Source organism: Chlorocebus sabaeus, chromosome 11 (assembly GCF_047675955.1).
Source record: "Chlorocebus sabaeus isolate Y175 chromosome 11, mChlSab1.0.hap1, whole genome shotgun sequence".
Lineage (NCBI taxonomy): Eukaryota > Metazoa > Chordata > Mammalia > Primates > Cercopithecidae > Chlorocebus > Chlorocebus sabaeus.
The window spans coordinates 870,824-1,961,991 of record NC_132914.1 but is presented as its reverse complement, the minus strand read 5'-3'; the positions used below and the strand labels follow the sequence as shown (position 1 = coordinate 1,961,991).

The 1,091,168-nt window shown below is 42.4% G+C and overlaps 8 protein-coding genes, 1 non-coding gene and 2 pseudogenes across 46 annotated transcripts; 5 read left to right on the top strand and 6 right to left on the bottom strand.

Moving 5' to 3' along the window:
- Nucleotides 1-38,785: 38,785 nt before the first annotated feature.
- WNT5B (Wnt family member 5B) lies at nucleotides 38,786-163,249 on the bottom strand. Of its 2 annotated transcripts, none has more exons than XM_007967156.3 (5): nucleotides 163,148-163,249; nucleotides 59,136-59,272; nucleotides 57,665-57,912; nucleotides 50,994-51,286; nucleotides 38,786-45,535 (listed from the first exon to the last, which is right to left on the bottom strand). In XM_007967156.3, exons 1-5 carry the CDS (start codon nucleotides 163,151-163,153, stop codon nucleotides 45,077-45,079), a joined length of 1,143 nt encoding a protein of 380 aa, XP_007965347.1. In that variant the 5' UTR covers nucleotides 163,154-163,249; the 3' UTR covers nucleotides 38,786-45,076. The 2 variants fall into 2 exon arrangements, with proteins under 2 accessions (XP_007965347.1, XP_007965345.2); XM_007967154.3 differs by lacking the exon at nucleotides 163,148-163,249 and adding an exon at nucleotides 60,359-60,628.
- Nucleotides 98,451-136,280, top strand: FBXL14 (F-box and leucine rich repeat protein 14). 4 transcript variants are annotated; one of them, XR_012094424.1, is made up of 3 exons: nucleotides 98,451-100,421; nucleotides 127,522-128,555; nucleotides 134,496-136,280. XR_012094424.1 is itself a non-coding variant. In XM_037988415.2 (2 exons), the coding sequence occupies exons 1-2, from the start codon at nucleotides 99,228-99,230 to the stop codon at nucleotides 127,582-127,584; spliced, it is 1,215 nt and encodes a 404-aa protein (XP_037844343.2). In that variant the 5' UTR covers nucleotides 98,451-99,227; the 3' UTR covers nucleotides 127,585-136,280. The 4 variants fall into 4 exon arrangements, 3 of the variants coding, with proteins under 3 accessions (XP_037844343.2, XP_037844342.2, XP_007965349.2); XM_037988415.2 differs by having other exon boundaries at nucleotides 98,451-100,379; nucleotides 127,522-136,280; XM_037988414.2 differs by having other exon boundaries at nucleotides 127,522-136,280.
- A 28,396-nt stretch (nucleotides 163,250-191,645) lies between the features above and the next one.
- Nucleotides 191,646-192,897, bottom strand: LOC103218368 (PRELI domain-containing protein 1, mitochondrial). Its single transcript, XM_007967153.3, has one exon. It carries the CDS (start codon nucleotides 192,722-192,724, stop codon nucleotides 192,065-192,067), a length of 660 nt encoding a protein of 219 aa, XP_007965344.3. The 5' UTR covers nucleotides 192,725-192,897; the 3' UTR covers nucleotides 191,646-192,064.
- Nucleotides 192,898-211,501: 18,604 nt separating this feature from the next.
- ERC1 (ELKS/RAB6-interacting/CAST family member 1) lies at nucleotides 211,502-758,910 on the bottom strand. 14 transcript variants are annotated; one of them, XM_073020332.1, is made up of 20 exons: nucleotides 745,314-745,568; nucleotides 744,102-744,251; nucleotides 717,508-718,317; nucleotides 666,505-666,921; nucleotides 648,912-648,986; nucleotides 642,823-642,978; nucleotides 640,872-640,964; nucleotides 637,134-637,301; nucleotides 610,011-610,178; nucleotides 565,790-565,927; nucleotides 564,376-564,516; nucleotides 563,008-563,148; nucleotides 556,396-556,589; nucleotides 504,587-504,722; nucleotides 479,506-479,637; nucleotides 440,224-440,384; nucleotides 346,401-346,545; nucleotides 309,622-309,720; nucleotides 268,450-268,638; nucleotides 211,502-217,296 (listed from the first exon to the last, which is right to left on the bottom strand). In XM_073020332.1, the coding sequence occupies exons 3-20, from the start codon at nucleotides 718,174-718,176 to the stop codon at nucleotides 217,159-217,161; spliced, it is 3,360 nt and encodes a 1,119-aa protein (XP_072876433.1). In that variant the 5' UTR covers nucleotides 718,177-718,317; nucleotides 744,102-744,251; nucleotides 745,314-745,568; the 3' UTR covers nucleotides 211,502-217,158. The 14 variants fall into 14 exon arrangements, with proteins under 14 accessions (XP_072876433.1, XP_072876437.1, XP_072876435.1 ...); XM_073020336.1 differs by having other exon boundaries at nucleotides 640,881-640,964; nucleotides 744,082-744,251; nucleotides 745,314-745,566; XM_073020334.1 differs by lacking the exons at nucleotides 744,102-744,251; nucleotides 745,314-745,568 and adding an exon at nucleotides 758,889-758,910.
- LOC140712830 (probable E3 ubiquitin-protein ligase DTX2) lies at nucleotides 336,312-338,573 on the top strand (annotated as a pseudogene).
- Nucleotides 648,275-648,842, top strand: LOC119620725 (large ribosomal subunit protein eL21-like). Its single transcript, XM_037988644.2, has one exon. The coding sequence runs from the start codon at nucleotides 648,329-648,331 to the stop codon at nucleotides 648,809-648,811; it is 483 nt and encodes a 160-aa protein (XP_037844572.1). The 5' UTR covers nucleotides 648,275-648,328; the 3' UTR covers nucleotides 648,812-648,842.
- On the top strand, nucleotides 727,165-804,426 carry LOC140712712 (uncharacterized). The gene is made up of 4 exons (XM_073020305.1): nucleotides 727,165-727,228; nucleotides 758,121-758,464; nucleotides 759,484-759,695; nucleotides 803,972-804,426. The coding sequence occupies exons 1-4, from the start codon at nucleotides 727,165-727,167 to the stop codon at nucleotides 804,102-804,104; spliced, it is 753 nt and encodes a 250-aa protein (XP_072876406.1). The 3' UTR covers nucleotides 804,105-804,426.
- On the bottom strand, nucleotides 802,770-803,978 carry LOC103218853 (glyceraldehyde-3-phosphate dehydrogenase pseudogene; annotated as a pseudogene).
- Nucleotides 804,427-814,094: 9,668 nt separating the features above from the next.
- RAD52 (RAD52 homolog, DNA repair protein) lies at nucleotides 814,095-848,778 on the top strand. Of its 7 annotated transcripts, none has more exons than XR_005237283.2 (13): nucleotides 820,925-821,382; nucleotides 827,344-827,445; nucleotides 828,906-829,007; nucleotides 830,078-830,171; nucleotides 830,330-830,397; nucleotides 832,956-833,074; nucleotides 834,691-834,766; nucleotides 842,833-843,011; nucleotides 843,168-843,307; nucleotides 845,414-845,538; nucleotides 845,827-846,033; nucleotides 846,449-846,666; nucleotides 846,921-848,778. XR_005237283.2 is itself a non-coding variant. In XM_007967150.3 (12 exons), exons 2-12 carry the CDS (start codon nucleotides 827,362-827,364, stop codon nucleotides 846,508-846,510), a joined length of 1,236 nt encoding a protein of 411 aa, XP_007965341.1. In that variant the 5' UTR covers nucleotides 814,095-814,687; nucleotides 827,344-827,361; the 3' UTR covers nucleotides 846,511-848,778. The 7 variants fall into 7 exon arrangements, 4 of the variants coding, with proteins under 4 accessions (XP_007965341.1, XP_037844585.1, XP_007965339.2 ...); XR_005237282.2 differs by having other exon boundaries at nucleotides 820,956-821,382; nucleotides 845,414-845,518; XM_007967150.3 differs by lacking the exon at nucleotides 820,925-821,382 and adding an exon at nucleotides 814,095-814,687 and having other exon boundaries at nucleotides 845,414-845,518; nucleotides 846,449-848,778.
- WNK1 (WNK lysine deficient protein kinase 1) lies at nucleotides 848,403-1,005,015 on the bottom strand. Of its 15 annotated transcripts, none has more exons than XM_037988649.2 (30): nucleotides 1,003,304-1,005,014; nucleotides 943,408-943,580; nucleotides 930,718-930,938; nucleotides 927,839-927,996; nucleotides 901,613-901,701; nucleotides 899,442-899,661; nucleotides 897,591-897,921; nucleotides 896,658-896,845; nucleotides 887,491-887,574; nucleotides 879,943-880,092; nucleotides 878,293-878,751; nucleotides 877,311-877,589; nucleotides 876,522-876,619; nucleotides 876,237-876,399; nucleotides 875,268-875,384; nucleotides 874,755-874,928; nucleotides 874,494-874,551; nucleotides 874,080-874,202; nucleotides 872,240-873,675; nucleotides 871,032-871,115; nucleotides 869,147-869,230; nucleotides 867,860-867,920; nucleotides 864,396-864,472; nucleotides 862,342-863,003; nucleotides 861,392-861,594; nucleotides 859,093-859,287; nucleotides 855,285-855,326; nucleotides 853,438-853,464; nucleotides 851,755-851,942; nucleotides 848,403-851,361 (listed from the first exon to the last, which is right to left on the bottom strand). In XM_037988649.2, exons 1-30 carry the CDS (start codon nucleotides 1,004,060-1,004,062, stop codon nucleotides 851,044-851,046), a joined length of 7,221 nt encoding a protein of 2,406 aa, XP_037844577.2. In that variant the 5' UTR covers nucleotides 1,004,063-1,005,014; the 3' UTR covers nucleotides 848,403-851,043. The 15 variants fall into 15 exon arrangements, with proteins under 15 accessions (XP_037844577.2, XP_072876425.1, XP_037844578.2 ...); XM_073020324.1 differs by having other exon boundaries at nucleotides 879,943-880,089; XM_037988650.2 differs by lacking the exon at nucleotides 853,438-853,464.
- Nucleotides 977,015-977,140, bottom strand: LOC119620781 (U4atac minor spliceosomal RNA). Its single transcript, XR_005237330.2, has one exon. It is a non-coding gene; the product is annotated as a U4atac minor spliceosomal RNA (small nuclear RNA).
- Nucleotides 1,005,016-1,091,168: the final 86,153 nt, after the last annotated feature.

The following is a 1,091,168-nucleotide window of genomic DNA, read 5'->3' as shown; positions in this document are numbered from 1 at the left end:
CTTCTAGAATTTCCCATTAATGGAATCATGCGATACGTACTCTTGTTCTGTTGACTTTCTCTCAGCATGGGGTTTTCGAGTTTCATTCATGTTATTGCATTCATCATAGTTCATCACTTTCTGTTGCTAGGTAGTATTCCATTTGTTTATCCATTCACTTATTGATGAATGTTTGGGTAATTTCTTTCTTTTTTTTTTTTTTGAGACGGAGTCTCGCTCTGTCGCCCAGGCTGGAGTGCAGTGGCGTGATCTCGGCTCACTGCAAGCTCTGCCTCCCGGGTACAAGGAATTCTCCTTCCTCAGCCTCCAGAGTAGCTGGGACTACAGGCACCCGCCACCATGCCCAGCTAATTTTTTGTATTTTTAGTAGAGACGGGGTTTCACCGTGTTAGCCAGGATGGTCTCGATCTCCTGACCTCATGATCCGCCCGCCTCGGCCTCTCAAAGTGCTGGGATTACAGGTGTGAGCCACCGCGCCCAGCCTGTTTGGGTAATTTCTTGTTTTTGTTGTTATTGTTGTTAGCGCAGTGATGCAATCGTAGCTCACTGCAGCCTTGATCTCCTGGGCACAAACAATCCTCCTATATCAGCCTCCCAAGTAGCAGGGACTATAGGCATGTGCCACCATGCCTCGCTAATTTTATTATTTTTTATAAAGACAGGATCTTGCTCAATTGCCCATGCTGGCCTCAAACTCCTGGCCTCAAGGGATCCTCCCATGTTGGCCTCCCAAAGTGCTGGGATTACAAATGTGAGCCACTGTGTCCAATGTCTAGTCCCTGATTATTATAAATAAAGCTATTGTGAACATTTATGTACAAATCTTTAAGAGGACATGTGTTTTCCTCTACTTTCGATAAGTAGGGGTGAATTAGCAAAATCATATAAATTTATGTTTAACTTTATGAAACTGCCAAATTGTTTTTTTTTTTTTTGCCAAAATTTTTTTTTTTTTTTTTGAGACAGAGTTTCACTTTTTCACCCAAGCTGGCGTGCAGTGGTGCAATCTCTACTCACTGTGACCTCCGCTTCCTGAGTTCAAGCAATTCTCATACCTCAGCCTCCCAAGTAGCTGGAATCACAGGTGTGTGCCACCACACCCTGCTAACTTTTGTATTTTTAGTAGAGACAGGGTTTCACCATTTTGACCATGCTGGTCTCGAACTTCTGACCTAAGTGATCTGCCTGTCTCGGCCTCCCAAAGTGCTTGGATTACAAATGTGAGCCACCATGCCTGGCCATCAGTGTTCTTTACATATCTTTAGATACAAGTGTTTTGCCAAAGTAAAAGGCAAGCAAAAAATTCTTTTAAGAATGCCAGGATTACATAATATTTCAAAGTTATAAAAGGTTGTTTCCATTTAATCTCTCCTTCGCTGTGAGAATGAAAATAGAAACACAAAGTTTTCATTACCTTAAAAATATAGAGTAATAAAAATGCGTGTTAGAAGCTACAACTACGGAAAAGCAGGAAATACAGGTGAAATCAATAAAGAAAAATGTCATTTCTTAAGTAATTTAGAAGCACCTAGTAATTAAAAATGTCATCTTTTTATTAAGAAAAAAATTCAAGACAGCATCTGTTCCAGTCAGTGACTGCTTAAGCGCTCACCCACACATACAGAACTGTAAGCCAAAAAAAGAGCATTTTATTTGTTGTGCTAGAATTTTAAATCCGTAATATAAAGAGGTTTATTAACCTTGCAATGTCTCAATGATGTATAGCTAAACTCAGAACTCAGGACCAGGTTTAGTCAGGATGGTTTGATATAAATCCTTTCATCAAGTTACACGGGATGAATTCCTGAGCCCTTGAGGTCGCAATCTGGTGAACTGACAATTTGCAGAAATAAGTCACAAGGACTGGCAGGCATTTACTGTGGAGGAAGAAGAACTGATCTGGAATTGAATTCCAATGATTGTGACTAAATAATCACTGAGGTAGCTTTGTTTCTCAAATTTTTTTTTTTTTTTTTTTTTTTTACTTTTCTGTTGGTTTAGATTAGAAGCAAAAGCAAACTGGGTAGAAAGAGCAGGCTGTAGCAAAAATAAAATTCTTAACGAAAAATCCAACTATCGAAAGTCTTACTCCTTCCCCTCAAACTTTCTCTAATAATTTCATATGCCTTGGATGTCGTCAGCCAAGTCTAGCCACACCTGAGGTATTGCGGGCAGGCCCAAGACAAGCGTAAAACAAAAGAGGATGGGGAGAAAGAGGAAAACAGAAAAAGTGTGAGAGAGCTCAAAGAAATACTGCTAGAGATGCAACGTAAGTGCTGTCAGTTGCGCATCTAGGAAAGCAAGCCAAACACTTTTAAAAGAGAATTGGGGCCAGGCACGGTGGCTCACTTCGGGAGGCAGAGGTGGACAGATCACTTAAGGTTAGGAGTTTGAGACCAGCCAACATGTCAAAACCTTGTCTCTAATAAAAATGCAAAATTTAGCCAAGCATGGTGGCGCGCACCTATAATCCCAGCTACTCCATGGCTGAGGCACAAGAATTGCTTGAAACCAGGAGGCGGAGGCTGCAGTGAGTCGAGTTCCCACCACTGTACTCCAGCCTGGGCAACAGAACCAGACTCTGTCTCAGAAAAAAAGAAAAGAAAAGAAAAGATAATTGGCCAGGCATGGTCAATTCCAGCACTTTGGAAGGCCAAGGCAGGAGGATCACTTGAGCCCAGGAGTTCAAGACCAGCCTGGGCAGCATAGTGAGACTCCATCTCTACAAAAACTAAAATGAAAAGCCAGGCATGGTGGCTGGCACACACCTGTAGTCCCAGCTACTCAGGAGGCTGAGATGGGAGGATCACTTGAGCCCAGGAGATCGAGAGTGCACTGAGCTATGATCACGCCACTGCACTCCAGCCTAGGTGACAGAGGGTGACCCTGTCTCTTAAGAAAAAAAAATGAGCCAGCCAGGTGCAGTGGCTCACGCCCGTAATCCCAGCACTTTGGGGGCCGAGGCGGGTGGATCACGAGGTCAGGAGATCGAGACCATCCTGGCTAACACGGTGAAACCCCGTCTCTACTAAACATACAAAAAAAAAAAAATTAGCCGGGCGTGGTGGCGGGCGACTGTTGTCCCAGCTACTCGGGAGGCTGAGGCAGGAGCATGGCGTGAACCCGGGAGGCAGAGCTTGCAGTGAACCAAGATCGCCACTGCACTCCAGCCTGGGCGACAGAGTGAGACTCCATCTCCAAAAAAAAACGAGCCAGGCACAGTGGTTCATGCATGAAATCCCAACACTTTGGGAAGCCAAGGTGGACAGATCACAAGATCAGGAGATCAAGACCATCCTGGCCAACATGGTGAAACCCTGTCTCTACTAAACAATACAAAAAACTAGCCAGACGTGGTGGTGCACATGTAGTCCCAGCTACTCTGGAGGCTGAGGCAGGCAATCACTTGAACCCGGGAGGCGGGGGTTGCAGTCAGCCAAGATCACACCATTGCTCTCCAGCCTGGGCAACAGAGCAAGACTCCATCTCAAAAACAAAAACAAAAAACATTGCTCTATCTTCTTCCCAAGCAAATGAAGAAAATAGGTGTGAGATTCTCAAAAGTCAACATCTAGAGAGTTTATTAAGAATGTTAATTCTGGCTGGGCATGGTGGCTGACACCTGTCATCCCAGCACTTTGGGAGGCCGAGGCGGGAGGATCACTTGAGTCCAGGAGTTCAAGACCAGCCTGAGCAACATAGTGAGACCCTTTTAAAAATAACCAGTGTGAGCACACCTGTAGTCCCAGCTACGTGGAAGGCTGAGGTTGGAGGTTTGCTTGAGTCCAGGAGGTTGAGGCTGCAGTGAGCCATGATCAAGCCACTGCGCTCCAGTCTGGGCAACAGAGCAAGATCCTGTATTCCAAAAAAAAAAAAAAAAAAAAGTCAATTCCCGGATATTATCTGAGAGATTCTGGTAGGCCCCAGAAATCAGATGTTTTTTCCAGTCAGATTCCAAAGATTCTGATTCGTGGGCTCCATGCAGGCCCAGCTTCCTGGGTGGTGACCTACGCAGTTAGTTGCTCAGGGTCCTGTACTCAAAAGGGCCCTATGCTTCGGCTTTGGTTTTGGTTTTTTGGGTTTTTTTGAGACCGCATTTTGCTCTTCTTGCCCAAGCTGTCATGCAATGGCACGATCTCACCTCACTGCAACCTCGGCCTCTTGAGGTTCAAGCAATTCTCCTGCCTCAGCCTCCCAAGTAGCTGGGATTACAAATATGCACCACCACACCCAGCTAATTTTGTATTTTTAGTAGAGATGGGGTTTCACCATGTTGGCCAGGCTGGTCTCGAACTCCTGACCTCAGGTGATCCGCCCGCCTCAGCCTCCCAAAGTGCTGGGATAACAGGCATGAGCCACCGCGCCTGGCCCCTGTTCTTGGTTTGATGCTCTGTTGTTACTGTCTTGAAATTGTTAATAACTTTTGAGTAAGAGACCCCTCATCTTCTCTTTGCACTAGGCCCTGCAATTTTGTAGTCCATGGGGACTACAAAACTGCAATGGGAGTTAGACCTTAGTCTTCAATCTTTTACTGTGGAAAACATTCAGACAATTACCTATATACCTATTGGATTTTAAGCCTGATATACAGCATCTGAATTAAATCACTTTATACAATTTCTACTTGGCACTTTGGAATCAGGGGATACTTGAATGAGCTTTCTCCAGAGGGAGAGCCCAGAGAAGTAACTATTGTTACAGGAAGCAAATTCTTGGGGGCAGTGGCTTCAGGAACTGCCAGTTATTTGTGCAAGGAAGGGATAAAGAAAAAAAGTAGAGACCCCAAAAATAATACGTGAAAAAATATCATTCTCAGGCATTTGAGGAGAGGCAAAATTGACCCAACAAAGGTGATCAGATAGCCCTGAAACGCAATTATCTAAAAACTTTGGTCATTAAAAGCTAGAAAAAGCTAAAGGCCTTTGGAATGAATTCTAATCTGATTTACTTGGCCTAACCCTTTCAGCTGGGGAGGTCAGTAGGTGGAGATGGAGATAAAGGAAATGTCTCTCAAACTGTCAGTGTTTTGTGGCAGAACTAGGAGAGATAAGCTTTAGGTCAGTTAATAAAAGTTCCCATTTCCTCACTCGCCCTTTATCATGGTACAGCATCAACAATACACATTCCATGGGGGAAAAACAAACCATGGCAAAGAGCCAGTTCCATCCAAGGCTAAAACATAGAATCGGAATAGATGTCAACTAAATCTAAAAAACAAATGGCTTTTGCCACTGTGCTTCAACTGGAATACATTCCTCTCAGCAGTTGAGTCAGACTACCAAGCCTTCAGAGCCTTCGCTGGCCATAAACTAGAACAGGAAGGGAAGGGCAGCGTCAGCTTTACCTAGAATGACCAGCTGGGTAACATTTATTGTGGCTGTCCATTGTCATGCTGTTTTGTTTTGTTTTTTTAATTTTTTATTCCTAAGTAACTTTGGCTGTTGTTACTCACTCTTAAGTGGCTTCAGGAAGGTAGAAGTCATCATGGTTTTCACCATCATTACCATCAGTGCCACACCCATGTGATTATTATAATCACAATAGCTGATGTATGTATAGAACATTTACTATGTGCTGAGCATTTTCTGAGTTATTTATATACATTAACTCATGTAATCCTCACCACAACCCCATGACATAATACTGTTGTTATTCCCATGTTACACATAAGGAAACTGAGGCACAGAGGGGTTAAATGACTTCTTTAAGGTCACACAGCTATTACATAGCAGAGCCAGGATTCAAATACAGAGAGTGTGACTCTAATGCCCAAGCACAAAATCACTAGTCTATGTAACAAAGGCCACTATTCTGGGAGCTGAATGAAGCAAGACAAACAGTTGCTCCGAATCTTTTTTGGGTTATAGACGCCTTTGGGCATCTATACCCTCAGAAAAATAACTGTATACACCAAATATTGACAGATTCACAGAGGACTGCCCCCGCTCCTCCAAGACCATACATTTACATTTATGCCTTTATTCCCGGTTAAGAATGCCTACTACGGCCACTAGTTGCTTAAAATTGTAAAACAACTACCAAAGACAAAAAGATTTTTAAGTCCAATGATGAGGCCGGGCAAGGTGGCTCACACCTGTAATCCCAGCACTTTGGGAAGACGAGGTGGGAAGATTGCCTGAGCCTAGGAGTTCAGTACCGGCCTGGGCAAATAGTAAGGCCCTTGTCTCTACAAAAAAAAAAAAAAAAAAAAATTAACTAGCCAGGCATAGTGGTGCATACCTGTAGTTCCGACTGCTCAGGAGGCTGAGGTGGGAGGATTGCTTGAGCCCAGGAGTTCCAGGCTTCAGTCAGCTATGGTTGCACCGCTGTACTCCATTCTGTCTGGGAAACAGAGAAAGACCCTGTCTCTAAAATAAAATTTGAAAATTTAAATCTAATAACTCTGTGAAGTGTGGACTCAGGGCACTAATAACCCTACAAGCCTTACATAGCACCATGTCATCAAAATCCAAGAACTGACTTTTTTTTTTTTTTTTTTTTTGAGACGGAGTCTCACTCTGTCGCCCAGGCTGGAATGCAGTGGCACAATTCCAACTCACTGCAACCTCCACCTCCCCCATTCAAGCGATTTTCCTGCCTCAGCCTCCCGAGTAGCTGGGATTACAGGTGTGCACCACCATGCCCAGCTAATTTTGCATTTTTAGTAGAGACAGGGCTTCACCATGTTAGCCAGGCTAATTTTGAACTCCCAACCTCAGGTGATTCACACACCTCGGCCTCCCAAAGTGTTGGGATTACAGGCGTGAGCCACCACGCCTGGCCAGAACTGACTATTTTTAAAAAACAAACTTTAAAGATGTTTATAAACTGCCAAATTATTTCAAAATTGAAGAATAAATCACTATAACTTCCAGCACATAACACAGTGCCTGGCCCACACTGAGTGCGCAATAATTGTTAATAGAAGGAAGGAAAGGGGAAAAAGGGAGCCAAGTGTATCTGAATGCTTTTTAGTAGTATGCTCTATGTAATTTCAAAATATCATGCAAGTTTTAAATATATATGTTAATTATATATAACATATATAATAACTCCATTTCTTCACAACCATGTTTTGATCCCCCATCCTCAGAATCAAATAATTCAAGTTCTTCTCCAAATAACTTCTTAGCTTCATAGTCCTATTGCTTTTCATTCAGCAATTAAATGCTAAAAGTGGCATCTCTAGAAAGCCGATGTTCATTTACATTTAGCTAATTGACAAGTTATGATACAATCCACAACAATTTGGGAAAGGGGATTCACACACAGGATGTACGTGAAAGCGACCTTAGAACATACTAGAGCAATGGGAAAACAAATGTAAACCAAGTCATCTGGGTTGTCACCATGCTAACTGGATATATAACCCAGGCCGGGTGCGGTAGCTCATGCCTGTAATCCCAGCACTTTGGGAGGCCGAGGCAGGCAGATCACAAGGTGAGGAGTTTGAGACCAGCCTGACCAACATGGTGAAACCCGATCTCTACTAAAAATACAGAAATTAGCTGGACATGGTGGTGCACAACTGTAACCCCAGCTACTCAGGAGGCTGAGGCAGGAGAATTATTTCAATTCGGGAGGCAGAGGTTGCGGTGAGCCAAGATGGCGCCACTGCACTGCAGACTGGGCAACAGAGCCAGACTGTCCAAAAAGGCTATGTAACCCAATAGAAATAGGTGATTAAATTGTCCTGCTAAGAAATTTGAAGATTGAAAGACCAGAGCAATGATTTTTAGATCTTATTAACAGTAGAAGCAAATAACAGGAGGTCACTTAAAACTCTTTGGGCTGATGCTAAAAACAGTTGTTTATACTCTGTAGAGCTACAGATCTATCTGTTTTACTCGACTTTCTCTAGTTTAATGCTGTTTTTCAAATTGCATCGACGCATGCTTTCAAGTCTGGGTTCAGATCAAGGGAGGACTCTGGCTGGCTCAATAGGCCAATTAGCTGACATTTTATAAACAGCATGTGACTTCGTTAGAGGACACCACCAAGTCTCTAAGAGTTCATAATGCTATTCTTCTGGGAAGTGACTTACTCTAAGGAATGCTGTCATATGTCTGTATTGGCATCTCCTCTTGGCCCCAGTCTGGTTAATAACTACAATTATGCTTTGGTCATTTCAACAGGTCTGAGCTTTGTCAGACTTTATCCCTATTATGTGCCTTCATGCCTCCCTGGACTACTGCAATAGGTTCCTAATTGGTCTCCCTGTCGTCAATCTCAACACTCTCTAATCCACTCCATCTACTGCTGCCAAGACCAACTTTCAAAATGAGTTAAGTTAAAAAAACTTTCAAAAGCTCTCAAAGTCCGAATTCCTTTCAACTGAAATCCAAGACTCTCCACAATCTGGCCCTAACTTCCTATTTCAGAAATTCATTCACATTATTACATGTACCAGGTACCAACGTCCTGCCAAACCAACTATTTACCATTCCCAGAATAGATCCTTCACTTTCCGCCTCACTATCATTCCTTGGAAATCCTTTGCTTCCTACCAGCCTATTAAGAAGTCCTTCCTCACACAGCAACTAAAATGGGCTCTTTCTTTCTTTTTTCTTTTTTTTTTTTCTTGAGACAGTCTCGCTCTGTTGCCCAGGCTGGAGTGCAGTGGCACAACTGAAATGGGCTCTCTCTCTGCAACTTTACCCATCCTATTAAATGTTAATTAATAATTTTTATGGTATGTGTATTTTACCATAATACAAAATGGCTTAATGAAAACATAGAGTTAATTAATAGATTTCAAGTTTAACAAGTTGGCAGACAGATAACCTGAAAATTATCCTGCTACAAACACCTACAACTGCTGAGTAAACTCAATAAGCCTTCTTTTAAATACAAAGCCAGGGCCAGGCATGGTGGCATCACACGTGTAGTGGTAATCCCAGCACTTTGGGAGGCTGAGGCGGGCAGATCATGAGGTCAAGAGTTTAAAACTAGCCTGGCCAACGTGGTGAAACCCCGTCTCTACTAAAAATACAAAAATTAGCCGAGTGTGATGGTGGGCACCTGTAATCCCAGCTACTCAGGAGGCTGAGGCAGGAGAAACGCTTGAACCCGGGAGGTGGAGGTTGCAGTGAGCCAAGATCATGCCACTGCACTCTAGCCTGGGTGACAGAGCAAGACTCCGTTTAGGGGGAAAAAAAAAATAGAGATTTGGAAACAAGGAGGATAATAGGTCTACTGTAACACTCATAGGTGATCCAGAAGGAGAAAAGGGAGAGAATGGAGGACCGTAAATATTCGAGAGATCATCACTGATAATTTCCCAGAATTAAAAAAAAATTCCCAGAGTTGATGAAAGATATGAATCCTCAGACTCAGAAATCATGACATGTGCTAAACCAATAAACAAGAAGAAATTTACACCAAGACATACTATGGTGAAATTTCAGGCACCACAGACAAAAATATTAGAAGCTACCGGAGACAGAAGACAAAAGAACTACAATTAAATGCAACAGTAAAGGCCCAAAGATAATGGAATAGTATTTTCAAAGCATTGAGAAAAAAACAAAAACATTGTCAATCTAGAATTCTGTATTCATATAAGTTCTCATTCAAGAGTGCAAACAAAATAAAGATGTTTTCAATAAAATAAAGACATTTTCAATAAAACAAAGACCAGAAGAGTTTAACATTCAGTTCCTCTCTGAAAACAAAAAACAAAACAAAACTAAACTAAACTAAAGTGTATACTTACGGAAGAAGAAAACTGAACCCAGAAGGAAAGAACAATGGTAAGAATTCTCACCTACTTTGGGTGGAAATGTAAATTTGTATACCTACTTTGGAGCACGGTTTGGATTACCAAGTATGGTTGAATATGTGACTATCCTATCCCAGAATTCCACCGCTAGGCATAGAACCTCCTGTATGAGGGACATAAAGAAATATGTAACAACATCATGATTTATTATAGCAAAAGCCTGGAAATAACCCAAATAAATAAATAAGGTGCTATTTATTTTATTTTATTTTTATTTTTATTTTTTGAGACAGAGTCTCGCTGTGTCGCTCAGGCTGGTGGAGTGTGGTGGTGCGACATCAGCTCACTGCAACCTCCACCTCCCAGGTTCAAGTGATTCTCCTGCCTCAGCCTCCCAAGTAGCTGGGACTACAGGTGCGAGCCACCACACCCAGCTAGTTTTTTGTATTTTAAGTAGAGACAGGGTTTCACGTGTTAGCCAGGATGGTCTCAATCTCCTGACCCCGTGATCCGTCCGCCTCGGCCTCCCAAAGTGCCGGGATTACAGGTGCGCCACCGCAGTGGCCTATTTGTTTATTTTTTGACACGGAGTCTTCCTTTGTCACTCAGGCTGGAGTGCGGTGGTGTGATCTCGGCTCACTGCAGCCTCCGCCCCCCGGGTTCAAGTTATTCTCTTGCCTCAGCCTCCCGAGTAGCTGGGACTACAGGTGCTTGCCACCACGCCCAGCTAATTTTTGTATTTTTAGTAGAGACACGGTTTTGACAAGTTGACCAGGCTGATCTTGAACTCCTGACCTCAGGTGATCCACCCACCTCAGCCTTCCAAAGTGCTGCGTGAGCCACTGAGACCAGCCTACTTATTTATTTATTTATTTATTTATTTTTGAGACAGTCTAGCTCTGTCGCCCAAGCTGGAGGGCAGTGGCGCGATCTCGGCTCATTGCAACCTCCGCCTCCCGGGTTCAAGAGATTCTTCTGCCGCAGCCTCCCAAGTAGCTGGAATTACAGATGCATGCCACCACACCTGGTTGATTTTTGTATTTTTATTTTATTATTGTTACTATTATTATTATTTTTGAGATGGAGTCATGCTCTGTTGCTCTGTCGCCAGGCTGGAGTGCCGTGGCACGGTGGTGCGATCTCCACTCACTGCAACCCCTGACTCCCTGGTTCAAGCGATTCTCCTGCCTCAGCTTCCCAAATAGCTGGGATTACAGGCACACGCCACCATGCCCAGCTAATTTTTGCATTTTTAGTAGAGACAGATTTTCACCACGTTGGCCAGGCTGGTCTTGAACTCCTGACCTCAGGTGATCCACCCGCCTTGGCCTCCCAAATTGCTGGGATTACAGGCATGAGGCACTGTGCCAGGCAGATGCTATATATTGTATAATAGAATACTAAGCAGTGAAAATTAATGTCTAAACAACAGCTACATATATTCACATGAATGACTCTCAAAACACTATTTTTTTTGAAATAAGCAAGTCACAGAAGAATACATACAATATGGTTTCACTTACACAAAAATTTTAAAAGTCGGCACAACTAACCAATGTATCATTTAGGGATACATACACAGTCAGGTTTTGTTTTCTTTCTTTGTGTTTTTTCTTCTTTTTTGAGACAGAGTTTCTTTCTTGTTGCCCAGCCTGGATCTCCTCCACTGTGTGATCTCAGCTCACAGCAGCCTCTGCCTCCGGGTTCAAGTGATTCTCCTGCCTCAGCCTCCCAAGTAGCTGGGATTACATGCATGCACCACCACGCCTGGCTAATTTTGTATTTTTAGTAGAGGCAGGGTTTTAGCATGTTGGTCAGGCTAGTCTTGAACTCCTGACCTCAGGTGATCCACCTGCCTCCACTTGGCCACAGTTGTTTTTTTTTTTTTTAAGCAAAGAAATGATGGAGGGAGGCCAGGCGCCGTGGCTCACGCCTGTAATCCCAGCACTTTGGGAGGCCAATGCAGGTGGATTGTACTAAACCCCCGATTGTACTAAAAATACAAAAATTAGCCAGGTGTGCCGGTGTGAGCCTGTAGTCCCAACTACTCAGGAGGCTGAGGTGGGAGAAGTGCTTGAACCTGGGAAGCAGAGGTTGCAGTGAGCCAAGATCACACCACTGCACTCCAGCCTGAGTGATACAGAGACAGACTCTGTCTCAAAAAAAAAGAAATGATGGAGGAGTTCATCATGAAGTGGCATGCAGGTGGCTTCTGAGGTATGGTAATGTTCCATTGGGTACATTTTATTGCTGTTCTCTAAACTGTGCTTTTTTTTCCCATTCATTCATTAGATATTAAGAGCTTACTGTAGGTCAGGCCTGTGCTAGGTGTTGTAGATATAACGACGACCAAGTTAGACAACGCGCCACTTCTCATAGAGGACATTGTAGTGAGGAGTTTGGTGTGAATTAAAGATGCATGGGGCCGGGCGCGGTGGCTCAAGCCTGTAATCCCAGCACTTTGGGAGGCTGAGACGGGTGGATCACGAGGTCAGGAGATCGAGACCATCCTGCCTAACACGGTGAAACCCCGTCTCCACTAAAAAATACAAAAAATTAGCCGGGCGAAGTGGTGGGCGCCTGTGGTCCCAGCTACTCGGGAGGCTGAGGCAGGAGAATGGCGTGAACCCGGGAGGCGGAGCTTGCAGTGAGCTGAGATCTGGCCACTGCACTCCAGCCTGGGCGACAGAGCGAGACTCTGTCTCGGAAAAAAATAAAATAAAATAAAGATGCATGAATTCCAACTATATATATATATTTTTAAATTATATATATATTTTATTTTATATATATATATATATATATAGGCAGATATAGACCAAATGATCCTAAAACTCACATGGAAAAGCAAGACCCAGAATAGCCAAAACAGTCCTGAAAAAGAAGATCAGAGTCAGAGGGCTCACACGTCCCAATGTCAAAACTGACTTGAAAGCTACACCAGTGAAGACAGTGTGGCAGTGACATAAAAATAAACACGTATTTCAGTGCAATCGAATGGAGAGTCCAGATATAAGCGAATACATCCATGCTCAATCTCTGACAAGAGTGCCAAGACCATTCAGTGGGGAAAAGTCAATCTTTTCAATAAATGGTGCTTGGACAACAGATACCCATATGCAAAATAGTGAATTTAGACCCCCTAAATTCACACCTTCACACCATATACAAAAATAAACTCAAATGATCAAAGACCTAAATGTAAGAGCAAAAACTATAAAAATTCTTAGAAGAAATTATAGGGGTGAATCTTTGTGATATTGGAATAGGCAATCATTTCTTAGGTATGACACCTAAAACACAAGCAACCAAGGATAATTAGACAAATTAGGTTTCACCAAAACTAAAGGCTTTTATGTATCAAGAAAGTGAAAAAACTCACAAAATGAGAGAAAGTATTTACAAATCATATATTTGATAAGGGTTTCATATCCAGAATACATAAAGAGCTCCTATACCTCAACAATAAAAAGATAAATAACTCGGCCTGGCACGGTGGCTCACGCCTGTGATCCCAACACTTTGGGAGGCTGAGGAGGGCAGATCACAATGTCAGGAGTTCAAGACCAGCCTGGCTAACATGGTGAAACCCCGTCTCTACAAAAATACAAAAATTAGCCCGGCATAGTGTCAGGCACCTGTAGTGTCAGCTACTTGGAAGACTGAGGCAGGAGAATCACTTGAACCCAGGAAGCAGAGGTTGCAGTGAGCTGAGATCATACCACGCAGTCCAGCCTGGGTGACAGACGGAGACTCTGTCTCCAAAAAAAAAAAAAAAAAAAAAGATAAATAACTCAATTTAAAAACAGGCAAAAGATTTGAATAGACTTTTCTTCAAAGAAAATCTACAAGGGCCGGGCGCGGTGGCTCAAGCCTGTAATCCCAGCACTTTGGGAGGCCGAGACGGGCGGATCACAAGGTCAGGAGATCGAGACCATCCTGGCTAACTTGGTGAAACCCCGTCTCTACCAAAAAATACAAAAAACTAGCCGGGCGAGGTGGCGGGCGCCTGTAGTCCCAGCTACTCGGGAGGCTGAGGCAGGAGAATGGCGTAAACCCGGGAGGCGGAGCTTGCAGTGAGCTGAGATCCGGCCACTGCACTCCACCCTGGGCGACAAAGTAAGACTCCGTCTCAAAAAAAAAAAAAAAAAAAAAAAGAAGATCTACAAGAGGGCATGAAAAATGTCCAATATCATTAGTCATTAGGGAAATGAAAGTCAAAATCTCAATAAGATACCACTTCACAATCAGGCACGGGTGGCTCACGCCTGTAATCCCAGCACTTTGGGAGGCCAAGGCAGGCGAATCACTTGAGGTCAGGAGTTCAAGACCAACCTGGCCAACATGGTGAAACCCTGTCTCTACTTAAAATACAAAAAATAGCCAGGCGTTGGGGCAGGCGACTGTAATCCCAGCTACTCGGGAGGCTGAGGCAGGAGAAACACTTGAACCTGGGAGGTAGAGTCTGCTGTGAGCTGAGATTGTGCCACTGCACTCCAGCCTGGGTGACAGAGTGAGATTCCATCTCAAAAAAAAAAAAAAAAAAAAAAGGCAAATTATATGGGATGTAAATTTTATCTTAGTAAAACACAGAATAACAGAAACAACAAAAAAGATTAATGATATCTCACCTGGTCAAAGCAGTAAGGGATCTTAAATGATTGTCTAGTCCAACTGCATTATTTTAGAGAGAAAGAAACCAAAGTGCAGAGGAAGGAAGTGGCTTGTAAAAAGTGACACTTGGGCCTAGCACGGTGGCTCACGCCTATAATCCCAGCACTTTGGGAGGCCGAAGTGGGCAGATCATTTGCGGTCAAGAGATGGAGACTATCTGGCCAACATGGTGAAACCCCTTCTCTACTAAAAACACAAAAATTAGCTGGGTGTGGTGATGCGCACCTGTAGTCCCAGCTACTCCAGAGGCTCAGGCAGGAGAATCACTTGAACCTAGGAGGCAGAGGTTGCAGTGAGCCAAGATCCCACCACTGCACTCCAGCCTGGTGACAGAGTGAGACTTCATCTCAAAAAAAAAAAAAAGTGACATAACTCATCAGCTGCAGGGTGAGCATTGGGCCCCATGACCTTTTCCTATTTTCTATATCCTTTAACATGCATGAAAAATTTCAAACACATACAAAAATAGAACTAGCTCCCTGTATCTATACTCCAGCTTTAATAGTTATTAGTACACAGCTTTAATAATTATTAAATATTAGTACACAAATTCAATTTTTTTCTTTTTAGAATGGGTCTTGCTCTGTCACCCAGGCTGGAGTGCAGTGCACAATCTTGGCTCACTGCAACCTCCGCTCCCAGGGCTGAAGCAATCCTCCCACCTCAGCCTCCCAAGTAGCTGGGATTATAGCCCACACCACCACATCCGGCTAATTTTTGTTGTTTTAGTAGAGACGGGGTTTTGCCATGTTGCTGAGGCTGGTCTCCAACTCCTGGGCTCAAGCAGTCCACCTGCCTCAGCCTCCCAAAGTACTGGGATTACTGGTGTGAACCACTGTACCCGACCACAACTTTAATAATTATTAATTATTAGTACACCATCCTGGCTAACACGGTGAAACCCCCTCTCTACTAAAAAATACAAAAAAAAAACTAGCCAGGCGAGGTGGTGGGTGCCTGTAGTCCCAGCTACTCGGGAGGCTGAGGCAGGAGAATGGCGTAAACCCGGGAGGCGGAGCTTGCAGTGAGCTGAGATCCGGCCACTGCACTCCAGCCTGGGCGACAGAGCGAGACTCGGTCTCAAAAAAAAAAAAAAAAAAAAATTTTTAGTACACAACAAATTTTATTTTATCTCCACCCTCACTCACTTTCTCGCTTCCCAGATTATTCTGAAATGTATCTCAGACGTCATAGTATTCATCCACAAATACTGCAATATGTGCATATTTTTCGTATATTTTTACATGTATGATCTATTTCTCATACACATACATATGCACACAATAGAAAAAAAAAGAATGACCCCTCCAAAAAAAGAAAGACGGAAAGAAACGGTGAGGAAAGAACCTGGTAAAGCTTTAAATAAATCTAAACATGCATTCACTGTATAACTGTATATTACGTTGATGATGGATATGTAAACATATGAAGTATCCCTGCAAAATAGCATGTTAGATAGGGTGGTGATGTATAGAGTCAGAGTACTAAGTTCCTTGTGCCATTCAGGAGGAGGCAAGAGGTGCTTATTAACATGATGGGCTCTTGTACAGTGTAACAGAAAACATGCACAACAATGTTCGTGGAACACTCTTTGTAATAGTAAGGAAAATGGAAACAACCCAAATGTCCATCAGTATAGGAAGAGATATACAACCGATAGAACGCATGAATGCCTGTACATTGTAATGCCATGTGCCATTAAAAAGAATAAACTAGTTCTATGTAGACCTGCGAGTATAGACCTCAAAAACATATGAGCTAAAAGCAAGTTGCAAAACAACGTGAACAATAAAATGACATTTACTTGAATTAAAAAGAAAAATGTATCTGCTCTGAGGGTGGAAAGGGAGAGGAAATAACATTCAACGTGGTGGTAAAAGAGTTTGTTTAGCTATATTACAATGTTTTCTTTCTTTATGGGGAAAAAAGATGTATATTGGACAAAAGTATAACAGTTACAAATTCTGGATTGTGAGAATAGGAATGTTTGTCATATTATTTATGTTTTCTATGTTATTATTTGTGCCTAAATTTTTAAATATAAATTTCTTAAAATTATAAAAATATATTTATGTGCATATATTTGCAATATTTTATATTTAATATGTATTCTACGAGTCTGTATTTCTATATTAACATATATATTTATTAAAGGACAATTCAGGAGTCTGCAAAGCAATCTAAAATTTTGGCCTGGCTGGGTGTGGTGGCTCACGCCTGTAATCCTAGCACTTTGGGAGACCGAGGCAGGAGGATCACCTGAGGTCAGGAGTTCCAGACAAGCCTGGCAAACGTGGGGAAACCCCATCTCTACTAAAAATACAAAATTAGCTGGGCGTGGTGGCAGGCACCTCTAATCCCAGCTACTTGGGAGGCTGAGGCAGGAGAATATCTTGAACCAGGGAAGCAGAAGCGGAGGTTGCAGTGATCCAAAATCGCGCCATTGCACTCCAGCCTGGGTGACAAGAGCAAAACTCCGTCTCAAAAATAAATAAATAAATAAAACAAAATAGGTAAAATAAAAAAATATTTTGGCCTAAAGTCACCTATGTTATATAAATGATCTGGGTAAGATGTGTACTTTGTTGGAGCTATGGACCCGCCCTATGAATGGGCACCTGCCACTTTTCCTCTCCATTCTCCCATTTCTAGATTCTAACAATAAATTGATCCACATTTTCAGATGGCATGTCTCCAGGAGTTTAACTCCAGAAGAGAAGTCAGGGTAAGTCAGACAGGAACATTCTAAAGCCAAAGACAATGTGGTGGATGACAGAGACATTTTTTCTCATATTTATTTACTTGACATTTACTCGTACTAACAGTAATGTACATTACTAACAGTACAGTAAATGTCAAGTAAATACAAACATTGTCATAGTAGGAATGGATTCTGTTTGAGATCTGTGGGCCTGTGGACAGGGCTGTAGCCAAATACTAAGTAGACCAAAGGAGCTGGAGAAACAGATCAGCATCCAGGAGTTACGGCAGATGTCAGGCCCGAGGACAAGGGTCAGGTAGTCTGTTCGGCAGTTGAGATACAGCGGTTGGGTTAAGAGTGTGGGTTTCAGGTAAGATTAAAAGTCAGGGTGTGGGGGCTGGGTGTGGTGGGTCACACTTGTAATCCCAGCACTTTGGGAGGCCCAGGCAGGCGGATCACTTGAGGTCGGGAGTTAGAGACCAGCCTGGCCAACATGGTGAAACCCCAACTCTACTAAAATACAAAAATTAGCTGGGCATGGTGGCGCACACCTGTGGTCCCAACTGCTTGGGAGGCTGAGGCAAGAGAATCGCTTGAAACGGGGAAGCAGAGGTTGCAGTGATCTGAGATCACACCACTGCACCCCAGCCTGGGCAACAGAGCAAGACTCCATCTCAAAACAAAAAAGTCAGGGTGTGGCAACAGTGTAATTGCTGGTGACCTGACCATTTATGGCAGGATCTCAGCAGGTATGAAGAGCTACTATTCTGTGAGGAGGAAATTGATGACAGCTAGTCAAGGTATGACAACTATATTCTAGGAGCTTAGAAAAGGTTCCTGCTTTAGTCAAGACTTGTTTGGTTCCAACAATAGAAATAATTGGGTGACTTTGGCTTCTGATGCAATGAGATTGAAGGTTTGTTTTTGTTTTGTTTTGTTTTGTTTTGTTTTGGAGTTCCTGTTTCCCAGGCTGGAGTCCAGTGGCACAATCTCAGCACACTGCAATCTCCGCCTCCCAATTCAAGTAAATTCTCGTGCCTCAGCCTCCCAAGTAGCTGGCATCACAGATGCCCGGCTGATTTTTGTATTTTCAGTAAAAGACGGGGTTTTACCATGGTGCCCAAGCTGATTTTGAAATCCTGACCTCCAGGAGTTCGAGAACAGCCTGACCAACATGGTGAAACTCCGTCTCTATCAAAAATACAAAAATTAGCCGGGCGTGGTGGTGTGTGCCTATAATCCCAGCTACTCAGGAGGCCGAGGCAGGAGAATCACTTGAACCTGGGAGGCGGAGGTTGCAGTGAGCCGAGAGCGCACCACTGCACTCCAGCCTGGGTGACAGAGCGAGACTCCGTCTCACGAAGAAAAAAAAAAAGAAAAGAAAGAAAAAAAAATCCTGACCTCAAGTGATCTGCTCTCCTCGGCCTCCCAAAGTGCTGGGATTATAGGTGTGAGCCACTGGCCATGGCCAAGATTCAGGGGTTTAAATGATGTAATCAGAACTTTTTCACTTGCCGTCTCTGACAGTCAGGTGTGCTATAATCACGCTATGTGATGGCAAGTAGCCTCAGCCTCTCAATGCTGTGTAACAAGTAACCCCAAAATCTCGATGGCCTACAATAACAAGCACTTCTTTCATGCCCACAGGTCCACAGGTTGGCTGTGATTAAATTGATAAGCTGTATTAGCTGGACTTGGCTCAGTTCAGCTGGACTCTAGACTTCAGGTTGGCTACAGACCTGCTCCACGTCTCCATCCTGTGACCAAGGCAGAAGGATGAACTGGGACATGTTCTTTTCATGGCAGGGAGGACAAGGTCCAAAACGGTTGGTGGCAGGTCTTAAAGCCTCAGCTTGGATCTGGTACACTGGTCATTTCCATCCACAATCTGTTGGTCACAGCAAGGCATGCAGCCAAGACTAAAGTCAGTGGGCAGGAATTTGAATTCCACTTACTTTTGTGGGAGGCACTGCAAAGTTAGTGGCAAAAGGTGTGGAAATCAAACAAACAAATAAATTTTCAGGGAGGGAGTGCTGAGCTGAGAGTAATGCAATCCACGGTACTGTGTCTGAACTTTGCTTGTCAGTGCTTTGTTCCGACTGCGTGCAGGCTCTGTTGGCAAGGGTCAGAGGGCTAGTAGTCGTCCCTTTTTACTTTCTCCAAGCTTAGCAGCCCTCCTGGACAAAGACTATCTTTCCAAGTAATTTTAGTTTAAGAAAAAAAAAAAAAAAAAATCTAAGAAGGACTCCGATTGAACTGACAAGGATATATACTTTCACCCCACCAATCACCACAGCCGATGAGGATAAAGTCCTCTGATTGGCCAGTGAGCCACATTTCCACGCGTGGTCATCTCAGGGCTGGGTGGGAGATGGCGTTAGCTTTGCTAGCCTCGCCAGGATCACATTAAATTGTAGAGGGATACCTAAAGGAACCAAAGCTGGGTGGACATAGGCACTACCGGCTATAAGCCTCGTGAGAAACCAGAGGCCAAGGAAGCTATTTAAAAACTCAACCCAGTGAGGTCAATGTGAGTGAAGCTGGCAGCGAATGCCAGGCCCCAGGCATCTGAGGCACAGCAGTGGGGCTTTGGCTGAAGTTTCTGATCCCTGTTGTGGACCTGGGCAAGGGCCTGGTGGTGATGGGGAGCTTGCTTGGTGATCATCCGGCCTTAAAAGCTGGAAAAAGCAATGGCGGGAGCAGTGATGTCTGTGAAGTTGTATCCATAAAGTTTTTTTTGTTGTTGTTGTTGCTGTTTTTTGGTATGGAGTCTTGCTCTGTCGCCCAGGCTGGAGCGCAGTGGTGTGATCTCTGCTCACTGCAAGCTCTGCCTCCCGGGTTCACGCCATTCTCCTGCCTCAGCCTCCGAGTAGCTGGGACTACAGGCGCCCGCCACCTCGCCCGGCTAGTTTTTTGTATTTTTAGTAGAGACGGGGTTTCACCATGTTGGCCAGGCTGGTCTTGAACTGCTGACCTTGAGATCCGCCCACCTCGGTTTCCCAAAGTTCGGGATTACAGGCCTGAGCCACTGTGCCTGGCCTACTCTCTGTTTTTGTGAATTTGACTATTTTAGATTCCTCATATTAGTGGAATCATGAATATTTGTCTTTTTTTTTTTTTTTTTTTTGAGACGGAGTCTCGCTCTGTCACCCAGGCTGGAGTGCATTGGCCTGATCTCCGCTCACTGCAAGCTCTGCCTCCCGGGTTTACACCATTCTCCTGACTCAGCCTCCCGAGTAGCTGGGACCACAGGCATCCGCCACCTCGCCCGGCTAGTTTTTTGTATTTTTAGTAGAGATGGGGTTTCACCGGGTTAGCCAGGATGGTCTCGATCTCCTGACCTCTCGATCCACCCGTCTCGTCCTCCCAAAGTGCTGGGGTAAAGCCTTTTCAAATGAACTGTGAGTGAGTGAGGGGGAGAGGGCACCCGAGGAGCCGTGTAGAGCTGCCCGCAGTGGAAGCCAGGCTGGCACTCTGCTAATGAGCGCCCAGGGAGGAGGAGGGGAGGACGCAGGCCGAGAACCTTTGGCCCCTAAGCCAGGCCTCCAAGGAAAACCAAAGGGCCGGCTCCCCTTTCCTCCTGGTTTATTCTCCTTCCCTCAGGAGCCTGCCCCGCTCCACCCTCAAATTCTCAGTCTGAGAAAGTAATATGATATTGGCACTCACCTCTCCACATTCTTCCAGAAAGAGAGTCAAATTAGAGTGTGACAGGAGCACGTGCGCTTCTGGTCTGAGCTTTTGGAGGCCATGTGACTCTAGAATGAGTCCGCCTGGGTTTTGTGACTGAGCCTAACTAAAATGAGTCTTCTTGTTTTTTCACCAGAAAAAAACAAGATGTGTCAAGGGGCTCCTTGGGCTGTGAAAGGGCTGTATCCCAGCAACAGCTCAAGACGTTTCTGACAACTTATTAGCATCTATTTGAGGGTGATTAAAAACATAATGTGGGGCCAATTGTGGTGGCTCACGCCTGTAATCCCAGCACTGTGGGAGGCAGACACGGGTGGATCACGAGGTCAGAAGTTTGAGACCAGCCTGGCCAATATGGTGAAACTCCGTCTCTACTAAAAATACAAAACAATTAGCTGGGGCGTGGTGGCAGGTGCCTGTAGTCCCAGCTGATCAGGAGGCTGAGGCAGGAGAATCGCTTGAGCCTAGGAGGTAGAGGTTGCAGTGAGCCGAGATCGCATCATTACACTCCAGCCTGGGTGACAAAGAGAGACTGTCTAAAAACAAAAAAACAAAACAAAAAAAAACCATAATGTGTAAAAGATTCAATTGTACTCAATTATTATAATAGCCCAATTCTCACCATTTCCATTCCTCCTCCCTAAACCAGAGCTCCTGTTTGCCAGCCAAATAAGCTACAACTAAAATAAAAGGTCTTTTTAGACAAGGATCAAGCCAGATTAGGAATAACTAGGCTTTCCAATCAATATCAGGAGTTTCCATTTCTCTCTCTCTCTCTGAGTCTGAAACCAATTACACTTCCAGGTCGTGGGGCCCCAGGTGCTGATCTCGTGGCACCACTCGTGGGGCTCTGGGTCCAGAGGTCAGTCTCTGCTAGCTGAGGCTGGAGGTGCCATCTCATTGGTAGAAGTGGCATAGCATGACTTGGCCACTGGACATCTTGGCTCTCACCCAGACTTATTTCACAGGCGAGACTAAAATAAAGAGGGCTGATCAGAGTTGGGGCAAGCAGACATTGGACCATGCTACAGAGTTACAAAAGCAGCTCTGGCTGCTGTAGGGCAGCAGCGTCATCTCCTCAAGATAGGACTCCCTCTGCCCTAGTTCTGTTCACAGACCAAAGACGAGGGCGCTCCCTGAAGCCCAGCACTCGAGATATGCTCGCTCTCACGTGTTATGACGCTGGCTTTGGAAAGAAATTCAGCAAGGGTACTGGTTAAAAGGTCAAAAAGTGGTAAAATGCCATCTGCCCAAACCGTAGCAAGGGGTAGCTTGGATTGGGTAAGGGTTTCCTTTGTGGTTTTGAAGTCGTTGGGCTGTTTTTCGTTTGTTTTTGTTTTGTTAGAAAGTCTTGTGTCTGTCTGGAGGTTGAAGGGTTGGGCCGGTGTCTGCAGTGCGGCTTCTCTCCCTTGGCCAGCGTGGAAACAGCAGTGGATTTACTGGACATTTCCGCTTTATGTGAAGGAAATCTGAGATTCACGGCTTCCAGCACAGAGGAGCTGTCTGTTGCTTTTAGTTTAGTTCTGTTGTTGTCATTAGTTGTTTTTAAAACCTATGTAAGTGTGTGTCAAAGTTGTATTTCACACTCTTGGCAGAAAATTTACAGCAAAAAGACAGAGGAGGGTGCAATTGAAGATCAGGAGGAGGTAGTAAGTGTCAGGCCTCTGAGCCCAAGCCAAGCCATCACATCCCCTGTGACTTGCACGTACTGGCCCAGATGGTCTGAAGTAACTGAAGAATCACAAAAGAAGTGAAAATGCCCTGCCCCGCCTTAACCGATGACATTCCACCACAAAAGAAGTGAAAATGGCCTTAAGCGATGATATTATCTTGTGAAATTCCTTTCCCTGGCTCATCCTGGCTCAAAAAGCTCCCCCCCCACCTAGCACCTTGTGACCCCCACTCCTGCCCGCCAGAGAACAACCCCCCTTTGACTGTAATTTTCCTTTACCTACCCAAATCCTATAAAACGGCCCCACCCTTATCTCCCTTCGCTGACTCTCTTTTCGGACTCAGCCCGCCTGCACCCAGGTGATTAAAAAGCTTTATTGCTCACACAAAGCCTGTTTGGTGGTCTCTTCACATGGACGGGCACGACAGTAAGACTGGTTAAATGTCTGGTGAAAGGTTTTAGGCATGCCAGGGTTGTCAGTCAACTGGATGGGTAACTCTGTTATTTTTTAAATTGTGGTAAAATATATACAAAATAACATATACTATTTTAACAATTTTTTTTCTCTTTTTCTTTTTCTTTTTTTTTTTTGAGATGGAGTTTGGAGTTTCGCTCTTGTTGCCCAGGCTGGAATGCAATGGTGGGATCTCGGCTCACTGCAACCTCCGCCTCCCGGGTTCAAGCCATTCTCTTGCCTCAGCCTCCGGAGTAGATGGGATTACAGGCGTGCACCACCACACCCAGCTAATTTTGTATTTTTAGTAGAGACGGGGTTTCTCCATGTTGGTCAGGCTGGTCTCGAACTCCAGACCTCAGGTGATCTGCCTTGGCCTCCCAAAGTGCTGGGATTACAGGCGTGAGCCACTGTGCCCGGTGGTATTTTAACAATTTTTAAGTAGGCCCCGGGCACAGTAGCTAACACTTGTAATCCCAATGCTTTGGGAGGCTGAGGTGGGAGGATCATTTGAGGCCTGGAGTTTGAAACCAGCTTGGTCAACATAGCAACTTCATCTCTTAAAAAAAAAAAATAAAGTTTTTTTTAATTAGCTGGGCGTGGTGGCACACACCCACAGTCCCAGCTCCTTGGGAGGCAGAGGCAGGAAGATCATTTGAGCCTAGGAGTTCAAGGCTATAGTGAGCTCTGATCACACCACTACCCTCCAGCCTGGGTGACAGAGCAAAAGCCTGTCTCTAAAATAACAATTTAAAAATGCTCAAGTGAACAGTTCTGTGACATTAAGTGCACTCACATTTTGGGCCACCATCACCACCATTCATCTCCAGAAATCTTATTTCTTTCCCGACTGAAACTGTCCCCATTAAACACTAACTCCCCATCCTGCCCTGCCAGCCACTGGTGGCCACCGTTCTACTGTCTCTGAATTTGACTATTTGTAGTACCTCAGGTACGTGGAATCATAGAGTAGTCATCCTTTTGTGACTAGCTCATTTCACTTAGCACAACACCTTCAAAGTTTATTCACGTGGGTAGTTAGTCATTTATGGCTTGTTTTTCATTGTTCGGACCCTTCGTTTTTGTTTCTTGTTGAGGACTTCCTGGTCTCAGACATCGAGGATAGGATTGCAGGCTGCAAGTCTGGCCAGGAGGCTTCCTGCTCCTTCTCATCACCCTAAAGTGTCCTGGCCACACTGGATATATATATTTTTCTTTTTGAGATGGAATCTCCCTCTGTTGCCCAGCCTCAACCTCCCAGGCCCAAGTGACCTTCCTGCCTCACCCCCCCAAGTCGCTGGGACTGCAGGCAGGCACCACCACATCTGGCTGATGTTTTTTACTATTTGGGAGAGATGGGGGTCTCACTATGTTGTCCAGCCTGGTCATGAGCTCCTGGCCTCAAGCGATCCTCCCTCCTCAGCCTCCCAAAGTGCTGAGAGTATAGGCATGAGCCACCACGCCTGGCCCACACTGGACATTTCTTAGTTTTTTTTTCCTGCCTGGGCCACTACCTACTTGGTGTGTTAATAGCTCTTAAGGCTCTTAGCTCGGCCCACATTGCTCGCTTTTCTGGGCGAACCATGAGTATTTCCAAAGCTGACTAGCCTCTCCGGGGACTCTCTGTCTCTGTCTGTCTCTGTCTGCCTCTCTCTGTCTCTGTCTCTCTGTCTCTCTTTCCCTGTTTCCATCGCTGTGTGTCTCTGTCTCTGTGTGTCTGTGTGTGTGTGTCTCCATCTCTGTCTCTGTCTCTCTGTCTCTCTCTCCCTGTTTCCATCGCTGTGTGTCTCTGTCTCTGTGTGTGTGTGTATCTCCATCTCTGTCTCTGTCTCTGTCTCTCTCTCTTCCCCCGCTCTCAGCATCAGTATTTACCCACTGGCCTCAGGCAAAGGCTTCAGAGAAGGGAAAGGCGGCTTTTCTTACCCGTTCCCTTCCTCTCAGGCACAGGAGGCATGCCTTTTGTTTGCTTGTTTTTATAATCATTCTTTGTGAGTAGCACATTCAAATGGCAAAACATATAAGCAGTAAGAATGTGCAATGAAAAACCAGTCTCCCCACCCACTTCCTTGTTGCCCTTTGCCACACCAGCCACTGTGACCTTCACTATCTTTCTAGGGACATTTACACATAAAGAAGCTCAGGGCGCCTCTTTTTACACAAAAGATACCATCTTATATCCACCCACCTGTATCGTGCTTTTTGGAAAAAATACAGAAAAATAAGAGTATAATAAATGAAGTCTCCACCAACCAGAGTTGATAAAAAAAAAAAATTAGTATAGCTGGTTTTTTTTTCTTTTTTTACATAAAAAATAAGTAAAATGCGACAGATGAAGTCTGAAATATTCTGTGGCCTTTGTGGCCAGTCCTGTGTCCTTCCTCCCATCTTTAGAGGGGAGCACTATCAGAAATTATTTACACCCTTTCTGTAATTTTTTATGTATCATATACATACATATATACATCTGTGAACAATATATAGCATGATTTTGCACAATAATCGTGTTTAATATCCCTTCCCCCACTGACAGGCATTTAGGTTCTTTCAGACTTTGCTCCTCAAATAATGCTGCAGGTAACTTCTTGTGCAGACATCTTTGCGCACAGGTGCGAGTGTATCTGTAGGATAATTTTGTAGAGGCGGGCTTACTGGATCAAAAGATATGTGCGTTTGATAGATTGTTTCAAAGAAAGGGTACCAATTTTTGCTCCCGCCAATAATGCACGGAACACCTGTTTCTCCGCATCTTCTTTCACATAGAAGTTTATCAAAATTTTTAATTTTTACTCATCTAATATATAAAAAAAAGCCTCTTACACTTTGAATTTATGTATTGGAAACCATGTATTGGTAACTATTAGAAATATAATAGAATTATTTATTTTATTATAAGTGAGAGTGAGCACCTTTTCATGTGTTTGAAAGCCAGGCAGGCTGGGCATGGTGGCTCACGCCTGTAATTGCAGCACTTTGGGAGGCCGAGGTGGGCAGATCATCTGAGGTCAAGAGTTCAAGACTAGTGTGACCAACATGGAGAAACCCCGTCTCTACTAAAATATACAAAATTAGCCGGGCGTGGTGGCACATGCCTGTAATCCCAGCTACTTGGGAGACTGAGGCAGGAGAATCACTTGAACCTGGGAGGTGGAGGTTGCAGTGAGCTGAGTTCGTGCCATTTCACTACAGCCTGGGCAACAAGAGCAAAAACTCTGTCTCAAAAAAAAAAAAAAAAAGCCAGGCATATTTCTTCTTCTATGGTTTTTTAAGGTCTTTTGCCCATTTTTCTTTGGGGCTGATTATCTTACTCACTCTGAAGTGTACTTTGCATGTGAAGAAAATTAACTGTCATATGTGTTGCAAACATTTTCCCAGTTAATTGCTTATATTTTGGTTCATCTTAGCTATTTTCGTCACATGGAAATTTTTAATTTTTATGCAGTCAATTTTATCAATACTAATGTTTTTAAGTGGTGATACATTTACTGTTTTCTTTTAATTTTCTTCATTTCTCCCTTACTTCCCATTTCCAACTCAAATCATACCTGAGATTCCTGGGTCTAGGGTGATATCAACAGTTGGAAGCCAGCCGCGTTAATCCAGGTGAACCCTGGAGGTTCAACATAACCCCGCAGGCTCCAGGGGCCCTTGACTCAACTTTGCCCTGCTGTATATTTATAGGGTATCCTAAATCTGTCCTAAGCTCTGACACTTCCCAGAGTTCTTTCAATCTGAAGAAATTTCTGGTTCCAAGTTGGTCTCCTTAGAGACCTCTGCCCCAGGTGGGTCTTCACCCTTGGAGGCACCACAGCAGGGCTGGCACAGGGAGGCTGGGACCTTAGTGACCTACTGCTGCTTTTTCATTTGTTTCACTCCCCATGGAACCCGGGTTTCCTACTGGCAGAGAAGGGAAAGGGAGGAAACAAGAATGGACTCATGCTGCCGGCCTGGACTTGGAGATTATCAGTGTGAACTCGTGCTTTCCAATACATAAAGATGGAGAGAGAGATACATGTGTAAAAGTGTGTGTTATATTTTGAATCTACCTTTGTGTGTTCTTCATTTTTATTATTTTATTTTATTCATTTATTTTTGAAACAGGGTCTTGCTCTGTTACCCACACTGGAGTACGGTGGTGAGATCATAGCTTACAGCAGCCTTGACCTCCCAGACTCAAGTGGTCCTCCCACCTCTGCCTCCTGAGTAGCTGAGACCACAGGTGTGTACCAACCATGCCCAGCTAATTTTTCTATGTTTTGTAGAGACAGGTTTACACCATGTTGCCCAGGTTGGTCTCAAATTCCTGAGCTCAAGTGATCCTCCTGTCCCAGCCTCCCAAAGTGCTGGGATTACAGGCAAGAGCCACTGCACCCGGCCTTGTGTGTCTTTTTTTTTTTTTTTTTTTTTTTTTTTTTTTTTGAGACGGAGTCTTGCTCTGTCGCCCGGGCTGGAGTGCAGTGGCAGGATCTCAGCTCACTGCAAGCTCCACCTCCCGGGTTCAGGCCATTCTCCTGCCTCAGCCTCCCGAGTAGCCGGACTACAGGCACCCGCCACCTCGCCCGGCTAGTTTTTTGTATTTTTTAGTGGAGACGGGGTTTCACCATGTTAGCCAGGATGGTCTCGATCTCCTGACCTCGTGATCCACCTACCTCTGCCTCCCAAAGTGCTGGGATTACAGGCGTGAACCACCGCACCCTGCCTTTAAATGTCTTACAGGCACATCCCTGTCATCGTTTTCATTTAATTACTCTCCTCTAGTTTGTAAGGGCAGGGCCATAGTGGGCCAGTCCCAAGGCTATGGTGGGCCACAGTATTCTTTCCCCTTCTCTCTACCGGAACACAAAGGTCTGCATAGAACATCATCATTCAGGCATTGGGGATTAAAAATTAAGACCGAGGAAAAAGCAAAATAAAACCAGATCATGCCGGCGCGGTGGCTCACGCCTGTAATTCCAGCACTTTGGAAGGCCGAGGCGGGCGTATCACGAGGTGAGGAAATCGAGACCATCCTGACTAACGCAGTGAAACCCTGCCTCTACTAAAAAATACAAAAAATTAGCCGGGTGTGGTGGCGGGCGCCTGTAGTCCCAGCTACTGGAGAGACTGAGGCAGGAGAATGGCGTGAACCCGGGAGGCGGAGCTTGCAGTGAGCTGAGATCCGGCCACTGCACTCCAGCCTGGGCGACAGAGCGAGACTCTGTCTCAAAAACAAAAAAACAAAAAAACAAAAAAACACCAAGATCATTATTTGTCGTTGAGGACTGGGTGGGCATTTCCTCATTCTTCTTGCTTTCCATGGTCCATCTCAGCAGCTTGACATTCTGCATCTTCTATTAGCTCGTGGCCTGGCTGCATCCTCCCTACAGACATTTTACCCCTAAGCAGCTTCCTTCCTTCCTCCCTTCCTTTCCTCCTGTTTTCCTCCTTCCTTCCCTCCTTCCTTTCTTTCCTTCTCCCTCCCTTTCTTCATCCCTTCCCTCCTTTCCCTTCTTTCCTCCATCTTTCCTTTCCTCCTTCCTTCCCTCCCTCCTTTCTTCCTTTTTTTAATCTTTCTCCTTTCTTTCTTCTTCCTTTAATTCCTTCCTTCCTTCCTTCATCAAATGTTTACTGCACTGCTAACAGAGTCCATGCTGTGCTTGGTGCTGACAATTCTGTGGTGAACAGTGCAACAGATAACTGGTGCCGCCTTCAGCAAGCGTACAATCTAGCAGGCATCCTACAGCGAACTGGCCACTACATAACTCTGCACCCTCTTCTAGAGGCCCCAACTGTAGCCGCTCTCAAGCCTCCAGCATCAAACTATGTCCTTAACAAAATCATTGTTTTCTCCCCACCGGAGGAGAGAGCCGCTAAGTGCTCTGAGCCCCTTGCTTCCAGCACGTCAATATGACTTGGGATTTTGTGGCTTCACACGCATTGGCTCACGATCCTCCCAGGGGGTCGGGAAGACGCCACGACCTGCATTTCACAGACAGGAGGCGCAGGAACTTGCTGGAGGCCACAGAGCAGGTTCGTGCCGAGGTGGTGGGAAGCGACTCTCAGGCCGCCCTGTCCAGCCAGTTGTTTTCCCCGGGGCTGCTGCTTCCGGACTGCCTTCCTAGACGACACGGCAGGCTGGGGCGCGCTGAGTGCCCAGTGCACCCCTTCACTCCGCACTCTGCCCCAGCGGACCCCCGGGTGTGTCATGTTCACGGGCAGGTGCGCTGGCTGAGTCACGGAAGAGCGGGCAGCTCCTCCAGGTAGAGGCCCTCCTCCGGGCCGGGCCCCGGGCGACGAGCGATAAGGCAGGCAGGGTCCCCCTCCTTGCCGTTGGTGGGTGGGGGGCTAACCGAGCTGCAGGAAGCTCTGCCTGTGCCCTGAGGGAATCTCACGGAGGGTGGGGGAGCCCGCACCGAGTCCTCTCTCCCGACGGCGGACCGCTCAGGAGGGAGGCGGGAAGTGAGGAGCGGGAGGCGGAGGGCGGCGGAACCTCCGGAGGCGCAGCTCAGGCCGAGCAGGCCGCGGCCACACAGGCTGGAGGAAGTCCGGGACGGGAGAGGAAAACAGCGGCGGGGCCGCGAGGCCAGGAAGCGGGAATCTGGACGGGGCAAATTCGCCCAAGTCTGCAAACGTTGTTGAGCCAACTCTGCAGTGGGAGAAAACAGGAAGAGAGGGCTGGAGAGCGGGCGCTGCAGCGGGGGAAGGCTGAGAGGTTGCACGTGTGACTCGCTCTGCGCCCGCGGGGGTGCCCGTCCGCGCTACGAGCAGCTGGCTCGGCCCCGCGGGGTGCGGAGTCGCTGCGGACAGCGCCTGAAAACAGTTCCCGGCGAGGGAGGCGGAGCCACTTCCCGAGGGCGGAGCTGAGGCCCCGCCTCCCGCCCCGCCCCCCGCCTCCCGCGTGCGCCGCGCCGAGTCCGCCGCGAGGTGGTCGAGGGGACAGGGAACTCGAGGCTGCTGCTGGGGCGGGGCTGGGGTGACTGGCAGTGGGACAGCCCGGCAGGGGAGGGGAGAAGATGAAGTCGGGGAGGGCACACGGCTCCGGGAGGGCGGCGCTGAGGCGGAGGAGACAGCAAGGGTGGGGGTCGCAGGGGGCCGCGGGGGGCGCTGAGCACGGAGGCTTCAGGTCCGGAAGGAGCGACGGCGCGGTGACGGGCCCGGGCGCGGCTCCGCTCGCTGGGGGATGAGGGGCTGGGAGGAAGACGCCCGCGCGCCCCTGACCCTCGGTGCTTTGCAGAGGGGCCCCAAGGTGGGTGGAGGACAGGGACCAACAGGCAGAGAGGCTGGTCCGGCTGGAGAGACGGCTGAGCGAAGGGCTGCCGCAGCGGGGTGTGAGGACCCTGACAGCAGCACCTCCCGTCGGCATGGGGGTGCCGGGAGGCGAAGAGCCTTCACCCAGAGGGTTTTCAACTGAATGACATTGTCAGAAAAAAGCCAGGATCCATTGAGGCAGGAAGTATTAAAAGTATTTTAGGGAAAGTCATTTAAAGCTCTATAAGATTGTATTTTCATGGAATCTTCTAGATTCTTCCCCTAGAATCAGAGTTGGATTTTCCATTAAGTGAATGAAGCTCAAGTTTCGGGGCCTCTCCCTCGCCTTTTAAGTCCCTGTTCATAATCTGGTATTTGTAATTATTTAAACCGCCCCACCCTGATTATATAACTTTTAGATCTCGCAGAAGCTTAGCCAGTCTCTGCCTTAGAGCTCCACGAGTTGGGAGGATGAAAGAACTTCCGTGTTTTGATTTCCAAACAATTTCCCTGCCCTTGCATTGTTAAAAGATACGCCAGAATAAGTGTCCTAGCTGGGAGTGAATTTTTTTCTTAACATTTTTTGGCCTGGATACTATCTGAAGGTGTTACTGTGACCTTGGTGAGGACACAGTTACCCAATACTGCCCAGCTCAGGGTAAAGGTTAGGTGGCACGTTGGCGGGACATGTGACTCACATGCACAGGTGTGTTCCTTGGAAAGAAGGCTTGGACCAGGCACCTGTGTGTGCCCAAGTGTTTCTAGCAAACACGGGGACCCGAGTGTCTAAGCACAGGCCCACTTTATAGGGGTGAAACCCTACCCACCTCCCTCTCCTGAGAACTGTGCCTTCCCAGCCAGAAGTCACTCATACAGAATGTTCCCAACTGATGAATGGGCATTGTTCTCAGAAAGAGAATTTGTAAGTCAGTTGTTTAGAAAGGGAAGCCATCTCCCCAGATAAACAAGTGTATGTGTGATCTTTGTTATTCAGGACAGCCCAAAAGAACATCTTGTGTCCCAGAAATCAAGGACTGTACAATGGTAACAGAAAACTCCAGCTGGTGGAATCATGTGGCCCTCAGAAAATGCCTTCCAACTTCTAGCCTGAGATCCTGGGAATCTTCTCCCCTGTCACAGACCTGTGAGGAGGGGGGACGCTTCCCAGCTCCAGGCCCCTGTTGTGGCTGCCATGGCCTGGGGCAGAGGCCAGTGAGGAGAAGCAGCTGGGTATAGGCAGCCAGGGTCCAGGGGTTGGGGGGACAGAGTCCATTCCCAGAGCTCCTTTCAGAGTCTGCCCCCTGCCCATGTCCTCTGAGGGCCCAGGGGTGGGCCTCCTTCCCTTTGCCTTCTTGAAATTTCCTTGGCTAGGAGCAGTGGCTTGCTCCTGTCATCCCAGCACTTTGGGAGGCCGAGGTGAGCGGATCACTTGAGGTCAGGAGATAGAGACCAGCCTGGCCAGCATGGTGAAACCTCGTCTCTACTAAAAAAAAATACAAAAGTTAGCCAGGCATGGTGGCACACACCTGTAATTCCAGCTACTCAGGAGGCTGAGGCAGGAGAATCGCTTGAGCCTGGGAGGCAGAGGTTGCGGTGAGCTGAGATCATGCCACTGCACTCCAACCTGGGTGATAGAGTGAGACCCTGTCTCAAAAAAAAGAAGTTTCCTAAGTCTTCTATTCTTGGGACAAAGTGGTAAACAGACTGGGGAGGATTTAAAAAAAAACAAGAGACTCCCATGTGAGTGGGGGTGGAAGGTGGAATGCTCATTTTTCAGGTACTGGGCTTCTCAGGAAGACCAACATAGAGAAGGATGGTGGATTTCTGGGTATACAAAAGACCAAGCAAATCCAGATCATCAACGTTAGACCCCTTGCATTTGTGGTTGGCTTCACTTGAGATGATTCCTAAGAGCTTACATAATAAACTTTACTTTTTTAAAAAAGCATATTTTCATTGATCTTGCCATGATATAAGCAAGCTATATCTTATACACTTATCTATATCTATATAAGATATACCGTTACCGTTTTCTTTTTTAATACAGCGTCTTGGTCTGTCACCCAGGCTGGAGTGAAGTGGCTTGATCCTAGCTCACTGCAACCTCAAAACTTCTGGGCTCAAGTAATCCTCCTACCTCAGCCTCCCAAAGTGCTGGGATTACAGGCACGAGCCACCATGCCCGGCCTTAATATTTTAAAAGTTTATATTTTGCAAGAGGCTTTCACATCCATATTATTTAATTTGAGGTAGAGAGAGTATTATTTCTGTTTTATTGCTGAGGAAACTGCCTGGAATCACTTAACTAGTTGGTTGGGAAGCCAGGTCCTCTCTACTGAATCCTGTGCCCTTGCTGTGTTTAGAGGCTGATTAACTCCTGAAAGGGAGACGGGACACACGGAACCCTCTAGTTGAAGTGGATCTCCAGAGAATGTCTGGTTTTCTCCCTGGCTCTAGACTCTACTAAATTCTAAAAACATCTAAATGCTCTTATTTTCTTAAACTTTTCTGGGGAATGAAATCTATCCTCTCAGTTACCTTTCCCAGCAACAAATAGCCACTCTGTTTAGAAATCCATGCTGTGAGGCCAGGCGCGGTGGCTCAGCCAGCACTTTGGGAGGTCGAGGTGGGTGGATCGCCTAAGGTCAGGAGTTTGAGATCAGCCTGGCCGACATGGCAAAACCCCATCTCTACTAAAAGTACAAAAATTAGCCAGGCGTGGTGGCATGCGCCTGTAGTCCCAGCTACTAGGGAGGCTGAGGCAGGAGAATCGCTTGAGCCCGGGGGGCGGAGGTTGCAGTGAGCCGAGATCTTGCCACTGCACTCCAGCCTGGGCAACGAGCAAGGCTGTCTTTAAAAAAAAAAAAAAAAGCCATGCTGTATTTCTACCTTTGGTTTGGTCTTTTTGTTACAAAAAAGAAAAAAAGTTTGGTTAGCAGAGAAAGTAGTTTTGAGTACTTTGTTGGAAAAAAGCAGTAAGGGGCTTGGAAAACAAAGAACTAGCCTGTGGTGACTGGGTCAGTTCACAACAGTCCACAGCAGAACTGAAATAATAACGAATGCAAGAATGGGATCATATACATTTTCCAGAGCACTTTCTCACTTCCTGTGGCAGCTAAACTTTGCAGAAACCCCGAGCTGGCACCGGGAATTGAGGAGCAAATAAAGCCTGGAAGCCTGATCCTTCTTCCTCAGAGACTCTTGAACAAATTGACGACAGAGCCAGGGCTACAATTCTGGTTTCTTGACCCTGGGATTACAAAACCAAATCTCTGACCTGCCCCCTGGCATGGTGGTTTAGGGCTGTACTCCCAGGACTTTGGGTGGCCAAGGCAGGAAGATTGCTTGAGCCCAGGAGTTTGAGGCCAGCCTAGGCAACACAGTGAGACCCCAGTCTCTACAAAAAATTGCTTAAAAAAAATAGCTGGTCATGGTAGCGCACACTGGTGGTCTGAGCTACTTGAGAGGCTGAGGCAGGAGGAATACTTGAGTCCAGGAATTCGAGACCAGCCTGGGCAATATCATGAGACCCTGTCTCTACAAAAAATGAACAAAATTATCTGGGCGTGCTGGCTTGCACCTGTAGTCCTGGCTACTGAGGAGGCTGAGATGGGAGGATCTCTTGAGCCCGAGAGATCAAGTCTCCAGTGAGCTGTGATTGAGCTACTGTACTCCAGCCTGGGTGACAGAGTGAGACTCTGGCTGAAAATAAATAAATAAATAAATAAATAAATAAATAAAGCCAAATTTCTCTGCCCATCGAAAAGTCAAGTTGACTTCACAGATTGACACAGTTTTCACTTGGGTGGGTTCTTACTTCAGCGTGCAGCCCAGGTGCTCAAGTTCAGCACTGCTGAAGACAGCCCCTGGGGACTTGCTCAAGCGAGAACAAGAAGCCGCAGCTGGATTCTGGGCCAGTCCTAGGGCAGAGCCAGCAGCATGTGTGCAACTGTGTGGTTGCCGGCTTTTCCCTGCTCAGGCCTGCCTGGGAACCAGCGACATTCGGAGGCTTTGCTTGAGATACGATCCGTCAGGTCTGTCCAGATTTGTGAGCTGCGTGATCTTGTACGGTCTGATTGCGAGGCTGTTTGGACGCACATAGCCTCCTGTGCGTCTCTCCGAAGCTGTAGAACCAGGTCACAGATGATGCAGGCCAAGCGTACGTAGGGCTTGGGTTTGCCTCACAAACATTCCCTTCCTCATCTCATCACCTAATGCTGGTCCAACTGACCACACTGAAGACTAGAAACAGATCCAGGAAATAAAGTCCACACATTTTATCTTTTGGGAGGATTTGGGGATGAACTCTGATTTTAGTCTTTTGCGAGATGCTAATCCAGGTCAGTTGACCATTCCTCCATTCCTTCCTTCTCCCAGGTCCAATCTTTTTTTTTTTTTTTTTTTTTTTTAATTTAAGAAATAGTGTCTCGGGCCAGGTGCAGTGGCTCGTGCCTGTGATCCCAGCACTTTGGGAGGCCGAGGTGGGCTGATCACGAGGTCAGGAATTTGAGACCAGCCTGGCCAATATGGTGAAACCCCATCTTTACTAAAAATACAAAAAAATTAGCTGGGCGTTGTGGCGCATGCCTGTAATCCCCGTTACTCGGGAGTCTGAGGCAGGAGAATTGCTTGAACCCAGAAGGCAGAGGTTACAGTGAGCCGAGACTGCGCCACTGCCAATGGAGAGAGACTCCGTCTCAAAAAAAAAAAAAACAGAAATGGAATCTCACTATGTTGTCCAGGCTGGAGTGCAGAATGCAGTAGCTATTCACAGGCTTGATCGTATCACACCACAACCCCAAACTGCTGGACTCAAGCAATCCTCTTTCTCACCTCAGCCTCCAGAGTAGCTGGGACTACAAGTGTGTGCCACCACGCTCACTCCAGGACCAATGTTGAGTGGGTAGATACTGATGCTTTACTCTGAACTCCCATCCTTAGACCTCTAACAGCCTGAGGCCCTGGCTACGTTTCCTCTAAACCCAACTCTCTCTGCAAATGGCCATGTTACTGCATGGAAGGCTTGGTGTAGTCAAATGCAATCACATATTATAGCTGCTATCATCGTGCCACTGCACTCCAGCCTGGGTTGCAGTGAGACCCTGTCTCAAAAATCCCCTATTATAGCTGCAAAGTAGAATCACCCAAGGCATCTTTTTAAAACACAGAGTCAATCCCAGACCACACCCCAAATTCGCTTAATCAGAATCTCAAGGCCTGGGCCCTAGGAATCTGATTTTTTTTTTTTTTTTTTCAGTAGAGACAAGGTCTTACTATGTTGTCCAGGCTGGCCTCAAACCCCTGAGCTCAAGTGACTCTCCTGCCTCAGCCTCCCAAAGTGCTAGAATTCCAGGCGTGAGTCACGGTGGCTGGCAGACTCTGAATTGTTAAATCTCCCCAGATGATTTTAATTTAGCCAGATGAAGGGATGGAACCAGTGCCTAGGATGCATGAACTCCCTCCTTACCAGCACCACAAAAAGGGGGAAAAACCCACCTCTGTCCCCATCGCCACACATTAGGTAGCACTTGAGACTCCTCAGACCAAGGTAGGCAGATGCAGCCCAAGCTCTGCTGCACACCCAGTCACCCTCCCTCTCCCATATGAACACCTCCTCCCTCTCATCTGGGCTCGTTTTTCTCTGAGCAGGTAGAGACTGTGGGGCCATGAGGAGTCCCAAGAGCTGCTCATTCCACCTCTCTCGTCTAAGACCCTCATCCCTCCACTCCCCTGCTCTGAACCCAGAAGCCCCAGGCGGGAGCTGAGTCACATAAAGACAGGAGCCACTGTTCCTTCTCTTGCCCGCTCAGTGGGTACACCAGGAAGCGAGCACTGCGTTCTCCCTTGGAATCCCAATACCTGCTTCTACTTCCTACCTCCTGTCCCAGCAGAGCCTTAGTGTCCCCTGTTCCAGCATGACATGCAGTTTCAGTGCTGTGATGGGTAGCACTCCATCGCCAGCATGTCACAGTGCCAGGGCCACACTGAATTTAGGGATGAGGCCTTTGAGCAGCTGAAAACATGTCACTTAATTTGAAAATATTTAAGGTTGTCTCCTTGTGATAGGAACTCTGCATTCATGATGGAGTTGAGCCCTGGCACAGAGATCAAGAGGCTGGAAGAGCAGATTGGAAAAGGGAGTTTGGAAGCTCGGTCCATGGCCCTGTCTGCTCCAGATCAGACATGTTGGGAGCTCTTCTGAATTTTAATCTTCACTTTTATTCAAAACCATGGACCCCTAACGCCTGGAAAAGCCAGTGGAGAGAAAGCTTCCCTTTGAGTAAATTCGAGGGAAGCACGTGTTGGAGAATGCCCATGGCTATCTTGTAAAATGAAGCCCTAGGCACCAGCTCTGTATTTCCTACTGAATGCGACTTACCCATCTAGTTCCATTGTCCAAGGCACCAGTTTTCTCTTTGCTTCAATATGTACAGCAATGTACTATCTTCATCTTTTGCATAATTTTCTGTGCCATTTAGCCCTGTATGCTTTATCTGTTCCCTTTTTTTTTTTTTTTTTTTTTGAGACAGGGTCTCACTGCAACCCAGGCTGGAGTGCAGTGGCATGATGATGGCTCACTGTAGCCTTGAACTCCTGGGTTCAAGCAATCCTCCCACCTCACCCTCCCCAGTAGCTGGGACTACAGGTATGTGCCACCGTGCCTGGATTTTTTTTTTTTTTTTTTTGGATGCAGGGTCTCATTGTTACCCAGGCTGGAGGAATGCAGTGGCATGATCATGGCTCACTGCAGCCTCGACCTCTTGTGCTCAGGTGATCCTCCCACTTTAGTAGCTGGGACTACAGGCAGGCACCACCATGCCCAGCTAATTTTTTGTGGGTTTTTTTTGTAGAGACAGGGTCTCACTATGTTGCCCAGGCTGGTCTCGAACTCCTGGACTCATCCGTCTACTTTGGCCTCCCAGAGGGCTGGGAGTACAGGCATAAGCCACTGCATTCAGCCTTTTTTTTTTTTTTTTTTTTTTTTTTTTTTTTGTAGAAACAGGGTCTCACTGTATTGCTCAGGCTGGTTCAAACTCCTGGTCTCAAGTGATCCCCCTGCCTCAGCCACCCCCCAAAATGTTGGGATTGCAGGCGTGAGCCACTGCACCTGGCCTGTTCACTTTAGATTCGGGATTCCCAAGTTCCCCCTGCCATATGCCCCTACCAAATGAAATCTCCCTAGTCACTCTTCTCATTCAAAATTCGTGGTGGCAAGATGAGGAAGATTATTGTACACTCCCTGAGACATAGAAGGAAATGGGCACCTGTTATTTCTGCTGACTAGATTCCTTACCCCAAAATCTGCTGAAATTCCTTACCCAGAAATCCACCTGAAAGAGGTCTGGAGTCGGCATGAATTACTAGCTGCGTGAGGCCAAGGATACTGCTTTACCACTCGAGTGTTAGCTTTCCCATCTGAAACACGTGGATAATATTGGCTACACTGCAGAGGCACTGAGAGGATTACATGTAATGTATGTAAAGCAGCTGGTACACAGTCGTACTCGATAAATGGTAGCTATAATTATTACTCACCTCCTTCATCATAACCTTCAAGCACGAAAAGCACTGTGGATGTCTTGAGGGTCCAGCTGAGCAGGACAAGGCATTCTTTTCATGTTTTCTTTCCTAACTGCATTGCCCTCCTCACTCAATCTTTTAAAAATAAGTAAAATAAGACTGACCTAATTCTTCCCACATTTATCCAAACGAAAAATCTAGAACTCAGCTTTTCTGCTGTCCAGATTCTGTTTTCTGCCATCAATCCACAAGGACTCACCACCCAACTTTTTTTTTTAATTTACAATTATACTTTTTTTTTTTTTTTTTTTTTTTTTTGAGATGGAGTCTTGCTCTGTCACCCAGGCTGGAGTGCTGCAGTACAGTGACATGATCTCAACTCACCACAACCTCTGCCTCCCAGTTCAAGCGATTTTCCTGCCTCAGCCTACTCGGTAGCTGGGATTACCAGGGTGCAGGCTACCACACCCAACTAATTTTTTTGTATTTTTAGTAGAGATGGGGTTTCACCATGTTGGCCAGGCTGGTCTCAAACTCCTGACCTCAAGTGATCCCCCGCCTTGGCCTCCCAAAGTGCTGGGATTACAGGTGTGAGCCACTGTGCCCAGCCAAAAAAAAAAAAAAAAAAAAAAAATTTGTTTTGAACTAAGGTGCGAGCTGGAGCTATTTGGCTAGAACTGAGAAGGTAGCGACACCCTGTGGCCAGACGCAGAACTGCAGACCAGTCTGGAGCGGGTTCCAGGCCGATATCTGCTGTGACCTAAGGCTGTGTTCTCTGTCAGATGAGACGCTAGGTGCATTAAAAAGTTTACTTTCATGTTAGAAAATAAAATGAGGAAGGAAACATAGCACCTAAAAAGCGTGAGTGTAATTATTTCCTATTTTACAAATGTGTCCTGCCTGTCATAGCATTCAAGGGCTATACGGCTTTTGCTGTCAAAACAAAAAGGACAAAAGGCGGCCAGCCACAGGGCGTAAGCCAGTTTTTTGTTTTTTTGGGTTTTTTTCTTCTTTTTGAGACAGAGTTTCACCCTATTTGCCCAGGCTGGAGTGCAGTGGCGCCATCTCAGCTCACTGCAACCTCCGCCTTCCAGGTTCAAGCGATTCTCCTGCCTCAGCCTCCCGAGTAGCTGGGATTACAGGCACCCACCACCACGCCCGGCTAATTTTTGTATTTTTAGTAGAGACGGGGTTTCACCATGTTGTCCAGGCTGGTCTCAAACTCCTGGCCTCAGGTGATCTACCTGCCTTGACCTCCCAAAGTGTTGGGGTTACAGGCGTGAGCCACCACGCCCGGCTGTCAGTCAGTTTTCAAGTGCCTGCTGGGTGCCCCCAAGAGCTGTGGAAGATTTGCAGAAACATCCTGGCAACCCTTATCCCTCTCACTCTCAGGTCTTCCTTTTTGGCATACTCTTCAAGGCCTTTTTGGCCTTGAAGAATGAGGAAGATGTATGAAGGAAGCAATTGATACTGTAGAGTGGTTCTGTCAGAGGGAAAATACCTTTAAATCATCCACAGGAATGACCGGCCTTCAAATACAGCTCAGTATTGAGGAATGAATGCACCTGTAGGGCGGAATCTAGTCTATTCTCTGCTTCTTAGCAACCTGGTTCCCTCAGCCCTGCAAGGTAGATGAATGGGTGTGTGTCCCGTCCTGGGTTATTCAGAGAACAGAAGCCTTCCTCTTCACACCAGTGGGCTCAAGTTTTTACTTGTAATTTTAGACAATCCTCAGGACTTGTTCCATAATTATGCATTTTCACAGATAAAAGACTCCTCAGTAAAGATATCATGAGAATTTCCAGAGTAAATACTTAGGGGTGTCATTCACACCAGCCGGATTATGTGTTCTCCGGATCTAACCATCCGCAGAGAAATTCGTGAGAATGTGAGCGGCTCCTCTCACCTCGATGAGTTCTTCAGCCCCGCCGCTCATTGACTTGAACCGCTGCAAAGTCATGCAATGGTGGACAGAGCCCTGATCAGAAGCCCATCCTGGGAATTTGGGACAAGGACCGGGAGAGATTCAGAGTCCCTTCCTGTGGCTGGAACCGTGAGAGAGAGAGAGAGACCTCAGAGGAGAGAGGAGGAAGGGAGAGAGATCCAGAGGTGTCCAGGTCAGTTCCTGAAGACCCTGGCGTCTTTGAGACTCCTGGGACCCCTCCTGTCATACTCCTTCGTATCTGGCTCAAATTGGTTTCTATTACTTGCAATTTTGATAGAACAAATGACATGATGGACCAGGCAGTTAATCACATTATGCCTCAGTTTCCTCATCTGTTCACGAAGAAACATCATTCATTCACTCAGCAGATATTTATTGAGTGCTTTCTTTGTGCTAGGCATTGTTGTGGGTGATGGCAGACATAGCAGGGAACAAAAGAGATATTAAAAATTCCTTTACGAAATGTAACTGCTGCTAAAAAGGTCTCTGGAAATAAATATATGAAAGACATAACTTTCAAACCAGGTACCAGCCAAAGAGCTGGCTGACCCAACAGGCCGAGCACCCGTATGGGATGGGGCCAGGGCCACTGAATACAGTACTCACTCCTTTTGGCTTTACAGTAAGATGGGGTCAAAAGGGTTCACCTTTTCTATAGTGTCTTTTCTTTCACGTCTTTCCTCGGGCCCCTGCTGAAGTCCCCTCCTGATATTCTGCTGTAGGCCTCCCCACCACCCAGTTTCCACACCAGCAAACCCTCTCTTGCCCCGAGTGATTTGAGTCTGTTCTCTCTCTCTCTCTCTCTCTCTGAATACTGCAGTTTCCTTCTGGTTTTGTTTGGGAGCAGCTTTCAGTCTATTTTCAGTTCTCCTGTGGAGCAGCAGATAATACACATACATCTGTAATTCTTAAAATCTCATTTGAACCATCCCTCCTCCCACCCAGTTGTTTATCAAAACGACTCAGGAGGCCTAAATTTACTGATTCGGCTGTGTCTTCTGTTGCTGCTTCTGATAGGGTTGCAAATGAGCATCGTGAAGACCAAAAGACCTGCAGCAAGAGGGAGGAAGCAAGGACTGGAAAATCTACACGAGGAATGCCCAAACTCTCCAACAAGCTAGAAAATTCATTGTGAATGGGGTTCAGTCTTCCACACTGCCTGTTGTTCCATCCTCAGTGCTGGGCCCAAGGCTTCTTACTTCAGAGAAAAATGGGCAAACTCCCATACTTATGTAAAAGCAGAATGAAAGCCCCCGCCCTTTACTTACTGTTTTAGTATCAACACAATGCAGAGATTCTTACATAATAAAGAACTAACAGTAACACTTAGCAACCATGGCTCACAGCCCTTCTCAGCTCCCCAACATTCCTTCTAGAGATATGAAGCCTGTCATCACCAGCTAGGCAGAGGACAAACATTCCCAATGAAGATAGACAACCCAGGCTCTGCAACGTCTCAGCCAGAAGCGTTGAGTTGTTTTTAATTTTTTACATACTCCATGCCTCTGGTGCCTCTCCACCTCCACCCCCAAATTAGTGAAAAATATTCATTCCTGTGTGCCTAAGTGCACGAGCGCGCACACACACACACACACGCGCGCGCACACACACACGCGCACGCGCGCACACATACACACACACACGTTCTCCCAAAATCCATGTGCCCAGTGTCAGTGGTGTCTGGCATGGAGCAGAGCCTGTTTGAAGATGGAAACACTATTTTCCCCACGCTCTCAGGGTGCTGTGGCTCTCCGCCCAAGGAATAGGCTTGTCTGATAAACTACTGCATCTGTAAGATCTCTGTCTCATGGAGGACATCTTGCTAGTTCCTAAAACTCCAGGGGATGATGGAGCTTAAATAAGATACTAATGATTAAAGAGAGGAAGCAGGACAGAATTTCCAAGGCAACAACCAATTTGAGGTTTTAATACAAAGAGTAAGTTTTGTTTCTCACCTCAAAGGATGGAGAGTGGAAGAGAACAAAATGGGCTCTCCAAGTAAGGACTTAGAATCCACATTCTGGAGACTGTCCACGATGCCTGGATGAATGGAAGCCTGCCCTACCCTTAACCATACCTGTGACTGCCTTCGTACCCTCCCATCCTCTAGCTGTCCATACTGTCTTTTTATTAAATGGAGGCAGTCAGGCATACCTTTATCTTAATTTTTGAAGATAAGGCAAAGACAAATAGCTAAGAGCATATCGCCTTATGATAGACATTCAGGAATTAGATCAGTAGGTCTCCGCCCATCCTAGACAGAGGAGGGAGGTGGAACATCCCAAGGCAAATCAGTTCTGCTCTGTGCCAGAAAGCTCTTTCCAACCCATCAGAACGGTTCTCTGGGCTGGCTGGGACTGCTTGGTCAAGTAATGCAACGATCTGGTTAGACTACATGTTGATTATAACACATTTCAGGTATAGGGAACCCTGTCTGGGCTGCAAAGAGCACTGGGCTGGGAATCAGGACCAGTCTTCCTGCCTCCTGGCAGGTCTTAGCTCTCTGTATCTGCAAGTCCAGTGTAGTCTTTGAGCTAACAGCATCGGCTCCCTTCAGGTCCCACACTCTGCCCCAGACCAGCTGAATATGAATTCCTGGTGTTGGGGGCCCAGGACTCTGCATTTTTACAAGCACACTGAGGTGTGGGACCTGCTCAGGATCTGGAGGTTCTTGTCTGGAGCCTCAGGAGCTTAAGTTGTGATTGCCCTGTTCCCTTCCTGTTCCAGCATCCTATGATTCTGAGCAGAAGCTCACTTGCTTTTCTCGGGCTGGTTTCCACATTCTCCAGCCGCGTTCCCGCAGCGTTACTGGTCACTTCACAGATTCACAGACAGCTGTCAATCCAGCAGGCTTCAACAAGCAAGTGACAAGTAACTATAACCGTATTCCAACCTACTTAGAAAACTAGGTCAGTGGATGCAACAACCACACTGGTATTTGAACACGACTTACCCCCACATCAGAAAGAAAACGGATTTACTCCACCACTTGCCATGACTGCAGGAAAACCTTACTCTGATAAGGATTATCCATCTCCCTCCATGAACATGGAAGTGACTTCTGGGGATTGTGGACAACCATTCTCAGCTAATTTCTGGGGGCTTCTAAAAACAGGTTAGTTTGAGCACCAGATACACAGTCATTCCCCAAACCTCTAGAACTGATGTGGGGAAGAACAGTAATGTTGGCCAGTGTTTCAAAACCCTATCATCATGGTTGATCCGTGCAACTGGAGAGTTATGGTTAAAGGTGGTTAAGATGGTTAAATGTCAACGAATGAAGACAAGGACATGGTTTTCATCTTTTGTAGACCAATTAACTTCAATCTTTTTTTTTTTTTTTTTTGAGACAGAGTCTCATTCTGTTGCACAGGCTGGAGTGCAGTGGCACGATCTTGGCTCACTGCAACTTCTTTCTCTCAGGTTCAAACAATTCTCCTGCCCTAGCCTCCCGAGTAGCTGGGATTACAGGTATGTGCCACCACGCCCAGCTAATTTTTGTATTTTTAGTACAGATGGGGTTTTGCCATGTAGGCAAGGCTGGTCTCGAACTCCTGACCTCCAGCGATCCACCCACCTCAGCCTCCCAAAGTGCTGGTATTACAGGCGTGAGCCACCCCACCCGACTATAACTTCAGTCATCTTCTTTCATGAAAATGAAATGTCACCTTAAAAGTATCAACCAAAGGAATCTGGGTGACAGCGTGAGTTAGCTACAGGTAAAATAACTCTAGGTCTGAGGTTCTTGTTTGGGTCAGAACATTCTCCTTCAGGTACTAAAGAGACAAGTAGTATGGGATGGCATAAATGCCCTCAGGCAGAATCTCTTTTAAGCAGTTTTGCAAAATAATTTGCTCATTATAACCCAAATTAACTGAGCAATTATTTCTCCAGAAATAATGTTTTCTAGAATAAAACTGATGTCTTTCTGTAGTTACTGGCTCACCTGCAGGCTGGTCACTGTACAGCAGCCTGGCTCCGTGTCTCTCTCAACCACTCCTTCCTCCCTTTTTAGGATAATAACATCTCCCTTCCTGGATCCCCAAGCTCAGCCTTACCCTCCTGGCCCCAGATACTGGAGTCCAAAACTGCAGACAGCAACACAGAGCAGACAGCAAAGGGCATCTCCATCACCCGTGCTTTACCAGGGACCCAGGGAACAAGCCAGGGTTCGCTTGATATGCTATCAAATGGGGGAAGGGAAAGGGGAAGGTAAATGTGAGGTTTCAGCTTAAATCTCTGAATTCCCTTGTTCATAGTAGTAATATTAATGGCTACCGCTTCCTGAGTGTTTAACTGTGTGCTGGTCCTTGGGGTGATGCCTAAATGCATCACCTTATTTAATTCTCAAAACATTCTTCTGTCCCTCTCCCTAATCACCAGACTATATAGTCTAAGGAGTCTCAGTTTCCTTACCCTCTTCCACACTGCGGAGGAGAGTTCTAAAGATCAAATAAAAAATAAAAGGAGACTCATGAAAGGTCAGTGTGGGTCCAAATAAGGAAAGGGAGCGAAACCTCCACGAAGGGCATTTAATGTCAGCGAGAAACTGTACACCTGGGACAGAGATGATGAGCACGCCGGGCCCGCCAGCCTGACCTGTCGCCGTGTCCTGTGGTTTGTGAGGCCTCCCTCGGTGGAGGAGTGACAGCAGCAGCTCAAGCTTCCCCTCCTGTGGGGGGAAGACAACATGATGTCCACGCAGCCCGGTCACGCACCCAGGCTTCTGCAGCCCAGGCACAAACATTTGGTTCAGGGCTTTCCTGACATGTCAGGTCAAACGGCCCCCATTCCTCTTCAGGCAGGAGCTAGTGAACGGTGGAGGATGAAGAATTCTCACTGGAAAGGCAGGCCCAAAGTCCGGGAGGTGCAGAGCTCTTTGTGGTCACTGGGCCTGAGATGACCTTGGACTTCTCCTCATTTTAGGGAAGGAGCCGTTCCTGTAAACTGTAGATGCTGCACATATGCACGGGAATGAAAGAGTAAGAGAGCACCAGGCCTCTTAGGGAACCGATCTACATTCTGGGCAAGACCCTGAAGACATCGAGGTTGAAGCTGAGTTCCCGCCACCTTCATAGGGCCTCTTGGCCTAGTGGCCAGGGTCACAGGCAGTCATCTAACCAACAAAGACTCCAGACTTCCAGACAAGCTCGTCTCCTCCATCCAACCACAACCTCCCTCCTCCAGGCCATGGTGGATAGACAGAAAATATTTCCAAGTCCCTACATCCTGAGAGTCCTCGCCAGAGGGAGAGAAAAAGCCCCGTTTCCCACCCACCAGGAGGAGAGAGCCAGCAAAGTCCACTCCTCAAAGATCTCCAGCGTCTCTTAAATAAGCTTTTCCTTTCCATTTTCATCTTTTCATTATTTAGCATCCATCCATTTATTTATACAAATATAAAATAGATTTATATAGATTTATATAATATAGACTTTTGTGAGGCAGAGTGCAGAGGGGCCAGGAGCAGGCCCCCCGGGCTATTTACAGATGTACTGGTCCACGATCTCGGTGCACTTCTTGCACTTGACGAAGCAGCACCAGTGGAACTTGCAGTGGCAGCGCTCCACCTGCACGCTTTTGAACTGGTTGTAGCCACGCCCGCAGCACATGAGCTCACAGCCATCCATGCCCTCCGAGGTCTTGTTGCAGAGGCGACCCTGCGTGCCCAGGGAGCCTGTGCTCTCGTTGCGCAGGCAGTAGTCAGGGCTGGGGTCCACGTAGACCAGGTCCTCCGGGGTGGGCTGGGTGAAGCGGCTGTTGACCAGCTCCAGCCGGCCCTTGCGGGTGACGCGCATGGCGGCCGCACTGTCGTACTTCTCCTTCAGCCGGTCCCCCACCTTGCGGAACTCGGCCAGCTGTAGCCAGCAGGTCTTGAGGCTGCAGGACCCCGAGACGCCGTGGCATTTGCAGGCTACATCTGCCATCTTATACACAGCCTAGGGGAAGAGAAAGAAGGGAGTAAGAAGGAGGATCCCGGCAGAAGAGGCCCAGAGGGTGGCTGGGGTAGTCACAGGCCTCGGACACAGGAGGGGCGGGTAGGGTAGGGGATAGATAGCTTTTCAAATGCATGCAAAGATCCTTCCAGGATGCTCGGGTGCTCGGAGGGAAAACATACAAGGAGCGCCACAGAAAATAACACTGGGGAGGCAAGTCAACCTGTTCCTATCAGCCAAGAGGCTGGCACCGAGGCACTTTCACTCTCTATCAGTTTCTCATTCCTCAAAACCTGTTACAATCAATGCATCCTTTTCACAATCGGAAAACAAAGATATCTCCATCTTGATCAAAGCCTCAAACAGATAAATAACAACCAACAAAATACAGCCAGGCACTGTGGCTAGTGCCTGTAGTCCCAGCTACTGGGGAGGCCAAGGAAGGAGGATCACTTGAGCCCAGGAATTTGAGGATGCAGCAAGCTAGGATTGTGCCACTGCACTCCAGCCTGGGCAACAGGGCAAGACTCCATCTCTAGAAACAAAGCAAAACACAACAAAACAACAAAATGTGTCGAACTTTTGCATGATAGGAGCACAAGTCAGAAAAAAGAATCCAATTGTATCACAAGCCTATCACAGAAATCCCTGGCATAGCCCTGGTTAGCCCGAAACTCTCCCTGACCTTGTCAAATACCCTGAGAATTAAATGGCCCCTTTCCCCATGTTGCCACGTAGTCACTAGCTCCATAGAGTCATCAGGAGTCTCGCCATACGCCATCCATTTGTAAGCAAGACCACTTTCTTCCTCCCTAGCAGCCCCCAGACCCCCCTGGGAGAGGCGGAGTGACACAGTGAGGCAACGTGCAAGGGAACTGCAAGTGGCTGGGCCTGCCTGCGGGAGCACTTCGTCGGAAAACAAGTCTAACCCAGAAGTCACAGAACCACCGCAACGTGGAGTAGATGCGAACTTGAGTTATCCCAAATCAAAACGTAAAAGCAAGAGCAGACCAGAAAGCTGCTTACAAAGTGCTTTTCAACGGCAGCACACTGACGCACCATGGCAACCAAGCCTGGCAGCAGGCCCGGACATGCAGATGGCGGGATGAAAACGCAAGCCGGCTGCAGACCATTTTCTTATGCACAGCCATTGTCACCAACTGAGTCAGGACTCATTTTTCAAGGGTTTCTCTTAGATTTCTTTTCAAGAGCCCCCAGATTGTGTCTTTATTCAGAGCTAAGCAGAGACCACTGCAGGTGCAAGAGACAGCACAGCCATCATCAGTGCATATGACTGTTGTCAAAAGTCTTCCCGAGTTTTTTCCGGGACGGAATTATTCCCACTATTTTATGGTGGAAAAACTGAAGCTCTAGAGAGGCTCACTAACCTCCAAGGCCACCCAGAAAGGAGTCAGAACAGCAAGCACTTATCCACTCCTATCTTGCGGCTTAAAGTTGGCTTAGAGCAGAGGAGGAAGGAAAGGAAGGCTCTTCCCAAGGTGAAAGGCACCAGCACTTAGCCGGGCAGCTCCAGGTCCAAGACATAAAGGAACTGACACCCCATTCCCACAGACACTTCAAAGACGGGGCCTGCAATTACCCTGCCGGCCCAAATGCCCTGGGTCTGAGCTGCAGCCTGACATTCCTCTGGAAATGGTCCTTGGTTTAGAGAGGGATGACAGGCGTCTGGCACTGCTGAGAGAAGGAAACATTAAGGGTTGGAAACTGCGCACCTTGTTGCTTAGCAGCTCGGGGCACGGATAAGCATCTCTTGCAGGGCAAACACTCAGAGTTGGGGAAGGAGAGTCGGAGCAAGACTCTGCAGGGCAAGGACCAGAATTTTAGGAAAACAAATCCAAGAGGAAGCGCACCAGTTTAAACACCCCCCCATCCTTTCCCTAATTCAAAGACGTTGTAGAGACAGGAATATCTGCAATTTTTTTCATATTTTACTATTGATATATATATAGATCTACACACACACACACACACACGCTCCTTTTGTAGGCGATAGGGGGAAATGCCAATTTTCAGCCCAGACTGCTAACTCAAAAAGCCAAAAAAAAAAAAAAAAGCTTTAAAAAATATTTTAGTTCTACAATTTGTCCCTGGAAAAGCCCTCTGAGCTCCTCTTCCACTTCTGTCTAATGGTGTGTTGAGCCTGGTGACAGACAGGAATGTCACAGGATTAGGCACCAGGCTTTTATCTGGAAAATGCTTACAAACCCTTCAGTGGCAGAACAACATCAGCCGCAGGTGCTGTCGCCACTGTCTAAGAAGGAACTATCAGATGCTCTTGCAGGCCAAGAGAAACTTCTGGCAAAGGAGCTTAAGATTGACTCTGTGTCAAGACGTCAGATCCTGGATAATCTTTTCTTCTTTTTAATCTAGTTCTAAAATACTTGTCTATTTTCCATCCCAGCCATCACTCAGTCCTTGCTGGAGAACTTTGTGTGTAGGTGTGAGGAGGCAGGCAGTGAATACCTCCGGCCTCAGATGATGACTGATGGCCGAGGCCTGTTCCTTGGAGAGGATAAAAAATAGAGAGGGCCAGGAATTCCCACCCTGAAGCAGGCAGAGGCAAAGGGAGAGATAAGGAGTTAAGGAAGAGGAGAGGTGTGGCGCCTGAAGGAAGGGGCTAAGCGGGGAGACAGACAGGGAAGGTGTGCAAGCCAGGAACAAGCTTGATGGGAGAGAAGGCTGCCAGATAAGAGCCCAGACAAGTCAACAAACAATTAAGGGCAATAAAGTGAGACGGATCCAGCAGCAGAGGAAAGGGGAAGAGTGGCTGTCACCTGCCCGGTCACAGGCACGTGCGGACACCATAGCACAGCTCAGCAGAGCCGAAAGCCGCCTCTGTGAATCTGACCTCTCCCGAGGAGGCAACACGGAACTCCTCTGTGCGTATCCATTTGCCCCACCCACATACAGCACACGGACGGTTGAAGCAAAGGGGTAGAGAGGGCAATCCCTGCCCACAGGAACCTACCGCCAACCTCCAAAGGCAGAGGTGGAGTAAGGAATACTTGAGAAGAGCAAGAACACCCGACTGAAGATCAGGCGGGAGAAAAACTACTAACAATGGGGACTGGGGAGGGCAGTGTTTCAACTAGGATCTCAAAAACTGGATCGACCCTGGGCATTCAAGAGATAAAGTACAGATCTTAACCCCTTCACTGACGTCTCTACTCCTCAGGCTCAGACACCCGAAGACGTGGGCAAATGGACTGGGAGACACAGGATGCCTGAGAGACCGGGAGGCTCCACACACGCCCTGAGCAGAAGTCACCTGAGATGCCTCCAGTCTCTCTGCCCTGGGTTAGCCTATAGTAATCACAGATTAGCAACTACCAGAACTCCTAACATCACCACAGACTGACACCGCCTTACACACGTCCTTTTCTGGGAAACAAAAGTAGCCTTTGGAGAGGGGAGGTGTAAGGAAGATCCTGGGCAAATAATCCACTCTGGTCTCTACCTGATATCCCATGGCGGGTGATGCTATGCACACAGGTGCACCACATTCCACCCAGCCAATACCACAAAATCCCCATTCAGACAAAAGACACTTCCTATTCCATTTCTTTGATATGTGCTCCAATATATGAGTTCACACTTTTTTCTCTCTCTTTTTTTTTTTTTGAGACAGAGTCTTGCTCTGTTGCCTGGGCTGGCGTGCTGCGGCGCGATCTCGGCTCACTGCAACCTCCGGCCCAAGCAATTCCCCTGCCTCGGCCTCCCAAGTAGCTGGGATTACAGGTGTGTGCCACCACGTATGGCTAATTTTTCGTATTTTTACTACAGATGGGGTTTCACCATGTTGGCCAGCCTGGTCTTGAACTCCTGACCTCAGGTGATCCACCCGCCTCGGCTTCCCAAAGTGTTGGAATTACAGGCGTGAGCCACCGTGCCCAGCCTCTCATGAGTTCACATGTTTAGATTTTGCTATGTAAAGAAATTTTGAGGCATGTATTCATACCCTGTTACTGAATCACCAGGGTGCCACCATTAAACTTCTAAGAAATCGCCATTTTCATTTTTTTTTTTTTTTTTTGAGATGGAGTCTTGCTCTGTTGCCCAGGCTGGAGTGCAGTGGTGTGATCTCAGCTCACTGCAGCCTCTGCCTCCCAGGTTCACGCAATTCTCCTGCCTCAGCCTCCCAAGTAGCTGGAATTACAGGTGCGCACCACCATGCCCAGCTAATTTTTTGTATTTTTAGTAGAGACAGAATTTCACCATGTTGGTCAGGCTGGTCTCGAACTCCTGGCCTCACGTGATCCACCTGCCTTGGCCTCCCAAAGTGCTGGGATTACAGGTGTGAGCCACTGCGCCCGGCCACCATTCTCATTTTTGAGTGAGTTCATCTTTGTTACAATACGTCACCTGGGAACCAGAGCCAGCTGACTTGACATAGACCCGAGTGGAGACAACACTCCAAGAAAGAAGTCTGTGTTGTTTCCTGAGAGCTCTTTTTGCAGGAGAAAGAGCCTCTCGCCACCCAGTGCTCAGACCTCAGATCTTTCTCAGGGGAAACCCGGGTGCACACTCATGTCGCCCTCGGTCCCTGTCAACATTGACTATGCAGAAGCAGCAAAAGGCAGAGCTTCCTGTGGGGCAGGCCCTCCAGTTTCATGTGGCAGAGGCAGCCATGATGGGGGACAGCAAAGAAAAGTGGAGGCCGGATGCGTGCTCAGAGGAGGGGTTTTCAGGAACAAGGTGCAGGCGGAGAGGGTTCCCGCTTTCCAGCACGCCACCTGGGGCCCTGAAGCTGCTGCCCAGGTGTGCTCTGCACGTGCAATGAACCAAGCTCCCCTCAAACCTGCATTGGTGTTTCTACTGAAGCTGAGGCTTAAAAGGCGGTCACATCTTACATGAGACTGGGGAGGCTGTTTCCTTGAACCTTAAACAGATGGCTGTCTTCTCGCACTTCCACTTAGGTTTAAAAACTCCTAGCACAGAATTGTGTTTGTCATTAGTACTTGAATCTGTTTTTTGACTGGGTTTCTGGATACGTATGATAGCAGTTCTTCAAAGTCGACTCTGGTTTTACCCGAGCCTTTAACAGAGCATAAACCCTAGATGAGGTCTAATGGCCTGAACACCCAATCGCATTATCTGTTCAAGTTGCAAAGCAGGGGTGGCCAAGACAAGAGCTCTGCTCTAATCCTTATGTCTGGAATTCTGATCCAAACATTGCACCTAAGTCCTCTAGGAACTATGAAATAATAAAGTAAGTGAAACAAAACAAAACACACAAAAAAACACATGTGCCCATTGGGAAGTGAGGCATTTTGAAAATGATTTGTTCAATAGTGTGGACATCTAAATTTGCAATTGTAGGTAAGAATCTTCACGGTCAGACGAACCCGTTTCCTTGATGGCCAGGCCACAGCTGGTGGCACAGCCCGGGAACAGCCCCGGAGGTCTGCAGTGCTGGGGAGGCCGGGGAGGCCCAGCTTACCCTGCGACCCGCCTCGTTGTTCTGGAGGTTCATGAGCACCCGGCCCTGCTCCTCCGATCCTTTGGCAAAGTTCTTCTCTCGCTCCCGGGCATCCACAAACTCCTTGGCGAAGCGGTAGCCGTACTCCACATTGTCCCCACAGCCACCCCACAGCCAGTCCCGGGGCAGGTCCTTGGGCCGCGCGGTCCGGCTGCAGCCGCAGGTGGAGAGTTCGCCCTCGCGGCAGGCCCGGCTGATGGCGTTGACCACACCTGCGGCGCTCACTGCGTAGGTGAAGGCGGTCTCACGGCTACCTGCAAAACGAGGCAGGGGCAGTAAGGGGGTGCACTGTCCTCTCCCAGCGACTGTCCTCCTCCCCATCTCCCCCGACTGACCCGCACACCACAGCCTCTGCTGACACTGCTGGGGCAGGGGGCTCAGGAGGAGCGCCTTTCGCTTCCTGTAGCTCTAATGCTAGAAAACGTCTCTTGATAATGGGCTGAAATCAGCTCAGTTTTATTTCCACCTCTGGGCCCTAGCTCAGCCCTAGGAAACCACCCAGAATAAAACAAGTCCCTGGCCGGGCGCGGTGGCTCATGCCTGTAATCCCAACACTTTGGGAGGCCGAGGCGGGTGGATCACGAGGTCAGGAGTTCAAGACCATCCTGGCCACGATGGTGAAACCCCATCTCTACTAAAAATACAAAAAATTAGCCGGGCGTGGTGGCGGGTGCCTGTAATCCCAGCTACTTGGGAGGCTGAGGCAGAGAATTGCTTGAACCCAGGAGGCGGAGGTTGCAGTGAGCCAAGACGGGGCCACTGCACTCCAGCCTGGGCGACAGAGTGAGACTGTCTCAAAAACACAAACAAAAAACAACAAAAACAAAACAAAACAAAAGTCCCTCCAGCCCTGGCCTGCACTAATACCCACTGCAGAAGAGCCTGTGTGACCGGTAGATTCCTGGGAGGGAGACCTCAGCGGAGGGGAGAATAGGCATTCAGAAACACGTAGAACACGGGAGCCGAACGGAATGAGGCTAAGGAAGAAATCCTGGGATCAAGAGTAGGACACTGTGGCCTAACAGAAATGTCTCCCTCACAGATGCCATTTCTCACCACTCTGTGAGCTGCACATCTGTCTGTACTGCTGCCATTATCTAGCTAGACAGTGGCAGAGGCTAGGAGTCAAAAATGAACTAGGATTACAGTGTCTAGAAAGATCTACGCTGTCTTCCTCTCTCTTCCACAGGATCCACACTGCCTGCTAACTCAAGAGCACTGGGAACCATATTTATAGCACCTACAATTCCAGACACTCATCACGGTCCCTCTCAATACCCAGATCATTTTCCAGCAGAAAATCCCAACTATGTTCCCCTTTACTGCTGTGGGTCACCTAACAATTCATATAATATATGTTGTATTTCAGTAAAATGTCTGTTTCAGAATACTCAAGCTATCAGGGACATGCAAGCCCAAATCACATCCACTAGAATGGCTATCATCAAAAAGACGGCCAATAACAAGTTGGTGAGAATATGGAAAAAACAGAAACCCCCCTTACTGTGGGTGGGAATGGTAAGCGGTGCAGCTGCTTTGGAAAATAATCTGGCAGTCTAAGGCTAACAGTCACGAGGTTAAACATAGAGTTCCCACAGGACACAGCAATTCCACTCCTAAGAACACAGGCAAAGCTCCTTGTTTTACTGTGCTCAGCTTTCCTCTGTTGTGCAGGTGTTGCGTTTTTTGTTTGTTTGTTTTTGTTTTTTTTTTTGAGACGGAGTCTCACTCTGTCACCCAGGCTGGAGTGCAGTGGCACAATCTTGGCTCACTGCAAGCTCCGCCTCCTGGGTTCACGCCATTCTCCTGGCTCAGCCACCGGAGTATCTGGGACTACAGGCGCACGCCGGCGCGCCCGGCTAATTTTTTGTATTTTTAGTAGAGACGGGGTTTCACTGTGTTAGCCAGGATGGTCTTGATCTCCTGACTTCGTGAGCTGCCCGCCTGGGCCTCCCAAAGTGCTGGGATTACAGGCATGAGCCACCACGCCCGGCTGGTGTTGCGTTTTTTACAAATTGCAGGTTTGTGGCAATCCTGCTACAAATCTATCAGTGCTACTTTTCCAATAGCATGTACTTACTTTGTGTTTCTGTCAGCATTTTTTAGCAATAAAATATTTTTAATTAAGGGAATGTACCTTTTTTTAAGATATAATGTTAGTACACACTTAATAGACTATAGAATAGTGTAAACATAACTTGTATATGCACTGGAAAACCAAATAATTCATGCAACTCACTTTATTGCAGTACAGTGGAACCAAACCTGCAAACCTGCAATATCTTGGGAGTGCCTTTATACCCAAGAGAAATGAAAACACACATCCACACAGAAACTGGCATAGGAATGCTTCTTGCGGCATCATTCGTAACAGGCAAAAAATGAAAACAACCAAACTATCAGTGGGTAAATGGGTAATCAAAATGTGGTATTATCCATGCAATGGAATATTACTCAACCATAAAAAGTGACTGGGTGTGGTGACTCACACCTGTAATCCCAGCAATTTGGGAGGCCGAGACAGGAGGCTCACTTGAAGCCAGGAGTTTCAGAACAGCTTGGCAACATAGCAGTACCTCATCTCTACAAAAACATTAAAAAAGAAAAAATTAAGCTGGGCATGGTGGCTCATGCCTGTAATCCTAGCACTTTGGGAGGTCAAGGAGCATGGATCACCTGAGGTCAGGAGTTCGAGACCAGCCTGGCCAACATGGTAAAACCCTGTCTCTACTAAAAATACAAAAACTAGCCAGGCGTGGTGGCAGGTACCTATAATCCCAGCTAATCGGAGACTGAGACAGAAGAATCATTTGACCCCAGGAGGCAGAGGTTGCAGTGAGCCGAGATCATACCATTGCATTCCAGCCTGGGCAACAAGAGTGAAACTCCATCTCAAAAAAAAAAAATTAGCTGGGCATGATAGCATGTGCCTGTAGTCCCAGCTTCTCAGGAGGCTGAGGTGGAAGAATTGCTTAAGCCCAGGAGCTGGAGGCTGCAATAAGCTATGATTACACCACTGCACTCTAGCCTGGGCAACACAAAAAAACTGTCTCAAAAAAAAAAAAAAAAAAAAAGATATATATGTAGACTACAACACAGATGAACCTTTAAATCATGGTGCTAAGTAAAAGGAGCCAGTCACGAAAGGCCATATATTATATAATCCCGTTTATAAGAAATGCCCAGGATAGGCAAATCCGTGAAGAATAGTGGTTACTATTGTAATAGTGGTTGGGGGTTGGAATACGGAGAGTGACAGCTAACGAGTATGCAGTGTCTCTATGGAGTGGTGAAAATGTTATGGAATTAGATAGTGGTGATGGTTGCACAACCTTTTGAATATGCTAAAAGCCACTGAATTGTACACTTTAAAATGGTGAATTTCATGGTATGTGAGTTATATATCTCAATAAAGTGGTTATAAGAAATAACAAATGATACTTATAGGGACTAAGATATGGAGAGAAGGGAGTGATTCTTAGCAGGAAACAGATTCAATCCTGATCTCAGAGATTAAACCAGGGAGAATCCCACAGTCTTGTCTTAGAAGGTAGAAAGGGAAGCAGTCTGAAATCAATCAATAGGTCTAGAGAAATCTCCCCCTTGGCCTTACTTCTTGATTATCTGGGCATGACACAGTGAAGTTTACAAACAGACCATGCTGAGTGAGTCTGTTTTTCTCTATGAACCAGTGACTGGCTTCTGGTCAGTTGTGAAATAAGAATAGTCCAAGAAAAACCGAAATGATGGCAGGAAGTTACACTCATGATTTGGCCAATAGGACCTGGTCTACGGGGCTCAGAATGAGATAAGGAGCACTGGGGATGGTAAGATGGCCAAAGAGGCTCTTAGGGAGGAGGGTCTGGGCCCCTCTTTGAGGAATTCATCTCCTTAAAATGCAGCCTCAACCACCTGACATGGCATCCTGGAACGGAGGGAGCCTCCCAGGCTTCAGCCCCAAGCTATCCTCCATATCCACCGGGAGCTTGCCCTCTACAGAGTTCCTCAGAGAAGTGGGCTGGGTTTAAGGCAATCCACTCCATCTTTTTTTAAATGACTCTAATCACCAGCATGCTCCTTCTTGTATTAAGCGAAATACGCCTCCTTAGGATTTCTGCCTGCCGCGGTTGCACCGTGTATAATCCCTTTCCCATCTGACAGCTCTTCCGTGTTTGAAAACAACGATTAAGCCTTTTACATTTTCACTTTTCCAAGCTACATATGTCTGATTTATTTCTATCATTCTTTAGCAAACACACTTTTCAGAATTGAATCAGCCCTCTCAGAACTGCCTTCCAAAATTACGTACCTGCAGCTGAACTAACACACCAGACATTTTGTACTCAGACGATTCTACCCTATCATGACTGTTCGGGGTCCAGATTTGCCCTCCGGAGCGCTGCCTGCCTCTTTCAGTTGGGGCTTCATCAGAAGCTGAGTGTGGGTAGCTCTGCCTTCATGGGGCAGCCTTTGGGCCCTTGGGTAAGCCTACTGAGTGCCATCTACTGTTGCTACCTTCAGCAAGAAAGAGATAATTCGGGGTTTCAGAATGGACATGCAACGTTGGGGTTTATCTATATATGCAACAGTTCAGAGCTGAATCTCTAACCATCTCAAGAATAAACGGCTAAAAAAAAAAAAAAAAAAAAAAAAAACAGCCATGCGGGACGCGTGTCTTTCCCCTACAGGAGAGAGCAGAACAATTTCATGCCCTCTCCGTTCCATAGCAGCCCAAGGTGCCTCCAAGCTCCCTAGGCAGAGGCTGGGCAACGGGCAGAGGCTCCTCCAAGCTGCTCTGCCGCCCTCTGGTGACCAACTTTCGCAGCAGCTTCTCAAGATAGGGTGAGGGAGGACTCACCAGGAGCTACTCAGGGCTCAAAGGGGAGGAAGGGAGGACAGCCTCCTAGGTAGCATGAGCCTTCAGTGATGTTATAAAAAGGAAGGGGAAAATCAGGCAAACAGAAGGGTTCCATTTTGTAACAGAATAGAGCACACAGAGATGGGCTCTCTTTGACAGGGTTTGCTTTCGCCAGGCACCTACTGCACATCTGAACCCAGCGGAATGTCTTTTCTTGCCAACCCCTTTCTTTCCTAAGGTACAGCCTCACTTTGGGGCCTTTAGGCACATGAAATACACATGAAAAGGATCTAGCCAACATCAGGCCTACATTAGGTCCCCAAGAGACATTAACTCCACTGAAGAGATCAGAGGAGACTGTCTCTGCACCTGGGCCGTCCTAGTCTCCTTGCCCACAACACAGGGCAGGAGTGCTGCCAAGATTTTCACCAGAAAGAAGAGACAAATGCCAAGTGGGTTTGAGAAGAATCAATAAACTGTGAGTAAATCCCACTAAACCCCCAAGTCCACTCTGTTGGGAAAGCCGCCCCCTAAGACTGTCCCAGGAACACTAGGACCTTCCTTTCATGCACCCTGAGTTGATACCGAAGGAAGCAAGAGAGGAGCAAGTTTCAACGTGTACTTTCCCCATCTTTAATTCCCTCTCTCTCTTAAAAATTTTTTTTAAAATAGAGACAGAGGTCTCACTATGTTGCCCAGGCTGGTCTTGAACTCCTGGCCTCAAGCAATCCTCCTGCCTCAGCCTCCCAAGGTGCTGGATTACAGGCGTGAGCCACTGCATTGGGCCTTACTTCTCAATATGGGACAGAGAGGGTAGGGAAAGAGGTCTGGAATAAGTGGGAGGGGGAAGGAACCTTCCGAGTATCCTCCCTAAGAGAGAAGCACGAAGAAATCTCTACTTCCCCAACTCCCCTGCCAGGCTGAAATCCCTCTCTGAGGAAACTCCAGCCTCAGGTAACCTTCTGAAGGGAGGTGTTCTGGGAGAATGTCAGGCAGAAGGAACACAGCATTCTAACACTTCGCTTTTATGGCCCTGGGGATAAGACCCAGTAGAATAGGGCCGGATTTCTCAATTTCTTGCCAGAGAGGGGAGGATTGCATTTCAAAAGGACTGAAAACAATTAGACCTCAGATCACACCTCCATCTAAGCCATAGGGTAGCCCAAGAATCCTTGGCCAGCAGTGGGAGAGGGGAAGGGACAAGAATCCAGGAAGACTTGGCCCTCTCCCTCTCATCTTTTCTTTCGTCTGACCCCTTCCCCCAGGTTCACACATGAAAAAGCTGGGACGGGATGGGGTTGGGTTAGTGACAGCTATCACCAGTTTGGCCCAACATTTCTATCTCTGTTTCAAAGGTTCAAGTGGAAAAGACAAAAATCCAACAGACGTTCAGGGCTGCAATTTCTGGTTCTCTACCCAAGGCTCTTTTTTGTGCTGAGAGACAAAGGCAGTGGCGATGGGCGGCTCTCCTAATCCACTCTAAGTCAGCTCAGACGTTCTGCCCCCTCTCAATGAGTCCCAAGCAGCCTGCCCCAGGTGAGGCTGGAAGGCAGAGAGCTAGAGGACCATGAAGCGTGTGGTTTCTGCAGCCTCCCAGAGCCCACTTCCTCATGTGCCTCTCTTGTGGTGCTTGGTGCACACCGCTGCCAAGCCTAGAGAGAGCCCAGTTAGGCTCCATTTGGGCTCTCCCTGTGCCAGTCCTGAGAGCGCTTCATTGTTTCCAAACAAGATGAGTGCAGTTCCTTAGCCGAGCCCTCTTGTAATGGCCTCTTACCTATCTGCATGACTCTCCCAAAGACAGACACGTTGTCCACCGTGCTGCAGTTCCACCGCCGCTGCCGGAACTGGTGCTGGCATTCCTTGATGCCTGTCTTGGCTCCCTCCCCTATGTAGGCCATGTGCTCCTGGTACAGTTGGCACAGCTTCCTCTGGCCAGGGGAGAGCCCAGGAAGCTGACTGCACACAGGCTGGGCACCGATGATAAACATCTCGGGTCTTTGCACCGGGTTCAGAGCTAATGACCTATGATAGCAATCCAGAAAGGGGAAAGTAAGGCCCAGGCGTGAGCATGCGCCTGTGTGCAGCATGAAGTCATTCATTCAGTACATTTAGGGAATGCTTGCCTGTATACAAGGCTCTGGAAAGAAAAATTAGTAAATCAAAGTTCTGGCCTTCAAAGGACAAACTGAAGGAAGCTGAGGCATGAACACAAAGGACACGCGAGAGGCCAAATGCCCCAGACAGACTCCAGTGTCTGGATCTGCTGTGATCAGAGAGGAAAATAGCTCTTAAGGCTGAAGAGAAGCCTTTATAGGGAAATCGCCAGAATTTGAACTGGATCTTAAGAATGGGGGGGGGGCAGGCAGATAAGAAGACAAAGGGTGGGGGGCAGCTCTTCATTTTAGGTAGAGGGCAAAAGGAGCCAAACCCCAACGGGAGAGCACAGGCCTCATTCAAGGAGTAGGAGTGACTAGTTCAGTGCAGCCTAAGTGCATGGTAAGCCATGAAAGCAATCAATTCCTTTGCATGGGACTCCCCTTGTGCCTTTAACATCCAGTCACTTTACATACATCACGATCTATTCTGCATGTTTTCACTGCCATGTCTCACTTTGAGCCTCCTGTCATCCACTCTTCACCAGTTCAGAGGCTCTCGCTTTTGCTCATCATCTACCCCCCATATAGAGTGTTAGATGAGAAGGCTGCAGATTTGCCATCTGAGTAAAAATGCTAGTGGCAGAGACCATGCAAAATAGGTGGTGATTGCCTGCTATTTCCATGTCAACTTGGCAATGACAATAGCCTTTAAAACACAAGAAGAAAGCCAGCCACCCATGGTGCTGTGAACCCCTCATCTGGCCTTCAGACTTAGAAAAGAGGAATTCCATCTCCTACCAGCAAAACACACAAAACAAAGGAACAAAAAACTACAAAGTATTGATATTCTTGTTAACCCAAGAGCAATTTCTAACGATTCATGGGCACGAGGGAAGGTCCAAGGAAAAGGGAATGTGGACAGGATTAGAGAAAAAAAATCAAATGAACGGATCCTTTATCCTCAGGGAACCCTTACAAAGGTAAGGGCTGAGAGAGGCACAGAGCGTTCTTAGTTGTCCTGGGATAAAAGAGGCCCTTAGTTTTCCTAGGAATCAAGGTACCATGGACACACAGTGCCCTTCCTCCTCATCTCAGCCGCTGAAGGCGGCCTCCGGCTGTGCAGGCAGGACCTCAGCCCCTCTCACTCACCACCAGGAGTTGGCGTCTGTCAGAAGCTGAACCCAGCTGGACAGCAGAGCAGCCGTGAACAGCAGCAGCAGGCTGGGCATGGTCGGCCTCAGCCCTCCCCAGTGCCCTGGGACTGACAGCTTCCAGAGTAGGGCTCCCTGGAGAAAACAGAAATGGAGAGTCAGTGTGGAAACTCAGCGGATAAGGGCACACCAGGAGCCGGGGTGAGGTGGAGAAAAGTGCTCGGATGCTTACATGCTGCTTGCTCCCCACAAAGCTGCTCAGCCTCTTTCCAGTCTCCACCTCCCCCCGCTCATCTTCCCACCCTAGGACTTCTGTCTCTTACCCCAAACTGTGGGAGCCCTGCGCAGGGCTTACTTTCCAAAGAAATAATGATCTGAGAAACCAGAGGCAGAAATGAAAACAAGTAATTTCAAGAGTGGAGCTTGCTGCGTTCCTCCGTTCGGCATCCGGGAGGCCACTTAGGCTGTTGCAAAGCACACCTGTCTTTGCTGCAGAACGTCCAAAGAAATGAAGACCATCCTGTCCACTCCCCTACGTCCCTACCTCTCATTTCAGCCCAGAGACTTCTTTCTCTCTGACCCTCAGGCTGTCCTTCGTGGGATGAAAAAATTTTGGTGAATTGGATTTGCCTGCACCCAAGGAGGAGTTTCCCCTCTCCATCTGTGCCCTTCTCACCCGCAGCAGATTTTCTGAGTCCCAACCCTTGTGTACAGATCAAGCACTTTTCACTTTCTCAAGGCAACTTTTCTGAGAAATGTAAAAGCCACACCGCGAACCGCCCGCCCGGAAAGCTTTGGTGGCTGAGGTGGCGCCTCCCTAGGCGGCCCCTGCCCCTCCTGGCACCGTGGCCCTCGAGGGCGGCACTGAGCACCTTGCCCAGCACCTGCACCGAGGGTACTGCCAACGCCAGGCGGCAGCTCTGGCATCAAATGCCTGAGCTGAGGACGCATCTTCCAGATGCCACAGCCCTTCCCCGGTAGCTCCCGAGCCTCCCACCTCTCGGCCTCCTGCCTGCTGTAACTCACGCCTGTTCCTCTATCCATCCCCGAGAACCCCTGTCCCCAGCCCGTCAGGCCCGCGGCAGATCCGTGCTCCGGACCCTGGAGCGAGCCCGAGCCTAAGACACACGCCCCCTGCGGCTCCCCCGCGGTCCTCTGGGGCCTCCGTCAGGGCGTGACCCGCGCCTCCAGCGGCCTCCCCGGGCCCCCGAGGCCCCGGACCTGGCGAGCGCAGCCCCGGCTCACTGCGCCGCTCCTGCGCGTCGACGTCCCCAGGCTCTCCGGGAGGGGGCGGCAGGTGCTTCGGGCCATCGGCCCAGGAAGTATTTTTGTCCTGGGGCCACCAGGAGACGAAGGTGCCCCGAGCAGGATCCAGGAGAGCTGGGACACAGCCTTTCCCCCACCCCCTTTTGATTTTCCTTCTAGAAGTCTCAGCTGGAGCGGGGGAACCAACAGGCAGGTGTGTGGGGCCGGCAAGGGGCAGATCAAAGAAGAAACTTGCTCCTTCCCCTTTGTCATGCAGAGCCAGCTCGGAAATGAGCCGGCCTCCAGCCCGGGACTAACAGCCCCCACACCCGACTCTCCTCAGACCTCCCCTCCTCTGAAGGATGCCCCTCCCCCTCCCCTCTCCCCCCATAAATCCTCCTCGTCCCCCAGGGCAGCAGGTCTGTGAATGCACCGACTGGAACCAAGAGAGATGGAGCAGAGATAGGGCTGGCACCAGAAGTTAATGGTTTTATGGAGGGGAGGGGACCAGGTCCCGAGTAGGGAGGACAAGAGAAAAGCTTCAAAGCGTTTCCTAGTCCAAATATCCTTAACTCCACCTACCAGTCCTTCCCGGGATTGCAGAGCTAGGGCTGCCCATGCCCTCCTGCTTCTCCGGGTCCTCTCCGTGGCCCCGAAGCCTCCTGCCCAGTCCATGCCCAGCTCACCACCCTGCCGCCTGCAACACCTACTCTCCCTGCGGACTTTGATCCCCACACATTTCCACCACTAGATAGCGGAGTTCTTCCTCCCCACCTGTGACACTTGTCCCTCACACCAGTGCCTCTCACCTGTCACCCTTCCATCAGGCTCCAGTGAAATCTCTCCGGTCCTGCAGTTCCTAGGTTCAACCCAGGCTACACTGGGGGCCACCGTTTCTGAGCCAAAGACAGGCCTGGGTGCCTGCTAATGGTCACTGCGGCTTTGACTGCCCCCAGGACAGGCTGACACAGCGACTAGGGCCAGACTTCCCAGGAGCTGCTAATCCCGCCCTCAGTGCCTTATAAACATATATGGAGACAAGAATCACTCCCGCAGCTGTTTCCACTCCACCCCCCGCCCCCCGCCCCGCCCCAGACTTTCCACCAGACTCTCGGCCTATTAAAAATGCTTTTTTTAAAAAAAAAATTGCCCCCCCCCAATGGCTCTAATGTGTGCAGTGGCTTCTTTCTCCGACTTCCAGATGTGTGGTACCTGAAACTGAACTCCCCCATACACACATGTGCACGCACGCACACACACACACCCCAACCCCCTCAGGACGCTCTCTGTCCTGGCAGACAGATGCGAGCCAATTCTTGAGTGGCCACAGAACTGAGGCCAGGCAGCTGTTACATTCTCTTACATTCTCTTACATTCTGGTGCTGGGGTAGGCTGGGGTGGGAGGAGAAAGGACCCCTTAGAAAGGTAAATGCTGGCGACTGGTTTCATCAGCACGGGCAGAACGGAAACTTTGTGCCTCCACCTGACTGGGGCGGCAGGAAGCTGTGTGGGGACTGATGGTTTTGTGTTAATGAGCAGGTCACATCAGGACCCCTGTTTGTGGGTCACTAGTGAGATTTATAGCAGGATTCAACCAGGAGAGGCTCTCTTCTGTGTAGGAAGAAAGATCTGGTAAATGCCCAACAGGCAGGGAAAGGCCTTTGCAGTAACTACGGATTTCCTCAGGGTCTAAAAAGTTTCCCCTTCCTAAGAGGCAAGTGTCAATTCAAACACACCACAGTAGTTAAGAATGTGGGGTTCTTAGGGAGGCCAAGGCAGGCAGATCACCTGAGGTCAGGAGTTCAAGACCAGCCCGGCCAACATGGTGAAATCTCATCTGTAATAAAAAATATATAACAATTAGCCAGATGTGGTGGCACATGTCTGCAGTCCCAGCTCCTTGGGACTTGAAGCTGGGAGGTGGAAGCTGCAGTGAGCTGAGATCACGCTACTGTACTCCAACCTGGGTGACAGAGCAAGACTCCACCTCAAAAAAAAAAAAAAAAAAAAAAATGTAGGAATCAGGGTCTCTATTCTTTAGTAGTGACTAGGAGGCAGTGGGGAGCGAAAGACGCAAAATTCCCAATCCGGATCCTTCCAGAAGCCAGAATGAGCTGGTCAGACATCTGCTCTGTTCCTCCTCTTCATTCATCCATTCAGTCATTCAACACATTCATTAATCAAATGAGTTATGCACTGGGTGCCTAATATGTGCCAGTTACTCCAAGTGCCAGACACATGGCAGTGAACAAACAAACACATAATATGTTAGGTCCAGTGAATACAATGAGGAAAATAAAGAGGGGACCAGAATCAAGAATGGGAAGGGGTGGTAGTACACTTGATGTAGGGTTCTCAGGAAGACTACTCTCTGAAATATCTGTGCCACCAAAACCACAGTGCAGGCAGGATGGCGGGAGGGGGTGCAACGCCGCTACACCTCCAAGACCCCCTCTAGGGCACAACCAAGGTCCCTGCTGAGATGGCACTGTCCCACTTCACCATCACAACCAAAGAGGTGCGTGTTGGAAGACAGGAACTCCAAGATCTCCTCCTTTTTCTGCTAGGACTCAGTAACCCATTTTCATTCCCTTAAGGGGCCACGCCCATCCAGCCTAGAGTTAAAAGAACAAAAACAGAGACCGGGACAGGTAGACTTGAGACCCCAAGCAACTCTGTGCTTTCCACCATACTTCAGAGCAGTACTTGAAACAAAATCCCTGCCCCACAGGACGAGGGGTTGATTTCAGGTCACTAGCCATTTACACAAACCCACCGATGTCTAGAACTGACTTCCCAGCACCCAGGGCCTCAAGCATCGCAGGACTCCTGCAGGAAATGGAGCCACCTCCCACATCTACCCCTCTCCCCAGACAGGCGCCCTCACACCTAGAAACCTATCCAGAAATAGCCACGAGCCTAGGTGGGGGCCTCTTCGAGGGTGCTGAGCAGACTCCTTTGCCATTGAGTTCACACCTTCCAAGGGGCCTTCCCTGACCATCCCTCCTAGAGAAGGCCCCCACCACCATTATTCTACTTCTAGCTTCTGGCATGTTTTAGCTGCAGCATTTAATGTGACAAGGAAGAGTGCGGCATGCTCATCTGTTGTGCTTTTGCTTCTTCCCTCGTATGCTCTGGAAATGGTCTTGTTTACCGTTTTCTCCCCAGTGGATAGGATCGTACACAAGGGTATGTGGGAGGTGCTAGAAAAATATTTGTTGACTGAAAGAAAAGAAAAGCACTCTTACTTGGTCACCCAGTGGGGAGCTACAGAATGTGTAATTTAAAAATACACTTGGCAGCCAGGCGCAGTGGCTCACGCCTGTAATCCCAACACTTTGGGAGGCCGAGGCGGGTGGATCATGAGGTCAGGAGATCGAGACCATCCTGGCTAACACGGTGAAACCCTGTCTCTACTAAAAATACAAAATAATTAGTCAGGTGTGGTGGTGGGCACCTGTAGTCCCAGCTACTCGGGAGGCTGAGGCAGGAGAATGGCATGAACCGGGGAGGCGGAGCTTGCAGTGAGCCGAGATCGCACCACTGCACTCCAGCCTGGGCGATAGAGCAAGACTCCGTCTGGAAAAAAAAAAAACAACAAAAAACACTTGGCCTGTAGTGGTGGCTCAGGAGTTCGAGACCAGCCTGATCGACATGGAGAAACGCTGTCTCTACTAAAAATACAAAATCAGCCAGGCATGGTGGCACATACCTGTAATCCCAGCTACTCGGGAGGATGAGGCAGGAGAATTGCTTGAACTCGGGAGATGGAGGTTGCAGTGAGCCGAGATCGCACCATTACACTCTAGCCTGGGCAACAAGAGTGAAACTCTGTCTCAAAATAAAAATAAAAATAAAAATACACTTGTGGCCAGGTGCAGTAGCTCACACCTACAATCCCAGCACTTTGGGAGGCTGAGGTGGGAGGCTTGCTTGAGCCCAGGAGTTCAAGACCAGCCTAGGCAACACAGTGAGACCCTGTCTCTACAAAGAATATAAAGTTAGCCAAGCATGGTGGTGCCGGGGAGGCTGAGGCTAGAGGATTGCTCAAGCCCGGGAGTTCAAGGCTGCAGTGAGTCGTGATTGTGCTATTGCACTTCAGCGTGGGTGACAGATTGAGACCTTGTCTTGAAAAAAAAAGAGAGACAGAAAAAACAGGCCGGGTGTGGTGCTCACGCCTGTAATCCTAGCACTTTGGGAGGCCGAGGCAGGAGGATCACTTGAGGTCAGGAGTTCGAGACCAGCCTGGCTGACATGGCGACACCCGTCACTACTAAAACTACAAAAAGTAGCTGGGTGTGGTGGTGCGCACCTGTAATTCCAGCTACTTGGGAGGCTGAGGCAGGAGAATCACTTGAACCTCAGAGGTGGAGGTTGCAGTGAGCTGAGATCACACCACTGCACTCCAGCCTGTGTGACAAAGTGAGCCTCCATCTTAAAAAAAAAGAGAAAAAACCAAAAGAATAAAAATACATTTGCAATTTTGTTCACATTCCTGGCATAACAGGGTAAACCATCTCAGCAGTCTTTGGAAAGGAAATGCTTCCCTTTGTGAACTCCTGGCTGCATTGCTGTTGAAGGGGGGGCCTCAGCCTGGGTGATTTCCATGGGGCAGGGGAGGGGCAGGTGGAGGAGGACAAGGCGTCGCTAGCTGGAGTCCTGTGCCTTCTCTCCCTTTCTCTCTTGTTGTAGAGAAAGGCTGTTTACGGACCTCAGAACAATAGACAAACACCTCCGAAAATATACATCAGGGTCACTCATTTCCTCCCCAATTTCCAAGCGAGTACTCACCCTCCTGACCTCTGAACACCAGAGTAGTTCTCCATGGTCTCACTCACAAGTGCACATAGATACAACACCAGTTTTCTTTCAAATACTCATTTGACATCATAATATTCCCCTATTTGAAAACTTATAGTGGTTCCCAATTATTTATTTCCAATTTGGTCTCATCTTACCTCTCATTGTTTTCCTGAATTTCCCAACATGAAGTCTCCTTTTCCAATCTCCTTCTACTCTAGAACAAACCCCACTTTTCCCCCAAGACCTCATTCTGATCCTCTTCCCAAGGAAGCCTTCTCCTCTGCTCTGCAGCAGTCCCGAGCTGAAGCTACTTCCACATCCATGCTCAAGATTCACCCCCTCCATAAAACCATGCTTGATAAATCCCGCCCCATGAGAATCTCATCCCCTGACACCTCTTTGGCCTTTATGAATCCATGTATCTCATGGTCTGCACCTCCCTACCCCACTTATGCTGCCTTGGGCTGTTTTTTAGGTGAAGTATAAACTTCTTACTTCTCTAGTAGATCAAATGCTTCCTAAATGTTCAAACTTACCTTTTCGACTTTCTCTGAGAGCCTCTTTGTGCCTAGTATCATTTTACTCAGCAATAACAAATGTCTTTTGATTGATAACCAATGACAATAGCTAGTATTAATCAACGTTTATTAAGCACCTCCTACTGCACTGAACTAAGTGTTTCACATCTATTTTTCTCATTTAATCTTTACTAAAATTTGTGACATATGCCATTATTATTCTCACTTTGAAAATAGGGAAGCTAAGGCCGGGCGCGGTGGCTCACGCCTGTAATCCCAGCGCTTTGGGAGGCCGAGGCGGGCGGATCACGAGGTCAGGAGATCGAGGCCATCCTGGCTAATACGGTGAAACCCCATCACTACTAAAAATACAAAAAATTAGCCAGGCGCCTGTAGTCCCAGCTACTTGAGAGGCTGAGGCAGAAGAACGGCGTTAACCCAGGAGGCGGAGGTTGCAGTGAGCTGAGATCGCGCCACTGTACTCCAGCCTGGGTGAAAGAGCGAGACTCCATTGAAAGAAAGAAAGAAAGAAAGAAGAAAGAAGAAAGAGAGAGAGAGAGAGAGAGAAAGAGAGAAAGAGAGAAAGAGAGAAAGAGAAAGGAAGGAAGGAAGGAAGGAAGGAAGGAAGGAAGGAAGGAAGAAAGGAAGAAAGGAAAAAATAGGGAAACTAAAATTAAGTAATTGTTCATACAGCAATTGAATGGTTGACCCTGGCTTGGAATCCATACTCTTCCCCAAATACAGGTCCTCCCTGTCACTAGAGCATAACACCTTCTCTGCTTGCTTTCTTTCTTTTTTTTTTTTTTTTTTGAGACAGAGTCTCACTTTGTTGCCCAGGCTGGAGTGCAGTGGCAATGATCTCAGCTCACTGCAACCTCTGCCTCCCAGGTTCAAACAATTCTTATGACTCAGCCTCCCGAGTAGCTGGGATTACAGGCACGCACCACCACGACAGGCTAATTTTTGCATTTTTAGTAGAGATGGGTTTCAACATGTTGGCCAGGCTGGTCTTAAACTCCTGACCTCAGGTGATCCACCTGCCTTGGCCTTCCAAAGTGCTAGGATTACAGGCGTAAGCCACCACACCGGGCCTGCTTTCTTTCCTTCATTGCACTATGGCCCTGTTACTAAAGCTGCAAATAGTGTGAAAATCAGAAAACAACATTCTGATATACAGGAGGTAACACAAAAAGCACGGTTTATAAAACATGCAAAGTTACTAGTATTAATACACATACTTAGATACACACACAGCCTTGTGGGCAGAAAGAGCCAGACCTCTCTAGCCAAAATGATATGTAGGTTGAGAACAGGCCAGGCTGCTTAAAGCTGAAGGAATTAAAATATAATAGTTTTAAAAAGTTGTACTTAGTTTTACTTGGGGATGGAAAAGACAAAGCAGGTCAAGAGCTAAGGGTCTGGAAGGGGGGACCCTGGTTTAGTGTGAGGGGCTCATGGGAGACACTGGCAGAGGTGAGGTACAGAGTGAATGTGAAGAAACATAAGGTTTGGAGAGAACGTGGAAGGACGTTTTAGATTAGCCTTAACAGTGAAGCTGACCAAGAAACTATATCCTCAGCAAGAGAAGACTACTTTGAAAGCACAAAATTGTCTTGCCTTTCAATGGATACGGCGATCAAGGAGCTCTGTTCAAAGCTTAGATTTGACCATGTGACTTCTCTGCTTAAAACCCTTCAAAGGTTTCCTATCTTCCAAAGGATGGAGTCACAACTCCTCATCCAATTACACGACGCCTTCCGGAATCTGACCCCGCCAACCTTTCCATCCTCTTTAGGATTTCATGTTGTGCTCTAGAACCCCAAACTCCTTATACCTCCTCACCCAACCCCATCCTGTTTCTCCCCGCTGTGCCTTGCTGACTTCTGGGAATGGTTTCTCCTCTCTGTGTGCAGAGCAGGCTCCTCGGTCATTGAGGCCACACCTTCCAAGAGGTCCTCTCTGACCATCCCTCCCAGAGAAGGCCCCAGCAGCATCATTCTATTTCTAGCTTCTCGCATGTTTTCGCCGCAGCGTTAGTGTGACATGGAAGAGTGTGGCATGCTCCTCTGTTGTGCTTTTGTTTCTTCCCTCATAGGCTCTGGAAAAGGTCTTGTTTACATTTTCTCCTCAGTGGATAGGACGTTGCGCAAGGGCATTTGCTAGAAAAATATTTGTTGACTGAAAGAAAAGAAAAGCCCTCCTCTGGCTCTCAGGGAGAGAGGAAGCAGGCCGCGAAGACCAGCCTCTCGTGAAGACAAGGAGAGTCCCTTTGGCTTCCACACAACTCGGTCCGTTCACTGTGACGAAGCTGCTTCCACCGTGGCTCCGCTTATCTGAGAATCCACTGCTAATTGAGGTTTTGGAGATTCCTGGTCCCAGACATATCTCTCTGTCTTCTCCTCAAAGACATGAGTCACATTCAGCTTCTAAGAGTAAAGTCTGGCATTGCTTAATAAGATAATGTAAAAATGTGTAAGACCTTGGGGAGTGCCCCAAGGTGCATTGGTCTAGCTGGTGAAAAGAGAAAACCTGTCCAGAAAAGTGTACTATAAGAAGTGTCAGAAGAGCCTAAGGGAGCAGCTGTAGTCAGGATGTGGGATTTGAGTAGGGCCTTGAAGAACATGAGGGCTTTTAGCAGGAGGAAAAGAGCAGGAACGGTTTCACGTGATGACGTGGTTTGGTCAAAGAGACAATTTCAAGGTCCTTTTGGAAGAAGAGGAGAGAGAGTGCAATAAAGGAGGACTTCAACAATTTCCAATGTTTTCAGAATCGCTTGTTTGTGAAATGTATGTAGTCCCTCCACAATCTAATATGGGGCCAGGCATGGTGGCTCACACCTGTAATCTCAGCACTTTGGGAGGCCGGGGTGGGACAATCACTTGAGGCCAGGAGTTTAAGACCAGCCTGGCCGACATAGCGAGGCCTCATCTCTACTAAAAAAAAAAAAAAAAAAAAAAAAAATTAGCTGGACATGGTGGCACATGTCTGCAATCCTAGCTACTCAGGAGGCTGAAGCGGGAGGATCACAGGACGTCAAGGCTGCAGTGAACTCTGATTGTACCACCGCACTCCAGCCTGGATGACAGAGGTCTCTAAAATAGTAAAAGTTAAATTAACATTTTAAAAATCTGATTTGGTATTCCCATCGATAATTCACTATCGGTTATCCAGGAAAACTCCCATGATGACATGCTTCCAGTTTCTGGGGGCAACATTGCAGGAATGGGGTCAAAGACACAGGGGACCAGGCACCCTGGGTACTGTCCTTTTGATCATAAAATGTGGGTTGAGTGAAACGTCCTAGAGAGACAAATATAGAAGTTAAAATGCTGATTGATTACACACTTTCATTTCAATCATGCATGTTCTCTGTCTTTCAATTCTCTTCCTGGATCCAGGCCTGAAATCTTGGTGTCCTTTGTGACTCCTCCCTCTCCTTTGCCTTCCAAGTCAAATCAATTGCCAAGGTCTCTTGACTGTATCTCTATAGTGTTTTTTTTTTTTTTTTTGGAGACGGAGTCTCGCTCTGTCGCCCAGGCTGGAGTGCAGTGGCCAAATCTCGGCTCACTGCAAGCTCTGCCTCCCGGGTTTACACCATTCTCCTGTCTCAGCCTCCCGAGGAGCTGGGACTACAGGCGCCTGCCACCTCGCCCGGCTAGTTTTTTGTATTTTTTAGTAGAGACGGGTTTTCACCATGTTAGCCAGGATGGTCTCGATCTGCTGACCTCGTGATCCGCCCATCTTGGCCTCCCAAAATGCTGGGATTACAGGCTTGAGCCACCGCGCCTGGCCTTATAGTGTTTTTTGAATATATTCCCTACTCACCATTCCTACTGTCTCACTCTGAGCTACTACAAGAGCCTACTAATTGACCTCTTTTTTCTCTAACAAATTCCAAGTGTCTTATGTCCATTCTTATCTCTTGAGAGAATAAATGAATTTCCCCACGCCAGTTCTCTAACTTTCAAAGTAACAGCCAGCAACCAGGTTTCTCAAAGTGTGGTCCACTCTATCTGCATCATTTGGAAACTTGTTAGAAACACAAAATCTTTTTTTTTTTTTTTTTTAGATGGAATCTCGCTCTGTCGCCCAGGCTGGAATGCAGTGGTCCACTGGAGTGCAGTGGCCTGATCTTGGCTCACTGCAACCTCTGCCTCCCGGGTTCAAGCAATTCTCCTGCCTCAGCCTCCCAAGTAGCTGGGACTACAGGTGCAGGCCACCACATCCAGCTAAGTTTTGTATTTTAGTAAAGATGGGGTTTCACCATGTTGCCCAGGCTGGTCTCCAACTCCTGAGCTCAGACAATCTGCTGCCTTCGGCCTCCCAAAGTGCTAGGATTACAGGCGTGAGCCACTGTGCCCGGCAGAAATACAAATTCTTTTTTTTTTCCGAGACGGAGTCTCGCTCTGTTGCCCAGGCTGGAGTGCAGTGGCGCGATATCAGCTCACTGCAAGCTCCACCTCCCGGATTCATGCCATTCTCCTGCCTCAGCCTCCCAAGTAGCTGGGACTACAGGTGCCCACCACCACGCCCGGCTAATTTTTTTGTATTTTTAGTAGAGGTGGGGTTTCACTGTGTTAGCCAGGATGGTCTTGATCCCCTGACCTTGTGATCTGCCTGCCTCGGCCTCCCAAAATTCTGGGATTACAGGCATGAGCCACCCTGCCCCGCCGCAAGAAATACCCCACCAAGACCGACTAAATCTGAAGCTCTGTGGGTGGAGCCTAGCAATCTGTCTTAACAAGCCCTGCAAGTGATTCTGATGCTCATGAAAATATGCGAACCACTGTAATTTAAGCCATCCATGGAAATAAGTAATGAATTAATACACTAAGGCCTTCAAGTAACACTATGTATTTTATTTTATTATTTATGTATTTATATATTTTTGAGACAGAGTTTTGCTCTTGTCACCCAGGCTGGAGTACAGTGGTGTGATCTTGGCTCACTGAAACCTCTGCCTCCCAGGTTCAAGTGATTCTCCTGCCTCAGTCTCCCAGATAGCTGGGATTACAGGCGCACGCCACCACACCCGGCTAATTTTGTATTTTTAGTAGATACAGGGTTTCACCATGTTGGCCAGGTTGGTCTCAAACTCCTGATCTCATGTGATCCGCCCACCTCGGCCTCCCAAAGTACTGGGATTACAGGTGTGAGCACCACCGCACGTGGCCTGAACTGTACACTTTAAATGGGTGAACTGTATGGTATGTAAATTATACCTCAGGAAAGCTGTTACATTTTTTACAAGTGTTCCTGATAATGCAGTTAATCCCACCCCACCAGAGATGTCTGTACATCAGGAAATTTGTCAAGAATAGCAACGCTCTTGACCAGCCAGGCGCTGTGGTTCACACCTGTAATCCCAGCACTCTGGGAGGCAGAGGCAGGCAGATCATGAGGTCAAGAAATCAAGACTATCCTGGCCAACATGGTGAAACCTGACTCTACTAATAATAGAAAAATTAGCCAGGCGTGGTGGCAGGCGCCTGTAGTGCCAGCTACTTGGGAGGCTGAGGCAGGAGAATCCTTGAACCCAGGAGGCGGAGGTTGCGGTAAGCAGAGATGGTGCCACTGCACTCCAGCCTGTGTGACAAACTGAGACGCCATCTCAAAAAAAAAAGAATAGCAACACTCTTAATAGCTTCAAACCAGAAACAACAATATCGATCAACAACAGAATGGACAGAACAATTAACTGTGAGATACTACGACCATGAATTATTATGCAGGAAGGAAAACAAACTACAGTTACATGCAACCACATGCATGGATCTTCTGAACACGATATTGAGAAGCAGCAAGTCACAAGAAAGTATATGAACTATGGTTTCATTCACAGCAAAACTACCTTGTTTGGGGACCCACACATTGGTGGTTAAGCCATAAAGAAAAGCAAGCAAGGAAATGATGACAACAGGGAGCGGTTTCCGAGGGAGGGGGCTGTGATGAGGAAGGAGCTCAAGGAAGTTCCCTGGATGCCAGCAATGTTCTATTTTCCAACCTGGTGATGAATATGTGGTAGTTCACACTACAGCAGTTTATTAAATTGTGCATATATTATGCTGTATGCAATTTTCTGCATTACATTATACAACAAAAATATTTAAAAATGAAAAAGTCTTATTAATACCTAATGGCTTGAAGGTCTTTATATATTATATTTTCTTGGTGGAAAGTACAACTATAGTCTTATGGGGCATGTGATTTTTTTTATTTTTATTTTTTGACTTAAAAAAGAGGATCCTCATACTCAAAAAGAAACAAATGTTGGGAAATTTAGGTACAGGGACAACCATGTGGGATAACTATTTGAGGGCAGGTGGGGCTGGTGGGAGGGAGTTCAGTACAAACCACATGGGTATCGCACATGCAGTGCCAGGCCTGGATCAACCGCACATGAATGGCAGCCCCTATGCCAGGAGCCGACTCAGCATCTCTCTTCCTCTCTTGCTCAGTCCAGGAAATGAGGATCTGGCAAAATCACCCTCTGTCTCGCTTTTTTTTTGGCCAGTTATTACCATTTAGTCCTGTAGCTGTTTCTCTTGCATGAATTTTTTTCTAGATACCATTCTTCCCCAAAAATCATTTTTAAAAGGTAGTAACCAAAGACGAATCCAATAATGTACCAATGACTTTATCTGCAAATTCCACTGCCTCTTACAAGAATCCCCGGATGCTCATCTTTCTTCTCAGCTCAATTAACACAGCCTTTCCCTGCCAGCCTTAATTATTTCTCCCGAGGGTCTCTGTCTCTAGGTCTCTCTCTAGTTCTTCCTTCCAAGCTTTGCTCCATGAATCCTCCTAGCCCTGAGGCATAGTATTCCTTTGGGTGATCTGCTTGTGTGTGTGTATAATCTACAGTTGGTAGAGATGAAAATAAAAAATTGGGCAGGGAGAGGCTTGTACCAGCTTCACCATGACCCCAGCAGTCCTTTGGGAAGCCTCATCGCCCAAATATTCTGTGTCTTTTCTCATTGTTTCTCTGGCTTGCAGAAGAAATGTCTTAGGGGTGGGGAGGGGCTGGGGGCTCGGTAGGAGTGACGAGATTTAAATTCTGGCCCTTAAGAAAAATGCTAAATTACTCTTCCCCAGAAATGTGTGTATCATTCCCAATGATAATGTACATAATTTGGGAAGCATATGGCAAAACAGACCCAATCACAGTGCAGGGTGGCAGGGGCGCAGAAATAAATCCTGAGGCCTTCACACTAAAATCTAGTGCTTGAAGATCCAGAGAATAGAGCTTCCCGGCTTCTAGCCCCTGGTGCCTGGAGCAGTGTGAAAGTGACCAACTCATGCACTGTGAGAATAAATTCCACAAAGTAGGCAGAGCAAATCCCCAAGACTCTAGGTCCCTGTTCAGTTCCCAGAAATGGCAGATCCCAGATGACTCATCTGACTTGGAAAAGCACAATTTTCTCCCCAGTTATCAAGCAAAAGTCCACTGGACGTCTTATTCTGTGCAGATGATAAGGAAGAGGAATTTCCCTTCTCCTGAATACTGATGAATTAAAATAGTTTTAAAAGATGCTTTAGAAAAAAGGCAGAAGTGTATGGGTAACAGGTCAGTGTGGTTTAGGAACTGTTTCAAGAGAACAGGGCTATGCACTTCCTTTTCAAGGGCTGGAAAACTGAGGGGTGTTTAGATGCTCTTGTCTTGCAAGTAATCTATTTTCACCAGCTCTAGAATTTTGGGATATTGTACTATAGGGGAAAAACACTGATTTGTGCAATTGCTACTGTTTTCTGCAAATTCCTGTCTGCTTAGATAGAGTGAATGAAGTAAATAAATGGATTTCTGGATCGCCACCTGGGCAGGTGGATAACGTCTCTCTACGCCATGCGCTAATTAGAATAAAAATGTGTCTTATGCTACCAAGTAGATGTACTATTGTGTTTGAAAAATGGAGCATATTTTTAAAGGACCTGGGGAAATCATGCAACTTTTAAAACCAGGATCACCAATTGGCAGACAGCTGTCTTTTCTTTTCTTTTTTGGAGACATCGTCTCATTGTCACCCAGGCTGGAGTACAGCAGCACGATCACAGTTCACTGCAGCCTCGAACTCCTGGGCTCAAGCGATCCTCCCACCTCAACCTCCTGAGTAGCTGGGACTAACAGGTGTGAGTCACAGTGTCTGGTTAAGTTTTTTTTTTTTTTTTTTTTTTGAGATGGAGTCTCGCTCTGTCGCCCAGGCTAGAGTGCAGTGGTGTGATCTCAGCTCACTGCAAGCTCCACCCCCCGGGTTCATGCCATTCTCCTGCCTCAGCCTCCCAGTAGCTGGGACTACAGGCGCCCACCACCACAGCTGGCTAACTTTTTGTATTTTTAGTAGAAACAGGGTTTCACAGTGTTAGCCAGGATGGTCTCCATCTCCGGACCTCGTGATCCACCCGCCTCAGCCTCCCAAAGTGCTGGGAATACAGGTGTGAGCCACCACGCCCGGCCTAAGTTTTTTTTTTTTTTTTTTTTTTTTTAATTTTTTTTTTATTTTTTATTTTTTTTTTTTTTGAGACGGAGTCTCGCTTTGTCGCCCAGGCTGGAGTGCAGTGGCGCAATCTCGGCTCACTGCAAGCTCCGCCTCCCGGGTTCACGCCATTCTCCTGCCTCAGCCTCCCGAGTAGCTGGGACTACAGGCGCCCGCCACCTCGCCCGGCTAATTTTTTTTTTCTATTTTTAGTAGAGACGGGGTTTCACCATGGTCTCGATCTCCTGACCTTGTGATCCGCCCGCCTCGGCCTCCCAAAGTGCTGGGATTACAGGCGTGAGCCACCGCGCCCGGCCCCGGCCTAAGTTTTTAAATTATTTTGTAGAGATGGGGGTCTCCCTATATTGTCCAGGCTGGTCTTGAACTCCTGGCCTCAAGCCATCCTCCCACCTAGGCTTCCCAAAGTGCTGGGATTACAGGCATGAGCCACGGTGCCCAGCCCAAGTGTCCTTGACTAACACAATGTTTAAAAATCTTTGGAATATGAATGCCTTGGTGGGAGGCACACAGGCTCTCTAACTTTCCCAAATCCCCACTGCTTTCTGTCGTATTTCTCCTGGCTACTTCACTCATTCATTTTGGAATGTTTGGAGCATTCACAAGTCATGTTCCAAAAGACTTTCAAATTTGTCATGTGGTTTTTTCTTTTTCTCTCTCTCTCTTTTTTTTTTTTTTAAACCGAGTCTCGCTCTGTTGCCCAGGCTGGAGTGCAGTGGCACAATCTCGGCTCACTGCAAGCTCCGCCTCCCGGGTTCACGCCATTCTCCTGCCTCAGCCTCCTGAGTAGCTGGGACTGCAGGCGCCCGCCACCTCACCCGGCTAATTTTTGTATTTTTAGTAGAGACAGGGTTTCACCGTGTTCGCCAGGATGGTCTCGATCTCCTGACCTTGTGATCCGCCTGCCTCGGCTTCCCAAAGTGCTGGGATTACAGGCGTGAGCCACCGTGCCTGGCCTCTTTTTTTTTTTTTTTTGAGACAGGGTCTCACTCTGTCGCCAGGCTGGACTGCAGTGGTGTGATCATGGCTCACTGCAGCTCTGACCTCTCTGGGGTCAGGTGATCCTCCTACCTCAGCATCCTGAGAAGGTGAGACTACAGGCACGTGCCACAATGCCCAGCTAATTTTTGTATTTTTTTGTAGAGTTTCACCATGTTGCCCAGACTGGGCTTGAACTCCTGGGCTCAAGAAATCCACCTGCCTCAGCTTCCCAAACTGCTAGGATTATAGGCATGAGCCAGCCTATCTTCTGTTCTTTAAAGGGACCTCAATATACATTTTTAAAATATATATTACATATATGATAATCATTGTACTAAATGCATAATCACTATTTATAAATCTGGATTTCCACAGGTGGTATTTTCTGAAAGTAGTTATATTGACTCTTTTTCTAAACAATTCTGTAATTCCACCCCAGAAACTAAGTTTAGATAAGAAGTTATGGCCTCACCTGATTCCAGTCTTCTCGCTCTCTTGAAATCTTACTGAAGCTGTCAACCTTCTGCTTCAAAAATTAGTAATTTCCGTTTGGAAGAATAGGATAATTATTTCATTTTTTGTAAACAGGCAGGAGATGAATGTTGCAGTGAACAGAACGGCGGAAGTACAGCACCCCTGGGTCCACAGCCCCTTCAGTGACGAACCCCAGAGCCTGTCTTCATCAGTCAGGTACCCAGGGACAAACGACAACACAGGGGGCCGCGGCTAGAGGGACTCTGAAGGCAGAGCGCAGCAGAGAGGCTGCAAGCAAATTCTCCTCGTCACTCACTGCTCATGCAGAAATGTCACCTGGGTTTTTATTTGGGGGGAAACCAGTAGCTCCAAGTAATGTGGGTCCCTCTAATGCTGTCCCCAGCTGACGCCCCTGTGTCTCAAACTGTTCCTTCGATGGTGCGGGGAAGACCTTCCAAATCCTCTGAGAGAAGAGGAGCCAAGCAGCTTTCTAAAGAAAACCACAGGCAAAACAAGTTCACGCCCACTCAGGCACAGCACCAGTTCCTTCCTCACTGATGAGAACATTCAAAGCCAAAGTGGTCACCTCTTCCATCTCCCTCTCCAACACGAAGCAGCCCACATTCCCTTTGCCAAAACTAGAGTCCCTGCTGGCAAACCCCAGACCAGGTTTGTGGGTCTCACAGGCCCTGGTTTTGAGAATTAAATAACTTCTGTGGCTGCCTCAGGCAAAAGCATGATCACCAAATTCAGGCCTGGGCAGGTTACAGAGGCTTTTGGTTCACCACCAATATTCTTTAGTTTCTTTTATGGCTCTGTCAGGCTTCGTTTCACGGAACTCCTGACCCTCTTGCTAAATTGCTCCCTCGGCTGCCTGTTTTCTTGGTGAAGGCTGCAATGACCGGGGTCAAGCCTTGCTGTCTATGCTGCCCCAACACGGGGCTCTGCAGAAAATGAAGGTAACACAAGGACAGCCTCTGGGAAGCACCTGGCATTCAGCAGGCACTCAATAAATGTTAACCGTTCATCATTTAACAAACGCTTATTGTAGGTTTACTGAATACACAGTACTGTATAGGATATTCCAATAAATTAATAAAATGCTGCTCTCCTAGGAACTCAATATCACTGCCCAAGACGGTAGCCACTGGCCACATGTGGCTATTTAAATTAAAAATGAATTTAAATTAAATGTTCAGTTCCTCCATTGCAGAAGCCACATTTCAAGGGCTCAGTAGCCACAGGTGGCTAGCGGCTATTGTTTTGGACAGCACAGATTATAGAACGTTTCCACGATCACAGAGAGTTCATGGACTCTTTCATAGTGCTGGTCTAGAGTGGAAGCCAGGCAAGAAAACAAAACATCACTTGTACAAAACCAAAAATTCTGTTTGAAATCTATTGTTTAAATGTGGTACCGTAGGAGCTTTAACAGAGTTACTTGCAAAGTACCCTGGCACTCAAGGTAAGGGTGGCAAACTGTAACCTACCGCCCAGGAGAAAGACCCCACCTACCAGCCGTGGAGGCAACCACTTTCTATTCCAGTGACAACCTATACTTCTCGTCATTACAGACAATCTTTAGGAAAAGCAGCCGTCCTGTAAGGACCCAGAGAGCAATTTTCCATTATCAGAACTAAACTGTTTGCTGTTTTAAATCTGCTACTCAGAGTAAACAAAAAAGTTCAGACCCAGTGAAAATGCCAAAAAGTAATTTAAATGGAATTCTTTTCGTGGCTCTTAATTCAAATCAACCAATATTATTGGGCATCTATGAGGTCTCACTCAAAGTTGGGCAACAGGAACTCTGAGTTGAGTAACAGGAATCCTGTAGAGGTGAGGCAAACGTATGTGATTATAATATTTAGCAGGGCAATATGTTATAATGGAGGTTATCAATTACTATCCAAACACCTGAGACTATGTCGTTCCAATGGTGGGGATGCTTCCTGGGGGTGACGGTATTTGAACCTGTCCCTAAGAGGACAGGCAGGATTCTCACAGCTGGAGACAGAAGAATGAGACCCGCCCACTGAGCAAAGGCACAGAGGCCTGAAAAACGCAGTTTCAAGTCCAAAATTCAACTTCAGAAAACAGAAAAGGGAAGGGGCAGAGAAAGAGGCAGAGAGAGAGAGAACCAAAGTCAAAATCTAAAGACAAACAAAAGGGATTAATTCTTGGTGAAGCAGAACCTTCCTACTGGGGCCCACTTATAAGGAGTTTGGGTGTCTCCTGCCATCTGCAGGAGGCATCTGAGGCATCTGAACAGGGGACAGGCATCATCAGATGTGGATTTAAAAAAGCTCTGATAATCGTTTGCTCCAACAATGATGGATGGAGTGTGGAGGGTAAGCGTCTGGAGGGTGGGAGCCCAGCTGGGAGGTCTGATTCAGTAGAAACACTACGAGGGGCAGAAGGAGAGCACTGTCAGCCTGAGTGGAAAGGAGATGAGGAAGTGTGGTCTGTGCCTTACGCAGCCATGGGATGACAAATGTCAGCAGCTGGAACCAACCACCAGCACAGGCCTCGGGCCGCTGGCCTCTGGTCACTGCTGAATGGAGATGAAGAATCCTGATTACAGTCTATCTGTGTGTGGTTTGGGGAGGGCCCACTGTTTCTGTGGTCACCTCCCCAGCTGCATGAGACCGTTGGAGCAGGTGTGATCTCCCTGGGATCCGGGCTATCTTGTCAGCACAGGCCATGGATCAGAAAGAGTCACCACTCCTGAAAATCAAACAACTTGAGATACATATCCCACCACCTAGGAGGAGTCTGCAGAACTCTCTAATTAAAATTAAGACAAAATGACCATTAATAGTAGAAATAATTATTATTTATGCCTTCCTAGCCATGTGTGGATTTCTCCAAGAAGTTACTTCACTCTCATATGACATCCTCCTCCTTTGGACCCTCAAAGCCCATTGTAGCAGAGATCACCTGATGGTCACTAAAATTGCATGTTGCTGGACCAAATTACCCAGCATCCATTGCACCAAGAGGTGGTCATACGGCTGGGTGCTATCTAAAGGTAACCTAGAAGAAGTGATGTCTGCAGCTCCCAGGCCTGGCCTCTAAAAATCTCCAACCAGGAGATCTCCAAGCCCACTTTTCTTCTTTCAGCTTGATGCACACAAGCATGGTGGCCTTCAAAACCAGGCCAAAGATAGAGTGATAAATCAGAAGAAGTCCAGACCCTAAAATTACCCAGGAGAGACCCGCCTGTTAATAATGAACATCTATTTTGGCTTTTACAGGGGCTAGAAATAAATTTCTATGATTTTAGAGCCAATTTACATTTGGGAGATTTGTTTGTTACAGGAACAGCAAGACCTTACCGAGTACAACCTCTTACAACATTTATTCTGTTTTGTATTAGACTTACCTATATACTTTTTTTTTTTTTTTTTTTTTTTTTTTGATACGGAGTCTCACTCTGTGGCCCAGGCTGGAGTGCAGTGGCGCGATCTCGGCTCACTGCAACCTCCGCCTCCTGGGTTTGAGCAATTCTCCTGCCTCAGCCTCCTGAGTAGCTGGGATTACAGGCGCCTGCCACCACGCCCAGCTAATTTTTGTATTTTTAGTAGAGACGGGTTTTCACCATGTTGGTTAGGTTGGTCTCGAACCCCTGACCTTGTGATCCACCCACCTCGGCCTCCCAAAGTGCTGGGATTACAGGGTGAGTCACCGTGCCCTGCGAGACTTACCTATATACTTTTTATCCCCCTTTTAGACTGTACACCCCTTATTTTTATTTGTAGTTGCTCAACGGGTTTCTAAGATTATCAAACGGGCATCAATTGTGCAAGGATTATTATCCCCATTAAACAGATCTAGGCTGGATGTGGTGGCTCATGGCTGCAATCCCAGCAGTTTGGGAGGATGAAGTGGGAGGATCACTTGAGCACAGAGGTTCCAGACCAGCCTGGGGAACATAGTGAGACCCCTATCTCTACAAAAATAAAAACATTAGGCAGGCATGGTGGTGCACACCTGCAGTCCCAGCTACTCAGGAGGCTGAGGTGGGAGGATCGCTTGGCCCAGGAATTGGAGGTTGCAGTGAGCCATGATCATGCTGCTGCACTCCAGCCTCGGTGGCAGAGTAAGACTGTATCTCAAAAAAATTTTTTTCTAAAGATGTAGAGGTATGCAGCCACTCGCTCATCTAAGGAGAAAGAGTGAATGAGGGAACAGTGCCTGATTTGAGGTCTCAGACATCTTGTCTGCCTGGAAAGACAGGGAAGCACAACATCCTTGAGGTATTGAAAACAAAAAGTTTAATCCTATGTGAAGCCATTTGCTGAGAACAAGATCTAAATAAGAACTTGTGTTTTACTAATGCAATTCCAGCCTCCGTACAACCATGTGACCCCAGACAAGTCACACAACGTCTCTAGGTTCCAGCCTTCTCAGTTAGAAAATGATGGGGCAAAGCCACATAAGCCCTAATGTCTTTTCCAGTCCTGACTTCTCTAGCATCTATTGACCAGTCAATCAATCGCTTAAATTGGACCATTAAGTTTATTGGGCCATTCATTACTCTTTCAGAATAAGTTATTTTTAGAATTCCCAACCTTTCATGAAAGTAAAGCCTAATAAAACACTAAACTGGGTTTTAGTATTAAATGACAAAAGCTAATTAAGATGTTTGGATATTATCATTAAAAAAATTCTTTCTCACAATAGGGAAAAAATGCTATCAAATTTTAAACTGCCTTTCTTTGATTACTCGTGAGGGCATACATTGTTTAGGTGTTTACTAACCAATCGTATTCCCTTTTCCATAGTTTTTTTAGTTTTAAAAGCAGAACACTTGCAGTAGGATAACAGGAGGAGATACTACTGCCTGTATGTTTTAGCCAGTGGCCAACGAAAGAGGACTAAAGTATCTTGCCCAGAACTGTCACCAGCTCAACCTACTTGGAATTGCAGGACTCCCAGCATTGGTTCAGCTCTGTGCCTCTCAGAGTATGCCTGCCTTTCATTATGTGTGAAATTCAATGGAATAAAAGTGGCTGCAAGCATAGCATTGTGGGGTTCCATATTTATTCTCTTTCTGTGACAGCCGCATCCAATTTTCTCAGTTGAGAAGTCAAAGGGGTTACAAATTCCACCCAGGACCTGGAAATCCAGCTGGGCTGTTTGAGTTTTCTTCTACTTCTCCGTGAATAAAGATTCTACAGAAGGGCTCTAAACAAACAATGCTGCTAATGATGTGTGAGGCAGATGGGTCCTCAAACTCTCCTGGCCAGGGGGATGCTGGCTTTGCCTGGCTAACTCTGGTGCAAAAAATTGCTTTTGCCAAAGAAACCTTGTAACTAGATATGCGCTTAAATCACATAGAACGGAAGTGTCGAATCAGAAGGCACTTTTTTCCCTCCCTGCTGCTTTTCCGAACTTAACCATGCTTTGTGACCACAGCACTGTCCTGAAATCACCCTCTGTTTCTAGGTGATACGGTGCTTGTGCAATGATTCAAATGATGAAAGAAAAAAAAAAAAAAACCCCAAAACCCCCCTCCCATCTGGGTTCTATCAGCACAATCAAACAACACTGTTGGTTTCAAAAGCATTTAGAAATGTAGCTTAAAAAATAAGGTTAAAAAACGGACAGAAAGAGAAATTCTAATGAGGACCCTCTGCAAAAAATGCCCAGTGGCCAGTGTCCTAAAGTTCAAGTCCAGGAAACATGAGTAATGGTCTCCGGCAGATCTCAACTACTGGAGCAGGAATAAGGGAGGTGTGTTCTCCGTCTCCTGCAAAAGGGCCTCATCCTTGTGGACGTTCCTGTCTGGGACGGCTGGATCTGAGGCTCTGATATACCATAAATAAACGCGTGCTACTGGCACCACATCACCGCGGTTTCCTTGTCTCCCAGGCTGCATGGGAAAAGCCTCGCTTCTTCTACTCATACGTAAGCACATTCACTGTTCCATAGAAAGCCTATGCTCTGGGTGGCACCCACAGATGAAAGTGAGAACAGGAATGTAAAAGTGCATCCCAGTGACCATCTCCAACTCAAAATGACTGAACCCGTAGGAAAATCTCAGTGGCACAACGTATTCATGTTTGTGTGAAAAGAAACCACATATCCAAGACTAAAAGCCAATATCAATAACCAAAAAGTCAATGGAAAACAGCGCAGTGTAACAGAGCAAGTATAATATGACCTGATTTGGTTCAGTGGGGAACAGCATGGGAAAGTATGTGGCAAGTGATAAAACTATTGCATTTTTCCAACATTAAGAAAACATCGTCAAAGACAGAGGCAAAATCAGCATGCCTTGTGTTCTTCACCCCAGCTCCTACGCAGCCCCAGACTTCTCCCCATCTGTATATTAGAAACAAGCTCCCTTTCCCCCTTCTTTCCCATACTCACTGCCCAGCCCAACACATATATATATATATATTTTTTTTTTTGAGACGGAGTCTCGCTCTGTGGCCCAGGCTGGAGTGCAGTGGCGGGATCTCAGCTCACTGCAAGCTTCGCCTCCCGGGTTTACGCCATTCTCCTGCCTCAGCCTCCCGAGTAGCTGGGACTACAGGCGCCGCCACCTCGCCCGGCTAGTTTTTTTTTGTATTTTTAGTAGAGACGGGGTTTCACCGTGTTAGCCAGGATGGTCTCGATCTCCTGACCTCGTGATCCGCCCGTCTCAGCCTCCCAAAGTGCTGGGATTACAGGCTTGAGCCACCGCGCCCGGCCCTATTTTTTAAAAATTATTTTGAAAAAAAAAAATAAATAAAGACTAGGTCTCACTGTATTGCCCAGGCTGGTTTTGAACTCCTGGGCTCAAGTGATCTTCGCACCTGGGCTCCCAAAGTTTTGAGATTACAGGCATGAGCCACCGCACCCAGCCCCCAACACCTATTAACCAGAGACAATCAATCAAAATTAGAGTCAATATTTCTTGAGTGCTAACTGTATACATGGTACTAGGGGCTGAGGGATGGGATGAACAGAGGCCTGGCAAGGTGAAGGGTAATGAAGATAAACAAAATCATTGCCCCAGTTCAGCAGCGAAAGCGGCCAGGCCAGAAAAGGCCAGGGAAGGAGTGGCAATCACAGGCAAGAGAAGGGTGGAGGGTTCAGGGGTACGGTCATGTTCCCATCTGTGTAAAACTCTAGGCAGCAGCCACTGTAGAATCTGTCCCTATTTGGTTACCCTGTTTGAAGAAACACACCTGGAGATAATTTATATGCACAGAAGTAAACTTTTCTTGACCCATTAAACCCCTTCTGACTTAAAAAATAAATAAAAACTTTTAAAAATTGAAACAAAACACACAGACTAAAACACACAAGTCTTAAATATACAGCTTGATGAGTTTTCACATATGTGTAGACCCATAAAACTAAGACCCAGACCAAGAACCACCTAACCATGGGCAAACCAAATTGATATGCTGTAGATAAATGCAAGAGTAGAATCTAGTTGGATCTCTAATATACCTTTTAAAAGTTGTTTCAGCTGGGCACTGTGGCCCATGCCGGAAATCCCAGCATTTTGGGAGGCTGAGGCAGGCGGATCACTTGAGACCAGGAGTTAGAGACCAGCCTGGGCAATATAGGGAGACCTTGTCTGTACAAAAAATTTAAAAATTCGCTGGGTGTGGTGGTGCATGCCTGTAGTCCCAGCTGCTTGGTAGGCTGAGGCAGGAGAATAGCTTGAGACCAGGAGTTCAAGGCTGCAGTGAACCATGATTACACCACTGCACTCCAGCCTGAGCAACAGAGTGAGACACTGTCTCAAAAAAAAAAAAAAAGGAGAAAAAAAGAAAATATAAAAGTTGTTTCATTGTTGTTGTTTATTCTGATATTCAGAGACAGTTTACTTCTTCTGGGGGTTTGTGGGTGGGAAGTCAACCAACAAGGATCTAGGAAATACTAGGAAATATTCTAGCAGGCACACACTCATTCAGGATAGAATTTTCTACTTCTTGGCTGGGCGCGGTGGCTCAAGCCTGTAATCCCAGCACTTTGGGAGGCCGAGGCGGGTGGATCACGAGGTCAGGAGATCGAGACCATCCTGGCTAACACGGTGAAACCCCGTCTCTACTAAAAATACAAAAAACTAGCCGGGCGTGGTGGCAGGCGCCTGTAGTCCCAGCTACTCGGGAGGCTGAGGCAGGAGAATGGCGTAAACCCGGGAGGCGGAGCTTGTAGTGAGCCGAGATCCGGCCACTGCACTCCAGCCTGGGCGACAGAGCGAGACTCCGTCTCAAAAAAAAAAAAAAAAGAAAAAAAAAAGAAATATTTAGGGAAACAGGCTCTGACTTACTCCCACCACGTATTTTGCATTCCTAATATTTAGGAACAGGGCGTGAAACAGTTGACTTTTATATGTAATCTGGGCGCTTCCTCTTACATAACACCACAAACTTCTCGTTCTCTCCAACTTTTTTTTTCCGTTTGCAAGACATTTCTTTCCCACGGTAGGACAGTGACAGTTGACAAATTTTTTTTTTTTTCCCCATATCTTCCATTCTTCTTTTTCTAGCTGTTTTTTTTTTTTTTTTTTTTTTTTTTTCCGGCCCAGGAGTGTGGTGGTGTGAACTCAGTTCACTGCAAGCTCCGCCTCCCGGGTTCACGCCATTCTCCTGCCTCAGCCTCCCGAATAGCTGGGACTACAGGCGCCCGCCACGGCGTCCGGCTAATTTGTGTGTGTGTATGTGTGTGTGTGTGTGTGTGTATTTTTAGTAGAGACGGGGGTTTCACCGTGTTAGCCAGGATGGTCTCGATCTCCTGACCTCGTGATCCACCCGCCTCGGCCTCCCAAAGTGCTGGGATTACAGGAGTGGGCCACCGTGCCCGGCCTTCTAGCTTTGTCTTAGAATTAAAATGAACAGTTTCAAAAATAAACTTGATTTTCTTTAAAAGAAAAAAACAAACAAAAACCCTTAGTCTGGAACACAACCCATAGTTGGAAGTGAACCACCTGCTCTCTCCCTGAGCCATGGATAACTCATGGGATTATGCTGGCCGAGAATTTCAAAATGCTCATATTTAAGCACTTACTATCTTATACTATATAACACTGAAAAATACTAGTTAGCATATTAATTTATGTAGTAGCCCCAACTTTCTATTAGTTTGTGACATTTTACAGGGTGTTTTTAATAAGCAGTATGTTTACAATGAAAGTTGTGATGGTCAGGATGTTGACATAGTATTAAGGAAGCAAATGTGTATTAAACTTTATTAGCAGCTCCTGGGCATTTCCTGTAGTGAAGCTTACAGACTAAGACACGTTTCTGATTAAATCACAAGGCAAGCTGACTCAATTTTAGCTCTGCCAGTGGTGACAATTTCTTAGTATACTATTATTTAAAGTATGCCCTACTTTTTAAAGTTTATAGATATAAAAGCAGGAAAGTGGCTGAAAGAGGGATCCCAAAGATTGTGTTTTCCATTTTCCCATAGCACTTTAGCAGCTACTGACATGCCTGCGGACATACACAATCACTCCATTTGAAATTTCTCCTTTTCCTCTCTTATTGCAGGAATATAAATGAGCAATCCTAATCATAGCAGTCTAAGTGATCGCTGGGGGCGGTGGCTCACGCCTATAATCCCAGCACTTTGGGAGGCCGAGGTAGGCAGACCATGAGGTCAGGAGATCGAGACCATCCTGGCTAATACGGTGAAACCCCTTTTCTACTAAAAATATAAAGAACTAGCTGGGCATGGTGGTGGGCACCTGTAGTCCCAGCTACTCGGGAGGCTGAGGCAGGAGAATGGCATGAACCCAGGAGGCGGAGCTTGCAGTGAGCCGAGATCGTGCCACTGCATTCCAGCCTGGCGACAGAGTGAGACTCCATCTCAAAATAAATAAATAAATAAATAAATAAATAAATAAATAAATAAGTGATCAAACCTTTATGTACTGTAGCGAATTTCTTACCATTCCAACTGTTCACAAATTTATTGAAATATCAAGTAAAAAGGCAACAATAGGCCAGGTGCAGTGGCTCATACCTGTAATCTCAGCACTTTGGGAGGCCAAGACTGGTGGATCACCTGAAGTCAGGAGTTCAAGACCAGCCTGGCCAACATGGTGAAACCCCATCTCTACTAAAAATACAAAAAAATTTAGCTGAGCGTGGTGGCATGCCTGTAGTCCCAGCTATTCAGGAGGCTGAGGCAGGAGAATCCCTTGAACCCGAGAGGTGGAGGTTGCAGTGAGCCGAGATCGCGTCACTACACGCCAGCCTGGGTGACAAGAGCAAGACTCTGTCTCAAAATAAATAAATAAAGGCAACAATAACAGTCGACTGCAATCCTGAGTGTGCACCTGGGTGGGGAGACTCCAAGATGCTCGGCAGGTGGAGGAGAGATGAACTCAACCTCAATTGTTCCCGCGACCTGAGAAAGTGGCTTCTCATTCTATGCCTTATTTTCATTTGTAAACAAACAAACAAAAAGCAACTATTGTCATTAAATGTCTACACAGTGCTTTTGTTAAATATCTACACCCTGCTTTGAGTGTCATCTGGTTACTAAGATTTACTAGTATGTGACAACTCTCATTTTGGTTCCCTGAACCAGTTAAATTAAGGAATCCTTTTTTTTTTTTCTGAGACAGAGTCTCGCTCTGTCACCCAGGCTGGAGTGCAGTTGTGTGATCTCAGCTCACTGCAACCTCCACCTCCCCAGTTCAAGCAATTCTGCCTCAGCCTCCTGAGTAGCTAGGATTACAGGTGTGCTCCACCACACCCAGCTAATTTTTGTAGTAGAGACGGGGTTTCACCATGTTGGCCAGGCTGATCCCGAACTCCTGACCTCGTGATCCACCCGCCTCAGCCTCCCAAAGTGTTGGGATTACAGGCATGAGCCACTGCGCCTGGCCCATTAAGGAATTCTTGATGGTTACAACGGTAGCCACTGATTTCTTATGTTACTTACTTGAACTCTTTGGTCTTCAATAGTAAAGTTAGTTAGTTAGTTAGTTAGTTGGTTAATTTAATTTGAGACGGAGTCTTGCTCTGTTGCCCAGGCTGGAGTGCAGTGGCTCGATCTGAGCTGACTGCAAACTTCGCCTCCCAGGTTCATGCGATTCTCCTGCTTCAGCCTCCTGAGCAGCTGGGATTACAGGCGTGCACCACCACACTGGCTACTTTTTGTATTTTTAGTAGAGATGGGGTTTCACCATGTTGGCCAGACTGGTCTCAAACTCCTGACCTCAAGTGATCTGCCTGCCTCGGCCTCCCAAAGTGCTGGGATTACAGGCATGAGCCACCAGGCTTGGCCAAATAGTATGTTTAAAAATAAAAAATAAACAAAGAATCTCACTGAAGCTTGAGATTGAAGCTCAGTCTGAAGCCCCAGGCAAGCTGTTCCAACTTTAGAGAAAATGTGGACAGGGTTTTCATGCCTCTTTAATTTCCTGCACACAAGGGGGAAGGCCAGTGCTTGGCGTTACTGACCTCTTCAGGAATGACTGGATTCAGGAAGGCAGTGGCATCACGTGACATAAAGGTGTGGTTTTATCTCCGAACGCTCTTTTCTGGGGTGTGAAGAGTTAATGCTGGCACGGCTGAGCCTTTGCTTTTCTGCCCCTTGAGATTCTGTTTTTTTTTTTAACCTTTAACCCTATCCTCTTGGCGGAAAAGGGGACCTGGCTGTGAGCTCTGCCGCAGGGCCGATCCCTAAAGCTCCTCTGGGTCTGACATTATGTAAGAAATGCAAATGTTCTGGCTCATCCAAATAGGACTTTCCAGCAAAGCCTGGCCTGGCGCCAGCACCTTTTCCAACAGGGAGTACCCTTCGCACTCTGGCTCAGTCAGGCCTTAGACGGCAGGGTCCCGCCTAACTCGGAGTTCCAAATCCGCTCTGAGCAACACTGATCTTGATTCCTTCTTGTCTTTTGAAATATTTATCAACATGCGAAAGCCTATGTGAATCCTGATAAAAATGACTTTTACTGGCAGAGAGAACACAGCCCCAGGCTAGGCAGAAGCAGCCAAGTCTGCAGTCCACTCCACGGTGGTGACAGTTTGGAATTTAGTCAGCTGTAGGCGGTCTCTAAGCCTGTGCCTACTTCCCTTGGAAAACAGAATTGAAACTGCTTTAAAATATTGCTTCTCCATGCCCACTTCGGCCCTCAGAACTGACATTCTGGAAAGAACTCTAGCTGCGGTAATCATCCCACCCCACAAACATAAAATGGCACTTGACAAAACTTGACATGCAAGAGCCTCCCTTGAGAGCGCCTTCTCTTCTCCCGCTCCAGATGCTCTGCCTCGCCTGCTTCCCCTTCTGCTCTGCAGGGATACACTAATCATTAGTCCTAGTTGTCCTCTTCCCTCTTCCCAGGTCCTGTCACTCTCTTCATGCCCGGCCACACCCCGCTTTTCCTGCCACTGCCCCCCCATGCCAAAATCTCCCTGAAGTGCTACTCCCGGGCTGTCACTGGGAAGAGAGGTCACCGACACCAGAGTGGGCTTTTCAAGGATAAGGGGCTAGTAAGGAAGTCACCGCTAGAGGGTGACATAATTACACACAAACACATTCCTGGTCATGCAGGGCCACAGTCAGCGGTGGGCCTGAAGGCATAAAACAGATAGCAGCATATCTACCCTGCAGAACACACACTCACACAGGCACAAACACACACACACTCTCTCTCTCTCTCTCACACCCACACACACCCACTCTCTCTCTCTCTTTCACACCCCTCCCCTACCCCCCCCCCCAACACACTATGACCTACTTTGGCTAGCACACCCACCAGAGCCTTCGAGTGTTTTGCACGATCACCACACCTCACCGTGACCAGGTCCTGCCCACAGTGTGGTCAATATCACACTCACTGTTAACTCTATTTTTGTCCCAAGCCAAAGGTACTTTGTTTTATGAGGAGCTGTTCAAATACCTAATGGGAGAGCAGTACTCCTAACAAGCAAAACATACCATACATTTACATGGCACTTTAAAGATCTCAAAACATATTTGCACATCTTTTTCCCTTTTGTTTTCAGTTGACATGTGTAAAAATTGTACACATTTATACAGCACAGAGTGCTATTTCTATCCATGTAGGCTATGTATAATGGATCCAGTCAGGGTGATCAGCATATCCATCACCTCAAAAACCATTTCTTTGTGTTGGGAACACTGAAAATCCTCTCTTCTAGCTTTTTGAACAAATACGTTGTTAACTATATTCGCCCTACAGTGCTTTAGAACACTAGAACTTATTCCTCCTGTCTAGCTGTAATTTTACATCCATTAACCGACCTATTCCTGTCCTCCCCTCCCTGCTGCACTTCCCAGCCTCTTTCTTTCTTTCAGACAGGGTCTCCCTCTGTCACCCAGGCTGGAGTGCAGTGGTGTGATCATAGCTCACTGCAGCCTCAACCTCCTGGGCTTCAGCAATCTTCCCATCTTAGCCTCCAGAGTAGCTGGGATCCCTGCCTGGTGCACACAATGCCAGGCTAATTTCTGTATTTTTGTAGAGATGGGGGGTCTCTGCATGTTGCCCAGGCTGGTCTCGAACTCCTGGCCTCAAGTGATCCACCCACCTCGGCCTCCCAAAGTGCTGGGATTACAGGCGTGAGCCACAATGCCTCACCCCTACTTCTATTTCTATGAGCTCAGTTGTTTTTAGCTCCCACGCCCGAGTGAGAACATGTAGTGGCATTTATCTTTCTGTGTCATGGACCTCTCTTTATGTGGCATCACAGAGTAACTGCATCCTAGCAAGGTGGAATGCTAAACTTAGATTGTTAAAACAGCAAAGCCTGGTGGCTTGGATATGGGCTCTAGATCCAGATCATAGAATTCAAATTCCAGTTCAGCCAGCTGTTTGGTCTTGAGCAAGTCACTTCTCTGGGCCGTACTTTCCTCATCTGTAAAATGGAGATAATAATGAACCCTCTTCATAGGTTGTGAAAATGGGCTGTTGTGACAATTAGGTAAGTTCATATATGTAAAGACATTAAAAGAAGGCCTACTACTCATAAATGCTCAATAAACATCAGGCTGTTTTCATTATGGTCTGTCACTGTACTAGGAGGTTACACACATTATCCCAGTCAACCCTCACAAAACTCCCAAGATTTGGAAATCACAAGTCCATTTTATAGATGAGACAATTGAGGCTCTTAGTGGTTAAATAACTTGTCCAAAGTCATAGAGCTAATAAGTGACTGAGTCAAGATTTTATCCTAGAATTCATCTGACTGTAAAACCCAAGTTCTTTTCACCCTACCACTGGAGAAAATTTCAACCTTTGTATCAGAGGCATTTATGATCTAAAAGACAGAAGATGGAGGCGGGGCGGGGGACTATAGTTTTTTCCTATATTCTTTTTATTTTGCCAAAAAGAGATAGCTTTTAAGAAGTATAATTTAACAAAAGTTTTAAAGAAGAAAAAAAAAAAAGATGGGTACTAGGAGGTTCTGTCAGTGATTCTCAGTTCTGTGATCCCCAGTTCCCAAGTGATGCTGACAGCAATGTGAGAAATGCACATTCTCAGGCCTCTCCCCAGATATCCTGCATCAGGAAGCCCTCAAGTTTATTCTGATGCCTAGTCAAGCTTCAGAACCACCGCTCTAAGCAAAAGAAAGAGTAAGAGTTGGGCCAGGCGTAATGACTCATGCCTATAATCCCAGCACTTTGGGAGGCTGAGCCAGGTGGGGCACCTGAGGTCAGGAGTTCAAGACCAGCCTGGCCAACATGGTGAAACCCCATCTCTACTAATAATATAAAAATCAGTCAGGTGTGGTGGCAGGTGCCTGTAATCCCAGCTACTTGGGAGGCTGAAGCAGGAGAATCGCTTGAACCCGGGAGGTGGAGGTTGCAGTGAGCTGAGATTGAGCCACTGCACTCCAGCCTGGGCGACAAAGTGAGACTCTGTCTCAAAAAAGGAAAGAAAGAAAGAGTAAGAGTTGGTAGTGAAACCATAGGTCCAAGGCCACAGGATGGATGGATGGATGTCTGGCAGAAGAGGAGTTCTGGACTATTTCTTTGTGGGTGAATGGAACATGCTGCCCTTCCTGACTTACGGAGGAGAAGATAAGATGCAAGCAGATGGCTGGCTCTACCTGAAAGATCATTCTCTTATGCTCCTACACTTTTGTTATGTTTCTAGTCCTTGAACCTGTACATGTCTTTTTCTTTTTCTTTTTTTTTTTTGAGACGGAGTCTCACTCTGTTGCCCACACTGGAGTGCAGTGGAGCGATCTCAGCTCACTGCAATCTCCGCACCCCAGGTTCAAGCTACTCTCCTGCCCCAGCCTCCCAAGTAGCTCTGAGTAGTAGCTGAGATTACAGGTGCCCCCCACTACACCCAGCTAATTTTCTGTATTTTCAGTAGAGACGAGGTTTCACCATGTTGGCCAGGCTGGTCTCAAATTCCTGACCTTGTGATTCACCTGCCTCTCGGCCTCCCAAAGGGCTGGGATTACAGGCGTGAGCGACTGCGCCCAGCTTCGAACCTGTACATTTCTTTGAAACAGGAAATAAAGTTTAAAAAAAGTTTAACTGTCAGCAAATGTACATCTGTATCATTTTGAGGCACATATGTGAGAGTTTTTTTTTTTTTTCTTTTTCAAAGTGCATCTTTATAAAAGAAAAGAACAAAAGCAGCATTTACCAGGTCCCTACTATGTGCCAGGTATGCCAGGCCTTTCCTTGCTGGTGGATGTTTTCTTAACGGATTCTCACCACAGCTCTGTGAACGGCAATCACTTTCGTTTTATAGATGAGGAAATTGAAGCTCAAAGAATTGAGTGACTTTGCCATAGGTCATGCAACAGACTACAGCGGGAGGGCAAGGACTCAAACACACAGCTTCAGACTCCAAGTGTGGTGTGAACACAGCTCACGGGAAATGGGAACAGAAGGCACGGGCATGTAGGGGAGAGTCACACGTGGACGCCGCAGGCAGAACACTTGAACTTCTCTCTTTTTCCATCTTTGTCTGGTTCTACTGTTAGAGAGACGAATGGGGCACATGAGGAGAGAGTTGACTAAAACAAAAAAAAAATTTTTTTTTTTTTTGAGGCAATCTTGGTTGTAAAAACAGTTGCAAAGTCCAGACCATGAATTAAAATTTTCTGACTTTAGATAAGATACTGAATTTCAATTCCAAATACATAAGAGTTAAAATAAAGGTTTCTCTTTTTTCTTTCTCTCCTCCCTCTCTCTGTTACCCAGGCTGGAGTGCACTGGTGTGATCACGGCTCACTGCAGCCTTGACCTCCTGGGCTCAAACTATCCTCCTACCTCAGCCTTGTGAAGAGCTGGGACTATAGGTGTGCACCACTGTGTCTGGCTAATTTTTAAAATTTAATTTTGTAGGGATAAGGTCTCCCTGTGTTGCCCAGGCTGATCTTGAACTCTTGGGCTCAAGTAGTCCTCTCACCTCAGCCACCCCAAATGCTGGGATTACGGGAATGATCCACCGTGCCCAGCCAGATCTCTTATTCTTGGGAAAAATAAAAGCTAAGAATTCTTTGGGAAAGTGATTTTTTTAGATTAACACAACTGATGCCTCGATATGGAATATCCATAACAATGTATGACAATATATGGTTGCTATTCTAATGTTCTTATTTTTTTCTAAACGACGTAAAACTTCAGCCTATTCTCTAATAAAATTTCCACTGTAATGTAATGACATTCTTCCCAGCAACACCTATTCAAATTCTTGGTTTCACTATGGATCCTCCAAACTGAGAACTTTATTTCTATCACTCTGCTGGCACTAATAACACTAACAAATACTGCCACTGTCACAGGTATTTTCTAGCTCACCTGCTGGATCCCAAGTTCTTAAAGGCAAAAACATAATCTTCTACATCTTCGTTTATTTCATAGCACAGAACAATATATATAATTTGTATTAATATTTTCCTGAATTTTTTTTTCTTGAGAGATGGTCTCGCTCTGTTACCCAAGCTGGAGTGTAGGGGTGCGAGCACAGTTCACTGCAGCCTTGACCTCCTGGCCCAGTGGTCTTCCCGCTTGCCTCAGCCTCCTGACTAGCTGGGACTACAGGTGCGTGCCATCACGCCTGGTTAATTATTTTTATTTTTATTTCTTGTAGAGATGGGACCTTGCTATGTTGCCTAGGCTGGTCTCAAACTCTTGGGATCAAGTGATCCTCCCACCCTGGCCTCCCAAAGTGCTGGGATTACAGCTACCCTGCCCAGCCCGAATGAGTGAATAAATTGAAAACCCATCTTTCTAAGTGTTCAGTGACCTGGAAATGGCTACATTTACAACACACTGTATTTTTCCAGAGTTGTTCTATCTACCTGTTTTGTAACAAGTACCTAAGGTGTTTGTCAACACTGAACAAACAATACCTGATACCCGAGATTATTGTATTACTGTATTTCTAATTATTTGGTTGGGTGCCTGAAACTACAAAAACACCTATTACAGTTAACACTCAAACATTGCAAATAACAAATCACAAATGGCAACCCCATTTCAAGAGTAAAAGGGCATGACCATCCATCGGGGGTGAATAGTAATAGCTTAGTACTCTCTTTCACCTCCATGAGTTTTCCAGTGTGGACAACACAGTACACATTCACCCTCACAGGAAGGCTCTCGCTACCCAGATCACAAGCCCTTACTTTTACGGTATTGGATAAAGATGATCCTAAGCCTACATTTACAAGATACAGCAAGCTAACAATTTGGAAGAACATCTCAAATATCTCAGGGGGTTCCTGGCAATCTGTTGATGTGAGAATACTTTTCACCTATTTTTCTCTTTTTCTTTTCTATCTTTATTTCAAAATCTTTGTCCTGCTAAAATCTTTTTAAAATTTTTAATTGCAAAGTACACATAACATAAAATTTGTCATCTTAACCTTTTTTTTGTTTGCTTGTTTTTGTTTTTTTTAGACAAAGTTTTGCTCTTATTGCCCAGGCTGAATGCAATGGCACAATCTTGGCTCACTGCAACCTCCACCTCCCGGATTTAAGTGATTCTCCTGCCTCAGCCTCCCGAGTAGCTGGGATTACAGGCATGCACCACCATGCCCGGCTAGTTTTGTATTTTTAGTAGAGACGAGGTTTCTCCATGTTGGTCAGGCTGGTCTCGAACTCCTGACCTCAGGTGATCCGCCCGCCTTAGCCTCCCAAAGTGCTGGGATTATAGGCATGAGCCACCTCGCCTGGCCCATTTTTAAGTGTACAGCTCAGTAGTGTTAGGTATATTCACATTCTCGTGCAACCAATTTTCAGAACTTTTCCATCTCGTAAAACTGAAACTCTATACCCATTAAACAACTCCTCATTCCGCATCAACCCTCTCCCCAGCCCCTAGCAATGATTATTTTTTTCTGTTTCTATAATTTTGACTACTCTAGATACCTCGTATAAGTGGAATTGTATAGTATTTGTCATTTTGTGATTGGCTTATTAACTTAGCACAATGTCCTTAGGGCTCATCCATGTTGTACTATGTGTCAGAATCTCCTTCCTTTTCAAGGCTGAATAATATTCCCTTGTGAGGATTTATTTATTTATTTATTTATTTATTTATTTATTTATTTATTTATTTTTTGAGACGGAGTCTCACTCTGTCACCCGGCTGGAGTGCAGTGGCCGGATCTCAGTTCACTGCAAGCTCCGCCTCCCGGGTTTACGCCATTCTCCTGCCTCAGCCTCCCGAGTAGCTGGGATTACAGGCGCCTGCCAACTCACCCGGCTAGTTTTTTGTATTTTTAGTAGAGACGGGGTTTCACCGTGTTAGCCAGGATGGTCTCGATCTCCTGACTTCGTGATCCACCTGTCTCGGCCTCCCAAAGTGCTGGGATTACAGGCTTGAGCCACCGCGCCCAGCCCCCTTGTGAGTATATACCACAATTTGTTTATCCATTCACTTGTCAATGGACACTAGGTTGCTTCTAACTTTTGGTATTATGAATAACGTTACGAGGAACATGGATATACAAATAGCTCTTCGAGCCCCTGCTTTCAATTCTTTTAGGTACATACCTAGAAACAGAATCATATGGTATTTTTAATTTTTTGAGAAATGGCCATACCATTTTCCATAGCAGCTGCACAATTTTTTGTAATAGAGATGGGGTCTTGCTATGTTGCCCAGGTTGATCTTGAACTCCTAGGCTCAAGCAATCCTCCTGCTTCAGCCTCCTAAAGTGCTGGAATTATAGGTGTGAGTCACTGTGCCTGGCCCACAACTTTCCATTCTCACCCACAGTGCACCAGGATTCTACTTTCTCCATATCCTTACCTACACTTGTTATTTTCTGTTTTATTAATAGTAGCCATCCTTATGGATATGAGGTGGTATCTTATTGTGGCTTTCATTTGCATTTCCCTATGACTAATGATGTTGGGCATCTTTTCACGCGCTGTGGGTCATTTGGGTATCTTCTTTGGAGAAATGTCTACTTAAATCTTTTGCCCATTTTTAAATAGGGTTTTTTTTTTGTTTGTTTATTGTTTCTGCTTAAATCTTTTAGTTGCAATCAGTGAATCAAATCCTCACCCTCTCTTATCTTTAATATTCTGTCACCAAGAAGTGTCGAGAGTGATGCTCTCCTACTTAGAAACACGTAGCAATAGAATGAATGTTATTCTCAAGAAACCTTTAAGTTGGAAAGGCAGCATTTTATTATAAACCTCAGATTACTAATGGCTGCCCAGCTCTCCAAGAAGTTCGATATGTATGAAGTCTTACATAAAGAGATTATTTATATTATCCATCTCATTCATGTCAGTTCAACAACACTGACAAAATGTCTACCACATAGCAGGCATTGCGCCAAAGATACATTAGAGTTCAAGGAAAATAGACACAAAATATTTTAACTTTTTTTTTTTGACAAGGTCTCTTGCTCTGTTGCCCAGGCTGGAGTGCAGTGGGACAGTACCAGCTGACTGCAACCTCTGCCTCCTGGGTTCACGTGACTCTCATGCCACAGCCTCCTGAGTAGCTGGGATTACATGCATGTGTCACCATGCCCGGCTAATAGTTTTGTATTTTTTTAGTAGAGTTGGGGTTCACCATGTTGGCCAGGCTGGTCTCGAACTCCCGACCTCCAGTGATCAGCCCACCTCAGCCTCCCAACGTGCTGGGATTACAGGCATCAGCCACTTTGCCCGGCCTATTTTAACTCCTTCGACCCAACCCATAAACTAGACTCTGGGCCACTAGTTTTGGAAATACATATATATTCTTGAATGAGGAGTTAAAAACTCCAGAGCTCTTCTGATGTTTCCTGCCAGGTGTGCCCCTTCTGAAGGAGAAAGTATGAATCCTTAGGTAAGCCTGATCTTGGGGTTGGGCCTCTCACCCTACCCAGGTGAAAAGCACACTCCATCTGAAAAATCTAGAATTAAAAAAAAAAAATTCTTGGTAAAGCTTTGGAGAGACTTCCCTACACAAGGCTATCAATTCTGCTTTTAAATAGGCTATAGTTTATTCAGAAAAAAACTTCTGGTTGCAACTTGTTAAATCATATACAAAAATCTCAACAAGTTTTAAAAATATGAAGAGCAAGCCACGGAATTTTCTTCATTGGTATATATCTTTGCCAGACAATCAGTCTCCTATCTATACATACTCTCCATATATTTTTGGGTCCTAAGTCTGAGCATAAACCAAAACTCCCAAGAAGTTACTGCATTTGAAATTATTCTTAATATCTGGAGCCTGCATTAGGAACAAGGTATACTTCCATACGCTAAGGAGACGGTATGCTAGGCTCTTGGCCTGACGGTGTTCCTACTGGAAAGGTCCCTGAAGATTACCTAGTCAAATCACCCTGGTGTAACACAAGGAAACCGAGACCCAGAAAGGGGATTGTTTCGCCCGTGGCATAGGCACCAGGTGTTCAGATTCTGCATACGGCTCATTCTATGCCCTAGTTCCTTTTCCCCAGAAAGCTTTTTCTGTGATGCTTCTTGATGCTATATTTTCCTATTTATTGCTGAAAATCCTTGTAATATATATCCTTGAGTGCCTTAAATAAAAGGCTCTGTGTTAGTAAGATTCTAGAATTCAAGTCAAGAAAAACTGTTGCTAGAACAAGGACCAGACAGCCAACTTCTAGAGAAAGTGCTTCCAGATGCCTCTGAATGACTCTTCAGATTTGAGAACGAAGGCCTTTCTAGAGAAGGAAAACCTTTAAACTCCTTCTTAGTCTGAGCCTGGTCAGGCCCCCTGTCTAAAATTCCCCCCAAATGTGTGGGGTACTTTGTTTTGTATTAAACAGGATTAAGTTACACGAAGGTGCTTTGGATTAAGGCCTTGACATCAATCCAAACACATCCAGGTGCACAGAACAACCAAAAAGTGACTTTCACGCAGAATTTAAGGTCAAAGTTTAGGCAGAAGTGACTGATAAGAATAAAAGCCTAGATAACCCCCAGGAGAAGAGTGAAGCCCAGGCATACCCCGGAATCGTGACACTTACTGCCACCGTACATCTGGAGGTACTGGATGACTAACAGTACAGTCTATTTTTTTCAGGAAGGTTATAAAAATCTATGGGCTTCACACTGCGTGTAATGTGGGTGAGGTAACAAGCTGGCGAGAATTTTTGCTCCTGCATTTCCTGATTTAGGAAAGAGGAGTGGTAGGGGTGTAAAAGGTGTAGTATGCCTATTACTGAATTTGTACGTATTTGGTCCAATATTGGTTGCTTTAGCGAAAGTTACTCTCCTACGCTGAACATCGAACCCCTTCCAAATCTTGTTCAGGTCCTCAAAGAATCAATGAAACCATTTTCCCTTTCTGATAAATCCGGTTGTGTTGTATCTAGTTGTGTGGATCCATAAATTAAAATACAGAGGGTCATTTTCTCTGATCCAAAAATTCTTGGTTTGGGGGTAGTTAAAATGAAACTTCTGAAATTCTATCCTTAGTACGGACATTGAGGACCCAGGGGCTACATCCTAGAATGTAATTGTGCCCTGTTTCCATAAAACAGTTGATAAACCAACAGACACGACTGGACTGTCTTAAACCAAGTTCAACTGTCATTCCATTTTCATCAAAAAGTAAACTAGATTCAGCATATACGAATATATTGACTATCAGTACAACTGAGCCATGCAACTGATAGTCTAAGGCTGATGACAAGGCGAAAGCTCCTAAAACAAGGTTTAGGGAAGGCTGTTCCCCTCTAAGCAAACTGGGCTGAGGGTATTGGTAGTGCAGCAGCCTGCAGAGGTAGAGGGAAGTTTTGATATATCCAGTACCGAGGGGAACACACACAGCATGTCTGGAAACCATCAGAAGATGCTAGAAGGAAGTACAGACAATTCTAGAAATTTCTAGAACACCGACTGGAGGGGGTCATTGTTTAAGATGAGTAAAGCCCAGTTTCTCTACAATTTAAGACACAAGAGTGGAGAGAAAGGAGTCGTAGGAAACAGCTCCAACCGGGGAAGCAGGGGGTGTGATAATGAGAGGTGTTAAGGGGCATTAGGGACAGCAAGAATAGGAGAGTTGGGGTGATGATTATTGAGCACCGCTATAGGAGGAGGCTGTCGCAGGGATAATCAAGGGAGAGGGGTGTGAAGTAAGGGTCAGGGACTGTAGGGGTAAACTGTGGGAAGGGGTTGCGCAGACTTCAACAGCAAAGAAAAAGAAGGAACGGGGCTGGGGCGTGGCCCAGAGAGGGAACGGCTCAATAACGGGCTGCGGGGTGAAAAGCAGCCGGGTGGGGCGGCGCTCGGCTGACAGCTGCTGCTCCCGCACGGCGCCCACAGGGTTAAAAACCAGGGGCCACGGGACCAGGCCGAACTCGGTTTCCAGGGCAACGGCTCCACAGTTCCGGCAGCGCAGGCCCGTACCATTGCGCGGGCGCGGGGGAGCGGGAGCGGCGGAGGGGACGCGCTGCAGGGCGGCGGAGCCGGAGCCGGCCCGGGCGCTACCAAACGCGCGGCCCGCCTGCTCGCCCGGGGTCTGCGCGGAGCCGCGCTCCGGCCGGACGGCCGCGGCGTCCTCGGTGCGGGGGCCGGCAGCTCCCAAGTGGCCGCGGACGGCGGGGGAGAAGGAACGCGCGCCGCCAGCCGGGATTGGCCTCCTGGTCCCCCCGCCTGGGCGGCGGAGTGCGGGCGGCCCGGGGCTGGGAGGTTTGAAAAGCGGGCGAGAGACAAAGGCAGCAGGAAGCCTCCTCCGCGCCCGGAGCCCGTGCGCCCGGCCCCCGGGGCCCCCTCGCCGCCCGCCGGCCCGCGGAGCAGCGGCGGCGGCAGGAGGCGGAGGATGCGGCAGGGGGCGTGGGCGCGGCGGCGCGGGCGGAGCGGCGCGGCCCGGGCGCGGCGTGGGTAGAGCCGAGGCGGCGGCGGCCGGCCTCCGGGAGCGAGAGCGAGGCGCCTTCCCCGCCCGGGATGTGAGCGCCGCGCGGAGCCCGGGGCGGGGGAGGGCCGGGCCGGAGGCGCAGCCGGCAGGAAGGAAGGACGGACGGACCAGGAGGAGGAGCGGCGGCGGCGGCCGGAGCCGGAAGGCGGGGAGGGGCCGGCCGTTGGGCCCGAGGCGGCGGCAGCGGCGGCGGCTGGGGAGAAGCGCTCTCGTCGTCTGCCCGAGTCCGGAGCGGCGGGGCCCGCGCCTCCTCCCCCCAGCGCCGCGGAGGGGGGAGGAGGAAGATGGAGACCCACATCTCCTGCCTGTTCCCGGAGCTGCTGGCCATGATCTTCGGCTACCTGGACGTCCGGGACAAGGGGCGCGCGGCGCAGGTGTGCACGGCCTGGCGGGACGCCGCCTACCACAAGTCGGTGTGGCGGGGGGTGGAGGCCAAGCTGCACCTGCGCCGGGCCAACCCGTCGCTGTTCCCCAGCCTGCAGGCCCGGGGCATCCGCCGCGTGCAGATCCTGAGCCTCCGCCGCAGCCTCAGCTACGTGATCCAGGGCATGGCCAACATCGAGAGCCTCAACCTCAGCGGCTGCTACAACCTCACCGACAACGGGCTGGGCCACGCGTTTGTGCAGGAGATCGGCTCCCTGCGCGCTCTCAACCTGAGCCTCTGCAAGCAGATCACTGACAGCAGCCTGGGCCGCATAGCCCAGTATCTTAAGGGCCTGGAGGTGCTGGAGCTGGGGGGTTGCAGCAACATCACCAACACTGGCCTTTTGCTCATCGCCTGGGGTCTGCAGCGCCTCAAGAGCCTTAACCTCCGCAGCTGCCGCCACCTCTCGGATGTCGGCATCGGGCACCTGGCCGGCATGACGCGCAGCGCTGCGGAGGGCTGCCTGGGCCTGGAGCAGCTCACGCTACAGGACTGCCAGAAGCTCACAGATCTTTCTCTAAAGCACATCTCCCGAGGGCTGACGGGCCTGAGGCTCCTCAACCTCAGCTTCTGTGGGGGCATCTCGGACGCTGGCCTCCTGCACCTGTCGCACATGGGCAGCCTGCGCAGCCTCAACCTGCGCTCCTGTGACAACATCAGTGACACGGGCATCATGCATCTGGCCATGGGCAGCCTGCGCCTCTCGGGGCTGGATGTGTCGTTCTGTGACAAGGTGGGAGACCAGAGTCTGGCTTACATAGCCCAGGGGCTGGATGGCCTCAAGTCTCTCTCCCTCTGCTCCTGCCACATCAGTGATGATGGCATCAACCGCATGGTGCGGCAGATGCACGGGCTGCGCACGCTCAACATTGGACAGTGTGTGCGCATCACGGACAAGGGCCTGGAGCTGATCGCTGAGCACCTGAGCCAGCTCACCGGCATAGACCTGTACGGCTGCACCCGAATCACCAAGCGCGGCCTGGAGCGCATCACGCAGCTGCCCTGCCTCAAGGTACTCAACCTGGGACTCTGGCAGATGACGGACAGTGAGAAGGTCAGGTGAGGGCGGCAGCACCAGCTCCCCTTGTCCCGCCCTGTTCATCCTCCCATCACCACCGCCCCCGCACACTCACACGCACACTTATGCACAGATCATTGCAGCGGATGAGATGGGGCTGTGACAGAAGCCTCAGGCTTGATTTCTCCTCCCTCCTCCAGCCCCCTCCCGGCTTCCAGCCCATTCTCTTTGCAGCTGGGGTTCCTACCCTACCCTACTCCCAGCTCCTTTTCCCCGCGGATGGAGAATGGACTCGGCTGCTTACCCACCCACTCCCCTGCAGGGGGTGGAGGACCGATTCAGCTACTGTATCCCCACTGCTGTGACTGGAAATGGGGGTGGGGAGTGACTGTCTTTTCAACCCTGGGGAGTTGAGGAAAATGTCTGCCTTCACTTCAGCTTTCATTTGAATACTGTGATCTGGTTTTTATTTTCAAATGTATAAAAAGCAAACCCAGCTACAAAGGCCTTTTCACCCTTCTTCCACTTTGTAACTAATCCCAGTCTCTTCTCATCACTCCTCCTCTTACAGTACTCTGCTACTCACGCTCATTTCATTTTCTTAATCTTCTTTCCTTTTAAAAAAAATTTTTTTTGGGAAAAATTTGAAATCATGGTCCTTTTTTTCTGCTGAATATATTCTATATATTATATATATATAAATTATATATATATACATATATATGTCTGGCTACCTCGTTTTAGTTTACTTTTTTTCTGAAGCCCTGGAATTCTACAGGAGAGATATTTTGAGACTGAAACATGTTTGTGCCTAGACTGGAAAGATGCCCTTGGGTTTGTCCGTCTTTTTGTGTTGGCTTCTTCCCAGCCTCCATCCGTCCAGTGTGCCCCACTTCCACATTCTGGCTATAATTTCCTTTTTCTCCTTGTTCATTGGGATTTGAGGACCTGTTTCTAAATCTTGACTTAATTTATAGCACAAATATGTGGGAGCAATGAGAGTTGAACCGTTGTTTTTGTTTGAGATGCAGATTGTGTCTTGAAAATGATGATTATATATGCAAATTCTGCCCTACCCTCACCCTCTTCCAAGTTTCCCCCCAAAAAGGTCACACAGTGCGGCTTCCTGTGGGAAACAGGAGCAAAGCTGGCCTGCAAAGCCCCCGGGGCTGTGATGAAGCTCATGTCTTATCTCTGTTCTGTTAACAAAATGGGAGTTTGTGGGTTTTAAAAAAATTCTGTTTCTAAATGGAGGAATAGATGACTTACTTTATTTTGGTGGGGGTTGGGACTTGTGGCTTTAAAGAAATCACTTTTGAGTAGGATGTATATTTTTGTTGGATTTTTGTTGTTTATTTTTTTAGAATCCTCCACAGCAACATGCGAGACCATGGAGTTAAAGAAACCCAGAGACCTTTATCAATTAATTGTACTGTTTGTGAATTTGTATAAATAATAACAAAGATCCTCTTAAAACGTTTATATTCTTACAGTAAAAGGTTAAACTGATATTTATATAATAAAAGAGGAAATATGAAGTATGTTTTTGAAAAAAAAAAAAAACCAACAGCCTTGTATCTGCGAATTATTTTTAAGGCATTGTGTGCTTGGGTACATGCCAAGGTAGGAGGTGTTGTTTGTATACTCTCAGAGGACGCAAGGTGGAGTTTGGTGCATCCTATGTGGGGGTGAGTCAGCTCGTGGGTGAAATTTTATTCTGTATAAGGTTTACTACTGACATGTTTTGTTTCTAGAAATGTGATTAGACTGGAGATTTACATAATTTTTGGCTTTAAACTGTCAACAACCTGGAAATTTAAAGAAATTGAACAAAATGAAACTTTTTAAAAAACCAGATTTGTATGTAAGTCACAGTTTCCCCGAGTGGCCAGTTTTTCTCTGGGTGAAAATGAGATCTAGGGGTGACGTTGAAAAGTGGATCACAATGTGGCCAAGAAGATGGATTTCTTGACCCTGCGAGTGGGTGTGGGGAGGATGTGAAGGTGGAAGGACTGCAGCCATTGTTCAGAAAAGTTAAGAGCGCTGTCCTTGCGTGCTTGCCGGCTCAGTCATGCATGCTCAATCTCCCAGTGTGAGCGAGGGTCCCGGTGGAAAGGAGGAGGGCAGCTCAAGCCTTCTTTTTAACATTCCCCTCCAGGCCTGGCTGTAAGGAAGCACTTTCCTGGGGGATGGGGAGCTTGGCCAGGATTCTTGCACATTTGCATTTTAGCACTTCCAGCAGCCGAGGCTGGCCACTGGATCCACTCCGTCAAGGGTTTTTAGACTGAAATCGGGGCAGATTAATGAAATACCAACAATTCCAGCAAAGAGTTCCCTTTGGTAGACAATAACAAAATAATCTGGCACCCTGTGGTTTGACTGTGGAGACCTATGGGTATGAATGCGCCGACAGGGGAGTGGCTCATATTCCTGGTTTCACATTGGTCTTGGTTGTTTCTGAGATTGTTAAAAAAGTACTGATCTCAGCAAGAGCTGATAAGAGTAGTATAAAACTTTCCTGGATCAACCCCTCTTTCCAGGAAGAGGGCTGGAACCCAGGTTTCTCCGGGGATAAGACTGTTTTGTAAAATGTCCAAGCTTTCTGCCTGAGCATATCACAAAAGCCGCATTGTTCCTTTTTGGAGAGTCATCACAATTGGGTCTAATTGAGCCTGACACTAGATCCATCTTCTGTTTCTTTGGGGAAGGTGTGGATCTCTTTCTTCCCACTTAGGTTACAGTGCTTAATGCCTGGAAAAAAAAAAATATGTGTGAAGCCTATTAAGAAGTAGGAACTCTGAATTAGGGTCAGCTTTCTAATTTAGCATTTGACACAACTCCTGAAGGTTACATGGCTGTGGGTTCTTAGTCTGTTTTTCTTCCAAGAGACTGCATGGCTATACAGATTCAACTGATAAACATTTGAGCACCCAAGTCTTAGGCTCTGTATTCACATTCTTCATTTTAATACGCAGAATATTCCTGCCACCTGTAACGTGAAGCATGTTCTTCTGTTTTGTCTCCTTTTTATGTTAAATGTCAAATATATGCTTGACTAAAGGTGGGCAAATTAATGTTTGAAAGTTAAGACCATGGGTCTATCTATATCCTTATCCTGAATGAGGCATATTTAGTATAGCTGGAGCTTCTCTGGAAAAGATGATAAGCCACCTAGAGTGGTTAGTGAAGGTCAACTGCTAATCCCTCAGCCTTTTTGGATGGAAAGCAGTTAATGTGTTGAGAACCTATGTGTGCTTTACAAGGTACTTGTAAGTTTTAATCTTCAAAGCAACCTGCTGAAACAGGTATTATCCCTGTTTTCCAGATAAGTCATAATTCCTGCTGTAAGTTACCCAACCAGTAAGTGAGGGAGCCAGGATTCAAATCTAGGCTCCATTTCTCCATTTCCCTTCCTTACTTTTTTTTTTTTTTTTTTTTGAGACAAGGTCTTGATCTCTTGCCCAGGCAGGAGTGCAGTGGTGCAAACACAACCCACTGCAGCCTTGACCTCCCAGGTTCAAGTGATCCTCCCACCTCAGCCTCCTGAGTAGCTGAGACTACAGGCATACACCACCATGGCTGGTTATCTTTTTTTTTTTTTTCTTTGTATTTTTTTTGTAGAAACAGGGTTTCACCATGTTGCCCAGGCTGGTCTCAAACTCCTGGGCTCAAGCAATCTGCCCACCTCGGCCTCCCAAAGTCCTGGGATTACAGGCATGAGCCACTCTGCCTGGCCCGGGCTCCATTTCTAAAGTCCAGCTCCCTTTTGCTTGGTGAGAAGATTTAGTTACTCGTCATATCTTGGTTTCCCGTAAGGTGACCCTCAGAAGTGAACGGTAGCTGTTTGAACACTGTATGAACAAGCTTATGCCATAGGGCACTATGTCAAAGGGAATAAGGGTGATTCTTGGTGGAATAAAAAGTTGATCCCCACCATACCTACGGGAATGGGAGAAATGCATTGAAGAATAGAAGAGCTAAAGGACATGAGTTGATAGGACACTGCGTGGTGGTACAAAAGTTAAAAGGCACTCCAGGGCAGTTCTTAGAATAACAGAAGAAAACTTGGTTCAGGTATTTGCTGAAACTTGAGAACTGAAAAAACATAATGTAAACTTCGTGTAAACCTTATCATCTAGAAGTAATAAACCTCAACAGAAACTGGGTAGTAGTCAAGGACCAACTTCATTTCCCTTCTTTTTCTAAGTGTCATCATGCATAGCCCTTCAATGTTCTTGCCGAAAAGATTATAAACCACCTGTGGGGCTCAGCCAATTTCTGCAGCTCCCAACCTAGGCCTTTAACTTGTCCAGCTTCACATTTACTAAAACTAAAAGCCAGTGCCAGTATATCCTAAAAATAAACTCAAACCGATCACGTTCTTTCGTGAGTCAGATGAACAACAAAGAGCTAAACAAGTAAACGTTCCTTTTGAAAGCTATGAACTTTCTCTTACATAAGGACATATGATATGTAAATTAAAGCATGGCCTAGCGCCCAAATCCTGCTGCTTTTCCTGAAGTGGTTACTAGATAGGTGCTGGTCTTAGAATATAAACAAAACCTTTCGCTTTTGACTTAGAGAATTCGCATTCACGGTTTCAAAGGGAAGGGGTAGCGGCCCCCAGGGACCACTGTGTTTCTAAAGAATAAGAACCTCTTGATGAAAAGATCAGATTTGTAAAACAAAACCGAGACCTCATGCAGCTTCTGACAAGGTCTCTTCCCGGTTCTGTGAAAGGGAAGGCCCCGGCCTCTGATCTCTGCTGTGTTCTGCAGTAGAAAGGGAGGGACGATAGTAAGTCATCTAGTGGTCCCTTCTCTCTGTTCTCTTTCGCTTCCCTGCATCAGACATCACCCCTTTTAAAAGTTAATTCCATCCCTTTAGTAGAGGGCAAGACCTAAATTTTGTGCCATTATGAACCCCTGAGGAGTCAGAGGGGATGAGGCTTTTTGATGAAATAATGTGGATCATGAGTAAAGCACAGGATTAGAAATTAGAAAGCTGGGCCCGGCGCGGTGGCTCAAGCCTGTAATCCCAGCACTTTGGGAGGCCGAGACGGGCGGATCACGAGGTCAGGAGATCGAGACCATCCTAACATGGGCTAACATGGTGAAACCCCGTCTCCACTAAAAAATACAAAAAACTAGCCGGGCGAGGTGGCGGGCGCCTGTAGTCCCAGCTACTCAGGAGGCTGAGGCGGGAGAATGGCGTGAACCCGGGAGGCGGAGCTTGCAGTGAGCTGAGATTGCGCCACTGCACTCCAGCCTAGGCGACAGAGCGAGACTCCGTCTCAAAAAAAAAAAAAAAAAAATTAGAAAGCTGCATTCAAACCTAAGCTCAGGCTTGGGCCACATATTTACCTAATTTCTGTCAATGTACCTGGTCAACTGTTAGGCAGCAAGTTACATTTTTTAAAAAGTGTTGTAAAATAGATGGGACATGCATGTGTAGATGAGTGCCAAATATTTATTTACTTAACGAAATATCAAAGGTAAGTGCACAGTTGGAATAAGAGCATATATTCTCAGCTCTTGTATGGAATTTCTAGACAATTGGTAAATTTAAATATCCACAGATGATCAGTTTCAGTTTTTTCCTCTTTTCCAGGGATTGCTCTGATTTTGCCTCGTGGAGTTGCCTTTACCAACCCAGAATATTTGGTCGTATGTAAAGCCAAGTCAGTTGAGGTGCAAAAGAAAGTAAGCTTGAGATCTTAGCAGTACTTGAGTAGGGTATATTAACACCCCCCCCAATAAAACAATAGAAGTGGAATTCCTCTGCCTGCTATTTGTTAACCCAGAAAAGTGCACATATTTTCTTCAAAAAGAAGACTGAAGTTTCTATTATTTCATTACTCTTCTACTTTAATTTTTTTTGAGATGGAGACGGAGTTTCACTCTTGTTGCCCAGGCTGCAGTGCAATAGCGCGATCTTGGCTCCCTGCAACCTCCGCCTCCCGGGTTCAAGCAATTCTCCTGCCTCAGCCTCTCGTGTAGCTGGGATTACAGGCATGCGCCACCACACCCGGCTAATTTTGTATTTTTGGTAGAGACGGGGTTTCTCCAGGTTGGTCAGGCTGGTCTCAAACTGCCGACCTCAAGTGATCCGCCCATCTCGGCCTCCCAAAGCGCTGGGATTACAGGCGTGAGACACCGCGCCTGGCCACTTAAATTGTTTAAGGAACAAATGCTATATATCCTTAAAACAAACTTACGAGGATACCTGCATTTGTGATAGTGGAAACGAATGAGTCTCAGTTACAAAGAAGAGAAATGGGTCTGCAGCCGTGGCACAGCAGAGAAACCCAAGTGAGACAAGGTTAGAAATGTGAATGTGATCTGCTGAAGAACTCGGTCACACAGTGTTTGGTTTCTCTGTCTCAAAATTTTTGTTTTCCCAAATCTGGCAGATGTGGTACGTTTAATTTTTTTTTTTTTTTTTTTTTTTTTTTTTGAGACGGAGTCTTGCTCTGTCACCCAGGCTGGAGTGCAGTGGTCAGATCTCGGCTCACTGCAAGCTCCGCCTCCCGGGTTCACGCCATTCTCCTGCCTCAGCCTCCCGAGTAGCTGGGACCACAGGCGCCCGCCACCTCGCCCGGCTAATTCTTTGTATTTTTAGTAGAGACAGGGTTTCACCGTGTTAGCCAGGATGGTCTCGATCTCCTGACCTCATGATCCGCCCGCCTCGGCCTCCCAAAGTGCTGGGATTACAGGCCTGAGCCACCGCCACCGCGCCTGGCCACATTTAATTTTATAAAGGGGAAAAGATGCTTAATGAAGTGGAAAAGATTTTGCCTAGGTAATTAGTGGAGAACCTAGTCTCAGAACCTGGGCTGCTCTAGACTTAATGACCAATGCATAAGGTGGCAACACGGAGGCGGTTCACACAGGCACTGCAGAGCACCACCCTGGCTCTCTTCGGAGACGCACTGCACCAACCTGGGCACGGCACACATCTGTAGTCCCAGCTACTCGCTAGGCTGAGGTGGGAGGATCACTTGAACACGGGAGTTCAAGACCAGCCTGGGTGACACAGCAAAACCCCATCTCTTAAAAAAATTTTGTTTTTGTCTTTTTTTTTTTTTTTTTTTTTTTTTGAGACAGTCTCACTCTGTTGCCCAGGCTGGAGTGCAGTGGCATGATCAGAGCTCACTACAGTCTTGGACTCCTGGACTCAAGGGATCTTTCCACCTCAGCCTTAAAAAAAATAGTTTTTTTAAAGGTGCTACACCAAAGCATATTATTTTCACTGGGAGTAAAAAAAAAAAAAAACCAAAAATGCTAAAAGTTATTACTATTTAATATGTACTACATTATGCAAACCTAGACATGTCTGCAAGTATTATATAGGGTTATTCAGGAAACCAAAAAACTAATACATGTTGTTAAATGGTCTATAAGGTACTGAAGTAGCTGTCAAATCTGTTGCCTGTGGCTCTCAGAGGATTTCAGCCAGTTTCCAAAACACTGCTTTGTCGCACATAGTGATGTGGAATACTAATGCTGGGAGGACGTGCTTATGAGAGCTTCAAAGCTAGGAACTTACACATATTTCACATGCTATAAATATCTGCCACACAATCCTTTTATAAAGTAGAATCAAGTTGCAAAAACTCTATTTTCTCTTCATTCAAGGGTAAAAAGCTTTGACTTCACAGATGTTTTAGTTACAAATCCCACTTGTCCAGAAAGAGTAAAAGGGTCTAATTTGTTAAGACCAGGCACCTTCTTATATTTATTACTCCCCCATTTACGTAATCCACACTCCAGAAGGATCAGACCTACCACACACTGGTGTGTCAACAACTACTCCTTACATCATGGATCTTGAGACACTGGAACTGGACTGTGGGAAAACAGTTCTTTGAGACCAGATTAATTTTTCATAAATATTAATGTGGAATTACTTAATATGGCCTGGAAAATATTGTTTTCCTCATCTAAAAAGGGTATGAGGAAATATTTACTACCAAGTCTCCTTAGGAAATCTTGATCTCAAACTAGCATTATTTATGTACACATCTGCTACCTTTTTCTAGCCCAAGACAAGGCTTTTTAAGAAGTGATCACTACACAGGGAGGAGCCAAAAATATTAGTCCTATTTCTCAGAATCTCTAGAAAAATCACTGAGGCAAAACTGGACACATGAGTAAAGTAAGGGAGAAACTAACAGTTAAGTCCTTCAAATGCCCCTCAGACAAATACTTAATGTTCTTAGATGGAAGACAACCATTTCTGCTTTCAATTATTTAAACCTTCATTGCCCAAAAATCCACTGCTGTGAACAACAACAAAAATAAAAAGATGGCCAGTAGGTGTGCCTTAAGCAAACAACATGAAAATGACAAGATGAAAGTGACAGTTTCTACCTAATTTATTTCAAATGCATAGAATTTAGCCAGTTTTCAGGAATCTGTAACAGCAGGATGGTTAAGTTCTGTGGCCCCCTGAACTTTATCCAGCTGACAGCTGACGACTGTAGGAAGCAGAGAAGGTCTTCAAGCTTCCAGAGCCTGGAGTAGATAGAGGATTGGCCCTTCCAGCCCTAGCTGACGCCTGTGCACTTGAGATAGATGCCCTGCCATTGTGCTCAGGGTCAGATGTCAACAATCAGAACAGTATGACCCACAGGAAGGCAGCTGGCCGCTCTCTTCCCTACACAGAAGGGTCTAATTTTCAATGGAATCACAAGAGGAACTGCAGAAACTCATTAATGTATGACACAGGATTTAGCAGCAAACAGCTTCATCACTGCTTTATTTATTTTTAGAGTTGGGGTCTCGCTCTGTCACCCATGCTGAAGTACTGTGGTGTGATCATAGTTCACTGCAGCCTCGACTTCCTGAGCTCAAGCAATCCTCCCACCTCAGCCTCCCGAGAAGCTGGGACCACAGGCATGTGCCACCACGCCCATTATTACTATTATTATTACTATTTTGTAGAAACAGGGTCTCGCTATGCTGCCTAGGCTGGTCTCCAACTCCTGGGCTCAAGTGATCCTCCCATCTCGGCCTCCCAAAGTGCTAAGATTACAAGTGCCTATAACTTTAGAAATAAAAATGCACATATGTGGGTTAAAAGGTAAAAGTCAAGCACTACATGTTATTGAAAGGTAGGGCTGGAAAACTGTTAGTGTCTCCTTCTGGACTGTTCCTTCAGCCTCCCCAGCCCTTTGAAAACAACAACAAAAAACCCTCTCACACACAATTTACTTTCCCCATTGTGAAGCAGCTATGAATCATATCCAAACCAGTCCTGGAGGTATTAAAGCTAGGAGTCCGACCTTGTGTTTTTCTGTACCCCAAGTTTATGAAAATGATTTTAGGGTCCCATATAAGGTAGTACAATAAAGTATGGTTAATGCAAAACTAAGTATTTGTTCTCCACTGTGGAAGAAAGTGTAGAAATCCACCAAGTCTGCAAGTCCCATGTCTTGTCAGTAGGTGGCAGCATTGTCTGTGAGTTGGAAGCTATTTCCTGTGGGGGCACCACCACTTCCTCCCACCTCACAAATCCCCTCTGGTCCTTTCCCTTTCACCCGCACCCCCGAAGTATTTCCTCAGGGCCTAAGAGTTGACAAATGAGGAATTTTACTTCCTGGAAAAGATGAAATTGAGTTTTAAAATATCAGCGAGGTTACTCCCCAGAGCCATGTGTTATTTTGCAGCTCTCTGCTTTTGGAGATAAGAGAATCAAACATCAACTTCTAATGCTTTTTTTTTTTTTCTCTTTAAATTTCTAATTCTTCTTAAAGGGCATTTCCTCCCAAACTCCCCAGATATGGCAATCTAGATTGCCATGATTGCCATATCTGGGGAGTTTGGGAGGAAAAAAATGGGGAAAATTTTAGTCATACATGGAGGTATCAATTTCAACAGCAAGAAAAAAAGAGCTAGTTTTTTTATTCCGAAAGAAAAATCAAAAGTGTATCGTCTGCGATGAAAAATTCTAGAGAGCCTTTGAGGAAAAACGATTTTAAAATTTTAGGAGTATCTTTTTAAATTTTAAAAAATTTTTATTAAAAGGAGTATCTTTCTTGCCCAGATGAAGTCATCTTCATAAAATATAAGAGAGTCTATGAGGATGAAAATAGTAAGAGCCCTGATGAAGAAGTGAAGTTGCTTGTGTGACCTAAATTCCTCCTACAGAAAACTGACATTAGAACAAGGTAGCAGAACTTACAAAAAGAATTTCTTAGATTCCATAGAAGGGCACAAGAAGAGAGAGGCTGAGGGCAGGAGAGGGCTTCGGGTCTTGCCCTCCTGGTACTCAACAGCCTGGCCTCAGGGAATCAAAGTGTGAGTGGGAAGGGCAAGTGTAGAAGTGGGAAAGAAGGTGGAGGTGGTTATCCCCTGCGGGTGCTTCCACCAACCTGTATTGGCGAGAGGAGCCACAGCTTACAAGCTCTGTAATATAGAGGTCATTTCTGGTTAGAGAATGAATAAAAAAGGAAAAGTTTCAGGGACTTAGGGCCTATGCATGAGGCAAATTACATTCCTGGCACCATCTATGAAGGTCTTATGAAAGCAGAACATCTCCCTGGGCAACTTTTGGAAAGTAATAGCTGAAATATGCCATTCTTAGTGACTACACTGAAAGAATACAGATTCAGGGAAGACACCCCAAACAAAGAATACAGGTTATAAAGGAAATAAAAGAAAACATGTATCAACCCGCACAAAGCCAAGAAGGAGAAAACGGGGCTGGCTGAGGAGCCAGAATGAGAACTGAGTGAGGGGAATGTGTGAACACTGAGGACCAGCAGTTCCTAAAGCTGCTCCTTGGAAGAACTGGGAGACTGGGAGGGCTGCTCCTTGATTCACAGCCTCCAAGAACAGCTTTCCTAGACTTCATTTTCTTTCTTCCTTTTTTTTTTTTTTTTTTTTTTTTTTAAAAGACAGAGTCACTCTGTTGCTCAGGCTGGAGTACAGTGGCACAATCTCAGCTCACTGCAACTTCTGCTCCCCGGGTTCAAGCAATGCTCTTGCTTCAGCCTCCCGAGTAGCTGGGACTACAGGCACCTGCCACCATGCCCAGCTAATTTTTGTATTTGTAGTAGAGACGGGGTTTCACCATGTTGACCAGGCAGGTCTTGAACTCCTGACTTCAGGTGATCTGCCCGCCTCAGCCTCCCAAAGTGCTGGGATTACACGAGTGAATCCCCACACCAGGTAGGCCCTCTTTCTGTGGTTGTTTGAATTTGACTTTAGACAAATCTCTTGCGAATGTGGCCACCAGGCTGGCGTGAGGGTGTTCCTGTGACTGAGACCTCTGAGGTGACAGTACTGCAAGCCCGAAAATGTCCTACGCAGAGACATGTGGTTCTCACTGTAGCTCTGTGCTCACAGCAGTCAGGACCAACGTTGTTGTAATCCATACCTGTTTTTGCCAGGAAGACAAGCTAGAGCAACAGTGTAGAGAGGACAAATAGGAAAAAGTGCTTCCAGGGCAGGCCAGCTCCGACATTCCTCACAGGGACCCTTCAGGCAGCAGTTACTCCACTGGTTTCAACATTCTCCATCCAGCCCCCCGACTCTGGTTTCTGTGCTCCATTTTGCAGAGGAAGGTATGGCTGAGGGCTCCAGTAATCCCAAGACGTCGCTCGTTTCTGTTTTAGGTGACCTTCCCCAAACCCTCTTCCCAGGAGGCTCCCGTGGCTCAGTCTGCAAATCCACACAGCCCGGACCCTGATTCGCAGGCTGACAGCCACTGCTGCGGCTTTCCTGACCTTCCTCTGTACTCTGTTAGCCCCTACCAGCACCCGCACCCCCCACCCTAAAGGTTCCATTTTCCTGTTAAAGGACTCCAGCATGGCCACTTCCCAGTTTCGGAATTTCCTATCGCCGTCTGTGGAGACTGTCAGGACGGGTGGAGTGTTGCGGGCAGGGGATTCCAGGTGGCATGGCCGTACATAACAGCAAGGAGGCCAGTCCCACGGCCGTCTACACACCGAAGCAGGTATCAACACCACCGTGCAGTCCTTCCTGATTTGGGCTGCTTTCCATGTGATGCCTCAGAGATAAGGCCTCCCTGTGCCATTTTCGAGCCTGTTAGTTCCCACTCCTGCATTCATTCCTACCTCGGTACCTGCCAGGAACTTGCAGAGAAACTAGGGACTTGTGTGCAAGTGGCTGCAAACACCTTCCCCCTCTTCCACTGGTGCCAAAAACAAGCCCCCTAATGCTAATCTGCCCCAGTCTTGCACTCAACAGCTTTTCTCCTCTAAGCCCCTGATAATGGTTTTACTAAAATCCCCTTTTGATGGGAAAAATTCCCAGCTGGACATTTCAGGCCCGGCACAATATACAAGTCTGCAGGTCCCTTTCCCCACCTCACAAAGGCCTCTAATCAAGTGGAAAATGTGCTGGAGGCCAGAGGTTGGGGTCCGCAATTATTTTTTAAGGGATTACTGGAGAAGAATAGGGGGCAGCAAGGACCTGCCCCCCACTTTGTTTTCCATTTGGTCCTGTTTTGAGACACACTGAGCCGGGAGTAGCCGTCCAGTTCTCCAAGCACAAGAGCTTCATCTCTCTCTTCCCAGGTGGAAGGATGTCATCTTTGAAAAATGCTATTGCTTCAAAAAGATGGAGAGAGTTTGGAAGCAATATGCAGGTCCTTTTCTGACCCCATTTAAGCCCTTATGTATAAAACCACTATTGAACGGGGTCCCGAGTGTGGAGAGAGCACCCATTCATTAACCTCTAACCTCCGGTCTGTATTCAGAGGGGAGCATTCGCTCTGTGTCCATACACTGCAAGATTGGAGGCATTAACTTGGGCATCCCAGGCTTTGGAGGGCAAGAGGTCACGTTCCCAACCCGGCCAGAGAGCCTTCCTCCTAGTTACACACACTGACCCTTCCCTCGCCACTGAGCAAATGTCCACGTTACTCCAAATGTTTCATCTTGGGGCAAAACATGGCTAAAAATACAAAGTGTTAACTATGTGTATCGGTCTATTGGAACCTCAAATGTGAACTATGTGTATCCATCTATTGGAACCTTCCTTTAAGAATGTACACGACGGAAGGCGGTTTGTCTTCCTGCACATTGCAAAGGACCTTCTTTGATGTCATCCATGCATGAGGGTTCATTAAGGATTAATCGATGAGGATGAACGTTTTAAGCTGACCCTGAGTTCTCATCATTCTGTTTCAGCATGGAGAGACTGCTCATTCTAATCCCAGCTGGTTAGTGATGTATGCAAATACCTAGTGAAAAGGAAATGACTACAAATTCCTAAACTCACTCTGGAATGATCAAGGATTAGACTGTTGAGCTCTGAGAGTTAAAAGTCAGCATACATTTCAAACTAAATACCAGCCTGAGTAATAATTTTCAGGTCCTTTCTTCAAAGTTCCTGAAATACTTTTGGTCAAAAACAAAAAATTGATAACTACTTTTTTTTTTTTTTGAAATGGAGTCTCACCCTGTCACCGAGGCTGGAGTGCAATGGTGCGATCTCTGCCCAATGCAACCTTCCCCTCCCCTCAAGCGATTCTCCCGCCTCAGCCTCCCGAGTAGCTGGGATTACAGGTGCACAACATCATGCCTGGCTAGTTTTTTGTGTTTTAGTAGAGACGGGGTTTCACCATGTTGATCAGGCTGGTCTTGAACTCCTGACCTCAGGTGACCTGCTCACCTCAGCCTCCCAAAGTGCTGGGATTACAGGTGTGAGCCACCGTACCCGGCCCAGATTATTTTTTAAAACCTCTGGTTTTGTTTTCATCAGTATGATGCCTTATTGATATATTTCGCTTTACTGACATTTTTGGTTTGCCCTCAGAAGATCCCTAAACAATTGAGAACTGGATAGAGAGAAGCACAAATACTACCTTGAAGATATTATATTTAATACTCAATGCAAATATCATATTCGCATTTTATGTTGGCTTTCATACTTCTTTTGGGGAGTGTTACAGGAGGAGGGGACCATGTCGTTTCCCTAAAGAAAGGAAGTAGAAGTGTGTTATCTGGAGCCCCCTTCCCAGATAACGACAGGCTTGCTGAGGCACACCTGCTGCTTGTCCCAAAAATGTTGTCACAGCTTTCTCCAGGAGTGAAAAAGCTTCACCCTACTTTAGATGAAGATGAACACCTCTAGAAAGGTGAGCAACAAAGCACACAGTGGAATATCTCTAAAGCAAAGCCCACAGTGGTCTGACTCCTTAAATGAGGAGGGAACCGTGAGATAAGTCTGCGTTACAGGAGAGCTGCTCCGAAGCCGCCTCTCATGGACACCCCCCGAATCACTGCACAGATGCCTGTTCAGTTCTTTGCGTATCATCGTTATTTTAGTCTTCATCATCATTCTTCAGCTTCTCTGCCCTTTTAACATACCATGTTGGACAAACTATCCATTGTTTTATTTTATTTTAGAGATGGTGTCTCGCTCTGTTACCCAGGCTGGAGTACAGTGGCGCAACCTTGGGTTACTGCAACTTCTGCCTTCCGGTTCAAGTGATTCTCCTGCCTCAGCCTCCCAAGTAGCTGGAATTACAGGCGCCTGCCATCATGCCCGGCCAATTTTTGTATTTTTAGTAGATATGGGGTTTCACTATGTTGACCAGACTGGCCTCGAACTCCTGACCTCAGGTGATCCACCCACCTCGGCCCCCCAAAGTGCTGGGATTACAGGTGTCAGTCACCATGCCCGGCCAATATCCATTATTTCAAAGCCACTCTTCCTACTAGAAGAGTAAAACAGCATTTTAGAAACAATAATTTGATAAAATAGTAGCAGCAATGCATCTCAGGTCTTTCAGGGTCATTGAAAATGTTAGTACGGTGGAATGTAATCATCTTTCAGACTGTCTATTAGAGGTAGTTAAATAATTCAAAAAACAAGATGAACATAATTAGAATTAAGTATAAAATATGTGCTTCCCCGTTAAAGAAAATTTTATTCAGGGTCTAAAAACAGAAGGAAATTATATCTCAATGATGAAATGTTATCAGTCTAAAGTTCATCATGTCAAACTGGCATACCTGAAATAGGTGGGGAATGCCCCTGAATCCACGGAGAAAAGAAGTATCAGCTTCTCCCAGTCACACTAGGTGGGGTAACTACAGGGGGCAATGGAGCCATCTTCTCTGCAGTGTTTTCGGTAGCTCCTCTGTTTTATGTTCGTGATATCCAAGAGCATATCTACACTGAAATCCTGCTCAAATATCTTTAGCCTTTGTTGTACTGCTTCCGATTTCTAAGTGATCCCGGTTCACTCTTTTCCCGTCATTTTTGGGGCATACTTATCTGTTTCACCTGCCATCTCCATGCCTGCTCTCCTGAAGTCAGCATCTGCAGACCCTGCTTGGGGTGATCTCTGCACTCCTACGGTGAGCTCCCTGCTCACCCTGCCCTGCCCTCAAAGCCCTCTCGGGATCTCCCAGCAGCCATGAATGCTCCAAAACCATTCTAACTCTGCCCTCTGTTTCCTCCAGGCTGGGGGCAGGGGCAGGGGCGTGATAATGGCCATCACTGTATTTGACTGGCAGTCTCCACACCGCAGGGTTAAAAAATCATTTTTATTAAAATATGCCTGCCTATTTAAGGCTGCTCTTTAAAATAATACATAAGTCCTTTTTTTTTTTTAATCCTTATTTAAAATCCCCCCAGAATAGGACAACTAGATGACAAGGCAAAGAGGAGCTCTTGAATCTTCACCTAACCCCACTGCCCTCCCCCGAGGAGGGGCTGCATCCTTTGGCCCGAACTCCAGAGTTCCAACAGCAGGGAGGTGGCAAGAGCCCCACACTCAGCGCTGCTAGGAGACGCTTGCTCTTGATTTGTATACGATCTTGAAATGAAGCATTTGTCCACACAGGGCAGAGGCCCCCAGAGGGCCTGTGGTAAGCAGGCAGCATCAGGGTTCTCTCTTCCCTGGCCTCCTGCTTAAGCATTGCTAGAAGTTTCTCCCTGGGAAGGATGAGGAGTTTATCCAGGCAGTGCTGACAGCCAACGGCAGGGCTGATAAAGCCTGTGGCTGGCTTTATCAGTGACACAGCTAAGACGACTTTAAGAGCCCATAAAAATGCTAACAAATATTCCTGCTGGCCAACACATTGCAAGAGTTTCACAATCACAAAATCCTGCCGGTTTATTGGGATTAATTACTAACTAATAGTTAAAATGCTAAAGTTTATGAATGACTTTTAAAAAACACAAATTAGTGTGGATTCAGGGCTATCTTTCACTTTGTAAATATTTATTTGGCAGCTTTTATAGGCCGAGTCCCACGCCAAGGGCTGGGACGACAGAGCGCCATCTCCCGCATACTCGTATGGAGGTCTTCTTTCTTGAGTGGGAGAGAAAGAAGTGGGGTTTTACTGGGAACTGCGCCCAACCCACAGCCTGATTTATCTGTACCGCAGCCTGCAATCTAGATATGCCCCATGGGAGCGCGTCTCGTGTATTTTAGGGGGAAAATAGTTGGGAATTGCGGCTTTACAGAGCTGGGCTTCAGATTCTTGGCGCAGAAGGGAGCCAGCCAGTCCAGATAAGGAGCGGGAACTGAGGTTAACATGTATTCAAGACAGAATTGCTTCTCAGTCCCCGAGCAGTAGCTCCAGAGGGTGACAGCCTCTGCGCTGCTGGCCTCGTGGTCTCTCCCCGCCTTCTTGAAGCTGCCCTTGATGTCAGTTTCAACCTGATTTTACTGGTACAGAAATATGGAGGAGTGGAGGGGCCAGCCCAGCACTCAGTGACCAACACTGCCCACCCCCACGCTGCACCCCACCACGGGCACTGCCACCCTGCCTTCTGCCCTGGTCGGTTTATCCTGTACAGACGCTATCAGCGTAGCTAAAACTAAATCAGCATAGCTAAAACGCTGTATCAAGCTAAAAACTCTCCCAGGGAGGCCAAACCAAACCAGGTCCTTGATTTCAATGACAATTTGAATCACTCCCTGCTTCATCTGCAGTAATTCTGTTTTATTAGATAAAGGGTTTGTGAGAAGAAAAGGAAATATTTAAGGCTTCCTCCCACTGTCCAAGGCTAGTTAAGTGTAAACAGAAAAAACCTGTTGGGCTGTGCTGAGGCATTGCATGCGATTTGTCATGTGCATCTCCATGAGGACAAAAACACACATGCAGGCAGGCTTCATCAGCAAGAGAAGTGCCTCTGAGCATTTCCTCAGGACAGGACCTTTCTACTGAAGATCCTGCAGAGGGAGGAAGGTCAGAGTTCATGCCAAACCGGACCCCAGGATCCAGACAAAGACAGTTCCCTAAGGACACTACCACAGAGACAGTGACCCTCTCACGATGCTTCCTCAAACACGATCGCACGCACTCCACACTGTTTTCCTACCGAGAAGCCTCCAGGTGCCTTCCTAAGCTCCCACGCCTGTCGGCTGCAGTTCGCGACCCACAGCATGGGCAGAAGCCCACAGCAGCCTCCTGCGGCAAGGATCCCAGTGTGCGGCCGATTCGGAGGATCCCAGAGGCCTACGGGGGCTTCAGACGGGAGATTCCAAGGGGGAGCAGAGTGTGAGCACAGGATTAGCACTGACCAGTGAGGAAGCGGGTGTTTTCCCCATGGGATCCCGAACGGCAGTGTCAGTGTCTGCTCAAAGAACCATTAACCCCAGGGATGCAAAAGATCGACTACTGATGGCTGCAATATGGACTATTCAAAACCAGATAGAGAGGTCGATAGATGAGACAGATAGATAAGCTTAGATAGATAAGATAGATTACACAGATAGAGATAGAAAGATTAGACAGACATAAATACTTTCTTTTTGTTCCACTCTTAATCATCCAAACTACTTTTATCTCAAAGTGAAATAAAGCAAACCCAGCGAGCAGAGGAGGATGGAGCTGTAGGGGATCTTTATTTTTATTTAAATAGAAGTTTTTTCTCCCTTGGGGTTTTGTTTATCTGTCCATACACATCCCTAGAAAAATATTATTCTTAGAGTCCTGAGGCCGTTCACATTTGTTTGCACAGACTTTAAAGGGCAAATAAAAGACAAGCAGAGATATTTTTCAGACATACTGTTGTACTGAGATGATGTGTTTAGATCCCTCCATTTAGTTCAGGAGCAATCTGTTCATTCATTACTGGCTAAAAAGTGCTTTCAAAATATTCTACTAAATTTATCAAAGATAATTAAAAAAAAAAAACAAAACTCCTAACTTTTCAAATAAACTCGTACCAAATCCTTTCCAAGAGCCACACTAATACTCACATGACACTGAGATGACCCTCGGGACACCAGGGGCTGTGACCCGAGTAAGTCTCCAGAGTACGGCTGGATTCTGCTGGCATGGCCCGCTCCCACCGCCTCCTGCCCACATCCAGTTCAAGCAGGCACGAGGCAGGACTGCAAGCTTCCTGAGGGTTTTGAACACTGATGCTCTGGGCCATTTGAGAACTTGAATTTCAGATCCCTCAAAAGAAGGTTCTGCAAACTTTCTGGCTACTTAGCAGGATGGCCTTTACCAGCTCTCAGTTACTATCCTTGTCCCTGCCTCCTGAGGTGTCTCCACTGCCACCAGCCTCCCCCACCCCAGCCTCCATTCACACGGCTGCCACCAGCCTCCCCTCACCCCAGCCTCCACCAGCCTCCTCTCACCCTAGCCTCCACCCACATCGCTGTCACCAGCCTCCTGTCACCCCAGCCTCTATTCACATGGCTGTTCCTCCAGGTATGCTCTCTAGATGACCTACAGGAGAATCACTTGGATGCTGGCCAAAACTGCATTTTTCAGGGGGCAGTTTTCATCATCTCTATATTCTATCCCCAGAGATTTCACCCTAAAAATGTCATAGGATCGTATGACTATCTTGTTTCAAAGTCCACTAACTTCCTGTTTCATAAAGAACAAAGTCCCAACCCCATTACAGTGGTCCCAATTACACCCCAAGCTACATCTCCTGCCAGTTCTCATTCTCCTGAATCGCAGCCTCTTATTCTGGTCACACACAACAATTTCACTCCTTTTTTTTTTTTTTTTTTTTTAAGATGGAGTTTTGCTCTTGTTGCCCAGGCTGGAGTGCAATGTTGCGATCTCAGCTCACCACAACCTCCGCCTCCCAGGTTCAAGTGATTCTCCTGCCTCAGCATCCTGAGTAGCTGAGATTACAGGCATGCGCCACCACACCCAGCTAATTTTGTATTTGTAGTAGAGATGAGGTTTCTCCATCTTGGTCAGGCTGGTCTCAAACTCTTGACCTCAAGTGATCCACCCGCCTTGGCCTCCCAAAATGTTGGGATTACAGGCATGAGCCACTGTGGCTGGCCTCATTTCACTCTTTTGTGCATTTATGTATGTTGTACCCATGGACCTAGAATGGTCTTCCCTCCCTGTTTGACTGGAGAGCACTTCCTCATCCTTTAAGTCCTGGCTTGAACACTGTGCAGCCTTCCGTCGCCACCTCTGTGCCCCTCAGCTGCCTGAGGCTCTGGTATTGGCCCTTCTGGCCCCGCAATGTTACATCCTAATTACATCACTGCTCTCCCTAGAAGGACCCCCTAGTCGTGCGTGGCTGGGGTGGCATTCAGCTGGCAAGGTTGAACGCATGTGCTATGCTTCTACGAGGCACCCTGTCCTGTGATAGGGGCTGAGGACACAGTGAAGAACAGACCTTGGTTCCAGCCTAACAAAGCTTATGGTCTTGTGGAGAAGACAGACAAGAAATGTAACACCAGGGCACTGTGGCTCACACCTGTAATCGCAGTACTTTGGGAGGCTGAGGTGGGCAGATCACGGACGGGGTCAGGAGATCGAGACCATCCTGGCGAACATGGTGAAACCCCATCTCTACCAAAAATACAAAAAAATTAGCTGGGTGTGGTGGCGGGTGCCTATAGTCCCAGCTACTCGGGAGGCTGAGGCAGGAGAATGGCGTGAACCTGGGAGGCAGAGCTTGCAGTGAGCCGAGATCGCGCCACTGCACTCCAGCCTGGGTGACAGAGTGAGACTCTATCTCAAAAAAGAAAAAAAAAAAAGAAATGTAACACCAGATACTAATGTAACCCAAATCAGGAGGCCCTGACCTGGTCTAGGGGTTAGAGAACGCCTCCCAGACAGTGCCGGCATTTACCTTTGCATTTCTAGCACTGTGCCTTGCACTCTGGAAGGCTCTGAGTCAGTTTTCTTAGGTGAAGTGTCACTCAAATGCTAAAGACCCTCAAATCTTCAGCCCAGACCTCTGGACCCACAGACCCAACTATTAGACATCTCTACGAGTGTATCCCACAGACATAGGAGCCCAAAATTAAACCTATTTCCTCCTAAATCACTTTACTTGCCCAGATTTACAGCCTCCATAAAAGGCACTGCCTGGATGACCACACAATCAGCCTGGAAGTTATGAATAACTCTTCTCTCTCTTATTACACCCTGTGCCCAAAGGATTGTCCCGGCTCTGTCGATTCTGCCTTCTGGATTCTGACTGCATTATCTCCTCTTCATCCCTCCCTCCGCCAACACTGCCCTAAGTCAGTCCTCATCATTTCTCATTTTGACCCAGGTCCCAAGAGTGATTTTTCTAATGTACAAATCTGATTCTATCACTTCCTGGTCACAATCTCCAGTTGCCAATAGGTTAAAATCTAAATTCTGCTGCATGCTGTCCGGGACCCTCGATAACCTGGCCCTGTCTTCCTCTCCATTGCCACCCCCCGCTCCATCCCCTACCTACATGTGCGTCAGCACTGAGGCCCTGCAGTCACCGTTCCTCCAATGATAGACCACGGCCTCTCTGGGAATGGGGCGGGCCCCCGGCCCTGGTGGTCTAGTAGTATATGGACTCAGACCTAAGGACTAGGGTGCCTGGTGCACCTTAGTTGGTAACAAAAAAAACCAAATCAAAATGCTCTTGTGTTGAAAGGGGCACATTATTGGCACTAATACATAGCCTGCATCCGGTTGCAAATGTACAGTAGGAAACTCTTGGGAGCCAAGAAATGTTCTGTATTGTGACTGTGGTGCTGATTTCATGGGGGTATGCATCTGTCAAAACTCACCATACTGTGCACTTAATTATTTATTTATTTATTTACTTATTTATTTATTTATGAGATGGAGTTTCGCTCTTGTTGTCCAGGCTGGAGTGCAGTGGCGCCATCTCAGCTCACCGCAACCTCCGCCTCCCTGGTTCAAGCGATTCTCCTGCCTCAGCCTCCAGAGTAGCTGGGATTACAGGCGCCCGCCACCAGGCCCAGCTAATTTTTGTATTTTTAGTAGAGACAGGGTCTGGCCATGTTGGCCAGGCTGGTCTTGAACTCCTGACCTCGGGTGATCCACCCGCCTCGGCCTCCCAAAGTGCTGGGATTATAGGTGTGAGCCACCACGCCTGGCCATATTCTGCACTTGAAATGGGTGCAGTTTGTTGTACATAAATTATGCCTCATACAGGCATTTAGAAAGTTCCCTTGATCGGCCGGGCGCGGTGGCTCAAGCCTGAAATCCCAGCACTTTGGGAGCCTGAGACAGGCGGATCACAAGGTCAGGAGATCGAGACCATCCTGGCTAACATGGTGAAACCCCGTCTCTACTAAAAATACAAAAAACTAGCTGGGCGAGGTGGCGGGCGCCTGTAGTCCCAGCTACTTAGGAGGCTGAGGCAGGAGAATGGTGTGAACCCGGGAGGCGGAGCTTGCAGTGAGCTGAGATCCAGCCACTGTACTCCAGCCTGGGCGACAGAGCGAGACTCCGTCTCAAAAAAAAAAAAAAAAAAAAAAAAGAAAGTTCCCTCGATCAACACTAGCTTGCAGGAATTGTCATACTCTCACCTAAAATGCTCTATCCTCGTCTATCTGCATGTAAATCCTACTTTTTTCTTCACTGTCCCCCAAAGCCTTTCCTGACTCCCCCACATAGATGCGACTGCCACTTCTCTTGTTGCTCATCGTTTCAGTCACCCCTCCCCATCCTTGGTGGTGAAGCCTCCTAATTCCCTCGGTGGGAATTTGTAGCTAAGGAACTTAACACTTCATAGAAATAACAGGCTTGGGGGGCTGGGGTCTCCAGGAACTAGAGCACAGCACTGTCTTCATTCGGGTACTCCCTGCACCTAGGGAAGTGCTGGGTATATAGTAGGTGTTCAGTCAATATTTGAGGAACAAGGAGATGGGAAGATCTGGAGTTGACACACTCAGTACATTAGGCTCAGCTGATTCTTACTTGGGGAAGACAGATGGAGCTATTAGTAGTGACTTCAAATGGGATAGGGACAATCTTGCAGTAACCTTGCTGGTGAGAAATCGATGACAACCCCAGCCTCTGTTAAAAAGTCACTCTTTGATAATTGCTGTGTCTCCGTCCCAAGGTAATCATTTTAAAGTCAAATAAACAACATGTATGATTAGGATATTTCTAGTCTCTTTTTCAAAAGCACTATCTCTGTTTATGAAACTGATGAGCTGTGTTGCTTAAGCTTTGCTAACTAAGCAAACAGTGTTTTGCACCAGCTGGGCACGGTGGCTTGCGCCTGTAATCCCAGCACTTTGGGAGGCCAAGGTGGGCGGATCACCTGAGGTCAGGAGTTCAAGACCAGCCTGACCAACATGGAGAAACCCCGTCTCTACTAAAAATACAAAATTAGCCGGGCGTGGTGGCGCATGCCTGTAATCCCAGATACTCTGGAGGCTGAGGCAGGAGAATCACTTGAACCTGGGAGGCGGAGGTTGCTGTGAGCCAAGATCGCACCACTGCACTCCAGCCTGGGCAACAAGAGCAAAAACTCCGTCTCAAACAAACAAACAAACAAACAAAACCACCAGGAAAAAAAAAGTATTTTACACCTATTGCCATGCAATAGCATGCTTTTGATACACGAGTATATGTATAAATTATAAGACACAAGATTCTAAAATAGTGGCTGAAGGACCATGCAATCAGGCAGTCATAACAATGACCGATTATTAGTGATAAACACATGCCACACAGAGAAAGGACTATGGACAATCATGGCCTATTTAACCTGCCACTGTGCTGCAGGAACCGCTCACCTGGAGGAGCAGCAGACGAGGATAGATGGAGCTGTGTTATATGGCGACACTGGGCAACTTGGTCCACACCATCATTGCTCCTCCCATCATTACCACACCACCTGGGAGGACCACCAAAGGGGAGAAGATCAAGAGAGACCGAGGAGAATTACTACCGCTTGGTCTCGACGATCATGTCATCAAAGACTCATTCATTGACTATTCAGCGTAGGCTCTGACTAAAATGGGTAAAAGTGATCGAGACACTTGCGTTCCGTTCTGCTTTGCTCACTTAGTCCTTAACTTGACTGCCCTTCCCCTGCCTCACTTTTTTCACTGCAAAACCAGACAAAATGCTAGACATTCTACTCACCATCAGACCCAGGACAGCCTACAGGGAATCATCACACGGCGTGAAATCAGCTCCAGCTCAGTAGGCAGAGCACACAGCCGTGCCCACCCACGCTTCCCACCTTCACCCTTCAGGCACAAGACCCCACCTTCTGACCACCAGCTCCTGCATGTTTTTGCGGAGCCCTCTTGCCCACCCAGGTAGGAAGGAGATACCAGGAACGAGTGCTCCCTGTGACAGCCCTCAACCAGGGACAGGCAGGAGCTGTTGTATAAGGACACATGTTCTACCCTCGCTGACTTCCCCAGCAGTTTGGCTCCAATGGCCACAGCCATAACTGGAGTGATAACCCGCTCTTGACTGGCTGTCTTCCCTTCCTTGTCTCACTTGCCCACTCTCTCATCAGTAGCTCCTTCACGTCACAAGTAATCTACTGGCCCTCGAGTCACTGTTTCAGGGTGGGCTTCCACAGGAACACAAACTAGGACAACAGGTCTTCTCTGGATGGGACCCCACACTAGACAAAGCTGGGCGGGGCTTAGACCAGAGGGGAAAAAGTGCAACTTCTCACATGCAACAACAGCCAAACTGGTTCTCTTAGAAAGAGTCTGAACCTCACAAAAGCATCCTTCTTGTCTGGAAGGCTTCCTTGCGAAGGAGCTCAGTGAGTCTGAGGGAAGCAGTGCAGCTCGCGAGGGGCATGCTGGCTCTGCAGTGGGCATGTGGTGTGCCCTGCCCTCCCTTGGCTCTGTGTGAGCCTCCTTTCCTTTGCACAGGGGACTGTGGGTGAATGGCACAGCCTTCAACAAAAGTGGCTCTGCTCTTTGGCAGTGATCTCTTCTGCGGAACAGCATAAAATGAGCATTAAAAAAACTTCTAGAACAAGCTATGCTCAACAGCTATAAAGAGCCAAGCGGTTTCTTATTTAGCACATGAGAGCGTGGGGTTGAAGAGGGAAGAAGGAAGAGGAGAAACTTGGAGAAAAGAGAGGGAATGGGAGGGAGAGGGAAGGAGAGAGAGAGAGAGTTAGAAAACATCAGAAATTACGTGGATAAAAGTAAACGATCACTTCACAAACAACCACTACCTTTCCTCAACTTGGAAAGGAGAATGAAAAGGAGAAAAAAGAGAAGCAAAACAAGCATTGATTATATAAATTCGCACGTACAGAGATAAAGATGCACCAGCTTTTCCTTTTTGTTCTGTAAAAACGTCAATGTGTTCTTTATAGCTCAATCCTATGAAAATACTTGTGAGATTATAATTATGCTTTATATTATTAAAGATAATTATTCTGGGTTATTCTCCATGTCTCAGGACTTCGCTTTGGCTGGTCAGCCTAAAGTGACCTCACAGAAGCACAGTTTGTATCGGAAGTGGGTTTCTTGTAGACAGCTAGGTCTTATTTTTTGACCCATTATGACAATCTGTCTTTTTTTTTTTTTTTTTTGAGACGGAGTCTCACTGTCGCCCAGGCTGGAGGGCAGTGGCGTGATCTCGGCTCACTGCAACCTCCACCTCCTAGGTTCAAGCGATTCTATTGTCTCAGCCTCACAAGTAGCTGAGATTACAGGCGCGCACCGCCACGCCGGGCTAATTTTTGCATATTTAGTAGAGAGGGGGTTTCATAGGTAGTATGAGTTTCTTATCATAACAACACAATCCTAATTCCTCTCCCCATCCCTTGTAATATTGTTGTCACTCATTTCCCTTATACATAAGTATATATGTGAGGGTACATAATTGAATACATTGTTGCTATTATTTTGAACAGTTATCTGTTAGAGTAAGAATAAGAAAAATAAGTTATTATTTTGCTTTCACTTATTCCTTCTCTGCTCTCTTTTTTTTTTTTTTTTTTTTTTTTTTTTGAGACGGAGTCTCGCTCTGTCGCCCAGGCTGGAGTGCAGTGGCCGGATCTCAGCTCACTGCAAGCTCCGCCTCCCGGGTTCACACCATTCTCCTGCCTCAGCCTCCCAAGTAGCTGGGACTACAGGCGCTGTCACCTCGCCCGGCTAGTTTTTTGTATTTTTTTTTAGTAGAGACGGGGTTTCACCGTGTTAGCCAGGATGATCTCGATCTCCTGACCTTGTGATCTGCCCGTCTCGGCCTCCCAAAGTGCTGGGATTACAGGCGTGAGCCACCGCGCCCGGCCTCTGCTCTCTTTCTTTACGTAGATCTAAGTTTCTGACCTATAGCATTTCTTTCTCTCTAAAGAATTTCTTGTAACATTCCTTGCAAGGCAGGTCTACTGGCAACAAATTCCCTGAAGTTTTGTTTGTCTGAAAAAGTCTTTACTCTCCTGTACATTCAAAGGATAATTGTGCACGGCACAGAGTTCTAGGTTGGTGGGTTTTTTCTCTCAGCCCTGACGTCTCGCTCCACTCTCTCCTTGCTTGCCTGGTTTCTGAGATAAGTCAGATCCATTTCTTCTCTTTCCTCCTCTACAGGTAATAGCTTTTTTCACTCTGGCCCCTTCCAGGATTTTTTCTTTATCTTCGATTTTCTGCAGTGAAAATGATATGCCCAGGTGTAGTTTTTCTGGCATTTGTCCTGATTCTCTGAGATTCCTGGATCTGTGGTTTAGTGTCTGACATTAATTTGGAGAAATCTGTCATTACCATTTCAAGTATTTCTTCTTTCTTCTCCTTCTGGTATTCCCATTACACATTACACCTTTTGTAGATGTCCCACAGTTCTTGGATATTCTGTTCTGTGTGTGCACATGTGTGTGTGTGTGCACATGTGTGTGTGTGCGTGTGTGTGTGTGGGGTTTCTCTTCGCTTTTCAGATGTGGAGGTTTCTATTGAGATAAGCTTATGCTCAGAGATCCTTTCCTCTGCTGTGTCCAGTCCACAAATCCGTCAAAGCCCATCAGCGGCATTCTTCGTTTACGTCACTGTGCTTCGCTCTCTGCCACTTCGTTTGTTTTTTTTTCTTAGAATTCCCACCTCCCTGCTTTCATCGCCCACCTGTTCCTGCATGCTGCCTACTTTATCCATTATAGCCCCTCACATTAATCAGAGTTGGTTTCGATTTTCCGCCTGATAATTCCAGCATTCCTGTTGTCTCTGAGTCTGGTTGTGAAGCTTGCTCTGTCTCTTCAACATGTGTTATTTGCCTCTTATTTTATATTATTATTATTATTATTATTATTATCATAATCATTATTTTTGAGACGGAGTCCCGCTCTGTCGCCAGGCTGCAGTGCAGTGGTACGATCTCAGCTCACCACAACCTCCACCTCCCGGGTTCACGCCATTCTCCTGCCTCAGCCTCCAGAGTAGCTGGGATTACCGGCGCCCGCCACCTCACCTGGCTAATTTTTGTTGTTGTTGCTTTTGTATTTTTAGTAGAGATGGGGTTTCGCCATGTTAGCCAGGCTAGTCTCGATCTCCTGACCTCGGGTGATCTGCCCGTCTCAGCCTCCCAAAGGGCTGGGATTACAGGCTTGAGCCACCGCGCCAGGCCCTATTTGCCTTTCAGTATGTCTTATATCTTTTTCTTGATAGCGGCTCTGACTGGGTGAAGGCAAGTGCTGTAAAGAGGCTGTGAGTGTGTGGTGGGAAGGTCTGTTGTGTAGTCTACGATCAGGCCTCAGAGTTTCAGTGAGCCTGTGCCCCTCAGCTGGACACTCACAAATGCGTCTCAGTCCTCCCTCCCACGCCCACCTTAAGTGAGCCGGAAGATGGCTAGAGTGGGCTGGCGTGGGGGTTTCCCTTCCCCAGGTCAGTTAGGCGCTGATAAAGCCACAGCGGGGTTAGGGGAGGCGACCTTGTTAGGAAGAGCAGAGTGCTGTGGCCTCTTTCAAAATGGTCCTTTTTCTTCTTCCCACTGCAGGAGGCACGAGGGGATTTTTCTCCATTATTCACTGTGAGAGCTCGGGGAAGCTCCAGAAGGTGAGGGAGAGGGGACAACGACTTGGTTCCTGTGGATCTTTAACTTGCCCGCTCTGAGCCTCCGGCAGTCTGGTGATGATGGCTCAGGCTTCCCCGCCTCGACCGCTCCTGCAGAGGCTGCTGCCCAGGGCTTCTGCTCTGGTACCTTGCGAAGCTGCATTCTCCTGCCTGTTTCTCCAGTTTGGGGGACTGTGGTTTACTCTGAGACCTTATGGATCCAAGGAGACTTACTTTTTCAGTTTGTTCAGCTTTTTACTTGTTAGGATGGAATAGCAATTTGCAAGCTTCTTCGACAGGAAGCTAGAAGTTCCACACTTAAATTTTATACATATAAATATATACATGTGTACATATATATATGTGTAGGGGTATTGTACATATACACACAAAATGATGACATGTATAATGATATGTATTACTGAGAACGTAAAATATAATTACATAGTGATAGCTGGACACACAAGGAATTCACGACTCCCCAAAGAAAATACATCTGGATGACCTGCCTAGCAATTTCCCCGTGAGACAGACGAATGTCTCCGTATTTCATTCCCTGTTCCTGCCCTGAAACAATTTCAATCACTTGACAAATCATTATCATTCATTAATAATGTTTACTGAGTGCCCATATGTGAAAGAAATCCACTATACATTCCACAGATGCATTTCCTCTCCCCACGGGGTTTCCATTTTAATGGGAACAATGTAGAATATATCTGTCTTCTCTTTATAGATTCTGTTTGGGTTTTTTGTTGTTGTTTCTTGTTTTCTCTCTCTCTCTCTCTCTCTCTGGTCCAGAGGAATAATTTCCTGGTTTTGTAAACTAAGCTGGATCATTTCACTTCCATGAATCAGGGAATACTTTATGAAGGAATAAGGATTTACAGAGGACTGGGGATAAGAGATGGAGGGAAGCTGAACAGAAGGCAAACGAAACTGGCTGAGCCTCTTCAGAACACAGGACAATCCCTGATGGTGAGTCAGTCTGGATGGGGGAATGGGACACCTTACATGGGGATCAAGAAAGAATCACTGGGGTCAGAAAGAGCACATGTCAAGAAGAGGTCCGACTGATGACAAGCAAATATTGCCCCAGTATTACAATTACAATTCCTGTGGCCCCATCTCAAAATTACCCTGTCAGTTTGATGGGATAAAATTCTCAGACCTCATTTCATACCACAGACACTGAATCCCTATTCCACAGCTTCGGAAGTTCGAGGAAGTAGACTGTATGTGTGTCTTCCAAAGCGTCTACCAGAGATGATCAAGGTGTTGGAGAACTTTGTCTCTCTTACTTGTTCTGGTAACTGCTGTGTACAACTAGGCTAAACACTTACTGATAAGAATTCTTGGCCGGGCGCGGTGGCTCAAGCCTGTAATCCCAGCACTTTGGGAGGCCGAGACGGCGGATCACGAGGTCAGGAGACCATCCTCGCGAACACGGTGAAACCCCGTCTCTACTAAAAAAACACAAAAAACTAGCAGGGTGTGGTGGCAGGCGCCTGTAGTCCCAGCTACTCGGGAGGCTGAGGCAGGAGAATGGCGTGAACCCGGGAGGCGGAGCTTGCAGTGAGCTGAGATCCGGCCACTGCACTCCAGCCTGGGCGACAGAGCAAGACTCCGTCTCAAAAAAAAAAAAAAAAAAAAGAATTCTCTCCCTGCTGCCCCAGTACAACTTCTGGGTACAAGAGTCCTAACTCAGGAACTTGCCTACACGCAGAAACGGGCTGACCTGGGCTTTGGGTGTAGCAACCCTTCCTAAAAACATGAGTATCATCCAGCAGTCTAAACAATTTGATGGGTAGACCTTATATTGAATCACAAAGGTTTAGGAGTAGGACTTAGCTAGTCCAGTGGTTTTTTAAAAAAAAAATTTTTAAAGAAGTAGAACATAAATAACATTTATGTACTTGAAAATTAGGGAGGAAAAGGGATCTCCACTGGCCCCTAAGTAAGAACTGTCTCAAAGTTCTGTCTCAAAAACCACTTATGTAGCCCAATTCCTCAATTTTAATGATTTTTTTGTCTGCTTTTATTTGTATTATTTATTTATTTATTTTTGAGATGGAATTTCACTCTTGTCACCCAGGCTGGAGTGCAGTGGCATGATCCCTGCTCACTGCAACCTCCAACTTCTGGGTTCAGGTGATTATCGTGCCTCAGCCTCCTGAGTAGCTGGGATTATAGGTGCACGCCACCCCATCCGGCTAATTTTTGTATTTTTAGTAGAGACAGGGTTTTGCCCTGTTGGCCAAGCTGGTCTTGAACTCCTGACCTCAGGTGATCCACCCACCTTGGCCTCCCAAAGTGCTGGGGTTACAGGCCTGAGCCACCGCGCCTGGCCTATTTTTATTTTTCTAAACACGGTGTTGCCCTGTCACCCAGGCTGGAATGCAGGGGCAGTATGAGAACTCACTGAAGCCTTGAACTTCTGGCCTCAAGCAATCTTCCCACCTTGGTCTCCCAGTAGTGCTGGGGTTACGGGCACGAGCCACTGCACCCTGTGCAATCCCTCCATTCCTATAGGTGAGGAAATGGGTACACAAAGAAGTCAGGTAAATTACCCAAGGTTACGGGACTAGGGGTAAATCTGGTTCCTGATGCTTAATCCTGTGCTCTTTCTACTACAACACCCTGTCTCTGAGAATCAGTTCTGAACCCATGAACTACACGTGGCGATCTTAAGCCACAAAAATTACTGACACAGTGTTTTCTTTAAGGACTCCCCCTGCCCTGTCCATTTCCTGAGAATGAGAGGTTTCTAGTTCTTTGTACCACACTGACTCCAATTGGTAATTTTGAATTCCTTCTTGGCAGAAGTCATATAGATCAGATTCCATTAAACATATTGCTACAGTGAAAATTTATTTTTTTAAAAAATTCAAACCCAGCTTATGGTCTACAGACTTCAGTAAGATTTAATCAGCACCAGTTTAGTAGTATACTGCAAAAGAATGTGGATGGTGTTTGGGATTTTACTATAAATAGGTTTTGCATATATTGCGTATATTGGCCTCATGTTGGTACCTTCAATAATTCCGACAGCAGTTGGTTTCCAAGTCCCTCACCATAAAAGTGGCTGCATATTATGAAATCCAACACTAGGATATCACTATCCCAGGATCCCAAGGAGTTTATCCCTATATCTCATTTAGTTATCTTCTAAGTAATCTGCTGTGATACGCAATTTGCTCCCCTGGCACAGAGAGGAGGAAAAGTATCATCAGCCACCCTAAGCCTGGAGTTCTGAGGCTCCCCCAAGGTTCCCTAGGCTCCCCCAAGGCCTCAATGTGGCCTTTCTAGGAGGTGGCTCTGTGATTCCAGCTTCATCACCAAGGAATCTTGGGTTATTTATGAGATCAGAGCCCTTATTAATGTAATTCTGTTCAAGACAGTTTAAACGAATGAAACAGGCATCATGGCGCACGCCTGTGGTCCCAGCTACTTGGGATGCTGCGGAGGGAGGATCGCTGGAGCCCGGGAGTTTAAGGCTACAGTGGGCCACCATGGTGCCCCTGCACTCCAGCCTGGCAACACAGCAAGACCCCGCCTCTAAATTTTTTTTTTAATTTAAAAAAAGAAGGGAAGATAAGTGAGAATTTGAAAGAAACGAGAGACATATTTGAAAGCAGCAGGGGCAGGGTGGAAGCAGCCATGGAGGACACGGCGGGGCGTCCGCTCGTGGGACTGGAAGTTCCATGCGAGCACCTACAGCGACGTCTCTCATACTCATTCCCACACCACTGAGATTGGCGTTTCAGGAAGGACCAATTGAGGAAGCAACAGCAGTGAAAAGGAGGCCACAAAGAATGAGGAAACAGTCTACATGGAGAATAAACTCAAGGCCAGCATCCAAGTAAAACATCAAATTGGAAAGAAAAAAACAGAAACATTTCAGATGGCGAAGCTGAAACTCGGTCTTTGGGATGTGGCGACTTCGGTCTCCCTCTCAGGCCTGACAGTGGAGACAGAGCCCTGTCATTTTTAGAGGCTGGGTCCCTGGCACGCAACGCCTCTGGTATAAAAGAACCCAGTCACTGCGCAAGTGGTCTGGGCAGGGGACTAGGTGTGTGGGGCCAACTCACATCCCTGACTCCTGTTTCTCAGCCATTAGCTCATATCTGAAACCTGGTATTAGAACAGTTCATGCCGGGACACTCTTTGAACTCTGTTTGCCCTAGTCCTGGCACGGCTGCCCTACAAAGGGAGGAGAATTTTAACAGCATTAAAAAAAAAAAAAAAAAAAAAAAACAAGGGAAAGAGGATGAAATACTTGTAAAGCTTTTGATAGTATTGAGTCACACACATATAAGCGTGCAAGTGGTAAGAGTACTGAATGTTCCAGAACATACACAATACAAGTTGCAGTAGAGCTACCTTTTATATTACCTCACGGAGCAGCAAGGCTACGTTGGAGCTGAGAACAAAACTGAGGCTTCTAAACATTTGGGGCTTTTGAATCCCTCTCCCCATACATCGTTTTGAAGTGACCCCCAGCTTTCTGAAGAGCACGGAGGGTAGAGCATGGGCAGCCTGCAGCACTTTAGAAAGAGCAGTGGGCTTTAGAGCTCAGTTATACTGATTGTTTTCTGCATGACACAGAGCAGACGACTAGCCTCTGGTCCTGTTTCCTCTTATTTATTTATTTATTTATTTATTTATTTATTTGAGACGGAGTCTCACTCTGTCACTTAGGCTGGAGTGCAGTGGTGTAATCTCGGCTCACTGCAACCTGCACCTACCAGCTTCAAGCAATTCTCCTGCCTCAGCCTTCAGACTAGCTGGAATTATAGGTGCATGCTACCACACCTGGCTAATTTTTCCATTTTTAGTAGAGACGGGCTTTCACCATGTTGGCCAGGCTAGTCTTGAACTCCTGCACTTCAGGTGATCCATCTGCCTCGGCCTCCCAAAGTGCTGGGATTACAGGTGTGACCGTGCCCGGCCCTGTTTCCTCGTCTTTACAATGAGAATATGAAAGCCTACTTCACAGGGCTGTAGTTGGAATAAACGAAATGAGATGATGTCCATCAAGCTTCTACTGTAGGGCCTGGCATCTAGCAGACGCTTTGTTCATTTGATCAATATTAATTAAGTACCTTACTACATGCCAGGCACTGTGCAAGGTGCTGGAAATGAAAGTTAGTATGAACAGACCTGGCATCTGTCTTCTGGGAGTGTGCAGTGTAGCCACCATTGTGTCACTAATAGTGGCACTTACTGCGAATGGCCTGGCTTGACTGAGGTGCACAGGTGGTACTTACATAGGTCACAAAGATGAGCAAAATACAGGCACTGCTTCTGAGCTGCTTACATCTGACTGAAAAGCTTGGACATAACCACATAACTGGATGGCTCTGCCACTAATTAAGTGATCTTGGGAACATTATTTAACAATTTTGGACCTCAGTTTCCCCATAAGTAAAACGAGGAGGTTGGACTGGATTAATGGTTCCCAAACCTGGCTGAGTATCACAATTGCCTGGGGAAGCTTTTTTTTTTTTTTTTTTTTGAGACGGAGTCTCACTCTGTGGCCCAGGCTGGAGTGCAGTGGCCGAATCTCAGCTCACTGCAAGCTCCGCCTCCCGGGTTTACGCCATTCTCCTGCCTCAGCTTCCCAAGTAGCTGGGACTACAGGCGCCCGCTACCTCACCCAGCTAGTTTTTTTTTTGTATTTTTTTAGTAGAGACGGGGTTTCACTGTGTTAGCCAGGATAGTCTCGATCTCCTGACCTTGTGATCCACCCGTCTCGGCCTCCCAAAGTGCTGGGATTACAGGCTTGAGCCACCGTGCCCGGCCGGAAGCTTTTAAAAGTACATATTCCAGGGACCCACCCCAGACCTGCTCATCAGAATCTCTAAGTGTAGGGCTCAGTGATCTGTAGTAATTTTTTAAATGTTCCCAAGTGATCCAACACAGATATTTTGGTCATAGTCCATATGTAAGATCCCTTTTAACAAAAGGGTTCTGGGATAAATTACTATCATCCAAAGCCGAAGCAAAGAGTGCCACAGAAAAGGCACCAGTACAATGTTAGGAGAGTTTGGAAAAGGCAAACATCTCGGGGGAGGCAGCCGCACCGAAGCGGAACTTGAGCTGGGCCTTGGATGAGGGCTGGAACCGGAACTTGAGGGGACAGAGAAAGGGAAGAGTATGGAGAACTGAAGCCAAACATTTGGTGGAGGACAGACTGCTTGAATGGGAATTATGGGATCTAAGGTTGGCAAGGTAAATCAAGACAAACTCCCTTAGTTATTCCATCCATCCATCCATTCGTCTATCCGTCTGCCCATCCATTCATTCATGTAAATGATCGTCCATCCAGGCATTCAGGAATGCCTGGCAGTGTGAAATATGTACTATTCTAGGCCCTGAGGGTAGAAAGATAAAGACGTAGTCCCGGCTGACCTAGCAGGGCTGCAGACACTCAGGCAGTGACAGAAGCTAATGGTGCTAAAAGAAGTACAGGGCAGGCCGTGCACGGTGGCTCATGCCTTTAATCCCAGCACTTTGGGAGGCCGAGGTGGGTGGATCACAAGGTCAGGAGCTCAAGCCCAGCCTGGCCAACATGGTGAAACCCTGTTTCTACTAAAAATACAAAAATCCGCTGTCTGTGGTGGTGCCCGCCTATAATCCCAGCTACTCTGGAGGCTGAGGCAGAATTGCTTAAACCCGGGAGGTGGAGGTTGCAGTGAGCCAAGATCACGCCACTGCACTCCAGCCTGGGTGACAGAGCAAGACTCTGTCTCAGAGCAAAAAAAAAAAAAAAAAAAAAAAGTGCTGGGCAAAGGCAGCCCAGAGGACTAACTGTGCCCAGAAGAGACAGACATCTGAAAGCAAAGGAGAGATAACTGGGTGTTACAGGTTCCACTGTGTCGCCCCAAAATGATATATTGATGTCCTAACTTCCAGTTCCTCTGAAAATGGCCTTAGGGGATATCTGAACACAGAGACAGACGTGCGCTGTCATTTTGAAGACAGTGCAAAGACACGGAGAGGCCGCATGAAGGCTGGGGACTGAGTGATGTCCTGCAGTCTAGGAATGCCAAAGACGGCCAGCAAATCACCAGATGTGGGGAGAGAGGCCTGGAGCAGCTTCTCCTCACAGCCTCAGAAGGAACCAATCCTGCCAACACCTTCACCTTGGACTTGGGGCCTCCAGAACCATGAGAAAGTACATTTCTGTTGTTTGAAGCCTCCCAGCTTGGTGGTACTTTGTTTCCGCAGCTCTAGGAAACCATACGTAGGGTAGACGCAAAAGGAGAGCTGTGGGAGACTGCATATTGTAGGCTAGGCAGGTGACTTTTGAATTGTTGGGTTAGCCAGCTAATTAAGCAGCTTGAGTGGTGCCTAGCACACAGCAAGAGCTCAATAAACGCTTGGTGAGTGATGAATGGGAGGCTGGGGAGAAGGAGTAAAGATGGGTTCCCAGGGAGAATGCTGGGATGTGGAGGAAATGCAGTCCCAGTCTCAGGCACGTTGAACCTCTCCAGAGAGAGAGAGATCTAGAGGCAGCTGGAGCACAGCCATGAAGCTTGGGAGCCAGAGATTAAGTTTTGGGAATCATCCATAGAGAGATAATAGATTAGATGCAGTTAAACATTATATAGAAAAAAGAAAAGAGCGCTACAGCAGACACATTGTAATTTAGGGTCTCAGAAAAGGACGGAGAAAAAGTAGAGGAAAGAGACAAGTCCAGCATCACAGAAGACAGGAGAGGAGATTTCAGGGAGGAGGACCAGCTACAAGAAAACAGAAAAGGAAGACCTGTTTCAAGTGATCTGTTTTCCATGTCACAACTGCTGTGTTTTGTTTTGTTTTGTTTTGTTTTAACCTAAACCCATGACAATTCCTGAATGGTTTCCAACACAGCAGCTTTTGAATTTCTTAAATTCAAGAAAGATTTTGGAGGAAAAGATGAAGACATTAGTATTTTAATCCTGAGTGTTTCAATAGTAATCTCAGCCTAAGGAGCTCAAAGACTGTGGGATCAGGCAAACAATCTAGGAGTGAATATTACGTCCCTAATAAAAAGGCTTGGCCAGGTGCAGTGGCTCATGCCTGTAATCCCAGCACTTTGGGAGGCCAAGGCGGGCGGATTACGAGGTCAGGAGATCAAGACCATCCTGGCTAACATAGTGAAACCTCGTCTCTACTAAAAATACAAAAAAATTAGCCAGGCATGGTGATGGGCGCCTGCAGTCCCAGCTACTCGGGAGGCTGAGGCGGGAGAATGGCGTGAACCCGGGAGGCAGAGCTTGCAGTGAGCCAAGATCGCCCCACTGCACTCCAGCCTAGCTGACAAAGCGAGATTCCGTCTCAAAAAAAAAAAAAAAAAAAAAAAAAAAAAAGGCTTAGAGAAGTAAAAATTCGTGACTTGATTTTAGGTAGAAGATCAGGTTCTAGTGAAGAGTTCTGATTCTTGGGCAAATATTCAAATCAGAGTACCAGCCATTTATTCATTTAACACATTATTGACCACTTGGCACTGAGCTAGAAGCACAAAGATGAATAAACCCGCCAAAGAGCTTACAGTTTAATGGGGAAGACAGAAACATTATTGGGTACTTAAAAAATATGTTGAAGACCTTAGCTAAAGAAACTTTAGAAATCAATAATATGGAGGTTCCCCCAAAACTAAACATACTCTGCTCCTCTGTGTTCACAAGATCAGCACCAAGTAAAGATTAATCTCGAGTCGTGTTGTTTTCCTTGTTGGGTTTTGGATTTACTTGCAACCCCTTTCTTCTTATTTCTCCCTTTTGGAATGGGAACATCCATCCTATACACGTCCCACCATTGTATTTTGGAAGCATATTCACTTGTTTGATTTCACGGGTTCACAGCTGGAGGGCAGTTTGCCTCGGGATGAAACAAACCTTTGAGTCTCATCTGTGTCTGATTTAGATGAGATTCTGGTTTTTGGACTTTTGAGTTGGTGCTGGAAGAAGTTGAGACTTTTGGCTGGGCACGGTGGCTCAGGCCGGGCGCAGTGGCTCACGCCTATAATCCCAACACTTTGGGAGGCCGAGGCAGGCGGATCACCTGAGGTCGGGAGTTCGAGACCAGCCTGACTAACCCGGAGAAACCGTCTCTACTAAATATACAAAATTAGCCAGGCGTGGTGGCGCATGCCTGTAATCCCAGCTACTTGGGAGGCTGAGCCAGGAGAATTGCTTGAACCCAGGAGGCAGAGGCTGCAGTGAGCTGAGATCGCATGTTTGCACTCCAGCCTGGGCACCAAGAGTGAAACGCCGTCTTAAAAAAAAAAAAATGCCAGGCGCAGTGGCTCACGCCTATAATCCCAGCACTTTGGGAGGCCAAGGTGGGCAGATCACCTGAGGTCGGGAGTTCAAGACCAGCCTGACCAACATGGAGAAACCCCGTCTCTACTAAAAATACAAAATTAGCCGGGCATGGTGGCACATGCCTGTAATCCCAGCTACTCAGGAGGCTGAGGAGGGAGAATTGATTGAACCTGGGAGGTGGAGGTTGAGGTGAGCTCAGATTGCACCACTGCACTCTAGCCTGAGCAACAAGAGTGAAACTTCGTCTAAAAAAAAAGAAAAAAAAAAAAAGAACTCTTAAGGCTACTGAGATAGAACAAAGAACGAATGTATTTTGTATGTAAGAAGGGCATAGGTTTAAGGGGGCCAAGGCTGGAACGCTATGGTCTGAATATGTGTGTCTAAAGCCCCCAAATTAATATGTTGAACTTAACCCCCAAGGTGATAGTACTAAGAGGTAGGGCCTTTTGGGACGTGATTAAGCCCCTTATAAAAACGTCTGAGAGAAGTGCTCTGGCTCCTTCCCTCTTCCATCCCTTCTGCCATGTGAGGACACAGCACGAAGGCACCATCTTGGAAGTGGAGAACAAGCTCTCACCAGAAGCCAAACCTGCTGGTGCCTATCTTTGAACTTCCCAGTGTCCAGAACTGAGAAAATAATTTCTGTTGTTCATACATTTTTTAAAGCCTAAAAATGGAATTACCATATGAATCTTCTGGATATAGATACAAAAGCACTGAAATCAGTATGTTGAATAGATATCTGCACTCCCATGTTCATTTCAGCATTATTCATAATAACCAAGACATGGAATCAACCTACGTGTCCGTCAATGGATGAACGGATGAAGAAAATGTGGCACATCTACAATGGATTACTAACAGCCTCTAAAAAGGAGGAAATCCTGTCATTTTTGACAACATGAATGAACCTGGAGGAAACTATGCTGAGTGAAATAAGCCAGGCAAGAGAGATAAGTACCATATCATATCACTTATGTGTGGAATCTTAAAAAGTCAAACGTATAGAATTAGAGTGCAGAATGGTGGTTACCAGATACTGGGGGTGAGGGGTGGGGAGTGCAGAGAAATTAACCAAAGGGTAGAAAGTTCCAGTTAGACAGGAGGAATAATTCTTTAAGATCTATTACCCAGCATGGCAACCACAGTTAATAATAATGTATTATATATCTCAAAACTGCTAAAAGAATAGATTTTAAATCTTTTCTCACTACAAAAAAGGATAGGTATGTGAGCTGATAGACGTGTTAGTTAGCTCGATATAATCATTCCACAAGGTACACATGTATCGAAACATCACATTGTCCCCTGCAAATCTACAATTGTTATTTGTCAGCTACAAATAAAAACTGAAGTTAAAAAATAAAAAAGTTATATTCTACTGGGGGATAAATAAACAAAATGCTGTATACACATACAATGGAATATGATTCAGTCTTAAAAAAGGAAGGAAATTCTGATGCATGCGACGACATGGATGAAATATTGCTAAGTTTCATCCATGGATGAAACATGGATGCTAAGCGAAATAAACCAGACACAAAAGGACATATTTTATAATTCCACTTATAAGAGGTATTTAGGATAGACAAATTCATAGATAGAAAGTAGGTAATCCAGCACTTTGGGAGGCTGAGGTGGGAGGATCGCTTGAGCCCAGGAGTTGGAGACTAGCCTGGTCAACATAGTGAGACCCTGTCTCTACAAAAAATAAAAACTAAAAATTCAGCAAAGTGTGGTGGCACACACCTGTAGTCCCAGTTACTTAGGAGGCTGAGGTGGGAGGACTGCTTAAGCCCAGAAGTTTGAGCCTGCAGTGAGCTGTGGTTGTAGCACTGCACTCCAACTTGGGCAACAGAGCGAGATCCTGTCTCAAAAATAAATAAATACATACATACCTAGGAAAGTAGAAGTAGACAGAAAGAAGTGGTTGTCAGGGGCTGGAAGGCAGGAGGGATGGGCAGTCACTGTTTAATGTTAATTAAACAATAGTGTTAATTCTGAACAGAATTTCAGTTGGGGAAGATGGAAAAGTTTCGTAGATGGACGTGGTGATGATTACACAACCATGTGGATGTGGCCAATACCACAGAACTGTACACTTAAAAATGGTTAAAGTGGAAAATTTTGTTAAGTACATTTTACCATAATCTTTTAAAAAACAATAATGTTTGTGAACCTATCTGATAATTAAAGAAACTGAAAGCCTTTTTCCATGAGTCCCTATTGGAACATAAAGCTTCTTCAGCTCAATGAATGACTGAGCAGATACAAGGCAACATTGAAAGGAACGCATCCCACCTTCGACTGTCCAATTTGATAGCTGGCAGCACCCCATGGGTCAAAAGACATACGAGGCCGGGTGTGGTGGCTCATGCCAGTAATCCCAGCACTTTGGGAGGCCAAGGTGGGTGGATTACCTGAGGTCAGGAGTTCAAGACCAGCCTGGCCAGCATGGTGAAACTCCATATCTACTAAAAATACAAAAATTAGCCAGGCACGATGGTGGGTGCCTGTAATCCCAGCTACTCGGGAGGCTGAAGCAGGAGAATCACCTGAACCAGGGAGGCGGAGGTTGCAGTGAGATGAGATCACGCCACTGCACTCCAGCCTGTGTGACGAGAGAGACTCTGTCTCCAAAAAAAAAAAAAAAAAAAAAAATCCTGGCTAACACGGTGAAACCCTGTCTCTACTAAAAAATAAAAAAAAACTAGCCGGGCGAGGTGGCGGGTGCCTGTAGTCCCAGCTACTTGGGAGGCTGAGGCAGGAGAATGGCGTAAACCCGGGAGGCGGAGGCTGCAGTGAGCTGAGATTGCGCCGCTGCACTTCAGCTGGGGCGACAGAGTGAGACACCGTCTCAAAAAAAAAAAAAAAAAAAAAGACACGAGTCCTTTTTGGACTGTGACCTTGTGGAACAGGTTTTACCCTGAACCATTAGGGACCAATGAAGCTGATAAATTGTTCCAGTGGGTTAAGAACCAATGCCCATCATCAAGGAGAAATAAGGATTCTCCCAACTGGCCCCCTGCCTCCCACTGCCACCCAAGGGAAACTTCTACCATTGCCCCCTCAGAAAGAGACCAAACTAGGATTGCACTAGGTTTCATATCAGAATTTTTGTGTCGAGGTCTTTGGGAGCTCTCAGGAGAAAGCAGCGTGCTTGGAGAGGTTGAGAGGCGTGAATCTTTAGTAAATGTGGTCGTCCCCCAGGCTTGGAGCTGCAAAAGGGCGCTGCCCACAGCAGCAAGACATCAGCATCATGAGGACCACAAGTGTGGCTCTTTGGGCGTCATGCTCGGGAAGACGGCAGGCGGCTCATCCAGGAGAGATGTGGGAAATGGAATGGAATCAGAAGGGCCTGGAACTCCGTGCTCAGGAGTGAGAGTCCAGCCTCCTCCTGGGGCCACACTGTGCTGCTCAGTGCTCCCTAGTAAAAGGAGTGTCACTGGCTGTGGTCTCACCGGATGGCATGTCTAATTCTTATTTCTCATCTGGGAAAGTTCAGAGCAGTTTTCCCTTGGCGTCAGTTCACAGCAGAGCCGAAACTGTTGCTAAAGGCATGGTGAAAGATTCACAAACATCACAGCAAGTGGCACTGTCACAATGGCTCCTGTTGGAGCCACAGAACAGTCCCCAGACCCTGTCTAAGATGAGCAACCTCAGTGACTGACGTCAGACGCTCAGGGTGTGCAAATGTGCTCATGCACTAAACATGGCAGAGGATAGATCGACGGTACGCTCTGACGAAGGGTTCCACAGTCAAATAAGCATGGGACACAATCCCTCCTGCTCCTGAGGGAGTCGCACGGCATATGAACACATTAAAGCTCTGTGGTTTTAACAAATGTGTTTAATTTGATGGAAACCAGCATTTCTCAGACTTACTTGATCATACAACCTTTTTTTCCTCCAAGTGCCTATTAACCTCTCAGGAAAAACAGATGTTGGGAAGCGCTGGATTAGATGATTTCCAGCCGGCCTTTCAGCCATTAAAATCTACTGCTTTATGGCTTGAGTATAAGTCACTGGGCTGGAACTTGAGTAACCAAAACATAATTGGGTTTTAGATATACTAACATTTATTCCAAGAAGGCTTCAAAACTGGAAACGGGCATGACTTTACGAAGGGGATGTGATAATGACGAACGGTCCAAGGGAGGCCGGAGGGCCACGGGTGGGAGAAGAACACAGAAAGCAGGAGAAAGAAAAGGCCTGAGAGGAAGGCAGACTGGTTGAAAGATTCTGATTGGAAGAAGAAAAGGATCTAGTTAAGTTATGAAAGTTTGGAAAGCATGAGACAGCTTCACAGAAATTCTCTGGGCACCGAGAAAGGCTGAGATAGGGATCAGGAGGCCATAAGGAGAATGGCCTCTACTTCACGGCAGAGGAAACCTATTCCCTTGGGGGCCACTGGAATGGCGAGAAGAACCATGGCAGAGCACGATGCGCAAGTCAGGACGGCCCAGCAGGAAAGCACACTCAGGGAGACAGGGACCAGACAACTGGGGGGTGAAAAGGATGGAGAGAGGAAGGGCTGATAAGCACCTCAGCCCACATGAAGAGCAAGGGGCTGGCTACCTGTCTTCTACCCACACAGCACGAGTAATTCCAGGCTAACTCCGTCACCTGACGCTCAATCCTTTCCCCTCTTGCAGCTGCTGGAGCCTTGCCCCACGGATCACCCTCCTATCTCACACATCTTAGGCCTCTGCCAACCTGCCTCCATGTTTCCTTTGACACTGCTCCTCCCTCCAATTACTGCCCAATTTCTATTCTTTGTCAAACTTCTTGAAAGAAGTTCCAGTGCCACATTTATAACTGCTAGGATAGGCTAGCCACCTCAAAGTCAGCAGCTTCAAAAGTGGCTCTGTCCACCCTCCCCTCCATCCAGCCCCTAACTTAGTTACACAACTGCTACACCTATGTGCTGCCAGTCAGCCAGACTCAAAGTCACAGCCACCTCCCACGTCTACTTCAGTGACAAGTCTGACATCTTCCTCTGAAATAATCTTTTACCTCCGTGACTCTCTGCCGTCTCACTGCACCGCCCTGACCCCAATTACAGTGGCCTTCTGAACGTTCTCTAAGGCTGGGAGGGCAAATCCTCATCTTCATACGCATGCCTCACCTCTTCCTCACCTGGAGACCAACTGGAGGACGTGAGTGATGGGGCAATGGAGTTCTTTCCCGTGGACGGTCTCACAATCCTCTCGAACGAACTGTACGTTCCTGGGAGGCCACCACCAGTCAGCTAAAGTGGGCATTCAAGATGTACACATTTCATCCCAGCTAATGACTCCAAAGTCCAAATAGGAATCTCAATGCTGGCAGCCAAGCCATAGTCATGACACAGTTGTTACTGTCTCCAAATGGCAGAACTTGGTCCTAGTTGTCCTGTTCTTGTCCCTCCAACTGAGTAATGTGCTTCGGTGGTATATACACACTGAGTTTAATTGTCATGTCACCAAAAAGATGGCAGCACGATTCAGCATTGAAACACAGTTTCAACTGTACACAGAAAGGCACGAATTTACATTTTCTATTGGTGAATCAAATGTTTTCATTGAAGAAGTGACCAAAATTCCAAACTCCTGACCTCAAGAGATCCACCCGCCTCAGCCTACCAAAGTGCTGGGATTACAGGCATGAACCACCATGCCTGGCCTGCTTCCCTTTTAAATATAAGTTCCAGTTTCTGATAATGTCTTTGCTCATGAATAAGAGGATATGCTTAGAAATTTCTTCTGCCAAATACCCTAAATCATCTCTCTCAAGTTCAAAGTTCCACAGATCCCTAGAGAAGGGGCACAATGCTGCCAGTCTCTTTGCTAAAGCACAGCAAGAGTGACCTTTACTCCAGTACCCAATGAATTCCTCATCTCCATCTGAGAACACTTCAGCCTGGACTTCACTGTTCATATCACTATCAGCATTTTGGTCACAATCATTCAACAAGTCTCTAGGAAGTTCCAAAGTTTCCCTCATCTTCCTGTCTTCTTCTGAGCCCTCCAAACTATTCCCACTTCTACCCGTTACCCAGTTCCAAAGTTGCTTCCACATTTTCAGGTATCTTTATAGCAATACCCCATTCCTGGTACCAATTTTCCGTATTTGTCTGTTCTCACACTGGCATAAAGACATACCTGAGACTGGGTAATTTATAAAGAGGTTTAATTGGCTCACAGTTCTGCAGGCTGTACAGGCTTATGCTTCTTGGAAGTCCTCAGGAAACTTACAATCATGGCAGAAGGCAAAGGGGAAGCAAGCACATCTTCATGTGGCCAAGAGGAGAGAGGGTGGGGAGGTGCCACACATTTTCAGACAATCAGATCTTGTGAGAACTCTATCATGAGACAGCACTAGGGGGTTGGTGCTAAACCATTAGAAACCACCCCTATTGATCTAATCACCTCCCACCAGGTCCTACCTCCAACACTGGGAATTACAATTCAGTTTGAGATATGGGCGGGGATGCAGAGCCAAACTATATCACAGGCCAAACAATATGTCTGGAGGGAAGAGAAATGGACAAGTCCCCCAGAACAGATGAAAGAAAGTGCAGAGCAGGAGAGGCTGGCATGACTAACTCACGTGTTTGAAAGTACTCGTTTAAAGGCATTATTTTATAGGGAATTGGCACTGTTTTTCTTTCTTTGTGATACAGAAAGTAAAGGTAAAGTATAGACTAAAGGCATCTTAGAGTCAATGAACTTAGTCCATGTTGTCTTTAGCATCGTAGTAACTTTTACATGGAGTCTCTAGGCCAAAAGAAATGCCCAGTAGTGTCATTTATTAGGCAGTGAAATACAAACAACTTCATAAGTACTTATGTCCCAATAACATAAGTCCTGCCATCTGAAAAGACGATACACATCAATTGAAAGAAAAACATTCTTATTCCACTCTCAAGCAACTTCATAATAACCCTTTGAGGTGAATTTTCATAGCCCCTTTAAGGATGAGAAAGTTGAAACTCAGAGAAGTTCAGCAACCTTCCCAGGGTCTTAGAGCTCCAAAATGGTTCTGCCTTGTAATATAGTACTGTGTGTCATTTAAAATTTCCTCTTAGAATACAAACTCTCGAAAGGCAAAGACTGTGCCTCAGTCATGTTATAGAATCTTGCCACAAAAAAAAGAGTAAGAAAATCTTTCTTGGATTAAATCCTGTCTACCAAAAGCACCCTTCTTCTTATGGCACCTTTTGCACTTTTAGTAGCTAACTTGGTGCCTGCCACATTGAAGAGGATAGTGAGAAAAAGGTAAAAGGAAGTGGAAAGAAGAATGACTGTAGTACCCTGGATAGAGGTGGCTAACAGTCGCCCCAGGGGTGACCCCTCCTTGCTAGCAGCAAGCACACCCGGGGAGGCCTTAAACTCACGAGCCGCTCCTGGGCTGCTTGGCCTCCTCACATCCCCACCCGCGGGGCCCCAGCCAGCTCTGCAGCACCAACATGAACAGAAGGACATGAGTCCTCGGCCCCCCACGCACGAACACCCACCCTCACGGTAAAACCACATCAGCGTGACTGCCAAGGAGTTAACCACAGGGACGCTAAAGCAAGGTGCACCAGAGGACCGAGGGCGGACGGCAGAGGCTCAGAGCCAATGTCGGACCCCGAGTCTCCTCTCTGCAGCAGTGTTCAGGGTCTCTGTGAAGGAGACTGGAGACATTACTGGTTTGTGGAAACAAAAGTTTCCATCACAACTAGAACCACGAAAGCACCGTTGCCGTAGGACCTGACAAGGCGACGCATGGCTGAGGGGCACCAGCTGCCTTTCAGGAGACCGATTTGACTTCTGCTGTAATAACCAAACACAGCACAAGCTCAAGCTTACACACTAAGCTGTGGCATGGGTGTGAGCCACACTGCTCAGTTATCTGTCCTAAAAAGGGCTTTTATTTCTCCTCTGAAGAAAGATCGCCTCTGGAGAAAGTGCAGAGTGCGGTGGAGGGCAAACAGCTCTCCACAGGAATTCATGTAATTCCCTTCACCTCACGTACCCTCCTACATCCTGAACCTGAGGTCTGGATGTGTGTGTCATACGGGGTGGCTGACGGAAAATGTGTCCCCAGGGACACAGCCGAGGAGAAACTCCACAAGGATTAACTGGATCTACCATGCCGAAACACTGACAAGCCCCTGCAGTTCTGAAATGACAGCAAGTTAAGAACACAGGATTCACAGACCTCCTGAGACCACAGAAGCCATCCAGTGGAAGTTACATGCGAGACAGAATGCTCAGTAAACAGGACGGGACAGAAACAACCTGGGGGCCGCACAGCCCGTCAGTTTGGAGACCTTGCAAAAGCCCCGAAGCGGGATGCTCCCTTGTCCTTCTCCCAGGCCTCCTGCTTCCCCGGCTGCCCGTCGCAATAGGGGCAGTCAGGGCGGGCGACCCGGTGGAAAATAAACCTAGCAGCAGCTCCACGTTGCTTCAGGTTTGTGGGAACGGGTGCAGCGTCCAAGGCACTCTCATGTGTATCCCTTCATTTGATCCTCACAGCACCTCAGTGAAACGGCAGAGCACACACGAGTCCCCCAAAAGAAACTGCTACTCACAAAAGCCACGTGTGAGCCTCAGGTCAGACCACTGGATCTCAAATCCAGATCTCCTCAAGTCAGGACCTGTCTACCTCATCTTTAATCCCAGCTCAAAGCATTTTTACCACGACGCCAGTGGGCAAATGGCAGGAGAAAGCGATGTGCTCGAGCCGTGCACACACACAAAGCATTATCATCTTATTACCCGCTCTTGCAAACTGCTTCCCATAGCCTCCAAGGTTGCTGGCTGATTGAAAGGGCTGCCAGGGCTGGGCGTGGCTCACTCCTGTAATCCCAGCACTTTGGGAGGCCGAGGCGGGCGGATCACGAGGTCAGGAGATCGAGACCATCCTGGCTAACACGGTGAAACCCCGTCTCTACTAAAAATACAAAAAATTAGCTGGGCGTGGTGCCAGTGCCTGTGGTCCCAGCTACTTGGGAGGCTGAGGCAGGAGAATTCCTTGAACCTGGGAGGCTCGCGCCACTGTGCTCCAGCCTAGGTGACACAGAGAGACTCCGTCTCAAAAAACAAAAAAAAAAAAGGGCAGCCGTACATGGAGACGGAGCCCTCACTCACCACCGACAGGTGTGCCGTTGAAATGTGACTCCTAGAAATGCATTTCAGGGTGTTGAACAAGATAGTAATGTTCAATAGAGGTTTGTATTACCCCTGATTAGCTCCAATTATTTTATGAGGTATCATGAAATACAAAACTAAATTAATTTCCATTCTTCTTTATTTATTTATAAGATGGCCTTGCTCTGTCACCGAGGCTGGAGTACAGTGACACAATCATAGCTCCCTGCAGCCTCGACCTCCTGGCTTCAAGCAATCCTCTTGCCTCAGCCTCTGAAAGTGCTGGAATTACATGTGTGAGCCACTGCACCTGGTTAATTTTTTTTTTTTTTAACTTTCTTGTGGAGATGAGGTCTTGCTAATCACATTTCCTTAAAAGACACACACCGTGTAGTATTTTGGGAGCAGGGACAGCAGAGCTGTCACAGCCTAGAATGATAAATACTTCATTCCAAAAAGTTTGTTTTTATTTCTGGAGGACTTTCACGTCCCCCGAAACTTCTAAAATTGTGAAAAAACACTATGGGCATAAACTCAAATTACCACAGAATTTGAATATCCCTAAAATCCCTGAAGTCTAATCAGTAGGTGTCTCACTTACTCAGTGCTCAGATTCAACAAGCCGATTGTCAGATGGGGCTTCGCTACCCAAGTCATATGTGCCAAAGGAAAGTCCTTAGGTGTGTGAGCTCCTGAAACCCCAGTGTATCAGTTAGTGGTGATTTATAGTATTTTCTACTTGTTTTTTATTTATTTATTTATTTTTTCGAGACAGAGTCTCGCTCTGTCGCCCAGGCTGGAGTGCAGTGGCACGATCTCGGCTCACTGCAAGCTCCGCCTCCCAGGTTCAGGCCATTCTCCTGCCTCAGCCTCCGGAGTAGCTGGGACTACAGGCGCTCGCCATCTCGCCCGGCTAATTTTTTGTATTTTTAGTAGAGACGGGGTTTCACCGTGTTATCCAGGATGGTCTCGATCTCCTGACCTCGTGATCCACCCGCCGTGGCCTCCCAAAGTGCTGAGATTACAGGAGTACACCACCGTGCCCAGCCTGTATTTTCTACTTATTATATAAGGAAACAGTATTTAAAATGCCAAATATATGAAGATTTACATTTTGTCAATTTGTCACGGCTTGACGAGATTGTCCAAAGATATTCAGGTGGGCCGGGCGCGGTGGCTCACGCCTGTAATCCCTGCACTTTGGGAGGCCGAGATGGGCGGATCACGAGGTCAGGAGATCGAGACCATCCTGGCTAACACGGTGAAACCCCGTCTCTACTAAAAATACAAAAATTTAGCTGGGCATGGTGGTGGGCCCCTGTAGTCCCAGCTACTAGGGGGGCTGAGGCAGGAGAATGGCATGAACCCGGGGGGTGGAGCTTGCAGTGAGCCAAGATTACACCACTGCACTCCAGCCGGGCGACAGAGCGAGACTCCATCTCAAAAAAAAATAAAAATAAAAATAATAAAAAATAAATAAAAATTAGCCAGGCATGGTGGTGTACACCTATAGTACCGGCTGCTCAGAAGGCTGAGAGGGGAGGATCACTTGACGTCAGGAGTTTTGAGGCTGCAGTGAGCCATGACTGCACCAATGTCCTATGGCCTGGGTGATGTGAGCAAGATTCTGCCTCAAAAAAAAAAAAAAAAAAAAGGAATGAATGAACCAGTGATACCTGCAACAACCCAGATAAATCCCACAGATATTATGCTGAGCAAAAGAAGCCAAACACCAAAAAGATGGGGGAAAAAAAAATAATTCTGGTATAAATCTATTCATGTAAAATTCTAGAACAGACGAAAGTAATCTCGAATGACACAAATCAGGTCAGTGGGTGCCTGAGTCGGGGTGGTGGTGGGCTGTGGCTATAGGGAAGGGAGACAAGGAGATTTCTGGGGAAGCAGAAATATCTTGATTGAAGTGGTGTTGCATGGGTGTGTATATTCATCCAAATTGATTGACTTGTACATATACAATGTGTGAATTTTATTGTATGTAAGTTATACTTCAATAAAGTTGATTAAGAAGAAGAGTCAATAGTACCTCCACCATTCAGCTGTGGCAACACAGGGCGGGCAGTGGAGAAAGAAATACAGACAGGACAGAGTGTGTGAAGCTAATGAATTTCACACTGTAAGACTTTCCCTAGCCCTCAACTGTGAAAGTAGGTTCATGGTAACTTCTCAGAAGTCTATGCCATACTGAACGAGAGAGATCCGTAGGACACCACCTCCCCACAGCACATTTTTTGAGGGCAGGTCTTCTAGGCTTTTTTTTTTTTTTTTTTCCTTTTTTGAGACATACTCCTGCTCTGTTGCCCAGGCTGGAGTGCAATGGCGTGATCTCAGCTCACTGCAACCTCCACCTCCTGGGTTCAAATAATTCTCCTGCCTCAGCCTCCCGAGTAGCTGGGATTACAGGCGCCTACCACTATGCCTGGCTAATTTTTGTATTTTTAGTAGAGACAGGGTTTCCACCACACCAGGCTGGTCTCAAACTCCTGACCTCAGGTGATCCACCCATCTCGGCCTCTCAAAAGTGCTGGGATTACAAGCATGAGCCACCATGCCTGGCCAGGTCTCCTAGGCTTTTAAGCATAAAAGTGGGATGCTGCTTAAGACTTCACCACATGGAGTGGGTAACAGGGAACTTCAAGAATCTCATTTGAAAGGAAATATTTTAAAGCTGTCTGGTAAGGTTTCGACCAGGATTCTTGATTTGGTTACTGTATAACATGCTGTATGTGTTGAAAATCCAGTATTATTTAGGTCAGACTACTGTTGAATTGACATGTTTGTGTAGCTTATTAATGCCATGGTTTAGCATGAAAATAACACCACTCCATTCCTTCTTCCAAGACATAACCAAGCTTTTGATTCTGTCAGCAGAACCAGTCACTGGCAATTGCACAATAGCGTGTTTTGTGGTTGTTCAGAAGCATAATTAGAGCCAACATTCTCTGGTGCTTTCTAAGTGCAAGGCCCTGCATGCATTTATAATGTAAGTGCCTTCTGTTCATTTCATTTCATCCTCACAACAGCCTTTTAAGATTTTAGCAGATGAGGAAACTGGGGTCAAGAAAGTTTGGCTAACTTGCTTCAAGGTCACCTCTGTGTGGGGGTCACCTCTGTGTGGGGGTCACCTCTGTGTGGTGGTCACAATGCCATGAGGTTTTGGAGCGAGGGTTGGGCCAGCACCTGTTGCACTGCAGAACTTAATTTTTTTTATTTTTATTTTTTGAGACAGAGTCTTGCTCTGTCGCCAGGCTGGAGTGCAGTGGCGCGATCTTGGCTCACTGCAAGCTCTGCCTCCCAGGTTCACACCATTCTCCTGCCTCAGCCTCCCGAGTAGCTGGGACTACAGGCGCGCACTACCATGCCCGGCTAATTTTGTATTTTTGGTAGAGGTGGGGTTTCACCATGCTAGCCAGTATGGTCTCGATCTCTTGACCTCCTGATCCGCCTGCCTTGGCCTCCCAAAGTACTGGGATTACAGGCGTGAAACACCGCCCCTGGCCAGAGCTTGATTTTTTTTAAAACACTGTACATAAGAGATTAGACTTACTCTTCATGATAAATATATTTGTGTTAATGTTAACAATATTTTACCCCATATTTTCCAATGCCAAGGGAGTGAAACAGGAAAGTATAAAATGAAAAAAAGAAGAAAAAAAAAAAAGCTTGCATTCTATTTATAGGATGTAACTTCTTTTTGATCCTTTGGGATACTATTTCATCTCACCAGACAAGCTTCTATAGTTTCAAAGTCTCTCTCCTAGCAATAGACAAATAAGAAGGTCAGTGCCAGGTATGAATCAACGCTGAGTCACCTGGGGCTGTGTTTTGTCAGTGAATTTCAGCAAGTCTTTGGGTCACAGTTCCCTTCTGCGTAACAGGTAGGAACAGCGCCTTGTAGTTCTTACGTTGGTTATAAAGCACTTTCCTACACACCATGTCGCTTGACCCCAACAATTCTATGAGATAGGAAGGGGTTACATTGTGATTCCATTTACCAATGAGAAGAGGGAGACTGGTAGTGACAAGCACATTTGCTCAAGATGCTCAGTAATGCAAGGGCAGAAATCCTGGACTGCTGATCGCCAGGTGGCCACAAGCAGCCCAGCAGGCTCAAGCATCAGGGTCCAGAGTCCACGTGACATTCAGTTTTGCCTAGAATTTCCTCTCTCAATTTATTTTTATTTATTTATTTTTTTTGAGATGGAGTCTTGCTCTGTCGCCCAGGTTGGAGTGCGGTGGCGCGATCTCAGCTCACTGCAAGCTCCGTCTCCCGGGTTCCTGCCATTCTCCTGCCTCAGGAGTAGCTGGGACTACAGGCGCTGCCACCTCGCCTGGCTAGTTTTTTTTTGTATTTTTTAGTAGAGACGGGGTTTCACCGTGTTGGCTGGGATGGTCTCGATCTCCTGACCTCGTGATCCGCCTGTCTCGGCCTCCCAAAGTGCTGGGATTACAGGCTTGAGCCACCGCGCCAGGCCTTCCTCTCTCAATTTTAACATGGTTAATAGATGTTCAACTTGAGGGTGACAGGAAACAAATATTCCGTTTGGCAAAATACAAAAGTGCATTTCCAAGTGAACACTAAGGTAGGTGCCAGAAAATGACAACAGGCCACCTTAGTCAACGGTGATCGATTACCTGATTTCACCAAACCTAAGATGCTACTGATTCTAGAATGCACCATTATTTTGTACCACTAAGAAAGAAAAGTATGTGTCATCGAACTGTCATACAATATTGATTCTGAGATGCATTCTGACCTCACATGTTGAAACGCATCTTAATATCGATGAAATGCGGTAATGCAAGGCTGGACTTCCTGAACTGGGGATGATAACCTGCTTAGAAGTCACTAGCTCATTAACTTGTCAGTATGACTGAGTAGCAGCAACGCTGAGGGGTGGCGTTATCAGTGAGGAGAGAGGAGCCCAGACAAGGAGGACATCACTCCTGCCATCCAGGAGCCCACATCTTGGTTGGAAGGACTGTCTAGGAAAAGTTCAAGAGTCTGCAGCTGCAGAGCTCTCGACAGCTCTTTGGTAAAAGCAGCTGTCGTGTAAATGACTTCTCAGGTCTCCTTCGTCTCCTCAATTGTCAAAATAAACCAAATTATAAAACACTCAGTTCTTCTGCAAAAATTCTGACGAGGTATTTGAGAATCTAGGGGTCAATTTCTTGACACTTTTTTTCAATGAAATGTTAAAGAGGGAGCTAACATTGACTAAGTACATGATCTATGTCAGGCATTGCCCTAATTCACAAAATTATCACATTTCATTCTCAAAAATGACCTTAGGAGTTGGGCAGTATTATCCCTGTTTAAACAGTGAAGAAACTGGAGTTCAGAAAACCTAAATGGGCAAGGGAAGCCAATCAGGCTTGAACAGCTGAGTTGGTTTAAACCCAAGTTCACCTGAGCCTCAAGGCCACGTACTTTCCACTGGACAGGACGGAAAGCATGGGCTTGCAAAGACTTGTAAACGCTTGAAGATCACTGCCAGACTAAACCAAGGAAGGCTGATACCCCAATTACACAGTAAATACCAAAACCTCTTCTGCTACAGGACACCTCGTTCAACTCGCGGACCTGTTTAATCAGCAGGGTGGCCGTTTATGGGTGAAGAGGGTAGCGGCATGGCACACTGCGAGCAGCGGGGGAGATGGCCTTGCCGGGGGGGGGCCCGGGGACCAACCGCTAGTGAGAAAGCTGCTGCCGTAATTCACCTCGGCTCCCCAACGGCCTGCCCTCGGCAGTAGCATGGAAATAGGATGTAAAACGGATAATAAATCCACAGGATTTAGGGGAGACAAAAACAAAGGAAGATTGTCAGGAAAAAACCAGAGGCGTTTTAGAACAGCAGTGACCTCCCAGGGTGACTCTGCTCCCTCCCGCTCTCCCCAGGGGACATTTGGCAATGTCCAGAGGCATTTTTCATTGTCATCCTTCGGAGTGGGGTGCTACTGGCATCTCGTGGGTAGGGGCCAGGTATGTTCCCTCTTCAACAAAGAATTATCGGGTCCAAAATATCCATAGTGCCGGGGCTGAGAAACCTGACTCTGGAACGAACTTAGGGAAACAAAAGTGGTGAAGACATTGCCCTTACCAAGCAGCTCATGAACCAAAAAGGCAAAGAAATCACAGGGACTGGCTCTGCATGGACTCCAAGTGCTCACCAGGAAACTGACCACGCACCTGTCCAGTCACCCCTGTGACTGACCACTGTGTGCACCTGATTCACGCCGGGCTCGAGAGGAGCTGGAGAGGAGGAGAACAGGCATGGCGCTGGCCCTCAAGGTGTCAACGTCTGTCCAGAGGAGACAGATGTGCGGAAACACACACCTGGGTCCGTAAATATATGTGTGTGCTTGTACACACAGGCAGAAAACCCCAAAAAGGAATGCACCAAAATCCTACCAATGATAACTCAAAATCATCATTTTCTTCGTATTTTCAATGAAAATATGAACGAATTAAAAAATGAAAAAAAAGCCAATGTTTTTCAGTGAACACGTTATACTTTCATCAGTTCTGATAAAACAGGCATATCCCAGGGTCACACATTCTCGCCAGTTGCCCCACTCTGGTACGGCAAAGGAGGCCAAGATGGGGAGGGAGCAACGGAGCAGAGGAAGGATCAATGATTTTGTTCGTTCGTTTTCAGACAAGGTCTCCCTCTGTCCCCCAGGCTGGAGTGCAGCAGTGTAATCATAGCTCACTGCAGCCTCAACCTCCCAGGTCAAGTGATGCTCCCACCTCAGCCTCCCAAACAGCTGGGACTCCAGGTGTGCGCCACCACACCCAGATACTTTTAAAAATTTTTTGTAGAGACGGGTGTCTTGTTATGTTGTTCAGGCTGGTCTCGAACTCCTGGCCTCAAGCCATCCCTCCCAAAGCACGGGGATTACAGGAATGCACCACCACGCCCAGCCTGTTCCCACTGTTAACACTCTTCGCTGCCAACAGGTGAAACTGCTGTCTTTCATCCACTGAAGCCCTTCAGCAAATGTTTTTTTTTGAGACGGAGTCTTACTCTGTCGCCCAGGCTGGAGTGCAGTGGCGCAATCTCGGCTCACTGCAAGCTCCGCCTCCCGGGTTCACACCATTCTCCTGCCTCAGCCTCCCGAGTAGCTGGGACTACAGGCGCCCGCCACTGCGCCCGGCTAATTTTTTATATTTTTAGTAGAGACGGGGTTTCACCATGGTCTCGATCTCCTGACCTTGTGATCCGCCCACCTCGGCCTCCCAAAGTGCTGGGATTACAGGCGTGAGCCACCGCGCCCGGCCAGCAAATGTTTACTCAACACCCACTGCGTGTCAGGCACTGTCCCATGGACTCAAGATACAACAGTGGACAAGACATACAACAATCCCTGCCCTTGTGGTGTTTCTGTTTTAGCAAGGGGAAGCAGACAGAGGACCAGTAAGTGAAATATAAAATACCTGTATGTTCCATGGGTATAACAGAGAGAAATAAAGCAGAGAAGAGGGCTAGAGAATGGTGAGAGGGTTATGATCTATATAGGAAAGTCACAGAAGCCCTTGCTGGGGTGGGGTTGCAGAGGTAAGTGGAGGCTGGCTACCAAGGGCTTGTAAGCTAGTGTGAGAGCTTGGCTTTGTCCTGCATGAGATGGAAGGCCACCGGAAAGTTTTGAAGAGAAAAGTGACAAGATCTGACATGTCACAACAGGATTGCTGCCCTAACTAACTCAGAAAGACCAATGAGGAGGCGCCGCCTAATAAGCCAGGATGAGCCAGGATAAGACGGGTAGAGGAGGTGAGAAGTCATCAGAGGGGCTGGGAATGTTCTGAATTTGGATTTGGTAAGAATCACTGATGGATTCGATGTCAGAAGGGAGAGAAGGGAAAAGTCAAGACTGACTCCAGGGTTTACAGCATGAGCAACAAGGAGGATGAGATGGAGAGGGCTGTGGGAAGGCAGGGACGACTTCAGAGGCGTGTAATTCTGTAGACAAGGTACTGCTTCAGCAACACCGGTCTGGAGTTCAAGAGAGAGGAGCAGGCAAGACACAAAAACGTGAGGTTCCTAAGGGTAGAGACAGTACTTACAGCCATCAGTACAGTACAGTCACGCGTCGCCTAACGACAGGGATCCCTCCTGAGAAGCACGTCATTAGGCCACGTCATCACTGTGTGAAGTCAGAGTGAACCTACACAAACCTAGATGGTAGAGTCTATTATACACCCAAGTGAGATGCTCTAGCTGATTGCTCCTGGGCTGCAAACCTGCACTGCATGTGACTGTACCAAATACTCTAGGCAGCTGGAACACGGTGGTAAGTATTCATGTATCTAAACAAATATAAACACAGAAAAGGCACAGTGAAATATCTTATGCGACCACTGTGGTCTATGCAGTCCATCAATAACCGAAACATCTTTATGCAGTGTATAACTGTACACAGAGAAGATAAGAGGTCCAAAGAGATAGAGAAAATCAGGTAAGCTGCTGCCAATGAGCACAAAGGGAAACTGGAAGAGTGAGATGTCCTGGAAGCCAAGTGCAGATTGTGCAGCAAAGGGGAGCAATAGGCCAGGAGGGGTGGCTCACACCTGCAATCCCAGAGCTCCCACGTTCCCAGAGGCCACGGTGGGAGGGTCACTTGAAGTGGAGTTCAAGACCAGCCTGGACAACATAAGGAGACCCTATCTCTACAAAAAATTTAAAAATCAGTTGGACATGGTTGTGCGTGCCTGTAGTCCCAGCTGCTCAGGAGGCTGAGGCAGGAGGATCACCTGAGCTTAGGAGTTGGAAGCTGCAGTGAGCTATGATTGAGCCACCGCACTCCAGCCTGGGTGACAAGAGCAATGCCTCTAAGATCAATGCACCTGCCCATGAAACTGGAGACCTTTTTCCTAATAGTTATTTTCTAACTATATTTAATAAGACCTTAGTGAATACTGGTGCTGGACAACCTGGAACCAAAGAGATGAGTTAGAGATGGAGACAACAGCTTGGAATGAGGGCCTAGAATTGTTTCATTCAGCAATGACTGAGAGCCTGTGACGTGGGGCATTGGGTGTGGAGCACTCACGGAACCCCAATCCAGTTCCTTTCACCACTTCTCAATCTGATCCCACAGATGGGTGAAATAGATTCCACTAGTAATGGCAGCACCTGACGACCTAGCCTGAGCAAGAGGTCGGCTCTGTGCTTCCTCCAGGTTCTCCTGCTTGGCCTGGGCAGCTTCCTCTGATTTCCTGTTCCCTCTGCATTTCTACTGTATACTGGAAACCACCTTCCACGTGTAGCATCCCAAGTTGATCTTAGGCACAGGATACGGGAGATGGAAGACTTGGAAGGTTCTGGAATACTGCACACTTGCTACTCACACATAGTAGAAGTTATGAGAACAATAGCTCCTAAAGTTCAGGAGCTATATATTTTTTCTTTTTTTCTTTTTTTCTTTTTAGAGACAAGGGTCTCACACTGTTGCTCAGGTTGGAGCACAGCGGCACTATCGTAGCTCACTGCAGCCTCACACTCCAAGGCTCGAGTGATCCTCCCACTAGAAGAAACAGACAGGAACAGAGAGCAGCTGGGGCCGGCAGCTACTCCCAACACAGGGCCTTTTTGAGACACCGAAAGCTGAAGGGCGGGGAAGAGCCATGCCAGACAGAGGGGACCAGGAGCAGTCAGCAGAGGGAGCACAGACGCGAGGGCCCTGAAAGAGCATGGGTGTTCATACAACTTCAAGGGGGCCCCTATCAGGAACTGGGTGGGAGAGGGCACTGTTCAAGACGAGGCTGCAGTGGCAGGGGAGGCAGGCTGCGGAGGGCTTGGGAGACCACGCTGCCAAGCCTGGGTTGTGTTTTAAGCTGCAGTGATGGTAAGGAGGGTATTCCAGGGAAGTGTGAAATCTCCCTGTTGATATCAGGAATGATACACAAAACTGGCAGGAAAGAGGACTACATGTGCGCTGGCTCAGTACCTGACACCTCCATAAGAGATGCCATTCACTTAGAGAAGCTGGGAGATTCAGCAGGTGAGAGCAGGGCTGGGGGGGACAGTTGTCCCTGGGCCCTCACAAGTTAAAGGACCTGATTCAACCCCCTAGGTCAGGCACTCACCCCCACGCTGGGGAAGGGCCTTGATCGGGAAAGCAAGTGGGTCCTACTAGTCAGCCGGAGGCCCCTGCCTGGCAAGGTGCACGCTCACTAACAAGGGGTCCCTGACAGCACCCAGCCTGTGGCTGGGTGTTTGGATGTTCAGTAGGGCTGACTCTGAGCGTTCATAGATGAACCAGATGCCTTTAGGTGGAAACGCATTCGCAAGTTGGCCACAGGGGGTGCCCCTCCATTCCCTCTTGTATTCTAAGCCCTCTCCTCTTCCCTCACTCAGTTCAGCCACCCACCTGGCTCCTGGGGCCCCCAGGTGGGAGGTCCTCAAACCTTTCCCTTCACAGCAAACTGCTCTGTCTCACAGGGTAGGTGGCCCTGGCCTAGGAGAAAAGGAGAAGTCTCAAGTAGCATCTCCCCCACCTTGTATTTGAAGCTTTTTTTTTTTTTGAGATGGAGTCTTGCTCTGTTGTCCAGGCTGTAGTGCGGTGGCAAATTCTTGGCTCACTGCAACCTCCACCTCCCGGGTTCACGCCATTCTCCTGCCTCAGCCTCCCGAGTAGCTGGGCCTACAGGTGCCCGCCACCACGCACAGCTAATTTTTTGTATTTTTAGTATTTTTAGTAGAGACAGGGTTTCATTTTTATTTTTTATTTTTATTTTTTTGAGACGGAGTCTCGCTCTGTCGCCCAGGCTGGAGTGCAGTGGCGCAATCTCGGCTCACTGCAAGCTCCGCCTCCCGGGTTCACGCCATTCTCCTGCCTCAGCCTCCCGAGTAGCTGGGACTACAGGCCCCCGCCACTGCGCCCGGCTAATTTTTTTCTGTTTTTTAGTAGAGACGGGGTTTCACCATGATCTCGATCTCCTGACCTTGTGATCCACCCGCCTCGGCCTCCCAAAGTGCTGGGATTACAGGCGTGAGCCACCGCGCCCGGCCGAGACAGGGTTTCACCATGTTGGTCAGGTTGGTCTTGAACTCCTGACCTCAAATGATCCTCGGCCTCCCAAAGTGCTGGGATTACAGGTGTGAGCCGCCGTGCCCAGCATAAAGTTGATTTTAGATATTACTTCACAGAGGTTACCTTTTTAAGAATAACAAAATGTAACAAGTTACGATTTTGGATGATTTCCAAATCCAGGGAACATATCAGCATTTGCTTCGTTTAAACGACAGATACCTCTGAGATGGGGTCAGCAGGACCCCTTCCTTTTCAGCCAGGGACTAGCTGGATTCTCAGTCAGCGGAGTTCTCCTTTCCCATCGACCTGCCTGCCTCTTCCTTCCCTTCGTGGCAGCTCACCCTGAGCATCTGTGCTCTCCCAGTCATTCCACAAACCTCTCTTCCTGTCGTGTAATGATCAGAATGACTCCTATGCCTGATGGGACACAGTCACTGTCCATGAGACGCATTTTCCTGGAGAAGGGCTGACATAAACAGTGGCTGATGCTAGCGTCCCACATAAAGCCGCCTCCATCTTTCAAAGCAGAGCAAGTCCAGGGCAGGTGCCAAGGGGTTCTAGCGGCCGTGCCAGCCAGCCCGCATCAATATCGCCATGAAAGCTGTTGCGTCTAGAGCCCCACAAGGCTCCAGGCATGGTCCAGATGCTTTATGTACGCTAGTCCTAGCCACCACATACCACACAGCAACCGTGTGAGATAGGTATAAAGTTACTGTTTCCAGTATACAAGTAAGAAAACCGAGACACAGAGAAGTCAGGTAACCTGCCCTGCCTCAGGTGACACAGCTGTGCTGGGGTTCACACCCAGGAAGTCTGCCTCAAAAGCCTTCCTCGTCCCAGAGTATACCCTGCCAGCCTCATCCCAGAGTGTACGCTGCCAGCCTCGTCCCAGAGGAGTGTACCCTGCCAGCCTCGTCCCCGAGTGTACCCTGCCAGCCTTGTGCCCGAGTGTACCCTGCCAGCCTCATCCCCGAGTGTACCCTGCCAGCCTCGTCCCAGAGGAGTGTACCCTGCCAGCCTCGTCCCCGAGTGTACCCTGCCAGCCTCGTGCCCGAGTGTACCCTCCCAGCACAACTGAGGGTGCCCCCTCTTCCCTCACTCACCAGCCCCCGCTCCCAAGGGGGAGCTCCAAATTCTAGTTCTCAATTTATATACACAATCTCTTTAAAAGTTCAGTTGCTTTGATTGCAGGTCTCATACCCCCAAACAAGATTTCTAAGCAAATTCAGTAATTCTTTACTCAAAATTTCTCAGGAGAAACTTCTCAACAAATACGGGTGAAATCTGTAACCTTAGGGAGAAGTCTACGACAGGCACTCAACTTTGCCCCGACTGCCCAGAGCAAGACAAGCCTGCTGCCACCTGCGGGATATTCACCGGTAAGAGCAATGGGTGCGGGGCCACTGGCCTCTTGCCCATGTCCATCCACTGGTTAAGTTCAGAAAGTGTCACCAGCGCAGGCACGACACCAGCAAGAGCCCAGGAGCTCAGGGCCGCTCTGCGGCTGCACACCTTCGGTTCTGGGCCTGACCTCTCCAAGAGAAGCCAGACTGACAGCAGCAAACAGGATGGCCACCAGCTGGCCTCGGAAAAGCTTTGTTACTTTACATTTTTCATAACATTATATTTTTTATGTTATAGTTTTTGCTTCCCAACAGGACTCAGAGCAAATCCAACAATTAATCATTTGCAGATAACTCTAAAGTGACCTTTGGGGGCTAAAGTGTGTAAACCAGGAACTTTTGAGTTCATTGCCTTTTCTAAGCCAAGGCCAGCTATCATTTCCCAGGCCTCAGTAAATCCACTGTATAAATTAGACAGGAGTAACCTTTTACGAGTTAGCATTTCTGGGGCTCTAGGAGGCTACAGAGGAGAGGAGACTGGACATCCCTTTAAGAAAGGTTGGGGTACCTCCCCCGAGGAACGCAGGCACCAGCCCCAAAGTCACCCAAAGCTGGAGACAGAGGCTTGTCATAATCTCCCAGATGCCAGCGAACCACAGAGGCCCCTGGCAGGCCCAAGCCCAAAGCCAGGAGCACAACCTGAGCCTCCAGCTTGACCACAAACCCTGCCTCTGAGACCACGACTGGTGAAACAGTAACTCTGTGAAAGCAGCAGGCCCAGAGCACCCACCCGCCCTCTGGTGGGGACACCCCAGGCCTGTCCACAGCTGAGGGATTCCCAAACCTGAAAGAGCTGGAGCTGTTCAGAGTGACAGGACGTTAGAGCTGGAAGGGGCCTCTGGGACCAACTAACCCAATGCTCTCACTTTATAGAAAAGACAAGCAAGGCCGGGCAAGGTGGCTCGTGTCTATAATCCCAGAACTTTGGGAGGCTGAGGCAGGAGGATCACTTAAGCCCAGGAATTCAAGACCAGCCTGGGCAACATAGTGAAACCCGATTTATACAAAAAATTAAAAAAAAAAAATTAGCCAGCTGTGATGGTGCATGCCTCCTACAGTCCCAGTTACCGGGGAGACTGAGGTGAGAGCATCACTCGAGCCCAGGAGGTTGAGGCTGCAGTGAGCCATTATCACACCACTGCACTCTAGTCTGAGCAACAGAGAAAGACTCTGTAAAAAAAAAAAAAGGAAAGAAAAGAAAATATTACTGAGACCCACAGAGAAGCTACCGTGTGCACCCCCACCCACTCAAACACACTCCCCAGCAAAACCTCAAGAAAAGACAGTGATGCAAAGAACAGGACATCCAGGTGAGTTGGCTTCTTAGGGGAGTTGGAGGTTTGGGGAGACAAAGACCTTCTCAGAGAACGTCCCTGTCCCTTTAAGGGCTGCACTGCTGCCAGCACCCTATGTGCTTACCCAAAGGGGATCCAAGAGCCTGGCAGCCAGGCTGGGCAATGATTACAGTCAGCACAGCCCCCTGAGGACCTTAAGTGACAGCTAGAGTCTGGAAGGGTTAGGGGAGAGCATCTTCCCCCAGTACCGAACCAGGTTCCAAATCAACCAGGAGGAAAGAGTTGGGAAGAAAGCCACATGGGTGGAGAAGCAGTGGGGAGAGAGACCAACTTTAGAAAGTCTGGAAGAGGATTCATGCAGCACAAAAAGACCAAACTGCAACCACAGGGGCGAAGAAGTCAGGAAATGCTGCCGCAGCAGCCAGCCCAGTGGCGAGACCGCAAGCCAGTGGGTCAAACTGGGATGGAGGGGGCGGAGGTTTAAATTTAGCCAGGTAAACAGAGCCGGGCCAGGGGTGGAGAGGGCCTGGCAGGGGCTGTGCAGTCACCTGCTCTACAGAGTTGGGGCAGTTCTCGCTGAAGGGAACAGTCCAGTCAGAACTGTACCAAACAGTTTCCATTTTCCGGGTTCCTCCAGCATGCTGCTTCAGGGAGTGCACAGGCTGCACCCCAGCGATGGACAGAAGGTTAGTTTTACTTTAAAGGGTGGCTCAGATTTAAAATGAGCATGTTTCTTCATCTATATGGCAATATCGATGCACAGTCCCTCTGCTGGATGTTTCTGGACTCCTAGATACGGTGAAGACGCTCAATGGAAACCAGCCAAGGCTGCCCTTAACTGGAGCTCCGACATGCTCTCATTGCCCCCGGGGTTTTACATCTATTGCTGCTGTGTGTCTTCAGAGACCTGACGGAGTTACCGAACAACCAGGAACTACCACCAGGACCAAACACTCTGAGGACTGCGTTCGGGAGTGGCGCCGGAGCAAAGGTGGGCTCTGAAGACCTGCTTAGAAGATTAAGGAGATAAATGGCAGGCGGTTTGAAAAGGAGCCAGAGAGAAGCAGCAGCTCTCGCAGACGTGAGAGCTTTTGTGAACTGACTGGTTTCTATTTCAAAGACGACGACGACTATCACTTCATGTGAAAACTTTCCTCCATGCTAGAGAAGTCAAGCTGTAACAATCCAGAAACCAGCAGAACCGTCCTAGAATTAAAAATTAGAACAGACCAGCCTAGTCCTCTGCCTTTCTTGATTTTGAAGAAGAGCAAACAAAACATCTTTCAGCTGCCACTAGAGTCAGAGAGTGAAATACACAAGGGAAGAAGAATCCCAGATTTTTTCCTTTTGCAGCATTTGGCTCCCAGCAATTTTGGCAATATCCCTTTAACTTAGGCTTTTTGGACAGAAAAAAATTTAGAAAAGGGTGGTTTCAAGTCAGTAACAAACCCCTGGTGATATTACAATCACCAAATGAACTAAAGAGGGGACTGGTTTCAGACACCCTGGAGAAACACACAGACACACACCCTCACTCACCTATTCATATTCAAATAGATATGATATCAGAGCCTGGGAAAGTACGAAATCCATCGGTGGAAAAAGACCAGCAAGCTCCTCCGAGCCTGGCTCCTGTTCCCCTGGCAGGCAGATCCCACAGAGCGCCGTCCGCCCTTGGCCTGACTGTCTTTAAGAAGAGAGAGAAAGGGAAGGGGAGATGTCTCTCCCCGCTGCTCTTGGGTACTGACCCATCCATTGTCGCTTTAGGTTCCTTTACTTCCTTCACCTCCTGCCCTGTTGTCCGCGCCACCTGCACCTGTTAGTAAAAAGCCCTGGTTTTAACTGTGACCCTTCCCTTGGACTGCTGGACCTGTCATCACCATGAAGACTCCAGCTCCATCACTCCTCTCACAAGGGTGCCTAAGAGGTCTCTTTCAGCACTGCCGCCCTTCCAAGGAGACACACCTCCTCCTTCTCGCTATTTATAACCACAAATCTTGTGTGTCAAAGACAGAACAGACACTATTTTGAGATGGAGGAAAACCAGCCCTCAGTCTTTCACCTCTAATAGGCCGGTGTGTTTGCCAGGACCTGTGTGTGTGAGCCTAGGCAGGGGTGTGGGTGCAAGCTCCAGGTCTGGCATCCACTCCTCTGTGTCTGAGATGGGGAGTCCTGCCTTTGATAAGTGAATTCTGCCGGTTAATCGGACAGCAGGAGAGGCTGGGTGCAAGAAAGGGTCCTTAGGCTCTCTGAGGACGTGCCCGCTGCTGCCTGGGCTCTCTGTTGCCTTAGGGGCCAGCCACAGGAGGGGCTCCCTAAGCATCCCCCCGTGCGCTTGGATGAGTGCTGGTGGCTGGCTAGCAGCTGACCCTGCCCTGCCGAGCCAGGGTTTGCGGCTACACACTGACGACATGGGCACAGACGTCCCATCGCAGCTCTGGTGAATGGGCACATTCCAGGGCCCCTGGAGCAGTGTGGGGGATTGATTCTGTGATCCCAACCTTTCTCCTCCAGGTACCAGGCTGAACCTCTGCCCAGGGCAGTAGCAACTGGAAGCTGTTGCCAACGTGGCCAGGTGGCAAAAGCAGTGAAGCAGGGCCCGGGTAAAGTGGAGAGGAACACCCGACACACACACCCCTTCCGCTGAGTAACCAACCCAGGGCCGGAGCCGCCTCAGTTTCCCTGCCTGTAAAACAGAGCCAGCCAGGCTCCCAGCAAACCGAACTGCCTCTCCCAACGACTTGCAGCACGCAAACCTCCCGGAGTCTGGCTCCGACCGGAGCGCTGGCCACACGTCCACCGAGGCCCCAGGAAGGTGGAGGAGGAGGTCACGTCCCGCCTGTCCCACGGCGGGGACGTGGAGCGCCGGAGCAACCGGAGAAACACAAAGCTGAGCGGCACTCGGGCTCGACCTGCCCGGTCCAGGCAGAAATGCAGGCACCAGCTCGCTTCTGGCGGGTAAAGGAATCCAGATGTGGTCCTGGAGCTGGGCTGCCCGATGCCGGCGCAGACCTCGGCGGCGGGTCCAGGCTGGGCCCGAGCAAACCCGGGAGAGTGAGCGCGAAGCTCAGGGGCCCACCCGCCCCCCTCTCGGACAGCCGCGGGCAGTGCCCGCCCCGCCTGCGCTGCCGCCCCCGGAGCCCACCTGCCCGCGCCGAGCGCCCGGCGGTCCCCAGCTTTGTTCGCCGCCCCCGCCCGGGGCGCCTCCCTTCCCCCCACCTGACCCCGCCGTCGCCGCCGCGGCCCACCCCGGCCCTCCCCGGCCCTCCCCGACCGACGCCCGCGGCGCGCAGACCCACCCGGCGGAGACCCAGCGGGGCCGGGAAGGTGGAGGAGCCGCGCGAGGTTCCGCGGCGGGGCCGTCCCGGGGGCGAGGCCGGCGCTTACCTGCATGTCCCGCCGCTTGTCAGGCCCGCGGGCTCCGGGCGCCGCTCGGCCCGGCCCGGCTCTTCCTGCGCTCGGCTGCGCGGGGTCGGCGGGCGAGGCGCGGCCCGGGGGGCGCAGGGGGCGGCTGGCGGGGCCCGGGGCAGACCCTGCCCGCTCCTCTCAGCGCTCTGGCCGCTCGGGCCGCCGCATCCGACTCCTCATCCGCGGCCGGGGCGGGGGCTGGGGGCGCGGGCGGGCGTGCTCGGCTCCCGGGGTCCCGCCGCGGCGTCTCGAGCCCCCCAGATGCCGGGGCAGCCTCCGAGGGGCCAGCGGAGCCCGGCCAGGCAGCCCCGGAGCTCGGAGTCCGCGCGCCCTTCACCGCCGGGAGGGCTCCCTGCTCCGCGCCGGGGACCCCGAACTCGGCCGGGGGGACGGTCGGGGCTGCGGAGCCTGCGGCCGAGGCGGAGAGAGGCCCTGGGGGCCGCCGTCGGTCTCCCTGGGCTGCGCGCCCGGCTCCGGAGCGCGGGACCCGGGGAAGTTTCGGCCGCAGTTGGCTGCGGGGCGGGTGGCGGCCGCGGCCGGGAGTGCAGGGGCCGGCGCTGGGCGAGTGGATCCCGGGGGCGCCGCCGCCTCCGCCCCGCCTCCCGCGCCTCCTCCCCGCCCCCCGGCAGCCGCGCCGGCCCCGGCTCGCTCCTGCCCACCCGCGGGGCCGCGACGCCCTCCCGAGGGCTCCTCCAGGCGCTGGGACCGTGACCTCCGCACCTGCCTCCCGCCCGGCTCCCTCGGGCCCTGAGCAGAGCGGCCCGGGGGTCCGTCCCCGCCGCCCGGCCCCCTTCCCCGGCCCCGCACGCCCGCCGCCGCCTTCTCCTGGAACGTGACCCGGTCCTCCGAAAAGACCGCGGGTCTTACCCCGGCCAGCAGCCCCCCGGGGCGCCCGAGGAGCCCGTGCCCGCGCCCCGCGATCCTGGCACGAGCTCCACCCCGGGTCTGCGGGGCCAGAGGCTCTGAGAGGGGAAGAGAGTTATGTCCTCCGCTTTCTTGCTACGCCCCCTCCTTTGAATCCCCCAAATGAGTAGAGTGATCCGGGGACTACTTCGCCGCTTTGCAAACCCAGGTCACCCCCACCCCCCGCTCGCAGTCCGGGGCCCTTCCCTACAGCGCCCAGCTCAGAAAGACCCCTGGGTGTGGGGAAAATGAGGCAGGAGGGTTTCAAGGGGCAAATGTGTTCTCTCAATACTTTTGTCATGGATATAGGGCTAAATAATTCTCCTGACGGTTTATGGAGAAACTGAGGCACAGAAAAGTGCGGCGACCAGCCCATAGTCACTAAAGAGGCTAATAGCTGGAGAAGGTCACTAGAGTCCAGGGCTCGACCTTAGTTCAGATCCAAGTTTAAATACTTTTCTGGAAGTCCCATGTCCTTTTGTAGGTAACCTCATAGCACCCCTGGGTGAACTGCCCAAGAGGGTGTCCAAGGAGGCGAAGCGGGTGAGCTAAGGTCCCCGTGAAGGCAGGAGCTGCTGGTCCCTGCTCCAGACACAGGTAACAAGGACCAACCAAGAGCAGCCAGCAGGATCCCAGGCCTGCCCTCCAGCCCCTTTGCTTTTACATTCTGAAAAACCCAGTGTCTTCCCTGAGTAGGATGTCACCCTGCTAAAGAAATTGCCTTCGAATGCAGTACAGTGAGGGAAGGGAAAATCCAATAGTAGTAATCAAAGACTTTGCCTTTTAAAAATTGGTAACCACACAAGGTGACAGCCTCCCCCTTTCAGTGGGGGAAGGGGCAGCAGGGGGGTCAGGGAATGGATGGAACCAGGAACCCACCACACTGGCCAGGCAATAAGGAGCTATTGTCCTCTGGATTTTACAATAGGAGGGTAAGAGCTGTTGTAGCAAATACCCCACTAATTAGAGGGCAAGGCTTCTTTGGAACGGTGCTGGCTTGGGCCGGAGGTGCACTGTGACTTTTCTCACCTCGGAGTGAATGAATGGGGTTTATGAGACCAGGTTCAGCAACCATAAATGAATGGCCTATAATTGTTGTGGGGAGCCTGCCTGTGCTGGAAGGAAGCTAGTTCAAGGCTTTATCTTGGGGACAGATGGGACAAGGAGAGTTGGCCTAAAGCAAGTAAACAAGCTTTGAATCCACTTTGCCAAATCACAAACAGGCTCAGTTTCTCTCTTCCTCAGAATAAAACATCAGTTCTGGTGTTACGGTCTTTTTTTTCTTTTTCTTTTTCTTTTGAGACGGAGTTTTGCTCTTGTTGACCAGGCTAGAGTTCAGTGGCACAATCTCGGCTCACTGCAACCTCCTTCTCCTGGGTTCAAGCGATTCTCATGCCTCAACCTCCCGAGTAGCTGAGATTACAGGTGTGCTCCACCATGCCCAGCTAATTTTGTATTTTTAGTAGAGACAGGGTTTCACCGTGTTGGTCAGGCTGGTCTCGAACTCATGACCTCAAGCGATTCACCTGCCTCGGCCTCCCAAAGTGCTGGGATTACAGATGTGGGCCACCGTGCCCAGCTGTGGTGTTCGGGTCTTTGCGGGAGGTCAAGGGAAAGTCTTATCCCCAGACCGTGATTACTCCAGAATGCAACATGGGGGAAACTGAAGATTCACTTCATTTGTTGAGCCCTAAACACCCAGAGATGAATGAGACCAGTTCCACCCTCAGGAAGTTTACAGTCTGAAGAATGAGGTGTGGAGAGGCCTACGTTTGATTTGAAGCCTAGAGCAAGCAACAAGGGATGACTTTGCTTGGCCCCAAGCTGACAGTCTAGGATGAGAGCAACTGACAGACGACAGCAACCCCAGCTGAATGCTCTGCAAGTCCCCCACCTCCCACCATCTCTGTCCAAGATGAGTCAAAACTTGTGGCACAGGGAGGGAAGCTGCAGTGCCCCCAGGAAAGGAGCTTGTGGCTGAGTAGCTGGGAAAACATTTGAATGAGGAGACAGCAGAGACGTGGGCCAGATTCCCCAAGGGAAGTGGTGAGCACCCCATAGCTTGAGTCACTGGACTGCTGCGGCATCTGCCTCCAGCTCTGAAGGCAGGCCCTGATGGGAACGCAGACGAATCTCACCCATGTGTTGTCTGTGACTGTTGGGTGGGGTCTCTTGCCTTCTCTCCCAAATAAAGCACATCCCAATTTGGCATTTGTGATTAAAAAGAAAGGATGCAAGAAAGTAAGGAAGAAAGAGAAGAAAAAAAGAGAAGAGAAAGAAAGAATATTTGGCCCTATGCAAATGTGTAATGATCACTGCTCTTTTTATTGAGGACGCTGCTCCCCGCTCCTGGTCCTGCCCTCCCAGGCCCCAATCCACACTCAGAGGTCCCTTCCCAGCAGGAACGTCTAACGAAAACCCTATCAGAACTAGTCAGAGAGGAGGCTGAGACTCCTCCGTGTGCTTAGATCTCAGTGGCTTTCCTGCCAGGCACATCTAGGACTGAGCACTGGTCCTCAGGCATGATCTTTGGTTGACTGCTCCATTTTACCACCCCCAGTGCCAGGGGGAGGAACTTCAGGAACACTGCTGCTCAGCCGCTTCTGGGTTCAGGAGGAAAGCACCCTGTTGCAGGGCATCCCTCTACTCCATCCCAGTCTGCTTCTCTGGCACCTTTCAAAGGTATTCTTTAAGATGCACAGAAAATTTCTTGGGGGAACTGATGAGCCTTCAAAGCCCAGAAAAAAACCGAGAGGCAAAGCTAATAATAACCTTTTATCCCGACGGCTATTTCACAGGCATTTGACCCCATTGCCTGTGGTATTGTGTTATTCAGTGTTCAGTTTCTGCTCGTTGTCTGGACGTAACATAGAAGTCACGGTTTTGCTAAGAAAGAGGGCTTTTTAAAAACTGGTGGCATCTGACCCAAATATCCAGACACTAACCATAGATTACCACCACAGACTCACAGTAGCCAAGACAATTTGGGACAGCTGGATTGGGGGAATTCCTTTTGTTTTTGTTTTTGTTTTTGTTTTTTTTTGAGATGGAGTCTCCCTCTGTCGCCCAGGCTGAAATGCAGTAGCCAGATCTTGGCTCACTGCAAGCTCCGCCTCCCGGGTTCATGCCATTCTCCTGCCTCAGCCTCCTGAGTAGCTGGGACTACAGGCGGCTGCCACTGCGCCCGGCTAATTTTTTGTAGTTTTAGTAGAGATGGGGTTTCACCGTGTTAGCCAGGATGGTCTCAATCTCTTGACTTCGTGATCTGCCCGCCTCGGCCTCCCAAAGTGCTGGGATTTTAGGCGTGAGCCACCGTGCCCAGCCAATTGGGGAAATTCTAAGTGCTGAAGGCAGCAAGGCTGATAAGAAGGAAACTGCTATCATGAGTTCTAATCTGGCTCTGCAGTGGATCCCTAGAGGGAAACGATCATACCAGGATGTCAGCAGCATAAAGGAATTTTTTTTTTTTTTTGAGACGGAGTCTCGCTCTGTCGCCCAGGCTGGAGTGCAGTGGTGCAATCTCTGCTCACTGCAAGCTCCGCCTCCCGGGTTCACGCCATTCTCCTGCCTCAGCCTCCCGAGTAGCTGGGACTACAGGCGCCCGCCACTGTGCCCAGCTAATTTTTTTTCTATTTTTAGTAGAGACGGGGTTTCACCATGGTCTCGATCTCCTGACCTTGTGATCCGCCCGCCTCGGCCTCCCAAAGTGCTGGGATTACAGGCGTGAGCCACCGCGCCCAGCCAAAGGAATTTTTATAAAAGCAGAAGACAGTTCTTAACACCTCATATGTGCATAGAGCTTACCAGTTTATAAACTGCTTTTCTTTTCTTTTCTTTTTTTTTATTTTTTTGAGACAGGGTTTTAATCTGTTGCCCAGGCTGGAGTGCAGTGGCCTGATCATGGCTCACTGCAGCCTCAACCTCCCGTGCTCAAGCTATCCTCCCACCTCAGCCTCCTGAGTAGCTGGGACTACAGGTGTATGCCACCACACCCAACTAATTTTTATATTTTTTGTAGAGATGGGGTTTTGCCATGTTGCCCAGGCTGGTCTTGAACTCCTGGGCTCAAGCAATCCTCTGGCCTTAGCCTCCCAAAGTGCTGGGATTACCGGTGTGCACCACTGTGCCTGGCTGGTATGGTTTGGCCGTGCCCCAACCAAACCTCATCTTGAATTCCCACATGTTGTGGGAGGGACCAGGTGGGAGGTAATTAAATCATGGGGGCAGGTCTTTCCCGTGCTGGTCTCATGATAGTCTCATGAGATCTGATGGTTATTATAAGGGGAAGTTTTCCCGCACAAGCTCTGTTTTTGCCTGCTGCCAACCACAAAATACGTGACTTTGCTCCTCCGTGCCTTCTGCCATGATTGCGAGGCCTCCCAAGCCATGTGGAATCGTAAGTCCAATTAAACCCCTTTCTTTTGTAAATTGCCCAGTCTCAGGTGTGTCTTTATCAGCAGCGTGAAAACGGACTAATACAGTGGCCCTCTCGTTGTGTCTTAATGGAGATTCATCGGAATGGTGACAGCCTTACTCACCTCACTCGAACGGCTCTCCTCTAACTGCCTCTCCCGAAAAGAGAAGTTAGTGCCCCTCCAGGGAGAAGACAGCATGGCTGCTGAGCAGGGCGCCAGGTCAGTCCTCACAGGTGAAATTCAGACTCACCACCTGCGTGATCTTGAGCAAGACACTGATCTCTCTAAGCCTCAGGTTTTCTCATCTAAAAGACAGCGGTGGTAAGATCACCTACTTACGGCGATGGGGGAAGTCAGAGAATACACATAAAGAATCCAAGTACTGCTCACGCCTGTAATCCCAGCACTCTGGGAGGCTGAGGCGGGCAGATCGCTTGAACTCAGGAGTTCCAGAACAGCCTGGGCAACATGGCAAAACCCTGACTCTACAAAAAATACAAAAATTAGCTGGGTGTTTTGGCGTGCACCTGTAGTCCCAGCTGCTCAGGAGGCTGAGGCAAGCGGATCACCTGAGCTTGGGAGGTCGAGGCTGCAGTGAGCTGTGATTATACACCACTGCACTCCAGCAGCCTGGGTGACAGAGTGAGACCCTGTCTAAAACAAACAGAAAAAAGGAATCCAGTACTATTTCTTACACATAGTATATCTTCAATGAGTATTAATTATTGTATTATTATGATTAAGTAGACATGACCTCATTTTCTGTTGTCCACTCTAATGGAATGCTCTATCCTTGAACTCCTGGATTTTAATCCCTATTTTTTTCTCCCAAGACAGGGTCCTAAATTGTCTCTTTAATGAATTTCTGCTTTACTAATACCTAGAATGAAGCAGTTGAAGGTGTCACTGAAAACTGGCAAAATCTGGAGGTTCTAGTCAACTGCAATGGGAAGAGTTTCATCATTTCATCAGTACCACTCGTCAAGTTCCCATAAAAAGAAAATGGGGGCCAGGTGCGGTGGCTCACGTCTGTAATTCCAGCACTTTGAGAAACTGAGGTGGGAGGATTGCTTGAGGCCAGGGGTTTGAGACCAGCCTGGGCAACAAAGTGAGACCCGCCCCCGCCCCCCCATCTCTTAAAAACAAGCAAACAAGCAAAAGAATGGCGAGCAAATGGGAAAAACTAATGAATGTGATCCCGTTAATGAACTACTCAAATGCTTGACAAAAAACAAGGCACTCTTTGGAATTATGTTTGAGAAGAAATACCATTTTCCCTTTGGAGACTCTAACATCCCCATGTGCCTCTTCTTTTTCCCTCATCTCAACTTCTACTGAAGCCCTTTAATGCTTTCTATACTGAGGGACATTTCAGAGGAAATGGAGACAGGGTCCCTGCCCTCAAGGAGCTTTGCTCTTATGGTGGGGCCAGGACATAAGCAAATGGAAACAAAATGAACATCAGATGCCCAGGCCACATGCCTCTGGTGCCAGAGCCCCTGGCGGCTCAAGGCCATCAGGACTAAGGGTGGGGGCCGAGCTTCTCCTTCCTTCTCTCTTACTAAGGAGCTGGTTTCCCCCCGGGAAGGTCACTCACCTTCTTGGATCTTCACCTGTAAAGAGCATGGGTTGAAATACTCCCCAAGAGTAAGCAAATCTATGATGGAGCCAAAGGGGAGATGGAGAAAGATGGAGGTTTGAGAGGAAGACGGTGAATCTGACGCCAAGACACTTACTTTTAAGGGTCAAGGGGGTATTCAAGTGTTGACAGCAAGAAACGGGGACGTAAGGAGCATTAGAGGTCAGGGTGGCTGGAGGTGCAGTTTCAAGAAGTGAACTGATAAATACGAAGGCCAGAGGGCAAGGCGAGAGAGATGGCAGAGTGGGCAACCTGTGTAGACAGGACCTACAAGTTTAGGAAGAGGAGAGGGCAGACTGGAGGGTGCAGGAGGGGTCGTCGGGTCGAGTGATGTGTGTGCCACAATAAGAGAGCCACAATAAGACACGCACAAAGGCAGAGAGAGGCAAAGCCAGGAGCATTGGCCGTTCCCGTTGGTCGAGGGGGCTGGGAGCAAGGAAGAGAGGGAGCCAGGAACTCAGCAGGGGGCTGGCATTCCAGAGCGGGGGCAGCCCCTTCTTCCTTCCTCTCCAGAGACTGTTAGGACGACAGAAAATGGAGATGCCAAAGGAGAGGCCAGCAAGGCAAGGGAGAAAGGGTGGCCACAGCGCTCCCACAAGGACACTAAAGTGGCCTCTCCAGCTGTCAGGGGAGGCTGACCACTCCAAAGTGGCTGCCCTGTGTGGGAGGCACACCTGTGCCAGGTGACCAGAGGGTGTCTCAAAGTTGTTCACTCACAAACAGCTCCTTGAGGGGCTTCCTAGGGCACTGAGGGCTGAGTCCCTGGTTTATCAGAATCTCCTGGAAAAGAACGTTTAAAATCCAGTTTCCAAGGCTGTGCCTCTGGTCTGTGACTTCTAAGGCTCCACAGGTCATTGTGATCCTCAACTCAGCCAGGGATCCCAAAGGCCCAGCATCCAGTGAGGTTTGCGGGTGGGAGAGGCTTGCGGGATGGGGGAGGTTTGCGGGATGGGAGAGTTTTGCCAGTGGGAGAGGTTTGCGGGTGGGAGAGGTTTGCGGGATGGGGGAGGTTTGCGGGTGGGAGAGGCTTGCGGGATGGGGGAGGTTTGCGGGATGGGAGAGTTTTGCCGGTGGGAGAGGTTTGCGGGATGGGGGAGGTTTGCGGGTGGGAGAGGCTTGCGGGATGGGGGAGGTTTGCCGGTGGGAGAGGTTTGTGGAATGGGGGAGGCTTGCGGGGGATGGGGAGGCTTGCGGGGGATGGGGGAGGCTTGCGGGGGATGGGGGAGGTTTGCGGGTGGGGGAGGCGGGATGGGGGAGGCTTGCTAACAGGTACAGGGTAGCCCGGAAGAGCCGTGGCACCCCCGCCCCAGGTCCAGGAAACACATCACTTGGGTTCCCTGGGGCCACGCTGCAGCAGACAGGGGCAGGGAGGCGGCAAGAACTGGAGTCTGCGAGGTCTTCCACCATCCTGGCTTCTTCCTACTTGGTCTTGCTAGAGACCAGGTGTGCTCAGCCTGAGCTGAGACTGGGTCCTGGGTTCCGCCATCGTGTTCGCTTTTGCTAAATGGTACTAACAGGGATGACCAAGGAAACCCACAGGTAATCCAGACGTCTCAAGGAAGTAATGGTTTGTCTCCTGACCTATGATTATTATCAAAAACATTTATAGGCCGGGCGCTGTGGCTCAGGCCTATAATCCCAGCACTTTGGGAGGCCAAGGCCGGCGGATCACCTGAGGTCAGGAGTTTGAGACCAGCCTGGCCAACATGGAGAAACCCCGTCTCTACTAAAAATACAAAATTAGCCGGGGTGGTGGCACATGCCTGTAATTCCAGCTACTTGAGAGGCTGAGGCAGGAGAATCACTTGAACCCGGGAGGCAGAGGTTGTAGTGAGCTGAGATCACACCATTGCACTCCAGCCTGGACAACAAGAGTAAAACTCTGTCTCGGAAAAAAAAAAAAAGAAAAAAAAAAAAGAAAGCATTTATAAACGATTGAATTCCACCCTATGAGCTGTGATGCTTTGCTAGAATGTCTTACCTGAAGCACTTGTTTGGCTTCAGAAAAAAATGATTGTATCACCAGAGACAAACAGTAATAAGTGAAAATGCATCATTGTAATGGACAGTTGTTTAACAATTGAAGTTTTTAAATATTCAAATGTTAAGCTGAAAGCATTTAGCCTGGCACTCTTCCTCTCTCGCTGATGCTTTTCCCTCTATGTATTTATACAGTCGGCCCTCCCTATTCGTGGTCCCATGTTCGCAGAGTCAACCAACTTCAGATTGACAGTATTTTTATTTTTTTAATTTATTTTTTTGAGACACAGTCTCGCTGTGTTGCCCAGGCTGGAGTGCAGTGGCATGATCTTTGTTTACTGCAGCCTCCACCTCCTGGGTTCAAGTGATTATCTTGCCTCAGCCTCACAAGTAGCTGGGACTATAGGCACACACCGCAACGCCCAGCTAATTTTTTGTATTTTTAGCAGAGATGGGGTTTCACCGTGTTGCCCAGGCTGGTCTCTAACTCCTGAGCTGAGGCAATCTGCCCGCCTCGGCCTCCCAAAGTGCTGGGATTACAGGCATGAGCCACCATGCCCAGCCTAATTTTTGTATTTTTTCAGTAGAGACGGGATTTCACCATGTTGACCCGGCTGGTGGTGAACTCCTGAGCTCAAGTGATCCACCTGCCTCGGCCTCCCAAAGTGCTGGGATTATAGGCGTGAGCCACCGCGCCCAGCCTGAAAATGTTTTTTAAAAATAAAAAATAATACTGCAACAATAAAAAATAATATAAACAAAAAGCAATACAGTATAACAACTACTTCTATCACATTTACATTGTATTGGGTATTATAAGTAATGGAGAGATGATTTAAAGTATTTGGGAGGATGTGCGTAGGTTATATGCAAATACTATCCCATTTTATATCAGGAACTTGAGCATTCGTAGATTTTGATAGATTCTGATATCATCAGGGTCCTGGAACCAATCCCCCAGTGGGTATCCCGAGACAACTGTACAGGCATCTGGGTCCTAACATGTAACTAACATTGGCATCCTTTGTCAATTGTTGAGGTTCCTAAGTGTGCTGGTCAATGAAATGACTCATAGAAAATAGCAGTCACTACCAGGCTTGGTGGCTCATGCCTGTAATCCCAGCACTTTGGGAGGCTGAGGTGGGTGGATCATGAGGTCAAGAGGTTGAGACCATCCTGACCAACAATGGTGAAACCTCATCTCTACTAAAAATACAAAAAAAAAAAAAAAAAAAAAAAAATTAGCCAGGCATGGTGGTGCACGCCTGTAGTCCTAGCTACTCCAGAGGCTGAGGCAGGAGAATCACTCAAACCCAGGAGGCGGAGCTTGCAGTGAGCCGAGATCATGCCACTGCACTCCAGGCTAGTGACAGAGCGAGACTCCGTCTCAAAAAAAAAAAAAAAAAAAGACAGTCAGCTTTAATGCTAATTAGACCCTAACATTCCTCCATTCCTAGAAGTCCTCTCCGAGACTTCATGCATTGGCCACAATAAAGAAGGTGAGGGCCAGGCATGGTGGCTCACGCTTATAGTCCCAGCTACTTAGGAGGCTGAGGCAGGAGGATCACTTAAGCCTAGGAGATGAAGGCTGCAGTGAGCTATGATCGTGCCACTGCACTGTAGCCAGGTGACAAAGCGAGACTCTATCTCTAAAAAGAATTAATAAATAAATAAAGAGGATGATTTAGACAAAGGTGATTACCGAAGAGAGATGGAAATTATATCCAGTGATTTTTAAAATTTCATGTTTCAAATTATAAGCCTTGAACACCTTTGTGTTCTCACAGAAGAATGAACAGATAAATATCATAGGTTTTTGTAGGCTTAGAAAGGTATTGAAGGTGCTGATTTTTCGTGCCCCAAACCTGAGGCCATAGGAGAGAAACAGATAAGGAGAGAACAGGGCAAGAGAGAACTAGCCTGGGGGAGAGAAGCACCAAGTAGTCACTTTGTCCTCATGCAAAATGCTGACGATCTCTTGTAGACCCATACTCCTATGTCCCCCTCCCCTCAGCTTTTTTTTTTCTTAGACTAAAAAAAAAAAAGTTACCCAGGCTGGAGTGCAGTGGCATGATCTCGGCTCACTTCAACCTCTGTCTCCTGGGTTCACGTGATTCTCGTGCCTCAGCCTCTCCAGTCGCTGGGATTACAAATGTGCACCACCACACCTGGCTAATTTTCTGTTTTTAGTAGAGACCGAGTTTCACCATGATTTGCCATGTTGGCTAGGCTTGTCTCGAACTCTTGGCCTCAACTGATCTGCCTGCCTGCCTCAGACTCCCGAAGTGTTGGGATTACAGGTGTGAGCCACTGCGCCCAGGCCCTCTTCCCTCACTTTTAATTTTCCTTTTGCCTTTCTTGTAGCTTGATAACATGACCTGTATCCCCACCTGCCTGTTTTATTCTTGGGCTGACATCTGTGGTGCGTTTTAAGCTGGAATTTCTGGAAGCAGAAAGCTACAAGATCCACAGCAAAAGTTACAAAATGCAGTGGTGGAATTTCAGGCACCAGGGCATCTGCATGGAGGAGACATTCCAGGGCCCCAGAGTGGGTGGGGAAGCTGCTGAGAGCCTTCCAGTACCTTCAGACCCTACCACCCAGGCAGCAGCCTGCCCAGAGTCCACTCCCTTGGGCGACTCCGCTTAGGGCTCCCCCGTCATCTAGCTGGTGGCAGGCAGCCAGGAGCTACTGGCCTTCTTTCATTTAAATGTACATCTGGGTTTGCAGTAAGTTACAGGGACAAGGGTCTCCAGGATCGACCAGGGAAGGCCCTGCCCAGGTAACCAAGCCCATGTCAAGCAATCCACAGTCCTCAGGATTCTTCCTCCACGGGTGGGGTTTTGATCGTGTGTTTTAAAGATGCCTTCATTGTAACAAAGGATCGGGATAAATCTGGCCACAATCAGTACTTTAAAACCTTCTTGCCTTGCACTTGGAGAACGCTTGGCATGGCCCTGCTTGCCACGGTGACTGACAACAGCGACCCAGACAGACAGAGGACACTCACTCGCTACACATGCTGAACACATAAATATTTACTTAGGTACAAGCAATGGCCTGAGTGCCTTTTATGCGGTGGGGAGAGAGGAATGAATCATGCAGGTTGGCAGCTGGAACAAGACGGGGAGAGGAAAGGGAGTCTCTTCTCTGGGGAGCAGCTGTCTAGGAGCTGCCAGAAATAGGAGAGGGAGGACTGGAGCTGGGGGAACTTGAACATGGAGAGCCCTGAGAGGATAAGAGAGAGGACAACCGGTGGGCAGCCCTGGGAGGACCCAACCTCTGCCTGGGAGGAGCCTCGGGCTGCTGCCTGCCAGCCAGTGCGGAATCTCACCACTGTTTGAACAAAGAGTAGTAGAATCTCAGCCCTGCTCCCAGAGGGTGGAGGACAGGAGGCAGGGAAGAGTACACCTGGTGAGGGAGGGAGGGTTCACCACGGGCCCATGGAACTGCCAGGGGCCTGCAGTTCCACCCTACCCAGTCCTGGGCTCCAGAAAGCACCTGCCAAGAAGGTGGGCCAGGTGTGCACTGTGCTGCAGAAGGTGTGTCTTCTCCCACACCAGTAGCACCGTCACCCCTATTCACACCCTGCCCCCAGCCTAGACCTGGTTTTTCCCACAGAACCCCACCGAGACTTTTATCTCTTCATCTTCCATCTCACTGCGGTCAAGGAGTGGCTGACTACCCAGTAGCAACAAAGGACGTTTTGAGCCGCGGAATCCACAGGTTTCAACTGGGATCCTGGGGCTGGGAACAGAAGTCCCAACACCAGGTAGGGGGCAGCCCGTGGACATGCAGGAGGCGGTCCCAGCACCAGGGAGGGGGTGGCCCCAGGACAAGGTGGGGGCAGCCCAGTGTGCATCCCTTCCTGTCTAAATCCTCATCACTCAGCTGGTCCACCAACAAGAACTGCTTAACCTAGACTGCTTCTGGGACTCCCCATTTGACCCCTTCTCTGCCCCAGAGGGCAGCTGAGAGAGAAGGAAGGAAGGAAGGAGATTCTCTTTGGTCCTTGTTCCTGGCTTGGGTAAGAGAATGGGGGTGTTTGCTCCTCCTGAGCCAGGCCCTGGCCACCCCCTTTCTGCTGTCCCTCAGTAGACACCTGTGCTGTGATCCTATGCGTGGTGACTGTGGTGGAGGTGGAGGTGACGGGGTCATGGGAGGGAACATCTCCTCCGGCACAATGCAGCTTTGAAACCATTGCCTCGGCAGCACGGACTCTGGAGTCCAGCTCCCGGGAAAAGCTTCAGATTAGGATATTTCTATTGTTACTACGTGTAGGCACTTCATCAGTTGCACCGTAGCTTTTCTATACTGTACTTGCATGGGGTGTGAGGAAGTACGTGCAGGGATAGCAGCTCCCACCCAGGACTAACTTCTGCAGGATAATTATGATAGCATCGGGAAAACAACAGTAATAACTCATTCTAATTGAGAGTTTATTTGTACTAAGGAATTTAATCCTTACAGCAACACGATGAGGTTGGCTCTATTATCCCATTTCACAGATGAGAAAACTGAGGCTTAGAGAGGCCAAATTACCTCCCACAATCATACAAGTAGCAGGAGTCCAGGTCAGGCTTTACACCCAGTTGTAGAAAAGCCTGTCTGTAGAGAAATCTGGAGACCCTTGCTGCGTTTAGGCCAAATTCTGCCCCCAGCCACCACCAACTGGGAAGTGGTTCTTCATTCCTACTTTTCAGAGCCTACCTTCCTACAATCACTCAGGACAGGAAGTCTACCACGCTGGCCCTAATCCTATAAATAGTGGGAGAGGATGCGTTGGCTGGAAAACTTGAGAGAAATGTGTAAGATGAAGTGCTTTTTATATAATCTGTTCAAGTTCACAGTGAGGCAGGAAACCAATTTTCCCCAAACTGAGAACTGAGGAAAGGGCCGTCCTTTGATTCTCACCTCCCTTTCTCACCCCTGTGGCCAGAGAGGTGTTGCTTTTAATAAAGCAGTTTCCAGGTGGTGCTTGGAACTCCACGGAACAAAAACCCACGAGAAATGGCTTGGGGATGGGGTGGGGGCTGCCACTTCCTTCATTCTTCTCTGTTTTCTTTTACTTCCACCAAGCTGGAGATCACAAAACAAGCCAGAGATCCCACCAAATCCCAGGGTGGGGAGCTCCCCCTAGTGGCCCAGGGGGCCCCCTTATAGATCCCCCCCTGGGGTCTGGACAAAAGGGAAAGGAGATGTTTGAACAAGTCTAGAGTCTTGTATAAGAGAAAATGGTCCACTCCACACCCAAAGAATAGTGCAGGGACTCAAAGAGATATTTGTACAGCCGTCCATAGCAACGTTATTCACAGTGGCCAAACAATCCAAGGGTCCATCAGTGGATGAGTGTGTAAACAAAAATGAGGTATAACCACACAATGAAATATTATTCAGTCTTAAAAAGGAATGAAATTCTGCCACAGGCCACAACATGGATGATCCTGAAAGACGTTATGCTAAGTGAAGTAGTCAGACACCAAAGGACAAAAACTGCATAATTCTGCTTCTATGAGGTACTCAGAGTAGTCAAACTCAGAGATACAGAAAGTAGAATGGTGGTGGCCGAAGACCTGGGAGAGAAGGGAATGGAGAGTTATGGTTTAATAGGTACAGAATTCCAGTTGGGGATGATTAAAACTTTTGGAGCTGGTGGTTGCACAACAATGTGTGTATACTTAATGCCACTGAATTAGACACTTAAAAATTGCTAACATGGTAATTTTATGTTATGTATCTTTTATCAAACACACAAAAAATAAAAATAAAACGAGAGAAAATAATTCCACCCAGTTTTGTGAAAATAGCACATCTTTTTCCAGGTTTCTAGAAATTTTGCCAAATCACTCAATTTAGGTTGAAATTCTCTGTACTTAGTCTCAGCCTACAATGAAATGTAGCGTAAATATTGTATTGAAATTTATTTCATTAGGAGAATAAAATGTGGTCTTAAGCTGGGTGTGGTGGCTCACACCTGTAATTCCAGCGATTTGGGAGGCAAAGGTGGGTGGATCACTCGAGATCAGGAGTTCGAGACCAGCCTGGCCAACATGGTGAAACCCTGTCTCTACAAAAAAAAAAAAAAAAAAAATTAGCCAGGTATGGTGGCATGCACCTGTAGTCCCAGCTACTTGGGAGGGTGAGACAGGAGAATTGCTTGAAACTGGGAGTCAGAGGCTGCAGTGAGCCAAGATTACACCACTGCACTCTAGCCTGGGTAAGACAGCAAGACTCTGTCTCAAAAAAAAAAAAAAAAAAAAAAAAAAAGTGTCTTAAGGAAGGATAGACAGGTCAATGGAACAGTATAGAGAACCCAGAAACAGGCCTACGCAAATAATGTCCAACTGATTTTTGCCAAAGGTGCAAAAGAAAATCAATGGAGGAAAAATCGTCTTTTCAACAAATGATGCTGAAGCAATTATACATCCATAGATTACAAATATGAATCTCAGCCTAAACCTCACATTTTACACAAAAAATAATTTAAAATGCATCATAGATTTAAATGTAAAATATGACCAGGGAAAAATCTTTAGGACCCAGGGCTAAATAAAGAGTTCTTAGACTGAATACCAAAAGTATGATCCATAAAAGGAAAACAATCAAGAAAGAAAAAAGCCCTGTTAGGACAAAAAGACAGGTTATAGACTAGGAGAAAATGTTTTCAAACTATATCTGACAAAATTTTATATCTAGAAAATAAGAACTCTCAAGACTCAACAGTTAAAAAAAAATCCAATTAGAAAACAGGCAAAAAATATGAACAGGTATTTTACTAAAGAGGATATATGGATTGCACATAGGCACACAAAACAAAAGGACATTCATGGTTAACCATTGGGGAAATGGAAATTTGAAATCACAGCGAGGTATCATTACACATTTATCAGAACAACTCAAATAAAAATAGTGACACCACCAAATGCTGGCGAGGATGTAAGGAAACCATGTCTTTCATATATTGCTAGTGGAAATGTAAAATGGTTCAGCCACTCTGGAAAACAATTTGGCAGTTTCTTAAAAAACAATTTCTAAACATAGACTTACTATATGATCCATTAATTGCACACCTGGGCATTTACCCCAGAGAAATGACAACTTATGCTTACACAGAAATCTGTACTTAAAAGTTCATAGCAGTTCTATCTGTGATAAGTGAAAATTGGAAAAAGCCCAGATGTCCTTCAGTGGGTGAAAGGTTAAACAAACTCTGGTACATCCATATCATGGAATACTACTGAGCACAAAAAAGAAAGAAAAAAATTGTCGATACATGCAACAATTTGGATGGATCTCAAGGGCGTTATGCTGAGAAAACCCAGTCTCCAAAGGTTACTAGATGAAAGATACCTGTATGATTTTTGTAACTTCCTGTGTATCTATAAGCATTTCAGAAACAATGAAGACTGGGATAAAACCCACTGCAACTCTGCAAGACAAGGAAGAGAAGGGAAGTAAGCTTGTGAAGCAATTGCCCTGTGCCAGGACGTCCAGGACGCGGGCCAGGCAGTCTGCATGGGTCATCTTGTTTGACTCCTTCAGGGCCTGTGAAGTTACGCAGCATCCCCTATTACAGACAGGGAGATCAAGGCCTCAAGTGGTATAATTGCGTTTCAAACCAAGTCTGTCTGACCCTACAACTTCCTCTCTTTTAAGGAGCCGAAGTGTATATGAACTTTTGAAGCTGAGTAGTCACGTCAAAGAAAAATAAGTTTTGTGTTGTCTGCCAAAGTTACCGCCATCTCAGAAGTGAGCCTGTGCACTTTATTTCGATCAGGCATCATTGATTGAATGGTTCATCTCCAGTTTATTCTGTTTGATATCATCCACAGAAGCTAATCAGAACAAAGCCCTGCCTTCTGATAGTTTATATCCTTCCTTAAATGTGACTTTTGTTATGTCACTCTCTAGCCCAAAAATCTAGGTAACTATTTTTTCTTTTATTGATACATAGTATTTTATATGTTTATGGAGTACACATGAGTGTTTGTTACGTGCACAGAATGTGTAACGATCACATCAGGGTGTTTGGGGTATTTATCCCTTGAGTATTTATCATTTCTATGTGTTGGTGTCATTTCAAGTCCTTTCTTCTACTTTGAAATATATATAATATTGTTGCTAGATATAGTCACCCTAGTCTGCTATCAAACATGACAACTTATTTCTTCCTCTCTTCTTCTTCTTCTTCTTCTTCTTCTTCTTTTTTTCTTTTGAGACAGAGTCTTGCTCTGTCACCCAGGCTGGAGTGCAGTGGCGCGATCTTGGCTCACTGCAACCTCCCCCTCTCGAGTTCATGCCATTCTCCTGCCTCAGCCTCCCAAATAGCTGGGACTACAGGCGCCCACCACCACACCCAGCTAATTTTTTGTATTTTTTTTAGTTGAGATGGGGTTTCACCGTGTTAGCCAGGATGGTTTCGATCTCCTGACCTCGTGATCCACCCGCCTCGGCCTCTCAAAGTGCTGGGATTACAGGCATTAGCCACTGCGCCCGGCCTTATTTCTTCTATCTAACTATATGTTATTACCTATTAAACAAGCTCTCTTCATCTCCCCTTCCACCGACCACCCTGCCAGGTCTCTGGTACCTATCAATTCTACTCTCTATGTCCATGAGATCAAGTTTGTTAACCCCCGCAAATGAGTGAAAACATGCATTATTTATCTTTCTGTACCTGGCTTATTTCACTTAACGTAATGACTTCCAGTTCCATCCATATGGCTGCAAATGACACGATTTCATTCTCTTTTTATGTCCAAATAGTATTCCATCGTCTGTATATACGACATTTTAAAATTCATTCATCTGTTAATGGACATATAGCTTGTTTCCTTACCTTTGTTACCTAGTGCTGCAATAAACATGTGAGTGAAGGTATCCCTTTGATATACTGATTTCTTTTCCTTTGGATAAATACCCAATAGTGGCATTGCTGAATCGAAAGCTAAATCTATTTTTAGTTTTTTGAGAAATCTCCATACTACTTTCCATAGTGGTTGTACTAATTTACATTCCCTCTAGCAATGTTTAAGAGTCCCCTTTTTTTCCATATCCTCCCTAGCATCTGTTATTTTTTTTTAACTTTTTGATAATAGCTATTCTAACTAGGGTGAGATATCTCTTTGTAGTTTTGGTTTACATTTCCCTGATGGTTGGTGATATTGAGCATTTTTTCATATATCTGTTGGCCATTTGTATGTCTTTTGAGAAATGTCTATTCATATCGTTTGCCCATTTTTAATTTTTTATTATTTTATTTTATTATTATTATTTTTTAAGGAGTCTCGCTCTTGTTGCCCAGGCTGGAGTGCAGTGGCGCAATCTCGGCTCACTGCAACCTCCACCTCCCAGGTTCAAACAATTTTCCTGTCTCAGCCTCCTGAGTAGCTGGGATTACAGGCACGCACCACCACACCCAGCTAATTTTGTATTTTTAGTAGAGATGGGGTTTCACCATGTTGGCCAGGCTGATCTCAAACTCCTGACCTCAAGTTATCTGCCTGCCTCAGCCTCCCAAAGTGCTGGAATTACAGGTGTGAGCCACCGCGCCTGGACTCTTTGCCCATTTTTAATGAGATTATTCATTTTTTATTATTGAGTGTTGAGTTCCTTGTATATTCTAGATATTAGCCCCTTATTGGATGAGTAGTTTGCAAATATTTTCTCCCATTCAAGAAGTTGTCTTTTTACCCTGTTGACTGTTTCTTTTGCTGTACCGAGGCTTTTTAGTTTAATAGAGTCCCATTTATCTATTTTTGTTTAGGTTGCCTGTGCTTTTGAGGTCTTAGCCATAAAATATTTGTCTAGTCCAATATTCTGAAGAGTTTTCCCTTAATAGTTTTATAGTTTCAGTCTTGTGTTTAAGTCTTTTTTTTTTTTAAAGACTGGTCTCACGCTGTCGCCCAGTCTGGAGTACAGTTGCACGATCATGGCTCACTGTAGCCTCCACCTCCTGGGCTCAAGTGATTCTCCCACCTCAGCCTCCTGAGTAGCCAGGAGTACAGGTGCACATCACCACACCTGCCTAATTATTTATTTATTTTATTATTATTTTTTTGAGATTGAGTTTTGCTCTTGTTGCCCAGGCTAGAGTGCAATGGCACAGTCTCGGCTCACAGCAACCTCTACCTCCCAAGTTCAAGTGATTCTCCTGTCTCAGCCTCCCTAGTAGCTGGGGTTACAGGCATGTGCCACCATGCCCGACTAATTTTGTATTTTTAGTGGAGACAGGGTTTCTCCATGTTGGTTTGGCTGGTCTCAAACTCTTGACCTCAGGTGTTCCACCTGCCTTGGCCTCCCAAAGTGCTGGGAATATAGGCGTGGGCCACTATGCCTGGCCTAATTTTTAAATTTTTTTGTAAAGATGGGGTCTCATTATGTTGCCCTAGATGCTGTGTTTAAGTCTGTAGTCCATCTTGAGTTGACTTTTGTACATGGTGAGAGTTAGGGGTCCAGTTTCATTCTTCTGCATATAAATATCTAGTTCTTCCAGCACCATTTATTGAAGGGTGTCCTTTACCTAATGTATGATGTTGGCAGCTTTGTTGAAGATCAGTTGGCTGTAAATATGTGGGTGTATTTCTGGGTTCTCCCTTCTGTTACCTTGATCTATGTGTTTGTTTTTATGTCAATACTATGCTGTTTTTGTTACTATATCCTTACAGTATGTTTTGAAGTCAGATAGTGTGATGGATTCAGCTTTGTTCTTTTTGCTCAAGATTGCTTTGTCTATTCTGATTCTTTTTTGGTTTGGTATGAAATTTAAGACTGTGTTTTCTATTTCTGTGAAAAATGATGTTGATATTTTGATAGGGATTGCATTGAATCTGTAGCTTGCTTTGGGCAACATGGTCATGTTAACAATATTAATTCTTCCAATCCATGAGTATGAGATGTTTTTCCATTTGTTTGTGTCCTCTTCAATTTCTATCATCAGTGTTTTGGAGTCTACCTTTTAGAGATCTTTCCCCTTATTGGTTAAATTTATTCCTACGTATTTTAATTTTTGTTGGCTATCATAAATGGGATTGGCTTCTTGATTTTTTTCTCAGCTAGTTCATTATAGGTGTATAGAAACACTACTGATTTTTGTGTGTTGATTTTGTATCCTGCAACTTTATGGAATTTATGAGATCTAAGAGTTTTGGTGCAGTCTTTAGTTTTTTCTAGATATAAGATCATGTAATCTGCAAAGAGGGAAAATTCAATTTCTGGTTTTTCAATCTGGATTCATTTTATGTCATTCTCTTGCTTGATTGCTCTGGCTAGGACTTCCAGTTCTAGGTTGAATAGAAGCGGTGAAAGTCAGCATCCTTGTCTTGTTCCAGTTCTTAGAGGAAAGGCTTTCAACTTTTCCCCATTCAGTATGATATTAGCTGTGGGTTTGCCATATATGGCTTTTATTATGTTAAGGCATGTTCTGTGTATGCCTAGTTTGTTGGAAGTTTTTTTTTAAATTATAAAGAGGTGCTGAGGTTTATCAGATGCATTTTCTGCATCTATTGAGATGATCAGATGGGTTTTGTCCTTCATTCTGTTGATGTGATGTATCACATTTATTGATTTGCATATGTTGAACCATCCTTGCATTCCTGGTATAAATCCTACTTAATTGTGGTACATCATTTTTTTGATGTGCTGTTGGATTTGGCTTGCTAATATTTTGTTGAGAATTTTTGCATCTATGTTAATAAAGGATATTGGCCTGTAGTTTTCCTTTTTTGTTGTGTCCTTGTCTGGTTTGGGTATCAGGGTAATGCTGGCTTTGTAGAATGAGTTAGGGAAAATTCCCTCCTCTTCAATTTTTTGAGATATTTTTAGATAAAGAGGATTGGTATTCATTTTTGTAGGTTTGGTAGAATTTAGCAGTGAATCCACTCAGTCCTGGGATTTTCTTTGTTAGAAAACTTTGTATTATTGATTCAGTCTTGCTACTCATCATTGGTCTGTTCAGGTTTTCCATTTCCTCCTGATTCAATCTGCTAGGTTGCATGTTTCCAGGAAATTTATCCATTTCCTCTAGGTTTTCCAATTTGTTAGCATATGGTTGTTCGTAACAGTCTCTGAAAGGCCGGGTGCAGTGGCTCATGCCTGTAATTACAGTATTTTGGGAGGCCGAGGCAGGTAGATTGCCTGAGGTCAGGAATTTGAGGCCAGTCTGGCCAACATGGTGAAATCCTGTTTCTACTTAAAAAAAAAAAAAAAGATATGACTGAGGCGCCCATGGGGGTGGCGGGGCGGCTCTAGGAGCAGGGGCCTACCAAGCGCCCAGCGGAGCGACCCCTGCCTGGCCGTAGGGAGCATGGCCCCTATGCTGTTCCAGAAGCTCTTCAGCAAGAGGACCGGGCTGGGCGCGCCCGGCCGTGACGCCCGGGACCCATATTGCGGGTTCAGAACATATGGGAGGGTGTGAGGGGCGGAGCAAGATGGCCGAATAGGAACAGCTCCAGTCTCCAACTCCCAGCGCGAGCGACACAGAAGACCGGTGATTTCTGCATTTTCAACTGAGGTACTGGGTTCATCTCACTGGGGAGTGCCAGACGATCGGTGCTGGTCAACTGCTGCAGCCCCACCAGCGAGAGCTGAAGCAGGGCGAGGCATTGCCTCACCTGGAAAGCGCAAGGGGGAAGGGAATCCCTTTTCCTAGCCAGGGGAACTGAGACACACAACACCTGGAAAATCGGGTAACTCCCACCCCAAAACTGCGCTTTAAGCAAACAGGCACACCAGGAGATCATATCCCACACCTGGTCGGGAGGGTCCCACACCCACGGAGCCTCCCTCATTGCTAGCACAGCAGTCTGTGATCTACCGGCAAGGCAGCAGCGAGGCTGGGGGAGGGGCGCCCGCCATTGCTGAGGCTTAAGTAGGTAAACAAAGCTGCTGGGAAGCTTGAACTGGGTGGAGCTCACAGCAGCTCAAGGAAACCTGCCTGTCTCTGTAGACTCCACCTCTGGGGACAGGGCACAGTAAACAATAACAAACGCAGCAGCTCTGCAGACGCAAACGACTCTGTCTGACAGCTTTGAAGAGAGCAGTGGATCTCCCAACACGGAGGTTGAGATCTGAGAAGGGACAGACTCCCTGCTCAAGTGGGTCCCTGACCCCTGAGTAGCCTAACTGGGAGACATCCCCCACTAGGGGCAGTCTGACACCCCACACCTCACAGGGTGGAGTACACCCCTGAGAGGAAGCTTCCAAAGCAAGAATCAGACAGGTACACTCGCTGTTCAGAAATATTCTATCTTCTGCAGCCTCTGCTGCTGATACCCAGGCAAACAGGGTCTGGAGTGGACCTCAAGCAATCTCCTACAGCTACAACCTACAGCTGAGGATCCTGACTGTTAGAAGGAAAGCTATCAAACAGGAAGGACACCTACACCAAAACCCCATCAGTACATCACCATCATCAAAGACCAGAGGCAGATAAAACCACAAAGATGGGGAAAAAGCAGGGCAGAAAAGCTGGAAATTCAAAAAATAAGAGCGCATCTCCCCTGGCAAAGGAGCGCAGCTCATCGCCAGCAACGGATCAAAGCTGGACGGAGAATGACTTTGACGACATGAGAGAAGAAGGCTTCAGTCCATCAAATTTCTCAGAGCTAAAGGAGGAATTACATACCCAGCGCAAAGAAACTAAAAATCTTGAAAAAAAAGTGGAATAATTGATGGCTAGAGTAATTAATGCAGAGAAGCTCACAAACGAAATGAAAGAGGCGAAAACCATGGCACGAGAAATACGTGACAAATGCACAAGCTTCAGTAACCGACTCGATCAACTGGAAGAAAGAATGTCAGCGACTGAGGATCAAATGAATGAAATGAAGCGAGAAGAGAAACCAAAAGAAAAAAGAAGAAAAAGAAATGAACAAAGCCTGCAAGAAGTATGGGATTATGTAAAAAGACCAAATCTACGTCTGATTGGGGTGCCTGAAAGTGAGGGGGAAAATGGAACCAAGTTGGAAAACACTCTTCAGGATATCATCCAGGAGAACTTCCCCGACCTAGTAGGGCAGGCCAACATTCAAATCCAGGAAATACAGAGAACGCCACAAAGATACTCCTCGAGAAGAGCAACTCCAAGACACATAATTGCCAGATTCACCAAAGTTGAAATGAAGGAAAAAGTCTTAAGGGCAGCCAGAGAGAAAGGTCGGGTTACCCACAAAGGGAAGTGCATCAGACTAACAGCAGATCTCTCGGCAGAAACTCTTCAAGCCAGAAGAGAGTGGGGGCCAATATTCAACATTCTTAAAGAAAAGAATTTTAAACCCAGAATTTTATATCCAGCCAAACTAAGTTTCATAAGTGAAGGAGAAATAAAATCCTTTACAGATAAGCAAATGCTTAGAGATTTTGTCACCACTAGGCCTGCCTTACAAGAGACCCTGAAGGAAGCACTAAACATGGAAAGGAACAACTGGTACCAGCCATTGCAAAAACATGCCAAAATGTAAAGACCATCAAGGCTAGGAAGAAACTGCATCAACTAACGAGCAAAATAACCAGTTAATATCATAATGGCAGGATCAAGTTCACACATAACAATCTTAACCTTAAATGTAAATGGACTAAATGCTCCAATTAAAAGACACAGACTGGCAAACTGGATAAAGAGTCAAGACCCATCAGTCTGCTGTATTCAGGAGACCCATCTCACACGCAGAGACATACATAGGCTCAAAATAAAGGGATGGAGGAAGATTTACCAAGCAAATGGAGAACAAAAAAAAAGCGGGGGTTGCAATACTAGTCTCTGATAAAACAGACTTTAAACCATCAAAGATCAAAAGAGACAAAGAAGGCCATTACATAATGGTAAAGGGATCAATTCAACAGGAAGAGCTAACTATCCTAAATATATATGCACCCAATACAGGAGCACCCAGATTCATAAAGCAAGTCCTTAGAGACTTACAAAGAGACTTAGACTCCCATACAATAATAATGGGAGACTTCAACACTCCACTGTCAACATTAGACAGATCAACGAGACAGAAAGTTAACAAGGATATCCAGGAATTGAACTCATCTCTGCAGCAAGCAGACCTAATAGACATCTATAGAACTCTCCACCCCAAATCAACAGAATATACATTCTTCTCAGCACCACATCGTACTTACTCCAAAATTGACCACGTAATTGGAAGTAAAGCACTCCTCAGCAAATGTACAAGAACAGAAATTATAACAAACTGTCTCTCAGACCACAGTGCAATCAAACTAGAACTCAGGACTAAGAAACTCAATCAAAACCGCTCAACTACATGGAAACTGAACAACCTGCTCCTGAATGACTACTGGGTACATAACGAAATGAAGGCAGAAATAAAGATGTTCTTTGAAACCAATGAGAACAAAGATACAACATACCAGAATCTCTGGGACACATTTAAAGCAGTGTCTAGAGGGAAATTTATAGCACTAAATGCCCACAAGAGAAAGCAGGAAAGATGTAAAATTGACACTCTAACATCGCAATTAAAAGAACTAGAGAAGCAAGAGCAAACACATTCAAAAGCTAGCAGAAGGCAAGAAATAACTAAGATCAGAGCAGAACTGAAGGAGATAGAGACACAAAAAACCCTCCAAAAAATCAATGAATCCAGGAGTTGGTTTTTTGAAAAGATCAACAAAATTGACAGACCACTAGCAAGACTAATAAAGAAGAAAAGAGAGAAGAATCAAATCGACGCAATTAAAAATGATAAAGGGGATATCACCACCGACCCCACAGAAATACAAACTACCATCAGAGAATACTATAAACACCTCTACGCAAATAAACTGGAAAATCTAGAAGAAATGGATAATTTCCTGGACACTTACACTCTTCCAAGACTAAACCAGGAAGAAGTTGAATCCCTGAATAGACCATAGTAGGCTCTGAAATTGAGGCAATAATTAATAGCTTACCAACCAAAAAAAGTCCAGGACCAGATGGATTCACAGCTGAATTCTACCAGAGGTACAAGGAGGAGCTGGTACCATTCCTTCTGAAACTATTCCAATCAATAGAAAAAGAGGGAATCCTCCCTAACTCATTTTATGAGGCCAACATCATCCTGATACCAAAGCCTGGCAGAGACACAACAAAAAAAGAGAATTTTAGACCAATATCCCTGATGAACATCGATGCAAAAATCCTCAATAAAATACTGGCAAACCGGATTCAGCAGCACATCAAAAAGCTTATCCACCATGATCAAGTGGGCTTCATCCCTGGGATGCAAGGCTGGTTCAACATTCGCAAATCAATAAACATAATCCAGCATATAAACAGAACCAAAGACAAGAACCACATCATTATCTCAATAGATGCAGAAAAGGCTTTTGACAAAATTCAACAGCCCTTCATGCTAAAAACGCTCAATAAATTCGGTATTGATGGAACGTACCTCAAAATCATAAGAGCTATTTATGACAAACCCACAGCCAATATCATACTGAATGGGCAAAAACTGGAAAAATTCCCTTTGAAAACTGGCACAAGACAGGGATGCCCTCTCTCACCACTCCTATTCAACATAGTGTTGGAAGTTCTGGCTAGGGCAATCAGGCAAGAGAAAGAAATCAAGGGGATTCAGTTAGGAAAAGAAGAAGTCAAATTGTCCCTGTTTGCAGACGACATGATTGTATATTTAGAAAACCCCATTGTCTCAGCCCAAAATCTCCTTAAGCTGATAAGCAACTTCAGCAAAGTCTCAGGATACAAAATTAATGTGCAAAAATCACAAGCATTCTTATACACCAGTGACAGTCAAACAGAGAGCCAAATCAGGAATGAACTTCCATTCACAATTGCTTCAAAGAGAATAAAATACCTAGGAATCCAACTTACAAGGGATGTAAAGGACCTCTTCAAGGAGAACTACAAACCACTGCTCAGTGAAATAAAAGAGGACACAAACAAATAGAAGAACATACCATGCTCATGGATAGGAAGAATCAATATCGTGAAAATGGCCATACTGCCCAAGGTAATTTATAGATTCAATGCCATCCCCATCAAGCTACCAATGAGCTTCTTCACAGAATTGGAAAAAACTGCTTTAAAGTTCATATGGAACCAAAAGAGAGCCCGCATCTCCAAGACAATCCTAAGTCAAAAGAACAAAGCTGGAGGCATCACGCTACCTGACTTCAAACTATACTACAAGGCTACAGTAACCAAAACAGCATGGTACTGGTACCAAAACAGAGATATAGACCAATGGAACAGAACAGAGTCCTCAGAAATAATACCACACATCTACAGCCATCTGATCTTTGACAAACCTGAGAGAAACAAGAAATGGGGAAAGGATTCCCTATTTAATAAATGGTGCTGGGAAAACTGGCTAGCCATAAGTAGAAAGCTGAAACTGGATCCTTTCCTTACTCCTTATATGAAAATTAATTCAAGATGGATTAGAGACTTAAATGTTAGACCTAATACCATAAAAATCCTAGAGGAAAACCTAGGTAGTACCATTCAGGACATAGGCATGGGCAAAGACTTCATGTCTAAAACACCAAAAGCAACGGCAGCAAAAGCCAAAATTGACAAATGGGATCTCATTAAACTAAAGAGCTTCTGCACAGCAAAAGAAACTACCATCGGAGTGAACAGGCAACCTACAGAATGGGAGAAAATTTTTGATCTGACAAAGGGCTAATATCCAGAACCTACAAAGAACTCAAACAAATTTACAAGAAAAAAACAAACAACCCCATCAAAAAGTGGGCAAAGGATATGAACAGACATTTCTCAAAACAAGACATTCATACAGCCAACAGACACATGAAAAAATGCTCATCATCACTGGCCATCAGAGAAATGCAAATCAAAACCACAATGAGATACCATCTCACACCAGTTAGAATGGCGATCATTAAAAAGTCAGGAAACAACAGGTGCTGGAGAGGATGTGGAGAAATAGGAACACTTTTACACTGTTGGTGGGATTGTAAACTAGTTCAACCATTATGGAAAACAGTATGGTGATTCCTCAAGGATCTAGAACTAGATGTACCATATGACCCAGCCATCCCATTACTAGGTATATACCCAAAGGATTATAAATTATGCTGCTATAAAGACACATGCACACGTATGTTTATTGCAGCACTATTCACAATAGCAAAGACTTGGAATCAACCCAAATGTCCATCAGTGACAGATTGGATTAAGAAAATGTGGCACATATACACCATGGAATACTATGCAGCCATAAAAAAGGATGAGTTTGTGTCCTTTGTAGGGACATGGATGCAGCTGGAAACCATCATTCTCAGCAAACTATCACAAGAACAGAAAACCAAACACCGCATGTTCTCACTCATAGGTGGGAACTGAACAATGAGATCACTTGGACTCGGGAAGGGGAACATCACACACCGGGGCCTATCATGGAGAGGGGGGAGGGGGGAGGGATTGCATTGGGAGTTATACCTGATGTAAATGATGAGTTGATGGGTGCAGCACACCAACATGGCACAAGTATACATATGTAGCAAACCTGCACGTTGTGCACATGTACCCTACAACTTGAAGTTTAATAATAATAAATAAATTAAAAAAAAAAAAAACATATGGGAGGGTGTGAAATGAAAAAAAAAAAAAAAAAAATTAGCCAGGCATGGTGGCATGCCCCTGTAATCCTAGTTACTTGGGAGGCTGAGGCAGGGGAATAGCTTGAACCAGGGAGGTGGAGGTTGCAGTGAACTGAGACCATGTCACTGCACTCCAACCTGGGTGACAGAATGAGACTCCGTCTCAAAAAAAAAAATCTCTGATCATCTTTTATATTCCTGTGGTATCAGTTGTAATGTCTTCTTTTTCATTTCTGATTTTGTTCATTTGGATCTTATCTCTTCTTTTCTTGGTTAGTCTAGCTAGTGGTTTATCAATTTTGTTTGCCTTTTCAAAGAGCCAACTATTCATTTCATTAATCCTTTGTAATTTTTTTAGTCTCTATTTTATTCTTCTCTGATATATATATATATATATATTTCTTTCTTTCTTTTTTTTTTTTAAAGATGGAGTTTCACTCCTGTTGCCCAGGCTAGAATGCAATGGCACAGTCCTGGCTCACTGCAACCTCCACCTCATGGGTTCCAGTGATTCTCCTGCCTCAGCCTCCAGAGTAGCTGGAATTACAGGCATGCACTGCCATGCCAGCTAATTTTGTATTTTTAATAGAGACGGAGTTTCTCTATGTTGGTCAGGCTGGTCTTGAACTCCCGACCTCAGGTGATCTGCCCACCTCGGCCTCCCAAAGTGCTGGGATTACAGGTGTGAGCCACCGTGCCCAGCCCTCCGATCTTTATTATTTAATTCTTCTGCTAATTTTGGGAATTAATTTTGGTTTGTTCTTGCTTTTCCAGTTTCTGAAGTACATTGTTAGATTGTTTATTTGAAATCTTTCTGTGTTTTTGACTTAGGCATTTATTGCTATAAACGTTTCTCTTAGGACTGCTTTTGCTGTATCCCACAGGTTTGGTATGCTGTGTTTCCACTATCATTTGTTTCAATACATTTTTAAATATTCATCTTAATTTCTTTTTTTTTTTTTTTTTTTTTTTTGGGGGGCTGACTGAATTCAATAAGTATTTATTGAGTGTCTATTATGTGCTAGATATTGAGACACTTCAGAGAACAAAACCAAAAGCCCTGCCCTCGTGGGGCTTACAGTCTAGCACTTACCGCCAGTTAACCTGCAGGCTACCTGGAGCTCCGGGCAAGTCACCGCACCTCTGTGCCTCGGTCCTCAGCTGCCCCATGGGAGAATAAGCAGACCTGGCACAGATGTGAATCACGTGCCTTGCTGTCCTGCAGATGCCAAACTGCCTCCCCACAACCCACCACCCAGACAGCAGATAGGGCTGGAAGCTGATTTTGAATGATAAAGCACAATGGAGGGAGGGCAGAGGGGCTAAGCCTAGCTGTCTGGGGTACTGTGGTGCTGGTGGGCTGGCTACACAAACTGCTGCTGCTGCTGCTGTTTCTTGGTGGCTGCCTTGCTGGCAAGGTCCTTGGCCTTCTCTGTAGCTGCCAGTGCCGTCTCCTTTGCCTTCTCCTTGGCTTCCTTGGCTGTCTCAACAAGTGTTTTGGAAGGCGCCTCGCCTTGTAGCTTCGCCAAGATATATTCAAAATCCTTCATAGTCTTGGTCACATTACTTTTGAATCGGGCAAGACCAAATTCCTGGACAGCTCTGGAGACGCCAAATAAACTAGAGGAGACCCAGGCTTCCCGGCGGATTTCGGTCCAGCCACTGTTGTCAGAGTTCACACAGTAAACACATCGTTCCTCCACCACCATCAGCCGGGCGTGGTTGATGTTCCAGGTGAAGGTGGTCATGGTCTGATTCTGTGGGTCCACAATAGAGTCCTCCAGGATGTACACCGAGTGAGCAACATTGGCAGGAAACAGTCGCTCGGCCCAGCGGGGCATCCTGTTGGTCTTGGTCAGGAGTCGCCGGGACAGCAATTTCTGGTCAGGGGTCACCTCCCGGTGTACTATGTCTTCCGTCAAGACATGTTTGCTATAGGGATTCGGGTACCGCTGCCAGAAGGCGGCGAATACTTGGTCCCAGGAACTCCGGAGCACGCTCTGGCCCAGGAAATACTTCACCATCGTCCCGGCCGGAGCGGGCTCAGCACCCGCGCAGCATCAGGGGTGCGGAGCCTGGGAGGCACGCGGGGGCCGGGGCGGGCCGGGGCTCGGCGCACACCCGCCGCCAGGCTCGTAGCTCAATCACCACCGCACCGCGCCCAAGCAGCTGCTGCCGCCGCCGCCATAAGTTGTCCCGCCGCGCGCTACTTCCGGCGCAGTCACTCATCTTAATTTCTTCATTGACCTAAGTATCATTCAGGAGCATGTTGTTTAATTTCCATGTATTTTTATAGTTTCCCAAGTTCCTCTTGGTATTGCTGTCTAGTTTTATTCTATTGTGGTCTAAGAAGATACTTGATATGACTTAGATTTTTAAAAATTTGTTGAGATTTGTTTTGTGGCCTACCATATGGTCTATCCTGGAAAATGTTCCCTGTACTGATGAGAAGAATGTGTATTCTGCAGTTATAGCATAGAATGTTCTATAAATATCTTTAGGTCTATTTAGCCAAAAGTCCAGCTTAGATCTAATGTTTCTTTTACAATTTTCTCTCTAGATGATCTGTTGAATGCTGAGAGTGGAGTATCAAAGTCCTCCACTATGATTGCATTGGAGTCTCTCTCTCTCATTAGATCTAGTAATATTTGCTTTATGACTCTGGGTGCTGTAGTGTTAGGTGCATATAGTTAGAATTGTTATATCCTCTTGCTGGATTGATCCCTTTATCATTATATAATGACTTTTTTTGCCTTTTAATTTTTTTTACTGTTTTTGACTTAACATCTGTCTTATCTGATATAAGTATAGCTACTTCAGCTTGCTTTTGGTTTCCATTTGCATAGAATATCTCTTTCCATCCCTTTACTTGCAGTCTTTATGTGTCTTTACAGGTAAAGTGTGTTTTTTGTAGGCAGCATATAGTTGGATCATTTAAAAAATCCATTCAGCCAATCTATACCTTTAAGCGGAGAATTTAATGCATTTACATTCAAGATTATTATTGCTATGTGAGGTTTTGTTCCTGTCATATTGCTAGTTGTTTTCTGGTTGTTTTATATGTTCTTTGCTCCTTTTTCTTTTATTGTTTGTCCTTATGGTTTGGTGGTTTTCTGTAGTGACACCACTTGAGTCTTTTCTCTTTCTCATTTATGTGTTTAGTTTACCAGTGAGTTTTATACTTTTTTTTTTTTTTTTTTTTTTTTGACATGGAGTCTCGCTCTGTCACCCAGGCTGCAGTGCAGTGGTGTGATCTCGGCTTACTGCAAGCTCCATCTCCTGGGTTCATGCCATTCTCCTGTCTCAGCCTCCTGATAGCTGGGAATACAGGTGCCTGCCACCACGCCCAGCTAATTTTTTCATATGTTTTTAGTAGAGATGGGGTTTCACCGTGTTAGCCAAGATGTCTGGATCTCCTGACCTCATGATCTGCCTGCCTTGGCCTCCCAAAGTGCTGAGATTACAGGTGTGAGCCACTGTGCCCAGCCGAGTTTTATACTTTTATGTGTTTTCATGATGGCAACTGTTGTCCTTTGCTTCCAAGTATAGTACTCCTTTGAGTATTTCTTGTAAGGTTGATCTAGTGGTGATGAATTCCCTCAGCTGTTGTTTGTCTGAAAAAGATTTATTTATCCTTCATTTATGAAGGGTAATTTTGCTAGATATAGTATCCTCTGGTGGCATTCTTTTTCTTTTTTCTTTTTTTTTTTTTTTTATTTGGGACAGAATCTCACTGTGTCGCCCATGCTGGAGTGCAGTGGTGTGATCTCAGCTCACTGAAACCTTCACCTCCTGGGTTCAAACCATTCTCCTGCCTCAGCCTCCTGAGTAGCTTGGATTACAGGTATGCACCGCCACGCCCTGCTAATTTTTTTACGTTTTTAGTGGTGACAGGATTTCACCATATTGGCCAGGCTGGTTTTGAACTCCTGACCTCAAGTGATCTGCCTACCTCGGCCTCCCAAAGTGCTAGAATTACAGGCATGAGCCACTGCGCTCGGCCATATTTTTAAATGCTCAACACCTCTAATCATCGGGGAAATGCAAATTAAAAACAAAATGAGACATCACCTCACACATGTTAGAATGCCTATTATCAAAAAGACAAATGATAATTAGTGGTGAGGCTGTGGAGAAAAGGGAACCCTTGTACACTGTCGATGGGAATGTAGGTTAGTACAGCCATTTTGGAAAACAGTATGAAGGTTCCTCAAAAACATAAAAATACAATTACCATATGATCTAGCAATCCCGTTTCTGGGTATATATCCAGAGGAATTGAAATTGATATGTTGCAGAGATATCTGCACTCCCACATTCATTTCAGCATTGTTCACAATTGCCAAAATATAGAAGTAATCTAAATGTCCATCAATAGATGACTGGATAAAGAAAATGTGGCATATATACACAATGGAATACTATTCAGCCTTTAAAAAGAAGGACATTCTGTCATTTGTGACAACGTGGATGGAACCAGAGGGCATTATGCTAAGTGAAATAAACCAGGGGCAGAAAGACAAGACTGTATAATCTCATTTACATATGGAATCTAAAGAAGTTGATCTCATAGAAGCAAAGAGTGGCAGGGCTGGGAATACGAGGGGGAGGGATTGGGAAATGGAAGAGGTTGATTAAAGGATAGAAAGTTTCAGTTAGACTGGAGGAATAAGTATTGGTGACTGTTCTGCACAGTGACCTCAATAGTAGTGTATATTTCAAATTGCTAAAAATAGATATTTAATGTTCTAGCCACACACAAAAAAATGATGTTAGTGAAGTGAGGGAATGTTATTCAGATTGATTGAATCTTTCTATAACATACAGATAGATCAAAATATCTCATATATCCCATAAATATGTACAATTATTATTTGTCAATTAAAAATAAGTAAAAACAAATTTAAAAAGGAACTTAAGTCTAGCACACAGTCGGCACTCAATACAGGCTTGTCGAATAAGTTCATTATGAACCTATCACATATGGCCTTTTATTTGCATTAAATGTATATTTATGAATTCGTTTTACCTTTCTAACCAGATGCTAAGTTCCTTGGCTCACACTGTTTTATATTCTCAACAGCCCTTAGCCCAGATTGTTAAATGATTTTAAAACAGCCACTAATAATGAGAGCTCATTCTTACTTTGCAACTGAGTAGCCACTCTCACTGCAGTCATCTATGTGGATGACCTTGCTTTAGACACAGTCACTGCTGGAGTGCTGGTGAGCTTGGGGTCCAGCTGCCACTGACTTTCTCCTTGTTCCTTCTCTGCTTTTGTGGAGAAGTTTGAGTTGCCAAGGTCCCAAGACACACAATCTCTTAGCCATAGCCCGTCCATCCACCTCCCTCCTTATTATTTCCTTCAGCAATTATAACCTTCCTTAGGGGGCTGACTTGGCTCCTTCAGTTTCAAGCCCGCATCTGGAATGAACTCAGACACCAGCGCTCACAACCCTGGTCATCCATCTCTGGGGATGAGCAAATCAGGAGGGAGCCATGGAAAGCGTAACTGAAGAAGAACAGGTTAGAGGCTGGGGAAGGGGCCGGGGCTGTTGCCGTGAGTGGGCCTGACCTCACGGCCTTTCATAAATCACATGCACTGGACTGAGGCTTGAGAGAGACACGCCAGAGGGAGGAAGGTGTTTGGGAAACTCACGTGACTGTGGAGAATGAGCTTGCGTCAGAGGCAGTGAGTGGGAAAAGCTGCTTCTCCTTTCCGTTACCCAGGTTCTCTGAGCCAGCGCTGTGGGACTCTGGTGACCCTCCTGAGCCGGTTAGACCTGGAAGGCATCTGCTCAAGGGGGCTTTTCAGAGAGGCTTTCTGAGTATTCTTGAGCCTTGGAGCACAGGAGTCAGGCTGGGTTTCTAGCATCCAACCTCATTCCCCAGGAAAGCACCGTGGAGTCCATGCAGAGAGGCTCTGGGGAAGGACTCGGCCATGTGTGTTTTGCTGCTGAGTCTGCTCAGGCAGAGGAGGAGAACCAGGATCATAACCTTGGAGACCAGAGTGACTCTGTATAGTGAGAGAGGAATGGGAAGGGAGTAAATGGCTGGACTTTCGTCTCTACTGCGATCATGTGGGTCAGGTCCAGGCTGTCAAAGGAATAGGTGCTGCTGCAGGTACATTTCCCACCTCTCACAACAGTGTAGACACATGCAACTCTTGGTTACTGCTAACACCTCATTCCTGTGCCCCAGTGGGGCAGCATGTTAGCACAAACCGTGCAGAGCAGGCTTGGTAGGTCTCCAGGAGTCTGGGCCACCACGCAGAATTGCAACAAGAGGAAAATTATGGTAGTCCCAAATATTTCTTTAAAGGCAGGGGTTGGCAAGCTATGCCTCCCCATCAAATCCAGCTCAGTACCTATTTTTGTACAGGCTGCAAGCTAAAATGTCTTATATTTTGAAGTGGTTGGAAAAAAATTTTTTAAGAATAATATTTCATGACGTGAGAATTACATGAAATTCAAATTTCAGTGTGCACAGATAGTTTTATTGCAACAGGTGCCATCTTTTATATGTTGCTTTAGCACTCTGATAATGGCATCGGAGACTGTATGGGTTTCATATGCTAAAATCAAGACTGGCCAATAATTTGAGATACAATATGCAAATGTAGGGCCCCTTGTTTAAATAAAATATTAAGAATTCCACGATGGCAACAGTTGAGCATTAAACCAAGTGTGGGCCCCTAAACCCAGAGTCCTGTGTGACTGTCTGTGAATCTGGCCCTGGCTAAAATATTTGCTCTCTCTCTGGCCCTTTACAGAAAAAAATAGCCAACCTTTGCTGTAGGGGCTAAAATACCAACAAATGTTTTCTCTTTTATTTTATTTTTTTCTTGAGACAGAGTCTTGCTCTGTCGCCCAGGCTGGAGTGCAGTGGCGCGATCTCGGCTCACTGCAAGCTCCGCCTCCCGGGTTCACGCCATTCTCCCGCCTCAGCCTCCCAAGTAGCTGGGACTACAGGCACCCGCCACCACGCCCGGCTAGTTTTTTGTATTTTTAGTAGAGATGGGGTTTCACCATGTTAGCCAGGATGGTCTCGATCTCCTGACCTCGTGATCCACCCGCCTCGGCCTCCCAAAGTGCTGGGATTACAGGCTTGAGCCACCGTGCCCGGCCCAGGGGAAATTATTAAGGTATTTCTAGATACTTTGAAAAGGAAGTATTAAATACTAGGACCAAATATGGGTTGACTAAAAATAAATAATTCCAAATTGGAGTCATTTTCTTTTTTGCCAAAATGACCTATTGGAATGGGAGGGTGTGTAAGGCTGAGCAGGTGAGTGCCATATACCCGTGCAGCAGTCCTTCCACTCAGGCAGTCACCCACATCGATACCAAAACTATCAGGAAAACTGTGTGATTCTTCATGCGTGAAGTTAAATTCTATGTGCAAATATTTTTTCTTATTTTTCAGTCACGTAATAGCTCCTTCAAAAGTACTTCAGGCCGGGAGCAGTGGCTCATGCCTATATTCCCAGCACTCTGGGAGGCCGAGGTGGGCAGATCACTTGAAGTCAGGAGTTTGAGACTAGCCTGGCCAACATGGTGAAACCTCGTCTCTACTCTACTATACAAAAATTAGCCGGGCATGGTGGTGCATGCTTGTAATCCCAGCTACTGGGGAGGCTGAGGTAGGAGAATCTCTTGAACCCAGGACGGGGAGGTTGCAGCGAGCTGAGATCACACCACTGCACTCCAGCCTAGGCGACAAGAGTGAAACACCGCCAAAAAAAAAAAAAAAAAAACAACAAAGTATTTCAGATGCGTTATAGTTGGATTGATAAGTTACTTTTGAAAGTTATTTCCTCGGGAGGCTGAGGCAGGAGAATTGCTTGAACCTGGAAGGCAGACGTTGCAGTGAGCGGAGATTGTACCATTGCACTCCAGCCTGGGCGACAAGAGCGGAATTCCACCTCAAAAAAAAAAAAAAAAAAAGAAAGAAAGAAAGTTATTTCCAAGTCTTGGGCTTTTTCTCAAGCCATTTTCAGAGGTTGTGAATGAAGTTGAACGCACATGAGCATTTTTGTCAGATGCATTCATTGGATTTGGTACTTACGAGGCAGCAGATACAGTTTATGACTCCAAAATGGGGAATGAGTGAATCCTGATCTTCATCCCCAAAGGCTCATGTCTACACTTTGTAGTTGCTGAATTTTAGAATCTGAGTGATGTTATCAGTTGGAAGCATCGCACAGTCTTTTGCTGTTTCCACCAGACGACATCAGCTTATTAAATAAAATGTGAGATGCAGCTTCTGTAGGAGGTCCCAATGGGGAATTCAGTTCTAGCTGGAGCAAATGGTATTGACCTTTGCTATTATTTCTGATAGAAAAGATTCATGCGTGTTGAGGTAGAAACGGGCTGTGGGATGGGATTCAGGGTCTGCCTATGGCCAGTGGTACTTGCCCAGCTCTTGGGTCAGTCTCAGGAAGACACGCTCTTCACTTCCTGTGGACAAGGAGTTTCCCAGAGTGGGGGAGCACATTGTCAGGGCTAAGGCAGGAGGAAGAACTGGCTGTAGGGGGAACAAACTAGCAAGTGTCCAGGTCACCTGGGGCCAGGGTGCCCCAGCTCCGAGATCTTTTGCGTGCTACTGGAGGGAGCTTGGAGCCGAGGAGCAGGGTCCGGGTGCTGCCACGCATAGCCATGTGACCTTGAACACATGGTCACATATTTTGAGGCCTCCTTGTGTTTAGAATGAAGAGACTGGACAGGATTATTTCTAAGATCCTTTACTGCTCTAATCATCCATGAGTCTTTAAGGAAGACTTTTTTAACAAAAAAATCTGTTCAAAAATAGAACTGGGCTGGGCATGGTGGCTCACACTTATAATCCTAGTACTTTGGGAGGTCGAAGTAGGAGGTCACTTGAGGCCAGGAGTTTGAGACCAGCCTGGGCAACATGGTGAAACCCCGTCTCTACAAAAAGCATAAAACAAATTATCCAGGTATGGTGGCACGTGCTTGTCATCTCAGCTACTAGGGAGGCTGAGGCATGAGGATTGCTTGAGTCCAGGAGGTCAAGGTATGATCGTGCCACTGCACTCCAGTCTGGGTGACAGAAAGACTCTGTCTCGGAAAAAAAAAAAACTGACTGCCTTCACGAGGTAGAGAGGATGTAAGCGTGGAGGGGACTCTTTTCATCCGAGGGAAGTTGGGGTGATCCCCATTGCCCTCCTGCGGTGCCCTTAATTGAAAGCAACCTTTCCTTTTTCTTATATAAAATGAGTTTCTCAGGAGGTTTGTGCTTTCAAACAAACAGATTGAATAAAAAGTCATTTACTCAACCTCCTTGTGCCCTATTCCCCATTCAGAAAACAGAACACATGTTCAGAGATGCTTATTGACTGGGCGGGAGGGAGCCCACACAGTGGCTAGACAGCCTGGGTCCGCAGGGCTGGGGAGGTGCTGCCTCCGGACTGCATGAAGGGCTGGGCCGGGCATGGGCCAGGAGCCTCTCCACAGCCCAGGGACACCACCCTCAACCCAGCCCAGAGTGGGCACCAGCGCCGGTAGGCCTGGGGTGCTGGGCCAGGGGTCTGTTGGGGGAGAGGTCTTGGTGCCAGGCTGGCAAATTGGCTTTTATAATTAATTAATATATATTTTTTGAGACTCTGTAACCCAGGCTGGAGTGCAGTGGTGCCATCTCGGCTCACTGCAACCTCCGCCTCCTGGGATTCTCCTGCCTCAGCCTCCCGAGTAGCCGGGATTACAGGCATGTGCCACCACACTCGGCTGTATTTTTAGTAGGGATGAGGTTTCGCCATGTTGGCCAGACTAGTCTTGAACTCCTGACCTCAAGTGATCTGCCTGCCTCCGCCTCCCAAAGTGCTGGGATTACAGGGGTGATCCACCATGCCTGGCCAGAATCCATTAATTTTTTATTGTGGTAAAATGTACATAATATTTATCATCTTAGCCATTCAGAAGTACACAAGTACACACCGTGAATACATTCAATGCTGTGGCACTACATTCATTCACGATGTTGTGGAACCATGACCACAATCTGTACCCAAAACTTTGCCCATCACCCCTAACAACTCTACCCATCAAACAATAACTCGCCCTTCCTCCCTGCCCCTCACTTGCTGTCTCTGGCTACCTTACGTCCACATGGGTGCCAGTGGCGGGAGGTGGCAAGGTGGGCGCTGGCTGGCCCAGGCTTGTTTGGTAACTCGAGTCCCTGACAGTGCAGTGCCTGGCGCAAACCTGAGACAAACACACACCAGCAAACCTCAAAGGGCATCTCAACAAAAGCGAGTGAGGGGCACGGAACGTCAATCACGGGCTTGGGTCAGGAAACTCCTCCACCAGCCCAGCCCAGCTGCAGACAGCTGCGATTTTGTGTCCTGGAGACCCAGAGAAATTCCTTCCAATCTTGAAACCCGTCCAGATCAGCACCCGAATACGGAGAACTCTGGGCCACAGGCCCCCACAATTTCCACCCTGCAGTTTCCTGATCCCAGTCGCTACAAGTGGAGGAAGAGAAGAAAACATTTTTGTGGTGGGATCTTTTTAAGCACAGGAAAAAATAGAAGAGAAAGAAAACAAGGGCAGCTCTGGGCGAGGGCCTGACAGGTTTGGGGTTGGAGATGCACCCCCCAGAGCCCAACTGGCAATTAGCGGGCAAGGGTGGGTGCGGGTGAGGTAGGCACGGGTGAGGTCATGCAGGTGAGGCGGGTGCCAGTGAGGCGGGGCGGGTGAGGCGAGGCGGGTGTGGGTGAGGCGGGTGCGGTTGAGGCGAGGTGGGGCGGGTGAGGTGGGGCGGGTGAGGCGAGGCAGGGCGGTGAGGTGAGGCGAGGCGGGGCGGGTGAGGTGAGGCGGGGTGGGTGAGGTGAGGCGAGGCGGGGCGGGTGAGGTGAGGCGAGGCGGGGCGGGTGAGGTGAGGCGAGGCGGGGCGGGTGAGGCGAGGCGGGGCGGGTGAGGCGAGGCGGGGTGGGTGAGGCCGGGCGGGTGAGGCGAGGCGGGGTGGGTGAGGCCGGGCGGGTGAGGCGAGGCGGGGTGGGTGAGGCGGGGCGGGTGAGGCGAGGCGGGGTGGGGCGGGTGAGGCGAGGCGGGTGAGGCGAGGCGGGGTGGGTGAGGTGAGGCGGGGCGGGCGAGGCGAGGCGGGGCGGGCGAGGTGAGGCGAGGCGGGGCGGGCGAGGTGAGGCGGGGCGGGCGAGGTGAGGCGGGGCGGGCGAGGTGGGGCGGGGCGGGGCGGGTGAGGTGAGGCGGGGTGAGGCGAGGCGGGGCGGGTGAGGCGAGGCGGGGCGGGGCGGGGCGAGGCGAGGCGGGGGTGAGGCGAGGCGGGGGTGAGGCGAGGCGGGGGGGGCGTGAGGTGAGGCGGGGGGGCGTGAGGCGAGGCGGGGGGGGGTGAGGCGAGGCGGGGCGGGTGAGGCGAGGCGGGGCGGGTGAGGCGAGGCGGGGCGGGTGAGGCGAGGCCGGGCGGGGCGGGTGAGGCGAGGCGGGTGAGGCGAGGCGGGTGAGGCGAGGCGGGGTGGGTGAGGCGAGGTGGGGCGGGTGAGGCGAGGCGAGGCGAGGCGAGGCGGGGCGGGTGGGGCGAGGCGGGGTGGGTGAGGCGAGGCGAGGCCGGGCGGGTGAGGCGAGGCGAGGCCGGGCGGGTGGGGCAGGTGAGGCGAGGCGGGTGTCGGTGAGGCGAGGCGGGGCGGGTGAGGCGAGGCGGGTGAGGCGAGGCGAGGCGAGGCGGGTGAGGCGAGGCGGGTGTCGGTGAGGCGAGGCGGGTGTCGGTGAGGCGAGGCGGGTGAGGTGAGGCGAGGCGGGTGAGGCGAGGCGGGGCGGGGCGGGTGAGGCGAGGCGAGGCCAGGCGGGTGAGGCGAGGCGGGTGAGGCGAGGCGGGGCGGGTGAGGCGAGGCGAGGCCGGGCGGGTGGGGTGGGTGAGGCGAGGCGGGTGTCGGTGAGACGAGGCGAGGCGGGTGAGGCGAGGCGGGGCGGGTGAGGCGAGGCGGGTGAGGCGAGGCGAGGCGGGGCGGGTGAGGCGAGGCGGGTGAGGCGGGGCGGGGCGGGTGAGGCGAGGCGGGGCGGGTGAGGCGGGGCGGGTGAGGGGAGGCGGTCGCGGGTGAGGCGAGGCGGGGCGGGGTGGGGCGAGGCGGGGCGGGGCGGGGCGGGGCGGGGTGAGGCGGGGCGGGGCGGGGTGAGGCGAGGCGGGGCGGGGCGAGGCGGGGCGGGGCGGGGCGGGGTGAGGTGAGGCGGTCGCGGGTGAGGGGCCAGGGCGCCCGCCGAGGGAGGGCAGGGCGAGCATTTCTTTCCCTGCTGCCGCCTCTAGAAGCGGCGTATTCTGCCAGCTGCCGAATGCAAGAGCGAGCAGCCCCCCCAGCCTGTGTGAGCTGCCTGGCGTGTCTTGCTGTTAAGGGAGAGGAATGAAGAGGAACTCAGGGAGAGGTGGTTCGCTGAACAGACGCCTTGTTTTGCAGACCCTGATATCCAGTCAAGACTATTTAATCACTGTCCACAGAGACAGCTACATACACACGCGGGTGGGGAAGGAACCTAAAGTCTTTAGGGGAAGTCTCTCAGGGCCCACTGCATGCCACAGACCTTCCTAGGTTGCAAAGATTCTGGGCAAAGCATCCATGCTCTCATGAGGTTATCCTGGGGAGATTCAGAAGAATTCTGTGGCCAGTCCCAAGCGGTGCTGATAATTTTTAACACCTAATGCTAGTACCAATACTTTTGTTACAACGGGAAAGACCAGTGGGTCTCCTGAAGCCATTTGGCCACTGAAGTCTAAGTGGCCAGAGAACGACCAGCACAGAGCTGTGCCCACCACCAAGGCACCCTCCCTCCTTCCTTCATCTTCACTGCCTCCCTCAGGCCAAGGAAATCAGAGATGCCAGCTCCACGGAGGGAGGGCTTTGTCACATGTAGGATGGGGTGGTCCCTGTCCCAGGTGCCACAAGGTCCTGTCCTTGCAAGCTTATGTCGGATGGTGGGGATGAGATGCAAGTTCAGTGAAGCAGAATCTCAAGAGCCCCTCACGATGCAGAAATGTCATCAATTCAAGCCTTCCGGAATTGAACCGCCAGGGGAGGGGTGACGCTGAGTGGGTGTGGGGGGAGGTGCCTGAGGTGGCAGGGCACTTGTGGGGAGTCGAGGAGCTCAATCCGGGTGGAGGTGGAGCCGGCTCTTTGCACTGTGAAAGCTTCTCTGGCTGGTCTGCCACGCCGGGTCCTGTCTGGAGGCCCGTGTTCACTGCGGAGTCGTGTCTTCATTCTGATTCCTGCCCTGGGTGTGGCGCCCTTACAAGCAGGACTATCCCGTGTGTGTTTGTGGGAGGCTGACACCGTCCCTGCCCCTGCTGAAGCAGCATCTTATGTTTCGAGGAGAAAGGGTGCCTCTGGGTTGGGGGGTAAGGAACGGGTGCTCTTTGTCGGGGAGGACCCACTGGGACTTCGCTCTCTGCTAGTCTAACAAATGGGCAATTCTGGCCAGTTCTCAGTCTTGCAGGAGTTGGCCCTCCCTCCCCTGCCCTGCTCTGGGCTCTTTAGGCATGAAGGAGGCTCCATTTGTTAAGGCTCCATTTGCTAAGGAAACAGTATGAGGAGAGTAGAAGCAAGAACAGTCTAAACTGTTCTTGCCAGGCTCCTGCGCCACCCTGCTCTGGCCACCGGGTGAGTGGCTGTGTCGGGGCTCTGCCTCACTCTGCCTGTCCTGGCTGGACGGTGGGCTCACCCCCACCCTGCCGTCTTCCTCCACTCGATTCCTTCTGGATTAGCTCAGTGTAGCATTACCCCGAAGACTCTGTCCAAGCTGGCAAGAATCGCACTTTGGGCTGTTTGGCTTTTAATAAAGTTTATGATTTAAATCTTGTGCTCTTAACACCTTCTTTGCAAGCCTCAGAGGGAAACAAAAATGCTGAAGTTGTTGACTCATTTCCTTTGTAACATGGAGACCCTCACATTTGGCCAGGGCCTGTGTGTGCGTTAACACAGAGTCGGGTTGTGTGGCTGTACACACACACGCGCGCGCGCACACACACACATGCACTCAGAGGAGAGGAGGAATCTTTGGGAAGACTGGCTGTATTTCAGTACCTGGCAAGTTTCCAGAACATCAAATGAGCCCTTAAGCAGAAAGACTCCTCTGCAGAACTAACACCTGCAGGAGATTCGGAGCGTTTGCCTCCTCACCGAAGTCGGTACTGTTTCCCTGGAAGTAAAGAAGGAGACTTATTAGGCCTCTTGTGTGCCCCTGGGAGGAAATACAAGTTCGAAGAGCACCAGAGGACCTGTGTGGAGATTTCAGTGTAGGGGAGTGAGGAGAGGAGAGGAGGCTGCGGTCGGATCCTCACACAGGTTCCTGAGGCTCTGGGGTCAAGCCCCAGCTGCTTCCCTCCCGGCTGCTTGCACTGGAGATGCAGTCAGGCCCAGCACCAAGGCAGCTAAGGCTGCAGCAGACCCTGCTGTCCTGGACCCTGGCCTGGAAACAAGGAATTTCACAGAGGCAGCCAATGGGATTCCCCTTGACATCAGGTAGCCACAGCGTAGGCTTGCTCTGACCTATCCCGCCCACAGGGGAAGCTGGAGTCATAACGGATGTCCACGCTAATATTTCAAGGCCCGACACATTTCCGATGACATGGGCTGGAACTGTGCCAGCTGCGGAAAAGAAGGTCCTGGAATACGAAGCCCTGGGAGCCCTGCAAGTTCTCAAATCAGTGCTGATCACTTGGCAAGGTCAGCATGTGTACAGGCACACTCGACTGGGTGTGCAGGGGACCCAAAAGCAAGAACAGACACATGCCCTGCCCTCAAGGGGCTTGCAGTCAATGAGGGGACAGGAGAAGGAAAGCAGCCTGCCTGTTTTGGGTGGGAGGCAATGGAGATCAAATGCTATCTCGCTGTGGAGGCTGCCTGGGGACTCTTCCAGGGCCTTTCGTGACGTTTAGTCCGTGTAGGAAAGTTCAGGGATATTGGAGCCAGCGATGGCTTGCACGCTGCAGCCTGAACCCCATAACGTGACATCCTGACAAAGAATCCAATGTTGGGCTCCAGTCTCCCTGGGTCCCCTTTGTCACAGTGACTAACAGGCAGGGAGAAAAAGTTCTCATTCAAGAGACCATCCTGGCTGGGCGTGGTTGCTCAGGCCTGTAATCGCAGCGCTCTGGGAGGCCGAGGCATGTGGATCACCTGAGGTCAGGAGCTCGACATCAGCCTGACCAATATGGTGAAACCCCGTCTCTACTAAGAATACAAAAAATTAGCCAGGCGTGGTGGCGGCACCTATAATCCCATCTACTCGGGAGGCTGAGGCAGGAGAATTGCTTGAACACGGAAGGCGGAGGTTGCAGTGAGCTGAGATTGTGTCACTGCACTCTAGCCTGGGTGACAAAATGAGACTCCGTCTCAAAAAAATAATAAAAAAAAAAATAAAATAAAGAAAAAGAAAAAAGAGACCATCCCTGCAGGAGGATGATGCAGCCCCAGATGGTGAGGCTGGTGGATTGGCATCTGGGCATTTTTTCCCTCCTCAAGCAGAAACAATCTGATGGTTGGCATCTGACTTCTTGGGGTGGGGTGGGGTGGGCACCACAGCCCTGCCCGGAGTGGCCTTTTGGGAAGGCAGGCCCAGAGGCCTCTGTGAGGGCTGGAGGGGGTCTTGGCAGCGTGAAGAGGCCAGCAACGCCCTCACGTCTCCAGGACAGCTCCCATTGCAGGCCTCAGTGCTCCTGTCTCTAGCTGGTTTCTACACCCATGGAGGATTTTAGACGCAGGAAATGGCCCTTGGAATAGGGTCTGGTCAGAGTGGCATGACCTCTATAAGGGTGATGGTCCTGTTCTCAAGAGTCTAGGCTTTAGGACAAATGATAGGAGGGTTTCCTCACAGCCCCTGAGGATGATGCCACCGACTTCCCACAGACACCGCCCAGCAAGTTCCCAAGCAGGAGCCAGCTGGCCAAGGCCGACGGAATGAAACCATGGGTGCTGGGCCCTGCTGTGTGCACGTCGCACCTCACGAGGTCCCCTAGTCCCCTTGCCTACCTGCCTTCATGTTCAAGGCCACGGTTCCCACAATCCGGGCCCCGCTTTGCCCTGAAATGGAGAGCCGGTTCTTTGCCATTCCGCAGGACAAGCGTCCTGTCCCCCACTGCCCTGTAGGCCCCATAAAGGCTGTGCTCAGGGAGGAGCGGTGAAGCCAGAGGCAGCCTCCCCTGAGAAAGGTCAGTCCCCCTGGAACCAGCCTCCCCCATCCCCTGCAGCTGGCCCCATGGGAGTGCCCAGGCATGACCGCAGGATGAGAAAGGCCAGCTGGCTTCTTGCTTAAAGGGCCCGATGGCTCCTCAAAGCTGCCGGGTCATCCTGACATCAGTACTTAGGAGAAAAACCAAGAAGAACTTCAGGATGGAGAAATGTGGCACGCCTCCCATCGCCTGGACCTGCCCTGCTTGTCTAGGGTCACTGCCTGTGTCCTGGGGTTTACCGCTAACCTCAAGGCCCAGCCCTGGCTTCTGCGGGAGGCGCGGTGGTGGCTGGGGCACCGTCGCACGGAAGTCCTCATTCCTGGGTTGTGTTCCCGGCACGGGAGCGCTGCACAAATGCAGAGGCAGGAGTCCAGGCACATCAGCCCTTTACATCCTGCACACAGGGCAGGTCCAAGTCAAGATGCAGATTCCCACAACCCTGAAGAATAAAATCATAGTAATAAAAAAGTGTAAGCCTGAGATGAACTAAGCAGGAACCATCTTTCGAGTGTGAATTCTTGCAGATGCCAGAGATGGCTTTTTGTTATGGAAGTTTTTCAGACATTTCATGCTCTTTTTTTTTGCCTACATCTGACTCTCCTTCTTCAAAGGAGCGTGGCTCAAGTTCTTCACTCGTACGAGCAAGGCTGAGGCGACCAAGTGCTGTGGAGACTGAGACCGAGGAGATGGGAAGGTGCCAAAGTGGACAAGACAGAACTGAGCATTAACTTGGGAAGGGAAAGATGAATGTCGCACGCTGGAAGCAGCAGGGAGAGTTGGGAAGAAGAGTGCTTCACGGCTGGACCCAGCCCAAGGCTGCGGATGTCCCAGGCCACCCTGTGAGCCATTGCCTATGGCAGAGGATCTTCTTCCCCGGACGACATGGGAAAGGAATGGTCCCTGTGGACAAGGTGGGCTGGCACGGCATTACCGAGCCTGCACACCTCATTCCTGTCCCATCAAGGGCCTGAAGGGCAGAACGTTCAGAGGGCTTTGTAGCCTCATTTCCAGGAAATAACCAGTGCCCAGAGCCAAACGGAGCCTGAAATCCTGATGTGACTCACATCCACCCCAACGGTGACCAAGCCACGCATGTTATTTTCCTCTTTCCTCTGAAACCCCCAGCCACCGTGTGGCCCTGATGCCTCAACCCCTCTGAGGCTGTCAGGGAGTCTGGGTCCAGAGAAAGGTTTGGAAGGGATGGACCCACTTTAAACCCCGGTCCAGTGAAGTCCCTGTGTAACTCAGGGCAACCTGATCTTTGATTTCTAGTTTCTCTGCCGGAGAAGCGGGTGAAGGGAGGCAAAATCCATTACCTCATGTTGAGTAACTGAAGATTAAGTGATGCCCTTTCAAAAGGGCCCACCTGCCTGGATGCAGTAATAAACAATGTCACATGTCAGCTGGCATTTTGTTCACACCTATATCCTAGCACTTAGGGGGGCTGGGGCGGGAGGATCGCCTGAGCTCAGGATTCAAGACCAGTCTGGGCGACATAGTGAGACCTCATCTGTACAAGAGTTAAAAAATTAGCCGGGCGTGGTGGCACACACCTGTTATCCCAGCTACTCAGGAGGCTGAGGCAGGAGGATCACTTGAGCCCAGGAGGTCGAGGCTGCAGTGAGCTATGACTGCACCACTGTACTCCAGCCGGGGTGACAGAGCCCGATGTGTCTCTCCATGAATCAGTAAGAACATTCTCCTCCCCTTAGGGAAGCAGACTCCCCTCATGTAGCTTCTCTGCACGTGGCCTGGGGAGCCTCCCTCAGGTCCCAGGCTGGCAACTCCAGAATGGGTGTGCCCACATGTGTTTTCTTTCCTTCACTTTTTTATATCAGCCCCTGGGGAGGCTTTACCTCGTCGGTAGCTGGGGAAGGGTCAGGACCAACGGGGCTGTGAGATCATGTCTCCCAAGCTGGCCTTCCTAGGGCACGGGGGACCTGCTTTCATGCTGCACCTGTGGCCATGGCCACGCCTCGTCGCTCTGAAGCCAGGCAGTAACGCACGTCCTCTGTCCACCTGCTGTCCCAAGTGCCCTCCTCGTACTTCCCTACCTCCCTGATCTTGCTCATCTGTCTTTTGGGCCTCCCTTCATCCCCTTTTCTGGCAGAATCCACCTGTTGAAGTTGTGTGACGAGCACTGCCTGCCTCGTGCCCCACTGCACTTCACCAGGCTTAGCTGTCCCCAGCAGACTCTCCGCCCCTGGGAGGTGGCCACAGCAGTGGGCTGAAGAACACACACTCTGGGGACAGGGTCGGGTGTGAATTCCAGTCTCACCACGAACACGCTGTGCGATGCTGGGAAGGTCCTGCGTCCACTTTGTGCCTCTCCTGTACACAAAGGGGGAACAGTACCCGCCTTGTAGGACTGCTATGAAGGTGAACTGACACCAAACCTGTGCAGTGCTCAGAACTGAAGCTGGCAGGCGGTCCACAGGTCACTAGCTCTTATTATTTGTAGCCTGGAGTGTAGAACACAGGGAAACACCAATTCTGAACGGAGCGCTACGGTGGCCCTGTGTGAATGCGGATTGCTTGGATCTTGTGGGGGAAGACGCCTGTATGTGTTGTTTGGGCAAGTACAATTGCAGGATGTGAATATTTACCTGATTCAGGAAAAATTCAAACACAAGAATAAGGAGAATGGACTTACAAACCCCATGCACCCAGTTCCCCAGCTTCCTGATTACTTACCTCTGGCCCATCTTTTTGTCTCCACATCCTGCTCCTCACCCTCACTCCTCCCCGACAGACACGCTGGATTATGTCTGAGCAAATCGCAGATGTGAAGAAAGCAATTTATGCTCTGTAGTCTTAAAGGAAATTTCAAAAAGGAAAAAGTTTATCCTACGGCACCTTCATTATGACCTAGGCTGGGGACAGGGATGAAGGAGGCGTTCTTTCAGAGGGGAAGGAGAGGCTGGGAGGTCAAGGGGCAGTCCAGGGCTGCAGTCTGCGAGTCTGGGCCCTTTCCAGGACACCTGGGAAAGCTTATGAACCTCACACCAGCTTCCCCCAGCCCCACAGCCTAACTAGTTATTTTTGTTTTGAGAGGGTTTCCCTGCACCTCTAGGCTGGAGTGCAGTGGTGTCATCACTGACGCTCCTGCACCCTCCATCTCCTGGGCTCAAGTCACCCTCTTGCCTCAGCCTCCAGAGCAGCTGGGACTATAGGCACATGCCACCATGCCCTGCTAAATTTTTCATTTTTTGTAACGAGAGGTCTCACTATGTTGTCCAGGCTGGTCTTGAACTCCTTGCCTCCAGTGATCTTCCCGCCTTGGCCTCTCAGAGTGTTGGGATTAAAGGTTTCAGCCAGAGCCCCCAGTCCCTAACTAGTTCCTAATCATTTTTGAGCCAGCTTGAGATATTCTGCCTCAAAAATAAAGTACTAGTGATCTTTTCTCAATTTGGAAAAAAAATTAATGGATGGAATTCTTAAGTTTCCACAGATTTTCGTCTGTGTTCACTTGCCTGCAACTGGGTGCTGATAGAATGCAGGGTGGATAAATAGTAAAAAATGAGATGAATGGGAAACCTTGGAAACAGCTGATCAGGGTAATCTGACAGCTTTCTGTGGACACATCTGCTTGTGGCTGTGATTTTATATTGTGCAGAATAATACATGCTCTGCTAGTAAAACGGTTCCTGCTTCATATGATGAAAGTACAAGCAACCTCAGCCCTGCGGCCCTGTCCACAGCGCCCCGTCTCCCACGCACTCCTCCCTTGGCAGAGCTTCCTAACAGCTGCTCTGGCTGCAGAGAGGGAGGCCAGGGGGGCACCTGGGCACTGGGAGGGCTGACCAGGAAGAACGAGTTTGGACTCTCTTGCTACAATTCCCAAGAGCCAACACCCAGTGTGTGACAGAATTTACATGGGCGAGGGAAGCAATGCAGGAAGCTGACTTGATTCCTTTCTCGGGTAGACACGGAAGTGTGGCTAAGCAGAAAAGTAATTCTCATAAAAGAAATCCCCCAGAATAATTTCTTACTGAGCATAAGGCCCAAGACAAATACCAAAGCTGGAAATGACAGCCGCGTCCAAGCGCAGGGCTTCTCGGCTCCTTTCACTCTTGGCACTCACACTTGTGGTTGACACAGCCTGCCCGCCTCAGAGTCAGTGCATCAGAGCACGCCCCACGGAAGCCTGAGTCCCAGTTCTGGGCAAAGCCCTCCCTCGATGGCCTGCCCTTACGGCTCTTCTATCTTGGCACGAGAGCAACACCATCCCTCAGTGCCGGGCACCTACTCCAAGCTCTGCAACGCTGAGATCTGACACGGATAACCTGGCCCAGGGCTGAGGGTGGAAAGAAGGAAAAAGGCAACTGGGAATTGACTTTGAGAGCTGCAAACCTGGAGATCAGGCGGGAAGGGAAAGGAGGCTCACTCTTCCGAGGTAACAGCAGGCTGGGGGATGCGGGCACCATGCCCGTCAGGGCTGTGTGGGGACGCCCACACCCACGGTCAATCCTGGGACCCTGGCCCTCGGGCTGCCTGCCACTGGAGTTGGCCTCTGGGGGACTGCGGGCCTTGTCCATCTTTTCTAGCATGTGAGGACACATCTTGCTTAAGCGAGCAGCTGGGTGAGACTCAAAGGAGGACACAGCACACGGTTTTTAAATAACTTTATAATTTCCTGGTGGATTTAGTTTGTGAATAAAAAAGAAAAAATGAACAAAGTGTTTACAATAATTATCAAGGCAAAGTTGAATATAACACAATTTCTTTGTAATGTCATTATCCTGTCAGTAACACAACTCCAGCAGGAACACACACACAGTTGAAGGCAGCGGGTGCGTTTGCATCATAGACACCACCATGGAGAAAAGGAACTCAAGCTACAAGGGGGCAGGTGCTCCTCGGCTCCTCCAGTAAAGTGCAACACCTCCTTCCGATGCCACAGGGAGCAAGTCACAGGCCCCACTGGACATCCTGCAGTGCCCGGAAGGTGCCCGGGCTAGTCCTGCCATGGGCCAGCAGGCCAGAGTGGGTGGTGCTGCCCTCAGGATGTGTAGCTGCGGTAGATGGATGCAATACTGGCATGGTGTGGAAAGAGGGGCTGGACCCAGAGGGCTTGCTGTGGCCGGGGTGGATTCTCTGGCTTTAGCAGGGTTCACTTCCTTTCTTGACAGTGGCTTCTCTGGGGCCAAGAGAGACGGCCTGGGCCTAGGAGATCTGGGGTCTAAAAAAGCTCAAAGGGAAAGAATTGAGGGCCCGAAGCCAGAAGGAACTGACATGGAATACGGTCTGTTCCACCTGGACTGCAAGCTCCAGGCTGGCCAGTGCTCACCCGTGCTGGGCGGTCACTGGATGAGATAGCACCATGGGGCAGGAGAGGTCCTGTGGCCTGCCGGGCAGGGCTGTGGGGTCAAGCCCAGGTCACCATGCAGTATTAGGCACACTGAGCTAGGACCCACGTGGGGTGAGGGTGGCTATGGGGTCACAAACTGTGAAACCTTTACCCAGAGGTCCTGAGCATGTATAGGAAAATCCCGGCACAACTGCGCGGCTGAGCCCTAGATTCTCGTTCCTTTTGCTCGGCAGGTGTCTCTCGCCCAGGCGGGCACTACCCTAAGTGTGCTCCACGCTTCCTAAGCTGCCAGCCCGGGGCCACCTATGCCAGCGTGGGAGGGGGGAGCGTGGCTGCCCTGTAGCTTGAATTCCTTTATTAACAAGATATTGGTTTGCATGTTTAAAACACAGCTCTTTTTCATTCTACAACTACGTTTTAATCTTTTAATAATCTCAACAGACACAATGTAACTGCCCCAATTCTCTGAATCACACAGACGATATCGACAAGCAGAGAAAGAAGAGGGGAGGTGGGATGGGACAAAAACCCGCTCCCCCGAATCAATCCCTAAAACCACTTCCCCCCCAGAGTCAGGAGAAGCACCTACAACAGGGTCACAGCACTTGCCAAACACATTGGGAAAAATCAGGAGACAGGTGGTTACAGTTTTGACACTAAAAAGTCTGGAGATAGTTTTTGCTTAAAAAGAGTAGGTAAAGACAGCCATTTTGTTCAGAAGGATTTCCCTGTAATGTATGTCTTTTCTTGCCTAATTATTCCCTAATTTGCATGGGGGAAACTCCAGATTCTCTTTAAGACATTCCTTTGAGTGGTTCACGTCCCCTCCTGAGAAGCCCAGGGCTGGCAGTGATGGATGGGCGGCCTTGCTCTGCGGAGGGCGTCTGCGGCACTGCGGTCTCTTCTCATCCTTCCTCCTCAGTTCCGAACCCAGGCAGGTGAAGATGAGGCCAGGTACAGATGTGAAATTACTGGTATTTGCTGACACGGGGTCCGCTGGGCTTGAGAAATGCCATGTGGTGTCATACTCCACGCAGTGAGGTCTTCCTTGCTTGGCTCTTTCCTCAAAGACTCTGAGGGTAGCCACCAGGCCGACACTCAAGTAACATGGTCAACAGGAGGGCGGTACGGTCCTAGGAGGAACAGGACTCTGGCGGCAAATCCAAATGCCAGTGGATGGGCAGCTCAGAAACATTTATATTTTGGGTGATACATGACGGTTTCCTCACAACCCTGACCCTCAATAGGAGAGGGATTAGTTCAGCAGGTGGCTAAGACCGTGTCTGTGATGATGTCGCCTTCCTCCTCTCACTCTGGGGGTGGGTGAGTCCGCAAGTTCCTCATAGAGAACCAGGGGTGGGTGAGTCTGCAAGTTCCTCATGGACAACCAGACTTCAATTGACACAAAGTGGCAAGTCACATGCCCCTCTCAACACTGAAGGCGGCCTTGGGTCCAGTCTGCTTTACAAGTTATTTCTAAAACCCAAGTATGAGGAAGTCCGAGAGCCACAGGTAGATCTTCTTTAGATTATAAAGTGCAAGGACAAAGGTTAAAAGGTTAGAGCTGAGATGAATTTGGCGATTCCCATCCATATATTTTAAATGGAGTCTCTTGTCACCCAGACTGGAGTGCAGGGACGCGATCTCGGCTCACCGCAGCCTCTGCCTCGCAGGCTCAAGCGATTCTCCTGCCTCCTGAGTAGCTGGGATTACAGGCGTGCGCCACCACGCCTGGCTAATTTTGTATTTTTAGTAGAGTCGGGGTTTTTGCCATCCTGGCCAGGCTGGTCTCGAACTCCTGATCTGAGGTGATCCACCTGCCTCGGCCTCCCAAAGTGCTGGGATTACAGGTATGAGCCACTGTGGCCGGCCCCATCCATATTTCTTAAATATGTTAAAGCCTGTTCAAAATCTTTTCCATTTCAAATGGTATCAAAGTCCTTGCAAATCTCAACTGAGATACCTCATCAACGATTCAATGAGTACCGGGGGTTAGAGGTATATGAAGACATGAGACACTCATACTGTACTTCTTCAGTACAAAACCCCGTTGGGATCACACCCGCTCTTCCTCTTGCCCTCTTTATGGTGACACTGATGTGAGGTGCAGATCTTTAGGTGCTAAAGGGCAACTAGACTTGCCGATGGAGGGGCTTGGGGAAAATTAAGGGCAACCTGCATTGAGTTTTCAAGGCTATATAACTTCAGTAGCAGTTGCATGGCCATATGAAACCATGACTACTAGGAGAGGGGCATGGAATGACAAGTCCTAGTGTGATGGGAGTGGGACATTTGGTTAAGTGTTGGTTCAATGATTTGGACTCAATGAGATACTCTGAATGCTACAAGCTGCATCCACTCTGCCCTACAGCACAAAGGCAGGCCATGTTTATTACTGAACTCTTAGCCGGTCTCCACATCATCTGAGAAGCCAGAACAGTGCCCAAGAAGGGTCAAGGTTCCTTGCTGTTCATAGAGACCAGACAGATGATATCTGTCCCAGAAATTTTTCTTCTCAGAAGCACTGTCACCGAGGGCCTCCTTCCATCAGTTGTTCCGGAGGGGAAGTGATGGAGAACACTGAGATGAAGAGGAGCGTCACACACCCAGTGGCTGAGAGTGGCAGGTGCTGCACCTGATGAGAAAGGCCACGTGGGTGGATCTGGGGCACCTGCTTGATGCCTTCCGGATAGACCAGTGAGAGCAGCTGGCCAGTGCCAGTGCCAGGCCACTTGTGTAGGCATGGCCTCGCCTGCTTTCTTGGTTCCACTGTGGCCCTGTGAAGGCTGTGATCATACCCCAGTTCTTTACATTATGGCGGATAAAGTGAGATTCTAATACTCCTGGCTTTCAGTACTGGGAGCTTTCTACGTGGTTTATGGGCACTGCAATAAACAGAACTGAGGTAACTGACCACAAAGGACCACCACTTACTATCTAACCCCTGCAGCTCTCTCTGGCCAGCCTGGCGATCAGGAAGCATCTCAGTAAGAGGTTTATGAGCACAGTCCATTTAGACCTTCGATAAGAAACACTCCACAGTTTCCTCTCACGGGGAGAGGGACTGTTTTACAGCAGGGAATAAGGGGAGCTGGAGATCTCACCACGTAAGTTAATGGGACAGTCAAGGGCGGTGGTGGGAAGTTCCTGGACTGATGGGGCTGTGCTGACTCTACAGACTTTAAATTCTCGGAGTAAGTGGGGAAGGAGAGGAGAAAATGCAAAACAAAAACAATGAGTCCAGCAACTCTTATCAGGAGATGTGAGTGTCTGCTGGGCTCTGGTGGTAGAGATGGTCAAAGAACTAGATTTGGGTTAAGTGGTTTACTTCTTCATGCCCAATTATTTACGACTCTGTTGTCTACGCTTGGGAAAATGTCCTTAACAATGCCAATACCGTCAACTGGATTTGCAGTCTTGGGGTCAGCTCTCTGATTTGCAACATGAAGCTGGCTGAATTCCACAAGGTACATGCAGATGTCAGCAAATGGCCACCCACAAGTAGATACGCAGAGCCCTCTAAGGGCAACAACAAACAGCAAAAATCCAGAATCACCAAATGGAATCCCATAGGCAAGTGGGTGACTGAGCCCCCCAAACTCACGAATTCCATTAGGGAACTTTTCTAGAAAACATACCTTAAGATCGGGGAGGGGAAGGACATGCTATTTACTGCTTCAACTTCAGCTGGTATGTCTCACAGAATCCACTGCACCTCTCCCTTACTGAGAAGTGGCCTTTTCAAGGATGGATGACTTGCACACAGTAGGCATTTCATAAATATTCTCTGAATGAAATAATCGAGGAAGGAATGTGTGTAGGACAAGAAACCTTCATTTATGCCAGAAGAAGGTTCCAGGCAATGCATGAGGCTGAGGTTCTGAGAGGATGAGTCTAGGGCAAAGCTAGCAGGGTGAGTGAGGGATCAAAACTTCAGCAGCCACTGGGCTGCAGGAGCTTGGGACACGGGTGCTTGAAGGCAGGCAGCCTCCTGGAGGTGTTCAGGGGAAAGCAGCCCAACCCCGAGGCACGGGCATCTGCTACTGGGGCAAAGCTGCAGGTGGGGACAACAGGGCCTCGTATGTCAACTTTGTATGTTCTCTTTTTAATTTTTTGTAGAGACAGGGTCTCGCCGTGTTGCCCTGGATGGTGCTCTTTCAACCTCGTATGTTCTCCTTCAGTTAGAGACATTTGATCTAATTGTATGATAAGGTCAACAGTCTCAAATAGGAGAGACTGGTGGAGAACACCTCACACCATCTTCTTGTTAACTGGCTGAGGAACAGAGTAAGGAAGGCTGGGACAGACAGACAGGGCTGGGTAAAGACTCAGACCTTGGGGGACAAGTGCTCCCAAGGCATCGTGAGGCCCGCTCACAGCTCCCCGGTATAAAGCATCTCATGTGGAAAGTAAGCAGAAGAGACAGTGAAAAGAAGAGTCGATTTTCTCTTCCCTTCCCCCTTTTCTTTTTCTCATCTTTTTGAGATTGTTTTTTACCCTTTTAGGAGAAAGCACCTATTGTGACATTAGAACACTCAGCTCTCTGGTCCGCTGGAGGCATCCTCTTAGCCCACTGAACTCCAAGTACATTCCTGGTTTCATTCTCATGTCAGAGGACAGGAGATGAGAGGCTCCTCTGCTCCACGGCCCTCCGTCAGGGCCGAGCCACCAGCTTCCACAGTCACTGTTGACGACCAGGTCGCAGTTCTTCAGAGAGATTCGACCTTTTATCTACCCCGGACATCAAGAAGGTTAGTGTAGAGACCACATCCAAAGCAGGAAGGCAGAGAAAGACGGCAGATGTAGAAACGGTGCTGGAATCACGCTTCTTCAAGTGAGCAAGATGGGAGGAAGTTTGTCGTGTTGGGTGCCAAGAAGGTTCCGGGCGCCTGTTCCTTGTAGTTCTCCTTTCTTGGCTCCTGGGTTGACTACCTCAGGCTTCCCCACAAAGCAGGGTCAAGAGGACTCTTCCAGGGCGTTGACCACTTGCTCTAGGATGTCGGGACAGTGGTCTGCTATCTGCTGAAGAATGGCATTGGCAAACTCCTGCAGTTCTGCATTGTCCCGTTCACCTTTCTCTAACTCATCCTGAAGCTGAAAGGGAAAGGAGAGATGGATTTCAGATACAACAATCTCACTTGCACTGAGCTAAGAATTATTTTTCATCAATACATGACAAAAAAGGCACTTTCTATGTGAAGTCTCTGCCTCAAAATTAACCATCAGAAAAGCGTAAAAGTAAGTATCAAATGTGTCTTCATGAAAGTGAGGCCCAAAAAGTCACTGGTTCTTGGCCCAAAGCTGATTATTTTTGCAGAGCTGTGGCTTCAGCCCTGGCCTCTCACTCTAAACAGAATGTTCTCTCCACCAAGCCACAGGCTCACAAACCTGCGTGAGAGTGGGAGAGAGGGGCATGGTGATCTCAGATAGGATCTCAACCTTGTGGAGTGACCTTTGCCCTAAGGGAACTTATAATTTAAAGGACTTCTCCATTTGCCATGTGTCACTTTCATTTGGTACATTAGTCTGCCCAACCTGAGGCCTGCTGATTTAGCTGAAGAGATTACTCTGAGAAACACAAGATAATCCCTTTGCTTAGAAGTAAGTATATTTCTAACTTCCTGTTGTTTTTAACAACCTCTTTCCCATTCCTTCAAGCGTTTTAACCAACATTTATTGAGCGCTACTCTGTGCTCGGTGCTGAAAGCTGAAGGGATTTGGTCCTTGTCCTAAAGACCCATTTAGGTACAAGCATGTAAACAGATAAACGACCACCCAGCACAGTGAGGCCACAGCTGAGGCCTGAGCATGTGCTGTGGCAGCCCGAAGAGTGACTGTCTCACCCCGGAGGAATCTGAGGAAACGCTACGAAAGAGGCATGGGGTCTGGATCTTGAGAGCTGACTAGAGTCTGTCTGGGAGATCAAAGACAGAGGAGGCTTAGAGCAAAAGAACAAAGGCTGATGCGTGGAGCTAGGACAGGCCTGGCCCAGATCTTGTGAAAAGGGAAGCCTCAGGATGGCAGGAATGTAAGGCACAGGGGGTGGGTGGAGAATGACAGGAAACGAGCTGAAAACACAGGCGAGGCCGGACGGAGCATGTGGAGTGAGGGAGTTCCAGTGTGATCTGCTTAAAAACCAGACCAAAACCAAAACCACAAAAAAGGAAGTCCATGAACTTTTAAACGGTACAGTGACATGAGCATCTTCACTTTCTTAGATTGAGCAGAAGGAAGAGCCCACCAAGGGCAGCTCCTGCGCCCAGTCCAGGTTGGGGTTAGGCGGGGCTGACGCAAGGGAGGGTCGGGGACGCGGAGAGGAACACACAGGTCTGAGTATCTTCAAAGGCAGGACTAAAAGGAGGAGGTGTTAAGTGAGGGAGAACTGGAGAATCATTTCTGACAGTTCTAGCTGGGGATATTGGACAAACAAGACTGAAAATGTAGGAGGCAGAGCAGGTTTTAGGAAAGAAAGGAGGAAAATTAAAAATGGCGTATAAAGTGTAGTTAAGAACACAGGCTCTGGAGTTAGGCTGCCTGGGTTTCAAGGCCAGTTCTGCCAATGAGTTATCTGATCTTGACTTCTCTGAGTCTCAGTTTCCTCATCTGTAAAATGAGGCAATAATAACCATGTCAGGCCAATGTCTTCAGGTTTAATTTTTTGGAGAGATGGGAGTCTATGTTGCCTACGCTTGTCTTGAATGCCTGGCCTCAAGTAATCCTCCTGCCTCTGCCTCAGCCTCCCAAAGTGCTGAGATTACAGAAGTGAGCTCCGGTGCCCTACCTTACACGGCTGTTTTAAGGATTTAATGATAGTCATATAAAGTGCAGTGTAATGCCTAACAAATAGAAAATGCCTGACAAATATTAGGTGTTATTAAATGGATAAGATCACTCAGCAAGAGCATATAGATTAAAAAGCAAAAAGGGAGCTAGATACAGCGGTGCATGCCTGTAATCCCAACTACTTTGGAGGCTGAAGGTGTGGGAATCGTTTGAGCCCAGGAGTTTGAGTCCAGCCTGGGCAACATAGTGAGACCCTATCTATCTTTCTTTTCTGAGACAGAGTCTCGCTCTGTCACCTAGGCTGGAGTGCAGTGGCGCAATCTCAGCTCACTGCAACCTCCACCTCCTGAGTTCACACCATTCTCCTGCCTCAGCCTCCTGAGTAGCTGGGACTACAGGCACCTGCCACCACGCCCGGCTAATTTTTTGTATTTTTAGTAGAGACGGGGCTTCACTGTGTTAGCCAGGATGGTCTCCATCTCTTGACCTCGTGATCCACCCGCCTTGGCCTCCCAAAGTGCTGGGATTATAGGCGTGAGCCTCTTTCTCTCTTTCCTTTCCTTTCTTTTCTTTTTTTTTCCTTCTTTCCTTCCTTCCTCTCTTCCTCCCTCCTTCCTTCTCTCCCTTCTTCTCTCTCTCTATTAATTTGAGACAGGGTCTCCCTCGGTTGTCCAGGCTGGAGTGCAATGGTTTGATCAGGCTCGCTGTGGCCTCGACCTCCTGAGCTCCTGTGGTCCTCCTGCTGCAGCCTCTTAAGTAGCTGGCATTACAGATATGTACCACCATGCCTGGCTAATTTTTGTATTTCTTTTTTCTTTTCTTTTTTTTTTTTTAGAGGTGGGGTCTAACTATGTTGCCCAGGCTGGCCTTGAACCCCTGGCCTCAAGTGACCCTCCTGCCTTGGCCTCCCAAAATGTTGAGATTACAGGTGTAAGCCACCACACCCAGCTGAGATTCCATCTTAAAACAAGCAAAAAAAAAAAAAAAAAAAAAAAAAAAAAAAAAAAAAATCTAGATGCTTGGCACCATAAGACAGGGCAAGAAAAAAAGAAAAGAAAAGAAAAAAAGAATCCAGATGCTCTGAGTCAAGAATTAGCACAGTGCTTCTTAAATATATCAGAGTTAAGAATAGACCTAGCAATCTTCTTTCTGCTAAACGGTGACTAACAGACCAGGACACCGAGGGGCCAGATTTAGACGACACTGCCTTGATGTATCTCAAGCTCTGGCTGTGCCACATGAGTAGGAATAACAGGGAAAGCTAGGAGGCTGGGTACCTTGTAAATACAGCTGTAGAGAAAACACCCCAGAAATGCTGCGAAGTGAAAAGGCTACAAACTTTAAAGTCTCAGCAGAACTGACATCAACCAAGCTACAGAAGAGGTTGTGGGGTGGTGTTGCTTCAGTAGCTCGATTCCAGCTTGATCCTTCCCAGGAATATTCCAGACAATTCTAGTTTATATTCTGAGCCAGGTATCTCTTCTTCACTCTCTACAAGTCACTTATTTATTTCCCATGAAATAGTCTTTATTCCAGCCGGGTGCGGTGGCTCACGCCTGTAATCCCAGCACTTTGGGAGGCAGAGGCGGGCGGATCACTTGAGGTCAGGAGTTCGAGACCAGCCTGGCCAACATGGTGAAACCCCGTCTCTACTAAAAATACAAAAATTAGCCAGGCGTGGTGGCGGGCACCTGTAGTCCCAGCTACTCGGGAGGCTGAGGCAGGAGAATCGCTTGAACCCAGGAAGCAGAGGTTGCAGCGAGCTGAGATCGTGCCACTGTATTCCAGTCTGGGTGACAGAGCGAGACTCTATCTCAAAAATAAAATAAAATAAAATAAAAAAACAAAATAAAATAAAGTAAAATAAAGTAAAAAGTGCTTCATAGATACTGTAAAAACTTTGGAAAATAAAGAAAAAAAAAACAAGAAAAAAATCACCCAGAATATTACCATCATCTAGAGATAACCACTGCTATATATTTTAAAAATGCCTTATTTGAGGCTTTATTTATGTCTGTATTTGTGTGTATGATACATTTCCAAACAAATCCTAAAGGTTCTTTTTGGAATTTGATAATGGATTCTAACATTTATCCTGAAGTATAAATATAGAGAAGAGTTAAGAAAATATTTTAAAGAAAGAAGAGTGCTTTTAAGACTTGCTTTACCAAATAAAACATGCTATAAAAGTGTAATAATTAGAAGAGTATTGGGTTGATACCATCAAATGAGTGGGATTTAGGATATGACCAGGAAGCATATGAAGTCAATGAACTGTACTGGGTCAACTGGGCCCACTTACGGTTGTATTCTTGCTCGTACCATACAGCAACATAAATTCCAAACTGGTTAAAGATGTATATTTAAAACCTATGCTGTGAAAATACTGAAAGTAAACTTAAGAGCATATTTTTATAATCTTGGGATGGGAGACAGAAAAGTATTTTTAGCTTTATTTTGGGGAGGAAGGTAAGTGCTTTTAAATTCAGAAGTCATAAAGGAATAAAAGGGCAAGTTGGTCTATTTAGAAATTTAAAATGTCTATGGAGATAGAAGAGCTATAAATTTAATTAAAGTACAAATGATGGCTTCAAAAACATAATAAATACAAAACAAAAAGACAAAGGATTGATATCAATGTATTACGAAGTGCTACCATAAGCCTAAAAACCTATAACCTAATAGAAACACAGGCAGAGGATATGAACAAAAAACTCACAGAAGAAATACAAATGGCTAACAAGCACAAAAATAATACCCAACTTCATTAATAATTAAATGGCCAGACGCAGTGGCTCACGCCTGTAATCCCAGCACTTTAGGAGGCCAAGGTGGGCAGATCACGAGGTCAGGAGTTCAAGACCAGCCTGGCCAATATGGTGAAACTCTGTCTCTACTAAAAATACAAAAATTAGCTGGGCGTGGTGGCGGGTGCCTATAATCCCAGCTACTTGGGTGGCAGAGGCAGAAGAATTGCTTGAATCCAGGAGGTGGAGGTTGCAGTGGGCCAAGATCACGCCACTGCACTCTAGCCTGGGTGACGAAGTGAGACTCTGTCTCGGAAAAAAAAAAAAAAAGAAATATTGACCAGGTGTGGGGACTTACAACTGTAATCCCAGCACTTTGGGAGGCTGAGGCAGGCAGATCACTTGAGCCCAGGAGATCAAGACCAGCCTGGGCAATATAGAGAGATCCCATCTCTACAAAAAATTAAGATGAAAAAATTGGTCAGGCGTGGTTGTGCGTGCCTGTAGTTCTCGCCACTCTGGAGGCTGAGATGGGAGGAACTCTTGAGCCCGGGAGGTTGAGGCTGCAATGAGCTATATGATGGTATTGCTGCACTCTAGTCTGGGCAACACAGCGAGACCCTGTCTCAAAAAAAGAACAAGAAGACCCAGCGTGGTGGCTCATGCCTGTAATCCCAGCACTTTGGGAGGCTGAGGCGGGCGGATCACGAGGTCAGGAGTTCAAGACCAGCTTGATCAGCATGGGGAAACCCCATCTCTACTAAAAAAATACAAAAAATTAGCTGGGCATGGTGGTGGGCACCTGTAATCCCAGCTACTCAGGAGGCTGAGGCAGGAGAATTGCTTGAACCCGGGAGGCGGAGCTTGCAGTGAGCCAAGACTGTACCACTGCACTCCAGCCTGGGCAACAGAGCGAGACTCTGTCTCAAAAAAAAGAAAAGGAAAACTCAAAACAAACAAACAAGAAATATAAAATACACAAGATAGGTTTATGTTTTTCCCTGATCACACTGGCAGACATTTCGAGGTCACTGACAATCAGAGTTGATTAGGGCATGGGAAGTGGGAACACTGAAGCAATGACCTGTGGGACAATTGTAGGTAGGGGAGAAATTTGGTCTCATCAGCCAAATTTAATTATATATTTCCTTTGACCAAATAATTCTAGTTTTAGAGTATATTCAATAGAAACACCAGTAAGAAATTTAAGAATCTATGTACCAGTATGTTTACTAAGGCAATTTGTGGGAACAAAGAATTTTATTTTTCTTCTTTTTTTTTTTTGAGACAGAGTCTTGCTCTGTCACCCAGGCTGGAGTGCAGTGGTGCGATCTCGGCTCATGGCAAGCTCCACATCCCAGGTTCACACCATCCTCCTGCCTCTGCCTCACAAGTAGCTGGGACTACAGGTGCCCACCACCACCATGTCCGGCTAATTTTTTATATTTTTAGTAGAGACGGGGTTTCACTGTGTTAGCCAGGATGGTCTTCATCTCCTGATCTTGTGATCCGCCTGCCTCAGCCTCCAAAAGTGCTGAGATTACAGGCGTGAGCCACCGCGCCCAGTTGGAACAAAGAGTTTTTAAAGACCTCAGTGAGGCCGGGCGTGGTAGCTCATGCCTGTAATCCTAGCACTTTGGGAGGCGTAAAGTACACAAAAACATGACGCTAAATGAAAGAAGCCAGTCTCAAAAGACCACATATTGTATGATTCTATTCTTTTTTTAGTTTTGAGACAGGGTCTCATTCTGTTGCTCAGGCTGGAGTGCAGTGGCAGAATCTCAGCTCATTGCAACCTCCACCTCCCAGACTCAAGTGATCCTCCCGCGTTAGACTCCCAAGTAGCTGGCACTATATGTGCATGCCACTACACCTGGCTAAATTTTGTATTTTTTTGTAGAGATGGGGTTTTGCCACGTTGCCCAGGCTGGACTCGAACTCCTGGGCTCAAGCGATCTGCCCACCTTGGTCTCCCAAAGTGCTGGGATTACAGGCGTGAGCCACCATGCCCAGCCTGATTCCATTCTTAATGAAATTCCAGAGTAGCCGAATCCAGAGTTGGGAAGTAAGAGTAGCAGCTGCATGAGGCTGGGGTAGGATGGGGTGATTGGCAGTGACTGCTAATGGGTGGGGGTTTCCTTTTGGGGTGACAAAAATGCTCGAAAATTGACTGTGGTGATGGCTGCACAACTCTGAGAACACACTAAATATACTGAATTATGTACTTGCAATGGGTGAGTTGTATGTATGTAAATTATATCTCAATAAAACTATAAAAAAATTGGCTGGGCACAGTGGCTCACGCCTGTAATCCCAGCACTATGGGAGGCCGAGGTGGGCAGATTACTTGAGATCAGGAGTTTGAGACCAGCCTGCCCAACACGGTGAAACCCCGTCTACCAAAAATACAAAAAATTAGCCGGGCGTGGTGGCGGGTGCCTGTAATCCCAGCTACTCAGGAGGCTGAGGCAGGAGAATCACTTGAACCCGGGAGGCGGAGCTTGCAGTGAGCCGAGATCGTGCCATTGCACTCCAGCCTGGGTGACAAGAGTGAGACCCCGTCTCAAAAAAAAAAAAACAAAAACAACAAAAAAAACTTCTAAAAAATTGACTGAGTGCTCTATGCGAAACACTGTGTAGTAACTGCCACAAAGAGGTAGAGATAAAATGCTACTGCCTTCAGTCTGGACAGAAAGGAAGGCAGGGGTGGGGGGTGGGTATTTTCTTGGCAGCAGGGGACAGAAAAGGGTCATTTCAAATGGAAACACAGTATGAGGTGAGGCACAGAGGAGGAAAGGCACTGGGCTGCTCACTGCAGTTCTGGAATCACTAGCTCTTGACAGAAGCAATTCCAGCTCTTCAAGAGAGACAAAAGGCCCCTGGGCTGGCCAGACACGGGCATCACTCCTGAGCAGACCCCCATTCCATGACACAGTTTCGGCGAGGCCACACCTAAGGGCACTGTGTTCCGTTTCAGACACCTCATTACTAGAAAAATGGAGACAAACTGGAGTAAGTTCAAAGAAAAATGGCAGCATGACTAAGAAGCTGAAAGAATCATTTTATGAGGCAGGATTAGAAAAACTAAACATGTAGACCTGAACTACGTAAAAACGAAAGGCAGGGAAATGTGATTATTACCTACAAATGCCAGGAGGGTGTAAACAAGAAGGGGGACGAGTGATTTAGCACTGGAGGAGGAAGTATAACAAGAAGCGGTGGAATAAGATTAAGGGGGAAAAAAATAGAGGCAGACTATAAAGCTACGCTTTTCCCAGGGTCTAATGTATGCTATGCCTGGGAAAAGGTGTTTAAAAATAGAGGGAATCACAGAATCGAAAAGTTTAGAGAAGGAAGTGTTCCTTCACTAGCTGGAGTTGCTTTCCATCTGGTAGCCTTTCTCCGTTCTCCAGGGACTAGGCATGGTTCACGTTTGATCTGAAAGCAGTATTACACGTGGGCACAGCCGAGCAGGGAGAGATGTCACTGGTACTTGATCCATTCTGTTTTTTCTTGGCTTGAAAGAATCTCAACGATCAACTTCTCTTGTGTAACTGTGATTACTTTTAAAATGTGATTTTTATTTTGTTGACTTTGATTGTAAAGCTTCAGTCATTCTGAAGTCAAAGGAGTACTGGCATGTGTTGTTAAAGCTTTTAGACTGCTTAGGAAAGATAGGCAATGTGAAGAAATCAAGCTAAAAACTTAGATGAATGTGTTATACGGCACAGATGTGAAAACACAGGTGTGAAAACAAAACCCGAAATGGACTAGCACCTCATTATACTAAAATACAGCAGCGCCCCCTTGTCCGTGGTTTCCCTTTCCACGGTTTCAATTACCCTCAGTCAAATGTGATCTGGAAATATTAAATGGAAAATTCCAGAAATAAACAATTCATAAGTTTTACAGTGCATGCTGTTCTGAGTATTGTTATAACTGTCCTAGTTTATTATTAATCTCTGACTGTACCTAATTTATAAACTAAACTTTATCTCGGGTATGTATGTACAGGAGAAAATAGTATCTACAGGCTTCAGCACCATCTACAGTTTCAGCATCCACTGGGGGCCCTGCAACATATCCCCACAGTAAAGGGGGCATCTGCATTTCTTTGCCATGCGCATCACATGAAAAGAGGCAGGTTTTGCATGGCCTTGGGATGCAATGGATTCTGTGGATAAGTTGGGAAAGACGTATTTTAGTGTCTGAAACTTCCCCTAACAGATATTGCTCGAGATATTCTTGCTCTCTTCGACTCCCTGCCCGCTACCCACGTCCCCTCCCACACCTGCTTGTCTTCCTCACCTCCTTCTTCAAGGCAGGCCCCTTAAGGCTTAAAACCAGAAAAGAATTTCCCAAAGAGTACAAATTAAATTGTGATTTAATGAAAGTGCTCATTACATTCTAGTTACAATGAATTAATTCCTTCTTTCCCCTTCCTTTTATTGACTTGTTAAGGCTACAAATCCAAACGTAGTAGATCTAAAGAGTAATCCAATGAGATTTTCCATTTACCCATTCTCCATTTTCTAATACTGGCAAGTAATCCCACCACTGCAAGTATTACGGTGAAACACATTGTCTTCTCATTGACTTTACTGAAAACACCACAATCATGGGCAGCACGTAAGCTCACCCTATCAGTCCCCTAGATACGCAGATGTCATGTTCTGTGCATGTGCTGAAAGCTTTGTATCTAAACACAAACAATAACAAAACATCTAAACACACTTCCACAGTAAACCAATTATCGCTCAACTGCAAACCAAGTTTGTTCCCATGAATTCTGCCAGCCCTTTCTACAACTTAAGCATGAAGTCTCATATCTCAGCACCTTAGTCTCCTCCATCATAACATTCCTACTACGAAATGTTCCTCAAGCCTCCCGGGCACTGCAGATTCTGTGAAAAAGCCCCTTTCCACCAAACCTGACTTTAAGATACACTGGAGGAAAGGACCGTTGGAATGACACATGTACAAACACGCACCTCCGGTAGAGAAAATGTGGAACACGCTCTGTTAACAGAGCACGTGCTGTATTCCAGGGGCTCGGAGGTGTGAGGACAGCCGTGAGCGCAGCTGGGCTTACTGCTGCTCTCAGTGCAGAGGGCATGGCTCACGACGGCTCTGTGCTGCCGACTGTGTGAGCACCCAGGGAGTCCCAGGTAACGTGTGCTGGACCCGTCCTGCCTCAAAATGACCCCACCTGGCTTCTCCAGGGCGGCAGTGTTCCCTGCTCACACTGGAGCTAACTCTCCATGTCTCTGTCCCTTCAATGAACTCTGTGTTTCCAACCCCTCCCCGCCCCTGGTCTTTCACTACGGCTTCTGAGGGCACTGAACCCTGCCCGTCCTGAAAAGACTTTCGGAATCTCCATCTCTCAAGCTTAGTAGAAACTTTTCTCTTCCTGTAACCAAATTTCTCAAAAGAATCGTCTACAAGTGTTACCTGCATTTCTGAGTTCTCTCCTTAGTAACTAAAAATTTAGTTTCTGCTATTTCACTGAAATTGCTCTCCTGACAGATGACAAAAGCCTCTGTAATGAAACTATAAAACATGTGGAGAAATTAAAAATGTCTTAAATGGAGGAATAAACACGATTAAGGATTGGAAGCCTCAACTCTGCAAAGGTGTGAATTCTGCCTCAACTAATCTCTACAGTCGATGCAAGCCAAATCAACACTGGCAGGTGTGTATGTGAACAGACGGGCTGATTCCAAAGAGTAAGTGGAAATGCAGAGAGCCAAGAACAGCTAAGACAGCCACCAAGAATGAAGCTACACGAATGTTCCTCTCTGGAAGAAGACTGTCACTGCAAGGCGCAGCAATGAACATGCATAACACTGGCACAGGAGCAGACACACAGACCAACGGGACAAGGCAGCAGCAATGAACATGCATAACACTGGCACAGGAGCAGACACACAGACCAACGGGACAAAGCGGCAGCAATGAACATGCATAACACTGGCACAGGAGCAGACACACAGACCAACGGGACAAAAAGAGAACATGGAAAAACCCTTCACATATATGGCCACTTGGCTGTGCAATGGGGAAAGGATGGTCTTTCTGATAAATGGTGGGACTATATGCAAAACAAATTTGGATATCTACCTCACACCATTCACAAAAATCAATTCATGATGAATACATATATAAATGTGAAGGGTGAAACAATAAAGCATTCACAAGAAAATGTAAGAGACCATCTTTAGGGAATGTAAAGATTTCTTAAACAGAACACAAAAAGTAATAATCACAAGAAGAAAAAATTGATAAACTGGATCTACATTAAAATTAAGGATTTCTGTCTCTTTTTTTTTTTTTTTGAGATGGAGTCTCGCTCCGTCACCCAGGCTGGAGTGCAGTGGTGCGATCTCAGCTCACTGCCAAGCTCCGCCTCCCGGGTTTACGCCATTCTCCTGCCTTAGCCTCCCCAGCAGCTGGAACTACAGGTGCCCGCCACCACACCCAGCTAATTTTTTGTATTTTTAGTAGAGATGGGGTTTCACCACGTTAGCCAGGACGGTCTTGATCTGACTTCGTGATCCGGCCACCTCAGCCTCCCAAAGTGCTGGGATTACAGGCCCTGAGCCACCGTGCGTGGCCAGATTTCTGTCTCTTAAAAGACACCATTATGAGAGTGAAAAGGGCTGTCCACAGATAGAAGATACATATCTGATGTATGCATATCCATAATATATAACTCCTATAAAGCAGTAACAACAGTTAATAATGAAAAACAGGCAAGACATTTGAATGACCACTTCACAGGAGTATACTGAAATGGTTAACAGACATATAAAAAGGTGGGTAACTCATTAGCCATCAGGAAAATACAAGTTAAAATCACAAGGAGATACCACTAAATGCCCACCAGAATGGCTGAAATTTAAAAAGACACACAATACCAAGTGCTGACAAAGACGTAGAACCACTTGACCTCTCCCACACTGCTGGTAGGAGTGTAAATGGGCACGTCCTCTTTAGAAAAACAGCTGGCAGGATCTACTAAAGCTGAATGCCAAGGCTGAACAAGTGGACTCGTAGGTATATGTAAATTCACCTGAAGACGCTGAGAAGAGTATTAAAAGCTGGGAACAACCCGGATGTCCATATGGAATGAGAAATAGATGATAAATAATTTGTGGCACATTCACACAACGGAGTATCATAGAGCAATGAGAATGAACGAAGTGTATGTCTAACAAAACAGACGCAGTTCACAAGCACGACGTTGAATGACAGAAGTGAGACGCAATAGAGTCTATATGGTATGATTCCAGGCATAGAAATTTTAAAAACAGGCAGAACTAATCTGTGGTGTCTGAGGTCAGGTTACCCTTGGAGGAGGAGGAGTGACTGGAAGGAGGATGACAAGGGGCTTCTAGGCCCTGATAACATTCTGCTGCTTGTTCCAAGAATTTGCTATATGAGTAATTCAGCTATATACATATGATTTGTGCACTTTTCTGTATGCAAGTTATATTTCAAAACTTAGGAAAAAAAAAAAACCCACCAAGGACCCCAAAGGATTATCTAACTGTATGATCCAATCTGACCCGAAAACACCCGCTAGGCTGTCTGCCCTAGAGGCCCTCAACACCCACGTTTCCGGTTCTCCTCTGCCTGCCCCAACATTTCTTCCCTGTCCTGGTGCTGTTCCTCTTCTTTCTGCTCAGTCCCACACATGCAGAGGCTCCCTGAGGTCTAAGGAGACTGTCCACTGTTCTTCCTCTTAGATCCTCTGCTTACGGAACCTTGTTTACCTTTAGCTTTAAAAGTGGGGATGATAATAACAGCAACTAACTTACTGGGCATTTATTATGGGCCAAGTATTATTCTAAGTGCTTTAGGGCATTAACACATTTAATCCACTTTCTTTCAAATTTATTTATTTTGAGGTAGGTGTTTTTTAAAAATTTTTTTAAATCACAGAAAATATCACACGTATACAAAACAAACTAGCATAATAACTCTTCTATGTCCTTATCTAAATATACCCACCATGCAGGTGGATCCACACAGTCATAACCATAGCTTCTTTCTCTACTGAGTTTCAGACGCACATCTTTCCAGTGCCTGATAAACATCTCTTGGTGAATGTTGCCTTTACACATCAAATCATGCTGTTCATACTATTTACTGAATTGTTCTTTTCACCTAATAATTAAACAGCTTTTCATGTGATAAAATATTCTTCTAAAATAATTTATAATGGGCTGCTTTGTAATCCATTTTATTAATATATTGTAATTTATTTAACTCCAATAGACATTTAGTTTGTTCTCAAGTTTTCATGACTATAAATATTGATGTATTATATTTTCCCATATGTAAATCTTTGCATGTCTATGATTTCTTACTTAAAATTCCTGAGTCCCAAAGGGTGTAGACCTGTGTACAGTTTTTGACAAGTAACCAGACCGTTCTAGAATAGCTGTACTAATATTCAGCCCATAAGTAAGAAATAAAGGTGCCCATTTTCCCACTCTCTCAACATACTAGGGACTCCAACCAACCAACCAATCCCAACCTTCCCAATATGACAGCACTGTTTTCCTCTGTAGTTCCTTCCCTCTGTAGTAAAGCCAAAAATTGGGGTAAAACATTAAAAAATATATTTATTGGCCACTTCTTCTGTGAGTTTCCTATTAATGCTCTTTCCAGATCATGTTTCTTCTAATTTAATTTTTTATTTTTTTCTTTTGAAGAGAAAGAGTCTGGCTCTGTGGCCCAGGCTGGAGTGCAGTGGAGTGATCACAGCTCACTGTAGCCTCCAACTCCTGGCCTCAAGTGATCCTCCCGCATTAGCTTCCCCAGTAGCTAGGACTACAGGAGAGCGCCACCACGCCTGGTTAAGTTTTTTTTTTTTCTCTTTGTCTTTGAGATGGAGTCTCGCTCTGTCGGCCAGGCTGGAGTGCTGCGGCGCGATCTTGGCTTGCTGCAAGCTCTACATCCCAGGTTCACACCATCCTCCTGCCTCAGCCTCCCGAGTAGCTGGGACCACAGGCACCCGCCACCATGCCCGGCTAATTTTTTTTGTATTATTAGTAGAGAGGGGGTTTCACTGTGTTAGCCAGGATGGTCTCAATCTCCTGACCTTGTGATCCGCCTGCCTCGGCCTCCCAAAGTGCTAGGATTACAGGTGTAAGCCACCGCGTCTGGCCTTTTTTTTTTTTTTAAGAGATGAAGTTTCACTGTGTTGCCCAGGCTGCTCTTTAACTCCTGGCCTTAAGCAATCCTCCCACTTCAGCCTCCCATAATGTTGAAATTACAGGTGTGAGCCATCACATCTAGCCTAGTTTTTTTCATTTCTGAGATCCTTGTTACAATCCTAATTCAAGCTCTCATGTCCTACCATCTTGCAATAGCTTCATAACCACTTCAACCCTGGTGTAAGAGAATCTTTCTAAAATAGGCTGGAACAGTTCCCTCCTCCTCTTCCAGTATCTTAAACGATTTCCTTCCTACAAAATAAAAGACAAAGGTTTTTGGCTTGGGAGCTACTGCTCCAACTTCATCTCCTGGTACACACCGGCCATTCCCTGTCTTTGCTTTTCCTTTTCTCTCATTCTAGAATGTGGACAATCTTATTTCCTACACATCTTTCTTCTCTATCTTTCTTAACTTTCACGGTTGAACCCCTTTTCTCTGTAATGTCATCCCTAGTTAGAAGTGTAAAGTGCTACAGTATTCATTTTGTCCCCTTCCAATAGCTGGTTATACGTTTAATTCCTCAACTGTTCTTCAAGCTCCTTGGTGAATTCTTTTTTGTATACCAATGGTGCCTTGTAACAAAAGGCCTGCACATAGCAGACAATCTGAAAATGACTGGTGAATGAAATAAAGGAATAGATACTAATTCTGGGGAAAGGCCTTGATAATGTTCTAAAGAGCCATTTAAGTTCAAATTTGAAGCACGTCCAAACCAAAACAGTCTGAGGTTACAGGCCCTTCGGTAGACAGCAGGGCACATCGACTATACAGTGTAGCACCCCACTCTGTTTAAAGTTCTTAAGAGATGGAATACGGGACAAGTATAAGACACAGAGGTGGCCTCTGGCAGAAATTCTCTGGCTTTTGTGTGCTGAATGTTATTAAAATGCATTCTGTTCTTAGTAGCTGTTCCAGCCCTCCTTGAACTCAGAGTAGTAATATGATTTCTAGAGGGACTAGAGCCAAGAATCACAAATGCAACAGCAACTCAATCTGAGTGCTCAAAGCAGCACAGGCTGGAAGCCTATCAGCAGAGGGAAGGGGAGGACGCCTCGGCCCCTGCCACCGCGCAGGAAGACACCGACAGAGGAAGCTCAGGCGAACCGAACATTTCAGAGACGAGGCTCTCCACGCACACGGCAGACAAAAGCATGGTTACGGCTGGCTACAGGGGAAATCGCTCAGCCCCCTTCCCTCTTTCAGTGTTAGGATAACCGCCAGAGAACAAGCTGACAGTCTAAAGAATCAGGAATGTGAGGTGGCTGAATGGAGGAAGAGAAGCCGAGTTGAGGGGTGGGCTGCTTGATTCAGGGAGACTGCCCCAAACATTTACCGCTCGGCACAAGTCATGATTTTAGAACAGAAATGACATTTTCTCTCTAGTAAAGATGTTAGAGAGAGCTACCAGAACTCCGTGAAATAAATTTGTAAAAGAGAAAAAAACGGTTAAAAGTTCTGTAGACTTGGCCTGATTTCAAGGAAAACAACTCTATTCACAGTCACAAAGCATGAGGTGAAACGGAGGATGTATTGATGGGTATAAAGAAGGGACGGTTACAAGAGGGGTCAGCGAACAAGTTCCGCTGTGGCTGGCAGTGACTCAGATTAATTCCTTTCTGCAGATGGTTTGGTGGAGGGCAGGAAATTATTCAGAAATGCCTAGTTTGGTTTAAGCAGACAAGAATCTAAACTTGAGGTTCTAACAGCTAAGTCCCAGGATGTGTCGGCCGTGAGGTCTGAGCTGTAATCTGGCGTGACGGTCGGAGCCTTTTGGAGCTGACAGATCAAGTGGAAACGGTGCTCGTCCTGGCCAGGTCTGGCCCACAAGCCCCCAGCTTGAATCTGCAGGCTTCTTAGGAGATATGAAGACATAAAATAACTTCCTACTTTGGAATTTCACACAACTGGAATAAATGGAAATGTATTTTGCCGTAAGAGCATCTATTGAATAAGACATAAAACTTACATGGTTAGAGGGATCTGCAATCCCTCTAAACCTCAGTATTTTCTGCCCAGGCATCTATTTTTCTACAGGCATCTGGTCACTTTTTTACTCTACAGAATCCCTTTAACACTTAGTACCAGGGAAAACTAAAATTGCTCTTGAAGAATTTATCCTATGGTTAACTCCAAACTCCTCGTTCCTTTCAAGTCTGCGCTTGCAGCAGACCGTGTGCACAAGTGGGCTGGAAGTGGTAATGACTGTGAGGTTGCTATGGGGCCTTCTTTTCCCTCCCCGTACTTTTATTTTTTGAGATATGGTCTCACTCTGTCCCCCAGGCTGGAGTGCAGTGGTGAGATCACAGCCACAGCAGCCTGGAACTCCTGGGCTCAAGCGATCTTCCTGCCTTAGACCCCTGAGTAGCTGGTACTACGGGTGTGCACCACCACACCCGGCTCCCCCTCCTACTTTGTGATGAACTCCTTTGCCAAGCAATGTATGAATTTGTTTTTACAGGCAAGAAAGGCTGTTGCTTAGACCAAAAGTAAATAAGATGCTACTGCTCTCCCATAACTAACCTTGAACAAAATGGCATAATAAAAACAAGAGTTTGGGCCGGGCGCAGTGGCTCACACCTGTAATCCCAGCACTTTGGGAGGCCGAGGCGGGTAGGTCATGAGGCCAGGAGTTCAAGACCAGCCTGATCAACATGGTGAAACCCCGTCTCTACTAAAAAAAGTACAGAAATCAGCCGGGCATTGTGGTGCATGCCTGTAATCCTAGCTACTCAGGAAGCTGAGGCAGAACTGCTTGAACCTGGGAGGTGGAGGTTGCAGTGAGCTGAGATCGCACCACTGCACTCCATCCTGGGCGACAGAGTGAGACTCCGTCTCAGAAAAACAAACAAACAAAAAACAAAGAGTTTGGTTCCATTCGGGTCTGTCTATCCAAAGCCAAAATTCTACTGCTTAACAATTTGATAGTCCACAGTCATCTCCTCCAGATTCAAGCAGTGATATAAAGGGACTTCCCCCTTTCTTCCCCTCAGGATAGACGATGGGATTCCCTGGATGGGAGGGAATCTCAAGTATGTCATTACTTTCTAGTATTATCAACAACACTTTATGCCTGGCACATAATAAGTGTTCATTAAATATTTATTGAGTGAATGCTAGCCATATGCTAGTGGTAGCTAGATTTATCTTCCTTCCTCCCTCCTTCCCTTCCTTCCTTTTTTCTTTTCCTTTCTCCCTCCCTTCCTTTTCTCTTTTTTTTTCTTTTGAGACAGGGTTGCACTCCGTTGCCTAGGCTGGAGTGCAGTGGTATGATCATGGCTCACTGCAATCTCTGCCTCCTGGGCTCAAGTGATTCTCCCACCTCAGCTTCCCGAGTAGCTGGGAATGCCACCTCATCCCGCTAAGTCTAAAAGTTTTTTGTAGAGACGAGGTCTCACTATGTTGCCCAGACTGGTCTTGAACTCCTGGCCTCAAGCAATCCTCCCACCTTGGCTTCCCAAAGTGCTGGGATTATAGTGGGGAGCCACTGTGCTTGGCCTAGATTTTTAAATGTTAAGTCATCATGTATTTCTACCATTCATTTTCAAAGGTTAAAAACAAAACAAAAACAAATAAAGAGCTTCTCTGCTTCCCAGCTACGGCGCTGAACACACTGCAACTGACACTGGCCGCCCCCGCCCGAGAAGAAAGACCATTAAGATTTCTAGCGAACCTATATAAAAACATAAATTATCATTTAGTTTTCTGCCCTGTCCCCTGTCCCCGACCTGCAGCTCAGGCAAATACCCAACGATGGAACAACTAGACCTACAAATGCTACACCCAAAACAGGCCAATTCTGAAATTTAGACTCATCAGCTCAGAAGGGAGCTACCAGAACTACCAGTTCCATTCTCTACCCTTACGAGTAAGACAGCTGAGGTCTCAAGAGGTACAGGGCCAGGTACATAGGTTAGACTGATAGATGTACCTGCTGTAGGAAAACTTAACATGCCTCTCTCAAGCCTGGCCAGTGGTTAGAGGATCAGGCTCTACTGCATCCAGGTGCACGAGCTCTCCATGGAGGAAAAGAGAAAGTCTCCCCTGCCTGAGAGGAAAGCTCGACAAGGAATCTGGTCTTGTTAGTTATCAGACCTCTCCGAGCTGTCGCATCACTCACAGTTGCTTCTTATTCTTTGGAAGGTTAGAGTCAACCATTATTTTGTGAAAGTCAACAACTGAGAGATCAAGTAACCCAAGCAAAGGTGGATAAATGAATTGGGGTCGGTGGCGGTCTATAGGACCAGGAAACACATGTTGCTAACACCCGTCATTCCAAATTCACCTCCTCACGTACAGCAGGAGCTGGAACCACGTAGTACAATAGATATAATGATTCAGTTTTAAACCGTTATCTGGACAAAACCCAGCACAAACGTTTGCTTTCTGATGATTATATTTTGTATTTGCAGACGTCACCAACATACTCACGTCTTAATTCCTAACTTACTTATGTCTAGACACTTCTAAAATTCTGGCTGTCTTCCTGCCTAAAGCATTCTTCCCTGGCTGAGATAATTTCAGTTTTTTCTATGCGATAGTCTGTGCCTACAGCCACTTTCCAGATTATCCTCTTTCCTGAAAAGTTAGATCTTTCTAATTTTTTAGAGAAAGGGTCTCACTATGTTGCTCAGGTGGGTCTTCAATTCTTGGCCTTAAGCGATTCTCCTGCCTCAGCCTCCTGAGCAGCTGGGCCTACGGGTGTGTGCCACCATGCTCAGCAGGTTTTATCTTGATGTGGGTGTTACACCTTCTCTCAACAAGCTGGGAAGGGAGGTGAACAGAACAGGAGTTTGGCAAGAAAACAGAAAACATGACTGTAAAAGACAAAAATGGGAATTAAAAAAAAACTCAACAGGAGATTTGCATTGGTCTGATGAGCCTCTATCCACTAAGAAAACAGGGGACCATCTCTTGTGTAGAAATGTCCACGGAACACCAAAGGAACTGTGACATGATATCCCACTCAAGTAACAGGCCAGTTACCCTTCTGCGTGGAAAGGTTGGATGAAGTACAGTCCTGAAGCAAGAGATGGACAGATGGACTCTGGAAGCCTTTATCAGGCCAAAGATTTGCTGATGCGGGCTTGAGAAAGTGTGGGGTGTCCTCAACAAAGAAGCAGATTTCCCAGCGAGGCAGAATTTTAATCCGGTTGTCTAAGTTGATTTGGTAATATCTCACATTATTTCTTACAAATCTATTAACTGAAGTGAACAGAGACCTTCAAATTAAGGGCCCATCATTATAAAAATGGAGAAAAACTTCCCTCCTTGCCAAAGGGACCCATCAGAGCAGCAGCAGGGCTCTGGGAATCGCAGACACGCCAGGTTCGCTAGTCCGCCTAGTGTGTTTGGTTTGGCTCTAAGAAATGAAAAGTGTCAAAAGGGAGAAGATGAAGAAAAAAAACAAACAAACCCCCAAACCCAAACAACTAATAAGAAACCTAATGCTGAAACTGTCAGGGCGGTAAGAACAAGGCTTTGTTGCAGTTCAGATTGAAGTGCTAAACCAGCACAAAGCCCGACCCATGTCCAGCCAATCTCTCTGGCCAGGCGGGAAGGGAGAAGGAAGTCTCCCCCACAGCCAGTGGCACGTGCTCAACGCACCCTCTATGTCCAGGGCTGCGCTCTGCCTTTGCCAGCGCATGCTGTCTGATTCCAGGGCCACTGTGACAGGCAGAGGCTGGAATGGTTCCCAGAGAGCTATGGATCTTGCTGGATTTTCTTTTAGCATAAATCGGATACATTCTTTGGGTGGTATCTCCTGACTCCCTGGTGAGATGACGAAAGGACCCTTTAATGTGATACAAACTCCTGGCCCAGTGACTCACGACGGCCATGGAAGGGGTTCCACGGCTGCCACAGCTCTAGGGTCCGGCGGGCTGCTCTGAGTGACCCCGGGCGTATCTGCCCAGTTCATGGCACAGCACAATGAAATGGTAAGTTGTGTCTGATTTGGCTGACATTGAGGAGGATGGGGTGGGGTGGGGTTGGGCCTGGAGCTGCATGTTACTAAGTTTGGATTGCTAAAGGGAAAAAAGTATGTGATGTGATTTGAAAGCTCTTGGGGAAGGTTGGGGTTGAAAGGAAGATATTCCCACAGCCCCCTAAAGCTCAGAGAATTTTGCTGTGTGTTTACTTAGGTGAAGAAGGGTGACAATGAGGGACTCCCGGGACATTTCCAGGCCAGTCTGGCTCAATGAATGCTTCAGGCTCACCACACTTGTGAGCGCAGTTCCCCCAGAAAGTGTGGGTGCAGCCATGGCGCTCCAGGCCCCACATGGCTTCACAGAGTTTATTCCCACAGGGTGGGAAGGCGAAGCCGCACCACAGCGAGCCCTCTGGAAGGATCGCCAGGTCCTTCTTTGCCTCTCTTCCTAAGGAAACAGCTGGAGAGGGCGGTGGGCCCCCCTCCGAAGGAGCTGAGAGAGTGAGCTCCACACAGGCCAGGGGCCTGGAATCACCCACTGCACACAGCCCGTGGAGGGTGCTCCCAATCAACAGCTGCCCCAGCTACTCCCATGTCGCAGCACTTTCCAACGATCCCAACGCCTGTATGACAGCTGCTGGCAGGCTGCACGGCGCTACACCAGACAGTGCTCAAGGCTTCCACCAGCAGAACAGGGAGCAAGAGAGCTGCATGGAGTCACAGCCCTGCAGGAGACTCTTAATAAGATACTCTTAGTTATCTCTCTTCCTTTTCCTCCCCCCAAGAAATCCATAGTGCTGGGTTAGTGCACGACACCTAGCACAGACATGTATCTATCTGCTGTTATGCGGTACGGAAATACTCTGCTCGAGCTAGAAGGCAAACGTCCCTGCGGCGTCCTGCAGAGGAGCCAACATTCGTGAAGAACAGTCACAGCCAGAGATGCTTCTGACCGGCTGAGAGGACTTTCTTCCCGAGGTTGCACAGGGAAGCAGTGGGAAAAGGTCTGAAATGGAAGAAATGTGTCTAGTTCTAACTCTGTCACTTAGCGTTACCATCTTGAGCCCTTCTGTCCTCAGCTTCATTATGTGAATAAAGGGGAGATTAGATGATTTCTAAATTCTTTCCAGATTTAATAATCTGTGGCTAAATACAGCCCATCCCTGGTTTGCCTTATGAAATAACAGTACAACAGCGATCCCTAACTGAGCCTGCAGGCTCTTTCTTTCCTTTCTTTTCCTTTCCTCTCTTTTCTCCTTTCTCTCCTTTCTTTCTTCCTCCTTTCCTTTCCTTCTCTCTCTCTTTCTTTTTTGACGGGGTCTTGCTCTGTTGCCCAGGATGGAGTGCAGTGGCACGATCTCAGCTCACTGCAACCTTCACCTCCCAGGTTCTAGCGATTCTCCTGCCTCAGCCTCCCGAGTAGCTGGGGCTACAGGTGTGCACCACAATGCCCGGCTAATTTTTGTATTTTCAGTAGAGACGGGTTTCACCTCATTGGCCAGGCTGACCTTGAACTCTTGACCTCAAGTGATCCACCTGCCTCGGCCTCCCAAAGTGCTGGGATTACAGGCGTGAGCTGCTGCACCTGGCCCCTGCAGGCTATTTCTAGTTGGAGTTTTTTGCTTTCATGAAGGCTTCCCCCTGCGGCTTTTCTGTGTCGTATCACACAGTGCTAAGAAAACTCATTACTCCATCTTTTCCATGAGTCCTTACCATCTTGCTAGTTGTATTCTGACATCTATCTGTGGCTTACTTACTTTTAGAAATAAGTATTTTTTGATTCAAATTTAGGCTCAACCCTTGTGAAAGGTTGATGTGATTTCTCATATACTCTAGATTGGGAGTCCCCAACTCCCAGTACTGGTGTACAACTCCGTGTACTGGTCCAGGCCCTGTTAGGAACTGGGCCACACAGCAGGAGGTGAGGACCTAGCCGGGAAGCAAAGCTTCATCTGCATTTACAGCCGCTCTCCATTGCATGCGTTACTGCCTGAGCTCTGCCTCCTGTCAGATCAGCTGCGGCATTAGATTCTCATAGGAGGGAAAACCCTACTGTGAACTGCACATGAGAGGATCTGGGTTGGGGGCTTGTTATGAGAATCTAATGACTGATGATCTATCACTGTCTCCCATCACCCCCAAATGGAACAGTCTAGTTGCAGGAAAACAAGCTCAGGGCTCCCACTGATTCTACATTATGGTGAACTGTATAATTATTTCATTATATATTACAACGCAATAATAACAGAAATAAAGTGCACAATAAATGTAATGTGCTTCAATCATCCCAAAACCATCCCTTCCCTGCCGCTCCCCGTCTGTGGAAAAACTGTCTTCCATGAAACCAGTCCCCGGTGCCGAAAATGTTAGGGACCGCCGCTCTAGATATATCAGGTAGCCTAAAGTCGGAGAATCCTAAGAATAAAGATGCTTAATCATCAGGCCTGGGATACAGTGAAGAGGTTAAGATGGCTTGTAATCTGGCCATCGGGTCCCTTTTTTGAACCCTCCTTTTCCCAGTCTCTCGCTGTTGGTATCATCCCAGATACACTGGGCACGATAAGGAGAAACTGACAACATGCTGCCCTTCCTGGGAAACTTGCACTTACAAAGCCAGTGCCTCAGAAAGATGCCTGATTCAAAGGAACAAATCGAACCACTGAAATTTCAGGCATGCAGGTAGGAGAGATGAAGTCAGGTCGGAGCCTTAGCCAATATTCCATCACACTTTTCTGTTAAGTTGGCAATAAGATGTTAGTGTCTGAAGTTTGGTTTACAGTTTACATTAGAAAAGAGTAAGATTTTTCCAGTCTGATAACATTAAAAACTACTATTTATCTTTAACAAGAACACCATGAAAAATCCCATCAATCACAACCTGATCTTTAGAGCTATTAAGCATCATCGCACTTTACAGCAAGCTCTGTTATCTTTAGTGTTAAAAGTAAAGGCTCTCTCTCACCCGTTCAGCATATGCTAGGTAGGGGCACTTCCTTTTGTGCCTAGGTGGTCTTTTGTATAAAAAAAGGTAAACAAAGCAGTAAGATAGCATTTATACAGTGTAGAAGAATACCGTAATCTTATCTCCGGAAAATTCCTGATTTCATTCACTTGCTAAACAAGCATCTACTTCGTATTTTATGGCTTTATGTCTCTTACACAACTCTTTTAGAAAGGGCCAGAGACTCAGTGCTTTTCACACAGCATTCTTTATTGAAGTAGCCAGCAGCCCCTGAATGGCCTCTAAGGGAGTATTCGGTAATTAGTGGACGTAACAGATTCGCCAGGACCCCCTGCCTTTTAACAGGCAGAGCCCCGCAGTTTATTTGGAATGCAGTTTCCAGAGCCGGTTTGGCAGTCAGTTATTTTGAAACCCTTAACCGTTACCCAAGTAGTAGTTGGGTTCGGAAGTTGTTGCCATGAGCCTATTTTGCCCATAATGTTTGTGATGGGCTGAGCTGTGTCCCCACCACATTCACAGGTGGAAGTCGAAATCACCAGAACCTCAGAATGACGTGGCTGCGTGTGGAGACAGGACCTCTCAAGAGGCGATTCGGTTAAAATGAGGCAGGTCGGGTGCTTCCTAATGCGATATGACCGGTATCTCCATAAAAGGGGGAAATCTGGACATAGAGAAAGACACCGCGGTGCGCAGGAAGAGAGGACAGACCACGTGAGGACGCAGCGAGCACGCAGCCACGTGTACACCAAGCAGAGGGGGCCTCAGGAGAAACCAGCCCTGCCAACCCCTTCATCTCGGACTTCCAGCCTCCAGAACTGTGAGAAATTCAATTTCTGTCGCTTACGCCACGCAGTCCGTGGTATTTTGTTATGGTGGCCCGAGCAAGCGAATGTAGTATTGTCAGTGTGCAGTGCCACAGGAAATAACCACCATTTCCTAACAGTTTATACACTGGAAGGCACCTTCTGAGTTCTAACTCCAGACATCAGGAATGTTGCCTGGTCCCATCTTTCCTACTTGGCACCAGAAGGGGGTCTGGGAGAAAACCCCACTACTGTGGCAGTGGCCCCAGCATCAGGATGTTCTCACAAGGCATGCAGGAGATTCTCCAGAAGGCTCGGGGAGTAACAGCAACAACAGCAAGGAGGCCTCACTAGTGCTACTGTGGACGGCTGCGGCTTTTCGGACCAGGTGGCACTGCAGGAAGAGAGGCTATGGCAGCACTGCCCCCAGCTCTCTTGGGAAGCGGGGCTTTCAGGCATGGGCACAGGGGAGTCAAGTGGAGAATGGCAGCAATGTCTGTCTGTAAACTGGAGAGGGTTCATATTTCAGGGTTCCCGTCTGATTTTACACCCGGGCAGTTATGCCCCACTGGGAGAGGGTGCGGCCCCACACCTTTTTGTTTAAATTTACATTGGTTGTCTAGAGATCACTGTTGTACATAGCTACTGTTCCTACAGGAACTTCACATCCCTCAGGTGGGCTGAGTGCCTCTGGCATGCCCCATTGTAGACACTCTTTAAGTTACTTGTATTTCTAGGCTGTCTCAGTAAGATTAGTACCACCCAACCTTTTGTAAAGAATTTAAAAGTCTGGAAGAAAACTGTGGGCAATTTATTTCAGATGCTCTGAACAGACTGGAAAACCCATTTCCTCGGTTTCTAGGCCCACTGGCTTTGGGTTTGCAGTGCCTCTGCAGGTCACGTTCACGTTTCTCTGGCATGTGAAAGGACTCATTTTCTTCTCTGCTTAGTTGGGGGAGCATTGTCTCTGGAAGATGACACTGGTGACAACAGACCCGTGTTCAATGTCCTGGATTATAGTAATTGTCAAGACTCATTAAAATCCCCGGATGGTAAATAATTGTTCCCGCAGGGGCTCAGGGACCCAGGGGGTGAACTTTCTTCTCCCATGGGAATACATTCGACACAAAGGAAAAAAGCAATTAGGGCAGCTAAAAAACGTGAAGATCTCCATAAATGCAGGGCTTTGTATTTTATAAAATATTCCATATTCGTATTTTAGGACTCTCTTAGAGTCCAGTGTGAGGCCAAGCTAATAAAAACTAGATTAAAAAAGGCTTTTGTGGCCATGCGCGGTAGCTCACGCCTGTAATCCCAGCACTTTGGGAGGCTGAGGTGGGCAGATCATGAGGTCAAGAGATCGAGACCACTCTGGCCAACACGGTGAAACCCTGTTTCTTACCAAAAATACAAAAATGGGCGGGGCGTCGTGGTGCACACCCGTAGTCCCAGCTACTCGGGAGGCTGAGGCAGGAGAATCGCTGAATCGCTTGAACTCGGGAGGTGGAGCTTGCAGTGAGCTGAGATCTGACCACTGCACTCCAGCCTGGGCGACAGAGCGAGACTCTGTCTCAAAAAAAAAAAAAAGAAAAGTTTTCTGCATTCTTTGCTGCCAAGCTGAAGGTATGGAGAACTGAATTCCCAATAGGATGTTTTTATGTTCAGTTTTATTTAGACCTGGTGAGTCTGGGGTAGGTACCAGTAACCAGGATCAAGAGCTGCCCTAGTTTAGAGGTGGAGGGAAGACCTGGTAGGCGAGCCGCGAACACCGAACTCCCCTTCTCTGAGATAAGCTATGGAAGGAAATGGCTGGAACAATCTTTTGTATCATAACGCTTTGGTCTACAGAGGTCTCCTAATATTTTTCTCTTTCTGCACAAACAAGATTATTCAACATTTAGCACAAGGTCCCACATATACACCAAAACTCCATGAGGAGTTCTCACATCCATCGGGAGTGAACTGCAAATAATATTTAATATCTGTGTAATTCCAACTATGTAAAAGAGTTCCTTATCTCCCTCATACTCACATCCCCATTTCCTCTTTTCTTTCCCAACTTCGTCTGAGGGGATATTATCAGAGGGAAGGCAGCCATTTGGCATCCTAAGGCCCAGCTTAGTACCCTGTCTTCCCCTGGACCTTTGGTGTGTCTGCCCAGCCTTCCCCACAGTACCCGCCTCCTTTTTCTTTTTTTAAAGCAAGCTTTTCCTTGCCAGAGATTTTAACATCCAATTGGCAAGATACCCTTGACTTCGCATTAAAAGGTTAATGGCAGCTGTCACAGGAAGGAGAAAGTGCCAGACTGTGTGAGAGCGGAGAGGAGAAAATTACTCTAAAGTGTTTCTCATCAGTTTGTCAAGACACACACACACACACACACACACGCACACACACGCACGCTCAGTCTCAGCCCCCCAACCCCTCTCTTCCCGTTCTCCAGCCCAGTCCTGATATGGACACACATTTATCTTCACGGTTCTACAATTCTTGTTGCTGGGTTGCTGGGCTTGCCTCCCACAGGCTTTCACACTCTGCACCCCGAGCTTTTCTGGACAAGAGTTCAGCATCTGAACTGAGGAAACAAGTTCAAACATCACAAAAAGCAGCCAACCAGCTCAGAAACACTCAGGCTAGGAAGCAGAAGACAGTTTGCTGCCCTACAAAGAACCGTTCTTTTTCCTTTCTTTCTTCTTTTCTCTCCCTGCTGCCCCTCAGGCCCTGCCCCCCAACAGCTACATCCATTTGGCTACTTGCGCGATGCACCCATCTGTGCAGGCGCGTTCAGGAGGGAAGAATGAACTGTCGTGTCTGCGACTGATGACCGATGCGGTCCCTGAGTGAGGGGGATGACTTCGAGGTTCTGTGACTAACACTGCCCCAGCATTCACACCCCCTAATCCACCGCTTTGAAAAAAGAGGGGTGCACGTCAAAGAGTGGGTGAGCAACACTGAGAAAACAAACGGAGAAAGGCATCCACGGAGAGGACAGGTCTGAGCCAAGTTTTGGAACAATACTTCTTGGGAATTAAAAATGGGACTGAGTGCTGGGAAAGGGACCTGGAATCCGGAGCTCAATGACCCACCGAGGGGGCTGGCTGACGAGAGCTCATTCCGCTGCGGCTCAGCCTCTGATGGAGGCTGGCATTCATGCTGGAAAAACAAAGAAATCTGGACTCTACGGAAAATTTCTATTTTTAGCTTTGTAGCAGAATCTGCCTATCGGTCGTACTACTTCAAACAGTTCCAAAGGAGACTCGAGGTGGAGTATTGTTTTTAAAACACTGCCATATAACAAAATGCACAGATCTTTAAGTGTACAATTTAATGAATTTTGATGAATTTATCTACCCACATGGCCATCTCCTCAGTCAAAATATAGGACATTTTCATTACCCCGAAGGTTCTATTTTATCCTCTTTCAGTCAATTCCTGTAAGTAATCACTGTTCTAATTTTTACCACCATAATTTATTCTGTTCCTGAATGTCAAATAAATGGAATAACACATTTAGTACATTTTTTTTAATGTGTATCTGGCTTCTTTTGCTTCACATAGTGTTTCTGAAGATTCAGTTGTTTGTATTAGTTCATTCTTTTTTATTGCTGAGTAGTATTCCATTACATGGTATATGATCATTTTAAAATGCCTGTTCTCCTGTTAATGGACATTTGGGTTGTTTCACTTTTGGACTTTTTCCAATAAAGCTGCTACGAACACTCTTGTACAAGTCTTTCTGTGGACGTACGCTTTCATTTCGTTCGAGTAGGAAGAGGATTCCTGGGTTACAGGATAGATGTACATCTATAAGAAACTGCTTACCAGTTTTCTAAAATACTATGCCATGTTACCCTCTCACCAAAATGTATCAGAGTTCCAGCTGCTCCATATCTGCACCAACATGTGGTGCTGTCAGTTTTGTTAATTGTAGCTGTTTTAGTGATGCTCTAGTACTATCTCTTCGTGGCTTTCATTTACATAAACATTTATTCATATGCTCACTTTGTGTATCTGGAGCGTCCGTTCAAGTCTTCTGCCCATTTAAAAACTTACGTTGTTTTACATATCTAATAGGTATTCAATATCTATTAAATATCTTTTGTTATTGACTTTTAAAATATCTTCTCAATACAAGTACTTCGTTGTGTATGTGTTGGTGTGCGTGTATGTATGTATTAAGTGAGTATTTTTTCCCAGTGTTGACGAACAGAAGTTTAAAGTTTCATAAAGTCCAATTTACCATTTTGTTCTCTTAAGTTTAGTGTTTTATGTCTTTATGCCTGCTGAATTGGGGGTAGTTTCAGCAAAATATGTTACGTGACTTTTGGTTAATATCTGGAATTAAAACACATTTCTTTTCTTTTTTTTTTTTTTGAGACGGAGTCTCGCTCTGTCGCCCAGGCTGGAGTGCAGTGGCCGGATCTCAGCTCACTGCAAGCTCCGCCTCCCGGGTTTACGCCATTCTCCTGCCTCAGCCTCCAGAGCAGCTGGGACTACAGGCGCCCGCCACCTCGCCCGGCTAATTTTTTGTATTTTTTAGCAGAGACGGGGTTTCACCGTGTTAGCCAGGATGGTCTCGATCTCCTGACCTCGTGATCCACCCGTCTCGATCTCCCAAAAAACACATTTCTTTATTAAGGCTTAAAACAACCACCCATTGCTACAAAGGCTCAATTTTATTTTATTATTATTATTATTTTTTGAGATGGAGTTTCGCTCTTGTCGCCCAGGCTGGAGTGCAGTGGCGCGATCTCAGCTCACTGCAACCTCTGCCTCCCGGGTTCAAGCAATTCTCCTGCCTCAGCCTCCCAAGTAGCTGGGATTTTAGGTGCCCGCCATCGTACCCGGTTAATTTTTGTATTTTTAGTAGAGATGGGATTTTCCCAGGTTGGCCAGACTGGTCTCGAACTCCTGACCTAAGGTGATCTGCCCGCCTCAGCCTCCCAAAGTGCTGGGATTACAGGCGTGAGCCACTGTGCCCGGCTCAAAGTCTCAATTTTAGAACCCAAAACATCGGCTTTATCTAAAATTCCTGGGCGACAAAGGTTTTAAAAAGGAAAGCTGCACTTTTGAAAGTATTCGATCATTTAACATACGGGTCATACATGTCTCATATTCATATATATTCCATATGGCTAATTATGAGATGATCTGTGCCAAATAGGTATAATATTGACAAGTAGGTGAGGCTGGGGAGAGGTGCTAAGTGAGGGGGATTCAAGCTTAGTTTTTAAAACTCTCCAAAAGGAAATTCTACAACATTCTTTTGATTTTTTTCCATGTTTCATAGTTTTCTAGTCAGACAGTTGTTCCCTACATTTAATTAAAATATTTCTTTTTGTAATTTAGTATATTCTCTTAGTCTATCCTAAGTGGAACTAGAAAAAAGAAGAAAAAAGGGCCTCCTCATCGTTTAGGAAAGTCTTTATCATATGAAAACTGCCTTTTCTAAACAATGGTTCATTTTTCAGTCCTCGTATCTTCCCCCTTTTCAAGTCTTTTTACCTAATTTATTTTTTATGGAGTTTGAGTTAGGATGTCACATTCAAATACTGTCCTAAAATTGGGAGGAGGGGGCTATTTTACATCCATTTTATACTAGATAATAGACAATCAGGGTTAAGGAAAAAAAAAAAAAAAGAAAGAAAAAAAGGAAAAACCTTAGAAACCGGCTGACTCAAATCATCTTGCAATCCTGAATTCTTTTTATAACCCAACCCAGCAGCTTCTCTCCAATCAAAGGAACTTATTTCATATTTGGCTGCCCACTCCTTTTGTGGAGAGATCTAGGAAGTTTCACTTTCTGTTAAACTCAAACCTGCCTTCTTGTAATGTTCACCATTAAACACCGTAACGGTAATGAAATGGATGTCGCATTCAAACGTATTTACCTCTTGTAATGGTGTCGTGACAGGTGGAGCTTGGTGTAACTGGCAACACTCGTCACGGGGTAACACCGACTCAGTCTGTACTCAAAGCTCCACCGGCCACTACACCATTGTGCTGCTGCCTGTGGGTATTACCTTGGGGATGTCTATTTAGGCTAACACTTGTATTCTCAATACTCCTGTGCCTCTCAATTTTCACAAGAGGATTAAAATCTTAATCCTAGTTTACTAACTTTAGTTTTAAAAAACTTTTTATTTTAAAGTAATTTCAAAAGAACATCTTACACTAGAAAGTAAGGAAGTTTTCCAAGAGTGGTGGGCATATATTAGAAGGATGTGGGAAAAATCCTGGAGAATTTGACCACTGAAATAAATGATTATAACATATTATAACTCACTGAATAAAGCAGAAATCTGTAAGTCTATTCTGGTATAGACTTCACCTGGATTCCTTAACTGCTAACATTTTACATTTGTCATTTCATTCATTCATTAATTCTCTATCTTGATAAATATATGTGTGTATACACATCTGTCTGTATCTGTATCCTTATCTGTGTCTCTATGTGTATCACTCTATGTCTGTTTCCTAGTGTTAAATTCAGGTGATAATTGTTTGGCAACAGCACCACCTGTGTTCTCAGTGCGTGAGACGGAGAAGCACGTATTGATGTGTCCTATTATTGGAGATGCCAGCCCTAATCACTTGGTTTAGATGGTATGTGTCAGATTTTTCCAATGTCAATTCACTACAAATACTTTGTGCTAATTAACTGAAACACATTTTTGTGTGCCTGAAGATATACTTTCAGTCTATGCAAATAGTCTGTTCTTAGTAAACCTTCACCCAGTGTTTTCACATTCATTGATGATACTTGCCCAAATCAGTTACTACTATAATGGTGCCAAATGGAGACTCTCTAATTCCATAATTCTGTCGACGTTACGCTGGCATCAGCTACAGGGTAGAGTTTTCCTTTCTCCCCCATTTACTGGTGCATTCATTCATTCATTTCTTTATACCATCATAGACTCACAGATTTCTATTTTATTCAATAGAATATTGGTTATTTCTAGTCCTGAGGTCCGAAAGAAATTTCTCCCCCTGGGTCCTCTAATTGTAAGCAACATCCTCAGTATCCTTCCAGACATACAGCCACGAGGTTCAGAGATTTCTTTTAAAAAAACATCTCGGCAATATCATCATGTCAAAGTTCATTTCATAGAAACCATTTCCTAGGAGGCCCTAAATATTGCTGCCCAAGTACTCAGAAATCTCATGTATGATTTAATATAGGAAATACATTTTCAAGTCTTTGCAAAGATTTAGGCACCACTCTCTGTACCTCAGCTGTTATAATCTGTTACCATCATTACTTATTTTGGTGCTCGAATTACTCAAAACTGTCCCCATGTTGTTTCGACATATTCCCAGCACTCTGGGAACGTGTCCTACTTTCTGGTATAAAACTGCTCTGCGATTCTCATGTGCTTTCCCACACACAGCCCTGGACTCAGTCCTTTCCCCAAAGGGCTCTGGTTCCTTCGAGTGGGAAAGGCGTCTGGAAACCGACATTTGAGCTCTCAGGGAGCTCTCTGTTCCTGGTATCACTGCTTCTAGGTCCCTTCGGCAGATAAGGTTAGAAAATACATACATGCTTTGGGAGGCCGAGGCGGGCGGATCACCTGAGGTCAGGAGTTCAAGACCAGCCTGACCAACATGGAGGAACCCCATCTCTACTAAAAATACACAATTAGCCGGGCGTAGTGGTGCATGCCTGTAATCCGATTCAGTTACTCGGGAGGCTGAGGCAGGAGAATCCCTTGAACCTGGGAGGTGGAGGTTGCAGTGAGCCAAGATTGTACCATTGCACTTTAGCCTGGGCAACAAGAGTGAAACTCCATCTCAAAAAATAAATAAATAAATAAATAAGAGCCAAGCGTGGTGGCTCATGCCTGTAATCCCAGCACTTTGGGAGGCCAAGGCGGGTGGATCACAAGGTCAAGAGACTGAGACTATCCTGGCCAACATGGTGAAACTCTGTCTCTACTAAAAATACAAAAACTAGGCGGGCGTGGTGGTGCATGCCTGTAGTCCCAGCTACCTGGGAGGCTGAGGCAGGAGAATTGCTTGAACCTGGGAGGCGGAGGTTGCAGTAAGCCAAGATTGCGCCACTGCACTCCAACCTGGTGACAGAGCCAGATTCCGTCTCAAAAAAAAAAAGAAAATAAATACATGTGTATATATGTATATATACACATACAAAGACACACATATACACAGAGAAATCTAAATCTATATATCTGTTAAAAACCATGAATTCATATCAATACCTCTAAACACAATCCAATACGACAGGGTTTGTCTTTACTCTTTCTGTATCTGGTACTCTTATCTTCTATAATGACAAACACATTATCCTCAATATATTAGCCCCAACATATTTTCTAATTTGCTTGATCTCCTGGTATGTAACCAATCTCCCAACCACGTGGGCCACCTTCTTGGCCCTGGCCTGCTTTTGCACTCCTGCTAGCCGGATCCTCAGCCCTTGCCGGCCAAAAATGTTGGCCACACGGGCTGGCTTCTTGGTCCCAGATGACAAACACACCAGCTATGCCAGCAGAATCCATGGTCCTGCCAAATGCCCAGGGCATGATCCAGAGGACCAGCTCCACTACCAAACACGCCAACCACGCTGGTCAAACCCGGTGCCTCTGTCCCGCCAGCATTTGGCTACATCAGCTGAACACTTGGCGCCAGCCTCGCTGACCATGGCAGCTGATTCCTCAGCCACAATTAAGGGGAAGGGGCAGATTGACTGTTTTTTGTTGTTGTTGTTGAGACAGGGTCTTGCTTTGTGGCTCAGGCTGGAGGGCAGTGGTACTATCTTGGCTCACTGCAGCCTCAACCTGCTGGACTCAAGTGACCCTCCCACTTCAGCCACCCAAGTAGCTGGGACCACAGGCATGCACCATACTTGGCTAATTTTTTTTTTTCCCTTTTTCGATTAACTTTTTTTTTTTTTTTTTTTTTTTTTTTTGGAGACGAGTCTCGCTCTGTCGCCCAGGCTGGAGTGCAGTGGCCGGATCTCAGCTCACTGCAAGCTCCGCCTCCCGGGTTCCCGCCATTCTCCTGCCTCAGCCTCCCGAGTAGCTGGGACTACAGGCGCCCGCCACCTCGCCCGGCTAGTTTTTTGTATTTTTTTTTAGTAGAGACGGGGTTTCACCGTGTTAGCCAGGATGGTCTCGATCTCCTGACCTCGTGATCCGCCCGTCTCGGCCTCCCAAAGTGCTGGGATTACAGGCTTGAGCCACCGCGCCCGGCCTTTCGATTAACTTTTAAAGTGTATGACTCTACACTTGAAAAGAACACTGAATAGCTACATTCTGGTATCTGTCAAAGACTAGATCCTAAACATACTGCTGCTTAATGTACAAAAACATTTGGTCAAGACAACTATTTAGAGAGTATTGTCTAAATCTTTCCAAAGACTTGACAATTTATTTCCAATGTTAAATAATATATTAGATATCTGAGTACTTGGGTAGCAATATTTACGGTCTCCTAGAAAATGTTTTTTATGAGATGAACTTTGGCCTTATTATATTGCTGAGATGTTTCTTAGAAAAAGAAGTCTTTTGAACCTCATGGCTGTACATATGGAAGGACGCTGAAGATGCTGCTTTACAGTCAGACTCTTTATGAGGACCCATGCGGGAGAAATTTCTTTTTCTGTTTTTGTTTTAATATTGTGGGGTACTATAAACTGCATACTACAGACATGTCACTTAATGGTGGGGATACATTCTGAGAAATGCATCGTCAGGTGATCTTGTTGTGGGAACATCATAGAGTGACTTACACAGATCTCGGTGGTATGGCTGCTACGCACCGAGGGGGTACGGTACAGCCTATTGCTCCTACGCTACAAACCTGTACAGCATGTGACTCTACTGAAGACTATAGGCAACTGGAACACAGTGGTATTTCTGCATCCAAACATATCTAAACATAGACAAGGTACGGTAAAAATATGGTCTTCTCGTCTTATGGGAGCACTATGGAATATGGGGTCCATCAACGACTGAAATATTGTTACGTAGCGCATGACAATAATTAAATCTCTGACAGTGCCTGTGAGCTCACTCCTGGCTTCACCTTATTTTTTCTCTCTTCATTTTCTCTAGATTATTAGAATTATGGCGATGGGAATGCAGAAGGGAACGAAGTTCTTCTGTGATCCTGATGGCCCCACCTCCCTGAGAGCGGCCACCCTCTCTGAGAAGTACAGCTCCAGAGCCACTCACTGCATCTGCAGTACTGTGAGGCTCAGACCCGAGCTTCTGCTTGCTTATTCCATCTTCTGATGTGTGCTCCCCCTTGGTCTTACATTACAACAATATTATAAATATAACTTCCAATTTTATGTAATTCAAAAGAAGTAAAAAACATAACATGAACAAGATAAGAAAATTACCTTGAAGCGATAAAATAATGGCTGTTCTTTCATGTATACAAGATGTTTAGAAACAGTATCTACTTGGTCATAAGGTATCTCAAATCTGACCTGACCCAAGTTTACTTAGCTGCTGGGACTTGACAAGATTGCAGCTCGGGGTAAAGTGGCCCTGAGTTCATTATTTCAACAACATACGCTTGGGTTGAATCTACAGACAGGAAACCCAAAGAAATAGAAACCAAACACTTAAGCCTTCAAAAAATACCTGCAAACCAAACTATTTAAAGTGTGTAGCATTAACTACATACAGGTAGCCAAAACCAAATCTATTTAATCAGACTATCTGACTCTGGCCATTTGGTGTAAAATCACGATACATAAAATGTCTTCAAATTAGGATACTCTGACTGAAGAACAGTATTACGTCCCAAACTGGTCACCGCATTCACTTTTTAACTACGTGAGCCATTGCACTGGTGACAAATTGAAAAGCTGAAGTTCGTTGTTGCAGGGAAATTGTGTTACACAGCACCGCGGTGAACGAATAGGAGAGCCATGGGAGGCCCATAAATGTTTCCTCACCTCACTGGAAAGCTGAACAGTCACTTGCAGCTACGAGAAAGATCACTATGTGAGCGTGGTCTTTCCAGCATCTGCACCTGTGGAAATCCAAACTTTCCCACTCGGTTGCATCTTTCGAAACTCAGGACTTAACTTGTAGCACATGTTCAGTACTGCCTTTTAAAATCCCACACAATGTTCATGTAAAACCCACTGTTACCCCTCTCAAAGGACGCAGGACTCAAATCCTTGAGTTCTATGAAAAAGTTGGAAATTTTGAAAATGAAAAACGGTTTGCATTTATATACAAGGGAGAGGTGATTTGTCAAAAACGTTTCCATGGAAGTTTTCTCACAATTTTCATGGAGTTCAACTTAAGAGCCACTAACGCAACTCCCTGAGTAGATGTTAGTTCTATGTTAGCTGATGTCAGTGCTGGATCCATGGAGGCACTAAAAGGCTTCCTGTCCAACAGATGGCAATAGGGCTTGGCGGTGCAACCAGGGCATCTTACATATGAGAAGTTCTAAGTGCAGTGCAGAACCCCTGGACCTGGAATTTCCGTGATCTGTGATTCTGAAAGCTAACGGACAGTGGTCACATATGGGAGCATCCTAAAGTCAACAGAGAAGATGCTTAAATCTAAACCTGAACTTGAGAGGCCGGGAAGGGGGCTGGGGCATGTGGAAGAGAGGCTGATGAGTGGGTAAAAATATAGTTAGATAGAAGTAAGACCCAGCGTTCTACAGATCAATAGGGTGACCACAGTTAATGTTCATCTGTTGTACATTTTACGAAGATGAGAAGAGAATTTCAAGGTTCCTAGCATTAAGAAAGGAACGTATTTAAGGTGACAGATACCCCAATTATTCTGATTTATCTTTACACAGTATATGAATGTATCAAATTATCCATACTCCAAAAATATGTATTTCTATTGTGTATCAATTTTAAAAACTCCTGAATTTCATAAAACCTTTTTCTTAGTGCTAGGTCAAGGCACTTTGTACCACAACAGTGTTCCCGCTTGACATTACCTCAATCTATTTTCTTTAAAGAAGGCTTCTTTAGGGCTCCAGAACCATAAAGAAAAAGTTCTAAGAATCATCCTCTCTGAAAAACTTCAAGAATATGTTTTCTTCTATTATCAAATGACTAGAGGGCCTGAGTTCAGTAAGTAATAATGAACTGACAGCCTAACTAGTATGAGACCATATATTTCAAATTTATATCACACTCAACAATATTGTACATTGTTTATGGAAACATATATGTATTAAAAAGCTAAAAATATGGGCTGTAAAAAAGCACACCAATTTAGGACAGTGGCCGCCACTGTAGTTGAAAAAAGAAAAATACAGCTGAGAAGAGATACAAAGAAGACTTTAATTATTATTAGAGGCAGGAAAAAACAGAAAAAACGAAGTGTTCTTCCTAATCTCACAGAGTCAGCACAACTCTTCCGACCCAGATTCTCCAGTAGACACCAACTGGGTGTCTTATAATTTAATTCAATTCTGACACAAGTTACCTGGAGACAGCGTCAGACCCCCCAGATTAGGGCTCAGTCCCACAATATCCACCCTCCAGCTTCAGATGCCAATCACAGGTTGTGAGCTGTGCTTCTGACTGACCAGTTATAAACCGGAGTTCCCAAGATCCCTTCCTCGGATTAGGTTCATTTGATAGAATGGCTTACAGGACTTGGGGAAACACTTTACTTCTGTTTACCCATTTATTACAAAGGATATTTCAAAGGATAATACAAATGAACAGGCAGATGAAGAGATGCACAGGGCAAGGCATGTGGAGAGGGGTGTGGAGCTTCCATGATCTCTCTGGGCACTACCCTCCCGCACCTCCGTGTGTTCTGCTGGCAATCTGGAACCCATCTGGACACTATCCTTTAGAGTGTTTACGGAGGATTCATTAAGTAGGCATGATTGATTACATCGTTGGCCATGGGCAATCAACTCAACCTGCAGCTCCCCTCCTCTCCCTAGAGGCTGGGGTGTGGGCTGGAGAGTCCCAACCATCTACCACAAGGTTGGTCCCCTTGGCAACCAATCTCCAACCAGAGCTCCCAGCCACCAGTCATCTATTAGCATTAAAAACACAAACAAGCATCACTCCGGAGATTCCAAGAGTTTCAGGAGCTGTGTATAAGGAACTAGGGGCAGAGGCCAAATATATATTTCTTATTATATCACAATATCATACTCTATTTAGCATTTAAAAAGATCTGAAGCAGATAGGACAAAGTAGTATTTGTTAATTCTGGGTAAAAAGGTAATGTTACATTAATCGCTATACTTTTCCAAATGCTTGAAATATTTCATTAAAATTAATTTGATACAATCACACACAATAAAGAAAAAGCCTGGGGACAAAAATAGAAATAATATATATATTACGTAAAAAATGGTAAGGGAAGGTTTTCACAGAGGAAACCTTCTTCTGGAATCCTCTGCAAATAATTTTTTGTGACTCCTAAAATACGCACGTTTAAGACCGTTTTCTTGGACGACAACATGGACACAGAGTGACAGGGACCTTGACATGAAGAAAGCCCAGAAGTGAGAAGATGTAAGGTCAGATTTTCCACGCTCAACATTCTAGAACAAGGGAAAATTCCAAGATTGATGCGGGCCTATCAGGCTGCTTCTTGGGAAAATACTAGCTGAAAATGATGATGATAACAGCAATAACCGCTACCACCTCTAAGCATTGTAATTCTCACAACAGCATTATGTCCACTGCAAGATGAAGGAACAGATATACAGATGTGAAAAAAATAATTCAGATCGAATAGGAAGTGGAGGGGAAACAAAGCAAATTCAAGTGTGTCTGACTCTAAAATGTGTGCCTTACCTTCCATCATGCACTGAAGCGGACCCACAGCAAGTGGTCCTCGTGTACGTCTGCCTGCCTATCATCCACGTACCCATCTACTAATTCAGTTCAATCCAAATGAACATATCATGCCCAAAGAAAACTCCAGAGAGTAAAAGTTTGGGGGCAGACTTACTAAATGCAAAAACGAAAAGTCACTGCTATGAACACATTCAAGGGACAGCCTAGAAAGAAGTTCCTCATGCTCTGCCAGCTAGCAATCCTGTTTAACCGTCATTAACTTACCACAGGAAGTCTGATAAAAAAAACCTGATAGTTTTTTTTTTTTTTTTTTTTTTTTTTGAGATGGAGTCTAGCTCTGTCGCCCAGGCTGGAGTGCAGTGGCCGGATCTCAGCTCACTGCAAGCTCCGCCTCCCGGGTTTACGCCATTCTCCTGCCTCAGCCTCCCGAGTAGCTGGGACTACAGGCGCCCGCCACCTCGTCCGGCTAGTTTTTTTTGTATTTTTTAGTAGATACGGGGTTTCACCGTGTTCGCCAGGATGGTCTCGATCTCCTGACCTCGTGATCCACCCGTCTCGGCCTCCCAAAGTGCTGGGATTACAGGCTTGAGCCACCACGCCCGGCCAAAAACCTGATAGTTCTATGGGTTAAATAATCTAACTTTCAAAAATGGAACGTTCCACTTGGAGTAAATCAGTGCCAGTTCAGTCGATGGTATAGCACCAGGAATAAAATGACAGTATTCCTCGTATTTCCTAAACGGACCGTTGCGGAATTCTGACACAATGGTTAAGTCTTTACTTCCTAATTCCTTCTCAGGCTCTGCCTTGAATCTATTCATAGCAGTGAGTTTTAATTTTTCAGTTTATAACTCTGACAAAAAAATTTAAATTCTCATCTCTGGATTTATTTTTTTATAAGAGACAGTGTCTTGCTCTGTTGCCTAGGCGAGAGTGCAGTGATGCAGTCATAGCTAACTACAGTCTTGAACTCATGGGCTCAAGTGGATCCTCCCATCTCAGCCTCCTGAGTAGCTGGGACTACAGGTGTGTGCCACCACGCCTGGCTAATTTATTTTATTTTTATTTTTTGTACAGACAGGGTCTCACTACGCTGCCTGGGCTGGCCTTGAACTCTTGGCCTCAAGCAATCCTCCCACTTCCCAAAGCACTGGGATTATAGGCGTGAGCCACCAGGCCTGGCCTCTCCTCCCACTTCCCAAAGCACTGGGATTATAGGTGTGAGCCACCAGGCCTGGCCTCTTTGTAACTATTTAGGTAATAATATCTCATTAAGCCTAAAGCAATCCTGGGGGCCAAGTGTTATCCCTATTTTAGAGTTGAAAAGACTAGGTAGGGTTCAGAAGGATTAAGAGTTGTTGCATGTCCCAAAGCCAGAAAGTGATGGAGCTGGACTTTGAACCCAGATCTGTTTTACCCAGTGTCATTATTTTTTCTACTATGCCACTCTGTGCACACCTGTGTGTGTGTGTGTGTGTGTGTGTGTGTGTGAGAGAGAGAGAGAGAGAGAGAATAAGTATGTGTAAGATGTGGGGACCATTCTCTTGAGTATGTTCCTTGGGTTTTATTTTTACTTGGTCAAAAGAGATTTTTCAAACTGGTTGAGCAGAAGAAACACCCCAGCCGGTGTTACGGCAGGAGTGGGGGGAATGGAGTTTCCCTCTGTCCCCCAGGGCTGAGTGTAGTGGCGCGATCTTGGCTCACTGCAACCTCTGCCTCCTGAGTTCCCAGCGATTCTCCCGCCTCAGCATCTCAAGTTGCTGGGATTACTGGAGTGTGCTACCACGCCCGCCTGGCTAATTTTTGTAATTTTGTAAAGAGGGGTTTTGCCATGTTGGTCAGCCTGGTCTCGAACTCCTGGCCTCAGGTGATCTGCCTGGCTTGGCCTCAAATGTGCTAGGATTACAGGCGTGAGTCACTGCGCCCGGCCTCAGACTATCATTCTTTAAGGACATGAGACGTTACCGTGTTCTCTCTCTGGCTCTTCAAATAGTCCACCTCTCCTATCCAAGTAAGGACAAGTTTAAAGTACCAGTTATCTATCAGCACTCAAAAAGCTTAAGAATGCATACGCAATGGGCTGTTTTCACCATCTTTTATATGTATTCTATACAGAAATGTACTTAAAAATTGGCACATAAGCTTAATAGACTGCAACTGTCCAAGTAGGCAGAACTTGAGGGTGCTGAATAAAGAGAACTTTGTGTAAACATGTGCAAAGGACCAGGAGATGCTGAAAGCCTTAAAATAATGCCCTTTGTGTATTTTCTTCTTTTACCTTGCAAACTGACAATAATTCAAGCTTATAAGGAGTCCCACTTCTGTACAGAATGTAGAAATCCCTAAAAGAACATTGTTTTCACACTAATAAGAATAGGCTGGACAATCTACAAAATAAAAAAAAAAATTTTTTTTAGCTCATCGGAGCGGCAGTCCCAAGGTAACCAGGTGAACTGAATTCACAGGTAACGAGCCCACTGGAGGAGAGAAGGGACACACCTCTGGGTAGAACAGAGGAGGAAGAGGTGGCAGCCATAAAATGGGCAGGAAGAAAACAGCTTGACAGATTCGAATCCCTCAGAGCCCCAGACACAAAGGAGTACACACCCACCATCCAGCTCTTCCACGGCCTCCCACTGGCTTTGTTGGAAAGACCGGGCACAGAGCAGGAAACTGAGGGGGCACTCCCTCTACGGTGCAGGGGTGTGGGCCTGCCAACACTGAGGGCAGAGCAGGAGCACGAGAAATCCAGCCGTGTTCTGGCATGTATGAGCACAGGCGTGACTGGCTCCAGTGAGGACAACTCCATGAGTTCCACCTGCACCCTGGACTTTCCTTTGACATGAAGAAAAAAAAAAAAGTGCCAGGGAAGAGATTTTCCAAACTGGGTGAGCAGAAAGAACATCTTGTTTCCCTTCTGATTCTCAGGCTATCATTCTTTAAGAACGTGAGACCCAGAAAAGGGCCAGAAAGACTTCAGGGCCTGGAGCCTGCCCCACTGTAACAGGAAAAGCTGTGTGTTGCTGGGGTAGGGCAGGAACCTTCACGGCCTCTGTTCCTAGGCTAGAAAAGGGGTACAAAATCTACCCTACCTCTTGTGCTGACATTAGGCAAAAGCAAACTTGCCAGGAAGGAGACAGGGAGTCCAGCAGGCCCCCGAGTTATGAACGGATTCAAACTAGAAGTCTGCTGCTACTGGGGAAGGGATAGGACATCAGCCGACAGTCTAGACCTGTGCTGAGTAGGGGGAGATGTTGTCTGTCACTGGGGGTGGGACAGAAGTACCAAGACCAAGACTGGAGCAGGAAAATGAAGAAGCTACTCCTGCCCAACCCTGAGTCTTCACTGAGTAACAAGAAGAGCCCACCGCTTAGAGAAGGACAAGAGCGTGGAGACCGCCCTCCGTGGTGCAGGCATGAAGGACATGCTGAAAGCTGAGACAGAAGCATGAAACAGAAACACTGGCACCAGAGCTCACGTTAAGCGCATGAAGTGGCAATCCGCCACTGAAAATCTCAAGGTCTGTGACACAATGAAGGTAACTACAGTGGAGAGAAGCCCAAACCCAGCTCATTTAGTGGATAATCTGATTCAGTCCCCAATGCTAATGGCCTGACAGAAGAAGAGGAAAGTATATTTCCAGACATAAGTTTTATTTACCTTGGTTTCCACTGTTCTTTTTACTTAGACTATTTAACATTTAATAAAAAATTATGACACACACACAAAAAGTGAACTCAAGCATAGATCAATATAAATTATCCAAACTGATCACAGAAACCTTCAAGTATAATAAGAAAATATAGAAAACAAAACCAAACAGAAATCCAAGAGATATGGGACAGTATCAAATGATCTAACAAATACATAACAGTAGTTACAAAAGAAGAGACAAGTGGCAGAAGATACATCTGAAGAGATAATGGCCAAGAATTTTCCAAAATTAACGAAAGACAACAAAACACAGATCCAGAGAAGGGGCTCAGAGAATTCCAAACAGGATAAATATACAGAAAAACACAACTAGGTACATTATCATCAAATGGTTGAAAACTAAAGATAAAGAGAATATCTTGAAAGCCTCTGGAGAAAAAAGAACATGGTATATCAACCAACCAACCAACCAACAAAGCTACATGAATACAGCAGACCTCAGCAGAAACGATACAAGCCAAAAGAAAATCCTTGTCAACCAAGAAATCTCTGCCCAGAGAACATCTCAAACACAAGGTGTACCGTTTGCTAGCGCTGCCATAACAAAAGACCAGTCTGGGTGGCTTAAACAACAGAGAAAGTTAACTTTCTCACAGCTCTGGAAGCCAGAAGTCGAACACCAAAGTATTAGCAGGTTTTATTTCTTCTGAGGCCTCTCTCTCCTTGGCTTACCGATGGCCACCTTCTAGCTTTGCCCTTACGTGGTATTTTCCTGTGTGTGTACCATGGTGTGTCTCTTAAAAGGACATCAGTTACAATGCATCAGGGCTCACCGTAATGGCCTCATTTTAACTTAATTATCTCTTTAAAGGTCTTATCTCTAAACATAGTCACACTCTGAGGTACTGAGGGTTAAGACTTCAACATAGGAATTTTAGGAGTGGGGACACAATTCCGGTCATAACAGAAGGTGATAAAAATACATTTCTTCAGACAAATAAACACAGAATTCATTACCAGCAGACGTGTACTACAAGACATTTAAAAGGAAGGTCTCTTTTACAATTTATTTTTCATTTTCTGAGACAGGGTCTCATTCTGTGGCTCAGGCTGGAGTGCAGTGGTGTGATCATAGCTCACTGCAATCTTGAACTCCTGAGCTAAAGTGATCCTCCCACCTGGGCCTCCCGAGTAGGTGGGACTGAGGCACACACCATGATAACCTGCTGATTTTTTTAATTTAAATTTACATTTTTGTAGAGATAAGGGTTTCACCATTGTCCAGGCTAGTCTTGAACTCCCGGCCTCAAGCAATCCTCCTGCTTTGGCCTCCCAAAGTGCTGCAATTAGACACAGGAGCTACTGCACTCAGCCTCAGTAAGTTCTTTAGAGAGAAGGACTATGATGACAGATGGAAATTCAGACATACACAGATAAAAACCAAAGATTTTTGAAAATGATAAACATATTTTATAATCTTCATCTCTATAAAATATAAATGATTAAAATAGACAAATGGGACTTTATGAAAATAAAACAAATTGTGCATCAAAAGACACTATTAACACAGTAACAGTAAGAAGGTAACGACAGAATGGGAGAAAATATTTGTGAATCATATATCTGATTAGGGATAACTATCTAAATATGTAGAGAACTTCTACAACTTAGTAACAACAAGAAAACCCTGATTTAAAAATAAGCTGAGAACTTGAATAGATATTTCTCCAAAGAAAAAATACAAATGAGGCCGGGCGCGGTGGCTCAAGCCTGTAATCCCAGCACTTTGGGAGGCCGAGACGGGTGGATCACGAGGTCAGGAGATCGAGACCATCCTGGCTAACATGGTGAAACCCCGTCTCTACTAAAAAATACAAAAAACTAGCCGGCCGAGGTGGCGGCGCCTGTAGTCCCAGCTACTCGGGAGGCTGAGGCAGGAGAATGGCGTGAACCCGGGAGGCGGAGCTTGCAGTGAGCTGAGATCCGGCCACTGCACTCCAGCGCAAGACTCCGTCTCAAAAAAAAAAAAAAAAAAAAAAAAAAATACAAATGGCCAATAAGCACATGGAGAGATGCTCAACATCACGAATCACTAGGGAAATGCAAATCAAAACTATGCGATGCCACCTTACACCCACGAGGACGGCTATTATTTAAAAAACATACCAAAGACTACAAAATACCCAGTGCTGGCCAGGATACGGAGAAACTGGAACCCTGTGTGCCGCTGGCGGGAGTGTAAATCGGTACAGCTGCTGTGGAAAACAGTATGGTGGTTCCTCAAAAAATTGAAAATAAGATTTACCACATGGTCCAGCAATTTCTCTTCTTTTGATATCAAAAGAACGGAAAGCAAGGTCTCGAAAAGATACTTATACACCCATGTTCATGGCAGCATTATTCATGATAGCTAAAATGTGGAAGCAGCCCAAGTGTCCATAGATGGAGGAATGAGTAAGGAAAATGTGGTATATAAAACAAGAGCCTTAAAAAGGAAGGAAATTCTGACACAAGAATTTCCCCAGACAAGGTACAACACAGATGAACCTTGCTCAATGAAATAAGTCAGTCACAAAGAGACAAATCTGCATGATTCCATCTATATGAAATCCTTAGAGTAGTAAAATCAGACAGCAGATGGAATAGTGGGGCAAGGGAGAATGGGGAGTTACTGTTTAACAGGTATAGAGTTTCAGTTCTGCAAGATAAAAGAGCTACAGAGATAGATGGCGGTGATAGTTTACATTATGAATACAACACTGAACTGTACATGTAAAAAATGTTAAGATGGTAAAATTTATGTTGTGTATGTTTTACCACGATAAAACAATCGAAAAAAATAACTGATTAAAGCAAAGACAGTAACAATGCACTACGGAGTTTATAATATATGGAGGAAAAAAATGTATACCAACAAGAGCATCAAGTTTGAGACAAAGGAAATAGAAGTATACTATTGGCAGATTCCTACACTATACCTGAAGTGGTATGTTATATTTTCACAATTTGACTATGATAAGCTAAAACTGTACACCATAAACCACGGAGAAATCACTTAAAGGGGGTGGGGAGTTGAGCTTTAATCTACTAGTGGAAATAAAATAAATAAATAAAAAATGACTTTAAAAGAAAACAGAAACAGAGGAAAAAAATAGATGAAACAAATAAATATAAAGATGACAGGCTATCAGGTGCAAATATTCTAAACACTTCAATCAGAAGACAATGACTGATTTGATATATGTTCTTGACAAGAAACCCACCTTAAATATAAAGATATAGTGTATCAGCCTGTTCTCATGCTGCTATGAAGAAATACCTGAGACTGGGTAATTTATAAAGGAGAGAGGTTTAATTGACTCACACTTCTGCATGGCTGTGGAGGCCTCAGGAAATTTGCAATCATGGTGGCAGGAGACAGAAGTGCCAGGCAAAGGGGGAAAAGCCCCTTATAAAGCCATCAGATCTCATGAGAAGTCACGAGATTCACCATGAGAACAGCATGGGGGGTAACAACCTCCATGGTTCAATTACCTCCCACTGGGTCCCTCCCATGACATGGGGATTATGGGAACTACAATTTAAGATAAGATTTGGGTAGGGATACAGCCAATCCATATTATTCTGTCCCTGGCCCCTCCCAAATCTCATGTCCTCACATTTCAAAACACAATCATGCCTTTCCAACAGTCCCCCAAAGTCTTAGCTTATTCCAGCATTAATCCAAAAGTCCAAGTCCAAAGTCTCATCTGAGGCGAGGCAAGTCCCTTCCGCCTATGAGCCTGTAAAATCTAAATCAAGTTAGTTACTTCCTAGATACAATGGGGGTATAAGCATTGGGTAAATACACCTATTCCAAATGGGAGAAATTGGCCAAAACGAAGAGGCTGCAGGTGCCAGGCAAGTCTGAAATCCAATAGGGCAGTCATTAAACCTTAAAGTTCCAAAACATCTCCTTTAACTCCATGTCTCACATTCAGGTCATGCCAATGCAAGAGGTGGGCTCTCAGGGCCGTGGGCAGCTCTGCCCCTGTGGCTCCGCAGGGCACAGCCCCCTCCCAGCTGCTTTCATGGGCTGACACTGAGTGCCTACGGCTTTTCCCGGTGCACGCTGCAAACCAGCGGTGGATCTACTGTTCTGCAGTCTGGAGGACGGTGGCCTTCTTCTCAGAGCTCCACTAGGCAGTGCCCCAGTGGGGACCGTGTAGAGGCTCTGATCCTACATTTACTTCCCTTCTGCACCGCCCTAGCACTGAAAAAGATAGACAAAGTTCTTGCCCCGTCCTCATGGGGGTGGTGTTGGTGGGAGCATGGAGGCAGTGAAACGCGCTGGAGATACGAGGCGAAAACTGCAAATATCAGGAGCAGAAGGCTCTGCATCACAAAAACAAAACTACGAAACTATAAACAAAACACACACACAAAATAAAGCAATATGCGTATCTGGCAGCGACTCACATCTTCTGTTTCTTGGCCTTCACAGCTGAAGTCAAACTCTGATCACAATACTTTCCCAGGCAAGTCATTTTATATTGTTAGACAGGCTACATCACTTCCTTAAATCCTTGCTTGGGGCGAGGAAGCAGGAAATGGGCTGGTTTCTCCACCAATCTTTAGAAGCTATGAAGCAGCTTATAGTAGGGGTTGTTAGTTATTGTATCCTCTGTAGATGACCCAGGTCTCCCGTTTCCCAGGGACTACCGGGGAGAATACAATTTCACACACCTCAAACAATAACTTCAGTAACCGAAGTACACTCTCAATTAAAGGGAAACATGACAATATTAACAGAATCCATGTGTATGAGCACAATTGTTTTGATGAGTGCATAGCTTGACTATAACACAATCTGCAATGGGAAGTCTATTAATCAGGTTTCGTTCACTCAAAACTTGTTGAAAAATCCTTAGTTTGAAATTTTCTATCTTGGTATCACCCTGAAGATTTTTTTTTTTTCCCTTGGTAAGATTGAGTTAAGTCCATCCAGGCATATTGAAAATACAGGACTGAGCAAAAATATCTTTTCCATTTCAAAGATAAGCTGGCCAGGCACGGTCACTCATTCCTGTAATCCTAGCACTTTGGGAGGTTGAGGCAGGCGGTCTGCCTGGGCTCAGGAGTTCGAGACCAGTCTGGGCAACCTGGTGAAACTCCATCTCTACTAAAAAACAAAAAATTAGCTGGGCACGGTGGTGCGGGCCTGTAGTTCCAGCTATTCAGGAGGCTGAGGCACACGAATTGCTTGAACCTGAGAGGTGGAGGTTGCAGTGAGCCAAGATCGCGCTACTGCACTCCAGCCCAGGCAAGACACAGCGAGACTCTGTCTCCAAAACAAAAACAAAAACAAAACAAACTGTTTTACAAAGGAATAATTTAATGCCAGTTAAACTTTAATACATTAATAAGCACTGGGTTTTTTTTGTTGCTGTTTTTGAGATGGGGCCTTGCTCTGCCACTCAGGCTGGAGTACGGTGGCACGATCTCAGCTCATTGCAGCCACGACTGCCTGGGCTCAGGCCATCCTCCCACCTTAACTACCTGAGCAGCTGGGACTACAGGCGTGTGACACTATGTCACTGCTCAGGCTGGTTTTGAACTCCTGGGCTCAAGGGATTCTCCTGCCTCAGCCTCCCAAAAGCCGGGATTACAGATGTGAGCCACTGTGCCCAGCAGCACTGCTTTTAAGAAGCACCGATTTTTTGTAAAATTCTGAAGCAAAAGTCTCTAAAATGAATAGCCATGTGCCCTGTTTCCAATGGGCTTTTGGTTGCACTGTAATTATGCATATATTTATTTATTTCCATTACATTTTTATTATATGGCTATCAATATCAAAAAGAGCTATTAGGAATTTAATTTAACATTTACACATCAAATAAATGACGGATAACTAGTTATGCAGCAGGACGAGTGGCAGACAAAACTCGTCAGACACCGAGTTAAAGAAGGAAGGGGTTATTCAGCCAGGGGCATCAGCAAGACTCCTGTCTCAAGAGCCGAGCTCCCTGAGTGAGCAATTCCTGTACCTTTTAAGGGCTCACAACTCTAAGGGGGTGCGTGTGAGAGGGTCGTGATCGATTGAGCCAGCAGGGGGTATGTAACTGGGGGCTGCATGCACCGGTAATTAGATCGGAACAAAACAAGATAGGGATTTTCACAGTGCTTTTCTATACAATGTCTGTAATCTATAGATAACAGAACCAATTAGGTCAGGGGTTGATCTTTAACTACCAGGCCCAGGATGCGGTGCCGGGCTGTCTGCCTGTGGATTTCATTTCTGCCTTTTAGTTTTTACTTTTTCTTTCTTTGGAGGCAGAAATTGGGCATAAGACAATATGAGGGGTGGTCTCCTCCCTTATTCCCCCCTTTTGAGACGCTCACTCATTTTATTAGTGGGAGTTCTCACTTTCATTTTCACTACCCATGTCTTCTTGCAAGACAGATCGATAGTGATTTATACAGTACGTTTGTGCTGAGGCATTTTGGTGAACTAAGGTAGCAAAGAAGCTTTTTATCATTTGAAGAAGTACAGGTATCAAACAAGGGAGCAGTAGGCAGGCTCCTATTATTATTATAACTCCTATTATAAGAGTTTTAAATCCTCCTAGCACTGAGAACCATTCTCCAAACATGGCCCCAGGATCAAATCCATGCCACACTTGCACAGGTGCATGTGCCAGTTTTGTCATATCTCTAACTATCTACTTGCCCTTGATTATCTATGTGTAGGCAGCAATTAGTAAGCTTAAATTTCCCACAGATCTCTCCTTCAGCTGCTAGCAAGTAGTCGACAGCCAATCTGTTTTGATAGATAGCGTTTCTCATCAGAGTTTCTTGCCGGGCCGACATGAGTTTTTCTTTTAACTCATGAAAAGCTCGTTGCTGTTGGTTGTAATAGATGTAGTTTATCTAATCTACATTTTTATTAACCGTCACCTACTAAAATATTGACTCAAATTCTGTAGCTATTTGATTTCAAGCTTTAAATTGATCTGGTATTCCTCGTGGGACTCCAATTGTGTCTAAATAGACATGAGAGTTGAAAGACCCATAAGGGGCTTCTCTCGCTTTATGATGTCTTATTGTTTTTTTTCCTTCTGGTTGATGAAATGCCAGGGTGAAAGGGATAGCCAATTGGACTAAAGTACAAGTGCCACGCCAGTTATTCAGCAGAGTGTCCAGTAAAGGTCCACCACAATACCACCACACATCCGCTCAGGGATGAACGAGGGCTAATTGATAAGCTCTTGAAAATTCTTAAGCTCACTGCATCCCTTCAGGTCTCCAAGGAATGCTAAGTTTCCTCCCTGTTGTGAGAAACATGAAGTGAACTTAGCGTTGGGAGACAGAGGCTGGATGGCTCTTGGGGGCTGACCCGCAGGGATTTTGGGATAGAGCAGAGAGAGCCTGGCATGACTTATTACTCCAGGCTGTAGAATCCTGGAAAAGAGCTATCAAGCAGCTCACACCTGGTCGACTGGAGGACCACCTTAGTGGAAGGGGGACAATCTGGGCCTCTGGCCTGCCACGTGCACAAGCATAGCAATTGCTTTTGTTTAATGTGTAGATAGAATATTTGATCCATTTTAACCAGGCATTTGCATCTTGGTATCCTGTCTTCATTGCTAAAGTTTGTTTTAAGTCTTTAACTTCTATGATCCTCTAGTAAAATGAATGTATGATTTTAGGAAATTACAAAAACCAGCTGGGGCCGTCCATCCTTGCTCTTTAGTGGTCCACAGAATGTTGGACCAACTATGGCATGAAAGCTCTACATTGGGGGGCAACACTCCTGGTTGGCACTGGGGTCTTTATCGAAATCTCCTCGGATTCAATGGTCCTAGTTTACCAATGTCTAGTCTGAGGAGAGTCAGGAGGGACAGAAGTACTTTTCCGAAGTAGAGAGCTGCCTTTGACTTGGCAAGTCCTCACAGGGTGTAACAAGGCAAGCATTAAATGCAATAGTTTGAGGTGAAATCGACTTGGTTATATTAATAACTAGATGGTCAGCAATAGAATGAGGAAAGAAGAAAGAGTAATAGAATAGATGAAAAGAGTTACATTTTTCCTAGCTTTAGTTTGGTAGGGTTTTCCCCCAGGACGATGGCCCACGACTCTGGAGGGGGTGGCGCTTTCTCGACTCGGGTGTGATGAGTCCATCCCTTTTTTTGCTGTACGAACAGCAGTCTTGGTGGTTAACAGCACAAGGTAGGCTCCTTCCCAGCCTGGCTCGAGTTTTTCTTCTTTCCACCTTTCGATGAGAACGTGATCTTCAGGCTGGTGCTGGTTTACTGGAAATTCTAGGGGTGGTACATGTGCTAAAAGACTTTCAGTTTGTTTGTTTGTTTTGTGAGAAAGGAAAGTGGAAGATAAACCAAGTATATAATTTTTAAGAAACTGACTTTTTGTTTTAAATGTGGGGACCTTGGCAGTGGACTTTATAGTCCTCACTGCCCTTTTACTGAGAAATTTCCCTTAGCACCTATTTTTATTAGTTTTTAAGCCAAAGAAAGCCAAATACCATTTTACATTTAACAATGCTTCTTGTATATACCAGATAAGCTAAATGTTATCTTTATATTAGTGTGTTATTAATGTTAAACCTAATTTTAATGAAACCTTGTAGACTTATTTATTTAATTTTTAATGTTTGACCATAAGGGAAGATTTTATAGACTCTTTTTAATCTTTTATAATTTTTGCTAAAGAGCAGGTTGGTGCTTTAAGAAAAATCTATTATGCTTTCACTTTAATGTCCAGTTCACAGAAAAACTGGATGATACTTCTTTAACTTTAGCTAGCATGTTTACACACAGAATGTCCTTTACAATTAACATTTTAAAACTTGCTTAAACCTTCAAAACAATAATTTTTAACTTTTTAATGTAGGTAAAAATGTACATTCTTATGCCTCCTTATAATCCTTTTACCAAAGGTATATTTTGCTTTTCTTATACACCTTGCACATAAACTGTTTATTTTTTTTTCCAATAGTTTTACATTCAGGAGGCCTAGTTACTTTTAAATTATACAACATTTTTTGCATAAAATTCTTTTTTTAACACACATTTTTTATAACCTTTTTTTTTTCCCACGACTTTTACAGGCAATTTTTTGACATGCCTTAACTTCCTGAATTATTACAAACATTTCTTTCTTTAAACAACCAGTTAATTTATTTCAGGACAAGAATTTACCATGTAACACTCTTTTTATATAAATTCTGCCCCCTTTTTTTCTTTTTTTCTGAAGATGATAACCATTCTTTTCCAAAGCGAATCTTTTTTTTTTTTAATGTCTGTGGACTAGACTGTCTAAGGTCACAAGATTAGAAGTTACTATAATACATGTCACACTGTTAACTTTTAGCAAACTTTATTTTTGTTGAAAACCTTATAAGTTTGGGATTTTAATTATTCTTTGCTATTAATAAGGCCTTGTTTTGTCCAAATTAAAATTGGTATGATGGCTTTTGAAGGAACAGGGTACACTTTTTTTTTTTTCTTAACTACTTGTATATCTCTCTCTTTTTTTCTTTCTCTCTTTGACTTCGTCTCTCTCTCTTTGACTTTCCTTTTGCCTCTGTCTCTTTCTCTCTCTCTGCCTCTTTTTCTCTCTCTTTCCTTTCTCTCTCTCTGCTGGTCTTTCCCTGCCTCTGCCAGCCGCTTAAGCTGCTGTTCTCTCAACCACCGTGTGTTGGGGGTGGGGGATCTAAAACAAGCTGGTCTGTGTTCCCTGGTTTACATGTTACCTTGTGCCATACCTTTGAAACAAGGGACCTGTCCATGTTTCCTTCTAATGGCCAACCTACTGCTAATGCTGGCCAGTCTATCTTACACAAAGTTTTAAGTTTTCCTGGTGTCATAGTACTCTATAGTCTTCCCTAAATCCTCTTTTTGAAAATTTTCAACATAGTTCCTAGAGCGGTGGGCTTACTTTGTGCCTCACCCATGTTTCCTCTAGACAAAACACCACGCTAACACCACACGCACACCACAAAAGGAGGAACGGGTAAAAAGGGCACACACACACTTTTGTAGTTTACATCAAACCAAAATCAAAACCAAAATCAGAGTATCCAGAAATCCAAGATCGGTCAAAACCAAAACCAAAGTATCAAGCAATCCAAGTCAAGTCTCATGTTGTACATGAGGAATATACATTTTTAATTTGTGAATTTAAAAAAATAAAACAGTAAAAAATCAATTAAAAATCAGTTAAAAAATGATATCTGGAAACCCCTCCCCACCCCAAAATCTTGAATTTAAACATGGAATTCCCCAAGGTAGCTCCCACTGCATCAACCTACACGGCAACTGGATTTTCACAGGCTCTTTTCAATGTGTGAGTGAGAAGCTCACCTGTCCCCGGGTCATCTTCTGCAGCTCATTCTCCCAAGCCGCCTGGTCATCGTCCAAGTTATAGGAAGCTGGTGGAGTGAGTCCACGGAGGATCAGGGGGTCTCGGTCATGGCAGAGGGCTGTCAGGTGTCCAATGTACAACTTTAATTTACTTCTATTTTGGTCAAGTTCTAAGAGGGGCTGGATGATCTGAGGCAAAAAAAAAAAGAGGAAAGTCAGGGTCAGTCTGAAATGAGAGGTTCAAATATTCTTTATGCCTCCCAAGTCAAAGAAAATTGATCAAAGACTAAAGCTCTTCTAATCACGACTGAAATCTTCAGGATTACAGAAACATTTTCACATACGGTCACACATTGACGCTGTCACACCCAGCCGTCCTTCTGGGAGACAGGAAGAGAATGCTGGCTTAATACATCCACACCAGACGGATAGCTCTGTATTGAGGCAGGGATTAAGCACAGGACTAACTCGTTTTTACAGAGAGCCTATTCCTGATACAGAAAGACTCCAGTTACCTCACACTTTCTCTCTTCACTTATTTCTGAGTAGATTACAAAAAACTGCTAGTGAAAGCTGCTCATCTGAAAGCCTGGACTACATATACATCAAGTGTTCCTCCACCTCCTGGAATGGAAGAAAAATTCTGTCTCTGGAGAAAGTGCATGTTTTTCTTGGCCAAGAGATGTGATGAGGGAACTCATTACGAATTCTGCCTCACCCTGGCTTATGCTCCCCTCAATTCATTTCACAGAGGTTACCCGATATTCTTCTGAAACAGTGATTGATAAATCCTTATGTAACACCAAGCACCTGACTCACAGCCAAGGACTCTACAATTCTTGGTTGTTAACATTGGTTCTGTGTTGTTTTTAAGTAACAGACTCGCTCTACGTTTTTTCTTTTCTCATTTCTCTCCCCTGCTTGAACAGCGACTCCTTTGATTCCTTCTGGAAGCACACTAAATGACGATGACTCCTGCCCCAGGATTTCATTTGACGGCTCTCGTGACAATAGTCTGGCCAGGTATTTGGTAGTTGGTCCAAGCCTGGAGTGTCCAGGAAGAGAGTGGGGCCAGATCTCACATCACAGGACACTGAAGCATTAGAGCAGCACCTGCCTGACACACAGCCGCTGTGAGCACTGTGAAGCCGAAATGCTGGCGGTTCTCAGTGTGCTCCCAGGGCTCACACAGCAGAGGTCTGCACCTGCTGCATGTCACCAGCCGGGCAATTTTCACGAACAGGACACCTCTGGCCTAATTAATGAATTGGGAACTCAATGATCAAGTCAACAGAAGCAGGGCCTGGTATTACTTTCCACAGTAACACTGATCCCTCCTCGGACCCCCTCAGAGGACTGCTCCTGCCACCTCCCTTCCTTTCTTTTTAAACAAGAGTTTTTTTAAGCAAATAAAGTTTAATGTTTTTATTATAAAAACAATATACACTTTACTCCAAAAAACGTGGGGAAAAAAAGAAAAACATAAAGGAAATAAGACAATTGCATACACTTCCACCAAGAAGTAATCATGTGGCCGGGCACAGTGGCTCATGCCTGTAATCCCAGCACTTTGGGAGGCTGAGAAGGGCGGATCACAAGGTCAAGAGATCGAGACCACACTGGTTAACACGGTGAAACCCCGTCTCTACTAAAAACATAAAAAATTAGCCGGGCGCGGTGGTGGGCGCCTGTAGTCCCAGCTACTTGGGAGGCTGAGGCAGGAGAATGGCGTGAACCCGGGAGGCGGAGCTTGCAGTGAGCCCAGATCGCGCCACTGCACTCCAGCCTGGGCGACAGAGCACGACTTCGTCTCAAAAAAAAAAAAAAACAAAAAAAAAAACAGAAGTAATCATTTGTAATATTTTGGTAATTTTCCTGCCAAGTCTTTTAATACATTTATATAAATCAGCTTCTAACAGTATCATACCTCACATTTTCCTTGATACATTATTTATCTATTTAACATTATATTGTGAGTACTGTTCACTACATTATATATGTATATATAAAAACCTACATATGTGTATATATATATATAAACCTATTTTTAGTGAAAACAGGTTTTTAATGGCTGCATAATAAATATAGCACATTTCCTTTGTTTCTAATACTATTTCCAGGAAATAATTAAAAGAGAATAAAGAGCAAGGATTTAGTGGCTGAAACAATCTTTACCTTACTAAAAAGATCAGAGTTCAGTTTAGGCCTATACAGTGTATAACACAGAAGCTGGAGCCTGGCTAGACAAACCAGAGAAAATTAATCAATTTAGCGTTACTTTTGTTTTTAAAGTTCTCTCTCTCACTCTAAGGATACACGAGAAACACCCAAGTGTTGCTGTGGAAGGCTCCCGGGCTCCATGAGACTCCTAATCAGCAGGTTTATGGTGCCAGTTCTGTGCTGGAATTTCCTACCTAGAAGGCCTGACAACACAGCCAGTCACAGAAGGAAGACGGTGTTTCAATCAAGTAGAGAATTTAGAGTGGGGGAGCTGGACAGTTATTTGCAAACAATACCAACCTTTCAAAAATATTGTATTTTATTTCTGGGCATACACGTATACTTGTGGTTGGGCGTGGTGCAGCATGCCTGGAAACCCAGCACTTTGGGAGGCCAAGGCGGGCAGATGACTTGAGGTCAAGATTTCGAGAGCAGCCTGGCCAACATGGTGAAACCTTGTCTCTACTAAAAATACAAAAATTAGCTGGGCGTGCTGGCGTGCGCCTGTAATCCCAGCTATTTAGGAGGCTGAGGCTGGAGAACAGCTTGAACCTGGGAGGCAGAGGCTGCAGTGAGCAGAGATCGCACCAATGCACTCCAGCCTGGGCGACAGAGTGAGACTCTGTCTCCAAAAAAAAAAAAAAAAAAAAAAGGTACTCACTGTGGAAAGTTTAAAAAGAATTCCAAGTGCAATCTTTAAAGGTAAAATTACTTTAAATGCAAGAACACTTTGTGCACCAATGATGAAACTGTCTGATCATGGTTCTATTACTACATCCCCCATGATGCCAAGTAACGTGTCCCTATTTAATTCTCCATTTTTTAAAAGCTTGGTTTTCTCTATCTTCTTTCACAGATACATTGATTTAAAAAAATCACCTTTGGAATTTTCATTGGGTTTGTGCAATTTATTCCCATTCTCTTAGTGCACACGCGCATGTTTGTGTGCACACAGCTACCATCACAAATGCCACATCTGGGCTGCAAAGGCTGAAAGAGCTGATTATCTTAGGTAATTACTTTTGATTGACAAACTGGCAGAAAAAAGTATGACCATGAAGAAAGGGGACAATGTGATAAATGGTCATATGGAGAAGGTCAAATTCCTTATAGTAAAACAGAATTTAAAAAGATATTATTAGCTCACTCCTACTGCTACTATGACTGTGGATGCTGACTTTTTAGGTCCTTATTCTTAATAAAAAATAAATTTCAGCTGGGCACGGTAGCTCGCGCCTGTAATCCCAGCACTCTGGGAGGCCAAAGCAGGTAGATCACTTGATGTCAACAGTTCGAGACCAGCCTGGCCAATATGGTGAAACCCCATCTCTACTAAAAAAATACAAAAATCAGCCAGGCATGGTGGTGCATGCCTGTAATTCCAGCTACTCGGGAGGCTGGGGCAGGAGAATTGCTTGAACCTGAAAAGGGGAGGTTGCAGTGAGCCGAGATCACGCCATTGTACTCCAGGCTGGGCATTGTAGCGAGACTCTGTCTCAAAAGAAAAAAAAAAAAATTTCAAATTGACATAAATGCATTTTATACTGAAGGCTAATTGATTAAATAAACATGATGGCATTTGGTATTCTGAAAAATTTCAGAGTCCAATCGAAAACTTAAAAAATAAGGTTGAGGCCAGGTGTGGTGGCTCATGCCTGTAATCCCAGCACTTTGGGAGGCCAAGGTGGGTGGATCACTTGAGGTCAGGAGTTCGACAGCAGTCTGGCCAACATGGTGAAACCTTGTCTCTGCTAAAAACATGAAAAGTAGCTGGGTGTGGTGGCACACACCTGTAGTCTCAGCTACTCAGTACGCTGAGGTATAAGAATTGCTTGAACCTGGGAGGCAGAGGTTGCAGTCAGCTGAGGTCACACCATTGCACTCCAGCCTGGGCAACAGAGTGAGACTCCATCACAAACAAAACAAAACAAAACAAAATCAGTCTGAGGCAGGGGGATTGCTTAAGGCCAGGAGTTTGAGACCAGCCTGGGCAACATAGCAAGGCTCTGTCTCTATTGAAAAAAAAAAAAAGGCTGTGCGTGGTGGCTCACACCTGTAATCCCAGCACTTTGGGAGGCTGAGGAGGGCAGATCACAAAGTCAGGAGATCAAGACCATCCTGGCTAACAAGAGGAACCCCGTCTCTACTAAAAATACAAAAAAAAAAATTAACCGGGCTTGGTGGTGGACGCCTGTAGTCCCAGCTACTCCGGAGGCTGAGGCAGGAGAATGGCGTGAACCCGGGAGGCGGAGCTTGCAGTGAACTGAGACTGTGCCACTGCACTCCAGCCTGGCCGACAGAGCGAGACTCCATCTCAAAAAAAAAAAAAAAAAAAAAAGAAAAAGAAAAAAAGTTTTAAAAAGAATGAAATTCTAAATTGTTTATCCAGGATAAAAACTCATTTTACAAAGAAAAAATAAAGGCTGAGGTGTGATTACTCTGATTTGATCATTTACATTGTATAGAGGTATCAAAATACCACATATACTTCCAAAATATGTACAAATATATCAATAAAAATACAAACCTTTACTCCAAAACAAAACAAACCAACCCCACTCTATGCAATGACTAGAGTATCTATTCTTTCTTCCCCTGTCAAAGGGAAATGTCTTAAAAACACAACCATAGAGCTTACTTTGTGAAAGCATATGAAACTGCCCAGCTAGCAGAGTCCCCAAATCTATCCAGAAAAAAACGACTTAAGCCTCTTGGAACACATGGACCATGTCAATCACATGGGAAAAGCCCTTATCTCTTCCTTTTTCTCCCTATCTAATTTGAGCAGTCCGCTTAGAAAAGAAACCGTGTTTCCCACAAGGTAGAACTGCCACTGCCTAATCTCAAGAGGGAAGAGGGACATTTCCCATAAGCTGTAACTTTTTTCCACAGACGACCTCAACACATTGGCAAGGAGTCCTACTACAAACCATCAGATATGTGGTCGGGCCAAACTGGTTGTCCAGGTATGCTGAATTACAGTTAAATATACTTTTCTGCACTAGGAAAAAAAGAAGTTCAAAAGTGAACTTGTCACAATTAATTGCTTGTACCAAATATGAGGCCAAAACGTCGTTATGGCCCCAATGCTACATTTACATAATTGTTGAGGAAATTTAAATTATAAAAAGGGATGAGACATTTTTGGTTAGGTACTAAGAGCTTTGCTTCATCTTATAATAATTTATTGTTTACGTAGCAGAGTCTCAAACAGGTTTCAGAGGCCAGCATTTGATGGCACAGTGACAAGACCAGTGATCTTCCAAAGGTGTTTATTTTAACCCAGTTTCCACTTAAGTGAGGTTAGATAACTAATGGTCTTTAGGAAGACAGTGAAGCTGTTCCTGTATCATTCAATACAAATAGCAACAGAAGATTCTACGGCATTCCGTTTCTGCAACTCATTTATCTACAAGATCTAAACACACTTTCTTGAGCCACGTGACTTCACTACCTGGATGAAATGTGCAGAGTGAAACTTCTGTCCAGTAGGTTTTTCTCTTCCCACTCGACTGTTTCTGTGCCAGAGAGTTACTCTAAGAACTCACCTTGAGAGGTGTAATACAGCCTCCTCATAAAGACCAGACGAATAGCTACTCAATGCTATTTGGGGCTTAAGGTATTTTCTCGTGGGGTACTAATATTTTGTCCTTTGAAAGGTGTCATTTTTTATAATAATTTTTTAAAAATTGAGACAAGGTCTTGCCTTGTCACCCAAACTGGAGTGCAGTGGTGCAATCACAGCTCACTGACGCCTCAGCCACCTGCGCTCAGCGATTCTCCCATCTTAGCCTTCAAAGTAGCTGCGACTAGACACATGCACCACCATACCTGGCTAATTTTAAAATTTATTGTAGAGAAAGGGTCTCACAATATTGCTTCGGCTGATCTTTAACTCCTGGGCTCATGTGACCCTCCTGCCTCAGATTCCCACGCAAAATGCTGGGATTACAGGCATGAGTCACTGCATCCAGCCCGAAAGACGCCATTTTTTTAAAGTTAACATTATTGATCACTTACTGTCTTCCTGGCAAATTATTTTTATATCTACTATGATTCTTCCGTGGTTAGCTCAGAGCCCTGAAGTGGCTACAAAATCTTTCTGTTCTTTTTACCTGCTGAAGCCTTCAGAGGCAGGTTCAACTGTCCATATATTAACTGCATAAATGTTAGTGGTAGTTTTGATTTCTTGTTGGACTATCACTGCACTGCTGTCTCTCAACACAGACTACATTAAGAAAATCCCAGAATAACAGATTAACTTTCCACAAAAATTATCATCTTACAATGGCATTCTTATCCAGAGGCCCCAGCTGAGAGCTAAACTCTGAAAAGTAAAAGATGCAAGAAAATCAAATTCATTAATTCTGCCTCAAAGTCTTTACCCTCAATAACTAAGACATCTTCTTAGTCAATAACGTACTTCAGGGTCAGAAAAACGAAGGATAGTATGTCAAGCCTCGTCACAAAGGTTTGGAGCAATGTGTTATGTTCTTATTTAAACACAGCTATTTTGTGAAAGAATAGAGTTCGCAAAATCATATAATGCAGTTACTACTGAGTTCAGGTCCAGGGACCACTAGGTCACTGAGATGAATGAATGTTAATCAGAAATCTCACTACTAATAGAAATATCTGGTTCTAAAAGTAGAAACTCTATCCAAAGGTTTCAGATTTTTTTTTTTTTTTTTTTTTTTTTTTTGAGACGGAGTCTCGCTCTGTCGCCCAGGCTGGAGTGCAGTGGCCGGATCTCAGCTCACTGCAAGCTCCGCCTCCCGGGTTCACTCCATTCTCCTGCCTCAGCCTCCTGAGTAACTGGGACTACAGGCGCCCGCCACCTCGCCCGGCCAGTTTTTTCTATTTTTTTAGTAGAGACGGTTTCACCGTGTTAGCCAGGATGGTCTCGATCTCCTGACCTCGTGATCCGCCCGTCTCGGCCTCCCAGAGTGCTGGGATTACAGGCTTGAGCCGCCGCGCCCGGCGAGGTTTCAGATGTAAAGGGTTATGGTCTGTCGAAGTGTAAGTGTGCCCATGAAAACCACAAGAGACTACAGAAACGTGAGAATCACTTTTGGAAAAAACAAATGATCATTTCTTCTTAGTCTTACAACTCACAAATCTGTTGCCAATTTTTCTTTAAGGATGCATTACCACTCTAGCAAACAAAACACAACAAGACATCCTTTATTTCTGGACTCAGGTATGAAGAGAAAACATGATGTCCTCAAAGCTGTAAGGAGACGTGGAACAGTGCTCAGAATAAAATAAATCTTGAAATCTCAACTATAGAGCTGCTGACCGCATTCTGCCTGTTCAATCTTCATTCAGTTAACAACTCTTTTGCCTCACGCATTAAAAAAATTCCACTCAAAAGAAATCTAAGGGATGTGCATAGGGAACAGACTGTTAGGGGCTTGCCTACTAGTGAGGAAGGACATCTCTGGCTGAGTATATCTACGAATCTCTTCATGTGCTACAACGGATGTCAAGACTGAAGGCTTCTCTGTACTTGCTTTAGTACTTGGAAACTTGTAAGACACATTAAAACCAGGTCATTCATCACCAGGTGGGCTAACATGTATATACAGATGAGGACAGCACATAGAAATGGGGTGAAAAGTGAAAAGAATGCTACTGGGAGGCACAGAAGCTATTATTACAAGCCAACCAATCAAGGGTACATACAGGATGCGCCCTGAAAGGACGGCTGCTAAAACTCAACGAGATAACCAGAATCAAGTCAAGAACGCCACTCAGAAAGCCACTTACTGCTGCACTCAGAAATTCCAGGAGCAGAAACGTGTTCCGAAATTCTTTCTCGCTGTTAAGAGTTAACAAAGATGAGAAAACATTTTCAATTCAGTTCTCGGCTTGAGGTCTGGCTCCCCACAACAAATCACTCATTGTGTTTTAGTGAAAAATGGAAGAGTTAAATATAAGTGCATATATATATATATACACACACACACACATCTCTGAATGGCTTCCCTACTGTACATTACAGTTCCAGGGCTACAGATTTATGAATGAGACATTAGGGACAAAAACCTAGCAATGTGGAAGAAACATGAGGCAAAAGAGGGAGAAGAGAGTCATAGTTTTTGAGCAGGCCAGTCCAACAAGGACTGACGCTGGATTTCAAAGGAAAAGCTAGTTAGGCGGTTGGTTACAGGGAAAAACGGTGGCTTTTAACTCCCTGCATGCCTGCGTGAACATGTAAACATTGAAACTGGTAACTCACACTCTATCCTGCCTTCTGAGGCCTGGTGCCTCCCGTGCCCTGCTGTAACTGCTACAGTCAAGCACAACAGCACGTTCCGGCATTATTACACGTCTGCTAGACAGACGGATCTGAAAAACAGCAATACGTTGGTTGCCTATGGGGCAAAACAGTGTAACAACCTCATAATCACGTTTTATTTTCTCCTTTCTCTCCTATGGCATTGGGAGTGGAGGGGAAAAGCAAGTGGAGTTACCCAGGGCAAACGAGAGGGACTCCTGACCTCGACAGCTCTCAATCAACAAGGAACAACATAACAAAGACGTGAACTGAAATGATGAGGAACACATTACGGGCTCCTCCTCAGTCCACAAGACTACACAAAAGAGCCGAGGATGACGGTTGAGTCACTATGAGATTTCATGGCTTATCTGTACAAAGGCTCTTCTGTGAGAGGTAGTTATCTCAAGGTCAGGTTAAGAGGGCATGTGTGTGTCCATCTGCCTGTGCATGGAAGGGTTGGGGGAGTAGGCAGAGACAGTTTGCCATTAGTCACATTATTATTTGAACTCCAGTGTCAAACCAAACACAACCGACTATGCAGATATAAGTCTCCTGGCTATAGCCACTGAGGGTCTCATTACGTGTCTGGAGCCTGTGGTAGACGTGGCTTCTTACTAGAGTGCCTAATAAGAACACGGTCTAAGAGGGCACAGGTGGCAGGGAAGAAGAGTTAGCTATCACCCGAAATCCAAGGGAAACTATAAGTGTATCTGTAGCTGTGTGTAAATACCAGAAATGGGCACCTCTCCACTGGAGAAAGGCAAGTCCCATACAGATATCTGATCTGGGCCGGGCGCGGTGGCTCACGCCTGTAATCCCAGCACTTTGGGAGGCCGAGGCGGGTGGATCACGAGGTCAGGAGATCGAGACCATCCTGGCTAACACGGTGAAACCCTCTCTCTACTAAAAATACAAAAAATTAGCCGGCGTGGTGGCGGGCGCCTGTAGTCCCAGCTACTCGGGAGGCTGAGGCAGGAGAATGGCGTGAACCCGTGAGGCGGAGCTTGCAGTGAGCTGAGATCCGGCTACTGCACTCTAGCCTGGGAGACAGCGAGACTCCGTCTCAAAAAAAAAAAGAAAGAAATCTGATCTGTTAATGAAATGTGATCTGTTAACGAAATCCGATCTGTTAACGAAATCCGATCTGTTAACGAAATCCGATCTGTTAACGAAATGTGATCTGTTAATGAAATCCGATCTGTTAATGAAATGTGATCTGTTAATGAAATCTGATCTGTTAATGAAATCTGATCTGTTGATGAAATCTGATCTGTTGATGAAATCTGATCTGTTAATGAAATGTGATCTGTTAATGAAATGTGATCTGTTAATGAAATGTGATCTGTTGATGAAATCTGATCTGTTGATGAAATCTGATCTGTTAATGAAATGTGATCTGTTAATGAAATGTGATCTGTTAATGAACACTGGAAACATCTGATCTGTTAATGAAATGTGATCTGTTAATGAAATCTGATCTGTTAATGAAATGTGATCTGTTAATGAAATGTGATCTGTTAATGAAATCTGATCTGTTGATGAAATCTGATCTGTTAATGAAATGTGATCTGTTAATGAAATGTGATGTTAATGAAATCTGATCTGTTAATGAAATGTGATCTGTTGATGAAATCTGATCTGTTGATGAAATCTGATCTGTTAATGAAATGTGATCTGTTAATGAAATGTGATCTGTTAATGAACACTGGAAACATCTGATCTGTTAATGAAATGTGATCTGTTAATGAAATGTGATCTGTTAATGAAATGTGATCTGTTAATGAAATCTGATGTTAATGAAATGTGATCTGTTAATGAAATCTGATCTGTTGATGAAATCTGATCTGTTGATGAAATGTGATCTGTTGATGAAATGTGATCTGTTGATGAAATCTGATCTGTTGATGAAATGTGATCTGTTGATGAAATCTGATCTGTTAATGAAATGTGATCTGTTAATGAAATGTGATCTGTTAATGAAATCTGATCTGTTGATGAAATGTGATCTGTTGATGAAATGTGATCTGTTGATGAAATGTGATCTGTTAATGAAATCTGATCTGTTGATGAAATGTGATCTGTTGATGAAATGTGATCTGTTGATGAAATGTGATCTGTTAATGAAATGTGATCTGTTGATGAAATGTGATCTGTTAATGAAATGTGATCTGTTAATGAAATCTGATCTGTTAATGAAATGTGATCTGTTAATGAAATCTGATCTGTTAATGAACACTGGAAACATCTGATCTGTTAATGAAATGTGATCTGTTAATGAAATCTGATCTGTTAATGAAATGTGATCTGTTAATGAAATGTGATCTGTTAATGAAATCTGATCTGTTGATGAAATCTGATCTGTTAATGAAATGTGATCTGTTAATGAAATCTGATCTGTTGATGAAATCTGATCTGTTGATGAAATGTGATCTGTTGATGAAATGTGATCTGTTGATGAAATCTGATCTGTTGATGAAATGTGATCTGTTGATGAAATCTGATCTGTTAATGAAATGTGATCTGTTAATGAAATGTGATCTGTTAATGAAATCTGATCTGTTGATGAAATGTGATCTGTTGATGAAATGTGATCTGTTGATGAAATGTGATCTGTTAATGAAATCTGATCTGTTGATGAAATGTGATCTGTTGATGAAATGTGATCTGTTGATGAAATGTGATCTGTTAATGAAATGTGATCTGTTGATGAAATGTGATCTGTTAATGAAATGTGATCTGTTAATGAAATCTGATCTGTTAATGAAATGTGATCTGTTAATGAAATCTGATCTGTTAATGAACACTGGAAACATCTGATCTGTTAATGAAATGTGATCTGTTAATGAAATGTGATCTGTTAATGAAATGTGATCTGTTAATGAAATCTGATCTGTTGATGAAATGTGATCTGTTAATGAAATGTGATCTGTTGATGAAATGTGATCTGTTAATGAAATCTGATCTGTTAATGAAATGTGATCTGTTAATGAAATCTGATCTGTTAACGAACACTGGAAACATCTGATCTGTTAATGAAATGTGATCTGTTAATGAAATGTGATCTGTTAATGAAATGTGATCTGTTAATGAAATCTGATCTGTTAATGAAATGTGATCTGTTAATGAAATCTGATCTGTTAATGAACACTGGAAACATCTGATCTGTTAATGAAATGTGATCTGTTAATGAAATGTGATCTGTTAATGAAATCTGATCTGTTGATGAAATGTGATCTGTTAATGAAATGTGATCTGTTGATGAAATGTGATCTGTTAATGAAATGTGATCTGTTAATGAAATCTGATCTGTTAATGAAATCTGATCTGTTAATGAAATCTGATCTGTTAATGAACACTGGAAACAGCCAGAAACCTGTTCCTCACTTTAACAGGTGAGAAATGGTTGTGATCTGGTGTTTAAGAATGCATGGGGGGCACAAAGTCCAGATGGGAGGACAGATCTGAGCAAAATGGCCCTCAGCCAATATTTTCAGCTTAGTTTTCTCTGAAAATAGTGGCCCAAGAACTCTATATCACCAAGAGGATGAGGAAATGTTTCTTAATATTAAAAAAGAGCACTTCAAGAATGAAAACAGTTCCAGGACAGAAGGCACTAAGGGTGTCTCCCTAGCTTCTTCCTCTCAGAACTATAAACTAAAACAAAGCTGGTTTTTCAGGGGGACAGCTGCTAATTCCAGGAAAGCCACGGGTACATACCTGCCTCCCCCAACTCCAGCAGCTTTGGTTTGTTTCTGTATACTACTATTCTCTTCCTTTCTTCTCCTACCTCCCCTCTCTCCTTCTGACCTGCCCACGGGAAGAATCCTTACTTCCACTCCACACATGCACTAAAAAATCTCATACATCTGAGAAGCTAATAAGGACCTTGGCTGCTCTGACAGAGTTGTACTTCCTGGATTTATATCTGCTATAGTCAATCAGGAAATCATCTTTAAAAGGCAAATTCTTTCTGAAAATTTTATATACCATGAACAGATCCTATGGATTAACGATTTCCGGACATCACCCCTTTCACCTGGAGAGGAATCCAGGCTTTGGGTGGAAAAAAAGATTTGGGAAAAACAAACATGAGAAGGACGGCTTTCTCTCAAAACGTTAACCTGCGTAGCACAACACAAACCCTGATGGTCATCACCACTTCAGTATTAACAGCTGTGGATGCTTAAGCAAAGCTTTATTACTTGAAGATACACGACTGACTATGACAAAAGAGGCCCCGCATGGCAAATACCAGAGACACTACAAACGGTGGCTGATGTTTTAAGTGAACAGCCAGGAGAGTTCAAGATTAAACAACCTGGACCAGAACGAGCCTAAGGATCTCCAGTCAGATGACCCTTTGGGCGTATATATCACCCGTCTCTGGAAGAAGGACCCATGTGCTCTGTTGCCTTCTACTCCAAACACAGGTTTATTAAGCAGGGACTGGAGATCAATTCTGAAGGGCAGTGGCAAAGTGGGGCAGCCCCACTGGAAAGTGGGAAGTGAAATGGGCAGAAGGAACAAACCCCAGCATTTGACAGAACTGACTGATACTCATGGGGGAACAGCAGAGTACCAGGAAGTGAAAAAATGGGGTGCAGGCAGGCCACAGAAGGAGGTTCCAAGGGGTACATGGTATACACATCTAGACCGAAGCACAGGTAACGAAGTGAGTCAAAAGAGAGTAAGCAGGCTCCTGGTTTAGCTGTAAAGTGACTTGACAGTAAAAAAGAAAAAGGAAAAAGTTAAGCTTGTATAGAATCTTCATATATCTATTTTTTAATCTCCCAGACTCTCATACCAGTGCCACCTTTTAGTACTCATTAGAAAAGCTACTGCACAAAGGAAGCCACAACCAACTTTAGTGAGGAAATCCAGAGGATGGAGACCACGTTTTTGATATAATCAGATAATCTAATATATTATGGGTGTTTAGAAAATAGGAAACAGAATAAAGAGTGAAATGATAAAATCTAACTCTAGAAATCAAGCAAAGAAAAGGGATAAGAGCAAGCAGAACATGCCTTTTCTGCACCATGTTAATCTGCTCTTGTTTGTAGCTGCTTTTCCCTGGTTCTCCTACCAGGCAGTATCCATATATATATATATATATATATATATATATATATATATATATGTAGTGTGATCACAGTGGTGTGATCACAGCTCACTGCAGCCTCAGCCTTGGGGAGTAGACTTTTGATAGCACAGACACAGCAATTCCTACTTTAACGGCAGGAATAGCGCTCTCCATGCTTTAAGCAGTCTGCCCAAATATACACAACATACAATTTTGAGAAATTCTCAAAATTGTCTTGTGGGCTTCAGCAACTGTAGTCTTCTTGCATGAGATGCTACTGCTGACAGGAAACAGAACGCCTTTGTTGGAGCATTCAGAGGGAGTAAAGTCTCTGCCATCTTGTTCATTTAAGCAGTAAGATCTCATGCTATTGGTCAGATACATTTCTAATTAATAAACCATCCTCTAGCTAGCAAACCATCCACACATCATTTCCCAGATGCAGCATTTCGAGGAATACTGCAAAGTCATTCTAAGGCGGGTGTGTGTGCCTCCGACTACCTGTGAGTTCAGTGCTGTACATTCTACGTACGTGAAGGTTTTCAGCTCCCCCAATTTCATTAACACATTCTGTCTCAATGATCATGTATTTCTGTACACCAGAATAAAGCATCAGGTTAACATGCTATTTAAAACATACACGTGCATATAGCTACGAAATGTCTGATTGGCTGGAGCCAGGCTCCTCTGAACTAGGACTCCTACCCCTGCCATCTCTGGGAGCAATTACAACTTGTACCTTCCAGGAAACCACAGCTGTTTGCCTGGATGCTTGCCCTTATCTGCTCTCATGTCAGTTACTTCCCGCATGAAATTTTTTAATTAGCCTGGAATTAAATTAATTTAGGTGATCCTCTGTATCTTATAATCTTAACTAACAATTGCATCTACCTAAACATTTCTTTGGCAACAGACGCTGTGGCATCACAGCACCTCACAGTACTACACTGGATGCAGACACGGTAGTCCCTCCTTTAGTACCAGGGAAGGCAATGTGGCTCCTGTGGCTACGGCCATTCAAACACTGCACAGCCAGGAGGATGCAGGCGGTTGGCTGGTAACATCATGTTAATGACTGGGTATTCAGTTTCAGAGACTGGGGTGGAAGAGGTTTTTTTGTTTTTTGTTTTTTAGCCCAGACGCTACCCTCACTAGAGACAGATGTGTATCACTTACGTGCTACGACATCTTTGCACTGTATTGATAGTTCTGTACAACAGAGCAGAATGACACACAGAGTGACACACAGAGTGACACACAGAATCACACACAGAGTGACACACAGAATCACACACAGAGTGACACACAGAGTGACACACAGAATCACACACAGAATCACACACAGAGTGACACACAGAATCACACACAGAGTGACACACAGAGTGACACACAGAATCACACACAGAGTGACTCAGAGTGACACACAGAATCACACACAGAGTGACACAGAGTGACACACAGAATCACACAGTGTCACAGAGTGACACACAGAATCACACACAGAGTGACACAGAGTGACACACAGAGTGACACACAGAATCACACACAGAATCACAGAGTGACACACAGAATCACAGAGTGACACAGAGTGACACACAGAGTGACACACAGAATCACACACAGAATCACAGAGTGACACACAGAATCACACACAGAGTGACACAGAGTGACACACAGAGTGACACACAGAATCACACACAGAGTGACACAGAGTGACACACAGAATCACACAGTGTCACAGAGTGACACACAGAATCACACAGTGTCACAGAGTGACACACAGAATCACACAGTGTCACAGAGTGACACACAGAATCACACACAGAGTGACACACAGAATCACACACAGAGTGACACAGAGTGACACACAGAATCACACACAGAGTGACACACAGAATAACTACCTGCCATCCTCACCCTGAGGACATTTTAATGCCACCACATGTGCGTGGCCTCACCGAGGACTGTGGATGGCTAGGGAAGGCATGTAAAATGATAAGAGACACAACAAGAACTAGACAAGCATCACAGCACTACAGTCCATGAACCAAATTCAGCACTGCCTGTGTTTGTACAGCCCATCAACTAAGAATGGTTTTTATATGAACATGAGATTTCAGTGTCTAAAACTGATTAGTTCACAGCCACAGTCATTCATTTACATGCTGCCTGTGGGTGCTTTCACACTACAACAGCAGAGTTGAACTGTTTTGGCAGGAAGTACACAGTCTGCAAAGCATAAGTAAATGCTATCCCAGCACTTTGGGAGGTCGAGGTGGCAGGACTGCTTGAGCTCGGGAGTTCGAGACCAGCCTGGGCAAAACAGAGAGACTCATCTCTACAAAAAGTTTAAAAAATTAGCAGGGTAAGGTGGTGCATGTCAATAGTCCCAGTTACTCAGGAGGCTGAGGTAAGAGGACTGCTTGAGACTGGGCAGGAGGTTGAGGCTGCAGTGAACTGTGATTGCACCACTGCACTTCCTGTCTCAAAAACAAACAAAAACCAAAAGTGTAACTATGTACTATTTACTATCTGGACCATTAAAAAATGTTTGCCAATTTCCATAATAGACCAATCTTAGACAACAGGGTAAATATAATACTAAAGAGGAAATTCTTGTAATTTTCTAACATTATTTTAAAAACGAATAATAATTACTACCTTAAAAAATCCATTCACAATGAAAATTACTTTTATCATGAATAATATTAACACAAAATAAAACATTGGCTAAAAGGAAAACTGGATTTGGCGACAGGCATAAAATGAAAACTGACAGTTATAGGAAGTTACAATTAGTAAAATCTATATAAAAACTCCGATAAATAAAATCATTATACAATTTAAATGTGAAAAAGAAATGACACTAATTAAAATGATGCCATAGGATAAGAAAATTTAAAAAGCTGAACATTTTCAACTACATGTATAAATTGATCAAGATACTAAGTTAACTTAGTTTCTTTTTTTTTTGAGACGGAGTCTCGCTCTGTCGCCCAGGCTGGAGTGCAGTGGCCGGATCTCAGCTCACTGCAAGCTCCGCCTCCCGGGTTCACGCCATTCTCCTGCCTCAGCCTTCCGAGTAGCTGGGACTACAGGCACTCGCCACCTCGCCCGGCTAGTTTTTTGTATTTTTTAGTGGAGATGGGGTTTCACCGGGTTAGCCAGGATGGTCTCGATCTCCTGACCTTGTGATCCGCCCGTCTCGGCCTCCCAAAGTGCTGGGATTACAGGCGTGAGCCACCGTGCCCGGTCGTTAACTTAGTTTCAGCTGCAGAAAACACTCAGTTAAAAATTCCTTGACACTGACACAACCTGAATTAAATATCTGTGAATAGGTTAAATGTTTCTATTGGGTCAAATGTTCTCAAGGTTAGACAAGTCTAAAACACTAATTGGATCCAAACAGCATCCTGTACTCATTTTGGGTACAGAATACAAAAGATGTAAGGAATTTTAGAGACATCTGCCCCCGTCCCCCTGCCTAACTTTCTAAATGAAAATTCAAAATCCTGAGAGATGACTTGATCTGTAAAGATGACCAGGAGCTAAGTTCTCAGTCAGCAGCAGTTCCTCACAGCTCGTGGTTCTCCCCTGGAGCGGTTAGAGAACTTTCAGGCTTTATTTCACTGCTTTTACCTGAGTAGTTCCTGTGGGCGAGTTACCTTTCTGAATTATAACTGGGCATTCAAATGGTGTTCTCTATTTTCTAAACCAAGAGGGACTGGAAACCATTTGGGACATTTCCTAGAAGAACCAGAGCCTCTTGATAATAAACATATTCTCACTTCTAAACTCTTCTATCACTGCACCCACTCAGCCCCTCAGTATCGCTCTCCAGGACAAAGCAGCAAGCTCTGAACTGGCTGTCCTGTTTCCAGTACTCTGCCCCGTGTACCTCCCTCTCCGCCTGTCCATCGTCTACAGATTGCAATGGCATGCTAAGGGCTTCGCAATCCACCTGCTGCTGACTGCAGCCACCTAATGGCTTGTCTCTCCCTCTCTGACATCCTGTAGTAACTGAAAAAACAAACCTGAGGCCGGGCGTGGTGACTCATGCCTGTAATCCCAGCACTTTGGGAGGCCAAGGCAGGTGAATCTCTTGAGGTCAGGAGTTTGAGACTAGCCTGGCCAACATGGTGAAATCCCGTCTCTACTAAAAATACAAAAAAATTAGCTGGGCGTGGTGGCGGTTGCCTGTAATCCCAGATACTCGGGAGGCTGAAGCAGGAGAATTGCTTGAACCCGGGAGGTGGAGGTTGCAGGCAGCCGAGATCAAGCCACTGCACTCCAGCCTGGGCGACAGAGCGAGACTCTGTTGCCAAAAAAAAAAAGAAAAAAAAAAAGAAAAAAAAAAAGCCTGAAAATTATTTAGCATTCATCTTTTCAAAAAGTGATGCCTAAGCCCTAATAACCTGCTCAGTGTGGGATGGTCTTAGTGACTCACTTCTAAGGAACAGAATGTGGCCGAAGTGATGTTGTATAATTTATGATTCCAGGTCATAAAAGGCATTGTGGTTTCCTTCTGGCTCTCATCTCTTGGATCACCCATTTTGGGTGAAGCTGGACTCCATGTCACCACATCCAGCAGCCCTATGGAGAGGTTCCATATGGCAAGGAACTGAAGGTTCCTTCCAACAGGTAGCACAAACTGTGGGTGAGCAATCCTGGAACTGGCTGTTCTATCCCCAGGGAAGGTTTTAGATAACTGCGGTCCCATGAGAGACCCCAAGTAAGAACTACTCAGCTAAGACGCTGCTGAATTCCTGACACACAGAAACCATTGAGATAAAAATCATTTATTGTTGTTTTATGTGCCAGACTTTGGGGTAATGTGTAATGTTGCAACAGATAACTGATATATACCCTAACTACGATCTATAATGAGCTACCAAGAATATACTAAATTTGTTACGCTGTTTATGCTTCTATATCTTTGCAAATGTCTTTATCTAAAATTATATCTGCCTGGCAAATGCCTACTGCTCCTTCAAGAGTTAGCTCAAGTGTCACCTTCTCTGTGAACCCCTAAATCTCTTTGGAGACCTGGGTTTTTCTATTACATCTTACATAATTGTTCCCTGTTGGAGAACATCCATCATTCAGCATTTGTTTCAATGTCTTGAAACATGTATTTTTTACCACGTACCTAATGCAGTGTTAGGCACATGGTAGATGTCGCCAAAATATTTTTAAATTAATCTTCTTTCTCGTTTCAGTTTTAAACCAAAATAATAAAAGTTTCATATCACATGGAATTATTCCACATGAACTTGAGGACTCAGATGTAAATGATACAGGAGTGTGGAGAATGTACTTTTCAGTGAAAACATGAAATCAGAGATAAACCTCCTGGTTCAGTTCTCAGAAGACATAACAATATGAATACTGGATTTTAAAACAGTGACCCAACAACAAAATGATTACGTGACCAAATGTAAGATGCTTTCATTTGATTCTAGAATACCAACAGCAAAATTTTAATAACTTACTTCATATTCACATGAAAACCCAGATGATCTAATTCCTAATTTCTAGGTTTGCCAAATCCCCGCTCCTACAAAAAGTTTGTGATTCTAGTCTTGAAATTCAGGAAGAAACAGTGATATGTGTTCAGTAGTAGTAGATATGACTATCTTTCAATGAAAAGAAATGAAGTTTTGCTAATAAGTGTTTTGCCTTAAAACCTGAATTTTCACCAAAAAGAAGCAGCCATCTGTTTTGAATATTTTATAGACCAAGCCTCTGTTTGTGCTCTGCTTTGATCTCCCAGCATAATAGGAAGCCAGTGATATAGTCCAGCTACACCTCAATCAAGCGTGCTCATTTAATTCATCCCAGAAATGCCCAGCCAGATCCAGCTGGAAACTTTAGCCTTGTCGTCCTAGGATCAGGAAAAAGAAGGAAGACACATCAGGGAGAAAAGCTCTTTTGTTTTGGTTGATAATGCAGTTTTGTGTCTAAGAAAATATTCCTTTAACCCAAAACAGATAGTAATCCCGAAGACAGAGACTGTGTATAGAAAGTAACAAATTAGCAGGGAGCTGAGGACAAGTTAATGAAAGCAGTACTGTAGAGTCCTATTGTAATGAGTCTGCTGTTTAATATTTCAGATAAAATGTGAGTTGAATCATATCCTCCACAACATAACTCTATAAAATCAAAATGTGATATAATACGCAAGTGTTAGGTCTGTCTTCCAAAACTGGTATTGAAAAAGGTCAAATCATAGGCTGAGGGCGGTGAGTACTGAACTTAATGACATAACATTCTAGAAAGCACACTAGGTACTGACTGGAGCTAAGATCAGCCTGGGACACTAATACACATGAATGGAATCAAATTACAGGATAACCTATTAGGGTGCAGGGAGAAACCGAAAGATTAAAAATAGCTACTACACTGCATAAAACTGTAAATAACATACATGCAACTTTTCTTTAGGGCAAAACTCATCAATGTTTTCATTTAATAAATATTTATTGAGCCCTGTCGGGTCCCCACATTTATAGATGACTGTGTGGGAAAAAGTAATACATGAAGAGTTTTATTTTGTACAAAGTACAAAGATATTTTGTTGTCCAGGAAGAATGTCTAAATCACAAATAATACCACAAATAGGGCAAGACAGCTCTTCCTCATTAGTAAAATGCCCATAATCATTAAGATATGAACCCACAGATCTGAGTGCATATGTTCCAGAGATGCTTCAAATGCTATATAATTTTCAGTCTAAGAAATAAATCAAGTGAGTCACAGGACAATGCCACCTTAAATCACTCAACAGAAACCACAGAAATGCAGGATCTACCTATGAAACACTATAAATGATGTCTTAAAATACATTAAGTAAAAGGTTCTATCCCAAATTACTTACAATGCACTCATGCAGCCTGAGGTCTCTGCCTCAATGTCACCCTCGCTGTCATTTAGTGAGCACGTCCTATATGTCAGGCAAAGGGCTGAGTGCACTGACTACATTATTATATTTAACTCTCACTGTAACCTTTGGTATAGGTTTTACGATTGCCATTTAACAAATGAGGAATCTGATGCGTAGAGAAGAAGTTAAGTGACTTGTGGGCAGTTACACAGCCACCACACTGGATTCAGATTGGGTCTTAGGGCAAAGCATACTCTTTATCACCAAGTTAAAAGGCCTTCAAAATAATACAACTGCCCTGTAGGGGAAGCAAAAGAAAATATATTTTGCCAGTTTTATAGGTAGGATGCAATATATTAAAAAAAAGAAGATATGAAATTTATAGTTGCACTATTGTCATGTATCACAATTATGATAACACCACATAAGAGAAATAGTAATGCTGATCTGTGATCCACCAAAATATAAACTGAGATTGCATTGGGGTGATAGGATTATGCGATCCTTTTTCTTTTCTATTTTCCAAGTAGTTACTGTTGACCACAAATCTCTCTTCCAATCCAACTTCCTTATGTAAAAGTTCTGATATGTATCGAGGCACCCAGGATTCACACACAGGAGGCCCCCAGTAGTGATTTACACAGTATGTGTAGTGTCTGCCAGGTAGAGAGCACACGTTATAAATCTAGGAGATATGGTGAGACCTACTCCTTTCTTGTCTGCTTCTGGAATGGGAAAATGGAATTGAGTATGCGTTTGTCTTGATGGTCATCTAGTTCTGGAAGGGTCTGTCTGGGATTTAAGAACACAAAGAGTAGGTGAAAGCAGGTCTGAGACACTTCCAGGCTGGTGTCCAGTTATCAGAGAAAACCTAGTTAAGAATAAAGTGGCTGGGCACGATGGCTCACACCTGTAATCCCAGCACTTTGGGAGGCCGAAGAGGGTGGATCATGAGGTCAGGAGTTCAAGACTAGCCTGGCCAAGATGGTGAAACCCTGTCTCCACTAAAAATGAAAAAAAAAAAAAACAAAACAAAAAAAAACAAAACAAAAAAAAACAAAGCTGGGCGTGGTGGTGGCCGCCTGTAATCCCAGCTACTGAGGAGGCTGAGGGAGGAGAATCGCTTAAACCCCAGAGGTGGAGGTTGCAGTGAGTCGAGAGAGTGCCGCTGCACTCTAGCCTGGGCGACATAGCAAGACTCCGTTTCAAAAAAAAAAAAAGTATATAAACCTGCCTATAGGGTCCCAGGCATTGCAGCTCTCCAGACATACATGTTCTAGTGGGCCACTAGAAGGAGGGCAGACACAGCTGTTCTGAAGGAATCCCAATGGTTCTGAAACTTATATGGAGAAAAAATGGTTTTACGAAAAAAGTGGAAGATGGAATGTGGCCCAGTCACAAACCATGCTAAATTATGAAGAAAAAAGAGTGATACATTGAATTTAGAGGTACAAAGACAGAACATGGTAAGAAAAACTGGGGTAGAATTAGGAAATAAAAGCAGCATTCCATTGATATGATAATGTTGGCAGAGCTTTCAAATCTGAAATAGTATGCATTACTATACCACATTAGATGAACTACTGTAGTCCACAAAACATATAATATAGTTGTGGACTAAATTTGGCAAAAGCTGTATAGTCTAGAGCAAAGATCCTAGAATTCTGGGAATTTCTGCAAGTTATCCAAAAGTAATTGAGTTCTAGAGAATATTAATGTTTAAGAAGAGAGACTAACCCTAAAAATCCAGAAATCCGGTATCTTCCAACATTAGTAAACGACTACAGCCTGCTCTTATTGACATTCCTCTAACTTACTTGTAAAGAATGTCTAAAGGCTGGGCGCAGTGGCTCACACCTGTAATCCCAGCACTTTCGGAGGTTGAGGCGGGTGGATCACCTGAGGTCAGGAGTTCGAGACCAGCCTGGCCAACACGGTGAAACCCTGTCTCTACTAAAAATACAAAACTAGACGGGTGTGGTGGTGTGTGCCCTTGGGAGGCTGAGGCAGGAGAATCACTTCAACCCGGGAGGTGGAGGCTGCAGTGAGCAGAGATCACACCACTGCACTCCAGCCTGGGCAATAAGAGTGAAACTCCGTCTCAAAAAAAAAAAAAAAAAAGAATGTTCTAAAAACTCCCTGTGTTAAACTTCAGATACTATGCAAAAGCTATACAGAAGTACATGTTGGCTACCAGCAGGTTAGTAAACAACAGCTATTAATTGTATGACAAATCATGGACTTACAAACTACTTTCACATTCATTACATCGGTGCCTCAAGAAAAGTAGGATAGTTATCATCACACCCACTTCAGAGATGAATAAACTGAGGTACCAAGAGGTTAATGGATTACTTTGAAGTCTCTGACCCTGATTCAATGCTTTTTCTATTAAGTAGGTGTCTACATTTTTCTTGGATAATTCATGTTACGCAGAAAAACAGAGATATCTGACCCATGAGGAATTTAAGAGCTCTGTGCATTAGGGCCAGAAAAATGATAAGTTGATCCTAATACTAAGTCTGTCAGGAAAAAAGTAACTTTGGCCATTAAAAGGCTGTGCTAACAGCTCTAAGTCACGTAAACAGATAACGTTGTCTCACAGTCATTCTGTAAGCCAAAAACACACCGAGGAGAAACGATTGCGTGAGACAAACGATTGCGTGAGACCTTTGCTCCCAGGGGAATGATGATTATTGTAACCAATTCCTTTTCTGTCCCAGTCCTTGCTATGAGGAAAGGCTGATAGGTACAGACGACTGGCATGTCTTAGTAGAGTCAGAGATTTAGGAATCTGGGCTGGTGACAATGCTGTACAGAATGTTTGTTTCTCTGCTCTGTTTGTCAAGAGTCTACAAGTCTGTGGGGAAAGGGAAGAAAGCAGAATGCAGAAGAGCTCACCATTCACTGTAACAGGAAAATATTCCTATCCCCACAAGAGATGTGGCTACGCCATCACACTAAAAGTGCTCGCACTGCCAATTACCAAGCACAATCCAGTGTAAGTGCCTACTAAAATTATGTCTGTGCTTTACATTCCAGGAAGTAGATAGCTTTCTTTACACAACAGAAACACAAATTTAAAGAAATCATACTCTTGGCAGCAAAGAATTCTAACCCTGTTCTCTAAGCAGTAGCATACTAGTCCAACTCCTACTCCCCACAAAAAATTAGCAGGCAACTGAACAATAAGAAAGAAAGAAAAAAAAAAAGGTTCTTAGGTTTTAAGGATTTAAGAAAAAGCTTCTTGAGGTCTCAAGCCACTCTGACATCTCCCTGGCTATGCGTTAGTGAGTTATTATTGACCTGTGGAGTAGAGACAGATTATCTATCTATCTATCTATTATCTCTCTCTCTCTCTCTCTCTATCTAATCTATCTATCTATCTGTCTAATCTATCTAATCTATCTTATCTATCTATCTATCTAATCTATCTATCTTATCTAATCTCTCAATCTCTCTCTCTCTCTCTCTCAAGCTCTTCTCAAGACACACTTTTAGCAGATGGCTGGGTAAAGAGAATCACAGGGGATTAGTCCAATGTTTATATCCTTTTCAAATGTCAAAACCAGTTTTAGTTTGTTTACTTCTAGGGATAAAGAAACAAGAGGAAAAAGAGAAGATTACAGTGAGCTTCCTTAAGGCTGCATGGGTCTCTCCTATTTTCCTGCTTAAGACACCACTGCCTTGAGGATCTTTAGAATTAAGAAAAACTACTCTTCTTTCCCAATGATTCTTTCAGAGACATGAGCAACTACTCTTTTTAAATCATCATATGAAGAAACCACTTTGTTTTGAACAGCTAAAGAACAGAATAGAATTGTACTTGTGTTGGTATACAGAGAATGAGCTTTGGTTCAAGTAAATATCAGGAAAACAGTAAAAACGTAGTCAAAGGTCCTAAGATCATGTATTTATGAAGCTGTCCTTCCTGACCTGCTATTCCTCTCTATCGAAAACACCTGACATTGTACGTGCAATCATTAGTTTTTCTCTAAAGATTTAAGCTAGATTGCCTACTCATTCATTGTGTCATTATGAGCTGCTTCTTCCTTCAATGTCAGGTATTAGAAGGCTAGGACCAACGCTCAACCTTGGAAGTAACTAACTTCCCGAAGTGCATACTATTTTATCCATAGCCTCCCATCCACTCTGAGACTTAGAAAACAGATGATTAAAAAAGAAACACACACACACACACGAAACCATATTATCTGGCAATCTGCCACACAGAAAATTCAATATTCAACAAGTATTCACTGAATGCCTATTACTTGTTAAACATTATTTACATTTGCCTTTTCTGTCACTTTGTACTGCCCCTTGCTGATTTAAGACAGGTAAAGTAGATTTCAAGACAAACAATATTTTTGAAAATAAAAAGGCTTATCAGGAGTATACAATAATCATAAATGAGTTTGCAAACACAGCCAGAGCTTCAAAATACAAAGTAAAACCTGAAATAATTCAAAGCAGAAAAATCTCTAATTTTTGTTGGAGATTTGAATGCTTCTTTCTCTGCAATTAACAGACCTCTTCCTCTACAAAAATTCAGTGAAGACGTGGAGGATCTGACAAACTCTATCAACCAGCCTGACCTAATTGATATTTACAGAACACTATATGTGACAATTAAAGAATACCATTCCTTTAAGAGCACAAGCTATGTTCATTAAGATGCACATGTTTTGGGCCATAAAACAAAAGTCTCAAAAATGTAAAATAATTAAAACAATACAATGTATGGTTTGTGATCACAGTGAGATTAAACAGGTGCTAAAAGATAAACGCACATTAAATTTTTAAAGAGTTTATTTGAGCAGACCGCAATTCATTAATCAGGCAGTCTTAGGCCATACGTGGTTGGGGGTTCTTCTGATGAAGAGATTGGGAGAAGACTTTTGTAAGGTGAAAGCAGAAGCAAGGTAAAGAAAATCCCTTATTGGTTAAAGTGGGGCAGTGATGTTTTCTGGATCATTCCACTGGAAAGTCCCTGGTTAGAGGTTAGCCAGGCAGTTTCTGATTGGTTAAACTTAAGTATTGGGAAGCCTCGAGGTAGTGGGTTAGTTGGTGGTTTCTGATTGGCCTAGAATATGGCTGTTTAGAAAGAGTTGGGTTTCAGTTTGTTTATGTAGGAACTCAGGGCATTGGAGCTGCCTTAGCCTAATGGCCTCCCAACCAAAATTGCACTGCATTTGAACCAGGTATATGAAAAACTGCTGAGCATCGTGAATCATCATGCAAATGCAAACCATGATGAGATACCATCACACACCAATTAAAATGGCTATTATTTAAAAACCCCCCAAAACAAAAAATAACAAATGCTGGAGAGGATGTGGAGAAAGGGGAACTCTTATACAGTGTTGGTGGCAATGTAAATTAGAACAGCCGTTATAGAAAACAGTATGGAGGGTTTTCAAAACACTAGGATAGAACTACCATACGATCTAGCTATTATACCACCGGGTATATATCCAAAGGAAAGGAAATCAGTACATCAAAGAGATAACTGTACTCCCATGTTTAGTGCAGCACTATTTACAACTGCCAAGATATGGAACTAACCTAAGTATCCATCAACAGATGAATGGATAAATGTGGCAAATATATATAAAATGGAATGCTATTTAGTGATTAAAAAAAAAAAGAATGAAACTCTGTCATTTCAGCAACATGGATGAGCTGGGAGGACAATATGTTAGGTGAAAAAGTCAGGCACAGAGAGAGAAATACCATATGTTCTCATTCATGTACAGAAGCTTAAAAAGTTGATCTCATAGACACAGAGAGTAGAAGAGTGATTCCTAGAGGCCAGGAAGGGTAGGGGGAAGAGGAAAGCCAGAGGTGGGTTAATGAACATAAAATTGCTTTTGCAAGAATGATAAAAGTGAGAGAAATCTAACCTGACTGACTCCATCTTGCTTCTAACCTCACAAGCTCACTCCTCTTGCTCATTCCTGGGCATAGGCCAAGCTAACTATGGGAGGAATTTAGTTTATAGTTTAACTTTGAAGCAAAAATGATAATAGTCCCTCTGCAAGCTGACCCCCTCTGGGGATTGAAACCATCTCTGTAAGACGAATGAAAGGCCACAAGGTTAGGATTATGAGAAAAGACTGAATTCCTCTAAGAGGTCGGTGTAGTTAAATGATAACCAGCCATTGTTCCCCAGCTTACTGTTTTTTTTTTTTTTTTTTTGAGATGGACTCTCGCTGTGTCACCAGGCTGGAGTGCAGTGGCACGATCTCGGCTCACTACACCTCTGCCTCCCTGGTTCGAGCAATTCTCCTGCCTCAGCCTCCCAAGTAGCTGGGACTACAGGCATGCGCCAGCATACCCAGCTAAATTTTTTTGTATTTTTAGTAGAGATGGGGTTTCATCATGTTAACCAGGATGGTCTCAATCTCCTGACCTCATGATCCACCCACCTCAGCCTCCCAAAGTGTTGGGATTACAGGCGTGAGCCACCGTGCCCGGCCTATTCCCCAGCTTACTTTTCTAAAATTGCTTACTCATCAAGAGTCATGCAGCTGGAGGTTACGAAATCTGCAACCTCCCCAACTGCCCCTACAGATAACACCACTGTTGTAACACCTAAGATTGGTCTTCAAGATATTTTTCAGACTTTTGCATTCTGGCAACCAACTGACTCCACTCGGACCTGTCATTCATACCAAGGAACTGACTCAACCGGTCTTGTGACCCCCATCTAGAAACTGACTTAGTGTATGAAGATAGTTTCTGACACCTCTGTGATCTCAACCCCAACCAATCAGCAGTACCCATTCCCTAGCCCTCAGCCTGCTAAATTATCCTGGAAAACCCTAGCCTCTGAATTCTTGGGGAGGCAGATTTGAGAAATAGCTCTCGTCCTCTGATCAGCGGCCTTGAGAGAATTAAACTCTTTCTCTACTGTAATGCTGCTGTCTCGGTGTATTGGCTTTTCTGTGCAGTGGGTGAGAAGAATCCACCGGGTGAGTAAAAGTATAGGTAGATGGGAGGAACAAGTTCTAGTGTCCTGTAGCACGATAAGGTGACTATAATTAACAACAATTTGTTGTGTGTTTTTCAATAGCTAGAAGAATTTTAAATGTTCCCAACACAAAGAAATGATACATGTCTGAGGTGATAGATATGCTGATTACCCTGATTTGAGCATTATACATTATACACATTTACCAAAATGTCACTGTACCCCATAAACATGTAAAATGATTAGATGTCAATTTTAAAATAATAATAATAAAGGAAAAGATTTAAATATAACAATAGAATGCTTTATAATTAAAAAAAAAAAAAACCCAAAATACCAAAAACAAACAAACAAAAACACTGGGCTTGGGGAAGTAAACCAATAAATGCATACCCGCGCACTCCACACGCTGTTCTTCTCACAAAGACATACACTTGCTCATTTTGTAAAGAGTTACAGATAACTTTCCCGTAGGGTTTTGCTTAAAAGTTTAACCTCGGCCAGGCGCGGTGGATCACACCTGTAACCCCAGCACTTTGCGGGGCCGAGGCAGGTGGATCACAAGGTCAGGAGATTGAGACCATCCTGGCTAACACGGTGAAACCCTGTCTCTACTAAAAATACAAAATATTAGCCAGGCATGGTGGCGGGTGCCTGTAGTCCCAGCTGCTTGGGCGGCTGAGGCAGGAGAACGGTGTGAACTCGGGAGGCGGAGTTTGCAGTGAGCCGAGATCGAGCTACTGCACTCCAGCCTGGGTGACAGAGCGAGACTGTGTCCCAAAAAAAAAAAAAAAAAAAAAAAAAAAAAAAAGTTTAACCTCATTAAGCAAAACAAAAAAATGTTATTAAAAAAAAAAAAAAAAGGAAAAATCTCATTTAATTGATGTTGGGAAAGTATTTAAAAGTCAGTCCCTGGTTCAGAGTATTTTTCTGGATCCAATTTCTAAAATTTGTCTATTGAATGAAAAGTGCTTCAATTCATTAAAAAGCTCAGTTTGTAGCTGTTAAGTTGCCTAAATATTCAGTATTTGTAAAAGGTATAGGTGTGTATCTTTGTTAAAGGAAATGCTGAATGTGAACATATTTAAAAATAATAAATTATGCAAATGATTAAAGACTTCTAAGCCATTCAAATCAAGGAAGAACAGTGTAATGCTTTACTAAGCTAATAAAGCAACCAGTTAAATAAACAAATAGCCCAGTTCCCAAGCAGAGAACAAAAGGCTAAATCAAAGCCTCAAGGGTAGTTCTTTTCCATTTCAAAACCTTGAAATGTTTACCTGGGAAAGAGGAAGTTGCCTCTTTCTCTTCACTAAGAAAACTTTTCCAAATAATATTCAGTGCATGTTTTGAACACTTTTTTTTTTTTTTTTTTTTTTTTGCCAGAAAATCAGCATTACTTCTTTTTTAATTAGGAAAGTTTTAAAATTATAGTAAAATACACATAACATAAAATTCACCATCTTAACCATTTGAAGTGCACAGTTCAGGAGTGCTAAATACATTCACATTGTTGTGCCACCATTCTCCAGAACTTTTTCATCTTGTAAAACTCAAACTCTACATCCATTAAACAACAATTCCTCATTTCCTCCATTACTTTGGTTTTTCACAAGGTTTTACGTCTTTTTTTTTTTTTTTTTTTTTGAGACGGAGTCTCGCTGTGTCGCCCAGGCTGGGGTGCAGTGGCCGGATCTCAGCTCACTGCAAGCTCCTCCTCCCGGGTTTACGCCATTCTCCTGCCTCAGCCTCCCGAGTAGCTGGGACTACAGGCGCCCACCACTGCGCCCGGCTAGTTTTTTGTATTTTTTAGTAGAGACGGGGTTTCACCGTGTTAGCCAGGATGGTCTCGATCTCCTGACCTCGTGATCCGCCTGCCTCGGCCTCCCAAAGTGCTGGGATTACAGGCTTGAGCCACCGCGCCCGGCCAAGGTTTTACGTCTTGAATGAAATGATGAAAAACATGGCTTCCATTTTGATATGAAACATTAAGGGAAAATAAATTTAAATGTAGAAATTTATTTTATTGTCAGCTTTTTTTCTTCTCAAGAATGAGACCTGAGAGATGGGTTACTAGATAGAATAAAGGATGTGAGTTCCAGCTTTAAAAAGACCACACCCTTGGAGGCTTCTTACACTACATGTTATTGATATTTGAAGCAAGAAAGGTATGTCATATCTACATAAATGAATGTATCCAGGATTTATAATTTCAGAGAAAAAGTACATTTGTAGTATACTAATCCTAAAATGCATTATCAGAAAGATTAAGGTAAACACTTAGGAGAATAGTTACAAATTAGTCCAACATACACACATTGCTACCATGGGGTCCCTTTCTACTCAGATTTTAAAAGGAGTTTATTGTTAGTCTTCATTATTTGTAACTGGATATTCTTATGGGAATATTCTTAGGGGAGAAGAGATTTTCTTTTTTCATCCGCTGCTAGGTTAACGGGGGAGAACCCTGTAACAGAGACTGGTAAGAGAAAAACATACACATTTATTTACTGTAATTTTTTTTTTTTTTTGAGATGGAGTCTCGCTCTGTAGCTCAGGCTGGAGTACAGTGGCCGGATCTCAGCTCACTGCAAGCTCCGCCTCCCGGGTTTATGCCATGCTCCTGCCTCAGCCGCACCAGTAGCTGGGACTACAGGCGCCCGCCACCACGCCCGGCTAATTTTTTGTATTTTTAGTAGAGACAGGGTTTCACTGTGTTAGCCAGGATGGTCTCGATCTCCTGACCTCATGATCCACCCGTCTCGGCCTCCCAAAGTGCTGGGATTACAGGCTTGAGCCACGCGCCCGGCTACTGTAAGTTTTATGTAACATGGGAGCCTTCAGAAACGAAGACCTCAGCCGGGCTCTGTGGCTCAGGCCTGTAATCACAGAACTTTGGGAGGCGGAGATGGGAGGACTGCTTGAACCCAGGAGTTCGAGACCAGCCTGGGCAACATAGTGAGATCCTGCTTCTACTAAAAAATACGAAATTTAGCAGGGCATGGTGGTACACGCCTGTAGTCCCTGCTACTCAGGAGTCTGAGGCAAGAGGATCCCTTGAGCCCATGAGTCCGAGGCTACAGTAAGCTATGATCACGCCACTACACTCCAGTCTGAGTGACAGAGAGAGACACTGTCTCTAAAAAAAAAAAAAAAGAAAGAAATGAAGACTTCAAAAAAGGAAATCTGTGTATTTTTATACTAAGATGAAGAGTAGACAGTCATGGAGAAATGGATTTGAGGACAGAGAGTATAATCTAATCATAGTAATAAACTGGGCAAGGCCTGTTTGCTGTTCTTTGTGTTCCTCTGTCTTCAGAGATAAGGGCATTCTTTTCCTCCAGCTATGGGGTGGGTGCCTCTGCAATGAAGGTTTTATGACTGACTTTAGGGGCAGGTCAGAAAATTCTTTTATCACTTGCTTCAGGCAAGAAGGGTGAGGAGAAGGTCAAAGAGAACTTCCTGCTTCTGTTGTTTCATCCAATGCCAAGGCACCCTATTTTGGGGTAGCATGTCCTGAATCCATCATTCACTCTCCTTTCTCTTGTAATCAGTATGGACACAAACGCATAATAACCTCTTTTAAAAATCTTCTAGCTTTGGTTCCTTATCAGAGGTGGGTCAAGTTTTGATATAATTAGACATATCTGGCTTCAAATCTGGCTTCTACTGTGTACTGGGTATGTGAACTTAGATAAGTAAGCTAACTTCTCCACAGTTGTTTCCTCAGCAGTAAAATAATGAAAATGGTACCTGTCTCTTAGAATTGTTACATTGGTTTCAACGAAAACATACTTACAATGTGCTTATAAACTTACAACTCAGTGGCACTTACTAGGTGTTCTTTAATGGGAACTACTAGCATCACCCATCATTTAGTCTTTATTTCCCAATGCCTTTGTCAAAAATAACTCTTTTCCAAAATCTTTTTTTTTGAGATGGAGTCTTGCTCTGTCACCCGGGCTGGAGTGCAGTGGTGTGATCTCAGCTCACTGCAACCTCCGCCTCCTGGGTTCAAGTGATTCTCCTGCCTCAGCCTTCCGAGTAGCTGGGATTACAGGCGCCCGCCACCACACCCAGCTAATTTTTACATTTTTAGTAGAGAGAGGGTTTTGCCATGTTGGCCAGGCTGCTCTCGAACTCCTGACCTTAGGGTGATCTGCCCGCCTCGGCCTCCTTAAGTGCTGGGATTACAGGTGTGAGCCACCGTGCCCAGTCTACAGAATCTTTTTTGATTTGACATAGGTTCAAGCTGCTTGGGACCAGGAAAAAAAAAAAAAAAAGAAAAAAAGAAAAAAAAAAAAAAAAAGCAGCAGCAGCAAAACTGTTCTTGCGTTTCAGTGTGTGAGTATAGGCTCATGAGAAGAGATGGAGGCTCAGTGAAGACGGAGGCCCACAGAAGGGACCTGCTGAGTATGGTATGCAAAAAGGGCTGGTGGAAAGCTTGGATTGTAATAGCAGTGGGCAGAGTTCTGAGACAGTTGGTGAGAATCCAGGGCAGAAGGATGAGGTGGAAAGGGAGTGAACCCTCTGGAAAATAGTGAAAAGCAGAAATGAGGATTTTAAATTTCTTTGTGGAGAGGAGGGAAGAAGAGAAACCCGAAAAGCAGAAAACAGGTAGTGTGCCGAGGTCAAACAATAAACTAGTTAAAGACATTTCTGAGCATATAAATGGAACACTATTAAACTGGAGTTCAGGTGGTGCAAGAATAGTTTGAATCCAGAGTTGAAAAGTAAGGAACTCTTATTCAATCCTCCCATTAAGTAACAGCTGAGAGGAAGACAGAGAAAGTGAGGAGGGAGGGGAAAGAGAAAAGCCGGAAGGGTATTAATGCTGTAAGTGGTCAGCTTGGGCCTTTAGGTTAAAGCCAGTTAATAGCTAACATTAACTGACCAACTACTGACATGTAAAAGCATCGTTCTATTTTAAGGGATATATATTACTTCATTTAATCATCAAATAGCCCTCTGGGGCAGGTATATTATTATCCTGATTTTACAAATGAAGAAAGTGAGGTACACAAAAATTTGAAACCAAGTAATCTGGTTCCAAAGCCCACCTTCTGACCAGGACCTGAAAGCAACAGAACTAGATAAAGGGACAATCAACTTAGAAGACAGTCACTCAGACAATGTCCAAAGAAAGCTGATTACTACTTTAATCCTCTGTAAAGCTCAATACGTAACTGTTCTTGTGAACGCCTCACATTTGTAGTTAATCTCTTTGAATTATGGTGCCCAATATTAAAACAGAAGTGTGGGTGGGGGATAACCATGGAACGAACAAAAGGACAGACACCCTCTGTTTCAGTTGGGCTGGTTTCCTCACCAGCCCCTACACGTCATACTCTCGTTCTTAGATTGGAACTCCTGGAAGTTAGTTCCTATCTGAAATACTTTTCTTTTCCTGTTTCATCTTCCCAAACTTTATTCAACCTCCAAGACCCACTTTTTCTCCCTTCTATAGTTCCAAATTCCTCACTAGATTCCTGGTTAGTCACATTTCTCAGTGAAGTCAGAAACTGCTTAGCTTCCTTTCAGTGAGGGACTGTCTTGGGTAACCTACAGATATTTCTTACCAGCAAAGACCATTTTGTTATTTCTCCAGTTAGGAATGCAATTCAATTCAACACGCTTCTATGGAGTGTCTACTATGTCCAACGAACTAGACTGGAAAATGGAAGACTTCTCTTTCGGTATGGTGTAATGGAAAGAGCAGGGGGTCTGGAGTCTGTCCTGGGTTTAAATATCTGCCATTTGTTAGCTGTGTAATCTTGGAAAATTATTTAACGTCTATGAGCTCTATATGTGATAAGATATATGAAAGTGCTGGGCCCATAGTAAATGCTTAATAAATGTTCATTTTCTCCCTCCTATTTCAGCGCAGCTAGATCCTTGTGCTTCTTGAATTCCACTGGCTTTGTGCTAAGCCTTCCAGGACAGAAGTTTCTTGCTAAAATCTCTGATCCACTTCTGAAAATAGATCAAATTCTTCCTTGTTTGTAATATCAAAAGTCAGTCTTGATATTGGCCCAAACTGGTTTTTGGACCATTTTCTCTATACCAGGACAATAGTGCAATTCACTGCACCATTTAATTCTGCGAGATAATTTAACACCTCCCTTCTACGGCTGTATTCTCTAGAGATTTAAAGCTTCCATTGCTGCACTATTGCAGTGAGAATAATTTTAGGATGTTTCAAACTGATAAGGACATTGACAACTCCGCTAAGATGGACAAAAACGAAATGCCAAAAGAGAAGGAGACACTTGCTCTACAACACTTGTCTTAAAAGTTAGTGTTAATATTTACATCGTCTCTAATGAAAAATGAAAAGTCTAGCATACTGCTCCAAATCCTGTTCTGAGATGCTACAGGGCTGATCCAACAGGCAGGCCATCTCCAGATTTTAGTAAGTGGCAGGTTCTTAGACCAAGACCAACTTCTAAGGCCCTTGGTAGGTGCATCCTTTACTGGAGGGACCGAGCACCAGTTCACACAAACTGCTCCACAGGGTGAAGTCCAGAAAGAGCACAGGCTGCTCTTCTTGATGGCTAAGAACCACAGGTTACCGGAAGGAATGAAAAAGATTTCAGAGTTACATTCAACTCCGTTATATTCAGTGTCAAATTTTAGGAGGCAGACTCTAGGACTTCATTATGATTTTCCTTTAAATTCTCAACATTTCTCTAAAAGTCTTTTGTTCCTACTCATCTTTCTTATCTTCCCTTTCTAGTAATAGCAGTGCTGATAATAAAGCTGACAACCAATTTCTATGCTCCTGGTTTCAATGCAAACTTTACTTCTACTTTTCTGGATTTTTGTGAATTCAGTAGTTAACGAAATAAATACACACACACACACACACACATGCATATATTTACTGAGAACCTACTATATCCTGGGCATTTATTTAGATGATGGGAATACATAAGTAAGTATATTGAAGTCCCTGTCCTCATGGGGCCTACATTCTACTCTAAGGAGGGAGGAGGAGGAGGGAGGGTAAAGGGAGGTGGGGGGGAGGAGAAGAAAGGATAAAGAAAAAAGAAGAAAACTTATAGTAAATGGACAGAGAGTGGCATGGATAAACTAACTTACATAGGAAATCTTTGCTCTGGAACTCCCTATTGGGCTGAGACTAAGATTTGCACCACTGAGTTCTATGAGTCAGCAACGTTATCGCTATGAACTGAATGTTTGTGTCCCCTCAAAATTCGTATGTTGAAACCCTAATCTCCAATATGATGGTATCCGGATGGCTTCGGGGAGGTTATCAGGTCATGAGGGGTGGAGTCCTCGTGATAGAACAGGTGCCGTTATAAAAAGAACCATGAGACAGCTCGCTTCCTGTCGCTCTCAGCCCTGTGAAGACAGTGGGAAGCCAGCATCTGCAACGTAGGAAGAGGGTCCTCAGCAAACCCCTGGCCACGCTGGGGGTCCTGACCTCAGACTTTCAGCCTCTAGAACTGTAAAAAGTGAACGTTTGTTGGGGCCATGACCCAGTACCTGTCCGCGGCCTGTACTGTTAGGACCTGTGCTGCACAGTGGAGAGGAGAGCAGGCAAGTGGGCATCACAGCCCGAGCCCCGCCTCCCGTCAGATCAGCGGCGGCGTGGAATTCTCAGAGGAGCACGAACCCTGTTGTGAAATGTGCATGGGACGGATCCAGGTTGCGCGCTCCTGATGAGAATCTGATGCCTGATGATGTGAGGTAGAAGAGTTTCATAAAGCTATCTCCCCCAACTCCCCATTGTGGAAAAACTGTCTTCTATGAAACCTGTTCCTGGTGCCCAAAAGGTTGGGGACTGCTGGTTTAAGCCATCCAGTCTACGATATTTTCAATAGCAGCCTGGGCTGACTGAGACAGTCATACAAGACTTCATGGCTATTGCACCCAATGCAATTTAAACACATTACAATAGACATTGATTCAAGTGATTTACTGGATAGTTATATAACTATTATCAAATCATGCTCAAATTCTACCTAGTTATTGAACTTAAAACACCTAACATGAATGAGCACCAGACATGTGTGAGAGAGAACCAGTTTCTTTTTTTCTTTTTTTTTTTTTTGAGACAGTCTTGCTCTTTCACCCAGGCTGGAGTGCAGTGGCGCGATCTCGGCTCATTGTAACCTCTGCCCCCAAGGTTCAAGTGATTCTTGTGCCTCCTGTGGAGCTGGGACTACAGGTGTGCGCCACCACACCCAGCTAGATTTTGTATTTTCAGTAGAGATGGGGTTTTGTCATGCTGGCCAGGCTGGTCTCAAACTCCTGGCTTCAATTGATTCACCTGCCTCGGCCTCCCAGAGTGCTGGGATTACACGCGTGAGCCACTGAGTCTGGCCCTCGGATTTTCTACAGGCCAAGAGGAGAGTGAAGGAACTGTTATTTTTTCTGAGTGGAGGCAGTCCTGGCTTCAGTCTGTGTGTCTTAGGAGGGCTGCTTGAGAGCTAATGCTTTCAAAGATTTCACTGACTAAATGTCATCTCATAGGGAATTTCTTTATAAAATTCAAGGTGTTTTCCCAAAGGAAAAAATTCCTCAACATACAGGAGATAAAACTTGTGGTGATGAAAGAGAGATATCACCATCAATATGTCTTTGCTATCTCTTCTACTGTCAGACACTAGTTCTTCCTTCCAGACCACAGAAAAGCCTGGGGACCTTAAGTCACAACTTTGAAATCTTTGTTTTGCATCCTGACCTATAAAATGAGGGCACGGGATTAGATGATGATGTTAATAACAACAGTAACTAACACTTCTTGAAAGCTTACTATTTCCTGGAGATGGATCTAAGTTAATGATGACAACAGCAACAATCGAAATAATAACAGCATGGAATAAGAGCATGTACAGTACTGTTCAAAGCATTCTACAGATATCAACCTATTAATCTATCCATTAATCCTATAAAGTAGGCATTATTAACAAACCCATCTTTTAGATAAAGGAACTGGAGGTCAGGGAGTTTAAGTTACTTTTCCAAGGTTACAGGGCAGGTGGAGAGGTCTAGATTCAAAGCTGTGCAGTCTGGCTCCGGAGTCCATGTGCCTCACAATTTATCTACTCCCCACAACAACCTCCATCCTAAAGATGAAGAAACTGAAGTGCAGCGCGATTACCTACCTCGTCCAAATCAGAAGCTGGTACATGGTGGTGTTAGAATCTGAACACAGGCATCCTGCTCCAAAGCCTACACTCTTAACCATTACGCTTTACCACCTCTGCTGAAATGGCCTAACTCCAGAATCCTTTTCAGTTCAGTACCTCTGTGGTTCTCTTCCCATCTATAGATTATATCAAGTAAGGCTCATACTTGATCAGTAATATTGGTGTCCTAGAAAATGTTTTAGATGCAAAATATATGTTCTTAAGTTTGGTAAGGTAAATCATCAATTTCAAAGGTTTGAATTTTTAAAGAAAATCTATTTTCTGTAAAATTAGTAAGGAAACAGGAGAAGGAAAGTGGATAGCCAGTCAAAACTTCTGCAGTGTTTTAAGGGTCACTCATGCACTTCTTCAGGTAAAATCCTTATCATATAATGAGGTTTACAGCACATTTTATAAAATTGGAAACTCCATATCATAAAAACTCCAGTTATGGCCAGCTACAATTGCATGGTGTTAAACCAGTGAAAGTTAATATATTAGTGCAATATGCTCAACAGTGCGATAATTGGAAAAAGCTAAGAGTTATTCCATTTTGGTAGAGAAAGGAAAATGAAGATTTCAGGAACAAGTTTATGTGCTGGTTTGTTTACTTTTTAGTCTCCTGGTGAAGTTACCTATGGGCCTGTTTCCTAGAATACCAACAGGCTTCCTCTGATTGGCCGGAAAAAGGATTTGCAACAAAAATGTAATCATGTCCACGTGTGTGGTGCTTCCAGCTCAGGGAAGCTAAGAAGTTCCTGTGTTCTGACAAAATAGACAAGGTAGAGGCATGCTCATTTCTAAGAGACCAGTAAACTACATCCAGCTACTGCATGGCCTCACATGCTTGATGATGACAAATACCTACCCTCGTAGAGTACAGATAAATTAGCACACTGATTGCTCTCAGCGTTAACTTTCTCTGACATGCAGCATTCTAACCTGAAGAGCTTTCTGGTTGATCCAGTGCATTTCTTTTTTTTTTTTTTTTGAGACGGAGTCTTGCTCTGTTGCTCGGGCTGGAGTGCAGTGGTGTGATCTCGGCTCACTGCAAGCTCCGCCCCCTGGGTTCCCGCCATTCTCCTGCCTCAGCCTCCAGAGTAGCTGGGACTACAGGTGCCCGCCACCACGCCCAGCTAATGTTTTTATATTTTTAGTAGAGACGGGGTTTCACTGTGTTAGCCAGGATGGTCTCGATCTCCTGACCTCGTGATCCACCCGCCTCGGCCTCCCAAAGTGCTGGGATTACAGGTGTGAGCCACCGCACCTGGCCGATCCAGTGCATTTCAACCTCATTCATGCCCTCAGGATAAAGCCATCTGGACAGCTTCCCACCTCACAATGCATTGCCCCTTTCCACAACTTACCTCTCCATCCTTCTTGGTTGTATTCAACAGTTAAGAGGTCTACACATGTCCTCATCATTTTAAGCAGTTTAACACCAAGACAAAGACATTTCAGGGAGAACTGACTCCAACGGAGTGAGATCACTGATAAGCATGGGCAGTGAATCCAGGGTGCAAGGCCACCAATATGTGTGAATGTATTAATCATAATTGTTAGTTTTTCTAAGAAAAGGATTTCCTTAGTCAAACCTCAAGGGCATCAGATCAAAGGGAGATACTGCCACAGCTGGACTATACTTTCCAGCCAATTGGCCTGAAAAGGAGAATCGAGACAGTGTCCTGGCAACTGTTGAACACAGCAGCAATCCATGAAAACGGAGGGAAAAGAATTTTTAAAATGACTTCTAAAAAAAAGTCTTCCTTTACTCTGCTCCTCCCTATTTTTAGGGATAGTTTGAGGGTAACATCAAAGCCCCAGGGGATGCATCCTAGGTGCTGACTGTGAGAGCTCATTCTTCTACAGATAGAAACAAAAGGAGGTTTTAGTTCACAGTACAGTTTTTTTTAAACACCATTAATTAATCATCATAAAAAGTATATGTCAAACTTAGGCCAATGGGCAAAGTACTTGTTCAATTTTCTACTGCCAGTTTCATATAAAGTTACTATAAACCTTGCCAGGACACTGTAAAATCACCCTAGAAAGGGTAATAAATAAAATCACAACTGGAGAAATTTAGTTACATGTCCTAGAAGTTCTCCCAAAAATGTTTGAAAAGCAATTATAGAAGTGACTATTAACACACAACGAGAAAAAAAAAAAAAAGCCACAAAATCCAAACCCCACTATGTCAGCACAGCAATACACACAAAAATCACGTGAAAATGAAAAAACAGAAAGCACACCAGGATTTCATGAATTACAGAGAAATGAGATGTGAGAGTTACTGTGTAAAAAGAAAAATGAAAACAAACAAAAACCATTTCTGAAGTCAAGGAAAGCTGTTTCTCACCGTTCTGAACAAAATGGCTGAACTAAGAGCCTCTGATTGGCTATGCCCATATACCCTCCTCCTCATCCTACAGGGAGAGAGATGACAAGGGGCAATGCCCCAGAGCAGCATGGAATGAAAAAGAGGTGGTTAGTATTTAAAACAAAGACGTAAGCATAATGTCGCAGAAGATAATTTCTTGTCTCTCTTAAACAGATTCTAATTCCCTAAACTATCAAAATTAGTAGTTACTGTCGGTCCTCTGTATCTGTGGGTTCCACATCTGTGGATTCAACCAACCGTGGATGAAATATATACATATATGTACATATATATAAAAATCAATAAAAATAACAATGCATTAATACATAAATTTTTAAAAATACAGTATAACAACTATTTACACAGTATTTACATTGTATTAGGTTACAAGTAATCTAGAGATGATTTAAAGTATATAGGAGGGTCTGGGCGCAGTGGCTCATACCTGTAATCCCAGCACTTTGGGAGGCCAAGGTGGGCAGATCACCTGAGGTCAGGAGTTCGAGACCAGCCTGGCCAACATGGTGAAACCCTATCTCTACTAAAATACAGAAATTAGCCAGGCGTGGTGGCAGGTGCCTGTAATCCCAGCTACTCAGAAGGCTGAGGCAGGAGAATCACTTGAACCCAGGAGGCAGAGGTTGCAGTGAGCTGAGATCATGCCACTGCACTCCAGCCTGGGCAACAGAGCGAGACTCCATCTCAAAACAAACAAAACTAAACAAAACAAAAGTATACGGGAGGATGTGTATAGCTTATATGCAAATACCATGCCATTTTATATAAGGGACTTGAGCAACCATGGATTTGGTATTTGTGAGTGGGTTTGTCCTGAAACCAACCCCCGAGGATACTGAGGAACAACTGTAGTTTGTTATTATACTTCTATTCTTCCTACTTTCCAAGATGCCATCTCTATCTCGGGGCTGGATCTGGGCAAAATTATCAAGTTGGAGGTTTTTCCTTATGTTTTGCTTTTCCCTCAACCTTTCTCTGTTTCCCTCTTCCTACTCCAGACATCCAGTTCTCTATATTATCAAAAACCTGTTTTCATGAGGAATCAAACATGCATCTTATATCCCCTGGCACAGATTCAGTTCCAGGTATCAGGGAGCAGGCAGAAAAGGTAAAATGATCTCTTGGCAGGGAAAGACTGCTGACACCAGGCAGACAGCTCTCCATTTTGCCCACATTACATATTTATACTGTTTTCCTTCTAAAATACAAGGCTTGCCTCAACTGACTTAGTAAATGTCATCATAATAGGATGGACTATACCTTCTGAATCTTAGAAGCAACAGCAATTTGAATACCATTGCTGCTTTCATCTGCACTATTTCTGCTGCTTCTGCTAAGACAATGTCATAGCTATTATTTAGTAGAGATGTTTAGCAGGAAAGTTTTCCTTGATGCTTTAGTCATATGTATGTAATTACTTGACTATTTTTTTTTCCCCCTTAGCTATATATTTTAAGGCTGGGTGTGACAGAGATGTTAAAATTTGATTTTTGGCAATGGGATATGAGGTAATCTGTTCAGCACTCTCTCCCATTCATCATTTTCAACATTTGGGGAGAGTTCCCTTTTTCCCAGAAACTAGAATTGAACATGGTTCCCTTCAGATTCATCAATGTCTCTTTTGCATTGATGAGAAGTTGAAGGCCACAATTTTCCTTAAGGACAGGGAGTGAAGAACTAAGTTTCAATCTTCACTTTTAATACGTAATGAGCAGAGAGTTCATAATGTGCAATTAAACAGAAATAACCTAAAAACTGTGCCTCACTAGGCTTGCAAGGAAAGAGTCTTATTTTTCTAATAAGGAACTATTTCTTTAAAAGGAAAATCAAGACAGTTAAAAATTAGTAAAGACAGTTAAAAATTACATATTATTAGTACGTATCTCTGAGAAAGTTAATTTTTTTCTCAACCCAATTCAAGGATTCTTTATTGTTCAAATCTTTCAAGTATCTGCTCTTAAAATATTGAGAATCACCAACTTCCTATAAAGAAACTGAATCTGTGATTTTTTTTGAAAAGAATAGAGTTTTCTTTTTATTTATTATTATTTATTATTCTATTTATTTTTCTTCTTCTAACTTGTATCTCAGAATTTGCAACATGCTAGTACAAAACATTTCAAAGTTTAAGTGTGTGGGTTTTTAAATACAACATTGCAGAGCCATCTTACCTGGTCTGGGGAGGGCTTGTGATTTGTCTGATTGGAATGGGAGGATTTGAAGTGGTCATCCTCGTAGTTGTCGGCCATTAGCTTCATTCGATTTTGTGTCTAGGAAGAAATTATTCATAAGGTTAAATTTAAGTAAAGTTTCTATGACACACTGTAAAGTAATGAGTATTTTAAGAGTTTCACAAGAAAGGATAAAACGAATCCTGTCTGCAATAAAATAAACTAAATAGAGGATTTCTGAGGATACTGGAAAGAGCTTAGGCACTACTATGGGCTGAAATGTGCCCCCGCGAAATTCACATGTAGAACTCCTAAACCCCAATGTCTCCATACCCAGAGACGGGGTCTTCAGGAAGTAATTAAGGTTAAATGAGGGCATAAGGGTGGGGCCTTAATCTGATAGGCTGGGCTTTGTAAGAAGAGGAAGAGAAAAAGGGAGGGATTTCTCTTTATTTCTCTGCCATATGAGGATCCAGTAACCAGGCAGCCTCCGCGAGCCAGGAGGAGCCTTCACTAGGAACTGCACCAAATGCTACCTTGATTTCGGACTTCCCAGTCACCAAACTGTGAGAAGATAAATTTCTGTTTGATGAAGCTACCCAGTTCATGGCATTTTATTATAGCAGTTTGAGCTAAGATTGGCAGTTACATTGATACAGAAATTTTGGGGGAAGAGGAGGCAATATCCCCAAAACAAGCATTTCATGAATTCTCTTTTTTTTTTTTTTTTTTTTTTTTAAAAAAAAGGGTTTCACTATATTGCCCAGGCTTGTCTCAAGCTCCTGGCCTCAAGCTGGCCTCAGCTTCCCGAGCAGCTCAGGTACATGCCACCATGCTTGACTAATTTTAAAATTTTCTTTGGCAGAGACACATTCTCACTAAAAAAATCAATTGAACAACTATTACAATTTACTACAGAGTTCAGTGAGGTATTTAGACAGCAGTGTGCTCTCTCTCATATATACACACACACACACACACATATAGATAGCTTTTCTTTATATCATCAATAAACAATTCAGGTCTTAAAAATAGGTAAAAAGAAAAAAAAAAATAGGTAAAAAGTTCTGAAATCCTTCTCCTCAACCCTAAGCCAGAAGACGACTATGACCCCATTGTCTTTTCTCCGTCTCTACCAAAAACGAAGACTGGATTAGTGATTCTGTGTGGGTGGTTAATTTAGGCCTTGAATAAATGAATAATATATTGAACATTTAGAAAATTAACTCTGCAGAGTAAGCAGCTTAGAAAATGCCAGGGTACACGATGCATAAAATCAAGCAGCAATATGTTATACTAGTAAAATATTGTTAAAACTTGAAGTTTTAAAGCATTACAAATAAACTTGGTAATATTGTATGATTTAAAAATGCTCACTATAGATAATTTGGGTTTTCTTTGTTATATTTTAGAAAGAGTCTCATTCTGTCACCCAGGCTGTATAGTACAGTGGCATAATCACTGCTCACTACAACCTCAGACTCCTGGGCTCAAGTGATCCTCCCAACTCAGCTTCCTGAGTAGCTGGGACTACAGGTATGCACCACCACACCCAGCTAAGTAGAGGTAGGGTCTCACTATGTTGTCTAGGCTGGTCTTGAACTCCTGGCATTATATAAAATTAAAAAAATAAAGTACAAACAAAAAAGAGAAATGAAAGAAAAATCATCTATAATTCCTCTATCAGTGATTATCACTCTTAATATTTAAGTGTATCCATTTAGTCTCCTCCCTGTGAACATAAAAAGTGGCATGCTCTTCTGATTTATTCTATTTCTTCTCTATTTTTTTTTTTTTGAGGTGGAGTCTTGCTCTGTCGCCCAGTGGCACTATCTCAGCTCACTGCAAGCTCCGCCTCCTGGGTTCACACCATTCTCCTGCCTCAGCCTCCCAAGTAGGTGGGACTACAGGCGCCTGCCACCACGCCCAGCTAATTTTTTCGTATTTTTAGTAGAGACGGGGTTTCACCGTGTTAGCCAGGATGGTCTCGATCTCCTGACCTCGTGATCCACCGGCCTCAGCCTCCCGAAGTGCTGGGATTACAGGCGTGAGCCACCACACCCGGCCTTTCTTCTCTATTTCAGCTACACTGTGATATTTTAAAAATTACTATATCTTATAGCATATTTTCCTACTTGGTAGAATATGTTCACCAATTCTATTGTGTCAAAATTTGATTGGTTATTTTTAACACATTTTCTTTTCTAGATGAATTTAAAATAGTTTGTCTAGTTTCATAAAAAAATTTACAGAGATATGTAATGATGTCTAAGCAAGGGCTTTAAAAGAGCCAAACTGCCTGAGTTTAAATTCTAGCTCTGTCTCTCACCAGTTGACTGTAGGCAAACTACGTAAATGCTGTGAGCCTCAGTTTCCTCACCTTTAAAATGGGGATAACAATAGTTTCTCCTACATAAGACTGCTGCGAGTATTAACCTGTTGAATTAACACAAGGAAAGCACTTAAAAAGGTGCCTGGCATAAAACTGACACTCAGTACATTTTAGCTATCATCATTGTCAGGACCATTTTTTAATGTCATTAAATAGTATTTTAAAATACCACTTTAAAAAATTACATATATATGTGTATATGTATGTGTGTATATATACATATGTATATATATTTATTTTTTGGTTTTAGAAAATTTATGTATTTTTTTAAGAAACTGTAGAAATGGGGTCTCACTATGTTGCCCAGGCTGGTCTTAAACTCCTGGCCTTAAGTGATCCTCCTGTCTTGGCCTCTCCAAGAGTTGGGATTATAGGCATGAGCCACTGTGACCAGCCTAAAATCTACTTTTAACTGGTTGCACAGCATTCAGCTGAATGGATATCCATTTATTTAATTTTTTTTTTTTGAGATGGAGGCTTGCTCTGTCACCTCGACTGGAGTGCAATGGTGCGATCTCAGCTCACTGTAACCTTCACCTCCTGAGTTCAAGTGATTCTCCTGCCTCAGCCTCCCGAGTATAGCTGGGATTACGGGCGGCTGCCACCACGCCTGGCTGATTTTTGTATTTTTAATAGAGATGGGTTTCACCATGTTGGCCTGGCTGGTCTCGAGCTCCTGACCTCATATGATCTACCTGCCTCTGCCTCCCAAAGTGCTGGGATTACAGGCGTGAGCAACTGCGCCCAGTCCCCTGAATGGATTTTTAGTGAGTCCCATGTTGTTGAAGATTTAGGTTCTTTACATTTTCACCTAATAATGTAAGCACATTTTAAAGTCAGTTCCTCCCTCTAGTATATAACGACAGAAAAAAAAAAACCTATTAATAAATTACCTGTGAATCAAATTTCTCTTTTCTGGGAGGACCCCCAGTGACCTTTGCTATGGACTGAATGTTTGTGTTCCCCCTCCCCAATTTATTTTATTTTAATTAATTTATTATTTTTTTGAGCCGGAGTCTCGTTCTCTTGCCCAGGCAAGATCTCGGCTCACTGTAACTTCTGCCTCCTGGGCTCAAGCAATTCTCTTGCCTCAGTCTCCCAAGCAGCTAGGATTAGAGGAACACACCACCACGGTGGCTAATTGTTTTTGTATTTTTAGTAGAGTCGGGGTTTTGCTATGTTGGCCTGGCTGGTCTTAAACTCCTGACGTCAAGTGATCAGCCCACCTCAGCCTCCGAAAGTGCTGGGTTTACAGGCATGAGCCACTGCGCCCGGCTCCCCCCACATTTCGATGTTGAAACTTAACCTTCAATTTGGTGGTATTATGAAATGGGGCCTTTTGGAGACGATTAGGTCAGAGGGTGGAACCCTCATGAATGAGATTAGTACCCTTATAAAAAAGGCCTGAGGGTATCATGCAATATACCCAGGTAACAAACCTGTATATGTATCCCCAGAATCCAAAATAAAACTTGAAAATAAAAAGAAAATAATGAGCAACAAGGTTCTACTGCCAAAATTTGTACTTTGATTTGGGAGATGTAAATACCTAGTTGTATCACTGGTAGGAAACCGAACTCCTAATGAGGATGGTGTGTCACTCAAAAGAGAAAATATGAAAATAATTATTTTCTTCTGTTTTTGCTCTCCCAGCACACTTTGCTTGTGAGACCAACTATAGATGTTTTCATATAGAACTGTTAACTCCTTTATCAAACTGGTGGCAAATAACATACTTTTTTTTTTTTTTTTTTGCAAACAGTAGTTGCTCAAAGGGTAATTGCAAATGAATGAATAAATAAATGGATAAGTAAATAAACGTATCCATTATACTTGGGAAAAAAAAAAAAGGTCCAAGGGAGCCTGTTGGCCTTTCCGCAGTGTGAAGATGCGAAGCAGCACTATCTGTGAAGCCGAGAGCAAGCCCTCATCAGACACCGAATCTGCTGCTGCCTTGATCTGGCACTTCTGGTCTCCAAAATGGTGAGCAATAAACTTCTGTTGTTTATAAATTACTCAGTCTATGTTATTTTGTTACAGCAGTCTGAATGGACTAAGACAATTCTGAAAAGATGTCGGCTAACTTTTCTTATGGCATGTGGTATCTCTTGACAAAGTCTTCTGCAAAGCAGCTCTCAGGAAAAAAGGAAAATAGAAGAAAGCAAAGAGGCACATAGAGAAAGTGAGCAAAACATCTGTATCATGTCATTCAATTGGTTAAGAAACCTTTCCATGTTGACTTTAATAGGAATGTGGGTGACAGTATACTTGGCTAGTTATTTTCTTAGAACATGAGACAATCTTTAATATCTGATATCTAGCGTAAGTTTAAAAACTTAAAAAGAAATCCTAATAAAGCACACACAAATCCATTTTCAAGGCAGAATGCATTTAAAGTACTTCTTAGGAATGAGTATGTATGCCTGCCTGAAGAAACTGATCCAAGTGGACAGATAAGACCAAAGATTACTTATTTGATCCACGTCAGAGAATGAAAAAAACAGTTGTAAGAACTTACTTCTCCATTTCCAAAAGACACGAAGATGATCAAAGTTTAGTGTTCCTAGGTCTAGTATGAAGAAACTTGGTGTGAAGTCTGTTCCCTGCATAGTTATGATATTGAGCACTAAATATCTGACAGCTCACAGAACATCAGATGTTACACAGATCATAGAAACGACTCTGCGCTCTTAAGGGGCTCTCACAGTATGTTCTTCTCAAGATAAGACCAAAAAGCAAAAGGAGTGATTCCTTCATGTTTTACTGACGTGAAAGATATTTTATATCCAAATGTTTTTCCTCTTGAACCATGCCAGGTGCATGTGTAGGCAGAAGAAACCCTTGGTCCCAACGACATAAAGAATCAGATTTCCTGAAGGAAGGAAGGAAAAAAAAAAAAGGAAGAAGGGAAGAAGGAAGAAACTTGCTGAAATAGACTTCTTTAGCTATCAATGTGTATCTGTGCATCCAGGTATACACAGCCTCCCAGAGGAAAAAGGAATCAGTTGTCTATTCTGTTTATCTTTTCTTCTAAGACAACAATGTCCATGTCCAAACACTAACCATATTTCACAGAAGAATACATAAGCTAAGAAACAGGATAGGTTATCCAAACCCAGCTATTAAAAGAAAAAGTTTAAATACTAATCAGATTTACGTTTTACTACTGATAAAAAAAAAATCTGAGAGTTCAATTGCAGGTTCTGTTAACCAGAATAAAAGCAGACTAATTAATTCTCTAATAATAGAAGTCTGAAGGGACATCAGATTAAGTCACTGTTAAAATTATTATAATATCTGGTCTTTTCTTCATGAACAATCTGTCCCACTACATATTTCACATCTAATTAAGTCATTAAATCCTATCTATCTTGTGTGTTTTCTCCAAGAACCAGCTTTTAGTTTCACTGATCTTCTCTATAGCTTGTTTTCTATTTCATTTAATTTCTGTTTTTATTTTCTTTCTTCTTTTTTCTTGTGTGTGTGCTGGGGGTTACACAGATGTTCTTTCTCTATTTCTTGATTTGGATACTTTTAGCTCATTAATTTTCTTTCTTTTTTCCTTTCTTTCCTTCTTTCTTTTCTTTGAGATAGTCTCTCTCTCTGCTGCCCAGGCTGGAGTGCAGTGGTGCGATCTCGGCTCACTACAACCTCTGGGTTCCAGCGATTCTCCTGCCTCAGCCTCCCGAGTAGCTGAGATGACAAGTGCCTGCCACCATGCCCAGCCAACTTTTGTATTTTTAGTAGAGACGGGGTTTCACTATGTTGGCTAGGCTGGTCTTGAACTCCTGACCTCAAGTGATCCACCCACCTTGGCCTCCCAAAGTGCTGGGATTACAGCGTAAGCCACCGTGCCCCGCCTTTTAATTTTCAATTTTATATATGTGTTAAGACTATAAATTTTCCTCCAAGAACTGCTTTAGCAGTATATCACAAATTTTGATATATAGTGTTTTCCCTGTTCTAAATATTTTGCAATTTCTGTTTTTTACAATATTTGCAATTTCCTTATTTTCTAATTTGCAAAATTTGTAATTTCCAAATTTTTAAATGTATACTTTCCTATTTTGCAATATTGGCCCTTCTGAATTTTCTGTATGATCTTTCTCAAAATTCCTATCAGGTGAATGTACCTTCTCAGTCTGTTTTCCATGTCTCCTAGTCTCTCTTTGATATTTTCAATTTTGTTTTTTCCTTCTGCACTGTATTTTGGATATTTTTTGCAGTGCTATCTTCAAGTTTATTAATTCTCCTTTCATATATGTTAACTTGCCACTAAGTTTTTAATTGAATGACTATATTTATTGATTATCTGGTAAATCTACATGTACTTTTAAAAATGGTCTTTTTTTTCTTTTTTTAACCACCCTCCTTTCAAAAACAGTCACTTTCCAAGCCAACATTTATTGAATACTTACTATGTGCCAAGCATTATTCTAAGAGCTTTAGGTAATTTAATCTTCATAACAATATGAAGTTGGTACAATTTTCATGTCAATTTTATAGATGAAAAACTGAGCTACAGAGAGCCTAAATAACTTTGTGACATTCATATGATGAATTAGTCACAGGCTGGAGCTCTAATACAAACAGTCTAGCTTTAGAGCCTTTCTCCTTTTAAAACTAAAAGAATTATATTTTATATTGAGAATTTCCAAACATACACAAGAAGATAGAAAAAAAAAAACAACCCATATATCCATGTCCTCCTTCAGAAACTATTCTATTGCTCTACTTGTTTCCTTTATCCTCCCTTCCCTTTATTTGCTACAGCATTTCCTCTTCTACCACTATGACTACTACTACTACTAGTGCTACTTCTATTACTACTTCTTCAATTTTTATTTTGAGAGAATTGTAAATTCACATGGGGTTTTATAAAATAACACAAAAATAGCCAAAACAATATTGATTGAGAAGAATAAAGTTAGGAAGACTCATACTTCCTGATTTCAGAGTCTACGGTAAAGTAGGTTTTTACCTACAGTGTGTTATTGGAATAAAGATGGACAAAGAAATCAAAGAAACAAAATTGAGAGTCCAGAAACAAACTGTAATTGTTTGTGGTCAACTGATTTCCAACAAGAGTACCAAGACAATCTAATGGGAGAGAATGCTCTTTTCATGCAATGGTATGGGGCAAATAGAAATGGACATGCAAAGAAAATGATGTCAAACTCATTGTGTCTCAGAACATATAAAAGAATAAACTCAAAATTGGCCAAACACCTAAATGTAAGAGCTAAAACTATAAAACTCTTAGAACAAAACATAAGAGTAAATCTTCCTGGGTTAGGCAGTGATTTCTTAGATAAGATACCCAAAGAGCAAAAGTGCCAAAAGAAAAAAAAAAAAATTGGAACACATTAAACTTTATAAAATTTTATGCTGTAAACGATATCAACAAGAAAGTGAAAAGAGAACGACAGGATGGGAGAACATATTTATAAATCATATATATGATAAAGGACTTGTGTCTGTAACTCTTACAACTCAATAAAAATACAAATACCCCAATTACAAATGAGCAAAGGATTTGAATCTTTTCAATCAACAAGAGGATTTACAAATAGGCAGTAAGCAGAAGAAAAGATGTGCAACAATAGGGAAATGCGTCTCAAAGCCACAATGATCTACGGGAACAACGGAGAAGCAATAAAATATAAAGAAAAACTAACAAAACCCCACAATGAGATACCACGTCACGTCCACCAGGGTGGCTATTAAAAGTCAGTAACAAGTGTTGGCGAGAATGTGTAGGGAGGGTCATATATTGCTGGTGGGATTGTAGAGCGGTACAGTCTCTTTGCAAAACATTTTGGTAGTTCCTTAAAACGGCAAACAGACAATTACCATATGACTTAGCAGTTCCAATCCTAGGTATATACTCAAGATAACTGGAAACACGTTTCCATGCAAAAAAGTACCCACAGATGTTCACAGCATCATTATTTATTATAGTCAAAAAAGAGAAACAACCTAAATATCCAACAACTTATGAATGGATACATAAAATCTGGTATATCCATATAATGAGCTATTAGTCATAAAAAGGAATGAAGTACTGACATGCTACAGATATGAATGAACCTTGAAAACGTTATGCTAAGTTAAAGAAGTCATGCAAAAGGCAACACAGTATATTATTTCACTTATATGAAATCTCCAGAACAGGCAAATCTGTAGCGATAGAAAGCAGACCAGCGGTTGCCAGGCCTGGGGCAAAGGGACAATGGATAAACTGAACAATGTGAGCAGCAAAATCAGTAATGCTTTCAATTTGTCAAAATGTATTTAATACATAAAAAGCGATGACACTGAAATAACACTAGAAAAAGATACTTTAAAAAATAGGACATTGTAGTGATGGTTACACATTTCTGTAATTTACTAAGCAATATGGAATGGCATATTTTAAATGGGTAAATTGCATGGGGTGAGAATCGTATCTCAATAAAGGTATATAAAATAAGCCAATGTGCAGCCATGTGAGTAAATAATGCTTTTGCTCTTAAAAAGCCGTAAGAGAGGCCAGGCGTGGTGGCTCACACCTATAATCCCAACACTTTGGAGGCTGAGGTGGGAGGACTACTTGAACCTACAAGTTTGAGACCAGCCTGGGCAACATAACCAGACCCTGTTTCCACAAAAAATAAAAAAATAAAAAAAATTGCTGGGCATGATGTCACATGCTTGTGTGTAGTCCCAGCTACTTTGGAGGCTGAGGTGGGAGGACTGCTTGAGCCCAGAAGGTCAAGGCTGCCTTGGGTCATGATCGCACCATTGTTCTCCAGCCTGGTTGACAGAGTGAGACCTTGTCTCAAAAAAAAAAAAAAAAAAAAAGACAAAGACAAAGTAGGAGCAAAGTAAACTGATACGTCAGCACTGAAGTTTACTAGGGAACTCATTAAATAAACAAATGAGTAAAGGAATAGATGTGTGCGAGGACACAGTGTCCCTGTCCTCTGGAGGATACGGCAACAAGGTACCGTCTTAAAAGTCAAAAGCAGCCCTTGCCAACAATCAAACCTGCTGGTGCCTTGCTCTTAGACTTCCCAGTTTCAGAACTGTGATAAAAATAAATTTATGTTCTTTACAAATTACTGACGTACCGATTTTGTTATAGCAGCATACCATACACAGACTAAGTGGGAAACCACAGTCCGGGTGCTGGGGTGTTTATTATTTATCATTTCTTCTAGTCTGGTTCAGTCAGAGATTGGAAATAAATATTTTTTTTAAAGGGAGAACATTATTAGTTAATAGTTATGTTTTAAATTCAGATTTAAGATTACAGATCTCAATCTTGAAGACTGAGTTTACTAAAGTACTTTGATTTTACACTTTATATTTTTTCTCTTATGCTGAAAAATTTTGGTTCCCAACAATAACATAATTACTTGGTATTTGTTTTATCTAACAATATAGTGCTTTTAAAATACCAAAACCAATACAATTACTACCAATATGCCTTCAGGATGAACTCTACAATTTATCTGGGCTAGGTGCGGTGGCTCATGTCTACAATCCCAGCACTTTGGGAGGCTGAGGAGGGAGGATCACTTGAGCCCAGGAGTTTGAGACCAGCCTGGGCAACATGGTGAAACCCCATCTCTACAAAAAATACAAAAACTAGCCAGACACGGTGGCACGCGCCTGCAGTCCCAGCAACTTGGGAGGCTGAGGTGGGAGGATCAATTGGGCCCGGAAGGTTGAGGCTGCAGCAAGTGGTGACTGTGCCACTGCACTCCAGCCTGGGAGGCAGAGCGAGACCATTAAAAAAAAAAAACTTTGCATTTTTGTTCTTTTACTTGGAGTTTACCCTACTAAGATGTACAGAGAAAAATCCGTATTATAAAGTTAGCTGAAATCATTATCTGCTCAAAGTGAATGTCAACAATTTAATATATAATTAGATTCATTTGTTTGTTTGTTTTTAAATTTCAAGGACTGCTTTTTTTCCTTTTTTCTGATCTAATTTTATTTTTGATTATGTAATATATTCATTTGATTCTAGAGTCAAAACTATATAACTAGGTATAATCACAGAAGGCTTGCTTCCACCCCATCTCCTCTATCCTGTTCCCTCCTTTTTATAGGTAACCTTTTTGGGTACATTTTTGATTTATCCTTCAATTGTTTCTTCTTGCAATTATTAGCAATCATATACTCATATAATTGCACGTTACCCCTTTTCTTACGTAAAAAGTAATATGTTAAATACATTATTCTGCATCTTGCTTTTTCACTTAACAGTATGTTCTGGGAATCACTCCGTATCAATAGAGATCTTTCTCATTCCTTTCTACAGCTGCACGGTATTCAACTCTGTTGGACGTACTATAATTGACAACAAGTATCCCACTGTGGCACAACTGGGTTATTTTGAATCTGTTGCTATTACAAATACCATAGCAATGAATTATCTTGTGTACATGTTATTTTGCTTTTTTAAAGATGTGTCTGTGGGACCAATTCCTAGGAGTAAAGCGCTTCTGGGTGAAAAAGTCAATGCACAGATAAGCATTTTACTACCCACTGCCAGACTGCCTCTGTAAGAGGTCTACATTTTGCGCTCCCACCAGTAGAGTCTCAGAGTTCCCAATCAGCACAGCCCGCTTAACTGAGTGTGCTGTTAAATTCTCGATTTTGGCTAAATAGCACCTCAGTTTGCCATTATCTTACTATGAATGAGCTGAGCATCTTTTCATGTGTTTAAGGACCACGTACATGTCTTTCTTTGTGATCTTCAGGCAGGAACTTCCCAGACAAGTGGTGACATAAATTTTTAGTCTAAACCCGGGGAAGGTACAGGCTTTATAACTTGGATTTCTTAGAGCCGACTGCGGGCTCCTTCCCAGAGTCAGGGCACAGAAAAGCTCCTTTGTCATCTATCACGGGTAGAAGTTTGACTGAATGAGTCTTGCTTTTCTGTACAGCAAGCCTCTAACTGACCCATCTTCAGCAGAGGTTCAGTTCCAGCTCCCCACCTCTTGTGAGCCCAATGTATAGGCATTTTGTAAACTTCATTCTCTGTATAGGCATTTTGTAAACCCAAGTTCTAGTCGTAACTAGGTCTGCCAGCCCCTGGGCAGCTGCTGCACAGGCTCACATACCTCCTCTTTATCTTTCAGCCCCCTCTTCGATTCTGACATCATTCTCTCACATGAGCTCAATCACACATCACAAATTTTTAGAGGTGGTATAAGCTTATCCAGCTTCTTGAGGTTTGGAACAAAAGGCTTTTGGTGCTATCTGAAACAGATTATAATCATCTGTTTACATAACTTTTCTTCCAATAGATTTGAGTTTATGAGGGCTGTGACAGAGTCTCATTCATCTTTCTATCAACTCATTACCTAGTAAAATTGCCAGCATAGATAAAATCCTTAATATATATGTTTGTTGAATTCAAGAATCAATTTTCCATGATTGGTACAAAACAATGATAGGTTTGTAGCTCCCACCTTTCCTACCATTAAGGACTATATATGTATTTTTGGCAATGAGTTTAACATTTTGAATGCTTTTTCTATAAAACTTCCTTTATTAAATAATTCATTTTCCTCTTTGTATTAATCAAAAATAGATATATAGTTACCAATCAGTATTTAAAACCCAGTGTTACCACAATGAGTTATCTCAGTCAAAAGCAAAGAAAATAGACATTTTAACTAGCAGTTTTTTCTCAGATAAAAAGACAATTTCTGTTCCTTATACTAGTTTCAAAAAAGAACTCTAGAATCCAGGGACTCCAGTTTACAAGTATTTATAAAGTTTTCTCCTTCATTTCTTTCCATACAAATAGATTTAATATGAAAAGGAAATTTTTTGATTATGGATATTCACTTATTTACTTTAGGACTCAGTGATTTTATTTTATTTTTTAAAAGATTCCATGAAGTTTTTCTTCTTATCTCAGGGTATTCTTGGGCACATCACCATTTATGGAATTAAGCTCCCAAGACATCTGTTCTTGCAACATATTCTGTATTTCCCATGAAAACTACTTTTTTTTTTCCCCTCTCTTGGTAGAAAGCAAAGGAAAAACTTTTTTTTTTTTTTTTGGTCTATCTGCTCATTCTTAAGAAACTGCTCTCTTCCATCTCATCATGACCATTTTCGTAATCCTTAGAAATGCCTGTATGGGATTCCTGGCTTCTATAACGCAGACACATAACCTACCTGGGCAGACGTATAAACATAGCTTACAGTTTTCCCTGAGCTGAAGATATTCCTTCTTAGCTGCCAGAATGAGTATGTTCATCTTAATGGTTAATTCCAATTACCATGTATATTTAGCACTTTCCCATATGCTGTGCAGATTTTAACTTTGAACTCTGGAGAAGAGCAGCCTATATTTTCTCTCTTCAAACATGTATTAACACAAGGATAAAAACATATTCAACATTCTAAAACTGAAAAAAAAATTACAAAATTTCTATTCCACTCCCAATTTTTGAAAGATTTCCTGTTTTCTGGCAAGGCCATGGTATATAATTATGGCACATTCTGGGGAAAAAGTAACAGTCAGATCTAAAAAGCCACTCCTAAAAGTAGGTCATGAACTTAAGTTCCAGGAGTGAAATATCTTGTGGGCCAATTTGCCTATAATGGCCCACTGCAGGATCTAACATGAAACTGTTCAAAAACAGAGTGGTTGAGCCTTTGCTCCTGATCACTGCCACACTTCATGCTACAGCTCTCACATCCTGGGAATAAACCTAACGCAATCCAATTCTAGTTTTAATGTCGTAGGATCATTTCTCCCAGCTGTATCTGTTCTCAAAGAACAGAATGTTTAAAGGGAATTATTAACTGGATCCAGTGAGACTCAACACCATATCTAAAGAAAAGAAGAAAATGTAGGCAAGTATTTTCTGTTATTCTAAAAATCAGTCAACAATGGCCAGGATCCAAGAACATTTACCACAATTTGTCTGTAATTTAGGTTATCTGAGTGGCTGAGTGTATCAGTCCACTCTCACACTGCTATAAAGAACTACCTGAGACTGGGTAATTTAGGAAGAAAATAGGTTCAACTGACTCAGTCCCTCAGGCTCCACAGGAAACATGACTGGAAGGCCTCAGGAAACTTACAATCATGGCGGAAGGCGAAGGGGAAGCAAGCACCTCTTCTACATGGTGGCAGGAGAGAGTGAGAGCACAGGCGACGGGGAGTGTCGCACACTTTCAAACCATCAGATCTCATGAGAACTCACTCACTATCATGGGAACAACATGGAGGAATGCCGCCCCCATGGTCCAATCACCTCTCACCAGGCCCCTTCTTCAGCACTGCGAATAACAATCAACATGAGATTTGGCTGGGGACACAAAGCCAAACCGTATCACTGAGTATACGGTTATATTTTACAGATACAGAGGCCATGAAAACAAGAAGTAATACTAAATTTCTTCATAGCTAACAGATCGTTTTTGTGTGTGATTTTACATGGTGTTAAAATGCAAGCTAAAAAAATATTTTCTCAAGGATGGTGGCACAAGCTGCACCCCAACCCAACTATTTTATTACTGCAAAGTAGATAAGTTTAGTATTTCCTCTTCAAATAAAAGTACAGGGCAGGAATGGTGGCTTACACCTTACCACTAGCGCTTTGGGAGGTTGAGGTGGGAGGATCTCTTGAGGCCAAGAGTGCAAGACCAGCCTGGGCAATGTAGCAAGACTCTGCCTCTATAAAAAAAAATTTTTTTTTTAATTAGCTGGGCATGGTGGCGGGCACCTGTTGTCCCAGCTACTTCGGAGGCTGACGTGAGAGGACAGCTTGAGGCCAGGTGTTTGAGGCTATCATAAGCTATGATTATGCCACTGCACACCAGCCTATGTGACAGTGGGAGACCCTATTTCTAAAAAAAAAAAAAAAAGTTTTTTTTAAGTATGATCATTTCCTTACTAAATATACAGAAATTAAATTGCTTAATGCTTTTTATAATCACACAAATACAGCATATTTTATCCTGCTTGAAGAACAGCTAAGCAGAGAAAGTGATCTTCAAGAATCCAAGCACTTTACACACACACACACACACACACACACACACATACACGTGCTCTCTCTAAAGGCAAAAAAAAAAAAAAAACACTTGAGATCACAAGAATAAAAGTTCTTTTTATATTTAAATTGAGACAGGGTCTCCTCTGTCGCCCAGGCTGAAGTGCAGCAGCACAGTCACAGCTCACTGCAACGTTGACCTCTTGGGCTCAAGTGATCCTCCCATCTCAGCTTCCTAAGGGCTGGGACTATAGATATGCACCACCATGCCCAGCTAATTTTAAAATTTTTTGTTGTGTAGAGATGAGGTTTCCCCATGTTGCTCAGGCTGGTCACGAACTCCTGGGCTCAAGTGATCCTCTTGCCTTTTGGTTTCCCAAAGTGCTGGGGTTACAGACGTAAGCCACCATGCCCAAAGTTCTTAAAGCTAGAAGTTCTGAAGGAATTTTATCTCTTCCTTTTACAAAATCATGGTCCATATGTGGTAAGAAAAGAATATAATTGACTCAAAATGTAAACCAACTATACACCTGTGTGTACATACAGTGAAGTATCTTTCTTTAAATAAACCCAGAGGATATAAAAGCATTTTTAGATTCTTACTGAACCATTCAGATTGAAAGCAAATGAAATGAAAGCAAATGATAAAAGGCCATACTCTCCAATACCACTTTTTCCTCCTATTCTCTGACTAAAGGATTTATCTGTATATATGTATTTGTAAAAACATATATGTGGTTACATTGTTAAAATTTTCCCACAACTACTATTGCATTCTTTATTTTTTTCTCTATTCTCCAAAGTTTCTTTTTTGTACAACTGAGATAAATGGCCTTCAGTCTTTTGTGTAGAAGAAAAAAACCAGAAAATTACCATTTATTAAAATCAGGCTTTTCTAAAAAAAAGTTGTTACAGAAAAGTATCTTAAATGATCTATCTCTTCATAGTTGTTGAAATATTTCCACTTTAGAAAAGTATTTTAAATGATCTATCTCTTCATAGTTACTGAAATATTTCCACTTATAATTTCATAAATGCAAGTATTTGAAAAACTTTGATTTCTAGAAATACACAAGTATCAGGTATAGATTGATTCTGATAAGAAATGAATATCCATTAAGGACCACTTAAAATGAATTAGAAGCTGAATAAAGCAATGATACTGGACATCAAAACTCAACTGCTGCCAGACGTATGGTTTTCCAAAACATGTAAATATGTGACTGGGGCTAAGGGATGAGGTAGTAATGAAAATTGTAACTTAAAAAAATTGGTTATCTGAATGTAAGCATTAAAATTCAACCTACTGATTACTTATATACCTAAGCCCAGAACATACATTTTGTTTTCCTAAAGAGAAAAGGTAGTTTGCTTAAGTCTTCCTTCAAAAATAAATCCCCAGGCTTGACATCTGATCACTCATGAGATCTGATCAAATTCCTCATCTCCCGCTATCAATATGTCATCTCTCTGGCTTGTCTTCAGCAACTCCTCCTGAGTATGTCTGGCAAGAATCTCCCGGCCATGATGTGTCTTCTTAGTAATTTTCCATCACTGACCCCCACCCTGCTCCTTGGCTACATATCTCCATTGGTTCTCATGTATTCTCAGTTGAGCCCGATCTCTGTCCTCTAACACAAATCCTCATCTCAGTGGTCCCCTGAATGGCGTCTGCCTTACTGTCTTTATGAAGTATCAGGAATATTTTTTTTTTTCTCCAGCACACTAAGTATAAAAGTACAACAAAAACTATACACACAGAGAGAAACATTAAAAAGGCAGAGAGAAGGCAGACCAGTCAGGAGTGCTGTGACCTGCAGCTCCCTGGACCTTCTTTTTGCCTTATATATCCAGGTGTGGAGCTGAAGAAGCTGATAACCTGGAAATACCAACAGGCATAGACAAAAAAAGCCTCAACAGAAGCCCACTCTCTCTAGCCAAAGAAGCCTCTAAAGGAAACGGACAGCCTAGCAAGATAGAAACCTGTGGGACAATAATCACTCTACTCCAAAGACCACAAAAAACACTGTGGTCCACTGTGACTCATGTTAGTAAAGACCAAACAGCAAGCCCCTTGCTAACTAGGTTGTGAGGAGGTGCTTCAGCCTCTCCCTGCTCCACTGGAAGGTGTCAGGGAAAGCCGAGGGAGGCAGGGCTTTATTTTCTATCTGTCAGCAATGAAGTCTCCCCTCCACGGTGTCACTGGGGACTAGGTGAGGATTCTAGAATTCCATCCCCATGGAGCAGCAACAGCCGTGTCTCCTAGTGGAGAGTCAGGACCTTCACTACTGCACAGCAGTAACTAGGCCCCACTTCCTTCACCCACACGGTGTTACAGGAGGCCTTCCTACCCCAACCAGGCAGGGATACATCAGTGAAGCCTAGTGGGGACATGAGTGCCCATCTTCAGCTAGGAGTAACAAGGAGCCTCTACCCCTTGACTGTCAGCAGGGCCCAAGTGGGGAACCCGGACTTCTACCTCCACTGGGCAACACTGAGGCAGCACCCCACTCTTCCCCTGCTGGAGTGGTGTCAAAGAAAACCAGCTAAAACAGAAGTCTAAGTAAGACCCAGAGTCATATAGCATAACATCCAAAATGTCCAGGTTTCAACTGAGAATCACTCAACATCCCAAGAACCGGGAAGACCTCAAACTGAATGAATAAAAGACAATTATGATTAAAGGCACAGCAGGGAACTAAAACATTCATCTTGCCAACAGGGTTAGCTAACTGGGCAGCAGCTGATTAGCTACGATAGTTGGACTACTGCTGGGCACCAGAAGTCAGAAACAGCTCCTTAGAAGACCTGCCAGCATAGTTGCTCCCTCCCTCATCAAACTTGTCACTAAGGCTTCATTAATTTCCTCTCCATTCCTAGAGTGGGATGGTTGAATCAGAGTGGGACTGTGTGTGTCTGGAAGTGACCTCAACTCAATCAACTAGGAAACTTCTAGGGCAGGGCAACCTATTCCAGTCCCAATTCTTGTAGTAATTTGACCATAGTGAATCCACAACGGGGTTCATTTAATACTCCAAAACTCATGGTTTGACCACAGTTTTATTTTGGTGGTGACGAAACTACCCCCACCTCCAGGAGATAAACTGACAATACCTCTAGGGCATCCTAAGCATGTTCTGGTAAGTACTTTTGACTTTCCTTCCAGTTTTTAGGTTCAGAAAAATTCATTCTTTGTCCCATGTTTCACCTTCTCATTTAGATTAATAATAAATGTTAATTTCATTAACTCAGTAATATATCAATTTAGCAATTTTTACTTTTATCAATTTGAAAAATTAAACTTATTTTAAAAATGTATTGATTTATTAATCAATATTAATGGACAGTTGGTATTTACTGCATCCTTGATTTTTTAAGAAATTTAATTTATGTCACTGTGGGTTACACTGTCCTAGAAACAGAGACATAGTGGCTAGTGATCAGTTCTAATTATATCAAAAGACAGGTTTATCACTAAACAGGCTGATTTATCCCTGTTTAGATGTTTGTTATAAGCTAATCACTAATCATAACATACCAGTGTTTACTACTATAATTAGAAGGAAATCATCTACCAAAGAAAACAAAATTTTAAATAAAATGTCTACTGGTATTTTGAAGTATAATTTACCACCCAACTATACAAAGGTCATTTCCAGACACACACAGCCCTGCTCTGATTCAACAACCCCAACCCAGGAGTGGAGAGGAAATTAATGAAGCCTTAATGACAAGTTTAATTAGTTCATGAAATAAATGTGTCACTTAAAATGGACAGATAAACCGACTCAAGAGTTTGTTGTTGTTTCTTTAAAGGCACTACATATTTTTGCTTAGAGACTGAATGCAAAACAGATTTTTTAATGTAAGGTGCTTTAAAGGAAAATAGACAAAATACCCTGGAATCAATAGCATTGGGACAGAATTCTTTTCTTAAGGGAGTGCTTTTCAAGACTACTTTTATGTTAACTCTTTGGAGTATTCATGTAGCATTATCCTCATTTCCAGGAACAGAGTTTTATTAATTTATATATCAAAACAGCAAAATGGCTATGTGGTACCTAAGATCACAATCACTGGTGATATATTGTGCCATAAATGCTTAAAGCATTTTCAACACATGTAAGATGTGAAAAAAAAAGGTCTTAAAAACCCTAGAACTGCATAAAAACTTCTAGCAATGCATATCCAGTAGAGCCAGTTCTGAAATCCATTACCAACAGGCTTACAGAGGGCATAAGCTAATTGAGCTATAATCTATAAGGATGACAATAATGGCCTGTATTAATATTTCAGTATGTGTGAGAAAACAGTAAAAAGTATGACTTGCCTATATTCTCTCTTAAGTAAGCTATTCCATTTTCATGGGTTTAACTAGTATTTCTGTTCTGATGACTCCAAAATTAACATCTCTAGCCAATGGCCTTCTTGACATATCTATTTGGGTATAAATCACCTCAAATTCAACTCTACTAAAAAGGGGCATGTTATATTCTCTTCCATAAATGGTCTTTCTTCTTTACTACTCATTTTAATTAGGGAGACAACATCCACTTACTTGGCCAAACCAGACATCTGACTGGTCCGTGGTCTGGGAGTAGTGACCTTGGGGCCCCAGCATAGAAGAAACAGCACGGGAACTACCAATTAGTGGTTCCTTTGCCACGGTCACCAAGAAGGCCTCATACTGAAAGAGCTAAACTAGAAAATTTTAAGTAGAGTTGGATTACTGAATTGCTGTATGGAGGGCAACTTCCTCACAGAGTCAGCAAGATCTGTAGTGGACTTTGCATAACCAAGAAATAAGCGTCTACTGTGTTAAGGCACTAAAATTAGGTGGTGTTTGATACACAGAATGGCCTAGTGAAAACATTACTCCATCTCAACTACCTTGTCTTCTTGTCCTCATCATTTCCTATCTGCATAACTGGAATAGATTCTTAAACAGTCTCCCTTAAACAGTCTCCCTGTTTTTAATCTTACCATCTTCTTACTCCAGGCTCCCCTTAACTTCCTCCATTAGCTGCCAGAGTGATTGATTTATCTATAAAAGAAAACTCTGAAAACATCAGTGAGACTAAAAGCCTCTCCATGGCTTGGCATCACCTATAGGAGCAAGTCCAAACTACTCTCAGCATTGTCAATACAGGGATCTCCATGATCTGTCCCCTCCCAGCTCTGGAGTCTCACGTCACTGCCCAGTAGTGCAGACTTGGTAAGAAGAAGCCTTCTATGGCTCCCTGATCTCAGGATGCTTCATGCTTCAGCACCCCCAGCCACAATGATCCCTCTGCCTAAGAGGCTCCTTTTCTAGCTCATTCATGAGTCTAACTCTTATTAGCCTTTTAGTATTCTCCTTTCTCCAAAAATATTGTTTGACCTCTTCTGCCCCAGGCTGTCTTAAGAATGTCTTCTTTGCATATATCAACAAATGCTAGTCATTAAGCAGAGATAATGTATTTATCTTTCTCCTTCAAATAAAGCGGAACCCTAATACGCTCAGGGGCAACAAGCTTGTCATACTCATACATGAAGGACTTGAGAAGGTGTGTTACCTACTCCATGCGTTAGTTTCGTGGAGCTGCCATAAGAAATGATCACAAACAACATGAACACAACATAAATTTACTCTCTCACCGTTCGAGCAGCCACAAGTCCAAAAGAAATGATCACAAACAACATAAACACAATATAAATTTACTCTCTCACCGTTCTAGCGGCCCCAAGTCCAAAAGTATGGTGTTGGCAGGGCCACATTCCTTGTGGAGACGCTAAGGGAGAATCCTTCCTTGCCTCTTTTGGCTTTGGTGACGGTGGACATTTCTTGGTTCATAGCCACCCAGTCTAATCTCTCCCTTTGCCTTTACATCACCTTATCTTCTGTATCTGTCTTCTGTCTCTCACAAGGACTTGTCATTAGGGTTAGGGCCCCACCTGGATAATTAAGAATGATCTCTTCTTGAAATCCTTAATTTAATCCCGTCTGCAAAGACCCTTGACCCAAATACGGTTACATTTACAGGTTACAGGAATTTGGATGTGGACATATGTTTTTTGGGGGCAATATGTTTGGGGAGGGCAAATGTTTTGGGGGGCATTCAATCTACTACAGCCTGCCTTCTAGTCCCACCAAATTAATATCTGTCCCATACACAAAATATGTTCACCCCATTCCAGTATCCCCAAAAATCTTAACCCAGTACCGCATCAACTCTAAATCCAAAAGTCCATCTAAATAGCATCACTCAAAAGTCCCGTATCTCCTCATCTAATTAATCTGAATTGGGTATGAGGGAGACAAAGTATGATCCATCTTCTCCATCTGTCAACATGCGAAACAGAAAACAAGTTATCAGGTTCCAAAATACAATGGTGGGACCAGTATATAATAGACATTCTCATTCCAAAAGGGAAAAACTGGAAGAAAAAAAGGGGTCATCAGCCCCAAGCAAGTCTGAAATCCAGCAGAGAAAATTCCATTCGGTTCCAAGGTCTGAGAACAATCCTCTGGCTCAAGGCTACGCCCTCTGCCTGTGGTGGCTCCGTTGGCTTCTGCCTCTGGGTCCCTGGTTGCTCTATTGACATAAAATCTTTAAGTTTTGACTTTTTAAGACACAACTAATCAATACTGTCAGAATTCAGTAGAGTAGTTACTCTTGGAGGAATAGGCAGGGGATGGTACCTGAAAAGGGAGTGTAAGAACGAGTTCCTGGGGTGTTGGCAATAATCTGCTTCCTGGATTTGGATGCTGGTTACATAAGTGTGTAAAATTTCACTGACATGTATACTTAGACATGTGTACTTTTAAATGTATGTAATTATTATTATTATTTTTTGAGACAAAGTCATGCTCTGTTGCCCAGGCTGGAGTGCAGTGGTGTGATCTTGGCTCACTGCAATCTCTGCCTCCTGGGTCCATGCGATCCTCCTGCCTACTCTGATCCTCCTGGAGTAGCTGGGATTACAGGTGTGCACCACCACGGCCGGCTACTTTTTGTATTTTTAGTAGAGACAGGGTTTCACCATGTTTGCCAGGCTGGTCTCGAGCTCTTGACCTCAAGTGATCCACCCGCCTCAGCCTCCCAAAGTGCTGGGATTACAGGTATAAGCCACCGTGCCTGGCTGTATGCATTTCATTAAAATTTTTTTTGTGACTGGGCATGGTGGCTCAGGCCTGTAATCCCAACATTTTGGGAGGCCGAGGTGGGCGGATCACAAGGTCAGGAGTTCGAGATCAGCCTGGCCAATATGGTGAAACCTTGTCTCTACTAAAAATACAAAAATTAGCCAAGCATGGTGGCAGGCACCTGTAGTCCCAGCTACTCGGGAGGCTGAGGCAGGAGAATCGCTTGAACCTGGGAGGTGGAGGTTGCAGTGAGCCAAGCTCATGCCACTGCACTCCAGCCTGGGCAAAAGAGCAAGACTCTGTCTCAAAAAAAAAAAAAAAAAAAGGCTGTATTGCAAGAAGCTTTAAGCAATGGGGAAATGATCTTGATATCTGACAAGCAGAGTAATTTCCGTCAATCACAGCTCATGCTTTTTCTTTGCTATAGTTATATCATTATGGTAATAAAAAGAAGGATATTTAAGTTATGGCTCATCTTACCAGACAACATAAAAGTGAGAGACCCACTTAGTCTCATCTCAGATTGTTAAAATATATATTAAGAGAAACAGTCATTTTGGTGCACAGCCGTAAGAACAGCCGCAAGTCAGCTGCTGGTAATTTCATCTACTGTTCAGGAGGACAATGCGGGCTCAGGGAACACTGCTGTGACTGCTGTCTTGATGTCTAAATACAAAGAGAGCTCTAGAGAGCGATGAGCTGAACCAGAACCAGCCTTAGAAACAGGGTTCCTTCAGTTCTTCTGGCTATTGTTTCTCAGTAATAAGACAGATAGGAAGGTAACTGTGAGGAAACCTGTCAGGGAAGAAAACCTGATTTATAAGGATCTTCCATGTAACAGAAGTTGAAATGAAGAACTGGTAAACACTGTGGACTAGGGTGGACTAGGGGAACGTGGTGCACCTGTGTCCCTTCACTGGCTTCGGGCCATGACTGGGAACCAACCAGGCTTCTCTAAGTGTTTTAGCATCTGGATCTCGGGAGACAGTTTGGTAATTGTTTCAGGTGTGCAATTTGGGTGTGCTCGTAAAGTGCCTATGTAGATGTAAACATAGTAATACCCACTCAATCTCTTTGCATATTTCTACTGAATCAGCTAGTTAAAAGGTAGGTCGGCCCAGACTGTACATGTTCCAAATTATTTTCTGAGAACCTATAATTTTAAATTTCACCATTAGTAGGTTGCAATTTTATGCAAGACCAGGAAAAACATCATATCCAATTCAAAATGCTCCATTCAGGAGCAAGGCTGGCAGTACCATCAACTTTCAGCATTCTCTACCCTGAAAACCAACTACTACAAATACTGTTTTAGTATTAAAGCTCAACAATCTGTTTCTTTAAATTCTTATATTTCATAAAACTTTTGAAATATAGGGGGAAAAATATTGAACTTCAGGTATGATAATGTTCCTCTTTCAACAGTCACTATTTTCTATGAACTTTTCAACAGCTTTCCAATCACCCATCTCTATGAGCTCTTAAGAACGCAAATTAATTGATTCTTAAAATTTAAAAAAAAGCTGGTGGCTAAAAGGTATCTTAATAAATGCCGTGCAATACTTTGGAAGCAGATTTGCATACATCTTGTCTATGTATATATGACAGTCAGTAGTATTTTAATAACAAAATTATTTCCACTGGTAATTTAGAGTTATTAGCACATGGATTTTCGAACTTAGCTACTTAAAAATTAGCTTGTCATTTTACCCTGTCCTCGGCTGTACAGCTGTTCATTAATCCAGTCAACTATTTACAAGGTAATTGTTAAAATTAGAAGACATCTTTTTAATACAAGATTTGGAAAACAGTTTGACCTGTCAGGATTCTGAATTAATTTTTTTAAATTGGGGGCAGTCCTTTACAGTAATGTATATATTTTCACTGTAATTTATAATAAGGGTAGATTAAAGTACTATTTATTACAACTGAGTACGATGGGGTTATTAATAATACGGCCGAAGGCTATTGAAAGCTCTTACCTAAAGCACGTACTGTAATGATGGTAACACATTTTGGTACAATGATTAGGAATGTCAGCTCTGGAGTGATACGATTTGTTCTGAATCCTGGTTCAGTCACTTACGAGCTATGTGACTTAGGGCAAGTTACTTAACCTCTTTCCCTCTCTGTAAAATGAGGATAACTCTACTTCTTAGGGCTGTAGTGATGACTAAATGAATTAATTCACAGAAAGAACTCAAAATAGGGCTCAGCTGCCTAGATGTTAAATATTATCTTCTGGAGATGCCTAATGGCATGAATACTGTTTTCTAGAAAGTCATGTGATAGTACCTTTGGTCATGTAAATTACAGCTTCTGAAACTGGCACTCAGTGACAGCTAATATTCTAGTTTAACACCACTCCTATTATCCTTCAATGCAAATATCATTTAATTCCACATTCGCTTTTTGTTGTGTGTGTGACAGAGTCTTGTTCTGTCTCCCAGGCTGGAATGCAGTGGTGCGATCTTGCCTCACTGCAGCCTCTGCTTCCCAGGTTCAAGTGATTCTCCTGCCTCAGCCTCCCAAGTAGCTGGGATTACAGGCGCCCACCACACCTGTCTAATTTACATCTGCTTTTAATGAGTATCTACATCAGTTCAAAAGAGACTAAAAGAGGCAGCAGGAACAGATTTTTGGCATATATTGGTCTGACTGATTCCCACCAAGAGAAGTTTAATGGAGGAGGGAGTGACCCTCACACTAATCTTTCTAGTTTTACATATGCTTAATGAGATCCTCAGACCAGCGTCAACAAGGACAGGAAAGGCAGCTATAAATCATACCGCCTGACGGACACAGAAGAAACGGAGAGGAGGGCACCAGCATCAACGAGCACAGGAAAGGCAGCTATAAATCATACCGCCTGATGGACACAGAAGAAACGGAGAGGAGGGCACCAGCATACGGGCAGGAAACCTGGGTTGATTTATCTGCATTGAGACCATTCAAGAGGGGTCAGGAAACTCAGAAGATTTATAAATTAATTCCCTGTGGCATCATAAAAGGGAGCAGTTTGACGATAGGCAAGTTAGATTTGATGCTGGAAATGAAGGGAAGAGTCTTATCAAATTGTTGTGAGGGATTTTTCCTACATCTGGAATTTATGACAAAAAAATGTAACAGATGATGAAAGGAGACTGGGCTGAATCCAGGTTTCCCCACATTCCCAGCCTCGGGACTTTTTACTTATCAATAGCTCCAATCAAGCAGAATTTATCAAAATATGATCTATTTCTTTGAAGGATTCAAAAAAACCCAGGATTTTTTCATCTTCAAAATGCAATACTTTTTAATAAAATAATACTTTCATAAAAAAGCAAATTTCTATAGACAGAGTTAAACAATCTTTACATATGTTTTCTTATGCTTTTTGATTGCTTCTTTTTAAACTCAATGTCAGCACTTAGCAGATGATACAGCTACAGGTAAATAAGTTGATTTATCAAAATACAGAAAATAATGAATTTTAGACTTTAAAATCATTTGATCTATCCACCCAATATTATAGATAAGGAAGATAAAGCCCAAAGAGGCAAGTTAGGCAGCTTGTGGCCTTATTTGTGTTAAAACAAATAAAATTAAATCAGCCTTGTGGCCTCATTTATATAAAAATAAAAAATACTTTAGCTGCCGACACTTAGACATAAAGAGATTTATATAAACATCTGAATTCTCCAGGGAAAAATGGATGCCTGAATAACACGGGACTCACATCTAACATGGCCACAAGAGCTGGAATTAAACGGGCCTGCCTCTGTAGATAACACCATGTGGCCCCTGGTTTATCACAGTTCCCTTTCTCCTGTGGCCTGAAACCACTTCACTCACTCCTTTTATTTATGACATCTGCCCATACAGCCCTAGGGTTAGGCGCTATTAAGTATCCCAATAGTACCTTGTAAAGTGTGAAGTGTTTGATATTCTTTGACGGTGTTACTACGTTCATGATTAAATACTTAGTTATCAATAGAGTCGGATCTTGAGCTCAGGTCTCCTGACTCTCGGTGTAGTTTTACTATTGTAAAATGTTGTACCACACTATTGTACCACACTATATCCATTGTACCACACTATACATACAAACAGGAAAAACAGACAGGAATGGCTACAGAACAGGAATTCTTAGATTCGAACAAATAATCACACCAACAAGAATAACCTGGCTTAACATAAAGAATAAATACAATCAACAACTCTGGTCCAAGTGAAAAGTTTCTTTCTCTTTCTCTCTGCTCCCTCCCTTTCTCCTTTCTTCTCATTTGTTCAACTTAAGCCCAAGGGAAAATGAATATGTGAACAATGGCGTTGCTAATGATAAGGAAAAATACTGACTTCAGGCTAGGAAATTCCAGCCTATGATGATGATTTGAAGAGAAGTTTAAAGTAGAGATTAAGCTGAGGAAGTGCAAGGCAATTCCAGAAGTGAGGACAGTGGATGAAAAATGGTTTGCATCTAGCTCCTTTCAAAACAATCTGGATACCATCAGTAGAAACAATCTAGTTGATCTTAGTGTTTGTAATGGTTCAGAGGAAGAAGTATATACATTTGAGTACTTAATATACACAAACTTAGGGTTGAAAGGAGATAAAATAGTTTTTAAGAGATTAACATTTTTATCTTAACTAGTCAGTAGGGGCCACTGAGGCCAGTTGTGGTGGCTCATGTGTGTAATCTCAGCACTTTGGGAGGTCAAGGTGGGAGGATGGCTTGAGGCCAGGAGCTATGATTACACACTGCACTCCAGCCTGGGCAAGAGTGAGTCTCTGTCTCTATTAAAAATAAATAAGTACATAAAAAATAAGGGCCATTGAATTATTAAATATAGACTGAACTGTAATCTTCTGTACTTTCTGAATTGTATTCTTCTGTCAAATTCTGAATATTCAAACCAAAGTTTTCATTTTCTAGAATAAAACAACAGTCACCCTCAAGGAGATAATACCATACAGGACAGCTGGGAGGCTGATACTCATGTACACAGCAGATACAATATGACGTAGGCACCATCAAGGACAAGCAAGGTGAAGGGGCCCTGGCAGTGCCTAACACAGATGTGTTTTGAGGAATGTCTTCTGAGTCATAAAACAGGCACCTGGCATTATAAATAACAGATTTATATATAAAACAAAGGAGTACATAAATGCTCTCAGAGGCTGGCCTCATTATCAAGAATTTAAACCAAGTGAGATGAACAGATGTTTACAACATTTTACTCCCACAATTTCTGCAGCACTTAAGCTGCTAGAACACTTGCTATTTGATTTTCCCTTTATTCACTGACAACTCAGGAGCTCTCTGTGGTTTTATTCTACCACTGTTAGCTTCTTTTAGAATGTAAAACAGTTTTAATAGTATGATGAGTGGGCTTTTCCAGTTGTTACAGAATTGGTGACCAAGGCCCAAAGCCGGTGACAAAAAAGAGCTAAGCAACCAATGTGTATGAAGGCAGCTTAGTGGCCAGTGGCCGAAAAGGCACTATTGTCAGCAGTCCAGTGTCTCAGCAGGTGCCCCTACATCCATCTAAGACTGGTGTGAGCTAGTGTTCAGGCTGGAAGAAGGACTTGTCACATGGAGAGTTATGTGTTCATTCACAAGAAAACCCCCTTTGCCTTAGCTGAGAGACAGAGGGCTCAAAGAGAACCACTCCTAAAGACTGGGTGTGAGTACAAGTCAAGGAGACTGACATCTCATTCCTTCGTTTGTATCTACTCAGGCATCAGACTTGTTATCTGCCTGGTGCTTATCTGAGGAGGAGACAGACGGCAGATGGAAACAGAAGTATCGAGGCAGCCTATTTCTCACCATTTGGCAGGGCAAGGATGCACGCGCTTTCTGTGGGTCAAGTGATGTTACAGAGAGCTGTTAGGTTTGTGTCTTTTGGCTGCTGCTCCACCCCAAAGGAAACAATGCTGGCCAGAGAAGCAGCATCAGAAGATGAAGAAGGCAGAGGAGTGAAAGAGAATAGAACTTGTCCCTTTCCCCCTGCAGGCCTCTCAAGTGAGCTGACGAGCGGAAGAAAAGATGAAATAAGTTCTGCTTTGTTTTCTGATCTGCTTTCTTACACTACAGAGTACAGTGGAATCACACAGTGTGTACTTTTCTGTGTCTCCATTTTTGCTCGGTGTGTCTTTGCGATTCGTCCATCCTGTTGTGTGTCTGTAGTTCATTTCTACCCACTGCTGAGCAGCATTTCACTGCATGAACACACCACGTTTGTTTATCACACACTTGCTGCGGTAGTCAGCCCTCAGGATGGCTGCAAGGATCTCTGTCTCCAGGTGTTCGCATCGCTGTGCTGCCCCCTCCCAGAGGATATAAGGGCTGGTCTGTGCGATCAACAGAGTAAGGCGGAGGGGATGGTATGTCACAACAGAGTAAGGCGGAGGGGATGGTATGTCACAACAGAGTAAGGTGGAGGGGAGGGTATGTCACAACAGAGTAAGGCGGAGGGGAGGGTATGTCACAACAGAGTAAGGCGGAGGGGAGGGTATGTCACTTCTGAGGTTAGGTTATGGAAGACACCGCAAATTCCATTTTGGTTGTTCTCTTCCTCTCTTGGGTCACTTGTTCCGGAGACGCTGGCCCTCGTGTCCTAAGTAACCCTACAGAGGAGTCCGTATGGTGGAGAGCCAAACCGTCTCTGGAGAGAAAACAGGGACCCCGCTCCGGGGGAAGATGGAGGTGTTAAGGTTCCAGGTGTCACTCCCTGGCCATGAGGACTGCGGGACCATCCTCACAGTTTACAACATTCCGCATGGCATCCAGGGCCCCGAGCACCCCGACCCTGGAAAGCCGTTTACTGCCAGAGGGTTCCCTGCCAGTGCTACCATCCAGGCAACACCCAGGGCCACAAGGTCCTGGAGCTCCTGAAGGTGGCCTGGAAAAGGTGGCTCATCTTGACAGTGGGCACGTCCAGCACCACGGGTGATATCGATACTGTGGCGTGGAATGAGATCTACCACAAGACAGAGACGGACTGCAACACGACAGGCCATGGCTACCCGACCCCAACTACCTGCAGAATGTGCTGGTCGAGTTGGCCTCCCAGAGGGTGACCGAGGACTGCCTGAAGCAGCAGTGACCTCTTGCCCTGGCACGCTGCCTCTGGTGGCCACCCTGCTGTCCCGCGGCTGGCTGGGTGGGCAGGCGGGAAAGCACCCAGCCTAAGAGGCTGGAATGTTTGTTGGGGCGTGGGGTATGCCCCACCTGAACCTACGGCTCCACCTGCCTGCCCCTCCCTCCTCCTCCCCTCCAGACAGGGATCTGTGTGGGAACTGGGCAACCCTAGGGAGTTGCAGGGGCTTAAGATGCAGCTACCTCAGTGTGCGGGGCACGTCTGTCTTCTGGGGGCCCGAGGTGCTCAGGGACTGGTGTGGGGCAAGTAGAGATGGCCACAGCCTGGGCGGGTGTGGGTTCTGGGTCAGCTTCTATTACCTCAGTTTTGTTTGTAATAAATGCTCTATAGCCAAAAAAAAAAAAAAAAAAAAAAAAAAAGAATTAAAAAAAAAATAAAAATAAAAATAAATTCGCGAATGAATTTGGAAGTGGGTCCTCCATCCCTCGCCAACCCTTCAGATGACTGAATACCGAGAGCCTGAGTGTAAACTCATAAGGGACCCGAGTCAGAACCACCTGCTAAGCTGCGTGGAGATTCCTGGCCTCAGTCACTGTGTGAGACGGTAACGATTACTTTAAGCCACTGAGTTAAGGGTAATGTTTATGCAGTAATAGATAACTAACAGATTCTGGCATAACTGGGAATGGGGGTAACACTGTAACAAAAACTTCAAACGCCAGCGTGGCTTTGGAGCTGGGCAGTGGGCGGAAGCTGGAAGACTTGGAAAGATTCTGAGGAGAGTACTAGTGCAAACCTAAAGTGCCCTGAACTGGCTGTTTGCTGAAATGGGGGCTTTCAGGAGGCTGCCACTGGATCTTAAAGGGAAGCGAAGAACTTGTTACTGGGATCGTTGATATGCGGTACCAGAACGTTAGCAACATCACCTGCAGCTGTGTGGAAAGTGGAGAATGTGCTGAATGAACTGAGAGATCCAGCTAAGTAGATTTCCAGTTAAAGTGCTGAAGGTGTGGGCCTGGTTTCTTCTTGCTGCTTATGGCAAAATGTGAGAGGAAAATACACTAGTGTGGCCACCCCAAAGACAGCTTAGCATGGCCCTTTTATGTATTTATGGGAATTTACAAACACGGCATAAATCTAAAATACATATATTTTAAAAATTCCGTATGTGTATTACAGCAACAAACTGAAAGTGAAACATCAGACCGAAATATCACACAATATACTCCCTAGCTTAGTCAATATTTGACCTGCAAGTAGTGTTCCTTGTGATGTGCTTCCCTTTGATAGTGTATTTGTCAAAATCGTGAAGCCCCTAATGAGAATTATAGGTGTATAAAATACCCTAACTATGCGATTTATTTCAGGATGTCATCTGAAGGCTCAGATGCAATAATGTAACAGTCAACAAGGTACACTCTACCCTCATATTCTTTAAATCTCAAGTCTTAACTTTCTGCCTCTGTAAGAAAATTTAGTCCTCTGTTGGTTCAGAAAATAGGACAGAGGAAAGGAAGGGAAAGTAGTTAATAAAACTGACTAGCCACGTCTCTCTGGCTCACCATGACAATACGGAATAACGGCAACTTGAGATTTTACGTCATGTTGTGGCTTTAAAGGTTTTCTCCATTATTCTTATTGGCAAGAAGCTTCCATCATGGATTTCATTTCTAAGGAAAAGGCTTTAAATCACTAAGTAGACTACAGACAGGTCTATTTGCTTGGCTAGTTGGGAGAACTTTTCATATAATTTTTTTTTCATAGAACAGAATAAGTCCCAAAAGGTGATTTTCATCTCACTGGGTTCATATTAGATTATTAGTATGTCTTCACAGGATTTTAGCTTCATTCAAAAACAATTCATGTATACTACAGAGAGCCAACAATCAGTTTGACATGTAAGAATCCAATTATTTACTGTCTTCCAGCTTGGTGGTCCTAAATATTGCTCCAGTGGGGAGTGGCCAGGACCCTGGGCTAAGAATTTGAAAATCAGATTTGAGTATTTTTTTTAAAAAAGTATGTGACCCCTACATCCTTCAGATCAATGTTAAGCCAGTTCTTCCCAAACGTTAGTAAATAAGAACAAATCACATTTTTCCTATACAAAACAACTTATATTCTTCACTCAAAACTCTGAGATAGGTAAACAAGACACATTTCAAACCAGCAAAATGATTTGAGTTCGGCTAGAGAAGAATAAATAACGAAACTGCATTTTCTCTCATGAAAGCTGTGAGCAAAGCTCATGTCCACCAAAACTGAAAGCTGAAACGATACTATTTTACTGTTGTCATAACCCTAAGTTCCAAACAAAGGGAGCTGACTGAACCTTCCAAAAGGTATTCACCTTTGTACCAATAAATAATAAGCCTAGGAAATTTTCGTCCAAATAATGATTTATTCGGAAAGTTCCAAGTGCCTAGAGTGGTGATGATAAAAGTGTGTTTTCAACCGCAACTTCATAATTAGTACACCATGCTACTACAGTGGACAGCAGCCTTTAATGCCACGAGGAGGAAAAGATAGATGATATACAGTCATTTAAAGGTCAATGGCCAGTCCTACATCATGTGAGAAAAGTTAAAGTCAAAATAAGAAAGGCATTAACCTATATACATTTTCTATTCACTAACAATGAAGGAGTAAAATAATCCCAAATAAATGAATCAAAAGATAGTGAGTCCATCTTAGGGGACACATTGTTTCTGAGTGGGGTATGTGGACAGAGCACTGAATCCTGTTATTACGGTAACCAGCATTCTCACAGGGGAGGGGAAGTGTGAAAGCAAGTACAAATGTGGGTTCACAGATGCGTAAATGTGTGCCAGAACGTCTGCTAGACTGCAGAAACAGCCAATTCAGAGCATAGGCTGGGTTTCCCGACCTGCTCAGCGAATGTCAAAGTACTCAACTTTACCTGATGAAACAACAAGAGTCAAGGTATCATACAAGGTATCATATGCAGTGCCACGAGAGACTAAAAATTGTTAACTAGAGAGTGGACAGAAGTTAATAAAAGACAGGCACTCAAAATATTATTCACTTGATTCAGGTATTTTTTCATACCATACCTACTGAAAGTACTTAGGGCAATAGTGAAATACTCTTTCCATCAAGAACTTAGTGATTAGGGAAATAAAGCGGTCTTCGGAGGATTAAGCAAGTAAAATACACATAACACAGTAGAAAACTACTCTATGAAAATGCTCGACTGAAGAATATAGGATCATTCCCAAGACCAACTGGATCACCTGATGTAATCTCAAGGAAGTAGTGCTGGGACGACGGGAGAAAGACCTCGTGTACAGAAAGGTGATGCTCAGCCTGGAACAGGGAAAAGGGAAACCCAAGGGAAACAAATCACACCATTTCCTTTTTGTTTCTGGTTCTTTATCGACAGAGAGGGGAAGGGCTGGAGTATAAATAGATACCCTTTTCTGTCTCTCAGGGAAACAAATGAGTATCATAAAAACATAAAATAGCATTGTTCGTATTATTCTAATTCTAATACAATCTAATTACCAACCATCTGGAATCTTCACATAAGATGGTAAGGGAGAGAAGAGATCACTTCTAATTCTGGGTCCACCACTTAGTCTTCGTGGAAATTTAGCCACAATTTTAACGTTTTTGGGTCTGAAGTGCTTCCTCTACATAACGAAGATACTATCCAGAGCTGTGGGGAAGATCCTGTGATAGGAAGCCCTTGTGCCCCACACACTACAGTCAAGTGGTACGTGGTGGCCATTGTTGTCACTGCTGTGTTTTCACAGGATTATGAAAAGTTATACTACTCGGGGATATTTAGAACAGGCAGGTAACGTGGAAAATCACAGAACTAGAAGGCGAGTGAGATGGGATGTATGCTTGGGAGTTATCATTTTCCTAATGTTGAGGACTTCAGGCAGATGGGCATTTAAATGTTCTTCAGTGATGAAAATTTAAAATTTAAGAAAGACATATTAGAATTTAGAATTATTTTTTAAAAATTCTACATTAGAGTCATATCATTAAAAAGAACAGGTGGAAAAAAGGAAGGATAAAAAGTACCTCTACCTCTTTTCCCTAACTGCCCTGAGAAATATGTTCTTCCTCAGAGGAGTGGAACACCATGTGCTAGTTGTGTAATTCTGATCACTATGTGAGTCTGCACATTTAAATAAAGTGGTTAGAAATAACCAAGAATTAGAGCCAGGCTGGGGGCGGTGGCTCACGCCTGTGATCCCAGTACTTTGGGAGGCAGAGGCGGGTGGATCACGAGGTCAGGAGTTCAGGATCAGCCTGGTCAAGATGGTGAAACCCTGTCTCTACTAAAATTACAAAAAATTAGCCAGGCATGGTGGCAGGCACTTATAATCCCAGCTACTCAGGAGGCTGAGGCAGAGAATTGTTTGAACCCAGGAGGCGGAGGTTGCAGTGAGCCGAGATCGTGCCACTGCACTCCAGCCTGGGCAAAAGAGCGAAACTCTGTCTCAAAAAAAAAAAAAAAAAAAAAAAAAAAAGGAATAAGAGCCATGCTTCCTATGGCACAGTTCTCACCATGAACAGGGCTATCAGTGATAGAGAATGGAAGTGGGGATTCTAAGCACTTTAGGTTTGCTATCTTATTTAATTTCACGCCAACTCTGTGAGGTAAATCTGAAGTGAATGGGTAAATAAGTTACATAATGTTTGGAGGAGCTGCTAAAGCTGTCAGCAGAAAAAGCTGGCAAGGCCAGGACCACCTTCCACAGAATGTGATACGATTTGGCTCTGTGTCCCCACCCAAACCTCACCTCGAACTGTAATCCCCAAGTGTCAGGGGAGGGGCCTGGTGGGAGGCGACTGGATCATGCGGGCAGATTTCCCCTTTGCTGTTGTCAAGATAGTGAGTTCTCACGAGATCTGATGGTTTAAAAGGGTGTGGCAGTTCCTCGCTTGATCGCTCCCTCTCTCCTGCCACCATGTAAGATGTGCCTTGCTACCCCTTCACCTGCCACCATGATTGTACGTTTCCTGAGGGCTCCCCAGCCATGTGGATCTGTGAGTCAATTAAACCTCTCGTCTTTAAATTACCCAGTCGCAGGTAGTACTTTAAAGCAGTGTGAAAGCGGACCAATACAGAATGTCTGCCAAACGTCTAGAACAACCAGTGTTCGATGCATTAGCCTGTGAGTTCCTTTAAGACGAGTACTGTGCCTTTGTATCCCCCATGCCTACAAAATACTGGAATCAAAGAATATATTATATGACAATTAATTCTAATGTAGAGGATTACAAAATTATAGTTGTAAATGAGATTATCTAGATTCAAACCAAATCAGTTTAAGTTTGTAGCCTTTACTTTTATACTGTTATAGTCGACTCTTAAAAACAGGAAGAAAAAAAAAAAAATTCCCAGCCTGTCCTGAAAAGCCCAGCCTGCCTATGACACATCTGTGTAGAGCACACAGCGGCAAAACCGGATTTCACACTAGCAACCAGTACAATATGGAGGCTGTAAAATTCTGGAGGTGAAAAGAAGAAAATAATGCTGAGAGAAAGGCCATCTGGTGACAGCTGCTGTGACTAAACAGATTGTATTAGTGCTTTCCAGGGTTCTATCTGAGTTTACACGAAATCTCGTGCGGGGACCTGACAATCGCAGCAGGGCTTCTTCATGACTTAAGGTCTGAACACACGGGCTGGCACCCACCACAGAACATCTGGAGCTTGTTAGACAGCCTTTCGTTTTTAGTTTTTTCACTGGCCCTGGCCCCTTCCTCTGATGCAGCCTCTCCAAGTGCTGCTTTGCCATGAATGGGTCAAGGAGACAAGTTACCCTGGGGGGTGGGGGGGTGGTTAGAGAGGATAAGTAAATTGGGACCATATTAGAAAGTGAACCCCAAATCTATACATCCCTCCTTGCTTCCCCTCTTTCTGACGACAGGAATCACATGTGAATGCCAAGAGCCTATCAGGCAGCGGCAGCTCCATTTGCCGGAAAGCCTGGCCAGTGCTGACGGCTTCCCTGTTAGGAAATAGCCTTTAGATTGAGGCACATTCCAGCAATTCAAGGACTAGAAGCTTTAAATTAAAACAGCATTGATGCCATATCCTCTTTCCAAAAGGCCTCTCCCTTGTCCAAAAGTTAGTACACACTCTTGGAGGAATTAAACAATCAAATGCCTCTGGCAAGACTCCTTCCTTCTTGCTCACAGCATCCAGATACATTTTGAAAGGGCAGGAATGTAAAAGGGAGGCAGGAGATGGCTGTAGGAAGGACTCCTGAGAACTGTTGTTATTTTTCTCTGTATACAGGACACATCACTACAGAAAATTCAAGGCATATGGTTTGATATAAAGACACTGAGAATTTCTTAGCTACTTCCTTCTAAGGTTATAAGCTTATAGATTAGTTAATTTCCGTAATTTTCTTCTTTTTTTTTGAGACGGTGTCTCCTTCTGTCACCAGGCTAGTGCTGTGGCGTGATCTCGGCTCACTGCAACCCCCACCTCCTGGACTCGAGTGATTCTCCTGCCTCAGCCTCCCAAGTAGCTGGGACTACAGACGCCCGCCACCACATCCAGCTAATTTTTGTATTTTTAGTGGAGATGGGCTTTTACCATGTTGGCCAGATGGCCTCGATCTCCTGACCTCGTGATCCACCGTGCTCGGCCAATTTCCTTAATTTTCACATAATGAAAACATATGGTCTTCAGAGGCCAGTAATCAAAAACCACTGTGAATGAGGTACGGTATTCTGGTCTGCTAGGTACTCAATTCTATTTGGTGTCTTAAGTGAAGGGATCATGAACCGCTTAAATCATAGGCCTATGTATTCAAGCCTAAGTACTTAAGATAACTGATATTGCTAAATATATAAACTCACGGAGCAGTGAACTCCTTTCTTCAATAATATCCTCCAATTTGCTATTATCAGCCTTGATGAGCCAAATTTCAGTTTTCAACTACTGGATGGATGTCTTTAATAATAAGCACATTCTTCCTATTTTACGTAACAGGTAGTCAAAATATTAGATGACGTCCTCTTCTTGCTAAAAAGTATTTTAGGTCCCTGGAAAAGTTTTCTTTCACTTGTGAATGAGCAATGGGTTACTTTTTGCAGGTCAACTATCCATCCTGCCGAAAAAAGACATCTTTTGGTATTTTCTCAGCAAAGTGTGCAACATAAATACATATAAACTCTATTTCTAAGCAGTTTTAATTTGATCCACAGAGAAAATAACTTCGTTGTTTAAATATTGATTGTTGTTAATATAAACATTATACCAAAATACCATCAGTTGATGACTGACCTCCAAAAATAGAAAAAAAGAACTTTCTTTACTTGAAAAGCTCTTTCTTGGTCTCATGACTTGAGGGAGAAGAACACACCTGGTCAGCCAAAATGTACAGACAACGTGACTGGGAATGCAGGAGACAGTCACGGAGGCGGGGACGCGGGTGCTGCGCACAGCCAGGAGCACTCAGTCAGGAGTGCTGAAGCTCAAGCACGGCCGATGTAAACATCCAGCACTCTCCTTATCTTCAAAGGGAAATGTTTTTCCCCATTTTTTTTATTGTGGTAACATATGTCTAATATAAAACGTTATCATTTTAATGATTTTTAAGTTGATGGTTTTGTGTATTAGGTACATTCACACTCCTTGCAACCATCATCAAAGGGGAAAATTTTAGCTTTTATTTTCACAAACAAAAGGCGTTACATGAATACAAAAGCATTAAATTTTGAGAGCATTTAGGCTGGAAAAGAAAAGGGCCAACCTTTGTTCTTATCTTCAGAGCTTACCCAATCCTGAATAACTGAAAATCTTCTCATGAAAATACCCTTAGTGGCTGCTGTCATAGAAATCTTGCTGGATGTTTAAAAAAAAAAAAGCCGTTTCATGTCAAATGGGCTAATTTCACTAATTTCTACAATCCGTTGTACAAAGTTAAAAAACATTCTCACAGAAGACCTGTGACATTGTCCAAAACAGCACTCTCACCAAGAATGCTCTGCATTTCCTAGACACAGATTTGTGGAGGTACAAAGTCTCTAATGATGGAAACTAACTAGCTCCAGTGATCAGATGTCTAACAGGAAACAAGAGACCTGAAAGTACAAGCTGGCAGAGACCCGTGTAGAGACGGTGTGAGGGCTGGCCCCACTGACTCTCCTCCTGGCATTTAATAATACCTGCTGCTTAAGCTGCTGGACCAGACGATCCTTCTCCCGCTTCAGTGCAGCCACTTCCTCCTGGGTCTTTTTCTTAGAGGACGAAAGCTCCAGGAGGGCTATGTTGGCATCCTTTTCACTAATGGCAGCCAGAAGAGCTTCTTGCCTGCAAAAGAAAGAAAATGCCAACAGCGTGATTTACCCCTTCTAACACTTCTTCAAAGTTACTATTATCATTATCCCCATTTTAAGGGTAATAAAACCAAGACTTTCAGAGTTTACACAGCTTGCCCAAGTTCACACTTGGAGACAATGGTACAGCCAGGAATCTCATTCAGGCTAATCTGACTCTAAATGTCTGTATCATGTTGTTATATTGCTATCTTAATAAGTTCCCCTATATTAGGCTAAGTGAAATAAGCCAGTCACAGAAAGACAAATACTGCATGATTCCATTTACATGAGGTATCTAAAATAGTCAAACTCATGCAAACGGAGAGTAGAACGGTGGTTGCAAGAGAGAGAGGGGGGAAACGGGGAGTTGCTAATCAGTGGGCATAAGGCCTAAGTTACGTAAGATGAGTAAGTTTTAGAGATCTGCTGTGTGGCGTTCTCCCTGTAATTAACAATATACTACATTGTACACTTAAGTGATTAAGAGGGTAGATCCCATGTTAAGTCTTCTTACTAAGATAAAATAAAGTTTAAAAAATATTTAGGCCAGGCGTGGTGGCTTGTGCCTGTAATCCCAGCACTTTGGGAGGCCGAGGCGGGTGGATCACTTGAGGCCAGGAGTTTGAGACCAGCCTAGGCGACATGGCAAAACCCCACAAAAATTAGCTGGGTGCAGTGGCACACGCCTATGGTCCCAGCTACTCACTACTCGGGAGACTAAGGCAGGAGGATCTCTTGAGCCTGGGAGGTGGGGTTGCAGTGAGCTGAGATGGCACCATTGTACTCCAGCATGGGTGGACAAACTGAGACCCTATCTCAAAAAAATAAATAAATAAAAATTGTTTACCTTTAAAAAAAAAAACTATATTAGTAAGAACGTAGTATTTCATTTTATATTTTAAAAAGAGTTCCTATAGTTGCAGTTGAACTTGAAAAGTAAACAAAGTTACTTTCTATAAGAATAATCCTATCACTTACTTTATCCATTTAATTTATTCCTTTGATAATTATTCTGTAGCTTCCAGACCACTTGAGGCATTACTGACACTGAAAAAATTCTCATGCATACAGTGTACAACGAACCGCAAACTTTAATAAAGTGGATATGGAGACACAGCTGTCTATTCCTGGGGCATTATGAACATCGATCATTCATTTTATCTCATCAATGCAAATAAGTTTGCAGTTGTGGCTTTATTGGCAATGATCTGCACACTTTGAAACAGTAATTTAAACTTTACAGATTCCTTGTGGTTTAGCTAATAATTACTTTATGGTTTGCGTCCAAAGAAAAAAAAGGTGGATTTAGTGGGGAGGTTGATGTAAGACATTTACAAAATAATCATAACGAAGTTGGTGAACAATTAGTTTCATAATCCAAAATGCATTTGTCAGCGGCTCATCTTTTATGAAAGAAGACATGTTTGATTTATAGGAACCATATAAGTGGCCTGAGCTTTTGACCTGAGGAAATGCTGAATCTGAGAATGCATTGCCCAAGTTTAACCTTGCTTCTGTCTTTTGTTAAGATAATTGAGCTTCAATAGCAGTCATATGGAAGAGTTTTAGTTTAGCCACAAACTGGAAGACTGTCTACTGAATATTCTAATGGCTATTCTTTATTCTGGATGCGTAGGTATACTCAACTCTGAAAGCAAAACTAACAAGTGGAAGATGTATGCTCGGTTTACATCATGGAAATAAAGGTCCGTTTCACTGGTTTTGCTGCTGGAAGAGGAGAGAAGGTCCTCGTCGCACTGTCCCCACACTACGTAATTCTAAGAAACGGCAGGCAACTTACACCACGAGGATCCAGTCAACACTAAAGGGATAATGACAGTCTAAATATATCCACGGACCACTTGAAAAAAATATGTTAAGTGGCGAAATAAGCTTAAAGGTGAAAGGGTTCAAGATGGTCTAACGACACAGTTTCCTGTTGATTGCGGTCATCTGTTCCCTTTTGGGAAGCTCGAAGACTGACCAAGCTGGAAGCCGCAGCGTGCTTTCCCAGTAAGGGCGCTACATTTCTGTGCACCAAGAGTCAGAATCACACATTTAGTAGCAGGCAAGCAGCAGAAGATGAATGACAGATAAATGATCTAATTAGATTGAAATAGCAGCAGCAGATGAATGACAGATAAATTACTCTATCTAATTAGATTGAAATACCAGCACCTTTGCTGAATGCAAAAGACAAAGGTGATCGGACTTGAGGCCTATTTTATGCTTAAGGAAAATATTGTAATATGACATAGTAAAAATGATTCCATATTGTTGAAGCTTTGTCACTGAATTCCAAACTCTTTCATAAATGGTATGTTTGGACAGCCAGTGTGGTACAGTTAATCTCTGGGGTAAAATGCCAAATTTGCAAATCACAATATGAAATAACAGATGACAATTTAGATTTCTAATTTCAAAGTTTTAAGGAACGTGGCATTGGAGTCTGAGCCACTGGAATAATGTCTTTGTAATAAGACACACAATTTGAAGGGTTTTTTATGCAATTCAAATAGAGATTTTATTTCACTGATGCTATTTCTTTCCTGAGCAGTGATAACATGCTACGGACTATACAGAATCAAACTTTCTCCCTATGACCACAGCTCTCATCCTCCAAAACTTCCCTAACAGACTATCATGGCTTTGTCCTTTCCATTTAAAACGTATACTCCCGACATTGATTGTTACATGTATAGGTGCCTAAGAAGGGCAATTCATAGTCAACAGAATAAAATGTTTTGATTATATATTGTACACATAATCATGTGAATTCTGAGTAATGTCTATATTTGATAGGTATACCAGCTTTTAGGTTTTTCTTTTATTTTCCAAAAGGGACAAAGACAGTATTGTTCACTCGGTTACAATTCTGGTAAATTTGAAGTGGATACTATGAGGGAGAACAACCTCTTGGAAAAAATGTGGAGGATAGGCAAGAATGTGAAAGCCAGTAAACAGTAACAGCAAAGACTTTTAGGAAATAAGAAAAATTGTTGTTCCTCAAATATATCTGTTAGAAAGGACGATATGGTATAGTTGAACTCACCTGATTAAGTTTTACAAGGCACACTTGAGAGTGTCTAAACTCAAAAATGTTAAAAATACTCTGATTTTCAGAGGGAATGGAATTCACAACGAAAAACAAAACCAAGCAAATTGAAAAAGAATCTTATTTTAATAGTTGTCTATTCAATATAATTGCTTCTTTGACAAAAAGTATTTTCTGATAAAAGCAGTACACAGTCACTGAAGAAAAACTGAAAGATACAGAAAACTATAAAGAAAATAAAAATTACCAGAAATAATTCCTTTTTATAATTTCTTTTAATCTGAGTCAGTGGTTTGAGATCACCTATTCTAATACTGATATAAATATTTTAAGGAAATGGAACCTCAGAGGAATTAATCACTGACTTTAAGAGCTTCACTAACTGAAGACTATCCACAGAGAAGGCAGACTTGCTACTGTAGCACATTCTGACTTCATTCCCACGAGTCCCTAGGGAGTAATCCAAGCACATAAAATGCGAACGGTAATATATGTATGCCACAAGCCCAGGGCAAAATAAGAACTGCAATGCTCTTCTCGTCAAATTACTCTCCTTGCTCTGTTCCCTTCTTTTCCACAGTTAAAACAAAAAAAAGAAAAAGAAAAAGAAAATGTGGACACGAAATCTTTCAAAGCGATTAGTAATCCCCCCACCCGCTGCATGACCAACACGCACATTACGAGCGTACTGAGTAGGTAGCAGCAGAAATCCAACTTTAAGTCATTACAGTAGTCTATTCACTCTATCCCTGGTGCTTGAAACTACCAGGCCAGTTGAGTCTGCCCTTTGACCTGCAGATTCTAATAGAATCAAGACGTCTGGAAAAGGACTGTGCTGTGGCATCTGGGCTTCAGGAAATAGTAGGACCAGCTCCTCTACCCCTTCCCCCATCTGGGCAAAGGTCAGAAACTGGAGGCAAACATCAAAGGCAAATGGAGCTCAAAATGCTTTTGAATAATATTCCTGAATACTTGAGACCACCACCACATTAGCCTTCCATTGCCAGTAAATAAGAGACCATAATTAGCATTGGAATATGGTGGTTAAAAATCTGAATGAGTCCTAAGTATGTGTGTGTGTTTAACAGAAATGCAAGACAAAAAGAGGAGTATGAATGAAGGGATGTTACCAAGGTTTATTATTCGGTCCTCCTCCAACCAAGTATGCCAAATTGAATGATTGCGTAATCATGTTCTATACATTCTATAATACTGAAAATATCTGGAAAAATACCAGATGAAAACAAGAACAAGATAAGTAGCTCTGGATATTTTAATGTCATGGACACGTAGGAATAGTTTAATTTACTCTAATTTCAAGATAAATCTGAAATCTAGATTCTCCTGCTGATGGACTAAATAAACCTTTGATTCTGCTGCCTTCCTTGTTATTTAACCAATTAACTATCAAGAGTGAGTAGTAAACTAACTGAAGATATCCTCTAAGGACTAGATTCTTCAGCTTCCCTTGCAGAGGTTTCAGAGACTACGGTAGACACACTACTTAAATACACTCTGAAAACCATAGTCCATGGGAGAGCCTCTGTGGGTGGACCTCACTGAAATGCCTGCTCTCGCCATCTTTGGTCCCTGTACATCTTATGTCCTCTGTAGGTCATCTTGATTTAGGTGCCCAGAAATATCTCTTTAATGTAAAATGTCAACACGAAATTAACTTTTCCTTCCACCATAACAAATTACCCTTTTAATGTTAATAGAGCCATCATATTCCTGGATCCACAGGCTGACCACATTTAAATCATTTGATTTCTTCTCTGCTCTCACTGGCTAATATCCAAGTTTTGCTGGCTCTTCTTGTCTAATAGTTTTTAATGTACCCACTGTTTTGTATGCGCAGGTCACTCCCACCCTTTTATCTTGGGCCTGCGTTATTCTTAAAGCCTCTTCTCTGATTTCTCCATCATTCTATACTGTCCTACTTTTCCAAGGTCACCGTCATTAGGTCTCTTGCCATAGCAAATATTGTGGCCTAATATTCAGGATCACCTACAATTTTTTAACCCATTTCTTCCCTATTGTCTTCCAAGGACTCTGTCATGGAGCTGCTATGTGTTTTCACTTAGGTTTATGTTACGTCCTCTGCCTGAAATGCCTGTAGCTTTCTCTCCTTCAAAATCTGGCCTCTCACTTAACTGCTAATTTCTTTCCATTCAGCATCTTCTTTCAGCACTTATACAGTTTGGATGATATTAACAGGCATTTGCTCTGTAAATGTTTTTTGATTCTTCTACATGGGTAGGGTCTGTTTCTCTGATTATAGTATGTTTATGATTTACCTCTTCAAAACTGTTTAACGTTTCTGGTTTATTGGTCTTTCGGTTTATTAGCTCATTAATTTTTATCTTTTAGATTTTTTTTAGTTGTGGTAAAACACACATAAAATTTACCATAACCATTTATACATGAGCCGTTCAGTAAAGTACATTTAGATTGTTGTGCAACCAATCTCCAGAGCTCTTTTCATCTTACAAAGGTGAAACCACACCCATAAACAGTAACTCCTCTTTTCCACCTCCCCCAGCCTCTGGCAGTCACCATTTACTTTCTATCTCTGTGAATTTGACTTCTCTAGGCACCTCCTGTAAGTGGAATCAAACAGTATTTGTCTTTTTGTGACTGGCTCATTTGACTTAACATGATGATTTCAAGGCTCATCCATGTAGCGTGTGGCAGACTCTCCTTTTTCAAGGCTGAACAATATTCCACGGCGTGCACACACCGCATTTCTTTATCCACTCATCCATCATGGACACTTCGGTTGTGTCTATCTTTTAGGTATTATCACAATGCTGCTATTTTTACTTTTTTTTTTTGGAGATGACGTCTTGCTCTGTCACCCAGGCTGGAGTGCAGTGATGCCATCTCAGCTCACTGCAAGCCCCGCCTCCCAGGTTCACGCCATTCTCCTGCCTCAGCCTCCCAAGAAGCCAGGACTACAGGCGCCCGCCACCACGCCCGGCTAATTTTTTGTATTTTTAGTAGAGACGGAGTTTCACCATGTTAGCCAGGATGGTCTCGATCTCCTGACCTCATGATCCGCCTGCCTCGGCCTCCCGAAGTGCTGGGATTACAGGCGTGAGCCACTGCGCCTGGCCTTAACTAAGTAATTTAATCCTTACATCAACCTTATGAAAACTAAAAGCTTTCAAATATTGTTAATGTTCTACATTGCATTAGCCGAAACTGCTTCAGCTTTCTTGTTTTATTTTATTGAGGGCTGCAGTTACTTGATACACTGATCATATCTGCTAGTCTTCATTGTTTGCCCAAAGCCTGTGCTTAGGAATGATTGGAATACAAACTGTACAAAGACAGGATCTTCGTCTGTTTTATTCTCTAATGTACCCCAAATGCTAAGAATAGTTCCCAGCACAGAGTGGGCTCATAATACATGTATCTTGAACCAATAGCTGCTCTGATTCTGACTTCATTTCTACCTGTTGTGGTGGTTGCCCAGCTGTTCAGTGTTTTCACCTATTCTGAAGCTGTATTTCACCATACTTTTAAGGCATTTTTTTTTTTTTCCAGGCCAGTAGCATCCAGGCAAGTTAGCAGAGCGCAGAAGGAAGATAAACATAAAAGAAACTACAACTAGAAACAAACCATGAGCTTTGGGTAATCTACATTTCATTTAAAGAAAGAAAGACTTGTGTTTTCTCCAACTGAACAGCTGACATCTGGTTCACTAGGTTCAATTCTATATGCCATAATTTAAGAGGGTACAAAAGTAGAAGGGATCAAAGGAAGATGATATAATGGGATTATATAAGGGTATGTTAATTAATCTAAAAAGATTTACTAACATAGCACAATCACTGCTACCAAAATTTTTAAGGTAGGTTTTGCAAAAACAGAACATTGAATCTGTGTGTGTCCAGAGGGCACAACTGTTACCAAAGTGGGAGAAGTCATAAAAGAGAGAGACTTTGGTTTATAAAAGGAACGGCTAGTGTATTAATATTTGTTAATAAGTAGAATTGGAAAGCCAAAAAATTATAGATCTTTCCATGACTACGTGTTTAAATAGATTATCAGAGATACTGTGCAAGTAATTTTGTTTTCAGTGGTGAGACTGTCATTTTCAACTCTAAGATTTTAAAATAACTTAATGAGAAGAAACAATAAATGGTAAGTGCCAAACATATTGCCTGGGCAGTAAGTGCTGAAGTAGTGCAGCAGAGAGGAGTCACCTCAGGCTAAGGACGTGGGAACTGAGACGGGCCCTATTTTGACAGAGCAATAAGAAAGACAGAGTGGCAAGTGTGAAAGCACCAGTCACATGTGAGGACACATCATAGAACTGGATTAGGGAGTGTCTACAGGGACAGGAAATGGCAGAGAAGCTGAAGAGGTAGCTCTAAATCAGAGGAGGGATGGTCTGGAATGGTGGCCTAAGGAGTAAACACAGAATGTGAAATCCTTGAGGGTTCTGACCAGAACCGACAGGCAGAGGGTACACAAAAATGCTGAATGAGAAATGATTTGATTTTGTGCATAATACAGAAATACCAAAAGTTTTAGAGAAGTAAAGAAAGGTCTTAGAAAGACTGAGCTGAAGGTAATGAGGAGAGATTACAAGGTTCTGCAAGGAGAAAGGCCAGGATGCTGCTACTAGAGATGTGTTAGAAGTAAAAATCTTATATTACAAAAACAATTTCTAAAGAATGAAGAATAAAATGCTGCTGTCTGACTCCTGGATTCAAGAATTGCAGTTAGGACTCTAAGTGAAAGACTGCTATGCTAGTCAATGAATATGCAACACAAAATAACTAAAATAACTATCACATTTATGCTTAAATGCTACAAAGAAACTTTCAAGGGTCACCAAATATAGGCTACTTTAGGGCATTGTTCCAACAGTGCGCGCTGGGGTCCTGCCTAGCACCGCCTTCCTGCAGCATGACGGCAAGTCCTGTGCAAAGCACCATGTCCAAGTTTCTCATTTGCTGCTCATCTCATGTTTCTCCATCTCCTAAAACAAGGGAAAGGAACTGACCTACACAGTGAGAAACACACCTGTAATGGCAACAATTTGGGAGGCTGAGGCAGGTGGATCATTTGAGCCCAGGAGTTCGAGACCAACCTGTCCAACATAGTGGAACCTCATCTCTGCAAAAAAATTTAAAAAAACTAGCTGGGCCTGGTGGTACATGCCTACAGTCCCAGCTACCCGGGGGGCTGAGGTGGAAGCATCCTTTGAGCCCAGCAGGTTGAGGCTGCAGTGAACCACGGTCGTACCACACTACATTCCAGTCTAGGTGACAGAGCAAGACCCTGTCTCCAGAAAAAAGAAAAAAAAAAAAAAAAAAGGAAAGAAATATGCTCACAAGGGAATGGGTAGAGAAGTTATCCCAATATGGACTGACTTCCATTTTTCACAAGTTCTTGAAAAGGATCAAAATTAACATCCTAAAGGCAGAAACTGCTGGTGATTATAGCTTAGTAAATGACACTGAACAAAATTGTGGGTGGAAAACTTGCCTTCAGTTTTTTCCTTCACCTTTTCTGAAAAATGAGCATATTCATACAAGAGTATGGCAAGTTTAGAAGACTCAGTTGTACTGTGCTCTTGAGGCTTCTGCTACAAAGCCTCTATCTGCTTCTCAGATGGGCAAAAACTCGACATTTCTATCTCCCCTTGTTAAAAAACAAGTTTATATATTCCAAATTTGTTTAAAAAATATAAAAATGAATTGTATTCTAATCTACAGTAGGAGGCAGATCAGTCGTTGCCAGGGGCTGCAGTGGGAAATGGAGAGTGAGTAGAAAGGGACAGAGAGAAGCTCCTGGAAACGACTGCAGCTTGACAAACCCCTAAAACGTACGTCTCAAATGTCTGCATTTTATTGTATTTACACTATTTCTCAAACACGTTAGTTTAAAAACCATAAAATCTTCTGAATGAGGAATGTTCTCATATAGCAAACATGGTAAGTATAAGCACTTTTTTTTTAACCTATGGTCAAATATAGATAACATAAAATTTACCATTTTAAACCATTTTAAAGCATGTATTTCGTGGCATTAAGTACACTGACATTGTTGGGTAACTATCACCACCATCCATATCCAAAGATTTTTCATTTTCCCAAAAAGAAGCTCTCTACGTGTGAAATGCTAACACTCCTCCTTTGCCCACTCCAGCTCTTGGCAGCCACCATTCTACTTCCTGTGTGTTTGAACCTGACTACTCCAGGTACCTCATACAAGCAGGATCACACAGCATTCGGCCTTTTGTCTCTGGCTCATTTCACCTAGTATGATTCAAGCACAAAGTACGTTTATGTTTCCAAATTTAAATAATGTGGAAGATACAAATTACCCTATGAATATTTTTTCGAGTCTTCTTTTCCAACTCTTTACTGTATTCTCCAGACAGACAGAGAGAGAGAGAGAGAGAGAGGGAGGGAGAGACTTCTAAAGATCACTAGTTCTTATCTAGCCACTGCTGGACTAAGAAGGCAGAGCTGGCAAGTGCCAAGATCAGATGGACAAAGCAGATGAGAAAAGGTCTAGGGCAGAAGAACTCATAAGACCTGGGGAATGCTGCCAACTTTGCTGGGGTCCTGATGTCCTTTTTCCTTAAGTCTAGTTAAAAATATACAACCACAGCTTCGGTGCTGTCCGACTGAATATGATGCAGAATCTCTGTGAATGACTTGTTTTTGGCCATTTAATGTTACACATCATTTACAGTGATACTGAAAATGTGTTCAAGAAATGATGTATTTATAGGAATTCCAATATTTGGTTCAAATTCACATGCACCCAATAGTGTGTCTTATCTTCTACAGGGCTGTAAGATCATGACACCTGAAGAAATACTAGCAACAAAATAAAACAACTTGAAGATAAAAGGTCTAAAAGCAAGTAAGGAACTGCAATGGAAACACAGAATGACTTTAAGCAGCACTGGAATCCAGGTGCTCTTCCGTGAATATTTTAAATAAAATTCAGCCCCATGGCTCTAAAGAAGGTCCCAGGGAACTCTGGACATTCTTTCCACTCTTTCCCCATACTGCATACAGAGTCAAGCTGCTAGTTTCATCCCATACTAAGCAAAGGCTTTCCAAAAACTACAACTCCGTTTTTAATGAATAATCATGGTCTTACAAATGTGGTACTCTGTGGCCCAGCGTTCTGGAGCTTTGCTTTCCTGGAGGCACTTTCGTGAAAACCAACTCATGACGGATTTTCATTCCATGTTCATGACGGGAGAATGGGATTCTGGCTAAGGTTTTAGATAAAGGTCTTAGTGTTAGTGTCAAGATTACGGAGGCAGCAGGCCTCCTGGTAGAAGCAGTTCTAGCTTCCCTTACCAAGGTGGCCTCCAAAACTCATTTAATCTAATCATGCATTTCTACAAATTGTTTACTAGTTTAATAAAAACAGGCCATTTTTTTTTTTTAGGCCAGAGACTGAAATAGCATCTTGTCAATTTAGTGGGTCTATCTTTGAGTATCTTCCATTCATCTTCTATGCCCACCTTTTTTCTTTTTTTGAGACAGAGTCTCACTCCCATCACCCAGGCTGGAGTGCAGTGGTAAGATCGCGGACAACTGCAGCCTAGACTTCCCAGACTCTGGAGATTCTCCCACCTCAGCATTCCAAGTAGCTGGGACTATATACCAAGTAGCTGGCACCACCATACCCAGCTAATTCTTTCTTTCTTTCTATCTATCTATCTATCTATCTATCTATCTATCTATCTATCTAGTCTATTCTTTCTATCTATCTAATCTATTCTATCTATCTTTCTATCTATCTAGTCTATTCTTTCTATCTATCTATTCTATCTATCTATCTATCTATCTAGTCTATTCTTTCTATCTATCTATCTAATCTATTCTATCTATCTATTCTATCTATCTATCTATCTAATCTATTCTATCTATCTATCTATCTATCTATCTATCTAGTCTATTCTTTCTATCTATCTATCTAATCTATTCTATCTATCTATCTAGTCTATTCTTTCTATCTATCTATCTATCTATCTATCTATCTATCTATCTATCTATCTATCTATCTATATTAGACAGTGGGTTTTGCCATGTGGCCCAGGCTGCTGTCCGTGGCTCAAGTGACCCTCTCACTTCGGCCTCCCAAAGTGCTGGAATTACAGGTGTGAGCCACTGTACCCAGCCCTGTATTTCCTTAAATGTTACTTTAGCAAAATTATCTAGCTGCTTCCTTTATAAAATATACTTGTACTTATATCTGAAATGAAAGATATGTTCTTCAGGTAATTAATTTTGGGAAGTTACACAAAAATTTCTTCTAGTGATGCTGCCAAATTTCTCTTTAAGCTGGCTTCGAAGTTTTATGGCGTTATTTAAATATTTGGAATTATGACAAATATCCTATTTATTAAACTGAATTTTAATTTTGACACCAAGTCTTGTGGACAATGAATCAGAGTGATATGTTTTGGATCACAATGAGGTGTAAGCACATATTTATGTTCAGGGGCATCCTGCAAACTGGCTCTGAAAGCAATTTCCAAGAAAAGGATCACAGATATATTTGAGCCATGACAGCCCCAATGAAGTAAGTGTAAAATCACCTATACGACTCTTGTGAGACTCTATTGGATCCTAAGTTCATTCCAACATTCTTATTTTTTGATAGAAGTATTCTTCTACTTCATAGCCAAGCTTCATTTTCTTCATGACTACAGAGTCCCTTCTGCTGAATGCGACATCCAGATCCTTGTTTATATTCTAAGCTTCTTTACTTTTGAATTATACTTAATAGTGTCTGTCAACAGTAAAACAGACAATATAACTGAAATAAAAAAATTATAAGAGAAATTAAGAAATTACAACATGCCCCAGAACGCCTTCTTTTTTTTTTTTTTTTGAGACGGAATCTTGCTCTGTTGCCCAGGTTGAAGTTCGGTGGCCGGATCTCGGGTTTACGCCATTGTCCTGCCTCAGCCTCCTGAGTAGCTGGGACTACAGGCGCCGCCACCTCGCCCGGCTGGTTTTTTGTATTTTTTAGTAGAGATGTGGTTTCACCGGGTTAGCCAGGATGGTCCTGATCTCCTGACCTCGTGATCCGCCCGCCTCGGCCTCCCAAAGTGCTGGGGTTACAGGCTCGAGCCACCGCGCCCGGCCCTAGAATGCCTTCTTAAACAAAAAAAGAAGATGCCAGAGGAGAAAGGAATACCTTTGTCAGGACAATGTCTGCTCATTTGGTATTTACTGTTTAGAATAAGAACCACTAACATTTTTTAAGATTTACATTAATTTGCAAAATAATGGCACATAGTATCTTTCTTTAAAAAAAGCCTACATCTATAGCATTAGTCAACTATCACATTGTATATAAAATGTATCTATATATTCTCCATGTTAGAAGACTCTAAAGATGATATAACTCTTTTGTGATACACAAATATATAGAGACCAATAGTTCTTTCAATATAATATGTAGGGAACTACAATTTATGGTGAAACATTGTAACAGAAAGGAAAACAACATCGATTCAGTGAGAGTGGGCCAAGGTTTGACTATTCCCTCCCAAACTCATGTTGAAATCTAACTGCCTTTGTAACAGTATTAATGGGTAGCACCCTTAGGGTATGTTAGGCCCTGACTGCTGTGCCTTCATGAATGGATTAATGCCGTTATCGTGGGGGTCGGTCTGTTAACAAGGAAGCGGGGTCTCTGTAAAAGGAGACCTCCTTTCGCCTGCCTTCTGCCTTTCTCTTACTCTCTCTCTGCCCTTTCGCCACGGGATGACACAGCAAGAAGACCCTTGTCAGGTGTCAGCTCCTTGCTTTTGGACTTTCCAGCTTCCAGAACCGTAAGGCAAAATTTCTGTTCATTATAAATTACTCAGTCTGTGGTATTCTATTATTGCAGCACAAAATGAATTAAGACCATCTTAGACGTTCCCGACAGTCATCATCCTAGTGAGTTGTCTCTATTTCTGTTGAGTGTAGAAGTGATTCCTGGATTCTACCTAATGTCTACCTATTCTGACGGAACTCGTAAAGAAAATGTGTTTTATTTGACCTAAAATGACTGCTTATCCAACCCCTCACCATGCTACAATGACTGATGCTCAGGGAGAAAGCCGCGGCTGAACCTACTTCTCCCTGAAGCTGTTATGCTTTCTCTTTCCCCACTTTGGTCAAAGTTTTGAGGATTCCAATACAGTACTAATGACAATTTTGGATTCCTGACTTCAAGGGAGCAGAGCAAAGACCTATCAGTGACATTTTCCTCCAGAAAATTACTCCCACACACCAGAATGAAAAAACGAGGCAAACGCTATCTTTGTTGATGTAAGAAGATTTACATCATGCCAAACTATAACGGTTAAAGTGAAAATGGATATAGAAATTCTAAACGATTTAGCCTATGAAAATCAATCCAGAGTGCCTATACAGGGAAGTATCTACGAGCAGGAAGCAGCTTTCCCCTGCAGAACCCAAGAAAGGCTCACAGATAGGTCGACGGCTGTGGAGAGTTGTACAGCTTATTACATGGTGTCAGATTTGCTTTACAATAGTGGTTCTCAAACATGAAATTATTCAGAATGGCAGTCCGTGCTCTACTCCAGACCTATTGAGTTTCCGGAATGGACATCTGTACTTGAGATCCACTGTTTTAGAGGAAGATGAGCTAATTTAAAAGACCAACATTAAGGTATTAGATACCTCTGATTCCCTACACCCTTGCCAAGACTGGATTTTTAGCATTTGTATGTACTTTCCTAATTCGGTAAGTATATAAAAAAGAATCTTTCAATTCCATAGTGAAAATGATCAAAGAAACTTTCAACTCTTAAACTCTGATGATATTGCAGGCACTCATAATGTTGATCATTATTGGACTTACAAATATTAGGCAGAGATGACTTCTATGGGTTGGTTCTATCTAACATAGTATTTGGGAAAAAAAAATTTTTTTTTTTTTTGAACAGACAAGGCCTTGCTGTTGTCCAGGTTGGGGTACAATATTTTTTCACAGGCATGATCACAGCTCACTGTAGCCTCAAACTGCTGGGCTCAAGCCATCCTCCCAAGAAGCTGGGACTACAGGCATGTACCATAAGAAGATCCTATAATACATTCTTGTGCAAATCTCCTCCTATTTTCCTGGCAAGGGCTATCACAAGATAGATAGGTGAATTTAGGATCTCCTGCTTTCTACATATCTGCCTTTAAAAATAGCTGGCAAGCCAAGGGAGTTTCTGTTAAGGATTTACTCAAATCCTGTCAAAATCTCTACTGAATTATGTCTTAAATCCACTGATCTGTGCTGGAGATCTGGGGATGAAGTTGGCGGAGGGGAAGCTGAGCTTGAGCCTCAAGAGATGAAGCTAAGTAAGTTCACAGTAACATCTGGAGATGGTCTGATAAAAAGATTTATATTGGCCTTTTCTCTCATTTTGTCTTTATTATTTTACAATAGTACGTCCTTTATATTTCATGTTTGATAGTGTATGTGACATGAACAGAAAATTTCAGAATGCAATCTTCCCACATGAAGATGTAGCCCTTCAAACTAAGGCACACCTGTTGTTATATACGTCTACTTTTGGATTACACCATCTATCCTGTCTTCTTTCCTTAGGAAGTCTCTGTCTCCAAAAGAAAATAAAGTCTTCTTACATTGTCTCTCAGAACTCAAACTCCAGAATGCTTCTACTTATAATAAAGTCTTCTTACATTGTCTCTCAGAACTCAAACTCTAGAATGCTTCTACTTACTTAGACGTCTGTTTTAAGAATTATTGAATGCTGTCAGCAATTACTCGCTGCACTTTGTCGCTGTCCCACTGTTTATTTAACCTTTCCCAGTTTTAGATGGATAACATGTCCATACCAGCTGTCCACACTGTGCCACTGAGGGGGCTTGCTCGCCTTTCTTTAGCCTGTGCTGCATATTCCAAGTTTGTTTGCTATGACATTTGCTAGAAGAATGTCAGCAGTGTCAGGGCACTCAGTTCTCCACCTCCAGCAAAATCAAGATCCAACTGTGTCTTGATCTCATAAAATAGCCAATGTTATATAGAATATCTAATTTTGGGATTTGTGGTACACTTAAAAAAAAAGTAGGAACTGCTCCAATGAGTAAGCATCCAAGATATACTCCTCTAGCTGTATAGGAAGCCTACGAAAGCTGTCAGGGATATGTATGAGTGCATACTGGGATGCTGGGAGAGAACTGAAGACACTGGGGCTACTGAGATCTTGGAGGTCACCAAAAACATTTGTTGGCCAAATGGATGAAAACGAACCTGGTAATTTATTACCTTCTTGCATTAATGATTCAACAGTTTTATTATTCATCAGCTATCAATTTGTTAGCAAAAACTATAAGAGTACCTTTTCTCCTACACAGGTTTGGAAAGAGACACCTGGTACGCAAATTCTGTGGGAATGGGCAAATGACGACGCTGGTATCAGGCAGATAAGTTACCATCAGCTGGGATGATCCCGTCTTTTCTGCATCCTCCTATAGGTTCTAGCTGCTTGCCATATGCCAGACACAATCTAAAAACAACGCTCACTACACCAATTTTTCCTTTTAATAAGGGGCATACAGTTAAAGTAGGCATAAAAAGATGGGAAGTGCAGACTTTTAAAATGAAAGTGATCTTGTTTTTAATTTGAAGGTTCTCTCCTTAGCTATGGCATTATTTTTATTAGGGAAAAATATGCTCAAAATAGTAAAGCAATAACCTTTACTGCCTACTGAGTCACACATCCTACTTCTCAAAGATCCACAAAAAAAAAAAAAAAAAAAAAAAAAACACCACCCAGCAACTGAAAAGATTACTTCAAAGCAAGTTTTAGAATTTTATTATATATAAACTCAATTTTTTAAAGTTTTTCTTTCACTTTTGCATATTTTAAAACAATAGCAGTAAAGATTTCAAAACTATAGAAATCGATACCTATTACTGTTTGTATTTTGCATATGACCTCTGGATCTCTTCTTCCTCTCAACAGAATATAAATATAAATATATATTATATACACGCACACACCTTTTTTTTTTTTTAGACAGAGTCTCACTTTGTCACCCAGCCAGGAGTGCAGTGGTGTGACCTCAGCTCACTGCAGCCTTTACCTCCTTGGCTCAAGCGATTCTCCCACCTTAGCCCTGCAAGTAGCTGGGACCACAGGCACGTGCCACCAGGCCTGGCTAATGTTTTTTGTATGTTTTGTAGAGACAGGGTTTCATCATGTTGCCCAGGCTGGTCTTGAACTTCTGAGCTCAATCAATCCACCCACCTCAGCCTCCCAAAGTGCTAGGATTACAGGCGTAAGCCACCGTACCCAGCCTGGACCGAATATTTTATCTCACAGCACTTCTATTCTACCTTACATTAAAGCCATTTTTCCCATTTCTGAAGCTGGTTGATGGAATTAACTTCATCATGTCCACCCTCAATTCAGCCAATCTTTGACTTGGTTTTAGTGGTTCACTGGTGCCTACCTCATAGAGTGAATTCAATTTCCCAAAATACCATTCTGTCTGTGACCAGTCAGCGCTGACGATCAGAGCATGAGGAATAAAGACAAGATGCTTTTGCTTGTTTTTTATAGTCTGCTCCACAGGCCAACCTTTACCTCTGGCACACATAGCTATTCTCTAGGTCAGTATTTCTCAAAAGTACCTTCCACGGAAGTACAGCAAGAGACAGTAACAAACAAGCACGACAAAAGATTTCCATGGTCAAATACGTTTGAGGAACACTGGTCATAATAGCACTGCTGCAGAACTTAGAAAAGCTTTTTATGGTGTCGGTTGCCTACCTTTAATAGGGGGCTATATTTTAAAGCGGGAATCAGCAAGCTACTGCCCACCCATGGCCAAAGCTGGCCCATGGCCCATGCACAAAGAATGGCTTTTCCATTTTTAAATGGTTGAGAAAAAGAAAATAATAATACTTTTGTAACCCCAAATAATATAACATATAACATATAATAATTACATTTTGTGAAAAGTATAGGAAATTCAAATTTTAGTGGCCACAAATAAAATTTTAGTGGAACAAAACCTTGCTCATTTTCTTACATATTTTCTATGGCTGCTTTGGTGCTACAAGAGATTTGAGTAGTGTGACAGAGACCAAATGGCCCACAAAGCCCAGTAAGTTTGCAGTCTGGCTCGTGAAAAAGTTCCAACCCTACCTATAAAGTATTTTCCAAACTTAATTGATCATGGAACCCCACCTTCTCTTTTTTCTGGGTAGAACATCACTTAACACCTTGAGGGATACTAGTATACAAGAAAACAGTTTGGGAAGTGGTGATTTAAAGATAAATCAGTGGGTGCACTGCTGTAATCCCAGGATTTTGGGAGGCCGAGGTGGGTGATCACCTGAGGTCAGTAGTTCAAGACCAGCATGGCCAACTTGGTGACACCCCGTCTCTACAAAAACACAGAAACTAGCCAGGCGCACTCTTGTAGTCTCAGCTACTCAGGAGGCTGAGGCAGGAGAATCAATTGAACCTACGACATGGAGGTTGTAGTGAGCCGATACTGCGCTTCTGCACTCCAGCCTGGATGACCGAGCAAGGTTCCGCTGTCCCCTGACCCCAAAAAAAGGATAAATAAATGATTCTTCAAGAGTATGAATGAACTGGGTGGGTAAAAGCTCACTATAATTAGCATTGCCAGCATGATTACTATAGAGCCAGATATTCTACCAGGCACCTTTAACTAAGTAATTTTTTTTTTTTTTTTTGAGATGGAGTTTTACTCTTGTTGCCCAGGCTGGAGTGCAATGGCACAATCTCGGCTCACTGCAACCTCTGCCTCCCGGGTTCAAATGATTCCTGCCTCAGTCTCCTGAGTAGCTGGGGTTACAGGCGCCTGCCACCATGCCCAGTTAGTTTTTCCAATTTTAGTAGACACGGGGTTTCACCATGTTGGAAGACTTGTCTCGAACTCCTGACCTCAAGTGATTGGCCCACCTCGGCCTCCCAAGGTGCTGGGATTCTAGGCGTGAGCCACCACACCTGGCCTTAACTGAGTAATTTAATCTTTACAACAACCTTATGAATTTGGGGAGATATCTGGTAGACAGCTGTACCGACAGTCCTGCAATCAGGACCCGATTAAAGACTACGTGGGAATGATCCGCACTGAAAGTAACGGAAATCACAGGAGTACATGAGACCACCAAGATAAGAGGCGGGGCACACAGCACTGGTGGAAGAAGTCTATGAAGAACTGAGGGGGAGTGGTCTTAGAGGAAAAAGAAAACAAAAAGAAGGTGGTCCCTTGGAAGCCAAAGATAAAGAAAGTTTCCAGAAATAAGAAGAGATTAAACATGTTAAAGTGTTCACAGGCAGGTCAATATAAAGAATACAAAATTTCCATTGGATTTAGTTTTTCAAAAGTTACTACTTTGGGCCAGGCACGGTGGCTCACGCCTGTAACCCCAGCACTTTGGGAGACTGAGGCGGGCAGATCACGAGGTCAGGAGATCGAGACCATCCTGGCGAACACGGTGAAACCCCATCTCTACTAAAAATACAAAAAATTAGCCGGGCGTGGTAGCGGCGCCTGTAGTCCCAGTTACTCAGGAGGCTGAGGCAGGAGAATGGCGTGAACCCAGGAGGCGGAGCTTGCAGTGAGCTGAGATCACACCACCGCACTCCAGCCTGGGCGACAGAGTGAGACTCCGCCTCAAAAAAAAAAAAAAAAAAGATAAAACTGGAGAGTAGTTTCAGGGCTGGAGTCAGAAGCTATGTTACAGTGGGCTGGGCAGTGAACAGCAGTGAGGAAGTAGAAAGAGATCATAAATCAGTCTTTCAAGATCACACCCAACAAAACCAGAATCACAAACTCTTAGAATAACAAGAGACCTTATAGATCAAATCCATTCATGAAAATCATGGCTTGCTTTTGTTCCACACCACATGACTGCCGAGTGGCCCTCCAGTCTATGTTTAAACACATTGAATGAGCTGGAGCCTATACCAGCTTTGACAACCTCTTAGGAAATTACTTATAGAACTGATCCTGAAAGCTGTCTCTGTTTCTAAGTTTTATTTATATTTTTTATTATCTTGCATAATTATTAAGACTGAAAGAGTTGTCTCTTTGTAACCTCAGTTCTATTCCTTTAAGCTCTATAAAAGAAATTCAATCACTCTATCTAATAACTGTCCTTAAAATATTTGAAGATGTTCTCCTGTCTCTTTAGTGTTAAAGAATTATTTGTAGGCCAGGCGCTGTGGCTCACGCCTGTATTCCCAGCACTTTGGGAGGCCAAGGCGGGTGGATCACGAGGTCAGGAGATGGAGACCATCCTGGCTAACATGGTGAAACCCTGTCTCTACTAAAAACACACAAAAAACAATTAGCCGGGCGTGGTGGCGGCGCCTGTAGTCCTAGCTACTCGGGAGGCTGAGGCAGGAGAATGGCGTGAACCCGGGAGGCGCAGCTTGCAGTGAGCCGAGATCGCACCACCGCACTCCAGCCTGGGCGAGAGTGCGAGACTCTGTCAAAAAAAAAAAAAAAAAAAGTAAAACGCAAAACTATACTTTTTTTTTAAGTTTTAACTTTTATTAAAAACACAGGGGAAAGTCTAGAGCTAGGTAGAGTTCTGAGACTTAAAATCAAAAGCACAATCTCTAGCAGGAAAAACTGATAAACTGGGTTTCATCAAAATGAACTTTTCTGTGAAAGATCCTGTTAAAGGCCAGGCACGGTGGCTCACACCTGGAATCCCAGCACTTTGGGAGGCCGAGGTGGGTGGATCATGAGGTGAAGAGATCGAGACCATCCTGGCCAACACAGTGAAACCCCATCTCTCCTAAAAATACAAAAAATTAGCCGGGTGTGGTGGTGGGCACCTGTAGTCCCAGCTACTGGGGAGGCTGAGGAAGGAGAATGGCGTGAACTTGGGAGGCAGAGGTTGCAGTGAGCTGCAATGCCTGGGAGACAGAGTGAGACTCCGTCTCAAAAAACAAACAAACAAACAAACAAACAAAAACTATTTGTCAAAAATTTGACCAAGTTCCTGTGACTTAATTTAGCTCTTCTCTAAGCTCAAGTACACTGAGTCAAAGTCTTAACGAGTCGGGTGACCTGTACGAACTGGCAGTTGATGGGCTGATTTGCTGAGGTTATTTCTAGGATATGCAAGTATGTCTGGAATATTTTATTTAAGGCAATTATAAGCTGTGTCATGTGTAAAATAATGTTTTTTTTGAGACGGTGTCTTGCTCTGTCGCCCAGGCTGGAGTTCAACGGCACAATCTCAGCTCACTGCAACCTCTGCCACCCGGGTTCAAGCAATTTTCCTGCCTCAGCCTGCCGAGTAGCTGGGATTCCAGGCGCCCACCACCACGCCAGGCTAATTTTTGTATTTTTAGTAGAGATGGGGTTTAAGCATCTTGGCCAGGCTGGTCTTGAACTCCTGACCTTGTGATCCACCCATCTCAGCCTCCCAAAGTGCTGGGATTACAGGCGTGAGCCACTGCGCCCAGTAAAATCATTTCTTAAAACCTCAGTTAGACCAGGCATGGTGGCTCACGCTTGTAATCCCAGCACTTTGGGAGGCTGAGGCAGGTGGATCACTTGTGGTCGGGAGTTGGAGACAAGCCTGGCCAATGCGACATAACCCCATCTCCACTGAAAATACAAAAATTAGCTGAGCGTGGTGGCGCACACCTGTAATCCACCTACTTGGGAGACTGAGGCACAAGAATCGCTTGAATCCGGGAGGCGGAAGTTGTAGCGAGCGGAGATCGCGCCACTGCACTCCAGCTTGGGTGACAGAGCGAGACTCCATCTCAAAAACAAAAACAAAAACAAAAAACACCTCAGTTAAACAAAGAGTCGATACATGTTGGAGGCTCCTGTCCTGATAATTTTATAGAACAAAGTCAGTCTTACGAAATTAGTACAAAGAGTACAAACAACAAATGTGGATCCTTCATGGCTTGTACATGATTAGACTGATTTTAGGAAATTTTAAAGAGATTAAATCATAACCTCTCTTAATTTATAAAGTTCATTATTTTTCTCGTTCAAACATATTTCTAGAAAAGAAGACTTGATTGCTTCTCACGCCCGATAATTTTATCAAGGTGAGAGCTAAAAGATCTGACTGAATATACATGCTTAAATCACACTCCTCTGTAAGAAAAAAGGCATTTCAAACTTAAAGTATTCCTACTCTAAATACACATTCCCTTACATAGGATATAATCAATATGTATTTGTTTGTACTTTGAAAGAAACAAAGAGAAAAAGCAATAGAAAGAATAGAGTAAAAACAAGTGCTACAGTCTCCAATAACAATCCCTCATTAAAAATATTATTTCCATTCTCTCAGATGTCTGCGGTCACGGTGAGCATGTGCAAGTGTACCAGAGAAAACAGCAGTAAGAGCTCAGACTGAAGGCCAATGAGGACAAGAAATTACTGCGGGGGGCTACTGACAGATCGCAATGTGATGTTTTCTGAACTAAGAAGATAAATTCTAAGAACATTCTAACTATTATAATATAAAAATTCACCCTTCTACGAGAAAGGTAAGTATATATAAATACACAAACTATACATGATGACATTCAAACCATTTGCAGTTTGGCTCCAACGTAAATTTTCCAGGCTGAGGGTCCAGTGATTTAGAAATTTCTCATATTCCCCCAAATACATGCTGCCTTTCCCAGTGTCTTTTTAATCCTTTTCAATTAAGATGGCAGTCTTTTAAATCTCTTTTGTGCTTGCTGGTTCAGTTCAGTTCAGCACACATTTATTAAATGCCTTCTATGTGACAAAGGTCACGAGGAGCACTGAGAAAACTAGGATGGGTACTTAATCTTGAAATGCTATCCTGAGAAAGCTCCTAAGCAACAGGAACAGGGTGGTATGACGAAGGCTTGTGGTAGATGGAGCCTGGTGAGCTCTAAGAGTTCTTGAGGCAATGAGGTGGTTAAGGCCTGGGGACTCCTGAAACTCTGGGGAGAACTGGGTATTTCAGAATGCTGTGCTGTGTTAGAGCTGGAGGCCTAATGGATCTCTGGGCCCTTCGAGGCAGTGTATGCTCAGTAGTGATTTACTTACCAACTGTTTAACCATTATTATAAATAATGTACTATTAATTTATAAATGTGTTTAAATATTCAAATATTAAGAGAATGAGAAGATAAACCACAGAATGGGAGAAAATACTTGCAAAAGATACATTTGATCAAGGACTGTTATCCAAAATATACAGACACTTAAAATTCAACACTAAGAAAATAAATGATCTGATTAAAAAATGGGCCTTACGATACATTGCATGTATTAAAACATCACTATGTACCCCATATATATGTACAATTATGTTGTATCAACTAAAAATTTAAAATATTATAAAAAACAAAAATAAAACAAGATAAAAGGAAGAAAATGCACCAGAGACCTCAACAGACACCTCACCAAAGACTATATACAGACGGCACATCAGCATCCAAAAAGGTGCTCCACACCATACGGAATCAGGAAATGCACATGAGAACAATGAGATACCACTACACACTTACTACAATGAACAAAATCCAGAGCACTCACACTACCACATGATGGCAAGAATGCCGAGCAACAGGAATTCTCATTCTCCGCGGTGGGAATGCAAAATGGTGCAGCACTCTGGAAGACAGTTTGGCAGTTTTGTACACGCCTAAACATACTCTTTAGATCTGGCCATCGCACGCTTTAGTATTTACTCAAAACACAGAAATTATTTGAAAAACATGGGCGACACTTTATAGAAATAAATCCAAGAGAAAGTATCAGTGACAACAGTGCTAGACTACATTTCAGAGCTATTCTTTAGATTTGTAAGCAGTAAATCAAAGACTGGATAAACCAACACAGCACACAAACAAGGATATTGCTATGGTGTGGCTACTGTTCGTCTGTCCCCACCAAAACTCCTGTTGCAATTTGATTCCCAGTATGATGGTGTTGGGAGGTGGGGCCCAATGGGAGGTGTTCAGGTCATGGGGGGCGAATCCTTCAGGAATGGCTTGGTGCTGTTCTTGTGGTAGTGACTGAGTTCCCACTCTGACAAGACGGCGTTAGGTATTGCAGGGAACGGATTAGTTCCCAGGAGAGTGGGCTGTGATAAAGCCAGGACGGACCCTCAGGTTTTCCTGTTTGCGTGTGTTCCCTTCCCCGTTGACCTTCTCTGCTATCTTGTGAAGCAGCATGAAAGCGCTTGCCAGAAGCCAGGGCCATGCCCTTGAACTTCTTAGCCTGCAGAACCATGAGCTAAATAAACCTTGTTACATTATAAATTACCCAGGCACAGGTATTCTAACAACACAAAACAGATTACGACAGATATACATTCCAAGAAGGATGAAGAACTTAATAAGCTCTAGAACTGTAAGTCCCTATAAAACAGGAAGAAATCGTGTACACGACATGAGCTCCTGCTGGCTCTGTCCTATCTGACTTCGTGGATTTATGGCAGTTTCCCAGTTACAGGCCCATCCCATAGACCATGTGTGGCTTACATATTTGCCATTCCTACTGTGGTATGGCATAAATAAATCATGAGGCTTGGGTCAGTACCGCCAGCCTGTAAAGTGATTCATGGAGCTAGAAGTACCGTCCCCTAGGACTGTGGACTTTATTACAGTAAACCTCAGAACAAGATACAATTTCCTGACTGAAGAAGCAGCCCTTAAATCAGGACACCTGGACAGCCTTGAAACCACTTAAAAAATACAATAGGTCTCAACGCGCCACCGTTTCTCAGCGATGGCCTACGCTTGTCCCAGGCCTGTTCTTTTCACACTAAATACTACATTCAGAATGGGTCCCTTCTGAGTGAATTACTGTGGTGAAAGAGCTATAGAATAAATTTAATGCATCCCATCCTCTTATCTCCATTGTTATCTGTTTTTCCCTGACTTTACTTACCCACTAAGGAAAATAACATTCCCCAGGACGAATTTTTCCCTCATCCTTTAAAACTCATCAACCAGGAGGAGCCCCTTTTGGTGCCAAAAGAAGAAAGCACAACACTGTGAACCTGGTCTCCCTCCTCAGTCAGCAGCAGAGTGGACCTGGAGACAAAGTTGTCAGCGCATTCTCCGCCTGGAGACCTATGCTGCAGTCAGTGCTCTTTTATGTAAATTACATATACTTTAAACCAACACTGGCCATACTCTTGTCTAGGAAAGCTGGAAGTCTAACCAGCAGTAAAGGTTATGTGTTTGATGAACTCCTACAAGTTTCTTAAGGTCTAAGTATAATCAAGCTATCTTTTATGTTCTCAACTCTTTGAATAAAATACTGGAAGCAGCTAAAACAGCCAACACCTTCCAAGGTATCAAAAATAATTCTTTTTTTTTTTTTTTTTTTGAGACAGTCTCACTCTGTTGCCCAGGCTGGAGTGCAGTGGTGTAATCTCAGCTCACTGCAACCTCTGCCTCCTGGGTTCAAGCGACTCTTCTACCTCAGCCTCCCGAGTAGCTGGGACTACAGGCGCGTGGCACCACACCCAGCTAATTTTTGTATTTTTTTAGTAGAGATGGGGTTTCACCATATTGGACAGGCTGGTCTTGAACTTCTGACGTCGTGATCTGCCCACCTTGGCCTCCCAAAGTGCTGGGATTACAGGCGAGAGCCACTGGGCCCAGTCAAAAAGAACTCTTTTTAAGCCAAGATCTCGAAAACTTTTTAGCCAGAAAAAAAGCTATTAATCCTAATCAATCTCACTTTACGGATTTACTGAAGCCTCAAAGCCAAAGGTCAGTTACATACTAACACTGTTTTATGCTTCTTCTTGTAGAAACCCTGGAGAAAAAGAAGTGTTGGGACTCTATTATAAACATGGAACTGACTCCAATGTCGTCGTTTTCTTGGGTGTAACTGAGGAAAATTTCCTTTTCTCAATAGACATCTACTTGTTGAATATGTTTTGAGGACATGCAGCCAACAACGGACACAAAAAAGACAGTGCATGACTACATTCCTTTACAAGAAGAACACAGCACAGGAGAAAATCTGAAGTCTAGCTCAGCCTCTTCACATCTCCCCAAGTCATCGAAATGACTGGACTGTATAAGCACATAAGGTGTGCAGCAATCCGAGCATGGCCATGGGAAGAAAAAGCATACTGCAAAAATGAAATCAGAAAGATTTCAAGGCTTGAAGCTTCCCAGTGAATCATAAAACCGAGGAAGGAAATGAGTATGGGAATGCCGGGCAGTTACCAAAAAACCTACATTCTGGTGCCCCATGTATTTTAAGAGACACAGGTCTTTGTAAGTCCTGAGTAGGAAATCTTTTTTTTATTTTTATTTTTTTGAGACAGAGTCTCGTTCTGTCGCCCAGGCTTGAGTGCAGTGGCGCGATCTCGGCTCACTGCAAGCTCTGCCTCCCGGGTTCACACCATTCTCCTGCCTCAGCACCCCCCGAGTAGCTGGGACTACAGGCACCCGCCACCTCGCCCGGCTAGTTTTTTGTATTTTTAGTAGAGACAGGGTTTCACTGTGTTAGCCAGGATGGTCTCGATCTCCTGACCTCGTGATCCACCCGCCTTGGCCTCCCAAAGTGCTGGGATTACAGGCGTGAGCCACCGCGCCGGGCCCTGAGTAGGAAATCTTGTTGCCTTATATTGTGAGGCATTATACTTTTTTTTTTTTTTTGAGATGGAGTCTTCGCTCTGTTGCCTAGGCTAGAGTGCAGTGGTATGATCTCGGCTCACTGCAACCTCTGCCTCCCAGGTTCAAGCAATTCTCCTGCCTCAGCCTCCTGAGTAACTGAGACTACAGGTGCCTGCCACCACGCCTGGCTAATTTTTATATTTTTGGTAGAGATGGGGTTTCACCATGTTGGCCAGGCTGGTCTCAAACTCCTGACCTCAAGTGATCTGCCCGCCTCGGCCTCCCAAAGGGCTGGGATAATGGGCGTGAGCCACTGTGCCTGGCTGGACATTATACATTTTTTCCCCTTAAGCTGATTCTTCATCATTAGCCATACAGGCAATGTATGGGTCACTAAGTTTCCTAAAAAGAATTCAGTAACAAAAATCCTTTAATGAATAAATATAAACACTTTTGGAAAGAAGAGTGGCAGACATGCTCCTTCTTAAAGATGTCTGGCTCACTTCTTATATCCGTATTTTGCTAGGAAAGAAATCCAAACCAGGAGGAGGCAGTGATAGATCATTCACATCGGTCACTAGAGTGGTTCCTTATTAGCAAATGCTACCAACCTTTGTAGCATGCCAGACAATGTAAATAAATACTGTAGACAACACATTGTAAAATGTATCACACTCTAGAGAATCAACTGAGTGGACAGACATACGAGAAGCCTGTGTTCATTTTTAATTTTAATTTTTTTTTTCTTGAGACCGAATCTTACTCTGTTGACCAGGTTGGAGCATAGTGGTACCATCTCAGCTCACTGCCTCCTGGGTTCAAGCAATTCTCATGCCTCAGCCTCTTGAGTAGCTAGGACTATAGGCATGTGCCACCACGCCTGGCTAATATTTGTATTTTTAGTAGAGACGGGGTTTCACCATGTTGGCCAGGCTGGTCTTGAACTCCTGACCTCAGGTGATCTTCCCGTCTCGGCCTCCCAAGTGCTGGGATTACAGGCGTGAGCCACCATGCCTGGCCCTGTGTTCATTTTTGTAAGCCTTGAATTCTTAACCTGGGAGCAAAAAGGAAAATTTACGTGGCTAGCGTGAAAACTGGTATGAATTACAAAATTTATACTATATTTTCTTGGAAATACATCTTAAGAACCTTCAAAATAGATAAGCCTGAGTTCTACAGATTTTCTCTATATAGAAATTACATCTTGAAAATTGCTGAGTATAGATTCTAAGTGTTCTCACCATGAAAAATGATAAGCATGTGAAGTAATGAATATGTTAATTAGCTTGATTTAACAATTCCACAAAATGTACGTATTTCAAAACATTATGTTGTACATGATGGATATACATAATTTTTATTTGTCAATTTAGGAAAACTAATTGTTTTAAAAATAAATTGTTATACCATATTATCTCTACTTCCCTTTTCAGTTGATCTTAGACAAATGGCCGAGAAGCCATCAACTTCCCTTTTCAAAGCAGTTAATTTTGATTTGGGTGCATTTTACACTGACTAATAAGCACACTGTGAAAAAGTAAAAAGGTACCTAAAATGTACGCTGGTATTTCACTGATGCATTTCAACGAAGGTATATTTGAAAATTGCCAGGAGTGAGTCTCGACAAAGATAAATAATTGTGTTTGTCTCAATTTTATTACCTTGTCACAATTCTAAATACCTTCTCTGGACTACAACATACGATCCTCAAAGGATCAAAACAAACAAAACCCAAAAAACCTGAAAGCCATCATCTCTTAAATAAACAAATGTCACAACATGCTCTGTTTCCTATACACCATAATAACTGACTGACAGAACCTATTTATTCTATTAGGGTCAATCAGTTGTTCTCCCAGAAATGAAAGAAGGCTTGTCAGTGTTTTTGAGTCAGGCTGCAGGTAAGAAAATCAAACAAAAATTTTGGTGAAAAATAGTGTTGCTCTTTACCCTATTCTAAGCCCAGAAACAACTGAGAAGTGAGGTGATAAAACTGTGAGAATTCCCAGTAATATCCCCAAATTTGGAGAAAAACAGATTGAAAGGGTAAATTGGTGGTTTAAGAGATGAGTCAGGACAAAACATTTAACTATGGCAACCTCATAAAGGCAAGAAAAATTACCAGGATATGCTGTTTTCTTGTAGTCTCTAAAGAATTTCACAGATGATCTGAACCTACTCACGCTTACCAGGATGAATACATGACATTTATCAAAATTTCAGGAAAAAAAAACCAAAAAAACCCAACCTGAGTCCAGGGCTTCCACAAAGACTGTGCAGATCCCTAGCTAAGCATGGTCCTAGCTCCTCACATTTCCCAGGCTACAGAAAAGCAGACTGAAGTCAATTCCTAGCCCTTCTGTTCTGACTCAGAGGGTGACATCAGATAGACACTGATGGTAGGAAGAGAGATCAGGGAACATTCATCCACTGCATTGGAAGAACACACCTAAGAATTTCATAACCAGCTAAGTAATACTTCAAGCAGAATGGCAAATAAACACTATCAAGCATGCAAACAGAAAACAAGAAAAGCAGAATTCAGCATCAGTCTTTCCTGAAATAGTTAAGTGAAGATAAAATCAAATAAGTAGAACGATAAAGCAAAAAATTCAGAGATAGGGAAAATGTGGCAAAAGGTGTTAAGTGCTGAATTTAAATGTAGAACCTAGACTAAGTAGCCTGGGAGTTATAAAATAAGATGTAAATGTTATAAACCTTGGTAAAGCTGATATAAAAATATGTCGCTAAAAATTGATGAGAAGAATTGCTAATTTCTTCATCTTTTAGAGCATGGCATGAATTAATACTGATTAAAATAAAAATAAAAGATGTTGTTATAAAACATAACCCCAATCTCTTATCTCTTTTCTTAAACTTGCAAGGATGGCTGAGGAATTCTCCTTTATAATAAAGAAATACTCTACCGAAATTCTCTTTGTTTATTCTGCTAATGTCAAGTAAAATTAAATTCAATTTTTATTTAAAATGGCCCATTATTATGATATGTTAATTTTTTTCTATATGTGCGTAGGAATATGACAGGAAGCCTGCTTACCTACTACACATAACGATTATTTTCTAGGTAATTGACTTTGGGGCTGTTTTTTTCTGTATTCTTTCTACTTTTTACTACTGCTTAAATTTATAAAAGAATAACAAGTAAACCACATAAGTGACTGAAAGAGCACTAAAATACAGAAGAAAAGGCATGTGCTTTGGAGTTGGATCGTGCTGCTTACTAGTTGTACGACCCTAGACAGGCAGCCTCCTGAACTTCATTGTTTGTAGCTATCAAATGGAAACATAAATGTGTAAACTTACTAGTTAAGTTGTTGTTAAGATTGAGACAGTATAAAACAATAATTATACCTCTCTTACAGACATTGATCTGGCACCTGGCAGGCCCTTAACAACTGTTACTTTTCCTAGAGAGCTCAGGTTCCAACAACAGAAAGAGAAAGAAAAAGTGGAATTACCACTCTGGGTTTTAGATTTCTTTTTAATTGTATCTTTTAATCTTTAGTCAAGAGTTAAATGAATACTTGTTTTACTTCCCAACAATTGTGTGGCTGAGGACTGTCAGCTTTGTTAAAACACATGATGAAAATGTACCATCAGGGTTTCACAGCACAAACCTTCATGTGGTTCCAGTCTCTCCTTTCCTCCTTGAGAGATCAACAGCTTCTTCACTCAACGCAAAGAGAACACTGTATTACAACAGTATTGAAACCCCTCTTTCCCCACTGAGATGCTGACTGAATCTACTGCATACTCCAAGCAAAGTTCATGATTAGTGAAGAAAAGTCGCCGCCACAGAACTAGGCCAGACATCTTTAAAAAATAAGTAAGTAAATAAATGACAGACCCCGCCCCAACCCTGACTCCCCTCTTTTATGAGTCCCATAAAAGTATTTTAGTATAATCAGATGTTTTATTTATAAACAAAGATGAAAATGTTTTTACAGGCTGGACGCGGTGGCTCAATCCTGTAATCCCAGCACTTTGGGAGGCCATGGCGGGAAGATCACGAGGTCAGGAGATCGAGACCATCCTGGCTAACACGGTGAACCCTCATCTCTACTAAAAATACAAATAATTAGCCGGGCGTGGTGGTGGGCGCCTGTAGTCCCAGCTACTCGGGAGGCTGAGGCAGGAGAATGGTGTGAACCCGGGAGGTGGAGTTTGCAGTGAGCCGAGATCAAGCCACTGCACTCCAGCCTGGGCGGCAGAGCGAGACTCCATCTCAAAAAAAGAAAAAAAAAAGTTTTTACATATGAAATCTACACTTTAAATGATAAGCCTCGGGATATACTTTATTTCAGCATACTGGCATGTAGTTTAGAAGCTTTAAAGGAAAGCCCTGCAGTCACTGGCATTATATGATGCGTTTAATCTTTCCTGGTAATATAAAGAATGAAAAAGCATCTAAGACTCGGGTGAGAAATGAGACCGCGTAAGTGGCACAGATGTTCAGAAAGGGTAGTTAAGTGAATGAGTGATGAAAACACTGAGCCACTCACTAACCGCCACAAAACTCTCTAAAAATAACTCAATATCAATACTAAGATAACTAAATTCTTAAGTTATAAGAGAATCTGTTCCAGGGAAGAACAGACATACAGTTTTTATACTAGATACGATATTCCTGGTGCAGCTCATAGGAACCTTTTGAATTAAAAGCAGCATGATGACTGCATGGGATATTTTCAAGCCAAAATAATCAGCAGAGCACTGCAACTGAAATAGAAAGACTAATACCAAAGCTGCTATAATTTGAATGACCCATGAACTAATTTAGCATTAGTGATACAGATAGATGGGGGGGAAATACTAGTTGAGATGAATGGCACTCTCTTTTGAAGGACGAAGTCTACAATGGAAAATAAAAATGGTCCTTTGCTCATGATGCCTGTTTGCACCGGGCTCTGCTGGCCTCATGTCGCCTACATGAGAGATCCCCGGAATGTCGCCTACAGGAGATCCCCGGAATGTCGCCTACAGGAGAGATCCTGGGATTCGTTGGAAAACCTGCTTTAAGTCCGGGTGCTCTAACCCCTGTCTGTCAAAATAGGACTGTTTTCTTAATAAACATTTCAAAGCTGTCTAATGCCCGGACTGATTAGTTTAGGGGCTGGAGGGAGTTGTGAGGACCGCATGAGTGACAGGCCAAAAAGGCACATAACGTAGATACTGGTAATTATTTCATTAACTGTGTTTAATCAGTTTTGAGAGTGTTACTGTCTGCATTCATGTAACGGACTCCAGGGTCAGCACTATCTTCCTGAAACACGGACTGGATCACTCACTTCCTTGCTACAGAATAAGAATTTAAATGACTGGCATGGCATACAAAGCCCTTCTAGCCTTTTCCCTCAAAATTATCCTCAAACATTTTTCGCTCCAGTAATACTAAATTTCTTATAGTTCCTCAAATACATGTTAGTATTAATATTTCATACCTCTGTGACTTTTCATCTGCCATTTTATCAATTAAGAATACTCACAAGGCTCTCTTCTCTGATTTATCCTTTAGGAGGGTCTGTACGATACCAGGGAGACCTGGGATAATGTACTCTCAGATTGAGTCTAGGTTCTAGATTTAAATTCAGCACTTATCACCTTTTGCCATGGTTTCTCCATCCCTGAATTATTTGCTTTATTTTTTTTTTTGTTTTTGTTTTTGAGACGGAGTTTTGCTCCTGTCGCCCAGGCTGGAGTGCAATGGCACCATCTCAGCTCACTGCAACCTCGGCCTCCTAGGTTCAAACGATTCTCCTGCCTCAGCCTCCCGAGTAGCTGGGATTAAAGGTATGCACCACCACGACCAGCTAATTTTTGTACTTTTTCAGTAGAGAGGGGTTTCACCATGTTGGCCAGGCTGGTCCCAAACTCCTGACCTCAGGTGATCCACTGGCCTCGGCCTTGGCCTCCCAAAGTGCTGGGATTACAGGCGTGAGCCACCGCGCCTGGCCTGCTTTATCTTTTTGCTTACTGAGTTTTATCTTTACTTGACTTTTTCAGGAAAAACGCTCTCTACAAGCTCCCACTGAAACCTGTTCATACTTCCTTTATGTCTATTATTAGAGTATATTATTAATATAATCTCCTGTTTTGTGTCTCTCTCCATAGATCTGGAAAGGTAAAAACCATGGCCTTTCATCTATGAATTCCCAGAAGAGAGTAGAAACTGTTTACCATTCAGTGAAATATAAAAAGAAATTCTTATTTTTCTTAAGTTCAAACGAAGTTTTGAATATCCATTCAAAGTGATTCAGCAAGAAACTGTCAACAGAATTTACCCAAAGTATTCCAGGCTGATATCAAAGCTTCAAATTTCTTTTTTTAAAAAAATTATACTTTAATTTCTAGGGTACGTGTACACAACGTGCAGTTTTCATACACAGGTACACACGTGCCATGTTGGTTTGCTGCACCCATCAACTCGTCATGTATATTAGGTATTTCTCCTAACGCTATCCCTCCCTCACCCACCCCCCGCAAAAAGGCCCCAGTGTGTGATGTTCCCCTCACTATGTCCAAGTGATCTCATTCTTCAATTCCCACCTATGAGTGAGAACAAGTGGTGTTTGGTTTTCCGTCCTTGTGATAGTTTGCTGAGAATGATGGTTCCAGCTTCATCCATGTTCCTGCAAAGGACATAAACTCATCCTTTTTTATGGCTGCATAGTACTTCATGGTGTATATGTGCCACATTTTCTTAATCCAGTCTATTGTTGATGGACATTTGGGTTGGTTCCAAGTCTTTGCTATTGTGAACAGTGCCGCAATAAACATACGTGTGCATGTGTCTTTACAGTAGCATGATTTATAATACTCAGGATATAATACACCTTGGTATATATAATACACCTTGGTATATATAACACTCAGGTATAATACACCTTGGTCAACATGGTGAAACCCCGTCTCTACTAAAAATACAAAACAAATTAGCTGGGCATGGTGGCGGCGCCTGTTGTCTCAAAAACTCAAGAGGCTGAGGCAGGAGAATCGCTTCAACCCAGGAGTCAGAGGCTGCTGTGAGCTGAGATCGTGCCACTGCACTCCAGCCTGGGCGACAGAGTGAGACTCTGCCTCAAAAAAAAAAAAAAAAAAAAAAAAAGGACATTCAAGGAAAAATAGAAATGTTAATATTCTGCGTTTTAAACCGATCTATATTTACTCCTCTGGAAGAAGGCAGAATATACTGGCAATGTACCCCTTAGGATGAAACTAACAAGAACTGGAAAACACATCGTTAAAGAGACTACTAGGCTGGACACGGTGGCTCAGGCCTGTAACTCCAGCACTTTGGGAGGCCAAGGTAGGAGGACTGCTTGTGCCCTGGAATTCGAGACAAGCCTGGGCAATATGGAAAGACTCTGTCTCTATATTAAAAAAGAGGGGAAGGTCAATAAAGCCTACTAAATGTAGCCAGGTGGAACAGCTGCCAGCGAGAAACCGAGATGACTGGCACACTCCTAACAGACCTTCAGAGGGAAGGCAGCGAGGGTGGATGGAGGGAGCACACAGAAGTCAGGCTGAAAGGGGAGGATGCTGGGAACCCCGCACCGGGCTACTGCACACAGGGACTCATTCCTGCCCCCAACGACCCCAAGGGAACGAGTGAGTCGTGCTCATAAAGAATAATCTGCTCCTGCTACGCCTCGAATTCCAGCAGAAGACGACCCCTCAACTACCAGACACCGATTTGGCAGGGAGAGCTGCTTAGAGAAGTAAGGGCAGCACATTAGCTGAGGTGGAATCCAGGGGGGTGGTGTGGTAGTGTCTGCAGTGCAGGATGGCTAGGGAAGCCCATCTGCCTAGGCTTGACTTGCTTCCATAGAAGACTTTAGCACTAGGGGAACAGCTGGACCTAACCTCTGCAGGACCTGAACTCTGGAGGTCTTGCCCATCAGATGGGGCCAGTCCAACCTGAGCACCCCTTGGTCTGCAGGACTCTCTAGGGACCACAGCCTGGCTGTGCCTGCTTGCAGGACAGCCGTGGGTACCCTGGAGGCTGTCGTTATAGCTCCTGTGCTGGTGAACTAAGCCTGTCTGGCAAAAAACTCCAGCAGGCTGGTCCCCACGGTCACACACTGGCCACGCACCAGGCCTGCCCGCTTTCTCCGCACACTGCAGCTTCCCCCAGGCCTACGGCAAGCTTCCCCATCTCTTTGCCAGCACGTGTGTACGTGGGCAGATTTTGCTTTCCTTGCCCTGCCAGTGTGCACGTGTGTGTACACCCTGCTCTGCCAATGTTGTGCACCCTGCCCCCTGCCACCCCTCTGCTAGACCGTCACTGCAGTTGGAGCCTTGGTGGGCACAGAGCCAGCCACCCCTACCCTTGCGCCAACATGCCACGGGAGTGAAAGTAGGCACAGAGGAGAGCAGACCCTCCCCAACCCTGAGCAACCACCGCTGCCTGGGGCACACAGAGATCTGTCCTCACCAGTAACCCACACCCATGTTAACACAACCACCAGCAACACCACATGCACAGTCACCAGCAAGGGCTCCCTAGCCTCCCAAGCTGAGCTGCCTCTGCCACTGTGGTGAACACCTGCATGGGGGCAGGCACCCTGGGACCTGCTAGCACCCTGTCACAGTTGTCCACTCTGCTGCACTGCTGCTATTGCTGGCACGTGCAAATGAGGATGGATCCTGCTGCCGCCACACTATGAAGCACTTTGGCAGACACCACGCATCAGAGCGTAGTGACCAGCCATCGTGGAGCACCTTGGCCCCACCAGTGCAGTGGACTCCTAACATGGAGGAGCCACAGAACAAAGTCATTGCCCAATACCAGTCCCCCAAAGTTAGAGCACACAGTCTAGAAGATCAGAGCTGAGTGCTGGCCCCCTAAAATCTTCCAGAAACAAAGTCAATTGGCTGAATCCACCTTATACCACAATCAAACATTGAAGGTCATCAAATAGTATAAAAGAAGAAGGAAAAAAAAACCAAACTGTCCAAAGGTCAGCAAGTTCAAAGACTGAACAAACATTAGCCCAGAAAGATAAGGAAGAACCAATCCAAGAATTCTGAAAACTCAAAAAGCCAGAGTGCCTTCTTTCCTCAAAATGATTACACCCCACTCCAGCAAGGGTTCTGAACCGGGCTAAGATGGCAGAAATGACAGAAACGGAATGCAGAATATGGATAGGAATGCAGATCGTTGAGATGCAGGAGTATGCTGAAACAAAATCAAGGAAGCTAAGAATCACAATAAAACAATACGGGAGCAGACAGACAAAATAGCCAGCAAAGAAAAACACGTAATCAACCTGACAGAGCTGAAAACCACACTATAAGGATTTCACAATGCAATCCCAAGTATTAACAGCAGAATAGACCACGGTGAGGATAGAATCTAAGAGCTTGAAGACTGGTGTTTTGAAATAAGGAAGTTAGACAATAATACAGAAAAGAGAATATAAAGGAATACACAAAACCTCCAAGAAATGTGGTATTATATAAAGAGACCAAATCTATGAATCGCTGGTATCCCTGAAAGAGATGGGGAGAACATAGCAACGGAAAACATATTTCAGGATATCATCCATGAGAGCTTCCCATCCCTAGCTAGAGAGACTGATATTCAAATTCAAGAAATGCAGAGAACCCCAGTGAGATCCTTCACGAGAAGAACATCCTCAAGACATAATCGTAAGATTCCTGCAGGTTAAGATGAAAGAAAAAAATGTTAAAGGCAGCTAGAGGGTAAGGTAAGGTCACCTACAAAGGGAAGTCCATCAGACTAACAGTGGACCTCTCAGCAGAAACCCTAAAAGCCAGAAGAGACTGGGCACCAATAACCAACATTCTTACAGAAATTCCAAGCCAGAATTTCACATCTGGCCAAACTAACAAGTGAGGGAAAAACAAGATCCTTTTCACACCAGCAAATGCTGAGGAAATTCATTACTATCAAACCTGCCTTACAAGAGCTCCTTAAGGAAGCACTAAATATGGAAAGGAAAGACCATTACCAGCCACTTGAAAAACGCATTTAAGTAAACACACCAGTGACATGATAAAGCAACCACACAAACAAGTCTGCAAAATAACCAGCTGACATCATGAGGACAGGTCCAGATCCACACATATCCATACAAACCTTGAATGTAAACGGGGTAAATACCCCTATTAAAAGGCACCAAGTGGGAAGCTAGATAAAGAACCAAGACCCACCAGGGTGCTATCTTCAAGAGACCCATTTCATACGCAACGACATGCACAGACTCAAAATAAATGGAGAAAAATCTACGAAGCAAACAGAAAAAAGCAGGATTACATCCTAATTTCAGACAAAATAGACTTTAAACCAACAAAGATTAAAAAAAAGAAAAAGAGCATTATTAAATAGTAAGGGGTTCAATGCAACAAGACGACCTAACTCTCCTAAATAAATATGCACCTAACACAGGAGCACCCGGATTCATAAAGCAAGTTCTTAGAGTCCTTCAGAGAGACTTAGACTCCCACACAATAATAGTGGGAGACTTCAACACCCCACTGACAGTATTAGATCAAAGATTAAGGCCAGGAGCGGTGGCTCATGCCTGTAATCCCAGCACTTTGGAAGGCTGAGGTGGACAGATCACTTGAGGTTAGGAGTTTGAGACCAGCCTGGCCAACATGGTGAAACCGTCTCCACTAAAAATACAAAAAAAAAAAAAAAAAAAAAAAAAAAAAAAGCGGGCATGCTACTGCATGCCTGTAGTCCCAGTTACTGAAGAGGCTGAGGCAGGAGAACTGCTTGAACCCAGGAGGCGGAGGTTGCAGTGAGCCAAGATTGCACCACTGCACGCCAGCCTGGGCAATGGAGTGAGACGGTCTCAAACAAACAAACAAACAAACAAACAAAGAAAACACAAAGATTTAGGACCTGAACTCAGCATAGGATCAAAGGGACTTGACAGGAATCTACAGAACTCTCCACTCTGAAGCAACAGAATGTACATTCTCACCTTCACATGGCACACACTCTAAAACTGACCACACAATTGGACAGAAAAAACTCCTCAGTAAATGCAAAAGAACTTAAATCATAAACACTCTCTCAGACCACAGCACGACCAAATTAGAAATCAAGGCTAAGAATTTTGCTCGAAACCATACAATTATATGGAAATTGAATAACCTGCTCCTGAATGACTTTTGCATAAATAGTGAAATTAAGGCAGAAATCAAGAAGTTCTTTGAAACTAATGAGAACAAAGATACAACATACCAGAATCTCTGGGACACAGCTACGACAATGTTAACAGGGACGTTTGTATCATTAAATGTCCACATCAGAGTTAGAAAGATCTCAATATAACAACTTTATATCACAACTAAAAGAACTAGAGAAGCGAGAGCAAACCAACCTCAAAGCCAGTAGAAGACAAGAAATAACAAAAATTAGAACTGAACTGAGGGAGATGGAGACACGAAAAGCCATTCAAAGGATCAATGAGTCCAGGAGTTTAGTTTTTGAAAAATAAGTAATAAAATAAACTGCTAAGTAGGCTAGTAAGAGAGAAAATCCAAATAAACACGATTAGAAATAACAAAAAGCACATTATCACCGAACCCACAGGAATACAAACAACAACCAGAGAATATATGAACAACTTTATGCATGTAAACTAGGAAATCTAGAAGAAAGGGATAAATTCCTGGACACATACACCCTCCCAAGACTGAACCAGGAAGAAACTGAATCCCTGAACAGACCAATAATGAGCCCTGAAATTGAGGAAGTAACAAATAGCCTACCAACCAACCAAATAAATAAATAAATAAATAAGCCCAGTACGAGATAAATTCAAAGCTAAATTCTACCAGATGTACAAAGAAGAGCTGGTACCATTAATACTGAAACTATTTCAAAAAAATTGAGGAGGAGGGACTCCTCCCCACCTCATCCTATGAGATTGGCATCATCCTGGTATCAAAACCTGGCAGAGACAAAACAAAAAAAGAAAACTTCAGACCAATATCCTTGATGAACGTCAGTGCAAATTCCTCAACAAAATCCTGACAAACTGAATCCAGAAGCACATCAAAAAGCTTATCCACCAAGATCAAGTAGGCTTCGTTTCTATGATGCAAGGTTGGTTCGACATGCAAAAATCAATTTGATTCATCACATAAACAGAACTAAGACAAAAACTACACGATTATCACAACAGATGCAGAAACGGCTTTCGATAAATTCAACATTCCTTCATGTTAAAAACTCTCAATAAACTACATATTGAAGGAACATACCTCAAAATAATAAGAATCATCTATGATAAATCCACATCCAATATCATACTGAATAAACAAAAGCTGGAAGCATTTCCCTTGAAAACTGGCATGAGACAAGGATGCCCTCTCTCACCACTCCTATTCAATGTAGTACTGAAAGTCCTGGACAGGGCAATCGGGCAAGAGAAAGAAATAAAGGCATCCAAATGGGAAGAGAGGAAATCAAACTACCCCTATTTGCAGATGACACAACTCTAGTATCTAGAAAACCCCATCATCTTGGTCCAAAATCTTCTTCAGGTGACAAAAAACTTCAGCAAACTCTCAGGATATAAAATCAATATACAGATATCACTAGCATTCCTATACACCAACAGTCAAGCCAAGAGACAAATCAGGAATGTAATTCCATTTACACGTGCCTGAAAAAGTATAAACTATAAATATAGCTAACCAAGGAGAACTACAAAACACTGCTCAAAGAAATCAGAAATGACACAAACAAATGGAAAAACATTCCATGCTCATGGATAGGAAGAATCAATAACATTTAATAGCCACACTGAACAAAGCAATTTATAGATTTGATGCTATTCCTATCAAACCACCAATGACATTCTTCACAGAACTAGAAAACTATTTTAAAATTCATATGAAAACCAAAAAAAGATTCTCAATAGCCAAGGCAATCCTACCCAAAAAGAACAAAGCTAGAGGCATCACACTACCTGACTTCAAACTATACTACAGGGCTACAGTAACCAAAACAGCATGGTAACTGGTACAAAGACACAAAGACCAATGGAACAGAAGAGAGAGCCCCAAAATAAAGTTGCACATCTAGAACTATCTGATCTTCAACAAACCTGACAAAAGCAAGCAATGAAGGAAAGAACTCCCTATTCAGTAAATGATGCTGTGGTAACTGGCTAGCCATATGCAGAAGATTGAAACTGGACCCCTTCCTTACACCCTATACAAAAATTAATTCCAGATGGATTAAAGACTTAAATGTAAAACCCAAAACATAAAAAACCTGGAAGACCACCTAATCCATACCATTCAGGACACAGGAATGGGCAAAGATTTTACAACGAGGATGCCAAAGCAACTGCAACAAAAGCAAAAATTGATGAACAGGATCTATGTAAACTAGAGAGTTTCTGTACAGCAAAATAAACTTTCAACAGTATATAGCCTACAGAATGGGAGAACATTTTTGCAAGGTATGCATGTGACAAAGGTCTAATATCCAGGATCTATAAGGAGCTTAAACAAGAAAAAAATCCCATTAAAAAGTGGGCAAAATACATAAACAGACGCTTTTCAAGAGAAGACATACATGTAGCCAAGAAGCACATGAAAAAAGCTCAACATCAGGGATCATCAGAGAAATGTAAATTGAAACCACAATATTATCTCACACTAGTCAGAATGGCTATTATTAAAAAGTCAAAAAATAACAGATGCTGGCGAGGTTGTGGAAAAAGGAAACTGAACACTTATACATTGTTGGTAGAAGTGTAAATTAGTTCAACCATTGTGGCAGATAGTATGACGATTCCTCAAAGAACTAAAGACAGACACACCATCTGACCCAGCAATCTCATTACTGTCTGCATACTAAAAGGAATATAAATTGTTCTATTATAAAGACACATGCACGTGTATGTTCACTGCAGTACTATTAACAATAGCAAAGACACAGAATCAACCTAAATGCACATCAATGATAGACTAAAGAATACGTGGGGCCAGGTGCGGTGGCTCACGCCTGCAATCCCAGCACTTGGGGAGGCTGAGGTGGGCGGACCATGAGGTCAGGAGATCGAGACCATCCTGTCTGTACTAAAAATACAAAAAGTAGCCAGGCGTGCTGGCACATGCCTGTAATCTGAGCTACTCAGGATGCTGAAGCAGGAGAATCACTTGAACCTGGGAAGAGGAGACTGCAGTGAGCTGAGATCACACCACTGCACTCAGGCCTGGTGACAGAGCAAGACTCCATCTCAAAAAAAAAAAGAAAAGAAAAAAAGAAAACGGAAAACGCAGTACATATACACCACAGAATACTATACAGCCATAAAAAAAGAATTAGCACATGTCCTTTTGCAGGCACATGGATGCAGCTGGAGACCATTATCCTTAAAAAACAACACAGGAACAGAAAACCAAATACCACATGTTCTCACTTATAAGTGGTAGCTAAATGATGAGAACACATGGACACATAGAGGGAACAACAGCCACTGGGGCCTAATGGAGGATGGAGGGGGGAGGAGGAAGAGGATCAGGGCAAATTATAAAATAACTAAAGAGTACTAAGCTTAATACCTGGGCGAGGAAATAATCTGTACAACAAACCTCCATGACATAAGTTTACCTATGTAACAAACCTGCACATGTACCCCTGTGCTTAAAATAAAAGATTTAAAACAAGTCTATTTTGAATAGCTGTAATAGTTGCCCCTCCTCACTTCCCTATACTCTTATATAGGACATGTAGTTTATTATTTTCCACACCTATAACAAGTAAGCAAACAAACCTGAAAGAATCTTCTCTTTGATACTAAATACACTACTGAAATGATCTAGGGCTGCTTATATCACAGTTGGTGCCCCAGAGTAAATCCTTTTCATTCTCAAATTTGGGGGGTGCCTCCAACCTAACAGTGGATCCACACCATCCATCCTAAAGAGACGTCTACCAATGGACAGGTTCTGCCAGTTCTACAAAGTTGCCAGTCAGCTGTATCGCCCAGAGCAGAGGCCTAGCAGGGAAGTAAAACCTACAAACACCACCCAAGGAATTTCAATTTGGCCATGTACCACGATCAATCCAGTACTCCTTAAACATGAAGGAACAATGAAGAATTGACTAATACGTGAAAAACCTCTGAAATCAAAGAGAAGATACATGAATCTAACAACTAAGGCTGTAGGAAACACAAATAATTCAGGAAATAGAAGAACATTTTTAAAAGGTCTAATCAATTTCTTAAGAGAAATCCAAGAAGACGCTAAAGCTACAAAACAGACACAGCAGGCTATGAAAAAGAACATTCCAATTATAAGAAAGTTAAAATGCTCTTTAGCAAAATAAAAAAATTCAAAAGTACTATAAGATAAAGTCAAGGATATTTCATCCCCCCAACCAAGAACTAAAGGAAGAAAAGGAGATAAAAAAATACAGAGTAAAAATTTTAAGAGAAATCTAAATCCAACAACTAAAAGTTTTAGAAGATGAGAATAGTGAAAATGAAGGAAAGGAAATGACCAAAGAAGTAATACAAGAAGTTTTCTGAGCTAAAACAAAGAAAGAAAAAAAGAAGTCATAAATATATCTCTAAATCCAGGAGTCTTCAGATTCAAAGAAATGCTTCTGGTTAAGATGGTTTAGTAAAGTCATGCTCTGAGATATAAAATACGTAGTGATGACTATAACGAGAGATCTAGAAAGCTATAGCTGGGCTCAAATACAACTTAAACATACGTGTGGTGCATAAATGGAACAGAGCTGCAAAATACCCCATGGCCTGCCAGGAATATGGATCCGAAAGCAGCCTGGGGGAGCTGGAAATCTCACTCCTACTGGATGATGGAGACTAGTAACACTTTATTGAAGATACAGGCTCATCAGTTAACACCAGGAACTATAATTGTGTACTCACTTCCTGTCCCAATTACTAATTACTTGTTAGGATCAGGGTATAACGAATCAAGCAGTTGGATTCAAGAACAGAAACAGAACCAAGATATCTACCAGCTCTGTGACTGGATCTCCGTGGCAGCCTCACTATCTCCTTGGGTCAAGAACCACTACTAGACTGGAAATGTTCACAGTACCACTAGCTGTAAGAGCCCCAAACTAAATGATCTCTGTCTCCATCAACAGTGAATAAATAAGTAGATGGATAATTGCTAGACAAATAAATATTGTATAGTCACCCATTGTAATACCATATGGGATGAGATTGAAAGAACTATTGACTACATGTAAAAACATGAATAAAACTCACAATGCAGAGTGAAAGAACCCAGACACAAAAGAGTACTGACTTGATAACTCCATTTATATATAACACAAAAACAGGTAAAATTAAAATATGCATTCAGAAGTCAGAATAGTGATTACTCAAGGGAGGTGTTACTCAGTGGAGGGAAGCATAAAGAGGGCTTCCGGAGTATTGGGAATATTCTGTTTCTTGATTTGGGTGTCAGGTTACATAAATTTTTCAGATTGTAAAAATACAGTGAACTAAACTGATAGTACACATGTTCTTTCAGAGGTATAGTATACACTTCAATAAAAAATTTAACAAATATGTTAGTAAAATTACAGACAAAAACTGAATAAGCAGTGGACAGTACATTGAACGTAGCTGAAGACAGAATCAGTGAATTGAAAGACAGTACTAGGAATTTACTCAGAACATGGAACAGAGACATAAAGAGATAAAAAAGAGAGCAGATAAATTAACAGACGTGTAAAAAAGACAAAGAGACTCTAAGTCTACTAGGAGTTGCAGAACAAAACATTAGAGAAAAAAATATTTGGGAGAATTGTTCATAATTTTCCAAAATAGAAGGGCAAGATGAGTCTTCAAGTTTAAGATATTGCTACATGTCCTGTGTAAATGAATAAAAATAGAAGGGGAAGAGAGAAGAAGGGAGGGAAAGAAAAGTGGAAGAGGAGTAGAGGTACTGATAACCTTATTTTACATGTCACTAGTAGAGAGCCTGTGGGAAGATGATAATGAGAAATTAGAGTTTTAAGTGTATGATTTAAAGTTACAAAGGTAACGAACAGGAGTAATAAAATAATAATAATAATACTACAAAAACTGGAAGGAGGAGTGAGGGAAAGCAGGCAGCAATTTAAGTAAGCTAAATATTGACTGTAGCAAGGAGTCAATAAAAAATAACATTACGAGTCTGAAGTTTTGAGTGATGATTGCTTCTCAGCCTTAGCTAAGAGCAAGTGCAAAGTTTTGAGTGAAGAGAGTTCAAAGGATCATTCGCTCTAGGATGTGGAAAGGGGGACAGAAAAGGTAGAGGTGTTGTTGCTTTTCCTTACAGGCCTTTCTGTACTATCTGACTTTTCACCGTTATCATGTATTATGTTGTTTATGCATTTCACAGAAGAATATAAAATGTTGGTCCTGTGAAGAGTGAACTTGCTCTTCCTGGTTACATAACAGATGGTATTGGTTCTTAGTCATAAAACAAAGGATACTGCTTAAAAATTCAGGGTTGAATCCACTGCTGCTGGCTCTAGGGTTTAAATATCCCCATCTCAGCTTTTATAATTTACTTCCATTGGGAACTGTTAAACTGTTCTCCAGAATCTTTTTAAAGGAGAAACCAAGCACGCTAGAAAAGTGGGGTCAAAAGTCCTGGGAGCTTTTAGCTTAAATCATCTTTAACTCCTCCCTTTCCTTCAAATTCCACATATCCCTATGTCATTAAATCTTCTGTTCATTCTACCTCCTCAATATTTCTTCATCCTCCACCTCTGACATAACCCTAATTCATAATTTCTTGCCTGAATTACTTTAACATTCACTTATTTTGGTATTTTATTCACATTTTCCCCTTCCCCAGCTAGGTAAGATCTAGAAGAGCAACATTAGATAGCAAAAGGAAACCAAAGTTACAGATCTGTTCCTTTCCATTTATTAGTATAACTGGGAAAATTACTCACTTTATTACAGTCTCAGTTTCCTCAACTATAAAACAAACATAATGAAAGTAGCTTTCTCACAGGCTGCTTGTGAGGCTTTCATAATACATACGTGGAAAACGTAAAACAATATATTATTATTGTTCTATTTATTGCATCACTTTGCATCTCAAATAGGAATAGAAGGCCATTAATATGTGTGTAGTTGATTTTATTTAGGCTATTATAAAACTATTTTGAGATTATTAGATGAATCTATATTGAAAAATTTAGAAAAAAATATAACCTTTTCTAAGACTTTTCTTTGAGACAGTCTTGCTCTGTTGCTCAAGCTGGAGTACAGTGGCGCGATCTTGGCTCACTCCAACTTCCGCCTCTGGGGTTCAAGTGATTCTCCTGCCTCAGCCTCCCAAGTAGCTGGGATTATAGGTGTGTGCCACCACGCCTGGCTAATTTTGTATTTTTTAGTAGAGATGGGGTTTTGCTATGTTGGCCAGGTTGGTCTCAAAATCCTGACCTCAAGTCATCGCTGCCTGCCTCCGTCTCCCAAAGTGCTGGGATTACAGGCGTGAGCCACCGTGCCTGGCCTCTAAGGCTTTTTATTTAAAGTAACTTTTAAATAGACATTTATTTGTCAAATCAGCTCTAAAAAGTTCCAAGAATGAAAAAGACAAGGACCCTCCCTCCTCAAGAACACAGGCTGTCTTATTCCAGGTGATACTGCTAACAGGTAGAACCATGTCTAACACTGAACTAGATGCTCCTAATTCAACAGAAAACATGTACACAGACATGTTAACCCATGATAAGAAAAAAGAAGCAGCAATAGGAGAGGCTCAAAGCAAACTCAGAGAAAGAAATGACTTCCTGCTGTGGCATCGTTTGTCATGGAAGAAGTAGCATCTTAATGGAGGGAGAAAAGGGGAGGCGGGGGAGAAAGGGAAAAGGGCAAGAGAAGGAAGAAGCGAGAGAGAGAGGAAGGAGAAAAGTGAGGTAAAAGCGAGAGCGAGAGGAAGGAGAAAAGTGAGGTAAAAGCGAGAGAGAGAGAGAGGAGAAAAGTGAGGTAAAAGCGAGAGAGAGAGAGAGGAAGGAGAAAAGTGAGGTAAAAGCGAGAGAGAGAGAGAGGAGAAAAGTGAGGTAAAAGCGAGAGAGAGAGAGAGGAAGGAGAAAAGTGAGGTAAAAGCGAGAGAGAGAGAGAGGAGAAAAGTGAGGTAAAAGCGAGAGCGAGAGAGAGGAAGGAGAAAAGTGAGGTAAAAGCGAGAGCGAGAGGAAGGAGAAAACTGAGGTAACACGGGCCTGATGCACAACAGGAGGGGCTGGATTATGGGGAGCCTTCAATGCCAGGCTTAAGAGTCTGAATTTTATCCTGAAAGGATAAGTAGCCTTTGGAAAATTTTAAGGGGAAATAACACAACCATATACATGTTTTCAAAAGTATGAAGGCCAGGTGCAGTGGCTCATGTCTGTAATCCCAGCACTTTGGCAGGCCACGGTAGGAGAACTGCTTGAGCTCAGACGTTTAAGACCAGCCTGGGCAATGAAGTGAGGCTTCATTTCTAGCAACAACAGAAACATTAAGCTGGGCATCATGGCATGCAGTTACTTGGAAGGTCCCAGCGACTCGGGAGGCTGAGGCAGGAGGATCGCTTGAACCTGGGAGGTTGAGGTTACGGTGACCAGTGATTATACCAATGCTCTCCAGCCTGGGTGACAGAATGAGACAACATCTCCAAAGGAGGAAAAAAAAAAAAACAAAAACAAGTATTAACATGGAAGAAGCAGAAGAAAAGGTCTGGCAAAGGGTAAACTTACTTAGAAATTAGCTAAGATGCTGTTGCAAAAACAAAGTGATAAAATAGAATAATTCCTGTGAAGAGAGAAACAAAATCATGCGGAGATATGTCTCAAAAGCTATGAGAAGCAAGGGATAAAAAGTTGTTAAGAACAATTTAATGAGTTTCTGGCTTGCACAACTGAGTAAACTACATTTATTGATGATGAAAATACTGAGGAGCGTCTTTGTAAAAAAAAATGATGAGATGATTGTAGGTATGTTGAGATTGTTTATGGAATGTTCGAGCAGTCAGGTGCAGTTGGCAGGTGATAGGGGCCCAACGCTGGGAAGAGAGCTATGGGCTAGAGTAAACCACTTGTGTATTTATTTGTACTCGGACGTCATGAGCATGTATCAACAGCGGTTGATGCCACTGAACAGATGACATTCCTTTGGAAAAAAATATAGAGGAAGAAAGTATAGAAGGAAAAGAGAAGAGAGCTAAAAGTGGACTCATGGGGACCATTAGTTGTAAGGGAGAGAAAAGGGAGACTTTTAGGGCATGGCTAAAGACATGGGAGGAAAACCAAGGTAAGTATTGAACGAACCAAGTATCAACTGTCATGTGTAGGCAATGTGAAGAAGTTCCTACAGAAAAATTTATCTGGGGGCTACATATCGCTTAATGTTATATAATCATGGGAATAAAAGACCCCCAAATGCTACTGTAGGTATATTTTGTTATGTATATGTATATATGTATATTTTGCTAAAAGTAGGTTACAAAAACTTCATTGTTAGAACATAAAGATATAAGAAATGACTCTGGGGGATGGATCCACAAGATACATAAAAATCACTCATGAATTTAATAGAAATGTCTAGCATTTTTCTTTTCCAGAGTGGGCCTCAAATCATAAAGAGGTTATACATTTGAATTAATGTGGTAATTAGTAACTTAGGACACCAGATTTAGAATCAAAACAAGGCCAGTAATGTGGTAGATTAAATAATGTTAAATTGTGTTAATTTTTAATATTAGGTATAAAAAGAGTTAAATTAAAAAACCCCAGCATTTATGAACCAATGACTATTAACGAGGTAACATGTTAAGACATGCATTCGTCACAAACTGAAGTACCTTAGTTCTGGTAGGATGTACATCACCTTATTACACATTATCCACAGATTTTTGACATTATTTAAAAAAATACCACAAAGTGTCTATAATTGAGCCTGGAGTAATGTGACTACGTCACACACTATTTCAGAGAAAAACACGCAGAGACAGGAAGTTCTACTTTCTCTTGGCAATCTATAACCGTTCCAAGAGGGAGATATAATGAGTTTAAAATGACTGACAACATTACCCTGTGAACTATTCATAAACAGGGAAACTAAAAATACCAACTTTTCAACCTAAAACATTTGCCCTTATAAGCAATTTCTTTCAAAAACTCAAGGGAGACTTTTTGTCTCTATGTCTAAAACATCACCCTTCAAACACAAAGAATTACAGTACCTAGTCTGTTCTAAATTCTTCTTGCTTATAGTCTTTCTGGCTTTGATAAACAATGCTGGACAAGGTATAACTGGAAAATGGCACTATCAGACAGGATCAAAACTTAGTTTGCATCCTTTTCTGACACAGATGAATTGCTTTTCTGATTCAAAGGGTGAGCTTTGTCATGAATGCCTTCGGCACTGTAGATTCATGATTATCCCAGGCTGACTAGAAGTTATCACTTGATAAACAGGCAAAATAGGGAAAATAATGGGACTTAATGCAGTTCATAATTCAATCTAATTTGAGAGTTCAAGGACTTGGGCCAGACTCTGACTTCTCATTTTAAATTAGTGGTCTTTGAGTAAAATGTCTTGATTCTAACACCTTTGTTCACTTTACCAGAGTCTGCAAATCATAAAACAGTGAGGATTTTTCTACCTTAGTTTCGGAAAATAAGGATTCAAAGATAAACTGGTGGATTCAAAGATAAAAAGTTTCTGGCATTCTTTCATGAACAGAAATGAAAACAGATTTCCAGGATGACTACTAACCTAGGCTCATTTTCTCCAAAGGAACAAGAAGTTTTTGAATCATGAATATCAAAGTAGAAGATTGGCAGTTTCATACCACAAGCACATCCCCGAAACCACTGAGGTTCATCCGACTTCAGCAAAAATCAAACTAAAGAGACTGTATACAACGGTAACAACTAATGATCAAATAAAGAAATGAGTCACAAACAAAGATGTAAACAGGTTTGGAGAAGCAAAACGGAATGAATAGACAAACTGGTGTGTATCTTGTATTACAAAAGAGAAAAGAGAAACTATACTCGTGAAAGAACGGAGTCAAAACTACAATCCTCAGATTACTCTTTAGAATGTCTAAACACTTTTGTTTATTCTATTTGTTTTTCAAGAAAGAGGAGTAAACGGTATGGCAAATTCTAAGAATTACAATCTGAAATATCTAATTTGAAAAGTGAATGGAATCAAAGAAAGTTAAAATATATATAAAATTATCTTTACTGAACTGTCTTCTCAAGCTTCTTTCTAATATTAAATTTATAGAGTTTTATGAAACATGCCTCATTCATATGTTTACCAATAAAATCAGTCGTTGTGGCTCCTAAGGACTGTTTTCTTACAGCAGAGAAAACGCCAGTTAAACAGGATAAAGAATAAATCCAAACTCAATGGATACTTGGCACGATTAACAATGTTATCCAAACCTCTGGACGCAAACCCTTATCATTTTTTCAGCCTCGAAACTGGTTAAACATAGTACACTCTGGGTTCCCTGAAATTTATCATCGAGGGAAACTAAACAAGAAAGGCCTGACAATTGAGCAATACAGACTCCCAGGACACTGATCCATTTCACTACAGCTTAAAGACAGGGGGAATAACAGAATGTTTTAAACGTCTCAAAGTCCATGTTCTGCCTAAAACTGAAAAAGGGAAGCTGAAGAGCTTCTTTAACACTACCCAAAAGACAAGTCTTTACATAAGGATCGTTGAGTCACAACAACAATAATTCATTTTTTTCTACAATTATTTTTAAAGTTTAGAGACTTTAAAAACTCACCAATATTCTATGTTTAACACACTTACAGTAATTAACTTAAAACATTTTATACATTCACATTAAGTTGCTTCCTGTGTGGGCTACAAAATATACATGTATGAGGGGTGACTACCAACGTGAAGTGGGGATGAACGGACTTGAAAATGCTTCATTCACTTCTACGATACCTGAAGAAACATGGGCAGTGGAAGCATAAACTAAATTTGGAAAACAAAGATTCACCAATATTCATAAATAGAAACAAAATTGGAAGATTTACCTTAGGTATACTCACTGTCTCCAATTAAGTTTGAGACTGCTAGGCAACATTCTAGAAACCAAATAAACAGGAGTAGCAAATAATTCTGGAAGGTCTAATCTGTCATACCATATGTACTGGATAATTATTTTAGTGGAAAGAAGGAAAGAGTTATTTTTAAAAATGAACTTTGTATTCAAGCCCTGTTTCGGATGCCTCCTCTCCGACAGGATTCCCCCAGTGACCGTCTGAGACTGAGGCCTCTGGCTTGTTATGTTGAGAGAAATGAAACGTGTATTTGTCTTTGGTATCCACGAATGATAAGGTACACTTCTGACATGCATCCAGCAAAGCCTACCTGCTAAACTCCTTGAAACGAATTCTATGAAAAAGCAAGTATCTTGGCAGGCTCCACAGCGAGGCCTGCCTGCTGCCTGGGTTCTTCTCCCACCCAGCTGCTCCTCGGGTGGACTTCTGAGTTCATCATCACCTCATCAGTAGGTCTGTCAGCTGCCAATGATGAGAGAAGACTAAGCCACTCACTAATTCCTGGCCTTTTTGCCTTCTCCAGAGCAAAAGCAAATCCAGAATAGATGGATAAGTTTTAAACCCACTATCTTCACTTGCTCATTGTAATTTATCAGATCAACTCACTTAACTCAGAATAGGAAATGACTGACATCAGATATTCCTCCAAAGGGGCACTGTTTAAATACGGTTCAAGAACATCAAGATATACAGTAGCAGGAAGACAAGACCACTGACCAATCTTTGATGTACTGCTAATAACAGGGAGGCCGAAGGGCAGGCGTAGTTCAAATAGGATGACAAGGGTTCACAGCTTAGAAGGTAAAACAGCAGAGGTGAAATTCGGGTAAAAAGGGTGAGATGCTGGGAAGCCGCAACAATCAGCCATACAGCTTTCAAGGTAAGGAGTAGTTTCATGTTGCACATTTAAAAGAAAAAAATTGAAAAGTCAGAAACAAAGAATAATCATTCCTTCTAAGCAAAATATTTTCCTAATTTTGGAATGTGGCTTCAAGTTTTTAATTTTTCCCTGAGTAAAATGTGGTCATAGTTAATTTTCTGCAACAAATTTGCTATACTTTACCTACCCACACTCAGAGAAAAAAACTTCAAAGAACAATGAGAAAATGAACTCTAGGTATAATATGTAAGTGAATGTATTCTAGATATGATTTGTGATTTCCTTGTACAAATATAGCATTTGAGTCTCAATATTCACAAAACTCGCAGAGTAATAAATCTCTGTGGCCGTTTTCAAACGTTGTGGCAGTGTAAGAATTACAGACAGTGACCATTTCTTTACTCTGAAATGTAATTTATATAGATACCACATGTGTACAAAAGTGCTTTGAAAAACTGCAATATGTAAATGTAAGAAGTTGTTGTTTTCCATGTTAACTAATATCTTACATTGGCTGATGGGAAAGCTAATATTTAAAGTGAAGGCACAACAAATCACATGTAATTTTATATAACACAATACCTTTGGTTGCAGGCTCTTCTCTTCTATTACCAGCAAGCACCACTTCAACTCATCAAGTGTGTTGACATTAAAATTAGAATTATTCGTGTTTTAGACATTGCACACTTACGTCCAAAATTATTTGTCAAATGTTGAATGGTCGCATAATTAATTCCCCACAAAATATACAGTCTATACCAGCTTGAGCCCTCTTTATAAGACATAAGATTACAAACATAATTTTTCCTACCATGGTGAGGAAACAGCTTGGCAGTAAGAGAGACGGAACAGAAAGTAGGTTTCCCAATTCCTAGAACATAGTTTTCTTTGTATCATCCACTGTTAGGGCATACAAACTCTTATTAATCTTTGATCAAGGAAACTAAGGAAAATCAGGTGTGAAAAAGGAAGTCAGAGATAATTTGAGATTTAACTGAATTAATCCAGCAAAATCAAGAATATTTCGGTTGTTCTAAAATGGACAAATTAAGGTTGCCAAGCTGGAAAACCAAGTTAAAAGTTTAGAAAATATAAGCATGTTCAAAATGGAAAAATGATTACTGAGACAAGTTACATCAGATTTCCATCAGGATAAAGAGCTTAGAATTGGAAAATGTTATCAAGTGAGAAGAGGTCAATCTAAAAGAAACAGCTGAGAATTATGGAATTATCATTATTAAAGATGTTTATACTAGAAACAACATCCACCTCTCTGGCATGGGTTTATGTAATAAATGCTTACTTCTTAGCAATTTCTGTAAGTGAAAGATTCTATCAGGATTGAAGAAAGACGAACTGATAGTTTCTGCTCATTTTTTCTCAAAGAAAATTGTACACATGAAAACAAATGATTATGGACGCTGCTTGGCATAATGGAAAGAATCCAGCTGTAATCAAAGTAATGGATCCAGTCTTAGTTCTGTCACTAAATTGGCCTTTTAACTATGCACAGATCACTTAGTCATCCTGAATATCAGTTTCTAAGAGAATGGAAAGGAAGAAGGAAAACTAGCATGTAGTGAGAGCCTACTATCTATTGTACATTCTTAGCTAATAATACTCATTTTATGTTTACAGCATTCTTATGAATTATTATGCTCATTTTAAGTGATAAAACTTGGTTCAAAAAGACAAATTTGCCCAAGATCGCATATTTCTTTTTTTTTAACTGGTGAAGTTTTTATTAAATCCACAGAAGTAACAACCATATCGTGAGGAGCTGGGGGATGGGACCACCAAGGAGTGGGAGTCAGGCCACCAGGGGAGTGGGGATGGGGTGACTGAGGACAGACAATGGAGCCAGGCTGGGTTGGCCACCAAGCTCACACTTTTACGACAGACAGCTGAGCAGACTTCGTGTCTTATCTCTATTTTTCTCCGAATTCCATAATAAAGTATTAACTGCCTCTTAGCCCCCAAAGGTACCAGTAGCCTTAATTCTCTGTGGTTTTGCTAGTTAGAGATTTGCCATCCCTATTGCCATCAAGATTTTTCTACTGGCATTCTCTGTGCCAGCTCCCTGAGAGGGACTCCTGCCCCCAGTCACTAACCTCCCTCATTTAGTTCTTATATTGTTGCCACAGTGATACTCCTATGAAATACAAACTTTATATTTTCACATCCTTGAACAAAGGCTCCAAAGATAGGAAAAAAATGCCAAAATCTTTGGAAGCACATATGAATGTCTTCATAGTCCAGTTTCCACTCCCCCTTCTAATTTCATTGTGATGGTTAATATTAGGTGTCAATTTGATTGGACTGAAGGATGCCCAGATAGCTGGTAAAGTACTGTTCCTGGGTGTGTCTATGAGGGTGGTGCCAGAGGAGATGAACATTTGGACTGGGAGAGGAAGACCCACCCTCAGTGTGGGTGGGCACCATCCAATCGGCTGCCAGCATGGCCAGAATAAGGGAGGCAGAAGAAGGGGGGATACAGTGGCTCAGGGAGTCTTCCGGTTTTCATCTTTCTCCCGTGCTGGATGCTCCTGCCCTCGGGCATCAGACTCCAGGTTCTTCTGCCTCTGGACTCTTAGACTCACACCAGTGGTTTGCCGGGGGTACCGGGGCATTCAGCCACAGACTGAAGGCTGCACTGTTGGCTTCCCTACTTTTGAGGCCTTTGGACTTGGACTGAGCCACTCCTGGCCTCCCCTGCTCCTCAGCTTGCAGACGCCTATTGTGGGACTTCACCTTGTAATCATGTGAGTCAATTCTCCTCTACAAACTTTTCATACCTACATATATCCTATTAGTTCTGTCTCTCGAGAACCCTAATACATTCATCCTCACTCCAGTCAAAATGACCTACGTGCTACTGCCAGAAAACGTCGATGCCTTTAGGAAGGCTGAAGATGTGCCTGGCATGCTGTTCCTCATACATCCACACAGAAAAAATGTCATTGACTTTTAAGCGTAGTCTGTTTTCACCAAGTACTGTAACTTCCTCCATGTAATTACCATGCTGACCAATCCAGACTGTATTTCTTCCTCTTCTCTACTGGCAAAATCTTAATCTTCAAAATGCTACTCAACTGCCACCTCCTCTGTGACTTTCCCCTCCAAACTCCCACTGAGCTGATTTTTCCTTTGACCTTCCATACAGCATGTCACACACACCTTTATAAGACATTATCAGCCGGGTGTGGTGGGTCATGCCTGTAATTGCAGCACTTTGGAAGGCCGAGGTGGGTGGATCACGAGGTCAGGAGTTCAAGACCAGCCTGGCCAACATGGTGAAACCCTATCTCTATTAAAAATACAAAAATTAGCTGGGTGTGGTGGCGTAATCCTAGCTACTGGGGAGACTGAGGCAGGAGAATTGCTTGAACCCAGGAGGCAGAGGTTGTAGTGAGCCAAGATCATGCCATTGCACTCCAGCCTGGGTGACAGAGCAAGACTCTGTCTCAAAAAAAAAAAAAAAAAAAAAAAAAAAGATACTATCTTACATTAGTTTTCGGGCCTGTCTTCTCTATTCTCAGGCTTTTACTTATCTTTGCATTATTGTGCTTCTCTCGTCGCCCAGCAGTGTCTAATAAATAATAAATATTAAACTTAAGTTTGTTAAATGAATTAACAAATCTGGAAAGGATAATGCTTTCATTATCAGTAAATATCATTACTTCCTCATTGATACTGCAGTGGCCCCATTTCCAGCAAGACGTATCAAACCACAAGAGGTCAAAAATCATCTCGTTTAGGATGTAAGTGTTTATGGTGCAAGAGTAAGGGGAGGGAGAGAAGGAAAGAAAAGGAAAAGGAGGAGGAGCTAGAAAGATGGGCTAGGAACAATTGTGCAGGGCCTAGTGAGGCCATAGAAGGGATGAACTGCAGGGGCATGGTGGGGTGGTCAGGAGTAGGAGTCGAAGTTTTCAAGTTTAGGGAACTGGGTGGAGTTAGTGCCTCTTCTTTTCTTGCGATGGAGCCTGATAACAGTAGAGGACAGTTTCAAGACATCTAGTGAGAATCCAGACCAGACGGAGGAGGAGTACAGGGAGTGAGCGTCCCGGAAAATCATGAAAAGCGAAGTGAGGACTTTAAATCTCTTTTCGGGGAAGTGGGAGAAGGAGAAACAAAGGCAGAAAGCCCCAGACAAAGAATAAACCAGTGAATGACACTTCTGACAGTACACGGGAGACATTATTACTATTACTATTTTTTTCAGAGACATGGTCTCGCTGTGTCATCCAGGCTGGAGTGCAGTGGCACAACCAGAGCTCACTTCAGCCTTGAGCTCCTGGACTCAAACAATCCTCCTGCTTTAGCGTCCTGAATAGTTGAAATCACACGTGTGTGCCACTGTGCCTGGTAAATTTTTATTTTTGAGACAGGGTCTTGCTCTGTCACCCCAGGTTGCAGTGTGATGGCATGATCATTGCTCACTGCAGACCTCCCAGGTTTCAAGAGATCCTCCTACCTCAGCCTCCTGAGTAGCTGGGACCACAGGCATGCACTACCATGTTTGGCTAATTTATTTTTATTTTTTTAGTAGAGACAGAGACCGGGTCTCAGTATGTTGCCCAGGCTGGTGTGGAACTCCTGGGCTCAAGATATTCTCTCGCCTTGGCCTCCCAAAGTGCTGGGATTACAGGTGTGAGGCATGACGCTGGGCCTAGTTTTTTATTTTTTATAGAGACAGGGACTTGCTATGTTGCTCAGGCTGGTCTTGAACTCCTGGCCTCAAGTGATCCTCCTGCCTGGGCCTCCAAAGAACTGGGATTACAGGCATGAGAGCCACTGTGCGTGGCCAATACCATTATCTAAGGTAGGAAATATAGAAGGCAGGATACACGCACAGGCAGAAATAATAAGTTTTAGTTCAAAATTCCTGTAGGGCACTTATCTGAAAACGCCCAATGGCCATATGAAAATGTAAGTCCAGAGAGCTTCAAAATAACAGGTTTGGAAGTTATAGATACATACATGGCAGCTGAAGGTGAAGAAGAAAAAAACAAGAACTATTATCTGACATTGATTAAGGGCTTTCTAAATGCCAGACATGATTCTAAGAACAAACGGGGATCAATGCATTACATTCTTAGACTACAGGAAGGAGATTTTTATCTTCACTTTAAAAATAAGGAAATAGAGATGAAAATATTTCTAGTATTATCTTGAGAAGCTTACATGGTTAGAAACTGGTAGAGCTGGTATCTGAACCCAGGCAGTCTAGTTTCAGAGACCCCCTCTCTAACATAACTTCTGAGTAGTTAGTATAAGAGAGAAAAAAATGTACAAGGTGAACCAGTATATGGGAGATGAGCAACCGCAGGCTGGAAGGGGAACACCAGCATTTAACGAATGGCTATAGCTTACTTCCATAAACATTTACAAAGCATCTACTACATCACAATCAATATGTTCTAGATATTGGGAGGTAAAAAGATAAGAAACAATGGGCTGGGTGCAGTGGCTCAGGCTTGTAATCCCAGCACTTTGGGAGGCCGAGGAGGGCGGATCACCTGAGGTTGGGAGTTTGAGACAAGCCTGACCAACATGGAGAAATGCCATCTCTACTAAAAATACAAAATTAGCCAGGCGTAGTGGCACATGCCTGTAATCCCAGCTACTCAGGAGTCTGAGGCAGGATAATTGCTTGAACCCGGGAGACGGAGGTTGTGATGAGCCGAGATCGTGCCACTGCACTGCAGCCTGGGCACCAAGAGCGAAACTCCATCTCAAAAACAACAACAACAACAACAACAAAAAAGAAACAATGCACAGTTAAAGAGGAGAAACAGACTTTTAAACAATGAACTAAAATATATAATGATGATTCATTTTAAAATGGGCCATTTTCAAAGGATTAAAAGGAATAGTTGAAGAAAAGTATGAGAGTGAGGTAACACATAATCCAAGGGAGGAAACAGTTTCAAGAAAACATTTTAAAAAGAGTATTTAGTAGGGTGGCAAATGCTACCAAGTAGCCACAGAGAACGAGAACCAAATACATGATATTGGGCTGCTGCTTAACTTTTGAAAGGAAACACATTCTGAAATTTCATTCTGAAAAAAGTAGCATCTCTGGTTAAGTATTTTCTCTCAGGTATAGATTAGAAATTCCCAGCTGGGTGCGGTGGCTCATGTCTGTAATCCCAGCACTTTGGGAGGCTGAGGTGAGCAGATCACGAGGTCAGGAGATCAAGACCATCCTGGCTATGGTGAAACCCCGTTTCTACTAAAAATACAAAAAAATTAGCCAGGTGTGGTGGCGGGCGCCTGTAATCCCAGCTACTTTGGAGGCTGAGGCAGGAGAATGGCGTGAACCCGGGAGGCGGAGCTTGCAGTGAGCTGAGATTGCGCCACTGCACTCCAGCCTGGGCGTCAGAGCGAGACTCCGTCTCAAAAAAAAAAAAAAAAAAGAAAGAAAGAAAGAAAGAAATTCCCGTTATTCTAAACCCTATGTATAATACAAGCATCAAAGACTTTAACAGTATGGGATCTAAGTTCTACTGGCTTCCTCACTTGCATCAGTGAGATATATTATCATTTAAGTATATAATCCTGCGTGAGCACAAGGACACTTAATCTACCATCACAAACTGAAAAGCAGATGACTACTTTTCAAAGCATCAAAACACAGAGGACGCCTCGATTAGTGGGTATAAAACACATCACCACTGCTGAACGTGGTGTGGAAAGATGGGAAGCTTTTCATCTCTATTTCCTTATTTTTAAAATGAAGGTAGTGACTCCTTCCTGTATTCTAAAGATGTAATGCATTGATTCCTGTTTGTTCTTAGAATCATCCCTTTCAAGGAATATGCTATGAACTTGGGAGTAACTTTTTGCTTAATTTTATTAGCATAAGGGGACATAAATGCTTCTCACTGTGTAGATGTGTACAGTGAATTCAATAAACTTATAGAAGAGATGGAGGAAACGGTTACGAAAGCCAAACATTCATATATTGAACACTCAAGTATTATTTATACAGCCTTCTAAAGCAACGGCATGCTTTCCCAGTATATCACCTAAAGCCATGAGTAAGATACTCTATTTGAAGAGCCCAAAGAGAACATTCGTCAGGAGGAGAACAAGCTTTAGAGGTCTCAAGTTTCTAGGAGTGAAGCCATTCTGCCTTTAAATTATACTCAGAAGTAAAACGTAATTCAAAACAGAAGCTGCACTTTCCATGCCGACAACTCTATGTATAATTGATTAAATAAAAGCATCACTGACAAGCAGGCTCCACATTGTAGGAACACAACAGGCAACTGCTACCTTTACAAGAAATACCTGTGACACATCTGGCACGATACAGAGCAGAAAAAAAAGAATATAGAGAAAAAAATTCAGCTGGAGAAAATCTGACACTGAGAAAATAAGAACAAACCTGGCTTACAGTACCAGAAGTAAGAGGCAATCAAATGCCATCGATGCTCCCTATCCTCGACAGCGATGTGACATAAAACAGCCGTGAACACTGCGTTAGCGAACACTGCACCACTGGTCCCAGGGGAAACACGGGATTAGGTTCCTGGAAGCCACTTGCCACAACATTGCTGTCATTCAATCAATGCATGACCTTGTTTTGTGTTTCTGTTTAAAAGCATCTTATTTAATATATGTGTGTGTATGTGTATATAAAATACATATATTTGATACATTTGAAATCACAGCCAGCAGCACTATAACTCATGCCTGAAAGAAGCATATTTAATACCAGTATTTTCCCTGTAAGGCACATATCACAGCCTTCTTGTGCTTAGGAAAAGATTAGCCCTTCAGCACGATGCTTGGGGGCCATTTTTTAAACAGGGAAATCACCATCAAAACACGCAAATATGAAGTATGTGAAAATGTGCTGCTAAACAGACCATAAAAAGGACACTGGATTACCGCAGGGGAGCTGAAATAAGATGGCAGAGCATCACCTTGGTTTTGTTTGTTTGTTTGTTTGAGACGAAGGCTCACCGTGTCGCCCAGGCTGGAGTGCAGTGGTGTGACTGCTGCTCAATGCAACCTCCACCATACAGGTTTAAGCATTTCTCCTGCCTCAGCCTCCTGAGTAGCTGAGACTACAGGCATGCACCACCACACCTGACGGGTTTTTGAATTTTTAGTAGAGACGGAGTTTCACCATGATGGCCAGTCTGGTCTCGAACTCCTGATCTTAAGTGATCCATCTGCCTTGACCTTGCAAAGTGCTGGGATTACAGGCTTGAGCCACCGCACCTGGCCCATCGCCTTGTTTGACTGCAGCTGGGAACGTGAATGTTGAGGGACTCAAAAGTGTTTGCTGCTCTGCCCCTGTCTGTGAATGACTGAAAATACCACGAACATTACAAATACATGTTAGCAACAAGGTGAATTCACAAATATGAAATCCATAAATAATGAGGATTAACTGTACTTGTTTCTAAAATGTATCCCATAAAAACAAACTTTGATTTTCCACCCCATTAATCAATACTGCTTCCTATTAGAGTGACCATGATCTGACAGGGGCCACTTCCTCATTTTGCTTCTAGTTTAGAAAAGCAGCAGCAATGAGGCAGGTGTCGTGTTTCACGCCTGTAATCACAGCACACTGGGAGGCCGAGGCGGGCGGATCATGAGGTCAGGAGATCGAGACCATCTGGCTAACATGGTGAAACTCCGTCTCTACTAACAATACAAAAAAATGAGCCGGGCATGGTGGTGGGCACCTGTAGTCCCAGCTACTTGGGAGGCTGAGGCAAGAGAATGGCATGAACCCAGGAGGCGGAGCTTGCAGTGAGCCGAGATCGCGCCACTGCACTCCAGCCTGGGCAAGAGAGTGAGCCTCTGTCTCAAAAAAAAAAAAAAAAAAAAAAAAAAGCAGCAATGAAGCTGCATATCAAGAAACTTGTCCTAGGTCTGGGACAAAATATCTGAAGCATCTACCAGTCTTCCATCAAAACATCACAAAGTCATGAAAAAGGACATGTAAAAAAATTGTGGGTAAATAAAGACCAAATTTATAAACGGATCCAAACAAGAAATTAGAATTCACAATTCTTTACTCCCTCAGGTTACACTTCACATGATAAGGATTCTCTTCTGCCAATTTTAAGATAAATTTCATTCCTAGTGGATTCTTGAGATAGAAGGTTCGGAAAGGTAAAGGTCTGATCACAGCTGTTACTATTCTTCCAGCAACTGTAAGAGGTTAATTTTATATGTGAATACTCTACCACTGATTTCATGTAGCCAACTTTGCTTCTACGTTAGAAATAAAAATGTGTTCAATGGTCATAAGTAATGTGAGAATTTGGTTAAAATATGGAAAAGTTGCTGTTTAAACAAATCCCTACTGTTTACTAGAGAGTTAACTTTTCCATTACAAAGGCCTATAAGTGAACATAAACTCATAAACTACAGTAAAGAGTCTGAGAAACAGGGCAATTTTTTTTTATTACCGTTCTGAGAATGGCAGTGGGTACTGTCTAATTTGTTACAACACTAGAGGAACCTCCCTTCTCTTTCCCTCTATTCTTTCAAAAAAACCTCTATGCCATTTAATGCACTAGAAATCAAAGTTACAAAGATAAAAAAACCTGCCTTCAATAAGCTCAGAATCTGTTGGAAAATACTGTAAGAGGCAAATAAAACATAATGTGGTCTATCTGTATTATGTCCAAACCGTAGCAACTCACATTTCTGTTTGTGGTTGAATGGATAAACTGTAGTATAGTCAGAGAGTGGAATACTACACAGCAATGAGAATAAGTGAACTGCTATTACACACAGGGGTAGCAGAAAGCAGGGACGCAGCATGAGGGGTGTATATGAATATCAAGAAAACACACTTATTTCTTTATTATTTATTTGTTTTTTGGGTGAGAATGATGACGGGAGTGATGGGAACACAGAAGAAGTTTACATGGCAGATTCAGCACACCTGAATTTTATGCCAGTAATTTTGGCAGGCAATGTGAAGAATTTATCACAATGGGACAAGAAGACCAATTAGGAGGCCATTAAGAGAATAAAAGCTAGAACAATCATGAAGATACAAATTCAGTGGTGACAGCAAGGACCTGTTTAATACTGGAATCTGTTTTGTAAAAGTATTTTTGAATTATACACATTGAAAATGTTCATATACATTGAACAGTTCTTCTATACCACGTAGGTAGAATGGGAAACAGGAAATTGCACACCTGCTCCATAATTGTGTATGTTGTAGTCCACATGCAAAAACTATAATATTTACAGAAAACCAACCTATATGCAGGCTGACCTTATAGGGAAAATACTTGAAAACCACTGAAGTTACATCTTCAAAGAGTTATTAACAATAGAAATACTGGTCAGCAGAAATTGTGATAAAGTAAAGAACATGGTAGTATCCATTAATTCAGTGCAGTTATAACTATATTAAAACAAATGAAACAATACCTGAACGTTCTGCATGTAGACCGGAAAGGTATTTCATAAAACATTTTTTCAGAAATACAGAAATGTAGTGTGTGTGTATACATTATACAGATACTTTACTGAATTTGAATAAAGGTCATCCAAAAATTTATAAGTAGATACTATATTAACTTTAGAATAAGTTATAGTGTTTACATATGTTTCTGAATACGAACTGTAACATTTCAGAGGAAGGTCTACAGAACAATCAGATTAATAGTTTATCAAGTCAATCTAATTTTGGCACCTACAATCACCTTCACTCTGTTCTTTTCAGCAGTAAATATAAAAAGAGGGGCTTTCAGACCAGGCACAGTGGCTCACGCCTGTAAACCCAGCACTTTGGGAGGCCGAGGCGGGCAGATCGTGAGGTCAGGAGATCGAGACCATCTGGGCCAACATGGTGAAACCCTGTCCCTACTAAAAATGCAAAAAAATTAGCTAGGCGTGGTGGTGCTCACCCGTAATCCCAGCTACTCGGGAGGCCGAGGCAGGAGAATTGCTTGACTTGGGAGGTGGAGGTTGCAGTGAGCCACGATCACGCTACTGTGCTCCAGCCTGGCAACAGAGCGAGACTTAAATAAAATAAAATTAAAAAAAAAAAGGGGGGGGGGGCTTTCAGAACTACACATATATTTGTGTCAGTAAATAACTTATCTGTTACAAATGCTGACTATCTGAAGTGGGAAAAAGTTATCAGCTAAGAGTGGACTGGGTAATCTGAAGCACATCCAAGCAAACTGATAAAGAGAAAAAAGGAGAAAAATTAGTATAAAATATGCAAAATGTTAGCAAGAGCAAAAAGGAAAAAAGAAAGAAAAGAATTGCACTGGAAAAAAATTGCACTCAGGGTTTCTTCAGTTCTTTTGGGTTAGTAACTATGCTTAAGGGCAGCTTGGATGTCAACAGAAATTGCTAGGAACAAACTTTTTAGCAGTCTTTTCTAATTTGACATCTCTGACAAGATAACTTTTATGAAGTCTTTGTGATTCAAATGATTTGGAAGGGAAAGGTGAAGGAGTAAATCTGGAAGGAACACTAGACATTTAAAAACACTGTTAGTGATAACATGTACTTGTTATTTAAGAGAGTTGATATTATTGCACTGTGTATGTGTGTTTCAGTAATTCAAAATTTATTTCTGTAGGAATTCCCCAGAAGCTAAACTGGCTAAACTGCACTGGCTTATAAGCAGATCTAGTTCTCCTACCTACACACACACACCCCCCCATTCAAGAGTATGCACGCACACATGCCTGGTAACATATGAACCTGGCTTAAGGACTGCTTGCAGAAGCCATAGCTTCTTAGTAGGTGTTTTCCTCACTGAAGTACTATACCACCTCTATTCTACACTCTTTTTTTTATTCTTCTGGAGATGGAGTCGCCCAGGCTGGAGTGCACTGGCACGATCTGGGCTCACTGCAAGCTCCGCCTCTTGGGTTCAGGCCATTCTCCTGCCTCGGCCTCCCAAGTAGCTGGGACCACAGGCGTTCACCACTATGCCCGGCTAATTTTTTTTGTATTATTAGTAGAGACGAGGTATCCCTGTGTTAGCCAGGATGGTCTCAATCTCCTGACCTCGTGATCCACCCGCCTCGGCCTCTCAAAGTGCTGGGATTACAGGCGTGAGCCACCGTGCCTGGATTTTCTTTTTTTTTTTTTTTTTTTTTTTTTTTTTTGAGATGGAGTCTCACTCTGTCACCCAGGCTAGAATGCAGTGGCGTGATCTCAGCTTACTGCAGCCTCTGCCTCCTGGCTTCACGCGATTCTCTCGCCTCAGCCTCCTAAGTAGCTGGGACTACAGGTGCCTGCCACCATGCCCGGCTAACTTTTGTATTTTTAGTAGAGACGGGGTTTTACCAGATTGGCCAGGCCGGCCTCAAACTCTTGACTTTGTGATCTGCCCGCCTCGGCCTCCCAAAGCGCTGGGATTACATGTGTGAGCCACTGTGCCTGGCCTCTATACTCATTTTTAGACATACCAGTTTCCCACTCATGTTCATTTTCCACTGTCTGGTAACATTTTTATGAATTCTTTTAAAGTCACTGTCTTGCTGCTTTAGGTTTTTTTTTTTTTTTTTTTTTTTTTTTAAAGCATCAAAATCAAGCCAGGGTTAATGACCTTCTTCCCAGTAAAACATATGGGTCACTTGGGCCTCCATATTCACATTTAAAAAGAGAAGACTAGATAACAGACGTTCCATGACTAAGTTTTCTCTCTCTAAATAGAACCTCTCAGGGATTTCAGATTACAGAAATAACTTTGGCAGAATGAAAGAAATCTAAAAGAACTTATTTACTACATGCATCATATACCGGCCACGATGTCACATAATTTCACATACAATTTTGCATTTAATTCTCATAATGCTATCAAACAGGCATTTACTAGCTTCATTTACATACATGTGGAAACTGAGGCTCAGAGTAAATTAAATGTTTATGTCCTGTTGTGACCTAAGTCACAGTGTTAGTTCTAACTTGAAAGCTCATTTTCCTCTGCACTCACCATGTTAACATGTGTGCCTGCACATGGATATTCTTATACCCTTCCCCTTGTAAACAAATGGTAGCATACTGTTTTCCATCTTCCTTTTTCATTTAACACTATCAACTAGAGGCCAGGCGTGGCGGCTCACGCCTGTAACCCCAGCACTTTGGGAGGCCGAGGCAGGCGGATTACGAGGTCAGGAGATCGAGACCATCCTGGCTAAAATGGTGAAACTCTGTCTCTACTAAAAATACAAAAAGACTTAGCCGGGTGTGGTGGCGGGCACCTGTAGTCCCAGCTACTCGGGAGGCTGAGGCAGGATAACGGCGTGAACCCGGGAGGTGCAGCTTGTAGTGAGCAGAGATCCGGCCACTGCATTCCAGCCTGAGCGACAGAGCGAGACTCCGTCTCAAAAACAAAACAAAACAAAAAACAAACAAAAAAACAAAAAAAACTCACTATCAACTAGAATTACGAATACATACTCCCTCTGTCCATTTTAGAATTCATCCTGCAGACATACTTGCATACATGTAAAATGACTTTTGTAATAAGGTTAGTCTTATACTTATGAAAATTTTGCATTACACATTTGTTAAGATTTTGTAGCATCATATGTAATGGCAAACTGTTATAAGTAACTGAATGGATGACTAATTAAATACAATACTATGGAATACTCCTCTGCTGGAGAGAAGAGAGTAAGTAACGGTGTAGAAAGATTTCTCAGATATAAAAATAAGTCAGCGAAAATTTAAAAGGTGGAAAGTATCCACTACACCTAACCATGTAAGGAAATGCAACTCTCATATACACTTGGGTGAGAGCACACGTGGGGCAGAGCCTTTTATAAAAGTGCTTGAGCAACAGTTTTCAACATAAAATATGCCATATTATGTTTTGAACCAGCAATTCCATTATCTATCCTAGAAAAATATGCTTACATATGTGAAAAGATGCAAGTATAATGATATTCTTTACAGTATTGTCTGCAACATTACACAACTGGAAATAACCTAAATAACCTTCAACCAAGAAAGGATTAAATCAATAATGCAATATCTATACACTGGAACACAAAGCAGCTGTTAAACAGAATACAGCAGACCTTTATGCTGACATTAAAACATGATCATGAATATTCTTCCACTGAAATACTAATTGCAGAATATATCTAACATTCTATATATAAAATCAGAAAAACAAAAGGTAAAAATAAGACCCCTCCAGCATACAAACACACACACAAGTATTCTATGTGCTATTCCATTTCTATCATAGCTTTAGACACTTTGAAAAGGTATTACAGGTAAGGGAAAAAATACAGAATTTAAACATGCCAAGCACATTTTTGTGATGGTCCAAAACAACTACCAAAATTCTAAGGCCTTCATTTTCTAATGATGAACTCAGTTCATGAATTTGTTTCAATAATGATACCAAACTGTAACATATATGAGCCTAAATGGAAAGACAAAATCTGAAATAATACATCATTACAAGAAAGTCTTGCTAATAAAATAATCCAAGTGATATTTTAGTAATGTAAACGTATGGGACTGACCAGCTATGCATGGATATTGGTTGTTTATTTACTTGAAAGAAAATAATAAATATCTCACATAGTACCTAACAGTATCCTGCATATACAGAGAGCTTAGTACATAAATAGGAAAAAGCAATGTAAGAAACAGAAATTGTGTAAAATAGAAACTCAAACTGAATCATGGGATAACAGGCACATGCTTTGGGGCTTTCAAATCAGTTACCAAATTAGAGATGGGGGTGAGTGAATGAGGATTTTTCAATTTGGTTTATGAAGGAAAGCAGAAAGCTAACAAATAGAGGTAAATACTATCCTTAAAGCAAACATAAAAAATATACTCACATATGACATGGGATGAATTAAAATCAAAATTTTAATTCATAAAGTTTCACTCTCAACAGAACTGGATAGTATCACTGTTGACTTTTAAAAACTGGCAATAAAACTGACACTGACTTGAGACGAAGGGATGAAAAATGAAGAAAATATCACTACAGAACATAAAATAGCAGAAATAATAAGACAGCTATCATAAAGCCAGCATCAGTTCAGAAGTCAGGAACATGGAACAAACAGGCCAAAGTTCTGTGCTTTGTGAACCTTCCCCCTTTATTGGGGAATGGCATTTTCTGACACATAATTACTCCCACAGAGGAAATGCTTTTCCAGAACCTCTTCTTCGAAATTACAAAGAGCTGAGAATTACACAGTAAATTTTTGGCAGTTAACTTGGAGAGACTGTTGCTTGGAGCTGCTGCACCCAAACACTGAGTTTCTCAGCAAACAGGGCCTGCTGCAGCCCATACACTCATCTCTGCGGAGGCCCCACTGAGAGACCCACATGTTCTGCAGCTCAGCGCCAACACCCCTTCAGTACTCCAAAGGTTCACTTGCAACTCTGCATAGATTGCCAGTTTCTCTTGGCTCCAGACACAGCTTCACCTGCAGGGTTTCATTTTTCTGTTTGACACCTTAATGTTGATTTTCCTACGCACTACAAAAGAGCTCTCTCCACTGCTGCTCACACAATTACACAATCACTCTATTGTAACTCAGAAGAGGATTAATGACTGAGTTTTATTTGATTATAGTCTTGATTAATCCTGACTTTGTTTAATTTGTGACCTTTGCTGGAATCCCAGGGGCTGGGAATTAGAAAACGCACACTGCACCACTGTGCTCTGAAGAGTTGGAGCTTGCCAATTTATTTCATGCCTCATTAGCCACAAAAGCTATAAAATTTTAGTCCAAAAACAGTTCCACATTTTTTCAGAGTACGGGTACAAAATTTTGTATGAGCTTTTCATTTTGATTTAAATACAGTAAGCCAATAATTAAGTCTGCCCTAGTTATGCCCATAGGGTTCTAATTCCAACTGGCAGGTATCTCAGTAAAATACCAAACCCCAGGCAAGTCATATCATGATGCAGCTGCCCTGATTTCCCAAGGCTCAGAATTAGTTTTTGTGAAGGGCAGAAAAAATAAAATCTGCTTTTAAAAAATCCTCCCAAATTACAATATTCCTTGATAAATAAATCTTAAAAGATACCACATCATGGAAATTTTAGTTCTAACTTGAAAGCTCATATATACTTATTTACTATTTGAGAATAGTTTTTGCAAATTTTTTAGTTATTTACTATTTCAGAATTAGGTCTTTTGAAACATTTTTATAAATAATTTACAATATACACATGCTATATAAAATATTTACCTTTTAGAGTTCCCAGAATCAGCAAATTATTTATGAGAAACTATAGAAGAAGCCCTTTTATGTGACACTCAAAAGTCTGCTAGCTGATTAACAAAAACATTTCTTAAAGAACAAAAAAAGTATATGGAGAAGTGTCTTGCTGCTTTGAAGCTGCTTTGCTGGTTTTTCATGTAGACCAGATCCAAAGATCACCATATAATCTGATGACTTAGGCTCACTATTGTCTTTTTCACATCCTTTTCAGTTCTGGTTTTGTGAAAGTGAGGCTAGCCAGTACGTAGACATTTGAAATCCAGTGCCAATTTCAAACTTCAAGGTTTCAAAAAGTCTCCCGATATTCAGTAACTATCTGTCATCTAATTTAACAGCAGTAATATTTTTGGATTTAATTTTTTAAAAATTATACTTTAAGTTCTGGGATACACGTGCAGAACGTGCAGGTTTGTTACACAGACACGTGCCATGGTGGTCTGCTGCACCCATCAACCCATCATCTACCTTAGGTATTTCTCCTAATGCTATTCCTCCCCTAGCCCCTGATCCCCTGACAGGCCCCGGTGTGTGATGTTCCCCTCCTTGTGTCCACGTGTTCTCATTGTTCAACTCCCACTTATGAGTGAGAACATGTGGTGTTTGGTTTTCTGTTCCTGTGTTAGTTTGCTGAGAATGATGGTTTCCAGCTTCATCCATGTCCTTGCAAAAGACATGAACTCATCCTTTTTTATGACTGCACAGTATTCCATAGTGTGTATGTGCCACGTTTTCTTTTCTTTTTTTTTTTTTTCATTTTTGAGACAGAGTTTCTCTCTTGTTGCCCAGGCTGGAGTACAATGGCATGATCTCAGCTCACTGCAACCTCTGCCTCCTGGATTCAAGCGATTCTCCTGTCTCAGCCTCCTGAGTAGCTGGGATTACAGGTGCCCACCAGTATGCCCGGATAATTTTTGGTATTTTTAGTAGAGATGGGGTTTCACCATGTTGGCCAAGCTGGTCTCGAACTCCTGACCTGAGGTGATCCACCCACCTTGGCCTCCCAAAGTGCTGGAATTACAGGCATGAGCCACCATGCCTGGCCATGTGTCACATTTTCTTTATCCAGTCTACCACTGATGGGCATTTGGGTTGGTTCCAAGTCTTTGCTATTGTGAACAGTGCTACAATAAACATATGTGTGCATGTGTCTTTATAGTAGAATGATTTATAATCCTTTGGGTATATACCCAGTAATGGGATTGCTGGGTCAAATGGTATTTCTGGTTCTAGATCTTTAAGGAATCGCCACACTGTCTTCCACAATGGTTGAACTAATTTACACTCCCAACAACAGTATAAAAGCGTTCCTATTTTTCCAAATCCTCTCCTGCATCAACAACAGCAATTTTTAAATGACTTACCTGCATCCTTTTTCCAAAACATTTTGCTTTATTTCACAGAGATATTTTTTCATATAAGTATGCCATTGGTTTCTTATAATAAAAAAAAAATAATTAAAATGTCAAGAATAGCTGGAATAAACAACTTTTCAGCAATAACACAACTCAACAGGTTAACGAGCCATGCCTGGTATATTTGACAGTAATCTAGAAGCTTTTCCAGCATGCTCTGGGCAAAAATTGGCATGGTTAACAGAGAAAAAAAAGTCTCAACCTGGCAAGTAGTTATGAGTTAAGTGGAAGGTGGTTTAAAAAGCTTTTCATATATTTAATAGTGTTCACTGCTCAGTTAGCCTAAAAGTGCCCATTAGCTATAAAAAGATGTTTACTGGCCAGGCATGGAGGCTCAAGCGTGTAAACCCAGCACTTTGGGAGGCCAAGGTGGGCAGATCATGAGGTCAGGAGATTGAGACCATCCTGGCTAATACAGTGAAACCCCATTTCTATTAAAAATACAAAAAATTAGCTGGGTGTGGTGGGCGCCTGTAGTCCCAGCTGCTGGGGAGGCTGAGGCAGGGGAATGGTGTGAACCCGGGAGGCGGAGCTTGCAGTGAGCTGAGATCGCGCCACTGCACTCCAGCCTGGGCGACAGAGCAAGGCTCCGTCTCAAAAAAAAAAAAAAAAAAAGTTTACCATTTCGAACTGCAAATTTATGTTTCTAGAAATGATATATTGTCATCAGTTTTGTGAAGTGATGAAACACCCATGATTCACTTCACTGTCTTTCTATGAACTCAATTATACCAACTGTCCCACCTTGTCTCTTCTTTCCTCTCTCTCTCTCTCTGGCTTTCTCTCTCTCTAATGTGCCATTCAGAAATAAAACTAGTAAAAAATAAGTCTGAGAATAAATTTGGGAAGAGGCATAACTTCATGTTTTAAAATACTGTAGATCCGCCCATCTTGGCCTCCCAAAGTGTGGATCACCTGAGGTCAAGAGTTCGAGATCAGCCTGGCCAACACGGTGAAACCCCGTCTCTACTAAAAATACAAAAATTAGCTGGGCGTGGTGGCGGGTGCCTGTAATCCCACCTACTTGGGAGGCTGAGGCAGGAGAATAGCTTGAACCCGGGAGGTGGAGGTTGCAGTGAGCCAAGATCATGCCATCGCACTCCAGCCTGGGCAACAGAGCAAGGTTTCATCTCAACAAAACAAAACAAAACAAAACAACTGTAGAAAACTTCTGAATATGGGCTGGGCGCAGTGGCTCACTTCTATAATCCCAGCACTTTGGAAGGCTGAGGTGGTTGGATCACCTGAGGTCAGGAGTTCAAGATCAGCCTGGACAACATGGTGAAACCCCACCTGTACTAAAAATACAATTAGCCAAATGTGGTGGTGTATACCTGTAGTCCCAGCTACTTGGCAGGCTGAGGAAGGAGAATTGCTTGAATCTGGGAGGCGGAGGTTGCAGTGAGCAGAGAGAGTGAGACTCTGTCTCAATAAATAAATAAACAAACAAATAAATAAAAAAGAAAGAAAATTTACTGACTAAAATCCAATGAAGACAGAAGACAGAAGCAGAAGTCTTTATGGCATTAGACCATTAGGCAAGTTTCATTTAGAAATAGTTCATTGACATAGTTAGAAAACTACTTCTCAAAGTTGGGAGAGGAGTTAGGAAGACTGGTTGTAGTAAAGATACAGTCCAGAGGTAAAACAGACAAGACCAAAATGGACAGACAGATTGAAACAAAAATAAAGATATGAACAAAAAAATTATTTTCATTTTTAAAAGACTGCCATTATCTTCCTAATACAAATAAAAGGAAAACATATTAAATGTTCATGGCTCAGATTTTCTAAAAGAAAAAAGTTTTGTCAATTACATATTTACTTCTTAGAAAGCTTCACACAAATTATTACAGGAAAGAAAAAAACTGGCTGGAGTTAAAAATACCTCATGTCAATTTACCAGGGTCAATCATTGTGTGCTTGTCAAAAATTCAGGTAGGAAAGTTCCTCAAAGTAGAATTGCAGGGCCAAAAGTTTTTGCGCATTGTTTAAAACCTTTGATAAATACACCTAGTTGCCCTGGTTTACTATTTCAGACTATCTTTACACTAAAGTACTTGTTTCTTTATATTCTTATTGTCACTGGGTATTACATCTCTGCTACTATGTTACATTTTTAGAAAGGGACTTTTAATTTAAATTTAATCTTCTTTTGTCATAAGTGAGGCTTAATATTTTCTTATAGTTTTATTGGTCATCTGCATGTACAGTTTTGTGAATTGCTTGATTATATTCTTTGCCTACTCTTCTATTATGATCAATGTTCTCATTTAATGGATGGAGAAACAGAGGCCCAGATAGGATAAGTATTTTTCTTAAGGCTCTACCGTAAATGAATCACCTCTATGGAGTTAAAATTTAAGCAAAACCTTCTCATCTTTCTAATACAACAGGAAATCCTGATGAAGTAGACAGGATGTGGGTTAGCATGTCAGCAACATACCCTCCAGCCCATTACCACTGCCACACACAAAAAAGAAAAAAACTATTTTATTTATTACTATTATTTTTTTGTACAGAGTCTTACTCTGTTGCCCAGGCTGGAGTGCAGTGGCGTGATACAGGCTCACTGCAAACTCCGCCTTCCAGGTTCAAGCAATTCTCCTGCCTCAGCCTCCCAAGTAGCTGGGATTACAGGTGCCTACCACCATGCCCGGCTAATTTTTGTATTATACTAGAGACAGGGTTTCACCATGTTGGCCAGGCTGGTCTCGAACTCCTGACCTCAGGGGATCCGCCCTGCTTGGCCTCCCAAAGTGTTGGGATTACAGGCATGAGCCACTGTACCCGGGCAAAAAAAACAATTTTAGAATATTTAATACTTCCAGAAAAACACTGAAATGTCATGGGATAAATCAAAATGTTTTTGGTCTTTACATGTATATTTTTCAACTTTTGGAACAATTTGATTTACATATGGGAGGTGATTAGCCTCTTTTCAGTGGTTGGTTAGTGCCGCTAAAGGTCTGGTTCTAGTCTTGTGAGTCTGTCTAGGATAGACAGAATTAAAGCAATATATGGAGTTATAACGTGTTTCTAAACAGGAAAGCTGAGGTAGTCACTGCTCCTTCTCTGTTTAATATCCGTCTACTCTTCACCATCCTTTGCTCGCGGGATCTGGGGTTTGCACTGGATATACTCACTGCCCAGCTAAAGCTGATATTCCAGGCTCCTGTGCAGCTTGTGTGCACAGTGGGTGAGCATGCTACAAAGCTCTGGCCAGCAAGAAGAGGAAGTCGAGGCGGCGGGTCTTTGATATGGTTATTGTTGTTTAACCAGTTGGCACGTCCCTTTTCCCCTGTCTTTCTTCATATTCTGGAATATGTGTGAAAGGCTTCTGTATGCCACCATTTTGCAAGCATGAGGAAGAAGGCCATATACTAAGGATAGTGGAAAAGAAAGATAGAGCCCAGGACCATTTGGTATCGTGGAGTCACTGCAGCAGCCCCAAATTGCCTATTAACAGAATAAACCTTTATTCTATTACTATTTTCCTATGCTTTTATTGCAATAGGAGCATCTTTTGGATTTTCATTAAAAATGAGCTAAGACGGTCCTAAGTGATACTGCTGTCACCTGTCAGAAGTCGTAACTGAGTGTTAAGAAGAGTGGCTGCCAGGAATAACATGATAAATCTTACAGTGAAAGTGGCTGCAGTAGAAACAGAAGGGGACTTTAAAAGTAAAACTTTTAAAAACAAGCTCAAATCATGAAAGAACTGACCAACTCATAAATATAGTGGATGACTCAAGCCTAAAAATGAATGTAATTTAACAGAAGCAATTATCTTGGAAGTGAGGTAAGAATCAACCAAAGTCAATATAGTAAATGCTTATATATTAAAAAAAACTGCTTTGGCCGGGCGTGGTGGCTCACGCCTGTAATCCCAGCACTTTGGGAGGGCAAGGTGGGCAGATCACTTGAGGTCAGGAGTTCGAGACCAGCCTGACCAACATGGTGAAACCACGTCCCTACTAAAAATACACAAATTAGCCAGGCGTGGTGGCGGCGCCTGTAATCCCAGCTACTCGGGAGGCTGAGGCATGAGAATCGCTCGAACCCGGGAGGTGGTTGCAGTGAGCCAAGATCTTGCCACTGCACTCCAGCCTGGACGACAGAGTAAGACTGTCTCTAAAAAAAAAAAAAAAAAAAAAAAAAAAATTGCTTTACTTCTCTGAGAAACAACACAATGTCAAGGATCAGTGGGTTAGGAGGACACAAGCAAACAGACTGACTCTGGCAACTGATTTTCTTTGAGGCCTTTGCTGCTGAAAGCTAGAGGTCAAGCTCAAGGTACTGAAGGGGCAGGTCAGCAGCACTAACTTCAAAACAAAAAGTCCATACGGGGTATGTGATGATACCACTGATTACAGAGAGATGGCAGGAACTCCACGTCTCCCTGTAGCGGTTGATGAAAAAACAGAAATAGTAGCTACAAGCAGCAGAAAATGGGTTTCTAAGAGAAGAAATTACGCTCTCCAACCCCTGCACTGAGATGCAAAAGACAAAATGATGTTCTTGAGGAAAAATGGGGATACAGTTTTCAAATAATAAACTATATACTGGGTAGCATAAGAAATAACTAGCTTAATTTTACATAGTGGAAATTCAATCATATAAAGCCAATAGGAAAGTTTTTATATTACTCAAATTTTATCAAATTTCATATTATCCAGCTGGTGAAAAGACTTACTTTTGGCCATGTATCTCCATAGAAAAAAAAGACAAAGCATGGCTACTTCAAGTGAAATAGCCAGAAAAATAACTGATAATTCTATGAGTAAAGCAATTGCATCTTTTTGAGGAAACAATAGAATAGCGCTTGCAAATTTTATGCCAACTGGATAGGTACCATTTCCAAGAATTTCTGGTCTAAAATAAGTTGTTAGTTGCCTGATACATGAGAAAAACTATTACCACTTCCCATACATAGAAAAAAAAGACTGTTTCAGATGCTCACAGGAAAAAAAGGTTCCCATTAATAGGACAACTATGTATTTAGAAGTGACAATAAAAATTAGGTTAATAAATTAATTTTCCATAAATAACAAAGATCAAAGGCATATCTCTCTTGCTATCTTAGGTAAATAAAATCTTTCTTACTAATTAACTAAGGCTGGATCTCATACCTCTAACACTACTGAAGTTTGACAAAAACAAACATTAATAAATTTAATGTTGTATCAATAGAACAGGGGAGAGAAGTCAGTGGTCAATTTTTCGTGCAAAGTAGTTTTATCTGTTTTAAGGCTCTTAGAAATTCTAGGATGCCTGAGCCAGTGCAATTAAGTGACGCAGGCAGAATTCAAACCCTGGTATATCTGTTTTTAAAGTTCATGCCAGAAAGGATAGCTCACTGCTAAAAGTTATGAAACACGAACTTGATTATGGGCCTCCTGTATCCCTAGAAAACGTTCCCTTTGTTAAGGTGACATTCTCATTCTTCACATTTCTGTGCCTGTGTTTCCCGTCTCCCTCCCTTGTGAGTGACATGACTGGCAGATTTTGAAGAAAGAGGTGAACACACTCAGTTCGGCCCCGTCTGCTCTCCTCTCCTCAGACCTGGCTGCCTACGCGGAAGGTCCATCCCGTTCTACTCTCTGCCACGCAGTAAGAAGCCGGCAGTTACTCAGCTGTGCTGGTGGGCAGATCTGTCTACTTCAGGAGAGATATACTAGTGAAGATACTTGGGCACAAATATAAAGTCATTATTTCTAATCAGCTTTGTCAGTAATAATGATAGTATTTTCATCTCCCTCATTTGGACTCCCCTGTTGACTACTCAACTGGATCAAGGTTCAAGAGGATAAATACGGAAAAGTTTTGGCAAGGGATCCACAATCTATCTGCCCACGAGTAGAAATTCAGAAAAGTGTTTTGACTGCATGTGGCACCCTGTAGAGCACAGAACTATTGCATCTCTCTAATTTCCCAAATGTTTTCGCCTCTGATTATTCACTGAGATTCTAGTAAGAAAGCAGTAACTACTGATCAAGAACTGTTTAAATGGCCAGGCGCGGTGGCTCCTGCCTGTAATCTCAGCACCTTGGGAGGCCAAGGCAGGCAGATCACCTGAGGTCAGGAGTTCGAGACTAGCCCGGCCAACATGGTAAAACCCCATCTCTACTAAAAATACAAAAAAATTAGCTGGGCCTGGTGGCGCGCACCTGTATTCCCAGCTACTTGGAAGGCTGACGAAGAGGCAGAGGTTGCAGTGAGCCGAGATCGTCCCACTGCACTCCAGTCTGGGAGATAAGAGCAAAACTCTTTCTCAAAAAAAAAAAAAAAAAAAAAAAAGTTTAAAGTGTTTTGTATGTATTAACTTCCTTAAAATCCCCTCAGCACTAACACGGTGAAACCCTGTCTCTACTAAAAACACAAAAAATTAGCCGGGCGTGGGGGCGGACGCCTGTAGTCCCAGCTACTCGGGAGGCTGAGGCAGGAGAATGGCGTGAACCCGGGTGTCAGAGCTTGCAGTGAGCTGAGATCGCGCCACTCACTCCAGCCTGGGTGACAGAGCGAGACTCTGCCTCAAAAAAAACAAAAACAAAAACAAAAAATCTCCTCAGCACTAGGTACTATTACAAATTCCCATTCTATAGATGAGGAAACTGAGTGACTGAGAGGTTAAATATCTTGCTTAGAGTCACATAGATAGGAAATGGCGAAGGCCATTTTAAAGTCAAGTCAGGCCCTCGAGTCTGTGACCTTAACTAGTTTTCGTCAGTTCAGTAGGTCTTAAGGGGACATTAAAAAAAAGAAAGAAAGAAAGAAAGAAAAAGAAAACGTCAGAGTGCACATAATAAGAATATTGTTTTGTTAAATACTTATTTCATTATGTGTGTGTCTGTTAGAGTGAGAGTGAGAGATAAAAAGGGAGAGAGAAGGGGGAAGGTCCAGAATACTTTTCTTATTAGGGTCAGAGTAAAAAAATAGGCCATTCTGTCTCTCTACAGGTGGGTGAAGAAATTCATAATCGTTCTGATAACAACCTAGTATATGATTTACTCACTTCCCCTATAGTGTGACATACGAATAATTATCCCTAAACTAAGATGCCATCAATACCTATTATTAGATAATCTTACTATCTACAGTACTACCACGGTTCCCAAACTGTGCACTGCAGCACCCCAGGGAACTCACAGGGGCACTGCAGAGTCTTTTGAATTCTAAGAAACACAGTGCTGTCAGACAGTGCGCAAATCACTAGCTTGTGGTATTTCACAGTTCAATACGACATCATGCAAAATTATTGTTCATGACATTCCATCTCTTCGAAATTGAGTTTTGGATGGTTGCTGTGTATCTTAGTCTCTTCAAGTTGCTGTAACAAAATATCATAAACGAGGTAGCTTATAAACAACAAAAAATTACTTCTTACAGTTCCAGATGCTGGAAAGTCTAAAATCAAAGTGCTGTAAGATTCGGTATCTGGTGACAGTCCACTTTCTGGTTCACAGATGGCATCTGCTCACAGCTTTTCTCACACAGTGGAAGGGGCAAATGAGTTCTCTGGGGTCTCTCTTACAAAGACACTAATCCCATTCATAAGAACCCCGGCTTCAAGACCTAATCACTCCCAAAGGCTCCACATCTCCTCATATGATCACCTTGGGGGTTAGAATTTCCACATACGAATTCTGGGGGGACATAACCATTCAGACCACAGCACTGTGACTAAAAGCACAACACAGTTCTGCACAGAAATTAGTATGGAACAAGAAATGAAGTTGGCAGTGGCCAATCTGATTCCAAGGTTTAAAAAACTGTGCCATGCCCAACAAGTACACATTTGATTAGTAATAAGAAATTAAAACATTTTCTTTCAATTCATTATTACTAATATGTCTATTATTTCTTGACATGATTACAAACTGTTGGAACATAACAAACTGTTAGGTACTGTTAAGTATTTATTTTGGCCTAAAAGTCACGAAAAATTTAGTGATTGTGCTAGAACCAAGTAATGTTGGGAACCTCTGTCCTAATGCAAAGACACTGACTTCCTTTCAGAAAGCTGTAAGATGTCTACCATTCAAGTTTGAAGAATTTTCAAGTATTCTTTCAATTTATGCATGCAGAACAACATAAACTGCTTTAGTTTTTTGACATGTCCTCATTTTAATATAACTGAATAAAAGCATTTTTTTTCTTTATCTCAGGTCTTTATTTGCTGCTAATCTGTTGCAATACTCTGGGATTCAAGGGAAATTTGCCTGTGGAGTAATTGCTACCATTCATGCAAATAATAATAACAACAATAATAACAGCTGAAGAAGAAACAGAACCTCAACTACAAAAACATTACTATTTGGCAGCTACTGATTCTCATCTTACCTCTATCCCTGTCAGAGGTTAGGACACTGCCCTATCTTAAGAGCAACACTGCTATTTTTAAAATAATAAAATAATGTCTTTATATGCACAATGACCATTCACACAAATGTGACCTTTGAGGTTTATCTCCTGATAGTCTGAACTACGTTGTCAGTATTCAGATGGGATTTACAATGAATCAAAGCTACTACTGTTCACACTACATTACATCTACAATAGAGTGCAATTAGATACCATAATATTTTCATTTGGTACTTTTTATTAGCCTGCACTTCAGTTCAGTTCACTTCTAGTCAATGAAATACACAGTACTTTTTAGGTTGAAAGCCTCTATTTATAATACTGCTTTAAGAAACTTAGATGGAGGAGGAATACCACAGAGGACATCGATCCTCTGACCTAAAAAGCAAGTTAAAAATGCTCAATTTTAAATAAAATATGTTGAGTAGCGAGCATAAAGGAATCATCGACACCTAAACAGTGATTGGTGACTAACTAAAGGGGCGCTCTGGTATTAGTTTAAAATAAAAACCAAACACAGCTCTGGAACCGTCTCATGCTTTGAGAGTGAAAACAAGAAGACAATTTTTAGCAGGATGCAGAAAGGATGCACCCACAGCTCAAAGTAGGAGGCGAGAAGCAGCCGCAACAAAGAAACTCCTTCAAACCAATGACATCCAAGTTAACTGTGCAGAAAACTCACTTCACTCAAATTCAATGTGCAACTTCTATTTAATCCCAACTACTAATAAACAACGAACACCTCACCTAACATGTTTACGGGGCCTGTGGACTCATCACTCAGACAACACCGCAAACTGGGCGGCAGGGAGTCGAAAAGAAGGAAAATTCATGCCAGCTCAACCCAGGGTCAAACCACAAAGAACTTATTTGATGCAATATTTACTAAACTCAATTATTCTTTTACTGATTGGTCCACAATTAAATGAGCTGATTAGCTATATTCAGGAAAAAACCAAAGTTGATTTATCTTTCCCTTTAAGACAATCAATCCACAGAAACTGACAGCAGCTGAGTTTTAGTAAAACAGCTATCTTCCTAGTAATCGAAGAGACGAGACACAAATGAACACCGGCATGTCATCATCAGTCTCCAGGGCCTCACTTGCCCCGGAGCCCGTCAGCACTTCCCAGAATGCCAGCAGGGAAGAAGAGGGCACGTGCCCACAGTATCTCCATATGAAACCCCCCAACTACAACCATGCCAAAGTTCACCTGTTGTTTGCCTGTGATGTATCCATAAAAGTTTATATACATAAACTTTGCAATTATTTGGGTACTTTCTAACAGATGAAATTACAATAAAATTGAGTAATTAACCCACTGAAATATGTATATGTGTCTGGTCAGAAAACTTTCTGGGCTGGGCGCTGTCTCAAAAAAAAAAAAAAACCCACAACTTTCTGATTAGGCCCTCTTCTACAACTGGAAATTACTGACAGCTTCACACTGTATTATTTCATACAATAGGATTTCATCCCTAGCAAGCAGAGCTGCAGCATCTACGTAATAATATAACAATTTCACTCATCTCCTGATATCTTAAATTGAAGCACGAAGGGGTTTAGCTACATGAAGTCTGCCAATAAAATAAAACAACAACAAAAATTCAGACCTAGAAATAAAAAGAAACGTTTTCCAATACAGTTTTACATGGAGAGATGGAAATACACAAGCACAGTGTGACTGTCTTATCTCCGCAGGAAATCAGCAACTGAAAGAGCTTTATTCCTCCAATTTCTACTTCAATATTAACGGGTTGAGCAATTGCCTCATGGAACAAGCCCCTTTAATACCACCTGGTCTACTTCCCAGCAGTAAGTTCCACCCCCAAGCCTGTCATGGCTCATTTAAACAGTACAGTGTGCTCCCTCTGTAAGTCTGCTCCTCGAGCTTAGAGAATTTAAGACATAATGAGATACGAAGGTGTTTACCGTGAGGTAGAAAGGAACTCTGAGCCAAAGCAACAGGAGCGGGATGTCATGAGCAGGCTGAGAACAGAAGGTTTTTTTTTTCCTTTAAAGTATACTGGAAAAATAAACGATTCCAGAAGACACCATAAAGTTTGGGTAAAGGCAGAAGTTTTAAGCAGAAGTAACTCTTACAGAAACTCAAGAGAACAAAATAAGATTTCAGACATAGAAATGAAGAGCAGGAAGTACATCTTTCATCATTGCCTTCTGCTGCCTTTCCACAGAAAACTGTTGTTTAAGAGAGTTGTAATTCATCCCATCTCATAAGCAATGGCAAAAACTTTGCAACAGATACTCTATCTAAAAAGCAACAATCAAATCCATCTGATGGATTTTGAAGACTTTAGGAAGAAAAGAATGATTATAAAAATAACAGCTGACAAAAATTAGGAGAGAAGGAGGAAAAAAATAACCTAACAGACTGAAAATAGTTTAAATTAGAACCTATACTTGTGATAAATATTTAGAGGAAACCCAACATATTTCTCCCCTCTTGCTCCAAACACATAAAAATAGTTCTTAAAAAGAAAATAATAATTAGGTATTGAGCTTTAGCCAAACCAGGAGAAGTGCTAATAACAAAGAAAGAATTCAGTTATAGCTGACGAGTTTAAGTGGAAATGGCTTATGGGAGTGGGGCGAGGGAGCAGGAGGTAAAAAACTGGGTTCTAAGCCTTAGGGAGGAGATCCCAGGATCGGGGCTCAAGAGGAGCCGGAACTAACCTTTCTGCATAAAGTTAAAGAAAGTCACAAAGGTTGACTACCCCTGTGAAAATAGAGACCTTTAGAAAAACTTTACTTACTAGCCCAATGAAGCAACAAAGACTCTTAGACTATGGGTAGGAAACGAATTACTCACGAGAACTCACTGATGCATGAGAGACACACAGAATCCCAAGCACAGAAATTCACATAAAAACGGGTCCAGAAAGAGTGAACTTACTAAGTCCCCAGAGAGAGAAACTGGAAGCTGCTCTGAAGGAACAGGACTCCCGAGGAAAGTAGCTCCACGGCAGCAGAGCTACCAAAGCAGAGCTATCAAAGATTACCAACCAGATGAGAAAACAAGTCCTCACCTAAGAAGACTTCACATTGTAAAAACTAGAAATACTAGAACTGTGTTAAAGGGCCTTTAAATAAGTGTAACAGAGGTTCTCCTAACAGAATGCCAATCATCAGACTCTCCAGATCAACCAACATTCCTTCTCCCTTCCAGTAAATTGGCTGATACCCAGGCATACTGAAAGAGAGCAACTCAGAGACAACTGAAGACTCTTGGCTGCTTAACCAACGTTCTGTGCTTCCAGCTGTTTTTCACGTATCTTTTCTTCGCAGAGTGCCTCAAAGACTATCTCTAAAGCTCAGAGGTAGATGCCGATTAGACTAAGCCAAGAAAAGTAATCCCACTTTCCTTCTTCAGGGACTTGGCATGGGACTCAGTCTGGCCTAACAGATGTTGAGTAAAAGTCTACTGTTGGGGGATGCTGGATATCAGGACTTCCGAGAAACATTTTCAAATATCTAAGAAACAGACCTAGGAACACGCAAAAGGATGGCATCACTTGACACCAGCCTGAGGACAAAAATCAACAGATAGTTCAATGCCAGTACATCGGGTCAGTGGATAGTTTTTAAAATCTTGACTGTAGTTGTATTTACGCCTCCTGTGCTTTCCTTTTATAGACTATGTTTTCTCAACACAATACAATAATACTATGAACTCAACAAGAAATACCTCACTCCCAACTCCCAATTTTATGAAATGAAACCACCACACCCTAGACAGGTTAAAAAGAAACACTCGGAAATCCAGAGGCTTCCTCATACATGGGAAAACAAATATATAGATATATATCAAACCTTGGATATACCTAATGAATTTTCTTTTTTTTTTTCTCCCTGAGATGGAATTTTGTTCTTGTTGCCCCGGCTGGAGTGCAATGGTGTGATCTTGGTTTACCACAACCTCTGCCCTCCGGGTTCAAGCGATTCTCCTGCCTCAGCCTCCTGAGTAGCTGGGATTACAGGCATACGACACCACACCTGGCTAATTTTGTATTTTTAGTAGAGATAGGGTTTCTCCATGTTGGTCAGGCTGGTCTCAAACTCCCGACCTCAGGTGATCCACCCGCCTTGGCCTCCCAAAGTGCTGGGATTACAGACATGAGCCACTGCGCCTTGCCAATAGAATTCTTTTTTTTTTTTTTTTTTTTGAGACGGAGTCTTCCTCTGTCACCCAGGCTGGAGTGCAGTGGCGTGATCTCAGCTCACTGCAAACTCTGCCTTCCGGGTTCACGCCATTCTCCTGCTTCAGCCTCCCCTGCAGGTGGGACTACAGGCGCCCGCCGCCCCACCCAGCTAATTTTTCTGTATTTTCGGTAGAGACAGGGTTTCACCGTGTTAGCCAGGATGGTCTCAATCTCCTGACCTCGTGATCTGTCTGCCTCGGCCTCCCAAAGTGCTGAGATTACAGGCATGAGCCACCGCGCCCGGCCGGTAAAGCGGCATCAAGATTGAGAGGATTGACTCCAATTTTGAAAGAAGTTCTACTGTGGGAAGTTCTACTGTGGGTAAAATGCTATCAAACAGCATCACATGCTTCAGAAAAATCTTTTGTGAAAGGAAGAGCCCATTGATGTGGCAACTTTATTATTGTTTTATTTTAAGAAATTGCCACAGCTGCCCGAACCTTCAGCAACCACCACTCTGATCGGCCAGCAGCCATCAACCGTCAAGATAGGGGCAAGACCTTCCCGCAGCACAAAGATCACGACTCCCGGAAGGCTCAAGATGATCGCGAGAGTTTTTTTTTAAATAAAGCATTTTTAAAGTATGCACATTTTTTTAGACACAATGCTATTGCACACTTAACAGACTATAGCATAGTGTACATATAACTTTTTATTTTCGAGACAAGGTCTCACTTTATCACCCAGGCTGGAGTGCAGTGACGTGATTACAGCTCACTGCAGCCCTGACTTTCTGGGCTCAAGCAACCCTCCCACCTCCGCCTCCCGAGTAGCTGGGACCACCGGGGTTGCCACCATGCCCAGCTATTTATTTTCTTTCTTTGTAGAGACAGGGTCTGTGTTGCCCAGGCTGGTCCTGAACTCCTGGGCTCAAGCAATCCACCTTCCATGGCCCAAAAGTGCTGAGATTACAGGCATGACCCATTCCACCCTGATTACATATAACTTTTATAAGCACTGGGAAACTAATACATTTGTATGACTCGCCTTATTACAATATGCACTTTATTTCAGTAGTCTGGAACAAAACTTGCAGTATCCCCAAACTATGCCTAAAATGCCCTAAACAACCATATTTATGAAGGCATACGTTTTAGAATTTTCTTTTGAATTTTATTCTTTTTCTTTCCTTCCTTTCTTGCATTACTAGGATCTCCAATATAGTATTGAATGGGGGGGTATAGACATCCTTATCTCTTTTGCAATCTCAGGGTTCAGGTTACATCATTAGGTATGATGTTAGCTGTAAATTTTTCATGATGCTCTTTATTGAGCTGAATTACCTTCTATCTCTAGTCAGCTAAGACATTTTATCATAAATAAGTGTTGCCTTTTATTAAAAGCCTTTTCTGAATGTTCTCAGGTGACTAAATGATTTTTTTCTGTATTTTGTTTAGGTAGTAAGTTTAATTCATTCATTTTTAAATACTGACCAAACCTTGCATTCTAGAAATAAGGCCAACCTGGCTGTGATATATCAGCTTTCTTGTTTATCTTGATTTCAAATTGCTACGGTTTTGTTAGGGACTTTTATGTCAACGTTCATGAGTGACACTGATGTGTAATTTATTCTTTTGTAATGTCTTTGTCAAGTTTAGGCACAAGGGTCACAATTCTAAGCTGACTTGGTAAGTACTTCTATAATACCCTCTTTATTTTGTGAATGCGTTTCTCTAAGACTGCTTACACATTTGGTAGAATTCAACAGTAAAGCCATCTGGGCCTGGAGTTTTCTTTGTAGGAATGTTTTTGATTATAAATTCAATTTATTTTTCTTTTCTTAATTTTTTTTTTTTTTTTTTTTTTTTGAGAAGGAGTCTTGCTCTGTCGCCCAGGCTGGAGTGTAGTCGCGCAATCTTGGCTTACTGCAAGCTCTGCTTCCTGGGTTCCCGCCATTCTCCTGCCTCAGCCTCCTGAGTAGCTATGACTACAGGCACCCGCCACCACGCCTGGCTAATTTTTTGTATTTTTAGTAGAGACAAGGTTTCACCGTGTTCGCCACGATGGTCTCGATCTCCTGACCTCGTGATCCGCCCGCCTCAGCATCCCAAAGTGCTGGGATTACAGGCCTGAGCCACCACGCCCGGACTTTTTTCTTAATTTTTTAGTTCAGGGTCATAGGTGAAGGTTTGTTAAACAGGTAAACTTGTGTCACGAAGGCTTGTTGTACAGATTATTTCACCGCCCAGGTGTTACGTCTAGTACTCATTAGCCATTTTTCCTGATCCTCTCCCTTCTCCCACCCTCCACCCTCCAACAGACCCCAGAGTCTGCTGTTCTCCTATATGTGTCCATGTGTTGCCACCATTTAGCTCCCACTTGGGAGAACATGTGGTATTTGGTTTTGTTCCTGCGTTAGTTTGCTAAGGATAATGACCTCTAGCTCCGTCCATGTTCCTATAAAAGACATGATCTTGTTGGGTTTTATGGCTGCACAATATTCCGTGGTGTACAGACACTCCATTTTCTTTATCCAGTCTACCACTGATGGGCATTGAGGCTGATTCCATGTCTTTGTTATTGAGAACAGTGCTGCAATGAACACAGGTGTACATGTGCCTTGTTTTATTTCAAATAGCTTTTGGGGTGTGTTTTTTTGTTACAAGAATTAGTTACATAGTGGTGAATTCTAAGATTTTAGGGCACCCATCGACTGAGTAGTATATATACATGGTACCTAATATATAGTTTTTTATCCATATCCTCCCTCATCTACCCCCTCGGAGTCTCTAAAGTTGATTATGTCACTCTGTATGCCTTTACATACTCATAGCTTAGCTCCCACTTATAAGTGAGAACATAAGGCTTTTGGTTTTTAACTCCTATGTTACTTCACTTAGAATAATGGCCTCCAGCTCCATCCAAGTTGCTGCAAAAAACATTATTTTGTTACGGTTTTTTTTTTTTTTTTTTTTTTTTTTTTTTCGCTCTGTCGCCCAGGCTGGAGTGCAGTGGCTGGATCTCAGCTCACTGCAAGCTCCGCCTCCCGGGTTTACGCCATTCTCCTGCCTCAGCCTCCCGAGTAGCTGGGACTACAGGCACCCGCCACCTCGCCCGGCTAGTTTTTTGTATTTTTTTTTTTAGTAGAGACGGGGTTTCGCCGTGTTAGCCAGGATGGTCTCGATCTCCTGACCTCATGATCCGCCAGTCTCGGCCTCCCAAAGTGCTGGGATTACAGGCTTGAGCCACCGCGTGAACGGCTGAGTAGTATTTAATGATGTATATATGACAGAACAATTGACATTCCTTTGGGTATATACCTAGGGATGGCATTGCTGGATCAAATTGCATTTGTTTTCAGGTCTCTGAGGAATCGACACATTGTCTTCCACAACGGTTGAACCAATTTATACTCCCACCGATAGTGTTTAAGAGTTCCTTTTTCTCTGCAACCTCACCAGCATCTGTTATTTGACTTTGTAATAACAGCCATTCTGACTAGCGTGAGATGGTATCTCATTGTGGTTTTGATTTGCATTTTATCTAATCATCAGTGACTTTGAGCTTTTATTCCTATGCTCATTAGCCACATGTATGTCTTCTTTTGAGAAGTGTCTGTTCATGTCCTTTGCCCATTTTTTAATGGGGTTGGTTTTTCTTGTTAATTTGTTTAAATTCCCTATAGATGCTGGATATTAAACCTTTGTCACATAATTTGGAAAAATTATCTCCCATTCTGTAGGGTGTCTGTTTACTCTGTTGGTGTTTTCTTTTGCTGTCCAGAATATCTTTAGTTTAATTAGATCCCATTTGTCAATGTTTGTTTTTGTTGCAACAGCTTTTGGCGTCTTTGTCATGAGATCCTTGCCTGTGCCCATGGTATTGCCTAGGTTGTCTTTCAGGGTTTTTATAGTTTTGGGTTTTACATTTAAGTCTTTAATCCATTTTGAGTTGAGTTTTGTATATGGTGTAAGAGTCCAGTTTTACTCTTCTGCATATGGCTAGGCAGTTATCCCAGGACCATTTACTGAATAAGGAATCCTTTCCCCCATCGCTTGTTTTTGTCAGGTTGGTGGAAGAGCAGATAGTTGTAGGTGTACAGCCTCATTTCTGGGTTCTCTATTCTGTTCCTTTGTTCTGTGTGTCTGTTTTATTACCACTACCATGCTGTTTTGGTTACTGTAGTCCTGTAGTATAGTCTGAAGTTGGGTAGCATGATGCCTCCAGTTTTGCTCTTTTTGCTTGGGGCTGCCTTGGCGATTTGGGCTCTTTTTGGTTCCATATGACAAATTTAATTTCTTTTAAAGATAAAGGCCTGTTCCATTTTCTATTCCTTCTTGAGCCAGTTTTAATAAATCGTATTTTTCAAAGAATTTGTCTAATGTATTTATTAAATTTATTGGTATAAGGTTGCTCAAAATATTCTCTTTTTAAGTGTCTTTAGAAACTGGGGTGATAACCCCTCTCTCATTCCAGGTATTGGCAATTCATGTGCCTTCCTTTTTCCCTTGATCCGTTTGCTAGGGACCTATCAATTTTTTAATTCTTTAAAGAACCATGGTTATGAATTTTGTGAATTTTCTCTGTTGATTCTCTGTCTTCTAAGTGTTTGATTTATGTTATCTTTACTATTTCAGTTATCCTACTTACTGTGGTTTGCTCTGCTTGTTTTTCTGGTACCTTAGTGTAGAAACTAAGATCAATGAATTTCAACTTTTCTTCTTTTCTAATATAGGTATATAAACATTTCATTCTAACCACTTCTTCAACTGTGAAACACAAAATTTCACATTTCAATTTTCATTCAGTTCAAAATGATTCCTAATATTCCTTCTTCTCTAAGCCATGGTATTTAGAATTATGTTATCTAATTTCCAAACATTTTCTAAGCATCTTATTAACTTCTAACTGAACTCTACTATTGTTAAAAAATAACTCCAACATATCTCAGTCTTCTGAAATTTACTGAGACTTACTTTTAAGGCCCAGCATATGTTCTGTATCTGTGAAACTTCCATATGCACTTAAAAAAACATGTATTTTCTTCAGTTGTTAGATATAGTATTCTATAAATGCTAAATAAGTCAAGTTAATAGTCTTTAGATCTTCTGTATTTCTGATTGCTTTTGTTTATTGACTAATTCTATCAGTTTCTAAGGAACAGAGGTCAAAATTCCCAGTGATGACTGGTGACCACAGATCTGTTTGACCTTTAGTTCTGTCAGTCTGTCCTTCATGAATTTTAAAGCTCTATTAGATATATATTTATAAGGATTATTATGTCATTCAGATGTGTTGTCTGCTTTATCTTTATGATATGCTCTTTTTTTTTTATCATTGGGAATACTCCTTGTCTGGAAGTCTCCTTTGTCTGATATTAATATAGCTATGCCAGGTTTCTTATGATTACTATTTCCAAGAACTACCTTTTTCCATTCTTTAATTCCAGCCAGTGTTTATGATAGTATAGGTCTTATGTACAGCACACAAGTGAGCCTTGCTTTTTTTTTTTTTTTTTTTTTCCTAATACACCCATTCTAATATCTCTGTCCTTTACTTGGTGTGTTTAGCATATTTCATTTCACCATAAACATTGATATGGTTGAATTTAAGTCATTCATTTGTTGTTCCTGTTCTTTGTTCATTTGTTGTTCCTTTTCTGCCTTTATTGGTTGGATAAATCAAATAATTTTTAGCATTGAATTTTATTTCCTCTATTAGCTCTTCAGGTGTTTTTTCTTTTTCTTTTTTTTTTTTTTTGTGACAGAGTCTCGTTCTGTCGTCCAGGCTGGAGTGTAGTGGCACCATCTTGGCTCACTGCAACCTCTACCTCCCGGGTTCAAGCGATTCTCCTGCCTCAGAATCCTGAGTAGCTGGGATAACAGGCACCCGCCACCAAACCCGGCCAGTTTTTTTATTTTTAGTAGAGATGGGGGTTTCACTGTGTTGCCCAAGCTGGTCTCAAACTCCTGACCTCAAGTGATCTGCCCGCCTTGGCCTCCCAAAGTGCTGGGATTACAGGCGTGAGACATGGCGCCTGGTCGCTCTTCGGGGCTTGTAAAATTTTTCTTGTTATTATTCTGGTAGTTGCTCTACAGCTAACAATATGCACCTTATCAAAGTCTATTTAGATTAGAAATTGTACTACTTCACATCTAACACTTCATAATTTTTTTCTTTCTTTCTCTTTCCTTTCTTTTCTTTTTTCTTTTTTTGTTAGAGACAGGATTTTACTCTGTCAATCATGCTAGTGTGCAGTGGCACAAACAGAGCTCAGTAAACTCAAATTCCTGGGCTCAAATGATCCTCCAGTCTCAGCTTCCCAAAGCACTGGGATCACAGAATGAGCCACCATGCCCAGCCAACACCTCATATTTTCTACTTCACGAACGTAACAACCTTACAATTCTACCTCCTAATATTTTGGGATACTGTTGTCCTATCTCTCACTTTTACACATATTATAAATGCCAGCTCATCATGTTACTTTTACTTTAAAGCTTTAGTTGTCTTTTAAGGGAATTCTGAAAAGAAAAAATACATTTTCTATATGTATCAACAGATTTACCATGTCCGTGTTTTCTTTTTTTTTTGGCGGGGGGACAGAGTCTCACTGTCACCGAGGCTGGAGTGCAGTGGTGTGATCTTGGCTCACTACAGCCTCCATGTCCTGGGCCCAGGAATCCTGAGTCTCAGCATCCCAAGTAATTGGGAAAAAGGTGTGAGCCACTATCCTCAAAACAAAGAAAAATTTCTTTCTTTCTTTTTTTTTTGTAGAAACAGGGTTTTGTCATGTTGTCTAGGTTGGTCTCGAACTCCTGGACTCAAGCGATCCTCCTACCTTGGCCTCTCAAAGTGTTGAGATTATAGGCATGAGCCACAGTGCCAGGCCCATGTCTGGTGTTCTTCATTCCTTCCTGTAGATTCATGTTCCCATCTGGATTCATTTCCCTTCAGCTTGAAGAACACCCATTAGCGTTTCTTGTAGCATGCTTTCTAGAGATGAATTCTTTTCATATTTGTTTATATGAAATTGTCTTTATTTAATCCTAGTTTTTAAAGGATCTTTTTCTCTGGTTACAGAATTTTAGGCTAATTTTTTTTTTTTTTTTTTAGTACCCTAAAAGAAGTTCCATTGTCTTCAGGTCCTCACTGTTTCTGAGAAGGACTCAGCTATCATAGTTTACCTTTATGCGCTGTGCCTTTTTTCTTAGGCTGCTTTTATTTTTCTCTGCGTATTTTGTTTCCAGCGACTAGATGATGATATTTCTAGTTGTGATTTTTTATTTTTTGTATTTATCCTGCCTGGTTTCACTTAGTTTGGTTTTTCACTTAGTTATGGTTTCAAATTAAATTAGAAAAATATGTTGGTCATTTTTAAAAACTATCTTTCATGTGCTTCATTCTCACTCTTTTATCCTTCTAGTGTTCCAGTTACATGCATATCAAACCATTTGAAACTGTCCTACATGTCACTGAGGCTCTGTTCATTTGGTAAAAATCCTTTTGCTCACTGTTCTATAAACTGAACAATTTCAATTAATCTAATTTGAAGTTCACTGACTCTTTCTTTTGACAGTTCTAATTTGCCATTAAGACTATCCACCACGCCGGGCGCGGTGGCTCACGCCTGTAATCCCAGCACTTTGGGAGGCCAACCTGAGGTCAGGAGTTTGAGACCAGTCTGACCAACATGGAAAAGCCTCGTCTCTACTAAAAATACAAAATTAGCTGGGTGTGGTGGTGCATGCCCGTAATCCCAGCTACTCGGGAGGCTGAGGCAGGGGAACTGCTTGAACCAGGGAGGCGGAGGTTGTGGTGAGCCGAGATGGCGCCACTGCACTCCAGCCTGGGCAACAAGAGCGAGACTCCATCTCAAAAAAAAAAAAAAAGACTATCCAATAAATTTTTAATTTCTATTTCAATTATCAAATTTCCATTTTCATTTTACGATTATTACTTTTTTGAGATAGGGTCTCATTTTGTTGCCCGGGCTGGAGTACAGTGGCACAATCAAAGCTTACTGCAGCCTCAATCTCCCGGGCTCAAGCAATCTTCTCACCTCACCCTCCAAGTAGTTGGGACTATAGGTGGGCACCACCACACCTGGCTGATATTTTAAAAAATGTTTGTAGAGACAAGTTCTCACTATGTCAAATTTCCATTTTAAAATAGTTTTCCTTTCTCTGTTGAGATTTCCTATCTATTCCATCACCAACATAACTTTTTTCTCTCATTCTTTGATGTATATTTATACGGGTGAATTTAGTTTTTTGTTTTTTTTTTCTGTTAAACCGAATAGGACTCCTGAGAGGTGATTTCTACCGCACACTCCTTTTCTGCTCTACAGATCACAGTTCCTGACTCTTTGCATGTCTGGTAATTTTTAAAAGTTCAACATGGGATATATTGCGAATATGGTTCTGTTAATTTCTTCTGAGGAGCAGTGATTTTTATTCTGGTACATGCAAGTCAGTTAATAGTTGACTCCTTGCACTTGTATAGGTTTGGATTTAACCTTTGACAGGCGGATCTGCTGAGAGCTCAGGATATTTCCCAGGCTTCTCCAACTCAGTGAGACTCACCGTCCAAATCTGGTCTACCCTGTAAGACTTAACGGGGGCCTCGGTTTACTAGTCTTAGCCTGGGTCTAGAGTAGGCCTGATATTAGAGCATGGTCCTTGCTCCTAAAACCTATCTTTTTTGTTATCTCAGCTAGATAACTGAAGTGAACAAGGATTTCTCCACGTTGACTAGGTTGGAACTGCAGATTCCCCACTGCTCTAACATTACAATTCCACTCTCATTCTGTAGCATCTAATCTCTGGTAAGCCTTGGGCAGTCTCGCTCAGTGAACACGTAGCCTAGTCCTCAGCCAGGAATCATGACGTCTGGCCTCCAACTTCTCCGCAGTATACTGTTTGTATACGAATTACTTCCCTGATTTACACAGGACATTTACGACTACAGAATCAGGGGACCTCAGGAGGTCATCTGGCCAAAGTACACAATTTTTAAATCGATGAGGGATCTTAGAGATTTAGGAAACTCTTTCAAATCTGAGTGAGAAAACTGCAAACCTGAAAAGTTAAGTGATTTCTCCAGGTACAAATGCAAAAGTACAAACTGGATTTTCAGTTGTAAATATCATGCTTTGCAAGCATTCAGCTTTACCAATGTAAACGTGTTTTTTTTTTTAAATCCATTTGATCCTTACAACAACTTCATGAGATGGGTCTAAGTATTATTATGCCTGTTTCATGGGTAAGCAAACTGGCTCAAAATGTAAGCACATCCTTTGCTACACAGAGCATCTTCTAATACTCTTTCATTCAGTAACTTCTGAAAGAAAAGCTGATGATTAAGTGGATAGTCACTATCTTTGACATCCATGGCATGAGGGGAGTTTTACCCATTTGCAGAGTGAGTAGCTACCTACAGGGTACACTCTGGAGGACAATGAGGGGAGTTTTACCCATTTGCAGAGTGAGTAGCTACCTATAGAGTACACTCTGGAGGACAATGAGGGGAGTTTTACCCATTTGCAGAGTGAGTAGCTACCTATAGGGTACACTCTGGAGGACAATGAAAAAGATGGTCCTGAAAGGAAAATTTAAAAACAAACAAACAAAAAAACATCAAAAATCCAAACAAAACCAAAAACACCTGCCATACTGGTAAATTATGTATCAGATTTTCTTCAAATGGTTATTGCAATTCGGTTAAGGTATCAGGTTACCTACCTGCAAATAATTAACCTTTTAAATGATTCATTTATATTTAACAAAAGGGATCAGGGTTGATCCTATACCTCCAGCAGGGAAAAAAAGGAAAGATGAGGAAAAAGTAGGACAATAATCTCACTTCCTTCCTCTTGTGAGAAGTAGATGACAGGCAGTCTTAATTTCATCCCTACACAGGTAAGCACATTTTTACATGTGAACCATATATTGATAGAGAGAGAGAAAGAATTTTGAAAGTTGAAAACAAGAGGGACTTCGGGGGCCTTTACCTGAAAAGTTTAGTTCTTTATTTGCTAGATCTTATTCCAGCCACTTGAGGCTTTTAACATAAAAATCCGATTAGAAGGCATGGATTTTTTTTTTTTAAACGTGGTTTCTTCTATTTGGAAGTTATTTAAAAATAAGTTTAAAATTTAAAGAAGGAGAAAGTCAAAGAACATTTAGGGTTATTTGTAATTTATTCCAATTCAGGTCACAAGAAAGTAAATAAATTTCTATAGGGTGTGCCGTATAAGAGCACTGAATATCAGGGCAGAAAAAAAGGGGAGCAGAATGAGACAGTTAAGCAAAACTGAGGAGGAGTCCCAAGGGATAGTTGATTGTAGTATAAACTTTGCTTTATAATTTTAACTAGTCCCAGACCCACCAATGCTATTTGTTTATAGCTATACTGTACAACATATTTTGTTTTCTTTTCCAAGTGTAAAATACTTTTATATTAATTTATGTGAGTTTCCTACATAACATTCAACCTCAGTATTCCAGCCCATTGTGAAAAATGCTTCCAAGTCCACTAAAAGTCTTTTATCATATGTGTACAGACTTTTAAAAAAAATGGCTTTTGGTGGAAGTATAAATAAATATGACTTTGTGAAGAGTAAACATGCTCTTATGTAACTCAGAATGCATTTTCATTTTTATTTTCCCCTCTAAATTGTTACTAGGATACAATTTGGACAACTATATACAATTTCGTGGTTAATTTGGAACACTATGTCATAAATCCCTAATGAGATTTTTTTTTTTTAATGTCAGCAACCCCATAATTTTTTTTTTTTTTTTTTTTGAGACAGAGTTTCACTCTTGTCGCCCAGGCTGGAGTAGAGTGGCGCGATCTCGGCTCACTGCAACCTCTGCCTCCTGGGTTCAAGTGATTCTCCTGCCTCAGCGTCCTGAGTAGCTGGGATTACAGTGTGTACCACCACACCCGGCTAATTTTTGTACTTTTAGTACATGTTGGCCAGGCTGGTCTCAAACTCCTGACCTTGTGATCCACTGGCCTCGGCCTCCCAAATTGCTGGGATTGCAGGCGTGAGTCACCACATCCAGCCAATTTTTTATATTTTTAGTAGAGACGGGGTTTCGTTATATCGGCCAGGCTGGTCTCAAACTCCTGACCTCAGGTGATCCACCCACCTCAGCCTCCCAAAGTGCTGGGATTACTGGTGTGAGCCACCGCGCCCGGCCTGTTAACAGCTCTCTTAATTGCAATTGTTCTCTACTTTTCTCTCCTGTCAATAATTTTTAAAATGTCAGAATTTAGTACTGGACTCCTCTTAGGTATATATGAAAATTTATTCTCTGTTTGTGGGAGACTTTTTTTTTGGCTAGAAAGCATCTCCTGAGTATATAATTTAACACAGAGATAGTTGAATTTTTCTGCCAGCTTTACTTGTTTCCAGAGAAGACCAGTCTTCTAAACATGTCTGTCTAGTCAGTTCAGGAGATTCTAATATTTTTCATTTTTCACCTGTGTTGACGTCAACTTTTAAATCATATTTATTTATTTTTTAAGCTCCCAATGAGTATAGTGATTTGTTTAACTTCTACTCGTTGGTTTCATTCTTTGAACGACTTACAACTAACTGCCTGCATATAGGAGGCTACCTATCGAATAGCTCTAAACTCTCAATGAAACCAAAGAGCTCTGCCACCCCTTCCCTGAACAAACCAGTTGTCAGGGCAGTCAAATTCACAGCTTAATAAAAATTCTATTAAAAATAAAAAATGGATCTTGTAAAATTTATTCTGAATGCTGATGTAGGGTGGGACTGCAGGAGGAGTCTGAAAGCAGGGCAATGTTGAACGAACTAGCTCATCTAGAATTCTTAATAGTGAACCTCATGACCTCAACTGACACTTAAAATTTATTACAGTTATTACAGTTGTTATTTTATTATTTTTCCCCTGCTTCCTTTTATCCTTTCTTTCTTAAGGGAAAAAGGCTAACATAAAAGTGGAATAAAAAACTAATGGTTAACAAAACCACAGCATAAGGAAGAGAAGAACCATTGTGGGATCTGCCAATAAAAATGTTCCTTCTCTTCAGGGCTGGCTAACCAACGCAATGTTTCTAATGCACCACTGGCAGGCTACCAAGTGAACCGTTTTACGTCTCCCCAAACTTACGGTCACCATTTATCTGTAACAGACGCTCAAAAATTACAATAATATATGCTAGGAATGGAGAACAGCTATTAATTCATTTCTCTTGGCTTGATGAGGTCAGGATTATTCCAGAAAACAAGGCTATTCTAGTGCTTTGCTGAAGAATTTTCTATACAAATGGGCCAACTACCTTTTCCTCAGGGAAGACTACTATTTCTCATTCTAGATCCAGAGTCACACATATGCATGTTTCAGCCGCTCTGCACATTTCATTCCCCTCATATTTCCGCCTCTCAAGTTCTCTAGGTACACTAAGTGTTTTTACTTGTTCAATGATCAATAATTGAATAATTTAAACCTTTAAAATATGGTGGGTCCTGCAATGACTACAGAGTGAAGAATCTAGTGTCATTGCCAACAGTCACAGGGAGGACTTCCCTTTCTCCACTTAAATTTGCCAGCTTTTTTCTCATGATGCTACTTGGAACCCTAACCTCTCTGAATTCTCCCCGTGTGCCAATCCACTTCTGGCTTCACTTAGGCATTATTTCCAAGACATATCACCTGTAATGTTTTTCTAAAAGGATAGAATCTCAGCCTTGCACTATAGCCCAAGAACGCGAAAGCACAGAGGACACCTCAACATTCTTGGGTTGCAGTCACCATATTGCAATCATCATGTCCCATGAGAATTCATGCTAAGGTATCATGGCAAGATTCTGTACAGCTCTATTATTCAGGTATTCAAAGTTTACTGATATTTCAAAGTAGCAGAAAAGTAATCTGATGTCAGTTTAAAGCACTAGTTGGAGTGAAAAAATTTTATTTTAGGCCAAAGACAGACTATGCATTTACGCAGAGAAGAAGTGAGCAAGGATTACGTGAGAGAGAACTGACAGCGAAAGGCTGCTGAGGTGGGGACTTAAAATCTGTGACAGAAATAAGAATCTGGCCTTATGAAGGAGAAGAAAACCTATCCTCTGAGACAGAAAAGAAGACAACAAAAATAAGATAACTGCTGACATAACGAAGGTAACTGAGGGATCCCACGATAGACCTGGTTTCAGTAAAATAATAGTAGGGCCTTTAGGTAAGGGGAAGGCAAAAAGACATGTTTGTTTTAAATAAAAGGTTACTGAGAAGAAAAAGAAACATCTACTATGTATTAGCAGATGTATACATGCTTCATAACAGATTATAATCTCAGCAACCTACAAAATGTGGGGGAAGCAGGAAAATGTTGTATAGCAAAGTTTTGCTAAAAGTGACAATTTTCTAAAAGTTGGTTTCCAGTGTGGCAAAATGTTAACTATTGAATCTTGGAGACAGGTATATGGGGGTTCATTCTCTCTACTTGTGTGTACCTTGGGAAATGTTTACAATAAAAAATGTGTTTAAAAATTGCCTCGTCTTTCTACGACCTCAGAACCAACAGCCCTCTTCCCGGTAAGCTCACCATTTTGCCTGAACTTTCCAGAAGATTTTAGGAATCTCAGAGAGTTAACTACACACACATATGTATATGCCAGAGGATTTAAAATTCATTAGAAGAACCAAAAATATTTCCATTTGATCAGGATTTGTTCCACCTTTGACCAAATTTATTCTAGAGAGTGAGAAATACAAGTTAGCATTAAAATTAGGTAAGTGTACTGGGGAATCAACAGAGCCAGATGAAGACAGGGAGAAAAAGCATTTCCACCAAGCATATGCTTGAAGAATAAGATACAAACACTTACTTCATCTCCAGAACTTCCTCTAAGTGTTTCCTTCTCTCTGCCCGAAGATTAGTCAAGTGAGTTTCCTTTTCTGCCAGAGACTGTTGGGTGGAGGACAGCTTTGCTTTCATGGACTCTAGTTCCTGCTTTACTTTCTCCATGGCCATCAGTAACTCCTCCACCTATCATAAATATGAGAAGGAGAGAAACAGAACATCTCGATCAATTAAAGTCAGAGGACCTGGGTAACAGCCAACTCCTGGGTCCAGAAAATTGAAGAGACAAGGGAACACATTAAAAATTCTGTACTCTTTCTGGATCAGATATGTGTATGTATATATCAAGAATCAATATAGCAGATAATAACATCCCTACAGTGTAATAATTATATAGTATAATTCTCTTCAGTTTCGGTCAGAAAGAACTTAATACATGCAAGGATGTCGAGTCATCAGTTAACAAGCCGCACGCTGCCACCGACAATACCTTTTAAGGAAGTTCTCTGGAAATGACCCAGAAATTTCCATGGAAATAATATAATACAAATATATATATAAAAAAACAAAATAATATACAGAATGATTTTAGGAAATAAAAGACATAAACTTGGCTAATGTTAATAACAGATCTCCTGTATACATAGATGAATAATTTTTAGTCCTCTAAACTAAAATTTTCCTATTTACATCATTAAGAAGAATTTCTTTTTAAAGAAACTGCTAGAATTCAATCAGACAATTTCTTGCTCTAAATCCAGGTAGGTAGGGTTTCTTTTTTAAGGAAGGCAGGAAGGAAATATATACCTGTATACCTATATAGATGTGTGTGTGTGTGTGTGTGTGTGTGTGTGTGTGTATATATATATATATACACACACACACACCGGATAGAAAGGAGACAGAATGCTTTAAAAATGACATGGGGGAAAAAAAAAAAAAGCCTTGACAGAAACAGACCTGAAAAACAACAAACAAAAAAGCACCAGAGAAGAAAGACGAAATGCTAAAACACAAGGAAAAGAAACTAAGAGAGCAACGTAAGTACTTTATCAGTAACTTCCATTTATTCCAGGTGGCTACCAAATCAGAATTATTTAAATAAACATGTTCATTTTAATTCAGAAGCAAATGTAACCAAACAGCCAACTGCATCAATTACAAGAGTTTATGTTAAGTTGTTAATTGCCAAGAAATAATCTTGGTAATAACCAGACTTTTCAGAAGTAAAGGGCAGGGCAGGCAGAGGCAGGGCATTTGCCATTCATTGACTCCTACATAAGCCCCATTTGTGTGAGACTAAAACAGAGAAGCCTAGAGTCAAAAATCAGCATAACAAATCAAAGTTGTTTCACTGATCCTTGGAAATTAGTGCTTCATACCCAAACAAAGTTTCCATGTTGATTGGTAACAGCTGTTAAACAATGATAGTAAGCAGATGCATTTAGTTTTTTTGGCACCTGAATTATTTTATTGTTCCAGAAGTCAGCAAGTAAAATGTCTTCTGCTAACAGCATCCTCACAGTCCCAGTTGCCATAAGAATATATTGTTAAGGCTAGACGCTGTGGCTCACGCCTGTAATCTGAGTACTTTGGGAGGCCAAGGCAGGTGGATCACCTGAGGTTAGGTGTTCGAGACTAGCCTGGCCAACATGGAGAAACCCTGTCTCTACTAAACAAACAAATATATTGCTATGTAATACATTGGGATATGTATTCACATATCTGCAAGCTTTACATGAACATATGCCACTGATTCAATTTTATCAGTTTAATTCATGTAAAATTTTATCTAAAATAGGGTACAAATAATACATCAAGCTATGTTTTTATAACATAAAATCAGTAATGGATAAGAACCATTTATAGGAGCTCCAACACACAAAGCACAGGATGTGTCCATCTTTCATGAACTTATCTTAAACAGATCTCAAAAAATCTTCCTCCCATCCTGTCTTTTGCCACTCCAGGCAACCAACATTGTCACTTCCTTACATAACTTGGACAGATATTTTACATATATACCAGCAAGCATGTATAAATAACCTATTCCTCCTTTTTCTACACAAATGGAAGCCCATTCCATACATACTCCTATGCATTTAAACATTTGAGGAAACTTTTTATAAAATATAAAATAAACATAGAAAAAAATGTACAAATAAAAATGTACAGCCTTAAGAATTTTCTGAGTGAACACACATATGTAACCAGCACACAAAACAATAAACTAAACGTTACCAGTACCCCAGAAACTGCCCGCATATCCCCTTTGCAGATAAAGAGTAACTGGAGTAAAAGAGTATTCTGTCTTTTAACACTCTAGATTAATTTTGACTGTTTATTTTTCATTTATACAAATGAAATTATGTAGTATATAATTTTACAGATTTTTAAAATCAGTGAGATTCATCCAGGTTACACGATGCAATTATCATAACTGTATGGTATGCCATTGTGTGAAAATACCAACATTTACTTAAAGCACTTGTAATAATGAGCAGTTCTTAATTTTAATGGAGTTTAATCAATTTTCTCCTTTATATTTCTTATATGCTCAGAGCTTTTCGTATACTGAATAAGATTTTCTCTACTTCAAGGTCATGAGAATACTCTTCTATCCTTTCTTATAAATGCTTTATTGTTTCATGTTTTCATTTACAATACATATGCAACCGATTTTGGCATACATTGTAATGGTTAAAATTCATTTTTACTAGTATGAAGATAGAAGAATTTCAAAAGTCACGGTTAGAAGAAAGTTACTACCTACTTTACAAAAGATTACAGCTTTACAGACTACTCATAAATTGTAGGAAAAAATGTAGGGTCCAGCCCTACGGGGCCTATGGGTTTTCTCTTTGTGTGCAGAGATGAGAGATCACAGAAATAAAGACACAAGACGAGATAAGAGAAAAGACAGCTGGGCCCGGGGGACCACCAAGACGCAGAGATGGGTAGTGGCCCCGAACGCTTGCACTCGCTGCTATTTACCGTGTTCTAGGCAAGCGGGCAGGGTAAGAAGTGTGAGTGATCTCAAATGACTGATAAGGTCACGCGAGTCATGTGTGCACCAGACAGGGGGCCTTTCCCTTTAAGGTAGCCGAGGCGGGGAGGAAGGACAGCATCCGTCAGCATTTCTTGTATGCACTTCACAGAAAGATCAAAAGACTTTAATACTTTTACTAATTCTGCTACTCCTGAGAGGAGGAACCAGGTGTACAGATGGAATGTGAACGTGGACAAGGAGCGTGACCACTGAAGCACAGCACCACAGAGAGAGGTTTAAGCCTCCGGATGACGGTGGGCAGGTCTGGCTAACGTCAGGCCTCCCACAAGAGGTGGTGGAGCAGAGTGTTCTCGAACTCGCCCAGTCTGCTAAGTACTAGGTGCCTTCCCAGGCACTGGTGCTACCGCTAGACCAAGGAGCCCTCAAGCGGCCCTTATCTGGGCGTGACAGAGGACTCACACTCTTGTCTTCTGGTCACTGCTCAGTGTTCCTTCAGCTCCTAATTCTGTATGGCCTGGTATTTCCTTAGGTTATAACTATAGAACTGAGATTATTATAATAATAAAACAAAGAGTAACACTACAAGCTAATGATTTATCATATTCATATATAATCATATCTCTATCCTATTTCTAATATAACTTTTATTATTCTCACTATTTTCTTTCTGATACTGGAACAGCTTGTGCCTTCGGTCTTCTGCCTCGGCACCTGGTTGGTTTGCCTCCCACAAAAAAAGATTTCACAATGTTTTATATTGCACATAACTACCTTACATTTTATGAATGAGCAATGTAAAATATTGCATGCAAAAGAAGGGGCCTACCATATGCATGTATTTTAGAATCAAGAGCAAAGCACACATGTATATACTCACTACCCGGGAGCTTTGTAAGTGCAACTGCAACTGTATTCCGCTGAATCTCCCACGAAAGGTCATCAGCATTCTTAGTGTTATACCCTTACATGTCTTTATTTTTACCTCTAATGTATACACGCCAAAATAAATCACTGACTTTTTTTTACCAGTTTATAAACTTCATATAAACAGTATCTTCTTATTTCATCCAACATTATGCTTTTTTGATGCCTTTTTTTTTTTTTTTTTTTTTGAGACAGAGCACTCACTGCATCCTCCATCTCCTGGGCTCAAGCAATTCTGATACCAAAACCAGCCAGGAAGGAAGGGAGGGGATTCAGGGAGGGAACTAATTGACTACAGAGGAATATCTCCTATACAGATGCAAAAATCCTCAAGGAAACACTAGAAAACCAAACCCAACAACATGTAAAAACTGAGATTTATCCCAGGAATACAAAGGTGGTTTAACATATAAAAATGAATTGATGTAATTGGCCTGGTTTGAACATCTGTCCCCTTCAAATCTCATGTTGAAATTTGATTCCCAGCATTGGAGGTGGGGTGCCTAGTGGGAGTTATGTGGGTCATGGGGCGGATCCCTCACAAATAAATTAATGCCCTTCCTCGAGGATGAACTGAGTTCTCATTCTATTAGTTCACTGAGAAAGAACTGGTTGTTAAAAAAAGAGCACGGCACCACCCTGTGTGTCTTGCCTCCTCCTACCATAAGACCTCTGCAAAAGCTGGCTCCACCTCACCTTCCACCATGGGTAGAAACACCCTGAGGCCCAAACCAGGCATAGACACCTGTTCTCGAACTTCCATGGGTAGAAACACCCTGAGGTCCAAACCAGGCACAGACACCTGTTCTCGAACTTCCATGGGTAGAAACAGCCTGAGGCCCAAACCAGGTACAGACACCTGTTCTCGAACTTCCATGGGTAGAAACACCCTGGGGCCCAAACCAGGCATAGACACCTGTTCTCGAACTTCCATGGGTAGAAACACCCTGGGGCCCAAACCAGGCACAGACACCTGTTCTCGAACTTCCATGGGTAGAAACACCCTGGGGCCCAAACCAGGCACAGACACCTGTTCTCGAACTTCCAAGTTGTCCTGAATCACGAGCAAAGGAAAAACCTTTTCCATTATAAATTACCTAGCCCAAGGTATTCCTTTATAGCAACACTAAATGGACTCAAGGCTACTGGATATCATATTAATAATACACCATATTAATAGACTACAAGAAAAAAACTCTATGATCATCTCAATCGATGGAGAAAAAGCATTCGACAAGTTCTAACATCCTTTCATGCTAAAAACACTCAACAAACTGGGAGTGGAAGAGGACCTCTTCAACTGAAAAAGGCATCTGTGAAAACCCCACAGGTAATATCATCCTTAATGACGAAAGGTTGAATGTTTTTCCTCTAAGACGAGGACCAAGAACAAGACCAGAATGTCTACTATTATCATTTCAATTTAACACTGTACTAGACATAATAGCCAGGGGTATTAGGCCACACAAAAAATTAAAAGGATCCACATCAGAAAGGAAGACATAAACTATCTTTAGTTTACAATGACATGCTCTTGCACACAGAATGATCGTAAGGAATCCACTAAAAATCAATTACAATAAATGAGCACTCAAATGTTGAAGGGCACAATAGCAATATACAAAAATCAACTGTATGTCCATACACAGCAATGAAAATGAAATGAAGAAAATTCCATTTAAAATAACATCAAAAAGAATAAAATATCGAGGCATAAATTTAACAAATGAAATGTAAGATGTATATACTGAAAATGACAAAACATTGTTGAAAGAAATAAAAAGACTTAAATAAATGGAACATCTATGTTTATGGATGAAAGACTTAATATTCTTAAGATGGCCGATACTTTCCAGGTTCAACATAATCTCTATAAAAATCTGAGCTGTTGATTTTTGCGGAAATTGACGAGGTGATTCTCAAATTCACACGGAAATAAAAAGGAGTCAGAAGAGCCAAAAACATCTTGAAAAAGACAAAGTTGGAGGGCTACTCATACTTCAAAACATACTACAAAGCTTCTGGGTTGGTACTGGTTTAATGATGGATAAAGATATCAATGGAAAAGAAATGAGAGTCCAGAAATCAATCCTAACTTTCTGGTCATAATTTTGACAAGGGTACCAAGCCAGTTCAATGGGGAAAGAAGATTCATTTGAACAAATGGTGCTTGGACAAATGCCCCAGTACTTCATACTTCTAATTTCTTAAAGGCGTTAACTTCCTGATGACACTGGGTCACTTGCCCTGTACTATGTACCACATTCTGGATTCCACTGACTATTTCTTTTCTTTTTTTTTTTTTTGAGGCAGAGTCTCACTTTATTGCCCAGGCTGGAGTGCCGTGGTGCAATCTCGGCTCACTGCAACCTTCACCTCCTGGGTTCAAGTGATTCTCGTGCCTTAGCCACCCCGCCACCAGGTAATTTTTGTATTTTTAGTACAGACAGGGTTTTGCCATGTTAGCCAGGCTGGTCTTGAACTCCTAAACTCATGGGATCTGCCTGCCTTGGCCTCCCAGAGTGCTAGGATTACAGGTATGAGCCACTGCACCCGGCCTTTGTTGACTATTTCTTAATGGTGCCATTTAATCTGTTCTTCTTATCCTCATTTTTCTTGTAAACTGAAAGATTTAAAGGTGTTACGGCTTCGTTAGATTTGGGTTCAGTGTTTTTGGTCTTTTTGACGATAATATTTCTTAAGTCAGGCTGTGTAGTTCATAGTATATCACACGAGATACATAACTGGTTGCCTTTCCCATTTTTAACAATAACATTGATTAGTGGGTTCAGGCGACAGCAGTATGATATAAATATTTTTTATTTTAATCAATTTATTTATTATTATTATTTTTTAGACGTCTTGCTCTGTTGCCCAGGCTGGAGTGCAGTGGTGTGACCTTGGCTCACTGCAACCGCTGCCTCCTGGGTTCAAGCAATCCTCCTGTCTCAGTCTTCTGTAGCTGGGATTACACGTGCCCACCACCACACCAGGCTAATTTTTGTATTTTTGGTAGAGACAGGGTTTTGCCATGTTGGCCAAGTTGGTCTTGAACTCTTGACCTCAGGTGATCTGCCCGCCTCGGCCTCTAAAAGTGCTGGGATTACAGGTGTGAGCCACCACATCTGGCCTGATAGAAATCTTCATTATAAATTAATCTTTTATCAAATTATTTGATCATCTAAATAATATCAGTGAAGTTACATATTTTATTTGTTTAGGAACCATTTATACTTCTTCTTCCTTCAAATTTCCAGTGACATCTATCCCCACCTTCCCACACACCACCAACTGCTTGTTTTTCTTAGTCTTGCTGACTTAAAGGAGTCATAAACACATTAATGAACACATATTCTAGAAAACAACCCTTTATCAACTACATGTGTAGTCAATTTATTCTTCCAGTTTATGGCTTATTTTTTCTTTCCATTATACTGGTTTTTGATAATCAGAAATACAGTTATATGCCATGTAATGCTTTAGTCAACAATGGCCCACATATATGATGGTGGTCCCATCAGATTACAATGGAGCCGAAAAATTCCTATTGCCTAGTGATGTAGCTGCCATCATAATGTTGTAGCACAAAGCATTACTCACGTGTTAGTAGTGACGCTGGTTAAACAAACCTACTGCACTGCCAGTTATGTAAAAGTATGGCACATACAATTATGTACAATACATAATAATAATGAACAACTGTTACTGGTTTACGTATTTACTATACTATACTTATTACTTCAGAGTGTACTCCTTCTACTTTCTTTTTTTTTTTAAGTTAACTGTAAACCAGCCTCAGGCAGGTCCTTCAGGAGGTATCCAGAAGCCACTGACATCCTAGGAAGAGGACAGCTCCACGTGTCTTATTGTCCCTGAAGGCATTCCTGTGGGACAAGATCTAGAGGTGGAAGATGTGATATTGATGATCCTGACCCTGTGTTGGCATAGGCTAATGTGTGTGCTTATGTCTTAGTTTTGGGAAAAAAAGTTTTGAAAGGTCATAAAAAAGTAAAAAATTTTTAAAATAGAAAAAAGGTTATATAAGGATATAAAGAATTTTTTTTTATATATTTGTACAGCTGTACAATATGTTTGTGTTTAGGATAAGTTATTAATTTGTGTTTTAGGCTAAGTTATTACTATAATGCTATAATAAAAGAGTCAAAAAGCTTTAAAAATTTTAACAGTTTATAAAAAAAGTAAGCTTAGTAAGCTAAGGTTAATTTATTATTGAGGGAACAAAAACATTTAACAAATAAGCATAGTGTAGCCTAAGTGTTCAGCGTTTATAAAGCCTACAATGGCGTATAGTAACGTCCTAGGCCTTCGTATTCACCCACCACTCACTCACTGACTCACCCAGAGCAACTTTCAGCCCTGCAAGCTCCACTCATGGTAAGTTTCCTTAACGGATGTATCTTTTAAAAAATGTTTTATATTGTACTTTTACTGCACTTTTCCATGTTTAGACATGTTTGAATACTAAAACACTTACCTTTGTGCTACTACATTATTCAGTGCAGTAGTGCTTTCTACAAGTTTGTAGCCCAGAAGCCAAGGGCTATACCACACAGCCTAGGTGTGCAGTAGACTATACCATCTAGACTTGTGTAAGTTCACTCTGTGATGTCTGCAGAAGGAAGACTGCCTAACAATGAATTTCTCAGATGGAATTACAGTCTTTGGCGTTAAGCCATGCACGACTATACCATATATGAATATATTCAAATGTATCGGACATTTATTTTAGAATGTGTGACGTCTACATTCTGTTTAACAAATCCTTCTTATACTCAAAGTCGTATTTCCTACTTTTATGCTGATTTCACTGGCAGACTGAATCAGTGGTCTCAATTATTCATTCCTCGAGACTAAAAAATACACATCTCTATCTTTGCTATGGGCTCACGATGGGCAAAGTGCCCTGAGTACCTTTGGCTAGGCTACGTGACTTGCTTTGGGCAAAGAGATGTTTGCAGAGCTGACACAAGCTGAGGCTTACAGTCTGAGTGGCTGAGTTGCATTTCTACCACTGCCAGGAGAACAGCATTTTGCACAGCTGCTGCACCTCAGTTGGGCCCTAGAAAGAGCCATGTGGCTCAGAGCCACCCCAGTTAAAACCTAACTCAGAGCCAACCATGCTCACCCTCCATGAATGTGAATGAGAAATAAATGCTTGTTATTATATGTTCCTTAGTGAGAATTCTCCAGAGAAACAGTGTCTATGTGTAAATAAAGACTTATTATAAGAAACTGGCTCATAAATCACAAGATCTATAGGGTGAGTTGGCAAGCTGGAGACCCAGGAAAGCCAATGGCATAGCTTCAACGCAAATCCAAAGGCTTGAAAAACCAGGAGAGTCAATGGGATAGTTCTAGTCTGAAGGCTAGCAGGCTCCAGACCCAGGAAGAGTCAATGCTTCAGTCTGAGTCTGAATGAATGCAAGAAAAAGCTAATGTTCCAGTTCGAAGGGAGTTAGGCCGAGGGAATTCTCTCTCACTTGGGAAAGATCAGAGTTTTGTTCGACTCAGGCCTTTAACTGATTGGATAAGGTCCACCCACATCAGGGAGGGCAAACTGCTCTACTCAATTTTGCTGACTTAAATGTTAATCTCATCCCCAAACACCCTCACAGAAACACCTAGAATACTGTCTGAGCAAGTATCCGGGCACCCTGTGGCCAGTCAAGTTAACCATCACAATATGCTACTGATATTTTGTGGTTGTTCATTACACAATATCTGATTGATAAACTTCGTAAGAATTTTAAAGTATTGCTTTTCATGTCTAGTCCTTAATCTATCTGGAATTCATTTTTGTATATGGTATGAGGCAGGGGTCTGATTTCATTTTTCCCCATTATGGATAGCCAGTGTCACGGTACCATTTATTTAAAAATCTATTCTACCTTAACCTTTGATGTATATCAAGTATATTCATAAACATGGATATTTCTGCACTTTCTATTATAATCCACTCTTTTGCCTATTCCTGTACCAATACTACATTATCTTAATTATTATCACTTTATAAGGCTTGATATCTAATAAGTCTCAGCTTACTCTCTTCAAGAGCATCTTAGCTATTCTTGAACTTCTGCAAAAATATTTAGATTTTATCATATGCCAGGTACTGTTCTAGAACAGGTAATGAACTAGATATATTTTTAGAACTTTAATATCTTTCATAAAGTTTAATAATTTTTCTCATTAAGATGTTAAACATCCTAATAATATTTATTCCTAGGTACTTCATGTGTCTTAATTTTCTAGTAAATAGTATCGTTTTTACAAAAAATGTAAATTTTCTGTTCAGTGTGGATTATGGAAATTAAATTGATTCTGTATCTAGAGGTCTTCTTAAATGCTCTTACTGAGAGATTTTGAAGTTTACTATATAGACAACTATGATAGGTTTCTTTCTTTTCTTGTAATTCTTACAATATTCATTTCTTTCACTTGCCATGCTGTGTAATCCAGAATGACTAATACAACGCTGTACAGACATGATAGCATGCATTCTCTTTTATTCCTATCTTTAAAAAGAATCCTCTAAAAGTTTTATCTATAAGTAGTGTAATTTTTAATAGATACCTTTTATTAAGTTAAGGAAATTGCCTTGTATGGCTAGGTAGTTAAGAATTTTTGAAAATTATAAATGAATGTAAATTTTCTGCATTTCTTGAGATGACCATATAACTTTTCTTCTATCATCTTTTACTGTGGAGGATTATAGTGATTAGTTTTCTTTTCCTTGGTTTTTTTTGTTTTTGTTTTTGTTTTTTTTTTTGAGATGGAGTCTTCCTCTGTTGCCTGGGCTGCAGTGCAGTGGTGGGATCTCAGCTCAGTGCAACCTCCGTCTCCCGGGTTCAAGCAATTCTCCTGCCTCAGCTTCCCAGGTAGCTGGGATTACAGGTATGCACCACCACGTCTCGTTAATTTTTGTGTTTTTCCTAGAGACAGGGTTTTGCCACATTGGCCAGGCTGGTCTCAAACTCCTGACTTCAAGTGATCCATCTGCCTTGGCCTCCCGAAGCACTGGGATTACAGGCATGAGCCACCACGCCTAGCCAGGATTACACGAGTTTTCGAATGTTAAGCCAAACTTGAACTCTTGGAATAAAACTTGCTCGTGCACATTTTTCTTTTTTGTGTACACTAATTTTGGATTGGTGTGATTATGTTTAGGAATTTTTGCTCCATGTTCAGGACTGAGACAGGCCTAAGCTTTGCTTTTCCTGTATTAACTTGTAAAGTTTTGATATAAAGTTATGTGAGCCTTATTAAATATGTTGTTGAGTGATTGTTCCCTCTCTTTTATGTTTCTGAATTGTGTCTGTAAGATTGAAATTATTTGCTCCTTGTATATTTGCCAAAAGTTACCAATATAAATCTCTGGGCTTGAAATTGGTAGGAAAAATTTTTATTACTCCCTCATTTTTCTCAGGTTTTCTTTTTCATATTTAGCTGGCTTTGCTGAGTTCAATTTTTCTTGGCATTTGGTCATTTAGTCTAAATTTTCGAATGTGCTGGCAAAGATATCTTTGTATTTTTTTAGCACCTGCAAGACTAGTAGTTGTGAACCCTCTATCATTCTAAAATAAATATTGTTCATTTTGCCATCTTTCTTTTTTCCTTTTAGTCTCATCAAAGACCAGCTGGCTTTCTTGGTGTTTTCAAAGAATGAATTTTGGGCTCTGTGGATTTGTTTTATAAAAGGGTGAGAGGGATTTGGTTTTCCACTTGACTATATTGGGCTGCCTGGATCTTTTCTTTTATCCTATGGAGATACAAAACTCAATGTTCAACAGTTATCAAGTACTTATTTTTGAACTCCCTACCTGTTCATCCCCTGACCTGAGAATTTCTTAGCTTTCTGCCAACATATAAATGCGTATTTTATTGACTATCTTCAATTGTTTCTGTGAAAGTTACTCCCCCAGCATCAAGTCTGCCATATTTAAGAACACATTTTACCCTTCATTCAAAACTCTTACTTCCAACACAACAAAAAATTTGATTAAAATATGAGCAAAAGATCTCTATAGACATTTCTCAAAAGAAGACATAAAAATAGCCAAAAGGTATAAGAAAAATGCTTGACATCACTAATCATCAAGGAAATGCAAACCAAAACCACAGTGAAGCTGAGAGTGGTGGCTCACGCCTGTAATTCCAGAACGCCAAGGCAGGAGGGAGGGGTTTGAGGCCAGTGTAGACCACAGAGTGAGACTCCATCTCTACAAAAAATTAGCCAGGCATGATAGTGCACACCGGTAGTCTCGGCCATTCTGGAGGGTTGCTTGAGTCCAGGAGTTTGCAGCTGCAGTGAGCTGTGATCACGCCACTGTGCTCCAGCCTGGGTAACAGAACAAGATACTGTCTCTCCCTCAAACCACTCCTAAAAAAACCACACAATGAGATACTATCTCATCCCAGTTAAAATGGCTATTATCAAAAAAGTAGAAAATAACAAATTCTGGCAAAGATGCAGAGAAGGGAGAATACTCATACACTGTTAGTGAGAATTAAATTAGTACAGCAACTATGGAAAACAGTATGGTGTTTCCTCAAATAACTAAAAATAGAACTATCTCATGATCCAGCAATCCCACTACTGGGTATATACCCAAAAGAAAGGAAAGCAGTATATCAAACAGATATTTGTGCTCCCATGTTTACTGTGTGGCACTATTCACAATAGCCAAAATACGGAATCAACCTAAGTGTCCATCAGTGGATGAATGAATAAAGAAAATGTGGTATGTACACACGCACACACACACACTATTCACACACACACACACACACACACACACACACACACAGAGGAATATTACTCAACCACAAAAAGAATGAAATCCTATCATTTGCAGCAACATGAATGGAACTAGAGAATATTATGTTAAGTGAAACAAGCCAGGCACAGAAAGACACATGTTGCTTGTTCTCACTCATACGTGGGAGCTCGAAGAAGTGTGATTTCATGGAGGTAGTGAATAGAATGGTGGTTACCAGAGGCTTGGAAGGGTAGGAGGGAGAGGGGGAAGAAGGGGTGTTGGTTAATGGGTACAAAAATACAGTTAGATAGAAGGAGTAAGTTCTAGTGTTCAATAGCACAGTAGGGAGACTAGAGTTAACAATCATTTATTGCGAATTTCAAAATAGCTAGAAGAGAAGATTTGGAATGTTGCAACACAAAGAAATAATAGACGTTAGAGGTGATGGATACCCCAGTAATACAATTATTACACATTGTATACACATATCAAAATATCACACGTAGCCCATAAATACTATTTAAACAACTATTACATATTGTTAAAAATTTTAAAATCTCTACCTTCCAGATTGTTATCTGTGAGTACAATCGTTTTCTTAAAGATTGCTTAATTTTCCCATGCATTTGAGTGCCACATCCTCAAAGTATTTCTGCTTCAGATTATACATATATCCACGTAAGTTCTAAAGCATTTTGGTATTCAAGGCAAGACGGGCACCATAAACCAGGATTTCCAACCAATCATCTGATTTGCTCTCTGGCTCTAAGCCAGGGAACAGTTTCAAAGTCAAATTTAATTACTTCACTTTCTGTTACGTTTGCACAATCCAGGAGAACACTTCCAGCCCACCACATTTCATGCCCACCACTGAGCAGTTGTGGAGTACTGGGGACAGCCAGAGAAACGAGGGCAAAGACCGCTGAGCGGAAGAAGAGAAGAGATAAATCCTATACTAAACAATGAAGAATTTCTCCACACTTTTAAAGTCTACTCCAGGTCACAGCACAATTTTCAAAAGCAGACGTTTTAAAACACAGAAAAGCTCAGGCCAGAGCTGGGACTCAAATATGTAACGTAACTGCCTCCAGTAACATATTAAGGAGAAAGCACGGGGCTTGACAGTGGACAGTGCCAGCAGGACCAGATGGTTTGCTTAAATCACAAGCTAATAAACTTTTGCTCAGAATAAGAAGGGAACAAATTATGACTTTACCACAGACCTATTTTCCTTAAGCAAGCAGCACAACAGAGGGCTTCGGAGGCTGGCAAAGCCTGCTTCTTCAAGTTTCCCACCTTCTTCTGTTCCACAACCAGGAGAAAAATACTTTCTGTAGTTTCTGAGACGCGTATGGAAAATCTTGTTATACTCTCTTGGGAGAGTAAAAGGCACAAGTCTCCACAGGAAGAAAACAATTAGAAGAAAAAGGGAGTGGTACAATATGATTATCTAGAGGTTCAGCAGTCATCACGCAAGCCAGATTGTCACTTGAGAAGTCCACTGGTTTCCCTGACTAGAACAAAATTCCAGATTAAAACCTACTCTGTTTTATAATTACAAAGAAAAAAAGGTAACTTGAGTTGAGGAGCATTTTTGAAGTATTAGTGAAAACATACATACATATATACCTACATACATAAATTCTATCATCCTTTCCTAGGAAATTCCTTTAGTGGATCTCACAATCATTGCTAATGAAAATTTGAATTTACATTTCCCAAGACAGCTTTAGGCTAGTATTTACACTAGAAATCTCTTTTTTCCAATATGTTCTTTTTGCCAACTTATGGTAATTCTTTGACAAGATATATACCAGTAGTACAGTATTTTATAAGCATGGAATAGCTATAGTTATTGCAGTAATAATTACATTATTTGACTACTTTGAAGTACACTGTGCTAAGTGCTTGAGATGTATTGTCTCATTAAAGCCTCAAAATGATCCTATATGGTGGGTATAAAGTATTATTATCCTCATTTTTATGGCAGAAGAAAGAGGGTTAGTGGGTTTCAGTGCCTTGTCCGAGGTCATATAGTCAGAGAAAGCAAAGCTAGGATTCCAAGCTAAGTAGTCCCGCTCCATCCCAGTAAACACACTGAGTGCTGCTTTGCTATAATGTGTCAGTGTTTGCCACAGTCATCCACAATGGTATCTAATCAGTCACTCTGGGGAGTGTTCCCATTCCCACTCTTTTTAAAAGAGGGTAGAAACATATCCGTGTGAAAGAAAAGCTTCTTTTTCAAGCCATCTCAATTTTCCTTTTCTTTTTTAAAAAAATCAACTCAGAAGGCTTAGGTAGATAAATCCCGTAATAAGCACTCATCACTCTTAAGTAAGGCCTGAAAAATCAGACACAATAAAATGTGGATGCACATTTTCAAAGCAAACATCACCCTGCTGCTACAACTCCCAGGATCTTGTGTCACTGATGTTAGAAAGAGGCTAACAGGAGCCAGTGGTTCGTCACTGCCGATTCTATTTAGGTGACTTTGGCAGCATAGCATCAAAACTAAAAAATAGACATCTGAATTAATGCACTGAAAACAAACTATTTTTTCAGTAGAATATTATTTATTTCATTTTTTTCTATTTTTAAGTCAGTCTACATCATGCTGTGACAGCAAAATATTATTTATCTCCCAAGATTTGCTTATTTCAGCAACAAACAGATCATAATGGAATCAATGAACACAAAAAACTTAATGATCTACTGGGTACACATAAGCTCCATGGTTCTTCTATCCTCCTGGAAGAAGGGAGGACGGAGATAATCTAAGTAATAGACTGCATTTTCTTCCTCCAGCAGTAGTAACAAAGAAGATGGGGCAACCACCACTTTATGCTTTCTTCTGCATCTGGGTCTGAGAGCTCTTAGTAGTTCATTAGGGCCTGTGACAAACGTCTAATTTAGGAAATGAAATACAAACAGAGGTGGAATGACAAAGACCATCCCTAGAAATCTGAGCTCTGATAAGTTCTCTTCTGAACAGGTTTTTTTTTTCCTGCTTTGCTAGGGAGTTAAGACAACAGAATAAAGCAGGTGTTGAATGGCTAATTTGTCCAGGTTTTGCAAATAAATTTCCTTGTTAGTTGAAATAATCTGATCATTTCAAATGGAGAAAATATTTATTGCATTTTATTCAGAAAACAGCAAACAAAACAGATCATGTAGGGATTCAGTCCTTCTTCTAAGATCAAATGAAATAATGTGAGTAAAACAGATTCATACTCTTAAGTTTTCAACAAAAATAAAAGTTCACTGCCATTTTAACTGGAAATTTTAATTCTTCTCATTTGCAATGCTGAAAAAAATCAAACTGCCACATTGAAATAAATAAAGTTGACATTTCATTAATTAGACACACATTTTGTGGAGAAAATTTATTTCAACATAACCCTGGACAGTTGTTAGAAACACAGTGTTGGCAAATAAAATGACACTTACTTGACCTTATCAAAAGTATACTATTAGCCAAAGGAGAAAAGTATAAGGATGGGATTTTATGTCTGGTAAGCCTAGGACACCAAGAGGGAACTCATAAACGTGACGTAAATGCGGGTATAATGTGTATGTATGTGCATGCTGTATGTGTGTGATTTTGGCCATAATAAGGTTCAATACTTGTATGCTGCTTTTGTAAGCCAATAAAACCCTTGGAAACACCTATCTCAGTGTGAGGCAGTGAGTGAACACTTGCGGGGATAACAATTTCTTCCATCTAGCTGAGGTTACAGATACTCGGAGAGATCACAAAACTTATGCCAAATCACTGTTAGTGCACAGAACACGGATTAGAGTCCATGTCACTTGACTTCTCATCCAAAGCATTTTACACTAATTTTATTGCACCTTTATTCATTTATTAAAGAGGGTGGAGATAAGAGGAAGGGACAATTGAATGTCAAAATCGGGCTTGGGACATGACACACACAAAAACTATCTGTTGAACAGGATAAATCCCACCATGCACATTTCTCCAGAAAAAATATCTTTCACTGAAATATCCCGGAGGATACAGCCAAGGAGAGTATAAACTGCCTAGAAAAATCAGCGGGAAGCCATCTGGCTCCCAGAGCTTTACCTTCAGCCCTATCTTGCATGACTGCTTCTATGATCAATAACTTAGTTTATCAAACTTCTCAGTAGAAGAAAAGAAGTAAGAGCCAAACACCCCAAGAACTCATCACAAGCAAATGATATATCCGTTGTTATAGATCCGCCACACAGACTCCAAGAGCGCTGCCTGGCACAGAAGTTGTTCCACAGTTTATATAAGAGTATAGGGTATAAAAACATGTCTGGCTGGGCACGGGGGCTCACACCTGTCATCCCAGTACTTTGGGAGGCTGAGGCGGGCGAATCACAAGGTCAGGAGTTCAAGACCAGCCTGGCCAATATGGTGAAACCCTGTCTCTACTAAAAATACAAAAATCAGCTGGGCGTGGTGGCGTGCGCCTGTAGTCCCAGCTACTTGGGAAGCTGAGGCAGAAGAATTGCTTGAACAAGGGAGACGGAGCTTGCAGTGAGCCAAGAGTGCCTCTGCACTCCAGCCTGGGCAACAAAGCAAGACTCCACCTTAAAAAAAAAAAAAAAAAGTCGCTTTGAAAACCAGCATCCATAGACTTCCGGCAGTCATTTCTAGGGTTAAATTTTGGAGGTGCCAAAATTTTGTTTCCACTGTAGTTAATTTTTTCACATGGCTATAACTTTTGAAAACACAGATATAGTCCTTTTGCTGAATACAATGAAAACTTGAGCCTAAATTTAAAGGCATAGATATTTCCTGAACTTCCAGGACAGTATTATCATGTACTACTTTATCAAAAAAACTTTCTGGAGGTTTTTCTAGAGGAAGAAACTAAGAAAACAACAACAAAAAAAGACAAATCCAAATGCATTACTTGAAGAGTGACTACTCGTGTGTCTAGAGAATTTTTTGGTCATACTATGTCATGGGGTTATTTCCTGGGGGCTTCAGTTCTGCTTCAGAATTTCTTTAGTAGTTATCTACTGACCCCATCTGGCAAAATTATAGAGGAAGTTATAGTTGTTAAAGCTTCTGTCAACTTGACTTCTAAAAATTTTATGTAAAGATAAATTTTAAGAGAAATAAGAAATACGAGACCAGGACAAATGAATCTAAAGATCTTTAGCTTTATCTTCCTATAACACATAGGATGGGACAGAAAACATACAATTAGGAAAAGGTCATGCCATTCACTTAGAAGGATTTTAAATTCCAACTAATTTACACTCCAAGTTTATATCACATATAAAATCTCCACTTCTTTTTACTGTTATATTATTTATAAAGTTTTCTGTTTTCTTTTTCAAGTATATTAAACATTACTCCATCAAAGGGGTATGTTTTAGGGCTATCCGTATCCTAAAAGAAAGAGTTCATGTTGCTGCCTTTTTCCTTGTTATTCTTGAAGATGATTGTTATTAGTACTCTGACCTTTTATTAAGGATTCTATTAAAACTCGGAGGCTTTTTTTGTTGTTTAATATAAACACAAGGTAATTATTTGAAAATTGCATCCAGCAGAAAGGGATGAATATAACTTTAAATATAGTACAAGGTAGCTTCAAACTTTAAGTGCAGAGTTACTAAAAGTGGAAAAATGTCAGTTTTAACCATGAAAATTAGCCTTATGATTAAAGACTTGTGTTGTTTTCCAGTCTATCAATATTCAGAATCTGATTATATTAAAAGGACTAAAAATTACACAAAGAAACAGAAACTTTTAAAAACACTTTGAGTTTCATTTTCTTTCCCATATTATTTCCACATTTTTTAAGGTGGCTACAATACTATGAAATTTCAACTCTTCTTTTGGACATTCATTCTCTGAGACATTGAGTTTTTAAACCTCCTGTTATTAGAACATATTTGGGTAATTTCCATTAATAAATGGATCAAAATGCAGAATACTGGGTTACCATTACTAGAGACTTTATCATTCCTCTAACTTAAGTCATTTCATATATCTTTCTAAGATCAAAAGAAGGAGAAATCTAAACATGGAGATTTCTGGTAGGGCAGGGTACAGCCATTTAACAACAACTTTCAACAAGCCAGCGATGGCAGAATTCTCTTTGAAGTGGCAGCCCCATTGGCCTTTGAAGTCCCTTGTCAATTGCAGAATGGCTGTGGCGGGGTTTGTTTTGTAGCCAGCTGTCACCATGAAGGCAGACATGACGTATTTCCAGCAGTCTCACTTCAGGGTCTGTCAAGTGACTGATTTCATAACCAGTCACCATAACAAAGGGGATTCAAACTCCTTGACAGTAGTGCAAGAGTCTACAATGAAACTTGCTAGGTTTCTCTTGACAGAACTGGATCTAAATACTGAACTGATTACACAGTGGCAAAGAGAAAATGACTGTGAACTTAACTGTCGTATCTCTTAGGTATCTGAAATATTAAAAATATACTTTCTATATGCTTATCAATATCATGTTCCATAATAACATCTTACATTCTTAAAACGAAGTATCTTTGAACAACAGTATCTACAATCTGTGCATTGACCAAACATGATGAACTTCTGCAGAAACTAGTAAACTGCTTTACAAGCACAGTTTCTGTTCCCAACTTAACACTATATATTTTTTTTGTAAGACAGAATGATTCTACATAGTTCTGAATAACGTTTGTATCTGTAAGACTTTTGGACTGCTTAGCGACTCATTTCAAGAATCCCTCACATGAATCAGTTTAAGACTTATAAGAGGAAGTAAAGAAAAAGAATTTAGGGTATGTTAAGAAGAGATTTCTGTAAACTATTAAATGTAACCCATTACAGCACTACATAAAATGAACCAGTCTTAATAATATTATGAACCTACTTCCAAGTCCGGGAATGATGAGGCAAATCTTTAAAAACTTAATGTCAAACTTATCAATGATGATCGGAAGTATCAGTCCCACTAGAGGGCGGTTCCAAGATGGCTGAGTAGGAACAGCTCCAGTCTACAGCTCCCAGCGTGAGCCACACAGAAGATGGGTGATTTCTGCATTTCCAACTGAGGTACCAGGTTCATCTCACTGGAGCTTGTCCGACAGTGGTGAGCCGAAGCAAGATGAGGCATCGCCTCACCCAGGAAGTGCAAGGGGCCAGGGAATTCCCTTTCCGAGCCAAGGGAAGCAGTGACAGACAGCACCTAGAAAATCGGGTCACTCCCACCCTAATACTGCGCTTTTCCAACGGTCTTAGCAAACGGCATACCAGGAGACTATATCTTGCGCCTGGCTCGGAGGGTCCCACATCCACAGAGTCTCACTCATTGCCAGCACAGCAGTCTGAGATCAAACTGCAAGGTGGCAGCGAGGCTGGGGGAGGGGCGCCCACCATTGCTGAGGCTTGAGTAGGTAAACAAAGAGGCCGGGAGGCTCCAACTGGGTGGAGCCCACTGCAGCTCAAGAAGACCTGCCGGCCTCGGTAGACTCCACCTCTGGGGGCAGGGCATAGCCTAACAAAAGGTAGCAGAAACCTCTGCAGACTTAAATGTCCCTGTCTGACAGCTTTGAAGAGAGTAGTGGTTCTCCCAGCACGGAGTTTGAGATCTCAGAACGGACAGACTGCCTCCTCAAGTGGGTCCCTGATCCCTGAGTAGCCTAACTGGGAGGCACTACCCCAAGTAGGGGCAGACTGACACCTCACATGGCCGGGTACCCCTCTGAGATGAAGCTTCCAGAGGAATGATCAGGCAGCAACATTTGCTGTTCAGCAATATTTGCTGTTCTGCAGCCTCTGCTGCTGATATCCAAGCAAACAGAGTCTGGAGTGGACCTCCAGCAAACTCCAACAGACCTTCAGCTGAGCGTCCTGACTGTTAGAAGGAAAACTAACAAACAGAAAGGACATCCACACCAAAGCCCCATCTGTACGTCACCATCATCAAAGACCAAAGGTAGATAAAACCACAAAGATGGGGAAAAAACAGAGCAGAAAAGCTGAAAATTCTAAAAATTAGAGCGCCTCTCCCCCTCCAAAGGAACACAGCTCCTCACCAGCAATGGAACAAAGCTGGATGGAGAATGACTTTGACGAGTTGAGAGAAGGAGGCTTCAGAAGATAAACTTCTCTGAGCTAAAGGAGGAAGTTCAAACCCATCACAAAGAAGCTAAAATCCTTGAAAAAAGATTAGACAAATGGCTAATAACTAGAATAACCAGTGTAGAGAAGTCCTTAAATGACCTGATGGAGCTGAAAACCATGGCACGAAAACTACGTGACGAATTCGCAAGCTTCAGAAGCCGATTCGATCAACTGGAAGAAAGGGTGTCAGTGATTGAAGATCAAATAAATGAAATGAAGCGAGAAGAGAAGTTCAGAGAAAAAAGAGGGAAAAGAAACAAACAAAGCCTCCAAGAAATATGTGACTATGTGAAAAGACCAAACCTACGTCTGATTGGTGTACCTGAAAGTGATGGGGAGGATGGAACCAAGCTGAAAAGCACTCTGCAGGATACTATCCAGGAGAACTTCCCCAACCTAGCAAGGCACGTCAACATTCAAATTCAGGAAATACAGAGAATGCCACAAAGATACTCCTCGAGAAGAGCAAACCCAAGACACATGATTGTCAGATTCATCAAGGTTGAAATGAAGGAAAAAATGTTAAAGGCAGCCAGAGAGAAAGGTCAGGTTACCTACAAAGGGAAGCCCATCAGACTAACAGTGGATTTCTCAGCAGAAACTCTACAAGCCAGAAGAGAGTGGGGGCCAATATTCAACATTCTTAAAGAAAAGAATTTTCAACCCAGAATTTCATATCCAGCCAAACTAAGCTTCATAAGTGAAGGAGAAATAAAATCCTTTACAGACAAGCAAACGCTCAGAGATTTTGTCACCAACAGGCCTGACCTAAAGAGCTCCTGAAGGAAGCACTGAATATGGAAAGGAACAACTGGTACCAGCCAGTGCAAAAACATGCAAAACTGTAAAGTCCATCAATGCTAGGAATAAACTGCATCAACCTAACAAGCAAAATAACCAGCTAACATCAGAATGACAGGATCAAATTCACATATAACAATATTAACCTTAAATGTAAACGGGCTAAATGCTCCCATTAAAAGACACAGACTGGCAAATTGGATAAAGAGTCAAGACCCATCAGTGTGCTGTATTCAGGAGACCCATCTCACATGCAGAGACACACATAGGCTCAAAATAAAGGGATGGAGGAAGATCTACCAAGCAAATGGAAAACAAAAAAAGGCAGGAGTTGCAATACTACTCTCTGATAACATAGACTTTAAACCAACAAAGATCAAAAGACACAAAGAAGGCCATTACATAATGGTAAAGGGATCAATTCAACAGGAAGAGCTAACTATCCTAAATATATATGCGCCCAATACAGGAGCACCCAGATTCATAGAGCAAGTCCTTAGAGACCTACAAAGAGACTTAGATTTCCACACAATAATAATGGGAGACTTTAACACCCCACTGTCATCATCAGACAGATCAACGAGACAGAAAGTTAACAAGGATATCCAGGAAGTGAACTCAGCTCTGCACCAAGTGGACCTAATAGGCATCTACAGAACTCTCCACCTCAAATCAACAGAATATACATTTTTCTCAGCACCACATTGCACTTATTCCAAAACTGACCACATAGTTGGAAGTACAGCACTCCTCAGCAAATGTAAAAGAATAGAAATTATAACAAACTGCCTCTCAGACCACAGTGCAATCAAACTAGAACTCAGGATTAAGAAACTCACTCAAAATCGCTCAACTACATGGAAACTGAACAACCTGCTCCTGAATGACTACTGGGTACATAACGAAATGAAGGCAGAAATAAAGACGTTCTTTGAAACCAATGAGAACAAAGACACAACATACCAGAATCTCTGGGACATATTTAAAGCAGCGTGTAGAGGCAAATTTATTACACTAAATGCCCACAAGAGAAAGCAGGAAAGATCTAAAACTGACACTCTAACATCACAATTAAAAGAACTAGAGAAGCAAGAGCAAACACATTCAAAAGCTAGCAGAAGGCAAGAAATAAGAGATCAGAGCAGAACTGAAGGAGATAGAGACACAAAAAACCCTTCCAAAAAATCAGTGAATCAGGAGCTGGTTTTTTGAAAAGATCAACAAAACTGATAGACCGCTAGCAAGACTAATAAAGAAGAAAAGAGAAGAATCAAATTGACGCAATAAAAAATGCTAAAGGGGATATCACCACCGATCCCACAGAAATACAAACTGCCATCAGAGAATACTATAAACACCTCTACGCAAATAAACTAGAAAACCTAGAAGAAATGGATAAATTCCCGGACAAATACACCCTCCCAAGACTAAACCAGGAAGAAGTTGAATCCCTGAAAAGACCAATAACAGGGTCTGAAATTGAGGCAATAATTAATAGCCTACCAACCAACAAAAGTCCAGGACCAGATGGATTCACAGCCGAATTCTACCAGAGGTACAAGGAGGAGCTGGTACCATTTCTTCTGAAACTATTCCAGTCAATAGAAAAAGAGGGAATCCTCCCAAACTCATTTTATGAGACCAGCATCATCCTGATACCAAAACCTGGCAGAGACACAACAAAAAAAAAGAGAATTTTAGACCAATATCCCTGATGAACATCGGTGCAAAAATCCTCAATAAAATACTGGCAAACCGAATCCAGCAGCACATCAAAAAGCTTATCCACCATGATCAAGTGGGATTCATTCCTGGAATGCAAGGCTGGTTCAACATACACAAATCAATAAATGTAATCCAGCATATAAACAGAACCAAAGATAAAAACCACATGATTATCTCAACAGATGTAGAAAAGGCCTTTGACAAAATTTAACAGCCCTTCATGCTAAAAACTCTCAATAAATTAGGTATTAATGGGACATATCTCAAAATAATAAGAGCTATTTATGACAAACCCACAGCCAGTATCATACTGAATGGGCAAAAACTGAAAGCATTCCCCTTGAAAACTCGCACAAGACAAGGATGCCCTCTCTCACCACTCCTATTCCACATAGTGTTGGAAGTTCTGGCCGGGGCAATCAGGCAGGAGAAAGAAATAAAGGGTATTCAGTTAGGAAAAGAGGAAGTCAAATTGTCCCTGTTTGCAGATGACATGACTGTATATTTAGAAAACCCCATCGTCTCAATCCAAAATCTCCTTAAGCTGATAAGCAACTTCAGCAAAGTCTCAGGATACAAAATCAATGTGCAAAAATCACAAGCATTCTTCTACACCAATAACAGAGAGCTAAATCATGAGTGAACTCCCATTCACAATTGCTTCAAAGAGAATACAATACCTAGGAATCCAACTTACAAGGGATATGAAGGACCTCTTCAAGGAGAACTACAAACCACTGCTCACGAAATAAAAGAAGACACAAACAAAGGGAAGAACATTCCATGCTCATGGGTAGGAAGACTCAATATCGTGAAAATGGCCAAACTGCCCAAGGTAACTTATAGATTAAATGCCATCCCCATCAAGCTACCAATGACTTTTTTCACAGAATTGGAAAAAACTACTTTAAAGTTCATATGGAACCAAAAAAGAGCCTGCATTGCCAAGACAATCCTAAGCCAAAAGAACAAAGCTGGAGGCATCACACTACCTGACTTCAAACTATACTACAAGGCTATAGTAACCAAAACAGCATGGTACTGGTACCAAAACAGAGATACAGACCAATGGAACAGAACAGAGCCCTCAGAAATAAAACCGCACATCTACAACCATCTGATCTTTGACAAACCTAACAAAAACAAGAAATGGGGAAGGATTCCCTATTTAATAAATGGTGCTAGGAAAACTGGCTAGTCATATATAGAAAGCTGAAACTGGATTCCTTCCTTACACCTTATACAAAAATTAATTCAAGATGGATTAAAGACTTAAGTGTTAGACCTAAAACCATAAAAACCCTAGAAGAAAACCTAGGCAATACCATTCAGGACATAGGCATGGGCAAGGACTTCATGTCTAAAACACCAAAAGCAATGTCAACAAACGCCAAAATTGACAAATGGGATCTAATTAAACTAAAGAGCTTCTGCATAGCAAAAGAAACTACCATCAGAGTGAACAGGCAACCTACAGAATGGGAGAAAATTTTTGCAATCTACTCATCTGACAAAGGGCTAATATCCAAAATCTACAAAGAACAAATTTACAAGAATAAAACAAACAACCCGATCAAAAAGTGGGTGAAGGATATGAACAGACACATCTCAAAAGACATTTTTACAGCCAACAGACACATGAAAAAATGCTCATCACCACTGGCCATTAGAGAAATGCAAATCAAAACCACAATGAGATATCATCTCACACCAGTTAGAATAGCAACCATTAAAAAGTCAGGAAACGACAGGTGCTGGAGAGGATGTGGAGAAATAGAAACACTTTTACACTGTTGGTGGGACTGTAAACTAGTTCAACCATTGTGGAAGACAGTGTGGCGATTCCTCAAGGATCTAGAACTAGAAGTACCATATGACCCAGCAATCCCATTACTGGGTATATACCCAAAGGATTATAAATCATGCTGCTATAAAGACATGTGCTCACGTATGTTTATTGCGGCGCTGTTCACAATAGCAAAGACTTGGAACCAACCCAAATGTCCATCAATGATACACTGACTTAAGAAAATGTGGCACATATATACCATGGAATACTATGCAGCCATAAAAAAGGATGAGTTCATGTCCTTTGTATGGACATAGATTAAGCGGGAAACCATCATTCTCAGCAAACTATCGCAAGGACATAAAACCAAACACCACATGTTCTCACTCATAGGTGGGAATTGAACAATGAGAACACTTGGACACAGGAAGGGGAACATCACACACCGGGGCCTGTCGTGGGGTGGGGGGAGGGGGGAAGGACAGCATTGGGAGATATACCTAATGTAAACGATGAGTTAATGGGTGCAGCACACCAACATGACACAGGTATACATATGTAACAAACCTGCACGTTGTGCACAGGTACCCTAGAACTTAAAGTATAATAACAATTTAAAAAAAAAGAGAATTTGAGATAGAAAAAAAAAAAAAGATACCATTGTACCTCCACTAGGATGGTAAAATTTTTTTCAGTGGCAAGTAACAAGTGTTGGCGAGGATATGGAAGAAATCTGGAACCTTCATATAGTGCTGGTGGGAATGCAGAAGTGTGTAGCTGGTTTGGGAAAAGGTATGGCAATTTCTCAAAATGTTCAACATGGAGTTACCATGTGATCTGGCAATTTTACTGATAGGTATATACATGCCCGAGAAAAATGAAAACATACATCCACACAAAAGCTTGAACACAAATGTTCATAGTACCATTATCCATAATAGCAAAAAAGTGAACCTAAATGTCTGTCAACTGATACATGGATAATCAGAATGTGACAGAGCTATACAATGACATCTTATTTGTTCCTAAAGAGGAAGAAAGTACTGATGCATGCTACACCATGAGAGAGCCTTGATAACATTAAGCTGAGTGAAAGAAGCCAGTCACAAAGTTCTCACACTGTATGATTCCATTTATATAAAATGTCCAGAATTGGCCAATCTATACATAGAGAAAATAGATAAGTGGTCACCGGAAGTTGGGGTTTGGGGAAAGAAGGAAGTGAGTGCTAATACGTATGGGATTTCTTTATGGGGTGATGAAAATCAGTTCTAAAATTGGTTATGGTAATAGTTTGTACAACTAACTGTGCATATGCAAAAAATATTAAATTGCATACTTTGAGTGAAAAAAAAAAGTATCAGTTCCACTAAAAGGAAATAAACATCAAAAAGACTTTCAAACTATTCTCATCAGTTTATATCTGCTATGCAGGATGTTTTGAATGATGACATGTTTTCACGAACATGGTGGCCTGGTATTTCAGAGTGGAAGGCTCACTGCCACGTAAGACTTTCAGCTAGCTCCCACTAGCTAACCGGTCAACAACAGTGGGCCTAGAATTTTGCACATTCATTTTTTGAGACATATAAGCTCTCTGTTTTCCCAATGAAGAACAGGTCAGGGATAATAATGATTTCTAAATTTTATTTTTTCCACTCTGGCTACCATGCTTTAAAATCAAGCACAAAAAATGTAAGTAACTTTCAAATAAATATCTATTCTAATTCTTTAAATCTACAATTCTGACACCTTTAAGTTCTTCTGTTCAGAGGAAAAAGTATTTTATCAAATCCAGTGGAAAAGCAGTTGCAACAAAGAAAACATTTCAAAACATTTCAAAACATTGTTTAGGTAAGTATAAAAATATGATAAAATTACCATTAAATCCTAAATTGTTTAGTAAGTACAGTGATGCTACAAACATTAAGGAATTCAGAACAAAATTTCATTTATTCGCTCATAAGTTAATTTAATTACTTAGCAAATATTCACTGAATGCCCTTGTGCACCAGGCACAATGGCAGGCATTGAGGATATAACAGTAAATAAGACACAGCTCCTGCCCTCAAGGAGCTTTCACTCTAGAAGACAAAACAGAGACAGTCTCTTAAAGCAATAGGTAGTAAATACGTAAACATAATGCAGTGTTACTGAAAAAAAACAACAACAACAAAAAATGGACTAAGTACAAGTGCATCTGAAAAACATGAGAGGTCGTGCACAGTGGCTCATGCTAGTAACTCCAGCATTTGGGAGGCTAAGGTGGGCAGATCGTCTGAGGTCAGGAGTTCGAGACCAGCCTGGCCAACATGGCGAAACCCGGTCTCTACTAAAAACACAAAAAATTAGCTGGGCGTGGTGGCGGGTGCCTGTAATCCCAGCTACTTGGGAGGCTGAGGCAGGGATAATTGCTTGAACCCAGGAGGCGGAGGTTGCAGTGAGCCGAGATCAAGCCACTGCACTCCAGTCTGGGCAACAGAGTGTGACTCCATCTCAAACTAAACTAAACTACACTACACTAAACTACACTAAACTAAACTAAATAAAATAAAATAAAATAAAATAAAATAAAATAAAATAAAATAGAAGAGATGCTTTCCCTGACCACTCTAAATAAGGTCCCCTGTTACATACTTTTATAAAATACTATACTTTTTTTATTTGCACGATCAAATTTTAAACTGTATGTTTCTCCCCCACTAACATATAAGCTCCATGAGGAAAGAACCACACTCATTTGGTTCAGTAAAGTATTCTCAGTTTCTAGCACACAGGAGAATCTCGATAAACAATGAATGAATAGTGAAATGAATGGACGATAAATAAACTTTTAACAATGCTGGACTGGCACGTTCTCACTATGGGCATCTAATGTAGATGACTCTCATTTCTGTAACTATTCTCCTCCTTTTTCCTCCACTCATGTTGTAACTTTAAGCATCTATGGCTACTACATGAATATGGAAGAAAACACTCATATGCAATTATAATATCCCTTGAAAGTGATCTAGGCTCCCACCATTACTTCTTACAGGGAAAATTACTTTTGACAAACAGTGTTGGGTCGCAAATGTTTTTCCAAAAACAAAAATTTAAAAAATGAGTAACTATATCAGAAAATGCTTGTATTTGAATATCCTAGTATCACTACTCTGTCAGGCTTAGGAGGAAAAACTAACTAGTATCTGTTAACTATGTATATGTAGATAGATATCCATGTATCTGTCTGTCTGTCCATTCATCTGACCATCTGACCGACTGACCATCCATCTATCCATCCATCCACCCATCCATCCACCCACCCACCCACCCACCCATCCACCCATCCACCCACCCATCCACCCACCCATCTGTCCAACATACTATAGAGTTGAACTGTCCAATACAGTAGCCACTAGGCAGATATGGCCATTAAAATTTACTTTTTAAATAAAAGCAAAATATCAGTTTTTCAGGTGCTCTAGCCACATTTTAAGTGTTCAATAGAAACATGGCTAGAGGCTGCTATCTTGATAGAACAGACATAAAACATTACCACTGTTTTAGAAAGTTCTATTTGACAGTGCTGCTATAAAGACTACCGAGGTTTCAGAAGCCAATAAGCACTTGCAAAGAAAAATGTATACTTATAATATTCACTTTATGCCAAAAAAGCAACTTTTGTTTAGATTTCAAGTCCTTCTAATATTGAATAATATTTAGAAATCATATCTGAGCACTACGCGTGAGCATTGCTACTAAGATAATTTGTTTTCTAGGTATTTGCAGTACATAGGAAATGCATGTGTGACTGTGTTTACGAGAAAAAAGTCATGAATTTAAACAAATGTTTCCAATTCCAATTTAAGATTACAAAGACTAAACCCTTAAAACATTTTTACAGTTTTAAAATTTCCATATCTTCTTGCTTCTAGGAATAAGATCTGAGGATAATGTTCTAAAACCAATACTTTGTTTTAAATAATGCTAAGAAAGTATTTTTCCCCTCCCTCCCTTCCTTCTGGAAACTATAGAACATCTGGTTTAGTAAAAGTGAAAGACAGCATTAGAACTGGATTTATAGCATATATTTCTAGCAGTTTACTAAAGCTACTCGAGTTATTATTTTTTTCTTTTTTCTCTTTTTTTTTTTTTTTTTGGAGATGGAGTCTCACTCTATCACTCAGGCTGGAGTGCAGTGGCTCACTGCAGTCTCTGCCGCCCGGGTTCAAGCAATTCTCCTGCCTCACCCTCCTGAGTAGATGGGATTACAGGCACCTACCACTGCGCCTGGCTAATTTTTGTATTTTTAGTAGAGATGGGGCTTCACCATCTTGGACAGGCTAGTCTTGAACTCCGGATCTCGCATCCACCTGCCTCGGCCTCCTAAAGTGCTGGGATTACAGGCATGAACCACAGTGCCCAGCCTACTCAAACTATTTTTATGAGAAAAGCATGGATGTAAAATGGGAAATAATGTACAGATTAAGACGTTGTATTGATCTAAGACAGACTCTTGGAGAATAAATAATCCAGTTACAAGAACAATGTCCATCTCATCAACATATTAGGTGACTGTGTTATTCTCAGTTGATGCAAATCTACAACTACTAGAATGTGAGACCAGATGGCGGAGAGGATGAGAATTTCCTTGAGTCACAGTATTAAAACTTGACATATGTAAATTAGAATTCAACAATAAGTTTGTCACTACTGGTGCTGAATCAACCAGATAGGGTCTATAAATATGACATTTCTCTGGGGCCTTCAACCAACCAGAAGAGCAATGCCTCCCCTTGGTACTACGGAGGGCAGTGGTGGTGACAACAGAAGTACCAGTAGCGGTAGATGTTTACTATGGGTTTACTATGTGTCAGAATCTGTTCAAGATACTTTATACAGATATCATCTCTTTAATGTGGCAGATGTAATAACTATTCCTTTTACAGCTCAGAGAACTAACCCACAAGTAACCTGCCTAAGATCATAATTTGTAAGTGGTGGAAGCCGAATTCCAACCACGGCTTCTAACTCGAGTCCACTTCCTTAGCCGTTACGGAATACAGCTTCCCTAAGGTTCTGGAATGACCCTCTGAACCGGAAAGGCACAGTATACAAATTTCTGTACCTAACCTATCACTTCTGCGTTTCTCAGACTCGACTTTCCTCACATTCAGTAAGCCTACTTCCAGCTTTGTAAGATTACAAAGTCCTCCCAGATGAGATGAGCAAGCCTGAGGAAAAAAACTGGTTTGAAGGTAAGAATCAAAAGATTAAACTTAGTTTCTGGTTGAGGTATCAAGGAAATATTGGTGTAAAGATATGAAATGGGCTGCTGTCTATTTCATAAGTTTGGATCTCAGAAGAGAAAACTGGTCTAAAAATATAAATTGTGCATGCATACAGTCCCAGCTTTGTGGAAACGTAGCTTGAGCCCAGGAGTTCGAGGCCGTAGTGTGCTACGATCATGCCTGTAAGTAGCTACTACAGTCTGGCCTGGACAACGTATCGAGAACCCATCTCTAAATACATAAATAATACAAATATCTGATGTGATAACAATTCTTAAACTGATGATAATGTAGCTAACATTTCTTTAACACCATGTCGTGCTTCTTATCCTCAAACAAAGTTTTCCCTCAGGCTTTCTCATCTCAAAAAATTGTACCACTATTCTCCCAGCTGGCCACTAGAAATCCAACGGCCATCTCTGTTTTCTCTTCTATCCTTATCCATACATGTAATTCACCAAATCCTTTTAGCTCTACTTCCAAAAGACATTTTAAATCTACCTATTTCTCTTTATCTCCACTGGCACTGTGGAATCTTTCCAGCTATTGCCTGATCTGCCCAAACTCTTGCATTGACCAAGAGTGTCTCTACAGGTTTTTGCTGGTATACCTACTAAAAGAGTTTGTACAACTATGATTAAAAAAATTTTTTTTATATTTCTTTTTTTCTGCTCACAAACGTACTGAGACCGAATGATTTTAACTTGATAAATTTTTTACATCGAAAGTTTAAAGAGTTGCAAAGATTTAATTTCTTGGGTATTAAAGACTTTTTTAAAAAAGCATCACTTTTTTAAAGAAAAGGAAATATCCAATAGAATACAAATACCATACTTGATATCTATCATCATCTATTCAAAAACTGTAGGACAAATTATTATTTACATTTTCCTTTTTCTCTCTGACTTTATGTTTCCATTCTGCTTCTCCTTAGAATTTTATACTAATGTAATTTACTCTGTGCTAGACTGCTTGCGTGGATCTTTTGTACTTTTCTCAATAAAAATATTTATATAAATTTAAATTTGATATTTTAATATTTTCCTGTGGTCATAACCCTTAAGAATTCTTGTGGACTGAGTTATCATTAGAATCACTAGTTATATAGTATCAATCAAAACCAATATACATATTAAATATTATGAGAAAATAATTATTAAACATGAAGAATACATTTTAATTAAAATGTATCTTATTAAACATTTATCTTAACAAGATTAATGGGACTTTAATACTTTTATTAGTTTAGATATCTCTTGTTAATATTACTATTAACAGAAAGATAAAGGTTCAAGCTGGGCGCAGTGGCTCACGCCTATAATCCCAGCACTTTGGGAGGCAGAGGCGGGCAGATCACCTGAAGTCAGGAGTTTGAAACCAGCCTGGCCAACATGATGAAACCTCGTTTCTAATAAAAATGCAAAAAAATTAGCCAGGCGTGGTGGTGGGTACCTTTAGTCCCAGCTACTTGGGAGGCTGAGGCATGAGAATTGCTTGGACCCAGGAGGCGAAGGTTGCAGTGAGCCATGATCCTACCACTGCACTCCAGCGTGGGTGAAGGAGTGAGACTCCATCTCAAAAAAAAAGGAAGATAGGGGTTCAGCATCCATTCCATTGGCATGTTTCACTGTTATAGATGTAAGCACTAAGAAAGTTTCATCATATAAATGGATAGAAATGGAAGGAGTTTTGCTGTAGCAATATAACTCAACTCTTTGCATCCTTCAGAATTACATGCCCCAAACCCGACAGTAACCTGTCATCGAAAATCATTTATAATAATCGACCAATTGGCAACTTAATTAGGTTTTATTTCAATTCTGTCGAAAACAAAGAATTGAAAACAACCTGACAGACTCATCCATTATCTTAACACCAATACGCTGAATGGCCCCTTTGTTAACATTCCAGAGTTTTTCACCTCTGAGGAACAGAGGATAGTAAGAGTCAGGAGAGTTGTGTCTGTTGTAAAGTGAGGAGTGCAGAACTGTGAAGGGGAAAATGACAAAGAAGAATCTGCACACCTTAGGTGCCTTTTGAGCAGATCAGTTTCAGGGGCACGTGTGTTTAGAGGCTGAGGGCCCGTGTCCATGTGCCTTTTGAGCGGATCAGTTTCAGGGACACGTGTGTTCAGAGGCTGAGGGCCCGTGTCCATGTGCCTTTTGAGCGGATCAGTTTCAGGGACACGTGTGTTCAGAGGCTGAGGGCCCGTGTCCATGTGCCTTTTGAGCGGATCAGTTTCAGGGACACGTGTGTTTAGAGGCTGAGGGCCCGTGTCCATGTGCCTTTTGAGCGGATCAGTTTCAGGGACACGTGTGTTCAGAGGCTGAGGGCCCGTGTCCATGTGCCTTTTGAGCGGATCAGTTTCAGGGACACGTGTGTTTAGAGGCTGAGGGCCCGTGTCCATGTGCCTTTTGAGCGGATCAGTTTCAGGGACACGTGTGTTTAGAGGCTGAGGGCCCGTGCCCATGTGCCTTTTGAGCGGATCAGTTTCAGGGACACGTGGGTTCAGAGGCTGAGGGCCCGTGTCCATGTGCCTTTTGAGCGGATCAGTTTCAGGGACACGTGTGTTTAGAGGCTGAGGGCCCGTGTCCATGTGCCTTTTGAGCGGATCAGTTTCAGGGACACGTGTGTTCAGAGGCTGAGGGCCCGTGTCCATGTGCCTTTTGAGCGGATCAGTTTCAGGGACACGTGTGTTCAGAGGCTGAGGGCCCGTGTCCATGTGCCTTTTGAGCGGATCAGTTTCAGGGACACGTGTGTTTAGAGGCTGAGGGCCCGTGTCCATGTGCCTTTTGAGTAGATCAGTTTCAGGGACACATGTGTTTAGAGGCTGAGGGCCCGTGCCCATGTGCCTTTTGGGGAAGTGTTCATGCACTCTCAGGTGTAGGCACACCTCAGTTAGAAGATCTCCAGCCTGGGCTGCTTTAATCGCCCATCTGATCCTCCCCCTTCCAATCTTACTGCCCCCCAATTCATCCTCCACCCAATACCCAGAATGATCTTTTAAAAACATAAATCGGATGATGTCATGCCCTCTTTAAAACTCTTCCATCCCTCTTACGAAGCACAAACTTCTGCCATGGCTCATATAAAAGCCCTGCACAGCTTACACCGTTCCTGCCTGCCAGTCACATTGGTCTTCCTTAGACATGTTCAGCTCTTCTCCACCGTATTACCATTAGAACTGCTGCTTCTGTCCCACTGGTCACATGGTGCGCTTCCTCTCAGCCTTCAGGCTCAGGACAAAGCCACTTTCACAGAGGACTCGCTCTGAGCACTTAATCTAAAATAGCTGCTAACCCTCCAACTTTCAAGAAATGATTGTGTATTTCTGAAAACCTGTTCCTTTGTCATAACTAGTAATTAAATGTTAGTGTCTGTGTCCCCATCTGAACTGTAAGGTCTCAGGCAAGAAACTAAAGCTACTTTGTTTATCACTATGTATTATCCAGGACTACCACAGCACCGAGTAAGTAATAAAGATCTGTTGAATGAATGAATGAATGAGCAAGTAAACTAAAAATAAATATTGTTCTTTGCTTCAAAGGTTCTCTACTTCCTTGAACGTAAGCTTGAACATGCTTCATTCAGCATGATCTGACTGTGCACACCTATACAAATGATCTCTTTTACTCTCTCATCTTTTTCTCTTCTTTACATAGTTCTTGCCATTCCTATTTACACTCGACTGTAGCTACTAACTACAATTGGTTTCCTAGACGCTTCCAGCTTTCACCTCTGTTCCCTCTACATGGAATACGTTGAACATCTTTCACTTCTTTGCCTAATTCTTTCTTTTTAAGACTCAATTCACACATAAACACCTCCTCCAGGAAGCCTATAGACCTCCCAAATTTGGATTTCAGGCTTGCCCCCTTCCTCTATTCTCAAAGCTTTGTATTAAGACCTCTATCATGGTAGTTATCAAACAGAACCATAATTATAAGTTCATTCTTCAGTCTTTCCAATAAACGATAAGCTTCTTGAAGACAGAGGCTGTATCTATTACCTTTTCATTTTCAGTGCTTAATGCGGCATTTGGAAAAGCACAAGATATTTTTTAAATATTAGCAGAAAAAAAGGCATAAGTGACAGTATAATTTTACTTTCAGAGCATCACTGCCATTTAATAAACAATGAGGGAAATATAACTTAATATTCAGACCAATAAAGAATTATGTTTATAAAAGTAAATAATAAACTGTACACTTTGGAAATTGCTAAAAGTAAAAAAGGCAGTAAGAAAGACTAAGGAATACAACTATAGTTCTATTACTGCACATCATCTTCTACAGACATACTCCTCTACCAGTTTTGCTTCTGTAGTGGCAACTGTTCATTCTGAAAATGAACTTGGCTCTTCTGGTGATAACTGCTGCATAAATGACAGGGGAGATTTTCAGCCAATGAAGAACTTTATACATTAAAAAAAAAATGTAATCCTTAAAAATGCACATTAAAGTATAATTACCTAGCAAACCACAGATATAATTTATACTTTACAAGCCAAATAATGTCAAAATGGCAATTTGAAAAAATATCACTGCTTATCACTGAGTATCACAGTTAAAAATGGGGCTTTTAAAAGAAAAATCAAATTCATATGTGCAAATATGTCATTATTATCATTATTTTTAAAGACAGGGCCTCACTCTGTTGCTCAGGCTAGGATGCAGTGGTACAATCATGGTTCACTGCAGCCTCAAACTCCTGGGCTCAGGTGATCCTCTCATCTCAGTCCCTCAAGCAGCTGGGAATACAGGCATACCCCATCATGTCCGGCTAATTACAATTTTTTTTTTTTTTTTGGTCGAGACGAGGCCTCACATTGTTGTACAAGCTGGTCTCGAACTCTTGGCTTCAAGCAGTGCTCCAACCTCTGCCTCCCAAAGTGCTGGGATCACAGGCATGAGCCACTGTACCCCGGCCCAGTGAAGATATTTAAATCATTCTTTTAAAATGTTAAAAGAAAATTAAAAAATTTTAAAGTTCATGACATCATAGCTGAGCTAAGCATACTGCTCTTCAGCCCTTGGCAATTCTGAGACTTGTTTAGGAGACCTTGTTTACGCTCAGTTTAAGAAAACAGACACATTCAATAAAACACAAAACCCACCAAAAGTTAAACAGAGAAAGGTTTCAAAAACAGAATCCCCATGTGGAAAGGGACAAAGAAAAAGTAAAGGAGCTGTGGGGTTTTCCCCTGTGGGGATCATTCACTTCATCTCTCAATTTGCTCGCACAGGTGAGGGGGCACCTTCCTTCATTAGGTCATCACACAACTTCTCTAAATTTCTAGCATGGGCTCAGTGTGGGGCAGCATGTATTAGGAACAAATAAACTGTAAGGGGATCCTGTGAGAATAAAGAAAAGGCATTAAGACATGTTTTCTTATGGGAGTTCTTCCTTGTTCAAACTTTGGAAGGTTCTACATCTTATTTTAATAAAGTTATGACTCCCATACAATTTTACTTTGCTCTTGAAGGAATTAAGAGATGGAGATACCCTACTTTTATCAGAGAAAGTCATTCTTTCCCAGAAGCTAAATTTAAGTGAGAAACAGGTAACTTTTGAATCTGAGAAAGAAAATAAGAATAATGTTCCTAAACAAAAAAGCCTCATTTAAGGCATTTCAAAAGAACATCTGTAGATTATCTCAGTACATATAATTAACATACATAAGTAAAATTAACAGTGGAGCTAAAAGACAGGAACAGATGAGCTGGGCGCGGTGGCTCACGCCTGTAACCCCAGCACTTTTGGAGGCCGAGGCGAGCGGATCACTTGAGGTCAGGAGTTCAAGACCAGCCTGGCCAACATGGTGAAACCCCGTCTCTACTAAAAATACAAAAATTAGCTGGGTGTGGTGGCACATGCCTGTAGTCCCAGCTACTTGGGAGGCTGAGGCAGGAGTATGACTTGAACCCAGGAGGCAGAGGTTGCAGTGAGCTGAGATCACGCCATTACACTCCAGCCTGGGTGACAGAGCAAGACTCCATTTCCAAAAAAAAAGGAAAAGATAAATATAATAATAATAAATGGGAGAGGAGAGGACAGTAGATGAAGGTTGTAAGGCTTCAGAAGTGTAAACGTAAAAGCAATTTCTTCATACCTCGAACCACTTAAAGTTCAAATAACTGGTCTCATGCAATATTTCACGCAACAGCTTCAGATAGGCAGTGAGTAGCAGAAAGGCAGAAAAGGAAAAAAAGCATGCAATTAAAAGCAAAAGATATACAGCCACTTTGGGAGACAGTCTGGCAGCTTTTTCCAAAACTCTTACCATGTGATCTTACCACAGAATCCGGCAATCACACTCACAGTTATTTACCCAAATGAGCTGAGAATTTATATCCACACCAAAGTCTGCATGTGAATGTTTACAGCAGCTTTCTTCCTAAGTGCCAAAAACTGAATGGCACCTAGATGTCCTTCAGCAGCTGAAGGAATGAGCAAACTGTGGCGCATCCACACAATGGAATACTGCTCAGAGATAAAGAGAAATGAGCTATCGAACCACAAAAAGAACCTTAAATGCAGACGCTAAGTGAAAGAAGCCAATCTGAACATGCTACATACTACATGACTCCAACTGTCAGTAAAGGAAAAGGCAAAACTACAGAGGCAGTAAAAAGATCAGGGACGGGGGAGACAGGGGAGAAATAAATCGGGGGCGCATGATACTTTCAGGGCAGTGAAACTACTATGCATAACAGTGTAATGGCAGATACAGGTCACTACACATTTGGCAAAACCCATGGGACTGTGTGCCACAAAAAGTGAACCCTAAGCTATGGACCACACAGTTATAATGTATTAAAACTGGTTCATTAATTTTAACAAATACTACACTAATGCCATATGTTAACAATAGGGGAAACTGAGGTAGAGAAAGGAGTAAATGGAAGCTCTTTGTACTTTCTGCTCAATTTTTCTGTAAACCTAAAAACTGCAAAGTCTATTAACCATAAATAAAACATACCCCCAAAGCATATTATAATCAGTTCACACAACAGCCTCAAAAAGGAAAACACATAACAGAAGTCTGTAACCCATAGTGACATGATCTATTATTAATTGCCGAAGTCTCCGCATGATCTCTGATGTTTAATACTTGTCAATAAATAATGAGGCCAAAGCAGAAGAAAAATCTTTATTTGAAAAATAAAGGAGAGAATATAAAAAGGGTAAAATCAAGATTAAAGAAAATTCCTCCCCACCCTTGGGTGACACAATGGCTGTCACCGTCCCTTCTCTGGAGCTCTCCACTACCCAAGCTCCAGGTGACTGTGCATTAGGAACGTATCCGAAGAAAGAGTAGACAACGTATTCATCTAGGAACAGGGTACTGAAAGGCACTCATTCTGCAAAAGGTTCAATGATCTCTCAGCTTTGCTAACGAAGTTGGTCTTTCTACACTTGACACTAAAGAAACCATATCTTTGCATCCCACAGAGCTATGAAGGGGCTCCCTGGGGAACACGCTATGTCTGCCTTGGAAACGTGCCCTTCTTTACTGTACCTACCTTAACTCAAAATAACACCAGTGGTCTGACCAAGGGGTTCCTAGAAGGATTCCTGTCACCCTCTCATTGAGCATTTTTTTCCTCTTTAACGTTTATATTTCTCCCACTAAGAACTGGAAAGGAAACAATTACTGCAAAATTAAGTGCTATGAACCTATGTGTCAGATAGATTTGAAATCTTAAATCACATTCTCATAATGGGAGCTGGGATCATAACCTTCACTTGTTACAACTATTTCTTCCATTCACACTTCCCATCTGTAGTTATTTATGAAAAGTCAATGAAAGTCAAAAGCAAGAGTACGGAGATCTTAAAAGACGCAGGAAATACGTAAAACAAGCACCACAAACTGCCAAGCAGAACTCTTCGGCAAGCCCCTCCGAGGCTGAGACAGGCTTATCCAGGACTCAAGTGTATGGTTTCTATGTCCTTCACACTCACTATTAACCTTAACTTGTTACAACCTCAACTCTTCTCTTCAGTGAGGCAGGGTATGAAATGAATAAACTATTAGCTATTTGGAATTAACGTTTTTCAGTCAGAAATGTTTGTGTCTTTTTTTTTTTTTTTGCCAGGCACGGTAGCTCATGCCTGTAATCCCAGCACTTTGGGAGGGAGGCCGGGGCGGGTGGATCACCTGAGGTCAGGAGTTCGAGACCAGCTTGACCAACACAGTGAAACCGCAACTTTACTAAAAACACAAAAGTTAGCTGGGCGTGCTGGCAGATGTCTGCAATCCCAGCTACTTGGGAGGCTGAGGCAGGGGAATCGCTTGAACCTGGGAGGCGGAGGTTGCAGTGAGCTGAGATAGTGCCATTGCACTACAGCCTGGGGGACAAGAGCAAGACTTCATCTCAAAAAAAAAAAAAAAAGTTCGCGTTTTTCTTTCCATTTAAAAGCCAGGGTTGTGCCCAGTCTTGTAGCAGACAGATAAGCTCCATTTCATCTCATCCAATATATTAGCACATGCTACATAAATATATATGGGATCAGACCTAAGTTATTAATGTAGAGACTGCTGTGTTAACATGCGTCAATTCTCATACAACTTTATTTCAATTCTTATTTAAGAAACAGCAGACAAGGCATTTATCTAGGAACAGGGTACTGAAAGGCACTCATTATGCGAAATGTTCAATTCTCTCTCAGCTTTGCTAATAAAGTTGGTCTTTCTTTCTATACTTGACACAAAAGAAACCATATCCTTGTATCTAATACCGCTGTGAAGGAACTCCTTGGGACTTACACTCTATGAAGTGCTTTTGAAACCCTATAAACATACAATATGTGTAGTTTACCTAAACTATACTGGTTGTGTTTTACCTTTTGGTTAACCAGCAACATTGCTTGGAACTGTATAAAATAGCAGACCTGTTTTTCAGCATTGGTCCTGGCTGATTCCTCTTGTGCTAGCACCATTTCCCGCTCTGCAGTTATCTGTACACTTTCTCTTAGTGCTTCTTCCAGCTCTTCAATCCTGTCATCCTTCTTACGGAGACTGTCCTAGAAAATGATGGAAGACTAGGTGAAGTAGATTAATTACTTAACCCTTTAAGGAAGGGCTGTTTACTTATTCAATGTCCTTCCCATCAGAAGCAAATCCAACAAGATATCGTCACAGAGGAGACAATAAAGAAAGCAAGGAAAGAAAAGAAGTAAAGGAGGCTGAAGTAGTATATTATTAAGAGCCAAGCGTCAAGTTAGTCAAGCAAGATAAATGTGAGGAATTTGCTCTCTGTAACAGAGAATAAAACTGTGTTAGACAGCAGAGGTGGCAAGGGCTTGATTATTTAAAAGTACAAAGTTGTTTTCGAACTACTCTCTAAGCATGAAGCCAGCTTTGATGAAATGATAATTAGATTGAATATCAAAACATTCTCTTTTCCTGCAGTGAAGCCGAGATGAGAAAAGTGCAGTAAACAGCATGATCTTTCAGATTATATTCTTCATAGACAATTGTTGGCAAACAATTTCTTAAGAGACATTAAAAAGCAAGTGACGCATCCTCATATTTCAAGAATGTGTGGTTTTCTCATAATCTCATACGAGAAAACCAAAAATGACAACGGGATGTAAGTGACTGGTCTGGCTAAGAATGAGCCATTTTATTAGCCGACCAAGCAATCCCCAGCCCTGATGTTCTACACAAGTTTAAAACGCAGCTTCTGGAGAGGCGGATGTTGATCTCTCGGAAAGTCAAACAGAATCTTACAGAACGCTGACTTCATGTAAGACAGGAGAGATGTTAAGAAGAGTTCAAGTAGGATGGAGAACTGAGTCATCAGGTTATTGGAAGCACTTCCTTCTTCAACTTCTTATGAAACTAGAGGATTAAGAATAAAGTGCTTCCTTTTAAAAATATATAAAACAAAAGAACAAGACTTGCTAAACCATTTTCTAATTTTCAGAACACTCATATCAGGAAAAGATATCCAAGAATTTTTTCTTTTATCTAAGAAACTCAATTATACTGCAGTCCACTTTTGTAAGGCCTTTTTGACAACTTTACCTTCAAAAATCTAGAACTTGAAATCCGTCAAAGATAAGTCAGATTTTTCTCCCCATTTTGGAAGAACAGCATCTATTATTTCACATTCTTCTTAATAAACAGTTGATAAATCTTTTGCTCTCTCATTTTTCTAAACGTTACAAAATGAGATTTAGGAAAAACTTCACATTTTGGTGATGTACGTTATATTCATGTTAAGAGAAAAGTTTTCATTCTTCTCAGAGAACTGTGGTTCTTCACAGTTATAAAATACTGTGATCTATTCCAGTAAGTAAGGTTCTGTTTTATGCAGGGCAGTTTAGCTGTATCAAACAAAACAAAACAAAACAAAACAAAAAAAACGCTCTCTGTTGAAATCTTTGTTCCCTCTGTTGACTTGCCATGAACAGCGGAGTACAGCGGAGGTTTTTAAAGGAATGTCATGCAGAGAGACAAGGAATGATGCCAGTCAAAACAAAGGCCAAGGTGGCTTCTTCAGAATCAAAGAAAACGAAACATAAAAGAAGGATTATGAAGTAAGAGATGGATGCAATGATTAGTTCAGTCTTCTCAAACCCTCTAATGAATGAGAATGACCATATTTGTAGTAATACGGGATTCTAAAATACAGATTGCTGTAAGTATAAAGAAGCATGAAGAAACATTATTAACACATAAAGTTGAAAATGTTTCTCATTAGCTACTTGTGGAAAACTCAGTATTATGTCTTCGTGCAGTCTATCCTATCCCACTCTTAAACTGTTTGTTGGAAGTCTCCTGAGAGGCTTCTGTTATCTAAATTGAGGCTCAAACAGTTAATTCCAAATAACTTCCTAGGAATCTATTTCAAGCAAACAACTTTACTTGTACATCTGCGTGGGGTAAAAATAGCTTTGTGGCTGTATCAATAAAAAACTTTTAGGGAGAAAATGGTGAGTAATTTGTCATAATGCAAAGAATCAAGTTTTCACAATATTTCATTGTGAAACTCATTTCATAACTTTATCGGAAACCAGCAGTGAAACCAGAGTCTGCACACGAGCTCAGTGTTCACGGCTTTATTTAAAAAAGGATTTCTGGAATTAATGGCAAAGCCTGGTTCAAAATCTTTCTTAATAATAAGGATGAAAAACAAAAGCCAAGTGACACTACAAATAAAAGGAAACGGCTGATAAGTAATATTTAGGTGATATTATAAGTTACATTTCAATGTAAAGCTGAGTATGGAATCATTTGCTTAGTCTAAGGCAACTGGATCAAACTAGGATAGTATAATGCAAGAGAATGAAGACAGCAAATACCTCTCTCACCTTCATTTACAAAGTCCAGAACTACTTAATCTATCGAGTGGGTAAAATCTGGCACCAATTTTAGTTTTGGAATCTTGAGAGATCTGCTAAAATAAACCAAGGAAGTTTCTCTTGTGTTGAACCACAGCCTGAATCTCCTATTTAATAAAATGTTGAGCCAGTGTGAGAAATAAACAGGAAAGCCTTTGAGTCCTACAAATACCAGGGTAGCAATAGCACTAGGTAATATTTATAATCATTCTTTCTTGCCTTGCTCTTGCGAAAAGACTAAATCCATCGTTTGGTGCTTAGATGATAATATGAATACTCTTTTTTTAAAGTTTAGAATACTAGAGGAAAGAAAACATCTTGAAAACTTTTGGAAAGGCCAAAAACGATCACTTGTCGAATCAAAAAATCAGAAGACATTGGAGTTTTTAAAGGCAATACAGGAAACTAGAAGACAATTTGAGTAATTCTTTTAAAACTCTAAGGGGGAAAAAAATGATTACCAATCTAGACTTCTGTATCTAAACTACCAATCATATATGGGAGTTGAATGCAAAATCCCCCCCCCCCCCAAAAGGACCTCACTCAACGACTCTCTCAGGAAGCTACTAGGGTATACTCTACTAAAACGAAGAGGTAAACCTGGAAAGAAGATGTGGGATCCAGAGAACAGGAGCTCTATCACAGGTGAGTGGTGAAGGGAACCATAAGGATGACACAACTTAGAGTCTAAGTACACATTACAGCAGAGCAAGGAAATGAATTTTTCCAAGAAAAAAAGCAGATGTACAGATTATCTGAGGGCAATTAATAAGGGCTGATGTACTTCACAGTAGTAATGATACTGAGAGGAATTTTACGGGTGTAGAAAGGAATCTGGGAACAGATACCCAAGAGAGGAAAAACAAAAAGGAAAACTAAGGTACACTAGGAAAACCCAAAATGTAAATCATAATATACGATGTGCCTCAGTCTTAACAATGTCGACCTGGAGATAATTATGTTGGGAGGATAGAAAGAAGGAAGTGTGTGTTGGTCTGTGTAAAAACACGAATTCCTCATCATCTGTGATAAGAAGTCAACAGATGATGCCCAAATAAGAAAAACAAGAGAACAATAATATAAAAATGCCATTTGGAAAGATAAAAATGAACGACAGTAGAAACCACCAAAAGAGATGAAAGTGGCCATCTCAGAGGAAGAGGAATCAGAGTTACACAAGGATACCAGAAGTGACTATTATTCTAAGACATGTAAGGATTATTTGTGTAAATAATATAAAATATATATTGTCCTGATATAAAATCAAAAGCAAATTGAAAAATATCTTAAAAGAGCATCTTGCACTGCAAAGAAATCAGTAAGGATATAAAGAGACCTTCTGGAAATAGTTACAAGTGTCATTGTTTAGGTAGCAGATACTCTCAATATGTAAGTTAACCGTTTACTGTGAAAAGAGAAAAGCAGACCAGGCAAACACATCTTCAGGCAGTGCTCATGATCAAAAGAAAGGTAAAGAGAACAAAACACGTATGGATTATACATCACTGTGTTCTTCAGCTTTTTATTCAAAAGTCCTATGAATTTCTTCATAGCAATATTTTACAGAAGTGGGTCAGAATTATGAGAAATTCCTTTCAAGTCTTTTGATAACCATGGGATAGTCTAAACAAGAACATTTTTAAAAAGGGACAATATTATCACAATAAGTTCTTCCATAAATTCTGAAGATAAATCTCAAACTTAAAAAGAAAAATCTCTAATCTGTCAATGCCAGACTTTGAGTTGAAGAAGTGACAGTTATCACCAGCTTCCCTGAAACTGAGTGAGACAATAAGATGTCATATTAGACTTGAGAAGGTATGAAATGCAACAGACTTCACATACTTCTGTCTCAGGACCACATCGGATGAAGTAAGGGGATGTGCTAAAACCCCTGGAAAGTGCTTCCTGGTGGCTCAAGTGCAAGAGGGATCATACCACGTGTGGCCCGAGGCTTGGAATATATGCTTCACATAGTAAAGTATATTTTCTCCTTCAAAAAGTCCACATTCACCAACCTTCATGATAAACTATAAGACAGTAAAAGCCATTCCGAGTCTGTAATGCTGAAGGAATCTACATATACTATCTACTATCCCTAACTCCTCCTCTCCCTATATTCCTTAGGTTTGAAGGATCTGAAGCATCTGGAAATGAGGAAGTTGACTTACTGGAACTAAATGTAGCTAGAGATTAAGGTAGGACATGCCACATTTAATTTGTGAAAATCATATCTGTTGTTTATAGGCATTCTTAATCTGCTGCTAGCTTAGAAGAAAAGGTTCTTCTTTAGTTAATATACTATTTGTACTGTCCAATGCAGGAGCCACTAGCAACAAGTAGCTACTGAGCCACTGAACGTGGCTAGTCCAAATTGAGATGTGCTATAAACACACACTAAATGTCAAAAACTTAGTCTTAAACAAAAGAAGGTACAACACTTCCTTAAGAATTTTCATATTGATTATATGCTGAAATAATATTTTGGATATATTTGATTAAAGAAAACATTATTAAAATTAATATCATCTGTTTCCTTTTAGTTTTTTAAATGAGACTATTGGAAAATTCAAAATTATACATGGGGCTCACATTATATTTCTACTGGAGAATGTGGCAGTAGTTAGAGCAGTTTTTACATATGAAATAAATCTATAAAAGGCTATATGACACATCATGTTTTACATACATTTTTAACTCTTTTCCCAGCTCAACAGGCTATCAGCAGACAAATAGGAGTTATATAGGTGATAAACACCAACAAAAGCTCCAACAGTACCCAACCCTGATAATTACCATGGTGATAATATTAATAAAACAATTTAAAATAGCGTTTACTACTCTAACAGAGAAAACCAAACTGGATTTAGGGGGTAAAATCACACTATGGTAGAGCACCTTAATACTAAAAATATAAAATACTTGCAATCATTGTTTATTGTTGTATTAATGAGTTACTTCAAAACTGAGCAGCATAAGACAACAGTGAATACTGATTATCTCACACAGATTGTGCGGGTCAAGAACTCAAAAGCAGCCGAACAGTTCTGGTGTCAGGGTCTCTTATGAGGTCGTAGCCAAGATGTCAACCAGGCTTCAGTCCTTTGCTTCCACTTAGACGGCTGGCAAGGTGGTGCAGCCATTGGCAAGAGGCCTCTGTTCCTCTCCGCGGGGCTGCCTGAGTGTCATTACAACACAGAGGCTGGCCTTCCCCAGGGCCAGTGATTCGGGAGTGCAAGGCAGTTGCACCAGGGTCTTTTGGATCTAGCTTCAGAAGTTGGCGCCATCACTTCTGCCTTCTTGCACAGTTCATAAGACCAGTCCTGACAGGGTGTGGGAGAGGACTACACAAGGGCATGAACACCAGGAGGTAAAGGATGACTTCGAGTCAAACGGAAGGAGGGTGTCATACAACCTGAGGATGTAGCTCCAGTATAACAAAACTGGATTACCGATGAAGACCAAATTCCTTCTCAAAGACAAATGCCTGTTAGGCTAACAGGACCTCTACTACAAAAACACAGCTGCCGGTATGAGACTGTATTAAAATGGAACCCAAACATACCTAAAATCTAAAGGCAGATATTAAGGAGACCACAGAATTGAGGTATGGCTCAGCATTTCACTGAATGTGAAACCAGCAAAACACGCATTATATCAGGAATTATTCGGAATAAACTCTGCGAATGAACTGAATTCTAATAAGATATTTTCTTGTGACTATGATTACAAATTAGAGTAATTCAACATATTCATAAATAGTTCAACACCAAGATTACTCAGCGATAGGCCAATCATCAAAGTTCAACTGAAAAAAAATTGGGCAAATGTTTTAAGAGATATACAATGGAGGTTTATGAATAAGCTTAGTCATCACATTTGAGTGAATCCTTACATTTGACTGTTGGGAATCAACTTTTTTTTTTTTTTTTTAAAGAAATATGAGAATGAAATACTCAGAGTCTGTTTTTCCCAATGAATAAAGACACTCCTTCAACTCCTGTTTCCTCATGAATTTTCATTATAACTGATTCTAGTCTTAAAGTAGACACGGGAAAAAGTTAAAAAAAAAAAAAAAAAAAGCCAAAAACACAGTCTAATTTTAAATTATAACTGTGTATTTCAAAATTGTTTTTGAAGAAGTAGATTTCATCAGAGTGAACAGGCAACCTACAGAATGGGAGAAAATTTTTGCAATCTATCCATCTGACCAAGGGCTAATATCCAGAATCTACAAAGAACTCAAACAAATTTGCAAGAAAAAAGCAAACCCCATCAAAAAATGGGCAAAGGATATGAACAGGCACTTCTCAAAAGAAGACATTTACGTAGCCAACAGACATATGAAAAAATGCTCATCATCACTGGTCATTAGAGAAATGTAAATCAAAACCACAATGAGATACCATCTCATGCCAGTTAGAATGGTGATCATTAAACTCACACCTGTAATCCCAGCACTTTGGGAGGCTGAGGTGGGTGGATCACGAGGTCAGGAGATTGAGACCATCCTGGCTAACATGGTGAAACCCTGTCTCTACTAAAAAAAAAAATACAAAAAAAAATTAGCCGGGCCTGGTGGCGAGCGCCTGTAGTCCCAGCTACTCAGGAGGCTGAGGCGGGAGAAAATGGCGTGAACCTGGGAGGTGGAGCTTGCAGTGAGCCGAGATTGAGCCACTGCACTCCAGCCTGGGCGACAGAGTGAGACTCCGTCTCAAAAAACAAAACAAAACCAAACCAAAAAAAAAAAAAACAAACTCAGGAAACAACAGATGCTGAAGAGGTTGTGGAAAAACAGGAACCCTTTTACACTGTTGGCAGTGTAAATTAGTTCAACCATTGTGGAAGACAGTGTGGTGATTCCTCAAGGATCTAGAACTAGAAACACCATTTGACCTTGCAATCCCATTACTGGGTATATACCCAAAGGATTATAAATCATTCTATGATAAAGACACATGCACACGTATGTTTACTGCGGCACTATTCACAATAGCAAAGACTTAGAACCAACCCAAATGCCCGTCAATGATAGACTGGATTAAGAAAATGTGGCACATATACACCATGGAATACTATGCAGCCATAAAAAAGGATGAGTTCATGTCCTTTGCAGGGACATGGATGAAAACATGTCCTGGAACATAATTCTCAGTAAACTAACACAAGAACAGAAAACCAAACACCACATGTTCTCACTCATAAGTGGGAGCTGAACAATCAGAACACATGGACACAGGGAGGAGAACATCACACACTGGGGCCGGTTGGTGGGGTGTGGGGCTAGGGAAGGGATAACATTAGGAGAAATACCTCATGTAGGTAATGGGTTGACTGGCGCAGCAAATCACCGTGGCACGTGTCTACCTACGTAACAAACCTGCACATTCTGCACACGGAACCCAGAACTTAAAAGTATTAAAAAAAAAAAAAAAGTAGATTTGAGATACTTTCACCACAAAGAAACGATAAGTATGTGAGATGATGGATATGTTAATTAGCCTGATTTCATCATTCCACATTGCATATATGTATCCAAACATCACCATACATATGTACAATTATTACTTGTCAATTAAAAATAAAGCCTGTAATCCCATCACTTTGGGAAGCTGAGGCAGGTGGATCACCTGAGGTCAGGAGTTCAAGACCAGCCTGGCCAACATGGTGAAACCCCATCTCTACTAAAAATACAAAAATTATCCAGGGTGGTGGTGCACACCTGTAATCTCAGCCACTCGGGAGGCTGAAGCAGGGAGAACTGCCTGAACTGGGGAGACAGTGGTTGTAGTGAGCCAAGATTATGCCACTGCACTCCAGCCTGGGAGAGGGAGTAAGACTCTGGCTCAAAAAAATATATAAAATAAAATAAAATAAATATAAAATTTTAAAAATTTCAAAGGGGAATTATTAGGTTGGTGCCAAATTAATTGTGGTTTTTGCCATTAATGCACGTACTGTTTGTAGATAAGCCATTTTATAGCACTCATTAATTAGAAAAATGCATTAAATTGGCAGCCTGGGGGAATAAGACTAAGTAGAGAGAGAGTTTTATTTCATTCACCTACCCTACCTTGGTTATTTCACTCTGCTTAAACAATTCAGGCAACCCAAAATCTAGAAATGTACAGTGTGTCACAGACATCTCACTTAATAGCTATCTAGAGACAGTAAAGGAACAGGCTTTATCATTTTAAATATTTCATATCACCTAAAATGAAAGCAGTATCTTTAGAGTTTTACTTCAACTGCTATTAATCACATTTGCACTTAACAAAACGAACCCAGACCATTTTTCCCACCACTAGATTATGTAACTGAAGCCTACTTTTGCCAACTTCATATATTTGCTGAAATCAAATAAGAATTCTTCCCTCAGAGTATAGGGTTCACAGCAGGAGGTCTGTGTGACTACTTTGAGGGGTCTGGTAGAGGGAGAAGAAGGAAGACCTTTCAAAGAATTCCTCATCTCCTCAAATAAGAAGACTCCTATATTCAAAGAGACGAGGGCAGAAGTTGGGGCAGCCTAACTACAGCTTCACTCAGGCAGATTAACCGGGAGAGGCTGGACTCTACAGCAACTCTCACGATACCACTCCCAATACATCTCAGAACTTTACTTCTTGGCGTCAGCTCTGTCAACACCAAACTACACAGCACTGCAGCTGTAAGACTCTAGCCTCCGCTGCCTTCTTAAAAAATTTTTTTTAGATGGAGTTTCGCTCTTGTTGCCCAGGCTGGAGTGCAATGGCTCGATCTCGGCTCACCGCAACCTCCGCCTCCCAGGTTCAAGCGATTCTCCTGCCTCGGCCTCCAGAGTAGCTGGGATTACAGGCAGGCACCGCCACGCCCGGCTAATTTTGTATTTTTTGTAGAGATGGGGTTTCTCCATGTTGGTCAGGCTGGTCTTGAACTCCTGACCTCAGGTGATCTGCCCGCCTTGGCCTCCCAAAGTGCTGGGATTACAGGTGTGAGCCACTGCGCCCGGCTAACTGTCTTTCTTTCCAATCAAACGTTCAATTCGAAAAGCAAAGGCAAAGGAGAAACCACAATTAAAATTTAATTTGTTGTTCCCTCAGAAACTGTTAATAAGGCTGTATAGTAACATAAAAATTAGTTACTTGATAACGGTAGATCTCACTATGCTTTTGCCTTTTTCTGCAGTAGAAAGGAGGCCAATTCAGATTTCACAGAGATTACCCAAAGCAACAATCTCCCACATTCTCTCCTCCCTCTCCCAACTCTCATTCTGACATGGTAATGGAAGTCATTTCTTTGAATTAATAATAAGAGCTGCTGCCTTGGAAGTAAACACCACTTACCAGAGACTTTAACCTGTTCTGAAAGATATTAATGTTAACTGCTATCCATTATCCTTAATGTAAAGAGACAGTAATTCTTTATTACCCTCAACCCCACTGCTTATTCTGCCTCCCTCTTCCCCATCCCCTAAGCATATATACACATCCAGAAGATTTCATTAAAATCATTCAACATGTCAGAATTCATTTACCAACTTCTCAGATGCTTTGTGGGAAAAATACTGAAGCCATATATGCATTGATGAAGTGAAAGCTAGCATAACACAGAGACGGAATCTGGTTACATACCAACTACTTTAAGGCAATACTGTGGGTTAAAATTTAAAAATATTCTCTCCCTCCTTCTCTTTAAAACTCCTCAAATATCTCCCCTCAGTTAGAGTGCTGCTCTGTTACAACCTCAATTGTCAAAAACCAAAGTCAAAACAAAAGCAGATGTATTTCATTCAATAAACAGGAAAGTACACATATAAAAACGATGCTTTAGATCAACGAATTTTACAGGACATACAGCACAAATATCCCACATAGACTGGGAAGGTTCTCATCTTGAAAGTCATGGTAGCCGAGTATGAGAAACCTGGGCGAGGACATGTGGTTTACCTAACCCTAGGACACTACAAATCTTTGATCTGTAATGCTTATAAAAAGAACAAGCATACGTTTTCAAAGTCTTTACCAAAAATTCCCAAAAATAACTTTTCCTAAAATAACAGACACTGATGTAGTCCGTAAGAGGCTGACTTTTGCCTCTGAAGTCTTCGAAAACGGACTATTTACATACCTGCTTCTGTTCTCTCAAAAAATAAAAGGATTAGTATTCAGTGGCATAATAAGGCAACTATAATTAACAACACTTTGTTGTACATGTTAAAATACCTAAAAGAACAGAATTATAATGTTCCTAACACAGAGAAATGATAAATGCTTGAGGTGATGAGTGCCCTAATTACCCTGATCTGGTCATTACACATTGCAAGCTTGTATCAAAACATCACGTGTACTTTGCAAATATGTGTAACTATTACGTATCCCTTATAATTAAAAATAAAATTTAAGAGAAAAAGAATCTCATTGGAGACTTTTGCTTCCAAATGCAAACCAAGAAGAGCTCACACAACACAAAGGAAAGGAGAAAACCATTCATTTCGCTGAGAACATAGTAGTGCGCTTTTTGATAATTTTAGTGCCTAATGTAATTTTATTCATCATTTTATGGAGAGCACGTTAGTCCTATCAATAAACAGTCTTTCAATAACTTTCGCTGCTATTAAATTGAACTGACATGGTCAGAAGGAAAAGTACTATAGAGTCCATTTCAAACACTGCAGAATTTTAAAAAATAATGTTAAGCCGTGTTTTTGCTTTTTTTCTAAATGGTAAAAAATGGCCCAGTTTGAGATAGGAGTTTTTAAAAGCTGCACACAATTTGTATAGATGCTTCACCTGCAGTAAAAGGGAATTTTCATGCGTAATTTCAGCAACTATCCACAGGGATGTAAAAACAGATGTTGATTTATATGCATACTTTTCCATTGTGATCTGTTACTCTAACATTCATTAAGAACACCATAAAAACTCACCGAGGACAATATTCTATACAGAAAAAGCCCTGTTTAAGAAAAAAATTTTATTAAAAAGGAAGAAATGATACAGGGTTAAACATTTAAATAGGTGAAGGAGAAGTTCTAGAAACAGGAAATCAAAATTTATTTTTGCAAAAACAAGAACATTAATAAATTAGATGTACCCAGCATGTGACAAATCACATACTAGTTCTAGAAACAGTATTTCTAAAAAGATGTCAGACAATCTTAATTTTTATAAAAGGCTTTCTTAAATATTTATCCTCCTGGCAAATCTAAAAATGAAGTATAAGAAGTGTTCATCTCAGAAAGGAAAAAAATCTCTTATCAAAATGAAGAAACTGTTTTTGTAGACAGAGTTAAATCAAATTACAGAGAAAAACACAAATGTTTCATTGACTATATATCTAAGAAGAGAATATGCTTAAATATATGTAAAGCTGATTTTCCCCGTCTCTATTTCCATTGTTTTCACTCTCTTTGAACTTTATTCTTAATATTCATTGGTCTTGGGAGAGCTGACTCAGCACCACAGCGTTCTTTCAGCAGTTCCATTAATCTCACAACAACCTCTTTCAAGGTTAAATTCAGATACTTATCTTTGTTATAAAGAAAAACAAAGCCCCAAGCCACTATTGATAGGAGCCTCCTTTCAGTCCACTCTACTTTGTATTATTAGGATGTGACTAAAACTTACAGCCTTGCTGAAAGGTATATCTGAGCGTTACTGCTCAAAGAATTAATATTCTCAACTAAGGGAAGATGGCATTTCCCGTGTTAAAACATACAAGGCTCTTAAAGGATAGCCTACGGAATTTTAGAGAATATTTATTAGGATGCTGAACTGAATATCATTCCATTTCAAAAAAATTATACCTAATTTAAATTTTATTATTTATAACTCAATAAGTACAGCTATAATTAATGAACCTATATAAAACAATGTTTAAGAAAAACTAAAAAGAAACTTTAAAGCAATTCTTCACTTAAGGCAGACATAAACTAGTTGAGAAGGGAAAATTAAATTGGTTAAGTCACATGGGCAATTATAAAACAATGTATTGAAAAGTATGTAAACAATAAAGCACGATTAAACATACAGGCTAAGGAACAATGGGTAAGACAGTAACAAGTCCAGGTAGAGTTCATCAACAAAAGTTAATTTTCAGGCAGAATCTTTATGTAGTAAAACTGGAAACCCACAGGAAAAAGATTCTGCATAAGTAGAAGAGTATACATTAGGAAAACAACGTGTTATATCCAAAGAACACCAACACTGTCAGCTCGTGTAAAACAGAGAAGCCATGCATCCGACCTAAAGGTGAGGTTAAAAACAGAGAGCTTGGTTTCATAGGAGGCTCCAAATGCCAGGTGCAATGATCTGAATCAGATCAGATCAGAATCAGAATCTGAATTTTGTGTGCCCCCAAAAAATTCGTATGTTGAAATCTAATCACCAATGTGATGGTATTAGGAGGTGGAGCTTTTGGGAGGTCATTAGGTCATGACAGCAGAGCCCTCAAGAATGGCATTAATGCCCTTATGAAAGAGACTGCGGAGAGCTGCCTTGCCCCTTCCACTATGTGAGGACACAACAAGAAGGTGCTACCTATGAACCAGAAAGTGCGCCTGTACCAGACACCAGATCCACTGCTTCCTTGATTTTGGACTTTCCAGGCACAGAACGGTGAGAAATACATTTCTATTGTTTATAAGCTAGCCAGTTTACAGTATTTTACCATAACAGCCCAAATAGACTAAGAGACCAGGCTAAGATGCATGTGACTGAAAGTTCTTGACATCTGTAGATACAATTAAAATCTATAAACATTTATGAAGTACCAACTATATGTAAAATACCAAGACATGATTCCCAAGCTCAAGTATGTGGAGGAACCAGCACACAAGTAGTATATAATACAAAGTAATATAAAATAAATCCCAAAATCAATGCAGACACAAACGAATGAAATTACAACGGAAGGTATGATTAATTCCAACTGTGAGGATTTAAGCAGCTTCATAAGAGAAAGCATCTGACCCTTAAAAGATGGGTAGGCTTTCAAGAGAAAGCTTTTTTTAATCCCCAAATCACCAACAGTCAAATCAGCTAAGACTAGGCTTCTATACGTTTTAAAGGTTCTTGTTGTGGCTGGAATTTACCTAATTTCAGTTCTGTGTACAGCAATTACTATAATTAAAATTACTGTACTTGTATTATAACACATCTTTTGACATTCAGCAGAAATAAAAAGTTGTAGTAAGTAATGTAAAGTATAATCCATGCATTTTGGAGGCCAAGGCAGAAGGACTGCTTGAGGCCCAGAGTTCAAGTCCAGCCTGGGCAACATAGCAAGACTCAGTCTCTACTTAAAATAAGAAAAAAAAAAAAAATTAGCCAGGTGTGGTGGCACACCCCTCTAGTCCCAGCTACTCCAGAGGCTGAGGCAGGAGAATTGCTTAAGTCCAAGAGTGTGAGGCTGCAGTGAACTATGATCATGCCACTGCACTCTAGCCTGAGTGACAGAGTGAGACTGTCTCTAAAAAAAAATTTTTTTTAATGTAAATAAAAACCGCTCTCCTCCACTCTCACAGAGCCTTACCAGAATGTGAGCTTCTTGAGAGTACGAAGCTTGTCTTGTGCAACATTATTTCTAGCATAGAAAACTGCACAGCACAAAAGGGCATGAAATAGTGAGCAAACACTTTCTGTATGACTCTTGTCCTACTCCAATCATTCTCCAAATATTGCAAAAAACAGTATTCTGAAAAAGTAAATCAGATCCTGTCAACTTTTCGCGTAGAATGTTTCACTGCTTGTAAAATCTAAACAACTTTTCATGGCCTCTAAGGTCCCTTTTGACCTAATCCTTACCTATTCTCTACTTTGAAAATGCCAAGCTTTTCACTGCCGTATGGATAACCTCAATTTTAAACACTGTTTTCTCCGCTTTTTATACGGCTTTTTCAGATCTCAATGTCATATCCTTTGGGAGGACTCCTCTGATGTCACTACCTAAATTTGTTGCCCAAAATATTTCCTTCCTGCATCATCTATCACAGGGTCCTGTTTATTTCTTTGTAGTACTTACTCTGGTTGATATTTACTTAGTTTTATTGTTTTTCCATGAGACAATGTTCTAGAAGGGCAGAGAACATGTCTTTTCACCACTGTATAACCAAAGATTAGCAACAGTGCCTGACACTTAGAAAGCATTCGATAAATTTATATTGAAAAAATGAAAGACATCTCAAGTATGTCTAAAAATGAGTAAAATTAAACCTTCTACACTTGAAGGATACAGACAGGTCAAGGTTCATCTCTAGGCCTAGGTATAACTCTACTGATAATAGCCATATTACATCATCATGGCTTAAGGATTTGAGTCAAATCTTTAGAATGATCAACTTGATTAGCTACATCTTTTTTGTTTTCCTTTTTTTGAGATGGAGTTTTGCTCTTGTTGCCCAGGCTACAGCGTAGTGGCATGATCTCGGCTCACCGCAACCTCCACTTCCCAGATTCAAGGAATTCTCCTGCCTCAGCCTCCCGAGTAGCTGGGATTACAGGCATGTGCCACCACGCCCGGCTAATGTTGTATTTTTAGTAGAGACGGGGTTTCCCCATGTTGGTCAGGCTGGTCTTGAATTCCCAACCTCAGGTGATCCGCCAGCCTCGGCCTCCCAAAGTGCTGGGATTACAGATATGAGCCACTGTGCCTGGCCTGATCAGCTACATTCTTAATTAAATTATGGGTTTAGGAAGTCAACAATATGAGAAATAATATCTGCATTCCTAAGTTCAGGAAAAATGCCTGAGCTAACTACCCTGTAACGTTAATTTTGGTAGTAAGCCATCTTTAAATTCAAAAGCGTACTTATTTCAAAGGGATGGCAAAGTGAGGTGGGTGATTAAAAGTGCTGAGAAATAGAGTGTCAATACATTTTTTAAATAAAACTTTTATTCTGAACGAATTACAGACATATAGAAAAGCTGCAAAAACAGAACAGTGCCTACCTACTCCTTATTCAGGCTCCTGTAATGTTAACAGCTTACAAAACCATAATAAAATGATCAAAACTAGGAAATTAACATTGGTTCAATGCTATTTACCAACCTGCGAACCTTACTTTCATTGTTTTTCCACCAATGTCCTTTCTTTCTGGATTTTTTTTTTTTTTTTTTTTCTTAGACAGGGTCTCACTCTGTCCTGTAGGCTGAAGTGCAGTGGTGCAAACAGGGCTCACTGCAACCTCAAACTCCTGGGCTCAAGTGATTCTCCCTCTTCAGCCTCCCAATAGCTGGGACTACAGGTACGCACCACTATACCCAGCCATCCCTCTTCAGCCTCCCAATAGCTGGGACTACAGGTACGCACCACTATACCCAGCCAACTTTCTGTTCCTTTTCCTGAAATCTGCTTTAGTCCAAGATCCCACAATTCATTTAGCTGACATTTCCCCTCAAATCCATCTGTAACTGCTCAGTCTTTCCTTGTCTTTCATCATCTTGACATATTTAAAGTGTACTGCTCAGTTATTTTGTAAAATGTCCCAGAATTTGCGTCTGTGTGGCATGTTCTCATTATTGGAATGAGGTTACACATTTTCGGAGAGAATAACACAGAAATGATACTGTGTCCCTCTCAGTGCCTTGTATCAAGGGGTTCAGGAGGTTCATGTCTCTGTATTACTGGTAATGTTAACTCTAAACACTTTGTTAAGGTGGCCTGGTAGGTTTCTTCACTGAAAAGTTAGTCTTCTGTTAAAATAAACAAACACCTTGGGGAAAACATTTTGAGACTATGAGAGTCATGTTTAACCTCAAATTTTCACACACTAATTTTCACAACCATCAGTTTGTCTCATGGTGATTTTCTTTTGGTTTATTCCCATCTATACTTATTAATTGAAATTCTTCTATGAGAAAGAGCCGTCTGTCCATATGCCATTTATTTATGTATTTGATTACTTGTTTATATCAGCATAAACTCATGGATATATATTTTATTCTACGATTAAAATACTATCTTTTTTTGCTCACACGTTTCATTTCTTTTTTAAAACTGCCAGTCTCTTTTGTGTAGATTCACCATGACGAATTTAAGCACTCTCCTACCTATAGGCAATTAGGTTTTCAAAATTTTGCAATTAGGAATAATGTTGTAAGTCACCTTGTACATATGTATTTTTATATTTTTGGACATGTATATGCATATAAATCTAGACATGGGATAGCTGAGTCTAAAGATCTATACATGTATATCATATATAACCCATATAAAAAAATCACTTTGAGGCCTGGTGCAGTGGCTCATGCCTATCATCCCAGCGTCCTGGGAGGCAAAGGTGGGAGGATCACTTGAGGCCAGGAGTTCAAGACCAGCCTGGGCAACATAATAAGACTCAGTCTCTATTTAAAAAAAGAAAAAAAAATCACTTTGGGAACTTTAATAATATTTAAATATAAAGAGGCTTTTGAGACCAAAAAGTGTGAAATAAGCTACTACAAATCACAGTAACTAACTGTCCAAAACACAAAGGTACAAATAGGATACAACTCAGTGGCAATGTGACATCATAAGGAAGAGTATTCACATCGAAGGCCATGATAAATGACAAAAAGGTGTTTAGAATCTCTGGGATCCTCAGATTCTCTCAATTTTTCAGGTATCATTTTCATTCCACATGTAAGACAGTGTTTAATCTAATCAGAACATGATTAATGTGTTGAACCAAAAACAAACAGCAAAGTCACCACTTACTTCCAAACTCACTTTCTGCCAAAAGGAATTACTTTTGGTACCATCTGAAGTATTCAAAGAATGGAAAATTGAAAAGAAATGAAGTTGTCTTTTCAGAAGACTTTCAATATAAATGTGGAATTCTGAATTAAATAAAAAACACAGTACAAGGACAATAAAGGTGTGGATGATACATATAACTAACACAAATGAATCTCACAAATCATAATCAACAAAAGAAGTGAAAAAGAATAAATATAATTCCATTTATTGAAGTACAAAATATATAAGGCAGGCGGACCATGAGGTCAGGAGATCGAGACCATCCTGGCTAACACAGTGAAACCCCGTCTCTACTAAAAATACAAAAAATTAGCCGAGCATGGTGGCGGGTGCCTGTAGTCCCAGCTATTCGGGAGGTGAGGCAGGAGAATGACATGAACCCAGAGGCGGAGCTTGCAGTGAGCCAAGATCGCGCCACTGCACCCCAGCCTGGGCGACAGAGCGAGACTCCGTCTCAAAACAAACAAACACACACATTAAGTACAGGGCCAGGTGTGCTGGCTCATGCCTGTAATCCCAGCACTTCTGGTGGCTGAGGCAGGCAGATCACATGATGCCAGGACCAGCCTGGCCAACATGGTGAAACCCCATCTCTAATAAAAACACACAAAATGAGCCAGGCATAGTGGCACGCGCCTGGAATCCTAGCTACTCGGGTGGCTGAGGCATGAGAATCACTTGAACCTGGTAGAAAGAGGTTGCAGTGAGCTGAGATCACACCACTGCATTCCTTCCTGGGTGACAGAGCAAGACCCTCTCTAAAAAATAAAATAAAATAAAATTTAAAAAACCAACAATCATTAAGTATAAAACACTTAATGAATATTTTAATCCCAGAATTATTATACTTAAGATAGAAATACTAAAATAATTCCTTCAAAAAACAGAAATAAGGTAGTAATGTTTCCCTTTACTTCTCCTATTTCATGAAAACATCAACAAATCACCTAAATAGCCAGAAATTTAAAACACAAAACATTGTGATAAAAATGTTTAAAATAAGAAGACAGAATTAATTGCTATTCTACTATTCTATGACACACCAAATATAACCAGAGTCATTCGATTACAACTGTGCGACAAATATTAAATACTTCTAGAGCACCAAGTCTTCTTTCACAGTAATACAGAATACTTCAATCACATGGTATATTAACTTCAATCTGGAATTATGTGCCTGAGAATGATGGTTAATGTGTATGTTATGTAAATTACTCACTCACCACAACGCTCCTAGCATTATTTCACATCAAATTAGTGTATGGTACCAGAAAACTATGTACCTGGGCAATATTATTTGGTACTGTGGCACTGCCACTATAGTTTTAACTTAATAACACTGGTCTTAGCTCTACATAGAAAAAAATATAAATATGGCCATACGTGTTAGGTTTCCAAAGCTAATCATGAAAACTTCATCCACAGTAACACTCTGGATAAAGAACTGGTGTTCAAAGTGTTTCTAAACGTGGTTTCAAACTCAGCACTGTTTGCAGCGTGGGCCGAATAACTCTCTGCTGTTGGGGCTATCCAGCGAACTACAGGGTATTTAGCAGCATCCCAGCCCTCTGCTCACTAGGTGACAGCAGCACCTGTCAAGTTGCAAACACCCCCAGACAGTGCCAAATACTCCTTAGGGCCAAAACTGAGCCTTAATTGAGAACCAATGCTCTAAATGAAGTAACATGAGGCAAATTTCTCACAAAATTCTACTGGAAAAATTAAAAGTTCCCTCCTAATGAAGTGAATGCCTCCTTTCATAAGAAAATTCTAGAATCTCTCACATTTCATTACATCCCTAGAGTAGCACCTTGATGTCTTCTGGGGATTGGTTCTAAAACTCCCTTGAAATATAAAAATCCACAGATGCTCAAGTCCCTGATATAAAATGCTATCATATTTGTAGATAATCTATGCACATCTTCGCATATAATTTAAATCATCTCTCAATTTCTTCTAATACCCAATACAGTGTAAACACTATGTAAACAGCTGGTATATTATTTTCTATTTATTTTTTATTGTTTTATTATTCTGTTTCATTGGTGTTTTTTTCCCATAATATTGTCAATCCACCATTGGCTGAGTCCAAAAATGCAGAACCTATGGGTATGGAGGGCCCACTGTACCTGTTATGTTACTACTACCTAGTCCAGTCCTGTTAACATTTGCTCTTATAGAAGCTTTTACATGTGTCATTTCATTAATGCTCACAACCTTTGGAGACAGGAGCTCTGTAAGGAATTTGTCTCAGTTTCCATCCGGAGAAACATTATTTTATAGGCAAATACAATAAAGAGCATTTGCTAATACTTTTTTCATCTTTTTTATGGCTTGAGGTTTCATTTACTCTTTTCTTCTCTGTGATCTACCAGAAATCTTTAATAATTTGGTTGTAATCTGGATATTAGCTTTCTTTAGAAAATATTTTATATTCCTTAAATCTTTAACATGATAAATAATAAACATAGACAGGAATAAAAAAAGGAATGAATTTAGTTCTGGCTGCAGATGACTGAATAAATTACAAGTGATAATATTCTTTAAGTTATTAGTATAATTTAACAAACTAAAGAGACTCAAATGATATTTCAAAGCTTGTTTAAAAAACTGGTAAATTTACCTAGAAAAAAAGTTTGGAGATAAAGTTAATGATGTTGAAGATGACCTACTGACTTTGTAAACAAAGTGCAAAAGAAATGCAGAAAGGCTGGGCTCATGCCTGTAATCCCAGCACTTTGGGAGGCCAAGGCCTGTGGATGACCTGAGGTCAGGAGTTCAAGACCAGCCTGGCCAACATGGTGAAACCCCATCTCTACTAAAAATACAAAAAAAATTAGCCAGGTGTGTAATCCCAGATTCTTGGGAGGCTGAGGCGAAGAATTGCTTGAACCCAGGAGGTGAAGGTTGCAGCGAGCTGAGATCACACCACTGCACTCCAGGCTTGGGGACGGGGCAAAAGAGACTCCGTTTATTTTAAAAAAAAAAAAAAATTAAAAAAATTGGATTAAAGACAAAACAATGAATCTAGAATGAAATGGAAACTTCTATGGGATTATCTAGCATATGATTAGGTAGATTTAAAAAATTTTTTTAAAGAATACCTATTTACTAAGTGTTACCAGGAGAACTGGGTATCAGGGTAAAGAAAGAGTACTTTAAATTTACGTTTTATAAGATACATCAAATAAAATCCACATGCATTAAAGCAATGAACACTTACAAGAAACAAACACATACACACAGCTAAAGAACTCAAAGAAACTAAGTTTAACTCTGTTGCAAATAGGAGATTAAGTGAAAAAATAGCCTAGAAAGGACAAGGTAAGCAATTTAAAAGATTTTTTTTGAAAAGAGGTTTAAACAACACAATCTAATAAATTTCAAAAGAAAGATGACTGAAAGAGAAAAAATATGCAACAATCATCACTCCTCAATGTCATTTATAACATAGCAATCCAAAGTAGGTGATACGCAAAGATCTTCATGATAGGTAATAAATGTAATTAAAATGTGACACGGAAATTTCAGATAATAAATCATTACATGTGAAAAACGGACAGTGTCACTGAAGAAATGAAATACAACAACTTGAAGACGCCATTATATATGTGTAAAATGAGCAAAAAATTAAATAGAACCGAAGTGGCTATGGGGAAAACAGAATGCCTGCAAACTGCTGCGGGTTCTCTAAATTAGCTCATCTTTGGTAACAGAAATTTAAGAAAAGCTATAACACTTCATATACTTCACGTTTGCTCTGAGAAATCGCCAAAGGAAATCACCAAACTGGGTACAATTCATCTGGGCAAATTTGCTCTGTGAAAATTGAAAATTAAGTAATGTCCAGAAAAAGAGGAGCGTATGTAAAGCTACTGAACTCTGGAGTCAACTGAAAATAGTAAGTACGAGCATCAACATGAAACATACAAGTCACGGAAATGTTTAAACGATAAAAAGTTTTTAAAAAGCAAAATACAAGAGTGTGTATATATATTAGTATTACAAGTAAGTGAAATTAAAGTTTAAAAGAAAATGTAGAGGGATGTAAACAATAAATATTACGGATTAATTTCTCTAGTACGTTAATTAAAAGTTACAATTTTTAAACAAAAGCCAAGGTATATGACCTTCAGTTTAAAAACAGAAGAAACCAACTCCATGAAATTCAAGCAAAGATATGAAAAAAGAAGTTACTTGGAAAATATAGGAAATATTTCTCAAGTAAAGGGAAAACACAAATAAGGAGTTTGGCTAAGAAATGAAGCCAGAGTCAAAGGCTCCATTCCAGGGCTATGTAAATATGGTTAAAAAGCTAGTTTAGAACTGAAAGGCACACTAAAGTCTAAGGAGTGAAGTCTTATCTCTCTTAAGACTCATTTTAGAGATATGAAAGTTTCAAGTGGTTAAGTGGTATCTTTCTTTTTCAGCATTTTATTAGGGACAATTTCAAACATGTAAAAGTATAGGGAAGATAATATCATAAACCCCATGTCACCATCACTCAGCTTCAATAACCTATCAAAAAATGGCCAGTGTTTCCCCTACTACCACTGGAATTTTAAAAAGCAAATCCCAGTGTCAGGGCACTGGTGCCCCAGCAATCTCCAAAGTACTTTTAGAGTCTCATTATGAAGTTGCCAGATTTAAAAATACTTTGTTTTAAACAACTTACTCATCAGTCTTTCTTATGCTCCAACTGTCTGTCCTAGGCCAATGATAGCCCCTTCATTCTTGCTCCCATGTCCATCCTTACATGACCCCAGCAGTCTTTGATAGGTTCTTAATTTTTCGTATCACATGATGCTATAGCGCAGTGATTTTTCAAAATGTGGTTCCTCGTCCAGGAATGTTATCGTCACCCAGGAACTTATTAGAAATGCAAATTCCTGGGGCTTTTCCCAAACTTACTGAATCAAAACCCCTAGGGATAGGAGACAGCAATCTGTAACAGCCCTCCATGGAACTCCAATGCACACAAGTTTGAGAACTACTAATTTAGGTTTATCCCGTACATTTCTTGCTCTAATCCTGGAATGAGTAATTTCTCCAAGAATTCCTAACTTCTTTTATTTTTATTTAATTTATTTCAGAGACAGGGTTTTGTCCTGTCACATATGCTGGAGTACAGTGGCACAATCATAGCTCACTGCTACCCTGAACTCCTGGGATAAAGCAATTCTCCAGCCTCAGCCTCTAAAGTAGCTCGGACCGTACAGGTAAACCATCCTGTCAGGCTAATTTCTTAAATTTTTTTAGAGACAGGGTCTCACTATGTTGCTCAGGTTGGTCTTGAACTCCTGGTGTCAAGTGATCCTCCATCCCTCACCTCCTGAGTCACTAGGATTAGCATAAGCCACAATGCCCGGCTGTATTTCTTAATTATGTTGTTGTAAATGACAATCCAGTGGTAGGGAGTACCCCTAATACCCAGATTGTGATCTCTAAATATGATTAACGGGGCCAGGCACAGTGGCTCACGCCTATAATCCTAGCACTTTGGGAGGCTGACGCAGGAGGTTTGTGTGGAGCCAGGAGTTGGAGAACAGCCTAAGGCAACATAGTGAGACCTGGTCTCTACAAAAAATTTAAAAATTACAGGTCTGCAGTCCCAGCTACTCGGCAGGCTGAGACAGGAGGATCACACAACTGCCCTCCAGCTAGGTGACAGAGTGAGACTGTCTGTAAAATAAGTAAATAAATAAATAAACAGAAATATACTTAAGTAACTGAGTAGTTAGTAAAAGAACTGAGATCAGATCCTAAGTATCCTAACCTATAGTCCAGTGCTCTTTTCACGGTACCTGAATGAATTACATCTCTGTGTAACTTGCACATGGCCATCAGCTATCTTTTTCATAACTTTGATACCTATCATTTACTTAGACAACTTGGGGAAGTCAGTCATCCACTCTAAATTAGTTTTCCTTATATGTAAAATATAAATACTATAATCTATCTTATTTATTTTATAGTTTATATAAAAAGGAAATAAGAGATTACATATGAAAGCACTTTTGGTGTTAAAACAACTGACAGAAGATTAGAAGAGTATTTTTGGTTCATAAAGACAGACTGCTAACAGAAAACATTAAATGATGAGAGGGGAAGATAAATGAAACAGTTAAAGCGCTAACATAAAGAGGGGCTTGCCTTATCATAAATATTTTCTACAATTAAACAACAATGTAGCCATAGTTCAAGAAGGAAGATTAAATTGAAATCCTAAAAAGAGACTAATCATCAATTTCATAAAATATAAAGACATAAATTCAAGTTTGTGAGCAATGAAATAATTCCCTATAAACATTCTAGTGAAGTTATTAGCAATAAAGAAAAAATATCCTCACCACACAAATACCATAAAATGAATTAAAAAGTAAAGGTAAAAATATGAATGCACAGAACAACTTACAAGTATTTATGTGTAAATATATACTCTCAAAATGGGGATAAACTAAGCAAAAAATTTATGGGAAGAAAAGCTAACAATGGAAGACAGATTTAAATTACAATAACAAACAGAAGAAAATTCAAGACTTGAAAAAACAATGTCACTGGTAATCAGAGAAATGTAAATTAACACAAAATGAAATCTTTTCCACTCATCAGATTTGTATTTTGTTTTAAAAAAAAAAAAAAAGGAGGAATAACAGAAAGAGGAGAAAACTGCCAATATTAACTGTTATTGGTAAGGATGAGAAAACACTGGCATGCTGCTTTTTTCAAAATTTGGTGCATTTGAGGAAATTTAGACTTTTTCTATAATCAGTAAAAGTTACATAAAAGAGGAATGAGAAAAACAAGTAAAAAGTAGAGTCTTCTTCATACGTTAAATCAATTTGTTGTAAAGCCTCAAAACGGCTTCTGCATAGTAACTCCTCCAAATCTCTCCAGTAAAGGTTGTTTACTTAATTATGCTGTTGTAAATGACAATCCAGTGGTAGGGAGTATCCCTAATACCCAATATCAGACCCAATTAGAAATTGTTAACTAGAGAAAAACAATCTGGCAGTTTGTTTTTCCTCCAGCACGTTTATGGTATTCTTCCCTATAATCTAAACCTTCGTTCTGAAGCATTATGATCAAGACAAAGAGGACAGTCCACAGATTCAGGAAGTCCCAGTTAAAATCACGGCTGAGCCATTTAGAAGTTGTGTGCGTTTATGTACGTAACGCAATGTCTCTCAATCTATTTTCCTGTTGCAAAATATATACAATACCACCTGCTCCACTTGGATTACTGTGAAGGTTAGAACAAAACGAATGACCAGAGCCTAGTTTCAAATACTGAGGAACTAACTGGCACTTATGAGATGGTAGCTGCTACTGCTGTTATTGAGCCTGGTTTAATTAATCTGTGAATAATTAGGTTTAGGCATCAATTATCACTCCACTGAAGTGAAAAAATACAGTTTATATGTCACATTGTGTATGACTGTAAAATATTCTTGCTAAATTGAATATTTAAAAAGAGGAAAGGAAGGAAAGATAGAGGGAGGTCAGAAGGAAAAGAGGAAGAATGGAAAAAAGGAAGACAGACACAAACTAAGATTAGCAATTAGCATCCATTGTAATGGACGGAACTGGCAGAGAACTATACTGACAACCCTGAAGCCTAATATAACCCACTCATTAAACTGTCATTGAACTTACCAATTACGTGTGATCAACTTGAAGCAAGATGAACTTTCTCCTATGCTGAGGTGTCCTCATAAAGCTGTGGAATAAAACTTGCATTTTCTATTTAAAGCCATTCCTTCATTGCTAAACAGTTGGTCTGAGAGGAAGGCAGCAAGCAGGGTTAGAAAGAGAAAAAAGAGGAGGATAAAGATGAAGAGGAAAACAACATGCAACTATGGATCACATCTCTTCACCCCATCCTTTCCGGTTCTCCTTGTGTTCTAACCTGGAGCTGCTGAGAGCTGTCGTTGAGGTTGTCCTCCCGTCGCCGAGCCTCCTCCAGCATTTGTGCACTCTTCTTTTTTTCCACCTGTTCCTTGTGCTTCAGATTTGCTACCTTCTTATTCTGGTCTTTCACTTGCCTAATGACAGAAGGAGAAGAATCAAGCTTTGCGTATGTATGCACAGAAACAAATATATTTGTTTAGAGACTTACACCAGTGACAATAAGGAGTCGTTGAAAACCAACAAATAAATATATGCTGCAAAATTTTTCCACAATTCCAAATTCCTTCCTGTCAATGGTAGCACATTTGCTTACAAAAATAAGTTTTCCCATAAAGAACATGTATTTCAGCATGTACCCTATGAAGAACAATGAAATCATAAAACAAAAGAAAGGCATGGGATAATCTGAAATGACTAAAAAGAAACCAAGTCAGAGATTTTGGAAACAGGGAAGCAGTCTCCTGACATCGATGCACTGAAATATTAGAATGGCTGATAGAAGAAGGTGGTTTTGTAAAACAACTCTAATGTTACCATTATTAATGTTACAATGGCTGAGAGAAAAAGAACGTTTTGTAAAACAACTCTAATGTTACCATTATTAATGTTAGAATGGCTGATAGAAGAAGGTTTTGTAAAATAACTCTGTTACCATTATTAATGTTAGAACTGCTGAGAGAAAAAGAAAGTTTTCTAAAACAACTCTAATGTTACCATTATTAATGTCAGAATGGTTGACAGAAAAAGAATGTTTTGTAAAACAACTCTAATGTTACCATTATTAAACATTTCAAACATGCAATACACTGTATATAATGTAGATGTAGATGAAAATAACGACATAAAAATCTGTAAACCTAGCTTAAGAAACACAACATTTGGCCGGGCGCAGTGGCTCAAGCCTGTAATTCCAGCACTTTGGGAGGCCGAGACAGGCGGATCACGAGGTCAGGAGATCGAGACCATCCTGGCTAACCCGGTGAAACCCCGTCTCTACTAAAAATACAAAAAACTAGCCGGGCGAGGTGGCGGGCGCCTGTAGTCCCAGCTACTCGGGAGGCTGAGGCAGGAGAATGGCGTAAACCCGGGAGGTGGGGCTTGCAGTGAGCTGAGATCCGGCCACTGCACTCCAGTCCGGGCCACAGAGCCAGAGTCCGTCTCAAAAAAAAAAAGAAACGCAACATTATATTCACTTCTGAAGCTCCCTGTTGTGTCTCTCTCTACTATTGGTCTATCCTCCATTAATAAGAACAACCTATATCTCGAAATTTATGTTTAAAATCCCCTTGCTTTTATTACTGTTTTGCTACATATATATATATATGAGCTGTTCATTTATAGTTTACATGTTTTTCAGCTTTATAAAGATAAATAATTATTCCTTTTTCTTTTTAGTACTGAATGATATTCAGTATTATTCCCTTTCAATAGGTTTTGAGACTTAGATCATTCAGAGTGTAATGTATCTTTTAATCCTCTCCACTTTCACTGAGGTGTGAAATAATACATGGCAATTATTTTAATCCGCTCCCCCAAAGATCACAATTGGGTTGTTTCCATTTTCTTGCTATTTTAAATAATGCTGCTAGGTGCACTCTGATTTACCTGCGCAAGAAGATCTCTAAGGTATAGGCCTAGGAATTAAATTGCTAGGAAATTCAGTAGTGACACCTTATTTTATTTTCCAAGAAGCTATATTAATTTATGCTCTTGCTAGCTGTGCTTAACAGTGGCCATTATACCTCTTCACATCCATTAACACATGGTACTTTCTAAATGTTTCCAATCGGGTATAAAAAAAAAATAGTACCTCATTATAGTTTTAAAATGCATGTCAAATGCATTTAACCACCTTGACTGGATATCTTATCATACAGTTTTTGGTCATTACTGTTTCAACTTTGGTGAAATAGCTATTTGTGTCTTTTGTACATTTTTTAAATTAAGGTATCTTTTTCTTAATGACTTGTAGGTATTCTTTATACATTATAGATAACAATACTTTATCCATCCGTTATATCTTATATAAGTATTTTCTTCTAGTCTATGATATCTTTACATCTTTTCATTGATAGAATTCCATTTTTTTTTTTTTGAGATGGGATCTCACTCAGTCACTAAGGCTAGTGTGCAGTGGCACAATCTCAGCTCACTGCAGCCTTGACCTCCCAGGCTCAGGTGATTCTCCCACCTCGGCCTCCTGAATAGCTGGAATTACAGGCATGCGCCACCACACCCCACTAATTTTTAGTAGAGACGAGGTTTCGCTATGTTGCCTATGCTGGTCTTGAACTCCTAGACTCAAGCAATCCACTGGCTTCCACCTCCGAGTGCTGGGATTACAGACATGAGTCGCCAAGTCCAGCTTAACATTTTTAATTGTTTCAAATGTATCAATCTTCTCCTTTATAATATACAATTTTGTGACATTTCCACAAAACCTTGTCCATCCCAAGTTCATAAAGATACTTCCCTAAAACGACGTTAACTTTGTCTTTCACGTTGTAGTCATTAATCCATCTGAAATCGATGTTGTATATATTATGAGGTAAGAACATACTTCTATTTTGGGGGGTCTGGTATAAGAATAAAATTTCTTTTTTTTAATAAGTATTTATAATGAATTTTCCCAGGAATATTTACATGCATTGCCACTTCTGGCATGTACAAAGTTTCTATATACATGTGTACCTGTTTTGTGGCTATGTATATTTCTGTGCCAGACCTATACCACCTTAATTACTATACCTTTACAAGAAGTAATTAGTAAGGCAAGGCTCCCTACCTTTTCCTTCTTCAAACCTGTCTTCGCTATTCTTGGCGCTTTACACTTCTCACAGAAATTTCAGAACTAGCCAGTCAAGTTCCACCAAACCAACCAACCAGCCACAGCAACAAAAAACCCAACAGCAGCCTCTGGGATTTTGATTCCAATTACACTGAAGTAACATCACTTTGGGAAAAACTTCATGCTTTTGGATCTTTCAATTCATTAACATACTACAGATGCTCCTCAACTTACCATTGGTCTATATCCCAATACACCCGCCATAAGTTGAAAATATCCTAAGTCCAAAATGCATTTAAAGCACCTAATCCGGAAAATATCAGTTGTTTACTCTCCTGGTTGTGTGACTAACTGGGATCTGTGGCTCACTGCCACTGCCCAGCATCACAAGACAGTATCATACTACATACCACAGAAAAAGATCAAAATTCAAAGTATGGTTTTACTGAATGTGTACCACTTTTGCATTCTTGTTAAGTTGAAAACTTGTCAGTGTGTTTATTTCTTTAGGTCTCCTTAAAAGGCTTCTAACAAAGCATTATATTTTCCTCCATGAAAGATGTGTACATATTTTATTCCTATGTACATTATACGTTTTGCCATCATTTAAAATTCCAGACATCATGTCATTACACCCTTATACGTGCTTCCTTATGCATCTCCAAAAAAGAGCACTTCTCAACAATGTAAATTGTAACAAAATTAACTAATTTCTCGATATCAATATAGCCCATATTCAAATTTCCCCATTCATGTCAAAGTTTATTTTCTACAGCTACTTTATTTGAATCAAAATACAAAAGTGCCCATACTCTGTACTTATTTGTTAGATCCTTTAATCCCCTACTAATCTAGAGAAAAGTCTCTTACCTCCTCCAATGTACACTTTTTGAACACCAATGATTTTTTTTTAAAGCAAATCAATTATTCCATACAATGACTCACATTCTGGATTGTATGTTTGCTTCTTCATGATAAAATTCAACTTGTTTTTCTACATCTCTTGCTTTTTGTTTGTGTTGATACTGAATATTAGCTTTACAAACTTGAATATATTCAATTTTCATTTTTAGGTAAAAATAATAATTAATGGTGTTGTGTAACTGACACTGCCTCACATCTGAGAGCATATAATATAATGTCTGGTTTTCTAGCTCTTTTTTTTTTTTTTTTTTTTTTTTTTGAGACAGGGTCTCACTCTGTTGCCCAGGCTGGAGTGCAATGGTGCAATGTTGGCTCACTGCAACCTCCACCTCTTGAGTTCAAGCCATTCTGGTGCTTCGGCCTCCCAAGTAGCTGAGATTACAGACATGCAACACCACGCCTGGCTAATTTTTGTATTTTTAGTAGAGAAGGGGTTTCACCATATGGGCCAAGCTGGTCTCAAACTCCTGGCCTCAAGTGACCCACCCGCCTTGGCCTCCCAAAGTGCTGGGATTACAGGCCTGAGCCACTGTGCCTGGCCCTTGGTCTTCTCACTCTTAAAGAGGCTGAGATTAACCAGTGCGTCAAGGCAGTGACAGTCTGGTCTCTTCTGTGTGTAGAGTTCAGCTTTTCTCAACCTTCCACCTAATGACTCGATGCACTAATGAACTTTTCCTGGATAAATCATTTTAATAACTTTTTAAAATTACATTTTCTAGTGGCTTTTTGCTGGCATACAAATAGGAACATGATTCCCATATGTGGGTAATAGAAACCCTGTTAAATGCTCTTGCTAATTCTAATTATTTTTCTACAGATTTTTTTTCGGTTTTCTATGTATTCCATTTACAATTATATAATACATCACCGAAGTAAACCAACAAAGCCCTTATGACTGATCACAAAGGAATGGAGATTCACGAAATGACTGACAGAATTAAAGATTATCATCCTAAAGAAGCTCAATGAGATTCAAGAGAACCCAGAAACAAAAATCAGGAAACTCAACAAAAATCAGGAAAATAATACATGCACAAAACAAATAGTTTAATAAAGGAACAGAAACTCTAAAAGAACCAAACAGAAATCCTGAAACTGAAGAATACACTGACAACTGAAAAAATAATTAATAGCTTCAATAGGAAACCCAGTAATGCAGAAGAAAGCATCAGTGAACTCAAACACACATTGTTTAAAATTATCCAGTTAGAGAAACTAAAGAGAAAAATGAATTAAAACTGACAAAAGCATACAGAAACTATGATGTAGCATCAAATGAATGAGTATGTGCATTATCAAGGTCCCAAAAGGAGAACAGAAGAAATATCTAGCTTACTTAAATGAATGTTTGTTCCCTGAGAACTTCTCAAATCTTGAAAGAAATATGAACATCTAGGCCGGGCGCGGTGGCTCAAGCCTGTAATCCCAGCACTTTGGGAGGCCGAGACGGGCAGATCATGAGGTCAAGAGATTGAGACCATCCTGGCTAACACGGTGACACCCCGTCTCTACTAAAAAAATACAAAAAAAAACTAGCCGGGCGAGGTGGCGGCGCCTGTATTCCCAGCTACTCGGGAGGCTGAGGCAGGAGAATGGCGTAAACCCGGGAGGCGGAGCTTGTAGTGAGCTGAGATCCGGCCACTGCACTCCAGCCTGGGAGACAGAGCGAGACTCTGTCTCAAAAAAAAAAAAAAAAAGAAAAAAAAAGAAATATGGACATCTAGATTCATGAAGTTCAAAAGCTCAAGTCAAAGAAAATTACACTGAAACACATTATAACTGAATTCTGAAAAATCAAAGGCAAAGAGGAAATTTTGAAAGCAGCAGGAGAAAAGCAACCTATATAATACAAGGAAACCCCAACACACACACACCACCATCACCACCATCAATAAGGCAATCAGTGCATTTCTCAGCCGAAACCTTGCAGATCAGGAGGGAATGAGATGATATAGTCAAAGTGCTAATAGATAACCAACTGCCAGCCAAGAATATTATACATAAGAAAATTGTTGCTGGGCGCAGTGGCTCACGCCTGTAATCCCAGCACTTTAGGAGGCCGAAGTGGGTGGATCACAAGGTCAGGATATCGAGATCATCCTGGCTAACACAGTGAAACCCCGTCTCTACTAAAAAATACAAAAAACTAGCCGGGCGAGGTGGCGGGCACCTGTAGTCCCAGCTACTCGGGAGGCTGAGGCAGGAGAATCGCTGGAATACAGGCCGCGGAGATTGCAGTGAGCTGAGATCTGGCCACTGCACTCCTGCCTGGGCAACAGAGCAAGACTCTGTCTCAAAAAAAAAAAAAAATTGCTTTATTTCTCTGAGAAACAAATAATGCAATGTCAAGGAGTCAGAGGTGCCATCAGATGAAAAAAAAAAAAAAAAAAAAGTTGTCCTTCAGAAAAAAAGATGAGATAAAGACATTTCCAGACAAACAAAAACTGAAGGAGTTCATTGCACTAGACCCACCTTATAAGAAATGCTAAAGGGAGGTCTTTGAGTTGAAACTAAAGGACAGTAAATAAAAACATGAAAATACATTAAAGTATAAAACTCACTGGTAAAAATAAATATACAGTCAAATTCAGAATACAGTAATGCTGTAATCGAGGTACATAAATCAATTTTCGCTAGTATAAAAGTTAAAAGACAAAATTATAAAAATAACTGTAGCTACAATAATTTGTCAATGGGTACACAAATATAAAAAGATGTAAAGTGTGACATCAATAGCATAAACTGTGAAACAGGGAGAAGTAAAACTGTAGAATTTTTGTAGGTAATTATAGTTATTATAACCTTAAAACAGCCTGTTATAAGATGTCTTATGTAACCCTCATGGTAACCACAAAGAAAACTAACCTCCAGTAACATATAAAAAATAGAAAGGAATTAATCATACCATTACAAAAAAAAAAATCAAATCACAAAGGAAGGCAGCAAGAGAGAAAGGAACAAAGGACCTACAAAACAGAGGACAACAAAATGGCCTTAACTATCAATAATTACTTTAAATGGATTAAATTCTCCAATCAAAAGATAGAGAGTGACTATCAGATTTTTTTAAGTATCCAACAATATGTTGCCTACAAGAGACTCACTTTAGCTGTAAGGACACACACAGGCTGAAAATAAAAGGATAGAAAAAGATATTCCATGGAAATGGTAATCAAAAAAGAATAGAAATGGGCTTACTTATATCAGACACAATAGACTTTCAGTCTCAAGAGACAAAGAAGGTTATCATACAGCAATAAACGGGTCAATTCATCAAGAGAATATTACAGTTGTAAATGTATTAGTATATTTGCACCCCACCTTAGAGCACCTAAAAATATAAAGCAAATACTAACAGAACTGAAGGGAGAAACAGACAGCAATACAACAAGAGAGGACTTTACTACCCCACTTCTAACAATGGATAGGTCAAACAGTCTATCAGTAAGAAAACGTGAGACCTGAATAAGAGTTATAGGGCAAGTAACAGACTCTATGAAACACCCATCCAACAGCAGCAGAAGACATACCCTTCTCAAGCACACACAGAGCATTCCACAGAATATATTATATGTCAGGCCACAAAATTAAGTGTTAAATCCAACTATGTTAACACTATATCAAGTATGTTTTCCAACTACAATGGTATAAAATTAGGAATCAATAATAGGAGAGAAATTTAAAAATACACAAATACATGGAAAGTAAACAATATACTCTAGACAAAACCAATGGGTCAAAGAACAAATCAAAAGGAGAAAGTTAGGCCGGGCACGGTGGCTCACGCCTTTAATCCCAGCACTTTGGGAGATCGAGGTGGGCGGATCACTTGAGGTCAGGGGTTTGAGACCAGCCTGGCCAACATGGTGAAACCCCATCTATACTAAGAATTAGCCGGGTATGGTGGTATATGCCTGTAATTCCAGCTATTCAGGAGGCTGAGGCAGGAGAATTGCTTGAACCTGGGAGGCAGAGGTTGCAGTGAGCCAAGACTGTGCCATTGCACTCTAGCCTGGGCGACAGAGTGAAACTCCAACTCAAAAAAAAAGAGAGTCAAAAAGTATCTTCAGGCAAATAAAATGAAAACAAAACATTCTAAAACCTATAGAATACAGCAAAGTAGTTCAAAGAGACAAGTTTACGGCAATAAACTTTAAGAAAAAAAAGATCTCAAACAACCTAACTTTACACCTCAAAAAAATAGAAAAAAGAACAAACTAAGCCCAAAGTTAGCTAAAGTAAGGAAATAATAAAGAGAAGAAATAAATGAGAGACCAGAAAGAAAATTTGTAAAAATCAACATAATAGTTGTTTGTCAAAAGATAATCAAAACTGACAAGCTTCAAGCTAGAATAACTAAGAAAGAGAATTCAAATAAAGAAAATCAGACATGAAAGAGAAGACATTACAACTGATCCACAGGAATACAAGGAGAATATTATGAAAATTAATACACCAACAACTTGGATAACCAAGAAGAAATGGATAAATTTCTAGAAACATGTACCCTAACAAGACTGAAACACTAAAACAACAAAAAAAAATCAAGACTTTTTTTAAAGAGATTCGTTCTTGCTTTGTTGTCCAGGCTGGAGCACAGTGGCACCATCATAGCTCATCAAAATTCTGGGGTCAAGGGATCCTCCCGCCTCAGTCTCTCAAGTTGCTACAACTACAGGCATGCACCACTGCAACTAGTTAATTTTTTATTTTTTGTAGAGACGAGGTCTTGCTATGTTGCCCAGTCTAGTCTCCAACTCCTGCCTCAAGTGATCCTCCCACCTTGGCTTCCCAAAGTGCTGGGATTACAGGTATAAGCCACTGTACCTGGACAAGTGAAGAAATATTAATAGCTGAATAGACCAAAGAAAGTAAGAAGACTAAAGCGTAGTCAAAAACCTCCCAACAAAGAAAAGCTGAGGACCAGATGGCTTCAGGGGTGATTTCCACCAAACACCTGAGCACAAGCTAGTATCAATTCTTCTCAAATCATCCAAAGAATTACAGAGGCAGGAACACCTCCAAACTCAATTTAAAAGGCCAGTACTGCCCTTATACCAAGGCCAGATAAGGATACTACAAGAAAAGAAAAGCACAGGTCAATATTCCTGATGCAACTAGATGCAAAAGTTTCAACAAAATACTAGGAAACTGAATTCAACAGCACATTAAAAGGATCATTCACTATACTCAAGTGGTATTTGCAAGGATAGCTCAAAATATACAAATTAATAAATGTCATACACCAGACTAACAGAATGAAGGATAAAAATCACACAATCACCTGAAAAAGTATTTGACAAAATTAAATATCCTTTCATGACAAAGACTCTCAATAAATTAGGTAAAGAAGGAACGTACCTCAACACAACAATAAAGGCCATATATGATCAGTCCACAGCCAATATACCTAATGGTGAAAAGTTCAAAGCTTTTCCCCTAACATCAGGAACAAGAAAAGGGAGTCCACTCTCACCACCTCCCTTTAACAGAATATTCCAAGTCCTAGTCAATTAGGCAAGAAAAAGAACTAAATGGCACACCAATCGAAAAAGACAAAAGACAACAAGTATTGGCAAGGATGTGGAGAAAAGAGAATCCTGGTACACTACTGGTGGGAATGTAAACTGGTACAGTCATTATGGAAAACAGTAAGGAGGTTCCTCTAAACATTAAAAACAGAACTACCGTATGACTCAGGAATGTCACTTCTGCTACATATCAAAAACACTGAAATCAGGATCTCAAGAAAGACATCAGCACTCCCATGATCACTGCAGTATTAGTCACAATAGCCAAACTGTGAAAACAACGTAAGTGTGCTTCAGATGAATGGATAAAGAAAATGTGGCATATATAATCAAATGGAATATTTATCAGCCATAAAACAAAAAGGAGGCCAGGCACAGTGGCTCATGCCTGTAATCCCAGCACTTTGGGAGGCCGAGGCGGGTGGATCACTTGAGGCCAGAAGTTTGAGGCCAGCCTGGCCAACATGGCGAAACCCCATCTCTACTAAAAATAGGAAAATTAGCCAGGCACAGTGGTACACACCAAAAATCCCGGCTACTCAAGAGTTGAGGCACAAAAATTGCTTGAGCTCGGGAGGTAGAGGTTGCAGTGAGCCAAGACTGCACCACTGCACTCCAGCCTGGGTGACAAACTGAGACTCTGTTTCGAAACAAAAGGGAAATACTGCCACTTGTGACATGAATGAACCTAAACACATCAAACTCACAGAACTCACACAGAGTAGAATGGTGGTTTCTAGAGGGCTGGGAAAGGGGGAGATCATGGAAGATGTTTGTCAAGGGGCACAAACCTTCAGTCATATGAGTAAGTTCTGAAGATTCAGTGTGCAGCATGGTAGTCTATAATTAATAATATGGTACAGTACACTTGAAACTTGCTAAGAACAGGTCTGAAGGGTTCTAACAACAAACAAAAAAAGTGGTAACTATGTGAGGTGATGGATGTGTTAATTAGCTTGATTGCAGTAATCCTTCACAATGTATACACGTATCAAATCATGTTGTACACCTTACTCAAATGCACACTACAATTTATAATTCAATAAAGCTGGGAAAAGTTATTAAAGATAAAATCACAAATTAATGACACAGGTGATAAGATAAAAATTCACTCTCCGTTGAAAATGCACACTAAGAAGTTACATTTTGGATCTCTACTTTTGGCCATCTTCAATATCTACAGAAGAATTCAGCCACAGACAATGTAATAAAATCAGCTATCACTAGAGAAAATAAAAAGGAAAACAATGTTTATATTCATGCTCCTTACTCTATAATTTTTTATTTCTTATGTTAATAATCTGATATCAATCATATTAAATAATGGGAAAAGCAGACTGGTTCCTGGCATTAGAAAAGACAAAGAAATGGAGCAAAATTCTGTTTTTATGAATCAAACTGCTTTTTCTCAAAATTAAGTTCTCATAACATTCATTTACTAGATGCAAAAATTTTGTTTTGCTTTAAGAGAGAGGAAAAAATTTAAATGGTGCAGAAACTCCTTTCACCTGGCATTTGCATATTATTCCACATGGTGCTGGCAACCCTTAACGCCAGTAGCAGTGGCCCGGTGATTTGGGGCATTATGCCACATGGAACAAATCACTGAATTAAAACTACTAGACTATGTTTTGGTTAGAAGGCAGATATTTAATCCAATCAAAGCCAATTTCATTCCTCAGCACTTCTCATCACAATTATATAGAAAAGTGATTTTAAAAATCCTACTTTACCTACAAATCACCAAACTAGGTTATAGTGTTTTTAGTCATGTTTCGGAAAAAACCAATTCAAGAAATTCATTGCCCTCATCCTATCCAATCAACCACTGTGTGTGTGTGTGTGTGTGTGTGTGTGTGTTGTTTAAGAGACACAGCCTCATTTTGTTGTCCTGGCTGTAGTACAGTGGTGTGATCATAGCTCACTATAGCCTTGAACTCTTGGGCTCAAGTGATCCTCCTGCCTCAGCCTCCCAAGCAGCTGGGACTATAGGCACACACCATCATGTCCAGTTAATTTTTTAAGTTTTGTAGAGACAGTGCCTTCCTATGTTGCCGAGGCTGGTCTTGAACTCCTGGCCCCACGTGATCCTCTCGTCTCAGACTCCTGAGTGGCTGAGATGACAGGTGTGAGCATTCCACTGGGCTCACAGACATACTCATCACTACCTCCATCAACTCCAGAAAGACACAATAAAATGCTAACTAAAGAACACAGACCATGATCCCAAATGGATGTATATACACATATACAATGATGATTATTGAGATGGAAAAATTAAGCAATTTTTGTTTTTTGAAATTTTTTTTCTTTTTAATACTTTAAGTTCTAGGGTACAGGTGCACAACGTGCAGGTTTGTTACATATGTATACATGTGATATGCTGGTGTGCGGCACCCATCAACTCGTCATTTACATTAGGTATATCTCCTAATGCTGTCCTTCCCCCCTCCCCCCACCCCACGACAGGCCCTGGTGTGTGATGTTCCCTTCCTGTGTCCATGTGTTCTCACTGTTCAACTCCAACCTATGAGTGAGAACATGTGGTGTTTGGTTTTATGTCCTTGCGATAGTTTGCTGAGAATGATGGTTTCCAGCTTCATCCATGTCACTACAAAGGACATGAACTCATCCTTTTTTATGGTTGCATAGTATTCCATGGTATATATGTGCCACATTTTCTTTAACCAGTCTATCGCTGATGGACATTTGGGTTGGCTCCAAGTCTTTGCTATTGTGAACAGTGCCCCAATAAACATACGTGTGCATGTGTCTTTACAGCAGCATGATTTATAATCCTTTGGGTATATACTCAGTAATGGGATGGCTGGGTCAAATGGTATTTCCAGTTCTAGATCCTTGAGGAATCGCCACACTGTTTTCCACAATGGTTGAACTAGTTTACAGTCCCACCAACAGTGTAAAAGTGTTTCTATTTCTCCACATCCTCTCCAGCACCTGTCGTTTCCTGACTTTTTAATGATTGCCATTCTAACTGATGTGAAATGGTATCTCATTGTGGTTTTGATCTGCATTTCTCTGATGGCCAGTGATGATGAGCATTTTTTCATGTGTCTGTTGGCTATATAAATGTCTTCTTTTGAGAAGTGTCTGTTTATATCCTTTGCCCACGTTTTGATGGGGTTGTTTGTTTTTTTCTTGTAAATTTGATTGAGTTCTTTGTAGGTTCTGGATATTAGCCCTTTGTCAGATGAGTAGATTGCAAAAATTTTCTCCCATTCTGTAGGTTGCCTGTTCACTCTGATGGTAGTTTCTTTAGCTGTGCAGAAGCTCTTTAGTTAGATCTCATTTGTCAATTTTGGCTTTTGTTGACATTGCTTTTGGTGTTTTAGACATGAAGTCCTTGCCCATGCCTATGTCTTGAATGGTATTACCTAGGTTTTCTTCCAGGCTTTTTAAGGTTTTGGGTCTAACATTTAAGTCTTTAATCCACCTTGAATTAATTTTTGTATAAGGTGTAAGGAAGGGATCCAGTTTCAGCTTTTTACATATGGCTAGCCAGTTTTCCCAGCACCATTTATTGAATCGGGAATCCTTTCCCCATTTCTTGTTTTTGTTAGGTTTGTCAAAGATCAGATGGTTGTAGATGTATGGTATTAATTCTGAGGGCTCTGTTCTGTTCCATTGGTCTATATCTCTGTTTTGGTACCAGTATCATGCTGTTTTGGTTACTGTATCCTGGTAGTATAGTTTCAAGTCAGGTAGCATGATGCCTCCAGCTTTGTTCTTTTTACTTAGGATTGTCTTGGCAATGTGGGTTCTTTTTTGGTTCCATATGAATTTTAAAGTAGTTTGTTTTTTTTTTTTTTTTTTTTCCAATTCTGTGAAGAAAGTCATTGGTAGCTTGATGGGGATGGCATTGAATCTATAAATTACCTTGGGCAGTTTGGCCATTTTCACGATATTGATTCTTTCTGTCCATGAGCATGGAATGTTCTTCCCTTTGTTTGTGTCCTCTTTTATTTCGCTGAGCAGTGGTTTGTGGTTCTCCTTGAAGAGGTCCTTCACATCCCTTGTAAGTTGGATTCCTAGGTGTTATATTCTCTTTGAAGCAATTGTGAATGGCAGTTCACTCATGATTTGGCTGTTATTGGTGTAGAAGAATGCTTGTGATTTTGCACATTGATTTTGTATCCTGAGACTTTGCTGAAGTTGCTTATCAGCTTAAGGAGATTTTGGGCTGAGACGATGGGGTTTTCTAAATACACAATCATATCATCTGCAAACAGGGACAATTTGACTTCCTGTTTTCCTAATTGAATACCCTTTATTTCTATCTCCTGCCTGATTGCCCCGGCCAGAACTTCCAACACTATGTTGAATAGGAGTGGTGAGAGAGGGCATCCCTGTCTTGTGCCAGTTTTCAAAGGGAATGCTTCCAGTTTTTGCCCATTCAGTATGATACTGGCTGTGGGTCTGTCATAAATAGCTCTTATTATTTTGAGATACATCCCGTCAATACTAAATTTATTGAGAGTTTTTAGCACGAAGGGCTGCTGAATTTTGTCAAAGGCCTTTTCTGCATCTATTGAGATAATCATGTGGTTTTTGTCATTGGTTCTGTTTATATGCTGGATTACGTTTATTGATTTGAGTATGTTGAACCAGCGTTGCATCCCAGGGATGAAGCCCACTTGGTCATGGTGGATAAGCTTTTTGATGTGCTGCTGGATTCGGTTTGCCAGTATTTCATTGAGGATTTTTGCACCGATGTTCATCAGGGATATTGGCCTAAAATTCTCTTTTTTTGTTGTGTCTCTGCCAGGTTTTGGTATCAGGATGATGCTGGTCTCATAAAATGAGTTAGGGAAGATTCCCTCTTTTTCTATTGACTGGAATAGTTTCAGAAGGAATGGTACCAGCTCCTCCTCGTACCTCCGGTGGAATTCGGCTGTGAATCCGTCTGGTCCTGGACTTTTTTGGTTGGTAGGCTATTAATTATTGCCTCAATTTCAGAGCCTGTTATTGGTCTATTCAGGGATTCAACTTGTTTCTGGTGTAGTCTTGGGAGGGTGTATTTTTCCGGGAATTTATCCATTTCTTCTAGGTTTTCTAGTTTAGTTGCATAGAGGTGTTTATAGTATTCTCTGATGGCAGTTTGTATTTCTGTGGGATCGGTGGTGATATCCCCTTTCTATGGTGATATGATTTTTTATTGCATGTATTTGATTCTTCTCTCTTTGCTTCTTTATTAGTCTTGCTAGCGGTCTATCAATTTTGTTGGTCTTTTCAAAAAACCAGCTCCTGGATTGACTGATTTTTTGGAAGGGTTTTTTGTGTCTCTATCTTCTTCAGTTCTGCTCTGATCTGTTATTTATTGCCTTCTGCTAGCTTTTGAATGTGTTTGCTCTTGCTTCTCTAGTTCTTTTAATTGTGATGTTAGGGTGTCAATTTTAGATCTTTCCTGCTTTCTCTTATGGGCATTTAATGCTATAAATTTCCCTCTACACACTGCTTTAAATGTGTCCCAGAGATTCTGGTATGTTGTGTCTTTGTTCTCATTTGTTTCAAAGAGCATCTTCATTTCTGCCTTCATTTCATTATGTACCCAGTAGTCATTCAGGAGCAGGTTGTTCAGCTTCCATGTAGTCGAGTGGTTTTGAGTGAGTTTCTTAATCCTGAGTTCTAGTTTGATTGCACTGTGGCCTGAGAGATGGTTTGTTATAATTTCTGCTCTTTTACATTTGCTGAGGAGTGCTTTACTTCCAACTATGTGGTCAATTTTGGAATAAGTGTGATGTGGTGCCGAGGAAAATTCATTTTTTTCTTTTCTTTTCTTTTTTTCCCAAGGTCTCACTCACCCAGGCTAAACTGCCGTGGCACAATCATAGCTCACATCCCAGGCTGAAGTGCTCTTCCCATGTCAGCCTCCCAAGCAGCTGGCACTACAGACACATGCCACCATGCCTGGCCAATTTTGTTATTGTTGTTTATTTTTTGTAGAGACAAGGTGTCACTATGTTGCCCAGGCTGGTCTCAAACTCCTGGGCTGAAGCAATCCTCCAGCCTCGGCCTCCAAAAGTGCTGGGATCACAGGAGTGAGCTACAGCGCCCAGGCTATTTTTTTTTCATTTTTTATATGAAAAATTATAGTTTTTTATATAAGAAATTACAGTTTCTAGATTTTCTGCTATAGACATAAAATATTTTAAATTTTTCTTTAAAAATTGTTTTTAAAAAGAGATATGGTTGTATCTCAAAATAGGTTCTTTGCTTATATCAGACTAGATATACAAAATAGTACTTGTATATAGAACTTTCTTTGGTCTTTGATTTTCTTAATCCATTTTCTTTTCATATTTTAAATCTCCTATCTTTAGTTTTACCAGTATTATTTCTACATCTTCACTCTATAGGCAAGAGGATGACTAAATATCAAGATAAAACGTTTTTATCTATGATAGGCAACCAAGAAAAGTATAGAAAATTATGAGAGAATTAAACAATCTCTTTCTTACTGCCACCTTCTTGTCTTGTGTATGCGTGTCTGTCTGTGTACATGTGTGTGTGCAAGCATGTGTTTATGAATGTATGTATAGTTCTGAATTCATGAATTAACTAGAAAAGAAGAAAACACACAATGGTTTTCTTGCCTCATTATTATCCTTTTCAATATTGTTTCTCTGGGATGAGACATAAGAGGGAATATCATCTAAATATACGTTAAAAGAGTAGAAGGAGGCTATTTCTGGAATGTATATTTAGGAAAAAACATTCTGAGACATAACAGAACCTGTGAAATGAGGAATTTCCTTCTTTTTCCTTACAAATAGATTAACATCTAGTTTGATTTAAATCTAAATTCTCAAAAAAACCCAGATGTTAGTGAATTCCTGTCGTGAGGTGCCATGGATTTAATCATTTAGTAGATTCATTAAAACTCTCAACTGCTGTTTTGCCTGAACTAATCTGAATTTAATTCAAAGTGAATGTAGATGCTTTACCCTTCTTCAAGCCAGAAGAGGAGAAATTAGAGTTATTCATAAATAAATTAATGCTTTAAAATTAGATTCACAATTGCTAAACTCCCAACGATTATAATAAAACAACGAAATGATGAATAAAAGATTTAACTCTCTCCACTAGCACACAGATGTAAGCAAACAGAAGCGTAAGAAGAGAGGAAAACAAAGATGGGAAAGAAAACAGTAGCTGAATTTGTACTCATCTCTGCCACCAGAAGTTTTACACAATGTGGTCCACCATCTTGCTATTTAAAGCGTGATCCGTGGACTTCCATCACGAGCATCACCTTAGTGCTTGCTGGAAACACCCAAACTCAGGGTGACACCCGACCTATGAGGTCAGAATCTGCACTTTCACAAGGTTCCCAGGGGATACAGATGCACACTAAACGCCAATGTTAAGGAACAACAGTCAGTGCAGACTATGTCAGGCAGGCTTTGCCCATTTTTATTTTGTTATTGCGGCCCTAAGACTCTGTCTCTTAAAATCTAAACTCAAATTTAGGTAAATCTACTAGATCACAACTATTATGAATGCTCCCAACTCCAACATCAGTTTAACTGAATCTCTCTTACGACATGTGAACTTGTTCTCTACATTAGGGGAGGGGGTCTACACACCTGTCTCACGATACTTTATGAACACGCCTTCCTAGAGGTTAAAGTCTTCCTCTGATACATTTTCAAAATTCACAATTCCTAGCACGGTTCCTTGTGGTTTATAGGTGCTCATTAAACATTTGTGGAACAAATGCATAAAAAGGAAACTAATAATACCGTACTGACAAATCCACCCAAAACAAAACTCTGAGGGAAAATACAGTTTGTTTGAAGTTCTAAAACAATGGAATCACTAAAAAATAAAAAACTTCCTTGTCTCTTAAACACCCAGCAAAATTAACTGGGAAAGGAACTATTATCATCTGTCTTTAACTTACTCCTTCCTATTAAGAAAGCAACAGCAAAATTAACTGGGAAAGGGACTATTATCATCTGTCTTTAACTTACTCCTTCCTATTAAGAAAGTAACAGCAAAATTAACTGGGAAAGGAACTATTATCATCTGTCTTTAACTTACTCCTTCCTATTAAGAAAGCAACAGCAAAATTAACTGGGAAAGGGACTATTATCATCTGTCTTTAACTTACTCCTTCCTATTAAGAAAGCAACAGCAAAATTAACTGGGAAAGGGACTATTATCATCTGTCTTTAACTTACTCCTTCCTATTAAGAAAGCAACAGCAAAATTAACTGGGAAAGGGACTATTATCATCTGTCTTTAACTTACTCCTTCCTATTAAGAAAGTAACAGCAAAATTAACTGGGAAAGGAACTATTATCATCTGTCTTTAACTTACTCCTTCCTATTAAGAAAGTAACAGACCCGGCCACTGCAGTCCAGCCCGGGATACAGAGCAAGACTCCGTCTCAAAAAAAAAAAAAAAAAAAAAAAAGAAAGTAACAGCAAAATTAACTGGGAAAGGAACTATTATCATCTGTCTTTAACTTACTCCTTCCTATTAAGAAAGTAACAGCAAAATTAACTGGGAAAGGGACTATTATCATCTGTCTTTAACTTACTCCTTCGTATTAAGAAAGTAACAGCAAAATTAACTGGGAAAGGGACTATTATCATCTGTCTTTAACTTACTCCTTCCTATTAAGAAAGTAACAGCAAAATTAACTGGGAAAGGGACTATTATCATCTGTCTTTAACTTACTCCTTCCTATTAAGAAAGTAACAGCAAAATTAACTGGGAAAGGGACTATTATCATCTGTCTTTAACTTACTCCTTCCTATTAAGAAAGTAACAGCAAAATTAACTGGGAAAGGGACTATTATCATCTGTCTTTAACTTACTCCTTCCTATTAAGAAAGTAACAGCAAAATTAACTGGGAAAGGGACTATTATCATCTGTCTTTAACTTACTCCTTCCTATTAAGAAAGTAACAGCAAAATTAACTGGGAAAGGGACTATTATCATCTGTCTTTAACTTACTCCTTCCTATTAAGAAAGTAACAGCAAAATTAACTGGGAAAGGGACTATTATCATCTGTCTTTAACTTACTCCTTCCTATTAAGAAAGTAACAGCAAAATTAACTGGGAAAGGGACTATTATCATCTGTCTTTACCTTACTCCTTCCTATTAAGAAAGTAACAGCAAAATTAACTGGGAAAGGGACTATTATCATCTGTCTTTAACTTACTCCTTCCTATTAAGAAAGTAACAGCAAAATTAACTGGGAAAGGGACTATTATCATCTGTCTTTAACTTACTCCTTCCTATTAAGAAAGTAACAGCAAAATTAACTGGGAAAGGGACTATTATCATCTGTCTTTAACTTACTCCTTCCTATTAAGAAAGTAACAGCAAAATTAACTGGGAAAGGGACTATTATCATCTGTCTTTACCTTACTCCTTCCTATTAAGAAAGTAACACTTGTCAGAGGCTGAATTTCCACTGGCTGTTTTGCTTTCCCAAAAAGAAAGATACATATAGTTAGTGCTTATATGTGACTACACCATAAAATTTCCCACACAAATTTAAGAGGAAATAGGATGCTTCTATTGTCGAATTTAAGAAAATATTATCAATCAAATTCACTCAGGTATTTGTTTTCACTCAAGAAGGGAAGCTTAAGCTAGGGCTTAAATATACAATAATTAAAAATAAAATGACATTGCTGGAGCATTGTGTATATTACATATAAGCATCTATAATATTTATAAAATGTTACATATAGAGAATATGGGCCAGATGTGGTGGCTTACGCCTGTAATCTCAGCACTTTGGGGAGCCAAGATGGGTGGATCACTTGAGGTCAGGAGTTTGAGACCAGCCTGGGCAACATGGCAAAACCCCGTTATCTACTAAAAATACCAAAATTAGTTGGGCATGTTGGCACCTGCAATCTTAGCTACTCAGGAGTCTGAAGCACAAGAATTGCTTGAACCCAGGAAACGGAGGTTGCAGTGAGCCAAGATCACGCCACTGCTCTCCAGTCTGGATGACAGAGTGAGACCCTGTCTCCTCAAAACAAAAAAACAAAAAAACAAAAAAACACCAGGGAATATATACACTCATAACAGTCATACAGCACATAATGATAATGCTTTGGTCAATAACGGACTGCATATACGATGCAGTCTCATAAGATTATAATCCTGTATTGTTACTGATGTTTACATGTTACGCGGCCTACAGTATTCAGTACAGTGACATGCTGTACAGGATTATAGCCGAGGAGCAACAGTCTATGCCTTACAGCCTAGCTGTGCAGTAGGCTAGACTGTCTAGGTTTGTGTTAGCATACAATATTTGTACAATGACACCACATAGTGATGTGTTTCTCAGAACCTATCATCCCCATTGTTCAGTGACTCATGACTATATATACTGCACACGTGCGCACACATACACACACTCTGTCTGTCTCATTTTACCTTCCCCCAAAGAGCTCCACTCACAGTTAACATAAAAATTAACACATAAAATTTTACAGTACTACCTAAATACCTAATTGTAGCTTAAAAAAATACCTGCCCAAAAAGTAACCAAAAAACTAAAAATAAAATGCTAATAGTTTCACTTGTTATTTACCTAATTAAAATGATTTTGACTACTTCAAAGCCATTTTAAATATGGGTTTTATTTTCATGGAACCATATCCCTAATTGTCTAAAGAAAGTAAGCTATAATGAAAAGGAGAAAAGATGTCAACACAGAACATAAAACTATTAATTATTTGGAGTTTTACATAAACACTTTTAACTTCTGCAAAAATGTTTTAAATGATCAATTCAACATTTCTTTAATCAGCAAGGAAACTGCATAATTAGTCTCATCTTACATTTAGTGTCTTTTATTTCTATGCTTATTCTCACTACTACACTGATTTCTTTGAAGACAAGGACCCGATTTTATACAACTCCAAAGATCTGAGATGAGGACTGTCTTATGGCAATTAATCAATGTTTACTGAAGTGTTTTGACTTTTTTTAAGGTTGGTTCTCAAGATAACTTTAATCTACAACCATTAATTCAACAAATATTTAATAGAAGCTTCTATGGGCCAGGTGCTATCTTTGACAATATGGCCGTGAACAAAACAGACAAAAACTTCAGTCCTCACTGAGTTTACTGTCCGCTGGAAGGAAACAGAACATGAGTAAAATACATGGTAGGTCAGACAGTGATAAGCCCAAAGGGAAAAATAAAAAGACGAAAGGAGATGAGGTGTGTCGGAACGGGTGGTGGGATTGGAATTTAAATAAGTGCTCAGGAAAGGCTCCATTGCCAAGGCAATAGCTAAGCAAAGATGTGAGGGAAGTAAGGGACTGAGCCTGAGTGTTTCTCACGAAGGAAACAGCAAATGCGAATGGGCACGAGGCCCAGGTGAAGCAGACGCAGATGGCAGCGGCAGGCCACTCCTGAGGAAGGCAGGTAATGAGGGCCACCGCCCCCAACAAGGGTTAGCAAACTTTCCTTATAAAGGATCAGAGAGCAAATAGTGTACGTTTTGTGAATCATGTAAAATCTGTTGCATATATTTTTCTTTTTATGCTACCCTTGAAAAATGTAAAACCCGTTGTTAGCTTGCAGGTTTTACAAAAATAGGTGCCCGAAGAGCTGAAGTTTGCCAATCCCTGCTGAAGAGCTCTGCAGGCCACTGGAAAAGTCTTTTGCATTTGGAAGCAATTACTTGTTATCACAAAGTACGAAAGAATTGCTCAAAAACACGAATAAAAGTAACAGTAACCTAATAAATATTCAAGTTTCTCTCAACTGATGTAAAGCTACATATTTGTCCATAATTTAAAACTAGCATGCATTCTCAATTGTCAACGTTTTCAGAAACAGCCGGCTCTCGTTCATCTATCCAGCAAATATTTACTGAATGCCTGCCAAGAGTTAAATACAGTTAAGGAAGAAAAAAAATACAATGTCCCCACCCTCAACAAACATATTGAACTTATTTTTACAAGGGGGGGGGCGGGAACATAAACTAACAAAAAAGGATGTCATAGCACAGTGATGTGTCCTAGGAAAAAAGTTAAAACAGGCAATGTAATGGAGACACTGGATGTGACAAACAGTGTATTTCAGCTACAATGGTCAGGGAAGAGACACATAATGATCCAGGAGAAGAGGCCCAGAGAATCATACCTACAAGGGCTTTGGGGATAGAAAAATGCTTAGCTTGTTTTAACAACAACAACAAAGCTGGTAGGTGGAATATATGGAAGGGGAGGTTGTGGTGGGGTTACAGCGGTGGCAAGAAGCCAGAGGATGCAGAGCCTAAGCTGTGGAAGGAGCTTGGGTTTTACTGTGTATGATGGGAGAACACAGGAAGGTTTTAACCAAGGAGTGATAATGTCTACTTTAAGAGTTCAGTTCAGGCCAGGCGCGGTGGCTCACGCCTGTACTCCCAGCTCTTTGGGGGGCTGAGGTGGGCAGATAACTTGAGCTCAGGAGTCTGAGGCCAGCCTGGGTAACAAGGCAAAACCCTGTCTCTACAAAAATACAAAAATTAGCCAGGCATGGTGGTGTGCACCTGTAGTCCCAGCTAGTTGGGAGGCTGAGGTGGGAGGGTGGCTTAAGCCTGGGAGGCAGAGGTTGCAGTGAGCTGAGATTATGCCAGGGTACTCCAGCCTGGATAACAGAGTGAGACCCTGTGTCAAAAAAGAAAAAGGAAAAAAAAAGAGTTCAGTCTGATTGCTATGGAGATGGGACTAGTACAGAAGTAAGATACAGAAACAGATAGCCATTGGAAAACTGCTGCAGTAGTTTGAGCAAGGGATAATGGTTCACAGAGCAGAATGGAATCATTGAATTAAAGATACATTTTTGAGGTGTGATCGGGCTTACTAATAGATTTAATGTAGGGAGTAAGAAAAATCAAGGATTGCTTGGTGATTTATTGCCTGCATGATGAGTGAATGATAGTACCATTTACTGAGGGTGGGAAACTAGGGAAGAAGAGGTTTTGAAAACAGTGGGCCAGATCAAGAGATCTGTTCTGAGAAAAATTAAATTTGATATTTAACTAAAGACATTGTGTAGGTAATAAGGAGACAGTTCTGGAGCACCTTGTATATTATTACTTTGGTAGCTATTGCTGTGTTTTTGATAATGAATGCCTTAGACTTGAAGAAGTCTGAGGCCAGGCACGGTGGCTCACACCTGTAATCCCAGCACTTTGGGAGGCCAAGGCGGGTGGATCACCTGAGGCCAGGAGTTCAAGACCAGCCTGGCCAACGTGGTAAAATCCTGTCTTCACTAAAAATATAAAAACTAGCTGGGTGTGGTGGTACATGCCTGTAATCCCAGCTACTTGGGAGACTGAGGCCAGAGAATCACTTGAACCTGGGAGGCAGAGGTTGCAGTGAGCTGAGATGGCACCATTATCCTCCAGCCTGGGCGACAGAGTGAGACTCCATCTCAAAAAAAAAGAAAAGAAGTATGAGAATATATATATATGTATGTATGTATATGTATATGTGTATATATATGTATATATGAGAATAGGACTGAGAGTGGAGCCTTTTAGAGGTCTAGAGGAAAGTGGTAGAATCAGAAACACCAAAAAAGGAATGACAGGTGAAAGAGGGAGAAAATAAGGAGACACTGGTATCAGAGATACCCGAAGAAAATAGTGTTTCAAGGAAGGAAGTGCATGGTATGATGCTGAAAGGTAAAGTTAAGATGAGGTCATGGAAGTGATTTTTGTATTTGGTAACATGGATATTAGTGATAACTTGACAACAGCAGTTTCGTAGGAGTACTAAAAATAGAAGCCTGATTAAACAAACTTGAAGAAAGGTAAGGAAAGGCAGAGAGCAACTACAGTCAATTTTTTAAACAAGATTTGCTGAGAAGGGAAAGAGAGAAACAGGGTGGCAACTAGAATAAGACATCACATCAAGAAGGATTTTTTTTTTAAAGATGTTAAGTGGAACTCTAAAGACAGGTTAGTGCACTTGTGAACCAGGAGAAAGCAAAACTTTGAAAATGAAGGAGGGAGAAGGATAATGAGGGAGAAGCATCTCTCAGTTGGGGAACTGGGATAGGATTAAGAGAAAAGGTGGCAGAGGTGAATTTAGGAATAGCGGCACTATTCAGGCAAAGGACACAGGTATAGATGCAAGTAGGCTGGTCGATTTAATGACTGGGAGACACACTGGGTAGCATCCAGTTATTTTAATTTTCTTAAAGTTATTATATCAAGTGAAGCCAGAAACTTTGAGTGGAGGGGAAGGATTTGCAGATTTGATAAGACAAGAGAATGATACGTCACCTCTGAGGATGGGAAATTAAATCTAATGGTCCTCTTTATTAGGACTGCCTGCAGAATTAGGAGCAGTTTGAGATCTGTGACCATAAATTCAATGTGAGACCAGTCCGCAAAGCTTTGTGACTCTTCTTGCCTGGTAATATGCAGCTGCTCAGGGGAGAGGCAGTGTAGGAAGACACTTGCTTTAAATTAGGATTGAGGTTTGCAAGCAACAGAAGAGAAAAGCAAGTCAGTCAAGGGGATTTAGAAGGGAGTGATTACAGTGCTGGACCATGAAATCTGACCCAGGTAAGGAAGGGAGCGTGAGGCCACACGAGGTTCAAAACAAACAATAAAGGAGTAGGTTGTTATTTCAAGGTCCTAATCAGATGGAATAACTGGAGTGGAGACGAAAGTAAGTGACCTGGGAAGACAGGAGGTGTCGGCCAGAGCTGAACTGTATCTTTCAGCATCACCATTCCAAGGTGGAGAATTCTGGCGGGTAACAATCCATTCCACATTTACAGGCAGGTTTTCTCTACCCAGACAGCTACACAATGCCCCAAATCAGAGAAATGACACTGTCTAGGAACGACAGCAGACTAGAGGAAAAGCAAAGCAGAGGACCTACTCTCACACACCAGAGCACAATTTATAGAGCTGCTTTTCTAAAACAGTCATTGTCCATTTCCCAAACTGTGTAAAGATAAGGATCTAGTACTGCTGGTATAGTCAAAATCAATTTATACAGTCTGATAAAACAGACCAAGGATATGACACAATGCTGTGACTCTACTGTGCCAAGAAATTCGAAGGTGTGGTTGAGAAATAGAAAACCAAAGAAAACCCCTGCCTTAAAACGCAGTCTTGGCTTTTTGGATTTATGACAGAATAAATATATTGTCAACTTTTTTCACTGTTTAAAAAAAGGAGGAGGGAACACTTTTATGTTGCTCACTTCTAGATTTCTTGCTGATTAATTCATAATGACAGAGGAAAGCACTGAGCACTTTTATGGAGCAAAGCATCCATTTATGTTAAGCATTATCATAATTTTTATCACCGTATGAAACAGGACACGCAATCTTACACTTCTTTTTTTTTTTTTTGAGGCGGAGTCTTGCTCTGTCACCCAGGCTTGAGTGCAGTGGCACTATCTCGGCTCACTGCAAGCTCCGCCTCCTGGGTTCCCGCCATTCTCCTGCCTCAGCCTCCCGAGTAGCTGGGACTACAGGCGCCTGCCACCACGCCCGGCTAATTTTTTTGAATTTTTAGTAGAGATGGGGTTTCACCGTGTTAGCCAGGATGGTCTCGATCTCCTGACCTCGTGATCCACCCATCTCGGCCTCCCAAAGTGCTGGGATTACAGGCATGAGCCACCGCGCCCGGCCGCAATCTTACACTTCTGAGTAAAATGTTCATAGTAAGAGAAATAAGTGTATATAACCTCTTCCTCTACTTCTATTATTTTCTCCCTTGATTGGATTATTATTCTCCAACACTCCTACTTCATTTAATTTTCCTCTCCCTTTCATGTTTCTGGTTTATATGCCTCAGGCCTCACAGGATCAACCGGGGATTCAACCCTTCTTGGTAGAAGTCAGACATATAGCAGTTGCTAGCCCCGTGACTTTGGAAAAGTAATGTACCAGTCTGAACAGACAATATGGCCTTTTATTTCCTGTTATCTTGTTTTACTCTTCCCAACTGAAAAGTGTTTTGTAGATATCATTCCACTCACTTCCGCTCCCCACCGCCCCCGCCAAGGCTGTGTCAATGATGAAAGTTGAGAATGCCACAGTTTAATTACACTGCACCAATAACATATGAAAATGTATACGCAGGAGTAATATGCCACCCATACTTCTCCAGCTGGTAATTTCGCAGGGCTCAGCTTAAAAACTAATTTAACTTGGACATTTCACTCTAACACGCATAATACAGAAGTAACAGCTGAGGCTGTGGGAAATCAAGTCATAAATAAAATCATTAATAAAAGCAGATCTATTAAGTAAATAATAGTTAACACCTTTTTCTGTGCAAATAAATATTAGTTATCAGAAAATCTCATATGTAGTTTTCTCAATAAACGTTAGTTAAAATACAATAAAAATCAATAAATCAATTGGGTAGAAGACTGTTAATCACTAAAGTATCCCAGTGAGATGAGAGAGAAGAATAAAGTTACGAGTTTTAAAGTATGTGCCTAGAGGAAAAGAAGGAAAAAGGGATGAACGGAAAGAAGGAAGGAGAGGGGGAGGCCAAAAGAAAGGTAACATAAATCTGAAAATTTGGGGACAATTTATTTTCATACAAAAACATTTACACTCTATTTTCAAATAGTCTTTAACCAATAAGATTCTGATTTTATGTAAAATATGACTTAATTTACAAAGATTCCATACGCACACAATTGAATTATAAAAGTTGTTTATATTCCCATACTTTTTGCTTTTTTTGGATTCATACTAACTACGTAATAAAATCCATATTCCCTTAATTAGCACTAAAGGTCTTTTAACAATTACCTATATTTTTAAAATTCCCTCATGCAGTAAGCATTAGGAATAGATTCTTTTTTTTTTTTTTTTTTGCCTTTTCAGATGTCTTAATATCCTTGCCCTTTCCCTTACCCTGTTTTTGCTGAGCATAAGAGCATACATGCACTCATTCTGCAAGAAGCAGCTTAAATGGCAGTATCTTGGCAAAGCCTTCCAGCACTCCCCTAAACAGAACTAATTTCTTCATCTCCATAAGCTAAAGGGTCTGTAACTAGATTATAGTATAATATAGTATAATTGTAAAAGAAAATATTTTCTAGATCCACTGATAAATTGTAATACTGTAAAAAATGCAAATATTATATCTAGAGTTCCCAAATTAAATGCAATTCAAACTAAAAGACATAATGCAAAGTACCAGTATTAACTGAACATGCTGTTAAACTGCTGCCCACAGTGCACTCATGGTACTTATGACTACGGTCCATGTTGTTTTGTTGTGAGCCATAAGATGATCCAACTGTTCAGAAATTTTGTCAAGTTACTTTTAAAAAAAGTTTGCTGCTTACAAGTACGTTATGGCATCATTTGAACTCTGCTTGGTTAAAAAGCAACAGTATGGATCAGGCTCACCACTGCGAGCCTTTTCTCATTGGCCCATGACAATTACAACAGTAATACCTGAAGACAATGAGTTGATATCCATAAATATCAATGAAACTACATACAGTATTTCATTGTAAGCTATTCAGCCAGGTGATCCAGAATATGTATATAAACCTTTTTATTGTCATTGAAATGAAAATGCAAAATCATAAAATTTACATGGTAACTTGCAAATCTCAGAATATGTTCAAGGTCTCCCAACGGATATGAGGACCCCTAACAGGAATACAATGGTAGAGTGGTTAAAAGCAAAAGTTTGAAGGGCTAAAGAGCTCTAGGTTAAATACTGGTTCACTATTCATTATCTCTATGATCTTTAGCCTCTCTAAGCTTCAGAGTGTTCTTATCTTTTTCATGGATGACATGGGAATAATGCCCATCTCTCACAGAATTGTGAGAAGTAAATAAAATAATGAATGAAAAATGCTTAGCGTAAGATTTGGCACACTGCAAGAGGTTACTAACATATCCTTTTTCTCCCCACTCCAAACATGTGTGTGTGTGTGTGTGTATACATATACACACACATACAATGTATCTATTTTATATGTTAATATAGAAATTTAAATACCTAAATTTGCCCACAGATTAAGATCCAAAGAAACATGGAATATGCTTCTTCTTCACTCTTTGAGGGGAGGCAGAGAGGGGGGAGTGGAAGGAAGGAGGATACTATTGAAGTTACGTGTTACATGTTTATATCTAACTCTAGCACTATGCTAAATATAATACTATAATAACCTTTACAAGTACTTATCATATACCAAGCACCTTAATGGTTATCATAGCATATTTATCATCTTATTCAAAACGTCTTTATAAGGTTTTATTAACTCCACATTAAAAATGAAAAGCGCAAACCTTCAATAAAATTTAATCCTTACCCCAAATCAGTTTTAAACATCCTAGAACTAGTACTTAAACTCAGGTCTGTCTGACTGTAACTGTGATATTTTTAACGTCTCTACTATAGAAATTACGAGCAAATATTGTTTATCTGGGAGATCTCTGACACCAAATATTAAATGAAGATGGCGCACACAGTACATAAAATAAATCAGAAGGCAGAAACCCACCGCTCCACACAGTTGTTACCTTACCAGGATTCCACTACCATGGTTAACTGCATGCATTCCTCTGTTCTTAGGACACTGCATCTTTCAGTGTCTTTCTTCTTTCCAGAAGTGCAGCATATCCAATGATGTAAGTACCCTGGCATTCTCATACGGATTCATTTCCTTTTTAAAAAACTCAACTTTTTCTTTTTCTTTTCTTTTTTTTTGGAGACGGAGTCTCACTCTGTCACCCAGGCTGGAGTGCAGTGGTGTGATCTTGGCTCACTGCAACCTCCACCTTCTAGGTTCAACCAATTTGTGTGCCTCAGCCTCCCGAGCAGCTGGGACTACAGGCGTGCACCACCACACCCAACTATTTTTTTTTTTTTTTTTTTTGAGATGGAGTCTCGCTCTGTCACCTAGGGTGGAGTGCAGGGGCAGCGATCTCGGCTCACTGCAACCTCCGGCCTCCTGGGTTCAAGCAACTCTTGTGTGTCTGCCTCCTGAGGAGCTGGATTACAGGCATGCACCATCGTGCCTGGCATTTTTTTTCTTTTTTTTGAGATGGAGTCTTGCTGTGTCACCTGGGGTGGAGTGCAGTGGCAGCGATCTCGGCTCACTGCAATCTCCACCTCCTAGGTTCATGAGATTCTCCTGCCTCAGCCTCCCGAGTAGCTAGGACCACAGGTGCCCACCACCACAACCAGGTAGTTTCTGTATTTTTCGTAGAGATAGGGTTTCACCATGTTGGCCCTGCTAGTCTCAAACTCCTGAGCTTGAGTGATCTGCCCACCTCAACCTCCCAAAGTGCTGGGATTACAGGCATGAGCCACTGCACCTGGCCTTAAAACTCAACTCCTCTGAAAGCAAGCTTCAACTCTAAAACAGTATTTCTGTGCACTTTTCCTTTTAAAAGCTACCACTTTTTTTCTACTTGAAATGATGAGTATGACCGGATGAGTTTAGTTCTTCCATAGAATTTCTCTCTTCACTCACATTAGATGAATGTGAACGTGCACTGTAAGCTACTAGGTACTATGTAAATGTAAGACACTATGGGGTTTTGTTTTTTTTTTTTCCCCTCTTTATGTGAATAGTCAAAATGGAAGCCAAAGGATTTAGGCAGAAACAGTAAGGAAGTAATTTCACATCTAGAAAACACTAGCGGTAAGTCAGAAAACTAGACTAAATGCTAGGTTACAAGTAAAGGTGAAGAAGACTAACCTCACAAAGGGTAGAATCAGGATTACTAAACAACTGAAAAATACGCTTTAGGCATTGCCCAGGAGAAAACAGACTGTGGGATGTAAGAGGATCTACATTTATCTAAGCTTTGACAGCCTGCTAAGTTTTTTACATATTCACTACTCATTAAACAGACAAATATTTCATTAAATACTATTATTATATATCAAACACTGAGGATATAATTTTGAGAGAGCCAGGTAGGAAGGGGTCCCCAGAGAAACTCCAGCCAGCGGTTCGCTGGGAGGAGCACACCCTGGGATGGAGCCAGCGGTGCCCTGGGAGGAGGTGCCCTGGGAGGAGCACACCCTGGGATGGAGCCAGCGGTTCGCTGGGAGGAGGTGCCCTGGGATGGAGCCAGCGCTGCGCTGGGAGGAGGTGCCCTGGGAGGAGCACGCCCTGGGATGGAGCCAGCGCTGTGCTGGGAGGAGGTGCCCTGGGAGGAGGTGCCCTGGGATGGAGCCAGCGTTGCGCTGGGAGGAGGTGCCCTGGGAGGAGCCAGCGGTTCGCTGGGAGGAGGTGCCCTGGGAGGAGCACACCCTGGGATGGAGCCAGCGCTGCCCTGGGAGGAGGTGCCCTGGGAGGAGCCAGCGGTTTGCTGGGAGGAGGTGCCCTGGGAGGAGCACACCCTGGGATGGAGCCAGCGCTGCCCTGGGAGGAGGTGCCCTGGGAGGAGCCAGCGGTGCCCTGGGAGGAGCACACCCTGGGATGGAGCCAGCGCTGCCCTGGGAGGAGGTGCCCTGGGAGGAGCCAGCGGTTCGCTGGGAGGAGGTGCCCTGGGAGGAGCCAGCGGTGCCCTGGGAGGAGGTGCCCTGGGAGGAGCACGCCCTGGGATGGAGCCAGCGCTGCCCTGGGAGGAGGTGCCCTGGGAGGAGCCAGCGCTGCGCTGGGAGGAGGTGCCCTGGGATGGAGCCAGCGGTGCCCTGGGAGGAGGTGCCCTGGGAGGAGCCAGCGGTTCGCTGGGAGGAGGTGCCCTGGGAGGAGCCAGCGGTGCCCTGGGAGGAGGTGCCCTGGGAGGAGCACGCCCTGGGATGGAGCCAGCGCTGCCCTGGGAGGAGGTGCCCTGGGAGGAGCCAGCGGTGCCCTGGGAGGAGCACACCCTGGGATGGAGCCAGCGCTGCCCTGGGAGGAGGTGCCCTGGGAGGAGCCAGCGGTTTGCTGGGAGGAGGTGCCCTGGGAGGAGCCAGCGGTGCCCTGGGAGGAGGTGCCCTGGGAGGAGCACGCCCTGGGATGGAGCCAGCGCTGCCCTGGGAGGAGGTGCCCTGGGAGGAGCCAGCGCTGCGCTGGGAGGAGGTGCCCTGGGATGGAGCCAGCGGTGCACTGGGAGGAGGTGCCCTGGGAGGAGCCAGCGCTGCGCTGGGAGGAGGTGCCCTGGGAGGAGCACACCCTGGGAGGAGGTGCCCTGGGATGGAGCCACAGAAACCGGCACCTTGTGCAGCAGGGAGGAGCCTGGCCCTTCCTTTTCATGGGTGTAACCTGGGATTCAATCTGCAAGGTGAGAAGCACTCTAGCAAGGAATCTGGCCTAAAGAGCGTCCCTGTTTCCCCCTTTTCCTTTTCACCCAATAAAACCCTATCCTACTCAACGTTCGAATCGTCTGCAAGCCTACATTTTCATGGTCGTGTGACAAGGACCCTGTCTTTAGCTGAACTAAGAAAAATTCCTGCAACAATTTCATGAATAGAAATTGTTCGTGTTCTCAAATACCTCCCAGGCATCTAAGGAAATACAGTATATAATAAATGCTGTTAGAGTGGACATGAAAGAGACCTAAGCTAGTCTGGAGGTGGGGGCGGTGGTGATGACGATCAGGAAAGGCTTCCTGGAAAAACAATATCTTTCCCAAGGGATTAAGTCCAAGTTACTAGGCAGCTGATCCAGTACTAGGCAGAGAAGAACTATGAACAAAAACCTGAGGAAAAGGAGAATGTGTTATCTTGGGGAAAACCTCACGGTCCAGAATGACTGTAGCTTAAAGTTGGAGGAGAGAGTAGAGAAAAAGGAAGCTAAAGGTAAGCAAACTCAAACAATCATACGCTAAGCAAGGAATCTGTAGCTTACCCAAAGTACATAGGACTCATATAAGGAAGTGATATAATCAGATTTCTCAAAATTTGGAAGAAGCTGAAAGGGAAACATAATGAGAGTGGACAGGAGGAAGCATTAGATAGCTTTTGCAGTAATGCAGGAAAGAATCAGTTTCCTCTACTGCTGCACCAATAAACTAATCATGACAATAAGCAAGCTACTATGGTTTATATTTAATTGACCTCCTTTAAATAAGGTAAAGATAGCCTGTGGTGAGTTTTCCCCTCACAACACGTTGTATAAAACTTCTGATTATGGCCGGGCACAGAGGCTCACACCTGTAATCCCAGCACTTTGGGAGGCTGAGGAGGATGGATCACCTGAGGTTAGGAGTTTGAGACCAGCTTGGCCAACATGATGAAATCCTGTCTCTACTAAAAATACACACACACACACACACACACACACACACACACACAAATTAGCCAGGCGTGATGCCAGCTACTAGAGAGGCTGAGGCAAAAGAATCGCTTGAACCCAGGAGGTGGAGGTTGCAGTGAGCTGAGATCGCGCCATTGCACTCCAGAGCTTGGGTGACAAGAACGGAAACTCCATCTCAAAAAAAAGAAAAAAGGTTCTGATTATATCCAAGCTGTATCATTATGATCACTTCCCCAAGCCAATTGTTCCTTCTAGTTTTCTTGGAAAGTCATCTGCAAAGAACTTTCCTTTTAACATCTCAACTTAGGCCAGGCATGGTGGCTCACGCCTATAATTCCAGCACTTTGTGAGGCCAAGGCAGGTGGAGCACCTGAGGTCGGGAATTCGAGACCAGCCTGACCAACACAGAGAAACTCGGTCTCTACTAAAAATACAAAATTAGCCAGGCATGGGAGCACGTGCCTGCAATCCTAGCTACTCCAGAGTCTAAGGCAAGAGAATCGCTTGAACCCAGGAGGCAGAGGTTGTGGTGAGCCAAGACTGCACCATTGCACTCCAGCCTGGGCAACAAGAGCGAAACTCTGTCTCAAAGAAAAAAATTCTCAATTTAAAAGATTGCATTTGAAGGGGATTATTTTTCACTAACACTTTCAAAATAGTTGTGTAACATACTTAAGTGATTTTTTAATATAGAAACTTACAATAACATAGAAATCTGTAATACCTAGGCCAAACAGCTAGCTAAATATTTTTGTTTGTTTGTTTTTTTGGGACAGAGTCTCACTCTGTTGCCAGGCATGGCACAATCTCAGCTCACTGCAACCTCTGCCTCCCAGGTTCAAGAGATTCTCCTGCCTCAGCTTCTTGAGTAGCTGGGACTACAGGCGCATGCCACCACACCCAACTAATTTTTGTATTTTTTAGGAGAGAAGGGGTTTCACCATGTTGGCCAGGCTGGTCTTGATCTCTTGACCTCGTGATCTGTCTTCCTCAGCCTCCCTAAATGCTGGGATTACAGGCGTGAGCCACCACGCCCAGCCCTAGCTAAAGAATGTTAAAACTGTCTTTTGTAGCCATTGAGAGCAACTATCCCAAACACATCAGAAAAAAAGAAAAATAATAATCCCATATTAATTAAGGAAAACGAAGTAAAGAAAAATTAAACATACATTTCCCTCCTGCCTATGACAGAAGTCAAGTTTCTGAATCCCATTACACTATACCTTAAAGATGAGATCTGCTTGCAAAAAGAACTAGTTTTGCGATCTTTGCTGTCATGCTCAAACATCGGACAACCCAGACAAGGGCTGGAAGGTTAAACAAAATAATCCAACTTCACCAACAAAGAAAATGCCAACAGTGGATAAACACTCTAGCTTAAAAAGACCGTCTTAAAGACAGAGCAATCCCAATGTGTGCACAATTAAACCAAATCACTTATAGGTCTGCTAGCTGCCAGTTAACGCCACTGATTTCCTCATCTGTTTCTCCCCAAGTACAATCTCCAATTCTGAGACCTTAAAGCCACATACATGGATAACAGAAACTGGAGGTTGGAAGGAAGGTTTCTGTGAAAACATAAGCCATACCCAAGAAGCCAGTTCAACAGTTCTGAAGTTTGTGACTCTTTTCTCCAGTTGCCTCACCCTAAATTTCTTGTCACTTTGTTCCACTGCTCAATATGTTTTTATACATTTGAAGTAGCAAGGCAACAGGTGCCAGTGAAAACAATGCTTTTGCTCTAACCTCCTGAAATTTCAACCTGACTCTTGTACCCATGCCAATAGAAAACCTCAGACGTCCTTTAACAGAGGCAAACGGTCACCTTGATATCCTAAACCGAAGGAAAGGTCGGTTTTTATAACAAGTTCAAATATGAGTTAGTATAAATAAATCAACAGAGATATTGTTAAATGTTTGTGAATTTTTTAAAAAAGGAGAAAAATCTACTCCAAAAACGTTAACTCACTAAAGTCTTGTGAGTCAAAGCATGCTCAACAGATCAACAGTATCAGTACCGACTGGGAGCTTTTGGAAATGTAGAAAAATTCAAGCCCCAACCAAATCCATCAAATAAGAACTGTATTTTAACAAGCTCCCATCCAATCTGTATGACACTTAAGTTTGAGAAGCACTGTATATATTATATAGCCTTAGTATACAATAATCAAAAGAAGACACAACTGGAACACCAGTGCCAACAGCTGGCAAATAAGAGAAAGAGCTGCATGCAGTTTCCGCTCCAAGACCACACTTTCTGCTTCTCTGGGTGCTGTGCACACCAAATAATACAAGGAATCCAACCCTCCACCCCCATGCTCCAAGGATCTAAAAAACCTAAATTTAAAAAGGTATTATAACCTTGATGTCATCTCTAGACGTCACAAAAACGTAACAGAACAAGATACCAAGCAGGGGTGTCTAATCTTTTTGCTTCCCTGGGCCACACTGCAAGAGTAAGAATTGTCTTGGCCCACACGTAAAATACACTAACACTAATAATAGTTGATGAGCTTAAAAAAAAAATACAAAAAAGCTGATAATGTTTAAAGAAAGTTTACAAATTTGTGTTGGGCCACATTCAAAGCTGACCTGAGCTGCACGCTGGGCTGTGGGCCGTGGGTTGGACAAGCTTGATACAGAGGAAAGGAAAGTGTGAGGTAAATTTGAAATCAGACAAACTAGATTTGTACCCTAGATTCTGCCACTTAGTAGCTATGACCCTAAGTAAATCCTCTAATCTCTCTAAACTCAATTTTCTGATGTATGGAATGGGAAAATGTCATCTAATTCATACAGTTGTTATGAGTTGAAGTGAGATAAAGAATGTGATAGCAGTTTTAACAGTGTCAAACTGTAATTAGAAATTAGACGTGTTTCTGTGGTTTTGAGATGGGGGGGTGGGTACCAGAGTAAGTATGGCCCAATACTTATTATAAGACATAGTAAAAGATGATTTGTGGTTTACATGAAATTTAACTGGGCATCCATATTTTTATTTGCTAAATCTGGCAACTCTATAAAAACTCAAATTTTGGCTAATTTTAAATATATTCTTTCTTCCCTTCTCTGTTGAATTTGCCATCTTCAGCTCATTTACAGAATTTGTGGTGATCTACAACCACTATCTAGAAAAACATTTACCATTGATCAATGCATGACAGTATAAACTATCATTTTCAGTAGAAGAGTTAGGAAGATGAGCACAAGTCTGTATTCACGTAGTGATTTTTCCTACCAAAGAATTATTCAAAAGAGTACACTACTACACCAGCAGATGTCATTTAACAGAGAAGATGCTACACTTGCTTGTGCAGGCTATTACAAAACCACTAGGCACTATTATTTGAAAGAAAAATAAATAAGAAAGTACAGTCTTGAACAACAGAGTTGCTTAAGAAAGCTAAAGGAATGAAAAGTGGAAGCTAAAAATGAAAATAACAACAGATCATTCTCCTGGGTTATAAACTCTTGCCCATGAGTCGAATTCCTTGTAAACAGATTTTATGGGGTCAGAAATTTTCCAGGGCCTACTAAAAAAAAAAAAAAAAGCTGTAGATCAAAAAATAAGAAACTAACCCTTTCAAAAATACAATTACATCTACTTTTGTGAGTAACATATCTTATGAGGTTTTAGCAACTAGTGCCTATTCTTAATGAAACCAGACAATAATGTAAAAAATCTTTCTAAAGTGTGTAATCAGAGAAATAACTATTTGAGTTAGATTTTAGAAACCAATGTGAAATGTTTTCATCAAACTATATAAAAGAGACTATAATAATGGGATTTTTTTGGGGGGCAAAGTAGAAAAGTATTTTAACTTTTAACAACACAGGGACTCTGGTCAACCCATTTATGCCTAGTGTTCTATTATCGGAATGCTAAGCTTGTGGGAGTTATTTACATCCTGCTGCTGTCTTAACCAATTTATGTCTAGTGTTGTATTATAGGAATGCTAAGCTTGTGGGAGTTATTTGCATCTTGCTGCTGTCTTAACCCATTTATGCCTAGTGTTCTATTATCGGAACGCTAAGCTTGTGGGAGTTATTTACATCCTGCTGCTCAAGGTCATCACGGAGATCTGAATTTTTCACACACACAAAAAATGTGCAACCTCTGGCACAAATGGGTTAATGAAGTTGGTAGGAACTATCACACACATTACAAACATTTGTTTTAAAAACAAGTCTACAATGGTAACTGATAATTAAAACATAGATATTAATAATATTGAGCTCAATTTTAGACCTAAGTGTTAATGAGAATAAAGAGATGACATTCATAGCTCTCACCTCTGAATGACCGTTAGCCAAAAGAAGAATTCTGAACCAAATCATATATTTTCATCTATACATGGAATAATTTCTTTGTATTCATTCTCTGGTGCTAATGTCTTTGAACAGGAAATAAAAAGATGTGTATGTCTGAAGATAGAAAATGTGAGTCTTCAGTCAGTATCACTCTAAATAAAATCTCACTACTCCGTACTGAATGCAAAGGAAGACAGAGGAGAGCAGGGGAGGAAGACAAGGGAGAAGAGAGGAATAAAAATAAACCTCTACAAAATAGAAATGTTTAGTAGAGACACTACAATACAAATACTACAGCTAAGCATCACTATTAACAGAAAACAAGTGGTTAAAATAAACATTGAAAGGTTAAGTATCTTGCCCAAGGTCATATAATGAAGTCACCCAAACAATCCAGTATCAAAGCAGTAATAAATTATACTCTCTTTATGACCTATTCAACTGGACTTGGCAAAACCATAATTAAAATGGTAAAATGTTTCTATCTAGAAAAAAAACACTGCACTAAATCATCATCTGGAATGAAGAGAGACTTGAAACTTAGCATGCTGCAGCTAAGATGATCTTTGCCACTGAAAAAACAATGACTATTTTATTTTGTATTCCTTGGAAAATAAACTTATTTAGAAATAAGTATGATTTAATGGCATTTGCTGCTGGGTAAAAGTTAACTAAAATAAACCAGCTAACGATATTATAATATAACCTGTAACTCAGTGAATTATGTATAAACCAATGGCTTCACGGTCAAATTCTTCTGAAGCTTTTCCCAGGGTTTCATTTAGAGAGACTGAGAGCAAAACCAGTCATGCAAAGGACTAACTATGGGACAAATGGTAAAACTTCCCACTAAAATATGAGTCAGCTTGAAGCTTCAGTTAGAGATGAAAGTTCTCTAAACACAAGGCAAAACACTTCTGAAATTTTTCTACTAAAACTCAACTACTTTCAGATTGTGTCATAATTGGAATTACTTAAGTGGTACCCATACTGTTTTACTACAATATGTGGAGAAAATGTAGAAATGGGAAAATCTATTTTTTAAATGCAGCATTTGTGTTTGCTATTTTTATTACAAACACTGTAAGATTTCCTCTGTAACGAATACAGCTTTCTGAAAATGGGGGAGGTCACAAATTTTTTTCAATTTGTTCTCTTTTTTGGGAGGCTAACTCTTTAACACTTATCCCAGTGTAACCCATATGCTAGCTGCTGACAGTCAAAGAGGTGCTTTTATAAACAGCAAATACACACACGACACACACACACACACACATATATACACACACACATATGTGACCACTATTATTAGGTAGCTAGGTAAAACACATATGATATTAACAGGCTCATTTATGAACCCTATCAGAAATCCTCACACTTTATATTGACATGACTCATGCGCAAAATAAGTAACTTTTAAAATGCAGGTTTGTTTTGTGCTGTTTCTCTTACTATTTACTTACTAATGAAGATGGGCAAGTTACTTAATGGTCTCTGCACTTGTGCTTTTTCACCTAAAAAATCCAAATAATAAATCTCTCTTCATAGTTGCTAAGATCAACTGAAACAAAGTATGTTCTGCTACAGTGCCTCTGGCACATATAAATAGCAGTAATGGTAGTTGTTTTGTTATCACTAGGTTCCACCACCCAGCAGAATCACAAAAATGAAACCAAAATTTAAAGGATGTAGGCATGTTGTGTCTGAAAGTTTGTCTCAGTAAATAATTCAAAGTTTCTTCTATAAAGCCATAGACAGGTGTGACTTTCCCTCCATCATTTTTGCTGCACTTTATTTACCCTGTTTAATAGCCAGAATGTCTCTATTCAATGTTGAATTAAATTAACGCAATGTTTTCCCCTCCTCTTTCCTCTGATGGCTCTTTTCATCTCCACTTCTCTCTCAGTCAAAACCTGGCCATCTGGTTCTTGCTCTCTGACTACTCACACCACCTTTTCAAAGCACAAAAATCTGAACCTATCTTCTGATAAACCCAATACTCTTGACATTTTATACTCACAGCCAGATTCCTAGACATCTCTCTCCTGAAATATGTTTAGTTCCCTTATAAGAATTCAAGATAATGTTCACAAACCATGCTCAACCACATAATCTTTGTTTTAGTGCAAGCATACTGACCTTGAGGTGAGACTGAAGGAAACAGCAAATCCAGGAAGAAAATGTGAAAAAGAAAGTTAGAAAGAATTAATAAGGACAATATTCAGAAATATTATTCGTGGACATTATAAAATGCAGGATTAGAGAAGGGAAGGAGTCACAAATTCTATGCAGGCACTAAAAAAGAATCATTTCAGATTTTCAACTCTCAACAAATTTACTTTCTTATTAGATTACACCATTGTAGATTAATGAAAGTTTCTACAGAAAAAAAAATTTGTCTAAAATTTACCATTTCCTGGGGCAGGAAAAAAACAATTTCTTAAACACTAAGAAAAATAGAGAAGGTCAGCCATCCCATTCTCATTTAAGTAGTTAGAACTGGCATTAAGTAACTGCACAATTTTAGTCTGCTTAGTTTTACAGACACCCACCTTATAGCTAACTATGCCTTAACCACCCCATTCCATTAAGAGGATCCAAGTGGCCCAAAAGCAAAAGCAGAAAAACACAGCTTCTGTAGAATACAGAACTCTACTTGGAAGAACTTGAAATAATTTTCTCAAATGTTAAAACATTATTTTCTCCTAATAATAACCAGTATTTCTCACTCCAGATCTACCAAAATCCTCAAATGGTGCAATCTAAAAGCAATAAAGAACAAGAATGCACAGGTCTGTTTACATCAATTCATTTCCAATGCTGCTTAGCAGTAGGAGATTTACAGCAGCCATGCTTAATGTTCCAGCAGAGCATGTAGCCCTTACAGTTCATGATGGCCTTTTATAACAAGCAGTGTTTTTTTCTTTTTTAAAAAGTAATCGGTTTCACTGAAATTAGTATGATCCTCCAAATAGTCAGGGCTTCCAATGACCAGTATCATCTGGATTATCTTCATAGTCTAAATTTTACCTTAAGAATCTGAAACATTTATTTCTTGAATGCAAGCACCATTTCCAATTATACTTTAATGTCTTCTAAAACTTAGTGATTTCTTGCACAAGTATAATTCAGTACCTAAAAGTTTTAAAAACTCATTGTGAGAACAGAAAAAGATAAGGAGGACAAGATTTGTTACCTTATAACATGAAGAGATGAAAAACAGAAACAAAATGACTTGCTCACAATCACATGGTGGGTGACTGGCAGATACAGAGTAAGAATGTAGCAGCTGGGCAGTGGGGGGGTGGGGGGTGGGGGGTGTAAGCTCACGCATGTAACCCCAGCACTTTGGGAGGCCGAGGCATGCAGATCACCTGAGGTCAGGAGTTTGAGACCAGCCTAGCCAACATGGTGAAACCCCATCTCTACTAAAAATACAAAAATTAGCCAGGCGTGGTGGCACATGCCTATAGTCCCAGGTACTCAGGAGGCTGAGGCACAAGAATCGGTTGAACCCAGGAGGTGGAGGTTGCAGTGAGCCGAGATTGTGCCACTGCACTCTAGCCTGGACAACACAGCGAGACTCCGTCTCAAAAAGAGTGAGAAGGTAGGTCTGCTGACATCTCACCTGGGCACAATTTGTATGTTTGATGATGCTTCCTCAGGAATCTATAAAACTCCATGAACCTTTAGCATCTATAACGCAGTGTAAAATGCAGACAATGTTCAAAATGTTCAAAGGCAGAAAGAAGCCAATCTCTAAATGATTGTTCCCAATGATCCTTTTTATTTCACTGGTCATGACATAGGAAGTCAAAATAATTTTAGATGAACAAGAACATTAACTGAATCTCGTTTGTATGCAAGTTTTTATATAACACATGGGTAAATCCATGGGAAAAAACTGAATGTATTCCTGCCAGAGAGCAACTTTAATTATTTAATTTTTACCTACTTTATTACTCATGAATCATATTTCACTTTAGCATCAAATTACAACTTTTTTTTTTTTTCCTTTTTTGCCACCTAGGCTAGAGTGCAGTGGCACAATCTCCGCTCACTGCAAACTCTACTTCCCAGACTCAAGTGATCCTCCCACCTCAGCCTCCCAAATAGCTGAGACTATAGGCATATACCACCACACCTGGCTGATTTTTGTGTTTTTTGTAGAGACGCGGTTTCACCACGTGCTGGTCTCGAACTCCTGGGCTCAAGCAATCCACCCACCTTGACCTCCCACAGTGCTAGGATTACAGGCGTGAGCCACCACGTCCAGCTAAACTCTAACTCTTGGGAAATAACTTTAGGAGAAAAAATCTGTACATCGAATTACATGTAATCCTAATGTTTCTACTTTTAGGTAAAACATTACAGTAGCCATTAAACCCAGATTTCTATAAGACCACAGTAACAAATTATAAGGTGCTGTGCCCACAAGAAACTTGGCGAAGACAACCTAACAAAATGACTACAAAAAGCTTTGTAACTTACTCTCCTTTCACAGGAAATCTATGATACTCATCAAGGAGGAAGAAGAAAGAAACGAGCAGCTTCCCCAGAAAGCAAGCTGAAGCAAGCAGGATCAGATAAAAAACCAGTCACCTTCAGTTGTAATATGCTGGCATCTTTCTTTTCCTTTTTAGTTTTTTCATTTTTTAAACACAGACCATTCTCCCTCAAGCAATAACACACATTATATAATTACTCTGAGCTACCATCCGCAGCCCCAGTCATCTCTCTTCCACTCTAACCACATTAAGAGCATATTCTCTGACACTATACTTCATGGATTGAAGATGCATATCCATAAATTTAAAAGGCAGAAGATTTTTCTCTAAAGAAACACTTTCTTCATGAATTATATAGCAGTTTACGTCAAACTTGCATATGGCTTAATTTCTATATGGTAGATCTTTGAAGACATAGTAAATGAGTATCAATTTAAGATTTAAGGAAAAATACTTACAAGAATAAAGACTAAATACCTAGGTTTACATTTTCGGGTTACACTATACAATAGATGCCTGAATATAATGTGATGCTAGCATAAATTAATACCATGAAGTCCATTTTCCCAATGAGATGGTCCAAAAGAAACCGTTTTGGGTCAATCTAATAAAATCAGGATATAGGTGAACCAGTCAAATATCTAATTTACAATTTATACTAGTAAATACATTCATTTGGTTACTACATGTACATTTAAAATGAAATATATGACAAAATAACATTAAGAAATACTATTTTTTCCTACTCCCACATTCAACAAAACAATTTTATTCACTCTCTTTGAACGTATTCTTAACATCAATTCACCAAGGATAGAAGATGCATCATAGTAAAAACTATTTTATATTACTGAGAAAGAAAAAAAGTTATACCAATTAGATTACACCATGCCATTTACTTGTACGTGTATCCAAATTTCAGAGATGTTAAAATACAAACACAAGGTCAGAAGTGGCATTTCATTGTGACAAAAAGGAGAAAGGGAAAGTTATCTACAATTTTGTTTAATCTACAAATCTAAAAGTAATTAGACTGAATTACATTAAATCATATAAGAATATTTTAGGCGTATGAATGTACTTACATTTTTACAGAAGGAAAAGCATGTGTAAATATATATCTATGCATATATAAACATGTACATGTGTAAACATACTTTGTACACATGAAAGAAACAAAAATATTTTCAATATAATATCAAGGTATGGGAGACTACTGAATCTATCTTTTTAATTTCTAAAGGTCTGAATATTATGGATAATGGTAAGACAAGAAAATGTGGGCCAGGCGCAGTGGCTCACACCTGTAATCCCAGCACTTCAGGAGCCCAAGGCAGGCGGATCACGAGGTCAGGAGATCGAGACCATCCTGACTAACATGGTGAAACCCCGTCTCTACTAAAAATACAAAAAATTAGCCAGGCGTGGTGGTGGCTGCCTGTAGTCCCAGCTACTCGGGAAGCTAAGATAGGAGAATGGCACGAACCCGGGAGGCAGAGCTAGCAGTGAGCCAAGATTGTGCCACTGCACTCCAGCCTGGACAACAGAGTGTGACTCCGCCTCTGTGAGATGATTAGACAGCAGAATGAGAAGAGTACTACTTCTCTTTTTTAACATATACACATTGGTCTCTCAATAATGTACAGTCACAGCACAGAATGTGATGGCTACTACTGGAAAAGCACAAGTAAAGGAAAAAAGATTACTAGTGAAAGGAGGTCAGTAAAGGTTTCTTTTTGGAAAAAAGTAACAGTTAAAATAGGTCAGATTCCCACAAACAAATAAAGGGAACAAAACTTTTAGTCAAAGAGAAAAGAATAAGAAAAGGCAGATAAGAAAAAAGTATTCATCTAAAAAATTCTACTTCTATCTTCAAGAAAACAGCAAATTCTTCTCAGACTATCAAGCCAAAAACTGGTAATACCATCCTACAAACTAGTTCAAATTTGCCAACACATTTTACAAGATTTATGAAAGCTAAAAACCTCCATTTTCATTGTATAAAAATTTTAGAAACTACTTGTAAAATCTTTAAAAGAAAATTTAAAAACTCAAAAGGCAATAATCTTTAGGCAGTAAGTTGAAGCCTAGCAGCCATTTTCCCAAATGCCATCAGAAAAGTTCTCTTTCTCTTACACATACACATGTGCAAATAACACTCCCAGATTAAAAATCACTACTGGCATGACAGGAAAATGACCTCATTCTTTGTGTTAAAAAAAAAAAAAATTTATGTAATCTGTTCATAAAATTTGGGCTAATTTTGTTGATTTTTGTTTTTAATCAAGGTTGTTCTTAGTATGCTCAGAATTTAGCCCAAATCCTATGAACAGATTACGTAACCTTTTTTTTTTTTTTTTTTTTTTTTTTTTTTGAGATGGGAGTTTCATTCCTGTTGCCCAGGCTGGAGTACAGTGGCATGGTCTTAGCTCACTGCAACCTCTGCCTCCCAGGTTCAAGCAATTCTCATGCCTCAGCCTCCCAAGTGGCTGGGATTACAGGTGCCTGTCACCATGCCTGGCTAATTTTTTTTTTTTTTCTGTATTTTTTAGTAGAGACAGGGTTTCACCATGTTGGTCAGGCTGGTCTCGAACTCCTGATCATAGGTGACCCACCCGCCTCGGCGGATCCCAAGTGCTGGGATTACAGGCGTGAACCACCGCGCCTGGCCATAACATTTTTTTTTTTACAAAGCCAGTTGTTTATAAATCAAAATACAGTTCCCTTAAAAATCATACTATAAATACAGACTAGGTTGTCTTAGTAGTCCACAAAATTAAAGTTTAATCATGATGTAAAAGCCAAGAGCTAATAGTGCTAGAGGAGTGATATGGTTTGGCTCTGTGTCCCCACCCAAATCTCATGTTGAACTGTGATCCCCAGTGTTGGAGGTGGGGCCTGGTGGGAAGTGACTGGATCATGAGGGTGGTTTCTAATGGTTTAGCATCATCCCCCTAGTGCTGTCTTGTGATAGAGTTCTCACGAAATCTGGTTGTTTCAAAGTTTGTAGCATCTCCCCCTTTGCTGGCTCTCTCTCTCCTGCCAGCCACGTAAAATGTGCCTGCTTCCCCTTTACCTTCTGCTATGATTGTAAGTTTCCTGAGGCTACTCCAGAAGCAGAAGCCTGTACAGCCCACAGAAACATGAGCCAATTTTCTTTATTTTCTTTATCAATTAACCAGTCTCAAGTATGTCTTCATAGCAGCATGAGAACGAACTAATATAATGAGGTATGGAAAAGATGGTTAGCAAAGAAGATAAAATTAACCACCACAAAGCAGAAAAAGTTACCGCCATCAAGACTACTCACAAGGCTAGCCCTGAGAATTTTATGTATATATGAACAACAAAACTGATCTCCAGTTCTCCTATCTTTCTCGGAATAGTCGTCGCAGTGCAGCACCCTGGCTTTCCCTCTGTATTCTGTGTCTCTGTACTAGAGCTGGAAGACCTGAAATTAGTGGTAATAGTTTAGGATCCAAAATTACTTACTAGCTTTCCAACCAAATAACCTCCCAAGCTACTATCATTTAATATTGGCTTCAAAAATGGAAAGACCAAAGACTTAAGAGTCCAAAGTTCAGGGCTGGGTGCAGTGGTTCACCTCTGGAATAGTATCACTTCGGGATGCAGAGGCAGACGGATCACTTGAGCCCAGGAGCTCCAGACCAGTCTAGGCTATATGGCAAAAATCCATCTCTATAAAAAAAAATACAAAAATTACGTGGGCATGGTAGCACGTGCTTCTAGTCTCAGCTACCCAGGAAGCTGAGGTGGGAGGATCACCTGAGCCCAGGAGGTCAAGGCTGCAGTGAGCTGTGACAGTGCCACTGCACTCTAGCCTCTGAGAGTTTCTTTCTGATACTACTACATGCTGGGCACATGCTAACTGGGATGACCAGCCTCTGTGGTATGGCAAGTGATACCTTCCAGTAGAGCTCAACCAGACCTTAAGGAACTAAGATTTCATCACCGGAATTTCTAGCCATTGGACAAGCTACAGACAAACACCAATGCCAGCATAATCTACAAATGAAATGGCAACAGCTTCTGTATTGATGGAGTCTTAGTCTCTTTGAGCCAGACGTACCCCCTTTAACTGAGTCCAGATTGAGAGAAGCACTAAAAAGTACATGTGTAGAAAAACTGGCCCCTAGCAGCAAACAACCCACATACAGGCCAATTCCACAGCACCTGTCCCATACGTGGGCATTCCAGCATGTGGGAAAAGGCTGTGGCCTCAGTAAGATCCTCCAGTGAACAGACTCTGGATCGTCTAGCTGTCTATAGCCTCCTCTTCTAGGAGGTGAGGTCATTAATGAAAACTGAACACCTAGAAGAGACAGACATTGGAATTGTTAGGCAAAAGACTCTGCTGCCTACTTATGTAATACAGGACCAGTCATTTAACCTCAAACATCTGTATAACACAAATCTAGGCCAGGCACAATAGTTCATTCCTGTAACCCCAGCACTTTGGAAAACCAAGGCAGGCAGATCACTTGAGGCCAGGAGTTCGAGACCACCTTGGCTAACATGGCAAAATCCCATCTCTACTAAAAATACAAAAATTAGCTGGGCATGGTGATGCATGCCTGTATTCCCAGCTACTCGGAAGGCTGAGGCACAAGAATCACTTGAGCCCGGGAAGTGGAGGTTGCAGTGAGCCCAGATCATACCATTGCACTCCAGCCTGCGTGACAGAGGGAAAATCTGTCTTAAATATATATAGAGAGATATAGATACAGATACAGATATAGATAGAGATAGAGACAGAGAGAGAGAGAGAGAGAGAGAAGGAGAGAGCATGTGCACCAGGTGTGGTGGCTCATGCTTGTAATTCCAGCACTTTGGGAGGCCGAGGCAAGGGGATTACTTGAGCCCAGGAGTTCAAGACCAGCCTGGACAGCATAGTGAGGCACCATCCCTACAAAAAAATTAAACTATTAGCTGGGCATGGTGGTGTGTGCCTGTGGTCCCACCTACTCAAGACACCGAGGTGGGAGGATCGCTTGAGGCTGGGAGGTCTAGGCTACAGTGAGCTGTGATCACTTCACTACACTCCAGCCTGAGCAAAAGAGTGAGATTCTGTCTTTAAAAAAAAAAAAAAAAAAAAAAAAAAAGTATATAAGAAAGCTTTCCAATACATACCCCCACCAACCCAAAAAGGCATGATGTAGAAGGGATAGCTAAAATGAACAAATATAACTAAACAAATTGCATTAAAATTTTTGGATATCTTTCTTAGATTCAAAATGCATTCCTCTTTAAAGCAGTTGCCTAGTCGGAGGCGAAAATCTGCTATAATGCATTCCTCTCAAAAGATGAAAGGGTGAGATCTGTTCTAGGCATTTGGGTGGCGGATGAGGTGGAGGCAGAGACCGAGGAAAATAAAGAGGACTAAAACAAAGGAAAAGCAAGATTGATACCTGAGTGGGCTGATTTGAAAAGAATGGCATAGAATCATCTATGATTGGTTTAACTCTTAGCCTCAAATTACCACCCTATTTTAAAAAGAACCAAAATGGGCAGAGTGAGGAAGTTATTCCTGATTTGGGGAAGTAATTAAAATACTAGGGAAATTACTTCTCGATTTGGAAGGTATTAGGTAGACAAAAGAAACTCCGGTTTGGTCAGGACCCCTATGTTGTTCCTGCTGTCAGCAGCATTGATCCTTATTTGACTTATCAAAAAACATTAACTCTTTTCAAAATGATTGCTTCCATTACAAAAAAAGGAGGGAGGGGAAATAAGTACATAATTATCTATATCCATTTGAATGCACTGAGAATCCTGACTCAAACTGGCTGAAACAGTCATTAATTGTCCTATCTCACGTCACAAGCAGCACAGAGGTAGTTTCAGGAATAGTCCATTTCGTTCCAGCTCTGCTGTGCTGGGATTTTGTTGACTGTCACTCTCTGGATACTGGTTTCATCTTAGGTTGGTAGAAGTAGATGCAGCAACTTCTGGATATGGGTATCATATCCAGACAAGATAATGTTCAGGAGAAAGGGGTCATCTTTCTTCTTGTAGGTCCTTCTTATAAGAAAATCATTCCCAGAACACTCCCCGTGATTTTTCCTTCAAATCACTAATGCACATATGCTCAATGCGCAACTAGTCACTAAGAAAGAGAATGCCATTGTCCTGATTGCCTTTAAAAATCCGAATCTACTTCTGGAGCTGAGGAAACAGGGAATTACACACACTTACGGTTGTGTTGGAATGGGAAAGTAGACAATTAAACATTAAGGCAAAAGGGAGAAACTGAAGTTTAACGTATAAAATTAATTTTAAAACTGGGTCTCAGATCTGCAAAGGCTGGGGCTAGGGCTGGGAAGAGATTTGCTGTAAAGGGGCAAAGGGGAACTTCTGGGGATGAGGAAATGTTCTGTGTCTCGATCACGGTGGTAGTCATGTCAGTGTATAGATTTGTCAAACCTCAAACAATCAGCTTAAAATGGGTGCATTTTATTGTATGTAAATTATACCTCAAAGTTGTTGAGGTTTTTTAAGGGGCTTCTGAGGACTTCTTATAGAGCCCCTCCTTCAAATCGCTGCTCATATATCAGTAACTTTATCAGATAGGTCTTTCTCAACTATTCCATAAATAATCCCTCGGCTAAATTTCAAAACACAACCCTCCAAAAAATCTACATCCATTAAAATCCTGGTTTGTATATTCCCTCAAATCAGGAAATACAGTAAATCTACAATTCCTATTAATTTTTAGATCACACAATAAAAGACTCTACTATTCTTTGGATCACTGAAAATTTCTAACTTTCATAAACCAAAGGCAACCTTTGTTATCTAAATTATACAAAAATCAGATGGTTGCCATTCTCTGAATACAAGTTTTGAAGGGCATTATTGAATCTAACAATCTTATATTAGAGTAAAATTGAAGATTTCTGCTGCAAACACTAAACCCTGTGAATCCATTAGTCATTATGGTATTAGAAAAAAGGTAACAAAGCACATTAAAAAGCAAAATTATAAGGCACAATACAATATATGGCACAGGAGACAATGTTCCCAGTGTGGTGCTATAACATGGGCACATTCAGCTAAAAGTGAAAAAGCAGACAGCAAACAATTCTGTATTAGCCTCCAGTATACTTCTAAGTACTATTTTATTTTATTTTATTTTATTTTATTTATTTTTTGAGACAGAGTCTCGTTCTGTTGCCCAGGCTGGAGTGCAGTGGCATAATCTTGGCTCACTGCAACCTCCGCCTTCTGAGTTCAAGTGATTCTCCTGCCTCAGCCTCTGGGGTAGCTGGGACTACAGGCATGCACCACTACGCCTGGCTAATTTTTGTGTTTTTAGTAGAGATGGGGTTTCACCATGTTGGCCAGGCTGGTCTCGAACTCCTGACCTCAGGTGATCCAAGTGCCTCAGGCCTCTCAAAGTGCTGGGATTACAGGCGTGAACCACTGCGCCCAGTCACTCTAAGCATTTTAAACATTATATCAAAGAAAAGCCTACTCACTATTAATCTAAATAGAAACTCTAATATGCTCATTTTAGGAGAGAAATTCTGTTACATTCAGGGTTCCTGAGGTTAATCTAAATTTACCTACTTACCTAACGACTTTTCAAGCTCTGATGTGTTTGTTTTTTTCTATACTATCCAGCACCACCAGATGATGACTTTTTGGAAATATTAACTTGTCTACGTTACAGTGCCCAGTTACTCCATCAAACATTAATCTAGATGGTGCTTGTGAAGGTAGTTTGCTGACATAATTAAAGCCTCTAATCAATTTAAGTAAAAAAGACTATCCTAGATAATCCCAACGGGCATAAATGAATCCTTCGGAAAGATTTTAAAACAGGGCTGAGGTTTCCCCAGGAGAGAAAAGAAATTCTGCCTGTGGACCACAGCTTTGGCTTGTGCCTGCAACAGGTTCCATCCTGCTCATGATCTTCTCTTCCTGTAGCCTCCACAATTTCAGTCTTGCTTAGCCAGCCCCACGATTTTACAAGACTATTCTCTGCAATAAATCTCTTAATACATGTAGGCATATATTACTATATGTACAAATATACATATAAATCTCATAATACATGTATGCTTCTGTATCTGTTTATATGTGTGTGTATATACGTATTTATCTCTGTGTGTGTGTCTATATACACCCTACTAATTCTGCTTCTCACTGGATTCCAACTAATATGCACCACAGTACGGAATGTGAATTTAGAAGTACTACTTCTTATATTTAATTGGGGAAAATATTTTATATGTATAGATGTATTAGTGGGCTTACCCAATCCTCTTTATAAAATTTCAGTGGGTCAAGAGAGTAGTACAACACTAAATCATCTTCTGACAAGAACTATTTTCTGTAACAGCCAACATGGGAAGGAACTATTCATTTATTTCTTTCGATCACAAAGAGCAGGCCTAGGAATCCTTCATAACACAGTCTGAACCATTTAATATTGGAGATCCTTTTATAAGAAGCAATATAAAATGCAAAGAATAGTAAGGATTTTCTTGAGTTCAATTATTGTAACAGTCTCCTTTTATTTTTGCACTTAGTGGGTAGCTGAACACCCTTAAGAAATTAATTCTACATGCTGAATCTACAGTGTGGCACTACAGTTACATTAGTTGAGGAACTATTTAAGGAGTATTCCAGCATAAGAACAACTAAATAAAAGGTGGGCTAGAAACAAAGACTAAAACAATTACAACTAGCATTATCAGAACTTTACCAGAACGAACACAGACCGATTTTATCAAAAAGTAAGGTACCTAAAGAGGTATAGTTCAACTTGACATATAATTAGCTGTTCTTTAATTCTGATCAAGCACAATTCCAAACAAGCCCCAGGAGTAGCAAGAGCAGCAGCAGCAATTCACTCTAGTGTAAGACTGTAGCCTTACATAACGCTCACTTTCCCAGGAAGTCCCGAACAAAACCCCCTGATGGTACAGGGACAGAAACCTGGCACGGAGGGTACAATTTGCAAGAGACTGGCTTTCTGAGAAACAGCCACGGACAAGGGGAAGGAGCATACACATATAAACACACAGACACCAAAAACCCCAATGGAACAGGACCATGATAAAACAAAAAGAAAAATGAAGAAACTCAAATGATAAATTACAGGGAGCCAGACACACACACAGGAAATAGTGAAATGGCAACACAAGCAGCAAATGATTAGTAAGAAACACAGCGGCCACACACATGCAAATCAGCGCTAAATCTGGGAACAAGAGGTAAAATATAATCCCAACTGTCTTTGATAAAGAATGCACTGATTATCTCCTAAAATAAGCAGAGCTCAGTTTAGAAAAATCGCATTCAAGGGCATAAGTGAAAACTACAATCTACCTTAGTTTGTAAGCAAGCCGTAATACTAAATAACCACTTCTACTTAAGACATTGGGTCCAGATGGGGTAAAAGAATAAATCACCTAAGGGTAGGGAGCCTTCAAATGACAGTTGCCAGGAAGTCCAAAAAGAGCAATAACTAACCTTGGCGGAACAGAAAGAAAATTGATTTGGAATTTACAAACCCCATTTGATTAGCCCTGGCTCAACCACTGTGTCACTTCAGCAATAACTTCTCTGGGTCTCGGTTTCCTCTTCCATAAAATGCCATGCTAGATCACTTTCACAAATTCTATGATTCTACTGTTTATTCAACATCTTAAACTATGTTACCAAGTAACAAATTACAAAGCTGGTAGCAAAAGCTGAGTTATGAAAGCTGTTTCCTCTTTTTTTTTTTTTTTCTCCAGTAGCCAAGAAACTGTGTTAAATCCTAAAACAAAACTATAATGCTACAGGGCCAGAGGACAGAACTGTACAGTGCTTTTTCCAACTTTTATAAGAGTTACATTCTGTGGAAAGAGTAGATCATTTACAACTCTTTCTCAAAATGCGAGAAATATAGTGACTCATAAAAGCTGCTACTTGGTGTGCTTTGGATATCAAACACAGACCTAGTCCTATTTCTTACTCTCCTTCAGTTCACATCCATCTCCCAAAAATCAATATTGGCGCCAAAAATGAATCAAAAACGTTTTCAAGCAAGCTGCCTGGAATAGCAAGCAATAATTTCAAATGCAGATTTCTAAAAAGAAATTAAACCATAAAATAAAACTTACTCAAGGAATTTCTTTTCTGAAATATAGTTAGTGGGAAGTCACTAATCAATCAAAAGCACCACATTTTAGTATCTATGCAGTACTGCTGCAGACTTCAGGCCTTTCCACAAGCAAAGAGAGGCACATATTCACGTAAGTGCATAAGGGGTGACGGGGCACATACACATGCATGCATGTGAGTGTTGCGAGGAGGGTGCAGTATAAAAATGAAGACATAACAAACGCACATAATCTAATCTTGAGGCTGCTTTAATTTTAAAATTCTGACTTTTTATTTTATCCATATGTCTTATCCAGAACTGAACAAAATGAGTAGAGTTAATATCAAAATAAAAGGAAGTCAGTGACCAGGTAATCAGTCCGTATTATTTACACCTTCAGTACAGTGAAGGAGAGCTGTGAAGGTTAGACTTCATAGTTTTGGTTTCTTGAAAATTAAAATTCTATGACTACAGAATAGGAAAAAATAATAACTTCAGAGGACAATATCAAGTCTACCACTAACCCCAAAACTTTAAAACTTAGTAAAAAATTTATGGAAGTACTCTAACACTTCTCAGCCTTCAAGATCATTAAAAAAATATATTCTTAAGGATCAGTCCCCAAAAGGCCAAGTAGATTAGTGACGCCGTTCTGTCACTGTCAGTCTTTCTGGCTGTTCAGAATATAGGTGATCAATAAAGTTCTACTGGCAGAGTTGTTTTTTAATTTATATTAAATATGTGGTGTAAAAGAAGAGGTCAAGAGGCACATGCTTGACCTTTAGCATAAAATAGTAAGAAAACACACCAAAAAAATTCTAGGAGACCTGTCTGCCTAGATATGTTCAAACACAGAATATTTTAAAGAATTCCAAGTCAGAGACAGCTTCATAAAAAACACATTCATGGCTCCTAAACTGTCCTCAAAGTGTCTCTCCTCCTAATTTTGATCCAATGCACTGAAGTAACAGTTTGTTTTTCAACAATAAAAACTGTGAAAAGTCTAAAAATTTATAGCCCAAGAGAGCACTAGCTCAACAACAAAGGCCTAAACCAGTGATAAAAGATTAACTCCTTATGCTTGAGGATCATTTGGTCTTTACATACAGAAATTAAAAAGTAGACATTTGTCCTCTCTTGATTTGCCAGTTAAAAAAAAACTTTAATTTTAAATTAATGAATACTTTCTTTTGCCAATCAATGATGTTACAGTCCACAGCTTCCCAGTTTATTCCCATTCTATGTTGCCTTTTAGATACCACAACAGAGAACGTACACTGACCTAGAGAAAAATGCAGCTAATACGGTAAAAGCAAGAACTCGAGAACCCAAATTCAGAGTCAGATATTGAAAAAGTATGCCCCCAAAAGTATACTTTTAAAACCATACTTTAACCTCACGAGTCCCAATCAGCTTCCCTTTCTTACCTTTCCAACTCAGCTATCTTCTTATCTTTATCATTCTTCTCATTTTCCACCTCCTTCAAGATTTCTAAAAGTCGATCAACTTCTGCCTGGGCCTTGCTAGATTCATCTTTGTACCTGGTGATCTCTCTCTCCAAGTGCTGTATACGGTCACTCATCTCTGGACTGGCTCTGGCTTCTAAGGCTGCCTCATGCGCCTACAGAGAAAAGCATTTCAATCCTATCAGATACACACAGGTGGCAATGGGCAAGCCATGTCCCAAATAATGATTTATATTCCAATTTAAGTACAGAATTATCAAATATCTAACAGCTAGTTTGCAATTTATAAGGTTTTTATCTGCTTAAGTATTATATAGACAAATATTAGTAATAAACGGAGAATTATGTTAGGTCCCAAGTAGATTAGTTGTTTTAAATAATACATCTCTGAATATTATTAAATCAAAAATCATCATAAGCCAAAAGATGCTGCAGAGTTTACTGAGACAAACTAACAAGTCTGTTGTTATTGATCCCTCCAAGATAATATCAAAAGGCAACACCAGGGACTCACTGCTGATCATATAGCTGGACCAGTGCAGAGACCTAATTCCCACTAGACCCTAACTTCCATTTCCATTTCCTAGATGCTGCTTTACCTAACATGTGTGAATCACATGGCCTTGGGCATGTAGAGTCATACAGATACTGTGAGTGTGATGCCATAAAAATGTGAGTTAGGTTAAGAAAATAGCTGCTACCATCACACAGGTACCTCCCTCATGCAAGGACTAGAGAATTTACAAAATAACATGGGACAAACAAATGAATTCAGAAATCAAGAACCGCACACTTAAGGATGGGCTCTGTGGCTTGAGCCTGTAATCCCAGCACTATAGGAGGCCCAAGCAGGGGGACTGCTTGCAGCCACAAGTTGAAGACCAGCCTGGGCAACACAGCAAGGCCCTATCTCTATTGGAAAAAAAAAAAAATTGTTTAAAACAATTGTTTTAAAAAGAACCACACTAAGATCTGAGAAAAAAATTTTTATTCAGGATCCTATAAAAGTCAACTATTATTATTAATGCATTCTGGAATACAAAACAGTTTCAATAATTACAAACTAATTTCCAAGTCCTTAATTGTCTTCTGGAATCTCTAAAGCCATGTATGTATAACGTATTTAATGAGAAGACAAAAGCTAAGATGTTTTATTTTTTCTTATTCAATAGACAATATATTTAGTCCCTTAAAATGGTGTGAAAAACTATTAAAGGAGAAAATATATATTCTTAGGAAATATTTCAGAAAGCTCTGAAGCAAAGTACCTTGAGTAAATGAGAAATGTCTATATAAATTGTATTAACACGCTTGGTGAAAACAACAGCTATACTTTTAAGACAAGTCATTTCCTAAGTTTATTTGTTTAAGGCTTCACACGTGTAGAAAAAATCTTTTATCTGTCTTAAATATGGGCTTCCCTAACACTTAACCTTGATATACATACGAAGTATATTTTAAGAAACAAAAATCATGTAAGTTTGGAAGGTAAGAAGAGATCACTGTTCTGCACTGAATGTTGCCCAATGTCTAAAATCAGTTGTTTCACATGGTTTCTGTTTTTGAGTTGTTAATTGTAGGGGGGAAATTCCTGTAGCAGTCAATCCTTCATGGGCAGGCTATAAATAAATCTACTAGAAAAGGAGAGAGGAAAGAAGAGTATAAAGAGTACCAAGATCAGGAGATATTTCAATAGAAAGCTGATCATATTACACATAAAGAGAGGGGACAACAAAGGGGAAGAAATTGAAGATGCAAACAAAAGCAGAAGTAACTGAGAAAACTCTTAGTATCCACAAAGAAAGAAGGTGATGAAATAGACAACAGGAGGCAGCTTGATGTAGGGGCACAAAGACGACTGTGTAAACAAACGTGAAGGCCAGCTGCCATTTAATGTCACTGAGATAACTCTGATTTGTAATAATTTATTATAAATTATTTACTATAACTCCACAAATACAACTACTGCATATCAGCATTCTGGGCCTTCATACATGCTGATGAGTCCTTACTTTGAGGTCTCAGCTTAGAAGGTATCACTTCTGTTAGGAGGTACTCCATGACCTGGACCTAGGTTAGTTCTCTTTGATGTAAGCTTCCCTCACACTGTGTGATTCACTACAATTACCTTCGTAAGTGTCTATCTTCCTGATAGAGGCTGTAAATTATATGAGTCAAGGGACAGGTCTGTCTTGTCCACCACTATATATCCTCAGTGCACAGTGTGGTAACTGTCAGAGTAAAAACTCAATTATTTGTAGAAAAAAATGAATACGCAAAAGCAGTGGGCTAGTTTCCATCTGATTTAAAACAGTCCCTAGGTCTAAACGGCAGGAAAAGAAAAATGATTGGGAAGAGGAGAAATTAATCAGTAATTAAATATAAGTGCACGATTAAATGTAGCCAGATGATTAAGAATATCAAATGAGGCCAGGTGCAGTGGTTCACGCCTCTAATCCCAGCACTTTGGGAGGCTAAGCTGGGAGAATTCCTTGAGCCCAGGAGTTCAACACCTGCCAGGGTAACACAGTGGGACCTCGCCTCTACAAAAAAATAATAAAATAATAACAATAAAGATAATAAAAGAATACTAAATGACAATCTTTAAAGACAAAATAAATCAAGCTAAAAAAAAAAGATACTATAAACCTTCCCTTCCCTTCTGACAACAAATTCTATATCAGAGTAGTTTACATCTAAACTCTTGTTGAGTTAATTCGTACTTTAAAATAAAATTCTAAGAAATTTAAACCACCTTAACGATCTTTACAACTTTATAAATTATAATACAAACTCCAAAAAAAGCATTATTTTTCAAATCAGTGTTATAAACATCCCTTTAAAATGGACTTCTAAGCCAGGTGCAGTGGCTCACGCCTGTCACCCCATCACTTTGCAAGGCTAAGGTGGGTGGATCACCTGAGGCCAGGAGTTTGAGACCAGCCTGGCCAACATGGCAAAACCATGTCTCCACTGAAAAGTACAAAAATTAGCCGGGGGTGGTGGTGCACACCTGTAATCCCAGCTACTTGGGCGGCTGTGGCACGAGAATTGCTTGAACCCGGGAGGTGGAGGCTGCAGTGAGTCCAGATTGTGCTACTGCACTCCAGCCTGGGCAAGAGTGAGACTCTGTCACACAAATAAATAAAAATAAAATGGTTTTCTAAATTGTGGAATATGACGTTGAATTCGAGATGTAAGTATTTCTTCTGTCCACAGAGTCACTTATCATGGTATCAACATGAAAGGCATTTTCTGGATGAAGGTGTTTAATTTCATGGCTTCACTTTCTTCTCCCCTTTCTTACCCATTAAGTTCTAATTATACGTTAACCTATGCTTTAAAAATGCAGATCATCTATACACCTTGCTTTTAGAATGTGAAAAGGTCAAGAAGATTCAGAAGCAAAAGCTACAAACTTTAGTGAAATAACAACATTTGTATAAAATGTCACCTTTGGACAAGAGAAGCTGACGTAACAGTGAATAATCCTCCTTAAAACACTGAGTTAAAGGTTAAGCTCTCCATCCACAAGCCTTGTTCTACTGAAAAATACCTACCTTTAACATTATTAAAACCTCAGTACTCGTACTCATACACCGGAGGCAGATTTTGTTCTTTCGTATTTCATACATGTTATAGTAAAACATGTAAGATTGCAAAACCATGCAGAAAATCATATTCCCATAGAAATCAACATTTTCACCACATAAGCTATTTAATGAGAAAGTAAACACTAAGACAAGTTTTTTCCTTATTCAATAAACAACAAACATATTCAGTCCCTTAAAATGGTTTCAAAAAATATTAAAGGGGTAAACATACATACTTAGGAAAGCTCTGATTCAAAGTACCTTGGGTAAAAGAGAAACATTCATGTAAATTTTGTTAAATGCTTTGTGGAAGCAACAGAGGTACTTTCAAGATTAAGTCCTCTACCAATTTATTTTGTTTCAGGTTTCATCAGTTGTCAAAATTCAGTTACTAAGCATGGCCTTTATAAAGACTCTATTGGCAGATATATGATTTAATGTGTTAGCAAAACTGTACCCTAAACTGGTGGGGCTAAAAGCCACAACAGGGTGGAAATAAAAGCAACGAGAAGCAGTCCTGAATTAATTAACTCACTAGGAACAGAACAAAGCAAAAGCAGCAGAAACGCAAATACTTTCCAAAGTATGAGGAAAAATTTTAGTCTTAGAGAACCTTTTCTATTTCGTAGTCACCTCAATATACTTCAGAGAGGAATCATTTAAAAAAAAAAAAAAAAAAAAAAAAACCTAGAGTTCCTGTTTCGGGAAGGGAGAGATGAGAAGGTTAAGTATATTCATTTATCTATAGGGTGATAAAAATGTCATTCACACAAAAGCCAGAAAAAAACTATCAACTGGGACTTTATGGCAACACTTGGCTAGGCCACTCGCTGGCTTGGATGAGAGACTCCACACTAATACAGGATGCTGAAGACAGTAAGAAGCATCAGGGAGAAAAGAAGACAGAAAAGTAGAGAAAATGGTTTTAAGAGTAGGATAATCAAGGGAAAGAAAATTAATGGTTAAAAAAATTTTAAAAAGCTTCAACAACAAAAATCAGAGTATAGAAATAAATATTTCACTCTACAAGGAAAAAAAAAAAGAATTAAGCATTTTAAAAATTCTGATAACTCAAGGCTGAGCATAGTGGCCTTGCTCCCAGCAGTTTGGGAGGCCATGGCAGAAGGATCTCTTGAGGCACGGGTTTTAGACCAGCCTAGGCAACATGGCAAGACCTCTCTATTTAAAATAAACAAAAAGCTGGGTGTGGTGGCTCACGCCTGTAATCACAGCACTTTGGGAGGCCAAGGTGGGTGGATCATGAGGTCAGGAGTTCAAGACTGGCCTGGTCAACAAGGTGAAACCCCGTCTCTACTAAAAATACAAAAATTAGCCAGGCACGGTGGCGCACGCCTATAAACCCAACTACTATGGAGGCTGAGGCAGGAGAATCACCTGAGTCCAGGAGGCAGAGGTTGCAGTGAGACGAGATAGTGCCACTGCACTCCAACCTGGGTGACAGAGTGAGACTCCGTCTCAAAATTAACTTAGCCAGGTGTTGTGGCAGGGGTCTGTTGTCCCAGCTCTTCGGGAAGATGAGGCAGGGAGATTACTTAAACCCAGAAGTTTGAAGTCACAGAAAACTATGATTATGCTACTGCACTCCAGCCTGGACGACAGAGCAAGACCCTGTCTCCAAAAAACAAAGAAAAAAAGACAAAAAAAAATCTGGTATCTCAAAAGTTGAGTTTCAATCCTTTCCTTAATAAATTCTGAGGACATTATCTCATACTGAAGACATGGAATGCCAATATTCAGATACAGGATATAAATTCTTAAGCTATAAATAAGTCAAAAATGACTTCAATTATCATTACCTCAAGACCAGTCATTTCCCACTCTAAACAAGACAGAGAAGAAATCTACTTTAAAAATGTCAATGATAAGCACAGGCTTTTGAATAAATGTAAACTAGAACACTAATAATACACCAGTAATAGTTTCCAAGAAGAAAATATGCCAAATAGTCCTTCATGTAAATCTACATATAAGCTGTAAACCAAAAAAAGACCCTAATGTAGAAGGTGAAGATAACAAAATTCTAGGCCTCATAAGCTGCTATGAAAAATTAAAAGTGTAACAAGTAAAAAAAACTTTCTGACAACATGTGCCTTGTCTTTTAAAAAAAATGCTAGGAAATTAATATTCTCCAAAATGAGATAAAATCTGAAACAGGATATTTAACAATTGTTCTGAGTCTCAGATCTTACTACATAGGTTAAATTAGAAAATACACTCTCACTTATTCTTCTTTTTTGTGTATGTGAGATGGAGTTTTGCTCTGTTGCCCAGGCTGGAATGCAGTGGCGTGATCTTGGCTCAATGCAACCCCCACCTCCAGAGTTCAAGCAATTCTCCTGCCTCAGCCTCCTGAATAGCTGGGATTACAGGCCCGCACCACCACGCCTGGCTAATTTTTTGTGTGTTTTTAGTAGAGACGGGGTTTTGCCATGTTGGTCAGGCTGGTCTCGAACTCCTGACCTCAGGATCCGCCTGCCTCAGCCTCCCAAAGTGCAGGATTACAGGCGTGAGCCGCCGTTTTCTCTTTTTTTATGAGACGGGGTCTCACTCTGTGGCACAGGCTGGTGTCCAACTCCTGACATCAAGTAATCCTCCCACCTCAACCTCCCAAGTAGCTGGAATTACAGGCACGAGTTACCACACCTGAGAGAAGTCTGATTCTAATGGAAGAAAAATACCAGGTAACTGAGATTTTTACACTGTGGTCTCATATTTTACCCACGAGGGAGCTGCATATTTTAATCTTTCTCTGAACTGTCAATTTTCAAAGACTTGGGGGATTATCTTGAATAAAATAAAGTAGGATAAGAATGCTAAGATAATTAATTCAGGTATACATTGTATTCTAAAGTTTGGGGGATTATTACTCCATTGGTAAATTATTCCATATAAACATGCTAAGGCTATGCTCTTATTTAAAGGAAAGCAAAAAAAAAAAATGTGAAACATTTTCTTTAACCTTTTTCAATTGTGATTCCATTTTCAGACACTCCTCCTTCTTCTGCTCCAAAGCAATCTCTAGTGTCTTAAGCCGAGAGTCCTTTTTCAGTCCTGAGGACGCCAGAGAAGAAGCATGCTCTTTCAGATCCAGAAGTGAAGCCTAAAAGAAGCAACACACATCTAGAATAAATAACTATAAACAAAATAGAGATTTAAAATTTTAAATTTACCGTGGTAGCTGTAATTTCCTTTCCATTACCAAATGCTGACATATTTCCATTTCAAGGAAATTCATCATGAAATATAAAACAATATTAGCTCTAGCTTTCAACTCTTAACAAATAAGATGGATTCTCAAGAAATACCAATTGAACAGTGATTTAAAGAGTTCTGTCAATACATACCCATTCTACAAAATAAACCAAAGTAGATCAAGCTTTGTGAAAGTAAGTAGTCAAACCTCAGTAGCTACATTAACTTAAACAAAAAACATTTTTTGGCCAGATACCTGTAATCCCAGCATTTTGGGAGGCTGAGGCAGGGGATCATTTGAGGCCAGGAGTTCAAGACCAGCCTGGGCAACATAGCAAGACCCTGTCTTCACAAAAAAAATTTTTTTACCTTAGCTGGGCATGGTAGTGCACACGTATAGTCCCAGCTACTTGGAAGACTGAAATAGGAAGATCCCTTGGGCCCAGGAGTTCAAGACTGCAGTGAGCTATGATAATGCACTGCACTCCAGCCTGGGCAACAGAGTGAGATACTATCTCTTAAAATAAAAAAAAAAAAAAAAAAACACATTTTTCCCTATTAAAAGAAAAATTCTATTAGGAATTTAAACTTCCATAACATTTCCTAAAAATATTAGAAAGAAAATCCATGGAAAGATGCTACAGTTCATGCATTATCACCATCTGATTACACAGCATGAGGCATCTTTGCTCTTCAGGTCATATTAACAGGATTCTCCAAAAGCAAGATCCAAGTAGATTAAGTCACCTAATTTAACAGCTGTTGTGTTCTTTGATAGCTGGTATACATAAAATTTCCTTCTTTTGCATATTCCTTTTATCTGTCAACTTTCTTATCTTTAGCACACTACTTCTCCAAATGTATCTGAGCTTGTTACTTTAGGTCTATAAAAATATTAGTAAGTAAAAAACCAACATAAAACATAGTAACACTTAGAAAATGAATGAACCAATCCACTATGTCTCTGCAAAGCTTTCTGAAATATTCCTTAAGGTATTCACAACAAGCCTGCTAAAAGAATATTAAGAAAATTTTCCATCGAATACTTTTGTACATGCATTATGTAAACACCAACAACATACGGACACATGCAATGATTAAGCAAACAAACTAATTCCATTCTGGTGAGCTTAACCTCTTTCTCTGAAAGGTCGCCTTGCAACAGGCTGACTTTTTCCTTCAGGTCTTTAAGATCTTTTTTGTAGTTATCAATTTCCTCTTGCTTCTCTCGCTCATCTCTGTCCCTCTGCTCCTTTAAGCGTTCAATTGTCCGCTCCTGATGAGAGAATAAATCAACATGTGAGGAAATTCCCTTTTGCACTTATATGACTGTAATTCTGCTTTTAGCTGATAACATTTCAAACTTCTATGTTCAAAAGACAATGGTAAGTTTTTAAAGAATCCACTTTTTTTCTTTTTTTTGAGACAGAGTTTCACTCTTGTTGCCCAGGCTGGAGTGCAATGGCATGATCTCGGCTCACCGCAACCTCCACCTCCCGGGTTCAAGTGATTCTCCTGCTTCAGCCTCCCAAGTAGCTGGGATTACAGGCATATGCCACCACACCTGGCTAATTTTGTATTTTTAGTAGAGACAGGGTTTCTCCATGTTGGCCAGGCTGGTCTCGAACTTGTGACCTCAGGTGATCCGCCCGCCTTGGCCTCCCAAAGTGCTGGGATTACAGACATGAGCCATAGTGCCCAGCTAGAATACACTTTCTAAATAATTCATCCTTCTTATTCATCTTGCCATAACAAGGACGTAGCTTTATTCATTTCAATCCCAAGGTTTCTTTTCTTATAATCTCAACTGGTATTTGATACCACTAAAGTATTCTTTTAGAATATTTCCGTTTATTCGATTTCCAAGTAACTAAAAGCTTACATATACACCCTAAGTGCAATAACTAACAAATATTTCTTCTGTATATATTATTCACATGTCGCCTACAAGGCAATGGAAACAACTCACAACTCACACACCAAAAAGGGGGAATGGGAAAGATGTTGATATATTGAGTTTAAAATATAAAGGAAGGTAAAGAAAAGAGAAATCATCAGAACTTTCTGTCAACAGATACTCAAGAAGTTTGAAAATCAGAGCAATTTGGCCAGGTGCAGGGACTCATGCCTGTAATCCCAACACTTTGGGAGGCCGAGGTGGGTGGATCACTTGAGGTCAGGAGTTCAAAACCAGTCTGGCCAACATGGCAAAACCCCGTCTCTACAGAAAACACAAAGGATTAGTTGGGCATAGTGGCTCATGCTTGTAATCCCAGCTACTTGGGAGGCTGAGGCAGGACAATCGCTTGAAACTGGGAGGTGGAATTTGCAGTGAGACAAGATCACGCCACTGCCCTCCAGCCTGTGCACAGAGTGAGACTCTATCTTAAAAAAAAAAAAAAATTTTCCCCTTCAAACTACATGTATCAGCAATAGCACACAGCAGTTCTTTTCCCTTTTGCCCACAGGGATTTCTTTTGTATTCTACGCCCAATCTTAGATTAATGAGAACGCAGAAAACGTGTGTGGAGTCGGGGCCAGTCACTCACTTTCTCTGCAAGGGCCTCCTCCAAAGTTGTCAAGGCAGTGTCAGTGTTGGTGGTGTCGGCCTGCAAGGATTTGACCCGTTCTTTCAAGCTGCTCATCTGCTTTTCCTTATCTCTAAGCTGCTCTTGAAGATTTTCAATCTAAATGCACATAAATATTTAAGGGAAAAGAGAGGACATTTATAAAAACACAGCAGCACAATCAAAATCATTTCAATTTGAAAACAGTTCAGGGTTGTCTGTGTTGTGTGCGTTCTGTAGAAATCATTTAATCCTAAGAGTTTCAGAATTACATGCAAAACCTTAAATTTGTAGGAATTTGTAGGCAAAAAAAAAAAGGTACACACGTGTACGGACACACACACACACACACATGCACTCACACACATATACACAAATACCTAACAAAATAAGTAGCTAGCAGAAAAGATCCAGTATAGAGATGGCCATGTAGAGAAGAAAGTCATGAGGACTAGAATTACTTCTAATATGACATTGTAAATGCCAAGAGGGATTCCTTGACAAAGAATAAAGGGAGGACAGAGAATAGAGCAGCTAAACAGCGAGAAAGACAAATCAGCTATATAAAGAAAAGGCTGTTCTTAAAGGCTAGTGTTATGTTAGTTTTATATCATCTTTTATCTAAGCAGCAAACATTTTCACAGCCATTCGTTCATACGTACATGCATTCATTTACTTATATCATCTTTTATCTAAGCAGCAAACATTTTTGTGGCCATTCATTCATATACACTTAAATGCGCTCATTTACTCAAAAAACATTTGTTGAATTCTTTATTACATGCCGGACACTACGGATATGAAGAAAAATGAATAGGCTCGTTTTTATTCCACTGTGAGATGGTAAGAAAATGCATCATTACACAGCTGAAGCCAAGCTATAGAAGAGCTTGTGTACCAACCTAAGGAGCACAGACTTTACTCCAGAGAGAGGGAAGCCATTCGAGATTTTTAAGCACAGAAATGGCCTGGCCAACAGTGCCAGCGTTGGCAGTGTCCGCATGCAAGGACTCGACCCATTCTTTCAACGAAAATTTAAGAGGACTTTGCATATAGACATCGAAAACCATTAGAGTTTGTATCAGTTCAGGCAAGATTATGGGGACTAAACATACTATGAGATAACATTGTGGAAATAGCACGTTATCACTCAAGCACAACAAGCAGCATGTTATCACTCAAGTACAAGGAGACTCAAGTACAATAAAAAATTACTATTCAAGTATAATTAAAAAATCAAGCAAAACTATAAGGAAATTCTGAGGAGCTATCCTTAATAAGCTAAAGGAAAATTATAAATAAACCAACTACTCACAAAGTTCATTCATTCACTATATACACACGAGTTCAAATTCCCGCCATAGATCAGGCACTTTTCCAGTTGCTGAGGAAACAGAGCAATGAAAGCAGACCAAATTCCTGCCTTCATGGAGCTTACATTCTAGTAAGGTAGATAAATGAATAATGGAAGGAGGGAGGGAGTGACTGAAGAAATGAATGAATCAATATAGCGTAGGGCAGAGATAAGTTCTATGGAGAAAAATGAAGCAGGAGAACATAATCACTGTCTCCTCTTGAGCTGATACTAGAACTACCGGATTTTTCTATATGGTTTTCAAAGTGCAAGATAAACATTATCTCCTCTAGGAATAGTCTATTGTCCTCACCCCTGCGAGAAAAACTTGATCATTGTCTGCACCCCATTAATGATACATGTACATGTATACATTATGTATAAATACACACTCCTCCATTCTTCCAGGTATCTGTATATTGATCACACATCTCCATTCCTCCATCTATCAATCATCACAGCACTGATCAATGTATGTAGCCATATGTAATTCTTTGTTTTATACATGCCTCTACAAGTAGACATAGATCCTGCCCCTCCATCTGTTTTGTACCTTCCTATATGGTACATCTCAGATCGTAGCAAACATGAATCAATAAATGAATATATAAGTTTGGACTTTCATAAACTGCATTTAGGGATTCACAAAAACTCTTGCCAAGAACAGAATCACAAAACAATCCTGGATCCAATTGTCAGGTAGTTTCTTACATTAATAAATTTAGTACAAGCTCTTTAAGGTACCTCTCTTGAGTCAAGAAGGACTTGACAGGCAGAACAAAACAGCTACGAAAGAGATTGGGTGAGTTTAGAATAGGGAACACGGATATGCTGAAGCTCACATTTTCACTTGTTAACAAAGAGATAATCATGTGGGTGAACCACTGAATTGCCCAGGAAGAGACCAAAGCCTGCTGTAAGAATTGAGTTCATCCCGGACGGAAAGCAGTAGTCTTCCCTCGATTTAGTCAGACACTACTATTGAAATCGCCTCTGGATCCACACGTAGGGAAACTCATAACCATTAAAGAGAATTTCGCCACTCAAAAATTCAGTACTCTATATACGGGTATACCTTCATTTCTTACGCTTTGCTTTATTGCTCTTCACGGATACTGGTTTTTTACTAACTGAAGGTTCGTGGCAACCCTGCGTCAAGCAAGTCTATCAGCGCTACTTTTCCACAGCATTCTAACTTGGTATCTCTGTCACATTTTGGTAATTCCTGCAGTGTTTCTCATTATTAGTGTATCTATTATGGTGATCTGTGATCAGTGATCTTTGATGATACTATTGTAATTTATTTGGGGTGCCATGAACTCTGCCTGTATGAGATGAACTTAAGAAATGTTGCATGTGTTCTGACTGTTCCACTGATCAATCATTCCCTCTTCTCTCTCCCTCTGTGTCAGCCTTCCTATTCCTTAAAACACAACTACATTGAAATTAGGCCAATTCATAACCCAACAATGCCCTCTAAATAGTCAAGTGGAAGGAAAAGTTGCACATCTCTCACTTCTAGTCAAAATTTGGAAACGATTAAGTCAAACGCTACAAGCAGAGTTTGAAAAGTAAAAAAGATTAACCTTAGTGAGGAAGGCATGTCAAAAGCCAAGGCAGGCTGAAAGCTAGGCCTCTGGAACCACACAGTCAAGTCACTGAAGGAAATCAAAAGTGCCACTCCAGTGAACACACAAAAAACAAATTAACCTTATTGCTGATATGGGAAAAGTTTACTGGTTTGGATACAGGATCAAACCAGCCACAGCATTCCTCAAACCAACGCCTAATCCAGAGCAAGGCCCTAACTCTCTTCATTTCAATGGAGATTGAGAGGTGAAGAAGCTAAAGGAGAAAAGTTTCAAGCTAGCAGAGGTTGGTTCATGAGGTTTAAGGAAAGAAGCCGTCTCCATAATCTAAAAGTGCAAAGTAAAGCAGCAAGTGCTGATGGAGAAGCTGCAGCACCTTATCCAGGTCTAGCTAGGATAATCAACGAAGGTGGCCTCAACAAACAATGGACTTTGAACGCATTTGGTTGGTGCAAAAGTAATTGCAGGTTTTGCCATAGAAATTACTTTTGCACCAACCTAATAGATGAAACAGCCTTTTATCAGCAAAAGATGCCATCTAGGACTTTCATAGCTAGAGAGGATAAGTCAATGTCTGGCTTCAAAGCTTCAAACATTAGCCGGGTGTGGTGGCCCATGCCTGTAATCCCAGCTACTCAGGAGGCTGAGACGGGAGAACTGCTTGAACCCAAAAGGCGGAGGTTGCAGTGAGCCAAGTTCATGCCACTGCACTCCAGCCTGGGCAACGAAGCGAGACTCTGTCTTAAAAAGGAAAAAAACAAAACAAAAAAAAAAAAACAAAGAAAACAAAGCTTCAAAGAAGTGGATGACTCTCTTGTTAGGGGATAATGCAGCTGGTGACTGAAAGTTGAGGCCAATGTTCACTTATCATTCTGAAAATCCTATGGCCTTTAAGAATTATGGCAAATCTGCTCTGCCTATGCTTTATAAATGGAACAATGAAGCCTGGATCACAGCCCACCTGTTTACAACACGGCGCACTTGGTGTATTAAACCCACTGTGGAGACCTACTGCTCAGAAAAAAAGATTCCTTTCAAAATATTACTGCTCATCAACAATGCATCTGGTCACCCAAGAGCTCTGACAGAGAGGTACAAGGAGATTCGTGCTTTTCTTATGCCTGCTCATACCACATCCATTCTGCAACTCATGGATCAAGGAGTCATTCTGATTTCTAGTCTTACTATTTAAGAAATACATTTTGTAAGGCCATAGTTGGTGATTCCTCTGATGGATCTGGGCAAAGTAAACTGAAAACATTTTGGAAAGGATTCACCATTCCTGATGTCATTAAGAACATTTGTGATTCATAAGAGGAGGTCAAAATATCAACATTAACAGGAGATCGGAAGAAGTTGATTCCAATCCTCCTGGGTAACTCTGACAGACTCAAGACTTCAGTAGAAGTCATCACTAAAGATGTGGAAATAGCAAGAGAACCACAATTAGAAGTGGAACCTGAAGCTGTGACTGAACTGCTGCACCCTCATGATAAAATTTGAACAGATGGGCCAGGCGCGGTGGTTCACACCTGTAATCCCAGCACTTTGGGAGGTGGAGGCAGGCAGATCACTCGAGGTCAGGAGTTCAAGACCAGCCTGGCCAACATGGAGAAACCCCATCTCTACTAAAAATACAAAAAGTTAGCCAGGCGTGGTGGTGGGCGCCTGTGACCCCAGCTACTTGGGAGGCTCAGGCAGAAGAATCACTTGAATCCAGGAGACAGAGGTTGCAGCGAACCAAGATCATGCCATTGCACTCCAGCCTGGGCAACAATAGCAAAACTCTGTCTCCAAAAAAAAAAAAAACCTGACAGCTGTGGAGCTGCTGCTTCTGAATGAGTAAAAAGAGGTTTTTGTTTGTTTGGGTTTTTGTTTTGTTTTGTTTTTTGTTTTTGAGACAGAATCTACTCTTGGTGAAGATGTTGTGAACGTTGTTGAAATCACAACAAAATATGTAGAATATTAATAAACTCCATTGATAAAGCAGTGCCAAGGGTTGAGAGGACTGACTCTAATTTTGAAAGAAATTCCTCTGTGGGTAGAATGCTATCAAATAGCACTGCATGATTCAGAGAAATTTTTCTTGAAAGGACGAGTACATCGATGCAGCAAACTTCATTCATGTCTTTAAGAAATTGCCGCAGCCGCCCCAACCTTCAGCAACGACCACCCTGATCAGTCAGCAGCCACCAACACAGAGGCAAGACCCTCCACCAGCAACAATATTACAACTTGCTGAAGGCTCAGAAAATCATTAGCGTATTTTACAATACAGTATTTTTAAGTTATGCACATTTTTAGATATAATGCTGTTGCATACTTAATAAACTACAATATAGTATAAACATAAGTTTTACATGCTCTGGGAAGCCAAAAAATGTGTCTGACTCGTTTTATTGTGGTAGGGAACTGAATCTGCAATGTCTCCGAGGTATACCTGTATATACAGAACACAATGCCTTGGTGTTTACATGTTTATCCAGCTGTGCAGGTCATTCCAGTTGCTAACATACAGGCCTTACACAAAGAAAAGCTATGGCCATACTGCTGATTAGACTTTCTTGTCAAGAAAGGGCAATACAAGAAACATTATTTAAAATGAAATTTCACAGAACCAACCAAGTTTTACAAGAAGACAGATTGGTTTTATGAGCCTACCTAACATACAAACACCCCTTACATACATAATAAGGATAATACCCTTCTTTCTACTCCATCGTCTGCATCTAGGGAGAAATTAAGGAATTAAAATGTTAACAATTTCACTTTTATACTTTATACGTAATTAAACTATTAAAGGAATCCATTATTCTTTGCTAGTAAACACTTCTGCTGATATACTCAGGTGCAGAAGCTGCTGAACCAGGTAAAATCCCGTCAGCAAGTTCTCGACAAGCTACTTTCTTTTTCAATTACCCACTCTAGACTGTTGAGTCGGAGAGGTGAAAAGGGATGGCTATTCTTAGACTCTTATTTACTTATAAAAGAAGAGAAACAAACATTCATAGCGAAAGGATCTCACAAAATAAAAAAAGAAGAGTGGACACTAAGATTACCTCCTCTGGGCAAGTTGCCATCAGTGAGGAAGACCTGAAATAGACCCAGATGGGTGCAAACCAGCTGTGCAAGCACTGAACAAACCCAAAACATGCAAGGGGTGGGAGGTGGGTGTGTCTATAAAAATACTTCTCTTTCCATTGATCCAGCATCATGATGGTAACATTTGAGCCCCACTGAAGGCTCCTGTGACATAGCCTCACTTTCCTTGTGATCAAGGACCTCAGCTGATATGAGTCGCTAACCAGCTGAAGTATGAATGTTACATTATTCTTGTCACTATTCTCTTCTTTTTCACCAAGCTAAAGCTGAGGTTGTAAATGTTGTTTCCTCTGACAGTCCCATACCACATTATTTCAGTATGTATTATGCCATTTTACAAAATATTCAGCAGAGATCCTATTCTACACTAAGTTCAATAATCCACAGGATCTGAAATACAAGATTTATAAGAAGCTCTGAACAGCCAAGAGAAAAACTGGATCCATTATGCACATACTAGAAGATAAAGATCAAAATGATTGTTCGGAATCATGTTTAGCGGAAAAATACCCTTTTAATATGCTCGGTATATCTAGTTTTTAAAAAGTCTCCATTGTTTAGGACTATAAACCACAGAATCCCTAGAAAACAATAACAAGAACAACAATGATAACGGTGGCGGTGTGGAGACAGATCACAGGAGCCGCCAACACTTAAACACGTGCCAGGTACTGGTGTAAGGACTTTATATGTAATAATGACTGGAGTATCACTACAGGACTACAAGAAAATCACTAGGCAATCTAGCTCCAGAATCTCCTCTTAATTACCACCCTATAAATAATACGTTCTATGGTGAAAAACTGAAAAAGTAATCACGTAAAGCATCTTTCCATAAATGATCTTATGATTATAGTGTTCATTCATATAGTATATCATTACTATGATCATGTATTTAAAATGTACCCGCTACTGAAGCAAAGAATAAAAGAACCCCCAAAGAATGAGGCACCAAACCACTGCAAATGGAAAAGTACCTCCTTCATGGATGAAACACACATCTAATCACCATACACTAAAGCTGGTAGGCAGAGCCAAAGATACTTGACATAAGGATTTCAGGACCACGATGTTATTAAAATAATCTGCTTAGCCTAACTTTCGAGGCTAAAGGAAGCTAGTTTATTTACAGACAGATAGACCAAGGAGGCCTTGCTAATAAAACATTTAAAAGGTTTTTCTTCTGTTACATAAATTAGTTTTAAAATTGAAAATAAAATAATTGTTACAGAAAACGATACATTTTATAATCCCATGGGGTTTTTGTTGTATAAACTCTCCCTGACATAGAAAGAAATCACTACCATTAGCATGTATTCAATTTCTGTACAAGCAAAATTTTGTAGCAATCAAAGGAACTGCCATTTATTCCACACACCTGTGCCCTCAATGATAACAGAAGGGGGTGATATCAAACAGGTTTATATATACAGTTTACCATCATAGAAAATTATCACTGAGTAGTAAACTCAAGAAAAACCTATTTGTTTGTTCTGTTTTTGAGACAGGGTCTTGCTCTGTCACCAAGGCTGAAGTGTGACAGTGTAATCGTTGCTCACTGCATCCTTGAACTCCTGAGCTCGAGTAATCCTCCAGTCTCAGCCTCCAGAGTAGCGGAGACTACACATGCCTGCCACCACACCCAGCCAATTGTTAATTTTTGTAGAGACGAAGTATGGCAACATTGCCCGGGCTGTTCTCAAACTCCTGGCATCAAGTGATCCTCCCACCGTGGCCTCTCAAAGCACTGGGATTACAGATGTGAGTCACTGTACCCAGCCCAAGGAAGAAATATTTCTAAATTAACTGTTTGGAGAAAGACGACATTATTCCCTCAAATGACCTCTGTAATCATGGTACAGTTTTGTTTACTAGGGTGGAAAGAAACAGAAATAAAACAGTTACTTTATATATAGGCTTTCTTGTCCTCATACAATTTTTATTTTAACAAGAAAGAAACACTGATGGAATCAGAGGCAGTCTAATGCTGACTGCAATGCTACATAGTGAATTCATCAACTCTGCATACTAATTCCACACCGGCACAGATTTATTGGCATCTTTTGTTTTGGCTTTTATCAGCACTGCCCAGTTGTCAGGAGCTACCATGTTTCAGTGTGGGTGATTTATTTCCAGTCAAGTGGAACTGATTACTCTGCCTCTGAGGCCCAAATCACCGGGCAAACGCAGAAGAGACACAGTTCCTCCAGGACACAGTTCTGAGGATGAGACAGCTCAAACACACTTCTTGCAATCCCCTGGTTCACTTTAAATATCATTTAAAGGAACACTTTTGAGGGTGCCTCCACAGTTCTTTGAAGTAGCCATCAGCATCAAATTTACTGTATGAAGTTAGTTATTCGAAAAGGCTCTGACCTTTACTTTCTTGGTTAATAATACCTTTTGGTATTGATGGCAGAAATCTGGATGAACTGGCCAGAATCAGTTGGCAAAGAGGGATCTATAGTAATTAATAGTGAATTTTTCCTTTTCAGGTTCTAAGTCCCCTGATTTCTAGTCAAGTTTGTCTACCATCAGACACTCAAACAAAATACACAAACAAGGCAAAACTATAATTTACCAAAAAAAAAAAAAAGAATATCTTGCCCAGACTATTATATTGACATCTAAATTTTGCTTCTCCACTTGTTTCCAGTGATGAGAAGCTGCAAGACTGACAAAACCATAAGAAACTCTAAGCAATGTTTTAAATTCAATTTGGGTTTTTAAAAGTTTTCATATCAGTATTCTCAATTACTGCTTATGGTCCTCAATAAGCCCAGCGAAGATGTCGTCAGGCAGCAACTAATATTTCCTTGGTTGAGTTTCCCTCTCGGTTGTGCTATTCTCTCATAGTACAGACTACGGAGCGAATTATTGTAATGAGTGACTAGTTACGTGGCACTGAGCAATTTGCTTAATCTTTCTCATCACTTTAACTGTAAAACAAAAGACTATTAATATGCCTTTAGATTATAAAATATAACAATGTTCTTATAAGGAAGATGAGAACATTTAAAAAGTAATAAACTTCACCAGAATACTAATATATTTTATCTTTAAAACTGTTCAAATTTAATTACACAGGAATGGCACAGCCCTTAAGAAAGTATCTTTTCAGAGTCCACTGCTCCAGGCAGATTTTATTAATTGCTGGTAGGAAAGAAAGTTCCTTGGCAGATTTGTTCGTGGTACAGATCATGGAACTATGGGCCTCTTGCATTAGAACCACCGGATAAAATGACACAAAAGCTGGTAAGACCAAAGGTCACTGCCAGTCAATCTGCCTGGTAGATAATTATGAAAAGTAGCTCAAACCCTCCTTTTTATATCCAGTCGGCATATATAAAAAATTGACAGACCTCCCTGTGCTATAACTGCTCAAAAGACAAAGAGGGCACATAAATCCACAATGGCAATCCTTCCGTGGCATTAGCAATGACGAGATTTCACTGCGGCCCTCAATTTGTATCATCTATGTGAACGGCTTCCCTTGAAGTTATTCCGTTACAGTGGCTATCCAGGTAGCCTAGTCTCAGTTCACTACATTTTAGTAATGAGAGATCCAATATCTTTTTAAAAACCAAAGCAGGCATAAGAGGCTTAATTAAAAAAAAAAAAAATCCATTGTATTGTAATAATTTAAAAATTGGGAATAATTAAACACATAACAATAAAAGGCTGGCCAAATTCAATATGGTCTATTTAGTGGGTGAAAACAATATTATACCATTACAACTCACATTCTTGAGAATTAAGGATACAAAAACTTGTTTATTATACACTATTACATGAATAAGACATGTCAACAAAAAGTATGAGTAATATTATACCAATTTCAAGTGAGGAGAAGTTTATTTTTACATAGATTTTTCCTTTTTATAGCTTCTCCACACTTTTCATATATTTAGAATGGACATGTATAATTTTAATGATAATGACAAAACCAAATATTTTCTAAATACAATCCAAGAAATCTTAGCATAAGGAGATTCTCTTATCATATTCACTTGTCAACATGGAAAATCTCTAGGGGTTTCTCTGGGGCACATAAGCAACTGTATTATTTAACCCATACCTTTCACAAGGTCATAAGGTGTAACCAAACAGATCAAGCTTTCAGAGATTTGGGGAGTTTTCTTCAATGCCAAAGAAAGACTGAGAGACACAAATAAATTCAAAGAAATCAAGACTTTCAAAAACTACCTGAATATAAGGTCTGAAAGAAATATGATGAGATGTTTCACTTATTTTTAATTTAAATTCAAGTTCATCTCACTGAATTTTTATTTTTGCCAGGTCTACTTTTACAGGTTGAAAGATGCTAACTTGTACCAATATCCTTCCCTATATTCTACCCAAGACTGGGTTTCCCAGGAAGTAGACCCTGAGATAGACATTACTATGCAAGACGTTTATTAGAGTTTGTCTTTGGGATGAGTGTCAGTAGAAAGGAAGAGAAAAATCAGGATTGTACAGAGGGAACAATCCAGCTGCCATGAAGTCCCAGAGGATTCTGATAACCCAAGAGGAGTTCTCAAGCTGTCGTCCCAAGTAGGGGGAAGGGGTTCAAGCCATGGTCCCTCACAAGGATCAATCACTGCATGTCCATGGGAGGGGCATGCCCTTGGGCAAGGAGGTGTCTTTAGCCAAGACAATCTCGAGGGAAAGTTGAGGGCTTTCTGTCAATCACACTTCCAGCGATCTGGAGGAGTAAGTCCTGCAACACTCAGGAGAGAACCAGGTTGCATCGATCACTCTTTCTAGTGAAATTATAATTAACATGAAATTACAGTTGCCCTGAATTTCTGTTGTATTTGAACCATATACATATTTTATGATTTTGTGAAACCTAGACCAGTGTGTATTACCAACTTGGTTGCTCCACAGATGGTGGGTGCTTTTATTTATTTATTTTTTTCTTCACCATGTCATGATGAAAGGTGGGTGTTTTTCATCAGAAGTTCACAGATAAACCTTAAGGTGTATATTATATCCCAGTTCACACAAACGAACTATGCACGCTTTTACCTGGAGAAAGCCCATAGCTTTCATCAGACTGTCAAAAAAAAGCATAAGAGAAGTTACAAATCATTAATCGGTGGCATTCTTTTCAAGAATCCAGAATGTTGTTTAAAATGACCAGTCACGGCCAGGCGTGACGGCTCACGCCTGTAATCCCAGCACTTTGGGAGGCCGAGGCGGGCAGATCATCTGAGATCAGGAGTTCGAGACCAGCTTGGCCAACATGGTAAAATCCCATCTCTATTAAAAATACAAAAAAATTAGCCAGGAGTGGTGGTGGGCACCTGTAATCCCAGCTATTCAGGAGGCTGTGGCAGGAGAATCACTTGAACCTGGGAGGTGAAGGTTGCAGGGAGCTAAGATTGCACCACTGCACTCCAGCCTGGGCAACAGAGAGAGACTCCTCCTCCAAAAAAAAAAAAAAAGACCAGTTACTTCATTTAAAGTTGTTTGCTTAGCTGCTTTATAAAAGTACCAAATTTGGCCAGTGCAGTGGCTCACACCTATAATCCCAGCACTTCAGGTGGCTGAGGCAGGTAGATCACTTGATCCCAGGAGTTTGAGACCAGCCTAAGCAACATGGCGAAACCCATCTCTACTACAAAAAATATTAACAATCAGCCAGGCATGGTGGTGTACAACTGTAGTCTTAGTTACTTGCAGCACTGAGGTAGGAGGATCACCTGAGCCCAGGAAGTTGAGGCTACAGTGAACCATGATCACACCACTATACTCCAGCCTGGGCGACAGAATGAGATCCTGTCTCAAAAAAATAAAAATACTGAATTTGCTGTGTATAAAGGCAGAGTTCAACCTGAATGGAATGCAAGAACAAATCCAAATGTCAGTTCCTTACCTATATGCAATGTATATAAGAAGCCGAAAGATTGACAGGGCATGGTGACTCATGCCTGCAATCCCAGCACTTTGGGTGGCCAAGGTGGGTGGATCACAAGGTCAGGAGATTGAGAATATCCTGGCCAACATGGTGAAACCCCGTCTCTACTAAGAATACAAAAATTAGCAGGGTGTGGTGGCACGTGCCTGTCACCTGTAGTCCGAGGTACTAAGGAGGCTGAGGCAGGAGAATCGCTTGAACCCAGGAGGCAGAGGTTGCAGTGAGCTGAGATCACACCACTGCACTCCAGCCTGGGTAAAAGAGCGAGACTCTGTCTCAAAAAAGAAAAAAAAAAAAAGTCCAAAGATCTTACAGAATTTTGCCAATTTTTCTCTGTAAAATTACATGATTTTTCTAAACTGAAAAACTCCTTTAGGAAAAAAAAATTGTTAGGAGAAAAAAGTGAAGAAGTCTGGTAATTACAGGAAGATTAAACAGATAAAGAACAAAATACTTGTCTGATTCTTGAAGCTATTTTCTGGTTAGGATATACTGGTGTAGCAGGAAAAAGGAAGAGCATAAAAGGCAGATCCATCAGAGTCTGATTTAATAACTTCTTCACGTGGTTAGTTAGTTTAATTTCTCAACTAAAGTTGACAGATACCTGGGCATCTAATCAAACAGCCATTCCCACAGATAAGAATGCAATGTAAGAGAATTCATGTCAAGTTATAAGCAGTTTTTAAGCAGAATAAAAATATTGACTCTGCTTTAAAACTGTGACCAGGCACTTTTCCCTAATCCTTTGTCTTTTTCTAGTTATGTGTCTATATATTTATTACTCTGACAAGTTCCTGCTACAAGATCTCCTGAGAAACAACTAAGAACAATCTTCATCAGAAGAGAGATCGGACCCTTCCTTACTGACGTGTTAATTATCATTTTTCAAGTTTAAAACGTGTGCTCAGTCAAAACACTCAACTAGAACTTGCAAGACTCTGAGAACATTAATGTGGTGTACTAACAACGATGAAAAACAATACAGATAAGCCCAAATCCTCAAATTATTCACTCAGTTACTTAAAAGCCCAAAGAAATAATGTTTAATAAGAGCCAAACTTATTTCCATGATGTAAAAATATTACAATATAAGCCTTTGCATACGCCCATTTATATTACACCTTAGTACTTGAAAATTAAGCATTTATCCAAAGGCTATATTCTCTCAGGTCCACTTTTATTGTCTCCATAATAATGCTGGTAGAACAAGTTTCCACATTTATTCAGCTGAAAAAAAACAAAGCTATTTAAAAACACATCTATCTTTACCCAGGAATGCAAGGTTGGTTTCAAAATACAAAAGTCAATCAATATAATGTACCACGTTAAAACAGATGACCGGAGAAAAACCACATGATCATCTCAATAGATACAGAAAAAGAATTTTAAAAAATCCAACATCTTTGTATAAAAACATGCAACAAGCTAGGAATGGGAGGGAATTCTCAACCTGATAAACAGAATCTATGAAAAACCCACAGTCAACATCATACTTCAAGGTGAAGACTGAAAGCCTTCCGTATTCATCCATTTTCATGCTGCTGATAAAGACATACCTGAGACTAGGAAGAAAAAGAGGTTTAATGGACTTGCAGTTGCACACGGCTGGGGAGACCTCACAATCATGGAGGAAGGCAAGCCACCATGTGACTTGCTTGGATGGCACCAGGCAAACAGAGAGAGAGCTTGTGCAGGGGAACTCCTCTTTATAAAACCATCATATCTCACGAGACTTACTCACTATTGCAAGAACAGCACAAGAAAGACCCACCCCATGATTCAATTGCCTCCCACTGGGTCCCTCCCACAACACAGGGGAATTGTGGTTATTACAATCAAGATGAGATATGGGTGGGGACACAGCCAAACTCTACCATTCCAACCCAGCCCCTCCCAAATCTCATGTCCTCACATTTCAGAACCAGTCATGCCTTCCCAAGAGTCCCCTAAAGCCGTAACTCATTCCAGCATTAGCTCCAAACTTCACAGTCAAAGATCTCATCCAGTATAGGTGAATCCAGAGACAAAAAGGAGGTTAGTGGCTGTCAGAGGATGAGGGGATGTAATTGCCAACAGGTCTGAGTTTCTTTCTGATGTGAGGAAAATGTTCTGATATTGGACAGTGGTGACGGTTGCACAGCACTGTAAATATTCTAAAAATCACTGAATCATATAGTTTAAAATGGTAAGTTTTATGATCTGTGAATTATATCTCAAATGGAAAAAAATTCCATCCAAATTAACCCCTCCGTGCTGGTTCAAAGCAATATCCATCGATGAAGTGTGAAAATATCACTGACAAAGTGTGAAAGCTCTGAGATGTATCTTGCTTTATCCCCCTTAAATAACACAAAACAGTTTAGCCAAGTTTATCTCTTCTTAATGTTCTTAAAAACTGTCGCCGGGCGCAGTGGCTCACACCTGTAATTTCAGCACTTTGGGAGGCCGAGGTGGGTGGATCACGAGGTCAGGAGCTCGAGACCATCCTGGCTAACACGGTGAAACCCCGTCTCTATTTAAAATACAAAAAATTAGCCAGATGTGGTGGCAGGCACCTGTAGTCCCAGCTACTTGGGAGGCTGAGGCAGGAGAACGGCATGAACCCGGGAGGCGGAGTTTGCAGTGAGCTAAGACCGTGCCACTGCACTCCAGCCCGGGAGGCAAAGCGAGACTCCGTCTCAAAAAAAAAAAAAAAAAAAATTAAAATTCTCCTGCATTCTGTGTATCATCAATACACACCTCTATCTTCTAAAAGGCAGTCTTGCAGCAAGCAGACTGGTTCTTGTTAGAATACTAATACACAAGAGTTTCCTTCTAGATAGTTGTGCTTCTCACCCAAGGTGAATCTCCAAAATCAATAAGTAGCATTAATTCACCTTCTGTTAGTCCTCTTCCTTTCCACATACCTTATTCTTCTGTACTTTCTTCCTATGAATTACATTTATACCCTGTGGTAATAGGTAAAACAACTCTTAAGTTGTTTAGAATTCTTTCCCGTTTGGAGTAGCTTGTTTGAAAGCAACAGGTAACAGTAGAAACCCTAAAAATAACAGATTAAAACACTGAGCAAAACATGGAAACAGAAACATTCCACTTCCATTCTGGTTAATAAGGCTGCAACATCATAAGACAACAGAAAAGGGAGTAAGAATTTTATTGCCATACCGCACAAAAAACTCACTCTTTGATTTCCAATCCCTTATCCAATGTTTTATTCTATTGAATAGATATTTTCCAAAAATGGTCACAACAATATCTCCCATCTCACATACTCTTCTGCCATGAACTCTACCCCTTCTCAGGAAAAAGGTGGAGTCCCATTCTTGACACTACCACCACCTTGCTTTAAAAAGGGCAGGTTTTGGCTGGGCGTGGTGGCTCACGCCTGTGATCCCAGCACTTTGGGGGGCCAAGGCAGGCAGATCATGAGGTCAGGAGATCAAGACTATCCAGGATAACACGGTGAAATCCCATCTCTACTAAAAATACAAAAAGTCAGCTGGGTGTGGTGGCGGGCGCCTGTAGTCTCAGCTACTCGGGAGGCTGAGGCAGAAGAATGGTGTGAACCTGGGAGGCGGAGCTTCCAGTGAGCCGAGATTGCACCACTGCACTTAAGGCTGGGCAACAGAGTGAGACTCCGTCTCAAAAAAAAAAAAGGGTCGGGGGGCAGGTTCTGTGACTACTATGACTGACAGAATACAACAGAAGTGACCTGCTACTTCCAAGCCACTTTCAAGAATAACCCTTAACTGACCAAGCAGCTTCTGCTTCTAACATCTATAAATCTGGAAGCCAGCTTCCACATTAGAAGTGTGACTACTCTCTCCATGCCACGAGGAACCTAAGGCACCTGCAGAAGCTGAGACAAAAGATGCCATGTAGGTCAGACGTGGTGCTCAGGCCCGTAATCCCAGCACTTCAAGAGGCCATGACGGGCGGATCACTTGAGGCCAGGAGTTTGAGACTAGCCTGGTCAACATGGCAAAACCCCGTCTCTACTAAAAATTAAAAAAATTAGCCAGGTGTGGTGGTGCACGCCTGTAATGCCAGCTACTAGGGAGGCTGAGGCATGAAAATTGTTTGAACCCAGGAGGTGGAGGTTGCAGTGAGCTGAGACTGTGCCACTGCATTCCAGCCTGGGTGACAGAGTGAGACTCTATCTCAAAAAATTTTTTTAAAAATTAAAAAAAAAAATGAAAACCACCATGTAGACAGAGGCTAAGGAGCAAAGATAGAATATATGCAAGTGAATAAGCCATCTTGGTAGGAGATCACCCAATCATAGACACTTCCAGGTGAAAATACACAAATCAAGAACAAACTACCTATGTGAGCCCTTCTGGAATTCCAGATTCACAAATAAATAAGCAAAATAAAACGGCTGCTTATGCCACTGCGTTTTAGGGTAGTTGTTATGCAGCAATAGAGTTTGCTAGATCTATCACAATACATCAATTTTTATTGTTGTTTTAATCACTTATATCTGAAGTTTATTATTTCTAGATTATCACAATGTAGGGATGAGCGGGTATTTTGTTATTTTGTAGTATTTTTTGGAAAGGAGTGCTCTGGAAGTGGAAGGAATACTGCTAAGGAACATACCATAATTAAAAGATTTACATTATAACAAGGTTAAACAAAAAACTTCCCTTTCTAAGAGAATAATTCTTTAATAATTATAAAATATCACTTGTATAGGATCAACATCATTTAAAACAGAAACCTGTCAGCATATAGAAGTTAAATCATACTTTGCAAGTTAAACTCTCTACTTCCTTCAGGTTTACTTTTAAAAAGGGAGGGGGAAAAAGCTGTACGAAGCAAATGAGTATATTTCCTTAGCTACCAGTAAAAATACCATCATCAAATCCAACTTCATTTACTGTGTATTGTTTTTGCAATAAAATGATATTTCAAGAGTTTAACTATACATATTCTCCATCACAAAGAACTGCAAAGTGAGTTCTATTAGACAATTATAAGTAAAGGAAAGAAAAGGAAAAAATTCTAATGTCTAACTAAATTATGTTTCAGACATAGAATTCAATTAGGCCTGACACGGTCTTCTCTAAACTTAGCTTGTTCCACAGCTGGGTTAAGATTTAAAATAATACCATCTAGAAAATACAGGAACTGATCTTTATTAAAAATAAAAAGGCACAATTTTAAAAATAAAATGTTTTCTCAGAATATATTAGTAAACACTGTCTTTAATTAAAAAAACAACAACCTTACTCTCCTGTCCGATTTTATGACCTCCTACCCAAAACGAAAGAGAAGAGATTTAAAAAACCAACTAGGACAGAAAAAAACAAAACAAAACAAAACCTATATATCAATCAGCTTTCTGCTCCTGCTAAATCTAAAACTCTAAATATCAAAACCTAGGAAACTGGCGATGCAAGCAAAATGAAATAAACAGAAGTTACAGAAGCATGGAAGGGAATGCTGATAGCATCTGGGTAAGCAAATTAAACTCCAAGCTACATTATCATTTATAATCAATCAAGCAAGAAGCTGTACAATTTTAACACGGATTTTGAATGCAGCTCAGATTCAAATGCTCAATTACATTTTCCAGGTCAGTGATTTATTATAAAGATAAGAAATTTACTGTAACACAAAACTACTTTAAACCACAGGGGAGAACCCTGGGAAGGAGGAGCCCAATACTAATCCCATTGTACAGCACGCTTGGCCATCTGCTATTGTCTCGTTTCATTCTCTAAGCACAGGGTTACCCTAGTGCATACAAATATGTAAACTACCTAGAAAGCAAGGAAGACTGTGGGCGGACAGTGGTGGCCCAGACACAGCCAGACAGTCCACAGTATGTGACTAACTTATAACCCAGCCATTACCATAACTGCCATTGTGCTCGGAAGCAAAAATTTAGTTTAAGCATATCTAGATAAACAGCTTCTCAAGACTCCTTCCTCAATATTACAATATTTAAATATTACTTAAATATACAAGTATAAACAATATTCATGAAAGAAATGATTAGAGAATGTAGACACTAAAGAACAAGAAAAGGATAAATGTAGTGTTACCTTATTCTTCTTCCTTAGGGGACAAGTGCCTGAATCAAGAAGCAAAGCACAGAATTAAGGCTTTTTGTACAGAATTAAGGCATCTCTACAGGGATACCTAAAGTTCTACCTTAAAAGTTTTACCACAATATCCCACCGAAGATACATTTCTACAGTTTTTGATTGAAAATCTTCTGGGACAGAGGAAAGAAAAACTCAACCGAACTGCTTCCTAAATAACCAGGACGATAAAGATGACTACATTCACTGAAATCTTTCTCCTTCTGTAAAAGTTGGGGATCATTTTCTCGGGGAGCAGGTGACTTCAAAGCTCCTAAGACAGAAACGGCATTTGTATGCAGAGTTCTACCAGAAATTTTAAGAGCGTCTATGACAGATGTTTGCGGAGCAGAAGTGAAATGCCAGGCATGGCACACTGAAAAGGAACATTCATCCTCGTTTTTATTCACACCGCTCCCTAGGCGCAGATGCCCCCTTCTCCATCTACCTCGCAAACTTTCAAGACTCAGCTCCTAAGACTTCCTTAGACTCCTTTCATACAGGGCTAAATCTAAAATTTCTCGGTTTTTTGCCCCACCGTATATCATTCATATCATAACTTTCTAACCTCCCATAATTCTCGGACTCCTGAGAGCAGAGACCACATCTATATGTCTTTGTACTTAACACAGTGCCTAGCACACAGTGGAAAATATGATGTGGAATGAGGACAGTTTAGAAAGACTGGGAGACCCATGAGAACATAATTGTGACTGTACAACTATAAATGTACTCATTAGGGAAAAAGAAGAAGAAACGGCAAAGACTATTCCCATGCATACATTGCTTAGAACGCTAGGAAAATACGTGTAGGTGGTGGTCCTGAAAAAGCCGAAACGGTCGGGTATGCTGACTCCCTATCAAGGCATCATCATTAGAAGGAATTTCAGGCTGGGCACAGTGGCTCCTGCCTGTAATCTCAGCACTTTGGGAGGCCAAGGCAGGAGGATTGCTTAAGACCAGGAGTTTGATACCAGCCTGGCTAACACAGTGAGACCCTGTCTCTACAAAAATAAAAATAAAGAAGAAGGAATTGTACAGGCTGATCTTAGATTTTTTTTTTTTGTTTTAAGGCAGAGTCTTGTTCTTTCGCCCAGGCTGGAGTGCAGTGGCGTGATCTCAGCTCACTGCAATCCCCACCTCCTGGGTTCAAGAAATTCTCCTGCCTCAGCCTCCCCAGTAGCTGGGATTACAGGTGTGCACCACCATGCCCAGCTAATTTTTTGTATTTTTACTAGAGACAGGGTCAAGCTCCTGACCTCAGGTGATCCACCCTCCTCAGCCTCCCAAAGTGCTGGGATTACAGGTGTGAGCTACCATGCCCAGCCTGATCTTAGATTTTTAAGGGTCTTATTGAAGAACATACATAAAAGACAAATAGGAATACAGATTTATAGAAGTCTGGACCTGCAAACAAAGTGAGCTTACAAAAAAAAAAAAAATTCTACAGGCAACAAAAAAAGCTTTTAGAATTGTTGTGATGGATACATCAATCTGATCAGCAGTTTCTTACAATGTATCACCTACATCTTTTGGGGGCTTGTTCAATATTTTATTGCCTATATTAAAGTATAAAGAGTACGTTTATAAATGGGTAGAAGGCATGAAATTGAAGGATTGACAGTCCTTCAATCAAATCAAGACTAAACAATTTGTTAGTCTAAATAATTTGTTCGTCAAATCAAGATTTGATTGTTAGACTAAACAACTGTTAAACTAAACAATCAAATCAAGAGTCAAAAGATTCTCCATGATTCTAAATTCAGAATAATTGGCTGAATTTAAATTAGCAAAGTAAAATTTAATGAGAATAAATTATCCTGATACCTCACATCCTGAGTATGTATATACCACTTTACAGGTTCCAAGGTGCACGATTTCATACACATTACATCATTCAACAAGAACCTCCTTAGGCAGCTATTACATCCACCCTACAGATAAAGAAACTGAACGTTACTGAGTTTCACTGAGTAGCCCACATTTCAGCTAAGGGCCATGAACGGAACATGAATCCCATTTTAATCATCTCTCTTGCGATTAGATCCAAAATTCTAACTAAACAAGTCAAGATGGAAGAAAAATGAGTTTAGACAAATAACAGTCATCAGAAAAAATAACCAAAGTAAATAAGAACAATGAGGGGCATAAAAATATTTCACGCAGGATATTAAGACTTGAGGGCTGCCAAAGAGCGAGCTCCAAATATCTAAATATCGTGCGGAAGAAAGATCTGACTTACTCAGTACGGCTCCAACTTAATTCCAACCAGCCAATCCTCTAAGGCAGGGGTCCCCACCCCGGGCCATGCACCAGTGCTGGTCTGTGGCCTGTTAGGAGCTGGGCTGCACAGCAGGAGGTAAGCGGTGAGACAGGTGAGCAGGACCGCCTGAGCTCCACCTCCTGTCAGATCAGTGGCAGCATTAGGTTCTCACAGGAGTGTGAATCCTACTGTGTACTGTGCATTCGAGGGATCTAGGTGGCATGTTCCTTATGAGATTCCAATGCCTGATGATCTGACGTGGGACAGTTTCATCCCAAAACCGTCCCCTGCCCCCTGGCCTGTGGAAAACTGTACTCCACAAAACTGGTCCCTGGTGCCAAAGGCTCTAAGGAGTCAACTCTGGTTAAACAAAAGAGGGTCAAAACTGTCCAAAACTGATACATGCTACCTGAGAGGAAATCGATTCATTCATCATAACCGGACATATTTCTCATATTTATTTACCACATGCACTTCCTCTCATTGACCTAAGGTAAGGGACATGCATCGACACTAAAATCAAGTGTTAATCTCTGGGACAGAATAAAAAGAAATACTGTCAAGGAGAGATATGCCAATGAACTTCGACAATATTTGAAATGTTAACTTGCGTGATTACACTCAGTAATTATTCTCTATACATTTTTGTATCTCTGAGATAATTGTTAAAATATAAAAAGATAACATGAACACATGGTCAACAAACAAGGAATTGGGATAGCACCCACAACCCTTCATACAAAACAATTCAAAGAGATTCCTGGGCAACCAAAAATTAAGGTTTAAAACTTGGAAACAGCTGGGCACGGTGGCTCATGCCTGTAATCCCAGCACTTTGGGAGGCCGAGGCAGGCAAATCACCTGAGAACAGGAGTTCGAGACCAGTCTGACCAACATGGAGAAATCCCATCTCTACTAAAAATACACACACAAAAAAAAATTAGCTGGGCGTGGTGGTGCATGCCTGTAATCCCAGCTACTCGGGAGGCTGAGGCAGGAGAATTGCTTGAACCAGGGAGGTGGAGGTTGCAGTGAGCCAAGATCATGCCACTGCACTCCAGCCTGGGCAACAAGAGCGAAACTCCTTCTCAAAAAAAAAAAAAAAAATCCTGGGAACAGTTAGGCTGTTTCTAACGACTAGTGATGAGCATTAAATAAACTGAATTTCAGAAATAAAAGCTAAATATGAATCATTATTACAGTAAGCAACGTTTTTCCTTTATAAAAAACAACACAATATAAAACTGAAAAGTACTATGAACTCAGCAAAGTACAACAAAAGTTTACCAACAAAAAACAAGAAGGGGAATTGGTAATATAAATAAACTATTTTTAATAAAAAGTAGTCAGTAAACGTGGCTTCATTTTTAAATGTGTTAAATCAAGACACAGAAAGTTTTAAAATACTGTTTAAAGTAATAGACAATCACAGGAGAAACTAGGCACAAACCATAAACTTTCCCCACTCTACTGGACATATAGCAAAATTAGAGGAAGTGAAGGATTACACTTTAATTCTGCTATACATCCAATTATAATGAATGAATGGATTTCCTCCCAGGTAGTGTGGTTTACTTTAGGACAGTTTGACCCTCTTTAGAATTGACTCCTTAGAGCACCTGCTGATTGAGTTAACGTGGGGTCATACTGAACAAGTCTTATCTGTCTTCTGCATGATGGTTTTTTAGATATTTGGATCTTCACTTTATTAAAGCCAATGGTCAATTTTCATTTTTTGTAACTCATCAGCAGTATTTGAAAAAGCTCATCATCCTCTCCTCTTTGAAACCCTTTCTTCACTTGACTTCTGAGATACCACATTCAATAAAAAAAGTTACAAGGTCATTTTTTGGAAGAGGAAAATTTGACAAAATTGTACTAAAGTTCATCTGAAAAAGTAAATGAGTGAGAAGAGTGAGAAATTCCTGCAAAAATAAAATTCATATAGCAAAACGATCTAATCTGATAATTTATTTGTGGCATTTCAAACCAGAAGAGAAAGGGTGCATTATTTAACACGTACTATAATGACGACTGGCCAGCCACATGTAAAAACATAAAACTGAATCATTACAGCAATATATAAATTGTATAAACCAGTTTTTAGGTGTAAAAAAAGAAACTTTAAAAGTACCAGAGAAAAGCATGTATGAATTATTGAATAACCTTGGCAAGGGCAGACTGCTTGAGCCCAGCAGTTCAAGGCCAGCCTGGGCAACATGGCAAAACCCTGTCTCTATAAAAAGCTAAAAAATTAGCTGGGCATGGTGGTGTGTGTGGCTGTAGCCCAGCTATTCGAGAGTCTGAGGTGCGAGGTTGGCTTGAGCCTGGGAGGTAAAGGTCGCAGTGAGCCAAGATTGCGACACTGCACTCCAGCCTGGGTGACAGAGTAAGACCCTGTCTCAAAAAAATATAAAACTAAAAATGACTTTGGCATGTATAAGGACTTTCAAAGTGTGACCTAAAATTGAGAAGACATAAAGAAAAGTACTACTAAATTTGGTGACATAAACCCCAAAACAAATACATAAATGAAGTTAAAAAAAAAAAAACAGGAAAATATATTTGTAAAACATAAAAGGAACTAGACTAATGTATTCTCTAGAGAAAAAATTCCTATAAATCAACAAGAAAAAATATATCATCAAACAGAAAAATATGGCAAAGAAATGAACACATACTTCCCAATTAAAACAAACCAAAAACCTATGAAAAAAATGTGCAATGAGAACTCAACTTTAAATAAATACTAAGCAAGAAAAGAGACACTTCAGAATTGCCTACCAAGTCAGTGGAAATTTAAAAAGGTTTGATAACAAATGTTTAATGAAACTGTGCAGAAAAACATTCTTAATAGAAACCAGTGAAAGACTTTTGGTGGACGATTAAACAGCTATCAATATTTTACATGCGTACAACATTAAATCATGAATGAGATGGCTACGTCATTATGCATTACACTACTATAATAAACAAGAGGCCGGGCGCGGTGGCTCACGACTGTAATCCCTGCACTTTGGGAGGCCAAGGTAAGCAGATCATGAGGTCAGGAGTTCGAGACTAGCCTGGCCAACATGGTAAAACCCTGTCTCTACTAATAATACAAAAATTAGCCAGCTGTGGTGGCACACGTCTGTAATCCCAGCTACTCAGGGCGCTGAGGCAGGAGAGAATTGCTTGAACCCGGGAGGCGGAGGCTGCAGTGAACTAAGATCCAACCACTGCACTCCAACTTGGGCGACAGAGCGAGACTTTGTCTCAAAAAAATAAATAAAATAAAATAAGAAAACCCCTATCTTCACCTACCTGTAAAGCTTAGGTTAAGTTTAGTTAAATTATGATAGAAATATTATTCAGAAAACCATGTAGATATTTTTTAAGATGAGATAAAGCTGCATATAAAATGATATTAAAAATTTTTAAATTAATAAAAAGTATGATTCCAGTTGTTTTTTAAAAGGTATATAACACATAAATGCTTGATATGCATAGAAACTTTATGAAATGGCACACAAAGAGCTGTTAACATCCCTAAAGAATTGCACTGAGAGGAGCAAAGGATGGCAGAAGGAACTTTAATTTCACTCCATATGTTTTAGTAATTCTTTTTTTTTTTTTTCTCTCCAACCCGGAACACATACTACTCTCATAATGTTAATACTAGTCATTTTTACAAACCTACATTGTCCTTTCTCAGGGCTTTTAAAAAATACTTATCGGCCAGGCACGGTGGCTCACGCCTGTAATCCCAGCATTTTGGGAGGCCGAGGCCGGCGGATAACGAGGTCAGGAGATCGAGACCCGGCTAACATGGTGAAACCCTGTCTCTACTAAAAAATACAAAAAATTAGCCGGGCATGGCCCAGCTACTCGGGAGACTAAGGCAGGAGAATGGCGTGAACCCGGGAGGTGGAGCTTGCAGTGAGCCGAGATGGTGCCACCACACTCCAGCCTGGGCGACAGAACGAGACTCCATCTCAAAAAAAGAAAAAAGAAAAAAAAAAAAGCTTACCTAGACTTTTTAAAAGTTTAATTATTTTTACCCATTTATTAGTTGATGGGTACTTAGGTTGATCCATATCACAGATGTCTTTTTTTCAGAATGACTTCTTTTCCTCTGGGTAGACCACCTAGTAGTGGGACTGCTGGATGAAATGATAAATTTTTTTTTTTTTTTTGAGATGAAGTCTCGCCCTGTGAGTGCAGTGACATGATCTACGCTCACTGCAACCTCCGTCCCCCAGGTCCAAGCAATTCTTGTGCCTCAGCCTCCCAAGTAGCTGAGACTTCAGGCATGCACCAATATGCCGGGCAAATTTTTGTATTGTTATTAGAGATGGGGTTTCGCCACGTTGACCATGTTGCCAGGTTTGTCTCAAACTCCTGACCACAGGTGATTCGTCTGCCTCGGCCTCCCAAAGTGCCAGGACTACAGGTGTGAGCCACCACGCCCAGCCTGAAATGATAAATCTACTTTTAGTTCTTTGAGAAACATCCATACAGTTTTCCACAAAGGTTGTGCTAATTTACATTTGCACCAACAGTGTGTAAGAGTTCCCTTTTCACCACATCCATGATACCAGCTATTATTTTTTAACTTTTTAATAACAGCCCTTCTGGATGGGGTAGCGTGGTATCTCATTGTGATTTTAATTTGCATTTCCCTGATGATTAGTGATGTTGAGCATTTTTTCATACATTTTTGGGCGTTTGTATATCTTCTTTTGAGAAATGTCTATTCATGCTATTTGCCCACTTTTTATGGGATTATTTATTTTTTTCTTGCTGATTTCAGTTCCTTGTAGACTGTGGATATTAGTATTTTGTTGAATATGATGCAAATATTTTCTCCCATTCTGTAGGTGTTCTATTTACTCTTTTGATTATTTTGCTGTACAGAAGATTTTTAGTTTAATTAAGTCCATTAAGTCCCATTTATTCATTTTTATTTTGTTGTGCTTTTGAGATCTTAGTCATAAATCCTTCACCTAAGCCAATGTTCAGAAGAGTTTTCCCTGTGTTATCTTCCAGAATTTTTATGGTTTCAGGTCTTAGATTAAGTCTTTAATCCACCTTGGCTAATTTTTGTATATGGCAAGAGACAGAAAATGTGTGTGTGTGTATAAATACACGTGTGTGTGTGTGTATGTATATACATATACACATACATACACACACACATCATGGAATACTACTCGGCCATGAAAAAAAGAATGAAATCATGTCTTTTGCAGCAACCTGGATGGAACTGGAGGCCATCATCCTAAGTGAAGTAACTCAGGAATGGAAAACCAAGTACTGCGTGTTCTCACTCATAAGTGGGAGGAAGTGCTGAGTACCCAAAGGCACACAGAGTGGTAACACGGACACTGGAGACTCAGAGCAGGGGAAGCAGGCAGGGAAGAAGTGAAAAATTACCTATTGGATACAACGTACATTATTCAGGTGACAGGTGCGCTTAAAGCCCAAACTTCACCACTGCACTATCCATCCATGTGACCAAAAACCACTCATACTCCTAAAGTCACTGAAACAAAATTTAAAGATAAAAGAGTTTAATGCATTTATATTTCAAATATAATAGTTCTAGATTACACATAAAAAAGCAGAAAGAAAAAAGTTTCAGCGGCCAAACTTCTACAATGGTCGTACAATCCTCTCTCTCAAGGGATACTTTGGAATTACTTTTTCTATAAAAAAAGACTGCTGGCATGCTAGCAGTCAGCAGCAAAGCTATAGCAATAATCCACAGCAGTAATAACCCAAGGGCTTGACAGCAAGCCAAAATACTAATGTACATTGGCCAAGAAAAAAAAATACTCAAGTTGCATAACATCTTTTGTAAAGCTAATATGTTTCAAAATCTCCAATTCAGCAGCAATATAGGGGCAATGCAGCAATACCGTTTCTTACAAACTGAACACAGACTAACCACATATCCAGCCATCACATTCCTGGGTGTTTACCCAAATGAGGTGAAAATGTACATCTACACAAAACTCTGCCCATAAATGTTTAGAGTAGTTTATTCAAAATCACCAAAAACTGGAAGCAACCAAGATCAACATGTCTTTCAATAGATAATTAGATAAACTGTGGTATATCTAGACAATGGAATATTATTCAGTAATAAAAAGAAATGAGATATCAAGCCACAAAATAAATGAAGGAACCTTAAATGCACCTTGTAAGTGAAAGGAGACAGTCTGAAAAGAGTACGTACTATATGATTCCAATGACGTGACATTCTGGAGAAAGCAAAACTATAGAGATAATAAAACAATCAGTAAGGGTTGGGAGGGAGTGGGAGAGGAGAGAGAGGGAGTGCAGAGGAGTTGTAGAATACAGTGAAACTACTCAGTATTAGACTGTAATGGTGGATACATGTCATTAGATATTTAGCAAAACCCAGAGATCCCCACAAAACAAAGAGTGAACCCTAATGTGAACCATGAACTCTAGCTAGTAACAATGTGCCAACGCTGGCTCACTGATTTTAACAAATGTAGCATACTAATACAAGTGCTATTAATAGGGGAAGCTGTGAGCAAGGAAGAGGAAGTATAAGGGAACTTCCCAAACTACTCCAAACGAATAAAATTATTAATTAACAAAAAAAAGAAATGGAGTATCCCAAAAGTGCAGGATGGGAAAGAGCCAGGGGAAGGCGCGGGGCTGGGGGCTGTGATCACGTAGACCAAAATCAGACCATGTGAAGAAAGGAGAGCCTGGGGGGCAAGCCTAGCATTCCACATGCACGGCCAGGGAGGGGCTTCCAAACACCTGCACTTCTTGGCAAACTCACAGCGATCGTTTGTTTTACCTTCTCCGAGTTCATGCATTCTTCAAGCTTTGGTAACTGAAATGTTTATCTTTTCAGGCTCAAAAACAGTCAGTGGAAGTGGAACCAAAATTAAGTACCAATCGTATGTCAGGATTCACCTAGGAAAACTGTGGGCTGCTGACTGGACTGCTTCTCTGAAGAAGCTGGTACTCCCTTTTATCTCTAACTTTAAAAGCTCCCAGGCAGCAACCTGAAATCCACAATCTCTCTGGAATAGGATGGGAAATATTCCGAAGACACAGTTAAACATGGATAAGTCTCAAGCTTTAAAAAGGGTCAAAATGCCAAAGGCAAGAAATTGTACAGCTTTGACCACGGTGGTGTGATAACCTGCAATTGTCTAACATATTCAGCACATGTCCATCAGAGTTCCGGAACACAGAGACACCTTGGGACTTCATCTGATTTGGGAAAAGCCTTTAACTATAGCTAGGAGTCACCTTACCTCGATGTTCTTCATGTAATCAAGCTTTTCTGTTGTGGTTCGCTCTTCTGGTATACGGTTCCCAGTAGTATGAAATGGAAAGATGACCTTTCACAGACAACTGTGAAAGGAGAAGCTACGACTGTGGAAGAGAAAGCTCCCTAGAATGCCCTCACAAAACCATCCGATGGAAGACGTCCTCTAGGAGGCCTCCAACACATCCCTTGATACTACAAAAATACCAGAGGCTTAGGAGCTGGGAACTTCCAGGGCTAGAGATCTCTTGCTGTGGCCCTTTCCATCATCACACTGACAACAGTTCTCTCCAACACCTTTCTGCTTTGCCACCGTCCTCCTCACCAGGAAGCTACACACACCAGCCACACCGTCCTCCTCACCAGGAAGCTACACACACCAGCCACACCGTCCTCCTCACCAGGAAGCTACACACACCAGCCACACCGTCCTCCTCACCAGGAAGCTACACACACCAGCCACACCGTCCTCCTCACCAGGAAGCTACACACACCAGCCACACCGTCCTCCTCACCAGGAAGCTACACACACCAGCCACACCGTCCTCCTCACCAGGAAGCTACACACACCAGCCACACCGTCCTCCTCACCAGGAAGCTACACACACCAGCCACACCGTCCTCCTCACCAGGAAGCTACACACACCAGCCACACCGTCCTCCTCACCAGGAAGCTACACACACCAGCCACACCGTCCTCCTCACCAGGAAGCTACACACACCAGCCACACCGTCCTCCTCACCAGGAAGCTACACACACCAGCCACACCGTCCTCCTCACCAGGAAGCTACACACACCAGCCACACCGTCCTCCTCACCAGGAAGCTACACACACCAGCCACACCGTCCTCCTCACCAGGAAGCTACACACACCAGCCACACCGTCCTCCTCACCAGGAAGCTACACACACCAGCCACACCGTCCTCCTCACCAGGAAGCTACACACACCAGCCACACCGTCCTCCTCACCAGGAAGCTACACACACCAGCCACACCGTCCTCCTCACCAGGAAGCTACACACACCAGCCACACCGTCCTCCTCACCAGGAAGCTACACACACCAGCCACACCGTCCTCCTCACCAGGAAGCTACACACACCAGCCACACCGTCCTCCTCACCAGGAAGCTACACACACCAGCCACACCGTCCTCCTCACCAGGAAGCTACACACACCAGCCACACCGTCCTCCTCACCAGGAAGCTACACACACCAGCCACACCGTCCTCCTCACCAGGAAGCTACACACACCAGCCACACCGTCCTCCTCACCAGGAAGCTACACACACCAGCCACACCGTCCTCCTCACCAGGAAGCTACACACACCAGCCACACCGTCCTCCTCACCAGGAAGCTACACACACCAGCCACACCGTCCTCCTCACCAGGAAGCTACACACACCAGCCACACCGTCCTCCTCACCAGGAAGCTACACACACCAGCCACACCGTCCTCCTCACCAGGAAGCTACACACACCAGCCACACCGTCCTCCTCACCAGGAAGCTACACACACCAGCCACACCGTCCTCCTCACCAGGAAGCTACACACACCAGCCACACCGTCCTCCTCACCAGGAAGCTACACACACCAGCCACACCGTCCTCCTCACCAGGAAGCTACACACACCAGCCACACCGTCCTCCTCACCAGGAAGCTACACACACCAGCCACACCGTCCTCCTCACCAGGAAGCTACACACACCAGCCACACCGTCCTCCTCACCAGGAAGCTACACACACCAGCCACACCGTCCTCCTCACCAGGAAGCTACACACACCAGCCACACCGTCCTCCTCACCAGGAAGCTACACACACCAGCCACACCGTCCTCCTCACCAGGAAGCTACACACACCAGCCACACCGTCCTCCTCACCAGGAAGCTACACACACCAGCCACACCGTCCTCCTCACCAGGAAGCTACACACACCAGCCACACCGTCCTCCTCACCAGGAAGCTACACACACCAGCCACACCGTCCTCCTCACCAGGAAGCTACACACACCAGCCACACCGTCCTCCTCACCAGGAAGCTACACACACCAGCCACACCGTCCTCCTCACCAGGAAGCTACACACACCAGCCACACCGTCCTCCTCACCAGGAAGCTACACACACCAGCCACCGTCTTCCTCACCAGGAAGCTACACACACCAGCCACACCGTCCTCCTCACCAGGAAGCTACACACACCAGCCACACCGTCCTCCTCACCAGGAAGCTACACACACCAGCCAACTATCTCACTGGCTCCCTGGAGCACAAGTCTCTTGGCTTTCATCTTGTTTATATCCATGAGCATCACATATACCATCACACACACCGGGAAATGTGGCTAACTCCTATGCAACATCTGGCTGTCTTCTAGCATCACATGCTACATGGCCTCCAACCTATATTTCTGTCTGTTGCTCTGACCAGGTACCAGGCCATCACCAGTGCCCTGTAGTACAGTAAATGGGCCATCTCAAATTATCTCTCTTATCTGAGTGCTCTTCTCCTAGATCTCTTGCAGCACCTACTCCACATGTAAGACCTTCTACATTCTGGCTGTGTAGTTCATCATCTTCACACAGTGCCCAACAAGAACATCCAGACGCCATCATCATAGCACCACTCCCAGGTCATCACGGCACCACTCCCAGGTCATCACAACACCACTCCCAGGTCATCACAGCACCACTCCCAGGTCATCACAGCACCACTCCCAGGTCATCACAGCACCACTCCCAGGTCATCACAGCACCACTCCCAGGTCATCACAGCACCACTCCCAGGTCATCACAGCACCACTCCCAGGTCATCACAGCACCACTCCCAGGTCATCACAGCACCACTCCCAGGTCATCACAACACCACTCCCAGGTCATCACAACACCACTCCCAGGTCATCACAACACCACTCCCAGGTCATCACAACACCACTCCCAGATCATCACAACACCACTCCCAGGTCATCACAACACCACTCCCACGTCATCACAGCTCACTCCCAGGCCATCACAGCACCACTCCCAGGTCATCACAGCACCACTCCCAGGTCATCACAGCACCACTCCCAGGTCATCACAGCACCACTCCCAGGTCATCACAGCTCCACTCCCACGTCATCACAGCACCACTCCCACGTCATCACAGCACCACTCCCAGATCATCACAGCTCACTCCCAGATCATCACAACACCACTCCCAGATCATCACAACACCACTCCCAGGTCATCACGACACCACTCCCAGGTCATCACAGCACCACTCCCAGATCATCACAGCACCACTCCCAGGTCATCACAGCACCACTCCCAGGTCATCACAACACCACTCCCAGGTCATCACAGCACCACTCCCAGATCATCACAGCACCACTCCCAGGTCATCACAGCACCACTCCCAGGTCATCACAGCTCACTCCCAGATCATCACAACACCACTCCCAGGTCATCACAGCACCACTCCCAGGTCATCACAGCACCACTCCCAGGTCATCACAGCACCACTCCCAGGTCATCACAACTCACTCCCAGGTCATCACAGCACCACTCCCAGGTCATCACAGCACCACTCCCAGGTCATCACAACACCACTCCCAGGTCATCACAGCACCACTCCCACGTCATCACAGCACCACTCCCAGGTCATCACAGCACCACTCCCACGTCATCACAGCTCACTCCCAGGTCATCACAGAACCACTCCCAGGTCATCACAGCACCACTCCCAGGTCATCACAACACCACTCCCAGGCCATCACAGCTCACTCCCAGGCCATCACAGCTCCACTCCCAGGTCATCACAGCTCCACTCCCAGGCCATCACAGCTCACTCCCAGGCCATCACAACACCACTCCCACGTCATCACAACACCACTCCCACGTCATCACAACACCACTCCCACGTCATCACAACACCACTCCCAGGCCATCACAGCTCACTCCCAGGCCATCACAGCTCCACTCCCAGGTCATCACAGCTCCACTCCCAGGTCATCACAGCTCCACTCCCAGGTCATCACAGCACCACTCCCAGATCATCACAGCTCCACTCCCAGGTCATCACAACACCACTCCCAGATCATCACAGCTCACTCCCAGGTCATCACAACACCACTCCCAGGTCATCACAGCACCACTCCCAGGTCATCACGGCTCACTCCCAGGTCATCACAACACCACTCCCAGGTCATCACAGCACCACTCCCAGGTCATCACAACACCACTCCCAGGTCATCACGACACCACTCCCAGGTCATCACAGCACCACTCCCAGGTCATCACAACTCCACTCCCAGGTCATCACGGCACCACTCCCAGGTCATCACAACTCCACTCCCAGGTCATCACAACACCACTCGCAGATCATCACAGCACCACTCCCAGATCATCACAACTCCACTCCCAGATCATCACAGCTCACTCCCAGGTCATCACAGCTCACTCCTAGGTCATCACAGCTCACTCTGCTCCCTCAACTCCAGCCTCCATGAGAGGCAAAGGTGCTTAACTGGCTCTCCTCCGCTTGTTAAACACATGAAAATCAAGCATGCTGAAAGTGTCCTAGAACAACAGGAAATTTACTTACCAACAAGGAAAGCCATAGAAACCCTGGGGATCATTTTAGGGGTTTTTAACATCTGCTGGCTGCCCCTCTTTACTGTGTCTCTGCCAGCCAAGACACCCAACCATACTGAACATTTTCATCTTGCTGAGCTTTTTTTTTTTTTTTTTTTTTGGATACAAAGTCTCGCTCTTATCTCTCAGGCTGGAATGCAATGGTACAATCTCAGTTCACTGCAACCTCTGCCTCCCAGGTTCAAGCGATTCTCCTGCCTCAGCCTCCCGAGTAGCTGGGATTACAGGCATCTGCCACTACTCCCAGCTAATTTTTGTATTTTTAGTAGAGACGGGGTTTCACATTGGCCAGGCTGGTCTCGAACTCCTGACCTCAGGTGATCCACCCACCTAGGTCTCCCAAAATGATGGGACTACAGGCGTGGGCCACTGCGCCCAGCCTTGTTATTTTTAAACTCCATCATCAATTCAGCAATGTACATTCTGTCTAATGAGCAGTTTCACCAAGCATTTCAGAAAGCTGTCTTTTTTTGTAGAAAGTCTCCTAGTCTTATTTGGTGGCTACTTGGTTATCTTTACCTGTTGTCTTCTGAGCCACCAGAAGTTGGGCAGCTGTGTGAAATGGAACAGGACTGAAATTTGTCAACTGTGTTAGGTAGAAACATGGCTCACAGGGCTACCTGTTGATATAATTCACATGGAAAAGTGCCTGGCACTGAGAAAGAACCTTGGCTCAGAGGACGGTTTCCCGGTGTACCTAAGATTTGTATAAACCTCTAAGGAAAGCAGAGGAGAATAATGACCTGAATTGAAACAGAATTTAAGAGTTCGAATGGAGGGGTCCGTTCCACAAACACTCTCCACTGGAATATAACAGGGATTTCTTGCATTGAGTCTTTCTTAGATCAAATCTGTCCTGTTTGTTCATGAGATATTCAACAGTGGGGGGCAAATGGTCGATGGTGTGGAGAGAGATCCTGAAGCCAGGGGCAAAGAAGAGAAATAGAATTAGGTTAACTACTTTCTGCCCTTCCTTCTTCCCCAGTAAATTCATACCACCTTACTGTTCTGAAGGTAAAATCCCTGATCTCCCCCACTGAAGTATTTATAGGTTTTGGGTCCACCAAGATTTGAAAAGAATGGCAATCCAAATGTTTTATTTTTGAGCTCTCTCAAAATCACTGTTACTATATTTTTCTTAACCCTAATACACTGCCAAATTGGAATGGATTTTTTAAATGCACTTTTTGTTTAGAATCGTTTTGGATTTGCAGAGAGGTGAGGATGGTACAGAGAAGGTGATACAGAGAGTTCCTGTGCACCCAGAGGCCAGATTCCCGTACTGTTAACATCTTACATCAGCATGATCCATTTGTCATAATTAATCAACATGGACACATTATTCTTAACAAGAGTCCACGCTTTATTCACATTTCCTTAGCTTTCGTCTGCTGTTACTTCTCTGTTCCAAGACACTGCCTAGGATGTGCCATACATTTGGACGATATGTCTCCTTGGGCTCTTCTTGGCTGTGGCAGTTTCTTGGACTTCCTAGTTTTTGCAGGCCTGGTAGTTTTGAATAGTACTAGTTAGGTGTTTGGTGGAATGATTCTTCGCTAGGATTTGTCTACTGTTTTCTTCATAATTGGACTGGGGTTGCGCATTTTGGGGAACAGAACCACAGAGGGGAAGTATCATTGACCATTTCAAGTGCACACACTGTCAAAATGACCTATCATTGTTAACAATGACCCAATGATTTTTTATATCCCATTCTCATTAGGAATCTTAAGATGTTGACTCATCAAATAAAAAGCCTGAAATATCATGATCCAAAAATAAGCAATATAAATAATAAATAAAAATGGTAATAACTGCTCAAAACACATTAGCTATTTTTATTTGATGAATTTATATGTAATGGTTTGAAGATAAAAGAGTTGTAAACAACTTTGAATTTATCCTTTCCCTACCAATAGGTTCTGCTTCTGGAAAACATTTTAGCTCCACTGTTCTATGTTTACTGCCATGGCTGTTAAGAGAAGCCTCTGACTGGGGGAGAGACGGTAGAGGGTTGCTGCTACCAGCTAATTCAGAAGAAAACTATGAGATGGATCGTTTCCACATACAAGTACACCTAAACTGCATCTGAGTTCCTTCAGTAGGAAAATGTCCTGTACTGTCTGAGGGAACGGCTTCAAAGACTCTGTTTAAAGATAGCACACACAGTTATGAACATTTTATCCCATGCCAAAACGCTTTGTAATGTAAGCTGCAGGCGAGTGCACTGTAAACTCCCCTAAGATATTCAAAACACCCTTCCCCTCAAGCAAAATCTTGATTCAATTCTTCTCAGTCTTGGTGATGGCCAAGGGACTATGGTCCCAGAGATTAGTTCAAGTAATACTAAGTAGGTGAAATTTTTCTATGTTTTATCTACCACCACCCATGTCATTCCTAATACCTCCCAAAGCAGGCAAATGAATGAAAACTAAATAATAATAATATTCAATCTGAAGTCTTGTTCAAGTAATACACTTTATCTCCATGACTTTTTGCCTGTCAATATCTATGTATTTGTCTCTATACATCATATTGGCTGAGTTTCAGAAATAAATGATAACACAAAATGAAAAAAAGATGTCGGGCACGGTGGCTCATGCCTGTAATCCTAGCACTTTGGGAGGCTAAGGTGGGCAGATTCCTTCAGTCCAGGAGTTCGAGACCAGCCTGGCCAACATGGTGAAACTCCATCTCTACAAAAAATACAAAAAACTAGCTGGGCATGGTGGCATGTGCCTGTAGTCCCAGCTACTCAGGAAGTGAGGTAGGAGGACTGCTTGAGCCCCAGACACAAGGGTTGCAGTGAGCCATAACTGCACCACTGCATTCCAGCCTGGGCAACACAGTGAGATCCTGTCTCAAACAAATCAACCGATATATATGTATGTATGATACTGTATTAAAACAAATCTACCGACGTATACATATGTATCATACTGTATTAAAACAAACAAATCAACTGACATATACATATGTATGATACTGTATTAAAACAAACAAATCAACTGACATATATGTATGTATGATACTGTATTAAAACAAATCAACCGACATATACATATGTATGATACTGTATTAAAACAAACAAATCAACTGACATATATGTATGTATGATACTGTATTAAAACAAACAAATCAACTGACATATATGTATGTATGATACTGTATTAAAACAAATCTACCGACATATACATATGTATCATACTGTATTAAAACAAATCAACCGACATATACATATGTATGATACTGTATTAAAACAAATCAACTGACATATATGTATGTATGATACTGTATTAAAACAAACAAATCAACCGACATATACATATGTATGATACTGTATTAAAACAAACAAATCAACCGATATATATGTATGTATGATACTGTATTAAAACAAACAAATCAACCGACATATACATATGTATGATACTGTATTAAAACAAATCAACTGACATATATGTATGTATGATACTGTATTAAAACAAACAAATCAACCGACATATACATATGTATGATACTGTATTAAAACAAACAAATCAACTGACATATATGTATGTATGATACTGTATTAAAACAAATCCACTGACATATATGTATGTATGATACTGTATTAAAACAAACAAATCAACTGACATATATGTATGTATGATACTGTATTAAAACAAATCAACCGACATATATGTATGTATGATACTGTATTAAAACAAATAAACCGACATATATGTATGTATGATACTGTATTAAAACAAATAAACCGACATATATGTATGATACTGTATTAAAACAAATAAACCGACATATATGTATGTATGATACTGTATTAAAACAAACAAATCAACCGACATATACATATGTATGATACTGTATTAAAACAAACAAATCAACTGACATATATGTATGTATGATACTGTATTAAAACAAATCAACTGACATATATGTATGTATGATACTGTATTAAAACAAATAAACCGACATATATGTATGTATGATACTGTATTAAAACAAACAAATCAACCGACATATACATATGTATGATACTGTATTAAAACAAACAAATCAACTGACATATATGTATGTATGATACTGTATTAAAACAAATCAACCGACATATATGTATGTATGATACTGTATTAAAACAAATAAACCGACATATATGTATGTATGATACTGTATTAAAACAAACAAATCAACCGACATATACATATGTATGATACTGTATTAAAACAAACAAATCAACTGACATATATGTATGTATGATACTGTATTAAAACAAATCAACCGACATATATGTATGTATGATACTGTATTAAAACAAATCAACCGACATATATGTATGTATGATACTGTATTAAAACAAACAAATCAACCAACATATACATATGTATGATACTATATTAAAACAAAAAAATAAACCGATATATATGTATGTATGATACTGTATTAAAACTAAGTTTCAGCTGTAAGCACCACTCTTCTCTCCACGGTCCTACACAAAATTTCAAAAGTTTAAACAGTAAAAATACGGTGACTGGAATAATAAACGCTGTTTTGACCTTTGCTCGCTGGATGGAAGTGTGGAAAAAGTTGTTACTCCTACCTAAAAATACATAAAACTGCATGTTTTACCAAGAAAAACATGATTACTTAAAGTTATTTTTTATATAATTTTTAAAAATACATAGATCCCTTGAGAAGTTTAAACTGTCTCTAAATCTACTGTATTCATTTTACTTTTTATGGATACTAAATCTAAAGCTATCTCTATTTTATCAGCCAACAATGGTGCTGGAAATACATCAAAAATGTTGATTCTGACCACATTAATACAGTAACGTCAACAAAAACAGTACATAGAATGGGAAGGATCTAAGCTCTGAAAAACAACAGGCATAAAGGTAATTGTCTACAAAGCAGTAGCACTAGGCCGAACTCGGTGCCTCATGCCTGTAATTCTGCACTTTGGGAAGCTGAGGTGGGTGGATCATCTGAGGTCAGGAGTTCAAGACCAGCCTGACCAACATGGCAAAACCCTGTCTCTACTAAAAATACAAAAATTAGCTGGGCGGTGGCAGGCGCCTGTAGTCCCAGCTACTCAGGAGGCTGAGGCAGGAGAATCACTTGAACCCGGAGGTGGAGGTCGCAGGGAGCCAAGATCATGCCACTGCACTCCAGCCTGTGTGAGGGAGTGAGACTCAGTCTCAAAAAATAAATAAATTAAATAAACTAAAAAAGAAGCACTAATAACATAAACCTATTTTGAAAATAGCTGTACTAACTATCTGGTAAGTTTTAAGACACACAACAGTGTGTAACATGATGAATTATTGGGGCTGTAGTGTATGAAGAGAGCACAATTACTGATCCTCGGCTGCCTCCTGTGAAGGATGAAGAGGAAGGACAAAGAAAATATATTCAAGATTTGCATGGGGTGTGTGTGTGTGTGTGTGTACGTGTATGTGTGTGTGTGTATGTGTGTGTATGGTGTGTGTGTGTGTACGTGTATGTGTGTGTGTATGGTGTGTGTGTATGGTGTATGTGTATGCGTGTATGTGTATGTACGTGTACGTGTGTGTGTATGTATGTGTATGTATGTGTGTATGTGTGTGTATATGTGTGTGTGTATGGTGTGTGTGTGTATATGTATGTGTATGTATGTGTGTATGTGTGTGTATGTGTGTGTGCGTGTATGGTGTATGTGTGTGTATGTACGTGTACGTGTGTATGTGTGTATATGTATGTGTGTATGTGTATGTGTGTGTATGTGTGTGTACGTGTGTGTGTACGTGTGTATGTGTATGTGTGTATGTGTATGTGTGTGTATGTATGTGTGTGTATGTATATGTCTATGTGCCTGTGTGTGTGTGTGTGTGTCTCTCCTGCTGCCATGTAAGACGTGCCTTGCTTTTCCTTCACCTTCTGCCATGATCGTAAGTTTCCCGAAGCCTCCCTAGTGACTCAGATATGGAAATGTGAGTCAATTAAACCTCTTTTCTTCATAAATTACTTAGTCTCAGGTACTGTATAGCAGTGTGAAAATGGACTAATACGAAAACTTCTCTAAAAATGTTTACCTAGTGAAAAATAAGAAATGCGTTACTTGCAAATGACCTTTGAATTCTAACCAGTCCATCTTTTCTTGTAACATTAATCATCTAAGGCTTTTTCAGTAGCTTGCTGTCATGTTCTCATGATCTGAAAGGCAAAATTTAATGACTGAAGACCCATGCAATCTTTCAACACTTTGGTTTTAAACGAAGTAATCCTTATAGAATGAGAGCGAAGAAAATGGGAGCTGAAAAATAAATGCTATAAAAGTAAAATACAAGCCCCTAACACTTACGATCTAATAAAGTGATAATCCACCATGTCACCAACATTTTGGGTATAATCAGCCTACGGCGACAAACAGGCTGTGGGCACAGTGGTGAGTCAGGTCTTTATGCATCCAGATGCCTTCGGAAACCTGCACTGTATTAAACCAAATAATTAAATCACTCCCCTCCTCACAGACTTCACAACTGCAATAACCAGTGAAATTTTAAAAATTCATTTTACTAATAATATCCTACACTTAAAGAAAAGTTTAATAGGAAACGGAACCCAAAAGGCTTACGCATTATGAATCATAGTAAAAATTACAAATAACTTCTAATCCACTAAAAGTTGTCTGGTTTTATTTCTTACCAACATGCTATTGTGCCTAATAAGAAGTAAATGCATGAGAAGCACAATTGGGGAAAAATATACAATGATCAAGTGAGATCATGAGAAGTGACAGCATGAGAAGTGAAAAATGTTTTGAAACTACTAAGTCTATTATTTGAAAATATTACTATTGACAGATCAAAACAAACACAAACAAAATAAAACAAAAATCAGATGATCATCTCGATAGGCCCCAAAAAAGCAGTTAACAAAATCCAGCATCCCTTTACGATTAAAACCCTCAGCAAAACTGGCACACAAGGGACATACCTTAAGTCATCTATGACAAAGCCACAGCCAACATTATGCTGAATGGGGGAAAGTTGAAAGCATTTTCCCTGAGAACTGGAACAAGATAAGGATGCCCACTTTCACCACTTCTATTCGACGAAGTACTAGAAGTCCTCGCCAGAGCAATGAAATAAGAGAAAGAAATCAACTACGTCCAAATCGGAAAAGAGGAAGTCGAACTATCATTGTTCGCTGACAATAAGGTCATACACCTAGAAAGGCCTAAAGACTCATCCAAAAGCTCCTTGATCTGATAAACGAATTCAGTAAAGTTTCAGGATACAAAATTAACGTACACAAATCAGCAGCACTACCAGACACCAAGAGTGACCAAGCTGAGAATCAAATCAACAACTCAATACTTTTTACAATAACTGCAAAAAACAGTAGAATACCTAAACAAGGAAATGAAAGACCTCTACAAGAAAAACTACAAAACTACTGAAAGAAATCACAAATGACACAAATAAATGGAAACACATCCCACGCTCATGGATGGGTAGAATCAATACTGTGAAAATGACCACACTGCCAAAAGCAATCTACAAGCTCAATGAAACTGCCATCAAAATACCATCATCGTTCTTCACAGAACTAGAAAAAACATTCCTAAAATTCACATGGAACCAGAAAAGAGCCTGCACAGCCAAGGCAAGACTAAGCAATAAGAACAAATGTGGAGGCACCACATTACCCAACTTCAAACTATAGTACAAGGCTATTGTCGCCAAAACCAATCGTGGTACTGGTATAAAAACAGGCACACAGACAAATGGAACAGAATAGAGAACCCAGAAATGAAGTCAGATACTTATAGTCAATTGATCTTCCACGAGGCAAACAAAAACATAAAGCAGGGAAAGGACACCCTATTCAACAAATGGTGCTGGGATAACTGGCAGGCCACGTGTGAAAAATGAAACTGGATCTTCATCTCTCACCTTACACAAAAATCAACTCAAGATGGATCAAAGACTTAAATCTGAGACTTGAAACCAGAAAAATTCTAGAAGATAACACTGGAAAAACTCTTCTAGACAATGGCTTAGGCAAAGACTTCATGAACAACAATCCAAAAGCAAATGCAACAAAAAGATAAATAGATGAGACTTAATTAAACTAAAAAGTTTCTGCACGGCAGAAGAAACAATCAGAAGAGTAAACAGACAACCTACAGAATGGGAGAAAATATCCACAAACTATGCATCTGATAAAGGACTAATATCCAGGATCTACAAGGAATTCAAATCATCAAGTGAAAAACAAATAATCAAATCAAAGAGTGGGCTAAGGACACGAATAGACAATTCTCAAAAGAAAATATACAAATGGCCAACAAACATATTAAAGCTCAACAATGGCCGGGTGTGGTCGCTCACACCTGTAATCCCAGCACTCTGGGAGGCCGAGGAGGGCAGATCGCCTGAGGTCAGGAGTTCGAGACCAGCCTGGCCAACATGGTGGCAGCCTGTCTCGACTAAAAATGCAAAAATTAGCAGGGTGTGGTGGCAGATACCTGTAATCCCAGCTACTCAGGAGGCTGAAGTAGGAGAATTGCTTGAACCCAGGAGACGGAGGTTGCAGGGAGCCAAGACTGTGCCACTGCACTCCAGCCTGGGCAACAGAATGAGACTCCATCTCAAAAAAAAAAAAAGCTGAACATCACTAATTATCACGGAAATGCAAATCAAAACCACAATGCAACATTTAAAAATCAAAAACTAATAGATAGTGGCATGAATGTGGTGAAAAGGGAACATTTTTACACTGCTGGTGGGAATGTAAACTAGTACAACCACTATGGAAAACAGTATGGAGATTCCTTAAAGAACAAAAAGTAGATCTACCATTGATCCAGCAATCCCACTGCTGGCATCGACCCACAGGAAAAGAAGGCATTGTACGAAAAAGACACTTGCACAGGTATGTTTATAATAGCACAATTCACAATTCCTAAAAATACGGAACCAGCCCAAATGCCCATCAATCAAGTGGATAAAGAAAATGTGGTGTGTGTGTATATATATATACCACAAAATTCTACTCAGCCATAAAAAGGAACGAAATAATGGCATTCGCAACCATCTGGATGGGGTTGGAGACCGTTATTCTAAGTGAAGTAACTCAGGAATGGAAAACCAAACATTGCACATTCTCACTACAAGTGGGAACTAAGCTATGAGGATGCAAAGGCATAAGAAAGAGACAACGGACTGTGGGGAGTCAAGGGGACGTGGGAGTGGGTGAGGGATGAAGGACCACACATTGGGTACGGTGTCCACTGTTCAGGTGATGGGTGCACCAAAATCTCAGAAATCACCACTGAAGAACTTATCCATGTAACCAGATACCACCTGTTCTCCGAAAACTATTGAAACAAAAAATAACAATAAAAAAATGTTTAAGTTTTAACTCATTTTATTTAGATGGATACTTTCTTGATATATCTATCAATTCTAACACAAAAGCAAGCACTACTTTAGTGGGAGAGAACTAACAGCCTTCTCATGCAGATCAGGTATAATCTGAAGATGTCCACAACCACGCAGTGTGGTTTCACGTGCACTGGTACACATCCGTAGAAAAGACAGGAAATGGGGACATACATTAAAATTGAACACTGGAAAATAAGCATTGTTTAGAAATGGTATCACTACATATTTGGAAAAGCCAAAAGAATAAAGTAAAAAAAAAAAAAAAAAAAAAAATCCAAACCTTTAAGAGAATTCAGTATGAAGACTAAGTACAAAACTGATATACAGAAATCACAAGCCTTCATGTGTACAAAAAAAAACAAGCAGTTAGAAGATATAATGAAAACTGTAACACTTTGTAACAAAAAGAAAACCTAGGAATAAGCTGAATAAATGTATAAAATCGATATGAAGGAAACATTAAAACATTTCTGAGAAACAAAAAATGAATTCACGGTAAGATACACCCTACTCTTGTCAATTCTCCCTAAATTAGTAACTACACATTTTATGTAATCCCAATAAAAAACACAACAGAAAGAATTAAAGGCAGGAGATGATAAAAGCTGACTCTAAATATCAAATAGAAAAACAGCCAAGAAAAAAAAAGCTAGGACACTTCTGAAAAAGAAAAGTACCTTGGAAGGAATTAGCTATTAACATATATCACAAAAACACAAAAATGAAAGCAATGTTAATGGATACATAGACAGATCAATATCACTAGAAAATAAGAAACATTCTAAAATATAACTTTTGTAATATGTCACAAAATCCAGAAGTCTTAAAACATTCACTTTAAGATGTCTGCGCGCGCGCGCGCGCGCGCACACACACACACACACACACACACACACACACACGTCAAAAGCCAAACAGAGCTAGGAGCAGTGGTCTTGGGAGGCCGAGATGGGAAGATGGCTTGGGGCCAGGAGTTTGAGACCAGCCTGGACGACATCTTTTTTTTTTTTTTTTTTTTTTAAAAAAAAAAAAAGGGTGGGTAGGTGGGGAGCGGGGGCTAGGTGCAGTGGCTCACACCTGTAATCCCGGTACTTTGGGAGGCCAAGGTGGGTGGCTCCCTTGAGGCCACGGAATTCCAAACCAGCCTGGCCAACATGGTGGTAAAACCCCGTCTCTACTAAAAATACAAACAATTAACCAGATGTAGTGGTGGGCACCTGTAGTCCCAGTTACTCAGGAGGCTGAGGCAGGCGAATCACTTGAACCCAGGAGGCAGAGGTTGCACTGAGCTGAGATCGTGTCACTGCACTCCGGTCTGGGTGACAAAGTGAGACTCCATCTCAATAAATAAGCCAAACAGGAAGAAATGTTTAGAACTCACATCAGACAAAAGAGCTAATGTTTAAACTGGGAAGCAATTTCTACAAACCAACTTTAAAAAAAGCAGAAAAGAACTCAAAATAAAAATGGGTAAAGCATATAATCAAATAACAGAAAATACAAAGGAATTTAAATATAAAAATATGTTCAACTTTACTTATAATGAAAGAACTGCAATTACACTGACAGTGTTTTCTCACCTATCAGATTGCCAAAAAGTAAAAAGGTCTTTTAACACACTCTGTAGACAACTATGCGGGAATATATCGCTTTCATCACTGATAGTAGAAATGAAACTTGGTACAATCTCTTTAAGGCTACTTGGCAAAATCCATCAAAATTATAAATGCATATCCTTTCACTCAGCAGTTCAACTTCAAGGACTTTATCCTAGAAATATACTTGACTTGACATATGTATAAACTAACTATGTACAATGCTTTTTACTATAGAATCATTTTATGTAAAGGAAGAAATTTTTAGCAAAATAAATGTCCATCAGTAGAAATTTTGCTAATTATAGTACATCCATACAATGTTAATAATAACAACAATGAAGAAATCCTTGGAAAGAATACCAAAATATATTAACTGAGAAAAGGAGACAGAACAAGCGGCAAGGAACAGTAAGATTTGTACTGAAATACACAAACACACACATTTTTTGGCTCATATATGAATGACATGTTTATCTGGACGCCCCTGGTCTGGGCTTAAAATTGTGATCTTATTAAACACATAAATGAAGTTGTACCATCCCAAGTCCATGTACTAAACCAATTTAGTACAGTTTCAATAAAAGACAGAAGGGGAAAAAGAATGTCAGTTCAAACACTCTGGCAATTTACAAGGCACTTTTGAGAAACAGCATGAAAAGCACTACTGGAAGATACTGTGTTTAAATTTTTAAAAACTGAATATGCAATTTTCAGTTTTTTAAATTTTTAAAAACTGAATATGAAACAGCAATCTTAACAATCTACCTACTGCAGCAACAGTTCCAAATTACTAATCACAAAAACATAAATTGAAGAATGAGCAAGAAACTCTGACAGCATTTAGATATAACTCAGTGGTAGGAGGGAGGACGTATGAGGAATGCGCCACTGAACTCAGAAGACCTGCACCCTACCTTCTTCTGAAGAACGTTAACCTTCCGCTCCTTCACATCCAACATGTCCTTTAGGTCGTGGATCTCTCCAGCTTGCGTCCCCTTCTCTTCGGCCATATCCTGAATCTGCTTCGTCTTTTTATTCAACATGGTTTCCTTCTCTTCCAAACGCAACCGGAGAGCATCCACCTAAGAACGTAAGAGTTTTACAAGTGATGAATTAAAAAGAAAAGAATGTAATTCCTTTCAAATAGATATGTTATAAAGGTTATAAAGAGGCTGAGTTTTGTCACTCTATAAAAGTAAGTATCATCTACATCTGTGTTTCTCTGGACTCAGAGTCCAGCGTGCTCACCATTACACAACAGAACCTCTACGACTATGTTTCTGAAACTTCACGTGCATCACAATCATCTGGAGCCTAAATCAAGTCCATCGTTTCTGATTCAACAGCGTTGGGGTTCAAAATGAGTATTTCTAACAAGTTTCCAAATGAAGCTACACTGCTTTAGAAAATCTAAAACTAGGAAAAGGGAAAAAAAGCATCACCAAGCATAACACTGGCTATCTCAAAAAATACAATCTAGCCACAGGCTATGAACTGTTTATGAAAAACAACCCCATAATGCACTTAGATATCCAAGCAAAAGCAAAGGTCTACTTTTAGATGGCAAGACTAACCAGCTAAAAACTTTGGTAACTAGTTACCTTTATCCCTGAAGTTTAATGCCTTTCATTAGATATAACTTTAAAATAACAAGAAATCTAATGACATTTATTTTAAAATCCATTCACAGAAAATTTTATTAAGCTTTTAGCACCCCATACATATTCGCACACCAAATTTGCTTTTGCTTTTCCACCCAAAGATTAATAACAAATCGTTAAACATTTGATTATAGGAAAAGAAGGAAGTGGATTTCTTTTATCTAAGATTCAGGACTGTTCAACAGGAAAATAGTGAGTCATATTTTCAAGCCGAAAATTGTTAATAAGCTGTTTTACATTCTTTCTTCATTATTGTCATTTCAAACATATAATCCATACAAAAAACTATTAATGAACTATTTTATATTTTTTCATACTAACTCTTTGATAGTTAATGTATATTTCACCTTTATATCACATCTCAATTTGGGCTAGCCATATTGCAAGTACTTAATAGCCACAAATGGCTGGTGGCTACCACAGAGAACAGTGCAAATCTAAGAAATCAAATATGGTTCTATGGTTAAGAAATCAAGTATGGTTCTATGGTCTCTCATCTTTAACCTGTCTTACCTTATCTTTCCTATCTGAACATGAATTAAACCACAAAGAAAATATGAATAATGTTTCATATTTAGGGTACATCAAAGCACTCAGGAAGATCTAATACAGGCTGGCCATCCCAAAATCTGAAAATCCAAAATCCAAAATGCTCCAAACTCCAGAACTTTTTCAGCACTGACATGACACTTAAAGGAAATGTTCAATGGAACATTTTGGATTTTCGGATTAGGAATGCTCAACCAGTAAGCATAAGTGTAAGGCAAATATTCCCAAACTCAAACTCTGAAACACTTCTAGTCCCATGCATTTTAGGTAAGGGATATCCAATGTGTAGTGTATCTAAACTACAAGGTATCTGAGAACCAATACTGTGTGTATGGTGGTACTTCCTGCTCAGTTAAGGAGTATGGAAAATTTCTTAACAAGACTAGTCTCACTGGAGATTGCTATAATAAGTACTTGCTACTACTGTAAGTACTTACAAATTACGTTGGACCATACTGGAAAGGAAAAACATGTAGATAAGCCATATTTCACTCTGCTAAACTACATTTCTACCAACTACTTCTTTTATTTTTATTTTTGAGACAGAGTCTTGCTCTCTTGCCCAGGCTGGAGTGCAGTGGCACGATCTCAGCTCACTGCAAGCTCCACCTCCCGGGTTCACGCCATTTTCCTGCCTCAGCCTCCCGAGTAGCTGGGACCACAGGCGCCGCCACCTCGCCCGGCTAGTTTTTTGTATTTTTAGTAGAGATGGGGTTTCAACGTGTTAGCCAGGATGGGCTCCATCTCCTGACCTCGTGATCTGGCCGCCTTGGCCTCCCAAAGTGCTGGGATTACAGGCGTGAGCCACTGTACCTGGCCTCTACCAACTACTTCTATGCAACCAGTCTCACCAAGTCAGAAAGTAAAGAACAATTGTTCGAGCTCCCATTTGTAGTTATTCACCACAAGTTCCACCATGCTCCTTCAAAAGACTCCTTCATCGGTAATTTACCTCTATTCTACTTTAATAAATATACATAGTTAATCTAATTATAATCTGGAAAGATCTACCTGAGAACTTTCAAACTCTAAAAAATCTTTTTCTGAATCACAAATACTATTCTTTTCTTTCTCCTACACCTACTAAATCTATCCTTTGTCCACAGCATTACCTCTGATCTATCACACCTTCTTGTTCTGTCATTCGTCTCTATCCTGTTTTTTGTTTTGTTTTGTTTTCCTCCCAGCTTAAGCAATGATTTCAGTCTCATATCAACTCCTTAAAAAAAGAAAATCATACCTGTTTTACTTTACTACTTTATTTCTGAATTAAACAGTCTTCTGGGCCTTCCTGCATGTGTTCATGTGTATTTTTGTCACCATATACAGTAATCCCCCCTTATCATCAAGGAATATAATCCAAGACCCCCAGTGGATGCCTGAAACCACAGACAGTATCAAACCCTACACACTCTGTTTTTCCTCTATATACATACCTATTACATTGTAAAATTTAATTTACAAATTAGTCACAGTAAGAGATTAACAACAATAACTAGTAACAAAATAGAACAATTTTAACAGTATGCCAGCATCATTACTCTTGTGCTTTGGGGTCATTATTAAATAAAATAAGGGTTATGTGAACACAAGCACTGAGATACTGCAACAGTCGATCTAATAACCGAGACAGCTACTAAGTGACTAAGGGGCAGGTAGTGTGGACACGTGGATACACTAGACACAAGGAAGATTCACCTCCAGGGTGGAATAGAGCAGAATGGCACAAGATTTCATCACACTACTTAGAAAAAAAAGCATAAATTTAAAATCTGTAAGCTGTTCCTTTCTGGAATTTTCCATTTAACATTTTCAGACCACAATTGACCACAGGTAACAGAAACCAAGGAAAGCACAAAAGCAGTGAAGGGAGGACTACTGTATATACATTAAAATCCTCACAGTTCTCAGGTATCATATTTTCTTCCCTTGCACTCTGCCTGTGGAAAATTTCACTCTCTCTCACGGCAATGTGGGAAACTGGGCCTTAGAGAAGACAGCAGGCCCAAGATCTCACAGCAACAAATAAGCAACAGAGCAGAGATTTAAGATTAAGTGGTCCTGCCTCCAGATACCACACTCTTAACCACTAATTTCCTAATACCACCCTAACCCACAGGAGCCCAGCAGGGAATTCGAGGCCCTCCATGGTCAGACGGGCCCAATGTATCCGCACTGCCTAACCTTTGCCATATGCTTCTTTGCCCCACTTCCAGTGGCTCTCTGTTCCAGCAGTACTGCCATTCTCTGAATAAATACCATCCTTTCTTGTCGTTGTTCATTTTGTCCTATGCTTGTAATATCCTTAACCCCTACCACTTACAAACAATTCTGCCTGTTGAACACATTTTTCAAGACCCTCTTCCTATGCTACCATTTTAATAAATATGCTCCAATCCCCAACAGACAAGCACTGTCACCCTCATCCTTTCCCAGGGTATTTTGTTATACAATTTAACACTTTTTTTCTTCTTATAGAACTTAGTAACATTATTATACAGAACTTACCAATATTTCTATACTTTTTTTTTTTTTGAGACAGAGTCTTGCTCTGTCACCCAGGCTGGAGTTCAGTGGCGCAATCTCGGCTCACTGCAACCTCTGCCTCCTGGGTTCAAGCGATTCTCCTGCCTCAGCCTCCCTGGTAGCTGGGATTACAGGTGCATGCCACCACGCCCAGCTAATTTTTTGTGTGTTTTTAGTAGAGACACGGTTTCACCATGTTGGCCAGGCTGGTCTCAAACTCCTGACCTCAGGTGATCCACTTGCCTTGGCCTCCCAAAGTGCTGGGATTACAGGCATGAGCCACCACACCCAGCCCATATTTTGCCCACCCTTTTATCCTCAGTAATCCTATCTCACTTAAAACATAGTACTATAAAGTAGCTAACATTTTAGTAGCTAACATCTCCCTATTTTAAAAGATGATAAAACTGTGACTCAGAGGAGTTAAATAGTTTACCTCATATTATATTATAGAACTGGTGAGTAGAAGGACTATGGCCGGGCGTGGTGGCTCACACCTGTAATCCCAGCACTTTGGGAAACCAGGATGGACAGATCACGAGGTCAGAAGATCAAGACTACCCTGGCCAACATGGTGAAACCCCATCTCTACTAAAAATATAAACATTAGCTGGGCATGGTGGCGCATGCCTATAATCCAAGCTACTCGGGAGGCTGAGGCAGAATTGCTTGAACCAGGAAGTCGGAGGTTGCGGCGAGCTGAGATTGTGCCACTGGACTCCAGCCTGGCAATGGAGCGAGATTCCGTCTCAAAAAAGGAAAAAAAAAAAGAAAAAGAAAAAACAACGGGGTGAGTAGAAGAACTGGAACTCAAAGACTAGATATGACATCAAAGATTATAATCTGTTATGACACACCAAAGAATACCAGCATAAAGGAACACAGGTGAACACAGGCAGGCAGGGAAATCTCTCCTATGAACAGTATGTCAAGAGTCAGAAAAGTTTTCTAAAAGAATAAATGTCTGAATTTGGTTTTTGAATGATGAATAGAACATCACTAGATACAAAATGGAAGGCAGAGAGAAATGCATAGAGATCTAGGAACAGGAAAGAGAATATTTAAAAATCTAGAAACATGAAACAGCATGATATACTTATAAATTCATTTGGTATTGCTTAGCATAAAGTAACAAAAGAAGGACAAGAGACAAGCCTGAAAAGATAGGAGATCATATCCTTGCCTGCCAAAATAAGACGCTTAAATTTTATCCTACTTGCAAATGGGAGACAGTGAAGATTTTTAAGCAGGAGAAAGTCATGGTATTTGTATATGGGAAAGATTATACTGGGCTGGTTACTGAAGACACAAAGATAACTAAGATATTCCCTGTCTTCTGCAGAAGTCACAACCTAACGGAGAAGAATGTTGCCAAAACAGATCACATAGAAACATTATAGAAAGTGCTGCAACAGAAGTGTAGAGAATATTTTCTTAAAGTACAGAAAAGAAGCACTCAGTTTGCTTGGAGATACCTCAAAGCAGGTAAAGATGAGCAGAAGATGGCTGGTGAGGAAGATAATAGAAGAACCTTTGAGCAGAGATCACAAGTAACAAAGATTAGAAAGGATGTTAACTTCGCAGACAGCTATGAATAGAGAATTGCTAAAGCATAGAATAGGTGGTAAGTTATGTGAGGTGCAGCAGAAGACAAGGCCTTAGCCATGGAAAGCATTAGTGCCATGTCTAGGAGCTTGACTTTTACTGGTTGTATGTAAGGGATAAAAGAGAGAAAAGTCAAAGATGGGTTCCCAGGTTTCTGATGAAGAAGGCTGAATGGGTCTTGGCTTTGAGAGAGAATAAGAACCTTATTTTTGGTGTGCTATTTCTGACATGACATATATCTTAACAGCCTCCCTGATAATACCTGAAATGTTTTGATAATAACCTGAAAATATCTGATAATCACCTGAATATGAGCTAGAAATCCAGAAAAACCTGTTTTACTTTCTTAGGACTGCCCTAATGAAGCACCACAGACCAGGCGGCTTTAACCAGCAGATTTTTTCTTCTCTCTCAAAGTTCTGGAGCCCAGAAGTCTGACACAAAGGCGTCCACAGGGCCTTGCCCTCTCTGAGGGCTCTAAGAAAGAACCCTGCCTTGTCTCCTGCTGTCTTCTGGTGGCTCCTGGCTCCTGGTCTTGTAGACGATGCGTCCCTCCAATCTCTGCTTCCACCTTCACTTCACCCTCTTCTTCGTATCTTTGTATGTCCTCTCTCTTCTATAAGGACACCAGTCAATGGATTTAGAGCCCAACCCTCATGATCTTATCTCAAACCTTAATTATAGCGTCAAAGACCCTATTTCCAAATACGGTCACATTCTGAGTACCAGGTAGACACAGATTTATGGAGGACACTATTCAATCCACCACACCTACTGCGACAACACACCCAGAAAAGCTGGGGAAAGCACAACAAACGTCTTTTCAAATTCACAGATCAGCATGCGTATGTACATATACAAAAGAGTACACATAAAGAGACAAAATCACTAAAGTGCTGGAAACAGAGACTGAAGCCCAAAGAGGTAAGCTTATAACAGAAGTGACGCCTGTCCTGCTTTCTCATTTACTTGTTTCTGTGACCTAGAGGACTGAGTTTGGAAGATGACTCCGGTAACAGAAAATAAGATATTAGGGCAATACAAAGGTGAGGGTGGAACAGAAAGCAAAATCCCAAGCCCCCTTTGGGCAAGTGCCCAGCTCTAGAGGAGTCTCAGGCACCCAGACGTTCTGACTGTTCCCTCACGTTACCGTTCTCAGGCACCCAGACGTTCTGACTGTTCCCTCACGTTGCTGTTCTCAGACCCTCTGCTCTCAGGACTCCTCCACACTCTTAAAAATTACTGAGGACTGGCCAGGCACGGTGGCTCATGCCTGTAATCTCAGCACTTTGGAAGACCAAGGCGGCCGGATCACCAGAGGTCAGGAGTTCGAGACCAGCATCACCAACAGAGAGAAACCCCGTCTCCACTAAAAATACAAAATTAGTCAGGCGTGGTGGTGCATGCCTGTAATCCCAGCTACTCGGGAGGCTGAGGCAGGAGAATTGTTTGAACCCAGGAGGCGGAGGTTGCAGTGAGCTGGGATCACGCCATTGCACTCCAGCCTGGGCAACAAGAGCAAAGCTATGTCTCCAAAAAAAAAAAAAAAAATTACTGAGGACCCCCAATCACTGAGTTTTTGTTTATGTGAGTTGTATCTATCAATATTTGCTATACTCAAAATTAGGGCCAGGTGTGGTGGCTCACACCTGTAATCCCAACACTTTGGGAGGCTGAGGCAGAAGGATCACTTCAGGCCAAAAGTTCGAGACCTCCCTGGGCAACACAGCAAGACACTATCTCTACAAAAACTTTTTTTAAAAATTAGCCAAGCATGGTGGCACATGCCTATAGTTCTAGCTACCCAGGAGGCTGAAGCAGGAAGATCGCTTGAGTCCAGGAGTTCAAGGCTGCAGTGAGCTATGATCACACCACTGTACTCCAGCCTCCGTAGCAAAGCAAAACACTGTATCTTTTAAAAAAAAAAAAAAATTAGAACAGCTTTTAAATAACAATAAGCCCATTATGTTAATCAAAGTAACATTTTAATTTCAAAAACCTGTATTTTCCCCCTAAAATAGTAAGAATATAATTATTTTAAATTTTTGCAAATCTCTTTAATATCTGGCTTATAACCAAGCAGGGGGTGCACAAGGAGACTAGCTTTAGAATAAATGCAATTTTAGTACCATCTAACAAAGCTTAAATGAAAGACCCAAAAGAATGAAACTATTTCCAAGTATTTTACCCACATCACAAAACAAAGCTCAGTAATATTTACAGGAATACAAAATGCCTAGCACCCAACAAGGTAAAACTCACAATGCTTGGCATCCAATCCAAACTCACCAGACATGCAAAGAAGCAGAAAAACACAACTCATAATAAGGACAAAAAGCATTCAGTGAAAACTGAAATCAGAAATAACACAGATTATGGTATGATCTCACTTACACATGGAATCTAAAAAAAGCTGAACTCAAAGAAACAGAATAGAATGGTGGTTACCAGGGGCTGGGGATAGGAACAGGGAGAGGAATGGGGAGACGCTGATCAAAGCGTACAAACCCTCAGTTATGAAATGAGTAAGTTCTGGGGATCTAACATACAGCAGCGTGTAATTAATAATGCTGTATTATAAAGTTGAAATTTGCTAAGAGAGTAAAAATCACAACACTCCACCATGCAAACAAAAAATGTCCAAAACGGAAGTGTCAGAAGAGACTGAATATTGATTCCGTTACAAAAAAAAAAAAAAAGGACTGCAGCCACAGAGTAAAGACCTTAGTGGAATACGAAATTCAGCAACCAGGCTGTTCAAGATGCCAAAGAACCCACAGACCCTTATCCACTGGCACTCAGGCACAGCTCAAGCCAGTGAGTGTCACTACTAATCCTATCTGTCAGTATCAGATTTGGTTCCTATTAGCTGAACCCATTACAGGGCATCAGTGATGGTAAAGGCGCTTACCGAATCTGGTGACCCTTCTACACAGTTAAGGAAGTCAACGCCTTAGAAAAGTATACATGTCAGAAATTTGAAAAATAAATAAATCACATAATCATTTGTATCTAATTACTACACGTTAATCTATATTTTGTATACTATACATTATTCTACTACCTCTAACCAAAAGCATAAAACAAAGCAACTCATTTAAAAAAAAAAAAAAAAACAGCCGGGCGTGGTGGCTCATGCCTACAATCCCAGCACTTTGGGACGCCGAGGTGAGCAGATCACTTGAGGTCAGGAGTTCAAGACCAGCCCGGTCAACAATGTAAAATCCCATCTCTACTAAAAATACAAAAAAATTAGTCAGGTGTGGTGGTGCGTGCCTGTAGTCCCAGCTACTCGGGAGGCTGAAGCAGGAGAATCACATGAACCCAGGAGGCAGAGGTTGCAGTGAGCCAAGATTGTGCCACTGCACTCCAGCCTGCACAACAAGAGCGAAACTCCGTCTCCATCAAAAAAAAAAAAAAAATTATTTTATCCTACATCCCCTAAACACATGATTAAATTCTTACTATAAAGGCGAAAAGCTAAGGCATTCAAACCTAAAGTCTCAAACCTAATTTTCTTGTCTCTCAGTTCTTCTAAGCATTAATTTCAGAAAAAGAAAAGCCGTTCCTTCTGCAGGCCACGGACCTGTACGTAGGAAAACATCCCTCATCACTTCTAAGTGTTTTTCATTCCGATGGTACCAATACCACATAAGACAACGTTTGTGAGACCCCACATTGCCGCTTCTTTATGGAAGGTACCCAGATGCCCAAGCTGCGCTTCATACTGGATCCACGGTTCAGTTAAATGACCTGGAAATGTGCCAATGCTGACCTGACATAAACACCCTCATGGCACTGAGAGAGGGTCAAGTATGAATCGGTGACTGGAAAAGGTGAAGAATAAGAACTCTTGTTATAAACATATCAACCTTTAGCATAAGTGTGGCTGGAAACACAGGCTTTGATACCAAAAATATTTCATATTATAAACATTAGACACAGAAACTGCCCAAGTCCATACCCCTAATTACTAAATGATCTTTTCTTTACTAAGTATTCCATTCAAATCACCTGTGTACACTCTTTCTTAGTCTGCTTTTTTGTGCAGTACAGAATTCAAATATGCTAGTCTGGAGATTTGAGATAAAAACCACCACACAAACCACTTTGCCACTACTAGATTAACTGCTCTGAATTCTACACTGATCTTGTGGTTTGGAGTGAACTAAATTTGTAGTATAATTTTGCATGAGGTCCACATTTTACAAACCACAAAAAACATATTCAGGAAAACCCCTCACAGACCAGCAGGACACACAGTCACCACCCTAACACCAATCCCGGCAGGAGGAATCAAACCTGTTTACTCACATCGGTGGAGCTGGAGGAACAGCATTCACTCAACTTGCCAAGGTTGTCTGTGGCAAACAGGTCACGCCAGCTTCAATAAAAACAGAAGGCTTCTGTCTACAAGGTTTTCCCTACCAATGGAAGTGAACAGAAAATGGCTACCCTACTGTTTTGGCCTTCCACTTCTGATCAAAAAACAATTAATTCTGGCCCAGCGTGGTGGCTCACGCCTGTAGTCCCAGCACTTTGGGAGGCCAAGGCGGGCAGATCATGAGGTCAGGAGATGGAGACCATCCTGGCTAACATGGTGAAACCCCATCTCTACTAAAAATACAAAAAAAAAAAAGCCAAGCATGGCGGCAGGCGCCTGTAGTCCCAGCTACTCAGGAGGCTGAGGCAGGAGAATGGCATGAACCCAGGAGGCGGAGCTTGCAGGGAGCCGAGATGGCGCCACTGCACCCCAGCCTGGGCGACGGAGCGCGACTCCATCTCAAAAAGAAAACAATTAAGTCTCTCAACCTACCTTAACTTTCGTTTTAAATCAAGAAACAGATCTATCTAAAGGCACATTAGTAGTAATAACTAGTTGCATGGAAATGTGGCTTGTTTCCTATCATTCCCCTCTTGGCTCTGCCAACATGACACTTTCCCTTTCTAACTCTGTGATCACATCTTTTCAGTGTTCTCCATCCTCTGTCATTTCCCCTCCTCACATCTCACTGCGTGGAACCTCCTCTGGAGAAACTAACCCAACTTTACGGCTTTAACTACCATCTCCACAGCTTCCAAATCTTTATTCCTGGCCCCAAACGAGTTCTAAAAACCTAAAATTCTAATAATTTTTATTTAAACCACATCTTCCATTGATTTGTTTAGAAAGAGACATTTTTAAGAACTTTTTAATGTATGTTAAATCTGACTGCTATTATATTTTCTACATTTTTTCCTGTATTCTGCAGTATTTCATAATTCTTTTAAAGAGTTAAATAACTGAATTTAAACTCCCAACTTTAAAGCTGAGAAAAATCAAGGCCCAAACTAATTAAGTGACTTGCTCAAATCCACTCTAAATGATATATCTTATGACTGCATTTCCCATTGTCCCCACCTAGATGGTGGCTGAATGTCAGGTGAAGGGCACTGAGCCATGGGACTGACAGCATTACAGACCAGACAGAAGTAAACGTTTTAGAGCACTGTTTCAACAAACTGCATTGAGCTCTGTTTGATGCCCCATACTTGACAAAAAGATGAAAAGCTCAGATATCAAAATAGTCAGGGTAGAAATGAGTCATTCCACAGTACACAGTAAAAAAAAAAAAAAAAAAAGACTATACATCCCGCAAATTTATGTTCTGAAAAATTAATGTTGATACCTTCACTCACTTTCGCTTGAAAATTCATAGCAGACAAAGAAGACACAGTACTGGCTATACAAAGTATACTGCAATAAGTGGTATCAGGTATGCAGCCCCAAGGAACTCTTGGCCTCTGGAAACCTGATAAAGCATGGCAGTCAGCCAACCTACTGTGACCCCTTTAAGCCAACACATAATGTAACACTTCCTCATTCTGGTATCAGAACTAAGATCAACAAAGCCTTATAACTCTATGTGAAAACCCTCACAGAAAGGGAGAATTCCTTATAGCTTTCTCTATGTGAAAACCCTCCTGCGCTCAAGTGATCCTCCTGCCTCGGCCTCCCAAAGTGCTGGAATGACAGGCATGAGTCACTCTGCCCGGTCATTGCAGAGGTCGTTATGCTTTCTTACAATTTCTGTCTTCACACACCTTGAGCTTCATTTTCATTTTGCCACTGTTGAAATATATATTCCTTTATTTCATTCTTATGCTCTTGACAGGTAGAAAAAATCTAGATGCAGAATTCCACCTGTTCTATTATTTAGCAACATTATATCAACAAGGAGAAGCAACAGACAAGCTCTTCCTTTTGTGACCTTTCTCTGAAATTCTTCAGCTTTACTGAACAAACCTCAGTTGATGTGCGAGTTTTGGCTTTAAAGGCATTATTACTGTAAGGTCTATGCCATACTATTATATTGATATTAGATTATTTTTTCCTGTTACATTAATGCCTTTTTGTCTCCTGTTTTTTTATTGCATCTCATTCTTCCCTTCTTTCTAACATACATCTTTCAACAGTTCTTTCCATAGGGATCCCGGGTAGTCAACTCTCATTTGTATTAATCAGAAAGAAAAAGTCTTTCTTCTCTCTTTACTGAAGAATGGTGAGAGTTCAGCTTGGTACAGAATTCTGAGTTGCCAATGTTTTTCACTAAACTTTGAAGATTTTACACTACCATATTCTCACCACTATTGTCGTAACTGAAAAGTCTGAGGTTGGACTAATTGTTAATCCTTGGTAGGTAATGTATTTTTTCTCCCTAGCAGGTTGTTTGTTTCCTTTTTTAGAGACAGGGTCTTGCTCTACTGCCCAAACTGGAGTGCAGTGGCACAATCATAGCTCACTACTGCCCTGAAGCCCTTAGGCTCAAGGGATACTCTTGCCTCAGACATCTGAGTAGCCAGGACTACACGTACACACCACCATGCCGGGTTACTTTTCTGTTGTTGTTGTTGTTGTTTGTGGAGACACGGTCTCACTATGTTGCCCAAGCTGGTCTCAAACTCCTGGTCTCAAGTGATCCTCCTACCTTGACCTCCCAAAGTACTGGGATTACAGGTGTGAGCCACCATGCTCAGTCTACCTGGCAGTTTTTAAGATCAGGTTATCTATGGTTCCACTATGTTGTATGTAGGTGTAGATATTTTCCTGCTCAAGAATAATTTGTTCCCAAATTGAAGGATCCTATCACCAAAATCAGAAAAGTTCTCAGCGATTCTCTCTTTTAAGATTGCCTCTTTATCCTCTCCTGAAACTCCTACAGATATAAGTTGGGCTCAATTTCCATAGAGTTCTTTTAATAATTTCTATCTTCCTATCTTTCCTATTGTTTGCTGGGTAATATCTCATCAGATCTATGTTCCAATTCACTAACTGTTTCTGCAGCTCTCTATAATCTGCAATTAAACTAATACACTGAGTTTTCCATTTTAGTTACTATATATTTCATGTCTAAAATCCTGTTTTGATATTTTATAACCCAGTTGGTTTTATATACCATGCCTTTGTTTTTTCCCTCATGTTTTAAATCATTGCTTTATGCATTTATTAATTATAATAGCTAATATTTACTGAATGTTACTATATAGATACATTAACATTTAATCCTCACAACATTATGAGGTAAGGCTATTATTCTTCTCACAGATGAGAAAACTGAGACAAAAAAGTATACACTCATACAGCAAGTGGCAGAGCCAAGATTCAAGGACACTATACTAAACAGCTAGTGCTAGCTGGGCACGGTGCCTCACGCCTACAATCACAACACTAGTGGAGGCTGAGTCGGGAGGATCGCTTGAGCCCAGGAGCTGAAGACCAGCATGGGCAACATAAGGAGGTTCTGTCTCTATAAAAATTAAAAATTAAGGAAATAAAAATTAAATACCTAGTGCTACTTCAGCTTTTGCTCTCAACAGTCATGAAACAACATCCAACAAGTTATATCTGATCATCCCCCTGGAGGGTGCTCCCATGCCTCCTAGTCCATCCTTTAATCATTTAGTTTATGGTCTCACTCTATTATCCAACGTTCCTAAGGGTCTGATCACTTCATATGGTCTCACTCTATTATCCAACATTCCTAATGGTCTGATCACTTCATTTGTTCTTACTCCCGTTATTGGTTCCAGGGAGAACACAATCCACAAGTGATGAACTAATGTGGAACTGTAAATTCATTCTAAGCAATGCTTTTATCTGTGGGAATCTACATGTACTAAGTTGAAAGAATGTCCCTTCAGAGCAGTTACGTCTGTTGAAACTCAAACCTGCATGAGAGACCTTTCTCCACAAAATCAAAGCCCAAGAGGATCAGTCAGTCTCTCATATTGCCACTAATACTGGTAGGAGGAATTTCTTTCTCGTCCAACCTTTCTCAGGAGAGTGCTAGATTTATGCAGAGGTCTTGGCTTCAGATCCCTATCTCATTTAGGACCAACGTCTATCTGCTGTCCATGCGTTATCGTTGATCCATGTAAAGTTCTACTCTTGTTTCATTTTACTATTTTTCCATTTATGTCCAATACCCATACCCTTCTTCAATATGCAGCTATTCTAATATGTTTTAATATGTTCCTGAATATGTATCTTAGAAACACAGAGGGTGATTTTTATATTCATACATGTTTTCAATTTATATTAATGCTATACACCTCAACCTGTTTTTACTTTTAAAAAACAGGATGGATGCTGTTTTTTAAACAATATACTACTTGTATAACAAGTACTATAAAGTGAGTCGAGACCACGCCATTGCACTCAAGCCTGGGTAACAAGAGCAAAACTCCATCTCAAAAAAAAAAAAGTAAACATGGATAGTACTTATGTCTATCCATGGTCCAATGCATACATGCTTCTGCATCACTGCTTTTGACTTTTGTATAGCATTCCACAGTACATATCCACAATACTTTTATTTTTCCAACCCCCTAGTAATGAACACTTATGCTGCTTTTAATTCCTTGTTCCCACAAATACTCCTGTGGTGAACATCCTCATACATGTCCTTTTGTGGACCAGTAGGAAAGTTTCTCCAGGAAATATACCAAGGGATGGGATTACTGAAACCACCTACATCATTTGTGTTACGGTTTGCCCAAATCCTCACAAGCACTGAATGTTATCTCATATTCTAATTTTTATCAATTTGATGAACAAAATATAGTATTTCATCATCTTTGAAATTTGCATTTATTTACTAGTGAAAGCGATGATATCATGGCATAGTTGTAAACCACTTAGGTTTATCTGTTAACTGTCTATTAAAATCCTTCCCTCTCCCTATAGTCTCTATTTCTCAATGATTTTCACGTTTTTTTGTTTTTGTTTTTTGTTTTGAGACAGAGTCTCGCTCTGTCGCCAGGCTGGAGTACAGTGGCATGATCTCAGCTCACTGCAACCTCCGCCTCCCGGGTTCAAGCGATTCTCCTGCCTCAGCCTCCTGAGTAGCTGGGACTATAGGCACGTGCCACCACACCCAGCTAATTTTTTTATTTTAGATGGGGTTTCACCATATTGGTCAGAATGGTGTCGATCTCTCGGCCTAATGATCCGCCCGCTTTGGCCTCCCAAAGTGCTGGGATTACAGGCATGAGCCACCACATCTGGCCTCAAGCATCTCTTTTTTATTCTTTATCTGAATCCTTACTATTTTAAGAGGCTCTAAAAAAACTCTTCTCCCAAACTCACATGTTGGCTTTGCCAATGGTTTTCTTCCTTGAACAGAAATACTTAAATTTAATGGAGTCATGTAAGTTCTCTTACCCCAATATATACCTACTAAACATTTTTATTGATTAGCTTTGTAGTTTCTCTTTAACATTGAGGTCTTTAATCAATCTAGACTTCACTGTTTCATCTAGCATGAAGTAGGTGGCCAACTTTATTCTCCATACGGTATGTCAGTTTTCTCATACTTGCTTAATTTTGCACTAGTTTATGACTGACTCTCTCTCCACATAAATGTTTCTGATTTCACACTCCGTATTCTTTTCACTACCTGTTCCTTTCTGTGCTAGTTACCGCACTGTTCTGAGGTGTATTGTTTGGTTTCGTTTGGTTACGTATCTACACTTTCATGTATCACAGGGCAGGGTTCTCCCATTTTCTCTTCTCTTTTTGTTTAACGTTAGAATAGCTTTATTCATCCATATAAATTTTTAAAAATTTAACAGTAAAATACACAGACACAAAATTTGCTATCTTAATCATTTTAAGTCTACAGTTCAATAGTGTTGAGTATATTCACACTGTTGTACAACCAATCTCTAGAACTCATTTCATCTTATAAAACTAAAATTCTATACCCACTAAACTCCACATTCTCTCCTCCCAGCCGCTGGTAACCACCTTTCTACTTTCTGTCTCCATGAATTTGACTCTAGGTATGACAAGGGGAATCATATATAGTATTTACCTTTTTGTAACTCATCCTTACAAAATGTAAAATAAAATGAATTCCTAAAAAATACTGTTTGGTATTTTGTTTGTTTTATTTTGAGATGGAGTCTCGCTCTTGTCACCCAGGCTGGAGTGCAGTGGCATGATCTCGGCTCACTGTAACCTCCACCTCCCAGGTTCAAGTGACTCTCCTGCCTCAGCCTCCCAAGTAACTGAGATTACAGGCGCCCGCCACCATGCCCGGCTACTTTTGTATTTTTAGTAGAGAAGGGGTTTCACTATGTTGGCCAGGCTGGTCTTGAACTCCTGACCTCAGATAATCCACCTGCCTCAGCCTCCCAAAGTGCTGGGATTATAGGTGTGAGTCACTGTGCCTGGCCTACTGCTTGGTGTTTAATTGGAAATGCAAAAAAATATATATATTGATTTCAGGAAAACTGATATCCCTGCAGGATTAAATTATACCATCTATTGATATGGAGTTTCTTTCAATTTATTTATTTTTCCTCATATCCTCTGGTAGAGTATTAGTCTTTCTTGGTTTTTTCTTGGGGAGTGGGGAACAACTTGAGGATGAAAATGACTATTTTTAAATATTTGATAGAAAATATCAAATATTGGCCGGGCGCGGTGGCTCATGCCTGTAATCCCAGCACTTTGGGAGGCCGAGGTGGGCGAATCACAAGGTCAGGAGATCGAGACCATCCTGGCTAACAAGTTGAAACCCCGTCTCAACTAAAAATACCAAAAAAAATTAGCCAGGCGCGGTGGCGGGCGCCTGTAGTCCCAGCTACTCAGGAGGCTGAGGCAGGAGAATGGCATGATCCCGGGAGGTGGAGCTTGCAGTGAGCTGAGATCGTGCCACTGTGCTCCAGCTGGGGGGACAGAGGGAGACTCCGTCTCAAAAAAAAAAAAAAAAAAAAAAGAAAAAAGAAAGTATCAAATATTGGGCTGGGTGCGGTGACTCATGCCTGTAATCCCAGCACTTCAGGAGGCCGAGGTGGGTGGATCACAAGGTCAGTAGATCGAGACCAGCCTGGCTAACATGGTGAAACCCCATTTCTACTAAAAATACAAAAAATTAGCTGGGCATGGTGCCATGCGCCTGTAGTCCCAGTTACTCGGAAGGCTGAGACAGGAGAATCACATGAACTTGAGAGGTGGGAAAGAAAAAGAAAAAAAAAAGAAAATATCAAATATTTTCTCCTTGAAAGCCATCTGGGCCTTAGGATTTGGGAGGGAAAAAGGGATGAAGTTGATTACCATTTCAATTTCTATAATGACTGTTATTCATGTTTTCTCTTAACTCTTGAACTTATTCTGTCATTTTATATTTTTCCAGAAATTTATTTCTTCTTGTTTTTCAAGCTTATTCAAATATTTAGAGTTGTCTTGTATTATTTTTAAACTCTGTAGTACGTTACTTTTCCTTTATCATCTGTAAGAGCTGTTCCTGTCTTATTAAACTTTTTCAAGTAACTACCTCTTGGTGTTGTTTTATTATCTACTTTATTAATTTCTCGCCTTACATTTATTACTCTTTATTGTTTTTGGATTAACTCTGTTACTTTTTTCTAAGTTTCCTGATTTGAACACCTACATTACTTGCTTTTCTATTTTCTGATGAATATGTTAAAAACTAGAAATTTCCCTCTAAATACTGCTTTAGTTATACCCCACAGATTTTTTTCTAATTATGTTCCACAAATTTTTATATAGAGAGCTTTCATTGCCACTCATTTCTAAAATGTTTATATTTCTCCTTTAACCCACAAGTCATTTCGGTAGTATGTTTCAAGATGGTAGACTGATTTCTGTTGCTATTCTCTACTATCTTTGTAACTACTATCTTTACTCCTGATTTCTTTTTTTTTTTTTTTTTTTGAGATGGAGTCTCGCTCTGTCGCCCAGGCTGGAGTGCAGTGGCCGGATCTCAGCTCACTGCAAGCTCCGCCTCCCGGGTTCACGCCATTCTCCTGCCTCAGCCTCCCGAGTAGCTCGGATTACAGGCGCCCGCCAACTCACCCGGCTAGTTTTTTGTATTTTTAGTAGAGACGGGGTTTCGCTGTATTAGCCAGGATGGTCTCGATCTCCTGACCTCGTGATCCACCCGTCTCGGCCTCCCAAAGTGCTGGGATTACAGGCTTGAGCCACCGCGCCCGGCCTACTCCTGATTTCTAATTGTGTTGCATTAGGAGTGCAAAGTCATGTGACTGACTCTCGGGAATTTTGAAGTTTCCTTTATGACCCAGTACATGGTTAGTGTTTATGACTGTTCAGTAAGTTCTTAAAAATACTGTTTATTCTCTATTTGTTAGTACAAAATTCTATCTACACATCTATGAACTTGAGCTTGTTAATGTTATTAAAACTTTATGTTGATGCTTGTTTATCTGACCAAATTCTGACAGGAGCACATCCAAAGGACCAACTACAACTGTTGATTTATCTATTTCGCCTCATTGCTGCTATATATTCATTCATTCGTTCATTCGTTTAGAGACAGAACCTTGCTCTGTCACGCAGGGGCACGATCTTAGCTCACTGCAACCTCCACTTCCTGGGTTCAAGGAATTCTTCTGCCTCAGGCTCTCAAGTAGCTGAAACTACAGGTGCGTGCCACCATGCCCAGCTAATTTTTGTATTTTCAGTAGAGACATGGTTTCACTATGTTGGCCAGACTGGTCTCGAACTCCTGAACTCAGGTGATCTACTCACCTTGGCCTCCCACAAAGCTGGGATTACAGGCGTGAGCCACTGTGCCCAGCCTGCTTTACATATTTAAATGCCATGCTGTTAGATGCATAAATTGACACAATTATATTTTCTTGATCTATCAGCATATAACATTGTTCTGTGTGCCTTAAAAGATAATTTAATTAATATTAAAATAAATCATATTTGGGAAGGCCTATTTTCCTGATATAACTTTTATTTTAAATTTTTTCTATCTCTATATTTTTAACTTTGCTGTTATTTTTTGTCTCTGTTTAACTCTTGTTGACAGTATATTTCTGTATCTTTTTAGCCCAACTGAAATTTATATTTTCATTTTAATCCAAGTACTTATTTGTATGTATTGACTTTCCCATTATTTGTACTGATTTCAGCCTTCTTTGTTCATGATGTCCACATACCATCACATTTCTTTCTCTCCCCCTCCCTACTCTTTTCTATTCTCCACTGGGTAAACTGAGCTTCACTCTGATGGTTTGAAACTTATACATTCCATTTTGATTTTTCTCGTGTATTAAGAGCCATACTTATGCTTATATTTTCTTGTCAACTTCTTAAGCTTATCATTATCTACATCTTCCCGCGAACCCGACATTACCCCATCACCTCTGTAAGCAATGCCATCTCACCAGCTGGAACTGGGGGAGTGGCTGTGGCAGGAAGCAAGCCTCCCTGATCAGAACACCTCTGGTATGATCATCTGCACTGCTGCTACAAGAAACGCTCTGCCCAGTTATAGAGAGGATGCTGAAAGAGGAAGGAGCACTCCAAAGTCAGTCCACCTTCACAAGCAGACTTGAATATCACGACAATGAGGGCCCAGCCCCAACCCCTACCCCATAATTCACACAATCCACCTACAACAGGAAGACAAAAACACATTCACTTGAAAAGATTCTAAGTCCTATCTCTGTTCACGGTACCTAGTTCTCTTTTATTCTGAGCAGTTATTTCAGAGATATAGATAGATATATACAGATATATTAATAGACACAGATAGGGATATAGATCATCAGCCTTTCTGTTTTATTTGCCACGGTATCCCCAGTGCTCAGAAGAGTTCTCAGCAGGTACTCCCAAAACCTTGTTGAATGAATGAAGAGATCAATCAATACATTTTTCTCTTCTCTCATAATCTCTTGTCACAAAAGATGCCTATCTCTTTCTGAGGCTGTATAATTCCATCAACCTAAATCCTTTTCTCCTCTCTACCAACATGAATTGTTTCTTCTTCTCCCCACCTTTCTTTGTGGCTAGTCCCCAACCTACCAATCAAACAAGAGTCATGGTCATCTATGCATATCATAACTAGCAAAGTCAGAAATGATGAATTCCAGTCCCAAAACTAATACCAAGTAGTTGTATCGGCCTTCAGCAGGTTGTTTATACTCTCTCTGCACAGGGAGGAACTGCAGCATTATGATCAAGAACAAAAGTTTGGGGGTTTCAATCAATCGGGCACTAGGTCATGTAACCTCAATGTCTCTAAGTTTTAGCTCCCTGTCTGTAAAATGTTATAGCAATTCTTATTTCTTGGAAGGTTACTCTAAGAATTAACTGGGAAAATGAAAGTATACAAACCCTCCATGGTACACAGAGAGCACTCAGGTTAGATACTGTCATAAATATTCTTTAAATTACGGAAAGACCGGATGATCTCTAAAACCGCCCTCTTGTTCTAAGAATGTACGACTAACTCTACGTATGCTGAAGAAGTCAAAACTCTAGCTTCAAGTGGCACGGGGCTGGGACTGCAAGCAGAGGGTGCTCGTCAAACAGCAGCATCCTAGCTCTAGCGCCTAAACATCCCAGGGCGCAGAGCGTGCTCGCCAAACAGCAGCATCCTAGCTCTAGCGCCTAAACATCCCAGGGCGCAGAGCGTGCTCGTCAAACAGCAGCATCCTAGCTCTAGCGCCTAAACATCCCAGGGCGCAGAGCGTGCTCGTCAAACAGCAGCATCCTAGCTCTAGCGCCTAAACATCCCAGGGCGCAGAGCGTGCTCGTCAAACAGCAGCATCCTAGCTCTAGCGCCTAACATCCCAGGGCGCAGAGCGTGCTCGCCAAACAGCAGCATCCTAGCTCTAGCGCCTAACATCCCAGGGCGCAGAGCGTGCTCGCCAAACAGCAGCATCCTAGCTCTAGCGCCTAAACATCCCAGGGCGCAGAGCGTGCTCGCCAAACAGCAGCATCCTAGCTCTAGCGCCTAAACATCCCAGGGCGCAGAGCGTGCTCGCCAAACAGCAGCATCCTAGCTCTAGCGCCTAAACATCCCAGGGCGCAGAGCGTGCTCGCCAAACAGCAGCATCCTAGCTCTAGCGCCTAAACATCCCAGGGCGCAGAGCGTGCTCGCCAAACAGCAGCATCCTAGCTCTAGCGCCTAAACATCCCAGGGCGCAGAGCGTGCTCGTCAAACAGCAGCATCCTAGCTCTAGCGCCTAAGCATCCCAGGGCGCAGAGCGTGCTCGCCAAACAGCAGCATCCTAGCTCTAGCGCCTAAGCATCCCAGGGCGCAGAGCGTGCTCGCCAAACAGCAGCATCCTAGCTCTAGCGCCTAAGCATCCCAGGGCGCAGAGCGTGCTCGCCAAACAGCAGCATCCTAGCTCTAGCGCCTAAACATCCCAGGGCGCAGAGCGTGCTCGCCAAACAGCAGCATCCTAGCTCTAGCGCCTAAGCATCCCAGGGCGCAGAGCGTGCTCGCCAAACAGCAGCATCCTAGCTCTAGCGCCTAAACATCCCAGGGCGCAGAGCGTGCTCGTCAAACAGCAGCATCCTAGCTCTAGCGCCTAAGCATCCCAGGGCGCAGAGCGTGCTCGCCAAACAGCAGCATCCTAGCTCTAGCGCCTAAGCATCCCAGGGCGCAGAGCGTGCTCGCCAAACAGCAGCATCCTAGCTCTAGCGCCTAAGCATCCCAGGGCGCAGAGCGTGCTCGCCAAACAGCAGCATCCTAGCTCTAGCGCCTAAGCATCCCAGGGCGCAGAGCGTGCTCGCCAAACAGCAGCATCCTAGCTCTAGCGCCTAAGCATCCCAGGGCGCAGAGCGTGCTCGCCAAACAGCAGCATCCTAGCTCTAGCGCCTAAGCATCCCAGGGCGCAGAGCGTGCTCGCCAAACAGCAGCATCCTAGCTCTAGCGCCTAAGCATCCCAGGGCGCAGAGCGTGCTCGCCAAACAGCAGCATCCTAGCTCTAGCGCCTAAGCATCCCAGGGCGCAGAGCGTGCTCGCCAAACAGCAGCATCCTAGCTCTAGCGCCTAAGCATCCCAGGGCGCAGAGCGTGCTCGCCAAACAGCAGCATCCTAGCTCTAGCGCCTAAACATCCCAGGGCGCAGAGCGTGCTCGCCAAACAGCAGCATCCTAGCTCTAGCGCCTAAACATCCCAGGGCGCAGAGCGTGCTCGCCAAACAGCAGCATCCTAGCTCTAGCGCCTAAACATCCCAGGGCGCAGAGCGTGCTCGCCAAACAGCAGCATCCTAGCTCTAGCGCCTAAACATCCCAGGGCGCAGAGCGTGCTCGTCAAACAGCAGCATCCTAGCTCTAGTGCCTAAACATCCCAGGACGCAGGACGCAGAGCATGCTCGCCAAACAGCAGCATCCTAGCTCTAGCGCCTAAACATCCCAGGGCGCAGAGCGTGCTCGCCAAACAGCAGCATCCTAGCTCTAGCGCCTAAACATCCCAGGGCGCAGAGCGTGCTCGCCAAACAGCAGCATCCTAGCTCTAGCGCCTAAACATCCCAGGGCGCAGAGCGTGCTCGCCAAACAGCAGCATCCTAGCTCTAGCGCCTAAACATCCCAGGGCGCAGAGCGTGCTCGTCAAACAGCAGCATCCTAGCTCTAGTGCCTAAACATCCCAGGACGCAGGACGCAGAGCATGCTCGCCAAACAGCAGCATCCTAGCTCTAGCGCCTAAACATCCCAGGGCAAGGGCAGTTCCTCATCTTGTGCTAGATGCTGATCTCCTGAGCACCTCTGAAAAAAGAATCACTTTCTCTTACTGTTACTAAGATATAGATTATATTCCTTACCTATAATAAACAGAATTCCAAAACACAATTTCCTGGAGGAGTAAGAGAAAAAAACTGGAATACTTTGAAGCAGTAAAGTCCACATTATTTTGGTTTATTGATAAAATCAGCTCTGCTCTGCACATTGGGAATTAATCCTGAAAATACATTTAATGGTAGCTCCCTAGTATACCATCATGAATTTAGAACAAGAAAATAACTTTAATTCTTGAGAATGCTGTAACTGATATATCAAAAGTCCCAGGGTTACTAGCGAGAGTAGCCTCAAGTGTCAATCAAAAGTGGTATGCTAATAAGCAGTTCATAAAATTCTCAATTATAAAAGCAAAACAACAATACTTACATTGTCGAACCCATGCCATTACTATGAAGAGCAAATAAAACAATAAAGACCAAATCAAATCAAAGTGTTATAAACTGTAAGGTGTTTCAAAATTGTTTGAACCCATTGAATTCCAATTTTCCTCCGTGGCTGGGCACAGTGGCTCTTGCCTGTGATTCCTGTGCTTTGGGGGCTGAGGCAGGAGGTCTGCTTGAAGCCAGGAGTTCAACAACATCCTGGGCAATACAGTGAGACCCCATGTCTACAAAAAATACAAATTAAAAAATTAGCCAGGAGTGGTAGGCCTGCATCTATAGTCCTTGCTACTCAAGATGCTGAGGTGGGAGGATCACTTGAGCCCACAAGTTCAAGGTTACAGTGAGCTATGATCGAGGCACTGCACTACAGCCTGAATGACAAAGTGAAACCTTGTCGCGAATAATAATAATAATAATTAATAAAATAAATGTTCCTCCAAATTCGGAAGAGAGCATAATTAAACACCTGGCCAAAAAAACCTTAAGTTGTTATTATCATTATCCTCATTTTATAGATGAGGAAAGGGAGGCTTAAAGAAGTAATTCCTAGATGGTCACGGCGGCTCACGCCTGTAATCCCAGCACTTTGGGAGGCCGAGGAGGGCGGATCACCTGAGGTTGGGAGTTCAAGACCAGTCTGACCAACAGCGAGAAACCCCATCTCTACTAAAAATACAAAATTAGCCGGGCGTGGTGGCGCATGCCTGTAATCCCAGCTACTCAGGAGCCTGAGGCAGGAGGATAACTTGAACCCAGGAGGCAGAGTCTGCAGTGAGCCAAGATTGCGCCATTGCACTCCAGCCTGGCAACAAGAGCAAAACTCCGTCTCTCACACACACACACACAAAAAGAAGTAAAGTAACTCCTCTAAGGTCACACAACTAGTAAAGGTAGAGGGCTGGGTTCCAGCCTGTGTCTGACTCCAAAAACCATCCTTTTGACCACTGTATCACTAAATCCAGACCACCTCTGTGAAAGCCATCAGATTAAGAGACGGTGACAAAACGGGAGCAATTCCACATACACTGCACCTTGCGAACACCAGAGGGCCTCATCCCACGTACCCCGAATAGGAAAAAAACCAGGTCTTTTCACATATAACTGTTTTCCTTAAAGGATTTTTAAAACTGTTCAAACTCCAGGCTAGGCACCGTGGCTCACGCCTGTAATCCCAGCACTTTGGGAGGCAGAGGAAGGAGGATTGCTTGAGCTCAGGAGTCCTAGACCAGCCTAGGCAACGTAGTGAGACTCTGTCTCTGCAAAAAGATTTTAAAAATTAGCCAGCTGTGATGGCACATGCCTGTAAGTCCTGACTACTCAGGAGGCTGAGGCAGGAGAAGCGTTTGATCCCAGGAGTTCCAGGCTGCAATGAGCTATTAATATAATCGTGCCACTGCACTCCAGCCTGGGTGACAGAGTAAGATGCTATCTCTAAAAATAAAAATGAAAGAAAAACTCCATGATCCATGTTCTTTTTTCATACATACTTAATTTGGTAATCTGAGTGTTAGATCAAAGTCTAGGATAGCTGCAGAAAAGATGATGAAATCTTTTAAGAGCAAATTATAGAAATACATGAAAACTTTCAGAGCTGGTATAAACTGCCTTTTACTGGGCTCTAACACTGGCAAGTTGCATTGGAAAAGGTGACCCTTGTCAGGTGCCACCTGAGTAATTTTTTAAGTAATGCTAATAAACAGACATATTACATTCTTAAAATCATCCCAAATTCAGAAGTAAGCTTTCATTCTTTTACCTTTTATGATGAGATGGTTCCATTTGAGCAGTTTCCCTGGTAACTTACAGAAATAATCACTGAGACTCAGCTACTCCTGCAATGGCTAAAAACTAAAAACCAATCGTGAATGACAACAAATACAATCTATTCTCCATGGTACAAGAAACCAATCACAAGCCCGTCTGGGTGGGACCTGGCTAATAAGAACATTATTTGAGAGGGGTACAAAGAGAAGCATGGATTGCCAAGGGGGAAAAGTCATCTATTAGACTGTGACAAGCTTTTAAATGTTTGCATTATCATTAGCCAACTGCCTGGTTCTCGGGTTTGCACACCTGCCACCTCCATCCAAAGCTATTACAGTAGCAAACCGGGAAGTACGCCTGACCTCTAGAACACTGGCGCCCTCTTCTGACCCTTCCGCTGTACTGCATGCACTCAAGCTACCGAAACGAAAAACTATCAATAAAGCTATTACATTTTTAAATAAAGAGTGTAATTGGATTGTTCGTAACTCAAAGGACACACGCTTGAGGGGATGGATACCCCCACTCTCCATCATTTATTTTCACACTGCATGCCTGTATTAAATATCTCACATAGCCCATAAATATATACACCTACTATGTACCCACAAAAAATTTTAAAAATAAAGCTATAAATGAATAACTTTGCAGGTAACATTATCTACATGATTTCATATTTATAATTCCCTGAATAAACCTAAGTTTAACTTAATAAAAGAAAAGGCAGATCATCTAAATACTATGTTCTCTTAACATCTCAACAGTATATGTATTAGTTGATTTTATTACAAGAATTATAAAATGATAACAATGACGAATGTGCAAAGACTTTACTATGTGCCGAACACTGGCAGTAAATAAACAAGCTTAATTCTAATAACAAACTTATGAGTTAAGTACTACTATTCTCTTCATCTTACAGACGTGAAAAGTAAAGTGTAATGAAGTTCAATACATTCCCAGGATCACGCGATTCGTAGTAAGTGGTAAAGATGAAGTCCAAACTCAGTAAACATGACTCTACAGCCAAAGCCTCAGCCACTACCGCATCTCATGATTTTATACCCAAAATAGCTCTGTGAGGTAGAATGGAGCTGATATCACAACAAAATGAAACATAATTAAAATAGAAAAAGTGTAAGTTAATAAGAAAAATGACAAATACGTCAGCTAAAATCTCCCATTTTTAACAAAGCCCCAAATTGTACAGATAAAAATATTATAAAAAACAGTTTAGGTTCCTTCTTCCTTACTCTTGTCTTCTAGGACTATGATGTTTTTATTCTTTCTTTTCTTCCTCATTCTTTTTTCCATCAAATTACGTTCTTAATTTTCTTTAAAGAAGAAAAACTAATCTACATCATATGCTTTATGTTTCTTCTATAAAGCAAAACTACTTATCTACTCTTAAATTATCTATTTCACTGAGACCTTTAAAAAATATTTATATTAAGACAGTAAATCCACATGGCATCATCAACTCTTTCTCTTTGATCATTGAAAATAAAATAGATAAGAATTGATCTGGGATTATTTAGCAACACATTAAATATCTTATCTGAAGTAATATACCTATCTGAAGATGGTCAATACCTAACTTAAGTCACAGCCAATAGTCTAGATAATCTTCTAAGATTTCTAAAAACACTGCCTGGGCACGGTGGCTCACGCCTGTAATCCCAGCACTCTGGGAGGCTGTGGTGGGTAGATCAAGAGGTCAGGAGTTCAAGGCCAGCCTGACCAATATGGTGAAACCACGTCTCTACTAAAAATACAAAAATTAGCTGGGCGTGGTGGCGTGTGCCTGTAATCCTGGCTACTCAGGAGGCTAAGGCAGAAGAATCACTTGAACCCAGGAGGCAAAGGTAGCGGTGAGCCGAGATCACGCCACTGCACTCCAGCCTGGGCGACAGAGTGAGACTCCATCTCAAAAAAAAAAATTTTTTTTCTAAAAACACTAACTTTATTTTCAAACAGGATATGAAGACACATTGTCTAATAATCTGTGGTTTAAAATTAGATTATCTAGAACTTTACAGATTCCAGTTTCCTATATACAGTTATTCATAATATCACAACTTAAAAACACTTAAATGTACTCCAAATACAGTGTAACCAAGCTCACTGTCATTCATGACTAGAAAATTCACCAGGGGTTGAAGTGAAGCTTCTAAGTCAATGATTACTCTTTAACATTATCCTTTTATTTTTAATACTGTTAGAGTATAGTTTGAAGTACAGACTTGGTGAAAGTTTAAAGAATTAAAAACATAAACTGCACCCGTTTTAACTTGTTAGATCTGAGAACAACTGAAACGAGATGGTTATATTTTAGCACAGTAATTGATCACGCTGCTAAAGAAGTAATCATAACATTACTCATATTTCCCAATTCTAAACATAACAAAAACAGCACAGGTAATGCTTATGAAAAGGTGCCAAGAAATCAGCTCCCCACAAACCCCCAAACTCTCTCTACCTCCGTCTGCAGGATGGCAGCCCTCTGCTCCTTGGCAGTCAAGGACTCCTTCAGCACTTCAATGTGCTGTTTACTATCTGAGAACTGGTTTGTGAGTGTCTCCAGCTTTGTCTGCAGGGCGAGGAGTTCTGTGTCCTTTCTGGACAGCTCCTGCTTCACCTGGCCAATCTAGAAAAGAAGTAACACACTTTAAGGAAAAAAGAAATCAAACAAACACCTCTTATCTGGCTCTTTGACAGATCTGAGTCACAAAATACGAAACTAAATGCAGCACGAATTGTATGACAGGTCATAGTCATCTTTTTCCATCACATAATCTTGGATCTCCCCCAACCCTGCGCCAAAAAAAACAAAAAACAAAAAACAAAACCAAAAAAAACGGTAAACTTATTCAATAGGTAAATGTCCAGTTTTCAGTTACTGTGTCTTCTAAATATTCTTTGAAACCTCTTAGAAAGGGAACGGAGGGAAAGGAATTCCAATTCCATTAGATGACTATGAGACAGCAGCTGAACCCCACCGTACTGATAAAACGGTTTTCACTTTTCTCCGTGAGCCCTCTTCAGAACACGATGGGTCAGATGCAGCAGGAGTGTAGACACAACACAAAAGGTGTGAGAGACCTCCCAGTACTACTATTTAAAATTCAAAATCTGCTGCTACTGTGCTTATTTTTCATTGTCATCTTTTTCATTCTCAAAAGTTTGCATAAAATTCTTACCTTAAAAAGCTACTTTTAAGGTTATACATATGTGGTTTTGTAAAATCCTATAATTTGATGTTATGTGTATTGATTAATTTCTCTCTTAACATTGAAAGTATTTTCTTTCAAACACCTTCGTTACATTCCTACTGTTTTCTAAGAATTTTTAAAATAGTTTTTTTACCCTACATGTAAGCCATGTAAACAGAAATTACATCTGTTTTTACATTATGTCTACTGCCTAACAAGGAACTAAAAAAGATACTAATTACTAGAAGTATAAATTTGACAAGTCAGTAATTTCGGTGTCACTGATGAAACAAAAAGTTATCTTTCTATTTTTAAAACCTTGAATGTATCTCAAGTATTGTAATTGTAATAATCTTTGGTACAAGGGATAAAGCTTTTGAGAACAATTTCCCATGAAGAAATAAATTTCACATTAATTAAAATTAGACATTTGAGGAGCACCAAAAATAAATTTCCAATTTAGCCTTCTGTTTCAAAAAAGATTAAGTATTTTTCTCATATGCATAAAATCTCTTCTTAGAGATATATTCATTCAACAAATATTTCTGTATGCTTACTGTATACAAAGTACCTGAGGATACTAAAAACATCAGTGGAAGGTAATTTTAAACGGTGGCTATATTCATCCTGCAAAATAGTATGTACCCAGGAGTTACCACACACTGTAACAGCGTGGAGTCTTTTATGATATTCCTTTATCAATAAAAACAACCCATTAGTATTATTCCATTCCCTAACATACTGACTGTAACAAAAATACATCTGTTGTACGAATGAATATTTTGGGGATGTTCAAAGTGTTACCATTTTCTCAGCTAAAGAACTATGACTTAAAGATTATTCAAATTTCCAGCTACCTCCAATCATGTGATCAAAAACAAATATAAAAATCTGTTTCGTCATCATCTGCATTATTAAGTAAGCTTCAAATAATGCTATATTGACCTTAAAGACTGAGACAGAAAACATTTTAAATGAAAAGCAGGGTTTAGGCCGGGTACAGTGGCTCACGCCTGTATTCATAGCACTTGGGGAGGCCGAGGCGGGTGGATCACAAGGTCAGGAGATCAAGACCATCCTGGCCAACATGGTGAAACCCATCTCTACTAAAAATACAAAAATTAGCTGGGCATGGTGGCGTGTGCCTGTAGTCCCAGCTACTCAGGAGGCTGAGACAGGAGAATCGCTTCAACCAGGGAGTCAGAGGTTGCAGTGAGCCGAGATCTCGCCACTGCACTCCAGCCTGGCGACAGAGCAAGACTCCGTCTCAAAAAAAAAAAAAAAAAAAGAAAGAAAAAGAAAAAAAAGAAAAGCAGAGTTTAGAAGCACAAAATTTCCTTAAAGACTGAGACAGGAAGATATTATAAAGGGGAAGTAAATATAATACAAAGCTTAGGAGCACAAGGCTTTGCAGACAATCACACATCAGAACTAAGTTAGCTATATGTCCCTGAATAATTACTTTCCTAATCAGTTTCCTAATCAGTAATAAGAAGAAATTATACCAATGCCACTGTACTGTTTATGGATTCAATAAAATAAAGTGTGAAATGTGCTTAGCCTGTTGTCTGACTCAACGCAGAAATTACTAACAGTAGCTATTTTAAAAAGGAAGTTATCGATCAACCTTCCCTCTTGACAATATATGGTTTCTATAAACCAGATTAGACCCTTTCCACCAAAATATTTCACTTTTTAATATATACTATAAAGTGGACCATAAATAGCAAATCTACCAAAGTAGCACGAGTTTGGTTTTTTAAATGCTGTATTTCAGTCTCAGCCGACAATTATTTTCCGAAGCAGTTTTTGCTGACACTTTGACAAATGTGTGCAGAGCCTAGTATAGGTCAGTAAAGAACTTGTAAGCAGTATGTGGAAGAAGACTGCTTGTATAAAACCAAATCCTGCCTCTTACTAGCTGTGTTTTCCTAGGCACCATCCTGTTACCTCAGTTTCCTCGTCTATAATTTGGAGTTGATAATATGCCTAACTCAGCACGTTATAAAATGTTTATAGTAAGTGTGCAAGTCTTAGCTATTTTATTATTCAGTCATCCCTCAGTATCCATGGGTCCATGGGGGACTGGTTCCAACACACACCTTGGATACCAAAATTAATGAATGATGAAGTCCCTGATACAAAATGATGTAGAATTTGCATATAACCTATGCACATCCTCCAGTATACTTTAAATCATCTCTAGATTGTTTAAAATACCTAACACAATGTAAATGCTATGTAAATAGTTGTCATACTATATTGTTTAGGGAATAATGACATGGGAAAAAGTCTGTACATGTTCAGTACAGACACAACATCCATTTTTTTACCCTGAAAATTAAAAACAGTTGGTTAAATCCACAGATGCAAAATCCACAGATATAGAGGGCCAACTGTATTTATTTTATTATGTTCTGAATTGAAATTTTAAGTTCATCAGAATATTGAACTAGATAGGTGTAGATACCTGACATAAGCCTCTTAGTAATTTTAATTTACTAGATAAATACTTTCTATATATCTGTCCTAAAGAAAGGAACATTTGTGGCAAAATCACTCACTGAAGACTTAAAGATAATGTCTACATAAGAAGGTAAAGCACTTTACTCAAGAGTTTCAAATTCAAATAAATTCTAGGTGATGGGCCTAGAACAACTGCATATATTCTTGTACCTAGGAAGAAAAGAAGGCCACCATTTATATAAATCAACAATAAGGGGTTGAGGAAAAAACAGGCTTTGAAATACCATCCATAGAGTGATAAAAGCAACAATAAAGTACCAGGTATGAGGCTTCCAGAACACGTGAAGGCTCACTGCACACAAAGTGACATGTGGGTCAAGCTGGTGAACAGGAGTCAGTTAAAGAGCAGAGCAGGCTGGTTAGTACTAGTAATGGGCAAAGCTGCCAACCATAGAGAATGAAAGGGTAAGCCACTCAGAAGCCATAGAGCTGGCAGGGTCCCACTGTGGGATCACTGCACACAAAGAGGTACATCTTACGGCAAAGACCTCAGCCTGAAGACCAGCCGCTCTCTTTTTCAGCTCCTCCCATTGAGCCTCTTTCGAACTTAGTTCCTCCTTCAGTTGTTCTACCTGTCACGACATTATTATTCTTTTTCACTTATGTGTCAACTTAGGTCTTCTTATTATTTACTTTTGAGCCAGAATGGTAACTGGAAGTAACAATAACTTATACAATACATTCAAATCTGTTCCCCTCATTCCCTCTTTAAAGAGCCATAGGTAGTTCCTCTAAGTTCACAGGTTTTCTTTTCCCCACAGTGGACTGGAATGTGCTAATCAATAAACAGAAAACATAAACACAGAGATCATACTGCACTATGTTTTGTTCTCAAATTAGGGTGAAAAATCCAAACTCATTGAAAGTTGGATATGTGAGGCCAGGCGCAGCAGCTCACACCTGTAATCCCAGCACTTTGGGAGGACAAGGCAGGAGGATCACTTGAGGCCAGGAGTTCAAGACCCGCCTGGCCATCATGGTGAAACCTGTCCCTACTAAAACTACAAAAATTAGCCGGGCATGGTGGCAGGCGCCTGTAATCCCAGCTACTCGGCAGGCTGAAGCTTGAACCTTGGAGATGGAGGTTGCAGTGAACCGAGATGATGCCACTGCACTCCAGCCTGGTCGACAAAGCATACCTCCATCTCAAAAAAAAAAAAAAGAAAGAAAGTTGGGTATGTGAGTTTTTAATTTCTAAACCTGAAATGAAATCAGTAGAAATAATTAATAATAGAGTCTGAAGGTAGTAGAGGAACATTCTGTAGACTTACATGCCAGGTATGGGCACCATGGCAAGAAGCCAGAAACTGAAGGGGAAGTGATGATTATCATTCCTTCACACTACTGGGATGTTTCAGTTTTCATTTCTAAGAACTTGGAGAATACAATTGGGAAATAAAGGGGGAAAACACTTATTTTCTGGCTAAAACTTTATAACTACAATCATAATGTTTAATTAACCCACAACAAAACTGGTAAATTGATCATTGTGATAAACTAAATCCTCCACCTTGCCGAAACAGTTTACTGAATCAAACTAAATGACTTTGGATACAGGGAAGGAACACTGTGAGTGATTGCAAACACAGACTGATAGGTCTTGGTGTATCTCTCTTTGTCATATTACGCCTGAAACGCACATGGGAAGCAATAAATCTGACAGTAAGTGGATCTTCCCCACAGGACAGGGCAGAGAAAGGGCTTTCCTTTAGAGAACTGTATTTGGAGGGGAAACGGAATGTCATTTAACCCATTTCATTAAAAAGCCTCTTAGGGCTGGGCACGGTGGCTCACGCCTGTAATCCCAGCACTTTGGGAGGCTGAGCCAGGTGGATCATGGGATCAGGAGTTCAAGACCAGCCTGGCCAACATGATGAAACCCCGTCTCTACCAAAAATAGAAAAAAAATTGGCCAGGCGTGGTGGTATGCACCTGTAATCCCAGTTACTGAGGAGGCTGAGGCAGGAGAATCACTTGAACATGGAGGCAGAAGCTGCACTGAGCTGAGATCACACCACTGCACTCTAGCCTGGGTGACAAGAGCGAAACTCCATCTCAAGCCTCTTAGGGTTTTGACTTTTTAAATAATTCACAAGAGGTAAAGAACTTGATATTTCACATACTGAGAAAAACTCATCTGGAAGTTTTTCGGAAGTACTAATAGATATGAAAAGTTAAACCGTGAAAATACATATGTAGCCTCATACAGAGAATCGTCTTTATAAGTAAAAACTGGTAATAACTATCTAAGTCAGTAATTCTGACTTTAATTCTGGAGAAGTTTCATTTGAAAGAACTGTGCTAAAAGTATTCTTCCCTTAAACCTGATAAAACAGTGTAAAATACAGTTTTATCATTGTTAGAGAAGTAAAAAATAGGCATCAATTTTTCAAACCCCCTTTAAGAATCAAAAGTCTCACAGGCCATTACCTTATTTTTCATAAATTTAGAATGGCTCCGATACACTTCCATTTGCTTCATTTCTTCCTCCCGTTCCTCAGTACTCAAAGCCCCATTCGATTTCAGCATCTGAATCTCCTCTTCCAGGTCTCGGAGCCCACGCTCCATAGAGGAAATTTTTGAATCCTGAAGACAAGAGAAGATTTAGTGATTGAAGTATTCACAAAAGCCCAGAAAAGCTGAATAACATGATATTTAAAGATTTACATTTAATAAAGATAGACAAATATACAGAAAAAACGTCCAGCAATTGGTGCCTTGCTTCCTTTTTTTGAGACAGAGTCTCACTCTGTAGTCCAGGCTTGAATGCAGTGGCACGATCTTAGCTCACCACAACCTCTGCCTCCGGGTTCAAGCAGCTCTCCTGCTTCAGCCTCCCAAGTAGCTGGGATTGTAAGTGTGCACTACCACGCCCAGCTAATTTTTCTATTTTTAGTAGAGACAGGGTTTCGCCATGTTGGCCAGGCTGGTCTCAAACTCCTGACTTCATGTGATCCACCTGCCTCGGACTCCCAAAGTGGTGGGCCTTAAGGGCATGAGCCACCACGCCCGGCCAGTGCCTTCCTTCTAAAATACATCCTTTACAGCCTTTTGAGTGGGAGGAGAAGTACTCATATCCACAGTATGATTTTTCCTCTATGGCTGCCTCCAGTTCTGAATCCCTTAAATTAAAGTTGAAAATAATTACTAAATTACTAAAGTAAATGCAATGAAAAACTGGTTAAAATTTCTTCGCATCAGAAATTACAAATTTTTGGTGAAAAAAATTTCCAATATTAATAGTAAAGCCTTTTCTAGTTCTAATATTTTATCATTTATTTGGTAACCCCTAAAAAACGTATTATGCCCCAAAGGAGGGGAAAAAAGTAAGAGAGTTTCAAAGATTTATACAGTAATGCGTACAGCGATATGTGCAATAATAAAAATTACCTAACACCCCATTGCAGAAAAATGAGGGAATAATTAAGTTGTTATTTATCATGTTAGAAATCCTTCTTGTCTACACTTCTCCATACATTTAAAATAATTCGTAACTTTTTAAAATCACTGTCCTTATAAATCATCATCTCTACCACAAATATCACCTTCTAACAGAACATTACTTCATATTCAATTTCTTGATTTTGTCTGTCGCAGCACCCCGTTTCTCCCCAGACTACTTGACCTCTCCTGAACTGACAGAAACACTCCTGCACGGAAGGAAGAGTTTTACACATCTGTAGGCGCATAGGCTACTCACCGAAGAAACAGAGGCCTTAAAGAGCAGAAATTAAGTGTAGCTTTACTTCACTTGGAGTTTTAGAGAAACCATTCCTTTGGAAGCTATTTTGAAATTAACTTCCTTTTCTTCTTCACCTCAATGATTTCTTGATTAAGTCTCCTTAATTCTCACAGCATGAAGATAGGAGAGATTAAGGTTTATCTTGAGAAAACTCCACCTAGCCATTTCAGGTTCAAGGGAGGGGAAAAGAGAGGATGTATTCCTCTGTCTCGCTCATCACATGACCTTTAAAAATATCACCACGAAAATTTTCTTTTATAAATTCACTCAAATTAAAATGTATCTGTTCAAAATCCATTGTACTGAATTAATACAATCAGCGTCATTCTATCCCTGAATCGGGATTTTGATTTACTCATGTGAAATGACTGACCTATAAGAAGTCCTACTTCAACTGCACCACCTGAAAATTTACTTTTAAGATTGCTATAAAATTTCTCTGGAAATATCGGAACACAGCCCCTTAAAAAAGACTAAAATACTAGGCATAAGCATATGACTAGCCTACAAATGAAAGAAAGTGAAAGTTAAATGTAAGTTCTCCTCTGTCATTAGCCTGAGTGGTAATGAAACTGGACCAGCTGAAAGAGTGAAGTGTATCTCCAGCAGCACTGGGGCTCCACTTCAGACAATTTAGTCGCAGGTGGGAACTCCAACTCTGCACATCACAGGGCAGCCTGCGCCTGCACAGAGCTTCTAGAAAGTCTCTACAAGGCCCTTAAAAAATATTATCTATCTTCTCCCCTACCCCAAACACAGACAGAGGCAGCTTTTGACAAATTAGCACCCTCACTACCAAATCATGCACCATAAAACCTTCTTCCCAAAAAGGGATCATGACTCCAGCTCTGAAAACCAGGAAGCAGGTACTGACTGACCACAAAACTTACCAAGGAAATCAGGCCAGAAAATTAAGGCCTAATACTCTCAACTAGTTCTAGCACCAACCCAACTGGTACCAATGCTGGGTTTGAGGAGAGTCATTCCAACCAGGTTTCTTACTTCTGGAATGTGTAATATTTAAATAAATAAATTCCTTCTCACTTTACTACTCTGTACTTCCCCAGCCCCAGCCCTTCCGTCATTGACCAACCAATCCCACTGGACTTACTGAAATCCTCTGCTCTTTGTCAAATCCCCAAATGCTCAACCTTTTTCCCATGAACTCTCTCCAGTGAAGGCCAGTAATCCCCCAACACCACAAAGGAGCAGGGGAAAGGGTTGATGTTCTCCTAGCTCCTCAAGGCTGTTTCCCTTTATGGAAAGCTCATACTCCTCTTCACCCGCCCCTCCCCACTGCTGCCATCCAGGGATTTCTCAATCACTCCTGCCCATTTTTGGAAGTCTTTGGCACCTGGCTTACAATATCCCCTTCAATCACCACTCTTGCCATAATCCGAGGATTGCAATGTCAGAATTCCTTGACGCCCTTAATTGCAATGATCTCATCCTCCAGTCCATTTCAGCAATCCAGTTCATAGGATTGTACTCTGGATCCTATCAACACCCAGAACTCTCTTCCCCAGGCCTGGCGTACCGTCACTCTGATTATTTCCTGTTCAACCTCAAAGAGAATTCCACTTTCCTGACTTTTACATTTTCTCCCAACCTGTCAGTCCACCTGAATTTTATTCTTTCCACATCCAGGGTACAGTCCAGGCCCAACCTCCAAACTACTCTGTCATGATCACCCTCAATTCATTTGCATCCCAATCACTCTGCCTTATCTCTACCAGCAACACTCTAACCCTAGAGCAGTGCAGCAGTTCCTCCCTGTTCCTCCACCGGTGACGGAAAAACAAACAAACAAATAGCAGAGAAAGGGGAGGAGGAGAAACAGAAGAAGGGGGGCAAAGAAGGAAAGGCTGGAATGAGGGAAAATGGTGGGAGAAGGGATAAGAAGAGGAAAGGGAGGAAGAAGAGGAGGAGGAAGAAGAGGCGAAAGAGGAGAAGGCGAAGAAAATGGCATCACCTTGAAGATGACGGGGCTCTTTTACTTCAGTCATCTTTCCTCCCTACTTTCCCTAAAGACTATTCTAGATTTTCATAATTCTCTTAGGCGCATTCCACGTTCTCAGCAACACAGCGATTTCTGTTGTGATTTCAGCATCGCATCCTCTTGACCCCACTGGGCCACCAGAATCTTTCTCCTTCTTAGCAGAACGGCTGAAGGTTCCCACAACTTAAAATGCATCCAGTGCCACCAAGTACTACTACTACTCGTCCTCATTCTGTCAAAAGGTGGTTAAACAAATAATTTTGTGAACATAGGTACATTCGTGTGTTTTATTCTTAGGTGTTAACAAGGATCAGGAAATAACATGACAGATAAACTTGTGGTGAATGTGAAAAAGGTAAACCATGCAACTGAACCATTCTAAAGACCCTTTACAAGATGATACTTAAGACTACTAATTAACTACAAAGAACCCAGAACCCACTAATTTGGAATTTGGTAAATCCTTTCCCCACTGAGAATAAAGATGTATACAATATAAAGTTTTAAGAGGAAATCATCCAAATTAAGACAACGGTTCCCATAACTACCTATTTACATAAAATTATTTATATACCATTAACTAAATATTCTTGTCATATCAACAAATATTAAATGAAGGCCCACAATGCAAAATACAGGATTGAGCTTTCCGGAGGATATGAAGAAGCAGTTGTGGGGGGATGTCCCTAACTACACAAGCTTTTATGAGAAAGAAGATTGTTAACAAAAATAACAGCAGCAGCAGCTAGTACAGATTGTTTACTATGCGCTAGGTCCCGTTCAAAGTGTTTTCACATGTTTTCACTAAACCTCAAAACGACCCACTGGATGAGTACTATTACTATCACCATTTGTTGATAAAGAAACTGAGGCATAGGTGATTTGCTCCGTATCTTACAGTTGGTTAAGTGAAGCGAGATTTTGAATCCGGGGAGTTTAACTTAGAAAGCAAGCTCTTAATCACTATACTGAACAGCCTAAAGATTTCTAAATATTCATTAACTTAAGGCAGAGGTTTTCAAAGGATGGTCTGTGGGGCCCTCAGGGTACCCTCGACCCTTTCACAAAGTATGCACGATTAAAACTATTTTCATAATAATACCATGATGTCACTTGACCTTTCCACTGTCTGCGCTAAAGATATAAAGCAACGATGGGTAAAATTGCTGGTGCCTTAGCACAAATCAAGGCAATGCATCAAATCATACTTGTAGTCATTACATTAATATTTGTCACGTCAAGTACTTGTAGGAAAAAAATGAAAAATAAGAAAAATTTTTAAAAGACCACTTCACCTAAGACTGTCCTTTAAGAAGCAGTAAAAAGTATTACTTTTAATAAATCTCGGCCAGGCGCAGTGGCTCATGCCTGTAATCCCAGCACTTTGGGAGGCCAAGGCAGGCGGATCACAAGGTCAGGAGATGGAGACCATCCTGGCGAACACGGTGAAACCCTGTCTCTACTAAAAATACAAAAAATTAGCCAGGCACAGTGGCAGCCACCTTATTCCCAGCTACTTGGGAGGCTGAGGCAAGAGAATAGCATGAACCCCGGAGGCGGAGCTTGCAGAAAGCCAAGATTGCGCCGCTGCACTCCAGGCTGGGTGACAGAGTAAGACTGTCTCAAAATCAATCAATCAATCAATCAATCAATCAATCTCAACTCTGGAGTACATATACTTTTAATATATTGTGTGTGAGAAAACAGAATGAAGCTGCGCGCTGAAATACGATGGTTGTCCCTAAGCACAGTACTTGTGTGTTGCTTTGAGTTGTAAGCTGAATTCAGTATTTCTTCACGGAACACCGTTTTTACCTGAAAGAACAACTGACAAGCTATGGTTACCCAGCTTTGGTATTCGGTAGACGTCTTCCTTTAAAATGAAGGAAGTGAGTCTGTCACTTTAAGAGAATAAAGGGGTCCTAAGACCAAGACATTTGCGAATAGCTGATTTAAAGAAATTCTGTTCACCTCTTTTTGGTCCAATTTGAATTACGGTCTACAAGTAAAAGGAAAAAAATTTGAAATTCTTTTAGGATATCATTGACATTGATTCTCACTCTTAATCTCCAAATAAGTAAAATACTATTACATGCCATTTCCTAACACTCACACATGGAAGTTTTTGATCACTTAAAAGTATAAGGTGAGCCTTCCTTTCGGCCGGAACCGCCATCTTCCAGTAATTCGCCAAAATGACGAACACAAAGGGAAAGAGGAGAGGCACCCGATATATGTTCTCTAGGCCTTTTAGAAAACATGGAGTTGTTCCTTTGGCCACATATATGCGAATCTATAAGAAAGGTGATATCGTAGACATCAAGGGAATGGGCACTGTTCAAAAAGGAATGCCCCACAAGTGTTACCATGGCAAAACTGGGAGAGTCTACAGTGTTACCCAGCATGCTGTTGGCATTGTTGTAAACAAACAAGTTAAGGGCAAGATTCTTGCCAAGAGAATTAATGTGCGCATTGAGCACATTAAGCACTCTAAGAGCCGAGATAGCTTCCTGAAACGCGTGAAGGAAAATGATCAGAAAAAGAAAGAAGCCAAAGAGAAAGGTACCTGGGTTCAACTGAAGCGCCAGCCTGCTCCACCCAGAGAAGCACACTTTGTGAGAACCAATGGGAAGGAGCCTGAGCTGCTGGAACCTATTCCCTATGAATTCATGGCATAATAGGTGTTAAAAAAATAAATAAATAAAAGACCTCTGGGCTGAAAAAAAAAAAAAAAAGTATAAGGTGATTCATAAGATTCTTTACTAGATTCTCACTTACCTTCATCTCAATAACCGTTTGCAGAGCTTTTGTTTTGGCAGAATCAGGAGCGTTCTCAAACCTGCGATGCATCTCCTGCAGAAAAAAGGCAAGAAGTGATTCAGTGTCCTCCTGCTTGCTCTCATTTTTTTCAGAGGAGCGAGAGCCGATGTATGCAAACGATCGCTACAGCCTCATGAGACGCTGACCCCTTCGGTGTTACCAACCCTTCCCTGTGAACCAGGGAAGCCACAGACTGCATTCCGGCTCACTCACCCGTGCAGGCATAGGAGGATCCCTACCTCTGAACACCCAGTTACTTAAAATCAGTCACACAGACGCCAGCTACCATAACAGTTCAAACTACTGTTTCACATCCTCAGGTGGTGTGTCCATCTTCCACATGACCCCGAGACATGTAATCAGAATTCCAAACGATCCAAAAAGGGGATGAGAAATGCTCCCTTTTAAAAGGAGAAATAACAGACACCATCACAATCAGTCTGCACTGCTGACTGCAGCTATGGAAAGCAATCTGTGTTGACAACGTCCTTTCCACGGCATCCACCCCCAGAATAACCACCACCTGGTTACCTGCGGTGACGATCTCTCTCTAGTGCTGCTACAGTTAGGAAGAAAAAGATGACACTGTGGAACAAGTTTCCTAAGTAGGTCAGGTTCAGAAAATGTCAGAAAAACAGTGTGTTGTTTTTTTTTTTTTTTTTTTTTTTTAAAACCCAAATTCTACTGAGTTCAGGATAGAAAAGGAAGGAAGGGATATATCAGAGTCTTTCAGGTTACCGAACCACCTCAGTGATTTTCTTGTCAGACTCTGCGAATGTCTCTAAATAAATCAGTCAGTACTTTCCAGTACCCTGGCGACAGGCTCTTGGGAATCCAGGGAATCCAGAGATGAACGCTTTATGCTACCTCTCTCCCTACTTCCAGCTTTCACTATCCGCCTAGTTACCCACTTTCATGTCCAATAAACATTTCAAACTCTACGTGCTCAAAACTCAACTCCTGGCCAAGTGTGATGGCTCACACCTGTAATCCCAGCACTTTGGAGGTCAAGGCAGGAGGGTCCCTTTGGGCCAGGAGTTCGAGACCAGCCTGGGCAACATGGCAAGACGTCATTTCCACTCCTGATGGTGCCCCCAAACCTGCTCCGTCCTTCCTGTTACTCAGGCCAAAAGCCTATGAGTCTTCGTAATGCCTTCCTCTCGCTCTCAAGCCGCAGTCAGGAAATCCAGTTAGCTCTAGCTTTAAAACATACCCAAAATCCAAGCACTTCTTGCCGTCTCCACTGCCAACACCTAGAATGAACCACTAAACAAAAATACACCTTTTAATCCATGACAGCCTTCTAACTGAGCGCCCCTTATCTTCTACAGTGTATTCTTAATGGAACACTTAAAGTGACCCTTTCAAACATAAAGTTGTCCTTGTCAGTCCTCAGCTGAAAACCCTGCCATAGGTCCCCATTCAGCTCAAAGTAGAGCCAAAGTCCTCTCAGTAGCCTGCAAGGCCTCATCTCTTCTCGTCCTTCCCTGGGTCACCATATGCTTTACCACCCGGGACTCCTTGCTACTCCTCAAATATGCTAAGCATGCTCCTGATCCTTAAGGCCTTTGCACAAGCTACTAGGGGAAGACTTCACTTCCTTCCAGTCTTGGTTCAAATGCCTTTTTTGTGTTAGTATTAGGTTTAGTTGTTCTGTCGTTATGCAAGAAAATGTCCATATATTTTAGAGATGCATATTAAAGTCTGCAGAGCAAAATGACACCATGCGAGGGATTGGCTTTAAAATCTTTGGTAAAGAAAGGAGGAAAAAGAAAAAAGGATACAGGAAGGAAGTGTGGCCAAATTTTCGAAACTGGTGTATCTGAGTGATTAGTATAGGGAGATTCATTATACAGTTCTTACTGCTTTTGTGTAGGCTTGAAAACAAAATGAATGTTCAATGTTTTCAGTATAATCTACACCTTATTTTAAAATGTAACACAGCCAAAAAAGAATGCACGTGTCCTTTTCCCTTTACTTGCTCTGCTTTTTCCTATACACAGCATTTGCCCTCTAACATATTTTATGACTTATTGATTATATTTCCTTACTATTCTCTACGAGAATGTACGCTCCACAAAGGCTAAGATCTCTGTTTCATTCATTCGCTGATGGATCCAAAGCACCTACAACAGCAGCTGCCACTCTGGTAAGTGCTTAACAGACATTTAGGGCATGAATACTGAATGAATGAAACGGCTACCAAACGTTCGAGAATTAGCTACAAAGGAAATATTTCAACCCCTTCCTACTCCTGTGCTGAATTTTGTACACCTTCTGTTTCTCATACAGCATGCTACACAGCTTACATAGCTCGTCAGCACTTACCACACTGTGTTAGCAATAATTATTCTTCTCTAACATACCACACTGTGAAGTCTTTAAGGATAGAAACCGTCTTCTGTATTCCTCAGGGACTGTCTGACATGTAAGCAGTCATTAAAAATTACTTCTCCTCCCTATCTGTTCCTCTTTTGTTAGATGAAGGAATGAATGACAAATGAATGAATGATCAGCTAGTTTCTATCCTCACCTCTCTACTGAACCACACGCTCTAAAAGAGCAAATAAAAAACCTCCTTGTTTCTAAACCTAATAGCTATTGTCAGTTCACCTTCTTTGCAAACTCTAGCTGGTACCGGGAAAAAAAAAAAAAAAAAATTAACCACAGAGTTAAAAAAGGAACGTCTTTAAAATTTTCAAGTGGCTTCCATTAAAGAATTATCCTAGCTCTAAATTCTTATTCTCCACTCTTTTCCTTTCCTACCTGCAGACATTTTCTAAATTCCTGTCCTCAGAACATCTGGATTCTATAGCCTGAATCCAAAGCCTTCACTAATCCACAGAGCAACTTTATGTGAATTTTTAAAAAAGGAACCCTTCTTGGGTAGATGCGACATCACCACGAAGCACAGGCTGAATTTTAGAGGAAGCTCTTGTTTGTGAACAACCCACACAAATAACCATCCAAAAGACCCCTTCCCTAATCCTATGGTTTCAACTATTACCTTTTCACGCATACCCCACAAAATCTATCCCATCTATTTATCTTGCACTGTGGCAGGCATCCATCACGCTTCCCTGCCGTGTGATATCTGACCCCCTTAGTCTGTGTGGGAACTCCACATTTTAAGGCAGAGTCTACCTCCCACAACAGAAACTGAAAATGCCACGTACTTGCTGCCCAGCCTTGCTTGTAATTAAAGCCCAGGTACGTGACCTAATCACCTCAATCAGACTCACTCATCACGTGCTTTAAAACACTCTTGTGACATGAAAAAGCCGGGACGTGAATATTTACAGACAATTCCAGCAACGGGTGGCAGAGGCAGCAGCCCCCTCAGCTTCCGGACACACCAACAGCGGGGGCTCCAGCGAGGTGAACAGTGTTAGTGATGACAGCGTAACACACTAACACGCCTGTGCCGCGCACTAACACGCCCGTGCCGCGCACTAATGCCTGTGCCGCGCACTAACGTCTGTGCCGCGCACTAACACGCCTGTGCCGCGCACTAATGCCTGTGCCGCGCACTAACGTCTGTGCCACGCACTAACACGCCTGTGCCGCGCACTAACGTCTGTGCCGCGCACTAACACGCCTGTGCCGCGCACTAATGCCTGTGCCGCGCACTAACGTCTGTGCCACGCACTAACACGCCTGTGCCGCGCACTAATGCCTGTGCCGCGCACTAACACGCCCGTGCCGCGCACTAACGTCTGTGCCGCGCACTAACACGCCTGTGCCGCGCACTAACGCCTGTGCCGCGCACTAACACGCCTGTGCCGCGCACTAACGCCTGTGCCGCGCACTAACACGCCCGTGCCGCGCACTAACGCCTGTGCCACGCACTAACACGCCTGTGCCGCGCACTAACGTCTGTGCCGCGCACTAACACGCCTGTGCCGCGCACTAACGCCTGTGCCACGCACTAACGTCTGTGCCGCGCACTAACACGCCTGTGCCGCGCACTAATGCCTGTGCCGTGCACTAACACGTCTGTGCCACGCACTAACACGCCCGTGTCGCGCACTAATGCCTGTGCCGCGCACTAACACGTCTGTGCCACGCACTAACACGCCTGTGCTACGCACTAATGCCTGTGCCACGCACTAACACGTCTGTGCCACGCACTAACACGCCCGTGTCGCGCACTAACACGCTCGTGCCGCGCACTAATGCCTGTGCCACGCACTAACACGCCCGTGCCGCGCACTAACACGCCCATGCCGCGCACTAACACGCCCGTGCCGCGCACTAACACGTCTGTGCCACGCACTAACACGCCCGTGCCGCGCACTAACACGTCTGTGCCGCGCACTAACACGCCTGTGCCGCGCACTAACACGCCCGTGCCACGCACTAACACGTCTGTGCCACGCACTAACACGCCTGTGCTGTGCACTAATGCCTGTGCCACACACTAACACGCCTGTGCCGCGCACTAATGCCTGTGCCACGCACTAACACGCCTGTGCCGTGCACTAATGCCTGTGCCACGCACTAACACGCCTGTGTCACGCACTAACACGCCCGTGCCACGCACTAACACGCCCGTGCCGCGCACTAACACGCCCGTGCCGTGCACTAATGCCTGTGCCACGCACTAACACGTCTGTGCCACGCACTAACACGCCTGTGCCATGCACTAATGCCTGTGCCACGCACTAACACGCCTGTGCCGCGCACTAATGCCTGTGCCACGCACTAACACGCCTGTGTCGCGCACTAACACGCCTGTGCCGCGCAGCACTGTCACCACTAAACCAACAGAGTAGGAGGATTGATTCGAGGCATTCTTCTTGTCTACATAACTTCTGAGCCCAGTTCTAGTCCTCCCAGAGGCTCTGGGACCTACGTATTTATCCCACTGGTGCACTCCAGGAACAACGCTTTGGAGATATAATAATGAGAAATAACATATTTGGTCTCTTTTATCATGGAAGCTTTCATAGGAAAAATAGAGTTTAATCAAATAATCATCGGCATAATTCATCAGGGTCACTGACGACCTCCACGTTGCTGCCACCACAATGTATCCTTAGTCACTGTGCTTGATCTATCAGCAGTGTTTTACACAACCGCTCAGTCCCTCTTCCTTATTCTACTCTCTTCCCTTGGCTTTCAAGATACGGCACTCTAAGCTTTCTTCCTATCTTACTGGTTCTTTTTCTTTCCAACTCCTCAGGAGTGTCCCAAGCGCCCGTTCTTTGTAGTCTTCTCTTCTCCACCTACACTCATTCCCTTGGTATTCACCGTTCAGTATCATGCACATACTGATAACTCCCAAGTGTTTACTTCCTACGGAAATCCACACTTGTATGTACCTTTGCTTTACTGGTATATGGAATATCTGCCCCACTGTTAACACATCGACAAGTGACCTCCTGGCCTTCTCTCAACTTGCTTCACTCATTGCGCCTTGATTCATGGTGTGCATCCAGCCAGCTGTTCAAGCCAAAACCATACGAGTCTCTTTTTTTATACGCCTATATCCAACTCATCAGGAAATCCTGCTCTTCCCATTTTCGGAATATATCCTGAAAATTACCACCTCCACCGTCACACTGCTCTAAGCCACCATTATCTTTTGCCAGTCTCCCAAATCTATCTCACCATTCAAAATAGAGCATCCAGAGTGATCTTTTTAAAACAGAAGTCAAAACATGCTTGCAATTATCAAAAGCTTCTCGTTTTACTCACAGTAAAAGTCGCAGTCCTTATGCTGACCTAGAAGGCTCTACGTGATCCAGCCCTGTTACCTCTCTGGCCTCATCTCTTATACTCCTCTCTCTCATCCAGTTGGCTCCAGCCAGACTCGCCTCTTTGCTTTTCCTCAACATGTCAGTCACCCTCTTGACTTAAGGCCTTTGCACTCACTGCTCCCTTTCACAGGCTCTCTCCTTCCCTTAACTGTTGAAGTCGGTTCAAAAGTCAAAGTCTCGGCTGGGCACAACGGTGCACGCCTGTAATCCCAGCACTTTGGGAGGCTGAGGCGGGTGGATCATGAGGTCAGGAGTTCGAGACCAGCCTGGCCAACACGGTAAAACCTTATCTCTACTAAAAATACAAAAAAAATTAGCTGGGCCTGGTGGTGCACACCTGTAATCCCAGCTACTGGGGAGGCTGAGGCAGGAGAATGGCTTGAACCTAGGAGGTGGAGGTTGCAGTGAGCCGAGATGGTGCCACTGCAGTCCGGCCTCGGTGACAGAGCAAGACTGTCTAAAAAAAAAAAAGTCAAAATCTCAAGCAGGCTCATTCTTATTACTCCATTTTTAATTACGATTTGACTCTAATATACACTCCCAATCTCCCTAACCAAGATCTACTTTTTTCTTGGTATTTGTAACTGTTTATTAGCATATTTCTTTTTTATATTTACTGTTTGTCTCTCCTATCCCAGGGATTTTTCTTTTTTATTCTCTGATGTATATGAGCACCCAGAACAATACATAGTGCAATCATAGTACTCAAATATTTGTCAAATGAAGAAAATAATTTTTAAGTTAACTATTTAACTATAATATGTAAAAAGTGTTATAATGAAAATATCCACAATACTATAAAAGAGTAATCAGGAGATCCTGACGTAGTCTTGGGATCTTGTAAAGTTTCCTAAGGAACACCTGAGAGCTGAAGGATGAACAGGAGTTAGAGTGGGCAAAGTACAACCATAAAAAGGGAGGGGAAAGATGATCTCACAGGTATGCTTTCGGCGAACTAAAATGCAGAGAATGACACGTGGGAGTTAAGAATCTGAAATTGCCCTGCACACTGCCCACACACCAATGGGAAGTCTTTGTGAACTCCAAGGTGTTCAAACACCCACCCTGAAGACCACTGGTCCACACCGAAGACCGCTGGTCCACACCTAAGACTGCTGGTCCACACCTGCTGTCTCTTCCTCCTCCTCTCCCATTCACTTTTTATTTTAATTAATTAATTTTACAATATTTCAGACATACAAGATCTCTTTACCTCATAAAAGCAGCCTAATCTGGCTTCTTTCTCTACCCCTCCATTGAAACAACTCATCAAGACCACCAACAAATTCTGCGTTACCAACTCGAATGAACACATTTCTGTCCTCATCTTCCTGGAACTCTCAGAAGCACTCAAAGCAACGGCCCAACCGCTCCTAGACACTTTTCTCTTGACTATTATGACATCACACTCTCCTGTTTCTAGTTCTTTCTCTCCAATTACACTTTCTCTGTTTCCTTCACAGGTTCATCCTTCTAAATTAGACCTCCAGGTCTAAATTAGACCAGTGACCAGGTGATCAGTTCTAACCTTTTTCTCTTTTCCATCTAAACTCTCTAATCTACTACATGGTTTAAAATACAATGGAAATACAATGGAAATCTACTACATGGTTTAAAATACAATGGAAATACAATGGAAATCTACTACATGGTTTAAAATACAATGGAAATCTACTACATGGTTTAAAATACAATGGAAATACAATGGAAATCTACTACATGGTTTAAAATACAATGGGATTTCTAGGCCTGCCCTCTGCTCTGATTTCAGGACTCATACATCCAACTGCCCACTTGGCATCTCTAGTTAGATGTCTAATAGGCAACTCACACTTATTTTATCCAAAAAAAATTCTTGATTTCCTCTTCAATCTCACCCATCATCTGGTGACTCTGATGAGAGACGAGTCTTCTCTGTCTCATTAAATGGCACTGCCATTCCAGTAGCTCAGGCCAAACACCAGAGCTCTCCTTTTACTCCTCCTGATCTTCACGTCCCACAACCAAGTCAACAGCAGGTCCTAATTGTTCTAGTGCGAAAGTATTTCTTGAGTCTAACCATTTCACCCCATTTCCAGTCTAGCTTGCAACAGCCTCTAGTTAGCTTTTTTCCACCTCCTTTGTCTATTTTCAAGAGAGCACCAGGGTGATCTTCATAAAACATCCACAAATCATGGCAGTGATCTGTTTTAAATCTTTCGATAAATTTACCATTATACTTCTCACTTTGACCATAATGTGAGACTGGCCCTCCTGTCGTAAACTATTATAAAATGAAACAAGATGCATGAAATAACTGTTTTCAGATCCTGGATAACAAGCAGTACAGGACTATGATCCTTGAGAGAAAATAAACAAGGTGATGGCCCAGATATGTCTAGCATGTGACGTAGGGAGGGGAAGCTCAAACGAAGAACAGTAGTCTTGCAAAGCTCCCAAGACAGTTGAATGGGTAAGGTTCCCATTAATCTGTGAAACTCTGCAGAGCAAAATACCAGAGGTCTGGGCACCATGGCTCACGCCTGTAATCCCAGCACTTTGGGAGGCCAAGGTGGGCAGATCACTTGAGGTCAGGAGTTCAAGACCAGCCTGGCAAACAGGCAAAACTCGTCTCTACCAAAAATACAAAAGTGAGCTAAGCATGGTGGTGGGCACCTGCAATCCCGGCTACTCGGGAGGCTGAGGAGGGATAACTGCTTGAACCTGCGGGGCAGAGGCTGCAGGGAGCCGAGATCGTGACACCACACTCCAGCCCGGGCAACAGAGTGAGACTCTGTTTCAAAAAAAAAAAAATGAAAAACAAAACACAGAGAAGGAAGCTCACCAGAAAAGCTGCAGTGTCCCACCTGACAGAGGCCCCCTCGAGTCTTTGGCCAAACACGAAGGCGTGCATGGACAGGGCAAGCCTCCACAAGGTAAAACCAAGAGCTGCTGGGGACAGAGCAGCCATCAGACAGCCATGAGCTGAGCAACTGCCTGAACTCCCATAGGGCTGGGAAGAGTGGGAAGAACAGCAGAGGCATTTAGTAGACACTAAAAGGTCAAGCCTTAGGAGTAGCGCTGATGTAGCCTAGAGAAAAGACTATTCTAAACCAGCCCTAACAGTTTAAAAGCAAGTCTTGAAAGGATCAAGTTAATCCCCAAGTAAATTAACTCTTGCTAGACAAAACAACCCTTCATTAAGGAAGATACCAAAATCCAGATACTCATTCACCTTGTGTCCTAATACAAACATCATGTCCATCATACAACACATTCTATACACACAAAGCAGGCAAAAATGGCCTACAACCAGGAATCAAGTCACTCCCCTGAAACCAACACGGATGTTACAGAGACGACGGAATCAAGTCACTCCACTGAAATCAACACGGATGTTACAGAGATGATGGAATCAAGTCACTCCACTGAAACCAACACGGATGTTACAGAGACGATGGAATCAAGTCACTCCACTGAAATCAACACGGATGTTACAGAGATGACGGAATCAAGTCACTCCCCTGAAACCAACACGGATGTTACAGCGACAATGGAATCAAGTCACTCCACTGAAACCAACACGGATGTTACAGAGACGACGGAATCAAGTCACTCCCTTGAAACCAACACGGATGTTACAGAGACGACGGAATCAAGTCACTCCCCTGAAACCAACACGGATGTTACAGAGACGACGGAATCAAGTCACTCCCCTGAAACCAACACGGATGTTACAGAGACGACGGAATCAAGTCACTCCCCTGAAATCAACACGGATGTTACAGAGACGACGGAATCAAGTCACTCCCCTGAAATCAACACGGATGTTACAGAGACGACGGAATCAAGTCACTCCCCTGAAACCAACACGGATGTTACAGAGATGACGGAATCAAGTCACTCCACTGAAATCAACACGGATGTTACAGAGACGACGGAATCAAGTCACTCCCCTGAAACCAACACGGATGTTACAGAGACGACGGAATCAAGTCACTCCCCTGAAACCAACACGGATGTTACAGAGACGACGGAATCAAGTCACTCCACTGAAATCAACACGGATGTTACAGAGACGACGGAATTGTCATTCCAGATAATAAGCCAAGAAATGCTCGAACTGCATGAGAGAAAAAAGGAGGAATTAAGGGCAACTCTGTAGTTAACAGATTTGAAGCATCTTTTTGAAACACAGACAAAACAAAGCCATAATTCTTAGGGATGATACCTGGGAATATTAATTTAACATATAATACAATATAACAATACCATAATATTAAGGAGTAGATGTGATAAATACAGTAAAAAGCAAAGGCATGATAAGTACAAAATCCAGAATACTGGTTACTTTTAGAGGAAAGGGAGAGTTGTGACCGGGCTGTTTCACCTACGGGGCTTCTGGGTGGATGTGGAAGTTCTATTTCTAGGTAGTGGTTATGAGGGTGCTAACTTTATAATTAACACTTATCAATACACCTGTTTTATTCTATTTTCTACATGTATTCTATATTGTATCCAAAAAAAGTTTTTAAAATCTCTTAAAATTATTTGTGTTCTTCCATCCCAACACCTAACACATTAATTAGTTTAGGCCATAATAATCTCTGGCCTGCCTTAAAACGACAAACTCGTTGGCCTCCTCCCAGTTTACAGTTTGTCCACATTGAATCTGTTCTGCACACTACAAGCTGATCGATTGGGCACACAGTAGATATTTAATAGTATTTGTTCAATCAATGAGTGTCAAACTTTAAACTGTCTGAGTAAAAATAAAATGAACTCCGCTAACTGTAAATAATCTTCATCTATTAACAAAATTTTATAACTTTACAACATTTGTATTTGGTATTTCTATATCTACTTGAAAATATTAAAACTGCATTTTTAAAAAATAACACACAATTTCGATTTTCAACTTATTTCATCTGATTTCTCCTCGTTAGCATTATCTAATTCCAAATGGGTGATTCCAAACCGATTCACTTTAAGGTAAAACTGTTGTCATTTCGTTCTTACACCCCAGCAAGCACACAAGCAAAACAGAACAAGAAGTCCTGACTGGGTGCGTGGCTCAGGCCTGTCATCCAAACACTTTGGGAAGCCAAGGCAGGCAGATCACTCGAGCTCAGTAGTTCGAGACCAGCCTGGGCAACATGGTGAAACCCCGTCTCTACGAAACAGACGTAAATTTAGCTGGGTGTGGTGGTGCTCATGTGTAGTCCCAGCTGCTTCCGGGGGCTGAGGCAGGACTGCTTGAGCCTGGGAGGCTGAGGCTACAGTGAGCCAACATCACGCCACTGCACTCTAGGTGACAAAGTCAGACCCTGTCTCAAAAAAAAAAAAAAAAAAAAAAAAAAATCCTTCCCTGCATACAATCAAGACTTGGGGTGTATTTTAAACCATTCATTAGGCATAAAGCTTTTCTACAAAGACATCTTAGAACCCATTGCTCAAAACAAAATCCCATTCGGAAGCCTGCACCTTCCAGTTCACTATGAACACATCTTCCAGTCAGTGAGCTGATAAGCTCCCCCTTCCCACCAAGCACATCAAGCCCATGCCTTCTGCACTGCCAATAAAGAGAGAAGACTGGAAATAGAAGTACTATTCAAAGGAATGTAAGAAGTAGAATACGCTATTTGGTCACTTTATTTCACTCCTTTTGGGCTGAACATTTTCATTCGGAAAAGTTAGAGGTAGAATTATCTGAATCTTGTTATACTCTATTTGTCTTTTTTTGTCTTAGTCCATTTAATGTTGCTATAATGTTTCAACTGTGGTAGACAATAGGAAATATGTTCATTTTCTCTCATTAACTAAAGAATAATGACTAATTTATAGTTAGAAAATAAACAAGTTAGAAACACATTTTGGCTTTTTATTTTTTGGTGCAGTGGCATGATCTCAGCTCACTGCAACCTCCGCCTCCCAGGTTCAAGCGATTCTCCTGCCTCAGCCTCCCAAGTAGCTGGGACCACAGGCATGCACCACCACGCCTGGCTAATTTTTGTATTTTTAGTAAAGACGGCGTTTCAGCATGTTGGCCAGGCTGATCTTGAACTCCTGACCTCAAGTGATCTGCCTGCCTCAACCTCCCAAAGTCCTGGGATTACAGGCATGAGCCATCACACCTGAGAAACAAAATGTACTAATTCTCCTTTTCCCTAGTTGTTTCTTTGTAAAAGTAAGTCAACTTTTACTTGCACACCTGAGAGAAAGAAGTCTATGTGACTAAAAAGTAAAACTTATGTCTGAAAATTTTTTTTCAAGTTTCAAATCTTAGCCCTCAGCACCCCTGGTTCAAGGGTAGAAGCTCCACGTTGTTCGTGAAGTACCTTCACAGATTCAATCCTCCACACAAGTTCTGAATTTATCATACTCACAACACAGTGGGGACAGAAATAAAAAAGAAGGCAGGGTAAATGGAAAGAACCGTCACCACTTTTTCGTATCTTAACTTGCCCAGTGTCACGCACCATTGTACCTGAACCCATTACCATCTCTGGTAAATAGCACTGTGCTGAGAAAACGTCACCTTGTCAAAATGGAAATGAAGGACAAATGATGTAATTTAAAAAGGAGAGGAAGGGCCAGGCACAGTGGTCTAGCATTTGGGAAGCCAAGACCAGCAGATCACTTGCGGTCAGGAGTTCAAGACCAGCCTGGCCACACAGTGAAACCCCATTTCTACTAAAAATACAAAATTAGCCAGGCGTGGAGTCGCCTGTCTGTAATCCCAACTACTTGGGAGGCTGAGGCAGGAAAATCACTTGAACCCAGGACAGGCAGGTTGTAGTGAGCCGAGATCGCACCACTGCACTCCAGTCTAGGTGATAAGAGTGACACTCCATCGCAAAAAAAAAAAAAAGAAAAGGAGAGGAGGAATAACTTAAATAAATAAGGTATGCAATTGTTATCGTTTTCCAAAATTGCTACAAATGAAAAACTAAGAATTTATTTTTCTTTTCTGGATGGGTATGGTGGCTCATGCCTGTTGTCCCAGCACTTTGGGAGGCCAAGCCGGGAGGATCACTTGAGGTCAGGAGTTTGAGACCAGCCTGGCCAACATGATGAAACCTCAACTCTACTAAAAATGCAAAAATTAGCCAGGCGTGGTGGCAGGCACCTGTAGTTCCAGCTACTCAGAAGGCTGAGGCAGGAGAATTGCTTGAACCCGGGAGGCAGAGGTTGCAGTGAGCCAACATCGCACCACTGCACTTTAGCCTGGGCGACAGAGCCAGACTCCGTCTCAAAACCAAAAAAAAAAAAAAAAAAAAAAATTCTTTTTAAATTCCTATTCGTTTTCTAGTTTTTCTGTGTGTGTGTGTGTGTGTGTGTGTGTATATATAAAGTATATATATGTAGAAAAATATATAATATATATTTATATATCTAATATAATTTTTATTGTAAATAAATTTTATTTATCTTTGTACATATTTATTATAAATAATGTGAACATATGTCTCTTTTCTCCAGTCTCCTCTGCTTACACCTTCTAACTGCCAGTAATACAGCAAGCAGTCCTCAGATATGCTAGTTAGATTCAGAATTCCCTAGCCTAGAACATATTCAAACATTAGCACTTTTAACCTCAAAGATTTTTGCAAACCTAACATGACAGCAGTTGTACTAACACGGTATGTTGATTAAAATAAGAGACAAAAAACTAGTAGGCTGCAATAATGTTTTAAAACAAAGTTGTATTTAATAATCACAATAGCATCTACCAGCATTAAATAAGTAGGAGCACAGACTGAAATATATTTAGTTGGCCTACAGAAAATGTTTGGTATGCATATGGATTGAAGACCCAAAAATATCCACAGAGGATACCATAGCAGGTACCCTCTGCTAGCGAACTGAAAACCAAAGTTGGGGCCTCAAATGTTGGTGTATTAACAGAATCACCTGTCAAGCCCCCAGCACTGACCAAGTCTTGCCTGTAATTCAGCATTTGTCCAATAGATGTCCCCACTCTTCTATCAATCAAATGAAAGGAGCTACAGCAAAATACAAAATCTAAGAATAAGTGGTCACACAAAAATGTGATTTGAGTATAAACAGAAAATACAATGCTTAATTGAAATCTTACTTTTTATCTTTCGGCTTTTTGGAGGGAGAATTATTTACCTCCTACCTACAAAATCATGTTCATAAAGAAAATGTAAAACTAATTACAAATGCCATTTTAATGCTATCTTATTTCATCAAATCTAAGATGCCACTGATTATAAGACACACCACTGTTGTAAGTGCTGAAAAGAAATAGTGGAAATGCCTCCAAATAAATCATGACACAAAACTTTATCATTTACGGGTTTTCTGTCAGCTGGTTTGTTTTTGAAGCAGACTGTTGCCCAGGCTGGAGTGCAATGGTGCAATCCTGGCTCACTGAAACCTCTGCCTCCTGGGTTGAAGCTGATTCTCATGTGTCAGCCTCCCACAGAGCTGGGATTACAGGTGTGTACCACCACACTCTGTAAAATTTTTGTATTTTTAGTAGAGACAGGGTTTTGCCACATTGCCCAGGATGGTCTTGAACTCCTAGCCTCAGGGAATCCACCCGCCTTGGCCTCCCAAAGTGCTGGGATTACAGGCGTGAGCCACTGCACCTGCCCTAGCATTTTTACTTAATACTGATGGCAAGAGTTAGTTTTTTAAAATTTATTTAAACAGAGTTTAATCACATATCATCATAAACTGTTTTCGTAACTGTCTCCATACCCAGTAATTTTGTTTCAATGCTGATTTACAGAATATTTATGCAGAAACACTGAACAACAAAGTTAACGTGGAAAATACCAACAATGCTCACACCTCAGCTGAAAGGATGACAAAATGAATGGACACGATTATGTTTGTGAATACACAGGCAAATAAATATACTAGGAATGCTGCTTTGCTGACAGAGACTGTTAACATGACACCCAGTGTTAACACTTAACTCAGTTTCATTGTTAGAACAGGGAAAGCTGTGACCTTTAGAACTGATTAAATGAGGGCCAGACATGGTGGCTCACGCCTATAATCCCAGCACTTTGGGAGGCCGAGGTGGGGGGATCACAAGGTCAGGAGTTCCGAGACCAGCCTGACCAACACGGTGAAACCTCGTCTCTACTAAAAATGCAAAAATTAGCCAGGCATGGTGGTGGGCGCCTGTAATCCCAGCTACTCAGGAGGTTGAGGCAGGAGAATCACTTGAACCCAGGAGGCGGAGGTTGCAGTGAGCCAAGATTGTGCCACTGCACTCCAGCCTGGGTGACAGAGCAAGACCCCGTCTCAGGAAAAAAAAAAAAAGAATTGATTAAATGCCAGTTTTTTTAAAAGATGGACAATAATTCAATAACTAAAGAAATTTTTGGATATCCTAACATTGTCAGCCCATAATTCTTTGTGCTTCTTCATACGCTAGTGACATTCTGTACATCTCCAGCAATCATTTCAAGTCCCCATTCCCCTAACCTAGATCACAGCAGTTAAATTCCTTACTATACTCCCTTGCTCCCTCTTCTCTCCTTCCTCCTTTATTCTCAGCACAACCAGAGTAAATTTTAAAAGCTAAATCAGATTGTGTCACTCCTTTGATTCAGCAGTGAAATGGTTTTCTCTCCTCTTTTGAATAAGATTGTTGCATTATCTGCAAGGATCATAAAGGCAGGTACTTTTTCTCAAAGACGGCACGGATTTGTTTGCTGCTATATCCTTAGTGCTGTGCACATGGTTGGTGTCCAATAAATACGTGACGAGTGAATCTGACTCTGGCTACCTCTCCAATTTCGCATCTCATTAAGTCTTCCCCTTATACAGTATATTCTGGCCCTCCGGCCTCCCTCCTGTTTCCTCAAAATTCCTTCCTGTGAGGTCTTTAAAACTGTTCATGCTTCTTCATGAAATGATTTTACTGGGCAAAGCTGGCTTCTTCTCTTCAGATCTCCACTGAAAGGGCACCTCCTAAAGGACACTTACCCTGTTACAAAACCCCCTTCCCAATTAGCACTCCACTCAGAAAGTCTTACTGAACAGTGCTGATGCACAGTATTCCATCCTTATAAAAGAAAAAAAGAAACAGAAATAATGAAGGAATGTATAAATAATAAAAATGGGGCTGGGTGCAGTAGCTTATGACTGTAATCCCAGCACTCTGGGAGGCAGAGGCAGGTGGATCACCTGAGGTCAGGAGTTCGAGACCAGCCTGCCCAACATGGTGAAACCCTGTCTCTACTAAAAATACAAAAATTAGCTTGTGCATACCTGTTGTCCCAGCTACTCGGGAAGCTGAGGCAGGAGAACAGTTTGAACCCAGGAGCCAAGATCGCATCACTGCACTCCAGCCTGGGACAGAGCAAAACTCTGTCTCTAATAATAATAACAATAACAATAATAATAATGGGCCAGGCATGGGCATATTGCCTATAATCTCAGCACTTTCAGAAGCCAAAGAGGGAGGACTGCTTGAGGCCAGGAGTTCAAGACCAGCCTAGGCAACATAGGGAGACTCTATCTCTACAAAATATTTTTTTTAATTTAAAAATTAACGATGCATGGTGGCATGCACCTGTAGACCTACCTACTAGGGAGGCTAAGGCAGAGGGCTCACCTAAGCCCAGGATTTCAAGGCTGCAGTGAGCCATGATCATGCCACTGCACTCCAGCCTAAGTGACAGAGTGAGACCCTGTCTCTAAAAATAAAAATAAAAATTTAAAATAAAAAAAAATGACTGGGAGCATATACATAACAAAAATTAATAATTATTACTAAGTAACAATACCTTGGGTTATAAGTTTTTGTTCATCTATTTCCTAATTTTACTACAATGGATTTCCAGTGTATTAACATTGTTTTTAAAAAACAATGATGTTCTACTTCAAAAATAAAAATGCCCTCACTGTAAATACAGATTTCAGACTTTTTACAAAAGGAAAAATTATAGAACAACCTACAAATTTAGAAGCATTTTTTTTAATTATTATTTTGCTGCTTTGGGAATATGTCATTTTTTAAACCTCCTCCCTCATATTTCATTTAAAAAGGAATTATTCATACTTATACTAACAGAGATTGGGGATTTATTTTCCCCTGTCCAAAAGTGAAAATTATCTGAAATCCAATCATATATAGAAAAGTTATTATGGCTATTAATTTTTTAATTCAATATAAGATGATTTCTTCCTTTATGCCTCCTTAAAATGATACATTATTTAGAAAAGTAAAAAATTATCAGCAGTCACCAAGGTCGGTTAAAAATAAGTAACACTGTGTCTCTACATCACTCTCTCCAGCTATGCCTCCGTGGCAGCCAACGATTTTTATCACGTATCTTTTACAGCAAGGCAACAGTTTCCATGGAAACCACAGGGCAAATATCCATTACTGCTGCCAAGGACTTTTAAGAGCACACATAAGCTGAGATAACCGCTTACTCTCTTTTATTAATATTTTTAAATGGTTAGCTAATCTGATTCTGGTTTTGTTGTGTGTGTTGTCTCTACGAACAGATCTAGAGACGAGTGAAAAATCAAGTAATTTTTGTACCCCTTTAGCAACAAACAAAGTCTCAAAATCAGGGGAGCAGGAGAGAAAAGACCCAGAAAGTCACTGAGTCAGCATACATGCCAGACAATGTCACCCCATTTACAACAGGGCAAATCAGAACAGAAATCAGTGACGCACTTAAACACGAAAGATGAAATTCTCTTCCACTAGCACAGCAAAGCATGTAGATTTATTGGGGCCAAGATGCTGATTAATCAGGGGAAAAAAAAGATAATCAATAAATCATAAAACTAAAAAAGTAGCCACATACCTCTCTCAACATATTGTTCTCTTTCTCCTTCTGCTCCAAAAGGCTTTCTAGGTGATGAACGTGCATCTCTGCCTCTGCCAGTCGTCTTGTTCTCTCATGGTCTTCCTCGGTAGCCTTGGCAGAAAGTCCTTTGCTCTGCAACATTTCCAGAAGCTTCTTAATGGATTCATCTCGAGCATTTAGGGTCTGCTTTTGAGTCTCTATACGCAGCTCCATTTCCTCCAATGTCTTTCGAAGAAGAAATAGCTCTTTGGCCTGCCGCTCATGCTCAGCATGAAGCCTCTGAAAGTTCTCCTCTGTCAGCTCTGCTACACAAGGTTCGCCAGTCCTACTGCTACTATCTTGCTGAAACAGCTGATTCAGGTCCCTCTGGATCCGCAATTCATCCTGGAGAGCCTGGATTGTCATCTGCATGTGCTAGAACCAAGACAAAAAGAAAACCCCAAATCAGCTTTCCTCCTCAAGTAGCAAATCAGAGCAGCCTGCAGGAATCAAAAATAGCTACAAGAAATCTGCATCTAGCAAATTAGGATTCACCTTATTCTGTTTCACAGGTCCTTAAAAAATAATTGAGATAATATGGAAAATGTCAGTAATTTAACTTCAGTTTATTCCCGACAGGAAGCGAAATAAGTATGGCACTCCTCACTTTGCATAAACTATAATAAAGACACTGTTCAAAATTAATAGAAGGTATTACACAGAAACTAAAGTTGAGGCAATGTGGGAAATGGGAGATCTACAGGAATATGAATACATTCATTCAAAAAATTTCATCAAAACGGCCGGGCGTGGTGGCTCATGCCTGTAATTCCAGTACACTGGGAGGCCAAAGTGGGCGAATCAGCTGAGGTCAGGAGTTCAAGACCAGCCCGACCAACATGATGAAACCCTGTCTCTACTAAAATACAAAAGTTAGCCGGGCGTGGTGGCATATGCCTGTAATCCCAGCTACTCGAGAGGCCGAGACAGGAGAATCCCTTGAACCTGAGAGGTGGGGGTCACAGTGAGCCAAGATCGCACCCATTGCACTCCAGCCCAGGAAACAAGAGTGAAACTATGTCTTTAAAAAAAAAATTCTTTTTCATTAAAAAATACAAAGGATGGCCAGGCGCGAGGGCTCACACCTATAATCCCAGCACTTTGGGAGGCCAAGGCAGGTGGATCACCAGGTCTGACCAAGACCAGTCTGGCCAACATGATAAAACCCCATCTCTACTAAAATTACAAAAATTGGCCAGGTACGGTGGCTTACACCTATAATCCTAGCAGTTTGGGAGGCCGAGTCGGGCACATCATGAGGTCAGGAGTTCAAGACCAGCCTGGCCAACATGGTGAAACCCTGTCTCTACTAAAAAATAAAAATTAGCCAGGTGTGGTGGCACAAACCTGTAATCCCAGCTACTCGGAAGGCTGAGGCAGGAGAATTGCTTGAACTGGGAGGTGGAGTGTGCAGTGAGCCAAGATCACACCACTGCACTCCAGTCTGGGTGACAGAGCAAGGCTCCGTGTCAAACAAACAAACAAACAAAACTAAAGGACAGCGAAACATAAAATGACTTTTAAGTATTATAAACATTAAATAATAAATATTAACATTTAACTAGTAATCTGTATATGCCAGATTGTGCCACACATTTTTTATGTTATTTCATCTTCATTATGACACATGGACTTTTTTTTTTATTTTATTGTAGTAAAAATCCTTAACATGACATCTACTCTCCTAACAACTTGGAAGTGTACAATACATTATTGCTGACTACAGGTACAATGTTGTACATCGAATCTCGAGAGCTTATTTATCTTAACCAAAAGTTTATATTCCTGTTGATTAGTGACTCTCCATTTCCCCCACCTCCAGCAACCACCATGACACCCTTTGATTCTGTGAATTTGACTATTTTAGATACCCAACACATGTACTATTATTTAATTTTATAGATGAGGGCACGAGGTTAGAGAGGTTTAAGCACTTGTCCAAGATCACAGAGTAAGTGATAGAGCTGGCATTCAAAGCAATCCTTGCAGCCCACTAAATCTAGAAGCAAGAAAAAAAGAAAACTCCAAATCAGCTTTCCTCCTCTAGTAGCAAAAACAGAGCAGATTACAGAAATCAAAACTAGTAATACCTAAAGATAACAATATAGCGAAGTTTTTTTTTTTAATTAGAATAGGCAAAGCTTTTTATACAGGGGATGATAACAACATGGGTGACTAATTAAATAAAGGTATTAATGCAGATAAACTACTAAAAATGTTTGAGAGGGCATATCTTTAGCTTGTATCCCTAAAGAAGGTATATGAACCTTTAATCTGAATGGATACGTAAAGTCCAGTACATTATACAATGAATTCCAAAAGGCTATTACATCAAAAATCTTATTTTTAGGAATGAAGAAGCAACAATAAAAGATCATTCCCTGATTCAAGGTCTAGCAGTGTACCATACTGGGAACAACACTAAACTGTGATGAGAAAACATGAGTTTTAGTTCTGGCTCTCACACTGACTAGTTATGACATTTAGACACGTCACCATCTTTCTGGGTTTCAGATTCCTCCTACTTTAAAAGGGTATAAATACCTGCATTATCCATTCAAAAAAATCTTTTTTCTTTTTGGAAACAAGGTGCCTGCTGTATTAGTTTGTTTTCACGCTGCTGATAAAGACATACCCAAAACCGGAAACAAAAAGAGGTTTAATTAGACTTTCCATATGGCTGAGGAAGCCTCAGAACTATGGCGGGAGGCAAAAGGCACTTCATACATGGTGGTAGCAAGAGAAAATAAGGAACAAGCAAAAGTGTAACCCCCTGATAAACCCATCAGATCTCAAGAGACTCATTCACTATCATGAGAATAGCACAGCCCCCATGATTCCGTTACCTCCTCCTATGTCCCTCCCACAACATGTGGAAATTCTGAGAGACACAATTCCAGGTGAGATGTGAATGGAGACACAGCCAAACCGTATCACCTGCCAGTGTTTTTCAGCCTTAAAAAGGAAAGAAATTCTTACACATGCTACAACGTGGATAAGCCTTAAAGACGTTGTGCTAAGTGAAATAAGCCAATCACAAAAAGACAAACACTGTATGTATCCATTTACATGAGGTATCTAGAGCAGTCAGATTGATAAAAAGGAAATAGAAGTGTGGTTGCCAGGATGCAGGAGGGGGACAGAATGAGGAGTTATTGTTTAATGGGTATAGAGTTTCAGTCCATCAAGACGAAAAGAGCTCTGAAGACAGATGGGACATACTGAATGCCACCAAACGGTACACTTCAAAATGGTTAAGACGGAAAATTGTACGTTATATGTATTTTACCATAATAAAAAATTGGTTGGAGAGAAGATACCTGTCATAAAATTTCACTCATGGATATTTCAGGTTAGTTCTTATTTTTCACTATTGTAAGAGGCACCTTCACATATGCATCTTTACACATAAATCCACATTTTTCTTGGGAATTCTCAAAGATGGAATTGCTGAATCACGAAGTGTGCACGACTGTAATTCTGACACATATTACAGATCATTTCCATGTGTATCTTCGTGTATCTACTTTTGGGACTCCTCTCTTCTCGTTCTTTGTCCATTTTGTTATTGAACATTTTTTCCTGATCCATTTTAAGAGCTCTTCGTATTAGGAAAATAATCTTTCACCTGCTGTGTATGTTACAAATATTTTTCCAAGTGTGCCATTTTTCTTTTAACATTGTTTATGACTTTTAATAGATATCTTCTTTTTTAATACAAAGACAATGACATTTTCCTTTATCCTTTCCAGTTTGGGTATTATGCTTTTAGCAAGTAGTGAACTTTCAATTATGGTAGTCTTTAAACACTTGAAAAGCACTGCTATTTCTTTCGTAGAATAAACTTACCAAAAAAAAAAAAAAAATCAGGAGTTTAAATTCATGAATATAAATTTAAAAATGCATTTCACTATCAGCATCATCTTTTAATCATTAACAGTTGCTGGAGTTCAAAAGACCCTCAATAAAAAGATGTATCAAAATGCTAATTCTCTGAAAGCCTAGTTTCTTTCCCTTGGAAGTCAACAAAATATCCTGACACTCCTGAGTGAATATATCCCAAAGGGAAATACCAGAAGTTACATTCAACAGGGAAGCTGATTTCTAGGTATGACTGTTTGAACATTCATCATCCATTCATTCAGGTTAGGAGAAATATACATTGGCTATAGCTAATAGTTTCACATACGCTTTGGCACATATGGCTAAACGTAGCATGGCAATTACTATTTTGGTAAAGAAAGAAAACGTTAACTACTAGTGTGTCTGGCTCTTCAGCTCTGCTCGCACCCATTTTACTAGAGTATAAAAATACAACAATGCTGAGTGGTAGCCTAGAAGTCTATACAGCAGTTTTCTCCACTAAAATATAAACCAACATTTCCTCTTTTGGCTACAATCAGGCTAGCTTTATTTTATAAAAATTCCTGCCAACTCCTTTGGAAGAAGAAGAAGGAAAAAAGCAGATTGCAAGCAAGGCTACTCTTTCTCCAGCGTATTCACACAGAAGATAAAATGGGCATATTCACACATCACAGCCATCTATAATGATCAACCAAAAACAGATACATTGAGTTTAAGGAAAGATCTAGCTGTAAGATAATACTAGAATGTCTGTTTGGGAAGTCTGGTCCCGACACACTGCAAAATGATCTCACTCTCCAAATTTTACAGCAACACCCACTAGTCCACTTCTCACTCTCACACTCGGCTTGATTTTGAAAGGCTGGGAAAGTATTTGCCTAAAATTTACTCCAGGGACTGTACTATTATCACACCAAGCTATCTCTCAATGAAATGGTAGGATATTGTGAACAACAATAATGAAAATTCTTAACTCTCCTGACAGGGCCTATGGCTTTTATTACAACAATAATATATCTGCAAAAAACAATGACAGATCACAACTACTATTCATATATTTTAGATAAATATCAGAAGCTCTTCTGAGGCAGAACTTCCAACAAATAAACTCACTAGTTTCTCAGAACAAGAGTACACTTTGATCCCGTTTATTCTCATTCCTAAAATAACAGAACTATGTCGTCTAGAGACATTTTTAGAGAAGAAAAAAACGTGGATACGTGAAATGGTCATGATTACAAGCAAAACATCAGAGAGCTCAGTACACTGTTTGTCAAGAAGATCAGAATCAGAGAAAACACCAGCGCTGTACCCTTTTATAAATGTTAAATTAAGAACTTTTTTCTTCTGAAACATATAAATTCATGTATTAAATAAACTTTATTAATGTAACATGCAAAAGAGTTTTAAATAATTCTTAAGTCAAGCAAGTCAAGCTTCCCACTTAGTTAGGCTATCTGATGTCCTCATCTGTGCTGCCCAGGGCTGTATGCATATCCACAGAACAGCACTTATCAGACTGATCTGCAATTTAATTCTTGGTATTTATCACCAATGAACTTTCTAGGACTTAGGACTGTCATCTTCTTACCCTGGGCACAGCACAGTACTTGACTACTGTAAGTCCTCAATAAATTTTTGATGAAAAACTGACAAAAATTAAATGTTGAGAAATTATGTTGAAAGTAAATAGCTACTGTATATTAGCTGTATTTCAAGTATCTGGGAAGTTATACCACCTATTCCTTAAAAAAATAATGCAGTGAATTACTCTTATTCTAAAAAAATCACCACACCTGTAATCCCAGCACTTTGGGAGGCTGAGGCAGGTGGATCACAAGGTCAGGAGTTCAAGATCAGCCTGACCACCATGGTGAAACCCCGTTTCTACCAAAAATACAAGAATTAGCCAGGCATGGTGGTGCACACCTGTAATCCCAGCTACTCAGGTGGCTGAGGCAGGAGAATCGCTAAAACCCGGGAGGCAGAGGCTGCAGTGAGCTGAGATCCTGCCACTGCACTCCAGCCTGGGCAACAGAGAGAGACTCCAACTCCAAAAAAAAAAAAAGAAAAGAAAAAGAAAAAAAAAAATCAGTTCTACATCAACCAATACAAATAATTATTAAATCCAAGCTGGCCAAAATACAAACCACAGTCCTAATAAATATGTTAATTATATGCTCTAGGTTTATTCAATATTTGACCTGAAGCAAAAAGAAGCATTTTCAGATAATTAACAGTCAACAAAGATCTTTCATAGTTACAGTACTATACAAAGCACAGCAAAAGTACAGGATGAAGTTCTTACCCAAAAATAAAGCTCACAAATGGGTAAAACCTAAGAGTTATAACCTATTACAAATTTTAAATTAACGACAATAGTCAAGAAAGACAAAAGGAACACAGATAAAGCACTTATTTTACATGCAACATATTCAAATGAAGCTTAGAACCTATAAGATCATTATGAACTAAACTCACAAAACTTTAATATATCTCTATGAAAACAAAGTACAGTCGACCCTTGTACCACACAGGTTTGAACTTTAAGGGTCTGCTGACACATGGATTTTCTTCTGCCTCTGTCATCCCTGAGACAGCAATATCAACCCCTTTTCTTCTTCCTCTTCCTCAGCCTACTCAACACACAAATGATAAGGATGAAGATCTTCGTGATGGTCTACTTCTACTTAATGAATAGTAAATGTATTTTCTCTTGCTTGTGATTTTTTTTTCTTTTCCCCCTGAGACGGCGTCTCGCTGTCGCCCAGGCTAGAGTGTAATGGCACGATCTCGGCTCACTACAACCTCCGCCTCCCAGGTTCAAGCAATTCTCCTGCCTCTGCCTCCCGAGTAGCTGGGATTACAGATGCCCGCCACCACGCCCGGCTAATGTTTGTATTTTTAGTAGAGACGGGGTTTCACCATATTGGCCAGGATGGTCTCAATCTCTTGACCATGTGATCTGCCTGTCTTGGCCTCCCAAAGAGCTGGAATTACAGGCATGAGGCACCGCACCCAGACAATTTTCTTAACAACATTTTCTTTCCTCTAGCTTGCTTTACTGTAAGGATGCAGCATATACATAAAATACATGTTAACATACAACATACAAAATAGGTGTTAATCAACTATGTCATCAGTTAGGCCCTGGGCAACAGTAGGCTATTAACAGTTAAATCTGGGGGAGTCAAAACTTTTATATACAGACATAACCCCCCACTTTGTATAAACGTCAACTGAATTCTAGTTTCCATCATTTTAAAAGAAACATTTTAAAAGAAGAAATTAATTTAACGAGTCTGAACCACAGAGAATGAGATAGGGGAAGAGCCTCCAAGGTAATTTACTCCTCCTTATTGTTAGTTCAGTATTCTTTGAGTTAATGACAGAGATTTATTTTCTGTACAGCAAAGCACACTGAAAGCCCTCAAATATTAAACTAAATCAAAGTTTTCGGACTAATTTAAACACAAGCAGGAGACTCACCAAAATGCAAAAAAGACCCACACTAGAACTCAAATGGATGGATTAAATTGCTTAACATTCTCACCCATTATCTGGAGCTTAGTAAGCAAAGTTATTCTCCTCTAAAAATAATGTCAGAGTCAAGAAAATGAACAAGCAGTTCCACTAGAATTCTAACTACTACTCTCTGCCTCTGAATCCAGGAAAAATAAGATAATCTACCTTTTTGGTCTGCGAATGCTGTACATAAATCTAAGTAGCAAGATAATTGCTGGGGAACATCAAAATTTGGACAACAGGTTTATTTCCGCAATAGACATAATCCATCTTTATGCCACCACAACCCAGAACAGAAGTTAAAGAATAAATGAAAATGTGGTCGGGTGCAGTGGCTCATGCCTGTAATCCCAGCATTTGGTGAGGCCGAAGTGGGTGGATCACTTGGGGTGGGGGAGTTTGAGACCAGTCTGACCAACATGGTGAAACCTCATCTCTAAAACTACAAAACATAGCTGGACATGGTGGCAGGTGGCTATAATCCCAGCAATTTGGGAGGCTGAGGCAGGAAAATCGCTTGCACCCTGGAGTTGAAGGATGCCAAGGTCATGCCACTGCACTCCAGCCTGGGTGACACAGCAAAGCTCTGTCTCAGGGAATAAAAAAAAAAAAAAGAATAAATGAAAACGCTATGAAAATGGGGAAGTCCTACTGTCATAAATGCATTCTACATACACCACAAAATGACGTTTCAGTCAACGAGAGACTGCATGTATCATAGTGGTCCCAGAACATTACAATGGAGCTAAAAAATTCCTATCACAGGCCAGGAACGGTGGCTCACACCTGTAATCCCAGCACTTTGAGAGGCAGAGGCGGGCGGATCACGAGGTCAAGAGATCAAGACCATCCTGGCCAACATGGTGAAAGCCCATCTCTACTAAAAATGCAAAAATTAGCTGGGTGTAGTGGTGTGCACCTGTAATCCCAGCTACTCAGGAGGCTGAGGCAGGAGAATCGCTTACCCGGGAGGTGGACATTGCAGTGAGCAGGTATCAGGCCACTGCACTCCAGCCTAGTGACACAGCAAGACTCCGTCTCGGGTCAGGGGGTGGGGAAGTCCTATCACATTGTCATACCCATCATGCTGTTGTAACACATACATTACCCATGTGTTTGCAATAATGTTAGTGTCAACAAACCTACCGCGTTGCCAGTCATATAAAAGTGTGGTACATACAATTATATACAGTACATAATACTTGATAAGAATAAATGACTATGTTACAGGTTTTTATTGTTAGCTGTTTTTATTTCCAAGTCCTTTCTGTTTTAAGACAGTCTCTCACTCTGTCGCCCAGGCTGGAATGCAGTGGTGTGATCTCGGCTCACTGCAACCTCCTCCTTCAGGGTTCATGTCATTCTCGTGTCTCAGCCTCCCAAGTGGCTGGGATTACAGGTGTACACCACCACCCCCTATTTTTTGTATTTTTAGTAGAGATGGCGTTTCGCCATGCTGGCCAGGCTGGTCTCAAACTCCTGACCTCAGGTTATCCGCCCACCTTGGTGCTGGATTCAGGTATGAGCCACCTCATCTCAGACAGTAGCATTTTATTGTTCTTATATTTTATGTATATTTTCCTCACACCGCTGAAAATTTTTGTTTTTTTTTTTGAGACGGAGTCTTGCTCTGTCACCAGGCTGGAGTGCAGTGGTGTGATCTCGGCTCACTACAACCTCTGCCTTCCAGGTTCAAGCAATTCTCCTGCCTCAGCCTCCCAAGTAGCTGGGACTACAGGCGCGCAGCCACCATGCCTAGCTAATTTTTGTATTTTTAGTACAGACGGGGTTTCACCATATTGGCCAAGATGGTCTCGATCTCTTGACCTCATGATCCACCCACCTCGGCCTCCCAAAGTGCTGGGATTACGGGCATAAGCCACCGCGCCCGGCCTGAACATTTATTTTTAAAGTATTTATTGGCTGGACACAGAGGCTCACGCCTGTAATCCCAGCACTTTGGGAGGTTGAGGCACGCGGATCATGCGAGGTCAGGAGTTAGAGACCAGCATAGCCAACATGGTAAAACCCCATCTCTACTAAAAATACAAAAAGTAGCCGGGCGTGGTGGTGCGTGCCTGTAATCCCAGCTACCAGGGAAGCTGAGGCACAAGAACTGCCTGAACCCAGAAAGCAGAGGTGGCAGTGAGCCGAGATTGCACCACTGCACTCCAGCCTGGGTGACAGAGTGAGACTCTGTCTCAAAAACAAAAATTAAAATTTAAAAAAAAAAAAAAAAAAAAACACAGAAAGGACCTGGAAATAAAAACACCTAACAACAAAAATGGTAAAACTTGCATAGAGAAGACCATAAATTCTTGGAAGCAAAACACCACAGTATAAATACAAACATTTGTACAAAAACCCTTAATATTCTCCATGACAATCATCAAATAAGATGTGTCTGAGACTCTTGCATATGTGTTTGTAAAGACACTAAGTATATAAAAGAGCGCCTCAAGAAAATTAATGAGGAAAATTTCTGAGAAATTAATGCAGAGAAAGGCAATCAATGTAGGTTTGCCTAACAAGATTACTTCATGTTTCCATATTTAAAAGGAAAATAAATTTGCTTTTCCTTCATAAATTTTCCTTCATATTTAAAAGGAAAATAAATTTGTTTTTCTGGTTATCTGCCAATTCTATCACACAAACCCCAACAAATACGTTTGTTACCATTAATTCCAGACAGACATTTAATTCCTGCATCCATACTGCAGAGCTTTCACACCAAGTTATATTTGCAATTCTAACGCTTAGGTCTATGATCACAAAAGCTTTCACATCACTTCAGCTGACTTGCTACTTTTTTTTTGTTTTCTTTGAGTCAGAATCTCTCTCTGCTGCCCAGGCTGGAGTGTAGTGGCGCGATCTCGGTTCACTGCACCTCTGCCTCCCAGGTTCAAGCGATTCTCCTACCTCAGTCTCCTGAGTAGCTGGGATAACAGGTGCTTGCCACCAAGCCCAGCTAGTTTTTGTATTTTTAGTAGAGACGGGGTTTTCACCATGTTGGCCAGGCTGGTCTCAAACTCCTGACCTCAGGTGATCTGCCAGCCTCGGCCTCCCAAAGTGCTGGGATTACAGGTATGAACCACCATGACCAGCTTCAGACTTTATACTTTAAGGGAAATATATTTGGATGGCTATGTTAGGAAGTACTAATGATAAAATTTTAAATTCACAAATTAGACTTCAAAATTTTTAATTTCTGCTTATCAAAAGAGACCATTATATCATATGGAAAGAGTGATGAGGAAAAATTTTAAAAGGAAAGAGACCACTATAAAAATAAAATTGGCATGCCACATATAACTGTTAAAGGACTTGTATCCAGAATATATAAACTACTTCTACAACTCAAAAAAAAAATTTTTTTAAGTGGTTTTTAGATACTTCAAAAAGAAAAATACATTCCTGGGGAAGATGAACATTCTCCTAAGGACAATAAGCAATTGCACTAACTAAACAATAAGTAAATGAAAAAGTGACTAGCATCTTTAGTAACTGGGGAAATGCAAATCAAAACCATAGTAAGATACCACTACACGCCCACTAGAATGGCTAACATTTAGACAACCAACAATACTAAATGTTGGCAAGAATGGGAAGCAGTCAGAACCAACACTGAAAATTGGTCTGGTAGTTTCTCATAAAGGTAAGTATGCACCTACCCTAGGACCCAGGAATTCCACCCTTAGGTATTACCCCAAGAGAAATGAAAACATGTACCAATAAACACAACCATATAAAAATGTTTACAGGCCAGGCGCAGTGGCTCAAGCCTGTAATCCCAGCACTTTGGGAGGCCGAGACGGGCAGATCATGAGGTCAGGAGATCGAGACCATCCTGGCTAACACGGTGAAACCCCGTCTCTACTAAAAAATACAAAAAAACTAGCCGGGCGAGGTGGTGGGCGCCTGTAGTCCCAGCTACTCGGGAGGCTGAGGCAGGAGAATGGTGTGAACCCGGGAGGGGGAGTTTGCAGTGAGCCGAGATTGCGCCACTGCAGTCCAGCCTGGGCGACAGAGCGAGACTCCGTCTCAAAAAAAAAAAAAAAAAAAAATGTTTACAGTGGTTTTATCCATAAAAACCAAAAACTGGAAACAACACAAATGTCCATCAACAGAAGATTGGATAAACTGATGGTACCACACTCATACAAGGGAGTATTAGTATATAAAAAGATAACTAGGGATACATGCAACAACATGGATAAATGTAAAAAAACATGCGGAGCAAAAAAAGCCAGACACAACAGGGTACAGACTGTATGATTCCATTTAAATGAAGTTCTAGAACATGTAAAATTAAAGTGAAAGGAATCAGAACACTACCTGTGCTGGGCGGCAGGCATGATACTAACTGGGAAGAGATGGGAGGGAACTTTGTGGGATGATGGAAATGTTCTGTATCTTGACAGAACTGTGGATTACACGGGTGTTGGCATTTGTCAAAACTCATGGAAACAAGATACTTAAGGTGTGTGCATTTCACTGTATGGAAACTATATCTCAACCAAAATACGTTTTGAAAAGAAGTAAAAGGTGTGAGGTTTAAAAAGGGAAAATAAATAAATATTCAAGAGAAGCTCTTAACAAGTAGAAATGACTTGGACCAGAAGAAAGAAGAGTAGACCCGGCGCAGTGGCTCACACTTTGAGAAGCCGAGGAGGAAGGACTGCTTGAGCCCAGGAGTTCAAGACCAGCCTGGGCAACACAGATACCGTCTCTACAAAAAAATTTTAAAAATTAGCCGGGCACTGTGGCATGCATCTACAGTACCAGATTCTCAGGACGTTCCCCTGAGCCCAGGAGTCTGAGGCTGCAGTGAACCATGATCATGCCACTAAACTCTAGCCTGGGCAACAGAGTGAGACCCTATCTCAAAAAAAAAAAAAAAAAGAAAGAAAAGAAAAAGAAAAAAAGACGGGATGATAATTTTAATAATTTTAAAGAACTCTCCTAGTTCTGACATGCTTTGTAGCACACTCTTATTGCCTAACTCAATGTAACCTTACATTCTTAATGTAAAACAGAAGGTTTAAAAGCAGAGGTTTGAGGTTATAAAGTCACATTCAAACATACAACAAAGTAAGAAAATTGCCACCAATAATTTGCTTTATTTGCTTCAGAGCTCTCTATTATTTAAAAATTCACATAAATGATGTTATTTGCACAGTTATCTCTGCAACTTCCTTTTGTTACTTAACATAATAAGCTTGAGATTAATCCACATGGATACATGTAACTCTACTTCATTCATTTTATGAACTGTATAATGTGGGTCCACAATTCTTTATCCAAAAATCTAAACTCCAAAAAGCTCTTAAGTTTTCCCATAACTTATTTTTAAAATGTAATTAACCCAAACAGTATGAAGGCATTTAAAATCTATTTATCCCACTTAATATGAATATTCATAAATTTTGCTACAGAAAAAAAATTGTATGTTTGATTGTTTCGCAAATCCCAATGGGAGTGTTATACAATAAATGGTATACATACTGAATTACCTTTAATGTTTAAAAATTTCTAATTTCCAAACTGTATCTGCCCTAAGTATTCTGGAGAAAAGGATTGTTTCCTTGAATTCTACTACATGAATAATATCAATTTATCCATTCACTTACTGAGGAACAGTTAGGCATTTTTGTACGTATTCACTATTATAATAAATACACCACCTCCATCTATCTAGATCCTATCTAGATTACTATTATAATAAATTACACCTCCATTTATCTAGAGCCTTGAGCACATGGGTAAAAGTTTCTCTCAAGAAGACACAGAAATAGAACCGCTAGGTAGCACAGTGTACCTCCAACTTTACCAGTCATTTAAACTTGCTACTTTTCCATTTCACATACAGCTAAGTACATCATGCAGATGACAAAAGGAGTCAGATATCCAGCCTGGAATGTTTCTATCTAAGGAACTTTTATATCATCATATAGCACTAACTTTTGGTATAAATGATCAAATTGCTATTTCATTAAAAAAACAAAAACAAAACCCACAAATGATTGTGCATTCAAGTCACTCAATAAGGAATAAAGGCAAAGCATGTTCAAAGAAAGCTGTGAATTACAAAGCTGCCTTAGCAGAACCCTCACTTCATTGAGACAGGAGAAATATTTTTAAAATTGTATCTATGGAATATTAAATAAACATAACTCTCAATATAAGACCTTATGTTTCTCCATTTAAACAAAGAACCATTCGCCAAAAAAGAAATAACCCTTCGTGTCTTAATGTGCTACTTACTGCCATTCTCAAGACAGTTTAGCTTACTTAAGAAGGTATACATAAAGATGCCATCTTCACGCTCTACGTATGCAGAGACTGTGCAATGCTCCAAAGAGAACACAGCATAAGAAGGTGAAAGTTCCCTGTTGTAAAAAAAATTAGTCTAATTGGATCATTCTCAGACAAAAGAACCAAATTGATAAGCAATCAGGCATAAGAGGAAAAATCAATAAATTTATCATGCTGGTACATTTTGAGGTTTTGTTCACTCAAAAAACAAAATTATTAATAAAATCAGAGCTTCAAGGGTATGAAATGGAATTAATTTTCATTTTCTTCAAGGGCTTTTAACATCATTTTACTGTTAGAGGGATAAAAATTATTCCCACAAAAAAAATGCTAAGCATTAGTAAAGAATCAGGTATCCCTGTGTGACTACTATATTTTTAATTCCTAAATTGAAAAGTAATTATTTCTGTATGTAATAAATAAGAAAGGGCCAGAAGAGAAACTCCATTGTTGTGTCTTTTAAGCCTTAGGTTCCTTATCTCCAAGATAATTTCATAATTTTGGCACCTTAGTGAACAAGTACAGTATTTGGCATTTTGTAGGCATTCTCAGGGAAAGATGAAAAACTTGAACATCTCTCTCCAAAACTTGAGAGTCTTAATTAAGATTTCATCATAGCCGGGCGCGGTGGCTCATGCCTGTCATCCCAGCACTTTGGGAGGCCAAGGCAGACAGGACACGAGGTCAGGAGTTCAACACCAGCCTGACCAACATGGTGAAACCCCGTCTCTACTAAAACTACAAAAATTAGCGGGCGTGGTGGCGGGCACCTGTAAACCCAGCTACTCAGGAGGCTGAGGCAGCAGAATCATTGAACCTGGGAAGCGGAGGCTGCAGTGAGCCGAGACTGCGCCACTGCGCTGTACTCCAGCCTAGGTTGACAGAGACTCCGTCACAAAAAAAAAAAAGATCTCATCTCATCATCTCTTCAAAAACTTAAACATCTCTCTCCATCTATGTTCCTTCCCACCTTGCTGCTTCATCTTTTCAGCTATAATCTCTCTCAAAGAAGGAAAGAGAGAGGAAACAGAAAAGATTGGGAATAATTCTAATTCCTCTCCTCCTTTCACCTAATACCATGAAATAACATCTTTCCCTGAGAATCCCTACAAAATGCCAAGTACTGTTGTACGCTAAGGTGCCAAAATTTTGATCTCAAAATCCTCTATAAAATTATCTTGGAGACAAGGAACCTGAAGGCTGAAAAGACAACAATCAAGTTTCTCTTCTGGTCCTTTCTTATTTATCGCATACGAAAATAATTACTTTTCACTTTAGGAATTAAAAAAAATTAAGTAGCCACACAGGGATATCCTATTCTTTACTGATGCTTAGCATTTTTTTAATCCAAATATATGAGCTGGGATAGATGCTTATATATTTTTTTATTCTGACAAATTCCTGTGTGTGAGTGTGTATGTATCTATATGTGTGTGCATGTGTGTTTAAGAGAGAGAGAAGGGTTTCGCTTTACTGCCCAGGTTGATCTCAAATTCCTGAGCTCAAGGAATCCTCCCACCTCAGCCACTCCTGAGTAGTTGGGACTGCAGGCACACATGCCACCATGCACAGCTTTTTCTGACAGTTTTCAACAAATTTTTTGGTCCCTATATTACAGGGGTAATTGACATTTCAAATAAAGCTACTTGTTTAACCTTAAGGTGTCTATACAAAAACAAGAAAACTTAAATGAAATGTTCACACAAGAGTATTAAATAACTTTAGTGAACCTAAAATTTTCACACCAGAAAGAAAGGAAGTACTCAAAGAATAACAGGAACATGTCTAACAGACACAGGAGTGAGCTTGAATGGGCTCCCACTGACCAACCCTAGGACAGACTGAGCATCAAATTCGATAATAGTGGTTACATACAAACTACTGAGAAAACCAGGGATCTATAAATCCACACGGATATGACATAAATAAATTGAACAGTTGATGAAGAATGAGATATGTATATAGTCTCAAGGTATCTCCTCACAAAACAAGTATTGATTACAACAGGAGAGTAACTGCCCAGTGGAGAAGCTGGAAAGGGATTATCACCTTGCTCAAGTCATCAAAGTGATCATCTTCAGTAACAAGACAGCCTGACAATCATGTGCCATCTGCCACGGTACAATGACAAGAGCATCACTCCTGTGATATTCTTTACAGCGATATACAACCTGAGCATATAATGAAGAAACACAGGACAACCCAAATAGAAGTATATTCTATAAAATTACTAGTCTGTAATCCTTGAAAGTATCCAGGTCACAAAGGCAAAAACAGACAGAAACTGTCCCAGATTGAAGGAGATGAAAGAGACATGCAACCTGTGGATTGAAGGGGATAAAAGAGACATGTAACCTGTGATTCTAAACTCAATCTTTTTTATTTACAAAGATTATTTTTGTTTATTAGAACAACAAATGAATTTGAATTCTAAGGTAATTTCCTGAATGTGATGGCTATGCCAAAGGTCCCACTTTGTGGGACACACATACTGTATAAAGGGAGAGGTGTGATGACATATAGGTTGGCGATTTATCCTCAAACGGTTACGGAGGCAAAAAAGTTATTTTTACTGTATTTGCAATTTTTCTCTAAATTTGAGATTGTTTCAATTTTTAATTACTCAAAAAATACGATAGGGAAAAAATTCATTCGAAGTAAGAAAAAATTTTTACAAATTACATAGCAGTAACCTTGACAAGAAATGTACAACACTCAAATGAAGAAAACTACAACACTTTGCTGGAACATATAAACAAACTTTTAGTCAATTAAAAAAATAATAGTAAGCCATACTTTATTTTTATTTTTTTACACAGGGTCTCACTCTGTCACCCAGGCTCAAGTGCAGTGACGCAGTCCTGGCTCACTGCAGCCTCGACCTCCCGGGCTCGAGTGATCCTCCCACCTCGGCCCCCGCTGCAGCTGAGACCACAAGTGTATGCCACAAAACTTGGCTAATTTTTATTTTTATTTTTTTTTACAGAAGAGGTCTCACCATGTTGCCCAGGCAGGTCATGAAGTCCTCGGCTCAAGCAATCCACCCACTTCAGCTTCCCAAGGTGCTGGGATCAGAGACATAAGCCACCGTACGCCATACTTGAAAAATAATTTGCAGGTTTAACACAAACCTGATTGTGGCTGACTGAGAAAAAGAACAGTTCTGAAGTTCATTTTTAATTTATGCAGGGATCCAAAATATATTTACTGAGTATTTACTGTGTGTCAGGTACAAGGGATACAGCAGTAAACAAGAAAAATAAGATCTTTACCCTCATGGAACCGAAATTCCAATTAAAAAGAAAGTAGACAAACTGTCAAGAATGTTATTTACAAATTGTGATAAATGATATTGAAGAGATAGGATAATATGGCAGATTGGGTACAGGATTTCCTACTTTAGATAGGGTTGGGTTCAGGATGGCCCTGTGAAGAAACAGCATCTGAGCTGAGCCCTGAGGCAGGTAGGATATAAAAAGAGTTGGGTAAGAGTATCTGGCAGCACCTAAGAATAAAGAGTGAGAATGGCAAAAATACAGATATGGGAGGGAAATTTTTTCAATGCCCAACTGGCCATTAATACAAAATTATTAGCCTGTAATAATTAAATCAATCTAGTACTAGAAAAAAGTACTAGAAAAAAGGATAACAAACAGAAAAGTAGATCTTATAATATATAAGCACTTAACAACAACAACAAAAAATGCCACAAACCAAAAGGAAAGGGACCGATCTTTACCACACAATGTGTAGAACGACCTTCAGTTATTAGGAAAACATCAAAATAAGTTTGTCTCCTCACACAAAAATACAAAATAAATTCTTCAGGAAGATTAAAGAACTAAGAGTAAAATGCAAATTAATTAGAAAATAAAAAACATATATACACATTTAATGATATTCACTCAGATAAAGAAGGACTTTCCAAGAAAAAAAGAAACGTTAAGGAATTGCCAAAAAAAAAAAAAAAGTGTGGTACATTTTACTGTTTACCAATATAAAATGTGTATACATCAAAAACATAAAAACTAAAGAGCAAACGACAAACACTGAAAATTATTTATAACAAATGTGAGAGAAAAAACTTTATCCTCACTATATAGAGCCCATATAAATTAAATATTAAGCTCTTCCCTTCCCCCAAGAAAAATTAACAAAAAATACACAATTCACAGATAATACCCAAATAGCCAGTAAACACATGAAAAATGTAAACAAAAAATGCAAATTAAAACAACATAATACTTTTTAACCTATAAAACAGGCAAGTTTTTTTTTCAGGGTAAAGATAACATTAAGATGTAAAGTGAGACAGGCATGCTTACAGACTGCTAGGGAGAGTGTCTAATCTTTATGGAAAACAATTTGTCAGTAGGTATATCCAGAACAGCCTTTCTAAACCAGTACTGTATTCTGCTAAAGAATTAAGCCCTACATAAAATAATTTCATGACTGTTTTCTCAATTCTCTCAAGGACAATTCAAGCCAGTATAGCTCGAGATGCACAGGAAATACGTTAATTTTACTACACAGGGTAGATACCTCAGGGCATTAGAGCTTAATTTCCTCAAGGACTAAATTGAGAAGGGCTGATCAAGAGCTATTTTAAAAAGATGCATTCTTTAAAAATATTATAATACACCTCTTTCATTTTATAAGCACTATTGTGTCATCATCAAGAAGTAGAGACTATTTTAGCAATGTTGCTTTTCTCTCCAAACACAAGGTAGATAATATAACAATCTGTAGACTAATTTTTGTAACTTTTTTTCATTACAAAGTAATGAATACCACGTTAAACACTTTAAGAATGCATAATGTATACGGGGGAAAAATGGACTCTCCCGTAATTCCTTTGATCATCTTTGACAAATAGATTCAATTATTTAGCAATCTACCTTAGGAAAATAATCAGAAAATGTGAAAATGTATTAACAAAGATAGCCATAACAGTATTATAATTTAAAAAAAGGAATATCCTAAATATGCAACAATAAAAGAACGGCTAAAAATATGACATCATTTCATATAGTCATTTAAAATAACCTTCCTGAAGAATATTTAGTAACATGGGGCAGATGCTCTCAGTTTTTAAATCAGTTTTTTAAAGTCATATAAAAAGTGTGTGGACCAGGTGTAGTGGCTAACACCTATAATCCCAGCACTCTAGGAGGCTGAGGAGGGAGGATTTCTTAAGGCTAGGAATTCGAGACCAGCCCAGGCAACAGAGTGATACCCTTTCTCTACAAAAAAAATGTTTTAAATTAGCCAGGGCTGTTGGTTCACACCTGTAATCCCAGCTACTCAGGCAGCTGGGGCAGGAGGATCACTTGAGCCCAGGAGCTTGAGGCTCCGTTAGCTATGACTGTACCACTGCACTCCAGCCTGGGCAACACAGTGAGACCCTGTCTCTCTACAAGAACGAAAGAAATGTGTGTGGTATGTGTACACGTGCATGCTTAAACCCACCTGGGTGTGTCTATGACACATAGAAGTACAGAAGGTTTTTTTCCTACATACCCTTTAGTATTCTTACACACTTTTTTATCATGTTAAGTATTACTTTGTAATGAGGAAAAACTATTAAAGAAATAGCTCTACAAATTACTGTTATCTACTCTGCGTTTAGAGAGAAGTAACATTGCTAAAAGACAACGAGTGCTTCCTGAAGATGGTACAATTGTGCTTATAAAGTAAGAGGGTGAATAGAGTATTCTTCTTAAAGAATACAGAGATCAGGCCAGACGCAGTAGCTCACGCCTACAACTCAGTACTTTGAGAGACTTAGGAGGAAGAACTGCTTGAGCCCAGGAGGTCAAGACCAGCCTGGGCAACATGGGGGGGGGCCCTGTCTCTACAAAAAAAAATTAAAAATTAGCCTGGCATGGTGGCACACGCTTGTGGTCTCAACTACTCAGGAGGCTGAGATTGGGGGACCACTTGAGCTGGGATGGTCAAGGCTACAAGTGATCCATGATCTACACTCCAGCCTGGACTAAAGAGCAACACTCCGTCTCAAAAACAAAAATGCACAGATCAAGAATCAGTGCTACTCTAACAATACACTCTTCCACATACTCCAAAATCAGTTCCAAAGTTAGTCTCCAGTCAAGAAACAACGAACACTAAAACTAAGAAATTTGCCAAACCTTCAAATGTGCACTAATGAGGGACATTTTAAAGCTAGAAAGCAATAGCTGTCCTTGAGACCTTGGCCTGTAAGTAAAATCCACCTTTTTGAAAATCCCTTACCCACCCCATATCATCAAGGTTCTAATCAAGTTATAAGTTCACTTAAGTATTAAAGTTAGGCAGCAAATAACCTGAAATCAACACATAAAAGCTTCATTAGGTAATATAAATATACTCTTTAGAGCCCAGGGAAACTCTCATTTAAGCACTATACACAGAGTTTACAGACAAAATAAGAAAGTATAAGCCAGGCGCGGCGGCTCACACCTGTAATCCCAGCACGTTGGGAGGCCGAGGCAGGCAGATCATGAGGTCAGGAGTTCGAGACCAGCCTGACCAACATGGAGAAACCCCATCTCTACTAAAAATACAAAAATTAGCCGGGCGTGGTGGTGCCTGCCTGTAGTCCCAGCTACTCAGGAGGCTGAGGTAGGAGAATAGCCTGAACCCGAGAGGCGGGGCTTGCAGTGAGCCGACATCGCGCCACTGTACTCCAACCTGGGAAACAGAGCCAGACTTCGTCTCAAAAAAAAAAAAAAGAAAGAAAGAAAAAAAGGCCGGGCACGATGGCTCATGACTGTTAATCCCAGCACTTTGGGAGGCCAAGGCAGGAGGATCACGAGGTCAGGAGATGGAGATCATCCTGGCTAACACAGTGAAACCCTGTCTCTACTAAAAATACAAAAAATTAGCCAGGCGTGGGTGGCGGCGCCTGTAGTCCCAGCTACTCAGGAGGCTGAGGCAGGAGAATGGCAGGAACCCGGGAGGCGGAGGTTGCAGTGAGCCGAGATGGCGTCACTGGACTCTACCTGGGGGAAACGAGCAAGACTCCATCTCAAAAAAAAAATATATATATATATATATATATATATATATATATAAAAACATCTTATATAATACTCCTAACAAACAAAGCACCAGTGAATTTATGCCTATCATTCACAAACCCTGAACTCACTGTTTGACATTTGGCAAACGATTATAATACAATCTTTGAAATCAAAATGTCAAACTGACACAACCAGTTATGGCAATTACTCTAAAAAGCAGTGGCTAGGCCAGCCACAGTGGCTCACACATGCAATTCCAGCACTTTGGAAGGCCGAGGCAGGCGGATCACAAGGTCAGATTTCGGGACCAGTCTGGCCAAGATGGTGAAAACCCGTCTCTACTAACAATACAAAAATTAGCTGGACTTGGTGGTGGGCGCCTATAGTCCCTGCTACTTGGAAGGCTGAGGTAGGAGAATCACTTGAACCCGGGAGGCCAATGTTGCCATGAGCTGAGATTCCGCCACTGCACTCCAGCCTGGGCGACAGAGCAAGACTCTGTCTCAAGAAAAAAAAAAAAAAAAAAAAAAAAAGGCAGTGACTAAAATGAAATACAGTAAAACTGGCAAACCACACTGGACCCACAGTTTTGCTTTAAATATATTTTTTACAATATAAATTAGCTCATACATGATCACGGTAAAGAGAGGACCATCATTACAACAAAGCTGTGCTGATTCATATATACCTTTTCCTGGGCAAAAGAACTACAAAGAGATGCAGAATTACACCCTTCAGCAGGAAAGGAAAATGCCCTCAGCCTGGCTGCTGAATAAATAGCAATCCTTTCAGCTCTATTTTGAAAAAACTAAAAAAGAGCACCTGCATCCAGGGTTCCCTTGCTACAGGGGCACACCCCTGAGCACTCATGGCCCTCTGCTCAAAACAGGCTGCACTTTCTCCTGCACTCAGAGATCCACTTCCATCAGCATTTTCCCAGCACTGTAAGCAAGCATTTCTACTCAATTATTTCTGTGAGTTTTCAATATATGTGGAAGCATCCTCTGGCTACTATGACCTGGCATCCTAGGGCTATCCAAGTAATCTCCTGAGATACCATTTATTAACATTACTTCTGTTTGTGTTAGAACTACAAAGTTACATATATTTAGAATAGTCTTCCCCAAATGCTAACTTTCCAATAGTAAAATTTTATGCAAGCTCTTCATCAGATAGCAGAAACACTGGCATTTTACACTAAAAACTTCTCAAACTGGCTTGTTATAAAATGAGTTGTAAAAACAATTTAGCGGTTGCCAACTGTTTTCCATTAAAAGAAAACAAAACTTAAACATCTAACATCGCCCATAGAGCAAGTGTTATATCATAAAACTTATGTTTTGGCCGGGCACAGAAGCTCACACCTGTAATTTCAGCACCTTGGGAGGCGGAAGCAGGCAGATCGCCTGAGCCCAACAGTTCGAGACCAGTCCAGGCAACATGGCAAAACCCCATCTCTACAAAAAATACAAAAACTAGCTGAGTGTGCTGGCACACACCTATGGTTCCATATTTTCAACTACAAAACTTAAAACTGAAAGACAAAATACAGAACTCAAATAAATATAAGTTCATAATCAGATACTTCTTGCTTTTTTTTTTTGAGACAGAGTCTCGCTCTGTTGCCCAGGCTGGAGTAAAATGGCGCAATCTCAGCTCACCGCAACCTCCACCTCTCGCCTTCTGCCTCGGCCTCCTGAGTAGTTGGGATTACAGGCGCCTGCCACCACATCCGGATAATTTTTCTACTTTTAGTAGAGACGAGGTCTCACCAGGTTGGCCAGGCTGGTCTCGAACACCTGACCTCAGGTGATCCACCTCCCTCAGTCTCCCAAAGTGCTGGGATTACAGGCATGAGCCACCGCACCCAGCCTCTAACTGCTAATTTTCAAAGTATCAAACTCATTCAACAAATCTGTGTTTATCATTTAAGATGCTGTCAACATAGCCAGAGCAACATAAGTAACACAGGTACTCCCTATTGTCCAGTCCCTGATTAAATTTCAAGGGCTCAATTGATTTGATAAACAAAGTATTAAGCAGTTTAAAGCCACTATTTTAATACTAATATAGTTCTTTGTTTGTTCTTCCTAATCTATCTTGCAATGCTGACATAAGGCTTAGAATCAATATATGAGAAGGTTCCAGCTTACAGTAAATACTCAACAAAGGGCAATTATATTAATCACCATAGTGAATATTTGTTTTAATGTATGACTGTTCATAAAACTTTTTAAAAATAATATATTGAGGTGTAGTTCACATAACATAAAATTAACCATTTTAAAGTGAACAATTTAGTAACATTTAGTATATTCACAGTGTTCTGCAATGACTGCCTCTACCTAGTTCCATAATATTTCCATCACCCCAAAGTAAAACTCCTAACCCTTAAGCAGTCTCTTCCCATTCCTCACGCTTTCCAGCCCCTGGCAACCACCAATTCGCATTCTACATCTGTAGACTTATCTACAAAATAAATTACATATACATGGAACCATACAGTAAGTGACCTTTTGTATCTGGCTGCTTTCAGTCAGGATAAAGTTTTGGAGGTATATCCACACTGCAGCATGTATCAGAACTTCATTCCTCTTCATGGCTGAATAATATTCTCTTGCACTGCCAAAGCACGTTACCCAACCAATACTGTAGATATACCTTCAGGAAAAAGTATTTCTGCACAAATGCTGCTCCATAAAATTGGAAGCAGCAGCTGCTGCACCAGATGCACAGATGCCAAAGTATAAACACAAGAAACATAAAAAAGCAAGGGAAATACAACACCTCAAAAGAAACTCAGTAATTCTCTAGGAACAAATCCCCCCCACCAAAAAAAATCCCTGAAATGCGTGAAAAAATGGAAAAATGATTATCTTAACCTCACTCTAGAATTCTGCTCCTCCAGAAATTCGTGTTTATAAAACCACACACGGTCTACATATTTCATGTTAACATTATTTTAAACTCAAATGCATGTTTCTCTTTCTTTCCACCCTGCCCCCTTGTGAAAAAAATCTCTCAAAGTACACAGCATACTACTGGGCATTCATGGTAGGCACTCAATAAATATGTATTGATAGACTGATTAGACAACGCTTTGTTAAAGCAGAGACTGCGTAGAAACAAAGGTCACCTTGTGAGAGTGAATGCAGCCAGACCTCCCTCCGCTCATTGGGAAACCACACAGACACTCACAAAGCATGCCATCCCAGATAATGCACAGTGACACGCCAGGAGAAAAACAGCTCACGCTGCCATCCATTTTGCCTAAATGCTGAACTTTGACTGCAGCACTCTGTAAGGTCAGTTAAATATATCTAGTAGCCAAACAGGCAAGGGACAAACTAGGTAAATTTTTTAAACACAGCTGGGGGTGTGGTGGGGAAGAATCCTAGTGAAATATAAGTTAAAACAAAAATCCTAAAGGAATCCCAATATGCAGTTCCTAAACAAGGGCAAATGCTCTGTGATATTCATCATACTACATAATACACCCAGGCCCTGGGAAAGCACTGGTCTTAGAATAGCCCTCTACAAAAAAGAAAGTTATTGATTAGGCTTTAATTTGAATGTCTGGCAAATCCTCATGAATCCAGAATTGTGACAGTGCAAACTTTGAATACACGATTTTTACAGCACATAACAGTCAAGATAATTTTCTCTTTGTTAGTTTTGGAATTCTTATCCATAAATATAGGAAATCCAGTTATAAAAACAATAACCTCTTTTTTTTCTGAATCTAGAAGATCAGGACAATAAAAATAACATAAGCAGCATGCTTTTTTTTAATATACTGGTCCTGATTACTGCAAACACTTGAAAGGTAAGCACAGACCACCCAAAAGGTCAAGGCTAGCTTAAAGATCACACTCTCATCTGCAAGACAAAACAGGGGTGGTTTCCAGGGAAAAGAGACCAAGCTCCCAGACTGTATGAAAACTGAAGTAAACATACCATAATTTGCCAAGTATTTGCTTTCACCTGTCTTCTACTACCTGCATATATCATACGAGCCGTAAAACAAGCTGGCCTCCCTGGTAAAGGAAACACGGGAAGGGCTCTTTTCTTCAAGTTTAGTTAATGAGTGAAGATAAAGAGTTCTAGCAAGAGAGAACAAACAGTCCAAGAAGGAAGCAAATAGAAGAGTCTGGAAGACTAAATAGAAAACAACAAGTGTGTCAAGAGAATAATTTCATGAAAAATAAATAGATAGGAGGGAGGACAACTGAAGCTATACAAGGATTTTCATGAGACAGTAAGTCCATACCTTCCAAAGCCCTTGTTCCAAAGAATGCTGAGGAGGACTTATAGAAGCTAGCAAGTTCAGGGAATCCTAGTATTAGCTCCAAGATGAAAAAACACATACATTCTTCAGGAGAATATAAAAACAGCATTATTTCTATCTGACAAAACTAACCTGGCTGGGGTGATCTCTTCCTGAATGAAGTACATATTTAATGCATAACAAAAAGCTAGGCAACACTGATGAAAACTACTTGAACTATTCCATAATCAAGTTGACAGTCCCGAATATAAACTCAACGTTCGCTGAATAAGTAATACCCATTAATGCTTTTCCCTCTTGACCTATATCAAGCATAGGGGAAACAAGTCATTTTAGAATTGAACAAATGCTTTAGAATTGAAAATAATATTTTCACAACACTTACACATTTTTTATACCATACACAGCGGTTTACCCTTCCCCTCCCAAGTTTCTAGATATAAATTCAACTTATCAATCCTGTGAACTATTCAAATAAAATGATTGCAGCTGATTTTTTTTTTTTTTTTTTTTTTGAGACAGAGTTTCACTCTTGTTGCCCAGACTGGAGTGCAATGGCACAATCCCTGCTCACCGCCACCTCCACCTCTTAGGTTCAAGCGATTCTCCTGCCTCAGCCTCCTGAGTAGCTGGGATTGTAGGCTCCTGCCACCACGCCCGGCTAATTTTTGTATTTTTAGTAGAGATGGGGTTTCTCCATGTTGGCCAGGCTGGTCTTGAACTCCCGACCTCAGGTGATCCACCCTCCTCAGCTTACCAAAGTGCTGTGATTATAGGCATGAGTCACCGCGCCCATCTGACAATTTCATTTTCAGATACATAATACTTTTTAATGTTTTTTCTCAGATGGAGTATACAATCTAGATGGTATTGTTTTTCTATGCTTATCTCATTTGGTTGCCGAAAAGACTAATCAAACAAGTTAATGGAGCACTATTTTCTCTTCAGCGTTATAGCTTAACCTAAAGAGCACTTATCTCAGCCAGGCACAGTGGCTCATGCCTGTAATCCCAGCACTTTGGAAGGCCGAGGCGGGCCGATCACAAGGTCAGGAGATCGAGACCATCCTGGCTAACACTGTAAAACCCCGTCTCTACTAAAACAAAAAAAAAACCGGGCATGGTGGTGGGCGCCTGTAGTCCCAGCTACTCGGGAGGCTGAGGCAGGAGAATGGCATGAACCCAGGAGGTGGGCTTGCAATGATCCGAGATCGCGCCACTGCACTCCGGCCTAGACAACAGAGCGAAACTCCATCTCAAAAAAAAAAAGGCACTTATCTCAAGCCCAGAAAAGTCGTATTTTTTTATTCCTTGTACTCAAAAGTGTGAAAAAAAATACACAGCTTATTATCACCAAAAAGGGAATATTTATTCATAATTAATATTTATCCACACACCCATTAACATTTACTAATCCTAGGTGATGGATACACAGGTTTGTGTTTATGTAATTATCTTTAAAGTTCACTGGATATATATAAAATATACAGAGACAATAAATGTCAGGCTAGGCCGGGCGCGGTGGCTCAAGCCTGTAATCCCAGCACTTTGGGAGGCCGAGACAGGCGGATCACGAGGTCAGGAGATCGAGACCATCCTGGCTAACACGGTGAAACCCCGTCTCTACTAAAAAATACAAAACAGTCTAGCCGGGCGAGGTGGCGGGCGCCTGTAGTCCCAGCTACTCGGGAGGCTGAGGCAGGAGAATGGCGTAAACCTGGGAGGCGGAGCTTGCAGTGAGCTGAGATCCGGCCACTGCACTCCAGCCTGGGTGACAGAGCGAGACTCCGCCTCAAAAAAAAAAAAAAAAAAAAAATGTCAGGCTAATGTTCTAGGTTTTCAGCTTGGTTAACCAGATGAGTGCTTCCAGGGTGGTTCCCTGACCAGCAGCATAAGCATCACCTGAGAAATTGTTAGAAATATGAAATCTTCTACCCCACCCCAGACTTACTTGATCAGAAATTCTGAGGATGAGTACCAGCAATTTGTGTTTTAACAAACCCTCCAGTTAATTCTGATGCACACTTAAGTTTGGGGACTAGCTGACTAAAAGATCTTGCTACTCATCAAGAATAGAAAACAAGAGAAGCAGGCAGAGCCAGAGGAGATCATGAGGCCAAGATGCCTTAGTGCTTTATGAACTCACCTTCTTTTCCCCTTCCCCTGCCCACATGCCCAGGTGGTCACTGTGGTGTTTTTCATTCTTAAGAGACAGGGTCTCGCTCTGTCACCCAGGCTGGAGTGCAGTGACAGGATCAGGACTCACTGCAGCCTCAACCTCCTGGCCTCCAGGAATCCTCCCACCTTAGCCTCCTGAGTAGTTGGGATTTACAGGCACGTACCACTGCACCTGGCTAATTTTTCTTCTTTTCTTTTGTTTTTGTTTTGTTTGGTTTGGTTTGGTAGAGACGAGGTCTTGCTATGTAGCCCTTGCTGGTCTCAAACTCCTGGCCTCAAGCGATCCTCCCACCTCGACCTCCCAAACCACTGGCATTACAAGCATGAGCAACCATGCCCAGCCAGTTTTCTTTATTTCTAATTATACCCAGATAAATGTATTTCAGTATTCATGAATTTATGCTCTTTTTAACCTCTAAATCCTCAACCCAGAATATACATTACAATTACCTTAGGAGAGTGTTTTAAAAATCCTGATGTCCAGGTTGCAGACCACACCAATTAAATCGGGGGATGGAGGCTGACCAAAAGTATTGTAAAAGTGCCCCAGGCAATCCCAAGTGTGCAACAATAGCTGGAAATCATGCAATCTAAGTGAAACTTTGTGTCTCTAGTTCAATATTTCTCCAAGTATGATGACAAAACTATCTGTATCAGAATCACTAGAAGTATATTTCCCAAAATGATATTAAAAATAATCTTCAGTGGTACATATATGACTTTTTTTGTTTTTGTTTTTTTTGAGACTGAGTCTCACTCTGTTGCCAGGCTGGAGTGCAGTGGTGCGATCTCGGCTCCCTGCAATCTCCGCCTCCCGGGTTCAAGCGATTCTCCTACCTCAGCCTCTCTAGTAGCTGGGACTACACAAACGCACCACCATGCCCAGCTAATTTTTACATTTTTTGTAGAGATGGGGTTTCACCATGTTGACCAGGATGGTCTCGATCCCTTGACCTCGTGATCCGCCCGCCTCGGCCTCCCAAAGTGCTCGGCCTGACCTTTTTCTTAATAGTTATGTATTTACACTTTCATTTTTTGTTTTTTGGCAAATGTCTTCCACATGTAGTAGTGAGAGTTTCATTTTAAAATATGATTCAGTTTTTTTAAATGAGTCAATTTTTAAAATTACTAAATAAATAGAACAAATAGGGAAAACATTGACGAGATGGTAAGCAAACAAACAAGGTTCAGTTAACCTTCACAAATACAGATTCCTGAGCCCTCCCCGAGCAGTCCTGAACCAGAAACTTTGGGAGGGGGTCCAGAAATTTTATTTTTTTATTTTTATTTTTTTGAGACGGAGTCTCGCTCTGTCGCCCAGGCTGGACTGCAGTGGCGCAATCTCGGCTCACTGCAAGCTCCGCCTCCCGGGTTCACGCCATTCTCCCGCCTCAGCCTCCCGAGTAGCTGGGACTACAGGCGCCCGCCACTGCGCCCGGCTAATTTTTTTCTATTTTTTAGTAGAGACGGGGTTTCACCATGGTCTCGATCTCCTGACCTTGTGATCCGCCCGCCTCGGCCTCCCAAAGTGCTGGGATTACAGGCGTGAGCCACCGCGCCCGGCCTTTTTTATTTTTTTTTGAGACGGAGTCTTGTTCTGTCGCCCAGGCTGGAGTGCAGTGGCTGGATCTCAGCTCACTGCAAGCTCCGCCTCCCGGGTTTACACCATTCTCCTGCCTCAGCCTCCTCAGTCGCTGGGACTACAGGTGCCCACTACCTCGTCCAGCTAGTTTTTTGTATTTTTTAGTAGAGACGGGGTTTCACCGTGTTAGCCAGGATGGTCTCGATCTCCTGACCTCGTGATCCGCCCGTCTCGGCTTCCCAAAGTGCTGGGATTACAGGCTTGAGCCACCGCGCCCGGCAAATTTTAATTTTTAACAGTGCTCACAGGTGATTCACATACAGTAAAGCTTGTAATGCTGTAATAAAGAAAATGCTCTAATAAAGAAAAATTTGAGCCTTCTGCTACTAAGCAAAGAACAAGTTTGGGTATAAAAGGGAACCTCTCATTCCATCCTGTTTGCTACCACCACTTCCCTGTCTCACACTTCTTGGGTCAGGAAGAAGTACAGTTTCTGCTTCAAGTCTTAGATCTTATCCTGACGTCCTGTTCCATCCTTTCTTTTTTGGCCAAGTCCCAAAATCCAGGGCTTATCATTTTGCTCTCTTCTCACCCTTCTCATTCTCCTTAATGTTGCCACAGAGTGGGTATCCCCACCCCAGGAGGTGGTGGGACAACCTCTTGTACCACATCCATTTGCTTTTCCGGCTACCCTCTGAAGGCAATTCTTTTAAAATGTCATTGGCTGGGCGCGGTGGCTCACACCTGTAATCCCAGCACTTTGGGAGGCCAAGGCGGGCGGATCACCTGAGGTCAGGAGTTTGAGACCAGCCTGGCCAACATGGTAAAACCCTGTCTCTACTAAAAATACAAAATTAGCCGGGCGTGGTGGCACGCGCCTGTAAATCCCAGCTACTCAGGAGGCTGGGACAGGAGAATCGCTTGAACCCGGGAGGCGGAGGTTGCAGCGAGCTGAGATCATACCATCGCACTCCAGCCTGGGCAACAAGAGTGAGACTCCATCTCAAAAAGAAAAAAAAAAGTCACAAAACACTGGTAAATCATCCCATCTTACTTGTCATTTGTCCTTTCAAATTCCAATGATAACCAACCTCTATCCATTCAAATTGCAAATTGTTTATACATTGTGGCATGGTTAGAAAATCCCCTCACCAGACTGAGGATGGCAAATACATTTCAGTTCATACTACCAACTCTTATCCATTAGCAGTAGCCAGTGGTTCTCAACCTTGACTTCACATTAGAATGACTTGGGGAGATTTTTCAAATCCCCACAGCAAGACCAACCCCAAGCCCAATTAAATCAAATTATCTGAGGGTTTGGGTGAGACTCAGGCATCAGGGTTTGGTTTGTTTTTTAAGCTTCTCGGTGATACCAATATGCAGCCGAGGTTGAGAACCACTGATCTGGGTTCAGCCAGAGATGTTGCCAAGAGAGATTCAGAGATGACCTGCCATGAGCGGCAACATTTTTGCCAATCCAGCACTAGATTCACCCAGGCAAGTACGGGAGACTCTGACAGAACAGGGACTTCTGAAGACAGAAATGTCCAATTCCACTATCAATGAGAGTAATATGCAAATATTTGTTTACATTTATCTTGGGGTATTTCTTGACAAAAACTTAAAAAATATTTTACTCTGGCCTGCCAGGTTTTTTTTTAAAACCAAACACTATCCCTCCAAATATGCACAGTAGCTTTATGAAATTAAGCTGTCTCAGATACTTATAATTTTCAACAAGGCCTAAGATGGTGAAATTTATAAATTATTTAGCTGAATCTACTCAAGGGGAGATCTGAAGCAAGAGAGTTAAAACAGACAAATACTACTGTCTATAGGTACCACAAAGCATATGCAATCACAAGTTCAATACCACACATCACAAACAATTCCAATTGCTTCTGTGACACAGAAGTCTCTGTGATACAGATCCCTTTCATAATTATATTTATTATACTAGTGCAATTAGAGCTACTCATTCAATGTCTTGCACAGACTATAAATCTTTGAATCCGTGAATTTTGGATTTAAAAATCTATTTTGCAATACATTTGCCACCAAAAAATTTTTATAATACAACATTAAGTGTAAAGCATATTCTAAAAAGTAATAAAATTTAGCTTTACTCTTGATGTGACAGAGAAATAATGTTTAATTTTAGGAAGCACAATTTTTCTAATAAATGAACACTTGGCACAAAGTATCGCAGTTGTATCCACTTCCTGCCATAAATGCCAGCAGCAAGTACATCCTATCTCAAGTTCCTCTGAAGCCAGTGAGTGGGTAGAACACAACCAGAGCCAAAATGGGGAACACATGGTATTCATTCTTCGAAAAAAACCAGCAGCGGATTACAACCAGGAGGGGAAGCCATCTGTCGCAAGGAAAAGAGGTGGCAGGAGCTGTAACATGCCACCTCAACCTGCACGGTCATAGTTTAGATTTTAACCCTTGTAATGAACGATAGTTTTCAAAATTATTAGCGTCAGGGTTATGGATGGAATGGGAAGACGAAGAAAAACCACCAACACTGCAATTCTACCAACACCATAACCATATCTCAAACGGGGAAGAGTAACAACACAGCAGCAAATAGAAACCAAACAAAGGCAAAAAAATCAGAAACAAGTCAACACTTTGCGAAATTCAACGCCCTCTAGTATGGGAAGCGCCGGCCGCTGTTATCTGCATTATCTGCACCTAGCCTAGGAACATTGCCCAAAACTTCAACATGAACAAAAGGCGACTTCCAAAATTTAAAGATAAAAGCGAACTAAAAGTCAAAAATCAAGCTTTACCACTGTCTCAATTCCCCTACCCTTTACCCACCCTAATTCACCCACCGTCACCTTCAATAAGGTAGAATCACAGAACAATTACATAGACTGAAAAAAAGAACCTTACTAAAGTGTCAGTCCTATCTTCTCTGTGGTCTTACGCCCATTAAAACCCGTTTTAGGCGCATGTTTCCAACCTTCAGAGAAGCACAAGACTAATACTAGTTAACTGTCGTTTTTAAATCTCAGAATACAGTGAGGTTTAACTAAGAAAAAGTAGAGTCACTAAACTTCTATTTATTTAAATCAGCATTTTATACTGCCATTACAATGCAGGAACACTGTTCACAAACACCTTCTTTGTGAAATCAGAAGTGGTCACACTAATTCTAGTTTATTCACTTACTTGTCAATGTTCTGTAATTCAACCAGTTCTTGAAACCTTACCTACTCCACTCAAAGCCAACTCTAAAAAGAAAATAGTGATTTCCCCTTGAATAGATTCAGCTAAAAACCCAATTACTGGTAATTTAATTCTTCTTTCAGGCTTTGGCATACAAAGACATATACTACCCCCCCCCCAAAAAAAAAGGCCATTTAACAAATTTTTAATTAAAATGCTTCTGTGTATGTCAGTGTTTTATTTTTAAATTAAATCAATAACGGGGGGTTACGCCTCACGCTCCTTAAGAACAATACAATAAATATTTCTTATAGAGAAACAGTTACCCTCCACCAAGTTAATAGTGTTATTATTCTAATTATACCAAAAATGAACTCAATAGTTCAGAAATGACAGATTTATCTGTTCAAAAGTTCAATAACTAGGACATCAATAAGTAGGACATTTCAATCAACAGACCTCTGGGGAAAATCCACTGGGTCACATAAAAAGACACCAAATGTTCACACATCATGAAGTAATTAATACTGAATTCTTCATTCAACTACTCAATGATAACACTTGGGGCAACTCTAGAATCAGGCTACTTTCTTCTTTCCCTAATACAACTAAGGCAAATGTGAAGGGTGTGTCACATCCTCAAGTCTCTGATTCCCCGACAAAGCACATACCGTGGAGTGGCACTATCCGGTCGGAAGGCTGCCTCTGCCACCTAAAGCCACGTGACTTTGGGCAACTTACTCTCAGCCTTAGTCTCTATTCAATAAAATTAACAGTACCTACCTCATAAAATTGTTATGATGGTTAATAACACAGAGCACATAAAACAGGGCCTGTTTCTTAGTAAACACTACACAAGTGTTAGCTATTATTATTTACTCTGTTATCTAAACAAAGTACTGAAAAACTCTGTAAAAGGTCAGAGTTAAGTAAATACTGTATTTCAGGTCTAGCAAGTCACACAGACTCTATCACAACTACTCTATCTACCACTGGTGTGAAAGCAGCCATACATAATACAAAAATAAACACAGCTGTGTCCCAATAAAACTTTATTTATGCACACTGAATTTTGAATTTAATATAATTTTCACATATCACATTAATTTTTTAATCATTTAAAAATGTAAAAGCCATTCTTTGCTTGTAGGATGTACAACTCCTGTAGGAAGGATTTGGCTATAATATGGTGATCCCTATCAAAAACTAATGCTTCTCAAAGCCAGTCCGTGACCAAGTTGACTTAATAAAATTGTCATTACAAAGTTAAAATCTGTATTTTCTTGAAAGAACTCTTATTGTGAAATTATGCACAATTCCTTTGGTGTTAGATTGACTTTCCCCTTATAAAATAACAGTAATAATATGTATTATCATTTTTTAATTGTTTTTATTTGACAATCCTATGCCAGTCTCCCCTACTTTTTGTTGTTGTTATTTATTTTTTATTTTGCTAGTGTGTGAAATGCAAGTCTGGGAATCATTAATCTAATGCTTTCTGCCTAACCAAAACAAGAAAAGTACTGATGAATGTCATTTACACCTGCTGATATTGACTGATTATTTAAACTAATCAAATTATATTTATCATCTTCTCAACTGATCACCTATTATCTCTTTCCTCTACCCCTTCTCTCAATGTTAACCCCTTCTCAGGAGCCTTTGGATCCTATGATACACCTATTCTCATATTTCCTCCTCCAACGAAAACACAGAGGAATTTTAATGCCATCTATTACATTTAAGAAATGACTGAATATTAATTTTTCAATAAATATTTTAAACAAGTATGTACACTTCATTCATTTGTTCTTAGTCAAAAACACAATGACATTTGGCTTTGTAGCCAGACGGACCAGTATCTGTCACTAGACAGATGTGAACCTGAACAAATTCCTCTCTTAATTTTCAATTTCCTCACCTATAAATGAGGACAACATTGTTTACCTATAGAACTGTTAGTAAGGATTAGAAGCAATGTATATGAAAGCATCCAGGATGGTATCTATAAATATTCTATAATAATTATTACTAGCATCTACAATAGTCTAGATATATTAGCATCTATATCTACAATAGATTTTAACACCTTCACTAGTTCTCTATCATAGGTACTCAGAGATGCATTTGATAACAGCATCACAGTAAGACATCAGTTCCACTGGCAAATCTATTACAGCATTTTTTAAAGGATACAACAGCAAATGATATGTAAAAACCAAAGGGAACCTCAGATGTAATGCCACAATTTTAATGTCAGTGGAGTAAATAATAGGTATTGTGGGCAAAGTATACCTTTTAGTGACATACACTTATCATGTAAGAATTTAATGTACAGGACCACAGTACAAAAATTAGTAATTTAAAATAAGCAGAAGAAGAAAAAACAAGCATTCTACGTTGCCCATTCAAGAGAAATCTCTACTGCTTTGTTAAGTCATCTTCATAAAAAAGCACGTATTTTAAATTATTTGCGGAGAGTTTTGGGCGCAACTAACCAACCAGGAACCCCATACCTTAGAAAGAAAACAGAGCAAAAAACACTGTATTTCCAGCAACACTACATTCCTTCTGGGAAAGCACTTCATAATTCATGGTTGAGTCGTTGTGGAAATAAAAATGTTAAATAATGAATATGACTGTAACTGAAAATCCTGAGAGTTAATTACCCTGCTCAAAGTTCCTGATAACTCCTACAGGAATATTAAGGCTGGGCTGGTAGTGATGAGTTATCCAAATGAAACCTATTATCCACTGTGACCCACTTTCTAAAGACATTTTATAGGTCCCAGCTACTGTTTGCCTCTGGTAGCCAATCATGTAAGGTGTGTTTCATACTTCAAAATATATTATAAAATGTATTTGTATTTAAGAAATGTTTGACTTAATTTTAATTCAACCACCATTTATTATACTGCATACCTATTATGTCAGGTAGTCTTGTCCATAATTTATAAATATTATCTTCTTTAATCTCACTTAAATATTGCAACAATACAAGTATTATTATCCCCATTTGTCAACTGATGAAATTCACATGAAGGCTCTTTGTCCTTTATAGGTAAACACTGATTTTATGCCACCTACCTTGAAAAGCACTTCATTAGTCATACATGTCTCATTCCCAGAAGCACACGACTTGGTACTATGAATCAGTTTTGAATTTGGGCATTATGATCAAAGTGAACAGACTCTTAGAGAATTCCACTAGGATAACTGACAAAAACAAAATCAAGTAATTTCAGAAGAAAGAATCTCTAAAGAGCACCTAGTCCAACAAACTGGCATTCAAAAAGCTTAAATATTACCATGGCTACACAGCTGGCAGAGTCAGGATCAGAACTAGAATGCAGATCTCCTCATTCAGTGTTCCATCTATTACACCAGTGAATTTCAGGCTTATTAGACTTAATACCCTCCCATTTTATAACAAATACTTTGTAAATATGCCCTTTGCTATCCTGAAATGCACAGATAATAAGCCCGCTCCCACATACGGTTTCAAAAAAAATTATATAATGCTGTATGAAGGAAAAATGAAAAGAAATAATTTATAAAAAACTAGAATGTCTGTTAACATGTAAATGCTAGGGCACAACTACACCGAAAGACATATGCAAACAGAGGCTGAAGAGACAGTAGCATGAGCGACAATGCAATGTTGCTGTTGAAGTGGTTTTCCAAAATGGCAAAAACTCTAGGTAAAGTTACAAACAAAATGAAGTATAATCTTCTATTAACTTCGTCCTCAAACGATGCTAATGTACTTACACACATTTATTTATTATAGGATCTTGGCTCAAATGACTATAAGCAGACTTTTTATCCTATCAAATTTCTAGCAAGACACATGAAAATCATATCGTATGAGGGAAAGCTTTTCAGTACGCAGACCTGTCCTAAGCAGTGCGGGGAACGTGGTAACTTTAAGCCCTCTCCACCCTACATCCTAGAAACACGTTCTGCCCCTAGTTATTCTAACAGCCAGTGTTCCCACAACTTTCCAACAACTGAGACCCAACACATCACCCCTTGAAAGTAAGTATCTTTCATCAGAAATACCAAGAGAAATCCAAAAGCTTATCTGCTACTAGTTAAGTAAATATCCTTTTACCTGTTTCATCTCTTAAAAATACTCTGTACAGGCTGGGCACAGTGGCTCACGTCTGTAATCCCAACACTTTGGGAGGCCGAAGCAGGCAGATCACAAGGTCAGGAGTTCGAGACCAGCCTGGTCAATATGGTGAAACCCTGTCTCTACTAAAAATTACAAAAATTAGCCAGACGTGGTAGCGTGCGTCTGTCATCCCAGCTACTCGGGAGGCTGAGGTAGGAGAAGCGCGTGAACCCAGGAGACGGAGGTGGCAGTGAGCCGAGATCGCACCACTGCACTCCAGCCTGGATGAGAGAGCAAGGCTCGTCTAAAAAAAAAAAAAAGAAAAAGAAAAAGAAAGAGAAAATACTCTGTACCATAGATAACACGTTTCACAGAAAAGTAAGAAATAGACCCTCATAAAATTGCAAGACAGGAAAGGTTGGAAACACTCCCTTCTAAGAATGTGGCACCTGCTTTAAGTTCCTATGCCCATGAAGAGGAGTCACGTGAAAAGAAGAAATTACTAATTATGCAGTTATCAAATTCAAGAAAGATAATCAAAAGAATATTTTTGGAATGTATTCTCCCAATTTTTCAGATTTTAAGTCCTATAAAAAAAAACTTAGTTCCCAAAAATGTTTCTTTGATATACAACAAATGCTGTAGGTTTATCACATAAATACACTGCAACTGTATTTTTTAAAAAATTAAAAATACTAAGCCGGGCGCAGTGGCTCATACCTGTAATCCCAGCACTTTGGGAGGCCACGGTGGGTGGATCACTTGAGGTCTGGCATTTGAGACCTGGCACAGTGAAACCCTCTCTCTACTAAAAATTCAAAGCTTAGCTGAGCATAGTGGCAGGTGCCTGTAATCCCAGCTACTCTGGAGGCTGAGCACAGTGGCAGGTGCCTGCAATCCCAGCTACTCTGGAGGCTGAGCACAGTGGCAGGTGCCTGCAATCCCAGCTACTCTGGAGGCTGAGCACAGTGGCAGGTGCCTGTAATCCCAGCTACTCTGGAGGCTGAAGCAAGGGAACCGGTTGAACCCGGGAGGCGAAGGTTACAGTGAGCCGCGATCGTGTCACTGCACTCTAGCCTGGGCAACAGAGCTAGACTCCATCTTGGAAAAAAAAAAAAAAAAAAAAACCAGGCCAGGCATGGTGCCTCACACCTGTAATCCCAGCACTTTGGGAGGCTGAGGCAGGCAGATTACGAGGTCAGGAGATCAAGACCATCCTGGCTAACACGGTGAAACCCCATCTCTACTAAAAATACAAAAAAATAGCGGGGTGTGGTGGTGGGCGCCTGTAGTCCCAGCTACTCGGGAGGCTGAGGCAGGAGAATGGCGTGAACCCGGGAGGTGGGGCTTGCAGTGAGCTGAGATCATGCCACTGCACTCCAGCCTGGGCAACAGGGCAAGATTCCATCTCAAAAAAAAAAAAAAAAAGGAGAGTACTGGTTGGCCAGATGCAGTAGCTCACGCCTGTAATGCCAGCACTTTGGGAGGTCGAGGCAGGTGGATCACCTGAGGTCTGGAGATTGAGACCAGCCTGGTCAACAAGGCAACACCTGTGTCTACTAAAATACAAAATTAGCTGGGCGTGATGGTGCGGGCCTACTGGTTAGCCAACTACAATACGAGGGCTTCCTTAAGACAGCCCACCCAAAGAACCTCTCTAAGGGTCGAGAAATACATGCTATCAACAACAAACCAACAAAGTCACCATTCCTCACCGCGTTTCCATTACTCACTGTTACTAAAGAAACAGTGTAACTTGTTAACCCTTGATGAAAAAGTCAGAGATCCTTGTTAATCCATGTTGACGTCACAGGTCATAAAATTTAATTACAATACTGAACCAATAAGAGATATCTTAGCTAAAGAGTGGCCTAGTCAGGACTCTAGTGGCAGCCTCTTACAAGAGTCAGAAGAACCACATAAGGCCGTTAGACTTGTAGTCCTCCTTTCCTTAAAGAGACCTGCAAAACTAGGCCAGGTGGGGTAGCTGACACCTGTAATCCCAGCACTTTGGGAGGCTGAGGCAGGTGGATCACCTGAGGTCAGGAGTTCGAGACCAGTCTGGCCAACATGGCAAAACCCTGTCTCTACTAAAAATACAAAAAGTAGCCAGGTATGGTGGTGGGGGCCTGTAATCCCACCTACTCAAGAGGCTGAGGTAGGAGAGTCGCTTGAACCCAGGAGGCGGAGGCTGCAGTGAGCCAAGATCATGCCACTGCACTCCAACCTAGGAAACAGTGCAAAGGCTCTGTCTAAAAAACAAAAAAAGAGACAGACTTACAAAACTGTTTTTCATTTTAAAACGTTACTTATGATAACATTTATTAGGTTTATTTTTCTAAATGTATTAATATTAATTTTTTATTTTAGTATATAATATGACAAATATTGGTAGATATAACCTACGTAAACAAAACCTGCTTGGGGTCCTTAATAATTTTTACAATTTACAGAGGTCCTGTGGCCAAAAAGTTTAAGAATTACTGCTACAGAGGACTATTCAAGTACCTGAGGGTCATTTAAGATCACAGCAGTTATCTCAGGTTGACTTCAAAGCTAAACAGATCCTTACATATCACATTCTCTGAAAGTACACAAGCCACCAGCCACTGGTAAGAGATGGTACAGTGTGTACATTAAGGCTGAACTATCTCACTTTCTCCGCCTATATAGTCACCACATATGAAATTAAGCAAGTGTCACTGCAATCCAGTATTAGATAGGAAAGCCTATTAGGCAGAAAAGACTGGCAAAATAAAGGGCGGGAGGGTTCAATAAGTACTGTCAATATATGGAAAAATCAAAGGAAAAGATCTACGTTAAAGACTAACTTTCCAAATCTGGGAAGAAATATGAGTATTTTTAGGCCGGGCGCGGTGGCTCACGCCTGTAATCCCAGCACTTTGGGAGGCCGAGGGGGGCGGATCACGAGGTCAGGAGACCGAGATCATCCTGGCTAACATGGTGAAACCCCGTCTTTGTATTGCACAAATACAAAAAAATAGCTGGGTATGATGGCGGGTGCCTGTAGTCCCAGCTACTCAGGAGGCTGAGGCAGGAGAATGGCGTGAACCCAGGAGGCAGAGCATCACGCCACTGTACTCCAGCCTGTTCAACAGAGTGAGACTCAGTCTCAAAAAAAAAAAAAGAAAGAAAGAAAAAGAAAAATGAATATTTTTAGAAACATGTATGGCAGCACAAAAACAGTTCATAAAAGCATTTCTAATCTTGTCCATAAGGGAAGAACAGAACATTTTCAAAAATAAAATTTATAATTTCCTCACTGAAAGCACATTTTTTGTAATATTTCTCTTTTTCCCAAAGTCACTCCTAATTTATCAAACAGAGGTGGGTACATGATCTCCAATAAACTTGTTGTTAACTAAAACAAAATAAGGGACATCTAAAAGTTTATGAAAAAATCATAGATCAATATTAACTTTTTTTAATAATAGTAACTTTCAGGAATTGAGAGAATCACTCGAGGTATCTGCTGTCAAACAAAAATACCACAATAAAGACAGAGAACCAAAACACAAATCGAGCTGGATGAGAAAAAACACATAAAACTGCATTTTCTAACGGCTTCTCCCTCTCCACTTCTTACTCCCATAAGCAGAGACGTGTAGCTGATACTGAGTTAACCAGACAAGTGAGTTCCCCAACATTAACAAGCACACCTTCATAACATCTATATGCACGTACCTGAGGTCACAGTCATTAGTCTCCTATCTCCAAATTCTTATGAAAAACTTTTATTCACATAATTAAAACCAAGTTCATCATTCCTGACTCTAAATTTAGTTCCACTTTCTAATCCACTTTTCCCAATGTTAATCATCGGGAAGCGAGCTCCCCAATCTCAATGCCACGGTTCACTGTATTCTTCTCTCTCATCGTCTATATCCAAATTTTTTTTTTTTTTTGACAGCCTCTTGCTCTGTCACTTAGTTGGAAGTACAGTAGTGCAATCACAGCTCATTGCAGCTTCCACCTCCCGTGGTTAAGCAATCCCCCTGCCCTAGCCTCCCAAGTAGCTGGGGCTACAGGCGCATACCACCATGCCAGCTAATTTTTTTTTTTTTTTAAGAGATGGGGTCTCCACATTTTGCCCAGGCTGGTCTTGAACTCCTGGGCTCAAGTAACCTGCCCACCTTGGCCTCCCAAAGTGCTGGGATTACAGGCACAAGCCATCGTGCCCTGCGTATATCCAAATATTTCTTTGAAAATCTCATGGATGTGCACCTTCTTCATTGCTATTACCCTGTTTAATCCAGGTCTTCTACAAGAAACTCATTTCCTTTCCCCACCCTTTCTTCAATCCACTCTGCTGACAGCAGTAAAAGCTGCTCCTAAACAGTCTTTTTTATTACATCACTTATGCTCTCGTTCTAGAACTCCCTAGGGCAACTTACTATTACTTGCTTCAAAATCTTCATTGAGTAAATCAGATTAAGAAAGAAAAGGCTGGGCACGGTGGCTCATGCCTGTAATCCCAGCACTTTGGGAGGCCGAAGCAGGCAGATCACCAGGTCAGGAATTCAGGAGCAGTCTGGCCAAGATGGTGAAACCTTGTCTCTACTAAAAATACAAATATTAGCAGGGCGTGGTGGCACGTGCCTGTAATCCCAGCTGCTTGGGAGGCTGAGGCAGAGAACTGCTTGAACCCGGGAGGTGGAGGTTGCAGTGAGCCAAGATCGCACCACTGCACTCCAGCCTGGGCGACACAGCGAGACTCCATCTCAAAAAAAAAAATAGAAAAAACTGTATACTTTAAAGGGTGAATTCAATTATATCTCAACAAAGTTGTCACAAAAGGAGGATAGGAGACAGGGAGGGAGAAAAAGGACAAAAGGGCCTGGGAGGATGGGGTAAACTCCCTAAATGTTTCTCCCCAAAGTAACACTTTATTCCACTTCGGGCATTCTGAAGAGTTCAATGACTTGCAGCACCCACACAGCTGTCAGAAGGTAATCTGACCTCCCAGTGACCACTTCTAGTGATGATGAAGCATTACTTTGTGAAACTGTTCTTCCATCAAATGGATATAGCTTTTTTCTTTTCTTTTTTTTTTTTTTTTTGAGAGTGTCTTGCCCTGTCACCTAAGCTGGAGTGCAGAGGCACAATCTCAGCTCACTGCAAGCTCCACCTCCCGGGTTCACGCCATTCTCCTGCCTCAGCCTCTCAAGTAGCTGGGACCACAGGCGGCCGCCACCACACCCGGCTAATTTTTTGTACTTTTAGTAGAGACGGGGTTTCACCATGGTCTCCATCTCCTGACCTCGTGATCCACCTGCCTCGGCCTCCCAAAGTGCTAGGATTACAGGCATGGGCCACCACGCCCGGCCGGATATAGCTTTTTTCAAAAATCCATTCCTCCTTGCAGCCAAAATTTAAAACCCTAATATTTGTGCTGTTTCCAGTGTTCGCTCTCCAAAAACAATACTAACAAAGAAAGATAAAAGGAAAAATCACCTCCAACATGGCTGTCCATCAAATACTTAAGACTATAATTAAAACGTTGCAAGTCTTCTCTCTGCTTGAGTTCCTTCAGCCATTTCTTACAAAGCATGGTTTCTACGCACCTCCTATGCTCTTCTGGGCATAACAGAGCACTCAAAACAGACGTCAAGTTCCAGAGGGTGGTACGATCGTAAATGTTAAAAAAATGAAACTGTGACCTCACTGATTAACATTAATATAACTAAAACCCATTTTCTGATTTCTTTTGCACAACAAAAAGTAGGACCCCCAAATTTTATTTAAGATGCTATCTGCAAATTTGCTGTAAATTAGCAAATCTCTAAAAATAATTCATTTCACTGAGAAAACACACTACACTGCACTGTGAAATCCAAAAACACAGAGGAAAATAAAAAGTGAGAGAGAGACTGCAGTTATCTGGCATACTATGCCCTTATTTCTTCACATAAGCCCTATCTCATATTTGTGCAACATTTTTATTAGATCTGCTGAATTATTTTTCATAATACTTCACTACATTCCAGATAAGCAAACTTACCAACTGTAAAAGCAGCAAATTTCCTATACCAACTTAAATACCTTCATATATGATCACGACCCAATAAATGCGTAGTTCAAATTTCTGTAAGCCATAGATGTACAAATTTTGCTTCTCAAAATGATTATTAACTCCCCAAAAGAAACATTATCCATTTTACATTTGATTTCATTTTCTCACGGCACTCTGCATAGTACCTTTAACATATTCCCCTTCTGAAACTACAAAAAAGATTAAACTGATCCGGGAAATAAACAAGGATGCCAATTTATCTATATCTCCTGGTTAAAACAGAATTATCAAAAAGAAAATTTAAACAATAATCTAAGACATAGATCCCAAGTTTTTTTTTTTTTTTTTTTTTTTTGAGGCGGAGTTTCGCTCTGTCGCCCAGGCTGGAGTGCAGTGGCCGGATCTCAGCTCACTGCAAGCTCCGCCTCCCGGGTTCACGCCATTCTCCTGCCTCAGCCTCCCGAGTAGCTGGGACTACAGGCGCCCGCCACCTCGCCCGGCTAGATTTTTGTATTTTTTAGTAGAGACGGGGTTTCACCGGGTTAGCCAGGATGGTCTTGATCTCCTGACCTCGTGATCCGCCCGTCTCGGCCTCCCAAAGTGCTGGGATTACAGGCTTGAGCCACCGCGCCCGGCCTATCCCAAGTTTTAAGATCAGACTTTAAATGACAGTGAAACAACTAGCAACCTCGTGAAAAAGTTTATTTAAGGCCGGGAGCAGTGGCTCACACGCGTAATCCCAACACTTTGGGAGGCCGAGGTCGGCAGATCACCTGAGACCAGGAGTTCGAGACCAGCCTGCCCAACATGGCGAAACATCATCTCTACTAAAAATACAAAAAATTAGCCGGGCGTGGTGGCGTGCACCTGCAGTACCAGCTACTCAGGAGGCTGAGGCAGGAGAATCCCTTGAACCTAGTAGGTGGAGGCTGCACTGAGCCAAGATCATACCACTGCACTCTAGGCTAAGCAAAAAGAGGAAAACTCTGTCTCAAAAAAAAAAAAAAAAAATGTATTTACTGGCAAATAATAATGGCTTTTACCATATGGAAAATCAAGGTACGACCTAAAATTACATAAATGTTAACAGTCAAAAGTCTCCAAATAACAAGGAAAAAAACGACACAGAATTACATGAGGTTATCTTTCTGCATTTCTGAACTAGAAATTCTCTTGATTCCTAAGTAAATGAGAATCACAAAAATCAGACTCCAAAAAGAAAAGAAACACACAAGGCAAAAAACAGTAAATTCACCTGCCACCCTATAATATTAAACAGTATTTTGTTCACACAAAATTGCTTTAAGTAATTATTTTTAAAATAAGCTTCCAACTAAATTCAACATACAGAATTACTTCAAGGCATAATCAAAAAGTAAGTACGATGATAATCTGGTTAGATGTTGTTTAGAATAAAAAAATATGAACCATCCAGTCTTTTTTTTTGTGGGGGGGGGACGGAGTCACGCCCTGTCGCCCAGGCTGGAGTGCAGTGGGGTGATCTTGGCTCACTGCAAGCTCTGCCTCCCAGGTTCATGCCATTCTCTTGCCTCAGCCTCCCGAGTAGCTGGGACTACAGGTGCCCACCACTAAGCCCAGCTAATTTTTTGTATTCTTAGTAGAAACGGGGTTTCACCGTGTTAGCCAGGATGGTCTCGATCTCCTGACCTCGTGATCCCCCTGCCTTGGCCTCCCAAAGTGCTGGGATTACAGGCGTGAGCCGCCGCACTTAGCCCCATCCAAAGTCTTAGTAGCTCTGCAGTTGCACCAAGCTCACAGCTAGATTTTCATTCTTCGTCAAACATACGCTAAAAACCTTCCTTTCTCCCAATTTTAAAAAAGAAAAAGAAAAAGCCTTCCCTTTTAAATACATACTATTCTAACTCTCCAACTAGCAGTATCTGAAAGTGCAGTAACAAAAGAAGGATGAGACAGAAAAAATGCTGAGTATTTATATTAGAAACATCTTCTAAAAGAACTCCATAATAAAGAACCACACATATCAAGCAGTTATAAGCAAATGTGTCTTTACATTTGATAGGATCCTAGAACAAGATCTCTATGGTCCAATCAGACCAAATATTTAGAATGGACCCAAATCCCCAGTCTCAAACTGAAACGGGGAAACTCTTTAATTACTGTAAATCCTATTAAACCAGTCGTCTTTATACAGTGGAAGATGCTTGACCTCTGAGGGCTATGGAGGGTATAACTAATGCAGAGTGTAATTAGGCCCCACTGCCGGCTGACTATAATCTATTAATTAGCATTCTCTGTCTCTGTATCTCACTGCAGTGTTTCACTTTACTTTAAAATTGCACCCTTCGTTTTTTGGACCAAAGTTATACAATTTTAGGATTGTGTAGTAATTACAGTGGGTATAGGAAGAATACATCGCTGCCAGCACTGGTGTTTAATTAGGGCAAGGGGTGGAATCTGGATAAGGCGGTGTTCACCATTCTTCAGCACATATGGGTTTTTTGGCATGAAAATCCTGTGGACTGCTTCACTGGAACTGAACTGAAGGATTCAGAAGATTGAAATATTTTGCCTCTGAATGCAGACTGTACTTAGGATATTACATATTTTCCACACAGCTTCTGAAGTATAGGCATAAACAACTGCTTCAATTATTTCAAAATGAACAAGTACGCCAATAACTTTTTTCATTAAAACTGACGTTTCTGAGTCACTTCATAATAAAAACCATCTTAGTGAGGGGCACAGTTTCAGCATCACCAACAAGGTATAACGGTGACTAGCTAATTCAGGGTATAATGGTGATAAATCCAGTAACTTCAAATCTACTCTAAATTTGATATACACACACACACACACACGTATAATCTTATACACATATATACTGTCAATCCATTCTTGAAAAGTAGAGCCTTCAAAATGAAATGTTTATTCATATGCAATTTTTCCACAATATTTATTAATTCTTTTAAATTTTTATTTATTTATTTATTTTAAGAGACAAGGTCTCACTGTTGCCCAGGCTGGACTCAAACTCCTGGACTCAAGGGATCCTCCTGCCTCAGCCTCCTCAGTAGCTGAGACTACAGGCATATACCACCATACCCAGCTCACAATATTTCTTATAATAAAAAATCATGTCTCAGCCACTTTTCAATTAAACTGTGAATTTGTATTAACAATACATTTGAAATTGTATAATATTCAAATATGATATACTATGATAATTATCTAAATCCATACAAAGAATCTCATATTTGGGCACTAGTATACACCAGTACATACTCCAAATTTACCAATCTCATTTTTACCAAGAAAAAAAAAAAAGAACCCAATACAACCCCTAAGAGTACAGACAGTTTCCAAGACCCAGGTTATACTGATACTTAACCACAAACCTGAAGAAAGCAAACTCATTGTTTTCTCCTGATATTTACAACTCAATACCAAACTATAAAAACAGAATTTAGGCGGGGCATGGTGACGCACGCCTGTATCCCAACACTTTGGGAGGCTTAGGCGGGCAGATCACCTGAGGTCAGGAGGTCGAGACCAGCCTGGCCAACATGGCAAAATCCCGTCTCTACTAATATACAAAAAATCAGCTGGGCATGGTGGCACGTGCCTGTAATCCCAGCTACTTGAGAGACTGAGGCAGGGGAATCACTTGAACCCAGGAGGCAGAGGTTGCAGTGAACTGAGATCACGCCACTGCACTCCAGCCTGGTGACAGAGCAAGACTCCGTCTCAAAAAAAAAAATACAAAAATTAGCCAAGCATGGTGGCACATGCCTGTAATCCTGGCCACTTGGGAGGCTGAGGCAGAAGAATCGCTTGAACCCAGGAGGAAAGGTTCCAGTAAGCCGAGATTGTGCCATTGCACTCCAGCCTGGGCAACACTGAGACTCCATCTCAAAAAAAAAAAAAAAAAAAAAAAGGGCCGGGTGGGATTACTCATACCTGTAATCCCAACACTTTGGGAGGCCAAGGCAGGTGGATTACCTGAGGTCGAGAGTTCGAGACCGGCCTGGTCAACGTGGTGAAACCCGTCTCTACTAAAAATACAAAAAATTGGCTGGGTGTGATGGCTCACACCTGTAATTTCAGCACTTTGGGAGGCCGAGGTGGGCAGATCACAAGGTCAGGAGATTGAGACCATCCTGACTGACACAGTGAAACTCCGTCCCTACTGAAAATACAAAAAATTAGCTGTGTGTGGTGGCAGGCGCCTGTAGTCCCAGTTACTCGGGATGGCTGAGACAGGAGAATGGCGTTAACCCGGGAGGCGGAGCTTGCAGTGAACCGAGATCGCACCACTGCACTCCAGCCTGAGCAACAGAGCAAGACTCCATCTCAAAAACAAACAAACAAACAAACAAACAAACAACAACTACAAAAAATTAGCTGGGCATGATGGCACACGCCTGTAATCCCAGCTACTCCAGAGACTGAGACAGGAGAATCACTTGAACCCTGCAGACAGAGGCTGCAATGAGCCAAGATTGCGCCATGCACTCCAGCCTGAGTGACACAGTGACACTCTGTCTCAAAACAACAATTTAAAAAACAACTGAGAATGTACTATTATTTTGTATTTAGGAATGATTTTTTTTTGGTGTTGTACTTCAACTGACAAATTCAACTAATTTACTTGGTAGTGCAATGCAAATTAAAAACTAAGGTCAGTATTGTACTGACAACTCAAAAATGTCAACTGAAGAAACTGTACTTCACTGTTCTGCTCTCATATATCATTTGAACATTTATCTGGTGCATCAGTGATTCACAAGGTGAGGAGACATCAAAATCACCTGGAGGGCTCTTTTAACTAAACATATCTAAAATTTTAAACACCCTTTTCCCCTACACACGCCCCATCCACTGAGGGTCCCTGTCACAGTTAATGATCATTATGAACAGGAGTAGGTCACATCCCTGAGATGTAAAGTGGAAGAATAAAGGATGAGATACACTGAGCAAATGGTCCCTTGTTTCTTCCCCTTTCTTTTATGGTTGAGCTCAAAAGTGTCACAACAGAACCATCACAAATCGACAAACAGGCAACAGACAAGTTTAAGAATTAGACTGACACCCGGCGCAGTGGCTCACGTCCTTAATCCCAGCACTTTGGGAGGCCAAGGTGGGCAGATCATGAGGTCAGGAGTTCAAGACCAGCCTGGCCAACATGGTGAAACTCCACCTTTACTAAAATACAAAAATTAGCCAGGTGTGGTGGGGGGCACCTATAATCCCAGCTACTCAGGAGGCTGAGGCCGGAGAACTGCTTGAATCGGGACCCGGGAGGCAGAGGTTGCAGTGAGCCAAGATCGCATCACTGCACTCCAGCCTAGGCTACAGAGCGAGACTCCGTCTCAAAAAAAAAAAAAAAAAAAAGAGAAAGAAAGAATTAGATTAGATTTACTACATTCTAAAGATCCCAAGAGTGGCTTCTCATCAGAACCACGAGAGAAGCTTGTTCAAAACGTAAGTTCCTGGACCCCATCTCCAGGGATCGTACTTAGCTGGCATGAGGGAAGGCCTGGCAATCTCCGTGTTCACCAAACATGCCTGTCGATGTTAACGTTTCCGAGCCAGCATCTAAGAACCCTGTCCTTAACTTTAGACTCCATCAGTGGGGTCTATTTGAGCTTTTTTCTTTCTTTACACATTCTTAAAGTCTTAACGACTCAAACTCAAAGAACTTCCTAAGGAGTATTTTTTAAAGGACACTTTCTCTTCTTTAAAGAAGCTAAGTCTCTAAGAAAGAGATTTAAGTATATTAAAATATTCAATTTTGAGTAGTGACAACTTTAATAACTGATTAAAAAGTAAAAGCAAAGTAGTTTGAAGTCATAATGTATCTGAGAAAGAATAAATCATAATTTCTAATTACTTAGATATCTGATTCAAATGAATTCAAGGTTTAGTTTTTAATTTGCGTTGTAATACCAAGTAAATTTGAAGAATTTTAGCCCTGTGATATTAACTAGAATAACAGTAGAATAGTAGGAGGCATTAAAAATAATGATTTAGATACATATTAGAGGCCTTTAACATACAGTAGAAATGTTAGTTAAATAAAGATCACAGCATAATACCAACAGTATTCCATTCAGGGAAATCTGTTATGTGTATATGCATACAGGTATTTTAGTAAAGAGAAACGTCAAAATGCTAACGGTGGAATAGCAAAGTTGTCAGTAGATAGGAGGATCTGGAATATATTTTGCTTTCATATCTATGCTTTTCTGTTTTACATTTATGAACAGAAAAAATGAGCTATTTTTATTGCTGAAAATGTGTCTGGAGCTTTAACATACAAAATGTAATGTAACTAGAGATCTTCAAGTAGCCAAAACAGTAGATCTGAGTATCTGGACTGCATATTAGTAAGAATGGTAAGACAATCGACAGAAATCTTAAATTAGATTTACAGTCATATGTTGCTTAATGACAGAGATACGTTCTGAGAAAGGCGATTTCATCATTGTGCAAAGATCATCAAGTGGACTTACACAAACACATCTGGTCCAGCCTACCACACACTGGGACACAGGACATAGCCTACTGCTTCTAGGCTACAAACCTGTACAGCATGTTACTGTACTGAAAACTGTAGGCAACTGTAACACAATGGTAAATATTTGTGTATCTAAACACATCTAAGCATAGAAAAGATACAGTGAAAACACTGTATTATAATCTTTGTTTTGTTTTTAGAGACAGGGTCTCACTCTGTCACCCAGGCTGGAGTACAGTGGCCCAATCTCGACTCACTGTGGCCTCGACCTCCCAGGCTCAGGTGATCCTCCTGCCTCAGCCTCCCAAGTAGTACAGGCACCCACCACCAAACCCAGCTAATTTTTTTCTACTTTTTGCAGAGACAGGGTTTCACCATTTTGCCCAGCCTGGTCTCGAACTCCTGGACTCAACCAATCCGCACCCCCTCAGCCTCACAAAGTGCTGGGAGTACAGGTGCGAGCGACCACACCTGGTAATACTATACTATAACTTTATGGGACCACAGTCACACATTAGGTCCATCAGGGACCTAAAGAGCTTTGTGTGCCAGACAACTCCTTCATCAGAGACACAGATTATTTCTGATTGCTTCTTTACTTCTTGGTATCATTTAAGAAGAATGCAGAAATTGATATCAATTGCTTTTTTTATAATTTTGAGTAACCTAATCCAAAAATAAAGTGTAATACCAACAATGAGGTAGTTAATTAAATATTCTCCTTTTAAGAGTATAGGACAGCTTTTTTAAGAAGGAAAAAAATTCAAGCTTGCAAGTTTAAGAAAACTTCTAAAAGTACACACAACTTGCACCACAGGGGGAAAAAAATAAAGAGAAAAATTCTAAAAGTCTTTTAAACAAAAAGTATGGGCCGGGCATGGTGGCCCACACCTATAATCCCAGCACTTCGGGAGGCCGAGGCAGGTGGATCACCTGAGGTCAGGAGTTTGAGATCAGCCTGGCCGACACAGTGAAACCCCATCTCTAATAAAAATACAAAAATTAGCCGGGTGTGGGAGCAGGCACCTGTAATCCCAGCTACTCAGGAGTCTGAGACAGGAGAATCACTTGAACCTGGGAGATGGAGGTTGCAGTGAGCCAAGACTGCGTCACTGCATTCCAGCCTGGGAGACAGAGCAAGACTCTGTCTCAAAACAAAAACAAAAACAAAAAAGTATGTTTAACATTTTAACTGGTAGAGCCTGAATACGATTTGTTCACATCTTTGGAGTCATCAGCTTCCTCACTGAATGTGACATGGCTATCACCAAACACACCAACTATAACCTGGAGGAGCACAGAAAAATAAGTGAATATTTCCTGTAGCTAATGTGACAGCACTTAGCTCTCAAATTGAAAAGCCCCATGATGATAAAGCCCAATCATCTCACTTATTTTCTACAAGCAAACAATCACACCAGATTGCCTTTCCTCTACCTTAAATGTAAAGAATTAAAGAACAAAAAGCTACAAAAGCATCCTGAAGTTAAACTTTCATGAATGGCAACAAAATGAATAGTTACTATTCGTACTTAATAAATACATCATCAACATTAACTTTTTTATTTTTGAGACAGAGTCTCACGGTGTCACCCCAGACTGGAGGGCAGTGGCAGGATCTCAGCTCACTGCAACCTCTGCCTCCCAGGTTCAGGTGATTCTCCTGCCTCAGCCTCCTTAGAAGCTGGGATTACAGGTACACACCATCACACCTGGCTAATTTTTGTATTTTTAGTAGAGTCAGGGTTTCACCATGTTGCCAGGCTGGTCTCAAACTCCTGACCTCAATGATCTGCCCACCTCGGCCTCCCAAGTGCTGGAATTACAGGTGTGACTCACCACACCCAGCCAATATTAACTCTTTAAAAGTAATTTCTGTTCTCAGCTGACAACACTGATTTATCTTGTGATAGTCATTTTGTTTTGTTTTTAAGAATGACTTTTTGACATCATGACAAATCTTAATGGTATACCTTACACTGAAGTTACCTAGTCTAAATACATTTGGTAATAGATATTACAGTGTGTGGCAAAATTATAACCTCAGAAGAATTGAAAAAAAAAAAAAAGATAACATATGCTGAAAGGAAAGACACGAAGAGAAACAGAAACCAGAGAAAAGAACCAAGCAAGAATGGAAGCAAGCAGACATGGGCAACTAGGAAAAAACAGGGCACAGGACCAAATTTGGAAAGGGCTGAGAAATGGAGGACACAAAATAGTAAAATAAATAGGAAAAAGGAAGATACATATACTACGAAGGGAAAAATCTAGGAAAAGGGAAAAAAAAAAAAGGCTATTTCATTCACATACATGAATTCAGCCAACACAGTTAAACACATAGGTAGAACTTACCTGGTTTTCCTCCTGTACAACTCTGTACTGTTCCTTCCAAATGCTGATTTTGGAAGCTTCATCTTTTCTCAGGGCTCGTTCTTTCTTCAGCTCTGGGCTCCAGAAGGTCTTGATGCTATTCATTGAAGAACTCAATTTGCTCTCCTTTACTTCCACATCCTTCCGCAAGAGATCATTTTCCCTTAATACTTCCTTCAGCTGTGTCTGCAGATCCATGATTGTGTTATCTCTCGCCTGACGAAGGGAGTGAGGCACAGTGGATGCCATACTCACAGGAGGGAGGTGATGCTCTCCAAATGCTATGGTGTCACTGGCAACCCCACTGCTAGCTATGTTGGGGCTACTCCCCATAGCAGTCATCCGAACACCATAAGGTAGACGTCCCCCAGAACGGCCAAGTGTCATGGTGCTTTTAGGTGTTTCTGAACCCACATTTTCATGGTCACTTAGATACATAGGGCCAGAGGTGGCATAGGCAGCATTTAAAGACTGTATATTTTCCATTGAAAGGGTTTTCCCACTGCCACCTCCAACACTGCTTCCCGAACTCCCTCCTGTACTATTGGTTCGACGATGACCCAAGCGAGGGGAACGTGGAAGCCTGGGTGAACGCCCAGGGCTCTGGTTGCTCGGTTCCACCTTCCCAACAGAGCGAGCACTTCCATACATGGTTGCAAGATCAGAAAAGGTGTAAAGCAGAAAATCAACAACAACGAAAAATGGGAACTTTGTGAGGTGTCTCTATGGTTTAAGGTTAATCAGAAGAAGGTCCCCAGCTGTCCAATCTTGAAGAAGTATCTTACACCATATCTGTAACGAAAAGATCACACATTAAATCCTCCAATAATAAATATTTCCCTTCTCAGAAACTTTCCATTACCCCCACTTAAAGAAAATCTACCCCTTCTACCATGTATTTACTCAGGCATTCAGAATGTGATTACAGCATAATGTACTTCATAGTAAACAATATTTTAGAGATATTTTAGATGTCTCAAAACTGAATGCTGAAAACATACCATGCAACTGGAAAACAAACCAAAACAAAGTGCCAGGTGCAATGGCTCATGCCTATAATCCCAGCACTTTGGGAGGACAAGGTAGGAAGATCGCTTGAGGCCAGGAGTTCAAAACCAACCTGGGATACATAGCAAGACCCTGTCTCTACAAAAAAGAATGAGAAAAAAAAACAAGAAGTATAAAGACTGACAAGGAAAAGATTAAAATCAATGTCTGAATATATGATTTTCTAACTGAAAACCCAAGATAATCAACTGACAAGTTATTAGAATAACAGAACTCAACAAACTGGTCAGACTCACTATCAATATATAAATTTCAATATTTTCATGTATAAATCAAAGTAACAACTAGAAAATGCAGTTTTTAATTTAAAATCCCATTCACAACAGCAACAAAACCATAAAAGTACTTTGATATAAATCAACAAAAATGTACAAGCATTTTGGGGGAAAAAACTAAAACTTTACTGAAAGACATAAAAGAACATCTAAACAAAAGAAAAGTTAACTGTGTTCATGGACGAGAAGACAAACACTGTTAAGATTCAGTTCCTCCCCAACTACTTAGCACAATCCCAGTGAAAAATCTCTACAGGATTTTGCTAACCAGCTGTAGATCCCTTCCTTTCACAGGTGTTGAAGGATTTTTCAAGTAACTCGACAAACTGACTCTAAAATTCAAACGGAGAGTAAAGATACAAGAGTAACCAAACAATTTAAAACAGATGAACAAAGAAGGAAAACAGCCCTCAACAGCAAGATAAATTACGAATCCGTAATTCTTTATTTGTACTGCAAAAATTAAAAAAGCTCTGAAAATAAGTTTTTCCTTTTAACTCATCTAGCAGCAAAACTGGACCTGACTCAAGCTTACTTACTGTTTATATGTATCCCACATAGTGTGACTTCATACATTTCATTAAGAAAACAATGTGTGTGATTACTGGATACTACATAATGCCCACTAAGTATTACTGGAAAAAATTCCTGACAACAAAACCACATCTGAACTGCAAGGTTTCTCATGAAGTAGTGTAGCCTTGTAAAACTATAGTAATGAAAACTGTATAGTACTAGCCCAAAAACATATATTAAATTATATATGGGAATTTAATATATGTTAAAAGTAATATTTCAAAACAGTGAGTGACATGGTTTGGCTGTGTCCCCACCCAAATCTCCCCTTGAATTGTAAAAATCTTCCTGTGTCAAGGGTGGGGCCAGGTGTACTTAACTGCATCATGGGAGCGGTTTACCCTCTACTGTTCTTGCGGTAGTAAGTCTCATGGGATCTGACAGTTTTATAAATGGGAGTTCCCCTGTACAAGTTCTCTTGCCTGTCGCCATGTAAGACATAATTTTGCTCCTCATTCGCCTTCTGCCATGATTGTGAGGTCTCCCCAGCCATATGGAACTGAGAGTCCATTAAACCTCTTTCCTGGCAGGGTGCGGTGGCTCACATGTAATCTCAGCACTTTGGGAGGCCAAGGAGGGTGTATCACCTGACGTCAGGAGTTCGAGACCAACCCGATCAACATGGCGAAACCCCATCTCACTAAAAGCACAAAAATTAACCGAGCATGGTGGCAGGTGCCTGTAATCCCAGCTACTCAGGAGGCTGAGGCATGAGAAGCTTGAACCCAGGTGGCAGACAATGCAGTGAGCCAAGATCGTGCCACTGCACTCCAGCCTGGGTGACAAGAGCGAGACTCCATCTAAATTAAAAAAAAAAAAATTTCCTTTTTAAATTACCTAGTCTCGGGTATGTCTGTATTAGCAGCATGAGAACAGACTAACACAGTGAGGAAATGAAAAATCACTCAATAAATGAGGTTTAAATACTCGTTGCTCTTCGAGAAAAATTAAGCATACTTGTCTTCACATAGTACACCAAAATAAATTCCATATACGTTAAAGATATAAATTTTTTAAACCATTAAAAGTACTAGAAGAAAATTTTGAAGAATATCCTTGTGAACTTGAGTTAGGAAAAGTCTCCTTAAATAAAAAACCAGAAACAAAAACCATAAAGAACAACAACCAATACACTTAATTATGCCAAAATGACAAAGTATTACACCAAAAAACACTGTAAATAAAATTAAAAGATAAACCAAAAGCTAGGTAAAAAATACAGACAACATAGTATAATGATCTGTAAACAGGGTATGTAAAGAATTCCTACATGGGAAATGCCAATTTTGAGACAGCAATAATTACAGGGAAGGCAACTTGTGTTGTAAAGGGGAAAAATGTTTGTGAAGGCTTTAACTCCACTTATAAAGCTGTACACTCAAACGACCATAAAGCACCTGAATTTTTTTTTCAAAAAAGAAAACATGTTCATACTTTACAAGTATAATTAAAACAAATTTTAAAACCACAGGCAGCTGTCCCTTGGTATCTGCTGGGGACTGGCTCCAGCAGAACGTATCCAGATATCCAAGACCCTCCCAGACAGCAAAAATCCCAGGCTGCTCAAGTCCCTGATTCAAACTGACACAGTAATTGCCTAAAATCTATGGACATCCTCCAGTACACTTTAAATCATCTCTAAATTCCTTATAATACTTCATACAATGTAGATGCTATATAAATTGTTATACTTATTGTGTTTATTTTTATTATTTTTCCATGTTGTATTATTTTTTCCCAAGTTTTTTTTTCTCCCCATTTTTTTTTTCAAGGTGACTTTAAAATTCCTTCCCAAATATTTTTGGTCCACAGTTGGTTAGTTCTGCGGATGCAGAACCCACTATACTATAGCTATCAACTTTATACACTTCTTTCAAAGACAATACAGATCTAAACTAGCTCTCTCTGATTTCCTGGCATCATTTCAAAGAATTGGCTTAGGTCAAGTAACAACAGTCTTCAGCATATTAAACAATATTTTCCAAAAATCCATTGTTATGTAAATTGATTCTTATAAGTGTTTCTTCTTTGAAAATAGTACCCAAGTAAATCATATTGTCAAAAATAAGATTCTAAAGACAGTATCTATTCTGGTCAAACTCAAACAGGTTAAAAATCCTAAAAAAAGTGAACACACAGGCGGTCTCATCTCTATATTACTGAACTAGTAAACAAAGCCCAGGGCTAACAACAAACAAGACAGGAAATACACAGAACCTGACCCTTTAAGGAAAGACTCCAATCTCCCTCCATCTCAGAAATTGCTATGGCACACTGAGTTCAGAAATGGCAATATTTTGTTAGTAATGTTATGAAATTCCTTTCCAGGACTAACCTAGCTCATGAAGTAAAAATTCCTTTTCATGAGTAATCTGGACTGTAAAGTGGGTGACAGGTAGTAATCTACAAATCACTACTTCAGATGAATTCTATTTCAAGATGGAAGAGGGATACAAAGTTTTTTCTTTTTTTAAGTAATTTGAATATTGCATAAAATAAGGGAGCCATTAATTATCTGGAATCCTTTCAATGATAACAAAAGCTAACATTTAGTGAGTGTGTGTTTCATATGCCAGGCACTGTACTATGAGTTTTATAAGATTTAATATTTATATTATTCAATATTAATGCATAATTTAGTATTTTGTATGAATAAGATGGGTCCTGTCATTATTTCCATTTTACAGATAAAGAAAGTTGTGGCTTAGACGGCTTAAGTGACTTATCTAAAGACACACAGCTATTAAATGGTAGGGTCCAGATTTGAATTAAGGCAGCCTAATTCCAGATCCCTGGAGGCTGTTAACTATCATGCTTAACCACCATCATCTGCTGATGTTAACGTCTCAAGTGTCCCAGGATATTAAAGGTTCTCACAATTTAAGGTAGCGTATCCTACTCATTTACCACTCTAAACTTGAGGTTACGTCTTAGATTTTCCCAGGTGTAAAACTTAAACAATCACTTATATCTTTCCATTAAGTAGGAGAAAGTCTTTTTTAAAAGATGGTAGGCAGAACAAAGTAAGTCAAACAATAAAATAATTCAGAAACGCAAGAGTTTCAGGAATCACACCATGAGAATTTTAAACTTCCACATTCACCAAAAAAAAAAAAACAAAAAAACCCACCTCCGCGGCCGTGCAGAACTATTTCCACGTAGCGGAGGACGTAAATCACACGGAAGAGGCTAAGATCCAGTAACACAAATCCACGTTGTTTTCAACACCAGCAGGTGCACTCTATTATTCAAGTCACTTTCAAATCCAAATGGTATTTCCAAGTGGAGTCTGTTATTTTCAGAACTATATTCATTTATAGGACAAGGGAAGGAATTCACCAGTCATATCTGAGGGAAGCCCTCATATAGCTTTTTAATCTCATGAGCTTCAGGGAAGACGGTGTTTTTTAAAAATTCTTTTTAAAAATATGGAATAAAGCCACAAAATAATAGTTCTTGCACTTTAAACAATCTGACCAAAAATATGACCAAATAAGTCACACAGTATGACTCAATTTATGTAAAATTCTAGATGTATTATGACAGAAAGTTACTAAGTACACGACTAGGGACTGGGTAGAGGGAGGCACGGATCATAAAGGAGCAGGGGAAACTTTTGGGGGTGACTGAAATGTTCTCTATTGTGTTCGGGATGATGGTTTCACAGGCATGTATCTATGTTAAAACTGATCAAACTATATACTTTAAATATGTGCAATGACTGTATATAAAATATACCACAAAAGTTTGGGGAAGATTGCACATATTTTAAACTCTTTCTCTAAATTAAGTCAAGAGAAACACCTTTAGTGATTGATTTATATACCTAGAGTCCCGGATGCTGCTGCAGAAAATCATGCAGCTGTTCAGTTTGATTTCCTACCTCAGCTGGGCCCGTGTTTCTCTCCCAGAGCCCCACAAGTCTCTTAGTTAGCTTCCTATGCCATATTTGTTATGGTGGGTTATTTCAAATCTCGGCCTTCGGCCTCTCACTTTCAGCAAATGACTTCATCATTTTAATGAATTGTGTCCCCTAATCCAAAATTCCTAAATTGAAGTCTTAACCCCCATACCTCAGGATGTGGCCATATTTTAGATAGGGTCCTTAAAGAATTAAAGCTCAAGGAGGGTACTGGGGTGGGTTCTAATCCAATATAACTAGTATCCCTATAAAAACAGACTAGGACACAGGCAAGCACAGAGGAAAGACCATGTAAAGACACCAGAAAACGGCCACGTACAACCCAGGGAGATCGGCCTCCAGAAGAAACCAACCAGGCCAACACCTTTGTCTCAGAATTCTAGCTTCCAGAATGATGAGAAAATAAATTCTTGTGCCAGGCACGATGGCTCATGCCTGCAATCCCAACACTTTGGGAGGCCACAATGGGTGGATCACCTGAGGTCAGAAGTTCAAGACCAGCCTGACCAGCATGGTGAAACCCTGTCTCTACTAAAAATGCAAAAATTAGCTGGGCATGGTGGCGCGTGCCTGTAGTTCTAGCTACTCCGGAGGCTGAGGCAGGAGAATCGCTTGGACCCGGGAGGCGGAGGTTGCAGTGAACAGAGATGGCGCCACTGCACTCCAACCTGGGCGACAGAGCGAGACTGTCTTGGAACAAAAAAAAAAGAAATTGTTGTTAAGCCACATCATCAGTGGTCTTGTGTGTGGGGGTGGAGGAGTGGGAGATGTTTTGTGTTTTTGTTTGCTGAGATAGGGTCTCCTCTGTCACCTAGGCTGGAGTGCAGTGGTAGGATCACAGCTCCCCATGGCCTCAACCTCCCAGGCTCAAGCACTTCTCCCACCTCAGCCACCCGAGTAGCTGAGACTACAAGCTGAGACTACAGGCAAGCACCAGCACACCCAGCTAATTTTTGTATTTTTGGTAGAGGTGGGGTTTCACCATGTTGCCCAGGCTGGTCTCAAACTCCTAGGCCCGAGAGATTCACCTGCCTCAGCCTTCCAAATTACTGGGATTACAGGCGTGAGCCACCACGCCCAGCTGATGACAGCCCTTTCTTATGACAGCCCTACCAAATTTATGTATCTCACCTCCTACATTAGAGAGAAACAGAGAAATCAAACAAGAACTATCTCAACTTCCTCTCACCACATGTTCATTTACAGCAACAACCATCCTTAACTTCCTCTATTCTGCTGGAAGTGGGCTACAGCTAATCCTTCCACAGGGTACTTTAGTCCCTATTCCCTCTGGCTTCTCCAGAGAAACCTTAGTTAATGATCGCTTTTCCTCTCTAATGCCTTTTTAACTTCCGTCTATAAATATACCGTTTCTTAAGCACTCCCAATTTTTTGACACTCTCCTCTCTTGGTTTTTTTATATCATATGCTCTTTTCTTCTAACCCTCCTCCTCCTTTGTTTGTTCCTCCCTTAAATGTTTCTGATCTTCATCCCTATGTTATTCTCACACTACAATATCATCCTTAAGAAATCCTTTCTCGCTGCCTCCACCAGCTTAAAATAACATATGTACAACAAAGACTCCAAATTTACTACTTCTCCAGTACTTTTTTACTTCTCCTTTCAGAATCAGAACTATGTATTCCACTTCTGGACATCTTCACTTATACTCCTCACATGCACCTCAAACACACCTGCCCCCAAACTGAATTCCACATCAAGGTCTCCCCGCTCCATAACCAAACCTGCTGCTGCAGGGAAATAAAATAAAATAAAATAAAGAACAGGGCAGTGGACAACATCTATTCAAATGAATAACATCAGCTGCTCAAGCCAGAGCCTGAGTGTCCTTCCGAAATCTTCATATTCCATATATACACATATTATCAAAAAAATACAATTCCTGTTTCTTTGATTTCCAGATACCTCTTAAATTGACCCTCTTCCTCCATTCCCACAATTAGTACCTTGGTTTATGCCATCCTCTCCTACCTGATTAAAACAACTTTCTAACCTGACTGCCCGCCTCTAGCCTCCGAGTCCTGTATCAGTCCATTCTCAAGCTCCATGTAGAACTGCCCACAAGACTGGGTAATTTATAAAAGAAAGAGGTTTAATTGACTCACAGTTCTGCAGGGCTGGGGAGGCCTCAGGAAGCTTACAATCGTGGCAGAAGGGGAAGCAAACACATCCTCCTTCACATGGCAGCAGGAAGAAGTGCCAAGCAAAGGGGGCAGAGACCCTTATAAAACCATCAGATCTAGGCTGGGCATGGTAGCTCACATCTGTAATCCCAATACTTTGGGAGGCCAAGGTCGATGGATCACTTGAGATCAGGAGTTCAAGACCAGCCTGGCCAACATGGTGAAACCCTGTCTCTACTAAAAATACAAATATTACCCAGACATGCTCAATTGAACCCAGGAGGCAAAGGTTTCAGTGAGCCTTATGCCACTGCACTCAGGCCTGGGTGACAGAGCAAGACTCTTGTCTCAAAAAAGAAAACAAAAAATCGATCTCGTGGGCACTCACTATCAGAACAGCATGGAGTAACCGACTCCATGATTCCGTTGCCACCAGGTCCCTCCACAACATGTAGGGATTATGGAAACTACAAGATGAGATTTCTGGGGATGCAGCCAAATCGTATCAGTCCCCTAATCAGTGTTTTTCAAACTTAGAATTATGACCCAATAATAGGTTGTGAAATCAGCTTGATAAACTGCAACCAAGCTTGTTTTCTTGTTTGTTTTAAATGAAATAAAATCACTAGATACCCTGAGCCAGAACCACCCAACACACTCTTCATGAAATCTGGGATGTTTGTTTTTCAAATTCAGTAAGTTCTGAAGTAATTGTAACGCAACAAGAGATAGTAGTGTTGTGTAGTTTTCTGCAATGTCTCAGGAGTGCACAGGCACGCACATGTGCATACTGGATCACAATATACAAGGTACTTCTTGGCCAGGCACAGCAGCCCGTGCCTGTAATCCTAGCACTTTGGGAGACCAAGGCAGTAGGATTGCTTGAGTCAAGGAATTCAAGACCAGCCTGGACAACACAGCAAGATCCTATCTCTAGGAGAATAGAGATAGGCTTTCTAAAATAAACAGATAAATAGAACTGAAAATAAAACGTATAGCTTATTTTCACAGTGCATCACACTAAAGTAAACATAAGCATTGTTGACAACTGTGAAGGAACTAGGGTTTTATTTAACCCTACTTACAGGTTAATACATCAGCCTATGACCATTTCATGGATACTGACAGAACACATGAGCCTCCTGGGTCAAACACAAAGAACTTTATTACTCACAGCACAGCAAGCATGAGCATGTTTGCAGTGTTACCCCCAAGTTCCATAAGGTGACATGCAGCGGGTTTGCATCACAGCTAAGGAACACTGGGCTTAGGGAATCCACCTTTTTGTGTTTTGTTTTGTTTTGGTTTGGGGGTTTTTTTGAGACAGAGTTTCGCTCTGTTGCCCAAGCTGGAGTGCAGTGGCGCAATCTCGGCTCACTGCAAGCTCCGCCTCCGGGTGCCCGCCATTCTCCTGCCTCAGACTCCCAAGTAGCTGGGACTATAGGCGCCCGCCACCGCGCCCAGCTAATTTTTTTGTATTTTTTAGTAGAGACAGGGTTTCACCGTGTGAGTCAGGATGGTCTCGAACTCCTGACCTCGTGACCCACCCGCCTCGGCTTCCCAAAATGCTGGGATTATAGGCGTGAGCCACGGTGTCCGGCCAGAATCCACCACTTTTACAGTAAGTAGTAAGTAGGCCTGCTCTTTGTCCCGATGAAAGACATCACCTCCTCCCGCAAAGTGGCCTGCTGCAAACACAGTCCTGAAAAACGGCTGGGTTAGGAACAGTCGAGGCCCTGCTTGCATTCCTAGCACACCCAGCAGGGTGTATATGAAATAAGAGTCTCTCTCGGCTGGGCGCGGTGGCCCATGCCTGTAATCCTAGCACTTTGGGACATTGAGGCAGGCGGGTCACTTGAGATCAGGGGTTTGAGACCAGCCTGGCCAACATGGTGAAACCCCGTCTATACTAAAAATACAAAAATTAGCCGGGCATGGTGGCACACGCCTATAATCCCAGCTACTTGGGAGGCTGAGGCAGGACAATCGCTTGAACCCGGGAGGTGGAGGTTGCAGTGAGCCCAGACTGCGCCACTGTACTCCTGTCCTGCCTGGGCGAAAGAGCAGGACTGCATCTCAAAAAAAAGAAACAGGAAGCTCATGGGAGATTCATTCTCCTGACAATTATTTGTGGTACTTTTAAAGTATGTCCATAAATTATTTAATGCTCCTCCTTTTAAGAGGGAGAGTAAATTTCCTCCCCTTGAGTGTAGACTGAACTTACTGACTTGCTTCCAATGATGTACTTTCATGACTAACTCTTAAAAGACACTGGAGCTTCTGTCTTGGTCACTCTCTCAAATCACTCTCTCTCAGGAATCCAGCTGCCATGTCATGAGGACACTCAAACTTCAAACTACCCTGTGAAGAGAGTCACATATTCAGGAACTGAGGCTTCCTGCCAACAGCCATGTGAGATAGCTTCAAAGATCCTCCAATCTCAGTCAAGAATTGAAATGAGTGTAAACTCAGCAGTCAACATGTTGACTGCAACCTCACTAGAGACCCTGAGTCAGAATCACCCAGTACATACTCTTCATAGAATCTGAGATGTTTCTTTTTGTTTTGTTGAGACAGAGTCTCACTCTGTTGCCCAGGCTGGAGTGCAGTAGCACAATCTCGGCTCACTGCAACCTCTGTCTCCCAGGTTCAAGCGATTCTCCTGCCTCAGCCTCCCAAGTACCTGGGATTAAAGGAATGTGCCGCCAGGCCCTGCTAATTTCTGTATTTTTAGTAGAGATGGAGTTTCGCCATATTGGCCAGGCTGGTCTCAAACTCCTGATATCAGGTGATCCACCTGCCTTGGTCTCTCAAAGTGCTGGGGTTACAAGCATGAGCCACTGTGCCCAGCCAGATGTTTGTTCTTTAAGTCCAGTAAGTTTTGAAGTAACTTGTAATGCAGCAAGAGATAATATAGTCTTGTTTTCTGCAATGGTTAAGGTGTGCATATTGGATGACAATATAAAATGTCCTTCTTGGCTAGACACAGTGGCCCATGCCTATAATCCTAACACTTTGGGAGACTAAGGCAGGAGAATTGCTTGAGTCTAGGAGTTCAAGACCAGCCTGGACAACACAGCAAGACCCCATCTCTGCAAAAAAATAAAAAAAAAAAAAAATAGCCCAGCATAGTGGCTTATGCCTGTAGTCCCAGCTACTTAGGAAGCTGAGGCAGGAAGATTCCTTGAAACCAAGAGTTCACGGCTATAGTGAGTCATGACAGTGCCACTGCACTATGCCGTGGATGACATGGCAAGACCCTGTCTCAAAAAAGCAAAACTAAATGTGATTCTTTTTATAAGTTCTAAACAATTCTCAACACCAGTGCCATAACGATCTTCTAATATGATGACTCTCCAAATGGGTAAGGGATTCCAGGGGTGCTCAAGACCCTTGCAGGAGGTCCATGAGGGCAAAGCTATTTTCATGACAGGATGACGTCACTGGCCTTTTTCATTGTGATCCTCTCACGAGTGCATAAGTGTTTTCCAGAGCTACATGACGTGTGACAAGATCCCACTGACAGCTAACGGAACGTGTGCTTGTGTATTCCCACGTTTTTAAAATGTCTTGGCTGTGCACGGTGGCTCGTACCTATAACCCCAGCACTGTGGGAACCCGAGGCAGGAGGATCACTTGAGCTCAGGAGTTCAAGACTGGCCTGGGCAACATGGCGAAATCCCGTTTCTACTAAAAATACAAAAAATTAGCCAGGCCAGGTGGCACACACCTGTAATCCCAACTACTTGGGAGGCTGGGGTGGGAGGATAACTTCAGCCCAACAGGCGGAGGTTGCAGTAAGCAGAGATCACGCCACTGCACTCCAGCCTGGGAGACAGAGCCAGACCTTGTCTCAAAAAATATTTTTTTTTAATCTGAATTCCTTGGTAGTGCATATGAGATTTTTCATCACTTGGCCCTGACTATCTCCCTGAAGCTACTCCTTATCCACTCTCCTTCTCCATGTGACAACCATAATCAGGTCTATGCAATTCCCTGAAATACCAAGCTGTCTCTGGTTTCCATGACCTTCTTTTGCCCCATTAACTGGCTAACTACTGATCATTTTTCCAAACTAAGTTCAACAGTCACAATCCTACACAAACCTTCATGACCCTCAGTCTAATTCAGGTGCTCCTCTGAGGGAACCAGGGGCTTTTAAAATAATGTAACTATTATTTTAATCACTTCCTTAAAAGTAAAGGAATGTCTTACTCCATCTCCAAAACCTAGCACAGTGTCTCACACAAATCAAGCAGTAAGTGTTTGCCAAGGCCACAATTAATCTAAACCCACGTAAAAATCATTAGATAGTTCACATACATTTAAATAGCAATAATCTTGAATGTAGTTTATGGAACCTGCAATTAGATGTAATCCAAAATAAATATAATGATTGCATTTTTTAACATTTTCCTCAAGTTAAGAAAATTTTCTCTATCTTTAAACAGTATCCCAATTTCATGAATTAGGCCAGGTGTGGTAGCTCACGCCTGTAACCCCAGCACTTTGGGAGGCCGAGGCGGGCAGATCACTTGACGTCAGGAGATCGAGACCAGCCTGGCTAACACGGTGAAACCCCGTCTCTACTCAAAACACAAAACTTAGCCGGGCGTGGTGGCGCCACCTGTACTCCCAGCAACTCCACAGGCTGAGGGAGGAGAGTCACTTGGAGAATCGCTTGGACCCGGGAGGTGGAAGCTGCCGTGAGCTGAGACCACGCCACTGTGCCCCAGCCTGGGCAACAGAGTGAGACTCTGAATACAAACAAATAAATAAATAAAACTAATTCCATGAACCGACAACCTCCTTCTGTACATGTCTTGCTATTTATTTTTGTCATCTATCCCCTGAAAATAATTAACTAAATGGGCAAGATTTCAATTTTTTAAAAAACTGTTCTTCCTGCATTAGTAAAAATGCAAACTTCTGTAGCGAAATCTTAATTCCAAGAAGATGGCATAAGCTCAACGGACTAATGCCTCTCGTCTAAGACAGAAATTAAAAATGAACACACACAAAGAGCAACCACATGCAGAAAATATCATGTCTGTGGGGACAAATGGGTTCTCAATACTAAAAAAACTCTATTAAACTCTATGTCAGAGACCTACCAAGCTAAAGATGTACCAAGCACTTAAGATGAATTTTGTACCCTATATTTTGAGTTTTTAAAAAATACCATATGGCTGGGCATGGTGGCTCACTCTTGTAACCCTAGCACTTTGGGAGGCTGAGGCGGGCAGATCACCTGAGACCAGGAGTTCGAGGCCAGCCTGGCCAATATGGCAAAACTCCATCTCTATGAAAAATACAAAAATTAGCAGGTCATGGTAGCGTGCGCCTCTAGTCCCAGCTACTTGGGAGGCTGAGGCATGAGAATCATTTGAACCCGAGAGGCGGAGGCTGCACTGAGCCAATATTGTGTCACTGCACTCCAGCCTGGGTGACAGAGCAAGACACCATCTCAAAAAAAAAAAAAAAAAAAAAAAATACCAGAACAGCATTTAAATCTCTGCAAGCTTTCCAGGATTTACATTTAGAGAAATTTCCTAAAATCTAATTCTGAGAAGAATATTACCAGAAATCTGCCTTATCTTAAATTATGAGTTTATTAACAATACAGTTTCACTATCAATTCACTACTATTCACATCACAAAGCCTGTCAGAAAAAAACACAAAGAATATTCACAATAGGCACAGTGGCTCACGCCTATAATCCCAGCACTTTGGGAGGCCAAGGTGGGTGGACCACCTGAGGTCAGGAGTTTGAGACCAGCAGGCCAACATGGTGAAACCCCGTCTCTACTAAAAATACAAAAAGTAGCTGGGCGTGGTGGCACTTACCTGTAACCCAAGCTACTCAGGAGGCTGAGGCAGGAGAATCACTTGAACCCAGGATGTGGAGGTTGCAGTGAGCCAAGATCGTGCCACTGCACTCCAGCCTGGGTGACAGAGTGGAACTGTGTACTGAAAAAAAAAAGAAACAAAAAAAAGAAAAGAAAAGCACTGATCCCAAAGGTTATATACATACTGTGAGAGAAAAACAGCCCCAGTCTCACCTCACCCCACAGAAATCCATTATACTCAGAGGTCTAAAAATAAAAATACTTCTACCCACAATGATTGTATGTTAGCCTTTAATTCTCACTCTTCCCCCAAATAGCTACAAGCATAACATGCAATGGCAGACAGCAATCTCTCTCTCCTCATAGACTAGAAAAATCATAATAGCTCTTTACGAACTGAGTCTCCAAAGGAACACCAAATATTCTTAAGACAAATGAAAGCAAAAACAAAATTTTTTTTTTTTTTTTGAGACGGAGTCTCGCTCTGTCACCCAGGTTGGAGTGCAGTGGCACGATCTAGGCTCACTGCAAGCTCCACCTCCTGGTTTCACGCCGTTCTCCTGCCTCAGCCTCCCGAGTAGCTGGGACTACAGGCACCCACCACCTCGCCCGGCTAGTTTTTTGTATTTTTTTTTTTTTAATAGAGACGGGGTTTCGCCATGTTTGCCAGGATGGTCTCGATCTCCTGACCTCGTGATCCACCTGCCTCGGCCTCCCAAAGTGCTGGGATTACAGGCGTGAGCCACCGCGCCCGGTGGATAAAAGCAAAAAATTATTTAATAGCAACACAGTAGCTTACTTCAAATTAACTATGGTTGACTAGGTTGACACAGATGTGCTATGATATTTATAAGTTGAACCAGAAAATTTAATATACCACCTATTAGCTATTTAAATAATTATATGTGAAATTCTGACATAAATCTCAAAATTACTAGTCCAACCTGATGTAATGGGGTTATGCTCATCAACGAGTCAAATATTTTTAATACTGTACTTCAACATTTCTAAAGATCCTGTTCATTTTCTTAAAGGGTTATTTATAACTACTACTAGCGATGAGAAATATGCTGCTCTCCTAGGTTCCCTGTGAAAACATGAACAATAGACCAAAATTTTAAAATCCCACTGAAGTACAATTTGGCATAATCTATCAAAATTTAAAATATGCACACTGTTGAACTAGAAGTTTCACTTTAAAAAGTATTCTCCATAAAATATATTTTCACAGGTTCAAGGACATAATGTGCAATGATATTCAATTATTGCATTGTCTGTACCATCGAGACAGCTTAAATTTCCAACAAGAGATTAGCTGAATAAATTTATGTATCTCTCAACTATAAAAGACAATGCTGCTGTTTAAAAAAAATTTCTTTCAGACAATCCTTATTAAAAAAAAAAAAAAGGAAAAACAATGGCCAGGCATGGCTCACACTTGTAATCCCAGCACTTTAAAAAGCGGAGGCAGGCAGATCACTTGAGGTCAGGAGTTCAAGACCAGTCTGGCCAACCTGGTGAATTCCCGTCTCTATCAAAAAACACAAAACTTACCTGGGCAAAAAATACAAAACTTACACATTACAGGGTGTGTGCCTGTAGTACCAGTTACTCAGGTGGGAGGACTGCTTGAACCCCAGAGGTAGAGGCTGCAGTGAGCCAAGATCATGCCACTGCACTCCAGCCTGGGCAATAGAGCAACACTCTCTCAAAAAAGAAAAAGAAAAAAGAAAAAGAAAAAGAGGCTGGGAACAGTAGCTCATGCCCGTGATCCCAACACTTTGGGAGGCCAAGGCAGGCAGATCACTCGAGGTCAGGAGTTCGGGACCAGCCTAGCCAACATGGTGAAACTCCATCTCTACTAAAAATAAAAAAATTAGCCAGGCATGGTGGTGTGCATCTGTGATCCCAGCTACTTGGGAGGCTGAGGCAGGAGAATCGCTTGAACCTGGGAAACGGAGGTTGCAGTGAGCTGAGATTGCACCACTGCACTCCAGCCTGGGTGGCAAGAGAGAGATTTCGTTTCAAAAAAAGGTAAAAGAAACCAAAATAAACAAAAATAAACAAAATATTTAAGTAAATATCTACATCTGACATGCAAAAACATATTGTGAAGTGGAAAAAAAGCAAGTTATAGAAGAATGCTTACAAGACAATCTCATTTGAGTACAATGGATATATATACATATATTTGCATATACACATACATATATATATATTTATATGAATTGTATGGTAACAGCCTATTTCTGAAAGACCCGATGGAATCGCCTTTTTCCTTACTTATATACTTTTCTTCTCTGTTCCATTTTCTTCTTATAGTGAGCATGTATTACTTTTACTTTTTTTTTTTTTGGCGTGGTGCGGTGGCTCAGGCCTGTAATACAGGCCTGTAATCCCAACAGCTTGAGAGGCCAAGATGGGTGGATCTCCTGAGCTCAGGAGTTCAAGACCAGCCTGGGCAACATGGTGAAACCCTGTCTCTACCAAAAATACCAAAATTAGCCAGGCATGATGGCACACGCCTATGATCTCAGCTACTCAGGAGGCTGAGTCATAAAAATTGCTTGAACTCCAGAGACAGAGGCTACGGTAAGCCAAGAACACATCACTGCATCCCGGCATGGACAAGAGAGTGAAACCCTACCTCAAACAAAAAAAAAAAAAAAAAACTTGTATTTTTTTTAAGTCTCATTATAAACTACAGGTTTAAATAAAGACCTCCACAACCATTCAGCACTAATTTACACAGTAATTAATGGGCTAGGCACGAACCCTGATTGCTAATACCTCTGTAATAGCAGGAGAGTTGAAAAAAAAAAAAAAATCACCAGGCACATGGCTTACGCCTATAATCCCAACAGTTTGGGAAGCCAAGGTGAAAGGATCACTTCAGATCAGCCTGGGCAACACGGCAAGACCTTGTCTCTACAAAAAATTTTTTTAATTAGCCAGGTGTGGTGGCGTACATCTTTAGCCCTAGTTACTTGGGAGGCTGTAGCAGCAAAACAACTTGAGCCCAAGAGTTTGAGGCTGTAGGAACCTATGATCACATCACTATACTCCAGCCTGGGTGACAAACGAGGACCAACAGGAAAGACAGAAAGACAGACAGAAAGGAAGAAAAGGAAGGAAAGGGAAGAAAAGGGAAAAGAAAAAAAAAAAGAGAGGAAGAGAGGGAGAGAGGGAGGGAGGGAGAGAGAGAGGGAGGGAGGAAGGAAAATAAAGGAAAGGAAAGGAAAGGAAAGGAAAGGAAAGGAAAGGAAAGGAAAGGAAAGGAAAGGAAAGGAAAGGAAAGGAGAGGAAAGGAAAGGAAAGGAGGGAGGGGAAAAAATATCTACAAGTCAATGAAGGCACAGATTTCTCTGCTTCTACACTCAACGTGTAACTAAAATGTATTAAGTTTGCTAACACTATGCATCTAGTTGTGTAACCTTAATCTGATTCTCCAATACTGACTAGACACTAAAACTATACAACAGTGTGGCTAAAGCAGCACTGTTTTAGGGCAAACCTATCTGAAAGGCCACCTCTGCTTGGAGCAGCAATTTGTAAAGGAGCAATCTTAACACCTGTCAGATACTATTCACCTTTTTTTAATGCAAGGGTAACTCAGTTTACAATCAAGTTAACCGCAGTTTTTAATACTTCTTATCAGTTGATCAAGTTAATTATAAGTTCTCTCAAAGTTCTCATCATGACAAATATTTTGTCAAGCTAGATACTTAGAAATAAACACAAGGTTGTTGGGCTGGGCGCGGTGGCTCATGCCTGTAATTCCAGCACTTTGGGAGGCCGAGGAGGGGGGATCACAAGGTCAGAAGATCAAGACCAACTCGGCTAACACAGTGAAACCCCATCTCTACTAAAAATACAAAAAATTAGCCAGGCGCGGTGGCGGGCACCTGTAGTCCCAGCTATTCAGGAGGCTGAGGCAGGAGAATGGCATTAACCCAGGAGGCGGAGCTTGCAGTGAGCCGAGATCACGCCACTGCACTCCAGCCTGAGCGAGAGTGAGACTCCGTCTCAAAAACAAAAACAAAAAAAAGAAACACAAGGTTGTTAACCATAGTGGTTCTCTAGGTATAACAGCAACCTGCGCCACTTAGTTGAAACAAGTCAAGTTCTAGGTTGTGTGTAGCCTTCTCCAACGACTGCAGTGCTCACCGATAACCTGATTTCATAAAATCCTAAAATATTAAATTGTTTGGACATAAAATTATGTTATCTTGCATTTTATACATCTCATACTACATTGTGATCAGCTCAACAAAAAGTTCAACAAATTCTACCAGAGTGATTAAGCTGAACAAAGTAAAACAGATGTACCTGTTCACAAACCTTTATTCAAATTCTACCAGAGTGATTAAGCTGAACAAAGTAAAACAGATGTACCTGTTCACAAACCTTTATTCACAAGTCTGAATAACAAAAATGTCTAAAAATCCAAAAATGTGTAACTAATATGGTAATAAAACCAGACCTGGACTGGGTCAGTAATCCCAAAGTGTTTGATGAAGAAATTAGGGACCATTCCCAAAACATGCTTGAAAAGTTAGGTTATATATAGTATATGCATATCACTTATCTAAAAATCTGAAAAAAAAATCTGAATTCTGGTCCAAAGGATCTTGGATGTAGACCTGAATTAATGGTTAAGATTAAATATCAGCTGGGAGCAATGGCTCACGCCTGTAATCCCAGCACTTTGGGAGGCCAAGGCAGGCAGATCACGAGGTCAAGAGATCGAGACCATCCTGGCTAACATGGTGAAAACCCGTCTCTACTAAAGATACAATTAGCTGGGCATGGTGGCACGTGCCTATAGTCCCAGCTACTCGGGAGGCTGAGGCAGGAGAATCGCTTGAACCCAGGAGGCGGAGGTTGCAGTGAGCCAAGATCACGCCACTGCACTCCAGCCTGGCAACAGAGCAAGACTCTTGTCTCAAAAAAAAAAAAAAAAAGATTAAATATCCACATCACTGCTGGTAATTACAGACATTTATAATCAGGAAGAGCGGCACAGGAATTTTAACTCTGTAACTGTTTATTTCTTAAGCTAGGTGGTAGGTACACAGATGTTAATTACCTAATTCTCTATATCTTTTTGCATGTCTGAAACATAAATTTAAAAGGGTTTAAGTGAAAAATTACAGGTACCCAGTAAGTATTTGTTTCTTTCCAAAAACAATAAAAGTATCTGAGAAGCAGCAAGTTTGAAAACGGTTCTGGTAAGGGTCTTAAAAACATATCTTTTGATCCAGTAATTCTATGAACAGGAAAATCCAATCTACTCAAATGATCCAAAATGTAGAGAAAAGTTTATAAAGATATACCAGCTTTATTAGTACTCATTTCATTGAGGAATGTTTAAGTGAAATATTTATGACTTAACATGAAGCCTACAAAAACCATTTACAAACCAATGTCTGCCATTTAAAAAACGTTTATAATACAATAATGAAAAAGGATATATATTTTTTTTTAAGAGTCTCACTCTGTCGCCCACACTGGAGTGCAGTGGCGTGATCTCCACTCATTGCAACCTCCGCCTCCTGAGTTCAAACAATTCTCATGCCTCAGCCTCCCAAGTAGCTGGGACTACAGGCATTCTCAACCATACCCAGTTAATTTTTGCATTTTTAGGAGAGACAGGGTTTCACCATGTTAGCCAGGCTAACCAGACAGGCTGGTCTCGAACTACTGACCTCAGGTGATCCACCCAACTTGGCTTCCCAAAGTGCTAGGATTACAGGCATGAGCCACTATGCCTGGCCTTCAAGAATATATTTTAATGTACAGTACACTCTCAATTTTGTAAATACAAGCAGAGTCAAAAGATGAGATGAAGCCTAGTTTTTTCCTAACAGTTGTCAAAATTTTCCAAACAGGTAAACACTACTTATTTAAAAAGGAAAATGTTGGCCAAACAAGGTGGCTCACACCTGTAATCCTAGAACTCTGGGAGGCCACGGGAGACAGATCGCTTGAGCCTAGGAGTTTGAGACCAACCTGGGCAATATGGAGAGACCCTGTCTCTACAAAAAAATTGTTTTAATTAGCCAGGCGTGGGGGTGTATGCCTGTAGTCCCAGCTACTTGGGAGCTGAGGTAGGAGGACAGCTTGGGCCCAAAAGGTCAAGGCTGCTGTGAACGTGAGAGGTGACGGCACCACTGCACTCCAGCCTGGGTGACGGAGTGAGACCCTGTCTCAAAAAACAAAAGAAAGGAAAAATGTTAAGAAGACCTAAACAGAAACAAAAGGGAAGTCACTGTAATTCCAGGGTGAACATTTCGTCCTTTTGTACCTAGTCTCAAAGTCATTTTCAACACAGCACTTGCAGCTGCTATCACCAAATGTACTTGGCACATATAAGATTTTTCATTATTTCCAATAATACAGATGTAAAATGCCTAATATTATTTCAGACCTGAGTGGGTATGCTGACACTACCACAAAAAAGGCAGTAAGATTTCCTAGTACACCGTATATATGATGCATGGGTAAGCATTACAAACACGTTTCTTGTCTTCTCCAAGAAACTGGTGGAATGGCACACTGCCAGAAGATGAGACTTAAGAAAAATACCGCAGAAAAAAATTTGCAGCCTGGCGCGGCGCCTCACGCCTGTAATCCCAGCACTTTGGGAGGCTGAGGCAGGTGGATCACGAGTTCAGGAGATCGAGACCACCCTGACTAACACGGTGAAACCCTGTCTCTACTAAAAAATACAAAAATTAGCCGGGCATGGTGGCGGCGCCTGTAGTCCCAGCTGCTCGGGAGGCTGAGACAGGAGAATGGCGTGAACCTGGGAGGAAGAGCTTGCAGTGAGCTGAGACCATGCCACTGCACTCCAGCCTGGGCGAGAGAGTGAGACTCTGTCTCCAAAAAAAGAAAAGAATTTGCAGAGCATTAAAATTCATATAGCCAGCCAGGCTCAGTGACTCACGTCTGGAATCCCAGCACTTTGGGAGGCCAAGGTGGACGGATCAGCTGAGGTCAGGAGTTCAAGACCAGCCAGGCCAACATGGTGAAAACCTGTCTCTACTAATAATAAAAAAAAAAAAAATTAGCCAAGTGTGCTGGTGCACACCTGTAATTCCAGCTACTCAGAATCACTTGAACCCGGGAGGTGGAGGTTGCAGTGAGACAAGATTGTGCCATTGCACTACAGCCTGGGCGACAAGAATGAAACTCTGTCTCGAAAAAAAAAAAAAAAAATCATATTTCTTTTCTTTTTTTTTTTTTTTTGAGAAAAAGTCCTCCTCTGTCGCCCAAGCAGGAACACAGTGGCATGATCTCAGCTCACTGCAACCTCTCCTCTTGGGTTCAAGCAATTCTCCTGCCTCAGCCTCCGGAATAGCAGGCATTACAGATACCCGCCACCACGCCCAGCTAATTTTTGTATTTTTAGTAGAGATGAGTTTTTACCATGTTGGCCAGGCTGGTCTCAAACTCCTGACCTGAAGTGATCCGCTCACTTTGGCCTCCCAAAGTGCTGGGATTACAGGCGTGAGCACGGCACCCAGCCAATATTTCCTTTCTCTTCGATCTGGAAAAGTCCATTTTCCTCTCCTCGGTTACCATGCCTCTCTGAATAAACCCTACCAAGGCAGTTTTTTAAATAGTAATTCTTTATATGTGCACTCACTACGGTAGAATTACAGACTCAAATTCTGCAGATTTAGCCTGGAGAAATCATACATTTAAAAGTATCCAAAGAGATTCAAGCAGAATTCAGGGGTCCCTGAAATAACTAAGAAAGGAGTTATACCATCATGCATTTTAAAGTTTCCAGAAGTACAAGAAATTTGTATTACAGAATTTACTGAAATGAAACTTTACAACAGAAATATCATATTACATTGCATATTTATAAAAATCAAACCTTTTATATCACCATATAAAGCATTTAACACAGTATCTAGTTTATAATGAACACTCATCAATATTAATATTTTAAGATGCACAGTTTTTCATATTTTAAAGTTTCTGAATTGGGATACAGCTTATAATTAACATGTATAACTAAATTATATTTCTTTTACCCTAAAAAGGATGAATTATTAAGTTGATGGTACAGCCCACCAAAAAGAAATGGCAACTTAAAAGTAAAAAAATACAGTGTTACATGCAGTAAAAATTTGTCACAATACTTCATTTAACCCCAACAGCAAATCCCTTTCAAGGAGAAAGATTTTATTAGACCCAGAAAGTTGCCCAAGATCACAGAGCTCTATCAAACTCTAAAGTCAGAATCTTGACCACTACAAGATAATGCATGTTCATCTACTATTATACTCTCACCAGGATGCTTTTATCGATTGTAAGTGGAGCACCAAGATTAAAATTGGTTTGTTCAAAGTCACAAACTTTTTTTTTAATCCCCATGTTCCTCACAGTTCTTCCCTTCTAACTTCTGTTTTGCTACCTCTTTCCTAAACTCCAGACCTGAATTTCCAACCATCCAGTGAGCAGTTATTCCAGAGCTGTGTTGTCCAACACGGTAGCCACTAGCCACATGCAGACGCTGAGTGCTGAGCGCTTGAAAGGTGGCTAGTGAGACTGAGGAACTGAATTTTTAACCTTATTTCATGGAATTGAAACTTAAATTTAAAAACCGACACTTAATTACATTACTGGAAAAGTTTTAAGCATGTTTGGAATAACCTGGGCATGTAAATCTACTTTTTCAACTGTAAATGTTATGATTTACAGATATAAATACGGATTAAATATTTCTGATAAAACTTAGCATTTCAATTAAGATAGACTATGAAAGTATACAATTCATTTCAAAGATCTACTATTAAAAACTAATGTAGCTCACACCTGTGATCCCAGCACTTTGGGAGGCTGAAGCAAGCGGATCACTCGAGCCCAGGAGTTTGAGACCAGCCTGGCCAACACAGCAAGACCCTGTCTCGAAAAAATTTTTAAAATTTACGTAAATAGATCAATAATTTTTAAATGTTTAAATGTGCTGTAAATCATATTTTGGACATACTGTGTTAAATAGGATAAAATCCAATTGTTTCTTTGTACCCTTTAATGTGGCTACTAAAAATTTTTTAATTATATATGTGGCTCCTATTTCTAATAAGCAGTGCTTTCTAGCAGCTACTGTTGTCCCCCACCACAACTAGCTCAGTGGATGACATCACCATCTCTCTAGCTCAGTGCTGTCCCAAAGAACCTTCTCTGATTACAGAAACGTCCTATTCTGATGACTGGGTGATGGTGGTTGACAGTAGTAGGATGGTATCTAGCAGAATCCCTGGCTAACAATATCCCACAACAGAATATTGTGGAACCAAAATTCTTAGGAGACTAGAGAAAACCACCTGTTATTCTGACTTTCCTCTGGGGGGAAAACAAAGTAGAAACCAAAAACTGCAGACCACTGCTGTCCCACTGAACTTTCTGTAACAGAAACGTTCTGTATCTGCACTGTCCCAACACAGAGGCCGCTAGTCCCACACCGCTGTTAAACACAGCCAGATATTATTTTCTGCTTGAATCTCTGCGGATACTCTTGAATTTATAACTTCATAATACTCTGGACTAAATCTGCACAATTTAAGAGTCTGCCATTCTATATTTGTGCAACTGAAGAACCAATTTTTAAATCTTATTTTATTTAAATTAGTTTAGACATACCTTAATGGCCATACGTGGCTAGCGGCTACTGTACCCAACAGCACTGTTCCTAGCCTAGGGGTTCCATCTGAAAGTCTGGGAGTCACCTTAGTCTTCTTCCTCCCCATCAACTGTCCTTTCCCCACAAAGTGTGTACACACACACACACACACACACACACAGAGAGAGACACAGAGGAAAAAATTACCCAGTGAGAGAGAGAGAGAGAGAATTACCGAGTCCTGTCAAACCTTTCAACTCTGTATGCTTCTCTGTTCCCACTGTCACCACTTCAGTGTTCAGGCTTCAGTGGGAACAAGTCCACAGCCTCCTAGTTGGCTTCCTCACTTAGCCTCCTCTTATCCATTTGTTGTAAATACAAATACACAACTGTTATTTCCTTTACTCAAAAGTCGTCTCCAGTCTTGCCATTGCCCCAAGGTAAAAGTCAGATTTCAACAGGGTTTACAAAGCCCTTCATGATCCAAACCCAATTTCCAGCCTCTTTCGCCACTCCCTTAAACCTTCTAGTTCTTGCACATATCATTAACACTTATCACACTCTACTATAACTGCCTGTCTACTATCTCCCTCCCTGGTCACCAGCATCCTGAGGGCGGAGACAGGGCCTCAAACATTGTACTGCCAAGATGGAACACAATACAGAGTCACACATATACACAGACTATACTATGTTACTACATATACACTATATATATACTATATATACACATATATACATTATATATACTATACACACACATACATTATATATACTATATACACATACATTATATATTATGTATACATTATATATGCTATGTATTCACACACATATATACATTATATATACACACATATATACTGTATATTAGATTTTCCATAATTTTTGAATGAGGAACAAAAAAAGAAAAAAGGAAATACATGTGTACTTTTGAACAACTACAAAAATGAAAAATTTATATAAAGCAGATATTTTTTGCTATACTATTTAGAAGAATTGTATCCTAGGGCTTTCGGAGGCCAAGGCAGAAGATCGCCTGAGGCCAAAGAGTTCAAGACCAGCCTGGACTGCAAGACTCTGTCTCTATTAAAAGAAGAAAAGGCCAGATACAGTGATACAAGCCTGTAATACCAGCACTTTGGAAGGCCAAGGCGGGGGGATCACTTGAGCCCAGGGTTTTGAGACCAACTTGGGCAACATGGCAAAACCCTGTCTCTTAAATAAAACAAAACAAAAAAAATTACAAAAATGAGCTGGGCATGGTGGTACAACCCTATAGTCCCAGCTATGCAGAAGGTGAGGTGGGTAGATCGCTTAAGAGTGGAAGGTCAAGACTACAGTGAGCTGAAATTGCGCCTAAGTGACAGAGTAACACCCTGTCTCAAAAAACGGAAAAATTGCCAGGCATGCTGGTGCGTGCCTACAGTCCCAGCTACTTGGAAGGTTGCGGTAGAAGGATCGCTTAAGCCTAAGAATTCGAGGCTACAATGAGCTCCATCCTGAGCGAGAAAAATCTGTCCCAAAAAATAGTAATAATACTGGCCAGGCGCGGTGGCTCATGCCTGTAATCCCAGCACTTTGGGAGGCCAAGGTGGGTGAATCACGAGGTCAGGAGTTCAAGACCGGCCTGGCCAAGATGGTGAAACCCCGTCTCTACTAAAAATACAAAAATAAGCCGGGCATGGTGGCGGGAGCCTGTAATCCCAGCTACTCGGAAGGCTGAGGCAGAGAATTGCTTGAACCCGGGAGGCGGAGGTTGCAGTGAGCCGAGATTGCACCACTGCACTCCAGTCTGGGCGACAGAGCCAGACTCTGCTTCAAAAAAAAAAAAAAAAAAAAAAAAAGGTAATAAGAATTTTAATATAAATTGTTAAGAATCTCAAAAAAAAAAGTAATAACAACAATTACTATAATATAAACTGTTTAGAATCAAAACCTAATTCTGAACTTTGGAAGGAAATCCTGATTGGTGATTTAAAATATGTATGTATATGTATATACTTGCTGTACAGAAATATAATATCATTATACTTTACCTGCATTTGTCAAGTTCAAACTTAACAAATAATTTATGCCCATTTTCTTTTTTTTTTTTTTTTTGAGACGGAGTCTGGCACTGTCGCCCGGGCTGGAGTGCAGTGGCCGGATCTCAGCTCACTGCAAGCTCCGCCTCCCCGGTTTACGCCATTCTCCTGCCTCAGCCTCCGGAGTAGCTGGGACTACAGGTGCCTACCACCTCGCCCGGCTAGATTTTTGTACTTTTTAGTCGAGATGGGGTTTCACCGTGTTAGCCAGGATGGTCTCGATCTCCTGACCTCGTGATCCGCCCGTCTCGGCCTCCCAAAGTGCTGGGATTACAGGCTTGAGCCACCGCGCCCGGCCTATGCCCATTTTCAATTAATTTATTTTAAAAGTAACAGGAAACCCGGTAAGAACCACTGCTCTACAAAAACTATCAGTCCCAAAGCATAAGAAGAAATGATCGCGTTATTCAGAACAGAACCAGAAACTTGGCAATGCTATAAAATTGACTACAGTAACCACCAGAAAAATCACATGAAATCGCCAATCATTATCCACCCTCGGTAACTTTTTCTGTTTAATAACTTTATATCTAAATGCAAGGGATAATAACATCAAGCAAAGGTACAGCCTAAATTTCATATAAAAGTTCAGAAAAGAGGCCAGGTATGGTGGCTCATGCTTGTAATCCCAACACTTTGGGAGGCCAAGGTGGGTAGATCACTTAAGCTCAGGAGTTTGAGACCAGCCTGGGCAACACGGCAAAATCCCATCTCTACAAAAAATACAAAACATTAGCTGGGTGTGGTGGTGCACTCCGTAGTCCCAGCTACTCAGGAGGCTGATGCAAGAGGATCGCTTGAGCCTGGGAGGTCGAGGCTGTAGTAAGCCATGATAGCACCGCTGCACTCCAGCCTGGGCGACAGAGTGAGACTCCAGGTGAAAATACATAAATAAAGATTTCTTTAAAAACGTTTTAAGTTTAGAAAAGGGATGGAAACCAATTTTAAGTACTCAAAATGACTTGCCTTTAATGAAAGTAAAGTGAATACTACCATGAAGGAAGAAAAGTCACCTGCGTGGCACCTGAAGATGTAAAACAAAGCTGCTTCTCACTTCAGAAGAAACCCCTAGGAGTCTCTCGGACCATTAATTACAACTTCTTAAAGATGAATCAGAAGTTAAATACGGTCTTTCTTCCTTGAAAAGTTCAGCAACCTGAATTCTATAAGAACAATGAGGAAAAAAATAAAAATTTATACACACACACACACAGAAAAAGGTAGGCAGCCAGAGAGAAGAAAGTCATCAACAGTAATTTTTTTTCAAGTAAGTAAAATCTTTCAAAGGAAAAAAATGCTTAGAAATTTGTTAACCAGCCAAGCACGGTGGCTCACGTCTGTAATCCCAGCACTTTGGGAGGCCAAGGCAGGTGGATCACAAGGCCAGGAGTTCAAGACCAGCCTGGTCAACATGGTGAAACCCCATCCTACTAAAAACACAAAAATCAGCTGGGCATGGTGACAGGCACCTGCAATCCCAGCTACTTGGGAGGCTGAGGCAGGAGAATCGTTTGAACCCAGAGCCAAGATCACGCCACTGCACTCTAGCCTGGATGACAGGGCAAGACTCCATAGAAAGGAAAGAAGGAAAGAAAGAAAGAAAGGAAAGAAAGGAAAGAAAGGAAAGGGAGGAAAGAGAGAAGAGGAGAGGAAGGAAATTTGTTAACCAGTAGAAATGAATTTTTAAATCCATGTAATTGGCCATAATAATGGGTTGAAAGCGGGGAAAAGCATCCAATCTCAATAGACGTGAAACACATTGGACAGATTTTAACATTTACTAATGAATAAAAATCTAGGTATACAGGAGGAAACTTTCTCAATCTAATAAAGGATATGTGCAAAAGCAACTGTAACAAACATCTGTAGGGAAACAGTTCCACCACAGTGTTCTGGTGACCTGCAGCTTATCTGAGTCTGGGAGGAATGTCCTGTGATCCTCCCAGGACAGCAGACGGTGGAAGGCCGATACAGAGCAGCTCCCAGGTCCCCTCTTCCCTGCCTTCCTTAGAACCTGTCATGAGACAGTTTCTCATGGCATCCTGGGTTCTGACAAGGCATAGAACCTTCAGCCCTGCCTAACTTAGAACAGAGCTGTAGAATACAAAACCCCTTAGCAGCAGCCCAGAATAGGCTCCTCATTAACAGAGTACCCACAGCCCACACTGCAGGCGTCAGCCCCTCTTGCTGCGGTGTGTGGGACAAAGATCACAGGGAGCAGGCACCTTTGGCTTCTTCTTCCTTCTGCTCACGATGTAACAGAGAAACTGTCCGAGTCTGAAGAGGCTCGCTCTATCTCTGCCAGTCAAATCAGACCAGCAAGGTCTTAGCCTTGCCTTGTCTTGTGGAAGTGTGCTTGACAACATCATACCTAACAACGAAAAGTTGAACGATTTCCCGTCGAGATGTGAAAAACCAATGACATCTCCTATCTCTATTCAACAACATGCCAGAAATCCTAGCCAGTGAAGAAAAGAAAAAGGTGTAAGAATTGCGAAGAAAAACAGAAAACAGTCATTGTTCACAAATGATATGGTTATATAAGTTGGAAAGCCAAAAGAATCTACAGATAAAATTATTATAAAGTTTGATCAGCAAAATACAGAGTCAGTACTCAAAATTCAGTTTTATTTCAACATACCAACAAAAAAGCAAAATAACATTGATCTTAGAATTCTATTTATGATACCATCAGATACTTAGGACTAAATTTAACAAAAGATGTGTAATACTGCACAGAAAACTATAAAACATTACTGAGAGATATGAAACACAACACAAATAACAGGGATATCATATTCAATCAGTCAAAGATTCCACATTACAAAAAAGTAATTCTACCCAAATTAATCTACAAATCCAATTAAATTGTAATCAGGGTCCTAACATATTTTTCTTTTTTTTTTTTTTTTTTTGTATTTCTCATAGAGATAGGGTTTCACTATGTTGCCCAGGCTGGTCTTGAACTCCTGGACTCAAGCAATCCACCGTCCTTAGCATCTCAAAGTGTTGGGATTACAGGCATGAGCCACAATCCTGGCCTCCTTAAGAAGTCTTAAATGGCAAGCCACAGAGTGAGGTGGAAGTATTTGCAACACAAATAACCAAAGAAGGGATCATATCCAAAATATATAAGGAACTCCTATAATAAGAAAAAAAAAAAGATAAACAAAATTGGGCAAGACATTTGAATATGCATTTCACAAAAGGTTTCCTAAGTAACCAACATAAAATTATTCAACCTCATTAGTAATAAGTGAAAATGCAGATTAAAACCAAGAGATACTACTATAAACCCACCAGAATGGTTGAAGTTAATATTGACAATACTAAGTATTGGCAAAGATATGGAACAAAATGAACTCTCAAACACTCTTTGGGTCATGTAATTTTGTACAACCACAGAGGAGGAATACAGTTTGGCAATTATCTAAAATTGTGCATATGCATATCCTACGACCCAGGACTTTCACTGCTGGCTAAATACACAAAAGAATTACATACACATAGGCACTAAAAGACTGGCACAAAGCAAGGTGCAGTGGCTGACACCTGTAGTCCCAGCACTTTGGGAGGCCAAGGCAGGCAGCTCACTTGAGCTCAGGAGTTCCAAGACCAGCCTGAGCAACAGGATAAAACTCCACCTCTACAAAAAAGTACCAAAAAAAAAAAAAAAAAAAAAATAGCCAGGCATGGTGGTATGCACCTGTAGTCCCAATTACTTGGGAGGACGAGGTAGGAGGATCACTTGAGCCCAGAAGGTCAAGGCTGCAGTGAGCCATGATCACAACACTGCACTCCGGTCTGGGTGACAGAGCGAAACTGTCTCAAAAAAAAAAAAAAAAGCCGGGCACGGGGGCTCACATCTGCAATCCCAGCACTTTGAGAGGCTGAGGCAGGTGGATCATTTGAAGCCAGGAGTTCGAGACCAGTCTGGTCAACATGGCAAAACCCTATCCCTACTAAAAATACAAAAAACAGCTGGGTGTGGTGGTGGGCGCCTGTAATCCCAGCTACTCAGGAGGCTGAGGCAGGAGAATCGCCTAAACCCAGGAGACGGCAGTTACAGTAAGCAGAGATCACACCACTGCACTCCAGCCTGGGCAACAGAGTGAGACTCTGTCTCAGGAAAAAAAAAAAAAGACTTTACAAGAATAGTCATAGTGGCATAATCCATAATAGCCCAAAACTAGAAACAACCTAAACATCCATCAATAATATAATAAACTGTAGTATATTTATACAACAGAATACTATTTAGCAATGAAAATGAACAGCTGAAAACAAATCTAAATCTTACAAACAAAATGTTGAGTCGACGCCAGACATGAATACATACAATATGATTCCATGCACATGAAGATGCAAAACAGTCAAAACTATGCCGAAACTAAAAAGGTCTACACACACACACAAAAGCAAGAAGGTAATTCCCCTACAATCAAGACAGAGATTACCTTTATGAGACAAGGACTGGGCTGTGACTGGGAAGCTTCAAGGAAAGCTTGAGGAATGCCAGTGAGGTCCTAATGCTGCACCCACATCATGGTTACACAAGTGTCTGATTCATACATTGTAAAGCTTTCCTTTTGTTTTACATACTTTTCTACATATGTGTTACATTCAAGAAGGGCTTCAAGGCCAGGAGCAGTAGTTCATGCCTGTAATCCCAGCCTTCTGGGAGGCCAAGACAGGAGGATCATTTGAAGCTATGAATTCGATACCAGCCTGGGCAAAAAAAAAAAAACCCAATCTCTACAAAAAACAATTTTTAAAATTATCCAGGCAAGTTGGCAAGCACCAGTCATCCTAGCTACTGAGGAGGCTGAGGCAGGAGGATCACTTGAGCCCAAGAGTTGGAGGATGCAGTGAGCTTTGATCTCACCACTGCATCCAGCCTGGGCAACAGAGTGAGACCCTCTCTCTAAAAAACAAATTAAAAATAGGCTGGGCACGGTGGCTCACGCCTGTAATCCCAGCACTTTGCAAGGCTGAGGCGAGCAGATCACCTGAGGTCAGGAGTTTGAGACCAGCCTCGCCAACATGGTGAAACTCCATCTCTACTAAAAACAAAAATTAGCCAGGTGTGGTTGCCTATGCCTGTAATCCCAGTTACTTGGGAGGCTGAGGCAGGAGAATCGCTTGAACCTGGGAGGCGAAGGTTGCCATGAGACATGAGATCATGCCACTGCACTCCAGTCTGGGCAAAACTCCATCTCAAAAAAAAAAAAAAGTTAATTAATTAAAAATAAATACATAAATAATGGCTTCAAGAAATAATTCCTTCAAAAGATAAGTTATATTCCTACAGTAAAATTATGTTTAAGGTCTGACTTTTATTTCTTGAGAAACTTTTACAATTTCAGAGATACTTAATTTTTTTTTTTTTTTTGAGATGGAATCTCGCTCTGTCACCAGGCTGAGGGCAACGGCGTGATCTCGGCTCACTGTAACCTCCACGTCCCAGGTTCAAGAGATTCTCCTGCCTCAGCCTCCCAAATAGCTGGGACTACAGGCGTGCACCACCACGCCCAGCTAATTTTTGTATTTTTAGTAGAGACAGGGTTTCACCATGTTGGCCAGGATGGCAGACACTTAATTTAAGGTCACACAAATTTTCGTCCCATTGAGTTTTTTTTTTTTTGAGAAGGGGTCTCGCTCTGTCACCCAGGCTGGAGCGCAGTGGTACAATCCCGGTTCACCGCAACCTCCACCTCCAGGGTTCAAGCAATTCTTGTGCCTCAGCCTCCAGAGTACCTGGGATTACAGGCATGCACCACCACACCCAGCTAGTTTTTCTTATTTTTTAGTAGAGATGGGTTTTCGCCATGTTGGTCAGGCTGGTCTTGAACTCCTGGCCTCAAGTGATCCACCCACCTCAGTCTGCCAAAGTGCTGGGATTACAGGCATGAGCCACTGCGCCTGGCCTGATTACCTTACTTCCATGCAAAAGGGCTTCCAAAGATAAATGCATAACAATGAAAAAAAAAATAAAAATAATATATACAAAAAGGCTGTCACATAAAAATTATCTATTCATCACTTAGCACACCATAATAAAGAAAGTTAAAAGGAATACAGGTGTTTAGGTTCATTCTTTGGTGAACAACTAAAAATGACTGTTCAAGAGTTGCCACCTTTCTGAAGCACAGCCCTGATCATGCGTCTCCTACTCAAAAATCTTCAATAGCTACACACGCAGTATCTCAAGATTGGAAGGAACCTTAAAAATCACCTAGTGGACCGGGCACGGTGGCTCGCACCTGGAATCCTAGCACTCACTCTGGGAGGCCAAGACGGGCAGATCACCTGAGGTCGGGAGTTCGAGACCAGCCTGACCAACATGGAGAAATCCCATCTCTACTAAAAATACAAACTTAGCTGGGCATGGTAGCGCATGCCTGTAATCCCATCTACTCGGGAGGCTGAGGCAGGAGAATCGCTTGAACCCAGGAGGCAAAGGTTGCAGTGAGCCGAGATCACACCACTGTACTCCAGCCTGGGCAACAAGAGCGAAACTCCATCTCAAAAAAAAAAAAATCACCTAGCACCAGGTTCAATGCCTGCAACCTAGAAGAGGACGCACTACCTCATAAAAACATTCACACCATCACTGAACTGCCATGGCTTTAAAAAAATAAAAAGGAATAGTAAAAAGGAAGGTGGAAGAGAGGGAGAAATCAAGAACACCACATACATTTCCACTTAAGCACCCAGTAGTGTCATTTAACAAATTAAGAAACCCCAGAGGAAGTGCAGCAATCATACATTCTGTTCTGGATGTGCTCAGTTTAAGGGGCATCCAAATGGAAACATTCAGTGGCAATTAGATATAGTGGTCCTCAGACTCAGGAGAGAGGTAAAAACTGAAGACACAAAAATGAATACTCAGCATATAGATGAAAAACGAAACAGAAAGTGATGAGAAAGCCCAAAGAAATTCAAACATTTGATAAATGAGCATAGAACGACTCAAAAGGTGACTGAGAGGCCAGGCACAGTGGCTCACGCCTGTAATCCCAACACTTTGGGAGGCCGAGGCGGACAGATCGCCTGAAGCCAGGAGTTCCAGATCAGCCTGGCCAACACGGTGAAACCCCATCTTCACTAAAAATACAAAAATTAGCTGGGCGTGGTGATGCACACCTGTAATCCCAGCTATTCGAGAGGCTAAGGCAAGAGAATCACTTGCAACCAGGAGGCAGAGGTTGCAGTGAGCCAAGATTGTGCCACTGCACCCCAGTCTGGGTGACAGAGCAAGACTCTGCCTCAAAAAAAAAAAAAAAAAAGTGACAGAGAAAGAGCCCAGAGAACCAGCAAGAAAAACAGAAAAGGGCTCTGAAGACCTCAAGAGAAGAGGGAGCTTTACAAAGGAAGGAGAGGTGTCCCCTCTGTCATATGTTGCTGTGGTAGGCAGTCCTGAAATGGCTATGAATGATTTGCCTCCCAGTATTCACGCCATTGTGAAATCCCGCCTTGAGTGTGCCGGACCTAGTGACCGGCTGATAACAGAATACATCAAGTGATAGCACATCACTTCCAAGATAAGGTTACAAAAAGATTCTGGCTAATATCTGTCCTCTTCCCTGACAGAGCTTTTGATACAGAAGTAGCAAGATATCATATTTTAAGTAATCATATTTTAAGTAATCGTATGCAGAAACCCAAATGGCAAGGGACTGATCTCTCCAGCAAGCAGCCAACAAGGACCTGAGGCCAATTGCCTCGCGAGTGAGCTTGGAAACAGCCTCCCCAAGTAGAGCTTTGAGATGACTGCAGCCTTGTAAGAGATCCTGCATCATAGGTACCAACCACACCCATATTCCTGACCTACAAAAACTGGAAAACAATAAACGTTTCTTAAGTTGGGGGGTAATTTGTTACCTAGCCGATAGACAACTACTACAGCTGCTAAGAGGTTAAACAAAAACAGGATAAACAATAAAATAGACATTGGCTATTGTCATACGTATTTTCACTAGCTATTTTCAGTTTCACTGAAATGGTGGCGATAGAAACAAGACAGAAATAGGTTGAGAAGGAAGTCACAGGTGAAGAAATGGAGATATATAGCAAATGCAGACAACTCAAACAGTTTGTAAAGCAGAGAGCAACTTAGAGCAATATAGTATGAATCTGGAGTCTTTTATCAAGATGAAGAGACATTTTAAAGTTTAAATGATGATAACATGAAGCCAATAGGGTGGAAAAATACACTCTCATGGAACTTCATTCTTTAATCAAGAAACTCTGGCCAGGCGTGGTGGCTCACGCCTGTAATCCCAGCATTTTGGGAGGCCGAGGCGGGTGGATCACCTGAGGTCAGGAGTTCAAGACCAGCCTAACCAACATGGAGAAACTCCATCTCTACTAAAAATACAAAATTAGCCAGGCATGGTGGTGCATGCCTGTAATCCCAGTTACTCGGGAGGCTGAGGCAGGAGAATCGCTTGAATCCGGGAGGTGGAGGTTGCGGGGAGCCGAGATCACGCCATTGCACTCCAGCCTGGGCAAAAAGAGCCAAACTCCGTCTCAAAAAAAGAAACTCCTCTAAAAGTCCTCGACCCTCAACTTCCTTGGGAAATGTTCTTGCTACCTCTCTGCCTTAACTGAAACCTGGCTTTCCAATCAGAACACCTCTTCTCATACAGTCCTTTTAAGAGAAAGCTACTCAGTCTCTTACACTCCACACCTAATATTGGGAAATGAGGACGGTACCTTCCTTTCTGCCAGTGCCAGTTCCAGACCACTGTTCCCAAATCCTTATGTAAAAGGCTTAGTCTAATTCCCATGCCATTCAGCAGCACAGTCTTCACTACCAGCTAATGACCACCTGGACAACCCCCATACTCAGTGAGGATATGCTGGCAACTAGTTCACAGCTGCCATTTTCCTCTATGCCACCAGTTTTGCTACCATCCTGTGTCATTTCAATACATGTATGGATGAGTTGTCTAACGCCAAGTTCCTCAAACCCATGATCCTCAATAAGCACTTCTGTATTTCCTGGGGATAGCCATTCAACAGGTTGTGAATTCACATTATTATGCTAGCATCCATTCATTCACCAAGTATTTAGTAAGTATCTAATAGATAGCTCCTGACCTCAAGAAATCTAGGACACATATGTTCACACTTTCCACAAAGATGGCATGAAAAACCCTAGCTGACGTCTAGATAAATTCCAACTACTGCATTTCCTTTATTTATCAGTCAAGTAACCAAGTCAATTCTAGGCAACTACTGTCTGATGTGACTTAGTGAATCCATGTTTGATCCTAGTAGTCACTATTTCCCTTGACAGGCTTCTAAAACTATCTTTTAAATAATCTATTCTAAAACAGTGCCTGGGCAACATAATGACGCCTTGTCTCTCTACAAATTTTTTTTTAATTAGCCGGGCATGGTGGCACATGGCTACAGTCCCAGCTACTCTGGAAGCTGAGGTGGGAAGATCGTTTGAGCCCAGGAATTCAAGGTTGCAGTAAGCTATAGCCACAACATTGCATTCCAGACTGAATAACAGACAAAGACCCTTCTCAAAAAGTATAAAATATTGCCAGTGTTCAATATCAAAGTGGAAGATAAAATATTTTTTATATTTACGCAATTTTAAACTAGGTAATGAATGTCATATTACACAAAATTTCACTAAAAAGAAAAAACAAGAAACTGCAAACAGTGATTGCCTACAGAAAGAACTAGATGGGATAGGAGAGACTTTTAACTGTATATTCTCTTACACTTTCTAATTTAGCACATATATTTCCTATTTCTTAAAATAAGTGTACATAAAATTAACAATAAAAAGTCATATACCTTTCCTTAGTACTCCCAGGTTGCCTATTTTATTCTGAAAAGAATGAATATTTTTTTAATTAGAGATGGGGTCTCACTACGTTGCCCAGGCTGGAGTGCAGTGGCTACACACATATGTAATCATAGCACACTATAGCCTTGATCTCCTGGACTCAAGCAATCCTCCTGCCTCAGCCTCCAGAGCAGCTGGAACTACAGGCATGCGACACTGTGCCTGGCTGAAATATTTCTTAAAAATCAACCTGGAGCGGGAAGGGGGGAGAGGGGAGGGATAGCATTAGGAGATATACCTAATGTAAATGACAAGTTAATGGGTGCAGCACACCAACATGGCACATGGATACATATGTAATAAACCTGCACTTTGTGCACAGGTACCCTAGAACATAAAGTATTTAAAAAAAAAAAAAAAAGTCAACCCGGAGAATGAGGCCAGGTGCGGTGGCTCACGCCTGTAATCCCAGCATTTTGGGAGGCCGAGGCGGGTGGATCATGAGGTCAGGAGATCGAGCATCCTGGCTAACACAGTGAAACCCTGTCTCTACTAAAAATACAACCAAAAAAAAAAATAGTCAAGCAAGGTGGCGGGCACCTGTAGTTTCAGCTACTCCGGAGGCTGAGGCAGGAGAATGGCGTGAACCCAGGAGGCGGGGCTTGCAGTGAGCAGAGATTGCACCACTGCCCTCCAGCCTGGGCGACAGAGCGAGACTCCCTCTCAAAAAAAAAAAAAAAACCCAGAAGTAAAAAACTAAAAGTAAAACACTCTTACATTTGTTTCATCTATCTCACACTAAAACATATTTAGTCATTTCTCTGTTATTAGACATTATAATTAAGCAGAATTCTCTCTTACTCAACATTCTGACACAACTTTAAACAATGACACAGTTGATCGTTCCCTCCTTCTTGAAAGCTTCCTTTCCTTCACTTCTAGAACATCATACTCCCCTAGTTTTCCTCCGAACTCAATGATTTCTCATCACTCTACTGGTTCCTCTTCATTTCCCCCCATGTATCTAGAAGGTAAGTTTCATGAAGGTGAAGATTTTTGTCAGGTTTATATCCCCAATGCCTAAAAAGGTACACAGAAGAACCATACTCGCTAAGTAACTTCTGAATGAATAAGGGAATGAATCAGCCCCCAAGGCTCAGATGCTTGGATCTCTTCTCTACCAAAATTCACTCCCCTGATGATCTCACCTATCTCATAATTGTAAGTACTACAAATAAGCTGAAAACAAGTCACATTTCTCACTCTTCCTGGACATCACCCTGAACTTCTGGTTTCTCCACAAACATGCTCCACCAATTACCATTTCCATTTAAGTTACCGGCAACTTTATTCTTCTAGTTACTCAGGCCAACCTTACTCTTTACTCTTCTGTCTGGCCCACATCCCACGAACAATCACCAACAAATTCTATAGGTCTACCCTCAAAATATATCCAAAATCCAACCCCTTCTCACCTTGGTCAGATACCCTCACCTGGAACAGTACAACATAAGCTCCTGACCACTGCCCTTACTTTTATTTATTTATTATTTATTTGAGATAGACTCCCTCCCTCTGTCACCCAGGCTGGAGTGCAACGACGGAATGACAGCTCACTGCAACCTCAAACTCAAGGGATCCTCCTGCTTCGGTCTCCTGAGTAGCTGAGACTATAGGCACATACTGCCATGCTAATTTTTTTTTTTTTTTAAGACAGAGTCTTCCTTTGTCACCTAGGCTGGAGTGCAATGGTACAATCTCCACTCACTGCAACCTCTGCCTCCTGGGTTCAAGAGATTTTCCTGCCTCAGCCTTGCGAGTAGCCAGGATTATAGGCATGTGCCACCACTCCCAGCTAATTTTTTGTATTTTTAGTAGCAATGGGGTTTCACCATGTTGACTAGGCTGGTCTCGAACTCCTGACCTCATGATCCACCCGCCTCAGCCTCCCAAAGTGCTAGGATTACAGGCGTGAGCCACCGCACCCGGCCTAATTTTTTTATTTTTGTAGAGACATGGTGTCGCTACAGTGCCCGGCCATCCTCCCACCTCGGCCTCCCAAAGTGCTGGGAGACCTGTTCACTACTATGACACCAGCATCTAGAATATGGGGTACATAATATGTATTTAATACATACTTATTAAGTAAAAATAGTATTCACAGTAAAACTTCAAATGATGATAGTGAACCAGCTAATTATGTGCCCAAAGTGTTCTAAATACATGAATTAATTCATATTCATTTGACCAGTTTAAGAGGTTAGGTACTACCGTTATTATTTCTATTTTGCAGATGAAGAAATTAAGGCACAGGTTAAGGCTAGGAAATAAACAACATTAAGCAATTTGCCCTACATCATACCATGGCAAAGACAGGATTTGAACTCAGGCACCCTGACCCCAGAACCCACACTCTAATACACTGAAACACTTGGTGAGCAACAAATTTCAATTATATTCCACACACACACACACACACACACACACACAAAAGAAAAAGAAAAACAATTATATTCCACATAATCTGTATGCTGTTTATTATATGTCTCTGAAAACTGATAATCATTGTAATGATTCTTGACCAAAATACTTCATTCTTTGATCTTTCTCCATTAATGTTTCTGATGGAATATGTGTAAAATACACGTTTAACAACTCTCATACTACTTCTAAAAGTAAACATAGTATAAAACCGAGCAGCTGTTGCTATGAGAACCTTCACTTTTTTTTTTTTTTTGAGACAGAGTCTCGCTCTGTGAGCCAGGCTGGAGTGCAGTGGCGCAATCTCGGATCACTGCAACCTCCACCTCCAAGGTTCAAGTGATTCTTCTGCCTCAGCCTCCCAAGTAGCTGGGGTTACAGGTGTGCGCCACTATGCCTGCCTAATTTTTGTATTTTTAGTAGAGATGAGGTTTCACTTGGCCAGGTTAGTCTCGAACTCCTGACCTTGTGATCTGCCTGCCTCGGCCTCCCAAAGTGCTGGGATTACAAGCATGAGCCACAGAGCCCAGCTGAGAACCTTCACTTTTAAGTTTGCAGTATTAATGCTGAATTAACAGACTGGCATACTTATCTATGACAAAGGAAAAAAAAAAAGAACACCTCAGTAGACTCAACAAGGATATCACAAGTAATGACTAGCAAGCAACATTTTTTGAAAAATAAAATGTAGGCACAAGAAATGCTAAACGAAATAGCTTACTTTTACCTTAGACTTTCCCTAAATTATGTGATTTCATTCCTACAAGGACAAGAATCACAGCTTACTACCAGCCATGCAAATGTCATTTTAGGAGTACACACAAGTTTTACCCAGTATCTTAGTTCACATTTGTCCCAGTTAATTAAGTTTATGTGTAATTTAAAAGCCAAAACTAGATATGCCAATTTTAAGTTTTCCTTCTAACTAATCCAAAGTCAAAACTATTCACTTTATCAAATGAATTAACTGAATACAGTTATTTATTTATAATTATAAATTGGACCACACACTTTCTCACTTAATACCTATTATGTCCTGTTTCCCATACCTCTCTACAAAGTAGAAGTATTTGCTGGAAGACAAGAATCTGCTCATTAAGTAGGCACTTAGAAAAAGCAATGATCTGCAACTACTGAAATTCGTATCTGTATATTTCTCTTTCGGGTTAAGGAAAACACTTCTCTGGCTATTTTTCCAAATAAACTGGGTAAGCCTTGCGAAACTCACTGCTTAAATCCCACTTTCTGACAGCTCCTCTTCCTCCGTTAATGAATTTTTGAGAGCCATGTCTACTTCCATCCATTACATAATACATGTCCATCATGGGACCTGTTTTCTGAACAAGAAATAGCTTAAATGGCACTAACTGATAAGTAGGGCCAGTGAATATTGTAATCTAACCGGGGGCAGGAATCCCGAAAACAAGATTCTGATTTACAGTGCTAAGTTGTGAAAGAGTGATGTGAAGAACATGGAACACTGCTTATTCCCAGTAGTATTTCCATACAAAGTGAGACACCTGCCCCCAAAATGTTTTTAAAGCACTTGACTCCAAGAACATTGCTCTGAAATTCAGGGGCCTACCAAAAAAAAAGTTCCATTTCATTTTAAAGTGTTTTAATAAAGACCGCAAGAAGTATAACTGCAAATGAGAAATAAAATTTCAACAATTTAGCACTGAACACAAATGTCTAAAAGTCAAGGTCTGCTGGGCAACACGCTGTAAAAGACGGTTGTACTTTAAAACATTTCAGCATTTTTTCATATAATTAGCTCCAACAGAACTGTTCAAATTGTTCACTTGATCCACCCAAAGCAGTCAACCACAACCACCTGCAACTATTATTCAGAAACGTGCCTTCCAAAGCAACCACCTGAGTCTGGGGCCTTCTCTCAAGGGGCCAGAATACAGCCTGTAAAAGGGTGGTATAAAGAGATCTTTTAGGCACAGGGGGATAAAAAACCTGGAAGACACCACCTTGAAGGAGCTAAGAGTAATGCGACCCAAATGGTGGCTGCCAGAACGAAGTTGTCTAAACCGAAGATCTCCCTCTTCTTGGGTGTAAAACTTTCAGATCCATCCACACTCAGTTTACCTGAGCCAAAGCACCTTCCCTCTCCGAGCCCCCACCCACCCCGCTAGAAGGAAAAGAATCGAACTCTTAAGTAGAAACGTGACAGATCCAGTGCAATAAAATAGGTTCTCCGACTGCCTCAAAGGTAACATGCACGGCTCAACGTCCTTTTGAAATACAACACTTCATCTTTTATCTCACCATTTCATCAAAAAGAAAAGAATCATCTCCAGCATTTTACATCACTCACCTAACCCAAAGATCCACCCCGACCGCACCCCAACCTCACGGCTCCCCAATTTCTCCGTCTGCCCACTACCTCGTCCGCAGCTTCACTAGTCCTAAGCCTCCCCCTCTCCGCTCCCCAAGTGCCCAGAGCCCCAGACCCCAGTCCCCGACCTCCCGCCCCAGGATCCCCACATCCACCGCCTCGGCTCCCGCCCAATCCCGGAGCCCGGCTGGGTGGAGCCCGCGGGTGGGCGCCGAGGTCTGGGTGGGGCCCGCCCCTCCCCAGCCCCGGGCTGGCCGGGAGGGGGAGGGGGTCGCGAAGCCTCACCTACAGCTCCGCCCCTCCCCGGGGGCGCGTCGCCCAGCCCAGCCCGGGCCGTGAGCTAGAAGCTGGGCAGGAAAGGCGAAAGCCCCAGCGCCAGCGACACGGGGGAAGCTCTGGGTCCCGCGCGACTTCCGCGCAGCCGCCGCCGTCGCGCCCGTCTCACCCTTCTCAGGGCTGCCGCTGCTGCTGCTGCCGCCGCTGCCGCCCGGGCGCCGCCGCCGCCACTACCGCCGCCGCCACCACTACCACCGCCGCCGCCGCCACAGCACGGCCCGGGCGCCCGCGACGTCACCGCGCCCCGCCCCCTGCGCGAGACACCTAGCCCCGCCCCCAGCCCCGCCGCGGGCGCAGCGCGCCTCCCCGGGCTCCCGGCCCGGCTGCCTCCCTTTCCCTCAGCCTCCCGGGAGCGTGACGCGGCGGCAGGGGGGCCTCCGGGCGCCTTCCGGGGCACGCGGGTGAGGAACTGGGAAGCGGGGGAAGTTCGGCGCCACGGCGGTCGATCAGCACCGAAACAGAGCGAGGGGCGCGGAGCGGCCCTGCGTACACACACGCGTGCCCACTCACACACACGACCCCTGCGGCCCCGGGAGGGGAGAGCCGGGGTCGGCTCCGCGAGCGCGGGGCGGCGCTTGTCTCTTCCTGCTTGCCGTAGGAAGTGGACGCTGGAAGCCCGAGGAGCCGCGTCGCGTCTTCCCGAACCTAAGTGGCGCCCCGCCCCCTTCTTCCCGTGGCCCGTTACCCGCGCCCGGGGCCGCCCAGCGCCGCGGGGGCAGCGCGGGGACCGACCCTGGCTGCCGGGGGCACGCTTTGTTGCACGAAAGCTGGTTTTTTGCCCCTTAGCTTCGCGGAACGTGGCCGCGAAATGAGCGGTCGTCTGACCTGAGACTCGCGGGGCTGCGCACACGGGCATCGCCGAGGACCCCAGCAATGGACGTCGTGTTCTGTGGTGATCCGGCCCGGAGCGGGGAGCGTGGGCGGAAATTAGCGTCCCGGTTCCGACCCTCCGCGGTGCCCGACGCGGCCTCGGGAGCTGGGTATTTGGCCTCCGACAGCTAGGCGAGTCGGCGGGCGGCTGGGGCCTGGAGCAACCCGATTTTCTCGTGCAGACTCGCAGCCGGTTTGGGTGTTTTTTTTTTTTTTTTTTTTTTTTTTTGGAGCCGTGCAGAGGGTAGCTACGGCCATTAATTTAAGGGTGTAGATAAGCTACCTCTAAACCAAGAACGTAAGAATGGTGTGAATTACATTTATTCCCAGCCTTCCAGTGTTTATTAAAATAATTTTCGGTGTCCTTAAAAGGAGTTAAAAGCCATCGTTTTACTCCTACTTACCTCCGCCACCGTAATTAACCACCGTAATTAACCACTGCCTCATAATCCCACTGACAAATTCTAGTCGCCCCTCTGCGTTCACATTCATTCACTCACCCGTCTCTACTGTTTTTCATCCTGCCCGGACTCTAATTGTTCCCTCCCAGGATCGACATGCACTTGGATCATTGCAGTTCCTGGGCCTGCTGTCATCTCTCCCTTCAGTACTTCCCACATGCGACTACCAACTGTTAGACGATGTGCTGCCAGCATTTCATTTCTTGGACATCCGGCTATTTACCCAGGAAAAGTCATCCTTTGACTTTTCTCATCTGACTCGTGATCTGCCCATCTTGTTACTCCCTAGCAGTGTGGTAAGGTAAGAGAAAATTGAACTGGGAGTCAATAGATCTTTCTGTTCTCATTCTCCCACTGTCTACTTGTCTGGCCTCAGGCAAATCATTCTCCTTGTGGTCTTCCTTAACTGTAAAGTGAGGTTTGAAGTCGGTGTCTGAGATACATCGTGTCCTTAAAATATGTGGATTTGGAGAGTTAAGTTGCTAAGCGCTATGTTATACACAGAAATACTGTCCTAACACAGATTCAGATTTTTATTTTTTATTTTTTGCCACCGCACTGGCAACAAATATTATTTCCTACCCTGCTCCAGATATCTTTTTTAAAACCTACATTTAGGATTTTTCGTTAAAGCTGGCTACTCAAGCACATGTATTTACTGCCTCTTCTTCCTGAGACCCCATAAAATGATGATAAATAAAAATGATACAAAATAGAAAAGGAGAAGGGGGGCATCGGAAGATAATTGTTTTTCAATTCGACATGTGAAAAGTAAGTGTGGTCTGACAAAATGAAGAAAACCATAATGTGGAATGGGTGTAGAGGGTGCTGCAGAAAGGAAGGGGGGCCTGTCAGCCCAGAACTGCTTTAGGGAGACCGAGATTTGGAGATAGCTACAAGACAGAGCGAGAGTGAGAAGCAGGATTGAGAACAGGGAGACTAAATAAAGGTCTATTGAGGAAGAGCAGAACTCTGCCTCTATCTCAGATACAATATTTAGGCATTTATCCCAGGTTAAAATTAAGTATTCTGATAATCTGGGGAGATTTGGGCTGAGTATTGAATGGCCTAAGAGTAAAGCATTCTTTATCCTAGCACAATAGCTGATTTCCTACCCACCCACTGTAAAGTGAAGTTGGGCAAGTTGGCAGGAACTTCCTGCTGTGGTTTGGATGTGGTATTTTTGTCTCGACCACATCTATGTTGAAATTTGATTACCAGTGTGATAGTATTGGGACGTGGGTCCTGGTGGGAGGTGTGTGGGTCGTGGGGGCAGATTCTTCATGAAGGTCTTGGTGTCATTCTTACAATAGTGAGTTCTCACACTTGCGACACTACATTGGTTATCAGAAGAATGGATTTGCTCCTTCGAAAGTGGCTTGTTGTAAAGCCAGGACTCACCTCGGGTGTGATTTCTCTTTGCATGTGCACAGACACTTTTCCTTGACCTTCTCCGCCATGTTTTGATGCAGCACGAAAACCCTCACCAGAACTGAGCAGGTGCTGGTGCCTTGCTTCTTGTAGAGCCTGCAGAATTGTGAGCTAAATAAACCCGTTTTCTTTATAAATTACCCAGCCGCAGGCATGCCTTTATAGCAACATAAAATAGACTAAGACACCTCCCAAGTTCACAAGACTCCCCATCAGCATTCCAACTGCCTCATCTTATGTATGAACAGACAACTAAGCATTATTAGATTTTTAAGAGAAGTCTCCAACATGGAGTGTGGGGGAGATAAACAGAAACCTCAGAGAATGTAGAAAGGAAAACTTAGTCAGTATACTAGCATATTCAGATGAAGTAACAATCCAAGGTTTAAAAGTAGATCTTGAAATTTAAAATAAATTGCCAAATTATAAATTTAATTAAAATATTGAAAGATAAAGTCACTGAACTTTTAAAGAAAATACAAGGAGCCTGGGCAACCTAGTGAGACCCTGTCTCTGTAAAAACTGTTTTAAAACTCAGCTGGGTCTGGTGATGCGCACATGTGGTCCCGGATACTCAGGAGGCCCGGGTGGGAGTATTGCCTGATCCTGGGAGGTCAACGGATCCGTGAGCCAGGATGGTGGTGCTGCACCCCGGCCTGGGTGACAGAGCAAGAGACCTGGCTTCAAAAAAGAAAAGAAAAAGAAAATAGGGCCAGGTGCAGTGGCTCGCGCCTGTAATCCCAACACGTTGGGAGCCTGCACCCCAGTCTGGGTGAGGGAGCAAGAGACCTTATTTCAAAAAAGAAAATAGGGCTGGGTGCTGTGGCTCGCATACTTAATCCCAACACTTTAGGAGGCCAAGGCAGGCAGATCGTTTGAGCCCAGGAGTTCAAGACCAGCCTGGGCAACATGGCAAAACCCTGTCTCTACAAAAAAAAAAAAAATACAAAAATAAGCCAAGTGTGGTGGCGTGTGCCTATAATCCCAGCTACTCAGGTGAATAAGGTGGGAGGATGGCCTAAGCCCAGGAGGCAGAGGTTGCAAGGTTGCAGTGAGCTGAAATAACACCACTGCACTCCAGCCTGGGCAACAGAGCCAGACCCTGTCTCAGTAAAAACAAAACAAAAAAAAAAAAACAGAATAAATATACAAAGAGGTGGAAATTGTGAGAGAAAATAAGATAAAGGATCAATTCAACAGGACTAATATTATGTGAGAAAGAAAAAACAAAGTAAATGAAGGACAGAAAATTATTGAAAAAAATAATGCAAGAAAATTTCCTAGAACTGAAAGAATCCACTAGTACAGAACTAAAAGAAAAAAAAAAAATTCAACCATGCAAAATGTTTGAACTCTAAATGTAAACAAGATTCTAAGTTTCCAAAGAGGAAAAAAAGGAGCTCATAAAAGAACAAAAATCAAACTGGCGGGTCAGGTATGGTGGCTCACGCCTGTAATCCCAGCACTTTGGGAGGCTGAGGCAGGTGGATCACAATGTCAGGAGTTTAGGACCAGCCTGGCCAACATGGTGAAACCTCGTCTCTACTAAAACTGCAAAAATTAGCCTGGCATGGTAGCAGGCGCCTGTAATCCCAGCTACTCAGGAGGCGGAGGCAGGAGAATCGCTTGAACCTGGGAGGCGGAGGTTTCAGTGAGCTGAGATTGTGCCATTGCACTCCAGCCTGGGCAATGAGCAAAACTCCGTCTCAAAAAATAAAAATAAATTTAAAAAAAGGGTTACTTAAACGTGTGCTCAAGCAAAATGAGGGAGAAATCAGGGTATCTGACAATATCCAGTAATCACTAGGTACAATTCAGGAAAACAGTAAAGGGAAGTCCCAGGAGCTAAGTTGGATTGGAACAGAAGGAGAGGAGTTCTGAGAGAAAACTCCTGGAGAAGAGAAAATTAAACAGAACAATTAGTTACTATGATTTAAAAAAAAAAAACAGAGAAGCTGCTGCTTTTAAGGGTTTCAACTTTTACACCCAACCTATTACTGAAGCATAGATAGTCTTGCTATCATTAAAACAGTTTAGGCCAGGCACAGTAGCTCACATCTGTAATCCCAGCACTTTTGGAGGCCGAGACAGGAAGATCACTTGAGGACAGGAGTCAGAGACCACCCCAGGCAACACAGTAAGACCCTGTCTCTACAAAAAAAATTTAAAAAATTAGCCGGGAATGGTGGCACACACCTGCAGTCCTTAGCTTCATGGGAGGCTAAGGCAGGAGGATCCCTTGAGCCCAGGAGTTCAAGGCTGCAATGCACTATAATGGTACCACTCTCCAGCCTGGGCAACAGAGTGAGACCCTGTCTCAAAAGTAAAAGCAGGCTGGATGTGGTGGCTCACCCTATAATTCCAGCACTTTGGGAAGCAGAAGGATTGCTTGAGCCCAGGAGTTCAAAGCCAACCTGGGCAACATAAGGAGACCCTGCTTCTATTTTAAAAACAAGGCCAGGTCTGGTGGCTCACACCTGTAATCCCAGCACTTTGGGAGGCCGAGGCAGGTGGATCACCTGAGGTCAGGAATTCAAGACCAGCCTGACCAACATGGAGAAACCCCATCTCTACTAAAAATACAAAATTAGCCGGATGTGGTGGCGTATGCCTGTAATCTCAGCTACTCGGGAGGCTGAGGCAGGAGAATCACTTGAACCTGGGAGGCAGAGGTTGCAGTGAGCCGAGATTGCGCCATTGCACTCCGTCCTGGGCAAGAAGAGCGAAACTCCATCTCAAAAAAAAAAAAAAGGCCGGATATGTTAGCTCAGGCCTATAATCCAGCACTTTGGAAGGCTGAGGCGGGTGGATCACCAGGTTAGGAGTTCAAGACCAGCCTGCCCAAGATAGTGAAATACAAAAATTAGTCGGGCCTGGTGGTGGGTACCTGTAATCCTAACTACTCAGGAGGCTGAGGCAGGAGAATTGCTTGAACCCGGGAGCTGGAGGTTGCAGTGAGCCAAAATTGTGCCGTTGCACTCTAGCCTGGGCAACACAGCAAGACTCCATCTCCAAATAAATAAATAAATTTTTTTAAAAAGTGGTGCTTGAACAATTGTATATCACATGCAAAAGAATGAAGTTGAACCCATACGTCACGTATATGAAAATTAATTCAAAATGAATCAGAGACCTAAATGTAAAGCTAAAGCTAAAATACTCATAGAAGAAAATATAGTTATTAAATCTTCATGACTTTGGATTAGGCAATAGTTTCTTAGCTGTGAGACCAAAGGACAAGTAACAAAAGAAAAAAATTGAGACCAGGTGCAGTGGCTTCATGCCTGTAATCTCAGCACTTTGGTGGGGCCAAGGCAGGAGGATCACTTGAGCCCAGGATTCAAGACCAGCCTGGGCAACATAAAGAGACCCCCCATGTCTGCAAAAAATTTAAAAGATTAGCTGGGCGTGTTGGCACGCACCTGTAGTCCTAGCTACTTGTGAGGTTGATACAGAAGGATTCCTCGAGCCCAGCAGATCAAGGCTATAGTGAACCATGATTGTGCCACTGTACTTTATGCCTGGGTGACAGACCAAGACCCTGTCTCCAAAAAAATAAAATTAATTGGACTTCATCAAAATATAAAACTTTTGTATTGGCCGGACGCGGTGGATCACACCTGTAATCCCAGCACTTTGGAAGGCCAAGGCGGGCAGATCACGAGGTCAGGAGATCGAGACCATCCTGGCTAACACAGTGAAACCCCATCTGTACTAAAAATACAACAAATTAGCCGGGTGTGGCCAGGTGTGGTGGCTCACACCTGTACTCCGAGCACTTTGGGAGGCCAAGGCAGGTGGATCACAAATTCAGGAGATTGAGACCATCCTGGCTAACACAGTGAAACCCCGTCTCTGCTGAAAAATACAAAAAATTAGCCAACCGTGGCGGTGGGTGCCTGTAGTCCCAGCTATTCTGGAGGCTGACACGGAGAATGGTGTGAACCCAGGAGGTGGAGCATGCAGTGAGCCGAGATTGGGCCACTGCACTCCAGCCTGGGTGACAGAGCGAGACTGTGTCTGAAAATAAAGTAAAATAAAATAAAATAAGCTGGGCATGGTGGTGGGCACCTGTAGTCCCAGCTACTCAGGAGGCTGAGGCAGAAGAATGGCGTGAACCTGGGAGGCGGAGCTTGCAGTGAGCTGAGATCGCGCCACTGCACTCCAGCCTGGGCGACAGAGCAAGACTCCATCTCAAAATATATATATATATTTGTGTGTGTGTGTGTGTGTGTGTTATTCAGCCTTAAAAAAGAAGGAAATTCTGACATGCTACATGTCAGACATTACACCAAGTAAAATATGCCAATCATGAAAGTATAGATATGATTATATTAATATGAGGTACCTAAAGTAGTCAAATTTATAGAGACAGGACCAGGCACGGTGGCTCACACATGTAATCCTAGCACTTTGGGAGCCTGAGGCGGGTGGATCACCTGAGGTCAGGAGTTCAAGACCAGCCTGGCCAATATGGCGAAACGCCGTCTCTACTAACAATACAAAAAAATTAGCTGGGCATGGTGGCAGGCACCTGTAATCCCAGCTACTCGGGAGGCTGAGGCAGGAAAATTGCTTGAACCTGGGAGGCGGAGGTTGCAGTGAGCCGAGATTGCCCGACTTGACTCCAGCCTGGGCAAAAGGGCGAAACTCTGTCTCAAAAAAAAAAAAAAAAACATAGAGACAGTAATCATAATGGTGGCTGCCAGATGATGGGGGAGGAGGAAGAGGGAGTGTTTAATGGGTGCAGAGTTTTGGTTTGGGAAGAAGAACCATTTTTGGAGAAGATAAGGGTGATGGCTGCAGATGCTTGTGAATGTACTTAATGCCACAGAACTATACACTAAAAAATAGTAAGTGTTACGTTATGTAAATATTTATCACAATAAATAAATATTTTAAAACTTGTCTGCATCCATTACACTGTTAAAGACTGAATTGTGTTCCTCCAAAATTCATATGTTGAAGCCCTAACTCACAGTGAGTGTGACTATATTTGGAGATGAGGCCATAAAGAGGTAATGAAAGTTAAATAAGTCATAAGAATGGTATCTAATCCATTAGGACTGGTGTCCTTATAAGAAGAGGAAGAGATACCAGGGACACATATCAGATAAAAGGTCGTGTGAGGATCCAAGAAGATTTGGCCGGCCGGGTGTGGTGGCTCATGCCTGTAATCCCAGCACTTTGGGAGGCCAAGGCAGGTGGATCGCCTGAGGTCAGGAGTTCAAGACCAGCCTGGCCAACGTGGAGAAACCCTGTCTCTACTAAAAATACAAAAATTAGCTGGGCATTGTGGTGGGCACCTGTATTCCCAGCTACTCAAGAGGCTGGGACAGGAGAATTATCACTTGAATCTGGGAGGCAGAGGTTCCAGTGAGCCGAGATTGCGCTCCAGCCTGGGCAACAAGGGAAACTCCGTCTCAAAAAAAAAAGAAAAGATATGGCCATCTGCAAGCCTGGGAGAAGGGCTTCAGGAAAAAACAACTTGCTGATACCTTGATCTTGGACTTCCAGGTTCCACAACTATGGCAAATAAATTTCTGTTGTTTAAACCACCCAAGCTGTATTATTTTGTTATAGTATCCCCAGCAGAATAATGTAGATTTTTATACCAAGAAGTGGAGTACTGCTCTAATAAATACTTTCTAAATGTGGAAGTAACTCAGGAACACTGTATCATGGGTAGAGAGTGAAAGAGTTTTGAGGTGCATGCTAGAAAAAGCCTAGATTGAGCTGTGTACAGCTGCTCACACCTGTAATCTCCGCACTGTGGGAGGCTGAGGTGGGCAGATTACTTGAAATCAAGAGTTCGAGACCAGCCTGGCCAACATGGGAAACCTTGTCCCCACTAAAAATACAAAAATTATCCGGGCCTGGTGGCGCACACCTGTAACCCCAACTACTCGGGAGGCTGAGGCAGGAGAATCGCTTGAACCCAGGAGGTGGAGGTTGCAGTGAGCCACGATCACACCGCTGCACTCCAGCCTGCATGACGGAGTGAGACTGTCTCAAAACAGAACAAAAATTAGCAGGCATGGCGGTGCACGCCTGTAGTGCTAGCTCCTCAGGGCAGGGGGTTTTTAGGGGGCGGAGCTGAGGTGGGAGGATCACTGGAGCCTGGGAGGTCCAGGCTGAATGAGCCATGATCCCACCACTGCACTCCAGCCTGTGTGACAGAACAGGACCCTGTCTCCCCCCACAAAAAATAAATAAATAAAAAGTCTAGATTGTCTTGAAGAGATTGTTGGTGGGAGTAAGAAATAAAGGTGACTCTGGTGAGGTCTCAGATGGAAATTAGGAACACATTATTGGAAAGTGCAGGAAAGGCCATCCTTTCTTCCGCAAAGAATTTGGCCAAATGGTGTTCTAGTGTTTTGTGGAAAGTGCAGGTTCAGAGTGATAAATTTGGTTATTTAGCTGAGATTTCTAACCAAAGTGTTGAAGGTATGGCCTAGCTTCTTGTAGTTGCTTTAGTAAAATGTGGGAAGAAAGATAAACTGAGGGAATTAGTAAGCAAAAACAGAACTTGAAGCTTTGAAAAATTCTCAGCATTTCATAGAGATTATAGGCACAATTTACAAATTTATTCAGCTTTCTCAGCACAAACCAGGAAGAGAGATGAGATTATACCAGCATGAACACTGTCATCGTGGACTACAGGGGACACAGATAGGACAGAAGGAAAGAAGGCTGTCGTACTTCTGGGATCCTAAGGGGTGAGGCAACAGAGTTATCTGGCTGTGAATACATGTTACCCTTGAAGAAAAGGGAAGACTGATCCCAAAGGAGATTTATTTAGCAACAGGCCTGCCATTCGAACTGCAGGCCCAGAGGATACAGGTCTGGGAAGCTAAGATGTCTCCTCAGTTCGAGAGAGTCCAGCTGCTGCCATCCAGTGCCTCAGAGGCATGGCTGCTACCCAGGACCGATAGGGCCAACGTGGTGATGCTGCCTCCCCAATGGCCCTAGAAGGCAAGCCTGCTAATCCACCGGGCCAGGAGGGCAGAGTGCCAAGCCAAAGACAATTCTTGAGGCTTAAAGTTCAACAGAATTTGTCTTTATAGGCTTATTTTATTTTATTTCATTTATTGAGAGAGTCTCACTCACTCTGTTGCCCAGGCTAGAGTGCAGTGGCTCAATTTCAGCTCACTGCAACCTCCGCCGCCAGGGTTCAAGCATTTATCTTGCCTCAGCCTCCTGAGTAGCTGAGATTACAGGCGCACACCACCATGCCCGGCTAAAGTCTTACAGGTTCTGAACTTGCTTGGGACTCATGTCCCTGTCTTCTTTCCAGTTTTTGCCTTTGGAATGGGAATGTCTGTTCTATGCTTGTCCCACTATTATACTCAGGAAGTACATAACTGGCCTGATTTCATACATTCACAGCCAGAAAGGAACTTTGCCACAGAATGACTCATATCTCACGTCTCACCCACACCTGATTTAGATAATATTTATTTTGGGTTTTTTTTATTGTGGTGGTGGTGGTTGTGGTTGTTGTTGTTTTGAGACGGTCACACTCTGTCGCCCAGGCTGGAGTGCAGTGGCACAATCTTGACTCACTGGAAACTCCGCCTCCCTGGCTCGAGTGATCCTCCCCGCCTCAGCCTCCCGAGTAGCTGGGACTACAGCCACTTACCCCCACACTTGGCTGATTTTTTTTTTTTTTTTTTTTTTTGGTAGAGATGGGGTTTCACCATGTTGCCCAGGCTGGTCTTGAACTGCTGACCTCAAGCTGTCTGCCCACCTCAGCCTCCCAGAATGCTCAGATTACAGGTGTGAGCTACCGCACCTGGCTATGATTTACATGATATTTAAATGAGCCTTTGGACTTAGAGTTGATGCTGAAATGAGTTAAGACTTTTGCGACTGTCGGGATCAGGGTAAATGCATTTTATATGTAAGAAGGACGTGAATTTTGGGTGTCCAGAAGATAGAATATTATGGATTGAATTGTGTTCCCCCAAAACTCATGTTGAAGTCCTGATCCCCAGTGAGGTCATACCCAGTCTGTGGTATTTTGGTAAGGCAGCCCTAGCCGACTAATATAGACACTGTCAAGAAAATGAAAAGGCACCCGGGCGCAGTGGCATGGTGGCACATGCCTGTACTGGCACCCGGGCACAGTGGCATGGTGGCACATGCTGTACTGCCAGCTGCTCAAGAGGCTGAAGCAGGAGAATTGCTTGAACCCAGGAGGCGGAGGTTGCAGTGAACCTGTCGCCCAGGCTGGAGTGCAATGGCGCAATCTCGGCTCACTGCAACCTCCACCTCACGGGTTCAAGCAGTTTTCCCTGCCTCAGCCTCCCGTGTAGATGGGATTACAGGTGCCCGCCACCAAGCCCAGCAAATTTTTGTATTTTTAATAAGAGACGGGGTTTCTTTTCTTTTCTTTTTTTTCTTTTTTTTGAGATGGAGTCTCGCTCTGTCGCCCAGGCTGGAGTGCAGTGGCGCGATCTCAGCTCACTGCAACCTCTGCCTCCCGAGTTCATGCCATTCTCCTGTCTCAGCCTGCCAAGTAGCTGGGACTACAGGTGCCCGCCACCACGCCCGGCTAATTTTTTGTATTTTTAGTGGAGACAGGGTTTCACCATGTTAGCCAGGATGGTCTCAATCTTCTGACCTCATGATCCACCTGCCTCGGCCTCCCAAAGTGCTGGGATTACAGGCGTGAGCCACCACACCTGGCCCCAAGACGGGGTTTCATCATGTTGGTCAGGCTGGTCTCGAACTCTTGACCTTGTGATCCACCCGACTCAGCTGCCCAAAGTGCTGGGATTACAGGCGTGAGCCACCATGCCCGGCAGTAGACTATATAAATAACTCTTAAAACTGAACAACCAAAAGGCAGCCCCACTTAAAAATGGGTAAAGGATCTGAAGAGATATTTTTCCAAAGATATACAAATAGCCAATAAGCACATTGAAAAGATGCTGAACATCATAACTTAATAAGGAAATGCAAATCAAAACCACAATGACCAGCCTGGGCATTGTAGCAAAGCCCCATCTCTATAAGAAAATACAAAAATTAGGTGTGGTGGCACATGCCTGTGGTCCCAGCTATTTCGGAGGCTGAGGTGGAAGTATCCCTTGAGCCATGGAGGTCGAGGCTGCAGTGTGCTAAAATTGCGCCACTGCACTCCAGCCTGGGTGGCAGATTGAGACCCTGTCTCAAAAAAAAAAAAAAAATGAGGTATCACATCACACCCACTATGACGACTAAAATCAAAAACATTGATAATAACAAGTATTGGTAAGGGTGTGAACAATTGGAACTTGGCTGAGTGCAGTGGCTCACCACTGTAATGCCAGCACTTTGGGAGGCTGAGGCGGGTTGATCACTTGAGGTCAGGAGTTCGAGACCAGCCTGGCCAACATGGTGAAACCCCATCTCTACTAAAAACTAGCTGGGCGTGGTGGTGCATGCCTGTAGTCCCAGCTACTCGGGAGGCTGAGATAGGAGAATCACTTGAACCCAGGAGGCAGAGGTTGCAGTGAGCTGAGATCGTGCAGCCTGGGTGACAGAGTGAGACTCCATCTCAAAAACAAAGAACTGGAACTCATACATTGATTGCTGAGGAGAATGTAAAATTATGTAGCCACTTTGTAAAACAATCTGCTAGTCCCTTGAAAAGTTAAATGTAGAGTTACCATATGATCCAGCAATTCCATGGCTAGGTGTATAGCCAACAAAATGGAAAACACATGTCCACACACAAACTTATACGTGAATGTTGTAGCAGCATTATTCATAATAGCTAGACAATTGAAAAGTCATGAATAAATTACAAAAAAGGCTAATTTTTTTTTTTTTTTTTTTGAGACAGAGTCTCACTCCGTCACCCAGGCTGGAGTGCAGTGGTGCGATCTGGGCTCACTGCAAGCTCCGCCTCCTGGATTCACGTCATTCTCCTGCCTCAGCCTCCCGAGTAGCTGGGACTACAGGCGCCCGCCACCACGCCTGGCCAATTTTTTGTATTTTTAGTGGAGACGGGGTTTCACCGTGTTAGCCAGGATGGTCTCGATCTCCTGACCTCGTGATCCGCCCGCCTTGACCTCCCAAAGTGCTGGGTTTATAGGCTTGAGCCACCGCGCCCAGCCAAGGTCTGCCATAATAAAGTACTGGAGACTGGGTGGCTTAAATAACAGAAATTCATTTTCTCACAAGCTTCAGAGGCTAGAAGGACCAAGATCAGGGTGCTGGAAATTTGGTTTATTGTGAGGCCTCTCTTCCTGATTGCAGACAGCCACCTTCTCACTGTGTCCTTATGTGGCATATTCTCTGTGTATGCACAGAGAGAGAGAGAGACAGCACCTGTGCTCTGATGTCTCTTCTTCTGACAAGGACACCAGTCCTATCTGATAAGAGCCCCATTCTTACGACCTCAATTAACCTTTTTTTTTTTTTTCCTTTTCGTGATATACAGTCTCACTCTGTTGCCCAGGCTGGAGTGCAGTGGCACGATCTCGGCTCACTGCAACCTCCATCTCCCAGGTTCAAGTGATTCTTATGCTTCAGCCTCCCAAGTAGCTGGGATTACAGGCACTCATCACCATGCCATGCTAATTCTTTGCATTTTTAGTAGAGACAGGGTTTCACCATGTTGTTCTCGAACTCCTAAGCTCAGGCAATCCACCCACCTCAGCCTCCTGAAGTGCTAGGATTACAGGCGTGAGCCATCATGCCTGGCTGCATCATTAAACCTTACTTACCTCTTTAAGGCCCTTCTCCAAATGCAGGCACATTGGGGGTTAGGGCTAAAATCTATAAATTTGGGGTGAGCACAATTTCAGTTCATAACAATTAACCTGTGGGGGTGGGTGGAATGGATGGGAATGGTAATGAGATTTCCCTGAGCACAACTTTTTTTTAAAGTTTTACATTTTGAATCATATGCATGGCTTATATCTCTATCTATCTATCTATCTATCTATCTATCTATCTATCTATCTATCTATCTATATATTTTTTTTAAGAGACAGAGTCTAGCTCTGTCGCCCAGGCTGGAAAGCAGTGGTGCAATCTCAGCTCATTGCAACCTCTGCCTCACAGGTTCAAGCAATTCTCCTGCCTCAGCCTCCCAAGTAGTTTGGATTACAGGCGTGCACCACCACCTCCTGGGTTCCAGCAATTCTCCTCCCTCAGCCTCCTGAGTAGCTGCAACTACAGGTGCACGCCACCATGCCCAGCTAATTTCTTTTGTATTTTAGTGGAGACGGGGTTTCACCGTGTTGCCCAGACTGGTCTCGAACTCCTGAGCTCAGGCAATCCACCTACCTTGGGCTCCCAAAGTGCTAGGACTATGGGCCTGAGCCACCTTGCCCTGCCGGTTTATATATTTTTAAGAACTTAATTCAAAAATGATGAAGCAAATGAACCTAGTTATATAAAATTGATACTATAGCCACACTGAAAAAATTTTAATTCAGGTTGCATTTGAACATAGTATTCTGACTGCACCTCCTTAAATGTATGTAGTTTAAGAACTACAAACAGCCAGGTGCGGTGGCTCATGCCTGTAATTCCAGCACTTTGGGAGGCCAAGGCAGGCGGATCACAAGGTCAGGAGTTTGAGACCAACCTGACCAACATGGTGAAACCTTGTGTCTACTAAAAATATTTTAAAAAAGAAAAATTAGCCAGGCCTGGTGGCAGGCGCCTGTAATCTCAGCTACTTGCGAGGCTGAGGCAGGAGAATTGCTTGAACCCGCGAGGCGGAGGTTGCAGTGAGTCGAGATTGCTCCACTGCACTCCAGCCTGGACGACAGTGCAAGACTCAGCCTCAAAAAAAAAAAACTATAAACAAATTCTGAAAGTTACTTAGATTTTGTTGGTGGCGACATCAAAGGTATAGTAATTATAACCATTTTGTCTTTATTTTAAGGTAGAGCAAATGGGTAAACATACTGATGTTGTTATGAGAAATAATAAATTCAAATATGGAATGCGGGAAGGTGAAGAAGACCCCTGTAGTGTTGGATTGAGTTCAAAGTTATCAGTGTGAACTCATGATTTTTTCCCCCTACTTCTGTCCACTGAAAGGTCTAGAAGCAAATAAATTCCAGTAGCAATGAGCACGTCCAGCATTGAGATCTTGCAAGGTAACAGATTAGCCTGCAGTTTCATGGATACTGACAGTTCCAGTGGATGCTGACAGAAGAATCTGGCATTAGAGACCGAGGATAGCTTATCACTCACAGCAGCAGCAGTAGTCAAGCATCACCATTTTCTTGTGCCGATTTCCTAAGCCCCAGTTCCTACAAGTTGATACGGTGAACGACAGATACATGCTGTGGTTGAGTTATAGGAGAGGAATCCCAAACTTAGGGAGCCCAAATCTCGTGGTGTTTTGTTTTGAGACAGAGTCTCACTTTGTCCCAAGCTGGAGTGCACTGGCACGACCACTGCCCCCTGCAGCCTCAGCCTTCTGTATTCAGGTGATCCTCCTGCCTCAGCCTCCCAAGTAGCTGGGACTACAGGTACGTACCACAACACCCAACTATTTTCTTTTTTTTGTATTTTTTCGTAGACACAGGGTTTCACCATGTTGCCAAGGCTGGTCTCGAACTTCTGAGTTGAAGGAATCCACCCACCTTGCCCCCCAAAGTGCTGGGATTATAGGCCCATGTGTGTGTGTTTTTTTTTTTTAAGACGGAGTTTTCACTCTTGTTGCCCAGGCTGGAGTGCAAAATGGCACGATCTCGGTTCATGTCTATCTCCGCCTCCCAAGTTCAAGCGATTCTCCTGCCTCAGCCTCCTGAGTAGCTAGGATTACAGGCGTGTGCCACCATGCCTGGCTAATTTTTGTATTTTCAGTAGAGACAGGGTTTCACCATGTTGGCCAGGCTGGTCTCGAACTCCTGACCTCAAGTGATCCGCCCGCCTCGGCCTCCCAAAGTGCTGGGATTACAGGCATGAGCCACCACGCCCAGCGGCCCGTGTCTTTCTAATGTGCTGCAGACAACCCTGCCTGGCCTTTGTCTTAGAGAGACATTGCCATCATTATACTGGATCATAAACACACCTGTCCTCAAGGGAGACATTGTCTCTAGCTTCCAAGCTGTTCACTGTCTAAATGTCTTTGGAAAGGTAATCTGGAACAAAAGGACAGTTGGTGCCTGTGCTCACAGGGATTGAAGGAACACGAGACCATGGAGAACCGTACCTTAGTAGCCAATCTGTGGGACGTTCTATAAGACACCTGGCCTGGAATCATTCATCAATCAGTGTCAGTGTCACTGTCATTGTAGCAAACGTCAGTGTTCTGCCCGTATTCACTCAACTTGATCATTTCAGTGTCCCATTCACAGCTGATGTCCCACTCATAGGATTTGCATTTCTTTGCTCAAGAGCTTTTTCCCTAAACCCACATCTAAGGCAGAGAATTAATACCCTCCCAGGAGCAACCCTCAGCTAGTGACTGATGAAAGTCAGTGTATAAATAATCCAGCTCCCTCACCCTCTGAGTGAGATAACTCCGAAATACATGGTTACACTAGTTCCCTGAGCTCCCCAACACTCCCAAAGCAGTGTTCAGTGGTGACTGGCTTGATAACACACACTACTGTCTGCTTTCTTTCCCTGAATCACTTCCCCATTACCTACTGATGTTGTTAGAGTTAGTAATAGGCAGATATGAGCAGGACAGGGCCCCAAAGAATGTCAGACAACTCTCAGGTGACTGCCAGGCAAACGTCTGGTGAAAGGGAAGGGGAAATGTTCCTAATAAACAGGAGACATCTTGAGCTTGTGGCAACAACTTCTTGGTAAGAACTTCAAATGGTGGAGTTGGACCTTCCTCAGGGGACGTGGCCAGGCAAGCACAGTAAGGTGCAAAATAGCAGAGTTTGACGCATATGTGACCTTCCTCTGGGGGCACCAGACCAATAAGGGAAAACTGCCCTAAGAGAGCATGCACATAACTTCAGTATGGCACGTGTGCCCCTCCCAAATACCAGCAAGACATTGCACATGCAGCAGTTAGCCAACAGCCTGCCGAGGGGGAGGGACAAGAGGGAGAGATGGGAGAAAAAATCAGAAAATAGCAAATCTATAAGAGTCCTGAGCCAGCAATCAGTCAGAGTACTCAATCTTTGAGTTTTGCCTGCTTGGTTCTTTGCAAGTGTGCTTTTCTTTGCTTCGATGAACTCTTGTTTCTACCTTAAATCTACTTGTCTCAGCCAAATTCATTATCCCAATAAGACAAGGATTGAGGACTGTGGAGCCAACCCAGACTCGCCACGGCGAACAGTGTTTCCTGGGGTTGCCTCCCAAATAAACTACTTGTGCTTGAACCCTTGTCTCAGAGTTGACTACTGGAAGAACCCTCGATGAGACAGTCTGCGAGTAGAAATGTCAGATAATGCAGTTAGTTATTAATCTGGAATTCAGAGGAGAGGCTCATGTAATTTGTGAGTCATCATCAAAAAGATGTCATTTGTTCAGTTATCTACTGCAGGAAGACAGATTACCCTAAAATTTAGTGGCTGAAAACAACTATTTTATTGTAGCTTATAATTTTGTGGACTGGGAATTAGAGCCTGTGTCATCTGGGCAACTCTTCTGTTCCCCGTGGCATCACCTGAGGTCACTCCATGGTATTCAGCTACCAGACGAACTCATCTGGAGTACCCAAGTACTCATTCACGCTCATATCTGGCATCTTGGCAGGGATGACTGGAAGCCTGGGCTCAGCTGGGACTGCCAACCGTAGTACCTACAGACAGCCTCTTCAGCGTGGCTTCTTAAATGGCTGCTCAGAGCTACCGAGAGACAGGAATTAGAAGCTACTGGTTTCTTAAGAGCCAGAAATGGTATAATTTCATTCCTGCCATTAGTCAAAGCAGTCACAGAGCCTTCCAAGAGGAAACACAGACCCTCATTTCTCACTGGGAAGTATGTCAAAGAGTTTGGGACGGGCCCTTTATTTTTTTTTTTTTTGAGACGGAGTCTTGCTCTGTCGCCCAGACTGGAGTGCAGTGGCAAGATCTCTGCTCACTGCAAGCTCCACCTCCAGATTCAAGCAGTTCTCCTGCCTTGGCCTCCCGAGTACCTGGGATTACAGGCATGCGCCACCACACCCAGCTAATTTTTTTGTATTTTTGGTAGAGACGAGATTTTACCACATTGGCCAGGCTGGTCTCAAACTCCTGACCTTGTGATTCACCCGCCTCAGCCTCCCAAAGTGCTGGGATTACAGACATGAGCCAGTGTGCCCAGCCCTGGGGCTATCTTTAATCCACTACAACATTGCAAAGCTGTGGGCCAGGATGAGAACGCCAGAGGTATGAATGTGGATTAAAAGTCCAAGCACTGGAGCTTTCAGTGTTTAGAGACCAATGAAAGAGCCAGCAACAGAGACTCAGAACTATATCATATTCTGCTGCTGAGCCAGTAAGATGATAATGATGACTAAGAACTGACAGTGGCTTTAGTGATGTAGACAATTGGGGACCTTGACAAGAGCAGTTTACTGGGGGTGCTTGAGTTGAAAATTTGATTGGTTCAAGAGAGAATGGAATGGGTGGAAAGATAGTTTGTGAGTGCTAACAATTATTTAGAGAATTTCTGCTATAAATGGGAGCAGGAGGATGTATCAGGAGCTAATGGGAGAAATGAGGTCAACATTATTCCTGTGTAGCTTTCTCTTATGCCCAAACTCCACTGGATATCATCCACTTCTGGTTACTTCTGGTTTGGGATATATAGGTGAAGGAATAGTTTTGGATCCTCCTTTATTACCTGTTTTATTTGCATAAGTGGACAATAACTAAACTTGTTTTAAATATCTCTTAAAGCATTTTAAATTCAAAATTAGGGGAATATGAGAGTGGTTTTTGGTCATTGTTTAGCCATATACAATATTGTCTTACCCTCTGCATTTGAAGTTTTTGATACCTCATAAATGTTTGTATTGTGTAGTTGAACAAGAATTTGCCACATGAAGGTTTATAGTTGTAGTTTTATGTCAAGTTATTTGCGGTAGCCCCCTCTCATCTTTATCCCCCACTTGGAATTATCTACAGTAGTTCCAAGACCCCCCTCCCCGCAGTGGATGCTTGAAACCATGGATAGTACCAAACCCTGTATATATATTATGTTTTTCCTATACATACATACCTATGATGTTTAATTTCTAAATTAGGCAGAGTAAGAGATTAGCAACAACTAATAATGAAATAGAACGGTTATAACAATATACTATAATAAAAGTTACATGAATGTGTTTTCTCCCTCTCAAAATATCTTACTGTACTCACCTATCTTACTGTACTCAGGGTTGTCTGTGGGTGACTGAAACTGCATATAAGGCAGGGGACTACCGTAACCACAGGTATTGGAAGGCAGTACAGCAGGGTAGTTAGGATCAGGACTGTGGAGTAAGACTGCCGAGGTTCATGCTACGACGTAAACTCTCCATGCCTCAATTTTCTTATCTAATGTGGAGATAATAACAGTAACTCACTTGTAAAGTTATTATAAGGATTAAATGAGAAAATACATGTGAAATGCTTAGAGTAGCACAGGTCGTCACTTAGTGCGTAGTGAGTACTTGATGAGGTTAGTTACTATTGTTACTGAGCAGTGAATCGGGAATGCTTTCAGCGGCAAGGAGGAGGAATACTGATTCACAGTGGCTTCAACAAGAAGCCTTTATTTCGCTCACAGAGCAGACACTGCAGAGGTGGGCAGTTGCTGAGCCTGGTTCCTTTCTGCAGCTCCAGGGCTCTGAGTTGGCCACTCTTCAGTTCCCTTGGCCTTCCCCTGTTGTTCGCCACACCACCAATCATCACATTCTCAAAGGCGTTCAAGGCAGAAAGCTGGGAACAAGGAAGGGCAGAGAGTTTCTCTTCGTGAGCCTCCCTCTTATTAGAGAAGAAAAAAACCTGCCTTTTATGTGTTCTTTTGTCTTGTTTTCATGACTGTCTTCGTTTCAGAAAAGTCCTCAGGCCAAGAAATGGAGGTGCTGGCAGTTGGAGATCCGGCTGTCCATAGTGCACTGATGTGGCAAAGGCAAGGAATATGGCCACGGCACCAATTTGCTGCTACTGCTGTCTAACAGGCATTGGAAGTCTTATGCATTCAAAAACAAACTTCTGATTTCTACTCCCAAACCTGCTCTTCCCACATCTTCCCCATCTCAGTAGATGGCAACTCTATTTGTCCGGTTACTCAGACCAAATATTGGAGTCCTCCTTAATTTCCTCTCTCTCACGCATCACATTCAGTTTATTAATAAATCCTGTTGACAGCCTGGGCAATATGGCAAGAACCCATCTCACAAAATAAATAAATAAGCCAGATGTGGTGGTACGTGCCTGTGGTCCCCAGTTACTCGAGAAGCTGAGGCGGAGGATCAGTTGAGCCCAGGAGCTGAGGCTATAGAGAGCTATGATCACACCACTGCACTCTAGCCTGGGCGACAGCAAGACCACATTTCTTAAAAAAAAAAAAAAAAAAAAAAGGACTGGGCATGGTGGCTCATGCCTGTAATCCCAACATTTTGAGAGGTCAAGGCGGACAGATCACTTGAGCCCAGGGGTTTGAGATCAGTCTGCATAACATGGTGAGACCCCTGTCTCTACAAAAAGTACAAAATTTAGCTGGGCATGGTGGCACATGCCTGTAGTCCCAGCTACTCGGGAGGCCGGGGCAGGAGGATCTCTTGAGCCTGGGAGGTGGAGATTGCAGTGAGCCGAGATCGTACCACTGCACTCCAGCCTGGGCGACACAGCCAGACTGTGTCTTAAAAAAAAAAAAAAAAAAAAAAAAAAAAAAAATCCTGTCAGATCTACCTTCAGATTGTGTCCAAAATTCAACCACTTTCATCACCTGTATCATTACTACACTGACCCAATCCACCAACATTTCTTGCCTGTATTATTATTATTATTTTTGTTGTTGTTGAGACGGAGTCTCGCGCTGTCGCCCGGGCTGGAGGGCAGTGGCCGGATCTCAGCTCACTACAAGCTCCGCCTCCCGGGTTCCCGCCATTCTCCTGCCTCAGCTTCCGGAGTAACTGGGACTACAGGCGCCGCCACTTCGCCCGGCTAGTTTTTTGTATTTTTTAGTAGAGACGGGGTTTCACCGTGTTCGCCAGGATGGTCTCGATCTCCTGACCTCGTGATTCGCCCGCCTCGGCCTCCCAAAGTGCTGGGATTACAGGCTTGAGCCACCGCGCCCGGCCGCCTGTATTATTTAAAGTTTCTGTCCAGGCGCGGTGGCTCAAGCCTGTAATCCCAGCACTTTGGGAGGCCGAGGAGGGCGGATCATGAGGTCAGGAGATCGAGACCATCCTGGCTAACACGGTGAAACCCCGTCTCTACTAAAAAATACAAAAAAACTAGCCGGGCGAGGTGGCGGGCGCCTGTAGTCCCAGCTACTTGGGAGGCTGAGGCAGGAGAATGGCGGGAACCCGGGAGGCGGAGCTTACAGTGAGCTGAGATCCGGCCACTGCACTCCAGCCTGGGCGACAGAGTGAAGACTCCGTCTCAAAAAAAAAAAAAAAAAAAAAAAATTCCTAACTGGTTTTTGTGTTTTCTTCCCCTTTCCCCCATTGATTTAAAAGCTAGATTATATTCTGTCACTTTCTTGCACAAAATTCTCCGATGGCTTCAAGTCTCACTCAGAGTAAAATCCAAATTCTTAGGATGGCCTATAATATCCTACAAAATTTGTCCCCTCATTGACTCTTTGACCTCATCTGCTCGTCTCCTAGCTCATTCTGCTCCAGTTGCCCCAATTTCCCTACTGTTCCCCCAACCGTGCCAGGTGTGCCCCTACCTCAGAGGCACAGTTTTCTGCCAGGTTGCCTCAAGCCTTGCTTCCTTACTTCCTTCAGGTCTCAGATGTCACCATCCCTGAGCCTTCCCTGGTGCCGCTATGTGAAACAGCCATTTCCTCATGCACTTTCTGTCCCCATATCCTGTTTTATTTTTCACCACCTGGTATACTATAGATGTATTTATATATATATATACACACACATATATACACATACACACACACACACACACACACATATATATGCTATGCTTGCTTATTTTCAGTCTCCCACTGAAATATAACTTCCATGAGAGAAAAGACTTTCTTGTATTACCTGTTTCACCCCTAGTGCTTGGAACGTAATAGGCACTTGAAAAACATTTGCTGAATGAATACATAAATAAACAATATTGAGTATTAGGGTTGCCTCAAGATTTGTGCTTATTCCTTCCATAGTATGTGATTAATTCCCCCCTACCTACTCCCAAAATGAGATTACTGAATCAAAAGGTAAAGGTGTTTTCAGCTTTTAATAAAAATTACCAAATAGCTTTCAAAAACAAAGCAATTATGTAGAGAGTATCATATGAGTTACATGATGTTCTTGTTAAGCATTGTACTTATAAACTTTTTCACGAATTTTATAGGAAAGACTAGCAAAATGTATTATTTTTCCATATTTATTTACAACCAATAATAGTACTTTTGAATAAATAATGTAATTTTTTTTAAGTATTTAAAAAACTAAAATCTTATGCAAAGGCTTTCTCAGGTTTATTCACCTTTTTGGCTGTGATGTGACCATGGCTGCCTGTAACCAAAGGTGAACTTACCAACCCCACTCTGCACACTGCTGCTTCTTTTCCTCCGTTAAGTGCAATACCTGCCTCCCCAGTTCACAATTCTAAGTTCTATGTATTAGCTTATCTTTATATCTTAGTTATATAATTCTCACAGTAGAGGAAAACGCAGTCTTTTCTGGCTCAATGACTGTTTAAAAAAAAAAAAATACCATGCCCTTCCCCACAGTGTTTTCTGTATCCTCTAATAATATGAAAAAAAGCAAAAGGTTGATTAAATGAACATTTATATTGGTTGCATCATAGTCACCCCAAAGGAAATATTAGGCCCCAATGAAAGTAAAGACATACAGGTTCCTTTTCTTCTCCAACCAAAGGAGCTTGCTGCTCAGATTTCAAAATCTATATTTTGCAGATAGGTTATCTATATTTTATCTTTATTAAATATAAATACAGATAGATTATCTATATTTTATCTATATTATATTTTGCAGATAGGTTATCTATTTTTTATCTTTGCATATGCAATGATAGGTTATCTATATTTTATCTTTGCATATGCAATGATAAAATTCCATGGAAAAAAATGGTGACATATGCACATAAATCCACTTCTATATACATACACTTTGACTCTTATAAACAGCTACTATATAACACAATCAAGTATCGATTTATTGCTTGTCTCTCTCTCTCCGTACGTATATATTTGGTTCAAAGTCTCAGCAAGGGATGTACCTGGCTTTGGTTATTGATGAGAAAAGTACTTAATATAACGTTCAGTTTGCTATGATACCCTACCCAAAATAGCTCAGTTGTCAGTGCACTTTCTTCAGATACTTCCTTGTCTCATGAACCACCTACTGACTCCCAAATGCCATTCTGAACAACCATTTGTAACCACCTCCTCCCAAATGCCCTCTCCCAGCTGCCTTTCTAAATCTATGTTTCACTGTCCTAATTTCTCACTGTTCTTTCCAGTTGTCATTTTAAGACATTATCTTTGCCAAACACCATTCCTAATAGGCCAAACTTTCAAACTGAAAAAAGAATCTTTGGAAGTCTTTTGGTAAAAAGAAATGTTCCTTTATTTTTGGTTATTAGTATTTTGTTTTTTATTTTAAACTATGGATAGCTTCTTGACTGCCAAAGATTGTGCTACATAAAAATCCAGTAACCACCCTCATCAGCAAAATGAGATAATAAAACAATCCCAAAAGGAAAGTGACTAGGACTAAATTATGACTTTTTTTTTTTTTTTTTTTTGAGACAAAGGCTTATTCTGGTGCCATCTCGACTTACTGCAACCTCTGCCTCCTGAGTTCAAGCAATTCTCCTGCCTCAGCTCCCTGCACCACCCAGGTAGCTAGGATTACAGGTATGTGCCACCACACCCAGCTAGTTTTTGTATTTTTAGTAGAGACAGGGTTTCGCCATGTTGTACAGGCTGCTCTCGAACTCCTGACCTCAGGTATCCACCCACCTCGGCCTCCCAAAATGCTGGGATTACAGGCATGAGTCACTGCACCCGGCCTTAAATTATGATTATATCACCAGAAATGGAGTGGGATATATGAAGACAATGTGTCTCACTTCACACTGACGCAAAATCTGTCAACAGAACGGAAGCAAGAATTCCTGAATTAAGTTATCACCAGTATATATAGAATGCTATCTGATAAACCTCTTTACATAGTTTCTTCATTTTACTTTTCCCAGATTTTGTACTTCACTCTTAATATTGTATACACATACTAAAATCTTTTTTTTTTTTTCTTTTTTTTTGAGATGGAGTCTCGCTCTGTCGCCCAGGCTGGAGTGCAGTGGCCGGATCTCAGCTCACTGCAAGCTCTGCCTCCCGGGTTCACGCCATTCTCCTGCCTCAGCCTTCCAAGTAACTGGGACTACAGGCGCCTGCCACCTCGCCCGGCTAGTTTTTTGTATTTTTTAGTAGAGACGTGGTTTCACCGTGTTAGCCAGGCTGGTCTCGATCTCCTGACCTCGTGATCCACCCGTCTCAGTCTCCCAAAGTGCTGGGATTACAGGCTTGAGCCACCGCGCCCGGCCCTAAAATCTCTTTTTTTTAAGAGTCAGGATCTTGCTCTGTTGACCAGGCTGGAGTGCAGTAGTGTGATCATAGCTCCCTGCAGCCTCAACTCCTGGGCTCAAGAGATCCTCCCACCTCAGCCTCCCATGTAGCTGGGACTGCAGGAGCATGACAGCATGCCAGGCTAATCTTTAAATTTTATTTTTGTAGAGACAGGGGCTCCCTATGTTGCCCAGGCTGGTCTCAAACTTTTGGGCTCAAGTGATCCTCCTCCCTCAGCCTCCCAAGGTGTTGGAATTACAGGCTTGAGCCACCATGCCTAGCCTAAAATTCTTGTAATGAAAATAACTGTGGTCAAATGTAATAAATTGTGCTTACATATATAATAAAATAAGTAAAATGTCTATTTCATATAATTTATATGACAAATATAATATAATTAGTGCAGCCCCACCAAAGTCTCATCTAAATAAAATTATTGACTATTATACTTTTGGTATGAATCAGTTCTCATTGTGAGAATGTTAAATAATTCTTTGACTGGTGTTCCTGGGATGCAAATATATATAGTTGTTCCTCAGTATCTGTGGTGGAATGGTTCCGGCACCCCCTTCCAAAACCAAAATCTGCAGATACAGTTACTGATATGAAATGGCATAGTATTTGCATATAAACTACATACATCCTCCTGTATACTTTAAATCACCTCTAGATTATTATAATATCTAATACAAAGTAAATGCTATGTATATTGTTATACTGTCTTGTTTAGGGAATAATGCCAAGAAAAAAAAAGTCTATATATGTTCAGTACAGATGCAGCCATCCATTTTCTTGTCCAAATATTTTTATCTCCAGTTGGTTGAATCCGTGGATGCAGAAGCCACAGATACGGAGAGCTGACTCTGTGTGTGTGTGTGTGTGTGTGTGTGTGTGTGTGTGTGTACACTCACCAATTCTTTATTCAACAAATATTTATTGAATTTCTACTATGTGTGAAGCATAGTTCACGGTCCTGGGGATATAGTGGACAAGCTCCTTGCCTTATTGAGCTCACACTCCTGTGGGGAAGGGCAGGTTCAGGGCCTGCTCAGATCTTTGCTGGGCATGTGCACAGCCCTATGCATACGCTGCTTTGTAGATTCCCAGAATGAGCTGAAGCTTTTCAAAGCTCCTAGGGACATACCATCCTCTGGCTTTTCCTTTTGAGCTTTAGGTTAGCCTCTTGTTTGCCCTGATATCACCCACTACTCAGGCAGGAATGAAGTCAAAAAATTGCCTTGAAATATTTTCAATAAACGCCTCTAGAGAAAAGGATTTCTATTTTTTTAGCCCTGGATAAGATCCTAGTTAGGTTAAATAAAGGCAGCCTTGTGAGTGGGGTCTTCTAGGGAAGCACCAGACAAACGAATAAGTATAGTACCATGAGAATGAAGATTTGAAGGTGTTCTAACCCCATTCTGCCTTATCCAGTGGCTGCCAGGTTCCTGGGGTCACCAGGATTGTGGACTGTTGGTTTCCAAGACTGCCAGGGAGCTGGAGAAAGGGGGATGGAAATAGGATAGTTCAAATGCCACAAACTTCTTTGTTTTTACTAAGATTCAACCATTTGTCTTGATAAATGCGTCCCAGATTGCTGCAAGCAAGCCTCTGGTTAATTTCCAGAGTCCTGATAAACTTAATACTAATAATTTTTGTCAGTTTTCTACTTGCTTTTATGGAGGAAAGAATTGTGGGAGTTTCTTACTCTGTCATTTTCACTGGTAACATTCATAGGCATGACTCTTATAAACTTAATGTCATGGAATGAAATGGAGAAGGCATAAAATAATACATTGGGCATAATTCCATGAGTATAAAGCTCAAAAATAGGCCAGACACAGTGGCTCACACCAGTAATCCCAGCACTTTGGGAGGCCGAGGTGGGAGGACTGCTTGAGCCCAGGCTGGAGAGCAGAGGCGCCATCTCAGCTCACTGCAGCCTCCCCTTCCTGAGCTCAGGTGATCCTCCCACCTCAGCCTCTCAAACAGCTAGGACTACAGACGTGCGCCACCACACCCAGCCTCAAAAATTTTTTTTTAATTAGCTGAGCGTGGTGGCATGCACCTGTAGTTACAGCTACTCAGGAGGTTGAGGAAGGAGGATGGCTGGAGCCAGGGAGGCAAAGGTTGCAGGAAACTGAGTCATGCCACTGCATTCCAGCCTGGGTGACAGAGCCGGACCCTGTCTCAGGAAAATAAATAAATAAATAAATAAATAAATAAATAAGGCATGCAAACATACTCGAGTATCTGTCTTAAAAAATGTCTTCCTTGGGCTGGGCGCAGTGGCTCACGCCTGTAATCCCAGCACTTTGGGAGGCCGAGGTAGGTGGATCATGAGGTCAGGAGTTCGAGACCATCCTGGTCAACCTGGTGAAACCATCTCTACTAAAATACAAAAAGTAAACTGGGTGTGGTGGCACATGCCTGTAATCCCAGGTACTCAGGAGGCTGAGACATGAGAATTGCTTGAACCCAGGAGGCAGAGGTTGCAGTGAGCCAATATTGTGCCACTGCACTCCAGCCTGGGTGACACAGCAAGACTCGCCTCAAAAAAAAAAAAACGTCTTATTTGACCCAACATTCCCCTCCAATTACCATCTAATTATCTGGCCACTTTCATGACACGTCTTGAAAGTGTGGCATACAGGGCTGGGCGCGGTGGCTCACGCCTGTAATCCCAGCACTTTGGGAGGCCGAAGCAGGTGGATCACGACGTCAGGAGATCGAGACCATCCTGGCTAAGAAGATGAAACCCCGTCTCTACTAAAAATCCAAATAAAAAACTAGCCGGGCGCGGTGGCGGCGCCTGTGGTGCCAGGTGCTCGGGAGGCTGAGGCAGGAGAATGGCGGGAACCCGGGAGGCGGAGCTTGCAGTAAACCGAGATCGCGCCGCTGCCCTCCAGCCTGGGTGACAGAGCGAGACTCCGTCTCAAATAAAAAAAAAAAAAGAAAAGAAGGCGTGGCATATAGCGGCCGCTCGACCTCCTTACTGCTCATTCTCTCGATTCTACTCATGCTTCCAGGAAACTGCTCTTTTCCTAGAGTTGGTGAGATTATCTTGTTTCCTTATTAGTGGTCACTTCTCCATCTGTATTTTGCCCTGCCTGTTGTCAGTGTCCTACACGGTAGACCATTTGTCTTACTTGAAACATTTTCTTCTCTTTGCTTCTGGAGTAAAATACTGTAGTACTTTGCTAGGGCTGCCATAACTAAATACCACAGACTGGGTGGCTTTAAGAACAGAAACTTGTTCTAGAGGCTAGAGTCTGAGATCAAGGTGTCAGCAGGCTTGGTTTCTCCCGAGGCATCTCTCATTGGCTTACAGATGGCCACCTTCTCACTGGGTTCTCACGTGGCTTCTCCACTGTGTGGGCACATCCCTTCAGTGTCTCTCTCTCTCTTTTCTTTCTTTCTTTTTTAGATACAGGGTCTCACTCTGCACCCAGGCTGCAGTGCAGTGGCTCGATCTTGGCTCACTGCAACCTCTGCCTCCTGGGCTCAACCAAGTCTACTGCTCCAACCTCCCAAGTAGCTGGGATTGCAGGTGCATGCCACCACACCCTGCTAATGTTTTTGTATTTTTAGTAAAGACAGGGTTTGCTGTGTGGACCATGCTGGTCTTGAACACCTGGCAACAAGTAATCTACCCACCTCAGCCTCCCAAAGTGCTGGGAATACAGGCATGAACCACCGTGCTCAGCCATAGTGTCTCTCTTTGTGACAACATTTCCTCCTCCTTTAAGGACATCAGTCAGGTTAGATTAGGGCCCATCCTAATGGCTTCATTTCAACTTAATTATGGCTTCAAAGGCTGTATTTCCAAATATGGTCACATTCTGAGGTGCTGGACGTTAGGGGTTCAACACATGAATTTGGGAGGCAGATAATTTAGCCCGTAACAAGTAACTTCCTGGGTTTCTTCTGTACCTCACCGGCCCTTTTTTTTTTTTTTTTTTTTTTTTGAGATGGAGTCCCACTCTGTCACCCAGGCTGGAGTGCAATGGCACAATCTCAGCCCATTGCAACCTCTGCCTCCCAGGTTCAAGCAATTCTCCTGCCTTGGCCTCCTGAGTAGCTGGGATTAAAGGCGCCTGCCACCACGCCCGGCGAATTTTTGTACTTTTAGTACGGGGTTTCACCATGTTGGTCAGGCTGGTCTTGAACTCCTGACCTCAGGTGATCTGCCCACCTCTGCCTCTCAAAGTGCTGGGATTTTAGGCATAAGCCACCATGCCCAGAGTTTTGTTTTTGTTTTAGTTTTGTTTAGAGACAGGATCTAACTCTGTCGCCTAGACTGGAGTGCAGTGGTGCAATCATAGCTCACTGCAGCCTCAAATTCCTGGGCTCAAGTGACCTTCCTGCCTCCTGAGTAGCTGGGACTGTAAGTCTGCGCCACTGTGCCTGGCTAATTTTTTGTAGAGATAAGGTCTCACTGTGTTGCCCAGGCTGGTCTTGGACTTCTGGGTTCAAGCAAGTCTTCTGCCTCAGCCTCCCAAAGTGCTAGGATTACAGGTATGAGTCACTGCACCTGGCCTGGCCATTTTTTTTCAATTTTCTTTTTTGTTTGGTTTTTGTTTTTTGTTTGTTTGTTTGTTTTTGAGACGGAGTCTCGCTCTGTCGCCCAGGCTGGAGTGCAGTGGCGCGATCTCAGCTCACTGCAAGCTCTGCCTCCCGGGTTCACGCCATTCTCCTGCCTCAGCCTCCCGAGTAGCTGGGACTACAGGTGCTGCCACCACGCCCGGCTAGTTTTTTGTATTTTTAGTAGAGACGGGGTTTCACTGTGTTGGCCAAGATGGTCTCGATCTCCTGACCTTGTGATCCGCCCTCCTCGGCCTCCCAAAGTGCTGGGATTACAGGCTTGAGCCTCTGCTCCCAGCCATTTTTAAACTTTTATTTTATTTTGTTTATGTTTTTTTTTTTTACATGGAGACTCGCTCTGTCACCCAGGCTGAAGTGCAGTGGCACAATCTCAGTTCACTACAAGCTCCGCCTCCCGGGTTCACTCCATTCTCCTGCCTCAGCCTCCCAAGTAGCTGGGACTACAGGCACCACCATACCCGGCTAATTTTTGTATTTTTAGTAGAGACGGGGTTTCACCGTGTTAGCCAGGATGGTTTCCATCTCCTGACCTCGTGATCCGCCAGCCTCAGCCTCCCAAAGTGCTGGGATTACAGGCGTCAGCCACCGTGCCCGGCCCCTCATTTTCAATTTTCTTTGCTTATTTCTTCTGTCTTGCCTCTATGTGTTGGAGTGCTCAGGACTCAGTGTTGGGGCTACTTCTCTTTATTTATACTTTATTGTTATCTACTCCAATGGCTTCAAATAATATCTATGTGCCAATGACTTCTTTATGTATATTTCTAGCTCTACTCTACTCTTTGTCCTGACTTCTGATTCACATATTAAGTTGACATTTTCATCTGGATGCCTAACAGGTAACATATGAACATACTTGAAACAGAACTTTCTTTGGGTGAGGTGGCTCACATCTATAATCCCAACACTTTGCGAGGCTAAGAAGGGAGGATCGCTTGAGGTCAAGAGTTCAAGACCAGCCTGGGCAACATAGCAAGACCCTGTCTTTACAAACAACAACAACAAAAATAGGGTGTGGTGGCATGTGCCTATAGTCCTAGCTACTCAAAAGACTGAGGGAAGAGGATTGCTTGAGCCCAGAAGTTCGAGGCTGCAGTGAGCTGTGATTGAGTGCAGCTCCAGCCTGGGTGTCAGAACAAGCAAACAAATCCAAGAAAATCAGACCTCTCCATTTCCTCCAAACCTGCTCCTGCCTCTGTCTTTCCTGCTTCAGTAAAAAACACCAACATTTACTCGGTTACTCAAGTGAAGAACCCAGGTATTATCCTTGATTCCTTTCTTTACCACCATTATCCAAACTCTGGTCACGTCCAACAGTTCGGATCCTCTATAGATTCTCTATGAACACATTTTCCATATCTGTTATTTTCTCTCCAACTTCACTAAGCTACTATCTCTCAGCTCCTAGCTGGTGCCCCTGCGTGCACACATTTCCCTACAATCCATTCTCTGTACAACAACCGGAGTGATATTTCTATTCAGATCAGGTCATTTCCCTGCATGAAATCTCGAAAGTGCCCTTGGTCCTCTGTGGATGGTCCACCTTATGGGGGTCCCATAAACTTAGAATAAACCCCCAAATCTTTACCCTGGCTTCTCAGGCCTGTGCCCTCCCTCCCTACATCTTGTACGAATCTCCCTTTGACCCATTACCCAGACTCCTCCCCACCTCTGGACCTTTGTATTTGCTGTGCCCAGTGTTAAAAGACTTGATTTTGGGAACATTAGGCTGAAAGAGCTTCAGGGCCATGGGTTTCTCAGGAAGCAAACTAAAGCCCATGTAAAGGGCGAAACTTGAGCTTAACCACTCAGAAGTCAGCAGCCAACCCTAACTAGGGACTTTACTGATGAGAAACTTCCGGCTCACCTTTAACTAGGGACTTTCCAATGTAACCAGTCAGACAGATCGTCGTCTTGCTTCTGAGAACGCCTCATGAAGGTTTTGCTCTTGCACATTACCCTAGTGGAGCACTGAACTTCTTGGATTCTGGTGCCCCCTGATTCATGAACCACTGTCTGCTGAAATACACTTTTAAAAATTTAAATGTACCTAAGTTTATCTCAACACCAGCCTTAGCCATGACTGGCTTTTTCTTGTCACTCAGTTATCGACATAAAGTCATTATCAAGCATCACTCTCGTTTAATGTCGTCATGACATGTGACCTGCTATTTTATCGTCAGCTTTGTGGCACTATAGACTTTATCTCCATGAGATTATAGACTCCATCTCCTTCATTCACAAATGTATTCTTAGTGCTTAGAACAACGCTCACTCCTGATAGGGGCTAATACATATGCATTACGTTAATGAAATTATAGATTAAACCATAATAAGATAGTACAGCTAAGAGGCACTGCAGTCGGCCTTGGATTGGAGACTCCCGAACCTTGCCAATTACTTCACATCTCTAAGATGCAGTTTCCTAACCGTGAAATAGAGACGATACTAGTGCCCAGTTCTTAGAATCCTTTTGAGAACTAAATGAGATAATGCTTAGGAAACCCTCAGCACTCGGTTGAGTAAACAGTTAATGTTAGCATTCTTCTTATTTTTTTAGAATTCTCCTGTGAAAGTATTAAGTCATATGCCTAAATGCACCTTTCTCTGGTGGGCGGAGTGACAGCGCCTGGATCAGTAGTACAGCTGCTATCACACAATAGCCAAGGACAGGAAACAGAAAGAATACTTTATCCCCCGAGGATCGCAGGGGAATTCAAAGACACACAATGTTATGACTAGATTTGGAAGCTGGCCGAGTTACTAATACCAGCATAGGGTGCTTGAGGAAAATGCCCCAACCTCCTGAAGCCAGCCTCCATCCTAGCTGAGTGCCCCACCCACCTCCACTTGTAGAAGGGCCTCTGAATCGCCACGTCCACTCTGCAGGACCCACATCCTTCCCATTTCAGCCTGTGTTCCACGGAAGCACACCATAGGCTGCCAGACACTTCATTTCCTGGCCCAGACGGTCAGTATTCTGTGGCCAGCAGCATTTTCCAAAAACGGCTGTAACAACCGCACCGGTTCCGCATGTGTGTCCACGTGACTTCAGCAGTCTCCCAGTGAGAGTTGAGGCTATGTTTCCTTCTCAGGCTAGGTCATAAAAGGCACAGTACAGCCTGGGCACACTGGCTTGTGCCTGCCATCCCAGCACGTTGGAAGGCCGAGGCGGGCGGTTCACTTGAGGTCAGGAGTTTGAGACCAGCCTGGCCAACATGGTGAAAACCCATCTCTCCTAAAAAGACAAAAATTAGCCGGGCATGGTGGCAAACGCTTGTAATCCCACCTACTTGGGAGGCTGAGGCAGGAGAATGGCCTGAACCTGGGAGGCCGAATTTGCAGCGAGCTGAAATCTGGTCATTGCACTCCAGCCTGGGCAACAAGAGCAAAACTCTGTCTGAAAAAACAAAATAGAATAGAAGGTAACACAGCTTTCTGACAGTATCCTGGAATGCTCACTCTTAGAATCCAGTCACGCACCCTGAGAAACCCCGTCTGTGGAGAGGCCCACATGGAGAAGAACCCCATGTTCCTCCCAGCCCCTGAGCCCCCTGAACTCTGGGCTGGGAGCCAGCACCTCCTTGCTGGCCATGTGAGTGAGCCGTCCTAAAGAGCAGATCCTGCAGCCCCCAGTCAAGCCACCGGCTCTTACCACAGGTGCAGAGGCAAGACTGCCCTGGTGAGCACTGCCCAAAATGAGATTCAGCAAAACAAATGATCATTCCATCTCCAGAAAAATATTCCTGGTAACAAAATAGACAATTAATATGCATAAAGCCCATTTTGGCTAATATCTAAGCCAAATGGCAATTCTTTTTTTGTTTTTTATTATTTATTTATTTTTGAAATAGGGCCTCACTCTATTGCCCAGACTGGAGTGCAGTGGTGTAATCTCCACTCAGTGCAACCTCTGCCTCCTGGGCTCAAGTGATTCTCATGCCTCAGCCTCCGAAGTAGCTGGGATTACAGGCCCCTGCCGCCACACCCAGCTAATTTTTTTTGTATTTATAGCAGAGATGGGTTCTCACTATGTTAGCCAGATGGTCTCGAGCTCCTGGACTCAAGTGATTCACCCACCTTGGCCTCCCAAACTGCTGAGATTACAGGCATGAGCCACCGTGCCCATCCAAAATGATAATTCTTTTTTTTTTTTTGAGATGAAGTTTTACTCTTATTGCCCAGGCTGGAGCGCAATGGCACAATCTTGGCTCACTGCAACCTCCTCTGCCTCCCAGCTTCAAGCGGTTCTCCTGCCTCAGCCTCCCGAGTAGCTGGGATTACAGGCACCCACCACCACGCCCAGCTAATTGTTTTTTTGTATTTTTAGTAGAGACGGGGTTTCACCATGTTGGCCAGGCTAGTCTCAAACTCCTGACCTCAGGTGATCCAACTGCCTCAGCCTCCCAAAGTGCTGGGATTACAGGCGTGAGTCACTGCGCCCAGCCTCAAAATGGTAATTCTTAATAAGTGAAAATTTTATTTCCTTATTTTCTTTTAATTATTCAATTTATCTACTCCTTAAATGTTTGGCTTTTTTAAACAATTGAAATCTGAAGGTCGTTGGCCCAGACAAGGACTTTTGTCGGCATGGAAGTTTTATGCTTCTCTCCTTTCATCAGGTGGGTTTATTGTAAAGTGTGGAAGTGAAAAAGAATGCAATTAACATTACAGAAGGTCGGGCGCGGTGGCTCATGCCTGTAATCCCAGCACTTTGGGAGGCCGAGGTGGGCAGATCACGAGGTCAGGAGATCGAGACCATCCTGACTAATATGGTGAAACCCCATCTCTACTAAAAATACAAAAAATTAGCCGGGTGTGGTGGCAGATGCCTGTAGTCCCAGCTACTCGGGAGGCTGAGGCAGGAGAATGGTATGAACCCAGGAGGCAGAGGTTGCAGTGAGTCAAGATCGTGCCACTGCACTCCAGCCTGGGTGACAGAGCAAGACTCTGTCTCAAAAGAAAAAAAAAATTACAGAAACATCTATTAAATGTCAGATATTAAGTGTGTGCTTTATATGTTAACTCATCTAGTCTTTCTGCAACTCTAACTAGTAGATATTATTTATTGTCACTTTAAGAAAAAGGAAATGGGGCCGGGCGCAGTGGCTCACACCTGTAATCCCAGCACTTTGGGAGGCCAAGGTAGGCAGATCACCTGAGGTCAGGAGTTCGAGACCAGCCTGGCCAACATGGTGAAACCCTGTCTCTACTAAAAATACAAAAATTAGCCAGGTGTGGTGGTGGGTGCCTATAATCCCAGCTACTTGGGAGACTAAGGCAGGAGAATCACTTGAACCCAGGAGGTGGAGGTTAGAGGTTAGAGTGAGTCAAGATCATGCCACTGCACTCTAGCCTGGGTGACAGACAGAACAAGACTCTGTCTCAAAAAAAAAAAAAAAAAAGAAGAAGAAGGAAATGGTTTCAGAGGTTTAGAGCTTCTGAAATCCAAAATTCATGGTCTTACACAATTTCAGGCTTTTTCCCCTGGAGACTCCAGGTGAATCTTGCCTCTAGTTTAAATACCATATCAGAATGTGTTTGGGCCGGGTGCAGTGGCTCATGCCTGTAATCCCAGCGTTTTGGGAGGCTGAGGTGGGCAGATCACTTGGGCTCAGGAGTTCGATACCAGCCTGGGCAACACGGTCAAACCCTATCTATATCAAGAATACAAAAAAAATTAGCTGGGTGTGGTGGTACACCTCTGTAGTCCCAGCTGCTTGGGAGGCTGAGCTTGAGCCCGGGAGACGGAGGTTGCAGTGAGCCAGGATCACACCACTGCACTCCAGCCTGAGCCAAAGAGCGAGATTCTGTCTCAAAACAAAACAAAACAAAATAGAATGTGTTTAGCGATAAGTAACAGAAAACCCAACCAACAGTGTTTTCATCCATAAGGATAGTTATTGTTAACAAAAGAATGAGAAATAAGGATTCCAGAATTTGCACTGTGGTTCCTATCAGGAGTAGCTATACAATTTGTGGGGCCAAATGCATAATAATAAAACAGGGCCCCCTGTTGAAAAGGATTAGTAACTTACAGCAGCATAGAACATTCAACCAAGCACAGGGTTGTTCTAAGCGCTGAGGCCTATACAACAGGTTCAGAGGCGGACCCTGGTGTTAATGACGTCAGAATGATGGGGGGGTGTCTGAAATGTTCTTGTCCCTGCTTATTGGGTTGGAAGATGGCTGTTGTAGTGCTAAACAGAAGAGGATGAGCAAAAAAGTTCCCAGAAGACTTCCACTTGCATTCTGTTAGCCAGAGCTGAGTCATGTGGCTGCCCCTTGTTCAAGGGAGTATAGGAAGGGGAGTAGCAGGCAAAGGGAAGTAAATTGCCACAGTGAACTTATATCAATCCAGATTTAACCTCTACAAGAGAGTACATTGGGCTGGGCAGCCAACATGGTGAAGCCCTCTCTCTACTAAAAATACAAAAATTACCAGGCATGGTGGTGCATGCCTGTAATCCCAGCTATTAGGGAGGTTAAGGCAGGAGAATTGCTTGAACTTGGGAGGTGGTGGTTGCAGTGAGCCGAGATGGCACCACTGCACTTCAGCCTGGGCACAACAGAGCAAGACTCTGTCTCAAAAAAAAAAAAAAAGCTCAGGCACGGTGGCTCACACCTGTAATCCCAGCACTTTGGGAGGCCGAGGCGGGCAGATCATAAGATCAGGAGCTCGAGACCAGCCTGGCCAATATGGGAACCACATCTCTAATAAAAATACAAAAAAGTAGCTGGGCATGGTGGCGGGTGCCTGTAGTCCCAGTGACTCAGGAGGCTGAGGCTGGAGAATTGCTTGAACCTGGGAAGCAGAGGTTGCAGTGAGCTGAGATTGCACCACTCCACTACAGCCTGGGCGACAAGTGAGACTTCATCCCAAAAACAAAACAAAACAAAAAAGAATAAAAAAGAAGAAGAAGAGTACGTTGCTGTCCCAAATCAGGGTTCTATTTAGCAAGATAATGGGTTGGGGTCATGGCCGTTGATTAAGCAATCACTGTATCTTCTACAAATATCTTTACACAGTCAGCACACACTAAACTTTCCTATATCCTATGGTTCAGCCAAATTGGATTATACTGTAAACATACTCTTAATTTCTTGCCTTTGCATTCTTACTTATGCTTTATCCTCTATTTAGAAGTCATCATACCTAGACTTTTGTATGCATATAAATCTTACCCATACTTCAGTCTATTGAAAATGTCATTTCTGTCATGAAGAACTATCTGGTTCCCCCAATAGGGTGCAATTGTCCCACCTTCAATCCTTAAGAGTTCTTACCTTTAAATTCTAATTAATGTGTTTATTTACCTTATCACCCCTGTAGCAAATATTGTTTTGTCTGCCTCGCACTTAGTAAGGCATCTTGCTAACTGGGCCATAATAATGGGCATGCAGCCCAATCCACTGAGTCAGAGCCTTTCTCTGTAATTTTTCAAATTGGATCTAGGGAAAAGAATCCCCTTTCCTCACTGGTCACAGAAGTAAAAAGTTGCATAACTGGAATGCTTTAGATATGTCCCTAATGTATCCCTAACTAATGCCATGTATCAAGGAAAATTCTAAATGAAAGACCTAATTAAAAAGAGTACTCTATCAAGGTTTAATTTAGAATTTTAATAGAAAATATAAGTCAGGATTTTTGCGACCTACAACTAGAAAGAGATTTTTAAATACAATTTTAAAAGGATTAATCAATAAGGAAAAATATCTATGACTGTTACTATAGTTTTTTTTTGTGGGGGGGACGAAGTCTTGCTCTGTTGCCCAGGTTGGAGTGCAGTAGCACGATCTCGGCTCAACGCAACCTCCACCTCCCGGGTTCAAGTGATTCTCATGCCTTTCAGCCTCCCGAGTAGCTGGGATTACAGGCACATGTCACCATCCCTGGCTAATTTTTGTAGTTTTTGTAGAGACAGGGTTTTGCCATGTTGGCCAGGCTGGTCTCAAACTCCTGACCTCAAGTGATCCACCCGCCTCGGCCTCCCAAAGTGCTGGGATTACAGGCATGAGCCACCACGCCCAGCCTGTTATTACGTATAATTTCAGGATTTCTGTTTCGGAAATGACACTATGGACAAAGTTAATAAGCAGCTAACAGAGTAAGAGAAGACATTTACGAAGTCGAAATCTGACAAGAGATTAATATCTAGATTTCAAAGAATACCTGCAAATCAACAAGAAAAAGGTAATGACCACATACAGAAATGGGTGAATGATGTGAACAGCCAATTAAAAAACAGAAAACCAAAAACGGAGCATGCACAGGAAGTGCTTAAAATCATTAGTAATCAGAAATGTAGTTTTTAAAAAAGATCACATTTCACACTCATTACTCTGCCAAAAGTTATAAATCAGCATGATGTCAAGAATTGGCAGGACGCGGAGACACAGGAACCCTCATGCAAGGCTGTGGAGAGCGAGCTGTCATTACTGAGGCAAATAAAATCGACGTCTGTCACCCAGCAGTTCCACTGCTGTTTGTACGGAAAGTTCTCACACAGTGTATAAAGGACCATGTAGGAATATGTTGACTGTAGTATTATTGTTATTTATGATGTTCACAGTGGGGAAGGTAGATGGGTGAAATATGGTGGATGCACACCATGGGAAATTCTGTGGCAGGCGGGCACAATGGATTAGAAATAACATTGTATTGGTTTCCTAGAGCCATCGTAACAAATTACCACAAACTGGGTGGCTTAAAACATCAGAAATTTAGTTTCTCTCAGTTCTTGAGGCTCTAAGTCCAAGATTAAAGAACCTGGCATGGCCATGTTATGAAGTATATGTCCCTTCGTAAATTGTGTGAGGCCTTTTTGTACACAGGAGTGGAATCGCTGGGTCATAGACGTACACTTTATTTGACTAATGACAGCTTGCTCTCCCAGCAGGAGAGGATACTTCCTTGCCTCTTCCAGCTTCCAGTGGCCTCATGTTCTTTGGCTTCTGGTATAATGACTGCAATCTCTGCCTCCATCTTCACATGACTGCCTTCCTTCTGTCTTTGTCTCTGTTTGCTTATTTTTATTTTTATTTTTTATTTTTTTGAGACTGAGTCTCAATCTGTCGCCTAGGCTGGAGTGCAATGGCACAATCTTGGTTCACTGCAACCTCCACTTCCCGGGTTCAAGCGATTCTCTTGCCTCAGCCTCCTGAGTAGCTGGGATTAAAGGTGCCTGCCACCACGCACAGCTAATTTTTGTATTTTTAGTAGAGACGGGGTTTCACCATGCTGGCCAGGGTGGTCTCAAACTCCTGACCTCAAGTGATCTGCCCACCTCGGCCTCCCAAAGTGCTGGGATTACAGGTGTGAGCCACCTCGCCAGGACATCTCCCTTCCCTCCCCTCCCCGCTCCACCTTCCCACCTCCCCCCTCCCCCCTCCCTATCTCCCCTCCTCCCTCCTCCTTCCCTCCCCTGCCTTCCCTTCCCCTCCCCTCCCCCTCCCCTCCTCCCTGTCTTCCCTTCCCCTTCCCCTCCCTTCCCCCTCACCACCCCTCCCCCTCCCTTCCCCCACTCCCCCCCTTCCCCCACTCCCCCCATCCTCCCTTCCCCTTCCCCCTCCCTCTTACCCCCTCCCTTTCCCTCGCTTCCCTTTCCCCTTTCCCCTTCCCCTTCCCCTTCCCCTTCCCCTTCTCCTTCCCCTTCCCTTTGAGACAGAGTTTTGCTCTTGTCGCCCAGGCTCAAGTGCAATGGCTCGATCTCGGCTCACTGCAAACTCCACCTCCCAGGTTCAAGCGATTCTCCTGCCTCAGCCTCCTGAGTAGCTGGGATTACAGGCACCCACCACCATGCCCAGCTAATTGTTGTAGTTTTAGTAAAGACAGGGTTTTAGCATGTTGGCCAGGCTGGTCTCGAACTCCTAACCTCTGGCGATCTGCCCACCTTGACCTCCCAAAGTGTTGGCATTACAGGTGGGAGCCACCAAACCCAGCCTATTTTCTTATAACAGCAAATATATTGAAGAGGATCTGCCCTGAATTGAGTAGGACCTCATCCTACTTGATTACATCTACAAAGACCCCATTCTAATTAAAGTCACATTCACAAGTACTGGAGGTTGTAATTTCTACCTGTCTTTTTGAGGAACACAATTCAACCCCCAATAAAGAACAGCAGGAACTATTTGTAAAATGTAGTTTTTAGAGCTGAGCATGGTGGTGAGCACCTGTAGTCCCAGCTACTCAGGAGGCTGAGGCAGGAGGATTGCTTCAGCCGTGGAGTTTAGGACAAGTCTGAGAAACATAGTAACAACCCCTCTCTCAATTTTTTTTTTAAATTAGCCAGGCGTAGTGTCATGCACCTGCAGTCCCCGCACTTTGGGAGGCCAAGGTGGGAGAATTGCTTGAGGGTACGAGTTCAAGACCAGCCTGGGCAACATAGCAAGACCCTGCCTCTACCAAAAAAATGTTTTTTCACTTAGCTGGGCACGTAGCCCCTGTGATCCTGCTACTTGGGAGACGGAGGCAGGAGGATCACTTGAGCCCAGGCATTTGAGGTTATAGTGAGCTATGATCGTGCCACTGCACCATAGCCTGGGCAACAGAGTGAGGTGCTGTCTCTTAGAAAAGAAGTTTTTTGTAAAAAAAAACAAAAGAAAACAATATATTATATTCAATAACATGCAGGTAGGTAACTTTAAAATACACTTACTCCAAAAATTATGTTTCAGAATTTATAAAATTCAGCTAAAGGAGTTCTTAGAGGAAAATTTATAGATTAATAGTTTTAAATGCTTTTACTTAAAACAAAAAAAAGGTTAAAATCATAGATTTAGCTTCCACCATAAGAAACAAAAAGAAAGAAAAGTAAATTAAACCTAAAGTGAGCAGAAGAAAGGAAATGATGAAGATAACAATGAAAATCAGTGAAACAAACAAGTGGAAAAACAATTGTAGTAATTAATAAAATCATGAGCTGGTTCTCTGAAAAGATAGGTAAAATTAATAAACATCTAGCTGGACTAGGGAAAAAAGGAGAGGACACAAATTACCAAAATCAGACATGAAAGGACACAACAAGGAAAACAATTAACAGAGTGAGAGAAAATGTCGAAAACCATAGATCCAATAAAGGGTCACTATCCTATTCTAAATATGTAAAGAAAACAACTCATAGCAAAACCAACACGTCCTAAAAGGGGGCCAAGGCGCGCTGGTTCACAGCTGTAATCCCAGTGCTTTGGGAGGATGAGACAGAATTGCTTGAGGCCAGGAGTTGTGAAAAGCCTGGACAGCATAGAAAGACCTTGTCTCTACAGAAAAGTTTTAAATTTGCCAGGTGTGGTGACATATGCTTGTAGTCCCAGCTACCTGTGAAGCGGAGGTAGGAGGATCACTTGAGCCAGCAGTTAGAGGTTGCAGTGAGCCCTGATTGCAGCACTGCAGTACAGTCTGGGCAGCAGCTTGGCAGCCTGACACCCTGACTCCAAAAAAAAAAAAAAAAAAAAAATCATTTATCAAAAGATGGCATATAAATGATCAACAGGTTCATAAAAATGCTCAATATTGGCCGGGCGCAGTGGCTCATGCCTGTAATCCCAGCACTTCGGGAGGCCAAGGTGGGCAGATACCTGAGGTAGGGAGTTCGAGACCAGCCTGACCAACATGGAGAAACCCTGTCTCCACTAAACATTTCCCAGAGGCTGGGGAATAAGGGGGTGGGGGTGGGAGAGAGAATGGGGAGATGAAGATGTTGGTCTCGGAGTACAAAGTTACAGTTAAACAGGAGGAATACAATTTTGAGATTTATTGCACAGCATAGTGACTATAGTAATAATTTATTGTATATTTCAAAATTTCTAGGAGAGTAAGTTGAAAATATCTTGCCACAAAAACAATGATAAATGGGCTAGGTGCAGTGGCTCATATCTGTAATCCTAGCACTTTGGGAGGCTGAGGCAAGAGGATTACTTGTAGGCGAGGAGTTCAAGACCAGCCTGGGCAATGTGGTGAAACCTCGCCTCTACTAAAAATACAAAAATTAGCCAGGCGTGGCGGTTTGCGTCTACAGCCCCAGCTACTGGGGAGGCTGAGGCAGGAGAATTGCCTGGACCTGGGGAGGTGGAGGTTGCGGTGAGCCGAGATCGCGCCACTGCACTCCAGCCTGTGTGACAGAACAAATCTCCATCTCAAAAAAAAAAAAAAAAACCCAAAAACAAAAACAAAAAAAAAACAAAGAATAACTAGATAAAGCTATTAATAATAGTCACGTATCTCCAAAATAAATTGAATGTGTAGTTAGAAACCTTCGCAAAAAGAACATTTCAGGTGACCTTACTATTGAATTCTACCAAACATTTAATAATGAAATAATTTTAATTCTGTATAAACATTTTCAGAAAATTAAAGAGGATGGAATACTTCCTAGCTAATTTTCTTTTCTTTTCTTTTCTTTTCTTTTTTTTTTTTTTTGAGACAGAGTTTTGCTCTTTTTGCCCAGGCTGGAGTGCAATGGCACAGTCTCCGCTCACTGCAACCTCTGCCTCCTGGGTTCATGTGATTTTCCCGCCTCAGCCTCCCAAGCAGCTGGGATTACAGGAGCGCACCACCATGTTTTCGGGAGAGATAGGTTTCTCCATGTTGGCCAGGCTGGTCTCGAACTCCTGCCTTCATGTGATCTGCCCACCTTGGCCTCCCAAAGGGCTGGGATTACAGGCATGAGCCTCCGACCGCTCCCGGTCTGCTTTCTCTCTAGGACTAGTAACGTTTTAAAGTTGTCTGTTCTCAACACATCTATTCAACAGTCTAGCTGAATAGATCCTAGTTGGTTCAAGAAGTTTGCAAAAAAAAGCGGTAGGGGAGTGCAGTGGCTCACGCCTGTAATCCCAGCACTTTGGGCTGCCGAGGTGGGTGGATCAGTTGAGGTCAGGAGGTTGAGATCAGCCTGGCCAACGTGGCGAAACCCCGTCTCTACTAAAAATACAAAAATTAGCTGGGCGTGGTGGCGCGTGCCTATAGTCCCAGCTACTTGGGAGCAAGAGGCGTGAGAATCAGTTGAACCTGGGAGGTGGAGGTTGTTGTGAGCCGACATCTCACCACTGCACTCCAGCCTGGGCAACAAAATGAGACGCTGTCTCAAAAAAAACAAAAAAAAGAAAAATCAGGAGGTAAAGGCACATACTGATCGAGAAAGAAGATATATGAGTTTTTTTGTTTGGTTTGGTTTGGTTTTTGAGATGGAGTCTCGCTCTGTCTCCCAGCCTGGAGTGCAGTGGCACAATCTCGGCTCACTGCAAGCTCCGCATCTGGGGTTCACACCATTCTCCTACCTCAGCCTCCCGAGTAGCTGGGACCACAGGCGCCGCCACCACGCTCGGCTAATTTTTTTGTATTTTTAGTAGAGATGGGGTTTCACTGTGTTAGCCAGGATGGTCTCCATCTCCTGACCTCGCGATCTGTCCGCCTCGGCCTCCCAAAGTGCTGGGATTACAGGCGTGAGCCACCGTGCCTGGCCTGAATATTTATATTTTTAAAAAAGAATGTTGACATTTACCTTGCACTATATACAAAAACTACCTTAAAAAAGAACATAGACCCAAAAGTAAGAGCTAATACTGTAAGATTTATTGAAGAAAACATGGGAGGAAATCTCTGTGACATTGAGTTAGCCAAAGATTTAAAAAATTGACATTAAAAGCAAAACTACAAAAGAAAATATTGATAAGTCAGACTTACCAGTTAAAGTTGAAAGTTGCACAGTGAAAGTCTTATGTAGATAAGGAATTTGTCAACGAGAAAGAATGAAATGATACCAGGCATAGAGCCCAGATTCTCCTAGATTTCTTTCGGAACTTAAACAATAGTGCCTACATTTTTCTTTCTGCCATTGATATGCAAATTCTTTTCTCTGATTCCCTTTGTTGTCTCAAGAACAATTGCATACAGTCAAATCCTGATTTTATTTGGCAGCAAAGAGAAATGATATTTCACAAACAATGAAAGTCTACAGATACTTCCCAGATGACAATGAAGCCGACAGTGTCCACCCAATATTTCACCAGTACTGCTGTAGTAAACTAGGCTGTAGTTCTTTTCCCACTTTCTGGTGTACAGGTGTTATGGAGTTGTGAAAGGGCCAAACTGCCCTCATTCAAGCGGAAGGGAAGCAAACAGCCTGGAGGGTCCAACACTACATATGTATCAGTGCCAGCATAAATAAGTAATAAGTAAGAATTTCTTTGCCTATGCAATATGTTAGCTCAACTATAGATTCACCCATAAGAAATTGCTGCGATTCAAACATTTTTGACCAGTAAAAAAAAAAAACAAAAAAAATGAGTATTCCTTTTTTTTTTTTTTTGAGACAGAGTCTTGCTCTGTCACCCAGGCTGGAGCGCAATGGCACGATCTCGGCTCACTGCAGCCTCAGCCTCTTGAGTAGCTGGGATTACAGTCATGCACCGCCATGCCCTGCTACTTTTTGTAGTTTTAGTGGAGGAGGGATTCCACCATGTTGGCCAGGCCTCAGGTGATCCGTCCACCTCGGCCTCCCACAGTGCTAGGATTATAGGTGTGAGTCACTGCGTCTAGTCATTTCTTTATTCTTTTTTCTTTTTTTAAGAGATGATGTCTTGGTTGGGCACAGTGGCTCACGTCTGTAATCCCAGCACTGTGGGAGGCCGAGGCAGGAGGATCACCTGAGGTCAGGCATTCGAGACCAGCCTGGCTAACATGGCGAAAACCCGTCTCTACTAAAAAATACAAAAATTAGAGGCTGAGACAGGAGAATCACTTGAACCCGGGAGGCGGAGGTTACACTGGGCTGAGATCGTGTCACTGCACTCCAGCCTGGATGACACAGCAATTCCGTCTCGGAAAAAAAGAAGAAAAAATGCATGAGCCCTCCTGCCAGTGGCTTTTCTGTGTTACTTTCATTAAATCATGAAATTCCAGTGTTGGGAAGGAACTTGAAGGTCATTTAGACTCAGGCAGTAAATGTAGAACAAGAGACAATGTTTTAGGCTGTAGATTTCTGCAATCAATGAGATAATAAAGTTACTATTGTTCACTGACCCTCCTAAAGCAACGAAACCAAGCGGCCATCCTTCTCTTCAAAGAGTTGAGTTGAGTAAATGGATACAGAACTAGATGTTTTCTCTGTGGAAGCTACAAAAAATGCAGTAAAAATAATTGTTTTACATTTGTTAAAGTATAAAGCTCTTTTCAGTAGTAATAAGTTTTACATTTGTAGGGAAACTTACAGTTTTCAAAGCTCTTTCACTCACAAGATTTTATTTGATCTTCCCCAAAATGCTATGAAGTAGGTAAGACAGACATTCTCTTCACCTAAAAAGCATGTCATTTTGACATAATTTTTGTCTTTAAGAAAAGTTGCGCCCAGTGCAATGTGTGTGCCTGAAGTCCCAGCTACTGTGGAGGCTGAGGTGGGAACATTGCTTCAGCCCAGGAGTATGAGGCCAGCCTACACAACCTAGTGAGACTCTGGTCTCTAAAAAACAAAAGAAAAAGTTGCAGTCGTGCAAATAATTTCTATACACCCTACACTCAGATCTTCCAGTTGTTAACCTTTTACCATATTTGCTTTCTCTCTCTCAAATGTTTTCTTTTCTGAACTGTGTGAAAGTTGCAGCCCTTTACTCCTAAATATGCCAATGTTGTTTTCATTTTTTTCTCTTCAAATTCCTTTTCACCATGATGTGTATTTTATTTTTTATTTTTGGCTGAGCACAGGGGACTTTACTGATGGTAGACGACAAGGTGAGGCTCCTCAGGCCCCTCCCTCTTCAAGGGGTCTGCATGGAAACTGTGAGGAGGGGAGATTCAGTGTGGCGGGGGACTGAGTGTGGCAGGGACTCCCAGCAGTGAGGGCCTCTCTCTTCCTTTTGTACTCTCGCTGGGGCTGGTGGTCCAGGGGTGTTACTCCTTGGAGGCCATGTGGGCCATGAGGTCCACCACCCTGTTACTGTAGCCAAATTCATTGTTATACCAGGAAATGAGCTTGACAAAGTGGTCGTTGAGGGCAATGCCAGCCCCAGCGTCGAAGGTGGAAGAGTGGGTGTCGCTGTTGAAGTCGGAGGAGACCACCTGGTGCTCAGTGTAGCCCAGGATGCCCTTGAGGGGGCCCTCCGACGCCTGCTTCACCACCTTCTTGATGTGATCATATTTGGCAGGTTTTTCCAGATGGCAGGTCAGGTCCACCACTGACATGTTGGCAGTGGGGAGACGGAAGGCCATGCCAGTGAGCTTCCCGTTCAGCTCAGCCTTGCCCACAGCCTTGGCAGCACCAGTAGAGGCAGGGATGCCATTCTGGAGAGCCCCGTGGCCATCACGCCACAGTTTCCCAGAGGCGCCATCCACAGTCTTCTGGGTGGCAGTGATGGCGTGGACTGTGGTCGTGAGTCCTTCCACGATACCAAAGTTGTCACGGATGAACTTGGCCGGGGCGCTAAGCAGCTGGTGGTGCAGGAGGCATTGCTGACAATCTTGAGGCTGTTGTCATACTTCTCATGGTTCACGCCCATCACGAACATGGGGGCATCAGCAGAGGAGATGACCCTTTTGGCTCCCCCCTGCATGTGAGCCCCGGCCTTCTCCATGGTGGTGAAGATGGCAGTGGACTCCACGATGTACTCAGTGCCAGCATCGCCCCACTTGATTTTGGAGGGACCTCGCTCCTGGAAGATGGTGATGGAATTTCTATTGATGACAAGCTTCCCGTTCTCAGCCTTGATGGTGCCATGGAATTTGCCATGGGTGGACTCATACTGGAACATGTAGACCGTGTAGTTGAGGGCAACAAAGGGGTAATTGACGGTGACAATATCCACTTTACCAGAGTTAAAAGCAGCCCTGATGACCAGGCACCCAGCACGACCAAATCCTTTGACTCCGACCTTTACCTTCCCCGTGTGTCTCAGGGATGCAGCTGGCGATGCGAGAGAAGACGTGTCTGTCTGTCAAACAGGAGGAGCAGAGAGCCAATGTGTGTTTTCTAATAACAAATACAATCTTTTACATAACCGCCACGTAATTTTCAAAATCAGGAATTAAGATTAATATAATATTATTAGCGAATTTACATATATTATTCAATTTTTGACAATTGTTCCAATAGAAAAACAAAATTTCAAGTCCGGGTGGCATTCAGTTGTCATGACTCTTTCAAAAATCAGTAGTCTTCAATCTGCTAGAATTTCCTCAAGTTTTTCTTCTCTTTCATGACGTTGGCATTTTCGGTGATTACTGGCCAGTTATGTCAGAGAATATCCCTCATTCTGAGTTTTGCTGATGCTTTATTTACATCTTTTTAAGTATGGGAAATAAGACTCAAAAAAGTCTGAAAGATGGGCAATAAATAGTAGAACTAAGCAAATTTGGGTCTTTTGATCTCAGTACAGTTGACCCATAGTCCATAATAACTTAATTCACTTATGTGTATGTATTACTTACTTTTGCATATATTATAATGTCTGTCAACACAGGCGCTCAAACACAGGCAGGTTGATTATTTTACAGGTAAGTAAAACATTGAATGGGAATGGGTAGTGATTTTCAGATTATTCTGTGGAGGCACCTCAAGACTAAGAGATCCGGGCCACAGGTTCCTGACCCAATTTCAGCTGGGGCAGAACCACTGTGTTTTCTCTATTGGGGATACACCCACGATTTCCTTTGAGAAAAAGGTTTCTGCTTTTAAGAATTCGAAAAACTTCCTTTTCTTCCCTTTTTAACTTCTGCAATAAGAATCTGAAAAACTGGGCCAGGCGCGGTGGCTCATGCCTATAATCCCAGCACTTTGGGAGGCCAAGGCGGGCGGATCATGAAGTCAGGAGATAAGACCATCCTGGCTAACAGGGAGGCAGAGCTTGCAGTGAGCCAAGATCGCGCCACTGCACGCCTGCCTGGGTTACAAAGTGAGACTCCATCTCAAAAAAAAGAATCTGAAAAACTGGGCTGGGTGCAGTGGCTCATGCCTGTAATCCTAGCACTTTGGGAGGCCGAGGCAGGTGAATCATGAGGTCGGGAGATCAAGACCATCCTGGCCAATATGGCGAAACCCCTTCTCTACTAAGAATACAAAAATTAGCCGGGCGTGGTGGCGGCGCCTGTAGTCCCAGCTACTCAAGAGGCTGAGGCAGAAGAATCGCTTGAACCTGGGAGGCAGAGGTTGCCGTGAGCCGAGATCGTGCCACTGCACTCCAGCCTGGGCAACAGAGCAAGACTCTGTCTCAAAAAAAAGAAAGAAAAAGAATGTGAAAAACTGGCTGGGCGCAGTGGTTCATGCTTGTAATCCTAGTACTTTGGGAGGCCAAGGCAGGCAAATCCCTTCAGCCCAGGAGTTACAGACCAGCCTGGGCAACAAGGTGAAAACCTATGTCTACAAAAAAAACACAAAAATTAGCTGGGTGTGGTGGCATGTGCCTGTGGTCCCAGATACTTAGGAGGCTGAGGTGGGAGAATTGCTTGAACCCGGGAGGTCAAAACTGCAGTGAGCCGGGATTGCACCACTGCACTTCAGCCTAGGTGACAAAGTGAGACCCTGTCTCTAAATAAAAAAAAAAAAAAAGAATTTGAGGCCAGGTGCGGTGGCCCACGCCTGTAATCCCAGCACTTTGGGGGGCTGAGGCATGCGGATCACGAGGTCAGGAGATCGAGACCATCCTGGCTAACATGGTGAAACCCCGTCTCTACTAAAAATACAAAAAACTAGCCGGGCGCGGTGGCGGGCGCCTGTAGTCCCAGCTACTCGGGAGGCTGAGGCAGGAGAATGGCGCAAACCCGGGAGGTGGAGCTTGCAGTGAGCTGAGATCCGGCCACTGCAGTCCAGCCTGGCGACAGAGCGAGACTCCGTCTCAAAAAAAAAAACAAAAAAAAAACAAAAAAAACTAGCCATGTGTGGTGGCGCGCACCTGTAATCCCAACTACTCAGGAGGCTGAGGCAGGAGAATCGCTTCAACTTGGGAGGCAGATGTTGTAGTGAGTTGAGATCACACCACTGCACTCCAGCCTGGGCGACAGCGCGAGACTCCCTCTCAAAAAAAAAAAAAAAAAAAAAAAAAAAAAAAAAAAAAAAAAAGAGTAGGTCCTGAGTTTCTTTTATTTTTATTTTTTGAGATGGTGTCTCGCTCTGTCACCCAGGTTGGAGTGCAGTGGCTGATCTTAGCTCACTGCAACCTCTGCCTTCTGGGTTCAAGCGATTCTCCTGCCTCAGCCTCCTGAGTAGCTGGGACTACAGGCTCATGCCACCATGCCCAGCTAATTTAGTAGATACAGGGTTTCACCAAGTTGGCCAGGATGGTCTCAATCTTTTGACCTTGTGATCCACCCGCCTCGGCCTCCCAAAGTGCTGGGATTGCAGGCGTGAGCCACCACGCCCGGCCCTGAGTTTCATTCTTTATATTCCCTATTGTTCCCTGCACGGTGTTTTACACATAGTATATGCTCAATAAATACCTGTTTGAATGAATGAAATCCAATCATTCCCACATTATTTGGAAAAGTAAAACCAAAAAACTGTCATATGAAAGAGGCATTCAACTTGTTCTGTGTGATCCCAAAGGATAGATCAAGAAGTGCAAGATTGATTCAGAAGCACTTTCTTTTTTTTTTCCTTCGGGCAAATGCTTAACATCTAACAGAAGCACTTTCTTTCAATTAGAGTTGTCCAAAAATAGATTTGCTGAACTGCAAGGTAGTGATTTCCTGTCTTGGGAGATTTCTATCAGAGAAATGGGATGACCACTGGAGATGCATAGAGCATTATCTTATATGGCTCTGAAAGTCTCTTAGCGGCAAAAGCACTGACTCTGAAACCAGAGCGCTTTGATCACCTAAGTTCAAAGTCCTGATAAGGCAATAGCTGTGCGGTTTTTGGCAAACCACAGAATCTCTCTGTACCACAGTTTCCATACAGCAAAGTGGGGATAATTTCTTCGATTCTAAGATTCAATTACTTGAACACTTTAACATTTCTGAAATTGGGATGCTTCTTAACAATTATTGTCAGCCAGCTGGCAGTTGTGACGCGACTATCAGTTCATATCATTCACACTTAGAGTTCTGTGTCATTTGAAATGTCTTTCAAAAGATTATAGTATAAATTGGCACTGAAACTCAAAGCTTTTGTGTATTGAAAAAGACATGGAAACAGCGGAGGGGGGTAAATTCCAGATTCGTGAACAAGCATTTACTGATGATTGGAAACTTTTCTCCTTTCCCCCTCAGAGACCTTTGTTCTAATTTATTTCCTTTCATGATGGTAAGTAAAATAATGCTAAGTCTTAAAATGGACAGCATCGGCCGGGCACAGTGGCTCATGCCTATAATCCCAGCACTTTGGGAGGCCAAGGTAGGCAGATAACTTGAGGTCGGGAGTTCGAGACCAGACTGACCAACATGGAGAAACCCCTTCTCTACTAAAAATACAAAATTAGCTGAGTGTGGTGGCGCATGCCTGTAATCTCGGCTACTCAGAAGGCTAAGGCAGGAGAATCGCTTGAGCCCAGGAGGCAGAGGTTGTAGTGAGCCGAGATCATGCCATTGCACTAGCCTGGGCAACAAGAGCGAAACTCCATCTCAAAAAAAAAAAAAAAAAAAAAACCGACAACATCTTAGTCAATTAATATGGCATCTCATTATGTGGCAGGCCAGGTCTCACTAACGCAGGGCTCCATAACAACTGTTTCAGCTTTGACTAATTGGATAAGTTAAATATTAAAAGCTAAAAAAAAAAAAAAAAAAGCCAGTGCCCCTATAGAAAGGCTGGAATGTAACAAAAGCCCACCAAGCGTTTTGCCTAGGCCTTTCCTAGGCCTTAAGGCATGACAAAATAACAAAGGAATCCTTTTTTTTTTTTTTTTTTGAGACATAGTTTTTGCTCTTGTTACCCAGGCTGAAGCGCGATCTCGGCTCACTGCAACCTCCACCTCCTGGGTTCAAGCAATTCTCCTGCCTCAGCCTCCCGAGTAGCTGGGATTACAGGCGACTGCCACCACGCCCGGCTAATTTTTGTATATTTAGTAGAGATGGGGTTTCACCATGTGGACCAGGCTGGTCTTGAACTTCTGACCTCAGGTGGTCCACTGGCCTCGGCCTCCCAAAGTGCTGGGATTACAGGCGTGAGTCACCGCACCTGGCCAATAACGAAGGCATTCTTAACAGGACACATTTAGGATTAAACAAGTTTTAATGGGGGTCTGAAGAAACTCCCCAAGGCCTCCAAAAACAAGTTTATTGGAGGTCTGAAGGAACTCTCCAAACCTCCGTGATTTAGCAGGAGACAAGATAAGGGTAATCACCCCAGCACCTGGACCCACTTAGCTGAAGTAAATTTGCTGAGGCTCCAGAGGAAGGTCTTCAAGACTCAGACCTTAGTTATAGATTAAAAGAAGTTATTCACATATGTCTTTAGATAAAGGCACACTTACGCATAGACATATAGCTTAGAAGGGATGTAGCTCTGGAAAGCTTTGTAATTTTGAGTTGGTCCGGCGATAATTTCCAGGCCATCTCCCTGTAACCGGCTGCAGAAATAAAAACTCTCTTCCTCCCCAGTTTATTTGCATCTCGTTATTGGGCTGTGAGAAATGGCAGCCTGACCCTCAGTTTGGTCCAGGAACAATTAGTTGCCTCATGAGGTTATTGTAAAGATTATAATTAAATGAGGCCAGGCACAGTGGCTCACGCCTGTAATCCCAACACTTTGGGAGGCCAAGGCAGGCGGATCACATGAGGTCGGTGTTCGAGACCAGCCTGATCAACATGGAGAAATCCCCGTCTCTACAAAAAACACAAAATTAGCTGGGTGTAGTGGCGCATGCCTGTAATCCCAGCTACTCGGGAGGCTGAGGCAGGAGAATCACTAGAACCTGGGAAGCAGAGGTTGCAGTGAGCTGAGATTGTGCCATTGCACTCCAGCCTGGGCAACAAGAGCAAAACTCCGTCTCAAAGAAAAAAAAAAAAAAAAAGAATTAAATGAATTAGGCCGGGTGCAGTAGCTCATGCCTGTAATCCCAGCATTTTAGGAGGCAGAGGCAGATGAATTGCCTGAGCTCAGGAGTTCAAGACCAGCCTGGGCAACACAGTGAAACCCTGCCTCTACTAAAATACAAAAAAACTATCCGGGTGTGGCGGCATCAGTCTGTAGTCCCAGCTACTTGGGAGGCTGAGGCAGGAGAATTGCTTGAACCCGGGAGGTGGAGGCTGCAGTGAGGCAAGGTCACACCACTGCACTCCAGCCTGGGCGACACCAAGATTCCGTCTCAAAAAAAAAAAAAAAAAAAAAAAATCAAGGTCTCATGGCAACACTGGCCTTATGTCTCTCTCTTTTACCCTCAATAGTTTTTGTGCTGACCCACATTTCCCTTCTGCCACTTTACGGCCTGGCAGAAGTTCTACCGTTTTGAAGATCAATCACTTGTAAAAGACACACTTCGTTCTAAACACCGACTGATTCTGCATAACGGGAAGAAAGCCAGTGCTTCTCTGTACTTCTTTCCCTCCCACTGTCTTAAATCCAGTTAAAATAACTTTTTCCAGGGAGTAGATTAGTTAGAAAAATATGTTTGCATTGAAGTAAGGTAGTTCTGATACCAGCTGGCTCCATCTCAGAACCAGTGGCTTGGATAGTCTGCCCAGGGTGGGCTCTGTGGAATGATAATTATTGAAAAATGCAATATGGAAAGTTCCACTTGACAGCTGCTACTTTGAGTTCTAAAAGGCTTTTATTTCCTTGTTAAGAAACAGGCAGTGAAATATAGGAAATTAAGGGCTAACTGGATGCACTGCCTTGGCGGAGACCTATACCTCTGTATTAAATGTCTCCTCGTAGGTCAGCTACTGCTGTTCGAAAAATAGGAGTTAATTAATGATCTGTTAAAACTTGACTAGTCCAAGCAGGGCATGGTAGCCCACACCTGTAGTCCCAGGTACTCAGGATGCTGAAGCAGGAGGGTGCTTGAGGCTAAGCGTTTGAGGCTGTAGTGGGCTATGATCATGCCAATGCACTCAAACCTGAGCAAAAGAGTGTGACACCATCTCAACAACAACAACAACAACAACAATCTTTACTAGTCATAAGAAAGAAGAACAAAGTGACCGGGTATGGTGGCTCAAACCTGTAACCCCAGCACCGTGGGAGGCCGAGGCAGGCAGATCACCTGAGGTCAGGAGTTGGAGACCAGCCTGGCCAACATGGTGAAACCCCATCTCTACTAAAAAAACAAAAAAATGAGCCGGGAGTGGTGGTACATGCCTGTAATCCCTGCTACTCAGGAGGCTGAGGCAGGAAAATCGCTTGAACCTGGGAGGTGGAGGTTGTGGTGAGTTGAGATTGCACCATTGCACTCCTGCCTAGGCAACAAGAGTGAAACTGTCTCAAAAAAAGAAAAAGGAAAAGAAAATAAGCATTGGCAAGGTTGTGGAGAAATTAGAACCCTTGTGTACTGTTGGATGGAATGTAAACTGGTGCAAGTGCTAAGGAAATCAGTACGGTCGTTCTTCAAAAAACTAACAAGTAAGGTCGGGCGTGGTGGCTCACGCCTGTAATCTTAGCACTTTGGGAGACCGAGGCGGGCAGATCATGAGATCAGGAGATTGAGACCATCCTGGCTAACACGGTGAAACCCCGTCTCTACTAAAAATACAAAAATTAGCCGGGCGTGGTGGCAGCGCCTGTAGTCCCAGCTACTTGGGAGGCTGAGGCAGGAGAACGGCGTGAACCCGGGAGGCGGAGCTTGCAGTGAGCCGAGATCGCACCACTGCACTCCAGCCTGGGCGACAGAGTGAGACTCTGTCTCAAAAAAAAAAAAAAAAAAGACAAATATTCATGATTCCACTAATATGAGGAATCTAAAATAGTCAAATTCACAAAAACAGAGAGTAGGCCAGGCACAGTGGCTCAGGCCTGTAATCCCAGAACTTTGGGAAACCGAGGTGGGCTGATCACAAGGTCAGCAGTTCAAGACCAGCCTGGCCAACACGGTGAAACGCCGTCTCTACTAAAAAATACAAAAAATTAGCCGGGCGTGGTGTCGGGCACCTGTAATCCCAGCTACTCAGGAGGCTGAGGCAGGAGAATCACTCGAACCCGAGGTGGAGGTTGCAGTGAGCCAAGCTTGTGCCACTGCACTCCAGCCTGGGCGACAGAGCAAGACTCTGTCTCAAAAAAAAAAAAAAAAAAAAAAAAGGTCTGATTTTAGCATGTGCTTGAAGGCACATTCACAAACAACTAGCAGTATTGGAAGAGTTTAGAATTCATGCGACCCACAGGAGTATGCTTACGGTTGTGGAGTAATACCTCTGCTATGAAGTGTGAGGTGTGACTTCACCTGTCCCTCTCTCTGTCTCAAAGAATTATGCTCAGGATAAAGTATAATTTTAAAAGCTGGAGCATCTTAGAAGGAAGTTGTTTAATAAATACAGGTGTTTCAATAAGGCTAATTCTATCATTGTGAGACAACTTGAGAAAGTGTCAGCACAGTAGTATTGAAGGCATATACCAGTAGAAGCAAGGGACACCTCAGCGGCCACTGAAACAATTTATTTATTTATTTTTTCACAATGAAAAAATTGATATACAGGGCAGGTCACAGTGGCTCACGCCTGTAATCCCAGCACTTTGGTATGCCAAGGTGGGAGGATCACCTGAGGTCAGGAGTTCGAGACCAGCCTGGCCATTGTGGTGAAACCCTATCTCTACTAAAAATACAAAAATTAGCTGGAAATGGTAGTGCACACCTGTAATCCCAGCTACTTGGGAGGCTGAGGCAGCAGAGTCTCTTGAACCCAGGAGGCAAAGGTCGCGCTGGGCCAAGATGGTGCCACTGCACTCCAGCCTGGACAACAAAGTAAGACCCTATCTCCAAAGAACCCCAAAAAACATATATAATAGTTGTATATACTTTTGAGGTACATGTGATATTTTCATACCTGTAAACAACGTGTAAATGATCACCTCAGGGTAATTGGGTTATCCATTTATTTTTTCTTTTCTTTGTTTAGAAAAAGGGTCTCACTTGTAGCCCAGGCTGGAGTCCAGTGTCGTGATCTCGGCTCATTGCAACCTCTGTCTGCCTCCTGGTTTCCAGGGATTCTCACACCTCAGCTTCCTGAGTAGCTGGGACTACAGGTGTGTGCCACCATGCCTGGCTGATTTTTGTATTTTTGGTAGAAATGGGGTTTCACCATGTTGGCCAGGCTGGTCTTGAAATCCTTCCCTCAGGTGATCCACCCACCTCAGCCTCCCACAGTGGTGGGATTACAGGCATGAGCCATGGCGCCTGGCCTCTATTCATTTTATCTTTTCATGTTTTGTTTTTTTTTTAAGATGGAGTTTCACTCTCGTCACCCAGGCTTGAGTGCAATGCCACAATCTCAGCTCACTGCAGCCTCTTCCTCCTGGTTTCAAGCAATTCTCCTGCCTCAGCCTCCTGAGTAGCTGGGATTACAGGTGCCCTGCCACTACTCCCGGCTAATTTTTGTATTTTTAGTAGAGATGGGGTTTCACCATGTTGGCCAGGCTAGTCTCGAACTCCTACCTCAGGTGATCTACCCGCCTCAGCCTCCCAAAGTGCTTTCTTAAATGAAAATATCTACTATGAAAACTTAAAAAAGTATAATTATATTCTTTTCACATACAAAGTATCAGGTTATATAAAAAGCAACAGGAATTAGAATGGCATTGGACTTCCCCAGAGCAGCAAAGATAAAAAACACTAAAGCAATACCTTCAAAATTCATTAAGAATGTGTTCATATGTTTGTGTAAAAAGAAACATTTTAATTTCCTAATTTAATCGGTGAAATGATAATGTTATACTTGTTTTAATATATATATTACTTTTATTGAAGTTAAACCTTTTCTCATATTTATTGTATTTCTCCTTTTGTGATATATTCACTCATTTCATTTATTTTTCTTTGAAGTTAATATATGAACTCTCTTACCATATATGGTAATAATATTTACCTTTCTTCTTGTTTAAAGTTTTGTTAGAATGGGTGACAAAGCATGACTCCGTATCTACAAAAAAAAAGAAAAATCTGGGCACAGTGACACGGGCCTGTGGTTCCACCTACTTAGGAGGCTGAGGCAGGAGCATCCCTTTTTTTTTTTTTTTTTTTTGAGGCGGAGTCTTCACTCTGTTGCCCAGGCTGGAGTGCAGTGGCACCATCTCGGCTCACTGCAAGCTCCGCCTCCCGGGTTCGCGCCATTCTCCTGCCTCAGCCTCCCGAGTAGCTGGGACTACAGGTGCCTGCCACCGCACCCGGCTAATTTTTTGTATTTTAGTGGAGACGGGGTTTCACCGTGTTAGCCAGGATGGTCTCGATCTCCTGACCTCGTGATCCGCCCGCCTCGGCCTCCCAAAGTGCAGGGATTACAGGCGTTTGAGCCACTGCGCCCGGCCAGGAGCATCCCTTAAGCCCAGAAGTTCAAGGGTGCAGTGAGCTATGATCATGCCACTGCATTCCAGCCTGGGCAGCAGAGTGAGACCCTATCTCCAAAAAAAAAAAAAAAAAAAAAAAAAAATTATTTTTTTTTAACATAAGTTTAAAAAGTTTTATGTCGGTAGTTACATTTATCCATTTACTTTATGATTTATTGCTCAATTTTTATACATAGAAGGCCCTTTTCCTTTCTGAGGTTGGACTATCAATCAATCAATCAATCATCTATCTTATCTATCCATCCATCTGTCGCCCAGGCTGGAGGGCAGTGGCGCGATCTCGGCTCAGCGCAACCTCCGCCTCCCGGGTTCAAGCGATTCTCCGGCCTCAGCCTCCCGAGGAGCTGGGACTACAGGCGCCGCCACCACGCTCGGTTTATTTTTTGTATTTTTAGTAGAGACGGGGGTTTCTCCACGTTGACCAGGCTGGTCTCGAACTCCTGACCTCATGATCCGCCCGCCCCGGCCTCCCAAAGTGCGGGGATTACAGGCCTGAGCCGCCGCGCCGGCCCCAGGGGCATTCTCGAGAGGACCTCGCCGAGCCGCACTCCTCCATTTCCCCGCAGTCGTCGCTAACCGAAGGCGCCATCCGGTGACGGCTGGCTGTGCGCGGCGGTGGTGAGAGGCCTCCGGAACCACCCGGTCCCCCGCTGCCTCGGCCCGGGCGGAACCTGGGCACGTCTCCGACAACCGTTCTGCCTAAGATCTTCCCAGTTGTGCACGGGTGGGCCCCGCATCCCAGTGGGCGTCGGGCATGTGAAGTGGGAACCACGCCGGCCTAACTAGCCCCTGAAGGCCTGACGACACCCCCGAGCCCACCAGGGGGCAGCAGAGATCCGACGGCCGCGGACCGAGGGAAGCTGGAGGGAAGTAGGAGGCAGAGCGCGCGCCGGGAAGGGGCAGGTCGGGCGGCTCAGCACGTAGACGCCAGCACCGCGCCTCCAGGTTGCTTTACGGCTGCCGCAGACGGCTTTGCGGCTCTTTTCCCCTCCTACTTGATTTACGGTTCCTCCTCCGATCTGTTTTTTTTTTTTTTGCCGTCCGGCGCTGGCGTGGGTTCGGACCTTCTTCCCAGAGACCCTCGCACACCCTTCCCATTCTCCTCTGCGCAGCCTCCATCTAAGCGCTCTTCCCCTTGTCCGTAGCCTAGATCGAGCTCCCTGCGTGCACCGCGCGCGGCCGGAGGCGCGTAAGTGGGGGAGGAGAGCGGCTTCCCCGGGTGGTTCTAGCCGTGGGTGTGGAGCGTGAGAACCTGGGGCCGCGGTGGAGCTGACCCTGAGGTCTCAGCGCAGAGGTGCTGAGTCCGGAGGCCTGTCTAGTTCACCGGCGCAGTGAGGGGCTCAGTACCGGGGCTTCCCGAGAGATGGGCAGGAAGGCGGGGTACGGGAAAGCTGGCACCGGCGCGCTGGGACCCCACGGCGGTGCGCACAGCCGGGACAGCCGGGAGTCCGTGGTGGCGCGTCCCTGGAGACGCTACCCGGAGACGGGCGGGGGAAGCTGAAGTCGGTGTTAACAGCCAAACGAAGTTGAGTTGCAGGGAGCGGGGGACGCTGGGAAGAGATGACTGATTTAAAAGGAATTTGACGCGGGCGTGGCGGCGGCCTGCCCACGTGTTTCCGGGAGGTCGAGCCTGTGGTGAGCCGAGATCGCACCGGCACCACGGCACTGCATCCCGGGCGACAGAGCGAGACCTGTCACGGGGAAAAAAAATAAAAATAAAAATTTGACGCTCAGTTCAGCTGAGTATTGAGCCTTGTTACCAGATTGAGATGAGGTCTGGCGCGGTGTCTCACCTGTAGTCCCCGAACTTTGGAAGGCGGACGGGAGCATCGCTTGAGGCCAGGAGTTCTGGACCAGCCTGGCTACCATAGCGAAACCCCGTCTCTAGTAAGAATACAAGAATAGGCAGGCCTGGTGGCGGGCGCCTGTCATCCCCGCTACTCGGGAGGCGGAGGCGTGAGACTCGCTTGAACCCGGGAGGCACCGGTGAGCCGAGATGGCACCACTGCACTCCAGCCGGGGGACAGGGCGAGAGACTCCATCTCAAAAAAAAAAAAAAAAGTTGAAATATAATTCACATACAATTAAATTCACCCCCTTTTTTTTTAAAAAAATGGAGACGTAGTCTCACTCTGTTGCCCAGGCTGGAGTACAGTGGCGCCGTCTCGGCTCACTGCAACCTCCGCCTCCTGGGTTCAAGCGATTCTTTTGCTTCAGCCTCCCGAGTAGCTGGAATTACAGGCACACGCCAACACACCCATCTAATTTTTGTATTTTTCACCAGGTTGGCTAGGCTTGTCTCAACTCCTCGCCCTTCCAAAGTGCAGGGATTACAGGTGTGAGCCACCACGTCCAGTCTAAATTCACCCTTTTAAAGTGTGCAATTCAGTGGCTTTAGTATATTCACAGGATTGTGCAACCACCACCATTGTCTAATTCCAGAACATTTTTATCATCCCTAAAAGAAACCCTGAAACCCATTAGCAGACACCCATTATTTCCTCCTCCTCCCAGCAGCACTGATCTGTGGATTTCCTTATTCTCAGTACTGTATTATACACTATTTGTTCTTTTGTTTGGTTTATTTCACTTAATACAGTGATTCAAAGTTGATCTACGTTGTATGTAGCATGTATCAACTTCATGTTTTAGATAACTGAATTATTTATTGTGTAGATATACCACATTTTGTTTCTCCATGATTGGATGGATATTGGTGGCTTTCTAGGCTTTCTAGGTCTAGTCCTCCACAGAACTCGCAGGCTGAGGCACAGACATTTAAAACTTTAGTTTTTGGAAACTAGCGTTTAACTCTTGGATTGGGTCAGGCAATTCAGTGGTCTCAGGTCTGGTATTGTTTAGGGGAGTTTCTTTTTTTCTTTGAGATGGAGTTTCACTCTGGTTGCCCAGGGTGGAGTGCAATGGCGGATCTCGGCGCACTGCAGCCTCCGCCTCCCGGGTTCAAACGACTCTCCTATCTCAGCCTCCTCAGTGGCTGGGCTGACAGGCGCGGGCCACTACACCCGACTAATTTTTGGTATTTTTAGTAGAGACGGGGTTTCACCATGTTGGCCAGGCTGGTCTCGAACTCCTGACCTCAGGTGATACACCCGCCTCGGCCTCCCAAAGTGCTGGCATTACAGGCGTGAGCCACCGCGCCTGGGCGGGAGTTTTGTTTTTTGTTTTTCTGTTGTTTTTTGGGGGACTGAGTTTCACTCTTGTTGCCCAGGCCTGAGTGCAATGGTGTGATCTTGACTCACTGCCACCTCTGCCTCCCAGGTTCAAGCGATTCTCCAGCCTCAGCCTCCCGAGTAACTGGGATTACAGGTGTGCGCCACCAGACCCGGCTAATTTTGTAGTTTTAGTAGAGAAGGGGTTTCTCTGTGTGGGTTACGCTGGTCTCGAATTCACACCTCAGTTGATCTTCTCGCCTTGGCCTCCCAAAATGCTGGGATTACAGGCGTGAGCCACCGTGCCCCTCTCTGAGTGGTTTTTAAAGTCGTCTGTTCTCAGTTCAACACTTATCAGGCCGTTAATTATAGTGGTATCAAGCAGAGAAATGTTTGTGTGCTGGTCTTCTCAGGGAGGCAGAAACCATCAGAGGTTGCTGTTATGTAATGTACACCAAAACGTGTTATCTTGTATAAACAGTATAGTTGGAGATGAGTATATGAAAAAGGTAACTGAGCTAGCTGTGGGGGAGGATAGTTGTGAAAAATTTTGAGTCGCCCACTGTACGCTTTCCCAGCTGTGTTCAGATAAGGTGACACTCTGCCTTCCTGTTTCAGCTCTAAGACTATGCATAAGTGTTATTTTGGCTGTATACGTAGTGCCAGTTTTTAAAAAATTTTTGTGCTTTTGGTGATTTTGCTGTTTACAATGGCCTCTAAGAGTAGAAGTGCTATCTAGCATTTCCAAGTTGAAGGCTGTGATGTATCTTATAGAGAAAAGATAAGCTTTTAGATTAGCTTTGTTCAGGCACCACTTTTGTTGTCGGCTGTGAGTTCAGTGTTATGCATCACAATATATATTAAATAAGATGTCTTTAAACAGAAGCACACATAAAACAAGGTTATGCCTGTTGAGTAACCCTGTGTTTCCCCTAGGAGCAGTGGCTCAGTATTTGCTAGTTCAGTGTTGATGATACCGTTAAAGGACATAACTACCCTGAATAATGATGATTGTCTCAGCACTGGTTCAAGGGCAGAAAGCCTGGTCGATATTTTTCCATCTCTGCAGCTTTTAACATTTCTTCACTCAAGGCACTCATTTTTAATACTGAACTGGCAGTTTTGATGTGGAGAGAAGCTAAAATAAGGCTAAAGTGCTCTTCATACTCTGTGCTGGGTGGGGACTGTGCTGAGTGTTGGGGATTCAGTGATAAGCGTATGGCCCCGCAGTTCTCTAATGGCTGAGTGTGGGAGTGTAGAGAAATGATCGTAGTGTGACGGAATTAATCCTGTGTTCCCACAGGTTTTTTTTTCTTTTTTTTTCTTTTTTGAGACGGAGTTTCACTCTTATAGCCCAGGCTGGAGTGCAGTGGTGTGATCTCGGCTCACTGCAACCTCTGTCTCCCAGGTTGAAGCGATTCTCCTGCCTCAGCCTCCCAAGTAGCTGGGGTTACATGCTCCCGCCACCATGCCTGGCTAATTTTTGTATTTTTAGTAGTGACGGAGTTTCACCATGTTAGCCAGGCTGGTCTTGAACACCTGACCTCAGGTGATCTGCCTGCGTTGGCCTCCCAAAGTGCTGAGATGACAGATGTGAGCCACCGTGCCTGGCCATTTCTTTCTACTTCTGCCAATTTTTTTAAAGTACCATGAACATAGCATTGTGTTCATAAATGAAAATAGAAGAAACTTGCTCCAGTCTTGTTCATCGAGCCGTTCTTGACCTTCACAGTCAGAATCTCACCCATCTCCTTATCACATCTCCCTCTTGTACTTTATATCCAGGGTCCACCTGAACGCGCTCTTCAGCCCTCCACATAGAATAAGAAATGCTTTTGTGAGCCGAGATCGTGCCATTTGCACTGGAGCTCGGGCAACAGAGTGAGACTCTTCGGAAGGAAAAAAAAAAAAAAGAAATGCTTTTAGGTGATAAGGAAATGGAGAAGAATAAAATATCTTTGCCAGTCTTTACCTTTTTAATATCTTGAATTCGTGATTTCTTGCCATAGCCAGTATCCTAGTCCAGGCGCTCTCCCTTCTACCCCAACTTTTTTTTTTTTTGGATCATGTTTTTACTTCCTCTGGGAAAATACCTATCAGAATTTTGGGATCATGTGACAGGTATGTATTTAATTTCTTTCTTTCTTTTTTGAGACAGAATCTTCCTGTGTTGCCCAGGCTGGAGTGTAGTGGTGTGATCATGGCTCACTACAGCCTTGACCCCCTCCTCGCCCCCACTCAGGTGATCCTTCCACAGCTTCCTGAGTAGCTGGGACTACAGGCATGCTCCGCCACGCCTGACTAATGTTTTATTGCTTGTAGAGACAGCTATGTTCCCTATGCTTGTCTTGAACTCCTGAGCCTCAAGCGATCCTTCCACTTCAGCCTCAAGTGCTGGGATTACAGGTGTGAGCCACTGCTCCTGGCTACTTAATTTCTTTCTTTCTTCCTTTTTTTTTTTTTTTTTTTTTTTGAGACAAAATTTCACTCTTGTTGCCCAGGCTGGAGTGCAACGGTGCGATCTCAGCTCACCGCAACCTCTGCCTCCCAGGTTCAAGCGATTCTCCTGCCTCAGCCTCCCAAGTAGCTGGGATTACAGGCATGCACCACCACACCCGGCTAATTTTATATTTTTTGTAGAGACGAGGTTTCTCCATGTTGGTCAGGCTGGTCTTGAACTCCCTACCTCAGGTGATCTGCTTGCCTCGGCCTCCCAAAGTGTTGGGATTACAGGCTTGAGCCACTGTACCATGCCTAATTTCTTTCTATTGCACCTGGCCTAATTTCTTTCTTTTTTTTGAGACAGAGTCTTATTCTCTCACCCAGGCTGGAGTGCAGTGGAGTGATCTCAGCTCACTGCAGCCTCCACCTTCCAGGCTGAAGCAAGCCTTCCATCTCATCCCCCTTAGTAGCTAGGACTACGGGAACATGTCACCAGGACCAGCTAATTTTTGTGTTGTTTGTAGAGATGGAATTTCACGATGTTGGCCAGGCTGGTCTTGAACTCCTCACCTCATGCAATCCACCTGCCTCAGCCTCCCAAAGTGCTGGGATTACAGGTGTGAGCAACTGCACCCAGCACACCCTGCCTAGACCTATTTCCAAAATTAGAAAACCGTGAGGCTTTTAGAAGAAGATGAGAAGAATATCTCCATGACCTGAGTGTGTGCAAAGGTTTCTTAGGGCTCAGGATGCCATAGAGTCACTTAAAAAAGCAAACACACACACACACAAAGATAAATATGATTGATTATGTCAAAATGTAATCACAGACTACTGTAAGAAAATGAATGGGGAAGCACAGGGACCTATTTGACAAAAGACTGATATTCAAGATCTATAAAGAACCAATAGGCTGGGTGCGGTGACTCACGCCTGTAATCCTGGCACTTTGGGAGGCCGAGGCGGGTGGATCACTTGAGCTCAGGAGTTCGAGACCAGCCTGCACAACATAGTGAAACCCCATCTCTACTAAAAATACAAGAATCAGAATTAGCTGGGCATGATGGCGCGTACCTGTAGTCCCAGTTACTTGGGAGGCTGAGGCTGGAGAATTGCTTGAATCTGGGAGACGGAGATTGCAGTGAGCCGAGATTGTGCCACTGCACTCCAGCCTGGGAGACTGAACAAGACTTCGTCTCAAAAAACCAGTAGGGCTCAAGGCCTGGGATTGGGCCTCTGCTGCTCTACTCCCTGGGCCTGTGGCTCAGTCCTTGGAGGAGTCCTTTCTTTTTCATGAAGAGTAGTGTGCGTTAACAGCTGAGTGGTTATCAGCCTGTTTCCTGCCAACAGTGTATGAGAGTTCCAGTTGCTTTGTGTCCTTGCCAACATTTGGTGTTGTCAGTCTTTTTGGTTATTCTGATGGGTGTGGCGTGTCATGGTCTTAATTTTAGTCCTCAGTCACTCATGGTGTTGAGCACTTTTTCCTGTGCTGATGACGATGTATAATACATTGCGAAGTGCCTGCTCAAATCTTTTGACCATTTTAAATTGGGTATGTGTCTTTTTATTGAGTTGTAGGCGTTATTTATATAACTTTTATATCCTAGTTACCTATCCTCTGTCTGCTTGCCTATTCATTTTCTTAGAGTTGTGTGATGAACAGAAGTTTTACATTTTGATGTAATCAGTTTTCTCTTATATTTTCTTTTATAGTTATTGCTTTCTGAGTCCTAAGAAATCTTGACTACCTTCAGACTGTGAAGATAATCTTTCATGTTTTCTTCTGTAATTTTTTTTTTTTTTTTTTTTTTTTTTGAGACGGAGTCTTACTCTGTCATCCAGGTGGGGGTGCGGTGATGCGGTCTCAGCTCACTGCAACGTCTGCCTCCCAGGTTCAAGTGATTCTCCTGCCTTAGCCTCCTGAGTAGCTGGGATTACAGATGCCTGCCACCACACCCAGCTAATTTTTGTATTTTTAGTAGAGACAGGATTTCATCATGTTGGCCAGGTTGGTCTTGAACTCTTGACCTCGTGATCCGCCCATCTCGGCCTCCCAACATGCTGGGATTACAGGCGTGAGCCACCATGCTCGGCCTATAAATGTTATAGTTTTAGTTTTATGTTTAGGCCTATCCATCTCTAGTTTATGTGAATGGTGTGAGATATAATTAAATATTAATTTTTTTTCCGTATAGATATCCAGTCGTTCCAGCACCAATTGTTGAAAATGCTATGGTATTGCATTTTTGAAATTAAGATGACTGTACAAATGGTAATTGATTCCTGCGCTCCCTTTTCAGTTCCATTGTTCAATCCTTATGTTAGTACCGCACTTTTAATTACTGTAGCTTTAGTAAGTCTTGAAGTCTTGTCGTTGTAGGTCCTCCAATTTTGTTGTTATTTTTCAAGCTTGATGTGAATATTCTAAGTCCTCTGCATTTCCATTGTAAATATTAGAATTATCTTACCAGTTTCCACAGAAAAATTTGGTAAAATTGTGATTGGGATTGCATTGAACCTATGAATCAATTTGGAAAGAAATGATACCTAAACAGTATTGAGTCTTCAAATATATGAACTTGGTGCATTTTCCTTCTTATTTAGGCCTTTTAAAATTTATTTTTAGGCTGGGCGCAGTGGCTCACGCCTGTAATACCAGCACTTCAGGAGCCTGAGACGGGCGGATCACCTGAGGTCAGTTCGAGACCAGCCTGGCCAACATGGTGAAACCCCCTCTGTACTAAAAATGCAAAACTTAGCCAGGTGTGGTGGCAGGCGCCTATAGTCCCAGCTAGTTGGGAGGCTGAGGCGACAGAATCGCTTCAACTTGCTCAGGAGGTGGAGGTTGCAGTGAGCCGAGATACTGCCATTGCACTCCAGCCTGGGCAGCAAGAGCAAAACTCTGTCTCAAAAAATAATAATAATAAAAATAAAAATTTCGGGCCAGGTGTGGTGGCTCACACCTGTAATCCCAGCACTTTGGGAGGCCGAGGCAGGCGGATCACCTGAGGTAGGGAGTTCGAGACCAGCCTGAGCAACATGGAGAAACCCCTTCTCTACGAAAAATACAAAATTAGCTGGGTGTGGTGGTGCATTCCTGTAATCCCAGCTACTTGGGAGGCTGAGACAGGAGAATCGTTTGAACCCAGGAGGCAGAGGTTGCAGTGAGCTGAGATCATGCCATTGCACTCCAGCCTGGGCAACAAGAGCAAAACTCGGTCTCAAAAAAAATTTCTTTTTAATTCTGTTTTATAGTTTTCAATTCAGAAGTCATACACATATTTTGTTAAATTTATTTCTAGATATGTTTCTTACCTTTATTGTAAAATGGAGCCATCATTTGCATCATTCATTACTCCGTATGAAATGTGTTATTACTCTCTGCCTGCTTTCAAGATTTTCTCTTTATGTTTGTTTTTTAGCAGTTTGCCTGTGGTGTATCTAGGCATCATTTTATTTGTATTTATCCTTAGATTTATCCTTGAGATTTGCAGAGCTGCTTAAATCTGTAAATTTATGTCTGTCAGCCAGTTTGGAAAATTTGGAGCTATTAGTTTTAAAAATATTTCTTCTGGCCGGGCGCGGTGGCTCAAGCCTGTAATCCCAGCACTTTGGGAGGCTGAGACGGGTGGATCACGAGGTCAGGAGATCGAGACCATCCTGGCTAACACGGTGAAACCCCGTCTCTACTAAAAAATACAAAAAACTAGCCGGGCGAGGTGGCAGGCGCCTGTAGTCCCAACTACTCGGGAGGCTGAGGCAGGAGAATGGCGTGAACCCAGGAGGCGGAGCTTGCAGTGAGCTGAGATCTGGCCACTGCACCCCAGCCCGGGCGACAGAGCCAGACTTGTCTCAAAAAAAAAAAAAAAAAAAAAAAATTTTCTTCTGTTCCATTCTCTTTCACTTCTTCTGGGACTTCAGTTATATGTGAGTTAGACATTTTGGTATTAGCCCACAGGAACCTGGGGTTCTTTCACTCTTTTCAGTCTTTTTTTCCTCGAAGTTTGCATTTGGTGAGCAGGAGTGATAATCATTCAGGATGATTTTTGAGAGTCCTACTTCAAGAGTAGTTCCTCATCTTTTGTAGGTGTAGTACAGTATGGCTTCTAATTCTAATGGAAGGCTTTTTTGTGGGGGAGACGGTTGTATGTCCTTTGGCTTTTAAATTTTCTGTTGTGTGTTTCACAGCACAGTTTTCAGAGGGTACCCTTTCTTTTTTCTTTTTTTTTTTTTTATTTGAGGCTGAGTCTCACTCTGTCGCCAGGCTGGAGTGCAGTGGCGCAATCTCCACCCACTGCTACCTCCACTTCCCGGGTTCAAGTGATTCTCCTATCTCAGCCTCCTAAGTAGCTGGGATAGAGGCACCTGCCACCACACCCAGCTAATTTTTGTATTTTTAGTAGAGATTAAAAATACAAACCCAGCAGGTTTGTACAAAGCCCAGGAGGTTGTGGCTGCAGTCTCATATTCATCATCAGATTTCCCCCATTGTCCTAATAATATTCTTTGTGGCTTTTCTTTATCCCTGATCCAAAGTTTCTTTGAAGATTACACAGTGCATTTGGTTTTCATGTGTCTTAAGCCTTTATTTATTTATTTTCTGAGATGGAGTCTTGCTCCGTTACCCAGACTGGAGTTCAGTGGCACGATCTTGGCTCTCTGTAGCCTCCACCTGCTGGGTTCCAGTGATTCTCCTGCCTCAGCCTCATGAGTCGCTGGGACTACAGGTGTGCACCACCACGCCTAGCTAATTTTTATATTTTTAGTAGAGACGGGATTTTTACCATTTTGGCTAGGCTGGTCTTGACCTCCTGAGCTCAGATGATCCACCCGCCTTGGCCTCCCAAAGTGCTGGGATTACAGGTGTGGGCCACCACATCTGGCCTTAAACTTCTTTTAATATAGAAGAGTTCACCAGCCCTTCTATTTTGTTTTGTTTTTTGAGACAGTGATGCTTTGGAGAGTCCAGGCCAGTTGCTTTATAGATTTCAACTTGTTTGATTATTTCCTCATGATTAGATTGGTAGAAATACTACCTAAGTGATGTGACCTTCTTAGTGCATCCATCAGGAAGCACATGATGTGACTATAATTGGTGACATTAAGTTCGATTACTTAATGATTAAGGTGGTAACTCCCAGCTTTTACATTGTAAAGGTATCTTTTGCCGCCCTCCTTTTTATTCCCAAGTAGTTTATTTGGAGATTAGTCCTTTACACAGTAGAGGGGCAAGGGAGACAGGAGAGGGGAAGGGAGACAGGAAAGGAAAGCTTGACAACTAAAGGTGAGTTATGAAGCCTGTTGCCACTGGTAGCAACCCACCCTAATTCCACTGGGGAAGCTCGCAGCTTGGTGGTGTCCCACAGAGGGGTGAGAACTTGAGGGTATTTCAACACCAGTCAGGCACCATTTGAGGGCTGCTGCCTGGGTGGTTCAATTTTCTGGTGCTTCCAGCTTGCCATAAACAGGTGCAAAGTAGTCTAGATACTAAAGAAAGCTCTCAGGTAACAAGATGCAGATGGCATTTGGAAGTCAGACTAGGGTGCACTATTGTGGTAAGAGCTGAAGGGATGGCCGGGCACAGTGGCTCACACCTGTAATCCCAGCACTTTGGGAGGCTGAGGTGGGTGGATCACCTGAGGTCAGAAGTTCGAGAGCAGCCTGGTCAACATGGGGAAACCGCATCTCTACTAAAAATACAAAACTTAGCCAGGTGTGGTGGTGGACGCCTGTAATCCCAGCTACTCAGGAGTCTGAGGTAGGAGAATTGCTTGAATCTGGGAGGTGGAGGTTGCAGTGAGCCTAGATTGCGCCACTGCACTCCAGCCTGGGCGACAGAGCGAGACTGTCTCAAAACAAAACAAAACAAAAAGCTGAAGGGATGATTAATAGAGCATTCGTAGTGTCTGCTGTACCTGTACCCTAGAACCTAGAGAACCTACAGCTTGAGGCAAGAGCATATGTGCTATTATTTTTTCAAGAAGTGTACTTTCAGGAAGCAGAGGTAGGGGAAAGATGAGTGAAGGGAGAAGGAAGATTAAGTCAGTTCAAGGGTGCGTTTTGAAGTTGGCCACCCTTGATGCAAGTATGGTTGGTTGCTTGTTCTCCTAAAGCCGTTTCCCAGGAGGATGTATAAATAACTGCATTCTGGGGCAATCCATCTGAAGGAAGGATGGACGGACCCCTCAGCTTCTGTATCTCATTGGAAAAAGGTTTGCTTCATGGCAGATTAATTCCCACAGACTTCTGGGCTGTGCATGTGTGGGTACCAGGTAGGTCCCACAGGCCCTCACACCTCCAAGGCAAGGGGCAATCCAAGGGTGGGAAGTGATAGGCAGCCAGTGTGAGCAGGAGGTAAGGGACCATGGGTTGTACCTGTGGGCAGTTGGTCATAACCCAGACGTGTTTGATCAGCCCAGTGACAGCTGGGGTGGAAAAAGTGACCAAGGGCCTCAAGGACACACAAGGCGAAGAAGATTTGAGGTGTTGCGTAAGATAAGCCTAATGCGTTTGGATTCTACCTTTGTTTAACAAATATGCACATATAAAAAACACAGACAAACACAATCACATATACAAAAAGCCAACAGCTATCTCTTGGTGAGATCCAGCTGAATTTTACTTCCATATTCTCTGATACGTATTTAAACCTTTCTACAATAAAGATATTTTAATTTTATAATGGAGACTGGGCACGGTGGCTCATGCCTTTAATCTCAGCATTTTGTGAGGCCAAGGCAGGGGGATTGCTTGAGCCCAGGAGTTCAAGACCAACCTGGGCGACAGAGTGAGACAGTCATCTCTAAAAAAAATTAAAAAAAATTAGCCAGGCATGATAGCACTCACCTGTAGTCCTTTCTACTCGGGAGGCTGCAGAGGGAGGATCACCTGAGCCCTGGAGGTCAAGGTTACATTAAGCTATGATTACACCACTGCATTCCAGCTGGGTAACAGAGCAAGACCTTGTCTCTTAAATTTTTTTTTTTTTTTTACTTTTATAATGGGAAAACCATTGTAGACAGTTTTAGGAAGGAAAGCAGAACAGTAGGCATCTTTTTCAAAGTAAAAGAGCAAAAAAGGCAAAAAATATTTCATGTTTACATTATGGACAAAGACAAGATTGTCCTTCAATAAAAGGCTGAAGTTTTTTTTTTTTTTTTTTTTTTTGAGAGAGAGTCTTGCTCCATCGCCCAGACTGGAATGCAGTGGCGTGATCTCGGCTCACTGCAACCTCCGCCTCCCGCGTTCAGGCGATTCTCCAGCCTCAGCCCCCCGAGTAGCTGGTACTACAGGCACGTGCCACTGTGTCTGGCTAATTTTTGTATTTTTAGTACAGACGGGGTTTCATCATGTTGACCAGGCTGGTCTTCAACTCCTGACCTCAGGTGATCTGCCCACTTCAGCCTCCCAAAGTTCTGGGATTACGGATGTGAGCCACTGTACCCGACCTGGCTGAGTGTTTTAAGTTATTTATAAAAGTAGAACAAGTTGCTCTTTATTTATTAGTATAATTTTTTTTGAGATGGAGTATGGAGTCTCATTCTGTTGCCCAGGCTGGAGTGCTGTGGCGTGATCTCGGCTCACTGTGACCTCTGCCTCCTGGGCTCAAGCGATTCTGCCTCAGCCTCCCTAGTAGCTGGGATTACAGGGGTGCATCACCAAGCCCAGATAATTTTTGTATTTTTAGTAGAGGTGGGGTTTCACCGTGTTGACCAGGCTGGTCTCGAACTCCTGACCTCAGGTGATCCACCCGCCTAGGCCTCCCAAAGTGCTGGGATTACAGGCGTGAGCCACCGCGCCTGGCCTGATTTTATAGTTATAAATGTAATATATTCTTATTGTAAAAATCACCTTTAATAGCACCACCATTGGCCGGGCGCAGTCTGAAGGAGTCTCGCTCTGTCACCAGCTCACTGCAAGCTCCGCCTCCTGAGTTCAAGCAATTCTTTGCCTCAACCTCCTGAGTACCTGGGACCACAGGCGCCGCCACCACGCCTGGCTAATTTTTGTGTATTTTTAGTAGAGACGGGGTTTCACCATGTTAGCCAGGATAGTTTCCATCTCCTGACCTTGTGATCCGCCCGCCTCAGCCTCCTAAAGTGCTGGGATCACAGTGAGCTACTGTGCCCGGCTGCATAAGGATGTGATTTTTCAGTAGAGGCTCTTACCTTTTACTTTAAACATTCTTTGAGGGTTGTTGTTGTTTCCCACCCTCCCCCTTTTATTTCTATAGAGGTCAACCGGAGTCAAGATGTCTGGGACTGAGGAAGCAATTCTTGGAGGACGTGGAAGCCATCCTGCTGCGGGCAGTGGCGCGGTGTTGTGCTTTGGACAGGTAACTGGTTCCTTCATGCCTGGGAGGGTTGAGGTTGAGTAAAGTTAGGGCACGGCAGTTTGTAGAACGTCGTAGTACATGTGTGGGCAGTACATAGTACGTTTACACAGTACGTGTGTGGGCGGTACGTAGTGCGTTTACACAGTACGTGTGTGGGCGGTACGTAGTGCGTTTACACAGTACGTGTGGGAGCTATTTGTTGTTACTGGTTTTTCCTTTAGATGCGTTTTTTGGGGGTCTTTTGTGAACTCTGGAGGGCATTTTGGAACGTTAGCTATCAAAAGACTGATAGTACTGGGGATTAGATTTAGATTTAAATTTATTTTTTTGGGGAGGTAGATAACATTTGTATAACATCAAATTCAAAATGAAACTATGTGAAAATCTCCCTATTTCCCATTGCCCCTATATGCATGCCACCCAGTTCTATTTCTTCTTTTTCGAGGCTGAGTCTTGCTTTGTCACCCAGGCTGCAGTGCAGTGGTGCGATCTCAGCTCATTGCAGCCTCCACCCCCTGGATTCAGTCAATTCTCCTGCCTCGGCCTCCCAAGTAGCTGGGATTACAGGCATGCGCCACCACGCCCAGCTAATTTTTGTATTTTTAGTAGAGATGGGGTTTAACCGTGTTGGCCAGGGTGGTCTTGAACTCCTGACCTCGTGATCCGCCCGCCTCGGCCTCCTAAATGCTGAGATTACAGGCATGAGCCACCGCGCCTGGCTCCTTGTCTTTTTTGGAGGCATGGAAAGTTCCTGGGGGTCGTATTCCTTGTAGGGACATTGTGTGCATAGAAAAGTTTCTTGCTTTGTCCACCCAAACTCCATCTTTGTTTTTACCAGAGAGTTGTGAGTATTCGTTTCATCCAAATAGGGCAAGGGGGACAGAACCCAAATCAGCAAGCAGTCGTGTGTTCCCGTTTGTGCAGAACGGGAGACTGTTGCATTGGAGCAGGTGTCAGTCTCTGGAAAGGGCAAATGGAAGCAGGTCTTCCTATCCCTGTGCCCTTTCCATATGCGCTTCCTGTGCTGGCGTCATTTGCAGCTCTGGAGGCCGGACACTGTCGCTTCCTAAGCTTCAGAAACTTTTATAAGGATGGTAGCAGCAGCTGAGGCAGCCATTCTCAAAATGTCATCCTGGGACCCAGATTCAGAGTCCAGAAGGTCAAACTTATCTTCATAATAATACTGTTTGCCTCTTTCACACTCATTCTCGTGAGTGAACGGCGGAGTCTTCAGAGGCTGCGTGAGTGATATGCGACGCTACTGCTGTGGTGCCTGATGGCATGCATGCCTTAAACGTTTCTCAGTTTTCATTTCTAATAGGATAAATATAACCCACAGAAACAAAGGTTCTGGGGGGTCTTTTTAAGAGTGTAAAGGGGTCCTGAGGTCAAAAAGCTGGAGACTCAGTGATGTGAGGAATGGTGAAGTGTGAATGGAATTTTCTTTTTTGGGGTTGCAGTGCCAGTACACAGCAGAAGAGTACCAGGCCATCCAGAAGGCCCTGAGGCAGAGGCTGGGCCCAGAATACATAAGTAGCCGCGTGGCTGGAGGAGGCCAGAAGGTAGGAGAGTTCCTGTGCCTGGAAACAGGCATCCAAAGACAGACTCAGATGGTCTTGCCAGTTCCCTCTCTGGGTCCTCAGGGATTCGGAAGGCTCCTGTTAACTTCCTGGAGGCCTCCCAGTGTCGCTGGGAGGGGATGGGTTCCCGACTTCATTCTCATCTGAAGGGGCCCAGGCATGGTCTTGACACTTGCGTAACTGCCGTCTTAGGATTTTTTACATCATTTTTTTTTTAAATTTTTAAAGACAGGGTCTTGCTGTCACCCAGGCTGGAGTCTGACCGGTGGTGTCATCTCGGCTCACTGCAGCCTCCCCCAGACTCAAGCGATCCTTCTGCCTCAGCTTCCTGACTAGCTGGGACTACAGGCACGTGCCACCATGCCTGGGTAATTTTTTAATTTTCTATAGAGACGATATCTCGCCACGTTGCCCAGGCTGGTCTCCAACTGCTGGGCTCAAGTGATCCTCCCACCTCAGCCTCTCAAAGTGCTGGGATTACAGGTGTGGGCCACCATGCCCAGCCTTTACACCATTAAAAAAAAAATGTTCCTTTTGCCATTTGCTTCTTTTTTTTTTTTTGAATTAAACGCTTTTTAAAGAACTTATGATTGACACATAATAATTGCGTATCATTTGCTTCTAATTTTAACTTCTGTGAATATTTTTGGTCTTCCATAAAATATGTCAAACCGAGATTTATACTTTTTGCAAACTGAATTTTAGCAACTGCTGAGTGAGTTCCTCCTCCCAACAGACCATTAGTTCTCGCAGGCACCATCTAGAAGATTTTTGAAATAAATTCATTGAGAATTTTCTTGAAAAATAATTTTTTTTTGAGAGACTGGGTCTCACTGTGTCGCTTAGGCTGGAGTGCAGTGGTATGATCATAGCTCACTGCAGCCTTGAACTCCTGGGCTCAAGCGATCCTCCCACCTCAGCCTCCCGAGTAGAATGTTTAAGGGCAGTTTATCCAAAAAAGTAGATGAGGAATAAATTATGTAAATTTTGATTCACATTTAAGTGTGGTAAGGAATTAACACAACTTTTCCTTAAAAACATTTTTTTTCTAGGTATGTTACATTGAGGGTCATCGAGTAATTAATCTGGCCAATGAGATGTTTGGTTACAATGGCTGGGCACACTCCATCACGCAGCAGAATGTGGGTGAGTATGCAGCAGTGGGGACTTGTGCATTGTCCACCTCCTGGTGAAAGGATGCTGTGAGTGAGGAGGTGAGGTAGGGGGACTTAGTGCCAGCAGGAAGAATGGCTGTGGCACAGCAATCAGTGTCCTCTTCAACTTGCTCTCTTTCCCACTCCTAGATTTTGTTGACCTCAACAATGGCAAGTTCTACGTGGGAGTCTGTGCGTTTGTGAGGGTCCAGTTGAAGGTGAGGAGGATGGAGTAGACCTGCCCGGAGGGATCAGTGAGTGGTAGGAGAAGGTGAGCAGGTAGGGAGGTGGGTAGCTGGATAGGGACCCGGGCTGCAGAGTTGTGTCTCAGCCAGTGTTCCCCAGAATGGTGGGATTCAAATACTGTTGCTCCGGTATCCCTAAAAGAATGGAAAAACTGTTCTCTTGCACATTTTCAAGTTGACACTTAAAAGTTTTCACCACATATAAAAATTGTTGCAAAAGGTGTATTTTTTGGCATATGGTAAAATCTGATGTTCTAAAATACAATAATTTTACCATCACTGATAAGTTTTTGGAAACTCAACTTTAGGCAAAGCAGGTCCTTTTGTTACAGATAAAAACAAAAATTGGGTTTTGTTAAGAAGTTGTTTTGCTTAAAGTTGCAGTTATTTAAGCTGTTAAGTGAGGACTTACCGTAAATCTGTTAGATCTTTGTTAAAAATCCCAGTGGACTCTAAATACTGTAGAGGGTTAGATCTATCGTTTATTTGAAGAAATACAATGAACAGGCTTTTTTTTAAATCTTAGAAATTTTACATGGTTCGTTCTTTATCTGAACTTACATTTCCTTTCTGTTTCCCTACTGGTTTTTATCCTCATACATATTTATGGTTGAAAGTTTGGCTGGGCAAGGTGGCTCGTTCCTGTAATCCCAGCACTTTGGGAGGCTTAGATGGAAGGATTGCTTGAGCCCGGGGATCTGAGACCAGCCTGGGCAGCATGGTGAAAGCCCGTCTCTCCTAAAAATACAAAAAATTAGCTGGGCGTGGTGGCGCACGCTTGTAGTCCTAGCTACTCAGGAGGCGGAGGTGGGAGGATCACCTGAGCCCGGGAAGTCGAGGCTGTGATGAGCTGTGATTGTGCCACTGAACTCCTGGGTGAAAAAAAAGAAAAGTTTTATTGATAGCCTCATTATGCGTCTCTGCCTTTGCATGTGTATAAAAATAAAAATTTTTAGTAAATTTTCAGTGTACTTAAGGCTCTAAATATTGAGAGATTTCTTTTGGATTTAGTTATATTATAGCTACTGTTAACACACAGTTGACCAGACAATTGTGTTTATGGTGAAGAGAAAACATAAATACAGCAAAATTTTGATAACTTAGAAAAATTAAAGATTTGAAATCTTGCCACAAAAATAAAAAATTTAAAATATAAAATATAAAATTTATGGAAAATGAATATCTTAATGAGATGGATAGTGCTGTTTTTTCAGTTAATTTTTATATCCATATAGCCATAATTGAATATTACCTACTTCTTTTTTTTTTTTATTTTGAGACAGAGTTTCACTCTTGTTGCCCAGGCTGGAGTGTAATGGCACAATCTCGGCTCACCGCCACCTCCACCTCCCGGGTTCAAGCGATTCTCCTGCCTCAGCCTCACGAGTAGCTGGGATTACAGGCATGAGCCACGTGCCTGCCTAATTTTTTGTGTGTGATTTTAGTAGAGACGGGTTTCTCCACATTGGTCAGGCTGGTCTTGGACTCACGGCCTCAGGTGATCCGCCCGCCTCGGCCTCCCAAAGTGCTGGGATTAAAGGCGTGAGCCACCACGCCTGGCCTGCTTATTTCTTGAATGAACAATTCAGCATTAGTTCTATTCTGACTTATTTTTCTAAATAGTACTAGAAAACCTTGTGTCTATGAGTGAGTAGCTGAGAATGGAAAGAGTTTTGTTATAGTGTCACTCATTTATTTGAGTGCTTTTTGAGTTATTTTTTAAAAAATCACTGAGCACTATCATCAAACACTGTATTTGATTCTCAATCAGCGAATGATGTGCTCAGGTCCACCTTCACTTTTGGTGAAAGGCAGGAGCTGGATGCCACCTGACTTCCAAAGGGATTTGCTCTCCAATCCTTAGAGACCATTAGATCCAATATTCAAATTATCCCTTTTTTTGATATCCCAGAGGTTTTTTTTTTTTGAGACAGAGTCTTACTCTGTCGCCCAGGCTGGAGTGCAGTGGCACGATCTCGGCTCACTGCATCCTCTGTCTCCTGGGTTCAAGTAATTCTCCTGCCTCAGCCTCCTGAGTAGCTGGGATTACAGGTGCCCACCACCACACCCGGCTAATTTTTGTATTTTTAGTAGAGACAGGATTTCACCATGTTGACCAGGCTGGTCTTGAACTCCTGACCTCAAGTGATCCACCTGCCTCGGCCTCCACAGGGCTGGGATTACAGGTGTGAGCCACCACGCCCCGCCTGGCCGTTCCAGAGGTTTTTTTACCTTAGGGTAATGCACACTGATAGGATTTGGGGTGGGTTTCTAATGTGCCCTTTGTGTGTCAGAGGGCAGGTGGGAAGGGAGGATCGTCTTGCCACCGTGACCACAGGCACATGTCCAGGCAGACCAGGTCTAGGAAGCAGCACTGACAGTGGATTCTCACCCAGACTTCTGCCCGTGCCCCTGTAGCAAGGCTGCCAGGCGGGAGATGCCTGCTTTGAGCTCTGCTGCTTGAGGAAAGGGGGAGTTGTGGCGCGTCTGCCGCTCTCGTGTTTGAGTTTTAACTCCTTTTCTGCCCCCAGGATGGTTCCTATCACGAAGATGTTGGTTACGGTGTTAGTGAGGGCCTCAAGTCCAAGGCCTTATCTCTGGAGAAGGCAAGGAAGGAGGCGGTGACAGATGGGCTGAAGCGAGCCCTCAGGTGAGTGCGGGGCTGGGAGTCTAACCTGCGTCATTCCAGCGCTTGCTGCAGAGCAGGTTTCGGTGGTTTTTGGAAGAGGTAATACAGCCACGTGGTTCAAAAATCTAAGCAACATGGAAGATAAGTCTCACCCCTGCCCCGGCTCCTGTCTGCCCTGTTTTCCCGCTTTCGTTAGTATGTTTTCAGTGTTTCTGTTTCAGGCTTCCCTTGCAGGAATAAGTGGTAGAATCCTGTGTGCTCTCTTCTCCGCACACCCAGTAATGTGTGCTGGAGACCTTCCCCCTCCTACTGCGAGTGCACAGACAGCACCCTCATCCTCTCCGTGCGCCTCAGCAGCCCTCCGCTATGCACAGTAGCATAGTTGACTTAGTTACACAGTCACGCGGGTGTCTGCGTTAGTCCATTTATGTTGCTATGCAGGAATACCAGAGGCTGGGTGACTTATAAATAAAGGAGGTTTGATTGGCTTATGGTTGTGTGGACTGGACTGGAAGCCTGGTGCCAGCATCCGCTTCTGGTGAGGCCTCAGGAAACTTCTAATCATGGCAGAAGGCGAAGAGGGAACATGGAGAGAGGGAGCAAGAGAGACAGGGAAGAGGTCCCAGGCTTATTTATTTATTTTATGGTTGTTTTTCATTTTTTGAAACAGGATCTTGCTGTGATGCACAGGCTGGGGTGCAGTGGTGCCATCGTTGCTCACTGCAACCTTGAACTCCTGGGCGAAGTGATCTTCCTGCTTCAGCCTCCCGAGTAGCTGGGATCACAGGCACATGACACCACCCTCAGTTAATTAAAAACATTTTTTTTTTTGTAGAGACAGGGGCTCCCTATGTTGCCTAGGCCAGTCTGAAACTCCTGGACTCAAGTCATCCTCCTCCTTGTGCCTCCCAAAGTACCAGGATTACAGGCATGAGCCGTCATGCCCAGCCCCACACTCCAACCACCAGATCTCTCGTGAACTGAGTGAGAAGTCACTCAACACCAAGGGGGTGGCACTAAGCTGTTGATGAGGAATCCAGCCCCAGGATCCAGTGCTTCCCACCAGGCCGCGCCTCCGGCATGGGAGGCCGCGTTCCAACACGGAATTGGGAGGGAATAAACATGGAACCATATCCGTGTCTTTGAGAATTGAAGTGAATTGAACCCGAAAAACCTGTGAATTCTGTCGGGGAGTCCGCAGACCCCAAGTTAAGAACTTTGCTCATGGAAGGTTGTGCCCTTGAGCCCCCAGTCCCTAAGTGTGTGTTGCCTACTCCTGCTGGGAAATTGGAGCATTCTTTGGAAAAAAAAGAAAAAAAGGAAAACGCTCTGCAGTTTGTTCTCCGTATCAGGAGGTGGCTGCTGGGTTTTGTGAATGGTGCCTCAGTCTTCTCATGCTCATCGTCTCTGTGAGGGCAGGGGTTTGTGTCTTGTTCTCCCTGCGGTATTCTCAGAAGCTAACACAGTGCAGGAACATGCTAGATGCTTACCCGATGTCAATGGGGAACGCATGGTAGGGTCCATTTTCTCTGCTGCACCTGAGAAGCAACCTGTACAAAAGTTGTAAGTCTGTTCTCTGATATTCATGTCTAACAATTCTTAACCCTGGTTCACTTTTTTTTCCCTCTTGCCCTTAGGAGTTTTGGAAATGCACTTGGAAACTGTGTTCTGGACAAAGACTACCTGAGGTCACTAAATAAGCTTCCACGCCAGGTACATCAGACATGGATGAGTGCAGTGCGGATCACACAGCAAACTCTTCTGTGTCGTGAGTTGAGTGCTTGGAGGATGTGAGGAGAAGGGAGGACTCAGCTGTTTAGAGGGTCCGGAATGTTTATTTCAGATTTCGAATGTTAGAGCTAGCAGGAACTAATCACAGCAGTTTACTTTTTTAAAAATCACATCATTTGACAGGAATGTGAGATCTGGAGCATTTGTGTGACGTGTAGGTAGAGAACTGTGGCTGGGGGTAGTCTGTGAAGCCTCAGAGTGAGCACACAGCCCTCTGCGGCACCGCTGTCCTTCCAGACACTCCCAGCCTCACCGCTGAGCCTTCTTGGTTTTCCTTAGTTCTGGTGTCAGTAAGATTTAGACGTCCGTTATTTCTGTCAGTACCTGACACGTGATGTGAGCATTTGCCGTTGGAGAATGGGGTCTGTGGCCGGGCAGCCCTGAGTCACACCTGACGCGATGAGTAGCTTCTGGAGTGTTCCTCCTGCCTCATCTGCGCTCCGAGGTCCCTGCCATGTCACCCCCCAGGGCAGCATTTCCATCCTGTGCCTGAGGGATTCTTTTCCTCACGGAGCCCCACAAGGTGTGTGTCTCTGGACATCTGTACAAACTCCTTTAAACAATCATTTGTAAACGTGATTGGATTCAGTTTGCTAATATTTTGTTAGGCATTTTTTTTTTTTTTTTTTTTTTGAGACGGAGTCTTGCTCTGTTGCCCAGGCTGGAGTGCAGTGGTGTGATCTCGGCTCACTGCAAACTCCACCTCCCGGGTTCACACTATTCTCCTGCCTCAGCCTCCCGAGTAGTTGGGACCACAGGTGCCGCCACCACGCCTGGCTAATTTTTGTATTTTTAGTAGATGGGGTTTCTCCCTGTTGACCAGGCTGGTCTTGAACTTCTGACCTCAAGTGATCCGCCTCCCTGGGCCTCCCAAAGTTCTGGGATGACAGGCGTGAGCCACTGCACCCGGCCTTTTCTTTTTTTAAATTGTAGTAAAACACATCACATGTTAACTATTTTTAGTGTATGGTTGAGTAGTGTTAAGTGTATTCACATTGTTGTGAAATTGATCTGCAGAAGTAAGACTCTATACGCATAAAACAAGAACTGCACATTTCCCCCTATTCCCAGATGCTTGTAACTACTTCCACTTTCTTTTTTTTTTTTTTTTTTTTTATTTTATGAAAGATGAGGTCTTGCTCTGTCACCCAGGCTGGAATGCAGGAGTGCAATCCTAATTCACTGCATCCTTGAACTCCTGGGCCCAAGGGATCCTCCTGGATCCTCCTGCCTCAGCCTCTCAAGTGGCGAGGACTACAGGTATGTGCCACCACACCTAGCTACTTTATTTTTTAAACAATTATTATACTTTTTGTAGAGACACAATTTCTCTGGGCTGGGCTTGAACTACTGGGCTCATGTGATCCTCCTGCCTTGGCCTCCCAAAGCGCTGGGATTACAGGATGGGCCCCTGCACCTGGACCCAGCTAATTAACTTTTTTTTTTTTTAAAGAGATGAGCTCTTACTGTGTTGCCGAGGCTGGTCTTGATTTTTTTTTTTTCTTTTATAAAAAATTAGGCTGGGCCCTGTGGCTCCTGCTTGTCATCCCACACTTTGGGAGGCCGAGGTGGTTAGATCCCTTGAGCCCAGGAGTTCGAGACCAGCCTGGCCAAATGGTGAAACCCTGTCTCTACTAAAAAATACGGCCAGGCGCAGTGGCTCACGCCTGTAATCTCAGCACTTTGGGAGGCCGAGGCGGGCAGATCACGAGGTCAGGAGATCGAGACCATCCTGGCCAACACAGTGAAACCCCGTCTCTACTAAAAATACAAAAAATTAGCCGGGCGAGGTGGCGGCACCTGTGGTCCCAGCTACTCAGGAGGCTGAGGCAGGAGAATGCTGTGAGCCCGGGAGGTGGAGGTTGTGGTGAGCTGAGATCGCGCCACTGCACTCCAGCCTGGGCAACACAGTGAGACTCCGTCTCAAAAGAAAAAAAAAAAAGAAAAAATACAAAAATCAGCTGGGCGTGGTGGTCAGCCTGCCTGTAATCCCAGGTCTTCCGGAGGCTGGGGCATGAGAATCGCTTGAATCTGGGAGGTGGAAGCTGCAGTGAGCCAAGATCGTGCCACTGTACTCCAGCCTGGGAGACAGAGTGAGATTCTGTCTCAAAATAATAATAATAAAAATAAAATTTCTTTTGTGGACGTGGAGTTTTGCTGTTTCCCTGGCTAGTCTCAAACTCCTGGCTGCAAGCGATCCTCCCGCTCAGCCTCCTTCAGTGCTGAGATGATAGGTGTATGTCTGTTTCCTGTTTCTATGAATTTGTCTACTCTGGACACCTCATATAAATGGAATCGCATCGTGTTTGTCTTTTTGTGACTGGCTTATTTCACTTAGCGTTAATGCCCTTAAGATTCATCCGTGTAGTCGTGTGTATCAGAATTCCCTTCTTTTTAGGGCTGACTATTCCATCGTACCGGCCACAGTTTGTTCATTTGTTGAGGGACATTTGGGTTACTTTCAACCTCTTGGCTATTGTGAATGATGCTGCTGTGAACGTGGGTGTGTAACCCTCTTTGAGATCCCGTTTTCAATTCTTTTAGACATATTCTGAAGGGGATTGCTGGTCGTATGTAATCCTATTTTTCAGTTTTCGAGGAGCTGCCATACCGATTTTCATAGCAGTTGCCTCGTTTGACAATTCCACCAGCAGTGCACATGAGTTCAGGTTTTTCTAAACCCTAACCAGCAGGTGTTATTTTCTGAGTTTTTGGCTTTTTTTTTTTTTTGAGTAGCCATCCTAATGGGTGTGATATTTTATTGTGATTATGAGTTGCATACCCCTGATGATTAGTGATGTTGACCATATTTTCTTTTTTGAGACGGAGTCTCACTCTGTTGCCCAGGCTGGAGTGCAGTGGCACAATCTTGGCCCACCACAACCTCCGCCTCTGGGTTCAAATAATTCTACTGTCTCAGCCTCCCAAGTAGCTGGGACTATAGGCGCCCGCCACCATGCCAGGCGGAGAATACAAAAAATTTTACCGTGTTGCCCAGGCTGGTCTCAAACCCCTGGCCTCAAGTGATCCACCTGCCTTGGCCTCCCAAATGCTGGGATAACAGGTGTGAGCAGCCACATGTGGCCTGACTCCGATTTTTTTTTTTTTTTTTTTTTTTTTGAGACGGAGTCTCGCTTTGTCGCCCAGGCTGGAACCCAGTGGCGCGATCTCGGCTCACTGCAAGCTCCGCCTCTCGGTTCACGCCATTCTCCTGCCTCAGCCTCCGAGTAGCTGGGACTACAGGCGCCCGCCACCTCGCCCAGCTAATTTTTTGTATTTTTAGTAGAGACGGGGTTTCACCGTGTTAGCCAGGATGGTCTCGATCTCCCGACCTCATGATCCGCCCACCTCGGCCTCCCAAAGTGCTGGGATTACAGGCGTGAGCCACCGCGCCCGGCGACTCCGATTTTTATGGAGCTTTTTCGTATTGTTTTTGTACTCTCACTGATGTCTGCTCTCATCCTTTTAGAATCTCCTTTCTTCTGCTAACTTTGAGTATAGCTTTTTTTTCTAGTTCTTTGAGGTATAACGTAGATTTGAGATCTCCTTTTTTTAAACAAATGTGTGCGTAACTTCCCTCTTAAGACTTTTCACTGCACCCCAGAAGTTTGGTATGTTGTGTTGTATGCATTTGGTGTGTTGTGTTGTATGCATTTGGTATGTTGTGTTGTGTGCATTTGGTGTGTTGTGGTGTGTTGTGGGATGCATTTGTCTCAAGGAATTCTTCTAAGTTTCCTTGTTACATTTCCTTTGACTTTAAGTGTGGTGGTTAATTTCTACTGATTCGTGGATTTTCCAGTTCTCTTTTTGCTGTTGATTTCTAGTTTAATTCCGTTGTGACTGAAAAGATACTTTATATGATTTCCATCTTGAATTTGTTAGGACTGGTTTTTGTGGCCTGACATGTGGTCTGTCTGGCAGAATGTTGCATGTGTACTTGCAAAGAATGTATTTTCTGCTGTTGGTGGGTGGAATGTTATGTATATGACTGCTACGTCCAGTTGGCCTATAGTATTGTTCAAATACTCTATTGCCTTATTCATCTTTTGTTTGGTTGTTTTATCCATTATTGAAAGTTGGGTAGTGAAGTCTCCTACTATTATTGTGTTGCTTTTATTTCACCTTACAATCCTATCAAAGCTTGCTTCATATATTTAGGACCTCTGGTGTCTGGTGCATAAATATTTATAATTGTTATATCTTCTTGGTGAATTGACATTCTTTTTTTTTTTTTTTTTTTTTTTTTTTTTTTTGAGATGGAGTCTGGCTCTGTCACCCAGGCTGGAGTGTGCAGTGGCGCGATCTCAGCTCACTGCAAGCTCCGCCTCCCGGGTTCACGCCATTCTCCCGCCTCAGCCTCCTGAGTAGCTGGGACTACAGGTACCCACCACCATGCCCTGCTAATTTTGTGTATTTTTAGTAGAGACGGGGTTTCACTGTGTTAGCCAGAATGGTCTCAGTCTCCTGACCTCGTGATCCGCCCGCCTTGGCCTCCCAAAGTGCTGGGATTATAGGCGTGAGCCACCGTGCCCGGCTGAGATTCTTATCATTATATAATATCCTCTTCTCTTATAACAGTTTTTTGTTTTCTGAGACAGAGTCTTGCTCTGCTGCCCAGGCTGGAGTGCAGTGGTGTGATCTTGGCTCACTGCAACCTCTGCCTCCCGGGTTGAAGCAGTTCTGCCTCAGCCTCCCGAGTAGCTGGAACTACAGGCATGTGCTACCATGCCCGGCTAATTTTTTTTTTTTTTTTTTTGAGACTTCTGGTTGCCTAGGCTGCAGTGCAATTGTGTGATCTCAGCTCACTGCAATCTCCGCCTCCCAGGTTCAGGCGATTCTTCTACCTCAGCCTCCCAACTAACTGGGGCTACAGGTGTGTGCCACCACGCCCAGCTAATTTTTTCTATTTTGTAGAGACAGAGTTTCACCAAGTTGGTCAGGCTGATCTCAAACTCCCGACCTCAGGTGATCTGCCCATCTCGGCCTCCCAAGGTGATGGGATTACAGGCGTGAGCCACCGCACCCAGCCCTAATTATGTGTTTGTTTATTTGTTCTAGACAGAGCCTTGCTCTGTCGCCCAGGCTAGAGTGTGGTGGTGGTATCTTGGCTCACGGCAACTTCTGCCTCCCAGGTTCAAGTGATTCTTGTGCCTCAGCCTCCTGAGTAGCTGGACTACAGGCACCCGCCACACGCCCAACTAATGTTTTGTATTTTTAGTAGAGCAGTGTTTTGCTGTGTTGGCCAGGCTGGTCTCAAACTCCTGGGCTCAAGTGATCAATCCACCTGCCTTGTCCTCCCAAAGTGCTGGGATTACAGGTATAAGCCACTGAGCCTGGCCCCAAATTTCTCTTTTTTTTTTTTTTTTGTTGAGACAGAGTTTCACTCTTGTCACTGAGGCTGGAGTGCAATCACGGCAACCTCTGCCTCGTGGGTTCAAACCATTCTCCAGCCTGAGCCTCCCGAGTAACTGGGATTATAGGCGCCCACCACCACACCTGGCTAATTTTTGTATTTTTAGTAGAAATGGGGTTTCACCATGGTGGCCCAGGTGGTCTCGAACTCCTGACCTCAAGTGATCCACCTGCCTCAGCTTCCCAAAGTGTTGGGATTACAGGCATGAGCCACCATTTCGTAAGTGAACGCAGCTATTCACCTCCTGGATAGGGAAACAGAGCTTTACCAGCAGCCCTGAAGCCCCATTTTGCCCTCTTCTAGTCACTGCCTTGCTTTCTTTTTTTCAAAAGTAACTACTGTCCTGTCTTCTATTCTGACTTTCATAGATTTTTTCCTGTTTTTGAACTTTATGTATGTAAAGTTCACAAATGGAATTGTACCGTAAGTGGAATTGTACAGTTTATATTTTAAGAAAATTGACCAAAGTATTAAAAAGAACATACAGACATGTAGACAAGTGCACGTATCATCCATGCTCTGCTTGATGAATTTTCAAACCAAACATATCCACATAGCCAACATCTGAATCAAGACAGGACATTGCCAGTACCTAGAAGGCCCAGCTGTGTTCCTTGCAGTCATTGCCATCCCCTGCCCTCCTTCCCACTACTGAGCAAACCACTTTTAACAACACAGACTGGCCGGGTGTGGTGACTCGCTCCTGTAATCCCACCACTTGGAGAGGCCGAGGAGGAAGGATGGCTTGAGCCCAGGAGTTGGAGACCAGCCAGGACAACATTAGTGGGACCCTGTCTCTACAAAATAAAAATAAAAATTAGCTGGGCCTGGTGGTGCACGCCTGTAGTCCCAGCTACTTGGAAGGCTGAGCTGGGAGAATCATTTGAGCCTAGGAGGCCCAGGCTGCAGTGAGCTGTGACTACGCCACTGCACTCCAGCCTGGGCCACAGAGCGAGACCCTCTCTCAAAAACAAACAAAAAAAAACAAAGCCACAAATTTGTTTTTATTGTTATGTACTTTTTTGCAATCCTACAGTTTGAACTCTTTGTATCTGTCTTGAATTCAGCATGGTTGTGAGGTTCGTCCACGGTGCGTGCAGCAGTTGCATTGCTGTATGGTTTTCTTTTGCATGAGTATGTAGCAATTTACTTTTCTAGTCCTTTCCTAGTAGACATTTTGGTCTGTGTAGCTTTGGATGTTGTGAATGGAGCTGCTGTTGGCATTCTTCTGCTGTACATTCACGCTCATTTTTGTTGGGAATCATTGGGTGAGAAGATGGGTACGTGTTTAGTTTTAGCAGGTTCTTCCCGTGTTCCTGTGTGGCTGTGTTAGTTCGCACCCCACGTGGCCTTGTGTAAGTTCCAGTTGTTCCGTATCTTTGACAGCACTTGTTATTGACAGTCTTTCGGAGTTTTCAAAGCTCATTTCTTTTTTTTGAGACAGTCTTGCTCCATCGCCCAGGCTGGAGTGCAGTGGTGCGATCTCAGCTCGCTGCAAGCTCTGCCTCCTGGGTTCAGGCGATTCTCCTGCTCAGCCTCCTGAGTCGCTGGTGTGTGCCACTGTGCCCAGCTAATTTTTTTATTTTTTTATTTTTTGTATTTTTAGTAGAGACGGGCTGTTACCCAGGAGCTCCTTCAATTTTTTTTTGTATTTTTGTATTTTTGCCGTGTTGGCCAGGCTGGTCTTGAACTCCTGGACTTGAGTGATCTGCCTTGGCTTGCCAAAGTGCTGGGATTACAGGCATGAGCCACCGTGCGTGGCCAAAGCTCATTTCTTTTTAAACTACTCATTTATCTTTCAATGTAGATATGAAATCTACACTATAATTTTCATTTTCAGGTCAAATGTAATCATCTTAATCCCTCATATTCAAATAATTATTCCATCAGCATCAGTTTTATGAATTGAGAGATGTTTTCCCAAGTAAAAATATTCTGAATTTCTGTAGGAATCAGTGTGGAAATGAAATCATTTGCCCTGTGCCACGCAGCACAGGAGTGTCCGTTCTCATGTTGATGAGATGCAGGACCAGCCCTGTCCTGGAAGATTCCTTGCAGCCTTGGCTGGCAGCCGACGTCCGTGCCTCCCGGGTGTTCTTCCCTCTGTCGTCTGAAGGGTCCTTCGTGATGCCACAGCGTACCCGAGGCTGCCTCAGTGACAAGTGCTCTTTCCCTGGCAGAAAGGGGTGAGAAGGTGCAGACCTCCGCAGAACCGTGTGTGCTCACTTCCAGGGAACAAGGATAAGGAGGCAGCACAGACAGACCCAGCTGCTGAGGAAAGATTCCAGTTATTTTCCAGAACATCTGCCCTAAGGCAAATCCAAAGGATTCCTTTTTATCAAAACTTCACTAACACAGAAGGGTATAAATAAAACATGAAATTGTTTGGCTTCTCCTTCTCGTAGTACTACTTGGAAGTTGTAGATCCTTTGCCTCAGCAGGACCTAGAAGGCGCAGTGGATGGAGGATATCAAATGCGATTTTCCAGGAATCTATACCTGTGAGTCAGGGAGAAGCAGCGGAGGCCAAGAGCCAGTTGAAGGAATTTTTTTTCTCCTCTTTCTTTCCTTACTAGTTGCCTCTTGAAGTGGATTTAACTAAAGCAAAGAGACAAGATTTTGAACCATCTGTGGAAGAGGCAAGATATAACAGCTGCCGACCGAACATGGCCCTGGGACACCCACAACTACGGGAGGTGACCTCCCCTTCTAGACCAAGCCATGTGATACAGGGGGACAAGGACTGCAGCTCCCGGTATGCGGCCCAAGGCCCCTTCCTTTCCTCTCGGCCCCTTCCTATGTCACTGGGGCTGCCTCCACTCCCTCCTTCAGAGCCAGCCAGCCGTGTGCGTGCTCCCAGGAGCCATGGCTGTCACTCGGGGCTCCTCTCACCGTTGGTCCTCTCACGCAGAGGCCTGACTTCATCCACCGTGGAGAGTGAGGCCACGTACCAGCGGAAGCTCCGGCAAAAGCAGCTGCAGCAGCAGTTCCGGGAGCGGATGGAGAAGCAGCACGTTCACGTCTCCACGCTGTCCGCTGAGAAGAGTGAGGGTGTGTGAGTGGGGAGCAGAGCCCTGGGAGGTGCCTGCAGGAGGAAGTCTGGCCGCAGGGTTGCCTGATTCTCTGCCAGTAACCCTGTGGCCGGCTCCAAAACCAGGCCTCGCTGGGACTTCTCTCATGCCACACGCAGGAGAGATGAGCCCAGGAAATTCAGATATTTAAATCTGCCATACATTTTCCCATTCCTAAAGACAGTGATTTTTTTTTCCCCCCATGGAACTAAATGGGCATTGATAAAATCTTCTAGAATTAGAAATTTCAGGGTAAATAACTTTTTTTTTGCTTCAAATACTTTGGCCATCTCTACATTAGAAAGCCTTGGCCGGGCACGGTGGCTCACATCTGTAATCCTAGCACTTTGGGAGGCCAAGGCGGGCAGATCACTTGAGGTCAGGAGTTTGACACCAGCCTGGCCATCATGGCGAAACTCCATCTCTACCAAAAATACATAAAAATTAGCCAGGTGTGGTGGCACATGCCTGTGGTCCCCCCTACTCAGGAGGCTGAGGCAGGAGAATTGCTTGAATCCAGAAGGCAGAGGTTGCAGTGAGCCAGGATTGTGCCACTGCACTCCAGCCTGGGTGACAGAGTGAAGGAGACCTGGCCTCAAAAAAAAAACAAACAAAAAAACAAGCCTTGTTTCTGAGATGTCCTCAAATACAAGGCAGAATTGGGGTTGAGAATAACGGGGACCTTTGGCAGATGGTTTATCTATCAACTTTAGTTAATTTCGGAGTCCAGGTTCAGTGGGAACAGTGATGCAGACGCCTTCCTCTCTTCCTTCTCTGTCTCCCCTCCTGTTCTCTCCTGCCCGTCCAGGGGCAGGTAGTCCTTACTCAGAGTGGAAACAGAGAGAAGCCTTGTCCCAGATCCGTCGAGCTCTTGCCTAGTTTTTCCCTAGGAATTGTGAAGAAGATTCAGAGGACTGGCTCCATGGTGGTTCACTGATGTGCCCCTCAGCACTCACAGGCTGAAAGTAACATAAAAACTCAAACAGGGCCGGGCGCGGTGGCTCACGCCTGTGATCCCAGCACTTTGGGAGGCCGAGGCGGGCGGATCACAAGGTCAGGAGATCGAGACCATGGTGAAACCCCGTCTCTACTAAAAATAGAAAAAATTAGCCGGGCGCAGTGGCGGGCGCCTGTAGTCCCAGCTACTCGGGAGGCTGAGACAGGAGAATGGCATGAACCCGGGAGGCGGAGCTTGCAGTGAGCCGAGATTGCGCCACTGCACTCCAGCCTGGGTGACAGAGCGAGACTCCGTCTCAAAAAAAAAAAAAAAAAAACAACTCAAACAGAACCACTTCCTGTCCCGTGGATGTCCTTACCGAGCGTGATTCTAGATGTTTAGCTTCTCAACCATTGCAGAGGCTCCCGGGTAGACTGTGGAGGAAGCTGCCCTCCAGGCCTTTCCTGCCCCTTGGCAGACAACGTGAGCTATTGTCATTTTAATCCATTTCACACATCAGGTTTTGGCTTAAGATTTTGTTTGTTGGTTTCTTTTCAGACAGGGTCTTGCTCTGTCACTCAGCCTGGAGTGCAGTGGTGGGATCAGGGTTCCCTGCAGCCTTGACCTTCCTGGGCTCAAGTGATCCTCCTTCCTCCGCTCCTGAGTAGCTGGGACTACCAGTGCATGCTCCACACCCGCTAATATTTTGTTTTTTGTAGAGGTGGGGTCTGGAACTTCTGGTTTCAAGTGATCCTCCCACCTTGGCCTCCCAAAGTCCTGGGGTTACAGGGTGAGCCCCTGCGCCTGGTCAGATTTTAGTTTAAGATTTTGTTTGAGCAAGGGTTATGGCTGCAACAAGCAAGCCAGACACTGGACTAGATAGCCTGTAAGAACCCTTTTACTTTTGCTATGAAAAGAGAAAAGAAACTTGTCTTTCCCACTGGTGAGAAGAATTCAAACCACAGACAGATCTGTAGGTGGGACTGGGACTCGGGAATCCGAAGTTCTTTTTACTGGCTGAGGCAGTGCAGCCCGAAGCGGTGTTGTCCTGAGAGTGTGCCCTCTGACGAGAGGGGAGTGGACTCAGCTCTGAAATCCCATGTAGTGATGTGATCATGACTTGTCCTTTCTCTCCTCTGTGAACCGTAGCGGCGCCTCCGGCCCCTCCTCTGACGCACAGCACTCCTGTAACTGCCGTCTCAGAACCACTCCCGGAGAAAGACTTCCTTGCAGGAGTGACTCAAGAATTAATCAGTAAATACCTTGAAATGCTTGTAAGCTACTGTGCTGTATGTTTTTAGTAGCCACAGAATACCTTTTAGGCAGCACAGAAGTCCGCGTTTCCGTGGGTGTTCGTTGAGGGGTTCTGGCTGATCGCATATGTCCAGTTTCTCTTTCGTCCTAACCGAAGGGAAGTGTGCTTTGAGGGGGAGGGGAGAGAAAGTCCAAAAGCTTTCAGAAGGTACTCAAGACATGGAATTTCTGATGGCCAGTTTTTCCAGTGCTTTCTGTGAGAATATTTCATTATTTGCTGATGACACACTTTCCCTTGACCTCTGTAGAGACTCTTGAAGACAACTCTGAAAAGTGGGCTGTGACTCCGGATGCCGGGGATGGTGTGGCCAAGCCCTCGTCTAGAGCAGACCCAGCCCAGACCGCTGACCCACTAGCCCTGAACCACCAGATGGTGACCCTTTGCCACCAGAAACCACAAGCAAAATCTGGATCTTGGGACCTCCAGACTTACAGCACTGACCAGCGCGTAACAGGTAGCAGAGAGGTGTTTAGGCACAAAAATTAAAGGGAGGTCTTTTAATTCTGGGAATTTTTGGGGAAGGATGACATTTCATTTGAAGTTTGATAGAACAGGGAGCTTCTATTAGGGAAGGCGCCACACGTAGAAGATAATTGTTTAAGAGCCAGAACTTTTCCTTTGGGCTCCTGACTGCAGGTGCAGCCCTTTTCAGCTCCTGATAAAGCAGGAAGCGGAAGCGCGACTGCAGGGAGAGCTTTGCCTCCCAGCAGCAGGTCTGTCGTGAGCTCCTCATCTGCCTTCCTCCTAACAGTAATTCTCCTTCTTGGGCTTAGTCTAGATTAGGATCATTAATATAATCCAGAAACCATTAGCTGTCAGTTTATTTTAAAATCATGGCAGCTACATTTAAGCCATTTTGTCTTCCGCAGGAAACTGGGAATCTCACAGGAAGAGCCAGGACACGAAGAAAAGGAAATACGATCCATCTTAACTGAGGCGCAGCCACGCGACTGGACTCTGTCACAAAGGGACTTGGGAAAACTGCTTTTTCGTCATGAAATTGTTCATCTCTCCTGGAGAATGAACTTGATTGCGATTTATCTTGCTTCATTCTGAACCTTACCAAGAGGATCTGAGCGCACTGCAGGTAGAGCTGAGCAGTTTTGGAAAGCTGGTCTGCCACTCGGGTAGGGCGAGGCTCTGCACAGATGAAATAGCTTTTCTTTGGCTTGTGAGGCTTCCCACTATTTATTAATAAACTATTATATTAATACAGATGGACATTTTAGGAATCACCAATGGCTCCCTGCGCTCAAGCAATACAGGCCAGACTTGGTCCTAAGCACCTGCCTCAGCAATTGCCTACGTTGTTTTGCATGACATCTGCCTTCTTTCCTTTAGGGTCCATGCCTTTAATGTTGTCCACATGACACGCTGTGGATCACGGCAGGAAAAGGGTTGGAGTAGCTTTTACTACTTCGCATCGATCCAGGTTACAGTCTTCGTTTAATATAAACTCTGATTTACGGGTTTACGACATTACTAAAATCCTGCATTCTTTCAAGACCTCAAGACTGACAGTTTTTTCCTAAGGAAGGAAATAATCATCTAAGACCAATTTTTTGTTTGTTTGGTTTTGAGACAGAGTCTTGCCGTGTTGCCCGGACTGGAGTTCAGTGGTGCAAACGCAGCTCAACCTCCTGGGCTCAAGTGATCCTCCCACCTCTGCCTTACGAAATACAGGGATTACTGGTGTGACCCACTGTGGCCAGAAAAGGCATTTTTGAGAAAGCAAATCGTATACCTTATAACAAAATAGAATATATATATATTGCCTAGCCCCTTACCTGAAATGCTTGAAACCAGAATTGTGCATTTTTTGAATATTTGTATATAGATAGTGAGACCTTGGAGATGGGACTTCACCTGTGTTTCATATATGTACCTCATACACATAATTTTTGCATGAAACAAAGCTTGTGTATAAGAGATACTGCAGCTGAAGGGGACTGGGTCTTTTTTTTCTCTTAGGGTCACTGAATAAGCTTGTATGCCTGGTGCTTTGCGACTTGTCACACGAGGTCATGTGTGGAATTTTCCACTTCTGGCATCATGTCAGTGCTCAGAAATTTTCAGATCTCGGAGCATTTCAATTACGGGGATACTCAAACACAACTGTTTCTACTTCCCCATTTCAGATGTGAGATGTAACCCACCTTGACCATAAATTGGCTTTTCATAGTGTTCAGATGTTTCATAATTATTCCCCCCAAATAATGAAGTTTGCAATTTTACTTATTTTTTTTTATTTTTTTTTCGCGAGGGTGTCTGGCTCTGTAGCCCAGGCTGGAGTGCAGTGGCGTGATCTCAGCTCACTGTAACCTCCACCTCGCGGGATTCAAGTGATTCTCTTGCCTTAGGCTCCTGAGTAGCTGGGATTACAGGCACCCACCAAGATGCCCGGCTAATTTTTGTATTTTTAGTAGAGGAGACGGGGTTTCTCCATGTTGACTAGGCTGGTCTCAAACTCCTGACCTCAAGTGATCTGCCTGCCTCGGCCTCCCAAAGTGCTGGACTCACAGGCGTGAGTCACCGCATCCAGCCACTGTAATTTTTTTTAGACCTATTTTGGGGCTTGGCTGTGCCTAATCTTGAAGCAGTGACTTCTTATTTTTTGGCTCACAGACCCATTTGGGAAGCTGTGAACCTGAGATAAGGAAGTCTGAAAGTACTAGCCGGCAGCCGACCATTTCTATTCCTTTGGAAGATGAAGAGGCAGCAAAAGAGCTCCCAGGACTTAGGAATCCAGTTATCAATTGCACGTAACTCAAAATAGTGCCAATGAGAATGTGAAGGAATTTTCTGGAAATGAAACCCCACAGCTCAACAAAAGCAAGTTTGGTTTATTTGAATGGTTTCATTAAATAAGTCTACAAAGGTAACAAACTGAAGCACAAAGCGCAATCTTACAAGAAGCGCAACACCCAGAGTTAGTGCAAAATGTACAATTAACGGCTGCTGGGAAACCCCCGAAGTTTGAATTTTTATCTTTAAACAGTGTACATTGTTAAATAATGGAAGGAAAACATTTATAATTCAGAAAGTTTTTAATGTGGAAAAAGATACTCAAAGTGTACTATTAACACAAAAATAATTTAAACAGTTCAGTAGCACTAGTTCATTCCTCTAGGCTTCAGTTATTTCATCCACAGGAGGATGAAATCAACAGTAAATAAAACCAGTTCTGACTTTTTGTGCATGAGTGAAAAGATGTCAAAATTATTAAACCCAAAGAACCAATGAGAATGTGCTGCATGAGGCTCCCTGCTCCTCTGGTATAAAGTATGTTTCACTCTTGGGTGGCCCCTTTCTCAGCTACTCAGCCCCTTGGTTCTATCCTTACTCCCTCCACAAGAAATGGAAGCAGAGAATAAAAGTCAGTCGTTTTATAGCAGGGGTTGAAGCCCCTGCCCTTTTCCTTTCTACCTTTTAAAACCCTTCGGCTCTCATTTGCATATTTAGGGCCATAGACCAACTTCATAAGGGAAGCAGGGCCCTTAAGGAATGAACAGGGCACGGGAGCCTCCAGCCTCTTTCTGTGGTGGTGGTGGTGGTGATTTCCGGAATATGCCATTGACGTGGGTAAAAGGTTGGAAATATTTTCAGTTTCCCAACTAAGAGTCAATAAGCACCCCAAAATTAAGAGTCCTAGCTGCTTTGTCTGTCTTCAGAGATAACAAAGATCCTAAACACAGCCAATTAGGACAGTATTTCCGGAAAGCTCAGAAAATAATAACTACCCATTACAAGTAGGCATAGCACTAAATAACACTGATTGGTTGCAGTTATTACTTACGGGGAATATTTATTTGAAAATGTGAACATATTAGTTGTACTTCTAGAAATAAAGGTGGCACAATAGATGATGATCCTGCAACCATTTGGACATCATAAAGGAAACGAGTAGGAATAAGTATTCTTTCCTACAGTGAGTAATTCAGACGTGGAAAGATTCAGATGTGGAAAGATTCACTTTCCACCAAACATAGTACCCCAAGCTGAGAAATGCACGGCACATGTGCAACAAAGGAAAGCAATCCAAACAGTTTTTCTGAGAGCAACTTTCTCCATCTGTGACTTTTCACTATCAGGTTCCCCAACTTGAAAACTAGCCCCCACCCCCTTCTCTTTATGTTCAATTTCTTCTAGGTCACGTCTGTTCAAGCCTAGCTCAAGAAAGAAAGGTTTATATGACAGTCACTGGCCAGGCTTCACGTATCTTCAAAACAAGTTTGTTTCCTCGTTCTTCAGTCTGTCTTTCACCCAGCACACACCATTCTTTTCAGTTGCCCAATTTTGTTACAACACCCCCTTCCTCACTATTCCTGAAACAGAACTTTCTGTTTTTAACCACTGATGCCAACTTAACCTCCCACCCTACTCATCTTACACCTGCTCTAGACAAAGTTGTTGAAGGACTTAAAAAAATACTTTTTCAATTTCCCTTTGGCATAACCACTGCTGGACTGCTGGGGTCACATGGACCTAAGATTTCCTTCCACATGCCCTTTATTGATCTGGGGTCTGATAAGTTGATGCTAATGGCAGAAGCAATAGAAGTCCAAGGCACTAAAATGTCCAGCAAGCAACACTGGGAAACAGAAGTATTCAAGTACAGTAATTTATACAATTTTACATTCACATTTATTCATCTAATACAATGGAAATACAAAGGAAAAAGTTAAAGTGTCTCAATAAGTAAAGGACAGAGCTAGCTTTTTTTGGAACTTTTTAAACGTTTCATATTTTACTCTTAAAACTACTGTTGTCCAACAACATTTTATATATCACAGTGTTTCCACATCAAAACTGATGGCAAAGTTACATGTCCGCAGGGAACTTAATTTTTTTTTTTCCTAATTGCTAATGCTGCAGTCAAAGCTGCTAATATCTTTTGCTTAAAGCACTAATGACCTATCATAAGAAAGAGTTGCACCCCAGTCCCCTGGTATTTTTCACTGGGTTCTAAAAGAGCAAAGAAAAACAAAATAAAAAAGAGAGGGGTAAAAAAAAGGGAGGAGGGCAGGGTAGGAGAGAGCCCAGTAGGTTGTTTTTGTCTCTTGTGGTTCAGATTCTTGAGGGAGTGAGGGATTCGGGGCGTGAGCCCCACCCACTTGGAAGTACAGATGGGTTGGATTTTACGTTGCGTTCTCTGGCTTCCTTATGAACAAGACTTTCCTAGCCCTCATCCTCATTACTGAGTATACATAAACAGGAAAGCATGGTCTGAAGCTGCCCCTTTACAAAAAAGCTGTTCTTCCCTTCCTTCCTCTCCCACGCCAATAACTGGAGCGGGGGAGACTCCACTCTGAGGGCTCAATGCAGTATGAAGAACATTCCCTTCTGGCAAGAAATAACCAGTTAATGCAGCACTAGTAGTTAGTACACAGGCTACTTCCCACCCCCAACCCCCCCCCGCATTCCATCTCCTGCCCCCAGATCTATTGGGCTAACGTCTCTAGGTCTACGTGGTCCGCAGGTTGGAGCCTGGGGGGTTGCTGATGGATTTCTGCAAATTGCTGATGTTGAAATTCTGCAAGGAGGCAGTTCCCACAGGTTGGAACTGGCCAATCGGCTGTGGTGCTGGGCCACCCGTCCCACTCCATTGGGCGCCAAATGGGGTAGCTGGAAAGCCATACTGCTGTGGGGGGCACATAGACTTGGTGAAGTGACCTAGAGAGGTAGCTGATGCTGCAGAGATGGGGGCAGAGCCACCCAGGTTCGAGGTCATGGAGATGCACAGTTGCCCAGGTGCAGAGAACTTCCTTGCCATTCCAGGGCCCTGAAAACAAAACCACATGTCAAGTGTGGTGTGGGCCACGGGTATAAAATGTGTGGCGCTAACATACACTTCTAGTCTAATCCTGTAAGATACGGCAAAACAGTCTTCTGTAGTATTTATTGGCTCTTTATATTTACCAAGTAAGGGTGAAAATAATCCTGATGAGAGGGGAGGGACGTCATGTGCATGCGTGTGTCTGTGTGTGTAGTTCAGGATGACGAAGGAAAAACAAAAGGGTACCTGGAGGATTTTTGTCTTGTTTTTCTAAAGTGTTAAAATTCATGAGCTACTGAAGGTGGTCATGGTGTAAGACGTTAAGCAGCAGCCTAGTTGTTTATATCACCTCGATTCAGGTGTGTGTTACGGATTCTCCACGGCAAAAGAGAGACTTACCTCATAATTCATGTGCCCTTTGCTTCCTCTCCTGCCTGAGAGAATCATGGCATCTCGGGCCCAGTTGTCTACCAACTTGTGCAAGTCGTCTGTGAATGTGCCCTTCCGGCTGGACGTCATGGCAGGAGGCTGAGCTTGGGCGGCTTGGCTGTTCACTGTTGCCCCAACAGTGTTTGTGCTGCTGGTCCCTATTATAAGCAACAGAATACAAGCATTAAAAGAAGCCTAGGTTACAATTTCGGGAAGAGGGAAAACTTCACGGGATGATGAATGGCAAGCCACAGAATGGGGAGAGGATGAATTGGGAAGCCATGCAAGAAGGGAAGATTCCAAGGTTTTGTTTAGCCATTTGTTTTGGTATAATAGGGTGATGAAAACAGTTTCTCTTCAGTAGCTGCTGCTAAGGCTGAACAACTCAGGATGACGGTAGGTACACAGGCAGGGGCCTCTTTCAGTCCATTCACAAAGCACCTGAGAACTGGAACTGCTCGCCAGTACGCTATCCCCGACATCACGATGCTGATGGAGGTGTAATACGATCAGCAAGGCTAGTTGCTCTGGAATTTTGCAGAATGCAGGGTAAAAGAGTGCACTGGGCAGGGTTAAAGTAGGAGTAGGAAAAGATGCTTGGCTAAGGAGAAGGTGGGTTTCCAAACCATGTGGACATTGCCACATTCTTTAGCCCCCTTTTTTTTTTTTTTTTCAGATGGAGTCTCACTCTATTACCCAGGCTGGAGTGCAGTGGTACGATCTCAGCTAACTGCAACCCCTGCCTCCCGGGTTCAGGCGATTCTCCTGTCTCAGCCTCCAGAGTAGCTGGGATTGCAGGTGTGTGCCACCATGGCCAGCTAATTTTTGTATTTTAGTAGAGATAAGGTTTTGCCATGTTGGCCAGACTGGTCTCAAACTCCTGACCTCAGGTGATCTGCCCGCCTTGGCCTCCCAAAGTACTGGGATTACAGACATGAGCCACCATGCCCGGCTTTTTTTTTTTTTTTTTTTTAAGGAAGGGTCTCTTCTTTTTCTGTCACCCAAGCTGGATACAGCAGCACAATCACGTCTCACTGCAGTCTCAAGCTCCTCCTGCCTCAGCCTCCCAAGTAGCTTGGGACTAGACGTATGCACTACCACACCCAGTTAATTTTTTAATTTTTTATACAGACAGAATCTCCGTATGTTGCTTAGGAACTGCTGGGCTCAGGCAATCCTGCCATGTCAGCCTCCCAAAGAGCTGGGATTACAGGTGTGAGCCACCATGCTCAGCCTAGCCATTCTTTAAATAGAGAGAGGTAATAACAGAAGTAGCATGCTGTGTTCAGAAGAGTTTTTCACCTGGACCCATAAACATGATTTTACAAACATAAACTTGGGAGGGGTTAGCCTCTTCCAACTTCCCACGAGGAAAGAACAAGATTCTTCACGAGGAAAGGACTATATGGCGTGCCTGAATCTTTCAACTTCAGGAAGACATGGTTTTCCTGAAGATGACCTCAGTTTCAATTGGCTCAAGGATTCCCACCGCTTCTCCCCACTCTTCCCAGAACAGCAAGCACTCCCATGTAGAAGCGACAAGAAAATGCAGCTGAGGCAGGGTGCAAAGGGGAGGAGGAAGCTTTGCGGTTATGATGAAGGAATTCTATTTCTACGGTTTGATGAGAAAGGAAGAAGGAGTCTATGTCCTGCCTGATTTCGGCTCTGCTGGAGGGCACACTGAAGATTATTCGAAGAGGCACGTTTTGGGGAAGAGGGAAAGAAGAGTCATGGTCTTGTCTGTTTTCCTTACCCCCCACTGTCTTACCAGATCTCACGTTACAGAATAAATAAAAGCTACTGAAGTCAGTTGTGAACCACTAGTCCTTAAAGGCACCCAAGTAACGCTGGGGGTGAGTCAGTGCATGCGTTTTCCTGCTTTCCAGGTCACAGCAGCACACCTAACACAACCCTGCCACTTAAAAGCCTGTTACTGACCATCACTCGTCTCAAGTCAAGCTTATATCCTACCACCTGGGGAACGGCACACACAAGCATGTCTGTGCTGGAGTAACAGCTAATTCCGAGGTGAGGCTGCAGAGTGAGGAAGGTCACATGCTTCCCACCACTATGACAAGCCGTGGAGCTACTGCGGTGTGAGTGTCCGCCCACTTCCTGGTGCTTGCTGGAGCCACAAGGGGATCGCTATTGCACACACAGCGTGAAGGGAAGAGTAAGTTCCCTACAGCACAGGAAACCCAAGTGGAGAAGTATTAAAGCACAGAAAACAGACTTCCATGAACAGCAAATGTGAGAGAGTGGTGAAGTGGGAAGCACAGGCAATGAGGATGGGCAGTCATGACAGTGAGTGACTCAATCTAGAAAGCAAGCGTATCACATGCAGGGGGATCGTCATCCTGTTTGAACAACTATTGCCTGGTGAGCTTGATGTGAGAGACAATCAAAACAAAAAACAAACAATCACAGGGGAGCAGGGCTGTCAAAAGCTAAATACAAGCAGCTCAGGAGACGTGACCATTGCTTATCCACACAGAGCTCATGCTGGGAGACACACCTCTCTGTCTGATGCTAGTCTGTTGCCCCTGATGCTGCGAGGCCCTTTTAGAACCAAATTTCACTTTTCATTTTAACCTACATTACCTAACACAGGAGTCTCTTCCCATGAGGAAAGAGAAATCATGAGGAAGAGTCAACCATACAGTGAAACCTTCACATTCTGGCTGCTGTATACAGTCCTCTCATTAAAGAATGAAACAAACCTATCCTTTTCTAACCAGAAATTAACTCCTAAGGAGACTTGACTATAAAAGCTGTAGAAAGGCCTTTGAGAGAATATGCTAACTTCTTAACCTTTTGTAGTTCTTCTGAAAAGCCCTAATAAGTAGTATAGACTTACCCCCAAGATTCATTTTTAAATTTCCTCCTGCCATTATAATACATTTCCCCTACTCCCACATCACCAGATCCTAGTAACAATAACCTATTATGAACCATAACTTACAGCCCAGCATCCCAAGTACAGAATTTCCCTGTTGACCCTACCTAGAACACTGTAAGTGGCCTTCTCATTAAAATCTGAGAAGCCACGGTCTAAGAAGACAAACTCTAGTAAGTGGTGTTTTTCTCCTCATCCATCTAGCACACATCTCCCACTTCAATGTGAACAATGGGAGGGCATGGATTTTCGCATGCTTTCATCACTGCTGAGTTTCCAGTTGGGGGAATAACACTGCCCGGCACATATGTGCTTGACTAAAGGATCGCTCTCCCGTAGGAACGTAGGCATCCCTGATCTCCCTGTACACATCCATGGCCATTACCAATCCATGTCTGTCACAAGCTAGGCTCACATGGGGTTATCACTGAGGGCACCAACTATGAGATGGTTTCTCAATTAAGCATGTTAAATATCTATTAGAATAGGATACAGAGCTAGATGGAAGTTAGCAATCAGGGAGCTATGAGACTGCAGAGTTGAAAGAACTCGTGGTTAACAGGCTTTGCAATCAAGGACCAAAAATAACAGAAAAGATAATTACTACAGAGCTGGTTGCAAGGACAGACTTTTTTCACCATCTTCCCTGAAGCACAAAGAGAGAAGCAATGTGTTAAAGATAAAGACACATCAGTGTAAAACATTTAGAATCTCCAAACAGCACACAAACGCCCAGCAAGAGAAAGCAGGAGGGGAGACAGATAGGTAGGACCTGGTAGCCCTTGAATAGATATAGTTCTACAGAATGTTTCTAACTGGCTGTTAGCCTTAACATGATGATCTGATGAGCTGTGTTACCTGGCTGACAGATGTTGGGTTTCTACACCCACTCTCTGTATCTAAAAGAGTAATGCCCTGCATTGAGGTTCTGGAATCGGAGAGGAACTCCAGTCTCTCAGGTCTCACTGCTTGAATTTCAAATACCCAAGCAGCGTTTCCACTGATCCTGTCCCACTTCCTGTTTCTCCAGCTGGGCTGTTAAAAAGCACTCAATTAAACGCATTAGCAATCCCACCATAGTAGACTGATAGTATCACTGTTACAGTTTTAAGTTCATTTACATTGGCTATATTTCCACATCCTAGATATATATACTAACCCCTTCCCTTCCAGAATAATTTTTAAAAGTACGTGGAAAACAAGCAACCTCTGAACATAAATATAGCAGTAAGCCAAGCCGTGCTTCCAAACCATTATCTATTTTGAGAGCATAGAATAATACAACTCAAGCTAGTAAAGTCCCTACTCTTTCAAGTACCTGTTTCATTTCCATAGTTCAAGTCTGTCTCTTGGGATTTGTTCACCAGGCTTACATGATGTATCCTGACGTGACTTCAAAAGATGTAGGGCCTTTCATTTTACACCCAAAGGGAAGTGACAAGATCCAATATTTCTGACCAGTTTCATTTGAACAACAAGGGTAATACCACCTACCTTTAAAAGTGGGATGAGAATTTATGGAATTTAATTAAAGTGGTATTTGTCACATTATATTTCAGAAACAGAAGCTTTGGTTCTCTTTCTTCCCTCTCAGGCACTTCAGGCTGTAGACCATAGGCCTGACATGTCACATTCTACTTTAAAAATACTCAGCTCCTACTGTTAACGTCCTTGCAACTTTCTAGGTGGACAAGCAAATTAAATGCTTATTCAACTGTCAAAGTGCTAATATGCACAGTCCAGGAAAGTGTGACCAGAAGAATTATTGATCTGAGTCCTCAAAAAAAAAAAAAAAAAAAAAAAAAGAAAAACCACACATGCCTGGAAAACTATTGAATTGGGTAATGCCTTCCACCCATTTCTTTGTTAAATAGCCTGGGACTAGTGAATGTGGGGGAAGTCAGTAAAAGTAAAAAGGCGGTCTTTTTACCTGCAATCCATTACTAATGCAGGTAAAAAGAATAGGGGTGCTAGAAGGATTACAACTGTGTGAGGGAAATGGAAGTTAAATGTGTTATGTACTTTGCTTTGAATGTGGTCACTACAGAGAACAAAGGGAGGTATAAATTCTTCCCACCATGAAGAGGCCCGAGGACCTCTGACTCATACTCAGAATCAGTGATGGCCTGAGCACATGCATTTAAAAAGCACTTCAATAATCACATCAGAAGTTTGAGGCCTGAACAGAGAAGATCTTTATCCAAATTATAACAAGGTTTTTCTACTTGAACCATGTTTTTTTTTTAAACTTTTCTTCAACGAACAGTTATTGACTATCTATTATGTGCCAGGTAGGCACTGACTAATCAGAAAGAAATCACAAGTGCTTTTCAAGTGCTACCTGTTTCTCTGTATATGATCTTAACTTGATTTGTACGATGGCCCTAGGACACTGGCATCATCATTTCACATATGGGAAAGATGGGGTGACCTGCTGTTGTGCCTTGTTTTTAAGTAGAAAGCTGGGAAATCCCAGAAATCCTGTTAAAAGGATAATTTTCACTTGCAGTTGCTGGGCTTTGGTCTTTATCAGACTAAGTGCTTTATCGGAATAACCAAACTAAAAACCCCTTTTTTTTGATTTTATGGGGTTAGAGGACAGTAGTGGTGGAATGATCCAATCAAGAGATTCTAGCACCTTTTCAACTAGTAGATGCTTAGGCTTAATTGAGAAGAAAAAAAAGATTTCAATCTACTCTGACAAAGAATGGAAAAACATGGTACATAATTTTTACCTGCTGCCAAGATCTAAGAGCATCATTGGTCAAAATGCTTTCTGTCATTTCGTTTCTTTTCTTTGAGATAGAGTCTGGCTCTGTCACTCAGCCTGGGGTGCAGTGGCACAATCATGGCTCACTGCAGTCTCAACCTCCTGGTCTCAAGGTGGTAATCCTCCCGCCTCAGCCTCCTGGGTAGCTGGGACTATAGATGCACACCACCACGCCAGGCTTTTTTTTTTTTTTAAGAGCCCAGGTTGGTCTCGAGCTCCTGGCCTCAAGCAATCTTCCCGCCTCAGCCTCCCAAAGGGCTGAGATTATAAGTGTAAGCCACCGTGTCTGGCTGATTTCTGTCATTTGTAATGCTAGGGCAGAGAGAGAGCACTGACTATGACTGTGGAGTTCAGTCTTCATTATTCTAAGTGACCCAGCAATCTACTGCCTAGATACCACATCTACTCTCTGTCACAGATCTATGAAGAAGCACTTCTACCAGAAAGTTACATTGAAATTTGTAGAAACTTGTCATTTTGACTTTTTTTTTTTTTTTATCATAATGTGGGGGCCCAAACTTCTGAGGGTAACAGTAATTCAGCCAAGCCACTGAGTAGATGATATACAAAAAGAGACAAATGAAAATGGACTGCGTGAAACATCAGATCCAAGCAGCAGAAAAACAAGGACAAGGAAGGAGTAAAGGTGTTACACACAAAGAGCCAAGCAGGGCGTACTCAGAAATCGGGTCCTCCTGCCACCAGGTTTGAATGTCACCTGTTCAGATGCACAGTTAAACTTCGCACAGCCTGTGAGAGGGGAAAAACAGGGAAGAACAGAGAGAGGAGAAGAGACAGAACACAACTACAAGATGTTAGAAACTTGAGGCTGGAGTGGTGAAATGCACTAAGATGGCACACAGAAGAACAAGCTTCTGGGGGAAGGTCAGATATGTAAGAGATGAAATATTAGGTCTTAATTCTACCCATCTGCAAAATGCGGAAGCTTTTCTTAGTTGAAATAATGCTAGCTAGTTTGCCCTCCTTGCCAATCGAGTGCACTCTTCCTGTGAAGAGACTAATCTCTAATTTCTGTGAAACTGTGGCAAAGGCACATAAGCCAGTACCTATATATTTTTTATTCTTCTCACCCAGATGCCCAAGTCTTTTCAATTCTTGTTCTAATATGGCTAGAAGCTCTTTCCTCTGCAGGAATTTTTTCAGCAACCATTAATAAACAGAGCTATATTTGGAAAGTAGATTATGGATAAAAAACTGAATTGTATGGTTATTCATTTTAGTATGCCACTCCCATACTTAAAAGTAACAAAATTCTACAATGGCTAAGAAAATGCATTAGCTTTCAGAAACTGCTAAAACACCTTAGAATTTCATCCAGGAAATCTCAGCCTAATATTAAAGCGTTAAGTTCCAAATCCCACATGAGCGAGTCATACAGGTCACACAGATGTTAACTTTTCACTGTAACTCCTTGAAAAAAAGTAATTTCACCTAATGGGAGCAATGAGCCCACTGAGTCTCATTGTCACTCCACTTCCCTTTCACCCAAAGATTCTTAAGTGTACAACACACAGGCTGTGTTCCGGTCAGCTAGTCTCCCAATCCGCCTTAACAGGCTGTTGTCCCAGGTATGGCAACATCTCCATTTTATTGTTTTTGGCGATGACGGTGGCTTTGTTACCTTGACCTGGAGCAGAAAGGCTTGGTACTGAAATGGCACCATCACTGGTGAAGGCTGAATAGAGGTTGTCACTGGAGGGAGATGGCTTAAGGGGCTGTAACAGCTGGTTCTGCCCGGACTCTGGGATGTTGCCAGGAGGGTGGAGGGTCTGCTGGGGGTGCAAGACTGAAGCTGCACTCTGACCAGACAGGTTACCTGCCAAAAGATAAAGTGGCATGAGGAAACATGTACTCATTAGGCACTGTTCTTACACATTTGGTTTGTTCCACTGAGTGATGGATGGTGGGTCAAAAGCTATGATGAGAAGAACAAAGTCCTCACTAACGGGAGAAGTGAGGAGTGACACTAAGAATCAATAGGTAGGCTGGGCATAGTGGCTCATGCCTATAATCCGCACTTTGGGAGGCTGAGGTGGCCGGATCACTTGAGGCCAGAAGTTTGAGACCAGCCTGGCCAACATAGTGCAACCCGATCTCTACTAAAAATACAAAAATTAGCCAGGTGTGGTGGTACACGCCTATAATCCCAACTACTTGGGAGGCTGAGGAACGAGAATTGCTTGAACCCGGGAGTTGGAGGTTGCCCCACTGCCGACTCTGTCTCAAAAACAAAAAAAAGATCTGATTTGGATCAGATCAGAAATTAGCTGATTTCTCTTACAATCACATCTCTACTAATGGACTGCATGACCTGGTCCTAATGTGCTAGATTTGGATATCTGTGAACCCTTCCAGAGAATGGAACTGCTAAGAAGTTTGCAACTGCTTTTTAATGTATTTTAACCTTCTTTTACTTTTCAACTAATTGTGTTAACACTACCATAATTTCACCAAAGGATTAGAAACTCTCTATCCCAATTAAAATACAGTCCAGGGCCGGGCACGATGGCTCACGCCTGTAATCCCAGCACTTTGGGAGGCCAAGACGGGTCGATCACCTGAGTCAGGAGTTCGAGACCAGCCTGGTCAACGTGGGAAACCCATCTCTACTAAAAATACAAAAATACAAAAATTAGCCAGGCATGGTGATATGTGCCTGTAATCCCAGCTACTAGGGAGGCTGAGGCAGGAGGATCACTTGAAACTGGGAGGCAGAGAATGCAGTGAGCCAAGATCGTGCCACTGCACTCCAGCCTGGGCAACAGAGTGGGACTCTGTCTCAAAAAATAATTCAAAGTTAGCGGGGCATGGTAGTATGTGCCTGTAATCCCAGCTACTCAGGAAGCTAAGGTAGGAGGACCACCTGGGCCTAGCAGTTTGAGGCTGTTGTGTTGTGTGCTATGATCACACTACTACACTCTAGTCGGCAACAGAGTGAGGCCCTGTCTCTTAAAATAAATAAATAAATAAATTCCATTTCTCTCTCTCTCTATATATATATAAAATATATATAATGGATAATTATATAATGGAATATGTATATATTCTATTACAAAAGAGTATGACTTAACTATTTCTTTGATTTTAATGACTAGCAAGTTCTTTTTTTTTTTTTTTGAGACAGAGTCTCGCTCTGTCTCCCAGGCTGGAGTGCAGTGGCGTGATCTCGGCTCACTGCAAGCTCCGCCTCCCGGGTTTACACCATTCTCCTGCCTCAGCCTCCCGACTAGCTGGGACTACAGGCGCCCGCCACCACCCCCAGCTAATTTTTTGTATTTTTAGTAGAGATGGGGTTTCACCGTGTTAGTCAGGATGGTCTCAATCTCCTGACCTCATGATCCACCCGCCTCGGCCTCCCAAAGTTCTGGGATTCCAGGCGTGAGCCACCGTGCCTGACCAATGACCAGCAAGTTCTTTAACCCAATATAAATGAAATAAAAACCTTAATCAAGAAGTTACCAATTAGACATACACACAAATATCTATATGACAATTACATTCATCTAAGTTACAATTATGACTAAGTCATCCATTAAAAGAAAGAATCCACCCAAGTTTTACTGAACAGAGAATAATGTATTTTCTTCCAACTGCCCAAGAGTTTGGTTAAATGTGAGTTATATGAGTTAACAGGCAAAGCTAAATGTCTATCCTTAAGAATAACCATAAATAAAGATTACCAGTAGATAGCAATATGGATTATAATGGAATAAGCCATTGTATTCACTAAGTCTACTTGTATAAGCTCAAAAAGAGGTACAATAAATGTAAGTACAGCAGTCAAGGAAGCAAAAATATCAGGAGAGCCAAATTCCTTTGAAATTTAACAAAAATAACAAACGTTCAGCAGGTCACATACAGATGGAGACAGAAACAAAAGATTAGGACAGCTGTGGCTGACCTAGTCCATGGCTTTTTACCTGAAAGCTGGGGGCTTTTATTCCCCAAGGAACTGCTTCGACTAGATTTGCTGCCTTTGCTTTTAGTGGGTCGTCGTCTTCTCCCTGAAAGGGGAGCAGCTGGGGGAATAATAACAGCAGGGGGCACCTTGCCCAGTTTGGTATACAAAGATTCAATTTCATGCTTCTGGCGACTCTGCAGGTCCTGAATCTCTTTAAGATGTCTATGAAAGATAACCAAACATAATTCAAAATACCATAATCCTCTTCATTCAAACAAGAATTAACAGCATATTCCTAAACCTGCTTTCAAGTATGTACTAGTTACTAATGAACCTTTTCCCTAAATGTACTACCATGAGATTATAGTTTGTCAACTCACCTTGCTGGCCTGCATTACCCAGGCCATATTACAAGCTCCTAGCCAACAACAAATGGTTGATAATGTATTAGGAGGAAAACACTTCCTGACTTTTGAGGCCATGCACACAATAGCTGAATTTGCTACTCTGATCCAATTTGCCAAACAAAACCTGCCAACATAATCATACATCCAAGTGCCATTACCAGATTCATTTAGTGAACTAATAAAGAGCAGTTAACAGTGATAAAATATGCTATTAATACAAATAATAATACAATAACAATACAGTAACAATAACACAGTAATAATATATTAACAATGAAGAAGTTCTAGAACTAGAAATGCTATGGGTCTGTATTGTGTAAGTACAAGAGAAGCTGCCTATGCCTCTGAGTCAGAGGTTGGGAATCATGTGTGTGTGTGTGTGTGTGTGTGTGTGTGTGTGTGTGTGTGTGTGTGTGTGTGTGGTGGCTTCTGTGGCACTGTCTCTTTAAAAAAAGAAATGAGACATTAGCATATTGTGGCAAAAACATTATTAATCTTGGCTCTAGGATCTAGGACTTAAAACCTTATCTGACATTCTTTCACAAGAAAAAAATATACTTACTTATCTCGTAGTCGTCGCAGCTCTAACTTTAAGTCTTCATCTTCGATATCTGACTCATTGTCACTACTCATGTAAGAGGAGTTAAATGAATTACTAAGGCTTTGACTTAGATTCTGGATAGGAAGGCTCTTTGAGCTCAGTTGATGAGGGGAGTGTGGACTACCTGAACCATCATCCACATCCCTACTTAAAAAGGCGGCCTCCAGGTCAGAAGATGGCCCATTTAGATGTGAAGGCTCTGACAGTTCAGGCTTTTCTTTCTTTGGTATCACAGCAGGAAGAACAGCTTGTTCCAAATCCATAAAAGGAGGAGATGCCACTGGTCCTTCTTTCTTTGTGTCAGTGATTTTGTCCTCAGTTTTCGATACAGAGAAACGACCCACTTTGTTTGCTGTAGTTGTCACCTGAAAACGTCCAACCTTGGTAGGCTGCCCAGTGTCTGACTTTGCCTCTGAGGCAGTAGTTTTGTGGGCACTCTCTGGCACATCTGAAGAGATACCAGGGATGCTTATCCCATTCGGCTCTGGTTTCACCAAGGTACTCTCTGGACTACTACTCGACAACACCGAGGACTCTGAAGTGCTGGATTCAAAATGAACAGACTTTGCATCTTCTGACTTACTTTTACCCTCTTTCTGGGTATCATCTGCTGCAACTGAAACCTGATGAAAAAAAGAACAAAGATTAAAAACTGAAGTTCTCAATATCCAATTTCTATCACAGACAATTTAAAAAAGGAAAAATAAAGTCACTTTATTTCCCTGTCAACGAGTAGGCTGATTATCTCTTTACATAGTGCCTCCATCTTTGACTATGAAGAAAAATTGAATACCATCACAGAGAACACATGTGTACAGAGATGCAGATTCCGTGTGGCTACGCTTACAAAGTAAATAATTTACTTTCGTATTCGATGTCATACACAGAATTCAGATTTATGTCTTAGTCAACATATAAATAACAAAAGGTCAGGGCCAGGCATAGTGGCTCACGCCTGTAATCTCAACACTTTGGGAGGCTGAGGCAGGCGGATCACTTGAGGTCAGGAGTTTCAGACCAGCCTGGCCAACGTGGTGAAACCCCGTCTCTACTAAAAATACAAAAATTAGCCAGGCATGGTAACGTGTGCCTGTAATCCCAGTTACTTGGGAGGCTGAGGCAGGAGAATCACTTAAACCCGGGAGGCGGAGGCTGCAGTGGCCTGGGTGACAGAGTGAGACGCCATCTCAAAAAAGAAAATAAAGAAATAAAGAAATAAAGAAATAAAATAAATGAATAAGATGTAGAATTTTTAGGGTTGCCTGTGAATAAGAAAAACTACAAGGTAAATGTTAAATGCCTGTTAATCCTTAAGAATCAACACAACTAACTGGTGACTAAAAAAGAGGAACCAGATCCTTGCTCTGGTTTGTCCATGTATTTATAGATACAAACTCAGCCCACCTATAAACGCTCAGGACCTGTTCACAAATGAGAAAAATATCACTTACTCTTCCCAGCCAGAAAATGCTCACATGTTGGACAGTTAGTAAAATAAAGTGATATGGTATCATGTGTTTTAATTTAAAGAATTAATCTTATGACAGTTATTTTAAATGTGGAAAACATTTTTATACACAGAGATGTTTGCTGTTACTTAACTTATTATGTTGGAAAAATTAGAGATGATGATGGAGACTGGTTAGGTAAACCAATTACTGAATCGGGAAAAAAGCTGTAACATTTGGAACAGGAGAAATGGTACTCAATTTTAAATACACACTTGTACAAGGAGTGGAAGGAAATACACCCCAAAAAGTAATCTTGGGAGGTGGGCGGATAGATAGTACGACTATCTACCGTGTTTTTACTGTTCTAAGTAATCTATATTTTCTTTAGTATATATTACTTTTATTAGGAAAATGCTAAAAAGAGCTATAAAGTACTATGTAATAGAAATCACTAGACTGGCAATTATGTCCCAAATTATGTCCCAAATAGGTAGGCAGTAATTTTATTATATAGACAACTCCTCCAAAGGAAGGAATCAAGGCAACGCAAAGTGACTGTCTTACCTGAAATCGTCCCATCTTAAAAACACCAGCTCCTGAACTAGTTGCTAGGACAGGGCCTTTTTCTGTGACTTGAGAAACTGAAACACATACATGGATGAGGAAAATATAAGTGTCTCTTTCCAGTTAATTTATTTTCCCTTTAGCTAGAAATACAGCAAAACCAAACTACACACGAGGAAAGCTGTTAGAGGCAAAGAGAACTTCCTTATCTCCTCCCCTCCATGAGGCTTTGTCCAACAGGGGAAAATAGTTATTGTTTGCTCTACTACTAGATACCAACTATAACATTAATATATACTATAAAAACAAAGGTTAACAGGCATTAAAAACTCACTACTCATTCTTTAATTCAGAGATGTAAGTGAAATGAAGGATGAGATGTTACTGAGGACGTTAAGGACCCATCTTTATTTTATTTTATCGAGATGGAGTTTCGCTCTGTTGCCCAGGCTGGAGTAGAGTGGTGCGATCTCAGCTCACTGCAACCTCCACCTACTGGGTTCAAGTGATCCTCCTGCCTCAGCCTCCCGAGTAGCTGGGATTACAGGTGTGCACCACCACACCCGGCTAATTTTTGTATTTTTAGTAGAGATGGAGTTACACCATGTTGCCCAGGCTGGTCTCGAACTCCTGACCTCAGGTAATATGCCTGCCTCAGTCTCCCAAAGTGCTGGGATTATAGGTGTGACTCACCATGTCCAGCCAAGACCCATTTTTAAATGAAAACCAGCTAATTTTATTTTCTCAATGTAACATAGGCAAATTCTAGAATAGGATAGTACAGTTCTCAGAATTATTATTATTATTTGAGACGGAGTCTTGCTCTTTCACCCAGGCTGGTGTGCAGTGGTGCGATCTCAGCTCACTGTACGCTGCTGCACCTCCTGGGTTCATGCCATTCTCCTGCCTCAGCCTCCCAGTAGCTGGGACTACAGGCGCCCACTGCCACGCCTGGCTAATTTTTTTGTATTTTTAGTAGAGATGGGGTTTCACCATGTTAGCCAGGATGGTCTCGATCTCCTGACCTCATGATCCGCCCACCTCAGCCTCCCAAAGTGCTGGGATTACAGGCGTGAGCCACTGCACCCGGCCCTCAGAATTATTGATAAGTAGTTTGGGGCAATTTTAAAACCTTTCCGGGGAACAATGCTTTCAGTTTCTTTCTAGATATATATTTATTTTATATAGCTAGAAGAACATTGAGCAATTTTGATGTTTTCATGTAATTCTACATCTTTGAGATCATTCCATATCAATGCCTCATTCTTCTTAATGATTGCATAGTGTCATACCCTATGTATATATCATATATATATATTTCACATTTAATCAGGCTTCTACTGATGGGCATTTAAATTATTCAGAATTTCTTTTCTTTTTTCCCTGAGACAGGGTCTCACTCTGTCCCCCAGGCTAGAGTACAGTGACGCCATCACAGCTCACCACAGTCTCGACCTCCCAGGCTCAGGTGATCCTTCCTCCTCAGCCTCCTGGGAAGCTAGAACAACAGGTGCGTAGCACCACATCCAGCTAATTTTAAAAATTTCTTGCAGAGATGGGACAGTGTTGCCCAATCTCTGCAATCACTACGTTGCCCAAGCTGGTCTCAAAATCCTGAGCTCAAGCAATCCACCTGCTTTGGCCTCCCAAAGTGCTGGGATTACAGGCGTGAGCCACTATGCTCGGCCCAGAATTTCTTGCTATTTTAAAAATAAATATTTTCTTATAGATCTGTACAATAAATACACCGTAATGAAAGTGCTGAATTATTTCCATTTAAGACTGCAGTAGACATCACTATTATAAATTGATCCCCACAGAGGCTGTACCAAGTCACTTGTGGCTATTAAACCCCTGAATTTACCAATGAGAGGTGGGAACTGCTATCAGCTGTAGCCTTACTTTGTATTTCTATCATTACGGATGTTAAATACTTTCACGTCTAAGTTTCCTTTTCTGTATCTTCTGATTGTTTTTTGGTTCATGTTGAATTTTAGGAACTCTATATTAGCAAAACGAATTCTTTTTGTGATATGACTACACACATCCCTCTCCCTCCCACAAATATATATATTTCCCCAGGTTTTCATTTGTCTTTGCAATCAATGGCACTTTTCTTCCATGAAGAAAATTTTATATCTATTACTACTTGCTTCTGGATTAGACATTGAACTTAACACCTCTATTAAACGTATCTGAGAACTCCAAACTGATCCACAGACCAAATTCAGCCTACTGCCTGTTTTTGTAGATAAATTTTATTGAAGCACAAACTTATTTATTTATGTATTGTCCGCTGCTACTTTTGAGATGTGAGTAAGTTGCAAGAGACTATATGGTCTAGAAAGCCTAAAATTTGTACTGTCTTGCCCTTTGCAGAAAAAAAGTTTGTCAACCCTGTTCTAGGCAGTTGAAAAAAATCCCCTTATGATTTCATATAATACTATTTTATGATACAATATTTCATCTTTGGTCCACTTGGACTTTACTTATGTCGAGACTAGTGATCCACCTTTGCTTTTTTCAAGATGGCTTTCGAGTTGTTCTAAACCACTTATAAAAATATTCCATCTTTCAGCCAGGCGTGGTGGCTCACGCCTATAATCCCAGCACTTTGGGAGGCCAAGGCGGGTGGATCACCTGAGGCTGGTGACCAGCCTGACCAACATGGAGAAACCCTGTCTCTACTAAAAATACAAAATTAACGAGGTGTGGTGATGCATGCCTATAATCCCAGATACTTGGGAGACTGAGGCAAGAAAATCGCTTGAACATGGGAGGTGGAGGTTGCAGTGAGCTGTGATCATGCCACTGGACTCCAGCCTGGGCAACAAGAGCAAAACTCCAACTCAAAAAAAAAAAAAAATTCCATCTTTCAATGATATGAAAAGCTACCTTTTTCATATTCTACATTCTCTTTTTATTGGTAGCAAACTTTTAATTTATTATTTTCATTGTATATATTTGATAATCTACATTATCATTTCTAGACTGTTCTAATGATTTGCACATGACTTCTTTTAAAATGAGAGCCAACTGAGAATGTAACTGCCTTGAAGATAAAAATATTTAAATTGACTAACTGAAATCTTACATTTGTATTTCCATACAAATATATGTCCAGACTATTCAAGCTTCTATCCCTATATATCCAGTGTCACAAAAGCTAAGAGGTTATCAGTAAATTAACTTTTCTAAATACAGTATGCTTTAATTTCCTAATCTCTAATAGCAAGGATCTGGCCTAGCTAATAATGAAGGGTCTTATCATTACCTCCTGTATAACCTTCCCTCTGCCAAATAACAACAGAACAGATTTATTAATTTTCAAGCTTCAGATATTACTACCAATGCTCCTCAGTTATCAAATACATGGAAATGTGTCTTTGCAACAGTAAACCTCCTGAATCAACTGCAGGTAGGACTGGAATTAGTAATATAAAAAGAAGAAGGATGTTTCTCACCATCCTTCTGAGGCTGTGCTCCTGCTTCTGTAACTGCTGTTGGAGCCACCACGGACACAGGCTGCAAAACATACACAGACAGACACCACAAATCTTTAGCTTCAGTCACTCAGACTTTGGCCTTGTTGCCTTTCCTATGGTCTTTGTAAAAGGGCAGAAAGAAAGTATATGTGATGAAACACTTATGTCTGAGAACATTTTCTTTTCTTTCCTTTTTCTTTTAAAGTCTAAAAGTCTGATGTAAAGAAAGGCACCTGTCAGGGCCAGGCATGGTGGCTCACACCTGTAATCCCAGCATTTCAGGAGGCCAACGTGGGCAGATCATTTGAGGTCAGGAGTTCGAGACCAGCCTGGCCAATATGGAGAAATCCCGTCTCTAATAAAAATACAAAAATTAGCCGGGTGTGGTGGTGGGCACCTGTAATCCCAGCTACACGGAAGGCTAAGGTAGAAGAATCACTTGAACCTGGGAGGCGGTGGTTGCAGTGAGCTGAGATCGCGCACTATAGCCTGGGCAATGGTGCAAGACTCTGTCTCCAAAAAAAAAAAAAAACAGAAGACACATTTTAAAATAAGGAATTTCTACTCTTAATTCTTGATTGCTTTCTTCATTTTCTCACAGGATGCTTAAGGGTATAACTTGGATAGTCACAGAAAAACAGTTTCAATCAAAACATTATTATTATTATTATTTTTGAGATGGAGTCTCTGTCGCCCAGGCTGGAGTGCAGTGGTGCGATCTCGGCTCACTGCAAGTTCGCCTCCTGGGTTTTACGCTATTCTCCTGCCGCAGCCTCCTGAGTAGCTGGGACTACAGGTGTGCACCACCACATCTGGCTAATTTGTTGTATTTTTAGTAGAGATGGGGTTTCACCGTGTTAGCCAGGATGGTCTCGATCTCCTGACCTCGTGATCCGCCCGCCTCGGCCTCCCAAAGTGCTGGGATTACAGGCGTGAGCCACTGTGCCTGGCCCAAAACATTATTTTAATCTGACAAAATTTAGCCTCCTCTAAAACAAAAATACAAAATCCACAGAATTGATCTGTGGCACAATCTAACCAGACGTACAACTAGAAAAGCACCTTTCAAATACAATCTTTTCCACAGTGATACTCCTGAGTCAGCATTAATCTTTCATTAACCAGTCTCATTTCTTTTGGCTAGAATAAGCAGGGACTCTGAATACATGTTAAACATATTAATAATGGTTTAGGTTACAGTTTGTGTCCCAGGCATAGAATATATTAAGGTTATGAGGAGATTTTATCAAGATTTTCAAAACTTACACCAACTGCAGAAGTCACTGTGATAATCTCTGGACTAAGTGTTCTTCTCAATTGAGCATCAAGATCCTCTAGAGGTTGCTGGGACTGAATGAAAACAATCAGAGTAAATACACTTCCTTGGCACCTTCAGAGTCACGATATAGAGCCAATTTAGATAGGACACACTGTTTTATGCTTCATATTGGCACAACATAACATGTGTCTTTACAGAACATATAAAACTATACTCAAATTTAGTCCACTGCTTTATTTTGCTGGTTTCTCAAGATCGTATGTCAGACTCTCAAGGCTTAGAGTAGTTCATGTTTTTGCAGTTTAAGAGAAGTCTTATTACATTCTATGTTTGATGTTACTCAAAATGGTAGAAAGAGTTGTTTATTTGTGCGATCTTTAAAATATATTGTGAAAAATGTACGAAGATCTACTGGTAGAGTCACTGTATCTCATATTCCCTCTTTTCTTTCTCAGTTTTATACATCTTTCTGGGAAGCTGTCCCTATGAATAAAAGATGGCATTAACATATTCTGTCACTATCACAGGATATTATTCTCTTCTTCAGGTCTTACGTGTATACTTCTTCCCTACAGATGGTGGAAAGGAGATCTGGGTATTCCATCCTGTTAACCATTCCGTCCACCCCAAGCACACAGCTTCCTTCTACCCTTCCACAGTCTAATCCTCCATCTGTCTTGGCTTCTATCAATCTATTCTTGCACAGCCTTCACTGATGCCTTTCCCTGTATCTAGGACCCCTCCACATGTCTCACTTGCTATTTCTCATCACACTTTATGCTCCCTTAGAAATCTGAATACATGTTTTTAAATGAGAAAATAAGTTTAAAACTAAACTCCTGATTTATGGACTTTCACAATGCACTTTCCCCCAAATCTGGTGGCTGATGGAGTGCTTTCTCTGTTGGAGTTTTTACTTTATTGTGGCAAGTTCCTTAAATAGTGTTCCCCTGTATATTGGGACCAAAGAAATAGGGATAAATTCCAACTCAGCCTCTCAAGTAAGCAGTTTACCACGTTTTTCTTATTTCTTATATATGATTCAAAAATAAGTTCCTAATTTAGTTTAAAAGTTTACTGGCTTGTCTCATGTCAGAAGCTTTTTCCTGGTCACAACAGATTCACAATTAGTACTTTTCTTATGGAAATTCAACTAAATGTGTTGGTGGTAGGCTGGGGTGAGAAAGGGAAATAATAAATATTACACGTAATTCTGTCCACCACTGCATTCAGTGAGCAGAACTGACTGTGAGATGGGAATCTCAAGTTCATGTGGCTGGTCCCAGTTCCTCCATGAGTAATCTCATGTTAGCACCTCAGTGAGCTGGGTGGCTTTTATTTTAAAAGATACAGCACACACAGTTTCCATGAAATATCACTCCTATACCTACCTATATGTAAGCTAATTACTTCATTAGGTGGCTAGTGAAAGAAATGATAAACATTCAAGAAAAAACTGGTTGCTCTGGACTCACAGAAGAAGTTTATCAGTTGCCACTGTGCTGCTTCTTTCTAAGGCACTCTCAAAGTTAATTTTGATTTTATATGCAATTTCGCTATTCTACAGAAGTATGAATGACAAAGGGAGCTATATAGGTCTGGCAAAATGTTGGCTTTGCTGTTTTCTTCCTTCATAAGATACAAAAAAAATTAGTATCAAGTGTTTTCAGATAACCGGAAACATGACAAACAGAAGAGCTATGAAGCTTCTCACTTTAAGTAGGACCTGGGTCATTGGTTATAACGTTTTAAAAGAAAAGTGTTACTAAATCAAAGCCAAATAGACAAAAGCCAAGACCACAGTGGATAACTTCAGCAAGCTTTGTCAAAGAAAGTAGGGCGCAGGAAGAAACTGGTCAAGTCCTGAGGCACCTGGGTTAGAGAAGGTCCTGGAAAAGGTGGCAGCTGCTCGTTGGGTAGAGCACCTGCTGGAAGTTCAGTACCCACTGGCAGCACCTACAGACAACAAAGGGAAATCCAAATCCATGAGACATTAAAGACTGCATACTGAAGAGCAAATCAACTAATTTGAATGCACAAATGTAAGAATAAAATGTATCTAGTTAAGACATGTTTATCACCAAGGTTACACTCTGGTATCTGTCTTAAAAAAAAAAAGGTGTGATGACCAGTGATATTCTTACACGGGTTACTACAATATACCTATAAAATGAATTGTAAAATACAGTAAAAAGTCGTTCCCTCGGGAGAACAGAACAAAGGCTGTATGTACATAAGTGGCAGTATCCAGATATTCTTGAGCTACTTATTTGGTACAGTATGTATCAGGCTTTTGCCATGTAAAACAAGATTTTCCGAGAAAAGAAAACAGTAGCTGGTTAAGAAATAACCAACAGGCAGGCCTGATAACAAAAGGCATCAGAAATCTAATAGTATTATCAAGAATTTCTATTTTATCTGAGTGAAGATTCTGCATTATCCTACTATAAAAAGAACCTCACATCAATGGCAATGCAGAAAGAGGCTGAAGCATACAATACAGTAGATATAACACAGCCTTGTTATTTGGAGAAGGTGGCAGAACAAGAGGAAATCCACCACAGCATAATTAGATAATAAATTCCAGTTACTTCAGTCCTAGGATTAGATTATTTCTTCCTCCTCTGTATTTCCTTACTAACTTCCAATTTTTTATAACCCCCAGATTGTACAACTATGGAATCTACAACGAAGTCAAAAATTTGCTTCATTCTCACTGAAACAAAGATTATGAACTGCTGTTATTTGCATACATTTTGCTGACAGATACATTTAGCTCCCTTTTGGGATACAGACTTCTTCACTTTGTACCAATTCAGATGAAATACTTATATTTTACCCGATAATTATACATTCATGGAAAACTGCAGCACAATTAACCCCCAAATCCTGCCACACTTGAAAAAAAATCTTATATTCATTGTAGCTATACCCTCAAAACTGCTGTCAATTTGTTTAATAAATACTATAGCCAGGTAACTTTATGTTTCTAACTTGCAAGGCTAAATTGAAAAATGTACTTAATAGGGAGAAAAAAAACTGATCATATTTATCTAATTATTTTATCCCAATAATTTTACCGGAGGCTTAGTTAAAGGTGGTTTTGAGGGAGCAGTTCCAGGTTTCACTCCTGATGTAGCAGTGCTGACTGGGGTAGAAACTTGCCCAGGTGTGACCACTGGTGTAACTGGCAAAGCAACTGTTCCTAGTGGCAAATTGGTTGGTGGTAAGCAAGTACTTGTGGTAGAAGTCAGGAGTTTGCTTGGTGCAACAGCAGTAGTTGGGACGCCTGGTGTGACAGTGCTCTCTACAACTAGTGAGGTCTCCAGTGACACAGGGGCATGCTGAGCTCCAGATGAGCTGTGTTCACTGAAGAGAGACCGCAGCTTTTCTTCTAGAGTCTTTATGTCATCGATCCCAGGAGCTTTGGGTTGTGTATCAGAATCTATTTCAGGACAATGAGTATGGGGCTGGTTGGGAAGCAAAGCTGGTTGAGGCTGACTATGAATTAGTGTCTGCTGTACAGCAGGCACATTGGCAACAGGCTGTACCAAGGGTGGGATACTAGGTACTTGGGGTAATAAAGGTGTAGAAGTAGGTCCTGCTGCTTGGGGAAGAATGGGAGTAGAAGCTATCACTGATGGAATGACCAAAGGATGCAGCCCACCAGGCTGAGAAATAGAACTAGACACTCCCGCTCCAGGAGAGGAAGCGGAAGATGGTGCAGAGAAGGACAAAGCCAATCCAGTTGTAATGCTGTGAGATGTCTTATCTAGTGAGTGTGCACTAACTACAACGGTCTCAGCTAAAGTAGGAGCAGAAGTACTGCTGCTAAGCTGAATGGACAGCTGTGAAGCTGTGCTTGGCAGTGAAGTGGTGGCGGAAACTGATGTTAATGTGACTCCCACAGTAGTGCTGCCTGCTGCCTGCGGAGACATGACGGCTGGAGGCTTAGGACCTGGGGTCACAGTGCTGCCCCCTGCGGAAGCTGAAGTTGCTGAAACTGTTACTGAAGGATACAGTGCTGTACTAGAAACAATGTTCTCCGATGTGGATGTGGGGACTTGAAGTGATGGGGAAGTAGTAGATATTGAGACAACTGCAGGTATTGTGGTACTTGAAACTACACTGGAAAGTACTGGTGATTCAGACACAGGTGGTATGTGGAGACCACCTGAAGTTGCCACACCCGTGCTGGTGGCAACTCCAGCAATCCCCTCTTCAGTGGGCACCGTAACCTCAGACTGAATTACTGATGTGGACATGCCATTAGGAGGGCTGCTTGTGGCAGGGACTGGCACTGTGGCTGCTGCTGTGGTTGGGACTCCAGCAACGCTACTTAAGAAAGGAGGTACTACTGGAAATGTTGGTGCTGTATGACTAAAGTTTGGAGGTGCTGTATTGGGTCCTTCTGTCATTTGGGCATGTCTAAGTTCAGAAAAGGCCTGTTGTAGACTAAGGGATGATGCAGAGTGAGACAAGTTCATTCCAGGGCTCTGAGATGTAGAGGCAGCAACTGCAAAGGAATACAAAAAAATAAGAATCAGCCCATTTTAAAAGGATGGATTCAAAAGATTGTCCGCTAGCCTAAGTCAGCTCCTATAAATACGTTTTTGATAAAAAAATAAGGAGTAATCTTAAAACACAGACAATAGTACTAAGTGCAGAAATAAACACATACTACAATATCTATTATACAGGCTATATCTAGGTATGGCTGTGCTTCTTGGCTTTTTCTGTAATCCTCTCTATTCTACATCTATTTCCCTCTCTCATATGTTTATCTGTTGGTTATAACTTCAGTTTTCTATTCTTTTTTATTATCTGTGTCATCATAAATTACTGCTTTATGATTAAGCTTTCAACATAGCAGAGGCACTGTAGAATTTACATAACAATGTGGCAGAATCAATCCCTTACCTGTATCTGTTATTTCACTGGTGAAAAGTTTTGATTCTCGTAATCGACTTTCTGGCACAGGACTCACTATAAACCGTCTTCCAGCAGAATGAACAACTTGAGTTAAAGAACTGGTAGGAATGCCTGGTCAAAAACCAACAAACACACGCAACTTATTATTATAAGTATTGTTAGACTTCATTATTGGCAAACACAATTGCTTTTTTTTTTTTTTTTTTGACACACAGTCTCACTCTGTCACCCAGGCTGGAGTGCAGTGGCGCGATCTCAGCTCACTGCAACCTCCGCCTCCTGGGTTCAAGTGATTCTCAGGCCTCAGCCTCCCGAGTAGCTAGGACTACAGATGCCCGCCACCATTTCCAGCTAATGGCTTCTTAAGTCAAAGGTAAAAACAAGGAAAGAAAATAAATTCACCTATTTGCTGTGGCATGGAAGACACAGGAATTGGTTGTTTGAACTCTCCTTCCAATTTCTAGAACAAACAAAAGTGATTAAATACATTCTCAAATGCAATCTCAATGACTAGGCAAAGCAAACTGCCACGTGCGAAGAGAACATAAGTTTGTTGTTGGTCATAGGTGTCAGGTGATATCACTGGACATTTTGTATAGCAAATTTAGAACTATGAAAATATTTTAAATCAACAAAGTTTCACTATGGGAGTGGTGAACCTACCTGAGAACCTGAAAAGCCATAGTCATCCTTTCCCTGTAGACTCTCCAACCCCTGGTCACCCTCTGGTTCCACACTGACATCCTCACTGAGCATTTCATCAGCTTTTTCAATAATTTCTCGTACTTGATCCACAAATGACTCTCTCTCTATTGCTAGAATAAAGTCATTGTTCACCTGTAAAAGAAATGTGATGTCACTCTAATTAGTGTCATTTCTTAAACTTTATGTCATTCAACTATCACTTTTATGACTTCTGTCCTATCTGCATACTTACCTATATTTTTATTTATTTTGTACTCAAGTTAGCTCTTCTCTAAGAACTTCAATATCTAGTTAGACACAGCCTAGACAAAAAACATCACTAAATCACAGGTTGGGTGTGCTAGTTTTACACTGAAGTAAATGCATAACTTTAAATAAACATGGATTACAAAATATGGCATATTTGCCTAGAGCAATGGCTATTAAGATCAAGTACTAAGGAAAAACTTAGAACTCCAAATGCACACATACCATAATTGTTGCTATCTCCTCAGGGTTGTCACCATCTAGGTCAAATTTGAATGTAACCATTTTCCTATTATGAGTCTCTAATTGACATTCTACCACTCGGTCTCCTTTATTTGAAACCTAAAAAGAAAAAAGGTACATCATCTCCAAAGACCACATTCAGCTTTATTACTGAATTTCAGAAAAGCAATGCAGATTGGCACTTGACTTTATGTCTAAGGAAGCATAGTGTTATCACTGTTCCTTGGAGCAATAGTACTTTGTCTCTTAAACTGGTAGCAAGAAAAATCTGAGAAGACATTAGCCTTTGAGCTACTTACTAAAACTCTCTATTCTTTTTCTAAACGGTAAGTAGTGCTTTATCACAGAAATATGGATGTAAGAATATCATTTGTTACATTCATCAATTCATCTCAGCCTTAAGAAATATTTAAATGACATTAACTGCTGGCCCTATCATAGCTTTATGAACCACATTTTCATTTTTCTAAAAATGTGATATTTAAGTCAAAGAGACTGTAGGTATTAAATGAGAAGAGTACTATATAAATTATCTGGCTGGGTCCCTGTAATCCCAGTGGTTGGGGAAGCCAAGGCGGGTGAGTCACTTGAGGTCAGGAGTTCAAAACTAGCCTGACCAATACAGTGAAACCCTGTCTCTACTAAAAATACAAAAACTAGCCAGGCGTGGTGGCATCTGTCTGTAGTCCCAGCTACTTGGGAGACTGAGGCAGAAGAATCGCCTGAACCCGGGAGGCAGAGGTTGCAGTGAGCCGAGATCATGCCACTACACTCTAGCCTGGGTGACAGAGCAAGACTCCGTCTAAAAACAAAAAAAAAGCAATTATCTATCACACAGAGATAGTTATCTTTATTTCATGAAGCGAGTGGTTTGGATGTGATGACTTCTAAAATATTTTTCAGTGTCACATTCCTTTAACGACATGAAACCCACAAATCAGGAATACTTACATTTAAAATTCTTAATTTTGGGCGTGAAGTTTTTTCATGTCGAGAACGACTCCTTACAGATTTTCGGTAATGCCGTTTTGTAGTTCTTCCTTCGTGTCTTCCACTGGAAGATGGGACGTTCTCATTGCCATCACTCATACCTGAAGCAACATCTGAATGTGCACTTTGAAATTTAAAAAGAAAATAAAGGTGCAGTTTATAATATGAGATTTAAAGGTCTGACAGTTTGGTGTTTCATATCATCTTATCTACCAGTTGAGGAAGGAGAATTCTAGTTTTACATACCTGTCTATAGAGGAAGCCAACGTGGCCGGCTGGGTAGGCTGTGGCTGTGCTACTGGAACTGGCTCTGGAGGAGCAACCTGAGAGACTCCCTGAGTACTCTGTGAATCGAAAAGATAATTCAAATCTCGGTAGTAATATATTTATCAATCCCTATCCCCAATAATCTTCTTATTTTTTTCCTTATCCCTCCCCACTAAGTCCTAGAAGCACTAAATTTACTAGTAAATTCTCAATATTTAGCGTCTAGAAATAATGGACTTAAAATTCCAAAGGAAGTTTCTAAAGCTAGTCTCTGGTATAGACTGCATGGTATGAGGTCAGCCAACATATCTGCTAGGCAGTGTGAACCTACAACTCGCCATGCAGCCAGCATCTTACCAGAAGTGTGCAATAGGGCAGGCAGAGCAAAGTATAAAGACGAATTCAGATCTTTCTCCTAGCAGGGCAAAAATGATTGCTGACAGAGCACAGGAGGATAAGATACTCTTATGACTGCCAATGGAAAAAGTTTGTGAAAGGACAAGAATAATGGCTAAAGTGCTAGCTAGAGAAGTGAAGTGCTAATAGGGTTAATCCTCTCCAAGGCACACTCACTTCCCAACAGAACAGCCAGTGGAAACAAGGACCCCACATTGGCATTTCATTCTGCTGTAAGAAAAAGTCATGCAGAAGTTAGTTTGACATAGTCTCCAAATCAGTTCTAAACCAGGGGAGCCTGTTTCTTTCTCCTTTATCATTTTTATCCAATTATGTATGTTTTATATATAAACATGCAGTAATTCTCTTTACCTCCAAAACTGCTTGCTGGGAGGATGTAGTGGGGGCTTGTGCTAAACTCACTCCTGGCTGGGACACTTGAACCTGTCCTCCTACACCACCCATAGGAACTAAAAGATTTGATTCCACGTAAGGCTGCACCACCGTGGGAAAGTACCCAGGTGTAGCCAGTACTTCTGTCGGCATGGGAGGGGATAGGACTGTAGAATGGATGCAAACAGAAGCCACGTTGGAAGAGGGAGCAATATTTGAATCTCCTGGGTACTGTGGTGGCAGTCGAGGTGGGAAACCCTGTGACAGAAATGAGGAAGGTGAGTTAGAGCAGGTTGGGGGTCATTAAATTAGCAAAACAGCAAGACATGCAAAAAAAAAAAAAAAAAAAAAAAAAAAAAGCACACAGCAAAGAAGAACAGTAGCCAATCTCTTTCTAATAATCTAAAGGGCATATAAAGACCACATTCTTGAAATGAAGTAGTAGACTGGTTCCAACAGAAGAGACAGGACTCTACAGTAATACTTTTATTGCTGGTTGTCTTCACCTAGAGATGATTTAAGTAGGAGGAACACAATTTCTTCCTAGCTAATCTTAAATGGAAGGATGCAAAAATTCTTCCACATAACAGTCATATCATGAAATGCTAATTTTCCCAATGTAAACCCTGAAGCTCTTTGTTGATACCATGTTGGCTATTCTATTTATTCTACCCATGTATGTAAAAGTTGTCAGGTATACTATTAACCACACCTAGCATTCAATCAGCTTACACTGAATACTGAGAGAACCATTTTTCTCTGAAGAAGTGTCTTGAGAAAAATGGATCAGGAATCACTGAACATCATTACCCAATCCTTTCTCAGAATTTTACTATTTTGCTTCTCTAGCTGACATGTTATTGCTAGTTATTCTGACACTCAACTATTAGATTTCCATTGTTCTTGCTGATCTATTAGGATCAAACTCTATGGTGCCCTCTTTTGCTAGCTAACACAATACCTGGTACAGAACATCTCCAGAGGAAAGCGGAACCTCAGCAGCTTGTCCAAGGTTAGCTGGTACTCCCATGGACTGAACTGCTGGTTGTAGGAGCTGTGGGTGAACCTGACTTGGCAGCTGAGTCACAGGCTGCAGAAGGGTTGGAAGCTGACTAGGAACCACAGTTGATACCCCCGGGATCGCAGCTGTTGTAGCAGATGAAGCCAACGTGAGCAGAGGCTGAGTAATGCCAGCTGCCATCGTGATGGGAAGGGATGAGAAACCTGTCTGAGCCGCAGACACATGAGGAACTGATATGGGAATTTGAGAGACAGGGTACTGAGGGAGCAAGGAAGTAGGGAGCGGCTGTCCCACTGGAAGGAAATGAGCACCAGAGTGGACTGGAACAGCCGAGGGTTGTGTCGCAACTGGGATCTGAGGTTCGCCTTGGATAGTTGGTACTGGCTGGGAAACTGGAAGCTGGGAAGGTAAAGAAAAACAAGACAGGCTTTTTTTTAAAAAAAAAAAAAAAAAAAAAAAAGCAAGGCTGCCAAAAGCAAGATTTACGTATTAGCCAAAAAGAAGGAAAACACAAAACAAAACAAAACAAAAAAACACCAAACCAACAAAACCCTGCATACATTAGTGTTAAGTTAATATGCCACATAAGAATATGGAAAGGAGAGCAGGAGAGAAAGAGGCTAAATAGACTATGACTGTTCTATACCTTTTGTCACAGAAATACTTGCTAATGCTTCAGCATTTGGCAATACAAGAGGACCCTTCCATAGACAAGGGGTTTGCTTTTTTTTTTTTTAAACAGCTTTATTGGAATATATTTTATATACCATAATGCTATCACTAAAGTTATGACTGCTATTACAGTAGTTAGTGAAATTCAAATGAATTCCTTCCCAGTGGAATTAAGATTTCATTCATATTATTTCTAAAACTCTTAAGTCTAACATGACTCAATAAAAATTGGTATAACTCACATATTTCACTCATTCTAGGATGCAATCATCCCTCTCCACTACCTGATCATTTTAACATGTGAGAAATTGGGATCTATCTTATAACTGATGATGTGGTACATAAAATATGGTACATTTATAGTTGATAGCATCTCAGATGTGATGAAATATTAGGGTAACAATACACTGTGCACATACATGCACAACAGTACTCAAAAATAAAGTTGAAAAAAGGTCATTTAGAAGAGCATACCTTCTACAGGGTACTTTTCAAGTGATTAGGAGGACTACTTACGAAAAAAAAATTCCACATAGTAAACAGTGCAGAAATCCACATGAAAATAAAGCACAGTTGGAAACCTAGAATATCAGACACAGCTGACACAATTCTAGGGAACGTCATAGGTTCAGTTACCGAAGCACCTTTATTTAACCCGTTATTTCTAGTACCTGTTAAATCGATTTTGGACTGGTAAGACTAAAAGTGAAACTTTGGATTGTCAATGTTGTCAGTGACGTACCCACTTACATTAAACAATGCATATGCACAAATGAGGTGATTTTCACTTCATTTTTGCAATGAGATTAACCTACTTCAAGGGTCTATCCACATGAAAGGACAAGTTACATGGAGACCCCTTTTAGCATCCTTTCAGAAATTAAGAGTTTACCTGATTAAAAAAAAAAAAAAGTTTACCTGTTTTCCAGCTGATACTTGAGGCAAGACTTGTGGAGCTTGAGGTTGACTCGCTGGCTGTGCAGTAGTGGCCTCACTGGAGGTTGATGTCTGTGAAAGTGAATACTGCACTGTCTGTTGAGGAGGAGCTGTCTGCTGTATTCCCTGCTGCTAAGAATAAAATACCATGATTCAGTTTTATTTCAAATCAGTAACAGCATGTTTCTAAGGAAGCATGTTTACCTAAAGCCTTCAGTGTCTGTAAATAATGATTTTAGTAATCAAGACATGCACACACCCAAATTCATCAATTTCCATTATATATTTGTTTTCCTTCTGATGTTCTTTGTGATAGTGCCACCAGGAACAATTAACCAATCTTTTAATACTCGAGTTACCATTGGCTCTTCACGCAGTATCTCCCTCACCCCAACAACAGGTCTTTACAAAGACACTTAGATAACATATCCAGACAGTTCCTTTCCCCATCCCATCCCTGCCATTCCCTTTTTCCCTATCTCTTGGCATCAGCTCTCACCTTGGCACCTATATCAGATAAATCCAGTAGCTTCCTTTAATCTTTTCTCCTTACCCTATTTTATCAACTGTATAATTAATATGCTTGAAGAATAGTTTTGATTATAGCTACAAAATAGTGAGGAAAGCACTGGATTTGGAATAACAGACATTTTCAAATTTTAGCTTTAATATTTACTAGCTGTTAATGCCTTAGATTGCTTATTTTATCATAAAAATGAAGTTTCTCTTTTTGAAACAAGGACATTATCATTTAACTCAAAGTGGGGCAAAGGGAATGACACCTGGGAATCTACTATGTACTAGGCACTCAGGTATAATTGAATGCATGGCACATAATTATACACCTAATTTAATGCACGGCACATAACTATACTCGAATACTAAATTTTGTAATAAATCAAGCAAACAAAACCAAACAAAACAGGACTATGACCCCTAGAGTACTGCCCCTTCTGCCTAACAAATAAAAACTTGAGGCAAGGCGCGGTAACTCATGCCTGTAATTCCAGCACTTTGGGAGGCCGAGGCGGGCAGATCACCTGAGGTCTGGAGATCGAGACCAGCCTGGCCAACATGGAGAAAACCCCGTCTCTACTAAAATTGCAAAAAATTAGCTGGGCCTGGTGGCGCGTGCCTATAATCCCAGCTACTCAGGAGGCTGAGGTAGGAGAATCGCTTGAACCAGGGAGGCAGCGGTTGCAGTGAGCCGAGATTGTGCCATTGCACTCCAGCCTGGGCAACAACAGTGAAACTGTCTCAAAAAAAAAAAAAAAAAAAAAAAAAGAAAATTTGAAATTTACGGCTGACTTTCAAGATCCTCTAATACCTAATTTAAATTTTTCCTTAATACAACATCTATTTGTAATAAAAATTTTAACTAGTATATCATATTATAAAGTTAATGAAAATACCTCTAATCCTGTTCTCAAGAGGAAACCACTATTAGTGGTTTGGTGCATAACCTTCATGGATTTTTTTCTATGCATAAGTGGCCATTTTCACATAGTTTTTGTTAAAATAAATAAAAATATGCCTTTCCTATACATACTGTTCTATAGCATACTACTTTCACTTAATTTCTAAATGGGATCTCCTAATGATAAACACTTTGGTTGTTTCACTTTTGCTACTTAATGCTGCAACCAACAGCCTTTTACGTATATGCTGGAATATCCATACAACTAATTGGTTACTGCTGGCATAAAGATAAGCTATTTATTTGTACATTTATTATGTATCTTGCCACTGTGATAAGCATCTTAGATTTTGTTAGGTGATAATCTACAAATAATATTTTTGCTCTTCTTATATTTCTACCAATTAAAATCACCAAAAGAATGTTAAAATACAATGGCAACAGCAGTCATATTTGGCTTATTCCTATTTAAGTATTTCTGATAATGTATTTTTTTTTTTTTTTTTGAGATGGAGTCTCGCTCCGTTGCCCAGGGTGGAGTGCAGTGGTGCGATCTTGGCTCACTGCAAGCTCCACCTCCCAGGTTCATGCCATTCTCCTGCCTCAGCCTCCTGAGTAGCTGGGACTACAGGCACCTACTACCATGCCTGACTAATTTTTTTTATTTTTAGTAGAGATGGGGTTTCACCATGTTAGCCAAGATGGTTTCAATCTCCTGACCTCGTGATCTGCCCGCCTCGGCCTCCCAAATTTCTGGGATTACAGGCGTGAGCTACCGTACCCGGCCTCTGATAATGTATTCTTATTTTAACTATTAAAAAAGCAGAAATGGCGCTGAATTATATGAAATTTATTTTCTGCAAACTAAGATCCACCACATGTAGCCAATTCTAAAGGTGCTCTGAATATAAGACACATTTGTTAATTCCTACCTGAGAAAAAGGAACTAAAAAACCAGAAAACCTTTTTTATTTGCCAACTTGAATATATTTAAACTTTAAGGAATGTGAATATCTATAATTATCTAACTTATTTATTTATACACCTAAATAAGATTGCATACTAAATACATTAATTCAGAAATATTGCTCCCTCTCCCCCAAACTCTTCATAGGTAAAGACACCAGCATCTTTACCTTCACTGAAGCTAAATTATGAACGCTCCTGCAGTTTTCTGGCATAACACATTCTCTCTAAGCTGTGTCTTCAGGTAAAATGTGCAGCGAAAAGCACCTATTTACGTAACATTAAAATAACGAGTTTTTTTTTTTTTTGCATTTATCTTATAGGTTTTTATTCATGTAACCCTTATACAGACATCTTAAAGAGATCTTTAAACCAGTTGTTTAAATTCACATACAGTCCTCAGAATAGCGAAGTCATATTGCTGAGAACAAGGACTAAATTTATGTTTATGGCTTAAAAACAATTCTGTCTGATGTTCTCAATAAACATTTCTAACTACATGAGCTAAAGTCTTTGCAGGCACATTTGTTCTCACCTGTTTCATTTGATTTCATTAACCTTTTTGGGTTTGTTGTTGTTCAAAGTAAAGGACAGTGAAAACCCTGTAATATGAGAGTATGATAAAGGTTTGATACATGGTGATTCCCCTCTTTTCTAAAGGATAAATTTGAGGAAGAATCTCCATGTTATCTCTGGGCATATGGTAATCACATACTCCCAGCCCCCAATGCATCCTCCTTAATTCAAAATTATGCTCATACCAAAATTTAGACCCTACCATCTCTTTCCTGAACTTACACTTTCACATATCTATGCTCTAGTTCAACCAAACCAAAGGCACTTTTGTTTTTGTCCCCTATTTTTCTATCTTTGGGCCTTTCACCTTGCTCACAGTATAATTTTTGTATCTTCTGGCCTGGAATATTCTTTATTTCTACATCTGAGTCTAACTTATAATCAAAGTCCATTTCAAATGCCTCCTTTTTCCTAAAGTCTTCCTCATATTCCCTTTCCTGCTTGGGAGAGATGTTAATTTCTTCCCTTTTTTTTGGACATAATTGGGTAGTAGTCAAATTAGTACACACAAAGTAGTGAGCTGTGGAATCAGATTATTTGGATTTAAATTCTGTTTTTACCTCTTATAAGCTGTAAGTTTGGGTACACTACTCACCTTCTCCAGATCTCAGCTTTCCCATCAGTAAAATGGAAATAATTATAGCATCTATACTTACAGGGTTCTTAAAAAGATTAAATGAGAATGTAGGTACAATGTGCAAAGCACTTTAATATTAGCTATTATCTTTATTTGTTTTGTAGAAATTTACCTATATATTTACTATATTATTTAGACTCTTTCAAAGTAGTCATATCTGGTCCATCTCTGCAGACCTTCAGTATCTGAACTCAATTAGGAAAAAAAGTTGAAAGGACTGTAAAAATGATCAGTTTTATGGACAAGCTATTTCTTTGCTTAAGATAACTGAGAGGTATCTGTGACAGTAACTCTTGTATTAACATCTTAAAGAGATCTCTAGACCAGTTATTTACAATGGCTAATGGTTAATGTTGTATCTTAGAGCATTTGGGGAGAAGTGGCACCTCTGGATATGCCAGAAGTACATGCTGATCTGCTGTGCACAGTCCCACTGACTAATAATCAGCACTTCAGCCAGGCAGGGGTGGTCTAGCTTAACAGTTAAACATCATGCTTTGCCCAAGCTTGCCTCATGAAACCAGTTCAAACAGACTTTAGTAGGGTAGGTAGTTCACAACTTCGGTGGGTTTTTTTTTGGTTTTTTTGTTTTTTTTTTTTTTTGAGATGGGTCATGCTCTGTTGCCCAGGCTGGAGTGCAGTGGCACTATCATAGTTCACTGTAGCCTTGAACTCCTGGGCTCAAGTGATCCTCCTGCCTCAGCCTTCCAAGTAGCTGGCATTGTGTCTGACAAAGTTCACAACTTTGTTTGTGGCCATAAAGTTTTTCAGCAGGAGGCAGCTATTTTTGGTACCTTGTTAAGATCTAGCATATCACTATACGAGACCCTATAAAAACACACAAAAAAGCAATTCCTCATTTACTATGTTCAAGAAACCCATGAAATAAAGTAAATTTTAACAGAAGTACATTTCTTTCCTCACTAAAATAAAACAAGAGATACTGTTCTCTAAGGTGGGATTGGGACCTGAAAGTATGTAAAACAAAAATCATGTCTAAAAATAGACTATCCATACAGTACAAAAAGTTTTCAACCTTTCTTTTTTTAAATGTGGAACTCCAATAATTAAAACAAATAAAGACAGCTTCTAAGGTACATTTGCAGAATCATTAAGTCCCTGTAGAACTTTATTTAAAATGGAAGAAACAAAACTATTCTAGGAATCTTAAATTCTGGGTTATAATTTGTAGCTAGCTCCCTTATTATCTAGGTGACCTTGGAGAAGTTAATTATTCTAGACTGAATATACTTCCTATATATATCGAGGGCTCAATTTTATGATTCTACAACACATGCTATAAAAGCATCTAAAACAAAAACATCACTGAAACAAATAATTTTTGTCTCTGCTGTAGAGATAGCATTTAGCCATATTTTTTTCTCCAGGAGAGGGAGCTACCTAATTCTTTTAACTTGACATTTATGGTACTGCTCTCTTCTACTCTCACACTCTTTCTTACCATGAAACTCAATAAATTATTTCATTATCTTCTTCATTTGGTAGTAAGTATACATGTATATCTCCAAAGACAAGACATATAACAAATTCCTTTGGAAAAGAAAGAACAGAGCACATACAATTTGCTCAGTTCACTGGTGTTGGTCTACATCCAAAGATAAGCAAGTTAGGAGATTAGTACTCTGCACTTCCGTTCTCAACCAGCTTTATGTGACTTGTAATTTGCATTCTAATTAGGAACTGTTAACAGAATAAAACAGATTTTGTTAAGGTTGGCAAAAATATGTTTACTTGAATTTAACCAGTCTTGAAAGGACAGGTACAAAACAAAGCATGTAAGTCCCAGCCCTTCAGTTCTACAGAGGTACTGATCACAGAGTGAATGCATGTATAACCAAACTAATCAATTATTTTTGTAGAAAGTGCCTTTAAGTGATTTTCATCTTGTACAAGCAACTCCTGATCTTAAACCAGTATTGAATGACTACATGACCAAATGTTGGACTGCAAGAGGGCCATTTGTAATTAAGAATTGAAAACTTTGTTTCAAAACTAAAAACGAATAGAACCAGAAGCCAGTTTAGAGTTTGGTGATTAAAAAACCCACACGGAGAACTATCATTAGGAAGTTTGCATTACACACATAGTGGCTATGAATTTTATGTCGAATAGCTAATAAGTATTCAATTATGCCAAAAATGCATTATTCCCTTGCAAATAATTACTATTAACTAGTATCAGTGATGCACTATAAATCTTTAATTTTAGAATTACCAGTTTTATTGTTGGATGTATCTGGATTACACTAATCTCTTGAATTCCTTGAACTTTCTGGAACAATCCCCCCAAAGCAGAAGTTAAAATTATTTTGGCCAGGCGCGGTGGCTCCCAGCACTTTGAGAGGCCAAAGCAGGTGGATCACTTGAGGTCAGGAGTTTAAGACCAGCCTGGCCAACATAGTGAAATCCATCTCTGCTAAATTAGCTGGGCATAAGTAGAACATAATACAAAAATTAGCTGGGCATAGTGGCATGCACCTGTAGTCCCAGCTACTAGGGCGGCTGAGGCATGAGAATCGCTTGAACCTGGGAAGTGGAAGTTGCAGTAATCCAAGATTGCACCACTGCACTCCAGCCTGGGCAACAGAGCAAGGCTGTCTCAAAATAAATAAATAAATAAATAAATAAATAAATAAATAAATAAATATTGGCCTGGCGCAGTGGCTCAAGCCTGTAATCCCAGCACTTTGGGAGGCCGAGACGGGGCAACAGAGCAAGGCTGTCTCAAAATAAATAAATAAATAAATAAATAAATAAATAAATATTGGCCTGGCGCAGTGGCTCAAGCCTGTAATCCCAGCACTTTGGGAGGCCGAGACGGGCGGATCACGAGGTCAGGAGATCAAGACCATCCTGGCTAACATGGTGAAACCCCATCTCTACTAAAAAACACAAAAAACTAGCCGGGTGAGGGGGCAGGCACCTGTAGTCCCAGCTACTCGGGAGGCTGAGGCAGGAGAATGGCGTAAACCCAAGAGGCAGAGCTTGCAGTGAGCTGAGATCCGGCCACTGCACTCCAGCCTGGGCGACAGAGCAAGACTCCATCTCAAAAAAAAATAAATAAAAAATAAAATAAAATAAATAATTAAAATTAAAAAAAAAAAAAAAGTTCCTAAAGTAATTGTTCTTAGGCTTTCATTAGATACTTCTTAGTGTAAAATCTGACACATCATTCTACAGATTAGAAATAATTAAAAAGAAGTGCAGGATTAGTAGAGGCAAGCACAATTAAGGTAATGACAAATCACTGCTGCAAGCAGTGGGGAAAAAAAAAGAAAAGGAATGACATATTCTTTGTACCGTAAATTATGTGTAGAATCCAGGCTGGGTGAGGTGGCGCATGCCTGTAATCCCAGCACTTTGGAAAGCCGAGGCAGGTGGATCACCTGAGGTCAGGAGTGTGAGACCAGCCTGGCTAGCATGGTGAAACCCCATCTCTACTAAAAAATACAAAAATTAGCTGAGCGTGGTGGCAGGCACCTGTAGTCCCAGCTACGTGAGAAGCTGAGGTGGGAGGACTGCTTGAACCTGGGAGGCAGTGGTTGCAGTGAGCCAAGATTGCACCACTGCATTCCAGCCTGGGTGACAGAGTGAGACTGTCTCAAAAAAAAAAAAAAAAAGTGTAGAATCCTCTTTTAAAAAAAGACAATTATATCAGTAATAATGTATGTCTACTAAATTGTTCAAAAGCACATTAAAGAAAAAAAAAGAGATTTTTTCTGAAACACATTTTCTGTTTCAGTGAAACACAGAAAATGTGTTTCAGAAAAAATGTCTTTTCTTTGTTATTGAACACAAGACATGGTATGCCTCTTAATTTTCCTTAGCAGGCCATTTATATCACGAACCACAAATGTTAAAATAGTGTTCTGGCCACTGCTAATCCATAAAATGTTGCAATGCATTGTTCTCACCTGCTGAGGATGTTGTATGGGTTGGGAAGATGAAACCCCTGTTAAGCTACTTGAGGATGGCTGACCCTGGCTCTGCCCCTGTGCCTGAAGGAAAGAAGTGAACACAACAAATTAGAGAAGGCTTAAAGTAAGTGTATAGAGGTCAGGCTTTTGCAATGAATATTTAATCTCCTCAGAGTTTGCTTGATCAAAATGAAACATTAACCTGATCATGTATGGGAGAGGCCTCGGGGTTATCTTTTGTAAGAAAAATTTAAGAGAAGGATCATATCACACAACATGTTCTAATCCCAACCCATGCAAAACCCACTGATAGTGAAAACCTAAGCTGTCAATGCTGCTCAGGCTGTAATTTTAGCTGGCTAGAATAGTCAGATTCATAATAAAATTTGTTATTAGAAATACAATAATCAGGAACAAAGTGTTAATACTATCAATCTGAAATTTATCTGAAAAATTAAAGAAAGGTATTTGGTAATGCTAATTTGGTAATACTTCTTGTAGTGCCACAATGACTTTTATCAAAAGTATCAAAAAATCTGTTATCATCATCAACTGCTAAGTACCTAGGACGATCATTGCTATCCAGGAGCAACAGTGCCACCCCCAGGGGGGCACTGGGCAATATGTGGAGATACTTCTGGTTGTCACAAGTGAGAGAGATGGCTGCTACTAGTATTTAGGAGGTATAAACCAAGGATGTTGCTAAATATCCTACAATACATAGAACAGTCCACCACAACAAAGAATTATCCAATCTCAGATGTCAACAGCGTTGAGTCTGAGAAACCCCAAATAGAGCGTTCTGATTACTGAGAAGTCCAAATTAAAACAAACGAGAAAGTGAGAAACGAATGCAGGACTATATACAGGTACGTTACAGAAATGAAAAGGCTCCCACTTTTGTCATTCCATTTCGGTTTAGAAGGGGTTCCTTAAAGCTTACATGGATATAATATCACATTCCACTGCAGCTTAACTACTGTAAGTATTGATTCCTTCTGTAGTATGTCTATACATTAACCACCTGGTATTTTTTACTTTGGAGAGTCTAAAGGATAATTACTGGCAATACATTAATATTTATAATAGGGGCTGCAACTTGAATACTGATGTGAATATACTGCATGCCCATGTATAGTTTTCAAGCTTCTGGATCTTTTTGTGTCTTAGTACAACTCTAAATAATTGATAATTTGTGTAATTTTGGGAGTTGTTTATGCTCCTGATGAGGGAAGAACATAGGAAGAAAGTAGGAAGAACACAACATAGTACTTTTTAAAAGAGTAGAATATGTAGGATATCCAAATGTCTTCAATATATAACTGCATAGTCTTCTACGTGGATTTTACAAGATGTACACATTTGATAAAATATACCAAATGAATATATGAAACAGTAAACACTGACTGTACTTTTGAATTCTATTACGTTCATTATATTGTCTTTATATGCTAAGTGTGTATATGCTCATACACATAAATAACTAAAATTAAATTTGTTGAGGAAAATACAAGGCCTGAGATGTCTACTGTTCCTTAGCTTGCAACATATCACAAATTCTTATAACAAAAAAAAGCCCACCACCCACTAGATTGTTAGTTGCTAGAAATTAGAATCAGTCCTTATGAATTAGCATTTTATTTGGACATATAATAATACACAGCAACTTGCTTAACTGATGCCATTTTAAAAAGGCATTTTCATTTAAGGCAAATTCCTAAACTGTTTCCTTTTCTATCTTTTTTTGTTCCCGTAAGATATATTTTGTCTTTTTAGATCCTTCTACACTAATGAAAATTCTGTGTATTATTACTACTACTCCAAAAAAAGCATTCCCTATTTTCCTTTTTTTTTATATTTTACAGAAAAAAAAATTTACCCTATTTTTTAAAAACTTGTTTGGAGGAAGAAAGTAATACTTAAGATTTGTATTCCTAAATAATGCTGGGTCAACCATACATTATATACACTTGCATTTTCACTACTGGTTGAAAATAATGTGCATAGGGATAGAAGTCATTGATTTTGATGAATGACTAAAATTCTAGTTTTTGCGTTCTTTTTCCCACCGGTTTTCACATATAATAGGTAAATCAGGTAGCTTCTCTCATATTTTGTTTTTAAATATATATATGTAGTTCACAACCCTCCAAAGATGGGGAAACTCTACTGATAAAATTAAACAATATTTCTCAAAAATCCATGATTCAGGGAAATGAGGAATAGAAAATTTAAATGTTGTGGTGCAAAGTAGGGTAGTTTAAAATAATTGTGGAAGTTTTCCTATAACCTGTGGATGAAGTGCAGATCCTCCTGAAGAAAATGAGGCAGTTAAGACCTGCTGAGATGTGGTTCCTTGGGGGAAACAGAAGAAAAGTGGGGATTCTTGTAACACTGTCTGAGGCAGATGGATAAAGGGTAATGAGACGTCAGAGCCAAAAGATGCAGCTGCTCCCCCTGTAGGGGGAGGTGACTGAAAATCACTGGGGTCTGAAGAAGTGATTTGTGAGGAATCACTGGAATATTCTGGGCTTCCTATTGGCCAGTTCTGTCCGATAGGCTCTACCACAGAAACGGTCAATTCTGGGGCATGGTAATTATGCTTTTCTTCAGTCACAGGCTGCAGGTAGCCATGTAATCCAACTGATTGAGGAGGCAGTTCTTCTTGATTCAAGTCCACTGCAACCTGCCGATTTCGGTAAACACGCTGAGGTAAAATTCCACCTCCTTCTCCTGAAGAGGAGCTTGGTGTGTGAACATGAAATTCAAATACACAGTTGCTTCTGCTCTCATTGTTATGAGTTAACACAGCGGGCGCAGAATGAGGAACAAAGACAGGGTGAAATTTCAAACGTGTAGCATCTGTACTGATAGGTGCAGAAATACTAGAGAGGGGAGATCCTGGACTCAATCCAGAATCTAATCTTAGATTCTGAAGGTGTCCTACCAGGAAAGCCTGTCCAGATGGAAATTCAAAGACAGAACTTGAAGTAGGGCCCCCTTGTACTGGCTTCTGTTCAGGTATCTGTTTCATAGGACTTGACAGTACTGATGAGTTGTATGGAATGCCCTCATACTGTTCTGCCACCCGGGCCTGGTAATGTACCCCAGCTAGATACACTGCTTCCTGAGGAATAAAATAGTGAGCTTCTTCTGGAAGTACTAGTCCAGGTCTATAGTCACTGTAAACTTGAGATGGTTCACACATAGGATGGACCTGTATCTCACATGACTCTCCAGTTACTCTACTGGCTGTAGTACCCAGCATAACTACAGCCTCTGGTGTCCAGTGAGTTGGGCTGCCACCAGGCGGAAGAAGACTCTGGCCGACAGTCCTCAGCAGGGGTGGGAGGTGGTGAGTTTGGGCTTCCAGGAAGGAGGTGCTCTTACGCCGCTGGGAAATGGCTACTTTCGGTGGGCAGGTGGGAGGTGGTGAGAAAGAAACTGGACGTTCATGAATAGTTGGGAAAAATATCTGTGATTCTGGGTATGTTGGGGTCCCCCCACACGGATGCGCCATGGACTGAGGCTGTATCAACATGAATAAGACAAGTAATTCATACATTCATATGTGAAATTACATCAGACATGCACAACTGGGTAGTTTTGTGTAACCCTATGAAATGGTTACACCAAATTTATAATTAATAAATAAATAACAATGCTTCTGGAAATTATGTGCACAGTAAAAACCCATTAAATACATCCAGGGCCAATGAAATCAATCTGTGGGCTCTTTGCTTTAGATAAGAGCTGCTTTTCCATAACTTTTCTCTCTCAAAGGAAATGAAGAATTAAACTTTGTGAGTTATTTCGTTTTTACCCACACTTAAAGTTTACTCTTAAGCATTAATGTAAATTATATCAACAGAAAAAGAGTTAAAGGAAGAATAAGAACTAAAACAAGGCATAAAAGTCTGACTAGTTCTATACTGTAAGAAGTATGCTTTAATTTAACTTAATTTAAAGTGAACTAACTTGCCCTATATACTTATTATACTGTGATATGTTAGAGGCCTTCAGTGTTATTTTCTTATCAATTAATAGTATGCCTTCTAACCAGAAATCAGAAGAGATTTTTGGTAGATAGTAAAAGATATATAATTTGACTAGTGACAGTAATGTCTTTCTCCTATCTATCCCAAACTAGATGATTAATAGTTTTACTATATTTTTACTACACGAAACATGTTACAGAGTTAAATCACAACATGTCCACTTTTCGGATCCTAAATAACAGTTGCATACCCATAAAATTTCTTTTTTCTTTTTTTGAGATGGAGTCTTGCTCTGTCGCCCAGGCTGGAGTGCAGCGACACAATCTTGGCTCATTGCAACCTCCGCCTCCTGGGTTCAAGGGATTCTCCTGCCTCAGCCTCCCAAATAGCTGGGACTACACATGTGTGCCACCACGTCCAGCTAATTTTTGTATTTTTAGTAGAGACGTGCTTTGCCATGTTGGCCAGGCTGGTCTCAAACTCCTGACCTCAGGTGATCTGCTCACTTCGGCCTCCCAAAGTGCTAGGATTAGAGGCATGAGCCACCAAGCCCGGCTGTAACCATGAATTTTCTGATTCTGACATCCTGGTGTTCAAATCAACTGACAAGGGTAATATAAATGATAGCCAATTTTATTTGATAGCACTTTTTATTCAAGAAGCAGTTCTAGATTTAAGACTAAATTTAGAAACATAGCTTGCCAAATGCAAACAATATACACTATAATAAATCACTATCGGCTGGGAGTGGTGGCTCACGCCTATAATCCCAGCACTGTGGGAGGCTGAAGGGGGTGGACCACAAGGTCAGGAGATCGAGACCATCCTGGCCAAACATGGTGAAACCCATCTTTACTAAAATACAAAAATTAGCTGGGTGTAGGGGCATGCGCCTGTAGTCCGAGCTACTCGGGAGGCTGAGGCAGGAGAATCGCTCGAACCCGGGAGGCAGAGGTTGCTGTGAGTCGAGATCATGCCACTGCACTGCAGCCTGGCGACAGAGCAAGATTCCACCTCCAATAAATAAATAAATAAGCAAATAATTTACTATCACGGACTCCCCCTTTTAAAAAAATTCAGTTTCATTCTTCCATAGGAAAGATCCTTATCGAGCTGGCAAAGTAGACCAACTGTTCACAATAGCTAAAAGAGGATTTCTATTTTCAATAAGAATGCTCATTTTATTGTTATTTACTCATGGTATGTCTCAAAGCCATAACATTGTACAGTTCTTCATTCTCCTAAGTAAAAATCAGAAAATTCTTGGGTTGCTAGTCAGAAAGTTAACTATACTCTTTATTTGGAAAAGCAGCAGCAAGAACCCACATGCTTAAAATAATTTTAAGAAATATATCTTTTATAAACATTAATGGAGCCAAAGAAAGTCACACAAAGAGCTACAGTCCCACCTTAGGTTGAAACCTAAGGAAAAAATACTCCCATGGGGGAACATTATGTAGCCCTTTGGTTTGCTGACATTATCATCTTACATAAATGAATAAATTAAAATAAATGTTCACTCCAAGGTTATCCTTTGCTGACTAAGGTTACTAAAAAAAAAAAAAAGGACTCATCCAGTTTCATTAGTGTCTCCTTAGAATAAAGTGAGGAGAAAAAATGTTTGGGTAATGTTCGATAAAATTTGCTTTTGATTAAGGCAATAACTTTAAAATTAAGTAATACTTTTAAAACTAGAATATGAAAATGAAAGAATTTTATGTTGATAGGAAATAGGAAGATACAATAAAAGGTAAATTTTATTGGACACATGCTGGTATGTGCCAAGGACATTATAAGTATTCTCTCTCATTACCTCCTTGCTTTTTATTCCCCTTAGAGCCTCATTACAAAAAAAGTTTCCTAAAGGAATAACTGGTATCCTAGAAGCATAATATAACTGAGTTTAGTCCTGTTCTTTATTCAATTTTAATTAAAATTCTTGTTGCCTGGATGTATTCATTGGTAATAATTGTTCATTTGTCAGAAGTTTACAGTTACATACAGTACTGACAAAGAGGGAAGGCAGGCTGGAGCGTCGGCGCTTGCGCTGAGAGGCAGAGTGCATAGGCAGGACACTCTCCAATGCTTTAGAAAGCTTTTCGGCAAAAGTTTCCTCAGGGGCAGTCCGAAGGAGGGAAGGAGAAAGAGGTGCAGACAGCACTGGTGGTGGGGTGGAAGGAGCGCTGGGAGAGACACGGGACAGAGAGGGAACAGCAGAAAGATGGGGAACACAAACCGACATGCTACGGCCACGAGGAGGCTAAACAGAAAACAAACACACACGTGAAAACACAGTACTCTGAAAACAAAATAAACAAAAGCACAATGATAACAGGGCATAGCTGCATAAAGAAATGTTCCATCCTCTCCCAATTCCACAAAGTCAGTTTTTTTTTTTGAGGAGAGCTATAACTCAACATAGCACATCTGACAGATCACAACTATTCACAACTATTCTAGGTTGTCAGTCAAGTACAGGTTTTTTTAATGAATGATCATGATAATGATCAATTATCATGCTAAATATTCTGAAATAACACCAAGTGTTATGAGTGTATGAATTTAAGAATGACCAGCTGACTGAAGGGTGCAGACAGGGAAAGCAATGAATATTAGCTTGCAACTCTGGCAAACTTAAGATTCAACAAGAATGAATTCTATTAGTTTAAAGTACATTAAAAGATACAGAGAATTTTAAGATTGGATTATTTTGCAAGAGCTCTGGAAACCTCAGAAAAAGACTCTCATTTCTATTTTAGAAGATATGAGATGGAAAGTTGCTGGCTCACAGTATTTCTTATACTTGCCACTCTTTATTTGTAAAGGTAAAAAGTCATGATCTACTACTAGCAAAAAGTTTGGCTTTCTAGAAGAAATTCACAATTGGATATAGGAAGTATTTTGTACTTTTACAACGTAATCAATGGGAGAATATCTTCAATCTGGATCTCTGAAGAATAATTTAGGCTGGGCGTGGTGGCTCACACCTGTAAATCCTGGCACTTTGGGAGGCCGAGGCAGGTGGATCACTTGAGGTCAGGAGTTCGAGACCAGTCTAGCCAACACGGTGAAATTGGGTCTCTAATAAAAAAATACAAAAATTAGCTGGGCGTGGTGACGGGTGCCTGTAATCTTAGCTATTGGGGAGGCTGAGGCAGGAGAATCGCTTGAGCCCAGGAGGTGGAAGTTGCAGTGAGCCAAGATCATGCCACTGTATTCCCACCTGGGAGAGAGAATGAGACGCTGTCAAAAAAAAAAAAAAAGAATAACTTGAAAAAATTTTCAGGCACAGGGTTTAATACAGTTATAAGGCAGTATGAGCAATACTATAAAGGTTGTCTTGAATAAGACTGTTATTTTCCTTTTAGATGTTGTGAACTATGAAAACTATGTTTTCATTTCCAAAACTTGGCTGTGTAGAATGCTTTGGGTCAAATCTGTGGCCCACCAATAGCAAGGATTTAAAAATCATCATATGATTATTTAGTTCACTCCTGTTTTAATTTCTCTCCAGCCTTTTTTCTTTTATTCTAATTTCTAAAATTTCACTTATAATTTGTCTATATTATTGTAAGCCACATTCCTGAAGTGAGACAAGAATTAGACAAATTTTTAAATTCTCAATATTTAATAATTCTTCATAATACCTCCATAGAATACTGTCATTAAAAAGCAAGAACGTCTGCTTTTAGAGCATCAATAAACATGGCTATATTAGTGGCTCAAATACTTAGTATCTTCACGTCATTCTACTTGCTTTCTAAAACAGAGAACTAATGCTCCCCCATGATGAGTATAGACAAAAGAAAATTTAAAAAAACAAAACAAGAGTTTTAGCAAAATCTAGTTATAATAATCCAGAAAAAAATCAATTAAAAGTAGAAACTGACAAGAAATGCTGACAAGTAATATTTGTCAGAACACAAAAATATATTTTCTGTGCAGCCTTTATAAAGTTATTCTATCCTACCCTCACTTAATTATTTTAAAGAGAGAAAGTAGATTGTTAAAAAAAAATTAGTACATTAATTGTTTTTTATTTGTGTTATTGTGGCCATTCATCTTGAGACCTAGCCAAAGCAGGATTAAATGGACTCTGAAACAAATGAACATCTTTTATTCCAAGCTGTAGGATAAAAAAATCAGAACAAGCAGAAGTATTTTCTTAACAGAGAAAGATTTTCATTTAAAGAAGGGCAAGAATTCCACAAAGTTTAGATTAAAAGCTTTCTGAGAAGGAGGGGGAAATCTGTCTGCTTAAAGATCTCACTAACAAGTGCTATACGGTGACAAGTTACTTATTTTCTAGTACCTTTCAGAGGCAGATGACGTATTTTATTTTCCTCTGAGGTCAACAGAAGAAATGGGGTATTATCTGATGATCTACTTTAACATTCTCTATATGAGAAGCAAGAGTGCCTAATGTAAAACATAGGATAATTTTGTGTGTGTGTGTGTGTGTGTGTGTGTGTCTCTGTGTGTACAAGCATAAAATGTTTCAGGAAATAATTTCCATAAGTTGATTCTGAAATCAGTAATAAAACAGTTACCAACTAAAGGGAAAAAGCAAAAGAACATATACTAGGGAAGGAACTTGTGTCCAACACAGACTTTAAAAGGCAGGAACACACACAGCAACTGATGATTAACTCAACACAAGCGCTAAATTAAACAGTCATTCAAATAAAGGATTCCCTCAATCTAGAGTACCCACATGCAGCATTCTATAATGGTTTGAAGGTCTTACCTGTGTTTTGTACAATACAGAATCTTACAGGAAATACTTAGTAATTATTTTAACAAGCTTTTGAAAAACTCTCCTTGCCCCACCCGCAAAACATTTGTATGTCCAGCTTTTATTGCTGTGAATAGTTTCAACTCAAGTGCTATAGAGAGCATTACCTTTAGTAAAAATGCAGACTAGTCTAAATCTTGTATGTAGTTGCTTCATGTAGGCAGTTCAGCTAATGCCCACACATTAATGTCTATATCCTACTCTACCAGGACTACTCTAATTATACTCTAGAATAAGCCTTTAGAGATACAGCATTTTATATTTTCTACTTCAGACTCATACTGCTACTTGGTTTGTACAAAGAATTTTAATTTAGCAGACTATCCATTGGCCCTCACTGTAGTATTACATTCCCTTAAGCATTTACTTACCACACTTGAGGGTGGATATACCCCATGGGGCTGAGATTGTGCTTGGACAGCAGAAGGTACATGCCCTGGGACTGTGCCTGTAGAATGTGCCTGTTCATGTTGGGAACCATATGAAACTGTCTGCTGGCTGCTCACACGAGATTCTGTGAAGACAGAGGATCCCTGACCACTGTCAACCGTCCCATCAGCTGAAGGAAAAATGAATCACCCAAAAAAAAAAAAAAAAAGGAAAAAGAGAGAGAAAGACAAATCACAAAATGGAGGTTCACATTTTCTCATATTTTAGACCCATTATATTAGGGGTAACTAGTTATTCTTTGCACAGATTTGAACTAAATAAAAAATGAATTACAGCCATATTCCTTAGATTTCTATATTTAAATGAGGAATCCATATGGCTATCACAGAATCTTATCACCTGAAGACTAAGGGAAACAACATGGAACACTATAAGCCTTAAATTTGACACAGCTTTCAAAGTATGGAAGCCAGAAGGTTCTCAGTGTTAAACAGGTAATTAAATTAATAACCAGTGTTCTCATTAGTTTTTAGTCTATACACCACTCAGCTTTGCTAAAAGAGCTCAACCAGACTGATGGGTTCAATTTTAGTAGCCAAGCCACTTCATTCTTCATTATTAATTCCATTTTATTTAAATAAATTGTGAAAAGTAGAAATCTACAAATTGAAACCTCCAGGATGTTGGAGTTTATAAAATTATTTTGTATCCTAATCACATTTCCTTACTGCCCCATCCTTCTATTCTCCTAGTCACAGATATAAGAATCAAGAGAAGCTAGACAACAACCATTTCAAATTTTGTATAATAGCAGGATTCATAATTCAAAACCAAGAAGCCAATGCAAAATAACAAGAAGCTAAAAAAACCAATTAGGAGAATCAGCCTATCTGTCCACTTCCCAAGATACGTACATAACACAGATATACTGGGTTGCTGGTACTGTAGCTGTTGATGTTGATCTGCCTCGGGTTCTTCAGGTTCTACTTGGGTAGAAACTGAAGCTGAAGTGGTAGAAGCAGTAGGTATGCCGGTGCTAGCAGAAGGGAGCTGCTTGATTCCTGTCTGGGAAGCATTCGATTGTTCTACCTGCTGTTTGAGACTGCTCTCTTCCTGCTTTTTTTTTTCTTGCTCCTCCCGTACCAACTGCCGCTGCTCTCGTTTTCTCTTAATTAATGATACTCTGTCTTTGATAGCTTTAGCCATGGTCTTGTGATCACCTTCACAGACATACCCAGACTCTACCTACAGAATAAAAGGGTATATTAAGCAGTAGTACAGTAGTATACTGAAAGAAAACAACACCCGCCCATTCGCCCCCCCACCGCCCAAAAAAAGGCATTGTCAAAAGTCGCGAAGAGGAGGAACAAAGAATTCTCTCAGGACTGGCCTTAACCGAACTGTAAAATTCCTGGTCTGCATTATGCATTTCCCTACCATCTTTGTAGATACTTGAGGAGTGGGTACCACCATTTTTGCAGAAACTCGAAGGGTAGGTATACCTTCACTCCTTATAACAAACAACAAAACAATGGGGCAACGAAAACCTCAGTTCCTAAACCAAGTAAGGTACTCTGTTCTATTCACTGTATTTCCCCCTCACACGTAACCATTAACATTAACCTGTGTTGACTTTACTTTCTTTTACAAGGCAACCACTTAATCTGATAAAACAACTGTGGTACAAATATGAAGATTTAACACTGCTCCTCCCCTCCAAAAAAGCCAAAAAGCTCAGATAATACAAACAACTAACAGTTAAACACAAGTAACTCATACCTGATCTCTTCCCAGAGGCAACTACCACTTTTGAATGGTTCTTATAAATCTGAGTAGAGATATTCTGAGTTATCTTTCCATAATAATTAGCTATTTTGGGCACTATGGCAAGCATAAATTTGGGGAAGGGTTTCCTTATGGAAGAGTGATCTTTTAGACATACTTCAAATAATAATACATCAAAGGCTTCCTACTAATATTTGATCAGGAAAACTCTCTTCAAAGTAAAAACAATTCATGGTCCTATGTCTGTTTATAGGGTTCATCCAGATAACTGATCAAAGGCTAATGCACCAATATGTAGAAATGTAACTTGTCATTCTAAATGAATGATGCTTATATAAACTGAGAGTCACTCAATCTTACAGACCTTTCAAAATGACTTTAGAATGCATTCTACTAGTTCTACCTATCTATCTCATCCATCTATCCCTATGTGTATATATATCTCTCTACATATTTTCTCAAAAATAACTTTTGGCCAGGTGAAGTGGCTCACACCTGTACTCCCAGCACTTTGGGAGGCTGAGGTGGGAGGATCACTTGAGATCAGGAGTTCGAGACAAGCCTGGCCAACATGGTGAAACCCTGCCTATACTAAAAATACAAAAACTAGTCAGGCATAGTGGCACGTCCCTACTGCTTGAGTTCAGGAGTTTAAGGCTGCAGTAAGCTGTGATTATCAGGCCACTGCACTCCAGCCTGGTGACAGAGCAAGACCCTGTCTCTCTCTCCCTCAAAAAAATTTACTTTTAAAAAAGACTATAAAATCTAACACCCATTATAAAAGCAATAAAAAGAAGGGAGTTAAAAAAACAAAAAACACACACTGGAAAATCCCACTAATAACTTTTAGGGCCATCACAATTTTCTGTCAATGGGATATGTCACACACAGCACTTCATCAACTGCTTTTTTGCTTAATAATAGTATCGATGTATATAAGTCTAAATCAATTTTTAAATGGCTAGTTAATGCCAATTTACCATTTCTTGAGCAACATCTTCTGGGACATCTCTCTCTAAATCAAAAGAAAACTCAATAGCTTCATTGTCTTTGTATTTTCCCTTTAATTTCTTAATATCTTCAATACGTAGCCATAATTTTATGGCTATTTTTTCTCCATCATCTTCTTCTGCTAATTCTACCCGTACTCCTGTTTCCTCTTGGAAGAAGGCATGATTCAAAAGGTCTTTGATGGAATATCTTCCAAACAGAGGGGAAAGAAAAGGAACAAAAATAAAACACCATTAGTTTGAAAAAATAATTTTCAAATGTGGCCAATTATTATTATTCACAGAAGAAAAAAAATGGGAAAAAATACATGGGAAAGTTTGTAACTCATTTTTACATTGCTGCATTTGAATGGTAACTACAGAGGTTTACTCTCAAGTTATAAAACATCATAACAATCTCATTCATGAATAAGAACTGATAGTGATAATTTTTAAATCCAATGATCTCTTTAGTAATAGTACACTAGTAATGGTGAGCTAACACAATTGGCTCTATTAAAGCTTCAAAATACCACATGATCATTTATATAGCATTTTATAAGTAACATAAATCTTCAAATTTATGATCTTGTTGACCAACACCCAATTCAATATCATCTCCTGATTATTGGGAAATGGAGGCGCAGAAAGGTTGAGAATCTTGCTCACAGTTATAAAAGGTGTAAATGCTGAAATAAAAACTAGAAAATAAATATTTTTGTTTCTAGTTTGGTACCTTCTAACAGTAAGCTTTATTTACACCAATAAGTTCTCTTAATCCTTGTTCAATAATTTGTGTACTGGGCAAGCAGAAGTCTGATTGCGAAACAGTCTTCAGATAAAATTATTTCACTATGCCAATAATCTAATAAGCTGCTCCATCAAGAGTTGAAACAGGCTGGGCGCAGTGACTCACACCTGCAATCCCAGTACTTTGGGAGGCCAAGGTGGGTGGTTCACCTCAGGTCAGGAGTCCGCGACCTGCCTGACCAATATGGTGAAACCCCGTCTCTACTAAAAATACAAAAATTAGCCGGGCGTGGTGATGTGCACCTATAGTTCCAGCTACTCAGGAGGCTGAGACAGGAGAATTACTTGAACCCGGGAGGCAGAGGTTGCAGTGAGCTGAGACTGTGCCACTGTACTCCAGCCTAGGCAACAGAACAAGACTATGTCAAAAAAAAAAAAAAAAAAAAAGAGTTGAAACAAACATTCCTTTGTTTATAGTAAAAAAAAAAAAAAAAAAAAAGAAAAGTTCCTGAAGAGATTTAATGACCCAGCATATATACAAATGAAAACTCAAACTAAATTTTTACTTAATAAAGACTTAAAAACCATGAAGTTAAGCTCTCCTAAATAATGATGTTATAAAAAGAATGAGACTGGAGAGGTGAAATGATGGAATTCTTTAATTTGGTTGATATATCTGGTTGCTCTCATTCTTCGGGTGGTTGATTATGCTCAATTTGCAATTTATATTTGTACTAGCTGGTCTCCTTTTTCTTTTTTGGAGGATGGAAGGGGGTGGCAAAGATAGACTGTTTTCCAAAAGCAGACACTGGACCTTCACCATGCCTAACGGGTGATGAATCAGCTATATGGCAGATCAGATACTTGCTACTCCTCTAAGAAAAGTCCTCTGTTAGTACAAATGACTAAGCCACATCTCTTTCTAACCCCTGGGTGAAGCCTTCTCTTTTTACTTAGGAATTTTTGTGTTTTGCTCTTCTTCAATTCCGGCATAAGGACAGCAAATCAGACCTATAATAGTTGAGTTGACTTTAAAGAGCCAAGGTTTTATTTCACCATTTAGAATTCAATGATAAAGGACTAAGGAAAGATTTCCTGTGTTAGATACTAAACTCTTTTTTGAGTTTTACAAATCATGCTGATGTTTTAAGTAAGTAGTTCTCATGGAATGTAGCTATGTTTACGGTGGTTCTGGTTTACTGAAACTCTACCAAACCATATTTTTACAGTGTTCCAGTATATCACATCTGTATAACCATAATGAACAAAACCCTATCTTTAAAAATGTTACAGGCACAAATAGAGAAACCAATCACAAATATTAAATACACCGAAGAATGAGTGTTGTACTCAAAGCACATTACTTTTTAGGTTTTGTTCAAGTATCACTCAGGTCAAAAGAGGCAACTTACCTTTCATCTTTGTTTTGTCGTATGCATCCTTCAATAATTTCCTTCACTTCAGGAATTGCTACTTTGTCAAAACTGGCTGGCTTCACCCCCTGAAAAGCATAAACAGAAATACATTAATAAAAAGCAGGGTCTTTGAACTTTGTTTTTTTAAATTTCCAATTAAGGTTCTTCTAGGTTCCTTTCTTACTATCCTAGCTTTTTTTTCTGATTTGCCTGCAGGAGTTGGTCCACACTACCCTGCAGTGTCACAGTTGGGTAGTGGCAATTTAGCTCTTCACAAGAAAACATGGAACAGTGACAGTGGGGTCACTTACTTCCATATGTGGCAATGAAAAAATTTAGGCAGATGTTAATAATATCTTCTGCTGTGTTTCAAGTAAAGGGTTATTGACTAAAAAAGAAAGCTAAATGTTCTAATCGGTTAGAAGATCTTTTGTTCAATCTTGTTCCCTAAACACATCAATCAATACAGGATTTAACTATTTGGAACACCAAACCCATGTATGGGCATGAACTCAAATGCTTAGTTTGGCAGGCATTGTATTATCATAGTAATCTTTAACAAACTCAAAGGAGTTGAGGGTTTATATTGTTTTGGTATGATAACTGAAGGGCAAATTGTCCTGCACAAATAAAACACACTGAAAAGTAAAATATTGGACCCATGCAAAAGACAAGCTCTGCAATTAATCTCAGAAGAAAACTCATTACCACTATTACATGTGATACTACATAGTAGTCATCACAGTAATAGTTTAGAATCTTTATAAAGAATAAATAAATTCTTTCTTTTTTTAAAAAATTTTTGCCCGAGATGGAGTCTTGCTCTATTGCCAGTCTGGAGTGCAGTGGTGCGATCTTGGCTCACTACAACCTCTGCCTCCTGGGTTCACACAATCCTCCTGCCTCAGCCTCTTGAGTAGCTGGGAGTACAGGTATACACCACCACGCCCAGCTAATTTTTTTATTTTTAGTAGAGACGGGATGGGGGTTTCCCCATGTTGGCCAAGCTGGTCTCGAACACCTGACCTCAGGTGATCTGCCCTCCTCTGTGTGTCTGAGCCACCACACCCAGACAATAAATTCTTTAAAAATAAATTTTCAGGTTGGGCGCTGTGGCTCACACCTGTAATCCCAGCACTTTGGGGAGGCCAAGGTGGGCGGATCACGAGGTCAAGAGATTGAGACCATCCTGGCCAACACGGTGAAATCTCGTCTCTACTAAAAATACAAAAATTAGACGGGCATGGTAGTGCGTTCCTATAGTCCCAGCTACTCAGGAGGCTGAGGCAGGAGAATCTCTTGAACCCGGGAGGCAGAGGTTGCAGTGAGCCGAGGTTGAGCCACTGCACTCCAGCCTGGCAACACAGCAAGACTCCATCTTTAAAAACAAAACCAAAACCAAAACAGCAATGTGTGGAAAATACACATAAGATGTAAGAACCAAATGCTGCTGTCTAAGAGGTGGGGTGAAAGAGAAAACTATCTCATCTATTCTGACCTCATCTAAGTCACCACACAGATCGAGAGCTGAAGCACTGATACGCTGTTCAAGGGGCACTTCAAGTCAACAGACACATAAAACAAAGGGAATGGAGTTGGGGTGGGGCGGTCAGAAAAGTTAAGTTATTAAATATACATAATTCTAATTATCTATAGTTTCAATGACAGATATGGTAAAACAAAATTAGTAACTAATAAATCACAGAAACGCATGTAATCTCTCATAGATCTAAATGAAATAAATGAAATACATCAAATAATTAACTCTAAAGTCTTTTAAGTACAAGAGTTATATCCAAAGCTGGATAATACTCAATTACTCATTGTATTATTCCGAAGACCCAATTTGGAGAATTCTACTCCCAGGGCTAACTTTTCACAGCAAGGAACTGTGCAGTAGGGCTGACCCTAAAGTTAAATTCATGTATTTAAAAGCTTCATTTATGAGAATGACTACAAAGATCACTATCTGTATTTTCCTCATCTTATTTTTCCAACTCCATCTAAGTTTTTCCCAGCTTGTTTTTATCTTCATATAATTCTAGTGAAAACAAAATAATGCTGCTGAAGCAAAGGCTGCTTTAATTGAGCAAGCTGGTATTTCAAACTTAAGACTTACGAAAATAGGAAATGCAAGAAAAAAATGAATACTATGCACTAAAAACTCTCTGGTAGCAGAAACTGAGTACAGTTAGCCCTTCTTATTCATGGTTTCCATGTCTGTGGATTCAACCAACTGTAAATTGAAAATTTAAAAGAGAAAACTGCATCTGTACTGAACACGTACAGGCTTTTCCCTGTCATTATTATCTAAACAATACAGTATAACAACTGCTTATATAGCACTCACAGTGTATTAGATATTGTAAATAATTTTTACATGTAAATATTATGGGTCATTTTACATTTCTGGAACTTGAGCATTTTCAAATTTTGGTATCCAGAGGAGTGTGGAGTCCTGGAACCAATTCCCCAGACAAGGAGGAACAACTGTATTTTGGTTTACATTTGGTTTTAGTTTTCTACAATAAACATGTAAAAACTGCATAAACTTTTTTTTTGTAAAGATAAGTTCTTGGCCAGGCGTGGTGGCTCACGCCTATAATCCCAGCACTTTGGGAGGCCAAGGCAGGCGGATCACCTGAGACCAGCCTGGCCAACATGGTGAAACCCCATCTCTACAAAAATTAGCTGGGCAGGATGGCGGGTGTCTGTAATCCCAGCTGCTTGAGAGGCTGAGGCAGGAGAATCACTTGAACCCAGGAGGCAGAGGTTGCAGTGAGCCCAGACAGAGCCGTTGCACTCCAGCCTGGGTGACCGAGCAAGCCTCTGTCTCAAAAAAAAAAAAAGAAAGAAAGAAAATAAGTTATTGCTCTGTTGCCAAGGCTGGAGTGCAGTGGTGGGATTGTGGCTCACTGCAGCCTCAAACTCCTCCTGCCTCAGCCTCCCAAGTAGCTGGGACTACAGGCGTGCGCCACCATGCCCAGCTAATTTTTTGTCTTTTTGGAGAAACAAAGTCTTGCTGTGTTGCCCAGACTAATCTCGAACTGGGCTCAAACGATCCTTCCACCTTGGCCTCTCAAACTGCTGGGATTACTGGCGTGAGCTAACACAATTGGCTCTTCTGATTACTTTGATAGCATTTTAAAAGTCTAGGGCCAGGTGTGGTGGCTCAAACCTGTAAGTCCCAGCACTCTGGGAGGCCGAGGCAGGAGGATCGTTTGAGCCCAGCATGGGCACAAAGCAAGACCCTGTCTCTCCAAGGAGACAAAAACTAGTGGGGTGTGGCGGCACATGTGCCTGCAGTAGTGGGGTGTGGCGGCACATGTGCCTGCAGTCCACTTACTCAGGAGGCTGGGCCAGAGCATGATTTGAGCCTGGGAGGTAAAGGCTGCAGTGAGTCATGATCGTGCCACTGCCCTCTAGCCTGGGTGACCCAGTGAGACCCTGTCTCAAATAAAAGATTCCTTCTTCCATAAGCACATACATTTCAGGGGAATGTATGTAGCCTACTGGCAATAAAACTATGTATTAATTTAACAAAGCAAATGTATACCGATTCTTCTGTTTTAATCTAGCATAGGCACATTGAAAGGAAAGAAACATTTAACAATAAAAGACTTGAATTCAGTGTGAACAGAAGTAGTTCTGAGCTTCAGATTTCCTGTCTAGCCAATAATGGTAATACTTGTCCAACTTGTCTATCTAAATTTACAACAACTGAATTCAAATGTCGTATCTGGGTTCAAAGCTCTCTGAAGTATTAAGTTCGCTGACCCAAGGCTACCTGAGTAAAAAGGCAATCACCAAAGATAATAAAGGAAGGAAAATCTTCTCTTGAACCTGCTTTCATCCTTGATTATCCTTAATAATAATTCTCTTGCTAATCCTATCCCTGCCAACATGTATGAATTCACTACTTTACAAATAGGAATACTTATTGAGCAAAACAGGTATTAAGATACAGCAAAACCAGTAACTATGCATAATACAACTTAACATTTAGTAGGTTCTGCTGCTATTTCAACCTTTAGTCAAGAGTTTTGTATAGAAAATTCCATACCAATGCTATACCACATATTCAACTACTACTACTGCCTTAAAAAATGTACTGTAGGTGCCAAGGGAGCCAATAAAACTGAGACACACCTTACCAGTCCAGTAGCTGGTATTAAAAGATTAAGACTGCTTAATGCTACCCACTTAAATACTGAAAAATATAACAAGGAATTTTACCAGTCAGCAACCATCAATAAGCCAGGATTATTAAACTACCTAGCAGAGGTATTCTGACTCATTTAAGAAGCAAGCATATACACGTATTGTATATTAAAAGTAAAAGTGTACATGCAATGATTATGAAACCTCACTGATAGTAAAAGTGACCCACAGAAAAGTCATCTGGGACATGTAATAAAAAGCTGTTTAAAATAAATACAAAATTACAGTTTTTAAAATATACTTACAGGCTTCTTGTTCTTAAGACATGAGAACTCAATGTAATTTTTATAACTGATAATTTTTGAAAGGTGAACTAGATTATTCTAAAACACGATTTTAAGCACCAGACAGAACAAAATAATGATAACAAGATGTTTTCATGATAAAAGAAGAAAAAAGAACTAAGCTAGATAAGTTGGGCTACTATCTTACACAGAACAAAACTAGAGTTTGTTAAGGACATACAGCCCTCTCAGTCCACTCCTCCAGAGCCAACAACTCACTGGCTCTACAGATTATTTTTCTCTTACTTTTCTAATTCACAAGAGTTATCTTTAGGCAGTAGTGTCATATTTTTTTTGACTTGGGATAGTAGCTTATTTTTCTTCATTAAATATAAGTATTTCTTGAACATCTACTGTACACTCATTACAAAACACAAAGGCCACTTCTGCACAATTTTAAATGGGGTACAAAAAATGAACAACTGTAACTCTATGACAGCACAATAAGAGTCTGATATAAGAGAATGTTTATCAAATTTTATGTTGCGTTATTTGAACTAAAAAACCCACAAAAACATGTACACATTTTATGGACTGACTTCTCATTTGAATTCTATAGACCATGTTTTGCCAACTAATCTGCTAGAGAAACAAAAGTGGGTCATAATATGGGGTTCTCTGACTCAGTCTTTCAGATCCTAAAAACTGCCAGCACTTGCTTCTTAAAAGCTTATGCTTTGACTGTGGTAGGGTAACATTAACAGGAACTCTTAATAAAAGTAAACTTCTCCCTAACCATTCAGAATTAACAAAAGCCTACCTCTTCCTCACACGGAATACAGTATAAATTCACTAAATTATAGAACTCTAAATATTTTTAAAGCATTCTCAAGTTAACAATTTCAATATTTTAATGGAAACTTTCTACCAATATCAGCAAAAAGGCTACAATATAGACTGATATATATACTGGAAATTCTTACCTACCTCATTTATACAATCCTTCTGAGGGCAGCAACAGCAATGAGAATGTATGATGACAAATACCGAGCAAAAGTCTTTCTTTGTAAAAATATCCATCAGAAAAGGCAAAACAGATTTCTTATTGGAGGAAAATGAGGGAAAAAATGGCTATGATATACATTAGCCCACAGCATAAGGAAGGCAGACATCAAAGTCAGACTGAAACACAGTTTCTTGTTTAACACTAGCCATGCTTCCCCAACTCTCAGACATGAATTTGCTCTACTCAGCCAACAATAGATCTATTCTAGATTGACAAAACTACATGCCCAACAGCAGGAAAACTATTCTGTTAATATTCCTCCTGCTTCTCTGCCAACAGTAATAGATTCCTGGACAAGCAAAATGAGATTTTTACTTGCTCAATGCTCCACCTACTTTGTCCACAGGTTCTGTCTCCTTGACCTATCAAAACCTTTCTTAGATGCTTAACTGTATGTACACTAGAAACCCATTTACCGAAAACACTCCCTTTCCCCAATCATTTTGAAAGCGTACTTTAAAAGAAAAAGGGGATTTTCAATGAACAAAGTATAAACTCAGAATATGTAGCCAAACAAACACTGGACAGGGAATCACAATACTGGGGCTGGGTTGTCAGTTCAATCCATCGTATACTATGTTTGCATGACCTGGACTATATCCCTTACATTTGTTTTTAAAGTGGAGATAATAGTTCCTCTCTTCACCTGATTTAAAAGGCAGTGATATTAAGGCAGACTGCTTTACTACTCTTTCACAGTACATTTTTAAAAAATCAACAGTATTTATGTACACAAGTGGTATGAATTTTTTGCTTCTTCTCCCTCCTATAAAAGTCTCAAAATTAAGACATTCCACTTGCTAGGAAGATCTCATAGACCCAAATAAAAACTACTTTAATTTTAGTGATTAAGGGAAAGTTTTTCTTCAGGGCATTAACAAAGATTGTAGAAACAGCATTGCTCATTGCTTTGTTATAATGGGTAACAGATTAAAGTCCTCTCTCCCTTGTAATTTTGTAGGCTTGAATCCTGATGAAGACAGTGGATACTAAGGCTTCAATTACCAACAGGAGCATAAGATAATGGCTTGGAAGCTGTTTGGAAGTAATATATCTAAAGGTTAGAAATGCTACCAATTCTAACAGGCTATCTCAAAGCAACTACCACTAATCTCTGGCTCAACACAATTTATTACTACTAAGGAGTCTAGGATGTCAGGTATTGCTCAGAAATGCAGCAATGTGCGCTGCAAAAGTGCAGCCTACCTCTAACTTAAGTGTATGAACAAGCCTGTGTAGGACCATGCTTGGCTAATGAAAGAGCTAGAAAACAAGTGCCATGTGTCCTGCTTCAAAGATCCATCAGATATAAAGATGTGGGTAGTTTTAAAACTCTATTAGGCAACAAATAAACCAAGCTGAGGGGACTTTTGGGGGCTTGAGGAGACAAAGGTATGATGTAGGCACAAATATCTAGATTCTTTTTTTTTTTTTTTTTTTTTTGAGACGGAGTCTGGCTCTGTCGAACAGGCTGGAGTGCAGTGGCGCAATCTCAGCTCACTGTAAGCTCCGCCTCCCGGATTTACGCCATTCTCCTGCCTCAGCCTCCCGAGTAGCTGGGACTACAGGTGCCCGCCACCTCACCCAGCTAGTTTTTGTATTTTTTAGTAGAGGCGGGGTTTCACCATGTTAGCCAGGATGGTTTCGATCTCCTGACCTCGTGATCCGCCCGTCTCGGCCTCCCAAAGTGCTGGGATTACAGGCTTGAGCCACCGCGCCCGGCCAAATATCTAGATTCTATAAAGAGCAACCTTTTCTATAAATCAAAATAAGAGTTTTCAATATACACAACAAAAATACCATTCACAAATAGATAACAGTTTACACATCTAAAGTAATTCCTCTTTCTCTCAAACTCAGTGCCTTTCTCTGGATTTCCCCCATTTTTTTCAATCGTGTCATTATTTCCATAGTCCAGAGAAGAAACCTTAGTCATCGTTGGATGCTTCTTCCCCGACAATATTTAAATACTACTATTATTCTCTATGGGCTCTTAAAACAAAGATAGAGTTAAAAACAACTGGGAAATGGTTTTGTGACTAGTACTCTTACTCTTCTCCAACAGCCAAAGATCTCTGACCAAGCAGAAAAAAAAAAAGGTTTTTACTGGCTTCTTTGCTGCCTCTCAAGTCATTGTTTTTGTATTACAAAAGTAACCATCAAAGTTCCAATTTCTAATACCTCATCTCTTTAAGCCTAGACCAATTTAAGATGGGCCTCATATTTCCATTCTCTTCATCTCCAATTTGTGTTTTACATTGTGGCTAGCTCCAACCATCTGATATACATTTAAGCATCTGACATTTAACCATTTCCAATCATCTGATATCATTTAATATAATCACACTGCTCAAAAATGGTTAATAGCTCTCCACAGCTACTAAATGGTCACAGGATCACAGATCTAGAAGGAACCAGATTAACAGTCCTTCCTTGTTCAGATGACAGAAATGTGGTCCAGAGATTAATTCTACGTCAAAGTTAGAATTAACCCATTAGCCAGCTAGGCGCGGTGGCTCACTCCTGTAATACCAACACTTTGGGGGGCCGAAGCTGGCGAATCACGAGGAGGTCAAGACCGTCCTAGCCAACGTGGTGAAACCCTGTCTCTACTAAAAATATAAAAATTAGCTGGGCATGTTGGCACATGCCTGTATTCCCAGCTACTCAAGAGGCTGAGTCAGGAGTATCATTTGAACCTGGGAGGCAGAGGCTGCAGTGAGCCAAGATCACAGCACTGCACTCCAGCCTGGGAACAGAGCAAGACTCCATCTCAAACAACAACAACAACAAAGAATTAATCCATTAATTCAACTGGTTGACTATGGAGTGTCCCATCTAGTCTAACAGCTATCGGGCAATCTGCTAGATCCATTGCACCACCTTCAGCACCTATAAGACAAATGTATCTATATTCCAGTGAAGTATGGGCCTAATCAATGGTAAAACAAAAACTAGAATCCAGATTTTCCAGTGTCTAATTTAATGTCATTTCTAGTCCATGTTATTGTGCTTTTAAAGGTGGTATGAAAATCATAATCAAACTTCCACCCACATCTTTACCCAATCTCCCCAAAGTAAGTTCAAACTGGTTACTTGTTCACTGAATACTTTAGTGAACACTTCTACCAACAAGAATACTTTTCCTATTCTGCCCCCTTTTTTCAGTCAACTGAGTCTTATGCTTCTTTCAAGGTATACCTCAAATCATATATACGTATAATCCATTAGAGAAAGTAGCAATTACAAAGTATTAATATGAATCTTTTAGCATTTAGGTTATCTACACTATATCAGAAAACTCAGTACTGCTGTATTTAAATATGGAAAACAATCTTTCTACATCCTTTCAGTTTTTATTCTGTAGTCTACTGCCTTGTGAATTACAGATCAATATTCTGGGTAGGTAAGTAAGGTCAGCTTTTTTGAGGAATTCTGAAATAATGATTTAATTAATAACTATTATTTAGTACCTAAACACGGGGAATTGCTACCACCTTTAATCTTAATCAAATCACAGTAGAATAATGAAATGCTTCTGAAAATCATGCAAAATGTTCCTAAGATACAGCCCCTCAATACTTGAACTTTTCTTTTACATTTATAACCTAAATTTGCTGGATGGACTGGTTCCTTATTAAGGAACCAGTTCAGCTAATTCCAATAGATTTTCACTGATAGCACAACAAATTCTAGCTGCTAAAGAAATAAATACAAAGTTTCCTTCAACTTTTCAAACACCATCTAATCAGGAATCAGTCTCACTTGTTTGAGTAAAAAAGTAGGGTGAATTGCAATCTGTTATATAAAAACTAAAAGGAATTTTACCCTAATGGCTTTAATTCTGTTTTTCCCAGACAAAATGTTCAAACCTTGCAATCCAAAAGCTAATGGAATCAGTGACAAAGTCAAATTACACAAACAAAGTAATTAAAAATCCCCATTATTTCTAACTTGGTTGTTATAGGGCTGGATTCAGCCAGATTCTTACAGGTATGAACCACTAGTTTACAGGAATTTGAACATACCTTATGATCCCATTGGAAAACAAGCCTCTTCGAACTCCCTACCAAATCAAGCTAGCTCTATCAAAGAAATTAACTTACTCATGATTCCCCAAGGCTCGTTACTCTCTGAATGCATGAAAGCTTGTGCACTGCTCCAGTTCAAATGCACTGTCCTTCATATAAAAAGCTGATGTCATTGCTTGCTGCAGTTATTATTATTTTAAAAGCACACCAAAGTTGTGCTAAATATATTCCTACTTTTACTTGGATCTTCTCATTATCAGTGGCATAGATTTTCATGATAACTGGGTCAAGATTATAAGTATAGCATACAATTAAGAAGTTTTTCTCTGTTAAACAGGGAGAATGAATCTTTGCTCAGAGCTCAAAACTGCAGTACCAGACTTTTGCTACTCACATCTCCTAAACTTTTTACCCTCAGTTTTCCTTGCGGTCTAGAAAACAGATTAAAAACAAAACAAAAAAGAGGTAAAGGAAAATAATGTTAATGTTTGTATTAGTATCATGTTAAGAGAACCTTGATTTCTGACTACTATTATTTCTCCTGCATGTCCTTAGGCAAAATACTTAAACTCTGAGTCTGTTTTCTTACCTGTGAAATGAAGACATTATCTACTTACCATGATATAAAAGATTAAAACCGTATATGTAAAGTACTTTGCAAGGTGAGGTGATTGACAAGATTACAAATAAATGTTAGCTCAGTCTCCTGTTTAAAGCTTGATTTTATGTGACACTTATGAAACACATTTAAATTAATGCAATTTGCTGAATGTCACTGGTTAAAATAACATAAAAAGAGACACCTTATTTCACTACTAAATATGTATTAATAATAATGATGTTGATGATAATGGTGATACCTATTAGGCACTGATTGATAACCACATGCCAGGCACTTTGCCTTTCTCATTTAATCTTAACAAATACTTTAGGCTCAGAGAAGTAAATAATTTGCTCAAGGTCTCACAGCTGGGCAATGACATTACCGGGATTTGAAAGGAAGCAGATCCAACTCCAGAGCCTGTTTCTTCCACCTAAAAAGGCAATCCTGAGTTGTTCAATACAAACTCTTCTTTGTATCCTTTTTCTAAGTTAGTACTAAATCTACAGAAAGGGGAGAGTGGTTTGCTGGTTACTAAATAGCCAGGGTATACACAATAGACCTGGAATGAAAACCAGAAATCTAGAGTGGCTGGGGTCTGTGGCTGTGTTTGTATCAGGAAGCCCTAGGACCTCTTCCAATGGATAACCATGCACGTTTCTTTAATAAGTATGCAACAGTTAAGCAGACTGACACTAACATAATTTTAAAATTAGTTAAATTTACTAATTCAAATTTTAAATCCCAAGCTGACTTAAGAGAAGGTACAATATTTCAAGGCCTATTTCAACACAGAATCATCATGATTGCTTATATAATTATATAAATTATATTATCTAAGAACTTATTTAAACGCTCCACATTTATCTCAGCACCCAAAACATAAGAAAACTTTTAGAAAAGTAACAAAGATCATAGCCCTTTTTATTCTTTGCTAGAAGCCAGAAGATGGGAATGGAGATTGGTAAAATCTAGACAGTATTTCCTAGGCAAGAAGTACAATAATGGACAGTGCAGAATTAAGTACTATAGAGCATACACAACTAAATTTTCACAGCTTAGAGGAAAAATAAAGCACAAATGTATGCCACCTGCAGCATCCTTAGAAACTAAGGAATCTAGCACAGTTCCAATTGTTTTTACTCCACATTTTCTACAGCTTGATTTACTAGTTTTCCTTTTTAAAAAGCAACAACCAGGCCTGGCGTGGTCATTCACGCCTGTAATTCCAGAACTTTGGGAGGCCAGGGCTGGCGGATTGCTTGAGGTCAGGAATTCAAGACCAGCCTGGCCAACATGGTGAAACCCCCGTCTCTACCAGAAAATACATGTTAGGCGGCTGTGGTGGCACATGCCTGTTGTCCCTCTCAGTTACTTGGGAGGCTGAAGCAGGAAAATCACTTGAACCCAGGAGGCATAGATTGCAGGGAGCCAAGATCGCGCCACTGCACTCCAGCCTGGGTGACAGAGTGAGACCCCGTCTCAAAAAAAATAAAGAAAATAAAGAAAAATTTAAAAAAGCAACAACCAAAAAGGCAGAAAAAATGTAAAATTGCATAGAAATGCTATAATAATACAATTTTTAAGTCAAATTGGTTACTTATGTGACTTAAAAGTTTACATGAATGACTGAATAATAGTTTATTTAAACAACATTTTGCTATTATACTATATAGCCTACTTTTAATTTAATTAACCAAATAAAGGTACATGGAACTAAAAAAGACCTTAAGGGATTAATGACCCAGCTCATACTTCTCAAACTTTAATGTACATATGAATCGCCCTTGTACTATGTAAAATGCAGATTTTAATTTAACAGGCTTGGAAAGGGGCCAAAATTTTACATTAAATACAAACATCCTGAGATGCTGATTCTGTTGGTCTGAGGACTGCACTTTGCATGGTTTGCTAAAACTGTGGTTCTCAAAGGTGTGGTATAAAGACCCTTCAGGGTCCTCAATATCCTATCTTGTGGCCTATAAAGTATTTCCTTTCACAACTACATATCTGCATGAGGCCAGATTTTCTTCATGTTACTTCAACCCAAACAACATATTGTAACAGACTGAATAGAAAAGCAGATATGAGAATTTAGCAATCTTCTTTTAGACTAGACATTAGATTTGCAAAAATGTGGAAATGCCCCTCTTCTCAATAAGTTTTTAAAATTTGTTTTGGAAAATATTTATTTGTCATAAAAATGCTTCTGATGCCAACATATACAGGGCTTATGTTATTTATCATTTTTAAGTGCTTTTTAAAATTCTATTTTAATTTATAATAAAGTAGATAGAACACAAGTAAACAAAAGCTCTTCGGGGTCCTCAATAACTTTTAATACCATACTGAACTAATCACTCAAGCCTGGGCCGGGCGTGGTGGCTCATGCCTGTAATCCCAGCACTTTGGGAGGCCGAGGTGGGTGGATCACTTGAGCTCAGGAGTTCCAGAACAGGCTGGCTAACATGGTAAAACCCTCGTTTTAACTAAAAATACAAAAATTAGCCGGGCATGGTGACAGGCACCTGTAATCCCAGCTACTCGGGAGGCTGAGGCAGGAGAATTGCTTGAATCCAGGAGGCACAGGTTGCAGTGAGCTGAGATCATGCCACTGCACTCCCACCTGGGCGACAGAGACGGACCCCGTCTCCAAAAACAAAACAAAAAAATCACTTGAGTCTCTGTTAGCTGTCTTGATCCCGTCTCAAAATTCTCAGGTGACAGAACCTCAAAGCTTTACCACCAAGGCCTCTGCAATATTATACAATGTCGCCAAGTTCATTATGTCCAATTACAGTTTCTCTTCTTTCTTATGTAACCTCCTGAAGATCAAGAAAACAGTTGTTGAGCATCTCCCTCTTCCAATAACGAATATAAGCCCCTTCCCTCAAGAAATTCAAAGGAACAAGTTTTAGTTTTACAAATTGACAATGATGGGTCTTGACAAAAAAGGACTCCTAACATTAGAAAAACTGTCTTGAAACATTTGAGGGACTACCAAGTGAAATTACGATTTGGTCTGCCCTATGAAGTCTCAGGGAAGAAAGAACAAGGTGAGAGTAATTATAGGGTAAAAATTATGGGGAAATACCTACCAAAAAAAAAAAAAAAAAAAAAAAAAAAAACAGACCTAGCCCCATAATGGAAAGAGTTAAGCTAGCTGTTCAGAAATTACAACCGAGATTTGAGAACCTACAGAAGATCCTTTCTAGTCCTGGGATAGCCTTTCTACCTATTATTATTTTCTGCTTTATTTGCACAAAATAGTTTTTCCTATTCTATTAGGTTCGTGCAAAAGTAAGTGTGTTTTCTGCCATTAATATAAAATACATTGCTTTTATAGGTACATCAGTTTCTACTTGCTGCTATTCAACTTCATTTTAGTAGGATAATTTTGAAGGTCACCTTAAATTTCACTTCTCTTTCATAAATACAACTCCCCCAAATTTATAGAATGCCTAATTTTGACTATATTTGATATTCCTTTGAATCATTTATTCTTCAAAATATTAATGAGTGCCTACAGTGTGCTGTGCACAATGAATATAAACAACGATGTAATAAACCAAGCTCTAGGACAATACCTTTTAAGACACTATAATTTTCTCCTTCATGTATGCTATAGTCTGAACGTCTGTGTCTCCCTGACATTTTTATGTGGAAATCTAATGTCCAATGAGATAGTATTAAGAGGTGAAGGTCTCTGGGAGGAGAGATCAAGTCATGAGAGCAGATCAGGTCATGATGGCAGAACCGTGAAAGGGATTACTGCCCTTATAATAGTCCTGAGGGGGCTTGTTTGACTCTTCCACCATGTGAAAATGACATGAGAAAGTCTGGTGTATGAGGAACAGAACCTCACTGGATACCAAATCTGATGGCACTTGATCTTGGGCTTTCCAGCCTTCAGAACTGTGAGAAATAAATGGTTGTTGCTTTATATGCCACCTGGTTTATGGCATTATTGATATAGCAGCCCAAATGGACTAAAACACTGTTCTCAATCTCTCTCCAGATTAAGAGGCAGCTATAGAGTTAAGTAGTTTAACAATGAGAAAGAGAGGAAGAAACTGAAGAACTAAAGGGAAATAAAACCTACTGAATAGAACAAAATGTAGTATATATATGCAATGGAATAGTACTTAACCATTAAAAAGTACTGATACATGCTACCAAATGGATGTGCCTTGCAAACATTTTGCTAAGTGAAAGAAGTCAGGCACAAAATGCCACTTATTGTATACTTCCATTTACATGAAATACTTAGAATAGGAAAATCAAATCCAGAAACAGAAAGCAGATTAGTGGTTGCTAGGGGACGGGTTGGAGAGGGGAATGGGAAATGACTACTAACGGGTATGGGGCTTCATTTTGGGGATGATGGGAAGGTTCTGGAATTAGGAGTGATAACTGCATTAACGTTGTGAATATACTAAAAACCAGTGAACTGTATACTTAAAAATGGTTAATTTTATGATATATGAATTTTGTCTCAGTTTAATAAAAAACAAAAGCTGTTGAACAACTGAAAACAGGTTAAACACTATACTGAGAATACAGAAACAGTGACACCAGTCTTTCTAGGTTCTGTTAAACTTACTACCAAAGACATCTTTCATTTAAGAAGATTTTCTTCTCAACTGAGCTTTTGAGTTTGCATTTGGCAAATAAAAATGTTAAAGTTTTAGTTCTACCCTTAACAGAGAGAAAAGACTGCCTATACATTTTCTGACCTGTTAAAGTAGCTACTTGCTTGCACCAAGATTCCCATGTCTATTACAAGTACCGAGGCTAATGCATTCTTATAGAAGAACATCACCACTACTTTTGCAGATCAGTAATTTCTTACAGAGCTCTACCAGGGAACATGTTTTACAAAGTTCTGGTGATATCTATAGCACAGGAGTGAGAAACTTTTCCTGTTAAGAGCCTAATAGTAAATATTGTAGGCTTTATGTATCATACAGTCTGTTGCAATTACTCAACTCAGCCATTATAGTGTGAAAACAGCCATAAATAATATGGAAGCAAATGAGTGTGGTTGTATGCCAGAAAAATTTATTTATGGACACTGAAATTTGAATTTCATGTAGTTTTCGTATCATATAAAATAGTCTTCTTTTGACATTTTCCCCAAACATTAAAAAATATAAAAACAAGCCAGGCATGGTACTCACAACTGTAATCCCAGCATTTTGGGAGGCTAAAGTAGGAGGATTACTTGAGGCCAGGAGTTTGAGACCAGTCTGGGCAAAATAGTGAGACGCCACCTCTACAAAAAAAAAAAAAATAGGTGGATATGGTGGCACACGTCTGTAGTCCTAGAGATTAAGAAGGCTGAGGCAAGAGGATCACTTGAGCCCAGAAGTTCAAGGCTACAGAGAGCTATGATTGTACCACTGCACTCAAGCCTGCGTGACAGAGCGAGACTTTCTCTCAAAAAATTAAAAACAAAACCAAAAACCGTATGTATGTCATGGGCTATAAAAAATGGTCACCAGGCTGGATTTGGCCAGGAAGCATAGTTTGCTATTCCATTTAGAATATGACAGAATGGGCCAGGTGTTGTGGCTCATGCCTGTAATCCCAGCACTTTGGGGGCCGAGGTGGGCAGATTACTTGAGGTCAGGAGTTCGAGACCAGCATGGCCAACATGGTGAAACTCCATCTCTACTTAAAAAAAAAAAAAAGCCACACATGGTGGCAGGCACCTGTAATCCCAGTTACTCAGGAGGCTTGAGGCAGGAAAATCACTTGAACCTGGGAGGCAGAGGTTGCAGTGAGACGAGACTGAGCCACGCACTCCTGCCTAAAGGACAGAGTAAGACTCTGTCTCAAAATTAAATAAATAAATAAATAAAAGGAATGATTTAGTAAATATGTAAACCATTTCATATATAAATTATAAATTTTATACTCTCCAAATCTAAAGTTATATATTTAACCTCACAATCAGGTTTGATATTCTGTTTGATCTTATACATACATGAGTATTTATTTTCATAAATGTTAAGTGGAAAAAAAAAATGAGGTTAGCTCAAATCTAATTCACAAACAAAATCTCTCTAATCCACCCACTTTGGCCTTCTCTCTTACAATTCCTTATTTCAGACTGTTAGTCATTTTCCTTAGATTACTTCAATACCCTTTTAACTGGGTTTTCAACATTTAGTCTTTCCTCAGAAACCCATTCTCCATTCTGCAGTCAGAAACAATCTTTCTAAAATTTAAGTCTGTATGTGTTGACATACATGATACCTACCCACTTTTAAAACAGTCCCCTCAGTGATCTACATTAAAGTCTAAGTTTTCCTTTTGTCCCTTATCCCTTGCTTCTTCCTTTTCCTACTTCCAAACCTGGTAGATAGAGAAAATTGTGGATCTTCAAATACAACACTATCTTAGTCTTTCCCTAATTCTTTAACACCATATACCTAACCTGTCTAAACTTGATTAGGTACCACTCTTACATGCTTTCATTAAGTACCTATCCCTAAAATAAGTGTTTTCTATTGTATTGTAACTGTTTGCTTTATTTGTTTGTTCTCCTTCCCTTGGTAAGTTCTTTAGAGACAGGGACTGTGTTTGACATAACAATAATATTCAATATCTAGGATCTAGAAAACAGTCTGCAACATAGAAGAGACTTGAATATTTGTTGAATGAACCCACGAATGTTTATGGGGTTGAACTGCGTCCCTCAAAAAGATATGTTGTGGTTCTAATCTCTAGTACCTTACAATGTGAATTTTTTTGGAAACAAGATCATTGCACAAGTAATTAGTTAAGATGAAGTCATCCAGGAGCAGTGTGGGTCCTTAACCCAATGACTGCTGTCTTTTTAAGAAGACACAGGTTGGCACAGTGGCTCACACCTGTAATCCCAGCATTTTAGGAGGCCAAAGCAGGCAGATTGCTTGATCTGAGGAGTTCTAGACCAGCCTGGGAAACATGGCAAAACCTCGTCTCTACAAAAAATACAAAAAAATCAGCCAACGTGGTGGTGTGTGTCTGTGGTCCCAGATACTCAGGAGGCTGAGGCGGGAGAATCGCTTGAGCCCAGAAGGCGGAAATTGCAGTGAGCCGAGATCATGCCACTGCACTCCAGCCTGGGTGACAGAGCGAGATTCTGTCTCCAAAAATAAATAATAATAATAATAATAACAACAACAACAACAAGAGTTGGCAAGCATATGGAGAGATCAGAATTTTCTCACACTGATGGTGGGAATGTAATATGGTACAGCTATTGGAAAATAGGCTGGCAGTTCCTCAGATGGTTAAACATAGGATTAACATATATGCATGGCAATTTCACTTCCAGGTATATACCTAAAGGAAGTAAAAACAGATATTCAAACAAAAACTTGCACATGAATATTCTTCATAGCAGCTCTATTCACAACAGCCAATGGTAGGAACAGTCCAAACGTCTACCAATGGATAAATGGCTAAACAATTGTGTTTATATATATATATATATACACACACACACACACAATGGAATATTACTACTCAGACTTAAAAAGGAATGAAGCATGAACATTTGCTACAACATGGACGAACCTTGAGAACACTATACCAAGTGAAAGAGGCTAGTCACAAAAGACCACATATTAAATGACTATTTAGATGAAATGTCCAGAACAGAAAAATCTATAGTGACAGAAACAGATTAGGGGTTGCACAGGAGTTGGGGGAATGTTTGTATAGAAAAGTGATTGCTACAGGGTGCAGAATTTCTTTATCATGTGATAAAATTATTCTAAAGTTGACTGTGGTGATGGTTGCACATACCTATTGTTAAAGCAAACTAAATATGGCCCAAGAAGGACTTTGTACTTCTAATTTGAGTCTCTGCGGACTAACTGCAACCTAACTTAATAGGTAGACAAGACTGAAGACCTAACTTAGGAGTATGTGCCTGTAACTAACAACTGCTGAGGCTTGGCCAATCCCAACAGCCAAATTTCTTTCTTTCTTTCTTTTTTGAGACAGGGTCTCACTCTGTCACCCAGGCAGCAGTACAATGGCGTGATCTTGGCTCACTGCAACCTCTGCCTCCTGGGTTCAAGCGATTCTCCTGCCTCAGCCTCCCAAGTAGCTGGGATTACAGGCACCCATCACCACGCACGGCTAATTTTTATATTTTTAGTAGAGACAAGGTTTCACCGTGTTGGCCAGGCCGGTCTCAAACTCCTGGACTCAGGTGATATGCCTGCCTCAGCCTCCCACAGTGCTGGGATCACAGGCATGAGCCACCGCGCTCAGCCCTAGTGGCCATATTTCAACCACTCATACATTGCTGAGTGTTCAAACTGTGTTCAAATAAGGCAAACAGCAAGCTGTAACCAGCAAGCTGTACAGAAACAGTTGTTTCTGTATCTCACTTCTGATTTCTGTATGTCACATCCCTTTTTCTTGTCTATAAATCCGTTCTGACTATGAGGCATCCCTGGAGTCTCTCTGAATCTGCTGTGATTCTGGGGGCTGCTCAATTCACGAATCGTTCATTGCTCAATTAAATACCTTTAAATTTAATTTGGCTTAAGTTTTTCTTTTAACACTGTGAACATGCTAAAACCAGTGAATTATACACTTTAAATGGGTTAATTATATAATATATTCAGTAACGCTGCTAGAAAAAAATCTAAATGTACATTTTTAGTATGCACATACAAAAAAGAAAATTATTCCTGATTAATACTCTGACTTGGCACATTATGCCATGCAGAGAATCAATCAAGTCCCCAAAAGTCTTCTAATGTTTAATTTGATAAGCACAAAATATTCTATTAACAAAGTTCAAAAATTCACTGAAGGATAGAAAGCAGACTTTAAGGACTACTGAAAGCCTATGACTTGATTATGTAATCAGAATCATACTTTTAAGTTTTAATATCTAGATATTTATCTCTACACAGAATAATTTGTCATCTATTTACTTTTTTATTGAAAAGTTGGAGGTATTTTTAAAAATAAAATTCCTTGAATATATCAGTCACAGATTTTGTAACTTCTGTGCAAATATGAGCCTCATTACACTTAAAACAGCTAGTTACTGCTACTATCCTCCCAGTCTTTTGTGGCAGAAACCCTAAGTCAAACCCTTCTGAAACACCAAGAATCTATTGATAGAGGACATTTCAGAGTCAATCTAGTTATATGTCAAACACAACAAATGCATTTCTAAACTTTTTCAAATGTACTTTCTTATGTAATTTCAACAGATTTGTTCTTCACAACCTTAGCAGGCCTGGCAGTTATGACTATCACAATCATGAGGAAATTAAGGCTCAGGAGTCACAGAACAGAAACGCCTGTTACTGTTTAGCAATATCACTCATATAGCATGTTGATCTACAAATCAACTTTGATCCACTACAACTTTTGTTATTTTTCCCCTCAGTTTTGAATCTACTGGCTTATATTTCCTCCATAATTACTTCATTTCATGTTTTAATTAAAAAATCTGATGGCATTAGTCATATATTTTGGGCAAAAAGAAATGATTGAGTTTGCTGTGCTGTAACAATAAACCTAGTTCAGCTTCTCACCCTTTATCTCCCATCTATTCTAGACACAAACCTTATCACTCTAATAGAGTTATCAAAAAAAAAATTTTTTTTTTTTGAGACTAAGTCTTGCTGTGTCACCCAGGCTGGAGTACAATGGTGCTATCTCAGCTCACTGCAGTTTCTGTCTCCTGGGTTCAGGTGATTCTCCTACCTCAGCCTCCCAAGGAGCTGCAATTACAGGTGCATGCCATCATGCCCAGTTAATTTTTGTATTTTTAGTAGAGACTGGGGTTTCACCATGTTGGCCAGGCTGGTCTCAAACTCCTGACCTCAAGTGATCCCCCAGTCTTGGCCTCCCAAAGTGCTGGGATTACAGGCGTGAGCTATCACGCCTAGTCAACTTCTCGACTTCTATCAACATTTTTTTTTTTTCACACAACTTTTTGACTTGGTATATCCCCAATACCTAGTATAGTGCTTGGTCACAGTTTATAATTAATAAATATTCACAAATACACAGATGAAATTTATTAAGTAGAAAAGACACCAAGTAAAATTAACTTTTCTCCTATGAAACCTAATTCATTTATGTCAATAATTTATATTCCATTCTTCAAACCCTGATACACAGAATTCAGAATATAGAAAACTGAGGACCAATTTAGCAATCTAAGCTATTGTGGGTTTTTTTGTTGTTTTTTTAAGACAGGCTTTCACTCTATTGTCCAGGCTGGCGTGCAATGGCACAATCTAGGCTCACTGCAACCTCCACCTCCCCGGCTCAGGCAATCCTTCCACCTCAGCCTCCCAGTGGCTGGGACGACAGGCATGCACCACCACGGCCAACTAATTTTTATATTTTTTGTAGAGATAAGGTTTCATCATGTTACCCAGGCTAGTCTCGAACTCCTGAGCTCAAGTGATTCGCCTACCTCAGCTTCCCAAAGTGCTGGGACTATAGGCGTGAGTCTACAGGCCCAGCCTATTATTTATTGGTTATTCACAAGAAATAAGTATGTAATAGGTAAAAATTTGCCCTTTTCTACTTGCATACATATAGACATGAGTACAAACAATATATTCATTGTTTACATAATAGTGTTTATCAACACTAAAAAGGAAGATTCTGGATGCCTGGTGCTGCTTCACAATTATTATTTTCTAATCAGTTCAAAGTTTCATAGATGTTATTTTTTAAGCCTTTATCATTCTTAAAGACCATCTTTCATTCTACACACACCCCTAAGAAGATGACAACTCATATTTCACAGAAAATAACCAGAGTTTACTATCAGTACCAGTACCAGCCACTGTGCTAAGTAATCTGTAAGAGGGTAATGGTATCTCTTTTACAGAGAACCAAATAGTTGAAGTATAGAGAAATTAAGTGAATTGCTCAACATAGTATGGCAATAACTAGGGCAGGGATGTGAACCCAAGACTTTGCTTCCAAAACCCATCTTGCTTCCCTTATCTCACCTCAGGAGAAAACCTTCCCTATCAAGACTTACCATTATACCATGTCACAAGCCCACTGAATCCTGGATATTACTCTATCCTATCCACCACCACCCACCATGATTTCTACTTCTCTCTCTCTTCCTCTTGCTCCTTCCAAAAGCCTATAAACAAATAAGATCTCTTTCACCATTAAAACACAACAATATAATAGCAGCAAAAATACACGTACCAGGAGTCAGAAGTTTGCCTCTTAATTACTGACCCCAAACTCTCTGCTCTGAGATGAGACAGGATCTGGGAGCAGGAGAAACTAAGTAGCAATTGATTTGTCCCTCCTTTACAACCACAAGACAACAGCTTCACTCTATTTGATCAATTTGCCTTTCCTTCCATTGTACTACCATGTTTGGCACCTCAGCATTCATGTAAATCCTATTCCTGCTTCTTAGAATGGCCTCTCACCATTCTTCCACCTTTTCTTTTTGACAGTTCATAAAACGCTCTTTTTGTGAAATCTTCCCTAATCCATAGCAGGGTTAACCATTGTTCCTCCACTCTCCTTAGTGCTTGTGTCTATTAAAATACCCACCATAATGTAATTATAATTCTTTGTTCACATATTAATCTTCTATATTAGAGGTAGTTTTCTGAAGACAGGAAATGTGATTATTCACCTTTACTTAGTATCAAGCTCTGGGCATGGGACATAGGAGGGATTCAGAAAATGTTGCATTTATTGACACTGGGATTTATTTTGTGTTTAGGATAGTGCTTTGGAAAAGGATGAAATTATACAAATGTACTAGATTAAAATATTTTAAAGAATATAAAGCAATAAAAATAATAAGCAGTAAGTACATTAATTGTATTTATGAGTTTATAAGTAGAATAACCAATTATAAACAAAATTTTATAATTCGTATCAGTTCAGAAGAATCAGCTCAGAAAAGGCAAAGATCATTATACAGTGAAACCAATCAGATAAAATGTCATGGAGGAAGACTGTTAAGTATATGGATTGACTGGACAGCAGAAAAGCTTATAGAAGAGGTACAGTATTATATAACATTTACAAATGGATAGGAATACAGGAAAGGATGTGGCATATGTGTGAGATAATGATTTAACTAAAATAAAGTGCTTGGATGAAGATGAAGAATAGCAAAAGATTAAGAATTTGTACTTGCTCTGATATAAGCAAACTGGTATCGGAAGTTCCTTATACCAAGAAAGGAGAGCAAGAAAGCTCAACAAGTTTAAGTGAAATAAAAAAATAAATTCACAGTGTAAACTACTTCTGGAATATAATGCAAGGTGTGAAGTAACGAAGATGTGAAATCAGAGTTGTGGCAATGGGAATGAAGAAGGCTTGCATCTAAGAGGTATTCTGAAGCAAGAACCTTATAAACTGGAAGTAGTGGAAGTAGTGAGTAAAAAACAAGAAATCAAATATACCTCTTAAGTTTTCTACAATTTTAAACAAAATAAAAGATGACATTACCCAATAAACAGTCTACCCTATGCTCAAAGGGGAAAATAAAAAGAGAATGTAAATTACTATGCATCAGGGGAAGAAAGGGGAATAATAAGAGACATGAACTGGGAATGATGATACAGAACTCTGAGAGGCAAAGCAGATGAGCTTTCTAAGGGCATAAATGTAGAATAATGACTAGGGTACTTATCAAAATCATCTGAAGGCATAAAAAAAAATTTATCCTGCCCCCATTCAGCCCAAATTGAGAGTTAGTGCTTCAGGGATTACAATTATAACATGTATTAGAATCTGGGTGAGTATTAAGAAGAGGTTAATACGCCTGTAATCCCAGCACTTTGGGAGGCCGAGGCGGGCGGATCACGAGGTCAGGAGATCGAGACCATCCTGTCTAACACGGTGAAACCCCGTCTCTACTAAAAATACAAAAAAATTAGCCGGGCGCGGTGGCGGCGCCTGTGGTCCCAGCTACTCGGGAGGCTGAGGCAGGAGAATGGCGGGAACCCGGGGGGCGGAGCTTGCAGTGAGGCGAGACTGCGCCACTGCCCTCCAGCCCGGGAGACAGAGCGAGACTCCGTCTCAGAAAAAAAAAAAAAGAGGTTAATAAATTTAACAGTAAGGCCTCAGGCCAAAGACTTGGAGACACACACCCGATAATAATAACTGACAAAATACCATCCCAATTACAAAGCCAGAAGTAACTTGACAGTTATGCTGCTTTCTCTGAAAACAACAGCTGTCATTTTTACTGGGTATGAAACCTCCACCAGTTCTTACACTTCACATGAAATTAAACTAATTGTCCAAAGTAGCTCCATATCCATCAGCAACAGAATCACATACAAATACACAAGGATACTGAAAGAATATTCACAGCAATAAATAATTATAATTAATCTCTGACTCCAAAGACTTCTTCCAAGCCTTTATGAAGAGGTAAAATTTGGTCTACCTAAAGCAAAATGTTTCCTATCAGTTTTTAATAATAAACATTTCTGGCTCACGCCTGTAATCCCAGCACTTTGGGAGGCCGAGGCGGGTGGATCATGAGGTCAAGAGACCGAGACCATCCTGGCTAACACAGTGAAACCCCACCTCTACTAAAAATACCAAAAAATTAGCCCGGAGTGGTTGCGGGCGCCTGTAGTCCCAGCTACTCGGAAGGATGAGGCAGGAGAACGCGATGAACCCGGGAGGCGGAGTTTGCAGTGAGTCGAGATCATGCCACTGCACTCTGGCCTGGGCGACAGAGGGAGACTCCGTCTCAAAAAAATAAAAAATAAATAACAAAAAAATAAACGCTTCCATTCTGTTCAGCTATCAAAATCTAAATAAGCAATTTATAATTACATCTTCTATATCAAAATTCAATTAAATTACATTACTAAAAATGAGATAATGAGATACTCTGAGCCTCTTGGTGCAATATAACATATACAGCACCACATATTAAGTATCCTTGCAAAAAATGTTTAGCCTAAATTTTATCAAGACTTTTGAACAGTGGTTCTCAAACTTTTGTCTCAGGACCCCTTTATACTCTTAAAATTTACATTACTGGAGACCTCAGAGGGATTTTGTCTATGTGTGTTACATCTATTAATATTTACCATGACAGATGGTAAACCTGAGAAAGTTTAAAAATATTTATTAATTCATTTAAAATTATAACTCATTATGTTACAAATATATAATATTTAAAATTAAAAATTCAGTATTTTCCAAAACAAGACAAATTTAGTGATAAGATTGGTATTGTTTTACATTTTTGTAATCTTTTTAAAAATATAGTTTAGGCTGGGCGCGGTGGCTCAAGCCTGTAATCCTAGCACTTTGGGAGGCCGAGACGGGCAGATCACGAGGTCAGGAGATCGAGACCATCCTGGCTAACCTGGTGAAACCCCGCCTCTACTAAAAAATACAAAAAACTAGCCGGGCGAGGTGGCGGGCGCCTGTAGTCCCAGTTACTCAGGAGGCTGAGGCAGGAGAATGGTGTAAACCCGGGAGGTGGAGCTTGCAGTGAGCTGAGATCCGGCCACTGCACTCCAGCCTGGGCAACAGAGCGAGACTCTGTCTCAAAAAAAAAAAAAAAAAAAAGGTTTAATGGAAGACAAATGAATTTTTTTTTTTTTTGAGACAGAGTCTTACTCTGTCACCCAGGCTGGAGTGCAGTGGCACAATCCTGGCTCACTGCAAACTCCACCTCCTGGGTTCCAGAGATTCTCGGGCCTCAGCCTCTAGAGTAGCTGGGATTACAGGGGCGCACCGCCAACACCCGGCTAATTTTTGTATTTTTAGTAGAGATGGGGTTTTACCACGTTGGCCAGTCTAGTCTCATACTCCTGACCTCAAGTGATCCACCCGCCTCGACCTCCCGAAGTGCTGAGATTACAGGCGTGAGCCACCGCGCCCGGCCTTACAAATGAATTCTTGTATCTGCTTCTGCATGTACTCTGCTGCAGTATCGTATGTGCAGTATCGTATGTGCAGTATCACATGTGCAGTATCGCATGTGCAGTATCACATGTGCAGTATCGTATGTGCAGTATCACATGTGCAGTATCACATGTGCAGTGTCATACAGCCTCTGGAAAACGACAACGTACACTCTGGGGTGAATGCGAGTAAAAAAGACAAAATTATTTTTACGTTGTTTACCTACCCCAACTATTTTAAGGTAAACTTCTCTTTACAGAAATGTAGAAGAATAAACCAGTTAAATGACACTACAAGGAAAATTCAGAATGTGGAACATTCCTCAAAATAATCCAAGTTTTTCAATAAATCTCTGGCATGCAGAAAATGAAAGTAAAAGCAATAGTTCTAGATTAAGAACTACAACAATAAAATACATTTTGTAGACCTTGATGGAGCCTATTTTGAACACTGTCAACGGACATTTTTGAAACAATGGAGAGAATATCTGAACAGGTTCAGGGTGTTGGATGATCCAGAAATGATTGTTAATTTTTTCAGGCATAATATGGTTATGTAAGAAAATGTATTTTAGAGTAGCATAATGAAGTATGCAGTGATAAAGTGAAGTGAATCATAACAACTACCTTTCAGGTTTCAATTAGACAGCTGTAGAAAATATCTGTCAGCAGACATGAACTACCATGGGTAATTTAAACTACAAAAAGGTATTTATTTATGCCTTATATATTGTAGGTACTAATATATAAGATTTAATAAATCATATCAAGTCATTCAGAGAAAAGTCAGTGAACAAATTAATTTGACAAAGCATCTTGAATTAAAAACATTACTTTTAACTCTGACCTATGTGGTAGGAGAAAATGGGAGTTTAGCTGAATTAATAGGGGGTTAAAAAGTAGGCAATGAGGGTGTGTTTCTAAACATCATAAAGATTTAAATGAATGCAAGGTGGGTACAGGATAAACTAGTGGTTCTTTGATCTTTATCTTTCACTGTATCATGAGCAATAGCCTTACACATACCTCAACACCACCACCACCACTCCAACAGTTCACTCAGTATGCCTTCCACTATTGTCCTCTTTTACATGGTTTGATGTCATCCACCTTGGGATTCTTTGTTAGATATAACCCAAGTTCAACAATCAGTTAGGGGAGGACTTACACTGGTCACGCGACGGTAGATCTGCGCAGCATTCTGGCACTCCGAGTAAGGATATTCAGATGTAGCCATCTCAAGCATGCACATCCCAAAAGCATAAACGTCAACGGATTCATCATATTTCTCCTCATACATCTCAGGGGCCATGAACTCTGGGGTACCTTAAATTAAAAGAACGATTCAGACTCAATGCGAGCAGAAGCTTCAGACGTTACTCACCGGGGAGAGAAGCAGAGGGGTTGACCTGTGAGAGAGAAGAAATTGGAATGGGGAGAAAAAAGGAAAGGGGGGAAAAAGAGGAAGGAAATCTTCTCAGTCAGTCTGTTCCATCAAATATCTCGTAAAAGATCTTCCACTGCAAGGCCTTTATATGAAACTGGAATAAGGTCAAGGATCTATTTATTGATTTACTGTGTAAAATGAATTTCTCTAAACAATATGTCAAAATAAAGCCTTGGCTAAGAGATAAACTAATATAATTCATATTGAAAACAAATAGAAGAAAAAGGAAAGACACTATGCAAGGAACAAAACAGATATAATGGCACATCTGTAAGATAAGATGATGGGTTTAAAAAGATCAAAATACTTGTGTGTCCACTAATGTATGGTAGTTGTAGGTTAATATTTACAGCTACATTCTTGGCATTAACACTCAATCTGATTAGTTTCACTTTTTAAGAAGGCCTTGCAGTGAAAAACTCGATATTCAATACACTTTTTAAAAAATGAAATAAAATGTAATTGTCTCCAAAGGCCACTCACCAGAGCCCTTTTCTTCACATACTTACCATCGCACCTGTAGTACACAAATAAGCCTACTACAGACACAAGAAATATAGTGAGGGACATCCTACAGGCAAAAAGACAAATACACAAACAAATATAGAACCCAAATACAGACTGATTTATGAGCACAGTGTGTGATCTCACAAGACTAAGTTTTATAATGCTTCCAGAAAATTAGGTCTGCATACTTCAAATTATAAGGCATTCCAAGAAACAGACATGCACACTATGATTTAATGAACAAAGAAAATAAAAACTCTATTGGGTCAGGGATTTCAGGATGCCAAAGACAATCAAAGAAATGTTTCCTGTGAAGAAGGCAAAAAAAGAAATTCAGCTTTAAATGACACTGTTCCCATTCTTCTTGTGAATGTATTATAAGAAAAGGTGAAAGTGTTCCTAACTGAAGTTACATAATATTCCAAGGAGAACACTGTTTTTGAAAGATGTACAAATAACTGGTGTTCTGTGATTTTCCTAGTAATACCTAGGATCCAAGTTCACTTAAAAATTAATGGGTTTCTTTTGTTATTCTCACCTTTTGGAGGGAGTAAACAGAGTGTTTATGAAGACTTCAAGTTTTTAAATTGTGATACCCTCTTCATAGAGTGAAAGTTTATCAAAATAGGCATTAAATTGTTTTTCCAGCTTTGAGTTTCTAACATATAAAGTCTGAAAGGGACAGCCTTGTTCTTTAGATAAGTGATTCTCAACAGGGGGCAATTTTGTCTTCTAGGAGCCATATATAGTAATGTCTGGACGCACTTTTGGTCATAACAACTAGAAGACAGACAGGGAGCGTGCTACTGGTATCTAGTGGGTAGAGGCTGGGAATGCTGCTCGAGTCTTACAATGTACAAGACAGCCCCTTACAAGAAAGAATTGTCCAACCCCAAATCTCAGTAGTACTGAGGTTGAGAAATACTCTTTTAGATAGATCATAACTTCTGAAGAGTCAGACTAAGAAAAAAGTTGATAAAACCAACTTTTCAGAATGAATTGTCATATTTATTTTCACAAAATGTTAGGAGGCTAGATATTCTTTTTTTTTTTTTTTTGGAGACGGAGTCTTGCTCTGTTGCCCAGGCTGGAGTGTAGTGGTGCAATCTCAGCTCAGTGCAACCTCCACTTCCCGGATTCAAGCGATTCTCCTGCCTCAGCCTCCCAAGTAGCTGGGACTACAGGCACCTGCCACCATACCTGGCTAATTTTTTTTTTTTTTTTTGTATTTTTAATAGAGATAAGAGTTTTTCCAGGTTGGCCAGACTGGTCTCAAACTCCTGACCTCAAGTGATCCTCCCACCTCAGCCTCCTAAAGTGCTGGGATTACAGGTATGAGCCAACTGTGCTTGGCCAATATTCTTGAATACACATATATACCCAACAGACATTTTATATGTCTAAAAATTTAATTTTTATCTTTTAATTTTAGGAAGTAAAACTAAACATAAATTCCATTTCTTTCATGAAGTGACATACTGTATGTATTACATAAATAGTGCATAATATTAAGTATCAACAGTATGTAATGAAAAGATGGCTGGCTGGGCAAGGTGGCTCATGCCTGTAATCCCAGCACTTGAGGCTGAGGCAGGTGGATCACTTGAGGCCAGGAGTTCGAGACCAGCCTGGCCAACATGGTGAAACCCCATTTCTACTAAAAATACAAAAATTAGCCAGGCGTGGTGATGCATGCCTGTAATCCCAGCTACTCGGGAGGCTGAGGCACAAGAATCACTTGAACCCGGTGGGTGGAGGTTGCAATGAACTGAGATCGCACCACTGCACTCCAGCCTGGGTGACACAGAGAGACTCCATCTCAACAACAACAACAAAAAAGACTGTTACATTAGGTTTTATCAACAAAGTTCACTTTATTCCTTGTAATGTAGTGTTATCAACAGCCTCTAAGATGATTCCAAGAAGCACAAATGTAGAGAATCCTACATCTCGTAAGTAGAACGGATCACCTCCTGAGTTCAAGCTATGAATTTCTTAAGGTTTATATCACTTAAAACTCTGACAGGGCCAGGATTCTAAATCAAAGGAATGTCAGAAAGCCAGTCAGGCTCCAAGGTACACCTGAAACATACCTATCACACTCTTGGCAAAGGAAGCCCGCTTCAGGGTTGCCAGACCAAGGTCTCCAATCTTAACGGAGCCAGTAGGGCCCGTGATAAAGATGTTGTCACATTTAAGATCGCGGTGAATAATAGGTGGAGTTCGAGTATGAAGAAACTGAAGTCCTTTAAGGATCTGACGGCACCAGCTTCTTAGAACTTTGATCTTCATCACTTTAAACCTTTTCAGATACCTAGAAAAAGCAAAGTATACCAAACAAGTTATCAACGATAGCAGTTTGTTGCTTTGAAGAATTCCATTAAATTCTAACATGACTGGAGATGGGAATATCAAATTTAGAATACTAAGATTCAGTAACATTAAAGGTTAGTAATACTTTTAGTAAGCGGGGCTACGATAGTTTAAAATAAAAATTCTATTAAGAGACACAGAAAAATAAGTCTTCCAAATACTTTTTCATCTAAACAATGATAGTATTAAGTAACTAGTTTTTTCTTAAAGAAATGGGAGATGAAGCTGGCTATATCAGCTAAATATTTCAGAACCAAAAATATTTAATTAGTGATTGGTAAGAAAATTACGATAACAAAGCACCAAATATGAATTCCTTAAAATTAGGTCACCACTTAAATGATTAACAGGTGGAGTTCTGCTTCTCTTAAATAGTGCAGTAGTTCTATCAGACACAGATGTATTTATAAACTCTAGTAAAAATACACAAAACAACTATTACTTGAAGGCTCTGGAAAGCAATCAAAATCAGTCATAGTTGGCAGGGACAAAGGGAAAGTACTGCTTGAGTTTCCTTCTTCATAATACATTTGTACCTAAGAAAAGGCCCTGTTCTGATTCTGCGGGTCTGCTAAACCCCAGACAGAAATGGGGACTGAGTTTGCAATGACCACAGCATCAAGAACAGTGCTAACAGACCTTTCTGCAAGGATGGTCTGTTCAATAAAGTTGCCACTAGCCAAATGTGACTACTCAAATGTAGATTTAAATTAAAAATTCCATTTCTCAACTGCACTAGCCACATTTCATGTGCTCAACAGCCACATGAAGCAAATAGCTACCATTCTGGATGGTATACACTATACAACATTTCCATAATGGCAGAAAGTTCTATTGGACAGCACAGATCTAGAAAGGAAAGGAGGAAATCTCAGAAAGCAGGCACCAAAGGAGAGTCCTAAATTCTGTGTATTCACTCTGCCTCTGAAATACGTGTATGTAGGAAAGATTCCAAGCAGCCCAAGCATGCTAAAAGAACTGAACAGAGACCTCTGATGCTACCCATTGTAGAAAAGATACATCTGAGGATTGAGTGCCAATGCCTACTTTATCTGGCAATATTCAGGGGAAAAAAAGAGCACTAAAAATGTTAAATATAAAAGACTACATTTTCCTTTCAGTATCTTTAAGATACACACACGATTAAAGGAAAATCTATAATACTGTGATATATACGATATGCTTACATATTATATTATATAGTTATTGTTTTTCAGTTCCTGAATGTTTCATTTTTATAATTTCTATGTCTTTACTGATATTCTCTATTTGTTGAGCTAAAATTTTCTATACTCTTAACACTTGGCTGTCACTGTTTCCTGCATTTAGTATTCCAATTTTGTTGAATAGGTCCTATAATTACTCCCATTTAATAATGACTTACCATTTTCTATGTACTTATGTAAGATATGAAAATTACAACATACAAAACAAGTGGTAGAGGGGTTAAATGAAAACTTCATTTGTGCAAAGGTCTTATATTTTACATGAAATTGTACAGTATTTGTCCTAAATAGTGAAAAGTAACAACGTAAATGTAATCTTCAGGGCAACTACTTAAAATGAAAAACATGCAGAGATCCAGATCTAACTAAAAATCAAATAGCAGAACTAAAAATTGTACTTCATTTGGGTGGGTTAATTGAAGAAAACTAATAGCAAAAGTGGGTTTTGTGGTTTAAAAAATATATCAAAACAGTAATGCTGGATGGAGGGTAAGGAAAAGGCTGCCTGGAAAGTGGCATAAGGGCATTTTCTGATATGATGGAAATGTTCTCTATCTTGAGAGTTTTGGTTACACAAATGAATGCCTTGTCAAAACTCATTCAATCATATGATAATAATTTATTATATCCTGATGCTGCTTGGAGGTAAAAGAAAAAGTACACAGGCCGGGCCCGGTGTCTCACGCCTGTAATCCCAGCACTTTGGGAGGCCGAGGCGGGCGGATCACGAGGTCAGGAGATCGAGACCATCCTGGCGAACACAGTGAAACTCCGTCTCTACTGAAAATACAAAAAAATTAGCCGGGCTTGATGGCAGGTGCCTGTAGTCCCAGCTTCTAGGGAGGCTGAGGCAGGAGAATGGCATTAACCTGGGAGGCAGCAGAGCTTGCAGTGAGCTGAGATCGCGCCACCGCACTCCAGCCTGGGTGACAGAGCGAGACTCCATCTCCAAAAAAAAAAAACAAAAAAAAAAACCAAAAAAAAACAGAAAAAGTACACAAATATTAGAACTCTAATGAAATGCATACTGAAGGGTTTATAGGTGAAGCATAATGATATCTACTATTTATTTTATTATGGAATGAGTAAGATAGGATGATGAATAAACGGATGTATTAATAATATGGTAATGCAAGTGATGCAAAAAGTAACAATAGAATCTTGGTGCTGAGTGTGTGCTCACTGTATGGTGCTTTTGCCTTTTCTATATAGTTTTTAGAATTTTATATTAAAATACTGGAAACTTTGTTTGTCATTAGTCCTTCTTATAAACATCCTATTTTTAAACAAAAGGGTATCCTACCATGAACTTTATATTACTTCTCTCTCTCTCTTAACTATTCCCGTAGCACCTCCCTAATTACAGAAAGCCTGTCTATCCTTTAAGATCTACTTAAATTGTATCTATCATTTTAGTAAAGACCTTCAAGATTATCCCAGCCAGCAGGAAATCATATCTTTGTCTCAAACACTATTCAAATGAAAATTACACATATATTATGATTCACATTTCATTTTAGGAACCTATTCTAGGGGAATTGTGTACAAACATGATTATTATAGCAACGTTCATAAGGAAAGTATAAGGACAAGAAAGGATCCAATCTGCTCCATACTACAAATGGAACATTTCTAAACTCAGAGAAGCTAAGTTTGGTGAGAATGAAAAGTGGTTTCTAGAAATGTGAATATTAATTAAAATCACCATAACCAACCACATCTTGAGAAAGAAAAGTGACAATCAGGCACCATCAGTGCAGACCGGACCAAAAAAAAGATGTCTCTGCCGGGTGCAATGGCTCACGCTGGCTCACTCCCAGCACTTTGGGAGGCTGAGGTGGGTGGATCACCTGAGGTCAGGAGTTCAAGAACAGCCTGACCAATATGGTGAAACACGGTGTCTACTAAAAATATAAAAACTAGCTGGGCATGGTGGCATGCACCTGTAGTCCCAGCGACTCGGGAGGCTGAGGTCAGAGAATCGCTTCAACCCGGGAGGTGGAGGTTGCAGTGAGCCGAGATCATGCCACTGCACTCCACCCTGGGCGACAGACTCACCTCCAAAAAAAAAAAGATGTCTCTGATATATCAAGCACTTCAGGGTCTTCCATTATGACTGATTTTTGCCCAATCACATTGAAGAAAAAACCCAGTTGCTGAAAAGCTCCACTCTCATAAGGAGAGCTCTTAATCAGTACTTCAGTACTAAGATATTTACTAAAAACAATCAACTCATGGTTAAATGGGGATAACTACAGTACCTATGCCAAAAACTGGTAGACTAAATGCTGAGAACAATGGTTGCCAAATGTTGAGTACAAAGAATATTCCATTCAAGTAGAGAATATCAACAGAGACAGAAACTTTAAAAAGGAACCAAGTAGAAATTCAGGTGCTGAAAAACACAGTGAAGATTCACTAACGGATTTCAACAGCATACGTGAACACAAGGAAGAAAAAGGCAATCAACTTGAAAATAGGAAGTGAAACTATACAGTCTGAGGAGCAGAAATGAGCAGAGTCTACGAGACCCGTGGGACACCATCAAGTTGACCAAAATATACACAATGGGAGTCCCAGATAAAGAAGAGAGAAAAGAACAAAAAGAATATTTAAGAAAATAATGGCCACAAATTTCCCAAACTTAGTAAAAGACATGAAGCTACACATCCAAAAAGTTCAACAAACTCTAAGGATAAATGCAAATAGATCCACAATGAGAAACATTATATTCAAACTGCTAAAAGGCAAAGACAAAGAGAGAATCTTTAAAGTAGCAAGGGAGGGTGACTTATGACCATGGGATCCTCAATAAGATTATGAGCTGATTTTTCAGCAAAAACCATGGAGGGCAGAAAGCAGTGGAATGACACGTTTAAAGTGCTAAAAGAAACAAAAGCAAAACCCCCCAAAAAACTTAAGACTGCCAACCAAGAATTATATATCCAGCAAAATTATACTACAGAAATGAAAGAGAAATTAAGACACTGCCAGGTAAATAAAAGCTGGAGGAGTTTGATAGTAGTACACCTTCCCTATAAGAAATGCTAAAGAGAATCCTTAGAGGAAATAAAAGAACACTAGACAATAACTTGAAGCCATAAAACCAAATCAAATCTCTGGTAAAGTCCATCACACATCTAAATATTAAAACCAATATTAATGTATTTTTGGTTTATAACTCCTTTTATTTCCTACATGATTTAAAAGACAAATGTACGTAAAATAATGATTATAAAACTATGTTAATGGGTACACAATGTATAAAGATAAAATCTGAGACAACGAAAACCTAAAATGGGAAGGAAGAGTGACGCTGTATAGGATCAGAGATTTGTATGCTATAATATGAAAGCTAAGTTGGTATCAATTCAGGGTAAGCTGTTGGAGGTTTATGATGTTAGTTGTGATCCTCAAGGTAACCACTGAAAAATATCTAAATATATACACAAAAGGAAATGAGAAAGGAATCAAAACGGTATACTACAAAAGAAAAATAAATACATTTAAATTATTTAATCTCCAAAGAAAACTCTAGGACTGGATGGCTTCACTGATGAGTTCTACCAAACATTTAAAGGAGAATTAAAACAAATCCTACTCTTCCAAAAAGTAGAAGTGGAGGAAACACTTTCTAAATCATTCTATGAGGCCAGTATTGCCCTGACACTGAAGATACCACAAGAAAACTACAGACCAACACTGTTATTAATGTAGATGTAAAAACTCTCAACAAAATATTGGCAAGCCAAACCCAATCGCATAGTAAAAGGATTATACGCCATTTATCTATGAAATGCAAGGATGATTCAACGTAAGAAAATTAATCAGTATAATATATCACACTAATAGAACGAAGCAGTCTCATGATTATCTAACTTGATGCAGAATAGCATTTGACAAAATCTAATACCTTTCCATTAAAAAAAAAACCAACAAACTAGGATAGGACTAGCAGAGAACTTCCTCAACATGATAAAGAACATTTATGAAAAACTCACAGCTAACATATACTCAATGGTGAAAGACCAAAAGCTTTCTCCTTAAAATCAAGTATATGACAAGGATAATCAGTGCTAATCATAATTCAAGTTCTAGCCAAAACAGTTAGACAAGAAAAATAAAGGCATTCAAACCAGAAAGAACTATCTATTCACATATGACTTGATCCAATATATAAAAATCCCAAAGAATGGTTAAGTGTGGTGGCACACACCTGAATCTCAGCACTTTGGGAGTCAGAGGCAAGGGAGACCACTTGAGGCCAGGAATTTGTGACCAGCATAAGCAATATATTGAGTCCCTATCTTTACAAAAAATTTGAAAATTAGCCAGGCATGGTGGTACACACCTGGAGTCCCAGATACTCAGGAGACTGAAGTGGGAGGATCCTTTAAGCCTAGGAGTTCAAGTCTGTAGTGAGCTATGACTGCACCACTGCACCCCAGCCTGGGTGACAGAGTGAAACCCCATTTGTTTTAAAAAAAAAAAAAAAAAAAAAACCCAAAGAATGAACACACACACACACACAGACGAGCTAATACAAGAATTCAGCAAATTTGCAAAAGTACAAGACTGACACATAAAAATTAGTTGTATTTATATATACCAGCAATCAACAATCTGAAAAGGAAATTAAGAAAACAATTTCATTTGCAATAGCATATAAAGGATCCAGGAATAAATTTAACCAAGGATGTGAAAGACTTGAATAATGAAACTACAAAACATTGCTGAAAGAAATTTAAAAAGACATAAATAAATGGACAGACACCCTGTGTTCATGGATTAGAAGACAATATAGTTAAAGATGGTGATACTACACAAAGTGATCTACAGATTCAACACAATCTCTGTCAAAATTCCACCATCCTTTTCTTGTAGAAATGGAAATCTAATCCTCAAATTCACATGAAATTTCAAGAAGACCCCAACTGTCAAAAACAATAGTGAAAAAGAAGAACAAAATTAGAGGAAATCACTTCTAATTTTCAAAATTTACCACAAAACTACAGTAATCAGAGCAGTGTGGTACTGGCCTAAGAACAGACATGTAAATCAGTGAAACAGAATTGAGAGTCCAGAAATAAACCTATACATATCATCAAATAACTTTTGAGAAGGGTACCAAGACTATTCAATGGGGTAAAAAGTCTCTTCAACAAATGATGCTGGGATAACTGGGTATCAACATGCAAAAGAATGAAATCAGACCCTACCTCACAGTATATACAAAAGTTAACTTAAAAATGGAACAATAGCCTAAAAAGAAGAGTTAAATTGATAGAACTCTTAGAAGAAAACTTAGGTATAAATCTGTATGACCTTGGTTATTTATGCCAATGGAGTCTTACATGACACCAAAAGCCCAACCATCAAAAGACAAAACAGGTACACTGGACTTCATCAAAATTTAAAACTTGGCACAGGCTTGAGCATCCCAATCAAAAAATCCAACATCCAAAATGCTCCAATCCAATATCTGAAACTTTTTGAGCACCAACATGACACACAACAAAAATGCTCATTTGAACATTTTGGAGTTCAGATTTAGGAGGCTCAACTGGTAAGTATAATTCAAAGTTCCAATATCTGAAAAAATTCAAAGCCCAAAACACTTCTGGTCCCAAGCATTTTGGATAAGAGATACTACACTCAATCTGTATGTCACAGCACATTATCAAGGAGCAAAAAAGGCAACCTCCAGGAGAAAATACCTGTAAATCATGGATCTGGACAAGGGTCTAGTTTCTAAAATAAATAAAGAACTCTTATAAATCAACAAAAAGACAAGCAATCCAATAAAAAATGAGCAAAGAACTTGAATAAACATTTCTCCAAAGATACACAAATAGCCAATAAGCATATGAAAAGATGTTCCACATCATTAATCATTAGGGAAATGCAAATCTAACCCATAATGAGGTATCATGTCACTCCCAGTAAGATGGCTCCTCAAAAAGTTAAACAAAGATTTCCACATGACTCAGCAATTCCATTCCTAGTGTATAGCCAAAAGAAATGAAAACAGGTACTCAAAAAAATACTTGTGCACAAATATTTATAGCAGCAGTACTCATAATAGCCAAAAGGTGGATATAGCCCAAATGTTCATCAATGGATGAATAAACAAATTGTGATATTTCCATGGAATGGAATGTTATTTAGTCATAAAAGTCATGAAGTACTGATGCGTGCAATCACGATGATCCTGGAAAACACTGTGCTAAGTCAAAGATGCCAAACACAAGGATCCGTAACATACTTTGAGTCTACTTATAGGACATATCCTGATTAGACAAATCCATACAGATGGTAAAAAGCTGATAGCTGTCAGGAGCTGAGGGTTGGGAGAAATGGGAAGTTGTTCCATGGGCATAGAGTTTTAGTTTTGTGAGATGAAAAGCATTCTAGAAATTGCACAGAAATGTGTATGTATTAACACTACTGAACTGTACACTTAAAAATGATTAAGATGGTAAATTTTGTTATGTTTTTTACAATAAAAAAATCCCATCCACGAATGGATGGTCCCAGAGATCAGGTAGTCCAACCCCTTGTTTTACATGTACATGGGGAACTGAGACCCAAAAAAGGTTAGCTATTTGCCCAAAATCACAGTTGGTCAGAGGCAGCACTGGGAGTAGTCACAACTTCTACTCCAAGTCTAGCACTCTTTCTACTAAATAAACCCTCCTGTTGGCATAAGCCTCTGAAGCTCAGAAACTGAAAATTTCTCTTTAAATGTAAAAAGAAAAAGAACTTAGATAATGTGCAATTAAAGAAAAAATATGCTGCCTGGCTGGAAGAAGGGAAATGCGGAGTAACTGCTTAATGGGCACAGAGTGTTCTTTTGAGGTGATGAAAATGTTTAGTAACTTGATAGATGTGGTACTTACAAAACATTGTGAATGTACTAAGTGCCACTGAATTGCACATTCTAAAACGGTTAATTGTATGATATTCGAATTTCATGTCTATTTTTAAAAAATAAGTCTAAATTTATTTCAATTTTTAATCCAAATTTTCTTTTTTCTTTTTTTGAGATGGAGTCTCACTCTGTCACCCAGGCTAGAGTGCAGTGGCACAATCTTGGCTCACTGCAACCTCCACCTGCAGGGTCAAGCGATTCTCTTGCCTCAGCCTCCTGAGTAGCTGAGATTACAGGTGCCCGTCATCACACCCAGCTAATTTTTGTATTTTTAGTAGAGACAGGGTTTTACCATGTTGGACAGGCTGGTTTCGAGCTGACCTCAGGTGATCCTGACCTCAGATGATCCACCCACCTCGGCCTCTCAAAGTGCTGGGATTACAGGTGTGAACTACCACACCTGGCCTTAATCCAAACTTTCTAACTCATATATTCCCATCTTATTTTTCAGCTATGGGTGTTTTATCTGCTTCAATGTAAATACACATACAGAACAAAGGTAGAAACTCAGAAGGTCCAAAAAGCATGTATTTTGGAGTTAATTCCCATTCCTTCCCAATTTGCCTCTCCAAATGCTGCCAATGGTCCTAGTTATTCATTCTTCCAGAAATGAATATGAATGTTTTCAACCTACTTGCTTAAGAATCTGTATACATTCTCAATCAGAATTCTTAAATTCTGAAATTTTTCTTTTCTCATTCCTTCTACTTTTTCATTTTTATTTTTGAGATGGAGTCTCTCTGTGTCACCCAGGCTGGAGTGCAGAGGCACGATCTCGGCTCACTGCAGCCCCCACCTCCTGGGCTCAAGTGATTCTCTGCCTCAGCCTACAGAGTAGCTAGGATTACAGACAAACCCCTTTTAGATAATTAAATCTAACTGGGTATTCTCACTACTGTGTCATCCTCTTTTAATATTTTCTGTCTTTTTTGTGCCTTCTGTTGCTCATTTCTTCATAGTTATTATTCCTGTCAATTCAATTTAGTCTGTTGTTTAACCATTAAACCATTTAAGTTTGAATTTTAATGTTCACATTTCTAGAAGTTCTTCAGAAGCTTTTAAATTATGCCTGTCTTTTTTTTCTTTGATGGTGTCTTATTCCTTCAATTCCTTCTTTTCTCTTATACACTTCATATACACTTACATATATCTTTACTGACATCATTATGTAAATAATTGTAATCACTTTCAGACCTGTCCATAATATCTTTAATTGTTGCAGTGCTATTTTCTGGTTGTGTCTATTCACCTTCATTGGTATGATCTGTAATTTAATTGTGAGGTCATCTTCTCTGGAAACTGTTTTGCCTCTGGACAGTGACCAAGGAACTGTGAAAATGTCCCTGGGAGTTTTCTTTCAGTTCCTGATCAATTATGAGGTACGTTCTTTGGTTTGGGACTCCTGTACCAAGTAGATGGTATAAATTTATGTTACAGCGCCATCTACATATGAGATGGAAGAATACCAAACAGGCTGGGCACCATGGCTCATGCTTGTAATCCCAGCAGTTTGGGAGGTCAAATTGGGATGAGGCCAAATCGGGATGAGCTCAGGAGTTTGAGAGCAGCCTGGGCAACAAAATACACACTGTCTCTACCAAAAAAAAAAATTTTTTTTTAATTAGCCAGGTATGGTGGTGAGCAACTATAGTCCCAGGTACTCGGGAGGCTAAGGTGGAAGGATTCCCTGAGCCCAGGAGTTTGAGGCTGCAGTGAGCTATGATTGTGCCGCTGCACTCTGTCCTGGGCAACAGAGTGAGACCCTGTCTCCAAAAAAACAAAAAGAAGATTAGATTACAGAATAATTAAGAACACTGGTAGCATTTGATGGGAATTTCTATTTTTCACAGGTCTCCCCTCTTATCCACAGGTAAAATTCCTTGCAGCTTTCACTGGCTGGGGCATTAAGGTCTCTCTTTTCATGGATAATTCAGTTTTTTGACACAGGCTACGTTCTAGCTCCCCTCTCTACCTAGTTCTAAGGCTTTCTGTCCTTGCATGGACATTAAAATTAGCATCAACTTCTCAACCAATATGTGGTCTAAAATCCCAGAGTATAAGTTCCTGTTTTGGCTTCGAGTTATCTCTGCTTATTATCTGGAGGTTAACCCCTCTTTCCTTAAAGCTTAGATATGTATTGGAAAAAACTTTTATTATATTCCACATTTCAGTTTGTCGCTGGGGGACAGCCATTCCACGGGGGCTCACCCCACTATGTTACCCAAAGCCCCTCAATATAGTTTTTAAAACAAGTAAACCATTGTATTTTAGAGTAATCTTAGGCATGCCAGACAAACAGTTGACAACCAACTAAGTATCCCAACCAATGGAAAGAATCTCAAGATGTACACATAATTCCTACCACATAATTCTCCTTAATTCATTCAAACACTTACCATTCAGTATTAGATACTTCCACTAGAATGTGATATATAGCACTTGTTCATAGTGCCAGGTATATAGTGCTAGTTAGCACATTCTAGTGGAAGAAAAGAGAATATCAAGAAGCCTGTCTAATGAGGATAAAGGTATTGCCATAAACAAGTGTGGAAGTTGGATAAAGAAATTAGAATTTGCAGGACAGAAATGATCTGTTGATGTTTCAACATGTTAACTGTAAGCATTTCAGAATACATGCAAGTGACTATATCCAGGTGCTATAACACTGTATTCCAATGATCTGGAATTAATCAGCTCAGCAGTATTAACTTTAACAATTAATAAAGAATATATCGCCACAGTGACAATTTTAAAATATCGAATTTCACCAAATAAAAAATTTATACAAGGTAACTTAAAACAGGTTCTTCTCTGGGTAAAAATAGATCCTCTAAGACACCAGGGGTCCCCAACCACTAGACCACAGGTTGATACCAGTCCATGGCCTTTTAGGAACTTGGCCACATAGCAGGAGGTGGGTGGCAGGCAAGGAAGCAAAGCTTCATCTGTATTTACAGCTGCTCCCTCATTGCTCGCATTACCACCTGAGCTCTGCCTCCTGTCAGCAGCATTAGATTTCTCATAGGACCATGAACGCCACTATAAACTGTGGATGCAAGGGATCTAGGTTAAGCGCTCTTTATGAGAATCTAATGCCTGATGATCTGTCCTGTCTCCCATCACCCCCAGATGGGACAGTTTACTTGCAGGAAAACAAGCTCAGGGCTCCCACTGATTCTACATTATGGTGAGTTGTATAACTACTTCATTATATATTTTAATGTGACAGTAATAGAAATAAAGTGCACAATAAATGTAATGTGCCTGAATCATTCCAAACTCTCCCAACCCCCACCCCCTGCAGCAATTCATGGAAAAACTGTCTTCCACGAAACCAATCCCTGGTGCCAGAAAGGTTGGGGACTGCTGCTCTAAGAAACCTGGGATTACAAAGGCATACTCCAACTCTTACCAAAAGCTCTTTACAATAAGTAATGAGAAATTTCTGCATTAAACCTTTTTCCGTGAAAGGAATGACAGAACTAGCTATCTGGGGATTAATTTCTGATGCTATGGGAAATGGAACTAAAAGTATTTTTTAAGTGATAACTGTCACAATATAATCTGCATCTGATATAAAAGTTGCAGGGATATAACAAAGCACAATACAAATGATAAAAATAAATAGGTAGTTTCTCAATAAACCTTAATCTCATTTTAACCACTAGAGGGCTACCTCGACATTTGATTTCTGATCCCTTAGTCACTCAATTTTTATTTATTTATTTATTTATTTATTTATTTATTTATTTGAGATGGAGTCTCACTCTGTCACCTATGCTGGAATGCAGTGGGGTGACCTCGGTTCACTACAACCTCCGCCTCCTGGGTTCAAGCGATTCTCCTGCCTCAGCCTCCTGAGTAGCTGGGATTACAGGTGCAAGCCACCATGCCCAGCTATTTGCATTTTTAGTAGAGACGGGGTTTCACCATGTTGGCCAGGCTGGTCTCGAACTCCTGACCTCAGGTGATCTGCCTGCCTTGGCCTCCCAAAGTGCTAGGATTACAGGCGTGAGCCACCACGCTCGGCCATAACTTCTCATTTCAATACTTACCAAGAAATAATTATCAAATCACTTTATATACCAGAAGACTTTGTGGGCAAGGAAATATGTGCTAATACAGCAACAGTTGGAAGGACTGTTCCCTTCTTAGTTGTCTGGACAACAAAAGTAAAACTGGGAGACCTGAAATTTAAGAAATCAAACTCTCTCATACTTCTTGGTCAGCTTTTGTAATATTGATGAACTTACGTTTTAAGTGTTCCAGACGTCATAAGTTCAGTCACCAAAACAATGCACTTCTTTCCTTTTACTGTGGATTCCCAGGAATCATAAAATCTAACAATATTGGGATGCTGAAGACCCTTTAACATTTCAGCTTCTTCTTTAAATCTCTGCCTCTCAGACTTTGTTAATTTTCGATCCTAAAATGAAAAACCAAAACAGAATGTAGTTTAAAATGATAAAAAACCAAATCAAGACAGTTAATCTTAGATACTAAACATTACTAAATCATGATCGATGGTGTTTAAAACATGCAAATGCTGAAGTTCTAAATGATAGATTTGGATTATATAAATTCATGCTTGAGATCATTTCAGTATCTTTACTGTTAATGTGTAACTCAGATACAGTCTCACTTTTGTAAGGTGCAGTTAACTTTCCACATCCAAAATAAGTCATCAATTGCTAGACATGCAATTTAATGTCAGGAAATGAACATAGGCTTTAGAAGCAGAAAGACCTAAATATAAATTCCAGTTCTATCTTTGCCTTGATTAAAATCAATCTATCTTTAACTAAAACATTGTTTTTATTTTTGTTTGTTTGAAAGACAGGAGCTCACTCTGTGACCAAGGCTGGAATGCAGTGGTGCTATCATAGCTCACTGTAGCCTCAGATCCTAGGCTCAAGGGATCCTCCTACCTCAGCCTCCAAAGTAGCTAGGACTACAGGCATGTGCCACCTTGCCTGGCTAATTTTTAAATTTTTTGTAGAGATGAGGTCTTGCTATGATGCACTGGCTGGTCTTGAACTTCTGGTGATCCTCCAACTTTGGCATCCCAAAGCCTGGGATTACAGGTGTGAGCCACTGCACGAAGCCTAATTTTTTTTTTTTTTTTTAAAGCAATAACTTAAATACTCAAGTATTTGTCTTTAAGTCAGGAAAATTCTCAGTTATTATCTCTCTAAACACTGTCTTCTCTCATTCTCTTTTTTCCCCTCCCAACTCTTCTTTTTAAACAATTTTTAAATGTGTGTGTGTGTATAACCTTATTTTATCCTTTAATTTCTCTCTCATTTTCCATTTCCTTCTCTATGCTACTTTCTGGGCAACGTCTTCTGATCTACCTTCTTGTTCATTAATTTTTCTCTTCAGTTATTACATCAATTATTAATTGAACTTTAAGGTTCTCACTCTGTCACCAAAAGTACCCAATGAAGAATGTAATAAAAGGAAACCAAGTTACTACTCCTGTTTCTACTCTGCCCAATAGCATCAAAACCAATGGATACTACATACATGCCTCTTACAAAACAATTACAGGCAACATTATATTGACTCTTATCCCCACAGAATAAGCCCTCAGAGGCTTTATTTTGTCATGAAAAGGCAGTGACAAAATACCTTTTTGGTGTTCTATCTTTAGCACCTGACAACCTAGCATAGTGACTTGTTCAACAGCCATTTGTTGAATGAATTCCATAAAAGTCTTTTCCCCTGCGATATCCCTTTAAAAGTGTGTGTGTGTGTGTGTATGTGTGTGTGTCCTTAATAAGCAATTAGCATTTCCCCAAGGATAAAAAATTCCTGTGACTTAAAAGAAAAATGTTAATTGAAATTGGGCCTCTGAATCTCAGTTAAGTCCAATACAACCTATGCAGAATGATCAACTTGCAAACAGCTTTTGATTTTTAAAAATGGTTTGTAAAAGTTTATTGTAAAAAAGCTACCAACTACTTCTTTATAGCAAGGTACAGAGGGAAAAAAACAAGGGGGACTTCTTTGCCATCAAAAATCCGTATTTAATTTTCCTTGAGAATACACTGAATGGCAATCTAAAAATTCCATAAAAATATTTAGATTATTCTATCTCTAATTTGCCCAGACCACATCTATACTATAAATACAGGCTACTTTCTAGATCTAAGTGTTTCTATCCTTTCTGAAAAGTATTATTTATGTTAAGAGATCTGGGAACCCCTGCTTACTGTTTGAAGTTAGAAAGACAGGACACCAGATTGTCATCAGCAAAGCAGGAAATGGGGGGACCTAAACACACAATTTGGGGCTTCTTTCAATAATTCGTCTACGTGTTCCCTCTGTAACTAAATTTTGTTTTTTTTTTTTTTAAATCTAGGAACATTTCATAAAATATCTTATAGAAGTACATTATTTTAGCACCCAAAAGACTTTAAGACAATAATAAAGTAGATCAAAACTAACATAAGACACAGATCAGAAGGAACACCTGGGGTTTTAAAAATAATTTTTGCCAAGTATTTGCTATTTACTGGCTGGCTGCTTTACTTCATTTAATTCTCAGAAAAATGTTGTGAGATGAACTGACTCAGAAAATTTTATTATCTCCCTCAAATTCACAGGAAAAGCAGAACGAAGAGACAAATGAAGGTTTGCTTCAAAGCTCATGTTTCACTGACAACAAACCCTAAATATTTTGTAAAACTTCTAAAATAATTTTCTTCTCAGAAGATTCATGTTATTATATAATAATTATTGAAAAGAAATAGGAACTTTATACTAAATTACAGCTGAAGGTAAAATAAGAGGAACCATGTATTGTTTAAATATTACCAACTGTCAATCAAATTATCATGAATACAATGATAAAATTTTAAAATACTGTATCAAAAAGTAGCATTAAAACGTCAAGTGAGACTTAGAATGGATTAGCCACTGTTGCTTTTTAGAAACTTCTCTTCATCATTATGGAGCTGGATACTCCTGGGGCCTTCATATACTATACTATCCCAATTGCAGCATTCATGACCTTCAATATAAATTAAAGCTGATGCAGCTAACCCATTCTATTCATTTTGTTCATTTCTTTCCATCTACATTAAGTTGTTTTGACAGGATAAATGAGCAAAACCAAGGATCAGCGTCACATGACCTCTTCATAACATGCACAGTTCCAGACTACTGGGGGTGCGGTGTGGGTCAGGCAACAACTAAAACAACTGTTCATCTCAGTACTACCCAAATTACAGTGCTCAGTAGATTCTCTGCTAATTTCTTCTTGAGAAGCACAATGCTACTGTTTAATACAATGACCTCATAACCATTTGCACATCTTCAGTCCCTTGCTTTTAAGAAGTTATTTCATTTTAAACATCCTCTGACAGACATCTCTCTTTATCCTCATATTTTAGTATTTTTAAAGTAGCAATCCCATCCTTTGCTACTGTTCACTTTATTCGCCCAGAAGCAAACCTTCCAAACCAGTTGTGCTAATGAAGCAGTGAGACTGGTTTTCAATCATTAAACTTGAAATTTTTACTTTACAGCTAACAACTGTATCCCCAAAATTATCTGGTCCTCAAGTCTTATTAGCATTTACATTTCTCTAGTATTATATATGTGCAATATTCAAAATTTTACTACTAAATTAAGACAGCATATGTTAAATCCACGTATCAAAATATGGGTGGAGAAAAGTGTCTGGAATTCTTGATTAAAGTATTTTAGGTCACTATTGGAATACTCCCTCCTTATCATTTTCTGCACCACACTGACTTAGCAAAGACATGGGCATCTATTTCATTTTTTTTTTTTTTTTTTTTGAGACAGTCTTGCTCTGTTGCACAGGCTGGAGTGCGGTGACGCAATCTCGGCTCACTGCAACCTCTGCCTCCCGGGTTCAAGCAATTCTGCCTCAGCCTCCTGAGTAGCTGGGATTACAGGCGTGTGCTACCACACCTGGCTAATTTTTGTATTTTTAGAGACGGGGTTTCGCCAAGTTGGTCAGGCTGGTCTCGGACTCCTGACCTTGTGATCCGCCCGCCTCGGCCACCCCAAGTACGGGGATTACAAACGTGAGCCACTGTGCCCGGCCTCTATTTCATCTTTTAAAGTGATACGAATTGTTGTTGGGTATTAGGATAAAGAAATAAAAACTTGTCTTCAGGCAGAGTGTAGGTACAGCAGTTTGAAACACTGCTTTCCAGTGCAGCATGGGTTTCAGTTACAGTTTACAGAGAAAAAAATTTTTTAAACAATTATTCTGTATGTTGAAAGAAATTAAGCATATAAATAATTATTTAAGTCTGGCAACTCTCTCTCATAGGCCTATATGGTATAACAGCAATTCAAAGACGGCAGAAGTATTAACTGTAGGTAACTAACTCTTCTTAAAAACTTCAGAATTAGAGATTGAAGGCCTGGGAAAGGTTGGAAAAACTACTACTAGAAACAAAATAGGTAATTCTCATGCAAAACTTTTTAACTGTTAAAGACAGCAAAAAGACTTACATGGCTTTCAAGGTGTTTTGAAGTATAACATAAAAAGTACAAGTGCACTATATGTGGCCAAATCTACAGATTAAATTCCTACTGCAGATTTCTTTATGACTTCCAGTTTGGTACTCTTAGACACGAAACTCAGGATCTATCCCATGAAGAAGAGAGTCTATGTGAGCCCAACTTTCCTCAATAGGTGAAAAGATAAGATAATTATGGGGGTAGGGGGCAAGTAAACATGGCATCACATCCCCTGCTTCTCCATGGAGACTTTTACCTATCATTCTGAAATAGTACCAGTTTCAGAAAGACCAAAAAAAAAAAAAAATTTTTTTTTTCCCAAAAGAAAAGGAAAAAAAAATCTGGTTACCTGGTTTTCTAACTCCTCTATTAGCCCCTTCTTCCCAATATGGCTCACCTTTATACACTTTATTTATTTACAAAAAGTTTCTGTTTCAAAGAAGCAAGGAGAAAAGTCTACTTATAAGAGAGATAGGAGACCAGGTGTGGTGGCTCACGCCTGTAATCCCAGCACTTTGGGAGGCCGAGGTGGGCGGATCACCTGAGGTCAGGAGTTCAAGACCAGACTGGCCAAGATAGTGAAACCCCATCTCTATTAAAACCACAAAAATTAGCCGGGCGTGGTGGCAGGCGCCTATAATCTCAGACACTCGGGAGGCTGAGGCCAGAGAATCACTTGAACCTGAGAAGCAGCGATTGCAGTGAATCCAGTGAGTCAAGATCTCACCATTGCACTCCAGCATGGGCAACAAGAGCGGAACTCCATCTCAAAAAAAAAAAAAAAAGAAAGAGAGAGATAGGGGAGTTTTCTCAAGCCAGATGTGTACGAATGTATAGGTGCTATTCATTAGGTACCCTTCAGTTAATCCCCAAATCTGGGCCAAGAGTATCCAGAAGTTGGGGTCTAAGAGGTTCTCTCCACCCTTCTTTGGAGGGCACAAGAGCCACATGGAATTCCAGAATACCTGGGACTTGGCATATACAGGAAGCTTTAGGTTAATGCTAAAAGTAGCAGATACATATAATAGCTGAACCACAAAAGGAAAAAAAAAAAACACATTTAGTTCTATTAGAAAATGGCTTAGAACATGCGAAAAGGGCAGTAAATAAAAATATATTAATAAATAAATAAAACAGAAAATGGCAAACTAGGTCTGGGCATGGTGGCTCACATCTATAATCGCAGTACTTTGGGAGGCTGGGGCAGAAGAACTGCTTGAGGCCAGGAGCTTGAGACCAGCCTACAACATAGCAAAACCCCATCACTAAAAGTAAAAGAAAAAAAAAAGGCAAACTATTTTCACTAAGTGACTTACAGTATCTATTGCAGAGCAAAACTTCGAACAATACCTAGTCATTCACATCCATTTGAAAAGTTTTCTATTAAAGTAGATTAAATTGATTTGAATATGAAAGCAGCTAATTAACAGGGTTAAACTCAGACTACTATAGGTGAGGTCTTGCAGATCTTCCGGAAGAAAGCAAGAAGGCTGAGAAAGGGAGAAAAAGGAAAGATGACTGTGAATGAGAACAACAACAGGAAAATCACTGCTCACCTACTGGAAGGAAATCTCACACTTCAGAGACAAATGTTGCTCTGCAGTAAACGGGGCAGAAACAGCTCCCAAAGGCTCTAAGTAGCGTGATGAGGGTTTGCCAAAGGGGGAACCAGCAAAACAGAACTGAAAAGCTCAAATGGAGTTCTTAGCACTGAAACTTAGTGGGTCATCCTGCAAGAATCTGCCACCACAGGAAAGCAAAAGTGGCTGTGCACATCACAAAGACAAGCATCTCGAAGAATTGTTTCATTTTGTTCAGGAAAGAAATCAAGAAAAAAAATAAGACCAGTATATAAAAACAAAGAGTTAGGTTTTCAGTGTGCCTGATGTGGCTTTCACTTAAAAGAAATAAAAGCAAAAGAGGGAGGACTCATTAGTTTCAGGAAAAAAAAAAAAAAAAAAATAGAGACAGGGTCTCACTCTGTTGCCCAGGCTGGTCTAGAATTCTCAGCCTCAAGTGATTCTCTGCCTTGGCCTCCCAAAGTGCTGGGATTACAGGTGTTAACAACCACACCCAGCTCCTGTTAACTTTAAATACTGTGTACTACCTCCCCCGCCCCCCAGGGTCTTCTCCTTGTCAGCTCAATCTTAACCTTTCTGTCTCTCTTTTCCATACTTACTTGGGGAATAAGGAATCACTATTTCAAATTTATGGGAGATCTAGCCCAGAAGCCCAGCAAGAAGATTTGAAGAGTCAGGAAAAACAAAAACTGAAAGCAGAATTTCTACAACAAACGCAACTTGCAACTGAGTTTAATATTGAGAATATATGATATTGAAAATGTACATAAGAATATACAATATCTTTAGCCTGGCAAGGTCTGACTTAAGTGTAATGTTTTACCAATTCTGGAATTCAAATTAGATTTCCAAATATCTACTGGACATTTTATGAGCAAAGACTCAATATATGTCCAAGCCTATAAAGTCTCTCCACAAATCACTCATTCCCTATTTTCCTTCGTTTTCCCAGGCAATCTCTATAATTCCATGATTCCCCATATCTCATTTCCATGGTCGCAAACTAATAAAAGCCACAACTACCTCATATCAAAATAAACATTGCCTTATGACTCTCTTTACCCTTCAACCTACCCTTTAGATAAAGATATTCCCCCAGATACTATTTTTATGACACCAAGCGCCTTGCTCAAAAATAATAAATGCATAATTAACTAATTTGGCTTAAGTATAAGAATCTTCAGGGGCACTTGTTAAGTAAGGATTCTAGGACCCTCGCCCCAGTCTCCAAGGAAGGGACTTCTTATGACCAGCAAGTTTGGAAAATACTCCAATACATCAAATCCAGATTCCAGAGTCACTTGGATCCAGCTTGTTTCTCAATACTTTCCAGAAACAACCCAATACAGATAAGGACTCTTGTTACTTTCACATGCCATGCTTATTGCTTCTTTTGCACTCCTATTTCTAAAGTAACTGCCATGAGTTTTAGTTTCCTTGCTTGTAAAATGAAAACACCATCTTTCCTGAACAGCTAAGAATTATTTTGAGGATTCAACATATTGTAAGTGTGCTCTGAAAACTGAAAATAATTACACAAATTAAGAACATTATTTTTATGGCAGCTACCCCATTCACATTGATTTATTCTCCCATATGTATTCCTGAATATGTTTCACAGGCTGAAATAGGCTGTGGAAGAAGTCATCAGGAGAAGTTAGCATTTTCTTAATTTTGGGCTATCGATATTATCAGAGGTGGCAAAACTAATTTTATTTTTTTTTCTTTAAGTTTCAGGAAAAAGAATTTTGGGTTCTAACTTAGACAATTAATTGAAAATAAATATATGTATATTGTGGCTCATGTAGGTGACCACAAGACTTCATTAGGCAGTTTGCTTTTTGAATCATACTAGCAACCAAATGATAAACTAAATGACAATTTATAAGTTTGACACATTAATCATTAATTGTTAATTAATTTTGACTATAGGTAGTTTGGCAAGTCCTAATGTCAGCAAACTTCCCTAACTATATGCTCTGAATTCCTTTACCAGTTAAAGTTTCTGCAGTTATAATTTGTAACTGAAATAGATAGTCTCACATAAGACTAAGTTGTTTATAAAGGAAGACAGTCACAATTTGGTTTACACTGTCAAAAACATTAATTTTAGTAGGTTTTAATTTGCACTTAAATTGAAAATTCCTTTTGCTGTTATAGCTGTGTAAGATCGTAAGTCACAAGAAGTGTGTATGTATTTTTTCCACTTACACATACAATATTTTAACAATTTAAGTCACATTAAAGAACTGTCCTTTTTTCCTTTAAAACATGTCTAGCAGTAAGATACCACTTCACACCAATCAGGATGGCTATTACCCACCCCCCCCCCCCCCAAAAAAATAGGGCCAGTAGGGAACAAAAAAGTGTTGGAAAGGATGGGCACAAACTGAAATCCTCATGCACTGCTGTGATGTAAAATGGCATAGACAATGTGGAAAAGAGCATGATAGTTCCCCAAAAAGTTGAACACAGAATTACCATATAATTCAGCAACTTCACTTTTAACTATATGCCCCGAGAAGCTGAAAGCAGGCACTCCAACAGATACATGGATACCAATGTTAATAGCAGCATTTTTTACAATAGTCAAAGGGTAAAAATGACCCAAGTGTCCAGCAACAAATGAACAGAAAACAAAACATATACATATAAAGGAATATTATTTAATAGTAAAAAGGAATGAAATTTCGACACATGGTACAACTCAGATGAACCTTGAGAACCTTACGCTAGGTAAAATAAGCCAGACACAAAAGGATAACTAATGTCTGAGTCTACTTATCTGAGGTACATCTAGAATATGCAAATTCAGAGAGACAGAAAGTAGAAAAAAGGTTACTAGGGACCAGGGAAAGGGGACAATGGGGATTTAGTTTTTAAGAGCTAAGAGTTTTGGTTTGGGGCCAGGCACAGTGGCTCACACCTGTAATCCCAGTACTTTGGGAGGCCAAGGCAGGTGGATCACCTGAGGTGAGGAGTTCAAGACCAGCCTGGCCAACACAGTGAATCCCCGTCTCCACTAAAAATACAAAAATTAGCTGGGCGTGGCAGCGGGAGCCTGTAATCCCAGCTACTCGGGAGGGTGAGGCAGGAAAATCACCTGAACCTGGGACACACAGGTTCCAGTGAGCCGAGATCACGCCATTGCACTCCAGCCTAGGCGACAGAGCAAGACTCTGTCTCCAAAAAAAAAAAAAAAAGTTTCAGTTTGGGATGCTGAGAAGGTTCTAGATGTGGACGACAGTAATTGCACAACACTGTGAATGTGTTTAATGCCACAAAACTGTACACTTTTAAGTTACCTGTAAATGGTTAAAATGGTAAATTTATGTTATGTATATTTCACTACCAAAAAGGCTGAATATGACTTGACTTTGACGAACCTTTCCCTTGACACTTAAGACAAGAAAATGAAATGTAAAATTCAGGACAGGGGAGGCAGGGAGATGTTACTAGGGAGAAGTACACTGAGAACTTCGGAGATACAGATACTGTTCTACTTCTTATACTTGGTAAGGACTTGATGTACATGAGAAATAGTGTCCATTGGTCATCTTAAGTCCTTAAATAAAAGTTAAAAATTTTACATTTTCTTATTTGCAAAGAAAGCAAATAATACTGACCTCTTGATAAGTATAACTAGAAAATAGAGTTGTCTGCATTAATATTGTTGTTATAATTTAATCCAATTGTCATTTCACTCAATGGATTGGTTTTAGCATATTACTTTTAAAAAGTCACTGTAGATCAGTGGGTAATTACACATAAAAAAATTTACATAAACTTTTCCAAACATACAGAAATGTGGAATATATAAGTACCTATATACGTCCCTCCGATACTTGTCACTTCTTAATGTTTTGCCATATTTCTTTTTTTATTATTTTTAATTTTTGAGACGGAGTCTCACTCTGTCACCCAGGCTGGAGTGCAGTGGCACAATCTTGGCTCACTGCAACACCTGCTTCCTGGGTTCAAGCGATTCTCCTGCCTCAGCCTCCTGAGTAGCTGGGAGTAGACAGCGTTTCACTGGGTTGGCGAGGCTGGTCTCGAACTCCTGACCTCAGGTGATCCACCTGCCTCGGCCTCCCAAAGGGCTGGGATTATAGGCGTAAGCCACTGTGCCCGACTGCCATACTTCTTCTAGATTATTTTCTATGAAATAATACCACTACTCCTCTCTCCACATCCCCAGAGCCACTATCTGGAATATGGCATTTATCACGCTATTATACATTTTTATAGTTTTACAACATATTACTTATTCATGAATGACATACTATACTGTTTTGCACTTCGATTTTTATATCAATGTTATTTCTATATTTATATTGCTCAATCCTGCTATTTTATGATCTTTTAAAATGAACTAATTTTCTACCCCAACAGAGAAGACCATCCTTAGAGTATAACTAAACAAACACATTTCCTTGTCAAATCAGCAGCATTTACTGTGGATTTTCAAAGTAACCATTATTTATCTAACTACAGTTTACAATACATAAAACTAACCTTTGAATTAGCATACTATTAGAAGCTGCTTGTCAATCCAGGGAAAAAAGAATACACACATTAATTTTTTCAATTTTATTCTTTTTCTTTTTTTGTGTGATGTCCCTGAGTCATAAGAATATGCACATATTTTCTGGCTAAATCTTGTTCATCATGTTCAAAATATGAATACTATGGAGAATGGCTCTTATTTATTGAACATATCCATCTAACTTTATGAAACTAGTTCTGACTACATTTATTTATGGCCGCAGGCTGGCTGCAGGGTCTGACAAAAAGAAAATCAGTTGCTGCTTCAAAAATATGTATCTCATTTACTGCCCATCTTCACACTGTAGTTTCAGTTTACGTATAATCATAATATTTTCATTTAGAAACAAATATAATTCCCCAGTCTTAACCTTTTTTTTTTTTTTTTTTTTGAGACGGAGTCTCGCTCTGTCACCCAGGCTGGGGTGCAGTGGCCAGATCTCAGCTCACTGCAAGCTCTGCCTCCCGGGTTTACGCCATTCTCCTGCCTCAGCCTCCCGAGTAGCTGGGACTACAGGCGCCCACCACCTCGCCCGGCTAGTTTTTTGTATTTTTTAGTAGAGACGGGGTTTCACCGTGTTAGCCAGGATGGTCTCGATCTCCTGACCTCGTGATCCGCCCGTCTTGGCCTCCCAAAGTGCTGGGATTACAGGCTTGAGCCACCGCGCCCGGCCCCCAGTCTTAACCTTTAAACTCTGTGACAAGAGATCAGTTCCAACCCCCTACACTTTCAAACTTTGCTATTCAAAGAAGAAACTGAAAATTAAGTGAAGGATTTTTTTTTTTAATTGCCTTTTCTTACTTCTAGAGGAAAAAAGATTCAAATGAAATTAGATTTGTTTAGTATCAGGGCTTCAACAGTAAGTCAAAGTCATTTCCCTATCAATCATAATAGAACTTCTATATTGAGCAAGGATAGATCCTCCAAACCTACTGTTTATGACTCCACTGTCTGACACACAAGTGGATGTCAAACTCCCGTATTTATAACTGTGGTATGTGTAAAAAGCAGTACTATTGCCAGTTTCTAGCAAGCTTTTATCTAGAAGAAATGTTTCAAGCTTCTGTCATTTGTCTACTACTTTCATAATGTTTTGCCAAAACTAATAAACAGCTATAATATTTACTTGATATTTTTAACATCATAAAACAGGTCCTTACTACCTAATTTAGCATCCTCATAACTAGTTAGTATTGCTGTTATTAAAAGAAATTTTGAGGTTTTAAAACATTCATTCACATACAACCTAAAATATCTACTATTTCTAGAAGTATATGTATCATATTTTGGATAATAATGCACAATTATACTACATGTACATTATCAGTTTCCCATTTCCACAGTACTCTTCCCCATCACCCTAATTTTACTAATATGCTTATATGTAGAAAAACTATGAGGGGAAGTTGATGACTGCTCAATTTTCTGGTTAGCAGTGGCTCTAGGTCTGACTTTTGAACAAACAATGGGGACAAGGATTTTTCCTCCTGGTAGTCATCATTTCAAAAAACAAAGTAAATACACGTTGTACAAATTGAAATTTATATAGTATTTCTCTGATTCAATCTGCCTCATCATTAGTACCACTTACTCCCAGAGTTCTGTCTTTATATCTGTCAATTTTCATTTGTAGTAATGATTGGAGCTTTCATTCATTTCTGATTTTATGATTATTTTAGTGGGAAAAACAGGAATGGTTTGCTGGGCACAATGGCTGACGCCTATAATCCTAGTACTTCGGGAGGCCAAGGCAGGGGGACCACTTGAGGCCAGGAGTTCGAGACCAGCTTGGGTAACAGTGCAAGACCTTGTCTCTTAAAAAAACAAACAAAAAAAAAAGTCAGGCATGGTGGCACATGGCTGTAGTCCCAGCTAGTGGGGAGGCTGAGGGGGGAGGATCCCTTAAGCCCAGGAGGTTGAGGCTGCAATGAGTGTGATCACGCCACTGCGCGCGCGCGCGCACACACACACACACACACACACACACACACACAAAGAAAGAAAGAAAGGTTATATTGGGAGCTGCTAGTGAGATACTATCCTGAACCAAATCTATACATACACCTCTGCCTCCTCAATTTTCAACGCTGCTAAGCAAACAACCAAAGAGCAATACACGTGACACCAAGGAACAGGCTTGTCCCTCCATATTGAAAGGTGATTCAACATCCATTAACATCATTCAAGAAGTCTGCAGGGGCTTACAATTCAGAATGACAGTATAAACAGCTTACTTTACTGTTACCTACTTTCCCTCGAGATTCCATTAACATAACTCAAGAAAGTTACAGAAATAAAATATTAAATGCAAACAATAAAGAGGATGAGAGAGGAGCCATCAGCAGATACAAATGGTGAAATTCTGGCCCAAGAAGTAACCGCCTAAAATATAGTTGGAGGGTACCTGAGAAAGGAACCAATACCTTTCCTCCAAAAAACAATGAGAGATCCAGCAAAGCAGAAATGAGACATGAGATTTTTAAAAACGAAGAATCTGTAGGCCAGACTAATCAACACCTCTTACCTTCTGTGCACACAGCAAAATGATCACCCAATGCTTACCCTTGGGTAGGCAGGAAATTAAGGTTCTACTCTGAAGATATCAAAACAACTAGTAGGGCCATTAGAGTGCAAATTAACATCCCAGAACAAAACCGGTTACCATCTATCATTTTGGGGGTTCCCTGACCATTCACCTGATAATGAAGTCTGACCATTAACAAGTAATGAGACTTACTATGAGCTCTAAATACAGACAAACTCTAAATACAGAGTTTGCCTCACGGTAAGCCTCATTCTTAAATATCAGCAGGCCCACAGATCATCACACTTGAGAACTCATGAAGATAAAACATTCTTCCCATCAAAAAGGGGAAATTGCCTCAGAGAAACAAAAAAATTCAGTAAATAGAATATACTTTTTAAAATGGTAAGGGTTAAGTTATATATTTTACCAAAATAAAAAATAATTATAGCAGGCAATTAAAATAAAAATTGACTCACATACAGCAAAACACCTGAATGCTAAAGGTAAGCTATATGATCTTTTTATTTTCTGTATAAAAGTATTACAAAGTCACTGGCAAATAAAAAGGTGATCAAAGAAGCAGCCAAAAAATGAAGGAAAAGTAAAAGTAGGATGTGTCCAGTACTTAATAAATGTTTTTTTCTGCATTTTGTGATTTTTTGATATGACTTCTTTTAACTTTAAAATTTGCTGCCATTTCTTCTTTCAGTCTAAATAAATATTCAGTTTAAAAATTTTTTTTTTTTTTTGAGACAGGGTCTTACTGTTGCCCAGACTGGAGTCCAGCACTCTAATTATTGCAGCCTTAACCTCTCAGGCTCAAGCGATGCTACCATCTCAGCCTCCCCAGTAGCTGGGACTATGGGTGTGCACCACCATGCCTAATGAATTTTCTTTAAAAATTTTTGTAGGCCGAGTGCGATGTAATCCCAGCACTTTGGGAGGCTGAGGCAGGTGGATCACTTGAGGTCAGGAGTTTGAGAACAGCCTGGCCAACATGGTGAAACCCCATCTCTACTAAAAATACAAAAATTAGCTAGGTGTGGTGGCATGCGCCTGTAATCCCAGCTACTTGGGAGGCTAAGGCAGGAGAATCATTTGAACCCGGGAGGCGGAGGTTGCAGCAAGCCGAGATTGTGCCACTGCACTCCAGCCTGGACGACAGCGAGATTCTATCTCAAAAAATAAATACATAAAAACGTTTTGTAATGGCAGGGTCTCACTATGTTGCCCAGGTTGAGCCTGAATTCTTGGTTTCAAGTGACCCTCCTGTTTCAGCCTCTCCTAAAACTCGGAGACTACAAGGTGTAAGCCACCCTGCCCAATCTACTTTTATAATTTTATAGGAAATCTTTTACTTTAGAGAAGGCATAAAAATACTGTAATATAAAGCAAGAAGAGAAAATGTTTAGGGGCGAGAAAATCAGAAGAAACTCTCAGAAAGAAAGACATGCAGGCCATGTGCGGTGACTCATGCCTGTAATCCCAGCACTTTGGGAGGCCAAGGCGGCCAGATTGCTTGAGCTCAGGAGTTCACGACCAGTCTGGGAAACAGGGTAAAACCCTATCTCTACAAAAAAAAAAAAAATTAGACAGACACGGTGGTGCATGCCTGAGGTCTCAGTTACTCAGGAGGCTGAGGTGGGAGGATTGCTTGAGCCCAGGAGGTTGAGGCTGCAGTAAGCTGAAATTGCACCACTGCAATCCAGCCTGGGCAACAGAGCGAGACTCTGTCTCAAAAGAGACACGCTCACCAAAACAAAAATTCAATGAAAGTTTGCAAAAATAATGTCAACCTAAAATGTCAGGCAAGTAGTTGGGGACGGGGGGAAAGTTGTTACAAGAATTCCAACATACAAATAATATACGCCTCCCCAAAAAAAGAGAATAGAGAAAAATGAACGAGTGAAAATTATCCTAGAACACTTGCCAAAACAGAAAAACATATTTACAAGGGTCTATTTAACAACCCAGTACAATAGATGGTAGAGAAAAAGTAAAAACAAAACTAAAGAGGGGAGGCTCATTCCTTTAAGAGAAGTTTCCAAAACCAAAAAATATCTAGGGGATGGGGAGAAATACTAGGAGCATCAAGGAGGAAAATGAAATAAACAGAATCCTAAACAAAACCAGATTTTTTAAAAAAGGAAAAGCATTTTCATATGTAGAGGCACAGTTTATTATACATGCATATTTTCTTACTACCAAGACACTTAAATATGTATTCATAGATTTTAAAATAATTTATTAAAAATAGGAACACAATTAAAGGGAAAAAAAAGACAGTTGTGCGGCATACTCAGAAAGCAATAAGTTCAGATTAGCGGGATAGAAAAGTCTGAAGAATTCCCTAGGAAGGCAGAAGACTCGATATACTGGATGGGAAAATGAAAACTTTGAAAATGCAATAAGAAAAAAACCAAGTCAATTTGAGATGACAGGAAAAACAGAAAGCAGAACAAGGAAGTACAAAAAGGAACTCTATCCATAACTAGTTACCTTAAAGAATGTCAGTCAGACACACTTGATTTTCACTTTTAGACAATATTAAAACACAGAAGGCAGATATTAATATTACTCATCTTCACAACGTAAAATACATACAATAGAGGTTAGATAGTGAATTTTTGAGACAGATTCTCACTCTGTCGCCCAGGCTGGAGTACAGTGGTGCGATCTCGGCTCACTGCAACCTCCACCTCCTGGGTTCAAGCGATTATCCTGTCTCAGCCTCCTGAGTAGCTGAGATTACAGGCACCCGCCACCATGTCCAGCTAATTTTTTTGTATTTTTAGTAGAGATGGGGTTTCACGGTGTTGGCAGGCTGGTCTCGAACTCTTGACCTCAAGTGATCCACCAGCCTTGGCCTCCCAAAGTGCTGGGATTACAGGCGTGAGCCACCGCTGCCTGGCCAGATAGTGATTTTAAGACAGTGAGAGTATTATGGTCATCTTACAAAGCAGAGAGTGGAAACTGTCTGCATTTGATGCAGTAATAAAAAGTATGGCATAGGCAGAATACCCAAAGTTGAAATTGACACCAACTGAATGCCGATAATTTGCATACTAGCATTAGGACTGCTGCTGTATTATTATGATCATTTAAAAATCTAACGTTCCCCCAAATCTACCTTTTTATAAAAGTTAAATTGATTGGTATAAAGAAATTTTACATTACAATACTGATTCAAAACCACTAATCTGATGTTTCTCTTATATAGAAGGTAATCATAAAAATGTTACTAAATTCTAGTTAAATTCTGCCAATCTTTATTGAACACACTATCCATCCAACAATAAAAGGTACAGCCTTAAAGAACACAGTAATCAACAGTAAGAATGACACAATCATTATAAGAAGAATGTATAAGTACAACAAGGAGACAAAAAAGAAATTAATTTCTGAGAGGATTCTTTAAAGAAATATTTATTTCTTTTAATGAATAAAAAGAAAAGATGAATGTGCGTGTGGAAATGAAAATCAGCATGTGTATAGTAACTTAAAGTCTGGGAATTGTTTATATAATTTTAGAAGAGATGGTAGGAGAGAAGATTGGATAAACACTAAAATCTTGAGAACTTCACATAACAATAAGGAGATTAAAATTTATACTGTGGAGAATAGAGTACCACTTAAAATTTTAAAAGATGTGATCAGATTTGCATCTTCGTAAGACTGATCATGCTTGCATTGGTGTGGAACAGACAGAAGTGTAATTAGGCTTAGGAAGATTATTTTTGGTTGATACATTGGTACAGAGGAGGGAGAATCAAGATGACAAGGTGGCTGATTAGAAATGGAAAATGAAGATATAAAGGAGGAAAAGAAGTCTAGGATGATTCTCAGAACTTTCCGGTTTTGTTTTTTAGGGGCAGGAAAAATGGTTAGGTAGCGAGACTTCTTGAAATAGATCCGTCTATAGCCACAAAGAAATTTAAGTTATCCCAAATTGATCATTCAACTTCAATTTGAGATTTCAGATGGGTGCAGTGGCTCACACCTGTAATTCCAGCACTTTGGGAGGCCAAGGCGGGTGGATCACCTGAGGTTTCAAATTTCATTAAGAATTCTGATTATATTCTTTCTGAATTTCTCATATATTCATTTCCCTTTCCCTTTCCAATTATCAAGCTCCTTATTGCATAATACAGGAAAGTATGTATTTCCTACTCCTCTGCCTTATGATTTCTCTGGTTCCTATACTTCAGAAAAATAAATGACAAGTAGCACAATGGACAGAATAAAGGAATTAAGAATATACTGTTACAAGGTCCTTATACTAATCTTGAAGGGTAGAATATTATTTGAAGGTAGATTAATTTAAAATGTATATTATAAGCACAAGAGCAACCACTAAAAAATATTAAAAATAAGATACATGATCAGAAGTGGTGGCTCACGCCTGTAATCCCAACACTTTGGGAAGCCAGGAAGGGCAGATCACTTGAGCTCAGGAATTCAAGACCAGCCTGGACAACATGGTGAAACCCTGTCTCTACAAACACATACAAACATTAGCTGGGCATGGTGGCACGCTACTCCAGAGGCTGCAGTGGGAAGGTCATTTGAACCTGGGAGGCAAAGATTACAGTCAGCTGAGATTTGCACCAGTGCACTCCAGCCTGGGAGACAAAGTGTGACTCTCTCTCAAAAAGAAGAAGAAAAGAAGGTACTTATGAAGGTAATGAATAAAAAGAGAAATGTTAAATTAACCCTAAGGCATAAAATTTTTTTTCTTTAAAGGAACAAAGAGAAAACAGTAAGCAACAGTATCAGTAAAGTTATTACATTTACATGGCCTGTTATAATAGGCAAACTTCAAGAAACTGTATAGCAAGAGAGTAGATGATCTAGATAAAATGGAAAGCAATTCCTAGAAAGACATGAACTATACAAACTGTATTGGTCAGTTTCCATGCTGCTGATAGACATATCCAAGACTGGGTTTAATTGGACTCACAGTTCCATGTGGCTGGGGAGGCCTCAGAATCACGGCGGAAGGCAAAGAGGAGCAAGTCACGTCTTACATCAATGTCAGCAGACAGAAAATAAGAACCAACCAAGCAAAACAGTTTCCCCTTATCAAACCATCAGATCTCATGAGACTTATTCACTATCATGAGAACACTATGGAGGAAACAGCCCCGATGATTCAATTATCTCCAGCTGGACCCGCCATTGACACGTGGAGATTATTACAATTCAAAGTGAGACTTGGGTGGGGATACAGAGCCAAACCATATCAGAAACTGACTCAAGAAAACAAACAAACAAACAAACAGAAAATCTGAATAGACCTATAACAAGAAAGGAGACTGAATTAGTAATTTAACAAACTTTCCACAGTGAAAAGCCCAGGCTCAGATCACTTCACTGATGAGTTCTATAAAACACTTAAATAATTGACATCAATTCTTCACAAATTCTTCCAAAAAATATAAGAGGAATTCTATGAGGCCAGTATGAACCTAACACCAACACCAGATAGAGACATCACAAGAAAACTAAAGAACAGTATCTTGGCCAGGCATGGTAGATCATGACTGTAATCCTAGCTCTTCAGGAGGCCAAGGCAGGAGGATTGCTTCAGGTTAGAACAAGACCAGCTTGGGCAACACACCAAGACCCTGTCTCCACAAAAATTAAAAAAAAAAATTAGCCAGGTATGATGATACACACCCGCAGTCTTAGCTACCCGGGAGACAGAGGTGGGAAGACTGCCTGAGCTCAGGAGTTTGAGGTTACAGTGAGCCGTGACTGTGCCTCTGCACTCCAGCCAAGATGACAGAGCAAGACTGTCTCTAACAAATGAATACATAAATATTTTAAAAGAGCAATATTCCTTATAAATACAAACACAAAAATCCTCACCAAAATACAGGCAAACCAAATCCAGCAACAACTAAAAAGGATTATTTCCCATGGTCACATGGGATTTATCCCAGGAATGCAAGGTTTAACATCCAAAAATTAGCAGAGTACATCCCATAGAGCACAAAGTCCATACGATTATCTCCGTAGACACAGAAAAAGCACCAAAGTCCAACATCCTTTCATTTTTTAAGAAAACATTCAACCAGCTAGGAAAAAGGAACATCTTCAGTTGGATAAAGGACATCTAGGAAAACCCCACAGCTAACATTATATTTAACCTTATTAGTGCAGATGAGGATGTAGAGAAATTGGAACCCTCATTCGCTGCTGGAGAGAATGTAAAATGGTACAGCCACCTTGAAAAACAGGTTGGCAGTTCCTTAAAAGGTTCAACAGAATTACCTTATGACCCAGCAATTTCACTCTTTAGTATCTGCTCAAGAGAAATTAAAATATATATTAATATAAAACCTTATAAATGAACGTTTATAGCAGCATTATTCATAATAACCCAAAACTGGAAACAACACAAATGTCAATTAACTGATGAATAAACACAATGGTATCTCCATACAATCAAATATTACTCAACCATAAAAATCAAGTGTTGATCCATGCTATAACATGGACGAACATTAAAAACATTACACTAAGTGAAAAAAGCCAGTCACAAGAGACCACGTATTATATGGTTCCACTTATATAAAATGTCCAGAATAGGCAAATCTAGAGACAAAGTAGGTTAGTGGTTATCCACACAACTGGAAGAGTTGAGGGGAAATGGGGTTTTCTTTTTTTGGAGGAGGTGATTAAAATGTTCTAAAATTTAGTACTGTGATGGCTGCACAATTCTGAATATACTTTTAAAACCACTGAATTGTATATTTTAACCAAGTGAATTGTATAGTATGTGAATTATTTCAATAAAGCTGTTTATAAAAATGCAAATGGCAAGTTAACAATAAAATAATGTAAACCATCATCATATAGACTTAAGAACTGCCGGTCGGGCGCGGTGGCTCAAGCCTGTAATCCCAGCACTTTGGGAGGCCGAGACGGGCAGATCACGAGGTCAGGAGATCGAGACCATCCTGGCTAACACGGTGAAACCCCATCTCGACTAAAAAATACAAAAAACTAGCTGGGCGCGGTGTCGGACGTCTCCATCTCAAAAAAAAAAAAAAAAAAAAAAAACCTGCCATATTTAGTCAAACCTATAGTGCTTCTAATCCAGTGTTCTGTCTCAGGGCCAGAAAAGAATATATACACAGTGAGAAGAAATGGCCCACTTCATTTAGGAAGAATAGGAAAGATAGTTCTAAAACCATACTGTCACCCAATATGAATCTCGATTATCCTGATCCTTTTGAAAACTGTTAGTAACCTCTCTTTTCATTTGGGATAATTATTTCCAATGTTTACTACCAGTTGAAAATAGAAATACTATCATTATTTTTTACCTAAATTTACTATTTAGCTCTTGTAGGCGGTCTCCTTGTTTTAATGTACATTAATTATGAGAACCAACAGGTTTTCTCCTTTTTAACTTTACAGGCTTTTCTAGTCACCCAACTTCAGTAAACTCTACTTTATAAAGTTCTTCCATAAAACAGCTGAGAATATGGTATCTCAATGATTCTAAAAACTACAGAGAAAACGTCTGACTCATTCATTCATCGTAAAAAGCCTGTTATTTGGTAGCAGTCATTTTTACTGGGCCACATGAAGATGTTATTCTCTAAAATTAAATGGCTGGCTGATTGTGCTCTATTGCTGTAAGTTTATTTCTTAGGTACAGGAGGATCATATAGAAGTATGTTAGCCTTGTTTATTAATAATAGCAGCTACCGTGACTTGGTTACCCAGACTTAATTACCACACTAAGGAGTCCATATGTAGTCTCATTTAAACCTTGTAATAACCTTAAAAGACAGATGTCATTACCCTCATTTTACACATGAAGAAAACAGAGGCTTAAAGGTATTTAAATCCAAGTTGTGTCTCTTGTCCTGAGTTCACTAGACCTGATAAGAATTCTATGAATTAAAGCAAAAAAAAAAAAGGTCATAGAATATGTTTACGTATATATATAAACATATATATATATATTTTATGTGAGTACGTATTTGTGTAAGAGCATGAAGAACTGGAAATACATACAAATATATAGTTGCCTCTAGGCAAAGGAATAAAGGAGGCTAGGGTCAAGAAGGAACTTTCACGTTCTGCTGTAAATTTTTTATATGGCTTTAATCTTAAAACAATGTAAATGTATTCCTCAATGTAAGCTTTTTCGTTATAAGAATAACAGTATCGGCCGGGTGCGGTGGCTCACACCTGTAATCCCAGCACTTTGGGAGGCCGAGGTGGGCGGATCACGAGGTCAGGAGTTCCAGACCAGGCTGGCCAACATGGTGAAACCCCATATCTACTAAAAGTACAAAAAAATTAGCCGGGCGTGGTGGCGGGTGCCTGTAGTCCCAGCTACTCAGGAGGCTGAGGCAGGGAGAATCGCTTGAAGCCAGGAGGCGGAGGTTACAGTGAGCCCAGATCACGCCACTGCACTCCAGCCTGGGCAACAGAGTGAGACTCCCTCTCAAAAAAAAAAAAAAAAAAAAAAAAAAAAGAAAGTACCACAAAAATTGAAACATTTATTAATCAGAACTAATATATATACTACTGTAGTTCTGTGCCAAGCTCTCTCTCACCTTTAGACCTTTGCACTTCCTAAGCTTACAATATACATTATTTCCCTCTCCCATTTCATGTGGCTTCTTCCTTCAAAAAACTTTGCCTTGACAAGCTCTCTCACTTTTGCAGGGCTAGGGTAGGGGAGTAGCAATGTTTAGGTATAACCAAGATAATTAAAAGGTTCCTGTATTTAGGTCTATGTGGGGAAGAAAGGCAGGAAGGCCGACCAACAGTTTGGTATACTGGGAACTCCTGCAATTCCCCTCATCTGTTGTGCCCCCTCTGACAGGACCTGGGTAGAATAAAACTGCTATTTCCTATTGGAGCCTGGGAAGTGGAGGCAGTGACATTATGATGTGTTCTAAACCTGGGTTAATACATGACTCTTGGACCACCATATGTATAAAAAGGTTAAAAAGAAACATCCTCCCCCAATTTAAGATTAGAGATCAAAAAAAATCATCAAGAAAGGGCATCATTTATATTAATGTCATGTATTTTAAGCACAATGTACTGTGCTAAGTAAGCTGTAAACAACAATTTTATCTGCCCTCTTAAATATCTTTCACAAAGTGAAACCATTAATAAATACCTGATGAACTAAAATGGATTTCCACCTTAGGGTGGCAGGCTAGATATAAAATGTCATAGGAAATGTAGTTTTTTAAAAAAAGAAGCTCTCTCAAAGAACCTCTTGGGTCAAGTATAAGCTGAAACCTATAAGAGACTAGTATTAAAGAAAAGCAAAGATCTATGTTTTAGATAAATTAAGAACCATACTGTACAAAAAACAATTTTCACATACATGGTATAATTTATAACATCACTTTATGATCATTATTCATAATAGCACTCTGTTACCACTCAAATGTTGTGCATATACATGAAAATTTCCAGATAGGCCTCTTTATTCATTTAGCAATTATCTCTTTTTCTTAGTTATGAGAAAGTCCTTTACTATGTGTTCATAATTGTGTGTGTGTGTGTGAGAGAGAGCGAGAGAAACAGTAAAATTCTGTTACTGACATTTCTAGATTTCTATTCTAAGCATGTTAATTATTATACCTTGTGGTACTATGACATCCACAATATTTACTATGATCTGCCAACCCTTAAAAAAAGGTTTTATACCCCCTTTTTCAAGTATCAAGCTGTCTTGGGTTTAGAAGATTTTCTATTCTAGAGAATTGTCTCTAATATCTAAACATAGCACATTTCCCTTATTTTTTCACTATCGCTATAATTCATTTCTGTAGAAGACCTGATTAAACGTAGCTTTCCTAGTCAAATGATCAAGTAAATCCTCTTTGGACTTCTATATCTTCATTTCTAAAATTAAGAGGGAGAGATCAGGCAGAAAGAACCAAAAGATGTACTGAAGTTCCCTTCCAAAAGAAAAGAAAGAAAAGGAAAGGAAGGAAGGAAAAAAGAAAGGCAAGACAGAGTAACCACTAAACAAAATAACAGGCTATAAACTCATAGTAACACTAAGATATGAGACATCAAAAGATTATCTTTTTAAAACTGTGATTAGCACTTTCTTATAAGCCCTTAATCTCAGAGCATGTTGCATTCAACTGAACTGGTTATTATATGTTCTTTTTCAAAAAGTCCACAACGTGGCTTTTACACACACATACACAGGTCAAGACAGATTCCTTGGGAAATGTTAAGTACATTTACTATCCTTAAAAATAAAAACAAGCAACGGTACCCATAGACAACCAAGGGCTCAGAAGGATGAGGAAAAGCCTTTCTCCCTAATAATCTCCATTTGTCCACAAAACTTAGTTTACAAATCACTTTCTCCAGACTGGGCACAGTGGCTCATGCCTGTAATCCCACCATTTTGGGAGGCCCGAGATGACAGGATGGCTTGAGGCCAGGAGTTTGAGACAAGCTTGGTCAGCATAGCAAGACCCCATCTCTAAGTAAAAAAAAAAAAAAAAAAAAAAAAAATTAATAAAAAATAAAAATATGAAAAGATAAAAAGAAATCACTTTCTCCAAAAAGTCATTTCCTTCTACTCTACTATAGCCCCAACCCTCAAGACTGTGTTAAGTATCTTACTTCCCCGTCTCGCAAGATTGAGTTAGGTAGCACACACTGTTGGCAGTCTACTACTGGGTCATTCCCAAACCCCCTCCTCCTTGCTAGCCATAATTCTTTATTTGGTTTAAGTATCTATCTTGTACTAGAGGAAAAGCAAGCCCCATCTTCAGTCAAGAAAGTCATAATTGGCCTAACCCAGTCACAGAAGTTCCATGTTCAGTATCTGATCTAGACAAAGCCACGTGACCCACAACCCTGACCAGTAAGATGTGAGGCGTTGTAAATTGTAAACGAAAACTGCTGCTCCTGCTGCTGAATGCTGTCCAGGATGCACGTGACGGGGGAAAACAGGGCCACAAGCGGCATTCGCCTGAAATACATGCTGAGAATGGCAGAGAGACATTTGATGACATAACTGAATCAATCTGACACTGCCTTACTATGAAAAATTATAAAAACATCCTGAAAACTCTGTGCTTTCAGAAGATGCTTTATCAAGGCAGAAATATCACAGAAAATATTTCTATTACGGGATTTTTCTCACTCCATTTTAACAAAGATTACTTGCAACTCAAAGGCAGAGAATAGCCTCTGGATCCTTGTAGCATCTAAAATCAGAGTATACATCCTCAATACATGTTCCCTGAATAACTACACTAGTGTATGTGTGTACAGTGGGAAGAGGAGTTGAGGTTTAAAAAAAGCTGGTTGACTGAAAAAGACTTAGCTAAGTTAAGCCAGGAGTTCAAGACCAGCCTGGGCAACGCAGTGAGACCCTATCTCTAGAAACGCTATTGTTGTTTTTTTGTGCTTTTGATTTTTGAGACAGAGTCTTGTTCTGTCACCCGGGCTGGAGTGCAACAGCGCAATCTGGATTCACCACAACCTCCGCCTCCCGGGTTCAAGCGATTCTCCTGCCTCTGTCTCCCGAGTAGCTGTGATGACAGGCACACACCACCACGCCCAGCTAATTTTTGTATTTTTAGTAGATACAGTGTTTCACCACGTCAGCCAGGCTGGTCTCGAACTCCTGACCTCATGGTCCGCCCACCTCGGCCTCCCAACGTGCTGGGATGACAAGTGTGAGCCACTGCACCCATCCTAGAATTTTTTTAAAAACTTAGCCTGGCGTTTGGTGGCATACACCTGTAGTCCCAGCTACTCAGTGGGAGGACTGCTTGAGCCCAGGAGTTCGAGGCTGCAGTGAGTATTGAGCCACTGCATTCCAGTCTGAGTGACAGAGTGAGACTCTGTCTCAAAAAAAAAAAAAAAAAAAAAGAAGTATAACCACACAGTTTCTACTAGGACACCGAACAGAGAACAAAGGACTAATAATACAGGTAGAACTGGGGACAAAATCTAAATTTTATGACTAGCAGGGTATAACATTTATTAGTATAGTACTATACTATACTAGGTAAAAATTATTCTTTCATTTTTAACAGCAAATAATTCTATGTCTTTTACTTTATTCTTATCTACCTATACATAGTACACTGTTAAGCTTCTCACAGAAGAACTAGAATGGAAAAACACTGGGTTTTGTACTTCAGACTGTAACTTTTATCAAATTTATGATTCTTTATCACAAATCAGGAGCCCTGTTTGGTGCCATCAACAAAAAACTACTTTCTCTCAAAATTATGGGCTAAGAATCTTACCTCTCCACTTCCCAGTCTACATCTGTTCTAGTTTCTACCCTTTCCTCTGCTCCTGAGTTCACCAACAAAGATGTAATGTAGCCTTAGTATATTCTTTCATTATTATGCCTTAATTGAAGGAAGCATGTGGCCTTCATATTTGAGAACCAACTAATAAACTTTCCCACAAAAACTGTTACAAGCAAAGGTTAAAGTCTAAACTATTAACATTACTGGCACCAAATAGATGTACAGTGTTTAACATTGCTCTCTTTCTTCCCCCCTACCCCTTCCCCAAGACGGAGTCTTGCTCTGTCACCCAGACTGGAGTGCAGAGGCACGATCTCGGCTCACTGCAACCTCTGCCTCGTGGGTTCAAGGAATTCTCCTCCCTCAGCCTCCTGGGTAGCTGGGATTACTTACAGGCACCTGCCACCATGCCTAGCTAATTTTTGTATTCTTAGTAGAGATGGGGTTTCACCATTTTGGCCAGGCTGGTTTCAAACTCCTGACCTTGTGATCCACCTGCCTCAGCCTCCAAAAGTGCCGGAATTACAGGCATGAGCCATCTTGCCTGTTCCTCTCACTTCCATTTTTAAATATGTTTTCCATATGTAATATATTTCAGATATACTGTCTGGGTATCAGCTTTTGCTGGTTATTCTGGGAACAATCATTTCCGGTACTGGAATTATAGTCCTTTTTCACTTAAGTCAACAAACAACTCACAAACTTTTAGAAATATGATCCATTAGTGCGTAAGTTGATCTGTTAGCAGAGTATAACTATAAATTATTATTTTACTAAAAATATGGACAATGTTTAATTTCCATATAGTATCACACGCAGTAGCTTTTTTTTATTTCAAGAAGCTGATGTGAAGGACAATCTATCATGAAACAATATACCCATCTATGATAGTTTTATGTTACAATTTTGCTACAATACTCAATTATTCTATCAAACACTAGGTGTTGCTATAAAGGTATTTTTGTAGATGTGGTTAAACCTACAATCAGCTGACTACCTGTAAAGGAGACTACCTTCAATTATGTGGGTGGGTCTCATGTAATCACTTACAACACAGTAAACTGGGATTTCCTGAGAAATCCTGGCTAAAGATTGCAGCATCAGCTCCTGTCCTAGAGTTCCCAACTCAACGGCCAGCTCAACCAGAAGACAGATTGCAGACTTGCCAGCCCCAACAACCAAGTAAGCTAATTCCTGGAAATGACATATAATATCTATCTGTTATATACAAAATCTTCTAATGGTTTTGTTGCCTTGGAGAAACCTGATACCATTTTTCACACTAACATTACACACACACACACACACACACCATGTAAAGCATCCACATATCAATGACAACATTCAAGTTTTTAACATTTTTTTGTTGTGCCTGTCCTGAGATGGAGAAAGAGCGGAAATGCACAGAGGTCCTCAGCCCAGCAGAAGACAGACAGTCTTTATAACAAAACAGGCTACACACATTAAAGTGTGTAAGAATAATGAAAACCAACTTACAAAAAGAAAGAATTTTTTTAAACGCACAGAAAGCTAATATGGGTTAAGAACCAGGCAAGTATTAAACACAGGAACCCAGAGAAACTACACTAATAATGTAGTTTCAAGCTTTTGTTAATAACTGACACCTAATAATAATAGCTAACATTTATTGACTTCCAGACCCTGTTCTGGTGCTTTACATATATTAACATATTGCAACTCAACAACACCTCTGTGAAGTAGGTACCTACTTGGGCTTGGTGGCTCACGCCTGAAATCCTAGCACTTTGGGAGGCTGAGGCAGGAGGATCACTTGAGCCCAGAGTTTCAGATCAGCAATAATGAGACCCCATCTCTACTTTAACCAAAAAAGAAATGGATGCACAAGAGGATTACAACAAAAAAGTGGCAAAGCCAAGCCAAGATGTAAACACAAGCTGCTTTGTTCTAGAGTCTGTGCTTTGCCATTCCACAGTATCACCTATGAAAGTAGAGAAATAATGTTATTTTTTAAAAGATTTACAGTCTAATGTGTAGGTGTTTTAAAAAATAATGAAAATTACATAATTTCATTTAAGTCACTTAAATAACGAAAATTGCACGAAAGATAGACTACTAGGTGTAAAATGCAAAGAAAATAAATCTATCTAAAAAAGGCAAGGCAGAAACAAAACACACAGAAGGCAGGAAGAAGACCAACTCCAAACATACCAATTATTACCATAAATGTGAATACGTTAAAGTTCTCTCTTACAAAAAACCCATGGAACAGGCTTTAAAAAAAAAGTCTAGCTAAACACTGTTTATTAAACACATCAAAATTAAAATGACATAAAAAAGATAAAGGGCCGGGCACAGTGGCTCACGCTGGTAATCCCAGCACTTTGGGAGGCTGAGGTGGGTGGATCACTTGAGGTCAGGAGTTCGACATCAACCTAATGAACATGATGAAACCCCATCTCTACTAAAATGCAAAAATTAGCCAGGCCTAGTGGCAGGAGCTTATAATCTCAGCTACTCAGGAGGCTGAGACAGGAGAATCGCTTAAACCCCGGAGGCAGAAGTTGCAGTGAGCCAAGATCGTGCCATTGCACTCCAGCCTGGGCAACAAGAGTGCAATTCTGTCTCAAAAAAAAAAAAAAAAAAAAAGAAAGGAAGATACAGGAACAAGTAAGACAAATGTGAAAAAAGAATGACAATATAAAAAGGGAATGTGTTAAAGAGAATTATTTAAGAAAATGCTGCATATTTTATATTGATGAAAAGTGCAACTATTTAAGTATATAACATTCATGCTTAACCCAGTCTAAATATAAAGCTATATATAAAGCTATGAATATGTAACATAAAAACTGTTAGAAATACAGAAATTAACAAATCCACAATTATTTTATAGGGTTGACACGTTTATCAAGTATCAGCTAATCAAGTAGTCTAATGCAACAAAAATATATGAGATTTAAGCAATACGATTAACAAATACAGAATTTTTTCCCTTAATAGAATATACCATTTTCAAATAAACATAGTTTTAATTTTTCAAACACCATACATTACACTATAAACAAAAAGCTTTAATAAAATCTCTAAAGTAGAAATCACATAAAGCATAAGTTATACTTTGGCGTATAAAACGAGGGTTCTGAGTAGCATACATGAACAGATCTAAAGATCCCAACATCTGCATTTTGTAAGATGCCAGAACAGCACAGATTACAGTGAGCCCCACAATCAGGAAACCCCATCCACAGTACTTATCAGTTTTCAGTGCCCAACTCAAAAGCGACAACCAAGGCTCATGGGATTACTTGAATAAAGCTTTTAAAATTAAAGAGCATCCAATCGACAAGGGAAGGAAAAAAATAAGTAAAATTAAAGAGCAACTAAAATCAGTAACAAATAACCACCACCAAAAAAAGGAACCTGGAAAAGGCAGGGTCATGTGGTGGCTCACGCCTGTAATCACCGCACTTTGGGAGGCTGACGTGGAAGGACTGCTTGAGCCCAGAAGTTTGAAACAGGCTTGGGCAACACAGCAAGACCTCATCTCTAGAAAAAAACTTTTTAAAAAATTAGCTGGGCATGGTGGCGGGCGCCTGTAGCCCCAGCTAGCTGGGAGGCTGAGGCGTGAGATTCACTGGAGCCCAGGAGTTCCAGTGAACTAGCTGCAATCAACCGTGCTCACGCCACCCCACTATAGCCTGGGCAGCAGGGCAAGATATCGTCTTAGAAAAAAAGGAAAAGCAAGTCAGGCGCAGTGGCTCACGCCTGTAATCCCAGCACTTTGGGAGGCTGAGGCGGGCGGATCACAAGGTCAGGAGATCGAGACTATCCTGGCGAACGTGGCGAAACCCCGTTTCTACTAAAAAATGTAAAAAAAAACTAGCCGGGCGCGGTGGCGGCGTCTGTAGTCCCAGCTGCTCGGGAGGCTGAGGCAGGAGAATGGCGTGAACCCGGGAGGCGGAGCTTGCAGGGAGCCGAGATCGCGCCACCGCACTCCAGCCTGGGCGGCAGAGCGAGACTCGAGACTCCGTCTCAAAAAAAAAAAAAAAAAAAAAAAAGGAAAAAGAAAAAAAGGAAAAGCAGAAGCTATGAAAGGAAGTGAAAACTTCGAGAAGGGAAAAAACCCTCTAAGAGGAGAAAATCTTGTATACATTAACAAGAGGCTATTAAAAATGAAAAGAAAAGCCAGGAGCAGTGGCTCACACCTGTAATGCCAGCACTTTGGGAGGTCAAGGAGGGCGGATCACGGGGTCAGGAGATCGAGACCATCCTGGCTAACACGGTGAAACCCCGTCTCCACTAAAAATACAAAAAAAGCCGGGCGCGGTGGCGGCGCCTGTGGTCCCAGCTACTCGGGAGGCTGAGGCAGGAGAATGGCGGGAACCCGGGAGGCGGAGCTTGCAGTGAGCCGAGATCTCACTACTGCACTCCAGCCTGGGCTACAGAGTGAGACGCCATCTCAAAAAAAAGGAAAAAAAGAAAAAAAAAATCTCTTGGAAGTTAAAAATATATAATGGTAAAAATGAAACTCAATAGGATAATCAAGCCATGATTTTCCATTAGGAAATCTCATAGAAAACAAAACCAAAAAATAATGTGAAAAAAAGGAGAAAAAGATATGGGCAGGCTGGGCGCGGTGCCTCACGCCTGTAAGCCCAGCACTTTGGGAGTCCGAGGCGGGTGGACCACGAGGTCAGGAGTTTGAGACCAGCCTAGTCAACATGGTGAAACCCCCATCTCTACTAAAAATACAAAAATTAGCTGGGTGTGGTGGTGGGCGTCTGTAATCCCAGCTACTCGGGAGGCTGAGGCAGAACCGCTTGAACCTGGGAGGCGGAGGTTGCAGTGAGGCAAGATCACACCATTGCACTCCCGCTCTGGGTGACAGAGCAAGACTCCATTTCAGGGGAGTGGAGGGGCGGGGAGAAAATGATATGGATATTAGACCATTCGTGTGGGAGAACCAACATATATGTAACAGGAGTTCTACAAGGGGCAACATAAAAACAGAGGGCAAGAAATGAAATGTGTAGAAGGTAAATTTTCAGAATTGATGGCCAGTGAGTTTCCGGACAGAAAGCCACAATACCCATACCAAGGCACACTGCTGAACTTCCAAAACGCTGAGCACAAGACAAAAAACCTGAAAACTTCCAGAGGGAAAAAAAGTTACCGGGAACACAGAATCCTACTAGCCTCAGACTTTTAACAGCAGTACCGGAAGCTAGAAGAAAATAGAGTAAATGTCTTTAAAATTCTGAAATAAATTATTTCCAATCTAGAATTTGTTATCCAAACTACCTATTAAAGAGGAAAGAAAGGGAAAGGAAGATGAAGGAAGATATTTTCAGACATGCAAGTTCTCAAAAATATAGTTATCTCCCAAATGACCTTTCTCAAAGAGTTACGAAGTTATTCTTTCACAAAAGAGGAGACCAAGAAACAGAATGAAATGGGATTCTGGAAGCAGGGTCAAAAACCAGCTAGATGTAAGAAGAATCTCCAAAATGAGAATGAATGAAGATCCCCAACCTAAACAACAACCTAGAATGCAACCAGTACAAACGGTGAAGTTTAGTTTAAGAGAGGTTATCTCCAAAAAAGAAGAATATCTAAAAGTTTTAATGTAGTGACAGATTTACACAACTAGGAAGGAAGACTTCAGGAAAATAGTAATAAATATCTTGACTGTGGTGATGGTTTCATGGATGTGGACAACTAATTAAATTTGTACCTTTTAAATATGTACATTTTATTATGTCAATTATACTTCAATAATGCTATTTTAAGAAATAAATGTCAACAAAAATATTCATATTAAATGCTAACATAAAATGACACAATTACATCAAAGGCAAAAATTTTAAAACTGCAATTCATTATTGATAATTTTTATCACCAACTTCTTGAGATAGTAGGGAAAGGTTGTTGAAGAACAGTTTAACGAGAGGTACTTGGCATTCAGAAATTGAGCTGTCCAGTAATAGTTGCCATTAGCCAATTTAAAAAAATTCCCTCAAGATTCACACACCTGCACTGTAAAAATAAAATAAATAAAATACAATTTCTTTAGAGATGGGAATCTTGCTCTGATGCCCAGGCTGGAGTACAGTGGCACGATCATGGCTCACTGTGGCCTCAAGCAATCCTCCAACCTCAGCCTCCCAAATAGCTGGGACTACAGGCACATGCCACTGTGCCTGGATAATTTTTTATTTTTTTGGTGGAGACAGCATCTTGGTTTGTTGCCTAGCCTGGTCTCAAACTCCTGGGCTCCAGCAATCCTCCCACCTCAGCCTCCCAAAGTGCTGGGATTCAGGCATGTATGTGTCACCATGCCTGGCCCCAAGTATGGTTATTGAGTACTTCACCGAAATGTTGCTGGTGTGAACTGAGATATGTTAAATGTAAAACACACAGCAGATTTTGAAGATGTAATAGAAAAGAATATACAGTATCTTTATAATTTTTATATTGATTATATGCTGAAAGATGTTTAGGTCAGGATGGTGGCTCACACTTATAATCCTAGCACTTTGGGAGGCTGAGGCGGGAGGATCACTTGAAGCCAGCAGTTTGAGAGCAGTGTGGGTAATATAGTGAAACCCCCTCTGTCTCTACAAAAAAAATTTAAACATTAGCAGGGTGTGGTGGCACGTGCTTGTAGTCCCAGCTACTTGGAAAGCTAAGGCCGGAGGATTGCTTAAGCCCAGGAGTTTGAAGCTGCAGTGAGCCATGGTTGCGCACCAGTCACTGCACTCCAGCCTGGGTGACAGGGCAAGACTCTGTCTCAGAAAAAAAAAAGAAACAATGTTTGGATACACTGGGTTATATGAAACATATTACCAAATTAATTCCACCTGTTTTTTTTAAATGTGGCTACTAGAAAATTTAAACTAGGTTAGGCGCAGTGGCTCATGTCTGTAATCCCAGCACTTTGGGAGGCTGAGGCGGGTGGATCACTTGAGGTCAGGAGTTCGAGATCAGCCTGGCCAAGTAAAACCTCATCTCTATAAAAATACAAAAATTAGCCAGGGGTGGTGGTGCATGCCTGTAATCTTAGCTGCTCGGGAGGCGAAGGCAGAAGAATTGCTTAAACCTGGGAGGTGGAGGTTGCAGTGAGCCGGTATCGCTCACTACAATTTTATTTCTATCACTTTCTCCTTGGATTTCAATTAGATTTCAAAATTCCCATTAATTCATAGACTCAGGAACCCCAGAGTAATAAATCCCATGTTATTCCACTACACTTTCTGAGATTAGATCTCTGATTTTGGAAACATTATTCTATCAACTAGTTCCCTTGGCTTTCTCATCTATAAAACAGGAATGATGACATACTATGTAGCTATTGAGAGAACTAAGGAAGATGCACTACAGGACAGCTCAGTGGCACTGTTAGGGACTTGCTAGATCAGGCACGCAGCAATGTAACTACTTCCACACTGTTTTCTCTCAAATGCAACATTCACATTCAGGTCTAATAAAATGACAAATAGGTAATAAACTTTCAGGGTCACTTCAGACCAAAAATCTCAGAAGTCACTTTCCAAAGTCAGTCTATGACAATGATTTAAAATTATATGACACTTCAAACTGTACTGTTAGTCTACCACATTTTTTGTTATTTGTTACTTAAAATAATCCAGCCAAGTATACAAAATTGTCATTTTCAGATGAAGAAAAAGGCTTAGAAGTTAAGTGAGTAGGATATCCAGATTCATACAAATATTAATATTGCCAGAAAACTTCATTTTAATCATTAGATTTTAAAAATAAGTCACAAATCCCATAAGAACTCAACCACTGGGGAGGGGGAACAAAGAAATCTGACAGAACTAGAGAAAACCGGGAATTTTAAGTTCTCAAAAAAAAGTTATCTCAATCATTAGAACACAAAGCCCATTTGTTTAAAATAAGAACACATTTATACTTTAAAATTAAATCTATAGTCTCCACAAAATATCTTTCAAAAACTCAAATCCAAAAAGGTTCTGAAGATTTTGTGCCATTGGTTTGTGTTATAGCTAATGCCAGTATTGTGCCTATTAATAAGAGACTAAACAAAAAGCAAAAATAAAACAGATCATTTAATTAACAGATCATTTAATTATAATTTATCTAATGAAGACCAGCAATTATAAAATTTCAAACGCACCTAACTTCAATTGTTACACAAAATCATAATCATTTGTTCCTTTCTAAGGAACACTATGTTCAGAGCTTATGTTATGAATAATGAACAATGACAGGAGCTAAAATTCATATAGCCACTATATTTTCATTTTGTGGCAAATAGCTATCAACAACTTACCAAATGATTTAATTAAGTGGTTAAAAGGATCTAGCTTCAAGTTTATGCTCTGAGTAAAATGTTTTTCAAAGAGTGGGCAGTAAACAGTTTTTTCCCCCTGTGAAAAAGCAGTTTTTCATTTTTCCAAAAATAGTACCAAGGTAAAGCAAAGCTCTAGAAGATGCAGGCATGTTGTGTAGGCGTTAGCAGTACTGCCCTCACTATGTGCTCATTGGACAGTAGTGCAACCCCAAGAAAAAGATGGTTAACAGTTTTTGTTGTTGTTGTTAATGAAATAAAACAAAAAATGGCTCATCGCTAGTAAGGAAACTATTTTGTGAAACTTTCTTCTTTTTATGTGTGCATATACTAAGTCACAATGTAAATGTATTTCTTAAAATGAGTCTCAGAAAGGTTTGAAAGCCACTGCAAAGTAGTCTGTCTATAGCAAACTACTATACATTCAGTAACTGGAGGGGTGTTGCAGGAATCAGACTGTACCAAGGTAAAAATTCTTTTTGACTGTGAGAGAGTAAGAAGCATATTTAAGGCACGGGCCTAAAGCTGACTGGATTATCCAATTCTACCACTCAGTTTACTAATTAGACAACAAACTTACCCAAGGTCATTCTTCTATAGTTTGCATTAGAACTAAGTCTCCCACTCTAATGCTCAAAATAAGCTCCACAAAGACACTTTAGCATGTAGGTATTAATTCAGAATTTCCTATTTGGTTTTCAATAACCAAAAGAAACTGCAGCTTAACACATGCAACTGTTTCCTCAAATACTATTCTACCAGATTAATGACCATGCCAGCTCTCCCATTAAAAGCTTTTTCTAGCTAGTTACTTGGTACTTAGGATTTTATAGCACTTTTCTTTTCCCATTATGCTCAGTAGTGCATGCAACACACTATACTTAGGAATGCAACACACTTCCTTTGGGAATGCATAACTGTGGCCATAACTACGACTGAAATTTTCGTGAATTTCTATCATCTGTCTAAACTTAGAAGCAAAGTACTACAAAATCAAGTTAAATCAGACCATATTTTTGTGATCAGTGTACCTCACTATTAAAACATTATATGCATTTTAACAGTTACCATTCAAAACCTGAAGTATATCCAAAATACTCCATTCCCATCTCCTGATAAATAAATCTTCACTGACAACTGAGTCAGTAAGAAAAGAAACATGTTAAGGACAGAAGTTAAAACAGAATTAGACAATGATGGGGCAGATTATCACAGCTTCATACTACAAGCACAGGTTTGTTTCCACATCCTCTTTCCTAAATATCCATAATAAACTCATAACATTACTTGCAAAGAACCCCAGAGAAGGTGCCTCAAATTATTTCCATAAAGAAAACAACATTATTACCCATTAAGCAACTCTGTTAATGATTATCCACCAAATTCCAAATATTAAAAAATTGCTTAACATTGGGAATGGCAGAGGTACTGAGCCTTACGATGTCTAATCAAGTCAGTGAAGTACACAAAAAATGCAGGCAAGAGAAAAAGGAAGCTGAGTCAGGTACAGAGTTCTATGCATCCACAGATAAAATGCTTTATTCTTTATTTCTCAAACTTGCAGTATAAAGACCAAAAAAATCCACTATTTTAATTTCACAGTCCAGTCAATTCACATGGCTGTATGTGGATTTTTCTTTCAGAAAATTCAGGGAAAAGAGCCAGGCACAGGGCTCATACCTGTAATCCCAGCACTTTGGGAGGCTGAGGCAGGTGGATCACTTGAGGTCAGGAGTTTGAGACCAGCCTGGCCAATATGGTGAAACCCCGTATCCACTACAAATACAAAGATTAGCCAGGTGTGCCACGCACCTGTAATCCTGGCTACTCAGGAGGCTGAGACAAGAGAATTGCTTGAACTCAAAGGCGGAGGTTGCAGTGAGCCCAGATCGCGCCACTGCACTCCAGCCTGGGTGACAAAGTGAAACTATGTCTCAAAAAAAAAGAAAAGAAAAGAAAAAAAAATTAAGGGAAAAGGAATTTATAATGTATCTGTGCATTTTAATATTATAGTCACAGCAACATAACCTAAATTACTTTCCCAACAGGGAATTAGAAATCTGAAAGCAAATACTACTCACATCTCAAATAAAATAACTGCCAAAAATTTACTCACTCATTTTTCTAAAATGTTATGAAAACAAGTACATTATTCAACTCTTTTGGAGAAAAGTGGACAACATGATTTATAAAAAACACACAATTAGTGGCAGTTTTAACAGAAGAGAATGCTCTCCCACTGAACTTCGTAAAAACAAACGAAAATCCAGACTTCATCTGTTTTACTTTTACATTTTAGAGCAGTAAAATTCTTAATTTCTTATTTCCCAAACAATACTCCCCATTATTGTTTGCTTCCCCTGTAATGTTTATTCCTCCCTGAGTTCTGAGATTCCTAGGTATGGAATTTGAATTTCCTGGTAGTACCAGCTTTTGCTCTTATTTTTAGAACCTTACTGTGACCCTGTGATGGTGTTCAGCAGAAAGAACAAAAGACAGAAGTCATACCTGTATTAGTAACTACTACCAGTATTACTAAGAATTTAAAATTTTTGTTCTAGTTTACATGTCCTGTCCTTATAATTTTATATTTTAATAAGTCACTCATAATCTCAAACTCTAATAACAATGACTGTTAGCATGATAGATATTTCGTTCCAATTTCTACGAATTACTTTAAAAAAAAAAAAAAAAAGACCATTGGCAGGGCGAGGTGGCTCACACCTGTAATACCAGCACTTTGGGAGGCTGAGGCGGGTGGATTGAGGTCAGGAGTTCGAGGTCAGCCTGGCCAACATAGTGAAACTCCATCTCTACTGAAAATATAAAAATTAGCCAGGCGTGGTGGCATGCCTGTAATCCCAGCCACTTGGGAGGCTGAGGCAGGAGAACTGCTTGAACCTGGGAGGTGGACGTTGCAGTGAGCCAAGATCGCGCCACTGCACTCTAGCCTGGGTGACAGGGCAAGACTCTATCTCAGAAAAAAAGAAAGAAAAAGAAAAAGAAAAAACAATTAATAAAAAAATTAAAAAGATGATTTTACATAAATTTCAAGATTTTCAATGCCTTTTAAAACTAAAACATCAAACCATAATCACAGGTATTAAAATTCTAAATATTCAATAGTATAAGGGAGTAGCCTTCTTCTGGTTTCCCACAGGTCAAGTAAACAGTTTAAGCAAAATTTAACCCTAATTATAAGCAAAGAAGTGAAAATTGCTTAGGTTGGTAAATTAGTCCTTTTAGGTGAAAATATCATTATTTAAATCATTTAAGTAACCAGGACTCAGCTACTACTTATAGATTTGATAGCTAGAGCACTAAATACAAAGTGAGGTTTAAAGTCCTTCTAAAGCAGTAACAAGGCATCCATTGCCAAAGGTTTGGATTATGTTTTAGAGTCACATTTACCACATGAAGCTTGTGTTTAACATAACAAATCTACCATATCTGAACAGCAAACAAAGACAGATGATAAATACTGTAAATTGTTGGAAGTCAAACACTGTAAAGTTTCCTGAGTCTGTGGTAAGTTATTTTTCTTAAATAGCTACCATGTATGATGTGTTTCACTGAGCAACTACAGTGAACTTTAATAGATACTATTTACCACTTGTCATTTCATGAAAAATACCAGGAGCTTTGCTTTCACTGTTTCTCTTCAAATGCTTCCCAGTTCATAATATACTAATACTTAAGAAATTACATAGCTGAATTATAGTTCCATGGTAGATCATATCTACATATCTAGCTCTATCTCAAAATTCTAGCAGACTACGTTTGGTCCAAAGTAACACAAGTGCCTAACTCTATGACAAAATCATATCTTTCACATAAAAACAAATCTAATTCTTCAGCTACTTAAAAACTCCAGGATGGGTGCGGTGGCTCACGCCTGTAATCCCAGCACTTTGGGAGGCTGAGGCAGGCAGATCACGACGTCAGGAGAACGAGACCATCTTGGTCAACATGGTGAAACCCCATCTCTACTAAAAATACAAAAATTAGCTGGGCGTGGTGGCGCGTGCCTGTAGTCCCAGCTACTCGGAAGGCCGAGGCAGCAGAATTGCTTGAACCCAGGAGGCAGAGGTTGCAGTGAGCCAAGATCGGACCACTGCACTCCACCCTGGCAACAGAGCGAGACTCCGTCTCAAAAAAAACAAAAAACAAACAAACAAAAAACCCTCCAAATGATAAGCACAGATGCTGACTAATTTTATCCAATAAGAAAAGTAACTAAAAAGTTAACACTGCACATCATGGAGTGAGTTTAAATATACACATAATTCTCAGTAAATCACAGAATAGTAACAATAAAGGGACCAAGAGCTCATTTAGTACAGTCTATCTTCAACACTTCTGAATGAATACCTACTCTGTGTGAAAAAGTCTTCGTAAACACTCTAGTCGGTTATTATAAGTCAAACATAGCATTATGGGTCATTTCTTTATAGTTCACATTCTAATTTATAATAAATCCTAATTTTCTTTTACTGTCTCTTAGAAGTTCTTGAACAACCATACAATGCAACTTCTCTCCCAAAGCACCAGCCCAGGTACAAATACCATATAGAGCGAGAACACACTGAGATCTGGGCCAGGCATAGTGGCTCACACCTGTAATCCCAGCACTTTGGGAGACCGAGGTGGGCAGATCACGAGGTAAAGAGAGCAAGACCATCCTGGCCAACATGGTGAAACTCCGTCTCTCCTAAAAATACAAAAAATTAGCCGGGCGTGGTGGCAGGCACCTGTAGTCCCAGCTACTCGGGAGGCTGAGGCAGGAGAATCGCTTGAATCTGGGAGGCGGAGGTTGCAGTGAGCCAAGATCACACCACTGCACTCCAGCCTGGTGATAAAGTGAGACTCCGTCTCAAGAAACACACACAGACACACACACACACACACAGAGATCTGACTTTAACTTCACATTTTTAAAATGTAACAACAAACAGAAGCTTAAAAACTGAAAAAGGCCACAGTGTCTCACACCTATAATCCCAGCACGTTGGGAGGCTGAGGCAAAGGATCACTTGTGGCCAAGAGTTCGAGACCAGCCTGGGCAAAATAGCTTGACCCCATCTCTACAAAAAATTGGAAAAATTAGCCAGGCATGGTGGTACATGCCTGTAGTCCCAGCTACTTGGGAGGCTAAAGGGGAAGGACTGCTTGAGCCCAGGAGTTCAAAGCTGCAGTAAGCCATGATCCTGCCACTCAACTCCAGTCTGGGCCACAGAATGAGATCCTGTCTTTATTGTCTTTGGGGTCACAGACAACCTGACCTATTAGTTTTAATGTGTACTACAAGGTAATTATGACGTTTGAAGAGAAGCATGCTCAGCTTTTAAAACAAAAATGAAAAACAAACAAACAAGAATGATCTAGGCTCCACTCCCACTTCTATGTTTGTTGAATGTAAGTTTGGCAAATTATTTCATTTCAGTCTCTTCACCCTGTAAAATGGGACTAATACCTTATTCAGGTGACACAAGAATATATGAGAATATATATAAAACACAGTGGTTCATAAATATTATCAAATCGCCACCCTTTTCTCACCATTTTGAAAACACAAGTCCTTCAAACATACACAGTTCAAACTTTTTTTTTTGAGACAACGTGTTGCTCTATTGCCCAGGCTAGAGTACAGTGGCACAACCATAGCTCACTGCAGCCTTGAACTACAGCTAGGACTCCAGGCATGTACCACCTCACTCAGCTAATACGTTAATTTTTTTGCAGAGATGAGGTCTTGCTATGTTGCACAGGCTGGTCTCAAATTCTCGGCCTCAAGTGATCCTCTGGCCTTGGACTCCCAAGGTGCTGGGATTACACGCCAAACTTTTGATCAAACTTTACATTAGGCCCTAAAAAAAGTTGCCATTGAAAACACAACTTGCCATAACAAGACAAATTTAAAGACAACTGATCTAAGAACTCATTTGTGTTACAAGAAAGACTATTACTTGATACGCCATTTATCTTATTGTATTCAGTAATGTCTTCATTTACTCTCTACTAGTAAATACAGAAATAAGGGAATAACCATTATTGTAACTGCAAAAGTCAAATTTTAAACACTGATAAGGAGCTAGCATAAACATTTTAAAAATCTATTTTTTGTATATTAAGTTCAATTTTAGATTTTAATACTGTAACATAAAAATATAAATCAATTTTAAACACCAATAGCAAGAAGATAAAATATAAGAAATTCACCTATCAAGTTCAGAGATAAGATTCACTATACTTAAATGAAAAAAAGAAAAACAGAATTAAGATGATTAACCAATTTGATAGTATAAACAGTGCTATACTATTGACATTAAATTCTCGCCATTGAAAAATATTTGCAGAAAATATAAAAGGATTCATTCTGATATAAGGAACTTACGAAAACTGGTTAGGGGAGAAAAGCACCTGAAGGCAAAAATATACCAAAAGACAAAAGAGGAAATACAATTAGTTATTATTATCAAAGCATATGGGGGAAAGTTCTGCAAACATAAACTATAGTTTATGAAATAATAGTATTGATAAATAGGGTTAGTAAAATAACTCTCACTTGGGTCACTGAAAATCTATATAACTCTTTTGGAAAACAATCTTACAATGAATAGAAAGTATTTAAATGTTCATGCCCTCAGAACCAGTAATTCCATTTCTGAAATTTAATCCTAAGAAAATAGCTCTAAACAGTGAAATCTGAGGTATTGGTAAGTGTTTTGTTCACAAGGCTAAGTAGGTAAATTCCCTTCTCCTATTCCAAGCCCTTGTGGGCCTCTAGCCTCAAGACTGTTGTTTTAGAACCAACAATTAGAAGACAGTCTCCTCAGCTGGCTTCTGTCTGAGAAAGTCCAGGCCCAAACAAAGGAGTTTGGTTGGATTATATTCAAGAGGGAGGGGATGAGAATGGAGTTTGAGAGGTAGATGCTGAAGGAAAGGAAGGGATTAGAGGATTCATCCAGACAAGATCAATACACTCATCCTCCTTGTGAGCTGCAGGGAGAAGGGAGGACAACGGAGAGACAATAATGGTAAAAACTTTCCTTTGGAACATTACGCAAAGATCCTATTACCCAATATTCTCTGTAACAAGGCCTTAAAGACACCTTCCAGGCTTACATAAACAGGCATGTCAATGACAAGCGGTGTAGGTGAAAGACCGGAGGAAAGCCCTTTCCTGACAGAATGTATGAAGCTCACCAAGGATATGGGGGAGGAGGATTTGTACAGGGAAATAATGGCTAATTCGATTAGGTAAGGATACAACACAGATTAAATTCGGTTTTCATAAAATATTATTTCATGGTTACAACCCTGTGGAGTAAGACCCTCGCCCACTATATTTACAATCGAAAAAATAACAATACCTAACACTGCAGGGAAACGAAGGAAATTATGGTATATGCACATAAGGAACTGTCAAGCAGCTATTAAAAATATTTATACTAATTCTTATGTTACACTGAATTATAAAATTTTCAGGATATAAAATTGCAAACATACATCTATGATCCCACTAAAACATAAGTTTCACGAAGGCAGAATTTTTTCTCCATTTGCTACCTAAGACAGCCTCAAGCACATAGGAGTACAATAAACATTTGGTGAATAAATTTTAAAATCCATCATGAAAGGGAACAGGCAAACATTCTAAATCATATATCGACATTGTCTTTTTTGATGAAACTTCAGTGGGGTTATTTTGGTTTTTATTTTTCCTTGTTTCCTAAGATATCTCTGAGTATACATTACTTCTATGATGGGAAAAAACTGACTGGGAAGTAGTTCCTTTTAAATGCATTAAGAATTTCCTATATTTTCAAAATATCTTTGGTATGCTCTAGAGTAGATTTAACAGTTTAAATAAAGGAAGCCAACTTAGGATATCTTGAGAGGGTAGGAAGTAGAAAAGGCACACTAAGGCTTTTGCCTCCTATAGCTTAGTCAATATACGAAACTAAACTTCCTCAAAGAACTTTTTTTTTTTTTTTTTTTGAGACGGAGTTTTGCTCTTGTTGCCCAGGCTGGAATATGTAATGGAGCGATCTCGGCTCACCGCAACCTCGGCTCACCGCAACCTCCGCCTCCTGGGTTCAAGCAATTCTCCTGCCTCAGCCTCCCGAGTGGCTGGGATTACAGGCATGTGCCACCATGCCCAGCTAATTTTGTATTTTTAGCAGAGAAGGGGTTTCTCTATCTTGGTTAGGCTGGTCTTGAACTTCTGACCTCAGGTGATCCGCCAGCCTTGGCCTCCCAAAGTGCTGGATTACAGGTGTGAGCCACCGTGCCAGGCTCCTCAAAGAACGTTCAATGTAATGTTATTCAAGCCCCTAACACTTGGCTTTTACAAATTTCTGAACCACACAGTACCACTGTTCTAAAAACAAACTACTGAATTATAATGTTCTGATAATACCCCAAATTATATGCGAAGCAGTAAATGCACTTTCTTGCAAATCTCTGAACAAAGGCTGGAAGTGAGAAGACTAATTTAGCTTTGTAATATATCAACCATGACTTCTAAACTTCTGTTCAGAGTGATCAAATGTATTAATGATCAATTTACTAGATTTAGTTCTAACTAAATGTTTGCATCTGTGGGACAAACATTCTAATTTTCTCTTACTGAGAATTAAAAAAATAATATATACTCAATAATTCAAGTGTTTTTTATACATAACTTCAAAATTTTAACGTGGGAAATGGTTTTCCTCTACGGCAAATCTGGCAAATTATGCCACCACACAGCAACATAACTGTGTGTGTGCATACATATGTATACACATAATTACGTTGCTGTATGGTGGCATACATATATACATACACATACAACACACCCCTATACATACATACACATACACATACATACACACACACCCATTATGATAACTGTGTACAAATATTTTGCTGTTTTTTAATCTAAAAACCTCAAATTCTTAAATGGGAAAATGCTTTTGCTATGTGGTAAAACACGCAAACTGTACAACCATACAATATAATGATAACTATAAAAACAGAGTTCAAACACACAGAAACCAGTATGTCATACATAGTAACAATGCTTATCTCTGGATAAAGGTACTGACTGCAGGTGGTTTTTTATTTCTTTTTTCCTCCTCTAACTTCCTAACTTTTATAATGAGAGTGTTTTACTAATTTTTTAAAGCATCTTTTTTGTGTATGATTTAAGGATGGTTACAATAACAAAGGTAGAAATAAAAGAAATTTATAACTCAGATAATTTAGTCAAAATCAAATTCATTTGTAGCCATAAACAATGACTATCAAAGGCCCTTATGCAAAAAGAAAGTAAGCTTCTGTAGTCACTAAATTAAGAGGGTTTCTCAAGCCTGTAATCCCAATACTTAGGAGACTGAGACAGGAGGATTATTTGAACCTAGGAGTTCAAGACCAGCCTGGGTGACAGTGTGTAACCCAGTCTAAAAATAAAAAATAATTTTTAAAAATTACCATTAACAGTTTGAAGAGAATGGTCTTGCCACCTCAAATATATTACAACTTTATTAAAATAAATCAGTTAAGGCTGGGTGCACTGGCTCACGCCTGTAATCCCAACACTTTGGGAGGCCGAGGCGGGCAGATCACCTGAGGTCAGGAGTTCGAGATCAACCGGGCCAATACAGTGAAACCCCGTCTCTACTAAAAATACAAAAATTAGCCGGGCGTAGTGGCGCACCCCTGTAATCCCAGCTACTCAGGAGGCTGAGTCAGGAGAATCACTTGAACCTAGGGGGCAGAACAAGACCCTATCTCAAAAACAAAAAAATTTAACTCTTCTAGAAAAACTCAATGCTAATAAATAGCTGAACTACAAACAGTTTATCTTTCATAAGCAAGAGCCAGACACCAAAAACCAATTGAAACCATTTCTCAGTATCATTAAGATATGAATATGGACACTAAATTAATTAACAAGCTTAAGGAGCCACAATGGCCAGAAATTACTAAAGAATATAAAGCGCCGGGCACAGTGGCTCACGCCTGTCATCCCAGCACTTTGGGAGGCCGAGGTGGGCGGATCACAAGGTCAGGACAGGAGACCAAGACCATCCTGGCTAACATGGTGAAACCCCATCTCTACTAAAAATACAAAAAATTAGCCGGGCGTGGTGGCACGCGCCTGTAGTCCCAGCTACTCAGGAGGTGGAGGCAGGTGAGTCGCTTGAACCCAGCAGGCGGAGGTTGCAGTGAGCCGAGATCACACCACTGCACTCCAGCCTGGGCGACAGAGCGAGACTCCGTCTCCAAAACAAAAAAGAAAAGAATATAAAGCAGTAAGTTTACGCATTTAATGTATCCCAAACACACACTAGCAGTTTATCTGAAATAAACCAAAATATTTACCAAATATTTCAAGATATTTACAGTAAACACTTCTAGTATTCTCTTAACAACGACTAAAGTACTCAAAGAACAAAGCCATAAAGAAATGCCATTTCTGATTACTGGACATACTGGCAAATAACAAAAGATAATATTTTAAAGGATGAGGATTCTAATTTTCTTAACAATCTGGTATTAAAAGCATCACAAACCACTAAGAGTTTAAAACTCCAAATTTCTGTGTTCAGCAACAGCAAAGAATTATGGCTTGTAAAGGATGCTAATGCAAGAAACCACAAAAAGGAAGGTGTTAAGATATTTTTTAAAAGGAAGTAGTAAACTTACTGTAGCATCAACTTTCACAGCATTTTAATAGAATAGTCTAAATTAGCGATGGTCAACAGAAACATAATGTGAGCTAAATGCAATTTAATTTTCTAGTAGTTACATTAAAAATGTAAAAAGAAACAGATTAATATATTTAACAAATATACCTAAACATCATCATTTCAATATGTAATCCAATTTTTTGGAAACAAATGTTTTTCTTTTTTATACTAAATTTTCAAAATCCAAAACACACATGCTTACTTATAAATATTTCCTAACTGCTATAGTCTAAATGCTTCCTCCCCACCAAATTCATGCATCAGAAACTTAATCCCGGGCCAGGTGCAGTGGCTCACGCCTATAATCCCAGCACACTGGGAGGCCGAGGCAGGTAGATCACCTGAGGTCAGGAGTTTGAGACCAGCCTGACCAACATGGAGAAACGCCATCTCCACTAAAAATACAAAATTAGCCAGGTGTGGTGGCGCATGCCTGTAATGCCAGCTACTCGGGGAGGCTGAGGCAGAAGAATCGCTTGAACCCGGGAGGCGGAGGTTGCGGTGAGCTGAGATCACACCATTGCACTCCAGCCTGGGCACCAAGAGTGACACTCCATCTCAAAAAAAAAAAGAAAAAAAGAAAAAAGAAATTTAATGCCCAATGCAACAGTGTTTTCGGAAGTGGGGCTCTGCCTCCATGAATGAATTAATGCAGCTGTAAAAAGGGCTTTTGAGTGTGGGTTCACACTCTCTTGCCCTCAGGCCCTCTGCCATGTGAGCGTGTGGCAAGAAAGTCCTCAACTTCCCAAGTAACTCATGATGCCAGTGTCTTGCTTGGACTTCCAGGCCTACAGAACTGCGAGGAAACATACTTCTGTTCTTTATATATTATGTTAATAGTTGCGCAAATGAACTCAGACACTAATTCTTCACCGAAAACAGGCCCAGTAGCCGAGCACACTTGGCTGAACACCTTTCTACAACAAAAAGAACCAGGGCTCTAGGAGAAATGGCTGGCGCAGGACTGGGGTGGGGAAATAATAAAATGAACTGAGAACATCTTGTACAGAAAGTAAGGATGTCATCAAAAAATGGTAATGACATGTTAACAACCAGGACGCAGAAGGGGCCAGGCATGGTGGCTCACAACTGTAATCCCAGCACTTTGGGAGGCTGAGACGGGATTACTTAAGGTCAGTCAGGAGTCTGAGACCAGCCTGGCCAACATGGCGAAATCTGTCTCCACCAAAAACACAAAAACTAGCCGGTCGTGGTGGCATGCGCCTGTAATCCCAGCAATTTGGGAGGCTGAGGCATGAGAATCACTTGACCCCAGGAGGCAGAGATTGCAGTAAGCAAAGATGGTGCCTCCAGCCCGGGTGACAGAGTTAGACTCTGTCTCAAAAAAAAAAAAAAAAAAAAAGGAAACGGAAGGTAGCTTCTAGCCAAATCTGGGATAACTGTTATGTTTGAAAGTATTTCACAGTAAAGAGTTTTTTTAAAGTCTGTTCTTTAAATATCACTACATCCAGGCTGGGCATGGTGGCTCACGCCTATAATCTCAGCACTTTGGGAGGCTGAGGTGGGTGGATCACGAGGTCAGGAGTTTAAGACCAGCCTGGCTGACATGGTGAAACCCCGTCTTTACTAAAATACAAAAAAAATTAGCCGGGTGTGGTGATGCGTGCCTGTAATCCCAGCTACTCGGGAGGCTGAGGCAGGAGAATTGCTTAAACCTGGGAAGCAGAGGTTGCAGTGAGCCGAGATTGCACCACTGTACTCCAGCCTGGTGACAGAGCAAGACTCCATCTCAAAAAAAAAAAAAAAATTACTACATCCATTACATGAAGAAAGGGAAAAATTGTATTGTGTAATATTTAGCTAAGTACTGGTTGTTGAAGAAGTTAACTTTACTCATTAAGAGAATAAGAATGGCAGATGTTTAAGACATTAATGAGGTATTCACAACCAAATGCACACTCAGTAAATTTGTGAAAGCGTGTAATAGTGATATTTATAGGTAATATGGCAGTTTCATTTCTGCCCTTCTAAGAGGGATAGAATATGGTCAAGACTCTCATCACAGAAATCAAACTATGCTTTCGCCAGAGGATGATCACTAGCAAGATATCTCTATGCTCCCCACTCATGTCCATGAAAACAAAAAAAATCTGTGGAGACATACACTGATACAAGCAGGCTGGGCATGGTACCTCACGCCTGTAATCCCAGCACTTTGGGAGGCCAAGGAGGGCAGATCACTTGAGGTCAGGAGTTCTAGACCAGCCTGGCCAACATGGTGAAACCCCATCTCTACTAAAAATACAAAAATTAGCTGGGCGTGGTTGCAGGCGCCTGTAATCCCAGCTACTCGGGAGGTTGAGGAACGATAATCGCCTGAACCCGGGAAACGGAGGTTGCAGTGAGCCAATGTATCTCTCCACTGCACTCCAGCCTGGGCCTGGACAGAGAAAGAGACTCTGCCTCAAAAACAAACAAACAAAAACCTGATACAATGCAACACAAACAATTTGTCACCAAACTAAAACCTAAACTAGCCCCTCTATGTAGTAGGGTGCCTGGGTAGGCAGAACAAATATTTGAGTTGATAGTTTACCATGTATTAATGCTGGTGGCTTTTTTTGTCTAGGTAGAAAAGAGCCACCTAGAGTGGTCCTTCTGTTACGTCATTGAAGCAAACAGACCTGAATTGAAAGGGAGTAGCAGATTCTATGTGTGACTTGATAAAAAGCTGTCTCTATCAATAATATTAGGAAGGGAGTTAAGAGGTGTGTAGAAGTATGCAGAAAATGCCAAAAACTCTTCTGGTAAACAACTGCAACTCCAAGGCCTTCCATTTTAAGTTTACTATTATTAGAAATTCCCTGATAAACTTCCATGTACTTCAATGACATAAACTGGCAGAAAAGTTTCCCTCACCTGAATCCACACAGAGTAAGGCAACTCGTCTTGAAAGACAGAGAATTAGTCTAAATTCGGAGATTACAGAGGGAAAGGAGATTTGCATGTGTAGGTAAGGCTGAAAACCCCTATCAACCCGGCCAGGCGTGGTGGTTCAAGCCTGTAATACCAGCACTGTGGGAGGCCAAGGTGGGTGGATCACGAGGTCAGGACTTTGAGACCAGCCTGACCAACATGGTGAAACCCCTTCTCTACTAAAAATACAAAAATTAGCCAGGCGTGGTGGTGCGCGCCTGTAGTCCCAGCTACTCCGGAGGCTGAGATAGAAGAATCACTTGAACCCAGAAGGCAGAGGTTGCAGTGAGTCGAGATTGCGTTACTGTACTCCAGCCTGGGCGACAGAGCAAGACTGTCTCAAAAAAAAAAAAAAAAGAATAATCAAAGCTAAAGCAGTAATTGGCTTGGAACAGACTTATGATACCAAAGCAGACAAAACATTACAGTTCAATGCTTCAACTTTTAAAGACCTTTTCCAGCTCATCTATTCATCTCATCCTTGACCGTGCTTTCTATTTACCCAACCTTCCCTGATCTTATTCGTTCAAAGTTACCAGAAGAAATGGCCTACGCTTATTTTGTTCATGGTTTTATTTTTTAATTTTTATTTACATACATATATATTATTATGGATTCAGGGGGTACATGTGCAAGTTTGCTACATGGATATACTGCATAATGGTGAGGTTAGGGTTTCTAGTTACTTAACCTTATCACCCAAATAGTGAACATTGTACCCAATATGTAATTTTTCAACCCTCACCCCAGCCTACACTTACTGTCTCTACTTTCTAAACTTCCTCTCCTCCACTCATTAAACCCACTGCAAATTTTCCCCTCTTCTGAAACTGTAAGGTCACCAAATATTCAGTAACTATGACATATAGTTAACCTTTATTAATTCTGCATGTATGTTTGTGATAACATCCTTTGTACATTTTCCAAAAAAATAACTATTTTTTCTTTATTAATAGAGTATACATATTTAAATGTGTAACTTCAGTTCTAAAAATAACACTCTATATACTTTAAAGGGATGAACTTTATGGTTAAAGTTGAACTTTTTGGATAAAGTTATTATTTTTATTTTTAAAATTTTTTGCAGGCCGGGCGCGGTGGCTCACGCTTGTAATCCCAGCACTTTGGGAGGCCGAGGCAGGTGGATCACCTGAGGTCGGGAGTTCAAGACCAGCCTGACCAACGTGGAGAAATCCCGTCTCTACTAAAAACACAAAATTAGCTGGGGTGGTGGCACATGCCTGTAATCCCAGCTACTTGGGAGGCTGAGGCAGGAGAATCGCTTGAACCCGGGAGGCGGAGGTTGCGGTGAGCCGAGATCGCGCCATTGCACTCCAGCCTGGGCAAAAAGAGCGAAACTCTGTCTCAAAAAAAAAAGAAAAAAAATTTTTTTGGAGACTCACATCTTGCTACATTGTCCCAGCTAGTCTTAAACTCCTGGCCTTAAGCAATGCCCTCAGCTCGGCCTCCCAAAAGTGCTAAGATTAGAAGTATGAGCTGCCATGCCCAGTCTTGATATAGTTATATTTTAAAAAAGCACAACTTGACCCAAGATCTGATACAGCGCATTCCAAAAGAATTTTCTGCAATGATTTAAAAAAAATTTGTTTTTGAGATAGGGTCATAGCTCTGTCACCCAGGCTGAAGTGCAAGTGGCATGATCAAGCCTCACTGCAGCCCTGACCTCCCCAGCTCAAGCCACCCAGCTCAGTCTCTTAAAGTAGCTGGGACTACAGATGCACACCACCAGGCCCAGCTAATTTTTTAATTTTTTGCAGAGACAGGGTCTTGCTATGTTGCCCAGACTGGTCTTGTAACCCCTGGGCTCAAGCAATCCTCCTGCCTCAGCCTTCCAAAGTGTTGAGATTATAAGCCACCATGCCCAGCCTGAAAATGTTATTTATCTGTGCAATCCAATATTGTAGCCACATGTTGTCACTGAGCACTCGAAATGTGGCTAGTACAAGAAAATTAAGTTTTAAAAATTTCATTTTAATTCATTTAAATTTGATAGCCACATAAGGCTGGTTGCAGTGTCACACTTGTAATGCCAGCACTTTGGAAGACTGAGGTGGGTGGATCACCTGAGCTCAGGAGCTCCAGAGCAGCCTGGCCAACATGGCAAAACCCTGTCTCTACTAAAAATTAGCTGGGCATGGTGGCACATGCCTGTAATCCCAGCTACTCAGAAGGCTGAGGCAGAATGCTTGAACCTAGGAGGCAGAGGTTACAGTGAGCCGAGATCACGCCACTGCACTCCAGCCTGGGCAGCAAGAGGGAAATAGCCACATGAGGCTGGTGGATACTGTATTAGATAGTGAACAGTGCAGAAATCTAGGGCATTACCAGTGACTTACATGTATTTATGTGCTTCTCTCTTATTCAACCTCCACCTTACTTAGGCAACCTTAAATTTAATTGTTAATGACTTTTTTTTAAATTTCTTTTTGTCTGGGCTGTTTCTCAGTATGAATGTTAATGATTTCTTTTTTTCTTTTTTGAGACGGAGTTTCACTCTTGTTGCCCAGGCTGGAGTGCAATGCTGTGATCTCGGCTCACCACAACCTCCGCCTCTCGGGTTCAAGCGATTCTCCTGCCTCAGCCTGCCGAGTAGTTGGGATTACAGGCATGTGCCACCAGGCCCAGATGATTTTTGTATTTTTAGTAGAGACGGGGTTTCTCCATGTTGGTCAGGCTGGTCTCCAACTCCTGACCTCAGGTGATCCACCCACCTCAGCCTCCCAAAGTGCTGGGATTATAGGCGTGAGCCACTGTGCCCGGTTAATGATTTCTTAATAGCCAAGTGCAACAATTTCAACAGCCTAACTACTACACTTCTTTACTACCTGTTAAATTCATTCTCCACAATTACTACTGTGAAAACAGAACTTCTCTTATGTATTATTTTCCTGAAATTTTATTCCCTTGGTAATTGTTACTATTTTGCCTAAGGACCATTATTCTTCCCTCTCCCCCTCTCTAATTTTTCTGTAACTTTATATCCTCTCCCTAGCTTATCTCATTTACTTCCATTATTCCAGCTACAACTAATACATACGTTTTTGGGAATCATTAGCTTTTATCTCCATCTCAGGCCTCATCTTCAAGTTTCAGTAATATATCTAACTGCCTATTGAACTTCTTCCTGGAGATTTCACAAGAATCTCAAACTCAACATGTCCAACTGAATACATCTCCATACCTCCTCCCATCTAAAAAACAAAAAACCTTAAAACTTAAAAAAAACCTTTGATTTTTCTCCCTCAGTTGACAGCACTATCAACCCCTAACCTCTTAACCATGCTTCATTTTTCCTCCAAACACCAATTAATCACTAAACCCTAAATATTTTATCTCCTAAATATTTTAAATGTTCTATTCCTTCTATTATCTCCTTAGCTTAGATCCTAAAAATCTCACATTCATATCCTAACTAGAGTAGCCCTCCCTTACTTGATGCTTCACTTCCCACCATCCAAAAGTATTAAATGGAAAATTCCAGAAATAAACAATTCATAACTTTTTTTTTTTTGAGATGGAGTTTCCCTTTTGTCGCCCAGGATGGAGTGCAATGGCGCAATCTTGGCTCACTGCAACCTCTACCTCCTGGGTTCAAGTGATTCTCCTGCCTCAACCTCCCAAGTAGCTGAGATTACAGGCACGTACCACCATGCCCAGCTAGTTTTTTTTTGTATTTTCAGTAGAGACAGGGTTTCACCATGTTGACTAGGATGGTCTCAAACTTCTGACCTCAGGTTATCTACTAGCCTTGGCCTCCCAAAGTGTTGGGATTACAAGCGTGAACCACCATGCCTGGCCAACAATTCATAACTTTTAAATTGTGTGCCATTCTGAGTCGTGTGATGAAATCGCGAATGGGACACATATCATCCCTTTGTTCAGCATATTCACAGTTAATGCCACCCACCCATCTCGTCCTTCAGTCACTTAGTCGAATGGGTTATGGGATGGAAAATGCACAGTATGCATAGGGTTCAGTAGTGTCTGTAGCTTCAGGTATCCACTGGGGGGTCTTACAAACCGCAAAGAAAACAGAATCAAAAGATAAAAATATGGACCAGGAGTGGTGGCTCATGCCTGTAATTCCAGCACTTTGGGAGGCCGAGGCTGGTGGATCACCTGAGGTCAGGAGTTGGAGACCAGCCTGACCAACATGGAGAAACCTCATCTCTACTAAAAATACAAAATTAGCCGGGCATGGTGGCGCCTTCCTGTAATCCCAGCTACTCGGGAGGCTGAGGTAGAATCCCTTGAACCTGGGAGGCAAAGGTTGTGGTGAGCCGAGATCGCGCCACTGCGCTCCAGCTGGGCAACAAGAGCAAAACTCTGTCTCAAAAAAAAAAAAAAGAAAAAAAAAGAAAAGCAGGAGAACAAAAATAATCATTATTCCCTAAGAAGAAGAGCGGGGACTACTGGAATCTCTACACTTCCCCCTGTATGCCTTTAATCCATTCTTGGACAATTACTGCTATGCAAATCTAACCAATTAATTTCTCTGTTTAAAACTCAACTCTTCAGTTACTCTCTACTTTCTTTTTTTTTTTTTTTTTTGAGATGGAGTCTCGCTCTGTCGCCCAGGCTGGAGTGCAGTGGCCGGATCTCAGCTCACTGCAAGCTCCGCCTCCCGGGTTTAGCCATTCTCCTGCCTCAGCCTCCCGAGTAGCTGGCACTACAGGCGCCCGCCACTTCGCCCGGCTAGTTTTTTGTATTTTTTAGTAGAGACGGGGTTTCACCACGTTAGCCAGGATGGTCTCGATCTCCTGACCTCGTGATCCGCCCGCCTCGGCCTCCCAAAGTGCTGGGATTACAGGCTTGAGCCACCGCGCCCGGCCAGTTACTCTCTACTTTCTATACATAAAAACAATCTGCCCTCCATATCCTCAGGTTCCATATCCACAGGTTCTGCATCCATGGATTCAACTAACTGCAGATGAAAATATTGGGGGAAAAAACAGTAACAAAACTCAATAATAAAAAACAACATGAATTTTAAAACACTACAGTATAAAAACTATTTTCATAGCACTTACATTGTATTAGGCATTACAAGTAATTTAGCGATGATTTAAACTATACGTGAGGAGCCACACCTGTAATCTCAGCATTTTGGGAGGCAGAGGCAGACGGATCACTTAAGGTCAGGAGTTCCAAACCAGCCTGGCCAACATGGTGAAACCCATCTCTACTAAAAACACAAAAATTAGCCAGGCGTGCTGGGATGTGCCTGTAATCCCAGCTACTCAGGAGGCTGAGGCACGACAATCACTTGAACCCAGGAGGCAGAGGTAGCAGTGAGCTGAGATTGTGCCACTGCACTCCAGCCTGGGCGACAGGGCAAGACTCAGTTTCAGAAAAAAAAAAATTAAATTAAAAAAATAAACTATACAGGAGGATGTACTACTGTAGGTTATATGAAAATACACCATTTTATTTAAGAGACTTGTGCATTCGTGAATTTTGGTACCCTGTGGTGGGGGCTGTCTGGAACCAATCTCCTATGTATACTGAGGGATGACTGTGTGTGAGAGGAGCAGTATGAAGAGTCCAAAGAACATTTTAATACGACAATGATACCTAGTAACTCTTTAGCATGTTAAAGAGATAAATCTGTTGCATTTCCCAATTTACCTTAATCCACAATAATCTACCAGTCCATGTAAGGAGATTACCCACATAAAGATAGATATATCAGGTTATATAGCTCAAAACTCTTAGCCATGAAAATGATCTTATCCCAAGAAATCTGTTAATCTCTATCTAGTAATAGAGAATGTGCACATTAATAATTTGATTCACTAATTAATTTCACCTCTCACTGTTTGGTTTATACATTAGTGTATGTTTGATTAACTAGACCATCTATCACGTATATACTGACAAAAATAATATTGTCTCTGAGAAGGTGAACCTCGGTTGCACAAAAGGTATCTACAGGAAAGACAGTATGCTTTTTCTTAACTAACCTGAGTATGATGATTTTAACAAGCAAATTTCCAAACACTCCTAAATTCAAACTGTTAAATTTCTTAAGAATTCTTACATTCCTGAGAAAATTATTTGCTTGTAATGACTAATAGCTTATCTGAGGACTCTCTTCTAAAAAAATCATTCAACACATTCATTTAGCATAATGTATTTAATATGGTAATTTGGCAAGGCCAAGATTCAAGTCACAACACTAAAAAGTAAATTATTTATGAAACCCCACCTGAAAAATCTAAATTAATATAAATGAAGGTGGAGATATTATATGATCAATTAAGTTGGTCACAAAACCACAGCTTACTGATGCTTTTCCTCTTATGTAAAAAGTACAAGTAACCAATCTTTTAAAAACTACATATAGGCCAGGAACGGTGGGTCACACCTGTAATCCCAGCACTTTGAGAGGCCAAGGCAGGAGGATCACCTGAGGTCAGGAGTTTGAGACGAGCCTGTCCAACACAGTGAAACTGTCTCTACTAAAAATACAAACAAATAAATAAATAACTAAATAAATAAATAGCCGGGTGTGGTGGTGGGTGCCTGCAATCCCAGCTACACTGGAGGCTGAGGCAGGAGAATCACTTGAACGCAGGAGGTGGAGGTTTCAGTGAGCCAAGATCCCAAGATCACGCCATTGTACTCCAGCCTGGGCGACAGAGGGCGACTCCATCAAAACAACAACAACAACAACAAAAAAAAAACCTACATATAAAATTAAGTCTGCTACCTGTCAAAGGCATAATCCTCTTCCAAACAAAATATTAAGAGCTTCTGACAATTTCTCTTCAAACTGAAAAGCTCCCCTTTTAAGATTTGAGAAATTAAGCTGACAAAGCAAAAAGCTCCCCAAATCCAACTAAGTTTAATATATTCCATTTGTAAGAGGTGACAACTTATAGCCTTCTAAATGAATATTTAAGTATCCTTTGTTATATTTTATATAACACTTAACATTTTTCAAAGTACTTTCACATAGTATTTCAGTTGATCTTCAACAATCCTAAATCAGTAAGACAGATCGCTAATAAATGAGCATTACAGATTAAGTTCCTTACTCAAGGTCAGAAAATTGGGTAATCTAGAACTCAACGGTTCTGCCTCGGTGCTCCTTTTCATTGTATAATATTCTATTACACCATAGTGAACTTTCTAAAGACTAATGGATTAGACAAAGTATATAAACAATTTCAATATGATAAATAAATACTGTAAGAATTATATATGAGATCCACCAAAAGAAAATCTGCTTTCCAGATTCATGCAAAGAAGATGAGACAAGGAACTTAGCAGATTCTGAAAATAAGCAGTTCAGAAAGGTTGGCATTTGGGTGATGGGTCACAGAATTAGAATATTAGGAAAGGCCAGGTAAAGCTAAGGAATTTAAAAGCACCAGTACATAAAGGTCAATACCTGCTTTCCTCCTCCTCCAAGTTTTGCTATATGATTTTTCAAGCATAAATATAAACAAATAAAATCTTCACAGATTCCCTCAAAAGGACATCCTAAAAAAGATGCTGCATCATCATAGTTAATATTTATGTGGCAGGCCCTGTCCTACATGTTTTATATATGTTCATTCATTTAATCAGTACAATTCTATAAAGTGGGTGCTCTTTTTTACACCCATTTTACAGACAGGAAACTGTAGCACAAAACTTGCTTATTGAATCCAGGCAATCTAGTTCTTAACTACTATGTTACAAGGCAGAAAAATGGCCTCTTCAAACATAAACTGAGGTCACGCTAAGTCTCACCTGCTCCTGCAGACCAGGTTTTAAAACAAAACAAAACGTCTGGGCACAGTGGCTCAAGCCTGTAATCCCAGCGCTTTGGGAGGCCAAGGCGGGCAGATCACGAGGTCAGGTGTTCAAGACCAGCCTGGCCAACATGGTGAAACCCCGTCTCTACTAAAAATACAAAAATTAGCCAGGCATGGTGGCGGGCACCTGTAATCCTAGCTACTCAGGAGGCTGAGGCAGGAGAATCACTTGAACCTGGGAGGTAGAGGTTGCAGTGAGCCGAGATCGAGCCACTGTACTCCAGCCTGGGCGACAGAGTGAGACTTTGTCTCAAAAAACAAATAAAAGAAAAAACTCAAATAAAATGCAATATATATCAACATAATTTACAGAACTGGTATAGCAAAGGTGTACTAATTATAATTATGAATTATTTCATAGTATGCTAAATATTTTCAGAAACGATAATTGAGTATAGCTACTCTTGCTGCTTTTACAGCTTTATCTAAAAAAGTGTAAAAACTACCAGAAAACCCAAATAACAGGTTTAGGATGATTTCTGAAAATGAGAGCCCAGTTTTAATTAAATGTTTCCATAGGGACAAACTAAGATGTATTTTATTTATATTTATATACATATATTTTTTATTTTTTTGAATTTCTTTGATAAGCTGCTGGTGGAATAAGATGAATTTTAAATGAATTTGAATGTCAAGAAATGAATTGTCACCAAGCAACAATATATTCCTAGTTTGTTTTACACAAAAACAACCTCTTTCCAGGTTTGTAGATTACTTCTCAGACTGTGTTACCATGGGTCAGAAAAAAGGTAAGAGAAAAAATTTTGCCAATACTCCTAATCGCTGACTTTGAGGATTTAAGAACAAACTCCAAAAACTATTCCCTGAGATGGAAAGTTATGCTGATACTCATCCTAAAAAATAAGGAATGTGGCACAAATTTAAAAAGAGGGGAAAAAATCACCAACATTCAAATAGAGAGATTCAGTTCAATGAGATATTTTAAGAACTATAGCAAGCAAACAAATTATGGTTTCTTAATCACAGAATCACATCCCATTTCTGTAACACTGCTAAACTTTTCACAAAATATTAATGTCATATACTCATGACATATAATCTTAATAAAAGACAGAGAAAAGTAAGCAGTTAAGTATATTAGAGCTTCGACAAAAATATGATTTGCTCCCTTTTCAGGTAGATGTGGAAACAATCTCATCAACATATAATGCATCATGTGAACTCTTCAAAGGCAACTTGGGGGGAAGGTGCTTAAAATAAATCATTCTTAAATCTGTGCATCAATGTTTTATTTATTTATTTATTTTTTTTTTTGAAACGGAGTCTCGCCCTTTCTCCCAGGTTGGAGTGCAATGGCGCGATCTAGACTCACTTCAACTTCCGCCTCCCGGGTTCAAACGATTCTCCTGCCTCAGCCTTCCGAGTAGCTGGGATTACAGGTGCACGGATCATGCCCAGCTAATTTTTGTATTTTTAGTAGAGATGGGGTTTCACCATGTTGGCCAGGCTGGTCTCGAACTCCTGACCATGTGATCCGCCCACCTTGGCCTCCCAAAGTGCTGGGATTACAGGCATGAGCCACCACATCCAGCTGCATCAATGTCAGGCCCAACAGTAGTATTTTCTGACCAAGACAATCAAATATTAAAATTAAGGTGCACTACTCGTCTAATAAAACCAGGTAAAATCTGCATCTTAAACAACTCAGTAATTACTGAAGATCCTGTGGTGTCAAAATATTATCTACGTATTATTTACTAAGAATTGATGCTTGTAATTAGCTGGGTGTGGTGGGCGCCTGTATTCCCAGCTACTTGGGAGGCTGAGGCAGGAGAATCGCTTGAACCCAGGAGGTGGAGGTTGCAGTGAGCTGAGATCAAGCCACTGCACTCTAGCCTGGAGATAGACCAAGACTCCGTCTCCTTTTTTTTTAAAAAAAAAAAAAAAAAAAAAAAGAATTGATGCTTGTTTTACTAAAGAGCAGTGCATAGCATAACATGACTCTAAAAAATAAGCTTGGCAGAAAACAGCTTGATTTGTATACCACATTCACCCATCCATGAAAGCCTATTTATATCTCAATTTGAAGTGATGAAAATCAATACCCAAAACAGAAGCCTGAAATTTGCCATGGGTATAGGACCAGATTCCTCCAGAAATCCAACAGCCACTTCCACACCAAAACAATATTGCTTCATTTGAAATTACTTATTAGTCATCTACTGGACTACAAATACTTTATCATCTCCCAAATTATTAGATCCTAACTAGCTTTTGTTCTTCATCTACCTAATCAAGTTATTTACCTGCTCTATGATTTCACTTTTCTTATTTGTCAAATAAATAGCTGGGCAGGGTAACCTAAGATTTCTTCCAGTTTTAATACACTAAGATTTTTAACTCAACAACTTAACACAATATTCTCCTGTCTTGCTTCAGAAATATGTGTATATTAAAAGGATACATTTAGCGAAAAAGTTTCTATCTTCCCAATGCTTTAGTAATCCCTTGGGCTTGTCCTTTAATTTGGCTCCAAAGATAAAAGTTCAAACACTGACCCAGTGAATACTTTATTAGGCATATAGTGCAACTGTCCTGGTCAAAAAACCAAAAATACTTCCTAACTACTGCTATAAAGGATTTTTCAGATAGGATAATCTTTTCAAAATCAAAACAAAAAATTATAGAAGCACAGACAAATGACATGGAAGTTTCTAAATCAGGTACCACTTAATAAGCTAGGATTCATCTAGTTCTGCAGCCAAATCCGGAAATGACTCAAAAATAATATGCAATATAAGATTTTCTTTAGTTTAGTCATGCCTATGCCTAGATAATTAAAAATCCAAAAAGCTACCAGTTCTAAGAAAACCTGAGAAGCTTAGACAAAGTTTGTATCATGATATTAGACAAATTAAGTTTTTTTCACTGTATTATCAGTTCCAAGATAATAAAGTATCAGAAAATTCCAGGTGATAAAGGGAAAACACACATCACATTCTGAAAAGTCTCAGAAGTGAAATAATTAAAACTAACAAAATTAATTCATAAAGTGCTCAACAAGTAATTGGGTCCAGTCTCAAAAAAGTAAGGTAACCGGTTAAGGAAAAAAAAAATTGTTAAAAAGCACCTATTCAAATATAAAACTATAATGGAAGAATAAAATTCCAGCATCAGTAGCAATAGGCGTCGAAAGTACAAGAAAGAAATGTAAATTCTGTAAATTTCTGCCTGTAAACCAAAAGGAATCAGACATAAGTTGTTTTTGTTTTTGAGACAGAGTCTCGCTCTGTCACCATGCTGCAGTGCAATGGTGTGATCTCCACTCACTGCAACCTCCGCCTCTCGGGCTCAAGCTATTATCCTGCCTCAGCCTCCCGAGTGTTGGGATTACAGGCGCGTGCCACCATACCTGGCTAATTTTTGTATTTTTAGTAGAGTCGGGGTTTCGCTATGTCGGTCAGGCTGGTCTCAAACTCCTGACCTCGTGATCCACCCGCCTTGGCTTCCCAAAGTGCTGGGATTACAGGCGTGAGCCACCGCGCCTGGCCCAGACTAAGTTTTTTGAGTATGACTGACGAAAATGAATAGTTTTCGTTGTTTTTTTTTTTAAGATCTGTCACCTTTCCAATTCTAAAATACTATAAAATTAATGAGTAGTTTTAATTTCACACTACCTTAGAAGTTCTACATCATTAACTGTAAAAGTTAAGAAATGATTATGTTCGTAAAGAACTTCTTAGTTTTTAAGGTTACTTCCACATGCTGTGTTAATTTCACATTTGATATGGCCTTAATTATTTGGAACCTGACATTCAAAGTGTTATATGTTAACGTATTAGTTCACGGATAAAACAAGTTCCAAGATCATTCAGTTATTTTCATATCCTGTATCAGGCTGGTCTAATGACATTTTTTTATGTATGCATAATGTGGCTTTTTTCCTTCAGTATAACCCCGCTCCTACTAATAACCTATGTTCACCTATGCCCAGTCAGGGCAACATTCAAGCAAGCTGCTTCAGTTAGTGAAGCAACAAGTAGCGCAAACTCAGCTGTTTAAACCTAGAATGTACTAGTCAACCAGAATGACACACCATTATTTACACCACTAGAGGTTAAAAAAGGAAGTATTGCGACTCCTTTGGACTCTTGGGAAAGTTTAGCTTAAAAATATTTTATAAGATTAAAATAATGATGATGACATTACAACTCTCAAAGCACTTACACAATTTTGCATGGGCTCCTGTACTATTCGCTGTAGAGTGAATGGGCTGAAAGACGTTAGTTTAACGAACAATGTCAGAGCAATGCTGCTACTGTAAGGCTTAAGCATCATTAGGTAGAACAACATCAAACATTTCTTTGCACGTCACTACTGCCAAGGCATTCATCCAAAAGGGGCAGAGAAGAGTCTTTTTTAATACTTATTTTATACTAAATGCCTGTGCAACCATCAAGTAAGATATATCCAAAAGTACAAGGTCGTTCTCATTTAAAAAGAACAGCCTGATCTCAGGAATGGAAACACGCTTCTACGCCCAGAGGCAGCTCATCACTGCAGAGCCTTTGATGAGACTGAAACGCACAGAGGAAGAAGCATCTGTACTTTCAACTTCCCCACTCATTCCAAGTTTCTTGCCAGACACTAAGCCAGGAGACAATTCGTTTATACTAAGATGACCTTCACCACCCCTGCCCGGTAGCAAATCCCTCTGGCTACCAGTAATTCTTATCCTATCCCAACACCGAGGCACATGCTCCACATTCTCCTAATTTCAACCCCTTTCAAAAGTTGACCTCCCCCTCCCACTCGGAGTCCAACAGTTAGAGAATGCCAAGTGAAGGGTGAACTCGATCAACTGGCTTCGCCAAGCCAAATGTGGGATCCAAAGGACCTTCAAATAAAGAAGTAGGTGGGGCTTTACCTGCAGTTCACACCAGGCGACCTCCACAGTGGTTTCAGTGTCCAGACCTTTGTAGACCGTCTTAAAGGAGCCTCTGCCGATTTCGATGTCAAACTTGAGAAAGCGGCCGTCGTTAGACATTCCCACGGCCTTGGTCTCCAGCTCTTCGATATCATCCTGCTGCTGGCTCCGTTCCTCCTGCGGCTCCTTGGCGCTGCCGCCGCCGCTGCCACTTCTCGCTGGCGGCGGCTCCTCTTTGCTCCCCACAAGGCTAGGCTGGGACACTGGGCGGTCTTTGCCGGTACTGCTGGGGACAGTCGAGGGGGCAGGGCCCGCGACCGCCTGTTCCCCAGGGGCGGCAGCGGCTGGAGGCTGCTGGGCTACCTGAGAGGCGGCGGTGGCGGCCACGGTCTCTTCCCGGTGGGGCTCCGGTGGGGCACTGTGCGGGACAACCGCGGGGATGCTGGGCTGGGGGAGGGAAAGAGGGAGGCCGGGGAGCTCCAGCGCAGTGGCATTGGAGTCGCAGATGACACTCCGGCGGAAGAAGCGGTGCTCCGTGGTGGTGGTGGTCGCGGCCGCCCCGCGGCTGTCCTTGTCCATCGTGTGGCGGCGGCGCCGGTACTCCTCCGTCCTGCCGGTCCCCGCGTCGGCGGCCGCGGCCCCCAGCTTCTCCCCCACGGAGGAATCGGAGCTGGAGCCATTCTTGGGGACAGGAGCCGGCGGCGAGAGGAACAGGGAGCCGGGAGTGCTGCTCTGCTTCTCCGCGGCGCCGCCAGACATGGTCGGTTCGCTGGCGCGAGGCGAGCGGGCCCGGAGTCGCGGGTGGAAAGGGCGTGAGGGCCGAGCCACCCGCGCAGAGGTCCGCAGGGCACCGCGGCGGGCGGGTTCGCGCCGACCCGGGGACGCCTCACTCAGCGCTGAGCGGCCGCGGCGAGGGCGAGGCGGGCCGCTGGCACCGGGACTGCTGCGGCTCGCGAGGAGGGCTCGAAGGCGGGTGGGTCGGGAGCGGGGCCGCGGGGCTTAGCGCCGCACGGTCCGCATCCATCCTGTGGCGAGCGGCGGCCGGGCGGGCGGCGGCAGCGGAGGCGCCGCAGTCATGAGGGGAGGGCCCGGGGCCGGCACCCAGTGGAGGCGGAGGCGGCGGACGCGGCTCCCACTGCCCCTCGCCGAGCCGGGCGGGCTAGGCCCAGAGGGCGGCGGCGCCGCGAGCACGGGACCAGGTCCGACGCCCGCGCGGTGGCAGCCCCGGGGCAGGAGTGGGAGGGGCCGCGGCGAGCGAGGGAAGGCCGCGGCCCGGCTCCGGTCACTCGGCGGCCGCCTCCTCCCACGCGCGCCCCCCGCGATGGGTCCGGCCTCACAGGTCGCCCATCGCCCCGAGGCGAAGGGCCGGAGCCTCGGAGCCTCGGCGCCTGAGGAGCGGGCCCCCCCTTCCCCGAGGCCTCCCCGCCCGCCCCGGGCCTGGCGAACCCGCCTCCTCCCGGGCCGGTGCCGGGGGCTGACGGCGGAGGGAACGGCGGGGAGGGGAGGGCCGCTCACCGCGGGGCCCGAGCTCCGCTGCTTCTCTGAGGCGAGAGGAGACCTAGAGGACTGGGTGAGGGGGAACAGGGAGAGAAAAGAGCAGTCACCCCCACCAGGCGCCTTCTGTCACCGAAGACGGGGGTGCGGAGGGGCCGCGAGAGGAGCCGCGTCCGCCCGGGAAACTCTCCGCGCTAAATGGCGCCGGGAGTCTGAAGCCTCCACACAGCCCGCTCGGATCCCGCCCCCCGCCGCCCGGGGCAGCCCCACCCCCCACCTCGCTCCGGGGTTTTGCGCAGGCGTGCCAGCCCCGAGGCACCTTGGGACTTAGAGTTTACGGGTTGGAGGAGATGAACGCGACCTAGGAGAAAAGTGCCTACGACTTCCGTGATGCCTCGCGGTTGCTGTAGCCTGATGCCTCGTGGGAGTTGTAGTTTTCTTTAGAAACCGTCCCTTCTGAAAGGCTGATGGGAGCGTCATCGCGGGTCGCTCAACCCCATCCTGAAGTCCGCGCGAGCTTAGGAAAATCATTATTTAGGGATTAATTGTGGAAGAAGGGAAGGAAGGGAAAAAAAAGAAGAGGAAGGTGGGGTGGGGGAGATGGAAAGACTCCCATCATGCTCTGCTAAGCGAGAGAGCTCTTAGGGTTGCCATGCAATGAAAAATGATCTGTTGTTCATCTTTAATGGAGAGAGCCGCAGTAGTGTTGAGTGACTGCAGGGCCGTGGGGGTGGAGGGGAAGGGTAAAGCAGGATAACCGGAGCCTGAGTTCTGAGTCGGAGGAGGGGAAAAGAAACTTTGTGAAGATGGTGCATGAAATTAATATTGATTAAATGGATGGGAGGAGGAGACAGGGAGGATTATCTTCCATCCTCCTCCCCTCAACAATTAAGGCCACATTCTCAGCTCCCGCCCGACACGGATATTCTGGCTCTCAAAAAAGGGCTGCCTGACTGAAATCGGGGATCCTAGTGAACTCTCTCTTTGCTTTGCCTGAAAGATAATAAAAGGGGGGGTCGGGGGAGGGGTGGATTCAAGAAAAGATAAGGTCTACGGATCTATGGGTCTTTGGCCACACTTGGGGGGCTGGGCTGACTTCTGCCTTTGTAGTGGGTTGAAACTTATTTTCCACCTTTCTTCTGCGGGGTGGCTCCGTGAAACAACACCCCCTCTTTCTCCAGAGCTCCTCAGTGTCCACAGGCAACGTCTGCCAGGGCTCTGGGCCCGGGAAATGTGGATCCCTGCGGCTCGCCGCCATGGCATGTTTGTCTTGAAAGCATCCTTGTCTCCCTGGACCCCTGTGCTCCTCGCAGCTCCTCAGGATGCGGAGGGGACGAGCACCAGGGGGCACCAGACGGAGGAGGAGGCCGGACTCGGGAGCAGATGGCAGTTTAAAAGCCTCGGTCCAACCGGTGGAGAGCGGGAAGCGCGGAAAACGTACGCAACCGCATCAGAGCGTCCGGGCGCGGCCGCCTCGCTCCGGCGCCCGCTGCGGAACCAGCTCGGAAGCGCGCGTCCCGGGCCGAGGACCACGCGGCGAGCGAGCAGCTAGCGAGGAACTCGGCAGGAGGTTCCTTAGCACCGTTCTCGGAGGAGCTCCACCTGCAGAATTCTTGCCGTGCAGTTCATGTTAATTCATCTGATCCGTAAAATGGTTAATGCTATTTTCTTTTTCTTTTTTTTTGTTGTTTATCACAAGCTACACTTTCAAGTTTACAACAATGTTTGAAGCCAATGATTGTGAGGTTTCATGAAGCTGACAGGTTGTGAACATTTTCAAATGCCAATTCAGTAAGGACAACTAGAGTACTAAAATATTAGTGTTCCATTGCTCTAGAAAATGTATCTTTCATTCGTTTGCTGTTGGTAATGGTAAATAATCTCATTATGGTAAATGGAATTAAGAGTGTATTTCTAACCGTAAACCTACTTGAAGCAAGGGAAGAAATGGCCGTAAAATGCATTTTTATTATACTTCTTGAGTCAAATAAAACTTGCCCAATTGTTGCTTCAGGAGGAAAAATAGTCTGATTTTAAACATAAGGCAAATTGGCAAGTTAAAAGAAGATCAGTAAATCACAATGTTCCCTTTTGGCACCATAAAAAAATTAGGATATTTTTGTGTGAGTGGTTATTAAAGGATTTTATTATTGCCTGTTCCTGTTTACTGAGCCCTGAAACTTTGGCCACACCGCATTGGACACAAGTCCCTTGATAATCACCATGCCCTATCAACATGTCTTTTCAACCAGGAACAACTAAATTCATTGTAAGTAATTTAATTAACTGTTGACTGAGAACCACACTTGCCTAGGAGACAGCTTTTCCCACTTGTGTAATGTTAGCTTTACAATGAAAACAGATACAATTTTAAGTTGAATATAATCTTATTACGTACAATGATTAGATTTAAAGGTTATGTTGTTTAGTGTGCGCATTTTACTAACACTTTTTTGTTCAGTTTTTTTTGGTTTTTTTTTTTTTTGAGAGAGTCTCATTCTGTTACCCAGGCTGTAGTCCAGTGGCTTGATCCTGGCTCACTCAGTTCTTTTTAATGCTTACCAACCTATCTCCAAGTAAATGATATTTTCTGTTACTCATTACTACAATTCCTAATAGTACTTTTCCTTTCTCTGTTGTTTCAATTATCGAGTAAAGAATCAACCTCTCTGTATTCCATATAAAACATCAAGTGACTGTAAACAGAGGTAACAAAGAAACCAGGATACAATGAATGCACTAAGCTCAGAGGTTTGACTTCCTGACATTTGGTTCCACAAGAATACAAGTATGTTATTCTCTCACCATTTCTCTATTCTCTCTAGTTCTTGTTCATGTTCTCACATTGATTGATTCATGTTTCTTTCTATTCCCATCCATTCACATTTTTCGTTTACATGGTTTCTGCCATTGGTAACTAGCTAGCAATGAAAGACACACCTTTGATTTAGACAGTGACTGAAATATCCTGAACACACAAGATCTACCTTACTTTGAATGTGGCATAATATTAATACATAAAGTTGCTTCTTGAAGTGCAGGGGAAAAAATTGTCCCATCTTAAGAGCATTTCTCTTTTTTTCTTTGTCTCCTTCCCCTCATTTTCCCATGCTCCTTTGTCTTGCCTATGGGTAATTTTTATTTTACCTCTTTGTCATCTGGAACCCTGTCATCTGGAAGTAGGCAGTGAAAATCAGGCAGCTAAACAATGAAGAATAGTTTTTAAGAACTTTATATTATAAATGAAATAGAGGGGATGGGATTTTACCTACATCAAAGTATATTATAAAACCACAAAATTAAATCTGTATGGTATTGAGGTAAGCATAGGCAATGGAACAGGAGAGTACAGAAACAGTCTCATGTACGTATGGGAAGTTCATATATATATATAAGGAAAATTGCATTTGAAGTCAGTAAGGCGAAATAATAAACAGTGCTTGGACAATTAGTTATTCATTTGAAAAATAAATGAGGTCAGTGTACTTCAGACTGTTCACAAAATTAATTTCCACATAGATTGAATAACTAAACTTTAAAAAAAAATCTAAAGAATTTTTTAAATATAGGAGAACATAAGGTACTAAAGGGCTTCAAAGAACAATCCAAGAGCCACAAAGAAAAATATTTGACAATATCAAAATTGATAATCTATTCAACAAAACAAAAGCTGCCAGAAAAACTCGGGAGACTGTATAACAAAAGATTAATATCCAAAAGATATGGGGAAAAAAACCTCTTAAATCACTGAGAAAAAGGCAAACCACTGTATAGAAAAGGAGGATATGAAAAGATAATTTAGAAAGCAGTAAATGCCATGGTGGCTTACACCTGTAATCCCAGCACTTTGGGAGGCCTCAGTGGGAGGATCACTTGAGGCCAGGAGCTTGAGACCAGTCTGGCCAACATGATGAAACCCCATCTTTACTAAAAATACAAAAATTAGCCGAGTATGGTGGTGCGCGCCTATAGTCCCAGCTACCCGGGAGGTTGAGGCATGAGAATCACTTGAACCCAGGAGGCAGAAGTTGCAGTGAGCCGAGATTGCACCGCTGCACTCCAGCCTGGGCAACAAAGCGAGACTCTGTCTCAAAAAAAAAAATAAAATAAAGCAGTAAATGCAAATAACAAAAATAAACATGAAAAAAATGCTGAAACTCAGTAACCAGCAAAATGCAGATTAAAATATATTATTTTCTCTCATAAAATTGAAAGATTATCTTTTATTGAGACAGAGTCTCACTCTGTTGTCCAGGCTGGAGTGCAGTGGTGCAATTACAGCTCACTGTAGCCTCATACTTCCGGGCTCAAGCCTGCCAAGTAGCTGGGACCACAAGTGTGCACCACCATGTCCAGCTAATTTTTAAGTTTTTTGTAGAGATGAAGTCTCACTATGTTACCTTGGCTGGTCTGAACTCTCTGGACTTAAGCAGTTCTCCTATTTCAGCCTCCCAAAGTACTAGGATTGCAGGTGTGAACCACCACACCTGGTGTAAATTGAGCACAAAAAAAAAAAAAGTTTTTTTTTCTTTTAGTGTCCCCATCATGGCAGTTTGCAAAATTTTTAAGGATTGGTAATATCAAGTGTTGGCAAGGATGTGGGGAAACGTACTGTTAATGATATGGTAACTTAGTACAACCTTTTTTGAGGGCAGTTTGTCAGCAATTATTAAAATGTATGATGTGCATCGCCTTTTTCTTTCTTTTTGGTACCTATCTTGGAAAAACACCTGCACGTGTTTCCTGAGAAATATCTATAAGAGGCTTGGTGCAGTGGCTCACGCCTGGAATCCCAACACTTTGGAAGGCTGAGGCGGGTAGATCACAAGGTCAGGAGTCCGAGATTAGTCTGGCCAACATGGTGAAACCCCATCTCTACTAAAAATACAAAAAATTAGCCAGGTGGGGTGGCGGGCACCTGTAATCCCAGCTATTTGGGAGGCTAAGGCAGGAGAATCACATGAACCAGGAGGCAGAGGTTGCAATGAGCCAAGATCGTGCCACTGCACTCCAGTCTGGGCAACAGTGCAAGACTCTGTCTCAAAAAAAAAAAAGAAGAAAAGAAAAGAAATATCTATAAGAATATTCACTATAGCCAGGTGCAGTGGTGTGTGCTTGTAGTCAGCTACTTGGGAGGTTGAGGTGGGAGAATTACTTGAGCCCAGAAGGTCGAGGCTGCAGTGAGCTATGATCACGCCACTGCACTCCAATCTGAGTGACAGAGCAAGACCCTGTCTCTAAAAAACAAAAACAAAACAAACCATTCACTGTGGCTTTATCTGTAACAAAAAATCCAAATGATCTGCATGTTCATCAAAAAGAAAATAGTTAAACTCTGGTATATCCAATTTGGGGTACACCATGCAACAGTAGGAAAAAGGAGATTGGCTGGGCACGGTGGCTCACACCTGTAATCCCAGCACTTTGGGAGGCCGAGACGGGCGGATCACAAGGTCAGGAGATCGAGACCATCCTAACATGGGCTCACCCGTTGAAACCCCGTCTCTACTAAAAAATACAAAAAACTAGCCGGGCGAGTTGGTGGACACCTGTAGTGCCAGCTACTCTGGAGGCTGAGGCAGGAGAATGGCATGAACCCGGGAAGCGGAGCTTGCAGTGAGCTGAGATCCGGCCACTGCACTCCAGCCTGGGCGACAGAGCGAGACTCCATCTCAAAAAAAAAAGAAAAAGGAGATAAATATCTATGTGGTGCCATAACTATTAAGTGAAAGACTCAAGTTTCAGGATGATATGCACTAGATCACATCTTGTATTTTTTTTTAAAAAGTTATGTTTCTATGTGTATTTAAAGGCATGCAGAAAAAGTCTAGTTAGTACACACCAAAATGAAAAGGGGGGTTACTTCTGGGGAATACTCAGATCTTTTTTGTGGTTTCTTTTTTTTTTTTTTTTTGAGACGGAGTCTCGCTCTGTCGCCCAGGCTGGAGTGCAGTGGTACAGTCTTGGCTCACTGCAACCTCTGCCTCCCGGGTTCAAGTGGTTCTCCTGCCTCAACCTCCCAAGAAGCTGGGACTACAGGCATACACCACCATGCCCGGCTCATTTTTTGTATTTTTAGTAGTGATGGGGTTTCACCATGTTGGCCAGGTGTGAGCCACTGTGCCCAGCCAAATACTCATATCTTTATTTTGTGAATTTCTTAATACATTCTCACTCATTGCAGATAATTTGAACGTTACAGAATAAAGTATGGAAGAAAGTGAAAATTACCAGAAAATCTACCCAGCCATAGATAGCAACCTTTAATATGTAGGTGTATTTCTTTCCAGACAGATAAAAATTTTATAATCATGTCATAAGCTTTTCCAGTGAATTACATACTCTCTGGAAACATCGTTCTTTAATAACTGCATAGTATTTCACCATATGACATTACCAAGTATAAGTCTTTCACATTATCTGGAAGGAACATAGGGGAAAATATTTTAAATGCCCCAGGCTTTAACATGCTCTGACAGGAAAAGATTTATCAGAATCACCTAGGAAGCTTTTACAAAATACACCTGTTGGACTGTTTCACCACTACTCCCCATACAATCTAGATATATTTTTTGGTGAGAGAATGCATTGCAAGCAGACCTGTGTTGGAAGAAATTTTTAAAGGAAAGTATTAGAATATTAGTAAAAGGATTCGTAAATTAGGATTTAAACAAGAAATGAAAATACCAGAAAAAAAAAATATGTTGGAAAATATAAAAGGCCAGAAAATAAAAAAGAAAATAAATAAAAGAAAACATAAAAGGCATTTTATTAGTCATGTTAAAAGGTAAATGATGGCTTCAAGCAAATGTAATAATAAGGTATGATATGCATTATAATATATGAAGAAGTAAGCGGGACATGGTGGCTCATGCCTGTAATCCTAACACTTTGGGAGGCCGAGGTGTGAGGATCACTTGAGGCCAGGAGTTTGAGACCAGCCTGGGCAACATAGTGAGACCTTGTCTCTAAAAAACAAAAAATATTTTGAAGTAAATAAAATTTAAAAAATATATATATATAGAAGTAAATGTATAATGGTTATAGCATAAGGGACAGGAGGAGGAAATGGAAGAATAATGTTATTAGGGTCTTATACTATATATGAAATGGCATAATATTATTTGAAGGTAAACTATAATAAGTTCAAGTTGCATATTGGAAACACTGAAGCAATCACTAAAATTATCAGATACAGAGGTATAGGTAATAAACCAGTAGTAGGGATAAAATTGAGTCATTAAAAAATACTTACATAATTCAAAAGAAGGAAGAAAAAGAACAAAAAGAAAGCAAATGAAATGAAAACTGACCAACAAGAGGATTTCAGTTCAACTACACTGACAATTATGTTAAAATTAAATGGTTTAAACTCTTTTAAACTCTTCAATTCAATGGAAGACATTAAGAGATTGGATAAAAAACAACACCATACTACATACTGCCTATAAAAAAAAACTTTAAAGTTAAAACACAGATTTAAAGGATTAAAAAATATATACCAAGAAAACACCAATCAAAATAAAACAAGAGTGGCTATATTAATACAAAGCAAGGACTATTAACAGGGATAGAAAGGGATCTCTCATAATTACGAAGAGGTCAATTCCTCAAGAAGACATTTCAATTCTAAATAAGGGTTAAAACTATAACGCTTCGAGAAGAAAACAGGAGAAAATCTTTGTGACTCTGGGTTAAGCAAAGAATTTTTTTTTTTCCTGAGACGGAGTCTCGCTCTGTCGCCAGGCTGCAGTGTAATGGCACGATCTTGGCTCACTGCAACCTCCACCTCCCAGGTTCAAGCAATTCTCCTGCCTCAGCCTCCCAAGTAGCTGGGACTATAGGCACGTGCCACCACGCCCAGCTAATTTTTGTAGTTTTAGTAGAGACGGGATTTCACCCTGTTGGCCAGGATGGTCTCAATCTCTTGACCTCGTAATCTGCCCACCTCAGCCTCCCAAAGTGCTGGGATTACAGGCGTGAACCACCACACCTGGCCTATGCGAAGAACTTTTAGGTCCAGCTGTAGCGGCCCACATCTGTGATCCCAATACTTTAGGAGCCCAGGAAGATTACTCGAGACCAGGAGTTCAAGACCAGCTTGGGCAACATAGCGAAACCCTGTCTCTACAGAAAATAAAAATAAAAGACTTTTAAGGACACAAAAAGCACAAACCGTAAAAGAAAAAATAGTTAAACTGGACTTCATCAAAATTAGAAATTTGTGTTCTTTTTGTTTGTTTTGTTTGTTTTTTATAGAATAGAGACAAGGTCTTTCTGTGTTACCCAGGCTGGTCTCAAGGAAACTTCCTGCCTCAGCCTGCCAAAGTGCTGGGATTACAGGTGTGAACCACTGTGCCCAGCCAGACACTTTTGTTCTTTAAAGATGATGTTATGGAAATGAAAGGGCCACAGACTGGGAGTCAATATTGCAAAACAAATATCTGAAAAAATATTTGTAAACAGAATATATAGGAAACTCTTACAATTCAACCTTAAGATAGTAGTACAGTAAAAATATGTGCAAAAGATTTGAACAGATACTTCACCAAACAATATAAATGAATGGATAAGTAGGCACTTGAAAAGATGTCCATCATTAGTCATTAAGGAAGTGAAAATTAAAATTACTATGAAATGTCACCACATACCCAGTAAAATCACTACAATTAAAAATGGTTGGTGAGGATGCAGGAGCAACTAGTTTCTCGTACGTTGCTACTTGGAGTACAGTGGTTCAGCCAGTTTGGGAAATAGCTTGACTCTCTAATAATTAAAGTTGAACATACACTTACCATATGATCCAGCAGTCCCACTGCTATATATTTACCCCAGAGAAATGGAAACATATGTCCACACAAAGACTTGCATGGAAAATTTCATAACAATTTTACTCATGATAGCCAAAAACTAGAAACAAACCAAATATCTATCAACTGGTGAACAGGCAAGTAAATTGTGATGTGTCCTTATGCTGGAATGCTACTCAGCAACAAAAATAAACAGAGTGCTATGTACAATAATATGGATAACTCTGGAAAGCATTATGCTAAAGGAAGGGAGCTAGACACAGAAGTCTACTGATTTCATTTACATGGCCGTCTAGAAAACGCAAAACTGATAGCAGAACGATCAGTTCTGGGGTTAGAGGGGGAGAAAATGAACGGCAAAGGAGCACAGAGAACTTTTTGAGTGATGAGAATGTTTTCCATCTTAATTTTGGTGATGGTCACATGACTGTATTCATTCAAAACTCATTAAGTGGGTGATTATCTTTTTTTTTTTTTTTTTTTTAAAGACAGGGTTTTGCTCTGTTACCCAGGCTAGAGTGCTGTGGTGCAATCATAGCTCATCACAGCCTCGAACTCCTGGGCTCAAGGGATCCTCAGGCCTCAGCCTCCCGAGTAGCTGGAACTACAGATGCACACCACCACTCCAAGCTAATTTTCTTTTTTTTTGTAGAGATGAGGATCTTGCTATGTTAGTGATCATCCTACCTTGGCCTCCCAAAGTGTTGGGATTACAGGTGTGAGCCACCGCACCTGGCCCTGGCTATATTTTAAATGGGCAATTTTTTATTGTATACAAGTTATTCTTCAAAAAATCAGATTTTTAAAATGATATTTCATTCTGCCAAAATTATTGAAACATAATATACTTTATAAAGCTCCCTATGCTGCTTACAAACTATTTGTCTCAATACCAAAGAGATATGAAACATAACTGAAAAGTCTACATAAACTTTATGGTAAAAATGAAAAAATGGTATTACTAATTTAGTTTGAAAAACCTTTAAGCAGTGGTCATTTTCCTCCATTTCGGTGGTTTGGAGGGATAGCGATAGCTATCAAGACAGATATTTAAAAGATTCTGAACATAATCAATGCTCACCTGAGTACCTCCTTACTAGTAAATAGAAAGATGAGCTTCCCAACTCCTTATGATCTCTAAGAGTTTGCTTACATTATTTAGTCATTTATGATCAAGGCACATTCTGTATGCTACTTATATATTCATAATTTGACATTCAGGGATAATTTTTTGATTTTTTTTTTTTTGAGACAGTCTTGCTCCATTTCCCAGGCTGGAGTACAATGGCACAATCTCAGCTCACTGCAACCTCTGCCTCCCAGGTTCAAACAATTCTCCTGCCTCAGCTTCCCAAGTAGCTGGGATTACAGGCACCTGCCACCACACCGGGCTAATTTTTGTATTTTTAGTAGAAATGGGGTTTCACCGTGCTGACCAGGCTGGTCTCGAATTCCCAACCTCAGGTGATCTGCCCGCCTTGGCCTTCCAAAGTGCTGGGATTACAGGCATAAGCCACCGCGCCCAGCCAATTTTCTGAATCTTAAGATAATTTTACTGAACATATTTTGCTTAATTAACCTCTACAGTCAGGTTAATTCTGTAACTAAAAAGCGTATGTAGCAAATTCAACAACAGCAATAATATTATCATCTTCCAATGTCTGCCTGTGTTTGGACAAATTGAAGATATGGTAAATTGATTCTCTTAGAATAACTGGGAATTAGGAAAAGAGTGCCAACATCTATAGTGGGTAATACTTCTCAGAAGACAGAAGTATACATTCTCTTAAGACAGTAATAATGCTCTTTGAATAGTAGTCTCGGCCAGGTGCAGTGGCTCGCACCTGTAATCCCAGCACTCTGGGAGGCCAAGGTGAGTGAATCACCTGAGCTCAGGAGTTCAAGACAAGCCTGGCCAACATGGTGAAACCCTGTCTCTACTGAAAATACAAAAATTAGCTGGGCGTGGTGGCAGGCGCCTATAGTCCCAGCTACTTGGGAGACTGAGGCGGGAGAATCTCTTGAACCCAGGAGGCGGAGTTTGCAGTGAGTGAAGATTGAGACACCGAACTCCAGTCTGGGTGACAGAGCGAAACTCCTAAAAAATAATAATAATAATCACAAGGCTCATGAAATTATACCAGGAGACAATAGGGGAAGAAGATAAAGAAAAGGAACCTGGGCCACTGAGGTCCGTAGTGGATGAGATCTTAGCAAGCTGACCTTCCCAGAGCTGGGCCCTTCATTGAACTGAATTAATAAGTTGGCATTCCATTTCAGAGTGGCAAGTTACCTCAACCTACTCCCTTTGGAACCCACTTCCTGTGAAGTTTCTTACTAGAAAAATCCTAAAATGATTATTTATTTCACCCTCCTGTGTTTTCCCTCCCCTACCCTTCCTAAGATACTCCGAAATGTCTTTCGTATGCATATCTAGATGAGGTTCCCACTGGAGAAGAAGCAGGTTGAATTTCACATCTTGTGTGCTATGCAATTTTCACTCTTCAATAAGGGCACTAAGCGATAATTATAGTCATGATGATAAAGGGGCCAGGCTATGGATGTGCATGTGTACAAGGAAACTAGATATGAATGTGGGGGTTCCTAGAGAAAAACAAGGTAGTGTGGCCTCATAGCTTAGTACAGGTAGGGAGTAGCTTCTCAAATTAGGCCCTGTCAGCTGCCAGGCTGATTTCAGCTCTCTATCTATGCATCTCTACAGCTCTCACCATGGAGCTTTGACAGAGGTATTACCTTATGACAGGATAGGGCTGGGGGATCTTATCACTTGTCTCTGCCTGTAACAAGCCAGGACAGGTTGAAGTGTTGGATTGGCTTTCAAAAAGAATCAGGACACCAGGGCCAGGTCTTGATTAGAAAAAGAAAGTCTGTGAGGCTGTCTTTGCCCACAGGTGGTTATTAGAAGGAAGCCTAGAGGGCTGAACACCGGCCCAAAGAGCAATGTGAAGCCCCTGTAAAGACTTAACCCTTATTGCCAAATCAATTCTGATTCAATTTTTGAAATGGAAAAAAGGTGTTACTTCTGTAGACACCTATGATACCTGGCCATCACCTACAGATGGGTGATATTCCAAAATAGATTTCCTACGAGGTTTTCAAGTGTACAATCCTCTCAAGAAGCATCTTCTGATCATCGAGTTACGTGAATGAAAATCTGTGTAGCAGTTTGTTGAAAAACTTACCAGCTAAACGGGAGGATCATTGTTGACATTCCTACGTATTTCCATAATCAGAGGTAAGCCGGCTGAGAATAAGGTCTAGGCCTCGCGCTTACTTGTGTTCTAAGAAGGCCTTGGGCTCAGCAGATGTTGATTAACTACGTGATTGACTCAAAATGTTAAATTTAATTTTGTGTATCCAAGCCCATCCTCACACACATTCATGCACACTGATACATACACACACACAGAGAACAAACTAGGTTTCTTAATGAATTCATCATAACAGTAAAAGACATACCTTTATTTATTTTTTATTCTATTTATTTATTTTTCTTGAGACAGAGTTTTGCTCTTGTTGCCCAGGCTGGAGTGCAATGGCACGATCTCGGCTCACCACAACCTCCACTTCCTGGGTTCAGTCGATTCTCCTGCCTCAGACTCCCGAGTAGCTGGGATTACAAGCATGCGCCACCACGCCTGGCTAATTTTTGTATTTTTAGTAGAGACGGCATTTCTCCATGTTGGTCAGGTTGGTCTCGAACTCCCGACCTCAGGTGATCCGCCCGCCTTGGCCTCCCAAAGTGTTGGGATTACAGGCGTGAGCAACCATGCCCGGCCAAAGACATACATTTAAAAATTACATTATCTCTTCAGAGGCCAGAAAATCATGGCATTTCACTTTTTTTATTGTACTCTTTTAAAAAGTAACTTTCACTACTTTTTCATTCCAGCAGTAATACATGTCCTTTTCAGAAAACTTTAAAAATAAGAATAAGGCGGGGCGCGGTGGTTGATGCCTGTAATCCCAGCACTTAGGAAGGTGGAGGTACGAGGTCAGGAGATCGAGACCATCCTGGCCAACATGGTGAAACCCCATCTCTACTAAAAATACAAATATTAGCTGGGCATGGTGGCACATGCCTGAAGTCCCAGCTACTCGGGAGGCTGAGGCAGGAGAATCGCTTGAACCCAGGAGGTGGAGGTTGCAGTGAGCCGAGATCCTGCCACTGCACTCCAGCCTGGTGACAGAGTGAGACTCTGTGTTGAAAAAACAAAAAAACAAAAAAAGCCAAAAGAAGTAAAAGTTACTCATAATTCCTACCACAGAGAGATAACCTCGTTCACACTTAATATATTTCTTTGCAATATTTCTCTATGCTTTTATGTATGGGTATTTGTTTCTTCTTTTTTTACTGTATATTATTGTCTTATAATTTTTATCTCATGATATACTTTCATTTCGCTAAGTTTTTAATTATAATATTTTAAGTCATAGCATAGTCTTCCATCATATGGCTGAACCAAAACATATTTTATTTTTATTTTTATTTTTTTCTGAGATGACCTGCCAGTCTGTGTTGTTTTTGATCACATTAAGGCCCTCAAAGTAATTTTTTTTTTTTCCGTGACCACTGAGAATAACAGGAGTTGACAATGGGGAAAAGGTGGGGAAGGAAATAAGTAGGAAATTGTGACAAATGGACATGAGAGCCAAGCTCCATTTTAAAGGTCAACAGATCCATTTAGATATTATGATAGCTTGTCAGCTTCTAACACTAATAAGCTTTTAGTATTTATATGATATTAACTGGGGTTTTAAAGGGCCTTCCCAGTCAGTTTTTATATTTTTTTAGGTAAAAATAAAGGCACAAGAGACAGTCAATGTTGTGTCAAATAAAGTCTGACCTGCTTCCTGATCCTGACGACAGCCCACTTCACCGTTAAAATCCCTCATTAACAATAGTCCCTGAAGTCACAGCTAGCAATTTATGTGACTCTTAATTTAAATGAGGCTGGCAGGCCTAATCCTCATGTTAAATTTAGGATTCGTTTTCTAGCTGGGCTTGCATGTCTGTATTTTTAAAAGGTGATGCAATGGCCCACTCAAATTGGTTATTTTACTATAGTTTTAATTCCAAAACTGTGTTTTTCTTTTCTTTTCTTTTTGGCAGGGGCAGGCAGGGTCTCACTCTGTCACCCAGGCTGGAGTGCAGTGGCGTGATCTCAGCTCACTGCAGTCTTCAACTCCTGGGCTCAAATTATCCTCCCACCTCAGCCTCCCCAGTAGCTAGGACTACAGGTGCCTGACACCACGCCTGGCCTGTTTATTGGTCTGTAATGGCTTATCGTTCAGGACAGATAACTTCTAATGGCACCTTGTATTTTTCTAGTATCTTTTTCTCAAACTCATATACTTATCCTCCTTCTCCCACAGTCCCTTTGAGGAAGGATGCAAACTGGGATAAACTAGATGGGGAAACTGAGACACAGAAAGGGGATGAGTTCGGCCGCAGAGCCACCTACCCAGTGACTAACTTTACTAGTAGGTTATTGTATGTCCAAATATAACCTCCATCTAGACCCAAGACACTGAATCTTAGTGAATCTTAGGATTTTTCCCCCTCTCATATTTACTGGTTAGAAAGAAACTTGCCTACCTTACAACATATTTTTCTAGGCAAATAGCAAGTGCTAAGGATGCTCTTTGACAGGTAAATAGCGTGGAACCAGGATAGACATCCTGAGAGAGGAAACCAGATTTGCAGATCATTATTAAAAGTTCAGTGTTCCTCTAAGTCTGAGATTGTAAAATTACCAGGCTGTATATGCACATGAATTCTCTAGACAAACCCTGGGTTCAAACCCTGGCTCTGTCACGTAGTAGCTCCTTAACTTATCCAAGCTCCTTAATCTCCCTCCGCCTTTTCCCTTGTCTATAAAATGCAGATAATAGCACCCACGGCATCAGTTGTTAGATTAAATTAGCAAGTGGGCGTAAATCCTTTAGAACAGTCCCTTTTAGTAAGCTCTATATATGTTGGTCATTATTAATATATTATTTGTACAAATCTTAGAAGCACAACTGTTGCATAAAATGATAAATATGGTATCAACCCTAAAACTCCTTGTTATAATGCCTGCTTCCTTTTCTTTCTTTCTTTTTTTTTTTTTTTTTTTTTGAGACAGAGTCTCGCTCTGTGGCCCAGGCTGGAGTGCAGTGGGGTGATCTCGGCTTACTGCAAGCTCCACTCCCGGGTTCAGGCCATTCTCTTGCCTCAGCCTCCCGAGTAGCTGGGACTACAGGCGCCGCCACCACGCCAGCTGATTTTTTGTATTTTTAGTAGAGATGGGGTTTCACCGTGTTAGCCAGGATGATCTCGATCTCCTGACCTCGTGATCCGCTCTCCTCGGCCTCCCAAAGTGCTGGGATTACAGGCGTGAGCCACCGCGCCCGGCCCGCACCACCCCCCCGCCCCCCGCTGCCACCCGCTTCCTTTTCTGATATGAACAACAACCTGCTGAATCAAGGAAATGCTATAAGACATGGTGTCCTTCTATTTTCATCAAGGCTTATTACGAAGTCTTTTAGGATATTTTCGTGGGCATGATGGAGAAATGTGAGCTGGCAGATATCAAGAGCACAGCTGTGTGGAGGGAGGACCTCAGGCACATGCCAGATGTTGTCCTTGATCTGTACTATTCAACATCTTAATGACTCAGTAAGCACTAAAAGAAACACCAACTAAATTTTCAGAGCATGGGCTTGGTTGGTTGGTTGATTAATATTAATACCATGCCTCAGCAAATAAAGAATGTTGTGTCTCTATTCCTTTATAGGAAAGGTGGATAGTTTCCACTGGACTCCCAAAGGTGTATTTGACCCCCACCTCCTCAAAAAAAAAAAAAAAAGATAGAGCTTAAGAACCATTAATCTGTAGATAGTATGATGCTGAGTTCCGGCCACTATATATTTTTTTAATTTTAGAGATGGGATCTCACTGTGTTGTCCAGGCTGGTCTTAAACTCCTGGGGTCAAGTAATCCTTCTGCCTCAGCCTCCCAAAGTACTGGAATTACAGGTGTGAACCACTGTGCCCAGCCCTGACCACTATTAAAAAAAATTTTTTTTGGAAAGAGGGTCTCGCTCTGTCACAATGATGCGATCATGGCTCACTGCATCCTCAAACTCCCTGGCTGAAGTGATCCTCCCACCTCAGCCTCCCAAGTAGCTGAGACTGCAGGCACACACCACCATACCCAGCTAATTTTTAAATTTTTTATAGAGACAGAGTCTCGCCGTGTTGTTCAGGCCAGAATTCCTGGGCTCAAGAAATCCTCCCACCTCAGCTTCCGAAAATGCTGGGATTATAGGTATGAGCCACGGCACCCAGCCCGACTGCTATTTTTAAAGAATAAATTGACCAAACAAGTGCCAAATATTGGAGCCTGGGAGGGCAAAAGGTTTGGAAATCACGTCCTGTGAAGGTTGTCGAAGAAACCTGGGAAACATAGCATGGATAAGATAATTTGCGTTGGGGACAAGATGACATTCTTCAAATATCCGAAGGACTTGTGTGTGTAAAATGGATGAGATTTATTCTGTATGGCTCCAACAGGCAGAAGGGTGGAAGTTACAAGGGGGTAGATTTCAGCTTTAATATAAGCAACAATTTGCTAATGATTAATGCTTCCCTAAATTGGAATCGACTGTTGTGCGAGCCAGTGAACTCCTTGTTATAGAAAATGTCTGGCTGGGCGCGGTGGCTCACACCTGTAATCCCAGCACTTTGGGAGGCCGAGGCAGGCGGATCACGAGGTCAGGAGATCGAGACTACCCTGGCTAACACGGTGAAACCTCATCTCTACTAAAAATACAAAAAATTAGCTGGGCATGGTGGCGGGCGCCTGTAGTCCCAGCTACTCGGGAGGCTGAGGCAGGAGAATGGCTTGAACCCGGGAGGCGCAGCTTGCAGTAAGCCCAGATCACGCCACTGCACTCCAGCCTGGGCGACAGAGTGAGACTCCGTCTCAAAAAAAAAAAAAGAAAAGAAAATGTTCAAGCAGGAGCTGGATCATCAGTCAGCGATACCAAGGGCAATTTCCACGTTGGACCTTAGGCCGAATGAATGGCCTCTAAGGACTCTTTCCACTCCAGGAGTCTGTCATTTCCTAATCCTTGTCTTTGTTAGATAGCACCCCTTCCCATCGTCCCAAAATAAGAATGAAAAGTGTTTTTTATCTACCTTGTATTTTTTCAGTTACATTTAATGGAGTGTATAAAATAGTACCTTCCTGGAGGAAAAAAGTGACTTAAATGGAAACATAAAACAGTGTCTTAGAAGAAACTTGCAGAGCACTTAGTTAAATCTAGTTCTATTTGGGATCCCAGCCACTTTTCAAAAATAGATAAGGAAACTGTGGCCTAAGGAAACAAAGTGATTTGTTCAAGATCCTGACATTTATTGTATCATAATTCCACTTATTTATTTATTTACTTATTTATTTGAGACAGAGTCTCTCTCTCTCTCTCTGGAGTGCAGTGGCGCCATCTTGGCTCACTGCAATCCATGCCTCCCAGGTTCAGGTAATTCTCATGCCTCAACCTCCCTAGTAGCTGGGACTCAGGAATGTGTCACCACAACCAGCTAATTTTTGTATTTTTAGTAGAGACAGAGTTTCACCATATTGGCCAGGCCGGTCTCAAACTCCCGACCTCAAGTGATCCACCTGCCTCGGCCTCCTAAAGTGCTAGGGTTACAGGTGTGAGTTACCATGCCTGGCCCCTGTAATTCCATTTACAATAGCATAAAAAAGAGTAAAACACTTAGAAATAAGTTTAACAAAAGAAGTACAAAACTTATACTCTAAACTTATTCTCAAAACTTACACTCTAAAAATTACAAAACTTGACAGATCTTGTAAAGTCCCTGGTCTATTCTTTCCCCTTCTCACTACTGGACTCAACTAGTCTTAAAAAAAAAAAATCACAAAACATTGTGAAAAGAAGTTAAATGCCTAAATAAATATAAATAAAAAGACATATCATGTTCTGTTTAGAAGACTTAATATTGTTAAGATGGAAATACTTCCGAATTAAACTACAGATTCAGTGTGATCCCTATTAAAATTCCACTTGGCTTCTTTGCAAAAATTGACAAGCTAATACTAAAATTTGTGTAAAATTTCAAGAGAATCATCAACACAATTGTGAAAAAGAAGAACAAAGTTAAAGCACACTTACTGATTTCAAAACATTCTACAAAACTACAGTAATCAAACAGTGTGGCATTCGGATAGAATAAATGTAGAGATCAATGAAATAGAATTGAGCATTCAGAAATAATTCCTCACATTTATGACAAATTCATTTTCAACAAGGGTGACAAGAAAGAATCCAATTCAATGGGAGAAAGAATAGTCTTTTCAACAAATGGTGCTAAGGCAATTAGATAGCCACAGGCAAAAGAATGAAACCGAACACCTACCTCACACCATACATAAAAGTTAACTCAGAATGGATTATAGACCTAATTGTAAGAGGTACAACTATAAAATACTTAGAATAAAACAGGAGTAAATCTTGGTGACCATTAGGCTGTTACCCGAGATGCTGAGGTGGGAGGATTGCTTGAACCCAGGAATTCGAGGATGATTGTGCCACTGCACTTCAACCTGGGTGACAGAGTGAGACTCTGTCTCTAAAAAAAACCTATACACACACACACACTATTTATATACACATATACACACACAAATATTCAATTAACACATGAAAAGATGCTACTGGATTGATGATAGTCAAAACCATAATGATGTACTGATCACATCCACTATGATGACTATAATCAAAAAGAAAGATAGGCCGGGCATGATGGCTCATGCCTGTAATCCCAGCACTTTGGGAGGCTGAGGTGAGTGGATCACCTGAGGTCAGGAGTTTGAGACCAGCCTGGTCAACATGGTGAAACCCTGTCTCTACTAAAAATACAAAAATTAGCCAAGCGTGGTGAAAGCTACTTGGGAGGCTGAGGCAGGAGAATCACTTGAACTGGTAGGTGGAGGTTGCAGTGAGCCAAGATTGCACCATTGCACTCCAGCCTGGGCAACAGAGTGAGACTTCATCTCAAACAAACAAACAAAGATAATAATAAGTATTGGTGAGGAGGTGGAGAAATTGGAACCCTCATTTACTATTGGTGGGAATATAAGGTGATGTACGTTACAGGCTTGGAAAACAGTCTTGCACTTCCTCAAAAGGTTCAACACAAGTGGAGGCAGTTACTTATGCCTGTAATCTCAGCACTTTGGGAGGCTGTGGCAGGAAGATCCCTTGAGCCCAGGAGTTCAAGACCATCCTAGTGAGACCCTATCTAAAAAAAAAAAAAAAAAAAAAAAAAAATTAAAAATTAGCCAGTTGTGGTGCCACACACCTGTAGTACCAGCTACTTGGAGGCTGGGGTGGGAAGATGGCTTGAGCCCAGGAGGTCAGAGCTTCAGTGAGCCATCATTGCACCACTGTACTCCAGCCTGCACAACAGAACAACACTCTGTTTCAAACAACAAAAAGGTTCAACACAAAGTTGCCATACAATTTTGGCAATTCTAGCTTGTTCCAGCAATTCCACTCCGAGGTACATACGCACGAAAAATAAAAACATATATCCACACAATAACTTGTACATGAATGCTCATAGCAGTATCATTCGTAACAGCCAACCCAAATGTCCATCAATTGATAGACAAATAAAATGTGGCATATCCATGCAATTGAATATTATTCAGACATAAAAAAGAATGAAGTACTGTTACAGACTAAAACATGGATAAACTTTTAAAACATGATGGATAATCTGTCATTTATCCCATCCAGTATAGTGGTCATCTCAGACATTGTAGTTTTCATTTATAAAAGTTAAATTTGGATCTTTTAATATCTTCCATGTCTCTACTTAATATATTTAGTCTTTCCCCTAGCTTTATTATTTTTTTTTTTCAAGACAGAGTTTTGTTCTTGTTGCCCAGGCTGGAGTGCAATGCCACGATCTCGGTTTACCATAACCTCTGCCTCCCAGGTTCAAGTGATTCTCCTGCCTCAGCCTCCCAAGTAGCTGGGATTACAGGCACGCACCACCATGCCCGGCTAATTTTGTATTTTTAGTAGAGATAGGGTTTCTCCATGTTGGTCAGGCTGGTCTTGAACTCCCAACTTCAGGTGATCCACCTGCCTCAGCCTCCCAAAGTGCTGGGATTACAGGTGTGAGCCACTGTGCCCAGCCTAGCTTTCTGAACATACAGAATAGAGTTATAATAACTATTGTAATGCTCTTGCCTGCTAATTCTAATATCTGCATAGGTTCCAGGTCAGTTTGATTGATTAATTACATTCCTCATTTCGGTCATCCTTTCCTGCTCTTTGTACACTCCGTAATTTTTATTTAATATTATTCATAGTGAATGTACCTTGTTAGGGGCTGGATATGTTTATAGTCCCACAAATATTCTTGAGTTAGTTCTGGGACAGTTATTTGGAAACAGTTTAATCCTTTAAGGTCTTGCTTTTAACATTTGTTAGGCAGAACCAGAGCAGCCTTTAGGCTAGGGACAATTTTGGTCCAGAACTGAGGCAAGACCCTCCTGAATACTTTATTTATTTATTTATTTATTTATTTATTTTTTGAGACGGAGTCTCGCTCTGTCGCCCAGGCTGGAGTGCAGTGGCGCGATCTCGGCTCACTGCAAGCTCCACCTCCCGGGTTCACGCCATTCTCCGGCCTCAGCCTCCCGAGTAGCTGGGACTACAAACGCCCGCCTCCACGCCCGGCTAATTTTTTGTATTTTTAGTAGACACGGGGTTTCACCGTGTTCGCCAGGATGGTCTCGATCTCTTGACCTCGTGATCCACCCGCCTCGTCCTCCCAAAGTGCTGGGATTACAGGGTGAGCCACCGCGCCCGGCCGGCCCTCCTGAATACTTTAACCAATGCCCTGTGAATTACAGATTTCCAGTACGCCTGGTGGGAACAGGCACTACTTCTGGCCCTGTGTGAGTTCTAGCTACTGGGGCCTCAATCCTTTCAGGTGGTTCTGTCCCCAGCCTGGAGCAGTATCCTCACATTCATGTCCTATCGAGTACTGTGCTGTGTACTCAGGGGGGCTGTCTGAAGATCCATGGATTGGCTGTTGCTGTGCGTCTTTTCTCTCTCTCTGTGCAGTTCTCTCCTATCTGCTGTTCTGCCCTGTCCACTCTGGCTGTCTTGGTCACCCTGGACTCTCAGCTCCATCTCCTCACCTCAGGCTCTGCCAGGCTCTACCTAGAACCACCTTTCTGTGCCACCACCTGGAAACTCTCTCCAGGCAGTCAGCTGGGCAATCACAGGGCTCACCTCCTTTGTTTCCCATCTCTCATAAATTATTGTTCCTCATGGCCTGATGTCCCACTTGTTGAAAACAGTTACTTTTAAAAATATGTTTTGTCTAAATGTTTAGTAATTTCTTTTTTTTTTTTTTTTTTGAGACGGAGTCTTGCTCTGTTGCCCAGGCTGGAGTGCAGTGGCACGGTCTCGGCTCACTGCAAGCTCCACTTCCCGGGTTCACACCATTCTCCTGCCTCAGCCTCCCGTGTAGCTGGGACTACAGGCGCTGCCACAGCGCCCGGCTAAGTTTTTTAAATGTATTTTTAGTAGAGACGGGGTTTCACCGTGTTAGCCAGGATGGTCTCGATCTCCTGACCTCATGATCCGCCCGTCTCGGCCTCCCAAAGTGCTGGGATTACAGGTGTGAGCCACCGTGCCCGGCCATGTTTAGTAATTTCTGATGGGAAGGTAAATTTGATCACTGTTGTTCCATCTGGATCAGAAGTAGACATCCACACTCATGCCATGTTTAGCAAAAAAGGTAGAATTAATTGACTCACGTCATCCGACCATAGCAAGCAAGAAAATACACTGGCCTTAAGGTTAACAGGATAGAGCATCTCAAATTAGACCAGTGTGCTTTCTCTTTCGCTGTCTCTCCAGCTGGTCTCTACTTCTATATGTTGACCACATTCTCGTGGAAGATATGGCTACTGATAGTTCTAGAATCCCAACCACATAGCCAGAATGCCAGAGGCCACAGACAGAACTCCTCTTCTATCTCCGGCTTGGATAATTCTATAGGAGTGGCATCTCATGTCGGCGTCTTGTAGCAAACACTAAGGTCAAGAGGATATTACAAGGATTGACCGAACGAACCAACAAAACGTACATGTTGACATGGTTTGGCTATGTGTCCCCACCCAAATCTCAGATGGAATTGTAATCCCCAGTGTTGGAGGTGGGGCCTGGTGGGAGGTGACTGGATAATGGGAAACGGATTTCCCCCTTTGGTGCTGTGGTAAAGTTCTCACGAGGTCTGGCTGTTTAAAAGTGTGTGGCACCTCCCCCCAACTCTCTCTCTTCCTTCTGCTCTGGCGTGCCCAGCCTAGCTTTTTGAACATACAGAATAGAGTTCCGTATGTTCTCAGATACAGACAGGCCTGCTTTGAATTCACCTTCCACCATGATTACAAGTTTTCTGAGCCCTCCCCAGAAGCAGATGCCACTGTGTCTCCTGTACAGACTCTGCAGAACCATGATCCAATTAAACCTCTTTTCTTTACAAATTATCCAACCTCAAATATTTATTTATAGCAATGTGAAAATAGACTAATACATATATCAGCTGCATTGCCATCATACACAAAGGTTTAGGCATTTGTAAGTGTTCTCTCGGAATAACTACCTCAAAATGAAATCGCTGTGTCAAAGGTTTTGGACAAGCTTTTTTCACATGTTGTCAACTTGCCCATCAAAAAGTTTATACCGCTTTACGTTCCCATCAACAATGTGTATATGGCATATTTCTCCTCACCATTACCGACACTGGGTATTAATGTTTTTCACTATTGCCAAGCTGACAGGTGAAAATGATATGTCACTGTTATATTTTAATTTGTCATTCTTAGATCAGTCCTGAAGTCAAACATGCTTTCATAGATGTTTATTCATGTGGTGGCTATTTACTGTATGTGTACTATGTCACATACATAAGAGTATTTTCAAATTTAAGTCATCTGCCTTTACTTTGTTTTTAATATCTTATATTTTTCTTTTTAGAGGTGGAGTCAGACTATGTTGCCCAGGCTGGACTTGAACGCCTAGCTGACCTACTTTTTATAACTTTGATGGACAACTTTTGAGTATCTTGGGTCAAGTCTATCAGTTGTTTTCTTTATGATTTCTGCCTTTGATGTCGATATGGGTTTCATTCACTTTTAGCTGGCCCCATTTGGTAAGACAGCCAGATTCTGTTAAGACTTGCCAAGTCATATGTGAAAATCAGCTTTTGGCACATATCTCTTCTAGATCTTAATCAGCTCCTGCTCTTAAAAGATTCCCAGGGCTATAGGCAGCAATTCAAAACATGGTTTCTCCCAAAAGGCTAATTAAGAGAGGCAATCCTTGTGCTGTGTTAACCAAGTTAATCAATGACTTGGGCTTTAAACAGATATTCTAGTTGATGATGCTCTCTGATTATTACTTTAAGAAAATCTATGAATAATAATACTAGTAAGTGGTATACACTCGTTTTTCATTTAGGAGCTTTTAAAATTTTGCTTGCTTTGGACGGATAGCTAGCTTATTTTCTGGTAGTCCAGAAGGAAAGTAGAACAATTGCCTCCACAAACGTAGATCCACAAAAGCTGCTTCTTTCATATCAACTTGGATTTTTTCTGGAACAAAGATTCTCCCTTTTCGTCAAACACCTTGCGTACTCAGTAAGAGTAACAGATGAACAGGAAGACTGTGGCTTGGCTCTGTCAGAAGGGGCCTTCTAGGGCTTCCTGGCAGTTTCCCAGCCTCAAACACAGTTTTTTTAACAAGCTGTAAAATAGTTTCTTACAAGCTATCTTTTGCTTGGCAAAAGTGATGTCCAATGGAACGTTCTGTGATGATGGAAATGTTCTATATTTGTACTGTTCAAGATGGTAACTGTTAGCCACATGTGGCTACTGAGCGTTTAAAATGTGACTCGTAGACTGAGGAACTCAATTTTAAATTGAATTTTAATTAAGTTAAATTCAGATACTCATGAGTAGGGTTATTAGATTTAACAAATAAAGTACAGGATGCTTAGTTAATCGTCACTTACAAATCAGCAACACACAATTCTGTAGCTGAAGTACACTCCAAATCTTGCATGGAACACACTTATACTCTAAAATTGTCCTTTTTTATCTGAAATTCAAATTTAACTGAGCATGCCATATTTTACCTAACAACCTTATACATGTGGCTAGAGGCTATATACTGGGTATTGCAGGTACAGAGTGTCCTGTTTTTTGCAAAGTTCTTCGAAATTACTCACAGACTCCTGTAGAATCTAAATCAAGGAGGAAAAAAAGTCATTATGATCATATTTTGACAAAAAAATAAAAAGCTGCCTGACTTCTGAAAGAAGGCCATGAGATACCACAGCCAGGTCTACTAAACCAATAACATTCAATTCAAAATTGTTTTTGGATGCCTTCTATGTGTAGAACAAATATTCAGCTCTGTACACCAAGACTGCCATGCAACTTGCTTAAGACCTCTGTCAGCTTGAATTGGTCGGTGTCTGTGCTGTACTGAGTGTCAATTAGTACGAATATCATCCTTCACTAGGAGGAGATGGGATAGGTCTTGAGATCTTTCCAGGAACTCACAACTGGTGGAGAAGTCAGACACCAGCTCCAAAAACAAACAAACAAACATTTGCAAGCAATGGATTTCTGAAAAACAAACAAAAATAAAAAGTTATTTAATATAAGACAGATTCTAAGTGCTATACACAAGAAAAAATGCTTTGGGAAAGTAACGGGTCAGCCATAGAGGGGAATCACTGGGTGGGTGATATTACTTGACTATTTCTTTTTTTTCTTTTTTTCCCCAAGACCTAACAAACTCTCATCTTTTCTTCCAAGGGCTTCCAAGGGCTTGACAAATGAGGGTATTTTGTTGCTGTTGTCACCCGGGCTAGAGTGCAGCGGCATGATCATAGCTCACTGTAGCCTTGACCTCCTGGACTCCGGCAATCCTTAGTTGTGAGGCTGAGGTGGTAGAGGCTTGTTTGAGCCTGGGAATTCAAGGTTGAATTGCCGCCGCAGTCCAGCCTGTGCGACAGAGAGAGACCTTGTCTCTAAAAAATAAAAAATAGGCCGGGCGCAGTGGCTCACACCTGTAATCCCAGCACTTTGGGAGGCTGAGGCGGGTGGATCACGAGGTCAGGAGATCGAGACCATCCTGGCTAACACGGTGAAACCCCGTCTCTACTAAAAAATACAAAAAATTAGCCAGGCGTGGTGGCGGCGCCTGTAGTCCCAGCTACTCGGGAGGCTGAGGCAGGAGAATGGCGTAAACCCGGGAGGCAGAGCTTGCAGTGAGCCGAGATCACGCCACTGCACTCCAGCCTGGGTGACAGAGCGAGACTCCGTCTCAAAAAATAAAAATAAATAAATAAATAAATAAAAAATAAACCAACAAACCAACATTTCTCATAGATTTTGAGTTTTAAATTTGACTCAGAGTTGCACAGCAGGCTATAGGGGATACTCGGATCCTCACACCGGTAGCTGTTGGCACCTCCTAGCTGAGTCCATCTCCTGGAATGGCTCTCAGCAAGGGCCTTGCACGAGGCTACACCCCTTCCCTGGGGTCACACAGCATTGAATGGTCGCTAATGGATACAAAGGCCCACACCTTGCCTCACTGGGGGTAACTTAGCAGTTTTGTCACTCTGTGCCCCGTAAGCCCAGCTGAAGCCTCTAGAGCAATGACACTATACTTCAGCTTCTCCCCCTGCCCAGTTCTGCTTCCCTGACTCCCAGGAGCCGTCACTCGTTACTCGCGGTGAACAGCAAACCAATGAGCCCTGCGTGCACACCTCTGTCCAGGAGTCTGTTTCTGGGGAGCTTCCCCTGAGACATGGGCTGTTGGAGTAGCTTTGAAGTAACCCTCCAGATTCTTAGGACAAACTTCTAGCTTTATTGAGATGGGCTTCTCCTACTGCTTGGGAAAAATGAGACCTGAACTGTCTTTTTCCAGACAGATGTGCAAACTTCACAGGGTCAGGAGACTTAGTGGTTTCTGGAATGAGAGAGGAATTTTCTGGGGCTGGTTACATGAAGTGGGATGACTAGACTGGCAGGTGCCCGCAATTAATCTTCCCATTCCTCAGTAAAATGCAGACAACTCAGTGAGTTCTGTAGATCTTTGAACGCCCTTACACTAATCCAATTCTGGCCAACACAGTAGTCACTCGTCACAGTAAAAGAATCCCAAGGACGAATTTCGCCCTCTGCTAGGAATAAATACTTCCTCTTTCTTCCATTAGGCCTCTCGCTGATCCCTCTCCTGCCTCACTTTTCGTGCAAGACTAAAAGCTGCTCTTTGGAATCTCGGGAGTGGACCTTGACACCTCTGATTCACAATCGCGTAACCCTGTGGAATCCGACCAACATCTCTCGTGTTGCCAGCTGTCATCTCTCATCTCTCCTCTTGGCTTTGTGCCTTCTTTCAGCTTAGCTGCAAAGCAGGGATGAGGCTAGAGGGGAGGGTAGTGTTAACGTGTGAAGTTCTTTCTATGCACCAAGCACTGTTCTGGGCACTTCACATTATCTCATTAAACCTCACCACAGCCCTACAAGGTAGAGATGGCTGCCCCGCCCCCTGACACACACAACAAACACCACAGTTCAAAGGGTTACGTAATTTAGTTCTCTGAGATGTGTAATGTCTCCTTTTTAGGAAGTTATCAGACTCGGCTAGGTCTGCGTGGCACTGTGAAGCTGTGTCTTGGGTTAACTCTAATGTTACTAATGTTAGTCTTGGAAGAACTCAGTTTGACAGTGGTTTGGATATGAAAGGATCTCACCCGATTTTATTCCTAAGTCCTTTATGGTCTTAGCCATCCTAAGGTGTAGGTCGGAAGAGGTGTCTGAAACTGGGATGGTCTCCTAACAGCCGCCCCACATCCTTGGATCATGGATGAACTGATTAATGAATTCATGTAACAGGTGCCTGCTGCATTTTTACTGGGGACGATGTGCAGAAAGCGTTATTCAGGGGTGCTGTGGCCCAGTGGTTAAGAGCATAGACTCTCAAGTCAGGCCACTTGAATTCAAGTCCAGGCTGTACCAATCAGTAGCTGTGTCACATTATGCCAGATATGATATTAATCTTTTGGGACTTCAGGTTTATCGCTTGTAAAATGAAGATGAAAATGCTTCATGGGAAGCAGGTGTGAGGCTTAAACAGCATTGTCCGTGTAAAGGGCCTGGCACACAAGTAACTGCTTGAACCATGTTATCTCATCATAGGACAAAGCAAGCCATGGAAGAATGGATCCGAATCTTAGGGAACACAGAGTCCAGGAGGGGAGATGAGCTGTGTGCATAAATAACTGTAACACAAAGTTAGAAAGTGATGGGTGATGCGGCGGTAAAAAGCACATTATAAAACTTAGAGGAAGAAAAGATGACTTCTAGGTCATCCTTCAGGGGAGGCTTCTTGGTTGAAATAACATTCAAGCTGATAGATGATAAACACCATCGGTTTTAAACCTGTGAGTGGAAACCCTGTTGTAAACCAGCAAACACTAACTGAAGTCGAAAATAATACCAAACGACAGGCTGCTGGTGCAGAGTCCTGGAATACAGCGCTGTGCATCTCGGTGCCCGTGGGGCAAGATCAACACCGGGCAAAACCTGTCCAACCCACAGATCTGCTTTCCAGTCAGTTCCACAAGGGTCAGTCTGACCGAGGCAAGACTTCTGTCTAGTGACCTTCATCAGGACTAGCTCTGGAGAAGACTCCGAATCAATGACTGTCAGCAAGCGTTCACTAAGTGGATACCATGAGCCCAACACTGCAGGTGTGGGAAAGGCTACCACATGCACACACAAGTGACTCCCTCTCTCAGGGAGCTTATATAGTCTTGTTAGGAAAATAAGATCAATACACTACATGATTTTTATGGCATTTATTGTTCTTCTTCCTGTTCATAAAAGCAATACGAGCTCACTGTAGACAATTCAGAAATACAGATCATTACATATAATAAAAGCAAATTTATCCCAAATCCCACTATCCAAGATTAACCACAGTTAAAAATTCAAAGTATGATTTTTTACAGCCCTGTCCCCCGAGACAGGCATCTTATCCCCACCCTCGCCTAACACTTGCTCATAGGAGATTCTCGGGTAAGTGGATCCTTCATTTTCTTGTTCCTTCTTTCCCCTCTGGACATGTCTGCCTAGGAATGTGATTTGGCTTCAAGTACAGAGAAGGGAGTTATTTGAACGCTATTTCAGGTTCTCAGTGTAGCCGTCCATCAACAGGCAGCTCTGCGAAGCCTCCTGCTTCTTCTGCAGGTAGGCCTCTGGGCCTGGTGCTACCATATAAGGCAAGGAGAAAGGAAGCAACTCACACAGCCCTGCACAAAAAACCTAAAGCACTGTTCGCATTTGGGCAGGGGAAGGGTCAACGCATATTATGTTGCGTATAGGGAAATGGTTTCCTTCCATAATACAGCTCCAAATTATACTGTATGAGAGAGAGAATATTAATTGGGCATGCGTGTGTGTGTGTGTGTAATCCTGGATGACTAAAACGAAATCTTCATTCTGCATCACTCAGTGGCAGTGAGATCTGAAAAAGGACTCGTAGGCCATTTTGGACTGACCTGCAGAAGGGAAGGCCTCCTGTGGTGGTGGTCTAGACCACAGATCCCAAACCAGGCGCCCCACGCTGTGTTGGCTTGTACAGTGTGTTTAAAAATCAAATTAGTTTTCAACATGAAACCTTCAGGAGACATCGTATGAAAATTTGGAATTCCAGCTTTGAAAGGAAGAGAGAGAGAGTGAGACAAGAGAGAATGAGAGTAAATGGATCTGACAATCTAAGGAAATTAGGTCTTTGGGTGTCGTTAGGTTTTCCCAACTTATTATTTGTTTTTCGAATTGGTTGGGGGAGCTTTTTATTGTTGCTGCAGTTCGTTTTTGTTTTTATGCAGAAATTTTCCTTTTTTTTTTTTTTTTTTTTTTTTTTTGAGAGGGAGTCTCGCGCTGTCGCCCAAGCTGGAGTGCAGTGGCCGGATCTCAGCTCACTGCAAGCTCCGCCTCCCGGGTTTGCGCCATTCTCCTGCCTCAGCCTCCTGAGTAGCTGGGACTACAGGCGCCCGCCACCTCGCCCGGCTAGTTTTTTGTATTTTTTAGTAGAGACGGAGTTTCACTGTGTTAGCCAGGATGGTCTCGAGCTCCTGACCTCGTGATCCGCCCGTCTCGGCCTCCCAAAGTGCTGGGATTACAGGCTTGAGCCACCGCGCCCGGCAAATTTTCCATTTTTATGCAGTTAAATTTCTCAATCATTTCTTTTACTGCTTCTGAACCTTGTATCTTGCTTAGAAAGATTGAATCCCCACATTGGTTAGCTAGGGCTTCCATAATAAAGTACCATAGGCTGAGTGGCTTCAACCACAAAGAGATTTATTTCCTCACAGTTCTGGAGGCTAAAAGTCCACGCTCGAGGTGTAGGCAGGGTTGGTTTCTTCTGAGAACTCTGTCCGTGACTTGTAAGGTACCGTCTGCGTGTGTCTTCACACGGTCTTGTCTCTCTGCTCGCCTGGGTCCTGATCGCTTCTTATAAGGACAGCAGTCACGTAGGATTAGGGCCCACCCTCACAACTTCATTTTAACTTAATTACCTTTCCGAAGACCCTATCTCTAATGCAGTCACATTCCGAGATACTGGGAGTTAGAGTTTCAAACATGAATTTTGGGGAACACAATTCAGTTGATAACATCCCTCGGAATTATTTTTTAAAAATTCTCCCATGTTTTGTTTCGGTACTTTTATGGCTTTATTTTTAAATGTTAAATATGTGATTCATCTGAATTTTGTTTGGTATAAGAAATGAGATAGGGATCCGATTTTATGTTTTTCTAGATACTAAGGTAAATGGTTCAGCTCCATTTATTAGTAAACTCTTCCTTCAGATCTTAAAATTCAACCTCTGCTTACACTCCATTCCGCTGTATATTTGGGCTATTTCTATATACTGTTTTGTACCATTAATCTGTCTATTCCTGTGCCACTACCAAGCTTTTAGTTATGATACTTTTACATTTTCACCTTCTTGGGTAAATCTTCCTCTGCTGTTTTCTGTTTCCGAATTTTCATCATGTTTTTGCACATTTACTTTTCCCAATATACTTTAGTGTTGCCTTGTGTGATCCTAAAATATTCTGATAGCATTTTTTACTGGGATAGGGTTAAAGCTGTAGATGAATTTAGGAAGACTTTACATGTTTATGTTGTTGAAAGACTTCCTTAGCATTGCATATCCTTTGTACTGCTGGAATTTTTAACCCACATGCACTATTTTTATGACAAGGAAAAATTTAGTTTCATTCTTAAAAAAAAATAAAAAATAAAAGAACACAGCAGAGGTAAACAATGATTAGTAGAGATAAATTTATCTAGAGGAGCCATTTTGGAGCTCCTTAAATTCTAAACCCCACAATTATAACTTCTCCTCTGTTTACGGATGTCTTACTTTCTCACGGTTAGAATAAAATAGATTCGGCAACTCATTCTGACAGTCTGCATGGTGTACTAAGGAGAAATGTTAGTTCTTCCCTCTGCTCTGTCTCATTTCTGCCAATTCAAGAGGTACACTCCTCTGTCAGATTGTCTAGGCTGAGAGGCAGACTGCACACTTGGCAGGTTTCCCTAACATTCCCCAACCAAGGCGGCCATTGTCTGGCTAAACCGAAAAGGGTCAGGTTTCCAGTGACAATGAAGCTGCCTCAGGTCTTCCTCCCACCTCACCAGCAGCTGCTTTTCTCTCCTGAGCTCAAGTGTCTTCCCTGCCCCTCCTACAGAGCTGCAAGCCTAAGGAGAGAGCTGAAGCAAGCAACACAGGCACCTTACATGGTCTTCATGTCTATAACGTGGTGAGGAAGTGACCCTGGAGTTATACTTCTCTATGAGTCCTCCTTCCTTCCTTCCTTCCTTCCTTCCTTCCTTCCTTCCTTCCTTCCTTCCTTCCTTCCTTCCTTCCTTTCTTTCTTCCTTTCTTCCTTCCTTCCTTTCCTTCTTTCCTTCTTCTTTCTTTCTTTCTCTTTCTTTTCTTTCTTTCTTTCTTTCTTTCTTTCTTTCTTTCTTTCTTTCTCTCTCTCTCTCTCTCTCTCTCTCTCTCTCTCTCTCTCTCTCTCTCTCTCTCTCTCTCTTTCTCAGAAGGAGTCTGGCTCTGTCACAGGCTGGAGTTCAGTGGTGCGATCTCAGCTCACTGCAGCCTCCACCTCCCGGGTTCAAGCAATTCTTCTGCCTCAGCCTCCCCGGTAGCTGGGATTACAGGCACATGCTGCCATGCCCAGATAATTTTTGTTTTCGTTTTGAGACAGAATTTCACTCTTGTTGCCCAGGCTGGAGTGCAATGGCATGATCTCAGCTCACTGCAACCTCTGTCTCCCGGGTTCAAGCAATTCTCCTGCCTCAGCCTCCTGAGTAGCTGGGATTATAGGCGTCCACCATCACACTCGGCTAATTTTTGCATTTTTACTAGAGACGGGGTTTCATCATGTTGGTCGGGCTGGTCTCGAACTCCTAACCTCATGATCCGCCTGCCTCAACCTCCCAAAGTGCTGGGATTACAGGCATGAGCCACTGTGCCTGGCCCTCTATTTTCTTTCTCGTCTCCATTTTCTTCCATTCACTCCTCTGTTCGTTCACCCGTTCTTTCACATGTAGCACACGAGAGTGATCCTACTAAGATGTAAGCCAGAACCATGGCATCCTCTGCTCATAGCCCTGCACTGGTGTCTCCCCTCGCTCAGAGGAAAAACCAAAGGCAAAGGCGTTACGATGGCCGACTTAGGCTTCACATGATCTGTCCACCGTCCTCACTACCTGTGACCTCATCCCCAGCTTCTTTCCCGTTCATTGACTCACTCCACCACACTGGCCTCCTGGCTGTCTCCTTCTTGCCTGGAACGCTCTTACTTCAGATGGCCACATATTCTCACCTCCTTCAGTTCTCGATGCAAATATCACCATCTCAGTGGTTAGTAACACAGTATAAATAGAAAAGAGATGGGGGCTATGGCCCAGCCCAGTGGCTCACATCTGTAATCCCAGCACTTTGGGAGGCCAAGGCGGGCGGATCACCTGAGGTCAGGAGTTCAAGACCAGCCTGGCCAACATGGCAAAACCCCATCTCTACTAAAAATACCAAAAAAAAAAAAAAAAGTTAGCTGGACGCAGTGGCACACACCTGTAATCCCAGCTACTTGGGAGGCTGAGGCTGGAGAATCGTTTCAACCTGGGAGGCGGAGGTTGCAGTGAGCAGAGATCGCCCCACTGCACTCCAGCCTGGGTGACAGAGCCAGACTCCATCTCAAAAAAAAACAAAAAAAAAGAGAGATCAGGGCTCTAGGTGATATGGTTTGGCTCTGTGTCCCCACCCAAATCTAATCTCAAATTGTCATCCCCACGTGTGGAGGAAGGGACCTGGTGGGAGGTGATGGGATCGTGGGACAGTTTCCCCCATGCTGTTTTGTGATAGTGAGGGAGTTCTCAGGAGAGCTGATGGTTTTAGAAGTGGCAGTTTTCCCTGTGCTCTTCTCTCTCTCTTTCCTGCCACCATGTGAAGAGATCTTTCCTTCCCCTTTGCCTTCCACCATGATCATAGGTTTCCTGAGGCCTCCCCAGCCATGCAGAACTGTGAGTCAATTAAACCTCTTTTGTTTCTAGATTACCCAGTCTCAGACTGAAAACGGACTGAGCCCTGTGTGGTTTAGTTACTTTACCTATTACACTATTAGAGTTTGGGTAGAACACAAGGGCCCTGCAAAAGAGAACAAAAGGAACAATCAGAGACCTGAGAGTAAAACAAGGAGGTTGTGGTGTCGTTGAAGCCGAGAAAGGAGCTTGAAGGAAAACAGAGTTCCCAGCTACGGCGAATGCTGCTGAGGTCCGGTAGTAGAAATGAGTGCAGATTCATAGGTTCAAGCAACAAGCAAGCTATATAGTGTTGAGAAACATGACAAAATCCGTTTTTCAGTGAGGGGATGGGAACAGAAGCAAGGTAGCATAACTGAGTATTCACAGTTTTTTCTAAGAGATATTTAAATTATTTCTCTCTCTCTCTCTTTGTTTCTCACTCCCTGGGTTCCCCGTTTCCTACTTAACCTTTTAGAAATACAAAGATAGCCTTTTACTTCCCCTTCACCAGACACTCCCTACAGGGCAAGTTCATCTAACTGTGCTTCCAGATCGAACTCTCCTCAAGAGTTAACAGTCCATTTGCCGACCAAAGTGTGCCCACAATGGAACGCTCACCCTCCAGGAGGTTGCCCAGAGAGATAGCAGTCAAAAAGCATGCCCACTACTCTCTCAAACTTGGACAGTTTTCAGTCTAGTAAGATGCCAGCAGTCACCAGCTCGGCTGCCCAGTAGATAAGGCCCTACCTTGCTTGCTTCCTCGCCTGCCTTTTGAAAGTGCCTGCTTTCTGCTCCAAAAGAGAAGTGTACGTTTAAAGGCAGGATGCCTGTGCCTCTTCCCCTAAGCTAGCTTTGGAAATAAATCACTTTCTTTCTACCAGACCTCACTCTTGTTAGTTGAACTCTGCAAGCAGAGTGACTGACTTGCACGTCAGTTCCAGTAGGAACAGGAGGAAGGGGAATGGAAGGTGAAGGAGTAGCCTGTGAAGACTTAACTCTTCCAAGAAGGTTGCCTCTGAAGAGATCAGAGACAAGGAAGGCTCCTGGAGAGAGAAGAGAAGTCAAAGAGGACAGAAGCATGTACATAGTGGTAGATGGAGTGAAATTAAAGACGCAGGAAAGGGAAGAGATAATCAAAGAAGCCAAGTCCCTGAGAAGGTGAGAGAAGATGACGTCAGGGACATAGGTGCAGGAAGAGAAAGATTTATCACAACGTCAGTGAAGCCAAAGACTTAGGGCTCCTCACTTACATGGGCCATCTTTCTTTTTTTTTTTTTTTTTTTTTTGAGACGGAGTCTCGCTCTGTGGCCCAGGCTGGAGTGCGGTGGCGCGATTTCAGCTCACTGCAAGCTCCGCCTCCCGGGTTCACGCCGTTCTCCTGCCTCAGCCTCCCGAGTAGCTGGGACTACAGGCGCCGCCACCTCGCCCGGCTAGTTTTTTTGTGTTTTTTAGTAGAGATGGGGTTTCACCGTGTTAGCTAGGATGGTCTCGATCTTCTGACCTCGTGATCCACCCGTCTCGGCCTCCCAAAGTGCTGGGATTACAGGCTTATGCCACCGTGCCCGGCCTACACGGGCCATCTTTCAACACTTACATTTTATTTATAATTTTATATTCTTTTTCTTAAAGAGGCCGCTCGAGTGATGTAGGTTTCAGGCCCCCACAAAACATGGTTCTGTCCCTGTGTGGAGGGACTAGTCTTTGATAGGAAGAGAACTGCCCCAGTGTTTCTCAAACTTGAGTGATGACAGGAAAGCAACCCAAAAAGTCTAACCGATAGAGAAATACAGCAGAGGAACCCCAGGCATTGGTGTCCCTCTGTTTGAGAACCACTGGTCTGCTTGAGACACTCACACACCTGATTGGGAACCACAAGACCTGAGGTCTATGTCTGACTTTACCTGGACCATGGAAAGGGCCGGCTTCCTGGGCAAGCAGCCTGTAGAGGGCCAGAGTTCTCACGCTTGGTTTACTGCTCTGCTGTCACTGTCCTGCAGTTCCTCATAGTAATTGAACACAGGGTCCCACATTTTCTTTTTGTAAATGGGCCCTGTAAATTCTGTAACTGGTCCAGGTCAAACATTATGATTTAGTAGTCTTATTTTGTGACCTTGGGCAAGATACTTGACTTAAAAAAAAAAATTGAGCTGGCGGGGCACGGTGGCTCACGCCTGTAATCCCAGCACTTTGGGAGGCCAGGGCGGGTGGATCTTCTGAGGTCAGCAGTTCGAGACCAGCCTGGCCAACATGGTGAAACTCCGTCTCTCCTAAAGATACAAAAACTTAGCCGGACATGGTGACACGCTCCTGTAATCCCAGCTACTCAGGAGGCTGAGGCAGGAGAATTGCTTGAACCCAGGAGGTGGAGGTTGCAGTGAGCCGAGATCTCACCATTGCATTCCAGCCTGGGGAACAGGGTGAGACTCCGTCTCAAAAAAAAAAAAAAAAAAATTAGCCAGCGTGGTGGTACACACCTGTAATCCCAGCTACTCAGGAGGCTGAGCCTATAATCCCAGCTACTTGGGAGGCTGAGGCAGGAGAATCGCTTGAACCTGGGAGGTGGAGGTTGCAGTGAGCTACTTCACTCCAGCCTGGGCGACAGAGTGAGACTCCGTCTCAAAAAAAAAAAAAGAAAATTGCTCTATGTCTGGGTGTGGTGGCTCACCCCTGTAATCCCAGCACTTTGCAGGGCCAAGTCAGGAGGATCACTTGAGCCCAGGAGTTTGAGACCAGTCTGAGCAACACAGGAAGACCCCCCTCTCTACAAATAATTTAAAAGTTAGCCAGGCATGGCGGCACGTGCTTGTGGTGCCAGCTACTTAGGAGACTGAGGTGGGAGGATGGCTTGTGCCTGGGAGGTCGAGGCTGCAGTGAGCTGTGATTATACCACGGCACTCTAGCCTGGGCAACAGAGCAAGACCCTATCTCAAAAAAAAAAAAAAGGCCGGGTGTGGTGGCTCACGCCTGTAATCCCAACAGTTTGGGAGGCTGAGGTGGGTGGATCATGAGGTTAGGAGATCAAGACCATCCTGGCTAACACGGTGAAACCCCGCCTCTACTAAAAATACAAAAAATGAGCCAGGCGTGGTGGCGGCACCTGTAGTCCCAGTTACTTGGGAGGCTGAGGCAGGAGAATGGCATGAACCCGGGAGGCGGAGCTTGCAGTGAGCCGAGATCGCGCCACTGCACTCCAGCCTGGGCGACAGAGCGAGACTCCGTCTCAAAAAAAAAAAAAAAAAAAAAAAAATTGAGATATAATTAACATACCATAAATACTTGAGTTATTTGTGCCTCAGTTTCCTCATCTTCAAGAAGCCATAATAAATCTCCCTTCCCAGGTAGGTAGTGTGACAGTGAATGCAAGTTGTCAATGAAAGACAAGGAACGTTCTGTGAGCCCCTCCTGGGAGGTGTTTTCTTCCACGAGGCGAGCGCTCACACGTGCTGCACACCCCTGCTTATCAGGCCTGGGCTTCTTGCAGCTGCTGATGAAGCTTTCTATTCTTAACCCACCCTGACATGCTTTTTTTCTTCCTTTTAACACCCAACAACATTTGCCAAATGAGACCTAAGTACATTGATCACATCATACTCTTTCCCAAGCTGTCTCTGCTCGCTAGAGTTTGAGTCTGTCAGTGATTCTCCTACATAGAAGGCACAGCTGATACACATTCAAGACACGAGAGGTTTTGGGTTAAGTGCTTTGGGTTCCCTTCTTTTAATGAGAATGCTAAGACCGTACCTCAGCAGAGCTGGCAAGAAGAGGAAAAAAAGAAAGGGAGGATTGCTTCTAACATTTGCAAGGCCCAAGGCACAGGTGAAGAAAGAAACTCTAGACTTGATATTTAAAATTTATAAATTAAGCAAGCAAATTGTTAGCATGTTATATTCTTCTACCTTGACGAATATGTTGTCATAATGTTGACCAGGCTTAAATTTAGAAGTTTGGATCTCCTTGGAGTTCTTACAGGAACACAGTTGTGTGAGGTGAGCCAGACTCTGGTCCTCTCCACTTCTTTTCCCATCCTTGGCTCAAAAAATTTTAGGGGATGATAGAGAAGTAGCCACAGAGGACCAGAAGACATAGAGGATAAAAAACTTTCAAACTTTTCCAGGGTCGGTGGCTAAATGCCTGTAATCCCAGCACTTTGGGAGGCTGAGGTGGAAGGCTCGTTTGAGTCCAGGAGTTCAAGACCAGCTTGGGCAACATAATGAGACCCCCCCCCCCCCCTCAGTCTCTACAAAAAAAGTAAAAAAAAAAAAAAAAAATCCAGGAAGGCTGGCATGTGCCTGTAGTCCTAGCTACCCAGGAGGCTGAGGCAGGAGGATCATTGTGTGAGCCCAGGAGGTTGAGGCTGCAGTGAGCCATGACTGCACCACCACACTCCCACCTGGATGACAGAGAGAGAGACCTTGTATTAAAAAAAAAAGAAAAAAAAAGGCCGGGTGTGGTGGCTCACGCCTGTAATCCCAGCACTGTGGGAGGCAGAGGCAGGTGGGTCACCTGAGGCCAGGAGTTCAAGACCAGCCTGGCCAACATGGTAAAACCCCGTCTCTACTAAAAATACAAACCTTAGCTGGGCATGGTGGTGCATGCCTGTAATCCCAGCTCCTAGGGATGCTGAGGCAGGAGGATCACTTGAACCTGGGAGGCGGAGGTTGCAGTTAGCCAAGATCGTGCCACTGCACTCCAGCCTGGGTAACAGAGCGAGATGCCATCTCAAAAAAAAAAAAAAAAAAGAGGCCACAGGTGCAGTGGTTCATGCCTGTAATCCCAGCACTTTGGGAGGTCAAGGTGAGAGGTTCGCTTGAGCTCAGGAGTTCAAGACCAGCTTGGGCATCATAGTGAGATCCCATTTCTATTAAATATTAGAAGAAAAGAACTTCCAAGTCTCATCCTTGAATTGAGCTGAGCTTGCAAAGGCATCCTAGTTTTTATTACTAATTTTATTATGGTTCAGATGTTTGCCCTCTCCAAATCTTATATTGAAATGTGATTCCCAGTGCTGGGCCAATGTGGGGCCTGGTGGGAGGTGACTGGATCATGGACATGGATGGATCCTTCATTAATGGCTTAGCACCATCCCCTTGGTGGTGAGTTCTCACCCAGTTAGTTCATGAGAGATCTGGTTATTTAAAAGTCTAGGACTTCCCTGCTTTCCCTCTTGCTCTCACTCTGGACACGTGACATGATGCTGGCACTACGCTTTGTGTACAACCTGCAGAACCATGAGCCAGTTAAACCTCTTTTCTTTATAAACTACCCAGTCTTGGGTATTTCCTTTTATTATTTTTTCTTTATTTTATTTATAATTTTGAGACAGGGTCTCACTCTTGCTCAGGCGGGAGTGCAGAGGTGCCATAACCACTCACCGTAGCCTCGACCTTCCAGGTTCAAGGGATTCTCCCACCTCAGACTCCCAAAGTGCTGGGATTACAGGCGTGAACCACCGTGCCCAGCCTCAAGTTTTTTTTTTGTTTTGTTTGTTTGTTTGGTTGGTTGGTTGGTTGGTTGGTGAGATAGAGTCTCGCTCTGTCACCAGGCTGGAGTGTGGTGGCACAATCTCGGCTCACTGCAACCTTCACCTCCCGGGTTCAAGCAATTGTCCTGCCTCAGCCTCCTGGGTAGCTGGGATTACAGGCATGCGCCACTACGCCCGGCTAATTTTTCTATTTTTAGTAGCGATGGGGTTTCTCCATGTTGGCCAGGCTGGTCTCAAACTCCTGACCTTGTGATCCATCCACCTCGGCCTCCCAATGTTCTGGGATTACAGGCGTGAGCCACCACACCCCACCTTAAAGTATTTCTTTATAGCAACACAAGAGTGGACTAACACAGTCATCGTTGTAGGGATCCGTTTCCTAATATTGGAAAAAACTAAGTGTTATGTTAGCACCATGAGCCCAGCAGGAATGCTGGCGTCAGCTGAAGAAAGAGCTCAGGTGTGCGCTCTACACAATGCCCTGCACACCACCTGGCTCAGCCTCCTGCACCCTGAAGTCCTCTTTCAGGAATGCCTGCCCAGCAGCACCAGGCCCCTGGCAGGACAGAAGAGCAGGACCAAAGCAAAGGTATGAGAAGGAAAGGAATGGCAGGCAGTGTCAAAGAACGGTCCCGAAACACGATTATTTTCCAAGCATTCTACAGGTGATTTTCGCTGATGTTGCCAATACGTACAGACGGGTTTCGGTGCTTGCTATCTGAACGTGAGTTGCAAGTTGGTGAGCCTAGCATTTCCACAAGAACGTGTGTGGAGAAAAGCAGTGACACCGGGCGACTCTGAAGGTATCTCCAGTTTCCACCATGATGAGACTGACGTTAGCTGGATATTAGGTTACTATTGTTACAGGCAGATTGGCGAATACAACTTAGTTGCCTTTCTTTCTCATGTTTGTGTCAAAGAAGTAACGACGGGAAAGGGAGCTGCCAGGGAACATCTCACTGCCCGGTGAAAAGAACCTTTCTGGGAATAAAGCCAAGACAGAATAAAGCAGAGCCTTCGAGTCAGGAGGACACGGAGCGCAAGTGCACAATCTGATGACCGTCACCCCAGCCTTGTCTGAAGCTTAGGTGCTCTAATACTGAGAGCCAAATACATTCCTCTCCTGCTTTTTTTTTTTTTTGGTGGGGAGCAGGGGTAGGCTTAAATTAGTTTGTTAGTTTTCTGGCACTTGAAACTGAGAAAGTCCTGACTAGCCTCTGGAATAAGGCTCCCTAAGCATGGACAGATTGAGAGGAGCTGAAGAGTGCAGGGAAGGTCCTCCCGAGTCACCACCGGTCTGTGGATGTAGCTTAAGCTCTATCACTTCGAATAAGAACAGATTTGGCCGGGCGCAGTGGCTCACGCCTGTAATCCCAGCACTTTGGGAGGCTGAGGCGACTGGATCACAAGGTCAGGGGTTCGCGACCAGCCTGACCAACATGGTGAAACCCCGTCTCTACTAAAAATACCAAAATTATCTGGACATAGTGGCACACGCCTGTAATCCCAGCTACTCAGGAGGCCGAGGCGGGAGAATCGCTTGAACCCGGGAGGTGGAGGTTGCAGTGAGCCGAGATCGCACCACTGCACTCCAGCCTGGGAGACAGAGAGAGACTCTGTCTCAAAGCAAAAACAAAACAACAAAAAAAACACCAAAAATAAAACAAAACAAAACAAAAAAAAAAACAAGAATGGCTTCTTCTCTCCTGGGACTCTGGATGAACACTGTACCAGAGGATTAGGTAAGCCACTCTTCCTAATCCCCATCTCCCTTACACCACCACCCGCCAACCGCCATCACCAAACTGTCTATTCCCCGTGACATACACACACCCACAGCTGCTTGAATTTCTCCAGCATGTTAAGTAAGGAAAACAAAGAAAGCTATATATATGTACATGTCCACCAGCCAGCTGACAGTAAGACTGTTTCTTTACTGACTTCAGGGTGAAGGACATATTGTCTTAATTACACATTCACACACAAATACTAGGTGTAGGCATTAATGTAGATACAGCGGCAGATGCCAGGAAGCAGAAGACTGTTCCTTGCTTCAAGGAGATTATGAAGTTAATTGGGAGATAAAAACCTGTGAAAGGAAAATGAAAAGCCAGCACCCCAATTCATTCTGCAGAAAGAAAAAAAATAAAGCTGAAAGCTGAGTCATGCAAGAAGCAGCCTTTCTTTTTGTTCCTACACAGAAAGCTACAGAGAAAAGGCTAAAGACCTCCACAGGTAGCTACTCCACGTTCACCTCACCTTATGTACAGTGCCAACTTACTGAGCATCAGATGAACAAATAATTGACTGTTCCCCTACCTGCTCCTTTTTCTTGCAACATATGGATCACCACACCCTCCTCGTTCCTCTCCAGCCCGCTTTTCCCTTTTAAATATTGAAGCCTTCAAAATCATCTTTGGAGAAAGACATAGACCACAGACTGTTTCTGCGACTCCATGTTGTTTTCTTCTGAGCATTTCCTTAACCTTGGCAAAATAAACTTCTAAATTGATTGAGACCTTTCCCAGACACTTTTTGATTTACAAACCTAAATACTATACCTAGAAAGTTAAAAAAAAAAAAAAATATATATATATATATATATTCACTTTTGAAAATAGTTTCACAGTTTGGCAGTTCCTCAAAAAGTAACATGGGATAACCATTTGATCCAACAATTCCACTTCTAGGTATTTGCTTAAGAGCAACGAAAACACATGCCCACACAAAAACGTGTACGCTAGTGTTCACGGCACACTGGTCACTGTACGCGAGTGTTCGCGGCACACTGGTCACAGTAGCCGAAAGGCAAAAACAAGCCAGACGTTTATCAGCCACGGCACAGATAAACAGAATGTAGTGTACCCAAAAAACAGAGTGTCACTCAGCAGGATTTTACTCATGCAAAGGAAGAAAGCATTGTGGTATAATAAGATAACTCAAGAGTACAGTAGGGGGATTTAGTTAATGATACTTTACTGTGTGTTTCAAAATAGCGAGAAGACATTTGTAATGCTCCAACATAAAGAAAAGATTAATGAGGTTGGGGGCAGTGGCTCATGCCTGTAATCCCAGCACTTTTGGAGGCTGAGATGAGAGGATCACTTGAAGCTAGGAGTGTGAGACTAGCGTGGGCAACATAGCAAGACCCCATCTACACAGATAATAAAAAAGTTAGCTGGGTGTGGTGATGAATGCCTGCAGTCGGGAGGCTGAGGTGGGAGGATTGGTTGAGCCCAGAAGGTCGAGGCTGCAGTGAGCCATGATTGTGCCACTGCACTCCAGCCTGGGTGACAGAGCAATACCCTGTCTCAAAAGAAAAGAAAAGGAAAGAAGAAACGAAAAGATGAATGTTTGAGGTGATGGCTAGCCCAATTACCCTGAGTTAATCATTACACATCGTATACGAGTATTAAAATATCACAGATACCCCCAAAATACGTATAATTAATATAGATGTAATTTTTTAGGCTGGGTGCGGTGACTCACACCTGTAATTCCAGCACTTTGGGAGACTGAGACAGGCGGGTCACCTGAGGTCAGAAGTTCGAGACCAGCCTGCCCAACATGGTGAAACCCCATCTCTACTAAAAATACAAAAATTAGCTGAGTGTGGTGGCACGCACCTGTAATCCCAGCTACTCAGGATGCTGAGGCAGGAGAATCTCTTGAACCCAGGAAGCAGAGGTTGTGGTGAGCTAAGATTGCTCCACTGCACTCCAGCCTGGGCCACAGAGTGAGACTCCCTCTCAAAACAAAATATATATATACTTATATAATTTTAAAAATATAAAAGATAGAAATTAACATAATGAAAATAAAATAAAATAACAACAACAAAAAAAGATGGGATAAATCAAAATTTCCATTTGCTTTAAAAAAAAAAAAAAAAAGAAAGAAAGCCGGGCGCGGTGGCTCACGCCTATAATCCCAGCACTTTGGGAGGTTGAGGCAGGCGGATCATGAGGTCAGGAGTTCGAGACCAGCCCGACCAACATGATGAAACCCCGTCTCTAGTAAAAATGCAAAAATTAGCCGAGTGTGATGGTGGACGCCTATAATCCCAGCTACTCAGGAGGCTGAGGCAGGAGAATTGCTTGAAGCCTGGAGGCGGAGGTTGCAGTGAGCTGAGATTGTGCCACTGCACTCCAACCTGGGCAACAGAATGAGAGCGAGACTCGGTCTCAAAAAAAAAAAAAAAAAAAAAGAAAAAAGAAAGAAAAAGAAAAAAAGGAAAGAAAAGAAAGAAAAGAAAAGAAAAGAAAAAGAAAATATATTTGGTCTTTGTTTCTGCTTCCTGGCACAGAGCTCCTAAAACCCTTGTGATAGGGGATTGGAGTGTCTTCTGTTGTTCCTACTGAGCTTCTTTCAACCATACCTGAGTCTGTACTAACGCGATGCCTCTTGCTGGTGGGAGGTGGGTGTTGATAGCTTCACCATGGAAGCCGGTTGCCAACCCTTGGTTACAGGGTTTCGCCCTCACCTTCCACCTCCGGCCTCCAGGGAGGGGAGAAGGGCTGGAGATCTAGTTCCCAATCACCAATGGCCAACGATTTAATCCATCATGCCCATGTAACGAAACCTCCATGAAACCCTGAATGGCCGGGCTCGGAGAACTTTTGGGTTGGTGAACACATTAAAGTGCTGGGAGGATGGTTCCCTGGAGAAGCCAGGGAAGCTCCACCCTAATGAATACGGGTTTCTGCTTGGAAAGGTCAAAATGTTGAGGAATTAAATAGTGGTGGTGATCGCATGACTTTGTGAACACCCTAAAAACCACTGAATTGTACGCTTCAAACCATTTTTCTAAAGGCAAGGGGAAAGAGTATGACACAGTTCGATAGGAAAGATGATCCCACCCGCTCTCCGCATAGAGCCATGTCTTGTGAAGAGGGCACTGTAATGACAGACAGTAGAAATGACAGCTTCCAGTTTACTGACAGTGACTTCCAAGTAAGAGTGGCTGTTTTCAGGCTATTGCCTTTGCTTAGCGCAACACAAAAATCAAGTATTTCTCTCTTAATCACATAGCAAATCCTTTCCAATTCCCAACAGCCACTTTCTTCTTAGTCTTATATTACAGTTGCAGGAAATCATTTGTTATTTTAGACTTAAAAATATATATATATGCGAGATGGCTGGGCACGATAGCTCACACCTGTAACCCTAACACTTTGGGAGGCCAAGGTGGGCAGATTGCTTCAGCCCAGATGTTCAAGATGTGCCTGGCAACATGGTGAAACCCCATCTCTACAAAAAATGCAAAAACTAGCCAGGGGTGGTGGCATGAGCCCGTAGTCCCTGCTACTTGGGAGGCTGAGTCAGGAGGATTGCATGAGCCTGGGAGTCAAGGCTGCAGTGAGCCAAGATGGTGTGGGGAGCGGGAGGAAGAGAGTGATCTCATGGAACTGGGAAGAGTGAAACATGAAAGCAGGAAAAACCATCATAAAGGCATCTTCTCAAATCATCCGCTGTGGGCAACTGGCACTGTATTCCTCTGGGGCCTTCTGGGGAGCCATACGGAATGACCTCGGAAAGATCCACCTGAGGTGAGGAAGGACTGGTTCCTGTCCCCACTGGTCAAGGTTTGCCCCATGGACATGCTTGCACGGGTGAGTCGTGGGTTTTGCAGGCGTTCCCCACCTCAGTCTTCAAGTTCTGGGACAGAACGCAGGAATTATGCTCAAGAAAAGTAGGTTGCCGGCCGAGTGCAGTGGCTCACGCCTGTAATCCCAGCACTTTGGGAGGCCAAGGTGGGTAGATCACCTGAGATCAGGAGTTCGAGACCAGCCTGGCCAACATAGTGAAACCCTGTCTCTACTAAAAATACAAAATTTAGCCAGGCGTAATGGTGGGCACCTGTAATCCCAACTACTCAGGAGGCTGAGGCAGGAGAATTGCTTGAACCCGGGAGGCAGAGGTTGCAGTGAGCCAAGACTGAGCCACTGCACTCCAACCTGGGCAACAGAGAGAGACTCCGTCTCAAAAAAAAAAAAAGAAAAGAAAAGAAAAAGGAAAAGTCGGTTGCCTCAACAGTGGCTGGATTGAAAGGTTAATTTTAATAACTTTGATAGTTTAAAATTTTTTAATAATTTGAGAAACATTACAGACAATGAATGCTAAGAGCTGAATGAAAGAAACTCACTCTAGGTTGAGGAGGTAGGGCATCATAAATGAGATAAAACTTAGATTTGCAATATTAACCTGGCTCTATGTAATAGTTACCCGGTTTAATTCTCATATTTATTTAAATATATGTTAATAGGCCAGGCACAGTGGCTCATGCCTGTAATCCCAGCACTTTGGGAGGCCGAGGAGGGTAGATCACGAGGTCAGGAGATGGAGACCACCCTGGCTAACATGGTGAAACCCCGTCTCTACCAAAAATACAAAAAATTAGCCAGCAGGCGTGGTGGTGGGCACCTGTAGTCCCAGCTACTCGGGAGGCTGAGGCAGGAGAATGGCATGAACCCGGGAGGCAGAGGTTGCAGTGAGCCGAGATCGCGCCAGTGCACTCCAATATGGGTGACAGAGCGAGACTCCGTCTCAAAATAAATAAATAATAAATACATAAATACATAAATATATGTTGCTTATGCATTGCTTACAATTTTGGTAATTACCGCTTTTCCTTCCATAACAAGGAAACTAAAAATATGTAAATATAAAAGCAATTAAGCCTGGGAAAGGACAGTCTCTTCAACAAATGGTGCTGGGGAAACTGGATACCTACAAGAAGAGAATGAAGTTGAACTCTTACCTTACTGCATTTACAAAAATTAGCTCAAAATAGACCAAAGACCTAAAACTATAAATGTAAGCACTACAACTCTTAGAAACTTAGAAGAATTAGCATGACATTTTTATGACATTGGGTTTGGTAATGATGTCTTGCATATGACCCCAAAAGCACAGGAAAGAAAACAAAAAGTAGGGCCAGGCGAGGTGGCTCACACCTGCAATCCTAGCACTTTGGGAGGCCAAGCAGGGTGGATCACGAGGTCAGGAGTTCGAGACCAGCCTGACCAACATAGTGAAATCCTGTCTCTACTAAAAATACAAAAAATTTAGCATGGTGGCGGGTGCCTGTAATCCCAGCTACTCTGGAGGCTGAGGCAGGAGAATCGCTTGAACCTGGGACGCAGAGGTTGCAGTGAGTCGAGATTGCGCCACTGCACTCCAGCCGGGTGACAGTGCAAGACTCCATCTCAACAAATAAATAAATAAATAAATAAATTTAAATGTCTATCATAAAGAAAATATGCAGATGGCCAGTAAGCACATAAAAGATGCTCAACTTCACTAGTCATTAGAGAAATGCAAATTTAAAACACAATGAGATACCACTTTATAATCATTAGGATGGCTTTTTTTTTTTTTTTTTTTTTAAAACACACCACAAAATCAAAAGCTGGTAAAGATGTATAGAAGCTAGAACACTTGTGCACTGCTGGTAAGAATGCAAAATGGTGCAGCTGCTGTGGAAAGCAGTTTGGCAGTTCCTTAAAAGATTAAACATAGAATTACTATTTCATCCAGCAGTTTTACTCCTAGGGACACACCACCAAATAATTGAAAACAGGGACTGAAACAGATACCTACACACCATGTTCATAGCAGCATTATATCCACAATGTGTAGCAGCAGCCAAAAGTTAAAAACAACCCAAATGTCCATCAATAGAGGAATGGATAAACAAAATGTGGTATACACTTAGAATAGAATATGATTCAGCCTTAGAAAGGAATGAAGCTTTGATACATGCTACGTGAATAAACCTTGAAAACGTTATGCTCAGTGAAATAAGCCAGCAACATATTTCACAAAGGGCAAAGATTGCATGGTTCCACTTGTCTGAGGTAGAATAGGCAAATTCATAGAGATAGAAAGGAAATGAGAGGTTACCAGGGGCTGGGGGTTACTCAGCTACTCAGTAGGCTGAGGCGGGAGGATTGCTTGAGCCCAGGAGTTTGAGTTCAGCCTGGGCAACATAGTGAGACCCTATCTGTAATAAAAAACAAAAACAAAAATAAAACCTTTTTTAAAGGTAAATGTTGATATGTATGTTTTGCTACAATAAGGAAGGAAGGAGGGAGGAAGGACAGAAGGAGGAGAGGGAAGGAAGAAAGAAAGGGAGGAAAGAAGAAAGGAAGGAAGGAAAGAAGGAAGGAGAGAGAGAGTGAAGGAAGGAAGGAACGAAGGAGGGAAGGAAGGAAAACAGTACTGAAAATACTCCAAAAGGACCTCTTCGACAACATCCAGGGCAACCTGTATCATCTTAATTGTATAAGGCAATGTTTAAGGGCCTTTGGGAAAGGAAACAAGGTGGATTTATGAGCTGGACAGGTAATTGTCATCTGTACATCACACGGGGCGTTTCTAGCTAGGGCACCTGGTAGTGACAATGCCTTGAGAAAGTGGTTTCAGGTTATCAGTTGACTGGGGTTACTCTGAAATTGAACCCTACAAGGTTTAGCTTTCCTCTTGATTTGTTTGTTTGGCTCCTCTTTCACTGTTGTGAGCCAAGGCCGAGGCCAGATCACCACCTGGCACCCAAGGATGCAAGAGGGACCTGGATCCACGATCACAGCATCTTCAGCTCCTATCCTAGGCTGCACGAGTCCACACACTGATCCATGCCTGTTGTCATCTTTGCTTGCTTGTTTGTTTTTTTTTTTTTTCTTTTTTTGAGATGGAGTCTCTCTGTCACCCAGGCTGGAGTACAGTGGCATGATCTCAGCTCACTGCAACCTCTGCCCACCAGGTTCAAGTGATTCTCCTGCCTTAGCCTCCCATGTAGCTGGGATTACAGGCATGTGCCACCACACCTGGCTAATGTTTGTATTTTTAGCAGAGATGGGGTTTCACCATGTTGGCCAGGCTGGTCTTGAACTCCTGACCTCAAATGATTCATCCACCTCAGCCTCCCAAAATGCTGGGATTTCAGGCGTGAGGCCGCCTGGCCCGGCCCATCTTTGCTTTCGAAACTTCAGTCTTGGAGCGCTTTGAGGCATTTTTCTCCAGAGGTGCTGAATGGGGTTTCCAGAACTGTTTTTTGGGTTCTTCCTGTTTAGCACCCATTGTGATTACCCTCACAACAGTCACAATAAATGGTTTTTCCTTCCAGTTTATTTTGGCCGTAGCATGCGACTACCTTCAGTTAGTTTGCAGCCCTGAGTGAACCCAAGTGCTTGCTCCACGCTCTTCCTCATTCTTCCTCACTCAGGTGCCCTCGCAGGACACAAAAAGTGCCTGTCCCCACAGACACCACACATCAACGCTTGTGGCTTATGGCAGGCACGCCTGCACTTGGCACTATTTCCCCCGAGAACTTCCTGCTTGTTCTTTTTCTTCTTTGTCATGGTTCTTCAAGGCTTTGTCTTTCTCTGGTTGCACACGTTGGGGAAAAATTTACATCTGTCTTTCCAAGGCTTACAACTGGGCAAGATCTCAGATTTATTACCGTTTTCGGAGAATTATATGCCCACGAGCAAGTTTGAGAAAGGCTCTCTGAAAAAGGTTCCCTTGCCAAAATTTAATTTTGAAGTCTGTCCTCATGAAGGGTTTTTTTTTTTAAATTGAAATTTAAAAACACATAACATTTACCATTTTAACCATTTTTAAGTGTATAGTATTAGGCCGGGCGCGGTGGCTCATGCCTTTAATCCCAGCACTTTGGGAGGCTGAGGCAGGCGAATTGCCTGAGGTCAGGATTTCGAGACCAGCCTGGCCAACACGGTGAAACCCCATCTCTACTAAAAATACAAAAATTAGCCTGGCATGGTGGCAATCCCAGTTACTTGGGAGGCTGAGGTAGAAGAAGCGCTTGAATCCGGGAGGCAGAGGTTGCAGTGAGCCGAGATCACGCCATTGCCCTCTAGCCTGGGCAACAAGAGTGAGACTTCATCTCAAAAAAACAAAGGAATCTTAGTTGTAGCAAAATTGAAAATTGCTTGGGATTCCCACTCCCTCTTCCTCTTTCCAGCCATCCCATTCTATTTCACCTTCTTCCTACGCATTTTTCAAGCCCCAACCCCTACTGACCAATTGCTAGGAGTTGTCAAAGTGGGCACATTTCAAAGGCAAATACAGTGCACTCTCCAAACCTGACACAGGCGTTGACAGGAGTGGAAACCTGTAAACCTTCGCCTATGGTGAGAAAATAGTCCCTCCCATCCCCTTTACACGGAACCGCCACGTGTCCCAGAGGAAAGAAACTCTACCGGCAGGAGTGTAATGGAACCGTCAAGAGCACACAGACTCGGTCTACATTCTGTGACAGAGGGAACGAAGACTGTGCGGACATATATAAAAATCACACATTTTCCAAGATAGAACTTAGAAACAAAAAGGTTAGAGCATCTTGGTATACTTGACTGACAATCGTCTGTCATTGCTCTGACTAAATGAGCGTCCCGCCTCTATCCCATCTGTGTGAGCTGAACTTCTTCCCAGACGTGTTAGTCCTGCTATGCTCACGCTGTGGGCTGGAGGATTCTGACGAGTTTACCCCACCCAAACCTGGGGGATGGAGTTCTCTTTATCAGACAGGTACGGTCTGAGTTCCAGGCCATTTATTTGTATTCTTCTTCTTCTTCTTCTTATTATTATTATTATTATTATTATTATTATTTTAGAGACCTGGTCTCGTTCTATTGCCCAGGCTGGAGGGCAAAGGCATGATTACAGCTCACTTGCACCCTTGATCTCCTGGGTTCCAATGATCCTCCTGCCTCAGCCTCCCAAGTAGCTGGGACTACAGGTATACACCACCACACCTGGTTAATTTATTTTATTTTTTGCAGAGAAAGGGGGTCTCACTGTGTCACTCAGGCTGGTCTTGAACTCTTGGCCTCAAGTGATCCTCCCACCTCAGCTTCTCAAAGCGCTGGGATTAAGGATGTGCCACCATGCCCGACTATTTGCATTCTTAGTGTGTGCATGGTTCAAGGCTCTATTGGATACTAGATTCCTCCCCTGGCTTCCCAGAATAACTGTGTATCTTTGAAAAGTGGCTGTGCTTCTGAGAATACTCAGAATGAAAGGAGAGGAGCGGGACTGGTCCCCACGTTCAGAGCCCCATCTTTAGCTGCTATGCCAACAATGGAAGTATTATTCTCATCCCTCCCTTAGCAGGACCCATTGTTCTCTGGTTACAACAGGAGTGAGATAAACAGCAGCTGCGAGGACCCTGCCCTTCCTCCCTCCAGGCCTGGGCACTGAACGGCATTATTAGCACAGAGGGTTCTGACGGTTCTTGAAGGACAGAGTTGATGAAGATAGGGGCATGAGACTCACTTTTTACAGACAAAATGTCATCCACAAGAATAACAGGGAAAGGCTGAGATGTTCCCACAACTGTTTTCCCTATAACCATTTCCTGTATTCTGGCGTGTCAGCTAACTAGAGAAATGACACGATATGTGACATAGTGAGACCCCTTCTCTACGAAAAATAAAATAACATTTTTATGTTACGTATATATATTTGCATTTGCCAAGTCTTTGAGTCAATTTTCAAGTTTTTTCATTTTTTTTTCTTCTCTTGATTTTTGTGGTTCTTTCGTGTGCCTTGAGCCATCAGATTCCCTACGGTATGCAGTCGATTCTCATTTTCCATACAGTTACTGTGAATACTGAAGTGTTGCTCCTAGGGGCAACACAGGGTGAGGTTCCTGTGAGCCTCTGATCACATGTCTTGTCAACCAATCAATTATGTGTGTTTGTGTTTCAAGATAATTATTATATATTGTTGATTCATTAACATTAGATCCATGGCCAACAGCACTATAACTCACGCCAGAATGAAGCTCATTTAACGCACATATTTTCTCCGTAAGACATATTACAGCTTTCTTGCCCTTAAGAACGGTTGATGGCACTTCAGAACTATGTTTAGGGACCATTTTTTAAAGAGCAAAATCACCAACAAAAGCACAAAAATGTCAAAACCTGACACTACATATACTGCAAATAGGAAGGATGCTGCTTTACCGTGGAGAGCTAAAACAAGAAGGCGGGGCCTGGCTCTGTTCGACTGCCACTGGAAATGGACATCACCGTGGTCTGAGTGACTCAAACCTTTCCCGTCTCTACGCGTGTCTGCGAACGACTGAAGGTCCTGCAAGGATGGATTTGGGGGTTCCAAATAAATTTCAGAGAGGAGGCAAATTCCCAAAGATGCAATCCAGGAATAATGAGGATTGATTGTAACCATGCACATTCAAGAATGAAAATATTTTGTGGGTGAAATCTTGCAGTGGAATCAGAAGTCAAGAGCAAGTGGTTCTATCACCTCTCAGAACATGGGGAATTCTATTTATGGGCACTTGGGGATGCGTTAGCCTTCCCACAGGAGAGTGACACTGTCACGTTCCCTGACCCCACTGTCATTAGAATGTGAACTGGGAAGTGCTTTCTCCATTCCTGGAGACTAGCAGCTCTAAGGTAGTTAATTCATCTCAAGGTGTGGTTCTGGACGGACTGACACCTTCTTAGAAACGTAAAGTGTCTGGTTCCACTCCGGACCTACAGGACCAGAAACTCAGAGGCGGGGTCTTCCGTGTTTTGAAAGGCTCCCCAGGAGATTCTGCGCCGTGCTTCGGTTAGAGAACCGTGCTCTAAGCCACTCAACTCATCCAGCCCCTCTAGTGGCTAACGGCCTGTAGGATGCCTGACTGATTTTCCTTTGGTGTGGAAAAAGCCAGGCCTTGATAGAAGAATCCCACTTCTGCCTTTTATAACGGAGAGAACTTGTTACTTAAATACTCTGACCCTCCAGTTTCCTCACATATAAAAATGTGGAGATTAAAAGAACCCATGAAGGAGAAAGTGCCTAGTTCACAAAAGGACCTCAGTAAATGTCAGCATTCTTTATCCTCCTCTCTTTTATTATTCCTTCCTGAATAAGACATGAAGGGTGAAGAAAAAAAATCCTAGAGAGCCAGTTTTCTTCCCTTAGCATAGCGCTCAGGTTTTTATCTCAGAAGAAACAATCATCTTCGTTTATCATTTTCATCATTGTTTCTTTCTCCCCCTTCTCACTCCCTTTCTCTCTCTGCAAGGAAAGCTGGTACTCTGGTCTCAATGTAGCTGTAGGAGGAAAAACACACTAAAGTCATTCAAAAAGAATGCAGAATATTTGAGAGTTCTTACAGTTTAATGTACAATAAAAGCAAGTCCTCTGAACTCATTGCCTTCTGCCTATTTTATTTTCCTTCTACCTTCACATAGCAATTTTTTTTTTTTTTTTTTTTGAGACAGAGTCTCACTGTGTCACCCAGGTTGGAGTGCAGTGGCATGATCTCGGCTAAATGCAACCTCTACCTCCTGGGTTTAAGTGATTCTTCCGCCTAAGCCTCCTGAGCAGCTAGGATTACAGGTGCCTCCTCGCCCAGCTAATTTTTATATTTTTAGTAGAGACGGACTTTCACCATATTGGTCAGGCTGGTCTTGAACTCCTGACCTCAGGTGATCCACCCACCTTGGCCTCCCAAAGTGCTAGGATTACAGGTGTGAGTCACCAGTCCCGGCCCACATAGCAACATTTCTGAAAAAAATCATTGTTTAAATTATCGAAATGGGGCCTCACTCTGTCTCCCAGGCTAGAGTCCAGCCCCGTAATCAGAGCTCACTGCAGCCTCGAACTCCTGGGCTCCAGCAGTCGTCCTACCTGAGCCTCCAAGTAGCTAGGACTACAGACATGTATCACCACACCTGGCTAATTTTTATTTATTTATTTATTTATTTATTTATTTATTTATTTATTTGAGACAGGGTCTTGCTCTGTCACCCAGGCTGAGGTGCAGTGGTACAATCACAGCTCACTGCAGCCTCAGACTCCTGGGCTCAAGCAATCATGCCTTCTCAGCCTCCCAAGTATCTGGGACCACAGACACGTGCCACCATGCCTGGCTAATTTTTAAATTTTTTATAGAAAACAGTCTCACCAGCCCAGGCTGGTCTTAAACTCCTGGCCTCAAGTGATTCCTCCTTAGCCTCCCAAAGTGCTGGGATTATAGGTGTGAGGCACTGGGTGCCCATCCCACAGAGCAACTTCTGTGCTCTTTTAGCCTGAAGAACTAAGAATTCCTTTCAGTTGGCTTACTAGGAGCCTCAAAGACTTAATTTGAAAAGTGGGTGAGTACAGTATACCACCCCCCGTTCCTCCAACTCTCCCTGGTTGTTGCTGAAGGAGAATGCAGGTCTCAATTTACCAGCCCTTAATCTTGAACCATGCAGTCAATTAAAATCAAAATACAGGCCAGCGAGTTGTGTTCAGGGATTGTAATTCCGCGTATTCGAAGGATCTTTTCTTTGAAACTGACGATTCTGGCTCCTTCCTAGGTTTTAGTTCTTTGACTGCGATAACTGTCTTCCTGACTTTCTCTGCTGGAGTCAACCTTGCAGACCTGCTATGACTACCACTGTGTAAAATTGTGTTAGAAATGCTTGTTCCCTGGTGCCGTAAAGAAATAGCACTTGAACATTAATTTAATTTCCTCAGCAAGGCCATTTTTACTTTCTGCAGAAAGGGTACGCTCGCCAGCAGTTTTGCCATGAGAGTACACCGAACAAAGGAGCAAGGTCATTTAGAACCTGACGCGTCCACCCTACCACTATGTCCGGTTTCCATTGGCTGGAACAGGACCTCACATTCCGTATTTGTCCCGATTGGCTAGCAACTTAGAACTTATTAAAAGAGGCAAAGGCAGAGGAGAACAAAGGAAGGAGGAGTAACTTGTGGAATGCTGAGGAAGGTAAAAACACCTTCAAATAAGGAAGAGGAACAGGCTATGACCTAATGCTTGCTTGGATCAGTATAAGCATGCCAGGGCAAATATTTAGGCTAAATTGTGGGACCTAAGAACATAAAGTCCATTGATTTCTTTATTACGGCTAGCAGATATTTAAGAATATTAACACAGGTCTTTGAACAAATTTTGCTTCTAAGAGAAGTTACTATTTATTCCTAATTAGATGGGGAGGAAAGTCTGAAGAAGAACCTCTACTTTACTTTTTAGAATAATTTCTTCTAATCTCAACTAGTTTCTCCTGAGCATTGGTAATGTCCAATAGTGGCTAACCAACATTTACAAAGAGGAAGAAAGGGCCGTAACTTTGGAATTTTAATGGTAAAAACCAAAGGGATTTTAATGGTAAAAACCAATTGCCCTGTTCTAAGCCAGGGAAATTCCTTAACACGGGTTTCAAGATTCCTCACCAGCTTTCCCCAGCCTTCCTCTCACTCCAGCCCACCTGAATTTTTTTTATACTTCAACTTAGACTGCTTCAGCGAGACAGAACTGACTGCCATTTCCTTTCCCATGCAACTTCCTTCTCTGAACAACAGAGCTGGAGGAAGTTGAGACCCAGAAAAGAGAAACAAGTTACCCACACCCCATTTTGGTCCAGGTTTCTTTCTCCAGCATCACACTTCTATTCCTACTTGAGAAAAGAAAAATAGCTCAGAGGGGTCCCTAGTGGCCCTCCCCATAACCACCTATATTCCCCAAACCCCACCTCCATGCCCCTGGGCGCAACTGTTTAAAGGCATTTTGTTCTTTCTTTTCTTCCCTATAGTTTCCTGACTAGCTGCCTCACCCATTATCTCCTTGTTCCTGGGATGTGTGATACAAATAACAATGTATAGCCAGTCAATATGTTATGTTATTTTTATGTAAATTCTTGGTAAATAGGAACTGCCTTTTTCTTTTCCTTTATTTTTTTTTTCCTTTAAAAGAAGGAAAATCTACTACCACTTGTACCTGTTAGAAGAAATAAAGTTCCAGAAAAAGAAAAGAAAAGAAAAGAAAAACCCACTTGTAGGCAGGTGCAGTGACTCCCGCCTGGATTCCCAGCACTTTGGGAGGCTGAGGTGGGTGGATCATTTGAGCCCAGGAGTTCGAGACCAGCCTGGGCGACATGGTGAAAGCCCCATCTCTATCAAAAATACAAAACTTAGCCAGTCTCATAACCCAGTCAATAAATAAATAAATAAATAAATAGATTTTTTTAAAAAACCACAACTACTGCTACTGGGAGGAGAGATTCAGGGCAGCTTGAATCTATGCTTCTGGGTTGCAGTCCTCAAAGTTGGCCCAAGTAATTGCTCAACTCAGAAAGTATTTTCCTTTAGGTTGATATAGCTGGCGTAAGTCAGCAGGATTCAGAGTGAACCCCCCACACCAACCACCCACTGTTTTTCTCTGAAGGCAGTGCGTGGTCCTAGCACAAACCCATTGCGTTCTCCACCTTCAGAAGTCTCATTGGTGTTGTGCGTGAGTTCTCCTGAATCCAGACCCCTGTTGCTTTGGTGGAGGTCTAGATTTTGTTCGAGCGGTTTCTCTCTGACTCTCTCTGAATGAGGGTTCGGTCTCTGACTTTCCTATTTAAGTCAGGAGATCAGGATATTCTTCTGGCAACTCATAGGTCTGGAGTTGGCCGTTTGCTTTCATTTTCAGCCAAGACATTGTTGCATCATGACCTTTCATTTTGGAAATCAAACTTTTATGTGTGACCAACCTCTCTTAGATTCCCTTTTTCTAATGGATGAGAGTGGATTCTTCACTCCAAAGATAAAAGGCGCTTGCTCCCTCCAGCACGTTAGGGACCCTGAATCATTGGAGACTTCCTGGGGGTATTGGGACTTTCGTGCCTGAAAGGGTTTCCTCTCTCAGGAGAACATCCAGAATCTCTCTCACTCTGCCAACAAGTGTAAATGTAAAGGCTGGTCACTAGCACTCGTGAGGACTCGACCCTCTGGGGACTCAGCGTTCCTGAGACACATAAAAAAGTGGACACAACTCAGTAGTGACGCACTGAGGAGTTACACTCACAAGCAGCACATTTTGACCCAAAACACAGCCCAGAGCTTGGCCGTGAATGATTCAGGCCTCTAAATGATGAGTAACAAAGCATTCAAGTCTGAAGACTCCCTAAGGACGCAGCTTCCCTTGGAAACATCGGCTGATTTTCTGTATAGCACTGACGGAAATTTGTCTTGCAGATACTTAAACAAATGGGCCCACAGGACTTCAGATGACCCTAAATTACAAGGGCCAAACAGAGGTCCTTTGATATGCCTTAATATAACTCATTTGCGCATTTGATCAGAAAAAATAAAAATAAATAAAAGTTGTTTTAGAACCAAACAGAATGGGAGACCTACTTTCTATTTGTCCTGGCTGAAACCTGATAAAATATTTGAGAAGTTGTTTTTTTTTTAAAGAGCTCTATGGTTAGAAATCAGCTTAATTAAAAGCTGATATTCAAGCTATAATTTTTATTGACGAGGAGGGCCTTTCTGCTTTTTCTCCCTGGGATCCCGTTTCTGGAAATTCTTTTTTCAGTCGACTGAAACTCCCTTTGGAAAAAAAAAAAAAAGTTTAATCCCTCTGTTTGCTTCCTTTCTTGTTGGCATGATTTTGCTGAGAAAAATGTAAAACTTCATTGGCCTTTCAGAAAATTTAAAATCTTTCCAAATTACCTCCTCTAGGACTTGCTTTTCCATTTCCTTCTGCTTCTGCTCCTCCTTTCTTTGGCCATGTTCGATACCACATGAAGAAATCTAGAGGAGACTTCCAGCAGAGACTTCTGAGACCCCTTGAGGAACACAGGAAAAGGCACCGCACACACACACACAGACACTCTCTCTCTCTCTCTCTCTCTCTCTCTCTCTCTCTCTCTCTCTCGGTCTTCTCTTTCTCTTGTGGAGTCCTGAGAATTGCGGGCGTGCTTTTCTCAGGTCTAGAGCTCTGCTCTCTGTTGCATTGAGTTTCCTGATCTCTGGCTTTTGGAGTACAAAAGGATTACTTTGTATTGAGAGAGAACTTGACCTTTGTGGGTGCAATGGCTGGCATGTCACCGGCAAAAGCTGCAGTTTCAGAAGTAGCTGACAGCAAATGTGGCGAATGGTTATTACTGCAGGGGGCTACTTGTTTCTTTGTGTGTTTAGATAAGAAAGGTGAAGTTTGAATGCTTGGAGGTTATGAAAACACTCTCCCACAGGGGATGAGACTCCCGTGGGGGACGGGCTGAGCACAGAATGGGCTGATGGTGCAAGGAGGGCTGTGGAGACATTGCGTGACCCTGGGCCCACGGCACTTTTTCCTCTTTTGCGGGCCTGCGATTCAAAGTAAAAGTGGGATTCTTGATTTTTAAAGATCGAGATCGCCTTCCTAGCTGTGCCTGCTTTTCACGTGTTAAATTATGAGGCCCTGAGAACTGCAAATACTTTCTTGGCCCTATTTGTTCATGGGCTCCACCCCAAGCTCAGTCATCCAGTTAAGAAATGGAAACTAACTTTAAAAATCCACCGATCCAATGAGATTGGTCTTCAAAATACAACTTTCTGGCATTTGACTGGCTATTTTGAAAAGGTTTTGGTTCGGGACAGGCAAGCCCCAAAATGGGGGCTTAGCCCAGGAGGGTTCCCGGCTTTGCCCGGGAACGAACTCAGCAACTTTTACTGAAGTGGCAGAGTGTACAGCAGCAGCACAAGTGCGGCTCCTTCTGGAGCAGGGCTGCCCCACAGTAGCCAGAGTAGCAGAGTAGCAGCTCAGAGGTAGTTCTGCTGTCATAAGTATATCCACTGTTAATTATATGCAAAGTAAGGGGTGGTTTATGTAGAATTTTCTAAGGTGAGGGGAGTAACTACTGGGTCCTCCAGTTGTTGCCATGACAAGGGGCAATAACGGCTGGGTGTTGCCGTGGCGATGGTAAACTGACATGGCACACTGGTGGGTGTGTCTTACGGAAACTGCTTCCTCCCTGCACCTGTTTCGGCTAGTCTTCAGTTTGGTCTGGCGTCCAGGCTCCACCTCCAGAGTTGAGTCCTGCCTCCTACCTCAGTTTCTGAAGTTTTTCTAGGCCCATCTATGTATTTCCTTGTAAAACTTTCTAGTGAATTCCTAGGATTTTGCATTACCTTGACATCCACTGTTAATCTTCCTTTGACACATCTGAACTCCTTCTTTTTTTTTTTTTTTTTTTTTGAGGCGGAGTCTCGCTCTGTCGCCCAGGCTGGGGTGCAGTGGCCAGATCTCGGCTCACTGCAAGCTCCGCCTCCCGGGTTCCCGCCATTCTCCTGCCTCAGCCTCCCGAGTAGCTGGGACTACAGGCGCCCGCCACCTCGCCCGGCTAGTTTTTTTTTTGTATTTTTTAGTAGAGACGGGGTTTCACCGTGTTAGCCAGGATGGTCTCGATCTCCTGACCTCATGATCCGCCCATCTCGGCCTCCCAAAGTGCTGGGATTACAGGCTTGAGCCACCGCGCCCGGCCTCTGAACTCCTTCTTGAAAGTGCTTACATTCTCTCTGCTTTGAGACACAAATTCGCTTCCCGGTTTTCTCTGAAACTCCATAAAGGCTTGCAAAAACTTTAATCTGTTCCATTTACGGAGACAGAATTTAATCCAACTGTCCTTTTAAACTAGTGAGTTTTACCTGTCTGATGACTAAAATTTTAAAATCAAAGCTGTAAAAATATTTTTTTTTCTTTTTTTTGAGACAGTCTTACTCTGTGGCCCAGGCTGGAGTGCAGTGACACGATCTCGGCTCACTGCAACCTCTGCCTCCCAGGCTCAAGTGATTCTTCTGCCTCAGCCTCCTGAGTACCTGGGACTACAGGTGCACGCCACAATGCCAGGTTAATTTTTGTATTTTTAGTAGAGACAGGTTTTTGCCATGTTGGCCAGACTGTCCTCAAACTCCTCACCTCAAGTGATCCACCTGCCTCAGCTTCCCAAAGTGTTGTGATTATAGGCGTGAGCCACTGCACCCAGCCAAAGCTGCAAAAATCTTAATTTGTGTCTGTGTCTATTTTTTCTTTTTTTTTTTTTGGGATGAAGTTTCGCTCTTGTTGCCCAGGCTGGAGTGCAATGGTGCGATCTCAGCTCACCGCAACCTCCGCCTCCCGGGTTCAAGCGATTCTCCTGCCTCGGCCTCCCGAGTAGCTGGGATTACAGGCCTGTGCTACCATGCCAGGCTATTTTTATATTTTTAATAGAGATGGGGTTTCTCTATGTTGGTCAGGCTGGTCTCAAACTCCCGACCTCAGGTGATCCACCTGCCTCAGCCTCCCAAAGTGCTGGGATTACAGGTGTGAGCCACCGTGCCTGGCAGTGTCTATTTTTTATGTGTATCTGTGTACACACTATGTTTTTATATTGTCTGCATGATACCAAGTTGACTTATAAATAAGTGAACACTCATAAATTAAGTCAACAAGCCCAAATGTTCACGTGATTTTTCGAGTTCACGTGATTTTTAATAACCTTTGGGAAATAAAATTAGTTTTTAAGTTGTTGTTAAAATTAAATTAGAAATTTTGAAGACTAAATATAGTTCAGACATTTTTGCCTGGTCTATTGGTCAAACAGATGTATACCGACTCTGCTAGGTGTTTTAAGATTATAAGACTGTTGCCTCAGCTGAGTGCAGTGGCTCACGCCTATAACCCCAGCACTTTGGGAGGCAGAGGCGAATGGATTACTTGATTAGCTGGGTGTGGTCGCACACACCTGTGATCCCAGCTACTCTGGAGGCTGAGGCACTAGAATCACTGGAACTCAAGAGGCAGAGATTGCAGTGAGCCAAGATCGTGCCCCTGGGCTCCAGCCTGGGCAACAGAGTGAGACGCTGTCTCAAAAAGAAACCCCAAAAAACAACAAAAAACCCCTATCGCTTCTGTGATATTTTTGATACCTGCTGAATTTGTCTGTGAGCTAAAGTGGTGAGGGCTGGCTGCTGGGCTTCCCCCAACCCTTGCACACATTTTACAGTGAGCTCACGTCTTTGGTTTTGAGCCGTTAGGTTCTGGGGTCTAAACAGGTGGTCTTGGTGGGACCTGAAGACATTGGTGTGTCCACAGCACCAAGGACACTAGCTGCAGGGCAGGGCCAAACCCAGCATGTCCTCCCTGGCCCAGCTGTGCCTCCTGGGGACATGCTGGGAAGGGCTGGCCTCTTCAGGCATCTTCACAGCTGTGTCCTCTGTCCTGAGCTCTATCCTGGTATATAATTCAGGACCCAGATGGTCCCGCCCTTTATAGCCATTCTGAGGGCCATATGGGTACTTGGGACCCAGGACAACTGAGGAAGACATTAGGGAGGTTACTTGGATAATAATTTCAAAATTGCTTTCAGGAATTTAAACTCCTGAAATCATGTTATGTTAAGGCCAATTGCTACGGTTTACCTCTGTCATCTTAGCACTTTGGGAGGCCAGGAGTTCAAGACCAGCCTGGACAACATAGCAAGAAAAATCTCTAAAAAAAAGAAGAGAAACTATGAGCCAGCCATGGTGGCATGTGCCCATGGTCCCAGCTACTAAGGAGGCAGAGGTGGGAGGATTGCTCGAGCCTGGGAGGTTGATTGTACCATTGTACTTCAGCCGGTGCAACAGAGTGAGATCCTGTCTCGAATATAATTGACCTTATTTGTGTAATTTTTTTTTTTTGAGACCGAGTCTCACTCTGTCGCCAGGCTGGAGTACAGTGGCGTGATCTCAGCTCACTGCAAACTCCGCCTCCCGGGTTCACGCCATTCTCCTGCCTCAGCCTCCCAAGGATTACAGGCGCCTACCACCACGCCCGGCTAATTTTTTGTATTTTTAGTAGAGACGGGGTTTCACAGTGTTAGCCAGGATGGTCTCGATCTCCTGACCTCATGATCTGCCCGCCTCGGCCTCCCAAAGTGCTGGGATTACAGGTGTGAGCCACCACACCACGCTGGTTGCATTGAGTTTCTGATTAGCCTTTCACTGAATACACATTTTACAGGAATAGTCACTTATCCTTAGTCTAGCTTAGTGAAACAATAGGACAAAGGAAGTAATTAGATGTGCATGTTTTTGTCTCACGTGAGCAGAGGGATGACTGAGTTCTGGCTGTCCTTTGTCCACAAGGAATTTCCTTTTGGGCAAATTGTGATGGAGGTATGTAATTTTTATTATCTTTGTAGTTATCTTATTTAGGAATAGGATGGGGGTCATGTTGGCCAGATGCAGTTCCCAGCTTGATTTTTCCCTGTGGACTAGTGACTTTGGGGTCCCGAGGTTTGTTTTCCTTTCACAAAAGCCAACAACAGAAAAACTGATTATGATAGCTAGATGCTTAGAAATGATTCAACAGGGGTGGGCACGGTGGCTCACACCTGTAATCCCAGCATTTTGGGAGGCCGAGGCAGGCGGATCACCTGAGGTCGGTGAAACCCCACCTCTACTAAAAATACAAAAAGTTAACCGACTGTGGTGGCAGGTGCCTGTAATCCCAGCTACTTGGGAAGTTGAGGCAGGAGAATCGCTTGAACCTGAGAGGTGGAGGTTGCGGTGAGCTGAGATCACGCCATTGCACTCCAGCCTGGGCAACAAGCATGAAACTCCGTCTCAAAAAAAAAAAAAAAAAAGAAAGAAAAGAATAAAGAAAAAGAAAAAAAGAAGTGATTCAACATGCCATGGCTCCTTTGTAGGAAGATGACATGATTGAGTTCTGCTCCTTTGTTACCGGATGGAAGGTCTTGACTGTGAGTTGTCCAGGTTCTTGGTGTCTTGAACAAAGAATTAAACAAAACAACAAAAGAACGGAGTAACAAAGGCACGGATTTATTGAAGAAGCAAAAGTACAACTCACAGAGTAAAAGCAGGTGCGAGCAAGCAGCTAAAGAGACGCCTCAATTAGGGTTTTTATTGAGCTGAAAGAACTTGGCAACACCCCTAGGGGCCTTTTCGAGGCCTCCAGTTGGTTACACCCTATGAAGGATTGGCCTGAGACCAATCAGAGGCTGAAGTGGAGGCTTGGCCTGCGGTCAATCAGAAGCTGAAGTGGAAACTTCTGTCTAGTTCCAGACAAGTGAAGATGTGGCCTGCATGCTGCACAGTCGTGCCTAGTGCTGGCCGCACTTGCTGCGCTCTTGCTTGTGAGGACTCACCGCACCTGCTGTTCCTTTGCTTATACCCCAACCCTTGGCTACCCTAATTCCCTATTCTCCTACCTCACCTTTGTGTTGCCAATCAATCTGGACTTGAGACTTCTCTATGTTCTTGAGCCATAGTCCCTGTTTCCTCTTTCCCTTCGATGTGCTTCGTGGTGATGTGGGGCAGGCATCTAAAATGTTGATCATCAATACTTTTTTTTTTTGAGATGGAGTTTCGCTCTTGTTACTCAGGCTGGACAGCAATGGCACGATCTCGGCACGATCCCACAACTTCTGCCTCCCAGGTTCAAGTGATTCTCCTGCCTCAGCCTTCCAAGTAGTTGGGATTACAGGCATGTGCCACCACACCTGGCTACTTTTTTCTATTTTTAGTAGAGACAGGGTTTCACCATCTTAGCCAGGATGGTCTCGATCTCCCGACCTCAGGTGGTCCACCCGCCTCCGCCTCCCAAAGTGCTGGGATTACAGGGCGTGAGCCACCGTGCCGGCTGATCATCAATACTTTTAGAAGAGAAAAATTCTGATCAAAAGGGGGAAATGAAAAAGAAAAATAGCTCAGAGCAGTCAGAGCTATGTGAGGTATGCAAAATTTATCTGGCCCAGAGAGAAGTGAGTATAGGACTTCAATCACATACGTGCCCCCACCCATACCCAGGGGCAATTATTTGAAGACATTTTCTTCTTTCTTTTCTTCCCTGTAGTTTTCAGACTAGCTGCTTCACCCATTGTCTTCACGTTCCTGGAATTTTTGAGGCAAAGAAAAATGTATAGCCAAGGAATATCTTATATCATTTTAATGTAACTTCTTGGTAAACAACTCAGGAACTCGTCTCTTCTTTTCCTTTAAAAACTTACTTGTAACTGCTGCTAATCAGAGCGTACGTTCAGGACAACTTGAATCTATGCTTCCAAGTTGCAGTGCTTACACTTGGCCCAAATTAACTCTCTGCTTACATTTTCAATTTTTACCCTTTAGATCAGCATACTCTCAAGCCATTATAGTGGGCCCTGTCTTCTACCCTAGACCTTGCCTTTTCCCCTCCACCTGTAATCAGAAATAAAATTCTAAGGCCCCCCCCCCCCAACCATCTGAACGGACCCCTCCTCTTGGCCAAGCGCATTCCAAAGTTAACCTGAAAAACTAGTTCAGGCCATGATGGGAAGCGGGGGTCTGACATTCCTCATGTACGCTCCTCCCTTTTGGAATTCAGGAACAGCTGACCAGCATTAACATCAACACAGACCTTAAGTCTTGTTAGTCTAAGAAGAAACATTTGTGATCTATTCTCTGCGAAACCTGCTACTTGGAGGCTTCATCTGCATGATAAAGTCTTGGTCTCCACAACCTCTTATTGCAACCTAGACATTTCTTTCTATTGATAATAACTCTTCAACCAATTGCCAGTCAGAAAATGTTAAAATCTACCTATAACCTGGAAGCCCCCCTTTTTGAGATGTCCCACCCTTCCAGGTCAAACCAATGTAAATCTTACGTGTATTGACTGATGTCTCATATCTCCCTAAAATGTATAAAGGCAAACTGTATCCTAACCACCTGGGGTGAGACTGTGTCACGGATGCATTCTTAACTTTGGCAAAATACACTTTTTAAATGGAATGAGATTTCCTTTTTTTTTTTTTTTGAGACAGTCTCACTCTGTTGCCCAGGCTGGAGTGCTGTGGTGTGATCGCGACTCACTGCAACTTCTGCCTCCTGGGTTCAAGCAGTTCTCCTACCTCAGCCTCCTGAGTAGCTGGGATTACAGGCGCGCACCACCACGCCTGGCTAATTTTTGTGTTTTTAGTATAGTTTCACTGTGTTGGTCAGGCTGGTCTCGAACTCTTGACCTCATGATCCACCCGCCTCAGCCTCCCAAAGTGCTGGGATTACAGGCCTGAGCCACCGCGACTGGCTGAAATGAGATTTTCTCAGATACTTTTGGGTTTGCACACCAAAGGCTGTCCTCACGCCTTTTGAATCTCTCTTGAAGACTCATCTCCTAGGAAACCAGACCTTACTGATCCTCTCCTGGCTCTATTACCTCATTTATTCCAAGATCCACTTTATCCTCCAGGCATAGAAATTATAGACTGTAGGATCCCAGACATTTCTGGCTTAGAAAGTCATTCCAATGTTTACAGATGTGGACCACAGCTAGCCAAGGGATGAGTCTGAGATGGCTGCGTGAATGATCTTAACTCACGTAGTTAAGAGGCAAAGCCACGTCTAGAACCCAAGTCTTTGAGTCCTTAACTCAAGATTATTTTCACTACATGGAGATCTATTATGTGTGCTCCTTTTCTCTGTTGTATTCTTATGTTTTTTCAGGAGGCTCATCCTTCTCAATTCTTTTACTGTTGTTACCATCATCTTTGCCATCATAATCAACATCGTCACTTCAGCTGTTCCCAGAGCCCCCCACACAGTGCCAGTGGGTACTCCATAACCATTACTGACAGCTCAGCTTCTTCACCCTTTTTCTCTATGCCAAATGATTACGTGTTTATCGCCCTGTAAGCATCAATCGTCCTCAAGACTCAAGGTGACCAGACTTGGTGGAATGAAAGAAGCATTGTTACTGATGCAAGAAACCCAGTGCTGTATTTCAAAGGTCAAAATACAACTTGCTGTACTGAAACAGCAGGAAAGCTGGGAATATAGTGGCCACAGTAGCAGGGAAGTTGACCCAGCTCTTGCCTATTAAAAATCACAGGAACCATTGAGGGTGAGGATGCTGGATTTCAGAAGGGCCTGTTAATTGCTTACACCGTGACCTACCCTAGCTATAATGCACCGTGCAGCAATGAACTCCTGACTCTAGCTGGGCCAATCTGACTTGCTAATGGCAACTTAGAATTGAGGCCCAGAAACACTGGGCCTTGTCCAGTAGGGGCTAGAATTGTGAAGTGATGTAAGCCTAGGCCAGATGGTCACACCTGGTGAAGCTCAGAGAGAGAGAATGAAGGAGAACCTCAGAGGAGCAGAGATGAGAGACGCCCAAAAAACAAACAGCAGTTATGGGTCCTGACTCCCACTCCAGCTCCCATCTTTTTGTGGTCTATACAAAACCCAGTATCTACACAAGCCCTTCTTTCTTTTTTCTGGTTGACTTGAACTAATTGAGTGGGTTGCTTTTGCAACCGAGAAGTCTTCACTAAGACCCTCCCCCTCTCCACAAAGCTGAGAGATGAAGCAGGCAGCTGCGCACAGTTGGAAGGTCAGGGAGAGGGTTACCAAGAACCTAAAGATATTGTTTCCTTCTCTGTCGGAGATGGTGCTTGTCAGTCTGTGATTTTCTGTGAATCGGATCTCACAATCACAGATATGCCTCTGCCCCCACCTCCCCACTGCAGATAAACATAGCAACCGTTGCCAACCTTCACCTTCACTGAACTTCATTTCCTCTCTTGCACTTGAGCCTAGAGGAGACAGAAACAAGCTCAAAGCCTTGTTAACGTGAGTCTGCCAGGCATGGTGGTGCAGGCCTCTGATCCCAGCTACTCAGGAGGCTGAGGGAGGAGGATCCCTTGAGCCCAGGAGTTCAAGGCTGCAATGAGCTATGATCACGCCACTGCACTCCAGCCTGGATGACAGAGCGAGAGTCAAAACAAAACAAACAGCCTTGTTAAGGTGAATCTAACTGGGCTTTGACTCATCTTCTCTTTTTTGGGAGGTAGAAGGTTTTTGGAAGTAGAAGGATGCATTGCAATGATTCCCCCACTTCATTCACTAGCACACCACCTTCATGATTTTTGACATTTCCACACATCAGTTTTTCTATTATTTTCTTAATTAGACTTTATTATTTTCTTATCTTCGCCTATGATATCTTTGAATGAAACCATGGCTTTGGAATACATATTATATTTTTTCAAACATACATTAAAATGCAAAACTATTAAAATAATTTTTTTTTACCACCTAAGATCATTTTATGTGTACCACCGTAGGAAACAAGGCCATACAGGCTTTGGAATCAGGCAGGCCTGTTCAGGTAATACTTGTATGTCCTTGGGCAAGACACACACTCTAACCTCCAAGTGGGTCATAATAAGTGTGTTTTCCTTAGGATTTTGGTGAGGGCTAGATGGATCAATTTGTGTGTGTGTGTGTCTGTGTGTGTGTGTGTGTCTGTGTGTGTGTGTGTGTGTCTGTGTGTGTGTTGTGCGTCTGTGTTTGTAGATGTGGGTCCCACTATGTTGCTCAGGCTGGTCTCGAACTCCTGGGCTCAAATGATCCTCCTGCCTCGACCTTCCAAATACTGGAATTACAGACATGAGCCACTGCACCCAGCCCTAGATGGGATGATTTAAACACTGTGTTTCAACTGCCTGGCATATGTGTTAACACCTAGTAAGTACTCAGTCAGTGTTAACCATTGTTGTTGTTCCTGCGCTCTCTATTTCTTCACTTGCTCTGTTTCTCTTTATTTCCTTTCTTTCCTTTTTGGTCTGTTTGAAACAGGAACCAGCATGAAATGGGTTTGCTTACTGGAGTCTATGGAATTTATATAAAGCCCTCAGGGACCAGGACAGACAGGTAAGTGTGCAGCGCCTGCTAGGTCCAGGTGTGTATAATAGAACCTAACGAGGTGACTTATTATCCCATCGTGCTTATGTGGTTGAGATAATAACATTGTTTCTATGGAACCTGCTTTAAAGGTTCAAAGCCCTCATGGACATTATCTAGCTCATCTCTGTGAAGTGTGGACAAGTGTCATCTGCCTCATTTTTCAGGTGGAGAAATCAAGACCCCAACAGAGGGCTGACCCGGTTACTCAGCAATGCCGTGGCAGAAACGCACAGAAGAGTCCGTGGCTTCACAGGCCGAGATGTTGACTTAGCGCAGCTCTCCCCACGTGGACGTGGAAGGTGGTAACGGAAGTGAGCAAAAAAGTGGTCCCTGCACAGCTAAGTTGGTGAATGCTGGATTAAACAAAGTTAAAATAGGTGGGGTTTTTTTTTTCTGTAGAATTTCTCAGTCTTTCATAAGATAATATGCATGATGATTCTCCGAGAGAGAGACCATACATCATTTTCCGAATGTGAGCACTGAGTGTACCCACTTAGGAACTCTAACGACGGTGTTCCTCAGAGCACTGGTTTGGGAAATAGTGTCTTAGTTGATCATACTGGCTTGAAAGCTACTTTTCTAATTTCTTTATGTTATAAAAGAAAGCTGCTTTTGGAATGCTGAACCAAAACCAAAACCAAAAACAAATCCTATGTCTGAAATCATCCTACCCCTGCATCGCCCTAGCCCCACCCTGGGGACTAAGATTCCATTCGTGTGTCACTTGTTGCTACATGCCTGGGGAACTGCCTGCCTTTGATCACATGCTTACTAACGTGTAATATTTTAACTCTATTTGGTTTTTAAGTTACTTTATTTGATTTTATTTTTGAGATGGGGTTTCGCTCTTGTTGCCTGGGCTGGAATGCAACGGTGCTATCTCAGCTCATCGCAACCTCCACCTCCCGGGTTCAAGCGATTCTCCTGCCTCAGCCTCCCGAGTAGCTGGGATTACAAGCGCACACCACAATACCCGGCTAATTTTGTATTTTTAGTAGAGATGGGTTTTCTCCATGTTGGTCAGGCTGGTCTTGAACTCCTGACCTCAGGTGATCCACCCGCCTTGGCCTCCCAAAGTGCTGGGATTACAGGCATGAGCCACTGCCCCCCACCAAGTTATTTTTTTAATTTGTAATTTTTCTTTTTTTTTTTTTAATTTTGAGATTAAAACCTTAAAATGATACAAGAAAATAATCACTTCTAATTTTTAAAATGAAAGTATTGATAGAAAGTTAGTGTTAGGAGAAATGTCATGTTACACGAAAAGAACGCCAAGTCCTGCAGAGGCCAAGTCACAAGGCAGGACAATAGCATAACCACAAATAGAAGAGAAGTCTCCTGTCTCCTGGCACAGACTGTTCTTCACTACTGAAGTGTTCCTTTGCTTTGATTTATAGATGAGGTGTATTGCTGAGCCATTTGAATGATCTTGACTCTGTGTTTCTCATTTAGATATTTAATATAAAATACCATGTGGGAAGGAAAGGAAGTCATGGAAGCATCTGTTTTATAAATATGAAGTAGACACAAAGGTTTATTTCCACAGACAGCACTCCTTTATTATACCCATGTGGGAGGTCGGGACCAATCCCACGTCACAGGCTCACACTGGGCTTGGACGTAGCACAGTGGCCGTGCTAAGGACTGACGAGCAGGTCTGTCTTGCGGTAGAGGTCCCCTTGCTATAGGAGAAATGAAGCATCGTCAGTGCGGAGGACCTGAAAAGGAGATGATGTGATGGAGGATTCACATTATATCACTTCTGTTTTCTGAAGAGGTTTGAGATGGCTTAAAAAGAAGAGCATGCATATCAGAATTATTTTGTTGTTGTTGTTTGTTTTGTTTTGTTTTTGTTTGTGTTTGAGACAGAGTCTCACTTTGTTGCCCAGGCTGGAGTGCAGTGGTGCCATCTCGGCTCACTGCAACCTCTGCCTCCCGGGTTCAAGCAGTTCTCTTGCCTCAGCCTCCCAAGTAGCTGGGATTAAAGGCATGTGCCACCACGCCCAGCTAAGTTTTGCATTTTTAGTAGAGACGGGGTTTCACCATGTTGTCCAGGCTGGTCTCGATCTCCTGACCTCAGGCAATCTGCCCATCTCTGCCTCCCAAAGTGCTGGGATTACAGGCATGAGCCACCATGCCCGGCCAATTCCAGAGACTTTAATCACAAAAGTCTAAAAAGAATGAGGATAATATAAGACTCAGCACTGTCCATTCAAAATGAACAAATGTTAACACTTAGTCATATGTTCTCTAGACCTTAAAAATAAAAAGAAGGAATGAAACATTACGGATAAAGTTGAAGTCCCTGTATCAATGTGATGGGCTAGCTATGCTACAGTAACAAACATATACTCCCAAAATTTCAGTGGCTTAAGGAGACAGAGGTTCATTTTTCAGTCATGCCTCACGTTCACTGTGGCTCATTTGGAAACTGCTCTACACTGTCTTCACTCCAGGACCCAGGGGATGAAGTGGACTGAAACACTGAAATCTGAAACATTGATGATCACTGCAGCCAAGGGAAGAGCTCGGCAAACTGTGCATATCATTCTTAGATCTTCCACCCAAAAGTGACACTTCCAGTTACATTTTATTGACCACAGTAAGTCATATGGTTGTGCCTAACTTCAAAGAATGTAGGGACATACAATCCTACCATGTACTGGAAGGAAATCCAGAAGATTTTTTTTTTTTTTTGAGACGGAGTCTTGCTGTGTCGCCAGGCTGGAGTGCAGTGGCGCGATCTCGGCTCACTGCAACCTCCACCTCCCAGGTTCAGGCAATTCCCCTGCCTCAGCCTCCCGAGTAGCTGTGACTATAGGCGCCCGTCACCACTCCCAGCTAATTTTTTTTTTTTGTATTTTAATAGAGATAGGGTTTCACCACATTGGCCAGGATGGTCTCGATCTCCTGACCTTGTGATCCGTCCACCTCGGCCTCCCAAAGTGCTGGGATTACAGGCGTGAGCCACCGCGCCTGCCCAGAAAGATTCTTAAAGAGAATCTAATGCCTTCCCTCTCCTGCTAGAAGCAGTCACATGAATGTGATGTGTATCTAAACCCTATTTTATATTTTCACTACAAATACACTGTAATATATGGTGTTCATTTGCATATTTTATAAAATATTTGTTATGGGATCATCCTTTTATAATGTTGTACCATTTTGAGTCAATATTTTATTTTCAGGATTTATCAATGCTGAATCATACAGATCTAGTTCACTGATTTAAACGGTTATATAGAATATTCCACATTAGAAATATACTGTGTTGGAAGGCCGAGACAGGCGGATCACGAGGTCGGGAGATCGAGACCATCCTGGCTAACACGGTGAAACCCCGTTTCTACTAAAAATACAAAAAAATTAGCCGGGTGTGGTGGCGGGTGCCTATAGTCCCAGCTACTAGTGAGGTTGAGGCAGGAGAATGGCGTGAACCCGGGAGGCGGAGCTTGCAGCGAGCCGAGATCACGCCACTGCACTCCAGCCTGGGCGGCAGAGTGAGACTCCATCTCAAAAAAAAATAATAAAAAATTAAAAAATAGAAATATACTGTGATTTATTTGTCTGTTCTCCTACAAATGAACAAAGTATTTCCATTTTTTTTTTCTTTTTTTTTTTGAGATGGAGTTTCACCCTGTTGCCCAGGCTGGAGTGCAATGGCACAATCTTGGCTCACTGCAACCTCCACCTCCCAGGTTCAAGTGATTCTCCTGCCTCAGCCTCCCGAGTAGCTAGGATTACAGGTGTGCACCACCACACCTGCCTAATTGTTTTTGTATCTTTAGTAGAGATGGGATTTCACCATATTGACCAGGCTGGTCTTGAACTCCTGCCCTTGTGATCTGCCCACCTCAGCCTCCCAAAGTGCTGGGATTACAGGCATGAGCCACCATGCCCGGCCTCCAGTTTTTTTTATTATTACTAGTAGTGAGGCATTAAAATATGTTTGGGAGAGTCCCTTGTGGTTTTTCTTAACTGGGTTTAACAAGACAAACTCTAATGTCATAATGCAACCACTGTATGTAATAATTAACTTTTCTCCTATGTATCTAGAATGATACTAGTTATGTACCATCCTTGGGACAGTTGAGGAAAACAATCATTCAAATAATTTTCTATGTTCTATGGTTCAGAAGAAGAATCTCAGTTGAGAAAAGCTGATTTGAATATGACCTAGAAATGGATTGCAAGGTTTTAGACTATGGACATTTTCAAGTTTTCTAGATGTTGTCAAGTGATTCTCACAAATGACCTTGTCCTTTACACTTTGGCCAGATGAGCACGGGAGTTCTCATTTTCATACATCTTTGCCAACATTTGCTGTTGTCAAACATTTACTTTTGGCCAGTTCCATGGGTGTGAAATTGTATCTTATTGTTGTTTTTAAATTGCGTGTCCCCAGTTGCTAGTGAGTGGAGCCTTTTTTCACATGTGTCCATTGAGTTTCTTTTTCTGCACAGTACTGTTCAAATTCTTTGCCCATTTCTCTGCTGGGCTGTTTATGCTTTTCCTATTGATTTTTAGTAGGCTTTTTTTTTTTTTTTTTTTTTGAGACAGAATTTCACCTTGTTGTCCAGGCTAGAGTGCAATGGCATGATCTTGACTCACTGCAACCTCTGCCTGCCGGGTTCAAGCAATTCTCCTGCCTCAGCCTTCTGAGTAGCTGGGATTACAGGCACCCACCACCATGTCCAGCTAATTTTTGTATTTTTACTAGAGATGGGATTCCACCATGTTGGCCAGGCTGGTCTTGAACTCCTGACCTCAGGTTATCCACCTGCCTCGGCCTCCCAAAGTGGTGGGATTACAGGCATGAGCCACCGCGCCCAGCTCTTTATTAGCTTTTTGTACCTTTTGAATCTAACGCTTCATCTGTTACACATGTAGCCATCTCCCGGTGATTCTGGTATACCCTCCCCCTACACATCAACCACAACCACCAACCATTCTTTCTGTTGTTTTTGAGACAGGATCTCCTCACTCTGTTGCCCAGACGGGAGAACAGTGGTGATCTGGACTCACTGCAACCTCCACCTCCCACGCTCAAGCGATTCTCCTGCCTCAGCCTGTCAAGTATCTGGGACTCCAGGCATTACGCCACCACACCTGGCTAATTTTTGTATTTTTTGTAGAGACGAGGTTTTGCCATGTTGCCCAGGTTGGTCTTGAACTCCTGAGCTCAGACTGTGTTTAACCCAACACAACCTTGTCCAGATCTAGCCATTCAAACATTTCTTACAATTTAGGCAAGTACAGAATACATCCTCTGTTCATGGCAGGGGTTATTAGGGATAGAAGGAGTATATAAAACGAGTCTATATATTCTTTTATTTCATTTTTTTATTTTAAAAAGTTTTCTTTTGTTGTTTTTTGTTTGTTTGTTTGTTTGTTGTTTACAGAGACAGGGTCTTGCTATGTTGCCCAGGCTGAGGACAAAATCCTGGGCTCAAGAGTCTCTGTCTATATAGACTCATTTTATGTATTCCTTCTATCCCTAAGTAACCCCCTCCATGAACAGAGGATGTATTCTGTACTTACCTACACTGCAAGGAATATTTGAATGGCTAGATCTGGACAAGGTTGTGTTGGGTTAAGCACGGTTATTGTTATCCAAAGATCAGCCGGTCCAAATGCCCTTCTCATAGAGGCCTTCTTTGACCTAGCAGGCAATGGAAGTGTTTAAAATAAGTTGATTAGTTCCTTAAATGAAACGGAATTTGTGGCTACTCTCTAACAGACCACGGCTGAGCAGTCAATGGTACCCTGTGCTCATGAATTGACTAGTGTCTTGCAAAGGAACCGTGAGCTGAAAAGACATTCTACGTGCAAAAATAGTGCGGTAATTATAGGAGTAAGTGGAGAGTCAATTTCTTCTTAAAACATCATCATTCTTAAAATAGACTAAGTGCAGGGGTGTTGGGATTACGACGTTATGTTACGGTATTTACGGTATTGTTTTCCCTTCTCTATTCTCCAACTCTTCTGTAACGGACTTACACTATATTAATAATTCAAAAATCATAATGAGAAGCAAAACCAAAATGTAACCCGCTGTGATTATAAGGATTCTCAGTTTCTCAAGCAGTAAAAGGGGTGGGGAAAAATCCCAGGCAGGAAAATATAAGGGTCTTTCCCATTTGCAAGCTTTTCAAAGTCAAGTTGAAAGTGCTAGAAAACGGAAGCTTTACGTCGAACATGGGGGAGGAAGTCGCCAAATGCTGTGAATGAAAAGTATAAAGAGGAAGAAATGGTGATGGAAGGGGAAGAACAGAATGGAGGAAGAAGGAAGAGGGAGGCTTGGCCACGTTCAAGGGTGTCCTGGAATAGGAGGTGTGTGGCCTGGGGGAGCCAGGCAGCCAGGAACAGAGGAAAGAATACAGGGAGATTTGATGTCCAAGACTCGTGTGGAAGCCGTGGCTCTGCCCTTTGCCAGTGTTTGGTCATGAGCTCTTGGCACAGCCTGGTCTGTGAAATAAAGGGGCACACAGGGTCGTCCTGTGACCCATGTGCGATGACATTATAGGAACACATTTGGGGAATACAGAGGTTCTGTCCGCAGGTTACTTAGTCTTAATGAGAAAAGGGCTTGACCTCAGCCTCTTGAAGAAGGTAAAAAAAGGGAGAGAGAAAAGGGCACCGGAGGAGTGCTAGTAAAGAGCAGAAAGAGAAAAAAACTCCAGGCTGGGGCACAGTGGGAGGTGAGCATGCGAGAGAAAAGCGCCAGAGCCTCCAAACACAGGGGCCCACCCATTGCCACCCCTTCCTCATTTACTGTGAGTGACCTGGGGTTAGGTGCCCGCTGGGCCTCAGGAGACAGATCTGGGGGACACTGTACATGCACTGTATATATCTAAAATCTAATCATGTTATTTTTTTCTTTTTCTTTTTCTTTTCTTTTTTTTTTTTTGAAATGGAGTCTTGCTCTGTTGCCCAGGCTGGAGTACAGTGGCAGGATCTTGGCTCACTGCAAGCTCCACCTCCCAGGTTCAAGTGATTCTCCTGCCTCAGTCTCTCGAGTAGCTGGGATGACAGGCGCGCACCACCACGTCTGGCTAATTTTTGTATTCTTAGTAAAGGTGGGGTTTCACCATGTTGGCCAGGCTGGTCTCGAACTCTTGACCTCGTGATCTGTCCGCCTCAACCTCCCAAAGTACTGGGATTACAAGCATGAGCCACTGCACTCGGCCCTCTTTTTATTTTTCTTTTTTGAGACAGAGATTCACTTTTGTTGTCCAGGCTGGAGTGCAATGACCCGATCTCGGCTCACCACAACTTCTGCCTCCCGGGTTCAAGTGATTCTCCTGCCTCAGCCTCCTGAGTAGCTGGGATTACAAACATGTGCCACCACGTCTGGCTAATTTTTGTATTTTTAGTAGAGACGGAGTTTCTCCATGTTGGTCAGGCTGGTCTTAAATTCCCGACCTCAGGTGATCTGCCCGCCTCGGCCTCCCAAAGTGTCCCGGAAGTGCTGGGCGCTGTGAACCACCGTACCCGGCTTTCTTTCTCTTTTTTTTTTTTTTTTGTTTTTTAAAGACAAGGTCTTGCTCTGTCACCCAGCTTGGAGTGCAGTGGCATAATCATAGCTCACTATAATTTACCACCATGCTCATTTAATTATTTTTGGTTTTTTTGTAACGACAGGGTCTTGCAATGTTGCCCAGGCTGGTTTCAAACTCCTGGGCTCAAGTGATCCTTTTGCCTTGATCTCCCAAAGTGCTGGGATGACAGGCCTGAGCCACCATGCCTGATAGCAGAAATAAGCAGAAATAAGACTGCTATTTCTTATTTAATCTCTTTGCACAACATTGGGAGAGCTTGCCAGCAAAGGGTAGCAAGTCATCTAGAAAGATGTATTTTGATAGGTGGAAACTTAGCACCAAATGAAGAGGGATTTTTTTTCCTGCCCCCGTGGCTCTCACTTTCTGTGGCCTGACGCTTGTGTCCCTTTAGCTGCTTAAATTCCCCAAGACTCAGTTGACTTCAGGGGCAAATCACTACCTTACTGTTCTCTCCCTCGTACACCTCGAAAGCTGCGGATTGTGTTTTGGTTTTTTTCTCTCCCTAAGAGGTAGCTGTACTCTGCTTCCTTTTAACCACAGTTCCCTAGAAAATAAGAACTGCGACAAACAAAAGGAGATGGGTACAGGAATAGGCCTTACTCCTCTTCTCCTCTGGTGCCTCAACCCTAGATCCCAGAGACCCTAACCATGGTTATGGTTTTCATTGAGGAATTAGGGCCTACAAAGAAAATCTAATTCGCAGTAACCTAAGCCTGACTCTTGGCTTTGAAATCCCAGCTTTAGGTAAAGCCTACCTGTTAGGTTCTTTCCTCGTTCTGTTGAGGTAGCTCTTACGAGCCTCTATTTTACACATGTGGCTCCTCAGACTTAGAGAGGTTAAGTCAATTTCCCAAAGTCTGCAGTGGTGTACAGTAACGTTTTTAATATTACCTTCAGGACTGGCTTTTTTTACATGTAACTCGGTGCTTGCCAAGGAAGACAGGAATGCACACCCCCATAAGGGTATCTGAGCGTGTGTGTGTGTGTATGTAAGGAGGTTGAAAATTATGTTCTATATAATATTATTTATGCTCGAAAAAGAACCCATTGCTTTCATTTTGCAATGAAACTTTTACTTTTGTGGAAAGTAAAATTGGACAGAAATCTTCTTGACTGTTGGGGATCTGCAAAGATATCCTCTTCAATGTGGAGGATGTTCAGAGCAGGGAGAGCGAGATGTTTATTTTCTATTTATCAGTCGGGGGATGTGGGTTACACACAGCAGCCTAGGCTTTGCCCGGTCTCCACGGGCCACATGCTCCTGCTTTGGCTCCCTGATATTTTGTATTTAATCTAATCTTGCAATGAAATTCTTCTCAGTGCTTTGTCATTTGTGACTTCACTCTTTCTCATAGATAGCCACAGTTTTTCTCCTCTATTTAATGACAGAGGAAGAAAAAACAACCGTGATATAAAATGAAAAAGAATGCAATGTAAGATTTTATGTATAGTATAATCTCAACTTTACTAATAATTTTTAAATGAATTTATAAAAGTTAGTATGCGAGGGAATGGACTGCAATGGAAAAGGCACAGACCTGAAGCCTGAAAGACTCAGGTATGAATACTGTCTCTGCTCTGACTGGCCGTATGAACTTGGGCAAGCTACTTAAACTTTCTGATTGCCAGTTGTTTTATCTGCAAAAATGGGGAGGGGGAAGAATTGTATTTATATCAAAGAAACTGAATTAAATTATAACTAATTAAATGAAACACTTGACACACAGAGAACCCTCAATAAATGATCTTATTATTCTAAGTAGAGAATAGAAAGAGCCTGCTTCATGGGCACGTGATCACTCCGTCAACCAGGACTCCAGATTGGGTTCAACGCTCTGCTGTTGGCTTCTTGAAGTTCTTCATAATTTGGGAACAGGGGGTCCTAGGTTTTCATTTTGCATTGGACTCCACACATTACACACACATGGCACACACACAGAGAAAAGATTAAAAAGCAATAAACCAATTACATCAGTTTTTTTTTTTTTGAGACAGAGTCATGCTCTGTCACTGTGGCTGGAGTGCCGTGGCGGCTCTTGGCTCCCTGCAACCTCCACTTCTGGGTTTACGCCATTCTCCCACCTCAGCCTCCCGAGTGGCTGGGACTATAGGCGCCCGCCATCACGCCCGGCTAATTTTTGTATTTTTAATACAGGCAGGGTTTCACCATGTTGGCCAGGCTGGTCTCGAATTCCTGACCTCAAATGATCCACCCACCTCAGCCTCCCAAAGTGCTGGGATTATAGGTGTGAGCCACCACACCCGGCCTACATCAAATGTTCAATAGAAATCAATAAAAACAAAAAGCAGTAAACCAAAATGTAACAATGTTTAATCTCTGGATGGTTTTCTTTTTCCTTTTTTGTTTTTCTGCAGTGGGAGTGGGGTTCGCTGTGTCTCTGAGGCCGTAGTGCAGTGGCACAAGCTTGGCTCACTGCAGCTCTGCCTCCCAAGTAGCTGGAACTAGGCCTGCGCCACCACGTCTGGCTAATTTTTATATTTTTTGTAGAGACAGGATTGTGCCATGTTGCCCAGGCTGGTCTGGAACTCCTGGACTCAATGATCCACCCACCTCGACCTCCTAAAGTGCTGGGATTACAGGCGTGAGCCACTGTCCCTGGCCTCCGGGTGGTTTTAAGTGGGGACTTTCATTTCTCACACATTCTTCTGTATATTCTATATTTTCTTCAAGAAAAATATCTTACTTTTCTAATCAGGAAAAAAAGTGAATATATGCATGTGCCTTTACAAAGTCGTTCTCATTGTGCAGATGAGTGAAACCAAGGTAGCAGGTGGGAAGGAAATGACTCACGTAAGATCACACAGCAGTCAATGTCACATTATGACAATGCTCAGGAAACTGCACTTCCATTTTTGCACCCCACTCTCTTGGGTCTGAGTTACCCACAGTTTTTCTAACAAGAATCTCGTGGGCATCTGACTTGAGTTGGAGACCTACCACTACACGGTGCAGAAGGGGGCCCCCCTCAGAAGCCCCGTATCAATTACTAGGTGCTATCTGCACGGGGCTTACTGCTATGGGAGTTTCAGAAGTAGAAGCCACAGCCCCTGTTCTCAAAGGGCTTACAGATGCATGTGGAACAGTGACGGCAGTACTGTTGTGCAGACTCTGAACGCTGTACGAATAGCAGGGGAAGGAACTGGTTGTCAGAGGAGCAACCAAGAACCATTGGCACAAAATCTTTTCACCAGGGTTGTTCACACAAGCAAAAATGCTGTAAGCTCTGCTCCTTTTAATTTCCTCCAGCCACCCTGCGTAGGCACCTGAAGGTAAACAGCATGAAGGAGAAGGAGATAGAAACGCACAAGATAGTTCTCATTTTGCATATTCCATAGTTCACACCATTGAAGGTCTTCTTCGACAAACCCCACTGAAAAAAGTTTCTTGATTTCACCTTCGCCGTGGCTAAAAGCAGCGGCTCGCCCCCACACTTTGATTGTTCCCTTCTGTACTTTCTCTTCCCCTTCTGTTTCTCTTGGTGAGGGGTCCAAATTGGAAACTTTTTTTGTCCCGCAGCCCACCATAAGGGTTCATTCTGCGAACCTACATCTATTGCATCCCTGCTTGCCTAACAGCTCTTTCTCCAAGAACCAAACATTAAGTTCCTGTCAGCAGCACAGTAAATCTTCACAGGCTAATGTGTGTGTGTGTGTGTGTATCTATCTATCTATCTATCTATCTATCTATCTATCTATCTATCTATTTTTTTTTCTTGAGACAGAGTTTCGCTCTTGTTGCCCAGGCTGGAGTGCAATGGCACGATCTTGGCTCACTGCAACCTCCGCCTCCTGGGTTCAAGCGATTCTCTCACCTCGGCCTCCTGAGTAGCTGGGATTACAAGGCACCTGCCACCACGCCCAGCTAATTTTTGTATTTTTAGTAGAGACGGGGTTTCACCATGTTGGCCAGGCTGATCTCGAACTCCTGACCTCAGGTGATCCACCCGCCTCGGCAGCCCAAAGTGCTGGGATGACAGGCGTGAGCCACCGTGCCCAGCCCACAGACTAATATCTTTAAGGAACTTCTAGAAATCATCTCTGGCAGAGTCATCCAGGCACAAACAAGAGGTTCTGGACTGAGATCAAGGAGAATAAGGGGAAGATTCGGCAGTTATACAGCCAGGCTCAGACTGAAGGGATTCGTATGAATATTAACATTAGCTCCATTTACTGGTTTCTTTAACTCTGTGCCAGGCAGGTAATTTGCTTGATATGCATGATCTGATTTAATTTAGTTCTCATAGTGATCTTTCTAAAACAGGTACTGTGATCCCCACCTTCACAGGGAGAACGGAAGCAAAGTAAGCTGCTCAAAAACACAGCTAGTCAACACCCCCAGAATGTGCCAGGCCAAGAGTGAACTCTCATGTAAACTGTGGACTTTGGGTGATAATGACGTGTCAACGTAGGTTCAATGACTGCAACAAACGCACCACTCTGGTGTGGAATGTTGACCGTGTGGGAGGCCGTGAGTTGGGGTGATAGAGGAGAACTCTCTGTACTTTCTGATTGATTTTGCTGAGAACCTAAAACAGCTCTAAAAAAAACAAAGTCTATTTACACACACACACACACACACACCCCGCCCTAGTAAACAACAGGACCGGGAGTCAAAACTAGGTCTGTCTCCTTAGGGGATGGTGAGTTATTAGCAACAACATGTTGAACTCCACCATACAAGCAGCAATAATGACGTGTGTGCGTGTGTGTGCGCGCCTGTCTGTGCACGTGTGTGTGCGTGTGTGTGTACGCCCGTGTGTTGCGCGTATGCGTGTTGGTGTGCGTGTATGCGCGTGTGTGTTCATGCTTGTGCATGTGTGCGTGTGTGTGCGCTCGTGTGTTGCGTGTGTGTGCGCGTGTGTGCGTGCGCTTGTGTGTGCGTGCGTGCGCGTGTGTGTGCATGCTTGTGCGTGTGTGCGTGTGTGTGCACTCGTGTGTGTTGCGTGTGTGTGTGAGCGTGTGTGTGTGCATGTGTGCGTGTGTGCACGTGTGCTGTGCATGTATTGAGGATTGGGGGGGTCTATATTTAAAAAGAAAGAATTGGAAGGAAGAAATTTCAAATTGAGTCCTGGCTCCATCACCAGGTGTGTGATCCTGGACAGGACACTTTGGTTTTAGCTTCCTCATCTGTAAATTGCTACTGGGTCATCGTGAAGATCAAATCAAATCAAATTTGTACAAAGTACTCTGAAAGCATAAAGTACTCTGAAAGCAACTATTCCTGTGTTAGTTTTTCTCTCTCTCTCACACACACACACACACTCAGATGTACACATCTGTGTGATTCAAGGGATAGCCAGGAAGCTCATCTCGCAAGTCTCTAGTCCCACCTTAACACTGAACTGCTTCTTTCATTTGTAAAATGAAGTGGTGGTTGAACTGGTACCTCCATTGGAGGGTTTGTTGTGGTTTTCTTGAGACTTTAAGCTCTGATTTCCATCCTCTACTCAGAACTCCATTCCTACACTCCCACCCAAAGACTTGGCTGCTGTCTCTTCTGTCCACTCTCCATTGCCACCTTCAAGCTTGCATCCTCTCCTCCCCACACCGGGACCGGAGTCCCCTGTGCAATTTGAGACACAGTACATCAGTGACATTCAGGCATCTCTGTCTGAGGAACACTTTGTGGTTTCCCCGCCATTTAGAAAAGCTTTTAGTTATAGAAATTTTCCAACATACACAAAACCAGAGAGAGTAATATATCTTCATGTACCCAAAACCCATTTTCAACAATTATCAACACTCAAGCAATCTAGTTTCATCTGTATTCCCACTCACCACCCTACCACTGGATTATTTTGAAGCAAATACAACATATTGTCCCATCTCAAATAATCTCTAAAAACAATAACTCTTTTTATTAACATAGCCAAAATATCATATATCACCTAAAGTTAACAAAATATCCTTAATAATATTAGATATCTAATCAGTATTCAAATGTCCCTGGTAATCTGGTATAGGTTTTATTATTCAGTTGGTTTGTTTGCAACATAATCCAAAGTCTATACACTGTATTTGGTTGATATGTCTCTTGGGTGTTTTTTTTCCTTTTTTTTTTTTTTTTTTTTTTTTTTTTTTAGATGAGTCTCCCTCTGTCGCCCAGGCTGGAGTGCAGTGACGTGATCACAGCTTACTGCAGCCTTGAACTCCTGGGCTCAAGCAGTCCTCCCAACTCAACCTCCCTAGTAGCTGGAACTACAGCTGCTTGCCACCACACCAGGCTAATGTTTTTTTCGAGACGGAGTTTCACTCTTGCCACCCAGGAGGGCAATGGCACGATATTGGCTCACTGCAACCTCCGCTTCCTAGGTTCAAGCAATTCTCCTGCCTCAGCATCCCGGGTAGCTGGGATTACAGGCATGCACCATATGCCTGGCTAATATTTGTATTTTAGTGAAGATGGGGTTTCACCACATTGGCCAGGCTGGTCTCAAACTCCTGACCTCAGGTGATCCACCCACCTCAGCCTCCCAAAATGCTGGGATTATAGGTGTGAGCCACTGCGCCCAGCCTAGACTAATTAAAAATATATATATTTGTAAAGACAGAATCTCCTTATGCTGCCCAGGCTGGTCTCGAACTCCTGGACTTAAGTGATCCACCTGCCTCAGCCTCCTGAAGTGCTGGGATTATAGATGTGAGTTGCTGCACCCGGGCCCGTCTCTTAAGTTTTCATCTATGAATTCTTTCTTCTTTTCTTTTTCCCTCTAATTTATTTGTTGAAGAAACCAGGTCAGGTTGTTTGCACTGTAGAATTTCCCAGGTTTAATCCATCCCTGAGTATCTTTAATATATTCCTATCTTCCCTGTGTTTCCTATAAACTGGAAATTAGATCTAAAGCATATTCGGTTTCAATATTTTTGGCAAGAATGCCTCATAGGTGGGGTGTCTGAGGAACACTTTGTCAGTGAAAAAGGCCCTGTGGGCCAGCATCCCGTCATGCCTGGATAAGTGGCTGTAATTTTGACTGTGCTTTGTAAACCTTCTTTTTCCTATTCTTTTTTTTCCCCCTTATTTACTGACTTATTTTTATTTATTTTGAAGGAGTTTCACTCTTGTCGCCCAGGCTGGAGTGCAATGGCATGATCTTGACTCTTGAATCCGCCTTCCGGGTTCAAGAGATTCTCCTGCCTCAGCCTCTCAAGTAGCTGGGATTACAGGCGCCTGCCACCATGCCTGGCTAATTTTGAGTGTGTGTGTGTGTGTTTTTAGTAGAGACGGGGTTTCATCATGTTGGCCAGGTTGGTCTTGAGCTCCTGACCTTAGGTGATCCACCCGCCTGGGCCTCCCAAAGTGCTGGGATTACAGGTGTGAGACACCGCCCTGGCCTTTTTTTCCTGGTTGAAATATCACTTCTAGATTTGAAACCTCCACCCAATTTTGTGTGTCTTGGGGTTGCCCAGCCCACACACACCAGCCCTCAGAGGCTTATCGCCCATGCCTCCTGAGCAGAAGTCCATTGGTTCCCAAGAAGTGCCTTAAGGGGCAGCTTGAGAAATGGAGCGGGGCAATTGTGGGTGGTGGAGGGGGTGGGAGAGATAGGGCAGAGCTGGATGTGACTCTAGAATTCGAGCAGCTTCACTTTAATCTGCTTTATGTTCACTTCCACGTAAGAGCACATTTAAGAGAAGGATTTCTCATCTTTAAAAAGTTTGCAAACCACTGATCTCTGTCTCTCTCCCATCACTAAGAAGAGATCAGCTATTCCTCTCCCTTAAGCCACCAAGAGAGTGCCACGCACTTTTTTTTTTTTTGAGATGGAGTCTTGCTCTGTTGCCAGGCTTGAGTGCCATGATGTGATCTCGGCTCACTGCAACCTCCCTGTCCCAGGTTCACGCGATGCTCCTGCCTCCTCCTCCCAAGTAGCTGGGACTACAGGCGCACACTACCACGCTCAGCTACTTTTTTTGTATTTTTAGTAGAGACGGGGTCTCACTATCTTGGCCAGGCTGGTCTTGAACTCCTGACCTCGTGATCCACCCCACTCAGCCACCCAGAGTGCTGGGATTACAGGCGTGAGCCACCGTGCCGGCTGGAGGCTCTGTTCTTAATCATTCATTGAACAGTGAGTCACAGTTAAAATCCCCCTCCTCTGGGAGCGAAAGAGCGAAGGGAAATTTTACTCACCACCACCAAGAGCGTGCCCAGGCCTCAGGGGCGTTCCCACAAGGCTGTGTGCCTGACTTCCGATCGAGGCCTGAGCAGCCCGAACAGAAGTGACACATACGCAGTGACAGAATTCTAAATGTAGAATTTTGGTCGATAGCTCCACTGGCCAAGAAGGTAGCTACTAGCTACTTAAATGTGAATTCAGAGGCTGGGCACGGCGCTCATGCCTGTAATTCTAGCACTTTGGGAAGTCGAGGTGGGCGGATCACCTGAGGTCGGGAGTTTGAGACCAGCCTGGTCAACATCGTGAAATCGCATTTCTACTGAAAATACACAAAAAAATTAGCGGGGCATGGTGCGTGCCTGTAATTCTGGCTACTCGGGAGGCTGAGGCATGAGAATTGCATGAAACCGGGAGGTGGAGGTTGCAGTGAGCTGAGATCACACCAGTGCACTCCAGCCTGGGTGACAAAGTGCGACTCTGTCTCAAAAAAAAAAGGTGAATTTAGGCCAGGTGCAGTGGCTCACACTTGTAATCCCAGCACTGGGGGAGGCTAAGGCTGTGGATTACTTAAGCCCAGGAGTTCGAGGCTGCAGTGAGCTATGATTGTGTGCTGTACTCCAGCCTGGGTGACAGAGTAAGACCCTGTCTCTAAAATAAATTTAAAAATAAATAAAATCAAAATATGTGAATGTATTGAAACTAAATCGAATTTAAAATTCAAATTCTTACTCAGCCAACCAAGTTTCATGTACTCGACTGGCTAATGTGGCTAATGGCTACTATATTGAAGAGTGAAGATGGAGACGTTCAATAACACTGACTGCACTACTGGCTCCCTCCACAGACCCTCAGAAAGCTTCCCTTTGCCATCCCTGTTGGCCCTGGGATTCCTGGAGAAGTGAATTTGAAAGCAGCTGAGTTAATGTGTACATGGGCATAAGTGAGTTTGTAAGCATGTTCCGTAGTCTGCTTTTATTCTCACTTCTGTATCTTGTTTGACGTGGGTCTGCCCTACTCAGTCTCCATTAGCAGAGGCAACAGATCGTGGTAATTTTCCCTAAAATTTTTCTAATTACATAAATTTTCCATCAGGGAGGGTCTTATTGGTAAAATTAAACTAAAAGCATTCAATTCTTCTTGCTCTGTTTCAATTTTTTAAAAAGCCAATAATTTCTAGCCCTCAACTTTTACACACTGAAATTCAGACCTGTATCTGAGATCTTATACTGTTACACAGGAAGTATTTAATAGAAACTTTTTTTTTTTTTTGAGACAGAGTCTCGCTCTGTCACCCAGGCTGGAGTGCAGTGGTGCCATCTCGGCTCACTGCAACCTCCACCTCCAGGGTTCAAGCCATTCTCGTGTGCCTCAGCTTCCCAAGTAGCTGGGATGACAGGCATGTACCACCATGCCCAGCTAATTTTTGTATTTTTAGTAGAGATGGGGTTTCACCATGTTGACCAGGCTGGTCTCAAACTCCTGACCCCAGGTGATCTGCCTGCCTCGGTGCTGGATTACAAGTGTGAGCTACCACACCTGGCCAAAACACACATTAGAAACAGAATTTAAGAGCTGGAAGGAATCTTAGGAATCAACTCTTTTGATAGCTTCACATTCACAAGGAAGAATGTAAACCCCAGAGAAGTTAAGTGACTTGCCGAAAAACACAGTGACTCAGCACACAGAGAGGAACCCAGGTCACTTGGCTTTCACCCTAGAGCTTTTCCCACAATTCGAAATTAAAGGATCTTCTTACTGCTGCCTTCTCGAGTACCCTGCAACAATGCTTTGCTCCTTCTACAAAGCAAGATCCCTAGGGCCTCATTGTAGGCCCCTCATCCCATGGAACCAGACTTGGAGTCGTTTCTGAGTCACTCTGAATGTCTACTTATCTGTAAGTTCAAGGATATTCTAAAATATACTTTCCAAGAGACAGTCTCCCTAAAAATGTCCCTCTGGCTTTACACCACAAAAATCACCCTGACAGTACAGAAAAATAGAAACCGTTCCCATCCAGTGATAGCCTCCGCGTAGGTGCAGTTTCAGTAGCAGCCAAATGTCAGCAACTCTCTCCCCTACAACTTCCCTTGCCATCGAGTGTCTCACCAGGGCATGCATGTGGTGCTTGTATATCCCCACAGCGTTTACCCAATATCGACGTGGTAGAGACTCAGCAGTTGCCTCTCAAGTGGGAGTTAGACTTCAAAGACTCTGATCAAATTCTAGAGCAGCGGTCAGCAGACTACAACCTGTGGAGCCAACTCTGGTCTGTTTTTATATCTGATTCTTTCTGTAAATAAAGTTTTATTGGAACACTCCCACACTCATTCATTTACATGTTGTCTGTGACTGCTTTCACATTATTATAGAATTGAGTAATTGCAGCAGAAATCATATGACTCACAAAGGCTAAAAAATATTGGCTCTCTGGCCCTTTACAGAAAAAATTTGCTGGCTGGGCACAGTGACTCACACCTGTAATTCCAGCACTTTGAGAGATGGAGGCAAGAGGATCGCTTGAGCTCAGGAGTTTGAGACCAGCCTGGGCAACATGGTGAAACCCCCGTCTCAACAAAAAATACTAAAATTAGCCAGGCATGGTGGCACGTGCCTGTAATCCCAGCTACTGGGCTGGGGGTTGGGGCCTGAGGTGGGAGGATCACTTAAGCCCAGGAGGTGGAGGTTGCAGTGAGCAGAGATTGTGCCACTGCACACCAGCCTGGGTGACAGAGTGAGACCATGTCTCAAAAAATAAAACTTAAAATGAAAAAGCTTCATATAGCAATTTTAATTTTATAAAAAAGTAAAATGAAAAAGAAGAACTTTGCTGACCGCTGGTCCAGGGTTACAGGTGGTAGATACGGTAGATTAAACCATTTGCCAAAGCCTTTTTTCTGTTTACTTCCAAACGATGCTTGTGAGATGGGGAAAGGTCCAAATCCAGAAAGATCTTGCCAAACCAAAACCATTATTATAACCAATTACAGCTGTTTCCTTTTCAACTAATGTGCTTATTAATAGGAAATTTTTTGAAATATATTCAAGTACTTTTCTCTTTTGCATTTTTTTTGTTCCTGTTTCCCTCTATTCAGCCAGATGTATCCATATTATCTAAAAGATAACGAGGATTTTCACAACAGGGGTGCAAAGAGAAAGAAATAGTTAATATGTTGCTTCTGGCATCCAAACTAAGGTTTTCCAGCAAGATTTTTTTTTTTTTTTTTTAAAGACATGGTCTTGCTCCATCACCTCAGGCTGGAGTGCAGTGTCATGATCATAGCTCACTGCAGCCTTGAGCTCCCAGGCTCAAGCAATTCTCCCACCTCAGCCTCCTGAGTACCTGGGACTACAGGTGCTGCAAGCTGCCACATCTAGCTAAATTAAAAAATTTTTTTTTTTGTAGAGACAGGATCTCACTGTGTTTCCCAGGCTGGTCTTGAACCCCTAGGCTCAAGTGACCCCCTGCCTCTACTTCCCACAATGCTGGGAATACAGGCGTGAGCCACCAGGCCCAGCCAAAAATTTCTTGTACAGATGGGATCTCTCAATGTTGCTCAGTCTGGTCTTGAACTCCCGGGCTCAAGAGATCCTTCTGCTTTGGCCTCCCGAAATGTGGGATTACAGGTGCCAGCCGCACTGCCCAGCCAAGACAATATTTTTGACAACCAGGTTTTGTTGAGAGAGAGGATTTTCTAAATTTCTTCATTTCCCTTTGAATTGTTGTCATTGAATTCTACATCAGATATATCCCAGCCAAACAGGAGAAAAAAAAAAAGAAGATACAGTATACCTTTTCTGATCCTGGATTAAGGGGACTATGGGAAGAAGCAAAGTCGTGGAAGAGAAAGGAGGTATTCAGACATAATGGTTCAGTTGTTCCTCTCTGAGCCAAAGTCATGGATAAGAAGATGGACTCTGAAACTAGATTTCCCGGGTTTAAACCTTGGTTCAACTTCGGGCAACTTTGTAACCTCTTTGTGCCTCTGTTTCCTCACCTGTAAAACAGCAATAATAACATTACCAACTTCCCGGAACTGTTACAAAAACTCCATAAGGTGAGTATACATTAAAGTGCTCAGAATAGGCCTGGCGTGGTGGCACTCCTGTAATCCCAGCACTTTGGGAGGCCGAGGCGGGTGTATCACCTGTAGTCAGGAGTTTGAGATCAGCCTAGCCAACATGGTGAAACCCCATCTCTACTAAAAATATAAAAATTAGCCGAGCATAGTGGCACACACCTGTAATCTCAGCTACTCAGGAGGCTGAGGCAGAAGAATCACTTGAACCCAGGAGGCAGAGGCTGCAGTGAGCCGAGATGGCATCACTGCACACCAGCCTGGGCAACAGAGCGAGACTCCATCTCAAAAAAAAAAAAAAAAAAGGTGCTTAGAATAGTGCTTGTTACATGGTAGTATTATTATGAGGGGTGGGGTGATAGATATTACTGGTAGACATTTTAAGGAGTGCTGAGAAGAGTGGATTCTCATTCCATTTGGGAATGTGGAAGGAGATCACCCCACAGGCTGCCCTGTGCCAACTGGAGCAGCCACATCAGAGCAAACTCTGCTGGAAGTCGGGCTGAGCTTGCCTTTCCCCAGCCCTTCGTCCGCAGCCGTCCGTTCCCATGTGTCCAAAGGGGCTCAGGAGCACTGGTCAAGCATCTCGCAGGAAAATTTCGAGGGGCTTATCTTAGAGATGGGGGCCACTGAGCGGATATAGTGGGATGGGGGCGCATACAAGTCAAAGCCAGGTCTCAGGACGGTCCACATTGCCACGAGCCAAGGTAGCGTAGACAGCAAGGGAGACCACTGGATCTCAAAAGCAGAAAGAGAATTGCCCATGAGTGACTCTAGCCCAGTATCAGACAGCAGCCACCAGTGCCAGCAGGAGACCCTGGAGGAGGACCTGTGTCTCCTCAGCAGTCAGCAACTCGGGCAGGCCCATGGGCCCAGCAGCTCCAGGACAGAAACGAGCAGAGATGGAGAGGCCACAGGATAGATCCAAGAACCGTCCACACCCCACTCGTCCCATGCAACTAGATGCCAACTTCTGCAAATCCAAAAGACGGAGCATGTGTCTAAAGTGGACTGTTTACCATTTAAATGAATAAATCCAACTAGGCTTCATAGATTAG

Excerpts from the sequence above, each read along its gene's own strand:
- LOC119620725 (XM_037988644.2), top strand. The coding sequence starts at position 648,329 with ATGACGAACACAAAGGGAAAGAGGAGAGGCACCCGATATATGTTCTCT.
- WNK1 (XM_007967122.3), bottom strand. The coding sequence starts at position 1,004,062 with ATGTCTGGCGGCGCCGCGGAGAAGCAGAGCAGCACTCCCGGCTCCCTG. Across the intron at positions 891,023-896,657 it reads TATATCCACCCTCAAGTGTG|CCTCAGTCCATGGCGCATCC; the intron begins GTAAGTAAATGC and ends ATGTTGATACAG. Across the intron at positions 851,362-851,754 it reads AAGGGCACATGAATTATGAG|GGCCCTGGAATGGCAAGGAA; the intron begins GTAAGTCTCTCT and ends TTTTGTTTTCAG.
- LOC103218368 (XM_007967153.3), bottom strand. The coding sequence starts at position 192,724 with ATGGTGAAGTATTTCCTGGGCCAGAGCGTGCTCCGGAGTTCCTGGGAC.
- ERC1 (XM_073020334.1), bottom strand. The coding sequence starts at position 718,176 with ATGTATGGAAGTGCTCGCTCTGTTGGGAAGGTGGAACCGAGCAACCAG. Across the intron at positions 642,979-648,911 it reads AAACGGTTATTGAGATGAAG|GATTCAAAAATTTCCTCTAT; the intron begins GTAAGTGAGAAT and ends TCTTGTCTTCAG. Across the intron at positions 556,590-563,007 it reads TGGAATCACAATTGAAAAAG|GCGCATGAGGCAGCCTTAGA; the intron begins GTTAAAGAAAAT and ends TTTTCTCTGTAG.
- LOC140712712 (XM_073020305.1), top strand. The coding sequence starts at position 727,165 with ATGAAAGACATCACCTCCTCCCGCAAAGTGGCCTGCTGCAAACACAGT. Across the intron at positions 727,229-758,120 it reads CAGTCCTGAAAAACGGCTGG|CTCTGGGTCCCGCGCGACTT; the intron begins GTTAGGAACAGT and ends ACACGGGGGAAG. Across the intron at positions 758,465-759,483 it reads GCGCCTTCCGGGGCACGCGG|GATCGACATGCACTTGGATC; the intron begins GTGAGGAACTGG and ends GTTCCCTCCCAG.
- WNT5B (XM_007967154.3), bottom strand. The coding sequence starts at position 60,448 with ATGGCCCGAAGCACCTGCCGCCCCCTCCCGGAGAGCCTGGGGACGTCG. Across the intron at positions 57,913-59,135 it reads ACAGACGCCAACTCCTGGTG|GTCATTAGCTCTGAACCCGG; the intron begins GTGAGTGAGAGG and ends TTGCTATCATAG. Across the intron at positions 51,287-57,664 it reads TGGGAGAGTCATGCAGATAG|GTAGCCGTGAGACCGCCTTC; the intron begins GTAAGAGGCCAT and ends CTCGTTTTGCAG.
- RAD52 (XM_007967148.3), top strand. The coding sequence starts at position 821,338 with ATGCTATGGTATTGCATTTTTGAAATTAAGATGACTGTACAAATG. Across the intron at positions 827,446-828,905 it reads CGGTGTTGTGCTTTGGACAG|TGCCAGTACACAGCAGAAGA; the intron begins GTAACTGGTTCC and ends TTGGGGTTGCAG. Across the intron at positions 830,398-832,955 it reads TTGTGAGGGTCCAGTTGAAG|GATGGTTCCTATCACGAAGA; the intron begins GTGAGGAGGATG and ends TTCTGCCCCCAG.
- FBXL14 (XM_037988414.2), top strand. The coding sequence starts at position 99,228 with ATGGAGACCCACATCTCCTGCCTGTTCCCGGAGCTGCTGGCCATGATC. Across the intron at positions 100,422-127,521 it reads AGATGACGGACAGTGAGAAG|GAGGCACGAGGGGATTTTTC; the intron begins GTCAGGTGAGGG and ends TTCCCACTGCAG.